At 43.0% G+C, this 1051919-nt stretch overlaps 5 protein-coding genes across 28 annotated transcripts; 4 read left to right on the forward strand and 1 right to left on the reverse strand.

Annotated features, from left to right (window-relative positions):
* Positions 1-30195: 30195 nt before the first annotated feature.
* Positions 30196-70265, forward strand: LONRF2 (LON peptidase N-terminal domain and ring finger 2). The gene is made up of 12 exons (XM_047781423.1): positions 30196-30964; positions 40791-40909; positions 46950-47072; positions 50487-50648; positions 51674-51875; positions 53126-53225; positions 53489-53603; positions 58184-58305; positions 59981-60139; positions 63515-63677; positions 66264-66413; positions 69382-70265. The coding sequence occupies exons 1-12, from the start codon at positions 30280-30282 to the stop codon at positions 69574-69576; spliced, it is 2295 nt and encodes a 764-aa protein (XP_047637379.1). The 5' UTR covers positions 30196-30279; the 3' UTR covers positions 69577-70265.
* A 152608-nt stretch (positions 70266-222873) lies between these two features.
* On the forward strand, positions 222874-821505 carry AFF3 (ALF transcription elongation factor 3). 13 transcript variants are annotated; one of them, XR_007135070.1, is made up of 27 exons: positions 222874-223006; positions 258964-259086; positions 260009-260131; positions 356577-356651; positions 359181-359301; positions 361152-361461; positions 361591-361976; positions 533742-533789; positions 616568-616648; positions 630337-630373; positions 642160-642211; positions 660471-660524; positions 693332-693383; positions 716445-716485; positions 761324-761513; positions 769345-770445; positions 775886-776010; positions 779496-779697; positions 782524-782645; positions 794068-794131; positions 798106-798242; positions 803606-803677; positions 805282-805375; positions 808738-808787; positions 808934-809157; positions 812411-812637; positions 821476-821505. XR_007135070.1 is itself a non-coding variant. In XM_047781424.1 (26 exons), the coding sequence occupies exons 3-26, from the start codon at positions 260079-260081 to the stop codon at positions 812530-812532; spliced, it is 3813 nt and encodes a 1270-aa protein (XP_047637380.1). In that variant the 5' UTR covers positions 222874-223006; positions 258964-259086; positions 260009-260078; the 3' UTR covers positions 812533-816200. The 13 variants fall into 13 exon arrangements, 12 of the variants coding, with proteins under 12 accessions (XP_047637380.1, XP_047637383.1, XP_047637384.1 ...); XM_047781424.1 differs by lacking the exon at positions 821476-821505 and having other exon boundaries at positions 812411-816200; XM_047781427.1 differs by lacking the exon at positions 821476-821505 and having other exon boundaries at positions 716448-716485; positions 812411-816200.
* A 39807-nt stretch (positions 821506-861312) lies between these two features.
* REV1 (REV1 DNA directed polymerase) lies at positions 861313-946594 on the forward strand. 10 transcript variants are annotated; one of them, XM_047781439.1, is made up of 24 exons: positions 861316-861488; positions 869062-869155; positions 884741-884801; positions 886321-886447; positions 901829-901997; positions 909833-909985; positions 913467-914170; positions 916874-916981; positions 918422-918538; positions 923036-923141; positions 928360-928488; positions 929853-930007; positions 932477-932596; positions 934209-934429; positions 934963-935135; positions 940002-940104; positions 941175-941340; positions 941476-941678; positions 943414-943647; positions 944245-944365; positions 944960-945180; positions 945288-945444; positions 945718-945820; positions 946182-946594. In XM_047781439.1, exons 1-24 carry the CDS (start codon positions 861464-861466, stop codon positions 946291-946293), a joined length of 3882 nt encoding a protein of 1293 aa, XP_047637395.1. In that variant the 5' UTR covers positions 861316-861463; the 3' UTR covers positions 946294-946594. The 10 variants fall into 10 exon arrangements, with proteins under 10 accessions (XP_047637401.1, XP_047637400.1, XP_047637395.1 ...); XM_047781438.1 differs by having other exon boundaries at positions 861317-861488; positions 923033-923141; XM_047781440.1 differs by having other exon boundaries at positions 861318-861488; positions 923033-923141; positions 941563-941678.
* A 150-nt stretch (positions 946595-946744) lies between these two features.
* EIF5B (eukaryotic translation initiation factor 5B) lies at positions 946745-1016358 on the reverse strand. 2 transcript variants are annotated; one of them, XM_047781449.1, is made up of 24 exons: positions 1016125-1016358; positions 990372-990497; positions 990185-990269; positions 988856-989531; positions 986837-987054; positions 985758-985908; positions 979591-979686; positions 979030-979119; positions 977372-977446; positions 973072-973355; positions 968373-968480; positions 968090-968200; positions 964894-964961; positions 964182-964323; positions 956815-956946; positions 956213-956395; positions 955946-956107; positions 954402-954533; positions 953227-953358; positions 953044-953120; positions 952763-952927; positions 951320-951458; positions 949034-949195; positions 946745-948179 (listed from the first exon to the last, which is right to left on the reverse strand). In XM_047781449.1, the coding sequence occupies exons 1-24, from the start codon at positions 1016157-1016159 to the stop codon at positions 948072-948074; spliced, it is 3657 nt and encodes a 1218-aa protein (XP_047637405.1). In that variant the 5' UTR covers positions 1016160-1016358; the 3' UTR covers positions 946745-948071. The 2 variants fall into 2 exon arrangements, with proteins under 2 accessions (XP_047637405.1, XP_047637404.1); XM_047781448.1 differs by having other exon boundaries at positions 973072-973358; positions 1016125-1016357.
* A 975-nt stretch (positions 1016359-1017333) lies between these two features.
* On the forward strand, positions 1017334-1029859 carry TXNDC9 (thioredoxin domain containing 9). Of its 2 annotated transcripts, none has more exons than XM_047781451.1 (5): positions 1017334-1017484; positions 1019181-1019399; positions 1022130-1022248; positions 1025660-1025914; positions 1029254-1029859. In XM_047781451.1, the coding sequence occupies exons 2-5, from the start codon at positions 1019211-1019213 to the stop codon at positions 1029369-1029371; spliced, it is 681 nt and encodes a 226-aa protein (XP_047637407.1). In that variant the 5' UTR covers positions 1017334-1017484; positions 1019181-1019210; the 3' UTR covers positions 1029372-1029859. The 2 variants fall into 2 exon arrangements, with proteins under 2 accessions (XP_047637407.1, XP_047637408.1); XM_047781452.1 differs by lacking the exon at positions 1017334-1017484 and adding an exon at positions 1017659-1017737.
* The last annotated feature ends 22060 nt before the right edge of the window (positions 1029860-1051919 follow it).

The following is a 1051919-nucleotide window of genomic DNA, read 5'->3' on the forward strand; positions in this document are numbered from 1 at the left end:
CAAACTTGCAGGTAAATTAATTATCCCACAGAGAGTTCTTCCTGCTTAATGTTCAGCAAACATAGTAGAGTCAAGATCTGCATAAAAAGCTTTGGGTGTGTACAGATATAAATATATCTGTGTAGGTGCATATGTGTCTGTCCGTACACACATACTATTAAAAAACAAAAATTTCACCAAGTAAGGGTTCCTTGGTAGCTCAGCAGAAATGAATCCAACTAGTATTCATGAGGATGCAGGTTTGATCCCTGGCCTTGCTGAGTGGGTCGGGGATCCTGTGTTGCTGTGAGCTGTGGTGTAGGTCGCAGATGTGACTCTGATCCTGCATTGCTGTAGCTGTGGTGTAGGCTGGCAGCTACAGCTCCAGTTCAGTCCCTAGCCTGGGAATTTCCATATGCTGTGGGTGCAGCCCTAAAAAGAAAAAAAAAAAAAATCAAGTAAAATGTAAAGTCAATTTGGCTTAATGAAGTGATTCATGAACTGGGCAGCATCCTAGCTGGCAAGTATGGAGGAGCTCTGAGGAGTTGTACAAAATGGAAGACTTTTATAAGCAAAAGGAGGAAAAGAGCAGATTGTTTCAGGCTTAGGTAACCCACCTATAGAGGACAGAAGGTAGGTTGATGCTGACCAGAACTTTCCATACTAACCAGTTAAGACCACATTCCTAGGGGAGGTTGTAATTGCAATTAGGTTAGATATTAAGTCTTGGTTTGCTGATCTGGGCTTAGCGCAAGTGACTCCATTTTGGCTTGTTTCTTTGTAACAATACACATGTCTCATTTATCCATATCCATGTATAATTTATGTCGGTTTCAGGAAGCCTTGAGCTTCCATTCTTGGCAAATAGATATAAAATGTATGCTTTATTTCTATGTGACTCACTGGGATTCTCTTTCATCAAAAGATTTGTGCTCTACACATTTTTTTTTTTGCCTCCCCTATTTTCATGTATACACTTACTGACAACCTTCAACCCATGCTGCTTGAGAGAACTGTCCTGTGCAGGGAAGCCACAGTATCCAGTTGATTCTGTCTTCCCCTGTTAATGGAGGATGTCATTAAAAATGTAAGTGGGGGAGTTCCCATCATGGCTCAGAGGGTTAAAAACCCAACTAATTATCCATGAGGATGTGGGTTCAATCCTTGGCCTCACTCAGTGGGTTAAGGATCTGGTGTTGCCACAAGCTGCAGTGTAGGTTGCAGGTGCAGTTTGGATCTGGCATTGCCGTGGCTGTGGTGCAGGCAGGCAGCTGTAGCTCTGATTAAACCCCTAGCCTGGGAACCTCCATATGCTGCAGGTGAGGCCCTAAAAAGGAAAAAAAAAAAAATGTAAGTGGGAACCTGCATGTGAGTGCAGTCACCTGGGGAAGCCTTGGTGGGTACAATCCATGAGCAAAGCACAGGAAGGTATTTCATGAGGGGACCCAAGAAATGAGGACGAGGCTCTGAAGGAGCTGTGAATGCAGACAACGCAGAAGAAGTAGGGCTGTTTTCTGTCTTGAATTTCTTTTTTTTTCTTTTTTTTTTTTTTTTTTTTTTTTTTGCTATTTCTTTGGGCCGCTTTACTGTTCACAGGATATTTATTTATTTTGTCTTTTTGCTATTTCTTTGCGCCGCTTCCGCGGCATATGGAGATTCCCAGGCTAGGGGTCGAATTGGAGCTGTAGCCACCGGCCTACGCCAGAGCCACAGCAACGCGGGATCCGAGCCGCGTCTGCAACCTACACCACAGCTCACGGCAACGCCGGATCGTTAATCCACTGAGCAAGGGCAGGGACCGAACCCGCAACCTCATGGTTCCTAGTCGGATTCGTTAACCACTGCGCCACGCGGGAATTCCCTGTCTTGAATTTCTTTTAGCGTACTTGCTTGTCTTTTCGCAAGATGGTTCTAGACTGTAGAAACCAATAGCGAGATGATATAGGAAGCTGAGTTATATATTTGGGGACTACTTTGTGAAGAAGATTTACTGGGATATAGTGGAAAAAATTTGTTGGGAGACATTTCCATCGTAATGCTGTATATGCTCAGGTTCAGGGAGTTCCAAGGGTTTGAAAAAAGGCCGCAGAGCTTTTGCCGGATCAATAGCCTCGTTACCTCTCAGCCATTAACTCCATTAACACTGATGACGGTTTGTTTCCGCTTTGGTCAGCAAGTTCCAAGCTTGTAGAATTACTGGTGGTCATTTTCTACAGAAATTCACAGCATCGTCTGCTCATTAGGCATCTGTGTCACTGGCGACTGGAATGTTTTCCATAGATGATTTTTATACTCCATGAGTCCTGCAGAAGCTGTGCCTGATTTTTAAAAACTGTCTGCCGAGAGCCAGGATATAGGCACAGGAATCAGGGATGTTTCCTAGTGACTGGCTTTTATCCTCACCCTATAGGAATTCCTCATCCATCATTTAGCTTTAATGCTTAGAGATCCTACTCATTTGAGCATCACCGTGTTTTCTCAACAGAATTGGAGTGTAAATATAATTGTGAAGTAAGGAACAAGCATACTCAGTGCCCATCGAGGGCTGGCATCAGAATCTCTTGGGTGTTATGGGGGTTTCCAAATCCAAAACATCTCATTTTGCTTCTTCCCCTGTCTTGGCATATGATTAGTTACTTCATCCTTGTGTGTTCATTAGTTTTTTTGTTGTTGTTTTTTTGTTTTGTTTTGTTTTTCCCAGAAGGAATAATAATACAAGCTACCAAGCTGGGATGTTATGCTACAAAATCTACCAATATGTTCTCAAATCTTAGTGTCCGGGAGGTGATACTGGCTAAAAATGTACTTAAGATCAAGAAGACCCTAGATGCTTTAGTAAATGATAAAGCTGTAGAATTTAATAATGGGTGTAGAATATTTGGGGTTTTATTTTTCACTTTGAGGTTGCTAAATAAATACAATCAGACTTTCCAAAATACCATTACTCAGGGTCCCTGGCAGAAACAGGAGGATGCATTGAGTGAATCATCCTCATCATTCTCATTATCATGATGATCAATATGTATGAGTTATACAGTTCTGTTTCTCTGTGTCACTCAACTTTGTTGGAAACTGGTCATTGTAATACAGTATACTATAACAACTCTGAGTACTGATCGACTTCCTCTCCCAGGGCTTGTTATTGTTATTTGCTTATTTATTTGTTTGAAAACTGACTGGATTATTTTTGTGAAGTCTGTTTTTATCCTCCACCCCCCCCCTCTAAGTGTGAAACCTCTGATGCTGTCATTTAGACAGCACAGCCTCGAATACTCCCACTGCTTTGACCAGCTCCCTTGACTATCTGTTTCCTTGACTACACTCAGCTAATAAATTCTATTAATAGCTGGCTGATTGCTCTATTATTTCCAACCATGTCTGGGACATAAATTATTGCACAGACTAATCCAGCCAACTCGGTCTGCTTTGACAGGACAGTTTTCTAGTCCACTGTTTGGGATTTGTTTTGACCCCAAGAAAGTTCTTGCAGCTTTCTTTTTCCCTATTTCTGTCTGGCAAATAGCTGACCTGCAATTTAACCTGTATCTCCAATGAATCTACCGCTCTCTACCCCACTGCCTTTCACCACAACTTTCACTGTTCTTGAGAAAGCCCTTAGACGTGAACTTCACCCTGTATTGCAAATAAACTCAGTCCCTTTCTGGAAGGAATACTCCTATTTCCATCAGAAATTAAATTATATATATATAGCCTTTGTTTCTGTGTCTCAATATGTATATATGGAGAGAGAGAGAGAGAAAATATAGTCTACACATGGAGAGAGAAATACCCAGAGCAACTACTACAAAAACTACACATATATGTGTTTTTATATGTGTAAGATTCTAAAAAATATATATGTAAATATACATAAAAACTATATATATATATATATATAAGCAGTAGATATCTATATGGATAGATGCATCTATTATCTATCTACCTTTCTATTTTTCACCCTCAGATTCCAGCATTTTATCACTTCAAGTGAAATTTGGAAACCTCACTTCCATTTAGATCTTTTTACCTTTCTGACTTTTATTTATTTATTTATTTATTTATTTATGTCTTTTGTCTTTTGAGGGCTGCACCTGCAGCATGGAGGTTTCCAGGCAAGGAGTGTAATAGGAGCCACAGCTGCTGGCCTACACCACAGCCACAGCAACTCGGGATCTGAGCCGTGTCTGCCACCTACACAGCAGCTCACAGAAACGCCGGATCCTTAACCCACTGAGCAAGGCCAGGGATTGAACCCGCAACCTCATGGTTCCCAGTCAGATTCGTTTCTGTTGTGCCACGACAGGAACTCCACTTTCTGACTTTTAAATATGGTTGTCTTGAATTTCAGAGAGTTATAATTTTTGTTTTTATCATCAAATATGATTTTAAAAATTAAAACAGGAGTTCCCATTGTGGTACAGCAGAAACAAATCTGACTAGTATCTATGAGGATGCGGGTTTGATCCCTGGCCTCACTCAGTGGGTTAAGGATCCCACATTGCCCTTGAGCTGCAGCGTAGGTCACAGACGCGGCTCAGATCCCAGGTTGCTGTGGCTGTGGTGTATACCAGCAGCTGTAGCTCCGACTAGACCCCTAGCCTGGGAACCTCCATGCTGTGGGTGCAGCCCTGAAAAAACAAAAAAATAAATAAATAAAAATTAAAACGTATGATTCCAGAAATTCATGAAGAAAAGCAGAGTCTATCCTATATGCCTATATTTCTTCTCTTTCAGTTGTTCCATCTTCTTTCCTGATGCTCCAAGATTCCTTCTTTTTATTTAAAAATTTTTTTTATTGTAGTTGACTTACAATATTGTGTTAGTGTCAGGTGTACAGCAAGGTGATTGGGTTATAGAATAGATTACTACAAGATAATAAATGTAATTCCCTTCTCTATAAAGTAAGTCACTGTTGCTTATTTTATGTATAGTAGTTTAGCTCTATTAATCTCATACTCCTAATTTGTTTCGTTTCCTTAGTTTTCCTTCACCTGAGAATATCTTTATTTCCCCTTTATTCCTCAAAGATTATCTCAGTGGATATCGAATTTGCGTTGACTTTTTTTTAAGCGCTTAAAAAAAATGACCTCCATGGTGTTAGATGAGCTCCACTGCCATTTTAATTGATGTTCCTCTACAGGTGATGTTTCATTTATCCCTGGCTGCTTTCAAGATTTTTTAATTTGATTTTAGTTTTCGTTCCCCTCTGGTAACTGTAAGTTTAATAATGATGTGTGTGGTCAGCAGGATAATGACTCCCAGCTCTAAACTCCAGATCCTGGGAGTATGTGACCTTCCATGGCAAAGGGATTGTGTAGATGTGATTAGGTTACGGTTTCTGAAATGGGAAGTTAGCCCAGTTTACATGGATAAGTACAACCACGTTTCCCCAGCTATGCTCAGAGGGAGATGTGCCAGCTGAAGAAGGGGGAGGTGGCACTGCTGGCTTGGAGAATGGAAGAAGGGCCCGTGAGCCAAGAAACACTAGCAACCTCTAGAATCCGGAAAAGGCAGAGAACCACACGCTCCCCCAAAATCTCCAGAAAGGAAGGCAGCCCCGCTGACACCTTGATCTGAGCTTGTGTTGAGACTTTTATTGGACTTCTGACTTACAGAACTCTTTTTTTTTTTTTTAGAACTCTTAAGATAATAAATTTGTATTGCTTTATGTTTGCAGTGACCTGTTATGACAGCTCTAGCAAATGAACACAATGTGTCTTATCTTCTCCAGCTTTGCCTTCCTTGAGGCTCATTCTGTTTCTTAAAACTATAGGTTTGTATCTTTCACCAAACTTGGAAGTTTTGAGCCATTGTTTCTTTTAATATTCCTTCAGTCCCCTTCTCTTTCTTTCCTGTCTCTTTCTGGGACTCCAATGACACAAATGTTAGATCTTTTGTATTACAATTCTGTCCATTCTTTTTAAGATGACACTGTCTATTCTTTATTCTTTTATTTATTTATTTATTTATTTTTTAAAGCCTCCTCTCTCTGTTGCTCAGATTGGGAGAATTTTATTGATCTCTCCTCAAATTCTCCACTTTTATTCTCTATCATTTGCATTATTGAACCCCCAAGAAACTTTTAAAATTTTCTGTTGCATTTTTCAGTTCTATAATATCCATTTGGTTCTTTTCAATAATTTCTATATCATGACTGAGATTTTCTATTTTTTCATTTCTTTTCAAGAGGGTTTGTAATTGATGTTGAAGGCCTTGTGTTGAGGCTGCATTAAAATTCTTGTCAGATAAAATTCCACATGACAAATCACATCAGTGATGGTGTCAGTAGATTGTGATTCGAGTTGGGGTTTTCTTTGTTCTTTTTTATAACAGGTGATTTTTTTTTTTAATTGTATCCTCAGCATTTTGTTTGTTATTTTAGGAGCTCCTGGCCTGCATTTATGGGCTGTGGTTCCAATAACAATGTAATTTTCAGAAGCTCTGGTGCCATTTTCTTGACCTTTATCTGCTGCTGCTGCTGCTGCTGCAGGGCCAGGAGGGGCTCTCCAGGCCCTCTGTGCTGCTGTGTCTGTGCTGTCTGTGGCCTTGCTGGGGGGCGGTGGTGGGGGGAGTCTCAAGCTTGGGAAGAAAGTCACGCATTTCCCTTGGCTGTCTATTGTTGGCTGGGCTCCCAATCCATCCCTTTATTGGTGATGCTGGGCCCACCTGATGCCTTATCAGACTGACTCCCATTAGAGGTGGGGGAAGAACTAGCCCACCTGCGCTACCTTCTGTTGCTGGATCAGGGGTCCAGGACCCCTCCTTCTGGGGTGTGAAACACCTGCCACAGTGCTGTTTCTCCTGTCCTGGGTTCCCAGACCAGCCTGTCTTCATCTTCGCACATCTGAGAGATCCCCTTTGGTTGCCTCTCTTGTAAACTTCAGGATTTATAGCTGTGCTTAGTGGGTAGGACCAGGGGAAGGTAAGTCCATACCATCTTGTCTGGACTTCAGGGAAATAGCATTTTTTTCAATTACACCTTTCCCCCCCTTCTTTACAATGCAATGGTGTTAACTTTCAATTTTTAAAATATTTTATTTTATTTTATTTGTGGGTTTTTTGTCAGTTTTTAAGGCCACAGCCGCAGCATATGGAGGTTCCCAGGCTAGGGGTGGAATTGGAGCTGAAGCTGCCAGCCTACACCAGAGCCACAGCGACATGAGATCAGATCCGCATCTTCCACCTACACCACAGCTCCTAGGAACACCAGATCCTTAACCCACTGAGCAAGGCCAGGGAACAAACCCGAGTCTTCATGGATACTAGTCAGGGTCATTAACCACTGAGCCACGATGGGAACTCTTCTTCTTCTTCTTCTTCTTCTTCCTCTTCCTCTTCTTCCTCTTCCTCCTCTTCCTCTTCCTCCTCTTCCTCTTCTTCTTCTTCCTCTTCCTCTTCTTCCTCGTCTTCTTCTTCCTCTTCCTCTTCTTCCTCCTCTTCTTCTTCCTCTTCCTCTTCTTCCTCTTCCTCCTCCTCCTCTTATTCCTATTCCTCTTCCTCTTCCTCTTCTTCTTGCTGCACCTGCAGCATATAAAGGTTTGCAGGCTAGGGATCGAATCCGAGCTACAGTTTCAGGCCTACACCACAGCCACAGCAATGCAGGATCAGAGCTTCATCTATACCACAGCTCACGGCAACGCCAGATCCTTAACCCACTGAGCAAGGCCAGGGATCGAACCTGCATCCTCACGGATACTAGTCAGATTCATATCCGCTGAGCCACGATGGGAACTCCAACCAGTAGCTTCTGTTAGAAGGTCCTGTCCTATTTCCCACTCAACCTCAACAGAGCTGCAGAATCCTCGTGAAAACATTATGCCTGGCAGTCCCTTCTAGAAGCTTCTAATCCCAGTCCAGTGCCCTTTCTAGAACACAGTCTATTCCTGGTCTTGGCCACAAAGGTGATTACACTCACCTTTCATCTAAGGACACCATACTTGCCTGGAGTTCTGTTTGTGGTTCGCTGTGATCCCTGCATCCTTTTCTCCTGTTGCCTCCAAGAGAAGAAAATTCCCAAGTTGTGTTTTAGTTTCTCTTTCTCTTCCTCCTCCTTTTAGTATGTAAGAGCTTTCCCTTTGTTCTCCAATACTTGTTCCTTTTTTTTCCCCGAGCATTTCTCCCCCAACCATTTTTTTTTAACAGTAAGGTGAACAATTTAGACAAGGCCTAATGTAAAACTATAAATGAGTACAAAACTGTCCACCAACATCTATTTTTCCCCAAGGCATTTCATGAACTCTTTTAACAGGCTCTTCAGCATGATTTCTATGGATCTGAGTGCTTTTGCTACCCAATTGTTTAGCCATAGTATTTATTAAATTGCACAGCTTTATGTGTCAGCACATCTTGTAATGAGTATCTTGTGGGAGGAGGCTTTTCATGTTTTATTGATGCTTCATTTATCTGCGGCCTGTGCCTTCCTTGCTCTTACTGACATTGTATATGTGCTGCGGCCCTGGACAGTCATTTAGCTCAGCCTGTAGGTTTAGAAAACCTGCTATTGGGAGTTTCCGCTGTAGTACAATGGGTTAAGAATCTGACTATGGTGGCTCTGTAGCTGTGGAGGAACAGGTTCAATCTCTGGCCCAGTGCAGTAGGTTAAAGGATCCGGTGATGTCACAGCTGTGGCTCAGTTTCAATCCCTGGCTCTGGAACTTCCATATGATGTGGGTGCAGCTGTAACAAGAAAAAAAAACGTGCCTAGAGTTTGCTTGGGTTAGGCAGGCTGCCCCAGGCCTCATAAGAGGAGCTTGCCCGCTGGGGGCCTCGAGGCTGATCCAGGGCCTTCTTCTCCTTGCAAGTGGGAGTTATATTCCCCTTCATCCCTCCCATTTGGTCATTACTCATTTGGTCACCTTTTCCCTTCAGAGGATGTGTCATCCCTGAATGCCTGCAGTTGCCTCTGGTGACTCCCCATTGCTCTCCGAGGTCTAGAACAGTGCTTCTTCTCGACCTCACAGTGCCCACAGCTCTGGTTAAAAATGGACCTTCTTTTTTTTTTTTTTTTTGTCTTTTTGGCATTTCTTGGGCCGCTCCTGCAGCATATGGAGGTTCCCAGGCTAGTGGTCCAGTCGGAGCTGTAGCTGCCAGCCTACACCAGAGACACAGCAACGCGGGATCCGAGCCGCATCTGCAACCTACGCCACAGCTCACGGCAACGCCAGATCGTTAACCCACTGAGCAAGGGCAGGGATCGAACCCGCAACCTCATGGTTCCTAGTCGGATTCGTTAACCACTGTGCCACGACGGGAACTCCAAAAATGGACTTTCCGATTCTTAGTTCTGAGATGGGGCCTGAGATCTTTGGTTTCTAATCAGTCCAGGTGATGCCAGAGCTGCCAGCCGGCAGAGCGCCCTGGAACAGTGAGGTCTGGGAGCCGGATCCTGCCCAGCCCTATAGCACAGCCTGCTCCCTGTCATCCACATGGCTGAGTGGAAGCCAGCTCATGGGTAACTAAGCGTCATGGTGAAAGTGATACCCAAGTCGGTCCTTGATTATCTAGGGACATAGTAACTGTGATGAGGGTGGCAGGAACCTGGATCAGAGGGGTCGATTTCCCCAGCAGGTGCCCTTAGTAATTAGGCTGATTATTAGGCAGCAGTTAATTATTTTAAAAAAAATTTTTTATTACTCAATTTATTACATTTATAGTTGTACAATGATCATCACAATCCAGTTTTATAGGATTTCCATCCACAACCCCAGCGCATTCCCCCACCCCCCGAACTGTCTCCTTTGGAAACCGTAAGTTTTTCAAAGTCTGTGAGTCAGTATCTGTTCTGCAAAGAAGTTCAGTCTGTCCTTTCTTCAGATTCCACATGTCAGTGAAAGCATTTGATGTTGGTGTGTCATTGTTTGACTGACTTCACTTAGCATGATAATTTCTAGGTCCATCCATGTTGCTAAAAATGCCAGTATTTCATTCCTTTAATGGCTGAGTAATATTGTGTATATGTACCACATCTTCTGGATCCACTCCTCTGTTGATGGACATTTAGGTTGTTTCCATGTCTTAGTATTGAAAATAGTAGGCAGCGGTTAATTAGAATGCATTTTTGGTTGCCACAGTCCAGAAGCAGACAGCCAGTGGACTGGGTGGGCAGCCCAGTGAGTGGCATTCGTCCATAGCAGAGGGACGTCGGGGAGGGACCTGAAGCCTCTGGAGGGAGTTGGCACTGGCCATGAGCACTGGCCAGGAAGGACAGAGATTACCAGGGCCTTCTGAGCCCAGCAATAGTTAAGCCACAATGTGTGGTCCCCAGACAATGAAGAGGTGAGAGAACTCAATAGAGTGATCTTGAAGGCGGGCTCCTGAGGGACCCATCATGACAAAACAGGGGATCCTGTAATCTGGTCCTGGGATGCTCACCCACTGCTCTGCCCAGACTGTGCGTGGAGGGGTCAAGTATACTCACCCCCACAATGTTCATGATGTATAAGCCGACTGGCTTCTCCTAATTGGGAACATCCTCTCTGATTGCTTTAAGTTACTCTCAAACACAATGGCATCCTGGCCACTGTAATATCGTTAATCCTTCTATCTGGCCCTTTATACTTTACAGAACACCTCCGTGTACATGAGCTTGTTTGATTCCAAGAGCAAGACTGGGTGGATCACTGGTCATTTGCCTCATTTAAGAATGAGAGAATTCAGGAGTTCCCTTCGTGGCGCAGTGGTTAACGAATCCGACTAGGAACCATGAGGTTGCGGGTTCGATCCCTGCCCTTGCTCAGTGGGTTAACGATCCGGCGTTGCCGTGAGCTGTGTTGTAGGTTGCAGACGTGGCTTGGATCCCGCGTTGCTGTGGCTCTGGCGTAGGCCGGTGGCTGCAGCTCCGATTCAGCCCCTAGCCTGGGAACCTCCATATGCCGCAGGAGCGGCCCAAGAAATAGCAAAAAAAGACAAAAAAAAAAAAAGAATGAGAGAATTCAAGCCCAAGTCACACAGTAACAGTTACAATCAGGACTAGAATTGGGAGTTCCCCTCGTGGCTCAGTGGCTTACAAACCCCACTAGTATCCATGAGGATGTGGGTAATCCCTGGCCTTGCTCAGTGAGTTAAGGATCCGATGATGCCATGAGCTGGGGTGTGGGTCTTAGATGCGGCTTGGAGCCGGTGTTACTGTGGCTGTGGTGCGGGCCTGCAGCTGCAGCTCTAATTCGACCCCTAGCCTGGGAACCTCCATATGCCTCAGGTGCAGCCCTTAAAAAAAAGAGACTGGAATCCATGTCTCTATTCCCTGACCAGTCATCTTCCCAGCATGTTGCATGGGTTGTCCACAACTCCTGATGTCCACTGGAGTGCACTGGGATAGTTTTACATTGATCTTGCTGAGCAAAGTTTCCTGCGGGAAACAAAATCCCAATTTCTTTTCTTTTGGGAATGCCTGGGGGAAGAAAAGCTCTTTGCTTCAGCCATTTTCTTCCATGTGTTTATTGCACTTATTACCCAGATTACGTTTAAACTGATCCTAAAATAGTGGAAGAATTGTTTTTATCTCAGTAATACGTATTCCATCCATAGGATAGTTTATTCCTTATTCTTCTATGCATTCCTAAATGCTATACATTTCTCCCTATGGTATTCTGTCCACTCCATCATTCTGTCTGGAGGTACATGCTGGACCATTGAGCAGAATGGGGATCCCAGAGGCAGACAGAATTTTCTGAGTTTATAAGACAAAGGTGGGAGCACAAGCAACTAGAAATTGTGGGACAGAGTGCCAGAGGGAGAGTGATACATAATTCAAAAAAGAAAGAGCTACAGAGTCTTGCATGGGTGTCCACTCGACTTTCCCCTGAATAGTAAGTTGTGCGTTTATAACATGAGACCCTAAGACATAGGATAAAGAGAGATCAGAGAGTGATGAGCTGCATCGTTCCCAGGGCTCACACCATCCTTGAAACCATGCAAGCTCTGCATTAGCCAGAGTAAAGAGGCCTCCTCAACATTCAGAGCATTCATCAGAAACTTCAAAAAAGCCACGCCTTAGACACGGGTCTACCTTGGTCCCAAAGCAAGTAACCTTCTTTCAGGTCCCAGCTGGATCTGAAAGCTGGACGTGGAGCTGAGAGGTACCCTCAGATGCTGCAGTGGGCAGATGGGATCCTGCAGCCCCTGTCTGCTTCCTGACCAACCCCAGAGCTCTCATCCCCACCCGGGGCTGCACATGCTCACAGCAGTGCATGTACGGACGCTTGCTCTGATGCCTCATCTCCTAATAAAAGGGCAAGAGCAAGAGCCCATCCCTCCCCGCCAACAGTAGTAATTCCCCAACTCCCCCCCTTACTTCTCCTATTTTATGGTAAAAATGTAAATAAGGAAATGAGGCAAGAGAGTTTTGACCCAGGAAAGGCCAGTGCTGAGATTTGAATCCAGGTAAGCGGATTCTGCTCCTAACCACCCATCTTCGTCGTGCTGCCTTCTCTTCCCATCTCCAAAACTCACTCTGGCATTCGATGCATAGTTGTTTGTTGAGCCCATGTGCTGGACCATCAGCCTGATTTAGCATCTAGTCTCTTGGGTCCAGTGCCCCAGGCGTTTGGCACCCTCTTGACCTCTGTCAAGGGAGGGAGAGCCACATTGCTTGGCTCCTCCCCGGCTTCCTCTGTGCCTGAGCACCACGGAGCTGTTGTTCCAGATGATTTGTTTATGATGTGCAACATATCAAATAATTGAAAACTGATGTTTCTGTCTGGATCACTAGACATAATGCACCTGGAGTAACAAATCAATGTCCTGTACTGCCTTCCAAGGCTTCAAAGTCAAATGCGTAGCTCACCCCAATGTGTGTGTGGGTGGAGTTGGGCGGGGTGTCAGGGGTAGGTTGATAAAGAAAATTCCCAGTGTGGTCACTCTTCTGGGTCAGGCATCTGTGTCACTCACCCACTGGGTCCAGTATTCTGCCAAGTGGAATCAGCCTTCCGGCTTGAGGGTCATGCAGGCTTTGTGGGTTTAGAAGAGGTAAGATATCCATCCTGCAAAGGTTTATGGGGCACAGCCTGCAGGCCCCGAATTCGGAACTGTTGGGAGATACACCACTACCTCACAACCTCACACAGACTCAGTTTGGGGGTGAGACAGACCCACACGATTGCTCAGTTATGTCTGCACCTGTGCTGATGGCTCAGGGTTCATTTTGTGCAGACTTTTAAACTAGCTAAGCAGTTTCAGGGTATGTTCTTGTTCAAAAATTCACCCCTACAGTAGGCAGGGCAGCCTTGCTCATATAGGGTGTTCAGCCAGCATAGACCGATTCTAGGATTAAACAGCAGAACTTGCCTTGTTCCGGTTGAGCTTTGTTTGTAAATGTGAAAATGAGGGGGGTTGGGGAATGAATAGTGGCTCCAGAGCATGTGCATCTGTAAAGGAAGTAAAGGGGGTGGGCTGCAGAAGCATAGTGAACCAAATCAGTTTCCACGCCTGCCCTCCAAGGCTTCAAAGTCAAATGCACGGGTGTGTGTGTGTGTGTGTGTGTTGTGTGGAGTGGGGTGTCAGGGGTTAGGGTGTCAAAGGTTTCTAGATGCTGGAGCAGCACACACGTTGTTCACTGGGGTTAACTAGTTTAATTTTAAATATGAATAAGCCCATTAATAAGCTTGAGTCGCTGCAGGGAGTGACTCTTGGAGGGTGGATGTAAACACTTTAAAATGCAGAGACTTGGAGAAGAGGCTTTTTTGGAGAGGATGGAGCCAGCAGTTCAGCAGTAAACTGTTGACAGATGAGGAAATCATAGACTTGTTGATTAAAGATTTAGCAAATAATTCCCCCAATGGTCCTCGCTCTGTTCCTTCCTCTCTCAACAGAGGCCAAGTATGGGGACTTAGCCAATTTTGTTCCTCTCCTACCAATCCCTACAATCACAATGATTAGAGATTCCGTGAATTCATGAGCAAATATCCCAAGGTGAGCATCATTCATTTCAATCTGGCTAATCTGCATAAACAGAACGGAAATTTTGATGGAGGAGAAAAAACGGGATTTCTATTAAGTCAGTGTTTCTCAAACTATCTTTAATTTCCAGTCCACTGCAGAACAGTATTTTTGTAAAATACAATAAAATAAATTACTAGGGACATGAAAGGAAACACTGAAGATACACACGAGGCTATATTTTTATTCAGATTCTACTGATTCTATTTATCAATAAGTTGAACATAAAATTACATTTCAATAAATATAATCACAAGTATAGAACTGGGAAAAGAAAAAAAAATAAAACCTGTACACATTCATTGAAAGTATGCATGGTATAGGCATAATTAATCTATACACTTGAAACTTTTGGTGTTTCCATAATTCTAACTAAATAAAACTCATGATTGAAATAATGATTCCCCTTATGAAATGCCTATATTCATGGTTTGAATAAATGCCATGTATATTCATATATAAACTTTTTAGGGTGACAAATGAGTTTACTTCTTGCTTGTTAGTTAATCTAGATTGCCAATAATGTTATTTGAAAAAGATTTTCCCTTCTGTTCTGTACTTTGTTTTAATAATGCAAAGAGTAGAGAAACCATCTCACAGAAGAATGTTGATACAAATTTTAATTTAAAAAATTTACATTTTAAAGGACTTTCTGTGAATCCAGAATGAAGCAAGTGGTACCTACTTATTTCCAAAATTAATCTTCACTCCTTCATTTGTAACCAGTTCCACCAATTTGTTCAGTAAAGTTAGAGTTCAATTTAAATTACCTTTTAATGGGGAGTTCCCATTGTGTGTGGCTCAGCAGTAACAAACCTGACCAGCATCCATGAGCACTCGGGTTTGACCCCTGGCCTTGCTCATTGGGTTAAGGATCTGGTGTTGCCTGCCGTGAGCTGTTGTGTAGGTCGTAGACTCTGCTCGGATCCCAAGCTGCTGTGATGTAGGCCAGTGGCTACAGCTCCGATTCGACCCCTAGCCTGAGAACTTCCTTGTGCTGTGGGTGTGGCCCTAAAAGGACAAAAAAAAAAAAGTTAAATTACCTTTGATGAAAGTAATTGTTTCCAGCCTATGAATTTCTTATGAGAGTTCCTTTTGATGAAAAATTACATCCAAAGCACAATACCCACAGTGTAAAATGTGTGATAACTGTTCACAGATGTGCAACATCAAGACCCTCTCTTAAATTATTGGTCATTGTGGCTAAGCTGTGGCACACAAATCAGCAATCTGTACAGGCTGTCTTTCTTCATGCTTCCTTCCCTTTGCTCTCAGTCTTGTCTGAAATTGGTAAGACTAGGTTCCTGTTTTACATTTAGGTCTTTAATCCATTTTGAGTTTACTTTTGTATGTTGCTGTTAGAGAATGTTCTTTTAAAAAATGATACAAATGCACCCATTTATAAAACAGAAATAGACTCACAGACATAGAAAACAAAATTACGTTTACCAGAGGGGAAAGGCGAGGAGGGGGGATAAATTAGGAGTTTGTGATTAACGGATACAAGCTACTATATATAAAATAAACCACAAGGACTTACTGTATAGCACAGGGAACTATACTCAATATTTTGTAATAACCTACAAGGGAAAGTAATTATATATATATATATATACACATACATATATACACACACATATAAATATATGTATAAATATATATGAATCACTGTGCTGTAAGCCTGAAAGTACGATGACATTGTAAATCAACTATACTTCAATTTAAAAAATAGACTGGAGTTCCCATCGTGGTGCAGCAGAAACAAATCTGACTAGGAACCATGAGGTTGTGGGTTTGATCCCTGGCCTCTCTCAGTGGGTTAAGGATTTGGCATTGCTGTGAGCTGTGCTGTAGGTCACAGATTCAGCTCAGATCTGGCATTGCTGTGGCTGTGATGTAGGCCAGCGTTTACAGCTCTGATAAGACCCCTAGCCTGGGAACCTCCATGTGCCACGGGTGCAGCCCTGAAAGGACAAAGGACAAAAGACAAAAAAAAGAAAAAACACTGCATTCCTTCCTTGAGTGGAAATATTAGGTCATTAAAAACACAAAGCTAGCAGACAAATAAGCACATCTGATTTTCTAGTTTACATATCTAAAAATTGGGATCCAAGTTTTGGGGTTTTTTTTTGTTTTTGTTTTTTTGTCTTTTTGCCATTTCTTGGGCCATTCCCGCAGCATATGGAGGTTCCCAGGCTAGGGGTCAAATCGGAGTTGTAGTTGCCGGCATATGCCAGAGCCACAGCAACTCGGGATCCCCGGCAACACCGGATCCTTAACTTACTGAGCAAGGCCAGGGATCAAACCCGCAACGTCATGGTTCCTAGTCAGATTTGTTTCTGCTGCGCCATGATGGGAATTCCAAGTCCTATCTTAATGAATCTATTTCTTGCCTATCACTTTGTCTCTCGCCAAATTTCTTTCTTTTCTTTTCTTCTTCTTCTTTTTTTTTTTTTTTTTTTTGTCTTTTTGCCATTTCTAGAGCCGCTCCTGCAGCGTATGGAGGTTTCCAGCCTAGGGGTCTATCGGAGCTGTGGCCGCAGGCCTACACCAGAGCCACAGCAATGCAGGATCCGAGCCGCGTCTGCGCCCTACACCACAGCTCACTGCAACACTGGATCTTTAACCCACTGAGCAAGGGCAGGGATCAAACCCGCAACCTCATGGTTCCTAGTCGGATTCATTAACCACTGTGCCACGACGGGAACTCCTCGCCAAATTCCTTATGAGTGAAGGCATGAAGAACCTGAACCTCAGTGAGTCCAGACACAGGGTGAGTGATTCTAATTTAAAACCATGGGTTCAAGTCCCAATCTGTGTTCTGGCTAGGTTCAGGCTGTTAGTGCTGTCAGTTTCATTACCGCAATATTTTCTCTAAAGGCATTGAGCACCTGCAGGTTTTAGCATCTGACGGGGTCCTGGAATTGATTCCCCACAGGACACAGAGGGATGGATGACTATTGCCAAAATTCTAAGTGTTCATTCTGCAGTTCAAACATTCTCAGTAGAACTTTTCCCCTTGACATACCTCAGTTGTCAATAATAGTTCTTTGTGATTTACATGTTCACATAATAAAGAGAATAATCTTGAATGTAGCACATGCCGCTTTACCCAACTTCTGTTGGGACACTAATGACAGTTTAGTTTAGCTGACTTTTTTTTTTTTTTTCATAGCATGAATTTCTCGATGAAAAAGAAGAGCACTATTTTACACCCCGGTACATGTTCCTTTGTCCAGGTGACAATTCCAGGGTGTTTTCCTATCATGACACCTTTCCATTTCACACTTTGAAATAATCTTTCCTATGAAATCCTTCCTTGTGTTACACTCTTCAGAGCTAGCTGTCTTCATGGGCAACGATGCCGTAATAAGAGGTTCTCTTTCATGCAACCATCATATTCAAATTATGTGGAAAAAATTGCCTTGTTGGTGATATCTGTGTGTTCATCAAGTTGCAGTAAGCAGTGCTTTGCGAATCTTCTTTATTCTGTGAGTTGGTTTTCCATAACATTCACCAGTTCCTGAAAACTCTGAGCTGTATATCACTGGAAAGTGCTTCTTGAGCTACTTTCTTTACATCAGGTTGACCTATTTTAAACAAACATCTTCAATGCCATTTTCCACCAATACATTTATTTATTTATTTATTTATTTATTTGGTCTTTTTGCTATTTCTTGGGCCACTCCCGCGGCATATGGAGATTCCCAGGCTAGGGGTCCAATCGGAGCTATAGCCATCGGCCTACACCAGAGCCACAGCAACGTGGGATCCGAGCTGCATCTGCAACCTACACCACAGCTCACGGCAACGCCGGATCGTTAACCCATTGAGCAAGGGCAGGGACTGAACCCGCAACCTCATGGTTCCTAGTCGGATTCGTGAACCACTGCGGCACGACGGGAACTCCTCCACCAATACATTTAGATGTGTTAGTATTTCAAAGTGTTACTTTATAAGATGCACGTGAGTCACTCATGTATATAATGTAACATATTACACATTTCTTCTGTCAGCTTTTTAATTCTATACTCCTTCTTTCAAACAATTATTTTAGTTTGACTCTTAACTTCTTTATGGTTTGCTTGTCAATGCCAGTTGGGTTTGGAAGACTTTCTTGCTCTGTTACCCAGCACATCTCCACAAATAACAGACTGGCCCTAGCTTTTCACCATCAGTCATGGCTACAAACCCAACTTGGCACAAAGAAACTCACACGTCCAAGGAAAACCAATGATTTTGATCTTCACCTCTTTATAGCACTTAGACCACCATCATCAGGCTTACTTCGGCAGCTACATTCAGAAAATATTCATCTTTTCCTGGGGGGAAAAAAAGAAAGGCCAGTGTTGCTTTTTTTTCCCCATCTGTACATCCTTTAAAATAGAGTTCCCCATTGTGGTGCAGCGGAACCAAATCCGACTAGTATCCATGTGGATGCAGGTTCGATCCCTGGCCTTGTTCAGTGGGTCAGCAATCTGACATTGCCGTGAGCTGTGGTGTAGGTCACAGATTCCACTCGGATCTGGCGTTGCTGTGGCTGTGGTGTAGGCCGGCAGCTGCAGCTCCAGTTTGACCCCTAGCCTGCAGCTGTGGTCCTAAAAAGCAAAAATAAAATAAATAAAATAAAATGTACAGATTTTACCTCCCTCTTTGGTCAATCATAAATTTTTAAAAACTGACTTAAAAATGAAAATGATTGTGACACTAGCAAATTATAAGATAATACCCCTTTTCTGAGTTTTATACACTTTTAGGGTACATTTGGCAAATAGCACATGTTGTGCTGTGATCTGCACTCAGCGGGAGCCATAGGCAGCTCCAGTTGAACTTGACTGTTCCCAGAGAGATTTGTGGCTCAGAAAACCCTGACCTGCCAAATTGCTCTAAAAGTTCCTACAGGATTACCCTCAGTCTGTGTATTTATCTCCTTGTAGACTGGTAGCAAACTGTTCAAGGACCAGCATTTTCTGCTCTGGCACTTTAGGCAGCAGCACTGCGAGTCACCCTGCTCTGCTGTTGTGCACAGGAAAGCCAGGGCCAGGGAAGGCCAATGGAGAGCAGCTTGTGGTCCTTGGATTCCAGAAAATACAGGATGTATGTAACCAACCAGAAAAGCAGGGAGTTCTAGAATCCCAGGGGTGATGGCTCGTTAGATTTTCAGAGTAGCCTCTCTGTCTCCGTGTGGACCTAGTGAGCATGCTCCTTGGTGAGGGCCGGGCAGGACCGGGCAGGGCTGTCCAGATGCAGTGTCTGCCAAACATCCGTGTCCATCCATCCAACAGGCTTTGATGGCTACATACTTTTAAGTTTTATTACTTCTCTTAGGAATATGCTTTTTTAGCCCATTGCCAGAGAGGGGGTGTGGACTATTTTTTTTTAAAGTTGATGTTGAAGTATAAAAAATTAATAAGGAGCTTTATAGTTTGTTTGAGGAGGTCCTTCATCAGACCAGAAACTGTATTTTTCTCACCAAAATGCTAATAGAGAAAATAAAGATGTCTAGTATTTCAAAAATCAAGGTTAAAAAGGATAAAATGCAGTGGCAATTATTTCTAATTTGCTTTTCACTTACTGGGATAATGGGGTGGGGCGGAAACTAGCCACATCTGTGACATTGTTTTTCAGATTAAGGTTCTAGTAAAAAACAGTCTGAAATTCTATTTGCTTAATAACAAAACATAATTTATAAGTAAAAATCTGTTGATTTTTTTAAGGCACAAAATTATAAAATTACAAATATTTGGACATAAATGCAGTTTTTGAGTATTTGTATGACCAAACACATACATAATTGACTAACAATCCATGCTCTAGTACATGTGTATTTAAAATTTCTTCAATCATTTTCTTTTGAAATTAGTATAAATAAGCTGTCTTTACTATTAGTAAAAAGTATATTTCATTACATATTATTTTATAGATGGTACTAAAATCAATTGTACAGTATAATTTAAAACATGTCATTAAAATTTGTTTAACCTAATATCATTTTTTCCTTATCTGTTTTGCAAAAATTATGACATCATTTTAAGAGGTCCTAAACGTAGTTATACAATTACATATTTCCATGAAAATTGTTCACGAGTAGAGTGAGATGGGGAATTGTCACAGAAGACTTTACAGTGAGAATATTGGGGGTATCAGGATGGTCCCTCTCCTTCTACAGGAAGGAATGGGGTGGTAGGGGATAGAGTGAGGAATTTGCGATGTGTGTGTCCTTTTCTTCCATTTTAGCCAACTATTGGTCCTTCCAAACACATAACTTTCTCCTTGCCTCAAACGTTTTTTAAGATATAAACACAATGACATCTTTTACAATGTGTAGAAAAAAGATGAAAATTATATTTTCCCAAAGATATCATTACAAAGACATTTTATATATAATTTCCAGTTGAAATATTGCATTTCTTGAATGTTTGTTAAAGAGACCACGTGGCTGAGATGATGTTTGGAATGGTTATTAGGACTTTTCTCTTTATGACTTGTATCTTTAATTCCAGTGCTTTAGGACATTACTATGTAGGATTGAGAAAACAATACTGTTTGCTAGATCATTTGGCGTTCATGACAAAGGTAAATGCTCTTGCTCATATTGTAAGTATTCCATAATTATCAGTTCTTTTAGAAATAAATCTCTCATTGTGATGACATTCAGAATTCCAGGAATGTTCATTTTTTTTTTACTTTATAATTATCCTTATACATAGTGAATTCCCATGAGTGATGTTTGTTGCTTCCTTTGAAATGGCCAGACCACTCTCAGTACCAGAGAATTAAGCAATATTGATTTTTTAAAAAAAATTTAGGGAACTAGGTTGAAGTCAGACATCATTTTTTTTTTTGTCTTTTTGCTATTTCTTGGGCCGCTCCCGTGGCATATGGAGGTTCCCAGGCTAGGGGTCGAATCAGAGCTATAGCCACCAGCCTATGCCAGAGCCACAGCAATGCAGGATCCAAGCCGAGTCTGCGACCTACACCACAGCTCACGGCAACGCCAGATCCTTAACCCACTGAGCAAGGGCAGGGACCGAACCCGAAACCTCATGGTTCCTAGTCAGATTCGTTAACCACTGCATCACGATGGGAACTCCCTGTTTTTAACATTTATTTGATTTTAATACAAAAAGCATAAAGTTGAACATCCTATATATTTTAAACATATATATTACATTTTTAATATAGAACATATAATCCTACAATCTGGATAGTTCTGAGAAAATTTTAAATCAATATATATGTATGTGTATTTTCTAGAAACAGAATGCATTAATATAAAATGAAAAGTTGGAGTTCCCATCATGGCTCAGCATCCATGAGGACGCGAGTTTGATCCCTGGCCTCACTCAGTGGGTTAAGGATCCCGTGTTGCAGTGAGCTGTGGTGTAGGTCGAAGATACGGCTCAGATCCAGTGTTGCGGTGGCTGTGGTATAGGCCGGTGGCTACAGCTCCAATTGGACCCCTAGCCTGGGACCCTCCATGTGCCATGGGTGCAGCCCTAAAAAGACAATAAAATAAAATAAAAAATGAAAAGTTCTGTCCATTGAAAAGAACTGGAAACAATGATACCTCCCCGCCCCGCCAAAGACACAAGTCCAGAGCACCCCTAAGTCCAGGTAGTTTTCTTTTTCTTTCTTTCTTTTTTTTTTTTGTCTTTTTTTTTGCTATTTCTTTGGGCCGCTCCCGTGGCATATGGAGGTTCCCAGGCTAGGGGTCGAATCGAAGCTGTAGCCACCGGCCTACGCCAGAGCCACAGCAACACGGGATCCGAGCCGCGTCTGCAACCTACACCACAGTTCACGGCAACGCCGGATCGTTAACCCACTGAGCAAGGGCAGGGAGCGAACCCGAAACCTCATGGTTCCTAGTCAGGTTCGTTAACCACTGCGCCACAACGGGAACTCCACGTCCAGGTAGTTTTCTGAATACCATTTCCCACCAAAGGAACCAGGGTTCCCTGGGGGAAACATCTGCTTCCAAATTTGGGACAGAAAGTGTACAAAATGAGTTATAACCTCCTGGCATTCCAAAATACAAGGAAGCGCTCAAAGACTACCAGGAACTTAGGACCCAATAAAAGAGGCTTCTGTGGGACAATTGGAACATCAGTAGGAGTTAGAATGGCAATAGATTAACATATATTAAACATGTTTAAATGCATATATTTATAATGGCTAATAATAAAACACCACACAATTGTGCCATATGCTTGGAAAATGACTATTTTACACTCAAATAAAACAAATTCCTGTTCAGATTTATCTTATTACCTTGAGGTAAAAAGATAATTAGAGGGGGGTTTCTGTTTAATACAACAACTAAATAAAGAAAAACTGATAGGAAAATATTATGATTGTCAGCTTCTAATGAATTAAACTGGATCTGGGCCATGATCATCAATGGCTGCTGACAGAAAGTAGATAAATAGACATTTGTGTCTCCTGATGGAAATATACTGTATCACTCATGAAGGAGTCTTGCAAGGAAAAAAAGAAGAAGAAGAAAAGATGAGTTGGATTAAATTTCTACATCTACCTTTAGTAAGTAGAATTTTAGCATTAGTAGCATTAGTATTTAGTATTTACTAGGTTGTAGTAATTCAATATTAGCAGGAAATATAGGAGATGGAGAAACAAGTTAAAGGCACAAGAATACAGTCAGCAAGATTAGGATTATGGCAAACTATAGAAAGTATAATCCAGTTTCTTTCTCCAAAAAATTTATATATTGAAAGGAACTTAAAAGATACATAAATCAATAGGAATGTATGAACATAATTTGAATTCTTACCCAAGCAAACAAACTTGAAAAATAAGACAATTAGAATTCTTTTTTTTTTTTTTGTCTTTTTAGGGCCACACCTGTGGCATATGGACGTTCCCAGGCTAGGGGTCAAATTGGAGCTGTAGCCAGTGGCCTACACCACAGCTACAGCAATGCCAGATCCAAACCGCATCTGTGACCTTCACCACAGCTCACAGCATCTCCAGATCCTTAACCCATTGAGCAAGGCCAGGGATCAAACCTGTGTCCTCATGGATGCTAGTCAGATTTGTTTCTGCTGAGCCATGAGAGGGATTCCAACAATTAGAATTCTGAACGGACTGGATATTTGATGATATTGAGTGAATTCTGGTTAATGACTTTTTAAAAAGTCTCTTGAAATCATGGTAGTTCATTTTGAAGAGAATTCCTTATCTTTTAGAGATACATGCTGAGTTATTTACAGATGAAATGAGATGGTATCAGAGTTGAAAAATGCAGGGGAGGGACAAAGTGGGAAGCAAGATATGTCACAAGCTGTTAGAGCTGGGAGATGGATTCATGGAGTTTCATTATTATTATCCTCTCTACTTTTGTATATGCTTGAAATCTCCTATAATAAAGGACTTTTTAAAAACAAAGAAGTTACCCTTAAAAAATAAAATTTCACTCTCCTTCATCCTCTTGTCTACCTAATTACTTCCAACAATTTTTCTTTATGTATTTTGAGGTTCTTTTATATCAGTTGCATATATTTGCTTAGAACTTAATATCTTTGTGGTGAGTTGAACATTATCATCATTAGGTATGACTATCTGTGCTTTTTGCCTTAAAATCTATTTTGTCTGCTATTAATGTAGTCATCTTAGCTTTCTTTTTATTAATAATTCCCATAATATCTTTTTCCATCTTTTTATTTTTAACTTATATTTGCCCTTATGATTTAGGTGTGGCTTTATAAAATGACATTTGGTTGGATTGGATGTTTTCCAAGTCTGGCATATTCTATCACTAGCTGATGAGTGTAGTCTTTTTACATTTATTATAATCGTTGATACATTTGGATTTATTTTTGTCCCCTTAATTGTATAGTTTCATATTATTGCCTTTTTACTTATTTTTTCTTAACATTTTCTTAACTTTTGAACTGATATCTATGACTTCTTCTTGACAAGATAACGAGTTTCTTCTGTCTTCTTCCTGCTTTGGGGGTTCATTCTGTTGCTTTTTTTCCCCAATTTTGAATTGAGTGTTTAGCACATTAATTTCAGTTCTTATTGTCCTCTAATATAAGCATTTAAGGTTATAATTTCCTGCAAAATATGGTTTTAGATGTAGGCTACATAGTTAAAATATTTAATTTTTAAAGTCTTTCTCTTTATAGATTTACAAAACAGCGCTATTGAGGTATATTTGAAACATAATAAAGTGCATATATATATATGAAGTGTATAATTTGATAAGTTTTTTCATGTCAGTAACCCCCTAAGGCCATCACCACAGTCAAGATGATGAACATGAGCATCAATCCTGGAGGTTTCTCATTTACCGTTGTCATCTCTCCTCCCATCCCCATGTGACCATTGATTTGCTTTCTGTGACTGCAGAAATTCATTTGAATTTGCATTTTCAAGATTTTTGTTTAAGTAGAATCATTTGTGTATGTCTGCATTATTTCACTCTGCATCGTTATTTTGGATTTTATCCATATTGATCCATGTATCAATTGCTCATTCCTTTTTTTTTTTTTTTTTTTTCTTTAATGGTCACACTTGCAGCATATAGAAGTTCCCTGGCCAGGGACTGAATCTGAGCTGTGACCTTTGCTGCAACTGTAGCAACGCCAGATCCTTTAACTCACTGTGCCGAGGGGCCAGGGATTGAACCCACACCTCTGCAGGGATTCAAGCCACTGCAGACAGATTCTTAATTCACTGCGCTACCGTGGGAAGGCTGCTCATTCCTTTTTATTGCTGAGCAGTATTCCATTGTGCAGACCACAGTATGTTTATCCATTCATCTGTTGATAGATATTTGGAATATTTTTAGTTTTTGACAATCACAAAGAAAATTGATGTGCGTATCATGTACAAGTTTTTGAATGGACATAATGCTTTCACTTTTCATCAATAAATCCCTAGTAGGAGAATGGGTAGGTAATGTAATAAGTATATATTTAATGTTTTAAAAACTGCCAAACTATTTTTCAACGTGTATGCACTGTTTTAGTTTCCCACCAGCAGTGTGTGAGAGTTCTGGTTGCTCCATGTACTTGCCAACACTTGCTATAGTCAGTCTTTTAAATTTGAGACACTCTAGTAGGTCTGCTGGATAGCTTGATTTGGTTTGATTCGCATTTCCCTAATGACTAAGGATGTTGAGCATCTTTTCATGTACCACTTGCCATTGATATATCTTCTGTAGTTAAATGACTGTTCAGATCTTTTGCCCACTTTCTACATACAGTTATGTGTTTTCTTATTATTGAGTTCTGAGCATTCTCTATACTTATTCAAACAAGTCCTTCATCAGATATATGATTTACAAATATTTTCTTCAAGTGTGCAGCGTACCTAACATTGTCATTTGAAGAGCATCCAATTATCAGGTCTTTAATGTCCTAGTGCCCCAAATCACTAGGAACACTGCAGTTTGTATTTTGCTTTCTCATTCATTTCAGTAACGCTCACCATGGGGAACCACGGGGAGTCTCAGTAAGAGGGTGTTAGAAAGAGCCTTATATTGGATTTGGGCTTTGATTAGGTCCTTTTAGAAAAGATTTAAGGAAGTGGGAATTCACTCCAGATTGGGTGCTGTCAGAAAGCAGGTGCAATTCTATGACTGAATACCCCAGTAAATCTTATTTATAAGTAGGACAAATCAGAAGATAAAGCTATACTTGGGAAGAAGTAGTGTGTAGTCTTTCCTTTCACTGAGAGAGAGTTAGGTCAGCTGAGAGAGGAAGACAGTTGATATTTTGTGGGTTGCACAGTGATCTTGTTTTTGTTTCACTTTATTGTGGGCCCGGGATGACTTTGTCTGATGTTGGTATTCTATGAGATTACTTATGTCCAACAGGAGAACAACATTTACTAGTTGTGAGCAGCCAGCTAGGTTTGTAATAATACTTAGGTCTCCCCATGGGTATCACATAAGTTCCTGGAGGTAAGATGCTCTTTTTTCTCTCTTATTTTTTTCTCTTATGGTCATGATTTGCTGTTACATTTGAGACCCATGAAATAAAGATTCTCTCCTATGCATCCTCTTCACCCCAAAGAGTTCTGTGATTTTATATAGAGGTCAATGATCCTTTTTAAGTTAATTTTCAATATGAGACTAGGTATAGATCTAAGATTTTCTTTCTCTTCCTTCTCTTCCTCTCCCTCCCCTTCTTTTTCATTTTCTTTTGTGTATAGACATGCAATTATTCCAGCATTGTTTGCCGAAAATATCATCCTTTCTCTGAATAGCTTTTGTAGAAAATCAATTGCCCATATATATGTGTGGATGGGTCTGATTTTGGAATCTTTATGCTATTCCATTGATCTGCTTGTTTATTTTGACACAAAAACCACACTATCTTGAATGCTGTAGCTTTATAATGAATCTTAAAAGCTTTACTTTGTTCTTTTTTTTCAAAGTTGTTTTGGATATTTTAGATCCTGTGCATTTTCATATGAATTTTAGAATCAGGTTGTCAATTTCTACAAAAAGATGTGCTGGAATTTTGATTGACATGGCATTGAATCCATAGATCAATTAGGGGAGAACTGACATCTTAACAACCTTGAGTCTTTTAATCCTTGAATGCAGTCCATCAATTTGTTTAGCTCTCCTTTGATTTCTCTCAGTGGCATTTTACAGTTTTTGTGTACATGTTTTACACATTTTGATGATACTATAAATGGTATAGTTTCTAAAATTTCAGTTTCCACTTTTGCTAGTATATAGAAATCAGTCCATGGGCTATTTAGAGATGTTATTTCATTTCTAAATGATTAGTGATTTTCTAAATGCTTTTCTATTGATTCCTATTTGCAGTTCACTCGTGGTCAAAGAATATACTCTGTATGACTCTACTCCTTGAATCCTTTTAAATTTATTGAGAGATGTTTTATGGCACAAATATGTAATACTGATAACTGTTCTGTATGCAGTTGAAAATAATGTCTATTCTGGTGGAATGTTCTATATATGTCAAACAGCTCAAGCTGGTTGGTAGTACTATTCAAGTCTTCTATATCCTTACTGGTTTTCCATACATGTGTTCCATTGATTCTTGGGAGAAGGGTATTCAAATATCTAACTATTATTATGAATTTACCTACTCCCCCTTACTGTTCTATCAGGTTTTTTCCCCCATACATGTTGAAGCTCTGTTATTAAGTACATACATGTTCAGAACTGTTAATGCCCTCTTGACCAACCAACTCCCTTATCAATATGAAATGGCCATCCTTTCTCCTAGAAATATTCTTGGCTATGAAATCTACTTGGTCAGATATCCATGTATCACTGTAGCCTTATTTTGATAAGAGTTCAGATGGAATAACTTTTTCTGTCCTACTTTTAACTTACTTGTAACTTACCTTAAGTTGTACACAGCTTCTCTTTTTTGTAGGCAGCATATATTTCGGTCTTCCTCTTTTTTTTTTTGTCTTTTTGCCTTTTCTAGGACCCCACCCGCGGCATATGGAGGTTCCCAGGCTAGGGGTCTAATCGAAGCTGTAGCTGCCGGTGACAGCCACAGCCACAGCAATGTGGGATCCAAGCTGCGTCTGCAGCCTAAACCACAGCTCACAGCAACGCCAGATCCTTAACCCACTGAGCAAGGCCAGGGCTCGAACCGCAACCTCGTGGTTCCTAGTCAGATTCGCTAGCCACTGAGCCATGACGGGAACTCCTCGGTCTTCCTTTTATATATAATATGACAATTTTGACTTTTAATTATAGTGGTTAGACTTTACTACTTAATTAATTAATATGGTTGAGTTTAAATCTACCATTTTGCTATTTGTTTACTATTTGTCACATCTGTTTTTATTTCCCTTCTTGCTCTTTTTCTTCATTCTTTGGATGAATAGACTTTATTTTTTTAAAATAATTTAATTTATCTCTTTTGTTGGATTTTAGCTATAAATATTTGTGTTATCTAGGTGATTCTTTTAGGGTTTGGAATATGTATCTTTAGCTTCTATGATATTATACTATTGAATTATACCATTTCACATGTAGTATTAAAACCCAACAGGCATATCCTCCTGTTTCTCCTCTATTAGCCTTTGTGCTATTTTGTCATATATTTTTTCATGTTATAAATCTCACAATACACTGATATTTTTGTTTTAAACACTTCTTGCTCTCAGCAGGCAAACCTCCGACTAGCTTCTCTTTTCTGTTCTCTTGCTAGAAATGTGTCTAAAGTAAGAACAAATAAGATATGAGATCACAAGATTTCATAATTGTTAGTATAGAGTTTGTTACAGCCATTTAAACTACTCAGAAGCCCCCCCCCCCCAAAACTTCCTAGATGTTGGTTGTGAATTTTTTGGATAAGCAACCTTCAAATACAAGTGAATTGTCTTACTATGTAGAAAGAGTAGATGAAAACCCAGAGAGTGACGACAAAGAGAGCTTACAACCATTTAGTAATGAGGAAGAGATGAAAACCTAGTTTGATTACACGTGTTATCAGACAAAATAGAAAGCTGAGGAGAGACATTCATGGAAAGGGTGGGTGGTGTTAGGCAGGAGAAGGGCCTGGGTGGGGTGGAAGGGAATTTGCTCTGCATTTTTCTTTATTAAGGGACTAGAAGTCAAGTCAAAGTCCTCTCCTTTTCCCTTTTACAAACTCATCTCAAACTTTCTCACCTCCCTTAAGGAGGCATTTCCCCTTTTCTGGAGCCAGATTTAGTGGAAGTATTTTATATTTTACTTAGCCATTTTTAGATGTATTCACAAATTTAGAATGAAGACATTTTTGCTTACAATAAGGAACAGTACAGATTCTGGAATAATGTAATGGATTTTATTGTATTCAAATACATAGAATAAAACATGGTGAAACGATAGGGAGAGAAGAACAGGTCATGTATAGGGAGGAATTCTGAAAACTGAGCACACCGTGTGTAGGGAGGAATTCTGAAAACAGAAGGTGCACTGGGTCCTTGCTTAAACACCAGAGTGGCTTTTAACTTGCTCCTTCGAGCAAATTTTCTCTGCGATACTGCACATTAGGAGGCGGTTTAAGAAATTCTATTTCGGAGTTCCCGTCGTGGCGCAGTGGTTAACGAATCCGACTAGGAACTATGAGGTTGCGGGTTCGGTCCCTGGCCTTGCTCAGTGGGTTAAGGATCTGGCGTTGCCGTGAGCTGTGGTGGAGGTTGCAGACGCAGGTCGGATCCAGTGTTGCTGTGGCTCTGGCGTAGGCTGGTGGCTGCAGCTCTGATTAGACCCCTAGCCTGGGAACCTCCATATGCCCCGGGAGCGGCCCAAGAAATAGCAAAAAAGACAAAAAAAAAGTAAGAAATTCTATTTCTACTTCCCAATCAAGGACACAATACAATTATCCATTTCTCAAGTCACCTTTTTTTCCCAGCACCTAGTTTGGTATTTCCTGGCATTAAAATTAGAGTTCTAAAATGCGTCCAAGATTTAAACTTTCCTTGAGTAGCTCGCTGATGACGAAGTCCAATGAGTGCACACTTCAGGCTTCCCAGTCCTAGGTCAAAACTAGGGATCCAGCGATGTTCTGGTAACTTTCCCTCAGTTTTCTCTGTTCTGTCTCTCTGCGTGTCTTTCTCCAGATTCATTAACAAATAACTGACATACATCATTATCTAGAGTTAAGGCATACCGCATGATGGTTTCATTTACATATATTGTTGATATGTTTACAACAGGTTTAGCTAACATCCATGTTTTCCTATAGATGCATTAAGGAGAAAGGAAAGGAAAGAACGACAGAAGCAGATTTTCTCCTGGTGATGAGAACTCTTACGATTTAGTCTCTTAACAGCCTTCCTGTATGTGGTACAGCAGTGTTAGCTCTAGTCATCATGTTGCACCTTACATTCCTTGTACGCATATATCGTTTCTCTCATTAACCACAGCCACAGGTGTTCTTGGCCAGGCCTGGGAACCAGGCTGGTCCGCGATGTGCGATGCGCGGTGTGGGGAGCTGGGCGTCGGGCCGGCAGAGGGCAACTGTTCCGGGCGCGGCGGGGCGCCAGGCAGAGACCCTGCCAGCCCAAGACGCGTGGAGACGAGCGCGCACGCACACGCGCGGGGCTGTCCGGGGCGAGGAGGGGAGGGTTTGAGGGAGACGCCGAGCGGGGAGGGGTCGCCGCGTTCCCTTAAGTCGCCCGACTACCTAAGCGAGTGGAGCGAAGCGAGCGCGGGGCTTGGGCTCCGCTGCGCCCGCCCACGCCGGGCGAGGGACGCGGCCCCACCCTGCGCCCGCCCCCGGCAGTGGTTTAGCGGCCCCGAGCGCACCGCCCCCAGACGCGCGTGGCCCTCGGCGGAGGCGGCGGTTCCCAGCTGCAGAGTGTTCTGCGTCCTCCGCTCTTCCCTCCTGGCCTAGTCGCCGCAGCCCCGCGGTCATGAGCCCCGAGCCGGTCCCGCCGCCTCCTCCCCCGCCCCCGTGTCGCGGCTGCGACGGCGGGGAGCCGCTGACCCAGCGGGTGGAGAAGGGCGACGAGGCCTTCCGCGCCGGCGAGTACGAGACCGCGGCCGAGCTCTTCCGATCCGCTCTGGCCGGCCTCGCGCAGCCTGATCGCGGCCTGTGCCTGCGGCTGGGAGACGCGCTGGCCCGCGCCGGCCGCCTCCCCGAGGCACTGGGCGCGTTCCGCGGCGCCGGGCGGCTCGGGGTGCTGCGGCCCGACGAGCTGGGGGAGCTGGCGGGCGGCCTGGCGCGCGCCCTGGGCCCGCGCGAGAGGCAGCAGCCGGCCGGGAAGCCCGGCGATGCCTCCGAGGAGGCACCAGGCTGGAGGCCGTCGGCCTCGGCTCCCGCTTCGCCCCTGGACCTGCTGGGCTGCCCGCGCTGCCAGCGGCTGCTGTACAAGCCGGTGACGCTGCCGTGCGGGCTTACCGTGTGCAGGCGCTGCGCGGAGCCTGGGCCGGGAAGGCTGCCCGCGCGCCGGGTCAACGTGGTGCTGAGCAGCCTCCTGGAGAAGTGCTTCCCCGCAGAGTGCCGGGCCCGCAGGCTGGCGGGCCAGGCGCGGAGCCTGCAGCGCCAGCAGCAGCCGGAAGCCGCGCTACTCAGGTGCCACCAGGCCCTGGACCTGGGTAAGTGGGCGCGGGGGCTGGGCCGCCTGCCCGGGCATCTATGGAGCGGTAGGACCGCGGTGGGAGAGCTTGGTTCAGGCGTTGGGGCTCTGGCTTTTTGGAGGTGGTGAGAGTGAGAGTAGGGGCCAGGTACACCCTTGGTCTGTCTTTTCCAGGACCCCCGGGGCTTTCCTGAGCCGCCCAGTAAGGCTAAGATTGGCTTTCGCCTCATCTCAGCTGTAGAGTAGTGGGGCGATGGCCAGGTATTTTCTCACGTCCAGCAGGTAACGGCAAATAGCTAACACCCTCGGGCAGGGACCCAGAGAGCCTTGTGACGGAGCAGGATTTGTTTTGGGAATTTAGCTGGTGAATCCAGGAAGGATGTGCCTATTCTTTGCTCTCTGGTAATGACCTCCTTTCTCTCTCAAAGGCCATGAGATGATATTACGTGTAATTACTTTTTCAGATGGTTATATACTAACTGGTAGGTGCAGATTATTTTTAAAGTGTTTTTTTTTTTTTTTAAACTAAAGTCTGTGACCAGCACCAGGTGCTCTCTTTACCTTGCCACCTCCACCCAACCACCACCTGTTAGGAATATGTAATTTAAAGAAGTCCAAACTTAAGCCCTGGTCATGGCGTTTGATTCTGAATTAGCATGCTGTGTTGACAGTTTGGGGTGGAGAAGCATGTGTGAAAAGAAGGTGATTTCTGAATTTGCTGGTTTTGACACAAGATGTGTATGTATTATTTAAGAAATATATTTCAGGAGTTCTCGTAGTGGCTTAGTGGTTAACGAACCTGACTAGGAACCATGAGGTTGCAGGTTCGATCCCTGGCCTTGCTCAGTGGGTTAAGGATCCGGCGTTGCCGTGAGCTGTGGTGTAGGTCGCAGATGTGGCTTGGATCCTGCGTTGCTGTGGCTGTGGTGTAGGCCGATGGCTACAGCTCTGATTAGACCCCTAGCCTGGGAACCTCCATATGCTGTGGGAGCGGCCCAAGAAAATGGCAAAAAGACCAAATAAATAAATAAGTAATAAAATAAAAAAAGAAAAGAAATGCATTTCATAAGGCTCTAGAAGCCAGATACAGTGATTCCTCTGATGGAGCTGAGCAAAGGGAATTGAAAACCTCCTAAAAGGATTCAGTGTTCTAGATGCTATTAAGAACATGAGAAGAGGTCTGGATATCCGTATTAACATGAGTTTAGAAGTTGATTCCAACCCTTGTAGATGACTTTGAAGAGTGCAAGACTTCAGTGGAGGAAGTAACTGTACATGTTGGCAGCAAGAGAACCAGAATTAAAAGTGAAGTCTAAAGATGTGACTGAATTGCCGTAATCTCAGGATAAAACTCACTGATGAGTTGCTGCTTATGGATGGGCAAAGGAAGTGGTTTCTTGAGATAGAATCTACTCCTGGCGAAGATGCTATGAAGATTGTTAAAACAGGGGAGTTCCCGTTGTGGCACAGCGGAAACGAATCCGACTAGTATCCATGAAGATGGGGGTTCGATCCCTGGCCTTGTTCAGTGGGTTGGGGATCCGGCATTGCTGTGAACTGTGGTGTAGATTGCAGATGCTGCTTGGACCTCACATTGCTGTGGCTGTGGCATAGGCCAGCGGCTGCAGCTCCAATTGGACCCTTAGCCAGGGAAATTCCATATGCTGAGGGTGCACCCCTCAAAAAGCAAAAAAAAAAAAAATTGTTGAAATGGCAACAAAGGGCTTAGAATATTATGTAAACTTAGTTGATAAAGCAGCAGCAGGGTTTGAGACTTCAATTTTGAAAGATTGTCTACTGTGAATACAGTGCTATCAAACAGCATGGCATCTACAGAGAAATTGTGAAAGGAAGAGCCAATCACCGTGGCAAACTTCGTTGTTTGCTTATTTTAGGAAATTGCCACAGGTCTCCCCTGCCCTTCAACAACCACCACTCTGAGCAGCTGGCAGCTGTCAACATTGAGACAGGCAGGACCGTCTACTAGCAGAAAAGATTGATTTGCTTAAGGCCCAGATGATGATTAGCATTTTTTAGAAAAACAGTATTTTTAAACTAAGGTATACACATTGTTTTTTAGACATGATGCTATTGTATACCTAGTAGACTACAACGTAGTGTAAACATAACTTTATGTGCTCTGGAAACCAAAACATTTGTGTGACTTGCTTTATTGCTGTGGTCTAGAACTGAGCCCACAGTATCTCTGATGTATACCAGTAGGAAAAACTATGGGAAGCCATCGCAACAGTGTCTAGAGAGAAATCTTCTTTTTTTCTTTTTAGGGCCACACCTGCAGCATATGGAAGTTCCCAGGTTAGAGGTTGAGTTGGAGCTGCAGCCGCCAGCCTATGTGCCACAGCAACGCCAGATCTGGGCTGCCTCTTCAACCTACACCACAGCTCATGGCAATGCCAGATCTTTAACACACTGAGCGAGGCCAGGGATCAAACCCGCATCCTCATGGATACTAGTCAGGTTCATTACCACTGAGCCCACTGGGAACTCCAGAAAACGCCCCTGTGTCACATTCTTAACATTCTGAGCCACAATGGGAACTCCCAGAGGTCAATTTCTTGATTTAAATTCTGTACTACAAAAGGAAAGTTGAAAATTAGTGACCTCCAGGCTTCTCTTTTAAGATATTAGAGGAAGAAAATCATATTGAATCCAAAGAAAGTAGAAAGGAGGAAATAAAGGTGAGATGGAACATCAGTTGTAAGAAAAGAAAAATACAGTCTGATGCTTCTTATGAGCATTGATATAAAATCATCAACAGGAAGTTCCCATTGTGGTTCAGTGATAATGAGCCTGAATAGCAACCATGAGGATGTGGGTTGAATCCCTGGCCTTGGTCAGTTGGTTAAAGATCCGACTTTGCCATGAGCTGTGCTGTAGGTTATAGACACGGCTCCAATCCTATGGCTGTGGTGTAGGCTGGCAGCTGTAGCCCTGATTTGACCCCTAGCCTGGGAACCTCCATATGCTGCGGGTGCGGCCCTAAAAAGCAATAAATAAAGTCCTCAACGAAATATTAGCAAATTGAATCCAGTGATAGGCTTAAAGAACAACACATTATGAACAAGTAGAATGGAGTTTCCCTCGTGGCTCAGCGGCTATCAAACCCAACTAGGATCCATGAGGTTGTGGGTTTAGTCCCTGGCTTCACTTAGTGGGTTAAGGATCTGGCATTGTTGTGAGTTGTGGTGTAGGTGGCAGATGTGGCTTGGATCCCAAGTTGCTGTGGCTGTGGTGTAGGCTAGTGGCTATAGTTCTGATTAGACTCCTAGCCTGGGAACCTCCATATGCTTCGGTTGTGGCCCTGAAAGACAAAAAAAAAAAAAAAAAAGCCCATGAACTAGTAGAATGTTATTTTGCTTAATTATTATAAATCAACCAGTGTAATTCATCACATGTACATAATAAATGAGAAAGATCATGAGATCCATATTAAAATTTCTCAGGAAACTAGGAATGAAAGGCAACTTTCTTAGTATGTTAAAGAATATCTATAGAAACTATTCTAATTAAATATTGAATGTTTCCCCATTCAGTAGGTGACAAAAGTATTCAGTGTCATCACTGTCACCCAACATTGTACCTAGTGCAATGAGGAGAAAATAAAAGGGCATCAAGTTTAGAAAAATAAAAGTTATTATCTATAGATTACGTGTTGGAATACATAGAAATTCCAGGATAAAATTTGGACTATTATAAATTATAAGTGAATTATCAAGATTGTTGAATATTAGGTTAATACAGAAAGAGCAATGATAATTATGTATACCTAGAAAAAACAAATAGAAAACAGATTTTTATTTATTTGGCTGCTCCCACAGCATATGGAAGCTCCCAGGCCAGGGACTGAACCTGAGCCACAGCTGTGGCAATGCCACCTCCTTAACCCGCTGTGCCACAGTGGGAACACTGAAGGTAAAACTTTAAAATAACCCATTTATGGAACAGAAGATTTCTTGGAATAAATCCTGAAATATCTAAAGGATGTTCAAGACGTCTGCACTGAAAATACAAAACGTTTCTGGGAGAAATTAAAGTAGACTTAAATGAGTGCAAAGATGTTATTTTTTCATGGATTGCAAATTTCAGTATCAATAAGATGTCTGTTTTTTGCAGATCGAGCTCTAGATTCAGTGCCTTTTCAATCAAAATCTCAGCCAATGGTTTTGGTGGAAATTAATGACTGGCGAAGCCGGCATTGAAGAAGAATAACAGAACTGGAGAGTTTTACAGTATAAAGGCTAACTTACTATAATGTTGCAGTGGTTATAGGACAGAGTTGTACTGGCCCAAGGACAGACATGCAGAAACTGACTCTTGATTTACTACGGATACGCCAGTGGAATTCAGTGGGGAAAAAAGTATTTTATTTTATTTTAATTTTTAATTTTTTTTTTTTTTTGGTCTTTTGTCTTTTTAGGGCCGTACCCAAAGCATATGGAGATTCCCAGGCTAGGGGTCTAATCGGAGCTACAGCTGCCGGCCTAGGCCAGAGCCACAGCAACACCACATCTGAGCTGCATCTGCGACCTACACCACAGCTCATGGCAATGTCGGATCCCTAACCCATGGAGTGAGGCCAAAGATCGAACCTGTAACCTCATGGTTCCTAGTAGGATTCATTTCCGCTGCACCACAATGGGAACTCCAGGAAAAAAGTATTTTAAATAATCTAAGCCATTCACTTTTTCATATGGAAAAGAGTGAATCTGGATACTTACCTCATCTCATAGATTGGAATTAGAATTAGATATCTAAAAGGATCATAGGAAAACATGAACTTGGGATAGGCAGTTATTTCTTAAATAAGATACAAAAAGGATAACCATAAAAGAAAAATAAATATAATTTAATCAGAATGAAGAACTTCTATTCCTTAGAGACCCCCAAAAGAGTGAAAAGGTGATGTCTATTTGTAATACATATCTTACTATGAATGCAAATCCAGAATATCTAAAGAATGCCTGTGGTTCACATGAGGTTGCAGGTTTGATCCCTGGCCTTGCTCAGTGAGTTAAGGATCTGGCAATGCCGTGACCTGTGGTGTAGGTCGCAGATGCGGCTCAGATCCCACATTGCTGTGGCTGTGGTATAGGCTGGCAGCCGTAACTCTGCTTTGACCCCTAGCCTGGGAATCTCCATATACTGTGAGAATGGCCCTAAAAAGCAAAAAAAAAAAAAAAAAAAAAAAAAGAATACCTATGGTTCAAAACCAAAAAAGGTGTTCTGTGTAAATAATAGGCAAAAACTTGAGCAGATGCTTTATACAATTACATCTCAAACTGGGCACTCAATGTATGAAAGAGTGCCTAGCTTATTTAGTGATCAAATGCAAATTCAAACTAAGATAAGCTATTACTACACACCTACCGGAATAGTTAAAATGAAAAAGACTGACCGTACCTAGTTTGGGCAAGCAATTGAAGGGATTGGAACTCTTCAATTGCTGATGGAAGTGGCAGTTCGTACTAGTTAAGTATTGGGGGAGTGGGCAGCAAATTAAGCATGTATACAACCTCTTGACACAGTGTTTCCACTTCTGAGTATATACCAAACAAGAGCTATGAATGCCATGTCCACCCACGGACACATATAAGGATGTGTCTGCTTTATTTATAGGTGCCAGAAACGTTTGAGAAAGAGTCCCCAGGTAGAATAAGTCAATCAAATCAGTGTAACAGTACACAGAAGTTAGTCTTTGAAAGGATCACCAAGACCTACAACAGTATGGATGAGTCTCAAGAAATGATACTGAGGAAAAGATACAAGGGTCCGTTCCATTTATATAACTATGTGCACAAGGAGTTTTAAAAAGCAGGCTAAAGTAATGTGTAGTCAAAGAGGTCAGAATGGCAGTGACCCTTCAGAGAGGTGTCCTAACTGAGTCAGAGCCCAAGAGAACCATCTTAAATCCTGGAAATGATCACACCGGTGCTTCTGTGGGTGTGAACATAGGTGAAAGTTCAGGAGGTAAATGTAAGAGTTATGGACTTGACCTTGTAAATCTTGTGTTGATTAGAACAGATAACCCATGAGCAGATTGCCATTTATTTATAACTCCTATTCACTGGAAACTTTATCCAGTTGTCATTGCTTTGTGTCATTTCATTCAGCCCTTAGAAAGTAACACTTAGGCAAAGCTCCCCTTCTCCTCACTGCCCACTCATTTTTCAGACCATCCAGCAGTGACCTCAGTTCTCAGCACCACAATGACCTTGGGTTGCGATTGGAGGAGAACAGCTCTTTGATCAACCCTAAGTGCAAATTCTGCTCTCTTCTCTTTCTCAAAAAGCCTGTTCTCAGGCTGTCTTCTTTTAACTGTTTTGCCTGTACAGGGGTTCATTGGAAAACGCTGTAGACTTTTTGTGTTAATTTTTTTGGAAGAAACTTTTTATTCCAAATACCTTCTCCACACAAAGAATGTTAAGTTGCTTGTCTGCTTCCATTTAATTTTGAGCAATTGCTCAGTAAACTTTTAGTTTTATTAAGCTTAAGGCTTAATGCTTAGAAAATGTGATGAGATTTAAGATGTTAAGATTAAATTATGAAGTGCCGGCTTCATAAGTGCATTGCGAAATGCTCCAAGCCAGCAAAGAAAACAGTTTTGACTCATTCAGTGTCTGGATGGGAAGTGAATTTTATTGCTTTTGGACTTCAATAAAAGCCTTTAGAGTGTGAGGAGTAGAGTTTTAAATGCATTTAGAGTTTAAATGCATAGAAATGTGTTTTTCACTCAGGAAACTCAACATCAATTGAACTAACACAAAGTATAAGCAGAGAAATAGTGAAGAAACAGAAAAATTAGTGACCCAGGAAATATTGAGCTTGTTAGCAAGTCAGAAGCTCATTTATTATAAAACTAGTAAAACAGACACATATGGCAAGTGTGGTGAAGAAAAACACAAAGCAAAGTAGTGTCAGGAAGGAAGAAAAACAAAATTGTAGATATAAAAAATGGAGCAGATTTTAAAACCAGTACACAATGGACAATTTTAAGGAAATGGTAAATTTTCCAAAATGATCAAGAAGAAGTAAAAGCCTGACATGGACCGGTAACCATAAAAGAAATTGAACTCAGAGATTTTTTTTTTTCTGAAAAAAAGGCACTATAGCCAAGCAAGTTCTATCAGACTTTCAAGGAAGATTAATTCTCACCTTATTTTAGATCATAAAAAAATTGGGAAGAATTCCATCTCATTTTATAAGATGAGTGTAATCTTGATACTACAATCAAGTCAGGCTTGTACAGGGAAAAAATTAGAGGCTGATCTTACGTATGTACAAAGATGCCAAAACTTTAAATTTAGTACTTTGAATCCAGCAATGCAATGAATTAAGGCTAAGAAGGAAGGATTATCCAGGGAATGTCAAGGTAATTCAATCTTAGACCAGTCTTTCAGTGTGATTTACTCTAGCAGGGAGGAGATGTACTCCATGTAATCTCTCAGATGCGGAAAGAACATTCCATAATCTTCAATGCCCGCTTGTTACAGTGCACTCTAGAAAACTCTAGGAGTAGGAGGCAATTTACCTAATTTGATACTCTCTTTCAGAAAATGATAGTCAACTCACTTCATTGTTAAAACATTAGATTTTTTTTTTTTAAAATTTGAGAATCCAAAAATGTCCACTGTCACCATTGTTGTTGCAATTTGAGAGTTAAAAGACAACACAGTACAGATATCAGCCTGCAAGAGTCCAGACTAATTGTTCCCATATGATGTGATTGTTCAGATGATTCAGAGAGAATCAGCTTTAGCAAAGTGGGAACAAGATGGGAGATTTCCATTCTCACCCGGAATTGGAGTGTTTCCCAAGCTGAAACTATAGGTCCAGCTGCATTTTATTTTTTTTTTAGATTTCCAAAAATCTCCAGAGAAGATTTCTGCATTTCACAATGCATGTGAGGCACTTTCACCTTATATTCAATTGGAAATGATAAATCTGCAGTTCTGTTTAGTGTAGATTGACATACTACAAAGGCGCATATCATGAGCAGAATCTCATAGAATCTTACAAATACTTTCCAGGCAGTGGAATGCTCATTTTAAAACCATAAGCATGAGGATTGACATCAGTATGGCATAGTACGCATGTGCGTTTTCAAAGATGAATGTGTAAAATCTCATCACGGATCAGCAGGTGAACCTTTTCGATTGATTTTGATGACAGGGAACACTTACCTCTGAACCCAAATTGAGGAAAATGCTATCTTCTCCAAAATAATTCCATTCTTCTAATTAGACCGTATTACCAAAAAAACACTAATTTACAATGCTTTGAATTTCATCAAAAACGGTTGTGAAAATTTATTTTCTTTGTTATGTAAATACCTGCATTATATCCTCCAGTTTACCTCTTGCTCTGCAAAGCCTAAAATAGCTTTACAGAAAAAAAGTTGTTGCTCTCTGCTCTAGCCAGTCAGGGACTTAAAAAAATTCATTTTTTTTTTTTTTTGGTTTGGCTCTCCATTCCTGCTCTTCCTTTCCCCTTCTCCCACTTCATTCCTTGTCACCCCTTCTCTCTATTACACATTTGTAGCACATTTATTACACATTTATAAGTATGGCCTGCTCCCCCTGTCTTGCTACAATTTTTTTTTCTGCGTGAGTTCTTTTATGCACATTTGCTCAGCTTCCTATGTAAACTAAGAAGAGATGTAGTAACATTTGTAAAGTACCAAGTGATTACTCTGAGAAAAAGTCAAGATCAAGGATATGGAATAAGCTAAAATGAGTATAGAGAGATGAGAGAGAGATGAGAAAACTCTTGGGTACCCAGATTTTTTTCTTTTTTTCTTTTTTCTTTTTCTTTTTTTTTCTTTTTTTGCTTTTTAGGGACTCGCATGTGGCGTATGGAAGTTCCCAGGCTAGGGGTCTAATCAGAGTTGTAGCTGCTGGCCTACACCACACCCACGGCAATATGGGATCTGAGCCGCGTTTGTGAGCTACACCACAGCTCACAGCAATACTGGATCCTTAGCCCACTTACTGAGGCCAGGGATCAAACCTGAGTCTTCTTGGATGCTAGTTGGGTTCGTTACCACTAAGCCAGGATGGGAACGCCCCCAGAATATTTCTTGATCAACTCAAGTGAACACTTCAGGCCTGTTTCAGAGATCCTACCATGAATATGGACAGAGTGAACCATGTCCAGCAGCATTAAAAAAAAAAAAAAAAAGCTATTACGATTCTGCTCTCATGAGTTCTGGCTTTGTCCTGTTTCCATGGCACTCTGCCTCATCAGTGACTTCATACAGTATCAGCCATGCATGGTGGGTGTCTCTCAGCTTCTGTGTAGCTGGACTTACGTCCTTAGTAGCATATGAGTAATTCTCAAGATCTCCTAGGTTTGAGGATTGTAAGGAAAAGGAAGATGTTTTCCTTCTTTTCCCACTTAACATATTACAGGTATAATTAGAGTCTTAAATCTGGGTCCACACAGTTGTGTGGAACAATAAATTATGTTTTACTTTTCTGTTTTTAAGCATGCGTTTTGCTGCATCCTTTCAAGAAAATTATTCTAAGTTGGTTAACATACCTAGTGAGAACATTAAGATGATTCAGCATCTACTCAATGGAAATTATGTTGTGGCGTGTGTGTGTGTGTGTACTTTCTTTGGTGTGTGCGTGCATTTTGAAATCTTTCTAATTTCCCGAGAGAAGCTATATAAAATATATTTACCAAACTACTCAACTCCTACATATGATCGGAGGAGGCATTGTTTATTTTTATCTTTGTTTTTTCATTTACTATCTTTAATGACTTAAGGATAATTTTTAAAAATGCAGTCATTTTTATTTATTTCCATGCCTCATGTCTTTCAGCTCCTGATGATAGTTCGTTATTGCTGCTGCGAGCAGAGTTGTATTTAACCATGAAGAGCTATGAACAGGCTCTACAGGATGCCAGTACAGTTTGTCAGAATGAACCCCTTTTACCTAAGGTATTGGTGGTGTTGAATTTAGAAATAAGAAATGTGTATTTATGGGATTTTCTGAAGAATAAATTAGGATATTTGTGATTAGGTACCCATGGAGAATGTACATTTCCCTCAAATTATGGTCTAAATGTGGCAATACCTTTCATAATAAACAAATTCAGTTTAAAAGACCAAATTTCCAACGGTATCTAGATAAGAAACACTAATTTAGGTTATTCTTAGTAGATGATTGACTGAATGATATTCCTTGTGCTCTGAACAAATATGTAAACAAAGTAATGGAATTTCATAAATTTGTGAATGAAGAAAGAGAAAATATTGGAAATGTCAGTTTAAGTGGGAAGATCACTTAATATCGTGATGAGCCATTGAACCTTAGTCTGCATGGTGCATGGAGAGGTGTGAGTAAAGGGTGACTGTTCCGTCCTTTTTTTTTTTTTTTTGCCTTTCAGGGCTGCACTCATGGCATATGGAGGTTCCCAGGCTAGGCGTCTAATCGGAGCTGTAGCCGCCGGCCTACATCACAGCCACAGCAACTCAGGATACAAGCCACGTCTTCGACTTACACCACAGCTCATGGCAACACCGGATCCTTAACCCACTGAGGGAGGCCAGGGATCGAACATACAACCTAGTCGGATTCATTTCCACTGTGCCACAACAGGAACTCCCTTGTATGTATTTCGAATAAGCTTAGTCTCTGGATCTTGGCTGGAAAGAAGTAATACTTGGGTTGCTAACCTGTTAGTGATCATTTCAGTTGTCCTTGAAGATAGGTAAGTCAGAGAATAAAAGTTGTAGCTTTTTTTCATCAATCTTTTAATTTTAAACCCCTGAAGAGGTTTTAAAGAACTCATGATGAGATTAACACCTGTAGCATTCTCTCTTAGCTCATAATTTAAAAATATTTTTTTCTTCTACTGTATTACTTTTTAATCATCTTTGTTTAGAAACACTGAGGAGACATTAATGCAGGTTAATAGACAAGATGGATATATTCTACTTTCCCGCCTTCCTTCCTTCCATCCATCCATCCAACAACTCATCCTTTAAAACAAAATGTTTTCAAATTAGATTGAGTGTTAAGTTGGGCTTGGGGATGAACCAGAGAATGGGTTCATTCTAATGGGTTCATTCTAATAGACCACCAGAAATTAATTTATTAGACCACCAGATATTAATTTATTAGACCACCAGAAATTACTTTTGTCGCTTACATGCTTCACTAAAAATAATTTCCTACCCATATTTCTGGTGCTTTTTCTCCAATTCCTTGATCTGTTATTCTTTTCAGCTAATTTCTCTCCATAATCCTTGAACCTTAATAGTTATGAATTACAAATCCAGTATTTCTGACTGACAGTAGACCTGCCTTGCCCTCTGAAGCTAGATTCTTAGATTCTTCTCCATGGTGCTGATCTTTGAGCTCAAAATCTGGCACTGTGTTTGTGACAAAAGATAGACATGATTATTACAAAGTTACATGGCTAGTGGTACAATGTCAAGGGTCAACCCGACATGCAAAGAAAAAGAAATTTTACTCAGGATAAAAGTTGGTCAATAAAAATGGTCTCTGAGTGAGGTTGCAGTCCTGCAAAGCAGAAAAAGTCTTTGAAGCAGCTATTATAAATAAGTATAGAATTGAATGAAATTATGTCCAAAGAGTTGAAGGAGAATATCCTATCTTTGAATTAACAGACAATCCCAACAGGGAAATTGAAACTATAAAAAAATGGAAATACTAGAACTGAAAAATGCAAATGCTGGAATAAAAAGTTGTTAAAGAATCACCAAACTGAGGATAGAGTGAAAGAAATTACACAAGCCAAAGACAGAAACATGAAATTAAAGAAAAATGAAAAGAATCTTAGAAACCTATGGTACAATATATGTGTAATTGAAATCCCAGGAGAAGATAGCAAATGACAGAAAAAAACTTGAAGAAATAATGGCTGAAATTTTCTAAAAATAATGGTAAATATCAATTTCAGGTCTAAGAAGCTTAAGGAACCTAAAGCAAAATAAATACAAACAATGTACTGTCACAGTTTTTATAATTTAACTTGAAGTGATTAAATATTAACTAAGTAGAATTGGATTTTTTTTTTTTTTTTTTGGCCTCAGCATGTGGAGGTTCCCAGGCTAGGGTTCAAATCAGAGCTATAGTTGCCAGCTTACACCACAGCCACAGCAACTCAGAATCCGAGCTGTGTCTGCAACCTACACCACAGCCCACGGCAACGCTGGATCCTTAGCCCACTGAGTGAGGCCAGGGATCCAGCCCACATCCTTATGGATGCTAGTTGGGTTCATTTCCGCTTCATCACAATGGGAACTTCAGAATTGGATAACTTTGAGGCATATTGTAATCCCCTAAAACCTCCACTAAAAACAGTACAAAGAGATATATAAGAAAGCCAGTAGGGGAATTAAAATGGAATAATAAAAAATATTGATTAGCACAAAAGAAGGCAAGAAAGGAGTGGGGGAAAAAGCAAATGAGACAGACAAATAGTATAATAGGAGTAAATAATACCGCCACATTGACAGTTATGTATAAATATGCCAATCAGAAGGCAGAGACTGTCAGACCAGACCAGAGCAAGACTTTTTTTTTGCATTTTAATAATTTTTTAATAATTTTTATTGTTTCCATTATAGTTGGTTTACAGTGCTCTAGCAATTGTCCACTGTACAGCAAAGTGACCCAGTCTCTCTCTCTCTCACACACACACACACACATATATGTATAAATACACTGTTTTTCTCACATTATCCTCCATCATGTTCCATCACAAGTGATTAGATATAGTTCCCTGTGCTACACAGCAGGAACTCATTCCTTATCCACTCCAAAGGCAATAGTTTGCACCTCTTAACGCCAGACTTCCAGTCCATCCCACTCCCTCCCCTTCCCCTTGACAACCACAAGTCTGTTCTTCAAGTTCATGTGTTTCTTTTCTGAAAGACCCAGATTTAAAAATCTATAAAAAAAGGAGGTCCCTGTTGTAGCTCAGCAGGTTAAGAACCCGACTAATATCCATGAGGATGTGGGTTCTATTCTTGACCTTGCTCACTGGGTTAAAGATCTGGCTTTGCTGCAAGCTGCAAAGCTCTGATTTGACTCCTAGCCTTGGAACTTCCATATGCTTCAGGTGTGGCCCTAAAAGGTAAAAAAATAAATAAATATCTGTAAAAATTTACCCTCAGAGGGATTTTCCCCCATGGGAAAGGAGACCAGGAGGAACCCAGCAATCCTGGTCACCACTGTGGACTTTTGTAGCCTTTGGACCCTGACAACCTTCACTAGTCCTGTACCCAGTGATGGAGCTGCTCAGCATCCTGACCCACAGTCTCATTTCCAGTGCTGGAGCTCTTGCTAGGGTGAGGCCCACCCTCCAGAGCCCGAGGTGCTGTTGTGCCCTGCTGACCAGGATTAGGGTGCCATAGGACCCCACCACCTATGGAGACCAGAGCTGCCTCTGTGCTCCGCCCTTCCCCTTGGGCCCTGGAGGGACTTAGGGACCATGCATCTACTCCTCTGTCATCACAGGGCCATGACGCTGCTGCTCTGTGCCCTGCCCCCTGGATCCTCTATTGGGGCTTTGACCCTCTGTCACCAGACCATACAGCTACTGCTTTGTACCCTGTCCCCTTCCTCATGTGTCCTCACTTGGGACGTTTGTGTTCCTCATCATCCTTGGGCTGTGCTACTGCTGTGTCTTACCCCCACCGCCACTTAAATCACTGCAGGGATACCTACCCTGGTTCCATGGGTGATGTGTATACACTTGTACCTCAGATACTGACTCCATCACAGCAAGTGAGCCTATGTCCTGGGCCATGTGGCCTGGTAGTTGTGCCGGCCACTAAGCCCATGATTCCAGCTCTGCTGATGCTCTGAATGCAAGTGCCCTAGGCCTGGTACCCCAGAGGCATCCTCCCACAGATAGAAAAGAAGAATAGGAGGAGCCCTAGCTCCTGCTGCCATTGCGGACACCCACAGGTGCTGATAGCCTTGGCGGCTGAGGCTGTGCACTGTCTTTGCCAGTGTTGAACTCAGCTGGCAGATCTGCACAGGGATAGTGCCCTGCACCCCCACCCAGCTAGGTGGAAAATGGGTTTATATGGCCCTTTGAAGCCAGGTCATCCAGATGGAAAATCAATAAGGAAATCATGTCCTGTTGAGGCAAATGGATCTAACAGACACATACACAACATTCCATCAAACAGCAGCAAAATATATGTTCTGCTGAGGTGCACACAGAACTTTCTCCAGGGTCACATGCTAGACCACAAAACAAGTCTTAATAGATTTAAGAAGACTGGAATTTTGTCAAGCATCTTTTCTAAACATACTGTTATGAAACTAGAATTAACTGGAGGAAAGCTTGAAAAGTTACAACTATATAGGAATTAAACATCCGGGCTTTTGAACAACCAGTGAGTCAAAGAAGAAATAGAAAGGAAAATCAAACATATCCTGAGACAAAATGAAAATAGAAACACAGCATACCGAAACTGATGGAATGTGGCAAAAGCAGTTCTAACGGGGAAGATCTAAAATAAACTTAAATCTCAAGAAGGTGAAGAACAAAGTAAGCCCAGAGGTAGCAGAGGGAGGGAAATAATAAAGATTAGAGCAGGATTAAATAGAGCCAAGAAAGACAACATAAAAGATCGATAAGACTGGAGTTGCCATTGTGGTGCAGTGGAAACAACTCAGACTAGTATCCTTGAAGATGCAGGTTCAATCCCTGACCCCGCTCAGTGGGTTAAGGATCCAGCATTGCTGTGAGCTATGGTGTAGGTCTCAGACATAGCTCAGATCTCGTGTGGCTATGGCCATGGTGTAGGCCAGCAGCTGTAGCTCTGATTTGACCCCTAGCCTGGGAACCTCTATATGCCTCTGGTGCAGTTCTAAAAAGCAAAAATAAAAAGTTCAACAAAACTAAGATTTGGTTTCTTGAAAAGGTACAATTGAAAACCCTTAGCTGGACTCAGAAAAAAAGATGACTCAAAGAAAATTGTAAGTAAAAGAAGAGACATTTGATACCACAAAAATACAAAGGTTCAAAGCAACTACTTTGAACATTTATAAACCAACAAATTAGATAATTTAAAAGAAATGAATAAGTTCCTAGAAACATACAACTTACCAAGTCTGAATCGTGAAGTAATAGAAAATCTGGACAAGACCAACAAAAACCAAGGGGATTGAACCAGTGGTAAAAAATCTCCCAGCAAAGTGAATCCCAGAACCAGGTGGCTTCACTAATGAATTCTACCAGTCATTTAAATTAATGCCAATCCTTACCAAACTCTTCCAAAGCTCTAGGAGGATGGAATACTTCCAAAGTCATGGATAGCATTGCCCTGATACTGAAGCTGGATAAGGACATTGCAAGAAAAGAAAATTATAGCCCAGTATCTCTGGTGAATGTAGATGCACATAGGAAAAAAAATTCAACAGCACGCACTAAACAGACTAAAAGAAATGGCCAGAATAACTGACCCCCTTGGAAACACAATACGTGAACTAGTCAAACAAGCCACAGTATTTATAATGATTGGAGAAAATGTTGCATCCATAAAGAATATACTGATTGGATACTCATCGGAAGATACTGATTCATCTTGCATGGTGTTCCTCTCTTTTGTGGGCCTTTGTGTATTACACTTTGTGCTGTGGTTATTTCCATCCCTTCTGTCAACCTGCAAGGGATTCTGTGCTCCTTGGAAGACAGGAACAGGATGGGGACCTGTGGTTCTGGAATCAGTTAAAGCCAGTTCTTCCTTAGCGTGTCCCTTGGAACTGCTTTGGGTTCAGATTCCAGGTATGGACTCCTGTGTTTTGCTAGTAGATTGTTTTGCTAGTAGGTTGCCCAGGCAGTAGAGCTGGAGCTGTGTCTGGTGGGTTTGTGTTTATTCTACTTCATATGAAAATGAAATAGGTCTCATGATTTTTAGGGCTATTGGAATGTAAGTATTATAATCACATGGTTTCTATTTTAAATGTCTCTTTGTCTTTGGATGAATCCAGGGACATCATGTGAAGGCGCTGGCTCTTTCTGGACTGGGGAGAAGTAAAGAAGTGTTGCGGGCATTTCTCTACTGCCTGGCTCTAAATCCTGAATCTCACTCAGTGAAGAAAGAGGCACAGAAGGTCTGGTTTGCTTTCAGTGACTTTCTTTTCTTTCAGTCTTGTTTTCAGCCTTTGGGTCCATGTGGGGGTGCTCCTGTTATGTCACATAAACAAGAAATGGGGTTCTGAATATTCTTGACGGTGTGATTTAAAACAGAGTGGTGATGAGGAATTCACGCGTTCAGTAGCTTGCATCCACGGTGAGCATGGAGTGTTGAATGAGACAGGGTTCATGTACCTCAAATCTGCTGAAACAGTGACCCATGTTTGTGAGGCTGGGAGGCAAAGTGATTTATCCTTGCACTTGTAAGTCAGGTATTGTCGTTTATGTAGGAGCCCAAAAAGGCATTGCGATGTATGCAGTATACATCACTGGAGCTACCGAGGTTGATTTGAAAGTTTTAGCAAAGCCTCACCAACACGATGCAGAAATGCCTGCTCTTCTTTGTAGATCTTTAACCCAATCTTATGAGAGGTCCTGAGTGACGCTTGCTACAGGAACCTATCCTATAAAAAAGCCCATGTGATCGTAGCTTTAGATTCTGATGACCGTTCTTGTTTTAGGTCAGTGTTTCCCTATATTAACATAATTTATTGCCAACTTGTACATTTACTGTGTAATTTCCACTCTACTATCTAGTTCTAGTCTCTAGAGCAAGAGGAAATGAATTGTTCTTCCTGCTTCATTTTAAACCACCTTAGATATTTGAGAACAGCGGTTTTTTTTTTTTTTTTTTTTGCTTTAAGCTGTTCTTTGGACCAAACATCCTTTCCCCATAGAACAGAGTGATAAGCTTTTCTCCTCTGGATGCCTGCTAGTATGGCTTGAATTTTAGCTCCCACATCCAAAGGTTACAGGTGGTGAACTTTTACCTTCCTTCATGTTCACAGGCAGTTTGTTTTTAGCCTGATATAGTCACCCTGTTGGGTTCTATTAGCACTGTATTTAGCCAAAGTAGCCCAGATCTTTTTTTTTTTTTTTTTTAAATGAGAAGTTTCTAGCAGTATTTTATCCTTGTGCAGTTTGCTGGTCTTTGTTAATCCCATTGAATTGTCACTCATTGGTTTTGACTGCTGTTTCAACTTGTGAAAATAATATTCCATCTTGTGTCAGCTGTTTTAACTATTCCTGCCTGCCTCATCGCACCCACGTTTCATGAGAATCTTAAAACATGCCTCACCTCCACAGATTCTTTTTTTTTATTATTTTATTTTATTTTATTTTCCCACTGTACAGCAAGGGGATCAAGTTATCCTTACATGTATACATTACACTTTTTTTCCCCACCCTTTGTTCTGTTGCAACATGAGTATCTAGACATAGTTCTCAATGCTACTCAGCAGGATCTCCTTGTAAATCTATTCTGTGTCTGAAAAGCCCAAGCTTCCAATCCCTCCCACTCCCTCCCCCTCCCATCAGGCAGCCACAAGTCTGTTTTCCAAGTCCATGATTTTCTTTTCTGTGGAGATGTTCATTTGTGCTGGATATTAGATTCCAGTTATGAGTGATATCATATGGTATTTGTCTTTGTCTTTCTGGCTCATTTCACTCAGTATGAGATTCTCTAGCTCCATCCATGTTGCTGCAAATGGCATTATGTCATTCTTTTTTATGGCTGAGTAGTATTCCATTGTGTATATATACCACATCTTCCGAATCCAATCCTCTGTTGATGGACATTTGGGTTGTTTCCATGTCCTGGCTATTGTGAATAGTGCTGCAATGAACATGCGGGTGCACGTGTCTCTTTTAAGTAGAGTTTTGTCCGGATAGACGCCCAAGAGTGGGATTGTGGGGTCATATGGAAGTTCTATGTATAGATTTCTAAGGTATCTCCAAACTGTTCTCCATAGTGGCTGTACCAGTTTACATTTCACCTCCACAGATTCTTACCACAACATCACGAGAAATTCAGCCCGGGCTCAGAAAGATAAAGCAGATTAATGAAGGTCCCAGAATTTAGGTCTTGTGGATTCTTGCCTGTCTGGTGCTTTTTCAGACAGGATGTTCTCCCCTCTGGCGTTCTGTGGATGATAGATAGCTTCTCCCACAGACGGCACCCCAGCCGTGCCAGCTCCTGATGCCCATGAAATATGGTACCCTCCATGGAAGCCTCCTGCAGCTCTGCTGACCCCCCAGGGCCAGTGTCCAGGATGCTTACATCCCTGCTGGTGACCAGATGCTGGTCCTCACTGCTGCAGAGGTGGTGGGTCCTGGTGCCCTCCACTGCCACGCAAAGAACAGGGGGCAGGTTCTTTGTTTAGCTTTCAGTCAGTCCTTCCTCCCTCCCTTTCCTTTTTAGCACTGCACCTGCGACACATGGAAGTTCACCAGTCTAGGGGTTGAATCGAAGCTGCAGCTGCCAGCCTGCACCACAGCCATGGCAACACTGGATCTGAGCTGCATCTGCAACCTACACTGCAGCTTGTGGCAACACTGGATCCTTAACCCACTGAGTGAGGCCAAGGGTCTAAGCCACATCTTTATGGATACTAGTCAGGTTCTTAATCTCTGAGCCATAATGGGAACTCCTCAGTCAGTCCTTTTTGTCTCTCTTAAGCCCTTGGATTCAGCTGAGTCCGTGAGGTTTGGCGGGGCCCTTGAGTGATTGGTAATTGCTTCCCACCACCACCCAAATCTTGTCCGTGGTTCTTGAAGTCAGAGTTATGTTCCTTCACCTTCTCTTCCTTTGAAGTTCTTCCTAGTTGGCTCTTAAGGATCCGGCGTTGCCATGAGCTGTGGTGTAAAATTAAGCAGCCCTCTAGAACTCTCTTAATCTCATGGAGCTCACAGCTTAGGTTCAATCTAGGACCTGCTGCAATCCCACATCTCTCTCCTATCTTTCAGAGTTTAGGGGTGCTTTTCTGTAGCATGTGTGTAAGAGCAAGACTGAAAGAAACTATAATACTCATATTTCGTAACATAAAACTAAGATGGACAGGGACTGGGAGCTAAAATACTTAAGATATTGACTATGATTTCAGAAGCATTTGAATTTTAAAACATTGTCCAAACACTGTATAAACCAACTATAATGGAAAAAATAAAAATCATTAAAAAAAACGAAATGTATTCACGGAAGCAGTAGAAACTACAGTGTTGACAGGTCCCGTTGGTTGAGTAGGTGTTTTTATTTTAGTTCAATAATTAAATTAAGGTTGAATTTCTTGCCGTGAGCAATGTTTATCTCACTACAATAATGGGTATAATCAGTTATGTGAGTGGTCTTATACTTTTTTTACAGAAAGGATATTGCTTTGTAAAGTCCTACTAAAACTATATTTTCTTTAAAAAAAATCAGCAGTTGGAATATAGTGATTATTCTTGTCAATATCTTAGGTCTTTTCGGCCCCCAAGTTTCCTCTGAATCTTTAAGGTATATATTTTCCAAAAGTGTTTTAACATAGATGTTTTTATTCTTGGTAATTTTATAGGTCATATGTGAGGTGTTTTTCCCAGCTTCTGAAAACGGGCCTCAGAATTTACCATCTGCCACCCAGAGCAGAATATTGAACACCGTGTTAAAGGCTCAATGTCACGGCCATTTAGACAGCCAGCCTCCCCCGGAGGAAGGGGGCAGTGCAGGGAGTTCTAAGGTAGGAAGTGCATGTGTCTGTCCATGTTATCTTGATGAAGCCTTGTGTCATTCCTTAATTTTGAACAGTTGCAGGTTATTCTCACAGTGGCATGATGTTAGCCAGAAGTACTTCTCAAGGCCAGTTCTGGCTTCTCAGTCTGAGGGTTGAAACTTTTAACGGAAGAAATTTTTTTTTTTTTTGGTCTTTTTGCCTTTTCTAGGGCCACTCCTGCGGCAAATGTAGGTTCCCAGGCTAGGGGTCTAATCGGAGCTGTAGCTGCCGGCCTACCCCACAGCCACGGCAATGCGGGATCCGAGTCGTGTCTGCAACCTACACCACAGCTCATGGCAACACCGGATCCTTAACCCACTGAGCAAGGCCAGGGATTGAACCTGCATCCTCATGGTTCCTCGTGGGATTCGTTAACCACTGAGCCACGACGGGAACTCCCTGGAAGTAATGAAAATTACTGAAGATTGAAAGAAACCTTTTTTTGTCTTTTTAGGACCACTCCTGCAGCATGTGGAAGTTCCCAGGCTAGGGGTCGAAGTGGAGCTACGGCTGCCAGCCTACACCACAGCCCCAGCCACTCGGGACCTAAGACCACAGCTCACGGCAATGCCAGATCCTTAACCCAATAATCGAGGCCAGGGTTCAAACTCACATCCTCATGGATGCTAGTTGGGTTCATTACCACTGAGCCACGATGAGAACTCCCTGAAAGAAACTTTTAGAACATCTCCAAACAACCCAAAACACTGGGAAACTTGAAGTCAATTTGTCTTGGAGAAGAGAAAGCAGAGGGATGATTTGCATCTATGGAGGTTGATGTTCAGTTGATCTGTTTCAGGCAGAAATTATCCTGTATTTTACCATGAAAAGTGTAAAGTTCATCTCAGAAGTTAGTGGATGAAACCAATTCTGAAGGAAGAGTATAAACCCTCTGATTTTCCAAAGATTCCTAAGGAAGGCTGCTTCTTGAATTTTTTTCTGTCATGCTATGATTTCTTTAGTATTCCGAATTCTTTTTCCTACTCAACCAGAATCCACCTGAGAAATCTGATGTTTTCAGAAGTACCCATTCTTCAGTTTTATATTTTATACTGGGCCTGCACTGTGAAGAAGATAAGGAAGTGTTAGAAAGTATCCTTCCAGTGGCACCCAGCACTGGCTTAAAGAGACAGTTTCCAAATAACTTGGAGGATGCTCGTGACCTGAACGTGTCTGGAAAAATCCCTAAAAGAGGTCAGTGAGCTATTTTGTCATGAAGTGTGTAACCCTTGAGTGATAGAATGCTGGCTGATATTCATTACACTTTTTGGGGGACCATGCCCATGGTGTGCAAAAGTTCCTGGGCCAGGGGTTGAATCTGAGCCCCAGCAGTGACAATGCCCAATCCTTAACTGCTAGGCCACTGGGGAACTCCCTATTCAGTATGCTTTTTAACAATTCTACACAGGTAGTTTAAGATCAGTAATGCAGTAAGTATATCACCTCTAAGATTATAAACCTGTTTAAATGGCTAATCCTTCAAGGAACATCATAGTTAGAAGCATCAGAGAAAATTGAGGTATACTGTGATGTTTATGCATGCTTACTGTGAAGATAAATTATGACTATATACAGTCAGCCCTCAGTATCCACAGGTTCCGTATCCCCGAATTCAACCAAACACAGATCAAAAATATTTGGGAGAAAAAAAAAATCCAGAAAGTGCGGAGAAGCAAAACTTGATTTGGCCCTGTGTAGCAATATAGCATTTATATTGGATTTGCAACTATTTACATAGCATTTACAGGTATTAGGTATTTACATTAAGGCAGAAAGCAAGATGCCTTTAAATTCTTAACCTTATGTGTTGTGCCTCTACCATTTTCTCCTTTTCTCTCTCTTTTTGTTTTCAGGAAACATAATTTCTTATATTTAAAAACACATTTTCAAGTCCAAGCAACCCTCATGTATTGCATTTCACTTTATTGAGCTTTGTAGATACTGTGTTTTTTTTTTTTTTTTTGCAAATTGAGAGTTTGTGGCATACCTGTGTTGTCCAAAGGTGGTTAGCAATTTTAAGTAAGAGAATGAGCTTTATTTAATACCTACACCGTTTTTAAGATGTAACACTGTTGCACACTTAAGGGATTACAGTATAGCATAAACATAAGTTTTATATGCACTGAGAAACCAGAAAGATGTGTATGACTCTATTTATTTTAATATTCACTTGATTGCAGTGGTCTGGAACCCGCCCTCAGTATCCCTGGGAGGGGGTGCTTAGGTTTTATGCAAACACTCTACCATTTTATAGAAGGGATTCCAGAATCAGGGATCTTGGTATCTGTGGGGGTCCTGGAACCAGGGATGTGGAGGGACCGCTGTCCTGCCGAGGGTGATGTCACCTTGGTGTAACACCTTATCCAGAGGAAATATAGGTACTGCATGCTCGTGCTGTTACCCAGATGTGCGCATGCTGATGAGAGCATTTGACTTTTTTTCAGAGGCAGATTCCTCACCGCAGAGGGACGCGAGCTGTAACCCAGGAGAAGGTGCAGAGCTCCCGATAGATGTGGCTGACTTCGAGTGTGCCCTCTGCATGAGGTAAGAGGACACAATCTCTGCAACTCTGACAAATGCAGCCTTCCTGAATTTTGTGTCTTAAACGTAATAGGCTTTTCACTGTCAGAGAAATTACATCTACCTCAATAACAATTGATTTATTTTCTAAAATTTTGATAAGGAAGATATCAATGGAAAATGCATATATAGGTGATTTCTAGACTTCTTACGATACAGTCAGTCGGTTACTTGAAAATCTCTTGTGGACCTTTCTTGCTGAAAACCCAGATAGATGTTTCCTCCAGGTTGCTCTTTGAGCCTGTCACCACGCCATGTGGACACACCTTCTGCCTAAAATGCCTCGAGCGCTGTCTGGACCATGCCCCACATTGTCCTTTGTGCAAAGAAAAACTTTCGGAGGTAAGTACTTCTTGGGAAATGACAGTTCAGCCCGGCTCCTCTCCCCTCTGTAGATGCTCATTTTGTGGATTGGCTTTGCTTCTCCCCATTTGTTAAAGATGTCAGATTTCTCCAATCAGAGTGAGGTCTTTTCCCATCTCTCTGATTTCTCAGAAAACACATGGGGGAAGTGTAGATACAGAAAGAGATAAATTTCAAGGAGATTTTTCGGGCACAAGCTATAGTTGAGCTAGCCTGAAAAGAACTAATATTTTTGGAGCTTTTACTGTGTTAATTGTAAAGAGTGGCGGTGCCGTTGCTCAGTTCTCACCATATGTTCCTAAGGGTTGAGATAACAGTACGGAGCACTTGGTGGGCGCCAGGGACTCCTTCTACCACATCTCAAGGTGAATCATATTATGATGCTTGGTTCTGCTTAGAATTGAAGACTTGATCATTTCTTATTAAAAAAAATGTATTGAAGTATAGTTGATTTACAGTGTGTTAACTTCTGCTGTACAGCAAGATTCAGTTATATATATATACACATATATACACACATACATTTTAATGTATGTATACATACATATTTTGCATGTATGTAATGTATGTACATACATTATATATGTGCACACACACATACATTTTTCATATTCTTTTCCATTCTGGTTTATCCTAGGATATTGAATACAGTTCCCTGTGCCCTCCAGTAGGACTTTGTTGCTTATCCATTGTACATGTAGTAGTTTGCCTCTGCTAATCCCAAACTCCCAATCCTTCCCTTCCCCACTTCTCCACCCTCCCCTTTGACAACCCCAAGTCTCCTCTCTTTGTGAGTCTGGTTTTGTTTCCTAGATATCTTGATTTGTGTTGTATTTTCAATTGCACATATAAGTGCTATTACATGGTATATGTCATTCTCAGTCTGACTGACTCTGCTTCGTATGACAATCTCTAGGTCCATCCTTGCTGTTCCTAGTGACATTAGTTCATTCTTTTTTGTGGCTGAGTAGTATTCCATTGTATATATGACCCACGTCCTCTTTTAGCCATTCATCTGTCAATGGACATTTAGGCTGTTTCCATGTCTTGGCCATTGTAAATAGTGCCACTGTGAACATAAGACTCAATCATTTCTGACCACTGGGAAGTCGCTTTGATGCCGCACGAGTTGCAAAGGTCCTTTGTCTGAAATCAAGACCTGTAAAACTTAGGTTCCACAAGGAAGCTATGTAACTGTGTCTAACATAATTAAAAGACTGTTAAATCCATTTGTTAGGCATGGTAAATACAATAGACAGCATTTAGAAACTGTAGGCTTTCTGATCAAACAGTGGATGTGTATGAACTGTAAAGGGCTGTGATCCCTTTGGTACCACTGACTTTCCACAAAGCAGGTTACTTAGCTTTAGTGGGAATGGGATCTTCCCCCATTTCCATAAAACACTTCTAAGAATATTTGCCTTAGTTGCCTCCTAGACATTAAGCTCCCTTAATACATCATAAGTAGGATCAATATTTTTAAAACAAATATACGTATTCATTATGAAAATCTGTATGGTAAGAGGAGATAGAATGCGTATGTGACTTTTTCCATATTGGTAACTTTTTAATTTACTGATTAACCTTGTTAAAATAACTTATTATAATTAAAGCCTCTCTAAGACACTGTAGGTACACAGGTAACTTGCAGACATGCTGAGTCTAGTTATCCTGCATTCATTCTCAAGAGGAATGTCAACCATGGACAGGGCTGTCACTTGTCACCGTGTGCCATCATGGTGGCTGTTCCTGAGTCTGATAGCATCCACCTTGGCGATCCCTGTGTGATTCTACCCTAGGGTGTTTGCTGTCTCTTCTTGCTAACAGGGAGGTGGCATCTGGCCTGCTGCTTGCTGTACCCAAGCTAGTCTGGGCCAGTGGGCCTGGAGAGGGCGCACGTGTCCTCAAGAGTAAACCGCACATCTTTGTGACTACTATTTATAGCACAGACCCACACTCCCTTCCAAGTTAAGTGTTGCCTGGGGTGGGGGGTGCGTGTGTGGGGGGGCTATGCAGCGAAGATGTGGATTCCATCCCTGGCCTTGCTTAGTGGGTGAAGGATCTGGTGTTGCCATCAGCTACGGTGTAGGTTGTCAGCGCGGCTTGGATCCAGCCTTACTGTGGTTGTGGCTGTGGCTGGTGACTACAGCTCCTATTCGACCCTTAGCCTGGGAACGTCCATGTGCTTGCAGGTACAGCCCTAAAAAGACACACACAAAAAAAGACTATAAGCTCTTTAGGGACAGAGATAACATGTTTTGTTTTTACTTGGTCTTTAGGGACCAGATATGCTAGGGGTTTGAAAAAAATCCATGTTGAATGAATGAATGATTCCATGCAAGGTATATATACATAGATTGCTAATGTTCCAGAAATGAGACTATAATGAAGCAAAGTTCAGACTCCTACTCTGGTCTTTCTTGAATGCAGAAATCACTTCATGAGCTTGGACTTCCTCACAGGTGTTACTGTAAACATGAGCTATCCATTATCTATGTAACAAAATGACAAGTCGGGCAAATTTCATTGTATTGCTCTCCGATAAAACGAAAGCATGAGCTAACAGTTTGTAAAGCACTTTAGTCATTAATAACAGCAGTTATAAGGTAGTATTGTGAATGAAGCAACACTTGTTTCTGCTGGTTCGTCTCTTACTGAGGTTCTCAAGTGCAGTGGTTTCCAGAGGTTGAATTCCAAGTTCTCAGTCAGGCATAGTGATCTTTGGAGCTTGTTTACATGAGCTAAAGGGAAAGATGGCAGTGTGTCTAGGCCTCACCCGTGTGTTATTACATAGAGCAAGGCCACGCCCAGAAATGCAGCAGGTTGCCAAAACTGCAGGACATTGAAATCTACCAGGTCTGGGGTCCCAGCTGTGCCATGGTGGCTCTGTATTGGTTCCTTAATTTCAAAGACCCCAGACTTCTTTATGAGTGCAGGGTAGACACTACCTATAGGATAGAGCAGTAAGCCTACCTTAACTTATAGGTATGTTAGGATGTCTGTGAAAAAGAGCTGTTACTTGCAAATTTGTATGCTTGAGATAAAGTCAATGCAGAGAGTTTTATCACACACACTCAGTAAGAGTTCTTCCGCCATCTGTGACCCTTCAGCCTGCTGATCCTAGCATTATTGAAATTCAGTTTCCACCTCCTTTCCCTTCACATCCAACTTTTTTTAAAATTTAATTTTTATATTATATTGGGCTCATTTATTTATACACATCCAGCTTTAATTCCTTGGTCCCTCACACCTTTTCTCAATGCAAATAAAGTCAACTCTTGGCTTTTGGTGTGTATTTGTATAAGAAGCACAGCAGAACCAGAGAGCACCCACAAAACTGGGAAATTGGTTTTAGTTTAAATCCACAATCTTAAATCTGAGATTCAGATCATTATTCATCATTCCCGCTTGGCTTCTCTGGTCACTGAAGCCTACACGGTGATTATTTCATAAATAGGAAAATAATCTCTCCCAGCTCACCCCTGTCCCCTCCCTGACATTGTGACACTTGCCAGCAAGATTGGAGTTGCTCTGCCAGGTAGACCGCTCCTCCTGTGCCCCCCTCCCCTCAGGGCTGACTTCCCTGCTCTCACCCCCTCCCTTTTCTCCCCCAAGTCCCCACCCCCACCTCCTTGTTGACCCTTGACCCAGAAGAGAACACTTTGTCCTTGAGAATGAATTACCACATGGTATTGATACTGGAATCTGGGTTCTTTTTCATGGCAGCTGAAGAATGAACTTTGCGAACATACAGGAGCAAGCAAGCAAAGTCTTTTTATTTTTATTTATTTAAAAAAAATTTTTTTTTGTCTTTTGTCCTTTTAGGGCTGCACCTGCGGCATATGGAGGTTCCCAGGCTAGGGGTCTAATCGGAGCTGTAGCCACTGGCCTACGCCGCAGTCACAGGAATTCCAGATCCAAGCCACGTCTGCGACCTATACCACAGCTCACAGCAATGCCTGATCCTTAACCCCCTGAACAAGGCCAGGGATAGAACCTACAACCTCATGGTTCCTAGTTGGATTCGTTTGCTGTGCCACAATGGCAAAGTCTTTATTAAAGGAAAGCAAACAGCTCCTAGGGCTGCTGGGAGCGGGGAGAAGAGCCCCCTTCTTTACTGTCCAGTAGGGGTTTTTATCCCTTAAAGATGGGGGGTGGTTACCAGCGTGGGGTCCAGAAAGATGTGGTTTTCTCCCATTAGCCTTGCTCAATTACCTATATCAGTCCTTCTCCAATAGGGATTTAGGGGTGGAAATGGAAGTTTTTGGTTTCTTTGTCCTTTTCTTTGCTTAGCCTAAGTCACCATTCCTCTCATTCCTTTTTTATCTATTGAGAGGTGGGCTAGAGATTCGCATTTCCTATAGTAAACAAAGCCTGTGCAGAATGTGCATATCCTACAATAAAACAAGGCCTGTGGAGATGTTCCTCCCTGGAGCCCTTAAGCCACAAATGTTAATCAATATCCATATTAAAGAATATATAGGGGAGCCGTGCTCCTAATGCTGACAACCTGAGTTATTATCTGCCTCAGTATTACTTACCATTGTCTTTTGTCACAGTTGTTGGCAAGCAGGAATTTTAATATAACGACTCTGGCCGAAGAATTAATACTGCGCTATCTGTCGGATGAACTGTCTGACAGGAAGAGAATTTACGACGAGGAAATGACGGAGCTGTCAAAGTAAGTCGTTGTGCTTCAGGTGCTTGGTATTGAGTTCAGGTTAGAGAAGAAAGTCCTTGTTAGCCTCACAGCTGCAGGTGTTTCCCCCTTTGGCAGAGAAATGAGCCTCAAAAAAGAAAAAAAGGAATGATCCCAAAGAGTTTATGGAAATTTAACTGAAAAAGGGTTTAAGAAATATTTCACAAGTGTGTTTTGACGAAATTATGAGGTTGCTTTTTGTATCTCAATAAGCAGTATTGAATTTTTCAGAATTGAAAAGGCACAGCACGTAGAAATGGAAGGGAAAACTGGATTATGACTCAAACTTGATAGTTGTTTTTCCTCTTTTAATGTGATTAAAGTTTTAGGTTGTAATAACGTGAACATATTGAAATTCTTTTTTAGGGTCACATCCACGGCATATAGAGGTTCCCAGTTTAGAGGTTGAATTGGAGCTGTAGCCACTGGCCTGCATCACAGCCACAGTGACGCAGGATCTGAGCCGTGTCTGTGACCTACACCATAGCTCACAGCAATGCCAGATCCTTAACCCACTGAGCGAGGCCAGGGACAGAACCTGTGTCCTCATGGATACTAGTCAGATTCGTTTCTGCTGAGCCACAATGGGAACTCAGGACATATCGAGATTCTTATCATTCATCTCTTTTTATCTAGAACTCATTACCTTTGACTACTTTATGGCTTGTGCTTTCATCAGAATTTGTTTTTATTCTGATATAATTGATATTCAACATTATATTAGCTTCAACTGTCCAACATCAGTTGATATTTGTGTATATTGTGAAATGATTAGCACAATAAATCCAGTTAACATTTCTCACCAGGTATAGTTACTTTTTTTTTTTTTTCCTCTTTTTAGGGCCACACCCGTGGCAAATGGAAGTTCCCAGGCTAGGGGTCGAATGGGAGCTGCACCTGCTGACTTACACCACAGCCACAGCAACGTGGGATCCGAGCCACATCTTTGACCTTACTACAGCTCATTGCAACACTGGATCTGGATCCTTAACCCACTGAGTGAGGCCAGGGATTGAACACGTATCCTCATGGATACTAATGGGGTTCCTAAACTGCTGAGCCACAATGGGAACTGCCAATTTTTTTTTCTTATGGTGAGAACTTTTAAGATCTACTCTCAGCAACTTTCAGACATGTAGCAAAGTCTTGTCAACTGGAGTCACCGTGCTGCCCATTACATCCCCAGGACTGACTTATTCTATAACTGTAAGTTTGTACCTTTGGATCCCGTCACCCATTTCACCCCCTGTCCCCTGCCTCTAGCAGCTCAATCTGTATCTCTGAGCTTGGTTTTGTTTATTGATAGATTCCACACATAAATGAGGACATAAGGCATTTGTCGTTCTCTGTCGGAGTTATTTCACCTAGCACAGTGCCCTCAAGATCATCAGAATGCTTTTGTAGTGGTCATCAGCATATTCTCTCTCATCAGATTAAATAAGAGGGCTTGGCATGAAACCAGGGTCACCTGATGGATGTCCTCCTGCTCTGTGGCCCTGGCTTTCTTTTCCTGCTTAGGACCGAAGCAGGCCAGAGGGTTTTGTTCTGTAAATAAGCAAATTGAGGTTGGCTAGCCTTAGCTGTTTTACAGCGACCAGCTCTCCCTTCCGTTGCTAATGGCTCCCGCGTCTAAGTTACCGTTTCTCTCACACTGCAGTCTGACCAGAGATGTGCCCATCTTTGTGTGCGCCATGGCCTTCCCCACCGTCCCCTGTCCCCTCCACGTTTTCGAGCCCCGCTATCGGCTTATGATCAGAAGATGCATGGAAACTGGCACCAAACGGTTCGGCATGTGTTTATCTGCTGAGCACGCGGGGTAAGAATCACCAGCCTCCAAAGGAAGGGTCCTGATTAAATGCATCATTTGTTATTTTTCTTGATGAACAATTGAGGAGGATGTTGCAAATCTCTAGTGGCTCCTCTTAAGACAAAGTATAAATCTGGGGCCGTCCAGGATGTGATCCCAGCCTTCTTCCTAGCCTCATCTTCTACTCCGTCCTTTCAGACATTGTACCTGCTGGTCCACTGCCATATCATTTGCCTTCATCCAAGGATTTCTCCAAATACGGGTTGTGTTTTCACGCCGCCATTCTTCCCTCTGCCTTCCCTTCAGCCTCCCACATTATACAAGCAAATCTGGTCCAGCTTTTCAGATCTAAAAAATTGTTTCATCTTCCATGAAACCTTTGTCTACACAGCCAGAAAAATTTCAGTCTTAGGAAAACCCATGGCACTTGGTTTTTCTCTCTGTTTTGCATCTACTATCTGGGGGAAGACGGTCCAAATCAGCAGGGAGCTCCCCTCCAAGGCCTGCTTTGGGAACTCCAGGTCCTTTCCACCTCCTGGCCTCCTCATCCCCTAGGGCTTTGTTGTTACTGAGTGGTCCTGATAAGGTCACTGCATCCAGGTTCTAGCTGATGCTTGTAGGGGATTCCAGAGCAAAGGGGCCCAGGTCTCTGCTGCTCACAGCTGCTGCAAAGGAGGCTGGGAAGTGTTCATCCAGACACCCAGGAGGGAGGGGAGAATGGATGTTTGGGGCCACCTTCTAGGCTAGTTTCCACCATCTACACCTAGGAACAGATCGTAAAGATATGTGTAGGGCCTTTATGGAGAAAAGTCTACCACTGTATGGAAAGATGTTCAGCAATGGACAGAAATACCATGTTCATGGGTACATAGATTCAGTGTCCCCTAGAGATGTTCGTTTGCTTCAGTTTGGTCTATAAGTCAAAGGTCACTCTGGTCTGCACCCCAAGAGGGGCTTTTTTATGGGATTGCTCAAGCTGATTTTAGAACCCCTATGTTAAGGCAGCAGACCAAGACCATGATGGTTTTGAGGACACCTGCTGAGCCAGATGGGAGAATATTCCTTCAATGAACTTTAAAGTCCAAGTCAGTAGACCTTTGAAACAGACCGTAGAGATAAGCAGTCTACTCATATATGGACTCCCAAGTTTATATATAATTTTGTGAAAAAAGGCAAAACCACTCAATAAAAGGTGCTCAGACAGTTGGTGGGTGGTCTAAACAGGAAAGGAAATTTCTTCTTTGCCTTGTGCTGTACACACGTGTATGTGCCCATTGTGAGATGTGAAAACAAAGTACTAAAAGATTTGAGAGAAAATATTGGGGACTGTCTTTATAATTAGGAATAGGGATTTTTTTTCTTTCTTTTTGTCTTTTTAGGGCTGCACCCCCGGCATATGGAAGTTCCCAGGGTAGGGTTCGAATTGGAGCTGCAGCTGCTGACCTACACCACAGCCACAGCAATGTGGGATCCGAGCCTCATCTGTGACCTGCACCACAGCTCACAGCAACATTGGATCCTTAACCCACTGAGGGAGACCAGGGATCGAACCTGTGTGCTTATGGATCCTAGTTGAGTTCATTAACTGCTGAGCCACAAAAGGAACTCCAAAAGAATTTTTTCTTAACACAAGATTCCGAGAGCACTAGCCTAGAGGAGGAGGTGAATAAATACGAATATGTTAAAATTTGAGTCATCATAGCAGAAGCAGAGTGACAACACAAGTTCTGCAAATTCCACTTCCACTGAGGATATGGATCACCCAGACTAGATTTACTCCAGATAAAGTACGGAGCATATGCTTCTTGAACCCATCGAAGTGCAGGTTGCTCAGGGTAACAGAGGCAAGACGGGTCCTGCAGGGAGAGCAGACAGGAGCCCTGGCTCACCTGTGGCCAAGCCCGGGGGAGGCACGGGGGAGAGGGAGGATGCTGATGATTCTTGGGGCAGATTCTAATGGCCTCATGTGGCGAAACACGAGAGCTTCAAGCCCCAGCAGCTGCAGGCTCTGCGGCCAAGACAGACTTGGGAGGAGCCGACACTGGAAGGCTGAGCCCCGAGCATGGGGGCAGCGAGGCCTCCTCCCCCCGACAGGGCTCTTCAGGGCCTGCATGCATGTCCCTGCTGAGGAGATGGACCCTCACGTGAGCAGGAAGAGAGTGTTTGGCCATCCCAGTAGCGGCGTTAGGACTGTGCAGGTGGCTCACCGGGGCATTGGACTTCAGAGCTGTATGCGTGTGTGAAGTTGTTCCTTTTAGAATCAGAGCGCCTTGGGTTCTGACCTCAGCCCTTGGTCCTCCTGTGGCCTTAGATCAGTTGTTGAGTTCTTCCAAGCCTCCGTGTTCATGCTTGTACTTGGATGAGTACGTGCGATAAACTCTTCTGCGTAATGCAAGACACTGTAGGCACGGCCAGTACCTTCAGGACACGGGCGTCAGAACCGTGATGGGGTGGGATCAGGTGGGAGAGCTTTGCAGTGATGACACGAGTAGCCCAGACCAGTGTCTGGGGCTGTCCCTGCGTGTGGGGACAGGTGAGGGAGGCAGGACCCGTCAGGGAGGGCGAAGCGGAGGAGCAGGGGTGTTGGGTCAGCAACTGGTGAGCAGGGGCACAGTGTCACGGGTGACTCCACTGGGGTGGTGTCAGCAGATCGGTGGGGTTTGGAGGCTGGATGGGGAGCCGGGAGATGAAGGCAGTGGTTGGAGCCGACTTTCCAAGGCAGCACGCTCTCTGGACGCCAGTGACGCCCTCTGGGCCTAGGGGTGAGGGCTGTGAGGGGCTGAGGGCTGTGTTGGGTCCGGATCCCCGCCTCGTTGGTGTAAACGACTGGGGCAAGGGTGCCATGTCCCTGCAGGCCCTTCCTCTGCCCCCCATGCCCACCTGTGTGTAATGAGAGGAGTCATCTGCTGGTGTCCTTCAGAGAAGAAGAGATCCTTGCTGCTCTGATGTGGGGACACTGCTCATTTTGTTTGGCTTTTGATTCCTTTGAGACCCAGGCTTTCGCCTAGGGAGAAGTAAGGACCTCCTGCCTTCTGTTCTGGTCTATTCTATTCTATCCCATCCCATCGTATTCTGTTCAATTTTTTTTTTTTTTTGGTCTTTTTAGGGCCACACCCACAGCACATGGAAGTTCCCAGGCTAGGACCAGAGCTACAGCTGCTGGTCAAATTGGAGCCACAGCAGCGCCACATCTGAGCCACGTCTGTGACCTACACCACAGGTCACAGCAAGGCCGGATCCTTAACTCACTGAGCAAGGCCAGGATCCAACTCACGTCCTCATGGATCCTAGTCAGGTTCGTTACAGCTGAGCCACAACAGGAACTCCATCTTCCTGCATTTTAAAAAGTCACAGTCGTTTCTTCTGGCTGTCCCGTCCCGCCAGGCTCTCGGAGTATGGCTGCATGCTGGAGATTAAGGGTGTCAGGACTCTTCCTGACGGAAGTTCTGTCGTGGATGCCATTGGGATCAGCAGGTTCCGAGTTTTAAGCCACCGCCACAGAGACGGCTACAACACGGCAGACATCGAGTATCTTGAAGATGAAAAGGTGAGGCTGGTTTTACTGGTGGGGGTAGAGGTCCTTCACCTCGTTTCCCTCTGTGTTGTGGGGAGGCCAGGCTAGGTCATTACTGGCAGTCTTACTGATTTCCTCTTTAATTCAGTATGTAAGTGACTTTTTTTTTTTTTTTTTGTCTTTTTAGGGCCACACCTATGGCATATGGAAGTTCCCAGGCTAGGGGTTGAATCAAAACTATAGCTGCCGGCTGACATCATAGCCATAGCAATGCCAGATCCGAGCTGCGTCTGCGACCTACACTACAGCTCACTGGCAATGCTGGGATCTTTGACCAGCTGAGCAAGGCCAGGGATCGAACCTGCGTGCTCATGGATACTAGTCATGTTTGTTTCTGCTGAGCCACAACGGGAACTCTGTATTTACTTACTAACTCAGGATTTTTACCTGAGTTGGAGCTGGTGGAGAAACCCTCCCCTTCTGCAAACTGTGACTGCCACACGTTGCAAAATGGGTTTGTGAGTTGTCATTTTGATGTTCTGTCCCAGGGGTTGGAAGGCCTTGTCTGTGAGTGCTGCACAGTAAGTATGGTGACTTTCCAGGTCACGTGGCCTCTGTTGCAGCTTCTCAGCTCTGCTGTAGCACAGATGCAGCCACAGATAAGACATAGATGAGGCAACATGATTGGTTTGCAGTCAAGTGCTGTTGGCAAACACAGCATATGGGATTTGACTTGCAAGTGGCCGTCCATCCCTGTTCTAGATGCTGGTTTTGGTTCAGGATGTAATAATGTAAAACGCTGGTGCTTAAAAATACCTCCTAAAGCTACATATCAATGACTTGGCTCTCTTACCCCTTTAGAAGTCTTTACATGTCTAATAGGGATATCAGAAGATGTATTTTGAAGGATCGGCAACATTTTTGAAAGGATTCTCAAATCTTTTCCTAATTGTCTTTAGTCATTAATTGCCCCAAACAAGAAACAGCTCTGTTGCCTATCTGCAGGTGAATAAACAAATTGTAGTGACTCATACAAGGCAACGGCCTGGCAGTAAAAAAAGAGTGAATTTCTGACACACACAACAACATGAATACATCTTCTAGACATGGTCTCCTAAACTGGAGAAGCCAGACACACAAAAAATACACACTGTGCGGCTTTGCTTATGCCCTTCTGAGAATAGGCGTAACAAGTCTTTGGCGATGGGGTCAGAGAGCGGCTTCAGGGTGGAGCTGTGATGGATGGGAAGGGGGTGGAGGGTCCTTCTAGGAGATGGAAGTGTCCTCAGTTCTGTTCAGGATGGTGGATGTGCTAGAGTGTATGGTTGACGACACTTAGAGCCCACAGTTGAGAACTGTGCTTTCTCAGTGTGTAAGTCATGCTGCAAAAAGCATTAAAAATGACTATAAGGAGGAAGCCCTTGGAATGACTGGATCTCTCTTTTGAATTCTTTGGTCCACATTTGGAAATGTGGATGGGGCATCTTCAGCTCTCTCATATACCGCTGGAGGGCACTTTGGGGACAGAGATACATTTTTGTGACACCTGTGAGCAGTCACATCCACACCCGTGGGGTCAGCTCTGTCCTTTTTCCAGACAGAAAAGGACATCTGTTTCTGGTCATCTGTTCACCCTGATTTTCACAAAGACTGTCATTTTATAACTAGGAAGGACCTTCATAGTTTAGTCCCATTTTACAGATGAGAAAATTCTGTCCTAAGGAGGCCACAGAACTGGCTAACATTCCCACACAAGAAGCAATGCTGAAGCCAGAACAAACCTGGGCCCCTTGTCCCCCGCCCAGTGCTTTTCCCATCAGGTGTCCTCAGCAGAACTGAGCCATGCTGGCCCGTGAGATGGGTACCAGGTTGAGGCAGGGGGCGGGGTGTGTGTGTGTGTGTGTGTGTGGTCTGTCTAAGGGCTTAGGGCCTCCCGGGGGCATCAGGCTCAGGCCATGCGCTGTCACTGTAGCATGTCTTTTGGAATATAGTTTGGTGATATGGAATACAGTTTTAAAAGGTTACAACTCTTTGACTTGATAATTCTGCTTCAGGGACTCTATCCTAAAGAACTGAGAGCCCCTTCTCTCTCTTTCTCTCTCACACACACACACGGAAAACCACCTTTGCATAAATACTTATGTTACTTGTGTTATTTTAAAATCTATCTCACTTGAAGGATTGAGTGAATTATGACGTATCTCAGAGGGTTGTGTGTCGCCATGGAAAATTATTTATAATAACATCAGACCTATGTTATGTCAAGAGAAACATCTGGGCGTTACAGATGGACAGGCAGGGAGGGTAGCTTCAGTTCCATGGCATAATGAAAGTGCAGATTTCTGGGTTGGGCATCTATCGAGTTTATAGAACACTAATGAGTTCCCTGGTGGCCTTGTGGTTAAGGGTTTCACATTGTCACTGTTGTGGCACGGCTCCGATCCCTGGCCCAGGAACTTCTGCATGCTGTAGGTGCAGCCAACAACAACAACAAACACCACCTTATAAATTATCCAAGTGCCGGGAATCCACCCAGTGGATGTGGCCGTGGCCGCTGTCGGGGGGTATGTGTGTGTGTGGTGGTGGATTGCTGAGAAGGTCATCTTTTTCCTCATTCAGGTGGAAGGTCCAGGGCACGAAGAACTCTCCACGCTCCACGATTCTGTGTATCACCAGTCCGTGTCCTGGTTTACTTCACTGCAGGATCACATGAAAGAACAAATTTTAAGCCATTTTGGGTTAATGCCAGACAGGGAGCCTGAGCCTCAGGTATGCCATCCCCCTCCCCTTCATGGAGCTGAGACCCAGGGTGCTGATGGAGAACTTGGGCATACCTGCTGTGCTTTTGACTCCATCATGATCGCCTCTGAGCCAGTTCATGGATCAGTAGCCCCAGGAAGCACCTAATGGGTAGTGTGTGCCTTTGGAAGCAGAGCAGTAATTGCCTTCTGATGAACACGGTGTGAAGGTAATTCTTTTCTATCAGAAATCAGTTTATTCTGATGGGCTATCAGCCTTTGTTCTTCTCTCACCCACATGGGAAGATCTGGCAGTCATTTCACTGTACTGGCAGGAACCTCCACGTTTTGTGCATAATGCTGCCTTGTACCTAATGAGCAGGTGTTGCATAAATGAAGAGGAAGTTCCCTAAAGCTTGTTCAGTCAGAAGCTCTCCTAGCAGAGTTCCTATCATACTTCAGTGGTTAACGAATCCGACTAGAAACCATGAGGTTGCAGGTTCAATCCCTGGCCTTGCTCAGTGGGTTAAGGATCCGGTGTTGCCATGAGCTGTGGTTGCAGATGTGGCTCGGATCCCGTGTTGCTGTGGCTCTGGCGTAGGCTGTCGGCTACAGCTCCGATTGGGCCCCTAGCCTGGGAACCTCCATATGCCGTGGGAGCAGCCCAAGAAGTGGCAGAAAGACCAAAAAAAAAAAAAAAAAAAGGCTCTCCTAGCCGTCGGTCCTGTCAGCATCATTGGCTTTCTCCGGTGCTCCCAGGAGCGCTTTCAGTGATGCTCGTTCTTTAAGTGGTGAACGGACTTCAGGTCTGTGAAGCATTTCTGAGTGCTGAGGCCACCTCTGCCCTGCCTTTAGAGCCAGGCAGGGTGGTTTGGGCTGGTGACTGAAAGCATATGGTTCTTCCTATATACACACTCCCACTTGTCCTGGGAGGGGCAGGACCAGGTCTCAGGATGTTTAGGGTAAGATGTGTAGCTTTTCCATCCATTTTTACATTCTTTTCTCTCTTGAGAGCTTCTATCTTCTCCCCAGGCTTGCGTTCTTTCTTTTCCAAACTCAGGACAGTGCTTTCAGGCGAAAACTGCCCCTGAGTCCTTCCCCACCCTCCGCTCCATCATAACCTCTCTTCCTCCTGTTGTGTAGCCCGGATTCAGAAAGCACAGTGATTAGAGTAACTTGGTTATGGTGTTTTTTTCTAAGAATTTTTGCTTATTAACTCAGTTTATCTGGGAGTTCCCATTGTGGCTCAGAGAGTTATTACCCCAACTAGTAACCATGAAGGCGTGGGTTCATTCCTTGGCTTCGCTCAGTGAGTTGGGGATCCAGCATTGCTGTGAGCTGTGGTGCAGGTCACAGACAAGGTTCAGTTCCCATGTTGCTGTGGCTGTGGTATAGGCTGGCCAGTGCATCTTGGATTTGACCCCTAGTGGAAACCTCCATATGCTGTAGGTGCAGCTTTAAAAAAAAAAAAAAAAAAAAAGCACCCCCCCCACCCCCGTTTATCTCTAATTGTAATGCATCACACAAACACAGCAGCTTCAAACAACAGACATCTATTGTCATACAGTTCCAGAGGCCATAGGTCCAACCCAGGTCTCCTGAGGCTGTGCTCAAGGCCACAGCAACACTGGATCCCCTTCTGGACGTTCTGAAGCAGAATTGTTCCCTGACCTTTGCTGGCTGCTGGCGTACCCTGGGCCTGCCTTCCTCCATCCTCCCCTCCAGGCCAGCAGCGTTACATCTCTCTGACCATCCTCCGTGGTCACATGTCCCTCTGACTGTAGCCCAGGAAAGCTGTCTGCTTGAAGGACCTGCTTGTATGACGAGATTGGCCTCCCCATCAAGCCTTTTACTCAGCTCCTCCCTGCTCTGTGAGATGAGGAGGGAACGGGGATGGTGAGTCTCGTGGAAGGTCATTTCTTCCAAGACCTATACCTTCCTCCCTTGGAGAGGAAGCTCTGGTGCCTTGTGCGCAGTGACGTAGGATGCCCGTACGCTCTGATCGCTCCCCAAGCAGAGGTGACACCAGAGCCCCCTCGTTCCCTGGTTCCCAGTTTGGATTCTACTGGCCTGTGGAGTGGGAACGGAAAAGAGGCCATAATACTGGATGCCAGGGCCTGGATGTCTTGGTTCCAGCCCCAGGAATCTTGAGAACAACGGCGTGTATATATAATTAATAATAACTCTTTATATATGTATTCAACAACTCATATATATGCATATTTGATACATATGTCCATTTGTCGAGTAGATGTTATTAATGTTTTTTTTTTTTAATTTCTCAAGGCCACACCAGTGGCATTTGGAGGTTCCCAGGCTAGGGGTCAAATTAGAACTGCCGCTACTGGCCTGCACCACAGCCACAGCAACATGAGATCTGAGCTGCATCTGTGCCCTGCACCATAGCTCACAGCAATGCGGGATCCTCAGCCCACTGAGTGGGGCCAGGGATCGAACCTGCATCCTCATGAATACTGGTTGGGTTCTTAACCCGCTGAGCCACAGCGGGAACTCCACATCGACTTTATTATTAGATTTATCTTCTCATAGGACCCAAAATGTACAGATATTATTGGCTTTATAAATATTTTGGCTTGTATAGTATGTTTAAAGCTTAAAAAACAAACAAAAAAAACCCAATGCCACACAACATTGGAAAGTAGAGGTAAAAATCATGGTCCCCTCTTCTTGCGGGTCATGTGCTCTGAAGTAGAGCCTCGAGAGAACAAGAGTGACTGAATTCACAAAGAATTTCCCTGAGGAAGCTGCTTATCTTTGCAGACTCTTCCTCTGTGAACTCCCCACCTGCCTGTGTGTAACCCAGAGGTATAGTAAAACCCTGTGTTTTCAGGGCAGGATGAATGGTGAAGCAGACCTGGGATAGAAAGTGGCATTTAACCCCTGCTCACATGTCTGTGGGTGAAACCAAAGACAGCGCTGGGGGAGCAGGCTTGTCTCTTGGGTGCTAATTTTGTGTTTTCTTTGCACTTCTCTCGCAGAGTAATCCCAGCGGTCCTGCGTGGTCCTGGTGGATCCTGGCGGTGTTGCCGTTGGAACGGAAGGCCCAGCTGGCCATCCTCGGCATGACCTCACTGAAGGAGCGTCTGCTTGCCATTCGGCGAATTTTAGTCATCATCACACGTAAGATGAACAGTCGGCAAGAGCTGGTTAACAGCAGGGAGAGAAATAATTGACTTTCTCTGTCAAGGCTGCTGGAAGCCCTTGGGGTTTTAGGAGGGGTGCCAGATATGGATGAGTCGCCTCCATCCGTTGTGCTTTGTAAAATGCTTGTTGATAGAGTTGCAAAACGGAACACTTAGCAAACGTTGACTCCTGCTCACAAGTTCAGAGTCTGCATAGGACTGTATAGGTTTACTCTGAAATTTGAATGGAGCCCATAGTTGGAAAACAACCTAAAAAAAAAAAAATACTCTCTGAAACAGATGCTTCTGGTGTGCAGAGTACTGGGAACAGGGGTCGGGGTGGGGATCCAGATGGTGGACAGTGGTTTAGGTTTTGCAAGAAAAAAGAGACACCTTTCCTAGAGAGGGGTCTTGCTTCTCCCCTCCCGACAGAAACAGCATGCTTCTCCCGATGGGAACAGCATGCTTCTGTGGGTAGATAGTAAGAGGAAAAGCACATTTTTATCTGGAAGCCTATTTCTCTGAGTACACACTAACTGGAAACGTGCTTTTGGGCTTTAAGTGAAGTCACTGTGAAGTTGTCTGTGAAGTTGAGGCATCCAGCCATTGTCCCTTGCAAGGGCCGAAGTCAGTCCTTACCCTAGAAGTAGTAGAGAACCGGATAGAACTGTGTTTTGTGTCCTGTAGTAGTTCAAACATTGTAAATTGCATGTCGTAATTAAATGAATATCAAAATACAAGAAGATATCTCTTGGATATAGAACAGTCAGAAAACCATGTAGTTGATTTGAGGATATGTATTTACACACACTCACACTAAAGGAAGAATAAAGGGAGCTACAGCTGTATGTGCGTTGGGATGTTAGGAGCACAACCAAAGCGGTACAAAGACCCTCTTGCAAATATAACCCTGTCTCACTGACTTCGTGGATGTGAAGGAAGCACTTAGAAGACGGTCATCTTTCTATTCAGATTTATCTTGGAAGTCAGACCCATCAGTAAGGTTCAGTTCACCATTCGTCTGCTAATACAGGAAGCCTTTAAAAAGCTGCTATGAAATGGGTATTTATTTATTCCAGGAAAATGTACCAGGAAGGGGACGGGAGGACAGGTATGGAATGTAAATATTTAGCAAGTTTTTCTCCAATCCTGACCTAAAAATCTCTTTTTTTGCTTGAAGTTTTATAATGATGAGACCAGGTGTTATCTATTTTAAAAAAAAAATCATGTGACTTCCAACCTCTAGTATGTTTTGGTGATATTAATTGGAATAGCCATTTGGACCTGAGATACTGAATCTTTCTATGGTCCAAGAGCTGGGGCATTTCGTTGGCTTCTTGGCCTGTGATGTGGATATTATTAACTCAGAAACGAGGAGAACAAGACTAGAGAGGAAACCAGCTTTGAGTTTTGCTTTATTCATTCCAGGGATGTGATGTTTGAGTTTTAAAAATATATCTAAAGATACTGAATGTTGGTGGTTTATCAACCCATCAAGCAGTTTATTATTAGAAAGACTTCATAAATCATATTTGTTTCTAATTGTAGGAGTTTTCAGTGGCTGAGATTCAGCTTCATCATAGCAGTGAGTAAATACTATTCTTGTGTAACTTGGCCATAAAGAAAAAATTAGAAAGTATTTTCCAATCAGATGTTCCCAGTGCCTCACATATTGTCATTCTCAAATCTCATCTTGAACATGGTTTAGAGATAATTGGGCTAAGTGATTTCTAAAATGTGTTATTAATTCATGCATTGACAATACTATTCACCATGTTTAGGCCCCGTATCCTAACTTGGTCATCTAAAAGAAAGCCAGACTGCTTCTAGTATGCCAGAGACCTTTGTCAGAAACAGTTTGTGACCATGCAGGAGCATTGACTATGCTCTTTCTCTTTTGGAAACCCTTTTTCTGCCTTAAAACCGTATCATTGCTGTTTCCATGTGGAGGTGTCCAGATAACCACAATGCGATCACAGTTCTCCAGGAGCTTTTCTGAAGTTGAGCCTCTGTGTTCAGAGACTCCGGGCTTCCCCATAGCAGTTGTGTGCTATTGCTCTCTCACATCGCTCTTGAAATGACCTCAGTTCTTTAACCAGAATCATTCAGTTATCTCTTCCTGACTGTCTGGCACTTTCTGAGTTCGCTTCTCATTCTGAGCCTGCTCAGCAGTTGTGACGCAGACTACAGCAACCAAAGTTTTTATTTTTAGTTATTTATTTTGCTTCTTAGGGTGGCACCCACAGCATACAGAAGTTCCCATGTTAGGGGTGGAGTTGGAGCTACAGCTGCCAGCCTACATCACAGCCCCAGCCACGTGGGATACGAGCTGCCTCTGTGACCTATACCACAGCCCAGGGCAACGCTGGATCCTTAACCTACTGAGCTAGGCCAGGGATCAAATCTGCATCCTCATGCATATCAGTTGGATTAATTTCTGCTGCAGTATAGCGGGAACTCCCAGAGGTTTTTGTTGTTTCTGTTTTCAGACCCCAAAGGGAGTTGACTGCTATCGTTTCATGCACTGTCCAGCATCATACCTCTGTATTGTGCAAAACAAACAGGAAGAGACTGGTACTTCCTGAGCACTTAGGTCCCATTATTTGTCATGAACTTGAATGAAGGCAGCAATATCCCAAGTCATATTAGGCAGGAAGCTTCCTTTTACACATGTGAAAAATGAAAAAAGAAAAAAAATCTCCACTTGGGTTTGCGACAGATCTAGCTAAAGTAGAACAGTCCCCCTTCCCCTCCCCACCTTTTTTCTATAATAGAGATGTCATTTCTAAGGATTTCTCAGAAGAATAATGTAATGTCTCATTGAAAGTCAGAGCATTCCAGTTTAATTTTACAGAAGCTGTTCTGACCCTAATGTTTTAGTTAGAGCAGAATGAAAATAGAATCTACTTAGAGTAATAACAGTGTAGGGGAGTAATTTTTCTTCTTTAGATTTAGCACTTACAGTACAGAACAGAACACTCTGTTAGGTATTTTCCATTCACTCTCCTAAGTGGCTTGACTCGTAATTCCATCCCTGTCTGTATCTTTGAAATGCAGCTGATATCCTGGCAGTCAGTATTCTGAAAGCCCGCGGGATTTGGGGGGCAGGGGTATCTTCCTTTTTTATGTGTTCGTGGCTTCTGAATTAAGAATTCTTTGAAAATTCCAAATGAAAACATTAAAAAATTTTCAGGTTTATCCATGCGAGCACAAGATTGAACTAATTCATAAGCCAAATTTTGGAATGTTATCCTGTTTTTATACTCATAAAGACATCCTTTCTTACCACAGGACTTTTGAATCATCAAGAAACAAAGTTAGTAGATGGTAGAATTGCTGTGAACAATCATTTTGTCGTAAAAGTTTTGGAACATTGGCAGTTGATGCAGTCAACTGACCTAGCCGTATGACATAAAGTCAGGATTCATAAGCTACCTTTAAAAAGTGTTCATCTGTTTCTTTTCCTTTGTTTTTTAATGTTGTCTTCCACCACTTAAATTATTGTTTAAAATTTAGATGCTGTCTTTCAAATAATAATAAAAATATTGGAGCTCTCCCTGTGACACAGTGGGATCAGCAGCTTCTTGGTAGTGGTGGGATGTGGGTTCAATCCCTGGCCTCACTCAGTGGATTAAGGATCCCGAGTTGCTGTGAGCTGAGGTGTAGGTCAAAGACGTGGCTTGGATCTCGCATTTCTGTAGCTATGGTATAGGCTGGCTGCTGTAGCTCCTATTGGACCCCTAGACTGGAAACTTCCATACGCCGCAGGTGTGGCCCTAAAAAAGAAAAGAAAAGAAACCTATCAAGGCCATATTCAAGTAACAAGGAGGGGTGGGAGGGAGAGCTCTCTGGCATTTCCCATCCAAGAGCTCTCTTAGAATAGTTAATACAGCAAATGCTCACTCAAAACTGAGAGAGTTAAACAAGCTCTTTGGGAAGACAGGGTAGGAATAAACATGAAGCAATAGTTAACGAACTCTTTGCAAAAATAGCAAAACTTCAAAGACGTTGTTATTGTTAATCTCCAAAGAACTGTTTGGGACCAAGTGATAATAGAGCCTAGGTAGGTGCAAATTTAAAGACCATGAATTTGAGAAAGAATCCAGAATCAGTTAATAGTCCAGGTGAAAGAGACAGACTGTGAATCCTGAACTTTCTAATGGGGCTTGTCTGGGCATCTTGGGAAAGCTGTTTCATCTGATGTTATCTACTTCATTTCTGGAAAATTTTCACCTTTAAGTCATCACGTGGTATGCAGGTCCAGTTAGGGTTTGGTGCTTTCGTGAGATGTGTCACATGAATCCAAGAGTCTGTTCTCTGGAGTTTTGTGGCACACATAGCCGTTGGTACCTAATATGGGCCTTTCTGGCCACGTTGAAGAGAGACTTTATGGAGGTGTCTTTTTCAGTAGACGAAATCTGCAGGTTGCAAGGTGTTCAGCTTAAGGTCTTTGACTGCCTGGGACATACCCCAAAAAGATTGCTTTGTTACAACATGGTCATTTATTATAGAAGAAATGAAGCCTTTACAGAATGACATGTATCTCCTTGTATCAGGTGTGGATCAGAAGAGGCAGAGGCCAGAGCCCTGTGTCTGATTACGAGTTGCAAAGGGGGTGGCTCTGAGATTGCGAAGGACCAAAGGCGATGCTTTCAGCCAAGGTTATTTGGAAGATCTCTGCACATTTTGCCAATTGAGTCTTAATAGTGCTGTCAGCGCTTTGAGCTGACCTTGCAGATTGAGCCTGGGTGAGCCCAGTTAAAGTGTTACAAAGCTGGCAGGATGACACAGATTTGTTGAAGCACCTGAGTTGGGAAATGGGTTCTTCCTTACTGAGAAGCTTGAGAGGAGGTTCCCCAGGAAGAGAGAATCTTTTTCTAACAAAATTTTAGCCATAGAAGCAGTGTTCTGTCTCCAGGGGAAACCTTCAGTCCAGTGCGAAAACATACAGACCATGATGAAAACATAGATTTATATCCACGAGGCGGGGTCAGCTGTATGAAATCCATCTGACAAACCTTGACTGGTCCATCAGGCAATTCAGAGTGTCTAGGAGCCATGTGAACAAGTTCACCTGGGTTGTATTTGGATAGGTGGGACGAGCAAGGTAGCTACTTCTCGAGGCCTTGTTATCTCCCCACCAGGATTGGTTCAGGAGTGCCTTGTCAGGGGGCCACTGGTTTAAGGCACGGGCAGTGGTAAGGAGTGCTTATCAGCTGTCACTACAAGTGTTCGTGGTTTTGCCTGTGGCTACAGTGTGAGAGTGGATAATTCAGTCTGTTGGGCCAATGTAGCCGAAGGTTAAGGTGCTGCTTTGGTGACTTCAAGAGGAGTTGCAGTAGCAAACGCAGCCCAATACGTACCATGTTCATCTTTTAAATGGGAACTATTAGTAAACCACGAAAAACCTACATCCGTTAGAGGGGTCTCCTGCAAATTAATACAGAGACTCAAATGGTGGTCTTGCAGTGTGAAACAGTCATGAGGGGTTTCATCAGCGAAGAGGGGAGAAGATAAACAGGATTAAGGTTGAGGACATGAAAGAATTATAGGAGGAGCAGTTAGCAAAAGGATTTCGTAGGTGTGCTGAGAACTTAGGACGGCTGCACTGCACAGGGGCCAGAGAGGGTTCGGGAGAAGCGGTGATTATTTCTTTGGTGGCCTTCACCAGAAGAGCAGTGCCAGGCATGGCTCTGAGGCAAGGGGAGTATTCCAGTGCCATGGGTATAGCTGTTGGCGGTAATACCCTCTGGGTTGGTGACAGTCCCCTTGTTTTGGGGTGAAGACTCCAAGGCTGTTCCCTTCCTTCTCACATACAAAGGGGAAAGAAAGGGGGAGCTGACGATGAGGCTGTCCAGGGGTACATGGTCTCATTGAGCGTTTCTTTCAGGTTTCAAAGCTATGTCATCTTGATCTCCTCAAATAATGGGGTCACATTTGCTGTTTTTATTTAATTTTTTAATTTTTTGCCGTACCTGTGGCATGTAGAAGTTCCTAGGCCAGGGATCAAACCCTCACCACAGCAGCGACCCTCGCCACCGCAGTGACAGCGCCGGCTCCTTTACCTGCTGAGCCACAGAACTCCTGCTGTTTTTAAATAATGCGTGTAGGGGCTGGGCCACAAGAGATAAATTTGAAATCCAGTTTTGACAGTAGCCAGCGAGCCCAGGAATGCCACGTGATTAGTGCAGAGTTTTAGACTTTGGGAGGTCAAGATGCCACGAAGCCAGCCTAGGTCCTAATGTAGCCCTTGTTGTGAGATCAGGTGGCCAAGATGTGAACTTGAGTTTGGGCAAAGCACACTTTTTTTCTGGAGGCTTTGTCCCTGAAGCTGAAAGTTTTAATAGGTAGATGCTGTCTTCATGTGACTAGGCTTGAGAAACAGCACATAGAAACAAATCACTATATAGCTGACCCTTGAACAGCATGGGTATGAAATACCTGGGTCCACTCATTTATGGACTTTTAAAAAATAAATATGGGAGTTCCCCTCATGGCTCAGTGGTTAACGAATCTGACTAGGAACCATGAGGTTGTGGGTTCGATCCCTGGCTTTGCTCAGTGGGTTAAGGATCTGGTGTCGCCATGAGCTATAGGTAGGTTGCAGATGCGGCTTGGAGCTGGCGTTGCTGTGGCTGTGGGATAGGATGGCAGCTACAGCTCTGATTAGACCCCTATGCTGGGAACCTCCATATGCCATGGGTGTCGCCCAAGAAAAGACAGAAAAAGACAAAATAAAATTAACAAATAAAATAAAAAGTAAATGTGTACTACAGTCATCCTTGGGTGAATCCATGGATGTGAATGCAAAGTTCTGACTATGAAGTTATACTAGGATTTTTCAACTGCATGGGGAGTTGGGGCCCCCAGCCGCCATGTTAGTCAAGGGTCAGCTGTATGTTGTAACAGCATAGAGCCTGCAGAAAATTTTTATTTCATCCCAATCAAGTTTTAAGACTTGTGGAAAGTCAGAGGACCTTTCCACGAAACCCTGCAGCATCACTGTCCAAGTGTATTATTTATAGTCCTTCCCAGGTAAAGGCAAAAAGATATGGACTCATCTTTTCAACTGCAATGCAAAAGAAGGCACTGCATAATTCAGTTAAAGTGGGAAAAAAAATGCCTTCTGGGGGGAATGTCAGTTGTGCGTAAGGGTTGGGGACGAGACAGTGTCAAGGGATGACAATGTTGTATGTTGCTTGCACATCCTGGACAAACCTCTATTGTTGGCCCTTGGATTTTTCTTTTGGGTAAAATAGGAGTGTCACAGGGGTTAACACAAAGCATCAGGAGGCCCTGATAGAGGAGTGGGATAGAAGTGGAATCTTCTGTCATGGACTTTGTGCTTTGAAGGGCTTCTTTTTTTTTTTTTTTTTTTTTTGGTCTTTTTGCTATTTCTTGGGCCACTCCCGCGGCATATGGAGGTTCCCAGGCTAGGGGTCGAATCGGAGCTGCAGCCACTGGGCTACACCAGAGCCACAGCAACACTGGATCCGAGCCGCGTCTGCAACCTACACCACAGCTCATGGCAACGCCGGATCATCAACCCACTGAGCAAGGGCAGGGACCGAACCCGCAACCTCATGGTTCCTAGTCGGATTCATTAACCACTGCGCCACGACGGGAATTCCTGAAGGGCTTCTTTACGTAGAGGGTATTGATTAATTCTAGGGAAAAGTTTTAAGGGATCGCTTTGATGAAAATACGCTGTGGATTTTGTCAGTGTCAGTGGGAGATTTTGCAGTAAGGTGATGGCTGATTCTGTAGCAACACATGATCAGTGTCTTCAGAGTCAGCTCCAGTCCAGCAGAGACAGAGCAAATAAAGATGTCAAAGCATCACTGAATGTTACCTGGTTGGGTATTTTGATTGCAGCAGTCTGGGTCTAGAATTACATTCCCCTTTGGGGAGTAAGACATTTTGGCGTCTTACTAATAAAGGATGCCTAGACCTAATAAACGGATAGGGTCAGAGGGGCTAAGGACACGAAGATGGGTATCTCTCAGAGTCTGACTAAAACGAAATAGGTTCAGAAACATGACCCTGCTGGGGTTTGTTGGGGTCCCCTCTCTTGGGCCTGTTTCTGTACTCGGAGGCAGGGGAGTGCTGCTTTAGAGCGGTGGGGCTGAGCCCCAAGGGAGGGTGCCTCTGATGTCAGTAGGGACAGACATTCGCCCCCAACCTGGAGAGTGATTTCTCTGACCCAGCAAAGAGGGAGAGTGGGGAAGAGCGCCTGTAGTTCCCCCTCAGGAGCTCCATCACTGGGAGTTAGGGGGGCACTGGAAAGGCTGGCGGAAGGGCTGAAGGTGCCCGGAGTGTTTAAGCTTGTGATAATTTTTTGTTCTGCTATCCTGGCTTTTTGCAGTAATAAAAGAAACTAGGAGATTTTGGTTTCACTTAGGGGCCTTCATTTGCCAGAGTAGAAAATTGAGACTTTTCATGATCTTGCTTTTAGGTGACTCATCTGGGGGTGGGGTGGGGGAGCGAGTGAGCCAATTTGCTAAATTAACTGGATGTGGAATGGACATAGTTTCCCATCCCACCCTTGTCCTTTTACCTAAAAGAGAAAGATCCTGGTTCAGCCATTAATAAAGATAGAATTAAAGGCTACCTGAGCAGATTCAGCGTCTAAAGATCAGGATTTTCTTTGAGACAGTCGTCAGTTGATTGTAATAGTTATGAACAAGTTCATCACAGTTGTGTGTGCAAGACTGATTTTTGTTCCTATCAGTAAGCTTAGGAAAAGCTAATGGAATTGCTAGATGGAGTTCTCTGGTGAGTGTTCTAGCATGTTGCCAAAAAAATAGGAGTTTGTTTTTCTTTCTTTTTTTAATTAAAACAATTCTTTTTTTTTTTTTTTTGTCTTTTTAGGGCTGAATCTGAGGCACATGGAAGTTCCAAGGCTAGGGGTCAAATCAGATCTGACGCTGCCAGCTTACACCACAGCTACAGCCACGCGGGATCTGAGTGATCTACACCACAGCTCACGGCAACGCCGGATCCTCAACCCACTGAGCGAGGCCAGGGATCGAACCCACATTCTCGTGGATACTAGTTGTGTTCTTTAACCACTGAGCCACAATGGAAACTCCCAGGTTTGTTTTTCTAAATCCGTTTTAGGATGTTCCCATCAGATAAGTTTCATCCAGTCTTTGGCTTGACCCTCACCAACAAGCATGTGATGCAACCAACTGGTATAAAGCTGAAAGACCACGTTAGTGAGTTTGATAGCTGTGTTAAATTCTTTGGCAAACCTGTGTGGGTCCTTGGTAATGTTAGGAAACTCTTTAACTATGGCTCACAATTTGGCTTTAGTCCACAGAACACAATCTTTTGTTTGGTTTCTTAGAGGTCCTACCTTTCAAGGGGCACGTTCTGACAGGTTCAGGGGAGGAAGGAGCAGGGAGAGGTTTCGGGAAAAAAAGGAAGTTTAGTGTAAGAATCAGAATGGGGATGCAGAGGGTACAGAGGAGGTGGGAGGCAGTGCAGAAGGGAAGGAAGAAGACGGCCCTAGAGGTGGGCACCAGATGACTGTCCTGGGTCGGGAGACATGAGATGCGGGAGGGGAAAGAGGCCTCAGAAGCCATTTTATCTTCCTTCAGTTGTTGTTTGCTTCAGTTAATTTAAAAAGTGTACTTTGCAGGGAGACAGTTTTAGATTCCTGATAAAGGTTTGGAAGCCTCAAAATAAGCATCCCATTCAGTTTTGACAATTTTATTTTTTCTGTATTTTTAGGGCCACGCCCATGGCATATGGAGGTTCCCAGGCTAGGGGTCTAATCTGAGCTGTAGCCGCTGGTCTACACCACAGCCACAGCAAGGCCAGATCCAAGCAGCGTCTGTGACCTACACCACAGCTCATGGCAACACTGGATCCTTAGCCCACTGAGCAAGGCCAGGAATCGAACTTGCATCATCATGGTTGTTAGATTCATTTCCACTGGGCCACGATGGGAACACCCAGTTTTGACAATTTTAGACTCCTGGCTGTTCAGTTCAGTTTAGGAAAGTAAGTTTGAGGCATTCAAAAGTTCCCCATAATGCCCATTGGTGTTCTAAATTATTTGTGGTAAAGTCAGTCCTTTAGTTGGAAATGCACACAAGAAGGGATCATGGCTTTTTAACATAAAACCAGCCAGGATCCCTGAAGTGGTGCAGGCATGGTGCCCACAAGACATTTAGATGACCACGATTCCATTTCTTAGGGGTTTTTCTCTAGAGCAAAGGGGAAAAACCATTCTGAACAGCACAAGTCCAGTAGGAAGAGCTCAGTTCCAAAAGGGGTCAGACCAAAAGCTTGCACAGTTCCAGTAGAAACAGATTGGTTTCAAAGTCAGGCCAAGTGTCAGGCAAGTACTCACAGAAAAGACAAAGCCTTTAACAGGAAGGGCAGAGCCTTCAAAAAGGCAGATCCCCAATAAAGCCTGGAGCTGTTTCCAAATGCGAAAAGGGTAGACCTTGAATCCAAGAGAAGACTTACCCTCAAACTCCAGGACTGACAAGAAAGCAGTGATGCAGTGGGCATGCTGGATGCTGGCACCTGTTTGCTCACCAGTCTCAGAGTTATTGGAGTTATTTCCAGTCTTACTTCTCTGATAGCAACTAATGTTTGTCTGAAACAATGAAAACGCACTCATTTTACCAGCAAGATGGGTTTATTTAGGAACAGCAAAGAATTGCAATTTGGGACATGTGATCTATGGAAAACCACAGGCAAGTCTGGAGAACAAAGGAGAGGAACATCCTTTTTTAGAGGAGAAGGGGGAGTTGGGAGGGGCTGTTATAAACAAAGAGTCCATTGGAGGAAACTGAGAGTTCAAAGTATAGTAGCTTTTTATTGGCTGAGTTGTGACAGCCTCTCATTGGCGGGCTGTGGCTGGGCATGGAGAATTTCTTCTTCCTTCTTCCTATTGGGTAGTAAAGTAATAACATTTTTCCTGTTGGAAATGCAAGGTATAACTTCCTGCTGGGTCTTAAGTTGGCATCAAGTGGTAGGGCATGAGGGCTTTGTCTTTTGGTCTCCTGATTCCATTTTATTTTATTCTTATTATTTAATTTTATTTTAATTTTATTGTCTTTTTAGGGCTGCACCCACAGCATATGGAGGTTCCCAGGCTAGGGGTCAAATCCAAGCTGTAGCCGCCGGCCTACACAACAGCCATAGCAACTCGGGATCCAAACCGCATCTGTGGCCTACATCACAGCTCATGGCAGTACCGGATCCTTAACCCACTGAGTGAGGCCAGGGATTGAACTTGAATCCTCATGGATACTAGTCAGATTCATTTCCACTGAGCCACAATGGGAACTCCCTGACTCCATTTTAAATGAGGTTTCCAAGTGTTCATTTTCACAACCTTTTGGTCAACTTCTTTGCTTCCTCATCCTTTCGAGTCAGAGATTTCCAGCATCTGTTCAGGACCAGATATCAGAAGGAGCCTTTCTTAGCTATGAGATGTGTACCCAAGGCTCAGTGCCTTCTAGTTTTGAAGCAGGGGTAAGGTGCTTCCAGCAGTGCTCGAGGGAAGTCTTCCTCTGATGATGTTTCCAGAATACCCACTCATCAGGATCTAGACTGTGTCCAGCAGGATGCTTGGCCTTGGAATTGGGGAAAGCTGCTTTGATCTGCTGATGATAGGCTTGGGCATTAGACATTAAAGATGTACAGAAACTGGTTATAGTAGCCTGAGCCTGCAGGGGTCATCTGAAGGCTGTGTGCCAGTAGATACTGGTCTGCTGGTGACTGTCTTGTGTGGAGTGAATTTATGTTTCCCAAAGGGGATCCTGCAAACAGCAAGACCAGAGACAATACCCTAAGCCAGAGGAGTTCCCGTAGTTTTGGTAAGTTTAGAAATTTTTAAGTTTGAAGATCCCATTAGTTCTCTCAACCTTGGCTGGTGATTGACAGAAGCAGTGATGATTCCAGAAGTTTGCAAAGCTCTCGCTAAGACTTGATTTGCCCAGTGAAGTAGGTGTCTCAATCATGGGCAGTTGTGGAAGGTCCATCCCAAGTGGGAAACGTTCTCTGGTAACTTATTTGCCACCATGAGGGCATCAGCCTTGGAGCAGAGAAAGGCTTCAGCCCATCAGGAAAGCATATACACAATAACAAGAGCATCTTGGTAACCCTGGTGACCAGTGCCAAGTGGCAGTTGGTTGAAGTCCAGTTGCAGGTGTTCAGAGGGTCCAGAAGGAGGAGCTCACCTGAGGCCCCCGGGAACAAGAATAGTTTCTCCAGGACTGTGGACTGGGTAGGTCAGACCCTGTTGGTAGACTAGTTTTGCAGTTTTGCAGAACTCTCCCTGCCGTTTGATGTACAAGTTGACTCATCTTAAATGCACTCTGGTGAGTGAAGAGTTGCAAAAACTGAAAAATAGGGTTTGCCAAGGAGCTGGCAAGAACCAGGAGGCTGTCTTGGATTTTCTGCAGCACTGACTATTCATTAAATTTTCAGCCATTGTTTATCCATCTCAACTTCTCTGATTCAGGGTCAGACCCAATGTTGCCATGTTGCAAGGACATCAGATGACAAAAGTCTGGCAGTGAGGGGTCATTTTTGGCAGATGCAGAGTGGACTTCTTCCACACATGGCACGGCCTTTAGAGACTCTGATGCTGCTGCCTCCACGTGAAGGTCAGCGGGGACATTGCCCTGGTACCCAGCTTCACGCCTTTTAGTGTGGCTCTCGCTTTGGACAACACCAGTCTGGGAAGCAAGAGAGCAACAGAATGGAGATCATTGACTTGTTGTCCATTTTTGACTGGAGCCTCCGGGGACACTAGAAGTCTCCTTTGGTTCCATAACGTCCCCAACTCATGGATGACCCTGAAGGCATCTCAGCTCTCAGTAGAAATACTCAGAGCTTATCCTTCTGGTCACTATTGTGTGGGGGAAGGTGTGGAGCTTGGCCTGTTGGGCTGATCTAGTGTGTGGGAAGGTTCCCTTTCCTAGGAGTTATTCTGGGACATGACAGCAAGAACCAGCTCAAATATCTCCTCTTTTAACCGGATGACCCATCAACTAAACAAGATTAGATCAGGGTTGGTTAAGGGGTGTCTCACAAATCAGGTGTCATGAAATGTGATGTTATTACCCTCCAGTCACAGGGCTCGACTTGTCAGGGAGAGGCTGTAAGGTAGCAGCGTGAGGAATGTTGCAGAGTTGAAAATGCAGGTGAGGTGGTGAGAGCAGAAGGCTCTTATAGGGAGATGCCTCCTTGCGGAGAAATGCTGAGACAGTGCAGAGTTAAAAAGACTTTGGATAGGGCGTGAATTTGGACACAAGCATCATTTGCATGGTTCAGCTCTGCTGAGGCTTCCCCAGCCTTAAGACTGTGGGGTGGACATGCCGTGGGTCAGGTAGTCTGCTGCAGTAGGCTGTGTTTATTACCAAGTTCTTCCTTTGCACAAGTAAAGTGAAAAGTTTTCAACAGTTGGGTAGCCCTAGGGCAGGTGGCTCTCGCAGTCCTTGTTTGAGCCTTAGAAAAACCTGCCTGGGTTCATCTTCCCAAGGAAGGGGTTCAGGGACTGAAACTTGCTGAATTTCATGGAGTGGGGAACCCAATAGGGAAGAATTGGGAACCCAGGGTCTGCGAGAACCAGCCAAGCCTGGGATCCACCAAGCTGTTTTCTTAGTCATGGTTCAGGAAATCCTATATCAGCCTCATTCTTTTTGGAGATAGTGGAATCCTTCAGCGTTTAGACGGCGACCTAGGTAGTGAACAGTGTCTAGAGGTGATTGTCATCTTTCCCTAGAGACTTTGTGTCCCTTTGCAGCGCACCATTGGAGCAAATATATGGAGCTGGGTAGCTGGGCTCAGCAGTGGGTTGGGTCTTCTGCATATTGTGAAAGGGTCGCTTTCCCAGGAACTGGAGGGTGCTCATGTCTTGATGGAGCCTTTGGGGCCTCAGCGAGCCCACGGGGCAGGCATGCATGTATCGCTGGTTGTTCCAAGTCAGGGCAGGGGGAAGGAAATTGGCTGGTGGGGTCTAAGGGATGCTGAGAAAGGCGGGACAGGGGTCCATGGCATGAAGCATTTCAAGTCAGGTGGAATCTGCGACAGAGGGTGTTGGGCTCAGAACACCTGGAAGAGGGTTAACTGTGGCTGACCCTTGACCATCGTGACCAGCATGGGTCCACTTAGGTATGGATTTCATTTTCAATAAATAGTACTATGGTGCTATGCACTCAGAGCTTGGTGGCATCTGGGGAGGTGGAACCACAGATATGGGGGTCAGACTGTAAGTTACATGCACATTTCAGCTGCACGGTGGTTGGCACCATGCTAATGCCCATGTTGTTCAAGGGTCACCTGTATCCTACTAGTAGCTCTTGGGCCCCGGACTGATCGCCACTGCCATCATTAAGTTTCCAGACCAGCGGGACGAGCAAGCTGCAGGGCTGGTGCAGGGAGGGATGGGCTCCTGGGCCCCAGTCCCCTGCTTTGACTGTGGGGCTTGGGTGGCCTCAGACTTTGATGGATGGTGAGGTGACCTGGGGAGAGTTGGAGCATCTCCTGGAAGCTTTAGAGGGGCCACACTTTTAATTCTTTCAATGCTAGTCATTACAAGTAACCTGCACATGCTTGGCTGTGTCAACTAAACTCGGGGCATTTTTGTTCAACTTCTTTGTCCTCTGTGACCAGGACAGACTACAAGGACCATGAAAGATCCAGTTGAGGTTGGTCTGGAAATCCTAAAATGAGGTCTCTTTGGGAAGCCAAACCTATTGGCCTTTTTAATTTGCAAAGGAGATCTTTGCCTAGAAGGTTGGAGGCTGGGTCACGTAGCGCAAAGGAATGTTTTTCAGTGAAATGCCCAAGACTCATGTCTACCAGTTGAGATCAAAATTCTCTCTGAACTTTACTAGATAGCCTCACTATGAAAATCCCCTTTTACTCTGAGGGTTCGCTTGGCCTGTGAAGGTGGCCAAGTAGAAAACGCAGCTCTGGTATCAACAAAAATTTGCCTTAGGTTTCCCATTAATTTAATTTTATTATTATTTTTTGTCTTTCTGTCTTTTCTAGTGCCGCACCCGCAGCATATGGAGATTCCCAGGCTAGGGGTCTAATCAGAGCTGTAGCCACTGGCCTACGCCAGAGCCACAGTGTCTGTGACCTACACCACAGCTCATGGCAACGCTGGATCCTTAACCCACTGAGCAAGGCCAGGGATCAAACCCGCAACCTCATGGTTCCTAGTCGGATTTGTTAACCACTGAGCCATGACGGGAACTCCTTCCCATTAATTTTAATGTTAGTTCCTCCTTGACAGTTGAAGGGAATCACTGATAATAGTTTGAGAGCAATCTCTTTTCCGGTGTCTCCCAGTCGATTACAGCTATGATACCAATCTTTGGACAAGCATTTTTTTAAAGTTGGACTCCTAAGGCCTTGTTTCTCCAGGATAGGGAAGGAGACAAGGTGAAGAAAAACAGAAAGGAGAGACTCTACAGGCCTGATCCCGTTGTCTTGGGAGTGCTGTCTGCTTCAGCTGTTCTCTGCATCCATCCTTAGAAATCTTGAACTTGAGGCCACCAGTTTGTGTGTGGGTGCAGTCAGGGTTGGGGGCTTTCTTTTTTTTGTTTGTTTTTTGATATCATATGAGTTCTTTTATTTCTATTTTCATTTTTCATTTTAAATGATTTTTATTTTTTCCATTACAGTTGATTTATAGTGTTTTGTCAGTTTTCTACTGTACAGCAGAATGACCCAGTCACACACATATGTATTTATAGATACATTCTTTTTCTCACATTATCCTCCATCATGGTCCATCATAAGGGACTAGATATACTTCCAGTGTATACAGCGGGATCTCATTGCTTATCCGTTCCAAAGGCAATAGTTTGCATCTATTAACCCCAGATTCCCAGTCCATCCCACTCCCTCCCCCTCTCCCTAGGCAACCACAAGTCTGTTCTCCAAGTGCAAGCGTTTCTTTTCTGTGGAAAGGCTCATTTGTACCGTATATTAGATTCCAGCTGTAAGTGAAATCCTATGGAGGGACTTTCTTTAGATGAGACTTGTGGACCCAGGAGTCAACTCCTTGGAGTTTGGAGGCACAAGTATTGGTCAGTACACTTGAGAAGGGCTTTTCCAGTGTGGCTGAAGGCTTTTGGGAGATACTTTTTCCAGGTAATCAAGTCCCCAGCTTGCAGAGTGTAGTGTGTGAGACCTTTGTCTCCCTGGAGCCCTGTGAAATGAGAAACTGCTCCAGGCAGTGAGGGAGGAGTTGGGATATTTAGGAGTTTTTGAAACAAAGGGCAGGAAGCAGGAACAGAAGAGTCCTGGGGCTCAAGGAAATCCCTCCTTTGATATGCACCTCCGCTGTCAGGGATCCTGAGTTTTCACAGCCTGCAGGACTCACCAGCTCTCACCCTTGGAGGTGACTGCATTTGCAGATGATGATGACATTCTTTATCCTTAACTACAGACCTGGCTGCAATACCACCCAAGGAGGAAAAGGGAATATCAGGATGTAATAAGGTGAGGGGAGCAGTGTGCAGCATCCATGCATTTTAAAAAGTTTGTTGCTGATCACCTGAAGGTGACTACCAGTCACAAGGAGCAGACATCACCATGAAGGATTTTAGCGTTTTTTCTAGATATGAGGAGATGCAAGAATTGGGCACATGAAATCTTCTAAAAATATCTGACGATCTGAAGACGTGTTCTTCCAGCTTTCCCAGAGCACAGAGTGCCTCCCTCCTGATGTTTGCCCTGAGCTGGTGGCAGCTGCAGTGGCTCATAATCTAATCAGGTCGCAAACCATTTGGTGTTGAGTGTATACACCCTTCAGGATTCAGATTGGATTGTTGGAAGGGTTGCTGTCCCCTCAGTTCAGGAGACAACTAGAACACTCCTGGTAGCCTGTAGTCTTGGAGACACAAACTTGACCAGAAAATGAAGAATTAGAGGCCCAATCAGAAGAATCACTATGTCCATGACGAAAGAGATACCAGTGGATTTAGCCAATTGAACTAAGACTGGGGATGAAGTCCTGTGTAGAATTCCAGACATCCCAGGCAAGAGGGTTATTCGTGTCATGGAACCAGCTTTCCTGTTGGTATATTTTCTGTATATCTTGTCCCACTCATCTGGAGGTATTTGTACATGTGTACCAGGAGGTGTTAGCAGCTGCGCAGATGCTGCCTTGTCCTGTCATGAGATGACCAAAGCTATTCTGTTATCCATCCCTGCATTGGCTAAGGAACCCACCACCACAACTTTTAACTGGTCTAATCTAGAGGCTGTGGTTCTGGCCTGTTCCTCCATTGGGGTGGTTAGATTTGGAAGAGTGGCCTCATAAGCACCCCTTCCCACGCGGCTGCTAATAACCCTAGCGTGAGGCCTATTCCTACAGTTACCAGTCCCAAGGCTCTTTCCCCTTCTGTCTGCTTCCCTGGGTGAAAAATACTTATCACAGGGTCATCGTGTCCCAGGGTACATTGACCGCATGAGCACATGGCACCTTGGGACCCTCTGACCTGGTTAGAATAAACTGGTCCTGGGTTTCCTTTAGGCAGTTGATTCTCTGGGCCCCACAGAGAAACACAGATCCTTCTGGTGTCCATATTGTTCTCTGTATATTTTTCCAGAGAGAAGAAAGGACTGGGGCCAAGGGTGAGTTCATGGTGCACGTGTTACAGGAGGAGGATAACGGGTCCAGCTTGTAGGGCCTGGTCAGCCTGCAGGCATTTTTTTTTTTTTTCCGGAGGACCGCCACACCAGCTTTTATTTTTGGTGTGCTTGAACCATTCTTTGATGGGCTCTCAGTAGTCAGCGAATTCTAAGGTCCTCCAAGAAAAGTGGAGGTACCCTTGGATGGCTGGACCATCTTTTGGGTTGGGTCAGTTCCTTTGCTGATTCATTTTAGATTCCTCCTGTGGAATGGTTACAACTTGTGAGGTTGTTTTTCTCAGCGAGGAGCAGTTTCCCCAGGCCTCCTGGACTGTGGATGAATGGTGGGGCCAAGCTCTGTAGGGAGGCTTCAAAGGGCACAGCACATTCTAAGGGAACTGTGGTGTGTGTTGAGGTGACATCAGACTAAATGCAGGGCAGTGTTAGTTCAGGGGTGTTAGTTCAGGGGTGGATACTAGGGTAGCTACTAGAGGAAATTCAAAGGTTATATAGTGTTTAGGCCACATATTAATGGGGGAAACTGGGAGAAGTTTTGGGCTGGCGGGGCTAAGGATGTTTTTCCCTGGCTATGGGGATTTGGATGACAGACCCAACATTCCTTTTTAAGGGGACTGATGAATCTCTATGTGCAGTCTGTAGGAACTGTCTCTCACCCTGGTGCTGAGGTTGAGGAGGGTAAGCCCCAGATGAGCAGTGCTTCACCATGAACAATGGAGGCAAGAAAAGATGTCCCTTTAAAGGGGCGGGGGGTGTTCTTATGAGGCCATTACACATCATTGGCACATGGCCTGACACCCCAGTAAATTCCCTAGTTACTCGGGAACATCCCAGAGGACCGGAGGTAATAGTGCCTCTTTAATTTGGAATCAGAAGACCCTCATGAGGTTAGCAATTCCTAGAGGGAGTTTCATTATTGGATGCAGTGGGTCTGACATACAGGGCACACAGTCGATGAACACACCAAGTGTTTTTGATGAAGGTAGAAGCAATTACTACATGTGACAAGTAAGGAGACAGGGAGATGGCTCTCAAAACACTGGCTTCCCAAATGACTGGACTAGGGGAGTTTTAAGTCTGGAGAGCATGCATATTTATGAAAGGATAGGCATGATATTATAATGAGGCAGAGGTTACATAAAGATTACTCTTGGTTGCCAAAAATTGTGACTAGATAGGTACTTAGTTTATTGGTTGTTTATTTGCACTGTAGTCTCTTGTTGACTGGAATGCATTGTAACCTTTTGGGAACATGTGCTTGGAACTTTCTGCAGCTTGTCCTTTTTTGGTCTGTGACTTCTGGTCATGGCCACTGGTCATTGTGTCGTTGTTTAGTAGCTAATGTAGTAAAATCAGCATACAGTGAGGTTCAGGATCTGTTAGAGGTCAGATTCATTGCCATTTTGGTTTCAGCTGGTTCTATCCAGTTTATGTTTTTATTTTCTTATAACTTCCTATGACTTTAAAGATATATGTAGTTCCTACTGAAGTGAAGGGGTGGTGGGTTTTGAGCAACTCTGGTAACATTAGGAAGGTCAATTCCAAAGAAGAGAAAACAGGTTTTAAACCCATGTACTGAGACATTCATCCAGAAGTCTTGTTCCCAAGTCTGACTTTCTGCAAAAGTGAAACTGCTATGTGCCAAAGGTTGTAGGTGCCACGCTGGGGCAGAGGTCCCCAAGATGAATCTTCTAGGAAAGTCGTCTAGGCAGCTGCTGAAGCAGGTAATCTGGGCCCCCATTCCCATTGCAGGGCCAGTAAGCCATGAGCAGTTGTCCAGACAGGGCTTAGGATCCCATCTGGGGCGCCAAAATTTGTAACCAAACAAGTTGGCTCTTTGCCCTTATGTTACCAGAGTTTCTCAAAATCCACCAACCCCTCACTTTAATAGGAACTGCATATATCTTTAAGGTCACAGGGTCCAGACACAAAGAAAGACCAGATAGCAAGACAACTGTCTTTTGCAGAGAGAACAGGCTCTACTACAGGGCAGCCAAGCAGGGAGACAGGAAGCAGTGCTCACATCTGTCTCCCTGGTCGGGTTTTGAGTGGAGCATTCACTGTGGAACTAAGGAATGAGAAGAGGGAGGGAGGTTGGAAATGATTGATGGAAAGTAAGTATAAGTTTCAAGAGTTCTCTGCACAGGCGATGTGGTCCTTCATGCCTCTGCATGGGTCTCTTGTGCATTTTGGGGGGAGGCTCATATGTTACATGTGGATTTTTGACCTGTGACATCTCAAGTTCACTGTGGGTCTTTCTAGTTGCTCAGTATGCCTGCTCTCTTGACCAGTGCTTCCTTGAAGGGGTCATTAGCAAGTTTCCATTTCTGCAGTTTTCTAGTACTCCCCCACACAAGCTTGGGAGGTTTGGTGATTCATTGTTTCCATCTTCTGAGCCTTGTCAGTTACAGGGTATGGTTTCAGTGCCATCCCTGAAAAGGTGGTACTGGCACCTCAGTCCTGAATGTTGTTGTCAGGTGTGTAGATAAGAATTTGTTCATCATCTTGAGCCCTGGAGTTGTGCATAAGAAATGGTTTTCCACATCTGGTTATGTTACACTCCTCTGGAATTTCACTTCCATGCCATGAAGTTGGATCTGGAGGTTGGTGTCTGTTTTGAATTCTGTTTGCTTGCCTCTGATGAGTTTCGTTTTGGTGGCATTCACAGGACCTCTCCATCCTGAATATCATGGAGAGTTGCCTCAAAGGACCTACAGTAGCGTTGCCCTTGGCTCTTCTTCCTGTTGTTTTTAATCTCTTCATGGTTTTCCTTCCTCCCCCTTCAACACTAATGTTCTTCTGGTGTTTTCCTGTCCCATCTTGAGTGATTGCAGTGTTTTCTGAATCCTGGCAAGTTGTACACTGGACCTTGTAGTTTCTTCTCTCCTCTTAATGCCAGTACCTTTTACTCCTATTGCTGTTAAAGGAGTGGAGATGGGGAGTTCCCGTCATGGCTCAGTGGTTGACGAATCCGACTAGGAACCATGAGGTTGCAGGTTCGATCCCTGCTCAGTGGGTTAAGGGTCCAGCGTTGCCGTGAGCTGTGGTGTAGGTCGCAGACACAGCTCAGATCCCGCATTGCTGTGGCTCTGGCGTAGGCCAGTGGCTACAACTCCGATTGGACCCTTAGCCTGGGAACTTCCATATGCTGTGGGAGCAGCCAAAGAAAATGGCAAAAAGACAAAAAAAAAAAAAAGAGTGGAGACGGTAACAAAAGTTTTAATAATGCAGTATTGGCTTTTCTTTTTGCAAGTATACCAGTCCTGCCATATTCTGCTGAGAATTTTTGAATAAAGATGTCGTATTGCTTAGCAACAAAGAAGGGTTATTTTCTTCCCCCTTTTGTAGCTGTCTCTCCAGTAGTAACTGGTTTACTGGCAGGGAAAACCTTACTAAAGCTTTAGGGACTTGACACCTGAGGTCATCCAGTCAATAGGTACCAAGGGTATGGTAGCCATGCCAGTTGACCCACGTGTGAGAGAGTCACACTCACTGACACCTCTTCAAATAGTGGCAGATGTTTCTTACGGGTCTGCCATGATTGTACCTCTAAATAATACTGGTTTAAAGGGAACATCATCCATGAACCCTGGGAATATGAGGGTTGTAGGGGGTTAATTTGATGCTTGGTACCCTCTGCCCCCCAAGGCTATGACACCCGATCCCTGTGTGGTAGGAGAGCCACACCTGTTCTCACTCCTCCTAAAAGGAGATGTTCTATAAAGGGTTCACGCCACTGCATTCACTGCCTCTTCTATGTGGTACCTTGACTGAGCTCCCTCCAGACTCCACCATTATTAAAGGACCCAACCATGTCCAACCAAGCGACTTACTAATCCACCATGTGTCACAAGACCCCAGCCTCCACTTGTGCATTTCTCTATCTGCAGCTTCTCCCCCAGCCCTGCTCTCCTGCAGGTTTCAAGCCCTGATCTATCTACCTGATCCCAGGTGCCGTCACCAGCAACGCTAGTGGGGCAGGAAGGGTTATTATTGGCAATACGGTTACAACACAACTTTTGGGCCAACAAAATATGATAGTATTTTTAATGTATTAATCCTGTAAATGAAAAATATAAATAAATGTTTTGGGCTAATTGAAGCCAGAGGCATTGCCTAAGCATGGACATTTTTTGACAGGACCAAATATCAAGGGCCATTTGATGTGGACCAAAGGTCTCAGTGACTGTTTAGGACAGGACCAAATATCTGCTAATCATATCATTTGTCGTATATACATTTAGTATATAACTTTTGGATTTCCAGTTGGATCAAACTGTGGATCTTTGTTTTAGTGCAGTTATGTATGTGTATGGATGGATGACTTTAAAATTGTTATTTTACCAGCACTAATGCGTTTATTCAGTAGCTGATTTTTTTTTTTTAATATGAGATACAACGTACACCTTTCCCTGTTGAGGCCTCCGCTCGTAATTGATGCTTCTTTCTTGTGGATGATTCACCTGTTGGGGTCTGTAATTGACAATGCTTCCTATTGTTGATGCTGGAGTGGTCCTGCATGAACAGCCCTTTTGGCCTCCGCATTCCACTTTAGTGAGGTTTCCCTTTTAAAATTTTCGTTATCTATATTTTGTTATTAAATTTTAGATTTAATGCAAACATCATAAATTAAGTATATATTTTATGATGTTTGCATTAAATTTATACACATATACACACATGGATGGATAGGTCTCTATGTACTTACCTTTTATTTTTTTCCCTTGTACCTAGGGGGATAATTCTTCTTCTTCTTCTTTTTTTGTCTTTTTGTCATTTCTAGAGCCGCTCCTGCGGCGTATGGACGTTCCCAGGCTAGGGGTCTAATCGGAGCTGTGGCCACTGGCCTACACCAGAGCCACAGAAACGTGGGATCCAAGCCGTGTCTGCAACCTACACCACAGCTCACAGCAACGCCAGATCCATAACCCACTGAGCCAGGCCAGGGATTGAACCTGCAACCTCATGGTTCCTAGTCGGATTCGTTAACCACTGAGCCATGACGGGAATTCCAATACTTCTTTTTCTTAAAAAAAAATTTTTTTTTCCTGTTTCAAGCCTCTAGTCCCCTGAAACTGAGGTTTTTCATTTCTGTCTCTGGCTGATCGGAGGGAGAAGGCTGTCGGGGTAGGGAATCAGATGGGCCAATCCAATTCCATATGCCATCAGGTGCCAGCAGGGGGATCACCATGAACGTCAGCCTGGACCGAAGTACCTGCGCGGAAATGAGGACCATAGCGGGGCAGGCCTTTGAGGTCCTCCCCGTCAGCCAGGGCTCCTTGGTGAATCTAGTTGGTGGGTTAGGAGTAGTCAGGGGCAGGCCCCTCTGTCCAGCACACCTGCTGCAGCAGTTATGTTAAAATGTACCCATGGGACTTTGTGGAGGTGACTGAGTGACATGGAGAGGCCAATGCCCTGCCACCGAGGGCCACAGGGAGAAGAATCAGAGCCCATCAGGAGGCAGAGGCTGGAGGGAAGAGGGAGCACAGGGCAGAGAAACAGCCAGGGGTGGGCTGGCCTGGGTAATGTTTGGAGCGCCTGGCTCAGGGGTGGTGTCTCATGGGCTGCTCCTGGCCCTGGGTGATTAGGGTAGAGGAATACTGCCTCCTGGAGGGTCAGAGCCAGACAGAGGAGGTGGCTCAGAGGGTGGGCGCTGGATTGGGTGGTTTTCCTGTGAAAGTTATGCTTCTTGGCAAGCCCCTTGCTCTAAGAATTGGCTACTCTGGGAGGGGAAGTCTCTCCCCGAAGGAAGGCCCCCAAGATGTCAAAATGTCACAAAATATGGAAAAAAAAATGCATGATTAAACAAGCTTGTTTTAGTATTCTGGCTGCAGCCTCTGTAGGAGCTTTGTGCTCTGGACATGAGCAGGTATTTCTATGCAGGGGTGGGCCTGGGCCTGCAGGCACTGCCCTCTGTGGGTGCAGACCCACTGCTGTAGTCAGGCAGCAGCAGGACAGCTGTGCAGAGCAGGGGGCTCCCAGCATGTGACAGTCCCCAGGTAGAAAGATCAGGCCTAGATAACCAATAAAATACCCTGAGGTAGTTTGCCTTGGTCATGAGGATGCAAAAAGGCGTTTGCAGCATGGATAATTTCTCACCTTTTACTTTAAGGGATCATTTTAAAACCTCGCATAGTGGACCTTCTTTATTTCATATACTCTTTTAACTTGACTGGTTTGGTCAAGTTTGTACTGGCTAATCGCTCATACTGCCTCCCCTACCATCCACCCCACCCCACACATGCAATTTTTCACGAAACTCTGGGAAAAAAAAATTGAAGAGAGAGGTTGGGAAGTTCTGTTTGTATATTGCTCTTTGATGCTAGTCAGGGATGGTGTGATGATAGCATCTTAATTTTATAGTTGTGATTTTACCAGTTAAGAATTTGATGTGTATATTCTTCTACTTAATTGAGTGGATTTGAACACATAAATCAATGGAGATGAACTTAAAAATCATGCTTTTTCCTATTAGAGCTAGGCAGTGTATTATCACAGTCATAGAATGTCGATTATTCCTCGGGTTCGTATTTCCCAAGTTCAAGTCAGATGTAAAGATGTAGTAACGCTGTTTGGCGTTTCTTGTGGCGTAAGTGAGGCCACACTTCAGTGTTGCAGTATTTGTGTATTCCTCTACTGTTCACTTTCTTTCATTGGAATCATGTATCGAACATGTATTTGGAGTAATAAGTGTTGTAAAAGTTCTTTAATAAATAATTGCACCCAAGTAAGAAGATAGAATGATTGGAAATTAGATCAAATCAATACGGAGGCTGTTGTATTAACTTTCTGTGGCTGCTCTCCAATCAATTACCATAAGCTTGGTGGCTTAGAACACTAGAAGTGGATTATTTCAGAGTCCCGGAGATTAGAAAAAGGTGTCAGCAGGACGTGCTTTCTCCAAAGCCCTTTTGGAAGAATTCTTTCTTGCCCCTTCCAGCTCCTGGTGGTTGTTGGCAAGCCTGGGTTTGTGGCAACATAACTTCATCTCTGTCACCATGTGGCCGCCATACCTGTGTGTATCTGTGTGTCCAGATCCCCCTCTTCTCCTCTAAGGGCACCAATGGTTGGATTTAGGGCCAACCCCAATCCAGCATGACCTCATCTTGGCTTGACTGCACCTGCAAAGACCTAGTGTCCAGAGGTCCCATCCATAGGCTCTAGTTGGACATGAGTTTTGGAGGAACACCATCCAACCCAGTACAGATGTGGAATGATTCCGGCTCCAATTCTAGCTCATGGTCAAGTGGGCTTGGTACCTATGTGTAGGCTGCAGATAAATGGCAGCTGTGTTCACCCTCAACCAGCAGAGGTCTTGAAAGGTTTTTCAAGGGGAAGACCTTGCAATGGGCAGAATCTGGGGCAGAGCAACTGGTGGTCCACTTTGTGAGGAAAGAAGAGTAGCCCAAGATGAGAATATGTATGGACTCCTGGGCAGTGACAGGTGGCTTGTCTGGATTCAGGAGCCTGGAAGGAAGAAGACTGGGAGACCTGGGGCAGGGGCCGTGGATGGACTTATGGGAACAGCAGACAGAGTGTGGTAAGACTCATGTCACCTGTGTTACCTGGAGGGCACTCAGCGTGCTGAGCAGCCAAGGAGTAGAACAACCAGCCAGCATCCGTTGTTGGCTGTCCTGGTGCTGAGCAGCCAAGGAGACAGAACGACCAGCCAGTCTCCTTGTGGACTGTCCCAATGCAGGCACGGCAGTGGCAAGATGGGGCTGTGAATGGAGCCAGCAGCATGGATATCCACCTGTCAAAGGCGATCTAGCTGCTGCTGCCCCAGATTCCAATCTGCCATTAAGAGTGACAGCCTGCATAGTCATTCAAGAAGACTTGATGTCCAGCTGACCTTGCTGGACCCCTTTAGGCCTAGAAGGACAGTGGCTCCTTCTGACAGAAGTAGACACTCTTGAGTATTGATTTAGCTTCCCTGCCCCAAGGCCTCCGTCAGAACCATGATTACTTGCTGACGGAGTGTTTGATTCACAGCCTAGGATGTCACAGACCATGCAATCTCCCAGCATCCTTCTCCCAGCAAAAGGTGTAGGAGAGGCCTGTGACCAGGGGAGCTGCCTGTCCCATAGAGGGTGGGGTGGGGGCCTGTTCAAGGGAGAGTGCCAGCCCAGGGGCACTGCCTCACAGAAGTGGGGGGGCCAGCCCCCAGGGTGCCATATGCACTTTGGGTCCAGTACCCCTTTACGTGGTGATTGTGTCCCCAGCAGAAAGAAGACCTGGGTCCAGGAGCCCAGGGCTGGTTGCCAGGACTCCCAGGGACCCGTGTGGAGCCTCTGCACCTCCACCCTCTTAACCTGAACCCTGCAGGCTGAGATGTCTTGGTTCCCAGAGGCAGATTTCTGCCTGTGAACGTAGGATGAGACGAGACTCGTTGAATCAGAAGCTGCCCTTTTCATCTGGGCGTGTGTCAAGGTCACCAGCAGGCTGGAAGAGTCACTGTCCTGAGGGGGCGTTTGACCTGGAGGCGGGGAGGGGTGATGTGTGTGCCTGTGGGCCCTCCCTTGCTCCATGTCGATGGTAAATGAACACAATTCCAGTCTGGGATGTGTAGACCAAAGTTGAGTACTTCTCAGGTTCTGAGTCATCACAGCGGTTAAGCCCCTGAGACCAGCAGAGGAGCTGGCGGGCGGGCAAGGGGGGGCTGGAGTGGATGACACGGAAGGGAGATGACGGTACCAGAGGTGGCCTTGGGACCAGCAACTGACCTACCAACCTTGGCTTGTTTGTTCGTTTTTGTTTTTTGGGGCTGCACATGGGACATAGGGAAGTTCCTGGGCTAGAGGTCGAATTGGAGCTGCAGCTGCTGGCCACAGCCACAGCCACACAGGATCTGCCACCTCCACCACAGTCATGGCAACACTGGATCCTTAACCCTCTGACTGAGGCCAGGGATTGAACCCACACCCTCATCGATATCAGTCGGGTTCTTAATCCGCTGAGTCACAACGGGAACTTCCCTACCAATCTGTTAAGAGAGGCCCGTGGGAATCTTGAAGGAGCTGCTTCCAGAACATCTGTGAAGAGGTGTGTCCGAGAGGTGCTTGCAGGGGCAGAGGCAGACACTGTACTGTCAGCCCTCAGCCTTCAGCTCTGCTCCTTCCATGTTGTCTAGCTGCAGCCACTCAGACCCCCACGGCTGGCCAGGAGAGGGACAAAGGCCGGCCCTCTGCCTGACTCCCTAACTCAGGTGGTTCTGGGGCCAGAGCTCCCTCCCCAGGGGATCAGCCAAGCTCTTGTGGGGCCACCTCCTTTCTTTCCTTTCCAAGCACATTGCCTTTTTTTTTTCTTCTTTTTTTCTTTTTTTTTTCTTTTTTGGCTTTTTAGGGCTGCACCCGCAGCATATGGAGGTTCTCAGGCTAGGGGTCCAATCAGAGTTGTAGCCGCTGGCCTACACCACAGCTACAGCAATGCAGGATCTGAGCCACATCTGCAACCTACACCACATCTCACAGCAATGCCAGGTCCTTAACCCACTGAGCAAGGTCAGGGATCGAACCTGCAACCTCATGGTTCCTGGTGGGATTTGTTTCTGCTGCACCACGATGGGAACTCCAGTGCTGGATCTTTAACACACTTGCACCAGGCTAGGGATTGAACCTGCACCTCCTCAGCCATCCAAGCTGCTGCATTCTGAGTCTTAACCCACTGTGCCTCAGCAGGAACTCCCAAGCACATTTCTTGATAAACATTCCACACACTAAATAAATTCTATCTAAGAATCTGTTTCCCAAAACCCAGCCTACAGCATTATTCACATTAGTGGAATATGTGGGCCGCAGAACGTGTTAGTAACAAAGCCTCTGTCTGGCAGCAGAATGTCCAGCAACCAAGTCAGAGGTGTTGGGCTCTTAGCAGCTGGGCTCAGGCTGAGGGTACCAGGCAAAGGGGTGGACTTCCCTTGGCCAGCAGTAATCCCACCAAACCTGGAGACCTGGCTGCACCACGCAGGAAGGCCTTACCAAGGTGCCCATACTCCTCATTACCGGAGCCTAAGGGCTCAGGGTCTGGCTAGGTGGCTGTGGGCAGACTGGTGAGTGCTGAGGCCCCCTGTGGAGGGTGGAATGGTGACACCCTCCAAATACCCTTGTCCTCACCCCCACGACTGTCTTATGTTAACGTACAGGCAAAAGGGACATGGCAGGTTTGATTAAATAGGGATCTTGAGGCGTTCCTGTTGTGGTTCAGTGGAAATGAATCTGGCTAGTATCCATGAGGATGCGGGATTGATCCCTGGCCTTGCTCAGTGGGTTAAGGATCCCCCATTGCTGTGAGCTGTGGTGTAGTTCACAGATGTGGCTCAGATCCCGCATTACTGGGACTGTGGCGTAGGCCGGCAGCTGTAGCTCCCATTCCACCCCTAGCCTGGGAACCTCCATATGCCACAAAAAAAAAAAAGATCTTCAGACAGAGAGATTACCCTGGATTAGGTGGGTGGGTCCTATGAGACCCTTGACCTTGGTGGAAGGAATTTTTCACATTTTGAGGCATATGGGGAGGTCATTCTGGCTTATGCATGTTTTAACTTGAACTTCATGCTAACTCAAACAGCCTGTTTTGTGGCCCGTCAGACACGCATGGTACATCCACTTTCATCATTAAAGAAAAGAATGATTAAACAACCAAAATGGAGTCGCTGTGGTTCAAGCATCCAAAACAGAGCTGGGTGGCCATTGTGGATGTGGCTTTAGACACATTCCTGTGTCACTGAGAACTTGAATTTTCTGAACTCTATCAGACTCAAGGACACTGCCAGATGTTTTCAAAAGTGTCTGCTTTGGGCTGCAACCTTACGGTCTCAAGGCCTCCCATCATAACTTCAGTCATTTGGACCCCAAGCCATCTTTGCTTAACAAGCGTCCTTCCTTCTTGCCAGCTCGTTATAACTCTTGACAAATAGCTTCTGTACTTTTGTTGTTTTCGCTACTTTGTAGTCCAGCAGAACACAATGCACGCACTTCTTGAATCTGTGTCCTGGGCTGTAGTTCTCAGTTGGAGTCAAATAAAACTCTCTTCTCTTCGTATTGTAGATTGCTGTATTGATCATTTCCATCAACAGCCTCAGAACTGAAAGATCATTAGCTGGGGGTAATTTGTGACAGAGCAGCAGGCAACTCATGCACTCCAGAAGGACTGTTTTCCAGGTACTGGGCCACCCCCTTGCCAATCCTCTTCAGGAGGAAGGATGTGACAGCTGTGTCATGAGAAAGAGAACACCCCCCCCACACACACACACACACCTTGGGTCTTCAAAGGTTGCCTCGGAGATACACACTGCCAGGGGTCCCTGTTGAGCGCGACACCTCAGAAGCTGACTTTGGAAAACACAGCAGGTGACTGGCCATTGTTTCAGAAAGAAGAGAAAAAGAACCTGAGAGGCATGGTAGGAAAGAGTAGGAGGGAACGCATTTCTTCCTCCTGCAGCAGTAGCGTCAGACCAGACGCTATAGGTCAGCTGCTCAGTGCATGGGCTGTGGCTCCCTCCCTCGGATGCCCACAACACGGGCAGTGGCACAGAAGGCAGGTCGCAGTTTCCAGATCCCTCCTCTGTGTCTTCACCTCTCCAAGACTGTTGCAGAAACAGCAATTGGCATAAACACAGCCCTGGAAATAAGTAGCAGGATACTTCAGAAGCTCTGCTCACAACTGAGGGCCACCCAATGGCTCTTGGGGTCATGATTGGTTTGTCTTACAGAAGAGCATAACCTACATGGCTGCAGCCAGGGCCTTGGGGCCGAGGAAGAGAGGGACGAGGTGGGGACCCCTAGTGTGCACCAGAGCTAGCTCTGCAGTGTTTTGCTCTTGCTCACCTCTGGACAGAGTTGGTGCACCCTCACCTCTGGCTGCTGTTCACAGGAAAGGAGGCTCTGAAAGGCCCAGAGGCCCCAGGCCCCTGCCAAGATCAAAACCAACATGTGAAGAAAGTGACATCAAAGAGAAATAGAGCACCCAAATAAGTTGTAATAGTACTGGACTATTTATAACTCCAACATGCCATTTCTGTGCATGTTAGTGAGAGGATGCTCGTGGGAGGAGGGAGGAAGGATGGGAGAGAATTGGACTCTAGCAAGGACCTTCTCTAAGTCAGTTGTCCTCAAAGTGTGGTCCTGGCCCAGCAGCTTCAGCACTGCCATCTGGGAACAGCACTTTCTCAGCTTGATTGACATCCCCCAGCAGGAAGAGGGAAGATTTTCTCCTCACCCAGCAACAGCCTGGCCAATGAGAAACCACTACAACTCAGCCAATGAGGAGCCACCACAACCCCTAGCTCTTGCTCCCCTAGGGGTGAACTTTCCTTCTGCACAGCTCCTCCCAGCTTTCTTGTGTATAAAATACTCCTCTCCAGACTTGCTCATAGTTCACTGTAGCTTCCATGTCCAGAATTCTAATTCCTCTGCTATTCTCAGATCAACTCAATTTTGTTACAGACCAACTACATTTTTTCCCCCTCAAGGATTTTTTAAAATTTCACGTTCTTGTTATGGAAGAATTCAGACCTATACAAAAACAGGAAGGATGGCATAATTATCCCCGCTCACTACAAATCAGCAGTACCTTTTTATTTTAAAGGTTGAAATTGTTATAAAACAAATGCCTAGAAAATGAATGCATAGAAGAATGAGTTACACGTGTTAAATATGAACGCTTTAAGGGTTTTTATGTGCTAAGTGCTTTATTAATTCGTTTATACCAACTTGATGGAAACTTCATGGTGTGATCGAGTGTCATCATGTTACAGGTAAGAAACAGCCCTGGAGAGCTTAATGCTCTTGCCCCAGGTCACAGCAAGTGTGGAATTGAAGCCCTGGTTAATCACGAGATCCCTTTTACCTATTGCCACTGATCAAGGTCATTAACAAAAAACTTGTATGTTGTTTAAGGGGCATGTAGCCTAAACAGCATATTTGCCCAAGTCATTTTATAGGAATACACACAGTCAGCTGTGTTTAGTTTGAGCTGAACTGGTTCAGTCCGGATAGGACTGGACAGGACCATTGACCCTCCAACTGGCCACACGTGAGTGTCCTTCAGGGACCTTTTGATGTCACAGGGCCCAAATTCCACCCTCAGATGGTGTGAAGTGCCTCAGTTTTCCGACCGTACAGAGGCTGGTAGCTTAGTTAGGCCAAGAAGCTAACTAAGGGCAGAAGGATGATGATTGCACTTTTTCCCAGTCATCTCTCCCCACGACCACTCCCCCCACCCCCCCGGGCCTCAGATGCCCTCCTGCTTTCTTTATCCCATAACTACCCCGAGCCTCTGCCTTTGGCCTGTTCTCCCATCTCCTTGTTTGGCTGCCTTATGAATAAACTCATTGCTGCAAACCTCAGGGCCTCAATGGGTTTTGCTGCAAGTTGGACAGGATGAAACTGGTTGGGTGACAGAATTGGGATCTGAAGGCAGACAAGTCTGACTCCAAACCCATAGGTGGAGATGAGGGAGCCCAGGAGTGATGCTGCTCCCTCAGCAACCTGCATCCCCTCCCGTAGTATTTCAGTAGTCAGCTCTTTTTCTCATTTCCCTGCTCTGTGCTCTTCAAAAGCAGAGTCTTTGAACCTGGTCTTAATTCATCACCTCAATATGTGCATCGAGCTCAGCTTTAGGCTCGCATATAGCTATTTGGTGAATCAGCAAGTAAAGGAAGAAAGTGAAGAGAGGGAGAGAGAATGAGGGGGAAGGCAGGGTTTTAGCGAAGTTCCTTCTGAAAAACAAGGGACGTTTGTGCCACCTGCTGGACATTCGCGATACTGCAGAGGGACTGGTGCGCAGATCTGTGGACAGCGGGCAGGGCGCCCCATCAGGGCTCAGCAAGTCAGCTGAGATCCCAGGACACGTCTTCGGGAAAATGAAGCACAATCACCCTTCCACAGGCATCAGTTGTGGAGCAGAGCACTTCTTTAGACCCACTCTGCATTTCTCCCCTTCATCAGAAATCCTAGGCAGAGTTGGACTTCCCTTTACATGAGAGGCATACAGGAAAATTCTGATACATATCTTGATGTGTCATTATTTCTGGTTGATTTCCGAGGGGCAGCCTGTGACACAATCTCTTTACATTCCTCTCTCCTTGGGCCATTTTGCCAACTATTTAATACTTAAAAATATTTTAAAAATACTGGAGCACTCCAGTCAAAGCAACCCTGGAGTGAGTTCTTTTATGAAGCCAAGAGGTTTTTTACAAAGCAAAAAGATTTTTGTTTTAACATTTAAACGATTTTTTAAAAAGTTCCCAGACCCAATGGTACAAATAGTAAAAGACGACACTTTCATGGGATATGAAACCAAAACAGCCCAAAGTCACGTGGAAAATTTCACCTGTGGCTGTAAAGTCAGCAGCAGGGCAGAAAAGGATGACAGTCACCTTGAAGTGGACCTGGGAAGCTTGCTTATGTGGACAGCCTGTTCTATTTAATGCTCTCCCCTCCCCACAGTAGTGGCAGCAGCAGCACCCTCCTAAAAAAAAAAAAAAAGTGTTTTGGTGTCGTTTCTCTCTACTTACAATTAAGAATCATTAGTTAACTGTGCCAAAGGAGCAGCTTTGAAAGGTAGCCCTGGGGGCTAAATACCACCTCTATCCTGCAGTTCTTCCCCTTCAACTGGTGCTAGAAGGTTAAGACCATGGAATTTGGAGTCAGATCTGGGTTCAGATTTTGTCTCCATCACTCACTAGTTGGAGGGCAGGTAACAACCTCATCAAGCTTCTTTGTCCTCACCTGTGAAATGGAAATAACAAACACTGTCTAGTAGGGTTTTATGAGACTGGAGGAGACAGTGCATGTAAACAGTAGGCAGTGAAGAAATAGAAGTTATTATCACCACTACTTACAGATGAGGCTTCTGTCTTTTCTGCCTGGAACTCAGAATTGATGGGTGGAGCTCTGGCAACCCCATTGCTATGATGATGTAAGCTTGTGCATCAAAGTCATGCTTCAGGACTGATGAAGCAGAAAGCAGGGGAGTTGGGGTCTTGGATGACATCGTGGAGCCACCATAGCAGCCCTGGCCCACCTACTTCTGAGGAGCTTTAGGTTATATGAGAGGAAACACCCCCTCCACCTTGGTTAAGCCACTGTGACTTGATAAATGTTAGTAGCAGCTATGTGCAAGTCCTTGCTGGGCAGCTTTAAGTACAGACCTCGTAAAATTTCTGGGCCTCCGTTTCATTTATAAAACAAAGGAAGGTCTTAGATAACCGCTCTGTACCTTCTCTTATGTAACACAGCCCCATTTCCACCTCCTGGGTCTGGAGATTACACCGAAGCAGAGTTTCCTTGGGTTCAAGGAGAACATTGATCTTTTTGCTAAATTGCAACAGCCTGGTTTGGGGACAGGGGGGAGGGTGAGGAGGAATAAGGCGGAGGGGGCCAGCAGAAGGCAGAAGAAAACCTCGAGGAGAGCTCCACATGTGCTCAAGACCTTGCGGTCCTGATCCTCTTGTTGCTGTGCCCCAAACATTGCCTGAAGGGGATGCCCTCAACCCACTTGCTGACCTCAAGAGCTGCCATGGTCAGAGTGCTAGGAGGATTTATCCCATACAAGCTCAGTCTGCCTTTTCCTAGTCTGTTGCCGCGCCTCCTCAACGAGATGAAAGCAAAACGTCTAACAAAAGTTATCAATCTGGTGATGTTTTAAATGATGAACTAGAGCAGCAAGTGGCTGTACTGAGAAATGGCCACAAGGGGTCACTGCGCGCTCAGTAATGAAGAGATGCCCGCGGACGCGGGAGCGGGGCGGGAGGGAGAGGCTGTTTCCAGCGGGTTTGATTTGATAAAGGAGCTGCCTGGTGGAAGGCATCGAAGATGGTCCTTCCCTGCAGCTGGGAGGGAAAATCTTAGTGTCGTCTTTGAGCTGGAAAACAAGCTTTCAGAATATTACTGCTATTGTTTTCATTGTTACAGGATTTTGGAATTCTCGTGTAATTTTTCTTGACTCACAGCTGATAAAAGTTATAGATCCTCGCTCTAAAAAGGTCAAATACCCACTGCAGTAAATCGCGGCCAAAGCCGGTGGCTTCAAGGTGCCTGATGATTAGTGTCTAGCTCCCCCTGCTGGGTGGAGGGTGAGAGAACGTCTGGCCACCAGACGTGGAGCCTTGGACTTTCGGATTTATAGAATAGGAAGTCTAACTCCCACCTTGGTCTGGAGTTATTGTGGATGAAGCACTAGGAGAGCCATTAGTAGGTGGGGAGCACAGGAAGGAGAGGCCCCGGGAGCTCAGTGGGCTGGGCTGGAGCTGGATGTGTTAGCCTTTGAACAGAAGAGGCAGGTGGAGCAGGGGAGCTTAGGGGAGGGGAGCGCTCTCTGGTTGGTGCAGATGCACGTGGTGTAGACGGTGGTTCTCAAACTTTAACAATCTCGGAAACACCTGGAGGGCTGTTCAAACAGATCGCTGAGACAGTTGACACTGAAGACCATGCAGTGGTAACCAGCTCCTTCCCCTGCCTGACAGCAGGAGCCCTGGACTCGCTCCTCTCCAGTGGTTGGTCTGAAGTCAGGGGTGAACTTCAGAATTTCCAGTCAGTTAGGAGTCCTGCCTTAGGAAGTGTCTGGCACGCCATTATCCTGTTCCTTTATCTTGGCCTCCAAGAGATTTCACTTGACCAACGGGTTCCCTGGCTTTAAAACATTTGAAGATTATTGCTCTAAAGGAGTGTTTCTCAAAGTATGTCTTTGGGACCAGTGACATCAGCATGGCCTGGAAATTTGTGACACAGCCGAAGTCTTGGGCCCCACCCCTGACTCTCTTCCTAGGAGTTTAGGTGGCAGCCTGCAAACGAGGGCATAACAAGCCCTGCAGGTGATGCTGATGTGATTTAAAGCCTAAGAGTGCTGGTCTAAAGGAAGCGTGATCCCGGTGCCCACTCTGCTATTCTTTTTTTTTTTGTCTTTTTCTAGGGCTGCACCCACAGCATATGGAGGTTCCCAGGCTAGGGGTCTAATCAGAGCTGTAGCTGCCGGCCTATGCCAGAGCCACAGCAACGTGGGATCAGAGCTGTGTCTGTGACCTACACCACAGCTCATGGCTATGCCAGATCCCTAATCCACTGAGCGAGGCCAGGCATCGAACCCGCAATCTCATGGTTCCCAGGCAGATTCATTAACCACAGAGCCACTATGGGAACTCCATCCACCATTCTTCTGTTGGCAGATGTGCGCCAAGCGTTCTTTCCTCTCTGGCGTCCCTTACCCTCCCCGCCTTCCATTCTAGGTCCCAGGTGTCTGATGATGCTCACCCAGCACCCCTCTGAGCCCCTCTCAGTAATCATGAAGGGCTGGCCAGGTGCACGGATTTCTACTGGTCCCATAAAGGGAGTAAGGAAGTCCCCACCCAAATTTCCACTTGCAAAAATGTGTGCTTTCTTATGAACCCGAAAGAAGGGAAAACGGGAACCCCAGGGCCAGCTGAGATGTATTGTGGCCTTTAGAACCTCTCAGATGGCGAAGCAATAACGGTCACAGTTGGTTAATCCCGTATAATACTGCTTGCCGCACAACAGGCCAATAAATGGGAGAGGTGGGTTGTTGGGGGCAAGGAACAGCGACTTTATTTGGAAAGCTGGCAGCCGGGGGAAGATCCCTTTGAGAGCTGAGCTGCAAGCTGTGCGGCCTTATGTGGGCACCATCCTGGCCAGCCATGTCTTCGACCTGGTCCCCTTACCGGGGACATTCCTCTAGCTGGTCCAAGGCAGAAGAACTTCCACGGGGACAGAATATCTCAGCTCTGCTCTGGAAACAAAGCTCAGGTTTGGTGAGCTGCCCGCCCACGTGGAGTGGAGGCCACCTCTGGGTCTGTTTCACCCCCACCAACGCAGCGAGGGTGTCCGCGGGGGGGACCTGCACTGCAGCCGTCCTGTCTGCCTGGTTCCCCAGCCCCTGGCCACCGGGGTGGAGGGACATAGCTGAGAAGGAAGCGCCAGCCCCTCTCTCAGTAGGGAACTGCCTGGGCCCCTGTGGGCACAACTAGTGGGGCTCCGGGAGTGGAGGAGGTGCGAGAGCTCGGGCCGCTCGGATTCCATTCGATGCTGAGTTCTAAGGGTCAGACGAGGAAGAGAAGAGACGAGAGGAGGCGAGCCTCCTTCCTGCCTGAGCCCCCGCCTCAGTATCTTGTGTGCAGTAGGGGCCGCATAAATGCACATTAGACCCCCGCGGCTCCTCCCTCCCCACCCCGCTCCGGGCCTGGGTCACGCCTTCCGTTTCCCTGCTGTGTGGTCTCTAACGGCTTGGCTTGCTTTCACCTGAAAAGGTGCCTATTTTTAGTTTCCGTGCACACGTGCAACAGCTCCTTGGAACCACCTCCAGCGCCAGCGAGGAAGAGCTCAGAGTAGAGCGGGGAGATGAAGTGGGCTCAGCTCCCTGGAGTAAAACACAGGTTTGGAAGGACCTGGCCCCCCAGGGAGATGTGGGAACAGAGGAAGCTTCAAGCCTAGGAGAGGACTTGGCGCCCAGCCTGCTTGATCTCTGACCCACGGGTGTGTATTTCAGCCAGGAAAAGCAGGTTTTGCACACATTTTTGTGATCTGATGAGATTCTACCTCCAAAAGGCCCTGAATCTAAAAGCTGAGATGCAATAAAAGACAAGCCACAAAGCCACAGGAAGTGATTTTGAGCTTAATCAGAAAGCCCCCCTCCCCCGAGGAGCCTCCCCTGATTTACCCCTCAGTTTTTCCTTGCCCCTCAGTCCCCAGTCCTAGCCACACTAAAGCTAACAATGGTGGCACTTCAGGTGCCAGCGTCAGCCCCAGGCGCTTGGCAGGCACTGCCCCACAGCCAGTGTGCTCTGTAGAAGGCCCTGCCCCGCCCAGGGTTGTGCAAGGAGATTTAAACCCGTCCAGCTGCCACTTCCTTTTCCCATCCATCCCCTGGTGCGTGCCTGTAAGGAGCTGCAAGGGTTAATTTTACGTGTCAAGTGAACTAGACGGTGATGCTCAAGATACTTGGTCACACATTATTCAGGGTGAGTCTGTGAGAGCGTTTTGGGAAGAGATGAACATTGGCTTGATGGACTGTGAGTAAAGGGGCCTCAGCCAATCAGCTGCAGGCCCAACAGAGGAAAAGACCCGCCCTTCCGGTTCCAAGAGAACTCCTCCCACCTGAAGGCCTCACAAGGAAAGTCAGCTGCTCCTGGTCCTGTGCAGCTTCCGGTCCTTGGATTTGACCTGGGAAGACAGGTCCGCATATTTTGGACTTGTCAGCCTCCATAATCATGTGAGCCGATTCCTTTTACTGAATCTCTTGACACACAAACACTTGTCAGTTCTGTTTCTCTGGGAAAGCCTAATATAATTTTGTTTACTTTTGTAAACACTGTGCTTTTTGCAACCGGAGAATTCAGTGAACTACCACATCCATCGGGGCAGCAAAAGCTTTTTTCTTTTCTTTTCTTTTTTAATTTTATGGCTGCACCTGCGGCATAGGGAAGTTCCCGGCCAGGGATTGAATCTGAGCCACAGCTGCGGGCAGCACTGAATCTTTTAATCCACTGCCCCAGGCCTGGAATGGAACCCATGCCTCTGCAGCCACCTGAGCCGCTGCAGTCAGATTCTTAACCCCTTGCCCATAGCGGGAACTGCTGAAAGCATTTTTCTTTTTTTTAGGGCCACACCTGAGGCACACGGAAGATCCCAGACTGGGGGTCCGATCAGAGCTGTAGCTGCCAGCATGCGCCACAGCCACAGCAACGCCAGATCTGAGCCGTGTTTCGACTTATGCTGCAGTTTGCAGCAATACTGGATCCTTAACCCACTGAGTGAGGCTGGGGATGGAATCCACATCCTCACAGATACTATGTTGGGTTCTTAACAGGCTGAGCCACAAGGAGAACTCCTGGTTTTGTTTTTGTAATGGGATCCATGGATGTGCCAGGTAGCTCAAAATACTAATAACATGTTGCCGTTTTCCCCAAGGGAGAAACATCTCCTTATTTCTAAAGCAGGAAATGGATGCTGTTTTCCTAAGCAGGAGTGGTAAATTCTGAGAGAAGAGGAGCTTTGCCAGCTGAACCTCAGTGCCTTGTAATCAACCGGCAGGATTTTGCTCCCAGCAAAGGTGACAGGAGCAGGAGGTGAGGGGCCTCTGGAGCTGGACTTCCTCACCAATGGCTGGGCTGCAGGTGGTGCTTCTTGCTTTTCTACTTTTTTGGTTGCACTGTTCAATTTTCAAGCACGCGCTGCTTCCGAATGGTCCCAGAACCAGCCTTAAGATCAGCCCTGGAATGGGGGCTCAAACAGATCCTTGGCATCTGAGCCTCTAGGGGGACAAGCAGCACTTTCCCGAGATGGGCCCCGGCCAGCCCAGCCACAGGGCAGCAGTGACATGTGGCCTCAGGTCTTCCTGGCTGGATGTGGAGGTCTGACCTTGTGGGACACCCACCGCCCTGCCCTCAAGACTCACATTCTGGGGGACAAGGGCTCTGCCGGCAACCCTGCTCAGCCTCCCACCAAGCAGGGCTCCCATCTGAAGCCTCGTCCTGGCCTCAGGAAGGACACAAAGGGGGTCAGACATGAAGCCACGCTGCCCTAGCCATGCCCACGTTTCTGTGCCCTCCTGCCTGGCTGAAAGATGGGGAAGGGGACACGAGAAGGCATCTGGGGGTCGTTTTCCTGGCCATGTTGTGCCCCACCCAAACCCTGGCCTGGGAATCCCCTTCCAAGAGGGGGAAGGAGGGGAAGTTGGGTCCTGGGTGTCCCAGCCAGCATCCTCACCTGAGGTCCAGGTAGCCCATCCCCACCCAGGTGGCCTCTGCATGCAGGTGAAGGAGAAAAGGTCCCTTCTCAGTGTTCCCTCCGCCATCATGGTGCCCGCCCCTGATGTGTGGGCAGAGCCCTGGAGCAGCTACAAACTGCCTGGAACCCGGCACCTGGATGAGGGTGTTATGATCTTCAGAAAAGAGGCAGTGAGGTCCAGACAATCACAGGATCAATCAGCTAATCATGAAGGATGAATGCTCCCGTGCCTGATTCCTCCACTCGGCACACGTCTGTGCCATAGTCCTTCCTGTCTTTGTGTGCCCAGCGGTTCCCGCCTTTACAGCTGCTCGCAGTGTTCCATTGTATGAAGACACAGATATATCTGCTGTGTGCACTTAAGATCCGCTCACTTTGTGTAACTTGCTGTGTTTGTGCCCTCCCTCCATTTGAAAAGTCGTAAAAGGCATTCAATGAATGTGACCACTCTATACAAAATCTGGCAGCTATACACAGCCGAAATGAGTTCTTGCTCATCTGAAATTTTGCTGATATAAAAGATGTGTGGCACACAATTTACAAATAATTATAAAATACCCAACACTCTTTATTGTAAAATCCCCATAGGCAATTGATTCACCCAGACTTTTCAAAATGTTTTTCTTGAACTCTCGTGCCCCTAGCCATTCTGCAGTCACGTTTCCACTATGATTGGGTAAATGGAGTGGTTTCAATGCTTCACATGATTCTTGGTATTTTCTGTGTCTGTTTTCATCTTGCTTGCATTTGAAAAACTTAACCAGGATTTCCCATTGTGGCTCAGCAGGTTAAGAACCTGACACAGCATCCATGAGGATGCAGGTCTGACCCCTGGCCTTGCTCAGTGGGTTAAGGATTGGGTGTTGCTGTGCCTGTGGGCATAGGGACTAGAATCTGAAAAATAATTCTGCAATTGTTAGTGAAATTCACGAGACCAGAGGATGAACAGAATTTTGTTAGTGATTTTGTTATTTAAGTTTAGAAATGACATAAATTTTAAACTAAATACCTTGTTTTTCAGTTTATACTTATAACTTTGGTGTGACCTACTGTCTCTTGCAAATTCTATTATAGGTCATTACAATCCCATCACCAACGATAATGTCACAAACTCAGACTATAAATAAATGCCTGATATTCTCCGATGTGGCAGAGAAGTCACTCACATCATCGTAAATGAGCAAAGCTTTACCATAAATGTCGATTGATAACTTTGTTTATGTTTATAAGACAGTAAACCAACAAAGATGTATGTTGGAATTTCATGCATTTGTCAATGATGTAAGCCACTTTTTGCTGAGTTAGATAATAGTTTACAAATACTGGAGGGATGTTTTCTCCATTTTTTAGCTATTTGCAATGTAACAGCTCCAGGCACAGCACTCTTAAATTTAATCTGCATTATTAACACGTTTGCCAAAACTTTCTCAAGTCCAGATAATAATCCAAATAATAAACCCAGCCCTGGTGTGCAGTATTCGCCAATTCCCCTTGTGTAAATACTCCCAGCATGGTCAGTTTCAAGCTATTGACATGTTGTCATAAAGAAGTGACACCTGGAGTTCCTGTCATGGCTCAATGGTTAACGAATCCGACTAGGAACCATGAGGTTGTGGGTTCAGTCCCTAGCCTTGCTCAGTGGGTTAAGGATCCAGCGTTGCCGTGAGCAGTGGTGTAGGTCAAAGACGCGGCTGTGGCCCTGGTGTAGGCCAGCAGCTACAGCTCCGATTGGACCCCTAGCCTGGGCACCTCCATATGCTATAGGAGCGGCCCTAGAAATGGCAAAAAGACAAAAAAAAAAAATGACACCTAAGCTCATTTTTGAAGGGCCAGTCTGGGTTAACTGGATGGATGACGATGGGGCTGTTCTAGGCAGAGAGAAAAACATGAGAAATGCATGGGGCTCAAGTGGAGCATGAAGGACCCTGTCCAGACCATGGAAGGCCTTGTCTACCCATGGGAATTGAGAGGAATGAGAGCTAATATTCATTGAATGAACACACTGGGCCACCTTCTGAGCTAAACAGCATCTCATTTAACCCTCACCAGAATCTATGAGAGAGGAATTAAAAATTTTTTTTGAAATACTCTTGATTTATAATGTTGTGTTTAGTTTCAGGTGTAAAGTGATTATATATACATATACACACACATAGTATATTCTTTTTTTAGGGATACATTAGGGGATTGGGTTTAAAATATGCACACTACTGTATATAAAATAGTTAACCAACATGGACCTACTGGATAGCCCAGGGAACTCTACTCAATATCTTGTAATAACCTATAATGGAGATAAGTGTTTTTATTTTTTATTATTTTTATTTAATGGAGATGTGTTTTTATTTTTTATTTAATTAATTTATTTATTTTTGCTTTTTAGGGCTGCACCTGCGGCATATGGAAGTTCCCAGGCTAGGGGTCTAATTGGAGCTACAGCTGCCAGCCAACACCACAGCCACAGCAATACCAGATCTGGGCTAGGTCTTTGACCTACACTACAGCTCACGGCAACGCCAGATCCTTAACCCACTGAGCAAGGCCAGGGATTGAACCCACAACCTCATCATCCCTAGTCAGATTCGTTTCTGCTGCACCATGACGGGAACTCCTGAGGTAAGTATTTCTATTACCCGCTTTTACACTTAAGGAAACTGTTGCAGCTTAGAGCATTGGCTGACTGACCCTAAAGTCACACAGCTAGTAAATGGTAGGACTGGGATTTGAACTAGGTTAGTCTGAACTAGAACTCCACCTACAACCTCTTTAAAATTTTTTTACTGAAGTATGGTTGATCTACAAAGCTGTGATAATTTCTGCTGTACAACAGAGTGATTCAGGTATACTTATACACATAACCATTCTTTTTCAGATTCTTTTCCCATATAGATTATCAAAGAATATTGGGTAGAGTTCTCTGGGCTATACAGCAGGTCCCCATTGACCAATCATTCCATATACCACAGTGGGCATATGCCAATCCCAAACCCCCAGTCCATCTCTCCCACCCCACCCCCCACCTGTCCCCTTTGGTAACCATAAGTTTGTTTTCTATGTCTGTGAGTCTGTTTCTTCTTTGTAAGTAAATTCATTTGCATCATTTTTAGATTTCACATATAAGTTATGTATCATATAATATTTTCTCCGACTTACTTCACTTAGTATATCCATGTCCATCTATGTTGCTGCGAATGGCATTATTTCATTCTTTTTTATGGCTGAGTTGTATTCCATTTTGTATATGTACCACATCTTCATCTATTCATCTGTTGATGGACGTTTTACCCACAGCTTCTAAAGGGCTCTCCTTTTCCACAGAAATCCAGGCAGAAAGTGAGGGGGCCTGAGCCAAGGTGGGCTGTGTGTGGGGAGAGAGGAGGGAGGCAGTAAAGTGGAGACAGCCTCAAATAAGATCCAGTAACCAGCTGGGTGTGGGGGTAAGAGAGAAAGGGGAGAAAAATATGCCGGTGGAATTTTTGACATGAACAGTTAGGTGACTGCTGTTGCCATTGGCCAAGGTAAAGAACATACTGGAAAAAGGGCTGATGAAGGAGAGGACGAAGGGGGTTGAGGTAAATTGCACGGAAGGCAGAAGAATGCCTAGGAGGCATCAGAAACACTGCCCTGGACCTTTCGGGGGAACCTGCCCTTTTGGTCCAGGTGCAGCCATCGCAAACCTATGGGTGGGGAGGAGCGTGGTCTCACCTATGCGCATGTGCAGTCTCTCAGGGGCGTGTCAGCATTTAGCCTCTTGACCCAAACCCTGAGAGCCAACAGGGAAGGGGGGGGGGTCTTCACGTGCGGAGGCGTTACCGCTTGGCTGAGCACTCCTGGAAGGCTGGCTTTGATCACTGCAGATTCTAGTCAACGGTAAGTAGTCAGTCCTGCTGAAAACTGCTGCAAGACCTTCTTTTTAGAGATAAGCCTTCCACCGGGAGGCCCCTCCTGAATGGAGAGTCCACCCTGCAGACCCCAGCCTGGGGCTGCCCTGCCCAGGCTAGACCCCGAAGCTAGGTCCCTGAAGCTCTCGGAGGACCCCGTCCCACTCTCTCTGGCTGAAGGAAGATGGGGGCCAGGGCTCTTAGGCCCTGATGATCAGGAAAAAGAGGGGCTACCCATCCCTGAGGGCTCTTTGCTGGCCACGAGGCTCAGAGAGAGGAGCAGGTGTTTTCATTCACAGGAGAGTGAGAACCCCACCCCCACCCCGTGGTGCCTGCAAGATGCAGATTCCTGGGCGCCTCTAAAATTCACTGGGTCTGGGGCGGGGCCCAGCAATCTGCATTGTAATGACTTCCTGCCTCAGGAAATTATAAGGAATTTTGACTAAGCATCTGGACGCCCCATGGCGCCCGCAGAAGGACATAAAAGCATCCCTCACTTACCCCCAAGTGAGTCTGCGCCGGGCAGCCCCAGAGGACCACGCTGAGAGCAGAGAAGACAGGAAGTGGGAAGGAGGGGGAGGAGGGGCAGCTGAGAGCCAGGGGCCTACCGCATCCTCAGCCCCTGGGGAGGGGGAGTGTCAGAGACGGGGGAGTCAGGGAGCGCAGGTGGGACAGGGCAGCAGAGGACCCTGGGCTGTGGCCACTGGAAAGTCATTTGGGCAGAGCAGCCTTCATGGGGTGGTGGACGGAAGCCTGACCTGAGGATGGGGAGGGGGCCGACGGCGGGGGTTTCCACAGGCAGCCGCGGAAGGAGAGGCTGATTCCATCACCACGCGGCCATCTGAGATGAGCCCAGGGCCTGGCTTCCCCCGCTGCTGCCATTGCGGTGGGGGTGGGGGTGGGTTTCTCCTTTCTGCACGTCTAGGGAACCCCGTTTCCCCTCATCACCTCTGGGATCTGCCTTCCCCAAGCCTGGCTGCGGAGCGGGATGTGGGGCTACGGAGCACTCTCTCCCATCCGCAGACCCCCAAAGCAGAATGCAGGACTCTTCTGCTTCCAAACTGCTTTGAGCAGCCCTGTGACAAGAGTCGGGATTACAAAAAACACAAATGTGGGCAGTTGGCAAAGATTCCTGATGTTTGCAAGTTCTCGCAGTTCCTAACGTCTGGGGATGGCAAAGAGAAAGGTGAGGAGACCCGACAGGAAGGGGCCAGACTTCCGAAATGCAATAATGCACAATAAGGAAAAATACTGAGAATATATTCCATACCATTGGGCCCACTGGCCACTGTATTAAATTCTAACACGTTTCCATATTTGATTCATATTTATTTTTAAGCAATGGGAAATAATAAGTGATAGAGCAGACCTTTAAGTGCCAGTGTATTCTCCCTCCAAAGCCTGTGCACGAACAGGTGCACACACAGACTCTCACACACACACACATACACCAGGCAGTGAGAACTGGGATCTTGACTCCTCTCACCCAGCAGACTCCCCACTGTATAGACACTTAACACCTTTGAATGTGGGGCTCCTCAGAGGAGCTAAACGGCTGAGAAGGAATCTCAGCCACTCACTTTATCCTTAAACTTGGGGACAGCCTTGGACTGTTCTCCATTTCTCAGTAAAACGAAAGAAAGCCATCTTCAGAGTTCCCATTGTGGCTCAGTGGTTAATGAACCCCACTCGTATCCATGAGGATTCGGATCCCTAGCCTTGCTCAGTGGGTTAAGGATCTGGTGTTGCCGTGAACTGTGGTGTAGGCTGGCAGCTGTACCTCTGATTCGCTCCCTAGCCTTGGACCCTCCATATGCTGTGGGTGCAGCCCTTAAAAAAAGAAAGAAAAAGAGAAAGTCATGTTCACCCAGCATGCATTCTCAAACTGGAGCCACCCTTCCCACTGTCCTTTCCACGCTGAGCTGCTGTGCTTGCTTTACAGACAGCCACATTGTGTGACTGTGCCTCATTTTCCAGATCTGTCCTCCTCTGATGCCCATTTAGGTTCTTTCCTAAATGAAAGCTCCATCTCCCGAGGTTTCACCAGCCCTGGGCACTGCAGGACGTTTCTAAGTTCAGGGGATCAGAGGTGATGGAAACACATCCATCAGAATTGACTGAAATGTGGTGCCTTGTGGTTGTAGTGTGCATCCTCTGCTCCTGGCGAGGCTGAGGATCATTTCTTAGGTCATTGCTCATTCTCCTCTCTCTGCCCTTGAACTGCCTGACGTGCCCTTGGTATAGGTTGCTCATCACGTGAGAGGATGTCCATGGACTCTGTTTATGTTCCCAGAGGAAGGCACAGCTGGGATGGAGCCATTGAAGACACTGGCTGAGGCTGAAGCACAGGACCTGGGGAGCAAGATGCAGGGGAGATTAGACCTGGAGTGGAGAGGGGACGGGTCCTCTGAGAGGAAGGGAAGCTTGTCGCTGGATATAGGGCCCACTGGTAACCCAGGATGCAGTGGATGGTCTCATCTCAAGATCCTTAAATTAATTCATCTGCAAAGATCCTTTTTCCAAATAAGATGACACTCACATGTTCTGGGTTACATCATGATGTGGACATATCTTTTGGGTGGGGGCACTGTTCAGCTGTCTATACTAATTGCTAAGCAACCCTTCTAGAAAGCAGATGAAACCAAAAGCATCAAAGAGGTGTGACTCAGGGACCCTGCAGAGTAAGGGCCACAGGGGTCATCCAGTCCCATTGCACAGAGGACAACACTGAGGCCCCTGAGGGGAGGTAGCAGAGCCCAGGACTGCCTCGTGAGCCTTCCTCTCCTCATACTTGGAAACAAGGTCCACTTGCCCTTCCTGCAAACAGCAAACCTTGTGTGGACATCTTTTCTGCCATCCCGAAGTCACAGCCACAGGCAGACTTGATGGCATGTAGTCAGGGCAGAACATTGGGAGCAAAAACCTCTTGATTTTGGCGGAAGCTCTTAATGCTTCCTGGCTGGTATAAATGACTGTCCTCCTAAATAGATGCCTGGAATCCATCTGATTTTTCTTGAAGAGCTCAACTGATTGCCAACGTCATCTGTTGTAAACTGCTACGGCCAACCTGCCATCTATTTCAGGACAAAGGTTTATTTGTCATTGTGAGGTTTTTGTGGAGGGAGATGGGGTGGTTGTGTGAGCATCTGCAGGAAGGGCCTGTGTTTGAAATCATCCTCCATCCTTTAATGACCAGGCTGTGTGACCTGAGCCAGTTAGCTAACCTCTCTGAACCTTCTCTTCTTCTCCTATGAAATGGACCAGTGACCCCCAGCTCTCAGAGGTGGTTCGATGACTGGTGAAAAGCCCCTGGCGTGGAGTCACCATTCAACAGATAACTTTGAGTTTGACCTTTTACAGGAAAGGCGCTTCCAGTAGAGAAAGGAGAGGAAGTGGTGCTTAAAGGAACCGCTAACACGTGTGTGCAAGTGGGTCCCAGTGCCTCATGTGTATCCACTCACTCTATCCTCTTAATGACTCTGAGGTGCAGGCGCTGTGATCACGCTGTTTCACAGGTGGGCAAACTGAGGCTTAGTGCAGGGAAAGCGACTTGCCCAGGGTAGCAGAAGTCTCTGCGGGAGAGCTGGGTTTGTGCCCAAGCAGGTATCTTCCAGAGCCTGAGGCGGCCTCTGCAGCGTTTCAGAAAGAACGTGCCAAAGCGGGTGGAAGAAGCGCAGGCGGGATTTGCAGGTTCAGAGGACAGGTCTGGCTGGAGACACCCAGGAGGGCTTCAGGACACCGGTGGCCCTAAAGGGGCTGGGCTGGATTTGAACAGACGTGTCTGCCCCAGAGCCCGTCTCCCCGCCTCACCCCCAGCTGGGCGGTGGGGGGGTTGAGTGATTGGGATGGAGGTGGCACAGACAGGCCGGACTGCAGGGGCCAAGGAGACACTGCTGGCCCTCAAGGCTTCCTCACCAGGTAGGGTGAGCTTTATTCTGGTCCAGGGACCCTTCAGGGAGTTATTAACCTTGAATCCAGGGCAGGAGGTGTCATCTAGGGGCTGTCCCAGCAAACTGGGTCATGCAGTCACGCTGTCACTGAGCGGCCAGCTGCCTGGGCCTCCAGAGAACATCCAACCAGCCCAAGCGGGGGGCGGGGGGTTGGGCGGCCAGGCTCAGGCTCAGGTATGCTGACCAAATAGGGCGTGGCCGGCGAGAGAATCTCATATAGCCCTGTGTTGGGGGCGGCCCGGAGCAGTGAAGGCACCTCACCTTCCTGGACGCACCTGGCCCACACACCTGCAGCCCCCACTGGGTTCTGGGAGCGGAGAAGCATCTTCAACTTCCCACCCAGAAGGGACTTTCTCGCTCATGAAAGGAAGAAACCCCGGGGTTGTTATTTGAGTAAGTCCAGCAAGAAAACCCAGCGTCTACTACAGTCACCAGGCAAAAATAGTCTTGTGAGTGGTTTTTCTTCTTTTTACCAAAGCAGCCTTTAAGAGGAATGGTGGTGCCTCCTGTGTAACCATGGGCCCCAAACTCTTACTTCCCCCTCTCCTGGGGCCGGGGAGTGGGGGGAAGGGTAGGGGGCTGGGGAAGGGCTCTGCCTCCAGGAGGGTATTACAAGTCACCTTGTCCCAAAGCAGGGCCCTAAGGATATGGGGTGAGAGCAGTGAGCTGTGTTGTTCCTCAGGGAGGGTGGGTGCATCTGGGCTGCATAGGCAGCTGGGGGAGGGGGGCGAGGACAAATCTCCCCTCTCCCCACCTGGACCTGGCCCAGGATGCTGTGGATCCGGCCTGGGATGCTGTGGACCTGTCAGGAATGCTGTGGACCTGGCCAGGGATGCTGTGGACCTGGCTGCAGCACTGGTGAAGGGCTGTAGGGGAACAGGTTCCCAGAGCTTCAGGGTTTGTGATGTGGAGGAGGAGCGAGGCTGGGGGACCCGTGGTGACCACCCAGGCCTTCCCGTGTGTCCTCACCCCCAACCCCACTCTAGGTCATGGAGCCCTTCTGGGGACCACGCTGCCATGTGACAAATGCACAAGTGCCAGGCTTTTCTCTGGAGCTGAGTTTATCCATTTCCCAGCCACATCCCACGGCTTTGCTTTGTCTCCAAGGAAATAATGAACTAGTGTTAGTGTGATATCAGAAAATTGCTAATTATGGCAAGGAGCTAACGCAGCAAGCTGGGAACTCACGGAGCTATAGTTAGTGATGACAGAAAAGGAAAATATTTGACTGTTTGGTGCTATACTCAGGTTCCCTGGGGGAGGCGAGAGACGAGGGTTGGCACCAAGCCAGGCTGGAGCCCCCAGTCCCAGACTGTGCTTCCTCCTGAGAGTGGGGGGCCAGGCTCGTGCCACTGGGTCTGATGTCCCAGAGGGACCCAGTGTTGCCTATTCTCATCCCAAACTCAGACAATGTCTCACACTCATGGTTACACACACACACATGCTCACATACCATCCTCACACTCATGCATAATCTCAAGTTTACATACCACATTCACACACACACTGTCATACATATACACCTGGTCTCACACACTCTCACAGTCTACACACACTCACACATAGCTCTTCTGTTCACACACCCCATACTTTAAATCAAATTAGAGCTCTCCTCCTGGTCCCAGAAAGAAGGTAGTGACATTAGTGTCTTTGGCTCAGAACCAGCCTATTACCTTCCTTATTCTCTGGACCTTGAGAGGAGGACCAACCTCCAGGGGGTGGCAGAGAGAACATTAGCAGTGCCTGATGTACATTTTGCTAAGAAGCCTCAACTTCAGTAAATGTTGGTATAAGCTGTACTTGCAAATTACTGCAAGGAGAAGTACTTTCATGTGAATGAACATCTCATCTGTTAACAATGTGTGATGTGTGGGTGGGTGCTGCATAGTGTGGAGCCTCAGGAACACATGAGGAACCACCAGCCCTGCTGCAGTCAACATTCAAGGTGCTTCTTGTGAGCAGTCAGGCTTGGGAGCCACTGTGAGTCTAGGTCCCAGTATCACAAAACCTGTTGTCCAACCAAGCATCCAAATCTTGGGTTATTACACCAACTTCTAGTGAAAGCACTCAGGGCTTGTTGAAGAAATGATTGATTCTGGGCATGGGGCAGGAAGGATACAAGTTGATCCTGGAGCATTTGGGGTGCTCGAGAATAAGGAAATGCTCAAAGAACACAGTGATGGGGGCATGACAGAGGGACATAGGAGCCAACTGCACTAGCTTCCAGGTGGGCAAAGCTAGAACAATTTGAGCAACAAAAAATTGGACCATAAGCAATGTACAAAAGAAATATCCATGAATCTATACTGATATAAATAAATGAGGGAGAACAGACAAATATCTCATACAGAAGAATTACAGGTAATTTATATAGATGCACCTCCCTTAAAGAAGTGGAGCATAACTCCTCCATCCTGAAGTGTGGGCTAGGCATAATGACTTCAGAGAGAGTATAGTGTGAAAAGAGGGGGAGAGAGCAACCTCAGCCAGGTGATTGAGGTCTGCATCAACAGTGATAAGTCATGTACCCTTGATTTGTAATCACTTCTGGGGTTTTCCTCCCCAAAACCCATTATCTCAGTTTAACCATGTGGAAAACATCAAGCAAACCCAAATTGAAGGACTGTCTACAGAATACCTGAATGGTAATCCTCAAAACCACCAAGGTCATCAAAAACATGGAAAATCTTGCAGTTGAAAGAAACCTAAGGAGACATGATGACCAAATATAACATGGTGTCATAAGTGGGATCTTTGGATAGCGATGGGCATGAGCTCAAAATGAAGGACATCTGAATTAAGAATGAACTCTGGTTGGAGTTCCTGTCATAATGCAGTGGTTAATGAATCTGACTAGGAACCATAAGGTTGTGGGTTCGATCCCTGGCTTTTCTCAGTGGGTTAAGGAGCCAGGGTTGCCGTGAGCTGTGGTGTAGTTCACAGACATGGCTTGGATCCTGCGTTGCTGCGGCCCTCGTGTAGGCCAGTGGCTACAGCTCCGATTAGACTCCTAGCCTGGGAACCTCCATATGCTTCAGGGGCAGCCCTAAAAAGACCAAAAAAAGAAAAAAAAAAGGAACTTCATTTTCACATCCATACTAGTGAAACCAAAGTGCATGGAGTGAAAGCTGGGCATTGGAACCTTTTAAAGCTCCTGCATGATTGTGATGTGCGGGCAAAGTGAGAAGTTTTAGGCCAGTTTGTGCTGCAGAAACAGAAATCTGGGACAGATTTTTCTGTCCTTCCAGCTTCATAACTATTACAGGTGTACAAGGGAAGCTGTTAATTATAAATGATTCAGAGATCTGGGCTGCCACTGTCTCCAATGGGAACAGGCCAGAAGGACAGAGAACTCCCAAGGTCTTGCACCAGAAATTACAGGCTGCAACAGAAGGGGTAGATGCCATTTGCACTGACCACTCTTTGGCCAGACTAGTCGTATGACTCCATCCAACCCCAGAGGAAGGAAATGCAACGTCGTGGGCCATGTCCTTAGAAGGTGGAGAGCAAAAAATATTTGGCAAACAACTCTCATGGCTACCACACATATGCAGTCAGAGCTTAGTAAGAGGAATTTCAACAGAAAAGTTTTTCCTCCCTGTGTGTGGTGTTGACTGAGGCCCTGGTTCAGCCTCATGCCCAAGCCCTCCTTGAACCCTCAGTCATGGAAAATGGCTGTCTGTCTTGGGTCCTGTGCCCTGTTTCTGTCTTGATCTCCTATCTAGGGCTCTAATCTCCCTAAGAGTAGGGACCCCTAGAGACTGGGGTCCCACTGAGCCACCCCCTGTTCCACCAGCTGGTGGTTGAGGTCTTTCTATCTGCTGACTGAATTCCCAGAGGCTCCTTAAGACTCAGTTTCTGAAGAGGGTCCTCTCTGTGTTCCTGCCTCATGCTCTGCCCAGCTGTCAGGACACCTGTGACGGCCACGGAGGCTCCTGACCTTGCAGCTGGGCTGGGTGACCTCTTGGCTGCGTCTATATGTCGACTGCTACATTCTGCCTAAGAAACTAAGTTCCTTATCACCATAGATCCACCCCTAAGATCAGCCGCATGCCGAAGTTCTCGACGCTCTCAGCATTCTGGGGTCAACCTATATGACGGGAGCTTCCTAAAACATGAAGGACTTTTTTAAAAAACGTGGTTTTATTAATTAAAAAATTTTTATTATAGTTGCTTTACACTGTTCTGTCAATTTTTGCTGTACAGCAAAGTGTTAAAAATATTTTTAATTGAAGTATGGTTGATGTACAGTAATATAAATTACAGGTGTACAGTATAGTGATTCACAATTTTGTTTTTTTGGAATTGTTTTTTCTTTCTTTTTTTTAATTTATTTTTTTATTGTCATTTCCCCCAACACACTTTTTTCCCCACTGTACAGCATGGGGACCCAGTTACACATACATGTATACATAATTTTTTCTCCCGTTGTCATGCTGCATTGTAAGTATGTAGATGTAGTTCTCAGTGTTATACAGCAGGATCTCATTGTTTGTCCATTCCAAAAGCAATAGTTTTCATCTGTTAACTCCAAGCTCCCAATCCCTCCCACTCCCTCCCCCTCCCCCAGGACAACCACAAGTCTAATTTTCAAGTCCATGATTTTCTTTTCTGTGGAAAGGTTCATTTGTGGTGTATATTAGATACCAGATATAAGTGATATCATATGATATTTTTCATTCTCTTTCTGACTTACTTCACTCAGTATGAGAGTCTCTAGTTTCATCCATGTTGCTGCAAATAGCATTATTTCATTCTTGTTTATGGCTGAGGAGTATTCCATTGTGTATACATACTGCATCTTCCTAATCCTATCGTCTGTTAATGGACATTTGGGTTGTTTCCATGTCTTGACTATTGTGAATAGAGCTGCAATGAACATGTGGGTGCATGTGTCTTTTTTAAGGAAAGTTTTGTCTGGCTATATGCCCAAGAGTGGTATTCACAGTTTTAAAGGTTATACTCCATTTGTAGTTATTATAAAATATTGACTATATCCCCATGTTGTATAATATACCTTATAGCTTATTTATACCTAGTAGTTTGTACCTCTTACTCCTCTACTCCTGTCTTGCCCCTCTCCACTTCTCTTTCCCCTTGGTAACCACTAGTTTGTTCTCTGTATCTGTGAGTCTGCTGCTTTTTTGTTGCATTCACTAATTTGTTGTATTTTTTAGATTCCACATATAAGTGATAGAATACTGTATTTACCTTTCTCTATATGATTTATTTCACTTAGCCTAATGCCAATGGCAAAATTTCATTCCTTTTTTATGGCTAAATGGTATTCCATTGTGTACATATACCACATCTTCTTTATCCATTCATCTGTTGATAGACACTGAGGTTGCTTCCATATCTTGACAGTTATAAATAGTGCTGCTATGAACATTGGGATGCATCTTTTCAAATTAGTTATTCATTTTTTTAAAGATATGTACCCAGGAATGGAATTGCCAGGTCATGTGATAGATAGTTCTACTTTTAGTTTTTGGAGAAACCTCCATATTATTTCCCATAGGGACTGCATCAATTTACATTCCCAACAAGAGTGTACGAGCATTCCCTCTTCTCCAACATTTGTTATTTGTGTTCTTTTTGATGATGGCCATTCTGACAGTACAAAAGCCTTTCCTCTAAAGAGCTCAAGGAAGGGCACAGTCAGGTTGATGAGGAATAAGGCTGTGGGGAGGGTGAGGGAGCCATGTGAACATACACCCTACGTTAGTTTCCACCCCCCCCGCCCCCCGGTGAGTCCTTCTGTGTTCCATCTCTTGATTGGCTGAAAACCCAATGTCAGTTCAGTTCTGTGCAAGTCCCTGGGAACAGAAGTGAATAAAAGATGTGGCCTATGCCTTTGAGGAATTTACAGTCTATGGGGAAGAGAGATATTGAATAAGTGTGAAAATATGAACAACTTTGGGGGGTGTGTGACAGTGTGTGTGTTTTGGAGCACCACAGGAGCAGGTACAAAACATAGGAATTTACCTAGTCTTGGGGTCAGAAAAGACCCCCTTAAGACAGTGTCATTTAAAATGAAACTTAAAGCATCCAACAGTGCTTGGCCAGACCAATAGGGTATGTGGCTTAAGTTGGCCACAAATTCTTTGTTCTTCCTCCCACTGAAATACAGATTCTAGTTTTTCCCTTGAATCTGGGCAGGCCTAACCTGACCTAGAGAATGTGGCAGAAGTGATTTTCTGCATCTTCTCAGGCTAGGTCCTAAGAAGCCTTGAATGTTTGCCCAGACCTTCAGAAACATGTTCAGGGAAGATAGATACGAAGTAAGAAGTCCAACCTCCCTGAGACCACCATGCTGTGAGGAAGCCCAAGCTAGCTTCATGGAACAGCCTTATGGAGAGATTGCCAGTTGGCTGCTGGCTGTTGCAGCCATCCTAGAAGATTCCAGACATGTGAGTAAAGATGGCTTTTGATGATTCCAGCCCCAGCCACTATCTAACTGTAACAGCATGAGAAACAGTGAGAACCACCTGTATGAGCCAGGTCAGCCCAGAGAACCACAAAAAATAACTAGACACTGGGAGTGGCAGAGGGTTCCAGGCAGAGGAAGAGCATGTGCAGAGTTCAAGACAGTTTCCTTAGACTTCGTTTAGAGAATAAGGCTTCTGGATCAGCTTAGAACCAGCTTAAAACCAGTCACAGTGCTTGGCCTTCAGGCACTGGACAGATATAGAGGGTCATTTAATTTATCCCTGGACAGACTAGGGAGGGGGCTTCATATACCCCTTGAGATTATGGCTGGGTTGGCTTGGGTTTGGGTGCCTTAAATTCCTCCTGGGATTTAAAAGGAGTCTAAGAACTCTTTTTAAGAACTGGGGTAGAGATTTAGATTTTTTTTTTTTTTGGTCTTGTTAGGGTTGCATCTGAGAAATATGGAGGTTTCCAGGCTAGGGGTTGAATTGAAGCTACTGCTGTCAGCCTATGACACAGCCACAGTGATGCAGGATCTGAGCAGAGTCTGCGACCTGCATCACAGATCACTACAACGCTGGCTCCTTAGCCCACTGAGCAAGGCCAAGGATCGAACCTGCATCCCCATGGATACTAGTCAGATTCATTTCTGCTGAGTTGTGACAGAAACTCCGAGTTTTAGATTTTTTTAAAAATGGTGTTTGCTAAGCCAGCCATAATTATGCTGGGAACAAGTAAGAGACACTCCTAGCTGGGTACAAAAAGACTCAAGGAAAACAATAGCTCTTGGGTCAAGAAGTGTGGATTTTCCATATAGTCTATGTTGACTTGGTTCATAAAAATAAGCTTCTCCCCCTCGAGGTCTAAGAGTCCACAGGGTTGGAATGCATTTGAGAAGACTAAATGTGAAGGGAAAAAACCCCAAACCAAAAATTCAGAGGAAGCTCACAGAGCTCTGGGATCGCCGGCCTCTCCCTGGGTCCCGATTTTGGTAAAGGGCCCTGGCTGTGCCTGAGCCTATCCCTGGCATGAGGTTGAGGCCACCAGGTCCCCCAGAGCAAATGAATGCAGGAGGGCAAAGTGGATGGATCCTGCCCAGAGGCTCCCTTTGGCCTGAGCCCCGCCGAACACTCTGCCACCTCTGCCTCCAGGTGGCGCTCTGTAGCCAAGTCCTGCTTCCACTTTAAAAGGCGCCTGATGACCCGCGCACCCCAAGCTTTCAGAGTCAGCCTCTCCCAGAGCCCCTAGAGGCAATTAGGGAATTGCACGTGGAGCTTTCTAGAAATGGAAAAGACAGAAGAACAAGGAAACTGGATCTGAGGTCTTCTTCACGGGACATTAAAGAAGTTCTCACTTTGGGTGGTGCAAAGAATTGAAAATTAGCATAGAATCTGTTCATGTTACCTGGAGATCATTTTACCGAGACATGCTTAAGTTAACTGTGTAACAAACTGCCTTTTGTCCTCATTCTGGAGCAAGGACCAGTTCTTCCTTTAACTGTCTTTGTGGAATCCCAGGTTCATGGAAGCCCCTTCATTTGTCACAAGCATATTTCTGGTTCAGGTGCCCAGGGGAACAAGATGAGCCAAGTCAGGCTTAAGGAGGCTCCCCAGCTAACCCACGTGTGTAGCTGGGAGCATTGAGAAACTGCCTGTCTCCTGGCTTCTCCTCAAAGTACATCCTGAGGCAATGTCTGATGTGACTGATTTATTCAAGGATGTGGTTCCAGGGAGCAGGATGGAAGGATCAGACAGGTGTGTTATCGAGCCAGGCACTACAAACAGAAAATGGCTGCTTGCTCCTTCGGGACTCTGAAGAATCTTCTGGAATAAGACTCAGAACCGCCCACCTGGATACTGAACACCCTTGAGGGCGTTAGGTCTGCCCTGCCAGGTGAGGTGTGTGTGCAACAGTTCCCACTGGCGTCCTGCACCTCGGCGTCAGAGAGGAGACCCCAGGCAGGTGTGGCGATGCAAAAAGCTGGCAGTTCATACCTGTGTGAGGCTGACAGCAACCAGGACCTGGTGCTCAGGGCAGCAGCTGGAACAGGAGGTGAGGCTAAGGGGAGCTGGGGTGACATACCAAAGGTGCACCTCTCAGGCCTGGATCCCATGCCGGGCGGGGTAACTGGTTGGTGTTCAGACCACTCTGCTTCATAGTGAGCGCATGGCATGTAAATGGGGCTAGATTCCTTTGGACACCGGTCCACAAGTGACTCAAGCTGCTGTCTGATGAGCCGCTCGGGAAAAAATAACCATGCCATCAAGGCTCTCCGAGCGAGGACAACAGAAAAACCACTGCTCTGAGAAAAATCGTGTTTGTGAAGTTCATCTCGAATGCTGGTGCTCGAGGAAAGCAGGTTTCCTCGGAGAAATAGAATGAGTAGTTAGAGGCTCTGGAGATTGAAAGGCATTTCTGAGTACTTTCCAGAGCTTTCCACCAGGAGTGCACTAGAGTGTCACTGCATTTACCTCCAGGGCAAAGGCAGGTGTACCTGGATCCCCAGCACCAAGTTGACATCATTCATCCCTAATTCTGGTTCCCATCTGGCTCTCAAATGGAAGGAAAAGAGCGGTAGGATCTGGGTAGAGAGTTTCCTGGAGAAACTCTAATGAGTTTCAAGAGAATAAGGAGGAGGAAGAGGTTAGAGAGGGCAGGAGTGGGCATGTGAGAGAAAATCTATTGGAGTTAACGAATCCTCTAGATGTAAATGTTTACTGGATTCTTAAAGATGGAAGGACCACATGGGAGGATGGTGGGGGGAGTACATGCCTTGCACCGACTTTCATCTGGAGGTGCCAGCTCCAGGCACAGGTGCTAGGGGGTGCTGTGGACCCAGGAGGGCTGGGTGGCTGCTTGGTGGGTGTGGCTAGCGTGGAGCAGGGATTTGGACATAGGTAGTCACTGTCCATGCCACGTGGAATGGCACGTGGCAACACGTGATTCCTAGGATGAAAGTGCTGGACCTGTAGATCCCCAAGGTGAAATTGAAGTTTTTAAAACATGGTTTGCTAACATCTCATTTCAATGGAGAAAAAGCTTTGAGTGCTTCATGGAATCTAGATTCTAGCCAGGCAATTGTTTTGCAGGTGAACAGACCATTTAAAATGTTATCTAAGATGCTCAGAGGGGGCCGTTGCAGACTTGGATGCCTGTTTCATCCTTTCTGGCACACCACCTGTTCCCACAAGCAGATTTATGAAAATGTAGTGTTTACTGTACAACATTCATGTTTTATTATATGTGGTTACATTGTAAGAGAGTGATCGTGGTCACAGCCTCGCCATGGGGCCAGGGCTGAGTTCCAGTGACATGGGGATGGGACCAGATGTCGTTGGCCTGGCTGTCATTAACCTCGTTCCTTGGGTTTATAACCTTGGGGTCACTGTGCCTTGGGGAAGGCGCTGCCTCTTCTGCTGCTGCAGGGAAAGAACAGCTGGGTCTCCTGTCCCTGCTGGGCAGACAGCGGACCGAGTGAGAGTATTAATAACACGTTTGGAGACAGAGGCCTCAATGTTATCTGTGCTAGAAAAGAGTCTGGCACGTTATCCAGTCTGCGCCCTCAGCTTATCTAAGGAACCACACAGCGCGAATTCATCCTTCGCCCCCGCTCCCCAGCCAGCCTTCCCTCCTTGGAAACCTGAGACCCTTGGCTTCAAAACTGGCCCTCTGGGCCCGGCATCAGATGGGCCCGGCTCCCCTCTCATCTCCCTGAGTCCTGGAGCCGGGGGTCCCAGCAGCTGGAGTAACTCTACCCGGGCGTCTTTTCTTTGCCTGGACGAGATTTATATGGCAGGGTGTAGTCTTACACAGACATTCCCCAGAGAGGCCCTGAGCTCTGCGTCACCACAGCCCCCACTCAGCTCCTGGCAAGTTCACGTGAAGATGGGTTTTTAGATAAAACTGCATCGATCCTTAAGCCCACTGGAATTTGCATGTGGTGGAGAGCCCACTTTCTGTGACTTGGTGGGTTGTGCCAGCCCTTATGAGGGAGGGGGGCAGGGAGAGGCAGGCTCTATCGATTCACAGGCCTGGGCTGGGAGTCAAAACAAACCAAACTGGAGTCAGGACTCTCTCTCTCCCTGGCTGTGTGACCTGGAGCTGGTGACTTAACCTCTCTGTGCAGAGCTTCCTGACCTGGAAAAGGAGGGTAGGAACAGCCTCACAGGGTAGTTGTGAACTCACATTCATGAAGCATAGTCCCAGGCACAGAGGGAAAGGTCAAAACCAGTTAGCCATTATTACCAGGTTATCTCCTTAACCCATTTAAGCCCCGGAGCCAACAGCTTTGCTGTTGTCCTTTGATATGGGCCATTATTGACAAGAGGACAGGTGTCACATACAGAGAGGCCATGGCCCAGGAAGTGAGTGGGGGAACCAGGAATTTAACTCCAGACTCTGATCCATCACCCCCAATGCTACATCCCAGCGGTCCAGGTACTGGCCTGGTAAGGATGCTGGTGATGGAAGGCGAACTCTGGCATAAAATAATACATTCCACTGGGCACAAAATCTGATGCCTGGATCTGGGGGGCTGGAGACATTTCTAGGCAGAGCCACAAATGCCATGTGAGCTGGCATATCCCCCTTGAACGCGTGCTCCATCCACATCCAGTGCCCTTTTATTTATCTGGCAATGTCAATTCCAGGCAGCCTGGGCCTAACTGCTGATATGAATAGTAATCAGCTTCTCCCACCTCCCTGTCTTTGCAAGAAGCCAGGATGCTAATAACCTCCCTGGGGAGGGGCCACAGCCTTGCCCAGTGTCTGCACCAAGGCCCAGCCTCCAGCACCCGCATCCATAGAAGTGGCAGCCATGGTGAAAAGGATTTTTCAACTTGGCTGGTAGTTTTATTTTAAAACAAACAAACAACAGGAGTTCCCGCTGTGGGGCAAAGAAAACAAATCTGACTAGTAACCATGAGGTTGTGGGTTCTATGTCTGACCTCGCTCAGTGGGTTAAGCATCTGGCACTGCCATGAACTGTGGTGTAGGTCACAGGTGTGGTTCGGATCCTGTGTTGTTGTAGCTGTGGTGTAGGCTCACAGCTGTAGCTCCACTTGGACCCCTAACCTGGAAACCTCCATAGGCTGCAGGTGTGGCCCTAAAAAGCAACACAAATAAATAAATGCTTATTTCTGTTGGCCAGAATGGAGTGACATTTGTACTTTTGAACAATTGCTCAAAATTGTTTTCTATGGAACCAGCATTTTATTTTGATTTTTAAAGTCTAAAGTCCATTGATTTTGTAATTCCATACCCCAAGAAATTGTGACCACAGCCCCTCTCAAGTCTTCTTACACGGGGGGTTGTGTTGGAGGCACCCCACGTGTCCAGTCACCCAGAGAAAGGCCGGGGGCTGTTCTAAGGATGGTTTGATTTTAAGGTCCTTGAAATTGGATCCAGCCTTCTTTTGTTTGGTATGTGTTTGCTGTGTGCTCACTTGGACAGATTGAGGCCCTGCCCTTGGGGGCTTCCATTCAAGGCAAGATGCTGGAAGTTTCCATCCGAGGATGGTTGGGGTGCTTCCTTGCTGCCCAGGCCCTGTTGTACAGCCCTCCTTGTTGCCACACTATGCCTGTCCCCCAGCCCTGGAGAGGACACAGATAATTACTGTAGGGCCTGCTGGAGAGGTTTCCATTCCCACAACTAAATTTATTCCATTGGAGTTTGCTCTTTGCTTCAGTCTAATTGGTGCAGTCATTATGTCAGAGCGAATGTTATTACTTTAGTCAAAAGCAGTAAACTAGAAAAGACATTCTGTGCCACAGCTCTCCTCTCTTTCCCAGGGCTAGTATCCTTAGGAAAGGGCCGACGAGACCTGATTACGTCCTGTCGCCACCAACTCAGACCTTCTGGGGCCCTTGGAGAATGAATGGAAAACTGGCCTGTGTGGTTTGCCCCTAAATAATCTTTTTTTTTTGTCTCTTTTTGTCTTTTTTTTAGGGACGACCCATGCATATGGAGGTTCCCAGGCTAGGGGTGGAATTGGATCTGTAGCTTCTGGCCTATACCACAGCCACAGCAGTGCTGGATCCAAGCCGAGTTTGTGACCTCCACCACAGCTCACGGCAATGCCAGATCCTTAACCCACTGAGCAAGGCCAGGGATCGAACCTGCATCCTCAGGGATACTAGTCGGGTTTGTTAACCACTGAGCCACGATGGGAACTCTCTGCCCCAAATAATCTTAAACAAGATAGTGAATATGCACAAATATAGACTACGTCTGCATAGATAGAAAAAACAAAAGGCTCTGCACTACTTTCCTTCTAGGATGTGTTATTCTATCCTGCAGGAGTCCTCACCATCCAGGGTGCTGGTCTCAAGTCATGGAGGGCAGTGTGAGTTTGTTGAATGAATAAATGAAATATGCAGTGTCCATGTGTATGACACTGTGCCATGCTCGTGCTGCCTGAGGCAAATCAAACACCAGCTCCACTTTTGCTGAGCTCGTGTCCTGCCTGTCTGTGGGTGTTGGGTGACAGGTACCAGTGATGAGAAAAGAAAGACAAACCCAAATGGAATTTATGTTTATGCTTTTTACTCAGCAAACTGCGTATCAGATGACAGAAAAATCAGAAAATCTGTGGGTAAAATTACAGTGCAAAGTTTTATAAAGTCATCAAGGTAAATCCTCTTTTGCAAAATTGCCACAAAATTATGAATGTTCTCATGGCCCTAATTCAGAAAACATTCTTAAACAAAGAACATCTTGGTTTGATTCCATTTATTGTGGAGCCCATATTGTACGGATTTTTTCCTCCGTGGGGTATAAACATGTGAGGATGCTAAGTGAAAAATTAGATCATTTTTCAGATGCCTAGATTTCTAATCGACAATTATCTAGAAGACTAAAACATGGTTTAATATAATCAACATGCTTTTAATCTAATTATCATCTAATATTTAGGACTGCTTACAGTATCAACTCCTTGGTTTTTTGTGAGTATTTACAACCTGTCAGTCAAGACACAAATATCTCCATCAGGTGATACAACACGGCCCTCACTCTGCAGATGGTTCTTGGGAGGTTTCCTGAGAAGTGAGGAAAAGCCCATGGTCCTATTTTAGGCTGAAAGCACATAACTCTGGCTTTTCTGTATTTTAATGTGTAGCCTTACACTGAGAACTGCTGTAAACAGCCTGGGTTTCTCTTTGCAGAACATTGGAAATGAGCTATTGTATTTATTTGTCAGGGCTGCCAGAACAAAGCACCACAAGCTGAACGGCTTAGACAACAGCACTGTATTGCCTCCCAGTCTGGAGGCTGTGGGTCCGAGATCAAAGTGTTAGCAGGGTTGTCTTTCTAAGGGCAGTGAGAGGAGACCTGCTCCAGGCCTCTCTCCTTGGCTTGAAAATGGCCATCTTCGTGTTCACATGGTCTTTTCCTTGTATCTACATCTGTGTCCAAAAGTCCCCTTTTCTTTAAGATGCCAGTCATCTTGGATTAAGGGCCCACAATCCTCCACCCTGGCATTTTTACTGATGACATCAGCAATGATCATATTTCCAAAGAAGGTCATATTCTGAGGTCCTGGCAATTAGGACTTTATAAATTTGAGGGGGACACACTTCAACCCTTAACAGCTTGCCCCCCTCCTTCTCCCTGTCCTCTCCCTGCCTCTTCCCGAGCCTGTCCCCATGGGTGACTGAAACACCCTTAGAGACTTGTCCTGCATCTTGGAGATGATGTGATATTCAGCTATCTCACCCTGATGGCAGTCAAGCCCAGGAGCAGTGGCCACATATCAATTTCTGTTAACCCTTTAGCACCGGGGTCCTTCACCTCTGTGCCACCAATATTCACCACCAAATTCTGATCAGTGTGTGAATCGTTGCAAAATAGTGCCTTCAGCCTGTCACTTTACCATCCCTCGGAGGGGATGCTGGCTTGGTGTGACCATGAGATGTGGTGAGAACTGCTGTATTTTGCAATGAGTAAGAGTTAAAAGGTGGGGCTCGGGTCAGGTTGGCATGGTCTACCAGCATCAGTCAGAGCTTGGGGCAGAGACCACCCTGCTCACATAATGATGCAGGACTGAGACCTAAAGGACCAGCAGATGCTCTTTTTTAGGCAGTGTGACATGATAGGAGAGATTATTTTGCAATTATTGCTGAGGTATCTTATTGATTTTTTAATATCGTGGAAGTGCAACTTTCTAATGTATTCAAAAGGGCATCACAGGCAGACAGACAGGACAACCTGCTTTGGGCAGGTCTAGCTTTCTGACTGGATGGCTCACGAGTGTGCCTGACACCACAGGCACAGGAAGAGGCAGGAGACATCCCGAAAAAGAGCCAAAGGCCAGAATCAAAGGCAGCCACATCAGAGGGAGAGGAGCCAGGCAGAGCTGGGCTGGAATCCTGACCCCATCTCTTCCCAGCTGGGTGGCTTTGGACAAGCTGTCTGACCTTTCTGACCGACACTGACCCCTCATGTTTAAGGCACATCACAGTGCCTGCCTTGGGGAGCTGCTGCAAAGATTAGGCCAGCACGGGGTGCCCATAAAGTACTTTGTAATGGCTCCTGTGTCATTGGTGACTTCATCTCTCTCCCTGGGCCTGACTCCTGCTGGTAATATAGACATAAGCCCAGCAGGACCGTCCCAAGTTCACTCGTTGGCTTGTCTTTGCCACCAAAGCTGTTCATAGGGTGAGAATGTGCCTGGAACTGTGTCCACACCCCCACCCCTCTTTGCTCCCCAGGCTCGTGGAGGTGCCGATTTCTGCACACACAGCCAGGGCCCCACAGCTTCCTGAGTGGCGAGGGGCTACAGGCAGGAAGGGGAAATGAGGGGCCCGAGGCTCTGCACACCTGGCCTGGATCAATGGCCACGTTGTGGAGCGGGCCCTCGGGGCAGCTGGAAGGCGGGCTCTGCGGCTGGGAGTCCGTCATCGCCTCTTCAGGGCCTGGTTTGCTTCCCAGACTTTTGTGAGTGTGATTTGCACCTCCAGTAACTCATCCTCCACTGCCCTTCCACCTGACAGTTCCCGTCATCACTCATATTCTCTTCTCCCTGATACATTTCTCCCAGTCTCTGTCTCTCTGTTTCTGATGTTCTTCCGTCAAGTAAAGGTGGGAAAGCAGAGGCCTGGGATGGAAGAGAGAAAGAACTGGAGGGAGAAAGGCCACCCAGGTTATTCTGGAAAAGTCTGTGTTGAATGCAGTGGTGGTCAGCCAGCTTTCACTGCCCTGGTCCCAGCAGACGTGATGGCACCTGATGTGGCCAGCAGAAATCACCTGCCCACGCTCTGCTTACCCGCATGCAAAGCCCATCTCAACCAGACCTTAAAAAGGACAACTTGGAGTGCCTGTTGTGGCCCAGTGGGTTAAGAACTCAACATAGAGTCCATGAGGATGCAGGTTCGAAATCTGGCCACGCTCAGGGGGTTAAGGATCCAGCATTGCCGCAAGCTGTGGTGTAGGTTGCGGATGTGGTTTTAGTCTGGTGTGGCTATGATTGTGGTGTAGGCCAGCAGCTGCAGCTCCTCTTTGACCCCTAGCCTGGGAACTTCCATGTGCCAGGGGTGCGGCCCTAAAAAGAAAAAAATAAAAAAGACACCTTGCCCAATTACAAATGACAGATAAAACTGAGACTTCAAGAGACTTCAAAATTCCTTGTTCAAAAGCCTACAACCAATTGCAACTATTGATGTGATGTGGGATCTAAAAACCTGCCACGTGGCCTTATGTCCCCTGTTTTTCCACCCAGGAGACCTGTATCCTGACATCTCCATCGGTATCACCTCATATATGTCCACCTGTTTACAAAGATCATGAAAAACTCCTGCAAATATTCGCTGGATGCAAGTGTGTTTCAGAACTACACTAAGATGGGTCCTACCTTTTTTTCTGACTAAATGATGCAAAGTTTCTTAAAATTCCAAACTTTCCAGAAATGTATATAATTTTACTTCTAGAAAAATGCTGCCAAAAATTGGTGCCTAATTCTCCATCTTCTTTTTTACATTGACAATAACTCTATTTTTGTTGCTATTGATTATTTTGCATGTGGACTCAAACCATCGAAGCTGCTCTGGGTTTGCATTTTTCACTTTCCATGGCTTTACAAAGAGGTCTAAGTCATTCTTATGCATGTATATTATTCCATTGTGTAAAGGTCCCAATATTTATTTAATCTTTTTAGAGTTCATTTGAGTTATGTGTATGTTTTTAATACTTTTTTAAGGTTTTTTTTTTTTTTTTTAACAAAGTCACAAGGAACATTCTTGAGTCTTTGAGCACTTATAGAAGGGTTTTGGAGGCTTAAATCTCAAAAGTAGAAATGCCCGATCAAAAGGTATGACCTTGAAACATTTCAGTTAACATTGCTAAGTTGCAAGCCAAAAGGTGGACGGGTTAACACTCTCACCAGCGATGGACCCAGGCATCTATTTATTTCTTATACCCTCACCAATATTGATCCTCAGCCATTTTTGGCTTCTCCAATCTGATCCATGAAACAATATGTTATGTCAGCAGAATGTGCATGTTTGGAGAATCTCCTAAGGAAAGCTCTAGCATTGGCTTCCCAGGCTTGGGCTGGTTCCTCCTCCTGGACAGTCTGCTTCTTGACTCTTTTCTTAATCCTTTGTACTTACGTGATCAGGAAGTGCCTATGAATTCCTAGTAGAAGCCTCAGCAGAATCTAACCAGAAGGACAAACCAGGTTCAAATTCTTGCCCTAAGTTCAGAGCAGAGATTGTGACTTTTAGACCAGAAGTGCCAGCACCCACTGCTAGCAAAAGGTCAGCACACCATCTTTGGATCTCATCACCAAGGCACTTTCTAGCTACCTTCATACTCTAGAATGATGATAAAGGGGAGGAGAGCCTTCAAGGAGTGATTCTGTTTCGTAGGAAGATGGCGTTTTCCCCCAGCCAATCAGGCAGCCTTCCCGACAAGCACTCAGAGGGTGATGTCCCACTTGAAGTCAGCTTTTAAGGGACAAAGATGTGGTCATGCAGGCTCCAACCTGCTAACTGCTGCCACTCCCATCCTTTCCAGTCCCTCTCTGCCATTTCCAAGGATTTCTCATCTCAGCTCAAGACGTATGCTGGCCAATTATTTCCTTTGTCAGCTGTGGGTCTTACCTGGCCAATAAGATTGTAAAATTCTTGAGGGCAGAGACCAGATCTTATCCTCATTCGGTGCCCAGTCAGCCCCGACAAGCCTCCCCCAAGTGCAGTGGCGAGGGCAGATGAATTCTGGTGTCATCCTGGATCCCAAGGGCTGTCCAGATTCCCTGGTGGTTTGACCTGTCCTCCCACCCCCCACCCCACTCCAGTGCCAGCTCCAATTTAATGTCACTAATGAGGCCTGGAAATGAGCCAATTCCAGAACCGGCCAGAAACTGGCCTTGTCCAGGTGGCCGTCAGACCACCCCCAAAGCCAGCCTGGACCTCTGCTCCCGAGTGGAACTTCTCATAAAACACGTGCTGTGTTTCTCCTCTCAGACACATACTCCTGAAATTAACTTGTCACCACTCTCGCCAAGGTCCCTGCCGGATGGGAGGCAGGAGATGTCTACTCACGTACCTATATCCGATTTTTTTTAAAAAGAAAAATGTTTACATTTGTATCACTACATATATTTCTTTAATTTCTGAAGATTAGTTTTTGAGTGCCACGTTGCTTTCCTAATACTTGGCCTAAACGTCACTAAGCCTGCTTTAGCTAAGCTTCACACTTCTCAAGTGTGAATAACATAACTCATTCAACGCCACTTATAAAAAGAGGAAACCTGCAAAGCTCATTAGAGGTTCTCAGGCATTCATTCAGGAATTAATTGCCAGATTTTATGCCCCATTAGAGCCTTTCCAGCTCTCTTTAGGAGCCATTCCTAAAATCAGGACTTTATTAACATGTTTGAACATAATTTGCTCAATGACACCTTCTATGAAAGGAAAAATTCCTTTCCTTAAATTTTCATACCTGCAGAAGAGTATTGTGGATTATAATATGAATGAATACTTGTAGAGAGCTGTGATCGGTGAGGGGAGATTGTGTTGCAAAGCACCCAAAAATGATAGAGAGGTAAGAAGATGGAATGGCAGACACCCCCGGGGTAATTCAACCTGGGGAAGAAAACCCTGATGAGTGACTTTGGAAAAGAAGGTTACATTCTGTCTGTTATAAACCTCTCAAACTTGTAAAAGTTGATGAGCATTTCCACACCGTCCTATGTATATTTTAAATTTCCCTTTTGGACCCATGGATGTTTTAGAAGTAGGTTGTTTAATTTCCAAATGTTTAGATATTCTTGCCTTTTTAAAAAAAAATTTATGGGCGTCTAAATTGATGCCATTATGTTCAGAGACCATGTTCTCTATGATTTCAGTGCCTTTACAATTTTTAAGACTTGTTTGATGGTCCTGGTTACAACATGGCACGTCTTGATGAATGTCATGAGCACTTGAAAAAAAGTGCATTCTGCTCTCGTGGGATGGAGTATCTGGTATGTGTCAACTAGATCCTATTGGTTGATGGCATTGTTTAGATCTTCTCTGTTTTTGCTGTTTTTTTTTTTTTTTTCCTTTTCCCCCTAGAAATTCTCTCAGTTGCCGAGAAGAGGGGTGTTCAAGTTTTCAGTTATAACTGTGGATTTGTCTATGTTCCTTTCCAACTCTATTAGTTTTGCTTTATAGATTTTTAAGCTCTGTTATTTGTTGTGTATATATTTAGGATCATTACTTTTTCTGGTGAGATTGATTTTTTTTATTATTACATAATGTTCCTCTTTGCCCCTGGTGATTTTCCTTGCTCTAAAAATTACCTTATCAGATATTAATATAGCTACTTTATGTATTATTACTGTTTGTGTGTTATATCTCCATACTTCTGCTTTCAATTCTCTCACTGAACTTAGTTCCTTATAAATAACACATAGTTGAAACTTTTTTATCCACTGAAGCAGTCTCTGACTTTTTAAAATTGGAACATATTTGATTTACAATATTATACTGCAGGTGTACAACACAGTGATTCAATATTTTTATAGATTATACACAATTTAAAGTTATTATAAAATATTGGCTATTTACCCTGTACTGTAAAAAATGTCTTTGTAGCTAATTTATTTTAACATAGTAATTTTTACCTCTTAATCCCCCTCTTCCCTCTTTCCACTGGTAACCACTAGTTTGTTCTCTGTGAGTCGATTTTGTTATATTCATTCATTTTACTTTTTATATTCCACATATAAGAGATAACATACAGTACTTGTCATTCTCTGATTTACTTCTGGTATTACTTAGCATAATTCCCTCTATGTCTCCCCACAATGTTTCATTCTTTTTATGGCTGAGTAATGTTCTATTGGGTATATACATGCCATATCTTTCTTATCCATTCATCTGTTGATGGACTCTTAGGTTGTTTCTATATCTTGGCTATTGTAAATAGTGCTGCTATGGACATGTATCTATTTGAATTCATGTTTTCATTTTCTTTGGATTTATACCCAAAGGTGGAATTGCTGAATCATATGATAGTTCTATTTTTTTGAGGACCATCCATGCTGTTTTCCTAGCAACTACATCAATGTCCATTCACACCGACAGAGTACTAGGGTTCCCTTTTCTCCATATACTCACCGACATTTCTTATTTGTAGACTTTTGATGCCAGCCATTCTGACAGGCGTGAGGTGATATTGTGGTTTTGCTTCACATTTCTCTGTTGAATAGTAATATCGAGCATCTTTTCATGTGCCTCTTGGCCATCTGTATATCTTGTTTGGAAAAATAACTATTCAGCTCTTCTGCTTATTTTTTTAATCGGATTGTGAGCTTTTAAAATATTGAGTTATATGAGCTGTATATATATTATGGATATTCACTGCTATTGATATCATTTGCAAATATTTTCTCCCATTCAGTGTATTTTTGTTTTGCTAATGGTTTCCTTTGTGGCACAAAAGCTTTTAAGTTTAATGTATTTGGACTATTTACATTTAAACATGGATATGTTAGAGGTAGTTTGGCCATTTTATTATTTCTTGTTTCTTTCCTCTGTTTCTCATTTGTCTGTTTCTTTTACCTTGTCTTCCTGTAGATGACTTGCACAAATTTTAGAATTCCATTTTATTTGCTTATAGTGTTTTCAAATGTATCTCTTTGAACAGCCTCTTTAATGATTGCTCTGGGTATTATGGTAAACAATATGGCTTACCACAGTTTACAATTATCAGCATTTTGCCACTTCAAATGGAGTGAGGAAACTACTTTCATTGAGGTCCCTTTATCTCCCCCACATTGACTTAAATATCAGATGCTATTATTTTTGTTTCCATAGTTGAATAAGATTTATGAAACTCATAAGGAAAAGGAAAGTCTATTGTTCATACCCATAAATGTTCTCTTTCCATTGTTGTTTCTTCTTTCCTAATGCTCCAGAATTCTTTCCTTATTATTACCTTTCTGTTTGAAGAAATTTCTCTAGCCATTTGTTGAGGGTAAGTCTGCTAACTGCAGATTATTTTTTGTGTGTTTATCATCTGACAGATGTTTATTTCCCCTAAATTCCTGAAGAATCGTTTTGTCAGATTATAGAATTTGTAGGTTAGCAGGTTTTTTTCCTTCTACTCTTGAAAAATATGCCACTTCTTTCTGGTATCCATAGCTTCAAGTGATGCAGAAACTACTGTCGTATAAATTGATGTCCTCCTATAGGTAATGTGTCATTTCCCTCTGGCTGATTTCAAGATTTTTTTTTTTTGGTTTTTTTAGGGCCACACCTGTGGCATATGGAAGTTCCCAGGCTAGGGGTCGAATCAAAGCTGCAGCTGCCGGCCTACACCACAGCTACAGCAACGCCAGATCCAAGCCACATCTGCAACCTGTACCACAGCTCATGGCAAGGCCGGATCCTTAACCCATTGAGCAAGGCCAGGGATTGAACCTATGTCTTCATGGGTATTAGTTGGGTTTGTTACCAGCAAGCCATGTCAGGAACTCCTGTTCTTTTTCTTTATTATTCAGAAGTTTAATTATGATGTGTCTTAGCATACAAATTTTTTAGATTTATCATGTTCAGCATTCACTCAACTTCTTGAATTTATAGGTCCTTTGCCACATTTGGGAGGTTTTCAGGTATTATTTCTTTGAATCCTCTTTTAGCCACAGCCTCTTTCTCTCTCCTCTGGGACTTTGATGTGACAAATGTTGGATCTTTTGTTCTTGTGACACAGGTCCTTGAAGCTCTGTTTTAGTGTTTTCTTTTATTTTCTTTTGATTTATTTTCTTTGTCTTATTCAGATTGGATAAAATCTATTAATATTTCCTCAAGTTTACAAATTCTGTACTCTCACATCTCCACAGTATCATTGAGCTCATCCAATACTTAAAAACATTTTTTCAATTACTTTTATAAAATTTTTTTTTTTTTTTTTTGGTATTTCTCAGGCTGCTCCTGCAGCACATGGAGGTTCCCAGGCTAGGGGTCTAATCGGAGCTGTAGCCACCGGCCTACGCCAGAGCCACAGCAATGCGGGATCCGAGCCGTGTCTGCAACCTACACCACAGCTCACGGCAACGCCGGATCGTCAACCCACTGAGCAAGGGCAGGGACTGAACCCGCAACCTCATGGTTCCTAGTCGGATTCGTTAACCACTGCGCCACGACGGGAACTCCACTTTTATAAAAAATTTTTAATGGCCACACCCATGGCAAATGGTTCCTGGGCAGGCCAGAGATTGAATCTGAGCTACAGCTGTGAACTACACCACAGCTGTGGCAACACCAGGTCCTTTAACCCACTGCACTGGGCCAGGAATCAGACCCACACCTCTGCAGCAACCCAAGCCACTGCCGTCAGATTCTTTACTGACTGCACCACAGCAGAAGCTTTAGTTACTGTTTTTAAGTTCTACAATTCCCCACCGTCTCTTTTTTTATAACTTGTATTTCTTTGCTGAAATTAAAAAAAAAATTCATTTGTGTCAATTGAAGTTGTAATTGATTGTTGAAGCATTTCCACTATGTTTGTTTGAAAATCCTTATTAAATAATCCCGACATCTGATTCCTCTCCACGTTGGCATCAGTGGATTGCCTTTTTTCACTCGAGTTTCTGGTTCTTGGTATGACTGGTGATTTTTTTTTTTTTTATGGTATCCTGGACATTTTAGCTCTAATGTTAGCAGACTGTCTTTTTAGGTCCAGCACCTGGGCTACTTTTGTGAGCTATGGTTATAAAAACCATTACATTTCATGGCCTTCATGGTGCTATGTGATCTGCTTGGTTCATCTGGTGCTGCTGAGGCTACTACTGGTTGTTCCTGGTGCTGCCACAGGAGTGGAGTGAATTTCTCTAGGCTGGTGCCTCCAGATGAGGGAAGGGGCAGGAAATGGAAAGAAAGAGTGGTTCCTGGGCAGGATGCCCAGCACCCCCCCCAACTTTGGGGGCAGAAAGCACCTCTGGGACAGGTATGTCTTGTGAGAGCATCCCTCTTGCCAATGCCCTGACCCTTGGTTCTCTTTGTCAGGAGACAAAGAGGCGTCCTGGGCTCAGAATTTCCTATGGCAAGATCCTCTTTGACACTAACTGTACAGAAACAGTACAGAAACATCTGTACCTTCCTGGTATTTCTCAGTGAAAGAGTTGAGTCTCAAGCCAGGAGGAAAGGAGAACCCTTCCCCATGGCATTTTTTTTTTTTTTTTTTAAGCAGGGTTCCTGATCTATCCCTTTTGGTGTTTGGAAATGGGACTCCTGGTTTATCCGATGGAGGAGTGAGCCTCCCCAGGCCATTTTCTATTGCAGAGCTGGGGGTTGGAAAATAAGGGGCCTGTGTCACTTTCTAGGGAGTAAGAAGGTTGGAAAAAACAACACAGCCATGCTTGCTGCCTTGTTTTTCCTCCAGTTTTCAGTCTCTCATCAGCTCATTTTCCTCTCTCCACCTTGCAGAGCTCTTCTGGGTTGCTTCTTACATTAAAACAAAAATATTTGGGAACTGGGGCCAAACAAAGTGTCCTTAGACTTGACACCAAAAGCACAATTCAATTACTCATTTGGACCTCATCAAAATTAAAAAATTTTGTCTCCTGTGAAGAGGGTGAAAAGAAGCTACAGACTGGGAGAAAAGCTTTCCCTTCCTTCCTTCCTTCCTTCCTTCCTTCCTTCCTTCCTTCCTTCCTTCCTTCCTTTCTTTCTTTCTTCTTTCTCTTTTTAAGGCTGCACGCACAGCACATAGATGTTCCCAGGCTAGGAGTTGAATAGGAACTGTGGCTGCCAGCCTACACCACAGCCACAGCAATGCAGGATCCTAGCTGTATCTGTGACCTACACCACAGCTCATAGCAATGCAATATCCCTAACCCACTGAGCGAGGCCAGGGATAAAACCTGTGTCCTCATGGATACTAGTCATGTTCGTTAACCACTGAGCTATGATGGGAACTCCAAGATTTCTAAACCACATGGCCAACAAAGCAATAGTATCTTAAAACTCAGTTGTATCAAGGATGTGAGGAAACAAGCCAGAGTGGGAGAAGATTTTGCAAAAGTCACATCAGACAAAGAACTGTTATTCAAAATATACAAATAATTCTTAAAACTCAGTAAGAAAACAAAACATCCACAATGTAAAATGGGCAAAGACCTGAACAGACACTGGTCCGAAGAACATATAAAGATGGCACAAAGGCGTATTAAGAGATGTTCCACATTCTTTGTCATTCTGGACTTGCAGACCAAAACAGCAATGAAGTATCATCACACACCTATTGGAATGGCCAAAATCCAAATTCTTGTCACCATCAGATCCTGGCAAGAAGGTGGAATGACAAGATACACTCATGGTTGGTGGGTGGGCAAATGGTACAGCCACCTAGGAAGACAGTTTGAAAAAAAGTAAACATACTCTAATTCTACATTCCAGCAATTCTGCTCCTTGGGATTTACCCAAATGCATTGGAAACTTATGTCCACCCAAAAACCTGCACAGGGATGTTCATAGTGGCTTGTGTCATAATCACCCAAACTTGGCAGCCACCAAGATATACTTCAGTAGGAAAAGGGATAAACTCTGATGCAGCCAGATCATGGACTGTTATTCAGTGCTAAAAAGAAATGAGCTATCAAATCATGAAAAGACACCAAGAGTCCATAAATGCATCTTACTTAGTGAAAGAAGCTAGTCTGAAAAGGCTGCCTGTATGATTCCAATTATATGACATTCTGGAAAAGGTAAACAGTAGAGACACTAAAAAGATCAGTGGTTGTCAAGGGTTAAGGAAGAGGGAAGGATGAGTAGGCAGAGCACAGAGGGTTTTTAGAGCAGGAAAATTATTTTGTACGATACTACCATGGCAGGTGCATGCCATTACACATGTGACCAAACTCATACACTGTACAGCATCAGGAGTGAACCTAATGTAACTACGGATTTTGAGTGGTGATGTGACAATGTAGGTTCATGTGTTGTAATAAATACACCACTCTTGGTGGGGGTTGTTTATAGTGGGGGAGGCTGTGTGTGTGTGGGGGGGGATAAAACTTCCTGCCCAGTTTTGCTGTGAACCTAAAACTGCTCTGAAAAATAAACTCTCTCTCTCTTTTTAAACCTCAACAGTAAAACAGCAACAAGTCTGCATAGCTGTGGCTGTGGCATAGGCCAGCAGCTGCAGCTCCCATTCAATCCCTAGCTGGGGAACTTCCATATGCCCCAGGTATGGCCCTAAAAAAGAGAAAAAAAGGAGAGAGAGAAAGAGAAAAAAAATTCAATCAGAAAACATGTAAAAGACACGAGCAGACATTTAACCGAAAGGTATACAGATGACAAATAAACACACAAAAAGATGCTGAACATCATTGACTTTCAGGAAAATGCAAATTAAAATTATTACAAACCTGTCAGAATAGCTAAGATAAAATAGTGACCATACCTAGTGCTGGTATGGATGTGGAGATACTGGATCAGTCACATATTGCTGGTGAGAATGTAAAATGGTCTAGCCATTTTGGAACATAGTTTGGCTGTTTCTCCTAAAATTGAGCATGCAATTACTGTATGACCAAGCAATTGTGATCTTGGGCATTTATGCCAGAGAAATGAAAATGTAAGTTCATAGAGGAGACTTTATATGGATGCTTGTAGCCATGGAATACTCCCCAGCAATAAATAGGAACCACGTAGTGACATATGCAGCTACTTCTGAATCCCTTGGGTGGGTCTAGAGGGAATTAAGCTGAGTGGGGGAAAAAAAAAGCCTGCCTCAAAGGCTTACCCACTATAGTAACTCCATTTATATAATTTTGTTGAAATGAAAAAATATAGAAATGGAAAACAGGTTAGTCAGGGGAAGGAAATGGACGTCTATAAAATGTCAACTCGGGGATCCTTGTGGTGCAGGAAACTTTCTGTATCTTGACAGCAACAGTGAAAGTGCAAACCTACCCACATGATAAAACCACATAGAACTCGACCCGCCCACTCACACAAGTGCAAATAAAACTGGAGCGAACTGGTAAAACCCACATGCAAGCAGTGGGCAGTGTCATTCTCAGTCCAGACCCTGGCTGTGGGGTCCTGCTACAGTGTTGCAGAACGTTGCCATCGGGGGAGGGTGTGTCTCTGTGTTCTTCTGAAGCTATACCTAGTTCAAAAGTTTCAATTTTTTTTTTTTTTTAAAGTGAGCCTTTCAGTTCTTTGGATGAAGTGAAACTGGCCTCTGTGTGCGCAGGAGCCCATGGGTGCAGCAGAGGATGAAGCCCTGGATTTCATGTTGGTGACGCAAGGATTCCATGCAGCTAACCAGCACCTCTGTTGTCCCCCTGACTCCTCCTGGCTTCTGAGTGGTGGGTCCTGAGAACACTAGGTGGAGCACCTTTTGGTCGTTTCTCTTCCTCCAAGTATCTCAGATTCTAACACGCCACACACCCAGCTATGGTGCTAGGTGAGGCTTTTCTGAAAAGAGACAACGTGTTCTAGGTGAGGCTTTTCCTATATGTGATACTTTCCTCTCGTTTGTTTTGATGAGAAAAAGAGATGTATTATGGTTAAAAAAATCAAATAATTTATATATTAATATTCATCAATATGAAATACTATTACTTATTTAACATGCTAACAAATGCAAAGTATTACATCTGGAATGGATAAGCAATGAGGTCCTACTGTTCAGGGAACTATGTAGCACAGGGAACTATTGTCCAATCTCTTGGGTTGGAACATGATGGAAGATGGTATGAGAAAAAGAATGTATATATGTGATGAGTCACTATGCTGTACAGCAGAAATTGATACAATGTTGTAAATCAACTGTAATAAAATAAAAATTTAAGGCAAAAAATTAAAATGCTAATAATTCTTTACAGTTAAAAATTAAGCATAAAACCACTAACATGATAAACTTTAATGATTACATGTTGTACTAATGGAGGTTAGCAGGAGAGAAGGCAGAATGAAATCTTGATTGTTTATTTGGAACTAAAAAGAGCTCCGCCAAAACATGATCTGATGAGAAGCTTAATTAACCCTTTGGAAATACAAGTAGAAAATATCTGGAGTTCCCGTCATGGCTCAGTGGTTAGCGAATCCGACTAGGAACCATGAGGTTGTGGGTTCGGTCTCTGCCCTTGCTCAGTGGGTTAAGGATCTGGCGTTGCCGTGAGCTGTGGTGTAGGTTGCAGACGCGGCTCGGATCCCACGTTGTTGTGGCTCTGGCATAGGCCGGTGGCTATAGCTCCGATTTGACCCCTGGCCTGGGAACTCCATATGCCGCGGGAGCGGCCCAAGAAATGGCAAAAAGACCAAAAAAAAAAAAAAAAAGTAGAAAATATCAAGTCAGGAGTTCCAGTTGTAGCTCAGTGGTAATGAACCTGACTGGTATCCCTGAGAATGCAAATTTGATCCCTGGCCTTGCTCAGTGGGTTAAGGATCCAGCATTGCTCCTAGCTATGGTGTAGGTCGTAGATGTGGCTCAGATCCAGCGTTGCTTTGGCTGTGAGGTAGGCTGGCAACTGTGGCTCCAATTCAGCCCCTAGCCTGGGAACTTCCATATGCCATGGGTTTGGCCCCGAAAAGACAAAAAAAAAAAAAAAAAAAAGAAAGAAAGAAAAAGAAAACATGAAGTCAGTAATTCTGTGCAGATGTCAAAGTTCTCCAGGCTCCTAAAGTAGCTCTGTGGACGTCTTCCACTTTTTGTGTAGATAACCTGGTGTCTTCCCCAGGGCTGATATTTAAAAAATTAGTATCCTACTACATTATAAACATTTCTCCAAGTGAATAAAGCCTTGATGAACATGACTTTAGTGGCTTTATAAGGTTCGATGGGATAGAGAATCATCATTTTCTTAACCATGAGATATATAGATTATTTATACTACATAAAATTATACACGCACATATATAACTCCATGGTATGTATTATGATCTTATGCGATACTCTCAGCCAAATTACCGGATGAAAAAGAAAGAACATCTTGATGTAATATAATGCATTTTGGTCCAAAAAGTTGTGTTTTTTTTTTCCCAGAGGTGTTGTATAAATTTACGCCTCCTAGAAGAGTGTTCCCCAACTGGAAAGCCTTTCCAGAATCTGGTGATGTACATTTAAAGAGAAACATGTGCTAATTTAATAACAGGAAAGTAGAATCCTGTCATTCTTTTAAATTGCTTTTCCTTGGTTGCTAGGTGGGTAATGCTTTTCCCCTGTGTGTCTGTTAACAATTTGAAGTCTTTTTGGAAAATTATTCATGTCCTTTGAGAAATACCTGTGAGTGATTCCATCAGTTTTATCGACTATGTAAAATTCCTTTGAGAAGTGAAACTTTAATTTACTTAATCATTTTTCTGCTATTGGATACATGTAATTTCTGAGTTCTGTTATAAATTATTTTATCCACATAGAAGATGTTAAAATGTGTTTATGTGTCAGTTACTGTTTATATAGCAGAGAACAAATCAGACAAAGGGATTTGCTTTCCCTTGTAGGTCGTGGAGACAGACTCTAAACAGATAAGCATATGGTTGAAATGCTAAGAAGGGTGAATGGGGTACAGGGGTTGGGTTGGTGGTGTCTGTGCTATTTGACAGAGAAGATCTAACCAATAAAAGACCAGGAAGAAGTACAGAGCAAACCAGGCAGATATCTGGCAGAAGGTATTCTGGACAGAGGGTAGAGCCAGTGCAAAGGCCGTGAGGCATGCATTAGAGAAAGAACAAGGAGCCAGCATGGCTGGTGTGCAGCTAGTTAGGAGGATATGTGCGGATATGAGGTCTCATAGGGATTGCCAGCAAATTGACCTTACTGTAATGAGATGGAAAGTGACTGTAAGATTTGGGGCATATAAGTGGAATAATACAGATGATATGATTTATACATCATTTGAAGGCCCATTCTAGTTGCTGCATAACTAGAATAGATTATAGGGTCACACAAGGGGAAACAGGGAGAGACCAGCTGGGCCATTGAGCTGTCCTGGTAAAGTTATCGTGTGGGTGGTAAAAAAAAAAAAAAAAAAAGTTGGATTTTAGACATAATCTGAAATTTGAATGGTGGATTGACTGTGCTATGTGAGAGAGAAGCCAAGGATGTCTCAAAGATTGTTTGGCTTCAAGTACCATTCATTCGGAGTAGAAAACCCATGTCTGCTCCAGGGTTCTGTTTGGATGTAGCAAGTATGAGAGGGTGCTTGATCCTCAGGCAGATGTCAAGTAGGCAGTTGGCTATGAACCTGCCACTCTTGGGAGAGGCCTGGGCTGGAGATATGAATTTCCTTGTCCTCAGTGATTAGGAGTAATGATCCCTCATAGGGAGTGGGTGTAGAGAGAGGGAAGCAGAGACCTGAAACCAAGCTCTGGGCACTCCAGGTTGACTTGATAAAGGGGAACCAGCCAAAGAATCTGAGGCAGCACATCAGGGTAGGAGGAGAGAGGGGAGAAGACCAGGTAAAGAAAGACTTTCCAGAAAGACACAATGAGCAAGATGAAGGCTGGGAGCAGAGAGCTGGGTTTGGTGTGGGTATGTCAGCAGGGACTCAACTGGTGCCCTCAGTGGATTGGAGAGTGGAGGCCAGGTTGGAGATTGGGAGAGGAAGTGGACCCAGAGACTGTAGACAACCATTTGGAGGAGTCTTGCCATAGAGGAGAGCAGAGGAGTGGGGCTTGGCTTACAGGGGATGAGCTTCAAGAACATGTTCTTTTTTTTAAGCTAAGAGATGTTTCACCTGATTTGTGTGCTCATTTGGGGGGGAGGGATTATGATTTGTTAAAAAGAGTGCTGGTATGAAGCCCTTGAACAGGCAAGAATGGACGGGATCCAACACCCATGTGGAGGTGAGGGCTAAGGTAGGACACAGTGGTATGGACTTCATGTTTGTGGCCCATCAAAATTCCTATGTTGAGACACAGACATGGAGAACAGACTTGCAGTTGCCAAGGCAGGGGGGAGGGAGTGGGATGGATGGGGAGATTGGGGTTCGTAGATGCAAACTATTACCTTTAGAATGGATGGGCAATGAGGTCCTACTCCACAGCATGGGGAACTATATCCAATCTCCTGGGATAGACCATCATGGAAGATAATATAAAACAAGGAATGTGTATATATATGTATATGACTGGGTCCCTTTGCTCTACAGCAGAAATTGGCACAACATTATAAATCAACTCTACGAGTTCCCATTGTGGCGCAGCAGAAACAAATCCAACTAGTAACCAAGAGGATGTGGGTTCAATTCCTGACCTCACTCAGTGGGTTAAGGATCCAGCATTGCCGTCAGCTGTGGTGTAGGTCACAGATGTGGCTTGGATCCTGTGTTGCTGTGGTCATGGTGTAGGCTGACAGATGTAGCTCCTATTCGCCCCCTAGCCTGGGAACTTCCATATGCTGCAGGTGCGGCCCTAAAAAAGCAAAATAAATAAATAAAAAATAAAACAACCCCCCAAACAAACAAACAATACATACATATATACTTAAATAAAAAATAAATTTAAAAAACTCCGAGGTTGAAACCCTGACCTCCAATGAAATGGTGTTAGGAAGAGGGGCCCTAGGGAGGTGGTAGGGTTTAGATGAGATCACGAGGGCAGACTCTCCATGATGGGATTAGTGTCCTTCTCTAGAGAAAGACTAGAGCTCACTCCTTCTGCCTGTGAAGACATTCATCTGTAAGCCAGGAAGAGGGCTCTCCCCAGAACCTGGGGGCACCTTGATCTTGGCCTTCTCAGCCTCTAGAACTATGAAAAGTAAATGTTTGCTGTTTAGGATACCTAGTTTATGAATTTCCGTAACAGCCACAACTAAGACACATTGGCCGTTCATTCATGGCAACAGAAGTGAAAGTGAAGATTACTGAGGTCCAGATTCAGGGGAGTTTGCAGGTTTGTTGGTGGAAGTTTATAGAACTTCTTTGCTGATTGCTTTTATCTTTTCAGTGGAATAAGAAGCAAGTTCATTGTCTGAGAGTATGGTTGGGGGAGAGAGAAGGTGGGAGTAGCTGTCAAGGAGAGTGGAAGGGGTGTTCCCATCATGGCGCAGTGGAAATGAATCTGACTAGCATCCATGAGGACAGAGGTTTGATCCCTGGCCTTGCTCAGTGGGTTAAGGATCCGGCGTTGCCGTGAACTGTGGTGTAGGTTGCAGACATGGCTCGGATCCTGTGTTGCTGTGGCTGTGGTGTAGGCCAGCAGCTGTAGCTCCAATTCAACCCCTAGCCTGGGAACCTCCATATGCCATGCGTGCGGCCCTACAAAGAAAAAAAAAAAAAAGAGTGGGAGGGTGAACGGACCAGAGGAGTATGAGATTGCAGGGAGCATTAAGACACCCCTTGAAGTACATGGTCAGGGTTTTAAGTCAGACCAGTCTGCTGGTTGTGGGGTTTTCTTCAACCTCATTTACCAGATCAGTTGTAAGTATACAGAATGTTGGATTTCATAATAATTGGGGTTTTGACAGGCAAGTAGGGTACAGGGAGAGCGGGCCAGAGAGTTTAGGGTGCAAGCAAAGGAATGATAGATCCCACGGGAATCTAAGCCTGAGAAAGAAGGAGGCAAAAATATAAAAGATCTATTGTGGTCTTCTTAAACACAGTTTCTTCCATATTCTCATCTTCCAGTGAGAGTCATGGCAGTGTCTTTTTCCACTTAAACTTAGAATTAGGTGGGGAGTTCCCGTCATGGCTCAGTGGTTAACGCATCTGACTAGGAACCATTAGGTTGCAGGATCGATTCCTGGCCTTGCTCAGTGGGTTATGGATCCAGTGTTACTGTGGGCTGTGGTGTAGGTCTGTCACAGCTTGGATTTGGCATTGCTGTGGCTCTGGCATAGGCCGGCAGCTACAGCTCTGATTAGACCCCTAGCCTGGGAACCTCCATATGCTGCGGATGTGGCCCTAGAAAAGACAAAAAGACCAAAAAAAAAAAAAAAAAGACAAAACTTAGAGCTAGGAAATTTTAAGAGATAAATTGGAAAATTAGTTACTTTAGCAGTTAACTTATAGATAACTTATTAACTTGATTCAGAAAAGTCTGAAATTTGCTAAAACTTCTCCCAGGAATAATGCTTTTTAAAAGGAAAGGTAATCATTCTCCAGGCACTGAATTTTGCTTATGTCTCTATTTGGGAAAAGAAGGAGAAAATGTTTCCCTGGAAGCTGCCTAGTCAGCATGGTGGCCCTGGCTTCATCCCAAAGAAACTCTGTTACAGGTTACCCAGGTCTTTAGGTAAAGGTGGTAGCTGCTTGGATGATGGGAAGTCAGGCAGTATAAAAGGTGTCCTTACTCAACCCCAGTCCCTTTGTTGAACAAATAGATAACTGCTGCCCTCTTGTACCTTACAGTCTAACACAGAGGAAGATAGCAACAGAATTGATAAATAAAATGCAAAGAAATTGAGAGGACAGAGGTGCTAGGGGTAGGGATGGAGATTAAATTTTAGAGAGCGGTCAAGAACAGCCTCACTCTGAATGTGATGTTTGGGTAGTACCTGGAGACAGGAAAGGGGTGCACCTGTGACTCTAGAGGGAGACTGTTCCAGGCAGAGGGAACAGCAGATGTGTAGATGTGTTTAAGGGGATCATTCAAACAGAAGCAAGTGGAGAGGCAAGGAGTGTAGAGATGAGAGCAGAAAGACAAGTGGGAGCAACATCTGAGAGGGCCCAGTAGGTCGCAGTAAAGACTGGCTTCTATTCTAAACTTAGCAGAAAAATGACATGACCCATGTTGGTTGTTTTTTTTTTCCTTTGCTTTATTTATTTAGTACCTTTAACCCCCTCTTTTTAGGGCCGCTCCCATGGCATATGGAGGGTCCCAGGCTAGGGGTTGAATTGGAGCTGTAGCCAGCCTATACCACAGCCACAGCAACACGGGATCCAAGCCGCATCTGTGACCTACACCACAGCTCACAGCAACGCTGGATCCTTAACCCGTTGAGTGAGGCCAAGGAACAAGCCTGCATCCTTGTGAATACCAGTTGGGTCTGTTACCACTGAGTCATGACAGGAACTCCATTTATTACTTTTCAAATTGAAGTGTAGTTGATTTACAATAGCATATTAGTTTCAGGTGATTCACTTACACGTACATACATGTCTGTGTATATATTCATATATATTCTTTTCAAATTATTTTCCCTTATATGTTATCATAAAACATTGAATATAGTTCCCTCTGCTATATAGTAGGTCCTTGTTGCTTATCTATTTTATATATAGTATTGTTTATCTGCTAATCCCAACCTCCTAATTTATCCTTCCTACCTCCTGTTTCCATTTTGGTAACCATCAGTTTGTTTGCCATTGTTTTCTGTTTTGTAAATAAGTTCATTTGTATCTTTTTTTTTTTTTTTTTAGATTTCACATATAACGATATCGTGGTGTGATATTTGTCTTTGGCTTACTTCACTTAGTATGATCATCTCTAGGTCCATCCGTGTGGCTGCAACTGGCATTATTTTGTTTTTTTTTTATGGCTGAATAGTATTCCATTGTATACATGTACCAGATCTTCTTTATCCATTCCTCTGTCAATGGACACTTAGGTTGTTTCCATGTCTTGACTCGTGACTATGCTTTAACAAGAGCACTCTGGCCCCAGGGTGAGGATAAACTGGTGGGCAGAGTGGAAGCAGCAGAGCAGTGGGAGGTCCTGGATTCACCTGGCTGAGAGGTGATGGTGGCCAGGCCCAGGGAGGAAGCCCAGAGCCACTTGCTCCTCTGGTGTGGTTCTCATTCCACCTTTGCAGACCTCATGGAGGATGAGATCTCTATAGCTTAGAGATAAGGGGAGTCTAATTAATGGGAGCAGTTTGACAAGCTCTCCTCTCAGGAATAAATTTGAAAAACACATGAAAAATGGGTTCCATGCAGAAAGGAAGCCAATAACTGTAGTCCAAGAATGACGGTGAGAATTTGGTTGGATTTCTTGAGTCTTGCAAGTTCTCCATCTCTATTAGTTTTGCACCCTAATTCCATTTCCAGGTAACGAGGATCAATAACAATGAAAAGGACTCTCAAGGATAGCAAAAAAAAGGAAGAAGTTTAGGAACCTAACCTCTTTGCAGCCAGACTGAAGTGGCAAAGAAATCACCAGAAACGGGGTGCATAGTGGCAACTCTAAGGGCTCTGGCCCTGTGGGATATGGGGAGGAGGTTGCTGTTGATGATAACTCTCCAGAGGCCAACTCTGCAAGAGGCACAGAAAATAAGAGTGTTGTGGGAGTTGATCACCTCGAAGAAGCCATGTAACATCAGCCAGCTCTCTCCAGCTGCAGAGAAGAGCTCTAGGCATCTCCACTAGCACCTGCTGCATTTTGCGGTCGTCTGCAAAACGGTGGCGATTGAGTTTCATCATGCTCTTGTTCATGCACAAACTCATATTTTGGACCAATGGTTCAGGAAATTAAACTGGCTCAAGAAAAGTTTCTAAATCCTGCAGCCACAATCTGCTTGCTTGGAAGAAGGAAAAGGACTCAGCCACAAGTGTCAATTCAGTAGCATCTCTGAGATTGTCCCTTTATGGTGACTTGATTCTTTCAAGAGCTCCCCAATTGAGAGAGAGGGAAAAAGAAAATCTGAATAGACCTGTAACAAGGGAGATATTGAATTAGTAGTAATAACAATAACTCACAGAGAAAAGCCCAGACACAAATGGCTTCACTGATGAATTCTACTGAATATTTGAAGAAAAATTAATACCAACCCTTTACAAACTCCTCCAAAAAGCAGAGAAAAAGGAAACATTTTCCAACTCATTCTATGAGGCCTATAGAACCCTAATCCCAAAGCCAGGCAATGATAACTAATCCCCAAACCAAAGATATCACAAGAAAAGAAAGCTACAGACCGATATGTCTTGTGAATACAGGTATAAAAATTCTCAACAAAATACCAGCAAATCATATCCAGGAACACATGAAAAGGATTACACACCATGACCAAGTGGGATTTATCTTAAGAATGTAAGGTTGACCCCAAATTTGATCAATGAAATACATCATATTAACAGAATAAAGGACAAAAACCATGTGATTGTGTCAACACAGGTGAGGAGTACATTTAACAAGATTCAACATATCTTTATTATAAAAATATTCAACACACTAGAATTAGAAGGAAATTTTCTCAACTTGATAAAGAGCATCCATGAGAAATCCTCAGCTAACACCATACTTAAAAGACTGAATGTTGCCATCCTAAGATCTGAACAAGGGGACAGTGTCACTCTCAGCACATCTAGTCAACGTGGTGGTGATTCTAGCCAGGGCAATTAGGCTAGAAAAAGAAGTGAAAAGGCATCAGATTGGAAAAGAAGTCAGACACGTTATTTGCAGATGATATGATGACATTTGTAGAAAACCCTAAGGAATCCACTCAAGGACCCATGAGAGCCAATGGATAAGGTCAGCAGGATTGCAGATAAAAGATCAGTATGTAAAAAGTAGGTGTGGAGTTCCCATTGTGGCTCCACAGGTTTAGGACCCAACACAGTCTCTGTGATGATACTGGTTCAATCCCCGGCTTCACTCAGTGAGTTAAGTAAGTATCCGGTGTTGCCACAAGCTGCGGTGTAGGTCACAGATGCAGCTCAGATCTTGCGTTGCTGTGGCTGTGGTGCAGGCCGGCAGCTGCAGCTCCAATTTGACCCCTGGCCTGGGAACTTCCACATGCTATGGGTGCATCCCTAAAAAAGAAAGAAAGAAAAAAAAAAAAAGCAGTTCTTTTCTATACACCTGCAGTGAACAATCAGAAAATAAAATTCAGAATTCCCTTGACAATAGCATCAACAACTTCTCCATCTTCTGGGTGTTTGAATGTTGACATGAGGTGAGGAAATGGGGTCAGACCACAGCTGCAGGATGCCCAGGGAAGGTGTTTACTCCCAACAGGTGTGTGTGTGGGGGAGATGAGGTCAGAGGTCAGTGAAAGTTAACCCTGGGTTCTTGTGGAAAACTACCCACTTCAGATCAGTCCTGCCAGTCTCAGGGGTGTTCTTAAATATCCACAAGCAGGCAGCTTGTGGATTACCCAAAACAAGTATTTCCAACAACAAATAGGGTTCCATACTGGCAGAATTGGGGGACACTGATATGCCTCCCAGTCCCCAAATTAGACCCTCGGTTCTTCAGTAAGAACTTGGCAGCGCAGATTAAAGTCTTGGTTCCTGGAACCAATAAAGACATCTCTGCAAGAGACATTTGTACTTTAGTGGGAATGAATTATCATCCATTTCATGCCATATGTGGAGATAAAAACAGAGGTCAGTTACCTCCGAGGACCAGGCGATACACTGGGAAGCAAATCATGATTAAAAAAAAGAACTTTTCTTGATTCTCAGTGTTCACTTTCTCCCTCCTACTAGTGAATCAAAAACAAACTTTACCCTTGCGCTTGGGTAAAGTTTTATAGGTGATAAAGCACATGATGATTTTATTTGGTCTTTATAGTAAATAACTGATGAAGCAAGCAGGAATGTGATTCCTGTTTGCAAGAGAAGAAAGCAGAACCTAAAGATAAGGACCATCCAAGGCCACCTGTCATTAAATGGTAGAGCCGGGACGTCAGCTTAGGTCTCTGAATTCCAAATTATGTGCTCTTTCAACTACACTAATGTTGATGGGATCTACTGTCTCCTTTTCCTCAGACAGAGAGTTTAAATCACAGCTAATGCCCTTTGAAGCAACACAATAATACCTTTGAAAATAATTTTAGGGAGTTCCCTGGTGGTCTAGTGGTTAGCACTCAGCACTTTCACTACTGCAGCCCAGGTTCAATCCCTGGTCTGGGAACTAAGATCCCACATCATGCTGCTGCACATCATGGCCAAATAATAATAATAACAATAATAATAATAATAGTAACACTTTTAAAGGAATTTCTTAGATCAACTAAAAATGAAAGATGTACTCTTTTTATAAATTCATTGTTAGAATACTTTAGCTCTTTTTTTTTTTTCCCCCCAAAAGGCCCCATTCTATAGAGGATGCATAAAATTGCTAGGTCATCAGCCTATGTTGGAGAATTTGCTGTTTTCACTTAGGCCCTTGATGCAGCAGCTGTGTTCTGACAAATAAAGTCATATTTCAGAACTGGCCCTTGCTGAGTGTGGAGAGGGAGCCTCTGATTGAATTACCATAAATCCTGGGAGAAATGCTAATGACATTAGCATCAGTGCAGTCTGGAGTCAACAGGAACCTGCCTGACCCAGGAATACCTGTGTTGGTGGCCTGGAAGTGGGTCAGGGATTTTTTTAAGATAAACATTCTTATATTTCCATATTAAACACTATGTAGGTCATTGCCTACCTAAGGGCTTGGTTGCTATTGAAGCTGCCAGAATCAGAGTCGCATGTGTTTCTGTTACACAGGGGGTTGGTGGCTGACAGGTGGCTGCATTTGGTGCAAAGGGAGGGGGCAGGGGGCCTGATGGCAGAGAGGAATGTGGGAAGGACATGCCTACCCCAGGTCCTTCCACTCCTGCCCCCCACCAAGGAGCAGCAGCCTTGGAGATGCTCAGGGAAGCAAAGGCTCCCCCCTCTTCCAGCACCACCCCCCAAGGTGCCATTTCAAACAGCCATCTCCCAGGCCTTCAGGAGAAAACATGAATCACACCCTCATGTCAGGAGGCCTTGGTCACCTCCATCCTTTTCCTCTGGCTGGTAGGGGGCCTCTCAGGACCAGCAGCAGGACCCCACGGAACCCAGAGAGGTATGCATTGAGTTTGGGGTCGCTGCCCAGCACCATGTTTGCAGCAGTGCCATGCAGAATCTGCACCTCTGCCCATCAGAGCCCCAAGGCGAAATCTGGGGTCTTCCACTCCAGGTATGACTCTGGTGATGGAGACTTCAGACAGGGCTGAAGAATGTCACCCGGACACCTGCTAATTAGTTTTTCTGTGATCTTGGAGTGTCCTGCATGCCTCTCTGAAAACATTCAAGTTAGAGAAAATCTTTCTGGGAAGGAAAGGAACATGTGTGTTTTACATTTTTTATTGAAGGAACTGGATGTTTTTGTGAAACATATACCTTAAAGGAATCAGAAATCCAGGGAGTGGAAAAGAACAACTCTATAAGTTCATCTTCAACACACAAGGTCCCTGGGCTTACTGGTTACTACATCAGTAAAAGGAAGAAGGTTTAGGCTGGTGGATCTAATGCCTGGGGGATTTCCTGGAGACCCTTTTCTGCTTAGGAAAGCAGGAGGGCAAAGAGCTCACAGGGAGAATAGCCAAGACCTTGGCTGAGGCTGTGCATATGCTCACCATGAAGGCTCTGCACCCAGGTGGGGTGTCTGAGGTCCAGGAGGGAGTTTGACTAATGCCAACTCCCAAAAGAGTGCTTGGGTCCCTGTGCCTGGCTAGTTCCCCTTCACTGCTTGGACCTGGGATGCAGCTTTCAAAGTGTTTACTTCTAACCCTGGTCAACAGCAGGTCGGGGGGTCTGAGTTCCTGGAGTTGGCTCACTTGCTACCTACCTGCGGACACTGGGCAACTTATTTAATTTGTCTGAGCATCTCAAAATCTCTTTGTCAGTAAGATGGGGATAATGATTTTGTAGATTCTGCTGCATGTGTGTGGGGTGAGGGCTAAATACGTGGGAACTTTGAAAGCAGAGGACCCGGTGTAGAGAAATATTTGCAATGAGCCCAACTATGACCTTAGACAGAGGGGCCCACAGCACTGTGTTTGGCATATCATGACCTTGGCCCTGTCTGAAGGTCACCACCTTCAAATATCTGCATGACCATCAAATGGGAGAACTATGAAAGGCCATCTGTATGCCTTCAGAGAAAGAATCTGAAACACAGGCTGTAGACTTCCTCAGCAGAAAGTCAGTTCAGCACATGGAGGAGGAACTCATATTTAGCTGTGAAAATCCTGGAGGAGGATGAGACCTGGGTAGTCAAGGAAGCATAGTGGACGTCAGGGGGCCAACCAGACTCCATCAGGACTCTCTCCCCTGGTGCTGCTGAAGATGTCCCCAGGCTGTCAGCCCTCTTTCAGAAGTACAAAGGCCCAGGGCTGTTCACCCACCTGGCTTGGGACACCTCTGAAGGGCCACCCTGCTTCAGGGCCCCCTGTGGAGTTGGCTGAGACCTGCCTGAGTCTGCGTTGCAGCCTAGCTTCTCACCTGGCCCAATCACGCTTCCTTCCTGTCTCTTCCCTTCCACAGGTGTTGAGCTTGGGAGCCCAGATTGGAGCCCAGGGACCCCTGATGGTGGGGATGGGATGGGAGGGGTCAGAAAAAAAGAGGAGATCGGACTGAATGACCTTGGAGGTATCCTGGGTCTTTGATGTTAAGCCTGCATCTCACAGCCGAAGGAGTCAGGGATGCTGTGGGATGCTCACTAGCAGGGCAGCTTCCCAAGTCCTCCCTTGGCCCCAGCCCGGACCCACTGGACCAGACCCGCTGGACGGCATTCATAACAAGGATTGTCCTTCCAACCAGGAAAACCACTGCCTGAACAGGTGGGCGTGGCTCTAGCATCAGATACAATAATGCAGACAGTTCTGAGTCGTCTGAGGCCAGTGTGGGATCTGGTGGATGCTTTTCTGTGCATAAAGAAATAGGACTGGAGTTTCCATTGTGACTCAGCGGGTTAAGAACCCAACATAATGTCTGTGAGGATGCAGGTTCGATCCCTGGCCTCTCTCAGTGGGTTAAGTATCTGGCATCGCCGTAGGTCACAGATACTGTGGCTGTGGCATAAGCCTGCAGCTACAGCTCTGATTCCACCGCTAGCCTGGGAACTTCAATATGCCGCACGTGCAGCCATAAAAAAGAAAAAAAAAGTGCATAAAGAAATAGGACAAAGGAGTTCCCATTGTGGTTCCATGGTAACAAACCCAGCTAGCATCCATGAGGATGTGGTTCAATCCCTGGCCTCGCTCAGTGGGTTAAGGATGTGGCATTGCCATGAGCTGTGGTGTAGGTCACAGATGCAGCTCAGATTAGACCCCTAGACCCATATGCTGTGGGTGCAGCCCTAAAAAGCAAAAAAAGAGAAAAGGAAAAAAGGAATCAGATAGGGACCAGCCTGAACATAATAAGTCTTTCACACATGCCCCCACTGCCTGCCTCCTCTCAGCATTGCTCCCTAACACCGTCACAGTGAAATGACCTCCTGGTTAGAAGGGCTCCACTGTTCATATTTCCTGCCAGGCCTTTTACTCCAAATAGATTTTTTTCAAAGAGGTCATTTACGTACATTTTACCAAAAAGCCTAGAGGTCAGAGATTCTTTGCAACTTTCAAATGCAATTATCAAATGATGTTAATTTCCCTCCAAAAAAGGCAAAACCTCTGATCAACTCTTAAGTATTTATAGGTCACCTTGTTATTCAATTATTTCTGCAGGAACTCAGGAAAGCACCCAAGTTTTATAGCCGAGTTAGTCATTCAGTTCTAAGCCCGGCCACACAAAATGAGCATGAATCATATCAGGAATTTGCACAGTGAAATTCAAATTGCAGTTTTACTGTTCTCTTAACCACTGCTCAAGCTGGCCTCCAGCCTTGTTTTCAAACACTTTCTCTCTGATCAGCCCTTGTGGCAGTGAGACCATAGCCGAGGCAGCATGCTCAGAAAAGCACATGCTTCGGCTCACACAGACCAGCGTGGACACTGGGCCGCTCTGTGACCTCAGGCAAGTTGCTGTACCTCTCTGAGCCTCACCTCCCTCCCCTGTAAAATGGGGCTCATCACCTCCTTCTCTGGCAGATGTCTTATGGCCATTTTTCTATCTTCCTGCAGGACTCGTTGTCCCTGGGTACACAGTAGGCAGCTGGTTATGTCCTCCTGCTCATAACTAGTGGCATGTTTCACTTTGTCTTTTTCGGCCACACCCATGGCATGTGGAAGTTCCTGGGCCAGGGATCAAACTTTCGTCACAGCAGCGACATGAGTGACAGTAGCAACAATGCTGGATCCTTCACCTGCTGAGCCACAAGGGAACTCCACTGGCATGTTTAAATGCCCTGGAAGGGGAAAAGGGGAAGGATGGAGAAGGTGTAAAGATACTCGCCACCCACCAGGGGGAGGCAGAAACAAAATGACAAATGAGCACCAGGAAGCAGTGCTAAGCACCAAGTGAATGGCCAAGATAAGTATTCCAGGATCAACGCTGCAGAAGCACAAGCTCTGGGAGGCACTGGATGGTTTTCTGAGATGACAGTTCCCAACCTCGGCTGCACAGCAGCATTGTCTGAGAACCTTAACCAAGTGTCCGCACCAGTGTCCCACTCCCAGAGCCTCTGCCTTCATCGGCTTGGGGACATCTGTATTTCCCCAGATCTCTCCCTTGAGTCCAGCATGTGCCAGGGAGCAACGTCTGAAAAGGCAGGACATTTGAACAGTACTTTTTTGTTCTAGACACTTTCACTGACATGGTTTCAAGAGGCCCAGGCAGGGGAGGAGAAGGGGAGGAATCAGAGCAAAGGCCCGAGTGACAGTGATGTTTCCTTTCCAAAGCATCCTGGGGCTTCACTTGGGCTCCAGGCTCCCAATGCTGTCACCTCTCCCTGTAACACCTACTCCTCAGGGAGAAAGGATTGTTTCTTCAAACATGTAATTGGCCCATTGTAATAGGAGGCATGGAGCCCAGTCCTTGGAGCTTATGCAGTTTTATTATGGAGTCCAAGCTTGTACTGCTCGCCACATAACTGCTCACCACACAACTCCGGCTGGTATATCCATAGACCAGAAATAGCAATTAATGGGGCAAGGAATAGCCACTATTTGGAAAGCAGGCAGACGGAGAAGTCGATGGACTCGTGTCCCAAAGAACCATATTGGTTGAGTTAGAAACCAGGCTGCTTTTAGACTAAAAGGGGAGGGAGTGAAGTCAAGCATTTCCTGGTTCTGTTCAGTCTCCCCAGGGGATGTGTTAATTTCTTCTGCCTACAGCCTGCAGAGGTGGGCCTGGTTAGGAGGTTTCCTATGAGTTAAACCGAGCTGTTTCAGGGTAATGCTCATTATCTGAGAGACGAGGCTCCTAGAGATGGGCCATTTCAGCTTAGAGGCAACATCCCTTTTGTGATTAACTTGTAATACAATTGAAAGGTTCTTCCCTATTACAATTTGAGGGTGACCCTTCCCAAACGAATGATACAAAACTACAACTACGAAAAATCGTAGGCTTCGTAAAGTTTAGGCTAGACATGCCCCCAGGAGGGGTAACCAGTTTGGTCTGTCATCTGGTTAAGTAGCTGTCCCCAAGGTCCCACAGCTTGTAACCTGTTGAACTGGCATCTGAGTCCAGTTCTAATTCCATAACCTCTTAGCTACCAGTGGAAACCTCGGTGTCTGCCCTATGTTGAGCCATTAAAACATTGAGTGTTGGTCCCATGGTGGAAATTATTGCTCATTCACAGTGTTTCAGATGAAGCTCCCTGAGCAGAGTCCTGAGAAGTAGTGTCTTTTTCCATCCCAGGTCCTGTCCCAGGAGTATGTCCCCGGACAGACACCAAGAATCTTCCCCCACAGGGCAGAGCCCCTCTCCCCTCTGAAGCCCTCCCTTAGAGAGCAGCTCAGGCAAATTTCCAAATTGTGAGAGGGAAGCCATGGTGTGCCTCCCTGCCACCTGCAGCCAAACTGCAACATTTATGGGCTGGCCCTGCCAGAAGATTTTCAGGGATTTAAAAAGCTGAGAACTGGAACTAAGTCCTTTTAGGGAGGCAAGAAGCCAAAGAAGATGCCTTTGCTAGGGAGAGGCCCTGCCTGAGAGCCCCCCCCCCCCGGGGGGGGGGTTGGGGATCAGAGAGAGAAAGGCCAGTACAGGGAGAGGAGACAAGGGCCAGGGCGACGCCCCCTCCTGGCAGGCTGCCCAGACTCCCATCTCCGCCTTTAGGCCTAAGACATCCTTCCCATCCCTACAGAGGGGAAACTCCTCTGTGGGGTGGGGGCAGCCCTGCCCTCCCCCTGCCATGCCCTTGTGTGACCTTAGACGAGGCTGTGAATCTCTTTTGCCCCAGGTTTTGCCACTGAAAAGTGGAAGCTAATTACAGCTTCCTTGCAAGGTGCTTGTGATGATAACGTATGCAAGAGATGGGGCCTGGAGGCACTCAGCTACACTCGCAAGTAGCTTTTTAGAAAATTGTATGTACTTATTACTTTTTAATGAGTAAGGAGTGAGATTCCTTTCTCTTGCACTGACGTGGACACTGAGGACCAGGGCAGAGTTGGGGACCTTGCCCCTCCCTGAATCACCCCAGTCCCTAAAGCGTAGTGCCCTGCAGGTGGCCTCGTTGGCCAAGAAAGGTTTACAGACTGGCTTGGAGCCAGTATTGCACATGCTCAGAACTTGTAGAGTCTGGAATGGGGTATGACTGCTAACCTCGAGCTGCCATCGGGCCATGTGGAACTGGTGGCTTGCAGGGAATGCTACGACTGTGATGCAGGGAGAGCTCACCATTGTGGGCTGGGGCAGAGGACATGGCTCTCAGGCCAAGCCAGACTTGGCAGTGAAATATATTCTCTGTTGAAAGGATTCTTTGAGGTAACTCATTACAAATGGCTCTGATGAGCAGTGTGTGGTGTGTGGGGCTTGGAGCCCAGAAGGGCTGGAGTCTAGGCCTGGCTCTGCTGCTGGCCGAGCGTATGACCTGGAGATGGCACCCCCCTCACTGGGGTCCAAGAGGCCTCATGAACCAACCAACCAACCAACCAAAGGGAGGGGCAGCCTGGGTGATATCCATGGCTCACCCACTGTATTTCACCCATTGTAAAAGACCATGAAAATGCATCTCTTAAACTAACTTCAGCTCTATTAGCAAACAATAAACATAGTCAATGAGTGAATAAATCAATTGACCAGGTCTTCATAGAGGACCTGTGAAGAGTCTAGCCTGGTTCTAAACACCTCAGGCAAGACCCAGGGCTCCTACAGTGGAGCTCTCAGCCTCTGACCCTACTGCCCGTCTGGGTTTCATTGTTCCAACTGCTGCAGTGGCCTCTCCAAGTTCAAATGCCCTTATGTTCATCTGAAAGCCTATCATGCACACTAATCTTGGTTTCTAAATGTGATTCTCCAATACAAGGAACTAGGGCTCCCAGGAAAAAGGACCAATTCTAGGGTTAAGACTGGAAAGTACAAGATGAGCCTGGATCACTTTGTGGTGCCAGAAAGTAAGGAAGCACTCCAAGAATGATGGGGACATGTTAAAAGGACTCAGGAGATGGGAGCCAGCTTGAAAGCATTCTCACTGACCAAACCTGAGACAACTTGAACATAAATAAATGAGACGTAATCAATGTCAAACCATTCAAATAACAGAATCCATGAATCCATACCAACACACAAAGCCATGTGCAAACATACTTAGATGTCTCCATACCCACAGGAAGAGGGGCTGCTCTTTTTTACAGCAGAACGCCAGCTAGTAAAAGCCAAAAAATGTTGGGGTTGACAAAGGCACTGATTTGCAACCACCTTGGTAACAGCTGAATCAGGCAAAGAAGCATCAGTTTTGCTAAAACTATTGGGTGAAAAACTGATGAAGAACAGGTTATGACTTAAGCATTACAAGGGGGAAACTGGTACCTTCACTACAGATGAAAAACGCGTAGTGGACGGTAACTTCACTAAATGCTCAGAGTTCACATGACCCATGATGGGACAAACAGACCTTGGGTGCTGAGTTAAATTTCCTGAGTTAGGCAATTGTATGTGACGGTAGGAAGACACAAAGGTGTGTCTCATCAACCTCCCACTTGATGTTCTTGCCTGGATGGTCCTTGAGTTTGGGCAGGACCACTGATCTTTCTCTTTCTTTGTTTAATTGAGGTGTAGTTGATTGTTGATCTTATATTAGTTCTACTCACCCTGGGACCCAGCTTTGCCCATCAGTGAGCCAGTGCTAGCCCCTGGATCCCTGGAGTTCCCTGGCACCACGCACCAGCAGCCAGCAGCATCCACACCTGGCAACCAGCAGAACCTCCTGGGGGCCAGCCATACCTACCAGACCACACATAGTAGTCAGGCCCCCAGAAGAAAGGATCATTAAGGTGATCAAAGAACTTGGGAGAAGAGCGAGAAGTTAGAGGTTTCCAACCAAGAACTAGAAGAGCTGACTACTATGAGTGGTCTGGTAGGTGTGGCTGGCCCCCAGGAGGTTCTGCTGCTGGCTGCTGGTGGGTGGGGCCAGGGAACTCCAGGGATCCAGGGGCTAGCACTGGCTCACTGATGGGCAAAGCTGGGTCCCAGGGTGAGTGGAACTAATATAAGATCAACAATCAACTACACCTCAATTAAACAAAGAAAAAGATCAGTGGTCCTGCCCAAACGCAAGGACCATCCAGGCAAGAACACCAATTTGTCTCAGGTTTGGTCAGTGGGAATGCTTTCAAGCTGGCTCCCATCTCCTGAGTCCTTTTAACATGTCCCACCTTGTAATGCTTAAGTAATAACCTGTTCTTTTCTGGCCCGACAGAAGGACCCACAGAGCCCACATGGGAGGCACCTCGGGAACACCTAGCTTGGGTGGCCAGAGGGACACAGCAGACATCTCCTACAAAAGGCCACTTCTCCAAGGCTGGGAAATATAGCCAACCTACTGGGTACATAGAAACAAAAACAGCAAATTAGGCAAGATGAGGAGACAGAGGTGTGTGTTCCAAACGAAGGAAGGAACAAGATAAAACCCCAAAAGAAGAACTAAGTGGAAACAGGCTGTCTTCCTGCAAAAAAAGTTCAAGGTAATGATCGTGAAGGTGATCAAAGAACTTGGGAGAAGAATGGATACACGATTGAGGCAGAAGGGTCCAGAGCCCAGATGGATGTTTCTTGACCAGTGACTAGAATGTCACAGGCACACGTCTGCCTCTCCTGAGGAAGTGGTATGGTCACATCACTTCAGGAAAGATGGCAGCTGGGGAAGGGAGGACTCCAGAGAGCCAGACAGGCCAGGATTTGTGGTAAACGAGCTCCCCTAAGACTACCTGTGTCTTGGGAGTCCCTCTGTGAATGGAAATAAGCGTAAGTTCCCATCAGAGAACTTGGGAGAAGAATTGATCATTGAGGTGATCAAAGAACTTGGGAGAAGAGCAAGAAGTTACAGGTTTTCAACCAAGAACTAGAAAATGTAAGTACCAATAACTTTTTTTCTAACCAACAGACTATGGTAAAGTGGCTGGTGGGGCTTGATGCACCATGACAGGATTGCAGCACATAAGACTGTCGCATCTTGCTGGAGTCTCTCACTTGCTTGTTGGTTTTGAAGAATGAAGCTGCTATTGTTTTGAAAAAAAAGGGGTTTTGATGTCATCTTTTCCTATCTTTTTCTGCAATTGAGGTATGTCACTCTCAGCCTCATCTATTTTCTGACATTTTGAACTTGGGTTTGCCTTGATGGTCCCATTTGTGTTCATTTGGGTTGTGGGTTGAAAAGTTCTTCTGAGGCATCAGGGTGGCACTGGCACGTTTCACTATTTTCAGTGTCCCCAGTTCATTCTTTTTAAACGCATGATTTCTGTAAAGAGTCAGTGGGATTTTGCAGGAATTGGGCTACTTAGTGCAATGACCTGTAATTGCAGGGTTGCTCCAGGCCACCTAAAGGCTCAGGTCTCCCAGGGGAAGCCAGCCTTGCCCTGGATGATTCCCAAACCCAATCAGACTATATTTGATAATCTGTTCATGGAATTGTTGCTCTCGAAGACATCTCAGAGCCGTTCTCGCGTGAAAGCCATGTGGGTAAGACGATGCTGATACCAGCAGAGGTGCTTTGAAATAGCCGAGACATGGTTTAAAGAGGACCCTGGTTATTGCTGGAATTGGGGCAGAAGGGGAAGGAGCCCAGATGGATGTTTCCTGACCAGTGACTAGAATGTCACAGGCACACATCTGCCTCTCCTGAGGAAGTGGTATGGTCACATCACTTCAGGAAAGCTAGCAGCTGGGGAAGGGAGGACTCCAGAGGGCCAGACGGGCCGGGATTTGTGGTAAACGAGCTCCCCTAAGACTACCTGTGTCTTGGTGAGTCCCTCTGTGAATGGGCCTCTTTTCTAGAAAGGAAATAAGCATGAGCTGAGACATCTGTGCCATTTCCAGGCAATTGGAGCAGGGATAGCTGGGTGACAGGCCCAGGCTCACGCCTGCTCTTCCATCTGTGTCCACTCTGCAGCAGCTCCGGGTCCCTGAGTCCCTTTGGGTCTTTGGCCTTGGGCCCTTTGCGAGCTTGTGCCTGGCTATGCTTTTCTCGTGGAAATAATTCCTTCATTCGCCGTGCTCCAGTGTTGTGATAATTTTAGCACATGGATGGGTATTCCTTTCTTGTCCTGGACAGATGATGGCATCCTAACACTTCCGTTAGGAAACAAAGCCTCACCGGCATCTCCCCTAGTTTGATGGACTTCAACCTTCTGGAAGGGTCTGAGGTTTTTGCCTTTGGGTGAAGCAGAGGAACCCCGATTTCTGTGTTTTCTAAAAGGGAGACATGAAAATCTTGCATTTTTACTAACAAGTGCTCCCACCTCATTGAAATTCAGGCTTGAACTATCCGCCCTGAACATGCCGGCAGCGCTTTCTCCAATTTTGGAAGCCGCGATCTCGAGAGAGAACTTTTCCATCTGTCTCCTAAGCTGCAAGTGCAGGCCGTTATTTATCACGTTTCCCACTTTGCGTTCAAGTACGATTTTCTTTTTCTTTTTTTTTTTCCCCGGGTATTAAGAATTCAGTCGGCTTGGTATAAAAATAGGGTTGGCAAAGTCTCCTGCAGACTGGATTTTTTGAACAGCATGTTTGGGGGGAGGTTCGTATTGACTCCCGAAGGGCTTTCATCCTCAGCCGGGACTTGATAAACTACCCTGGTTGTTTACAGTCTCCTATCAGACACGTCCGTAATCCACGTGCTCCAAATCTGCAGTAAGAGAGATGTCTTCCAAGGCTTTGCCCACCTGGCGGGGAGGTGTCTGCCCCTAGAGGCGAGGAGATGACACGGCACGCGGCCAGAGTGAGGCATGCGTGTGCGCATGCGCGCGCGTGTGCGCGCGCGTCTAACATCCACGGCAAATCCACAGCCTCAAAGGAGGCAGCCAGTGGTTGGTACACGCATTCAAAAGCAAATGTATTAACAGACTGAATAAGGGAGTTTCTGTTGTAGCTCAGCCTAACGAACCTGAATAGTATCCATGAGGATGCAGGTTCAGTCCCTGCCCTCACTCACTGGGTTGAAGATCCGGCGTTGCTGTGAGCTGTGGAGTAGGTCACAGATGTGGCTTGGATCCTGTTGCTGTGGCCATGGTGTAGGCTGGCAGCTGCAGCGCTGTACCCATAGCCTAGCAACTTCCATATGCCACGGGGTGGGTGCAGCCCTAAGTAAAGCAAAAACAAACGAACAAAACAAACAAACAAAACAGACTGAACAACTGACACGCCAAAGGACTCCTGGTTCTCTGGGGCAGCTAGTGCTGTGGCAGTGATGTGACAATGAGGTGACTGGGAGCTGGGTTTCTCAAGCCTGGGGCCTCCAGCTGGCCAGTGCCCCCTAGGGAATCCTATCCCTCCCTCGAGCCTGGCAGGGACACCCCTGGGCACAGAGTGTAGGCTGCTTCCCCCCCAGCCACATAATGACAGACAACTCAGGGTCTGGAGGAAAGAATGGGAGCCATGGCGCCAGCATTCTTGCAGTTAGAGCGTTTTCATTCACTGCTCCAAGCTGCGGAGGTCTGTCCCTGGCCATCCCTAGCCGCTCACGTCATGCTGGCAAGAGGCTCGGGGTTGGTGAAATAGCTGTGAAGGATGCCTATTTCATGGCAGCGAAGTCGAATCCTTTTCCACCCAGCCTCTCTTTTATAGTAATAGCCTATCGGGCACGGAAAGGAACAACGACGACAAAAAATTGCTGTCTTTTGCGCCATAATTAAAGTATTGCTTTCTCAATAAAACATTAGCTAGATTATCCCCCCCAAAAGTGTTGTTTACCATTGTGACTATAAATGTAACATTACCAGCTAAAATAGTATAGGAAACATTACTTACATCTCACACGTCTTCGGATGGGCTAGTTCAGAATAAACAGACTTATCTTTGCTGTCATCCAACACCGTCTTTAATTTAATGGAGACGTTATTAAGATAAAATCTCTATTCAGTTCCATATTGTATCATATTAACACACGCAATTAGTAATGCTTTATCAGTGATGAAGAAAGATGATGACTGCTTTTAAGCCAAATTACCTTTATCATGGTAGCACATGCAGGAAACGGCAAATATTTACCCAGTGTATGTTAATTCTTATTTAATTGTTACACTGCTTTTATCAACCAAATTAACCAATGGATTTTTATAAAAGGGAATGTTATCATAGAGGAGCTTCCAATATTGCGTTCCATCTGCTTTTATTTGTATAATTTTGACGGTTTCTTTTTCTCTTTCATTTCATTTTTAATTAAGAGGAACACGTGGAAAATTGAACATTTGGGCCTAATTTTAGCAGAATTTGGAATAATTAGACCTATGTTCTTGTGAATATAAAGATTGTCAGCTTTGGGACTTCAGGGCCTGCGTCTGTTCATTTGAACCAGGGCACAGGACGGTGGCTAAACATGTTCAGGTGACACTAGGGACATTTTGACAACCTTGAAACTCCCAAAGATAACCTATGACTAGGAAAACAAACAAACAAACAAACAAACCCTCACCATGGTGATTTTATCCTTAAGGAGGCTAAGGGATTCCTTTCTGTACTTTGAGAAATACACCTCACAGCATAAGGGGGAGGATGTTATAGTAGTAAGCACCTTAAAATTCAGGTTTGGGGAGTTCCCGTTATGGCTCAGCAGGTTAAGAACCTGACATAGTGTCTGTGAGGGTAAGGGTTCGATCCCTGGCCTGGCTCAGTGGGTTAAGGATCCGGTGTTGCTGTGAGCTGTGGTGTAGGTTACTGATGTGGCTTAAATCTGTGTGGCTGTGGCTGTGGTGTAGGGCAGCAACTATAGCTCTGATTTGACCCCTAGCCTGGGAATCTCCATATGCCACAAAAAGAAAAAAAAAATGAAAGAAAAAAATTCAGGTTGGGAGTGTTCTTCCCAGCAGTTTGTAAGCAAACCTGGTGTCCTTTGGTGCTGGAACTGCCCTGGGACTCAGGATTTTGTGATTCTAACTGTGGGGTGTGTATACAGAGGGGAGAGATGGCAAGGAAAGAAAAACTTGTATTGAGGAATATCTTGACCTGCTTTGGCTGGGATCTTTTTTTTTTTTTTTTCCTGGCCACCCCAAGGCATATGGTTCCCGGGGCAGGGATCAGATCCTAGCCACTTTTGTGACCTATGCTGCAGCAACACTGGATCCTTTAACCCATTGTGTCGGGCTGGGGGTAGAACCTGCATCCTAGTGCTGCAGAAACACCACTGATCCCACTGGGCCACAGGGAGAACTCCTTTTTAATCATTTCTTAAATGGGAGTATAGTTAATTTATAATGTTTTGTTAGTTTCAAGTGTACAGCAAAAGTGATTCAGTTACAGGTATACAGGTATATATATTCTTTTTCAGATTCTTTTCCATTATAAGTTATTAAAAATAGCGAGTATAGTTCCCTGTGCTATACAGTAGGTCCTTGTTGTTTACCTATTTTGTATATAGTAGTGTGTATCTTAATCCTAATCTCCTAATTTATCTTCCCCCTTCACCCCCACTATCCCCTTTGGTAACTATAAGTTTGTTTTCTATGCGTGTGAGTCAGTTTCTGTTTTTTTAAAATTAACTTTATTAAAATATAGTTGATTTACAATGTTGCGTTAATTTCTGCTGTACACCGAAATGATATATATATATATATATCATATATGTTCTTTTTCATATTCTTTTCCATTATGGTTTATTACAGGATATTGTATTCAGTTCCCCACACTATACAGTGCTAGGATCTTCTTGATCTAAACTTTCTTAACTGTTCCCTCCACTCCAGCCCCCCAAATACCCAGGGTAGAGGCAGGGTATCAGTGGAAATCTGTATATCCTGCAGGTCCAGTTTGCAATTGGAAGATATGAGCTCAAACCTTAGTGAACTTGAGAATCTGAATTTTGCTAAATTTTCAACTTGATCTTTGGAAACCCCCTTGAAGTCAGAACTTCTGCCCACCTGTCATTGCTTTTGGGGGGTGGGGGCAGAGTGGCTGATCTCCTTGAGAGCTCTATCTCAGTGCAGAGTCAGTGAGAAGCTGGGTGGTGCCTCCAGTGTCCCCAGGGCCACTTCATGTGTGCCCCACTCCACAAGCACAGGGGCAGTGCAGCTGGCTGTCTCAAAACCTCTTCGAGTCGGCCTGATGGTAACTGTGCAAAAATTAGACCCCATGCAATGGGACAGGGACTCTGCCTGGGCCCAGACTGGCCAGAGCTAACACTAAGTTTCTGGGCTTATGAAGACTTACTCTCAGGTCGATTGAGATAAAAGTACCTTAAAAAGTGTGTGTGCATTTCTCATAACAGGCACATCATGTCCTGTGGCTGAAGGGCTATTGATCAGGTCCTTCTAAGTGGGACTGGACACTGACTCATGTGACCTGGAGCAAGTCATTTGATTCATCTAAACCTTGGTTCCTTATCTATAAAAAATGTAAATACCTGTTATCTGTAAAGTGTAGCAAATAATGTGTGTTCATCTAATGCTCAGGATCTTTTAAAGAGAGAGTGAAAGAATAAAACTTTTTTTTTTTTTTCTGTCTTTTTAGGGCTGTACCCGAGGCATATGGAGGTTCCCAGACTAGGGGTAGAATCAAAGCTGTAGCCCCTGGGCTATGCCACAGCCACAGCAACACCAGATCTGAACTGCATCTGCAAACTACGCCACAGCTCATAGCAACTCCGGATCCTTAACCCACTGAGCAAAGCCAGGGATCGAACCTTCATCCTCATGTATACTAGTTAGATTCGTTTCTACTGAACCATGACAGGAAATCCAAAAAACCTCTTTTTAAATAGCTGAAGACATTACATAGTGCAAACTATCATCATCATTTTTTTTTAAAACTGAAAAAAATCTGAGTTTTTTTTATTCCCTCTAAACCAAAAAATCTGAACATATTACTGGAAAAATAGGTTCAAAAATGTCCATGGATGAAAGGGAATCATTTCGAGTTATGCAAGAACCCAAAAGGGCATCTCTGGAAGTTCTCTTGTGGCTCAGCAGGTTGAGGATCTGGTGTTGTCACTGCCGTGGCATGGGTTCAATCCCTGGTTCAGGAACTTCCATGTGCTGCAAGGGCATCTCTGATAACCCAGTTCTGGTTTCGATGCTCATGATTAATCTTAGAAACTTGAAAAAAACCAAAGGAGTATATGTTATCAAACTGGAAACAAATAATTTGCATCTATGTGCTTGCTAGTGTTCAAGTAACAATTTACCAGCAGTAGTAATAGTAACAATAGTATCATTATTCCCATGAGTAAGGATTACCACCTGAGAGCCAGGGTTGTAGCAGGCAGCCTTATAAAATTTCATTGCAGGCGTAAATAAAAATAGAAGGTACCCAAAGCCTCTGTATACCTTACTTAAACCAGTACTTCCCAGCCATGGGCATCTCATAAAATTCAGAGCCTGGCCATTGGCACTTAATCTCTGTGAAGCCCGTGTGTTTGGGTGAAACTGCTTCCCCTCCAAGCCCTATGAGATGACAACTGGGCATCAATATTTTCCGCTGTATAAAGTGGCTTGTCTGGAGTAAACATATTAATTTGACCCCAAGGGAGAGAAGGTGAGAACAAATCAACTGGAGTGAGCCACTTACACTCCTTATTTCTGAAGATGAATCCTCTACATATTTTCATCTTGTAATCGGGCACTTGCCAAAAAAAAAAAAAAATCTCATTTTCCATCTCCATAGCCTATGTATGCCTCTCCTTACTTTGGTAGGTCTTGTTTTTAGGAAGTAGCGATGTTTTAAAATTACATTTTAAGCAGGAAAAAAAATCAGTCTCTGTATAATTAGTGAATGTAACCAGAGTATTTGCAATCAACATCTACTTAATGCCTTATTACCCTAATGGAAGTTATTGTAGGTGATGATCAAATTGTCAGAAAGAAGTTATGCTAAGTGATGATAAAATTGGCATTATTAAGTGGTTAAAAAAAAAAAAAAACCCTGTCACCTTCTGCTTGGCTTTTTTAAAAAAAATCTCTATGCAAATTCATCCCTACTGAGCAAATCTGAAGGACCCATGTATAGCATCTGGGCCAATGAAGGTACCCTGGGCTTAATCAGCCCCCCCACCCCGAATCTGTATGCTGAAGCCCTATGGACTTTGGTAAGAAATTAAGTCATGAGGATGGAGATTTTGTGAGGGGATCAGTGCCTTAAAAGGAGATACATGAAAAAGATCATCTCTGTCTCTGCCATGTGAGGACACAGCAAGAAGGCAGCCATCTGCAAGCCAGGAAAAGAGCCCTCCCTAGAAAACAAATGGGCCAGCACCTTTATTTTGGACCTCCCATCCTCTAAAACTGCAAGAAATAAATGGCTGTTGTTTAAGTGATTATTTGTTTCTTGGACTGAGCTGACTGAGACAGGAGGAAATGCACCACCTCTTACCCACAGCCAGAGGAGATGTCCGAGAGCACAGGTGAGATAGGTGCAACAGCTGTTGTCCCGTTGTCAGGACACTTTGCACAGCTTTGCTCACGTGGCACCTTTGTCTCTGTTCCTAATCCGTGGGTTTTGCTGTTGATCTTGTGGCCCAGGCTTTGTGCCAGAGAAGGAATAAACACGGAATAACCCAAGAAGCGCAACAACTGGGAAATCACCCTCCCTGGGCCCGCTGATCACTCACACCCGTCTGGTACCCACGTGACTCCTTCATCTCTTTTCATTAGCACTTAGTGGATACACGGAAGGGGAAAATAAATAAATATGGATTTCTAAGTTAGTGTAACTCACTCTGGCTTGTCTGTTAAAAGCCCTGATGCTATCTTCATGTCGGTGGGAACGAGGCTGATGAGGCAGATGTGAACATGTTTTCAAAGATGAAATAAACAGCACGTCCCTGGAGAAGGGTGTGCGGGTGAGTCTGGGGTCTGCGGCTCCTGGATTATGATGCTCCTTAAAGAAGAAGCAGTGTGGGAATTCTTTTGTGCTGCAGGGGCTTGGGTGGCTGCTGTGGCATGATTCAATCCCTGGCCTGGGAACTTCCACATGCTGTGAGCACGAACAAAAAACAAACGAACAACAACAAAAAAAAAAAAAAGGAGAAGGAGAAGAAGACGTGTGTTTGGAAACATCTACCCCATTGGGCTCAGAGTGCTGTGCTCCTGGTGATTTTGGTTGGTTTGTTCACTGCTTGCTCCTCAGCACCGAGGACAGGGGCTGCCAGGCGCTCAGCCAGACAACCCTTGTGGGATAAAGGCATGTGCCTGATGATCACCAGCACCCTGGCTTGAAAAGAGGAAATGAAGAAGCCAGTTATGCCCCTACTTCCTAAGTTCTCCTCTTTACATCCCTCTCGTTCCTGCCCTGTCTTTGGAGAGGCTGGTGCTGGGAAGCTCTTGCCAATTTCCTTCTTCTTCGGCCACTCACCACATTTGATTGCTTGGGAAATCATGTCCTATCTGATGGACAAAGCCTCTTTCATTCCCTCCACAAGGGCTCTGGGCCTGGTCTCTTGCCTAGGCAGCTACTCCAGCCTCCCCCCAGGCCTCCCTGCCTCCACAATGCATCCTGCAGCCCAGGCCAGAGTCATTGCCCTCCAGCACAGCTGCCATCATTTCCCCTTTGCTCAGTTGGTGGCAGAGGTTCCCCATTGTCTGTGGAAGAAAGTCCAGGTTACTCATGCAGGCCCAGGGACCTTGCATTCTGAAGCCCAGTCTCACTTCCTCAGCCTGGCCTGTTGGTGGGGCTTCTTTGAAGCTGGGGACATTTGGCATGGCCATTTTAAAATGTAGGTTTTAGGGAGTTCCCAACATGATTCAGCAGAAATGAATCTGGCTAGCATCCATGAGGACGTAGGTTCGATCCCTGGCCTCACTTAGTGGGTTAAGGATCCAGCATTACCGTGAGCTGTGGCAGAGGTGGCTTGGATCTGGCGTGGCTGTGGTATAGGCTGGCAGCTGCAGCTCCAATTCAACCCCTAACCTGGGAAACTTCATATGCCATGAATGTGGCCCTAAAAAGATAAATAAATAAATAAATTAAGTAAAATAAAACGTAGGTTTTAGGATTTCCCTTGTGGTGCAGCAGGTTAAAGTCCCAGCATTGTCACTGCAGCGACTTAGGTCACTGCTGTGGTACAGGTTCTAACCCTGGCCTCGGAACTTCTTGCCATGCAGCAGACATGGCAAAAAATGAAATGATGAAACAAAATAAAATGGAGGTTTTATTATTATTCAGGTAGGGGAGGCCAACAGATTAAGAGACACATAGAAAAGAGAGTTTGTTACTACTCACAGTTCCCAAGAGGAGGGGATGCCGTGCCAGGCAGGGCCACAGGGGAAGCACCACGGTGGCTCAGGAGGCAGAGGAAACAAGGGGAGACTGTGGGTGGTTAAGAGCCCTTATTGTGGTTCCTGCAGGAAGGAAGGGGCCAGGTGGGAAAAGCAGGCTTAGGACTGGCCCTAGTTTGAATCATTTCAGCAGGCTCTGGGACATAGAGGCTGTCCCCACTTGTCTGGTACTTGGCCTTGGGGTGATTAGGGCAAGTGAAGAGTGGTCCTGCATATAAGGCCTGATAGAGGGCTGGTTGGGGGTCTGGGGTGTGGATGGGTGTCTTTGTATATGAAAGGCGAGCTCACAGCCCTAGGAACTGGTAAGCCCTGGAATGGGTCATTCTCTCTAGGCTTCTCTAGCAGCCAAGATGTCAAAGCATCAAATACACAGAAAATAAGCATAATTAATACAATGGTCTAAAAAAATAGAACCCCAAATTATTAAAATATTGCATAATGCCTAGACTAGCCAGTCTCCCCTGTTCCCAGGTTTCCCGCATTCCTAAGCCCTCCTCTCATGCAGACCTCCTCCCCCACTGCCACCCTCTATTCCAGACTTCTTAATTTGCTAGAAAACACTCAACAGTTGATGGGACGTTAGACTTGGCTTTTCCTGTTCGATCCCTGGGGAACTTCTGATCCTCATGTGGAGAGGTACCCCCATGCCTTGTCTCTGCGCATATGGCCACTTCTGTATCTGAAAGCCTGTTGTGGTCCATTTCCTTCACAATTGGCTATTAGGAATCCAAACCAGTCATCTGTTCAGCTAGGTATTTGCCATTTGCCAATTCAGAAGGCTTAAAATAGTCATCTAAACTATTTTGTTAATTTTTAATGGGCTCTGTCTGTGTGACTGGATGCCAATTCCTCAGAGCAGCCGCTCTGCTCAGCCTCCTGATGGTTGAAGAACTTGGCCGAGCCCCCAAAGGCTTTTTTTTCCATCCCATAGACTTTTATTCCAGCTTTAAAATTACATAAATTCCACCTGATTACTCACTTCCTCATTTTGTTCATGCTTTGTCATTAATCAGTTTTATTAAAATTGGTGATTGACTCAAGTTGCCATAGCATGTAAAAGTAGTTTACGTTCAGGATTTGTTGAAGAAAACCCTCTTTTTATTTATTTTTTATTTTTTTATTTTTTCAAAGTGAACAAAATGGTGAGAAGGTGAGATTGCCATTTCTTACACATTCTTCCAAATTTGTCTTTAAAAGGGACGTATCATTCCACCTCCTTAATCTATTCTACTCAGGTAGGGGAGGCCAACAGATTAAGAGACATGTTGAAAAGATAGTTTGTTACTACTCGCAGTTCCCAAGACGAGGGGATGCCGTGCCAGCAGGGCCACAGGGGAAGCACCAGAGTGGCTCAGGAGGCAGAGGAAACAGAGGGAGACTGTGGGTGGTTAAGAGCCCTTATAGTTCTCATGGGAAGGAAGGGGCTTTTACAAGGGGCTTCATTTCAGTGGGCTCTTCCAAAACTTCCTGTACGGGTATATGAAGCAGAACTCACGCATACTTATTAAAAACTTTAATTAAAGTCTATTCTCGAATCTGACATTTAAAAGAAATAGTAGATATAAAAAATGTCTTTATGATTGAATGTTCTCCCCCAAATCTCTTTTGTGACTGAGGTTGTAAAACACTCTCATGCCATAACTTTGCTATCTGCCATTCATCATGATGGTGTTTTTTAATGCTCTGCAGATTTCCAGTCTGGGTATAGATGCCTGTCTAGGAATAAAGGACATCCAACTTTGAGTAGTTAATTGCAATGAATCCCATAGGATCTAATCATTGCACAAAACATGTAGGATTAACTAATGTCAAATTTGCTTGTCACTGAAGATGGTCCATGTGGAACAAAGCTTGCTAGAGTGGATGTGACTGATAATTTTGGACATGCACTGAGTATCTCACACAGATCTTCTCATTTAATTTTCAGAATAACCCTATGAGGTAGGTACACTAATGGTCCTCTTTTGAAAGTCAAAAAAACTGAGTGGAGGCCAGGCGAGCCTGGGCACGTAGCCCAGCTGCAGAGCCTGGTCCTCTGACTCTGCCTTGGATGGAAGGCCCCCTCTCCGGGCCACCTCCCTCATCACCCCCTGAGTCAGCCACACCCCTTTTTTCACTGCAGCTGCATGAATGCTTACCCAAGGGTACAGCTCCCTATTACAACATGCTCTCGAAGAAAAAATAATTGGTTACAAGATGTCCTAGAGATTTGAGAAAGGCATGATGGCAACCAGTAGACCAGGGACTGCAGAACTTCTGCTGTCCCTGCGTAGACTGGACCTTGGAGGCAGGACCTGGCTGATATTTCCTCTCTTTCTGCCTGCCAGCCACCTGCCTGGTGCTGGCCATGGGGCAGGGCTCAGCTGAGGAAGACCTTGGCTTTGTGGACAGAGCTCCCGCCTGGGAGGTCACACCAGAGTCAGAATGCTCAGCTTTGACCCTGGGCTCTGTGCTTTGCGAGGTGACATTCGGCAAGTCCCCTAACCTCTGTGAATCTCATCTTTCTCATCTCTTAAGAGAGAGAGATGAAATCTGCTTCCCGTGGTGGTTGTGAAAACAAGTGAGAAAATTATTGGGAAGGTGTTTTATAAACTGTAATTAGTACAAGTATCAGCAATTTGGCGAATTGTGGTTGCATCATAACAGGCTTGTGCCCAGGCACACACTGCCAGCTACCCACTTTCTAGGCCTCTCTGTCACCCCAGGGGCCCGGATTTCTGAGTCCATATTGGCCAGTTTCCCTGGTAAGGCCAAGAATAAGAGTGGATACCATTGGAATCAAGAATTCCAAGCCCAAACTCCACACAGCTGAGTCCTGCTGGCCATGCTCTGAGGTGGCTGAAACCGTAATCTCAGACATGAACTGTCATTGTCACTCATCATGTGCTCACCACTTCTTGTGACCTGCCACTTGCCCTAACTGGATGAGGCAAGTCCTGTTATGATCCCTCTGGAGCTGTGAAAGGGCCAAAGCCCACAGAGGCTGAAGGTCCCTCAAGGTCAAGGGACAAGGGAGAGGCAGATGCAGGCTGCCAACCAGGGCGCCTGGCCACTTGGCTGCGGATGGCCTCTCGTAACTCTCTGAGAGCTTGAGGGGTTTTGTGGGGCTGGGAGAGCCTGTACCCCACCCATGGCTTCCCGTTATGTGGGGGCTGGAGTCACAGTCGCCACAGGATATGGACAAGTAAAGCTTCCTCTGTACTCACCGGCTCCTCCCAGCCCCTCACTTAATTCAGCCGAAGGAGGAGAAATGTCATTCTTTTCTGTTGGATGACCTCTCTGGAGGGTGGATGGGTTCAGGCCAGGCCCTGGAAAGCAGACACTTGAGGCATTTTGAGGGCGAATGTGGGTACCCCCATCTTCCCAAAAGGCTGCCCAGGCTTGGGGGCGGGGAGGGGGTGGAGTCCAGGCTCTGCCAGAGGGAAGGGTGGGAAGGGAGGTGTTGAAGACCACCCACCCCCATTATTTTTTTTTAATTGAAATATAGTTGACTTACAATGTTTCAGATGTACAGCAAAGTGATTCATATATATATATATATATATATATATATATATATATAAATCCTGATTCATTTATATATTCACGTATAAAAATTGATTCCTTGGAGTTCCCGTCGTGGCTCAGTGGTTAACGAATCCCACTAGGGACCATGAGGTTGCAGGTTTGATCCCTGGCCTTGCTCAGTGGGTGAAGGCTCCAGTGTTGCTGTGAGCTGTGGTGTAGGTTGCAGATGCGGCTCGGACCCTGCATTGCTGTTGCTCTGGTATAGGCCAGCGGCTACAGCTCCGATTGGACCCCTAGCCTGGGAACCTCCATATGCTGTGGGAGCAGCCCTAGAAAAAGGCAAAAAGACCAAAAAAAATTTTATTCCTTTTCAGATTCTTTTCCATGGTAGGTTATTACAAGATAATGAGTATAGCTCTCTGTGGTCTACAGTAAATCCTTGCTGGTTATCTGTTTTATATATAGTAGTCTGTGTGTGTGAGTGTGTGTGTGTGTGTGTGTGTGTGTGTGTGTATCCCAAACTCCTAATTTATCCCTCCCTCTACCTTTCCCCTTGGTAACCATAAGTTTATTTTCTATGCCTGTGAATCTATTTTTGTTTTCTAAGTTCATTTGTATCATTGTTTTAGAGTTGACATATAAGTGATATCATATGATATTCATCTTTCTTTGACTTAATTTCACTTAGTGTGATAATCTCTAGGTCCATCCATGCTGCCTCAAATGGTTTTGGTTTTTTATTTATTTTATTTTTATTTTTTTGCTTTTTAGGGCCACACCTGTGTCATATGGAAGTTCCCAGGCTAGGGGTTGAATTGGAGCTGCAGGTGCTGGCCTACGCCACAGCCACAGCAACTCGGGATCCGAGCCACATCTGCGACCTATACCACGGCTCACGGCAACACTAGGGCCCCCCCACACTGAGCAAGGCCAGGGATCAAACCCACATTGTCATGGATACTAGTCAAATTGTTTCCACTGCACCACTATAGGAACTCCCTTGGTTTTTTTGTGGAGATGAAATTCACATGGCAGAGGATGAAGCATTTTTCAGTGGCACATTCACAATGCTGTGCAGCCATCACCTCCATCTAGCTCCACAATATTGTCACCACTTCAAGGAAGACTCTGTGGGGGCAGATTCTGGAGTTGGGAGCTGGGAAGTACATGATAGAACTCCTTGGCTGGGCCCCCACCTCTGTCTCCATCAGATCAGCTTATGATGCTTTTGTGTAAGCGGATTCCAACAGGGGAACCCCAAGGGAGTCTGCGTCTGAGCCCCCATGGGGCAGAGGACACTGGAGACAAGGCAGGGTGGGGCCTGAACTGAGAGTCCATCTGCGGGTGTTCAGGAGGCCGCTGGGGGTTTGGGAAGCAACCTCAACTCCAAGAATAGCTAGGCCCCAGCTGACATTTGGGTTAGATCAGCAATTTGTCTGCCTAAAAGGCAGCATCTCAAACAGGCACAGAACATCTCTAGTATATAAAACGCCTTCCTCAGAGCTGTACCCACTGTACCTTGTCTTGCAGAAGCCACTGTGCTTCAGACAGCAGCTGTAAATTGTCCGTGAAGCAAAGGCTGCTTTCCTATTGGCTCTGGGATCCTCTCAAGGCGGGGCCCCATCGCTGGCTGTTTCTGGCTTGGGCTGTTAATGGTGCAAAGCAGGCAAGAAGGAAGTGGGGGATGGGAGCCTGGCCCTCCTGGCCCTGCCAGCAGTGGTCCCCTTGGGCAGCCAGGGTCTCCAGCTTCTTGAAACCACAGACAGTTCCAACAACAGAGCAGAGGCCCCCTTCCCTGGCCAGGCTGAGGCCTGGCTGTGCCCCATCCTGTCCCTCCAGGCTCCTGCCCCCTCCCCCCTCTCCTGTCTGGAGCCTAAGCCACATTTTTCATTTCCCTTCTGGTGCATTTCTGGTATTTCTTAGTTGCTTTACCGAAAAATCACTTTGAAGAACATCTCTATTCTTTAAAGCAAGGCGTACCTATGCCGTCCTGAGCTAAAACTGTATTTTATTGAGGATTCCCTTCTATTGTGATTATTTAATGGACAATCTGGCCTGCTGGGAATGGCAGCAAATATAACTATTGACAGGAAAAAAAAAAAAAAAAAGATGCGCTTTCTGAGACACATTTGGCAAAGTAAATCCAGCTTCTTACAAGAAAAGAATGTAATGAATTTTTCTCTATTTTTAGTTACGCATAAATCCCTTTAATACGTTTGCGCTCCAAACTCCATATTTGTCTTGGTCTGAAGTGAAATCTACAGGATAAGTTTAAAGGACAGCATATTTGTCCAGTGCTGTGGATCGAGGCTCCCCGAGTGGAGGGAGAGGTTTACAGGACCCTGGGTGTCATGGCAACCCCAGAACTGGACCCTCAAGTGCATGTCCTGTGGGAAGGAAAGCGCCGTCCCTCAGCTTTCCTGGGAGCAGACTGGACGGGGACAAGGTGCCCACCGAGGGCCTGGGAATACCAGTTTTGGTGTCCAGTCAGCAGTGAGGGGAGGAGATAATTTTGAACTTGGCCCCCAGGGCATTTAAATAAAGACCCAAGTGGCAGGGGACGGGAGGGAACTATACTGAAATAAAAAGTGAAGCAAAGGACCCTGTAGGACCCAGGTCGCTGTAAGACTCTAAGTCCCCTTATTTTAGGATTTGATTTTTTTTCCCCTTAGTCACAGTTAGATGGTGAGCCCTCTCCTGACCTGAGGTAGAGCCAGGCTTCCATGGGAAAGGGGGCGCCCCCTGACAATCAGAGGTGCAACTAAGTGGACTTCACTAAAAAGGGAAGTCGAGGCCATGAACTCTAGGGTCTTGAGGGACACAGTGTGTCACTGGTCCTCTCTTGGGGACAAATGAGCAGCAAAAGTAGTGCTCCTGACTTCAGAAGCCAAAGTCCCCGAAGGACAAAATGTGAGTGACCACGACGCTGGCTTTGCATGTGTGTCAGGGGAGGGACTTTTTTTTTTTTTCTTTTTAGGGTCGCACCCACGGCATATGGAAGTTCAAGGCTAGGGGTGGAATCGGAGCTCTAGCTGCTGGCCTGCACCACAGCTACAACAATTTGGGATCCAAACCGCATCTTTGACCTGCACCACAGCTCACAGCAGAGCAGGAGCCTTAACCCACTGAGTGATGCCAGGGATGAAACCTGCATCCTCATGGATCCTAGTCGGGTTTGTTAACTGCCGGGCCAGGAAGAGACTCGGAGGAGGGATTTTTGCCTGTTTGGGGGGGGGGGGGGGCCGCTGGCAGGCTGAGGACCAAGCCGGCTGACACCCCTTTGGCCACACCTGCCTGGTTGCTATGGTTTGAGAAGCACAATAGCAGGGGTCCTGTAGTGCAGAGGAACACCCCACCTGCATCCTTACCACGTGCTGTCTTCAGTGGGTGAACATCTCAGACGACCTGGAAGGTGCTGACATCACTGAGATGCTCACCTCCTCTGACATCCACCAAACCCACACCTGCTGCCGCCAGGGCAGTGAACATTCCCTGTGCTGCTGGGAGCAGCCCCATCCTCTCCACTCCCATCCCTTGCCCACCAGGGACCCAACCGGGCTGTAGCCCCGAGGGTGCGGCAAACAGGCAGGTGAGTGCTGAGTGGTATTATGCCTTTGTAGGATGCTCCGGGCTTCCTTAAGCTCCTGAACAAGTTCTTTACCTGTTGGCCTTTGATGAGGCAGTGAGACAGAGGTGAAGGTCTTCATTCACTCCCTGAGAAATGAAGCCACAAAGAGGCTCTGCCACTTGGCAGAGTCAAAAGCCCTGAGCAGAGCACAAGCCTTCCATTTCTCCTTCGCCCCACCCCAACCATTGTGGTGGAGATGGCCTCTGGGAGTGATTTAAAAAATATCCCTTTGAAATGGACAAGATAGCTAGTCTTTTAAAAATCTCCAACAATGGAGTTCCCATCGTGGCGCAGCAGAAACGAATCCAACTAGGAGCCAGGAGGTTGCAGGTTTGATCCCTGGCCTCGATCAGTGGGTTAAGGATCCGGCATTGCTGTGAGCTGTGGTGTAGGTCACAGACTCGGGCTTGGAGTGCCCACCCAGGAACCTCCATATGCTGCTGGTGTGGTCCTAAAGAGACAAAAGACAATAAATAAATAAATAAATATCTCCAATAAAATTTAAGATGATCACACACAGCGGGTATTTTCCATGAGACTGCCCGTGATTGACAGTACAAACCAATGCAGAGTCGGAAATCAATCAACTTGCCAGGTCAAAACGCTTTAGCATCCACTCCCATGAAAGCCTTTTGAAAGTATCTTTGCTACCTTCCCGATCTTTCACTGCCTTTTGTCTTTTCCCTGCGCGCTTTAACATGTAAGCATCTCCGCCTGGTTGCCAGGTGCCTCTGCGGTGGAGTCATGGCTGGGAACCTATACGTCTCCTCCGCCCCTGGGTTTTCCTTGGAGGGGTAATGAAATGCACAACCTTGCGGTCTCATTTTTCAGCCAGATGTCTTGGTCCATGTAGAGCAGATGCAGGCTTTGAGAACTTTCAGAGTGGCAGGGAAGGATCTGCTCCAAAGATTTCGTTCGAAACTTGCACTATCCACCACCATTTTCATTCCCTTACGGGCAGAAATTGACTACCTGCTGTTCTTCCTAAAGGAGATGGAAGAACCAGATCCTTCACAAATGTTGCTTCTTTATGTGAGCCAATAGACGGGATAACTGAGCCAAATCTCACTTTTTTTAAGGGAATTAAAATTTGAGATGAGGACATGCAGGCAAGTTTTCAGTTTAATTCAGCACTGTAAGGAAATCTAGTCGGATCACAGAAATAGTTTCCAACCTTCCCTACAGTATTGAAAAGAGCACGTGCTACATATGCCACTGGCAATGCCTGAACTCCAGCTAATGTACTCAGTAATTGAAGAAACAGAACAAAACCCCTAAATTCCTGAGTGCTTTAGTTTAGATTTTTCTTCCCAAGGCCAGTTGTATAAGTGGAGACCTTCTGCCTTAGTGAACAAACATGTGACTGGGGTTTACAAAGGACAGCTGATTCAGCAAACACATTTACATGTGAGAATAACTGCCAACAAGGCAGAAGCACCCATACACATCAAAATGATTAACAAGTAGACCAAATCAAACAGACCAACACCAACAAAGACCTCAAATGAGGGAAATAAAAAATTTTCCCTTCTGACCTCATCCTCAGCTCTCAGGGGATCTTGGAAAGTCTCTGCACCAGCTCTTTTCTGTCTGCCTGCCAACTTTCTTATTGTTGGCCCCTTAGGAGTTGTACCCTCTGATAATTACCGAGGAAGGATATGCAGCAGATCACTGAGTCAAAGAGTTGGAGATATTCCGAGGGTACTGGGAAGCCACTGAAGGGTTTAAGGAGAGAAGTGCTATATTCAGGTCTAAGTTTTAGAAGGATCACTCTGACTGCAGGGAAAAATCAGTAAGCGGAGGATGGAAGGAAGATGTATGTTTCATTTTGTCCAGAAACTCTAGATCCCTTGAGGGTAGGCATGGTGTTTGATTAATCTGTCGCAATGCTTTTCCATGGTTGGCACTCATTGTTTGTTCAGTGAATGAGGCCAGTTGCAGAGTGATTATATCCTTTCTCTTATTGCAAGAACAGCTGGAGGTCAGCCTCCAGCCATGTCACATATAAAATACCTACAGGTTTCTTGCCAAGAATTGCCTGTAAACTTTTTTCCTTCCTTCCTTCCATCCATCCTTCCTTCCATCTTTCCTTCCTTCTTCTCTCTTTCCCTCCCTCATTTCTTCCTTCCTTCCTTAATTTCTTTCTTTAAAATTTTTTTTTTTTGTGTGTGTGTTTTTTAAGGACCACACCGTGGCATATGGAGGTTCCCAGGCTGGGGTCAAATCAGAGCTATAGCTGCCGCCGGCCTACACCACAGCCACAGCAATGTGGGATTCAAGCCACACCTGTGACCTACACTACAGCTCATGGCAACGCCAGATCCTTAACCTACTGAGTGAGGCCAGGGATCAAACCTGCATCCTCATGGATGCTTGTCAGATTTATTAACAGCTGAGCCATGACAGGAACTCCTCTTTCTTTTTCTTTTTCTTTTTCTCTCTCTCTTTCCTATCTTTCTTTCTATTTCTTTCTCTATTTTATCTTTCTCTCTCTCTTTCTTTTCCATTCAGCATTCCTGTATCCACAATCAGGTACGTAATTTATTTGCCCAGGGCAAAATGAATTTGGAGAGTTCTTTGTCCAAAAAAGGGGTGGGGAGTGTATCCTTAAATAGGCACTCAAATATAAAGGTTTTTCCTTTTTTATGCACATCTTCTCTGCTCATGTGCCTATTCCATTGGACTTTACTTATAACACACAAGTTCAAAGAACTCCTAAGAACTTAAAGATGGTGAGAGCAGAGTATTAAATCCCAGGCCTGGGACCCACCTGTGCACAGGGCTTTGTGACCCTGCACAGCTGATACCCACGAGGCAGTGCTGCCTGGAACCCAGAGCCTCAAGCTGAGAGGTTCACAGCAAAGTGAGCTGGGTGCTAGTGGGGAAGGGATCCCAGGGGTGGGTCTTGAGGGTGCTACCTACATTCTAGTGATTGACTTAAGTAGTGTCATAATCACATGTACTGCAAATTTATGTCATTATGTCAATCTATATGGATTGTGTTTTCCAATTATAAAAATTTAAGCAAATGATGCAGATAAATTCAACGTGAATCTAATGCATTTTCTAAACTTCCCTCTCCCGGGAACTTTCTTTTTGTTTCCATGATTGTTTGGGGTGTTTCTACCTTATCATTCATCCCCTTCTAAGTTCTCAGGAGAAATTTAGACTTGGAAGTCCCAGATGGCACACTTCTTTGTGATCCTGCCTACCATAGGGGAACCCAGAATAACATTCTGAATGAAAGGGTTAACTTTTTCCAAAAGGCCAAGACCTAGGAAGAACCAGGACCATATCACATATCAGCAACAGAGCCAGCCCCCTTCGACACATAGGCCATGTCCATTCTGGCCCCTCATGGCTGAAAGAAACCCTCAGGATTTCTTCCATAGAGGTTTTTTGTTTTTTCAATGAAAAACTAGAGCCCTCCCTCTCCCAGAGGAACAGGATCCACAGTTATCCTGACAAAAGGATTGTACATCTCCGCTCCCATCCTGCTGGTGGCAACCCTTGTGGCTTCTCCAGCTGTTGGGACACACTGTTATTCATGGTGCCTTGAGGGTCCAGGATGAAAAGGGCTCCAGTCTTACTGGATGGGTGGGCTGTGTATTCCTTGCCCACCCAACTGAGTTGTTAAATGGTAAGTTCCAAATGAGGGGGCTTAGACTATATCAATGCCTTCATATCAAGTAATTTATATGCAAAATATAATACCCATCACACTTTGTCAATACATGTCATCATTTCAACGATACACATTTTTTAGAATTTTAACCTTGCTGGAAGTAAGACATACCTTGCAATCAATTGACATCTTACATTCTTGGTCAAGGCTGTTGACATCATTGCCCTTACCTAGGGAAGCATTCATATTGAAAACATCAGCCTCAAAACTCACAGAATGGAGATCATCGACCCAGAGGAAAATCCTGTGATCACAGTGAAACCATGTGGTTACAGGATGTGGTGTGTGTGCTTGTGGGTGGTGGGATGGGGGGATAACCCAGGCTAGTTGGCAGCATTCTCAAGGCAGGAGTCACAAGTAGGCTGACTCCACAGAACAGCAAGAAGAGCTGAGGTACTCAGCACCAGTTTTTTTTTTAGGGCCTCTTGGAAAAACTGCTGCATCACCAGTGAGCTTTATGGCCCCACATCACAGAGCAGGACATTGGGTAGGAAAACACCATCCTCCTAGAGTCATATAGTGACTCAGGAAAGTCAGACTAGATATGAAGAAGTTTCAGGAATGTCTGAAACAATTGATTCCACTTACATTTTCCTTTTTATGAAGGCACAAGAGTGATATGTGATAGAAATCTCTAATTAGAAGAGTGATTGTAAAAAAAGAAAGGCAGAAAATAACAAATATGGATGAGAATGTGAGGAAATTGCAACCCTGGCACATCCCTGGTGGGAATGTAGAATGGTGCAACCACTGTGCGAAACAGTACGGTGGTTTCTCAAAAAATTAAGCATATGATCCACCAGTTCCACTTCTGGGTATAGACCCCCAAGGATCGAAAGCAGGGACTTGAGCAAATAATTATGAACTCATGCTCTGAGCATCATTACTCACAACAACCAAAAGGCGGAAGCAACCATAGGGTCCTTCCACAAATGAATGGATAAACAGCATGTGGTCCACACATACAATGGACTATTATTTGGCCTTAAAAAGTAAGGAGTTCTGGAGTTTCCGTGGAGGCTAGGTGGAAACGAATCTGACTAGGAACCATGAGGTTGTGTGTTCGACCCCTGCCCTCGCTCGTGGGTTAAGGATCCAGCAATGATGTGAGCTGTGGTGTAGGTCACAGGTGTGGCTCGGATCCCATGTTGCTGTGGTTTAAGCTGGCAACTGCAGCTCCAATTTGACCCCTAGTCTGGGAACCTCCATATGCTGGGGGTGCAGCCCTAAAAAGACAAAAGACAAAAAAAAATAAAGTTCTGACACATGCTATGATGTGGAGAACTTTGAAGACATGACACTAAGTGAAATAAATCTGGCACAAAAGGACAAAGGCTGCATGAATCTATTTGTATGAGGCCTGAAGGTAGTCAAACTCACAGGGACAGAAAGCTGAACAGTAGGGGCTGTGGTGAGGGGAGATGGGGAGTTACTGTTTAATAGGTACAGAGGTTCAGGTTGGGAAGATGACAAAGCTTTTTTTGTGTGTGTGTGGGGGGTCTTTTTGCCTTTTCTAGGGCTGCTTCCTGCGGCATATGGAGGTTCCCAGTCTAGGGGTCGAATTGAAGCTGTAGACACCAGCCTACGCCAGAGCCACAGCAACGCAGGATCCAAGCCGCGTCTGCAACCTACACCAAAGCTCACGGCAACACCGGATCCTTAACCCACTGAGCGAGGCCAGAGATTGAACCCTCAACCTCATGGTTCCTAGTCGGATTCGTTAACCACTGCGCCACAACTCCGACAAGGCTTTTTTAGATGGATGATGGTGATGGTTGCACAACAATGTGAATGACTTGATGTCATCAAACTGTCTCTTTAAAATGGTTTAAAATAGGAGTTCCGAGGTGCCTCACGGGTTAAGGATTGGCATTGTCACTGCTCTGGCCTGGGTTTGATCCCTGGCCTGGGAACTTCCACATGCCATGGGCATGACCAAAAAAAGAGAAAAAGGTTAAAATAGGAACTTTATATTATGTATGTTTACCACAATAAAAACCTGTATCTTATTAAACCTAATATAAAATATAAAATAGTTTTAGGTGATAGAGCATTTGGTGAGAGCTAATTGACAGCATTTTCATTTTTCCTTTTTCATTGGTATGTAAAGTAGATCTTTTAGCCACCAGCATCCTAGGTTTGTGACATATGACATATGCCTTCTTTCATCTCCTCCCTTCATAGGAAAAAAAAAAGGTCCGTTTGCAAGGCTCGCATTTGAAGAGTTGTACCCAACTTCATCTCTGATCAATTGTTAGGATTTACTCCAGCACTGTTCTAAGAGCTGGGATTAGAGATGTAATTTTTTTTCTTTTTTAAAGTTTTATTGAAATATAGTTGATTTCCAATGTTGTGATAATTTCTGCTGTACCACAAAGTGATTCAGTTATTCATGTACACACTGCCATTCTCTTTCAGATTCTTTTCCTGTAGAGACCATCACAGAATATTGGGTAGAGGTCCCTGTGCCCTACAGCAGGCCCCTGTTGGCCAGTCATTATGTATTACCTAATTCTTGACCTCAGTGAATGTCAACAATGCTTGTTGTTCAGGCAAAAAGCATGCAAAATGCTTAGGTAGAATTGTGAGCTCTAGAGCAGAATTTTTTTTTTTTAAATTATTATTAAGTGGTTTTCAGAGGCCAAAGAGGGAAGGAGATTGAAGGCAAGGGAGCCAGAGGAAACTTTTTGGTGTGATGAGAATATTCTGTGTATTCTGTGTATAATGTGGTTATATGGTTATAGTCAAAACTCACCGCATGGCATGTTTAGATACTGTTATTTTGGAGTTCCCATCGTTGCTCAGTGGTAAAGAACCTGATTGGTATCCATAAGGATGCCGGTTTGATCCCTGGCTTTGCTCAGTGGGTTAAGGATCCGGCATTGCCATGAGCTGTGGTGTAGGTCACAGATATGGCTCGGATCTGGTGTTGCTGTGGCTGTGGAATAGGCTGGCAGCTGCAGCTTCAATTTGGTCCCTAGCCTGGGAACTTCCATGTGCCACAGGTGCGGCCCTAAAAAGACCAAAAAAAGTTTTATTGTCTGTAAATTATAAATAAATGAATAAAATAACCCAAAGAGAAGAGGGAAGGGAAAAGGAAGGAAGGGAGTAACCTGGAAAACCAGGTTCTTAGTCTAAACACTACTGAGCAAGTCTCTTTGCTTGTCTTGGCTGCTCCCCCCAGCATATGGAGTTCCCCGCCCAGAGATCAGATCCAAGCCAATCCGCCCAAGTCACAGCTACGGCAACCTGTGACCCTTAACCCGCTGTTCGGTGCTGGGGATCGAACCCACATCCCAGTGCTCCCAAGACGCTGCCTTTCCTGTTGCCCCACAGCTCTGAGGCCCTTTATCGCTTCTCTGTATCTGTGGAAATTTATAGACAAAATATAATCAAGCGAAGCACCAAACCATGGAGCAGAGGCAGTGCTTGTGGTCCCTCAGATGGGTCCCTTCTTCTTCTGGGTAGGCAGCTCAACTCCATTTCCCTCTGTGCCCAGCAGGTAAGGAGGCCCAAGAGGCTGATTCTGGCCAAGGAGACATGGCCAGAAGTTAGGTGCGGTCAGACACGAGGCGTGCCCCTCTCAGGTCCGGCCCCCAGAACATTCCAGTGGGATCCTCCACGTTTGTCGCCCTTCTGTGGTGCCCTCCGCCATGATGGGGCATCCTTCCTTCCTGGGTCACCTCTGGAGACATGCTGCCCAACCCATGTGGACTGTGATGTGAGCAAGAATGACATCATTGCTGTTTTAAGCTGCTCAGATTTTATTTTGTTTAGTTTATTTGAATAATTAGCCTAATCTGAATAAAACAAAAAGCAGAGTGTGAGTTCAGTAACAATTCTTCAGATATAGGAAAGATCAGAGGCGGGATCGTGATCCTTGAGCCTGGCCAGGAAGACATAGATAAAAAGGGAAAGGGGGACATTCCAGCCCCCGCAGGAGCGTAAGGATTCAGAATTTGGTGATTTGGTTGTAGTTTTCCCGGGGCTGGAGAGAAATATTTGATGTAATAATCCGCCTCCAGGTACCTCCCCCCACCGAGGGCACACCCCCAAATATCTTCACCATCCAATCATATCAAATATGCAAATGACTCTGAAGGACTCCGGCAATGTGGAAACAAAATCTATATCACAGGAAAGAAGCCAAAGCTACTCGCAGCCTGAGTTATGCACTTTGCAGGTGTTGACAGAGCTAACCTGAGGTCAGTCTTCTCTAATACAAGCCCGCAAACGCATCCCGAAGAGAGGAGGCTAAACAGAATAGGATGGATGAGATCTCAAAGCTGCATCTTGCAGAGTCTCTGGGAAAAAATGTGAGGGCGAGCTCCAAGAACCACACTGAGCAGCTGACAGGTCATGTGAGCCCTGGAGGGTGGGGAGAAGCCACATCCACTAAGCCCTGCTGAGGGGGACCCATCACCCAGCACTCCACAGTCGGGTCACTGGGTTCATCCCAAGCTTGAGGGAGGTAGCCAAGAAGAGTCGATTTGATTTGGTAAAAAGGGACATTTATTAAGAAACCTAAATAAGGAGCAAAACCTCCCTAAAGGGTTCAGGAGAAAATATCTAGAAGTTCAAGGGGGTTCCCCCTTAACCTACATAAAAACCTCTGAATTATTGCAGCCTCTGCAAGGGATTTCAGCCACGGAAACAAGGTTTTTCAAACACTTTATCAGAACCTCACCTCTGGAGACAATGATGAGAAGGAACAGTGCTTGCTGAGGTGAGCCATGCTTTGCAATGATTGGTGAGATTGGAAGATGGAAGGATGGGGCCAGGCTGGGGAGCAGGGATGGCAAGAGATTCCTCATGCATGCTCCCACCCCAGGAGCACTTGGCACTTGCTGTTCCTGTGGTGGAAGACTTTTCCCCACTGGAGTTTGCAGGCACAGCTCCCTCCCTTCTACTCACATGTCCTCGTCAGAAGGTCAGAGATGACCACTAAGAACAAAATACCCCCCGCCCTCCCACCCTGGAAGCACCATCTCCTTCTCTGCTGTAATTTCCCTTCAATACATTACTTTCCCTGCTGGATGTTAAATTATGTATCTAGGTATCTGTGTTCTAGGAATGCATGTCCTTTGTTGTGTTTTCTGCTGTGGCCCCAGTGCCTCAAAGAGGTACCTGGGGGTACAGTAGCCTTCAATAAATACTTCTCTGCTGAGTGATCTTGCTTGCTAACTCCCGTCAGTAGCTAGTGGCCTTTCAGAGAGCTGTGTTGAGACAGACTGGAAGCATCTGGAGGTAATAACCAACAACAATGGGTATTTTGCCTAGGATGAGGAGGCAGAGCCAGACAGTAGGTTGGCCACCCCTCCTACTGGGGTCAAAAACGGCCCTGGGTTTATAGTTTCCTAATGCATTAGCTGGTAAGTCAAAACTCTGGGTTTATGGATGGAACAAATGTCACAGTGAAAATCTGGCCAGGGAAGAGATTCTAGCTGGCAAGGTACACAGAGCAGGACAGAGTGGGAGCTGTTGTGAGAATGAGCATGAAGCTAGGGTGCTGGGGTCTGAGGAAGCCAGGTCTGGGTGGCAGGTCCTGTGCAGAGAGAGCGTTTGGAGGCTGAATGGGGGAGGTGGGGCTTGAGATACTGCCCAGGATCAGGGAAAGAAGAGACACAGAAGGACCAGGTCATCCATTGCCACCCCCTAGCCGCCATGGCATCCTTGCATCACCCGGAGCTGGTCCACCATCTTGCTGGTGCAGACCAGAGCGACGAAGACTGCATGAAAAAGGAGTGAGCAGCGAATAAATAAAACCAGCTTCATGTCACTAGATGATATCCTTTTAACATGCCTGAAATTTGGACTCCTTCAATGCACTGGGTTACAGTGTATTCTTGGGTAAACTCTTGGGTCCTTTGTTTGTTTGCCTTTTAGGGCTTCCCCTGCAGCAAATGGAAGGTCCCAGGCTAGTGGTCAAATTGAAGCTGCCGGCATACACCACAGCGACAGCAACGCCAGATCTGAGCTGTGTCTATGACCTACACCATAGCTCACAGCAACACTGGATCCTTCACCCACTGAGGGGGGCCAGGGATCGAACCACATCCTCATGGTTACTAGTCGGGTTTGTTACTGTTGAGCCACGGTGGGGACTCCCACTCTTGGTTCCTTATGGGAAACTTGATGGAAAGGAAACCGACACATCCTTTTTTGATTGGAGAATTCGCCAGGCAATGGCAGCACTCTTTTACATTATATTTAAAATCCCAAGTTAATCATGCCAGAGCCCGGCACAATACCGCCGGCTTCCCAGGGCCAAGGTGCGCTCTCTTCCTCTCTCTTCCCAGAGCCAAATAAAAGAACATCACTGAGCATCTTGGGACTGCATGGCCCAATTTCTGGGATAGTACACAGAATTGGTGGGCACATTTTTATTTCTGCCTACAGTATGCATTCTTGTGTAATAATCGCCTTCCCATTTCCTAGAGTGTCTTCCATCCAACGATGACAAACATAATACAAACACCACTTGCAGAAGAGATGGTCTTTTATTAGTTCTTAGAAAGGCCTTAATTTCCTTCCAGGCTCATCTCTGTCACTGGGAACCAACTGATGGTTGGGAGTGAAGCAAATAGATCAGAACAGTAAACACCAGGTTTTCGAAATATGGTTATGCTTCTAATGGTGAAATAATTATAAGTAGGGGCCTTAAAGCAGGCTTTTGTTTAGCCCCACTAAGAGTTGTACTATTACAGCTTGATGCTAGATTAAGACTGGAGTTTTAAATGATTTAATTGTGTCTCTCCTGAAGTGGTACAGCTTTATCTCTAGACAGAGGAGAAAATAATATTTAGTTGCGTATTTAGAATATTTTTTTCCCCCTGAGTTGCTGTTTGGATTTCAGAACTGATTTCTCATGCAGAAGAGCTGTGGAAATGTCAGAAAATTATGCAGAGTTCCATTTTAGTGATCACCACTCAGGAGGGTACCATCAGACGCAACGAGCTGAGTTTCGGGTTCTGGTACACAGGTTCTTTTTATGCAAATGGAATTTTACACAAATGACACAAATTCCAGGTTATTCCTTTCTCCATTGTTTATGGCTCATTTTAAGCAAGAATTGGGTTCAAAAGCATCCTGGTTATAGACTGTGCATATGGGTTCATGCCACCTGCCTACCCCTTTCTGCCTGAGTGACTCTGTTGATGCCACTTGAAATTTATCAGCCATTAGGATTTATTTTTGCAAATCTACATGCCTCAGCCCAGATAAGTCGGATCATTAGTGGGTGCAAATGGAAGCTCAGGAAATGAGCGCCCTCCAGCACTTGTCACTTCATTGTGACTGTTGCCTGGTCTAATAAAACAGAAAGAGCAGGCGGGGTGCGCACGGGGTGGGTTGGGGAGGGCAGTTTCCCCCACCTGGGATATTGAACTCACATAATATGAGACAGCACACTGGGCCGGGGCAGTCAGGTCTCACCAGAGAGACCAGGATAAATGTGTGTCTCCCCAGTAGCTCAAGGAAAAGATTCCAGCAGATGGCAGGAGGCCAGCCAAGGGACAAAGAAAGCTAGGAGCATGATGGGAACGGCCCTTTGAGGCCACAAGGTGAAGAGGTGGGAGAGACGCTGACAATCAGCCAATTACCACAAAGACATCAAAGGTGTCTGCGGTGCACCCAGCACTGCGTTTTCCCATTTCTTGCATAATGAAAGGCTAGCCCAGTGTACGCTGTCTGATGGGTGCAGGTGGTACCTGTGGGCATCTTTGGGGCCTTTGCTGATCTGTCCTCTCCCAGGCCTGCACCAGGAGAGCCACCCTGCAGGTCAGAAAGGTTGGACCTCCTGGAAAATGCCTACCTTCCCTAGAGGGCCTTCTCGTCCGTGGGGGAGCTCTCTCTCCACCCAGCTGTGCCTGTGTCCCCCCCACCCTGGGGTGGGGGGGCGGTGGTTAGAGAGCCCGGGGGTTCCTTGGCCCACTCCCCTCCACTCAACCCCAAAGCAAGACCATCCTATCTCAGGATGCCTGGGAAGAAAGCCGCTGCTTAATGAAAAACAATCAGGACCAATCTGCCTTTTAATAACTATCACTTGTTAATAGTTATTAATTGATACCAGAGACAAAATGTAAAAGTCACCCTGGTGACTTTGCTAAAATAAATTGGTAGAAGGCCATAGAAGTAAATTTATTCCTTTTATTTTAATATTTTATTTTATTTTATTAGTGGTGCCCAACAACATACCAAAGTTCCCAGGCCAGGAACAGAATCTCTGCCACAGCAGTGACAACTCTGGATTCCTAACTGCTAGGCCACCGGGGAACTCCAAATGTATTCCTTTTATTTATTTTTTTTGTTTGGTTTTTTGGTTTTTGTCTTTTTGCCTTTTCTAGGGCCGCTCCTGAGGCACATGGAGGTTCCCAGGCTAGGGGTCTAATTGGAGCTGTTGCTGCCGGCCTACACCAGAGCCACAGCAACGTGGGATCCGAGCCGCGTCTTCGACCTACACCACAGCTCACGGCAATGCTGGATCCTTAACCCACTGAGAAAGGCCAGGGATCGAACCTGCAATCTCAGGGTTCCTAGTCGGATTTGTTAACCACTGAGCCACCATGGGAACTCCAAAATGTGTTGCTTTTAAATAGCATACTTTTTAGGATGACTCACGATCCTGGTTAGCTCCTGGCCAAACTCGGATGGTTGGTTACTCTGCTTCTGGTTAATCTGAGTAGCTGGTTTAGGATAGTGTAGGATAAACTATTAAGTTTTTCAGACCTGGAGAGCAAAATGTAATAGATGATTGGCTCCCTTCGCTTTATCTACAGAAAGAAAAGTATGAAGGAAACCCCCTGTGAGTCAACTTAGCAGGGATACCCCAGGGAATCTGGAGTCAGGCCACCTGGACTTGAACCCTGGCCCCACCACCTACAGGCTGTATGAACTCAGGCAAGTTGTCACCCTTCCCTCTGTGCCTTGGTTACTTTATATAAAGTGGGGATAACAGAGCATATTTCTATGGGTAATTTTCTAAATTAAATGAACTAATGTGTGTGTGTGCTCTTATGATTTATAATAAGACATATTTGGTCTTCATCCCCTTTCTAGCACAGAGAGCCTAAAATCCTTTGAATTTCTTGTGATGAGAGCAAGGACTGTGTCTTTTGTTATGTTAATGAGGCATGATTTGGATTGAACCTTAGGAGGGCAGCTGGTTGCCAGTGGAGCCAATCCTGTGACTGGAGGGTTGGAAATTTCAGTTCCACCTCCTGACCTCTGGGGAGGGGAGAGGGGCTAGAGGTTGAGTTCAGTGACCAACGGCCAATAAGTTCATCAGTCATGCCTGTAGAATGATGCCTCCACCAAACAACACAAAAGGATGGGTTCAGGGAGTGAAGACATGGAGATGCAGGAAGAGTAGAGCTCCCAGAGAGGGCATGACAGCTTCGCACCCCTTCTGCACCCCTGACGCTATGCACTTCTTCCATCTGGCTCTCCCTGAGTTACATCCTTTTATAATACATTGGCGGTGACCTAGTGAGTAAAATGGTCCTCTGAGTTCTGTGAGCTGCTCTAGCAGATTAACCTATTCCAAGGAGGTGTTTGTTGGAACCTCTGACTTATAGCCAGTCGGTCAGAAGCAGAGAGGACAGCCTGGACCTGTGATTGGCATCTGGAGTGGAGGCGATCTTGTGGGACTGCGCCCTGAGCCTGTGGAACCTGATGCCATCCCTGGGTAGACTGTGTCAGAATTAAGTTGAATTGAAGGACACTCAGCTTGTGCTCGGAGAATAGCTTCCTTATTGGTGGTGGGGAGAAACCCTACCATGGGCGTGCGCGCGCACACACACACACACACACACACACACACACACACACACACACCATGGTGGAACTGGGTGCAGAACTCTTAACATCTAAGAGGCTTAGAATAGCCCTAGTACCCAATAAGTGCTTAATACATCTCAGTTATCGTTATCATTATTCTCATTATCTCATTATTCTCTTTTCATAAGCCCCAAATTACTGCCAAGTACAGAGGGGTTAAAATAAATATAATTCCCAAGTGTACATTAGGACTTTATGTCATTGCTTATGTGTTGTAACTCCTATGTCACTACACATTGTATTCTTTGAGTAAACCTCAAATGTGATGTTTTTCTTCTTGACTCTGCACTGGCCTGGAACGTTTCCATTTCCTCTGGCCACATCCGCTGGAGCCAGTTCAGAGAAGCCTCCTAGCAGCCCCCTGGCCAGACTCCCTCCTTAACCTGGAGCTCATGCATCTGTAGCCTTCCCTTCTGCTCTAGGGCTCTTGCTGCCCCTCCAACACACACACATACACACACACACACACCACATACACACATCCCACATACATACACACCACATACATACATGGGCATACCACATACACCCCACATACACACACAAATACAAACAAACATATGCCACACATAAACACCCCCCCACAAATACACACATACAAACATATACACACCTACATACATACGCAACATACACCCACATGCACCAACACACATGCATACCTGTGTGTAAACATAGATATACCACGTAAATACATACACTGCATATAAACATATATACATATGAACATATGCACACCTACACCACATACACATCTATACACATATACCACAACTCACACATACACATGGATACACACATACAGATATGCACACATCTGAACATGCAATATATACACTGTATAACACATGCATATGAACACATACATATGTATACACATGCACACAGATGTACCCAGATATACACATCATGTATACACACATACAAACATGTAATGGATATACATAATACACATACATATACATCTACAAAATACACATGGATACATACATATGCATACACATGCCTGCACATGTGTGCGCACACGCACACACACACACACACACACACACTCTGTTATGAACTACATTCCTAGTGAGCTGTGTCTCCAGCTTATCCCAGAGAGCCTGGTGGAATGTTTCCACCATCCTCACATGGATTTAAAGGTGGGCCTTTTCCTGATGAACATTTAAGGAGGAAAAAAATGACATTAAGAAAAGGTCATTAGGAGTTCCCTTTGTGGCTCAGTGATTAATGAATCTGACTAGGATCCATAATGATGCGGGTTCGATCCCTGGCCTCACTCAGTGGGTTAAGGCTCTGGCGTTGCCGTGAGCTGCCGTGTAGGTCGCAGACAGGGTTCAGGTCCGTGGCTGTGGTGTAGGCCAGCAGCTGCAGCTCTGATTTGATCCCTGTCCTGGGAACTTCCATATGCGGTGACCCTAAAAAGCAAAAAAGAAAAGGTCATTATATGTAGTTTTCTTCAGTGGCACATTATAAATATTCATTTTGTAAAAGATCCTTTCAAATATCAAAAGTTTCATGTCCATACTAGTCATTTAATGTATTCAACAAATAATCAAAATTGCAACAGAAATTGTTTGTCTCTAAGACTTTATCATTACCTAACTACTTCCTGACAGGTCATTTCATTTATTGAGGAACTTCTACATGCAAGGCATTGAATTTGGTGCTATGAAGATGTCTGGCCTTGGAGTGTCTGTGTGTGTGTGTGTGTGTGTGTGTGTTTGTGTGTGTGTGTCTGCTGGGGGTGAGCTCAAATGTGGAATACTTGGGGCTAGGTGAGGCCAAGAAATAGCGGCCAGAAAGTGGAAGGAATAGAGACTGGTCTGGCTCAAAAAGTACAGTTGGTCGTTGGGCATGGTGTGGACTGGGTACAGCGGTTCTAATTTTAGAAATGATTGGCCCTCAGTGACCAGTCAGGCAGTTGAGGGGAAGCAGAGGAGCCTGAGTTCTGCTCCCAGACATTGCCCGCGGCAGCTGGAGGAGGAGACTGAGGACCTTAGCCGAGGAGCTGGAGGCAGAGATGGTGAGTGGTGGGCGGAGGCTAATCGCCAGGTGGGCTGGAGCTCCAGACTGGACCATGGCCCTACAGGGAAAGCAAGAAAGGACAGTGCCCCAGCAAGGAGCTCTAGGCCAGGTGGGAGGTAGAGGATTCACAGGTTGGGTGGAGACTTCCTTTTTCCCAGCTCCTTGTCTGATCAGAAGGAAAGGAGACGCCAAGGGTGGCAGTGGCTTTGGGGCTGTCACCCGTCTATGGTATCTCAGGCCCAACCTCCCCAGTTGGGGTGCAGGAGACTGCTCATTTACACATCAGTCAGGATGCTGGCAGGATGCAGGGAGCACGCAAACTCCATAGTCTGATGATGTAATACAGGAGCTATTTGTGAAGGTCTGGGCAGAGTTTAGGGAAATTGACAGATGCACTAGAAATAGTCACTGGCACCCTTCAGTCTGAGCAGCACCAGAGGAAGCAGTGGCATGTGGAGGGGCTGCTGGAGAGAAACACTGGCCTTCCATGGAGGGGGGCAGCCAAGCCACGGACAGGCAGGACGCAGGGCACTGGCAGAAAACACCCACCTCACCCTTCTCCCATCCTCTGATATCTTTTTGGCGCCTCGCATTGGCCAAGTCAATGAGAAGGCAGAAGGCAAGCAGGTCTGTTAGCGTGGTCCATGCAGACCAGCCTCCCGTGCACGGAGCTGGGAGCAGAAACCAGGAGCGTGGATCTGGAGGGACAGTGGGAAGTACACAGAAGATGTCCATCCCCCTCTTTGACCTTTGGCTTCATCATTGGTTTCTTTTTGGGGGTGGGGTGGATAATTGGTGTCCCCAACCAAGGGCACATACAGTTCTCTCTCGGTGATGGTGTCAGGGTCAGAGTCCCTGCTGAAGTCAAAGACATTAGCACCACTTGCCTTTTCTTTTCATGATTTTTATTTTTTCCATTATAGTTGGTTTCCAGTGTTCTGTCAATTTTCTATTGTACAGCAAAGTGACCCAGTCACACATCCATTACCACTAGCACTTTTCATATGAGGAGAAGAAACAGGGATAATGGCAATTCATCAACAGACACACAGATGCCATAGTCCTGCCTTTTGTAGCTGGTCAGGGGCCTCAGTTACAACATAGGGTTCCTCCTCCCACAGGTTCCTTTCCCTCTGCCAGTGGCTTGGCTGGACAGCAGTGGTCACCAAGATCTTTCTTCCTGCTAAGTCCGATTCCTTGGTGGTCTTGCCTTGACTGGTTGCCAGCTTTCCTTTCATCCAGGACCACTGGGCAGGCAAGGATCAATCTCCTGGGCTGCAGACTCCCATTCTGTAACAGTCACCCTCTCTCCCCTTGGGTGATCAGAACCCCAGACAACACAGTGACACCCCTCTTCCTACTTGGTTCAATGGCAGGAGAAGGCCAAAATGACCAGAAGGCTTTCCAACGTAGCAGAACCACAACTGTTGTCCCAGGAGCAATATGCCTCCCTTGGACACTATTAACTCTCAACTGCCTGCAGCCAAGGTTGTGGGGACAGAAAGGACACACTCTTTCAGGTGTTATCTGGTGTGTCAGTGAGAGAAGCCACTCCCACCTCCAATCCTTGGTTCCCGCAGTTCTAGAGTTGATGGGACCATGTGCCAGCAGCTGGTTTAAGGCTTATCCTGCGCCCTGAAGGACAGCATGCCAGCGTATCTGGGCCAACAGTGGGCCACTGCCCCATTCTACCAAGGCAGCTGTGACCGGTTGATGGGACATAGGGAAGACCAGTAGATTCTGTGCCAGGAGCCAGTTGTCCCAGTTCCTTTGCTGTAGGATGTGTCCTCTTGTCATAGGAGATCTTGTGTGGATACAAGGATGATAGAGGAAATGTCCTTTGGGGCCACAGATGGGGGTCACTGGCAGAAGCGCTTCAGAGTTAGGGGTGTCTGAACAGGTTGCACTTAGTAGATTCATATCATCATTCCCATCATCCTTGATTCTCAGACACTTCCCTCTTTGGGTACTTTTTAATGCTACTCCAAGTCTACTTTTAGCATAGGTACCACCTAGAGGCTTGTTCGAAATGCAGATTTTCATGTGCTAACTGAGACCTAATTAATCAAAATCTCTGGGAATGAAGCCCAGGAAATTGCATTTTTGGATAAGCTGGCCAGAGTTAGCAAAACATCATCAGAAGAGTTCAGCCTCCTTATAGGCCAGGGCTTGAGTTCAGGCTTTGAGTAATCCTAACAAATAATGACTGTCACTTTCAGGTACTAAAGTCAGCAGTTCAAATCCCAAATCTTGAGTGAGTGCATCTTCTATATGCTGCTGCCGGTGCGGCCCTATTAATTAATCTGGCCTGATTGTGTGTCTCATTTCTTCTTCCTTGTCTTTACATCCTTCGAATGCACTTCCATATACACTTCCTAGACTCCTAGCAATAACACCCAGCAGAGTTCTAAAACTCTCTTAGCTGTGTAGGTTATTATCTTCCCGAGCAGGCCTTGTCAATGTATCAGGGTACACTGGGATGGAACTCTTATTAGGGTCTAAAGGTGATGGCAGAGGATTTTTTTTTTTTTAATGGCATGTGGATGTTTCCAGGCTAGGGGTCGAATCAGAGCTGCAGCTGCTGGGGTACACCACAGTCACAGCAATGCGAGTTCTGAGCTGCACCTGCGACCTATACTATGGCTCCTTTAATCCACTAAGCAAGACCAGATATCTAACCTGCATCCTCATGGATACCAGTTGGGTTCTTAACCCACTGAAGCACAACGGGAACTCCCAGAGGGTCTTTGATGCAACGGCTCAGCTGAGCTTTGGGGGTGGTGTTTGGGGAAAGTCCGAGGTCTTCTTTTCACTATCAAAAAATTAATGGGAGGGAGTTCCCATCATGGCTCAGTGGTTAATGAACCCGACTAGCATCCATGAGGATGCAGGTTTGATCCCTGGCCTCACTCAGTGGATTAAGGATCTGGCATTGCCATGAGCTGTGGTGTAGGACGAAGATGCAGCTCAGATCCCGAGTTGCTGTGGCTGTGGTATAGGCCGGTGGCTACAGCTCCAATTCGGCCCCTAGCCTGGGAACCTCCATATGCCACTGCCAGTGCAGCCCTTAAAAAAAAAAAAAAACAATTAAAAGGAATTTGGCAGTTCAAAACTCTCAGCCTCTTCCTGTCCGCCCAGAGGTCTCCATCCTGCTTCTTAGGGCACAGCCCCTTCTTTACGGTGATATAGGACAGTGAGAGGAGAAATCTTGCGTCGAGACTTGGTGGGGTTGGTTCCTTAATGGATGTGATAACACTGAAATGGTTACAACCAGACTCGAGACGGTGCCTGCCCTATAGCTGTAGGAAACGAGGGACTCCCTCTCTGCTTCCACAAAGATTTCCTGACTTTGAGTGTTCTGGGTTTTCTTTTGATTTTGTCTTTTCCTGTATATCCCCCTTAGACCTATCAAAAGCAGTCATCTGAGCCACCATCCCCTGTCATCACTATAATTGATTATGCTGGCTTGGACATTGTTCTCCCCTCCCCCCCAAATTCTTGTCTATCTGTAAATTTAAACTCACTTCAGGAACAAAGTCTTTAAGATATAATAAAGTTAAGAAAGAGGTCATACTGGATTAGGGTGGGCCTTAGGTCCAATAGACTAATGTTCTTATAAGAAGAGGGAAATTTCAGAGTCCCCTGGTGGCTCAGAAGGTTAAGGATCCCATCTTCTCACTACTTTGGATCACAGTTGCTGCTTGCTCTGTCGTGGGTTTGAGTCCTGGCCCAGGTACTTCCGCATGCCATAGGCAGGGCAAGAAGAAGAGGAAGGAGGAAGAGAAGAAGGAGGAGGAGGAGGAAATTTGAACACAGACACAGGGAGGAAGGCCATGGGAAGATGGAGGCAGAGACTGGCATACTGCATCTCTGGAGCCAAAGAACACCAAGGATTTCCAGCAACCACCAGAAGCTAGAAGAAGTAAGGAAGCATTCTTCCCTGGTGCTTTGGAGAGAACATGGCGCCAGTATCTTGCTTTTGGATTTCTAGCTTCCAAAACTCTGAAAGAATAAATTTCTCTTGTTTTAAGCCAATGAATGAGTTGATGATGCTTTTTTATGGCAGCCCTAAGAACCTAACACATTGCCATGGCAACTGAGTACCACAGATACCCTTCTCCCAAAACTTGGCCCCCACCCACACTTCAATCCATGCTGCCACTTGCTTGCCCATGCCCCCACTCCCAAGTCCTGTCCTCCCCAGGCCCTGGGATCAGCCTTGTTACTGTCCCCACCCTCCAATGGACTTTTATACATGCTGAAGTTTGTGAACCTTTGGCTTAAACCTTAAGAGGCTTGGGTAGGAGCTCTTTGTTTAAGACCTTAATAGAATGCATCTCCTATGGTGGAGTTAGACAGAATGGCAGTTGGATGGAGCATTTTTGGAAAAAGACCTCCTAAGAACCTCATCAATGTTGGTGACTTGCCAGGTACATTTTTTGGAATCTACAGACCTAAAATCCTAGCTCCCATTACTTGTTGGGTAGCCTTGAGCAGATCATAACCATATCCCTGTCTCAGTTTCCTTGGAACATGTTATTATCCTGATTTCTTCCCTTAGTCTCCAGGTTCTTCTATGTGGGCATAGAGTAAAGGGAGAGGCTCAGCCCATTTGATCCAGGAGGGCACATTCTTTCCTTGGGAGGCTAGTTTGAAGCATCATCAGCATTTGAGTTATCCTCACCTCTTGCTGATGGGCAAGAGTATACCAGCCCTTCCCGTCGTGGCTCAGTGGAAATGAATCTGACCAGTATTCATGAGGACGCAGGTTCAATCCCTGGCCTCACTCAGTGGATTAAGGATCCAGCATTGCTGTGATCTGTGGTGTAGGTCGAAGATATGACTCAGATCTGGCATTGCTGTGGCTGTGGCGCAGGCCAGCAGTTACTGCTCCAATTTGACCCCAGCCTGGGAACCTCCATATGCTGTGGGTGTGGCCCTAAAAAGACAAAAATAAAAATAAAAAAGCTTGTGCCAGTGCTGGTACCTTTCCTGGATGCCCTTTCATCCTTGTATCTTCCTTCTACCCTTTTATGCCTCTCTTTTTCTCTATTTCTCTTTCCCTATTTCATATTTTCTCTTCTTCCTTTCCTGTCTTTCTTGGGGTCACAAGCTTCCTGCTGCTGTGTTCCCTCTTAAACAACCATTTCTTTTTTCTCTTAAAACCTCATTTTTTCCCCTAAGAAACCTAACCTTATTACATATCAGCTCAACCACAAATTAAAAGCAAAGTCTGACATACTTTTCAACCCAGACATGAGACACAGCAGCCCCTCCTAATAGCGGAAGACAAATTTGACCATTGAAAGACAGCTTTTTCCATCCTTGTATTTCTGCTTGTATCTGGACCCTGGGGCTAGAGCAGGTGTGAGAACCCTGCACGCAGCAGGGTCATCCTCTTGTCTGTCCTGTTTTTGGGTCACGATGTCAAGGTTTCACCAAACCATCTAAGACAATGAAGGAACTTGACTCTGTTGAAGCCTGGAAATAAAAATGTCCTAGAGAAGCGTTTATGAAATCTCTGTTACTGGAATGTGGATTAAAAAGGCTTGCTGGGGTGAGCTCCTAAATCTTTACAAATGTTTAGGATAAAGCAGAAATGAGAAAAACATGTTAAGCGAGGCTTTTTGATTTTGGCTTAACTGCTTTTAATTCTCTCCTACTGAAATGTGTTACTATCAGGAAGTGTGACCGCAGGCCAGATGGTGAACCGGTTGTCCTCCTGTAATTGGGGTAACTTCCATGCTCTCTGTTCTCCATGACTCTGATTTTTCTTTGCCTCTCTCTTTCCCTCCAGCCTCACTCATGACATGGAAAGTCAATATTTGGGGTACTTTTATTTGGTCCCATTCCAGTGACCATGAGTCACAAAAGCAATCTGGGCCACAGGCAAGCTTTTTAGATGGAAGTGGAAACCTGGGTGGGCTGAGGGTCTTACTAATTAAAACAGCTGAAAGAAAGTGATATAAAATGGCAATAAAAAGAAAGTCAATTGTGGGGGGGAAACGGGGCTTCTAGGATTTTGAAATATTTTTAAATAAAAATGATTTGCAGGGAGGTTCCCATTGTGGCTAAGTGAGTTAAAAATCTGACTAGTATCCATGAGGATTTGGGTTTGATCCCTGGCCTTGCTCAGTGGCCTTAGGCTCTGGCATTGCCGTGAGCTGCAGTGTAGGTCATAGATGTGGCTCAGATCTTCTGTGGTGTAGGCTGGCAGCTACAGCTCTGGGTGGATCCCTAGCTTGGGAATTTCTATAGGCCACAGGTGCAGCCCTAAAAGTAAAAAAAAAAAAAAAAAAAAAAAGTTTTTCAGTATAATATACATACAGAAAATTATACGAATCCTAAGCATATAGCTCAATGAATTTTCACCAAAGGAATTATGTGTAACCACCACTCAGATCAAGAATCAGTATTGACGGCCCCTTGGAAGCCCTGTTTGTGTCTGCTTTCATCATTACTATTACCATTACCCCAAAAGGAAAGTAAGACTTCCATCAGCAGCAGTTTCATCTAGAGTTACAAGTATGCATACTTTTGTGAACGGGTTCTCTCATACACAATTATGTTTGCAAAATATATTCACATTATTGCAGGTCAAGTAGCATATCCATTGCTATTGGTCGTGAGTAGGGACAGGCACATAGCAGGTCACCCCAGCCTGTCCTTGTATATGGCCCACCAGCTCAGAATGGCTTTTGCATTTGCAAAGAGTTGTTTTAAAAAAAAATAGCAAGAATGTGCAGCAGAGATGATATGTGGTGCATAAAACCTAATCCATTGACTCAGTACCCTTTGACAGAGAAAGTTTGCAGACCTCTGCTGCAGAGAACTGGGTTGTGTGAATATACCACAATTTTTTGTTTCCTTTTACTGCCAAGGGATATTTGGGTGGTTTTCAGTTTTCAGTGATCATGAAGAATATGATGCTTGCACCTGCCTTTTGGTGTCTATGTGTACACATTTCTGCTGGGGATATACCCAGAGGTAGAATTATTAGATCATAAGGTATGAAGATATTCACTGTCCAGAAATACTTACTGCCAAACAGTGGCACAAGTTTCAACACTCACCAGCAGAGGTTGGGAATTCCAGTGGCTCCACATCCTTTGCTGTTACTTGATATTGTCTCTCTTTTTAATTTTAATCATTTCAGTTTAGATGTAGTAGTATCTCCTTGTGGTTTGGTTTGTAATCCTCCAATGCCTATGACCTAAACATTTTTTCATGTGTTTATTGAAGATTTGCATATTTCTTTTGTGACATAGCTGCTCACATGTTTTGTCCAAGTTTTGTCTGTATTTTCCTTATTTATTGGTGAGACTATCCAATTGTTTGTTTGGTAGGAGTGGCAATTACCTTGTTCTACTCAATGATTTGTATCTTAACTCCTTTGATGAGCAGAAATTCTTGATATTCACCTAGTCTAATTTACCAGTTTTCCTTTGTGGTCAGTGCTTTTTGTATCCTATTAAAGAAATCTTGGCCTACCCGGGTGTCACATGGGTATTCCCAGGGTTTTCTTCTAGCAGTGTTATTGTTTACCTTTCGCATTTAGATCTCCAGTGCAGCGAGACTAGGTTTCTTTGTATAGTGTGAGATAAATATCAACATTCATTTTTGCCAATAGGTCCGGTGCTGCTTTTGAAAAAGAAAAAAAAAAAAGGCTATTTCTCCACTATAATACCGTGTCATAAATCAGTGATGGTTCTGGACTCGTGAATGTCCTCCATAGGAATTCATCTATGGTTGAATAGGGACTTCAGCTTTCTTATATAAAGTCATCTTGACACTATGTAGTGCTTTCCATTCCCATATAAATTCATTGAATTGAAGAGGGAATGAGATTTTTATAGCATAAAAAGTGAACATGATCTATTCCTTCATTTAAGTCTTCCTTATGTTCTCTATATGTTATGTTGTAATTTTTAAAGCAGAGGAATTGCAGTTAACCTTTGAACAACATGGGTTTGAACTGCCTGGGTCCACCTACATGTGGATTTTTTTTTTCAGTAGTAAATACTGCGGTATTGCTTGTTCTGGGGTTGGTTGGTTGAATCCTCTGAGGTAGAACTGCAGATTGGAAGAAACAGTGTTACATAGGGCAAACTTTTTTAATTAAAAAAAATTTATGTGTGTGTGTGGCTGTGCCTGGTATTGAACCCATGCCGCAGCAGTGACCTGAGCCACAGCAGGAATGTTGCTGTGAATAATAGGAGTTCTATTATTTTCTTTCAAATTCTTGTCATTTTTTTCCTGTTGAACTGGCTCTATTATTCAGTATAATATGGACTAGAAGCATCCTTGTTTCATTCCTAGATCCTTAACCACCAGACTACTGGGGAACTCCACAGAGGGCTAACTATATGTTATATGTAGATTTCCCACAGCACAGAGGATCAGCCCTCTAACCCTGCCTTGTTCAAGGGGTCCACTGTATGTAACTATTATTAAATTTATCTCTAGCTATATGATATTTGTGGATGCTGGTTTTGTTTTGGTTTTGGTTTTGCTTTTTAGGACCACACGTGCGGCATATGGAAGTTCCCAGGCTAGGGGTAGAATCTCAACCTACGCCACAGCTACAGCAATGTGGGATCCAAACTACATATGCAACCTACACCGCAGCTCATGGCAATGCCAGATCCTTAACCCACTGAGCAGGGATCGAACCCATATCCTCATGGATACTAGTCAGGTTCATTTCTGCTGAGCCACAATGGGAACTCCTGTGGATGCTGCTTAAATACCTTCTTAAAATTTCATTTTGTGATTGTTCCTGATATAGAGAAATATCAATGGTGTACGATGGCCCTGTATTTGGTTGTCATGCTAAACCGATTATTAATTCTAAAATTTTGTCGGGTCTTTGGCTTTTCTACATATGCAAACATGTTGCTGTGAATAATAGGAGTTCTATTATTTTCTTTCAAATTCTTGTCATTTTTTTTCCTGTTGAACTGGCTCTATTATTCAGTATAATATGGACTAGAAGCATCCTTGTTTCATTCCTAATTACAGGAGGAAAGCTTTTACTATTTAACCATTAAGTTTGATATTCATAGGAGTTCCCTGTTGTGGTACAGCAGAAATGAACCTGACTAGTACCCATGAAGACATGGGTTCGATCTCTGGCCTTCCTCATTGGTTAAAGGATCCAGCATTGTCGTGAACTGTGGTGTAGGTCACAGATAGGCTCAGATCCCACATTGCTGTGGCTGTCGTGTAGGCCCTCAGCTGCAGTTATGATTCAGCCCCTGGCCTGGGAACCTCCATATGGCATGGGTACAGATCCAAAGAGCAAAAAAAAAAAAAAAAAAAAAAAAGTCTGTTATTTATAGAATTTTTATAAGTACTCCATCACATTAAGGAAGTTTCCTTTTATTTCTAGTTTTCTGTTTCAAAATAAATGAATAGATGTTGAATTTGGTCAAATGCTTTTTATAAATTTGTTCAAGTAATAACACATTTTCCTACATCTGTCTGATAATTAGTGACTTACATCAAATGATTTTTCAATTACTAGAATAAACCCAACCTCTTTGAGGTACATTACACTTTTCATAAACTGAAGAATACAATTTGCTTAAAAAAATTTTAGAGTTGACCATCAAAATAGAGATTGGCTGGAATTTTTTTGGTATTGTCTTATTTTGTCTGATTTTTGTATCAAGGATATGTCGGCCTCATAGAACAAGTTGGGAACTATTTCTTTCTTTCTTTTTTTTTTTTTGAATCTGTTGTTTAGAGGAGTGTCTGTAAGATTGGTGTTAGTCCTTAATGTTTGGAAGTATTTACCATTGAATACGGATGAGCCTAAAGATTTCTTTGCAAGAAAACTCTTTGTTTAAATTTCAAACTATGTTTTTCAAAGTGTAATTGACAGGTAAAAAAACTGCATGTGTTTAAGTGAATAATCTAGGTTTGAATAACAGTGCACACTCATGAAACAGTTACCAGTCACCACAATCAAGATAATGGAGGAGTTCCTGTCATGGCTTGGCAGTAATGAACCTGACTAGTATCCATGAGGATGCCGGTTCGATCCCTCACTTCGCTCAGCAGGTTAAATGATCCAGGGTTGCCATGAGCTGTGCTGTAGGTCACAGATGTGGCTTGAATCCCACGTCACTATGGCTGTGGTGTAGGCCAGAAGCTGCAGCTCCGATTCAACGCCTAGCCTGGGAACTTCCATATGCTGCGGGTGCGACCGTGAAAAGAAAAAAAAAAAAAAAAGAGAGATAATGGAAATATCCATTATTTCGAAAAGATCCCTCGAACTCTTTGTTTTACCTCCTTTCCGGCCTTCCCTGTGCCCATCCCCTGGCAACTAATCATCAGCTGTATGTCACTTTAGATTATTTTAATTTTCTCAAATTTTATAGAAGTAAATCCTACAGCCTCTTCTCGCTTTTGTCTGTCTTCTTTTACTCAGCATAATTATTTTGAGATTGATCCTTGTTACGCCAGGCCTAATTCATTTTTAAAAACTTGTGAGCCGTGTTGCGTTGTATGGACATACCACCATTCTTTTAACCAGTCACCTACTGGCATACATTGAGGTTATTTCCAATGTGGAGCCATTGCCAACAAAACCGCCATGAATATTTGTGTAGAGGCCTTGGTGTAGACATATGTTTTCTTTTCTCTTCTGTGAAGCAGTGGACTGGCTAGCGCATATGGGGGGTAAGCCTTTCCCCTTGTAAGTATCTGCCAAACTGTTTTCCAAAGTAGTGGTGTCCCTTCACATTCCTACCCTCACTGTATGAGAATCTCCATTGCTCCCCATCTTTCTCCAACACTTGATATTGTTGGACATTGAAACTTTAGACTTTCTCATCTACATGCAGTGATATCTCCTTGTGGTTTTAGTTGTGTTTCCCTATTGATTAATAATGTTACACATCTTCCACGTGCTTATCTGCCACCTGTATATAATCTTTGGTGATGTGTCTGTTTAAATCTTTTGTCCATTTCATATAGGGCTGTTTGTTTTATTATGATGGAGTTTTAAAAGTTATTTTCATATTTTGGATTTAAGTTCTTCATTACATATAAAATTTCCAGGTATTTTTCTCCTGCTCTGTAGTCTACCTTTGCATTCTCCTCTCCTATCAGTGTATTTTGAAAAGTAAAAGTTCTCAATTTTGATAATGTACAATTTCTCAATGTTTTGTTTCAATTCATTTTGCTTTTGATGTCATATCAAAAAAAAAAAAAAAAAAGATTGCCTAGGAGTTCCCATTAGGGCACAGTGGGTAAAAATCTGATTGCAGTGGCTTGGGTCACTGCAGAGGCGTGGTTTGGTCCCTGGCCTGCCATAGTAGGTTAAAGGATCTGGCATTGCTGCATCTGTGGTGTAGGTCACAGCTCTTGCTCAGATTCAGTTCCTGGCCCAGGAATTTCTGTATGTCGTGGGTACAGCCATTTAAAAAAAAAATTCAAAAAATGAAAAATAGGAGTTCCTGTCATGAAGCATCAGAAACAAATCCGACTAGTATCCATGAGGATGCAGGTTTGATACCTGGCCTTGCTCAGTGGGTTGGGGATCCAGCGTTGCTGTGAGCTGTGGTGTAGGTCACAGATGTGGCTCAGATACCACATTGCTATGGCTGTGGTGTAGGCTGGCAGCTGTAGCTCTGATTCAGCCCCTAGCCTAGGACCATGCCATGGGTGTGGCCCTAAAAAGCGAAAAAATAAAATAAAATAAAAATAAAAAATTATTGCCTAAACCCAGGCATTACGTTTTCCTTTAGAAATTTATTGTTTCAGTTTTACATTTAGATGTATGATCCATTTTGTGATTATTTTTGTTTGCTTGTTTGTTTGTGTATGGTATGTTGACAGTTTCTCATTGAACCAAACATGCAGCTTCCATATGGGCCTGCATTGCATTCTTAACCTTTTTCCTCCCCAAAATAAAACATCTGTCCACACAACACCCTGTACATAATTGTTTAAAGCAGCTTTATTCACATCACCCAAAAACTGTAAAAAGCCCAGGTATCTTTCAAGTATTAACTGTGGTACATCCATTCCATACTGCTACTCAACAGTAAATAGAAATGAACTATTTTTTTTTTGTCTTTTTTTTTGCTATTTCTTTGGGCCGCTCCCTCGGCATATGGAGGTTCCCAGGCTAGGGGTCGAATAGGAGCTGTAGCCACCGGCTTACGCCAGAGCCACAGCAACACGGGATCCGAGCCGCGTCTGCAACCTACACCACAGCTCATGGCAACGCCGGATCGTTAACCCACTAAGCAAGGGCAGGGACCGAACCCGCAACCTCATGGTTCCTAGTTGGATTCATTAACCACTGCGCCACGACGGGAACTCCAGAAATGAACTATTCTTATGTACAGTAACCCAGATGGGTCTTCAGAGCCTTATGCTGAGTGAAAAAGCCAATCCCTGCCTCAGTCCCCTTATAAACTTTGTTGAAATGACAGAATTATACAGTAGAAAAGAATAGTTGTTGCCAAAGGTTAGATATAGGAGCAGGGGTTAGTAATAAGATGGAGGAGGCTCTGGCTATGTAAGGTAGCATAAGGGCCCTTTGCAGTTGAACGGTTCTTTGTCTTGATTGTGGAGGTAGTCACAGAAGTCTACCCATGAGATGAAATTTTATAGAACTACACACACACACACACACACACACACACACACACACACACACACGAGGGCCTGTAAAACTTAAGAAATTCCAATAAAATCCGGAATTCCTGTCATGATTCAACAGAAACGAACCTAACTAGCATCCATAAGGACCCATATTCGATCCCTGGCCTTGCTCAGTGGGCTAAGGATCTGGTGTTGCCGTGAGCTGTGGTGTAGGTCGCAGATGTGGCTCTGATCTGGCGTGGTTGTGGCTGTGGCACAACAGGGCAGTGGCCACAGCTCTGATCCGACCCCTAGCCTGGGAATCTCCATACGCCATGGGTGCAGCCCTGAAAAGACAAAAAAAAAAAAAAAAAAAGCCAAAAAAAAAGAAAGAAAAAAAATTCTAATAAGATCAATGGATTGTATTCATGTCAATTTCTCAGCTATGATTTTTGCAAAACATTGGTTAAGCTGTTTTAATAAAGGCATTGAGAACTTGGACAAGAATAAGGACTGTAGAGTGAGAAAGGAAGATAAACAGTAATCTGGAAAAACATTTAGTAAAAATCATACTGAAGCCATTTAACTAGAGGATCATCAGTTCTATTAATGGTCTCAAAAAACTCATGTTTTTGTTTCATTAATTGTTTTTCTACTTCATTGATTTTTGTTTTGATCTTTATTATTTCCTTTTTTTGATTACTTTAGGTTTCATTACTTTGATTACTTTAGTTTCTTAAGGTTTAGTCTTTGATTTGAATTTTTTTTCTTTTCTCATATAGGTGTTCAGTGCTATAAATGTCCTTCTAAATACAGCTTTAGCTGAATCTCAAAAATTTTTATATATTCTGTTTTCATTTTCATTCAGTGCAAAATACTTTCTAACTTTTGTATAGGTTTTTTTATGAGGTCTTTAGGTTATTTGAAACTCTCTTATTGATTTCCAAATATTTGAGGATTTCTTACGGATTTTTGTTATTTTTTTCTAATTAACTGCCATTGTAGAGAGCATACTTTGAATGACTTCATCCCTTTTTAAATATTATAGTTTTATGACCTAGAACATGGCCTGTCTTGATAAATGTTTCATGCGACTTAAAAAAATATGCATTCTACTATTGTTGGGTGGAGTGTTCTTTGAGGTAGATTAGATCAGCTATATTGATAGAGTTGTTCAAATCTTCTATATTCATTCTGATTCTCTGTATAGTTGTTTTCTCAACTGTGAATAAATAGGTGGTGAAATCTTCTACCACAACTGTGGATTTGCCTATTTCTCCTTGCATTACTTCTAATTTTTACTTTAAATATTTTGAAAGTCTGTTTGAGAAACATAAATACTAGAATTGTGTGTACTTTTGATGCATTGATCTGTTTATCATTATAAGTGACTCTCTTGTTCCTTGGTAATTTTTTTGCTCTGAAAGTGACTTCACCTTATTTTAATTTACCAATCCAAGCTCTTTTGACTAGTGGTAGCATGGTTTATCTTTTTTCCATCCTTTTACTTTTAACCTATTTGTGAAATCACATTTCAGTTAGATTCTTGTAGGCAACATATAGTTGGGTCTTGATTTTTTCTTTATCTAATTTGACAATCTGTGCCTTTAAATTGTGGTGTTTAGGTGGGAAATATACATCTTCTTTATCCATTTATCTGTTAGATTGCTTCCATATTTGGGCAGTTGTAAGTAATGCTGCCATGATCATTGGGGTGCATGTACCTTTTTTTAATTAGTTGTTTTTATTTATTTATTTTTTTGTGTGATAAATACCCAGGAGTGGAATTAATGGGTCATAGAGTAGCTCTATTTTTAGTTTTTTGAGAAACCTCCATACTGTCTTCCACAGTGGCTGCACCAACTTGCATTCTGACCAACAGTGTACGAGAGTTGCTTTTTCTCCACGTCTTCACCAGCATTTGTTGTTTGTGTTCTTTTTGATGGTGGCCATTCTGATGGATGTGAGGGGATACCTCATGGTGGTTTTGATTTGTATTTCTCTGATGATTAACAATGTAGAGCATCTTTTCATGTGCCTGTTGGCCATCTGTATTTCCTCTTTGGAAAAATGTCTATTTGGTTCTTGTGATGATTTTTTGATGGAGTTGTTTTTTTTTTTTTTTAATGTATGAGCTGTTTGTATATGTTTGATGTGAATCCCTTATCAGTCACATCATTTGCAAATATTTTCTTCCATTCAGTGGACTGTCTTTTTGTTTTGTTGATGGTTTCCTTGGCTGTGCAAAACTTTTAAGTTTAATTAGCACTCATTTGTTTATGTTTGATTTTATTTCCTTTGCTTTAGGAGATAGATCCAAAAAAATATTGCTGTGATTTATGTCAAAAAGTCTTCTGCCTAAAATTTCAGTATATTTTTAATTTCTATAATTTCCTTTTGATATATTAGGGTTTTCTATTGAAATTCTTCATTGTAAAGAAGAATCTTACAAACACATTAATCCTGTGTTAACATAGTACACATTAATATCTGTGAAGGTATATAGTAACTGAAATATCTTGTCCACCTTTTTGTCTATTTCTTTTTTTTTTTTGGTCTTTTTGCTATTTCTTTGGGCCGCTCCCTCGGCACATGGAGTTCCCAGGCTAGGGGTCAAATCGGAGCTGTAGCTGCTGGCCTACGCCAGAGCCACAGCAACGCAGGATCCGAGCTGCGTCTGCAACCTACACCGCAGCTCACGGCAATGCCGGATTGTTAACCCACTGAGCGAGGCCAGAGATTGAACCCTCAACCTCATGGTTCCTAGTTGGATTCGTTAACCACTGCACCACGACGGGAACTCCTTTTTTGTCTATTTCTATTGGCTATTTTTCTTTTGACCTTCTCTTATATATACTTGATATTTTAAATTAAATGTCAGACATTATATATGAAAATTGAGGAGACTGAGGATTTTTTCTTCCTTCAAAAAAGATTAATGTTATCCTCTGACAGCTCAAATATGGGCAGTTTATCTTAATCCTTGGTTCAAAGCTGTGTTGTAGCTTTTACAAAACTGAGTCTATCTCTGATTCAAACCTACATTTTGTTTATACTCCAGAATCTCAGCTGAGAACATAGGTGTTTACTATGCTCACAATTTTTATCTCCCCATAGATACAAAATCACTAAAATCTCTGCAGTGTTTTCCAGCTTTTTCCTTTTTTAAAAGAGGTTTCTGAGCCTTATGTATTGCATGCATTTAAGAATCAGAAGTACCTCAAGGAGAAAATGGCCCTGAGTGTCAGGCTCCCTTTCCTGAACTTCTCTTCCCCTGAGTACTGGGCCCTTTAAGTCTTGGCTGCCTTGGCAACCCCCAGACTCTTATTTTGCCTTCCCATCCCTGTGAGATTATTAAAAGCTCTTCTGGCTTCTCTGATTCTTGATAACCTTCCTGTGCCCACTTCAACCTTACTCCCTTTGTATCAGGAATCAGCAAATGTCCTAAGAGGAAGAGTGGCATGAAAATGGTTGAGTTCTCAGTGGGTTTCCCTTTTCTCTAGGGCTTTGGCATTTGTCCCAGCATCTCTCCAATGCCCTCAAACAAACTGACTTCGTATTTACTTTCCTATTTATTTTCGCCTTAATCATTAGTCTACTACAAATCATTCCATCATGCATAGCCTGAAAAGAGAAATACTCTGTGGGACTTTATTTTTTGTTTTATTAAAGTATCATTGCATTACAATGTTGTATTAATTTCTGATATACTGGAAAGTGACCCAGTCATACACACAAACACACACACACTCTTTCTTATATTTTCTTCCCTCATGACCTATCCCAAGAGATTGGAAATAGTTCACTGTGCTATATGTCATGACCTCAATGCTTATCCATTCAAAATGTAACAGTTTGCATCTACTAACCTCAAACTCCCAGTCCATTCCACTCCCTCCTCCCCCTCCTTGACAACCACAAGTCTGTTCTCCACGTTCTCTGAGTCTGTTTCTCTTCTGTAGATAGGTTCATGTGTGCCATGTTTTAGATTCCACAAGTGGTATCATATGATACTTGTCTTCCTCTTTTTGACCTACTTCACTTAGTATGAGATTCTCTAGTTGCATCCATGTTGCTGCAAATGGCATTATTTCATTCTTTTTTATGATTGAGTAGTATTCTATTGTATATATGCACCTCTGTAGGATTTTAATAAAAAGCAGATTTTAATTGGGAGCATGCAGATGCCAAAGATTATAGATAATTTTTTATCTGCTTCTACCTGGTCACACTTACTAGTGCTAGTATTCTCATGATAACACTTTCTGTTGTGCTCACAGTAATCAAAGAACAATAACAATGGAAGAATCTATAGAAGAATACGTTTTTGAGGTGTTAAACTTCCTAATATTTCCACCTTTTGCTTTTTGTCCATTTTTACAGATAATCTGTTCTGTGTCCATTGTCCCATGTGAAAATACAATAGAAGAGAGAGTTAAGAGGCCGGTGAACTTCTGGCTTTAATGTTCCAAGAACCCAGACCTTTAGGACAACCTAGAAAATGTGAGGCCTCAACAAAACTCTTGAGAGAAACAGAGTAGGGAGAGTTGAGGTTCCCAAGACAAGAACATAATTCCCCAGAACTGGAGATGATGGAAGGTGATGGGAGAGAGAGCTGTGGTGTAGCCGGTGCTGTTGGTGCCCTGCCCCCATTCCCCACCCCCAAGTAACCACCTTCGAATACCCCAGTCCGACATCCAGCCACCAACGCCTGCACTTCTAAGCCTGAGGACATTCTCTGACATCCAAAGCTCATTTTGCCTTCACCTGGGGCAGACTCAAAGTATCAACCAACAAGCCTTTCCAGCAAACAGCTTTCAAGCAATGACAGATAGGAGCCGGTATATAAATCCCCCAGCCCCACCCCCTGAGTCATGCATTCCACGCAGGTTCCTATGTCAGTCCTCCAGCAGGCTAAGTTCCAATTGCCCACGGTGGCTTGATGATACCCTGTTTTGGTTGCTTTCCCTCCTCTGTCTCTCCTCCCAGCTCCCCTGCTGTGTTTTCTTCATCTCCCAAAGAAATGATTTGCACTTAGAAGCCTCATCTCGAGGGTCTACCTGAGACATGGCATAGACTAGTGCAGATACGGCCAGACCTGGCTCCAGACAGTTACAAGAAGAGCTAACGAGACCCCAGAGATGAAAGGCTGAGGGATCACGAGGGCCGAGGGCCATGGGCCATGGTCGGCTTCACAGAATGTGTGCTGAAGGCGTGGTAAATTAAAAAGAATCTCTCCGTCAGTGAGTGGTCTGTTTCCTGGTTGGGTAGGTTAGTGGTAAACTACATTTTGAAAATAAATAAATGGGAATTTCCCTTGTGGCACAGCAAGTTAAAGATCTGGTGTTGTCACTGCAGTGGCTTGAGTTGCTGCTGTGGCATGGGTTCGATCCCTGGCCTGGGAACTTCCACATGCCATGGGTGCGGCCCGCAAAAAAGTTTCATCAGCTCAAAACAAATGCTTTTGTTTGCAAGTGTAGCCTAGACTGAGCTTTTTATCAGGTCGAGATATTCTGTGCCATTTGCCTTTACTTAAACATCAGAATGTTCAGAAATAGGGAAATGATTCCAAATGTATAGAAACAAATAGATTTTAATGATTATTCTAAATAACATTTATTTCAGATTTTCTAAAAGACTTCAAGATGGAGCCAGAAGTAACTTTTATAGTTTTTTTCTTAAGCCATTCAAAATTGGATATAAAATAGTGTGGTTTTCTTCTTATTCCTTTCTGAAACTTCCACTTTGCTCATTAAACCTTGTAAATCATGTGAGATTATGAATCTGCTGATTAAGTTAAGGCCTGCAAACTTAAGTATGGCTGGCCTCTTGGCTTCACAGTACCTGAAAGTATTTTTTTGCAATTGACCTGTTCGTTACTGCCAGTGACTCAGTAAATTCACTCATGCTATGTAGGAGACTTTTTTTTTCTGCATGTGTATATGTTCTGTGCAAATCATTCTACATGTAGATTTTTTTGGGGGAATGTGTTTATGGGAGAAAGTGAATGCCATGTCTTACTCCTTTGCCACCTTGATCCCGGATCTGTGTGTGTGTGTATAGATATAGATATAATATATATATATATACACATACACAAATTTGTCCCCAGTAAACGCACATGTTTGATTTACTCCTCATTCCATTTCTTCTCTGTTCAAAGTAGAAGGAAACTTTCTTCCACAGAAGGGAAACTGCAGAAAATCACATTAACCCACTATTCCTCTTCCAAATCACTCTGGCTATGACTTAACATAGGAAACACAAGGGATAAAACTAGGAGATCGTGGAGTTCCTATTGTGGCACAGCAGAAACAAATCTGACTAGCATCCATGAGGATGCAGGTTCGATCCCTGGCCTTGCTCAGTGGGTTAAGGATCTGGTGTTGCCATGAGCTGTGGTGTAGGCCAGTGGCTACAGCTCCAATTCTACCCCTAGCCTAGGAACCTCCATATGCTGTGAGTGCCGCCCTAAAAAAGCAAAACAAACAAACAAACAAATAAAAAAGGGGGATGTGCTCAGAAATCTCCAAAGGAACAGACATCCTCTGCTCCCTCAGTGGCCTTCTGCAGCTTCTCCCAGGATGTTCAGAAGGTCCTTTTAGCAAAGGTCATTGGCCCTGGAAAAAAGCCACTTCAAGTGATTCCACATAAAATGGGGACCAAAATTTGATAGTCTGTGGGGGAAATAAGAGGTCTGATAGTGACAATCTTTTTTTTTTTTTTTTTTAAGGGCCACACCCACAGCGTAGGGAGGTTCCCAGGCTAGGGGTCGAATCAGAGCCACAGCTGCTGGCCTACACCACAGTCACAGCAATGCCATAGCCACACCGCCTCTGTGACCTATGCCACAGCTCTTGGCAACTCTGGATCCTTAACCCACTGAGTGAGATCAGGGATCAAACCTGCATGCTTACGGATACTCATCTAAACCCTCTGAGCCTCAGCAGGAACTCCAATAGTGACTTAATCTTTACAAATAAAGTGAAAAATTATGAAAGTAAGTTTTTCTTACATATATTAAAATGTAGGTTGTGATTGTAATTATGTGCTTATTCTTAAGACAAACAAGAAATAAACTGAGTATTATGGGGGTGTTTTTGGGTGCAATATTCCTGACAAGAGCAGAAAAGCACATAAGGACATCCTTCACTGCAGAATTTTTTGGCACATGCATAAAGAAAGTGTCTCCTTTATTTAAAAAAAAAAAAAGAAAGAAAGAAGAAGCAGCAGCAACAGTAGCAGCAAAGGATTTATATGTTTGCCTAAAACCTCTCTTAATCCTTTGACATTAAAATCACTCTCTTTTGAAATGCCCAAGTGTGAATTTTCTCTTCAGTATATAACTAGAGAAACTCTACTAAACTGCACTAGATAACAGTCTTACATACGATTCCAACAGCTCTCCAATCCCGCTTTCATCTTCTGCATGAAATCCCACTGTCTTTTGCACAATGTGTCATTTCGCTTTGCAATTGGCTTACACCACGTATCCACCACTGCATTGTCTTATTCTGCTTAACGTCTGACAAACACGGAGGGACAAACTGTACATTCTTGGTTCCTGGAGGAAACAGATGGCATGCCCACTCAGACGGTAGAATTGAGGAGAGTTCAATAAAGCACACTTTTCAAATATCGTGGGGGCAGAGTTAGGAGAAACCAGTAAAGGATGCTGAGGAGGTCTGGGTCATCATCAGGAAGCCATTACCAGCCATCCCCAGGCCTCCAACCCCCTCCTGTGACCCAGGGAGCCGAGCTGGAGCCCAAGGGAGGGAGGCTCGAAGGGGCTGTGATTTAGGTAGAAGGACATAAGCTATTTGCAGTAACCCAGCTGAGAGGGAGCTGGGAGAGTTAATTACCCCATCACCCCTCTTCTACTGTCTTCTGATCCCCTGCCAGGGACACCCATTGGCCAAATCCAAATGAAATCCAGACTACAAGGAAGCCTGCTGAGTGTGTTTAAACAGTTCCGCCTCTCAGGACATAGGGTGGGAAGGGAAAAATGGGACCTAGAGGGGCAAATAAAAATATATATGGTAAGTATGATAGATACTGCCCCCAAAGATATTGGTTGACTCTGTAGATTCTGATGTTAAGTGAAAGGGATGTTTGAATAATAACCAACTTTAAAGGTTAAAACATAAATTTATGAAAACATAAAGAGGTGGGAGACAGTATTTATATTCATATAAAGTTGAATTCAATGCAAAAGACATTAAAATTATAATGAGAAATGGAATAATTTTATAAATTGGTATAAAGTATAATCAATAAAAAAGCAAGCAGGAACATTTATGTGCCTCCAAACATAGCACCAAAATATAGAAAGCTCAGTTTTAAGACAATCAAAGAATAACTAACAACCCCCCACTGCAGGGATACAGTAACACACACGCATCAGCCAATGGCCTGCTGAATCTGCAAATAACAACCCAGTCTTTGCTTCCATACTTGAAAAGAGAGTTTCCCAACCAATAACCACTCCTGTACCATAGGAGCTCCTGAGCCCTTAAGTCACATTTTGTGGAGCTTAGGGGTGCTGACAACTTCAGGTTTTTTGTTTTTGTTTTTGCCTTTTTACCGCCACACCTGTGGCACATGGAGGTTCCCAGGCTAGAGGTTGAATCAGAGCTACAGCTGTAGGCCTTGCACCACAACCACATCCAACTTGAGAGCCGAGCTGCACCTGCGACCTATACCACAACTCATGGCAACACCAGATCCTTAAGCCACTGAGTGAGGCCAGGGATCAAGCCCACAGGCTCATGGATTCTAGCTGCATTCTTAACCTGCTGAGCCACAGCGGGAACTCCTGAAAACTTTAGTTTGAACTCCCCTCCCCATACCTTGAGCAGCTTTTCCTGGTACTTCTCAGAGAACTAGTTGAGCAGACAGACCACATGGCCTGAGAATATGATAATCTCATGTGGCTCTCTCCACTGCACTCTTGTATGTTGGGCGTGGACAAGTGTCTGTCTCCCGGACATCTGATTGGGCAGCCTCTTGCAGAGATGTCTGTATTGCTTGTCATGGGACGGGCAGGTCCAGGCAGGAGACCCAAGGAGCAAGGTCCACAGCAGGCACATGGCTGGGAGTTAGCAAGAATGTGGCCACTGGGGCTGCATCTCCATCATGTGATTTGAATGCTTCTGTCCCTTTGTACTGGGCGGATGTGCCTATCTATGCTACCAGCAGTGTGAATCTTCAAACAACATATGCACAAACTGAAACTGAGGATTTCCTCACTATGTTAAAATATTCCTATAAAGTTTCATTCGATACACAAATCCATTTGCCTTTCACAACTTATCTCACTGATACATGCGCCAAGAAAAGTCAAGAAGGACTGTTAGATGCTTGAAATAACTACCCTTTTAAGTGGTAGAAGTTTTGTGGTTCAAGTGCAAATGTGTCTCACCCATAAAGGAAGTTTGTGTCAGTCCTAACAATGAAGGGTTTGAAGACATTATTCTTTCAAAGTTTTGTTTGGAAATTATATGCAGTGTATAGTAAGAGAATAAAAAGAGAATGTTCATGAGAGTTAAAAAAAAAAGGAATGATAACATTTACCAGTGTTATAAATACTAATACTTCAGTATTTATTTTAAAATATTTGTTCCTAAAATAATACTTCAAATGCTAAAGTCAAGAATACATATATGTATGTGTATATACGTATAGGTATATATATGTGTGTGTGTGTGTGTATATATATATATATATTTGAATCACTGTGCTGTATACCTGAAAGTCCCATGACATTATAAATCAACTATAGTTCAACTAAAAAAAGAATAAGTAAAAATTTGTAAAAAGAATAAAATTAATGAGATAGATACACAAACTATCACTTGGCATTCTGACTTGAAAGCCACATACCTGATTTGAAGCTCAGGGTGCCATTTAAAATTTATTTGAGTAATGCAATGTACTTCAACCTACACAATATCAATTGAATGATTTTTTTTCCCCACTGACGTGCTTTAATAACATGTATGAGGTCTTATCACTGTCCTGTTCCTGGGCTTCCAGCACCTCATTTGTATGCAAATTCTCGTGTATGCAACTTATTCGCTGGTAAATGGTGCCAGCAGATTGAGTGGCTCCGTAATTATGTTCCATCCCTGTCTACCCTATTTGTTTCTTATTATATTCCTGCCACAGTCCCTGCTTCGTGCTCCAGTCATGAATTACCAGGCAGCTCCCGCAGCAATTTTTCTTGTTTCACCTCCCACCCCTAACGTGTTCCCCACTTCCCAGTACTTTCTAAAGTGTGGGAGACCTGTTCCTTCTTCTTTTTGATTGCTTCCTTCTGTTATTTCATTTCTAACTAGAAGTCTTTGGTTCTAACAGAGAATCAAACTAACTTTGCCCCTTCCCTCGCAGCTTGATTTATGTGCTGCTGAAATTTACTACTGGTAGTAAAATGTTTTTTATCTACGTGCATATATTTGGGGTTGCTCAGGAAGGCTGAGAAATCTAATGAAAATTTCATGTGGGATGGTCATGCCAGGAATAAACAGTATGCATATAGATTTACATATAAATATAAACACAACGTGTAGATGTGTTTTTAAACATACAAAAACAAATGTAAGTGAATGAAGTGTGTGTGTGTGTGTGTGTGTGTAGAGACTATAGGTGCTCTAGAACAGTAATATTTGTGTTTGAATCCTAGATCAATCATTGATTATTTTTGTGACCTTGGGCAATTTCTTAAACGTCTGTACTTCACATTGGTGGTACATGAAATGAGGATAAGAATCAAATCTATTTCACAGGGTTTGGGGACGACTGTGCCAATGAGTACATACATAGTGCTTCTCGGGGCATTGTAAGCATTCAATAAAGGTCAACTATTTTTATGATCACAGACAATAGATATAGACATACACAAAGAAACATCAGCTAGGTTAGATCCCCCCTGTTCACCTAACGAAAACCAAACTTCACGGCATTTTCTGAGTGCCAGAGGCTCGGCCATTGTGCTCTGGGCGGTGGAGGGGTGGGGGAGGGAATCCATGATCCTGCACAATCCTCCTGGGGGAGGGTTCCAATGGGCCTCCTCCATCACACCTATTCTCTGTACCTAACCTAGCTCCCTGGCAGGGGATGCTGCCCCACCCACTGTGGTTGGGAATTCTGATAAACGCCAGTCAGCACTAACCAGTCCATCCTCTTACTACCCGTGAGATTCCAGATGGTGATCCAGGTGGTTCCAGGTAATTCCAGGTGGCCTGCCCAGCAGGGGATGGCAAGATTCCCAAAGACACCACCACCATTCCAGCTTCATGCAGAGGCTCACTCACGCAGCCCACGTGGGCTTGTTTCAGGTCCGGGTAGATAGGACCAGCAGCATTTCCTGTGCTCTCCTTCCCCGTCATAGAGCAGGAAGATGTGGGATGGACCACTCCCACGAACTTTACAGAGTAAACAGGGAATCGGCTCTGGGGAATAGCAGCCCTTCCCCAGGGCAAAGGGAGAAGGGGATGGGGGGTGGGGGAGGGGTGGAGTCCAGCACCCTGCTACTGACCTGCTGGGCGCAGAGCACCTGCCCACCTCTCTTCCGTCATCCTTTCTCATCACTTTCTGCTCCTAGCTCCAGAGATACCCTGTGGCATCACTATCCCAAAGGGCTTTGCAGTTTACAACCTGCTTAGGTAACAGCCCTGTTCCTGAGGGAGGATGTGTCTTATGCGTTCCCATTTTATAGACGAGGAAACTGCAGCTCTGAGATGTTAGAACTTGTTCAGGGTGACACACCACGGCAAGATTAACACCTGACGGCATCTGGGCTCCTTATTGGTTTCAGCCAACTGCAGTGAGGTAACATTTTCATTCACGTGCTTCCTCGACAAATCCTTGTTGAGGGCCTACTGTGTGCCCCCAGGTCATGCTGAGACAAAGCCTCCAGCCTCCCAGAGAAGATGCACAACTAAGTGATTGTAATTAAGTGTGATGGGTGTTAGAGCAGAGGAAGTACTTTTATTAAACATCATCCAGATATTTTACCAGAGGCTGGAAATAAAGCTGAATGAATGCATCTGTGCCCAGCCCTGCCTCCAGGGACTTGTTTTTTGTGGGAATTTTTTGAATAAACAATAATTTTTTTAAGTGAAAGATAGTTAATTTACAATGTTGTGTTAGTTTCAGGTGTACAGCCGAGTGGTTGGGTTATGTGTGTGTATATATATATATATATATATCATTTTCTTTGCCATTGTAGTTTGTTACAAGATAGTGAATGTCATTCCCTGTGCACTAGAGTAGGACCTTGATGTTTATATACTGCATACATAGTAGTTTGGACTTGTTGCTACTCACATTCCAGGCCGGGGGCAGGGGTACAGGGGTGCTGGCTGAGAGGGCTGGTGCACAAGGAACTCATACAAAAGCACAGCCCAGAGGGTTCAGTAACCTGCCGGTGGTGAGTTGTTGCTGGGCGAGTGGGGGAGGTGAGTGGAGGGGGAAGTGGAGGAAGCCTGGTTAGGGAATGCACCCAAGGCCCATCCTCAGTTGGCAGAAAATGCCCTCTCTGACATTCCCAGGCCAGGGGTCGAATTGGAGCTGTAGCTGCTGGTCTACACCACAGCCATAGCAACACAGGATCTGAGCCACATCTGTGACCCGCACCACAGCTCATGGCAACGCCGAATCCCCAACCCACTGAGTGAGGCCAGGCATCAAACCCACATCCTCATGGATACTGTCGGGTTCATTAACTGCTGAGCCACGATGGGAACGCCAACCTTTTCTTTTTTAAAATGAAGGCGGAGTTCCCATCGTGGCGCAGTGGTTAACAAATCCGACTAGGAACCATGAGGTTGCGGGTTCGGTCCCTGCCCTTGCTCAGTGGGTTAACGATCTGGTGTTGCCGTGAGCTGTGGTGTAGGTGGCAGACACGGCTGGGATCCCGCGTTGCTGTGGCTCTGGCTGTAGGCCGGTGGCTACAGCTCCGATTCGACCCCTAGCCTGGGAACCTCCATATGCCGCAGGAGCGGCCCAAGGAATAGCTAAAAAGACAAAAATAAATAAATAAATAAAATGAAGGCATTCAGCCTTATCAGGGGTCACTGTCCTTGGTATGAAATTGGTGCATTTTATATGTTTTCTGAATAGTAAGGTAAACAAGCAAAATAACCATAGTGATAGTTGCCAGCGCTTATTGTTACATCCTGTTTGTACACACTGTCATTTAATTTGCACATCACTCTGGGGCTGGGGTGATGTAGATGAGGAAGCTGGAGTTAAGTAACGTCCCCAGGGGACCATAGCCCGTAGATGGCAGAGGTAGGATTCAAGGTCAAGTCTTCCTGACGTCAGATCCCACCTCTTAACCCCCAGATTGCCCATAGCGACCACCCATCACGGAGGCAAATGCCACAGTGGCAGCTCACAGGTGTAATGAATTCTGCTCAGGGAGAAGTAATGAGGAAGGGTTTAGCATGCATGGGGACTTGGCAGAGAGCAAAGAGGAAATGGCATGGGAAAAGACAGTGTGGCGGAGGAGTTGAGGAAATCATCCATGGTGTGGGGGTCTGGGGTAGTGACAAGGGGAGGAGCGTGAGCGTGAGGTGATGTTGGGAAGGCAGAGGCTCTGGCATCAAGCAGCTTGTCTGCCCAGTGATGGAGCCTGGGATTTTCCTGTGGGTGGTGGTGAGCCATGTGAGGGGAGTACGATGTCATCATTTTTGCCATCTCTTACCAAGAAAATTTGGAGGCAGTTTGGGAAATACTCTGGAGCCTGTCTTGGGGGAGATGAGTCATAAAGCCAGGCGCCTCCACATTTCTTATGCTGCGCCTTCCTGGGAGAAGAAATCGTCACAAGATACTCCCATAAACCATCACAGTACCGGAGTGTCCATGCCTTATGTGCAGGAAGAAGGACACAGAAAGTGAGCACTAGAGAGATGCTGTCAAAATCCACGTGCCTCTTGGGCTTAGAGGGAGGTGCTGGTTACACAATGTTGTGAATGTTGTCCACGCTACTGGGTTGTACAACATCCAGACGGTTAAAGGTAAATTTTACGTTATGTGATCTTACCTCAATAGAAGCAAACAAGTAAGTGGGAGTGGGTGTTCCAGTCTTCTCCTACACCTCTGTGAAGTGCTCACACATCTGGGTATGCGTGCCCTTTGATGAGGAGTGGAGGAAGGGCATGACTGTGGGAAGGGAATAGAGAGAGAGGAGTTGACATGTGACTGAAGAAGTAGAATGGATAGAGCTTGAGGATTGGGCGTGGAGGGGTCCGTGGGGCAGGAAAGAGGTGGAAAGTCTTCCCATTTGCGGTTGGGATATAGGGACATAAAAAGGTTTTCCCCTCATGGGGAACCTAGTGTGGCCAATACTAGGATCCCTTCCCAGTGGTTGGCATAGGATGGCATGGGCTGTTTCTAGGCATGTCCAGAAGTGAATCCAGCCTGAAGATATGGGTGGATGGCCCCATTTGGACGAGGAAACTGGGGGTCTAGCCAGAAAAGGGTCTACTGGCCAAGGGCAGAGCAGGAGGCCAGAAGGGGGCAAAGCCAGGAGAGGGAAACCAAGAGCAAGGCAGGAACAAGGCAGGAAGGGTTTCCCAGGGACCATGCAAGGGGGTGCAGGCGGGGGAGTTCCAGACCAGGGTCTCATTCTCATGGTGGGCCCTGATGCCTGGGATGGCCTGAGGGAGCAGCAGAGACTTGGATGTGGGCTTGGGAGGCAGCATCGAGATTGCAGAAGAAGCCTACAGGGAGAATGTGAACACTGCACTGAGGATGGAGCCCTGGGGAAGGACGCAGTTTAAGATGTTGGCAGAGGGATGGAAGCCTGACAATGAGAGAAATCCCCTGACCACAACCAGGAGGATTTGGAGTCACAGGGCCAGGGGGAATGTTCCAGAAAGAAAGATGTGGTCACAGGTGTCAAATGTTATGGGAAGACAAATGAAACAGGAACTGAAAGAGTGTCCATTAGCTAAGCTCCCTGGTGATGTGAGTGAAAGTAATTACAGAGATGAGTGATGGGCAGGGGAGGCGAGGGCCTGGAGCAGGAGGCCCTACTGCTGTGGGTGGCCTGGGGATGGAGTTGAGGAGGGAAAAACCCTTGGAGGAGAGCAGCCTGGTGTGGTCTGACTGCTCATCTGGTGCTCTTTCTCCTCTCCCAGTGCATCTTTGCCCCAGAAAGTTCTGGAAGGCTTACTATAGCCCAGAGGCAGGATGCAGCTTTTGGTTCTGATCTCTTGGATATCTGGGCAGTTTGGGGAAACCAGCAGCATTCTAGACAACTAGCCCATCTAAGTCCACATGCCTAATGATAAGAACATTCAACAATGTTTCTGGGATTCTCACCCTCATCCACTGTTGGTGGGAATGTAAATTGGTACAACCACTATGGAATACAATACAGAGGTTCACAGTAAACTAAATATGGAACTACCATATGATCCAGCAATCCCACTCCTGGACGTAGATCTAGACAAATCTTATTCAAAAGGATACATGCACCTCTGTGTTCATTGCAGCACTATTCACAATAGCCAAGACAAGGAAACAACCTAAATGTGCACAGACAGATGAATGGCTTAAAGAGGTATGGTACAGGAGTTCCCGTCGTGGCTCAGTGGGAATGAATCTGACTAGCATCCATGAAGACGCAGGTTAGTCCATGCCTTCACTCAGTGGGTTAAGGATCTGGCATTGCCATGAGCTGTGGTGTAGGTCTTAGATGTGGCTTGGATCTGGCGTTGCTATGATTGTGGTGTAGGCCAGCAGCTGCAGCTTGATTAGATCCCTAGCCTGGGAACTTCCATATGCTGTGGGTATGGCCCTAAAAAGGCAAAAAAAAAAAAAATTAAAAATGAAGATGTGGTACATATACATAGCGGGATACTACTCAGCCATAAAAAAGAACAAAATAATGCCATTTGCAGCAACATGGATGGAACTAGAGATTCTCATACTGAGTTAAGGCAGAAAGAGAAAGACAAGTATCATATGAGATCACTTGTAGAATCTAAAATATGGCACAGATGAACAGAAGATGTCTCACAGACATGGAGAGCAGACTTGTGGCTGCCAAGGGGGAGGGAGTGGGATGGACAGGGAGTTTGGGGTTAGTAGATGCAAACTATTATGTTTAGAATGGATAAGCATTGAGGTCCTACAGGGAACTATGTCTGGTCTCTTGGGACAGACCATGATGGAAGATAATGTGAGAGGAAGAGTTTGTATAGATATATGACCGGGACACTTTGATGTGTAGCAGAAATTGACAGAACATTGTAAATCAACTATAATAATATATATATATATATTTTTTAATGTTCCTGAGCGTTTGCATAGAGTTAGAGGAGCAGAGCAACAGAGAGCTCCTCCCTTGGCCACCATGACCGCACTTGTCTGGTTTGTGTCAGGTGGTCTCTGGAGCACGGCTCAGGCTGCTGCCTCCAGCCTTCTGGTAGACCTTGCTGCACTGTGGGTGACAGGCAGCCGGTTGGGTGCCTGGCGGGGACACGCCATTGGCTGGCTCAGTCACTCGCCTCCACACTTTCACATCCTCTATCAACACCTGCACACTTCAGTGGTGACCACACACACTCTTCCTGTTTGTACGGAAAGCTTGCCAGGGAGAAGGGAGCTGAGCCCTCAGCCTCAGAAGAAAGACATTGAACAACTTGGGAGTGAAAGAAAAGGAGCGCATGAGTTGAGAGGTAAGATCAAGCCAAAGAGCGTCTGCCCCCTCACCCCAACCCTGGTTGCCTTGAGTAGAAGAGAAGTGACCCTTCCTTTGTACCCTTCAGGGACTGATTCAGGGGAGCGTGGCCCAGTCTGCCCCACAGAGAGAATTCAGCCTCCCTCTGGTAGAGGGAGACCTAGAATGTGGCCCAGAAAGGTCACAGGATCACGTGAGGGTGGCATGGAAAGAATGCACAAATGGGAGTTCCTGTTGTGGCTCAGCGGTAATGAACCCAATTAAGATCCATAGGGATGTGGATTTGATCCCTGCCTTCACTTAGTGGGTTAAGTATCCACCGTTGCCATGAGCTGTGGTGTAGGTTGCAGATGTGGCTCGGCTCCTGCATTGCTGTTGCTGTAGCTTTGGTGTAGGACAGCCGCTGCAACTCCATTTGGACCCCTAGCCTGGGAAGTTCCATATGCCACAGGTGCAGCCCCAAAAAGCAAGAAAAAAAAATGCACAACCTGGGTCTGAATATGCAGACATACATTTGGCATGGGGGCTGGGCTGTGGACCTCAGGAAGAGAGCGTCTGAACCCCATTTGGGCCATTAACTACACCTCAAATAAAGAGCATGTGACATGGTCACAGGCTGGACCCCAGTGCCTGGCCCCAGTGAGTGATCTCAGAGGTCTGGTCACAGGACGGGGAGGGTAGTCAGGGCTCACCCTGAGGCCAGCACCAATCCTGTTCAAATAGCCCAGAATGCATGGGGTCCTCATGGTCAAGGGTGGACAGCACTGTTGGTATTCCTTGGCCAGCATACTATGTGTGTATGAATGTGTATATATGTACGCACATCATATGCACAGATACATGCCGCATTATAGGTACACACACACGTAGACACATGAATGTGCATAAACAATACAAAATAGCAATAGCAACCAAATTTTTGAAACTAGAGAGCTAATGGTGTGACAAAGTTTAGAACAATTTTTTTTGTCCTAAAATAGGAGTTTCTTGTGATTTGAGTCTTAAAAATTTAAAAATCCAATCCTGTTTGGATATGCATTTTATAATCCCTTTTATTCAAAGGGGTGAAAATCCCATACGATGGGACTGTTCAGGTAGTCTGGGACCAGATAGTTCCGCAAGAATTAGCTGAAGGCCAAATGTTAGGTCACACCCACGTCAACAGAGAGGGAGCAGGAAGCTCATTCTTTGAGTCTTGAGTGTGCACACTGAATCATCGATGTAAAAATAAACAACTTGTGGTCTCTGCTTTTGCCCAAAGTATTTGGTTCTTGGTTCACAGTGGAGGAAGAGCACCCTCCTTTAAGGGCTATCAAGGTTTCCCATCCCACTAAAGTGAGGTTATTAGAGCAATAGTAGCACAAACACTCTACATTCTAAGGTTTTGGCTTTGTGTCTGTCAACTGCTGTTTTCTTGCTCTTGGCATTACCTGCACTTAGCGTTCAGTTATGTTGTGCATATTTTTATTTATTTCGCATTTAGATAATGGAAAACCTATCCATTGCTCTTTCTAGACCTCTGGGTTCAAATCCCAACTCTTTACACTTCCTGTGGCTTCAGACAAGTCACTAGAGTTGCATCAGGGAGGTCCGGGGGTCTGTAAAATGTGTACAATAACAGTCAGTCTCTGCCTCTTAAATAAAGGGTAGATGAGCTCATAGAAGTCAGGTGTTTGGGGGACTGGAACAGTGAATGAGCCCTGTGTTAGTGGCCATTACTATTGTTATTGTCGTCACCACCTTTTGTGCAATTAAGCCATCAGACTTGGAGGGAAATAGGAGGAAAAGACTAAAGGTAGGGAGGGGGCTAGGTAGATGGGAAAAGGGGGAGACACATTAGAGGTCAGAGCCACGACACTAGCATGCAGTCCTTTCCCCTGCGAAGGTGTCCTGAGCAGGGGACTGGAAAGGAACAGGGTGATCCTCCCTGCGAGGGGCCTTGGGTGAGAGGACCAAGCCCTGGAATCCAGTAGGCCTGATTCCATGAGCTTGTGATCTCTTACATATTCTGTATGTCCATGTGCCCAGCAACCAGAATGAGTGTACGTGCCCTGTGTTTAAGCGCCCCTCAAATGGAAAGCACATGCTGGCACACTATGTGCCTTCTCAGGTTCATCGATGCTCAGATCCCTTGTGTAATGCTGCCTATTTTAGAAGAAATCAGGAACTAGCCTCAGCGTGCTTTGCCAGGGTCTGACTACCTCCAGGCTCTGCTGCTAGCCACCCCCCCATGCTATCTCTACTGTGTGAGCTGAGTAGTAATGGAATGGAATGGATGAGGAAGCCAGGAAATTAAGAAAAAAAGTTGAAAGTCACACTGGGAATTAAAGGTGTGGGGAACTGGATGCTGGTCTTTGATTTCCAGACTCTCTATTCTGCTCTGCAGAGCAGGGGAAGGAAGTTCTTGAGGTTTGCACCCTGCCTCTGGGTTTGAGAGCCTTGGGGTGCTCCTTCCATAAGTCACATTATCTTCCCCACTTTGGTTTCTTTGTCTGTAAAGTTGGTAAAATAATCTGCCCTACATAGCTTACAGGGTTGTATGAGATTCCAGTGAGGCCACATCTGCAAAATGCTGTTATGTAAAGCTGAGTTACAGTGTTTCAGGGTACAGCAAAGTGATACACACACACACACATATTTTTTTTCAGATTCTTTTCCATTATAGTTTATTACAATGTATTGAGTATAGCTCCCCATGCTCTGCAATAGGTCCTTGTTGTTTATCTACTTTATGCATAGTAGTTTGTATCTGTTGATCCCAAACTCCTAATTTATCCCCTCTCCTTTACCTTTCCCCTGTGGTAAGCAGAAGCTTGTTTACTATGTCAACCATAAGCTTGTTTTCTATGTCTGTGAGTCTATTTTTATTTTGTAAATAAGTTCATTTGTATCATTTTTTAAAGATTCCATATATAGGTTATATCCTATATTTGTTTTTCTCTGTCCAATTTACTTCACTTAGCATAATAATCTCTAGGTCCATCCAAGTTGTTGCAAATGACACTATTTCATTCTTTTTATGGCTGAGTAGTATTCCATTGTGTGTTTTTGTGTGTATATGTATATACAGACAGAATTGCCTATGTATATTCCACTGGATATATTATGTGTGTGTGTGTGTGTAGTATACACACAAAAATATACACCACATCTTCTTTATCCATTTATCTGTCAAAGGACATTTCAGTTGTTTCCATATCTTGGCTATTGTGAATAGTGCTGCTGTGGACATTGGGGGGTGTTTGAATTAGAGTTTTTGTCTTTTGTATGTATGCCCAGGAGTGGGGATTGCTGGATCATTTGGTAACTCTGTAGCTATTATGTATTTCTGATTCAAGTAAGAAAAAATGTTGAAAGTGACTGTCAGTAAAGACAAGTTAAAAGGAAAGGTGCAAATGATGTCGATTCATTACGTAGGATTTAACATGTGCTTTCAAGTGAGTACTTTGCACTCCCCGGTATTGCTAGTCCATAATTTGTTTAAACAGGCTCATATATGGAAATTCACTTATTTCCATTTTTAATCCTTCAAATCAAATGGCAATGACTGTTCTTCTACACATCCTTCAGTGCAATCATTTTACCAGTTCTTTTAATTTTTGCAAACCTGATAAGCCAATGGTGTTGCCTCGCTTTGGTTTCTATTTGCTTTTCTTGATTATTAGTGATCCCCGATGTTTTAAAACATAGTTTTTCAAAAGACTAAACCCATTATCCTTCATCTAGCAAACAGTCATGATACACTTTCCTTTGAAAATGAAAGGGCACCATATTTCTCATGATTGAAAAGGCAAGCAGGTATTTGTGTACAAATAGAAACCTGTTAAAAAGCACCTTGCACAGATATTTCTCTTTAGAGCTTTTACTAGTGCTAAAAATGGGGGAGTTAAATAATGAACACAAGACAACTAGACTCCTGCAATAATGAATAAACACAACATTTGGATTTATTGCTCTTCCTCTGCTGTAGCCTGTTGACAGATTTTTTTTTTCTTTACAGAAAAATTACCAGGATTTAAATCTCTGTCATATGGCACTTAATTCAGTTGACAATATGTTACCAATTAGATTCTGCTTAGACTACCATCAGCGGGCAAACCACAGAACACGTTATGTAGGATGAAAGTCGGACAACTAGTAAGATGCTTGGTGGCAGCTTTCTCAGGGCCAAGGAGCAATGCTGAGACAGAGGGTAATAAGCCATAAAGGGCAGGTAGGGCCTGTACTCTCTTCCCATCCCCCAAAAGACATCGTTTCAAGTTCTCCTAAAAGCCTACAGGAGGATGCGTCAGAGTCAGTCATTGTGTCTAGTCATGTCTGTTGCCATTTGCTATCTCTCTTCCACCTGCCATCCAGTTGACACCTTTGATGACAAAAAAGGCCCACTTGTTCCCAGTCCTCTCCAGTGTGATGATCCAAAACTTTGGCTCGGTGGTCATGTCCCATTCAGGGCTATATTTCAAGAGTTCCCCTTTCTGCCAAGCCCTGGGTGTTGACCACCATAAGAGGGAATTCCTGTAAAGTAAGATAAGCCTCCTTTTCTGTTTTCTCCAGGAATCTGTCCGTATCAGACTGTGCTCCCACAGCAAGGGGGAGAAACAGAATTGCCCAGGGCTGAACAAAAAGACCATCTTTGTGAACAATTTGGGGAGCTTACCAGGCTTCAAATAGAATATCAAGAGATGGGATCTGAAGGCCAGGCAGCCAGACCCAGTAAGAACACCATTAAAAACCACAACCATAGAGATGTGGGCATAGTCCAGGCCATGCAATGTGGTACCACTGTAACAGATAAGACCTCAACTGCTCCCACATTGGGACATCACTTATGTAAAATACTGGGTTGGAGTTCCCTGGTGGCCTAGCGATTGCTGTGGCGTGGGTTTGATCCCTGGCCTGGAATTTCTGTATGACATGGGTGCAGCCAAAAAATAAGATAATATCAAATACAGAGTCCCTGTAAAAAGGGAGCAGGTGATGAGCTGCGTTTAGCTCACATGCCTGTCCCCAGGGAAAGGTCAAGTCCATCCATGTTGACTTCAAGCCATGCACAGGGAGGCCCCACCCAAAGGAATACTGGAGTGGTAAAGGAAGGGTGACAGGGGACAGCAAAAAGGGACAAATGCCTTCTGTGGTTAGCAGACAGCAGTCTCTGAGCGGAGGCTGGCTGGTTCTCAATGGGAGAGACCGGCCCTTCGTGTCTTATCTGTAAAGAGAGTTTTACAAAAGGGAGGATCAGGAAGCTGAGCCCCTGCTGCTTTCCTGCCTTCTCCTTCTGGTCGCTCAGGTGGAGGATGAGACTGAGGAATTTTCTTAAGGACTTGAGCAGTAGTACGGAACCTCCTTGTAAATCAAAGTCATAGGTACTATTTCTCCAGCTTCTCCTTGGGTCGAGCATTTTATAGTCAATTTCTGAGTTCCCACAATAGCCCTGCAGTGTAGCTATGACACGCTCCTTTTACATACAAAGAACAGAAGCTCCAAGGGGTCATGGGACCTCTGTGGAGGTCACCTGTATGCTGGCCAAGTGCATAGAGTTAGATGTGGGGCCCAGACACACAGCTGTGAAACTTTCCACTCCCACCAGCCTTAGGCCCAGAGTCCAGGCTGCCCAGAAGCATAGCATGTGGTATTATTTGAATGAAATTGTTTTCTTCCAGGCCACGCCTCTGTGTGTGAGTGTGTGTGTGTGTGTGTGTGTGTGTGTGTGTGTGTGTGTGTGTGTTCCAGCCACATATAACCAGGAAGAATTCTGAGAGGAGAGTTAGGGGTTCCAAAGAAAATCATCTCATATGTTATAACTTTGCCTGGGCCGTCCCTGTTTCTAAATACCGTGACAATACTTTTTGAAGCAGAGATCAAAGGACATATGGTCTGACTCCTGGGTTATCAAAGGGAAAAAGATCTGAGATGGTGACTCTGAGATGGTTTGAGATGCGTGGGTACAGTCATTTACAGAGCACCTGGAAATCATGGAGTTCTTTGGGAAACACTTTGAAATTCACATTATATCGCACTCTCCAAACTTGGCATGACTTTATCGGCAGAGATGGGGACAATCCTATACATTGGCTCTGTGATTCCAAAGCTATGAGGCCTCTTGCCCATGATAGTAACAAAGGTGTTGAAATCTGTTTGCATCATCTGTCAAACCCTGAGAAATAATAGGGGAATTCTTTCTACAAAAATGAATAGATTTCATATGGCAAAAATAGCCAGTAAGAAGGGACAGAATTTACAAAGCCACTGCAATGTAAATCCCTAGAAAAGAACTTAGAGGAGTTCCCGTCATGGCTCAGTGGAAACAAATCCAACTACTATCCATGAGGACATGGGTTCGATTCCTGGCCTTGCTCAGTGGGTTAAGGATCCGGCGCTGCCCTGTGCTCTGACGTAGGTCTCAGACACTGCTTGGATCTGGCATTGCTGTGGCTGTGGTGTAGGCCAGTATCTGTAGCTCCGATTCAACTCCTAGTCTGAGGACCTCCATATGCCGTAGATACAGCCCTAAAAAGACAAAAAAAAAAAAAAAAAAAGAGAGAAAACAACACGAGACCTACATGAAAAAAAAATCTGCATAAGGATGTAAAACATATAAAATGGAAACACGCAGCCTGTGGAAACTAGAAAAGAAGATGCAACATGAACTGTTACCAACCTAATCCACATGCAGAATGTATATAGAATAAAATTTCTGATGTATTGGGGGGAGGGATCTTGGTAAAACTCCAATCTGAAATTCTAACAAATCTTAGATGATAATAACAAGGATATTTTTAAAGAAAACAAGAAAAGCCGGGGGGCAGGTACAAAAGTTTCAGTGGTCACATGGTTCCAGATGGATGAACAGATCCGTGGGAGAGAGGAGAAAGTACACTCGCAAACACTCTCACATACATGCAAAGGCAGCGTGGGATAAAAGCACCTTTTCGATCAGTAATATCAAGAGCGAGGACAGTCAGATTGAGAATGCTCCTGCTTTGACAGAGTTCCTCCTTCCTTCTTTCTTTCTTTCTTTTATTACTTGATGAATTTATTACATTTACAGCTGTACAATTCTCATCATTCTCATCCCATCTCACTGGCCAACCCTCCTTGGTCTCCTTTTCTGGCTCCTTCTCCAATTCATCTCTTCCCTGCATCTGGATGCTGGCGTGCCCAGGGCTCAGTCCTCCAGCCCCTCTGCTCTGTCTATGTTCATGCTCCGGGGGATCTGGTCCCATGGGACCATTGAAAAGGCCTTCTCCCAGCCATGACCTCTCTTTGGACTCAACACTCCAGCACCACTCAGCATCTCCACTCGAGGGTGCCTTTAGCCTCACAGTCTGAGCACATCCAAAATAGAATTTCAGACCCCTTGAATCCCAAGTGGGATCCTTTTGCTGTTACCACATTGGCAAAAAGCCCCCTCCATGCTTCTGGGATCAGGCCAGCCCCTAAAAGCCACCCTCACTTCTCTTTCACAACCCAAAGCCAATCCATTGGCAGGTACCATCCATGTGTTCTTTGAAACAGATCCAGAATTTCCTTCCCACATGCTCCCTCCGGCATCCTCTTCTCAGCACAGACCCAGAGGAATGCTTGTCAAACTTCAATCAAATCATACAATTGGTCAAAACCCTCCCATGGACCCCTGACCTCACCATTCCCATTATCTATCGCTGCTGCATAACCAGGTACCCCCAAACACGGTGGCTTAACCTTTCACTTTTCCTCCAGTTCCTGTGGGTCAGGAGTTTGGGCAATTTAGTGTTGGCTGGGCTGGAGGACCCCTTTGCAAGATGGCTTCTTCACTCACCAGCTGGTCCCTTGTGGCCCCTCATCTTCCAGGCTCTCCCCGTGGCTTGGACAGAATGCTGGTCTTGGGGTGGGTGCACTTTTCCCGCTGAGACTGTCCCTAAGGGGCTGGAGGAGGAAGCTGCCACATCAGCCAGGGGCTGCAACATTTTTGTTGGTGAAAGCAGTGGGCTGGCCCACCCAGAGTCCATGAGGTTGAGAGAAAGGCTGTCCTGATGGGGGTGGGGCCAGGCTATGATGCGGAAGTGCCCAGGGATGCTGCTGTGGCCGTCTTTGGGAAATGCAATCGCCTCACTCAGTCATTACCAAAATCCAAAGCCCTTACCATGACCTAGCAGGTCCTACATGATCCGACTCCCACCATCCCTCGACTTCTAGAACGCTTTCTTCTAATGTCTGGTTCTGCTTCAGCGAGAGGGGACTCTTTGTCATTATCTGAATCCACTGAACATAATCCCGCTTCATCGTGGTCCAGCCCTTGCAGTCTCCTCTGCCAAGTGCGCCCTTCCCTGGGTGCACAGGTACCTCTCACCTCCTTCAGGTCTCTACCCAAATGTCACGTTTCGGAGAGACCTTCCTTGACCGAGGAAGCCATTCCAGACCCTGGTTGTCCATCATATTTGGCACTACGGAATGAATCACATGCTTAATTGCCATTATCTGCTCTTCCCGTTAGAATGTAATGTATCAACAGGACCTAGAAAAATGTCTGTTTCATTGCAAGTTTTGGATTAATAGTTTCTGAATAAGTGAATGATTGGACAAGAAATGTTTCATTAAATGGTATTAGGACTCTGCCGAAATGTTGAGGGTGGTGGTGAGGAGAGTGAGATTAGATGCGTACCTGAGACATTAAACCAAAGTAAGTTCTAGAAAGATTTGAATGTATTAAAATAAAGCTGGAATGTTAATGGAGAAAAATTCAGGTGAAGATTAGTTCATCTTGGATGACAAAGGCTTTTGTAAGCCCGATACTGAATAAATGAAGTATAAATCAAAATAGATTTAACTCTGTCAAAAACACCATACCAGGAGTGAAAAGAAGAACAGCAAACTTGGAAAAATACTTCAATATGTAATGAGCAGATACTCTCCTTAATTTATAAAGAGCCCTGTCAAATCAATTCAGAAAAGAAAAATATATATAAATGCCTAATAAGCATTTTGGAAGAAAAATTCCACATGTGGTGGCAAGCAAGCTAGTCAGTTCTGTAAAAGGGGAAGCCTGGTGGGTTCCATGAGCAAATACATGTACCTTTCTTAGAACAGTGTCTGGCATATAATAGTGCTTAATAACCATTAGGTTTTTGTTTGTTTGTTTGTTTAAATGATTTTTATTTTTTCCATTATAGTTGGTGCAGTGTTCTGTCAATTTTCTAAGTACAGCAAAGTGACCCAGTCACACATCCATTCTTTTTCTCACATTATCTTCCATCATGCGCCATCATAAGTGACTAGATAGAGTTCCCAGTGCTAGACAGCAGGATCTCATTGCTTATCCCTTCCAAAAGCAATCGTTTGCATCTACTAACCCCAGACTCCCAGTCCATCCCACTCCCTCCTTCTCTCCCTTGGCAACCCCAAGTCTGTTCTCCAAGTCCATGAGTTTCTTTTCTGTGGAAACATTTATTATGCTATTAATATTATTATCTCCTAGTGCCATGGGACTTTTAAATATTCATTCATTACTTCATTCACCCATTGTTCATCAATCATCTATTCATCCATTCATCCATCTATCCATTTATCCATCCACTCGCTTGTTCATTACCTGGGGTGCAAGCGTTACACCACTTCACAGGCTTCACATTGACTCATAGATATAATGAAGAGGAGGTGCTGTGTGAGTCTCTTTAATTCTTGAGAAATCTATTTTAAAAGGCAGCCTCTCCCGGGAAAACTGCATTTACATCATATCAATATTACCAACCTCAAGTATCATACTCATTTGAGTAGTTTAAGGGCCGAGAAAGCACCTGGTGGCCCACTAAAAAGCTGCTTCCTCAGTTTGGTGAAAAATATCGTGAAGTTATGCCCTGAGTTTCCTGAGTTTCACAGGAGTGGTAGGCTGCTGCCTTCTTAAGGGAACAGGGCTGTTGGGGAACTAGGTTGTTGAGTCTATCTTTTTAGTTTTTTAAATAGTGTGTTTGCAATCTGGGGGCTGAGAAACTCTGGACTGAAAACGTTGTTGTGGAATTTCTGGTCATTGATATTAGGAGTCTATTATTCAGTCTTTGTCATTGTCTGACCTGCAGTTATGTTCTTGTACTTTAGGAGATGCTCAACAATCTTTGTTTAGCAATAACGTGTATGCTGCTGGGGAGTTCCTGTTGTGGCTCAGCAGGTGAAGAACCTGACTTGTAGTATCCAAGAGGATGCGGGTTCAATCCCTGGCCTCACTCAGTGGGTTAAGGATCCGTCATAAGTCACAGATGTGGCTCAGATCTGGTGTTGCTGTGGCTGGCAGCTGCGGCTTCGATTTGACCGCTTGCCTGGGAACGTCCATCTGCCACAGGTGTGGCTGTAAAAATGAAAGAAAAAAAAAAAGAGAGAGAGTGAGCTATTGGAAGTGTAACATACATTCTGTGGCTCCCTTAAGACAAGGATTTGTGCCAGTGACACCAGGCCATGACCCACCTCCTCCTCATGGACAGGACACGTTGCGTGAGGCAGGACCACATAGAGGACATGTGTAAAGGCTTTGATAAGTTGAGGTGAAACCTCAACTCAAATCCCAGGTGTGCCTCCCAGTAGAAAAGAACATCCAGTACTTTGCTGGATGACTGTGGGCAAATGACTTTTCTTTCTGAGGCTCAGTTTACTCTTCAGTGAAAATAGGCATGATAATACATTTGGGTTGCTGTGAAGACTTCATGAGGGTGTATGTAACACACTCTGAGGGCCTGGAACATACCAAGAACTCAGTAAAAAGTAGCTTTTTAAATTATGTAGACTCAGGAGCCATATCAGCTCTCACATGCCTCTTACTGGAGGAACAGGTAAATGAGACAAGTTGGGGAGAGGGTTAATTGCTCAGATTTTGGTGGAGCATTTTGTGAATAACAATAGTAATTTTCTAAATGGCCCTGAGTAACCTGGAAAAAGAGTATGTATCTAGCACAGGCCCTACTGGTTTCCTGGAGAGTAAATTGCCTGTTGGAACGGCCTGACCATTCCTTGCTAATAATGTCAACTGTTTTATATACATCCACTTAGTCATAGCACATTTGCCAGGAAAACGACAAGGCTGATGGGTGTTTTTTTCTGTTTTCTTTTTTCTTTTGCCTAAATAGCCAATCTTTTTTGGTCTTGAGTAAAGTGTCAAATATATTATTTAGATTTTATGTTCAGCTTATTGTTTACATCAGGAAGCATCTGTCCAGAGTAATTGGCAAGGGCACACATTCCAATGATATGATGAGATCCCCGCCACATTTTCCTGTGATTCTAGATGGGGCAGATCATTAGGGATTCTTGTTTCAGAATCTCATCAAGATAGACCCTGCTGCTGAGTTTGTCCACGGTGACAGCGTAAGTGACATCTGGGAGCTCTGACCCATTAGCTTGTATTCCACCCAGCTGTTCTCCTTGAAGCCATGACCTACACATTCCTGGTCAGATTTAGTGGAAGAGCAGCTTGGGTTAGCCAAGGCGACAGATGGACTGGAGGTGCCTGACTGTTGACCCCTGACCTCTGACCCAACGCCAGAAACGTGTCCATAGGAGGGATAAGCAAATTAAATAGCTCAGGGTTGAGACCTTAGGGGTCATCTATTTTAAACCTACCGGCCTTTTCCAACACATTTTGGTAAGTAGTCAGTCATTCTCTTTGACTACCTTTGGCCACGGAAACCTCATAGCCCCTTGATATGGCCATTCCTTTTCCAGAGAGTTTCAATTATTGGAAAAGCCTTCATTTCAAAGTAAAATCAGCCTCTTTGTGATTTTGGCCCTGGCTTCCCATTTTGCCTTCTGATGTCACAATGAATAAACAAAAGAATAGGAGATTGACTAGGCCAGGCAGATCACGATTCTCTGTGTTATTGGGCCAAATAACAATAACCAACATTTATTAATTTCCAGTGGCCTGGGTTGGAAGAGGCAGGCTCTGGAAAACTCATTGCCTGAACTCTGAAATTAACCTATCTTGAGTGGGTCACACCAGTCATCCTTAACCAACCACTAAAAACATTAGAAGGCTCTTGAGAGCTTTTCCCGTGAGAATGGGCAAGGCGGCGGGGGGGGGGGGGGGGGGGCAAAGAGGGCGGGAGGGAGAGAGAGAGATGGAGGGGGAGAGAGGGGGAAAGAGAGAGAGAACACTAGGGTTGATAGTATTATAAAGGAGTCCCCAGCTGAGAAAGGGAGCTAGCAAGAGAATGTCAAAGATCCACACATTTGCCAAGTGATGCTGACTCCCACCTGAGTTCACCCCATTCAGAGAGCTCTCTCTGCCTCTGGGTAACTCACCAGCATCAAGCTGGGAGGAGGGACCCCTTGGGGCTACTCCTCTCAGGCCTTGTTTGTTCAGACATTCAGAATCTTGGTGTAGCAGGGGTGTGGAGCCATAGTTGAGGCTCAGAGATCAGGCCAAGTAGGTCCTGGGGTTCAGGGAGTCAGGAAGAAGCATCCCCCAGGAATCAAAGACACCCAGTCTGGTTCTGGCTCTGCCAACAAGTAGCCTCAGGACCCTGACTGCTGAACCTGGTATTCCCCACCCATCCCTAAACACCTGGCTGGGCGCATATGTACTTTTTCTCTGACTCAGTGAACTGAGACTGCAGACTAACCTCCTCAAGAGGACTGGGAAGCTGCACTCCTGTACTGCCAGCCAAAGGGATTGCCAGAAATATTCGTGTAACCTCACAGAACAGCCTGACAGCCCGTGGAAGCAAATTTATATGCAGCAGCACTGTTTGCATTGTCGACTTAAAACAGCTTTAATTAATAATACCTACCTTTTCTCCACATGTCAACATAACTCCACCTTTTCATTTGGAAAGAAATTAAATAAATATAGAAATAAAATATTCAATTATGGGAACCCAAAATGAGAAAATATAATTGATTCGAGAGGTTTTTTTGCTACAAAAATTCCCTGGGGCCACGGACTACATTTTATTAAAAAATACCGCACACTTATATTTCTACATTTCTTATGTAATCATTTTGGGTTTCTCAGGGGGAAAATAGTATTATGGAAGGAAAAATCATTATGACAAGTGTTAAAGATTAGTGAGCCGGATTCCCTTGGTGTGTACCCAACATCCTGCAAGTAAGTTAAGTGCCTTAGAAAGCACTGGGAACCCTTGTCATTCAGTAAATTACAGCTTCGATGCACTAACAAGGACCCTGGTGGGTTGGAAGAGTGCATTCAGCTTTCCAGGCACCCAGCCTTAATCCCCGTGCAGTATCTGTGCCCTGGGAGAATCTGGATGTACCTTCATCCCCATCTTTTCCTCTTTTCCAAGAACAGGCGCTTCTTGGCGGGTAGAGTCCGTATTTTTATAATGCTCCTTGGCACCTGGCCCAGCTCCACGCTCCTGAGAGCCCAGCAAACGCTCCTCCAGCTTCTCAAATAGAACGTGCTTTGCCACTGATCAGTGCCTAAATGGCCTGAGAATGTTCCTCTGGCTTCCTGCTGAAACGGCTTCCCCACAGCCCGAGAAGCAGCAGAACCATGGGGATAAGGAAATCCACCCCTTCCCGGACCACCCGCCGCCCCCTGAGTTCTTGGCTCAGCTCGTTCAGTGTAGGCACTCCATGGATGGGATTCTACTCAGTTAGCTGAAAGAGCCTTTGCTTCTCCTTTGGTGCTCCACGTTATTAGATACTGAAAAGCAAATCCACCAGCCCAGTGCCTTCCTGATAGGCCAAGAACAGAACTGTCCAGGAGCTCTGGCCACGAGCACAGGCACAGGGCCAGGAGTCCCCTGCCTCACTCATGGTAAGGAAATACAGAAGGGTCACAGCCCTTGCATCAGATTTCTTCCTTTCCTTCCTTCCCTTCCTTCCTTCCTTCCTTCCTTCCTTCCTTCCTTCCTACCTCTCTCTCTCTTTCTGCTCTTTAGGACCCCACTTGCAGCATATGAAAGTTCCCAGACTAGGGGTCGAATCAGAGCTGCAGCTGCCAGCCTTTACCACAGCCACAGCAACGCGGGATCTGAGCCAGGTATGCAACCTACACCACAGCTCACAAAAATGCTGGATCCTTAACCCACTGAGCAAGGCCAAGGATTGTACCTGTGTCCTCATGAATACTAGTTGGGTTTGTTACTGCTGAGCCACAGTGGGAACTCCCTTTTATTCATTCTTTTTTTCTTTTTCACATTTCTTTAGTGATTCCTCAGCCTCCCAAATATAGTGGGCAAAGCCTGACTATCTTGGGCCTCTCCTCTCCCCCATGCTCACAGGTGGTCCCCAGCCTGGAGCTCTCTTCCCTCACCTGCCTGAATCCTTCTCAGTTCCCTCTTACTGGTCATATCCCCAAGGAAACCACCATGCTGCATGGCTTATTCCATTCTTCAGTCTCCTCTTACAGGTGTAGCTTTCTTCCTCCAATACCTTGCTCTGGTAACCATCCAATGTTGGGAAGAGACAGGCTCTGACCCTTCCCTCCCCACCCCCAGGGAACCAGGTACGAGGCACCGGGGACAAGTTAGATGAACAAGGTCTCAATTCTAAGAGGTTGTTTCCATCTTCAATTCTTCTACTCTTGCCTCGAAAGAGACAACAGGCTTATCATGCTTTTTTTTTTTTTTTTCCTTTTTAGGGCCACACCCACAGCATATGGAGGTTCCCAGGCTAAGGGTTGAATTGGAGCTGCAGCTGCCAGCCAACATCACAGCCACAGCAACGCTGGATCGTTAACCCACTGAGCGAGGCCAGGGATCGAACTCACATCCTCATGGATACTAGTTGGATTCATTTTCGCTGTGCCACAATGGGGAACTCCATCATACTTATTTTTACAATGTATTAGGAAGAGATATTCTTTACAGCCTCTTTGATAGGAAGATGAGGCTTTAGCTCAATACAACCACCCCTCTGCTCCAGAATCTCAGACATACCCCATGCCTGACATTTATATTATTATCCTTGTTTTTCCTCTGTTTATTATATTTGTAATTTGAAGTATTACACAACATTGATATTTCTCAGCTTTTGATAATATTATATTGCTGAGCCCTCACTTTAGAAGGTGAAGCTGGTGCCCTGCCCTTGTCTCCACCTTGCAAATCCCACTTTGTGGGATAAACAGTTACTATACACTCTGTCCAGCAGTTGCAGCCACATCTCATGGCTTTTCCGTACATCGATCATGTCATTTAATATCTGACATCATAACCCTGGGCCCGTCAAGAGAGGATGATTGCAGAATCAAGGTTCAAGGGATTTTCTCTCTCTTTGCTTTTATCCTCCAATGTGGCCACACTTTAGTTTGCTTCAAGTATGAATTATGGTTTTATGATGCATTCAGCTTTATTACACATTCCTCACCTTACCCCTGATTCCTGGAGTTTCCAACAGATACTATTGTTTTTCTTGCATTATTTGCCCTTGTGGTTAATTTCCCCCAAGCCGGTCTTTTCTATTCAGTCCTCTTTTTCTCCTGGGGACCTCCATTCCTGATCTCCGCCTCATCCTCTGCTCCAGTCTGTTTATCCTCCTTCTAAACCTGCTATGCAATTGCTGCTCTGCAAATTTTTCCCACTGCTACCAGGAGCCTGGGATAGGATCCCCAAACTCCTAGATCCCTCAACATCCTTCCTATTCTATTCTTTCATTTTTCTAGGTATATTTCCAAACACCTTTACAGGAAAACATGTATGGGAAATGCATTTTCTGAGATTTGTTTTTGTTTTTATGCCTGAAAATACCATTGTTCTGCCTTCATGCTTGATTGATACCTGGCTGGGTATAGAAGTCTTTAGATAAAATTTCCTTTTATCCTTGATAGAAATATGTCTAGGTATGGCTTTCTTTAACTGTTCTGGGCATTCAGAAAGCTCTTTTCATTCTGAAGAATTTTGTCCTTAAAATTTGGACAATTTTCTTCAACTTTTTTTTTTGTCTTTTGTCCTTTTAGAGCCACAACTATGGCATATGGAGGTTCCCATGCTAGGGGTCTAATCAGAGCTACAGCTGCCAGTCTATGCCAGAGCCACAGCAACTCGGGATCCGAGCCACATCTTCGACCTACACCACAGCTCAAGGCAACATCGGATTCTTAACCCACTGAGTGAAGCCAGGGATCAAATCCACAACCTCATGGTTCCTAGCCGAATTCATTTCAGCTGCACCATGATGGGAACTCCCTCTTCAACTATTTTTTGATAATTTTTTTCATTTCCCAGTCTATATGTGAAATCTTCTGGATGATTTCTCTCATAGTTTTTAATTTTTTTGTCGTTTTCCCCACTACATTCTAAGAGAGTAGGGAGAGTTTGGCAAGTTTATTTTCTAGTCCTTCTTTAGTTAAATTTTTTTTTTCAATCGGTGTTATTTTTTTTAATCTGCAAACCCTGCCTTTTATTCTCTACTTTTTCTTTTCCTTATCATTTTGTTCTGATTGTAAGGATATAATATTTTCTCCAAAATTCTCTGGACAAAGTGATTAGACAGTTTTTTTAGTGTTGTCTCCTTTTTCCTAATTGTCTTTTTTTTTTTTCCCCCTGGGTCTGTTTTTGTTTCTTTTGGTCTTTTTCATGCCACATTTCTCCTCATATGCCTGATGAGCCTTGGTTTTGCATTTCCATTTCAGAGAGAAAGATTAAGTATGTTTTGTACGTGTTCATTGTCAGCAGGTCTATTTTCTGACTGGATCTCTCTCCTTTAGAGCCTTGAGTGGGATGGAGGGGTGTGTCTGCTGGGAAGCTTTGCTTGAGGGTAACGAGATGGTGAATAGTAATCATCCTGAAGATTTCTAAAAGCATAAATGAGGACAGCTTTCTTCTAGTACTCCCAGCTATTAATGCCATTTTACGAAGAGGAAACCGAAGCCAGAGATTTGCCTGTGGTTAAATAGCTTGTAAGTGATGAAGTCAAAATTTGAACAGCAGTTTGCCTGATGAACACTTTTATTCTCATTCCCCCAAACCAAATAAATTTCAGTATAAGTGGAAAAAGCATGTTATGGGAGCCAAAGCTCTGTCTTTTCTATAAACGGACACTTTCCTGGGCTCTAGAGTTCAAGCTTCCACCGTGATGGTCACACCAGGGACTCTGCACCTTACCACTCATGTTACAAGCCATCTTTTCCTCTTACACCATTAATCTACACTCTGCTATTAAAGCAAATGAGATAATTAAATTTCACTCACACTCAGAAGGCATCTAAGCAGAATTAAGAGTTTCCGAGGTACTATGAGCTGTGCAACTAGAGGGAATAATTTATTCTTGGGTCAGGCAGGCCATGAGATGGTAGATACTTCTTAAATTATTTTTTAGTAGATGTTAAAGCCACATTCTTCCTAATTCTGAGGTTTTGTCTGCATTCCGAAGGTCATCACTACTTTACCTTTTAAAAATTCACTTTTTGGAAAAAAGCCTATTGACAATGAATAATGATTTCGTTACTTAAAATTACCCTAAAAATTAAAAAATAAGTATATATGTATCACCTAGGTATACCAGATATCATAACATTAAAGTATGAATATTTTTTTCTTTTTAGGGCCACACCTGAGGCAATGGAGGTTCCCAGGCTAGTGGTAGAATCGGAGCTGAAGCTGCCAGCCTACACCACAGCCACAGCAACGTGGGATCCGAGCCGCATATGCAACCTACCCCACAGCTCATGGCAACATCGGATCCTCAACCCCCTGAGCGAGGCCAGGGATTGAACCTGCATCCTTATGGATACTAGTTGGGTTCATTAACCACTGAGTCATGATGGGAACTCCCTGAATTGGTTTCTTAATTCAACATTTCCCACACCTTCCTGGAAGGTGGCAATAGAGCTTCTATGAAAAATGCATTCTCAGGTCAAATGAGTTTGATCATCTCTGGTTTAAATGAAGTTAGTTTTCCCTTATGGCTGGTCTTCTCAGAGCCTTTCATTGCTAATACACATTGGGAAAAGCACATTTTGGGAAATGTTTGGTTTAGAAAATACACAACTTTAGAAAATTGATTTACTTTATTAAAGAGCCATTTTGCTTCCTTTTCTCTGAAAAGGCTTAATCTCCATTGCTCATACCTGGGCCCTGTTTCTGACCATGCAGCTTTTTTTTTTTTTTTTTTCTGTCTTTTTAGGGCCACACCCATGGCATACGGAGGTTCCCAGGCTAGGGGTCGAATAGGAGCTGAAGTTGCTGGCCTACACCACAGCCACAGCAATCTAGATCTGAGCCATGTCTGCGATCTACACCACAGCTCACAGCAACACCGGATCCTTAACCCAATGAACGAAACCAGGGATCGAACCTGTATCCTCATGGATGCCAGTCAGATTTGTTTCTGCTGAGCCAGGACAGTAACTCTCAACCATGTAGCTTTTTATTCCTGAGTCATATTCAGGCTTTATTTGGGTTGGGTAACCTCACGGCTACCTTCATCTTCATTCTTTGCATTTGCGCTACAACCACCTCTTAGTTTTGCAACCACCCCCCAACATCCTTGAAGTTGCTGTATGTTAATGCCTTAATTTCCTCATCGACAAAATGTTAGCCCAGGAACACATTAGGTGTGAGAAAGGAACCAGAAAGATGACAGCCCACTTGTGACCTGAAGGTGATAATAAAGCATTAGCAATAAAGTCCCTGCTTTTGGAGAGTTCTCGCAGGATCAATCATCTTAGCCTTTAGTAGTCAACATTCTCTTGTGGAAAATAACAAAACTGAAAATATATAAAGACTCAGAGTTCCTGTTGTGGCTCAGCGGTTAACAAACCCGACTAGCATCCACGAGGACTCCGGTTTGATCCTTGGCCTCACTTAGTGGGTTAAAGATCTGGTGTTGCTGTGAGCTGTGGCTGTGGTGCAGGCCGGTGGTGACAGCTCTGATTTGACCCCTAGCCTGAGAACCTCCATATGCCGAAGGTGTGGACCTAAAAAGACAAAATAAATAATAAATAAAGACTCGAGTTCTAAAATAGTCATAAATGTGTCAATAAGATAGATGATCAGAAGATTGTAGTCATGTAGGTACAGACAAGGGTGGTTTGAGACGGTAACACTCGTCAAGATCCACCAGGCTCCGAACAAAGGTTTCCCCGGTTGGTGTCCAGAGACCACATTTGTTATTACTTGGGACGGATATCTCCTCCTTCATCTGTCACCTTGGCCGCACTGCCCATCCTCTGCCTGAGTGAGAACTTCAAAGTCATCCACACCCCTTGGCTTTCCTCTCTGATTGGAACAAACCTCTTTTTCCACTGGCCAAATCCATCCTTTAACATTTAGCCCCAAGCCTCAACCAGCTCTGGCTCTTTCTAAATAAATGTATTCACCCAACCAGCATTCTTTGAGGACTTAGTGGTTTAGGCCTGACCCAGGATGGCTGACTGGCCGTATGGGTATGAGAACTTCATTTATTTTTCTTCACTTGGGAAGCCGCTGCTGTGGCCTTAGATGACCACCCTTCCTTCATCTCCATCATCTCTGGAACAGGTGGTGTAGACCATTTCACCTTCTCACCTGCTCCTGGGTAGTAGCAGCCCCTGAATCTATTTCTATCCATACATAGACTCATTGGAGTAGGTTAAAAGGCTGAGGCAAAGTAAAGGACTCTTCCATCTCATGATAGTCTTCTGAAGCTACATTTAAAAAAATTATAGTTGATTTATAATGTTGTGCCAATTTCTGCTGTACAGCAGTGACCCAATCATATATATATATATAAATATTTCCTTTCTCATATTATCTTCTACCATGTTCTATCTCAAGAGATTGGATATAGTTTTATGTGTTGCACTGTAGGATCTCATTGCCCATCCATTCCAAATAGTTTGCATCTATTAACCCCAAACTTCCCATCCATCCCACACCCTCCCCATTTCTCCTTGGCAGCCACAAGTCTGTTCTCTATGTCTGTGAGTCTGTTTCTGTTTTATAGACAGGTTCATTTACGCCATATTTTAGATTCCACATGTAAGTGATATCATATGGTATTTGTCTTATTTTTTTCTGACTTACTTTATAGTATGAGAATCTCTAGTTGGGTCCCTGTTGCTGCAAATGCCTTTATTTTTTCTTTTTAATGGCTGAGTAGTATTCCCCTGCAAAAATGTCCACATCTTCTTTATCCATTCCTCTGTTGATGGACACTTAGGCTGTTTCCATGTCTTGGCTGTTGTGAATAGTGTGAAGCTACATTTTAATTGCCTTAATAAGTCAAGGGGGGATTTAGTTCCTTTCCTCAGATAAGTCAGGATAGCCAGAACTATTAGGGTAGATGGGGTGCTTGCCTTTCAGACTTCAGGCTTCTGGTTGGGTAAGTATTCAACAGGGGAAAAAAAACCCTTGTATACATAGGCAAGTCAGCAGGACTACTAAGCAGTTTTATTCTTATTGTAATTTCATTTTGCCTCTATAAAATTTCCTCAAGTACCGTGATTTCTGTGGAAAGTTTTGGATTGGGCTGTTAGAATCTGTCATGAGGTATATTCTGCAACCTTGTTACCCACTAAATGCTTCTAGTTGGAAAGCTTGTAGAAACTCATATTCCAGTTGATCCAAAAGGTTCAGTTTTTCACAGCTTTATTCAATTATCCTTGAACAATGCCAGGGTTAGGGGATCCCGCCGCCACGGAGTCAAGAATCTGTGTTTAACTAACCCTTAGTGCTTCACATCTGAGGTTCTGCATCTGCAAATTCAACCAACCACCCATTGTGTGACACTGTAGTATTTGCTACTGAAAAAAATTTCCACTTAAGCTTGATTGAAAAATTCCCATTTAAGGACTGATTCAAACTGTGTGGTTCAAGGGTCAGCTGTATGTGCAGGAATGTCACCTCTCATTTTGCCCATTATTAGCTTCTCTAGGAAGCTTCTCAGGACTTGCTAATGCCTCCTCTTATGGATTATTTTAAACACCAACTACTCCTCCCTGACCAGATGTTCTCCCTTTGCCCTCCCTCCCCCTCTTCTGATGGATGGGTTTGGATGTTTGCTAAGGGAATTGCTTTCATTAAGTCCTCAATCTCTGTCCTCATCAGGATGGGCTTTCAAAGCACAGTCTCCCAACAAAGACCTACTGTATACTACAGGGCACTATACTCAAAATGTTGTAATAATCTAGAAGAGAAAGAATCTGAAAAAGTACATCTATGTGTAGATACATGGATGTTTATAGATATAGATCTGAATCACTTTGATGTACATCTGAAATGAACACAACATTGCAAATCAACTGTACTTCACTTTTTAAAAAATTATGGGACTTTATTTTTTCTAATGTAAGTATTTAAGAATATGCCTTCTCCTTAAGAAATGCTATCTATATCCCTTATGTTTTAATACATGACAGGGATATTATCATTCCATATAAACATATTCTAATACCATTATGATTTTTTTTCTCATTTCCTAAATGCTTAGAAAGTGCTCCTATGCTTTCTTTCCAAGTTATCTCCTTGTTATTGCTTTGCAACTTAATTGCATTGGTAAAGTAGGCACATTTTGAAAAATTAAAGGTTTATTCTTCCCCCAACCGGCACCAAAGAAAAGCAAAAATCTACCCCATTCTAAGAGAGCAATGCTGTAGAATAACTACAGACCTATTACTTTTCTGAATGTTTGTTCAAAACTTCCCAAGTTTCCTCTATAAGAAACTGAGTCTGAGTTTCTCAGTCTAATATTCTACACGGAGAGCACAAAGACACTGCAGGTTGCTGACAAGATCCCTGTTGCTGGTTTGCGGCCTCAGGTTAAATACTCTGCCCTTGTAAACCAGTTTCTCCCCCATAAAACAGGGGGAATGACAGTGCCTACTTCATCTGGTTGTTCTGTGAATCCAAAGAGAACATGTGTGCCTACCGCCTGATGCTTTGTAAACACTCAATACTTGCTAGCAACTCCTAAGTCTGTGATTAACTATTGTTAAATCCTCTCATTGTTTTGCCAAGTCCACCAAGAGTAACATAACATTGTTTGCTACTTTTATTGACTTTTCACAAGATTTTGTTCTGGGGTCAAGACTAGGTGAGGTCAATGAAGACTCCTAGTTATTGATGTTTAAATGAACTGCTTTCAAGTGCCCAATAGGCAGAAGAGGCAGCAACAGTCTCCTGAAGAGTGGATAATCTCTAGAGAGTAAAATAGGGCCAAGGCATTTAAACTGGGGCAAGAACAATGGGGCCCCTGAGGGTAATGATTGGGACTTTTTGCTCCTGAACCTTTGGCTTTACTTGTGGGTGAAGAAGGAACAAGTGGAGACATTAAAACAATAGGGGCAAGGTTCATTTGTGCCATATATTAGAATCATGGACTTGGAGAATAGACTTGTGGTTGCCAAGGGGGAGAGGGTGGAAGTGGGATGGATTGGGAACTTGGGGTTAATAGATGCAGACTATTGCCTTTGGAATGGGTAGGTAATGAGATCCTGCTGTATAGCACTGGGAACTTTGTCTAGTCACTTATGATGGAGCATGATAATGTGAGAAAAAAGAATGTATACATGTATGTGTAACCGGGTCACCATGCTGTACAGTAGAAAATTGACAGAACACTATAAACCAGCTATAATGAAAAAAAAATAAAAAAAATAAAAATATATACAAAGACATTAAAAAAAAACCAATTGGGGCAATTGTAGAAATTTAGACACAGGGGCAGGAGTCTCACACATCTCTGCGTGTAGGTATGCTCTAAGGCTCCACATAGGCAAAGCCAGATTTGCCTTAATTGGAGTTTGTAATTGACCCCAGAATACAAGGAAAGTATTCCACTGGGCACCTTAGTTCTAAAGCATAAACACTGCTGAGATTTGAGTATGGAAAAATTACAAGCAAGTATTGCCAGGACCCCCAGAGTCATGACCTAAGAGTTCCTTTCTGAAATACGACACCAGGGGGTGGAGGGGGGGAGTCCCATAATTACAACCATCTTAAATCTAAAACAGTTATCTTTGGCTCATGTTATTAAATATTTTAAAATTTCATTTGAAATAAGAATAGTTGCCATTTGATGAGTGCTTATACTAGATGCCAACTCTCTCTTATATCTTTGCAATATTATTCCATTTATTTGTCCATAAAGGAGTGATAATCATCATTCATGTTTTACCAGTGAGAGACGTGAGAACCAGAAAGTTTAATTAAGTTGCTGAAAATCACAGGGCTGAGAGAAGCCAAACAAAGATTTGAACCAGATTTGCTGGCTCCAAAGCCTGTGCTCCTAATCAATACACAGGAGAGTTCACAGCCATCCTGTGAAGGTCACTGTTGGAGCAAATCACCCAAATCCAAACAAAACTTGGTTTTACATAGCACACATGCATCTAGTCAGTGCATCTAAAGAAGTTTTTGAATAATCAGGCTCTAAAGACAGTAGAGATCTAAGAATTGATTGAAGAACTGCAGAGGCAAGCTCCAGAAGAAAATAGGAATGAAAGGAAGTGAATTTGGGGTCTAGGGCTACTTTTCTCTTTCGGGCCAATTTTGGAGGCAAGCAGTCAAGAGGCTAACACAAGCTGTGGACAGTGCTCTGGGGCTCAGAAGATGACAAAAGTCAGGATCCATCAAGAAAAACCAAAGCACAATGAACCTTATTATTTGGACTGGAACTGGAGGAAGAGTGCACCATAAAAGAAATAGGGGCTTGAAAGTAGACATGCCCTAGAGGTACTTTATTATAATTTAAAATTTCCCCAACTTGTGAAATGATGTAAAGGTAATTCTGAATTGCTAATGAGCCAACAAACCTGGTGGAAATGGATATACTTCTCTGAAAATAGATAATATCACTGTAGGCCTGAAATTACATCTGCAAATTATTTTGCGAATACAACATCCATGAGATAATTTTTAAAAAGTAGCTCGATACAAGGACGTAAGACAATATGAATGATAGCTTGTCAGCAAAAAAAAAAAAAAAAAAAAAGTAGGCAGTAGAGGTATACTCATGCAAGCTCCAGATAAAAGAGTAATTAGACACAAACTTTAAGATAGCTATACTTATAGTGTCTAAAATTGAGGGAAAAAAAGTAAAGGTCGAGAATTTTAACAGAAGATGAGAAACTACAGAACTGAATCAAATGGAAACCCTAGAAGCAACAAACATGGTGTTCTAAATTAAGCTCAGTAAATGGGTTAGTTTCACTGCAGATTACATATAGCCCAAGAAAGAATTAATTAACTGAAAGCTCTATTAGAAGAAAATATTCAGAAAGAAGAATTAAAAAGATGAAAAATTAAAATTTCAAAAGAGCAGGAGTTCACATTGTAGTGCAGTGGGTTAAGAATCCAACTGCAGCAACTTAGGTCACTGGGGAGGTGCAGGTTCAATGCCTGGCATGGCACAGTGGGCTAAAGGATCTGGTGTTGCTACAGCTGCTGCATAGGTCATAGCTGTGGCTCGGATTCAATCCCTGGCCCAGGAACTTCCATACGCTGTGGTAGCAGCCGTAAAATTAAAAAAAAAATTTTTTTTTTTTCAAAAGACGGATTAGGAGTTCCTGTTGTGGCTCAGCAAGTTACGAACCTGACTAGTATCCATGAGGACATGGGTTCAGTCCCTGGCCTCGCTCAGTGGATTAAGGATCCGGCGTTGCCACGACCTGTGGTGTAGGTCAAAGACGTGGCTTGGATCCGGTGTTGCTGTGGCTGTGGTGTAGGTAGTTCTTTGAAAATACTAATAAAATTGCTAAAGTGACGGTGAGATGGATTTAAAAAGAGGGAGAGAAGCAATAAATATGCAATGTAAGGGATGAAAAGGGGCAAAACTACTGATCCTACAGAGACTAAGAAGATAGTAAGTAAACATGACTTAGAGCAATCAACTTGAACATTTTCATGACTTGGATATCTTTGTAGAAGAAAATGTCTTACCAAAATTGACAGAAAATAGACTTAAAACTATTAAAAACTGAATCCATAATTAAAAGTTTTCCTTCAAAGAAAACTCTAGGCTCAGATGACTTTACAGGCAAATGTCACTAAATTCTTAAAGAAGAAATCATTCCATGATGACACAAACTCTCCCAGAGAAAAAAGAGAAAGAGGTAAATATCTCCAATTCCTTTCCAAGGGCTTTCTTAGCAAAAGCTAAAAAGGTCACCTCAAAATAGAAAAATTCTATTCACTTATTCACGATCATTGGTGTAGAAATTCCCCTCGCCCGCATGAAATTGCACATTGAATTATAACAAGTAATGCATCACTATTGAGCTGTGTTTATTTCATTAATACAAGGCTGGCTTGACTTTTGAAAATGAGTGTAATTTAGTACTACTAATAGAAAAGAAAAGGAATCAAATAGTAGAATTATCTCAATAAGCCACAGAAAACATTTTTTTTTTGTCTTTTGTCCTTTTAGGGCCGCACCTGCGGCATATGGAGGTTCCCAGGCTAGGAGTCTAATCAGAGCTGTAGCTGCCAGCCTACGCCATAGCCACAGCAACATCAGATCCGAACTGTGTCTGTGACCTACACCATAGATCACGGCAACTTGGGATCCTTAACCCACTGAGTGAGGCCAGGGATCGAACCCGCAACCTCATGGTTCCTAGTTGGATTTGTTTCCCCTGAGCCACTATGGGAACTCCCACAGAAAATGTTTTATAAAATTCAGCTACAATTTCTGATTTCAGTCCACAATAACAACAAAAATTAATACCTATAGAGTTAACAAACTAAGAATAGATGGAAAATTCCTTAATCTGATAAAGGACCTACCAAAAATCCTAGTTTTGAAATCAGGAATAAGACAAGGATGCCCGCCATTACTGCTCTTATTTAACATCGCAGCTAAAGTTCCAGCTGGTAAGTCGAGAAAAGAAAGAAAGATGTAAGGATTGCAGAGGTTGGGGGAGAAAGAAATAGCCCTCAATCACATGATATTGTTGAATTACTGTGTACATAGGAAATAAAAATAAAGCTACAGCGACATTATTAGAGTGAATAGGTTTGTTTAATCCAACACCTAGAGAAAAAAAATCTAACAAATGATATGCAAGGTCTCTGTGCAAAAGAATATGAAACATGATTGATATAAAGTAAAAGGAAATCTAATCAGAGGAACATACATAAGCTCAAGGATCAGAAGACAGTATCGTTGATGTATTTGTTCTCCAAACTGGCCTACATATTCTAAGCAATTTCTGTCCATACGCTAAGAGGTGTGTGTGTGTGTGTGTGTGTGTGTGTGTGTGTGTGTGTGTGTGTGAGAGAGAGAGAGAGAGATCTGACAAGCTGATTCCAAAATGATAATAAAAAAAAAAGAACTAGGAATAGAAGGTTGTCTTGAGGAAGAAAAAGTTGGGAGTCAAGCCGCCTCCTCCAGCCATCAAAGCTTATGATAAAGCCACAAGTACTAAAAGTGTGAGACTGACCCAAGGAGAGACAGACGGATGGAAACAACAGTTACCCAAGAAATGACTTGGACCAGGGCCGGAAGAGACACCTAACCTTGGTCACTTGTGCGGTGGCTTCTCAGAGTCAGCCTTCAGCATCTCAGGGGTGTTGGGTGGGCGGCTGGAATTTTTCCCCAGGTAATTCTAATCTGCAGCTGGGTTTGAAAAATACCACCCCCAACACACACACACACACACACACACACACTCTCACACACACCCCCACCCCTCTCTTTCCTCCCTAAGCTTGGATGAGCAATGCCGTTTTTTATTTAAGACCCATTGGGAGGTTGGAGAATGCGATTATATCACAAAAAATGTTACAATCCCTTTTAGATTTTCTCTCTTTCCCCCAGATTCTACTCCCTGAAGCTGGGGCCCCTTCCCACCCCTCCCTGCTCTAGTCAGAGTCTCTTCCTTTCCTCCTTTCTGTGCTCCTGTTATTATTATTTTACTTTGGAGAACAATTTCTCCCTTCCCTCAGTTCCTCTAACCTATGTCTTTATCACCACCCTTGTCTAGCAAACAAAAACTTTTTTTTTTTTTTGCTTTTGAGGGCCACACCTGTGGCATAGGGAGGTCCCCAGGCTAGGGGTCAAAATGGAGCTGCATCTGTGACCTACACTACAGCTCATGGCAATGCTGGATCCTCAACCCACTGTGAGAGGCCTGGGATCGAACCCGCATCCTCATGGGTCCTATTGGAGTTTGTTACTGCTGAGCCACAAAGGGAACTCCAACAAAACCCTTTTTGAGGATTCACTCTGATAATGGAAAATACATTTAATGGCACGTTTTCCCATCACAGACTGCTGTGTGTGGCTTGGAAAGTCTTTCCCTGGGTGTATTTTTGGTGCTGTGGTGAAGACCCTGTGAGCGTGGGGCTGTGCTCCCCATGTGCTGCTCCACCCACCCTCGTGATTCGGGGTTCCCCACACTCACTCTCTTAGTGCAGAGGTGCCCCAAGGCACTAACACCTCGGCATCCTCCATTGTGGGCTGTGACCTCTGCCCTCCTGCAGGGCCCGACACTTAGAAGGGTCCTGCGCTTGGGTTAATGCTCTGCTGTCATCATTTTGAAATTCTGAGTTATTAATGAACAAGGGGCTCCACATGTTCAGTTTGCCCCTGGGCCCTGCAGACGATGTGGTCAGCCATGTGCTGTGGGACAGGCTTGCTTGATTGGACAACAAAAAAGAAAAACCTCTAGGCTGAGTACTGTGTGTCATACTTTCTCTGGTTTCTGAGAAACTATTTCCTCTTTTCAAGTTTCAGTCGTCCCCCCAGGGTTTAGCAGCTGGGTGTGTGCTTGCTGCTTTTCTGAATCTCTGATGTTCATTTCCTGCCCACTTACAAGTGTTTTCACAGCTGCCAAAGGGGCTCTTCAGCACCCAGCCCCAAGCTCCAGCCCTGGCCTTGGAGCCTTTCCCCTGTCCCCTCATTCTGCTTCTGCTCCCACCTTGAACATGACCCACTGCCTGCTCCAGCCCTCCTCCCCGAGGCAGTCCTTGGATCCCATGGAACGCTCTCTGGCACCAGAACATGCCGTGCTTCTCGCCTCTGTGCCCTGTCATGTGCTTTTCCTTCTGCCAGCATGCTCTTCCATCCATAGCAGCCACACTCCTTCTGGCTGTCATCCCTTTCGGCCTTGTCAGCTTCTGCACGGAGTGCCTCAGGCAGAAGTTGTCACCCACTGTCTCTTGCGCCTATGGCTTTGCGGACATCCTTTCTCATGGCAGGTGACACAGCCGAGCTGACAGACCTCTTCCCTTTTTCTGGATAAGTCAGTTCTTGACTTAGAATACAAGTTGGTCACGCCTTCTAGAAAGATCTCCCTGAGGACTCGCACTTCCCTCATCGTAGCACTAATCGCATTCTAACATGCTCTCCCCTTATTTTTTAAACCTACTGCTTGCATGGTTAAGAATGTTTGTTCTGTACATAAAAAATATTTCTGAAATGAAAGACAAATAAATAAAATAAACATGTTAATTTAAATATATATTTTATTTTAATATATAATTAAAGATATATTTTAATTTAGTTATTTTAAATATATATAATATATTATTTAATATATAGTTAATTTAAATATCTCTGTCTCTCTCTCTCTGAAATGATTTATGCGCTCAGGTCCTGAGCCCACAACCTGGGTTTGCTTAAGCAGCCCCAGTAAGTGTCATCCTTGACTTGAGGTTGTGTTCTTCAGAGCAGGGTGACAAAGGTGGGGAGCTGGGCTGCCACTCACTCAGGCCCAAGAGGATGAGTTTCCCTTTATGTCATAATAAACCTCATATTGTTGCCTAGAGAGTGACAGAAAGTAATGCTAAATTCATAAAAATGTAACTGTGTGCCAAGTATATAGAATTATAATAAGCATCACAGGAGAGCTGGAACTTTGGGTACCAGCTTTTCAAGAGCTGCTGTTTTGACAGTAGGGGTGGGCCTGGCCCTGAGGCCTGGTGCTTTAATCAGGCCTCTTTCCTGTCCTCACTGTCACCCTTCTCCCATGAGCCTGGGCTCCCATTTTCTACCTCTCATGGTGCAACGTCTCCCCTGGGAACCAGCAGGGGGTATCTTTCTTTTGAGGAGTTTCCTGTTCCCTGTCTTGTGGTGGGCATTTTCCTTCTTGTGCCTCCAACTGTTTTCTGAAGCTCCCTTCTTCCAAGAAACAAACTCCCCATTAGAAGAAGATGAAATTTCTCTTCCCTCTCCTGTCCACGTGCTCCTTTTAAGAGACCGGTTCCTCTTTTCTGCAAAGGATCCCCAGCCGTTCAAGGTGCTCTCTCTGCCAAAGGTGCTGAGGACATGACCAGTCTCAGTGCACTGAGGATGGAGAGAAGACGCTCAGTGGAACTGAGCGCTGAGCGCTTACTGTAAGTAAGTGCTATGCTAGGAAGTTACAGGGAAATCAATTCGGGATTCATAAATATAAAGAAGAATGCTGTTGCAGGCAGAGCTAAGCTCCATTAAAAATGGAATAGGACGCCTTTTGAGAGAGTGAACTCCCTATCGTTAGAAATGTTCATGTGTAGGCCGAACATACCAGGGCTAACAGAGAGGGAATTCTTGCATGGGGAAGGAGCTTAGGGAGAGAGAGCTTTTATGGTTTCTCCTGACTTTCAAGCTGCTACAGTTTCATTATAGGGTTCTAACCTTGTAATACAGTTTATATTTCAAAATACTGTTCTTAATTAGTTGTTTCTCTAAACTCCTTCTGAAGTAAACTAGCTTCATACAGTGGTAATTAGTTTATTGGTAGAAACAATGGCAGCATCTGAAACATGCGTATCTTTTGTATATGTGGCAAAGACACAAGAAAGACTGACGATTATTGTTCCTGCACTGGTTTCCAGAAATGAGATCTTCTAGTATCCCTGTGAGGATGTAACAGTAACTTAACCAGGTTAATAAATAACAGGAGAATAAAGACACATTTATTAATATGGAATACTTAAAAAGTGCTGGAGCCAGATTAGTCAGTCTTCAGACAATGGAGCATGGGTTTCTCATTAATTGATCTTCTTACAACTGGAGGGCACCCAGAAGGCAAGAATACATTTAAGAGTGAAAACAGAGACTTCTCCAAATCACAGTTGATGCTCTTAGAGTGCTGGCTCTGCTGGGGCACAGAGCCTGGGACATCTAGTAGATCTGACCATATGTGGCCATGTGCAGGGCACGCTGGTGAGAACATGACTTCTTTATGGTTTAGATGTAATAATCAAAATATGATTATAGCAGCTCAGCCAGATACAGTCTAATTTTATCCCCTAAAAATCCTGAGCTAGGTGGGTGGTTCAAAGATGGTACAGTTGTGTGAAGAAACCTTCAAGAACACAGCCTTCTTTTAACTTCAGAACTGCCAACTTTAGTTTGTGAGTTTTGCCCTCAAGGCCCAAGACCACCTCAGGCCTTCAGTTGTTTCAGGAAAGAAAGAAGAAAGAAGTGACCTAGAGGGGGGAGAAATGCAGCCTATTCCAGGAAAGTGAAACTTTCCAAGAAATTCCAGAGGACTAAGGCTTATGTCTCATTGGCTTGAACTGTGTTCCATGCCCAGTTCTTGCTGTAATAGAGACTGGAAAAATATAATATTTCAGCTGGGCTCATCACTTCCCCAAACTTAGGGTTTGTTAGTAGAGAAGAGGGCCGATGCATGTGGGGAGGCAGCTGGTGGCAGTGACTGACATCATAGCGCGACGGACTAGACCTTGCTCCTTTCTTGTTTCTTGTACTCTTGGACGGGAGCATCTCCACCATGGATGCTGTTACCTGATAGACATTGTGAGGATCTTATAAGGCTGTCCATGGCCCATCCATGTTGAATCAAGGTAAAATTCTGAAATTTCTCTGTCTTCAGGACATGAGCAAGAATTGGCCCACTCGGACCCTCCATGTCCTCCAGGGGCTTTGCGGGGAACAGCAGTTCCATGTGTGAATACTCTCTAGTAGAAAAGAGTCCTGACCCATCAGCCTTGTGGTGATTTCCTTCCCACGTTTCCCCCAGACCTAAGCAGAGTCTCTTCTTACTGGATACGTTGGGCTTGCTGTCTGTTACCATCGATCAAAACAGCAAGCACTCCAGTTTCGAACAGACCCATACCTTGAGATGTGTTTAAGCCAAGGAGGAGGTCCTACCATTAAACGAGAAGAGATTTATGGCTCTCCTGACATCCCAGTGAGATTGCTGTCTGGCAGCGCTCAGGAGGAAACGACCAAAGACAGAACTCTAACATTTTAGAACAGTCAGAGACACAGACTGACAGAGACAAAAACGTCCATCCCAGCCCTGGCTGCTAGATCCCTTCTCCCACCTGCCATTCTTTGGTGTCTGACATACGTCTGTTCTTTAGTTCACTCATCTGTAAAATAAAATCAATAGTCACATACCTCACATGGTTCTGGGAGGAGTAAACAGACTTGATAGTTAGATCTACCCGGTACATCATAATACAGAAGTGTTGGCTATCATTACGACTAGTTATCTCCTGTTTGCAAAGGTTCAGAGTCCCTCAGTCTTGCTCGATGGCCAGGGCACATCTCAAAGGAGCACAACAAAGGGCCAGCAGGGACATTAAGTTTGAAGTCAGGACTTTGGTTCTTGTCACCCGCACCAAGATACGTCTCCTATCACAAGTCATGGGATTATCCCCCAAGTAGGTCAGTGTGGCATGAAATACATGATCTGGGATAGGAATTACTTTTCTGATCCACTTTTATGAATTGCTGATGCCTTTTCTGCTTGCATTTTCATCTTCAGTACATGTGCTTGGTTTCCTTCCTTTTGAAAGATGCAGTGAGCTTCACACACTAGTCCTTTGTCGCAGTTGTATAAGGCACATCTCACACAAAGACATATAGGCAATAGAATTCTGATACCAAATCAACTTAAAAAAAAAAACTCTTTAATTGGAAAATACTTTAATTTTCTAAACAATGTCATAGTAGTTGGCTACATTTTGAAATTATCTTTGTCTTGTTTGGTACTTGAATGGCATGAAAAATTTCCCTCCACTGCTTCCTTACTCTCTCCCAAGGGTCATTTTCTCTGCTCTTTTCTCTGCCCTGCCTGACCTCTGCCCTGCCTGGCTCTGCTGTTTCCACAGACTTCTGAATCTAATTAATGTCTTAGTAGCTATATAAGTGAATTATGTAGGCAGGAGGATGTTGGAAACTTTGAGGAAGGTACATTCCTTAGGGAACATGAAATCTGGTTTTGTACCAAAATAAAAAAAATAAAATAAAATAAAAAAAAGACTGCTCATGGAGTGGATAGAATGTTAGTAAAGTGTAAACCATGGGTAACATTCTTCTACTCGTTAGGTATCTGTTGCCTGATGACTAGATGACTAGATTCAACCTTAGGAGTGTCTCTTTTAATGTCTGGGTAATAATCAGCCGTCATGGAATCTGGCTGAGGGAACAGAGAGTCCAAATACACCACCAAAGCAAATTGGCCTCCACCACAACACTGGGGTACCGGCCCCCACCTCTCCTCCCTATCCCTTTTCTAGCCAGTTCACAAGCAAGTACGTCCTTAGAGGATCTTGGAAATGACCCTGGTGGAACATTCTCAAACTCTCCAGAACGTGGGCAGGAAAGGGGGAGGGGCCAGAGTGCTGAAGTTCTCCGCCAGAGGATACTGCCAGAGAGCCCAAGGCAGAGATGGTCCCTATGCCCCACGTTTCCATGGAAACATAGAAGGAGTGATGACAGCCAGCACAGCCACACCATCTGCTCAAGACCTGGTGAATGATGAAAAAAATAGAAAAAGAAAGGCACCTCAGATCTCAAGCTTAGAACTGCTCTGAGATAGCAGTGGAGAGGAAAGGCCTGAGACACTTGAACTCCTAGGTGGATTAAAACCAGAGCTGGCCTGGGGCTGGATATATTAGCATATCATTTGCAGGCAGAGAACCTAGAGGGCTGATCCTTCCACCCCAAGATACAGTTACACACACCCAAGAAGCCTCAGGAAGGAGAAGCAGACTGCATGCTGGACCAGGAGGGGAGTATGGTGACAAATAGTGCTGGTGGAGGTGGGGCTGGGCTTCCATCACCTTCCAGCAGGACCACCCACACAGCTGGCTTTTGGCCAGGCCTATCCTTCCAGGGGAAGAGGGGGATTGTAAAAGAAAAATTCCCACCTGGTCACAAAAGACCTCTGCATGGCAGCCAGGTCTGCAGAATAAAGCCAGAATTAATAAAGCTATGTAAGGTCTCTCCTCTCTCAGTTCCTATCCAAAGGGAGATCTTCGTTGGATGCCACATTGGCTTCTGCGCCTATTTAGGAGGTTTCCTATTCCAGGTTGGTGGAAAGTGAGTGGGGCCTTTGTGATGAACTTGTATGCCTGCCCCTGACTGAATAGGATCCATTTCTCAGGCCCTTTCCTTCATAGAGGTAGCCGAAACAAACCAACCTGACCTCAGAAGCCCAGCTGCCTCCCCAGTGCCTCTCTGGAGCTTGGCACTATGGGTTTCAGCTTCCTGTAGTATTGCCTCATTTATCTCAGAAGTTCCTCCAATCTCAAGGCCTTTACTATGCACTAAGTTTACATCAGCTTCATTGGCAATACCAGTGTTTTTTTGTTTTGTTTTGTTTTGTTTTGTTTTTTGCTTTTTAGGGCCACACCTGTGGCATAGGGAGGTTCCCAGGCTAGGGGTCAAATTAGAGCTATAGCTGCCAGCCTACACCACAGCCACAGCAATCAATGCCAGATCCGAGCCTCGTCTGTGACCTGCACCATAGCTCATGGCAACACTGGATCCTTAACCTACTGATTGAGGCCAGGGATTGAACCCGCAACCTCGTGATTCCTAGTCAGATTCCTTTCCGCTGCACCACGATGGGAACTCTGGAAACACCAGTTTTTAATCTTTAATTTAGGTAGTCTCTTGCCCCTTTATCAAAACAAAAACAAAAACCCAAACCACCTCCCTTTTATAGAGTTCCCTTGTGGCGCAGCTGGCTGAGGATCCAGCGTCGCCACTGCTGTGGCTCAGATCACTGCTGTGACACATGTTTGGTCCCTGACCCAGGAATTTCCACATGACATGAGTGTGCCCTCCCCCACCAAATTCTCCCTTTTAGTTTTGGCCTTTGCATCCCAGGAAGTGCGAGCCTTTGTCTTTTTGTGCTTTCTATTAAAGAGTTAAAATTTTAGCAATTAGGAGTTCCTGTCGTGGCTCAGCGGTTAATGAATCTGACTAGGAACCATGAGGTCGCAGGTTCAATCCCTGGCTCTGCTCAGTGGGCAGTGAGTTAAAGATCCGGCATTGCTGTGAGCTGTGGTGTAGGTTGCAGATGCGGCTGGCAGCTGCAGCTCCGATTAGACCCCTAGCCTGGAAACCTCCATATGCTGTGGGTGCAGCCCTAGAAAAGGCAAAAAGACATAAAATAAATTTTTGGCAACTAGATTACGTGCTTGTTTTGGTATGTGTACCTAGGGACTGGAGGATAATGGGAACATCTTAGCAAATCAGATATTAATAATAATAATATCACTTTATAAAAGCTTTCATTAACTGCTCTGCATTTTACCTGTAAATAGTATTAATTGAAATTTATTTCCATGACAACTTAGTAAAAATGCAATCTACCATATTATTTGGGTTTCTTCAAAAGGACCTATTCTCCAGCTGGAGACGCTACACGAAAAACTGGAAATAAAAGTACTCATGCAGCTTCCCCATGTTAGAGGCCCCAAGCCCAAAATATGAGCTATTCCTGTAGAAAAAATATTGATGACCCCCAGTGAAATTGCTTTAACACTTAAGTACACTCCTGTGTAAACAGGAGGCATCGTGTTTAAATTCAAATGGAAATCTCCCCATTCCTACATGGCTTTGGGGGCAAGGCCCTTTATGAGCAAATGACTCCATCAGCTCTATACCCCCCACCCCTGCCCAGAGCTTCCTCCCTTTTCTTTTCCAGGATCATCTTTTGGTCCTCAGCCTCCCCTGACAGGGCAAATCTGTAGTCTGAGCTTTAGGCCCAAGATGAGAGTCCCAGTAAACACTGTTGTTTGTTCTTCATCCTTCCTCCACTCTATAAACAGACGTGGTGGGAAGGGAAGGAAAGCCAGATCTCTGTAAGGGGTGGGAGGGCTCCTTTCTGGAGCAGCTTCCTAGCTGCAGCCATGAGCAGTGAGCATAGGGACAGGATGCCTGTGTTGTTCAGGAGTGGAACTCACAGTTCTTCCTGAGCGGCGGGGCTGTTCCTTAGGCTTCCTCCACCCTCTGCCTTTGTTCCCCGGGAACTCTAGATGTTTCAGATGTCTCAGACATTTCCAAGGAGGCTTATGCTAAGGAGACTTCAAGAAGACAGATCCTCCCCCCCCACACACACACTGGAGACTGGGATTTGGGGAGGCAGTCCTTCACACCTGTGCTTTCTCCTGAATTCACATTCCCTTTGTTCTTTTGTAGCCTTGTTACTACTCTCAACTCACTCACGAGGGAGGTTTTTAGGAGCTTCGAGTGGTTAGCGTGTAAAATAACACCTTTCCCTCAAACTGCGTTGATGCTCACTCAGTCTCAGTTTACTGTTTCACCTTTTGCACCTCAGTTATGGATGTTAAGAAAGGAAGGACTAGTTCAGAACCAGGGGAAGGAGGGAGGCTGAGCATCTCGTAATCCATCCCCAAAGACGAAACAATTCTCATTGGTTTTTTTCCTTCTCCTCATTGGGCTTTATTAATTCTCCTTTGGTGGTCAGGGAGTTGAAGAAGGGGACTCCTAGGCTGGCTCCTGTGACTTTTACCCAAGGGGTCTAGATTTCTGGTGGTGGTCCTTCTTGTCTAGAATGAACAAAGGGTCGAGTACCAGAAAGGCCTCTGTAGGGCAAGAACTTAGGTGGGGGGCGCCGCCCTCTGGTGCAAGTGACTGGACTTTATCCTGCCCTGTACTGCTCTCTCCAGGAAGTCTTTGGAATCCTAAGCGAGGCTCCCAGAGCTGTGGCCATGAGGACAGGAGAGGCAGGGGACAAAAGAGGGATTGGGGGTTTTGGCCAGCAGTGGAGAAACAGGGCTATGTCCCTAATCTAGACGCCGGCTTCCCAGCAAGTCTATACAAGCAAGGGGTACGGGGATGGGGGGGAAACGTTCCTTAAACTCAAGGAAGTAATAATAACAAAAACTTGAATTTTAGGAGATATTCCATCACCCTTTCAGCTGACAATACACCACTCTCCAGGCAGGAGGTTGGGCTGGAAGTTTGCGGACTACACCCCGAGGCCTGTCCTCTTCCCTGGAAGAAATAAGAAGAAAGGAGGTGGGTTTCCAGGGGCCGAGGAGCTGGAGGATGGGGGGACCCTAATGGGAGGGCTAACTGCAGGTCCCATCAGAATAGGTTTCCCAGTCTCCTTTATTTCACTTAACTTACTGACTCCAGATATTTTAAACGGTTTGTTTATGGCACTGCTGCAGGCTGCGCTAACTCTCCCCGCGCCAGGGGCGCCCAGGGCATCTCCCAGCATCCAGGTCTGCAGCCTCCTGACCGCGCGGCCCGCGGGGGAGCCGGGCAGGGTCAGTCGAATCCCGGGCCCCCCAAGAAGTGCGCGCACCCCGGGGAGGCCGGGGCGGGGGCAGGGGCAGAAGATGCGGCAGGCCGGGCCCGCAGAGCATCCCCAGCCCTCCCCGCCGCCGCCGGCCCCTCGCCCCCGCCCCCGCTCGCAGTACAGCGCGGGGCGCCCCCGGGAGGCCAAGAGGGCTAGCCCGGCGCGGGGGTCGGGGGGTCGGGGGGTCGGGGGGTCGGGGGGGCGGGGACGCGAGGCCTGCGAGGGGCCGGGACCCCGGGGAGCGGCGCGGGGAGCGCAGGGGCGCGCGGGGCGGGCGCGGCGCGGGGCTCACGGCGCGCGCGCGTCTCGGTCTCGCCCGTGCACACGCGCCTCCCGGAGGAGAAAGGCGGGCGGGCGCGGCGGCGGCTGCAGCGGGCCGGGCCGGGCCGCCGCTAGGGCGGGAGGAGGGGCGGGCGCGGGGCGGGGTGGGGGGCGAGGAGGCGGCGGCGGCGATCTCTCCGCTCTCTGCGGAGTGTGCCTGCGCGAGCCGGCGAGCGGGTGAGTGCGCCGGCCGCCGCCAGCCTGGCCGGCCCGGAGGCGGGGAGGGGGGCGCCGGGAGCTCAGAGCCAGGGGCCGGCGGGCGGCGGCCGCTCCCGCGCGGCCGGGATGCACCTTGAGCGGCGCCTTTCGTTGCAGCGCGCGGGCGGCCCGAGCCTCGGCGGCGGCGGCGGCGGCGGCGGCAGCGACGGCGCTGACACCTCCCACCATGGACAGCTTCGACATAGCCCTGCTCCAGGAATGGGACCTCGAGTCGCTGTGGTGAGTCCCGGTGCCAGCCGGCCCGCCGAACCAGCGAGCGGCGAGGGGCGGCCTCACCTGGGCCGGGGGCTCGGGCGGCCGGCCGCCGTGGGGGCGGGGTGGGTCGGAGGTGCCCGCGGCGCCGACCCCTTACTGCTTGCCCCGGTGGGAGGCCCGGCCGCCCTCGGGTCTTCTCGGCCCGCTCTCCCGCGCCCTACCCCTGGCGCTGCCGCCCCAGCCCGGGGGCCAGTGATCTGGGGAGCCTGGGACAGAGCGCAGCCGTGGAGAGAAAAGGAACCGATTTCTGGGAAATGTCAGTAGTGCCCAGGGATCCACCCCTCGGTCCCCTAGCCCTTCTCACCTCCCTTCCCTCCATTGGCGCCCCTCCCTCTTCTCCGCGACCCCCTGGAGTTGGGGCTGCAGCGAAGTGCCCTTAGAGGATGCTCCAGCCTCCCGCCTGTCTGCGCTGGGTCCTGGCGGCCGCATCCTCTCTGTCTCTCCTGCCCACCCCCACCCGAGACGGAAAGTGCACCCGAGGGCAGGGGGCGAGGGTTTCTCTGGGCGGGAATTCCAGGCCTGGGAGCCTCATTTCCGCGAGGTTCGCAATTCCTTGGGGCCCTCTCTTCACACCTCGCCTCGCCACAGTTCCACTCCTCTCCCCGCTCCAGCCCACCGGCGCCCTAGGTGTCCCTTTATTCCACGCTCACAGCTCGCAGCCTGGGGAGCGGGCGGCCGGGGGAGCCCTCCGGGTTCTGTGGCGCGGGGTTCTCACATTGAGGAGCTGCTGTAGGTAAAGCGCCGCTGGAAGCAGTTTAATTCTAGTTGCGGGTGTCTTAAAAATCCCATTGGCTGCCTCTACGTCCCTCTTATACCCCTCCCCCTCCCCAGTCTCCTAAAGGTTTCCAACCAGCCCTATTCAGGTGGTAAAATTACTGCCTGCATATTCCTGGAGGAACTTGAGTTATGTTTAATATTTACGGGAATGAACATCTGTGAAACAAGCATATTAACTGCACTCTGTTCTGCCTCTGGTAACGGTTTATTGCAGAGCGGAGGTTTCTTTTTTATACCCCCCCTCTTTCTTCTTGAATTCAGGAAAGAGTTCACATGTGTCTAAAACTGCAAGTGGTGTGCACATGAATATGCAACGTGCAGTTTTAAAGCTAAACTGCCTTATGATTTATAGATCATTTAGATGATATGTGGATTCGGGTATGTTTTCAGTGATTTAGGCTTCCAGTGACTGAGCTGTCAAATGCCAGGTGTAACTGGACACAAAGCTGGTTCATTATGGAGCAGTTTCTTATAAAAGATCCCAGGATGAGTTAAGTACAGCTTGCTCTGCATAATGCTGGCACTTATAAAATACACAAGGATGGGGCCTAATGTAATAAAACTTTTATATATTACACTGGAAACTTCAAAGAACCGGTGTAGAAAGAATATGAAACATGTTATTACTCTATAAAAGTTGCTAATTGCTGTGTTGTTGCTCCTGGGGTTATTTCATGTTTTCATTTACAAATATCTATTATTTTACAGGTTTACACTTAGAAATGTTGGTTTCTGGCTCAAGTTCAGTAGGTTTGCAGATAGTAACTGTGCTTTCAAAATGATATTTGCTTTTCAAAGGCAGTTTTTCAGTCAAAGGGAAGCACTTTTTGTTTGGCAGATTTGTGTGCTGCTTGTCTGCTTGCTGACTCAAAACTAAAGCCCCCTTATGACTTTTACGAGTAATATTTTGGAATTAGCAGCTATAATCTGTGGCTTTTCGACACAGGCCAGAGCTCTCTTGCCCTATGCATCTTTAGTTCCCAGCGGGTTACCCGGAGCTCAGTTACACAATAAATGTCTGTTGAAGAGCCTTGAGATTTACATTAGTTGAAGTACTTTTCTTATTGTTAGAAATGAAAAAAAAAATTGTCTTTTGAAAGTTGCTGTACCTGTGGTCAGATTTTAATTAATCCATCAGTTTTGTCTTTGGCTTATGAAACCTTGCAGGCTTTCTTGCATACGATATAGTAGGACCATTTGGCTTGACTGAGGGAGTGTTTTTAGTTCAAAGATGTAAAATTTACTTCTTGTAAAAGCTTCTACATTTTGAATCAGTTAACGATAAAACAAACTCCTGGAGTCTGCATTTCTAACACAGACATTTTCTCAGTCGTGGATGAATTTTTGGATGGTATTTTCTAACTCAATTTTATGGCTGACTTTTTTTTTTTGGTCTTTTGTCCTTTTACGGCCGCACCCGTGGCATATAGAGGTTCCCAAGCTAGGGGTCGAATTGGAGCTGTAGCTGCCAACCTACACCATAGCCACAGCAATGCCAGATCTGAGCCACGTCTGTGACCTGCACCACAGCTCACGGCAATGCCGGATTCTCAACCCACTGAGCAAGGCCAGGGATAGAACCCCAAACCCCATGGTTCCTAGTCAGATTCGTTTCCGCTGCACCACGAGACGAGCTCCCCATGGTTGACTTTTAAGTTTATAAGTTTTTAAGTTTGTGGTTTACTTTTAAGCTTATTGGTGACCCAAAGTAACCGATATTTGAAGTACTTCCTGGGTGTCCAGTGTTTTCAGATCTATTGTTTCCTTATTTGAATTTCATAACAATCTGGAAGTAGTTAAGTAGTAAGAGTCCCATTTACAGACAAGGAAATGGAGGGTTTTGACTGTAAAATGACATTACTGAGCCCATAAATCAAATGACAGCAGAAATTTAAACTAACATTTACCAAACACTTAGCCATTTGCCAGACACTGTTCTAAGTACATTACATGTTTTAGCTCATTTAATCCTCACAGCAATCTTAGGAAGTAAGTAAGGACTGTTGTTATTCCCATTTTACAGATTGGGAGGTTGAGGGTTGGGAAAGTCGGGTAACCTACCCCAGGTCACATATCTAGAAATGGAGGAGCCATATTCGAACCAAGCATTAATTTCAAAACTCAGCTTTCTAACTTCAAATCTGGTGTATTTTCTATAGTATTGCAGATGTCTCCATGTTTATAAAGGTAGATCTGAAATTAATTACAGCACAAAACCTTGAGGGACTGGGAGTTTAGGTTGTGTTATCATATCAACGAAAAAAGGTCAGACCCGTTAAGTATATTAATTGAAAATTAAAGATTTGAAAACAAAATACCATGATTTAGGAAATTAGGTCTGCTCCCCTATCTGAATTAACTTATAAAATGTATATAAATTTAAAATAGAGACCACTAAAAACTTCTCCCTTTGATTCCTCTTAGAAAAACCCTTCTCTTTAGAAGGGGGTGGGGAAGGTACAGGTTAATAGACCTGTACCTTACCCTCTTAACAACTTACTTTTTCTCATTGGTGGGCCTCGTTCTCCAGTAAAACAAATCGCAGTTTCTTAGTTGTGACTGAGGCTTTGATCCTGAGCTAGCGTAGTCTAGTGGTCCCTGGAAATGTCCCCAAGTGCCTGTATAGACACTATGAAGAGAAAAGCTCAGCTCTGTTGGACTTAAGCTCCCAGCTTCCTTGCACACCCATCCCCGTCCTACCCTGCCCCCTGAAAACCCTCGTGCTGGTCTCAAGGACGGGGTGCTTTTGAGCCTGAGTTATCCAGACAGCTGTTTCAGCTTTTCTTTTCAGCTACACCTTAAAGTTGAGAAAGGTTGCCCTAATTCTCACCTCAAATTCCACTTCCCCTTTTGGGTTTGAAGCCAGGTCAAGGCATTCATTCTACACCCAGCCCCCAGCTTCATCTGGTGGAGTTCTGTACGTTTACAGGGGCAGATGTCCAGAGGAGCAGAACCCCTTCTCAAACTCCTACTCTGTCCTCTTGGAGACTCTTCTTCCTCTTCTCCACCAGCTTTTGATCCAGCTGCTGGGCATGTAAGCCATTCCTCAGGGCCTTTAACATAAACCACCATCCCCTTTAACAGGGTAACAATTGCTTTCATTTATTCACTTAACAAATTTTATGGATGGTCTCTTAAATACAAGACCTCGTGCTGGTTGCCACAGGGGATACAGAGGAGAGTAAATCCTGGCTTGTTGCATTTCATTGTCTCGTGGGGATGAGACAAGTTCACAGATATAAAAGGAAGGTTTCAGCACTGGTGATTCAGAAGAGAAAAAGACCATATTTGTGACCGGGTGGGTGGTGGAGGAGGCAAAGAGGAAAAATTGAGTTAAAAAAAAAAAAAGGCTTCCGTGGAAAAGGTGGCCTTTGAACTAAGCCTTGGAAGATGAATGGGATTTTTACAGACGGTGGGGGTGGGGTATTGAGAGGACATAGCGGCATCTTGGGCAAAGAAAGAACTGGAACAAAGGCTTTCATGGTGTCTCTGAAAGATCCTTTTATGAATCATGGTGGAATTAACCTATACCAAATATTTTAAAGACGCAGAACTCTGTAATCAGGAGGTAGTTTCAGTGAACAAGAAAAGCTTTCCAGAGTGAACTTAGTCAAAATTGTATTTAATCTTCCTTAAATATATAGACACATTTTAGTTATGGGGAGAAAGTCTGTTGGAATATTGTATTCAGATCCCTCTCTACTACTGCCCCCCTCCATAGCTTCACGTAGCCCAGAATCCATTTACTTTTGTTCCAGTGGGCATTATACTTTATATTCTTTCACAGTGGAAGCTTTGAAGTTTTAAGAAGTGGATTGTATCCTACTCATCAATTTGTTCAATTCAGTAAGCATTCATAGCACATTCAGCATCCCTCTTAGTTAGGTACCGGAGAGCAGTATCTTTAAAACATTTTCTGCCATGACTCACAGTAACAAGTATCTTTAACATCGCAACCCACCACATCATTTGTGTGCACACATACTCATAGCTAAAACAAGTGTCATGGAATAACACTTATCCGTATTATGGGAGATGTACTTGATATTTTCTCTTCTGCTTTTTAAAAAAGTTTTCCATCCATGGGCTGAAACCTGTAATTTAAGAAAAACAAACAGAAACCAACCTTACTGTAGGGATGTAAAGGGAAGAGAGTAACTGGTAGTAGAATAAGCCATACACATAAGTATCTGCAGCACAAAGATCCCCTTTGAGGGATGAGGGCACATCCTGTTGAGAGGGGAAGAGACTTTTAGGGCAGAAACGTGTGTGAAATGCACCCTGGAGAAGTAGATTTTGAGAAGGAGAAAATAAAAGGGAGGACAGTCCATGTCGGGGGAAGACTATGAATAGAAGTAAGGCAGGAATGAAGCCTGGAGCTGGTTTGGTGAAGATTAAAGTTATTAGCTAACTCAGAGTGGGGGATGGACCTGCACTCCTGTTGGCGGGAGGGAGAACCGAGCGGAGCCACTACCGACTCTTCTCCACGCAGTGCTTCCCAGTGCCTGCTGACCCACCTGGTTCTCTTCAAATCACTTGCCTTCTAGGCGTCCTGAGGCTCCTCTCCGCCTTGGATAGAGTCAGAAAACTGCCTGGATCCCTTATCTGGACACTCAGCCCTTTTCCTCGAGCCCAATGCCTGCCACCATCCCTTTGGTCAGCCGTTAGAGGTCAAAGTAGTTCAACAGAAAGGGCAGCAAGGAAAGAGGGGTGCACCTGCGAGCTACCGCCTTTGCTGGGCGGGGCCTGAGCCCGCGTTCTGTAGCCCATTGGTCTAGAGCCACCCGGTTGGCTCGTTCTCATTGGCCCAAAGTGGCTGAATGGTTGGCTGTCATTGGCAGAGAATCCCCACCCCCACCCCCAGCATGCCCAAAGCGTGGGAAAGGGCTTCCGCAGATATAGGGATGAGAATGTTTCCCAGTAACTCTTCCAGGGCCGGAGCCTGGGGCTGCGTCCATGAAGGGACTGAAGGCCAGCATGGAGGAGGTAGGGAGGTGCCAATGGGAAGCAGTGAAGTTCTGGGGGCCCGGGGCTGAGGGGTGCATACACTTGGGAGGGGCATCACTTGGTACCCTGGGTGGTGTGTTTTGGAGAAAGGCAGGGGTGGGGGAGGGGGGAAATGGATTCATTCCAGGTGCTTTAGTTACGGACTTGAGCTCCATGTCAGTCTAAACAGGGAGGATGTGCCCTGGATGTGCAGATGGGTTTTAACCAAGTGCCTTTTGGTGACGATGAAGATGAGTATTGTGTGGGGGGAAGTGATTCCTTCCTGTGTTCCAGATTCTCATTTGTGACAATGTAGGAGGGTTATAAAATGCTAAGAATCTATTTCGGGAGAATGTCCCTGTGAACCAGAATGGGTCTAATCAATGACACTTTAAATTTAGCAACTTGAACGAGGCCCTCTGGCATAATATTGGTTAAAATAACAGTCAAATTAAAAAAAAAAAAACCAACTCTGAAAATGAAATGTTTTTTTTTTCTTTTTAAATGGATTTTTTTTTTAACCCGGAATAAGTTTGCTGTTTAAATTTTCTTTATTTTGGGAATAAAGCCTTGGTGGCGAAATCAAGGCCATAAAAAACAGTTTTAATATCATTTAATGGAATATAATGTTTCCTTGTTTTGTTTCAAAGTGAAATCCATAAGAATTATTTTCTCTGTTGCCTGTTCTCTTTTGTTTGGGACTTTAATTGAGGTTTCTTGGATTCAGCTGGCTCCAACCTCACTTTCTGTTTGGCCCTGGGCAGCTCGCGATTTTTCTCATTTCCTATTCCCAGTCTTGGCTTTAATCACTTATAAAATGACAGCACTTATACTGGCCTACCTCATGAGGTTGTGATGTTAAGTCATAAAAGTGTCAATTGCTTTGTGAATGCCAAATGTAGTTCTTCTATACCCTTTGCTTCCTTCAAAATAGCTCTTAATCATAAACAAGGAAGGAGACAGAAAGACCACATTGGGTCGGGTCATCCGTCTGGTGTAGAGTTCTGTCCCTGGCAGTGGGACCCAGGGACATTTTTGAGTAGAGATTGGTAGTGTTTCTTAGTTGTACATCATAATCTAGCAGACAAATAGGTCCTTACTTATGGTTGTCCTAGTAACATATGTAGAAATATTAACCATTACATAATCATTGATGTTTCACTGAGAAGTTATCGAATTACCACCCGTTACATCAAGTGACTTCATTTGGCTCTGTGGGTCTCATTAAATTATGAGACCCACATAATTTAGTTTCAATTAATCATAATTTAGTTTCATATAGGAACAAAATACACAGTTTTACCAGAACGAGAGAATACGACCCATCCAAGAAACTTAATGGGTTTAGTCAGTGGAAACTGACACCTGGGGACGTGATGGGGGCCCAGAGAGTTTGAAGGCATTGCACTGGGTCGTCCATATGTAAGATCAGTGAGTACAAGGGTATCTAACAGTAATATGACAAGGCTGTCTCAGAGGGTACCAATGACTGTCCCCAGGAGGCTGTAGACCCTCTGCCAAGGACTTTATAGAAGAAGCTTCCAGAGTAAGTGGACCAAGAGCAAGAAGTCATCTCCGAGCCCTTTCACCTTCAAAATCTTGTTTATTCCCATCCCTGGGGAGCGGGAATCAGAGAGTGCCAAAGTCATTAATTGTATTCACTTGTGTGTTTTCCCCTCTGCAATTTCTCCACTCACATGCGGGGAAGGGCATGGACGGTTCTCACACTTGTTCACATAATTTTTTCCCAGGAGGCTCCTTGTTAGCCGAGGTAAACAACATGACTGTAATTTGGAGACCCCTCTGACACAGCAACTCAGTTTAGAGTTCTGTGCTTAGCTTGAGCTCAAATAATTTTATTTTTCCTTTTTTTTTTAACAGACAGGAAATTAGTTTCCAAAGGTCCTCTAGAGTGCTATAATATGTCTCTCAGTCTTAGTTAAACTTTTCTTGTCATACTTGCCCTGTTTACCTGAGTGATGAAGTGACAGACCACATTTTCTGTCAACATTCATTGAAATGTTAATTAGTTACCTGGCAGTTTAGCTAGAAATAGGGTTTATTCTGGTGGATGATCACCAGTTCTGGGCATTAATCAATTTTTGTTTTGTAATTTCAGAATACATTCGTTTTTCTATAAAATGTACCTCGAGGAAGAAAATAGGACTCAGAGAACAGTTTTGAGAACAAAGGTCCATATACTTTACTATCAGGTCAGCACTTCTCAAACTTCAACGTACTTCCAGATAACTTAGGAGTCCTGGTAAAATATAAATTCTTTTTTCTTTTTTTGCTTTTTAGGGCCGTACCTGTGGCATATGGAAGTTTCCAGGCCAGGGCATCAAATTGGAGCTGCAGCTGCCGGCCTGTGCCACAGTAGCACCAGATCTGAGCCTCGTCGATGACTTACACCATAGCTTGTGGGAATGCCGGATCCTTTAACCCACTGATTGAGGCCAGGGATTGAACCCGCGTACTCATGGATACTAGTTGGGTTTGTTTTCCACTGAGCCACAACAAGAACTCCAAATTGTAGCTTCTGACTTAATAGGTGCAGGGTGGGCTATGATTTTGCATTTCTAACCAGCTCCCAGGTATTCCTGCTGGTCCATAGACCAAACCTGGAGTAGCAAGAACTGAAAGGATAAAATTTCCTTTGAAAAGAAATTCTTTATTTATTTTTTGTCTTTTTCCATTTCTAGGGCCGCACCCACGGCATATGGAGGTTCCCAGGCTAGGGGTCGAATCGGAGCTGTAGCTGTCGGCCTACACCACAGCCACAGCAACATGGGATCTGAGCTGAGTCTGCAACCTACACCACAGCTCACGGCAACGCCGGATCCCCAACCCACTAAGCAAGGCCAGGGATCGAACCCGCAACCTCATGGTTCCTAATCGGATTCGTTAACCACTGAGTCACGACGGGAACTCCAGAAAAGAAGTTCTTTAAAAAGACCCCCTTTTTCCCTTTTTTTTGAGGAGGCTCTGTATAATAACATCCCAGTTCCACAGTGCTGGGAGGTTACCTCTAGATGCAGCATTTATTTTATTTTTCTGAGTCTTTCTAATACAATTTTGATGAGTGAGGGGGTGGTTAATTGTATCCTAGTGGGGATATAGTGGGAAATAAACATAAAAACCTAAGTAAACAAAGTTTGTAGTAAATTGGCTAATCACTTTTTATAGCTTTACAGTTCTTGTCAGTCTGTCAAAGACTGGGTCCTTCTACAGCGTGAGCCAGTGCCGAGTGTAACTGGATGCAGAGTCTTACAGACACTGCTCAATTTGTCGCTCCTCTCAGTGCCCAGGACTCAGACCAAAAGTGCCCATTCTCTCCCAGCTGCCCTCTCTTTGGCAAGGAGGTGGCAGTAGTGGGGGAGGGGGTAGCTCTTCAGAGAATTTCTGCACTACCCTGCGGCCACAGCTGCAAATTGCAACTTTCCCAGTGCCGAGAAGAAATCAGCTCCAGGTGGAACCCCTGGTGGGCTCAGCTGCCTCCAGTGGGGAGGTGGGTACCTTGGCTCCCAGCGCTGCCGGCCCTGTCTCCTTCTTCATCACAGAGTGCCCTGAGTCCATCAGGTGGTCAGACTTAGCTGCAGTTTCTGTGTTTAATTTACAATCCAATTTCATTAGAAAAATGAGTGCAGATGGGACTGATTATGTGAGTAAATATAGCACAGTTGACTTTGAGTGTGCTGTGAGATTGGCGGGAAGTTTATTTACTTTATCTTCTTAATGAGGGCTTGCATGCAGACACACACACACACTCACACACACACATTTCTGTTCTCTGAGATAGGCTGTGGCTGATAGGAGCAAGCCAGATTGGGTTTAAACAGATGTGACCATTTCAGATTTGGAAAATAGAGCTGACTCTTCAGGAATGATAGTGACGAGTTTCATTCGCAGCCTTGGGACACGTGAGCCTACAGAGGCAGTGCTTGCAGTAGCTTGTAGCCCATTGTCTGGGGTGGTACTTGGCATGTGTGCTTTTTTTTTGGGGGGGGGGTCTTTTTGCCTTTTCTAGGGCTGCTCCCGTGGCATATGGAGGTTCCCAGGCTAGGGGTCTAATCGGAGCTGTAGCCGCTGACCTGAGCCACAGCAACGCGGGATCTGAGCTGCGTCTGCAACCTACACCACAGTTCATGGCAATGCTGGATCCTTAACCCACTGAACAAGATCAGGGATCGAACCTGCAACTTCATGGTTCCTAGTCAGATTCGTTAACCACTGCACCACGGTGGGAACTCCTTGGCATGTGTGCTTTTAGTGGCTGGGATATTGCCTTCTATCTCACAATCCATTCTTTGGTCAGACTAGTTGTATTTAACCCTTTCTTGTAATAAGCAGCTGTTAAGTCCATGAATGTAACTTTTCTTTTAGACTGGGCAGAGGGGAGATAGAGTAGCCCCATAACAAGGAAAGAAGAGTTTGGTAATAGCTTTGGTTTGTACTGTGCCGCCAAGTTAATAGAGAAAACACTATGTATTGACTATGAATAGTGTTACAAATGATGGAATAATCTGGGGATTTGCACGACTCCCACCCCTCACCCCCCCCCGGAAAAGGGGGGTTATCTCAGAGTCAGCGGTGTGCTCTGCTGTGTCCCAAGAGGAATACCCAAGAGTTCCTTCAGAACCAAAAAGCAACAACTGACAGTAGTCGGCTAAATCCTGAGCTTCGGTTACATCATTTGGAATAGGAACTTGCCTGAAAAGATGGACGTGGCCTTGCCTGCTGACTTAACCATTGGTGTCATTTCTCAGAGATGGTGAGGTGGAAAGTGCTGTTGGACGTTGAGGACTTTACCTCAGGGTGAGAGGCGGGTCTCTCCACTGGCCATGGACTCCTCAGTTAACTGGAATAGGGGCTCGGCATCAGCCGAGATGGTTTGGTCCGTCCGTTTCCTGAAATGTGCCACTTAGCCCCTCTCCTGGTCTGCAGCAGAGGTGGGAAATGAGGGTTCCTTGGATGAGAGAGTCTAGCTTTAGAGACCCTCTGAGCAAAACTGTCTGTCATCCTGGGGAAGCAGCCTACAGCATCAGCAGTAACAGTGCAACCACACCACTTCAACTAATATCCAGATGTTACAGCCTTCTCTTTGGGGTGGAAAATCAAAGGGTTTAATATTTTGCTGGGTATACAAGTTATACGGCTAGCGCATAAGTCCAGAATGAAGCCTTCAGCCCAGCCCTGTTGTCTGGGCTCAGGTTGGGATGAGGCAGAGAAGGTCCATGCTATTCCTCAGCAGCCCTGAGCATTTGCTGCTTGTGATATTTGGAGCTTAGGACAGGTGTTGCCTGCAGAACCTGCTGAGTCCTTCTCAGAAGCACATCCATGTGCAAGAGGGGCCACTCAGCTGGAACCAAGTGGACTCTCGTATTTGTGTTTTGTGTTTTTTGTTTTTTTCATTGAAGATAGATACCTCCCCTGAATATGGCATGGCTTTTTCTGAGAACTAAATCTTTTAGGTGACTTTTCTTTAGAGTGCATGTTTGTTTTTTAATAAGTAGGTTTTACTCTTTTAGCATGAGCAGAATACCTGAGAAAAGTATTTAATGGGCAAGCTGGTGAATTTTACCTACTATCTAGCCCCATCCCTGCCCCCCTGCAACTTGAATTAAAACTCCAAGGCTGATTTAACAAGTTCTGAGTCTGGAAATTAAATATTTATAGTCTAAAAAGGAAGTATAGTAAGTTCATATCTAATATTTAGGTGGATAATTAGTTACATAAATTAATTTCTATTCTTTTCTTTACTGTTACCCCTCAGCAGGCTAAAAGTAGTATTTTAACATGCTGAAATATTATACACAATAATGGAACACAGTATGGATGCTTTAAGCTGCTCTTCATAGCTCTCTTTCTTTAGACGTAGAGGTTTCTGGGTTGAGATGAACAACTGTTTATTAAGCCAGACACAGAAGTGAATAGACCACACTTCTAGTCCTTGATGTGTTTGTACTTTAGTCTGGAACAGATTATTTCAAATAATATCAGTATAGTCTTTACCTGCTCTTATAGGGAATCCTATGGAGTATGTAAATGGGTTTCCTGTCCATTGTGGAGTTTTAGGGATGATTTCCTGGAGAAGGTGACCTCCCATTTGAGTTTTAAAGGATGAATGGGAATTAGGATGGGAGTTAGGGGGTGGGTGGCAGTGCCTGGTAGGTGCAGCAATGTTAGTTAAAGCAAAGAGGTGCGAAACAGCAAGTTGTGGACAGTAGCAATGACAAGTGTAGGTAAGTTGTGGCTCTGAAGCATTCAGGGAGGGAGAGAGGGGTTTGGGGCCTGGGTGGGCCATTCATGCATTTCAAGGAGATTGGACATTTTCCAGTAGGTGATGGTCTGCTCTTGGAGCAGAGGAACAAAATGCTCACATTTACATTTCTTATTATTTCTAGCAGGCCTTTGACCTGGGTGAGTCTGGTGGCTGTGATGGGCCATGTCTGGAGAGTGAGGTCCGGCAGGTGGATGGCCAGAGAGGTGTTTTGGGAATTTCATTGGCAAAACTTGCTGTTGGACTGGTCCGGCAGGTGGATGGCCAGAGAGGTGTTTGGGGAATTTCATTGGCAAAACTTGCTGTTGGACTGGTTGGGGGAATGAGGGAGGCTGAGCCGCCAAAGATACTTTTAGGATATTTAGCTTGTGTGGTGAGGAGGAACATGCTGAACGGGAAGGAGAGTGTGTTTGGATTTTAAAGTGTTCCCTTTGAAATGCCTGTGGGCCATCTGGGTAGAGTTGCCTGCAGGAAGTTTGCGGCATGGGAATGAACTTTAGGACACAGACAAGAGCAGAAAGAAGGATCTGGGAGTTGTCAGCATGTGGGGGTGAGTGCCAGCCAAGAAATTGGACAGGATGATCCAGGGAGAGTGAGGAGATGGTGCAGTGTATAGGCCGAGGACATGGAGGGGTGGTGGGAGGGAAGGCAGCCCCTGCCTCAGAGGGGTAGGAGCCGGGAGAGTGCAGTCCTGCGGTCACTGCTTTGTTTTTTAATTTTTTAAATTTTTTGTCTTTTTAGAGCCACACCTGTGGCATAAGGAGGTTCCCAGGCTAGGGGTTGATTCTGAGCTACAGCTGCCGGTCTATACCACAGCCACAGCAACATGGGATCTGCGCCGTGTCGGCGACCTACACCACAGCTCATGGCAATGCCAGATCCGTAACCCACTGAGCAAGGCCAGGGATCAAACCCGCAACCTCATGGTTCCTAGTCGGATTCATTTCCACGGAGCCATGATGGGAACTCTGTCTGCTTTATTTTTTAATTTTCTAAAATTTATTTTACTGAAGGATAGTTGACTTACATTGTTATGTTACTTTCTGCTGTACAGTAAAGTGACTCGGTTATACACACACACACATTCTTTTTCATATACTCTTCTGTTATGTCTTATCGCAGGATATTGAATGTAGCTCCCTGTGCTCTACAGTAGGACCTCGTTGGTTATCCATCCTGTATATACTAGTTTGCATCTGCTAACCACAAACTCTTCAATCCACCCCTCCCCCAAGAGAGGACTGAGGGGGTTTGTGGAGTTGGCAGTGGGGGGGAAAGAGTGGCCACTGGAATGCTCTCACTCTCCAGGGAAAGGATGGGACAGGCGGCTGGAGAAAGGGCTCGGAGAAGGACATGGACATGCCAGGCCCAGGAGACGAGGAAGAACACAGGTAGTTATAGATGTCTGTATGTTGGGAATAGTGGAGACTTAAAAAAAATTCTCAGGCATTACCACTGTGGTGCAGTGGGTTAACGATTCAGCATTGTCTCGGTGGCAGCTCAGGTCACTGTGGAGGTTTGAGTTCGATCCCTGGCCCAGCAGAGTGGGTTAAAGATCTGGCATTGCTGCAGCTGTGGTGTAGGTCATAGCTGTGTCTTGGATTCAGTCTCTGGCCCAGGAACTTGCATATGCAGATGTGTCCATAAAAAAAGAAAATCTCTGTGAGAAGCAAAAGTTTCAGAGAATGGGACCACAGAGAAGAGGATGGTATCAACTATTAGACTCGAAAATATAAACATGTTTCATAGATATTTTTGAATAATTGGCTAATGAATGAAAAGTTTATATACACCACTTCAGCATAAATCTATGTCAGACCATATGTCTAAAATTTAATTAGAGTGTTTTTAAAAGTGATTTTTGACTCAGAAGTAATTAGGTAAAGCTACACTGCCAGGAAAAATTAGTGGACTTTTCTAATTATGGACTGTTTCAAATGGATTTTTAAGATTATTTTCAAACACACAAGACTGATAGAGGTAGGCTTTCCAGGATGTTGTTCTGATATTTAACAGCAGCAGGATTTCCTTAGAGGGTGCTCAGCCCATTTGGCCTCAGGGTTTCTTGGTGCCCCTCCCCTCCCCTCCACGTGGCATGCACAAGTTCCCAGGCCAGGGATCCAACCCAGGTCACAGCAGTGAACGTGCAGCAGTGACAGTGCCAGGTTCTTAACTCGCTGCACCACCAGGGAACTCCATCTTAGTATTTCTTACACATAAGGAAGTGTAGTGAGCCCTTCACATGAACCGTATCTCATTCATTCTTTTAAACTTGTGAGCCAGGTCCTGTTATTTCCCATTTTATAGAGAAGAGGACAAGTGGAGTAACTTGCCCGAAGGCCCACAGCCAGTGCATGTGGAGCTGGGCTTTTTGCCCAGGAGCTGTGGCTGCAGAGTTGTTGCCCAGGGCTACCATCCTATACGTATCTCAGGACCTCTCAGTGGCAGAATTATAAGGCATGGATTCTGAGGTTCTTTCCAATCTTAAATATTGGTGATTTATACAGCTGTACGTACCCACGTGTATGTGTAAGTGCATGTGTGTCTGGTCTCTAGCAGATGTGGTGAGGTATACAGGGAAAAGCATTTTCAGATGGACTTTCAGCTGTTTAACTCAGAATGAACACTATACCATGTCCAAGTCATTGTGTATTTCAGACTCGTGGCATTCTAATTGAACAGGCTTTTTGCTGTGCAAGGATTGTCTGTAATTCATTGTCATTTTAGGTACTGCTTTTTTGGGTGAGTATTTGGAATGTATAAAAATGGTGTGTACTCATTAAACCACTGATTTGCCAAGTTTTATGGATGACGAAAATGGTCGCAACTGTTCACCACAGCTGGTCAAATCCACCACAACACCTAAATGTGACTTTATTAATAACAATGATGGTACAGCAGTACAATTAGGAAAACTTCCTTGTGAAAGTCATAAGAAATTTTGTGTGAGGTGATTCTTTTTCGTGCACAGATTTATCTCGTTGTTTCTTCTTAGTTTCTACACAAACTGTCTCTTGTAGCTGTATGACTGCTTCTATAAAATGGATTGCTTTAATGACATGGAAAGCATAAATCGGCCTAATTTCTGTCGGGAGATATTTAGGTAAAGTAAAATTAATGGATTCTTGGCTTAAGGAATTGTGATGTATTGAAACACATGACAGAAGTAACTTTAAATGTCTTCTTTAAAAATCTTTGAGAATAAGATGATTTAAACTTTAAGGAAAAAAATCCACTTGTCTGACAAAATTCCAGAACGATGTCATTTGATAACAGAAAGGGCAGGACTTTCAGAGGATGTAATGAGTTCACATTCTGTGCTGTCTTAAACAAGTAACCTAACCTCTCTGAGCCTCAGTTTCCTTGGGTATAGAACAGAGGTAATGCCTGTGCCACTGATTTATTATGCAAATTAAGTGAGATAATATATGCAAATAGCCCAGAACATAGTAGGTCTTCAAAAACTGGTAACTTTCTTATTAATTTTTCCCTTCTTGTTACTTGATGTTATGGCCAGCAATTTCATTCAATGATTGGATCCACTCTGCGGCTGAGAAGATACTTAGAGGCATTTATGTGAGTCACTGTTTCTGTGTGTAAATTATTTTTTAAACTGATAGCTTCCCTGCCCGCCAGATCTGGGCCTTTGTTTATTTAATGATTGCAGAACCCAGGTATAGAAGATAACCTAAGACTTTGTTCTGTTGAGAACCAGGATTCTCTCTTATGACCCTCCCCCGACCTCAGTGCCCCTCATGCTAATGTCATGAGCCCTGTGCATTGTAGGAGCTAAGAATTCCCTGTTTTTTTTTTTTTTTAAATTATACGTATTTTCATTAAAGAAAAAACAAAACCAGAACTTCAAAATTGGTGAAGCAATGATATTATTGCTTAGTTTAGGTAGACTTAGGAGTAATGACTTTCAATAGCCCAAATGGCAAAATTTCTGGTAATTCTTTTCCATCAGTACCAAACCGAGATCATTCTATTATTTCAGATGGTTGACTATACTCATACCTCTGGTTTTGATCCATACGTACCCAGTGTCTGGATATAGAATGGCTCTGGATTCTCCAGCTGGATGACAGCTTCTTGCAGTCTTGGTATAGTGACCCTAAGTCATATAGTCATCATTTCTCTAGACCTCAGATTCGGTTACTCTCTGTTGTCTTTGTTCCCTTATTTTCTCATCACTGCGTTAATTGCTGATAGAGAATATAGGATAGATTTGTATCAAACTGCTCCATTCTGGTAAACGGAGGAGATGAATCATTATATACTTCTTTCATACTGAGATGTGAAATCAATCTTCCCTAGGGGTTGTTTATGACACCTGTTAAGTTTGTCTACTTCCAGATAAATTAAAATGGCAATGTGGATTAAACATGAGGGTTGCAGATTGTATCAGCCAGCTTTTGTTAGGCAAAACAAACATCCCCCAGATCTCAGTGGCTTACGGTTGCAAAGTGTAGTTCTTGTCCATGTTACGTGGCAGTTGAAGGTCAGCTGTGGTCCAGTGTCCTTTTCATTCTCAGACCCAAACTGACAAAAAGTGTGCCTTTTTTGGAACACACTATCCTCCTAGTGGAGGGAGAAAAAGCTTTTGCTGGATGTGGCATATGTCATGTGGCTGTCATTTCGTCAACTTAATAAATCATAAGGTCATACCTGATATTAGTAGGGAGGGAAAAGAGCCTTCTTTCCCAAAGCAGAACTGCCAGTCACATGCCAACCAGCAGGGATATGTATCCTCTTAAAGGGAGGGCGATGAAAAATTGAAAACAGTGGTATAGTTTACTGTGTGGTTAACCTTACCTTTCCTTTTCCTTCACCTCCTTCCTTCCTTCCTTCCTTCCCTCCTTCCTTCCTCTGCCCACCCTCCCTCCCTCCCTCCCACACAGTTAATCAGTGTTTTTAAAGACAAATAACAGGATTCAAAAAAGAGCTTACAGAACTGTCTGGCAGCATATTCTTTTAAATTATAGAAGGTTTCTGTCATTTGGCCCATGATTTTCTTCCTGGAATTTATCACCTCTTTTGAATCGTCACTGCCAAAAATGGGGACTGATGAAAAAAACCTCGGTGAAATGTTTTCATCCAGAGGACCAAAGTTTCCCTCTTACAAGCTTACGGTGTTAGGAGGGAAATTGTTGTAAAAAGGATGTGTCTATTTAATATCTCATCTGTAAATAATTTGCCTTCACTGTGGTAGAAAAGAATACTGTTATTCAATTTTTATGTGCTGATTCTTAAATTAATAACTTGGCTTTGTTTGCCACTGACTAATTTGAATCCAAGTGTAAATGAGGAGTAAGATCCATCCATACATGGAAGAGAATCAGGCAATAAACTCTCTGCTTTCACAGAAAAAAGGTCTCATGAATGTTTTCTTTAACCGAAGCTCTACTTAGCCTCACTTTGATTTTTGAAAAAAAAAAAAAAAATCAAGTGACCAAAAAGACATGTGAACCTGCAAATACATAGGGGATGATAATTAACTATTTATGTGAATTAATAAATGTCTGTTTATTGAGGTCCTAAGGTAGAGAGTATAAAAGGCATTTCCGGAAACTTAGCAGGACCTCTCAGAGGCATGCTCTTAACCTTTGGCCTGCTTTATGCTCCACGGATTTTAGAGCAGACAGGGTCTCTATTCAGATCTTCAGGAAAGAACTAAAAGTAACGCTTTTCTGAAACAGGACAATTTTCCTTTCTGTGTATGTTAGGGTTATATTACCTACGAAGCATGTTCAATATTCCTGAAATAGGCTACCAATTCTATGTTAACTCTAGTGAAATGGAAGGAGTCCTACACCAATATTGTGAAGTGCTTAATGGTGTTTAAAATCTCTGGGAGACTGGGCCAAAGTAAAATTATAAACTAATAAGTGAAAATGTAGTCATTACTTTCATTTGTATATTGCATCAAGATGCAATATTTTGAACTGATTGCAACTGCTATGTAGTACTTTGAAGAAAACCCATTAGAAGAGAATTAAAACTTGAACAAATTAGTATTTTTAATGGGCCTAGCAGAAGATGGTTGTGGCAGAATCTTTTCTAATTCTCATCACTTGATCTTGGTTATGTGAGCAAAAGCATCTTTCCCTTCACATTTTTTTTGAACTGTGTATAAACCAGGAAACATGGTTTAAAAAGCTAAAGTAGTTCTGAATTTTATATGCCTAAATCTCAGGTTGGGATTAATAAAAATAAAAGAGCAACCTTCTTAGTTGCTCGTCATTCTTTTAGTGATGGAATGATGGATCACTGATATTTTTATTTTTCGTACATTGAGCTTTTTCCTACAACCTTGCTGAATGTATTTTATTAGTCCTAATAATTGTGTGCTGGTGTGTGTGTATTCCTTAAGATTTTATATATGCAAGATCAGCTCATATGCAAATAGAGATGTTTGCTTTTTCCCTTCCAATCTGGGTGCCTTTTATTTCTTTTTCTTGCTTGATTGGTATGTTAGAACTTCCAGTAAGGTTCTAAGTAGGTGAGAGTAGGTATCCTTGACTTGTTCCTGATCTTAGGGGGAAAACATTCAATCATTTACTATTAAGTATGATGTTATCTGTGTGTTTTCATAGATGCCTTTTTATCAGGCTGAGAAAGATCCTTTCTGTTTCTAGTTTTTTGAGTATTTGTATCATGAAAGAGTGTTTCATTTGATCAAAGGCTTTTTCTGCATTTATTGAGCTGATCATGTACATTTTGTCCTTTATTCTGTTAATGTGGTTTATTACATTGACTGGCTTTTGTATGTTGAACCAACCTTGCATTCCTGGAACATCTCACTTGGTCATGGTGTATAATCCTTTTGTACATTGCTGGATTCATTTTGCTAGCATTTTGTTAATGATTTAAAAAATAGACATTTTATCAGTTTCTTCTTTATTATTATTGAATGAATACAGGGGAGGGGAGAGAAAGAAATATGACTTCCTAATGTGGAAGCTTAGTTTCTACATATACTCTGGATGACTGTCCTTTAAGTGATAATCAAATTTGAAAATATGCATACCTGAGTACTCAAGTTGAGAAATTTTTACATAGTGGTTATCTAAAGAACGTTACCTTGACACTTATTCAAGAAATTCCCATGTACTGTTTTTTTTTTTTATTTTTTTTTACTACAGTTGATTTACAATGTTGTCAATTTCTGCTGTACAGCAAAGTGACCCAGTCATATATATATATGCACATACACACACATATATATGCATTTTTTTTCTTACATTATCCTCCATCATGTTCCATCACAAGTGACCAGATATAGTTTCCTGAATATAGACACATTCAGATTTTAGGTCCTGACCTTGTATGAGTCACTTGAATTTTTTTCACACTTAGTAAACAGGATTATGAGGAGCAAGTGAAACATGGCATGTGAATGTGCTCTTAAGGTACTACGAGATAAAATATAATTATTTTTATAGGTATGTAAATATAATTATTTAGCACAGGGGTCACAAATTCAAGTATCTTTGGGGACCAAGAAGACCCATCGCTTGTCTGAAGCAGTCACATAATTGGATGTGATGGGAGCTGTGGCCAGTGGGAAGCTCTGCAGCTTTGTTGCAGTCCTTTCAAATTCAAAGTAAAACAAACAAAATAAAATGAAGAAAACAACCTCCCACTGTCTTGGCCAGACATGGTACATCTGTCTCCTCTGTGGGACCCCTGCTGTAGAGGGTCACTGGTGGAGTGTGAACCCTGGGTGTCTGTTTCCAGCTGCACCACGGAGGAAGTTCATAACCTCTGTTTCATCTTCTCATTTGTAAAAACGCAGATAATGTGCACCTTGCCTGCTCTGAGGGCTTCTTTGAGAGGCTGAAATGGCATAACATGTGAAAATGACCTGACAATGATCAGGCCTATTTAAAAATGAGGACTATTGTTGTTTCTTTCTTTCTGTATTAACTTAATCTTGAGTTTCCATGAAAATACTTTTCTTGTTAAGAAGATTCTATAGCTAGACATGAGAAAACTACAAAAGGCCAGCTTGAACAGTCCCCTTTCAATAGAGTGAGCTTGGTAATAGATGCAAGCCTGTTTGATTTATTTTCTTTTTTTTCCCTTTTTTTTTATCATTTATTTATATATATATTCCGTTTGATTTATTTACTAGACTTGAACAGTTACCTGCCTCATCCTGTTGTCATTGCAGTAAAAGAACCACTGTCTTGTCTTTCTCATCATTACTTTCTGTTAGACATGTGAATTCTTTGGACAGTACAGCGATATGGTTCATAATTCTCACAAACCAGAGTGGCCTCTGTAATGGTTTTCTGTCGTTTCCTTAACAAGTAAACAGAAAGGCAGAACTTACACTTTCTAGGTGTTGTAGAGGATTGTAAATACTCTAGTATCTGAGAGAGTGCATTCTGCCGCTTTCTGATGGCAGCACATCCAGTGCTGATATCTGGAAGCCTCTGCAGGCAGTTCTTTTAGAGCCAGGTGTGACTTGTGGACCAGACCTGTACAAGATTTTCCACATAGCCTGGCCACAGTAGTGTCCGTGTCCTCAGTCAGCAGGGCATATCATAGGGGCTCGTGATTGTAAGTTCATTGAGCTCCTACTGTGCATGAAACACTCAGAAGAGGTGTTGTGGCCTCTATTTTAAAGAAACATGCAGTCTGGTTGGAGAGAAAATCAGTATCTATGGAGTCTTAGAAGCTGGACTCAGACTTGTGGCTCTGGCTGGATGAAGCTTGGAGATCACTCTCCGGCCCAGATCCCTCTTTTGACAGTAGAGAAAACTGTACCTATAACAGTGTTAATACCCAAGGTGTAGCCCAGGGGTTCCCAAATCTAGATACTTCCCAGAATCACCTAGATCCAGAGCCTCTGGTTTGGGGGACCAGAGCTTTGGAGTACAAAAACCCACAGTCTTTTGGCATAGACAGTTTGCTTAGTGGATTTGGGAATGGGAATAATTGGGCTATGTGTGGTTTTGGAATTCAAGATATAGATGCCTCAGTGAAAGGCCAAAGGGCCTGATAGAAGACTTGCATGTTGCAGTCAAAGGGTGGACCAGGATCTTCTGGGATAGGGGTGGCTTTTAGGTGATGGTGTGGAGTTGGGAGCTGACATGGCTGAGGTGATGAGAAAGGTTGCTCATGCAAAGTTGACAGCAAGAGGCCAAAAGGGGATTTCATACCTTTGCTTTGAAAAAGAGCTATGGCAGGCTCAGACATTCTGTTGGTCACTTTGACTTTGTGTGTGATGTGGAAGGTTTTAAAGTATTTGATTGCATCACAAGTAATTCTGCAAACCCAAATTCATTGTATTTGGCTAAGCTTAATTTTTTTCTAGCTTATCATGGTTAGACAGTTGTCCCTTAGTATCCACAGGAGATTGTTCCAGGATCCCTACAGATGCCGAAATCTGAGGGTGCTCACATCACTTCTATTAAATGGCATAGTGCAAACAGCATCCATATCCACGAGTTCCACATCTGCAGGTTCCACATCCGAGGCTCCGAGGTTGGTTGAATCTGTGGATGGCTGAATCTGTGGCTGTGGGACCCGTGGATGGGGGGAGGGTCACCTCTATCTTCATTGTGCTCCCCAAATTGTTTTTAGACTGGCACTGATAATTTTGTGTGCTCAGGTGATGTATTTCTTGGTAATAAAGTAATTGATATGTAGTAGGCTCATAAATATTTCCGTAAAGAAGTGTCTTATGGACAGCCAGTGAAAACATTAACATTTATGAACTATCCTTTGTTGAAAATAATTTTACTTTCTCAAGAAAGTAAGTGACCTTTATGATATTTTAAGTATCATTAAGATAGGAAATTGGGCAGTATCTATATAAATCCTTCATAAGAAATGTCTTTAACTGGTGTGTATGGTAAGACACTGATTTCCTTTTTTTTTTTTTTTTGTAAAAAAACATGAAACTGGAGTTCCCGTCGTGGTGCAGTGGTTAACGAATCCGACTAGGAACCATGAGGTTGCGGGTTCGGTCCCTGCCCTTGCTCAGTGGATTAACGATCCAGAGTTGCCGTGAGCTGTGGTGTTGGTTGCAGATGCGGCTCGGATCCTGCGTGGCTCTGGTGTAGGCCGGCGGCTACAGCTCCGATTGGACCCCTAGCCTGGGAATCTCCATATGCCACAGGAGCGGCCCAAGAAATAGCAAAAAGACAAAACAAACAAACAAAACCCACGAAACTATCCACTTTATATTTATTTATATTTTATAGCGACATTCCTTTTACTCCTAAAATGTTGAACATATGTATAGCTTTTGCACTGAAATAATTCTCCCTGGTGTGTGAGTTGGTAGAAGGCAGGAACCACATGGTGATGCTCGAGAGCACAGCTCTGAACCAAGTGGTCTCAGTTCTCACCACCTCCACCCCACCCCCTACCACTCTTGCTCACTAGCCATGGAGGACTCTTTATTTTGGTACCCTCAAGCTCTTGAAAAGTATGATACAGGCACCCCAGTGTTCATTGCAGCACTGTTTACAATAGCCAAGACATGGAGGCAACCTAAATGTCCCTTGACAGAGGAGTGGATAAAGAAGATGTGGTACATACATGCAATGGAATATTACTCAGCCATAACAAAGAATGAAATCATGCCATTTTCAGCAACATGGATGGACCTAGAGATTATCATAGTAAGTGAAGTAAGTCAGACAGAGAAAGACATAATATGATATCACTTATATGTGGAATCGTATAAAAATGATATGAAACAACTTATTTATAAAACAGAAACTCAGAGATTCCACTATCAAACTTATGGTTACCAAAGGGGAAACTGGGGGGGCGGTGTAAATTAGGAGGCTGGGATTCATGGATACACACTACTATGTATAAATATAGATAACTAACAAAACCTACTGTATAGCACAGGGAACACTGCTCTGTATTCTATAGTATCCCATATGGGAAAAATGATGGATAAATGTATATGTATAGCTTATCCACTTTGCTGTACCCCTGAAATTGATACAACATTCTAAGTCAGCTGTACTCCAATAAAATTTTTAAAAAAGGGTAGATACAAGTAATTCCACATGAAACTATTCCATTAAAAAAAAAAGAATAGGAAGAAAAAGAATTCTACCCTCCACCATGGATTTCTGTCAGGGTTCTACGAGTTAATATATGTAAAGTGATTTGAGGTTATCTAGATAGTGCCTCTTGTACACACTGACGAATCTGGGGCTTATTCCAGGAGCTTGATGCTCAGGGTAACTAGGACCTTAGAACTGGAACCAGAACCCAGACCTCCTGATTCCCAGGCAAGGACAGCAGAGGAGGGAGTCAGTTGTCTGTGCAGTATGTTTTTTAGTGTCCGTCACTTGGTTCATCTCCCTCCCTCCTGCCCTCCTTCTCCTCCCCCCCACCCACCTCTATCTCTCTATCCCCCCCATCTCTGCACCACCTCCTGTCTCTCTCAGCCATGTCGTTCTTCCTCACTTAGCCTTGTGACCTGGAGGTTCGGGAACCCCCCTCACATCGAAATGCTCCCTAGGGCATCCATGACACCCGCTCCATGAAGGCGGATGGGGCGCCAACAGCAGCTGTTTTCCATTATGAGCAGGCGCTGAGTGGCGCCCAGAGAGGTGAGAGAACTGTATTCCTCTGCTCATGGTTCCCACTGCAGAGGAAAGAGGGGGTCCTGATTGGGATGCTGGGCTGAGCTTTCTTTCAGGTAAAGATGCTGTGGAGTCTCTTGTTGTCTGTCCAAATAGGTGGGAGGGTTGTGGTTACACAGCTGGAGCATAGTGGCAACCTGAGCCACAGTTCAGAAAGGAAGTCAGCAAGAACACAGCACATGGGACCCTGGTGTCACCTGTCATTTCCTTAGGGCAGGAAGGCGTCAGATGCATTAGATTTGCCTTAATTGCAAATGAGCTGATTACATAGACTTTTTTTATTTTTATTTTTTTGTCTTTTTAGAGCCGCATCCAAGGCATGTGGAAGTTCCCAGGCTAGGGGTTGAATCAGAGCTGTAGCTGCCAGCCTACACCATAGCCACAGCAACACTGGATCCTTAACCCACTGAGTGAGGCCATGGATCAAACCTGTGTCCTCATAGGTACTAATTGGGTTTGTTATTGCTGAGCCATAACGGGAACTCCTTGATTTCATAAACTTTTTCTGTGAGGCCTAACTTCTAAAAGAAAAAAAGCTGGTGTTCTGTGATTAAAGGAGAATTAAGGGGACCAGTGTTGTGTGTAAGGACTCAGGAATTCAAATGCATTATTCTAAGAGCCATTTTATAAGATTGAATATCCTAAGGGCTTTTCATGTATTAATTGTAGGCTGGGTTATGGTGAAGGTCACTTCTAAATGATAAAATCATGACCATATAGCCTCATGTGTCACTTTGATAGCAGGATTGTAGCCCTTGACTTTTTCCTCCACGATGCGATGTTTAAATTTGCCACACAACAGCTTTAACGTAACTTACGGCAATGCACTTTTTGTTGCAGTGGCGAGATCAACCACTTTTTAAAACAGTCTGGCTAGGAACTCCCATTGTGTCTTAGTGGATTAAGAACCCAGCTAGTATCCATGAGGATGTGGGTTTGCCCCCGGGGCCTTGCTCAGTGGGTCAAGAATCTGGCGTTGCTGTGAGCTGTGGTGGAGGTGGATTCTGTGTTGCTGTGGCATAAGCTGGTAGCTGCAGCTCTGATTCGGCTCCTAGCTCAGGAGCTTACATATGAAGCAGGTGCAGCCTTAAAAACAAACAAACAAAAAATAGTCTGGACACCAGGAACCAAAGTGATCCGTTTCTTCCCTGGCACCTGGGTGGAGGAGAGTTCATGTTGGGGCAGTTGGTTGAGCGGACAGGAGCGCTTTATCGGGATGGCATATTCTTCTGCCAAGTATGTGAGATTAAAGCCAGCGTTAGACTTGGAGTATTTGGACCCGGTCTGTATTTAGAACCCAGAGGCCGCCAAGGAGCAGTCATTGTTCCAGTCAGTTCTAGTCACAAGTCTGCTGAAGCTGGATGATTTAGGCCCCCAGGACAGCAGTGCCCTGTCCCGAAGTGTGTTTGTTCATTCATTCATTTATTAGTTCGTATTTCAATACGTCTCAGTCTTTCCGGACCTGCTCTTTACTTATAGGTCACTTTTAGAAGGGTCTGAATGGTTTTTCATGAGAAAAGCTCATAATGAAAATTAAAGTGAAGAAAGCATTAGGGCTTTTATGCTTTGGCTAAGCTCTTAAAGAGCTTTTCAAGGAACCAGGTGTTAAACATTATTAAATGAAGGAAAGAAATGAACTTTCTTTAAAGTTCCACTAAGAACTTTAGAATAATTTAAAAAAACAAACAAACAAACAAAAAAAACAAACGCGCATCCACACAAGAACTTTCTGTGTGGTTCCATCCATTTTTACCCCCCATAGCCATGATTTCTTTACAGAGGAGGCACCTGTGGACTAATGTGGGAGGGTGTTGGTCCACGTGGGCTGGCTTCTGGGCCTGACCATCCTTAGCCTATGATTTTTCATTTCCGTATCCGTAAAGTGGGGATGCTAATACTGTTCTGTCTCAGGAGAGCGAAATGGGTGCATTCTGACAGGTCCCTGGGGACAGAGCCTTACACTCAGCACTCGGTGACTCCTAACTCTTTCCCCGCAGTGATTCTGTGCTTCAGGAGGGGCAAGAGGGCAAGTCCGAGTCAGTTGTGGGGGGCCCGTATGCTGTGCAGAGACCCCTCTGCTCTTCTGCTCTGGGAGCCTCAGTGGGATGCGGGGAACGTGGCTCCTAGGCTGGCTGGGAGTTGGGGCGGGGGGGGGGGGGGAGTGCAGCTGCTGGGACGTCGGGGAGCCGGAGCCAAAGGTGGAGATCAACAGAAACCGGCTGGGCCGGGAGCTCACTAGGTACCACCCTCACCCTAGTCCTCACCTGCTCACATAACCTAGCCCAGCTGGCTGATGAGGAAATCAGTAGTTAGGTTTAAGGCCAGTGACCCCCTGGGACATAGTGCCATTCTGATTTTAAAGCAAAGCAGGTTCTCTCTCTCTCTCAGGATATTGCAACTCTCAAACCTTTTATGTAGATTGTGGTTCTTTTTTTTCCTCTTTTTTGGTTTTTTTAGGGCCACACTTGTGGCCTGGAAGTTCTCAGTCTAGGGTTCAAATCAGAGCTGCAGCTGCTGGCCTATGCCGCAGCGACAGCGATCCGAGCTGTGTCTGCGACCTGCACCACAGCTCATGGCAATGCTGGATCCTAAACCCACTGAGAGAGACCAGGGATTAAACTTGTGTCCTCATGGATCCTAGTCCACTGCACTATGACAGGAAGTCCCTAGATTGTGGTTCTCATTCTTGGTCATTCTGTTGTGTCTGAGGCAGGACTGGGGTGGGTGTGGAGGAGAATTGTATCTTATGTACTCTCTGAGTAACAGTGACAAATGCGTGCTTAGTCAAGAGCAGAGAGGAGACCAAGATGTTTCTTAGGCAGAAAATGAAACAAGGCCTAAAAGGACAAGAAATCAGCATAACCAGCTGAATCCAGACTTGCAGACTCATTCTTATCGAACAGGCCCGTGTAATGGATCAAGTCCCCTAGAACAAAGATAGTCCCAAGGCCACAGACTACATGGCTCAACAAAACGACCCGTCTATAAAAAAACCAAGCACTCCCCTGCAGGGAGGAGCTTGGGTCTTGCTTGCTCCAAGCGCCCAACCACTCTGTTGGTTAATAAACCCTGCTTGCAATCTCATGGCTCCAGCCTCTGCCTCCTTCACTGCCTTTCTAACAATGTGCTGTCTGCATGGCCAGGAGCTCAAGGGATACCCCCACTTCAGGGGAATGACTTCCTCATCTTTTCTTACCACGAGTCTGGTAGCACCCCCTGCCCCCAGTGCTCAGACACAGCCTCGGCACCCAGCAGTCTGACCTTGGTCCTGGATAAAAATCAGTTTTAAACCAAGGAGTAAACACTGGAACAGGAACCTAGACCACCAGGAAAAGTCTAGGTTATATATGCAAGTGTTTACGATGCTGGGGCTTCAAGTTCTCTTGAAGGGCTGGAGGAAAGTGCAGCGTGTATTGTAAACTCTCGTGTTTGACAGGGTTCCCTATGTCTGAGGGCTAAGCTCGGATCCCTGTTGTGGTGGAATTTGACATTTACTGATGGTGCACCTTTCGCGTAAGGGGTGGCAGGCCAGCGGGGAAGCGGGGCAAACTTTGAGTGCCCTGTGGCATTTGCAACTTAAAACTTGATATCTGGTAGTTTCTAGTTGGCCTTTTTCTTTTTGAAGATTAAGCATTCTCTTCTGTATATAACACTTAACTCCATTTGACATAATACTCTTCTTCATTTGATTTTTAAAATTTTTACTCTGGGAGATGTTGGCAGGTCCACTTAACTCAGTACACAAAATGAGCCTGTTCTCTGGGTTAACATTTAGGTCACTGATTAAAAACCAGACTTGATGCAGGGCCCTCTGAGACGTTTGCTTTATGTTTCTGGGTCCAGGCCACCTCATATGTACCTACTCTCATAGAGAGGATTCTTTGTCTAAATGAAAGATGGAACTCATGGTCTCCATCTCTTTCAGTTCCAGACAGATCATTTTGGTTTGAGAAGAAACGAGCCTTGAACAAGCTGTTGGAGATGTGACAAGCTTTATCCAGTATCTTGGGTGGATTTTGTAGAACCGTCAGCTTGACAAACCTGTGCATTGATACACAACATACTTGGCCCTTGCAGCAGAGGCTGAACGCACCTGGCTTCAGGATGGAGTCTTTGCCAGCCTGGTACCCCTCAGCCTAGCCCATGACCTGACTCTGTGAACTCAAGTTCTCTGAGCCAGTCTGGGCCACTTCCTAGTGGGAAAGAGGCAAAATATGTCCATTTTATGAATTGAAATATTTATTTCAGGGAAACTTGCCAAGAGAATAACTTAGGGGAGGAAGGATGTGTTTCAGAGGGACAGTTGTTGACGCTACAAGCAAGGGGCAGGACCTTGAGAGAACTAAGTTAAAATGTCAGCTAAAGTCACCCATTGAGAGCGTGTCCATGGGTCATTCCTTGAACCACTCTGAGCTCTTATTTTCTTCTTGGATAAAATTGGTTGCTTGCCTTCAATGGCCCCTAGTCTCTCCAGCCTTAAGAATCCTGCACTGCTGTGGGGTGTTCAAGTAAAGAAAGATCACCTACTTGGTTTCTGTTAATGGAACAGATCATTGGATTGGGCGTGGAGGTAGTTGAAAAAATAGAGATTTTCAATTAGGTGCTTCCTGTTTCCCAAAACTCCTAGGAGGGGTTAGGTCAGGAGGGAGGCGATAGCATGCTGTGTTGGTTTCCTGTGGCTGCTGGTTCCAATTCCCACCAACCCTGTGGCTTCAGGCAGCACACATTTCTTGACAGTTCTGAAGGTCAGGAGTCTGAGACAGGTCTCATGGGGCCAGCAGCAGGGTGCCAGCAGGATTGTACTCTTTCTGGAGGCTCTCAGGGATAGTCTGTTGCCTTGCTTTTTCCAGCTTCTGGAGGCTCCATGTTCCTTGACTCAGTCGTAGGGTCCTCCTCCACCTGCCAGGCCAGCAGCCACCCCACTCTGACCTCTGCTTTTCTGACCCTCCTGCCTCCCTCTTCTAAGGACCTTTGTGATTAGCTTGGGCCCACCGAGCTAATCCAGAATAATCCCTTCAGCTCAGGATCCTTCCCTTAATCCCCTCTGCAAAGCCCCTTTGGCCACGTGAGGTGACATGCTCCCAGGCTGTCACCCCCATCTCCCACATGGCCTGGGAGACAAGGCTTTTTTCCCATGAAGGAAATACTAGCAGATTAAAGCTTATTTATTTATTTGCTTTTTAGGGCTGCACCTGTCATATGGAGGTTCCCAGGCTAGGGGTCACATTGGAGCTACAGCTGCTGGCCTATGCCACTGCCACAGCCACATCAATGCAGCATCTGAGCCACATCTGTGACCTTCACCACTGCTCGTGGCAACACCAGATCCTTAACCGACTGAGCGGGGCTAGGGATTGAACCTGCATCCTTATGGGTATAAGTTGGGTTTGTTACTGCTGAGCCCAATGGGAACTCCGGATTAAAGCATTTTTAGCATTCATGAGGGACCTATAGCTGCACTGGTCCATCTTCGGGTCACAGCAAGTAATAAAAGGAAAAAGGGGAGAAAACAAGAAAAGAGATACACTATTGGGAGGCAGTTTTATCAACGCAGAGTCAGAGGCCTGGCTCCTGGAAAGAGCATCTAGGATAGGACATACTCTGGTTCAGTTGTGCAGAGCAAAAGGCCAGTGGGCTCCCAAGGGCCAGAACCACAGTGATTTTGAGGCTTGGCTCCTAGGAAATTTCATGTGAGATAGTAGGTTTTAGGATCTCTGGAAGTTCACCTGCAGTGGCCACCCTGCCCTTGATGTTGAGGTTGCGACATGTGTTTCCTTTCTGTTGGCCAGGCCTTTTTAATTTTTTAAATTATTTATTTATTTGTAAAGCACTGCCAAGTTGTGGAATCCCACAAAGAATTTCTGTATTCAGTCTGAAGGTGACATTGAAGGCCAGTGTTTATAGTTCCCTGTAGCAGAAGCCATCACGAATTAAGTGTCTCGGGGTGACATTTTAATTGTCACTGCATTAGATAAGAACTTATCTCGGTTTGTAGTTAAAGACACCCAACTGACTGAGGACAAGGCAGAGTTCGGGAGAACAAAGCAGGGACTCTAAAGCCACATCTTTTCTCCCATAAACCCAGCCACTTGGCATCCATGTCCTCAGAAGATGCTCGGTTGGTCTCTGAAGACATGTTTATTTTTCTAGTCCACTCTGACTTTCTAATTGGCTTTGATAGAGACGTGTCCACCTGCATCCAAACTGGACTAATGCCCCCGCTGTGTGCATGGGGGAAGTACCAAGTGGGGTCTTAAAGTAGCCTGGGGCTGAGCGTGTATGCCCGGTCAGCCAGGTGATGGGGGCTCCACAGCGTCCTGACTGCACACCACCTTCAAGGCCCAGCACGTCCTAGGGCGGGAACCCCAGAGAAGCTAGCCGTGCAGCAGCTGGAAAACAGTCTTCAGTTTGCCCTCACTTAGAACATCATCAGACAAATGCATGCTGGGAATTTGGCCAGAACCTATATATAAAGGAAAAGTGAAAGCTGGAAACATTTATTAAATACTCAAATTTGAGATTTTCACTAATTTTAGTGACATTTCCTTATTTCCCTAATTAAGCTTTTTTTTTTTTTTTTTTCCCTGCTATCATTGCCACGTCTAGTAATAGGAGCATTCTGGTTTGACACTTTCTAGGAAACGTAGCTGCTTGTTCTCCCAGCCCTGTCGTGGTCGTGCTCCATGGAAGGGTGTTTCCAGGAAAGTGTCTTGGTGAGGGTGTCCTGAGACAGAGTGGCCAATAGCCAAGACACTCCTCCGTTGCTCTTACTGTGTCCTTGTTCCCTTCAGTTCTCAGGGCTCTACTATCAAGAAGAAGTGGCCCCTCATGGGCCCCGACTTTGCTGTGCTTTTTTGTGTGTTTACTAAGTGAAGGTATTGCTCATGGTGTTTCTTAAGAGGGTTTTGGAAGAGGTGGACCGGGGAGACAGAGCTGTTTGCCATGTTTGACCTGGGAGCCTTGACGTTGAACTTCATCCCTGGCCAGCTTCCATTTAGGGCCTGCTCTTCCCCTAAGTGGATCTGCTCTAAACTCATCTCATTTTCCACCAAGCAACATGGGACGTTAGCTCAGGCCATTCTTGTGGAGGCAAAGGCTACTCTCTGGAGCAGAGAGCTCCATCACATGTGTGCTTCCTTTCTAGAGGGTTATATTTATAGCTCATTGTGATATAATTAAATGCTCTATTTACTGTCAGGAGTAAAGATCCCTTAACGGTCCTTTTGAACATTTAAACTGGAATCTTTTTGAATCTATTCAGGTTTCCTGCCGCCTCTCCCTACCTTCTCCTCTACCAGCACTTAAAGGTGGGCTTCACTATGCCTCCAAGGGGGCAGTGACTGTTTCCAAAACCTTGCTTCATTCTCCAAGGGCAGGGGTGGTGCTAATCGGGATAAACAAGGTCAGGAGGTGCTCTCTGGGGGCGCTGTCCCTGACTTCTTCCCAGGTGCTCAGCCCTTGGAAGGACCTCTCTAGCCTTTTGTTAAAAGCACGTTGCCTCTTTGGTACCCATCCAAGTACCAAAGTCAGAGACAAATCAGGCTTTAACGTCTCACCAGGTAACACGAGATCAAAGCATCTGCTAAAGCACAGAACACTGTTCACAAATTGCTGAGATGTGTTCACCTCCCTTAAGAGGCTCATCTATCAACAAGCCATTTTTCAAGTCATCTCACCTCTTCATGTGGTGTTGCTCCTGTTGTGGCTCCACTGCAAAAATACTGTTGAGCAAAACTGTACCTATAAGTACATGTAGGTAGGAGGTGTGTTGTCAAGATGATAAACACAGCTGCTCTCCTAGAGGTGGCTGCTTGGAAGGCAAGAAGGTGGGATTGGAAATTCGGGCTTGGATTGGACTTGGTGGGCCAGCTCCCTTGGGGAGAGGATGGAGAGTGACGGGAGTGAAAGGCAGGTGCAAGAGATCCAGGAGGCCAAAGAGTCCAGAAGCCCAGGGGGTGAGCCGCTGTAGAATCCTCAGCTCAACCAGACCTGGAAAGTTCACCCTGGAAAGCTCACCTTGGTTTGGGCGGCCATGCCTGAGACATTGACAGAACCACACAAGGAAACCAAGGCTCAGAGTGGTTGAGCATATGATCTACGGTCATGAGGCCTATGTAGCGGTCCTCCTTCTGGAATGTTCTATGCATTCTCCTTTGTATTTATGAAGACTTACTGCTCTGATGCGACTTATTCACAGTATCCCATTGGGTAAGCTACATGTTCTCATTCTACATAATTTAAATATTTCTCATTTCACTTTTCTCTTTATTAGCTATGTATCATGGATGGAGTAGAAGTCTGCTTTTGGCACACTAAACTGTGTATTTGCAAGTTTAAATTTAGACGTCACACTCTAAGTATTTTTTTTTTAAACCAAGATTTCCATCAGGTGGCCGTCTGAAAGCTCTTGACGGCAGCCTTTGAATTGTAGACGGTCACAATGATTCTTTTACTTTTTAACTTCGGACCACGATACAGGAACTTAACCTTTATTTGGGAGAGAAAGAGGTTCGTGTCCTGTGTTTCTGGCTCTATGTCGTGTTTTATTTGACCCAGTAACAAGTTTCGTTGAGCTTTTGCTTGGACGGAGACAATGCATGGCAAGGGCTGTGGTGTCCAAGCACCACAGACTGGAAGATGTTAACAGATATTTATTGCTTTATGTTTCTGGAAGCTGGGACTCCAAGATCAAGGTGTTGGCAGGGCTTCTTAGTGCTTTCACATTGACACCCACTTCTCCTTGTGTGCAGGTCTGTGTCCGGATTTCCGAGTTGTAGGGATGTTAGTCATAGTGAATTAAGGGCCCACCTACTCCAGTATGACCTTGTCTTACACTAATTATATCTGCAGGGAACCTATTTCCAGATAGGTTACATTCTGAGGTTCTGGGGGTTAGGGCTTCAATACATGAATTTGGGGCAGGGGTTGGGGGGGCGGACACACAGTTCAACCCATAACAGAGGTGAGGGGTCCTGTCTTCAACACTCAGACCGTAACTTTTGGACCTTAGCTTGTACTGCATTGAAATATGCCATTTCACTGAAGTCCAGCAATAGCGTATTCATGTGTATCTGTAAATTAATAAGCCAAGTCATTTAATAGGGGGACAGACGTAAGGAACAAAAGGACTCGTTAAGATGGGTGGCAGGAAAGAAGAAAATGAAGATGAAATGGCCAAGATAAAGAACATACAAATAAACAGATGGCAGTGATGGTCATTTGGGGAGCATGGCATTTTCTGGGTGCAGAAAATCTGTGAGGTGTTCCAAGCTCACCTCATTGGAGGAAGAACCAACAGGTCAGTCACTATTTGTGATGTGGTGGATTCTTAGCATTCATCCCACACTTAGGAAAACAAGGGTGCAGCTCTCAGGATGGCTTTGAAGATGTTCTGTTTATTGTTAACACCTCCTGTCCTGGTCTTAGACTGGAACCTTCCCGGGAGAGGGGCAGGGATGGTTGGCAGCCTTTCTCAGCAGGATGGGCCGCTCCAGTTCAGGGCTACCCCTGCACAGGCTCTGCTCACTTGGGTCCACAGCATGTGCCCTTGACCCCTTCAAAGGCCAAGGGGTCATTTGAAGAACACCCCGAGCCTGGGGCCGTGGGGAGGCCAAAACATCTCCTTCTGTGGTTAGAACAGGAGTGATTTTTCGAGTCAGCCCATCTCATAGATGAGAAATCTCTAGGTTTTAGCAGCTCTTCCCTGGTCTGTGTTTAGTAACAGACGTCTGAAGGCATAAAAATCAGCCATCACTGCTGTTTTGTTGAGCAGCCTGGAGCTGCAGACTGTTATACCTGAAGATATCCACGTCTGCAGGGCAGTGGCTGCCTTTTCGTTTTCTTTGTCTTTTGTCTTTTTAGGGCCACACCCGTGGCATATGGAGGTTCCCAGGCTAGGGATCTAATTGGAGCTGCAGCTGCTGGCCTACGCCACAGCCACAGCAACGCCAGATCCAAGCCACATCTGTGACCTATACCACAGCTCATGGCAACACTGGATCCTTAACCTACTGAGCAAGGCCAGGGATCGAACCCACAACCTCATGGTTCCTAGTCGGATTTGTTTACACTGAGCCACAACAGGAACTCCTAGGTCCATATTTGTAGATTGCGGCCTTAAGCATCATCTCATTGATGGACGGTCTAGTATCCATCTCACAATTCATGTTCTGGACACTCTTCACATAAAGACTTAGAATTTGGAACTTTGAACCTCTCCTATATCTTTTATACTTTCATTAAAAGATATCACAGACTTTTGTCCTGCACACCTTCTGTTTCTTTTTAGAGGAAGGTCACATACTCTTAGATCACCATTGCTAAGAATACATTTATATTACTAAATTTCAGTATGTTTCGAGTCAAATGTTTCAATGCTGTAACTTCTAAAATGGACAGTCCTATAAAACAAATATTTGAGTGTCTGCACTTTGCTGGGTGACAGTATCACTATAATTCTATTATGTATGCTCATATGTATTTTTTTCTTTTTTATTAATGGATTTTATTACATTTATAGGTGTACAACAATCATCATAACCAAATTTAACAGCATGTTCATCCCAAGCCCTCAGTGCATCCCCCCACTTCCCAACCTGTCTCATTTGGAAACCATAAGTTTTTCAAAGTCTGTGAGTCAGTATCTGTTCTGCAAAGAACTTCATGTGTCCTTTTTTCAGATTACACATGTAGGTGAAAGCATTTGATGTTGGTGTCTCATTGTCTGATTGACTTCACTTAGCATGATAATTTCTAGGTCCATCCATGTTGCTAAAAATGCTGTTATTTTGTTCCTTTTAATGGCTTAGTAATATTCCATTGTGTATATGTACCACATCTTCTGGATCCACTCCTCTGTCGATGGACATTTAGGTTGTTTCCATGTCTTGGCTATTGTAAATAGTGCTGCAATGAACATTGGAGTACATGTGTCTTTGCGAGGCATGGTTTTCTCTGGATAGATGCCCAGGAGTGGGATTCCTGGATCAAATGATAGTTCTATTTTTAGATTTCTGGGGAATCTCCATACTGTTTTTAATAGTTACCTTAAATGTTAATGGACTAAACACCCCAACCAAAAGACACAGACTGGCTGAATAGATACAAAAATAAGACCCATATATATGCTGTCTTCAAGAGACCCACTTCACTTCTAGGGGTACATACAAATAGAAAGTGAGAGGATGGAAGAAGATATTCCATGCAGATGGGAATCAAAAGAAAGCTGGAGTAGCAATACTCATATCAGACAAAATAGACCACTCATATGTATTAAAACGTTCATTTCTGTCTGCAACTTTAAAACCAAAAGCTGGGGAGTCCCCTCTTAGTTCAGTGGGTTAAGAAGGATCTGGCATTGTCACTGCTGTAGATCTGTTTACAGCTATGGTGCAGGTTTGATCCCTGCCCTGGGAATTTCCACATGCTATAGGTGTAGCCAAAAAACAAAAACAAAAAATAAATAAAACTGAATGAAAGAAACAATATATTCTATCTTAAGGAAAACTTCATTTATTAAAATTGACAACAGGAGTTCCAGTTGTGGCTCAGTGGGTTACAAACCCGACTGGGATCCATGAGGGTGCGAGTTCGATCCCTGGTCTCGCTCAGTGGGCTGAGGATCTAGCGTTGCTGTGAGCCGTGGTATAGGTTGCAGATGTGGCTCAGAACCCGTGTTGCTGTGGCTGTGGTGTAGGCCAGCAGCTATAGTTTGGATTCAATCCCTAGCCTGGGAATTTCCATATGCTGCAGGCGTGGCCCTAAAAAGACAAAAAACAAAAACAAAAATTGAAAACAACCCAACAGGTTTGTTGGGATGGCAGTTTGCAATATGAAAAGACTTTGCCAAAAACCGTCCTCAGGGAGCAGATCTTCAGGTGTTAGGACGATTACTTCCTTCAGAAAATCTCGACTGAACATCTCCACTGAGTCAGATGCTTGTGAAGATGTGACAGAAGTGGACACAGAGAAGGGTCAGCAGCCAATTAGGATCAGTCAGAAATGAAGGTAATATATTTCTAAAATTATCATGTATGGCACAATGTGAAAATATGACCAGTGATTGGAAGTCAGCGTATAAGTTCTCAAGAACATAGGAGTTCCCATCATGGTGCAGTGGTTAAGGAACCCGACCAGGAACCGTGAGGTTGTGGGTTCGATCCCTGGCCTCACTCAGTGGGTTAAGGATCTGGTGTTGCCGTGAGCTGTGGTGTAGGTTGCAGACGTGGCTTGGATCTGGTGTTGCTGTGGCGTAGGCCAGCAGCGGTAGCTCCAATTTGACTCCTAGCCTGGGAACCTCCATATGCCATGGGTGCAGCCCTGAAAAGACAAAAAAAGACAAAAAAAACCCCACAGCTTTAGAATGATGATGAACACTGTTGTCATTCAGAGGAATCAGAGGATGAACATAAATGAAAGGCAGGGATTCTGTCTGTCACAAAGGAGAAAGTTGACCTGAGGTATAAAATGACTGCTCTGAAAAGGGATGTTATCAAAGTTCCCTGGTGGCTCAGTGGGTTAAGGATCCCGTGTTGTCTCTGCTGTAGCTCAGGTCACTGCTGTGGCGCAGGTTTGGTCCCTGAACTTCCACATGCTGCGGGCACAGCCAAAAAAAGAAACGATGTCGCTTCCAAAAACGCTCAGATTTTTCTGCTTATAACAATTACAGCAACAACGATTTCACATCTGTTAGTCAGACTGTTTTAATCTGCTGAAGGCGAAGTGTTTGACAGTTCCTTGTTCTCACCTACAGATCCTCTGCTTGGAGTTTAACCTTGAGATGTGCTTAAACGACCACGCTGTAGCACTTTTTTGTATAAAACCACCCAAACAGAAACACTCTAATAACTTGCCACGAGGAATGCAGAAATGCAGGAGACATTTTTTCCACTTGATATAAATTACTCCACTTACCTTCTTTCTTCCTTTCTGTCTGGGGGTACTTTAACTCTCACTCTAGTGTCTAGAAGCTCCTTCACAATTAAAGCATTGGAGCCATTTGCGGTGATAGAAACGTCAGAACAGGAGAATTCTTCCACTTGAGTGCCTTGCAGGATTTTAAATGCGTGAGTGTGCCTGCGTGATAAAGGGAAGAAGAGAAATGGGGCCTTTTATCTTTACCCTGTACGTGGGAATAAATATGAATTTTCCACTTTGTACAGAATTTATATCTTAAGCTTCTGATGGTTATTGGCAGAGCAAACATTCACAGGCTTTCTGTGGTACCACGTTCAACTTTTAAAGGCGTCTTTATGTTAAATTAATTTCAGGGAATATTCACCTGGGTAAGGCGTTTTCTTCGAGGGATTCAAATGAGATTGTCTCAGGTTTCTTCCATGTTGCCTGCAGGAGATAGGATGGGAGAACAGGCAAGAAAATGGGAGATGGCTTGACATTCACTCTGCATCCGCCGTTCTGGCCTCACTTTTAGTCAGTGTGTGCTCTTACTAAGCTTGATCTTGTACCACAGAGAACGTGCTTTGTGAGGGACCGTGTTTACTAGAGGTAGGCAGTATGCTCAGTGTTTTACATTTGTCATCTTATTTAAAGACCTTTATGACTCATTTAGGCAAAAACTAACATTAATCCTGTTTTACAAATGAGGATGATGTCCGCTAAAAATGTTTATATCCTTGGTTCTCCAAACTGGGACGCTTTTAAACAACAGGGGTTCCTAGACCAGCTTCTGGAGAGTAGGGTTTAGAAGTTCTAGAGTGTGGATGGGAGCATCTTTTGAGAGAGTGTGTGTGTGTGTGTGTGTGTTTAAACTTTATTTTTGGCCACGGCGTGCAGCAGCTTGAAATGGAATCTCAGTTGCCAGACCAGGGATTGTACCCAGGCCACAGCAGTGTTAGCTCCAAATCCTAGCTACTAGACCACCGGGGAACTACCCAAGGATATGGATTTTTTTTTTTTTTTTGTCTTTTTAAGGCCCGCACCTGCGGCATATGGAGGGTCCCAGGTTAGGGGTTGAATTGGAGCTGTAGCCGCCAGCCTATGCCACGGCCACAGCAGTGCCAGATCCAAGCTGCATCTGTGACCTACACCACAGCTCACAGCAACACTGGATCCTTAACCCACTGAGCGATGCCAGGGATCGAATCTGCGTCTTCATGGATCCTAGTCAGATTCATTTCCACTGAGCCATGACAGGAACTCTGAATGGGAGCATCTTGATGGTTAAGTAGTCCCCTCAGATTGTTCTACCGGTTGGGAGAGTCACATAGTTACAAAATGATAGTCTGAGAGTGGGGCTCAGTGTCAGCGAGTCCAGAGTTACCCGCTGGAAGTGACTTTCATGGGGGTCTGAGCAGAGACATTTAAAAACCTCATCAGATCCCAGCATTTGAAGGTATCCTTGCTTGTCTTGTATCTGACGTCTTTCTCTGTGCAGGGGTCTCCTGCCAACCTCCCTGGCTGAGAGCCTCTGCTAGAGGCAGGTTGGAGGGGAGCCTCCACTTTCCCAGGCCACCCTTGCTGTGGACGAGCGGGTCTGATGATTAGGGAGCTTGGCTGTGCACGTATACTCCTGCCTCGTCGGTACTGGGTTTGTCCTCTGGAACATTGTCCATGTAGATGACAGCCTTCGTGCTATTCACAGAAACCCAGCTTCTTCCTTCTGAGGCTTTGCTCCTCTAGGCTGATTGTGTCCTCTGGTGCCAGGTGTGAAGCCCCCACAAGAGAAATCAGCCCCATCCCCCGAAAACAACCAAGATATCAACTGTAGAACTGCCCCAGCCCAACAGGATCACCCCAGGATGGGGTCACCTCTTAGCTTCTCCAGACCCACAGCTCGTTTTCTCCTTCTTCATCACTTATCAGATTTTGGGACCCTTGGTCATTGTTTATAACACAGCTCTGAACCTGGCTTGCCAAAACAGAATGCCCACCCTCCAGGCCCAAGCTGGGCAGGGTTGAAAAGAAAGCCCTTAGGAGAGAAGTTGGCTTTGCCGAAACAGCTGGCCTCTCAGCTCCATGCAGCCTGTGGTCTGTGGCCTCGGCAGCCCCGGGCCAGCCTTTGCATAAGAACAGACTGTTTCTGCCCAGCTCCTCTGCTGGAAGAAAAGCAAACATATCTTTCTCCTCCAATATTGAACCCTACAGCCCTTTGTGTTTAAACACTTTTCCCTCTTGTTTGAACTATTTTTTTTTTTTGAAACAAACATTGAGCGTCGGTCGTGTAAATAACAGCTGACACTCTGTTTGTGTTGGCTTTTCTGTAACTCTTCTGAGCTGTCCATCATTCAGGTTGCCGAGAATGGGGAAACTTGAACTCACGTCTCTACCTCATCACCAATTTAGAGTTTAGGCAAGTCTTTTAATTCTGCAGGCCAAAGGTTCTTCTGTGAAATCGGGTTCATACATACCCTAGCGCTGCCTTGTCGGGAGGGATGCTAAAAATGTTGGCTCCCCAGAGCCTTGCAATATCTAGGGAAATGGGTTACATCCACTAGTGACTATGTAAGCACCATGATCCGTTAATGTCACTGTTAGCTTCAGTGGAATGGAGACTCTCTTTTTCACATGCTATTTAGTTTCTTATGTTGCTGCTGCTCTTGGTTTAAACAGGGTGGAGTCGTCAGAAATATTTACCAGAAAATTCTGACCTTGCAGGGAACAGGCTGATCACTCAGAAACAACTCGCTTAATTGATCTCAGATGAGCTTGGAGATGGGTGTGTGTGTGGGGGTGTGTGTGTGTGTGTGCACGCTCGGGCCACGCACTGGCTCCATCTGTTCTCAGGAAGGAAACAGATAAGAGGCTGCTTCCCCTACAGATTAGCCAGCTCTTTCCTGGGCTGTGGATTGGATATGAAGAAGTCAACGTTTTTCCCATCTCCCTGGGGGGCGGGGGATTTAGGATTATCTGTCTGGCTTTTTGAGCAGTACCACTTTTTAAAAAATTTTTAATTTTATTGGAGTGTAGTTGACTTACAGTGTGGTATTAGTTTCAGGTGTACAGCATGGCGTATCAGTTATCCATATGAATATATCCATCCATTCTTCTTTTCCTATCTAGGTTTTTACAGACTGTTGGGTTGATTTTCCCATGTGATATATATAGTAGGTTCCTGTCAATCATCTATTTTATACAGTACTGTGTACGTGTTATCCCCAGATTCCCAATCCCCCCCCCTCAACAGTGACTATAAGATTGGTTTTGAAACCCATGGGTTTGTTTCTGTCTAATAGATAAGTCCTTTTGTGAGCAGCACCACTTTTAACCAAGTGAAAAGTAGGAACAGATCTTCAAGTTTCCTGGATGAGAAGGAAAGAATTATGGGTAGGAGGGTTTAGATGAAAACTGAACACACCACAGTTGCCCACAATCACGAGCTGTGTTGCTTTCAGGATGTAACACTGGAGAGGAAGATACAAATAAAAGTGTTGTCTCCCCAAGTTCCATTGGCAGACGCTCTCAGACCGTCGTCCCATTTGTTGTCTGAATATCTGTCCCTGTTTTCCTCTCTGTAAAACATCCGTGTTGCACAGTATGTCCTCTAGCTTTCCTTGCAGAAATGCTGTGGGGGTTCATGAACAGAGTCCTAGCAGCTGCTCTGAAAATCAGACGGTACTTCAGAAATGACGAACGTTATTGGATTCTCATTTGGAGTGAGTAGAAATGCTATCTCCTTCCTTCACAGTAAGTTTAAGAAGATGGAAGAGGGGGTGCTTCACGTTGTTCTGAAGGATTGCTCAGGTTGGATCAACCTGCAGTCATTATAAATGAGGAAACAAATGGGCCCTCCTTGGCTCTGCCAGAACCTTCCTACCTCAGATCGTTATAAACATATGACAGTCCAAGTGCCATCTAGTAGCCGTAGGTCTGCCCTGTGCCAGCCAGAACGTTTAACTGTGCGATACGAAAACACGTCTGAGAAGTGGAAAATAAGATGAGAAGTGGCATTTTGGCCCTTATTCAAGTGGCACAGAACAGAAGAGGGTGCGGAAACCAAGTTCGGCTCATTTCCTGTGTCTGTTGCCTCTGGTTCATTCGTTACTTAACACCTAGAGACACTCGGACACCACCCCTCCCCTGCACAGTCCGCTCTCAGGTTGATTCAGTTCTATTCTGTTGTTGAACAATGTGTGGAAATGTTAGAATTCACTTTCAAAATAAACAAAATGATTTAAAATTACAATGTCTTGATTTGGGGCTGGGTTTTTTTTTTTGTTTTTTGTTTTTTTGTTCCCAATTGCATAGATCTCCTACTTTCTTCCCCTCAAAAGTCACTACCTCCTAAAATATCTGTAGATTTTTTTTTTTTAAACTGCAAGTGAACTATTTAGCAACATTGACTACACATGGGCTGCTTGGGAATTTCATCCGTGTAAAATTACTTTCTTCTGTTTCTCTTTTGGCTTAACTAGTGTGTATAAGCACTGATTTATAAATGTGAGCTGTAATAGTGTCAGCTATCTCCTGACATGATTGGAGAACTTATTATGATATGAAGTTAATTTTCTACCGTCTTTTCTTGGAAACTCTTTGACACTTAATTTTAAACAGATAAGTGACATTAAAAGACCCAGCCACTTGAAGATAATGCAGTTAGAAATTGCTGATTGATGAGCTTATGCTTATCTCATTTTGTTTTAAAAAGATCCTAATATATCTTTGGAGAATAGATTTTTGAGTGGAAGAACAAAAATAAGAGAGGTGGGTTAAGATACCTGAGAAAGGAAGATCGAAGGGCTCTGTGTGTTTTTCTCTCTCCAAAAATTATTTTAATAGTAATCCTGGAATTCATGTTTTAGTCATGGATGTCAGTTGTGGAAGATATTATTTTGCTTAATAGTTTTAATTAAAATAAATGTTTATGTTTCAAGCAAAACAGTTTAGGTCGTAAGAGGATAACAGCAACATTTTAGCATCTTTCTTTGCTGGATTTTCTTTTAGAGATAATGCTCTTTGGAGCTTTCTCTCCCCCCATAAATATGCATATCATACTGGTGTTTCTGTTTCAATGCATGCCTGAGTAAGAAGCACTGAATTTGATTAACTTTATTAACCATAAATAATGAAGTGTACTCTTTTACGTTAACCTGTATTTTATTGTGTATCAGCCTTTAGACATTTGGCTATCTGGACGAGCAATCATTTATATCCTTTTAAAAAATATTTATTGCTTCTTTGACTAATTGCTTCTTACACGACTTAAAGCCTTTTTGCCGTGGTACCATTTGTTAAAACACAGCCAGAAGCAGGCAGAGCAGTGTCATTTTTCAAAAATTTAGTGTCACTTTTATAGACAAATAACACTTGTAAATGATGGATAATAGCAGGCTGGCGCATGGTATAAAATGTGCATGAATTATATTTTCTGGGAGTTAGGAGGTTAACTTGTGTATGAGCTAATTGAAGAGCTTTATGGTAAATGCAGGATGCTGTGTGCACATTATCAGTGAGACTTAAACTAGCTGAAAAGGGGATTTTCCTTCCCTTGGGTATTATTTGGTATCTCATCCTCTCTTCTGGCTGGCTGATGTGTACTGAGTGCGTCTAATCGCCGAGCATCTATAGGATTTATACAAGAGTAGATGCGGTTTGCAACCAGTTGGCAGATTAATGCTTTCCTTCTTAGAGATGGGAGTGGGGGTGAGTGCAGGTATTGAAATTATGGTGGTATAATGATTATTTTTGTATCGACACCGGCCATGGTCATCAAGCCAACTGTGGTTTCTGAGGTGGGAGATGGTCTTGATTTCTTCTGCAGCTTGCAGTATAAAAGTACCAGGAATTTAACCTGCCCTTTGGGTTGAGGGAGGCCAGCTCATGAGTCTCTTCATTCTCTTTTACACTGGATGGTTGTATTAAGTAGAAAACACACCGTTTCCAATTAGTAGCTGTTTGAATGTACGACCAAGTATATTAACAGGCTAATAAAAACTTCAGAAACTTGCGTTCTGGTTATGGGTGGGGAGGTGTGTTGGGGGCCTTTTTCATCCCCCCACCCTCCACCCTTCTAACTGCCTTTCTCTTTGGGTTTGTGTTGGGAAAGAAAAGGCGTTGAGAAAAGGAAGGTAATTGTAAGAAATACAGAGGGTTTCTCACCTGACAGGTCTGGTCATAAGCTGGCTTTGTGTTTTCTGGGTTTAGCTACTGTTGAACTTCCTGTTTTTATCTTGGTGCTTTTCGGTCTTATTGCAACATAGCTAGGTTGGATTTCTTTTCATTTCCCCCATTAGAATAACTGTGGATGCATGCCTTACCACCCCCAGCGAAGTCTCAGCAATTATCTCCTTGAATATGTATTCCCTTTCCTCCACCCTTTCTACTCATTCTTTTGCTCAAGGACTGTCCCTAGACTTCTTTTACACCATGTCAGTGAGTGTCTCTTCTATATTTTCACTTCCTCGCCTCTCTAAATTGCCTTTTGGGTTATTTTTTTTCGGCTCTTCCTTCCACCTCATTAATGTTCTTTTCGGCTTTGACTAATGTGCTGTATAATCTTGCAAGTGATTCTTTAACATTTCAATATTTATTTATTTATTTATAGGTTTTTTTTTAGGGCCGCACCCGCGGCATATGGAAGTTCCCAGGCTAGGGGGTCTCATTGGAGCCGCAGCTGCCAGCTTATACCACATCCACAGCAACACCAGATCGGAGTCACATCTGTAACCTGTGCCGAAGATTGTGGCAGTGCTGGATCCTTAACCCATTGAGTGAGGCCAAGGGATGGAACCCACATCCTTATGGACACTATGTCAGGTCCTTAACCTGTGAGCCACCATGGGAACTCCTGGTTTTATTTTAAAATGTTTTATTGGGTTCTTTTTAAATGTAACTCACCATTTTTATTATTTATTTATTTATTTTTTGCAGTTTTTTAAATTTATTTTTTCATTTTTTTATTACTCAAATGAATTTATCACATCTGTAGTTGTATAATGATCATAACAATCTAATTTCACAGGATTTCCATTCCACAGCCCAGGCACATCCCCCCACCCCCTGAACTGTCTCCTTTGGAGACTGTAAGTTTTTCAATGTCTGTGAGTCAGCATCTGTTCTGCAAAGAAGTTCCGTCTGTCCTTTTTTCAGATTCCACATGTCAGTGAAAGCATTTGATGTTGGTGTCTCATTGTATGGCTGACTTCACTTAGCAGATAGTTTCTAGGTCCATCCATGTTGCAAAAAATGCTGGTATTTCTTTCTTTTTGATGGCTGAGTAATATTCCATTGTGTATATGTACCATATCTTCTGGATCCACTCCTCTGTCGATGGACATTTAGGTTGTTTCCATGTCTTGGCTATTGTAAATAGTGCTGCAATGAACATTGGAGTACATGTGTCTTTGCGAGGCATGGTTTTCTCTGGATAGATGCCCAGGAGTGGGATTGCTGGATCAAATGGTAGTTCTGTGTTTAGTTTTCTAAGGAATCTCCATCCTGCTTTCCACAGTGGTTGCACCAATTTACAATCCCACCAACAGTGTACTAAGGTTCCTTTTTCTCCACACCCTCTCCAGCACTTATTTTTTGTAGACTTTTGTATGATGGCCATTCTGGCTGGTGTAAGGTGGTACCTCATCATGGTTTTGGTTTGCATTTCTCTAATCATGAGTGATGCTGAACATCTTTTCATGTGTTTCTCGGCCATCTGTATGTCTTCTTTGGAGAATTGTCTGTTTAGATCTTCTGCCCATTTTTGGATGGGGTTGTTTGTTTTTTTGGTATGGAGCTGCAGAAGTTGTTTATAAATCTTGGAGATTAATCCCTTGTCAGTCGATTCACTTGCAAAGATTTTCTCCCATTCTGTGGGCTGTCTTTTTGTGTTGTTGAGGGTTTCCTTTGCTGTGCAGAAACTTTGAAGTTTGAGTAGGTCCCATTTGTTTATTTTTCTTTTTATTGTCAATATTCTGATAGGTGGATCTGAGAAGATGTTGCTGTCATTTATGTCAGAGAGTGTTTGGCCTATGTTTTCCTCTAGGAGTTTGATAGTGTCTGGTCTTATATCTAGGTCTTTAATCCATTTGGAGTTTATGTTTGTGTTTGGTGTTAGGGAGTGTTCTAATTTCATTCCTTTCCATGTGGCTGTCCAGTTTTCCCAGCATCACTTACTGAACAAGCTGTCCTTTCTCCATTGTATATTCTTGCCTCCTTTGTCATAGATGAGCTGGCTGTAGGTGTGTGGGTTTAATTCTGGGCTTTCTATCCTGTTCCACTGATCTATATTTCTGTCTTTGTGCCAGTACCTTGCAGTTTTGACGACTGTTGCTTTGTAGTATAGTCTTAAGTCCGGGAGGCTGATTCCTCCAGCTCCATTTTTCTTTTTCAGGATGTCTTTGGCTATTCTGGGTCTTTTGTACTTCCAAACAAACTTTAAAATATTTTGTTCAAGTTCTGTGAAAAATGTCCATGGTAATTTGATAGGGATTGCATTGAATCTGTAGATTGCCTTAGGTACTATAGTCATTTTGATAATATTAACTCTTCCAATCCATGAGCATGGTATGGCTTTCCATATTTGTGTCATCTTTGATTTCTTTCATCAGTGGCCTGTAGTTTTCAGAGTACAGGTCTTTTGTTTCTTTAGGTAGGTTTACTCCTAGGTACTTTATTCTTTTGGATGCGATGGTAAACGGGATTGCTTCCCTAATTTCCTTTTCTGCTTTTTCATTGTTAGTATATAGAAATGCTATCGATTTCTGTGTATTGATTTTGTATCCTGCAACTTTGCCAAATTCGTGGATAAGCTCTAACAGTTTTCTGGTAGAGTCTTTAGGATTCTCTAGGTATAGTATCATGTCATCTGCAAATAGTGATAGTTTTACTTCTTCCTTTCCAATTTGGATTCCTTTTATTTCTTTTACTTCTCTGATTGCTGTGGCTAGGACTTCCAGAACTATGTTGAAGAGTAGTGGCGAGAGTAGACATCCTTGTCTTGTTCCTGATCTCAGCGGGAATTCTTTCAGCTTTTCACCATTGAGAATGATGTTCGCTGTGGGTTTGTCGTATATGGCCTTTATCATGTTGGAGTAGCTTCCCGTTATGCCCACTTTCTGAAGGGTTTTTATCAGAAATGGGCGTTGGATTTTTGTCAAAGGCTTTTTCCACGTCTATTGAGAGGATCATATGGTTTTTATTCTTCAGTTTGTTAATGTGGTGTATCACATTGATGGATTTGCAGATATTGAAGAACCCTTGCATCCCTGGGATAAATCCCACTTGATCGTGATGTACAATCCTTTTCATGTATTGTTGGATGCGGTTTGCTAGTATTTTGTTGAGGATTTTTGCATCGATGTTCATCAGTGAAATTGGCCTGTAGTTTTCTTTTTTTGTGGAGTCTTTGGTTTTGGTACCAGGGTGACGGTGGCCTCATAGAATGAGTTTGGGAGTATCCCTTCCTCTGCAATTTTTTGGAATAGTTTCAGAAGGAGAGGTGTTAGCTCTTTTCTAAATGTTTGATAGAATTCGCCTCTGAAGCCATCTGGTCCTGGCCTTTTGTTTGTTGGAAGTTTTTTAATCACAGTTTCAATTTCAGTTCTTGTGATGGGTCCATTCCTCTTTTCTATTTCATCTTGGTTGGGTCTTGGAAGATTGTACTTTCCTAAGAATTTGTCCATTTCTTCTAGGTTTTCCATTTTATTGGCATATAGTTGCATATAGTAGTCTCTTATGATTTTTGTATTTCTGTGGTGTCCATTGTTACTTCTCCTTTTTCATTTCTAATTTTATTGATTTGAGTCCTCTCTTTTGCTTGATAAGTCTGGCTAGGGGTTTATCAACTTTGTTGATCTTTTCAAAGAACCAGCTTTTCGTCTCATTGATCTTTTCTGTGGTTTTCTTTGTTTCTATTTCATTGATTTCTGCTCTGATCTTTATGATTTCTTTCCTTCTACTAACTTTAGGTCTTGTCTGTTCTTCTCTCTCAAGCTGCTTTAGATGTAAAGTTAGCTTGTTTATTTGGGCTTTTTCTTGTTTCCTGAGGTGGGCTTGTATTGCTATAAACTTTCCTCTTAGAACAGCTTTTGCTACATCCCATAGGTTTTGGAGTGTCGTATCTTCATTGTCATTTGCTGCTAGGTATTTTTTAATTTCCTCTTTGATTTCTTCTGTGATCCATTGGTTGTTTAATAGCATGTTGTTGAGTCTCCACGTGTTTGTGTTTTTTGCAGTTTTTTTCTTGTTGTTGATTTCCAGTCGTATAGCATTGTGGTCAGAGAAGATGCTTGATATGATTTCAGTTTTCTTAAAGTTATGGTTGGATTTGTAGCCCAGGATATGATCAGTCTTAGAGAATGTTCCATGTGCACTTGAGAAGAATGTGTATTCTGTTGCTTTTGGATGAAATGTCCTATAAATATCTGTGAAGTCCATGTGGTTCAGTGCATCCTTCAGGGCCTGTGTTTCCTTCTTGATTTTCTGTCTGGTTGATCTGTCCATTGCTGTAAGTGGGGTGTTAAAGTCCCCCACTATGATTGTGTTATTGTCAATCGGAGCCACATCTGTAACCTGTGCCGAAGATTGTGGCAATGCTGGATCCTTAACCCACTAAGTGAGGCCAAGGGATGGAACCCACATCCTTATGGACACTATGTCGGGTTCTTAACCTGTGAGCCACCATGGGAACTCCTGGTTTTATTTTAAAATGTTTTATTTGGTTCTTTTTAACTCACCATTTTTAAAAATTATGGTAAACTACACCTAAAATTCACCAACATAACATGTAGTAAGTGTACAGTTGTGTAGTGTTAAGTATATTCATGCTGTTGTGCAACCCATCTCCTGAATTCTTTTCATCTTGCAAAACTGGAACTGCTGGGTTATTTTTGCTAGTCACTCATTGCTTGCTTATTTTTACGGTTCTATCTTTTGCTCCTTTAATACTTCACGTGTAGTTATTTATAGTCTGCCTGGCAGTTGAAACATCCGAGGCCCGTGGTCCTCTAAACCCATTGTTTGTTATTTCTTCTGACTCTCGCTCCATGGTGTTGCTTCGTTTGGGAAGCCTCGGTTACCAGCTCCCGTTTGATTGACCTTACTCTGTGGAACAGGGCTTGGGGCCTAAAGCATTGCTTTCCTAGGACAGTGTTTGCTTTGGCTTCTGCAAGGAGACGTGGGTGCTGCTGCCCTGAGACTGTTGACCCTTTCCTGGTCCCCAGGTAGAAGCAGCTATTTCCATTAGCTCCCTGGTGGCCCCAGGCTTAAAGAGCATCTCCTTCATAGGACCCTCCCTTTTAGCTCACTGCCCAGGCTTTTTCCTTTGTTTATTTGCTTTTACCTTTGTGTCCCTTGGCGATTTTTCTTGCCTCCTCGGAGCCCAGCAGACTCTAATAATTGTCTTTTATTCAGGATCTGATGGCTTTACTGGTGGACTCCTAGAGTATTTCTCTTCCCACTTTGGGATGCCTTCGGTAATTTTTTTTTTTTTTTCCTTTTTAGGGCTGTACCTGCGGCATATGGATGTTTCCAGACCAGGGGTTGAATCAGAGCTACAGCTGCTGGCCTACAACACAGCCACAGCAATGCGGGATCCTTTACCCACTGAGCGGGGTTGGGGATCGAACCCCCATTCTCATGGGTACTAGTGGGATTTCTAATCCATTGAGCCATGACGGGAACTCCCTTATCTGATTTTCTAGCCATGTTCACCTGGGCATCTTCTGGCTCCCCTGCTGGGCAGCCTTGTCCTTGGGAACATTCTCATTTTGTGGAGGTCTGCTCCGTGCAGACCCTGTGGGGTCACCTCCTCCCCGGGAGAAGCCTTGGGGTGACCTGTGGCTGGCACTCCCACCAGGAGTTCAACATCAGGTCCCAGGCTGCAGGCAGTCCCCATGCCCCCTGGGCCATCCTCCCCTCTCCCCATGTAGTTCACCGCCCCAGTTCTAGGGGAACCACAGCAAATGCCGCACTTCTCTCCTTTGGAGCCTCTCTCACTAGACTCGGCGTGAGAGTGGGTGCTTCAGTCCCCCCTTGCCACCCCAGCCCCAGCGGTGGTGCTGCTGACAGCCACAGGATGGCCGCTTTCCCTCAAAGAAATACACGGTTCTCTCTCTCTTTTTTTGGCCACCCCAGGGCATATGGAATTCCCAGGGCAGGGATTGGATCCAAGCTGCAGTTGCGACCTGAGCTGCAGCTGTGGCAGTGCCGGATTCTTAATCCTCTGTGCCAGGCTGGGGATGGAACTTGTGTCCCAGAGCTCCCAAGATGCCACCGATCCCATTGCACCACAGCAGGAACTCCCACACTTCTCTCTTGATTTTTTTTTTTTTAAATTCAGGGTGGGCAGAGGATATGAAAAGTCATGAAATTAATTTTGGTAGATTAACTCTGAAAAGTTCCTTTGAAAAGCCCGATGCCTCCTTTGGAACTATGTACATTACCTGTCATGGCATGGAGCTCATCAGAAACTTCCATGCACACATATGGACCACGTGTCACCGCCTCTCCCAAGGGATAACTTTCTTCCTTCTCCGACCTTCTCTTGTTTGCTAAGGTTCCTCTAGGATGGACCAGATTTCTGACTTTTTCTGCAAGCTGGTTGGTTCACTGTTTTATTACCTTGTAGAAAGGGCTTCTTACCTGCTGTGATTCTGAGATCCAAGGAGAATGAGCAGTGAGGCCTCAGAATGAGCCGGGGGTCACTCTGAACAGGGCAGGGCAGAGCACGGTCAATTGGCATGTTTTATTTGTTTCCATGTCATGACAAATTAACCCCATTAAAAAATAAGACTATGTGTGTAGCTTACTCCCGCCGCCACCACCTGCATGAAGTGGAGTTTAACTCCTCATCCCCAGGATGCGGGCTGTGTTATGTGACTTACTCCAAAGAGCGGAGTATGATGAGGTGGGAGGTGAGTGTGTGGAGGAGAAAACCTGGCAGACGCTTCCTCAGCCAGGGTGACCAGGGTCAGCGTCAGCAGTGGTAAGTCACATGACAGGATGTGTCCTTGATGAGACTTAACAGGAAGTGTGCATCACCTCAAATGCTGTAATCTCAGTCTGATGATGAGAAAGCCCATCACAGTAAAACCCCTGTTGAGGGACATCCTACCGAATGCCTGACTGGTACTCCTCGGAACTGTCAAGGTCATCAAAGACAAGGCGAGTCCGAGGGACTGTAACAGACCAGAGGAGGTGAAGGAGCTGTGAGTACAAACTGTAATGGCATGGGATCCTGGGAGAGAAAAAGGATGTTGGGGGAGGCGTGAAATTAAATGAAAGCTTGGCGTTGAGTTAATAGGAATGAACAGGACTGGTTCTTTAGTTGTGACAGGTGCACTCGGTGATGAAAGATGGGAACAATAGGGTACACTGGGTGATGGAGAAGATGGGTGATTCTCTCCCATCTGTGCAGCTTTTCTTTACATATAAAGCTAATGTCAAACAAAAAGGATCTTTAAATAAAATTTTAAAATAAATGTAATGAAATGAAAATAGACATTTAAACAACTTCCCCAACAAGATCCTGAAGCAAAACCTTTGACTGTCTTCTAGAAGACACTGGAAATTGTCAAGGAAAGGTGGCCCAATTTCCATGGATGGCATTTAGCACAGTGGTTAAGGGTACAGCCTTTGGAGCCAGATCAGCTGGGTGTGAAGCCGAGGTTAGTTCCTTGTAGCTGTGTGTCCTTAGGCAGGTTAACATTCCTGAGCTTCAGTATCTCCATCTATAAAATTTGCATTCTTAGGTGGTGCTAGGGACTCATGAGAAAACACACAGAAAACTTACCTGGAGTGTGCCTCACCCCTGTGTGACACCAGGACTTTCCCTCTGTTTCATCCAACATTTTAATTTTTTTTATTTTTGTTTTTTTGCTTTTTGGGGCCACACCCACGGCACATGGAAGTTTCCAGGCTAAGGGTCGAATCAGAGCAACATCTCTTGGCCTACACCACAGCCCCATGTGGGATCCAAGCCGAATCTGTGACTTACACTGAAACTTATGGCAACGCTGATCTATGACCTACTGAGCAAGGCCAGGGATCGAACCCACGTCCTCATGGATCCTAGTCGGATTTGTTTCCACTGCACCACAACGGGAACTCCCTCAACCAACGTTTTACTATTTACTCAAATGATTTAACAGTGACATGTGGGTGGATAACAAGCTGCCAGGCAGGTGAGAATGACATGGTTCTCAGAAGCTCATGTTCAAGTGAAGAGGATGGGGAGTGTGTTTCCCACCTTGTTCAGAAATAGGTCTGTCACTTGTGCCTCCCAGGCCCTTTGGGGGCCCTTTAAATGTTAACGAATGCTTAGTCATGTGCGTTGTTGTATCTGTGGTCCTGCAGAACTTAATTTATTTATGATTTTAAGGAAACACATCGTGTGGCTGGGATCATAAAGTGTGTTGTATGTGTGCTGTTGTGTTTGATGCCAGAAAAGCTTTCAGTGTCCTCTTCAAAGGCACTTGCAAGACATCAGGGCCAGATCCTGGGTCATCATCTTCCAGTCCTGACATCTGGCTCCTTGGCTAACTCTTCAGCCAGATGGGAGCATTGATGTGACCTCTGGATCAAAATTAGCTCTTGTTTTCTCATTGCCTTTTTGTTAACTTGTCTCAGTTTAGAAGAAAGAAATACTATTTTTCTTCTTAAAAAAAAGAAAGCAAACTAAAAATAACCAGCTCTGGGAGTTCCCATCGTGGCGCAGCAGAAAAGAATCCAACTAGGAACCATGAGGTTGTGAGTTTGATCCCTGACCTGGCTCAGTGGGTTAAGGATCTGGCGTTGCCGTGAGCTGTGGTGTAGGTTGCAGATGCAGCTCACATCCCGAATTGCTGTAGCTGTGGTGTAGGCCGGCAGCTGTAGCTCCAATTCGACCCCTAGCCTGGGAACTTTCATATGCCCCCAGTGTGGCCCTAAAAAAACCAAAAAATAAAAATTAAAAAAAAGAAAAGTAACCAGCTCTGGAGTTCCTGCTGAGGCATGACAGGATTAGCAGTGTTTCTGCAGCACCAGGACGAAGGTTCGATCCCTGGCCCGGCACAATGGGTTAAGGATCTGGCGTTGCTGCAGCTTCGGCATGGGTTGCAACTGTGCCTTGGATCTGATCCCTGGCCAGAGAACTCTATATGCCCTGGGGCTGCCAAAAACGAAAAACAACAAAAAAACAGCTCTATTAAGAGATAATTCACATAGCCTACAACTCATCGTAGAAGTGTACAGTGTATTTACACAGGGGGGCGTATTCACCATGGTCAATTTTAAAATTTTCATACCCCCCCAGAAGAAACCCTGTACCAGTTAGCTGTCACCTCTACCACCTCCCCACTACCCACAGCCCTAGAAAAACCACGAATCTGCTTCATGTCTCTATAGATTTTCCTGTTCTGGACCTCTCATATAAATGGAATTATACAATGTAAGGCCTTTGTGTTTGATTTGTTTTGCTTAGCATAACATTTTTTGGTTTTCTCTAAGTTGTAGCACACGGCAGTACTTAATTCCTTATTATTGCCGAATAGTATTCCATGAGATGTATAACTACATTTTATTTATCCCGTCACCACTTGATGAACCTTTGAGTTGTTCATGCTTTTTTGGCTGATACAGTAATGCTGCTTTGAGCATCTGTATACAGGTTTTTGTGTGAATATGTGTTTTCAGTTTTCTTGGGTATAGACCTAGAAGGGGAATTGCTGGTTCAAATGTTGTAACTCTGCGTTTCACTGGTTGAGAAACTGCCAGACTGTTTCCCAAAGTGTGTGCATCATTTTATATTCCACCAGGAGTGTGTGAAGATGCTAATGCCTCCGTATCCTCGCCAGTTCTTGTTATGATGTCTTTTTGATTCTAGTCAGGTGAGGCGGTATCTCACTGTGGTTGTGATTGGCCTTTCCCTAATGCTGAAGGATGTAGACCGCTTTTTCCACGTGCTTATTGGCCACTTAAGTATCTTCTCTGGAGAAAAATCCATACAGGTTCTTCTCGCATGTTAAAACAGATTCTTTTTCTTTTTGAGTTGCAAGAATTCTTTGTAATTCTAGATAGGTCTTATCAGATGTACGATTTACAAATATTTCTGTTGTTCTGTGTGTGTCTTTTCACTTTTTTTGATGAGGATGTTTGAAACACACAAGGTTTTAATGTTGATGAACCCCCTTTATTTTGTTGTTGCTATTTATACTTTGAGTGGCATATCTAAGAAAGCATTCCTCATTAAGGGCATGAAGATTTGCTCCTAGATTTTCTAAGAGTTTTGTAATTTGAGCCCTTGCATTTAGGTCTGTGATCTAGTTTGAGCTGATTTTGGTATGAGGCAGGGATCTCTTGTCTTCCTTCTAGGGAGGTGTCAGTAGTTTGGGTTTGGCTTTGGGCTAGGAAGAGCTTCCTAGAAAATCTGTGTGGCCATCTCCAATGGGCTTCTCTGGGCAGACACATTGTATGTGGGCTGTTGCATTTTTGTTGCTGGGAGAAAAGCGTGTTCTCTGTGAACCCTTTTGGGAGGGAGAGAGCTTAGGAAGCCTGCTCAAGCATTCTTCCAGACGCCTCTGTGTCTTCTCTCTTAGGATCCAACTTTGCATCTCTACTGAACGGCTATAGTAAACCTAGTTATAAAAGGCACTCTGAGTGGAGTCGGTGTTCTTTTAGCAGATATCTCAGCATGGTGGTGGTCTAAGGGCTCCCCATCACAGGGTCCAATTTCATTCTCTTACACATGGATATCTGATGTTGTAGCCTCATTTGTGGACAGAAGACATAGAGTTTCAATGAAAAATGTAACTACCGAAAACTCATGGCCACCAAATGTCTTAAACAGGGTCATGCACCTAGCAAGTGTGTGGACTAGGACAGGAACCTGTTTTAGTTGGTTCAGCCTGCTGTATCAAAAAAGCTGGGTGGCTTCTACAATGGACATTTATTCTTGACAGTTTTGAAGGCTGGGAAGTCCAAGATCAGGTGGCAGCTGATTCCTCTTCCAGGTTTGTGCTAAATGTCTTCTTGCTGTGTCCTCACTTGGTGGAGAAGAGAGAGGGCTCTGGTCTCTTCCTCTGCGTATAAGGGCGCTAATCCGGTCGTAATCCCATGACCTCATCAAATCTGTATTACCTCCCAAAGGGTCCATCTCCAAATACTATCCCTCTGGGGATGAGCGTTTTACCATACGAATGGGGAAACAAATATTCAGTCCATAACAGAGCCCTGTCTTCTGAATTCAGGACCAACTCTAGGCCACGTCGTGGTATTCATTCACTTTCTCTCTGGTCCCCAGGATGTATCAAAATGATACCTTTTTTGAGTTTAATGAATGTATGCACTTCATTGTAATTACCTGCCTCAAGTTCCTGGCCTTGTGTGTATTTTGTTTGTCTTACATAAAAAAGCAGCCTTGGATATCTGACTTTCATCACCCAGAATTGATGATTAAAGGTCAACTATCCATTTAATCAACAAGGTTTATAGATTTCTCTAAAAGGCAAGTAAATATTATTTGGCTTGTCTCATGGAGGCATTTTATTTTTTAAGTGGGTCTAGAAACAGGCTCGGATGGTCTTTATAAAGTAGCATAGTATAAGCAAGCATGAACTTTGGGGTGCAGAAGACTTGGGGTGAACTCTGTTCCTGTCATTGACCAGTGATACACCCGTGGAGTCCTGAGCCTGCGTCTCCAGCAGAATTGTTGAAAGGAGTACGTGAGATGACATTTCGGAGAGGCCTAGTATGTCATTTCTTGGCATATGGTAGTCCCTCAGTAAAGCCTTGCTATTTTTATAGTTGATGCTGCAACCCCAGCCATCCCTCATGTGTTCCTGGGTGGTCCTTTTTCTAATGTCCTTATTTGAATATGCCTGCGGTCAGTCTTTCTCTCTGAAAGTTAACGTAGTCATTTTATTTTCTAGCTAGTGTGATTTACTCTCGCTATTTGGGAGTTGAAATCTCCCAAGTTTTTTTTTTTTTTTTTTTTTGGGTAGGGGGCAGTGGGGGAGAGTATCCCCAAGGAACCCATGAAGGATAGTCATTTATCTTGATTCCATGAAATAGAGATGATGAGGTATTCAAGGAATATATGTTTGCATCCCTGCCAGAGCAGCTCACGAGCAAGGTGGGTTGCTTCCTTGTCAGAGGAGACACTTCCTCTGACGAGTCCAGCTTTCCAAGGAAGACAAAGACTCCTTCAAGGAGGTGGGAGAGACTTTTGGAAAGGGCAGGGAGGCAAAGTTGAAGGAATGCAGTTCTTTGATAGTGATACTCATCGTCACAGTAGGTACATTGACTGAGTGGTTACACTGTGCCACGGGTGCCTTGCTAGGTGCTATGATCATGTATGTAGGCATTTGTGGGTGTGAAGATTCCCCCAAGCTGAGAACGAGATTAAATCATTTGTGCTAGTCACACACATCTGGGAAATGAACCCCGGCATGGCTGGAGATTGCAGCAGAGATGTTTTCCTCTTTTTTTGGAGAGTGTGATTGACCTGGGAAGCCAGCAAGTCTGTGAAATGCTGTCTCCCTCCATTTCCTCGGCTTTTTTTCTGTGGAACCAGCTGTTCAGGCAGGATACCTTTCCAAGAGAAGAGGCTCTATGAATGCATACCTCAGGGTCAAGGATATGAACCAGACTGCCCCGGGCAGCCCGGAGTTCAAGGCCACCTGGATAGAGAGGGTTTTCAACAAATGTATCTGGAGCCAAGAGAAAGAATCTATAGTCTTATTTAGAACAGATGGTCTTGTGCACGCAGATGACACGGAGGGAGCAGAACTGCCTGACTCCTATTTTGACTTGATCGCATTTGTCAGGAAAAACGATCTTGACATTGCAAAGGGCAGAATAAACATGGTTTGGAGAAATTAAAGCCCAAGATAGAAGGGATAATGAGAGCTGCTAAAAATGCATTTAGATCTGGGCACCAGAGGGACTTGCCGATGTGTTGTGGGGCCACTTTAGATAGTGTTTTGTGAGTCAAGGAGAATGGGCTGCCTGAAGATTGTAAATGATGTCAGGGAACATGAGTTTTGAAACTACAGATGGGTGAGCCAAAGTCAGTTTCTGATGAAATTCTAGAAGCAATCTTAAACAGATGTTTGCGAACCTCTAAAAAGGCAGCAGTGATTACCGGGAGACAGAAAGGATTCGCTGAGAACAAGTTAGTTCCTGTCTGGATGGGATTGTCAGTTTGATACAGGAAAGGAACGTTGGATCAGGAGTGAATGTTGATCTCATCCAGCCGTCTGAGAGTCCCTCATGACACAGCAGGATGGAGAAGGGTGAGCTGGGTGACAACACAGTGCCATGCATTTATATTTCGTGCAACCAGCCTTTTAAAACTGGGTGAGGAATGGATTAATTGACTCCTCCAATGGCCTGTGGACCGAATACAGCACACCGCTTGTTTTTGTAAATAAAGTTTTATTGGGACATGGTCAAAACGTTCATTTACATGCTTTCTGTGGCTGCTTTTTTGCTGCAGGAGCAGAGCCCAGTGGCTGCCCCAGTGACCATAAGGACCACACAGCCAAAGATATTTGCTGTCTGGCTCTTCCCAGAAAAAGTGCACTGACCCCTGGCCTGGACAGAACACTGGTTTTCAGGCCAGCTGCCCCACATAATCACCTATGCAATTCTTATTAATACCCCCCCCCCGCCCCCCACACCCCCAACTGAATAGGAATCTCTGAGGTTGGGCCTGGCATTTTTTGTTTGAAGATTCCCGGGTGATGGTGATGTCCTCTCAGGGCTGGTGGCCTGTGCTGGCGGGGAGTGGGGCTCCTGGCCGGGGGCTGTCTCCTGTTTCCTGTTGGAGCTAATGATACTAATCTAGTCTCTGGATGGTGTGCGGGGGGAAGAGCTGGTCTTCCAGTGACAAGAATTGCACAGTTTCTGCCCCTAAGCTAACAAAGCAATGTTGGTGACCGTAATACATGGGAGGCCCTTCACTCTTCACTCAGTGTCCCCTGCAGAACAGAACACTGGGTGGTGATTTAACCTTGAGATGATGCATGTGAAAATGGGTTAAGGGTTAACTCCTGACTCAGTGTTACCAACATCGTGACAGAACCAGGAAATCCAAAATGGAGCAAAACTAACAATAACAACCAAGGCAACCTCAGCCTGTGTTGAAGGAGTCCTGATGGCCAACGAGGACGAAAACATGAGTAGGTGTATTCTGCTCAGGTCACATCACACCTGTGAGACATAACTCCTTGTATGAGAATATGGCTGGTCTGACCACTTTGAAGTCTCAACTGGGGTGGGGCTTCCCTGGGAGGCAAGGAGGTCTGCTCTGTGGGAGGGGTTCATGTGGAGACTGGACCACCATTGGGTGTGGGTGAGACATCAAATATCCTTGATGATTCTGTTGGTCAGGGTTCTCCAGAGAAACAGAACCAAGTACATGTATGTGTGTGTTTATATATATATAAATGTATATGTACATATACACATACGCATACATACATATACACATATACGTGTGTGTGCATATGTGTGTGTGTGTGTATAAAGAGATTTATCATGAGGGACTGGCTCATGTGATTTTTGGGGGCCGGCACATCCCAAGCTCTGCAGGACCAGTCAGCAATTCAGTGAGACCCAGAGGAGCCAGGGATTTCTAGTCTGAGCCTTAAGGTTGGTGAACAAGAACGGCCAATGGTAGAAGCTCCCTGCAGGGCCCAGGAAGGGTCTGAGTTTCCGCTCAAGTCCCTTCTTGTTCAGGGAAGGTCAAGCTTTTCTTGATTCCATCCAGGCCTTCCTGGGAATGGATGCGGCCCATCCCAGAGAGAACAGTCTGCTTTGCTCAGGCTTTTGACTCATACATTGATCCCATCCAGAAACTCCCTTCCAGATGCACCCAGAAGGGTCGCCCATGTGTCTGGGCACCCAGTGGCCTTGTCAGGTTGACACGTAAAATTAACCATTACAGTGACCATGGAGGGCAGCATCCTCATTTCATGGATGAGAGAACAGTCTCAGAGGCTGCGAGGTAATCCATTGACCAGGGGTGGCCCTGCGCTCTTCCCACCAGGCCAATGGTGAGTGGAGAGGGCATGCGAATGACCGCCAGGGTCCCGTCCACTCCTGAGCCGACTCTGCTGAAGGAAATGGAAGCAGTGGTGCCGCGGAGCGAGAAACCTTCCCCAGGACAAAACCTGCAGCCCCTGGCAAGCACGCTGCCCGATTTAAGGAGCTGATCCATCATTAGATGTGAGGCAGTCCTTGTACACTCAGGTGACAGCCATAGGCTTTCTGTACTTGGGTTTCACCCATAAACACCCTTCAGTCTCTTTAGAGCCCCAAGTGCTAGTTAATCCCTTAATGCTGTCTGTCAGGAGGATGAGGAGGAAGGATCTGCAGGTGGGGTTCATGCAGAATTAGGTGGCCACCATCAAGGCAAGGCTGCCACTGAGAGCTCTGCTGGGTTCCCTCTGTGCTCTGAGCAGGTGGCCTCCTCTCACTGCATCCCCAGGCAATGTGGTCATAAGGATGCAAGGCACTCAGAGGGGACCTCCTGCAGGACCCTGCTCCTGACAAGCATCCTAATAGGTGAAGCACCTGCCTTGAGTCCCAGATGATTCTAGGTGCCTCACATACTTGATTTCCCTTCATTCCAGACCAGACGTGCTCGTGTCACAATGTTATCCTCATTCCACACATGAGGAGACAGCGCCCTCATGCTTTTTTTTTTTCCCTGGCTTTCTAGGGCCATACCTGTGGTATATGGAAGTTCCCAGGCGAATTGGAACCGCAGTCTCTGGCCTACACCACAGCCACAGCAACACGGGATCTGAGCTGCATCTGCGACCTACACACAGCTCACACCAACGCTGGATCCTTAACCCACTGAGCAAGGCCAGGGATCGAACCTTAGTCATGTTCTTAACCCACTGTGCCACAATGGGAAATACTGCTTTTCCTGCATTTTGGAAGAAAGTTATCTGAAGAAGTTGACGGTGGAACGCCCTGTGGGCACCGAGCAGACCTGACTTTAGAGACATTATCATGTTTATTCAGAAGACTGCTCACACAGGCAACTCTCAGTTACTGTGCAAAGCAAGATGTGAAATTCCCTGGTGGCCACTGTGCTGACCCTGAGCACGGGTCAGGTGTGGTAGATATCAAGGCAATGGGCTGACTTCTGAGCAAAACATACTTTTTCAACTGCTGCCAAGAGGAAAGTGATTGATGATCAAAGGAAAACATAAATGACTTTTTGATTACCTGTTTCGGATTACCGCAGCTTCTCTGCATCATTACCAAAGAGACTCAAAAGCTATGCAAACAAGCCTCTTGGTGTAGATTCCCCTCTCCCACGTCCCCTCTTGTCACATTCCCCCACCCCTTTTAATAGAAACTCTCTTCTTGGGAAGGACGAGGCTTAGTTTCTTCACTTTCTAATTATTGCAGGCATGTTAAATTGTGGGTAAGAGGCTCGCACATTGCAGGCGCCCAGGCCCAAGTGGTACTACAAGCAGGCGGCAGGAAGTGTGAACAGGTGCTGCTATGGCTCTTCAGCTCTTGTGGGAGATTTAATTCAGGCTGGTGGTGAACGGGCTTACAAAGGCGGCTCTGAGGAGTGTTCCGGCTCTATGGACATTATTTGTAGGCTTTAAACCCTAAGAATTGCTAAGTGGACTTACCAAATTAAATGGCATTTGCTATACCCAGCTCCTCTACCTGAACTCCTGTGGGACAGGAAGGGTGGGCAGTCAGGAAGTCTGGTGTTACCATGGGGATCATGGATCCAGCCCAAACAAGTGTAGTCCTAGAAGGCAGGACACAGCCCTGGGTGGTCCCCACATCAGACACGACACCCCCACTGCCCTTCCCTAAATCCCTTTGTGGAGGGGAGATGGGGCAGGGAGATAGAAGATGTGAAACTCCACTTGCTGTTTTTCTTCATACCTTCACAGTTAAGTTTTGTGGATTTCTTTGAGCATAAATAGAAATCTTATTCTTTCTCCTATAAGTATGTTTTCATACTGAAATATTAAAAAGAAACTGAGTGTCATGCCTACTTTGGTGAAGCAAATTTAATTCGTGTGCAGCCTGCCCAAACAGACAAATGGACATGAAAATAGCGTACCAATGGGAAGGGAAAGCAGACTCCATAGCTGGCTTTGAAGTCTGTTCCCTGACCTCCCTTCCCACTCCTCCAGCTCCCTCCCCAGTGACTGAACATCCTAGGGTCCTTTGAAAATCCATCTGTGTTTTTGTTGAATGCATCTCAGGTCTTGAAGACTCGCAGCCTGGAGATGTATTGATTGCATTTAAGGGTCCATTACTTAGGTAAACCAAATAACGTAACTGATCTTGGCTCCAATTGATCAAATCTCTCCCACGGTGCTGGAGAGATTGTAATCTAATTATGCACTTCCTGGTTTCTAAGGCGAAGGTTACATTTGGCTGGAACTTACCTGCTCAGCAACCTCTCCGTAAGGGTTTGTTCCTTCCTGTAGCCACACGGTGCGGTGTGTGCTGTCCATATGTGGACTTGCAGGTGAGCACGCATGCAGACACACAGTCTTTGCCTGTCAGGCACCCTAGGTTTTAATTTTGACTCTGTGGAAACCATGGCTCAGAAATGGGAGCCAGGCTAGGTTTTTTTTAACTTTGTGCAGCCTGGCAGAGGGATGGGGGAAGACACTGCTGCCCAATCAAGTTCACTCCTGGCCTCTCTCGTCTCTACAGGCTTGGTCTCATTCCAGTTCTTTCTTTTTTCCGAGAGAAAAGGCTGTTTTCAGTTTCAGAAGGGGCCATTGCAGGATGTTTGGAGACCCATCATTATAAGCTGCTGAGCTGTGGGCTTATCCAGGCGTCGGCGACTTCACTAACCCTTCTAGCAGCCCTCCGCATCTTCCTTGGAGCCATCACGTGGGCTCAGCTTGGCCTTCCACTCTATTTTTTTCTTTTTAAAAATTGTATTGGAGGATCGTTGGCTTACAGTGTTGTGTTAGTTTCAGGTGTACAGCAAAGCGAATCAGTTATACATACATCCGTTCTTTCTCAGATTCCTGTCCTATATAGGTTATTACAGCATATTGTGTAGAGTTCCCTGTGTTATACAGTAGGTCCTTGTTGGTTATCTATTTGATGTATAGTAGTTTGTGTATGTTACTCTCCAGCTCCTCATTTACTTCCCTCCGTGCCACATTTCCCTTTTGGTAACCATAAGTTTGATTTCAAAAGCTGTGAGTCAGTTTTTGTTTCATAAATCAGTTCTCTTGTCTCAGGTTTTGAATTAGATTCCACATGTAAGTGATATCATATGATAGGAAGCCCCGAGATACACCTGTGGTCAATGAATTGATGACAAAGGAGGCAAGAATAGACAATGGACGTTGCTTCTGTCTAAATATCCTACATAAGAGGATTCACTTAAGGCACTGAGAGTGAATTTCTAGGTGGACTTGTTCAAGTCTTGATTCAAGAATTCCACTATATTTTAAATAGCACTAAGGCTCGTATCTCTCCATCAGTCATCTCGTGTGGGGCAAATGATTTCATGTGTGACAAGATCAAGCGCTCTTTACATGATGCTCTTTGTGTGGTGCAGAGTTTTGGAGTCAAAATCTGTGGTTCCAGGTGGGGTGCTGTAGAAGCAGCCTTTTCCAGAAACCTCGAAAACTGTGCAACCAGCATGGACCCAGGAACAGCTTGCTACTGCAGAGTTTGCGAGCTGTCTTCTTGTTATTCCTAATACTCTGGCAGTTAATGCTGCCCAGGGCGCCACAGATCTGGTTGCAAAATTAAGAGCTTTTCATAATGAGGCTCAAATTAACCCAGAATGCAAAAATATAAAATGGATTAGTCTTGACTTGGTCAGTGGTAAACCCTGAGGCAGCAAACAAGCAGCGTATTTGCAACTGAAGCTGTAGTCACTATTCTTCGAATTCATGATCTTATTAAGTTATACCCAGAAAGCAAAGATGATAAGCATGGAGGTTTTGAAGATGCTGTTCACTCTGGAGCCCTTGATGACTGATCTGATTTATTTATAACAATGTTAGATCCAATTTTCCCATACCTGGAGTATTATACATTAAAGTGCAAGGAGCTGGCAAAAAAAAAATATATATATATATACAATGGAGAAAAGATGGTCTCTTCAATAAGTGGTGCTGGGAAAACTGGCCAGCTACAGGTAAAATAATGAAAATAGAGTATTTCCTGTTCTTTTGGGAAACATCTTTTGACTTCCCTTGTTAGGCCTGGTCTCAAGGAGTCACAGAGGGTACGATTGCTCCCCTGTATGGAAAGGGAGGATTAGGGATGGGGCTGTGGGATGACGGGTCTGCTTATAGGCCCTGAGGCAGGGGGACTGTCCCCTGCTCTTAATCCACATTAATCCAAGGGCAGCGGGCATCCCCCAAAGAGATGGTTAGCATCACCTGCTGTATGGGGGGGTCAGTGAGTGTGGTCCACAAGCAGGATGCTTAGGGGTGAGTGGGGGACACTCTGCCTTTTAGTGATCTGGGTGGTCTCTCTTGGTTGGACAAAATCTCCATGTACTAGTGTTTACTTTTATTTATTAATAGAGTGTATTTCCTTGGCTATTATGAATAATGCTGCAATAAACATAGGGTTGCAGCAGTAGTCACAATAGCCAAGGCATGGAGACCACCTCAGTGTCCAGCAAAAGATGAATGGATGAAGGCGATGTGGTACATATATACAATAGAGTAATACTCAGCCATAAAGAAGGATGAAATAATGCCAATTACAGAAACATGGATGCAACTAGAGATTCTTGTATTAAGTGAAGTAAGACAAAGACAGACAAACACCATATAATATCACTTATGTGTGGAATCTGAAATATGGCACAGATGAACCTATCTATAGATCAGAAATAGGCTGACGGACACGGAGAGCTGACTTTTGGTTGCCAAAGAGGAGGGGGAGGGAGTGGGGTGGATGGTAGTTTGGGATTTGTAAACTATTATATTTAAAATGGATAAGCAGGAGTTCCCATCATGGCTCATCAGAAACGAGTCTGACTGGTATCCATGAGGACTCAGGCTTGATCCCTGGGCTTGCTCAGTGGGTTAAAGATCCGGCGTTGCCATGAGCTGTGGTGTAGGTTGCAGATGTGGCTTGGATCCCGTGTTGCTGTGGCTGTGGTGTAGGCTGGCAGCTGTAGCTCCGATTTCACCCCTAGCCTGGGAACTTACATATACCATGGGTGGGGCCTTAAAAAGACCAAAAAAAAAAAAAGGGGGGGGGTAAGCAATGAGATCTGACTATATAGCACAGGGAGCTATATCCAGTCTCTTGGGATAGAACATGATGGACGAAAGTATGAGAAAAAGAATGTATATCTATGTATGACTGGGTCACTTAGCTGTACAGCAGAAGTTGAAACAACACAGTACTTTACTAAAAAAAAGAGCTTATAAAAAGAAAGTGTGTTTTCAGAAGTATAGAATACTGTGTCATGGAACTTACAGTAAGTATCTTAAAATTCAACAAAGCACAATCTGTAGAGACATCTTCTCTAACAGAACCAAGGCCTGGCTCTCTCCTTTGGCTATGGGATGCATGAGTCTTCAGGAGAAATGCCTTGGCTGATCTGCTGTGTGGATTTTATCTGGGGTCTGAAAATGTAAGGTGACTGCAAGGTGCTTCACAGAACTGTTGTGAGGACATGTATGGAGATGGGACTCTGAAGCCGTTTCCAAGGGTAACTGCTATTTTTTGGAAACATTTATCGTATGGCACCAGAGTTGATTTACAATGTGTTGATTTCTGCTGTACAGCAGAAATGACTCAGGTATACGTATGGATGTATTCCTTTTCATATTCTTTCCCCTTATGGTTTATTACAGGATAGTGAATATAGTTCCCTGTACTGGACAGTAGGACCTTGGTGTTTATCCGGGTAATTGGCATTTTAATGGGTTTAATGATCATGCTGGAAAGCGTAAATTCAGAGTAATGCAGTAGTATTTCTTGAAAGTCTGCATGTAAGAAATTGTAGAGAGAATGTTCCTAGCTTGGCCTCCCCCTCAGTCTGTTGGATTAATTATACTTTCCCAGCCATTGATTTCAAGCTTGCAACCAAGTGGAAAGAGGGTGCCGTGACCTTGAGGCCTAGCCTTTACCCTTGCTTACCTGCATTTGCCTGCGCTTGCCCGGTCGTTCCCACTGCATTTTCTTCATCTTTGCAAGTTTGCAGATGGTGACAATTCATCCCCAACCCCTTCAGCTGTGTCTCTGAAGCATTGGTTTATCCTCTTACAGTCTTTTACCATTAAAACACCAGGAACAAGTACCCCTGATAGGATAATATTAGCTAGTGCACAGTTTCCATTCAGATTTCCCCAGTTGTCTCAATAATTTTCCATAGAGTTGTTTTTTGTTTTTTTGTTTTTTTCTTTTTAAATCCGGGCAGCAGGAGTTCCCATTGTGGCGCAGCAGGAACGAATTTGACTAGGAACCGTGAGGTTGTGTGTTCGATCCCTGATCTCGTTCAGTGGGTTGAAGATCTGGCATTGCCATGAGCTGTAGTGTAGGTTACAGATGTGGCCCGGATCCTGCATTGCTGTGGCTGTGGCGTAGGCCGGCAGCTATAGCTCTGATTTGACCCCTAGCCTAGGAACCTCCATATGCCCTGAGTGTGGCCCTAAAAAGACAAAAATAAATAAATAAATAAATCCAGACACCAGTCAAGGATCACATATTGTATGTATGTATGTATGTATGTATGCATGCATGTATGTATGTATTTTTGCTTTGCAGGGCTGCAGGTGCAGCATATGTAAGTTCCCAGGCTAGGAGTGGAATCGGAGCTGCAGCCGCTGGCCTATACCACAGCCACAGCCACAGCCACAGCAATGCAGGACCTGAGCCATGTCTGCGACCTACACGACAGCTCACAGCAACGCAGGATCCTTAACCCACTGAGCAAGGCCAGGAATTGAACCTGCATCCTCATGGATATTAGTCTGATTCATTTCCATTGAGCCACACATAGGAACTCCCACACACTGTATTTAGTTGTCACATCTCAGCCATGGCTATATGTATTTTGCATTCTTACGTTGACCTCTTATAGCTTTACAAGTATAGCGTGGCATGTGGAAGTTCCCAGGCCAAGGATCGAACCTGCACCACAGCAGTGACCTGAGCCACTGCAGTGATAACACTGGATCCTTAACCTGCTGCACCACAAGGAAACTGCCAGTTGACATATCTCTTTAGTCTCTCTTAAATCAGCATAGTCCCTTAGCCTTTTCAGAGTCTTGAGTACTTTTTCAGAGTTTTGAAAAGTGCAGGCCAGTCCTTAGGGTGTGACCTGTAGTCTCTGTTCAGTTGTTTCATCTTAGAAAAATGCCACCTGGGGGGAGCTGTGTCAGTTTGTCCTGTCAGTGGTTAGTGTGGGATCAGGTTTGGTCAGATGGTTCCAGGAGTGCCTGCCAGATTTCTCCAGTCTCAAGACACTTCCTTCTGTGATGAGAGCATTTGGGCTGGTCTCTTGAAACCTGGTGAATATCCTGTTCTCCAGCAGTTTTAACATCTAAGGTCTTTGCCTTGATCAATTATTGCACTGGTGGTTCCTTTGCCCCGATATGTAGTGGGGGAAAAGTCAACTATACGTTGCGTGCCAGTAAAATGACTCTAGGGAGAAAAAAAAAATCATGTCGTTTTTATCATAAACAAAAGGTACTTGCTTTTTCTGTATATATGTAAGAGCTTTAAATGAAATGAATTAGGGAAACTATTCATAAATGATAGCCTGTGTTACTTTGGAATGCAGGTTTAAAATTTTTGAACTTATGTATTTCTGAATTTTGTACACCCCTTATAAAAACTTGCCTTAAAAACTTTAGAGTTTAATTCCTTTTATTGGTAATTATTGCAGCATTTGGAATAGAAGTGGGAAAATGCCCTGAGTTCATGAGTGAAAGATCTTTGTAGAGACGTGCCACTCTTTGTCATATCATGCCAGGAATTTAGGAAACCCTGAATGAATCTGTTGTATTTTTTAAGCATTTCTCATTTGAGAAATTGCTTATGAAAGATGTTTCACTAATTAAATCATACACTTCCATAGTACATTACATATACAACTAGACTAGGAAATAAATATAATTAAAGCAAACATGCCCTTCTAATTAGTAATTGTTTCTGCCATTTTAAGCAAATTTCAGAGTCACAGAGAGCTGCTCTACTATAAACCTAATAATGCAGCTTGTGATAACAGGTGTAAATGAACACAATGGAAAACATTTACACTGCAGCACGCTAAATTAAAAATGACATTAACAAGTCTGGTTTTCAAATTCTCTATAATTAACATTTGTTCAACCCAGAGATGAATCGGGGCAGCACCATGCTAGATGTCTTTATTTATAGCTTATGATAGTTGTCATGGCTTTATCTTTGTTAAATTGTAAACAACAGAGATGCCCTGCTTCTTAAAATATGTCATGTTTATGGAATCTGAGACAGTTCTGACAAAAGGTAAAACGTGATATTTACCGGTGCCCTTACCCTGGATAATATGCAAGCGTAGTCCTGAAGGGCCCTGGTCCAGGGTAGAGATAGACATGAAATATTGAGAGCAGGTTAAATATGGAGATATGCAGGTACAAGGGTAATAATACCCACGACATGATAAAATATTAGGATTCCCTTGCGTGTTTCCCCTCAAAGCACAGATGTGCCTCTAAGTGCTCTGAATCGATGCTTGTTTCTGCAAATAAATATTATCTTAAAGGCTTTCTTTTATGACCCTCGTTAATAAAAGCGCATAACCAGGGAACAGAGGAAACAGCTTTGCAGCTTAATTTGTCACAAAGGACCTGATGTTTTAGTCCTTACAGAGGATTTCATCAGGACACTCAGGACTGAATGAAGAACATAAGTGTTATTACCCTGGTAAACATTGGCTTAGATCTTAGAGTTGACTTTTTTAACTGAAGATTTTAATCACTCTGAATTCAAATAGATACATTATCAAGGATGTGGACTCTGGATTCTGTTTTTGAGCTTTTTTTTTTTTTTTAATTTTTGATTTATGTCATTCAGGTTGTTTGGGGGCTTATCCTAGAGGCAGAGAATGGGGCCTGTGTTGCGTCCTTGTTAAGCCTGGCCCATAGCAGGGCCTCGGTTATATTGGAGAATTCTGAGACTTGGTCTCTACTAAGTTGTGGAGCCTGCAGGCTTGCTGGAAGATAGGACTGCTTCACACCCTCTGCTCTGCCGGGCCTCCAGATGGCTGACACCCCTGTAGATCTTGGGACTGACTCGTCAGTCCCTGTAAGTGCACAAGCCAATTCCTTCCGATAAATCTCTTTCTATACACACGTATCCTACTGGTTTTCTTTCTTTGGAGAAACCTGATTAATACACCAACATAGCAGGATTGTAGAGTCATTAGAAATTATATGTGTGTGTGTGTGTGTGTGTATAGGAATGTATACACACATATGTACATATGTATGTCCAGAATAATAAATATTGGTACCCTTACAGGGAAGATTTAAAGGCAGTTCTTAGCTCCAAACCTGACTTATAGTAAGAACTCAATAATGAGCTCTGTTCTTTTTTGGGGGGGTGTGGGAGGAGGATCTTTTTAGGGATGCACCTGCGGTATATATGTAAGTTCCCAGGCTAGGGGTGGAATTGGAGCTGCAGCTGCTGGCCTACATCACAGCTACAGCCAAGCCAGATCTGAGCCTTGCCTGCAACCTACATCACAGCTTATGGCAACGATGGATCCTTAACCCAGCGAGTGAGGCCAGGGATCGAACCTCCATCCTCATGGATACTAGTCATGTTTGTTATCCCTGAGCCACAGTGGGAACTTCCTGTTCTTCTTATTAAGAAGTAAATTTTTCTGTAGATGCTTGGCTGCTTTGTGTGCTTCTTGGTGGCAGAGCAAGAACGCGGGTGAGAACGTGATGGCTGCTGGTGGACCATGGTGGCTGGTGTTTACCCCCTCTGTAGCGCATTGATCTTGTCTCTGTAGCGCATTGATCTCCAGCTTTCCTGAGGGGACCTCACAGTCTTTTCTGGCCACCACCGGCCACTTGATTAAAGAAAACAGTCACTTTCTCCGCCACCCCATTCTCAGCGCCCCCACCGTTGCCATGGCCGGTTTCTCCCCTTCTGTTCCATCCGGTGCTCTTACAGCCCTAAGTTTTATGCAGATGGCTGGTTAGGCTGTAGACATAGCCATGGGAGTCTCTGAGCTGAGGCTTTTTGTCCCAGAACGAATTGTCCTCCTGTACTTGTCACCCCTCCTTCCAGACCATTCCCATCCATCTCCTCAGATGTGCTTCCCAGCTTAATGTAATGGGACCTGCTGGACAGTGAGCCGGCAGTGGAACCAGAAGGGTCGGCGGGCCTCTGTGTGGACAATGCGATTATCTTTTTCCTGTTTAGCACATTTCTGAATTATTTTTGAAGGAATATAAACATAATCAACGTCCCCCTAACTAAATCCCGGATATCAAGCAACACTGAATGCTATGTCAAGCATCCATCAGCCCAAGAAGCAGCAGACAGCTGGCCAACCCACAGAGGGAAAACATGAGATAGTATGTTTCCATTTCTTGCACTGGGGCTTTTTCTCTTTTAGCTGTTGCCTACTGCATGAGTGCAGGAAAGGGAACTGATGTGCTGTATTGAGAATGAAAAAAAAAAAAAATCTGGAGAAAAGACATTGAGATTCCTTGCACTCCTTAATTCAGACTGATGCCAAGGAGGAAAGGGAAGCAGGGATTCTGCATAAATTCAGAATTTTCATCTAGAGATTTTCTTTGTACCATCCCCGATATTTGTGTCTTAGAGGACAGAGGCAAACGAAAGCAGAAAGAGCTATTTCCCGGGCAGCGTGTCACTGTCTGTGAATCTGTAGATACTGTTACTGCAAGGAAATGAATGTTTATGAGGTGTCTTCCACGAGAGAGGAATTTTCTAGGTGCAGAGCGGAGCAGAAGTGAAGGATGCATTCCTGCCTTCTAGGCATTGAGCAACTGAGAGTGAGCCCAGTGGGGCGGCTCGAGGTGGAGTGAGGTGGAGAGGAAGGGCAGGGCGGCCATGCTGCGCACAGTCACGGCCACGGTCACGTCTCCCGGCCCTGTTCATCTGGCCCTGTGGCTGGGTGGGAAGGAAGCTGTGCCCTGAGATCTCATTACCAGAGGCAAGATGCTCAGGTGTGAGCTGCCTAATTATGCAAGCCCAGGGTGCATGTGCTCTCTGGAGGCTCACCGGCATCACAGATACTGAAAAGAGTAAATCCGGCAGCAGGTTTAAACTCGTATGCACTCCATCAGAAGCTGCAAATGTAGGAGTTCCCATCGTGGTGTAGCAGAAATGAATCCGACTAGGAACCATGAGGTTGCGGGTTGGATCCCTGGCCTCCCTCAGTGGGTTAAGATCCAGCAATGTCCTGAGCTCTGGTGTCAGTCGCAGACACGGCTTAGATCTGGCATGGCTGTGGTGTAGGCTGGCAGCTACAGCTCTGATTAGACCCCTAGTCTGAGACCCTCCATATGCCGCAGGTGTAGCTCTAAAAAAAAGACCAAAAAAAAAATATGCTGCAAATATAGAAAAGGAGTCTAAGCTTACTTAAAAAAAAATTTTTTTAAAGTCTAGTTGATTTACAATGTTCTGTCAATTTCTTCTGTATAGCAAAGTGACCCAGTCATACATATGTATACATTTTTTTTGTCTTTTTTTTTAGGGCTGCACCTTGGCATATGGAGGTTCCTAGGCTAGCGGTCTAATCAGAGCCTTAGCTGCCGGCCTACGCTGCAGCCACAGCAACGCCAGATCCGAGCTGCGTCTGTGACCTATACCACAGCTCACAGCAACGCCGGATCCTTAACCCACTGAGCAAGGCCAGGGATCGAACCCATAACCTCATGGTTCCTAGTCGGATTTGTTTCCACTGTGCCATGATGGGAACTCCCACATTCTTTTTCTCATATTATCTTCCACCCTGTTCTATCACAAGTGATTGGATGTAGCTCCCTGTACTCCACAGCAGGACCTCATTGCCTATCTGTTCTACATGTGATAGTCTGCATCTACCAACTCCTAACTCCCAGTCCATCCCACTCGTTCCCTGTCTTCCTTGGCAACCATAAGTTTGCTCTCCATGTCTGTGAGTCTCTTTCTGTTCTGAAGATAGGTTCATCTTTCTTAACAATGAACAGCTTTCTTAAAAAATTAAAAATGCACAAAAGCTCACTAACAGCAGCAAAAATCCCTTAGCCATCATTTCAGGCCAGATCATCACTCCAGTTTCACAAGAGTGTGTGAAAATGAAGGCACAGGAATGGAGACATTGAAAGCTCATGATTAGAGCAAAAGATCACACAGTTGATGGTTTGGTAGATGGCAATAGAAGGAACAATTGCTCTTTGTTGTCTCTATTGGTTAAACAAAAAAAGTTTTATTTTCTGGTATCCTGCATCACGAGACCTTTTTTGAATGCAGCAGTTTTTCCCCCTCATCTCTGTTCAATTTCTCTGAAACAAAAAATCTCAAGTGCCGTAAAACAATTTTACGCCTTCTGCAATATCACATTCTCCCCATGTAATTGCGTGGGGTTCATTTTGCACATGGCCCCGGATTGAATCCTTGCAGTCTCTGTCCTCCTCTTCAGGAGAGCCACGTGTCCTGCAGGGCTGCCCAGCCTGGTGGTGACACAGTGTTGCATTTGGAGGAGATGTGGGCCCAGGGGATGGGGCACGGCCTGCCATGTCACCCCACCTGCCCTTCTCCTTGGAAGCCGAGGCCACCTGTTTTTTTCTGAGCCAAATCCATATTCTTTTGAAAGATGCATCTGGCCCTTTGGCAGCACCATAGAAGTTCTCTCGGTCATTTGAGAATTTCTTCTGCACTTATGACATGGTTTCCATATGGAAAGGGTCCCTGGCATCTTAATGTCCCAGTTTCTGGGCATGAGGAACATGAAAAAGCTGAAGTCTGTTTATATTTGCAAGGCCTCTGGGAGATTTGTAAGGCTAAAAAAAAAAAATCTCCCTACTGAAAAGAAAATTATTTTGCATTAGATTATTTTTTACTGGCTAATTTTATTATTTAAAAAAACTTTGCATCTACCAACCCCAAACTCCCTGTCCACTGTACAGCATAGGGAACTACATCTAATCTCTTGGGATAGAACATGATGGAAGATAGTATGAGAAAAAGAATGTGTATATATATATATATATATATGTGTGTGTGTGTGTGTGTATATATGACTAGGTCACTATGCGGTATGGCAGAAATTGACACAACACTAAATCAGTTATACTTTAATAAATTTTATTGGGGTATAGTTGATTTACAGTATTGTGTTTCAGGTGTATAGCAAAGAGAATCATTTATACATATGTATGTACATACATATTCTTTTTCAGATTCTTTTCCCCCAGAGCTTATCCTCCTGCCTGATTGTAATATCTACATATCCAGTATTTGGGCTATCAAGAAACACCAGTAGGGATTATAGCGAAGTAGTCTTTGAAACTATTCACTGAGAAGGGTAAATAACATGTCAGGGTTTTCTTAGTCTAAACACTTCAAAATTCAGCGATATTTATTGAGGGACTCTGATGTTCCAGGCAGTAGTGCCACACCAGGTGCCATGTGTGCTGGCTCAGGCTGCTGTAGCAAGTACACCAGAGTCTAGGGGCTTAAGCAGCCGACATGTATTCCCACAGTTCTGGAGGTTGGAAGTCCAAGATCAAGGTGTCGGCCAATGGGGTTTCTGATGAGGTCCCTCTTCCTGGCTTGCAGACGGCTGCCTTCTGGCTGAGTCCTCACTTGGCAGAGAGAGACACTGGTGTCAGTTTCTCCTCCTATCAGGACACGAATCCCGTCAGGCAGCCCCATGCTCATGATGTCATCTGAACCCAATTACCTTCCAAAGACCACCCCCCCCTCAAATACCATCACATTGGAGGTTATACACAAATTTGGGAGAGACACAGATATTCAGTTTCTAACAGTATGTTAGAAAGTTCATCCCCTTCTTCCTTATCAAACCTGAGAATACAGTCCTGGCCTGGCCCACATTCATTCCTGTGTGACCACCCTTATTAAATAATTTGTTCAAGTTGGATGTGTTCAGCTCATGGTGATGGTTTGATCACAGTTTAGTATGCAAGTGCTAAACGTGTATATTTTTATGTTTCTTGATTGCTCTTGGCCCACTTGTTTCTCAGTCAGTCATTAGATAGCTTCAGGGGTGTGGATCTTTGTGTCTGTAACTTGCTTTATCCATCTTCTAGCAAAACACTTATTTATGTAACCAAGACCTACTGTGCACCAGATACCGTTCTAGACATGGCACTGAGAGGAAACAGCTTTCCTATGGAAGCTTACATTTTGGTGGGTCAGATGATCCACAAGTAGCCAATGGCAGGTGGAAATATACTTGTGCTGCAGAGAAAATGAAACAGGTGATCAGGGACAGGATAGTCATTGCAGGTGGAGGGCCTCTGTCACTCAGTAGCGTGGCCAAGGAAGCCCCACCAATGAAGTGACATTTGACCTGAGGTCTGAGAAGGTAATCACACATTTTAGGGGAAAGCTTTTCAGGCAAGAGAAGCAGCAGGGACAGGGGCCTTTCTTCTACCTCATCATTGTAAAAGAACAAAGAAGGCCACTGTGCCAAGGGGTGGAATGAGCCATGATGGGGCAGGGCCAGGGGCTTGCAGAGGTCCTGGAATGGGGTGGGGGTGGTATGAGATGGGTGCAGAGAATAGGCATGCCCTGGAGCTTTGCAGGCAATGGTGAGGGGTTTGGCATTTATTCTAAATGCAGAGGGAAGCTGTGGGAGGGTTAAAAGTGGGAGAAAAAGAGGATTTTATTAACACCGCAGGTTTATTTAACAAATACCCTGACAATAGTAGTATTGACACTCCATAGGCAATCCCACGTACTAACAGCCTGTGCACTTGCTGTGATGTAAACACCCCTTCTGTATGATTGGTTGGACCCAAAGAGAAATATTTTATGCAAACTTAATAAATGAATGATCTCTCTTTGTGTTTCTAACAGTTTAATATGCATCGCTTGGAGAAGTTCTATGCATTTTTATCCCAGTGTGGGCATAAATTGTTCATTCGGCTGGGGCCTGCCAATTTTAGCTAAGGCCTCCTCTTCATTTTGATTGTATCTCCCTTGTGGCTGCATGTCAAAATAGGACATAGCAGCCTAGGCCAACCTGGATTTAATGACTAGGAAACCATGGGATTTCTATGATTTGGGGGCATGTGGAGGCTTTCCTGATGCCAGTTCCGAGGATACATGGCATGGAGGTTATTAGATTAATTGGACAAGCCTGTGCTTAGCTTCAGCTGCCTGCCTGTCATCTGAACATGAGACATTGAAGATGAGTTGCCTGAGCCCTCCCTCATGAAAATCATCATGCTGCTTTTCTTGTTCACCGACTGTTCTGCTGAGCATTGCACTGTCCTGTAAGCACTGGCAGTGCCTGACATTTATAATCTTTATGGACCAGTGGGATGTTTTCCAAGGTGCCTTTCAGAAACTCTCTGAAGTCCAGGTGTGGTTGAAGCCACACCTTGCAATCAGGTCCGTTTTGTAGCTCCTCTATGGACCTGTCTCTTACTGTGGTGTAACTGGAGAATACCAAAGGCTTTTTTTTTTTTCTATGTGAATTTTCTTTGGCTACATCTGTAGCATGTGGAAGTTCCAGGGCCAGGGATCAAACCTGCACCACAGCCGTGACCTGAGCCACAGCAGTGATAATGCTGGATCCTTAACCCATAGGCACCAGAAAACTCCAACTGTAGGCTGCTTTAGGAGGTTCTTACTGAACTTCTCTGAGACCATGATATTGGCAGAACCATCAGTCTCACAGGACTTTCCTTGTCATGAGATGATGCATTTGCATAGCATTTTAGCTTAGGGTGGGGCATGCTTGGAAGTGCCGAAGACCTGGATTGGCTCTACTCTTAGGTGATGAAGAGAATGGTCGTCACCCTACAAAGATTTGACTGTGAGCCCAAGGCCACCCGACCCTCTGGCATGATGGGGCCCTGGGTCTGAAGAGTTGGCGTCCGGTCTGCACAGTCCTCACCACCTAGGGAGTTAAATAAAGACTAAGACTGGAGTTCCCATTGTGGCTTAGCAGGTTAAGAACCCAACATGGTGTCTGTGAGGATACGGGTTCGATCCCTGGCCTTGATCAGTGGGTTAAGGATCCAGTGCTGTGTAGGTCGCAGATGCAGCTCAAATCCACTCTTGCCACAGCTGCAGTTCTAATTGGACCCCTGGGCTTGGAACTTCCATTTTCTGCAGGTGTGGCTGTAAAAACAGATAAAAACAAAAAACTAAAAGGTTCTCAACCAGACCCCTTACCACCATTCAGAGTGCTATCCCATAAATGCACCCAGCACATTCACATTTAATTCAGATGTGCTTAAAAATTCTTAAAGTTGATGACTTTTCAAGAAGCTCAGTAATAGAATGTAGCAGTAGTTGAGACAGATTTGACCTCCAGCAGCATCTGTGCTGCAGATTTTAATGTTGTGCATTAATGCTAGCACCAGTTTTTCTTTCACTGATCACTCTCATACTGCTTTCTCCCTGGACTTCCTACGTTACAGGGCAGGAGTCATTTCTTAAAGAGCAGGTGTATCAGCATTATTCTCTCACCTTGTCGGTAAAGATGCGGGCTGTTCCTCTGAGGCAGGTGTCTGGCAAGTTGAGGAGCTTGGTCCCCTCCAGGTCCCAGAGACCTTAAGCTCTGCGCTCCTCATACTTATCCACGCTGCCTTTCAGTTTGCGGGAAGACATCACTAAATTCCAGAGTCAATGCAATGTCACTCTTTCCAGTTTAGAGGGTGTGGCATGGTAAATAGTCGGGAAGAGCAGCGTTTCAAGATCCTTTTTGCTCTGGTTTAGTAGGAGGGTCAAGGTGATGAAAGAGGACAATTGTCTTCAGGATTAAGACCTCTTTGGGTTAAGACTGAATTAGAGATTTTTAGATTTCGTAGGCTAGAATTTGATAAGATTCAGTTCTCCCTGTGTTTGTTGACTAGAGGACACATGGAAAAAGGGTTGGATTGGACAGGGTTGTAATAGAGGGAATGAGAACAGAGTTATAATTTTTTTCTTATGTGTCTGTATTTTTCTTTCTTACTGAAAACTCTCTCTTTTTTTTTACTTAAAAAATCCGAATAAAATGGGAAAAATCACAAGGTTAAGAAGCGTGCCAGAGTAGGTGACAGATGGCCGTCTACTCCTGTCCGCTTGACTTCTGTCAGAGGCACGTCCCCTGGGTGATGGGGGTTTTCACCCTTCTGTCTCACATCCCCATTCTCCACTGGGGGTTCAGCCAGGTGGGGCTCCGTCCCCTTGGGGATCTTTCCGTCATTGCTCTGTCCCCTTGGGGATCATTCCATCCCAGCCGGTCTGATAGTCTGACTAAACAGTACTTCCCCCAGCTCCGAAACTGTTTTCTGACACTCCTCTCACTTGTGGTGGCCCACGAGGAAATGCTTTCAAGAGAAGGCAGGCTTGTAAGTGTCACCTGAAAGAGGCAGGTGCTTGAGGCTGGAGGGCTCTGCACTCAGGGGCCACAGACCCAGTGATGCCAACCCCAGTTTTTGTTACCACCTTATCATCTGCTTGCATCAGGGGCTCTGGGTGGGCTCTGATGTGCTGGTAAGGATGTAAAAGCAGGGCATTTTCTCCTGAAGCTAATGGCTAGAAAAGGGGCCCCTTATCTCACTTTCTCTCTGCTCCTTAGGGACATGAGGAGCATTTGCACCCTTTGAAACTCTCTGCTCCTTAGGGCCTCCAGGAGCATTTGCACCCTTTGAAACTCAGTACCGTAAATGGGCTGCATTAGTCAAGTCATTGCGTCTCATTTGGGCTGGACTTGTTGGAGCAAAGCAGCACTGTCATCATTGGGGTGGGACTCTTGCTTTGCGTGGGGTACTGTACTAGGGACTCAGGGGAAATGGAATTCCAAGTCATTTGTCACGTTTTCTTTCTTTAAGGAGGTTGCAGACTGACAGGGAGGCTGTGAGCCATAGTTATCATAGCCCTTAGTAGCATGGGGCCAGCAAGGGACCAATGACTACAGGTTCAGAAAGGCCCAGCAGAGAAAATGATGACAGAAGAGCGTACGGGGAGATCAGCAGAGGGTGATAAGGGGCGGAAGCTTCCTGGGAAACTGATGAGGGTCCTGAGAAAGGGGGACGGTTCTGAGTCATGAGGATTATGGGTCATGAAATTCCAGGGAGAAAGCATGGCAGGTAGAGCTGTTGGGGGTGAAATGACCGGTAGTGTTGAGGCTGATGCTCACGGTATTGGAGATTTAGAAGAAGGAGGAGTTAAGATGAAAATTCTGTTTTACCACATTTTGTAAGTGGCCCTTTGAGCTAGATGTTGAGCTCTGGAAGAAGACAAAGAGGAATTTCAAGCTAAGTAACAAAGGGTGTGTGCCGCTGAAGGAGCTCAATGCATGGGAAGCAGCCTCATCTTTCTAGACTATGAACACATGCAGGAGAGTAAGTTGGATGGAGGTCACGGGGGAGGCAGGTGGGTCAGTGGGAGGACAGGGGTGGGGAGAGCTTTTATGGCATGCTCAGGACTCTAGACATCAGCAAATCTGATAGAAAATATTGGAAAGAGTGTGAATTTGATTGGATAGCTACCAGCTCCTAGGAAGCCACTGTAGACTTATGAGCAGAAAAGTGACATAACGAACGTGGTGTTTCATTTCGCTAATTAAAATTTTAAGCACTCTTAGAATAGTCTTTTCTCAGTATAAAAGTAGATTACTTCCAGAAAAATTCAAAAGTAGAAAAACCACAAAAAAGAAAATAAACATGTTGCAGAGTCCCGTGACCCACAGATAAAAGTTCCATCGTTTGAATGCTTTGTCACATTGCCGCCTTTTCTGTGCACGTGTGTCAGGGATAAAATCACAGGAAGATGTGAACTGGTGCCCAGCCTTTTTTCCCACTTAGATGCAAAATAGTTGAGTTAGATTCTCTTTGTGGTGTCTTTCTGTGAGACACTTTTTGGTCTCACAGCCTCTTTCCTTTTGATATGTACACACTTATGCATTGTTTTGGGGGGCTTATTGGTACCTCCAGATTGTTTTTAATTTGAAGAAAATTCAGGTCGATGTGTGGACATCTGGGATCCTGGAGAGGATGGGATAAGGGGCCAGGGTGTCTGTCGGGCTGAGGCCTGGGGGAGTAAGATCACTCATTGCCTCAGGGTGGTTGGGATGCACACAGGTGCACGTGTCTGTGGATACCTCTGCTGTGTCCTTGGTCTTCATTGCAGGAGAAGGATTCCTGTATTGTCTTTGCCTTTTCCTTTTTTTTTTTTCTCTTCCTTTAATGGCTTTGATGGCTTGAAGGGGATTTGAGGGGGGTGAGGAGAGTTTTATAATTTGCAGTATTGATGTTGTAAGTGTTTCTTTTACCCATGCCATTTCAGAGTCAACAGAGACCCAAATCAAACAATTACAAAACCAAACAAAAAATGCAAAGACACTCAAGGTCAAAGTTGAGAGTTCCATCCATGCTTTCCTCACAGAGCCAAATGTATGTAATATGTATTCCTCCCCCCCCCTTTGGATCATACTTTTGAATCTTGCATTTTCAGTAATACTGTGAGCATTTACCATTAAATATTATATTATCCTTGCAGATTCACAGTACTCAGTTGCAAGAATGTACCATAACTTATTTAACCTTTCTTATGTTAGACATTGAGATGATTTTTCTCTTAATGTTTTAGCTGTTACATGAACATCAGCTATGGTGACCATTCTTTTATAGAAGTTCTTGCAAATATAGCTGATAATTCCTATGGTAAAAATTCTTGAAAATGGAATTCCTGTTTGGAAGAAGTAAGCTTTTATACAGTTTTTGTTATATTGTCAAATTTCCCTTTGGAATGACTTGACCTGTTCAGCTGTCAGCAGGAGTGAGGCCAGCTGCTGCTCTGTACCATTGTCTGTATTGAGGATTATATTTTGTTATTTGCCTATTTGGTAGGGAAAATAGTGTTTATTATTTGTTTTTTTCTTTTTCCTTTGTAAAAAATTAGTGGTGATCTGCATTTCTTACCTTTTTAATTTTTTTAATCTATTTTCTATTTTTTGGAATTACTGTTCATGTCTTAACTCATTTTATCTGATATTTTTAAACCATTTTCTTTATTTCTTTCTATGTAATAATACTGTTTCCTTTTCTCTTTATGTTTTATATCCTTTGCCCAGTTTATCTTGGATCTTTTAATTTGGGGTGAATTTTATGATGTATATCAATGTGTAATTTTTACATGGTCCAATATATCAAGTTTTTTTGTATCATTGGTTTAATGATTAAGAATGCCAGCTGCGGAGTTCCCGTCATGGTGCAGTGGTTAACAAATCTGACTAGGAACCATGAGGTTGCAGGTTCAATCCCTGGCCTTGCTCAGTGGGTTAAGGATCCGGCTTGCCACGAGCTATGGTGTAGGTCACAGACGCGGCTCGGATCCCACGTTGCTGTGGCTCTGGCGTAGGCCAGTGGCTACAGCTCCGATTGGACCCCTAGCCTGGGAACCTCCATGTGCTGCGGGAGCAGCCCAAGAAATGGCAAAAAGAACAAAAAAAAAAAGAAGAAAGAAAGAATGCCAGCCGCTTCCAAAATGTATTTACCTGTATTTTTTTTCTTGTTTTTATAACTTCATTAAAAAATTATTCTTTAGTCTGTTGGAATTTATTTTTGAGTAGGTAATAAGGTAGGTTAATTTTTTCCCCAAAATGCTTTACTTGTTATCTCCAAACCCCAAAGGGTGTTTCTTGAAGACCCTCTTTTCTTCAAGGATTTGTAATGACATGAAGTTAAGTTTTTAAAAAGTTGGTAAGATATAATGACCCAGAAATGGTGTGCGGGCCAATCCTAGGGTTATTAAATACAAGGAGTTGAATGTGACAGGTAAATTGCACTCTGCAGCAATCATTTTTAACTGTAATTGGTGTGTCTGGTTACTGCTCTGGCTACAGGTAATTCATTTGCACTTGGAGTTTCCTGGCACACCAGCAGCATTCCCGGGTGGGGCAGATGGTTGACTCAGTCACTGAGGAGTGATGTAGGGTGCTGGTGCTTGGATGAAATGCTCCCTAAGCATCCTTTTGACAGAGTTGGTGTAAAGTAAGGATGGCTTTTGGCCTGAGCATCCTCAAGGCAGGTCCCACCTTGGATATGCATGTGTTTCCATGAGGAAGTTGACCTTGGCCATAGTGAAGAGAGCCTTGGATTGCTCATTATGAGATGCTGTGGAACAGTGTGCTGCCTTGTTGGTGACCTTGAGGGTGGCACAAGGAAGGATCTGACTTTTCTTTGATCAGACTTCACTTTTTAGAGAGAGGCCTTTGTGTTTGACATCCATTAAAACTAACAACAACAAAAAAATAACTAGAGGCAATTAGTGCGGGTGACATTTAATACTTCATGCATGGGGAGCTTGAGTGACCTTGATGGAATGAGGGAACTTGGGTAATAATTAGATCCGCGTATTATGTTGCTCTCTACCTTGGTTGCCCCTGTATACATTTTTAGGACTCTTTATAGGCATGAGATCCAAAGCCAGAAGATCTATAATTTCTTGGTTCTTTGTTATGTGAAGTATAATTTAGAGTCATCCAGACTCTTTGTTTTAGAGAGAAATGTTTTCTTCACTGATACTTTGATATAAAGGTGCCAGCATTATCACCCCTCTGGAAAATTTGAGGTTCGTAGATAGAAACAAAAAGGAAAATTCGGTTTTAGTGGACTTTAATGGTCATGGGAAAAGCAAGTTGTCTAATGACTTTATTTATTTATTTATTTATTCTGAATTCTGACCTGAAAAGAGATTGGCGTATTTGAAAAATGAAGATGAGACTAAGTCTGTTCAACTGATTTATGTTGGTTTAGCTTTAATTGCTATATTCTTTTTTTTGCATTGAAGTCTATATTCATATATATATATAGTTAATTCTCTTGTTTTATGTATATGTGAATTCTATTTTATATGTGTATATTTTATGCATAATGCTATTTTCTATTTCTACTCATCTTACATTATTTTTCAGTGTATTTTAATGTGTTATGATAAAAAGTGTTTCTATATGTGCTTTCTGATTGATAAGTTAAAGAAAGAAATTGATTTTTTTTTTTTTTTGGTCCTAAAACTAAGTATAGAGTCATGCAGGAAGGCTTTTGGAAAACCAATAGAGCAATCTCTTTGTCAATGCAAATATTTCAGTTTTTCAGGCTGCTTACACGACTAGAGTGATAACCAGTCTTAGAACAAGCATTTGATGTTGATTTGCCAGCCTGAAGTAACAGGTTCCTGCTTCACTTCTTACTGTGAATTAAATCAGAATAATTCTGTGGCATACATAATACGTATCATGAGAATCCTTTCATGATTTATGTACTGCAGTGTAGCAAGGATAAATATTGGAGAATCATATGACTTTAGATAAAGGGTGTATATTATTACTACATAATTTTATTATATTGTAAATCTTAATTTGATATACCCCAAAAGCTGTTGCAGAGGTTCTTAAAAAGTTTTAGAGGCACATTGTATTATAAGAATGTGCATCTTTCTTTATTAATCCTGATGATTTCTTAGCCATATGGCCTTTATTGTCCAATAAAAATCACAAGTGGGGAATATTGATTTGTTTACAAAGCATAGACTTTTTCTGCCCATCGGAATGATCATTCAAAGCTGATATTAGAAATAAACATTCTCTAGTGTTTCCTCCTCTCAAAGTTAAAATATGAAGTTACGGTTAGGGACTTTGTGTTTCATGTGGAAGTCAGATAGTATTTTCTTTTACATGTTTTAAGTTTATTCTCAGAATTTACCATCTGGTAAATGGTGTGAGTTAATTTTAGAGAGTTGCAAGCAATTCAGCCGTTTGATACCGATCTGACAATTCACATAGCCCACATTTGTGTGTGTGAGTATGTGTGGTCAGCTTGTCACAGCTCAGAGGTCTAAAATAAATGCAGTTCCTCTTCTTGTTCTTCCAACCCCTTCTTGTACTCCAGGGCTATAGAAAGGTGGGTTTTTTTGTGTGTGTGTGTGTGTGTGTTGTTTTTTAAACATATAATGAAGGTTTATTTCTCGCTCATGCTATGTGTACATACTGTTCCCTGCGAGGGAGTGGGTGCTCTCTGTGACACTGACCTTCCTCGGGGACCTGGGCGAAGGGAAACTCCATTTTCAAGCTTTCGTATTTGGCAAGGGAGAAAATGTAGGCGTGACACATGTGAGGAAATGTACTTTTGTTCACAAACCAGCTCCTAAAGGGTTGTGTGTGAGCTGTGTGGACATGAGCAAGCTGATTCCACCTATATGTGAAAAATACAGAGGGTCAGAATACCAAGACGATCTTGGAAAAGAATAAGGTTGTAGGACTTACTCTGCTGGATCTGAAGATTTTATTATAAAGCTATAATAATTAAGATGTGTATCGTTGGCATGGAATAGGGAGCTAGACAAATGAAATTGAGAGGAGGATCCAGGAACAGAGCCAAACATGTATAAAGACGTGATTTATGGCAGAGGTTGGCACCACAGAGCGATGGGATAATAATGGTCCTTTCAGCTAATAGTGCTGGGTCATTTGGATCACTATATGAAAAAAAAAAATTTTAAATTAAACCTAGTCCATACATTTCACCAAAATCAATTTCAGCTTTGTTTGTTTTGTTTTCTGACCGGAACTTGGTTTTATACATGCATAGTTGGAGATAGGGCTCCAGTTTAATTCACTGAATTGATTAGATCATTGACAGAGCAGAGATCATTGATTAAGCATACTAGAATATTGCCAGAATCTCAGAAATCTCTTGGGCACCTTTGCAATCATGAGCCTCTCCTTTCTTTCCAGAGGGACTGATATTTTGTATCCCTGTGCTGTAGTTTATGTTTACTTGTTCTTGCCCATCGTACAAATGAATTAGATAGTGGAATTATGTAGTAGATATTCTTCTCTGTATTGCTTCTTTCACTCAATATTATGTTTGTGAGATTTATTTGGATTGTTGCATGTAATTGTAGTTCTGAAGGAGTGCAGAGTTAGGTTTCACCCCCCTCCACCCCCGCCTCAGGTGGGGTAGCATTGTAAATTATTTGGAGATATTTTGCATGGAAGACTTACTTGTTACCTTTTATTTCTTTATTTAATCATTTGCTTATTTAATCATTTGTTTGTATAAATATGCACTCATGGATATCTCTTTTGTTTTTTTTTTTCTGTCTTTTTAGGGCTGCACCTGTGGCATATGGAAGTTCCCAGGCTAGGGGGTCAAATCTGAGCTGCAGCTGCTGGCCTACACCACAGCCACAGCAACATGGGATCCAGGCCTCCTCGTCTGTGACCTACACCAAAGCTCATGGCAACCTGCATCCTTAACCCACTGAATGGGGCCAGGGATCGAACCTACATCCTCATGTTTACTTGTCGGGTTCGCTCCTGCTGAGCCACAGTGGGAACTCCCCATGGATATCTCTTTTGTACTTTGGGTTATAATGCAGTACTACAATTTTTTTTTTTTCTGAAATTGTTCTAGCTTTGGGTATTGGAAATCCTCTCAGTTGACTCCTGCGTCTTTTTGGCACACAATTGTCATTGTGTTGGTGTGAGGGTTTTGAGTGCTTTCTTGTGTTCTGGTTCTACATGTTGTTTCACATCTGCCTTGGATATTTCCTCCCCGAGTCCTAGAATCGGCCATTTCTCCGGGTTTCCTTTTCTGGAGAATGGTATGAGCCATCAAGAGCTGGTTATCTCCCTGAGCGTAAGGTCCTCAAACGGTTCACCTGTGTCGTCCACACTGGTTTGCTAGGGCTGCATAACAACATACCACAGATTGGCAGCTTAAACAACAGGAGTTTATTTTCTCACCATCTTGAAGGCTGAAAGTCCAAGATCAAAGTGTGTACCGGTGTGGTTTCTTCTGCAGCCTCCCTCTTGCTAGCTCTTCACATGATCTTTCACGCGCAGGCCTCTCTCATTTCTCTGGGTGTGTCCAGATTTCCTCTTCATATAAGGGTACCAGTCAGATGAGATTACGACCCACTTGAATGGCCTCATTTTAACTTCATTGCCTCTTTAAAGGCCCTGTCTCCAAATAAGTCATATTCTGAAGTACTAGGGGGTCAGGCTTCAATATATGAATTTCTGGGAGACACAGTTCAGCCCGTAGTGTGGCAGCACATGTCAGAATTTCTTCCCTTTGAAGGCTAAGTAACCTTCCTTGGCATGTATGGATCACATTGTGTTTATCCAGGCTTTCCTCACTCAGGTGATTTCCACTTATTGGGTGTCATGAATAATGCTTCTACGAACATAGATGCACACATGTCTCTTTGAGACCTGCTTTCAAATCTTACGGGTATATACCCAGAAGCCGAACGGCTTGATCATGTTGTAATTTAGTTTTAATTTTTTGTGGAACCACCATACTGTTTCCCATGGCAGTTGTACCCATTTTATATTCCCACCAACAGTGTGTACAGTGTTCCAGTTTCTCCCTACCCTTGCCAACGCTTGCTTGTTTTGTTTTCAAAACCTATCTCAATGTGTATGAAGAATAATACATGTCTAATATAGAGTATCGACTATACTAAGGAAAAACAAAGGAAAAACAAATTTTTCTTCTACTTCTCAGGCATAACCAATGTTAACCTTTTGGTATTCTTTTACAGTCTTTGTTTTATGTATGTATACATCACACACTCACGTATGCCTCTTGTATAATTTTATCATAATTTTAATCACATTACTTTTGTAATTGTTATCCTGTTTATTTCACTTGATATTACATTATGAGCATTTCCGGTGCCGTTAAATATTATGGAAATAGATGAGCTTTCATGGCTAGAGCATAAATAATGATTTCACTGTTTTCTGTTTATTGCACATGAGATTCTAATTCTCCCTCTTGTATGGAATTCCTGATGAAAATTCATCTAACGTGAATCTCTGCATTTCTGACAGTTTTCTTTGGACAGATTCCTAGAAGGAGATTTGCAAGGCAGACATTTCTCTGTAAAGGTTCTGAATATGTATTACAAAATGCGGAATTGTTTTCAGAACCTTGTTCTGATCTGTGCTCCCTCCACCCATGTGGGAGGCACCACTGTCACCCAGCCCTTCTGGGATTGAATATTATCTTTCCAACTGGTTTTTAAAAATTTTTTTCCAATGAGGTAGGTAAAAGTGATTTCACTTTGATTGAGTTTGCATTTCTTCAATTATTAGTGAAGATGTTCCCTTTTCGCATACTTATTATTATTTCTTTTGTTAATTTAATGTGCCTGGTAAAATAGTTGACCATAAATGGGAAATAGCACATTGGATTTGCAGAACTACCAATATTTTTATAGTATAAGGAGATGCTATTAGTCACAGCCTTGAATGTTTAAGAAGATGTAATATGTTTAATATTAATATGGAGATGGTGTTGCATTTATTAATGATAATTTTCTTGCTCTGTAAGACTTCTGAATACCAGTCAGAGATGTCTGCCTGAAACATAATATTTGAAACAAAGGAATTGCACATTACAACCTGAAGTCCATTTTGATCTAAAATTCTAATTTTATTATTAATGTGAAATAAATATCATAAGCAGTATTTCTCAACAGCAAACAAAGTTTGATTAGATGAGTGATAAGGAGACAATTTTACCCCCAAACTGGAAAGAGCACTGATGAAGGTATAAAGTGGGAGAGTTTGGAGGTGGGAGGGACAGCCAGTTAATGAATCTGTAGCCAGGAGAGTAGAGGGCAGAGTTCCTAGCGGCCTTGGCAATTCAGTAAAACCCTTACGGATGTAAATTGTTATCCCCCTATAAATTGAAAGTCTCGGATGCCTCTGCACGCAGGTTCATGTCTTGATGCTCTGTACTGCTTGGAAGAAGTAGAAGAGTTGAGTTCAAAGAGAGAACTTCCCAGAACTGCTAGTAGATGACCCAGTGTCTTCTGAATTATCCTAGGAAGTCACTCAGGCTATTTGTCTGAGACCCACATGATACTGAGGCAGGTACAGTTAGAAATTAGATTAGATGCTCTCACCATGAATGCAGTAATGTGTTTTTGTTTTGTTTTGTTTTTTTGCACATCTCGGAGAGATACCGAGAGTTTCCAGAAGTTCTTGGCTCCATGTAGATTTTGGTTGGATTAAAGTCTTTAGGTTAGGTGGGTGGAGAGATTAGTTCAGTTGGTCCTTGGGGAGGGGGTGGCAAGGAGGGAAGGGGGTGGAGGAAGCAGGCCTGACCTGGGTGAGGGTGCAGCATGGGGTCCTGTGCCACATTTACCAGTCACTGCCCTATGTTACATTGTGCGTACGTAGTTCAGAAGGGGAAGAACACATTACTTACACTGTTAATATTTTTTAAAATACAATGCTTTTGATTCAAAAAGCAGTAGGTAGTTGCGAACTATCCAAGGAAGACAGAAGAGCATCAACTCCTTTCAACCACTGCCTCTCCCTCATTCATCTCTGAGATAACTATGGAAAACATTTTAGGTATCCACAAACACACACACACACACACACACACACACACACACACACACACATGTCATTTTATGTCGAAGAGATTATATCATCCTTCCCTTCTACCTCTTATTCTTGTCCCTTAGTATGTGCATCTTGGCTCTTTTTCCTGTCTGTGCATTTAGATCCCCGCCATCTAGCATCTGCTTATTCTGCCATTGTATGAAGTACTGTCATTTGTCATCCAGTCTCCTAGGAATGATAGTTAATTGAGTTTAAATTTGTATTTGTTTTGTAGTTAGTAATTCATTTTGCAGTGATATCCTAACCATGAATCGGACATTCCTCAAGAGGAGATCCCAGGGTCAGAGTCAGCATTTACTGACAGCCTGCTCCAGCCACCCAGCTGAGAGGGGTAGGGGTGGTATTTTGGGGGTATTGTCGTCACCTTCTACCTAGCTATCTATGATGTTCCACTTGGGCAGAACACACTTTAACATTTGCAAACACCTAGTTTGCTTCTTACAGATCAACGTGTGGATCGGTTTATTAAGCACGCTTCATCAAGCTGAGGACTTGCAGTGTGGGATTGCTTGCAGTTTGTCCCCGTGGGTGGACCATCCCTGGGTCTCACTCCTGGCCCCACGTCAATGCCTTTGAATGCAGAGGAGAGTCTTTGGAAGTTATGGGAACAGTGAAAGGAAATAGTCTTGCTTAATGGGAGGCTCGGCTGTGTCTTTTCTCTTCCAGAATTCCAAGCTGACTCTCAGTCATTTGCTTCTTATTTAAGAAAGCTTCAATTCAGTAATTTTCCAGTATGTTTCCCACTGAGATGTTACAGTGTTTTCTATAAATGTGTGTAGATTTTAATTGCAAAAGGACACGACTCTTGCAGGTCTCTTTGTGAAATCTTAGAACATAAAATTATCTGGTAAAGCCTAATTTTCTTAACTCCTTGAGGCTGCTACTTGCAGAAGGCACCTGAAAAGGCTTTGTGTATCAGAGCATGTGCTTAACTGTCCTGAGAAGACCAAACAAATCCACTCCCAGTATTGCTTCTGCTCCCTGGCTTCAGTGAAGGGCAGAGTGAATGGGAAAGAAGGTTGGTGATTCATTCATCCATCCATTTGTCCGCCCCTTCAGGAAATGGGAATTGCCCGAGCCAAGCTTTGTTCTCAGCTAATTCTGAAGAGGTATGGTCTCTGGAGTCCTGTGGAGAGAGATTCGCCAGGCCCCATAGCACTAGCAAAGCAAGATGGAAGCTTCTAGAATGGTTTCTTCCTGCCAGCTCAGCAGAAGGCTCCATGATAAGGGAAACAAGATGTCTCTCCTCCTGTTATTCCCTCTGTTATGCGTCACTAAGTGTCCAAATCTCTCCACCCCAGATGAGCTGTCTTTTGTTCTCTGCTCAGCGTTTTGCAGAAGCAAAGCCTTCTGCACAGACTCCTTTCACTTGACTACCTTTATCTTAATATCACAGAGCTCCTTACCTCGTCTGTGACATTGGGCTTGCTCTGTTGTGTATGAGTGTATGTGGGAGACATAAGAAGAGACAGCAAGGACTGGGGGAAGGAGGAGAGGAGGAGGAGATGTTTCAAGAGAACATGCAGCAAACATGTGATGAGAAGAGACTTAGTGTCCTCTTTGAAACACTTCTTAAAGAATTGTGATAATTATCATTCTGTGTAGGCAGCCCCATACAATATAATCTTCTTAATGTTCTAGGGATCCAGTGAAATAGTTCTATGACAGATTGCACGTCTAGTGGAAATAGGGAACTTGTGAGCGATATACATCAGCCATGGGAAGACCCCTTGGTTTTCTGACACCGTGTTATGTGGATATTTAGAATCAATCATCTTTGGTGTCAGTAGCCCGGAATGAATTATAGGACAGTAGAGTTCAAATCATTCATACATCCCACCATCCTCCTCTAAGTCGAGTGTAATTGACTGCAGAATTTTCACCCCGGGGAGACTGAGAAACGTCTTCAGGAGTCTCTGTGTCCGGGTGGGGACCACAGACTGGCAGGCGCTTTGTATCGAGCAGGTGTTGAGGGAACATTTTTTGAATACAAATATATTATCTTTTAAAAATTAAATGGCCTTTAATATCCAGAACTCCTGTGGAACTTAGAATTTTGATGCCAGCAGTTATTGTGTAGGTAAATAGTTTACATTTTATTAGCCCCACTTTGTCATTGAAGAAAGGCCTGTCTGTAAAAGGAGCACAAGAATGTTTATGGCACACAGATTTTATTTCATTATATATATATTAATTTATTAAGACGTGTTTTGCATAAATCAGGGATACTTAACAGATTAGTTGAAAGGGCTAAATGACAACAAATACAACTTTCTTTACAAACTCTCCAGCACCAGACAGTTGCCTGGTGTTGCTCTTATTATAATTCTCATTATTAAGTTCTGTAACTACAAAACACATCTTCCTTAGGATCTAGGATCTGAGTGATTTTCTTCCTCTTTGTTCAAACTGTGGGATGTGTATGGGCTAAATTTTGATAAGGAGAAAAAAATGAACCATTTAACACCTATTTTCTTAAAAAAATTTAAATTATAGTTGATTTACAATGTTGTGCCAATTTCTGCTGATAGCAAGGTGACCCAGTCATACATATGTATATATATGCACATTCCCTTGCTTATATTATCTTCCATCATGGTCTATCCCGAGAGACTGGGTCTAGTTCGCTGTGCTGTACAGTAGGACCTCATTACTTATCCATTCTAAATGTAGTAGTTTGGGAGTTACCGTCAAGGCGCAGCGGAAATGAATCTGACTAGGAAACACGAGGTTGGGGATTTGATCCCTGGCCTCACTCAGTGGGTTAAGGATTTGGCATTGCCGTGAGCCGTGGTGCAGGTCACAGACGCAGCTCAGATCTGGCGTTGCTGTGGTATAGGCTGGCGGCTATAGCTCTGATTAGACCCCTAGCCTGGGAATGTCCATATGCCTTGAGTGCGGCCCTAAAAAGACAAAAAAATAAAATAAAAATGCAATAGTTTGCATCTACTAACCCCAAACTCCCTGTCCATCCCACCCCCAATTTTTAAGCATTATTTTCATGGCCCATTCTGTGCTTGCAGTATTCTTTCTAGGGGCCGGAAATACAGAAAGCATACACAGGCCCCCTCCTGTGGAACAGCCATTTAATGGAGGAATCAGCATTAGCCCAAGAAGTGTGATTTGGAGGATGACATGGGTTTCTTTATAGGAGAAGTGAAGGACACCCTGGTGAGGACTTGGGTTGCCTGAGGGAGTCAGGGGATGCTTCGAGAGGGAAGCGTCACTAAGCCAAGACCTTTGGGGCCAGGACCATGGGGAGCCAGGTGGGGAGCAGAGGTGTTAAAGGCTCAGAGAATAGCACACACCTGGCCTCAGAGGCTCTGGCATAGGGATTGGGGGATTGAGAGCTGATGTTGGAGAGGTAAGTGGGGGCCAAGTCCTGCCAGGCTATGGATGCCAGGGGTGGATTCTGTCCAGGGGCAGTGGGGCCAGAGTGGTGACCTGATTGATGTGCTGTTTTATTTTATTTTTGCTTTTTAGGGCCACACTCGTGGCATGTGCAGGTTCCCAGGCTAGGGGGTCTAATTGGAGCTGTAGCCTCTGGCCTAGGCCACAGACACAGCACCACAGGATCCGAGCCACGTCTGTGACCTGCACCACAGTTCACAGCAACGCCGGATCCTTAACCCACTGAGCGAGGCCAGGGATTGAACTTCCAACCTCAGTGTTCCTAGCCGGATTTGTTTCTGGCACGCCACGATGGGAACTCCAATGTGCTGTTTTAGAAATCCCACCCTGGCTTGACTGTGGAGGAGCCATGGGGCCAGGGCAGGGAGAAGGTATGGGAGGGCTCTTAGGAGGCACTGCCGGGGTCTGGAGGGAGCCCAAGTGGCTGGGACCCAGGAGGGGGCAGAGGAGGAAGAGGCAGTGGGACCAAGCTGCATGACGTGGGCAGGGCTGGGACTGATGGGGCAGGAGGGCAGTGGTGTGAGGAACTATGGTGCCAAGCCGACGCCCATGTTTCTGACCCAAGCAGCAAGGTGGGTAGTGGTGCTGACATGGGCGACAGACGTGGAGGCAGAGGCTGGGGTTCGGGGCGGTGATGAGCTGGGTAGACCTGCTGGGCTCTGCCTGTCTGTGGACAGCCTGACTTAGATGATGTGGATGGTCGGGTGGTTGGGTCAGAGCCCGGGGTCTCTCACTCCAGTCCTGCTCTTCTCTGGGGACCATGGAGGCTCCATCCCCAGGGGGAGTGGTTCTGCGTTCCCTTTCAGGCCTAAGTATTGTCACTGTCTTATTTCCCTCTTTCCTCTGTGCGTTATCTACCACGACTTGTAGCTGGGTTAGAAGGACAGCTGCGTTGTACCACAGCAGGCCATTCGCATCTTCAGATCAGGGTCTTCTTCCCTCCCAGGTGAATGACTAAGTCTTAGTTGTTTGTATCTGTGTTGTCCCCATGGAAGACCCTCAAGGTGGGCCTCTCTGCCTAGACACCGGAAAGTGTTTGAGGATTCGCCTGTCCCCCTTTTGTTTTTCCTGCTTTTTAAGGGCCACAGCTATGGCATATGCAAGTTCCCAGGGTGGGGGTCGAATCGGAGCCACAGCTGCCAGCCTACGCCAGAGCCATAGCAATGCAGGATCCAAGCTGCATCTGCAACCTATACCACAGCTCATGGCAGCGCCGGATCCTTGACCCACTGAGCGAGGCCGGGGGTCGAACCTGCATCCTCATGGATGCTAGTCGGGTTCGTTTCTGCTGAGCCACAATGGGAACTCCTAGCCTGTCGCTTTAACTCCACCTGTCCATGAAGGGAGCTATCTTGGCTCTCATCCCAGCCTGGGGCTAGTTCTGTACATCATGGGTAAATTCATCACGTTCAGCAGATAGCCCAAGGTGACGCTTCCTCATCTTCAGAAATTCCATTGCACCCCATCAGCGCCTGTTTCAGGAGTGGTTCTGGGAGGAACTTGGGGAGTTAGATTCAGTAAGCATGTGAGCCAGCGTTCAGTGACATTTGGGGTCTCAACTTTTTCTGGGTCCAGGAACCTGAGGCCACGGAAGTGTCAGGGAGTAGCATGAGAGCACTTGGCTGTCCTTCTGCTGCAGTGCCCCCACCAACGTGGGCACCACGCCTGTGACCCTGACACACGGGGGTTGTCTGAGACAGCGTCCTGGTTGCAGCCCAGGCAGGCTGGAAAACAGGGCCCTTCCTGTGTGTGGCTTTAAAATTCCTAGGCGCTGAAGTTTAGCAAGTGATGCTGTAAAGTGGAAATGAAATGCAACTGAGCATTTGGTGGAGGAACGTAATTTATTGGCTGTAACATGAAAAGCCGAGGGAGTAGGCATCCTTCTCACCGTGGGCACCTGTGATTGATGCCAGCTCTGGGCCGCCGGCTGCAAGTGGGCTCTTTGAAATAGCGTAGTAGGGACTTTGCAGGTGGGTCTCATTTGGTTAAGTTACTGCCTTTGTGAGGCTCTGCTGTGTCTTTATATTCTACCGAGGAGAAGATGGTAAATCAGAGTAATTGCTTCATCCCAGGGCACTTTTATATTGTAAAGCGAAAAGGTCCTGTTAAGAAACTCAAATTAACTTCTGCTGTTTATCCTGTGTGGCGAGCCTCTTTGAAAGCTGCTTGTCATCCGGCCTGGTGGTTTATCAGGGAACAATTCCATTAGAAGCTGACACTTGTTCTCGTGACACCAAGAGGAAAGATCCCTCAGGAGAAGCATTTAACCCTTGGCAAGGCGAAGCTGTCATGGATCTGTCATCTCTCTCACAACTCACCAGCACCTATTTATGAGAGAGATGTGGGCTCAGTCTTTCCACTGAGTTAGAAATGGAGTTGGGATTCAGCAAATGGTCAAGGACCAGCAAGCATCCAGGCCCATCCTGCAGAGGTGGCCTGGCTCTGCTAGTTCCATTACACAGCGCGCTGCCTATGGTATTCCATAATTCTCAAGAAGCTCACTGTATGCAGTAGAGCCCCTGGAGTAATAGTTAATTGCGAGGCCTGCCTCATTTGAATTGCTTATCCTGGTTATATTTTAGAGGCTTTAGAAGAATTCTTAAGGTTCATGTATATCCACCACGGAGGCTTAGCAGATCTCAGAAGAATGAACTGAAATTGTCATGATCGGAAAATTAACACCCCTCTGCCTGGCATTCACTAACAAAGGATGGGGGTACCATTAGTCAGAGCCTGTCAGCGAGCAATTCCCTGGGGGTCCAGGCGAGCTGCGTTGAAGAATTCAGTCTCTGGAGCCAGACTGCCTGGCTTCAGACCCAAGTGTTGTCGCTCCCTGGCTGTGGGCCTTGGACAAGTTAGTTAACCTCAGAGCCTCTCGTTTCTTCGTGGGTAGACAGGAAAACGTCTCTTGGAGTTTTGAAGACTATGAAATGATGTCATGCTTGTGAAGTCTTTTTGTAGAGGGGCTGTGTGTAGTAAGAAAGGGTGGTTGGTGTGACCAAATTTAACATGGGCCCGATGAGTCTGAGACGATGGTATGGATCATTCTAAAGGGCTGTTTTTCTTTGGAAAACAGGCTGAATTTGTCCCTTGGGCGTCTGTTCCTGTGTGGCTCCCTTCGTTTTCCTAGTTTCACAGATGCCGTGGTAGAGCAGAGGTGCTGACGGCCCAGACCCCCCTCAGTTCTCTTTCTGTCCTTGTCAGATGGATCGGCAGCCCTCAGGCAGCGATCCGTAAATGCGCTCAGAGTTCCAAGATGGAATTAAGATTGAGACAGCCTTGGTGGTCAGAGACAAACAAGGAAGGCTGGGCTGACCTTTTCAAGAGGCTCACGGCAGAAATAATCATGGGACTCACACTTAGAAAGCTCATGACGAGCCAGAGGCATAATGCTGTTGGGGGCATAGAGTGAACAAGGCTTGGGAACTGGAATTAATGACTCAAAGCGAAAAGCCTAATGTAAGTGAGCAGGGTCCCAGTGAGGGTCTTCAGGATTTAAGGGTTTGTTGTGTACACTGTTGGCCAGTGTTGACTCCTCGACAGGTCTTTAACCACTGCCGGCCTCATCACCAACATCAGAATCACCAGCACCACCACCACCACCAGCATCATCACCACAAGCATCACCCCCAGCACCAGCACCCCCAGCACCAGCACCACAGCTGCAATAGCTCAGGGCCTTGAAGGACCCCCTTGGGAGGATCCTTGCTTCCTTAGCCATCTCAGTCTCCAGCTCCATCTTCCCCGCTCACACCCTGACCACCTCTCTGCCCTGCAGTCCACCAGCTCTGACTCTGGACCAAGGAGGGAATTTGCAAGTCCACTTCTACGACCTTGCTTTTCTCTGACTTAAGGAAGGGTTACTGATCATTTCGTATTTGCTTTATAAATACGAGACGTTAATTGGTTTGACAAATTAAATTTAAAGCAATTATTACAGTTTTGAAGCGTGCCATTACATTTCCTTAATTATCCATGGTTGCTGATGTTGCTGTCTGAAGAGCAGTTGTATTTCTGTGGATACACGTTTCCCGATGCACATAGGAAAGGGCCCTTTGCTTTTCCCCGGCACCCACCCTGCATCTATTCACTCCCCACCAAACCTGTTCCCAAGAAGGGATCAGGTGAACTTATTGGGGGTGGGGGGTGGTAGGTTAACTGGGGAACAAGCCAAAGGAATGAAATTCTAAATACGGAATTCCAACTGGCTAAAGAAGGAAGCTGGCATGGTGAGGCAAAGGTCCTCCTCTGAATACGATTCAGGGCAGTAATTTGTGGATCTTGTACTGCTGGGTTCCTCCTCTTTACCTTTCCTCTCCTCCACCTACTGCTTTTTCAGGACCCCGCCCTGGCTCACATCCTTCCTTCTGCAGTGCCCCAACCTCTGGTTGTCAACCCTCTGTGCTTAGAAAGGGCCCCCTTCCCCTTGTCCCCTAGGCCGTCAGCTTCTCAGCAGCAGGATAGGCTGGTTGCAGCCCTGAAGGTTTCCCCAGTTCTCTAACCTAGTGGCATCTGGGAGGCCCTCAGAAATGCTTCTGGACTCAAGTGAATTCTGCTGTTTGAAGAAGATGGTATTTTTCAGACACAAGGAACCTGAGAACTTTGTCCAAAAGATAGGGGAGAGGTTTCTCATTCTCTTCTCCTTGAATTCACTTGTTTCCTACATTGCAACCCTGGAGATACACTAAAAGGAAGAAGAACATTTTTTTTTTTTTTTAAAGAATTAAACCCTTGGATAAATGTGGCCACTCCTTGGCTCTTAAGTAGCTCTTCTTCCCTGAATAGACATGAAGGAAATACTTTGCAGTTTTGTTTGACGTGAGCATTCAGATTGGAACAGGCTGCAGGTGGATCACTGTGGGAAGGAGACGGACTGTCCTGGCCAGTGGGTCTGCTGGGTCCTGTCTGGGGCTTGGCTGCAGGGGGTGCTGTACTGGCTCCCGTTACCTTCCCTCTAGGTGGGCAGCTTGGGCTGGGAGTGGAGTGCACTGATGCATACATGGGGGGATCTGGTGAAAATGGGACTGTCAGCCCTATCTGGCTTACTTTAGGGTCTGTAATTGCTTTTGACAGAAATTTTATTGACATATGGTTGATGTACAATGTTTTGCTAATCTCTGCTGTACAGTAAAGCAATTTAGTTATAGATATATTCTTTTTAGATTTTCTTTTCTATGATGGTTTATTACAGGATATGGTATATAGCTCCCTGTGTCACTAACCTACCCACAGTTGGATCTCATTGCTTATCCATCCTATATGTAATAGATTGCATCTGCTAACCCCAAACTCTTATCCACCCCCTCCCCTACCCCTCTCTCCCTTGGGAAACCACAGATGTGTTGATTGAGTCTGTTTCTGTTTTGTAGATAGGTTCATTTGTGTTGTATTTGAGCAAATCTGTGATTTCTTTATTCACTCGCCTGTCCTTAATTCCACTATGCTCTCGTGCATGGGTATCCTTTCCGTGTGTGCTGTCGAAGACTGTTTTTTGTCTTTTGCTGTTTTGGGGAGTGTAAAAATTATAACAGGCCAGGCTTCACTCCAGAATTCTTCTTTCAGTTCTGTCTGAAGGAGAGAGAGCTTGCCTTTGTTTAACTTGCCCTTTTTTGCTTTGCTGCGGCTCAGATTCATGACTCACTCACACTGGGCTTGTAGACACCAGAGTTTAGAAATGCGGCCACTCCTTGGCTCTTAAGTAGCTCTTCTTCCCTGAATAGACATGAAGGAAATACTTTGGACATTGCTGTTCCTTCCACATGGTTTCTTCTTTGTGACTTTGTTTTGATGATCAAACCCTTATCCTAAGGTCCTTGATCTTTAAGAAAGTTAACCTAGGACTATCTACCATCCCTCTCTCCACTGGGACATTGTAAGGTAATTAAGGGACATATATGTGAAATGTTTGGAGCTCAGTGAAAGGGAGAAGCCATTAGACTCAAAGATCTTTTTTTTTTTTTTTCTTTTCCCCCCTGCTTTTCAGGGCCATACCTGCAGCATGAGGAAGTTCCCAGGCTAAGGGTCCAGTCGGAGCTGCATCTGCTGGCCTGTACCACAGTCACAGCAACACCAGATCCAAGCCACATCGGCAACCTATACCACAGCTCATGGTGATGCCAGATTCTTGCCATGGGATCGAACCTGCATCCTCGTGGATCCTAGTCGAGTTCATTACTGCTGAGCCACAGTAGGAACTCCCAGCCTCAAAGATCTTACTGTTATTAATTCCTACTGTTACTGTATGATCCAAAACACATTAATTTTGGAAATAATGATAATATCATGTTTGGACATCTATTCCTCCTTAATCAGCATAATTGGCTTTGGGTTGAGCCCTAAAAAATACTTTATAGATTAAAAACAAATAAATAGGAAATGATCAGGTATGTTTCTACTGCATTTTTTTTTGGCTTTTTTTTTTCCCAATAAATATGTCTTTTAGAAGGAGTTGATTAAAAAGCTTCATTTTCTGGGAGTGTTATGCATTGGCAATAAATAAGAAATAGTATTGTAGCAGTTGGCTGCCTGCACTTTCACGCAAAATAAATAAATACATTTGGTGACATACATTTGAGGAGCACAATTCTTGTAATGTTCATGGAAATAGGGAACAACCTTACAGACGATAGAGATTGTACCATCTGCCAGTAACAAGCATGACTCCCAGCACGAGGCTCTCACGGAGTTGAGTGGAGATGTTGGTGTGCAAGGAATTGGACTTTTGCATGGCGTCCCCGGGGAGGCGGACCCTTCTGCATGTCAGGGGGACAGTTCCTTTGCTTTGAAAGCAAATGGCATGACCCTCGTATTGTGGGAATGGCACAGCAGGGAAGGTCTTCCTGTGAGACCTCGGGAGAAGGGTGCTCTCGGGGTTGGTGGGGACCTGCACAGACCTCCTCTGGAATGACCGGTGGGTTGGCTGTCGAGAAGGTACTGCCTTCATGAGTCAGAGCACTGAGTGCTGGTAGAAGAGAGAAAAGTTCAGAAGCTTGGGAGCGATGAGCCGTGGCAAGTGCAGACTTTCTCTTACAGTGACATTTGCTTTAAGCAGGTGGCATTTTAGCTTCCTCGGCTGGACGTAACCCGTGGGGTGGGTGTGGGGGTGGGTAGTTCTAGTTGAGGTAAGGAGTGGGTGGGTTCCTCTTAGGAGGGGCTGGTGCTCAGTGGCAGCTACAGGGCTGCCTTTTGAGGAAGGAGCCGAGAATCCCAGGGGCAGGCCTCCAGGAAGCCTGGCGTCTCGTTCCAGGCTTCCTTGGCCCTGCTCTGGTTTTATCGGATGGTGTGGAGGGTGTGAAGCACGCACGCATCCTGGTGGTCCCACAGGAGGTGGCCGGTGCATTTCTGGTAGTAGCTTGTGTGTGCTTGGTCCCAAGGGTGTTCAGGCCCCTAGAACCCCATTCGAGAACTTAAGCCTGCACCTGCCTGCTTCCTGGAGCGCTTTCAGTTCTCTTCCAGCTTAGAACAGTTGGGAAATGAGGCAGGTCCAGGTCAGGGGGAGCGTTTCCCCCTCACCTCTATCTTCTCGGTACTCGGAAGGGGCCCTCACTCCCTGAGCCTGGAAATGCAGTGAGTCTGGTGGCTGCGTCACTGAGGCGGGCTTGTCTCCTGACGCCTTTGTCTGAAGCATGGAAGTCACGGTGCACGACAGGCAGGGTTTCTAAATGTGTCTGCCTCGCCCACCTCTGTGGGCTTCCTCCCCTTCTCCTCACGCGTCCTGCTGCCTCTGTGCCCCTTCCCCTTGACCTTTGGGACAAAAGCTGACAGACGTCTGCACAGGAGGGTACCGAGGGCTGCTCAGGTTTCAAGTGTTTTCCCTCCTTGTGGTGTCTGCGTTTCTTACAGGGGTGAAGACGTCTTAAGCCAGAGGAATGACTCTCTAGTTGTGGAGTTTCAGTCGTCAGCCAGCAGATGCAGGAGGTATTACGTGGGGGGGACGGGACCCTTCTCCGAAGCCTGAAACCATCCTAAATGCCCACCTGCCTGCTCTGTGTTCCATCAGGCTGCTCTGTGCATCACACCGGTCTTGCGTATGGGGCTGGCTTGATAGCAAGCATGTTTGTGGGGAGTCTCTGTGCATGGAGCTGCACACAGTAGGTGCCTCACACATGGCTCTAGGCCCCGGAGACAAGAAGTACATTGCATGCAGGGCCAGCCTATTTTTTTTGATTGCAGATGCCGATGTGGGTCCAAAAGTTTGCCAGGTCACAGTAAACCTCCAGCGTGTCTCTTGGCACCAGCCCACTTCCTGCCCCTCCACAGCATGAGTTGGGTCTCCTCAGAGCAGTCTCTGCTTGAAATCCATGGAATGTTCTTGAAGGCCGGGGTTTCATGTTGCAGCTATCTGCAAGAAGGGCGGGACTATCGTGCCCGCCCCTTTGTAGCTACACTGGGGTCTGTGAATGAGGGTCCCTCCCATCTTGTGCCTTCCTGATATCGGTCATTGTCACCACAGCCACCCTGGAGAGTTCTCAGTGACTGTGGGGCTGGAGCTGGGAGCCTCTCCTTTGGGAAGACTGGGCCCGCAGCTGCCCTTTACGTGAAGGTCACTGTTTGGCCTCCCAAATCTAATAACTTTGGGTAATGTCCTAAGGCTGAATTAAAATGCTAATAGGCTACATGTTCTGGGTATTTTAACACTCCCTGATCTGAAATTTAAATGAAATGCCTTAGGTGCTCTCAAAGTCTTGCCAGAAGCATATTCAGCATCACCCCTTAGACAGTGAATTTAAAGTATATTCAGAAGATAAGCAGTATCTATTTTATGATCCTTTTATTTGCATCCTCTCCAGCAACATGAAAGAAAATAGGCTCTTTTACTCAAGATAGCAATTTAGCTAAAAAACAAAAAGACCCAAACCTCACTATTTTTATAGGTTTCTCTCAACCTGCAGATCCTCTCATTGTTAACAACATTTAACAGCAGTGCAGTGGATTTTTTAGGTGCAATTATTTTAGGTTTTATTGAAGTGTAGTTGATTTACAAGGTTGTGATAATTTCTGCTGTACAGTTGAGTGATTCAGTCAGACACATACACACATCCATTCTCTTTCGAATTCTTTTCCCACGTAGACTATCACAGATACTGGGTAGACTCCTCTATGCCTGGCCAGTCATTCCATGTATCTCAGTGTGCATATGCCAATCCCAAACCCCCAGTCCACCCCTCCCACCCCCTGCAGTACATTGGATTTTTGTCACCTAAAGCTGTCCCAAAGCCCTTTGGTAGATCTCCTTCACATTTAAACCTATGGCTGTGCCACAAAGACACTGTTTTATCATGGAGGTGCCGGGGTTCAGAGACACTGCTAGACATTTCCGTCATCACATCACCGGTCATGGCAGGACCGCAGTCAGTAGGGGGTGGTCCCGGCTCTCAGCTCCAGTATCCGTCCTCTAGCCCCAGTGCTCTCTAAGCAAGATGATGACAGGGTTGCTTAAACTGGATGCTTCTGCTAGGAAGCATACCCAGCACTCATTTGGAGGGCCACAGCAGGTCCTTAGCATGCATGGTGGTAGTCCTGCTGTCTATACCAGGGCCAGATTTCTCTATTGTCTGAGCTGGAGAAGCAAGTCCCTTCCCTTCCATCAGTAAAGGGGTCACTTCCTGATTATTGGTTGCATGAACCCTTTGATTTTCTCCTTATTAGGAGGAAGGAACACTATCTTTTCCCCTTCGTCCTTCTAGTTATCCAGTTCCTGGCCACTTCATAATTATGTCTTGGGAGAATAGATATTCATTTTCTTCCACAAAAAGGCCGAGGTCCTTGATGCTGCACCGTCATTCAGGTTCCGCCCTCTCCCCGTGTTGCCTGCACCCCTTCCTTTTTGCGCATTTTTCATAGTGAAGAAGCATGGTGTCAAATAGTTCAGGAGGAAGGATGGGCTTGGTAGGAGTTTGACGACTTGACTGATTAGCAGAGATCAGAAGGAGGCTGGTAACGGTGAAAACCGCTGCAGCGTGGAGCTGTAACAGCTCTGTGGGGACCTAGTTAATGAAGGGATCATGGCAGAAACACAGCCCGGTGAAGAAAAGGAACTGGAGACAGCGAAGAGCAGGCGCATTCCCATATGACAGCCGGGGCTGTGCCGTAAGAGGAAATACGCCCATAATTTCTGTTTACACATCGCTGTAATTACTGGCTGCTTTAAGGTGACTTTCGGTCCTTTGTCAAAGTTGCCGAGGTATTTCCTCTTCGACCCATCAGTGAAGAGGCCTGGTACTGGTTGGAACTTGTCCTGAGGGTGTTTTTCCTCGAAGTGGAATTATCAGACACCCAAGCGGACCTGCTTTTTTGAGGAGACTGGCATTCGTCTAATCCCTGCTCCCATTGTCATCATTTGCCTGTGAACCAGACTTCTGCACGCAGGTGCATGTTATCTTGGGCAGTACCTTTAATTCTTTCACGTGTCGCTGTTCTCTCCCCTGCCCCCACCCCCTGATGCAGTGTCTACGAACCAGATAGAAATGTGTTACGGAGGAAAGAACGAGAGAGAAGAAATCAGGAAACACAACAGGATGACAGCACGTTTAATTCGAGCTACTCCCTCTTCAGCGAACCCTACAAGGTAGATGTCTTTCACTTGTTATCTCCACCCCTCAAGCCTCCTCTAATCCCATGTGATGGCAGCCAGGTCAGCCAAGGAAACTTGAGTCAGCTCAGCCCCTAGGAATGGGGTCTTCTCCGCAAATCTTGGTGTCTGCTGCACAGGGCTTTACAGCTAGCCCCTCAGTAAAATACACCTTTTGTTTAATCTTGAGATCTGCATGCTGTGACTTTTGATCAATAATGGATTTCATCTCTGCATTGATTTTCAAAGTCAACACCATTTGTTCTGTTTTCTTTTTTCTTTTTATGGCCACACCTGTAGCATACAGAAATTCCCAGGCCAGGGGTCGAATCAGAGCTTCATGCCACAGGCAGGGCAATACTAGATCTGAGCCGCAACTGCTACCTACACCACAGCTTGCACCAATGCTGGATCTTGACCCACTGAGTGAGGCCAGGGATTGAACCCACATCCTCACAGAGACAGTGTCAGGCCCTTAACCCCCTAAGCCACAACGGGAACTCCTATTATGTTTCCCAAGCTATTAGGAAACAAACATGAAACAGAGGTTGAGTTACATATTTGTCCCACACAGATCATGCCAGGAACAGGGTACTTGATAGGCAAATAAGAAACAGACTGTTCAATCATTTCTCATTTATACCAGAGGCCAGAAATGTAACCTCTCTTCCAAAGTGAAGTATCTTCCTAGATTTGACTCATATCTCAGGCTGCTGGATCTCTGGGCAATTCAAGCTGGGGGCTCCCTGCAGATTCAGTCTAATGCTCATTTCTTTTTCTTTTTCTTTCTTTCTTTCTTTTTTTTTTGTCTTTTTAGGGCCACACCAGCGATATACAGAGGTTCCCAGGCTAGGGGGCCACTTGGAGCTGTAGCCACTGGCCTATACCACAGCCACAGCAACTTGAGATCCGAGCCACATCTGCAACCTACACCACAGATGACAGCAGCGCTGGATCCTTAACCCACTGAGCAAGGCCAGGGATTGAACCCATATCCTCATGGATACTAGTTGGGTTCGTTAACTGCTGAGCCTTGATGGGAACTCCTCATGCTAATTTCAGGCTTTGCTCTGGTTTCTTTTGCCTGTCCCTCTGGGTTTCTGACAAGAATAGTTGTATATTTAGAAATTGGAAGCAAAACAACTTAAGCCATATCTGAATTTTCAAGGAGAGCTTAACATGGGATGAAAAAAAAAATCTAGTCCTGGAAAGACTTAATCCAGACTGATTTGTGAAGTTGTGGTGGTCACTTCACTGTGGCAGGTACCAAGCAGCACCAGGGCTGGATGGCTGGTCCACATGCTCTGAGGCTGCTGACGGTGGTCCAGTCCTAGTGAGGTACAGAGCGTGGACAGAAGTCTTGCAAGATGATGACGACTGTGATTTAATGTCTCAGCTCTCCTTCTGCCCATGGCAACCAGTGGCTCTGAGCAGTTCCAGGTGGTTTCCTGTGGTGGGTTTTGTAACTTTCACTGCAAGGGGACATACCCATCCATAATGCTTTTCTAAAATGTCAAATCGTTTATAATGAGAATTTTTTTGGAGTTCCCATTGCAGCTCAGTGGTAATGAACTTAACTAGTATCCATGAGGGTGGGGATTGGATCCCTGGTCTCACTCAGTGGGTTAAGGATCCCGTGTTGCTGTGGCTGTGGCGTAGGCCAGTGGCTACAGCTCTGATTTGACCCCTAGACTGGGAACTTTCATATGCCACAGGTGTGACCCCAAAAACCAAAAAAAAAAAAAATTTTAAGTGCCAACAAATGCAGATACAGGTCCCCCTCCCTCCATCAATCCCTATTTCCATCGACTCTAACGAGACTCTAAGTTCTGCTTTCCTTTCTCCAGACTAACAAGGGGGATGAGCTCTCCAGCCGCATCCAGAACACTTTAGGCAATTACGATGAAATGAAGGACTTTTTAACAGATAGATCTAACCAGAGTCATCTGGTTGGCGTCCCCAAACCTGGGGTTCCTCAGGCTCCTGTGAACAAGATTGACGAGCATTTCGTGGCAGATCCGAGAGCCCAGACCCAGCCTGCATCTGTCGGCAGCACCACCTCCACACCAGCAGCTGTCCCTGGGCAGCAGAGTAAGCGGGGCGCCATGGGCTGGCAGAAGGCTGGCCACCCGCCGTCCGATGGTCAGCAGAGAGCAGGTGAGCAGGGATGCTGGTTACTCGATTTGAGCAGATCTGCTCACCCAGAGAGCCACAATAACAACCCTGTGCCCCATGTGCTGAGCCCCTCATCCTCATCTGTCCTTTTGTCTTCTTCTTCTAACTCAGCACCACAGGGCTCTCTCAGGACCTTGCTCGGAGATGGGGTTGGCAGACAGCAGCCACGGACCAAACAAGTCTGCAACGTCGAAGTAGGTCTTCAGACCCAGGACAGGCCGCCTGCCATGACAGCCAAGCACAGCAGTGGTGGCCACTGTGTCCAGAACTTTCCTCCATCCCTGGCTTCGAAGCCCAGCCTGGTCCAGCAGAAGCCAACTGCCTACGTGCGGCCAATGGATGGCCAAGACCAGGCTCCTGACGAGTCTCCAAAGCTCAAGTCGTCCACAGAAGCCAGCGTGCACTGCACGTCGTACAGGGGCGGCCCCGCTGCCAAGCCAGAGTCCGCCAGAGCCAAGGGCAAGCTTTCCAAGTTTGGCATCCCCAAGCAAGGAGAGGTAAGTCTGGGCACAGCACCACTTCCACGCATTTGAGCAGTCCCTGGGGACTCCCTGACCGCTGTCCCCTTGGTTCCCATTCTCCTTTATTTCCACGTGTGATAGATTTCATGCAGTGGGCTTTGTAGCTGTCAATACAGGAGGATGTACGCATCAATCATGGTTTCTTAAAATCTCAAACTGAGGATAATCAGAGTGGTTTAAATACCAACAGATGCAGTTGTGTGTCTTGGGTAGTTCAGAAAGGAATGCTCCCTTCAAAGGGATTGTGTGTGTGTGTGTGTGTGTGTGTGTGTGTGTGGACAAGCCAATGTTGACAGAGATGTTATCTATTAGACAAACAGTACTTCAAAGCTTTTTGTATGTAGGAGAGGTTAATTTCTATGTAAAGGAGTTCAGAAATTCATCATTTTTGTCAACTTCAAATCTTCGCAAGGTAGGCATCATCACGATTTTGAAAGTAAATGTTAAATGATTCAGTGTTGACTGTGGTAATTCTTTACATGTATCGGTGGCCCAGTCGTCTTTCAGAAGTTGAGATTCGGGTTCATGGATGTTGATCAAGTAAAAGCTTTCCTTGTCCTGTGAAGATAATCTTAGGTTATATGAAGAGAGTGCGATCTTTTAGGTCAGATTCTTCAGGTTTGCATTTTGCGTTGTGCAGTTATTACACAATTGTAGGATGGATGAGTGGAATGTTAGACTTCAGACAAGTAAATTATAATCATGGAGGTGGCAAAGAGGCCATGGCTAGTCACATGAACAGTAAGTCTGGATGGAAAATGAGGTTTTGTTTTGGAAAAGCATACCCGATGCTGGTTCCAGATTGATAACACTTGTCAAGAGCCCATGAAGAAGAACTAAGACTGCACATTTTTTTTTTTTTTTGTTCTGCCACAATCTGGCGTACCAACTAAAACACAACACGAGTTCTAGGACATTATACTTAAGAACTGTTCAGTTGTTGCTTTCTTTTCAACATAGTCTGTTTAAAAGATGGAATAACAATGGGGCCAGACAATTCTTTGTATCTTAATTTGATCGAATACGGAATGAAACACATAATTTGACATTGCTTGTTGCATGTGTGATGAGGCCGAGCTTTACCCCTTTCTGAGTTCTCATCTCTGTCCCACCAACTGGGACGTCACTGTTACCCCGAGAGGAGACACATTTACTGTCTTGAGAGGTTGACACAGGTTCTAATAAGGATGTTCAGTGACATGTATACCAGTGACTTCTTTTGATTATTCATTTATGACAGGTCCCAAAGTGTTTGTTAGGAATTAATAGACACAAAATGTAACTTCTGCAAGCATTTACATTTTTAAAAGTTTGTAGGAAACACACCTAGATAACCTCTGACAAAACGGAACTCATCAAGCTCTTTGATTTTCACTGTCATCGTCAGATGGCCCATAGCGGCCAATAAAGCCTGGCTTCTCCTCAAACAGACGTGACTGTATCCTTCAGGAATCCCTTTATCATTCGAATCCCCGTCGCTTCCTTGTTAAGATGATTTTTATATATTGAAGAAACGTCACGTTTCTGAGGTCACACTTTTTTTTACTCTGAAACCCAGGGAGTTGTTAAGGCTCCCAGTGGAAAGCTGGTGTTTGATAACCAGGGCAGCCTCTTGGAGATAACTCCGCAGTTTTCAGCAGGCTTAGGGGCATGTCACTGATCCTGCGGACCTTCCCAGGAGGCCCTACCAGGATCTCAGAACGGGACTGACACTGGGCTGGTGCCGGGGGGAGTCACAGAAGGAGGGAGAGGCCTGAGGTCAAGAGAGTCTTTCTGAGAGAAGGGAGAGCCTTTAGACAGGAAATGTTTCATTTCCCCACGAGTAATGACCCTGACCCTGCCTAATGGTCTGTAAGGTGCACTTCAAAGAGGCCAGTCACACACTGATAGAAAAGAGGTAAGAAGAAGTGTTGTTTGTAGAACAAAGTTCTAATGGCTGTCTTTGTTGTTGTTGTTGATGGTGGCTGTGGTGGTGGTTTTTTTCTCGGTAGAGGAGGATATACAGTCCTTATTTTAGCAAAAAGCTTTGCGCATTATGGACATAACGGTAATTTGAGTCTTGTAACTCTTGTGTGGTCAATCAGTTTACTATTATAATAAGAACACAGCTCTTTCCCAGTGGGCTGCATGAAGATGGGACCTGTAAGTTGGAAAGCACCATCTCCTATCCTTCAAACTCAAAGGGTTTGGTTTGTTAGTTTGTTTATTTACACTCCGTGAGATGAAGAAATTTGCTCTGGCAGATATATTGCCAGAAATGTCTCACAGGACATTTCTATAAAGGCATAATCATAATGGAAACTGAAAATTTTATCAACTAATCAGACATTACTTTTGAAGGAAGATTGGCTTTTATTTTTTTGGAGGGGATAAAACAATGTGGCAAACCATTTAAAAAAGTTAATGCATATATATATATATATTTTTTTTTTTTTTTTAAAAACAAAAACAGCAAAGATACCACCTGTATGAAAATATCCTTTCCATAGTACGGACCTTGATTGTCATGGAGATAGGGAATTTTTAGGGGGAATTTCCAGAGGAGATGACCTGAGGGGAACTCGTGTTACTTGACTACTCTTTTTCAAGATGTTAGCTATAGAGCAGGACTTAAGACAGTGTGAAGAATTTGGGAGGCAAAAAGGAGCATTCGGTAAAAATGACATGGAGGCAAGGAGAGTGAAAATATAGCCATATGGCTCTGTGTAGGGACATTCCTCCTAAGAAAATCAAATCAATGGCTAGGTATGATGTGGTATGAGAATTTAAAAAAGAATCTAAGATGTAATCTCTGCCTGTAAGAAATTTACATGAATAAATTAGACACCAGCACTTAGCTTTTAATTTACAGTTTCTCACAGTCCAAACAAAATTTAAAATTGGGCTTCGAGCCTTAGGAAAATTCCCTCACCTTTGAAGTCCTTATCGCAGGAGAAGGCTATTTTAAAAAATCGAGCATTTGTGAATCTCTTTTGTCTCATTTTACACTTCGTAAATTCTTCATTCTTTCCGACATCTGTACTCTATCTGCTGCCAAGGCGAATTATTTGTTATCATTCTTTAGTCTTCAGTACTAGGTAATTAGTGTAGAGAAATTTAGTGCAATTTAATGTAGAAGCTAAAGACCTCAAGGGAATTCCTTAACTGATACACCTGCCCCTTGGCTGGCTTTTCCCAGCTCAGTTTTGTGTTTAATGAAAAACATATTTCTGTTGTTAGAGCTGAGTCTTTCATTCTTGATGCCACCCTTCATTAAGCGAGCCTTCCCTGGGGTGCCGCTTGGAAGGGTGATTGCTATTAGGTGGGACAGAGGGGCCTTAAAGAATGACTGAAGCAGGCATTCTAGAACGTTCTAGAATCTTATTTCCAGGATTTTTTTTTTTCTTTTTAGGCATACAGAAGTTTCCCAGGCTAGGGGTCAAATTGGATCAGGAGCTGACAGCCAAGGCTACAGCCACAGCAACACTGGATCCTTAACCCACTGAACGATGCCAGGGATTGAACCTGCATCGTCATGGATCCTAGTTGGGTACTTAACCTGCTGAGTCACAACAGGAACTCTTCTTATTTCCAGTAGAAGAGAATTATTTTTTGTTCGACGGACGCGCACAATTAATATTTTGCCCTTACCATATAACATGAAATTCACTGTTAACCTAAAGGGTAGATGCAGGTTGTGGGACCTAAAATTGATACTGTCATGGGGATCTTCTTTAGGAAAAAAAAATAGAGAAAATATTTTGCACCGAAAATGTTTACAGAAACATTTATAAAAACACATCGTTAGGGCCCCTCTAACGTTAGGGGCCTCAGAGGCATCATGAGCTTCCCAGTGTCTGTCTTTGGCTCATGGAATAAGAAAGTGCTATTTGAAAAATGATACAAAATTACTTAAAATGATAATTTTAGACTGGGAAAGAATGCTTTATGTTAGTCTCAAAGTCGGTAGGATTAAAATATACATATGTGTACACTAGGTGCTACTGGCAAGGGGAAAATTGGGCAGTGCTGTAAAAAAAGCCCACTGTACAGTGCCATGGGGACAAAACATGGGGCTCGGACTATGAAATCAGTTTGTTTGCCATGTTACAGCTGCTGCGGTGGCATTCTGAAACATACACGTTTTAGTTTCTGTTTGCTATTCGTGTAATCAATGGCGATGACTTAAACTGCTCTTGCAGAGGGCTTGAAGAGCTGGGAAAAGAAGCATTTGCAAAGCTGGGGGAGGAAGGAGACCAGTGGCTGCTTGCTGTCTGTCACTCACTCACTCACTCAGTACCAGGGAAAGAGGCATCCAGATTGGAAGATCAACTCATAGACTGCATGTTAGGAGTTTTCTTCCTGGTTGGTAATTCTTCCCCCAGTACCCAGTGATCCCTTTTGGTTGATTGGATTTCTCTTGGTTAAAAGAAGTCATTCAGTAGTTTAAGATGTATCGATGAATCATAGCCTTTTCATGACGGGCATTTTAAAATCACCATTTATACCACGATCAAGCGCAGAAAGATGAAACACTGTGATTTCATATAACAGCTTTCCTAGAAAATCAATTAACTGATTTTTTTTGTTGTCGTTTAAGTTCACAGAAGATAAATGATGTAGGCTCCGTATATCCTGTCACTCTTGGTTACCCTTGTATGAAAATGAATTTCTTCCAAATTAAAGTCAGTACCTGTCCGTGGAGGGAAATGGCATCCACAAAGTGGCATGCACGTTACGTATTCATGCCAGGCGAAATTTCTTAATGACCTTCAAGATGTTTAATGTTTTCAGATCAAAGAATGCTCTCTGGTGGCTCGCTGATGGCATGAGGGTGTGTGGTCAGCCTGGGGTTCATGGTCTGCTCTGGTCTCATCCTTTTCATCACACTGTCTTTGGTCCTCCTTCACCCGTGGCAGACAGAGGCCATGTCCTGTGGGGCAGGTTGACCTAGCAATGACACAGATGCTCAGGCTCTGTGCTTCTTCCTCTCCACCTGATACACATCCTCCGTGCTCTCAGCAAGAATGAGGAGAACTGGCACCACATGGACTTAGAAGACCCACAGCTTTGATCTCGGATGCAAGAGGAAAGCCCTTGTTTTCCGTCTTAGAGAGGGGTCATCCTGAAAATCAGATAGAAGGCTGGCAGTGGAAACATTTCCATATTTCGGGGTGCTATTATGTTCAGCCAGTGGGACCCTCAAAGGCAAAGTGCTCCGTCACTTAAAAATAACTTCAGTTTCTATAAGATTTTATTGAAAAACTTGGGGAAAGTGTATTAAAACCTGCCCTGTTGTAAGGAGGGGCAGGTATCCTTTCCTGCCCCTCCCCCTCTGGCTCCTTTGGATTCACATTATAAAAGTCGAGTCTTCTGGCTGTAGGGTGGGAAACTGCTCCCAGGCCCTGGACAGAGGCTGTTGGCAAGTCCCGCTTTACATCCCTTGTGTATTTTCTCAGTTCTCATAAAGCTTCCTGTCCCAGAAAGCATCTGGACAGGTGACGGGGCTCTTTTCCCCTCAACTGCAACCTGCGGGTATTACTCCAGACCTGGGGCTCAAGGGGTGCCCTAAGCCTGTGAGTCTCAAGTCAGTTGAAAAGATGTGGGATCCAGCATCTCCCCTGCCCTTTCTCCTTTGTGGTTCATTCTTTCTGTTTTTTCTTTTTTTGTCTTTTCAGAGCCACAGACATAGCATAAGGAAGTTCCCAGGCTAGGGGTCTAATTGGAGCTGTTGCTGCCAGCCTTCGCCACAGCAATGCCAGATCCGAGCCATATCTGCAACCTACACCACAGCTCACGGCAATGCTGGATCCTTATCCTCCTGAGCGAGGCCAGGGATCAAACCTGCATCCTCATGGTTCCTAGTCGGATTCATTTCTGCTGCGTCACGAAGGGAACATGCTCCTTTTTTTTAATTTTATAAACTTTATTAGAGTATAGTTGACTTACAGGGTTGTATTAGTTTCAGGTATACAGCAAAGTGAAATCAGTTGAATGTATAAACACACACGTTCTTTTTCAGATTCTTTCCCCATATAGGCTATCACAGAGTATTGAGCAGATTTCCCTGTGCTAGATGGTAGGTCCTTGTCACTCATCAATTTTGTATGTTGTTGTGTGTATGTGCCAAGCCCACCTTCCCAATTTATCCCTCCTTGCATCTTTTCCCAGAGGAAAACCATAAGTTTGGTTTTGAAATCTTTGAGTCTGTTTCTGTTTTGTGAATATGTTCTTTCGTATCATTTTAAAATTAAATTCCACCTGTTAGTGATCTCACAGGACATTTGTCTTTCTCTGTCTGACTTACTTTACTTACTGTGATCATCTCTAGGTCCATCCAGGTTGCTGCTAGTGGCATGATTTCATTCTTTTTACGGCTGAGTGGTATTCCTTTGTATATATGCATCACATCTTCTTTATCCGTTCCTCTGCTGATGGACATTTAGGTTGCTCCTGTGTTTCAATTCTCTTGATCAGAAATCCCAGGCATGCTTTCAGATACTCAGGTTAGGAGCAGGGCACCGTGGGGTGGCTGTGGCTCTGGACACCAGCAAGGACTAGGTTTGAATCCTGGTTCTGCCACTTGTTAGCCACATGGCCAGGAGTCTGTGGTTTAACCGCCCCCATTTCCTTCTTTGTGAAGTGGAGAGGACGGTAATAAATGCTCGGCAGAGTTACTGGTGGGAGGAGTAGGTGAGATAAAGTATGTAATATGCTTAGCACTGATACTATAGTAAGCTTTCGAAAAAGATTGGTTTCATTATTCTTATTTAAAATGCCCCTGAAATAACAAAAGCAAACACTATAAAAATGAGGATATTATTGGAGGTCGTTGTATGTGTGCGTATGCGTGTGTGCACGTGTGTGCACTTGAGCCATAGAAGCCCCAAGACAGGAGGGGGGAGGAGAAAGGAGAATGAAATTCTGCAAGTGCCTTTGTGTTTATTTGTTAAAAGTCCCTGCGCTCGGGAAGACCGAGATTATCCCGGATTAAAACAGCAAAGCCTCAGTAACACAAGTCTCCCTTATTTAATGCTTAGCCCCCTCCTGAGAGCCTGTTGCCACTTTGGTGGTGGAATTTCACTCCTTTGGTGTGTCCAGCTTCTCTGAGCTACGTGCAGTGGAGCACATTGTACCTGAGCTCTATTTCCAGTTCAATGAAATACAAAATCAGCAAAACCCAGACTGAGGGGTGGGGGGAAAGTTAAAATGTTTAGGTAGCAAGTATTTAGAGCGACTCACTGGCATAGATCTCTTTGAAGGCAGAGAGTGTTAAATAGCATGTGTGATTGTGCTGAGGGGTGGACTCACTCAGATAAGCGGTCCCTTTGTGAGAGTGCAGTGTCCTGCTGTTTACGCCCCTTTCAGGGGCTGCCCGCCGGTACCAGCAGGCTGCCCATCACCCCTGGACTTGGCAGGTTTCTGTTCGGACCCAAAGTCGGGCTTCGGGAGCATCAGGTGCTTTCACACACTGGTGGGCTTAAAACAATAGGAATGAATTGTCTCACCATTCTGGAGGCTAGAAGCCTGAAATCAGGGTGTCAGCAGAGTTGGTTTCCTTTGAGGGACGGGAGTGAGGACCTGGTCCAGGTGGCTCTTCCTGGACTGTAGGAGATCATCTTCACCCCTGTTTTCACATCGTCCTTCCTCTATGTGTGTCTGTCCCAGCTCTCCTTTTTATAAGGTCATCAGTTCTCTTGAATCAGAATCCACCCTGATGACCTCGTTTTAATTTGATTTCCTTTGTAAAGACCCCATTTCCTTAACAAATGAAAAAGAAATCCCCCAAAACAAAACAGAAAAAGAATTAGAAAAAAGATATGGGCATGGAAACAATCTAAATGTCCATCAACAGATGAATGGATTAAGCAGATGTGGTTTATATACACAATGGAATACTACTCAGCCATAAAAAAGAACAAAATAATGCCATTTGCAGTGACATGGATGGAACTAGAGATGATCATACTAAGTGAAGTAAGTCAGAGAAAGATAAATACCAGATGATATCACTTATATCTGGAATCCAATATATGGTACAAACGAACCTTTCCACAGAAAACAAACATTTGGACTTAGACAATAGACTTGTGGTTGCCAAGGGGGAGGGGGAGGGGATTGGGATGGACTGGGAGCTTGGGGTTAATAGATGCAAACTATTGCATTTGGAGTGGGTAAGCAATGAGATCCTGCAGTATAGCACTAGGAACTTTATCTAGTCATGTGTGATGGACCATGATATTGTGAGAAAAAGTTTGAGTCGCTTTGCTGTACAGTAGAAAATTGACAGAACACTGGAAACCAACTATAGTAGAAAAAAGAAAAATCATTATGAAAAAGATCCAGTTTCTATCTAAAATTTAAAACTGTAAGGATCACAATTCAATGTAGCAGTGCCAGTTGATAGTGTTTTTATGACTGTTCAGTAGTTAATTTGTGTACAGTGCTTACAACAGTGGGCGGGTGTGGAGTAAGCCCTCTAAATATCCACATTCATAGTAACAACTCATAATTATTAGAGTAATTTCTAGTAGCTCTGGTGACTTCACATTTACCTTGAGATGTGCTCAGTCCCACTCTGGTTCGAGAGCTCAGAACTCGGGACAGAGGGCAGGTGGTTGAGTGTCAGGAGCGCCTGGTGAGGGCGAGGCTTTTTGTTTGGCTTGACAGCTTTGTTTACTGGAGCATCACTGCCTGCACCAGGAGCATAGTGTGTGCTCAGTAGATTTTTGTTGAATTAGTCAATTAATGTAGGTAAAGGGAGCCACTCCCTGCCAGCCACGGACCTCCTCTCGTTGCGGCCTCAGTAAATTTCTGCTGAACCTTGCACGAGAAGGGAGGAGGTAGACACTCCCAACAAGTGATTTATAGCTGCTGTTGCCAAGAGAAATGGGTACCATATTTTCTGATGGATGTCAACACTGCCCAAGGGAAACAGACCACAGAGCTCTGGGTGTGCGTGGGGCCTGCAGGTGTTTGTGTGTGTGTGTGTGTTGTGTCTGTTTTCCAGCCACATTGTGTGAGCTGTAGTGAAAAGATAAAGGATATGCCCCCCACCCCCACCCCAGGGCTGATGGGGTGAGGGCTGGAGAGATGAGCCTGAGCCTGCATTTACAGCCTTTCTGCCCTGTGAATTAAGTTTTCAGGGTCTTGAAGGAACTTCACATCCTCAGAGTTCTGAGAGGCCCCCTGGGTTCCTGTGGGCACTGATTCCCAACCTGTCCCAAGGCCCTCTTCCCCCATGTGACATTCTGTGCTTCTGTGGTCCTTCTCTGTCATGACTCCTGAGCCAGTCACCAGTGGTGACGTGCTGTTTCCCGATGTACACACAGTCCATCCACAGAGTTGCCCAGAGCTCTCTTTCTTTCCCGTTTTATAGACTCGGTTTTTGGGTCCATGGTCTGCCTTTAATACATAGCTTTACGTGTGTGACACAAGGATGAACAGTGGAAAATACAAAAATGTACACATCCAGCTATTTAGCAGCCCCTTCATTGTAATTCTTGGACATCTTGAAAATATCACTGAAAGCATGGGTGATGGAAGGTCCCCTTGGGGACAGCCCTGTAGCAGCTTATCCTGCGTCCCAGCCCCATAGCCAAAAGGGAACTCACAACCCCTGGGCCATCTTCCCTGCCCTCCCCTTCTCATGTTGCCCTGAAAATCTGCCTCTGTGTGTCTCATGCTGCTCAGCTTTAATTGTGCTCACTGGGATTTCAAATGGCTATTTCAGTTCTGTCAGTTTTTTACTGGCACCTCCTGTAGGTTAGGTCCTCACTGAGTCCCCCTGGATAGGACCTCGCTCAGGGTCATGCCACCCTTTTCACTAAGGTACATTGAAGTGGGAGTTTCCAGAGGAACCTTCTGTGCTTCATCACTGCCTATCTAAATCACTCCTCTTTAGCTTTTTAGATGTGATGATAAGTATGAGGGGAAAAGGGAGTTCCCATTCGTGGCTCAGCGGAAATGAACCTGACTAGCATCCATGAGGATGCAGGTTTGATCCCTGCCCTCACTCAGTGGGTTAAGGATTTGGCGTTGCCTTGAGCTGTGGTGTAGGTCATAGACGCAACTCTAATCCTGTGTTGCTGTGGCTGTGGTGTAGACTGGCAGCTGTAGCTCTGATTTGTCCCCTAGCCTGGGGGTGCAGCCCCAAAAGAAAAAAAAATTTTTTTAAGTATTAGGGAAAAAGGAAAAGTCACAGCAGAGCACCAGGGGCCATGGGGTTACATCACAGTGTTAGGGAGGGTGGCAGGGAAACCCTCATTGAAAGAGTGAGATTTGGGCCAGAAGAAGGTGAGGGAGTTTGCAGGGAAGATGTCTGGAGGAAGGTGTCAGGTCCTTGGAGGGGGAAGCTCTGGCTGAGGCCCTGGGGACTGGAGACAGGCCCCTGCCCTGGGGAATACCGGCAAGGTGTGTGCAGAGTGGAGTGGGCAGGGAGGAGGGGTGCAGGCAAGGGAGCCCTCCCTCTCGGCCACAGGAAGGACTGTGGCTTTACTGGGAGTGAGAGTGGGGAGCCTGGCGGGTCTGGATCCACCTGGCTGTTGCACTGAGCATACACTGTAGCTGGGGGCAGGCAGTAGAGGGGCCGGGGGTGGGGGTTGAAGCAGGAGCTCAGTTGGGAGAGTCCCACCCTGATCTGGGGAAAGATGCTAGTGCTTAGGGCCAAGGGGGTAGCAAGGACAATGACAAGATGGTCGGATTCCGGGTCTGTTTTCAAGGAGAGCCGGTGGGGTTTTCTGACTGTCTGTTGGATGACAGGCAGAGAGGGGAACTGAGGTCAGCTTTCCACCTGATCCTCTGAAAGGAAGCTGCTCTTCACTAAGATGGGAAAAGCTATGTAGGAAGCAGGGCGTGGGGGCGAGAACGGGAGTTGATTGCGCTTATGGAGTTTGAGGTGTCTGCTAGACATCCAAGTGGAGGGACTAGGTAGACACAAAAATTGGAGTCTGGTAGAGAAGGAAATCTGTATCTGGGTTGGAGATGGAGATTTGGGAATTTCCCACAGGCACATGGTGTCTGACACTTGGAGCCTGGATGAGGAAGAGGGCTGGGCCCCAGTGCAATCGTAGGCCAACAAGTTAATGAGAAGAAGGAGCCTGAAGGGGAGATGGAGAAGAAGGGATCTGTAGAGAAAACCAGAGTGTGGTGTCCAAACACCACAAAGACGAGGGGTGTCAAGAGGGAAGGGAATGACCACTAGTGTCGATTGGGCTGATATTAGATTTTGTAACATGGAAGTTACTCACTCCCTGGGGGAGAGGTTTTGGGGCCCAAGCCTGTTTGGGTTGAGTAGAGAATTGAGCAGAGAAATTCGAAATATTCCACATAGACAGCTCTTTCCAGAAGTTTAGCTCCACAGGTCAGCAAAGATTTTGCAAGTAGTATGGCTTCATTGTAAACAATTTGCATGACCCTAAGCACATAAAGGAGAAAAAAAATGATCTGTAATCCTACAACCTGGAAGTAATCACTAATCAATTAATTAATAATAACTAACATGTTGGTCTAGATCCTTCTGGTCTCACACTGCCACCTTCTTTGTAGAATTGGAATGATCGCTGTTCTATATCATTAACCCATTCATTTTTCTTGCATCCCGTAACCACTCTACCATGTCATTGAACAGTCTTTGGCAACCTTCAGTGCCTGTTTTTTTGCATCTGAAGTTGGGAGACTTCAGTGGTTTTATCCTGTGGAGGTGCCTTTGTCTACATAATTCTTTTGCTGGGCATTTAAGCTGTTTTTAGTTTTGTGTTTTTGTGTCGATATGATACTTTTGAAGAAAAAATTCTTAATTTGTAATTCCAGAATGAATAAAAACTCATCATATATAATTTTCCATGCATTTTCTGTTCATGTCCTTTACCTATTTTTTCTGTTTATTTTTTCTCGTAAAGAAAGAGTTCTTTAAAATGTGTTGTAAGCACTTTTAAAGAAAAAATTCTTTAATTTGTAATTCCAGAATGAATAAAAACTCATCATATATAATTTTCCATGCATTTTCTGTTCATGTCCTTTACCTATTTTTTCTGTTTATTTTTTCTCGTAAAGAAAGAGTTCTTTAAAATGTGTTGTAAGCACTTTCCCTAAATACGTTATAATAACTTTTTCAGGTTTTGATTAGCTTTGTTTAGAGAAATTGAATTTTGTATCTTTCTTCCTGTGATCTCTTCCTTTTTAATTACGGTTTAAAAGGATATTTCCATAAATACCTGGAAGAGTTAAAATCTATCACATGAAACTGTAAAAGAACTAGATGAATAGTTACCTCTCTGGAATTAATTTTGCTCTGCGGTAAGACTTTACTTATTTTTTCAAAGAGTCGAATTCCAATATAACTGATTAATTAGTATATCTTTTCCTTATAATTTCAGCGATTAAAAAGATAAATTGTCCATCTTTGTGGAATTGTGATGTAGCTGTAGGTGGGGATCCTTTGATACAATTTCTTGTGAAACTGGAAATCTTAAATCAAAATGCTCCATCCTCTTCTTAATGAAGATCTCCCATTAAGTCCTACTATTCTGATAGTCAGCTTCAACCAGTGAAGAGGTTCCTTTCTTCTCAATGTCTATCATGCCAGTGTGTGCTATATCATGGCATATTTTTATTAGTGTTTACTGTTCTTCATGTCCATCTGATCTCACAAGTATCTTACAAGCATCTCGAGGGCAGGGTTCTCTTCCCTTTCACCTTTGCACCAACATCTAGAATAGGATTCTCTTAGATCTAGGACTGAACTGTTTTGTCCCTGACACCTGGACATTGAATTTCTGCACCTGATACATAGAGACAAACCTCCTGTAATTTGTTTGAAGGATGTTTGGTGACTCAGGGACAGAAATAAAGGCTAGAGTGAAGCATAGCATGTACTCTGACCGAGGGTTCATCTCCAGCTTCTCACCAGAGCCCATGCTGAATCCTAAGCACGTCATTTTCTTCACACTTTTCTATCTTTGTTTCTGCTTGGCGTGTTATCCTTTCCTGGTTTGCCTGCTATATTCCTTGTTCAAGGCCAGTTCCTCTTATAAAATGTAACAGTAATTTTTGGAAGTTAGAAAGTCACCACCTATAATTAAGCATTGTTTCCGTATTGGTATATTTGTGTTTCCATCTTATTCTGATATTTTCCTGTTTGATTAATGATTTTTATTAAGATGTTACATGCTCATTTATTTATTTTTTTTAGTTTTTTTGCTTTTCAGGGCTGCACCCATGGCACATGGGAATTCCCAGGCTAGGGGACCCATGCTCATTTAAATAATTTAAATAATGAAGAACAATGAAATTTTTAAAAATGTGTATGAGTCTGTGTTTCATGGAGTAAAACGAGGGGCAGGATTTATTTATTTTCCTTTTTTAAAGTTTTATTAAAGTATAGTTGATTTACAGTGTTGTGGTTATTTCTGCTCTACAAAAAAGTGATTCAGTTATCCATGTATACACATCCATTCTCTTTCAGATTCTTTTCCCACACAGATTATCACAGAACATTGGGTAGAGTTTTCTGTGCTGTACAGCAGGTCCCTGCAGGCCAATCATTCCATAGACCTCATTGTGCCTGTACCAGTCCCAAAGCCCCAGTCCACCCCTCCTCCTCAGCTGTCCCTTTGGTAACTGTAAGTTTTTCTTTTTTTAATTTTTTTTCCTTCTTTCTTTCTTTCTTTCTTTCTTTCTTTCTTTCTTTCTTTCTTTCTTTCTTTCTTTCTTTCTTTCTTTCTTTCTTTCTTTCTTTCTTTGTCTTTCTTCCTCTCTCTCTCTCTCTCTCTCTCTCTCTCTCTCTCTCTCTCTCTCTCTCTCTCTCTCTCTCTCTCTCTCTCCCTTCCTTCCTTCCTTCCTTCCTTCCTTCCTTCCTTCCTTCTTTTTAGGGCCACATCCACAGCATTTGGAAGTTCTCAGGCTAGGGGTCAAATCGGAGCTGTTGCTGCCGGCCTCCACCAAAGCCACAGCAACATGGCATCCAAGCTGAATCTGTGACCTACACCACAGCAACGCCAGATCCTTAACCCACTAAGCAAGGCCAGAGATCAAACCTGAATCCTCATGGGTACTAATTGGGTTCATTAACACTGAGCCAGGAGAGGAACTCTGGTAACTCTAAGTTTTTCAAAGGCTGTGAGTCTGTTTCTATTCTGCAAATAAGTTCATTTGTATCCTTTCTTAAAGATTCAGCATATAAGTGATATCATATGTTTTTTGTAACTATCTGGTTTCACTTAGTATGATCATCTCTAGGTCCATTCATGTTGCTGAAAATGGCATTAATTCATTTTTTATGACTGAGTAATATTCCACTGTGTGTACCACATCTTCTTTATCCATTCCTCTGTCAGTGGACATTTAAGAGCCATGAAATTTAAAAGCCAACTCAAACACCACCATCTGGAGAAAAAAAAAACAAAAAGCAAAACAGCAAATGTAAGATGGGCTTTTTCCAGATCAGATTCTTTCTCTTTCTTTACCTCTTTTACTTTCTATGAATTCATCAAACATGGAATCTCTCTGGAACTTTGATATAAATTCATCTAATATGCCTTCCCTTTTACTTCTTGTAGATGTTTTGCTCTTTCAGCTTAAATACCTGAAGAATTACTTCTTTAAAATTCTGCAGGTTAATGAAAAAATGTTTCAGTATTGAGCTTCTTGAAACATGGAGTGCTCTTTTAGTCTTTCAAGATTAGTTCATTCTTCTAGGTCAGGGAATTTTTTTGTATTAAGTGTTTGCACTTTGTTTTTGCACATATTGGTTTTCATTTGCCTTTTAATTGAATTATCCTTCTATTCAGTCATATTGGTCTTTCTTTCAGATCTATTAGTTCCTTTCTAAATGTTTTGGTCTATATTTCTTTCACCTGCACTCACTATTATTTTTCTAAGCCTTTTCTCTGTGTCAGTGATTCGGTTTAGGGTGTCTTCCTTCCTGTCTCTGATTTTTTTCATTAGTTATATCCCATGATTATACAAAAAAGAAAAAGGCCCCATAATAATTACTTGTCATCCTTTTGTAAGAATTTAAATAATTCTTATGTCTGTCTTATTAATTATAAGATTAATTTGTTGTCATAATTCAGGGTTTTATTTTTTGTGAAAAAGTTACAAATCAACTCTCCTTCACTTATACTATTAAGTTTTAGTTCTTCCTTTTCATGGGCATTTTCCAGTAACACAATCCTCAGTAAAAGAAGCATCTTTATTATAAATTCATTAGAGCACAAGGCTCCTTCATGTGATGGATGCCAAAAAGAATGGCTTAAAAACACACGTTTATTTTTCTTTCACTTGAAGCCTGAGATGGTATGCTGGTTCTGCTCTGTACATCCTATCGTGGACTCAGGCCCCATTTATCCTGTTGCTCTGTGACCAGTTAGGCTTATCCACATGATCTGAGATGGTCTGTGTTCCTTTCCACCCCAGGAAAGAGGGAGGGAGAGGGGAAGACATATCCTGCCCTTTAAATGTTCAGCGTGGAAGGAGCACAAACTACTTTCTTTTATATCCTATCAGCTAGAATTAGTCACGTGGCTCTCTGAGCTTCGAAGAAGGCTGAGAGAAGCATCCAGTCTTTATGCTGGGTGAACATGTGTCCAGATAAAATTTTTATCATTACAGAAGAAGACATGAGTAGATACTGGAGAAAAACAAGCAGCCTCTGCTGTGTAGTAGTTATTACTTTATATCAGTGGTTGCTTGTTTAAAGGTTTATCTGTCATGTTTTCCATGAGTCCTTCAAAGGAAGGAATTATTTTACCCATTCTCATTTCCCCAATGCTTGAGTCCAACGTCTAATAGGTATTCAGTAGTTTTTTGTTGAAGTGTTGTTTTTGAATTCAGATGGCACAGTCGGTGCAATCTTTTTAATTTCTGAAAGAATAAGTCTATAAATTCATAAAGTGTTTTTGAACATTATAGAAATTTTTGACAAATGAAGGCTCCCTATTGTATCATTATGTATGATAATTGTCCCTGAAAACAATGATAGCTACAAAGTATATAAATTTGATTGAAGCAAATATAAATTGAGCCAGTAATATAGGTTCTTCTTAGTAACTATGAAAATTTCTTTGGATGGTAAGTGGATTCCTATCTAAATTCATGAGTTCTCTTATGACATTTGGGTTCAGCTTGAAATGGATTAATCTTTTTCCAATAAAGTTTCATAAGCTTTGATTTCTCTGGTGACCACATTTAATTAGATATTAAATAAACTGCTTATCTTTATACCAACAGGTTTTAAGACTTCATGTTTTCCCTGAGCTATATCTCACAGATTAAGTAGCTTGTAGAAGTAAAAAAGTAAAATAAAGTATTTAGTAAGCCACAGTATCCTTAGATTAGAAATTAAAATATGCCTACTTCTAAAATGAAAAATAAACATTTAAGCTTAAACTTTAAAGAATAGAGATAGGTAACATAGTCTAAATATGTACATTCCACTGGGGAAAAGAGAACGTTTTTTTCTTTTTCAAGTGCTGCTTTTCCTCCTGGACATTGGCTATGCTTCTTTTCAGTGGAAAAATGCCATCTTATCTGCAAAGGCTGAAACATTTTGTGATAAGGTTGTGAAGGTTTTAATTAAAAACTTGAATTTTTAATTTTTTTTCGATACCGCACTCCATGGTAAGATTCTCCAGCAAAATTATAATGACCCTCTGACTCAGCTTTTTCCTCCCAGCCTAACTGTTGGAATGAGAGACCTGCAGGCCATGAGAATGTTGAACAGCAGAGATTAATTTAATCTGCAGTTTTAGCAAATGGAACACTGCAGGGATTGATCTGGAAACACCAGCTGACCTTCTGTACAGATCCGAACTAGAGAGTTTCTGAGTTGTCTGCAGAACTAAGATCCAAAATTGGAAGATCAATAATTATCAGATTGCCTAAAGGCAGAAAGTCTGGAAAGGGTTTACCTTTTCTCAGTTCGATTCTGTTTCCTGGAGTAAGCAGAGTTGGAGAAGAGACTCTAGCAGTTTCTTTAGTCCCATCAAATTGGAAGTGAAATGATGATTTCTTTTCTGTTAATTCCTCGCTTCCCCAGGGACACCTCAAGTGGAGCACACATAGGGGCAGGTGAGCAGGGTGATCTCTCCGGGAGAGAAAGCGATGGCTCACCTGGCTATGGGAAGGCTGTGGTGAGGCGGGTTCATTTGAGGTGCTGCTTTGAGTTTCTGGCGCGTATTGCAGGCTGGCATCTTTGGGGCTTTGGTGGGTAAACAGCATTCAAGCTATCGTCTCCTTTAACCAAATGCCTCCTGGGGATTTTCATTTCAGTGGTTTAAATGCTGAGTGATGTAGCAACACACATCATATTATTATTATTATTATTTTGCTTTTTAGGGCTGCACCTGAGGCATATGGATGTTCCCAGGCCAAGGGTTGATTTGGAGCTACAGCTGCCAGTCCACACCATAGCAACACCGGATGCCCGACCCACTGAGTGAGGCCAGGGATCAAACCCGCATCCTCATGGATACTAGCTGGATTCCTTTCCACCGCACCATGCCAGGAACTGCAACATGCACCATATTCTTAAAGGAACTTGATGTCTCGGAATCATCTTGGCTTCTTTTTTATTGTTGGTTTCTCTTTTCAAAAGTCTCTAATATTCTTCCACATCTTAGGGCTGCCTTCCTGCTTAACCACTTTCCTTTGATATTAGCTTGTCCGGCTTTTGAACATTCATCTGGTCAGCTTCGCTGTGACAAACCCGGAACAGTGTTCTCTGATTAATCAGTCACCCTGAAGATCTGGTTTCACCTTCTTCTTCCCCAGCTCAAAATCTTGGCACGTTCCCTATTCCCTGCAGGATAGAGAAAGAACATTTCATGGACCAATGTAAATTGTTTAATATAATTTAATTTCGTAAGCCGTTTAAACATTTTGAAAATTGTGGTCAAACTCGTAGCGTAAACCTTACGTCTTAACCATTCGGAGGTTCATTCGTGTTAGGTGCATTCACATTGTGGTACAACAGTATTTCATCAGACTCAAGGGTTTTGTTCCCCTCTGAGGAGAACGTAAATCTTGTGACGTCTCACACAGGTTTTAAAGTATTCTATCTTTTAATCCGTAAGAGTGTCATGGCAGTTAGTTGAAATCATTATATGCAATTAAGTGGCTGCTGCTGGAATCTTCCTGCGACTCGGTGATGATGTTGCTGTGCTCGTCCTTTCCCTGGTGGCTCCCAGACAGTAAGGACTGTGCTTCACTCATATCAGGTACGTGGGGACTGTTTGTTGATTGGCTGCATGGGATGATAGGACCACCGTCGAGGTAGGATATCGCCTTCCTTTCCCACCCTCCCACAAAGACAGGCGAATTCCACAATTTCATGGTGAAACACAGTTCAGCTACATCATGGGGAAAAAAAAAATAGCTGAAATTGTTATCACACTCAGAGCAGCAATTAAGACTAGAAAAAGAACATGTGAAAGCAGCAGAATGCTTTTCTAATATCTGTGAATGATCTTGCATTCGAATGAATTATTTGATTTTATGTGCCTGCTCACAGGCCTTAAGTACAGTGAAAGGCAGCGTCACATTTGGAACTAATGTTCAGACTTCTCATTTCATGGGATTGGAAACGTACATGGTTTTGATTAAAATTCACCGGTGGACCTTTCCGTTCTCCTTTCCAGATCTGAGCCCCTCATTCTTTCTTTGTCCTTTTTAAAATCAATCCTAGGCTTCTTGCCAGCAAGACTCACTAGCTGCAAGACTTTGGTTAGTCCTCTTAATTGCTCTGGCCCTCAGGTGTGGTAAATTAGATCCTAATTCTGTTCCAAACCTATTTGGGTTCCTTGACATGATGTACCAGCCACCAAAGTAAAACTAGAATAGAAAACCTTGTCAAGCTCAGCATTGTCTCTTCTGCCTAATGTAGAAGGGAACCTTTTACCTGACAATAAAACTTTAAGGTTACAATAATTTATAATAAAATCCCCCAAGATTAAACTATCAAAAAATAGTACATAAAGCTGATTAATTGTGTATTTCATGCATGGAAAGTCTTGGTATTCTGAATTCTGCGCTCTTTTGCCCTGCACATTTTCCCTTGAGGGTCAGGGAGGACTTTATCTGTTCTGATGACTTCCTATATCATCTGTATGATTACAATATGTGTTATCTCTAGTCCTGACCTTCCTTTTACCCGGAAAAGTCGTATTTCTAATTACTTCTGGATGTGCCCATATGGATGTTTTTCAGACACCCTGTATTTAAAATGACCAGCACTGATCATACTGCCTTCGGCAGAGGGCTTCTCCTCCAAAATTATGTCTCTGTCAAAAGAGGGCCTTGCACCTGGGCTCAAAGCTGGACCTTTTTAAAGTCATTGTCCTTTGCTGTTTCAGTCATCCCACCTCTCCTCTATCGTTAATTCCTTTTAATTTTCTCTAAGAAAGCCTCTTGAATGGTATCCCTCACCCCTGGGTGTCATCACCTCTTGGCTTTTTGCCATTAATCTCTTCCAGATGTGGTTCAGCATCCTCATCACCACCAGATCTGTACTGCTAACATTTTTTTTTCCCTAATGCAGAGAAAATGGAAAGGAAAGAGTGAGTCTGATCTTGTTGCATTCTTGCTCCAACAGCATCCTGGTCCCCACTTTCCTGGAGCAGCTTGCAGCATGCCCATGTGTGTTCCACAGGACCCTTCACTGGAAGGGTTGTCAGTAGTTCTGCAAAAATGATGTTCAGGTTAAACTGGTTTTACTTCCATATTTCTCAGCCTGTTATGTCAAATGTATATTATGAAGCTCTGAAAGGACATCATTCAAAGCAGTATTTTCTAAGCTGACTTGTTCACAGCACTCTTTTGTTACTGTTCTCATTTTGTTTTTTGTTTTTGCAAAGCAACTCATGGAATTAGTATTCTGAGAAACATGTGCTGGAAAACCCTAACCTGGAAGGTAAAATAATCTAGATACTGGGACCTTCAGTGTCTTACCTCCCCTGCCGCTCTGGCTCTCACCTCAGGACACGGAGCCACTACTTTATTCACTCAGAACCTGACTCTGACCCCGTGCTTTCATGCTTCCATGCTTTTACAGTGAACTGCTACCTACCAGAAATCTGCTGCATCCACTCACCCCTGCCCCTTCAGGCACCCATCACTAAACTTCTGTCATCTCTGTAAAACCTCTACTCCTTGTAGAATGAGCTACTCTCTCTTTACTTCATAGCACATCTTGTCCCTCCATCAATCATCCATCCCTGTATCCATCCATCCATCCATCCATCCATCCATCCATCCATGTATCCGTCAACCCATCTATCCATCCCTGTATCCATCCATCCATTCATTCATCCATCAATTGATTCACATATCTGCCTTTTTTTAGTCTGTGAGCTGCCAGTCAGGCTGGCACCCAGTCTTACTCATATTTATATCCTGGTCACAAAGTACAGTGCTTAATGCAGGTGCTTTACAAATTAATGTCCAATTAATTAAAAAAAAACTTTAAGAAAATCACATAGTGTTTTGTTTTTATCTCCATAGAGGACTTCTGGTGTCTTATAAGCAAACATTATTCCAGGCTGGAGATTTAGAAAATAACATACTTTGTACCTTACATCTTGTCAGCATTTTGGCTGGACATTAAGTTCTTCAACACCAGAGAATACATGTTTATAAGCTGCGGGGTAGCACAGGATTAAAAGCGCCCGTGTAAAACCTTCCTTCGGGATGGCAGGCAATTGGTGGGGAAGCATCCACCCTCTAAGAGTAAGTAGGAATTGAATTCTATAATTTCATTAAGGATAGGGATCTAGTTTTTTTAAATGCTGGCTACAAAAGAGTTCTTCAAAAAAGAGTAAGTGCCTGTTGTCTGGTATAAGCAAAAGTCCAGGTAACATTGCTTATCCCAGCTAACGATGGGAATCAATGAAAATGCAGTGAGCCCTCCCTTGTCCTGGGTACCCAGCTCCATCTCAGAACAGCTTGACTGGGAGAGTCTGTGGAGGATCTCAGCGAACATTAGCTCCGAGTATCCCTGTCTGTTGGTGGGAGGGTTGCTGTGAAAGCAAAACCAAAGGCTGAGCTATTTCAGTTCACTGCGGCAGACGCCTGTTCGTGGAGCTCTTCATGTGCTGGATCCAAGTTCTCTTGGGCTTTCCCTTCCAAGTGAGGAATTCATGCAGAGGTGCTGGCTAAAGTGTCCCACATCCCATTCTTTTAGGTTTAATGGTTTGACATGAATCACCGTGCAGGATCAAGCTCTCAGAAGAGAATTCAGCCTTTGCAACAATGTTGAAATAGATGAACAAACAGAATGAGAGGGGTCAGAGGGACCCTCCTCTCAGGGTAAAGAAAGCCTCTTTATGCCTTTGACCCCTCGTTCATGCATTGATGGTCACCATTTGAGCAGGGCAGCTGTGAAGCCACTTAAAGTGTGTGTGATTATATTTGTAACGATCAGCCTTTTTTGTTCACCAGAGAGCTAACTGGGAGGGTAGAGCTGGACCCCACCACCCTCATCATCAGCACCACAACTTATTTAGTAAGGTCCTCTCATGTCTTAATGCTTATTTATGGTATAATGTCAGCTTCCAAAATTGCAGTTCAGAAAGAAAACTCGATTGTGCTTTTTTTTTTTAAATTGAAGTATAGTTGATTTACAATATTTTGTTAATTCCTGCTGTATAGCAAAGTGATTCAGTTATGCGTACACACATTCTTTTTGGAAATTCTTTTCTGTTATGGTTTATCACAGGATATTAAATTTAGTTGTCTCTGCTTACAGCAGGTCCTTGTTGCTTATCCATTATATATATGGAGATATATATATATATATATAAAATGTACATATACATATACATAATATATGTATATGTATATATTATATACACATACATTATATACATTATATATTACATACATTATATATGCATTATATGTAAATTATATACTATATATATATATATATATATATATATATGATTTGCATCTACTAATCCCACACTCACAATCCATCCCCTCCCCCTTGGCAACCATAAGTCTGTTCTCTATGTCTGTGAATCTGTTTCTGTTTCATAGATAGGTTCATTTGTGTCATATTTTAGATTCCACATATAAGTGATATCATGTGGTATTTGTTTTTCTCTTTTCAACATAGTATGATAATCTGTAAGTCCATCTGTTTTGCTGCAGATGGCATTCTTTTTTATGGCTGAGTAGTATTCTCCCCCACACATACACACACCATCTTCTTTATCCATTTTTCTGTTGATGGACATTTAGGTTGTTTCCATGTCTTGGCTGTTGTGAATAGTGCTGCTGTGAACATAGGGGTGCGTCTATCTTTTCGAATTATAGTTTCATTTGGATATATGCCCAGGAGTGGGATTGCTTGATCATATGGCAAATCTATTTTTAGTTTTTTGATGAACCTATATACTCTTCTCCACAGTAGCTCCATCAGCTTACACCTCTACCCACCATGTAGGAAAATTCCACTGTTCTGTAAAGTACCATTCAAACATTATGGAACTGCATATTGGTATTTTGGCAATAGTGTGTTTAAAATGTAATTTTAAGTACTTTGATTCTTGGAAAGATCTAGGTCAACTTAGTTAGGCATTATCTTGCAGTTTCTACCTTTCTCTTAGCTTACTGACGTCTGTAGCTGTCTCTAAGGATTATTTTTCCTTAGGCAAAATAGCATAATAACACACCATTGAAAAAAATATGCTTAGAACCCCATTTTGCTGAAAATGACATGTTTTGACCTGCTTCTTTGCTTTAAATTATAGCAATGATGAAATACACAGTAGAAATTTGTTTAACACCCACACCTTTTTTTGGGGGGGGGGCAATCAGTTTAATGTATTAGACAGGAAGCTGTCCTAGACCATTTAAGCATAAACATGTGGCCAGTCTCAAAAAGTAAAACTTGAGACTTGATAAAGATTGTTAATCAAGACACTGCTGGAACTGTATCATGAAGTTTGGGGTCCCTGGATGAACTGGGTTATGTGAAGAGGTCCTGGCTAAAACTGGTGAGTAGGTCATTGAGAATCAGCACACTTAGCAAATGCCTTGATGGTCCTTTTAATTTAATTTTTTTCCTTCTTGTGGAAGTACCATGTATCTACGGAAAAGTGATTCTAAATATATAGCTTGAAGACATTTTACAAATTGAACGCATCTCTGTACCTATCACCCAGATTAAGAAATGGGGCATTACCAGACCCCTAGAGGTTCTCTGATGCCCCCTTCCAGGACTGACCCCACCCTCACGCATGACCACTCTTCTTACTTCCAACAGCAAAAAGACTATTGCCCATGTTCATACTTTATATCATTTGCTCCTTTTGTTTGTGAGATTCATTCACATTGTGTACACTGTAGGTTGTGGAGTGGCATTCCATTAATTTGTCCTTACGTACCTGTTTTTATTATAATTTTATCATTTCATTAATTTTATTTCTCTGATTTAACTGCATGCCAATTTACCTTTAAAAAGGTCAAATGCTATTCCTTTCACTGCATCTGCCATGCAATCTTTTAAAACGTGGATAAATGAGGCAGCAATAAATTGAGCCAGTTTTACGAGTAGAGGAAACTGGTAGCACATTTGCATTATTTGAAAGAGGTCACGTCTGTGGCAGTCCATTCCAATTCTGAACGTGTAAAAAGAAAGTGAATTTGGGAGAATGCCAAGATCAATTTAGTTGCAAGATAATGACAGAAATGTAGTTGTATTTAAGGTTTGAACATTGGCATGTGCTTTCTCATTGGATGATTTTTTGGGCCACACCCACACCGGGCCAGGGATCGAACCCCTGCTATAGCGGTGACAATGCTGGCTCCTTAACCAGCTGAGCCACCAGGGAACTCCTGGATGATATGTTTAAGAGACTTTTTCAAAGCAGAAAAGGTAAATTTGGTTTGGTTACCCAGAACAAAATTTCCAATATATAAATACCTCACATCTGTGTATTTGTTTTGCGGCAGACAGAACCAGCAAGAGTTTAGTGATGAAATCTGTTCTTAATTATGAGAGCAGCTGTTGCAGTGGTAGCCATTTTTTTTCCTCCTGATGTGAAGTTGCCTGGTTTACTCATTTTTGCAGGCATTTTTCAGGGTTGCTAGTGCAGAAAAGAGCCCCTTTGTGAGAGGTTGCAATTTGTTTTCTGTCTGAGAGCCAGGGCAAATGGACTAAATCTGCACAGCAGGGTGGTTTTATCTGTCTTCCTCGTGCCCCACAAGCTGTCCTTACCTCTGCTCAGCACCAGAGACCTATAAAACCACCCAACAAATGAGGGGCCTGTTAAGTGTTCTGGCAAGACTCTCCAGCAGCAAGCAGTTCATGTGAATTAACTAGGTCCTCCTGATGAGGCGTGGTGGTGGAGCTGGATGGTACAGAGCTGGAACAGATGGTAGTAACATACTAGTTTGTTTTGAGGTCTGTAGATTTATTAACATACCTTTTCCCATTTCCATTCGGTTGTTTTTACACCCAAAGGGCTATCGCACAATTCTCATCAGGTAGCTTACCAAAAACAAAGCAAAAACACGCTTAGATTATCCTGCAGGTTATTTCTAAGCCATCATAATTCTCAGTCCAGGCCTTCACAGAAGGGGCCAGTGTTTAATCTTTCTAGGTATCTCATAGCATCCTGAAGTAAAGACTTTGGATGAAACTGGATATGGCAGCTGAGTGAAGAGAGTCTGGATTTAAAAGCTTGGTACTTCCCCTTTGTATACAGAAATCAGTCAATTGTTTATTGAAAGGAATGAACCCCCCATATGAGTCTTAGCTGCAGTGTGCTTTTGTTTGCTCTCCATATCATTTCAACTCTTGCCACAGTTCCTCAACACAGGAAACCTGACATTTGAAAAAATAAAGGTCATTTATACCATATCATAAAATTAAAAAATAAAAGGCAGTTGCAAAAATGCAAAGGCCGAGTTACATCTTGACAAACTGGGAGGAAAACCCTTTCATAATTTGGATTATTTTATGTAGAAGTGAAAAGAGCTTTTCTTTCTCATGCCTGAAAACCAGCATTTTATAAGCTTTGTGAAGAGGATTTCTTCTGAAATTAGTGAAATTAAAACTAAGGTTTAGATGATTTTTTTTTTTTTTCTGCTCAGCTGGCACTTTCTGGAGCTGTGGAGTGTAACTATTGCAAAAACCTTCAGAGTTCTCAGTACTCTTAAACCTTCTGAAAATTGCTTGCCTGGCAGCATTATTCCCTTTCTGATTTTAATTAAACACAAACCAGTGTAGAACAATTATCTGAGTAATTCAGTCCATTAAAGCCTCTTTAAAACGAAGAATTGAAGGAGAAGTGAATTTTTCTCACCTAAGTGGTCCAGATAATTATGGTTTTGCCTTCTGGCCCTTCTGAGGTCAACTGGATAAAAAGGTCCCAGCCCTGGTTATCTTCAGCCTCTTCCTGCAGGTAGCCAACTGTGCCAGATCCTTGAAGGTCAAAACATTTTGAAGTTCTCTGGTGGTACAGTGGGTCAAGGATCCAGAGCTGTCACTGCAGCGGCTTGGGTGTCTGCTGTTGCGCGGGTTCGATCCCTGGCCTGGTAACTTCTGGGCATACCCTGGTTGCAGCCACCTTTTGGTTTAACAAAAACCAAATAAAACAATCAAAAAAAAAAAAAAACCCAACAAAAAACCTACACATAGTGCTTGATTTTGTCAAGTATTTGATATTGTTTCAGGATATGTTACCATTAATAGTAATAGCAACTGTAAGGCTTATTTAAAATAATTTACATTTGATCCACATCGTCCCCCCCAAAAGGTATCATCTTGGGTTAAGGAGAAAAAAAAAAAAACAGGTGATGCAGATCTGTGGGAATCATCTTTTCTATGAATTAATGAAAAGTTGCAAACCATTCAGAGCAGCATGGAGGAAATGGACCAGGTGAAGAACAGACTCCATTCAGGCTGCATCCTCTGGCTTCGGGATGATGAACCCATGGCCTGGTGATGCTGTGCTGTTCAAGGGGAACTGCAATTTAATCTCATACCTGTACCAGGTTCTTCTGATTAAGCAGAATGTAGATTCCCTCTAATATATTTCTAATTTCTTATGGTTGAATTCTACTCACCACAGGCACATGAATAATTCTTTAAGAGGCTTAGATTTTTATCTTTATTAATTCGTGTGGCATTCCCTTTATGGTGCAGCAGAAACCAATCCGACTAGGAACCATGAGGTTGTGGGTTCGATCCCTGGCCTCACTCAGACAAGAAAAAAAAAGAAATTTTTTTTTTTCTGTCCTTTCTGACTTCCTGTCCTTTTTCTTTTTCTTTTTCTTTTTTTTTTTTTGTCTTTTTGTCTTTTCTAGGGCCACTTCGGCGGTATATAGAGGTTCCCAGGCTGGGGGTCAAATCGGAGCTGTAGCCGCCGGCCTACGCTTGAGCCACAGCAACTCGGGATCCGAGCCACGTCTGCAACCTACACCACAGCTCACGGCAACGCCGGATCCTTAACCGAGTGAGGCCAGGGGTCGAACCCGCAACCTCGTGGTTCCTAGTGGATTTGTTTCAGCTGCGCCTCGATGAGAACTCCCCATTCTGTACTGTTTTTGATCTTAGCTCTCCTCTGATTGCCTGTTTTTCTTTCTTTCCTTCTTCCCTCCCTCCCATCTTTCCTTCCTTCCTTTTGCTTTTTTGGGTCACACCCGTGTCATATGGAAGTTCTCAGGCTAGAGGTCGAATCAGATCTACAGCTGCTGGCCTGCACCACAGCCATGGCAATGTGGGATCCAAGCTGCATTTGCGACCCACACCACAGTTCACGGCAATGCTGGATCCTTAACCAACTGAGCGAGGCCTGGGATCGAACCCACTTCCTCATGGGTCCTAGTCATGTTCTTTAACTGCTGAGCCACGAAGGGAACTCCTGATTGCTGGTTTTTCAGTTGCATTCTTAGTTACATGCTCTGTGTTTAGCATTTTCTGCAAATTTCTTGTGAATTTAATATCCTGGGTCCATACCTCAGACCGAGAGAGTTAAATCATAAGGACTCTTTCCCATAGTTAACATGCCAGCTTGAGACTCAGCAGTTCAAGCGGCTCAGTGAATGTTTTTACTCAAACTGTTGTATTTATTCTTTGCATTCAGTCACCTTAGAATTGCAAACTGAATTCCAGAGAATGGTGGTTTGGTCCTGGCCTTTGCTTTCGGTGTGTGGTTCCTAGGGCTTGAGGAAAAGCACTGTGTTGGGGTAAGATCTTTGGGGCATGGCTGGGTCCTGACATTGTGAACAGCCAAAGAGCAATGGAAATTACTGGCACTTCTTTGGTCTTTCCATAGTTGTCAATCAAAGGCTTTCTTTTTCCAAAGGTTCCAGTGGTTTCATATTTTAAGTGGCTAACAGTCTATGGACAAGTTCAGAATATAAATGCATCTTATTATTACAAGTGGAATAATTTCCAGTGACACCTGAAAGTTCACAGCAATGACACAGATGCCAACTCCTATCTGTTTGAGTTTTTAGAACATGATCGTAGATTTCAAGGTAAATGACAAACTGGGGAAAATTTGCGATCTGTCAATATCCTTAAAACATAAAGGACTCCTAAATATCATTTAGGAGAAAAACCCAGTGGTGTAAAAGAAGAGTGGGTAAAGGCCCTGAGTAGCCTGTTCCAAAGAAGATATCCAGCTGTCCAAAAAACCATATGAAAAAAAGGCCAATGAAAATTTCGGCATCATAACGTGTTACCTATCAAATTGGCAAAAATTTGAAGTCTATAAAGGACTGGGAGCAGATATTCTTGTAGTATCCTTATAGAGGTTGAAACTTTTATTTTCTGCAAAGCAATTTGGAGCACGAGTGAAGAAATTTAAAATATCTTCAGGAATGCATATCATAGTTTTATTTAACACATCAAGGAATTGGAAAAAAAATTCCTATGCCCCATGTGAAATTAAAATATGATTTTGAAGAGTCCTTATTTATGTCATGAGAAAATTTTATAAGTTAACTAAAAAATAAGCATATGAAACAGTCTTTAGTGGATAATCTCAATTTTATAAATATGCAGTCTGTTATTAGAGATCATTTTGGTTGGTGGCATATAGATTATTTAAAATTTTTACCCTTTTCCAGTTCTCATAATGAACGTAAGTTTTATAATCAGAAGCAACTCATAGAATTTAAAAATACCTCTTTGATTTAAAGTTCCCTCAGATGGAGGTTATGCCATCACATAATTTGGTAAATAAAGTACTGTGGCTAAAAGAAATTTTTGTTTTTGTCTTTTGTCCTTTTTTTTTTTTTTAGGGCCGCACCCATGGCATATGGAAATTTCCAGGCTAGTGGTCAAGTCAGAGCTGCAGCTGCCAGCCACAGCCACAGCAATGTAGGATCTGAGCCACATCTGTGACGTACACCACAGCTAACGGCAATGTTGGATCCTTAACCCACTGAGTGAGGCCAGGGATCAAACCCACAACCTCATGGTTCCTAGTCAGATTCATTTCCACTGTGCCACAATGGGAACTCCAAAAGACATTTTTTAAAAATAGAATTGATCTGGATAAAAGAAAATTAATACTGATAATAGCTGCCCAGGAAGTCTTAAGTAAGAAGAAAATACCTGGTCCTGTGCTGAGGGTCAGCACACCTGGTATTGATGGGATCAGGAAAAGAAAAGCAGTTGCCACAAACCAGTCCTTTCACAGAAGTCTTTATTATTCTTTTGAAATCTAAAAGTTGTCACATATTGGGAAAGAGAAATTATTGCCTTTCTTCGTGTCCTTTTGGCACAGTCGTTTCTGAAATGTGCCGTCTGCCCCATGCACATTTGTGCCAGAAGGTCATCATATCTGCAGTCAGAGCAAAGACAACGTTGACATTGTGTCTGTCAGGACTGATCTTGTGTCTTCTGTCCTGGCACAAGGGCCAAGTGTGCCAGAGATCCCGAGGCTGAAACGAGATTGCAAAACAGCAAAGAAAGGCAAACAGCACAATACTATTTCCATAGGTGACATTATGGCCCTGAATATAAAACTCAAAATCCTTATTAAGCAATCCCCAGGGCAGGCCGGGGAGTAGCGTGCTGTAGGCATAATGGGGTCATAGGCCCAAGGACACTGTCATGATTTTTTGCATTATTAAAAAATTGTCCAGAAACGTCTTTAATTAATGGCATGTGCGGTTTCCTGGTGGCGTCTCGGTTAAGGACTCGGCATTGTGGCTCAGGTTATTGCTTTGGCTCGGGCTCAATCCTTGACCTGGAACTTCTGCATGTTGCAGGAACAGCCAAAAAAAAAATTAAGGGCACATGATTATGGTAAGAAGTGTAGTTGAAACCTACCGATAGTAAGCAGTATAGACAGTAAGAAACTTAGGGCATTTGCTTATCTTCACTGCTTGTGCTCTGTGGAGTTCAAGGTCTTAGTGATGTTCAAACAGTGGATTTGCAGCAGGCAAGAAAACGTTTGATAGAGAGATAGCAGAGCTAGGGAGGGATTTATTTTTGTAAGTAAAGAGTAGAAAAAAGAATCCTCAAAAAGATATATACTGGCTTTTTTCCTCTGTTGGACTTTGCACGGTCCCTTCTCATGGCTTATAAGACTTCTCCCTGCATCTGTTCTCACACAGCATCAGATCCATTGAGGCTGTTCTGAGCTTGGAATCAGGTAACGGAGTCCTTTCCCACAGAGACTTGTGTCCCAGGACATCTCTTCCAAAAATGAGCTGGTTCTCAGCGCTGCCTTGGGCCAGGACACAATGCGTGTGGCAGTGTTTGTGGAACACCTGGTGGGGGCAGGCTCTCAGGGTGACACGGAGGTAGCTTAGTCCCAGTCTCAGTCTTGGAGGACACCGGTGAGGAAGACATTCCATCCTCACACCCTTTCAGACTTTGGACAGCCTTAAACACTCCCTTCCCTTCCTGATTTCATCTGGTGGTGGAGCCCTTTCTTGGTCCATTTAACCGCCCACTCTTGGTCCCACTAGCTGTTCATCTCTTTCCTGCCATGTCACATGTGCACATGGCACAGTGGCCTCCTCTAGGAGGGAGGGGGACGCCCCCATTCTCTGGGTGATGACTTCTATCTGCTGTGCCAGCCGCCGTGTGCTCAGGGGAGAGTCAGTGACTTCCACTTTCTGCTTTCATATTATTCTCATTGATGCTTTCGCTTTTTTATCAGCCACTAAGTAAAGGTGCCATATGTACATATATTTTGCTTTTTAGGGCCTCACCTACAGCATATGGAGGTTCCCAGGTTAGGGGTCGAATAGGAGCTGTAGCTATCGGCCTACACCCCAGCCACAGCAATGTAGGGTCTGAGCCACGTCTACGATCTACACCACAGCTCACGGCAACGCCAGATCCTCAACCCACTGAGCGAGGCCAGGGATCAAACCTGAGTCCTCATGGATGCCAGTCAGATTCATCTCCATTGAGCCACAACAGGAATTCCAGTAAAGGTGCCATATTAATGTTACCATATTACCAATATTAATAGAACCACGATGTGAGCATTGTCTGAGTATTTTTTCCATCTTGAGCTTATTAGCTTCCTTTGGTTTGTGCTGGGTTTTTAGCTCCATGGCAGGCACCCCCACAAATACACAGTTTATCCTTTGATGTTTTCCCGTGGATCAGCATTTTGTGGGGGTTCCTCACGTGCAGAGTATCCTCAGACATGTTTTTCAGATTATTTTGTTTCTGCGAAAGGAGGTTGGCAGCAACCTGCTAGGGATTCTGCTCCTGAACCTCAGAGGGCATGTGTGCTGCAGCTGCCCTTGGACTTGACTGTCCAAGTGAAAGTCCGATGTTTAGCTCTTTGAGTGACGTTACAAAGATTCTTGTGACGTGGACACGAAGGGCAAGAGGAGGGAGCAGACTTCAGCTCAGTACTTTCTCTTGCTGAGAGCAGGACAGCTTTCAAATGGTTTGATTGGAAACCTCCTGGAGCTCGGTGACCACTTGGGAGCTGTGACCAAGGGGCACACATTGCAGACAAGGGTTGACCAGATGTTTTCCAGGATCCCCGAACAACTCAGCATCTCTGAGCCTGTGTGCACAGGCCCACAGGAGTCAGGGGAGCGGAGCTTCCAGACCCGGACATGTCCCTTAGGGTTTTCCCTTGGGGAGCTACAGAAAGACTTTTGAGGCCAGCCTGAAGGTCTAGCTGTAGATATCGCCTCCTTTCGAACTAGGGGCAGCATTGTCCAGCAAAAAAAAAAAGGAAGGCTGAAACTAGCCCGGTCTTAGAAGGTATTGGTTTCAGAAGCAGAGCTGGGCTCTTACCTTTTGCCAAGAGGGAGAAAAACGGTGTGCTGTGAAGCTTAATATGGATTTAAACAAAACGGGCACTCATGCACTTTTGACTACAACGCCTGAGTTCTGCTTTTGTTTTCCTTGCAAACCCTGGATCTCTGAGGGCTTGATGGGAACTGGGGATGAAATTAGGGAGCAGAGCTCTCCCTGCTCTTGGTTATCTCGCCCCAGACTCAGACAGAAGCAGGAGTGGGGACCAGCTGAGAGATGGCCAATGTGTGAGGTTGCTGATAGGCTGCTGTCCAGCCCCTGATGGAGACGTGACTCTGGACATCCAGGGCTAGTGTTAGAACTTCTGACACACCAGCCTTATCCTTAGGCTTTTAGGCCAGGAAGGGATTGCTGCTGGTGGTGAAATTTATCCTCCTGACATCAGGTAGGACCTCATCCCAGACATTTAAGAATCTGTCCTATTTATAAAGTCTCCAAAAGCGATCTTTCAGTCTCTCAGTTTAGGGTTATGAATGCTTTATGCCAGGAAATTTAACTTTAGAGCAAAACTCAGATTCTTCGTAGTTTAGTTCAAAGACCATTTCCTTTAGCTAACATCCTCTCTCTGAGTGCCCTTCATGTATTTGAAAACCAATATTAAATTGGCTTTCAGCTTTCTCTTCTCCCCAGGTGGAATAATTTCACTCCCAGTCCCTTGAATTCAGAAGAAAAGACCTTGCTAGGAAAATGCAAATCAAATAAATAGAAACTTTTTTTAAGGTTAAAAGAAGAAAAGAAGAAGTTGTGGGGGAGGAAAAGAAATGGTTTCTTTGCTGACAATATCATATCTGAAATTCAGGCTACCTGAAATGAAGTAAAAAATTGTATATTAAATTCTCATCACTGCAGAATTAATCAGTTCCTGCCCAGTCCCCTTCCAGTGAGAGCCAAGTTTACTTTTCTTTGTAGGTCTTACGGATTTCCTTTGTGAATTTAAAAGCAATTGTGCAAATCCAAAAGATTTAGGAACTATTGAGAGAAACAAGGCTCTGGAGTAAGGATCCCTTACTTTCGCCAAAACCTCAGCTCCCTCTGGAACAGAAGTTATTAATCTTTGGGAAAAGTCAGAGATCCATTTGAAAATCTGATCAAAGCTAAGAACCTTTGTCCTAGAAAAATATGTATGTGTACAGCTAAGAACTATTCCACACAATTTTACTGAGTCCCTGGACTTCAGATGCTCATCCCCAAACCTAAAATAGGCTGCATTTTAATCAGAGATGAAAACGAGCCATTTTGCCTAAAATGCTTTAATGTATGACCAGAAAGGAAAACGTGAATTTTTCTTTTAATAAAAGGGTAAAAGTAAAACAGATTCCTACGGAGGTAAATTTCCCAGTGACATAATTGGGTATTTAATTTAATTGAAATTGAAAATGCTTTTTCATTTCTAAAGTATTCCCACCAGAAATATCTAATAGAATTTAATTTTGAGTAAGAGTCAGTGCTAACCTCCTTGTTACCATGCAGGGAGCTGTGTTCGGAAACCCTGTGTGGGTGCCGGGATAATGGGTTCTTCTGTTGCTTCCTGCCCTTGGCTGGTTGTATAGACCTGGGTACCCCTGACACCTTCCCGTGCCTTCTTACCTGTCAAACACTGCTTTCAGAATTGGTTTCTTAGCTTCACTTTCTGTATTTCAGTTTTCCATCACCCCAATCTGCTTTTGCAGAATCTGGTAAGATGTTCCTTGTCACATCCCTTTTATAATGAAGCAGGGCGCTTTGGCAAAAAGAGCGGAGGAAAGGCATAATGAGATGCTGGCACAAAGGGCTGTGGCCACCTTTCCTCGTCCAAGCATGTGTGTAGGCACTTCTGTTATGGCGCAGTGGGTTAAGAGTCCAACTGCAGCGGCTTGGGTTGCTGCAGAGGCTCAGGTTCCATCCCCAGGCTGGTGCAGTGGCTTAAAGGATCCGTTGTTGCCACAGGTGCAGTGTAGGTCACAGCTGCCACTTAGATTCCATCCCTGGCCTGGGAACTTCCATATGCCACAGGTACAGCCATTAAAAAATAAGTTAAAAAAGTGGGGGTGGGGGGGAGGTGAAGAATGTGTGTCAGCTCATTGCTCCTCCGCTGACCAGGCCCCAAACATCGTGCAATAAAATGGAAATTCCCATGCCTCCCCAACCCCAGCCCTTGAGCACAGAGCACACTGGAAGGATACAGGATGCATGAAGATCCAGATTCCCTAAACAGTTTTCTCCATTCTATTCTTACCAAGTAGCAAAATGCCAAAATAAGTGATTTGCTTTACAGATCATATATCCATGATCAGTGTTGGCACCCATAGATTTGAAACCAGAAGACTCTCCTGCCGAATTTCAGAAGCAAGTATGTCTCATCCAAGTAAAATCTTTCAATCCGGATAGTTGGATAATTTAGATAGAGCATTGAGTTTTTTTCTGCCCTGGGTGATACTTAAGAATACCCAGTTCTACCCCAGTTCATTGGAGTTAAGCTGAGAAATCAGTGATTCAGTGGTGTCTGGGTGGATTCCAGCCTCAAACTTCACAGGTAGTGCTTCCTAGCCTTACTGCTGCCAAGAGAAATGCCCCTAAACGGCTTGATGAAACTGAAAATGAAGTTAAGCTCTAAATAAGAGAAGGTAAGTGGGACTTCATGTCAAGGATGCCTCCAGGTCAGCAGGCTTTTTGATTGGCCTACATACTGCTGGTTATTTTAAGTCCCAAACCAAATGAAAAAAAAAAAAAAAGATTTTAATTATAGTTGATTTACAGTTTTGTGCCAATTTCAGCTCTATAGAAAAGTGACCCAGTAGTATATATTCATTCCCTTTCTTACAGTACCTTCCATCATGGTCTATCCCAAGAGATTGGGTAGTTTCCTGTGCTATCCAGTAGGACCTCGTTGCTTATCCATTCTAAATGTAATAGTTTATATTGACTAACCCCAAACTCCCAAACCATCCCTCTCCCTCCCTCTTCTCCCTTAGCAACCGCAAGTGTGTTCTTTATGAGTTTGTTTCTGTTTTGTAGATAGGTTCATGTGTGCCATATTTCAGATTCCACACATAAGTGATATCATACGGTATTTATCTTCCTTTGTCTGACTTCCTTCACTTAGTATGAGAGTTTCTAGTTGCATCCATGTTGCCGTAAATGGCATTATTTTGATCTTGTTAATGGCTGAATAGTATTCCATTGTATATATGTACTGTGTCTTAATCTATTCATCTGTTGATGGACATTTAGGTTGTTTCCGTGTCTTGGCTATTGTGAATAGTGCTGCTATAAACACAGGGTGCGTGTATCTCTTTGAACTATAATTTTGTCTGGATAGGTGCCCAGGAGTGGGATCCAAGTGGATAATCTTAATATCCCCTTAGTGGTTGAAGCTGTATGTTTCAGGAAGCACATGATTAATGATCACTACTGTGAATCACAAGGGTCTGACAGGACCCCTCCATGTCACCACAGGGCTGCATTGTGGCACATTTCCCACACCATTGCTGGCTCTGGTTACAGTGTCTTACAGATGGCGTGTCACAACTTAGACAATGGTGTGTCTTTGGTATCAAGGGGTGGATGGGGAGAAGGGATGCAGACAGGTCCCAGTCATTAGCCTTGTAGCTCTGCAGTGTGATGAAACGTCAGCTTTTGCGTGATTTTACACTCATCAAGAGACCCTTCACTGTCGAGGGGACCACAATGACGAATCATTTCTCTTTTGCATTGGTCAGAGGGACCAATGGTGTCCAACCTAGTGGAAGCAGGTTTTAGATGGATGCCCAGGTGCCCTGGCAGCGAGGGCGAGCAGCCTGTCTTTGGATCCAGGCTGTGATGATTCCTGCTTTTAGCCCTGTGCCTTTCATCATTACAGTTAGCTGCTTGTCTGCCAGTGTTTGGATACAGAATCTGTGGTTGTCATGAGGTCAGTGTGAAGATCTCCCAACACTGCCCTCACTTTTATGCTTGAGTACGAGCACTGATGGGTGACCAGGTGTTCCATTAGATTGATTTCCATGCATTGTAAGGAGTCGCCAGGCACCCGTGAATCCTCCTCCTGCTAAGATTCTGAAGCCTGGGTTACAGAAAAATCAGGAAAAATCAGATCATTTTAATCAAATAGGAATTTTAAAAATTCACAGCATTTAAAAAATTTCCATTGCGTTTCACCTAAGGGGAAAACAAAACATAGCAACCTTTGGTAGGAAATAGGTATTTAGATAACAGGTATGCATTTTACATGACAATGCACTTGACTTTCATTTACCTCTCTCACATTAACATAATTTGTACATATTCAACATTGAAACTCCCTTATGCCCCAGCTCAGAAAATCACAGGTGAAATTGTTCTTCAGGAGTTAGGTTTAAATGCAAATTGGAAAGGCGGCCTCAGAAATTCATGAGCATTTCTGCTCCTTGGGGCATCTAGGGTGCCCTGGCTCCCGGCTCAGGAGAGGGCTCTTTTTTTTGAAATGGCTCATTAATGCTTGCATTCCAGAAGAGGAAGCCTCCACAGGCACCCCTCTGCCCCTGAGCAGGCCACAACAAAGGATCAGCTTCCGAGCAGGCAAACTAATTAAAACCAGAGCTGCAGGGACAGAATGACAATAGAAGAGCTCTACTTGTAGCATTAATTTTCTACTAAAGATCTCATTAAAAAAAAAAAATGCACCCAAAAAGGGGGAACTGTGGAGAATTAGGGTGAGGCAGTTAGGGCTGGGACAGTGCAGTTTTGTGCATCGATTCCAAATGGTGAGAGTTATTCCAGAGATCCCGATGTGTGATTCTAATTCTATGCAGCCCAGGTTTGGGGCATCCAATTTAGGAGATGTTTGGGTTCATTTTTAAGTAGTCTTTTCCCCTCCAGCCATAAAATCAAATAAGATAAAGCCCTCTGACCTAGGTGTTAGTCTGAATCTATGGCGGCAAAAAAAAATAATTGGGGAGTTCCCATTGCGGCTCAGCAGGTTAAGAACTCAGCTTAGTGTCCGTGAAGATGCAGGTTCAATCCCTAGTCTCGCTCAGTGGGTTAAGGATCTGGTGTTGCCGTGAGCTGTGGTGTAGGTCGCAGGCGTGGCTTGGATCCGGTGTTGCTGTACCTGTGGTGTTGCCTGCAGCTCTGATATGACCCCTAGCCAGGGAACTTCCACATGCCACAGGTGTGGCCATGACAAAGAAAATAACATATTTGGGAACTAGTCTGAATTGATGTAGTTCATGAGAAGGTGGGGCCAGTAAAACAAGGAGTTTGTAGGCTTCCATTTTTCCCCTTGCTTCAAACAATTTCAATGGACCGTAATTCCTGGGGGGGGGCCTATGTTTCCCCTCCTCCTATCAAATCTTAACAAACAGATATTTTTCTAGTGAGCAGGTAGACGGCTTTCTGGCTGCACCTGTCTATGATCATGAACAGGCGGGTGAGAGGTGAGTGCTACCAGTGAATATTAAAAACAACTCTATCTGCCATGAACACTCCCTAGAAAGCTGAAGGGGGTCCTGGGAATTTCGGTGTTTGGAAATTATACAAGGTATTCTGGAAGAACATGAAAGGTATCATGGATTGTTTTAGGGTCCATTTCTGATCAGATCAAGTGTGTCCAAAAGGTTTTACTGTTGTGTGAAATAAGGGGAGAAGAGCTCCCATGTCTGGCTGTGCTTAAGCGTTTCTAGGTGTTGAGGCACTGCTTTGTTCTGATGGTGCCAGGCTTAACAAAGGAATAAAGAAGCAGGGCGGGATCTCTCCTAAGCAGAAGTAGAGACAGAGGATCTATGGCTGAAGGGTGGCATCCACCTCCACGTGAGCTGGGGGAGGGTGGTGAGAGGGAGCTGGGGCCATATATCCTGGCCCCCTTGCCTCTGTTGACTGTGCTTCATCCCTTGATCCCCCCGAAGCTGCTCTCGATTCTTTCTGGCCTGTTAGGAATTCTTTATTTCGCTTAGCCCTGTCTGCAGTTACTTTCTTCACTTTCTGGTTCATTGCCTGGTCCCCTCCATCTGTTTAGGGACATGTCTCTTGTTTTGTGCTGCATTCCGGGCACCTCCAGCAATCTAGCATCCAGTCAGGGGCCAGTAGCTAGTTGTTGAATTAAAGAAAATCCCTTCCCTCCTGACCAGACAGTTAACACAGCTATTCCAGGAAACACTGCATGACATTATGGTTTGTCTTTATCTGATACCCCTCCTCCATGTTCCTATAAAATGATAGCAGAGGACATTGCCCAAGGCTTACCTGACTCAAGAATTTAAAAAAAAAAAAAGGAGTACCTGTTATGGTGCAGCAGAAACGAATCTGACTGGGAACCATGAGGTTTCGGGTTCGATCACTGGCCTTGCTCAGTGGGTTAAGGATCCGGCATTGCCATGAGCTGTGGTATAGGTCGCAGACACGGCTTGGATTCTGCGTTGCTATGCCTGTCTGTGTTGCTGTGGCTGTGGTGTAGACCAGCAGCTGTAGCTCCAGTTTGACCCCTAGCCTGGGAACCTCCATATGCTGCAGGTATGGCCCTAAAAAGACAAGACAAAAAAAAAAAAAATTAACCGCCTCTAGCCGCTCTGGATGTGAACATTCTCTTGGGCCTGTTGCTGCCCAGAACTTCTCATGAAACAGATCCTGTGGCCTCTATGTGCCCTGGAGGATCTGAGGATAGACATGTGGCTGACTGAGAAGCAGCTCATGTCACCTGGGCCTGGCACATCCCTTGTGGCCTCTGCGCTAGACCCTCTTTGGCCCCTGTGCTGGGACTGGGGATGTATTCTGGTTGATGCCCAGGGGATTTATTAGAACCACTGTCCTCTGGCAGATGGTCAGCTGGCCCTAACTTAGAAGATTTCTATGCTGCTGAGAAGGACACTGGCTTGGAGTGGCCTCTTCTGTCTTTGCAGTGCATGGACATGTCACATTCTGAAGGTTTCCTGCTCATGATGTAGGCAGTGGAAAGCAATCTAAATCGTGTTCTTTTCCACCATAAAGTTTTGCTAACTGGGCCTCAAGGTCTGCTTCTAGATCAATCACACTAAACTGCAACCTCCACTCATACACCAGTGTTTGTTGCTCATTTTTGGGTTTTGCCCTGGGCCTGGCTCCCCAGGGTAGGGCTGGCCGCTGAGTTATTATTGAAACTGAAATAGCCCTCATTTCAGTGTGATTTTGTGATCATATTACCCTGCTTGGGATTTTCAGCACAAGATGAATCCAACACGACATGCACCGCCAACAGTAGACGACCCAGTGTGGATTACGCAACATAAACTGAAGACATGTTTTTTTAATGTATGTGTATTTTCAAGGAGCTTTTTCAAGGGAGGACCTGGCATTTACATTCAGGCCTGGTGGATTGTAGTTTTGGATTAGCTGGAGATAATTTTAATGGAGAGAAAAGGTTAGATTGTAGAGGGACTGAACGTCAGCCAGAAGAGTTGGGATTTTTTTCCTGGGCAGAATGGGGACCCTTATCAGTTTCAGAAATGAGAAGAGATGTCGTGGAAGTTCAAACTTGGGGGGCTCTCCTGGGGGTAGCAGAATGGATGGAGGAGGGAGAAATGGGAAATGTCTGCATTAGGAAACTGTTGAAGGACTGGAGGATGACGGTCTGGGCTGAAAGTGTTAGAACGATGGGCAGGACGGGAAGAATGAAGCTGTAAGATGTCTCCAAGGGGACCTATGGGCCCTGCGGGAGCACCATATGGCTCTGGTCCAGGGAGAACAGGGGAGAGAAGAGTTTGATCCTGTGACTTAAGAAAGGGCAGCTTAGAGTAATGGAGGTGGAGGAGAATTGATATGGTACTTCTTTAGGTATTTATTTTATAGGTGTAAAAAGCTCCCTGACCATTTCAAAAACCATCTGGACCAGGCAGGAAAAATATTTTGACTCTCATCTTAAGAATGTAGATTTTCAGCAAGTTTAGACCATGCAAGGCACATGACTAATAAGAGTGGAAATGCTTGAATTGAGGATCTGGTGTTGTCATTGCTGTGGCACAGGTTCGATCCCTGGCCCAGGAACGTCCACATGCTGTAGGTTTGGCCAAAAAAAAAAGGGGGGGGGGAATGCTGTCATGGAGCCTCAGTTACCTGGGACCTTGTCGAGAATGTGATAAATTCTCATCTGGATATGTTGAATTAGAGTTGGAGGCAGAAAATCCAAGTGGAATTCTGAGGAAGCATTTGGAGGTGAAAGGTAGGGGCTGGAGGCAGAAGTCCTTGATATGACAACTCAATCAACAAAACAGTAATTGAGTCTCTTAGGGGAGGATAAATAGAGAAAGTGTCAGAGGCTAAGAACTCAGCCTTGGGGACCCTGCATCAGTAGGATGCAGCTGATAACTCTAACAGGCAACAGCTTTAGGAGCAAGAAGAGGACGATGGGGAGTGCCTTGGAGGGGAAGGAAGGACAGTGTGTCCAGGGAGGCGGTGCAGGGGTTCCCAGTGTCACATGCTTTGAGAGGTTATGTAGAAGGCTCATTTCTGTGTCAGAAGAAGGTCATTGTTGACTTTTGTGAGAGCAGTAAAAACATAAAACTAGTTTGGTAAAAACCTAAGCCAGGGGGTGAAAAATTTCAGAGGCAGTGCATGGGTGATGGTGAAATAGGGCTTTTGATCCCAAACCAGATTCAGTAATAAAGACAGATGGAGAGAGGGAAGGAGGAAGAGAAGAATGTTTTCTAGCAAAGTGACAGGATCAGTCAGTGGGTTTTACAGGCTGAGGAAAGGTCTGTGGTTATTGGAAGGGAAAGGGAGGGAAGTTGGTGGAGGAGAGATTCAAGATGATGGAGAGGAGAGAGGGAGGATGCTCTCTGGGCCCCAGGTGGAGGGTTAATCCAGGCACTGCTTCCTTCAGGACTACAAGGAGGTAACTGCAACTTACTGTCTGTTAAGAGTAAATGCCGCAAAGAAAAGCTATGGGCACATCTTTGCACAGCTGTGCCTTTTGCGTGTGTTTCCTTTTCAGCGCTTATTGCAAATGCCATTACCTCTCATAGACAAGAGCACCATATGTATGTTTGCTAATGTTATGTTTCTTCTCAGTCCAAAGAGTAAGATAAAAACTGTGACTGTGGTGGACAATACCTGTAAATATTCTGTGTTTCTTGGGAGGAAATGTTATATAAATGGATAGTGCCGTGGTGACAATTCTGTATAAAATTTCAAAGGTCCTAATGATGGCAAATAGACCTTCATGTTTAGAAGTACTAACATCGTTTTATTTCATAGGTGTTTATGATTTTTTTTTTCTTTTTATGGCCACACCAGCATATAGAAATTTCTAGACCAGGGGTAGAATTGGAACCACAACTGGCCTACTCCACAACCATGGCAACACCAGATCCAAGCTGCACCTGCTGCCTACACTTCAGCTTGCAGCAACGCAGGATCCTTAACCCACTGAGCAAGGCCAGGGGTGGAATGTGCATCCTCACAGAGACAACCTGGGTCCTTAACCTGCTGAGCCGCAGCAGGAACTCCCTGTTAATTTTTAAAAATGAATCTAGGTGATCTGGTGGAAATGGTATAGATTTTCATGTTTATAACGTTCTGTTCATAAACAAGCCTCTGTCTTAGATGAAGAGAGTGTAAGCTGCCCACTTCCCCATATGCGGATGGAGTGGTCCAACATGGATCTTTCCACCAGTTAGTGCACTTGGTTGAGGGGAAGCTGAGGTCACTCGTTTCCGCAGGAGAAGATGAATGTCAGCATCCCGTTTGAGCGTGTTAAGGGAGTGCAGAGACCCCGTGGCCTCACATCCCTGGGGAACCTGGAAGGATGCTGAGGGCACAGCTGAGCTCTGCATCTTGGTCAGCACCTCCCTTTTGTACCCCAGCAGATGGGGAGCAGAAGTCAGAAAACTGAGCCCACACTCCACCCTCCCCTGGGTTCTAGGAAGGCAGCAAGATGCAGGGTGGTTGGCAGTTGACTCCATCCCACTCCAGGGCCTGAGTCACCTCCTTTTGCTTCATTTTTCTCTCATCTCACTCATGACCCTACGTCTGTGCATCTCTTGCAGTAGCACAGTGCTGAGCCTGGGGACGTAAGAGGATCTGGAGTCCCCGTCATGGCTCAATGGTTAACAAATCCGACTGGTATCCATGAGGACACAAGTTTGATCCCTGGCCTCACTCAGTGGGTTAGGGATCTGGCGTTGCTGTGAGCTGGGGTGTAGGCTCAGATCCCACGTGGCTGTGGTGTAGGCCAGAGGCTACAGTTCCAGTCCAACCTCTTAGCCTGGGAACCTCCATATGCTTCAGGTGTGTCCCTAAAAAGACAAAAGACAAAAAAAAAAATTAAGAGGATCTTCCCCCAGCTTCCTTGGGAGGGGCAAACAAAGAGCTAAAGAGAAGTAAAGTTGAGAGGGGGAGGGTGATGGGAAATGGTATAAACTTGCCGTACAGCCGTAAGCTCTAGTGGCTTCCCATTGGTGCTTGTGACAAGCCAGACCTCCTCTTGGCATCTTATTTGCTGCCTACTCCCTTCACATTTTATCCATAACTCATATGTGTTGGGGGCCTCCTGTGCCTCATTTCTCCATGTCACCACATGTTCATTTATGCTGGGACAGTGGAAACCATCTCAACGCCAAGTTGTACCAAAGCAGAAAAGTCGGCTAAATTATCTTTAATGAAATCATTTTCTTTTTTAATCATAGAGTCAAGCAAAGGCAGGGGTGGGGGAAGAGTCACTTTAATTTGCAGGCACTTGGAACACCCAGCCTGGGGTTAACTATCCTTTCATCTTGCATGATGGTGAGAGACAGAGCGGGCATTCTTTGTAAATGCTTATGGTTGGAGGGGTAATTAAATGAGGTTAGGACAGCAGAACGAAGGAGACACCGGGTTGAAAGGAAAAGAGAATCAACACCATTTAAGCGCAAAAGGAGGTTTTAAAACCTGGTGGAAGTGAAGTCTGGGGCTTGCCAAGTTGGCTGCACGAGACACTGAAGCACAGGCGGGAAGAACACGTCGTGGTGCAAATGAAGGTGATGTCGCCACAAAGTGGGGAAGGGTTGGTTCTACTGGGGGATCAGGAAAGGGGCTTCCCGCTGAGTGGCCTGGAGAAGATGATGGAAGTCAGGACATGGGAAGTTAAGGGAATACAAGGAAAGTCTCGGATGGAAATGTGTAGACGCATCTGGTGTTCAGGGAACTCAGGATGATCTGTGCTGTGGACTCCAGAATGGTAAGATACTGAAGCAGAATTGAAGGTCCCAAGCTCTCTTGTAAGGGGCTGTGTCCTGTGGCTGTGTGAGGGTTAGAGTGTGTAATCCAAGACAGACATCAGGGGATCAGCTAGGAAACGATTGCCCTAGTCTAGGCGCACACTGTGGTGTCTTGAACAGTGTCTTTGCCTGGAGGGCTGAGGAATCCTACAGAGAGCCCTTTTGCCAATCTCTATGTGGTAGGCGCTCCCACCAAAGCTGATGTTGGCCTCCCCCGGCGGTGTCTGTCACTCAGTTCATGTGGCATTGAGGAGAAGGGTAAAACCAGAGCACCGGGAGCCAGGGCCAGCACACCCCATGTCCACTAGGTTGTGGAGAAAGATGCACAGTCCAGTTTTGAATAGTTTGACTGTAGAGCATCAGTAGAACATCCATGGGGAGAGAGTCTTAGAGCGGGTACTCAGGAGGAAAGGTGGGGGAGAGATGGAGCCTGAAGTCACCAGCATCACAGAGAGAAGGGAGACAGAGGGAAGGTGACTGGGGGAAGTGGGGGCGGGGAGAATTTATGGACGTGGGCTGGGAACTGAACCCTGGGAATACTTGCATAGGAGAGGCGAGATGCGGGGGTGGGGGGGGGAGTGAACAGAAGTGAAGGACTGGGAAGGAGAAGGTGGGGGCCGGATGGTGGTGGGAAAGAATCAGAAAAAGGCAGGATCACAGCCTCGAAGACAGGAAGGAGCCCAGGCGACAGAATGACATCACCAGGGGTATAGGATGTTTTGACTCCAATTTACGAACATAACATTTTAATCAGAATCGGCCCAGCATGAATTAATTTTCATGAAGTTCCTGCAGGAACATCATTAAGCCAATTTAATTCCTTCCCATAATCAATTTTCCATAGAGGGCTGTTAATCTGTTTCCAATTTTTCTCGTTTTCCTATTTATCTTAACGAAATTATTTAAATCGGGATGAATTATTTCTGTCATAAATAGCATGGTAAAGATTTGATTTATCAATAACTTAAAAAAAAAATCTCAATTGAATTTTACCAGTTAGAGCCTTTGTCATTCAGAGCCTTTGTCATTCATTTTCCTTTGAAGCTGTCATTTCTGAGTCCAGTTTCCCTGGGTCGTTCTTTTTACCATTAATAACAGATGACCTGTTAGGCAGTGTTTCATCATCATTCATTTTAGTCTGTGGCCGTCATAGCCATGTACATTTTACTTTGTCTTTGAGTAAAAATAAAAACCCAGTAAGCCCATCTGAAAAAGATGCTTTCTCCTGCCACTTTCCCTGAGCACAGGGCTTTGGGAGACCAGGTGAGCATCCTAATGGAGAAAGATGAAGTGGTTTGGAAGGGTCTTTGTCTAGCCTTCAATATCATACCTCACTAGAGCTAATTAATCAAAAGTCTTAAAGTCTGGTATTGGGGAAGGTAATTTCATAGCCTCTGTTACGATCATCATTTTTAAGTCCTGAATTTTCAACAGTGCTTTAAAATAAAACACCAAATTATTATCCTTGCTAGTCAAAATAATAATTTTCAAACTCTCCCATGTATTTCTATTTGTCTTGTGATAATTGTGTTGATACCGTCAAAGAACAAAGCACCGTTATTGAATTTGGTTTTCTTGGCAGAAGAATGACTAATAGGCTTGAAAAGATCACGCTGGATCCCAAGACAGAGAAAAAGACCCAGGCCATGAAAGTCAGCCCAGCTTCTGAGAGGCCCCTTGTGGTTGGTGCCACTTCAGGGGTGAATTTGCCACAGCCCAGAGGCTGGGTCTTGGGTGCAGAAAGCTGATTTTGCCAACAAACTCTTGAGACTGTACTTGTATGAACTAAGCTAATAAGACTGATGCATGGCAACTAGAAGGTCACTTTATTCACTAAAGTAGGAAAAGGACTACAGGTTTGAAAAAGACTATAGGGTTGAGATCTGGCTGGCGAAAAGACGTGTATGCCACACTAGCTTTCAGCTGGTGGTCATCAGATGCAATTTACTATGGATTTCTAAATACTTTGATTTATCTTCTGTGTACCCCAGGAAAGAGAGCAGGAATGGAATATTTGAAGTCCAGTAAGTACAGTGCTGGGTTTCCATCCCAGTGGTGTGAATGGCTGACTAACAGGGTATGAGTGATAGATGTGACAAAGCTTCTTCCCTTGAAAGGGCTGGGATGCTCACCTCAGCCACCTGACTGAGCCACATGGCATGCAGATAGGTAGCTACAGCCTAGTCTTGCGGGTCTGGCATTCATAGTAATTTTTTGAAAATTTCTTTCTTTCTTTTATTTTTTGGCTGCCCCTTCGGCATATGGAGTTCCTGGGCCAGGGATCAGATCCCAGCCTCAGTTGTGACCCACGCTGTCACTGCAGCAATGCCAGATCCTTTAATCCACTGTGCCAGGCCAGGAATTGAACCTACATCCTGGTGCTGCAGACGCCACTGATTCTGTTGAACCCCAGTGGGAATGCCTGAAAATTTATTTTTATATTTCATTTTCCATTCATTTTGTGTCATTCATAAAGCTGGAATCTCTGAAGACAATCTCCAACCTTAGTTTTGGAAAAGCTTACTAATTCCTAAGAGCCAAAAACCAGGACATTCTCCTCCCATAATATAAGCTCACTGAGAGATGAATGATTGAGTTGAATTATATTCATAACCCATCAATGTTTTAATTACATATTTTATTTTGAGATGATTGTCGATTCACATGAAGTTTTAAGAAATAATACATGGAGTTCCTCTTGTGGCTCAGTGGGTTAAGAACCTGACTAGCATCCAGGAGGATGTGGGTTCAATCCCTGGCCTTGCTCAGTGGGTTAAGGATTGGGTATTGCCACAAGCTTCAACATAGGTTATGGATGTAGCTCAGATCTGGTGTTGCTGTGGCTGTGGTGCAGGCTGGCAGCTGCAGCTGCAGCTCCAATTCAACCTCTGGCCCGGGAACTTGCATATGCTGCAAGTGTGCCCTTAACAAGGGCGGGGGTGGCGGGGCCGAGGGAGAGAAAGAATACAGAAAGACCCCATGTACCCTTTACCTATTGCTCCCAAGTGGTAACTTCTTGCAACCCTATGATAAAATATCACAATCAGGATGTTAACATTGGCACGGTCAGGATCAGAGTAATTCTCTCACCACGAAGATGTGTTATGTTGCCCTTGCATCCCCCAAATAAATCCTACTTGATCATGGTGCTCAATATTACTTACACATTTCTAGATTTGATTTGCTAATATTTTATTGAGGTTTTTTGCACCCAGTCTTGAGATCTTTCTTCTTTTCTAATGTACATATTTTAGTACTATAAATTTCCTGCTTAAGCACTGCCTTAGCTGCATCACCTATATTTTGATATGTTGGATTTTCATATTCACTTAGTTCTCTGGATTTTTCATCTCCTTCAATATTTCTTCTTTGCCCCATGAATTGTTAAGAAGTATGTTGCATAATTTCCAAGGGTTCGGAGATTATTCTCTTGTCTTTCTGTTACTGATTTTTAGTATGATTTTATTATGGTCCAGGTATAATTTCAATTTTCTTAAATTTATTGAAGTTTGTCTTACAGCACAGAAAATGCTTACCTTGAAGAATGTTCCATGGGCATTTTAAAAAAAAATAGGCATTCTGCTGTCATTGAGTGGAGGTTTTCTGTATAAGTCCATGAGATATATGTTGTTCCTTTCTTCTATATTCTTCTTGATGTTCTATTTAGTAGTTCTGACTGTTACTGAAAGTGGGTGTTTCAGTCCACAGCTACAGTTGTGTTTTTATCTGCTTCTTCTTTCAGCTCTGTCAGTTTTTGTTTCATGCATTTTGGGACATTTTGAGGTTGTTTGTTGAACATACTTTTAAAATTGTTATGCCTTCCCAATGGATTGATTGTCTCATAGTTACATAACATTTCTGTTTGTCTCTGGTTTTTTCCTTTGTCTTAAGTCTACCTTATCTGATATTTAATATAGCCACTTCTGCTCATTTTTTGATTGATGTTGGTATGGTATATCTTTTTTCATTCTCTTATTTCAATTTGCCTGTGGTGTTGTATATGAAGTAAATTTTGTAGTGAGTGTATTGTTAGCTCTGTTATTTTATCCACTCTGACAATCTCCATCTTTTAAATGGTTTGTTTAGACCATTTATATTTAAGTAATCGTTGATATGTTTGGGCTTAAGTCTTCCATTTTATTACTTCTTTTCTAGTTGTTTTCACTGTTTTTCTGTTTCTCTTAGCTTTTCTGTGGGTTGTGTAAATAATGTTTAAATTATTCTGTGTTATTTATTTACAATTTTTGGAGTATACCTCTTTTTTTGAGTTTTCCTTGTGATAGCTCTAGGGGTTATAATACATATACAAAACTTATGTTACACCAGTATCAATAAACTGTCAGTACCAGTGTTGTATCATTTTATTAGAATTATAGACATTTGGGTATCTTTGCCCTTCCCTTTCTTTAAAGAGTTTTAGGTGTTTTCTCTGTATAAATTGCGCATCATATCAGATGGTGTAATAATTTTTGCTTCAACCATCAATTTTATCTCTTCTGATTTTCTTTCTTTCTGAAGCTTCAAACTTTCTTCTGCTGTTCCTTTCTCTATTTAGAGACCTTCCTCTAGCCATTTTTAAGGGAAGGTTTACTAGCACAGATTTAGTAGTTTTCCTTCCTTTGAAAATGCTTTTATTTCACCTTTCATTTCTTTCTTTTCTGTGTCTTTTTTCTTTTTGGTCTTTTTAAGGCCACACCCATGGCATATGGAAGGTCCTGGGCTAGGGGTCAAATCGGAGCTGCAGCTGCTGGCCTACACCACAGCCACAGCAACACCATTTCCAAGCCACACCTGCAACCTACACCCCCAGCTCACAGCAACACCACATCGTTAACCCACTGAGTGGGCCAGAATCAAACCCACATCCACATGGATTCTAGTTGGGTTCATTACCACTGAGTCACAATGGGAAACTTCCACCTTTCATTTCTGAAGGATATTGTCATCAGATATGGAATTCTGATATTTTTGACAGTTTTTTTTTTTGTTTGTTTTTCAAAATTTGAAAAATGGGCTATTTCTGCCTGGCCATTATGGTTTCAGGTAGGAAATATATTTTCACATGAATTATTATTCATTTATAAATAACATACCTCTCTTCTCTTTTTTTCTTTGTCTTTAGTTTTCAGAAATTTAATTATGACGTCTCTTCTTATGGATTTCTTTGACTTTATCTTATTGAGATTTCTCTCAGTTTCTCAAATCTGTAAGCTATCTATGCCTTTCATCAAATTCAAAAGTTTTCAGCCACTATTTTCTAATACTTTTTCATCCATCCTCTTCCCTCATCTTCTTGCCCTCTGATGTTAAAGAACATTAGATCTCTGAGGCTCTATTCTTTTTTTTTTCCAGTCTATTTTATCCCTATTGTTTAATTGGGCACATTCTAGATGCATTTTCAAGTTCATTGATTCTATCCTCTGTGAAGCCTACTTTACTACTGAGCTTATTAAGTGAATTTATATCCATTGTAATATTTTATTACATATGTTCATTTTTATAACTTCTAAATTTTTGTTGAGATTTTGTTTTTCATTTATCTCAAGAGGTTTTATTGCTTGTTTATAAGATTCTTGAAGGATTTTCATGGTAACTGGTTTAAAGTCCTTGTCAGAGAGTTCTAGCATCTGATGATCTCAGCGCTGGCATCAGTTGACTGTTTTTTCTCATTTAACTTATGATTTTCCTTGGTAGATTTTTATTTTTTAATTTTTTTGTCCGTATATTATGCTTTCATTTTTAAATTGTTTTTTATTTTAGTTGAGTTACAATGTTCTGTCAGTTTCTGTTGTACAGTGTAGTAACCAAGTTACATGTACATTTTTTTTTCTCACATTGTCCTCCATCATGTTCCATCACAAGCGACTGGATATAGTTCCCTGTGCTACACAGCAGGATCTCATTGCCTATACACTCCAAATGCAATAGTTGCATGTACCAACCCCAAACTCCCAGTCCATCCCACTCCCTCCCCTTCTCCCTTGGCAACTTCAAGTCTGTTCTCCATGTCCATGAGTTTGTTTGTTTTTTCTGTAGATAGGTTCATTGGTGCCATATATTAGATTCCGTATATAAGTGATATCATATGGTATTTGTCTTTCTCTTTCTGACTTATTTCACTTAGTATGAGTGTCTTTAGTTCCATCCATGTAGTTGCAAATGGCATTATTTTGTTCTTTTTTATGGCTGAATAGTGTTCTGTGTGTATATGTACCACATCTTCTTAATCCATTCATCTGTCAGTGGACATTTAGGTTGTTTCCAAGTCTTGGCTCTTGTGAATAGTGCTATAATAAACATAAGGGTGCATGTATCTCTCTCAGTGAAAGTTTAGTTTGGATATATGCCCAGGAGTGGGATTGTTGGATCATATGGTAGTTATATATTTATTTTTCTGAGGTACCTCCATACTCTTTTCTGTAGTGGTTGTACCAGTTTGCATTCCCACCAGCAACAAAGGAGGCTATCCTTTTCTCCACATCCTCTCCAGCATTTGTTATTTGTTGACTTGTTAATGATGGCCATTCTGACTGGTATGGGGTGGTATTTCATTGTAGTTTTGATTTGCATTTCTCTAATAATTAATGATGTTGAGTATTTTTTCATATGCCTGTTGGCCATCTGTTTATCTTCTTTAGGAAAATGTCTATTCTGGTCTTCGGCCCATTTTTCAATTGGGTTGTTGGGTTTTTGTTGTTGAGTTGTATAAGTTGTTGTATATTTTAGAGATTAACCTCTTTTTGGTTGCATTGTTTGCAACTATTTTCTACCATTCCATAGGTTGTCTGTTTGGGTTTTTTTATGGTTTCCTTTGCTGTGTAAAAGCTTGTCAGTTTGATTAGATCCCACTGTTTTTGTTTGTTTATTTGTTTGTTTTTATTTCTATTGATTTGGGAGGCTGACCTAAGAAAACATGTGTAAGGTTGATGTCAGAGAATGTTTTGCCTATGTTTTCTTCTAGGAGTTTTGTGGGGTCTTGTCTTATACTTAAGTCTTTAAGCCATTTTGAGTTTATTTTGGTGCATGGTAAGAGGGTGTGCTCTAGTTTCATTGATTTATATGCACCTGTCCAGTTTTCCCAGCACCACTTACTGAAGAGACTTTCCCATTTTATATTCTTGCCTCTTTTGTTGAAGAGTAATTGACCATAGGTGTCTGGGTTTATTTCTGGATTCTCTATTCTGTTCCATTGGTCTTTATGTCTGTTTTGGTACCAGTACCACACTGTCTTGATTACTGTAGCTTTGTAATAGTCTCTGAAGTCTGGGAGAGTTAGGCCTCCTGATTGTACCCCACACCCCCCCAGGACCCTGCTCCAGGATTGTTTTGGCAGTTTTGGGTCTTTTATGGTTCCATATGAACCTTTGGATTATTTGTTCTAGTTCTTCGAAAAATGTTCTGGGAAATTTGATAGGAATTACATTAAATCTGTAGATAGCTTTGGGTAGTATCACCATTTTAACAATATTAATTATTCTAATCCAGGAGCATGGGTTTCCATTTCTTTGAATTCTCTTTAATTTCCTTGATTAATGTTTTATGGTTCTCAGCATGTAAGTCTTTCACCTCCTTGGTCAGGTTTATTCCTATGTATTTAATTTTTTTGGGTGTGATTTTAAAAGGTGTTTTATGTTTATATTCCTTTTCTTGTTTTCATTGTTAGTATACAGAAATGCAACCGATTTCTGAATGTCAATCTTGTATCTGTCTACTTTGCTGAATATGTTGATCAGTTTGAATAGTTTTTGTGTGGAGTCCTTAGGGTTTTCTATGTGTAGTATCATGTCATCTGCATAGAGTGACAATTTTATCTCAACTCTTCCAATTTGGATACCTTTTATTTCTTTTGTCTGATTGTCATGGCTAGGACTTCCAGTACTATGTTGAAGAAAAGTGATGAGAGTAGGCATCCTTGGCTTGTTCCAGATTTTAGTGGGAAGGCTTTCAGCTTTTCTTCATTAAGTATTTATTTGCTGTGGGTTTGTCATAAATGACTTTTATTATGGTAAGGTATGTTCACTCTATACCCACTTTGATAAGAGTTTTTGTCTTGAATGGATGTCATATTTTGCCAAATGTTTTTTCTGCTTCTATTGAGATGATCATATGGTTTTTGACTTTTCGTTTGTAATATGGTGTATGATGTTGACTGATTTGTATATATTGAAACATCCCTGTGAACTTAGGATGAACCCCACTTGTCATGGTGTATGATCTTTTTATATGTTGTTAGATTCAGTTGGCTAAGATTTTGTTGAGAATTTTTGCTTCTGTATTCATCAAAGATATTGGACTATTATTTTCTTGTTTTGGTAGTATCTTTGTCTGATTTTGGTGTTAGGGTGATGGTGGTCTCATAGAATGTCTTTGGGAGTGTTCCTTCTTCTTCAACCTTTTGGAAAAATCTAAGAAGGATAGGTAAAAGTTGTCTCTGTTTAGTAGAATTCGCCTGTGAAGCCATCTGCTGCTGGACTTTTGTTCGTAGGGAGTATTTTTATTATATATTCAGTTTCATTTCTAGTGACTGGTCTGTTCAATTGATCTGTTTCTTCTTGTTTAGGTTTTGGTTGGCTGTATGTCTCTATAAAGTTGTCCTTTTCTTCTAGGTTGTCAAATTTATTGGCATATAATTATTCATAGTCATTTATGTTTTTTGTATTTCTGTAGTATCTTTTGAGATTTCTCCTTTTTTATTTCTTATTTTGTTTATTTGAGTTCTTTCTCTCTTCTTCTTGGTGAGTCTGCCTGGAGGTTTGCCAATTTTGTTTACCTTTCAAAGAACCAGCCCTTGGTTTTATTGATTTTTTTTCTATTGTTTTTTGAATCTCTGTTTTATTGACTTCCTCTCTGACCCTCATGATTTCCTTCCTTCTACTCACTTTAGGTTTTGTTTGTTCTTCTTTTTTCTAATTCTTTTAGGTGGAAAGTTAAATTGTTTATTTGATATTTTTCTTCTTTTCTGAGGAAGGCCTGTATTGCTATGAACTTCCCTCTAAGCACAGCTTTTGCGGCATCCCATAGATTTTGAGTGGTTGTGTTTTCATTATCATTTGTCTTGACGTATTTTTTAATTTCCCTTTTGATTTCCTCATTAACCCATTGGTTTTTTAGTAGCATGTTGTTTAGTGTCCATGTGGTCAATTTTTTCTCATTTCTTTTCTTGTGGTTGATTTCTAGTTTCATGCCATTGTGATCAAAGAAGATACTTGAAATAATTTCTATACTCTTAAATTTGTTGAGGTTAATTTTGTACCCCAGTATGTGGTCAATCCTTGAGGATGTTCCATGTGCACTTGAAAAGAATATATATTCTGATATTTTTTTGATGTAATGTCCTGAAAATATGAATTAAGTCTAAGTTTTCTGTTGTGTAACTTAGGATCTCTGTTGCCTTATTGATTTTCTGTCTAGATTTTATCCTGGAAATTCTGGTTATTAAGAGTCTCTTTTTTTGAGGTTTAGCACCCAGGCTACTTTTGCGGACTGTGTTACAATGACATTTGATGTTCTTAGCCTTGCATCCTGGTGCTGCTTGAAAAGAAGAAAGTAATTTTTCTCAGCTGGTTTCCCTGATGCCTTTAGGTTGGGAAGGGGAGTATCTGGCCATGGGGAGGACATGGCTGGAGAATGTTTCCCTGGTCAGGTGCCCATTGTGGTGGTTCTCCCTTTCATGGTGTGTCTGGTTGAGGGAGGGCAATCTTGGGCCTGGCAGGGTAGGAGAACACTTCTGGGAAGGTTTTGTGGGCAGGGTGTCAGATTCATTCCCTTGACCACTTTTGCCTCACCTGGCATTGTAGGATAAGATTCTTCTTCCATTTGCAGAAGGAAGGGCTCTACCTGAGCTGCTTTCTGTTTCTACAGTTTGTGGGTTGGGCAGTGCCAGGCCCAGGACACTTCTGCTGTTGGCTGGGGCAGTCTTAAGATAGCCCGTCACTCTAAGGATCTAAGGTCCAAAGCCAATTTACCTTCCTCTTGACATCTTTTAGGCCTTTCCTTTGCCTGCCCCTTGTATTATTTTCAGAGTTCATTCTTTTGCTTAGCAGGAAAAGGGAGAAATACGTTGATGCCACACTGTTGAGAAGTGATGCCCACCGGTCAGTCCACACATGTTTGAGACCCGGTTTGGATGGTCTGTGAAAAATGCAGAGCCATAATCCACATAACCTCTGTGTATCAAAGGGATGGGCCACTTGGGAACGAAGAGCTGAAGAAAATGGCAAAAGTGAAACCACAGATGTCTCAAAGCGAGATGTGATTAATTGCCAAGTGAGTGATATGGACAAAAGACACTGGGGACTGTGAGGAAGGAAAGATCAATATATCTCCTAGTCTGATCTGCACAATTAATAACCATGGTTTGTCAATGGTCACGATGCCCGTAGGATATGATCTGCAGGTTAATGATGCTTCTAGCTGGTAATATGAACCTGACAGCTTAAAGGCAGCATCTTAAAACAAAACACCTGCCCCCACATCAACCAGTCCTGCTTTACCATATAGTGAGGGAGCAGTAAACAGGATAGGGAGAGGTCATTGGCAGCTGGGTGATGAGGGAATCTTGGGAGAATAGCTTTCATAATGCCTGCACATGATGACTGAAACCCCAAAGGCAGTGCCTAAAAATCCAAAGCAAAGGTATCTGGCTGGCTCAGTGGGATTTTCAGTTTTGAGAAAACAGGTAGCAAACCCACCATGCGGATGGGCATGTGGCTGTGGGGAAAGCCAGAAGCACAGGGCTGGTGAAAGTAGGTCATCGGTTTGGCAGCTCTATCAAGTCAGCTCTGAGCCAACAGCAGGGCAGGATGGCGACTAGCAGAAGGTGGGGGCCAGATCCTGAGCGAGCAGAAGGTGGGGGCCAGATCCTGAGCGAGCCCGTCAGTGCTCAGAAGGGAACCTGGAAGTCCCCCCTCTTTGATGTGGGCCTCTGCTGGTACCCTCTCCATGTTGGAACCTGCCAAGCTTCCTCCCAGGTGATGCAAGCACCTGATCCTAATTTGCAGGGCCTGTGGATGGCATAGCATGTGGGCATGAAGGAGGGGAGATGGAAGGAAGGCAGAGACAAAAAGTAATGTGCCGTAGATGGCAAACTTTTTTTTTTTCAACAAAATTTTATAATATGAAGCACAGCACTCGATAGAAGAAAAAATATTGCGGGATTATTATAAGGATAATAGCATTTAGCGTATGTTAATAAAATGCAACATCCCAGCAGAGTATCTCTGAGTCAGTCCATGTGGTGCTAAGGGGTTTTTTCGAAAACATAAACAATTGTAAATAGTGATGTTAAGTGAAACATCAGATTGACTACTTTCCTTGTAATAGTTAAAAAAGCATGCAAATAATGTACACTCAGCAATTTCTAGTTGTGTCTAAAAATCACAGCCAAGAAACACACACTATGTTTATTGTTGTTGTTTAAATACAGTTAAATAATGAATGGTGAGCTCGGGGAGGGGAATGATCCCTCTGGTGTCCATCAAGGTAAGAAGGGGTTGCCCACTGAAAGCCTGGCCATTCACATTTCATTTAGTGTAAAATCCGGATTGTGGCCCTCTATTAGCATCATGGATAATTTTAAGAAGCAAATAAACAACAAAACACGGTATTTTATTTTGCTTTATCCTGCCTAAGTTAAAAATCAGTTGACTTGGAGTTCCTGCTATGGCCCACAGTGTGTTACGAATCCTGTAGTGGCTGCAGTCGCTGTGGGGGTGTGGGATTGATCCCTGGCCTGGCGCAGCAGGTTGAAGGATCCTGTGGATCAGGTTCAGTCCCTGGCCAGGGAAGTTCCATATGCTGTGGGTGTGGCCATAAAAAAATATAATTAAATTTAAAAAAATCTGTTGACTTTGTTCAACAGCAAACACTTACCACCAGCCATGTCCAGGGACTGCTTTCTTGAACAAAGCACACAAGAACCCCTGGCCCTGTTTGTTCGGGCTTCTCCGTCCCTCTTGACAGCTGCATCTCGGGATGGAGAATTCTGTACCATACTGTTCTTTCCATCTGGCACAGGAATCCTGGGTGAGCTCTCTGCAGATGTTGGTTAAGGACTGGTAACTAAATTCAAAGCATTGCCCTGTTTTTCCTTCTCCTTGTCAGCTTCTCTGCCTTTACATTGTCTCTCTTTTGCTCCCCTTCTTTCCTCCTGGATTCTGTGTTCCCATGCTTAGTTCTTCAGTACAGATTTTTGGTGGTGTGGTGTAAGAGAAAAATAGAATGGATTGCAGCATTTGCATGTCTGTCTGTGACGCTGTTAAAATACCTGTGACCTTGTGATGGAGTGTGGGAGGGAGAGGTCATGAGTTAAGTGTGTGTCAAGAGGAGGCTGATACAGAGTTTAAAAGGGGGTCCGTTTTATTTTAGGCCACACCGGGGCGTATGAAGGTTCCCAGGCTAAGGGTCACATCAGAACTATAGCCACCGGCCTACACCACAGCCACAGCAACAATAGAACCTTAACCCACTGAGCGAGGCCAGGGATCGAACCTATGTCCTCATGGCTACTAATCAGATTCATTTCTGCTGAATCACAATGGGCATTCCAAAAGGGGCTCCATTTTATAAGCATGTGTTTAACAAAAGTGGGCAGTGTTTACAAACAAAAAGCAGAGAAAAAATATAGCTGATTTTAGGAGGAAGAATGCCAGTAAGCTCATTTGTATTTATCCGATACACTGTTTTCAAAAATATAAATTCATTTTTCCATTCAATGTAGCAGTCCATTATTGAGTATATGCAAAGTACTGAGCTGAAAAGTGTTACCTGGAACTGAGGGGCTGTGAGGAAGAATGTTCGGGCTCAATTTTCCTAACTCTCAAATAAGAATATTGTAGTCCCGTGATAATGATTCTCTTTAAATACAAATAGGCCTTGGAAATATGTATTCACACACCAATCTTCCATTACTTTCCTCATCATACAATATTTTCCAGGCAAAACCAGACTCTTGCCTTTACTTTCATACATTTTATTTTCCAGTTCCAACCTTCATTCATCCTGTTCATGATAATGTTCTTATTTCTTACCTTCCGCTCAGAAAATCTGACTATAGCTTTATCCATCTCTCCAAAATGTCCCCAGGCGCAGCGTGCTTCCTCACCCCCACCTCATATTAGTTACCAGTTATTGATTGTGTTAGTTCCTAGTTATTGATAACCTCTGCGGCCCACACTGGATTGCAAGCTCCCTGAGGACAGGGGCTGTGTCTGAGCAGCCTTTGTGTAACCCTCCTGGAATTATCCACATGGAGGTTGCTCAGTAAATAGGCATTGAGTTACACTGTAGAACAAACCTTCCCATATTTCAATGTTAACTATTCTGTTCCATAGCTCTCCAGGCATAATGTCTGTAGTTCTTCTTCTTCTTTGTACTTTTTTATTTTATTTTATTTTATTTTTTTATTTTCCCACTGTACAGCAAGGGGGTCAGGTTATCCTTACATGTATACATTACAATTACATTTTTCCCCCAGCCTTTCTTCTGTTGCAACATGAGTATCTAGACAAAGTTCTCAATGCTATTCAGCAGGATCTCCTTGTAAATCTATTCTAAGTTGTGTCTGATAAGCCCAAGCTCCCGATCCCTCCCACTCCCTCCCCCTCCCATCAGGCAGCCACAAGTCTCTTCTCCAAGTCCATGATTTTCTTTTCTAAGGAGATGTTCCTTTGCGCTGGATATTAGATTCCAGTTATAAGTGATATCATATGGTATTTGTCTTTGTCTTTCTGGCTCATTTCACTCAGTATGAGATTCTCTAGCTCCATCCATGTTGCTGCAAATGGCATTATGTCATTCTTTTTTATGGCTGAGTAGTATTCCATTGTGTATATATACCACATCTTCCGAATCCAATCCTCTGTCGATGGACATTTGGGTTGTTTCCATGTCTTGGCTATTGTGAATAGTGCTGCAATGAACATGCGGGTGCACGTGTCTCTTTTAAGTAGAGTTTTGTCCGGATAGACGCCCAAGAGTGGGATTGCGGGGTCATATGGAAGTTCTATGTATAGATTTCTAAGGTATCTCCAAACTGTTCTCCATAGTGGCTGTACCAGTTTACATTCCCACCAACAGTGTAGGAGGGTTCTCTTTTCTCCACACCCCCTCCAGCACTTGTTATTTGTGGATTTATTAATGATGGCCATTCTGACTGGTGTGAGGTGGTATCTCATGGTAGTTTTGTTTTTATTTTTTATTTTTATTTTTTTTTTGTCTTTTGTTGTTGTTGTTGTTGCTATTTCTTGGGCTGCACCCGTGGCATATGGAGGTTCCCAGGCTAGGGGTCCAATCGGAGCTGTAGCCACCGGCCTACGCCAGAGCCACAGCAACACGGGATCCGAGCCGCGTCTGCAACCTACACCACAGCTCACGGCAACGCCGGATCGTTAACCCACTGAGCAAGGGCAGGGACCAAACCCGCAACCTCATGGTTCCTAGTTGGATTCGTTAACCACTGCGCCACAACGGGAACTCCTCATGGTAGTTTTGATTTGCATTTCTCTTATAACCAGCGATGTTGAGCATTTTTTCATGTGTTTGTTGGCCATCTGTATATCTTCTTTGGAGAAATGTCTATTCAGGTCTTTTGCCCATTTTTCCATTGATTGATTGGCTTTTTTGCTGTTGGGTTGTATAAATTGTTTATATATTCTAGAGATTAAGCCCTTGTTGGTTGCATCATTTGAAACTATTTTCTCCCATTCTGAAAGTTGTCTTTTTGTTTTCTTTTGGGTTTCCTTTGCTGTGCAAAACTTTTCAGTTTGATGCGGTCCCATGGGTTTATTTTTGCTCTAATTTCTATTGCTTTGGGAGACTGACCTGAGAAAATATTCATGATGTTGATGTCAGAGAGTGTTTTGCCTATGTTTTCTTCTAGGAGTTTGATGGTGTCCTGTCGTATATTTAAATCTTTCAGCCATTTGGAGTTTCTTTTTGTACATGGTGTGAGGGTGTGTTCTAGTCTCATTGCTTTGCATGCAGCTGTCCAGGTTTCCCAGCAATGCTTGCTGAATAGACTTTCTTTTTCCCATTTTATGTTCTTGCCTCCCTTGTCAAAGATTAATTGACCATAGGTGTCAGGGTTTATTTCCGGGTTCTCTATTCTGTTCCATTGGTCTGTCTGTCTGTTTTGATACCAGTACCACACTGTTTTGATGACTGTGGCTTTGTAGTATTTTTTGAAGTCTGGGAGAATTATGCCTCCTGCTTGGTTTTTGTTACTCAGGATTGCTGTGGCGATTCTGGGTCTTTTGTTGTTCCATATAAATGTTTGGATTGTTTGTTCTAGTTCTGTGGAAAATGTCCTGGGTAATTTGATAGGGATTGCATTGAATCTGTAGATTGCTTTGGGTAGTATGGCCGTTTTTACAATATTGATTTTCCCAATCCAGGAACATGGAATCTCTTTCCATTTCTTTACATCTTCTTTGATTTCTTTGATGAAAGTTTTATGGTTCTCGGCATATAGGTCCTTTATCTCCTTGGTCAGGTGTATTCCGAGGTATTTGATTTTGTGAGGTGCAATTTTAAAAGGTATCGTATTTTTGTATTCCTTTTCTAATAGTTCATTGCTGGTATACAGAAATGCAACTGACTTCTGAATGTTCATCTTATATCCTGCTCCTTTGCTGAATTTATTAATCAGTTCAAGTAGTTTTGGGGTTGAGTCCTTAGGGTTTTCTATGTACAGTATCATGTCATCTGCATACAGTGACAGTTTTATCTCTTCTCTTCCTATATGGATGCCTTTTATTTCTTTTGTTTGTCTAATTGCTGTGGCTAGGACTTCCAAAACTATGTTGAAGAGCAGTGGTGAGAGTGGGCATCCCTGTCTTGTTCCAAATTTGAGTGAGAAGGCTTTCAGTTTTTCCCCATTGAGGATTATATTTGCTGTGGGTTTCTCATAAATGGCTTTGATTATATTCAGGAATGTTCCCTCTATACCCACTTTGGCGAGGGTCTTGATCATGAATGGATGTTGGACTTTGTCAAATGCTTTTTCTGCGTCTATTGAGATGATCATATGATTTTTGACTTTTTTTTTTGTTAATGTGGTGTATGATGCTGATTGATTTGCGTATGTTGAACCATCCTTGTGAACCTGGGATTCTTTTTTCTTTTTTTGGCCGTGCCTACAGCATGTGGAAGTTCCTGGGCCAAGGATCAAACCCAAGCCACAGCAACCCAACCACAGCAATGACCATACCAGAGGTTTAGGCTGGACCAACAGGGGACTCCCTGCAATTCTTTTTAAGAGTCATTTCCAAAGCCTTATCATTTTCTTGGCTCTTATTTGAACCTTGACTACAGTGTGTCTAGAACTGAAAGCAGTGTCCTTACTAGGCCCTTACAGCATGACCACTACTCTCCTCATTCTAGGGGAAAGAAAATACCCACCAGTCTGAGAGACATCTTGCCTTAATTATGGAAGGAACATCAAGTCAACCAGGAATTCTTTGAGCACTTAATGGCCATGAGCCAGGCTGCTGAGCCTGTGGCCAGACCATCCCAGGTCTGCTTCTAACCTACTGCCATTGTGCCTTTGCAAGGTTCACCTTCTCTCTTGCTTTTGATGCTGAGAACACATCAGAGCATCAGAGCCCTTTGCCTCCACAGGCTGAGCGGACTTTCTGCAGGAAAACATTGAATGTGAACTTAATCTTCCACCAACATCAGGAGTTTGTTTCTTTTTTGCTCCTTACATAGGTGTTTTCTGAAAACTCTATAACTTGGAGGATCCAGCTGGTGTTGTTAACACCCCACACCATTGTTGGAGACGGTGTTGCCTCTTGAATACTCTGTCGGTGTTGACAACCAGGAAGCTGGTGTTTTTGGGCTGTCTCTCTCTCTCTCTCTTTTTTTTTTTTTTTTGCTTTTTAGGGGTGCACCTACAGCATATGGAGGTTCCTAGGCTAGGGGTCCAGTTGGGGCTGTAGCTGCTGGCCTACACCATAGCCACAGCAATGCAGAATCCGAGGCACATCTGCAACCCATGCCATAGCTCATGGCAACGCCGGAGCCTTAACCTGCTGAGTGAGGCCAGGGACCGAACCTGTGTCCTCATGGATGCTAGTCAGGTTCATTAACTGCTGAGCCTCGACAGGAACTCCTCTGGGCTCTATCTTTTTTGCCCTGTAAAGAAACACACCAACTCGTTTCCAAATTCCCCTCTCCCTCCTTCCACATCCCACACACCTGCAAAAATGAATTTTCTGATGTGACAGGCTGTGGAGATAAATTTAAGGGACACTCCACACTGGATTTATGTCCTTCGATTTTAGTCTGTTTCTGCCTGCAACTCTGAGGGGCTTTGCATGACTTCCTTCCCCATAAAGAAGTGATGCATTTAAAAATAATTCTGGAATGACCTCTAAATTCTTAAGGTCAACATTTAACTCAGTAAGGTATCTAGCAGATCTCTACTCAGGGCTGCAAGTTGACACATGCACACACAACCTCTGCTGAACCTTCTATAAACTGTCATTTCTGTAGGTTGGTGCTTATAATATTTTATTTTATACCTAACCTGCTTTTACATTGTGGTGCTTAGGGCATGGAAGTCCCATTTCCCCTTCAGTTCAAGACAACAGTGGAGAATTATCCTCTAATATCAATGAGCTCCTTATGTCCTAGTCCATTTTCTGTTCTTCTCTCAGAAACTCCTTGGCAAGATTGCCCATCATCCCACTCCAGGTGTAATCTATGGCCTATTGTTCAGGGACGCTGAAAGGTTCTGTCATGAATAGAGCTGGATGACGGGCACAAGTGCTCCTGAAGTTTCCTCAGTGGTGTGATATTGAGTGGTCAAAACTAGGCATCTTTAAGGAATGTGCCAAATCATGTTATTTTATTTTCATGTGAAAACAAGGCATTGCAGATGAGGGATAGCTTTTGTATTCATTTAAAATCAGATCCTCAAACCATGACTTGCTTATGAAAACTAGATGCCAGGCTCCCTATCCCTCAGCTTAAGCTAAGTTCTGCTGTAGGAACAGACAACCCCCTGACTGAGTGGCTTTCCCTAGAGTGGTTTACGTTCCTCGTTTGTCATGGTTCCTTTTCAGTTTTGCTTCAGGAAAGACTCATTCCCAGACTCAGGCTCCCTCTGACAGCAGTGCAGGAGGGTTCTGGCAGTTGCTGAAGTCTTCCTACCTTGGCCCTGGCCTCCCACTCTCAGCCCTTCTCTCCAGAGACCCACATCAGTTGAATCTTCCTTTGATCTGATGTCCCTGTAGTGTTATCTTCATTTGTGCCAAGAGTGTCTTTGGATCAAAACCATGTATTTTTTTTTAAAGCATATTTTGTGGCCTGAAAAAAAAAGTATATGAGGAGGAAAAATGAAATACCTTTGGATTTTTGAGGGCTGTTCTGAATACACATACAGAATCATCATATGAGCTGTGCCAGTAGACACCACTTCTTATGAAGACTGTCTTCATTGTTGAGTGATTACAAAATCCGTCAGTTTACAAACATTTGAAATCCTAGCCTCCTCCTTTTCCCTTGCCACAGTGTAGAGAAGTTGATGTTTCCAGCTGCCTATTTAGAGTTTTGCGGACTCTCTGAATATGCTGTAAAAAGGCCAAAAAGGGGGATTTTTAAAATACCCTTTTAAAAATATAATGCTCCCCACAGGGCCTTTGGAATGGTTTTATGGCACACCATCCTCCTTCCTTATTAAATGGTAAAGTAACAAACATGTAAAAAAAATTGGCGTGATCATCATTAGTACGAATATATTCTTCTGCCCATCTTTCTGCAGAATATTCTTCTTGCATTAAAATTTAATTTCATCTTAATGTTAAACAGGGCTCAGCCTTGACATTTATAATAAGAGCAGAAGCCTGTCTAATGGGCACCAGAAATGGGACAAGTGCAGCACCGTCCTAAGTGTGTTAAAATTCATTTTGATTTGTGTATAACTCACATCTTTGAGTTTATGGCAGTGTTGCGTCTTAAGATGTTCCACAATCATGGGAATTTTTCAGAGGTACTTCTCCATCAGAAAGTCTTGAGTTCACGGTAGTAAAGTGTTATAGAAGACACTTAACAGCTTTCTATAACTTTAATTGCTGCCTTAAAGTACTTATGTCTAGAGGACAGAATTGTGTATATATTTTATGATCCATCAGTTTCTTTTCTTTAATAGGAGTTGCGTGCTTTGTAAAAGTCCATTATTTTTGATAGTTTCTGTAATTAATGCTTAATTACATTTTATCATCCTCACTTGACTACAGCACCTTGGTGATAGTCAAAGCCTTTCTAAGTGGTGGAGTTCCTCAAAGTGGAGTATGTGTGTACACTGTTACTTTGTTACCATCTCCATGAAGATTCCGGATCTATAGCTCTCTATAGAGATAGGTATCTCACCATTTCCTAGAAAATATGTGAAATCCGTCTTCTCTCTCCTTCTAAGCTGGAATTGCCCTAAAATGTAAACAAAGATAGGAAAAAAACAAAAAACAAAAAACTTAAGCAATACTTTTATGTGTAAACGTCAGAATGGCAAATTGTAAATTAAGTGGAGTGTTTTTTTTGGTACCCCAGCAGTTTATTTTTTCTTGCATTTACATAATGCTAAATGTATATGAAAAGTCATTACTGACCCTCTGTCAGAGGACTTTTCTTGGAGGATTTTGGTTTGTGCAGTGGCGATAAGGGATCTCTATCCCTCCATCACCCCATTCACAAAAGTCTCTGGAATTTGTGTTAGCAAAGGAAGTTCAGCCTGGACCTTGGGCACGCACTCAAACCTACAACATGCAGTCTCTGCCCTCACTCTCACCAGTGACTCACTCGGTTGTAGGGGTGTGAGCTGCATCTCTTGCTCTGGACCATTATCAGAGGAAGCAGAGGATCATGGGAGAAGGGGCTGTGGCGGGGGAAGCCGGCTCCTCACTTGGGTCCTTCCCACAAGGACCCCTCTCTCACCCCTGCTTTCAGCTCATTGTGTTCTACAATTGTTGCCATCCATCACTTTGTCTTTCATTTCCACAATTTCCTGCCTATTTTTAACAACTGGCTTTTTCCTGCCTCTTCTCTCTAAAACATGGCTTAAGAAGGGATATTATAAAATAATTTTCTCAGTTCATTGGTCAGCCACTTCTGTACAGGATGAGATAATACATTTTGATGAATTTGAGAAGTTACAGCTTTTACTGATCTTTGATCTCTGAAGGCTTGTAGTTTGGACAGAAGGGTTTAAAATTAACCAGAGTGCGCTTTTATCTTATGGGCACGTTCTCCTCTAGGTATTTGCAAATTGAATTGATGGCCATGCTTCTAAAGAAGGAGAGGGAAATAAACCCTTGGGAGTAGCTGTACTAGTCAACCTGAGGTACTTTCTCAAATGGGTCTTGCCTATAATCATTCCAAACATGTTGTAGTTAGGGACTGTTGTGTCCATTTCTTTCCAGTGGAGGAAAGTCAAGAGATATTAGATGTCCAATCCAGAGTCATATTGGGGCCAGGAGGCCCAGCCTTATTGAACATCTGTCCCTACTGCCCGGTCCCCAAATCACCCAGCCTGTGAACGTGAGGCCACCTTCAATGTCCCCACATTACAAACCCCTTTTCGGACTTCAGGACCCAGGCAATGATGTTGCTGGTGTCTGTAGCCTAAGGCCTGCAGTTCACTTAGCACTGGACCAAATCACGACTAACACCTAGAGCCTCTGGGGTACCAGGTACTGTGTTAAGCTTGTCCCCTCCGTTCTCTTAGTCCTTTTCCTGGCTCTGTGGAGTTCAACACTATCATTACTCCCATTTTACAGGTAAGGTGGCTGAAGCCCAGAGAGGTTAAACGACTCCCTGGACATCACGTAGTAAGTTAGAGAGCCAGGATTTGCACCTGCTCTCACCACCCACATTCCTGACCACTCAGGTGCAGGTGCCTCCCTCCATCCATCCTTTGAGTGAGAAACGGAAGTCCTGGCAAAGTCAAGTGCATAGAAGGATCATCCTTCTGCCCTTGCACCCTTTCGAGTCATAAATGGTACAGTTCCGGTAAAGAGTTTATGTTAGGTAGTTGTTCTCTTTGTCGAACTTAAAAATAATAATATACATGGGGCTGGAAAATCAGGGAGGAGGAAAAGCAAGACATTGGAGGGCGGGTCAAGGTGAGCATCTTGAGGGTGGGGGCGGCAGAACAGGGAGTCAGCTGAGGCTGTGGTTGCTCAGAAGGCAGAGGACCTCTCTGAAGTGGGAGGAGAGAAACCGAGCTCCCTTGGTACCCCTGGTCTCTAAACAGGTCGAGTTAGCATCTCACTGTAATTCCTCCAGACAGTCACTTCTGAGAGAGTTTAGTCAGGTTAGGTTTGCAGAGAAAATCAAGTCGTCGTAGCATCACAGTATTTACAAATGAATTGCCATGTGGAACATGAATTCCTACTCAAATATCTCTTTATTGACCTTGCGTCTGTCCATCCTCCTTGTCTGTCACTAAGAAGTTGTACACTTTTGACAATAAATCGCAAATACAGTGCAGTTTGGAAATGGGACATGCACAGCTTACCAAAATGTGGGATGTCATTATATCAGTGAAAGTGACGGAGATCTACTCACATCATAGGCAGGGCCATTGGCAAGTGTTTGGCAGAGTTCGACAAGTTAATAATTAAAGAAAAAAATCAACTCGGATGATGGCATGGTAGGTATTTTGTTGTTGTTGTTGCTTGTTTTATTTGCCTTTTAGGGCCACACCTGCGATGTATGGAGGTTCCCAGGCTAGGGGTTGAATTGAAGCTGTAGCTACCGGCCTACACCACAGCCACAGCAACGCAGGATCCGAGCCACGTTTGCAACCCACACCACAGCTCACAGGAATACGGAGCCTTACCCCGCTGAGCGAGGCCAGGGATCGGTACTGCTGAGCCACAGTGGGAACTCCAGTACTGTTTTGAAGAGAAGTACTCGAAGGAATCACAGACACTCTCTGTCATTTTTGCAAAAATTATCCCCTTTAGGGGTCGAAACTCAAACAGATGTCCTCAAGGACAGCCATTCAATGTTTGTCAGAACAGTGATTTTGAAGAATAATTATGATTCGATTCGCTCTGTCCTTAAGATGGAGTGGGTATTACAATTAGAATGTAAAAATGTTAAACTATAAAATCAGTGAATTTTCATTCTTAGTTTTTAGACTCAGTAAAAACTTTTTTCACCACTGAGTACAGAGCCTTAGCATCTGCTGCCAGTGGCTTAATTTTACCTAACTCCTTTTTGGCAGCAAATCAGATAATAAGGATGCCTGTGCACACAAGCACACGTGTTTGGATGTAGGCATGTCTGTGCTCATTATTATCTAATTTTTTGAGCATTCGTTTTCTATGCAACAGGAAGTTTGTCTCAGATTTCTCGAGGGTTGCCACAGAAGGGGTAGGTCAAGAAACATAAATGAAACAGCTTCAAGTTACCAGACTGAGATGTGAGTCTGAGTCTCCTGTTGTAATTATGCAGTTGGTGTTTAAGGAATATTTATTAAATGGGTGGATAAAGTCTCCATCAATGAGTTTAAAGTGGTCACATCTTCTTTTTTTATCTGAATTTTGTGAATAAACTGGTCTCATGCATGTGGCAGTTTATTGAGAGTACACATCCACCAAACCCATTCAATTTTTATTGAGCCATATTATTTTCATTATTAGTAGTAGTAATGAATTACCGTGATCATTCATTTAAAGGACATTTCATTGTCTCATATATCCCAGGCACCAGAATACTGCATACCGTGTCTTTATGTCTCTTTTACCAGATTATTCGATTCAACACGATTTGCATTCTTCCTCTCCTGGAATCTTTGTCATATTTATCCACACATCACTCTCCTTCAACTTGTTTCCTTCTTATCATTTTGACAGGCTATGAAATGTAAAAACAAAACCCTAGAAACCTTACCACAAACATAGAAATACTTGGCGATGAAAGGAATGGAGAAAGAATCCATTTACTCTTCCTGATAGATTACATTTAATGTTATTGCACAGTTAATCATGTAGTTATTTGTCCAAACTGAATTGACACAGTTGAAAGTGTAATTAAGATGTAGCTGTGAAATCACTTTGTCAGTAATGCTTTTTTGTTTCATAATGCAATTATGCGATTGTAAAAGTTTCTTTGTAATGGTTCTGGAAAACATAGGAAAGAAAGTGTTTTATAAAGTACTTGAGAAGAGTGGAAAATACCATTTCATAGTTATTGCGTGGAAAGACATTTTATTACATGTTTCGCTATTTGAACATTATTTGAGCTGTGGAAAATACACCTAGATACATATGAGTGTTTTAGGGCATCTGTACACCAAGTGGGGCTAAAAAGAAACATGTATTACTTGAGATGGAAACAGTGAAATAAATAATGCAAGTTTCAATACATAAATGTTAGCAGCAATAGGTACCCTAAGTGGGTGTGTTAAATACTTCTACATGCCCTGTTTCATTTAATTCTTGACAGCCCCGTTGTGTTAGTACGATTTATTGTCCCATTTTACTGACGAGAAATTCAAAACTCGAATAACTTCCTCAACGTCACCTTGAAAGGGATCTTTATTTTTTCCCCAACTAAAATTTTATCTGAAGGACTTAGATCAAGGCCACATCCAAACATTTCCCACCCATCTTCCCCCCACCCCCTGCCCCCCAGAATTCATCTCCCTGTAGTTGAGAGCATTAGATGTTGTCATGAGTTAATGTTAAGGAAGAGGCAGTTTCAGGGACATGTTTTGGGTGTATCTGTTTTTTGTTGGTTTTGGTTTGTTTGTTTGACAGTGGTTCTCACTCTCAGATGTCTTCCTCTTGGACTGCTGGGATGGGGTGGAGGATGCTGCCAGTGCTGGTAACTCTGCCTGGATTTCCTGGGCTGTGTCTTCAGGATGGTGAGACGGTGGGGGCGGGGGGGGGCACCTCTGGGGAGAGCAGGGGACGCTCATTTGCTGAGCAGAGGGGCATGTGTTCTTTCAAAAAGCCCCTGTCTCCACTGTTCTCGTTCGTCATCCTTCTCCCTTGGAAGTTTTCTGTTCCACGTGAAATACATTGAATGGAACAGCAAGAGAAATTCATGCTCTTTGCATGCAGAGCCCAGCAAGGCCCTCAAACTGGGCTGCAGAAGCTGAACCCTGGAAGGGAGCAAGGAGATGGAGTTGTTGCAGGATTTCAGTAGAGGAGGCTCTGAAACCTGGAGATTCACGTGTGTGTGTGTGTGTGTGTGTGCGTGTGAGTGAGAGAGAGAGATGTAGGGCCTGATGGCTGCAGACAGGGGCTGGACACAGGTGTTCCCAATCTCACACACAGCAGTGCTCTGAGGGCCCCAGCCTGGGGACCTGGATCATAGCATCCTTCATGCAGACCAATGCAGGGGCGGGGGGCACAGCCAGCCCAAGTGAGCGTCCCCGACATTATGGAGGCCTAGAAGAGTCCCTTGGTGTTATGGCTCTTACATCAAATATCATGACCTCCCAGTGTAAAGGAGCTCAGCCACTCTCTGTGTCCGGCCTCCATCTAGATGCCTGGTTTTGGCTGCAGGATGCCCCGTGCCGACTCCCTGCACTCTCTTCCCAGGCTTATCCTCCACCTGCCCCTTCTCTGATTTCCTGCACTGTTGCCCCTACCTCCAGGCCTGGCTTCCCACCTCCCACAACCCAGGCTGGTCCTAAGGCCCTTCTTCCTCTCCATCTCCCTGGTCACAGGTGGCCTCCACTCATCTCCTTCTTCATCGTCTATTCCATGTACTTACTTAGATGTGCTGTTTATTTTTCCAGTCTGTTACAGCACTTAATACCGGGCTTGCACATAATAGATATTGAATAAATGTTTACCTAATGACTGACTAAATCAAGTAACACATGCACTCGCACGAGACGAACAAAATGTTGCCAAATTGAAGCTCATAAGTGACATGTTTTAATAAGGATCCTTTTATCTAGGACGCAGGCAAGGCCCTTTGGGTGATTCGCAAATGAAAAGACACAGTCAACTGCTTAAAGGCGGGGGAGGAGTGAGCCAGTCATTTGTGTATAATTAGGGATGAAAGCTGCTGGGGATTCTAGTCTCCCGAGCAGGTTATGAACACGGCCCTCCCACACACCCTCTCTTGGGATTGTTATGTCCTTCCCAATGCGTTTTGCCTCAAGTATCCAGAAAGGTCAACTTTGACCCAGTTCCTGCTCATCTCTTAGTGATGTCTGAGTCAGGTGGCCTGCATTAATTGGCTTTCCTCTGTTCTTGATAACTGTCCGTCTGCACAGGAGGCTTCACATCCGAGTTGGAGACGTGTTGCAGAGAAACCCCAGAATCAGTGCTGCCTCCTGAGCCCCCAGGGGGACGTCAGAGCCTCTCCCTGGACCATCACCACCCTCTGGTTCACTGTCTTTGCCTGGATTCCATCAAAGGATAGAAACACCTCTTGGGATGGAAATGGCCTAAAATCGGGCTGTGATCATGGTCGTACACCTATAAATATAAAAAAATTCATTTACGATCATGGTCGTACACCTATAAATATAAAAAAATTCATTTAATGAAAAAAAAAAACAAACCCCACCTCTTCCCAGTAAAGAGCCTCTGTCAGAGTTCAGACGAAGACTTTGTGAGGGGCATACCCTCCTCGAAGTTAATTTTCTGTGAAACATTTAGAAACTCATTGAGGTAGGCAACCGAAGAATTTCTATCTGTCCAACATTCAGTTAACTGCCTTTTGCATGTATGTCATCATTTATAACTCATCATTCAGCCTATATATTTTTTTACATTTTTTATTAAAGTATAGTTGATTTACAACATTGCGCCGATTTCTGCTGCAGAATAGAGTGACCTAGTTGTACGTGTAGATACATGTAGATGAATTCCCTTTTTTTATATTATCTTCCATCATGTCCTCTCCCAGGAAACTGGACACGGTTCCCTGTGCTGTACAGCAGGACCTCAGTCATTGCTTAGCCATTCTAAACGTGCATCTTCCAAACTCAAAGTCCAAGTCTATCCCACTACTTCCCCCTGCCCCTTGGCGACCACAAGTCTGTTCTCTATTTGAGGTGGTTTTTAACCTCAGCTCTTCAACGGTTTCTGGAAGTGGTCCGGAGGTCCTATTTGTCACTGGTCTTCAAAGAAAGTATAGATGCTTTCCTCAGAGTTCCACTAGATTAGTGGTTTTACCTGGTCAAAGACTGTGTTCTCCCTGCTCGTTTTGCCAGACACGTGGAGTCTGGTGCACGGGTTTCTTCTATGTGCATATCCTCATGATGTCTGAACAAAGGGAGGAAGAAACAAAGTTGTTTTGAAGGAGTAGACATTCAGAAATAATTTTCACTAGACCACCAGGGCTTCAAAATCACATTTGCCTCCTGAGAACCCACTCAAGCCTTTTTTTTTTTTTTTTTTTAAAGGGCTACACCGGTGGCATATGGAAGTTCCCAGGCTAGGGGTCAGATCAGAGGTGTAGCCGCTGGCCTACACCACTGCCACAGCATCACTGGATCCTTAACCCACTGTGTGAGACCAGGGATCAAACTGTTGTCCTCATGGACACTTGTTGGGTTCATTACTGCTGAGCCACAGTGGGAACTCCCCACTAAAGGGCATTTTTGATCTCTGGGTACTCCATGGGTTCATATGGCTGCATCAGCCTCCATCATTCTATATTCTGAGTCATCCCAGTATCTTCACTCATCTCTGAAGGTGAGGTCATCTTAAGACAGGGGAGCGTGTCACCCTTTGTTGTCGTTGCATCATTAGCCCAGAGCCCGTGCGCAGTGTGTGTGTCGCTTAGCTGTGGGATGTTTGCTGCGTGACTCACATGAATGAGTGTATGTCAGAGACTGACATTAACACCTCAGGACTCAATTTCCTCTAAGTCTGTTTAGAAAAACCCAACAGATAGCCTCTTCAAGGTCCATTTCTTTTCTTAACTGCAGGTAGAATAACATATATTTTAAATTTGGAAGATGATGTTTTAGCTTGACAAACCTCGTTCTGGATTTGGGTCCTGCGGGCCAGTGATGACGTGTCACCCCAGTTAGAGGGGAGCTCCTTGGCACCCACTGCCTTATCTCACCCTTCTTTGTATCCCCAGGGGCCAAATGTGGTTCATAGCATGTAAGAGATAAAACATTTAAAAAGCAAAAAGCAGAGCACGTTGCCTCTTCCCTGGAATGTCAGCCTCTTGGCCTGCAGTGAAGGAAGGGCTGGTTCTTGCTGTGTTTTGCCTTCAGTGCTAGAGCGCCTGGCAGGTGACATCATCTAATGGGGGTGGGAGGCTTCCGCCAACCTCTGCATTTCTCTTTTTAATTTAAATTTGATTTAATTTAATTTTTTATTATAATTGATTTACAATGTTCTGTCAATTTCTGCTGCACAGCAAAGTCACCCAGTCAAATGTGTGACACATTATCCTCCATCATATTTCATCATAAGTGTCTAGGTATAGTTCCCTGTGCTCTACAGCAGGACCTCATTGCTTATCCACTCCAAATGCAGTAGTTTGCATCTACGAACCCCAAGCCCCCAGTCCTACTCCCTCCCTCTTGGCAACCACAAGTCTGTTCTCTGTGTCCAGGGTTTGTGTCTCTTATTTAGATAGGTTCCTTTGTGCCATATGTTAGATTCCAGATATATGTGACATCGTATGTCAACCTCTGCATTTCTGAAGAAGCAGAAATTCAGATTCTCCACCACCAGCGAGTCTACTTTGTCTTAACTTTTGGTGTCATCCATCTTGCTTCAGTCATTAGGACATCCCTAAATGTGCATGTTATTACTGATAGGACAGTAGCTAATACAGTGAAGTAGCTTTAATTTTTAGGGAGGCACATTCACATTGTGACAACATGGAAAGAATATAATGACGATCAACCCCAATGTCCGTGTTGGCCTTTAGAATTGAAAGGGAACTCATAGAAGGCAGAAGTGGGTTAGATTGAGAGCCAGCATTCAGTCAGATGTAGAGGAATATCTGAGCAAAAACTGCAGCACCATCAATCAGGAATGTACCAAAACCTTCTTCTTTTATTTACTTATTTTTTTTTTTTTTTGCTTTCTAGGGCTGCACCTGCAGCATACGTAAGTTCCCAGGCTAGGGCTCGAATCAGAGGTACAGCTGCAGGCCTACACCACAGCCACAGCAGCACAGGGATCTGAGCCACGTCTGCAACCTACACCACAGCTCGCAGCAATGCTGGATCCTTAACCCACTGAGCGAGGCCAGGGATCAAACCCACATCCTCATGGATACTAGTTGGATTGGTTGCCACTGTGCCATGACGGGAACTCCCCTGGTCTCAGTTTTAAATAAAGTGCTAATCTGAGAGAAGCACACAGGAAGGAAGGCCCTGGAAGACCCCGCAAGACTGTCCTCAGCTCCATTATTAGATGGGAACTGTGAACAGTCAGCAGAGGCATAATAGGAAACTGATGTTGTTATTCCACATCTGGCTTCTCTTTGTAACCAAATAGAACTCATTAGAAATAGATCACCAGGTACTAAGATGACAGTTATCAAGGACAGTAACTCTATGACAGGAAGGAAGGGATCTTCACTAAAATGAGGAAATCCTCTTTCTCCTTCTTTTTCAGAGGAAAAGAGCTGTCTTTGGTTTGAGAAGAGAGACATGTCCCATTTTCCTTTAATGACCAAAGAAACATTGTCCATATAATAATATTTTCCATTGAAAGTTGGCTCTTTCACCTCTGAATCTCTTCCAAAGTCAGTCGTCTAGTGTTTCTCCCTGGTTCAAGGCTCAAATCCTGGTTTTTCTCAACCCGAAGAAGAGGCTGTCAGCCCCTTCTTGGTATTTGTCCTGGAGCCACCACCGGATCCTCAGGACTGCAGATGCTGCTCAGCACCCTTGTGTGTGTTCCTGCGTCCCCACCCAGGAACTCGGCCAGGGCTTTGGGGTCAGGGGGCTGAGTGCATTCGTTCCTCTGGCTGTGTTGCCCTCTGCAGCTTGGAGGTCCTGCGGGCTGTTTCTCTTCCATGCTGGCTTGGCACACCATCAGTGAAGATGCACTGACTCTTTCCACGGAGATCCCTGGCAAGCTTTGGACAGGCATGGGGTCTTTGTGAACTTTTGACGGGCCATCGATCTGGGAACAGACTGGGTCTGGTATTCACGACAGCTGCTTTTGATATGGTGGTGATGCCCAAAATATTTCCTTCTGATGCAGAAGGAGAAGGTTGGGTTTCTGCTGGGTTTTTTTTGTTGTTGTTCGTTTTTTTTTCCCCCCAAGACTCACATGACTGTCTTTCAGGGAAGGGAAACATGTTGGGAATGCGACACAGAGCACGGTGTCACCAAGCCAGGTGGGTGTGTGGAGAGGGGACTCAGTCGCTGGGCTCCTCCTCTGTTGGAATTGCTGTGCTCTAGACAGGAGGAGGACATGGTCACAGCCAAGGCCAACTTGGAAAACTTCCTGACTTCTCCCTTTCCCCTAGTCAGGACTGAGGGCTCCTCTCTGAGAGTTCTTAGCACTGTCTTCCAATGCGCTGAGCTAATATCCTCCAGGACCCTGGTATTTGCTCTGCCTCTGCCAGAAAGGTCCCTCCCTTAGCTCTTTTTTTTTTTTTTTTTTGCTTTTTAGGGCTGCACCCATGCTATGTGGAGGTTCCTGGGCTAGGGGTCCAATTGGAACTACAGCTGCTGGCTCACACCACAGCCACAGCAATGCTGGATCCAAGGTGTGTCTGCAACCTACACCACAGCTCATGGCAGAGCCAGATCCTCAACCCACTGAACGAGGCCAGGGATCAAAGCTGTGTCCTGATGGTTCCTAATCGGGTTTGTTAACCACTGAGCCACGAAGGGAACTCACCCTCCCCCCAGCTCTTCATAGGGTTTAGTTGCCGGGTCAGACTGTACATTTGGAGGTGGGTTTTTATGAGAAATCTAAGATCTCAGTGTTCATAGAGGGGCATTTTCCCCTAAATTAGCTTTTGATTCAGTACAGCAGTTCTGACAATAATCTCAATGCTATAGGCCCGATCAGAGCGGTAGAGCCATCATTTACACAAGACTTACCCATTGAACAAGACTGCCTGCTGTTCCACAGCCAGTCTAACTTGGTTGTGAGCATCTGTCTGGCCTCTAAATTTTCCTTGAAGATGTGTCTGATATTATTCTCCTTTTCTCGATGCTTGGTAACCGTTTCCTGAATGAATTGTAAGGGTTACCATTTGTGGAGTAGTTACTGTGGGTTAGGACTGGGTTAAGCCCTCTAATCTTTAAGGTGATCTAAGTGGGTCAGTATTTTAACTGATGGGGAAACTGAGGTTCTTAGAAGCTGGGAACTTGGATAGGGTCAGGGAGACCTGGATGGTGGATGTACCTGGTGTTGGAAGAATATAGCCAGTGTTAAAGTCTGGATGATTCGGGAAGTACAGAAATGCCTGCTGCTTTTGCTTGGTAGCCTTTTCCGTCTAATCCAGGGGCCGTGTGTTCTGGATGTCCTAGGACACTCCCCATTCTGACCACACTCCCGTAAACGCTGTCACTGTTATCCCATGTGTCACTAGACCTCAGATCCTTAAATAAAGTCTGTGACTATTCTCAAATCTTTTCTGTTAAGAATCCTTCCATTCACTTACCTTATGTCTTTTCTACATGTATCTCCTTTCTATGTTCCTGCATATCTTTGCGATTTACCTTTTCCCTGTTTCTCCCTGGCTGTCAAACCAGGACCTCGCAGTTCTGTACCTGTCCCCTGTAAAATACATTGTACCCTCCTCCCCTTCTCTTCCTGAATATAAATAACCACTTTAGAATCTTCCACTTGGGATTTGGGGGCCCACAAAATAGTCTTAGCTGTCCTTGGATTATAGCGAGAGTCTGAGGGCTCCACTTGCTGAGGTGTCCTGCGTTGATACTGACCTTAGATGATGCCACACATAGTTCAGTCCCACACAGGCTGGTGTCTGGACTGAGGGTAAGAAAATCCAGGCCAGTATTTATTGAAAGAAGAAACTCTTGATAAAGGGCATTAGACTCTTTTTAATGAGTGTTTGCCTTTCTGACACGTGTGTTTACACTTCCTAAGTCCAGCATCTCCAGACAACATGAATGTATTCTAATTCCTTTTCCTTCCTGAAGGCTTGTGAGCATGAGGTTGGCCTTGGTTACTTGAATACTGTGTAACTCCTCCTTAGTGTTCTGAAAAGGGGAGGACTTGAAGTTCCAGACTGCGAACTGCCTAAGCACACAGCCCCAGATGGCATTTCCTCCCGTCTGTGTAGGAATGTTTGTGGATTTGACAGAGAGCGAGAATGCCTTGAGTCTCTAATCCTCCTGCTCGCAGCTTGGACATCGCTCAGAAACTCAGCTGGCTTCCTGGGTGGTCTGATTAGGGTAAAACCCAGCATCAAAGTAGGCAGGTGCTGGCACTCAGCATCGAGAGCTGTCAGGAAGTGATCTTCTAGATTTCCTGGGAACTCTGGCCCGCACAGCCCTGCCAGGCCCCAGCGGCTCCTAGTGCCGCAGGTGAGGGATTAGCCAAGCTTTGTGTTGCTGGCTCGTGCTAGTCCTCCCCTGCCTGTGACTTGGAGCCTCTAATTAACACCCAACTCTGCTTCCTCAAAGGTTGTGGACTCTGAGCAATAGAAAGGAAGAAGCAGAAGAGGGCGGAAAGAAACAAAGAAAGAAAATCACACGATTGTTGCGTTGGGAGTTCCCCATTGTGGTGCAGCAGAAACAAACCCAGCTAGGATCTCTGAGGACCTGGGTTTGATCCCTGGCCTTGCTCAGTGAGTTAAGGATCCCGTGTTGCCATGAACTGTGGTGTAGGTCACAGACATGGCTTGGAGCCCACTTGGCTGTGGCTGTGGCCAGCAGCTGTAGCCCTGATTCGACCTCTAGCCTGGGAACTTCCATGTGCCATGGGCGTGGCCCTAAAAAGCAAAAAAAAAAAGATTGTTCAGTTGTATTTACTTTTTTTCCAAGCATCTTGGAAAATTCTTTCTCTCTGGCTTTCTCTCTGGACATCTACCTACCTACCTAATCTATCTTTCTTCCTATCTGTCTGTCTGTCTCTCTATCTATGCATGCTCCATGATGAGCCAATGAACATGTGTGTTTTTTCTCTACTGAGTTTTGAGAATGAATAATGCAGATATTTTTGTTTTTGTTTGAATTCATATTCTTCCTGCCTACCTCCTTCCTTTTCTTCCTTTTGCTTCTGTGAATGAGTCATCAGGCTGCTCCTGTGACTGAGGATGAGTAACTGGGTTACTTACTGGGAAGACTGTTTATTCCAAGTTGGATTGTTTCAGGCAAATGTCCTCAGTTCCTTGCAGTGTCCCTGCCCTGTCCCCTGGGGTAGAGGTCTGTCAGGACTTTTCTTCCGTGGACCACCCCAGCTCCTCTGCTCTCTGAGGGTGATCAGCTTTGATGATCTCAGGCTCTTGGTGAGGCCCTTTCAGATGCATGTGCAGCACCTCTGAGGTCCCGTGGGGACCCTCTGTTGTTTTAAGGAGTTGCCTTTGCAGCTGTGCAGGTGCTGGGTCAGAGAGGGGTCTTCTCCCAAACTTTTGGACATTCAGAACTTTATGAAAACTCACATAACATATTTATCCTGTAGACCTGAAAATACCCAGTCAATAGGTCCATGTCAGATGTCAAACCATGGGACTAAAAGAGACCACAGGCTTGATCTAGACATCCCTGTCCTGATCACTGTCCCCTCCCAGGGTGTGATGAGGAGAAGCAGCCGGAGCTAGGAGCCCAGCTTTGGATGTGGAGACTCCAGGCAAGGCTTCTACTTCTCACTCACGCTGTGTTGCAGGTAAGGCCCCTTTCAGTTCCTGTGCTGGTTCTAAACCATTTCAGAAGATTGGCTGGCTGCCCTAGAGATGCTAGCATTTCCTCCCTAAGCCTAGAAATGCACTGGGCGTTGCGTGCAGGTCCCAGACTGGAGGAAGGGCCTGATGCTCAGCTCGGTTGGCACTGGTATTGGAGCCTGTCTCCCTCTGTCCTCTTTCAACACCTGCAGCCACCTTCAGTTATTTGTTCCGCCAGCTCTCGAGGTTCATGTTTAAGAGTCTTTCGAATGCTTGATCCAAATACCACCACCTCCAGTTTAAGCTCATGGCTTTTATTTTACTTTAAAATGATTATAGTTTTAATTTTTTTTTAAATTTTTTACAATTTTATTGAAGTGTAGTTGACCTACAATGTGGTATTAATTTTTGCTATAGAGCGAAGTCATTCTGTTAGACGTATGCACATATGGATTCTTTTTCAGATTCTCTGCCTATATGTATGTGGCCATCGCTTTCTTGATGGGTCCTCAAAGGAACATTTGCCAACTCATCCCCAAGTCCTTGATTTGCAGAATATTGTGTTTGGCTGAAAAAGGTCTCAGGTGAAGTACATCACCAGTGGTACACGGCGTAGAATTTCCACACCACCTTCTTCATTCCATTATGCTGCTTTCTGGAAACATAAATCTCTTCTAATTATGAGTATATATATTTATTATCTGACAAGCAAATCTAGTTTGCCTTTCTGTGAAATTACTTCACTGCAGTGTAACTTCTAGGAGCATATTTAACATCAATAAAAAATAAGCTGCGTTATTGAAACCATACATTATGCTCAGGACAAGAACAAGAAGATCTCTGTAGCACAATGGAAAAGTTAATTGGAAAATATGATTAACGGAGAAGTCCACAGGGTCACATGGAAACCGTTTTCCTTGCTGCCTCTCAGGGTAGCCATTTAAACTCTTGGATGCCTTCTCTGATCCTGAGAGTATGGAACTGATGTTGCAGAGTGTTGTGTACGTGCCAGACCAGGATGAATTCGAGATGCGTGCCCTACCCTCCTAGTTCTCATAGTTTAGCTGGGCAGAGTTTGTAAGGTGGCACAGTGTTCCAGAACTGGCAAAGTCAGTTCTTGCACAGGTAAAGACAGCACCATCTGACAGGCCCCTGGTACAGTCTGCTGGTGGTGCTCTGATGCATATAGTCTGGGGAAGGCCGTTAATACAGGAGATGCCCGTGGGGTGCGGCAGTCCCTTGGCAGTGGCTGCTACTTGCCTCTTAAAACTGGAGGAAACTCTGTTTCCAAATCTTGTTTTTATTTTTTATTTTGTAATCAGCATAAAATCTGGAATGAGGAGAATTATATCTGAAGTGCTCTTTCTCAAAGAGAAAAATGAGCAGAGTCAGCTCTATCATCTCTACCCTGATTGTAATGCTAAATTAGGGAAGAGAAATGTACCTGATTTATAGTTTCAGAGACTGCACTGCTTAACATCTCCTCTCTAGGGCTCCTATGGACTGAAGAGGGTCCATAGCAAACCTCACAATGCAAATTACTCACAGTATGTTCCTATAATTCAAACAACAACAAAAGAATCACAATGCTCTCTACAGAGTGCCTGTAAATAACTGTGGTTTTAATTAAGCCCTCAGTGAAATGAAAAAAAGAAAAGAATCTATGGGATGTCCTCCAGCACCTCACGTAGCCCTTAGAGCTTGGATCTACTGGGTTGGAACCCAGAAAGGTCCAGTCTGTTCTTGGCCATGCAGCCCCTACCTCCTCCTGCCCCCTTAAAAAGGAGCTGTGCACTGTGGCTTTGCTTGGTGGCCAGAAGAGAGCTCTGTGGGGACAGAGTGTGCAGCCTGCTTTGCTTGACATCACAGTGAGGGAACATGAACTCAGCAACTGTTCAGTGAGTGGAGACCCTTAGGACCTGACCCATCACACTCAGAGCATAAACCAACCACAGGTAATGTGATGGGAGGACACCACTGTATTTATGTCATCATTTCGTGGATTTGTTATAAAGCAAAACGATCCTAGGGTCTTGAGAGTCCATGCTTATTCAGTATCTTAAAACTAGGAAGCATTTACAAGATTGTGAAGTTTAAAAAAAAAAAAAAGAAAAGAAAAAGAAAAGCAGACTCTTTCAGTGACTTTTATCTGAATTTCAATTCCAGAGCTTAAACTCTTGCTGGTTGTAACTGTAGTATGCAGAAATGTAGGCAAGTTACTAAATCACACCCAGATGTGCTATGAGAGCAGTTACAGCCAAGCACTTCTCAGGTCTCACGAAAGCCTCCTAGACATGGAACGTATCCTTAAGAACCATGGACTGGAAAATACATACATTGGAGCTCGTGTTTTGAAGCTAACTTCCTGGTGGGAAACATAGCCCATTAAATGGCTGGTGCTTTAAAGAAACATAAAAGCCTTTAGGCTAGTGTTCTTCTCACCCTGGATCTGCATAGCAGGTACAAGTATTAATCAACTTTGGAAGCCCAGTCACAGATCACCTTTCCTCAGAAGCCTGGTTTATCCCAGAGTGTGGGAGTTAAAGGAAAAAGGGAGAAAGAAGCAGAGAGGGGGAAAGAAAGACAAAAGGATTGAAGGAGGGAGGGGGAAGGGCCCAGTGCACCTGTTGGGGAATTTTCTTCTCCCTTCTCAAAAGGAACTCTTGGCACATTCAGGTGACACATGGTATCCATGGCTGGGGTCAGGACTCCATCTGGACCCTAAGGCCAGGGACCTGCATGCAGGGCCATATTGAAGACACAGCTGGCAGTGCAAGCTCAGTTTCACCTTGAACTTTGAACCAACATTACTGAGGCCACTGCATGGCCCTGCCTGTTCAGCGCTGCTTGTGGGTCTTGTTAACAGATTGCAGTCCTTGGAAAAGAATATCAGTTTCACTCTTCAGATGTGAACCATTCGTACATCCTTTCTTGGTAACAGAGTTGGGATAAACTGAGCCCATTCCGTCGACCTCATCTGTGTGATGGACACTGTCTTTGCCCAGAGTCAGTTTCCTTTTAAGTTTAGAGAGAAGCTGGTGTGCAGCTCTGTGGCAGTGGAGGCATAATCCTGCAGATATTCTGTGTAAATATCTAAGGATTTTATGCTTTTCCTGAATTTGAAACATAAAGAAGTCATATGTTTGTTTAAAAAAATAAAAGTTCTAAAGGTATGATAGTGCATTTACCTCTGGTTCCTCTTCACTGAACATGCCAGGCTTGATTTTTAAGTGACACTCATTCTCAGATATTTGTTGGCATTCCAGCCTCTTCAGTTGTTTAGAAATGTTATTTTCAAGCTATTTTAGTTGTAAAACGTTACACTCAAAACATATTTATTTTAAAAGTTTTGGATTGCTTTTTATTTTATTGCACTATGAACTTGAGACTAAATCAAATGAAGGCAGAGCAATGTGATGTAACAGAATGCTTCCTTCTAAAAGGGCATTTTTTTTATGTGAAAAGGTTTGCTTTGAGTAAAAACGTTTTCAGATGATTAATATAAGTCCCAGGGGACAAGAAACTAGATTCACTGTTTTTTTTAAAAAATAACTGAAGTCATCGTAAAGTTAACAAAGTTATATCAAAGGAGGGAGGCAGTCAGACTTAATGATCAAATGAAGGACTGTATACTTTAGTACTTCTTGAACTGAGTTGGTCCATGGACTTAATTAATTTTGATTATGTAACATAAATGGTTGTGAGTTTTCTCATACTTAGAAGAGTTTTCACTTCTATTTGCCCATGCCATTTCTTAAATCAAAGCCCAAATGATCTAAAATATATTTTGTACTTTTTTAAAAGGTGATTTTAATATACAGCATTTAATACAAGCCATGAGGATTTGGCTTCTGCAGCGTTTATATGATTTGTATGATTTGTACATAGCACACTCCTCTGCCAGGTGTTTTGTGATTAGAGTTGGGTTTTTTGTTTATTGAGACTTTTTTTTTTTTTGCTGTTTTTTAGGGCCACACCTGCGGCATATGAAGGTTTCCAGGCTGGGGGTCTAATCAGAGCTGTAGCCGCTGGCCACAGCCACAGCAACACCAGATCCAAGCTGTGTCTGCAACCTGCACCACAGCTCATGGCAACACTGGATGTTTAACCCACTGAGCGAGGCCAGGGATTGAGCCTGAATCCTCATGGATCCTAGTTGGGTTCGTTAACCGCTGAGCCATGAAGGGAACTCCGTGATCAGAGTTTTTATAGTCAAAGGTTACTGTACCTCCAAGAGCCTTGGTCTGAATTTACTCCCAGCTAAATTTACTCCCATCCCTCTGTGCTGGGATGGTCAGAGTCTTTGTTGCAGTGAATTGAGGTTGGGTTGTCACAGGGCACAGCGGGGTTATTTACCCAGCAAATCCCCAGGACTTGCATAAGAAACTGTCTTGTTTTCTGGCTTCTTTCTACATTTCCTATTAAAGAATGCGTAAGTCTGGCCTTATTTATCTGAAGTGATAGGATAAAAAGAGTGGCCTTACTTAGTTTATGCAGATGCAATTACTGAGCATTTGAAGCAAAGTTCTTTTATCACTAGTGGCTTTCAAGAATCACCTGACACTGACCAAGCCCAGCTTGTTCAAACTTTGTAAATATAATTAGGTGAGTACGTCTTGTGAAGATGGCCTATAAATATCCCTTGCAAATACCTGAGTGGACACAGAGCTTTAGGAAACTTGTGTTTAAGGCAGGATCCCTGGCTTCATGTCATGCATATTAAGATGATATATAGGGAGTTCCTTGGTGGCTCAGTGGGTTAAAGATCTGGTGTTGTCACTCATGTGCCTCAGATATGATCCTGGTCCAGGAACTTCTGCATGTCGTGGACTCGGCAAAAAAAAAAAAAAAAAAAAAAAGTGCAGAATGCTATTTTGCTGCGATTTTTGAGTTTTTTATGAAATTACTTAGCTTGAAACTTGAATTTCCTTTCCCATATTAGTACATCTGTCCCACAATAGCCTGATGGACCCTGAAGCATGAAATAGCCTCCCACATGTGCTGTGGGACCTCAGTGTACGTTCATGGTTCTCTGATTAGGACATTTTGTATTTTGGAGGTTTAGAGTTCTAGAGAGGCACTGGGGCTTGATTTCTCCCAGCTCTTTTCGACTCAAGAGTTTTCTCATTTGGAGACCCCAACTCAGTGTGAGGAAATGAGAAGCATAAAGAACTTGCACCTGAATGTGGACCAGGAGGTTCCATCCTTACACCAGATGCACTGGATGTGCATGCTCACTAGAGAAGTGGCTCATGGCATCAGTGGACGTTTCAGTGACTGGTGGGCTCTTGCACCCCTGTGTTTGCTCTTCCCCCTTCATGCCCCCGACCTCTCTCCATTCCTTTTCGAGGCATAGAAATTCGAACTCTGGGGTTGTACCTAGTGGTCTGTGTTAACGACTGTGACCCCACAGTGGAAAGCCCCATGGGGACACAGGGGTGTGAATTACTCGTTTTTACGGAACTGCGGCTCTGTAAATGTTACCAAATTGTGTGAATGATGTCTTCGTTTTCCTCTGAGCAGCCTTTGCAGATGTTAATCAAAGGTCTGCAAAGACCACACAGTTGCCTCTAGCATAAAAGGAATTTCAGCTTACCCACCGGCATTGCCAGCTCCTGATCTGCTGTCGTGAGACCCTGGCTGAGACCCTGGCCGCGTCCCTGATGGTAATTGACTTCCTGGGAATGGAAACTCAGCGGGTGGGTCCTAGAATAATATCGCCACTGAACTGAACACCTACCGAGTATCTTTGGGTGCTGAGCTGACGTCAGGGCCTAGGTCTGCAGTTCTGTTCTGTGTGTACCTTCCACCTGCCCACCTCTGACTTGATCTCTGAACTACTCCATCCACCAGGACAGCCTCTGCGATGGCTGGGCCTGCACCCTTGGGGAAGCCCAGAAAGAAAGATCAGAGGAAGTGGATGGCTGAGACCTGAGCGTGCTCGCTCTTTAGTTTTGAGTCATCTTTTCATCTGCCCGAGGCTAATTGCAGGGCATCCATTCCACAAACTTTGATGACTACCTACTATGTGCCAGACGCTGTGCCATCTGCTGAGAACACAACTTTGACCTTAACATGTGGTTCTTGACCTCAGGGAGATCAAAAGCAAGAGACACGTAAATTCCAAAAATCTCCATGGCAATGAGAATTATTCCATGGAAGGGTTTGCATGCATCTATGATAATAAGCATATTTCATGAGAAAATATCCCTCTCATGCTTGGAAAAGTAGAGACTGGTCATCTGTGCCAAAGCCCGAAGTAAATTTTAATGAGTCAGTAGGAGCAAAAGGAAAAAAAAAAACCCCATAGTAATAATAACAATGATGATAAAAAATCCTTAGTCATTTGCATTTGATGTTGTAGTTCTAAACTAGAAATTCCCTTCTGGAGTGTGGGATGGGAAAATTAAGTTGATGAAAAGGCATTCGGGTTTTATGTGTCATCTTAATAGTTTCTAAATCTGAAATGTAGCGTGTGATTGAGTATCCTCATAATGCTGCTAATTTTGCTGGATCAATGTTGAATTTCTAGCGATAAGCAGAGGTGAAGTGTGGCTGTGTATGTAATGTGACAGGAGCTGGGGTGGGAACCTTCCTGATAAGGATCATCGTCTTACATGGACGAGACTTAACACAAAAAGGTCAGGAATTCAGCCCTTGTTTAGTGAGCCCTGACTGCAGGAGTACCTCGGGCAGAGTTCCACGAGGAGCAGACAGAGGCTGAGCGGGTGTAGCACATGCACCTTAGACGTAATCTCTTGGTCGTGGCATCCCCGGCGAGCTGTGACAGGGATGCAGGCTCTGAGGTCAGCAGGAAGGTCAGCTTCTTTGGGGCTCTAGGAAAGCAACTCACAGGAGGTGACAAGCAAGCAGAGCCTGGAGGGCTGTGTGAGGTTTGTGCTGGCAGAGGAGGGAGGGACTGCATTGGGGGGTGTGCATGTGTGCGTGTGTGCACATACATGCCTTCATGTTCTTTCCTAAAGAACCTCCTGAGGCAAGGGCCATGTCTCAATCCCCCAAGAAATCCCCTTAATCCACAGTATAATGTAGGACACACAGTGGTCCCTGCTGGAGGAAGGACAGAGCCTAGAAGCTCATGGGGGGAGGGTTACAACAAACTGCAAAGAGCGGTTGAGTTGGAGAGCTGTATCTTCTCTGGAGAATCCTCTCTAGTAGGCCAGTCCATAGATCAGCTCCCTCCCTGTAAACTGAGCTAAGCCACCTGCTCTGATTCTCTCCTGCCTATTCCATAGTCAGAAAGCAGAGAGGCTCCCTCCTTCCTCCCTCCCTTTCTTCCCCTTTTCCTTTCTTTCTCCTTCTTTTCTTTGGCTACACCTGCAGCATGTAGAACATCCCAGGTTAGGTATTGAATCAGAGCTGCAGCTGCAGGCCTACGCCACAGCCACAGCAATACCAGATCTGAGCCACATCTGTGACCTACACCACAGCTCATAGCAACGCCAGATCCTTAACCCACTGAGCAAGGCCAGGGATCGAACATGCATCCTTACAGGGACAGGATCGTGTCCTTAACCTGCAGAGCCACAACAGGAGCTCCCGGAGAGGTTTCTTAATGTGGACTTTTCCTGCCCTTTATAATGGTATAACTTTATTCATGACCTTGGTTTAATTGTAATAGTAAGAATTGCACCATTAGAAATGTATTCTGTGTTGTGACTGTAGAACAGAAACAAACACATTTAATATATTCAGCACAATACATGCATACTGGGATAGATCAGACCATCTTCTTTTGCTTGTTGTTTTTTTTTTTTTCTTATATAAATTTCAGAAACCAAGGATGCAGAAGTTTTCTATTTTGGGAATATTTTTTTTTCCTAAAGCCAAATTGAATTTGTATTGCAGAATACCTATGGAATAAGTCTTTCCAAAATATCTGATGCAAGGAGTTCCTTGATGGCCTAGCAGTTGAGGATTTGGCACTGTCACCACTGTGACTCGGGTTCTATCCCTGGCTTGGGAACTTCTGCATGCTGTAGGCGTGGCCAGAAAAAAAAAATCTGATTCAGATGATGTACGCAGTGAGCATCATAGATAAGCTTTACACCATTGAACAACTGTTGTCACTTTGTGCTTTATCTCTTTGGAAAAAATTTGTAGGACCTCGCTTTCCACTCAGCTCGAATTCAGAAGACACTAGACATCTTTAATTTCCTTTTGCAGAAATACAAATCGGCTCCTAAATTATAGAACTTGTAATTTGTAGCTCTAGAGAATGCTTGAGTATGATGTGAAATAAAACACTTGCTGATTCTTAAGCCCAAAGCATATTTCTTTGCAGCTATTCCATATGCTATTCAGTATTGAGAGCTTTTATCTAAAAACTGACAATCTAAACTCTGATAAACATCGCAAATATAGTTCAGACCAAAGTCATTATCTATACTTTGTGCACACAATCCAGTATCTCCCTCAGGAGCCATTTTACTTCGAGCAATGTGGCATTTGGTCTGAAGAATGGCAACCATGAGAAGATTCTGGAGGCTCAAGCTGAATAGAAATCCAGTTCTGTCTTGTCTTCAGATTTCCCCTATGTTCCTGTGTCTAGAATGGGGCTAAGTCACTGCCATGCTTCCCAGTGGGGTAAGAAAGGGTTTGTACTTGGCATGGTGGTTTAAAACTCTTCCAAAGGTAGGGGCTTGGAGAGGGAGCTCTCTGTTCTTTTTCAGAGTTTGTAAAATGTGAAACATGTACGAGGTCTATGCTTGGGATGGGTGTGTTGGGAATGCATGGGCCGTGCACAAACGGAGCAATAGTGGAGAACCATTTCAGCGACATGTGGCAGGGGCCTCGCTGGAAGCTGCAGATGGCTGGGCAAAAAACATTATTAAAACAAAACAAAACTCATTCCATGAGAAGTGGCCAAAGGATGAGAACCATGAAAAAGGCTTATTTCAGCCCTAGAGTTGGGAAGGCATCTAGTCATAAAGGGGGGAAAACATGTTAACGTGAGAACTTACAATGGTTCTTAATGCTAAGGAGCTGTGTTGCCTTTCTCTTAATTGACACATAGTTTGCAAGTAGTGAAATGTTCATTTATCATGTGTATGTAAGGGTAAACCAAAGCCTTATGGGGCTTCCCCGTCGTCCTTCTGGTCTGTTCCCTGGCCCCCAGAAGCAACCCTTGATTCCTGGTTTGACTTTCTATCATCATAGGTTGACTCTACCCACACTAGACTTTTGTAGAAATGGGATCATGCAGTGTGTACCTTTTATTTCTGGTTTCTTTTTCCTCTGCATAATGTTTTTGAGATTCATCTACATTGCTGCCTATATGAGTAGCTTTATTTTTTTTCATGCTCATGAAAAGTCCACTGTATGAATATATAATAGTAGGTTGGATAGACATGCAAGCTGTTCTTAGATGTGGGTTATTATGAATAAAGCAGCCATGGACATTGTAGTTCAGGGCTTTTTGTAGGTATGTGGTGTGACTCCCTTTGCATAAATACCTAGGAATGGAATTGTTGGATCATAGAATAAATTACATTTTATTGCTGAAGAAACTTTAAGAGATTTCCAAAGTGATTGTACTGTCCTATACTTGAAATATTTTCTGCCTTATTTTCTAAAAGATTGTGTATGATAGGTATTATCTTTTTTTTTATTAATTTTTGAAAGTATTTAACAATGGAGACATCTAGTCTTAGAGTTTTCTTCCAGGAAGTTTTCTTCTGTTTAATTGCAGATGCAATTTTTTTTTAACACATACAACATTATTTAGATTCTCTATTTCTTTTTGTGTCAGTTTTGATAACTTGTATCTTTAAAGGAATTTGTCTTTTTCATCCACATTGTCAAATTTATTGTCATAAAGTTGTTTATAACATCCCTTAATTATACTTTTAAATTTTTGTACACTTTGTAGTTATGGTCACTATTTTATTCTTAATATTTATAATTTCTGTTTTCTCTATTTTTTTTTCTTTCATCTTGATCTGTTTTGATAGATGGTTATTTTATCAGTCTTGTTTAAGAGCCAACTTCTGCTTTGCTGATTCTCTTTGTCAGTTTTCCATTTCATTATTTCCTCTTAATGTTAGTGTTTTCTGTCTTCCACTTACTTCAGGTTTAAATTGGGAAACTGTATTGCCTTTAACCTTTTCCTTAAGTGAATTACTAATTAATCAGGAGAAAAAAGCAACTAATTACTATGAAGCTTTTTTACATGGGAATGATTTTGTATAAAAAAATAGTATAGGTAAGTTGAACTTAATACCAGTTTTCTAAATATGAGCAAAATTTACCTATTAGACCTAAAATACTCTGAACAAGTGTGGCAGCTCTGGTCTTGATGGCAGCTGCCCACAGGATTGGATTATTTCATAGAAGGAACCACCTCGTATTCTACAACCCTTTCTAGAATTGGCAAAGTAATTCCTCCTGAAAGATACATATCAGAGGGCATACAACACGGATTTTCTTCACACAATTAAATTGATTTGAAACATGAAAATTGGACATCTAGTTTTAATTGATGTTCAACCGTGGGCATTGACATGAGAAATACGGTAATTACACTTAAGAGATAAACAGTCATAGCTTTATGCTCATGGATCATCCATAAAAGAATTAGGTGCCCCAAAGGTTTTTCATCCATGTCCTTTATGAGGGAGAACATTAACAGTAGGGGGAAATGATTCTATACTGCCGCTAAGAGTTAATGATTATTGTCTATATTCATAAAAATCAGGCAATAACCTAAGGTATACTATAAAGCAATAGCAGTAATGATTAGACTTAATAATACTTCCTGCTGTTCGGAGCATGATAACCAGGGCTTTTCATGCCCCCAGATGAAAAGTGCCTAGTTTCTATGGAACCATATGGAGATATAGCAATTTTGTGCAGAAGTGGTTTAGGGTATGACAAAGAAGGGACTAAGACATCCCGAGCTGAGTCTTCATATGAAACTTTTCAACTGAATTTTGTTGCCACTGCTCTTTTTCATAATAACCTTTTGAAGACAAGATTGAAATGTATCTAAAGCCTTGGAGGCTGCTTCTGTTAGGTTTTGGCTCAAGCAGTACTTGGACTTAGCCTTCACACTGCAGTGACACATCCCTTCAGTAAGGTTTCCTTTAGGTTGGCACTTCCTGTGGCCGTTGTCATTTGGGTTGTGTCTCTTCATCTCACCGCATAAATATTTGTTTTCGGAATGAATGAATGCTACAACCTAAAGATGTTAATGAATTCAAGATCAGAGCATTTACTATTATAAGCACTGATTCTTTTCTGCTAGTGGTGCCATCTTTGTGGCAGGCAGGAGGGGAACACTGCCTGTGGTGACTTGGTCAGTAGTTCTGACCCCCAGGGTGTCTAAAGTACTAAGAATTGGTTCAGCTTCAGCTGTTCATGAGTAGGTTTTTAAGAACATGAAGTGGGATGTAGTAGTGGTCTTGGCTATTTCACATTATTTTAAATGGCCCAGATACTCCCAGGATATTTAAGACTTCATTTGGTTGCCTTTTCCTCCTGTTCTCTAAGCAAGATGCTGCTGCTCTATAACTTGTGAATTACTTATTTATCATCAAGTGATGCCCAGCCCCACAAAGGGTGAGCCAGGAAAAACAACAACAATAACAAGACTCTATATCTTATTTTGTAACTGCACCCAGAATATATTTTTCACATGATAGGGGAGAATTGCTTGGTTGAAGGAACAGTCAATTACTTATTCCCTTTTGAAAAGTACCCTGAAAGAGAAGAGCTGTGTTCTTTTTCTTTCACCCTTTTTTTGTATCATAATCGATTGTTCACTAGCATATCACTACTCAGTTCTGTAAGAATTTGTTAGGATTTTTTTCCTCTTCCCAGAGTTTTTAATTTCTATATTTTCATGGACTGGCCAAGTAGTAAATACCCAAAAGAATTTTTTTGTGATTTTCGGGGAACCGATCATGTGGTCTCCTTGTCAGATAGCAAGCTACTTTCATCATTCACTTTCTTTACTAGATTACATTGTATCCTGTGTAGAAATCTATATTGATTGGTACAGGATTCTGGCTACTTTTAATGAGATAGATACTCATAGCTAGAAATCTAATCGAGTATTGTAAATTCTGATACTTCTGGGTTATTTTTAATATCAGAAAATCAGATGGCCTATTTAGTAATCTGTCCTATAATCACTGAATTATTGTGATTGTATGATAGGCTATGTGACTAGATGGCAAGCTCTGTAGGGAGTGCAGGAAAAATGATACAGGGGCCCTTCCCCTGAAGAGCTTAGTGTCTGGCTGAGAGAGACAAGGCTGGCACACAGGACACAGAGCGGAACTTGAGAAGAGAGGATGTCGCTCTGTGCTCCTTGTTGTGAGTGTGGGTACAGCAGGGAGCGGATTCCCAGGTACTTCTGTTTGCTTCTCCCAGATCCATGCTCACTCCCTACCCCCAACCTACTGCCAAGGAACCCCCTTTGTAAGAACCTCTTCAGGCTTTAAGGCTCTCCTGCCCTCTGGCTCCTGGTTGAGCTCAGCCAATGGGGAGGGGGGAGCAGGAGGTGCCATCCCCCCCCAGCTCCCCCAACCTCACCCTGTCAGCAGCTTCTGGGCTCAGTAACCTGCAGCCTGTGGTTCCCGGCCCCTTACAGTGGCCCAGGCAGGAGTCCCTCTGTTAAACTCTCAGCTACCAGGTCATGGCTCACCCAGTTCCCAGCAGACCCTGTCCATAGAGTGGGCTCCAGGAGAGAGCTTGGGTTTATGAAGATAAGTGAGCTCCTGCCACATCTTGGAGGGTGGGGGTCTAAGAAACTGGGAGCCGCATGAACAGAGTAGAGAGGCTCAGAAGTGCAAATGTTCCAAAGATCTCTGGCATGTGTGACCTTCAGGCAGAGAATCCCTGGCTTTAAGGATCAGGCACTCTCCTATGCAGGTATCCTTGCCCCGTGGCCTTACAGGGATGAGGTTCTCTCCACAGTCTCCCCCTGAAGTGCAGACTTGAGATGCCTGGAATTGATGGCCAGGGAAGTTGCTGCACCTGAAGCTTAGCTCCTAATTCTGCGAGAGGGCATGGCGAGGGCATGTTCCCTAAGGCATGATGGGAGAGTGGGGTTTCCAGGGACCCAGGTGCCACCAGCTTCCTCCAAGCCTGTGCTTGTATTCTCCTGGCATCCTTCACTCTTGGAAAAATCTTTCTCTGACCTTGTTCCAAAAGCATGGACATTTTTGCACTTCCCTTCTCTGTCTCTGCAAATCCTTCTCTCTTTTTCTCTGCCTATCAATCTAAGTTCATTTCTCCAATAGACATTAGATGCTTGCTGTGTGCTAAGTCCTGTTTTAGGTGCCAGGCTTAGAGCAGGGGACAAGGAATATAGAGCCTCTTAACCTCCCAGGGCTTAGGTTCTATCTAATGAGGGAGAGTGTAATATGCGTAACTACACAAATAAATGAGAGAATATCCCAGAGTTGTGAGTGATGAGATAAAAATAATGGAGGGAGGGGATGGAGTGATGGCCTTGGAAGGAGGGGAGGGATTGTAGGTGTGGCTAAAGAAAAGTTTTGAAGAGGCAATGTTTCAGCAGAGAGGTCCTTGCAGAGGATCCAGATGAGGGAAGAGCATCCTGAGCCAAGACTTTTTCTTTTAAAGTAAACTCTAGTTCAGGGTAGTTCAAATGCTGTTGTAAAAAAGAGAGATACCTAGTTTGGTGATGAGGTCAGGAACAGCTGCAAATACAGAGCAGAAGGAGACGGTGGAGAAGTGAAACCAGGGGAAAGTGTAAGGTGAGAATTAAATTAAGCTAAATCCTGAGTAGCAAAGACATCCGACAATAAGAAAAGCAAGGAAGAATGCAAAAGACAAAAGGAAAGCTGCAGGCAGAGTGAGCAGGGAAAACAAAAAAGGCTGGCTATTAAATTGCTGTGTGTATGTGGAGGAAATTGAATGCATGGAGCTGTTAATAGTTCTACTCCTGTGATAAGACATGAATTCATGGAGTTGTGTTATTAACCAAACTACACACTTTAGCCTATGATAGATGTGAAATATGCAAAGCACCAAGGTAACCGGATTGTCTTATGAATGGTGGTTTGAGAGCTTATTTATAGGAAAGTTGGGGTAATGATTTGGTTGGAAGAGAAACTCTAGGGATTTATCATGAAATTATATTTTTCCTTAAATGTAAATTATAGAAAAATAAATTTAACAAACTTAAAAAAAAACTTTAAAATGGTGAATATTGGTTGTTATTGCTGCTTTTTTTTCTAGTTTTATCACCACAGGCTATATTAGCATCTTAAGATAAACCTAAGAAAAGATCCTTTTGCGTGAAGAGTCAAAGAACCTCTTATACCTTCCACTCAGATTTCCCAACCTTAATACTTTACCACGTTAAATTTTCTTCACTCTCCCCACCCTTCCCCTCTGCCCTTCCTTTCTACTGACTCTGCCTCCTGTATGTATTTATAATATAATATTAGCATATGTTTATATAATTTTTTCTGAACCATTTGAGAATAAGTTGCAGACTTGATGCTTTTTTATTCCTAAATACTTCAGTGTGTAAAGACAAAACAAATAAATAAATAAATGAAAAAAGGAGTTCCCTTTATGATGTAGCAGAAATGAATCTGACTAGGAACCTTGAGGTTGCGGGTTCCATCCCTGGCCTTGCTTAGTGGGTTAAGGATCTGGTGTTGTCATGAGCTATGGTATAGGTCCCAGACATGGCTCGGATCTAGCATTGCTGTGGCTGTGGTGAAGGCTGGCAGCTGCAGCTCCGATTTGACCCCTAGCCTGGGAACTTCCATATGAAACAGGTGCAGCCCCTGAAAAGACAAGAAAAAAAAAAAAAAGCACTGCATTTAATTGACATCTCTCTTTAGTTTCCTTTAATAGGGATCAATTCCTCAGGCTTTCTTTGTCTTTCATGGCCTTTTCATCTTTTGAGGACCAGAGGCCAGATTTTTATAGACTATTCCTCCATTTAGGTTTGTTTAATGTTCTCTAATGATTAGATGCAGGTTTTGTATTTTTGGTGGGAATGCCACCCTGGAGGGCTGCTGATCCTTCTTAAAACACCACAGCCAGAGGCCCACAACATCAGTCTCTTTCGTTACTGACGGCATGAGCATCATCACTTGGTTAAGGTGGTATCTCTTAAGTTTCTCCACTGAAATTATTAATAAGTATGATCAATAAGTGTTTTTGAGACTAGGTCAGTATCTTATTTCTCATCAAGCTTTCACTCACTAGTTTTACTGTCCACTGATGATTCTTGTCTGAACCAGTTATTATAGTGGTGCTGCCAAACGGTGCTTTTCTAATTACATTATCACCTCTACATTTATTAGTTGGCATTCCTGTTATACTTTATTTAATCAATATGGATTCATGGGGTTTTAGCTTATTGAATGGTTCGTAGGTGAATATCCACATTCTTCAGTGCTTATATTACCCTAAATTTGGTCAGCGTGATTCCCTTCAAGTATTCAAGTATTGTTCCCATCTGACATATCCCCATTGTTCCTCATTATTTCTTTTTCTGATACAACAAAATGTCCTAGGGTTATTTTGTAACTCCCCAACCCCAGACCTGGAATCAGCCATTTCTCCAGGGAGCCCTGGTTACATTTATTTCAGAAATGGTTTTTAGAAACCAAGATCTGAGCATTGTGTGTGCTCATTGCTAGTGGGTCCTTTCATTGGACTATCTCCAATTGCTGCTAGACAATCTCTCTCTGTCTCTCTCTCTATCCTAAAATATAAACCATATTTTAAATATATATAAATACATATGTACATCTGTAACTACTTTAGTGTCTACCTTACACCTGTCATTCATCCATACATTTTATTTCTCTGCCTTTCTCTACGTAATTATTCAACAGAAATTAGGGTTCACACTGATACCTCTAATTCCAGGCCAGTTCCACAGGGGTCATTCTAGTCTCTTCTCTTTCTGTGTTTATAAACTCCCTTTTCTGACAGGGAGACACCTTGTTATTGTCCCCAATATAGTTACTTATTTGTTTAACATTAGAACACACACACACACACAGATTCACAGTTAACACATGCAACAGTGAGAAAAAAAATACTCCCAAGAGTTCAATTTTGTTTTCTGTTTTTTTTGTTTTTGTTTTTGTTTTTGTCTTTTTGTCCTTTTAGGGCGGCATCCGAGGCATATGGAAGTTCCCAGGCTAGGGGTCTAATTAGAGCTGTAGCTGCCAGCCTATGCCACAGCCACAGCTAGATCCGAGCCACATCTGCACCCTACACCACAGCTCACAGCAACGCCAGATCCTTAACCCACTGAGTAAGGCCAGGGATCGAACCCGAAACCTCATGGTTCCTAGTCAGATTCATTAACCACTGAGCCACGACAGGAACTCCATGTAAATCTGTTTTTAACAGTGTATCTCAATAAATCTGACTGATTTGTTTCCTCTGTGCCACAATAGGAACTCCCAATATTTGTTTAATATGAGTATGTATATAAAGTTCCTACTGCATAGTGAGCACAAGAGTAGGATAAGACACTGTCGTTGTCACTCAGGTATTTCAGCTCGTCTTCTCTCTTCACCTTTCTGAACAGAACAAGTGAGGTGAAATCGGTTTTGCCCCAGTGTTTATTAGAACATACTCAGGGCCAAAGTGTCCAGACTATGATGAGGTGTGGACTTGGGGGATGGGGAGGTGTTAGGAGCACAGGCGAAGGCTGTCCTTTCCCTTCCCTGTTTTGATGCCACTGAGTGTTTGTCTCCACAAGGAGGACAGCCCCTCGCATGCACCCCCGTGCTCTTCTTATAGGGAGTGTTTGTGTTAGCTATTGCTGCATAACCAAAACACCTCATAACTTGGTGGCTTAGAATAACTACAGTAATTTATTTTGCTTGTGGATGTACATTTTGACAGAGCATAAGTCAGTCCTTAATACAGAAACAAAATGCTAAGACTTTGTTGCCCTGTGTTATTTTGGGGGATATAGGACCTGGTGAGAGGTTGCCCTTCATTAAGTTTACGTTTCCTGAATGACTATTCAGCCTTAGATCTCTTTAATACCCCAGTGATTTCTAATTTTGAAGGGATTATTTGGTGATAAATACAACTGTATTTATTCAAGTTAAAAATATGGCCTTTTGAAAGCTCTGTGTGATTGGGAAGTACCTTAATGAAGAAAAATCTTCAGGGAGTTCCCGTTGTAGTGCAGCAGAAATGAATCTGACTAGGATCCATGAGGATTCAGGTAAGATCCCTGGCCTTGCCCAGTGGCTTGGGGATCTGGTGTTGCCTTGAGCTGTGGTGTAGGTCACAGACACAGCTGGGATCCCGCGTTGCTGTGGCTGTGGTTATAGGCCGGCAGCTGTAGCTCCGATTTGACTCCTGGCCTGGGAACTTCCATATGCTGCAGGTACGGCCCTAAAAGCAAAAAACAAAACAAAACAAAAAACAAAACAAAACAAAAAACAATCTTCATAATAAGTGGTGCAGAGAAATAATATATTGGGTCTTAATGGGGACATACAGCATCGTTATAAATATGAAGACATGGTGTAATCAGTTATATGGTGGCTGGAAGCATGTATGCCCCATGTGTGACTTTTGGCTAATAATTTTTGCCAATGCAAATTGCCAAGTGACATTTATGGACTGTGTTTGTCATCAGGCATAAAACTTTAGCTAAATATAGTATAAAACTATTGATCGTTTCCTGGGCAGATATTTTCCCATGGGTCACAGCAGGTTTTTGCCCTAAGCCTCTCATAATGCTAGGTTCTTACAGTAACAAATAGGGTAGCCTTCCTGTTCTAGTCTCATCACTTGGGGAAATCAGGACTGACTCTTCTCAGGAACATGAATGTAGCCTTGCCCTCCTTGGTGCTAAAAGCACAGGCTATTAGCCCATTGATGTCTGAGTTATTGCCACATGCCACAGAAGACTGTGTCTGAGGCTCTGGATCTTTGCTGCAGGTGAATTCTGTTCCTCTCTTTCACTTGGGCACTTTCCTTTGCCAGTCATTATTTTGCACTTGTAAATTCTGGCATCTCAACAGGACAGTCCTGATGAATCAACAGAGAAGTGAACCTTTACCATTCAGAGCTTTCAATTTTTTTTTTTCGGCCTTTTTTTTAAGGGCTGAATCCACTGCATATGGAGGTTCCCAGGCCAGGGGTCTAATCGGAGCTTAGCTGCTGGCCTATGCCACAGCCACAGCAACGCCAGATCCAAGTTGCATCTGCAGCCTACACCACAGCTCACAGCAACACTGGATGCTTAAGCTACTGAGCTAGGCCAGGGATCAAACCTGCGTCCTCATGGATCCCAGTCAGATTCGTTTCCACTGTGCCACGAAGGGAACTCCAAGAGCTTTCAAAATGTTTAATTGCAGAATTCCTGTCATGGTTCAGCGGAAACAAATCTGACTGGGAGCTGCGGAGAGCTGCGGTGTAGGCTGCAGATGCACCTCGGATCTGGCATTGCTGTGGCTGTGGCATAGGCCAATAGCTATAGCTCCGATTCAGTCCCTACCCTGGGAACCTCCACATGCCGTATGAGTGTGGCCCTAAAAAGACAAAAAAAAAAAAAAAGTTTAATTGCTTTCAAATACCCAGGGCTTCTTGGAATTTCACATCCCAGCCCTGAGGACACAGCATTCTTCACTGCCTGGCCCAGATGTTGGGTTTTGTCTTCGTGGTACCTAATCCCCAGGGATACAGGTCCCCTGGCTTCCAGCCCCCTGGCTGCCATAACTCAGTTCACCCCATTTGGGTACCACTCAGCATCCTTCTGGGTCGATGAGAGCAGTGGCTGCTGGGTAGAACCGCTTATTTTTTTAAAGAGACATCTCACAATAAGACATAATACCTCATTTACAATCTCTTTGTACCTGCAGTTTAAATGTTGATGAGTAAATTTTGATATGAATCTTGAGGCATGAGAAGCCCCTAATAATGACTCCACCTTTCTACTTGGAATTTTCTGTAGCTGCCAGACCCGCATCCTTTGTCCTGCCCGTCTGAGTGAACGTAAAATGTGTAAATCTTTAAATGGGCATAAACGTTTAGTTCAACAGCAGTTTGATCTATTGAGGCAGCTAATCTGTAATTTCTAGTTTCTGCTGAGTTTTAGAGAGTAGTTCTTTTCTTCTTAAAAAAAAATCTTTTTGTACTAAGCCTTGGTACATTCTCAGTCTTATGAAAAATAACATAGAAATAAAAGCTCAGTGTTTGAAAGAGATTAGGGTGTGTTGGCCTTGATGTCCCAGATCCTGCAGTACAGGACAATCCCCTGACAAAGACCATGTGTCAGACAGCAGGGAGACTAAATGGACTAATGCACGTCACTCCAGGAAGCCCACAGCCCAGCACTCTGACTCAGACACAGCAATGGGTTATTATGCTTCCCCACAAATCAAAAGCCCTTTATACCTTCCTTAACATTTATGTAAAAGCGTCCTTGTAAGATTTTTTTAGGTAAGGAAATCTTGCTATGGCTCAGTGGGTTAAGAACCTGACATAGTGTCAGTAAGGATGCAGGTTTGATCCCTGGCCTCGCTCAGTGGATTAAGGATCCACGGTTGCTGTGAGCTGTGGTGTAGGTCACAGATGGGGCTTGGATCCTGTGCTGCTGTGGCTGTGGTGTAGGCTGGTAGCTGCAGCTCTGATTTGACCCCTAGCCCGGGAACCTCCATATGCCTCAGGTATGGCCCTAAAACGAAAAAAAAAAAAAAAGATTTTTTTCAGTTAAACTTCATCAGTCATCAGAATAGCCTTGAATAAAGAGGACAAAATGATGGAATTCTTTAATTCATTATTTGGAGAAATATGTGATGTTAGCTCTAATTAAGTGATTTGTCCAGCCAGATAGCAAAGCCAGTCAGGGCTCCTGAAGTGATCTTTTTTTTGTCTTTTAAGGGCTACACTCAGGGTATATGGAGGGTCCCAGGCTAGGGTTCGAATTGGAGCTCCAGCTGCTGGCTTACACCACAGCCACAGCAAAGCCAGATCCAAGCCATGTCTGTGACCTATACCACAGTTCATGTCAACACCAGATCCTTAACCCGATGGGCCAGGCCAAGGATCGAACCTGCGTCCTCATGGTTATTAGATTTGTTTCCCCTGAGCCACAAAGGAACTCCCTGAAGTGATCATTTTTAGCTTAATCTCCCAAACCACAATGCTGCCCATAGGTCTCTCATTCAGAAAAGGACATGAGGAACTTACCAAAATTCATACGATTATTAGTAAGTAAAAATAGCCTGTCCATTGACCCTGAGATTCCTAGCAGCCAAAGTAAAAAGAGAAACTTGTGGGGCTTCAAGGGTCATGTAAATATAAACGTAGTCACTTAGGAGGGGCAGAGACGTTCCTCATATTGTGGTCCAAGAGACATTATTCCTATATATCCTCATAGACAGTCATATAGAAGACAAAATTGTTTCTATCAGCCTGGCAATAACTGTAAATTTTCCTCTCGATGCTTTCGTTGCCTCCCTTTATGCATATAGTGATCACAGTGCTAAAATAGAGTACGGTGGTACTGAGGGATAAGTACCCTGCAATTTTACCTCTTCTCTTTCTGGATCGCTCTTTAATGCTGTAATACAGTCTCCAAATGCTCCTACATAATACAGTATTTTAAATTATTAATCAAGTACAGTTTTTAAAAATATGCTCGGGAAAGACAACAAATGAACAATAAAATTGTTAACTAACAATACTTAGTCAATAAATAATGAGAAGATAGTTTTCTATCACTGCCTGAACTGAAGTATGTTTATTCCCAAGTCCAGCATTAGTGCTTTTCTCTTGAACCGTCATTTTAATGCTATTGATACTTAGCATGTAGCCTCTGTGCCAGAGCCTCGCATTGTGGTTCTGTTCCTTGCATCCACATCAGCCCATTTTACATTCCATAGTTCATCTCGGATTGAATAGATTGCTGCCATATATGAAAACATAATTTTTTAAACATCTTTTAATCAGTGACCTGAGTGAAGGGTTGAAAGTTAAGGCCAGTGGCACAGATATGGCTTCTTAGTGGTTTTAGAGCAGCAGGCAGGAGGTACGGTAACCAACACAGATTCAAAGTTCTTGTGGGAGATGGGCAAGCATGGGCCACATAAAAGAAACAAATGTCAGGTAGGCAGATAGGTAAGCTAAGCATCGTGTGGCCATGAGCCCAGCCTTTGGTCGTTTGACTCCAGATGGCATGTAAAGCACCAAGGTGCTCTGCTTAGAAACAGGAGAATGAATGGGGGGACTGCAGGGGGATAGGGATGGACTTAGTGAACCCAACTGAGGTGATTGGTAACTTTGTCTCACGTTAGGAACAGCATCCCTCAGCAATTCAGAATCTCTTATGAGAAGAAGACTGAATCCAAGGTGTGCTCCTTTGGCTGAGAAGAGTAAACAGTAAACGCTCCACAGGCAAGCGGGTGAAGTAATCGCCAGACTGGGTGTGTGATTCACGGAGAAGCATTAATGGAATGTGGGTTATTTAACCTGAAGAGAGGAATAGGCTTTTCTAAACTAGTGTCTGAGGAATAATATTTTGGTAATACTAGAAATACTTCACTTTAATCTTGCACATGGAATGACTGAGTTTTGCATGAACTTGTTAATTATGTAGGATGGTGAAATTGTACACAGTGCAATAGAATTGGGCTAGGGTTAGGCAGCTTACACGGGTTCTACATAATTTTGACATCTTTTGATCAATGACATGATACATGCGTGAGTGACTTCAAGTATATGAGTAGGGTATACTTCAAGGATATACCTCCATTAAGGAAAAAGGAGCCCTAAATTATGAAAGGAGAAATAGAATTAAATTGCTTGCCATTAAGGGGTTGGAAGAGGTCGATTTGCAAGAATATGGTCCATCAAATATTTGCCTGACACATAGCAGATGACTTGCTTTTCATTGCCAGCACAGTGTTGGCAGGTGATAGTGCTTTAGTCATCAGTACAGTTCTTACATGGTGTACCAGTCAGGGTTCCAGGAGAGGATCAGAAATGGAAGGAGATAGGTGGATATATATATATGCACATATGGTAGATAGATGGGTGGATGGAGAGACAAATAGATGGATTTATTGAAAAGAGTTGGCTTATGCGATTTTGGAGAATGGCTAGGCAAGTACAAAATCGGTGGTACAGGCCGTTGGGAAGAGCAGGCTGGGAACTCTTGGGCAGGTGGGATTGGTGGAATTTCTTCTTCAGAGAAACCTCAGTTCTGCTCCTAAGGCCTTTCAACTGATTTCATCAGGCCCACCCAGGTTACCCAGGACAATATCCTTTCCATAAGTCTCCTGATGGTGGATGTTAACAGCATCTAGAAAAGATCCTCACATCTAGGTTAGTGTTTGATTGGGAAACTGGAGCCTGTAGCCTAGTCATATTGACATATGCACCTGGCCATCCTAGGTAGATGGTTAGGATTGCAGTGGGGGCTGCCGGGTAGGTCCCAAAAGCACCCACTTGGTAGATACAGAGCGAAGGTCTGAAGCCCAGCTCTGCCGTGTTCTAGTCCTGTGCCGGCCAAGCGTGTTTCTTCCTCTCTCTTTGCTTTAGTTCCTCATCTATAACATGGGATTAGTAAAAGTGACACTGTGGAGTTCCTAGGCTATTCACATGAATCTCTGATGTGATAGAAGAACACAGTTAAAGGCTTGAGGTACAGTTTAGAGAGTTTTATCTTCATGTTGTTTGGAATGGCATCAGAAATGTAAGTATGCCTAAAAATTAACTGGATGGAATAGTCGGGAAGCAGTTGGAGTATTTTGGTGCTGGGACTTGAAAAAGTTTCTTCTTAGGTCTCCAAACACACATTAGTCAGGCCTGGTTTTAATATTCTTTTATTGTGCCCCACAAATATTATCAGCTTATTTTATCAAACACAGGGAATTGGGGGTGGGGGAGTGAATAGGGCTGATTCTCTGATGGCAGTGGAAGGCATGATACATGATTACATCTGTAGGAATACCAAATGGAGTCATTAGGATCTATGCCACTGGTACGAGAACCAACTGAATCCATAATGACGGAACTCTTAAAATAATCTATTACTAAGGATGTGAGGAAGTGGAGTGCTTAATTTTTCTGTTGGTTTATTGCAGCCCTTAACAAGCACGGCTGGTAGTAAGTAGACAGTTAAATTAAACTCATGAATATCCGTTACAGTTTTTAAAAGATGAAATGGAAGCAAAAACCTTATATTGCTTGTTGGGATCAATGCAGCGAAGTACATGAAGCCCCTCTCCTCACGGGTCTGAAGCTGGGAGTAAACACACAAGAGCAAAGGGAATATCTCCTTGGCACTTTACAGTAGGCAGCAGCTAGGATGGTAAGAGAAGAAGCAATAACTGACTAGAGGGTTTTCATGTCTGATGTGGTGGAGGGCAGGCGGAGGGGCAGGTAGGAAGTGTCTTGTCCAAAAATGGGAGGCCGATGTGCTGAGGACTGTCCTTGCCCTTGTGTGTGGAAGGTTACCAAGACCAAGGGGTTGTGATGTCAGTTTCAGCAGAAGCTTTTTCCCAAACTAGCAGTTAGAATTGGCAGGAGCTTGAATAAGCACCTTCAGGGCAACTCCATGGAGATGTGGGTGCCAGCAGGGAGAAGGAGCAGCAGAGCCTTCTGGATGGCATGTCACTGTCCGATGTCCCACAGAATTGTAGGCAGCAGAGTTCCATCCCTCCTGTGCTGGCCATGGGGGTACGTGGGGTATGGGCAGTCCCAGCATGGAGACCAAAGAGGTAGAAAGAATGGGAGAAGCAAATGTAGGAGAGCAATAGCCCAGAGGAGGAAGCCACGAGGTGTGGAGGGAAAGGGAAGTAGCTGGTGGTGCAGCAGCAAAGTGGAGAATGGAGGAGAGGAAAGGCAGGATGGTGGGGTGGCATTCTGGAGCCACTGACCAGCATGGCCGCCATGGGGGATGCAGGCACCAGGTGTGTGGGAAGGGCTGTGATTCTAGACCCTAAAAGGCGCCTGGGAAAGAGGACCAAACAGATTATGTTAGTGATTGTTAGTGATCCATACAGTCTTGTAGAACCAGCCATGGTCATTTGGGACCTTCTTTCCCTCCCCAAGGGGGAAGGTGGGACGCCTGGGGAGTCTGGGGAATGAGGCCAAGGCAAAGGATAGTTGAAGAAACAAAACAATGGAAAAAGGTAGGGGACCACTGCCACTGATACTGCTTGCACCGAAAATGTATCAATAAAAAGAAAGCCCTCTTGTAAGTGAAAACTCTAGAACAGAGCATGAAAGTATTTCAGATTTTAGGGCCCCAGACAGCTGTATTAACTAGTGTTTGCCTCCCATGAGAGTGAGAAAAAACGATGTTAAATAAATTAATTCAAAATCAAATGAAAAGAGCTTCAAGCCAGAGTGTATTTTTTGGATAGAAATTTTTCTTGGTACTCTAAATTTATCCGAGTGGAATGCCTTTATCAGTATTGTCCTACTCAACCTTTAGAAATGAAGGGACTGCCATTTACTGGGAGATGTGCCTTTTATGGTGAAGACAGAACACGATGACCTTGCTTCATTCTTCTCCAGAATCGAGATACTGTTTTGCATTGTGTGTTGAGCATAGAGGACACAGAATTATTTCAGATCCAGTGGACCTGGCATTTTTATACATGAAGATCAAAGCTTGGGAAATCCACAGCTTGCCTTCCCAGGGGACTGTCACATGGCAAAACTATCAGAGGTGACATTACCAATTTCTGGTTTCATACTCGTGAACCCATGAAGGCAAAAATAAGTGGGGAGACAAAAGATGTTTACAGATGAAGGATAAAATTCATAAAGAAGATGCATAAAGTGATTCATTAAAACTTATCCCATTTAAGCAACACATAAAAAGGTGTGTCTTCATTTATAAAAGTTCTCTCTGCTGGGAATATCTTCGAAGGATGTCCCCTAACAGAAGAGAAATAAACTAGAGGAAGAGCTGTTCATGAAACCTATTTAGGAAGAAGGTTTGTCATTGGCAGCCTCAGCAAGTTGTCAGCAGTTGTGAAATTGGGCCTGTTCCCATTCAGAGTGATGGGATTCCAGATAAAATTTAAGGGATGTTTGGTCACAATAAGATACCCCAGACCTTTGAGATGCATCTGATATAGGTAATGGGCTTAAGAGAAAACTCAGAGGACAATCTATTGCAAACTTTGTCAGAGTGACATAGCACACCTTTCTTTTTTTTTTAAATGGCTGCATCTGTGGCATATGAAAGTTCCCAGGCCAAGAATTGAATCCGAGCTGCAGCTGTGACCTACGCTGCAGCGATGCCAGATCCCTTAACCCACTGCGCTGGGCTAGGGATCTAACCTGCACTTCCACAGTGACCCAAACCACTGCAGTTGGATTCTTTTTTTTTTTTTGTCTCTTTCTAGGGCCACAACTGTGGTATATGGAGGTTACAAGGCTAGGGGTCGGATCGGAGCTGTAGCTGCCAGCCTTCTCCAGAGCCACAGCAATGCCAGATTTGAGCCACGTCTTTAACTTACACTACGGCTCATGGCAATGCTGGATCCTTAACCCACTGAGCGAGGCCAGGGATCGAACCCACACCCTCATGGTTCCTAGTCGGATACGTTAACCACTGAGCCACAACAGGAACTCCTGCAGTTGGATTCTTAACCCACTGAGCTACAGTGGGAACTCCAACTCTTCATTTTAAAATCTAGTTAAAAAACAAGAGTTCCCGTTGCGGCTCGGTGGTAACAAACCCTACTGGTATCCATGAGGATGTGGGTTTGATCCCTGGCCTTCCTCAGTGGGTTAAAGACCTGGTGTTGCTGTGTGCTGTGGTGTAGGTTTCAGATTCGGCTCAGATCCCATGTTGCTGTGGCTGGCAGCTTAGCTCCAATTTGACCCCTAGTCTGGGATGTACCATATGCTGCAGGTGTGGCCCTAAAAAGCAAAAAAAAAAAAAAAAAAAAAAAAAAAACCTAGTTAAAGAAGGGAATAATCTCATCAAATGTATAGATGATTATATTTGCATATCTTAACCCCAAGTGTTATCTATTTAATGCAAGTGTGTAAAGAGTTATAATATTCTCATTTCCTGAGCTGCAGTTTAAAAGAAGAGACAATTTGATATATAAAACAACTGCTACTCTTTAAAACCTTTGATCAGGGTTCATCATTTATGTCATTTTCCTGTATGCAAGACATTTATTAATTTCACTATGTTTTAAATATTTTTTCCTTCTCTTGAGAAATATTTTTAGTGTTTCTCATTGCCAAGCACTGTTCCAAGTGTTGGAGATAAAGCAGAAAGGAGTCTATTGCTGCCTTTCATTGATTTCAAAATGCACATTTTCTTACATTTTAACGTCTCTGAAATTAGAGTATGTCTTACAATCTATTATGTGTCATAATGTGGTTGACAGAAGTTTTTCTTTCTCAGTGGCACCTGACATTGTGGTGCATCTCACAATTGACAGCATCTTATAATTGTTGAAACAGAGTGTAACGATACAATTGTACGTATATATGTTTGTATGCCTAAGAAGCTGTTTTGTATTTATTTATTAAGAAAATTGAGATAATTCTTCCAAGAAACTCATTTTTGTGCCTCTGGGGGAAAAAAATGCCTCCCATATACAATGCTTTGTGTGTTCTTGGTAGTTGTAAGTTGAGAGTAAAAAAAAAAAAATAGTAGATAAAATTGGATTCAGAAGGATATAAATACTAAACTCTCCTATTTTTCTTCCTTCATTATGCATGAGAGGTTTTTAAGGCAGCTTAATCATCTCAATGTTTGCATTATGTAGGGTGGTGGCAGTGTGTATGTACCTATATTCTATTACTGTTTTTTCCTTTGGGTTTTATGCTGTGACTAAAATCAATTTAATTACTTTATAATTCTGCTATAAGTAAATCCAATTATGAAAGTCTGGATTATTCAAGAAAGTTACATTGGGAGGTGATTCTTCCCTTTGAACATGGCACTACCATAGAATTTGCTGAATTGGGACGTTTAAAATCATCTTTGATTCACAGAAATTCAGTTTGCATGCAGTTTTAAAAAGATGGCTCTCCTGTAAAGTGTACCTGCCTTGATGAGACACACCTGCGTGGTTGAGCTGAGTCAACAGAACACTCAAAATGCAGAGTATGCTGCGTATGTGTACATTTAAACATCATTCAGAAAGGTGCCCACTGGGAATTAGAATTTATCACATCGATTTTAAATAAATGTTCAATTTCTCTGTGAAAGAGAAGTATTTACTCCATTGTGTATGTTAAACAAGGCAGCACTCATTGTAGCGCGTGACTTCCAGATTTTAAGAATTTGAGGCTGTAAATTATTTACACTGTTTATTTTTTTATTTTTAAACTTTTATTATTATTATTTTTGGCTGTGCCCATGGCATGTAGAGGTTCCCAAGCCAGGGAAAGGACCCGCACCACAGTGTCAACGATGCCAGAGCCTTAACCACCAGAGCCAACAGGGCACTCCTACACTGTTCATTAAAGTTTATCCTTTTTTTTTTTTTTTTTTAATGCAGGAGCTTACACTTTAAATAGTCATGAGCAAATATACTTCCAGATATATGTAAAATCTTTATTTCATGAACAGTATTAATGACAACCACACACAGAGTGTTATAGGAGCCCCCAGGAGGGACCTTCCTTTCAGAGGCCAGGAGAAAATTCCATCCAAGCAGACAATGCACAGGGACAGAGGGAAAGATGTCTGTAAAACCTAGATACATAGAGAAGGCTGAATGAAGCTGGAAGGAGGAGGCATGAAAGGAATGGAGCAGGTCTATCTGGGCCAGACCATGAGAAGCTTTCTTAGCTGTGACGAGCCGTCAGCCTTTGCTTCTCAGGACACGGCCATCAAAGTGTCTTGAGCTGGGGAGCGATGTGATGAGATGGTGCTTTAGAAAGACCATGACGGCCGCAGTGAGAGAACCCTTGGAGTTGCACTGGATGCCAGAAGGTGTGTCAGGAGCCAGATTAGAAAGAATGGAAGGCAGGGGTGCAGGGATCAACAGGAGTGGGCAGAGAGCAGGGCTCTGAAGGTGAGCTGGAGATGCAAAAGATGTGGGGTGAAGTCAGCTGACCCCTGGGCAGCTGGAAGGAGGGGTCTGCCTTTCCTAGAGGATGAACATGTGCAGACAAGCAGGTTAGGGCAGAGGACCTAGTGGCCATTCCCACCTGGATGGCACACACATGCATGCACACACATGCTGTTCCTCACGTGATGAGGAGCCTTGCTGCTGGGGGGTGGGAGGATAAGGGATGGGGTTGGGCAAGGGGCTTGCACTTCCCCCAGCCTGGGGCTAATCCTGTACTTCAGCTCTCGAGGAGATGGAAACTGAGTAGCACTGTACGCTCTGCAGACTCTTTCTAGTGACCCGCCATCACAAGAATGTGCCAGACTTATTTCGTGGAGGACATCCGGCCTGCCAGACAGCCTCTCATGATGGGCCTTTACCCCTTTGATGGTACCCACTCTGTTCCTGCCCGGGGTAGCTCTCGTAGTGTTAAACCCGCATTGCCAACATCCTGTGATCCTCTGAGAATCCAGGCCTGGCCCGGCCACCCAGACACTTTCCCTCAGAAAAATCCATTGTGTCCAGGGCTTGCTCTGTCCTTCTGGGCATCACACCAGCCCCCGGAGATTCCATCCTTTTAGCTGCCCCACTAGATGCTGAACAGGCTCTGCTCCAGCAGGACCCTTTCCAGGCAGGGGCCTTTGAGGCAGCCGTGGTCTGTGAGCAGGCAAGGAGAAGAAGGCATTCCTGAATGGGCTGTGGTTGTGAATGAGGGGAGAACCAGAGCTGGCTTGAATCTGAGATACTTGGATTGGAAAATGTTTTGAGTTGGAGAGCCCTTTCAGAGGTCACCAAAACCAAATTCCTGGTTGTTGAGCAGTCTCTGCGTCCTGAGAGCAGGGGTTGGGGAACTGACTACAGTCATGACGGGGCTGAAAGGATAGTATCAGCTTTTGTTCTTTCATCATCATCATCGTCATTTCGTTCCATCACAAGTCTGTAACGCTGTCTTCACACGACTGCAGTAAAATCTCCTTGTGGGTGTAATTTCTCACAGTGAGTTATAGCCTCTTTGGAGGCTACAACTTTTCCTACATGTGAATGAACATTTCTTTGGGAGCCTGAACATCCTCTTCTCGCCGCCTTATTGTGGTTTCTCCAGCGCCTGGCACTGAAATCTACATGGGACCATTGCAGTGCGATGGTTGTTGGTACAGCCTGGTTTGACACTAGAGCCCTGAAGAGCCACAGAGCATGCCCTGTTCTGTTCTGTTTGTTTGTTTGTTGTTTGTTTTCATTTTTTAATCTCAGTTAGCTCTGCCATTTCCAAACATTAAAAATATCCAAGGACATGTGTCTTGGAGACACTCTAGCAGTTACCTTGTGATGAAACAGGAAAAAAACAACAAACTAACAAACAAACCACTTTGTTTCCCTTGCATTTCTCTTACATGAGGACTTGACGAGTGGCCCTGGCTTTTCTTGGCCCCATGTCTTAGAATTTCACTCAGGCCCATGTAGGTGATGGAGGGCAGGTGACAACAGATGTTTCCATGTGGGGCGTTATCATTAAAGTGGCTGAAACATTAAGCCAATTGTGTCTTTTGGAGAGCAGAATTGTCTGTTCTTGTTTCCTTCTCATTCTCATGTCAGCAATATTTCTTTCATGATAACATTTATTTATCAGCGTTTATGCTACTTTGACTTTTTATAAAATACCAGGGAAGATAAATGGATCGATTGACCCCAGGAGCAGTTTATTTATCCCTTTAGTCACACTTCAGTGGCAAAATCAATAACCTTCTGAAATATTTGATATTACAGTGGTTCCAGTAAAGAGTGACATTCCTGAGCAATGTGCAAGGGGAACTAAAATTTATTATCAACTTAGATTTTTTAGTACCTGTATTGATTTTCCTGGAGATGCTTGTGAATTTTTATTTATCTGTAGCTAAGCAAGTGACCTTTGTTTCAGAAAACTGCAGTTTCAATTTGCCAAGATGAGGGGAACTGGAAGGACTCGCGTATGGTCATGAACAGGAGGTGAAAGACAGAGTAGACTGCAAAAAGGACTTTCCCCCCGCCCCAGAAGTGGCTTTTTTTGTTTTCACTATTCAACATTTTTCATTTTTTTTTGTGATGCCAAATGCAAACATTTCAAGGCCACATGACTTATGAATGACAGCCTCGTGCCCAGCACTTGGAGGTGGGTTAGAGAGGAAATAGCATTTGAACCGGTCTTGGGTTTGAAGATGTCAGGTTCGCCTAAGCAGAGATGTGAGAGAGAGGAGCTGAAAACAGGAAGTGGGAAGGCAGCTGGGATGCAGGTGAAGGAGGAGGACGGTGGTGGGGGGAGATGTGGTCCTGCTGGGGCAGGGAAGCCATGGAAGGTGAAGTTGGCCAACAGGAGGCTGCTTGTCAGTGGGACCTTGGATTTTAGGTCTGGAGGCAGCGGGAGCTGTTGTAGAATTTGGCTTTTTGTTTGTTTGTTTTTTTAGGGCTGCATCCCCGACATATGGAAGTTCCCAGGCTAGGGGTCAGATTAGAGCTGCAGCTGCCAGCCTACACCACAGCCACAGTAACGCCAGATCCAAGCCACATGTTCAACCTACACCACAGCTCGCAGCAACTCTGGCTCCTTAACCCACTGAGCAAGGTCAGGGATGGAACCTGTGTCCTCATGGATCCCAGTTGGGTCATTTCTGCTGAGCCATGAGAGGAACTCCTAGAATTTTTAAGCTGAGGTGAAAATATATTATTTTTTCCCCCACTGCACACGTTTATTATTAAGATGGAGGAAAGAAACTTGAAAAGTTTTGTCCACTGTGTTCCAGGTTTCAAAATATTATGAAGTCATTTCAGTTTCCTAGAAGTAAAACTATGATTTGGAGGGCCCACGTTTGTAATAAATATAAGAAATTCAGAAAAATAAATAAAGCATGCGTACCTAGCTGGCTAAAATTTTAGTCAACAAACCCATGTCATCAATACCCTGATCTAAAAATAGGACAGAACCTCTGCTCTAGAAGCTTCCTTCCTGCCTGCTCCAAAGGTAACCATTATGCTGTCGCCATTCATTATTCTTCTGATTTGGAAATACAGACCGTGTTCTCTTTATACCTCTCTCCTTGAGCTGACATTAGACCTGTAAGCCTGCGTCATGATGTCACATGTAGTAGTAATTAATTCATTTCCCCTGTCTTTAATATTCCAAAAATACATTCTTGAAAGCTTGGTCCAGTGGCTGGAGGGGTGCAGAGAGGACGAGGAAGAGGCTTCTTGAGGGGACAAAGCTTTGGGCTGGAGGCAACACATGGGAGATGAAAGCATTGGCCTGGGCGAGTGCAGGATCGAGGGTTAAGTGATAGGATGCTAGGATGCTAGCGGAGCAGGGGATAGGAGCTGGTAACAGAGAAGGCAGCCAGGATCGGGTGGCTTATGATCATGACCTTGCTCTTGAGGCTGGGCTGGCAGGTTCTCCTGCGCAGGGTCATGGGACTATGGTCACTGTCAAGAGCCAAGGTTTGGCATCTAGGTGGTTGGTGAGTGTTGGCCTTGAGCTGCCCTCTCCATGCCTCGGTGTCCTTGTCCGAGCAAGGATGAGATGAGATGCTTGGGCGCCATGCTGGACACAGGGTAGGGGTTCACTACTTGAGAATAGTTACTATTTTTTGAAGATTATATGGGGAAATGTTAAGTCTCGGGGAAGCTGAAACAATAGCTGAGGGAAGGAAAGCAGAGATTTCTCTCCACAGACAGATTTCTGAGTCAGCAGGAAGGGAGAAAATCCACTTCTGTCTGGATTCTGCATATAACTTTATAACGGACCCAGTGGGAATTACAGAAAGAGTTGGAAATGGAAGAGTCTTAAGACTTGTTGCCCCAGCTCATCAGCTAAGTTCTTCAGGATATTGCATACGTAAATTATCTGAGAAACTTCCTTTTCTTCTTGTTTCACAGTTAATGTGCTTTTGTCCAAGTGGCAGATTTTTACTCTGCTTTGCGGTTCGGGGCTCTTCAATGAGCAGTATTCATTTGCTGCGTCTCTCTCAAGTCTTTACAACTAAATACTTGAGTTCAGTAATTGCTGACATCTGCCTGCTCTATGTCCATCGCTACACAGGACACGTAAAAAGGCATAAAATATGTAAGGCTATAAAAGGGTGACATAATGAAGTAAGCGAATAAGGACTTCAGGAGTGGTGTGGACAGTCGGGACTCCGAAAGTTGAAGGAAGTTGGAAGTGTACACCGAGACCATCAGAAAAGGCTTCATGGAGGGAAAGAAGCAAGACAGCAAGACTCCTAAGCTTCGCAGGAGAGTCTGTTGGTGTGACTGGTGGGGTGGGGAAAGGCATGTGGGATTTACCTTTTAGGACAAAATAAATCAATCACTCATGACTAAAACTTAAATATTCTATGCCTACAGTCCAATTTGTCTTGTGTTCATTGCTGAAAGAAAAATTCTGAAATGCAGTTTCAGTGTTGGTCTTTGTTGTCTCAGAGTAGTAATCATGACCTCTGGTAAAATTGTTGGCCTCACCTTTTATTACTTTTGTAATACATATCTGTTTCCTTTCACTTTGGCAGATCAAGTAACCAACCATTTATTCCATTTTTGAATGAACCTTCACAATACAATCGGAAAACTAATAACAAATAATGAAAGAAGTAAATAATTTCTGTAAAATTTATAGGTTGCACATGCAGCATGGTTTATTTACACCTGGGGTAGAGAACTATTGAGTTAGAGTATATTTTTTTATTGAAGTATAGTTGATTTGCAATGTTGCTTTAGTTTCAGGTGTACAGCACAGACACCTGGATATTTCAGACTCATTTCCTTGTAAATTCTTACACTATATTGAGCACAGGTTCCTTGTGCCATACAGTAGTGTGTATCTGTTAATCCCAAGCTCCTAACTTATCACTCTGCAACCGCTTTCCCCCTTGGAAACCAAACACAGACACATAGATTTGCTATATTCAGCATCTATAGTTCTCTGTGTTTCATAAATAAGTTCATTTGTATCGTTTTTTTAAGAGTCCATATATAATTGATATCAAGAATGTATTTTTGACAAAGGGTAAAGTAACCAAATGAAACATCTCGGTGAGCAAATTTAAAGCACCTCGACTTCACTCTACTTCATTTCAGATGGGAGTTTCTGACAGGTTCTTGGGTCATGCTTCTGTGCAAAAAGCATCAAGTACTGACCCAGGAAAATTATTCTAGAACCACCAAAAGTAGCAGGATGGGCACGGTGGAAAGGTGGCTTCAGCCTGGAAGAGTTTGGGATGGGCTTTCCTCTGTTTCTGAAATTGGAGATAATAGGTGAGCACTTTAGATGGTGTTGGTGGGAAGTTCCCGGCCATGAGTATTAGGTTCCTCCTGTGGTACTAGGTTATATATCAATCTAGAATATCATCTCTGTGCTGTATTTCTTATACGACCAACTTAGACGTTTAAGTTGGTTTATTCAGAAACTTAAGGTGAACTGTTGTCTTGAGTTTTCTATGGCTAGATGATTTCTCAAATGAGATTTATTAAAAAAAATAATAGAGGATGAGGAGGAAGAGGTGGAGAAGGAAGAAAATGAAAGCAAGGAGACAGCTCTCTTACAGCATAGAAGCAGCACTCAGGGAACACATGGATGGTTTATGACTTTAGTCAGTTCGCTTTAAATCACTTCCATGGAGTCCTTGATGTGCTGCTTTTTCTGTTTCATCAGCCCAGACCTTTATTGGAGCAGGCACCTCGGCATGTGGGTTCTGCATGCCAGGGTCAGAGGTCAGGCTTTGCCAGGGGTGAGGGTCCTCTCTACCGTGAGCTCGGCGGTCTCTATAACTGACTTCAAGGGTTACGTGGCTAGATGCAATTAAATAATATCTAAGTGAAGGCTCTGATCCTTAGTGCACAAGAATCGCTCTGTGCTTTGGCCTCCCTGCATTTCAGCATGTCATCTGCTTCAAATCAAAGGCATGTTCCTACACTGCATTACTGAAATGCAGTTCAGCTTCAGAAACACATTTGCAAGTTTTAAAATTGATTTTTATATTAATTTCCTTCTCCACAAGGGGGAAATGCTCTGTTGGTGAGATTGTAAACTGGCACTGTCTTTTCAGAGTGCGATTCAGCAGTATCTGCCACCATTTGAAAATAGGAGCCCTTCAGGCTGACAGTTCCATTCCTAAGAACATTTCCGGCAGAAATACCCACACGTGTGCACAGAGAACTGGTAACAGAGAAAAACTGTCAACCCAGATGCCTTCCTACAGGGAAGACATTAAAGCGTGGTGTAAAAATATTGTGGATTATCATATGTCAGTTACACAAAATGATGCAAATCTGTATATGCTGAATATAGCACATCTGTGTGTCTGTGTTTGATGAAAGAGCATCAGAAATGTTAAACGAAAAGCAATTGCAAACCCAATATATAGTCTGATCCTACTTGTATTTTAAAATAATGGCACACAACACCATTAATGATCACTTAGTTTTGGAGAGAGGTACAGACAGGTATGGAAGTAAAGAGGGATTTATATTTTTAAATTTAAGTACTTTTGTGCTGCGTGAGGTTTTTTTTTTTTAAAGCGTGTGCTTATGTATTATGTAATTAAGCTTTTAAAATATGTTTTCCTGACATTCATCAGAAAAAAATGTTAAAGAATCAAAATGCTAATAAATTCCTCCCTCCCTCCCCCTTCTTTCCTTCCTCCTTTCCTACCTTCCTTCCTTCCATAAGTAATTTTTCCAGTTTAAGTAATATTTAAAAACTATACAGTGGCTAGATAGGTACATAAATGAATTACATAGATAGATGAGATAGAATCAGTTATTGCATACTGTTCATATTATATGTATATGAATATATGTTTCTTCATCACAAATGTAGTAGCATTCAAATAATACAGAAATATGTAAGGTTAAAAAAAAGAAACACTTGGGTTTAAATAAAAAAACCCAAAAAACAGCTATACGGTGGCATTTCAGTCCCACCTCTGTTTTCACCTGTCCTGTGTTTCCCCACTTTGTCTCCCCCAACACTCTGATAGCTCTATTTATCATCTTGTGTATCCTTCTAAAGTTTTCTTTAAGCACATGCAGTCACGTAGGAATAAATATTTTTCTGATTTGTCCTCCTCCTCTACTTTTTTTTCCACAAAAGTTGCCATATCAGTGTGTTTTATTCTCCTCCTGGTTTTGTCTTTTTAACACACCAATTTATCTTGGGCGTCGCTCTCCTTAGACGTTTTCTCGTCACCCCCTGCAGCGGCACGGTCTTTTCCAAGCACTTTATATAGAGCATCTCATTTACCCCTGTGATTAGCCCTGTCTTACAGCTAAGGACCCTCTGTGGTTCAGAGAGAAAGAGCCTTACAAATGAGAAAGTGGCAAAACAGCGTATAAACTGAGATAGTTCTGAACTGGATCCTTAGGTTTGAGCCTCAAGTGCTAATAGATTAAAACGTTCAAGTCCAAAGCTGAGGATAATGATAAAAGGAATTAGCAGTTTCTGAGTCTTTCTGCCTAGGTCCTCTGTCTAAATTTATAAAATCAAAGAGTGTTAACTGACACCCTTCCTCAGCCCATGAAGCTGTCTAGTAGTGTGCTTGGGCTGCTGTGACCAAATGCCGTAGGTGAGTGACTTCAGCACAGACATTTATATCTCAAGCTTCTGGAAGCTGGAAGACTGAGATTGGGGTGTTTGTGTGCATTGTTGAGTTGGGTGAGGTTCCTTTTCCTGGCTTATTGGCTGTTGCCTTCTCACTGTGTCCTCACATGGCAGAAAAAGGCAGAATGAGCTCTCTGTATCTCTTCTTAAAAGGGCACTAATCCCTCCCAAGGGCCCTAACCTCCAAATACCATCACACCTGGGGGGTAGGGCTTCAACACATGACCTTGGGAAGGACATAAACATTCAGTCCATAGCACCATCTAAAGAGATTGTTGAACTTCTAGTCAGTAACATTTATTAAATCATCATATTTTTTTATTAGATTGGCTAGCACACTCTGAAGTGCTTCATATATATTAAGAGGAACTACTCTTCCTGTTGTGAGAGGTGTTGAGAAAATCTGATCATTGCCATCCTGAAAAGAATGCTTGACCAGCACCAAGGAGCAGACAGGTTCAGCCCTGGATACCAAATATGGTTTATTTGGATTTAAAAAAAATAATAATTGGGGGAGGGGCAAAGCTGGTTTACTCTCTGATGTCTATCCAGGTGATGAGAATAGCATTTTTCTTCTTCACGGGTCACAGAACGGCCTGTGTGCAATTCAGGGTGATGAGAATGAGGTGACCATGTCCTCTTTCTTGCCCATAATGGAGCAGCACTCCCAGGAGAACTGACTCCCAGGAGAACTGTCTCCCAGGGGAACTGACGCCCAGACCTTGTTGGTGCTCTTGACAGACATTTCAGAAACTCCATGTGAAATCTACCCTGAATTTGAATATTCCCACCTTCTTTATAACCACGGGATCATACCCTGCAACATTATAGGTAGCACATGCTGCAGTGAGCATTTGAGGTATGATCAAATGTTGGTAGTTACTCTGAATCCTTAGAGAAATGGGCAAGTCATTTAAAATGTGTTAGAGTTATTAAGGTTTAATGCAACCTTCTCTGGAAGAAGGCAGGAACCATTTTCTTTAAACAGACAATGTGTAAAGGAAATTCCAAACAGAGAGGAAAATGGCCCAAGAAAAGTGATCCAAAAGAATCTAGATCATGGAATTAGGATAATTACTGGCAAAATTAGTAAGTGTGAATGTCAGCTTCTGATGTTCTTCTGGTAATTCTGTAAATAAAAGGGGAACAGGATGTTACAGGAGTTGGCAACCCTTTTTGTATAAATGTATATATTTATATATTATACATAATATATTTAATTAAAACATGTACTATAGATAATAAATATTTAAGGACCATGTGGTCTTTGTTGCAGACACTCAGCTCTGCCTTGGTAGGGTAGTATGAAAGAAGCCATGGACAGAATATAAATGAATGAATGTGCTTGTGTTTCAATAAAACTTTATTTATAAAAATGTGGGGGGCGCACATTTGACCCATGAGTCACAGTATGTGATACAGAAGATTAGTTAAAAGAATGAAGTAACATTGTGTTTTCAATTTCTTAGTTGTGTAACTATTTAAAATCATGTTCAGCATCATGGGCATCACCATATAGTGAGGTGTGTTCTGTAACTGTACATTTATTTTTCTGACTCCCAGTAGGTGATGTTCTGAAACTCATGAGACCTGATTGCATTTTGGAGGCACTGCTTTAGTGCTGAACCTGACCAGGGAGTTTTTAAATGTATAGTCATTGTCAATCTAGCAACTACTACACATACAAACCCTGCAGATTCAGTTTTTGGGTTTAAATGTTATTTTGTATCCTCTTTTCAGGGACTTTTACAGAGCAGCCCTTATTGCAGCCCTTACAGACAAGCCCTTATTGCTTGTCTTGTTCCTAAAGTTAAAAACAGATTTTAAAAGTTAAAAGCAACAGAGGGCATGCACATTTACTGAGTGTTTACCATGTGCCAGGCATGATTGTAAAGGTTTCACTTTAATTCTAGCATCGATCCTGTGTGTTAGGAGCTTAATCCTCATTTCGCATAAGAGGAAACAGAGGTTAAGTAAATCACCAGCTTCTCAGTCACCAATATTCACATCTGGCAGCCTGGCACCGGAGCTGGTCTCAGTGGCTGCCCTGCTGGCCTCCACTAGATTTGAGCCTCTCAAGACTATTATTAGCAGCTTATTAAAGTGCACCCTTCCATTCTGAGCGGCATGCCCTTTCGCAAGGAGATGTGTACAGTTTTACTATTGGTTAAAAGACCAGAAAGATCAGGGACCTTTCTGTCTGCTATCATTCATTTCCTAGAACTCAAAGGCAAGGAGAAGAGGGCCAACCTCCTGCCAGGTAGCCAGGGAACAGGGGTACTGGAAGGAGGACTTGGGCCTCCTGACTGCAGGCCTTGTTGGTGCTCTCAACAGACCACTGTCATTTAGCATATATATTCGTATACAGCATTCAGCATTTGTCTCCTACAGTTGAATATTTCCTCCTGCGTAGGAGCTGACAGCATCTCCTGCAGTGTTGAAGGTATCAAATGCTGCACCAGGCAGTGCTCAGAGGCCTTACCCCATTCCCACAGGGACCTCTCAAGCCACCCTCCACACCGGTGTGATGGATGCAGGGATGTGAGGCAGAAGAGCCCAGACTGGGGAGCAGGCAGGGCCTTTCGGACCTCGAGGGCATCAGGGCTCCTTCTTTTAGAGACCCCACCCCTGTCCTGTCAAACCTATTAAAATTGACCCACATCCCACATCGAATATTACATTTTGCTGTCTCATTTTAATACTTTACAAGTTTTGAAAGAGCTTTTGTAATTTTTTTGCTTTGTTTTGATTTGACTATAATTCATTTAATTTGCAGTTGGTTTCTCTGTAATCATCAGGCAAACTCAGAAATTCACGGGCAGTGGAAGAAAAAACGAAGCTACGTTATGTTCAAGTATAATGGGTTTTGTAATGAATACTACATATAAGAATTCATAAAAATGACTTCAGTGTTTTGAGGCATTTAATTAAACATATATTAATTTTAACATGATAGCTTTCTCTTTTTATTTGGAGCCCATATATATATTCCTTTCTTAGGTCCCAAATATTTGTGGGTAACCTTGGAAAGAGGGTAGGCTTTAAATCCAGTGCTTGAGAGATAGAATGGTCCCAGACCAGGACACACAGTTGGCTCCAACCCCCAAAAGCTGTGTGACATTGGGTAAGGTGCTTTCACACTCTGAACCTCAGTGTTTTCATCTGTAAAATGGGGGTAATATGCCTTCACAAATCAATTACCAATTCTAATAACACAAATAAAAAAAAAACCTTTTTAAATATCAGCAAATAAATACAAGTTATAAAAAAAAGAGCCACTGGGGAATTGTAGAACTTAAAAACCAGTAACTAAACTTCCCACTGTGGTACAGTGGGTTAAGAATCTGACTGCAACAGCTTGGGTTGCTGTGAAGGTGTGGGTTTGATCCCTGGCTTGGCACAGTGGGTTAAGGGATCTGGGATTGCTCTAGCTGGCCTGGGAACCTCCTTATGCTGTGGGTGCGGGCATTAAAAAACAAAAACAAAACCCAAACCAAAACCCAAACAAACTTGCCAATGGACAAGGGAAGGGATACTTGTGTTTTTCAGTGGATAAGAAGGCAGGGGTGTGGAGTTCCCATTGTGGCTCAGTGGTTAACGAATCCGACTAAGAACCATGAGGTTGCAGGTTCGATCCCTGGCCTTGCTCAGTGGGTTAAGGACCTGGCATTGCTGTGGCTCTGGTGTAGGTTTGGCAGCTACAGCTCCGATTAGACCCCTGGCCTGGAAACTTCCATATGCCATGGGTGTGGCCCTAGAAAAGGCAAAAAGACCCCCCCAAAAAAGAGAAGGCAGGGTTGGCTTTACCATTAAATTAACCAAGCTTTGATTTCAGAGCTTCTGGATTTCATTGCCCTCTTACAAGGCCCTGGACATTTTACATTCCTAATTTTGCATTTTTTTTTTTTTAAAGATAGCCTCTAGGGCCTGCAAAACCCACATCTGCCCCTGAGAAGGGTACTGTGGGTGTTATGTGATGTTTTCACTCCTTTCATATAGTTGTCCTGATGAGAACACATGTTAAGACATGTCGGGAGTTCCCTTCATGGCTCAGCCACTAGGATCCATGAGAACGCAGGTTCAATCCCTGGCCCCACTCAGTGGGTTAAGGATATGGCATTGCTGTGAGCTGTGGTGTAAGTTGCAGACGCATCTTGGATCTTGTGTTGCTGTGGCTGTGGTGTAGGCTGGCAGCTGCAGCTCTGATTCAACACCTAGCCTGGGAACTTCCACATGCTGTGAGTGTGGCCCCAAAAAGCAAAAAAAAAAAAAAAAAAAAAAAAAAAAACGGCACCAGTATTGCTAATTAATGTATTTCAAATATATTATCCATAACATCTTAAAGGACTTGTATTGAAACCCTTTGCCTTTCTTTACAAGATTCAGATCTGTTAGAAATCTGTGTAGACAGAGGAAAAGAAACAACTGCTTAGTTAGTGCTTTCAATTCCAGGCACTAGGTCTGTCCGCCTTTTAGATTTCAAACCTAAACATGACTTTTTAAAGGCATGAAGCACACAGTTGCATCATGATTTTTACGACCGTCAAATTAATTCTTTCATTTACCACTTGAGACTAATAGAGGTTGATGATCCTGTTTTCTTACTTTAATGATGTAAACCTCATTGAAAATGAGGATTCTGGAGGGTAAACAATGCTGCAGTGACTGCTATTGATTAACTGTCTTGTTGGCTTCGTTGCACAGCCCTCATTGGCCTCTTGGGCAGAGGGAGGCCCAACAATAACCTTGCTAACATTTCCTTGAAAAGATGCAATGCTTTGACAAAGACAGCTGCATACGTCAGAAAAGATACAGTTTGGATGTACATGCTTTAGTCTTTTCAGAAGTTACGAGTGATGGATGACAGCACACAAAAGAGAAAGACATCTATCTTGAAGTTAGGTCGGGCTAAAGGTCCATCTGAAATACTTAAGAATAAAAGTCCTTGTAGGATGGCGATTTTCCAAATCCATACAGCTTGTACAATTTTTAAAAAGAAATTGACGAAGTAGGAAGAAGTAAAGGAAAAGCTAATAAAATTGTCTAGAAGCACTAGAGTAATTGTAACATTTAATTTGAATAAACATTCCTACTCTTGTAGCTGTGAAAGCCTGAATGTCATTTTTAATCTGATACCCAAAATGAAATGCTATTTGAAAATGGCAAAGTTCAAACATTATACATGTGCTAAAGCTTCTGTTTAATTGACAGTTTTAATTCACTTGAAATTTCATATAATGTCCTCGGTGTCTCTGCTTTATACACAAGATTTCTTTAATTTATCCCAGTACTTCCATTATCTACTCTCTTTATTTGTTCTCAAATTACATTGACGTTTTACTGTATTTTATTTTTAGAGTTAGGTCTTCCCACCCCAGCACTTTGTTGGGAATACATTTTTTTACCCCTTGCTTTGGAATTATCTGAAGTTATCTTCAGTTCATTACTGAAACATTCCATGCAGGGTTTTTGACTGTGAATCACAGTGTGTGTGAAGTTAGTAATGTAACACTCTGTGAATTTGGTCACAAAGGGTAAATGCAAAGAATTAGGTCTTAGAATCCTGTGTGGTCATGGAGATACCGTCCCCTGCCTGTTTGGAGTTGAACAGACCTGGGCTGAAGCCTGTCTCCTCCCTTCATTGTGGGGGTGATCTGGAGCAAGTCACCGGCCCTCTCAGGCCTCATTATTTCACCTGTGAATGGAGGGAACGAATATCTTTTTCATAAGGATGTGATGAGGGATTAATCCCATGATATTCAGAAAGAGTTCAGCAAGGTGCCTTTGCAGTAAATACTGCTCAATGCTGATAACTGCATAGCAGCTTAATGATAAAGAGAATAATAATACAAGTGGATATTTATTGAAGGCTAACCATATTCAGATACTGTATTATGAACCGGGGTTTTAAAAAATAATAACAATACTTTCTGCCATCAGAGAGCTTATATTTTCTGGAGAAAGTACATATATTTAAGTGCTTTATTATTAATTATATAATGTGACAATCACATTGTTGATACACACTCTGATACTTTGTGAGTGGGGAAACCTGATGTTTTAAAAAAACGAATAAACCCTCTCATCCACAAAGCGGGTGCTGAATTAACAAGCCTGGTGTTAATGCTAACCCTGAGCAATCGATTATAAAAAGGCTCAGAGTCTTGGGTGAATTTATTGGCTTTCTGACCCAAAGATGATCCTAATGACAACTGTTTTCTTCCCTCTCATTTGGTCTCCAAAAACATATGTCAGGAAACAGTGCATTTTTAAAAGCCCTTCTGGACTCAGAGACAGGCTCTCGGACTTGGGACTGAGTTTGCTGGTCGCTGTTTGCTTAGGCATCTTACATTGTGTTTCTAGAGATTGAGGCTAAATTGAACATGACGGGAGGTTCAAGGGAACAGGTTAGCTGGGCGCTCTTCCGTCTGCACACCTGATGCTTTTAGGCGCTCTGCCGCACCAGAGCAAAGAGGCTGTGCCACCTGTAGGGGCAAAGCAATGTTGCCATCATTTCAGACACCAACAGGTGATATGGGTTTGGGTAGACAAGCTAATTTAACTGTCCCATTAAGGGAAGTTGGGAGACAATGTTTGACAACATTTTAGAAAGAGAACTGGTGTTTGCTGGTGGTTCAGCAGGTAAAGATCCTGTGTTGTCACAGCTGTGGCTGTGGTCACTGCTGTAGTGTGGATTTCATCCTCAGCCTAGGAACTTCCACACGCCATGAGTGTGCCCCCCCCCCCAAAAAAAGGAGGACTCGCTGAAATTTAATTCAGAGACTACTATTTCCTAAAGTTGAAGTCAAATGTATTTTAAAGATAGTTCTTCTAAGCTGAATTATTGTTTTTTTTTTTTTTTTTGTCTTTTTGCCTTTTTCGGGGGCTGCTCCCGAGGCATATGGAGATTCCCAGGCTAGGCGTCGAATCGGAGCTGTAGCCGCTGGCCTCCAGCAATGCGGCAACGCCAGATCCTTAACCCACTGAGCAAGGCCAGGGATTGAACCTGCAACCCCATGGTTCCTAGTCAGATTCGTTAACCACTGCGCCACGATGGGAACTCCTAAGCTGAAGTATTTTTAAAAAACACCTTTTTAAGAAAACAGCCCAAACTAATATAGCACATTTTTTTCATGAATTCTGTTGTTCTTTTAACCAGTCAAGAAATCTGCAAATCAAGGGATTGGGTCAGAAACCTGGCATTTAGGGAGCTCCTGCCATGGCTCAGCAGAAATGAATCTGACTAGTACCCATGAGGATGTGGGTTCAATCCCTGGCTTTGCTCATTGGGTTAAGGATCCAGCGTTGCCGTGGGCTGTGGTATAGGTTGCAGACGCAGCTCTGATCCTCTGTTGCTTAGCTGTGGTGTCAGCCAGTGGCTATAGCTCCAATTGGACCTCTAGCCTGGGAACTTCCATGTACTATGGGTGTGGCCCTAAATCTGCAAATCAAATGCTATCATGGACTCTCTTCTACAGCCTTCATTTTGATGTAGTATATATCTGCCTTATTGTCATTACTTTTTTTTCAATTTGACTAATAAAATTTATTCTGTGGAACATGGTATAGAGACCCTTGTGAAAGGACCTTAGTGCAATGCACTTGAAGTTTAAATAGTCCAAAGTCAATTAGAGATTTTCCTAATAGCAAACTTGCATGCTTTGCATTTTCTTAGCAGGGAGGGGAGGCAGCAGGGGACTGCATGTGCTTTTAGCTCTGCCTGCAGGCCTGACATCACAGGACTGGGTCCATCCTGTGTTCAAGAGGCTGCCTGACCTTGCATGTGCCTCTTTTGTTCCTGAAAAGACATTTTTCTTTAATGACTCTAGTGCATTAATTTTAATTGAGCCGTGGGGATCTTGGGACATCCCTGTGTCAGGGAAGCTAAGGACAAAATGAAGAAAATGTTCCCCGGCAAGAGCAGGCTGGGGATCAGATGAGCCTTCTCCCCGTTTTGGAATGTGTGGGTGGAAGGCAGTGATAAGACCTGGCTAGCATGAGGCTGGGGGATATGGAAACCTTTCTGAAGCAGGGGAGAGATAATAAATCTGAAAGGCACAACATAAGTAAGCAAAATGTGAACAGGGATGGAGCTCAGGCAGAGGGTCCCTAAGAGGCACGGTGAAAGGAGATTTTTAAATGTATTTTGAGGGAGTTCCCAGTGTGGCTCCGTAGGTTAAGGACCCAAGGTTGTCTCTGTGAGGATGCAGGTTTGGTGGGCTAAGGAGCTGGCAACAGCCTGCGCCGTCAATCTGGCTCTGATTCAGTGTTGCCGTGGCTGTGGTATAGGCTTCAGCTGCAGCTCTGATTCATCCACTAGCCTGGGAACTTCCATATGCCACAGGTATAGTCATAATAATAAAAAAAAAAATGCATTTTAGGCTTTAAAAAGAACTGCACACCTGGTTCAGGTCTCTTCCCCCTCATCCACATTCACTGCCAGGCATAAACTGGATCAATAAACTTTCACTATCTGCATGTTCCCTGTTCCAGTATCTCTTGGCACATATCCAAACAGTAGAGGCTAAAGTAAAACTAGCTGATAACAGGTTAGCCCCCTTGCCTAGAATGTATCAGGAGAGGGTATACGGAGAAGCCGTATCACGTGATAGATTCCAGAGCTGGCCGGGTCAGAATGATCTGCCCTCCAAGTGACCTTGTCTAAATAATCCAAGTGATGGGTTGAATTTCTCTCCTAACCAGGAGTAAGAGAGTGAAGGGCAGATCCATCACAGGCCAGTCAGTGACCCCAGAGGGTTCCATACCTTTTACTGCCCCTGAAACCTACAGGAGGCCGAGGATGGAATTGTCCAGTCTTAAAAGGCCCCTGCACACCGCATCCCTGAAACCAGCAACTCCTGGACACCACCACGAATTCAGAACCTACAGCATCTCTCTGAGACTTATTTGTTCTCAGATTGAAGGTGGCAGTGGGAAACTTGTTTGAAGATGATGACATTTTAATTTAGTCCTTACCCTGGACACGGCACTGTGTCATATGTAGGCGCCATGCATTTCAGCACCAGACACAAATTCCTGCCAATAGAGGGATTGTTCAGAAGGAAATGCCCAAATGAGCTAGCCAGGAAAACTTAGTGTGGAGCTGCTCTGGCTCTGTGCTCTATAGATATGTCCTCTTGGTGATGGAGAGCCATTAAAAACTGAAAAGCATGGAGAGCTGAGTGGTGAATGCACTATTTTAAGATTAACCTTATAGGAGAGGAGAGAGTTGTTTCAAAGGGGTGGTGAGTGACAGAGAAGCTTGTAAAGAGTCATTTCTGGCTGAAGAACCCTGCCCCCCGCCCCAATGCAGGCCTACCCTATGGGCTTTTCCAGGAACTACCCTTCATAGAGGGAAGGACTGGGTTTGGAGGATGGTAGGGAAAAATACAGTGACCCCAGCAATCATTAATCCAGATGGCTCTCCTCTGGGGCCAGTTTATATGGATTTCACAGTAGAAGTTGCCAGGCAGTATGCTGCTTTAAGTAAACATCTAATTTTGAAAATCTAGATTAGCAAACAGGCAAATAAAGAAACAATGATTTGCTTTTCAAAATGGCTCCCTGCTTAAGAAGGAATCCTAGTAACAATTACTTTGTAGACCAAGCCCTCCTTCTGACCTCTGTTACTCTGTATCCAGCACATTGGCTGAAAACTGAAGCAACCTCTGTCCTGACTATGCACAGACCTTCTCCACCCATCTTTTCATTTGGCTTGTGAAATAAATCAACCTAATGCATGTGTGGTGGTTACCCCCTGGATTGATGAAGCTGAGTTGTGTCTTCGTGGTAAACCAGATGCCTGCAGTGAAGAATAAAATCCCAACCATTTTGAATGTAGCACAATTTTATTAACCACAGTGCTTCTTTCTTCCTGAAATATATAATAATTCCAGCCTGTTTTTTTTATTTTTACACATCCATAAAACTAAATTTCTGTCCCTTCCTGATTTAGTAGATTTTGGTCTCTTGCTTTTAGAGTTAGGATGTTTCGGGATGAGAAGGAAAAAGTAGCCACAGTTGAGGGCGAGAATGGGGAAGTGAAAAAAGAAAGCATATTATTTTCCTTCTCTCCATGAAATCATGGTTTGCCTAAAGAGAAAAGACCTTTTGTGAAATGTAGTTCTCAGCCAAATGAAACTGAAGGGTCACCTCAAAGATGAATGATTCTGAGATGTTAATTCAGAAGAGAATTTATTTTTAAAGGCTGAGATTTATTCTGAGGCAGAGGATTCTGAGTTCAGCCGGGGGACTAATGAAGCATGTATTTTATTTTGTGGAGTTCCTAGTGGGGCTGTCAATCATTTAACATGGGGCCTGTTTGTAGGAATTTTAGATCTGTTAAAGGTCTGTGCATTCAAACTGTGAGATCCTTCTTCACTGGGAATTTTCTCAAAAAAACATTTAGGGACAAGCTCATTTCTTTTATACTTGCAAGGTTTTATGTGTGAGTGGTCCATGTTTTTATGAAGGTATCGTATTGATGTGAATTTCTGTCATTAATGCATTGCAAAGGTTAAAAGGAACATTCTGCACAGTAGAGAACCTTCCAGTTCCTGGACTGGACATAGTTTTTCCTGCCTTGGGTCAAAAATAAAACAATTTATTGCTATCCTAACTCACTATCTTCCCAGACTCCAGACAAGGCTAAAATTCCAATTTAAAATACTCTTGAAATGCAGTACGTTTTTAGGGTTAACTGTCTGTCCAGAATCATACCTTGCTTTTCTTTGTTGGGAGTAATGTTCACTTTATCGCTCAAACCACGTCCGTTCCCTGTCTTCTTGTCCCCTCTCTACCAGGACTTGTCCAGACCCCATGGACATGGGGCATTAGCTTCCCCCCACACTCACTGGTGGTATTCTTAGATCATAAATCAGTCAGTGGGCACATCAATTCTTAGGACAATGATAGGCAGAAATGGAATGGTCTTGGCTTGAGCTCAGATGACAGAGCCTCTTTTTGTGGCCAACTGTCCTGTTGACAGTCTTTAAGCCTAGTGTTGAATTCAGCTCCATCACAGTATAAAGAAAATTGTCTGTTAAAAAAAACCAACAGAGAGAGTTCCCATGGCCTAGCAGTTGGGAGGTCTGGTGGTGTCACTGCTGTGGCTCGAGTTCATTCCCTGGCTCAGGAACTTCTGCATGCCATGGGCATGGCCAAAAAAACAAAACAAAACAAAACAAAAACAAACCACCCTCAACATGATGTTCAGTGGAAAATGTGGGCTTTACTGTGAGCTCCCATTTGTTATGATCATCCAAACCTTCAGAGAGAGATGGCACTCAACTAGAAGGGGACACTGCCACTAAGGAACTTCCAAATGCAACGAATCCCCATGAACCAGACAGGCTTTAGGGGGTTTCCGTCAAGTCAGACCAGCAGTGGGTCTTTGGCAATCATGAGCACCCAGGCTGCCCAGTGATGCTGTTCACCAGCTCATGTCTTTCCCACCTGGATTGTTTCAAGCTGTCCCTCTGGGCTATCTCTTCATCATTCTGACCTCATAAAATAGAATGTCTCCAGAATACCTCACTTGGTTAATGATAATTTATTCTGAAGATTGGGTCTGTAGAAACCCCCTTGCCCAGATTAATGGCTATTCTCTGGACATCAGGTAAACTTCAGCAGTGCAATTATTTGTATCTTCATTTTATATATGTTCACTGGCACATGCAGAGCTGAGAGCTGGAGAGACGCATGGATGAACTGAGCTCTCCCATGAGCAGGGACAGCCAAAGAATGCAAAGAGTGATTTATAAGTTGTGGTAGGAGAGCGTAGGCTCAGTGGTGGGGGTGGGGGTTGGGAGAAAAAAGAGACAGAGAGAGGCAAATGAGGACCAATCATGCCAAAATGAGACATGATTTGCTGCTATTTTCCTTTCCCAGTGTATTTTTCCTGGATGCTTCCCTAGCAGTGCTGTTCAGTCACTCCTGTTGTGTGTGTGCTCATGCATAAATTCAGGCCAAGTATAAAACCCTGATTTCTCTCTTCATCATAGGAACGCGGAATGTTCTTATCAATACATAACAAGAAATTGCAACTAATTTGGCTCACGACCTTATTCTTTTATCATTAATGGCTGAAATGGTGTTTGCCCAGACATTAATGAATTCGGTTCAGTAAACTAAAGCTGTTTGAAATTTTCACTAACCCGTTCCCATCAAGGACTTCCCTAGACCAGATCACTCCCGAATAAAACAATAAAGCAAATGCATGCACAGGTTCCTAAGATTTTCCAGATCAGACATACTTTACAGTGGACAGCATCTTAAAAAGAATATATATATTCTTTTTCATACATTCATATATGTATGACTGGGTAACTTTACTGTAAAGTAGAAATTGACAGAACACTGTAAATCAACTATAATGGAAAAAAGAAAAATCATTAAAAAAATGAGATTCCACTTTTTTGAAATAGCAGATCCCCACATACTAGAGGATGAATGAACTATTTACTGAAAATATGAATTGTGTGAACTTACCCCAGAAAGGGTTCACGTATTGAGGGCTTTTTTTCCCCCATGGAAAAAAAAAATGAACCAATAGATAAGAATAAAAGTGGAAAAATGGTTTAACACCTAGCACAAAGATGCCTTTCAAATGAATCCGTCTTTGCTCTTTAATTTACATTTTGAGGGGTCATTAGGATGATGAATGAGCAGGCTAGAAAATAAAACACACTTCCTGAACAAAAGACGATCTCTGTAGCCTAATAACATTTTATGCCAGCACTTACATTTGTCAGAAGTGGATGCTATTTATCCCTATGATTATTTAAAAATCATTTTTATTGTCCTTTGTGCTGTGTCCTCTTCTGGGAGTTTTAATTCAGAGTCTGACACCTACTTATTAACTTCAGGGGGAAGTACAGAGTACAAAGGCCTCTACTCTGTAAAGAATTCTAAACAGCCCTGTTTATACTGCCTGCAGCTGTACACACATTAGCTCAGTTTGGATTTGTTTCGATCAGAAATAGAACGCCTGTTGGAATAGCATGTAACCTCTGCTTCCTCGGCCAAGCAAGTGCTCCGTGTGTCTGCACCAAGCAGGACTGATGGGGTTGACAGAAGGGGGACTTTCCTAATTATGCTCCAGCCCTTTTGCATAAATACACCACTTCCATTTCCCTTGCCTCTTCCAACTGCTCCTCTGTCATCTGTCACCAGAGACGCCCGTCCTCTCCGCTCCTGTCCCCTCACCCGGGCTCCACGTGGACTCCACACCCTCGCTATTATTCCAGATTGCTTCTTCCCGAGCCATCTGTTTCCCTGGCTGTGTTATCTCCCCTTCTCCTCAGTGGGCCAGGTTTGTTTCCAGGGTGGGTAGCACCCTTTGGAAATTGAGTGGGAGTCCTGGATGCATGATGAGATCCACGCCAGGAGCCCTGGAGCCAGGGATTCTCCGTGAGCGGCAGCCACCCACGCACCCAGCCCGGCTGCCTGGGAAGCAGCCGCAGCATCCTTCCGCCCCACGCACGGCCTCGCTTTGAGCCTTGATGTCCACGTGCTACCCCAGAATGCCAACTCATTTCACTTGTGACTCATCTTGGAGGTTTTTATAAAGGGCAAGTGTCAGGTCTTTCCCAAGAGGAAAATCAGCCCTGATGGCGGTGAGTCAGAGCCTCAGAGTGAGCCATGTGGCTTAGCAGCCCCCGCCAGGCCCTCCCAGAGCGCGTGACACAAAACCCGGCAGCATGCAGTGAGCACCAATACACTTTCACAGGAAGTGCGAGGGTTTCATCCTCATCTCTTTCCTCCGTGTAGACTCACTCCCGCCTGCCTACTTCAGGTGGTCTTACATGTTCCAGTCGGCTGGGGAAAAAAAAAAAAGGCAACCAAAGCTCCAAGATGAATTCTTGGAAAGTATAATCCTATGGTGATTTTAAATCCCTCTTATCAAATGATCATGGCTGCTGATACTTCAAATCCATATTCTGCAGGGAATCAAACTTTGAATTATGGGTCTGGCTCCATTGGCAATTTAATGAACATGTAACCATCTGACCGCGCTCATTGTGATTTTTAAATGGTATTAATAAGGGAAACTACTTCTGTTTGGTCCTTAACTACTTCAGTTTTTTGGATGAATGTTACAGTGATAATTGATGATAGCTCACACCTGAAAGTGTAGCTCCTTTATGTGTTCCCTTGACACTGATTATCATCGAAGAGGTAATAAAAACCTCAAGACAACTTAAGATCAAGGTCTTCCCATCCCCCCCCCAGGGGGCCGCACCTGCAGCATATGAAAGTTCCCAGGTTAGGGGTCAAACCCAAGCTGCAGCTGCCGGCCTACATCGAAGCTATACTGAGCAAGGCCAAGGGTCAAACCCACATCCTTAGGGATACTAGTCATGTTTTTAACCAACTGAGTCACAACAGAGTTTTCATATCTAGGGCAGGAATAGAGGTGTGGCTTTGAGCACATTGCCAAGACCAGGTTATCTTGAAGAAAAAAAGACCAATTTCTTTTGCTGGTTTTTGCAAAAGAAACACCAGTTGTTTATTCCCAGTCCACTCTGAGCAAAGTTGCCAGAAGCTCAGAATTGCCTTCACAGGGAACCTCTGACCAGAATCTCCTACCAGGAGGTAATAGAGAGATTTTACAGAGGGGGCTCACTGCACCTCCAAGAAATGGAAGAAAAACTGATACACACTCTGTAGTTTCTATGTAATCCTTCATTAGTATTATTAATATTATCTAGACATTTATGGATCTACTAGGAGGATGATGAGCATGGCTCAGAAGACATAAACATGGTCCCTGTTCACAAGCTGAATTTAAATAGCTTGGAGATAGCATAAACATAAAAATTCAGGTAAAGGAAATAATTTCAAGAGAGGAATTCCATCAATCTGCAAAACTCATTATGGACTGCGTAGGGAAGTCACTGACTTCTTTCAAAAGCATAAATAATAGATATCTTTGTTAAAGAATACAATCTGGAAAACAGTTTTAAAATTGCACATTCTGTGTTTCCATCTCTATGACCAGTTCTGGGATTTTTTTTCCAGCCCTATGAGTTATTATTTCATTGCTTCTACCCAGCAGACCCCTGGGTTGCCCTGAGTGCAGACTTCATACAGACAAAGAAAGCCCGACCCCTTCTCTGCAGTGACCTGATTTTGTGGACTTCAGGTTGTGTAGTTTTCTCCTTCCTCTGCCCATATTTAATTCAGGTATTTGCAACATAATCCATAGACTTAAAAGAATCAAGGTGTGTAAAAAGATTACTTCTTAAAACTGGTATATTGACCAGGTTGCTATTAAAATGGGAGTGCAAGGAGTTCTTACCCATAGTGGCTCAGTGGGTTAAGGACCCTCACATAGTCTCCATGAGGATGTGGGTTCAATCCCTGGCCTCACTCAGTGTGTTAAGGATCCCGTGTGGCCCCAAGCTGCAGTGCAAGTCACAGATGTGGCTCGGACCTGCTGTTGCCATGGCTGTGGTGTAGGCCAGCAGCTGCGGTTACAATTTGATCCCCGGCCTGGGAACTTCTACATGCTGCAGGTGTGGCCCGAAAAAGAAAAAGAAAAAATAGGAGTGCAAAAACAAAACCTGTTGACAGGTATTGGGAATTATCTTCCTGGAGAGACCTAACATTGACAAACTTAAGAGTTTAGCGAGAGCTTTCCTAAGTAGTTGGAATTTCTTATATGTCCTTAAATTTTACACTTATCGTCAGTATAGATCATATCAATTTGCATCGAAGGAAAGCCCGGTAAACATGGGAATTAGAAGAAATATGTCAGTGTAAAAAACATGAGAATTGGAAGAAATATGTCAATGTTTACTGACGGAACAGAAATTTGTTTCCTTAGTTTTTTTTTTTTTCTATTTTTTAAATTTTTTCAATTTTTATGTAATTTTATTGGAGTAGAGTTGACTTAACAATGTTGTGTTCATTTCAGGTGCACAGCAAAGTGAATCATTCATACATATAAATATATCCAGTTTTTCTTTCCGAATAGGTTATTACAAACTCTTAAGTAGATTGTCCTGTGCTATGCAGGTTCTCTTTAATCATCTATTTTATACAGTGGTGTTGTTTCCTTAGTTTTTACTAAAGCTACTTATGGTAAAGTTGTTACCAACCTCCGACTGATTGCCACATGACAGGCTAGTAAATGGAGAGGTGAGTTGTTGAGACATGGAATAGCGACTTGATTTGGAAAAGCCAACAGACTGAGGAGATGGTGGACTAGTGTCCCAGAGAATCATCTGAGCAGAGTCAGAGGTCAGGTTTCTTTCATACTAAAAGATAAGGGGGTGTGGCTGGTTGTTACAGACTTCTTGGTGCCTGAATCCTTTGTTCTTGCAGCTGTCCATGTAGACCTGGTCCCAGTGTTCTTATAAGCCTCCAATAAGACAAATGTTATTCTCTGTTCTGCAACTTTTTATCTCTATATAAATGGAAGAATGTTATACCTCTAAAGGTCAGATCAGAATGGGCTGTCCTATATATTTCAGGTTACAGGCAACCTTATTTTGCAAAAGGTAGAGAACCAGCATGACTAGGCACAAGCAATAGAGGGCTGGAGTTAAAGGAATAGATTCAATATGGAGTCAGATTTGTTCTACTCTGCTACAAAGTAGCATATTAAAAGGAGAACTCATGAGATTTTTGAATTGATTTGGAAAGCTCTGAGTATTTAAATATCCATTGTGAATGGGTAAAAACACTCTTAGTGTCCCAGTTATTAGGTGATTATAGGATGGAATTTTCCCTGACTCTACAAAAGGGTAAATAAGTAAAAATTGAGATTTTTATAGATTATGCTCCATATGAACTTATTATAAAATGTTGGCTGTATTTCCTGTGCTGTGGATTACATCCTTCTTTTTTTTTTTTTTTTGGTCTTTTTTGTCTTTTTTGTCTTTTTTGCCATTTATTGGGCCGCTCCCGTGGCATATGGAGGTTCCCAGGCTAGGGGTCTAATTGGAGCTGTAGCCGCCAGCCTACACCAGAGCTACAGCAACATGGGATCTGAGCCATGTCTGCGACCTACACCACAGCTCATAGCAACGCCAGATCCTTAACCCACTGAGCAAGGCCAGGGATTGAACCCGCAACCTCATGGTTCCTAGTCGGATTCGTTAACCACTGAGCCACAACGGGAACTCCAGATTACATCCTTGTAATTTATTTATTTCCTCTCTAATACTTCATATCTCTTAATCTCCTTCACTGGTCTTGTCCCTTCTGGTGTATACTTGAAACTAATAAAACACTGTAAGTCAACAATACCTCAATTAAAAAAATAAGAACTTATTCACATTAAAAAAAAATTGAGATTGTCTAATCACATAGGGTAGAACATTTCATGGCCAGAACTTATACTTCAGCCAGAAGAATTTTTGTTCAAAGATCAAGTTGCCCTGCCTTGATTTTTCTTCTCCACTTAAGCTCAGCTCCTGTGGACCTGGATAATACTGCCATAGAAGTTATGCAGACTTCTTCTTCTTGCTTTCTGTTTTCTCCTGCACATGATTACAAAAGTGCATTTTCTCGGGTGTCTATTCCAACATAGAATTTAACTGTTAAATACTTTTGCAACGTTTCTAATGCTAGCTAATCAAAGTCAGCTGACTTATCGCTTCATGTCTGTGGAATTGAAAAGTGCTGAGGTCGTGATAGAGCAATAGCGTGGTTTGATGTGACTCTGCCATCCATTCAGCATACGTCCTGTAAGTACCTTCTTTATGTCATTTTTATCACTTCGTTTCCAGAGCCTAGAGAGCATCTGGCACAGAGTCAGACTCGGTGAATATTTGCTGAATGAATGAAGAGTGTGCTCTTTTGTGAATTACATTCTTTTGGGATAGAAAGAAATGAACACCTAATATCTAGATGATAGTATCTAGTGTTTGTTGAGCGACATTTATGCTAGTGGGCAGCAAAAGTTACTGTTGGCCTCCAAACAAAGTAGGGTATCATCCCTCTAAAATAGTTATCTGTTTCACTTACCATTTTCATTGCATCTCAAGTAGAGTCATGCTGGGTTCATGTGTTTCACGAACATGCGTGCCATGAACATGTGGCTACAGAACAGTAGTCTTTAATAAAGTACTGATGACAGCCTCCTTATAAAGGAGGTGCCCTGTCTGTGATGCCAACAATTAGAATGGCTTCTATCAGCCTTGGGCTCTCAGTGTCTTTCTTCATGCTTCTAATAGTTCTTTCTCATTTTTCATAGTGGTGGGTCCAACCCATTAGCACTGTTCAATGCTGCAATCATGGAAGGTGATAGACATGTCTACCTGAGGTCCACTCACATCCCAAACAGAGCTCTTACTCTGAGTACCAATCCCATCTCCTCCTAAATGCCCCCATCTCAGTGCTGTCACTGTTACATCCTGGCCACTCCAAATCATCTATCATTTTTTTGTCACTACAAATCTAAGTTGGATTTTATTTCCTGCTGAAGAAGGTACAGTAGAGACCCATCATAACTGAGGATCCCATGGATGACTCCAGCAGCAGAAAGTCAAAAAAAGAGTGTTCCACGCTGAGAAGCAGCATTGTACATTGGCACCAGGCCATAGAAGGGGGGAATATCTTCATTCTTTAGAGAAGCTAAAGGAAGGCCAGTGTCTCTAGAGCTTCATTGGGCCAAGAGAAGAGGATTTTGGAAGGAGGATGCAGAGGGTGGGAAGAGGGAGTCCTTATAGGATCAGTGAGTGTAAGAATTTCAGTTTTTATCCTGTAGACCATGGAAGGCCACTGGATGGTTTTAAGCATGGAAATGACATTGTATGAGGCCTCTTGTACAAAGAGCACTCTGGCCGCTGTGTAAAGAGTGGGGTCTGGGGAGAAGGGAAGTTAGGGAACAGGTTAAAAGAGGTGAGAAGAGAAGATACTTGGGGTTAAGGTGATGGTATTGGAGATGGACCAGGGTGTGTGGAGGACAATATCTCCTGGAGGTGGAATAGGCATGGCTTCTTGTTGAAGTGAATGTGAGAGTAAGTCGGCAGGTGGCTTTAGAGGGTGAACATAGGAGATGAGACGGATGGAAGTTTAGTGGCAAAGATCAGGAGTTCGGTTTTAGATGTTTTGAGATTTCTGTGAGATATTCCAGTGGATGTGTCAGCTAGCCAGTTGGGTGAGTGAGCCTGGACATCAACCATAGGTCTGGGCTGGAGATACCTACCAGTTAATTCCTATTTAACTAACATATGCTAATTTTCATTAACATATGAATGCTGTTTGAGGCCCTAGGTGTGCTGGGTATGGCCAAGGACATGCCTGTGACCTGGAGATGAGGAAAGCGCAGGCCAGTCCTCTGTAACCACCAGGAAAGCTAGATGATTGGGGAGGAGCTGGCAAAAGAAGGGGAGAGGCGGGGGATCCAGAAGTCCCCAGAGCCGTGGAAGCCAAAGCAATAGTCAGTGAAGGACAAGGGCCCACTCTATCCTCCGCTGCTTAGCATCATGGGAACAGTAAAGACTGGACAAGCCTGTTGGATTTGGCAACATGGAGAACATGAGTGCCTTTAGCATGAGCGACATTTGTGCAGTGATGGGGCAGGACCCAGAATACAGTCCTTCAAAGAGCAGATGCCACAGAGCCCAGCTTCAAGCCTGTGTCCTTCCAGGCATGTTGCACGCGGGTTTCTCTGTGTGATCCATGAGGAGTCAGCCTTCCAGATTCTAGTCCTTTTTAGAGTCAGAAACTCTCATTCATTCATTCATTCATGTAGTATCATTCAGCCAATGATAATAACTTTTGTGTTTCAAAAACATGCAACAGGGGAGTGAATTTAGTGAGAGACTTGGTGTGGGCAGGAGGGGATTCATTTAAGTCAGGCTTTGATGCCTGAACCCAGAGCTGTCTCTGGGAGCAGCAGGCCTACAGAGTTTTAGGCCTGGGGAAGGACTGGGCAGCCAGCCTCAGGCAGGACAGATCTGGGCCTGTTTGAGGGTCAGGGACGAGGCCCTCTGGCTGCAGGGCTCTGAGCAGGACTGGACGGCTGCAGGGTCATAGTTCAAGGCCCAAGGGGTACATGCAGAGCACATGGCCTGGGAGCAAGGTCATTAGTCAGTGCTCACACCAAAAGCAAAAATGAATTGTCTTAAAAATCCATATAGGAGTTCCCATTGTGGCTCAGTGGTTAACAAATCTGACTAGGAACCATGAGGTTTTGGGTTTGATCCCTGGCCTCGCTCAGTGAGTTAAGGATCCGGCATTGCCGTGAACTATGGTGTAGGTCACAGACATGGCTCAGATCCCGCGTTGCTGTGGCTGTGGCGTAGGCCAGCAGCAACAGCTCCAATTAGACCCTTAGCCTGGGAACCTCGTTATGCCATGGGTGAGGCCCTAGAAAAGACAAAAAGACAAAAAAATTTTTTTCATAAAATCTTGGGTTTTCTTCTGTAATGCATCCATGTCTGCTTTAATTTTTAACAAAATCACATTAGTGCAATGAAGGAAAAGCAACCCTCCCAAATCATTTTCCTCTCTGATCTGCTATAGGGACAGGTGATCACAGTGTGTCGAATTTTGAAAGCCAGGCTGAGCTCCAGAGGAGTTGCTGTCAAGGCTCAGCAGTTAATGAACCCGACTAGCATCCATGAGGACACAGGTTTGGTCCCTGGCCTTGCTCAGTGGGTTAAGCATCGGACGTTGCTGTGAGCTGGGGTGTAGGTTGAAGACGAGACTGGAATCCCACATTTCTGTGGCTGTGGTGTAGGCCTCAGCTGCAGCTCTGATTCGACCCCTAGCCTGGGAACTTCCATATGCCTCAGGTGTAGCCCCAAAAAGAAAGGAAAAAAAATTAAAGACTGGCTTAGAGATGCACTCTGGGTCTCAGACTTGAGTATTGGGTAGACACCTTCTTGAAGGTGAATGAAGGGAAATTGTCACTTCAAGGAAACAGGTGACAGTGTTTACAGCTAATGGTAAAATTCATGCTTGCTCGTAAAAATTAGAATTTTAGAAAACTTGTATCTGCCTCTTAGAAGCTTGACAGCTATGTTAAATACCTAAAGACTTTTTTGATGAGACTGGTGATGATATAAACAAATAGTACCTTTTGATGTTCTGAAAGGTGTTAGCTTATGGAAGATCTGTGTGACACAACCAAACGATATTCTCCAAATTACCAGTGCATAATGTTCTATAATCATACATGTGGTGGAGATCATTCGGGGGGGCAGATAGACCAATGGATTTTAACATCACAGAGTTTGAGAAGTTCATTGCTGTGATTTCAGAGTTGACTTTACAACTAACCTTTATCATTTCTCAAAACATCTTTGCCATATCTAAGAAAAATATTCACAATGTTGCCTTCAACTAATTGATTGGGAGTCAGCCTTGAAGGAACATGTGCAAATAAAGCCAGTCTTATGAGCCTTTCCTTATCATTAGAATAAGCATTCGTTTTATTCAAATTAGCCAGGTTTTTAATCTGTTTTCCTGGCGGGTCACAGAGAATTCACTGAGGTGAGAAAGAGAACAGAACATCGTGTCATGATGTAAATAAATTCTTAATAATAGTAGCAGTAGCTCATATTTATTGAGAGTGAGTGGCTCGGATGTGCCAGGCATTTTGCTGTTACTGCCCTCAGTTTCTAGTGAAGAAACAGATGCAAAGCATTTACATAACGAGTAAGTGCCAGAGCCAGTGTTCAAACTCAGGCCATCAATTTCCATGGGCTACATTTTTAATGACATTTTATGGAATTTCAACCAAGTGGAGGGACAGAGTGGTTTCTTTATGTAGGTGATAGTTTTTTTACATACTGCTTCTTATAGTTGCTCATTCATTTTTCTACAAAAAGCTTTGTTGTTTCTACTCTTCCCACCGCTCAGGGGAGAAGGCTTCCAGGGTGGTTAAAAGGCTCCCTCAAAAGCATGGGAGGCTTCTAGTCAATGCGGGTCACCCTTTCTTGAGGGGGAGGGGGGTCCTGGCCCTGCCCACCTGGGGGCCTGCAAGCTGTGGTCTAGAAAGTGGTTCTCCAGGGAGTCACAGGGATGAGGTGTGTGTGGGCAGATCCAGCAGCTTCTTGGAAGGGCCAGGGTATCCCGGATGCTGCCCCTGTTCATCGTGGCCACCTCTGCATGTGGGGGCAGGGGAAGAGTGGGTACATCCTCGCTTTCCTCTGCCCACTGAGAAAGTCCCCCCACCATCAGGGTGGAAGTCTAGGTTCAGAGGGAGGAGGTTTAGGAGGCAAATGCAGATGGACCAGGCAGCGTGTCGTGATCTCACCCTGGGAGTAGTTGTCTCAGATGTGAGAGCTCATGGCTGCCCAGTGACAAGATGCCAACCAGAAGCAGAAGGTGACCAAGAAGGTGGTCCAGAGGCCAAGGCTGGGGAGAAACTTGGAGGGAGTTTGGAGGCTGGTTGGCTCCGTTAGGTTCAAACCATGGCATTGAGGTAAGACAGACCCACAGGACAACTGAGCTCAAAATCTAATTCATTTTCTAAAAACTTTCTAATGGAATCCCTGCAGATACACCTAGGAATCACCAGCCTTGGCTGATGTCACCTGCACTGGCCCCTTTATTCCTGGCTCATCCGTACAGTGAACCCCCAATGCAGGCTTCCCATGAGCCAAACTGTCTCTTAACTAACATACACATTCCCTCTCTTCTGAGTTTTCAGGAACAGCATGAAATTAGCGCACAGAGAAGAGCCAAATTTTGAGTGCATCCACAAGGACAAAAGCAATGTATAACTTTCAGAGTTCCCATTGTGGCTCAGTGGTAACAAACCTGACTAGTATCCGTGAGGATTTGGGTTCCATCCCTGGCCCTGCTCAGTGGGTTAAGGATCTGGCATTGCCGTGAGGTGTGGTGTAGGTCACAGACACATCTTGGATTCTGCCTGGCTGTGGTTATGGTGTAGGCTCTGATTCGACCCCTAGCCTGGGAACTTCCTTATGCCTTAAAAAAAAAAAAAAATATCACTTTCCCTCCCTCCTCTGTCTTCCCATAGAAATGACCCTCTTCAGCAAAGGTCCCAGCACTGTGTTTTGACTTTGATTGCTGTCTGGCATGTCCCCGAATACACTGGGTGGTAACGCAGGGTAAGCTGTGTCACCTTGGTGTCCCTTGAAATGGCACACAATGGTGGACCTGCTTGGCTGGAGATAACGGACACACGTGAATACTTCTTGTTCAGCCTCGTTTGTTAGTAATGTCAGTGCCAACACTTGCTCAGAAGTCCTGCTCAGCACAGAAGTCCTGCTCAGCACAGAAGTCCTGCTTTCCAAGGCTGTGTTATTGACATTTTAAATTGTGGGTTCTGTGCAGGAGGAAGCCTATCCTAGTCTTATTGCATTCCCTCCCATCTGCCCACGCCCACCCTCTAGCCTTGCACCTGACACGTGGTGCTGAGCAAATGCTTGTTGAGCCAGTGCCATCTTTTTAAGGAATGCCTTGCTGAGATTTAAGAAGCACTGTCATTTTATCAGCCAAATAAATTCTTTTGGGTATTTTCTGGGAAGATTACTAATCTCATCCATTCCAACTCCAGGGTGTGTGTTCAGTTTATTGACTACAGCCCCCTCTCTGCAGGCTCCAGAAGGAAGAGGGGAGTGTCTCTTTGTTGGGAATCAGTTTGCTGAGACTTCTGAGCTGTCTGGGGCCAGGTGGGGGTGGCAGTGGCCACCTCCAAGTCCAGGACTAGGAATTTCTATTCAAGATCGGACTGTTGGATCTTGGCATAGCTCCCTTTCTTCTTTCTGCAAAGAGCCAGCTTCATACAAAGAGAACACAGTGTCTACCCAGAGAATGGTAACTTTGTCCTCTTTGCCTCTTGGATATTGTTCAGAGGATCAGAGGTGATGCTGATTAAAATGCTCAAGCTGCAGGGTCACCCAAGACAGTGTCTCAGACCTCTTCCTCCACTGATCATCTTCTTGCTTTCATTCTAAAACTCCCTACCCTTCTCCAGAACTTTCAGAACAAGATAAAAGACCCCTCCCCCAAGACCCTCGTGCTTCAGGATGCACCGCCCCTCAGGGCGCAACCTGTCAGACCTGCACCCCCCCCCCAACCCCAGCCCACGGCCCCAGCCAGCCCTGCTGTCTTTCCTTCTGGCCCAACAATGAATTTCAGTAGGTTGTAGCTAATGTCGGATGTATTTCCGACACAGTGCCCTCTCCATGAACCATGAAGACGAAATCAGCAGATACAATTAGCTGCTTTGAGATTTAAAAGAAAAAAAAATCAAAAGGACTCCATTTTAATTATTGCCCTGGTGGTTATTACAACTTGGAATGTTGGCTTTTGTGACAGTCTGTTTCTGAAGCAGGAGGAGAGTGGGGAAGGAGTAGAAATGAGAGTATAGGGTTGTTTTTTGGGTTTTTTTTTCCTTCCTAAGGAAAGAAACCAGGCAGACTTTCAGAAGCCGCAAAAGCCTTCTCGTGATCTGGTGGATCCCATCTGTGCATTTTTTCTGTGACATACTTCAAGTACATGAGCTGCAGTCAAAACACCTTAAAAAAAAAAGAAGGAAGGAAGAAAGAGAAATGTGGGTGTTAATGAGAGGCCCCCAGCCTGACAGCTGCGGGGAAAGCGAATCTCTCTCTCCACGTGCCCACCTGTCCCAGAGGCATGATTAGCACACTCACACTTCCCGGGGCAGGGGGGGGGAGCCTGGCATTTTGTGTCACCCTGAGTCCAGGTGCCCCAGAGGACACATCACGGTGTAGGGTGTGTGGTTGCCCTGCCCTCAGCTCTCTTGTATGGAAACTGTAGTGAAATTAATGGAAGAGAAGGTGAGCCCCTCCTCTCTGCTTTCCCTCCTGGGGTTTGGTGGGAGGATTTGGGTAGAAAGGACGTTAATAACCCTATCGGAGGATGTTCCGGGCGTGAGATATAAAACAGCCCGTCTGCAGTTCTGCCTCATCTGGGGAGGTTATCACATGGCTTCCTCTCGAGGCCCTTTGAAAGCGTCAAGGTGGGGGCCGCCAGCCATCTTTTTGGGAATGCAGCCCTGGGGACACTGTGTGATGGATTCCTTGATGGGTGGGGGGTTTCTTCCAATCCTGTGATACTCATAAGTTATTCTTGGTCACTGTCGCATCAGTTAGTGTTTCAGGAGGCCATGATATAGCCTGGAAGTCCCTAATTTCTCTTTGGTTTTTCTCTTGTTACCAGTTCCCTTCAGACCTATGATGCCAGTTTCCCATTCTGGAAGTGACAGTGATGGTCAGAGTTCTTCTTCCTAAAAAGGAATTCAGAGAAGCAAATATTCCCTATAATATTAGAGAAGCTACTTTGCCCTCTTTAATTTTCTCACCTCTTGCCCTTCTGTCTTAGATTTTGGGTTCCGTTAAAGAATTATCGGGAGAAGAATTGCGCTAGCTTCCATTGGGTATTTTTACATCTTTATTAGTTTGGGGTGACTCTCAGCCTCTGAACACCCTGGTAGCTTCCCCTTGCCTTAGGAGGCAGAGCCCACCTGTCGAAGCTGACATTTGATTCTCCAGCCTCCCTTGAAGCTGGGATTTGGGCTCATGATCCAGGTCCTGCCAGCTTGATGCCTTCCCTCTAGACTTTAAATTGGAGGCTTGTGATCCAACAGTGTAGAGAAGGCCTGGATGGAATCCATTGCAGTGAGATCGGGGATAATGGTGGCAGTTTCCTCTGATTTCCAGGCTGCTGTTTCCTTACAGTGCCATCCGGTGCCCACTGATGAGGATGGTGTCTATCACTCAGAGAGGCCTCTTCCCCAGACCAGCCCTATCATGCACGCCGGGCACTTTTTCTGGCTGTCAGATCTTCAAGCCTAGCTTTGTAGGTATCCTGACATGTCTTTAAGAAAGCCAGTATTCTTTTAAATAAATGCCATTTGTACTTAAGTTTGCCAGAATTGGTTTCTGTTGCATTTTACTGAAAATCATGTTGATAGAGCTAGCCTCTGTCTTAAAGTGTGGAAGAACTGAAAAAGAGAAATGCATAGTGTAACTCATAGATGACCATAACACACTCTGCCTGAAGTTAGGGAGCTCCCAGTTCATCTATTCCAATTCCAAGCAGCCTCAGACTGAAATGTCACATCCAGGTTTGGCCTTAATATCTTCAGGGACCACTGTCAGGATCTATCAGGATCAGTGTCAGGACTTTAGGGACAACCCATACTCACCGTCATCAGAAGGCAGCCTAGTTTGTTTGTGGAAAGATCTGAGGATTGGGAAATTCTCTCATATCTTACAATTCTGCTGCCTAGCTCAATGCCTGACACATAAGAGAAGCTCAGCAAATATTTGTCGAATGAATGATTAGTTGTAGTGTCCATCATTGGCTCTAATTTTGCCCATAATAGCCCCGTAGAGGAACTCTGGTATCTTATCTACATCATCACCCTTAAAAAAACGTGAGGGCTTTGTGATGTCCTTGATTTCTCACTGCCTCGAGGGAGCATTTTCAGTGACTTCAGATGTTCCTCTTAGAGCACCTTCCTCATGAATGGCATCCAGAACACAGCACAGTGCACTGCATTTGGTTCATAACAAGGTTGTCCTCTCTTCTTTTTCTGCGTAATAAATGAATCTAATTTTTTGGTCAGCTTTGCTTCATTGTTGACTCCCACCTGTAACTCCTAAGTCATCTTCACAGCAGGCGGCTTCTCGCGCTCATATGTTCTTGGAGTTATATCTTTGGGACCAAATATATTCGTTTATTTCTATTAAATTCCATTCTGTTGGAATGGCCCATCCAACTTAATGAGATCTTTCTGAATCTTATTCTGTCCTCAACATATTAGGTATGTGTGGCTCAAAGAAGCAGTGTGACAGCCAGGACCTTCTCTGCTCATATAAATAATTCTTAGTTCACTCTTTAATCACTGTTTATTTGCAGAGTTCATTGCTCATAGGCTTAAACTCCCCACTTATTTTTCCTTGAAGACTTCCAAAAAGTCTACCCAAAGGGAGTTCCCGTTGTGGCTCAGCAGTAACGAACCCAGCTAGTACCCATGAGGATGCAGCCTCAATCCCTGGCCTTGCTCAGTGGATTAAGGATCCAGCATTGCCATGAGTTGTGGTGTAGGTCACAGATGCGGCTCAGATCTGGTGTTGCTATGGCTGTGGTATAGGCCGGCAGCTGCAGCTCTGATTTGACCCCTAGCCTGGGAACCTCCGTATGCCATGGGTATGGCCCTAAAAAGACAAAAAAAAAAAAAAGAGTCTACCCAAAGAAGCTCTCCCCTTCCCACTGGTTAGGTTAGGGTTTGGGCTAGGGTTAGAGTAAGGATGGCCCCCATTGCAGTCTCCCCAGGTCTTGATGACTAAGCCACAGCAATCAGAGCTCTGCCACTGTGTCCTCAGAGCATTTTAACTCCCCATAGCTCATGTTCACTGCCGTTCAACATCACAGCCGTTGTTAACTGTCTGGCTCCCCTTCCACTCCCATATGTTGTCAGACTGACTCTCAGAATCTCTTCTTTCTATTTAGTGCTAAAGAAGCTTCATTGAGGACACTAATTAAAATCCTCAACTCTGTGTGACCTCTACGTCACCTCTAAGACTCTGGCATCAAAGAAGGCATAAATCTTTGCCCTTTTGTTTGATTTGGAGTTTTGGGGGGCTTCGATGGTGCTAAACTCTATCAGCCTTTGGAAGATCATATTAGCCCTTACTTAAAATTCACGTTCAGGGAACACTTTGGGTTGTGAAACAGAATTCAGGCAAAGCTCCCTGTTCCCCTTTCTTGATGAAGCTATGGCTGCCTGCAGGTCTCCGTGCCATTGACCAGCATGTGCACTCAGGCTTCTCGTTGCCTGTCAGAGCTGTGTTACCAGCAGGCTTTGACTAGCTGGTCACATGGCTGATCATGAGAACTTTTCATGACAGTCATAGCCTATTAACTTGAGAGCCTCTTTCACAGGACTAGATCCATAGTTATACCAGTTTACAGATTGGTGTTTGTGCTTTTAAAAATAACTGTATGAAAGAGATTGGACAGAACAGAACATATCATGGAACTCTGCTTTGCTCCAGGCGAATGGAGACAATATCTGTTCAGACATTTTTGCCCTTCCTGGCCTCAATCATCATGGAAAAGCCTATAAGTAGACTTTTAAAGACATGTGTGTTTAGGAAACACCCACTTGTCGAGTTTTAGTGTAGTATCAAAGAATATCTAGAGTTGTCCGAAAAAACTATGAAACTGTGTCTCCCTTTTTCAGCCACACACTATGAGGGTGGATCTTCATACATATTTCAACAAAGACAACACATCACAGTAGATGAATCGCAAAAGCAGATAAAAAAATCCAGTTATGTATTATATGAATAATGCCACTCTTTTCACAGTTTTTATGTATTGGAAAATATATGCATTTTATCAAAAGTATTTTATTTGTGTTAACATAAAATAAACAGCATGTGTTTATTGATGTTATGTTCAAGTGAATTAATCAAGAAATATGTCTAAAAAAAATAAAGACATGTGGGGACTTTAATCAGCAGACAAACCTATCAAACCCCAGAATTCAAGTCCAAGTGATAGCACACACGTTTGGTAAAATGACAGACCTGGAGCAGAGACCTTGACCTTATCCCCTGTTTTCTGTCTGACTTGTACAGCCATCATCAGATTCTTTGTATCATAAATCCAGGAGAAGCTGCGTAAACTGTAATTCTGGGAGACCGAAGTGGGTAAGATATGGAAGTGGCTAGGCTAATCAGATGTTGCAATAGTGGTAAACTGTCTGTCAGGACCAGGGCAACAGGCACCTTGCCCAGCTTCCCTTAGGAAGGTGGTTCAGAGGAATTAAAATACCAGGTAGGGAGGTGATATCTCCCACATCTTCCTGGTACTCTCATGAGGCTTAGAAGTTCTTCCTAACATCTCTCTTTTGTCCCCTTCTCTATCATTTCTGATGAAGAGTTTGGTCCAACCTTGTGAAAGAAACAGCATCTTTGTGGCTTGTAGAACCTGCTGTGTTTTTTTCATCCAGTGTTTCCTTTCTCATCTGGCCTCAGAGTTGCTCTGTTAGGATTCTGACTGTCAGCTGACTCACACACTCTCACCACACGCATCCCAATAACTTCTGGATAACCCTGTGAAAAAAGGGTCTGCCATGTGGATAAATTAGTCTCCACTAAATAATATTTTTGTATCTTGGGATCAAAGCATAATATATACATCAAATAGTTGATTTTTAGCAGTGATCTCTGTAACGTTGCATGTAAGAAATAAGTCAGTGAAGGAATTCAAATATTTTCCAGTGTCTTTAAATCATACTTCTATTTATTTAAGATACTTTATTTGGTGGCTAAAGGATTAGGGTTGGGGTGATGTGAATTTTTTTCTGATTTTGTTTGTTTGTTTGTTTGTTTGTTTTTGTCTTTTTGCTATTTCTTGGGCCGCTCCCGCGGCATATGGAGGTTCCCAGGCTAGGGGTCAAATCGGAGCTGTAGCCGCCAGCCTACGCCAGAGCCACAGCAACGCGGGATCCGAGCCGCGTCTGCAACCTACACCACAGCTCACGGCAACGCCGGATCGTTAACCCTCTGAGCAAGGGCAGGGACCGAACCCGCAACCTCATGGTTCCTAGTCGGATTCGTTAACCCCTGCGCCACGACGGGAACTCCTTTTCTGATTTTTTTTAAGGGGAGACAATATAAACAGAACAGTCTAACTCTGATGTTTATATAGTTTAAATCAATTATTAGCTGATCTCATAGTACATAAGAAAGTAGTACATTTATAATGAAATATTCCTCTTCATAGCACAAAAGGGTTAATTTTACTCTGAAATAGTTTTTAACACAAGATAAATTTTACCTTTTTTTAATCCAAAATAGGCAATTCCCCCCCCCCCCTTTTTTTTTTTTTGGTCTGAAAAAGGAGCAGAAGCTATTTGGGAATGACAAAAACACCCACCTTTTAAAAAGCTTACTTCTCAGCCTCTGCTATTACCTGCAAAAATCAATGACCCTGGCAATGAACAGCAGAGTATTGAGCAAGGTGGATGGATTAGTTTTGGATTTCTGTGGTTCCATTTCCTTTGCAGAAAAAACATCTGTTGCGATATTTTACTGAGTGTTTCCATTTAAAACTGTATTTATTTTAATTAAAAAAAAATCCTTGTAATATTAGGTGGCCAAAAGAGCACCATTAAGATAATAGGAAGTGGTTGGGATAAAGCACAGAGTAGTGACCAAAGGGTTCTTTTTAATTGCCATCAGAACCCTTTAAAAATGTGAAAGACAGAAAGAGGAAAACTTTTGCTATCTGGCACAAAAATTTAATTTAGAAGAGGAAGTTTTACCACCATCTCATTCAGCCCTTCGTGATGCCTTATCCTTTGGCATTTTGACACACCTAGTTTCAAAGATCCCTTTTATGTTTGTAAAATCCTTTTCTTTCTTTTTTTTTTTTTTTAACTCCACTCTTACACAGAGTAAAGAGCATAAGGAATGATTTTAGACTGTGGAAATTCCCTGCCTAAGTACTTCAGGGCAGTGTCAGGACCACACCATGGAACCCTGGGCCGGACTAATGATGCTTGGCGTTATCCTTAAACATGACTGTGGCCACTGAATATGATGAGGGAGTCTTGGGGAAGAGAGAGGAAGCCTTCCAAAACTAGGCAGTGAAGGAAAAAAAACATTGACTGTGGTGAGGAACAAAACATCTTTCAGAATCTGTGACCGTCCCCCCTCTTTAAGAGAACAGGGGAGCTTTAAAAAGGTGGCAGATGGGAAGTGTTGACAAAAAAATAGGTCATAAAAGAATTTATGGGCAACTTGCAAAGTTTCCTTAAAACTTATGAACAAATAGATAGTAAAACTCTAAAGTAAAGTGAGAGAATGTCACACACACCATTTGGGCTGGTGAAGAGGGGGTAATGAGAGGAATGAGGAGCACAATGGATCTGAAAATGCCTTGTGATTCTGTATCTGCAGCTGCTTGGTACACAAATATGTATTTTACTGTTTTTCTCTAAGATGTGCATATGCCTCATGGACCCACTTTTGTGTGTATATTTTGAAATAAAACATTTAAGAAAACAGGAATGAGGAGTGGTTAGGTACAAAGGAGCCCAACTAAAGATTTATAACAGTGACAAAAATTCACTCAAGGACTTCAAAATAATAATCACAGCTTCACGTCTTGACTGTGAACGAGCCAGGTACTGTTGAAACACTTTTAAATATAATAATCCATGTAATACACAGGCCTCTGTAATATATTATTACCATCGCCATTTATACGGGGAGGAAACCTGAGATGCAGAGTGTGGCCAGGCTGCAAATCTAAGTACTGTGCCTCCAAAGCCCATGCCCTTGGCCACTTTTCTATACTGCCTATGTAGTCATAAAGAGACTAAATAAGATTCTGAACTGGCTCTTAGATAGAAAAGATCAAATTGTCTTTTGACTCCAAAAGGTTGGAAGCCATAGATGAAATGAATCAGCGGCAACATTGACTTTGGGAAATATTGACCCAAACCCATCAGTTAACTGGCAAATTGCTGAAAACCTGGTTGGCTCAAGTTCTTTCCATCAGAAACTCAATGAATTAAGATTTGTGAGTCATATCCATACAAGGCCTGCCAGTGAACGCCATTAAAAAGGAAAATCACTGAGTACAAAATGCAAAGGCAGTGTTTTGAAGGGTGGGGATTATGGTTTCTATGTGCAAAGTATCTGACCCAAAACCCACAGTTTTGAGAGAAGACTTAAATTTGTTAATGGAGAGAAGTCATTGAAATAACTTATAGATATTCAGAAGGCTTTTAAGACTGCTCTGTACCAAGGTAACTAAAATAAAATGAGATAGAGCTTTCCTGTGATTGAAAGTGGAGGGAAGAAAAAGCAATGTTTTGAAGTAGGTAGAAAATGAACCTATAGAAAACAGAAAATGAAGGATAAGCAGGTATATTTCTGGATAATGAGAGATAATCCTTGAAATCCTCTAGGACTAGCTGAGGTATTAGCTGGGGATCTGGTTAGTTACCAAATTCATAGTATTCAAGTGTTTCACAGACTTGGTTGTAATATAAGAATTTCCCAGGGAGCTTGTTAAAAATGGAAATTCCTGGATCCTACCCCAGAGATTTGGATTCAGTAAGGCTGGAGCTGGCCCAGTAATTGCTAATTTAATAAGAGTTCTGGGTGATTGTGCTAGAACATTCCTGATCATGCTCAAAAAAAAAAAAAAAAAAAAAAGGAGTTCCTGTCGTGGCGCAGTGGTTAACGAATCCGACTAGGAACCATGAGGTTGCGGGTTCGGTCCCTGCCCTTGCTCAGTGGGTTAAGGATCCGGCGTTGCCGTGAGCTGTGGTGTAGGTTGCAGACGCAGCTCGGATCCCGCGTTGCTGTGGCTCTGGCGTAGGCTGGCGGCTACAGCTCCGATTTGACCCCTAGCCTGGGAACCTCCATATGCCTCAGGAGCGGCCCAAAGAAATAGCAAAAAAAGACAAACAACAACAACAACAAAAACTGAAACAAAAACAAAACAAAACAAAAACAGTGCATGCTAAAAATGATGTGATTCGAGAAGACAGGGTACAGAGTGACATGTTTGCAGATGACTCCAGCTTTTCTGAAGAACAGCATGTAAGGAAAAAAATCACAGGAAAATCTTCAAAGGCTGAGTGGGCAGAAAAGAGAAACATTAACTTTATTGTAGACAAATGTAAGATAATGCTGCTAGAGGAAAGCCGCCCAAACTTGATTTAGCACTGCACTTAGGATGTGGGAAATGCAGAGCTATTTTGTTCCAGAGATGATTCCAGAATGTAGTGTAACATAGACATGTCCATAAAGGATGAAACCTCACATTAATAAGTGTATCAGTCAGCTCTTACTGAGGAACAAATTGCCCCAAAATTCAGTGTCTTAAAATGACGGTCATTTATTTATTCTTGCTCCTGTATCCAGCCTAGGCTAAGAATTGGCAGGACTCAGCTTCATGCTGAAGGTTGGGCTCAGATCTGTTCTATAAATTAATCCGTCTTCAGCTACATACTACCTATATTTTCATGGGGAAGGGCAAGTCATTCTGACTGAGGACATTTTAAACCTTGGCTTGTGTCATGTCCACCATATCCTTTTGGCCAAAGCAAGTCACTTGGCCTACCAAGATCAAGGGAAAGGGAGGTGGTTTCCCACAGTGGGAAAGCAAAGGAGGCAAATATTTTCTGAACAGTAATCCAAAATAGCAGTAGAGATATTATTCTTTAGTTTGTGTCAGGAAAAAAAAAAAAAGAAAGAAAAAAAGAAAAGCTATTATGGAGATCCCCGAAGGTTCAAGGTCAAGTTGCCAAAGAAAACTCACCAACATTAAAGGTGTGCTGGAAGATATATGACAGTAGTTGCTTTGGGTGGAACATAAAAACAAATCGTGAATGTTTTTAGGATCATCCAGGAAGGTTGAATTGAGTAGGGTTTGTGGGATGGATGGGATCTTTCATCAGAAACAGAAAGCTGATCTGATCCAAGCTGGGTTTATGTGTCTATTTTCTAATGTTTATTTCTATATATCAATGTTTATTGTATTTAAAAATCACAACTTATATTGACTCTACTTGGCTAATGAGCTGTTGAGAGAATGACTTGGAAAATCCTTTAAGGTCTTGGAAATAAAGCAAGCACAGTGGAAAAGGAAAAAAAAAAAACAGCCCCATACTTCAAAATCCATCAATTGCGATGATTAAATTAAACATTTTCTAAATGTTAAAAAAGAACTAAGTAATACAGAATCTTTAGATAATCAGTGTAGTTATTTTAGGATTAAAAATTATTCAGTCTTATAAACAAACTCTGACAATTGATCACAATTAATGCAAATAAGTAGGATGCAGTGTTATGAACTGATTCATTCAATTGTGCCTGTAAATGAGTGACACAATTATAGGAACAGTTTGCAAATGAGCTCCCTAACATAGATACCAATTATGATTATTCATTGACTTTGAATCAGAGAAGATCAGTTTCACAGATTTTTCCCTTTGAGAAAATAAATATTCATTTGGACAATTTTCTTGAAGCCTATGTACATATAGCCCTCTCCAAATAACTTACTAATAAGTAAAGATAAAAATTAGAGTCCTGTTGGTCTCAGTGGTTCTTTCTTGGAAAGGACTGAAGAATTTAAAGAGAGGGCTCGGAGTTCCCGTCATGACTCAGTGGAAACGAATCATGAGGATGCAGGTTCGATCCCTGGCCTCGCTCAGTGGGTTAAGGATCTGGTGTTGCCACGAGCTGTGGTGTAAGTTGCAGATGTGTCTCGGATCCCATGTTGCTGTAGGCGGCAGCTATAGCTCCGATTGGACCCTTAGCCTGGGAACCTCCATATGTCACAGGTGTGGACCTAAAAAGACAAAAAAATAAATGAAAAATGAAAAAATAGAGGGACTCTATAAAAGCAGAACCCATTAATGGCTAACAGAATTTCAATACAAGTGGGAGAGTGCTTAATCGTTTTCTTCATGTCCCATGTTATCCAAACAGCTCTGCTCATCATTTGAGACTTTTCTAAAAGCCTGTACCCTTCCTCCAAAATCCTTTGAGAAATATTAGAAGCATTAAGACATGTGGATGTATAATTTGATACCCAAGTAATCAAAAGTCTCATGTTCCTGGAATTAAGATGGGCTCTGCACAGTACCACATTTTCTAAAATGTTTGGTCACTAACTTAAGAAAGAACTAGGTTCCAGAAGACTTTACAATCAGATTGTTTGAAACTTGAAACATAGTTTCTCAAAGAAATAACGGTATGCGTAAGGATTTAGTTTCTGAATAGTCTATAAGAATTAATTTCTTGCACACTGTTGCCAAAATACTACTAATGTAATATTTCAACTACATCTATCCTCCTGTTAAAACTACGCTTGTTTTGTTGATTTTTAGGCATAATTTATATATGCTAAAATCCACTAATTTTAAGTGGAAAATTCAATGGATTTTGATCATTTCAAACATTGTGTCATCTCATCATTGACATCTGTTATCTTTTCCTTGTGTGAGTTGAGATTTTTCTGATTCTTTGTATGCTCCATGATTTTGCAGGGCATCCTGGACATTTTGAACAGTATGCAATAAGACTCCGATTCTTGTTTAAATTGTATGGAGAAGGTCGATATTTTGTTTTAGCCAGCCATCACCCTGGGTGGATTCAGGCTTGAAGTTTTGGTGTACCTCTGAGTTTTAGTTTCAACCTCAGTTCTGTTTTCAAATCATTTGTGTTCTGTTTAGACCATGCCTGTTTGTGTGCCAACTAGTATCTGCTCTATGACCTGTTTATCCCATGGTTTAGATCTCAGAGTCTATAGTAGGCTGTTTAGAGTTAGATCCAAGAATATTCCACTTGGAGGTGAGGCCAGGAGATCATACAAAACTTTGCGAGGTTGATATTTTCAATCTTCTCTCTCTCAGTGATCTCCCTAGAACTTTTCTGTTTCCCAGGTCTCCTCTTTTTAGACAGCCTGCTGCCAGAAGTCGGAGATTTTAATCTCACTCTGTTACATGTTCCTGCAACTCTCCTGGGGAAGCCTGATTTGATGCAAGCTGGAGTCCGTGTGTCTGTGTGCAGGGTTCTGTTCACGCAACTGATGTTAATCGAGCATCTCTCCTATCAGAGAGGAAATTTCTTCACTTTAGTCTTAGGCTCTTGCTGGTTCCTATTCCTGCCACCAAAGGATATTTGGAGGGAGGTGGTGATAAAATGGTGAAAAGAAAAGAAAAGGAATGTTGGATCCCCTCTACATTCTCTGAATGTCAGGAGAATCTTCTCCCTCCCTTCGAACCATATTAGCAGACTTTTCCTGGTTCCTTCTCTCTCTCTCCAACAATGCCCACTTGGGTTTCCATATTCTGGGCTGATGACAGACTGGGAGATAACAGGGGAAAAAGAAAATGGTCTTCTATTATTTTGGATTCTGGGCTTCTTTGCCGATCAGCCTACTGCTATTTAATTTTTACTCATCTGTGCCTTTTGTTTTATTTAGCTGCATGCCTGTGAGAGGCAGGATAAGGTGAGTTTCTTCCACCTTACCTGGAACTAGAATTGAACATGTGTCAGTCTATGAAATTTAGCCTTTCTTCTGGGTATGTAGTGGTACCTCATTGTGGTTTTCATTTGCATTCCCTTTTTGACCTGATGTTGAGCATCTTTTCATGTGCTTATTTTGCTACTCCTGCATCTTCTTTGACAAAGTATTTGTCCAAATCTTTGCCTGTTTTTAAAGAAAATATGCATCATTTTTTGAAAACATTATCTTTTTTTCATTGAGTTATGTTTTGACAAATTAACCTTCGTCAAAAATAGATTAACCATTTATATACAAGTCTGTTTCTTAACCTTCATTAATTTTTTTAAGATTATAAAATGCCTAGGAACATTCCACCTACCAGAGTGAATCATGAAATAAAAATCTGAGCAGACTAATAGGGAGATTGAATCAGTAATCAAAAATCTACCAACAAAGCAAAGATAGCTTGACTTCTACCAAACATTAAAGAGGAATTAGTACCTATGCTTCTCCTGTCCTTCAGACTGAAGAGGGAGGCACACTTTCAAACTCATTTTACAAGGCTGCATTACAATAATACCAGAGACAGACAAGGATACTATAAGAAAAGAAAATTACAGACCAGCATCTGTGATGAATAAATCCTCAACAAAATATTAGCAAACCAAATTCAAAAGCACATTAAAAGGATCAAAACCATCATCAACTGGGATTTATCCCTGGGATTCAGGGGTGGTATAACATACACAAATCAGTAAATACAGTATGCCACATTAACAAAGTGAAGGATAAAAATAATATGGTCATCTCAATAGCATTTGATGAAATTCAACATCCTTTTATGATTAGAAACTCTCAATAAATTATGTATATAAGGACTGTACCTCAGCATAATGAAGGTCATTTGTGAGAAGCCCACAGCTAACATCATACTCCATGATAGAAAGCTGACCTCTTTTCCTCTAAGATCAGGAATAAGACCAGTCCCATTCAGTATAGTACTGGAAGTCCTAGCCAGAGCAATTAGGCAAGGAAAAGAAATATATCTCCAGATCTGGCATCTAAAACCTTGTCATCCTTATTGTAAGGACTGCTGGGTGAGTGGAAGAAGAAAGGGGCCAGGTTTTATCTACAGGCAGCTCTATTTTACTCATAACTCTTTAACTGCTACAAAAATAAAATTACCACTGTAGGCCAGAGATTTACCAAGTGTCCTCAATTAGGCATGAAAGGCAAATGTGAGAGGAGCTTGTGAGCTGTAATTAATGTACGTGAACTTGATGTATGGGTTTTTTCTGTGATAGGTTTGTAACTCTACAACTGCTTATCACTTTGACTTGTTTTGCCCAAGTTGTGGTTATGTATTCTGCTTATTTTATGTATTACTCTTTGACTACATGAGATTTAAAGAGTTGCTTAGACAGTCAACATTGCTAATCAGTCAGTAAATAGAACCATTAGACAAAAGCAAAAGACAGATAAATGTGAAGTAAAGGTTTTGGGAAAGAGTTTTATGAGACCATACAACTCTGCACCAATGCTAATGCCCACGGTCACTTTTATCACTAACTCCTTTGCTGACTGATTTATAAACACAACTAAAGAACAAGGTACCTTTGCAGATTTTTGGATATCACGGACTACATGCACATCTATTTCTTCTACAGATTTTTTGCATTTGGGGAGGCTACAGTAACAGTTATAACTTCATTTCTATCACTGCATTTAGGGAACTTGTATTTGACTTCCTTTGGGTTCTTCCTAAATTATTCAGGTTGTTTAAATATATTTTGATATTTTTTTAAAAAGGTCTTCTAAGTACAAAAACATCTTTAACATTTAAAATGAATGTACCAGACCCTGACCTTTTGAGGTAATACAGACATACCTCAGAGATAGTACAGGTTCAGTTCCAGACCACTGCAATTTAACAAATATCACAGTAAATCAAATCACATGATTTTTGTGGTTTCGTAGTGCATATAAAAGTTATATTTACAGTGTTTTGTAGTCTATTAAGTTTGCAGTAGTCATTATTTCTTAAAAAAAAAACCAAACCCGAAAAATCCGCATAGGACTTCTCAATGTTGCTCAGAGGGTTAGGAACCTGACTAGTATCCTTGAGGATGCAGGTTCTGTGCCTGGCCTTGCTCAGTGTGTTAAGGATCTGGCATTGCTGAGTAGGTCAAAGATGCGTCTTAGACCTGGTATTGCTGCGGCTGTGGTGTAGGCCACCAGCTCCAGCTCCAATTCGACCCCTAGCTTGGGAACCTCCATATGCTGCAGGATCAACCCTAAAAAAAGCAAAAATAAATGAATAATTTAAAAACCCACAAATCACCATATATACCTTAGTTTAGAAACCCTTCTTTGCTGAAGAATGCTGACCATTGTGTGAGTCTTCAGTGAGTTGTAATCCTTTGCGATAGTAAAATCAAAGATCACTGTTCAGGTTCTTTCTGCAGTAAAGAACCCAACTAGTATCCATGAGGGTGCAGGTTTGATCCCTGGTCCCTTAATCCTCAGGGGATTAAGGATCTGGCATTGCTGTGAACTCTGGTGTAGATCACAGATGCAGCTCGGATCACACGGTGCTGTGGCTGTGGCATAGCTCGGTAGCTGCAGCTCCGATTCAACCCCTAGTCTGGGAACTTCCATATGCCGAGGGTGTGGCCCTAAAAAGAAAAGAAAAAAAAAAAAGCAAAAAAACCCACTGGTCACAGATCAATACAACAAATGTAATAATGCTGAAAAACGTTGAACTATGGTGTGAATGACCAAAGTGTGACACAGAGACATGAAGTCAGCAAGTACTATTGGAAAAATGGTGCCCATAGATTTGTTTGACTCAGGGTTGCCATGGACCTTCCAGTTTGTAAAACCAGCAATAACTGTAAAGCATAACAAAGCAAAGTGCAATAAAACAAGGTGTGTCTGTATTCATCCTTACATACGAATTATTATCGCTACCCAGGAATCACGAATTGGGTTCCCACTGTATCCCCAGGATACTATGTGAAGCTATTATGTTGAGTGAAACTAGTTTTTTAATTCATTTGAAACTCCAAGGATTTCTTTTATAAATTCATAATTCTCTAGGCCTTTATAAATTTTGTAATTTTTACCAAACGTTGGCATTGGTATATGAGATAAATTATGAACTATAATACAGCCAGTGGGCTTCAGGCTGCTTTTCCATCTCACGAATTGAACTACTTATTTTTTATTTTATTTTATTTTATTTTATTTTAATTTGTTTGTGTGTGCGTGTGTGTTTAGAGCCACACCCGTGGCATGTGGAGGTTCCCAGGTTAGGGGTCTAATTGGAGCTACAGCTGCTGGCCTACACCACAGCCACAGCAATGCCAGATCTGAGCCACGTCTGCGACCTACACCACAGCTCATGGCAATGCCAGATCCTTAACCCACTGAGCGAGGTCAGGGATGGAACCAGAATCCTCATGGTTCCTAGTCAGATTCGTTTCCACTGCACCACAGCGTGAACTCCTGAACTACTTACTGCAAACTCTTTCCTTAATTTGATGAATACATATCTCACCGTGCTGGTCAGTCACTGTGTTAGGTACAACTGGCCTGTCCTGGAACAGATGCTGGCAAGTATACTCTAACATAAACTCCGCTCCTCTGATTGGGATAAAGTCACTTCTGTGGTGGCAGGTGCTTTGGGTTACGGAGAAACCCATCTCATCTGCTACTGACAATGGAAATGATGGCTTTGTAGACATCATTTTAAAAGTTAACTTGAAATTCCAGGTCTCTGACTTATCATGGGGGACGGGGTAGTTCTTGCTGATATTAATGTTCTTTCGACTCCTTTTTAAAAAACCACACTGATAGTTTTCACTCACTCCCTTTTCTCCATTTGCTCCCACTTTTCCAGCTCTATGCCTGTCATTCTGTCTTCTGCCTCTGGAAGAATTTTCCTATAGACCACTACCTCTGTTCTTATGAGTTTAATTTAAGGCGCTTCTCCAAGAATCTCTCTTTTTTTTTTTTTTTTTGTCTTTTTAGGGCCGCACCCACAGCATATGGAGGTTCCCAGGTTAGGGGTCAAATCAGAGCTGTAGCCACCCGCCTAAACCACAGCCATAGCAATGTGGGATCTGAGCCACGTCTGCAACCTACACAACAGCTCACAGCAATGACGGATCCTTAACCCACTGACCAAGGCTGGGGATTGAACCTGCAGCCTCATGGTTACCAGTCAGGTTCGTTAACCACTGAGCCAAGACGCGAACTCCCCAAGAATCTCTTCTTGATGAGACCAAGGGAGCTAGCTGTACTGTAAATATACATTGCTCATTTGTTCAGCTTGAAAAGTCAACTGATGTTGGTCCATGAAAACCTCTGAACACTGATGTTGTGCATGGAATAGCAGTTGAGAATGAAGACTGGGCCTGTAGTTGGGTTTGGACTGTGCTCTGCCATATGCTAGCTGTGTGGCCTTGAGGAAGTTCCTCTTCTATAAAAAGTGATTAAAAACGGAATCTGGAGTTCCCGTTATGGCTCAGTAGTAGTGAACCCAACTCTTATCCAGTTAGGACTCAGATTCAATCCCTGGCCTCACTCGGTGGGTTAAGGATCCCGCGTTGCCATGAGCTGTGGTGTAGGTCGCAGACTCGGCTCGGATCTGGCATTGCTGTAGCTGTGGTGTAGGTCAGCAGCTACAGCTCCAGTTCAGTCCCTAGCCTGGGAACTTCCATATGCTGTGAGTGTGGCCCTAAAAAGATCCCCCCTCCAAAAAAGGGGTCCATTTGGGAGCTTCCTTGTGGCGCAGAGGATTAAGGATCTGGTGTTGTCACTGCAGCAGCTCAGATTGCTGCTGTGGCATGGGTTCAGTCCCAGGCCTGGGGACTTTAATATGCTGTGGGCACAACCAAAAAATTAAAAAAAAAAAAATTTTTTTAAATGGAAGCCACTTTGTAAAACTGTGATGATTGGATTGTATGGTGAATATAAAGCACTTAGCACAGTGTCTGGAAAGTTAAGATGCTCAGCGAAGTTGGCTGTTGTTCCTGAGACTGTAAGGGCACCGTAACAGACCGATAGACCTGAAACAAGAAGTGGTCATCACATTATATGTAGTCACCTATACGTCCCTTTTTCTGGAATAGTTGACTTTAATCTCCCTTGCTACATGATCTGCTGCTTCAGACAGGGTGAAATGGATATTCTGCTTCTAGGTGTAATTCAAGAAGCTGTAAACACTAGGGAATTTGACAGGAAAAAAGTATGCAAATGATAAAGAAGAAACCTGTTTTAGAAACCATTGGATTGAAGTAGAAAATGCAAATCTAGTGATTTTGGGGTGGGGGGGGGTAACCTGCTGTAGGGCCATATGGTTGCTGAATGTGTTGATGCTGGTTTTAAGATCCTTGAGTATTTTAAACTTGACATGTTATTTTTTTAATGATTTCAAACATCATTTCTTTCAAGACCTTTTCCCAATGCTGCCGTAATATTGAACAGATGGCATGGCAGCACTTACATTTGCATTCTGCGATACTGCCATGTTATTTGCAGAGTTTCATATCGCCAACCTGTGATTCTTTCCCTACCTTTGAAGCATGGCTGCAGTGAAACTGTAAATAGTTTCTTCCCCAGAGTGCTGGGAATGTGGTCAAAATTGGGATCACATTTTGTTTCTTTTCAATTTTATGTGATTATATTTTGGGGTTTTACACCTACTGTTATTGGTGCACGCTCTGCTCCAGTGGCCCCTTTCATCCAAAACGACTCAGCATCCTCATTGTACCTTTGTGATATGAATAAAAAGGAGGTAGTGTTAGTGCCAAGAGGAATCTGATGGTTGGTTACATGTCTCCCTTTCACACTGCCCTGATTACTTTTCTAGTCACTCTCTGAAATCATCCTGTTTGTTTATTTGTTGGTTTAATTTTACTGAGCTCTATTTTACAATTTACAATGTTGTATTAGTGTCAGGTTTACAGCAAAGTGAATCACTTATACATGTACATATAGCCATTCCTTTTTTCCATATCAATTATTATATAATATGTACATAATATTGAGTAGAGTTCCCTGTGCTATCCAGTAGGTCCTTATTGATTATTTTATAGTAGTAGTGTGCATGTTAATCTCAGCCTCCCAATTTGTCCCCTCCCCCGTGGTTTCCCCTTTGGGAACCATAAGTGTAATTTCAAAATCTTTGCATTTGTTTTTGTTTTATAAATAAGTTTCTTTGTATCATTTTTATTAGATTCCATATGTAAGTGATATCATGTGACATATATCGTTCCCTGACTTGCTTCACTTAGTGTGATGATCTCTAGGTCTATCCATGTTACTGCAAATGAATGGCATTATTTCATTCTTTTTTATGGCTGAGTAGTATTCCATTGTGTACATATGTACCACAGTCCTGTTTGTGGTCCAGATTCACTAGAGGATGGAGTAAGCACTATGAGTACTGGGACCCTGTCTGTTTTATTTAATGGCACAATGATGGTGCCCATTATTCACCTGTGAACAAATGAATGCATGAACGAAGTAATTAATATGGAACTTGCTAGATACTGGAATTCTTCTACCAGTGGAATATGAGTTCCCTGAACATAATTGCTTTTCTAATCTTCTTTGCCTTTACTTTTCTAAGGTATATTTGCACAGGGGTTTGTCCAGGGCTGATCCCTTCATAGTCTACCTTGTTTTTTATGGCTTTTTAAATAATAAATAACTTTTTAAAACAAATGTCCCTATGGATATAAATAGTCCCTCAGGAGACTTTTTTTTTTCACTCTGGGGGCACAATGGGGTCAGTGCCAACACCGGGGTATCTTCTTGCTTCACATATTGCATGGCCGCAGGAAGCAGGAGAGGCTGTATTGATCTAAGCTGGCTCTAGGCCTTGCCTTTTAAAGGCATGTGATGATGAAAAATAAGCCCCCCAGTATCTCTATTAAGGTCGCCTGAAATCTGCTATGGCGCCTGCCCGGCTCAGAAGGGGGTTCATGCTGTGGGCCGCCCCGTCTGACTGCTGGCTTACTATCACCATGTTTCTGGGCTTGTGATGATCATTGCTGGCCCAGCCTGTGACTTACACTAAATGTCTCTGTGATTTCAGGCTAGGAACTAGTGTAAGATTTCTGCAATCTGAGCCTTGCTCCTAGAACAAAGAGAGGAAACATTTAAAATTGATGGTTATGCTGTGTGTCTAGCAAAGGCCCACTGGTTCTAATTATTGCCAAGTGCTGGAAGGTTCTTTGTCAGCAGAGTAGCAGAATGTGTCTGTCAGCTCAGAGGTACAGTGAGAGGTGAAGAGACACTATTATTGCCTCGATCGTGTGTCTAGAAAGTGTTTTTGGCCTTGACCGAGTAGGTCTTTATAGATGTTAAGAGTTTCCATGAAAAGGGGCAGGAGCTTCATCTCTGCTGAATGAAAACTTTGATTTTTTCCTAAAGCCAGAACTACAAAAGTGAGGGTCTTTGTACCGTGGGTTTATTTTCCCACTTCTGAGTCTAGATTTTGCTGCCAGAAGCCCATAAGAAGCCTCCAGAGGGCCTCGGGAGGAGATAAAGTCCTGTGTGACGTCAATTCCAGCCCCAAGGCAGAAATGAAAATTTAAAAAGAAAAAACTTTTTTCCTGGCCCTCACAGTATGCAAAATATTTTTCGTAGGACATTTATGCAGGTAAGATTTGAGGTACCAAGAAAAAAACATAAATAGCGCATGTTATGTGATGGTCTATATGGGAAAAGAATCTGGAAAAGAATGGATGTGTGTATATGTATAACTGAATCCCTTTGTGGCAAAACAGAAATCACAGCCTTGTCAATCACCTGTATGTCAGTCAATCTTTAAAAAATGAAAAAAACCATAAAAGTCAGCTGCTTGAGTTGAGTCTTTGCCGACATGACAGGATTAGTTTAAATATCCACTGAAGAGATGTGGTTCCCTGTACTTCTTCCCTCACTTTGGAAAACCTCACTTGTCTTAGCATGAAGCTTTATTTATGATGTATTTTCTAAGGGAGGTCTTTGCTATAGGCTTCAGTGAATAATAAAGGCTGCCTAAGTGTAGTATTTTCCTCCATAATGAGCTTAACCCATTGTATGCTCTAAGCTCTAACCGCGTACCCTTCCTCTCTGTGAAAACAAATACTAATTATCATTATAAGCAGTCCTTCTCATTATGTTCCTACGGAGGCATCTTTTATAGCTCGCTTATTATAAGCTTGCAGAACTCAAGCACGTGAAGTTAAATAAAGTCAACAGGGTTGTAGTAGATTTTCATGTTGAATACTTTGATTGATGAATTGTTCATTAAAATCTCTCAAATTTCTACCTAATTCATCCATTTAATTTATCAGATACTGTAATAATTCTTCTTCCTTCCTCATAGATTGGTCCTTTTAAAATATTCTTTTTATTCTCTTGATGGATTTCCTTCACAAATAACTCATGTAGACTTAGGTACTGTAACTGATCCAGAAGGTGTAGAAATTCACCGTGCAACATTTCAGTCATTGAAAATTGGTTGGAAATAACCAAAATTATAGTCTTAAAGTTAGAAAGAATCTCACACTTAGAGGTGTGAGTTAATAACTAGCTTCCATTCGGAAAGTTACTTAATTTCTGGTTGAACATGTAATTAATCATCCCCATCTCTGTTTGGATGGTTCTTTGAAGAAGAACTCTCAGGAAACTAAAATGACTCCTGTCCTTGATGCCATTGGTCCAAACTCCAATGCCTGGAATGACCCAGAATCAGTTTAAACCCTTTTCCATGACATTGGCCTTTAAAAGTGTCAGATGTTGGAGTTGCCATTGTGGCTCAGCGGATGGAGAGACTGCTATCCAAGAGGATGCGGGTTCGATCCCTGACCCCGCTCAGTGGGTTAAGGATCTGGTGTTGCTGTGAGCTGCAATATAGGTTGCAGATGTGGCATGGATCCCATATTGCTGTGGCTGTGTCATAGGCTGGCAGCTACAGCTCTGATTTGACCCCTAGGTTGGGAACTTCCATATGCCTCGGGTGTGACCCTAAAAAGACCCCCCCCCAAAAAAAATAGGCAAAACCGATCAATAACCATAGAACTCAGAACAGATGGTTTTGTTTTTGTTTTTGGTTTTTTTTCTCTTTTTAGGGTTGCACCTGTGGCATGCAGAGTTTCCCAGGCTAGGGGTCAAATCAGAGCTAGAGCCGCCAGCCTACACCACAGCTCATAGCAACGCAGGATCCAAGCCACATCTGTGACCTACACCATAGCTCACGGCATCATCGGATCCCTAACCCGCTGAGTGAGGCCAGGGTTCGAACCCGCATCCTCAGGGATGCTAGTCAGTTTTGTTTCTGCTGAGCCACGACGGGAACGCCAAAACAATTTTTTTCTAAATAAATAAAAAATAAATAAAAATGTCCCTGCGGTCCAGTCACCTCTTTTCTTTCCTGTGATAGATTATCTTCTCTTTCTTCAGCTCCTATGCTCAGACCCTTCCTCAGTCTCATCATTCTTTTCTAGGCTCCTGCAGCTTCCAGCTCAGCAACAAAGGGAATTACTGAACCCACCAGTATTAGTAGGAGTCACGAGGTTCTCCTAGTGGAAGGAAAAAGTACTGCAGGTGCTCAAGGGAGGGAGCTGAGGCTGCCCAGGCCCCAGGCTGGACTGGTTGCAGAGATAAGCCTGCTCCTAAGAGGAACATGCTGCAGCCCACACTTCCAGAACTCTTACTCTGTTTGAGTTTTTCCCCTTAACATTTCACTGTCTGGGGTAGGCATGCTGTATTTGTTTATAATTTTCCTATCTCCTTTCATTAGTCTCTAAACTCCACAAGGGCAGGAATTTCTGTCTGTTGTAGTCAGTTATGAATCCCTAGCAATCTAGAACATTCTAGACACATAATAAGCCCAATACATATTTATTGAACAATACTCAATTCTTAGACATGGCTGTTTAATCACCTCCCTGTCCATCTAACCATCTTAACAACCAGTTCCTACTTTTCTCTCTCACCTACTGAGAGATCTCTTAAGTCTTTGACAGTTACTTAGTAGCAAACCAGATATGCTGTGTTTAAGACCAAAGAAAATTGGTGAGATAACATCACCTGGCCTTTGTGAACAGAGGCTGGGCCCTACTCATGGTTGCTTTCTAAGTCCTAAAATATTCTCTGTAACTCTAAAATAAAACAAGTGTGCCTAGTTACCGATGAGCTGTCCTGTGGAAGGCACCCTCCTGAAATGCTGTCAACATGTTGCTTCAGTTTTTCCTCCCACTTAGTAGGTGCTCTTATGATCCCCATGCGATGAATGAAAAAGATGATGTCTAGAGAAGTTAGGTGATTTCCATGGGGGAGACCCAAATGATTAAAAGAGAACTGGATTTTTCAAAAGCCCCTCTTCCTGGCTCTGAGGCCGTACCACCTCTCGTCTGATGTGGGGACCCTGGACACACGTAGAAGTCTCTAGTTTGGGGATCCTATCATGGGAAGAGCCGGAGCTGTGGCCTTTTCTGATTGTGGCTAAGAGGGTGCCTCTGTGACTCCACCAGCAATTTCCTTCAGTGTCCTTAGCGCTTTCGCACCCCCCGCCCCCACCCCCACCAGGACTGCCATGTCAAGTGATGCAAATGTGCCAGTGATGAGCATTTTCTTAGTATTGCCCCCTCACTATGTTCTTTTCCTCCTCACTTTGAGGCTGGCTCCTAGGGTGCAGGCCCTAGTGCACACAGAGGCTGAGTCATGCTCTTTCTCCTCTGTCATGGGTTAATGCTGCTCCATTTCTCGCTGCACTATCCCCCCAGTCTCCAGCCCTTTCTTACTGTCCCTCCTCACCCTCCCTTTCACATTGTTTGAGCTCTCTCCTTGCTCACATGTCATATTAAATAGTTTGTAACAGATATCTCTCTGGGTGTCCTTTTTCTTTAGCCTAAAGGAAGCAGTGTGCAAAAATCATTTACTTTCCCAGAGTTAGAAATCAGGTACACAATCAAATATTGCACATGATTCATTGGTATTAGGTTAGGGCAGCTGGTTGATAGATGGCTGAGCGATTCTTTGCTTTTTTGCTTTTGCTGTGGGCCTTTGAGCCATTGTCGTGTTAGACAGAAAATAAACTTGATTCATTTTCATCAGCGCTTTCTGACTTAAAGTGATAGCTCTTGGTATTTATGCCAAACGATCTTTTTCATTACACTGTTCCCATATAGTTTTGGCTGTGTTTTCATTAGATTTCAGGCCCTTTTATTTTATTTTTTGTCAACACTGTTCAAATTTTCTCAGAGAGATTCTTGAGGCAGAAATCTGCTTTCTGATCAATTCAAATACTGTCACATCCTACTGAGAGAAGCCCAGGAAGTCAAAGTTTGTGCCACCACAAAGGTATCAAAGCAAATGGTTTTCTCTCCACGTCTTCCCTATACTTGGAAGACCTTAAGCAACATTGCAGAGAGCGCATCTGCATTGCCCAGGAGGTGTCTTGCTACAATAATCTCAGCTTAGTTAAAATGGGGTATTGGAATTCCCATTGTGGCTCAGTGGGTGAAGAACTCGACACAGCATCTGTGAGGATGCAGGTTTGATCCCTGACCTCACTCAGTGCGTTAAAGAGCTGGTGTTGCCACAGGCTGTGGCCTAGGTCATAGATGTGACTCAGATCCATTGTTGTTGTGGCTGTGGTGTAGGTGCCAGCTGTAGGTCCGATTAGAACCCTAGCCTGAGACTATCATATGCTATACTTTGGCCCTAAAAAGAAAGAAAAAAAGAAGTTAAAATGAGGTGTTTATTTATGATTCAACTTTTTGTTTCATAAAGCTGTTGCTTTTCTCCCTTTGGCTTCTAACTGCAGAGGGTTTCGTGACACCAGTGAGGGGATAAAGACAGTCATTTCATTGGCCCCACACAGGCTTTGGACCAGGATAGAAAACAGTTCACCCTCTATGCTAGGGACACAGGAGCTGACCTGTCTCTTCTCTTCCTGAGTTGCCCAGGAAGGGTCACCAGAGGATGGCTTTGCCTGCCGATGCTTTATGTGGAAACCCAGGGTTCCGCAGACACTTCCCCGGACCTTCTGAGGCTTATCCCAGGGGAGGAAAGGGAAATCATGTGGATTAATATCCAAATTCAGCCTCAGGTACCCCCCCCCCAGTTCTGCAGGCCAGTGGACTCACTGTCCCTTTACAGTAGGACACACACACTGGTTTTGAAGGAACTGAGCACTTTATGGGAGTGGAAGGGAAAAGACAGAATCCATAATGACAGCTTACCTCCCAAGACCCTACAAATACCTTCCAAGACTAACAGCGAAACTCCACCAGCAGACTTGGGAACAAAAATATTGTAAATGTGCACGAATTTAAAAAAAAAAAAAAAAGGAAAAAAGAGGAAAATCTTTAGGTAGGGTACTGTCGAGAGGTTTGTTTAAAATTTTATTTTGCATATTGAAAACTTCTCACCAGCCAATAAAAATGCATACCAGTTTCTCCTGTTTTTCTGTGCTGCCTACTCCCACTTCTCAGGCAAGTCCTTGCACCCCAGCTGATTTCAGCTGGATTTCTTTTTTCTTTTTCTTTTTTTTTTTTTAATAGCCACACCTGCAGCATATGGAGGTTGCCAGGCTAGGGGTCAAATCAGAGTGGCAGCTGAGGCCTGCATCACAGCCACAGCGACATTGGATCTGGACTACATCTGCAACAGCTTGTGGCAATGCTGGATCCTTAACCCACTGAGCGAGGCCAGGGATCAAAACTGCATCCTCACAGAGACAACGTCAAGTCCTTAATAACCTGCTGAGCCACGACAGGAACTCCATCAGCTGGATTTCTTTATTCAGCGTGTATTTATAGCATATCTTCTTCTAGAGCATACGTAAAAACACTTGATGTCAGGAATACACAGAATGAACTCTATTCTGGGAGCCACCTGACCTGAGAACTTTTTGAAAAGGTGAGATGATAATGGAGAGAAAGACTTAGGAAGGACACAACACATTAAGGATTATTTGTGAATCTCTGCTTTATCTCCTTTAGCAAAATACTCAAAGAAAAAAATTTTTACATGTTCCCATCGTGGCTCAGTGGTTAACAAACCCGACTAGCATCTATAAGGATGCAGGTTCAATCCCTAGCCTTGCTCAGTTGGTTAAGGATCCGGCGTTGGTATGAGCTGTGGTGTAGGTTGCAGATGCGGCTTGGATCCTGCGTTGCTGTGGCTGTGGATTCGACCCCTAGCCTGGGAACCTCCATATGCCATGGATGCGGCTCTAAAGAGACAAAAAGACAAAACAAAAAAAAATTTTTTTGACTGCACCCATGGTAAGCAGAAGTACCCGGGCCAGGGATCGAACCCGAGCCTCTGCAGTGACAGAGACAGATCCTTAACCTGCTGCACCACCAGGGAACTCCATAAATAAAATTAATAGAATGTGCCAAATAGAATATTGTCAAATATGTAGCCCCACTTTTGCCATTTACTATAGTCATTTTAATTCATGGCTAAAAGGAAATTGATTCTGTCTTACTATCAGGCACACAACAGAATAGTCTTAAGTATCTTTAGTTGTTTAATTTCTTCAGGCCCTTTGAGTTACGTGCTCCATCTTCAGGTTTTGGTGTTTAGAATTTCATGATTAGAAAAGAAAACCATGTTCCAGCTATAAATAATCATCAGATGTGTCTTTCTTATACATCTCCCTCCATCATTGAAGGGAAAAGAGCATATAAGAGGGATACCTATCAGCAAGGCTTCCGCTGCCTATAAATAACATATGATTTGTTATTTGTTAGAGTTGACGAGCAATCAGAAATCCACATGCAGGATTCCTGTTGTGTCTCAGTGGGTTAAGAACCCGACTAGTATCTGTGAGGATGAAGGTTCCATCCCTGACCTTGCTCAGGGGGTTAAGGATCCGGCATTGTTGCAGGCTTCGGCACAGGTCGCACACGTGTTCAGATCCTGCCTTGCTGTGGCTGTCGCGTAGTCAGGAAGCTGCAGCTCCAATTTATCCCCTAGTCTGGGAACTTCCGTATGCCTCAGGTGCAGTCCTGAGAAGAAAAAGAAAAAATGTCCGCGTACTTCCTCTCTGCCTCAAAAGCAAAGAAATTGATAAGTGACTCAGTCATGGGCAAGAAGCTGAAAAAGTTTGGATAGAAATAGGGCTCAAACCCTAGTTCTTTCAGTTCAGCATATTGCGATCTCTGAACACAAACTTTCCCCTACACTTGAAGATCTGTAAAATGAAAATATAGATACTATATTTATTGGAAAAAGGGGGTCCATAAGTGGTTCAAACCCATGTTATTCAGGGGTCAACTACGTATAGAGGGGGTGCAGGTTGAGATTCAGGAACATGTTAAAAAGGAAGTGGCTCGGAGTTCCCATCGTGGCTCACTGGTTGACGAATCCCACTAAGAACCATGAGGTTGCAGGTTCGATCCCCGGCCTTGCTCAGTGGGTTAAGGATCTGGCGTTGCCATGAGCTGTGGTGTAGGTCACAGACACGGCTTAGATCTCAAGTTGCTGTGGCTCTGGTGTAGGCCGGTGGCTACGGTTCTGATTAGACCCCTAGCCTGGGAATTTCCATATACCGCAGCAGTGGCCCAAGAAATGGCAAAAAGTCAAAAAAAAAAAAAAAAGAAGTGGCTCATTTTTGAAGTCTCGGTGACATCTGCCTGACATGTGCGGGTTTTATCTATATACATAAATAACTTTAGCACTACCCCTCTTGCCTGAGCCTATGTGGTCTTCCTCTTGCTAAGAGTAAGGACCACACAGTTTTCAGTGAAATAACACAGAGGTCTTGAAATATGCTTGTCAGTTTCAGACTGCAGGTGTGACCCCGTGCTCATTATTTCTGTTCCGTGGTGTCTGTACCCAGCTTTGACAGAACAGTGTGGAAGGTGGCCCTGGTGCATTGAGACACGACCCCCTAGAAACGCAGTCAATATCAATTAGCGATCAGGATGTAAAACCACTGTCTCTGGCTTTAATCTCTTGATGCCATCAATAGCTTTTTGACAGGGTCACTGCCCTGACAGGCCACTTAACTTTCTGAAAACCAAATGCACTTTTAACTGCAAGCTCTGATTGTGATCACTAATTTTCATTATAAAAATAATAACATAATCGAAAAGCCTTGTCCTATGGCTAGGAAGCTGACCAAAAAATCGATTACTGAGTCTTTAACAACATTGCCTGTTGATAGAAGGCTAATACTCGTTCTCTAATTTACAGATATCAATGTGGAGATTCAGGAGTCCAAGTGATTGGCTAAAGGTTTCTGTATTAACAAGCATATGCTTAATTTTTTTTTTTTTTTTTGATGGCTGCTCCCATGGCACATGGATGTTCCTGAGCCAGGGGTTGAAGCTGAGCTGCAGGTGCAAACTACACCAGAGCCGCAATAGCTCTGGATCTTTTAACCCACTTCACTGGGCTGGGAATCGAACCCGTGCCTACATAACAACCCAAGCAGCTGCAGTCAGGTTCTTGACCCACTGTGCCACAGTGGGAACTCTAATATGCTTAATTTTAATGAAGTAAATAAATGCTGGTGTTTTAAGAGTTTGTCTTTAAGATAACTGTGGTGATCTTTTTTTTTCTTGGTGTTTTTTGGTCTTTTTAGAGCTGCAGCTGCAGCATATGAAGAGGTTCCCAGGCTAGGAGTTGAATCAGAGCTGTAGCTGCTGTCCACAGCCACAGCCACAGCCACAGCAACGCAGGATCTGAGCCAAGTCTGTGACCTACACCACAGATCACAGCAATGCCAGATCCTTAACCCACTGAATGAGGCCAGGGATCAAACCCATGTCCTCATGGATGCTAGTCGAGTTCGCCAACCACTGAGCCATGACTGGAACTTGTGTGTATGTGTGTGTGTGTGTGTTAAAGACATTTGTTAACATAGATTAACATAGATGACCAGCCATGTGAAAGTATAACAGTGGAAGTTTTGAAACAATCTTTTTTGTCTGTTTTGGTCACTTACTTATTCATTCATCAAACATCTTCAAGTGCGTATCATGTGGGATCAAACGCTCTGCTAGGAACTGGTCATAAGTGCATAAATGAGAGATACTCTAGCCTCCGTAGAATATGTTAATACAAGTAAATGATGCTCATCAGCATTTTCCCCCTTTCGCTCTTTTCAGTTCAGTGTGGCATTGGTTACTGCAGCAAGGTCATATTAAAAAGTTAGTGTGAAGGGGCGTGGGGAAAAACTGCTTAATGGGCTTGGAGTTTTCCGCTGGAACCATGGAAATGTCTTGGAACCAGACAGAGGTGCTGGTGACTCACACTGGCTGTACCAAATGCCGCTAAATGGTACCCTTTAAAAAACGGTTGGTTTTCTGTTACCTGACATTCACCTCCTTTCTTTTTCAAGTCAGTGCACTTTGAGGTTTGTTCCTCTTGCTATGTTTATTTGGCTTTGTGTTATATACTGGGGTTGGAGGGTATGCGAGAAGCCTGGCTCAGTCACGTGCTGGCACTTTTGGGTATCTTTCAGTAGAATTCTGAAGATTTTTTCTTACAGGTCTTAAATATTTCTCGTTAAGGTTAGCCCTCATTTATTTTCCTTGATATTGTGGGTAGGATTTTTTTCATATTTCCAAAGTGTTTATTGCTGCTGTACAGAAGAGCTTTTGAGCTTTGACTGTTCATAGCTAACCACTTCTTAAACCTCCCTTTTAAATAACAGTAACAGTGGAGGGCTTTTGGATGTTTCTAGGTATATGATCAAAAAATCTGCTGAGATTAAAAAAAAAAAACTGAAATGATCACAGTTTTACATATTTTCTCTGTTGATACAATACTTTAAAAGGGTGCTAGTATTAAATATTAAACTATTTTTGCATTCTTTGGAGAAATCTCACTAAATTCCCACTAATTCTTGTAACAAATATTGAACCGTATTTACTAACAGTCTATTGAGGATTTTACATTTATCTTCATAAGGCATATTGATTTATTCTCTTATGTTAGATTTTTATACTAATTTAATAAAATAAGTCACATAGCTTTCCATTACTTTCTACTCTGGAAGAGAATTTTATGGGAGTTAATTCTTCTTTGAAAGTTTGAAATACTTCACTCTAAAGCTATTTGGCTTAAAGCCTTATTTGAAGATAATTTTTAATTTCACTTAATCTGCATTCTCAGATTTATAGGCTTAATCTCATTTTTCTTTCTTTCTTTTTTTTTCTTTCTTTTTTTTTTTTTTTTGTCTTTTCTAGGGCTGCACCCGTGGCATATGGAGGATCCCAGGCTAGGGGTCTAATTGGAGCTGCAGCTGCCGGCCTACACCACAGCTGCAGCAACCGGGATCTGAGCCATGTCTGCGACCTACACTACAGCTCACACTGAGCGAGGCCAGGGATTGAACCCGCAACCTCATGGTTCCTAGTCGGATTCGTTAACCACTGTGCCATGAGGGAACTCCTCATTTTTCTCTCTTAAGTCAGTTTTTTTCAGAAAGTTCCCAACATCATCAAAATTTTTCATTTATTATTAATATCAATACTTTCTTATGATTATAAGCCCCTTCATATGTTTTGTCCCCTTCTTATATCAAGTTATGTTTATTTGGGCTTGCTTTTTTATTGAACAGGTTTTTAAAGTGACTTTATTATTGTTTTGAATAATTATTTTATTTTCCCTTTTGTTTTTAAGAAACTGCATTTTGGCTTTATAAATACTGATTTTTTTGTTTTATAAGTATTCCATTAGTTTTTCCCTATTTGCTATTTTCTTCTTTTTGTATGTCTCTTTGATTTTAAATTTTTAATTGGTTAGTGCATATATTTCCTCTTAAAAATAATGAAAGCTTGTAGTGTATGAGTTTACTTCTAAGAGTATCTTCGGGGCCTCCTATAATTTTTTTTACATTATTTTATTTTTTTGTGGATATGAATAGTTATTTATAAAGGTGTGGTATTTGTTTTACTCCAAGAATACTAGGAGATTTTTACATCTAGCTGTTCTAATTCATAGCTTAATTGTTTTGATAACTTGTGGTTAAAGAGTCTGGGCTATATAATAACTACTTTCTGGAATTTTTTGAAGTTTTTTTTTTTTTTTTTTTTTTAATGGCTGTACCCATGGCATATGGAACGTTGATCTGTAACCCACTGTGCCAGGCCGAGGATTGAACTCATAACCTCTGCAGCAACCCAAGACCCTGTAGTCAGATTCTTAACCCACTGAGCCACAGAAGGAACTCCTGAAGCTCTTTTCTTGCTCAGTATATAACTACTTCAGTAACCATCTCATGTATGCTTTTGAGCATACATGAGTTTGCTCAAAAATTGAGTTTTCCTCATAACATTCTAGTTCATTATGTCTTTCACTTTATCCTATTTAATTTTATTTTCAAATTCTCTATCCCCTTTATGTAGTTGGGTTTTTTTTTTTTTTTTTGGTATCCTTTGTCTATTAGGAAAAATAGGGGTGGATTAAAGACATCCAACCCTAATAATTCTATTTTTCCTTTTTCTTAGCATACCTTGTTTTGATGTTCTATTAGTGTCTTATTTTTTTCTCATTCTTTGTTATGCTTTCCAATTCACTTTTTTTTTTTTTGCTATGAACTATCTTTTAGTTGAAAATAACATTGCCACCATTTGCTGTCATTTTGTTTGCATTCTTATGATATACCTTTAGGCACTGTTCTTTATTATTCTGCACTTGTTTTGTTTTTTTCTTCCCCCCTCAGTGCATACATGGCTAAGTGAGAGTGGTGACCATAGTTCTGAGAGGAAGAGATGCATGTGAGCAGCAGGGCAAAAGGTGAACCAGTTTGCTGAGCCCATTCAGGGGATAAGGAGGGGGACCAGGGAGATAAGGCAGGGATGAAGCCAGCCTCCAGCCCCCATCATGGGAGCAGAGTTAGCCTTGCAAGAGGAGGTGTTCGGGTCGGGGTAAGACCCACTGAGGAGAGAGCTGGCTGACTGCATCCTTGTCCTCAGGTGACCCTGGCCTCAGGTAAGGCTGGGAACACAGCCTGTGGATGGGGCTTCACATCGATCTGTAATGATCCTCACCCACTCCGTTGGTGGCACTGACGTGACACCTAATTTCTTTGTATCTCAGTTTTTCTGCAAATCAATAACAGTAAGACTTATTTTAAAATACTTCTGCAGAATTATTTAAGAGCATGCCTATGATCAGTAGTTTCTAAATGTACGAGGGCCTTTTGAGGGCTTGCAGACAAACAGATTTTGTGACCTTGACACAGTATTTCTTTAGAATGAAAGTTCCGCCTTCAGTGCATCAAATGAGGAGTTAAGCTATTTTTGGAAAAAGGGTGCCTCTTCACTTCCTCTGACGTTTGATGCCATTTCCCACTGATGGGATCCAGGCTTTTCTCCTTAAGCTCGGCACAATTCTTCTGGAGCTGTGTGCTTGGCATGGTAATTAGGGACCCAGCCTCTGGAGGTGGTAGAATGCTCCTGGCTGTTTCTTGAGCTCTGCTTAGCCCCAGCTCCATTCCCCACATTTCCCTGGCAGAGCACGTGGTGTGTATTTCTAAGTGGTACAGTTTGGAGAAAGCAGAGCTGTGGGAAAAGGAACGTGATCGACAAGGCTGTGGAGAAGGAGAATCAGCTGGGGTTGCTAGCTTTTAATTGAAGTTTAGACGGAGGTTCAATGAGGTGAGACTGTTATGACAGATTTCAAAATGTAATGATAGGAAAATGGGGTGGGTTCATCAGAGTTGGAATAAATACAGAGCAACAGCTCAGCAACTCAGCGTGAAGCAACAGCTACAAACCTTCACCAAATACCGGGTAATTAAAATTTGCATTGTGCAGCCCTCCTTCTCAGTGGGTACCTTTCCAAGGAAAGTGATGACTTTATGGTGAAAAAATATAAACATCAATTTGGAGATGAAAATCACATGCATGTTTTAATCTTGTTCATAAACACGGAAAGTTTTAAAGATGTAAATATAATCAAAGTACACAACTGCAGCTGAAACCAGATTTGAGAAGGATTTGAGGAAGAAGGTGAAAGGCGCCCCCCCCCCAGTCACTCCATCCCCAAAACCCTACCCATCCCAGCCCTACCTAACTATACCCTTCTTTGTGTATTTGCAGAAAGAAAAGAGGTATGATTCTGGCTTCCAGTTTCTGAGGGCAAACATCTTTGCCTCTAATCTGTTAATGTCACAGAGGAGATGGTAGCATTAACCCTTTCTCTCCACTGTCTCTCCTGTCTATTCCCCCTTTTGACCTGTGCATGTGATGTCTGAGGTTAATGTGTCTGTTCCAGAGTGACTAAGTGATGGACGATTGGCAGCATGGGACAGAAGCAGGAGATTGACCCAAACACTGTCCATTTCTTCTAGGCTGTCAATTTCGTTGGCACATAACTGTACATAGTATTCTCTTTTGGCTTTTTTCTTTTTGTGATATTGGTGATTTCTCCTTTTTTATTTATTTGTTCACTCAGTTTCTCTCCCTCTCTTGTTCTTGCTGTGTCTGGCCAGAGGTTTGTCAATTTTGTTCACCCTTTCAAAGAAGCAGCTCTTGGGTTTATTGATTTTTTTCCTGTTTTAATGTCTATTTCATTTCTTTTTTCCTCTCTGATCTTTATTATTTCCTTCCTTCTGCAGACTTTAGATTTTCTTTGTTCTTTTTCTCATTGATTTAGGTGGTAGGTTAGGCTGTTTGAGATTTTTCTTGGTTTTTGAGGAAGGCCTGTATCACAATGAATCTCACTGCTTTTGCTGCATCCTATAGATTAGGTATAGTTGTCCAACTACTATCCATATTTTTTCATTTCCTTACTTCAAGAATGACAGTGACCTCAGAGTTCCCATCGTGGTGCAGTAGAAAGGAATCCGAATAAGAAGCGTGAGGTTGCAGATTCCATCCCTGGCCTCACTCAGTGGGTTGAGGATCTGGCATTGCCATGAGCTGTGGTGAAGGTCAAAGATGCAGCTCAGATCTGGCGTTGCTGTGGCTGTGGTGTAGGCCGGTAGCAACAGCTCTGATTAGACCCCTAGCCTGGGAACCTCCATATGCCCTGGGTGTGGCCCTTAAAAGACAAAAAGACAAAAAAAAAAAAAGAAAGAATGACAGTGACCTCAAGTTGAGTCATTTGTAAGGGTTGAGCTTGGAGAGATAGTATGAGATAGTAGAAAATTCATTTGACTAGTATTGGAGGGATATACATGGGTTCTACCTTGACTGCCCCTTGCTACCAAAATGATTTTAGACAAAGCCCCTTACTTTTCTGGGCCACCGTTTCTCCATCTATTGAAGTCACTGAGTTGGCTAAAATGAGCTCTAAGATTCCTTCCAATTCATACCTTCCACAATATTGTGTCTCTTGGATCAACTCCAATCTAAACAGGGTCTGGAAGATTCAAACCCAATGTGGTACCCTTCCCCAGGTGGCCCAGGAGTCAGAAATGTTCCAGGGAAGGCCCAAAATTTTTCTCTGCCAAAGCCTCTCCACCCTGTGATTTAAAGCCAGGACCTCCTGAGATTGTGGTTGGAGGTGCTTTTTCCTGGCCTCTCTTCTGGCACCTCCTCAGCTGTGCAAAGGGCCCTCCAGTAGAGTGCAAGGGGTCTGTCCAGACCATCACAGCACACGGCTGAAGCTGCCATCGAGATGACCCAATGTAATCATCCTACGTATTTTGTCTGCACTGATGAGGGAAGTGTGTAACGGGGCGTCTGCTCTACATTTTTCTCTCACAGTGTGTTCCCTGTTCCCTTTTCAGAGTAAGCTAGTGGACATTTATAGGATTATAGGGAGAGAGGTTCATAAGAGCAGCCTGTCATTGATATAAATCACTTCCAATGAAATTAAAATGTGGTTTTCCAGGGAAGCTAAGCTTTAAGGAACCAGGCATATGAAGTGTCTTTGTATTATGTTGGGTACCTGGGAGAGTTCACCAGGAGAGCATGAACTCAGGTTTTCCCAAGGTGGAAAATAAAAGTCCATTGAGCATTTAGCATCTATTCTGCCAGTATGTTACAGGGGAAGTGGAAGTAGGGTAAGAGAAATGGTCATGAGGTTGAAGATGTGTTTTCTGATTAGATCACTAAGTCCTGCCTGAGCTCTGACAGAGGTCATTTCCAAGGACTCTTGAGCCCTGGCCTGGCTGAGACTTCACCTCACTGCCTCTGTGATGATTGTCTCTGGCGGCCCTGAAAAGGAAGCAGGGTTTGAGCCAGTTCCAAAAAGAGCTCTCTGATCTAGTTTGATTAGAGCATCAGAATGGTGAAGTTCCCGGAGCAGTCCTGAGACAGGGCTTTGGGAATGGGAGTTGGGGGTGTATTAGATGTCTGTTGCCAAACTGGAACTTTTGGAAAAATAAGAGGAGGGATGAGTATAAGGTATATTAGTAAAAGCATTTTGGGTCTTCTAATTTTATGATATTCCACCCTGTTTTTCTTGAGTTATAAGGATAAACATACATGCTATGTTCATGCACTGTGAACAACCATAGTTGCACTTTACATGTTTTTTTATTGATCTTTTAATGGTGAGACTAGAATGAACTGATTTATATAAAGACAGTTTCCTAGTTTAACTAAAACATCAAATAATCCGTAAGAAAATAAACGTCACCAAAAAGTTCTCGAGGTGTTGGATTAAAGTCCTAAATATAAAAACTAAAACTGTAAAACTCTTAAAAGAACGTAAATCTTTCAAACCTTAGATTTGGTAATGGTTTCTTAAACATGACACCAAAAACAAAGCAATAAAGAAAACAATAGGTAAATTGGACTTTACCAAAATTAAAAATTTTGTGCATCCATGAACACTATCAAAAGACCAAAAGTACAACCCACAGGATAGGTGAAAATATGTGCAAATCGTATATCTGATAAGGGTCTAGTGTCCAAAATTATAGGAAGAACTCTTAAAACAATAAAAAGTCGAACAACCCAATTAAAACGTGGGCAAAAGACATTTCTTCAAAGAAGATATACAGATAGGCAACATGCACGTGAAAAGATACTCAGTGTATTAGTCATTAGGCAAATGCAGATTAAAACCTCAATAAGATACCATTTCATAGCCATTAGGATGATTATTATCCAAAATATAACTAGAAAAATAACAAATGTTGATGAAGACATGGAGAAATTAGAGTCTTTATACATTGCTGATAGGAATATAAAATGGTACATCTGGCATGGAAAGCAGTTTGACAGTTCCTCAAAAAACTAAGCCTAGAGTTGACATATGACCCACCAATTCCACTCCTAGTTCTGTACCCCAAAGAAGTGAGAACAGGTATTCAAACAAAAACTTGTGCACAGGCATTTGTAGATAGACGGGCTATCCCAGTCGCCAAAGTGGAAACAACCAAATTATCCATCACCTGGTGAGTGGATAAACAAGAGGTGGTCTGTTCATACAGTGCAGTGTTATTCAGCCACAGAAAGGAATGAAGTGCTGACCTGTGCTACAATGTGGATGGACCTTGAGAACATTATCCTACATGAAACCTGCCTGACACAAAAGGCTGCATGTTGTATGGTTCCATTTGTATGAAATATTTAAAGTAGAACAATCCATAGCAACAGAAAATAGACGAGTGGTTACCAGGGACTGGGGGAGAGGAAGGAATAGGGATTTCCTGCTTAAGAGACATGGGGTCACCACTCAGGGTGATGAAAAAGTTCTAGAACTAGAAAATGGTGACATCGTGAATGTATTTAATGCCAGTAAATTATACACTTTAAAATGATTAAGATAGTAAATTTTATGGTGTGTGTATTTTATGAAAATTTTTTTAAATGTTTCCATGTATAAAGAAACCCTGGAAATACACCTTTAACCAGAGATGGGTTTTTGCAGAGATGAGCGTTCCAGGGATGGGTGTTCCAGGGACGAGAGTTCCAGGGCTGGGTGTTTCAGGGACAAGAGTTCCAGGGCTGGGTGTTCCAGGGATGAGAGTTCCAAGGATAAGAGTTCCAGGGATGGGTGTTCCATGGATGAGAGTTCCAGGAATGAGAATTCCAGGGATGGGTGTTCCAGGAATGAGAGTTCCAGGGATGGGTGTTCCAGGGAGAGGTGTTCCAGGGGTGTGGGATCCAGGATGAGTGTTCCAGGGGAGAGTTTTCTAGAGATGCTCCTCCAAGGAAGTCATGAGTAACCTGCCATCTGAAAGATGACTTGTAAGAACCAGGAAGTCCTGGAAGATGCTGATCAGCATCTCCTGGAGGAGAGAGAATTGTGGGGAGGAAATGAATGGGCTCGGGGAAGATATAGAGAAGCAGACCTCACTCTAGGAAGCCACACTGAGTTGTGGTCAATGTTGTTGAAATAAAAGGCCAGAGAAGTATCTCACTGAGACCCCAAACCTGCAAACACTACTTTCACGTTGCCACAAAACTACCTCCTGCACTCCAGGAATATTGTAGTAACAGCATCTCTGAAGCTTGAAAGGTTCCCCAGAGTCAGCTGTGACCTGAAGCCCCCATTCCTCAGAAGCTAATATTATCTCCCCAGCACTGAGCTGTGTGGGTTATAGAACCAGTGGTTCTGGGGCGTGACACCCAGCCTGTTCTGGGAATGCTGATGGAATGTGTCTCTTTTTGGGCTTTTGGGTTTCAGCCCATCACCCAGCAAATCCAGCTCTGAGGACCACTGAACTGCCAGACTTTCACTTTAGCCATAGCAACCCTGAATTCGGCAGGTCCCGTCATGTATTGGGTGGGTGGCTGGATCCACTTTGGCAGTGGAGGCCACACCTGCCAGTAGTGTGCTGTACCTAGCAGCCTGCCCCGCTTAGAGTCGACGTGGCTGGAGGGCCCAGTGCAGGGCTCCTGGCTTCCCCATCTGGGGCACAGCCATATTATTGGGGCGGGGAGAGGCGGCCTCAGCTGTGATGGGAGCTTATCTGCAAGTCCCACTTTCGGCATGTCCCCCAGTCCAAACGCCGTTAGGCTTGGAGGCTATGTGTCGCCATCTTTGTCACCTTAAATCTGTTCTTTCGGGCTTAATTTTTTTTTCCCCTTTGCTTTGCAGGAGAGTAGATCTGGAGAAACCAACAGCTGTGTTGAAGAAATCATTCGGGTAAGCCTATTCTTTTACAAATCTTTCCAACTGCTTGACCTAGATTTCCAGCGGAAGGAGGCACGTGGCTGCAGTGTCCAACTGAGCCCATTATTCGTGGGTTGTTTGATGTCTCCCGTTTCTGAGGGTAATTGCCAAAGTTGCCAAAATGACACTTTACAAAGCAATGGCTTCTGTGAGAAACCAAGGAGCTCAACCTGAGTCTGGTGCCTCTGCCCAGGCTGAGGTGACATTGTCTTGGAGGGATCAGCTGGCAGATAGAACCTCGGAGCTGAGATGAGAAATATGGTCGCGTTTGCATTTGGATGCCCCCATTTATCAGCCAACTATTTTAAAGCATCTTTTAATAGTCTCTGCTTTCCAGGCAGGCAGAGGTTGCCTTGTTATTTTTCTCCTAAACTTAATGAGAATCAGAAGCACTCTGACAAAGAGGTAATGCTTGGCTTTGAAAATTTATCTCTCTATTGTTACACATGTTAGTATTTTGCCTATGACTCTGTCAGCCTATCCTTTCCAGTTTGTCGTAGCATATGCATACCCTCTGTGAGCCAGTGTCACTTAGGCTGGGCTGTGCTGACACCTGAGTGTTCACCTAAGTATTCAGACTTAGAATCAGGATGTCTTCTTCCACCTGCATTTTTTTCTTCACTCGTATTTTTTCATCAGGATAACTTACTAATTTATAGCTCTCAAAAAGCTGACATTACACGGAGCGGGACACCAAGACAAATCAGACCAGATGCTAGGGCGATTCCTTAGAAAGAAAAAAAAACAAAACTTTATTTTAACAGGTTTTTACCTTTGAGGCATCCAACACACTTTTTCTTGAATTGCTAGTAAATTACCATCATGCAATTATTTGGTTTAAAATTTTGCATTAACCATCAACTTGTCAGAGGTAGGATTTTTTTTCATCCCAAGCTTTGTTTCGTGAATAAACCTTTTTGGTCTCACACTGACTGAAACAGTTACTTGGTGTTTGATTTGTTGAATTCTGACGATTTTTGTTTTTCTGGCAGAGGTTTATATAGAAAACCTCTGTTGTCAAAGCGTGGTAACTTCATTTCTGGCATTTAAGTGTATGTTAAATCAGATACATGTTGTATTTTATATCTATACTTTCTCTATCTTGGGGCCTCGTTTCAGGTTAAACACAGATAGTGTAAAATGCGGATGTATTTTTCCTATTTTCTCCTTCAACATATTTTCATGTTTGGGGTCCGAATATTCAACATTTAAACCATCTTCTTTAGATCTGTTATGGTGTTTATTTCTGTGAAGTGATAAGAAACTACAACACACCATCCCCTCTTTGGTTTTGCTGTTTAACTGTTTTAAAAAAAATCCTACCCCTTCTGATCCTTTCTTATCTTTTCTGAGGATATGAAAGAACTCTGTCACTTGATCTTTCTGTTCCATACTCCAAGCAGGGCTTGAAGTTTATAAAGAGCTTGAGTAGTTCACACACCGAAAGGATATACTTTCAGTAATGCAGAATTCACTTAAAATAAAACTGGATGCTGCTGTCAAGAGTTTAAAGCATTTGTTTTTTCCCCAAGAGAGCTGATGAGAACTTCACACCCCCACCTGACTCCTGCATTTCCAGGAGACTGACCCCTAATCCATCATCCCACTGGTGTTGCCCCCTGACCCCCTTGAAGCAGGTGCAGTACAGGAGGGAGAGCCTGGACCAGCGAGATCGTTGGTCCCTGTGCCTGTGCAGGGTCCAGGGTAGAGGAGACGTCATCCTCCTTAGAAGACCGCTGAGCTCTAAGCTCCACTCTTCCCAGGGCTCCTGATGCATGTCCAGGAGAGGCGATAGTACAGACTTGGAGGTGACGGGGTGCTGGTATTCAGGGAAGCCCTTTCCTCTCCCCTCACCCATCAGCCTAAGGTATCAGTGGTGGCCTTGGTGTTTCAGGAGCTCCTGGAAGATCAGGTCTGCATTCTCAGTTTTGCCTGGCATATGCTGGCTGTCACTCGCCTCTCTTGCTGCTCATCTCCAGAATCATTTTTGCCTCTTGTCCTAAGTGCATCCTCTCCTCCAGACACAAGTCAGGGCCCCTTCTCAGTTACAACAGCCTGTTGTGTTTGTTGTGTACACGTTCCACATCAGCATTCTTCCCACATGGGGGTGTGTCCCCAATGTCCAGATTTAGAATTCAGGATTTTGCGGAATGACCAAAGAAATGAGCAAGTAAGTGAAGAGAATCCTGTTGAGGAGAAGGTCATGGACCATGGATGGCTTGCAGAGCCCGTTTGCTGCAGTCATCCACGAGGTATCCTCGCCCCATGGATGCAGGATGTTTGCGGATCAGCATTGTGATCCAATTTTCCTGTCCCCTTGCCATCAGCTCAGGTAAACCTGATGTCCCCAAGGTTACCAGAGATACTCGCCACTTGCAACCATCTCATTTAAAAAAGTGACGGCTCCTTCTTATTATGGAAGACACACAGGGTCATGAAAAATACTTTAAAATAACAAACACTGAGGTCCTCATCGACAAGCGGTCACGTATCCTTTCCATGTGGGAGGCACCCAGGAACGATGGTGGCTGGACAGACATGAGTCCTTGCCCTTTTGGTACTTTCAAAACTGAGAGTGTGCTGGGAGGCATAGATATGAAGTTTCTTTCTTTCTTTCTTTAATTTAATTAATTAATTAATTAATTTATTTATTTATTTATTTTGTCTTTTTTGCCATTTCTTGGGCCGCTCCCATGGCATATGGAGGTTTCCAGGCTAGGGATCTAATCGGAGCTGCAGCTGCTGGCCTATGCCACAGCCACAGCAACGCGGGATCTGAGCCGAGTCTGTGGCCTACACCACAGCTCACAGCAACACTGGATCGTTAACCCACTGAGCAAGGGCAGGGATCGAACCCGCAACCTCATGGTTCCTAGTCGGATTTGTTAACCACTGTGCCATGACGGGAATTCCTCTTTCTTTTTTTTTTTTAATCTCATAAATGTATAATGTTAACTGTGATAAATACTCAAAGGTTTATGAGCACTGACTCTAGGGTGCATTACCTGATTTGTGGTCAAGAACAACGTCCCTGACGGAGCAGCCTTTGGACTAAGAGTTGGAGGATGATGAGGAAAGTGGGGAGCTTTCCAGGCAGAGGGAATGAAGCGCCCAGCTTGTTCGGTGCCTGGCAGGGAAGGAGAAGGTGGCATGGCTGGGGAGCGGGCGGGAAAAGCCAGGCGGGGAGGCTGGTCATGCCTGGCCGTGTTCAAGAGCTTGAAAGGACAGGGGAACCAGTGGAGGATTTGAGGGAGGGTGATGCGGTCAGATGGGCCAGGCAGAGGTGGGGGATGGCTTGCAGGGAGGCAAGAGAAAAGATGAGGAGTGGGAGGCAGTTGCAGGGTCCAGGTGAGGGATGCTGGCTGGGCTGTCACAGATGAGGGAAGATGGACAGAGATGCTGGTGTTGGGGGAGGGAGAACATCACACATTAACTTGCAGATGTGCAGAGGCTGAGGTGCCTGTGTGACGTCCAAGGAGACGTAGAGAATGTAGATGAGGTCAGAACAGACGTCTGGGCTGCAGGCCAGCATTTTGGATTCGTTAGCACAGTGGTAATAAAACCATAGAAATGGGTCCCTTTGCCCGGAGAGAGACTAAAGGCTGAGAAGCAACAAGAGCCTAAATTCCACCGTGTAAAGGCCAGGGCAGGGAAGGGCCCCTGGCAGATCATGAAAGGGAGTGATGAGAGAAGCCGAGGGAAGATTGTGGCCATGACAAGTCACAGAAACCAGGGAAAGAGTTTCCATTCAACAGGGCAGAGAATTTCTAAGAGGACAATAAAAAACAATCACAGATTTGGAATTTCCCTTGTGGCCCAGGGGGTTAAGAACCTGACTAGTATCCATGAGGATGAAGGTTCAATCCCTGGGTGGGTTAAGGATCCAGCGTTGCCGTGAGCTGTGGAGCAGGTTGCAGATGCACCTCCGATTTGACCCCTAGCCTGGGAACTTCCCTATGCTACAGGTGTGGCCTTAAAAAGACAAAAAAATAAAATAAAATAAACCCCTACAGTAGATTCATCAACCGAAAGATCATTGGTGACCTCATGGCATGCTGTTTCTGTGCGGGAGAGGAGAAAGGGTCCAGAGTGGAGAAAACAGAGGATGGGGCCCCAGACGTTGGAGACCCCTTGTAAGGAAAGGTTTCCATTGCATTTCTTTCCATTCCATTCATTTCCTATCCAATCACAACCACCGAGGAGGGGCTAATGTTTATCTAGCAGGTACTGTGTCTGAGGCAGACTTGTAAGTTTCTCGAACGTGTTACCTCGTTGGACCATCAGAGCCGCCTCCTATGTAGCTGGGCACTGTTTCCATTCCCATTTTACAGTCAAGGAAACTGAGGTACCGGGAGGTTAAATCCAAGTGGCCAAGGGCACACAGCTACCTCGAGGGAGAGCTTGGGATTTTAACCAACACCGTCTTGCACCAGTACCCTCTCACCCAACTGCTGTGCTGTCTCATTAAAGGAAGAACCTCCCCCCCCCCTCCCCGGCTCATTCACGAAACCACTCAGGCGTTTTGCTGTGAAAGGGAGGTTTCCCCCACAAGTTTATGATCAAAAGTGCCTGATCACGCATGCGTGCCCTTGAACTCACAGAGGTTTTATGGCCAGCGTTATCCACCTCCCCTTTAAAGTTCTTTTTCCTCCCCCAACTCTTATTTTTGCTGAGGTGACTTTTTTCAAGTCATTTGAATATTACATTATGTTCTCCAGCATAATTATTTTTTTATTCTTACTCCGAGAATGTTTAATCCCGGGACCTAATAAATCTGTGTAATACTGCAAAATTCATGTAACCGAGGGAGAAATTATAACTGAGTTCCACAGAGATGGGCGCCCAGGGCTGGGAGCCCTCGTGGCGGACATATGTTTGTAACAGACAGTTTTCTGAGTTAGACTGTATTTCATCCTTAAAGGCTCCAGTGCTGTAATACTTCGGTGCTTTTCGTAGCATTATCCATTAACGCAGAATGGCATTAACATTTGTTCAGCAAATAAAATCCGTTTACAACTTAATGGGGTCGTGTGGGGCTGGAATCTAGGAGGCACAGATCGCAGGCAAGACAGCTGTAGGTGGCGGTTATTGAGGGCTCTGCTCATAACGCAGCCAGGCTTTGTAATAGGAGCCTAGCATTTGCGAGCTGGTTTGGACTTAAAGGATGAATTGAGAGGCCATCTCAGTGCACCCTCTGAGCAGCTGACCTTCTTGGTTTTCCTCTTAGTCGCTAATTTAATTCCGGTTTCCTGTGAAATATCCGTGGTGAACATTTGTGTAGAGTGGCCTTTCTGTTTAGAGGAAAGGGGTGACTGGGAATTGTTTACATTCTGGAGACCCAAACCAATTTCCTGACACTGCAATTGAATAGCTCTCCAGCCAAGAGAGGGAACTCCTCTTCCTTAGTTTCCTGGTAACTAAAGAAAAAAGGTTTCTCATTGTGATTCAGGCACACCTGTGAGTGAGAGGAGAATTGAAATAACTGGCCTAGGCAGGTGTTCCCCTCGTGGTTCTTTGGAATCTGACTAGTATCCATGAGGACACAGGTTCAATCCCTGGCCTCTCTCAGTGGGTTAAGGATCCAGCGTTGCTGTGAGCTGTGGTGTAGGTCACAGGCATGGCTTGGATTGAGTGTTGCTGCAGCTATGGTGTAGGCCAGCAGATATAGGCAGTGCATGTCATGCCTCACATGTTCAGGTCCTGGATGGTGGGTGGGCCAGGAGAAACCTTGTGTTTCAATGTTATGTGCTTCTTAACCCAGATGACAATGTCTTAACCTACTTTTGAAGGAAATAGACAAAGAGATAACTTGTTTTAAGTGATCGGTTTGGATTGTTTGCAGAGCTGGGCCTTGGTCACCTCTCCCCTCTTCACACCAGACAGACATTTTCTGCCTCATGTTGTTTTCTTTTTGAGTTATCTCATTTGCTTCCGGTAGTAAAGATTTTTTATTAAGGACCAAATGAACCCACCAGTGGCAAAATCAATCCCAGATATAAGTGGAGAAGAGTCCCATTTATATATCCCATTACTCGTTAGAGTAAAATAAAAATCAAAGCAAAAGTAAACCTGATGGATGTCTAGAGAAATTCACCAAGCAAAACCTACAGGTCTCATCCAAGATAAATTCGATTCACTTGGTGGTGGTGGTTTGATTTTTCTTTCTGCATTTGGCCACCTGGATGGATGGAGACAAAATACCACAATTTACATCTCATTTCACATCTGCCGTGCATTTTTCACGAGATGTTATGATATTAGTCCTTTTGGCTGAAACCAAAAGCCCTCCGGAAATGGCTCCATTTCTCTGCCGGGGGCTTCCTGATGCCCGGGAGAGGGATCCAGAGGCCCGCTCCTGGCTTCGGGGCTACTTGGCTGCACTCTGTGAGCTGTGTAATGACTCTGAAGGTACTCGGTTTCAAACAGAGGCAGGGTCCGAAACCACCCTAATTTAGGATCTGCTCTGAGTCAAGAGGCTTTGAGTTCACAGCCAAAGTTACCATGAGGTCTGTAAGCTCCTGTTGGGAAGGAATGGCTTTGCCTTTCTGTACCGACCTGTCTCTCTGTGATGTACACCATTAGGAATCACAGAGGCATGTACAGACCCTGGGGCTTTGAAGGCCAAGGGGAGTTAGCTGCCCGAACAGCAAAGATCTGTGCAAGTCTTCTTTCTGCCTTCCCAGTAAAGGGGGAGTTCTGAGACCTCAGTCAGTATCTTTGCCTGGGTGTGTGACTGACCAGAGGAGAGGGAAGGGGCTGACCAGAGGAGGGGCTGACCAGAGGGGAGGGGCTGACCAGAGGAGAGGTGCTGGGAAGGGGCTGACCAGAGGAGAGGAGGGGGGTCCACAAAACAGAAACAGTGGCTAGATGCCACTAGCTCTCAGAGATGCTCGTGGCAGCCAGCCTGCACACCATGCGCTGGGTTTTTGACAAAGTCAAAGACACAGCGTCTTCATTTCTCGTCAGGATGCTTTGAGAACGTCAGCACTGTTAGAGGACTGGCATTGTTGTCCTGCAGAAATGGTCACAACATTGTCAACTATACTTCAATAAAACTTGTTTAAAAAGGAAAGAATGGAGTTCCTGTTGTAGCTCAGTGGTTAGCAAACTCGACTAGTATCCAGAAGGACACAGGTTCGATCCCTGGGTTAAGGATCCGGCATTGCCGTGAGCTGTGGTGTAGGTCGCAGACGAGTCTCGGCTCCTGCAGTGCTGTGGTTATGGTGGAGGCCAGCAGCTGCAGCTTCAGTGTGACCCCTAGCTTGGGAGCCTCCGTATGCCCTGGATGTGGTCCTAAAAAGACGAAAGAAAAAAAAAAGAGAGAGAGAGAGAGAAGAAAGAGGCATTAAATTACTTTATTTTTAGTTTCTATTGCTCTATCCTTGCATGGTACATCAACAGAGCAAAGAGATAAGATTGAATATGACTCAGGAGGAAGTAGATTTACTCAGTGCCTTAGGACACCTGCCAGAGACACAGGAGGGATTCATCCTGCGCTTATAGGATGAGTGGGTCAGAGAGAGAATGTGGGGGAGAAAACAAATGCAGATTTGCCCCTTTCACTACAATGTCAGGACTCCTTTGAAAGGTGGTTGGCAGAGTCCAGCCCCAGCTGCACAAGAAGGTAGATGATGAGATGGAAGCCCCAGCCCATGAGCCCATGGACCACAGAGTGTCACTGGGTATCCACAGCATCTTCATAGCATTTGCTTCTTTATACTTCACCAAGTCTTCTTTTCCATAAAAATAAGCATTTGAACTTTGGTGAAATGCAAATTCTTACCTCTATTCATGAATGAGGTTTACCATGGCAGTGTTGTTTTTATTTTACTTATAGGGTTGAAAATAGTAGTACGCATAAAATTATAGTATCTAAAAAACACTTTCTTAAAATATTTTTATTAAGGTATAGTTGACTTATAGCATTTTGCTAATTTCTGCTGTATAGCAAAGTGACTCAGGCATGCATATATATGTGCATGTATATATATATATGTATGTATTTTTTTTTTTAGTATTATTCTCTATCATGGTCTGTTGCAGGAAATTGGATATAGTTCCCTGTGCTATTCAGTAGGACTTCATTGCTTACCCATTTTAAATGTAATAGTTTGCATCTATGAACTCCAAACTCCCAGTCCATCCCACCCCCCACCCCCTCCTCCTTGCCAACCACAAGTCTGTTCTCCATGTCCCTGAGTCAGTTTCTGTTTTGTAGATAGGTTCATTTGTGTTATATTTTAGATTCCACATATAAATGATTTCATTTGGTATTTGTCTTTCTCTTTCTTACTTCGCTTAGTATGTCTCTAGTTCCATCCATGTTGCTGCAAATGGCATTATTTAGTTCTTGTTTGTAGCTGAGTAATATTCCATTGTGTATATGTGGACCACATCTTCTTCATCCATTCATCTGTGGATGGACATTTAGGTTGTTTCCATGTCTTGGCTATTGTGAATAGTGCTGCAGTGAACATAGGGGTGCATGTATCTTTTTGAATTCTAAGTTTTGTCTGCATACATGCCCAGGAGTGGGATTGCTGGGTCATATGTTAGTTCTACATTTTGCTTTCTGAGGAACCTCCATACTGTTCCCATAGTGGTTGTGCCAATTTACATTCCCACCAACAGTGCAGAAGGGTTCGCTTCTCTCCACACCCTCTCCAGCACTTGTTATTTATAGAGTTATTAATGATGGCCATTCTGACCAGTGCAAGGCGGTACCTCATTGTAGTTTTGATTTGCATTTCTCTAATAATTAGCAATTTTGAACATCTTTTCATGGGCCTACTGGCCATCTGTATGTGTTCTTCGGAGAAACGTCTATTTAGGTCTTCATCCCATTTTTTTTTTTTGTCTCTGTTGTTGTTGTTGTTGTTGTTGCTATTTCTTGGGCCGCTCCCACGGCATATGGAGGTTCCCAGGCTAGGGGTTGAATCGGAGCTGTAGCCACCGGCCTACGCCAGAGCCACAGCAACGCGGGATCCGAGCCGCGTCTGCAACCTACACCACAGCTCACGGCAACGCCAGATCGTTAACCCACTGAGCAAGGGCAGGGACCGAACCCGCAACCTCATGGTTCCTAGTCGGATTCGTTAACCACTGCGCCACGACGGGAATTCCTTCATCCCATTTTTCATCTGGGTTGTGAAGAACACTTTCAAATGAATAAACTCCCTGTAATCTGAGTTTCTCTAAAGTGCTCTTCTCTGACAGTGAAATACTAATATTTAGTACTAGCCACCAAACTTGCTTTCTGTCCCTTGCTCAATTGATGCAACAAATGCAATTTTATGTTCTTTTTTCTGTTTCTGTACTCAAGTATAATATAAACATACCTGCTCATTGGACTTCGGAAAAAGTACTGGAAAGCAGAACTGATAGTTATTTATAGAAGTATTATATGATTTTATTTAATAAAAAAATAGCTTAGGGTGCTAATTAAGCACAGAAACATTAAAATATTTGCTGAAGTGATATTAGTACTTAAAATATGAAGGCAAATAAGATTCAACTTGTTCGCAAGGGCGATTTTGGAGTGTGAGAGTGTGTGTGTGTGTGTGTGTGTGTGTGTGTGTGTATCTGTGTCTGTGTGAAACCCTTGTGTCGGAAAATTTCTAGCGTGCAAGGCCCTGGGACCTTATTCATCTCTGCCCTGCCCTTTTGGGTTCTCTACCTGACCTAGAAAGTCTGGCTGGTGGCTGGTCCTCGCAAATGGGTCCTTGAGAGTACAAGTCCCTGAAGACCTCCCATGGCCCCCATCAAATTCCTGAGGGCACTGCCATCTTTCTCCAGAAGCCACCAGTTTCAGCCTGTGGCTGGCACTGCCACCTTGAGGGGTTGCCCCTCTGAGGCGGGTCCCTCTGTTGATGGTATCTCCCATCTCTGTCTCTTTAAGCGGGGTGCCATCATGCTTGGCCCCTTGTCCACTCTCAGAGTCCACACCACCCCTGACTTCCCTGATGGAGCAGTGAGACTTCTGTGGCTGCCAGCACCGGGGGCTGTGTCCTGGACCCCTCCAGGCAGCCAGCTAGTTGGGGACTGACCCCCACTGTGTGCTACCTCCTACTTCCAGGGCAGGACCATGGTAGCCGGCCTGTGCCATCTCTCTTAAAGAGCACTATCCTCCCTGGGGCTGACCGTGGAGGTGGTCAGCAACCTGCCGTCTGCAACCTCTGCCTGGTCAGTGTTTCTCAACCTTCTGTCCTCATCAACACCCTAAGGAATCTTTGCACACTCTTTTCCTGTTCACCTCCCATGGCATTCTAGGACCGCACATACACTGTGCAGCTATTTCTGTGTGATGCGTGAATCTGCATGTATACATAGCAAGATGTTTTCATCCTCAGGAACCAGATTTATCCAGCTTAGCCTAACCACTCAGCTTGCCCACCCTTGATGCTGCATCTCCCTCCCACCCTCACAGGAGCTTCACCTTCTCCATCACTGAGGACACAGATGTTATTAGCCTGCCTGCTTCACTCAGCCCATGTGCCAGCCTCTGTCCTAGGTGCTGGGGGGCCCAGCATTGAGCAGAATAGGCAGAGGGGCCACCTTCCTGGGCTCTTATATCCCCATTTGCTGCAGAGCTTGAAGCTGAACCTCACCCCTCTCCCCCTCACTTTCACCTGCAATTAAAGAAGCATCCTTCCTTCTCCTTTCCGCTAATCCCTCTCTCTCTGCTGTGAGATCCCACCCACCGAGTGGCCAACTCAGGAGCTGCCTGTCACTCCTGGCTTCTGGTCCTCAGGGTCAGGGTGGCATATTAGCTCCGGCTTTAAAGAGAAGTTTCTTCAGTTTCCTCAGTGTATTCCTTGTGGCTCTTTTCCTCCTCCTGCGTTAGATGTCCTCAGCCACTGTCACTGTGTGCCTTCACTTCCATTTCTTCCTCATCCCACCTCTGTCTGGTCCCCCCCACATCCGCTCCCCTGAAACTCCTTGCACCCTGGCCCCCACTCAACACGCTGTCCCTGGAGTGCAGAGCCCACCCCAGGGTGACCTCTTGGTAGGTGTCCCATGTGTCCGCTTTCACGGGCCACCTGTCACACCACACCCTCCTGGGTTTACTCCCATCCTGGTGCTCATTCCCTCTGGGTCCCCTCCATGGATGTCTCTCCCTATCACTGTCCCTTAGCTTTAGGGACACCCTCCCCCTCTCCCTCTTCTCCTCGCAAGCTGGTTTCCTTGGCTTGTATTCACATCTGTGCCCTGATGTCGCCTCATGCCTCCTCTGGCTTTTCCTCTGCTGGCCGTCTCCTCAATCTCCCTCTAATGGGTCCGCTTCTTCCCATCCCCGTGGTTCCCTCTGCCTTCAGTCACCATCCTGTCCCCCCTTGATCACTCCAGAGACCTCCCCTCTGGCCTCCTGTCGCCTGCCCACGTCCAGCCAGCTCCCCATTATGCAGGCAGAACCCGCTTTCTAAAGCATGTTTGCCATCAACAGTTTAGTGTTGATAAGGACAAAGTTGGATTCTGGGGTACGGTCTGCAGAGCCCCACGTGCTCTGGCCCTGGCAGTGTTCCAGCCTCTCACTCACCACTGCCCTCCTGGCACGCTGTGCCCAAGCTGTACCACTGCTCTCTCCCTCACCTCTGGCTTAATTCCTGTTCTCCCCTACTTCCTGCACGCTGTCTCCCCTGACCCCAGACATCTGACTCTTTCCTGGTTATCTTCCAAGCCTCACTTAAGAAGCCTGCCTCCAGGAAGCCTTCCCGTTCTTAGAGTCTGAGTGAGATGCTCCTATATTCCCCACATGCCCTGTCCTCTAATCATAATACTTATTATACTGAGTCATAATGGTCTCTCTGAAGCCCCATTAGGCTGCTACCATCTCTCTCCAGGGACTAGCAAAGTGACTGGCACATAATGGATGTTGAGTTGATGCCGAATAAATGGATGAGGAAATATAAGTGGATGACTTTGACCTCTTGCTCTATGCCTATTTTTGCTCTCCACCCGGTGGTTCTTCCAATCCTACCACAAAGATGGAGGGGCTTTCCCTGGAAACAGAAGCTCTCCAAGGACAAGCAAGATTGCTGGGTTACCTGGGAGTCTTAGGACACATTCTGCAACTGGCACAAATTCCAGGGATGAGAACTCGATAACTCGATAGCCTGATAACTCGAAAGGGCCTCCCCAGTTACGCTGGTGTTGACACCGGCAGAGCTCAGACGTTTTGGAGGCTGATTATCTTTCCCAAGACAAGAGTTTTTCATTTTGATAGCTAATGAGTGTGATGTACAAGTCGAAGAAATCAAGATAATACATTTGCAAGGATAATTTGCTTAATTACCGTGTTGCCACTTGTGGAATCGAGGAACGGAAGTCAAAGCTATTTCCAGTGCTAATATGCTCTGGGTGAAGCGGTTCTTGAACAATTAAAGCACATGTATCCAAAGGTATCAACTCCAGGCACACATTTTAAAATTGTTTTTACTATCAGGAAAACCACACACCATTTTCTGGTATTTATTCAAATGGAGACTTGTGAAGTTACACTGATTTGCTACACATGGCTACTGTACTCACACGGGAAAGTTTTAAATAATTTCTAGGATTAGAGATGATAATTTGAGGATTGACAAGACATAGGCCATGGAAAATTAGAACATCTATCTAGATGTTAATCATATGTTTAAAATAAGGCACAGTGACCTGTAGTTCTTACATTTGTCATGATTTAGATCATCATAACCCCCCTCCAGAAAAAACCTTAGAAACCTAATGATTCTCTTGCCATTTCATTTTTACATTGTTTTGTAAACACTGATACATTTGGTTTAGAATTGTGCGGTTCTTTTGTTTGTCATGGTGGTTGGATGCAATGAAATGTAAGTATTTTTAAAATGTGGGCATTGGCACTTGGGACAGGTTTCATACATTTTAGAGCATGCTCCCATACCTATCTGTATTGCTGTTTTGTCCTGATTTTGAAAGATGTCCACACACACAGCCCACAGTTTCAGAGTAGGTTACCCGGCATTGGGACTCTTCAGGCTCTCACATGAACTGGTTTTTCCACTGAGGTATCTTCCCTCAGGCACATGGCTCCACTCCTGGGCCCATGAGTAGCCCAGAAGTTATGGAGAAGCACTATGCTTGGTTGGCCTTCCAGAAGCCACCCCCCCCCCACCTCCATGACCTGCTGCCTCCTGAACCCCTTGAGTTCTGATGATGAACTAGGAAAAGTACACCTCTTCCTGTAGTAGATAGAGTCCTCCCTTACTCGAAGTTTTGGTTACCTGTGACAAGCAAGGTCTGAAAATATTAAATAGAAAGTTCCCCAAATAAACAATTCCCAAGTTTTAAACCACATGCCATTCTGATAGCAGGACGAACTCTCGCGCCATCCTGCTCCATCCCACCCAGGATGTGGACCATTTCTCTTCAGCACATCCCACCAGTCAGTTTGGAGTCATCTTGGGATCTGTTTCCATACTCATGTTCAAGCAGCCCTTATTTTACTTAATACTGGCCCCAAAGCACATGACTAGTGATGCTGGCAATTCAGATATTCTCTTACTGTGCCTCATTTATAAAGAAGAAGAAACCTAGTGTACTAGGTTTGGTACTGTCTGTGGTTTCAGGCGCCCACTGAGGGGTCTTAGAACGCAGCCCCATAGAAAAGGGGGATTGCTGGATTGGGCTGGAAAATAATTGTCATATCCTGACACTAGCTGAATAATTTTGCTTATTACAGCTTCCTTCTCTCTCTCCTCCCAGTGAAAAACGTATACCTACTTGTGTAAATGTATATCTTAACTCTCTCTCCCTAGAAATTTCCTAGGAAGTTATAGGAGTTGTAGCACATGGGCAGTTTGCTGTTTATTATTACAACTTTTTAATTATAATGTTTTCATTGTACTGTGTTGTTTTTTATTGTAATTCTAAGTAGTTAGAGGTCTGTAGTTCTGTGGAATTAAAAATACTAAGATTTTATATTCTGCTCTTTTTTTTTAAAGGAGAAGTAGTTTAGAGGGTCTCCTAGTGGCTCAGCAGGTTAAGAATCCAGTGTTTTCACTTGTGTGGCATGGGTTTGATCCCTGGCGTGGGCAGGAACTTTCACATGTGGCAGGTGTGGGCAAAAAAAAAAAAAAAAAAAAAGAAGTATTGTTCTATGAAGATTGATTAGGTTTCTGAAACCTGATTAAAAATCTTAAGATCATGGAGTTTCCATCATGGCTCAGTGGTTGACAAACCCAACTAGTATCTATGAGGACTTGGGTTGGATCCCTGACCTCGCTCAGCAGGTTAAGAATCCTGCATTGCTGCGAGCTGTGGTGTAGGTTGCAGACATGACTCGGATCCTGAGTTGCTGTGGCTGTGGTGTTGGCCAGTGGCTACAGCTCCAATTCGACCCCTAGCCTGGGAACCTCTATATGTCGTGGGTGCAGCCCTAAAAAAAAAGACCCCCCCCCAAAAAAACCTTGTGATAACATGCTTGTTATTGACATATTATGAAATTATACATCAATTTAAAACTCTATTCCTTAGATGCTTACAAATATCTTTTAAATAATCTCAAATACAGATTTTTTTTTCTGTATATAAAGTACCTATTTTCTAAAAATCATGCTGGGATTCTATATTAATTCATTTAACGTTATCAAAATACTTGCCTCTACATGTTTACTTTATGAATCATTTTAGCCTTCCCTTCTCTGGCAGTAACTTGTGATCTCCCAGTATTTGGGGTCAGTTTTTTAAAAAATGTTTTTGAATTCAGTTTAACTGCATTTACCTGGGTGAGGGACAAGGCTTTTAAAAATAGACCCTTTAGGAGTTCCCATAATGGCACAGTGGAAACAAATCTGACTAGCATCCATGAGGACGCAGGTTTGATCCCTTGCCTCGCCCAGTGGGTTGGGATCCCTCATTGCCATGAGCTGCGGTGTAGGTCACAGACACAGCTCAGATCCCACGTTGCTGTGGCTATGGTGTAGGCTGGTGGTTTCAGCTCTGACTGGACCCCTAGCGTGGGAACTCCAAAAAAAAAAAAAATTAGCTAAAAATGTTAGTAACAGCTTCTAAAAAAAAATGACAAATTCACCCCAAACTTACCCTGGCTGCTTCCCTGGAAACCAGATGACAATCTCTGACCCTGGTGAGTCAAAGGCTAGGCTTCAAACAGGGACATTGTTTGAAAACTCCCTTGCAGATAAACCAGAGAGAAAGAAGAATGGGGCCAAAGAAAATTCAGCCACAACATGTGAAGATGGTATTGAGAAAGGTTCCTTCCAAACAGTGAGATTAGAATCTCCCCTCTGGTCTGCAAAAGAAGACTTGATCATTCTGACTTTTTTTTTTTTTTCCTTAGGCCCACACCCATGGCATATGGAAGTTCCCAGGCTAGGGGTCCAATTGGAGCTGGAGCTCCTGGTCTGCACCACAGCCACAGCAACCTGGGACCTGAGCAGCATCTGTGACCCACACCACAGCTCATGGCAGTGCCGGATCCCCAACCCACTGGGTGAGGCCAGGGATCGAACTTGTGTCTCATGGATGCTAGAGGGGTTTGTTACTGCTAAGCCACCACAGGAACTCCCCATTCTGACTTTTTCACCTTCCATTTCCTTGGGTTTTTTTTCATGGAAGTCTCTCACTCACTACCCCACACCCCAACCCCAGGCTCTGCATGTTTACTAGTTATTGCTTACTAGTTATTGTTACTTTGGATGTTTACTAGTTATTGTTGAATAAAATGAGGAGCCAACTGGGACGTGAATACAGACTCCAGAGCAGATTCCTAACATGTTCAAAACAGTGTCAGTGGCAGAAGGAGGGCAGGTCATGGTAACTGGAGTCATCTAGAAAGATCATCAGCAACCACTGAATCATTGAAATGATTGATCACTTCAGCACAAAAGAGCACAAAAGGAGACTTGTTAAGAATAAGCAGGGGACAGAGTGTTAGCTCCAGGGGTGATGGGCTTGTCCGCTTAATAATTTATTTTTAAAGTGTGCGCCACAGCAAAAACCAGGCACATGCAAATGGGAATGGGAAGAAAAAGCAGTGAGCAAAATACACGGTGCACTGGAGCAGATGTTTCAGAGATCAGATTAGTGGTAATTTTTGGTTTGAGCATTTTTAAACTGCATTCCTTCACCCCACCCAGCCTCCCACCCCCAAGGTCTTAGCAGCCCTGGAAAACTCCCAGTCCCCTGAAGGATGTGTGCTGGACCTTTAATCACTAAGAGTGATAAAGAGCCCATCAAAGCAGTGCTGCGTGATGACCTCGCTTTCTTTGGCATGCAGGGATCTGAATAGTCTCCTGGACCAGAGCAGACTCCATGAGTTAAAGCAACAGAAACAATAATGGCAGCATGGCCTAACCTGTGTCGATGGCTCACTGTGCCCTTGATAACAGTTCTCTCCTTTAATCCTCACTAGATGATGTCACCTCCATCTCACAGAGCAGGAGGCTTCAAGAAGGAGAGGGTAACACATGCAAATCAGAGACACAGTTAGGGTCTAAACTCCAGGAGCTCAGACTCCAGAGCCCAGTGAACCATGTAGAGTGATTTTTTTTTGAAAGTTTGAATGTTTTCTTTTTTTACAGTTCTTTTTTTATTAGAGTATAGTTGATTTACAGTGTTGTGTCAATTTCTGCTGTACAGCATAGTGACCCAGTCATACATATATACACCTTCTTTTTCTCATACCATCTGCCATCATGTTCTATCTTAAGAGAATGGATATAGTTCCCTGTGCTGTAGAGTAAAACCGCACTGCTTATCCATTCGAAATGTGATCCTTTGCATCTACCCACCCCAAACTCCCCATCCATCCCACTTCATCCCTGCTCCCCCTTGGCAGCCACAAGTCTGTTCTCCATGTCCCTGAGTCTCTTTCAGTTCCTCAGAGCAGGCAAATTCTGCTGATGGGGGATGCGGCAGGTCTCTTGTGTTTGGACCACCTCTTTCTCATGGCCTTGAGGATGTGAAAGGATGCATCGTGGCTGCAGTCGTTGCTTCTGTGGTAAGAAGCCTCACAGGGTTTTCAAAGAGTTAGATTGAGGATGGATGGATGTGTGCCCTGCAAGCACAAGGCGGGTGCAGTGAGCTCAGAAGTACCTTTGAGAGCTCCTTACAAATTGTTCTGGAGTCTGTATTCATGTGTAACCTGGAAACTGCATAGACTTCTTGAAAGACTGAGTTCTTCTGCACAGGCCTGTGTTAATATGGTACCTGCTCTAAAGCTCTGTGATACTGATACCACCTGCCCATATTATCCTCACGAGAGCCACAGCAGTCAACACTGCCCTTTTCCCCAGGAGAGGGTTGGGTAATGTCAGAGAAACAGAGGCACCAAGTGGTGGCCACAGCCCACACCCCTGACTGCTGTTGGAGCTTTTGCATCAAATGCCCTTCTCAGTGTCTCTGCTGATGATGGGTTTGGTGACATTGAGTCAATAGAGATTTCAATACAGCGTACATTTTTTGCCAAGAAGAAAGCTATTGTTCTCACTCATTATTTGATATGGTTGTAGCATCTACTGCCAGATAGATTTGTGGATGCAAACATTCCAGTGAGTCAACATGTCGAACCAAGTGTTTTCATTCATCACAAGCTTTTCTGGAGGTAAACCAATCTTGGGAGTCTGCGATTGAAATAAAACATTTTGTTTTGGAACTGATGACTGTGAGCTGCTATTATTCTCATTAGGATAATCAAGTATTTTCAAATTCATTAGAGATGAACTTCACTTAAGGAAATCTCAATCTTAAAATCCAGTTGTGGAACATTTGTGAGATCATTGCTGAGAAATCATTGCTTTGCTACAGGAATCCTGCCTACAGGAAAGGATTATCCTAGGATTAATAGAAAACTCCCCCAGATATCTTGATATCTAGTCTCTAGTTATCTGCCTACAGCTTTTTTACAGCTTAGCATTACTAGAAAACATAAGTTTTGGAATCACATTGAGTTTGATTGACAAACAATAAAATATAAAGGCAGTGATCTCTTGGAATACAAATGAAAGCCAGTGGGACATTATAAATTACTTTGCAAAAATATCATTTTTTTTATACAACGGTTCAGGTGCATACACGAAGTAAATAAAGCAGCTGCAAAGAGAATAAATGCAGACCACACCCCCTGGTGGGACATGATTTAATAGCTGCTTTGTGGCTTTTTATCTCTTTAAGTGCAGTTACAGTGCTTATTTAAATATCTTTGCCTTCTTAGTTATTGTAAAACTATGTTCATTTATGTCAATTTATGCTTGATGGTTGCTTTTACAAGTATATGTTTATACCAAGTATGCCTAATTATGAGTCAGATTACCCAGGCAAAGTAATTTTTATAACATACGTTCCAGTCTACTCTATTTCTGAAGATTCCTTTGGAGAGCTCGCAAAAGATTAAAAATGATGCGTAACTTCTAACTTCTAGCAGTATTTTCCCATTGAGATAAACGATAGATTGCTTGGAATGCCTGTCTTGCTTATTGGCAAATGACATAGAACCCTCCTACTTAAATATAAATCCTTTCCACATGAGGTCTTCTCCAACTAGGAAGAGCAATGTAAAACTCAGAAATCTACTTAGGTTTAGGAGGACAGTGAATTAAAAGAGTGGAAGTCTTCAAAAAGGTAGATTTAGAAAATCCCCAGCTTCTACAAAGACCCTAAAGAGAGGACACAAGAAGTGAAATGGGTGATATTCCTACATCATATATGAAGGATGATGTTTTTTCAGTATTGTGTTTTTCATTGATATGCAGATATAATTTCAAATTAGAATGAGATTGCCTACATTTCTCTATGGTTCTGTACCACCCAGCCATATTCTCAGTTAGTACTTGAGTGATTTATTGGAAAAATCTAACTTCATGAAAAAACGGACTCACTCAATATTTAAAGACATATTCTTTCAGGTATGGACTAATTACTTGTTAATTAGATATTCACCATCTTGAATTATTACTATAAAAGAGCCAGTGATTCCTAGCATCCAAAAATGAGGGAGAGCTGGAATTTCACATGTAGAAAATTCATGCCTTCTTGGGAACTCAAAGGCATCTAAAATTATAAAGCTTGTTATTATGTCTGTTAGAAATCCACTCGAGTGAATTAGGAGTTTATAATGATACCTATGGTTACTTGAAAATGAAGAATTGTGCGTGCATAGTCCATAGTAAGTTTCCTTTTTTTTTTATTAGGGCTACACCCACGGCATATGGAAGTTCTCAGGCTAGGGATCGAATCAGAGCTACAGCTGCCAGCCTATACCACAGCCACAGCCACTCAGGATCCGAGCCGCGTCTTCGACCTACAGCACAGCTCACAGCAACGCCAGATCCTTAACCCACTGAGCAAGGCCAAGGAGCAAACCCACACCCTCATGGATCCTAGTCGGGCTCGTTAACTGCTGAGCCACGAGAGGAGCTCCCATAGGAAGTTTTCTAATGGATTTTCTTCTCCTGTGGCAGCAGCAATATGTGCTTGACCCAGTTGGCTGTGCGGCTCCAAGAAGATCGAGGATTCCACACAACCTGATGAAGTGCTATTAAAAACAGCAGTGCTTTAGCTCAGAGTTAGAAGGTGCAGAGACAGAAAGAGCATCACTCTAATAGGAGAAAAAGCTAGAGAAGGGGCAGGTTAACTGCTTTTTATCAAACCCATGAAAGAACTGAGGTCACAGGGCAAGCAACCTGAAATATGAAGAGACAGGCACCTTTAGGAAGAACTAGGACGTGAGCATTTCCATATAAGGCACATCACCCAAGGCGATAAAAACCAATGAGAGGCTTCTAATGAATTGCTAAAGCTGAACATGGGCTCACAGAGGACACCATGAGCCAGGGGAGTTTGTATTCTCCTGCAGGTTTATCATCCCCAGATGCTCATATGGAAGACCTGGGAGCAAGCTGACCTGTGGTGGTGGCTTGGGGAAGGGACTAGCAGCCCCTGCTGAACCTCCACCCAGACACATCTCTATCTCTCCTACTGATGAAAAGCCTTCATCTATAGGAGAAAGCGCACAAGACTGCAGCCTGAGAGCCTTAGTGAGTCCTCCTACAGCTGGAGGGGAGGAATGGCAGCTGCCACCCAAACTCAACTGAGACCCTTCTCCCCTGCTGTTCATAAGAAACCAAAGCCTTAATCTTCATGGGGAATGGCAACCAAAATTCATCCTGAAAGCCACTCCACCTGCAGGGAAGTTCAGAGGGAAGAACAGGAGAAAACAAAAAGCTCTACCCCTGGTGAAGGGACAGGAATACGTGCTACCTAGTATTACATTTTATCTGAAGGAAGGCCACACACCACTGCTCATGTTCACAGTGCCTGCCTTACACTAAGCCTTCATCAGAACGTCAGAGACCATCTTCCTTCCCTAGTTCTCCAGCCACCACACGGACTAGCACTGAGTGAAAATAACACTGAGCCACAGCTGTGAGAGCCATGCATTGAGAAGACAGAGCCAAGTGGGGAGACTCATAGCCCAGCCCATCATCAGACTAAAATAAACCCGCACACCAAAGACCTCACAGAAGCAAAAGCATGCCCATCTCCAAGTGTAGAGCATACTTAACCTCAGAATCTACTATCTTATAAAACATGTTTGGTGTTCAACAGAAACTTAGAAGACTTATAAAGAGGTAAGAAAGGGAATTCTTGTTGTGGCCCAGTGGGTTACAAACCAAACTAGTATCCATGAGGATATGGGTTCAGTCCCTGGCCTCGCTCAGTGGGTTAAGGATCCAGTGTTGCTGTGAGCTGTGGGATGGGCTGCAAACAAAACTCAGATCGAGTGTGGCTGTGGCTGTGGCTGTGGCTGTGGCTGTGGCTGTGGTGTAGGCCGGCAGCTGCTGCTCTGATTCGACTCCTAGCCTGGGAACTCCCATATGCTGTAAGTGCAGCCCTAAAAAACAAAATAATAATAATAAAAAAGAAGAAGAAGGGGAAGGAGAGACAAAGAGGAGGAAGAAAGACACACAGAAACACAGAGATTGAGATTCTATATGTGCTTCTCTACCAACCAACTAATAAACATAACTCTGGAATCATCCTTCTTACCCTCTGCCCTAATCTTTTTTTTTCTTCTTCTTCTTCTGTCTTTTGTTATTTTAGGGCAGCACCTGTAGCATATGGAGGTTCCCAGCCTAGAGGTCGAATTGGAGCTATAGTGGCTGCCCTGCGCTTCACCCCAGCAATGTGGGATCCAAGTCCTATGTGCAACTTATACCACAGCTCATGGCAACGCCGGATCCTTAACCCAATTTGGGCTTCCTTCAGGCTGGAATCCTAGAAGGGACGGAGGAGCATGGCTGTTCCTTCTCGATGTCACTGGTTTGGGCGCTTCTTTTTTTTTTTTCAGCTGGGATTTCTGGACCCTCACAGCTAGAGCTAGGGTGACAAAAGAGGGGTAAGGGGCCAAGTCATGCTTGGTGGTCCTGCTGAGCTGACACTGGTGCTCCTTTGCCTTGGTGGGTCTCTCTTTCCCTCTGGCTGAGAGAGAATATTCCTTCTCTCGTGGGCTTCTTTAATGGTTCCAAAGAGATTTTCCCAGCTGTGAACATTCCCCTATAGCTACTCTGACAGGGGCATGGGCTCTCTTCCGGTCTCCCACACCACTCACTTCTTTCCCTGTTCTTGGCCCCCCCTTGGCTTCTGCATCCAGTGGTAGATCTTGTCTCTGGAAGTAGACTGCAGTCCGCAGCCAGCATAGCCTGCCGTGCCCCCACCCCTGCCCCTCAGTCAGCCTCTCCCCTCTTGAGGTTTTCAGGCTTATGTTAGGTACTGCCAAGCTCCCAGAGCAAATATAAAGCCCTCTGAGGGTTCTTGGGGGTGGGGAAGAGGGGTTTTAAAGCTCTTTTACTTGGTCTTAAGCTAAGAACACACTGTCTCCTTTTCCCTCGTCTGCTTCAGATCAGGGGGGAACAAATGTCACAGTATAACAGCAACTTTCTCAAAAGAAGTTCTCTTTCTGTGTGGCGGATGAGTCAAAAGGTCTCAAAAAGCTTTCTGAGCCCCTGGATGTGAGCTCTGCCTTGCCGAAGGGCACCTCGCTTTGATTATATGATTTTATCGTTTGTTCTCAAAAGACCAAGGTGGAACAAGCTCGTTTCGCATCCTTGTCAGGTTTACTCAGTTTTAGCCTGATCGGGAGGTACATGCTCAGGTAGAAGGTACACTGCATAAAAGGTTTACCATTTTGGAGTTCCCGTCATGTCTCAGTGGTTAACGAACCTGACTAGGAATCATGAGGATGCAGGTTTGATCCCTGGCCTTGCTCAGTGGGTTAAGGATCTGGCATTGCCCTGAGCTGTGGTGTAGGTCACAGACATGGCTCGGATCCTGTGTTGCTGGGGCTGTAGTATAGCCCTAGCCTGGGAACATCCATATGCCGTGGGTGCGGCCCTAAAAAGACAATAAACTAAAAAATAAAAGATCTACCATTTTTGTTCTGTTACTGTGGAATCTGCCAGCCAGGATGCAAATAAACCACAGGTGTTGAGAAAACCTCACGTCTCAAAGACTAGGCTTTCTTTTTCTTAACCTTTCCTATTATCCCTTTCCCTTTTTTACTTTTATACTTAGTTTGGTCTCAGACAAGGTACATGGACGTCACTGAAACTGTGTGTGCCCCAGCATCCATGCGCAAGTCCTAGTGTCTGCACATGATTAAATAGTCTGGGTCAGAATCTCATTTTATAACTTCAGTAGGATGAGCCGGGGGCAAAATTAATGCATATTAAGAGCCAATTCTCTTTTAATTTATTAAATGTTTCTTATCCCATGTTTCCCAGTCCTCCGTCAAGAGCTAGTTTTAAAAGCCCCTTTTAACTTGTGAATAAACCTAACAAACACAAACAGTGTCTTTATTTAAAATGAGCTGGGGTTGGAAGTGATTCAGGCTGATCTTTAGATATGTCTTGTGGGCAAGTCCTCTGCCCGCTTCCCCACTGCCCTCAACACCTGCCCACAGGAGCTGTCACTGTACCCAGATTAGCATGTACCTAATGGTGGCCTTGAAAAGCTTCTCGTTTAGAGCACTTTGTCACATAACATGAAAACGTTAAAGGAGGGGAGCACAGACGTTTAAAAATGTGTCAGGATTTCCTGATTATCGTTTTTTATGAGGTCAAACCCGTCATTTTGACACCTAATGAATAAAATGCCCACGTTGCAAGACATGGGATAATGAATTGTAAAAAGACATAATCAGCAATGACTAAATAATTAAGGGAATTGAAATGCAGAGTCATTGGGGAATGCATTAATAATAACACGATTTGTTCCATATGCTAAGGAATTCTGTTTTTAGAAAATCAGTCATCACACATGCTCCCTGGCAAAAAAGGGGAAAAAATTAATGTTGACTAATAGGAACTGTAATTAGATGTTCTGCTTTTAAACAGCTGAATAAAAGATGAAATCATATAGAAAGTATATTTAGACACAAGTCAGAAAGTAAACTGATTATTATTCATAGGGCTGTTAATGGGAACTGTAATTTATGCATCTCGTGGGAATTGTGTTAGGCAATTAAGAAAGGGAGTCACACTAGACTTCCTTTATGCATTCACGTTTATGTGTTTTCTTATATCAGTGACTCTCTTTTTCTCGTCCTCCACCACGTGAAGCATCAGAGTCATGTCTCAAGGTCGTGGGCAGTGAGGATTGCAGGGTCTGGGTCTTGGCAGGTCTTACCTCCAGACCATGCTACAGTGGGACATTGCTGGACCATTGTGCGCCTCTGAGTCTTTGTCGGGTGTCACCAGCAGGACAGCACAGTTTTTTCAGCTTCTTTTACTGTTTCCCCTTCAGCAGCTTCCTCTGAGTTCACCAAAACAGTAATATCTTATTTCTAGGGACCACTGTGGGGAGAGTGGGTGATGATGACAGAAAAGCAGTCATTTGTAGACAGGCCAAGTCCTGGCTTCAAAGGTTCTGAACTGTTAAGATCGTAAGTGTGTGTGGTTTTAAGCTAAGTTTGAGGCGATGTGTTACAACAGCAATAAAATAAGTTAAAGGGAGTTTCCTGTTGTGGTTCAGCAGGTTACGAATCCAGCTAGTATCCATGAGGATATGGGTACCATCCCTGGCCCCGCTCAGTGGGTTAAGGATCGGGTGTTGCTGTGAGCTGTGGTGTAGGTCGCAGACACAGCTCATATCTGGAGTGGCCGTGGCTGAGGCTGTGGCTGACAGCTACAACTCTGATTCAACCCCTAGCCTGGGATACTTCCATGTGCTGCAAGTGCAGCCCTAAAAAAGCAAATAATAATAAAGTAATAAAAACCAGCATACACACACACACACACACACACACACACACCTGCACAAATTTTAATGAAAGCAGGTAGACAAAGTTTTTTAAACACCAATCTTAAAATACCCCATAGGTGAGACCATATGCAGCCACAATTACCTGGAGGAGGTAAGAGACTAATGCTTCCAATTGAGCCTGGTTTGCTCAGGTATTTGGACTAATCCTGTCCTTTGCCTTAGCTTTACTTCCTGGCTTAGATAACAGTTTATTGCTTTGTGCCCTGTGGATATTCCATAAATACTTCTCGACTGCCTGATAGTCTGAGTGTTGTAATTATTTCCTAGATGAGGAAGCAGGTGAGGTTAGGAATGCCAGGTAAGAGGAGGGTATTGTCTGGGGTTGCCTAGCAACCTGGAGGATGCCAGGCTGCCTTGGAGTGGTCTTCATCTACAGTCACTGCCCTTGCCATGATGCAACCCATTCCACTCCAGATGAGCTCCCTGGATAACAAATCTTTTGCTCATCTCAGGCTCTTTTACAGGTGCCAGTATTGAGTCAAGCCCCAGAGGATCATGAGTAGAAATCACTGGTCAGTTGCCCTATTAGGGAAAACTTGAAATTCATGAATAGGTAAAATTCATCTTATGCAGAGTTATTGAGCACTTAGCTGTATTCCAGCATAAGTGTTGAAGCTAGCACTGTGAATAAGACAGATCTGCCCCCCCCCAAAGACTTCATGAAACAGAGTGTGGTTGGTCCATCAGAGGACTTCCTACTGGAGGTCTCCTGAATAAAATGTCCTATTCAGCAGAAAATAGTTTTTTTAATATAATCCATGGCCCTAAACTAAGAAATTAATGAGCCCACGTAACAGTGAGTAAGAAACTTGCAAAAATCACAGAAGCATGAATGTAGTGCAGTGGGGTGCGAAGCTTAGCCAGAAGTTTTGGGTTTTATTTGCTTTTGCTTCCCTTGTGGAAAGAGGTTTCTCCTCAGTTCTCTGGTAGTAAATAGCAGCAATCCCAGAATACCGCCACAGCCAGAAATTAGTCACATCCAACTGAGGCACAGGTGCTTGGTGGCTCTGAAGTCCATTTTACCATGGATTAGCTGAGTGATTCTGCCTAAATCATCTGCTGTCATCAAGCCTATTTTTTGCCCCTGTTAAATGGACTCAGCATCATGGGCAGGTGAAATGAGACAATATATGCAAAGCTCCAGTTTGGGGCAGAGCTTCCCAGGGGAGCAGCAGCTGCATTAGGAGTGAGGATCTCATGCGGTGCCAAAGAGCTCAGCTGCCTCTTCTTCTCCACCAGCCCCCCAAATGAAGCTCTGCTGTCCCACCTTCACTCCCATATCCAAGGACAGATCTCGGAAACTCAGAGGTTATCAGCCTTCCAGAAACTTCCTTCGCATTGCAAAAACTTTTTTTCAAAATTACCAAGAAACACTCGTGCTGCACTTTAACTTCTTTGTCTTCTTTCCCTTTAAAACCCACTCAAGACCCCTTCTTATTCAATTCTCTCCACCTTTTATAGGTGAATTTCCAATGTCATTACCTTTGCTGTCTATTGAGTCTGCCCAGGGAATGAACCCATGAGCTTAAAATGGAAACAGAAAAACCACTCCCTTTTCTGTAGCCGCTGCTTCACTAGCAGTCATTAAATAAATTCAGTGTTTTAATGCACCAACAAAAACACATGATTGTTTAACAGAGTATATTATGGAAAATGGCAGTGTTAATAGTCTCCATGGAGTTCTAGTTGGGGAAAAGTACATTATAGCCTTTTCCAAGGCAGGGGGCTGTTTTTGTATGTGAAAGTAAAGTTACGGACATCGTACATCATTTTTATATCTTGTTGCTAGGCAACGTATTAGAATGTGCTTATTGCAAATGTGTCCGCTTTCTTGTTTTTTTTTTTTTTTAAACTCACTCCTTAATTCTGTGAAATTAGCCCTGTAATTGATTCTGTGGTTTTTCCTGAGTGTATTGATTGAGGTTCATCCATTAGCTTGGGGTGGGAGGGGGAGAGGGAGGCAGGTTTGTGTTTGTAACTAGAACACCTCCATTATCACTGATCATTAGTTCTCTTGTTCATCACTCTTTGTTTTCATACAGAGACAGCTAGAGTTTTGGTACCCAGGGATGGCATATTCACAGAACAAGAGTAAGATGGGAACAGAATCTGCTGGGGAAGGCAGTAAATAATTGCACATGTTTTCTAGAATAAGCTTCCTGTCTCTGCTTGGTCTCCAGGCCCCAGAATATTTGTTTTCTTTCTCCTGGAGGATGACTCTTATTTCTGCCTATCTTTACTTGTTCTTATTTCCTGCTAATTGGCTACATCAGAGCCCCCACCCCCACCCCACTTGCCGTGACTTAAGAGAACTCAGGAGTGGTATTTTAGGAAGGGAGAGAATACAAGGAAATAGGACTTTTAGTTTCCCATGAAATAGAGCTCCTCTGGCCTCCCTCATCTGCTCTGCCCAGGCTCCAGCTACCTGCAACTGCTTTGATCACCTCCTCACCACCCTGGAGCCACAGGGATGCAGGACACAGGACACCTGACTCAGGATAGCGGTTGATCATCGCATGTATCCTTAGTCTGGGGAGGGGACTCAGGGCCATACAGGGGCTCCACTCTGGGACAGAGTGAGCCAGCAGGGGCTGTGGGAGGCAGGCTTTGGAGGAACAAGAGTTTGGCAGCAAATCCTGAACCCTACAGGAGGGAGGTGGCCTTGAGTAATTCTGCCGGGTGGCAGGGAACTAGACTCCCTCCCTGGGGCTGAGCAGGACCTGCACCTGGTCCCCTGGGTAAGGAGGGCTGTTTGGCTAGGAGACCATATGCATGGGGACAGAGAGGGCGGGGCTCCGGGGTAAGCGATGGGAGGCCCTCCTGGCTTTCCCAGATGTCAGGGCAGCACATGACATTGAATCTCAGCTTCAGTCCTTCCATCACAGAGGCAGATGCTTACCTTGGGTCTTCTGACTTGAAGGCAAAAGGACAGGACCAAGGAGTCGCATGTACAGTTTGGGGCTTATGAGGAAGACCCTTCTATCAGCTGAGATAACAGAGAAGTAAAGGGTCTCTTTGGGGACTTCACACCTTCTCGTGGTGGGAAGAATGGAAGCTGGGTATGTCCACAGGGTTCGTCCCTTAGGTTCATGGCCAGTCCTTCCAAGATATGACGGTCGGTGATCTTGTAGGAAAGAATCCACAGACCAGGTAGCAACCCCTACACCACGCTGTTTGCTCTCACCTGTCCTGGGCTCTCTCCCCTTCCTCCTAGGTTTCTCACTCATCTCTCAGGCAGCAAGCTACTAACCTGATGAACCGGATTTTACATTCACGGGTGACAGATGTCAATTCACACACATTGACAGTGGCCTTCTATCACTGTTGCCAGTGCGAGAAATAGTCCTGTGGGTACGGGGAGCACCACACAAACAAAGCAGAGCATGTTTGGGGGTTAGGCTAAGATTTATGCCCCCTTCTCAATCCTTCTCCCAAAGCCCCAGCTGAGCCTTGAGCCCTTAAACATGGCTTTGATAAACTCCTGAGGTTCTGATCAACTCCATGATCTGTGATCAACCAGGAGGTTTCCATGAACTCTCTGGTTCCATCAGGATGTCTCTTTCTTCAGAAATGATCAAAGGCTGTGGAAAAGCAGAAACCCACTCGAATGTGTTGTACTACAGATTATAAGAGATGCCCATGTAAGGAGTCAGTGTTCTATGTGGAATGCTTCTCATGATTTGCCAGATGGTAGGCTGGGCTCCAACCTACTCATTTGTTTCCCAACCAAGACACACTAATGCTTTTAAATTTTTATCCTGGAGTAAGCGTGGGTTGAGGGGGAATGGGTATATGCGGAGAAAAGGGATTCCTGAAACTAGCGGACCTCCTACTCCAGCTTCTAGGACATTGCAGTTGTTGTAAACGACTTGCTCTATCATATGCAGTTCACCTCGGATTACCTGCATTGAACCTGCAGTGGTTAGGATCCAGGTTTCTCATACAACGCGCTGGCTTTGTCACCTGGCACCTGTCCTCCTCTACACTTCTCAGGTCTTGGCACATGCTCCCATAATAGGGCCAAGCGCAGGTTCTATTGATACTGTTGTCTGCTTCTGTATCTGCCCCGTTCCTGGAATGTGAGCCCTGTGAGAGCAGAGGCTGCTACTTCCTGCTCTTTGTTGCATCCTTCCTGCCCACCATACTGCTTCACGTAGAGTAAACAGAAGCTCAAGAAATGTTGATTGGAGTAATTAACTAATGAATTGAAGCCCACAGCAGATAAATTCACAAAATGGCCCACAATGGAGGAGGCTGCTCCATCCACCAGGTGACTCTGGAACCCGAGCTGATGGGATCTGACAGATGCAAACCTATTTATCATGGCCGCATCTGTGATGTGATGCACATGATAAGGTTTAATCTATGGTTTACTTTAACTGTCCTAATTTTTATTTTTCTGCCATCTCTGTGAGGCATATTCTTTCATATTGTGCTTGTGTTTCCTTTTTTTTTTGTCCAAGAATAAGTTGTCATTTGAGAATGATCTTTAGGACTATTTGAAGGTAAAACTGTCATGTTTTGAAAGGTTTGCTGGGTACGTGTGTTGTCAAGGGGGACACATGGAAAGGGCAGGCAAATGTTCCTTCAGCGTGTGTGTGTATGTGTGTGTGTAGGACTGAAAGATTTGCTGGGTGCGTGTGTTGTCAAGGGGGACACATGGAAAGGGCAGGCAAATGTTCCTTCAGCGTGTGTGTATATGTGTGTGTAGGACTGCTGCAGGCATTCAGCACATGTGAAGAATGTTTCCTGCACTGATTGCCCTCCTCACATTGTAAAGAAGCTGCAGATGTAAACATGATTATGAGATAATGGAGTAAGTGCTCTATTACTAGGTACAAAGTGTTTTCGGCCTGAGGAGGACTTTCTGGGTTTTTCCTGCCCAGAAAGTAATCAACTGTTCTGTTGATTTGGATCAGAAAAATCAGTAATTGATTGCTGGTGTGGATGATGAGGATTATTTCCTTGAGCACCAAATGATGCTTTGTAAAAGTTTTCAAAACTGATTACTGCCAGTACTCTCGCCGCGTTTTATTTATTGGCTTATGTGTCTGTCTGAACAACGCAAGTCTGGAGCACGCATCTGATTTCTCTTTTCGTCTTCAGTGTCTAGCATAGTCGGATGATCCGAAGAGCACTGATGCAATATATACTTCTCACTTTTAAACAATTTTTATTCAAGATGAAATTAAATGAATAGAGGTGGATTTTTCTTATTATGATGCAGATGTATAATCAACATTTGTTTTCAAAGAACATTGTACCTTTGAGACCAAGTATAGACTTTAGGAGTGGAAGCAGAAACACTGTATCCTGGAATCACTGAAACACCCACACCCACTGGGGAACAATTTCATGCTTAGTCACCTCTACTTATTATTTGCAATTAATTGCATTAAGGAAACTTCAGTCCGTCTGGGGGAACAGATTCATAATGCCATCAGACCTTGTGTACACCTCATGAGAACTGCCTTTTTGTGTTTCTTCTGCATCCAGATGCTGAAATCTCTTTTTTTTTTTTTTTTGGCTTTTTAGGGCTGCACCTGTGGCATATGGAAGTTCCCAGGCTAGAGTTCGAAGTGGAACTCCAGCCATAGCAACTATGGATCCAAGCCACATCTACAAACTACACCACAGCTCACGGCAATGCCGGATCCTTAACCCACTGAATGAGGCCAGGGATTGAACCCTCGTCCTCATGGATACTAGTCAGCTTTGTTACTGCTGAGCCATGATGGGAACTTCCAGGTGCTGAACTCCTAAAGGGATTTTTTGTTTGGTTTGGTTTTTTTTACTATTTTAAGAAAATTAAAATCCATTAAAATTTTTCACAATATCTAGCCCATCAAGTGAAATAACCAGTGACTGAATTCTAAATTATGTTGGCAGTTCCAGTGGTTTTTCAAAGCCTTGCATAGGGAGATTCCATAGGTGCCTACTCACACATGTATTATTCATTTAAAAAAATAATTTCCATAACTTTTTAAACTTGGTAATTACATGTTTTAATTATGTAATTACACATTCTAATTATGCAGTTAAATCCGATTACAGTAATTATGTAATTATATAATTGACACATAATACACATGCAAAAAACTGGAGAAGCATGTATTTAACAAAGGAAATGGTTCTGAGGGAGGTAGTTATGGGAGGAGCCCCACAAACATTGACTTTTAAAAAGAATAAAGGAACTTGGCTAACGAAGGACTTGAAATAATATAGGGGACCCCCCTCAGACAATCATACGTGAGTACTGATGCTACAGCGGGTGTGTTCACAATTCCTAAGTTTTTGATCAGAGGGAATGCATGAAGCAAAGAGCTGGAACTCAGGGGCATGGGTAAGATGGGAGATGGTGCAATTAGGTGTTAAGATAGGGACCTGGTTGGTGAAAACGTTTTCGCAAAGCAGCCTCCCCCATCCAGGTTGTCCTGAAGGAAAGAAGCACAGGTTCTGTGCTCAGATGGCAGGACACTGCCACACTCGGCAGTGTTCCCTGCAGCGTCCATGGCGGCCTTACTTCGGAGTTCACTTAGTAGTGCCATTGGCATGATCTCTTGACCTGAAATATCCACAATCACTAAAAGCCGTGACCCTGAAGACCAGGGTAATGAACACAGGAGAGGATACCTTGCAGCTTGTTTAGATGAGGGTTAGAAAGCTGACGAAAAATGACAAGAAGTTAATTAGCTGGAAAATTTTTGGAAAATTTTCTCAAAAATGATCGGGCTCATGTTGATGAGGGAAATACTGCTGGGAGCTTACAGACAGGATTACGTGTAGGGAGTCTAAATGGCACAGAGTTGGGTAGAAATAGAAAATATGATTTTTGCATTTCTACACCGAGGGACAATCGACATACAGTAAGCTGTGCCTGTTGAGAAGAGCAGCTTGACAAGTTTTCACACAGGTTTATACCTGTGAGAACATCACCACAGTCAAGGTAATGGGTGTGTCTACTGCTCCCGCAAGTTTTCTCAGACCCCTTTGTCACTCATCCCTCTTTCCCTTCTCCATTTGCCCTGCCCATCCCCCAGGCCATCCTGATCTGCCTTCTGTCATTATAGAGGTGTCTGCATTCTTTTTAGAGTTTTATATAAGTGGAATCACACAGTATATACTCTTTCTTGTTTGGCTTCATTTATGCTACATAATTACTTTGAGATTTAGTCATTGTTAGCTTGGATCCATAACTCATTCTTTTGGGAGTTCCTGTTGTGGCTCAGCAGTAACGAACCCACCTAGGATCCATGAGGATGCAGAGTCCATCCTTGGCCCGGCTCAGTGGGTTAAGCACCCAGCACTGCCATGAGCTTCAGGGTAGGTCGAAGATGTGGCTTGGATCCCACATGGCTGTGGCTGTGCTATAGGCCAGCAGCTGCAGCTGCAATTCAAACTCTAGCCTGAGAACCTCCATATGCCAAGGGTGCAGCCCTGAAAAAAAAAAAAAACGAAAAATTCTGGATTTCCTGACATGGCTCAGTGGTTAATGAATCTGACTGAGAACCATGAGGTTGCAGGTTCGATTGCTGGCCTTGCTCAGTGGGTTAAGGATACAGCATTGCGGTGAGCTGTAGTGTAGGTTGCAGACACGGCTTGGATCCCTCCTTGCTGTGACTGTGGTGTAGGCCAGCAGCTACAGCTCCAATTGGACCCCTATCCTGGGAACCTCCATATGCTGCAGGTGTGGCCCTAGAAAAGACAAAAAAGACAAAAAAAAAAAAAAAGGAAAATTCTTTTTTTTATTTTTGAGCAGTATTCCATTGTATGGATATATCGTATTTGTCTCTCCATTGACTTTCAAAGGACCTTTGTTTCTATTTTTTGTCTAACACAAGTGAATCTTTTATAAACTTGTGCACATGTCTTTTGGTAGAATTATGCTTCTTTTTTCCTCTGGAGTAAATCCGCAAGAGTGAAATATTTGGATCAAATGGTAAATGTATGTTTAACTTTTTAGAAAATCTACCCAACTATCCTCCAGAGTGCTTACACATTTTCATTCCCACCAGCAGTATATGAGTGTTTCATTCCTCTACAACCTTGCCAATAATTGGTCTTTTAAATTCTAAACATTCTGCTGTGTGTGATGGTATCTCATTGTGGTTTTAACTTATATTGCCTTAATGACTAATTATGTTGAGTATCTTTTTAGGCACTTATTTTCTATCTGTATCTTTTTTTTTTTTTTTTTTTTTGCCATTTCTTGGGCTGCTCCCGTGGCATATGGAGGTTCCCAGGCTAGGGGTCTAATCGGAGCTGTAGCTGCCGGCCTACGCCAGAGCCACAGCAACGCAGGATCCGAGCCGTGTCTGCAACCTACACCACAGCTCACGGCAACACTGGATCGTTAACCCACTGAGCAAGGGCAGGGACCAAACCCGCAACCTCATGGTTCCTAGTCGGATTCGTTAACCACTGCGCCACGACGGGAACTCCTCTATCTGTATCTTTTTGATGAAGTGTTTGAAACTTTTGCTCTTTTCTAGTGCATTGTTTTTTTTTTTTAACTATTGATTTTTGAAAAATTTTTATATATATACAAGTCATCGTTTGCAGGTACATACTTTACCCACATTTGCTCTCAGCATGGGGCTTGTCTTTTACATACTTTTAAACAATGTCTATCGAAGATAGCATTGTGTCTTTCAAAGATGACAATGTTAGCTTTTTTAACTAATTTCAAGGAAGTTCAGTTTTATCAATTTTTTTCTTTATGGATCGTGTTTTAGTTGTCATAGTTATAAAATCTTTCCTTTTTTTTTGTTGTTAAGGAAGGTTTTAATTTATTATCCACTGATACAAAATTTGTATCTTAACATTTGAGTTAGAGAAAAGGAATATATTTGTCTTATTTTGCGTTGCTTCCCTAACACACAAATTAATAGAAATTGCTTAAAGACTATGGTAGAGGGATTTCTATCTTGGACTTTTCAATTATTGTTTCCCTTTTATCCATCTTCTCTTCCTCCTCTTCTTTCTCTCCTTCATGTTCCCTATCACTTTCTTTTTTATAAAATCTTTCCTTAATCCAAGGTCACAGAGATTTTTTTTCCTATATTTTCTTTGAAAAGCTTTGCAGTTTTAGATTTTATATTTAGGTTTAAGATCCCCTTTAAAGAATGGATGGAAGTTTAATTTTTGCGCACAGATAACCAATTGTTCCAGCACCAATCGTTGAAAATGCTGTCCTTTCTCTATTGAATTGCCTTTGCACTTTTGCTAAAACTCAGTTGTCCATATATGTGTATTTCTGGATGCTCTGTTTTGCTTCTCTCTCTCTCTCAGCCTTTACACCAATTTCACACGCTCTTGGTCACTGTAATCTTATAATGAGATTTTCTATCAGATACTGTTCTCAAATTTTGGTCTTGTTTTTCAAAGTTATTTTCAAATTTTAGCACCTTTGCATCTCCTGGTGAATCAGCATGTCTATTTCTACCAAAAAGAAAAATGCTCCAGGGATGTTTATTGGGATTGTATTGAATCTACAGATCAGTTTGGAGAGAATCGACATCTTAACAATACTGATTCTTCCAAACCATGATCACAGTAGATATCTCCATTTATTTAAATCTCTTTAATTTCTCCCTGCAGTGTTTTGCAGTTTTGACTCTACAGGAAGAACTTGAACATCTTGTATCAGATTTGTCCGTAAATATTTTGCTGTTTTAGATGGCATTTGCTTTTTAATTTCAGTTTCAGTTAGTCGCTGGCATATAGGTATATAACTAATCTTTGTTTATTGATCTTATATCCTGCAACATTGCGAACCTAACTTGTTAATTTTGCATTTTCGTAGATTCTACTGAATTTTCTACATAAACCATCATGTCTTAGAGTTGTTCAAGGCTGTGTCCTGATTGTCTTTCTACTTATTCTGTCAATTGCTAAAGGAGGGATATTGAAATACGGCTACAATTATGGATTTGTCTGTTTTCCTTGCCATTATATCCATTTTTTTCTTCATGAATTTTGAACTTTGTTATTAGGAATGTAGTCATTTAGGTTGTAATGCCCTATTGATAGATGGACTTATACAATATAACCCTCTTTTCTCTGGTTGCACTGAGATGTACTTTGATGTTAACATAACTTATCTAACTTCCTTTTGACTAATGTTCATGTAATACCTATTTTTATCATTTTGTTTTCATCCATTTTTTATATTTAAAGTATGTTTCTTATAAGCAGCATATAATCAGTCTTGATTTTTATACACTCTCACCATTTTTGTCTTTCCTTTCTTTTTCAGTTTTTTGGTTTTTAAGGCTGCACCCACAGCATGTAGAAGTTCCCAGGCTAGGGGTCAAATCAGACCTGAAGCTGCTGGCCTGCACCACAGCCACAACAACACCAGATCCGAGCCATGTCTGCAACTTATACCACAGCTCACAGCAATGCCCGATCCTTAACCCATCAAGCAGACCAGGGATAAAACCCATGTCCTCATGTATACTAGTTGGATTCTTTACTGCTGTGCCACAACAGGAACTCCCATTTGTGGCTTTCAGTTGGAATTTGAGGATGTTTACACTTAATGTGATTACTGATGTGCTTAGCATTGAATCTGTTGTCATGTTCTGTTTCCTATTCATTCTTTTTTTGTTTCCCTTCCCTCTTTTTCTGCCTTCTTTTGTTTTGTTCCATTAATCCATTTTTACCTTACTTGTTATCTTATTAACTCTAACTCTGCATTGTTGTTTTAGTGGTTTTGAGATGTAGGAGACATCTTTAATTTAACATGGTATACTTTCAAGTGCTACTATTGCACTTTATATACAATAGGACACTGTCATTTCCCTATCACCTTTGTGCTATTGTTGTCATATGTTTTACTTATGTATAAGTGCCACAGAAATTATTATTTTTGTTTAAACAATAAATTCTATTTTAAACACATTTAAATAAAGATATATTTTTTATATTTTTAACCTCTTAAATTACCATTTCTAGTTCTCTTTAGTCCTTTGTCTATGTCCATATTTCCTGTTTTCCTTCTGTCTACAGGAGTTCCTTTAACATTTCTTATATTGGAGATATGCTGGTTATGAATTCAGCTTCTATCTGAAAATGGCTTTATTTTACCTTTGTTTTTCACAGTATTTTTGCTGGTTATGTATTAGTGAGTTGGTATTTATTTTCTTTTCATATTTTTAAGATGTTGCTCAATTATCTTCTCACTTGCATGGTCTCCAACAGCAACAAAAATCTGCTATAATCGCTATCTGTACTTCATTTTACTTTGCTCCTTTTAATATTGTCTCTTTATCACTGATTTTGTACAGTTTGATTTACTGTATCCTCGTATAGCTGGCTTCATGTTTCCTGTGCTTAGATTTCATTGAGTTTCTTGAATATATTAATTTATAACTTTCATCAAACTTGAATTTTTTCTTTCATAAATTAATCTTTGAAATATTTCTTCAAACATATTTTCTATCCCCCTCATCTCTTTCTTCTTTAGAGACTCCAGTGCCATGTACATTAGGACACACATGAAGTTATCCTATAGTTCACTGATATTCTTTTTACTTTTTTTTTGACCATATTTTTCTCTGCCTCCTTTTGTGTGGTTTCTATTGCTATGTCTTCAGGTTCACTAATGTTTTCTTCCGTGATCTCTATTCTGCCATTAATTGCATTCACAGTGTATTTTCATCTCACATGTTGTAGTTTTCAGCTCTAGAAGTTTGATTTGGGTCTTCTGTATATCTTCTACATCTTTACTTAACTTTTGGGACATAGACGTTACAATTATAATAACTATTTAATAGCCTCATTTGTTAATTTTATCACCTATGTCAGTTGTGAGTTGGTTTTGATAGTGATTCTCCTGACTCTGGGTTGCATTTTCTTGCTTTTTTGTAGGTCTAGTAATCTTTAGTTGGATATGAGAATTCTGCCCTTTTGTATTTCTATGATTCTTCTTGAACTTTGTTTTGGGGTACAGTTAAGTTACTTGGGAACAATTTGATCATTTTGCATCGTGTTTTTAGAATTTGTTAGAATAGAGCATTATTTAGTCCAGTCTGTGGCTAATTATTGCCCAAAGCTGAGACAAGATTGTTTTGAATGCTGTATTCAATGCCCCATTAATAATGAGGTTTTCCATTCTAGTAAAAACAATTACTATTCCTGGTTTTGCGTGAACACCTGGTGTCATCCTTCTAATCCTTTCAGATGATTCTTTCTTGATGTCAAGTTATTTCATCATCACTTGTACTACTCAGGACTCTCATGAATACTCAAGGAGGACTTTCTGCAGATCTGCATATTTCTCCCTATGCCACAGTCTCATTTCCAGCACCCTGTCCTACAAACACTAGTCAGCTTGTCCTCCCAGACTCTTAGCTCAGGGTGATACTGGGCTCTACCTGGGTTCTCCTCTTGCTACCATCGTCTGAAAATACTCTTAATGCAAGAAGCTAGGGCAATGCACAGCTTTACCTCACTTCTTTTCCATCTCCCAGGAATCAGTGTTGTTGGCTGCCTAATGTCTAGTGTCCTGAAAATCCTTGTTTTATGTATTTGTCTTAATTAGGAAGTTTTTTGAATTAAAGTACATTTTCATAAAAGGAAAATAATCATAATAATGTTAAAGTGTAAATTTTGAATCAAATAATTGCAAGCACAATGTGTTAATATTTATCAGTTGCAATGAGTACTACAGGGGTATATTAAATATATTTCAGTGGGAAGTTTGCTGGTGTTTTCCCAACATTGAAACTTACTAAGCTTTGGCAGATTTAATTAGATCCTAAACTATGAAGTACCTCTATACTGAGATTTTCCTGTTTTAAAATCCTGATCTTCTGAATAGATTTTGACTGTTGTTGAGGGTGTAAGAATAAGTAGGATGATTTGGTGTTAAGAGGCCTTTGAACTTCTTTAACTTTGAAGGGTGGTGTTAAATAAAACTATAGATATTGAACAATCTCCTAAGTCACCTCTATCACTTTTCCTTTATCCAGTTTGTCACACACAAAAAAATGCTTCTAGATTAATTTTTCTCAGACATACTGCTTGGTTTTTCACTCACTTACTTCCTCAAAAACCTAGCTGCTTAGAAGAGGCAGCATATAAACAAAACAATGTAGTATCATGAGGTACATGACAAATAAGGTACAAAGTACTATGTAGACATAGAAGAAGATAGTATTCTAACCACCTGGAGAGCAAAAGAGGAATTTACTAGGTGGACAAGAAAAGAGAGGTATCAGAAGCAAAGTAAAGAGCATTGTTGAGATATTACAGCTGAAGAAATGAAAGTTCTTGGAAAACAAGGAGGGTAAATGTAATGAGAGCCCAGAGGCTAAGTCATGATGAATGACAATGATGGCGGGGGGCGGTTACAGTTTTCTTTTGATCATCCTCCTATATGCCTGTTATCACAGTACTCACAGGACCCCCTTCTGATTGACATCTTAGCACTACAAATATAACTCAATGTAGACAATAAGTTATATAGTCAGCATTGAAAGGTGTTAAGCCAAAGAGTGACATCAGCAGACTTGTAATTTTGAGTGATTACTTTGGGTCCTCTGATGAAGAAGCAAATGTCATAAAATTTGTCCTTCTGCCATAAATAACTAGAAAACTGCACTAATTTCATGAAATAACTATTTTCAGACATTGAATAATATGCAGTACAGACTTGTGATCCTATACAGAAGAAAAATAAATTAGTTGACTACTGAAACCTCTTCAGATTTATACTCAGAAGTACTTTCCAGACTGTAGTGTAGAGAGAGAGCTTCAAGCAGAACCTATAAGTCTCACCAAGATAAGAGGTGAGAACAGTGTTTGGAGATGCCCAGGGAACTGGAATTTGCAAGGCAGAATGCAGTAGTGGAGTCATTCAGAGAAATGCTTTCAGAAATCTGCATAGGAAGCCCCTTGAGTCTTTGGCCAAATACTTATCCTTGTGTACATACTGTGAAACTCCATGGCCATGCAAATAAAGGTTTCCATGGAGCTATAAACCAAACAATTTCCCAGAGCTCACATGAGACAGGTATATTTGAATTCTCACAAGCCATAATGGAGAAGTCTCATTAAAAAAAAAAAAAAAAAAAGGAGCTCCCATATGGCACAGTGGAAATGAATCAGACTAGTATCCATGAGGATGTGGGTTCCATCCCTAGCCTCAATCGGTGGGTCAGCATTGCTGTGAACTGTGGTGTAGGTCACAGACACGGATTGGATCCCTCATTGTTCTGGCTGTGGACCAGCAACGGTGTCTCCAATTTGACCCCTAGCCTGGGAATTTCCATATGCCACGAGTGCCCTAAAAAACCAAAAAAAAAAAAAAAAAAGACCATTAAGCAGAGATACCAAAAGAGTCATGCGTTAGTAATAAAGATAAAATATTCCCGGAGCAAAGGCTACTTTGGACCCACCCTAACATACTTTAAAATTAAGTCTTGTAAGATAAACCTTATTCACTAGTAACAAATTTCATCAATTTTTGAAGAAAAAAGTTAAAACAGTAATCACTGCCACATTCATGGTGTTAAGCATTCAATCCAATTTTTAGACATACAAAGAAGTGGCAGAACATTAACAAAAGGAAAACTGATCAATAAAAACATTCCCAGAAATGAAAACAGTTATGGAATTATCAGGTAAAGACTTTCTAATAGCTAATATAAATGATCTTGAAGATTTAAAGGAAAAGACTAACACAACAAGAAAGAAATTGAGGATCTAAAAATGGAACTTCTAGAGCTGAAAGTATAGTATTTGAAATTTAAAATTAACTTAATAGACTTACCATTAAATGGACACTTCAGAAAATAAAAATCAATGAAGCTGAATACGTCACCATGGAAACTTTCCAAAATGAAGCCAGGGTCAGGGCGTGGGGGAGGGTTGCAAAAGAAAAGGTGCAGGATCTCAGTGTTCTGTTTCACAATATCTGTGTGGCTATTGTATGTGTATATGACAATCCCAGAAGGAGAGAAGAGAAAAAATGCAGAAAAAATATCTTGAAGAAATAATGGCCGAAAGAGTTCTATATTTGATGAAAACTATAAGCCTACAGATCCAGGACATTCAACAAATCCCAAGTAAGAGGTTCCTGTTGTAGCTCAGTGACTTAAGAACCTGACTAGTATCCATGAGGCTGCAGGTTCAATCTCTGGCCTTGCTCAGTGGGTTAGTGATCCAGCATTGCCAAAAGCTGTGGTGGAGACCACAGAAGTGGCTTGGATCCCACATTGCTGTGGCTGTGGTGTAGGCCTGCAGCTCCAATTCCATTTGTAGCCTGGGAACTTCCATATGCCAAGAGTGTGACCCTAAAAAGGACAAAACAAAAAACAAAAAACAAAAACAAACTAGTAAGATAAAAAAGAACATACAAAGTAGTGTATACTCAAAATGCTGAAAAAGAGTAACAAAAATTTTAATCAAATAGAAAAGAAAAAGGAACGCTACACATAGGGGAACAAATATTAAAACATAATTACAGTTTTATTGTCAGAAGTAGTACAAACCACAACACAGTGGAATGGCATTTTTAAAGTGTTGAAAGATGGAGTTCTCACTGTGGCTCAGAGATTAACGAACCTGACTAGTATCCATGAGAACTCGGGTTTGATCCCTGGCCTTGCTCAATGGGTTAAGGATCTGGCATTGCCATGACCTGTGGTGTAGATCACAGACACTGCTCAGATCCCATATTGCTGTGGCTGTGGTGCAGGCCAGCAGCTACATCTCTGACTGGACCCCTAGCCTGGGAACTTCCACGTGTCACGGGTACGGCCCTAAAAAGACAAAAATACATAACTAAATTGTTGAAAGAAAAAATAAACCTAAAAATAAATATCGAGTGAAAATATTTTCAAAAATGCAAGCAAAGTAGAGTTTTTCAAATAAAAAAGTGAGAGAATTCATTGTCAAAAAATTGAAGTAATTTTTAAGATACCTATTCAGATTTAATACAAATAATACCAGGTGGAAACTTGGAGCTATGTAAAAGAATGAAGTACTCTAGAAATGGTGAATATAGTAGTGAATGTAAAATATATTATTCCTAATTTAATTTTATTTTAAAGACAACTAGCAATCTAAAACCAAAGACAGCAATTTGTTGAAGTGTTTATAACATACGTAAAAGTAGAATGAATGACAACAATAGTACAAAGGACTGGAGAAGGAAATAGAGGTTCCTGTTGTAAAGCTTTTCCATTAGAAATAGAGTGATATATTACTTTACAACGTGATAAAAATACATATTGTGAACCGAAGAGCAGCAACTTAAAGGTAAACAGAAATATAGCAAATAAGCCCATAACGGAGGGAAAAAATATAAGCAAGATTCAATTAATACAAAAGAAGGCAGGGAAAGAGAAGAAGAAGAACAAAGAATAGACAGCATGCATAGAAAACAACTACCAAGATAATAAACTTAAACCAAAGTCCAAGGTAATGTACACTTAACATTAATTTAATGTAATTTCATAATTAAATGAAATGAAATAGTCTAAATACTCTAAAGACCAAGGTCTTTAGAATAATAAAGGCAGAAATCAACTATATGCTGTCTACATGCTTTAAATATGAAGACAGAGATAAAAAATGTAAAAGGATAAAAAATGTATGCCACTATTAATCTAAAGAAAGACTGAGGGTTGATATTAAAATCAGCCAATGTAGAATTTAGAGCAAATAATATTGCCAAGGTTTTAGTGCTGTGCAAATTACTAAAAGTGCATAATAACTTCAAATATGTCACTTAATGAAAGAGCTTACATTAATTATAGAAAAAACTAGTGGAATTTCCAGGAGAAATTGACAAATACACACTTTTGGAAATTTCAAAGCTTTTTTCTCATTATTTGATAGATCAAGTAGACAGAAATTTTTAGTATGATTATAGAAGATCTTAAAACATGAATAACCAAACTTAACCTAAGTTAAATTATGTCCAATAGTATTATACCCAATAGATTTACTAGTTAATCTTATAGAATACTACATCTAAGAGTTCTACACTCAGTCATCTTTATCAATGTACATGAAGTGTTTGGTAAAATAAAACATTTTTTGATCTGTAAAACAAATTTTGGTAAATTTAGAAGTATTGAATAATATAGGGTATATTCTCTGGCTAAAAAAAAATTTAATTCAGAAACCAAAATCAAAAATATATCTGGAAAATTCCCAGATGTTAGAAAGTTCGCAACACATTTCTAAGCATCAAATCACAAGAGAAATTGGAATGTATGTTGAATCTAATGAAGATGTAACATATAAACATGTGTGGGATGCAGCTAGAGCAGTGTTAGAGGAAATTTTATAGCTTTCAATGTTTATGTTAGAAAATAAGAAAATAAGTTTCCAACTTAAGACTTTAGAGTACAAAAAGCAAGTTAAACCTCAGGGAAGTAGAAGGAAGTAATAAATATGATAGTATAATTTACTTAAATAGAAAACAGACAAAGAAAATATATGGAATCTAAAGCTGGTTCTTTGACAAGATCAATAAAATTAATAAAGTTCTATTTTTTTTTGGTCTTTTTGTCTTTTTAGAAAAAAAGAGAAAACACAAATTATCAATATCAGCAATGAAAGAGGAGACAGCACTACAAATTTTAGTCATTAAAAGAATAATAAGGGGCTATTTTGAGCCACTTTAGGTGATAGGTGAGATGTTCAAATTTATGTAAAAGATAAAAATTAACACATCAGACACCAGAAAAAAAAAAGTAGAAATCTGCTTAGTCCAATCTTTGTTAAGTAAACTGAATTTATAATTCCCCAAAGAAGATTTCAGACTTCACTCATAAATTTTTATGATCAGTTGAAGAAGATATAATATTAATCATATCCAAAATTACTCAGAGAACAAAATGTTGTGATCTGTGCAAGGGTTGGAAAAAGAATTTCCAGCATAGTGCAGTGAAGAGAAAGAGAGTTTATTGAGAGAAGAGACACTGCTAGTGCAGCAGAAGGACTTCCTAATGATCAGGGAGAGCCACTCCTGAGCACATGGTGGAGCACATGGTAGTGTCTGTTCTTATAGCCCAAAGGCAAAAGAAAGAGAGGAGCATCCTTACTCTGCATTTCCTGATCTGTTGATTGGGGAAAGGGGGGGTCTTCTGATACACTTGCTCATTGGTTTGGAGCATATAAGGCCCCTATAGAGGTGGGGTGAGGAGTGGACCACATACCTTTCCTACTAGGGGCAGGAAGGAGTAGGACAGGTTGCTCAAGAAGGGGAGGGGGCTCAGGAACTTTGTAACAATTACAATGAGACCAGATCTGATCATTCTTATCTTGGCTAGAGGCTTTGAGTTTTATCTCCTTGGAGAGGCCTTGAAGTCCCACACACAAGAGAAGGAAACTTTGCCCAAATAATTGTGGGAGACGAGCATTAGCTGATATCAGAACCAGACAAAGAAAACTGTGGACTAGTGCCTTTCATGTACATATATTCAAAAAGCCTTCATTAACATTTTAGTAAATTAGGAATTCCCGTGGTACTTTAGTGGTAACAAACCAGACTAGTATCCATGAGGACTTGGGTTTGATCCCTGTCCCCGCTCAGTGGGTTAAGGATCCAGCTTTGCCATGAGCTTCATTGACGGTTGCAGACACGGCTCAGATATGGCATGGCTGTGGTGTAGGCCATGAGTGATGATTTTACCCCTAGCCTTTGAACCTCCGTATACCGCAGACGCGGCCTTAAAAAAAAAGTTTAGTAACTTCAATTCAGAAATATATATAAGAAAGCTTATTCTATGACCAAGTAAATTATCCCAGGAATGCCAGGAGGGTTTAACATGTAAAAATCAATAAATGTAACTTTCCATTTTACCAGACAAAGGAGAAAACCTTATAATTTCAGATACAAAAAAAGCATTGAAAAAATTGAATATATACTAAGTCTCAGCAAAGTAGAAGAATAAGAGAACTTCTCCAGCTTGATAAAAGGCATCCCCCTAAAGCAAACAGAAACATCATTCCAAAAGATAAAGGAACACATGTTTTCCTTCTAAGATAATGAATAAGGCAAGGACATATTCTCTTGCCAGTTTCTTTATACAAGTAATGACTGATACAAAAACGAAATAAAACAGTCCATTCACAATAGCATCGAAATTACAAAATACTTATTGAGAAATTTAGCAAAATACATCCAAGAATTATACTCTGAAATTTATAGAAAATTACTAATGTAAATTAAAGAAAACCTTAATAAATGGGATACTAAACTATAGTGTTTAGGGAAGCAGACATTGGCATAGATAGAAATGCAAGTATAGTAGAGCCTAAAAGAGCCCCCACATATATAGTCAGCTCTCATTACTCATGGTGTTTATGTTCCATAAAGTTGCCAAGAACACTGAATTTGCAAATAGGGGAGATAAAATGTTAAGTTCCCCCAAGCCTCTCTGGTCACAACATTTTCATCACTCCATCAATATATAACCTTGTTTTATGTGTGTTTCTATTTAAAGACACCTTATGTAATAAATATTGTTGGTGCATTAACATTAAACTCATGGCCAGCACTCTAATGCAGGCCTGAATGAAGCTCATCTAAAACCCATTATTTTCTCTATAAAGCACGTCACAGCTTTCTTGTGATGTGCCTTTCTTAGGAGCATAGATAACACATCAGCACTATGCTTGGGGGCTATAACAGTGAAATCACCAGAAAAAAGTACAGAAATGCAAAAAATATGGCACTGCATATGTCGTGATGAGGACACTTTATAATCTGAGAGCTGAAATAGGAAGGCAAGTGTCGCCTTGTCTCCTCCATGGGAATGTGTACATTGATCAATTCAGGTGTTCATCATTCTAGGCAAGTCCATGAATGACCACTATCGTATGGTGATTTCTAATAAGAAATATGTATTCGATCTTTGTCCCTGTTCCTGGGCCAAAGCTCCTAAAATCCTTGGAATTTCCTGGGTGAAAAGAGAGAGAAAGATTTCTTTTGTCATTCAGAACAAACCTCTTTCAACCACACCTGAGTTTATGTTAATGAGGGGATTTTGGCTGAAGCCCCTGAATAACATAAGGAGGGTGGCTAGTTGCCAGGAGAACCAACCTTGGAAGGGGGGTTGGAACTTTTAGCCTTACTTCCTGACCAACAGGGAGGGGCAAGGGGTGAAAAGTCCAGTTAATCACCAGAGGCCAATGATTGTGTCAATCACAACTACATAACACAGCCTTCATGAAATGCCAAAAGGATGGAGTTGGGGTTGGTGAGCTTCAAGGTTGGTGAACAAGAACTCATCCATGTGCTGAGAATGGCACGTCCCAAACTCCACAGGAATAGAATGTCTTGGTCCATGCACGTGGGTTGGAAAAGAATTTTCCAGCATAGCAAGGTGAAGAGAAAGAAGAATTTATTGAGATGAAAGATGCTAGCTCAGCAGGACGATTTCCTGATGATCAGGGAGAGCCGACCCAGGGTAAGTGGTCGTGGCTGTTTTTATAGCCCAGGGAGAAGAGAGGTCTTGCGATACACCTGCTGACCTGCTTATTGGTTGGGGAAAGAGGGGTCTTAAGATATACTTGCTGGTTGGTTGGGGGCATATAAGGCCCCTATAGGTGCGGAGTGAGTAGTGAGCCACAAACCTTTCCTAGTATGGGCGGGAAGGAGTAGGACAGGTTGCTTAAGGTGGGGGAGGAGCATTACAGTGAGATGGGTGGGGTGATGATAAGGGTCTGGTAATTCTTGTCTTGGCCAGAGGCTTTGAGTTCTGTCTCCTTGCAGAGGTCTTGAAGTTCCAGAGAGAAGACCTTCTATGAGACTTCTAGACTCCACCCTATATGTTTCTTCATCTGGCTGTTCATACATATCCATTCATTGGTGCCTATTGATTTGTGGACATGTATTTTCCTTTATCTCATATGAATACCTAGGAGTAGAATTGCTGGGTTATATGTTTATTGGCCTTGGCACTATTGACATTTGGGGCCAGATAATTCGTGGTTGTGGGGGCCTGTCCTGTGCTTATTGGGTGTTGAGCAGCACCCCTGGCCTCAACCCACTTGATGCCAATAGCTCAGCTGTGGCAACCCAAAAATGCTTTCAGACCTTGCCCTTGGAAACCACTATAGAATTTGGTAGTCACTTAATGGAGGTTGATAATACAATTATAAAAACAAACAATGCTCAGAAATGGTACTGTTTTATCCTCAGATGCATGGATATTTCTCAGAGTTCCTTTACTAGGGAGAAGCAGACCTTAGAGCTCTCATTCATTCACAGAAGGTTCTCTTTAGTGCATTTCATTCAAAAATTCCAAAGCGGGAGGCCCATTGTGTCTAGATGTTGAATTGCGTATGGTAATATGCTTATTTAATAGGCTTTTAGTGGTTTTGTTTTGGGTGTGACTGTTGGACACTAGGGTTACAATGTTTATACCTGGTTCTTAATCCATTTCAGCTCCTTCTTGTGGCACTTAATTTAAAGGCTTTTCACAGTTCGAGACACTGATGTTGCTGTCACATTTCTTCCCTTATCTGTGCTGTGTACACAGTTTTGGACAAGAAACATTAGCTTGCAGTATTTTCCAAAGCAGGTTGGTAAATGCTTGAGTAGTCATTTTGTTGGAAGAATTCATCCCAGGCAAGAGAGTTTCACATGGGAACGTATGTATTTTCTGATGAGCAATCGCTTTGCATTTATTTTTGCAGGAGCTGCCACCACGAATCTAATTTTAAGTATCATCACCGGGGTCCAGGCGTGTGTAATTTTGATGGGAGCTACATCCCTTTCATTGTTGAAATTAGTTGAAAGATTCTGTAATTTGCTTGGAAATGCAAAGAAGATCATTTTGTAGCTATACTTTAATTTGCAGAGCTTGTGCTTCTGTCACTGATGTTGATTTTTCCAGAGAAGACTTCAAAAAGTGTGGGCAGGACTCAGCACTGTAACTTGCCCTGTGGAGGCAATTCTTCTCTGGCTTCTCCCCCAGGACCCATTCTCACTGCTGCTTTGCAGCATTTCCCAAATGGAAGGCTTTCCTGATGCAAGAGGCATGGCTGCCACCCATTGCTTATTGATCCCAGCTGGTATCCACGGAGGCATGGTGGAAGTTCCAAGAGAGGGCAGCCACGTTGTCATGCCGGTCACGCTTTCATGATTTCTAGGGCCTCTGGAAAAGAGGGCTGTACCAATAGCCTGAGCCCTCCCCAGTGTCTTACTCAATCTGTGCATGTTCGGCTTTATACAGAGCATCTCATAGGCATTATCTAATTTTTTACCTAGAGTTGCTTTCTGACCCTGAGCAGTATCATACCAAATCTGGGAGGCATCCTGCAGATGACATAGCGGAATCAGGGAGTGGGTAGCTCCAGGTCACAGAGCTGGTTCAGAACTGACAGAATTCAAAGCCAACTCCCTAAGTAAAATTCAGGATTTTTCAATTCCTGCTCTGCTATAACTGTCTCTATCCAAATCTGAAACCCAGCCTAACCGTCTCACTCAGACACTTTAGACTCTCAGAGCAGCAGCCCTGATCAGAACTCTCCAGAGTTCTGATCATTAGTTGCCCCAAGCGATGTGCTTCTGGAACATGAACTTGGGACCTGTCCGGAGAGAGAGGTGAAGGGCCAGGGGTGGCCAGGAGCTGGTCAGGGGAAACATGTTGCCTTGAGGCCCTGTAAAGCAAAGAGCTGGGAGTTCCCTGGTGGCCTAGAAGTTAAGGATGCAGCTTTGTCACTGCTATGGCTCAGGTTCAGTCCCTGGCCCTGGAACTTCTACATGCCACAGGCACAGCCAGGGGAAAAACAAAAACAAAAACAAAGAGCCAAACCATGAACGTTTCTTAGAATGCAAAATGCACCCACTTTGTACTGCATGAGTTTGCAACAAGCGACTCGCAGGTATCCAGGGAAGACAGCTTCCAGAGAATGCCTAGATCATCATTTTCGCTTATTTCCTACCTTCTGTGCTTTAGCCTGGTACTCACTGTCCTCTGATTTAAAGAGTTGAGTTTTCAGGCAGTTTGCTAATGATGACCCAATGAGGCACTTCTGGCTACGGTCAGAGTGAGTGGGCGCGAGCCAGCCACAGCCACGTCTTCCCATTGCCATCTGTGATTTAGAGCAAAATCTTTGAGAGAAGTATAACTGCCTGAATTACTGCTCTTTTATATGTTTTTAAATGAGAATGCAAGGGCCAAGGGCATTTTTTCCCATTTAATACTATTAAATCCATCATTAAATCTCTCACTGAACACTGGCTGATTTTAATGATGCCCTCAAGGACCGATCCTGGTGCTTGACTGTGTTAATATTGTTGTATATATAGATACAATAAATAATGCTTAGCTAAGATGGTATGCAAGGCATTGCTGTGTGTATCAATAAAAATAGTCTTGCTAATGAGACCAAGTGTCAGGAACAGATGGTGTGGTGGGAATCCAGCCATCAGAGCTAAAAGTACGGCAAAGGACAAAGCGCTGTGGCACATTGGCTCTGTCACTAAAACCAGCCTGAATCCTCTAAATATTTTACAGCAAGTTGGCATAAAAGGATTAACTTGAAGGTACCGTTTATATTTTTACTATCTTACTTTATAGCACCATGGCATAGAAAGTACAGATGCTTTCCAGTATCTGTTGTTTACTGGCTTCACTATCCCTGATTTCTGGGCAGAGTTAGAGACTTACCTGCCTGATTGCTCACCCCGTTAGGAAGCTACACTCATGGTTTTTTACACAGGACCAAGAAAGAGAATGTGGGAATTTTTGATATTTTGCAAATGTTTGTTGTTTGGAAGGTAAAACATTTTTATTCTGAGAATTCAGTATGATATTCTTTACTTTATGACTACTTTAATCTTTAGTAATAATTTCAGTGGATAAAAAAAAATGCGATAGGAATTCCCATTGTGGCTCAGCAGGTTAAGGACCCAGTGTCGTCTCTGCGAGGATATGGGTTTAGTCTCTGGCATCTCTCAGTGCATTAAGGATCTGCTGTTGCTGTGACTGTGGCGTAGGCCCGGCTGGGCTCCAATTCAGCCCCTGACCTGGGAACTTCCATGTGCTGCAGATGCAGTCATAAAAAAAAAAAAAAAAAAAGATGTGACACACACACACACACATATACACACACTGGAATATTACTCATCCATAAAAAAGAATGAGAAAATGCCACTTGTAGCAATGTGGATGGACCTAGAGGTTATCCTACTAAGTGAAGTAAGTCAGAGAAAGACAAATATCCTACGATATCACTTACATATGGAATCTAAAAAAAAAAATGATACACACAAACTTATTTACAAAACAGAAATAGACTCACGGACATACAAAACAAACTTTTGGTTACCAAAGGGGAAAGAGCAGGAGAAATTAGGACTTTGGGATTAACATATACATGTTACTATATGTAAAATAGATAATCAACAAGGTCCTACTATATAGCACAGGGAACTATATTCAATATCTTGTAATAACCTATAATGGAAAATAATCTAAAAAAGAATATATATATGTACACATATTTACTATATTTCAATAAAAATTTAAAAAAATTTTATTGATATATTGTTGCTCAACAATGTTGTGTCAATTTCTGCTCTACAGCAAAGTGACCCAGTCAATAAGATGTTTTTAACGTAAAAAAAGATAGCATCTACCATGAAAAAAAAATTCAGTGGCTACAGCTAATATTTAAGGATATATATTTAAGGATACATATTAAAAGGAGTTCATGCTCTGAGGGTGACTTTAGCACTCATGTCTTTTTTGAGCCTCCTGTGGGTTCCAGGCATCAGGTCCCATCATCCATCCCCATTTTTGGGTGAGGCAACTGGACCTGAGAGGTTAGCTAACTTTCCAAAAGACACAGAGCAAAAGTAGCCCTACTGAGATTCAGACCCCCCCTCCCCCCACCTCCGCCACCACCCCAGCCTGGAGGTCCCATGATAGAGCCGATTCTCCACCTCCTGCTGTTCCTATGCCTGACCCTGCATTGTGCTGGGTGAGTGTCACATCTCAAGGAGATTCAGAGAGCAGGAGCTCTGAGCACTTGAGGAATGGCAAGAAGAGAGGATGTCAGCTGGAGTGCTGCACTAGGTGAACTTTTAAGACTTCTTAAGTAACTCACACGTTGGTACTGAGTCCAACTCCAGGAATTTCTTGAGTGTCTGGAAAGAGTTGGAAGTGTTCCGAAGAGTTCTAAACTCTTCCATAATAATGGAAGAAGCTACAGCAGAGAAACCTTTCATCTGCAATATCTTTTAGAACTCTCAGCTTAAGTATCTACCAGAAACTCGAAGTAAAATAAAATGCCCTCATTTATTGCCTTTATAGAACTTCTGATAAGATTCCATGGTAAAGCGAGACAGGGCATAAGGAGAGAGTAGAGTTGTATTCTTTCTAAGCCAGTCTTCCTCTCTTGAGCCATTGTAACCTTTACAGGTAATTGTTGGAGCCGCGAATATAATTTTTGAACTAGCGCTATCCTTTTAAAGGCAAGTAGAATCCACCTCCTGAGCTATTATTTTAGATTTAGAAAAAGCTGCTTGATGCGAGTGGGCACTAAGCTTGTGATATGTAATTTCATGACGATTAGACCCCGTGACCGTAATTCTCTGTTCTCTGTTTTACGCTCTTCCTATTGTACGGCTCCACACAGACTAGAACTTGGAATGGCTTAGCTGGAGTTTATTTAGGAACAGACAAACCAATTCCGGCTGACCTGCAAGTACCTCTAGCTCATTCTCCTGTTGCTTTTTCCACCTGTGAGTCCTCCTGGCTGCCAACCTCACAGGGTCCCACCATCATCTCTGGGCATAAACACTCAATAAGGCACAAGCAGTTTAAGGTGCTGCAGTTAGGGTTCTCTGGGTAGACAATTGCAGAGCTAAAGTGAAGGACTGAAAACACACAAAACGAGAGTATGAAGAACACGTTTGCAAAGAGGAAAGCTAGTACAACTGTCTTATTGGGTCATTATGAATTTTTAAAGTCTAATAACTTAGGATGTCCTCATGACAGAAACAGCCTCTAAAGGTAATTGGAAGCGTAGGGACTAGATTTTCGGGCAGTACCATTACATTGGTATGTTCTTACTTCAGATCCTAAAATAAAAAGTGCCTAAGAGGATTGACGGTCATATTATTCAATAGAAGAAAATTGCTCTCGTGTTTAATGCCATGGAGAGCCTGTGCCCCACATGCCAAAAGCCTGAGATTTTAAACTTGAGAAACAGAATACTCTAATACTGCACAAAGCTTTCTACTCTCCCAATGTCATACTCATGCCATGTGCACCAAAAGAATTTCTGTGTGTGCAGCTTGGTTTGCCGCCTATTTGCCTTCAGTCCATCCTCTGCTTCCGGTCTGTATCTTGGCCCCTGAGGGGTGGAAGTCCCAGGCCTTGTGTCTGTCATTTGTCCTTGCTGTTCTGTGATGGGTGCCACCATCTTTTGTGTGATACCTGCCTCTATCAGACCTGGAGCCTGTGGAGGCTAGACAGGGTGTTACAACATGATGCGTGCATGTACATGCACGCACACACACACACATACACACACCCAGAGTGAGCCCAAAGAGAGCCCTCAGACTGCAGACCGGGGGCAGCTCCCAGACCAAGTCTTATTTCCAGGCAGAGAGGTGTCTGAAAGGACAGAGTCCTGGGAACTCGGGCTGCACGGGCCTGGTTCTGATCAGCAGAGACTGCCCCCAGATTCTCTGGACTGGATCCAGTCCCCTGAGGGGCCTGAGGTTTAAATAAATCCCTGGCTAATCACTCAGGCCAGAGCAGCTGGTGAGGCAATTCCAGGCTTCACAGCCAGGCATCTGTGGAGGGTCCCTCGAGTGTTTTCTTTGGTGCTGTCGGGGAACGCCTGGGTGCACCGAAAAAGTAGATCAGAGTGAATGCAGCTGCCGGAGGTGCTTGCAGCGCATGACGTTTGACTGACAAAAGTACGCTCCCCAAGCTTAGCCACAGAACTAGTTCTCAAAAGAGTTGATTGGCGGATCTAATCAGGCACCAAAGACCCCCCCAGATCGCGTTCCTTCTCCCCAAGGGCCCCTGTCTTGTACTAGCTGAGCAAGAATAGAATATCTTAGGAAAGTGGTTGCTTTAATCAATATCTTCAGGGTGGTCTCAGGACCATTCGTAACTTTTCTGGAGGAAAGCTTCTGCAAACAACAGCCTCCACATCATAAAACGTGCCTGGCTTCTAGAAAGACAGTCAGGCTAAACACTTTACTACAGATGATTTGAACAAAGATGTTGTCTGGTTGAGAAAAGAACACACTATTTGGGAGTTCCCTGGTGGTGCAGTGGGTTAAGGACCCGGCACTGTCACTGAAGCGGCTTGGGTTGCTGCTGTGGCGCAGATCAGTCCCTGGCCCAAGAACTTTAGCATGCCACAGACATGGGCAAAAAAATAAAAGGGGGTGGGGTAGAGAGAAAAAAAAAACCCACGCTATTTGTCAGTGACCATTCTGGACTTAGAGCGATGTGGGGTTGAAGTAAATCCTCTTAGGTTATTTAACCTTTGCTGTCCCATGGCGTCTTTGTGGATCCCTTGTGCCCTTGAGGGAGAATGGCCTGGGTACACATCCTGAGATTGGGTGGGTTCTCCGACATTGCAGGGCAGCTTGGCTGCTGGCACAAAACTGCAGAGTTGACATACATACCCTCCCATAGAATCCCTGGCGCAGACAACACACAAGCCCCCTCCAAGTACATGGACTATGGAGAAGGAAGTGGTACCCAGCAGCATTTCAGGATCTGCACAGTTGGGACCAAGGCTGAAGGGAATGTGCATCTCCTCAAATTTAGGGGAGAATGTCAGGAATATTTAAGAAGAGGGTGTTGGCATTGCATGCAATTACCAAACTTGGAGGTAGAGCAAAAGCTTTCCTGCCATTTCGAAGTTGGGGAAATAGGTACGTTTTCTCATTTAAATCTCTACTCATTCTCTGTTTTCCTCCTGTCAGTGATGGATTATATCCACCACTGTCTGCTGCAAAAGAGATACCAAGAGAAGAGAAGACCACTTTGGGCTCAAGGATCTGAGCAGCCATTTGCTCTGTCTCTGTACCCTGTTTAGCTCCTGAAACTCTAGGCACTTGCCTAAAACAGCAAAGCAAAATCGACTTTGGGGTGTTGAAAGGGATGTGTCTGGCAAATACTTGAACTTAAGAAAGTAGACCCTCTGCACATTCATGGGCCCAAATTTGCATTTGTGTCTTTTCTGCTTCTGGATATCTGAATGTCATTTGTTTAAAATATTTTGAGTCTTGTTATGGACTTTGAAGCACTAATTTTACCTTCAGAAACCTTGTCCCTGCATCCGCCATGAGTGGGGCATGCGTGTGCACATCAGGGTAGAAATATCTGTCCACAAAGCCAAATACCAGTTTGCACAGTCAAATGTCAGGAGAGGCCTGATCAGGCCTTGTCTGTCACACCAGAAGTAAAGCCCGAGGAACTGAGCGAGTGTATTCCAAGCTGGATCTCTTGAGAATCAACATGCGCGGGTCAGGGCTTAAACAGTTTCAGGAGCGGCTTCAAGTGGATTAACTTGGAAAGCCTTTGCAGGGCCAGTGTGGGCCCCTCGCCTGTGGTGACAGCAAAGGGCACAGCTCAGGCAGGAAGCCCGCTAAGTGTTCACCGGGGCCATTGCACTGCCTTTTAAAATTCTAACACTGACCTTATCCTTTTGAGGTTCTCTTCCTTCCCCTACCCCCACGCTGGCAGAATTAGTGCCTTTAAAAAAAAAATAACACTATAAATCTGGAATCCTCATTCTGTATTTTATAATGTTCACTAGCATTTGCAGAAGTGTGGGCTCCAGGGCTTTTGGTGACGTCTACATTAAGCCTTTCAAGTTCACTCTGTTTACAATTATTACAACATGAGGAACCTAAATCCCAAAGACAACTGTCTTCCTGCCAGAGGGGGAACAGGAACATCAAAACATCAGCCAGAGTAACTTAAAGAAGAAAAAAACTTTCAGGTTTCTGAAGCAAGTTTTTGGTGTGTGTGTGTGCATTTGTTTACTTGGAATGAAGTCTCCCAGATCATCAAGTTATACACGGGTTTAAATATCCCACCAGCTTGCAGCAAACATGTCAGCATTTATTTCTCCTCACATCAAAGCATAATACACTGTATTTCCAGTTTACAAAAAAAAAGAGAATTATAAAATATCTTTTACATATATTTGGATTTTATTACGTTCAAAACATTCTCTGTGTTAACTGTACCTGGTTATTAATCTGCTAACAAATGCCAATGCCTTTTTGATATATTTCTTCACCCCGCTTCTCTGCCTCTTTTTGCCCTTTCGTTCATTCAGTCATTGACCAGCTGTGTTCAATCCCTCTGTCAAATGCCAGCATGGTCTTCTAAGACCTCAAGACAGGAGTCGGCAAGCTTTTTCCCTAAAGGGCCAGGTGATCCATATTTTAGGCTTTGTGGGTCATATGGTCTCTGTTGCAGCTGCTCAGATCTGCCCTCACAGGACACATCAGTCAGCCAGAACCCTAGTGAATGAATGGGTGTAGTTGTGTCCCAATAAAACTTTATTTACAAAAACAAATGACAGGCCACTTTGGTCTGGAGGCCATTGTCTGCTGACTCCTGCTCTGTGATAGAAATACTTGTACATGAATGTTTATGGCAACATTATCTGTAACAGCCCCAAAGTTGAAACAACCCAAATGTTTATCAGCCGATGAGAAGGTAAATAAATGTGGTACAAAGAAGTATTTTTTGGCCATCAGTAGGAATGAGGTATTGACGTAGGCTACAATATGGACAAACCTTGGAAACATCCTGCTAAGTGAAGGAAGCCAGACAAAAAAGGCCAAATGTTGTATGAGTCCATGTATATGAAATGTCCAGAATAGGTAAATCCATAGAGACAGAAAGTAGTTACCAGGGGACAAGAGGAAGCAGAATTGGAAGGTAGTAATGTTTCTTTTGAGGATGATGGAAATATTTTAGAGTTAAAGATGGACGGATGATGACTGTAAAACATTGTAACTAACTAAAGCCCATTGAATGATACATGGTAAAAAATGATTAAAGTGGCACATTTTATTGTATGTGAATTTTACCTCAGGTTTGGAAAGTTATTTTGTAATCCCTAGGAAAAATAACACAATGGCAATTTTAGGCTCTGAGGTGCCAGAAACACTCACCTGGAGAGTCTCCTTTATTGGGAAGTGGCCAAGTTCTCCATGATAGGGTCTCTTAAGTACATACACACTCATACACACAGTCACACATGCAAATCCCAAGGGTCTTTCCTTTCCTACTATTTTATTTCTCTGAATTGTGAAGGTGGACAGTTCAGAAGAAAAAAAAATAAATAACAAAATGAGCTTTCACATAGGAAATAAAGTTCTACGGTCCATGCCTATTACCCTTATGTATGTAGGCAGTTTAGTCTTAAAGCCCATTGTCTTTTGCTTTCCTCAAAGCCTATCTAAATTTCAAGTTCCAGGAGTTCATGAATTAACATGCTTTTCCGTAGCCACTAGAATTGAAAACGACTTAACATCTTAAACATCACCACAGATGAACATCAGAAAGTTCGTGATAATGGAAGAAAAAAGAATGTATACATGTATGTGTAACTGGGTCACCATGCTGTACAGTAGAAAAAAAATTTTATTGGGGAAATAACAATAAAAAAGAAGGTGCACCAGTAGAGCCCATAATTCATCTCCCTCTTTCTTCAATGAGAAACCAATGAAAACTTTTTCTCAGAGCTTTTTTTATCTCATCACTAAATTCACAATAATCCCTAAGGAGGGGAAATACTTTTTTAAATGTCCTGTTTTTCTGATTATTAAATGCGGTGTGTTCATTTAAAGGGGATGCCAAAGTATGACTTTTTAGTCATTCATGGTCAACATATCCTGAAAACTACAAGTCCATAAAATTATGACTTAAGGGTATCCTTATGGAGTTCCTGTCGTGGCTCAGTGGTTAATGAACCTGACTAGCATCCATGAGGATGTGGGTTCGAGCCCTGGCCTTGCTTTATGGGTTAAGGATCCAGCATTGCTGTGAACTGTGGTGTAGGTTGCAGATGCAGCTCATATCCTGAGTTGCTGTGGCTCTGGCGAGGGCCAGCACCTACAGCTCCAACTGTTCCCCTCGCCTGGGAACCTCCATATGCGGCGGGTATAGCCCTAAAAAGACCAAAAAAAAAAAAAAAAGTATCCTTGTACTGAAATGTTTGAGAAGAACCTCTTGAATGGAGATGACTTTTCTGAGCTCCCTGTTTCTCTATTTGTTTGTGTGGGGTTGAGGGGTGGGGAGACACACATATGTGTAGTATATACCGAGATGAACTCCCAAAACATTTTTGATAGATGGATATAGATACTTAGACAGATGGGCGTCCATCTAGATCCCTCTGCTGTTCACATAGAAGACAAGATGGAGACGGGAGTGGGAGGAAGCCAGGCTGCTGGTCCTACCCCAGCCAGTTATTGCTGAGAGTGGAGGAATTGTGCTGGAGCACATATATGTTCATGAATACTTCTCCTGCCTTCTTGCTCTGCTCTTAACACTTTGTTTCTCTCACCTTCCATCCCAGGCACTGACTGTCTGAGATACCCACTGCTTTACCACTTTCTTAGATCACTGGCATATCCCTTCCTTCATCAGACATGTGTCGAGCTCAGTGCTGGTGTTGCATGAGGTATGGGGAACAGCCCTGGACCCGTAGGAAGAAGAAAAGGAGGAGACCAGAGGCAGAGGAAGAGGCAGCCTGCTCTGAGCAGAGGGAGCACCAGGCCAATCTGACCAAGGGCATGAGGCAGGTGCAGGAGTGACTCTGGCTTTGGTGTTGCAGAGACCACTCTGCCTTTGGCTCTCAGACCTAGGACAAACCAGCTGAAATCGACTGGTCCTTATTACACAGTCATCCCTGCAGGGACCAGACCCTATGGACATGCAGGCTACCCATTAGTGCTGGAACTAATTTCTTCAGGTTGTGGTTTTTTAAAGTAACTCCAGCGTCTGCTTCAGGAATTCTGGGCAGGCCGAGCCTGTGTTCCAGTGGCAGGAGTGGGACTACAGGGGCCTTTCCTCTGTGCAGCCCAGGGAGCTGGTGACAGTGGCTGATTTCTCCCTGCAGGGAGGTGGCCTGGTGGCTCTTCAGGGCATTTTTGTGGCTGGAGGAAGGACAGGAACAGAGTAGAAAGCCTGTCAGATTCTGAAGGGTTGCACTGGCATCCTTCTGCATTGTAATGAGGTAGTTTAAGAGAGTTGTAATGTGGAGTCTTGGACTAAAATCTGGGAGCAGAGTGGACAAGGTCAGGCAATGGGATGCTTCAGCCCACCAGGGCAAAGTGCAGGCACAGGAGTCCAGGGCAGGGTCTTCTGTCTAATGCCCACTGTCATTACAGGGCTGAGGCCTGACATCAGGTAGGACCAGAACAAGGCTTTGGGAGGAGTGGAGGCTTCCTCTGCAGAGAGCCCTGGAGATGCCTGGTACACTTTCCCCAGTCCTTCCTGGGAAGGAAGCAGGTAGTGAGAAGCCCTCAGCATGGACATAGGAGCTCCCAGTCAATGCTGGTTTAAAATCAAGCACCTAAGCTTCCATGTCTTGGCTATTGTAAGTAGCTCTGCTGTGAACATTGGGGTACAGGTATCTTTTTGAATTAGAGTTTTCTCCAGATGTATGCCCAGGAGTGGGAATATGGAATCATATGATAACTCTGTTCTCAGTTTTTTAAGGAACCCCTCCATACCATTCTCCATGGTGACTGCACCAATTTATATTCCCACCAACAGTGTAGGAAGGTTCCCTTTTCTCCACGCCCTCTCCAGCATTTAGTATTTGTATACTTTTGGATGATGGCCATTCAGACTGGTGTGAGGTGATACCTCCTTGTGGTTTTGATTTGTATTTCTCTAACATTTAGCTATTTGGAGCATCTTTTCATGATCCTATTGGCCATCTGGATGTCTTCTTTGGAGAAATATCTATTTTAACCTTCTGCCCATTTTTTGATGGGGTTGTTTGGTTTTTGGTATTGAGCTGTATGTGCTTTTTGTATATGATGGAAATCAAGCCCTTGTCAGTCATGTCATTTGAAAATATTTCCCCCCATTTCGTAGGTTGTCTTTTCATTTTGTTATGGTTTCCTTTGCTCTGATTAGGCCCCATTTGTTTATTTTTGCCTTGGGACACTGACCTAAGAAAACATTGCTACAGTGTAACCATCAACAAATGAATGGATCAAGTAGATGTGATAGACACACACTCTCTCAATGGAATATTACTCAGCCAAAAAAAGACTGAAATAATGCCATTGGCAGCAACATGGATGGACCTAGAGATGATCATACTAAGTGAAGTAAGTCAGACAGAGAAAGACAAATGTTATATGCTATCACTTATATGTAGAATCTAAAAAAAAAAATTTTTTTTTACAAATGTATTTACAAAACAGAAACAGACTCACAGACATAGAAAACTAATTCATGGTTACCAAAGGGGGAGGAGGGATAAATTAGGAGTTTGGGATGAACAAACTTTCTTTCTTTCTTTCTTTCTTTCTTTCTTTCTTTCTTTCTTTCTTTCTTTCTTTCTTTTCTTTTCTTTCTTTCTCTTTCTTTCTTTCTTTCTTTCTTTCTTTCTTTCTTTCTTTCTTTCTTTCTTTCTTTCTTTCTTTCTTTTTTTTTCCTTCCTTCCTTCCTTCCTTCCTTCCTTTCTATCTCTCTTGTCTGTCTGTCTGTCTTTTTAGGGCTGCACCTGCGGACATGGAAGTTCCCAGGCTAGGGGTCCAATTGGAGCCACATCTGTGACCTACACCATGGCTCAGGGTAATACCGGATCCCCGACCCACTGAAAAAGGCCAGGGATCAAACTTGCATCCTCATGGATACTAGTCCCGCTGAGCCACAACAGCTACCCTCTTTTCCATTGTCCCCACATCCAAACTGTCACTGTTGCCAAGACGCTCTGTCTAAAGCAGCACCTGGCACATGTGACCTTCCACATTCAAACCCTCACTGCCCACCTACTGCTAGCCACCCACTCATTGTCTACCTGCCAGCCTGTTCCTGAGGTCACCCAAACCTCACCCGTTCTGGATATTATACCCTCCATGCAGCCCTGACCATGCCAGCGCTGCCTGGCCCTGAATTTGGAGTTCACAGCCACGCCCGGGGGACTGTTCTGCTGGTGCCTATGCATGTATGTGGTTTCCTATCTCTGGAACCGCACTCTAAGCTCCCCTACAGCAGAGTCCCTGGTTCCCGCTCCCTGTGCCCCTTGACACACTCAGCCCAGCCCGGTGCTCCTCCCTAGCCAGCTTTCTCTCCGACTTCTAATGACACTGTCCACTGTCTGTGATGTTCCTGGTGATCTGGCTTCTGCTTGATGCAGGGCTCCTGTCGATGCCTCAAGAGCCAGGCCCTCTCCCATTTGGGCTGGACTCTGCCACAGAGCCCCAGACAGAGCAGACAGCAATCATAAAAGATGACTTCAGCGGGTTTTTTTGTGGTTGTACCAACAGCCCTTGGTTGGAGAGCCTGCCATCCTCTGAAACAATGGGGGAAAAAGATCACTTCCTGATGCCAGTTCCTTTCCCTTGTAATTAGGAAGTTGGTTTGTTGGAGATACAGTTTCACAGGTGCAGGGTCCACCCTCGACAGGTGATACTGTTTTGATTTGTCTCCTCACTTGTAAAACAGAATGGAGAGAGAGAGATTTCAGACCATAAAGCATATTCCACCACAAATGAGACATTAGTGTGACGAATTCATCAATGTTGCTAAATATTTACCCAATACGGGGCTTCCACCTTCTGCCAACCTGAAGCATTTTCTTGGCAAATGTGCTTTATGGAACTTCGAAAGTCTCTCCGTGTTACTCTTGTAACTACGTAAATACAACCATCTGTCTGTCTTAGGTACACACACTGACCTCTATTCTTCTCCCCTTTTTTAAACTTTTGTTTTAATTTCTTGAAATGTGTCCAAAATAATCCTGACTCTGCTGTTGATTCTTTGTGAGGAGCCAAAAAGACACAATTATAAGGGACTCCAGAAACATCTAGTTCATTCCTTTTTTGCTCAGTGTTATTTGAAACCCCTTTGAGAATTGTAATGTAAAAGTTGCCCACACTTTCTTCCTTCCTCTTGAGAGATCATTAGCCATTCTTGTGCGTCTCCTACTGTTGCTTTCTTTTATTGTTCTACTCGAGATGCTTGGTATTTTTTAAGCATCAAATTTATTTCAAAGTTCCTATTTGTGCAGAATCAAACTACTGTTCTACCACAGCAGTAAATAAGATCAGGTCAGCGGGCATTGATTTAGTTCCTGCTGTGTGCTTAGTTGCTAGGCTCATTTTTGAAAGAAATATTCACATTTGGGGGATTTTTTTTTTTTTTTGGCTACGCCCATGCCATGTGGAAGTTCCCAGGCTAGGGGTCCAACACAGCCACAGCAAGGGGGAAATCCAAGCCACATCTTCGAGCTACACTACAGCTCACGGCAACAATGGATCCTTAACCCACTGAGTGAGGCCAGGGATGGAACATGCATCCTCATGGATACTAGTCAGGTTTGTTACCGCTGAGCCACGATGGGAACTCTAGGACCAACATCCTGACTTGAGTTTTGACCCTGAACAGTTCTCCTTAGCTTACTCAACTCACTTTCTTGAGACTTGACTCTGAATGACTTCTAACTCTGAGTTCAGATCCACCCTTAATAGTGAAACTCCCCACTTCTCCTCCCCAGTGGAATTTCAAAAACCTGTGACTTAGAACAGTTCTCAAAGAGGCATTTCAGAATGATCTTGATCTGTTCCTGCACTGTTCTTTTTGTTTGTTTTTTTTTGGGGGGGGGTGGCATGGGGAGGGGTGTTGTTTTATTTTGTTTCTTTTTTTGACCTCCCCGCAGCGTATGGAATTTCCCCGGCCAGGCATCAGATCTGAGCTGCAGTTGCAACTACACTGTCCCTGTAGCAACACCAGATCCTATAACCCACTGTGCTGGGCCAGGGACTGAACCTGTGCCCTGGAGCTGCAGAGATGCCGCCAGTCCCATTGCACCACAGTGGAAACTCCATCCCCATACTGTTAGAATGACAGACTCATCTGCCCAACAGGGACAAGCAATGGCGTGAATGTGTGTTCTAGCAAGTTCCCTTCACAACAGCCTCATTTGCACATCACACCTCATTTAAGTACCTATTCTCTGAGTACCTGCCACAGGCACTGCACTAAGGAAGACCCTGGGAATGGAGCACTAAACAAAAGAGGGGTTTCTGGCCTCAGAAGGCTTAACTGTGGTCTCAGTCAATGTTGATTGTTAGAAGCTGTTAGCACTCTAGACATTCAGAGAAAGGAGTGGTTAAGAAAAGGAGGCCAGGGAGTTCTTATCATGGCTCAGTGGTTAACCTGACTAGCATCCATGAGGACAGGGGTTCGATCCCTGGCCTTGCTCAGTGGGTTAAGGATCCAGCATTGCTGTGCACTGTACTGTAGGTCACAGGCACAGCTCAGATCCAATTGGGCCCCTAGCCTGGGAACATCCATATGCCATGGTGCAGCCCTTAAAAAAAAAAAAAATTGCCACCATGCCTTCCTGAGGAGAAATAACGAGGAAAGGGAAGCAGCGAATGCTAGAGAACCTGTAAACATGAAGACCTGGGCTATATATTGGGGTGAGGTTTCCAGAGCAAATACTTTCTTTCCATCTCTACACTCAGAAGAGCTGAGTATAGCTAGCCTTTCCTGTGTGGACTTCAGCAAGAATCCCGACGTACGTCCACCGTTGTTCTTGAGGTCAGGTGGGATGGGAACCATCTAACTGACTCCTTTTGGTAAATGCTTTGATCATACTCTTGTGGTGTTCACAGGTCAGAAACAGGGGGCGCAGCTCAGGCAGGTGCACATCCTGGTCAAGGATGGAGCGAGGAGCCCTGGCTCCTGTGGAACACTTCCACCTGCCTCTCCTGCCCCCGCACCTCAGCGGGGTCTGGTCCCTGCTCTTTTCTTCCTCTTCTCTTCTTTTCTCTTTTGTCCTACTTCTTGTTTTCAGTGTGGGGAGGGGAATAGAAAAAAGAGAGAGGACCAGAGTTCAGTCAGAAATGTGAGAAACCAATCATGCTGGATCAGCGTAGTGCTTGTATTTAAGGAAGCCTGCTGGAGGTCATGGTTCTCCATTAAGTAACATTTATAAGGTAACTCCAATTAACTCTCTTGTTACTTCTCACCAAACCCCAGTGAGGCATTCTTATCACTGTTTTACAAACAGAAGGACCCAGAAGCCCCACTTTCACATTCTAGCTGAGCCATAGAATGACCCTGTGACCTTGGACAGATAACATCTCTGGGCCAAGCCCTCTCATTTGAAAAGTATGAATGCATCGCTCCCTACAATGGTCTTCACCCCCAGGTTCCATGGTTCGATGCAGCTCTGGGGCCAGACTCAATAGCTCCTCATTCCAAGTCCAGTGCTTTTGTGCAGTTATTCTGTCTTAGGGCTCTGAAATACTGGGGGAAGCATACGTTTTTTTTTTAAATGTAAATATTCTCTAAACAAGGTGACCTTTAAAACACTTAGATGGAGTTTTGCATCTCTAGCAGTCAGCTTACACATCTTACTCAGGCCAGCCCTCTATCTTGAGAACCACGCTGCTCATGACACCTGGGCTCAGGTAGCTCCCCCGGCTTGCTGTTGGGTCTGAGTTGCTTGGTTTGGTAAAGGCTTCCTTCACCTCGGTGCTCATGCCTATTCTGGCTTCATCTCTGTCTATGCCAGAGAACTCACAACCACCAGCACCACCCTGCACACCACCCTGGTCAAGCCGGGCTCCTCCCTCGCATGCCCTCAGAGCCACACTGACAAGGGTCTGGACCTTCATCAAGAATGTGCTACTGCTTCCCTAAGTCCAAAGGGTCTTTGTGGTCATGCTGCTATGCCATCCTCACCATCTGCAGGCACTTGGGCACCCTCTAGCTCTCCTTTTTGACTCTACTGAGGTGTAATTGACATGTCAAAAAACTAACCCATTTCAAGGGTGCCATTCAATGATAGGCAGTAAATTTATCAGTTTGTGCAACCATCACCTTAACATAGTTTTAGATGATTTCATCAACCTGAGATCCTCCATGCCCATTGTATAGAAAACAGACACACACACACACACACACACACACACACACACCCGATGGCTCAGTTGGAATATTACTATCCTGCCCTATTTAGGCTTTTTTTTTTTTTAACAAAAAATATTTTTTGCAATCAGGTTTCAACACTTAGAAGAGTTTGTTGCTATACAGGAAAATTTGCCTGCCACGTACGATATTGAATACTTTTCAAGGATAAAATTATATCACTCACCTTTTCTTCTCAAGAGTTGCTTTTCCATCCAAGTTTTCTTGATCATATTTATCTCAGGAATTCTATCTGTAGAGGTGGGATATGGAAAATATATTTGTGGGACCACCTAACAGGTGAGACGGCTAATTTTCCAAATACCCAAAGCACTCTTTAAACAGTAATAAAAATATATGTTCTAATAAAAAGTAAGGATATAAATAGATAGTCTAGGAATAGGAAAAGAATATGTCAAGCGAATATGCTCTACTAATGATTTGAGATGTGATCAAAGCAACAGTTCAAGCATTTTTCCTATGAATTTGATCATGACGTAAAAATTACTTTTAATTGAGGTATAATAATCAAATAAAATTACAGTATATTTAAAGTGTACAACATGGTGACTTGATGTATGTAGACATGGTGAAAGGATTCCCACCATCAAGGTAATTAACACATCCATCATCTCATATATTTACCTTTTTTTCCCCTTTGGTGAGAACACATAAGTTCAACTCAGCAAATTTCAATTATACAGTTCGGTGTAATTATTACAACTGTAAGTACATTATTATCAGCTGTATATTAGATCTTCAGATTTTATTGATCGTATAACTGAAAGACTGTACCCTTTTACCAACTTCTCCCTATTTACCTGCCCCCGTCCCACGCACCCACCCTGTTTCTTTAGATAAAGTGATGTCTTTCCCCATCTGACATATTTCACTTAGCATAATGTATTCAGGGTCCATCTGTGTGGTCAAAATGGCAGGATTTTCTTCTTTCTTAAGGCTGAATAGTATTCATATATATCACATTTCGTTTTTCTGTTTGTCTGTCAGTGTCAGACACTTGGGTTGTTTATTGCCTTGGCTTTGATAAATAATGCTGTGGGGAACCTGGGAGCACAGATCTCTTTGAGATAATGATTGGTTACCTTTGGGGTACACCCAGAAGTGGGATTGCTGAATTATAATGGTAGTTCTAATTTTAATTTCTTGAGGAACCTCCATACTAGTTTCCACAGTAGCTGTACTAGTTTACGTTCCCACCAGCTTTGTACAGGCTTTCTTTTCGGCCCACATCCTTGCCAGAATTTGTCATTTCTTATCTTTTGGCAGTCACATGCTTTACCCCTTGAGCCATACCCTTTTTTTTTTTTTTTTTGGTCTTTTTAGGGCCGCACCTGTGGCGTATGGAAGTTGCCAGGCTAGGGGTCCAATCAGAGCTGTAGCGACTGACCTATGCCACAGCCACAGAAACGCCAGAACCAAGCCACGTCTGGGACCTATGCCACTGCTCATGGCAACACTGGATCCTTAACCTACTGAGCAGGGCCAGGGATCAAACCCACCTCCTCATGGATGCTGGTCAGGTTTGTTACCACTGAGCCACAACAGGAACGCCCCTATTTCTTTTTGATAACAGATACCCTAACAGTTGTGAGGCATTATGATGTTGTGGTTTTGATTTACATTTCTTTTTAAAAAAATTATTTTTATTGAAATACCATTGATTTACAGTGTTGTGCCAATTTCTGCTGTACAGCAAAGTAACCCAGTCATATATATATATATATATATATATACATATATATACATTCTTTTTCTCATATTATCTTCCATCATTTTCTATCCCAAGAGATTGAATATAGTTCCCTGATTGCATTTCTTTTATGATTAGTGATGTTGAACACCTTTTTATGTACCTGTTGGCCATTTGTGTGACTTCTTTGGAAAAATACAGGAGCTGTATTTTAATTAGGTTGTTTGGCTTCTTGCCACCGGCTTGCATAAGTTCTTTGGCTATTTTGGATATTGAACTCTTACCAGATGTTAACCTGTTCCATAGGTTGCCTTTTCATTTTGTTGATGTTTTCTTTGCTGTGCAGAAGCTTTTTAGTCTAATGTCCCACTTGTTCATTTTGCTTTTCTTTCTTTCTTTTTTTTTTTTTTTGCCTTTGCTTTTGGTGTTAAATCTTTAAAAAATCATTGTCAACACCAGTGACAAGGAGCTTACTCCTTGTGTTTTCTTCTAGGAGTTTTATAGTATAAGATCTTACATTCAAATTTTTAATCCACTTTGACTTGATATTTTGTGTGATGTAAGATAGGAGACACGTTTGCAAATGGGTATTTGGTTTTTCCCAACACAATTTCATGAAGAGACTATTTGATTCTCATTGTATGTTCTTGGCTCCTTTGTCAAAAGTTAATTGACTATATAAGCCAGAGGATTTAATTCTGAGTTGTAATTCTATTCCAGTGATCTATGTATCTATTTTTATGCCAACACAATACTGTTTTGATTACTAAAACTTTAATATAGTTTGAAACCAGGACGTATGGTACCTCTGGCTTTGATCATCTGTCTTAGGATTGTTTTGGCTATTTAGGGTCAATTATGATTCCATACAAATTTTACAATTTCATTCTTTGCTCTGTGAAAAATGCCACTGGAATTTTGATAGAGGTTGCATTGATAGGGTAGTATAGATATTTTAGCAATATTAATTTTCGCAATCCCTAAACATACTAATCTTTCCATTTGTGTCTTCTTCAATTTCTTTTATCCATGTTTTATAGTTTTTCAGTATACCAGCAGATCTTTTACTTCTTTGGTTAAATTTATTCCTAAGTATTTTATTCTTTTTGATGTCATTATAAATATAATTTATTTTTATTTATTATAATTTATTATTTTCATAAATTATAAATTATTTTCTTAATTTTTCTTTCTAATAATTTGTTATTAGCAACTTATTTGTGCATATTGATTTTGTATTCTTCAGTTTTACTGAATTCATTGATTAGTTCTAACATTTTTATTAGTCTTTAGTATTTTCCATATATAATATGTCATCTGCAAACAGAGATAATTTTACTTTTTCCTTTTCAATTTAGGTGTCTTTTTTTCTTTTTCTAGCCTAATTGCTCTGGGTAGGGCTTCCAGTACTGTGTTGAACAGAAGGAGCAGGAGCAGGCACCTTTTTCTTGTTAATGATCTTAAAGGAAAAGCTTTCAGTCTTTCACCACTGAATATGATGTCAAGGGTGGGCTTGTCATATTAGGACTTTATGTTAAAGTAAGGCCCTTCTGTGCCCAACTTATTGAGAGTTTTTATCATAAACAAATGTTGACTTTTGTTAAATACATTTTTCTGCATTTATTGAGATCATCATATGGTTTTTATCCTTCATTTTGTTAACATGGTATAGTGTATTTACTAATTTGTATGTGTTGAACCATCCTTGCATCCCTGGAATAAATATATACCACTTGCTTATGGTGTATAATCCTTTTGATGTGCTGTTGAATTCAGCTTGCTAGTATTTGTTGAAGATTTTTGCTTGCATGTTAATCAGAGATATTGGCCTGGAGTTTTCTTTTCTGGTGATCTCCTTATCTGGTTTTGGTATCAGAGTAATGCTGGCTCTGTAAAATGAATCTCAAAGTGTACCTTTTTCTTCAGTTTTTTGAAGAATTTAAGAACGATTGACATTATTTTTTTTAAATGTTGTGTTGAGTTCACCAGTGAAGCCATATCCTCTTGATGAATTTGTTCCTTCACCATTATATTATGACCTTTGTCTCTTACTATCATTTTTTGGTTACTTTCTATTCTATTTGACGTAAGTATATTTAACCCTGCTTTCTTTAGTTTTTTGGTTTGCATGGAATAATTTTTTCCACCAGTTTGCTTTTAGTCTGTGTGTGCTTAAAACTAAAGTGAGTCTTATATATAAGCAGCATAATAGTTGGGTCTCATTTTTTTTTTAATCGATCCAGCCAACCTGTGCCTTTTGCTTTGAGAATTTAGTCCATTTTCATTTCAAGTAATTATTGATAGGAATGGACTTACTATTGCAGTTTTGCCCAGTGTTTTCTGATGTTTTTTAATTCTTTTTTCCTTCATTCATCTCCTGCTCCCTTCCTTTGTGATTTTATGACTTTCTATAGTGGTATGCTTTATTTTTCTGTATCTTTTGTATGTCTACTATAGGTTTTTGCTTTGTGGTTACCATGAGGCTTATACAAAGCATCTTACAGGTAAAACACTCTATTTTAAGCTGATGACAGTTTAACTTAGAATGCATACTAAAGCTCTACATTTTTACAACCTCCCCCACATTTCAAATTTTTAATGTCACAGTTTAAATCTTTTTATATTAAATCTTTCCATTAACAAATTTAATAGTTATTTTAAATAATTTTGTCTTTTAACCTTTATACTGGAGTTGTAAATAATTTATCACCATTGTAATACCCATCATCATCATAATATTTGAGTATTACAAGTTTAAATAAATATTTACCTTTATCAGTGGCTTTTGTACTCTCATATGTTCTTTTTACCTCTTTCTTTTTTTTTCTTTCTCCTTTTGGGACTCCCCCAATGCATATATTGTTTTATTTAATTGTGTGCCACAAGTCCCTTAAGTAATCTTACCTTTTTTCAATCTTTTTCCTTATCTTATTGGATGAATTCCACTGCCCTTTCTTCTAGTTCACTGATTTTTTCTTCCATTTGCTCTAGTCTGATTTGGAGTCCCTGTATTAAACTTTTCAGTACAATTGTTATATTCTTCAGGTCTATGATTTCTCTTTCATACTTTTTAATGTTTTTCTGTCTTTGTTGAATTTTTCACTCTGTTTATACATTGACCTCCTAACCTCAGTGAGCATCTTTATGATTGTTATTTTAAACTATTGGATAAATCATTTATCTCTATTGTATTAATATTGGTTTCTGGAGATTTATCTTGTTCTTTTGTTTAGAACATATTCCCTTGTTTCTTCATCCTCTGATACATTCTGTGTTGATTTCTACACATTAGATAAACCAGCCACCTCTCTGTCTTAACAGATTAGTCTCATGTAGAAGGTAAACCTCATCAATCAGCCTGGTCTGAGCTGCTGGCTATCTTCCAAATCTTTGTGATTGACCAAGCTCCTGTCTTTGTTCTTAGTGGCTCTCTGTTCTTGTGAGTGTTCCCACACCTGTCACTGTGCCAAAGGGGAGATTTGTAGTACCTGGAGGTAGGCTGATCAGAAGTCAGACCCTCTGGTAGCAACTGAGAAAGTATGCATTTGAACCCCTTCCATGGAGAAATGAGAAACTAGGTGTTTTGACCTGGTCCCTCTGCACTGAGCCAGGTGTAAAGCCATGGAAGTATTTCTGTGCTTCTTAGCAACTCTGTCTAGTCCTATTTTCTATACTCCTATAGGATTCATGAATGCAAATCCCATTGGTTATCAGAGCTGGATGATTTGGGGGCCTGTCCCTCAGATGGCATCCTTAAAAATTGAAGTGCTAGATGTGTAGTCTGTAATCCAAGGATTTCACTCCTCAAGGAGAAGCTGGTGTTGGGGGTGTTCCCTCCCATAGTGCTGTGCCAGGAGTGGGATCTATGGCAGGAGAGTGTCTTAGCCTTTCCAGACTATTTAGATATGGGCATTGTCTCTATTGCCTCATATATAGGCATCATACATCTAATTTCTGGATTTCTTTTAGAGGAATTGCTCTATGTGCAGGTGTATATTCAGAGTCAGTGAGAGGAAGAACATTCAGGAGTCTCCTATATTGTCATCTTGGTCCAGAGGCCCAAATATGATTTTTTTTTTAATAGCTGTACCTGCGGCATATAGAAGTTCCTGGACCAGGGATTGAATCTGAGCTGCAGCTGCAACCTACACTACAACTATGTCAATGCCAGATTCTTTTTGTGCCAGGCCAGGGATTGAATGTGCACCACCACAGTGACCAAAGTTGCTACAAAAGAATTCTTAACTCACTGCACCGCAGTAGGAGTTCCTCAAATACGACTTTTTAAAAGAGAGTTAGTAGGAGTTAGTAGGATTCCCGTTGTGGCTCAGTTGGTAAAGAACCCAACATAGAGTCCATGAGGATGCAGTTCAATCCCTGGCTTTGCTCATTGGATCCAGCATTGTTGCCAGCTGTGGCATAGATTGCAGGCGCAGATCAGATCTGGTGTTGCTGTGGCTGTGACATGGGCCAGCAGCTGCAGCTCAACTCTGATTTGAACCCTAGCCTGGGAACTTCCATTTCCTGCCAGTACAGCCATGAAAAGAAAAAAGAGAATGTAAAGGCATTTAGCAATAACTCATATACTATCTGAGAGATGTAAATTGATAGACCATCGTTGGAGAACACTTTGATATTATATTAAAATTTCAAATATTTATTCCATTTTCCTAGAAATTCTATACCAGAAATTAATTCTATAGAAGAAAGATAGAACCATGAATAAAATCAATGTATAAAATTTTTTGCCAAGGCATGGTTGTAGTAATGAAAAGGTAATAACTTAATTCTCCATCACTTGATTAAATAAGTACAGTGGTCTATACATCCTTTAAAAAGAAGTTAAATTTGTATGTTTTGAGGGGAGCGAAGAAATCAGAACGATTAAGTCACCAAACAGTGTGACCTCATTAAAAACATATGTGTAATCTCCATGTTTGTAGATGTATATAAAATCTGGATAAGTAGCCAGTGCTTAAAACTCTTCACTGTGGGTATTATCTGTAGGTGTTAGGTTCCTGAGTGGCTTTCTTTTTCCTGCATTTTGTATTTTATTTTATTTTATTTTATTTTTTGTCTTTTTGCCTTTTTCTAGGGCCGCTCCCACGGCACATGGAGGTTCCCAGGCTAGGGGTCTAATCAGAGCTGTAGTTGCCAGCCTACGCCAGAGCCACCACAACACGGGATCTGAGCCGCGTCTGCAACCTACACCACAGCTCACGGCAATGCTGGATCCTTAACCCACTGAGCAAGGCCAGGGATCAAACCCGCAACTTCATGGTTCCTAGTCGGATTCGTTAACCACTGAGCCATGACGGGAACTCCTGCATTTTGTATTTTTGCATCGTTTAACTTCTTAAGAAAAAAGCATACATTCATTATGTAAGCAGAAAGATGCAGTGAAGAAATCATGTACCCCCCAGCATACCAGGGATGGTGTTATAATTAAGGACTTTACTGAATCAGGAGTTAGAGACAATAGAGGGAGCAAGGGTTGCCCCATTCCCCCCATGTGGCCCCACCAAAGTCAGAAAAGAGCAGTTGCTCCAGACTTGCAATTCCCAGAGACCTCGCTCTCTATTTACAAGGCCAAATGCTTCCAGGATAAGCAGCTCACCCTTTTATGAGGCAGCCAGTTTACTGTTGTAGAGGTTTTTTTGTTCTGTTATCACATTATATCATATTATATTACCGCTGTTACATTGCATTGTGTTACATATTGTTACAAAGTACGTCTCATATTTGCCAGTATGTAGCCTCCCTAAGGACAGCAGCCTTATTTGCAACTGTAACCCCAACTGCTACAGCAGTGCACCTGTGGAATACTGAATGTTAGAAAGTTTACAAAAACCAGTTCTCCCTATAGATTTTACACTAATCGTGCTTCTTGTCTCCATAAACCATATACAATGTTTTTTCCACAAGGCAGCCCCTCAGATGTCTGCTACAGCAACCATGATCTCATACTTTTCTGCCACAACACTAATTAGACGCATCAGACCAGTGCAGCAACCATGAGGATATATGGTTCCTCAACCATCACCCGTTAAGGCCAGGATGGGAGTTGGTAGCTGGGGTGGCTCCATCAGCAAAACACAAAAACAAAATGCAACAACCATGAGAACTATGGATCTGTTGTATTTACCCGTCTTCGTTCATTGTTTATTGCTTCCCTTTCCCACAGTACTCATGTTTCCTAGGAGCAAGGGCATGTCTTTTCTATCCCATGTTGCCTCCCTGGACCCTTAAAATAGCTCCTGGCACATAGTGGGTCCTGAACGCTATGTTTGGTTGGATGCACATCTGGATGCATTAGGAGGAATTGAGCTGATTGGCTTTACTAAGTCAGGAATTTTCAGCATAATTGGAGACCTCTTCTCCAGATATGGAACTATATGTTGTCAGCAAGGATCAATGAGGGAAAATTGCAGAATTTCTGTCTGAAATTTGTAGATTATCCATTGGCCATGTGTGTTCTGAGCCTTCCTTCTCACTTGCTCCTCCCCCAGAGCCTTCTGCAAGGTTGTCTTTGCTTCCTAATTTCCTAAAGTTCTTTTCTTCCTTTCCTCATATAAAGACACCTGTAGCAGCTGAGTTCAGGAGCTTAGCTTTTTAGACATCATTAATTTGATGCCTTCCTCTTTTATCTTTGTTTCTTTGTTCTCACAGAGTATCTTTATCAGACTATTCTAAACTTGGTCTTTTGGGTCATTGTTTTTTTGTTCTTTTGTTTTTGTTTTTGTTTTTGTTTTTTCTTTTTTCTTCTAATAGGAGTAGCTGTCATCCTGTTTTTATTTTGACCCTAACTTTTCTTTTCTTGAAGACCTGTGAACTTTTAAGGGGAAACATCTTAGTCTTTCTCTTCTCCTTGTTAAGGATATTTTAACCTCATGGTTTAAAAAAAAAAAAAAAAGTTTCTCCAGGGCTAACCACCTTTCCCCAGCCTCTGGATTTGGCTGTCCACATCACGACTCCCGTGACATTTCCTGTCTCTTCTAACATCATCCTGCCTTTCACGTTCATCCTTAAGACCAAGAGACATCCACTTGGACTAGGACAGTGCCCTTTGGTGGTTTATAAATCACCTCTCAAACTGAGAAGAAATATTTAAGCAAAGTTAATAGACAGAAGCGTGGTATCCAGAGGGAAGTTTGCTGGGGGAGAGGAGGACCTGTGCCTTTAGCAGGCTTGGGCTCACAGCAGCCCAGCAGCCAAGACCTGCCTTCCCTCTGCTGACCCAGAGATCCTACCACACCAGGGACTTTTATTCTGGCCCCAGCAGCATTCAGGGTCTGTTCTCATCCAGGCTGACCCACCTTGCTCTGTGCCCCACCTGAATGCTAACTCCTGCCACCATCCCTCAATAGCTTTCCTTCTCCACATCCCCATTCCCCACTGCTTCCTCCAGCTCCACTGAGATGAGCTCATGGGCCAGACCAGCTGGACTGCCAGCACCTGTCATCCCGAGAGGAGTCCCTAAACACAAAGGTAGAGCATCGAAACTCACTGTAACCCCAAACCAGCTTTTGGAAAAAGGACCCATCCTCCTTACTAGAAATTGCCCCATGCAGGAAAAATACCAGCCACTGAGACAACACTCCCCTTCCCTCTGTACTCATGGTGCTTTAGTGGCAGAGGGAGTTTGTGAAGCAAATTATTGTTTAATAAGCACATTGTCATTATGCCTTTCTATTTGACTATCAATAATTAACCAGTTAAATGTTAAGTAATTAACTGAGTGACATTGATTAAAAAACAAACTCATAAATATCTTCTTCTGTATCCAACCCTTCCTTTCACAAGGTCCAAGCCAAAAGCTGCAACACTCATCATAAAGATGGTGACACAGCAGTAATTACCTTCCACGGAGCACTTGCTTTGTGCCAGACTCTGCTGGGTACTTTGTGTATTATCTCTAACCCTTTCAATTAACCTGCAAGATAGTCTTATTAACACCAATTTCCAGATAAGGACACCAATAATCAAAAATAGACACTTGCCCAAGGTCATTCTGCTGGTTCATGGCAAGGCCAATGTTCCACAAGGTTGGCCAGTATAAGCGCCAACTCCATGCCTGTTCTGTTCCACCATTCTGCTTCTCCATAATGGAGACACAGGCTTCATCAAATGCATGTTTCCAGATTGTCTGTCTGTGGAAAGTGGTTCAGGAACATGTTAAGTGGAAAACACGTCCAAGAATGTAATTATCACCCTCATCTTCTTCTGGCTTCCCCAACCTTCCTCTCTGTCCCAGATCATAGCATCTTTCCCCTCAGGTGCCTGGAAAAGAGCAGTTGGATTACTGCACACCACAGCGAGTTTTGAGATTACCACAGTCTATATGCTTTTCCCTGGGGGCTGATTTCTGAGTGTTTGTGCTACCACTGAAAGGTGTTAATATAGATCAGAAATAAGGTGACAGTGACATCACTAACAACACGACCTTTCTCACTAGCTGGTCAGAAATTTGGCTCATTTCTTATACATCTAGAGTGAATGTCATTTATTCTCAGAAATAATACAGGAAAATACCAGCCCAAGATTCAGAATCTGGGAAACCCCTCTAATGCTTTAGTCTTTTCTGTAAAGCATCTTGTAAAATTTAAGATTAAACCAATGAATTCCTCTAATCAGGAGCTCAGGGTTTATAAGAGTACAGGAAACTAGCAGGTGCCTGTGTGTTGCAGAGGGAACTCAGAGGTGAAGTTTTCTCCTGGCTTTAATAAGAGTCATTAAGTCCCCGCAACTATACACTCAACATCAAAACCGCCTCCTTTAAATTCTGAGAACTCAGTGTAGATTTTCCTACTTTTAGCATTTTAACACAGTTTTCCATTCTAAAATCAATCTCCAGATTAAGGAATGGGAATGATAGTATGCATTAAACATATTTTTTTAAAGTTTATTGAGGAGTTCCCATCATGGCTCAGTGGTTAACAAATCCGACTAGAAACCATGAGGTTGTGGGTTTGATCCCTGGCCTCGCTCAATGGGTTAAGGATCCGGCGTTGCTGTGAACTGTGGTGTAGGTTGCAGATGCGGCTTGGATCCCACGTTGCTGTGGCTCTGGTGTAGGCCGGTGGCTACAGCTCTGATAAGACCCCTAGCTTGGGAACCTCCATATGCCGTGAATGCAGTCCTAGAAATGGCAAAAAGACAAAAAAAAAAAAAAAGTTTATTGAAGTATGGTTGATTTACAATACTGTGTTAATTTTTGCCATACAGCAAAGTAACACAGTTGTATATATTCTTTTCTTTTTCATATTCTTTTTCATTATGGTTTATTCCAGGATATTGAATATGGTTCCCTGTGCTACACAGTAGGACTTTGTTGTTTATCCATCCAATATATACTGGTTGCATCTCCTAACCCCAAACTCCCAATCCCTCCCCTCCCTTGTCCTCCCCCTTGGCAACCACAAGTCTGGTTTTGCTATCTGTGAATTTCTTTTTTAAACACATTTAAATAAATATGTTTCATTTTAAATGAATCTTGAAAATGTACAGTTCATATTGTTCCAAAAGGTCCTAAGTAAATAGAATAGGGAAAACACTTAACACAGAAGGACTAGAGAATAAGACAGATCACGTCCATCTTTCTGCAGAAGAAAACTGGAGAATGGAGTTCCCATCATGGCTCAGTGGATACAAATCTGACTAGCATCCATGAGGATGCAGGTGCGATCCCTGGCCTCACTCAGTGGACTAAGAATCCAGCATTGCCATGAGCTGTGGTGTAGGTCACAGACACGGCTGGGAGCTTGCCTTGCTACGTCTGTAGCATAGGCCAGCAGCTACAGCTCCAATTTGACCCCTAGCCTGGGAACTTCTATATGCCACGGGTACGGCCCTAAAAAAAATACATACATACATACATACATAAAATAATAAAGAAAACTGGAAAGCAACAAAACTACATCTGGAACAAGAAATCTTCAGAAAAGTCCAAGATGAAGGGATCCAGCATGTGATAATCTTCTGAAGAGTGGCCGTTGTGTCCTGACTGCAGTCTAGGCTCTTATCCCTCCCACAGAGAGTCAGGAATTGGCAGGACAGCTGCAGTCAGGGAGGGAGTGGTCTCTGTCTCCAGCAAGCAGGACTTATCTCCTCACAGTGAATTACACTCTGCAACATGAAGGAAATAAGGAGGGGCCAGACACACATGGCCTTGGCTTTGTGAGAACCAGAAATCACGTGGTCCGAGCAGGAGTGTGTGCCCCAGGTCTTAATGCATCCTTGAAGTTTCCAGTCTGAAGGTTTGCTTTGGTGTTTGTCAGTGCTCGGTGCTTGCCTTCCTGCTGCAAGCCCGGGGGTCATGTTGCTACCTCATGCGTCTGTCCTCCCGTCTGTGAGGCCTCATTTGAAAGCTGCTTCTTGAATTGATTTCATTAATCTTCACCTGCATGGTGCACCCTCTGTTCTATCCACTGGTGATTAACCTTATTGAGAGCAGGGGACAGTGACAAGTTAAAGTGCTCTGGCGTTGCAATGAATTAGATTAGTCAGTGTTCCAGTCAAAGATTTTCCCGCTCAGTGGGGAAGCACAAGATCAAGAAATATAAATCCTTCAATGGGGAATCCCCTTCTCAGGCCAATTTTAGTTCATAGTGTACATATGCATGGCTTTTCAGTCTAAAGAAATAAGATTTCATTATGATTTTTGGTAACCCTATTTTTACAGATTTCCATTGGTTATTTGCATAGTTTTAATTTTAGCAGCCTATGCTGTACTAAGAAAAATGGGTTTTTACAGACTCTCACAGACCCAGAGAACAGACTTGTGGTTGTTGAACAGACTTGTGGTTGGAGAAGGGAGTGGGGGAAGGAGAGATTGGGAGTTTGGGGTTAGCAGAGGCAAACTGTTATATATAGGATGGATAAACAGCAAGGCCCTGCCATGTAGTGTAGGGAACTATATTCAGTATCCGGGAAAAACCATAATGGAAAAGAATATTTAAAAGAATGTCTATTCTTTGCTGTCCAGTAGAAATTAACACAACATTGTAAAACAACTGTATTTCAATAAAAGAAATTTTTCAAAAAAAAGAGAAACAGGTTTTAATAAAATCTTAAGAAGGAAGGTATTTTTATTTTTCAGCAGAGCTACTATTCTTCTAAAAGCTTTCCATCAGTGCTTATGAATGCAATATATTTAGTGTTATTTTTCAAACTATAGGCCCTTCTACTGTAATAACAAAATGAGGTTGTTTTTGAATTTTGGTTGACTTAGGGGCCAACTTAGAGGTTTTGGCTGTGACCTCCTGGTTCTGAGTCAACATCTGCTGAGGCTTCAAATCTGACCTGGAGTCTGTGTTTACAATCCAGGGAAGGGTTGACAGTTAGAACATACTTTCTGTTTCTCCCAGGAGTGTGTTTCTCCCACTTTATCTTATTTGAGGGCCTGGGCCCTGCCTCCCAGGTTACAGGCCTGCTCAGAGGTTTTCCTTTCATCAGGTACAGTGCTCCTGTTGGCTTCCAGCACTGAATGGACATGCAGTGTGATACAAATTACTAGGTTCTGTTGTGGGTGGCACTTATCTGATAAGAGTGTCATAACATGAATAAAAAGTGTGAAAGAACAGCAAGACTGAATGATTATTCTGATAGGGGAACTGAAAATAAAAGTATGCTCTGATCTGCAGCACCCACGGCCACACATAAAAATCAACTCTGGCATTTTTGCCTTCGCCAGGAGTTGTCTTTTGCAAAGAACAGAGGTCTGAGCACAGAGCATTCTGGAATTCACTGTGGTCATTTGCCAGGCCTGCAGAGGTGGACTCCCCTTTCCAGCAGACTTCTGGGTTGGGCGCAGGTGGAGAGACATTGATGAGAGAGAAAGTTATTTAATCTCTGTCTATGCTGGCAACAGTCGTATGTGTTTGGTCAGACAAGTGTAGTTTATGACTGCCATTGTTTTACAAGCCAAAAAGAGAATCCCGGAGAGATTAAGTGAATTCCTATTACCATATTCATTGTGTAGGCCTTAGAGAAGTTACACGAGAATTGTAAGACATGATCCCTTCCCTCAAGGGTTAGCATCTAGCAGGGATTAAAAGGTTTATCATTTGATAGTGTAACACCCAAAAGGAAAACTCGCTGCCCAGAGAGCCTGTCACCATTAAAGAAGTGACACAAGTCATGGCCAGGGGTGAGAAAGAATGAAGACTTATGTGAAATTGGAATAATATGAAAGGAAAACCCAAAGACATCAGGACAGGAGAACCTTGGGCAGGACAGGAAGTCAACCCATCAGGCTTGGGAGAGGACTGTGTGCATAAGTGACCTTTAGCCTGAATATTTGGAGCCAGGATCCCTGGGAGCTGCATGGCATAGTCACTGTTTCAGATAAGATACTTCCGTGACAATGACCAAGGCCGACTGCCTTGAGGAGAGAGGGCAAGGGAAGTGTCTTTCTATTCACTGAATCTAACAGAAAAGTTAAAATAGAGTTTAATGTTTTTCTAGTTTAATCTTTGTGCAAATTCTGTATACTTTGCAGATCTTCCTAACCACACCTTTTGAACTCTGAGGTTAGATTTCAGGTGAAAATTCAATTTTTGTCACTTCTTTCTTTTGACAACCAAGAGCTACGCTGCTTAGTGAGTGGATCTAGGTCATCTGGCCATATGTCCTGAGACAGGCTGGTGCAGGTGACACCAGAGCATCAAGGTGGCAGCTATCTGGAGGGAGTGGGGGCTATCCAAAATGGGCACCTAAAAGTCTGCTCATCTTGAAGCTGTGGGTTCTTGGGACTCATGTTCAGCTTCACTGTCCATTATGCAAGAAAATGGAAGCTGGTTCCCAAGCCCCATGTCCTTCTGAAGATTGGTCTATGGAGGAGGGAAAAAGAGTTGGACAATTAATGAAAAGCAATATTCTCTACCCCTATCATTTAACCATCTGGTCTTTCATTTACGAGAGAAATGAGTGTATTTGCTATAAAGAGACTAGGCATTTTAAGTCTGCCCAAGAAATAAGATACCCTGAAATATGTCCCTTGGGTAACTGAACATCAGTTTAGGTAGATGGGACTGGTCAGGCTGTCTTAAGACAGGTACATTGGAGTTTCCATTGTGATTCAGCAGGTTAGGGATCCAGTATTGTCTCTCTGAGGATGCAGGATTGATCCCTGGCCTCACTCAGTGGGTTAAGGATCCGGAGTTGCCATGAGTTGTGGTGTAGATCACAGATGTGGCTCAGATCTGGCGTTGTTGCTGTGGCTGTGGTGTAGGCTGGCAGCTGCAGCTCTGATTCAGCCCCTGGCCTGGAAACTTCCCATATGCCATGGGTACAGCTGTAAAAGGAGAGGAAAAAAAAAAAAAGACGTGTTGATTCTTAATCCCAACAATTGGCTAAAGAACCTAGGCTCAAAACTGAGGACCTCCCAGTGCTGGCGAGTAGAATATGACATCATTGCTTAAGCTACACAAAAATTCAAAAGGAAGAAAGGCAGACAAATCAAAGGAGCGGCAGGGAGGGTTCTAAGATCAGAAGGTAGCTACCTAGACTTTAGAGTAATTGGCTTCAAACATCATATTTCTCTTCCTTTCCTAACCTGTGGTCCAGAAAGTGGGTAAAGGACAGCCGAGAGGGAAAAGAGGAATGCAGCAGAAATGAGGGGTGGTTGGGCTGCTGGAGGTCAGGAGCTTGGCTGGAGGTGGGAGAGCAGTGGATGCGACAGAGTGGGGTCGACAGCCCGGCAATGAAATAGCATCCTTTCCCTGTGCAGAAAATCACCTGAGGCCAACTCAGTGACATTTTAGCAGTTATGAAACATACTACCTTTGCTTTCATTTTAAATCACAACCAGAAATAAGGGACAAATTAAATGCTTTTTTTCTCAGACCTTTCCTCACTGACTGCTGGTATGACATCAGAGATCTTTTCTGGTGAGAAAACTTCAGGATATTTTCTCCAGTAGAAAGTACAGATCAGGAGTTCCTGTCATGGCTCAGCAGAAATGAATCTGACTAGCATCCATGAGCATGCAGGTTTGATCCCTGGCTACTCTCAGTGGGTTAAGGATCCGGCATTGCGGTAAGCTGTGGTGTAGGCCACTGACTACAGCTCCAGTTTGACCCCTACTCTGGGAACCTCCATATGCCATGAGTGTGGCTCTAACAAAAATAAGTACAGATCATACTTAGAAATCGTAACAATCTCTTTACGTAACTTCCTGTTTTAGTAATAAATAGTTTATCTTGATCATTACTAACTTAATTATAGATTGCATTTGCACACTACTTCATTCTTTCATAAAAATGCTTTCCCAAGTACTCTCTCACCTCAGATTCCCAGCATCTAAAACATGGAGAGAAATTCTATTTCTCACGGTAGAGAGAAGAATTCTGAAACTCAGCTCAGTATTAGTCAGTGCTGGTTTTTATTGAATGATTAAAGCTAAGGAAACTGTATATGCATTTCATTTAATCCTCATGATTAAACCATGAGCTAGTTAACATCTCTATTTCCTCTGATTTGAAGATGCCACAAGCTGAAATCTAATCTTATTCCAAAGTCCATGGTTTGAAATGGGTTTACTGAAAATATGACTTCCCTAAGCTCACTGAGCTAGGAAGTGACAAGAGAGGAAATAAAAATAGTCAACTTGCCCTTAATTTTCCCATGCAACGCCAATGGAGAAGTTTAATATAATGGATAATCAAGCTTAAAACACCATTACATGGAGTTTCTGTTGTGGCTCAGTGGTAACAAATCTGACCAATATCCATGAGGATGAGGGTTCAACCCCTGGCCTCGCTCAGTGGGTTAAGGATCCGGCTTTGCCATGAGCTGTGGTGTAGCTTGCAGATGCGGCTTGGATCCAGTATTGCTGTGGCTGTGGTGTAGGCCTCCAACTGGAGCTCTGATTCGATCCCTAGCCTGGGACTTCCATATGCCCTAAAAAGTAAAAAAAAAAGAAAAGAAAAGCACATCAACTAAAAACAAATGTATTTAAATAGCTGATATAAATCATTCTTAGGTTTTTGGAAATTCTAACAGATTTAACTGTTTTAAACAAACTTACTGTCTATACTAGCCCTTCCTAAGCTTAGTAGTGCTCATTAGATGGGAAAAATCATGTGGAAATGCACAGTTGTAATTAAAGTAATATGAGCGAACAGTTTTACATTGTGATGGGCATTCAGTTCAATTCAACAAGTTAATTTTGAGCACCTAGTATGCAAGGTACCTTATTTAGTCTCCACAAAGATGGTCGGACAGTATCCCTTTTTAAACAAATGTTTAGTCCTTCTTTAGGGCACTTTTTTTTTTTTTTTTTAATGGCAGCCCTTGAAGTATATGGAGGTTCCCAAGCCAGAGACGGAATCTGAGCCACAGCTGTAACCTACACCATGGCTGTGGCAATGCTGGATCCTTTAATTCACTATACCAGGCTGGGGATCAAACTTGACTGCTCTGCAGCAGCAACCCGAGTCGCTGCAATCAGATTCTTAACCCACTGTGCCACAGCAGGAACTCATAGAGGACTGTTCTTGAAGGATCATTAGGATCATGAGGGTTCTGAAGTATGACTTTTTTTTTTAGGGCACCCAAGGCATATGGAGGTTCCCAGGATGGGGGTTGAATCAGAGCTATAGCTGCCAGCCCACACCACAGCCACAATAATGCAGTATCTGAGCCACATCTGCAACCTACACCACAGCTCACGGCAACGCCAGATCCTTGACCCACTGAGCAAGGCCAGGGCGCGAGCCTGCATCCTGTGGATGCTAATCAGATTCGTTAACCACTGAGCAACAACCTGAACTCCCTCAGTATGATTTTTACTCTACATTTGGGGGAAGGGCGTCAGAAGAGAAAGAAGTGGTAGAACACAGTTTGAGGGGTGTATTTGCAAAACTACAACACAAAAAAGAACCTAATGGTTACCATGAAGAGAGAAAAAAAAAAAAGTGCTTTGGAGGAGCAGGAGAGCGAGTTCTCATGTCATATGGGAATAGAAAGGGAACCAGCTATGGCCTCACGATTTTAGTGATGTTTGAGATACACCTTAGCGGGTGGCTAGAAATCCAACAAGCATGTGGGGAAGGGGCATTCACCCACAAAGGGGATATTGTAGATAAAAGCAGAGACTGTAGTTTGTCTTATATGTAGTGTGTGTACAGTTTAACAAAAAAGGCACGAAACTGAGACCTTGTTCTGGAAGGTCTTAAATACAAGGGGGAGGTCTTAGCAAATGCAGTGGAATGAAAAACACAGACTGGTACTGAGGAGACAGATGTACATGGATAGCTTTTTTTTTTTTTTTTTGGCTTTTTAGGGCAGCACCCACAGCATGTGGAGGTTCCCAGTCTAGGGGTCGAATCAGAGCTGTGGCCGCTGGCCTGTGCCACAGCCATAGCACCACAGGATCCTTAACCCACCAAGCGAGGCCAGGGATCCAACCTGCATCCTCAGGGACACTAGTCAGATTTATTTCTGCTGAGCCATGATGGGAACTCCAAGAGACAGATATACAAATGTCAGCGGTGACATTGATGAACTTGGGCAAATCAGTTACTCTTCTTGAGCTTTGGCACCCCACCTGCAATATGGAGATAATAATAATGGCCTAAAAGTTGGGCATCAATGAGAAATCTTGTGTGGAACTAGCACTCTGAGAGCCGTAAGACACATCACGTCATCACCACCCTCATCATCCTTATCTCTTGGGTGATGGTTAGGAGGGCGGTGGAGAGGGGAGCTTTTTGTTTGGCTCTGTGCTTGAGGAAAATGAAGTTGGCAGAAGGTGGAGGACAGATTCTTAATAACAGAAGAGAAAGAACCATCAGAAGCCCTTCAAGGTAAAAATAATGACGGTATGATCAGGATGGTGAGCACCAGAAGGAAAGGTAGAGACATTGCGCAGATGCTGTCTGGTTTGGCAGGCACTCGCCACCTCTCTCCCTGGACACAAATTCCACAAGGCTGCTTAACAGTCTCCTCAAAAGAGACAGTAGGGCTGGATACGGGATGGAAGGGGCAGATCCTTGGGGAGCAAAGGGGAGAGGGTCATTAAGGGACACCGGGTCTTTCTTTGCTTTCTGTTGGGGAAACCTTGGTCCTTGCAGGATGCAGAAGAGTACTCATGAACTTGACCCCCTATGGCACAGGTGTCACGGAGGGTAAGGCAAGGCAGAGGGTCAGTAAGTCCTCTCAGGGTGGGTGTGCACACACTCGCTCCCCATGTGGGTGGGCACCCTGCAGTGCTGGAGGAGGAGAGTTGCCCAAGAAAGGAAGGCACAGGACCAGCCGCAAGAAACTCCCTTCAGACACCTGTCAGCATCCCTCTTCTACATCATCTCTATTCCCACCAAAGAGGTGAGAAAATATCATCACCTAAAGGGAGTGTCTTACTTTCATTAAAATGGATCAGCTCCTGCTTCTGTGCTTGCTTAGGTTTGGAAGAGGAAGGAGTCAAGACATGGAATTCAGAACCAATTTGTCCATCCCAGGCCAGTTTCCTGGTGATCAGAAATTGATTCAATTTAATTCTGCAGTCACAGAGTGAATGCAAATATCTTCCAGGAGAAGGAACTAGAGAAGAATACCAGACATGAATAAAACACCCCCCACCTGCCTCCCTCTTAGAGTTTAGTTAAAGTGTATGTCAAAAGGCATATGAAGTATTGAAAGTTGAACTAAAGCTGTATCCTTAACACTGTGTTATAAAAATGACAACACTAATTCATATGTGAATTTGTTTTTTCACTTTTCCAAGAATGACATTTTTTATGAAGAACAAAATGATGTGGGGGACTTACCAGAAACTTAGACTGATAGGAGTTTCTAATAAAATAACCACTCTAATAATGATCCCCAATGTGTTTTTTTTTTTTCCTTTGGCCACTCCTGTGGCATGTGGAAGTTCCTGGGCCAGGGACTGAACCTGTGCCACAGCAGCAGCCTGGCCACTAAAGTGACAACATCAAATCTTTAAGCCACTGCACTGCAAGGGAACCCCAGTGATCCCTAATGTTAAAAGTACTTCGTGGAGTTCCCACTGTGGCACAGCGGGATTGGTGGCATCTCTGCAGTGCCAGGATGCAAGTTCAATTCCCCAGCCCAGCACAGTGGGTTAAAGGATCCAGCGTTGCCAGAGCTGCAGCGTAGGTCACAACTGGAGCTTAGATCTGATCTCTGGCAGGGCAACTCTGTATGCTGCGGGGCAGCCAAAAGAGGACAAAAAGGACAGAAAGAAAAGCACTTTGTGCATTCCTTCAAAAACACCCTGTGAATTTTGTAGGATTGAATCCAAGAGAAGCAGCCCCTTTATATGACATTTTGCATACAATTTTTTACTACTGGGTAGTCCCTTTCCTTAGGAGCCTAAATGAAATGAAAATAGGATCGCCTTGAAGATCTTTTTTAAGGTGTAAAGGTGACAGAGATAGCCATGGAACCCAAAATCGGTAAAATTAGAGGAAAAAACCCATAAAGGTGGTTTCAAAGCATTTTTTTTAAATCCCTTTCATTTCTTATTCATCCCTTGTTCATTTCTTATCCCTCCCATGCCTTATGAAGGCAGACTTGTGTCTTTGTATGTTACTGACTTCAATACAGTCTGTATCACAATGTTGTTTGCTTTTTGCTTCCTTTAGGAAATGACCTGGCTTCCACCACTTTCTGGTATTCAAGCACCTGGCAAAGTGGAACCAAGCAAATTTCCATTTCCAAATAAGGTGAGCTGCTGCGTCACTCGGGGGGAACATGCTTTACTCAGAGTTTTTTAGTGGACAGTGGGTTTTCCCTGTATTGTCTTTTCCTCGGTAAATATTCCTGCCACAGGCACATGGATCTGATTTTCAGCACTTTGCAAGACCATGTCTGTTTGTCGAAGGGAGAAAGTCAAGCTTGCAGTCTTACCTCCATTTGCATACTCCCTGCAAAATATGATGAATATTGTAATTATTGTTTTATCTCAAAACACTTGTGAATGATCTTATAATCATTTTATATATTCAGTGTGATTGTGTGTCTTGATTTTTCCCCCAAAAGCTGTTATTAAATTAATGATGTATCTTTTTAAATTTTTTTGGTCTTTTTAGGGCCACACCAGTGGTGTATAGAGGTTCACATGCTAGGGGTCTAATCTGAGCTATAGCATCTGGCCTACACCACAGCCATAGCAATGCAGGATCCAAGCCACATCTGTGACCTATACCACAGCTCACGGCAATGCCAGATCCTTAACCCACTGAGCAAGGCCTGGGATCAAACCTGCCTCCTCATGGATGCTAGTCAGATTCGCTAACCACTGAGCCATGACGGGAATTCCTTAATGATACATCTTAAAATCGGTGTCTTAGAGTTGAAGTATGTAACTTCTTAGCTCTCTTTTACAAAGCTTTAAATATTTTCTAGGGCTTTAAAAAGAACATTGCCGTATGTTCTAAGAACAAGCACACACACAAAAATCAGACACCAACTATATTTAAATTCTACAAGAGTCTAATAAGTTTTGATTTTTTTAACCCTACAACCTACTCATTATAAAGACGAAATTATGCAAATAGAGAACTAGGAAAGGTTCTAGCACTTTTGTCCAGATTTTATTTCCCTGCCCCGATATTGCTATCAAGAGTTTGCCGCCTACCATTTCAGTCATTTTCCCTGTGCGTTGTATACACATATGTGCGTATGCAGTTTTTTAAAAATCCGAAATGGTATAGTATTAAGAGTACTTTTTCTAAGAGTTCATTTTTTTTCCAGACACACACAATACATAAATGTCATTGCTGCATATTCACATCACCACTTCCTGAAGTGAATTATTAAAATAATTGTTCATTATAATTACCACAATGGTACATTCCATTCTAGGAGCTGATTTTTTTTTCCCTTGGCAAAGTATTTACAGGTCTTTTCAAGTGAATATATAGAGATTTTCTTCATCTTTTGAACAGCAGAAAAGTATTTCATCATATGAAGGTGCTGTCATTTATTCGCTCAAGCGTCTCTAATGGACATTGATTCTGTTTCTGGTTTGCTATTAACACAGACACCCTAATCACAAACATTTTTTGGAAATGTCTCTTTGTGTACCTGTTGTTCATTGTCTCTTGCTCAGATCCCTAGAACAAGAACTCTGGTGCCAGAGGAATCAGAAGCCGTATTTACCTTTGATTGTGTTTCGAAAGAATGTTTTTATGAATCTTTGCCCGTGTTTAATATTATCTCTCTCTTTTTTTTAACCGTTGTGTCTGTACTATGGGTGAAAAATTGGTATTTCATTGTTTAATTTGCATTTCTCGCATAACTTCTCAGGTTGAGCATTGACTGTTTTTCCTTTGCAAATGACCCACTCATATCTGTTGCCACTTTTTAAAAACCGATTTCTAGGAACTCCTTATATCTTACTCATTTATTCTATAGGATGCAAATTTTTTTTGCAACCTTATTTGTGTACCTTTTAAACCAGCAAAGTGTTTGATTTTTCATATCAAAGAAGACAGATCTTTCCTGCCCCAACATTCTATTTTATTTTATTCTGTATTTTACTCTAATTCTTTTAAAATTTTGGTTCTTAGGTTTAAAAAAAAAAAAAAAACCTTTTTTTTTGCAGGTGGTATGACATAGGATTCTAGCTTTATTCTTTTCATTAGTTTAGTAAATTATTATTTTTTGTCTTTTTTTTTTTTTTTTTAGGGCTGCACCCGCAGCATGTGGAGGTTCCCAGGCTAGGGGTCTAATTGGAGCTGTAGCCACCGGCCTACACCACAGCCACAGCAACACCAGATCCGAGCCAAGTCTGCAATCTACACCACAGCTCATGGCAACGCCAGATCCTTAACCCACTGAGCAAGGCCAGGGATCAAACCTGCAACCTCATGGTTCCTAGTCAGATTCAGTTCCACTGAGCCATGACGAGAACTCCAGTTTAGTAAATTATTATAACACCATCAGTGAATGAGCTCATTTTCCCCACACTGGTTTGAAATACCACCTAAGTGAACAGCTAATGAGCTGAAAGTCTCATAAATACATAGATTTGTTTCAGGACTATCTGTTTTGTTATTTTGACATATTTATCTAATTCTTTCCCAATAACTCATTGTTTAAATCAGAGGTCAACTAATTTTTTACGTAAAGGCTCAGGCAGTAACTAGTTTAGGCTTTGCACACAATATCTGAATGAATGATTATGACCATGTTCCAATAAAATTTTATTTACAAAAACACAATAAAGAAGTCATACAACTCAACAAGAAAAAAATATACCTTGTTTTAAGAATAGGCAAAGGATTTAAATAGATATTTCTCCAAAGATGATCTACAGATGACTAAGAAACATATAAAAAGATACTATTGCTAGCATTCCTCGTTAGAGAAATGTAAATCAGAACCACCAAGATACCCCTTCACACCTACTTAAATGGCTAGAATCAAAGACCATACAATACCCAGTGTGAGCAAGGGTGTACAGATGCACAAACCTGGATATTAGTTGCTAGTGGGGTCTAAAATGATGCAGGCTCTTTAAAAACGTTTCCACATTTATGCAGACAGTTAAACATTGCATTATTATATGACCCAGCAATTCCACTCCTAGGTATATACCCAAGAGAAGTGAAAACATACATCTGCAGAAAAACTGGTACTTGTTCCCAGCAGCATTGTTCATAACAGGCAAAAAGTGAAGGCAATACACATGTCCATCTACTGATGAATGTGGATAAATGAAAATGATATATCCTTATGATGAAATATTTTTGAGGAACAAAAAGTAACGAAGTACTAATACATGATTCGACATAGATAAACTCTGGAGTTCCCATTGTGGCTCAGTGGAAACGAATCTGACTAGTAACCATGAGGATGCAGGTTCAGTCTCTGGCCTTGCTCAGTGGATTAAGGATCCAGCGTTGCCGTGAGCTGTGGTGTAGGTTACAGACGTGGCTCAGATCCTGTGTTGCTGTGGTTGTGATGTGGGCCGGCAGCTGCAGCTCCAGTTCAGCCCCTAGCCTGGGAACTTCCATATGCTGTGGGTACGGCCCTGAAAGGACAAAAAACAAAACAAACAAACAAAAACAAAATAGATGGACCTTGAAAACATGCTGAGTGAAAATGAAAGAACAGTCACAAATGGCAACATATTATATTATTTCATATATTTGAAATTTCCAGAATAGGCAAATAGAGACAGAAAATAGATAAACGGTTGCTTATGGTTTGGGAGTGGGTAGAGGGGGTTAAGTGACAGCTAAAGCATCAAAGATTTCTTTTTGAGGTAGTGAAAATGTTCTAAAGTTCATTTATAAGGATAATTTCAATGTGTTACCATTAAATATAGTAATTGCTTGTTCTGTGTCTACCTGAGGTAGCTTACTTCTATTTTCCTGTCTTTCTGAATATTTTAAAGTTTTGTGTTTTCTTTCCATCTTTAAAACTTAATATTAAAAAAAATGGAGTTGCCATTGTGGCTCAGTACATTAAGAAACCAGCTAATATCGATGAGGATATGGGTTCAATCCCTGGCCTTGCTCAGTGGGTTAAGAATCTGACAGTGCTACAAGCTTCGGTGTATGTTGCAGATGTGGCTTGGATCTGGCATTGCTGTGGCTGTGGTGTAGGCTGGCAGCTGCAGCTTCAATTTGACCCCTAGCCTTGGGAACTTTCATATGCCACAGGTGCAGCCCTAAAAAGAAAAAAAAAATTAAAATTAATGTATAATTTACAAACAGTAATATTTGACCTGTTTAGTATCCTGCAAGTTTTGACTAATATATGTGTTCCCAAGTCCCCATAATTAAGATATAGAAGCATTCTATTACCACCCAAAATTCCGCCTTGGTACTTGGTAGTCAGTTCTTCCTGCATTCCCAATCCCTGGCAATCACTGATCTGCTTTCCAGAATACACACACATGGAGCAAATTTGAATTTAGTTGAATAGTTTATTCAGCATCTATTGAGATATTTTTTTCTTCAGTCTGTTAGTGGGAAAATTACGTTTATAGATTCTCTGATTTTTTTTAATCGCTTGTACATTCCTATGATTAATCCACTTAATTATGGCATGTTGCTCACTGAATATACTTTTGGACTTAATATGCCAGTATTTGATTTGGGAATTCCCTTATATTCATGAGAGAACTTGGACTAGTTTTCTTTTTGTGTATATTTGTTCGGTTTCCATAACAGGAATATAATAGCCTCCTATAACAAAATTATTGCTTTCTACCATTTTCTGTATTCTGGGACAGTTTAGATAACATGCCAATTTCCGTCTCCGTAAAGGCAATGGTATAACTCCTTCATAAAACTTCCTCTGCATGGAGTTTTCTTTTAGGGGTAGATGTTTAACTCTCTCTTCATTTTCCCCTTTCCTATTGGCTTAGATTTTTTTTACTTCTTCTTCTTGGCTTAACTAATCTTGCTTGTTCCCTTTTTTCCCAGTTAGGGTTTTCAAACATACAATATTCTGTTTTTCTGGCAATTGCCTTTACAATTTTAGTGTATTAACGTGTTAAACTTACTTTTATCAATACCTGCAATTGATTCACATCTATATCCTATCCCCAAATATAGAATAATCTGCTTTAATTTGGTCTCTCTCACCACCCTCTCTCAGTTTAAGATTATTGACAATATTTCAAATTATAGTTATCACTATTTTTAGCATTATGGCGTCACAGTTATTTTAGTTTCTTTCTTTTTTTTTTTTTTCTCTTTTGGGCCCCCATGGCATGTGGAGTTCCCAGGCTAGGGATCAAATCCAAGCCACAGTTGCAACCTACATCACACCTTCGGCAGTGCAGGATCTTTAAACCCACTGCGCAGGGCCAGGAATTGAACCTGTGTCCTGGCCCTGCAGAGATGTCACGGATCCCATGGCACCACAGCATGAACTCCTAGTTTCTTAATTTATCATGGTTTCGTGGGTCTCAGGTCTTCCTCTTATTATGATGTGCTTCTTGTTTTGCTCGGATATATTTTCTGACAGGCTTCTAGTCCAGTCTTGATCCAGAGTCTCAAAGGGCCCTTCTGCGTATTTATCTTCAGACCTTCCACTTCCCTCCCGTCAGTTTGTTCACTCCTCTGGCGATTTCATCTCCACCTATTGTTTTAAGTACTCTGTATGCTCAGCTGGTGACTCCCAAAGTTGTATCTCCAGTCCCTTTTCTGTCCCCCAGACTCCAAACTTACATGCGTACTTACTTACTCAGCATCCCCACTTGAGGATCTAGCAAACATCTCATGCCTGACACACCCCAAAACTAAGCTTTTAATCCCCCCACCAACCTTCTATCCTGTGTTTCTCATTAAGTGATTTCTCCACATTTGCAGTTGGTTCAGGCCAGAAGCCTTGGAAAGCCCTCTCTCTCTGTTTTCTAAGGCACCTATAGCAAAGGACACAAACCAGGTGCCTTAAAAATAAATGTATTCATTCGCTCACAGTTCTGGAGGCTAGACGTCTGAAATCAAGGTGTCCACAGGGCCCTTCTCCCTCTGAATGCTCAGAAGAAAATGCTCCCTTGCTTCTTCTATCTCCTGATGACCAGAGGCAGCCTGTCACATCCCTTGGCTTGCAGGTGCATCACCTCCCTGATTTCTGCCTCTCCACTTACCTGGCCATCGTTCCTGTGCTCTGTGCCCAGGCCTCCTTCCTTTCGTACAGACAGTAGGCATTGGATTTAGGGCTCATCCTAATCTACCATCTCTCCTTGATCTTAACCTGCAAAGCCTCTATATCCATAGAAGGTTAAATTCATAGATCGTGAACAGACATGAGCTTTGAGGGGACACTATTCAATCCAGTTCACCATTCTTAATTCTTCTCTTTCCCTCAAAACAAACATCCAACCCATCGATAACTCACCACTACCCTCCTTTCAGAATATATCCAGAATCAAAATGTTTCTTCCCACCATCTCATCATAACGGGCACAGGATTTCAAATTTAAATGAAAATAAATGTGTCTTATTTAGGAATACTCTTGGATTTGCGTGGAGCTATTTCAGTTCTAGTTCTTTTTGCCTTCCTCAAGAAAGAAAGAACAGAAGTCCCCTGGTAGCCTAGTGGTGAAGGATCTGGAGCTGTCACTGCTGTGGTTTGGGTTTGATCCCAGGCCTGGGAACTTGCGCATGCTGCAGGCAAGGAAAGAAAGAATAGGTGACTTTTATAAAGTGCCGGCCGGAACATTACATGATTTTGGCAGTGCTTTTCTTGCAAAAAGTTCACAAGAAGTCCTGGTAATTTATCTTGTACCACTGAAATAAGACTGCATTAGAGTCATTTCTACTATAATAAATTACCATAAACTCAGTGACTTAAGACAACACAAATTTATTGTCTTTCAACTCCGGAAGTCACAGGTCTAAAATCAGTTTCACTGAGCTAAAATCGAGGTATGAGCAGGGCTGCATACCTTCTGAATGCTCTGGGGAGGAATTGCTTTCTTGTCTTCCTCAGCTTCTGGAGGCTTCCCTGGGTACTTAGCTCGTGGCTCCCATCATTCTGACCTCCGACCTCCTTGTCCCATCTTCTCTGGCTTTCCCTTATAAGGAACTGTGTGTTTATATTGGGCCCATCTGGATCATCCAGGATCGTCTCCATCTCAAAATAGTTATTCTGCAAAGTGGCTTTTGCCATGAGAGGTGACGTATCCATGGGGTCTGGGAATTAAGATACAGACTTCTCTGGGAGAGCCCTTCTTTTGCCCTCTACAAAGACATCACTCATCCTCACACATAGTACACTTCCTCTAACCTGTCGCTCAGCCAATTAGTATTCTGACAGCTGGAGGCTTATAGTTCATTAATTAGATTATTAATGTTTGAGATTATCATGATTGCCAGTGTGTAGGAGCTAGAATTGTTTTTGGAATTTGCAGGGCAAAATCTCCAAAACGACTAATAAATAATGAAATTAAGCCCTTATTGAGATTAAAGGGACAGTTTGACCTCACAAGGAAAGTCGATTTAAATGTGCTTTCTGAGTTACCAGTACCACTAAATTAATTAGCGACATACTTCCGAGAATTTCTCCAATTTGTCTGGATATTGGAGGACATAATATATAATAAAGTCAATGGGTACTGAACTGGGATTTTTTTTCTATTCTCTGAAGACTTAATTTGGAGTCACAATTCCCTAGACAAACGCTCCCAGACATGTCTGCCTTATTCTTCAAAAAACTCAAAAGTAATTGAATTTGGTAAAGAAAGAATGAATGCCATTATCGGGTATTTCAACCAAGAAAAAAAAAATGAATTTGCTTTGTCCTTTTCTCTTCATTTCTTTCACAATCTTACAAGTTTTGAAATGCAAATGGAGAACTGAAATTGTAGAATTTTTCCATCCTCAGAAGGCATTTGTGCAAATCTAATGGCATTTCATAACATTTCATGTGTCAGTGGATGCCAAATCTGATGGGATCAGATCTGGTTTGAAACTGTTCTTGCTGATCAATCTCTAAAGCATTAGACAGAAGTGTTCTAGCATCCTTCCAGAAATGAAGAATCCTATTGCCTTTCTCTTTATACATCACAAGGAGAATGAAAGCCAGCGCATGTGAAGGAAAGTACTCTGAAGTCAGAAAAGTTTCTGTCTCCCACTTTGGATTCCTAACATGCTTCAAAAAACGACCACACAGTGTTTGGGCTCATACTTCACATTTACTTCATTACCTCAGAGTAAACATTTACATTAAATGTAACTTATATTATGTCAATTGTTTGGGGCTGTAGAAAAAAAGAATGAAAAAGGAGAAGAGGGAAGACCAAATCCTATAGCAACTAGCTTTATGTGAGGGTCCAAAAATTAAAAAAGAAGATATATTTCTATTTCTTGTTCTAGTGATGGATTGACAGACAAGCAAGAGGAAGGATGAGTCATCAAATCGTTCCAAAAAGCCATTTTTAAGTAATGCCCTCACAGGATAAGTACTGCCCTCTATCAGCAACATGGCTAAAGAAGAGCTATATTTGATTGATCTAAGGTGCATATTTTTTACCTTTTATGGTCCCTAAAATCAGGATTTGTTGTACAGTTTGATGGCATTTTCCAACTAGTTGGCAGCAATTTTCTTCCATAGTAATACATGAGGTAATGCAACATTATGTAGTTTTGTTACATTTGATGAAATATGGTACTTCTTATAGAACCTCCTTGAAGGGCTTTCTCCAATGGCCAGTGTGTGCTTGATTATTTCTGTCTTCAACAAAATGATTTGTACAAACTTTACTCCCCAGCTTAATACTTTTAAGGGGGTTAGGGGATTCCTGTGTTTAGGTATCAGGAATTCACGATTCAAAGATGGAGAAGAATAAATTCCCAACTGTAGTTATTCTGCTAAGTAACCAGGAGTGGCTCCCCTCTTTGTGCACATGACGTCAGAATGACCCACACCTGATGCATGATGATGGCAAACTAAAAGCTCTAGAATAACCTTAGAAATGTCCTGTAATTGGATTACAGGCAACAGTTTTTATATACTTTCCTGTGTCTCCTAATTTTCTTTACTATATAGGTATTAACTTCTGTTTTTGCTTAAATAACAAATGCTGCTTAATAAGATGGAGCCATCCTTGGGTCAAGACAATAATAATAGTAGCATTCTATTTATTATACCTTTTAACTAATTATGTACTTTAAATATGTATACCAAATATATTTATACCATGATAAGCATTTTTTGAACATTAAAGAAAGACCATAGTTGAAGAGACAATTCCTATAATGGAAGTTTGACACAGTGCAGTGAAAACATTAAGAAAGCAAATAAGTCCATGTGAGATTTGGGAATATCTGAAAAAACAGGTAACGCTGGAACTTCTTTGTACCAAGCCTTGAAGGAAGAATGAAGTTTGCCAGGCAGAAAACCGAAGATGGCAGGACACACATCCAGTGACCTTGGGATAGGAAAGGCTGTAAAGGCTTGAACCACTCACACACAGCAGTTATGATGTGCCTTTCAGCCCTGGGTTATAATAATATGTATACACATCATCTCCTCTGCTAAGTCACTAGACTCCCAGCCCGGAAGGCAGAGATTTTGTAACTGTTGAGGACCCAACAGAGAACTTGGCAGGCACGGTAGAGTGCTCCCAGAGGGGGCTGAAATGCCAGTGTACAGAGAGGATGAGCCCCTCCCCAGGCATCTGCTCACCGACAGTATTCACAAAGGGAGGGGAGGCCTTTGAGACAGAAGCTAAAGGTGGTAGGATGTGTGGGTGTCTAGGTGAGATTGGCAGGAGACACAAAAACAGAAAGGACTTCAGTGCCTGAGCCCTTTAAAAGCAGGGGCTTGTGTTTCCCTCTGCTCCGAACCCAGCCTGGATCTGGCTCAGTGAAAGATGAGGGGTCTTCACACTCTGTGGGGCCCCCAGGGTTTTGCAGCGAGCTGAGCAGTGCAGTACTCCTTCAAGCAGCAGCAGCCCTGGGCCCTGTGATTGGCCAGCAGAGAACCAATCAAAATGCGGCCCGTGCCCTGCTTCCCTAAACTTGGGAGGAGCCTCAGAACGTAACTCACACCTTCTGCCAGCAGAGGGACCACATGCTGGCCAAATGCCAGTAGGAAGGATAATGAATGGGACACTCTTTGTACCTGCAACAGGACCAGGTCTGGAAACATGAGTCATAGTAATTTTGAGCTACATGTTTTCAGAGCACCACCCAGAAGACATCAGCTAGAAACATGGGATGGCATATCAGGGACAAAGTCTTTATTTTGCCGCTCCAGCAGGGCAGCCGTCTATAGTGACTTTTTTTTTTTAACCAATAACCATTCTCTGCCTCTCTTTTCTCCCCACACAAAATAGTAATCCTCATCATCACTCATTACACAAATGTTTTAATTAAGTTTCGAAGTTTGCTGTCTATGAAATACAAGGTCTTGCAGTGCATAATTATAATCGAGGTTCTTTGTACATTCATTTTCAGTTCTCTGCTTGAGTCATCTTTGAGGTTTCAGGATGTCTAAAGTATGTCAAGAAATAAAATGATCTGTGTCTAATAACATCAGCAGTTTCACAAAAATTCCTACTGTTTTTTGTTTGTTTTTCAAGAATGAACTTAATGTTGTCATTCCCGTGGTGGCTCAGCGGCAGTGAATCTGACTAGCATCCTTGAGCAGGGCAGGTTGGATCCCTGACATCTCTCAGTGAGTCAAGGATCTGGTGGTCGCTGTGAGCTGTGGTGTAGGTCGCAGACGTGGCTTGGATCCCATGTTACTGTGGCTGTGGTATAGGCCCGCAGCTACAGCTCAGATTTGACCCCTAGCCTGGGAACCTCCATATGCCGAAGATGTGGCCCTAAAAAGACAAAAAAAAAAAAATGAACTTAATATTGAAAATTGTCTCAGTTACCATTCTTGTCCATTTAATGGAGATTGAGCCTTCACCTTTCTGGCACAAGACATCCCCAAGATGTCAAAATCTACAGAAAGCAAAGAGGATTGCATTAAATTGGACTCTTAAGTATTTTTCACATATCAGAACTTGCAGTAATTATGTTCAGATATAGACTCTAAATTGAGAGTGAGAAATATACCAGTCCATTTGGAGGATTTAACTGTGGCTCTCTTCTTCATAACAGCAACTATTCAAATTGGCCAAAACCATTTTTGAGGATTATGTTTTAGTTCATCATCTCAAGAACCATAATTTACCTTAATACAGTGTTTCAAAAAAAAAAAAGAAACTGAGTCTTGGACTGAAAGTTGAGCTTGTTCTTTTTCTTCAGATGAGTAACTCGTTTTTACCTGCATTAACATTAAAGGCATCGGTGTATAACTCAATCGGCTTAATACAGTGAATATCCACCCAGCTCTTACCCACTAGTCTGAATAAAATTTAAATAACTTAAAAAATAAATATATTCACTATTTTAAATAATTTAAAAAGCTACAAAATAGAAGTTAGTTTCATTTGTATGGATTTTTGTTTCACACACTTAAATCAGAAAGGAGTTTCATAGGACTTAATGGCTGCTATGTATTTTTTTTTTTTTTGCATTCCTACCATCTCAATAATTCATTCTTTTATAACTCTCCTTTATATTTAATATTAAATAGGAATTTTGCAAAGAAGGAGAATGTGAATTCCCATGACAAAATTTAGCATTTCACTTTCTTTTTTTTAGAATAAGCATTCATTTTGTTTGTTTATTTTTATAACTTTTTTATTTTTGGCGCTCAAAGCAGTTTTTATTATTTTTCTTTTTTTAATTATTACTAATAGTTTTTTTTTTTTGGTCTTTTTGCCTTTTCTTGAGTCACTCCCACGGCATATGGAGGTTCCCAGACTAGGGGTCAAATCGGAGCTGTAGCCACCGGCCTACACCACAGCCACAGCAATGTGGGATCTGAGCCTCGTCTGTGACCCACACCACAGCTCATGGCAACGCCAGATCCTTAACCCACTGAGCAAGGCCAGGGATTGAACCCGCAACCTCATGGTTCCTAGTCGGATTCGTTAACCACTGTGCCACGATGGGAACTCCTTTAATTATTATTATTAAAGTATAGTGGATTTACAATGTTTCTTTAAGTTCTGTTGTACAGCAAAGTGACCCAGTCACTCACCTTTCCCTGTGCTGTACAGTAGGGCCCTACTGCTCATCCATTCCAAATATAACAGTAAGCATTGCACTTTAAAGGAAATTGAGTTCAATCACTATTTTACCTGATCAGTAACTAAATTCAAATACTGGCTTTCTGCCATTTCAGAAGGGTATAAATCTGTAATAATCTTTCTATCCACCAGTGTGAGATTGTCCCTGATGGAATGGTGGGCAACCTCATGTGCAGAAAGGTGGTGAGAGTGAAGTCACATTCAAAGGGAGGTGGGTTAGATTAAAGCTCAATGATGCAGTAGGTCCGAAATATAAGAATTAAAACCATAAACCTCATAGGAAAAATATAGATAAATCTTTCTGACTTGGATTTGGCATTGGGTTCTCAGATATGACACCAAGAGTATGAGCAACAAAAGGAAAAAATAGATAAATTGGATTTCATCAAAATTAAAAATATTTGTACAGTAAAGGACATTAACAGTAAAGGGAAAAGACAACCAACAGAATAGGAAGAAATACTTGCAAATTATGTATATGATAAGGGCCTAGTATTCAGAAAATATAAAGAACTCTTTTAACTCAACAACAGCAAGTCAAACAACCCACTGTGCTTTTTTTTTTTTTTTTTTTGGCTATTTAGGGCCGCATCCATGGCACATGAAGCTTCCCAGGCTAGGAGTCAAATTGGAGCTACAGCTGCCAGCCTATACCACAGCCATGGTAACGCGGGATCTGAGCCACATCTGCGACCTACACTACAGCTCACAGCAACACCAGATCCTTAACCCCCTGAGCGGGGCCAGTGATTGAACCTGCTTCCTCATGGATGCTAGTCAGATTCATTTCCGCTGAGCCATGATGGGCACTCCAAACAACCCAGTGTTTAAAAGTTCAAAGTACTTGAATAATATTTCTCCAAAGAAAATATACAGTGGCCAAAAAATGCTTGAAAAGATGTTCAACCTCATAGTCCTTAGGGAAACGTGAATCAAAACCACAAAGAGAAACTACTGCACACCCACTAAAATGGCGCTAATATGGTTCAGCCACAATGGAAAACAGTTTGGCAATTCCTCCAGAAGTTTAACATAGAATTATCATATGGCCCTGCAATTCTGCTTCTAGATCTATATGCCAAGGAATTGAAAACAAGGACTTGAACAAGTGCATGTGCATCTGTGTTCACAGCCGTATGACTCACAATACTCACAAGGCAGAGCAGCCCACATGTCCATTAACTGATCCACAAATTGTTGTATGTACACACAGTGGAATATTATTCAGCCATATAAAGGAATAAAGTACTGATACATGCTATAACATGGATGACTCTCCCAAACATTGTGCTGAGTGAAAAGGCAGACACAAAAGTTGACACATTGTATGATTCCACTGATGTGAAATATCCATAAGAGATAAATTCATAAAGGCAGGATGTCGATTGGTGGTTACCAGGGACTGAAGAGAGGGGAAGTGGGAAAACACCGTTGAATGGGTAAGAGGTTCTACTTGGGAATGATGGAACTATTTTGCAACTAGAGATGATGCTTTAGTACATTGTGATGATACTAAATGCCACTGAATTGTTCAATTTAAAGTTTAATTGTATGTGCTGTGAATTTCACCTCCATAAAGAAAACAAAAAGTCCATAATAGAAAATAGAAGTAACGGTGAGTGGTATTACCAGGACTGTTTCACAAACATATTAATAAAAGTGTTTCTCATTACAGTAGCTGGCAGAGATTACCATCAGTGATTAGGTTCTGAATGACCCATCGTGTATCTCGTATTCAATTTATATTTTGAAAGTCAAAATAAGAAAATTAATTGATGTTTCTTGTTTTTGTAGGACTCTCAGCTCGTTTCCTCTGGACACAATAATCCAAGTAAGAAAGCCTCTCTACAGCTTCCTGGGTGGGGCTTGGGGGTGTGTGTGCAACAGGTGAGGAGGGCGGGTACATCAATAGTACAGTTTTTTTTATTGTTATTTCCCCTATACAATTTTTTTCTACTGTACAGCATGGTGACCCAGTTACACATACATGTATACATTCTTATTTCTCACACTATCATGCTCCATCATTAGTGACTAGACATAGTTCCCAATGCTTCACAGTTAAAGGAACAGGAGAATTCACTTAAAGCAGTCAGCAATGAAACAGACCTCTGCAGTCTGACAGACATTGAGTTCAAAAGGGAGATAGTGAAAATACTGAAGGAATTAAGAGAGGATATGAACAGTACTGCAGATTGCTTTAGAAAGGAGCTAGAAAATATAAGGAGGAGCCAAGAAAAACTAGAAGATTCATTTGCAGAGATACAAACTGAGGTAAAGGCAATAAAGAACAGAATGAATAATGCAGAGGAACAAATTAGTGACGTGGAAGATAAAATAATGGAAATCACCCAAACAGGACAGCAGGCAGAAAACCAAATGAAAAAAACATGAAAGCAATATAAGAGACCTATGGGATCATATAAAATGGGCCAATCTATGCATAATAGGAATTCCAGAAGGAAAAGAAAAAGAAAAGGCGATTGAGAATATATTTGAAGAAATTATGGCTGAAAACTTTCCAAATCTAAAGGAAACAGATATCAAGATACAGGAAGCACAGAGGGCCCCAAACAAGTTGAACCCAAACAGGCCCACACTAAGACATATTGTAATAAAAATAGCAAAAATAGTAGTTTTTTTTTTTTTTGTCTTTTTAGGGCCACACCTGTGGCATATGGAGGTTCCCAGGCTAGGGGTCTAATCAGAGCTGTAGCCACTGGCCTACACCAGAGCCACAGCAACTCGGAATCTGAGCCGCATCTGCGACCTACACAATAGCTCATGGCAATGCCAGATCCTCAACCCACTGAGCGAGGACAGGGATCGAACCCACAACCACATGGTTCCTTGTCGGATTCGTTTCTGCTGCGCTATGATGGGAACTCCAAAAAAAAAAAAAATGGACAGTAGCTTTAAAAGAATTTCACTAAAAGACAAAACCATGTGGGGAGTAAGAAGGCCATTGGTTCAAGAACTGCACAAATGGATAAGATCCATGGGGACCTTGAGTGGGCCTCTGTCTTTTTTCAAGGGAAGGAGGTCCAAGATGTAAAATGATGAATTTCAGTGCAACCCTGGGCAGAAGGAATGTCATGCTTTATTGTAGTTGGCCTCAGGTATATGTGAGGGGGAAATTTTTTTAAGGCAACCAATGAGTTCTCTAAATTGAAAGAAAATAGGTGGACAAGGAGAACAATCAGAAGACCTCATGATAAATGGTCTTGGAACCAGCAGAGAAACCACACCCTCTTCCAGGGAGAAACAGACTAAAGTGTCCAGGAAGGAATCTCATTATTGAACCCAGGGTCTAATAAAACAAGTGGCTACATCATCAGAGAGAGAATATTCCATGAAGTATTGTTTTAATTCCCTTCTTCGGCACTTCTAATTGGTATTAATGTTTTCTTGAGCATTAAAAATGCATAAGCTACCCCTTTCATGTTGTGAAAACACACCCACAAAGACCTGGCTTTGTTCTCCTCACCAACCAATCAGTTGAGAGCATCCCTTGCAAATTTCAAAGATGTGTTTGAACAATGACAATCATTCAGAGCCAGTAGATGTGTCTCAGGCACTCAGGCTCACCCACTGAGCATCTGTGAGGGCAGAAGGATTAGGGAGAAAAGACATCCAGACGAAGGCACTAGGAAGCCCTGCACATTTAATGCACAACTGCAGAAAGGTCAGGGTTAAGGGGATGATGACATAATGATGTATGGGCAATATCACTTAATTATCCCACCCTCTGTTGGAATGTGCTGTGAGCACAAGCTCCAGGAAAGAGGTGAAATGCCAAGGGCCTTGAAATCTATAGAAAATAATAAATGTCATAGTAGGAAAAGGAAGCAGGAGATGCCCAGGTAAGTCCACGAGGTGTTCAGGTATCAGCATCCTATGCTGAAGACTAGAGCATACTCAAGAATTGCCGTTGCTGTCCCCACCACTTCTTTCCCTTTGAACTTACAGTTCAGGGTAAAGGGAGGAGATAACAAATATAATAGAATAAATGCACCTTCTCAGCTTGGAGTCTTTGACACATAGGAGAACAAAGAAAATAGCTGTTCAGGCTCTTCTCTGTTCAATTTCTACCTATCTTATTTCACTTAATCCTAACAATAGCTGTAGTAGGAAGAGCATTTTCACACCCATCCTACACATAATGAAAATTAGTTTTATGCAGTTAATAACTAACCTGGGGCCCCATGGCTTTAAAAAATGACAGGATTTGAATTCAGGGATCTCTACCCAAAAGATAGTAGACTTTCCCTCCCATTACCTTGACCGCAAAAAGGTTGCTTCTGTCCCTTCATTATGAGATTGAATTCTTGTCCTAGATTTTTGTTTCCATCTGGCATATTTTTAGAGCCTGCCGTAACATTCACTTGCTGGTTAAAAATTGGAGTGATGTGGTGTATATATAAATAAAGGGAATACCACTCAGCCCTAAAAAAGAATGGAATCATGCCATTTGCAGCAACATGGATGGACCTAGAGTCTATCATACTAAGTGAAGTAAGCCAGGCAGAGAAAGGCAAACATAACATATCACTTATATGTGGAATCTAAAGTATGAAAAAAGTAAATTTATTTACAAAACAAAAATAGACTCACAAACATAGAAAACAAATGTATAGTTACCAAAGGGAAGGGGGGTGGGGTAGGGATAAGTTAGGAGTTTGAGACTAAAATATCCATAGTTCTATATATAAAATAAACAACAGGTCCTACGGTATAGCACAGGGAACTATATTCAATATCCTATTATAAATCATAACGGAAAAGGAATAACAGTGAAAATCAGAGGACTTTCTGCTGTAGATTATAGCACATTTGAAACTTTAGGAGAACTGGTCCCACAGCATTTCCTATGCTGTTTCTTGTATTTGGTTTGGAATCATGATAGTTTTGAAAATCATGCCTCCACTAAATATGTAGAAAATAGAAAAAACTGAACTTCAGAGAAACAAAATATGTATGTGTGAATTGATGGACTAAACTTCCCCACTTTAGGTCAGTGCTTTTTTTCTTTTTGAAAGTAGAACTATGCTACTTTGATGCTAAGAAAAAAGAGTGAATAATTAAACAGGAAATTATTTTTTAATGCTCATCTTTTTAAAGATAGCTACTTTACCCAGTTTTCTGATTACCAATTAATTTAGCTTAATATTATTAAGTAGAAGTTTATTAAGTATTGAAAAACATAAATATTGAAGCAAATGATTGTATGTCTACAGTTTTCAAAGTTATGAGAATGTCCTATTCAAATGGAACACTGAGCATAATCACTTCTTTCTGTACCTTCAGAATCTCCATTGAAATAGCCATAAAGCTAGAGTGATGGAAGTAAATCCATAATAGCACTGAGGACAGGAGAGGATGTCATTACCACACCAGAAATTTAGCTGAGTTTTTGGAAATTAGAAAGTGACTAGGACCCTACCGTTAGGTAATCCCGAGCAGGGAAGGTCATGACCTAGAAAAAGAAAACAGGAAAATAATGAAACAGGAAGAAGCTGAGTGGTGGTGGGAATGTCCTTGGGGGCTCCAGGAGAGAGTCCAGTGGGCCCCTCGGCCCCACAGAGAAGAGGCGTGGACTGCGGACAGTGACAAGGGCACAGCCGTCCTTCCACCTGTTCCTCCTCCAGCCTCATCCCAGCAGGTTCTCACATGGAGCTTTCAGTCTGGTTTTCCTCCCCCTAAAACCAAAAGACCAAAAATACATGGTAACGTTTACTACGAAAATGAGCAGCTAACTAGAATGTCTTCAGGAGCTGGTGCCTAAGAGAGAAGCAGAATAGGTTCTGAGATAATACAAGACCTGAAAAATAGACATTTATGGGAAGTTCCTGTGGGGCTCAATGGAAACGAACCCAACTAGTATCCATGAGGATATGTGTTTGATCCCTGGCCTCACTCAGTGGGTTAAGGATCCAGCATTGCCGTGAGCTGTGGTGTAGGTCGCAGACATGGCTCAGATCCATCATTGCTGTGACTGTGGTGTAGGCTGGCAGTCGCAGCTCCGATTCGACCCCTATCCTAGGAACTTCCATATGCTGTGTGTGTGGCCCTAAAAAGCAAAAATAATAATAATAGTAGAAATAGAATTCCTAGGGAAATGAGCACTCATTATCAAAAATACTTATATATAATGAAACGAGAGGCTTAAATAAGAGCAAAGAAAAACAACAGACAGCAGAGAATTAAAGAGACCTCTAAGAACCTCAGATATTAGAATTACCAAGCCCAGTCAAATACAAGTGCTTATTTTAATTTCCAGAAATGAGAAGGTGAAAATACGATAAAGAACAAAAAACGTGTAAAAGTGTACTAATCAAAAGCTCTAGAAGTTAAAAAATAACAATAGAAATTAAAATTTCTTTGGTCAGGTTTAACAGCAGATTAGACACAGGTGAAGAAAAAGTAATGAATTGGGAAATTGAACTTAGGAAATTATCTAGAATGCAGCCTAGAGACACAGAAATGGAAAATATGAAATGAAAAGTTAAGAAACCTGGGGTATAAAATGAGAAGGCCTAACATATTTTTAACTAGAATTCCAAAAAAAGATAATGTAAGGATGTTGAAGGAGATGATGACTGAAAATTTTTCCAAAATTGAAAGACACTGACCCACAGAGTCAAGAAGCCCCATGAATATTAAGCAGGATAAATAAGTCCACACTAGACACGTTATAGTTAAACTTCAGATCACACAGATAAAAAAAATTCTTAATATCCTTTAATACCTTCAAAGAAGCAGTATTTAAACTTCCAGCTGACCCCTCAACAGTAGACATGGGAGCCAAATGACAATGAAGATATAACTTCACTTTTGTGTAAGTCAGAATTGACAAGGTGATTCTCAAATATATTTAGTAGAACAAGAAACCAAAAGAAGAACTGAAGAAGAACCAGGTTGGAACCTTGCCATACCAATGCTATGAATGAATGAATGAATGAATGAATGAATGAATGAATGAATGAATGAATTTTTTAGCTAAGTAATGAAGGCAATACTAGATAAATTGAGCAATGAAACAGAATAGAAGACCCAGAAACAGACCCATGGATATATGAACACGAGATTCACTGCAGAGCTGACAGTGTAAACCAATGGAGAAAGAACAGGCTTCTTAATAGATAGGACCAGAATAGTTGGTTATCTCTAGGGAGAAAAAGGAAATTAACTCCTACCTTGCATCATATACAAAAACTATTCCAGGTATTTGTACAAACCCTAAATGTGAACAGTAAAATTAGATACTTTCAAAAGATAGTACATCTTTCTGATATATTTCTTAAGTAAAACACCCAAAAAGTATGAAATAGAGGAACATGGCAGATTTTTATAAGGGGACTGCTGCACAGCAGTGAGGGTGAATAAACCAAAGCACACATATCATGTTAGCTGAATCCCAAAATCGTGCTATTGAATGAATAAGTCATTCCCAGGAGAAGGCATATGGTATGATTCCATGCCTATGAAATCTAAAATTGGGAAAAACTAAAGACTGTTTTATTTACTCAGAACTTCATGGCAGAAAAAACTATCAAGCCAAGGTGGAGAATGGTTAACACAGAATTCCTGTTGCCGCTCAGCAAGTTAAGAACCTGACCAGTATCCATGAGGATATGGGTTCGATCCCAGGCCTCACTCAGTGGGTTAAAAATCTGGCTACGGCATAGATCACAGATGTGGCTCAGATCTGGTGTTGCTGTAGCTATGATATAGGCTGGCAGCTACAGCTCAGATTGAACTCCTAGCCTGGGAACCTGCATGTGCTGCAGGTATAGACCTAAAAAGAAAAAGAAAAACATTCCATTACTAGATAGCTAGGCTGCAATAGGATGCAAGCTCAGGAGGTTTCTGGGCTATTTCTTGTCAATGTCCTATTTCTGGGCCTGGAAGTTATCTCCACAAACTCATTTTACTTTGTAAAAACTGTACATATATACATTTTTATGCACATTACATGCATACTGTGTTTGAGGTTTTTTTTAGGAAATGCATAGCCTTGACTTGAGACAGATTAGCCTGCACCATGATGAGATAGAAGAATCCACTTGGCATAAATGCTGGGAACCCATATGCCTTCATACACGTTTAGGGCCAGTCCCTCTGTATAGTTCCAGGCCCTCTGCTTTGTTCCTTCAAAACTAATATCTAATTATCATAATACTGTAAATCCATTCCTGATGTATAATTTTTCTCATTGGCCTCTAGGCGATTCCCAAAATTAAATTATTAATGTAATTAATATTAATGAGGATGACTCATTAATAATTACTGAACAGAATATAAATAGTTGAAGGCTTGGCTCTATAGGAGGAAAGGTATAGCTGTGCAGAGTGGTATGTGGTAGAAGGATGGAGGCAGGAGGGAAAAATAGATGGTGAGTTCGCTCACTTCACACAGTAGAGAAGAAAAGGTACTGTCAGAAGTTGATTAATCAGGAAATAGAAGGTTAAATGTACTTAGACTTCAAAAACCCGCTAGATACTAAAAGTAAGGATAGAACTAATAGAAATTGTAAGAGGGAGGGGACATGTATTAAATACCTTCTCTCTCACTTTTTCGTAGCAGAAATCATTATGCACTGTCTGAAGTGGATTCATCTAGAAATAAGTACATTATTTAGCATAACGATTGCAGGGCTAACAGAACTAAAAGCAAAAGCAAGCAAAGTTGTTACCTTTTCTCTAATGTTTGATTTTTTTTTTTTTACCATGAGCACAGATTTATTTTAAAGAAAAATTGCATAGCAAAATTCTCCTCCCCAGCAGAGTACAGCCTACATCTATTTTGATTTCCTTTTCAAAGCTTTTTAGTCCCTCCCATAGCACTATTGATGTGATGGAGAGTGCAGTACCCCAGCAGTGTAGTTATTTTAAGTTGAAAGAGTATGAATTAGATATTCGCTCTCTACTTACCAAAGTACTTGATGTATAAGCCTTTGATACATTTATTGGATTAAAAGGGTAGCTATTACAATATTTTAAGTGGCCTATTGGAGACATCAAGCTGCTTCATACCTCAAGTTGTGTATCCATCTCAATAGTGAGTGTACCTTTCTCTTCTTTTCCCACTAGAGCATAGGGTTCTGGTTTGATGATAGGTCATCAGGCAGAGGAATATCTTGAGGATGTAATGTATGCTTGGTACTTTGGAAGGCTCAGGTAGACAAATTTGGAGTGTCAAGTCAAAAGCACACATATAAGTCCAATTGAAAAATGGGCAGAAGACCTAAGTAGACAATTCTCCAAAGAAGACATACGGATGGCCAATAGGCATATGAAAAAATGCCCAATATCACAATTATTAGAGAAATGCAAATCTAAATTACAATGCGGTACCACTTCACGCTAGTCAGAATGACCATTAATAAGTCAACAAATAACAAATGCTGGAGAGGGTGTGGAGAAAAAGGTACCCTCTTCCACTATTGTGGGAATGTAAACTGGTACAACCACTATGGAAAACAGTATGGATGTACCTCAGGAAACTAAATATAGAGCTACCATATGGTCTAGAAATGCCATTGCTGGGTATATATCCAGACAAAACTTTCATTGAAAAAGATACATACACCCCTATGTTCATTGCAGCACTATTTACAACAGCCAAGACATGGAAACAACCTAATGTTCATAGACAGATGAATGGATTAAGAAGATGTGATATGTGGCGTTCCCACTGTGGCTCAGTGGCAAGGAATCTGACTGTCCATGAGGACGCCAGTTCAATCCCTGGCCTTGCTCAGTGGGTTAAGGATCTGGTGTTGCCGTGAGCTATTGTGTAGGTCATAGACACGGCTCGGATCTGGCATTGCTGTGGCTGTGATGTAGGCCGGCAGCTGCAACTCCAATTCAACCCCTAGCCTGAGAACCTCCATATGCCCTGGGTGTGGCCCTAAAAAGACCAAAAAAAAAGGAAGAAAAGGAAGATGTGGTACATGTATACAATGGAATATTACTCAGCCATAAAAAGACAAACTAATGCCATTTACAGCAACATGGATGGATCTGGAACTCTCATACTAAGTGAAGTAAGCCAGAAAGAAAAAGACAAATAACATATGATACCACTTACTTATGGATCCAAATATGGAACAGATGATCCTGTCTAAAAATTATAAACAAACAAGCAAACAAAAAACAGAAATAGATCATGGCCAAGAAGAGCAGACTTGGAGTTCCTGGGGTGGGGGGGGGGAGTAGGATAGATGGGCATTTTGGGGTTTTTTTGGATACAAACTGTTATATTTGGGATGGATGGGCAATGGGATCCTATAGTACAGCACTGGGAAATGTGTGTCATTGGGTCACTATTGTACAACAGAACTTGACAAAACATTGTAAATCAACCATACTTTAATAATAATAAAATAATTTTTTAAAAAAAGGAAAGTTCCCATTGTGGTTCAGCAGGTTAAGAAGCCAGCATAGTGTCCACGAGGATGTGGGTTCGATCCCCGAAGCATCTGGCATTGCCGCAAGCTTCGGCATAGGTCACAGATATGGCTTGAATCCAGTGTTGCTGTGGCTGTGGCGCAGGCCAGCAGCTGCAGCTCCAATTCAACCACTAGCCCGGGAATTTCTATATGCCACAGGTGTGGCCCTAAAAAGAAAAAAAGAAAAAAGAAAAGTACACAAGTACACATATACTATACATATATATGTGTATGTATATTTACATGTGTGTGTGTGATTATATATTCACATGTATACGTGTATGTATTTCTATACCTATTTAAATACATATCTTTATATATATGTATGTATGTATTTTCTTCCTCGGGCTCATTTTTTTCCTCTCTTCCTCTCTGCAATTACATGTCTCTGTGCAAAATGACCCCACCGCACCCAAGCCAGTCTCTTAGGCCCAGTGTCTTAAAGATCACTTCAGGCTCCCTCCCAAGGAGAGCAGTGTGGTATCTATTGTGGAACAATTGAAATAACCCAGACGACCCACCACCTGTCCCTTTTGGTGGCTGCAGAGACACATCTCCTGAGCACCCAACTAAAAAATCTTCCGGAGAGGTTTACTTTTTTTAGCTTACATTCATCCTTTTCCCTTGGGTCCTGCTCAAGCACCTATGATTCTTTCTGGCTTATGCGCTTTGACGTTTCAAGTTAACTTCTGAAATTGCATCACCTAAAATTTCCGGATGCTGGGGAAAATTTTTCTGTGTCCTTCTTTCTTAAGGACAAACATCGTTTCAATCCCCACTTCCATCCCAAGTTAGCTTTTTCCCAGAAAGGTGAATTCATTACCGGCCCTGAAGTTGCTGCGAGGGGCTGACTCCTAGACTCTTCATAAGTGCCCTATCTGGCCCCATTGTATCCTTCCGATTTGCCAGAACCTATTCTGTTTTCCCTGTTGCCACAACATAAGTGCTGCTAAGAGCAGAGATAATCAGCGGCAGGCTTGGCCCTGCCCTGAGCCAGCCCACAGTTCCTGCAACCCCCAGATCCCATGTGCAGTAAGGCCTGCATCTTCTCAGCCAGCATTGTTGGTCAAGGTAAAACGTATTTATTCAAACATCCAAACAGTATCTTCATTTATCCTATTGATTTCCTTTTTTTTTTTTTTAATCTAAGTTGTTTACTGTTGCCTGCCGCTTACAGTTCTGATGACGATCGTATGTGGGGTGCCTTGTGACAGCTATAGACCAGGAAGAGTAACCAATTTCTCCAAATTAAAGGGGGTGGGATCCATATGTTTGAGAAAAATTAAACCTCCGTTTAGTTGTGTCTTATGTAATACAGATGTTACAACTCTTTCTTTGGGGCTTCTAGCAAGAATTGTGGTTATTCAGTAGAAGAGTGACTCTGGAAAGTACTAAATTAGGTTATTTTCTAGCAAGAAAGCCAGTTGATGAGGTCTTGCATATTTCCTAAATGAATTTACAAACAGACCTGGCCTGGAAGACAAAATATATCATGAATCTCTTGAGCTTGAAAGCAAGTTTATTCATTTGCTGCCTCTACTTTGGCTTCAGCCTGGTTTCCCACATAGTGAGGCAGTTGTGGAGAGGCTGTGGCTTTTTTTACAAGGTGGCTGTCCCTCGTGGATGTTCCAGCGTTGTGCATACACATGTTAGGATCCTGTCTGAGATAGCCATGGGGGCTCTATTTAACTCTTCTTTCTGTCACAACTGTTTCATTTCCTATAAGAAAAAAAAGAGAACTTATAAAAGTTTACTTCTGAGTTCAGTTTGGACCATATCTTTGGATTGTGTTCATCAGGTAATTTAAGGGGTCCTTTGCAAGCCTAGGTGACAGTAAGCTGACAGATAAGCTGCTCAGCAGAGCAGAGGCCTGAGGCTCTAGGCAGTAGGCTGGGGAATTCTATGACGTCTCCAGACCTGACTTGAAATAGCAAAGCAGGAGTTCCCATCGTGGCTAGGTGGTTAACATACCTTACTAGTATCCAGGAGGACGTGGGTGCCATCCCTGGCCTCGCTCAGTGGGTTAAGGATCCAGCATTGCCATGAGCTGTGATGTAGGTCACAGACGTGGCTCAGATCCCCAGTTGTGGCTCGGATCCCCAGTTGCTGTCGCTGTGGTGTAGGCCAGCCGCTGCAGCTCCGATTCGACTCCTAGCCTGGGAACCTTCATATGCTGCAGGTCCGGACCTAAAAAGACAAAAAAAAAAAGAAAGAAAAAGCAAAGCAGAGGAAGTTGCCCTCTTCAGGCCCATCTCCTGCGGCTCGTAACCTTCCCTGGAGTTTATTAAACTCTTAATATTGCATAACCATCACAAACACAGCCAGCTCACGATGGCAGTCATGACCCTTCTTCCAGCCTCCCGCCTCAAGGAAATAAAAAGAAAGGCCTTACAACATGAGGATGTGTGCTTTCAAACCATCAATGGCTGAGGATCTAAGAATTACATTGTGTCAATTGTGAGAGGAATTTGATCTTTAAAACCACAACAAGTGACCTGGTTCCAGGCTCCCTTAATTAAAACCCCGCCGATCCTCAATGACCACAGATGGTAAAAACATTTCTTAAAACTAGCCTCTCAGATGGCCAGGAAGGATTTCTGATTTTCATCTTATTCTTCATTCCCTGGGTGGCCCCAGAGCCTGCTGCCAAGGGCTCTCTGTGGGGTCTCATGTGAGGATCTGGAAACCTACGGGTGTGACATCAGAGTTCTGTAAAATTCTGTCCTCCAAGTTCTGAGCCAGCCTGACCTGATTGAGCTTGGGTTAGCCGAAGGGATCAAAGTTCGAAATGCCTTGCCTGTAGAATGCTAATGGGGTTTATTTCCTTAAATTTTCTGTACAATGAAGTGGAAGGAAACAGCTTCCATCTGTAAGATATTCATCTTTTGGCAAGGTCTCCACACTGAGTCTCTGGTTGTTTGCAAACAGCCCCTTCGTACCTATTCACAGATCCCTGCCTGGGCAGTTGTATTACATAGAAGAAATTATTTTGCAAATCTGGTTCTCAAATAGTAAAAAAAAAAAAAAAAAAAGATGTTTTCAAAGCCTCCAGCTACACGCTTTGAAGGATTGTTAATAGGAGCATGGAAATATGTTTAATTTCTCTTAAATCTTAAAAACCGTAACACTCATATATTGGTATTTTCTTCTGCTTCCTTTTTAAGAGAAAGGTGATGCTGAACCAGAGAGTCCAGACAATGGCACGGCCAATACATCGTAAGTCTCTTTCCTGCTTCTATCTGAGATGACATTCTTTAATATGCTTATAATATGAAACAGTGCAAATATCTTCTTGTAGTGGTAATAATAATGGAAGGAAGCCTGTGTTTCCCTTTCTCATGATAATGTCTTTTTAAATGGTCCTGGGGGCAGATGCATTTTGAGATCTTAACTGTGTCTTAGCCCAGTCAGAGTAATCTTAAAAACGCAAGGCTCCTCTTTATAAAGTATAGGTGTAATGAGATTTGTGGGCCTTACAGGGTCAGGGAGGGGAGGACACCTTTTGGAATTTGTTTGGTGCCTTTCATCACTGTCATATATAATGGCAGAACTGTTCACACCTACAGGGAGTTGGTCAGTCCCACACACCTGGGAAGCACACCTGTCATTTGCAAGCCTGACATTTGCAACCTGACCTCTGAATTATGTGAAAGATACCATTATAGATATCTCCAGATCCTCACGAGTTTGTTCACATTTTTCTGAGTTAACAAACACAGTTTCTGAAAGATAAAAAGAGGCTTTTTTAAAATCTGATCTTCCCTCTATGTTTTTCTTTTTCCTCAATACACAAGGATTTCAAAAAGTGTTTTGATGACTAATTTGATGCCAAATTGATATGCCAAAATTTAAATAAAATAATTTAGAAGCTAAGAAATTATTTTAGCTCCATAGGAATTAGTAACAGGTTTGCCCCTTGAAAATCTTTTTAGTCACTTCTGAAGAGTTAAATATGGTTTTTTTTTTTTTATTATATGACAATTTGTGAATGTTTCTGTAGTTGGACCAGTACTTTTATTAGTAAGCATTTAAAGTGCTACTCATTGGAAATGAGTTTGTGATATAACATTATTGAGTGTATTTGTCCAAGATCTGTTTCTCAGTCAAGCAAGAATCTTCTGCTAGCATAGCATGGCTATATATTACATAAAGTTTATGATTATATGCTTGTCTTTCTTAAGATATTACCCTCAAAGTTCTAAATAGTTCCATTATCATGATTTCTAATGATATAATGAATGTGACTGTTTTAAATGGTTAAAATATTACTAAATATTACTAATTTTTAAATTTTTGACTATAAAATATAATGGGAAAAGGGGTTTAATGCCATCTGGAGGCACTCTGGAGAACTGAAAAGGGTAGAAGCATTAAAAATGTAGCTCTCTTGAGCCATGTTTGAGACTGGATAAGAATTTTTGCAACTAGAGTATAAACCGTTTGGGAGTAAGTTATATTTTTCATAAATAAGTTTATTAAAAAGTGCTGATTACTATAGAAACAACAGTTCTTTTTCAAAGTCTCATTAAAAATTATCTTACAAGCAGACAAAGAAGCCTACAAAGTATCTTGGAGAGCTGCTAGCATCCTGCCCTTTTTTTTCAGACTTAAAATCACATTCAGTGGATTTCCAATTTTTATTATTACAGTTTGATGTGCCACAAAGTGCTCCTCCCCTTACACATTTCTGAAGAGTTCATTCTCTAGAAGAGTTGGTTTCCATAACTCATTAACTTATAAAATAAATATGCTGTCTAGGTATTATCTTTAAAGCCTCTGGAGATTTGCAAATGGTGAACGCTTGAAGCATCGCCCATATTCCTTTCTTTGAGCAAAGCAGTTCCCGAGTCACCTGCCTCCTGATCTAGAAATAGCAGAAATAATGTCTGAGGCTTTGCAGGAAGCTCTCTTTTAAAAGTGGAGAATTCTGAACCTGATCCTCTCAAAAACAAAAACACCTCTCTAACAGTGGTTCTGTTAGAATCAGGCAAGAGGAACAGCTAAAGAGTAGGGATGCCTTTGACTTAAGTGGCATTTTACAGTCTTTGTGTAGTACCCTAATTGAGCTTTATCTATGTGGACAGATAGGTAGGGTAGGGACGAAATATCTTTATTTTATGTATAAGGATTTTAAGGATCAGAAAAGTCATTCAACTTAAGTGAAAAAATTAGGACACAGATCTTTCAGATATTTTGCTTTTTTGCCAATTTACCATACAGATGGGTCAATGGATCTTAGGAGGCAAAACAAAGCCACGAGTCAGAACCAAGTAGAAGAATAGGGGTCCGTTTATTTGTTAAGTGGTAGGTATATGAGTTTGCCAAGGCTGCCATAACAAATAGCACAAGCTGGGTCCCTTAAACAGCAGGAATTTGTTATCTCAGTTCCAGAGGCCAGAAGTCCAGGATGAGGCATTAGTGTTTGTGTCTTCTGTAAAGGAAGGTGCTTTTCCAGGTCTCGTTCCTTGTTGAATCTCTTCTCCCTGTGTTTCTTCACGACATCATCCTTCTATGCACGTCTCTGGGTCCAAATTTCACCTTTTTGTAACAATGCTAGTTATATTGGGTTATGGCCTACCCTAATGTTCTCGTTTTAACTGGATTACCCCTGTGAAGACCTTACCTCCAAATAAACTCCTATTCTGAAGTATGAGGGTAGGGCATCAACATAGGGATTTTGAGGGGATACTCAACGTTAAGGGTTAGAGCAATCAAAATGATTTAGAAGCCAGGTGAGTGGGATCAGGAGTATACAGACGCCAGAAGATAGAACAAGGTGAGAAAGCCTGATAAAACCGACCAAAAATCATGAGCCGCATAGTGACCAGAGGGGTGAAGCCGAGCACAGAACACTGTAGAAAACACACACACGGCACTAGGAACAATACCTCTTCCACGTTTGTGGTTTGGTGGGCCAGACTTGGCTTCAGGGATGCCTGCACAGCCCTCTCGCTGTATAATTCCTTTACCTGTGTGTCATTTAAAGCCAGTGGATGGGTTGAAATTGTCATGTAAAACTGGGAGTCTCCAGAAAGAGAGCTCTTTTTCTGAAGAAGCATCTTTCCTCACTGGCCTCTCTTCAGGGCAACAGGTTAGCATTGTTTGCAGTGGCCAAGACACAGAAGCAACCAAAGTGTTCACTGATGGATGACTAGATAAGGAAAATATGGTGCACATATACACAATGGAATATTACTCAGCCATAAAAAGAGGGAAACCCTGCCACACGCCACAATGTGGATGGACCTTGAGGGCAGTGTGCTGAGTGAACCAAGTCAGAGAATGACAAATACCATATGATTTTACCTAGATGTAGAATCTAAAAAAACACAAAAACAAAATGAGCCCGTAGATTGAGAGAACAGATTGGTGGCTACCAGAGGCTAGGGGTAGAGGGTGGGAAAAATGAACAAAGGTGGTCAAAAGATACAGACTTCTAGTTTTATTTATTTATTTATTTATTTATTTTTGTGTTTTGTCTCTTCAGGGCTGCACTTGTGGCACATGGAGGGTCCCAGGCTAGGGGTCGAATCAGAGCTATAGCTGCCAGCCTACACCACAACCACAGCAACGCTGTATCTGAGCTGCTTCTGCAGCCTACACCTCAGCTCATGGCAACGCTGGATCCTTAACCCACTGGGTGAGGCCAGGGATCAAACCCGCAACCTCATGGTTCCTAGTCGGATTTGTTTCTGCTATGCCACAACGGGAACTCCCAGACTCCTAGTTTTAAATGATTCAGTTCTAGGGATGTAACATACATCATGGTGACGATAGCTGATAATATTGTATTAAATATATGAAAGGTGATCATATAGTAAATCCTAAATGTTTCATCACAAGAAAAAAATTTTGTAACTGTGCTGTAATGGATGTCAACTAAACTTAGTGTAGTGATCATTTGGTAGTCTCTCTGCAAAGGAAATCATTAGGTTGTACACCTAAAATGAATAAATAACTAAAAGCAGGAAATTACTCATGATATATCTTAGATAGTTGTTGCCCAGTAGGACAGAGTAGTCTGGATAATACTGAGGATCCCTTCAGTATTTAATGGTCCTATGAATGTTCTTAAAGATGAGAGGTGTAATTTATTCTACACACACAAAAATTAAAACTCTTGTGATATTGGAGTTCCCATCGTGGCACAGTGGTTAACGAATCCGACTAGGAACCATGAGGTTGCGGGTTCGGTCCCTGGCCTTGCTCAGTGGGTTAAGGATCTGGCGTTGCCAGGAGCTGTGGTATAGGTTGAAGATGTGGCTCAGATCCCGAGTTGCTGTGGCTCTGGTGTAGGCCGGGGGCTACAGCTCCGATTCAACCCCTAACCTGGGAACCTCCACATGGCTCAAGAAAAGGCAAAAAAGACAAAAAAAAAGGCAAAAAGACCAAAAAAAAAAAAAAAACCCTTTGATAGAGTTCCCGTTGTCTTGTTGAAAAAGAAGCTTATATCAGATTAACTCTCCTGCAGATAACTATTAAAAACTCCAGATGATATTTGTATTTCTCTTTCTGATTTACTCCACTTAGTATAAGAGTCTCTAGTTCCATCCATGTTGCTGCAAATGGCATTATATTGTTCTTTTTTATGGCTGAGTAGTATTCCATTGTTTTTTTTTTTAAAAAAAAAAAACTATTTGAAAACACTGAAAGCTGATCACAAGGAGGCAGAAAATGTTGGCAGTTTGATCCTTGAAATAAATTAGAATGCATGAGATCCCTGTTTTTATAGCTTCTCTCCTAAGGGAATGCCCCACTCCACAGGAGCAGCTGTACCTCAAGGCCATAATCATATTTTCATGAAGTATCAGAGAATGAGGTTCAGTGCTGCCAGAATGGCTGGGATTTAAGGGAGGAAATTCCAGAAGGAGGCAGCCACAGAGAAGAGAGTTCCAATCCTGTGTTTAAATTCCCCTTCATGCTTGGGTAACTTCTAAACTGCATATGTATGTAGGAAAGGCCAGTGAGCCCAGTGGAAAATAATAGCTAGAGGGCTGAGAAGCTGAGCAGAGATTTTAATAGTTGTGTGATTGCAGAGTTTGGAATTTGAATCTCACCCAAGTTATAAGGATTTGGCAAACACTTGGGGTTTTGTTTGAAACCTCAGAAAGGCCATGTCTTAAGAATGAAGCGTTCATCCTAAAACTAAGGGCAAAACCAAAATCACAACAAAGTGTAACGCTAAGCATTTATACATTCAGCAAGTGATTAACAATCTTTAAATGAATAAAACAGAATGTGCCTGTGTAACAGCATTCATAATTTTTTTTTTTTTTGGTCATTTTGCCTTTTCTAGGGCTGCTCCCACAGCATATGGAGGTTCCCAGGCTAGGGGTCTAATCGGAGCTGTTGCTACCGTCCTACACCAGAGCCACAGCCATACCAGATCCAAGCCGTGTCTGCAACCTACACCATAGCTCATGACAACGCCAGATCCTTAACCCACTTGGCAAGGCCAGGGATCAAACCTGCAACCTCATGGTTCCTAGTCAGATTTGTTAACCACTGAGCCACGGTGGGAACTCCCATAATATTTATTATCTAATCAAAAATTAAAGGATGTGTATAGAAAGAGGAAATTGTGATCAATAATCAAGAAAAAAAAATCGACTATTATAATAGCCCTTGAAGTGACCTAAATGTTGGCATTTTCAGATGATAACTTTAAAGCAGGTATTAAATTAACTTCAAGGATGTAAAAGAAAACATGGCCTTGATAATTGAAAGAAGAGGAATCTCAGCAGGGAAATGAAAGTGATTAAGAAGTACCAAGTGAAAATTCTAGAACTGAAAAGAAAATATTTGAAATGAAAATTTCACTGGATAGCCCTAGGTGAGGAGTAGAAAAGACTAAATAAAGGGTAAGTAAACTTAGTTCGTTAAGTATTATCCAGTATGAAGAACAGTGAGAATGGAGATTAAAACAATGAACAGAGCCTCAGGGAATTATAGGACAATACCAAGTAGTCTAATATACATGTAAGTGGCGTCCCAGAAGGAGAAGACAGGAAAAACAGATCAGAAAAAAAATCTCTGAAGAAATAATAGCTGGAAGTTTCCCAAACTGGCTGAAAACATTAACTTACAAATATAAGAAACTTAACACATCCTAAATAGAATAAATAAAAATAAAACCACACCTTGAAACATTACAGTAAATTTGCTAAAACCTAAATTAAAGAGAAAGAAAAAAATCTTGAATACTGCCAGAGAAAAATGACATATTATGACAAGGGAACAGTGATACAGTTAACCAAAGGATTTCCATCACAAACTATGGAGGCTAGACTACAATGCAAAGACATCTTTAAAGTACTGAAAGATTAAAAAAGAAAAAAGAGGAGTTCCTGTCGTGGCGCAGTGGTTACCGAATCCGACTAGGAACCATGAGGGTTCGATCCCTGCCCGTGCTCAGTGGGTTAACGATCCGGCGTTGCCATGAGCTGTGGTGTAGGTCACAGATGCGGCTTGGATCCTGCGTTGCTGTGGCTCTGGCGTAGGCTGACAGCTACAGCTCCGACTCGACCCCTAGCCAGGGAACCTCCATATACCGCGAGAGTGGCCCAAGAAAAAAAAAATACAAAAAAAAAAAAAGAAAGAAAGAAAAAAGATAAAGAACTGTCAAGCTAGAATTCTAAATCTAGCAAAAATATCCTTTGAAATAAGGTGAAACAAAGACATATTTGGTTTTACAAAAGCTGAGAGAATGTATTTCCAGTAAGCCTGAACTATAATAAATGATAATGAAATTTGTCAGGCTGAAGGATAATAATATCAGGTGGAAGTTCAGACCTACAAGAAGGAAATGATAAATAAATGTGTACATATAAGTGATTCTTCAATATAAAAAACAATATACTGTTAGGAGGTTTGTGATATACGTAGATTAAAATATATGACAAAAGTAGAACAAAGTATAGGAGAGGGCAGATGGAATTACATGGCTTACAAGGTTCTGACATTTTATGTGACATGATGTAATATTAAATCCAAGTAGACTGGTCATGTTAAGGATGCATAGAATAATACCTAGAAGAACCACCAGAAAAAGTACCAAAAAAGCATAAATGTCCTTGGAGGAATTAAAATACCAAAATAAATTAGACTTAAAAGATTGCCTCCTGTCTATTAAAAAAATACAGTTTAAATATGAAACCACAGAAAGTTAAGCCAGAAGAAGAAAAGAAAGACTGCGTAAACAATAAGCATAGAAATGCTGGTATGATACTATTAATACTACCAAATAGATTTCTTGACAAAGAGTATTACAAGAGGTGAAAGAACATTTCATCTTGCTGAAAAGATCAGTTAATAAGGAAAACATAGCAATCATAAATATGTACATATTTATTAACGGATCATCAAAATATATGAAATAAAAACTAACCAAATGACAATAATAGAGATTTTTGACATCCCTTCTTCAGTAATCAGTTGAAAATTAAACAGAATAATCAGACATGTATAGAATATTTGATTATCCAACCACTTTGACCTAATTGACATTTACAAAACCCTACACCAAACAAGTACAGATTACACAATCTTATCAAGTACACATGAAGCATTCACCAAGATAGACCATATTTGTGTACAATAAAAAAGTGTAAATAAATTCCATAGGATTAAAATCTTACAGAATATGTTCTATGATCATAGCATTGTTGCCTTATGTCAATAGCAATGAAATAGCTAGAAAACCCCTAATATTTGAAAGTTAAATAACATTTCTAAATAGTTTTTGAGTTAGAGAATAAATCACAAGGAAAATTAGAAAATAATTTTAACTGAATGAAAATGTATGTACAATTTATGAAAAGCAAAAGGACTCATGGAGTTCCCATTGTGGCTCAGCACTAATGAACCTGATAAGTATCCATAAGGATGCAGGTCTGATCCCTGGCCTCGCTCAATGGGTTAAGGATCCAGCGTTGCTGTGACCTGTGGTGTAGGTTGCAGATGCTGCTGGATTCTGCATTGCTATGGCTGTGGCATAGGCCGGCAGCTGCAGCTCCAATTCAGCCCCTAGCCTGCGGACTTCCATATGCCATACATGCAGCTCTAAAAATAAATAAATAATAAAACAGAGAAAATCAGTGAAGCCAAAATTTGGGTCTTTAAAAATTTTAGTAAAATTATCAAATACTGATAAGACTAATCAAGGAAGAAAGAAAGAAAAATACAAATTATAAACATTAGCACAGAAAGAGGGGATCTCACTACAGAACTTAAACAGTAATAACTGGGTTATGAACTACTTTCTGCTAATTAATTCCACCACTTAGGTAAAACAGTTTCCTTGAAAAATACCATAAGTAATTTACCATAACTGCCACAAGAATAAATAGGATATCTGAATGACACTATTGCTGTTAAAGAAATTGAATTGGTAACCTAAACTTTTCCACAAAGAAAATTCCCCCAGAGCCAGTAGTTTCACTGGTAAGTTTTATCAAAACTTAAGAAATGTCGGAGTTCCCATCGTGGCGCAGTGGTTAACGAATCCGACTAAGAAGCATGAGGTTTCGGGTTCAACTCCTGCCCCGCTCAGCTGGTTAAGGATCCGGCATTGCCGTGAGCTGTGGTATAGGTTGCAGATGTGGCTCAGATCCCGTGTTGCTGTGGCTCTGGCGCAGGCTAGTGGCTACAGGTCGGTGGCTTCGACCCCTAGTCTGAGAACCTCCATATGCCATGGGAGCAGCCCAAGAAATGGCAAAAAGACAAAAAAAAAAAAAAGAAAAAAAGAAATGTTTATGCCAATGAAACACCAACAAATGAACTACTAGTCTTACACAAATCCCTTGAGAAAATAGAAGAGGAAGAATTCCTCTTATACGATGAATTGTATAAGGCCAGTATAACCTTGATACCAAAATCTGACATAAACTGTGTAAGAAAAGAAAATTATAATTCAGGATCTCTCATAAACATTAAAAAATCCTAACTAAAACATTAGCATATATAATTCAATGATTCATAAAAAGGATATAATTCATTATGACTGAGGGTTTATCACAGGAATGAATGGTTGGTTTAATATTAGTAAAAATACTTATTATAATCCACCATATTAAGAGAATGAAGAAGAAAAACCATATGATCCTCTTAATAGATGAAGAAAGAGCATCTGACATAATTCAACACTCTTCCATGATTTTTAAAGCTCTCAGCAAAATAGGACAAGAAGGGAACTTATTTAATATGACAAAGGGTATCTATCCCCAGACCTACTTGCTAAGATCATATTTAATGGTGAAACACCACTTTTCTCCTAAAACTAAAAACAACAGTAATGTCTGCATTTGTCACCTCTGTTCAGCATTGTACTAGTCAGATTTGCAATAAGGCAAGAAAAGGAAATAATAGGCATAAAGATTGAAAAATCATTTTGAAAAATATTTATGAATAATTATTTATGGATCAAATCATAAACGATAAACAACTACTATAACCAATAAATTAATTTAGCAGGGTCAATACGCAAAAATCAATTGTGTTTCTCAGAGTAGTAGAGAATCGCAAGATGAAATTTAAAAAGCAGTCCCATTTACAGTAATATTTAATAAAATTAGCAAAAGACATATAAGACGTGTACACTGAAAGTTGTTAAACCTTGCAGAGAGAAATTTAAGACTTCAGTAAATGGAGAGATGTTCATAAATGCAAAGGCTCATAATGTTAATATGTCATTTCTTCTTGTATTGATATACAAATGCAATATAATATGATCAAAGGGCCAAGCTGGGCACATTTACAGAAAATAGCCTGCAGAGGAAGAGTTGACTGAGATCCTGATAGATAGCCATCCTTACTAGAAAGGTGCTAGAAATAATGAGCAAATGGGGATTTCCAGGGTACAGCAAAGGCCACTATTTGGCAGGGTCACCATGCTGGCTTAATTCAGAATTGCCCACACTGACACTTCCACACTCAGGTCAGAGGTCAAAAGCACAGGCTTGTAGAAAAATCCTAGGGGAGGAACTATACACATTAGAACAAAGTAACTATAAAGAGTGAGTGAAGGTTTGATCTAAAATATAATACAAATGAACATACCTATGAAACAGAAACAGACTCACAGTCATAGAGAACAGACTATGTGGTTGCCAAGGAAGGGTAGTGGGTAGGGATGAATTGTGAGTTTGGGATTAGAAGATGGAGACTCTTAAATATTGAATGGATAAACAACAAGGTCCTGCTGTATAGCGTAGGAAACTATATTCAATATCCTGTGATAAACTATAATGGAAAAAAATATGAAACAGAATGTGTGCATGTATGTAACTGAGTGATTATTGTACAGCAGAGCTGACACAACTTTGTGAATCAACTATACGTCAATTAAAAATTTTTTTAAAAAAAGAACAAATGAGGATTCAAATGACCTTCATAAATGAAGGAAATTGGAATCAACACAGTTAAACTCCCAGAAGAAAAAGAAAATATAACAAAATGAAGCAGACGCCGAAAGGTGTGCACGTTGTGCAGTGAAAGACTTGGAAACCATTATGAGCTCAAAATGAATTAGAGCAACCCATGAAAACTTCTGTCTCCAAAGTTCATAGGGTAGTTAATAGCAGGAAGTAATATGTGGGAAGGGCTCATTACCTAATAGGCACTCAGTAAATACTTATTCTTGCTATTTAATCAGATTCATAACTTATAAAAGACAACAACCCTGTCTCTGCCGTTGGTACAGATCAGAGCTTAATGAGAATCTTAATCTCTCCTTTAAAAAATAAAATAAAAGGGATACACTTAGAAAGGGTTAAGTTTACAAAGGTCTTCTAATGAAGCGGGGGCTGTGAAGAAGCTGGGTGGTGGGTCTCCTCCAGAGATGTCAGCCAGAATGAGCTCTTCCCCCAGCCTTCAGACAATAGGACCACAGGCCCGCGGTGCCTGGCTTTGCCTCTCCCCAGTGAGTATGCATGGCCCTGAGGTGGCTGGAGAATTCACCTCCACCACTGGCTCCTAGTATTTAATATCTTGGAAGATTTGGATATCATTAATATCTTGGAAGTAGGTCTAAGGGATGCCCAAAGCTCCTTCCCAGGTGTCTGGTGGGCACCTATGAGTCATTTATAAAGATGACAGGTGAAGTGTGTCTGTATCAGTGAAAAGTCTCTCCATTCATTCAGGCTGCTATAACAAACCACCATAGACTAGGTAGCTGTTAAACAGCAGAAATTTATTTCTCACTGTTTTAGAAACTAGGAAGTCTGTGATCAGGATCCCAGCAGATGCAGTATCTAGTGGTAGCCCACTCCCTGGTTTACAGATGGGCATTTTCTCCCGTTTCCTCACATGGCAGAGAGCAGAGAGAGAAGCAAGCTCCCTGGTGTCTGTTCTTACAAGGGCCTTAATCCTATTTGTGATGGTTCTACCCTCATGATCCAATTACCTCCCAAAGGCTAACCTCTTCATACTATCACATTGGTGGCTGGAATTTCAACATGTAAGTGTGGAAAGGAGCAACGCAAACATTCAGTCCATAACAGTATTTATTAAGAATATATTGACCAAAAAAAAAAAGGAGTTCCCATCGTGGTGCAGCGGAAACAAATCCGACTAGGAACCATGAGGTTGTGGGTTCGATCCCTGGCCTTGCTCAGTGGGTAAAGGATCCGGCATTGCCGTGAGCTGTGGTGTAGGTCACAGAACGTGGCTCTGATCTGGTGTTGCTGTGGCTGTGGTGTAGGCCAGTTGCTACAGCTCCGATTCGACCCCTAGCTTGGGAACCTTCACATGCTGCAGGTGCAGCCCTAATAAGACAAAAAGACAAAAAAAAAAATCTTATGCTCATTGTAGAAGTATCTTAGAAAATGTTAAATATGAAGGAAAAATATACAGAGGAATAATCATGTGCTAAACCTATAAAGAAATCTGTCATGTATGCCTGTGCTTTTAATAATATTATGCAACCTGACCATATAATAAGTTTTGGAATTTGAGAGATCAAAGTTCATTTGAGAATGGTTACTGAGAGGTGTTTTTTTTTTTTTTTTCCCAGAGAAATTTGAAACCTTCCTGATATTTATTTTGGCCATAGCAATCCGTGTCTAAATGATGAACTGTGACTGTTCTTTTAGCCCATGAGCTACCTTCCCCAGAGACTTTCTTTCCGTATCTGTTTAAGTCATTTGCCAGGATCCTGTCTGCTAGGAAAATGAAAAATCTAGTCTACAGCCTTGGCCTAGAGAAAAGTGGCCAGATCCTGTTTCTCCAACTCTTAGACACCAAGAATAGAAAAGAACCTAGAAAGGGTCTTTAGAGGTCCTTGGACCCCATTGTTAATGTGAATGGAATTAGACCGAAGGTTCTCAAGGGGTGTGGCTTGTCCAGTGGACAAGGAGAGAAGTCCTTGACCTTCACAAACCATCTGATCCAGTTGGGGCTGGGCACCACTGCTGAAGGAGGAGAGGGGTGAGGGGGGCTGTCAGTTTTACATGAGAGGGAAACTAGATGTTACTATTGATTATACCCTCAGATTAAAACACTTGATGAATCTCGGAATCTAGATTGGAAATTATGCCATCACAGAACAAGCCCACTAAGCCTATTGTCCATGATCTTGCAGCAGAGTAGAAGGCCCATGGTCCCAGAGGTCATAAAAGAGAATTCTTCCGCAAAATTAGGAAGCCTGTTCCTATCTCCTGTTTGGTTCCCTAGACTCAAGCTTTCTCTTTTCTCTACACGTGAAGAAAAGAGAAAGCTTGAGTCTAGGGAACCAAATATACTTCTATCCAAACATATTTCCTATCCAAACATACTTCTCCTGGGGGCATCATCTAGGTTAGGATTTTCCAAGCTTTTGTTTTGATAATTTAAAGGTTTTTTATTATTTTTATTTTATTCTTATTAGAGTCTGATTGATTTATAGTGTTGCATCAATTTCTGCCGTACAGCATAGTGACCCAGTTATACATGTATACTTTCTTGTTCTCATACTGTCTTCCATCATGTTCTATTCCAAGAGATTGGATAGAGTTCCCCATGCCGTATGTATAGTAGGACCTCATTGCAAATCTATTCTAAGTGTAATAGTTGGCATCGACCAACCCCAAACTCCTCATCCGTCCCACTCCCTCCCTCTTCCCCCTTGGCAACCACTATCTGTTCTTTCTGTCCAGGAGTCTGTTTATGTTTTGTAGATAGTTTAAGGTTTTTTATTTTAATTGTGCTAAAATACACATAGCATGAAATTGACCATCCTAACCATCTTTAAGGTGAAGTTCAGAGGCATGAGGAATATTCACACTGTAGTACCACCTAGCATCACCTCTGTCTATTCCCAGAACGCTTTATCTTCCCGAACTGAAACTCTGTGTCCATTAATATGCCAAATTAATAAATCACCACAGGCAGGAACTCCTCATTTCCTGCTCTTCCCAGCCCTTCTCAACCACTGCTCTGCTCTGTATTTGTATGATTTTGACTCATCTAGGTACCTCATATAAGAGGAACCATCCAGTATTTATCCTTTTGTGACTGGCTTATTTCACTTAGCATAAGGTTCTCAAGGTTCGTCTATGCTGTAACCAATGTCAGAATTTCCTTCCTTTTTAAAAAGGAATTTTCTTTCTCTTTAAGATTGAATGATAGTCCATTAAGTATATAGACATTTTCTTTATCACCGTTCATCCCTCCACGGACACTTGATTTGCTTCAGCCTTTCAGCTGTTGTGAATAATGCTGCTTATGGACATGAGTAGACACATATTCCTTCTCATCCCTGCTTTCGGCTTCAGAGAAAACACCCATCTCAAATTTCTGCACATCACCTACCAAGGCAGCTGCCCATCATACTCTATGAGACTATGTTTCAAACAAACGCGTCACAAAAGATCCCCCACCATTCCTCTGATGTTTTCTAGTCTTCGTTGATAGTTTTTAAATGCGAGTCAAACCACACAAATTCATTTTTGTCAGCCTGTGTTCACAAAATACGGTCTGGGTTACTGACCAGCTGACAGGAGCATTTGTGCTGAGGGAGTGAGGAAGGAAAAGAAAATAATATGTGTGGAGCCCTGCTGTGTTCCCAGCCCCCGCTAGGTCACCTTACATAAGACCTCTTCTGCTTTCCCAGTAAGCTTGAAAGGAAGTCCTCCCCAGATTACAGATGAGGAAACCAGGGCTGAAAGACCAAAAGAAACTGGTCCGTCAGTGAGTCTGTTCCCTCTCAGATCTGCCACGGGCCTTCTCTCTGGTCCTCATCCCCCAAACAGGCTAGTTGCTCGGGCGCCCTCCAGGACTCCACTCAGAGAACCCAAAGGATTTCTGTTAGGGCCAAGGAAAGCCTCAACTCCAAGGAATGACAGCTTGGAAAATTTCAGGACCCATTCACAGGCTCCAGAAGTGGGTATTTGGGCATATGTCAGATAAGAAGGGTACTTTTTTCACCCATCCGTAAGTAGACCCCATAAGCAAATGCTTCCTTCATTTCATGATGACAGCGAACAATCTCTGGAAGTGAGTCTGGCACCTTTGCAATGAGCTCTTTCGGTCCAAAGAGACGTTAATTAATAAACTGGAGCTACTCAGTATTCAGTGTGACTGTAGCAGATGGCAGTATTTTTCTAAGGAATCTCTCTGGCCAAGGGAGACTCTGGTAAATCAATAAATATTACCATATGTATTGATCACTGTGCCTAATCAATAAATATTGCCTGACGTGAACAGACTGATGATGCTTCCTCCAAATGGTTTCTTTCCTAAAGCGTCTGCATGCTCTTGTGTGGCAGCCTCACCCAGCATTTAGAACGTAGTATTTATTCGGTAAAAGATTATTAGTGTGAGTAAATGAATGAATACAGAATAACACAGGATGGTTGGAGCACGTTTGCTGTGCATTTGGTCTGTCTTTCAGATATGCCATTAGCTGGATTTGTTCTTTCTTCTCCATGGATTTTAATTCGATTGGAAAGCTGCAAAATGCAGAGCTTGTATATTTACAGATGGATTTATCCCCTTTCCTCAGATCACAGGTTCTCCTTGCCCCCGCCTGCCTCTAATGCTGGTCCCTTCTCAGGCAGCCTGCTACCGTAATGGTACACTTCCTGTGCATATTCAGTGCCTGTTTTGTGCCAGGCACGCTGTCTTATTTCAGTGCCCAGCAATCCATTGAGTACTGTTACATTACTGCGTCTCACAGTACAGAGGGGAAAATCGAGGTCTCAGAGAAGGAAGTGGGCTCTTGGAGACCTCACGCTTGGCAGTGGCAGAGCTGAGATCCTGGCAGGGTCAGAGCCACTTGGAGGTGCTGCTTTTGGTCTGGTGCAGAGGGCACATGAAGTAGAAAAGATATTGAGGAAGCAATCCTGTTTGTTTTCCACTTAGCAAAGTGTCTTTTTCTTTTCATTTTTTAATTGTGATTTCCCCAACACCATTTTTTTTCTACTGCACAGCATGGTGACCTAGTTACACATACATGTATACATTCTTTTTTCTCCCATTATCATGCTCCATCATAAGTGACTAGACATAGTTCTCAGTGCTACACAGCAGGATCTCATTGCTAATCCATTCCAAAAGCAAAAGTTTGCATCTATTAACCCCAGATTCCCCGTCCATCCCACTCCCTTCCCCTCCCCCTTGGCAACCACAAGTCTGTTCTCCAAGTCCATGATTTTCTTTTCTGTGGAAAGGTTCATTTGTGCCATATATTAGATTCCACATATAAGTGATCTCATATGGAATTTGCCTTTCTCTTTCTGACTTACTTCACTCAGGATGAGAGTCTCTAGTTCCATCCATGCTGCTGCAAATGGCATTATTTCATTCTTGTTTGTGGCTGCGTAGTATTCCATTGTGTATATATACCACATCTTCCTAATCCAATCATCTGTCAATGGACATTTGGGTTGATTCCATGTCTTAGCTATTGTGAATAGTGCTGCAATGAACATGCAGGTACATGCATCTTTTTTAAGGAAAGTTTTGTCTGGACATATGCCCAAGAGTGGGATAGCTGGGTCATATGGTAGTTCTATGTATACTTTTCTAAGATATCTCCATACTGTTCTCCATGGTGGTTGTACCAGCTTACATTCCCACCAACAGTGCAGGAGCGTTCCCTTTTCTTCATACCCCCTCTAGCATTTGTTATTTGTGGACTTATTAATGATGGCCATTCTGACGGGTGTGAGGTGGTATCTCATGGTAGTTTTAATTTGCATTTCTCTAATAATCAGGGATGTTGAGCATTTTTTCATGTGCTTGTTGGCCATCTGTGTATCTTTTTTCTTTTCCATTATGGTTTATCACGGGATACTGAATAGAGTTCCCTGTGCTGGACAGTAAGGCCTTATTGTTGATCCATCCTATATATAATAGTTTTCATCTGCTAATCCCAAATTCCCAATCCATCCCTCCCCTATCCCCCACCCCTTGGCAACCACAATCTCTTTTCTCTGTCTTTGAGTCTTTTTCTCTATCGTAGATGAGTTCATTTGTGTCATATTTTAGACTCCATATATATGTGATATCATATGATATTTTTCTTTCTCTGTCTGACTTCATTTAGCATGATAATCAAGAGGTCCATCCATGTTGCTGCAAAAGGCATTATTTCATTCTTCTTTATGACTCATATTCCATTATACACATACACACACACACACACACACACACACACACACACACACTGCATCTTTTTTATCCATTCGTCTGTCAGTGGACATTTAGTTTGCTTCCATGTCTTTGTTGTTGTAAATAGTGCTGCTGTGAACATAGGGGGTGCATGTATCTTTTTGCATTATAGTTTTGTCTAGATATATGCCCAGAAGTGGGACTGCAAGATCATATGGTAGCTCTATTTTTAGTTTTTTTAAGGAACCTCCATACTATTCTCCACGGTGGCTGCACCAATTTACATTCCCACGAACAGTGTCCAGGGGTGGGGGTGTCCCTTAAGAAATGCTGTTTCTGAGCAAAGGGCTGGCATTTCCCTTAAAGCCCTTATTATCTGCCCTCCTCCACATGGTCAAGGGCATTGCACCCACCAAGCCTGGGAGGAAGCTTGCGGGAGGAGGCAGGAGGAAGACCAGCTACAGGCAATGAGTAAAGGCGGTCTTTCAGCGCAGTGATGGAGGTCTTGGAAATAGCAGAGGCTGGAGTCTGGAATTCCTTGGACAGTCCAAGTAGCTGGTAGAAGCCAAAGGCCAGCTTCCCAGCCCCCACCCACCTGCTCACCCCAAAAGGCCTCCTGCTGTTGGCAGAGCATATTTTGGTAAAGCCGTACTCATGTGATCCCATCAAAGCATGTAAAATATTTAAGCCTCTGCCCTCAAGGTTCTACCACCGAGAATTCAGTCTCCACTTTTAGCTTCTAAAAGGACCAAAGTATACAGAAGGCTGGGGACTGTGGCCACAACAGGCAGGTAGCCACACTTTCACACACCTGCACACACTCACCTATCTGTGTTAAGAAAGCCATTCCTGCTTTAACAGTGGGGACTGTGTGGGACTTAAAGCGTCTCTTTTGAATAGTGCAAATGTCAGTATATCACGAAGAAGAGGGAACAAATAGTGAATACTAACACTATGCCAGACTGTGTCCTAAACATTTTCTAAAAATAGGCTGTCTGTATGAGATGATGGCTCTGCCGGGACCACCAGTATAAATGCAAATACAGGATCACCCTGTAGATGAGTCAGTTCTTTGAACCCTCAGAGCAACTCCAAAAAGTCGACAGCATTAGAATGTCCCTTTTTCTAGGTAAAGAAACCAAGGCTCAGAGAGCTCACAGAGCAGGTGTGGCCCAGCTGAGATATTTCCCCACAAGTATCTGACTTGAGAACACCCTCGGACCCACTGCCTCGGACCCAGACACCTGGGCAGCATTTTCACAAGGAGCTAGCCCTGCTGGGCTCAATTGCTGCTTCAAAATACAAACAAATGAAGTTCTGAGCAGCCAGATGGCAGGAAACGCAGGGACTGGGGACTCTTTCATTGGAAAGTCTGTTTGACACTAAAGCTAGAGGATTAAGTTAGATTAATTGGCTTGTATGCGTGGGGGAGAGAGTATTATTCATTTTGCCTTTGGAGTTTTGGCAAGAAAAGAGAATAATAAGCAGAGTGAGACGAACAAAACAACCAATAGCTGGGTCGAACTGTTAACCATATAGCCTCCCTTCTTGAAACAGAATGATGCTACATTCATATAACCCGAGAAGTGGACAGCTCTGAAAATAGAGGCTTTTTAATGCAGAAATATATAAAAGTCATTTTTTATCATTTTGAAAAAAAGATATTACCATTTGACTACAAGAAAAAAAAACCTTTTTTCTCATGAGCCGACTATAAAAATAGAGACATTCTCTAATGTTGTGAGTTTTGTTTTCCTGTTGACAGGTTGGGCTGGGTCACGTGACTCTCAAAGCCCCCCACCCACCCCGCCCCAAATTTACTGAGCATTTACTAATTTACTACCTGCAAGGCACTGTTCTAAGCATTTCACTCATATTATTCTCACAGCTCTCTGGGATGGTTATCCCCATTTACAGATAAGGGAAATGATGCACTGAGAGGGTAAGTAACTTGCCCAGAGTCACACAGCTAGTGTGTGACAGAACTGGGATTTGAACTCATTTTTTTGCCTCCCGTGCCCAGGCTTTTAACCGTGCTTGTCTACAGTCTCCTAGACTCTCTTTCAGCTCCTAGACCTCAAGTTACTTCCAAATGCTAATGATAAATGTGTCTCTGAATAAGAGAACAGCATTTCTGAATTATGTGGTACCCCGGGTATCCTTTAGTGTTGCAAAATATGCTTGCATTAATGATGAGCTTAATTAAGATTTTTATCATTTCTTTAAATGTCTGTAGCATATCATTATTGTATCTTGCCTTTGAAATGTCCAAGAGGTGATTATTGTATCACATTTTGAGGTTAAGTTTGAATTCTATTGGTTTTTTTGTTTGTTTGTTTTTTGGGGTTTTTTGGAATAATACCATTGCCAATCATGCCACATGTCCTGAGAATGGGCAGACTTCAGTGCCTTTAAATATCCTAACGAGTTCCCATGGTAGCACAGCGGTAACCAACCCAACTAGTGTCCATGAGGACGCAACCTGGATCCCTGGCCTCATTCATTGAGTTAAGAATCCGGCCTTGGAGTAGTTCCTGTCGTGACGCAGCAGAAATGAATCCCACTAGAAACCGTGAGGTTGTAGGTTTGATCCCTGGCCTCGATCAGTGGTTTAAGGATCTGGTGTTGCCGTGGTGGTGTAGATTGCAGACTCGGCTTGGATCCCGCATTGCTGTAGCTGTGGCGTAGGCTGGCAGCTGTAGCTTCGCTCCAACGCCTAACCTGGGAACCTCCATATGCCACGAATATGACCCTAAAAATAAAAAAAAGAATTTTTTATTCTAACCCTAACCCTAACCCTAATTGCTGTGAGCTATGGTGTATGTCACAGACGTGGCTCAAATCAGGCATTGCTGTGGCTGTGGTGTAGGCCAGCAGCTGCAGCTCAGTTGGATCCCTAGCCTGGGAACCTCCATATGCTGCAAGTGTGGCCCTAAAAAGACAAAAAGAAAAAGACAAAAATAAATAAGAAATAAAAGTACTAGGAGTTCCCGTTGTTGGGCAGCCGAAACGAATCCAACTAGGAACCACGAGGTTGAGTGTTTGATCCCTGGCCTCGCTCAGTGGGTTAAAGATCCAGTGTTACCATGAGTTGTGGTGTAGGTCGAACATGTGGCTCAGATCAGGCATTGCTGTGGCTGTGGTGTAGGCCAGCGGCAACAGCTCTGTTTAGACCCCTAGCCTGGGAACTTCCATACTCCACGGGAGCGGCCCTAGAAAAGGCAAGAAGACAAAAAATAAGTAAATAAAAGTACTAAATTTGAGGTTCATATTTTGAAGAAAAGGGATCCATTAATACTTGAGTATTTGTATGGTTTTTGTGGCTTGGACTAAGATCTTAGCCTGTTGCCCTAGACATCAATTTTGCAGATGCTGGATTGGGGTGATGCTGGGCTAGCCCTGAAACCCTGGGGACTCTCCTTCAGTACCAGGATGTGGCATCCTCTGTGGAGCTGTTAGTCAAACTTGATCGAGCAAAAATAAACTAAAGTCATACCATGGAGAATGTTAGACCTAGACAAAAGGCATTCAGAAGTGCAGGAATGGAAATTTCTCTTCTTCCAGGAGTTGTAAATGGATGTCTTTGTTGTTTCATGTCCCTTCTAACCTCCAAACTGGAATTGCCAGATAAAACATAAGACACCCAGTTACATTTGAATTTCAGATGAACAAGGAATGGGTTTACAAGTGTAATAAGTACATCTCATGCAATATTTGGGACATACTGACGCTAAAAAGATTGATTTTCACCTGAGATTCAGATGTAACTGGGGAGCCTGTATTTTTATTTGCTAACCCCAGCAACCCTGCCACATATCACATAGACTGCAGGTCCAGGTGGGCTTTAATTTAAATCCATAACTTATCAAAGAGTAAAGAAGATGAAGACAGGAGAGAAAAGAGACGGGAAAAGAGAGGAAGTAGCAGGAGAAAGAGAGAAAGAAAGAATGAGTTCTGACAATCTGCCAAGCAAAATAACTAACAATTTGCAAGAAAGAAATCCTAAAACAGGAGTTCCCATCATGGTGCAGTGGAAACAAATCTGACTAGGACCCATGAGGTTGCGGGTTCGATCCCTGGCCTCGATCAGTGGGTGCCATGAGCTGTGGTGTGGGTCACAGACGCCACTCAGATCTGGCGTTGCTGTGGCTCTGGTGTAGGCTGGCGTCTACAGCTCCAATTCGACCCCTAGCCTGGGAACCTCCGTATGCTGTGAATGCACCCCTCAAAAGACCAAAAAAAAAAAAAAAAGAAAGAAAAAAAAAGAAATCCTAAAACAGGTCCTAGGATGGAAAAAGTGTGTTTCACAGACTCTGTAGCCTGAACATTGGCCAAAACAAACAAACAAAAAAAGCAGGCATCCTATTAAAATTTGAATACCAAAGCTCATCCAGGAATGAAAAGATTTGGAATTTGAAGCTTTCAGTTTTGTTAGAACACCCTGATTCTTTATTAATTGCAAGGAGGATTTTGTTTTTTCATTGAGATGCTTTGGTAATTCGATATCGAAGAAAGCTAAGTAACTTCCGTTGATGTTAGTAAGACATATTTAAAACTTCATGGGTCATGTTTTGTTTGCTTGCCTCATTTTCGTGCTGACATGCTAAAAAAAAAAAAAGGAAGAAAACCTATCAGATGCCTGATGTGAAGGAGAATTTACCTGTTTAAAAAAATCACACAGTTCTGCTGTGAGACATGAAGATGGCTTTTTTTTTTTTTTAAGTTAAAAAATATTAACTGACAGCTCAAGGCAGGTTTTTTTCCTTTAATCTTCAACCAGACAAATTACTATAAGCAAGAACGCTCTTGCCTTAATCCTGGACACGTCACAGATGTGACACTGTTCTGCAGGAGATGGCTTTTTAACTGTGGATGAGGGAAAATAACCTTTGGAATTTTTAGGATGTTATTACAAGCAAGTTTACTAGTTTTTGACTTACTAAGCCACAGCTGGAGCCAGCCTTCATCGGGGTAAGAATATTTTCATGCTCCTATTATATCTTTCGTATTTCAAGTGTAGGGTTATTACGTTGGGGGGAATATGGCCTCTGAGGCTGTCTGTCGAGTATGCAAATGTGAAGGTCCTATAAAAAGGGAGAGGAACTGACAGCTTCCGTCTGTGCCGTAAACTTAAAGACTCCAACAGATGAGGCGTTGGGGCTGCTGAAGCAGGAATTGGATCACACCAACCATTTTGGATAAAAGAAAACGTTGTATTTCTCCGGGAGGCATTAAAGGATCTGGGCTTGCAGCCTCCCTCACAGGCAGACAACTCTGTGTCAGGCTCTCATTTCTGTAGCTGTGGTCGTATTCTTGCTGCTTCTTTAAAAAGGAAAAAAAAAATCGACAGAAGAGTGTAAAGAATTTTTTGACCAAATTAATTATGAATCTGTCTGCTCCGATTTTCTTTGGGGTTAGTGAAATTCGAACCATCATTGCTTTTTCTCTCACCTTTTCTCCACGTTTCTTGCCTAAGGTACAGTATGTGGTTAGTTGAGAGAAAGAACAGTGTTATTCCATATGGTTTCCCATAAAAAGAGTTCAGAAAATTCCAGAGCCTGTCTCTCTCCCTGGAGCAGAGGGGACCTCCCCACTGGCCTGGCTGCCTGAGGAGCCACAGGGAATCGCACCGGTACCTGTGACAGCCAGGCTAGGCGCAGGTGCTGTTTGAAGAGGAAAAAAAGGATCCAAAGGAAATTGTTGGGTGAAATCAGTAACAGAGAACCAGGCTATATGGCGACTTCAGTATCCTTTCCGACCTGATTGTCGTTTTCAATCCAGTTTTCTCACTGTGGTGCTTAACCACTAACCACGGTGCAGGTCAGATCACCTGGGGAGCTTTTTATTATTTTTTTTAATGATTTTAATTTTTTTCCACATAGCTGGTTTACAGTGTTCTGTCAGTTTTCTACGGAACAGCAAAGAGACCCGGTCACACATACCTGTATACATTCTTTTTTTCTCACGTTATCCTCCATCATCCTCCATCATAAGTGACTAGATGTAGTTCCCAGTGCTGTCATCCATTCCAAAGGCAGTAGTTTGCATCTGTTAACCCCGAATTCCCAGTCCATCTCACTCCCTTCCCCTTCCCCTCCCCCTCCCCCTCCCCCTTGGCAACCACAAGTCTGTCCTCCAGTCCATGATTTTCTTTTCTGTGGAAAGGTTCATTTGTGCTGTATGTTAGATTCCAGATATGTGATATCATATGGTATTTGTCTTTCTCTTTCTGACTGATTTCACTTAGTATGAGAGTCTCTAGTTCCATCCATGTTGCTGAAAATGGCATTATTTTGTTCTTTTTTATGGCTGGGTACTATTCCATTGTGTATATATACATCACATCTTCTTAATCCTTCATCTCAAAATGGCTTTTTAAAATATCAGCAGCTGTGCTCATCCTAGAAGTCTTGGTCCATCAACACCTGCCCCTGTGATTCTGATGCATGTCCTTGGTTGAAAACATTCTCAGGAGGTCTCTAGCCCAGCTAACCGGCAGAATCACTGTGGAAGTTTTTTTAAAAATGAAGATTCCTGGGTCCCTCCACCAGAAATTCATATTCAGGGTGGCTAGGTTTGGGCTTAGGAATCTGTAATTTTTTAAAATTTTCCCAGTTAATTCTGATGGTGAGTTGGATTTGGAAACACCTTTGCCCCCAACTGGATCACATAGGTTTCAACCAGAGAAGCCTTTGGGATTAAAAAGAAAATGAACCACACAGATAGGGCCTTTGGAGTGGCATGCTGTGCTTCCATGGTTTTCATCTTAAACTTTTTCCTAGCTGTGTGCATCTCTGCTCCTCTTCCATCCCAGAGGAGAACTGCAGAACCCTTTTCCCCTCTGGCTCTCTGACCTCACCTCCTCCCTCCATCCTTCTCCAGGCCCTGTTTGCTCTTTCCCAAGGTACTCTTCTCCCGTGGGCCTACCACAAGCTGCTATTTTCCCAAACAAAAGAAAACACCCACACCGTCAATGACTGTTGCTCCTGAGCTCTGCCTTCTCTCCCCCAGCTCTCTCCTGGGCCCTCCGTTCCTGTCCACTGCAACTCTTTGCTGGCATCTGTCCTTATGGGCCACCATGACCTATTTGTCACTGGGCCAAACCAGTGGCCCTTTCTCTTCCTGGTCCTTAACATCTTTGATGTCTTTGGAGCCTGTGACTGTCTGTCAGGTTCTCTGTCTGCCATTCGATGGCACTGCCTTGGCTGTTTTGCATTGCTTTTTCCTGATCAGGGTTCAGTCTTTGTTGCTTTTTCTCTCCATCCTCCCCATGGTGATCTCATCCATTCACATAGCTTTCACTCTCATCTCTGCCCAGGAGGCTCCCAAATCAAGATCCTTAACTCTGATGTCTTCCTGGAGTTCCGAACCAGCCTTTCTGGCCGCCCACCGAGACCTCAGCTGCTTTTGTTAATGATGCCACTCAGACCCTCTCTCCTTCCTTGGCTCCCAAACCCAATCCCCTGCTGTATCCTTTCACATTCTCTTTCCATAGCTTCTCCTACATAATTCTGTTCCTTTATGTCTCCATGGCCACACCTTTGTTCAGACCTTCCCTGCTTCATCTCCTGCCCTCTATAGAAGCTTGATCTCCCTGCTACCAGTTTCTTCAATCCAACTGCCTGACTAATTGATAAGTACAATTCTGATCATGCCAAAATGTGAGTTAGCCAGGTATTAGCACAGTGACTGAGGAACATAGTATATCTCATGATTCAGAACTGTGAGCTTTAATCCACTCAGTAAATGATCTGGGGGCGAGAAAAGCAATAAAAGGAAGAAACGTGATGCATTGCTTGTTGGTTTAAATTTCCAGAACTCAGAGATAGTATATTTATCTAGAGATATCTATCTACATATCTCTATATTTGGGGATAGCAAATCCTTAGAGTGGTCTCCATGGTGGGATCCACACCTTCTGGTACCAGTACTTCATTTTACCCAAACAGCCACAGTTATGACACTATGTATTGATACTGACCTTCTGCCTAGGGCTTATTTATCTTACATCTGAGGTCTGAACTATAGTGGATGGTTTAGTCTTATGTTTCTTTGAACAGCATTCATGGGCATAAAGGAGGATCTGTTACGTGGGGTACCTGCAAGCCCAGTGCCTACACCAGTGGGTGTTACTGCAGGAATGGCTTCAGACTTCAAGGTCATACCTGACGTTCAAGGACCACAGGCTTCCTATTTTGGACCCAAACTTCTAAAGCTCTGTTCTGATTCCAGGTGAACTGTTGAAGATAGTTTCCATAGTGCAGAGGATGAATGAGCTTAAATGGAGACAAAGTGTCTACACTTCAAAGTGGATACCAGTAGGCTGTGATATGGCATTACCTAGAGCAACCCCAAAAGAAACTGTGCAGAGCAAAATGCTCAAAAACACTGTAAATGAATCAAAACGAAACACTGAGAAATGTACTAGCAAGCCATATGAAGGCAAGAAAAAAAAAAAAAAAGAAGCAGCAGCAAAAGGAAAAAACAGTATACAATGGCTAATATAGCAGACTTAAACTGACATATAAATAATTATATTCAATGTATATGGTCTAAATATAGAAGCTCAACGATAGAGATTGGCAGAATGGACTTTTTAAAAATAACCCAACTATCACTGTTTTCAAGAAACTCACTTCAAACATAATGACATAGGTAGGTTAAAAGTAAAAATAATAGAAAATACATCATGTAAAAATTAAAAGCTCGGAAGTGGCTATATTAATAGTAAAAAAAAAAAAGTAGAGTTTAGAGCAAATACAATTACTGGAGACAAAGAAGGAAATTACATAAAGATAAAAGTATCAACCCACTAAGAAGATTAACCAATCTGAAATGTGTATGCAAAAACAAAAGCACTTCAAAATACATGAGGCAAAAATTGATAGACCTGAATAGATAGACAAATCCACAATTATAGTGACTTCAAAAACCTACTTTCAGCAATGAATGGATTACTAGACAGGAAATCAGCAGGGATATAGAGAAACTGGACAGTACCATCAAGCAACAGAATCTAATTGATATTAATAGAACCTTCATCCAACAACAGCAGAATACACATTCTTTTTGATTTCCCATGAAACATTCACCAAGATGAGCCTTATTCTGAGTCATAAAACAAACCTTAACAAATTTGAAAGAATTGTAGTCATATGCAGTATATTCTCTGACCATAAGAATCAAACTAAAAATCAGTAATGGAAAGACAACAGGAAAATTTCCAAACAGTTGGAAATTAAACAGCACGCATCAATTTAAAACATAGTTCAAAAAGGAAATTTATAATATATGTAGAAATTGAATAAAAATTACAACACAGCCAAAAAATAAAAAATAAAAAAACACAGCTTATCAAAATATGTGGGATACAGCTAACACAGCACAAAGATCGAAGTTTCCAGAACTAAATACATTAGAATTATGGAAAGATCTCAAGTCAGTTATCTAAATCCAACTTCAAGAAACTATAAAAAGCAGAGCAAAGTAAAACCAAAGCAAGAAAAAGAAAGGGAATAATGAGCAGAAATCAATGAAATTGAAAACAAGAAAACAATAGAGAAAATTAATGAACAAAAAGTTGGTTCTTAGAAGAAATTAATAAAAATTCTAGCAAGATTGAAGGTAATGAGAGAAGAAACACAAGTAATAAATATCAAGAATTAATCAAAGGCTATCACTGCAAACTTAGCACATGTCAAAAGGATAGGGTAATCCTATGAACATCTCTACAAACAAATTTGATGACGTGTGAAACGGACCAATTCCATGAAATTAAAAAATTTATCAAAATTCAGCCACATTGAAGTACTTAAACTGAATAGTATTGTAACTATTAAAGACATTTACTTTAAAAATTCCCTCTAAAAAAAAAAAAACTTTAGTCACTGATATTTTCACTGCAGAATTTTACCATATATTTAAAGAAAAATTAACATTAATTGTATACAATCTCTTCAAGAAAAAAAAGGGGGGGGGGGAGAAACACTCCCTGAATCATATGAGGCCATTACCCTAATGTCAAAACCAGACAAAGACAAAACAGGAAAAGAAATAACAGACAGGTATCTCCCATGAACTTAGAAATTAAAAAAAAAAAAAAAAAAAAACTTTAAGGGAGTTCTCATCGTGGCACAGCAGAAATGAATCCGACTAGGAACCATGAGGTTGTGGGTTCGATCCCTGGCCTCGCTGCTCAGTGGGCTAAGGATCTGGTGTTGCCGTGAGCTGTGGTGGAGGTCACAGATGAGTCTCAGATCTGGTGTTGCTGTGGCTGTGGTGTAGGCCAGCAGCTGTAGCTCCAATTAGACCCCTGGCCTGGGAACCTCCATATGCCATAGCTGTGGCCCTAAAAAGCAAAAAATAATAGTAATAATTAAAATAAATTTTTAAAAATTTAAAAAAGCCTTAAGAAAAATTTAGCAAGTTGAATCTCACAGTGTATAAGAAGAACCAAGTGGGATATATTCCAAGTATGCAAGGCTGGTTCAATATTTGAGAATCAACTAGTCTAATTTACTATAGCAACAGGCTAAAGAAGAAAAGTCATATGATCATATCAATTGATTCAGAAAAAGCACTTGACAAAATTTAACATCCATGCATTGTAAAAACTCTCAGGACACTAGGAATACAGGGGGAGCTCTCTCAATTCAATAAAGAACATCTACAAAACACTTACAACTAATAGCTGACATCATACTTAATAGTGAGAAAATGGATGTTTTCCCTCTAAGATTGAAAGCAAGATAAGGATGTTCACTGTCAGCACTCTGATTCAATGCAATACTGGCAGTTCTAGCCATTGCAATATAGCAAGAAAAAGAAATACAAAACATACACATTGAAAAAGAAGAAATAAAACTGTCTCTATTTGGAGACAACATACTTGTCTATAAAGAAAATCCTAAAGAATCTACCAAATAGAACTAATAAGTAAGTTCTGTAACGTTACAAAGTACAAGATCAACACAAAAAAATCAGTTGGATGTACACAGAGGCTCTATAATGAAAATTATAAAATACTGATGCCTAAAGGTCTGAAAATATTCTCATGTGGTGTCTACCAATGTGTCTATAGCAGCACCATGGGAAGTCTCTCCCAGCAGAAGAGTACAAACTCTGATCTATGGTGAGCCTCAGAAATTGCTGGGTAAATATGTAAAAGATTAAGTGCTTAAATGGATAAAAAATTACTGGCAGCATGAATACTGATATTAAAGTTTTTCACTGTCTCAGTGTCAAAAGCCTGAGAATGTCAGATTTCCAAAGTGAGTCAGCATTCTTGGATTGTTGTGCATGAATATCACTTGCCAGGATCAACACCCTGGGAGTTGAGCTTGAGGTAGAATTTCCAAATCCTGCAAACATTATGGTGACAGCCACGCAGCACCCCAATGCTGGGCAGTCCAAGGCGTGAGTCACAGGCATACCCTTGGTCAGTCTGCAGTGAAGAGATGCCCAGCTTGGCCTCAGCACTCCATCATTAGTGGTGACAGAAGACACGTAGCCATGGGGCGGGGAAATGAGCTTTGAAAAATAATAAGCTGCTGAAATAGTAGTCCAAAGGCAAGGAGGAGAGATGCCTGGCTAGTGATTGTTGTTGCTTAGATTGGATGAGTTTTCAAGCTAGGAAGAAGTTTGGAGACGATCTGGTTCTTGGAACTTTGGGTTAGGTCCAGGAACAACATAGCACTCTGCCATTACCCAGTCCTACAGATGATACACACTTGGGATTCTATTTTGAACAGGCTGGAAATATACAGAGACAATTTAGAGGAGGGAAAAAAAACAGACCTAGAACATTAGAGATGAGACCTTGGGATACAGACGGTATATATATTGGCAGCATGCAAATCCACAGTCTGGTATTTGTTTAGTGCTGTATTTATGTTCATGAAACAATGTTTTTCGAAGCACTTTCACCTCTGCCATATCATATCACACTGTCTTCAACACCAACCTACAAAGAAGGCAGAGTTGGATTCTTTATTCCCCTTATAAAGAAGCCACAAGGAAGTTTATGGCCAAATAGTTAACATCAGAACCAGGAGGAGAACTCAGATCCCCAGCTCTGCTGGTCCTCTGCTCCAAGCACCTGGCAGAGCTGTCAGACCCTGAAAACAGTTACCAGGACCTGGGTCCTTACTTGGACCTTTTTTTCCCTCTCGTTTTCATCCCAAGGGCCATTCCTCCAGAAGAGAATGACCTGCTTATTTAAAGCAAAAGTAGCTTTTACAGCAGAGGTCTGTCCAGAAACCTAATTCATCATCGTTCTCATTGCACTTCCTTGCGACATTTTCTCTCTAGACCCAAAACTTCCATCTTTTCTTCCTCTGAAAAAACTCAGGGCTCTGAACTTGGTCTTGGAGTTGGAAAGTCTTTTTCAACATAGAAGCGCCACAGTCTCAAACACACACACACACACACACACACCACTCCCCACACCCAGGGCAGGAATGAGCAGAAGGCCATCTCAGGTCAGCTGCAGGGCCACCCAGCTGTGTAGGTGGCAGGGACCCCGCCACACACACACAATGGCACTGAGAATTCTCAAAACCGCAGCCATCCTGATTTACACTCTTGTGACATGCCCCTTGTCACCTTTCTCCTTCTAATCTTTGCTTACAAAGAGCCAGGTGGGCTTTATTTCCGTGGGGTGGGAAGAAAAGTTGAGTTGAGAGACCTAACACCTTCAAATCTTCACTGTGTGCCAGGGATCTCAGAAGAAATAGATGGTGAAAAAGGAGAGCAGAGGGATCAGAGAAGTTGTCCGACTCCCTCCCCACAGCTGCCAGTAATCCCACCCGAACACAGAAATCAGACGCTCTGTCCTAAGATGTGCAGACCTTCCATGAGTCCAAGTTCTAGGCACACAGAGACCGCATGTCTAGTGGCAGAAAGAAGCAAGAACAATATAGAACAGTAATAAGTACCACTTGATTCTCTTTCTTTGGTAGAAAACAAAGTGGGTGGAGACATAACTATGCAGGTTGCTGGCGCACACCCTGGCTTCTTCAACCTTTTATAGTAAATGCAATGGAAAGTTTTTTGGTTTTTTTTTTGCTGTTTCTTGGGCTGCTCCCACGGCATATGGAGGTTCCCAGGCTAGGGGTCCAATCGGAGCTGTAGCCACCGGCCTACACCAGAGCCACAGCAACGCGGGATCCGAGCCGCGTCTGCAACCTACACCACAGCTCACGGCAACGCCGGATCGTTAACCCACTGAGCAAGGGCAGGGATCGAACCCGCAACCTCATGGTTCCTAGTCGGATTCGTTAACCACTGCGCCACGACGGGAACTCCGGAAAGTTTAAATAATGGCTGCACAGGATAGCCTGGCCTAAAATTACATACTATCCAGCTGAGATGCAGTGAATTGTAGCTTCCTGCGTGAAAACCACCCGAGGCTTGATGTTGTCAAATGAGGTGATGATGGTGGGAGGGTGTTGGAGGCGCATGGAGGAATATTAATGAGACTTTTTACAGTTCTTCCAGGCAGCCAAGATTTTAGGTGATTATATGTCAAATTGACTTCTCAGGCAATTCATTTAAGAATTTCATCTGCACCCCTTACCAAAATAATAGTAATAATAATAATCATACTAATGATCGGTTTTGTTTGAATGCATTGGGATAGCTAACTGTGGGGGCCATGAGGCTGTGAAGAGTGGGTGCCTCCATGGGGCAGTTGAGTAAGAGTTAGGATGACTCATGTTTACTAAGTGCCCCGTGGGAGTGGTTCGGGGTATCTCCACACGCTCAAGTCATCCTTTCCCCAATTCTGGAAAGTTCTTTAGCCAGAGAAAACGACTCTGTGATGGATCTCTATTTTTACAGATACCTTATTTGGGCTTCTTTATCAGCTCCTTTATTTTATGGAATGAAAGTGCTTCTCTGTCCCTATGAATTTTCTCTAACAAATGAAATCTCATCTATTACCAATTGTAAAAACTGAAAAGTGGGATGGACCGGGAATCTGGGGTTAATAGATGCAAACTATTGCCTTAGGAATGGAGAAGCAATGAGATCCTGCTGTGAAGCACTGGGAACTCTATCTAGTCACTTATGATAGAGCATGATAATTTGAGAAAAAGAATGTATATATGTATGTGTAACTGAGTCACCATGCTATACAGTAGAAAATTGACAGAACACTATAAACCAGCTATAATGGAAAAAATAAAAATCATTATAAAATTTAAAAAGTTAGAAAAAGAAAACTGACAGAGAACTGTAAACCAGCTATGGTGGAAAAAATAAACATCATTTAAAACAAACAAATTCCCATCGTGGCTCAGTGGTTAATGAATCCAACTGGGAACCATAAGGTTGTGGGTTCAATCCCTGGCCTCGCCCAGTGGGTTAAGGATCCAGCATTGCTGTGAGCTGTGGTGTAGGTCGCGATGTGGCGTAGATCCCCAGTTGCCGTGGCTGTGGTATAGGCCACGGCTACATCTCCTATTAGACCCGCCTGGGAACTTCCATATGCCACGGGTGTGGCCCTAGAAAAATATGAAAAGACAAAAAACAAACAAACCAACCCTGAAAAGATAGCGCTGTGATGTTCGTTCGAGAAGTGTTTATGATGGTTGTTAGAACTAAACTGTCTGTCTGTAATGGAAAAATCGAGGGCAGGGATGGCCCTGCCAACTGTGGGCCGCAGGTAAAATCAAAGTTTTTACTGGAGCTCCCTGGTGGCCCAGCAGCTTAAAGGCCCAGGATTATCACTGCAGCAGTTCAGGTCACTGCTATGGTGCAGGTTTGATCCCTGGCTCGGGAATGGCCACATGCCTCAGGTGTGGCCAGTAAATACATTAAGTTTTTACAGGAAAACACATTTCCAAGATGTTTCCCTGGCAGGTTGAGGGCACACATCCAGCATCTCTCAAAAGGTCTGACTAGAGAAGAGCATATTTATGCTTAGAGACACAGGCACCTGCCCTGACTCCTCCAGTTGCCAGGAGGCTAGTGAATCACCTGAGTTCAGTTGTCACGGCTGGAAATGTTGACGGTACGAGGATCCCACCTGGGAGCCTCTCCCAGCAAAGAGCTCCAGGTGGAGCCTGATGCCCCTGAGGCCCCGCTGAGGAATCAAGGGCTGCACTGTCCAGTCCAGGCCACTAGGCACAGGTATATCCATATGTCTCATAAACATATGACAGCTTTTGATAGTGTTTGAGTCCTAGGAGTCGAAAGCCCTCTGTTCATTGATTATTTTTTGTTGTTGTTGTTCTTAGTCAATGTGTTTATTTATTTATTTATTTATTTTAAATGATTTTTATTTTTGCCATCATAGCTGGTTTATAGTGTTCTGTCAATTTTCTGCTATGTGGCAAGGTGACCCAGTCACACATAAATATATACATTCTTTTTCTAATATTATCCTCCACCATGCTCCATCACAAGTGACTAGATAGAGTTCCCTGTGCTAGAAAGCAGGATCTCATCACTTATCCTTTCCAAAGGCAATAGTTTGCATCTATTAACCCCAGATTCCCAATCCATCCCACTCCATGCCCCTCCCCCGATTATTTTTCAAATGCAGAGTTCCAAGAGAGTATATGATTTTCTCCTATATGGAGAAGGAAATAGACTGTCTTACCACCAGATCACCAGGCTGGTAAATAACACTAGAAAATAGAGCCAGAAACTCACATTCAGAGCCCCCGACGTCCTCTGGGCTTCCAGTATGACTGCCTGCCCACAGCCACACCAACTCCATCCTTATCTTTCCTTTTTTCTTTTTTTGGCCATGTCCATGGCTTGAGGAGGTTCCCAGGCCAGGAATCAAACTCATATCACAGCAGTAACAATATGGGATCCTTAACCTGCTGAGCCGCCAGGGAGCTCTGGACCCCCGTCTTTTTACCTGCTGCCTGAGCAGTGGGGTAAGAAGAGCTGAATGGGTCTTCCTTCAGAATTTGACCTCGAGTCCGCAAAATCCTTTGAAAGTCTCAAGCATGTATCTCTTATTTCTTGGGTGGAGAGTATTGTAAAGCATGTAGTTGCGTGATGAAAAGGCTATATTTTATGTAAAATACCTTAAGATTGGACATAATGACGCAGTGGGAGAAGAAAGGTGTTTTGAGTCCTTTACTTCTTGCCAATTTGAGTATCAATAAGGCACCAAAAATCACTGGCTTTCGTGCTCATTCTCAAAAAAAAAAAAAGTAATGACTTTATTTTTGAGTAATAAGGGGAAGATAATAGGAAGTCCTTGTGTGTCACAGGATAAAAAAGTCATGTAATAGCCATTTCCCTGTGATCAAGGAACCAGAGATAAACCTATAGGACTTACAAATCGCTGGCTCCAGAAGGCAGTGTAATTGCCATTTCTGTAATACCCACCAACCCTTTAATTTTTCTTTGGTTGAAATCACCTTGACTTCTAAAAGAAAGTGTTAAGTGTTTTCCTTTAATAGAAAAAAAGAATTAGAATTACTATAAGTGATGATCCTTGGTGAGAAATCCTAATGGTAGGTTGAACTCTTTCCATATGAAATTCAATTTGGGCAAATCTGATTTTTGCAATACCTGAGACTAGAACGAAAGTTCCATTTCCAAGTGTCTGACTGAAATACACACAGAGACAAGTAGAATTTTCTTGCAGAGTCACATTTAAAGTTCCCCATGTGGGGTCATAATCTTAACATCCCTATCAGTTAATACTGACTTGAGAATTTCTGTGAAAATGGACTTCTCATCTCAATGTCATTTCTTCCTGCTTTGCTTAGTCCATTGCCCAGCTCTTATAACCACACAGCAGTCTCTTCCTTTCTGTTTGGTTCAGTTGGGAATCTGTCCATCTGCTAAGTTCCTGCTCCATTGGGGGTCCCATGCTCAGCACTGGAAATGACAGTGAATATGAGGACATCGTACAGCCCCTCTTTAAATGACATTGATCCCGAGCGGGTGCAGATGGTGCTGGAAGGGAGAGAGGGTGTTTCTATGGCAGGTGTCAGGAGCTGTGATAGAGGGGTGCATCCACGTGGGCTCAGAGCCCCCCAAGTAGCAGCAGCTTCTGCCCCAGGAAGCCAAGAGAGCTCAAGACTTTGACACAGAATTTCCTCGTGCTGCATTTAACTTGGTATCCAACTACCTGACCCCTCCAAAGGATACAGAAGGAGTCTCATGCATCATCTTGGTCCTTCAGAGTCTAAAGGAGGAGGAGACCCCTGGAGCCCAGCCAAGGCAGCAGGTCCGTGATGGGGCTCAGAGAATAGTGATGGTCAGAGGAAGTGGATTGTCTGGTGGGCTTCCTAGAGGAGCAGTTCTGGGGATGGACCCTCAAGGTGTGGGTGATTCATATTTCAGAGGAAGGAGGCCAGGCTGCAGGTGAGGACGAAGCGCCCAGCACTGTGGGACCTGGCGTGCTGCTCCCTCCTCTCCTGTCCTCTTCTGAAAAACTCCTCCAGGGCCTTCATCAACCTGTCTTCCTGTTGCCAGTGCCCAGGCCCAGCCCCTACCTCCCACCACAATAAACAGATAACCTCTTCTCAACCCTGTTAATAAGACAGAAGAACAAGAATAAAGAACGGTGCTGCTGGGAGTTCCCATTGTCGCTCAGCAATTATGAACCCTGCTAGTATCCATGAGGACACAGGTTTGATCCCTGGCCTCACTCAGTAGCTTAAGGATCCGGCTCTAGTGTTGCCACAAGCTGCGGCATAGGTCGCACACGTGGCTCCAATCAGGTATGACTGTGGCCGTGGCGTAGGTCACAGATGCAGCTTGGATTCGACCCTTAGCCCAGGAAAACCTCCATATGCCTTCGGTGTGACCCTAAAAAGAAAAAAAAAAAAGAGAGAGAGAGAACTGTGCTGCTGAAGAAGGGGCCAAGACCAAGGTACAAGCAGAATCCACTGTCCTGTTCCCCTGGCCACAGGGGACACGCAGGCTGATGGGAGACCTCGGCAGGCAGGAGGGAGGGAGCCGCACCTATATGTAGCAACTGGGGCCTTTTTGTGCCTGGAGACCCAGTCCTGCAGGGAAAGAGTTACCAGTGCTCTGGATTTGGAGGAGGCAGCCTCAGCTCAGGAGAGGGGGTTGGGCCAGGGCCGCAGAGGCCACACCCTCCCTGAGCTTGGGAAGGCTCTCCTGACCTTGCTACTCTAGCCCAGCTCCTCCTGGGTCCTGGAAGCTGATGACAAGTCAGCCACTGCTTCCCAAATCTCCCCAGGAGCAGGGCGAGAAGGCTGTATTCCAAGATGCCCTTACAGCCTTTCAAATTTTAGATAATATTAATCCCATGTTAATTACTAAGGTAATTACATGAAATTGCCCTTCTCTGGTCCCCGATCAGAGTTAACATACTGAAGCAAGATCTCCCTCAGAATGAATTTCTGTTATTTATCTGATAACCCTCGTGCAGGGATGCTTCTCCCTTAAGTTCCATTATCTCCTGACCCAGTCACCCAGTCCTGTTATCCGGTGCCATCTCCCTGTGGGAGGGATAAGTGGCTGGTGGGACCGTCGAGGCCCCCCACCTCCTGCACCAGTTCTCCTTGCCAGAAAGTGGTGGGGTGCCAACAACCCCAATTTAGAAACCACCAACCTCCAGTGTCCCCACAACCTCTGAAATCCTATTCCCAGCCAGTTCCAAGGGTGTCGGGTATGGAGAAAGGTCATTTTAGCAGGAAGGCAGGAAAGAGACCCATTCTAGACCATGACGGGGCGGGCTCCAAGTGGCTGCGTGAAAAAGGCCTCTGGGTGGAAGCAAAACCTTGGGGTGGGGGGAGAACCTGTAAAAAGGTAGGGGTTTCAAAGATAAGCATTTCCAACTTCACAGCATTGTCTAGTGTTGGTCCGGAGATCAGTCGATTTTCTGCCATTTTAATGAAAAAGTATGCACCAAGAGTCTTGGAAATTGGAGTCGAAAATTGGAAAATCAGGAAGTCTGCATTGGTCTAGGATCCTGTCTCTCTCCAGCCCTCCTCTCCTGTCCTCCATCACTGAATAGACCCACTTAGGCAGGACTTACACCATGAGTTCCAGGATAGTAGCTAATTTCATCATAATTAGTGCTGATTATTTTCTTAAGCAGTAAGTAGAAAGGCACTCTTCTGAAGTCAAATTCTGTTGCAAAAACAGGCGCTCCCACTTAAACTTTTTTCACATGAATTATTTTCTTTGCAGATTCTTTTCTGCCTACTAAAAGACAAGTGCAGGCAGACCTCAGAGATACTGTGGTTTGATTCCAGACCACAGCATTGAAGCAAATATCCCAGTAAAGCGAGTCACACACATTTTTTTGGTTTCCCAGTACATATGAAAGTTATATTTGTGTTATTACCATAGGCTATTAAGCATGCCATAGCGTTATGTCAAAAAAAAAAAAAAAGACAAGGTACATGTTAATTAAAAACACTTTCTTGCTAAAATTGCTAACCATCATCTGAGCCTTCAGCAGTTATAGTAGTAAAGCATTAAGAATCACAGTTCACCATAGCAAATATAATAATGATGAAAAATTTGAAATATTATGAAAATTACCAATATATGACCCAGAGACATGAAATGAGAAATGCTGTTGGAAAAAGCATGGACTTTAATGCAGGGTTGCCATGAACCTACAGTTTGTGAAAAACAGTTATCTACAAAGCCCAGTAAAGCGAAGCACAATTAAAGGAGGTCTGTCTGTAGATAAAAACATGAAAAGTTGACTAGGCAGTGAACAACTTGATTTTGCGAGTTTACTCTTCATTACATATGCCTGGAATATACCTGACCTAAAACCTTGAGGACATACTGATGCTCTCTTAAAGAGGGACTTTGACTGATGCTAGTGACTCTCTTGGGACCTTCTCTGCCATAGATTGAGCAGGGTTTCATGTGCAGGGGTTCTTTGATCCATTCTGTATCACCATGGGAACAACCTCCAAAAGGATGTCATTGGCAGATAGACAAGCATGTTGAGTGGGTCACATGTTTCCCATTGGAAAAGCCCGTGTGTGTACCTGAAAATTAATTGAGAACTAATTGTAATTCATTTCGTATATTTGGCCTGATTTTCAGCTCTATTCGTTTTAAAAAGTGGTGAATGACTCTTGGTATATGTGAGTTTTTTTTTTAATTGAGATTATCTGATTTGAGTATTCAGACCACCTGAATTTGTTTCAAGGTGAAAAATTGTAGAAGTATCAGAGGTGATATTCAGAGTACTACCCAAGTGGTAGTGCCGAAGCTGAATTCATGAAAATGCCTCAGTTGGAGTATCATTGACCATCTCCAAATCTAATGAATAGCTAATAGGATGCTTTTTCTTTATTATAGAACATAGATGGCTTTTCCTTCCCTTTACATGTCAATGATCAGCTTATTATGTTTGTGGCAGAGAAGGTGAGTGGATTAATATAAAAACCTGCATTTAATCAGAGGCAGCCCCATATCCTGAGGGTGTATGTCCCAGGGACCAGAATATTGGCTGGACCCCTGCAGAATCCAGTTCCACCTTCATAGGCCACATAATCCCAAAAGCCAGAATGGTCACCTTGGTCCACACAGCATATGAAAAGTTTGTTGAAATTCTATGATAAATCTCACGTGACCTATGGAAATCCTGATCCAAGAGGCAGTTGGCTTCTTTCCCTTAAGACTTAGGGGGCCCAGAGTTCTCATCATGGCACAGCAGATACAAACCCAACTAGGAACCATGAAGTTGCAGCCTCAATCCCTGGCCTCGCTCAGTGGGTTAAGGATCCGGCATTGCTGTGAGTTGTGGTGTAGGTCAAAGATGCAGCTCAGATCTGGCATGGCTGTGGCTGTGGCTGTGGCCAGCAGCTGTAGCTCCAATTCAACCCCTAGCCTGGGAACCTCCATATGCTGCGGGTGCCACCCAAAAAAGCAAAAAAAAAAAAAAAAAGACGACTTAGGGGGCAGGAACAAGTAAATGTGAACTAAAGTGGAGAAAGCTTTAATTCATCAAACTTGGGAACTGCCAACTTGGCACATAGACCAGATACTTCTCCCCTCCAGTTAGTCCTGAAATGGCCTGGACAGAGGACTGTGACTCTCACGTGACTCTGAACACTGGAAGGACACTGGAGAACTAATAATCGAAAAATCCACAGGCATTTTAAAGGCTGGAGACTAGAACCAATGAGGAAGGAGAAAGGGGGCCAGGATTGTCTGACAAGGAAAGAAGATGGGATCTGTGCTCCTGCTTTTTACCACTTCACTAGGTTTGCTTCTCTGCCTTTCTCCCCAGCAAAAGCAAGGAGCCATTCTCAACTTTGTATCTGTAGCACCTAGAATATACCTGGCCCACTGGGGGCGGTCCATAAATGAAGAAGTTGGGAGTTCCCGAGGTGCTGCAGTGGGTTAAGAGTCTGATTGCAATGGCTTGGGTCACTGCAGAGGCATGAGTTTGATCCCTGGCCTGGTGCAGTGAGTTAAAGGATCCAGCATTGGCACAGCTATGGCATAGGTCACAGCTATAGCTTGGATTTAATCCCTGGCCTGGGAACTTCCATATGCCACGGGTACCACCATTAAAAAAAAAAAAAAAAAAAAGAGGTTGATTTTCTCTGTTAGAAAAAGTGAATGGACCTCAGTTATAGCATGGTGGTTGTTACAAGATGGAATGATTAATAAAATACCAGTAATAGGGAGTATTCTTGTGGCACAGCAGATTAAGGACCTAGCACTGTCACTGCGGTGGCTTGGATCACTGCTGTGGCAAGGGTTCAGTTCCCGGTCCTAGTCTGGGAACTTTCACATGCCTCAGGTGCAACCAAAAAAATAAGATACTACTAATAATATTGAATATTGAGTAATTCCTATATATCAGCCACTGTATAAAATTTTTATTCAGATTCCTCATATAATTCCCACATTCCTAAGAGGTAAACATTCTTACTTGTCCATTTTATTTTTTTTATCTAGGGCCACACCTGCAGCATATGGAAGTTCCCAAGCTAGAGGCTGAATCAGAGCTGCAGCTGCCAGCCTACACAACAACTGCAGCAACACTCCGATCTGAGCTGCACCTGCGACCTACACTGCAGCTCATGGCAACATGGGATCCTTAACCCACTGAGCAGGGCCAGGGATTAAACCCAAATCCTCGTGGATACTAGTCGTTCATTACCACTAAGCTTCTACCGGAACTCCCTTATTTGTCCTTTTTAAAGATGAGGAAACCGAGAGAGCAGCTCTGAGTTCTTTGCACAGGGACACACAGCTCACATGCGGCAGAGCAGGGACATGAATCAGCCAGTCAGGCTCTCCGACTGCAGAGCGTAGGCTCTTAATTCCTCTGCACACCAGTCAGAGCTTGATGTGGAAGGAGCACCCACTCCGCATGTTTCAAGTAGGAAGGCACTTACTATAGGGCATGATTGGCTTCTAAACCCACCAGGGGGGGCTAGGGAAGCAGAAGACAGGGGGCCAGCAGGAAGTCAGAACCAGAGAGGACTGCTAATGGGAACCTCAGAGTCTGCAGCACCTGCAGGTATTACTCCCCAAAGGATGCCTGCACAGCCCTGGCTGAACCTCACACCTGCTGAGGCTTATATACCTGCTTCCACTGCCCTGGAGCAACCATGGCTTGTTACATTCAGCCCTCCAACCCCTGTCGAGGTGCCTCTCACTGGTGACATTGAACCAGAAGCTCAGCAGGCAAGGATTCCAGAACATAGAGTTCCCAGGCCTCTGGCCCAGCAAAGCAGGGTCAGAGTGCTTCAAAGGGAGAGATGACGCTGTGATGTCAGCAGATAGATCACCTCGCATGCTGTGCGGTACTATCTTGAAGGAAGCTTGGGGACTTCTCCAGAAAGCTTGGAAGACAGGATAACCTGTGTAATCTCCCATATTTCCTCCCAGAGGCTGAAGAACAAGCCAGAAAATGATCTCTGATACCCTAGCACTGCTCATGATTTCTGAAAGCAACCATTGAATTCCAAAACACATAAGGGTGATTCCCCAGTTCTTTAGTAAGGACAGGTTTGTGCCTGATAGTAGGCTTTCAGGAACTACCCCCCCTCCCCTGGAAGCCGTCTCATTCAAAGGGAAGGTGGGGGCAGTTGAGTTGATACACAGCCTTCCTACAACGCCCTGGTTCTGTACAAGAGTTAGATAAGATATTGAGAATTCTGTTCTGGGGATTGCAGATGGCTTTAATGAGAAGATGATAATTTGCTTGGAATTAGGCAGTGGTTTTCCACCCTGGCTGAATAGTAGATTCACCTGGGATGCTCGTCAAAAATACTGATGCCTCTGCTGGACCCAGGACCAATTAAATTAGCCTCTTTGGGAATGAGGCCCATGAATCAGTGTTTTAACACCCTGGGTAATAGTGACCTCATCGTTGAGAAACCTCTAGGAGGCTTTATAGTTTCCACTGCACTTTCACTTTTATTGTCTCATTTGAGTCTCAACTATCATACCATTTTATTAGCAGACAAACTAAAACAGACTTTGGGACTGAATCCAAGGACCACAGCTATCCAAAACATTCAGCTCTTCAGACTGTGTCTAGTTCTTGCTGTGTTATATAGTGGTTCCCAGGCTTTGCTATAAATCAGAATCACCTCGGGAGCTTTAAAAAATCTGGATGTCCAGTTCACTCCCCAAATCTATTACATCAGAAGGTAGAGGTGGGGTGGGAGCCAGGCACTGATATCTTTTAAAGACCTCAAGTGGTTCCAATGTGCAGTAAAGTTTAGACACCACCGTGTCAGGCCAAACTCAGCCAGCATGACTTGAGTGCAGCTTCATGCTCATGCCTTAAGGAGATCATGCTTGGTTCTCTTTCCTAACCATAACAGGTTAGCTCTTCAAATAAATCTCTCTTAATCAAGGGCCGTCTCAGCCATCAACTTGTCAGTAACAATAGCCACAAAAATGCAAAAACTGGTATCGTGAGCCAAAGAACACATCGTAACCTGTCTGCCGTAGGTATGACCTTTCTAGATTCAGTCCATTCTCACTGTCAGACGTGATGAATTAGGTAGGCAAACAGTTAGTCAGCAAACAGACTGGGCAACCAGTTTACCAGTTTACTGACCATTAACATTTGATATCACAGTCTGGAGCTTCCCTAATCTGATGTTGTTTCTCATTCCTTTCTGGGTAAGTACACTGTCCGCTTCAAAGAGGCTCATGTAAAGAAACGCCCATCATCAAAAAAAAAAAAAAAAAAGAGTTCCCATTGTGGCTCAGTGGGTTAAGAATCTGCTGACTAGTATCCATGAGGATGGGGGTTCCATCCCTGGCCTCGCTCAGTGGGTTAAGGATCCAGCATTGTCATGAGCTGTGGTGTTGGTCACAGACACACAGCTCGGATGTGACATTGCTGTGGCTATGGCAAGGCCAGCAGCTACAACTCCAGTTTAACTGCTAGTCTGGGAACCTCCATATGCCATGGGTGTGGCCCTTAAAAAAAAGAAAAGAAAGAGAAATGAAGACTTTTTCAGAAACACAAAACCTGAGGTGTTCATCAACACTAGACCTGCCTTACAAAAAATACTGAAAGGCGTTTTCCAAGCTGATATGTAAAGACACTTCAGCAACATGAAAACATAAGAAAGTATGCAAACAACTTAGGAATAAAAGTAAAAAGACTTTAAATATGCTAATTCAGTAATAGGGTGTTGTTTAACCGCTTAACTATAGTATAAAGGATAAAAATGAAGAGTTTTTAAAAATAACTACACCTGGCTGGGGCATAGGCCGGCAGCTGCATCTCAGATTGAACCCCTAGCCTGGGAACTTCACACGCTGCAGATGCGGCCCTAGTAAGGAAAAAAAAGAAAAGAAAAGAAAAAAAGAAATGCCTGTCATCAAATCTGGACAGCACAGGAAACTCCACGTTCCTGGACGAGGTCCCTGACCTCTCTTCCAGCATCTCTCGGAAGAAGAGCGTGTTCTCTCACACCCTGTACCTGAAGTCATTATGCTTTAGAAACGGAATCCTCTAATACCAAGAACCCTGGTTCAGAAGCTCATTTTCTAAAAGTCCTTGTAACGAACAAAGACAGGAATTTTAAACCATCCTTAAAGAGCAACCCTTCCCTGTTAAAGTACTCTTTCTAAACCCCTGGGTTGTTTTTGATAGAAATGATTGAGTACATCCAGCCCTCTTTCCCTGTAATTCTTCAAGGAGGAAGCAGTTTTAAAGCCTAAGTGTTCGGAGAAAGCTACTTTATAACCAGGGCCTAGATTGCCCTGAATGGAAAAGATGTGCGTTCTCCCATCTTCACAATTGCACCACCCGAGTGTGGCACTTAGAGCTTCCTGGGTGGGGAGAGTCATGGGATGTTCACGGCATCCGGGGCCAGCATTCCATTTCTCCTGGACAACTTGTTCCCACGGGGCTGCTCCAATCCCCTTGCAAGACCTGCAATGCCAAGTAAAAAGAACTTTTTAAAATATGCAACTGAAAAACAAGAGCACAATGAAAAAAACTGGGATATTTCAAGTACCTTTAGTGAGAATAGTCTTGGCTACAACCAAAAGAAATAGGGAATGTGATGGGAGATTCCGCTGTGGTGCAGCAGGATGGGCAGCATCTTGGGAGCCCAGGACGGTTCGATCCCCGGCCTGGAACAGTGGGTTAAGGATCACCTTAGGTCACACCTGCGACTCAGATCTGTCCCTGGCCTGGGAACTCCATATGCCGTGGGTTGGCCAAAAAGAGAGAGAGAGAGAGCGAACGAGAGAGAAATAAGGAATTCAATAAATCAGAGTAAAAAGTGGACAGACCTCCCTTGCCAGGTGATCGGCTTCTTACAAGCCGTGTTTGCAGGGCCGCCCCCATTGTGTTTTGCTCTCAGTCTTCACCAGCAGTCATCAGTGTGCGGTTACATTATTTTGCAAAGCCTCCCCTTTCTCTCCCTCAGCTCCTCCACACGCTGAGTTACCAGCATCTTTACCCTCACAAGCATGTTCAGCGCACCCTGTGAGGCAGGCAGTGTAGACAGGATTGACCCCTGGAAGAGGGACGGGGATCTGGGGGCTGGGGGGACACTAATCCTCCTGAGGTTCGAACACCCTTCACCATCTGCAAAAGCTCTGAGCCCGTGTTGTCTGGTCCAGCAGCCACTAGCCACGTGGGGCTGTGGGACCCTTGAAATGTGTATGTGGTCATGTTGAAATGATATGCTGACTTAAATTAAGTACATTGTTCAAATTCATTTTACCTCTTTCTTGCTACTTTTTTTCTTTTTGTCTCTTTTATCACCACACCTGCGACATATGGAAGTTCCCAGGCTAGGGGTCTAATTGGAGCTGCAGCTGCCGGCCTATGCCGCAGCCACAGCCACACCAGCTCTGAGCCACGTCTGTGACCTATATGGCAGCTCATGGCAATGCCAGATCCTTAACTCACTGAGCGAGGCCAGGGATCAACCCACCTCCTCCCAGATACTAGTTGAATTTGTTACCACTGAGCCACAGTGGGAACTCCTTGCCACTTTTTTTAGCTGGGCTATTAGAAATTGTTCCCGACCTGTCAGGCTTGCATTATGCATCTGTAAGACAGTTTGAATGATGGCTGTTCGTGCTTTAGCTCGGGCAATTGGGAGTGATCTTGGAAAGGGACATACTGCATATTTAATACCATCTAGCAGCATACCAATTACTTATTGATGCCTAGGAAATTACCGCAGAACTTGTGGCATTTATTATCTCATGGTTTCTGTGGGTCGGGAGTCTGACCATGGCTTGGTGGGGTTCTTTGGCTGAGGTCTCTTGAGAGGCTGCCATCAAGGCATCAGCCAGGGCTATAGTTACTGCAAAGCCTGCTGGGGAAAGATCCATTTTCAAGCTCACATGTTGGTTGCTGGCAAGACTCAGTTCCTTCTGGGGGATAAGGCTGAAAAACACCTTTCCTCCTTGGCCACTGGCCTGAGGTCCCCCTCAGTTTTCTGAGGTCCCCTTCAGTTTCCTGCCCAACATGGCAGCTTTTATCAGCCAAGCAAAGCAGCAAAAAGACCAAGAGTACGCATGTCTACCAGTGGGCATCCCCCAGTCTCACAAGTGACATCCCATCACATTGCCCAACTGGGTTCCTTAGAAGGAAGTCACTGGGTCCAGCCACACTCAAGGTGGGGAGTACACAGTACCCCGAGGCGAGGGTCATGGGGAGCGTCTTAGAGCTACCTGCCAGCGCCAGGTAAGGAGGGTCCATGGATGGCCTATATCCATTTACCCATGTCCCGTACTGACTCTAAGGGGTCCCATGTGCTGCACTCACAGTGGCTGGTTAATGCATAAAGAAACTCTGAGATCACATATGAGAAACGATAGCCAGTGGTGACTTAGGGTTCGAGAGTTGGAAGTAGGCAGGTGAGGACAGGAGAGGCAGGAGACATTTTCCTGGATCCCTGGATCCTTTTTGCTTTGGGGGTAGGGTTTTGTTTTGTTTTGTTTTTTAAGTTTTATTAAAGTGTCATTGATTTACAACATTGTGATCAGGTCTGCTGTATGACAAATGGGGGCAGCTGTGATCCACCGTGTAGATCACTTTTCAGAAGGAAAAGAAGACCATGGAATGTGGGATATAAACCAGCCCACCCCCAGGCACTCCAGGCTTGGCAGCCCCCCTTGCTGACTCCATTCATCTCCTCTGGGAGCCTGAAGCCAGCATGGTCCCCCATCCTCCAGGGCTCTGCTCCAGGGCCCATCCCACTGGCTTGTCCCTGTCCCCTCCTAACCCTCTGAGGCTCTGGGGGCAGGAACACAGCCTTTGAGCTGGTGAGCCAGTGAGTCAGGCTCCACTGGTTGAGGGAATGAGCTCTTTTCTGGAACAGATATAGGGGTGAGAGGAGGCACTCCGGATTCTGGGGTCCTACCCTGTGGACCAGGGTGCACTGGGGAAGGTCTGGGCAGGAGTACACAGCAGGGCATGTCTGAGTGCCAGCCTCCCTCCACTCCTTTCTCCTCCATCCCCCCAACCCCTGCCCAGACCACAAGCCCCCAATATGCCCTCAGAGGTGGCTTAAGGGTTCCTTTCACAGGCTCTCCGCTTTCAGAGGCTGACTCAAGATGCAATAAACCTATGTAAGCAAGAGGCTATGGCCCCACGCCCAGGGCTTCTCAGAGTGTGGCCTCTGGGCCAGCAGCCTCTGCATCACCTGGGGTCTTATTAGAAATGCAGATTTGAGGGCTGCTTCCCACACCCCCCTTCCCACACCTACTAGAAAACCCTGGAGGTGGCCCAGGCCCCTGTGTTTCACAAGCTATGCTCTCGTCTGAAAAGCAGTGGCCCAGCATCAACTCCTAAGGCTCCTATGAGGGAGCATCCTGCCTCCCCGGTGGCCTGCTCAGGACACGATCCTCTGGAAACATTCTCCCACAGCCCCTGGGGGTCCTTGCTGCCCCAGAGGACTGATCCGATGAGGAATTTCTCAGCACACTTAGCTCCAGCTTCTTGTTTACTTCCTTGGAAGAATATCTCGTGACTCCATGCATTTCTAAATGTGTCTTTGTGGTGCAGCTTGGGGACATACTGTTCCTTCAGAAAGAATGACAGCTCCTGCAGACAGAGTGTCTGAGAGGACGGCACTGCCAGTGACACCTGGGCCAGTGCCTGAGGGCCTCAGCACAGGCTCCTTGGGGGCCTCAGCGAACTGCTCCATTGTTCCGCTCACCATTTAGCGTATCTGTTGTCTGATTTTGTTTGTGGATGCTCTTAGGAGAAGAGAAAAAGAGAATCTAGTTTTGTGAAACTACTCCAGAGCTGTTGGATGTGTGTCAGGTGTCATACAGAAAAGTCTCAAAAATATCCCAGTTGGTTCATTTATAATGGAGAGAGGGACACTTCCCTGATCTCCCAGCCAGGTGGGGAGCTGGCCCCATCTCTCATTCTGGTCCTCACAGCCACCTGGTGCAAGGGGTTGCCCCCTACATTCCTGGTCTCCAGGAAGTGCTCAATCTTTCCAGATTCCCAGGCTGGTGCCCGAGGGCCAGGCTCTGTGCATGCAGAATCTTATAGGAGATATATCCAAAAAGAGTCACTCTATGCAGTGCTGTACCATCGAGAAGTACTGCCATGTCTGTTTTCTATTTAACTTTTAGAACAACCACGTGAAACATCTCTTTGGACACATGAGGAGATAAAGCACTCCAGGGAGTCAAGGGACTTCACCCTGGGCTCCTGGCTCCAGGGTCAGATCTTGGGCCATTTCCTCATGCTCTAACCTGGTGGTTTTACTTTTAATGAAGTCATGTCAGCACAGGTCCAGGGTCCCCTCTAGTTCACCAGCAGTCTTCCTAGAGTCCAGTGGTAAAGCAGGAAGATGTAGAATTCAGAGCCACAGGAGATGTGGAGGTCATTTGATCCCAGCTTCATTTTAGAGATGCAGACACAGTATCCAGGGTGAGTTAAGGATTTGCCCAAGTTCCCAGAGCTTGTGAGGGACAGAATTCAGACTCCATGCTGGCCAGCCTCCTGGGTGCTGTTTGGGAATACATTCCCCCACCTATGCTCCAATATCATGGATGTGTTATTTTATTCTTGTTGATTTTCACTTTCCTTTGATTTCTACTCATTCAATAATAATATACAAGATGGGACTATCCAGAAAAGGCAATTGCCTGATTGAGATTTCAAAGACACATGCTCACCCCTTCTCTTACCAGGGTTTGGCAGGTTTCCCAAGTGAGGCTGGCTTTTTTGAAGGTCTTAAGTGATAGGAAATGAGATGCTGTCCTCCAGGGTAGTTGGCCCTGAGTAGTCCTTGGCAGGTGGACTCAGTGTATAAGTGGAAGAAAAGGACCATTGGAATGTATTGTCCTTACGAAAAAAGAAGGTCCTAAACAAAAGAGCTGCCAGGGTACCCTCCCTCCCAGCATAAACATGGCAGAATCAGAAATGTGTGATTTTATTGACAGCTGGAACCAACCCTGAGAAGGGTTCTTCCTCTGAACCAACATTGCTTCAAAAGGTGTGTATCTGAAACCCTGGGTGGGAAAACACCAGAGATGGTCATCTAACCACTCTTTGTCTTGTTCCGGATTTCTACGCTGGCCTCCGGAGTAAGGTCCTTCATTTGTGTTGGACGCACTACCTGAGCAACCCCAGGCTCAGCCTTCTCAGTTCCCAGTTCACTGGAATGGCATGAGCTAAACTCTTCTGAACAGAGGCGCACCGGAAGGTAGTCACCTGTTTATGAAAATAAACCCAGGCAGATGCTAGCATTGACCCTGACAGAGCAGCAGGCTTCAGAAACAATGAAACGAGTTTTATAACTTCCCCTCCAGTGTTCCAAGCAGTGGAGAAGACGGCTTGGGGAATTCCTTCCGAGATGGACTTGCATAACACCTAGGTTTATCATGCCCTGCCAATTGTTAGATGAGGTTTTTGCATAGATGAATATGTCTAATGGGGAGTCATAAGCATTTGTCTTTGGCTTTAAATCTCAAATAGGTGGAAATTGTAGCAGCACCAGCTATAGAAACAAATCTGCAAACCAAAAAGTGCAATTAAAACTCAGATTTTTAAGAAGCTGTTAAAACATGGCAAAACAAAATGAACTCTAAAGGACTGAAGGATTCAGATCTGTTAGGGGCCCCAAATGACAAGTAATTCCAGGGAAATCCTATTAATTAAAAACCACTGCTCTGTGAAATGACTCCCATTACATTTGAAGGTAATGCACCCGTTTGCAAAACCTGGCTAAGATACAGAAGAGCCCTAGAAGCAGCTAGCCATCTGTTAGGGGTGGGCTACTATTTCTGCTTCCTGAGAACTTTTGGACCTCAAAAATAAAAGCATCAGCCACATATAAAGTTGTTTACCACTCAGTTACAAAATAATACAAACAGAGAAGCTGCCATTATCAAATATTAAAGTTGCAAGGGTTATACTGAATTCCTCCCTTTTCTGAGAGCTACTGAAGTTACCTTCGATGAAGCGATTGGGTTCCATGAGAGTTAGTTATGCCAGAGCCTCACAACGTTAAGGCACTTACGAATGGCTAAAACAGCACTGCTGATTTTTTTCTTAATTTTATTGAAGTATAGTTGATTTACAGTGTTGGGTTAATTTCTGCTGTACAGCAAAGTGATTCAGTTACACATATGCATACATTTTTTTCTCATTCATTTCCATTACGTTTATCACATGATATTGAATATAATTCCGTGTGCTCTACAGAAAGATCTTATTGTTTACCCATCCTGTGTATATTCGTTTGCATCTGCTAATCCCAAACTCCCAATCCTTTCCTTCCTACCCATCTCTCCCTTGACAACCACACAAATCTGTTCTCTGTGTCTGTGAGCCTGTTTCTGTTTTGTAGGTATGTTCATTTGGTCTTATTTTAGATTCTACATGTAAGTGATGTCATGGTGTTTGTCTTCCTCTTTCTAGCTAACTTCACTTAGTATGATCATCTCTATGTCCATCCATGTTACTGCAAATGGTATTATTTCATTCTTTTTTAGGGTTGGTAGTATTCCATTGTGTATATATACCACATCTTCTTTATCCATTCTTCTGTCGATGGACACTTAGGTTGTCTCCATGTCTTGGCTATTGTGAATAGTGCTGCTATGAACATAGGGGTGCATGTATCTTTTCGAATTATAGCTTTGTCTAGGTATATGCCCAGGAGTGGGATTGCAGAATCATACAGCAACTCTATTTTTAGTTTTTGGAGGAACCTCCATGCTGTTTTCCATAGTGGTCACCTCAGTTTGTGGCAATGCTGATTGGAATGTAACGTGTAAGAAGAACCAGCCCTGGGAGACAGTACACTTTCCAAAGACAGGTGCTCACCAATAAAAGAACACCTGAGTCCATTGAATGAGTAAGTGATTAGGGGTTTAGATGCCAGTTCTGCTGGTGGAGCTGAGGCAACATTTTCATGCATCCTTCAGAAACATGAAGGTCCCCCCGAGGTGGTGCTTGGCAAAGTGGGAAGGGAAGTGTTTGTACCAGGATCCCCCGTCAGAGCTCTGGGCAAACTCCCATAGTCTTTCTCTGCACAGTTCACATGGGAGCCTCTCTCCCTGCGTGAAAGCATAAGAACCCCTCAGCCTGTGGCTCAAACCTTCTGACCCTTTGTACCAGGTGTTCAAGGTGAGGGTGAAGGGCATGTTCTAAGATGCCTGGGACAGCAATTCTAAGAACCTATTGTCTCCAGTTTGCCAGTACAAAATGGATAGAACGGAATCTGAATCACCTAATTGGATGTTTAAAAAAGAAGCCCTGCCCCCAACCTGTCAGCATCCTAGCTCTCAGCTGTCTGGCCAAACTCACTGTGAAGTCACCACCAGGCACTGACCTGAAATGCTCCTGACACAGTGTGACAGCACCTTGGGGTTCAGGACACGAAGCCAGATTTCTCTGCACCTCTGGCCTTCATTCACAGAGTTTGCTTTTATCATCTCTTTTATTTCACCGTCCCCATTGTCATCAGGCTGTGAGTCCTGCTAAGGGACTCCGGGTAGAGGGCTGACCTCGGGCTCCCGGGGCATGTCTCCTGTGCACTCAAGCTGATGGCTGTGTTTTCGGTCCTCTATAGACATAAAGTCACATCAGATTCATCAACCATGGCAGCAATTACATCCAAAGGTATATTCCCATTCCCCCTCCACAGCCTCTGGAGAACGTCATCTTTTCCTTTCAGTATGGCTGGAAAATAGAGCAAATGGTTTAGTTTTAAGGCATGAGTGGAAACATCTTTTGTCCCAAGTTGTTTACCGTGCAAGTTTCTTAAATGCTCCAAGGCATTCCCCTCAGAGGTGAAAGAGGAATAGGAATGAAAAATGAACATTGTTGAGTGTTACTCTGTACCAACTTCTGTGCCAAGCATCATCCAAAAATGGACTGTGTAATGATTTCTCTGGAAAACCCCACTGAGGCAGGTGTGGGGTCACTGGGCCGACTGAGCAGCAGAGCCAGGATGCCTCCTGGGCAGCCTCATTCCAAAGTCCATGCTCTGACCCCCGAGGTTTACTGTTGGACAGGAGCTCAGGCGCCTAGGAGGTTGCTGTGAGGATGCGGAGGGGAGGGACCAAGGGGCACGGGAGGGGCGTGGCTTTGTGTGGGCGTCACCAGTGGGAGGGGCCAGTGTGATGCTGAGGCACCTGTGCGCTTTTGTGCACATAAGTAGCCCCAAAGGCAGTCCTCAGCCTTTCAGAGCGTCAGAGTCTTGGTCTTCCTTCCTTTTTCCAAAAGTAGAGCCAGAGCCCCGCCATCCCACGCCCTGCCCTGGCGTGTCTTTACCTCAAGTTCACCCCAAAAGTCATTATAAAAATATTCAGAGGAATGTATCGACGATAGGCCTATAATTTCCTTTTAAAGGAAACAACACATTTTAGGGACTAGTCTTTGGACTTGGAGGTGACTTCAAAAAGGACAGTGAAGCCTTCCTGAGAACGAGGGGTCAGTGGCCTTCACACTGATCCCTGGTTCCCTAAGGTCCATCCAAAACTTGACTCTTCCCCTAACAGAACTCTTCCTCTACAGAACAAAACAGTTCTGCATTCATTTGTGTGTAGAATGCAGTTGAGAGTAAGATTTCTTTTGAAATGACCTAATCTGAAAACTTTTTCTATAAAGAAATAACCAGAAATGCTGTTAAGAATACAATGGCATGGACTTCCCATCGTGGCTCAGTGGAAACGAATCTAACTAGCATTTATGAGGACACAGGTTCGATCCCTGGCCTTGTTCAGTGGGTTAAAGATCTGGCATTGCCGGAGTTCCCATCGTGGCGCAGTGGTTAGCGAAGCTGACTAGGAACCATGAGGTTTCGGGTTGGGTCCCTGCCCTTGCTCAGTGGGTTAACGATCCGGCGTTGCCGTGAGCTGTGGTGTAGGTTGCAGACGTGGCTCGGATCCCGCGTTGCTGTGGCTCTGGCGTAGGCCGGTGGCTACAGCTCCAATTGGACCCCTAGCCTGGGAACCTCCATATGCCACGGGATTGGCCCAAGAAATAGCAAAAAAAAAAAAAAAGATCTGGCATTGCCATGAGCTGCAGTGCAGATAGCAGACAGGTCTTGGATCCCATGTTGCTGTGGCTGTGGTGTAGGCCAGCAGCTGCAGCGCTGATATGACCCCTAGCCTGGGAACTTCCACATGCCACAGGTGCAGCCCTAAAAAGCAAAAAAAAAAAAAAAAACAATGGCATCCGCATCAAATAATAGGGTTTGAATTTTGTTTCTCTCTCTCTCTCTCTCTTTTTTTTTTTTAACTTTTATGAACCCAAAAGTACACTTTCCTACTGCATCTGTCATGATGCATCTGAGGGACCCGGGGCACTAGGGAGTTGCCTTCCCAGAATCTTTCCAGAAAGCTTCCTCCTCTTTGGTTTCCTCATCCAGCAGGATGTTCTGTTCAGGCAGACATCTTCTCTAGGTCTTTGGGTGGGGGGAGACCCAGCATCTGTGCTCAAAACTCAAGTTTATTGTTTCCTAGCTCAACAGAGGTCTGCCTGCTCCCTCCCTGTTGACCACCTATAGTCATGGAGACATAGCCCAGCACCTGCCATGTGGCAAAGATTTGTAGAATTAAAACTTCAGGAGGAAAAGCACCTGCTTGATTCTGTTTGTTTAAAACCTCATTTTCAAGAAGCTACCATCCCATCGTGTCCTTTGGCTGTTGTGAGGGTTCATGTCCAAGATGTGGCAGTTTGTAATTTCCTAAGTGCAGCAGAGGAAAAGGCCTTAACAGGAAGTTTTCTTTTAATGTGGAAATTGAATAGACTTATTTACTGAAACATTGCTCTAATACAGGTATTTTGATGCTAAGTTGTCTTGAATTTGCTAAGTATCGGTACCTCTTTGTTCCCTCTTTCAGAATGCTAGAAGATGACCTTAAGCTAAGTAGCGATGAAGAGGAGAATGAACAGGTAAGGTTTTCTTTTATGTTGTGGTTCTTTGACTGTGACACGATGTCGCCAACCTGGTAACCCGTTCTAGGTGTCACCGGAGTCATCATGCAAATGCTGACTTGTGATGCTCTGAGTTTTGCCAGGAGATCTCTGCTGATGACAAGATTCTGGGCCATTGGGCCTGTCTGTTCAAATATTTTGGCCAAAGTTTCCCTTAAAGCTGTAATTCTGTGATCTTCATGGCATTGATGCCAGCAGCAGCCATTTATAAGGAAGCCGGTGGGGAGCAGGCTTCAGTGTGAAATAGAGCCTTTTTTGCAGGCAAGGTTACTGGCCTTCCAGAGATCAAATGTGTGAGCTTCGTTTCATCAGCATGCAATAAGCATGCTGTAGCATTAAATATTGAGAAGTCTTATACAGATATTATTAACACAGAGGCAAAGCAAACGTAGAGGTGAGCTAAAACTATGAATAAAAAATAATCATGCTCAGAATAGCCTGTTTGTCTTAAGTGATAAATGGGCTTGAAATGTTCTCCCCTGGTGTTGATTTATCAGCTGGAGACATCAGTCAGGGGTTTATAAATACTCTTCTGTTTAGTCAGTTAAGGCGAAAAAATACCCACTTAACATTCATCACTTTCCCTTCTGCCTTTCAGGAAATGTCTGTATTTTAAAAGCAAGTTTGAAAACACAAAAGACAGATTTTCCTCTACTTCTCTTTCCTTTTTCTCATCACCTGTTTTGTGTTGTGTCAAGCTGGAATAAATATAATAGGTAAAAAGACAATTCAGAGAGGTTTTCTGCATCATTTTTACATGCGCTACAAGACCCTTGTGCTATTCAGTTGATCTTGGAATAGTGTGTGTTGTACAAAATTATCACGAGCACTGGCAGATGATGCACCTGTCTAGACATGAAAATGCAAATATAGTCCCGAGAACTTGTGCAGAGGTGAGATAAAAGTCAAAGGAAATTTCTAGGAAGAGCATCTGTGCTGAATGCAGCTGTGAGGTCACAGAAGCGCTTGTCCACCTTGTAAGAGAAAATGAGGCACCAAAAGAGAGGCTGGGTGTGAGCTAAAACTTAGTGCCATTTGAAACTAGACTGGCAAGCGGAGAAAAGCCTGAGTGAAGGCAGTTTGAGCAAGGAAGCCCCCATGGGCTTTTGGTTGTTTAGAGATGGATTGATTGGTGTCTTGCTGTGCACAGCAGACAGACACAATCCAGCCATCTTGGCAGAACTGGAGAATGACTTTGCCCCTCAGGCTGGTTCCTCCTCTCTGTGTCTCTAAGCGAATGACTTCCTCTCTTGTTTTTTTGCCCAGTGGAAGTTCAGATGGGTACGTCACGAATTAGGTCATAGCAAGTGGAGATTGTGTGTGCTTGATATTGGAAAAGAGGTTTACAGACTGTTTCATTCAGCGAGCTTTCCTTAATTTGGAAGTCATTTTCAGGGTTATTTCCAGGAGATATTTCCACTGAAAATGCAATTTAAAAGAATCGGTTATTGGGTTTCCATTGTGGCTCAGCAGCAATGATCCTGACTAGCATCTGTGAGGATGTGGGTTCAATCCCTGGCCTTGCTCAATGGGTTAAGGATCAGGCATTGCCATGAGCTGTGGTGTGGGTTGCAGATGTGGCTTGGATCCCGCATTGCTGTGTTGTGGTGTAGGCCAGCAGCTGCAGCTCCGATTCCACCCCTAGCCTGGGAACTTCCATATGCCACAGTTGTGGCCCTAAAATACAAAAAATAAAATAAAATAAAATAAAATAAAATAAAATAAAATAAAATAAAATAAAATAAAATAATCAGTTATCAATGATGGACTAGACCCATTCTCCCAGGCAGTGAGGACTTTCAGTTTACTTACCATTTTGCTTTATGAGCTGGCTTCACCTTCCCAATCTGTAGCCATGGAAAATACTGTACTGTGACTATACAGGTCAGATCTTTCTTCTTGCTTTTGGTCCTTACATAGATATACCTTCCTATCTCTCGCAATGAAAGCAGCTGATGGCATGAGTTGCTTTCTTGCAGTAATCTTCCCTTGTAATTAAGACCCTAGGCAGTGGTTTTGTGTGTGGTAGTTTACTGATTGCTCTAACACTGATTATATTAAGTTATCCTTTATGGGTATTTTCTATATGTCCTGGCCCAATCACAAAATCGCAATTCCTGTGCTTTTAAAAAATACTAACAATAAAGAATTTTTTTTCTCTTTGAGACCAAAATATGATTATGTCCCAAAAGTGTAGAGCCTGTGTACACACAACACACACATACGCAGTCTGCATTTCTCTGGCATCAAGAGGGAATTCAGCATCTAATGTAAATGATTTTTTTTCAGATGTGATCAGAGTCTGTCCCTGAACCCCAAATCTTTCAAAAATGGGAATTCCCATTGTGGCTCAGTGGGTTAAGATTCAGGGAGGATGCGGGTTTGATTCCTGGCCTCGCTCAGTGGGTCACGGATCCAGTGTTGCCACAAGCTGCGGTGTGGGTCTCAGATGCAGCTTGGATCCTGCATTGCTGTGGCTGTGGTGTAGGTCTCAGCTAAAGCTCCGATTTAACCTCTCACCTGAGAACCTCCATGTGCCACAGATGTGGCCATGAAAGGAAAAAATTTAAAATATTTCAAACATATTGTTCATTTCCCTGTCTCGATAAACATTGTGTTCTAAAATCCTTGGCTTTTTCTTACGTGGCATGTTGTTGTCCTTATGAATATTGGTCATAGCCCATGTCACCACTGTGATAAAGGGACATCCAGAGTAGTGTCACCTTGCTGTGCCTGTTTGATCTTCCTAAAGCAGCCTCCCACTCTCGTGCATTTAAATGTTCCTATCTCATGTTCCTTTATCCTCTTTGTCTTTGTGCTCTCAGGAGCCAGCCTAGTTTAGTGAATGAGAACAGGTTTTGCAGCTCTGCTCTCTGGGCTCAGATCCCTGCTCTGCTGCCCAGGAGTTCTGCAACCTTGGCCCAGTCCCTCACCTGCTCTGTGTTCCAGTGTCACCCTTTGTGAAACTAGAATTAGCGTGAGATCCCTGCAGCCTGCCTCTTCTTCCCAATGTGTGCTCACTCATCATCTTCATGTCACCAGACCCAATCAGCTTTCTTCATCTTTTTTAGTCAACTTAAAATTGAATATACCAGCCACAGAGAAAAGTTACACATCACCTAAGAATACAACTTGAGGGAGCTCCCATTGTGGCTCAGCAGGTTAAGTGCCTGACATTGTGTCCTTGGGCACGAAGGTTTGACCTCTGCCCTCACTCCATGGGTTAAGGGTCCAGCGTTGCTGCACGCTGTGGCATAGGTCTCTGATGCGGCTCAGATCTGGTGTCGCATTGGCTGTGGCAGAGACCTGCAGTCACAGCTCCAATTCAGTCCCTAGCCCGGGAACTTCCATATGTAGTAGGTGCAGCCATTAAAAAGAAAAAGAAAAAAGAGGAGTTCCCGTCATGGCTCAGTGGTTATCGAATCCAACTAGGAACCATGAGGTTTCGGGTTCGATCCCTGGCCTCAAATCAGTGGGTTAAGGATCCGGCGTTGCCATGAGCTGTGGTATAGGCCGCAGACGAGGCTCAGATCCTGTGTTGCTGTGGCTATGGTGTAGGCCGGCGGCTACATCTCCGATTAGACCCCTAGCCTGGGAACCTCCATATGCCTCGGGAGCAGTCATGGAAAAGGCAAAAAGAAAAAGAAAAAAAAAGGAAAAGAAAAAGGAATATGACTTAATGAATATTCATAAGCCACACTCACCCATGTAACCAGCACCCAGATAGAGACACAGACGTGACCAGCCCCTTGGATCTCCTATATCCCCTTCCAGACAGCATCCTCCAGAATAAGCACTCCCCTGGTTTCTAACACCATAGGGTCTTTCTGCTTGTGTGTGAAGTTTGCATCAGGGGAGTCACGAGTGCACTGTGTTGTTTCTGGCTTCTGTCGCTCAGCGTTTTGTCTGAGAGACTCACGTTGTCGCTGTAACTGAGGTTTGTTCATTTCCATTGCTGGGTCCTCTGCCGTCAGGCACCTACAGTACTGTGCTCATCCTCCCTCCTGTTGCCCAGCAGGAGGGCGTTTGGGGCTCTTGGAATAGCGCTGTTACTAACATTCCTATACAGGTCTCTGGGGAGCCTATGGGAACATTCCTTTGGGGTCTGTCCCCAAAAGTAGAAATGCCGGGCTGCAGGAAGTTCCATTTGAGTAGATTATTCCAAACCATTTTCCCAAAATGCTTGTTCCGACTGCCACTCCAACTAGCAATGCAAGAGAATTCCCGTGGCTCTGCATTTTCCCCCACATGCTTGTCTTTTTATGTTCATGAAGAACATGGTTCCGAAGGTTTGTGGATTTGTACCATCTTTGGTTTTGACATGAGGGCAATGCTGGCTTAGAACATCAGTTGCGAAGTGTTCCCTGCTCTCCTCTTTCTGGAAGAAATTGTATAACATTAATGTTAATTCCTCTTTAAATGCTTGTCAGAATTCTCTGGGAAAACTGTGTGGGCCTGCAGACTTTAAAAAAAAAAAAACTTACAGATTTTATTTCCTTAATAGTTACAGGGCTAGTCAGATAATTTCACAGTGGGTAGATTATGGTAATACTGCTCTTTGAGTAATTAATCCATCGTGTGTTGACATCATCCTATTTATATGTGTAGAGTTGTATTCCTCTGTTGTCCTTTTGATGTCTCGGTCTAGAGTGACAGCCCCAGTTTCAATCTTTTTTTTTAATTTTGATTAAAGTATAGTTGATTTACAGTGTTGTGTCAATTTCTGCTGTACAGCAGTGAACCAGTTACATACACACACACACATATACAATGTGTATGTATATACATTCTTTTTCTCATATTATCTTCCATCGTGTTCTACCACAAGGCATTGGATATAGTTCCCCGTGCTATACAGTAGGACTCTGTTCCATTCATGATACTGATCTGTATTTTTGTGGTCTGTCTTACCAGAGGTTTGTCCATTTCATTGCTCTGTTCAAAGAACCAGCTTTTTGTTTCATCGACATTCTCTATCAGTTTTTCTGTTGCCAGTTTTATTGATGTCTTATTTTATCCTCTTGGATGCTTTGGGTATATTTTGCGCTTCTTTTTCTAGTTCCTTGAGGGAGCTTAGGTTATTGATTTGAGACTTGTCCTCTTTTATAAAACAAGCATTTAGTGCTATCCATTTCACTCTCAGCACTGCTGAAGCTACATCTCACAAATTTTTATATGTTGTTATTTTCATTGTCATTCAGTTTAGTGAGGCATCCTCTTGGATGCTTTTAGAGGTGTGTTGTTTTATTTCCAAGTGTTTGGAGATTTCCTGTAATCTTACTTGTATTGATTTTTAGTTTGGTTCCATTGTGGACTGAGAATACATTCTGTATGATTTCAGTTGTTATAAATGCATCAAGTATTTTTTATGGCCCAAGACATGGGCTCCATTGGCATATGTTTTATGGGCACTTGATAGAATGTGTATTCTGCTGATGTTGGGTGGAATGTTCCGTAATGTCAATTAGATCCTGTTGGCTGATGTTGCTGAGTTATTCTGTATCTATAGTCTATATCCTCGCTGTCTTTCTGTCTAGTTGCTTTATCAATTGCTGGGAGAAGAGCAATGAAGTCTGTCCAACCATGATTGTGAATTTGTCTATTTCTCCTTTCCATGTTATCAGTTTTTGCTTTCCATATTTTACAGCTGTTATTCTGTGCACACGTAGTTGGGACTAACATCTTCTTGCTGGCTTGACCTTTTATCATTATGTGTGTTCCACTCTATTTCTGGTTATTTTTTTTGCTCTGTGCTTTATCTGGCCATGTTTATCAATATAGCCACTGTTGATTTCTTTTGATTAATGTTTGCCTAACTTTTTCCATTCTTTTACTTATACTCTACCTATGTAGTTATATTTAGAGTGAGTTTCTTACAGACAATATGTGGTTGTCATAGCTTTTATCCACTTTACATGTTTCTGTCTTCTGTCAAAATTCATGCATTTGGACCATTTACATTTAATGTAGTTATTGGTTGATAATTAAAGTTACTAACCAATATTAATATTAATTAATGTAATATAATGTTATGTTAATGATCATTAATTATGTCAGGGATTAAGTCTACCACTTTATTTTTTGTTTTCTTTTTTTTTGTCATTTTTCTGTTTTCTTTTTCCCCGAATCCCCATAGGTTCCTTGAACATTGTGTACAGTTCCATTTCTATTTATCTGTAGTGTTTTTGAGTGTATTTCTTTGTACAGATTTTTTTAGTGGCCGTCCTAGGTCTTACATTCTATGTGCATACCTTATAACCGTTCACTGATGGTGGGTGGCATTTTAGAAGTTTTCTCCCTGAGTGTCCTATAATTTCCTCTGTCACAGAATTGATCACAATGTGGATAATTTGAGATTTAGCTGTTTGTCTTCCTGACTTCACCTTTGTTTGCCTATTGCCTGCTGTGCTGACCAGCATCCAGTAGAAAAGCCTCATCTTCCTGTAACCAGATGAGCTCGCCCAGAGAGAGAGACAGAGAGGAAAAATGGAGAGGAGAAATCAGGAATGAATGCCGAAAGGTTCCAACATTCAAGATGGCATGTGTCGGAAGCTGTGGCTTGGATTCAGTCCCTGGCCCGGGAACTTCCATATGCTGCAGGTGTGGCCATAAAATTAAAAAAAAACAAAACAAAAAAACAAAAAACCCCATGGTGTTCAGTAAAAGAAATAAAGGTAGACCAAAAGTCGTCTTTGATACTGGAAATGAACAGCAGGAAATTCTCTCAATCCAACGCAGTATTATGCATTATTCATTTATCTATTCAGCACACCTCTGCTGTACCTGACACAGTCCCTGTCCTCAGGAAACTTACTGGAGAAATCAAGAATGAATGCTGAAAGGTTCCAGCATCCACAGGATCATCTTCTCCCTTCCCTTTATTACAAGAGGACACTGCCTTCCTCTTATCAAAAGTTTGTCCCATTTTCTTTCAGTTACCTGGGGACTTACTCCTTTGACTCCTTGCCACCCCTCCTTCCACCAGAACTACTCAGTGGGTCACTGGTGACCTGCATGGAGCCATATGCCATGGGCTCTTTTCAGTCCCCTGTCTCGCATGAAGACTGACAGCATTGGAAACAGTTGGTTACCCTACTTTTCTTGAGATGTCTAATACCGTACCTCCTGGTTTCTTCTTGCCCTTCTGGCTGTTTCTTCTCAGGTTCCATTGCTGACTGCTCCTCCTGTAGCCCATCTTGAATGTTGGAACCTCTCAGCATTCATTCCTGATTTCTCTCCATTTCCTCTCTGTCTCTCTGTCTGGGTGAGCTCTTCCTTTCCCATGACCTTCAATGTTTATATGCTTCCAATTTCTAAAGGTGTATCCTCAGCTCAGAGCTTTCTTCTGAGCCACAGCCCTACTTGACTTTTCCACTTGGATGTCTCACAAGCATTTCAAATCCGACCTCCGCCAAACTGGAGTTCTGATCTTGCCCCCCCCCCCACCCCCCTACTCACACACAAGTATGTTCCTCTTGGGATTGTTGCCATTTCTAAACCTGGAACCACCAGACACCCCGTTGTTCACACCTAGAAACATCAGGCTCATGCCCGATGACTCCCTGTTCCTCACTCAAATATTAATTTCATCTCCGAGGCCTACAAATTCAAAAATATTAGTCTGTCCACTTCTTCCCATCCTGGCTAGTATAAACCAGTCCAGTAGAAACCAACCTGTTTCTCTTCTTCCCCTTCTGTAACACAATATCCTTACAGGATCTTTTTAACAAAGATCAAGTCAGATCATCCAAATCAGATCAAGCCATTCCTTGGTCTGCAATCTGAAAAGGATTCCCATTCCACTTGAGGTGAAATCCAGAGCGTGGCCAGCAGGGCCCTGCACAGACTGGCTCCTCTCCCATCTTCCCCTTCACTTCACACTGATAGGATTCATGGCACTTCTGCCACCTGGGCTTCCTTTCAGCTCCTCCAAGAAGCCAAGTTCAACTGCCTCCTGTCCTCCATAGGCCTCTGCTCCCTCATTTTTGGCCCCCAAAATACCTACTCATCTTGGAAATATCGCATAGGTTTAATTTCATCAGGGAACCTCCAGTTATCAAAACGGGAACCCCGGTTAGTCCTTCTCACAGTTAACTAACCTTTCTTCTTAGGTCTCATCATGATTTTCGTTATGTATTACATGTACTTTTAAAGTATCTGTCTCTATCAACCAGACTGGAAATTTCCTGAGGATAAGGACTGTGTCAGGTACAGCGGTGGTGTGCTGAATAAATAAATGAATAATGTATGATGCTGCGTTGGATTGAGAGAATTTCCTGCTGTTCATTTCCAGTATCAAAGATGACTTTTGGTCTAACTTTATTACTGAACACTATGGGGTTTTTTTATGTTTGTTTGTTTGTTTGTTTGTGTTTTTAATTTTATGGCCACACCTGCAGCATATGGAAGTTCCTGAGCCAGGGGGTTGAATCTGAGCCACAGCTTCGACACATGCCACAGCTCCAGCAATGCGGGATCCTTTTACCCACTGCCTGGGGCCGGGGATTGAAACTGCACCTCTGCAAGGGCCCTAGCCACTGCAGCTGTATTCTTAACAATCACCCTACTATAGTAAGAACTCCTGAACACTGTAATTTCTCAAACTAGTCCTAGCCAAAGATCAAAGGTGTTGACAGAGAAGACAAAAACATAGACCCAAGGTCAAAAATTGTCTGTAGGTAGAAATTCCCATTATGGCTGAGCAGGTTAAGAACCCAACTAGTATCCAGGAGGATGTAGGTTCGATCCTTAGATTTGCTCGGTGGGTTAAGGATCTGGTGTTTCCGTGAGCTGTGGTGTAGTTTTTGGCATTGCTGTGGCTGTGACATTGGCCAGCAGCTGCAGCTCTAATTCGACCCCTAGCTTGCGGCTCTAAAAAGGAAAAAAAAAAAAAAATGTCTGTAGATAAATAAACAAATAACCTACCTATTTAGGAGAAAAGCATTTATCCATTCTCTGTAGAAATGTTAATAGACATTTCTTAATGCCAAGCCATACCAAGATGATAACTTTCCAAAAGTTATCTCAAACAGAAGCCTCCAACACCAAGAGAATGGATTTCTTCACAGCCTTCCTTGGCAGACATTGTAGAATTTTCACTATAATCTTCAGAGCCAGAGTTGTGACCGGGTATACAAAATTTGGAAGTAAAATGGAACGGGAGGCATGTTTTCCTGTTTTCTCCTGTAATTTTCATGCTTGATGAGGTTCAAATGAGAAATGGGACACATGGTTTGAGAATCATATTTCCTGTCTGGGTCAATAAAGGAAAGACACAGGATATGTGTGGCGATTCGTTTGATCTCCTTTCCTGTGACTCTTGCTTTCAACAATTCTAGACGCCACTGTTTCTGTGGAAGAAAGGAAAAGAATTAGATTCAAGATAAAATGATTCCTGAAGGTACTAGGTACTAAGTACTAAAGAAGTTTGTTCATGAATTTGGAAGAGAGAGATGAATTATGTCACATGTCTTCTCATTTAGTTAAAAAAAAGTGAGTTCCGCCTCTCAAGTGAGGGTAGGTAAGCTTGGGAGGTGGGGGACAGCAAATATCTAGATGAAATTGTTTCAGCCAAGACATGAGGACAGGGACACATGATGAAGACATTCAGCAAGGAGCAGCTGAGGTGGTGTCAACTGCAGACAGTGTTTCAGACATGACAAATCTATAAGCTCAGGGAAGCACAGAGCCAGGATCCAGATTGAATGGCTGTGTACACGCCTACAGCTTCCAGTAATTACATTATGCACACATATTAGGCAGTCTTTTCATTTTAATTCTGTAACTGCATTTTTCTCTTTAAATGAGCATGGTTTATCCACTTAAACTGACAATTTAAATTTTACAGGCAGTCATCATTGGATATAATCTGGAGAGGGAAATTTTCCTACTGGCCTAATTTCCTTCTCACAATGAAGAAAAGTTACCTTTTAATCTCCAAGTCATATCTGGAGAACATACAATTCATTTCATAGACGCCCAGGTAGTTAACATAAATCTGAAAGTTAAAGAGCTGATTCTTTTCTTAGTCTTTTTTTTTTAATTAAAGTATATTTGATGTACAATGTTTCTTTGATTTCTGTTGTACAGCAGAGTGACCCAGTCATACATGTATGTACATTCCTTTTTTTTTTTTTTCATACTCTCTTCCATCATGTTCTAACTCTAGAGATTGGACATAGTTCCCTGTGCTGTACAGGAGGCCCTCATTGCTTATCTGCTCCTGATGTAATTAATACATGGAGTCGTAATCACGTCTATCAAAAAGAATCTCAGTCCTGTTAGGATGACTCTGGGGCGTAGGTGAGATTTCGCTGCGTGCTGAATTGCAGTGCTTACTGCTTTTTGTCATGGTGGTTCCTTCTGGAGAGCCATAGGGAACATCCCTAAGCTCACTGTTCTGCTCCTTTCCCTAGAGGTCATTGGATAACGAACATCAGTTCTGGATGTAATATTAAAAGCAGATTGCCAGTTGTCATGGGCGCTGTTCACTGTTTCCCTCATTCCTTTCTGTTGCATAGAACCTCTGAAGCCATCAGCAGTGCCCGTCCATCAGTCACCAAATGAATTAGCTGAGTGATATGCAGACGTGCGGTGAAACTATGGGAGGTTTGGGCAGCCCAGCTCCACTTCCCTGGATGCATTTTTCTTCTCAGGATCAGCTTGGTTGATGCTGAAGTTCTTAGCCTGTGAAAATTTATCACCCGCAGAGTCAATCTGCATTCAGGCAGCCAAGTCTGAATAAATAGAGTCATTGTGCTTGTCTGGGATTTGTGGCCAGGGTTCATCCAGTCAGCTTGACATTCACATCCCAGGAGAGTCATAAAAGCCAACACCCTGGTATGTACTCTTGAATCCTGCCAAAATTGTGTAGAATTATATAAACAGGAGTTGAAGCGGTAATCAGGTCCAGGTTTGAGAGGCTAGGCTCCAAAATCAGGTTTCTCCTACATTAGAAATGAAGCATACTGTTGATGGGGTTTGTCGTCAATAAGAGCTAAAACCATTTCTACCTAAAAGTCATTCTGAGAAAAATCTTGAATGCCTTCTGAATGTCAAATATCATGCAAGACGTTGGGCTTGATGAATTACACATTGGTGATATTCATTAGGATAATTTAACCTCAGAAATATAAAGTACTTTTTAAATGCCAGGAAATGCCCTGTTCGCAGTGACTCTAGAAAAAAAGTATATATTACCTGTATTAAACCTAAAGGCAAAATATAAAAAAAGTAAAAGAGGAGTCGATATATGTTTTTATTTTTAGTTTTGCATTCATGTTGTACCTAAGCTAAATATCCAGTTAATCATACTGATAAATTGGTTTCTTTTTAATATAGAAACAGAATGACTGTCATTGAAAACTATCAGATCTTCATCATCATCTGTATATGAAGTCATCATGATTCAAACTTTTCTGTCACGATAAGTGAAAGCCAAATATTTAACAGGGTTTTGGGGTTTTTTTGTTTTTGTTTTTGTTTTTGTTTGCCTAACAGCCCTAAAGCTTAGTGAAGTAATATTTTATAAATAATAGTTTACTGTTTTCAGAAGCAAATGGAAGATTCTTTTAAGGTGGCCAGTTTTATTATGTCATGCCACCCTTTACATAACATTTGTGAAAAGAACAAGGATAGGTAGAAAGGCATAAAAATGTAGGGTTTTTTTAATGTTAATAATAATTTCCAAACTTGAAATAGTTAGCCAACATCACTGTCAAGAGACAGATACACAAAGGCCCCCAATGCTGACTCCTCATTTCTTGGCTCCAACCTCCCCTGGGAGCTGACTGAGATTTATGTCTCTTTAGCCATGTCCACCCAGGTTGGAATCCTAGGATGGGAATAATTTCAGTCTGCGGACCCTCCTTGGAAATCTGGAAAATGAGACGATTATATAAAAATTGACTGATTAGCCTTCCATTGAATTGAGGCAATATCCAATTAACACACAAACAGAGAATCATGGCTTTGTTACACTGAGGAGTTCAGAGGAAGCTACATTCTGGAAACTAAGCCAAGTTTGTTTTTTTTTTCTGTGGTATCGGTGCCACCAAAACAGACTCCACTCAGAAAAGAGAAGAAAGGCCACATGCTACATTAATGGATAGGCAGGTTCTTCTCAAATGCAGCCGCCAGCAGGGCTGCTGGTTGGCAGAAGAAGTAAAATTCTCCCTCCAGAGGACACTGTTGTGTAACTCAGAGGAATAGCCCTTTGTCCTGTGACTTTTTCCTTCAAGAGCTTTTGCAGAAGTGTAAGCATTTTAGATAAGAGAGTGCTCCTTGTAGTCACCGCTGTCATTCATATCCGGGCGGGGGGCTTTCGGATAGCATGGGAGTTACCTACAGTCGTTCAGATGTCGCATCCAGATAGGGGCTCAGAAAGTTTTGTCTGTATTCATGTTTTTCCACATCTTCTCCAACTGGGGCCGGTTATCTCAGAAACACAGTTCTTCTCAGGAGATTATCAGCCTCTTATTTCTTCATGGAGCAAAATCCTTTGCAGTAGCTCAGGGTCCCTGGGCACTTCCATTTCTGTGCTGACCACATCTGTAGACAACAAGTTGGGCTGAGTGAAACGACCATCCTTAAGAAGCAGACCGGATGTTTCCTGAAATGCAGGCCACCAGACATGGTTCTCTTTCCTTAGAAAATGGCCACACATCTCTGGGTACCTCCCCTTTCAACCCGGAGGTCATTCTTTTTTTTTTTTTTTTTTAGAATTTTTATTTTTCCATTATAATTGGTTTACAATATTCTGTCAATTTCTACTGTACAGCAAAGGGACCCAGTCGCACATACACACATATACATACACATTCTTTTTTTCACATTACCCTCCATCATATTCCATCATAAGTGACTAGATATAGTTCCCTGTGCTATAGATGAAAACTGTTGCATCCAGAGGTCACTCTCAAAAGTCCAAGGCAGTTGAAGGAAGAGTGTGTGATTACAGCATATTATATGTGAAAACACTTTGATGTATAAGCCACTGAGCAGTGGTTCCTGGAGAGGTGAAAAGCCTAATACCAATAATGACACAGTCAGAACTGCTTCAGCTCTCTCTTATGTTATGTAATTGGTTTGCAAAGTGCAGTTGTGAGAGTTTTTCCTAACCGTGACAAACCTATTTTTACCTTCAAATATTGCTCTTTTGTCTGGGTAAAAGAGATGTTTATGTAAAACAGAAAGCCAGGCTTAGACTTTGGTAGCTTAGATTTTGGTTCTTCAAACACAGGTTGCATTTTTAAACAAAACTATCAAAAGACTCGTTCCTTTCATCTTGTCTTTAGGCGGGAATAAAGTAACACTCGTAGTCTACAGTTGGGGCTCTGGTTACATTCATAATAACAACCATCTACCAAGGCCAGAAAATGGGACTCCACCAAAGCATCCTATGAAGGCAGCATAAGGACTTTGTTAAAAGCTCCAAGAGGCACTTGGCAGGCCTGACAACATGGAGAGTGAGCAATCCGCCAGTGTCCCCCTACTGCGCCAAAGATGTGAGCTATTAAATGGCCATCGTCACCTTGGCTGTGCTTAGGGTCTGGCCTGCACTGAAATTGCCCTGCGAAGAGAGTTCCAGGAATGTGTGGTTGACCTGAGAAGCAGGCCAGAAGCCAGGCATCCACGTAGAATCCGCAAGACCTAGACTGCATCGCCCTGCACGCTCTGCATTAAGCCTTCCACCCTCCACTCCCAAGAACCAGGAGTTTTAGTCCCCTGTCCTTAGAGCGTCTCCAGGCAGCTCACACATCATTAGATGGTTCTTGATTGTTTGCTTTCATCTTGAAGTTGTAGCTACATAAGCACATGTGCACAAGCACACACACAAAGATGCACACATGCGAAGACACACACACACACACACGCACGCACACACATGCACATGCTTACGTGATGGTTCCATTGCCTTACCAATTGCTCTGTCCCAGAATCCAAATGCTTCTGCCACTCTCACAGATCTGAGAGTTGACAACCGAGCTTGGGTCTTTGATCTTCATCCAACAGCACCTCTGGATTTGTCCAATGGATCCTCAGTGGCCATTGTCCCTACCCAGACCTGGGTAGGCACTTTCTTTATATATGTCGTCCCTTTCTCGTGCCTTTTAAAAAATAATTTTTTAAAAAAGGAATATTTGGGAGTTCCCATCACAGCGCAGCAAAAACAAATCCAACTAGGAACCATGAGGTTGCAGGTTCAATCCCTGGTCTCGCTCAGTGGATTAAGGATCCCACGTTGCCATGAGCTGTGGTGTAGGTCACAGATGCGGCTCCGATCTGGCATGGTTGTGGCTGTGGTGTAAGGCAGTGGCTACAGCTCTGATTCAACCCCTAGCCTGGGAACCTCCATATGCCGCGGGAGCGGCCCTAAAAAGACAAAATAAATAAAAATTTAAAAATAAAAAGGAATATTTCATTTGTAACTGTACTAACAGAAGCTTGAGTAAACTTTAGAATCTATTAAAGACTGAAGCCCATTGCTGCTTCTGAGTTCTCATCCTCTAACACCAGTCATTTTGAGTTCAAATTGTATGAATAAGATAAAGGCTAATCCATCACCCTGCAGGGCTTCCAGGGAGGCACTGTTATGGCACCTGGTGATGTATTTATCAAGCATTTATGTGCCCTGTGCTGTCAGGTAACCAAGGGTTATTCGATCATCTAAGTGGTACCCATTTCCTGTCCTCCAGGAACTGGGGTCGAGCCTTCCTAAGTTTGGTCCTTTATAGGTAAATATCCAGATGCCCAGGTAGAAGAAGCTACTTGCCATGGGACAGGTTGCTTCCCACGACCTGGCGTGGGGCTGAATGTCACCCAGCTCACTTCTAGCCACCCCTGCCATCCACACTGATAGCCTCCTACCCAGCCCTGGTCTTCCCACCTTCATCTCCCACTCCAGACTGACTGCTCACCCCCCACACCAGCCACCCTGCTACACAGACCTCCTCCAGGAACCCACTGGGATCCTCTGACCTCTAATGTTGTCCTCATGGCACTCAGTGTAGCCCATCACTTAGGTGCTTTGTATCATCTGGGCATTCAGGGGGGGTCCCAGCCTCCTGGGAGGAATCCCGTGTCATCACCATGGACAGGGGACAGCCCCCCTCCCTGGGCATGTTCTCACACTGTCCCCCACATCTTCCCTTCCTTCTCCTAACTCCTAGCAACTGCCCCCAAGTTTTCCTTCATGATGGCAAAGCCTCCAGGGCCTGGAAGCAGAATGTCCCCATGGCAGATGTTAACAATGGTTCCCAGTGTGTCTCTGTAGTCGAATGTCCTGGAAACGCTTAGTGAAGTCAATACTGCCTCTCTCGGATCCTCTTGGAAGATTGGAATTGCCAAACTAGGAAGTGCCATGGACCTCACATGAAGCCCCCCACCCCAAATAGCTCTGTTAGTAACAGAATCCAAATTATGAGTAACGTTATTCAGGCAGACTTATCTGAAATCATCAATGAATCAGCACTTCCCACAGGATAAAATAGGCACTTACAAATGTTTATAATTGTCTTTACTAAATTTCTGGTAGACTTATGCTAACCTAAGCAAGGCAGTTAAAACCACAACTCAAAATTTCTCTAAAGAGGAAAGTGTACCCTAAGTTTTTGTTCGGTTGGTTGGTTTTTGTCTTTTTAGGGCTGCACCCACTGCATATGGAAATTCCTAGGCTAGGGCTCCAAGCGGAGCTGCAGCCACCGGCCTGCGCCACAGCCACAGCAACACAGGATCCAAGCCATGGCTCACGGCAACACTGGATCCTTAACCCACTGAGCGAGGCCAGGGATGGAACCTGTGTCTTCATGGATACTAGTCTGGTTCGTTAACACTGAGACACAATGGGAACTCCTCTAGGTTTTTAAGGTAGTAAAATAGAGAAAGAGACAGTGGAGGGGGAAAATGTATTTCCACCAAGCTCTGAAGTGGGCGCCATGGCAGATAGCAGCGTTTGTTATGGCCAGGTGTTGCCTGCTCACCTCCCACTGGTGATCCACCTGCAGGTGCTGTCAGTCACTGGGAAGGAGGCATCGGGAAGAGGGAGGATGAGTTGGGCTCTCTGCCTTCGGTGAGCTTCAAGGAACTTGACTTTTAGCCAAGACCGAAGTTTCTGTGAAACAAATGTCAGACTCCCCAGGACCGAGCAGAGCCCAGCACTAACCCATGTTCTAGAGCAGGAGCTCTGAGAGCTGGAGCCTCAAGGCTGCATTAGAAGGATGAGCGGAACCTGGGGTAGCAGGTGGACACTGAATGGAGAAAGGACAGGCTGGAGAGAAAACAGGAAAAGCACTGGCTTGATTTAAGGGGACACCAGGCGTCAGAGTGATGTGTCTCCAGTTGACCTCATTCAGCTCTTTGCTTTCCCTACCTGCAGGTTCCTCGGCCCCTAACATGCTCTCCTCTCATCCTGATCTCATTTATATGTGTAGAGTCATCTTTATTAGGCTGACTGAACATTGTGCCCCAAAGAAGCAGCATTTCCACCTGATGCCCAACTGGTTGGCATCTCCCTTCACTCTCAAAACTGTTCTTATTTGGATGATAAATTATATGTATCGTCTTCCCCTAACCCTGCCGACCCCTGTTGAGAACAGGATAAGGTCAAAGTCCACTGAGCACAATGCTTTCTAGACAGCACTTCTAGGAATCAGAACATGCAAAGTTGCTTGTTACTACCGAAGTGGGGGGAGCCAGAATAAGACACTTTCCTTTGTCTTGCGAATATCGCTCAGTGGGTTGGAAAAGGTCAAATGGAAGCTCACAACATAAAAAGTTAAGACGCTCATCAACTAGGACCAAAATGAAAAATCACAGCATAGCGTTAAGTTAATGAAACATAAAATGTGTTAATAGGTGGAGAAGGAAATTAAATGTGGAAATAAATTAATACATGCAAGGCTCAACTTGAAGAAGAATGGCTAGAAGAAAGGGAGGCCTCCCCAGCCAGAATTCCTAGAAAGACATGTACATCGGTCGAAATTCCGCAGTCTGCTTCAAACACAGCGCGACACAAAGGCATTAAGATGAGCTGTGAAGCATTTATTCAGATCATTGAATGTGGAGATGGTGTCCACACCATCCATGCAATCACGGCTGCATCCATTGCTGTCTCCTGACTGTCAGAATCATAAACCTGATCTTGTGTGTAATGGTGATGGAGGTCAGGAGGAGTGCAGAAACAGAGTGTGTCCTAACCCATGGGATCCTAGATCTGCTTCTCTTTGAACAATAGCGAAGTGGAGATCCAGAAAATCCAGTCACGTATCTCCTTATGACTGTCATTTGCCGAAAATAGATTGATGCTGTGTATTTAATTGGCACTTAATGGCTTTAATCTCACAAATCCAGCGGTTTCCAATTGACATCCAGGCAGCAACTTGAAATTCACACACGCCAACTTTTTTTTTTTTTTTTTTTTGGTGGAGGAGGAGATGATAGCATTTATTTGACTTCTTTAAATTTTTAAAAGTCTTTATAGAGTTTTGAAGGTTGCTTTCCATTTAGTTATTATAAAATATTGACTATATTCTGCATATTGTACAATAAATACATCCTTGAGCCAATTTTGCACCCAATAATTTGTGCCTCCCACTCACTCTCACACCTCTATATTGCCCCTCTCCCCCCAACCACTAGTTTGTTCTCCACATCTGTGAGTCTGCTGCTTTTTGGTGTGTATTCACTAGTTTCTTACATTTTTTTAGATGCTACGTGTGATATCATAGAGTTTTTGTCTTTCTCTCTTATTTCAGCTAGCATAATGCCCTCCACGTCCATGCATGTTGCTGCCAATGATGAAATTCTTGTTTATGGCTCAGTCATATTCCATTACATATACTTACCACATCTTCTTTATCCATTCACGGCTTTTTTGCCATGCCTGCACCTGTGCGAAAGTTCCCAGGCCATGGGGCAAACCCTCCCGGATCCCCCCCTCCACCTTCATCCCTCCCTCCCTCCCTCCCTGCCCCATGCCGGTTTCTCTCATTGTAAGTCTTCTTTGCCCTCCCAGCAGCAGCTTTGTTATCCCTCCTTCAGTGTGCCTTCCTTGAATGTGCATTCCAAATGCAGCCCCTCACATTCTGGTTCCCAGGGCCCATCCTTCTCCTTTGGTCATAACCCTTGTAATTAGGAACACTGCTGTGCATTTAACTTTTTGCATCTGGCTCACCTCTGGATTCTGAGTACAATCTGACAAAAGCTTGGTGGATTTGACCACCACCGCTGTGCCCCCCCCCCCCCCCACAAGCTGAGCCCAGGCCCCGCACCTAATAGGCACGTCAGATTGCTTTATGGAGCGGTCCACGTGTCAATTCTGTTTCCGTCAAGGAGGAAAGAAATTCAATCATCCTGGAACCCCTTCCTGAATTCCAGACTCTCCCCTTTGTTTTCTCCCTACTCCAATATCCACGAACTTGTTCTGTGCTCAACCCAATTACAGTAAGGGCACTTAATTTCCTCTTTGATTTCCCCTCAATAACAGATTGTGACTGGGAATTCATTTAGCATACATTGAAACCTGCAAGTCTACTGATTATGTTCCCAAGCACCCAGCTTGCTGTAATAAAGACAGAGAAAATATGTCATCTCTTGAAGACAACCTGGAAAATGATTATTTCTGGCAGAAAACTTGTTTTGTCTCCTAGGCTTACCCTTCAGAGTCATTCATGAATGAGTAATGAACTCAGGAAAGATCAGTGACGCATTCTCTTAACCCTCTCAATCTCTTTTGCTGAGAACTGAATAAAAAAGGAAAGTTACAAGAAGAGATGATGACTTAGGAGAAGAAAAATATGGTTGCTGTAACGTACAACATTTGAAAGAAGGAAATTGAGCCATTCATCTAGTTTACTACGGGTAGTTTTTCAGGCTTCAATCATGGGTTACCTAGATAATTTTTTTCTCTGCTATTTAATTCCAATGTTTATTTATTTTATTATTTTCCAACAGTAAAATAGTGTGCCACAGCCAAAGTTTAAGAGAGGAGACAATAAAAAAAAAAAAAAAATTTGGTCTTTGCTTTGGTGTATAACATACAGTTTTAAGTACCGTAATCTTTTTTGTCTCAAGGAAGTATTTAAAACATAACCTATCCTCATCTCCTTTCTTGATGGATGATGAGTCAACCTCTTCAAAGTTTTTAATGATGTGGAATAACTGCAAATTAAATAGCAGGATCAAAAGCAGGCATTAAAAATTTAAAAGTAGAAGTTCCTGTTGTGGCTCAGTGGTAATGAACCTGACTAATATCCATGAGGATGTGGGTTGAATCCCTGGCCTCAGTCATTGGGTTAAGGATCCAGCATTGCCATGAGCAGTGGTGTAGGTCTCAGATGCAGCTTGGATCCTGTGTTGCTGTGGCTGTCGTGCAGGCTGGCGGCTGCAGCTCTGATTTAACCCCTAGCCCTGAAAAGCACAAAAAAAAGTAAAAAATAAATGTTTTAAAAAGCAGGCATTAACGAAAGTGGTGCGGGCAGTCACTGGTGCCAGGTACCACATCGTGTGGACCAATGGAAGAGTAAAGGTCACAGAAGGACAGAGCTGAGTGACTGGTTAGATTGTGTTGTCTCAGCCCAGAAGGGTCTCTGGGTCCCAAGATCATGTCCTTCTTCTAAAGGAGAGCAGCCCCTGCTGCCAGCCTCCAGCTCAGCCAGCATCTTCCCTGCAGCGTTATTCTCAGCAGGTACCACCCCCTGGGATGCATCAATTCATAGGCATCCCATTGATGATTGAGCGTCTGAGTTTCTTGTTTAGGGTTTGTTTTGCTTTGCTTTTGCTTCATAAATCATTTTCCTAAACGCTGCACGTTTCCTGATCACAAAAGTCAGTGGGAAGTATTTGCAGGCCTGGAGCAAGGAGTCAATCAGCTTAAAAAATTGACCCCCAGGGCTCTGGGAAAATTCAGATACCGTGGTTGAATTTCTATGGATCTTTCAGTCACGTCTCCTTTGAGTTTCGTTATTTCAGGAAGAGTCTGTATCCAGTGCCTCCTGCTGAGATGATGTTAAGAAACTGTGCTAATCAAACAAGCCATCTTTCCTTGGGGAAGAGGAAATACTTTGTTGTATGTTTAGCCAAACAGAGGCAGGAGCAGAGAGTGCAGTTCTTTTCAAGGATAACTGCCGAAAGTGAAAGCCATCTTCTGAGGCTCTTTGCCTCGAGGAGACAAATCTGGGAACAGTGATGGCTGCCCAGTCACCTGCTAGTGCTTTTTGTGAATGTGCTCCTGGGATGGCCATCGAGAGAGGGCAGAGTAAGGAGAGAGAAGGAGGTACTGTCCCCTGAGGTATCTGAGTGGTCACCCGGTCTGGCTTCTCATCCCTTCCACCTGCCTCATTGGATGAGCTCGGGCCACTCCATCAAGAGAAAGCGCTTATACGTCATCTTCTTTCCCATCTCAAGTGAGTCATGTGACACTAGAATAGACACCGGGGAGGAAGGAAGGCACAGCTGCCACTTAGCTTGTCTACCGCTGCCTGGACCTTGACTGGCCCCCTCAGCATCCATTCAGGACAGAAGAGGGGAGTTTGGAACCTGAGACTTGGATTGAGGACCAGACTCGAGGTCCATTGTATACCTGAAAGGCAGAACCTGTCCCGGGTGTCGGGCTCTCAATTCCCAGTTCAACAGAGTTTATGTGTTTTCCTAACTCAATGTGTCCCTGGTGGAATTATCTTAGTCATTTTTGAATAAGTTCCTCTCATTCACTTATTTTCAGCTCCTCATGCCAGGCCCCAGGAGCTCTTGGGTTATTTCTTTCAGATCTGCCTTTCCTTCCTACTTTGCTGTAGCATCTCCAGAGACAGCCTTGTCATTCGAAGGGGATAGTTCCTCATTGTGTGAGGAACCTTTCTGGCCTTTGAAAGGCATTAGCATCTCTGGGGCCAGGCACTAAAGGCCAGTGGTCATCCTCTCATGCATGTGACTCACAGAAACACCCAGCTCAATTCCAGATGCTTCTGAGGTTGGGGCAAGGGTAGCCCGGGGAAGAACCACTGCCCAGGGCTCAGACAGGCTTCTCCTCTGCCATCTGGTCTGGGACCATCTGTGCATCTTCTAGCCTGACCACAGCCCTCCCTGTCTTTAAAGTTTTGCTCAAATGTCAGTGGGACATGTTCCCTAAGTGACTCATTCATTGGTGATTACTCTGCAGATCTTTGCAGAGCCCCTGCAGACAGTTTCAGGCACTGTCTGAGGAGCTGCTGGTCCACCAGCCGTCCGTTACCACTCGCGGCTGTGCCTTCCCGCACTGTCCTACCTCCATCTTTTTACTTGCAAATTATCTCGTAAAGGTGCACATCATCCCTGGACCTCTCGCCTGACTCCCTACCCCTCCCCAGGGACTCAGCTTGTCCAAAAGAGTGACCACTTCCGTTTTTGCTCTTGTTCCTCTTCGAGCCCAGGGCAGTCATCTGTGTAGTAGGAGTTCACAAAGTGTGGCTCCGCCTGCCTGATCCCAGGGTGTGCAACTGTCACCCACGGTATATTTCAGTTCTATAGTGGAGATGACGGTTCTGATGTGTCCCTTTTTTCTGATCTGAAGACCTGTCTGTTTTGTATGCTACCTACCTACTATGGGGAATGGGGAATAGCTTTAGCATCTCTGGTAAATGGTCATCTTTTTTTTTTTTTTTTTTTTTGCTTTTTAGGGCTGCACCTGCAGCATATGGAGGTTCCCAGGCTAGGGGTGGAATTGGAGCTGTAGCCACTGGCCACAGCCACAGCCATAGCAACTGGGGATCCAAGCCACATCTGCGACCTACACCACAGCTCATAGTAATGCCGGATCCTTAACCCACTGATTGAGGTCGGGGATCAAGCCAGAAACCTCATGGTTCCTAGTCGGATTCATTTCTGCTGCACCACAACAGAAACTCCATAAACATTAATCTTGACACACATCTGGTACAAAGTGAAAATGGACCCCCTGGTGCACCCCGAGGAAGCCTCAGCCTTTGAGGCCGTACTCTGGTCTCCTCCCAATGGTGACTTCTCAGAGAACAGAACGTGCCCTCTGCCTTTTGTAGACTCAGGGTGCTCAGCAGTGGAAGGCAAACGCACAAAAAATAGAACAGGCCAAAGAAAGGAAAGTGAGTGCAAACCTGGAAGGATCTGAGGGAGCAACGGAGGCCTTCTTATGTCCTTTTTTTCATGTCATTTTTGTATTACAAAAAATTTCAGTTTGATAATATTCCCCCAATGTGTTCACCACCTCGCTTCAGCAGTTATCAACCCAAAGCCATCTCGTTTCATTTATATGTCCCCCCACTCTCTCTTCCCTCCCACTCTATTCTTTTAATAAAGCAGATCCAAACATCACGTAATTATATTGTAAATATTTTAATGTGAATCCATAAAACACTTTTAAAAAGCATTGCCACTGGAGTTCCCTGGTGGCACCGCAGGTTAAGGATCCTGTGTTGTCACTGCAGCAGCTCATGTCACTGGAACTTGCACATGCCACAGTGTAGCCAAAAAAAGAAAAAAGCATTGCCACAATTACATTACTATGTCTAAAACATATCAAAAATCTCGTAATATCTTCACATTGGAGTCAGTGGTCCAATACCAAGTTGTGATGACTTTTTCAATAAATCTGAAAATGAAATAAAAAACGACACCTTCATTGGGAAAGAAGGTGCAAATGAACCACAACAGAGCTTTTTCTTACCAGAAAGTAGAATAAAGCAGTGGTAAGCTGATTTCAGAAAGTGCCAGTGGAATAGCTCTGATCTGTGCCAGGTCTCCCGAGACCTGTCTGGCCTCACCTGGGGAGTAGGTCCAGCCTCTGCACGCTCGCCCCCTGGTGGCAGGTGTACCCGGAAGGGGCTTCAGTTAACTCTAGAAATGGTTTACCAACACAACAGGGTTCTCTACTATGTTACCAGCAGCTTAAATTTGGCCACCTGGCAAAAATGTGTGTGATACAGGGTTTGGTTTTGGGTTTTTTAAAGTATTGATTGAGCACATAATTTAAAAGTCAGAATATTAAATAAACATCTCTGCCCTTTCTTCCAGCAGGCAACCCAGAGAACAGCTCTCCACGCTCTGTCTGACAGGTACCTTTTGTCATTTTTATGAACTATAAATTGCTTTATGAAACATTGAGCCCTATTTATTGTGGCATATAATTCATAATCGGATTTTGTCCCTAAAGTATCTGTGAACTGGGATGTTAAACATTTTGCATGCCTCGATTTGTCATGCATGTGCAGAGTTTATTACTGCAAAAATCGCCTTGTTGTATTTCATGGGAAGTGTGAGGCATCCCATGGTTGTGCAGTGAAACAGGAGACGAGAAACTTGGAGGGAAGGGCCCGAATGGTGCAGTAAATTCTGAACTTTGGAAGTGGTTGAGCTCCAAGCTCATTTTTCAACAATAAGTACGTCATTTATTCTGGGATATTTTCTTCAGACCTTTTCCCTACCATTTCCCCGAGAGCTATCTGTCTTTGGATGAGATTCTCTCTTGAAATACTTTATGCACGTAAACCCAATTCATGGTCGTGCGTGCCCGACTTTTACTCCTTGATTTGGCCTTTTTTTTTTTTTTTCTGACTTGTGTGTTATTGAGTGAGCTGTGTAAAGCCAATCACTGAATATACTCAAACTGTATTTCACATCTTGCTTTGCCTACAAAGATAGGGGGATATGTGGAGTTGCTTTCTAGAATAGACTAGACCATTTCTTGGCTTGAGTTGGTTTTTGATGTCTCATTTGCCAAGGGGTGTGTATGTGTGTATTTGGAGAACCATGAGGAGAAGTTCCCATCGTGGCTTAGCGGAAATGAATCCAACTAGGAACTATGAGGTTGCAGGCTCGATCCCTGGCCTCACTCAGTGGGTTAGGATCTGGCATTGCCAAGAGTGTACACTGTGGCGTAGGTCACAGACGGGGCTCGGATCTGGCGTGGCTGTGACTGTGGCGTAGGCCAGCAGCTACAGCTCTGAATGGATCCCTAGCCTGGGAACCTCCATATGTTGCAGGTGCAGCCCTAAAAAGCAAAAAAATAAATAAAATAAAATAAAGAGCCATTAGGAGGCAAAGATGAAGCCTCTCTTTTCCCCATGAGTGAGGTTTTCGCAAACTTAGCAATAGCTGGCGGAGATGTTCCCCTCGGCGGCTGGCAGACACCCCAGCATTGTCTAGCTAACCATCACCCACTCCTCCTTCTCAGTTCTTCTTTGTGAAAGGAGCAGTAATTAACTGTGTAAACCAGCTCACTTCGGTGCTTCTCCAAGGTAAAACCTGTCACTTAGGTGAATTACCTGTGCACATGGGTGAAAAGTATTTTCCCTATGGTGGCAGGCTGGCCCCGAGTTTTTTTATTTCAAATGAAAAGCCTTCCCTGTAACAACCACATAAGCCTGTGGGCTCCCAGAGTGGCTGTCACGTGATCTTCCAAGATTGCTTCTGCGATTTTTGCAAGAGCTGGTGACTATACTGCTTCTGAGTCTGTTGGTGGAAGAAGAGACCCTGGATGAAAATACACTTAAAATCCAACACATTCATTCCTTTCCTCTACATGTTTCTTTTTTCCCTTTGACTTTTCTTCTTAAGCGGTTCCTTCAACAAAACCAACTGAGAAGCAAGAGAAAGCCCTCAGTTTATAATAGTATGCCGTTGCCAGTGGTAACAAGGTTTCTTTGGGGGGTGATAAAGATGGTGTAAGAGTTCTGGTTGTGGCTCAGTGGTAACGAACTCAACCAGTATCCATGAGGACGCGGGTTCCATCCCTGGCTTTGCTTATTGGGTTAAGGATCTGGTGTTGCTGTGGCTGTGGTGTAGGCCAGCAGCTGCAGCTCCATTTTGACCCCTAGCCTGTGGACCTCCATATGCCATAGGCACAGTGCTATAAAGAGAAAGAAAGAAAGAAAGAAAGAGAGAGAGAGGGAGAGAGAGAGAAAGGAAGGAAGGAAGGAAGAAAAGGAAGGAAGAAAGAAAGAAAAGAAGGAAGGAAGGAAGGAAGGAAAGAGGTGTAAAATGAGGTGATGGTGATGTTTCACAACCCAGTAAATATGTTAAAAGCAATTGAATTGCACGCTTTCACAGGGTGAACTTTATGGTGTATAAATTCTATGTCAATAAAGCTCTGTATATAGAGACAGAAGGTCTCTGTGACCTTTGGTAGAATGAATCAAAACCTATTTTTTTTAAAAACATGGACTTTTGAAGACATGGTTATAGATACAAAAACAAGTCATCAGAAACTAAGACTGGTATTATTCTAAGCCTTCTCCCCAAATATACAGGACTCTGTCCTGGGTAGAAAATATGCATGGATTTTAACGATGAGGAAGGCTATTATTCCCCTTGACATTTTGTTATTCTCTCCAAAACCCCTCCTGAAGCCCAACAACTAATTGATTAGTAAGTTAACATCTTATTAATTCATTATTATATAACTGCCAAGTATAGATATTCTGCACTGCTAAATCCTCCCCTCCAAAATAACCCATTCCCTAGAAACAGAGACACAGAGGTTCCCATTATTAGTGGTCTTCCTATGAATTTCTCTGTCTTCAAATGTAACACAGCATTTCACCCTAAATCTAAAATTTTCTGTTCAAATGTGAAGTTGACTTTGCAGACTGTTCTAGCATTGCAGGTACTTCTCTATGCTTTTCCTGTTTTATTATGTTTTCCATTGATTCAGGGCCATATGAGTATGTCCATGGCTGAGAAGTTTCTGTAATTGTTGGGAGATACAATTAAAAACCCTTCTCCAAATAAGGACTGATAACACCTACTAAATCAGTTGGATTCTCATTTTCTGGTTCCTTAAGGTAGAGAATGCTAACCATGCCGGAGCTCATCTTCAATCCCATTACTTATACTGTTGAATAAAAACCAGTCTTTTCCTGAAAATGATGGCTGGGACTCTGGGTCAGAGCACTGTATGGCTGACCTAAAATCCTGTCTGTCAGAGGAGCCACCTCAGGAGGGGGGTGGAATTGAATACAAAGTCATGCAACCCCCACCCCCCAAGGTGGAGACCTAACCCCAATTACTCTGGCTACTTATAGTGTGGTGGTCATTGATTATAATTAACTTACACAAACTACTCTGGTTTCCTAATAGTTTCAGCCTAGTATCACCTCTTGATATAAACTTCCATGATGATTAGGCAACATTTTGGTTTCTGTTCTAGAAAAAGAGGCCAGTTGTTTGCAGAGTTGTGCAGTTCTGGAGTTGGACAGAGAGCCCATGTTGGCTTGAGCCACACCACCATACACTCTGGGCCTCCACACCCCACTGGTTAGCTCCTCCATGGGCCTGTGTCACTTCCATGTGGCCTTGTAATTGCCTGAGTGAACACAAGACATTGGACCCAGAAGTAGAGCTGTTTTGTCTCAAGATGTACCACTTGGGGATGAAATGGGATTTGGTTGACGAGGGGTGTTGGTGGGGAGAATGTGAGTTCACGCTGTCGGAAGCCACCTGTCCTTTGCTTCCTGTGTGAAAGCCTACCTTCAAGGCTTTGGGACCTGGTCTAATGAGACCAGATATAGGGGAAGGGGTAGCCTTTCCCTCTCCTTTCTGAGAGTACATAGAAATCACATCCCTGTGAGCTGTCAGAGGGTAGAGAATATCCAGATGTCTTCTGAAGTTCGTGCTTGTCTGTCTTTCCCTGGCTCCAGTTTCCTAGGCTACAGGGGCATTCTAAGCAGAAATCCAGCATCTGACATGAGACATTTGGCTTCAAAGTTCCCTGAGTCCTCAGGAATCAATATGCAACCTTGATAAATTTTACCAAAATTTAAAAAGCCTCTGTGGTCACTCCCGAAGAAAACCCTTGGCCTTATTTGGTTTCGCCTGAGTGATGGGCTTCATTTATGGTTCAGCCAAAATAGCCCAAGCACTTACCCTACAGTCCAAACGGGACCCCCATGGTGAGGCACATGCGGGCTTCAGCCAACCTAACCCACGCCCCTGTAGTAATGGAGAGGGTGTGGGAAGCTGGGTGGCATGGGTTTTGTTCTTTTCTCCTGCTGACAGTAGCACTCTTCATCTGTCTCCTCTGTGCCATGGAGAGGCAGCTGGCCTACCACGGCCCTCCTGATGCCCCAGATAATGAAAGAGCAGGAGACCAGGGCAGGAAGAGGTGGCAACATTCTCAACAAAGTAAACCCGTCAATTCCAAGAAAACCTCCATTTGCTGAAGGGCGTGCTCCTTCTTATTCGCCACACCTTGTAATGTGCCTCTCGAGTGTCTCTTCTCCGTCTGGATGACTGTGCTGTGTGTCATGGAGAGAGGTGGAGAAGAACTGGGATGAATGGATAGAGGGTCATTTCGAAAGGCACGTCTTTGGTGTAGGTGCTGTCGCATCACCAGGAATGTGGAGAAGATGCAAAATGCTGTTAGGAGAAGGCAGGATGTGTGTGCAGCATATGAAGTGCCTCTGAATCCCATTAACTTCCCTTCCTAAGTAGTAAATAGTAGATAACTGTGATCAAAAAGAGGATACGTGTGATTTATCAAGGTGAGCAACTGCGCGTTTGCAGAGAAGCTGGAGGTCAATCTGGAAATCCAGGGCCAGAGGAGCACTAGGCAATTGCCAGGCCTAAGAAGTTAATCATCCCCTTGGACCGCTTCCATCTGTCTCAGAGCGACAGAGCTGCTGCAGAGCGAGCACGGATGCTTTATAGCCGCAGATCAGGAATTAATATTTTCTGTGAAACCTCAAGCATCATTTGCTGTAACTTGGGTTTTGTAAAAATGGAGCATAATTTCATGTGAATAAATCACATGCGGCTAGAAAGATGGAAGCCGGGTAGGGGGTGGGGGTGTGCTTGACTTTAAAAAAAAAAAAAGGAATGAGTAAGAAAGCCCATGTGAAAACAGTTGAAGTGGTGGCGCTGGGAGGGCGCAAATGGCCGTGTGGTTAAATTGTGCATATAATCATCTTCTGAAATGTCAGCCCATGACTCCAGAAATGGCTACATTTTTATAGCCTTGGAGATGCATCACCAGAGTGTAACCTCTCTGCCCATCTGGTAATATCTCAGGTCCAAGATCCATTTATACTGGAAGCCAAACAACTGCCATTGATTTATTCATTTGTGCTACGAGGCTTTATTGAACATGTCCTGTGAGCTCAGTGGGTGCCAGGCTGGTGCAGGTGGGCAGTGTCCAGAGGCAGCCATGCACCTATGCTCATGGTCTCCCATCCAGAGGGGCCGACTTGGCAAAGAGAAGGGCCTCATTAACACCTCGCATCTGCTGCCCTCAGGCTCGCCCTTCCTCACGCATATCTCACCCCTCAAATCTTCTCTTCCCATGAGGGACAATATAATGAAAAATGATGTAAGTGAGGAATCTTCTGAAATGAGGATCACTCCATGGGAGTCCCACCTGTGTCTGAAAGCAGGGCTGGAAGTGGCCCCCCTCCAGAGGGGAGGGCAGAGCAGGTGTTTGATGGCAGGCTGGCGGGTTTGCAGTCAGCCTCATCTTCCTGACCCTCTGCCGCCTAGACCAACTGCAGCCAGGCGGAGTGTGCTGGGAGGGGCCACCAGCACCAGAGGGTAACTTTCCACATTCACATTTTGCATGATGTTCTTGGGGTCCTGAGAGGAAAGTCACAGTTACCAGGCACACTGCTAATGGCTGGCCTCTTCACTGAGGGCCCACAGAGGGGCCAAGGGGGACTTTGAAGAGGGTTTCAAGGTGTCCCCGCTGTGGATCAATGGTAACAAACCCGTCTAGTATCCATGAGGATGCGGGTTCGATCCTTGGCCTCCCTCAATGGGTTAAGGATCTGGCATTACTGTGAGCTGGGGTGTAGGCCACAGACACGGCTCAGGTCCTGTGTGGCTGTGGCTGTGGCTGTGCTGGCAGCTGCAGCTCCAATTTGACCTCTAGTCTGGGAATTTCCATATGCCACAGGTGCAGCCCTAAGGAAAAAAAAGGAATATTTCATTCAAATTTCCAACTTGGAGCATGATAAGGTGGCAGGAGAGCATGAATCAGGCCCACCCACAGTGGTCTCCACTCCCCCCAAGGCAGGGGCTTCTTATGATGAATCTTTTTGGTATACCATGTAAATAAAATAATTTAAGAGAGCTTTAGGGTTTAGAGGCCCTAGCCCATTGACTATCTCATGTTATGATCCCACAACAATCCTGTGAGACAGAAAGGACCCATTTTACAGATAAGAAAACTGAGCCTGAGACAGGTAATAGACTCACTCAAGGTCACAAGCTAGCAAGTGGTGGTGCTGGGCCTAGACTCAGGGTCTTCCAGCTCAGGATGAGTACAATTCCCTGGTGCCCCTCCCACAGCAGCAGAGCAGGCTCGAGTGGGGTCAAGAGCAGGTAGGTCCTGTACATCTTTTATCATAACCCTGTTAGCCAGGAAGGAGGAATTCAACATTCAGGCCTTAAAGAGATGCTATTTTCAGTGAATCTTTATTGCATTTTCCAAAATACCCTCCCTAAAATCCTAGCAAGTCTGGGTTTCCAGAAACGCGTAGCTGACCCACAGTCTTATGGCTGTGAAGCCGCAGTGTGGTCTGACTCTACTTGATGCTCTTAGCAGCTTCAAGAACTTCTTCCCCCTCATCAAATTATAAAGGTCCCTGGGGAAGATGTAGGTAGAGCCGACATCCTCTCAGAGCACAGAGGAAGGGGCTTGGGGGAAGAGGGCATTGGAAGTAGCATGTGATGGATGGGAAGTCATGTGACCCAAGAGTGGAAAAGGGCAGGATGGCCTTCTCTGCAGACAGAATGAGCTCCCTAAGCAGCCAAGGCTGGGAGTGCAGTGGGGGCAGTGGGCCCTTCACTCTTCTAGGTTGTAGGCATCTGATAAGTGTCTGGGAGCCAGCTCTCCACAGCCCCCAGTGCAGGGGACAGGGGTACCAGTCTTCCTTCAGTGTAGGATCAAGCCTCGTTGTCCAGACACCTTAACTAAGCAGTTTCCAAGACCCCCACACCTCATGGAGCTGCTGACAAAGGCTCGCTTCTGCCCTCAGCTCACTTTAGGTAGAGCCGACATCCTCATTCTCAACAAGAGCTGGAGAACGGGCTCTACATGGTGCATAGCGGCTAGTTCTACATAGACGGAAGGACTGCTCAATAATGACTTAATGCCTTTCAAACCAGACCAAGAATTCAAATGATGCCACTCATCTCTGCTTCCATGATAAGGAGGGGGAACAAAATACCAAACCCCTGGCCCAGCTTTCCCTAACCTCTTCTCATTTTGACAAGACCTTGTGAAGCAACGTGGGCTTGTGAATCCTTGAACGCGGGCTAGAATTTACTTTGGGCAAAATAGTTCTCCATCTGAGTCTGAACTTTCCCAGTTGCATAAACAGAATGGTAATAAGGCCATCCTTGTTGGGTTTATGGGCAAATTAAATGAAGTGATAAATAGAAAGAAGGGCTTTGTTAATCTAGCCACATAATAGTAATCACTGCACTGCATTGTTACCAAGCTCGAGTTCCTGTGCCCAATGCCTAATGAGGCCAAAAAGAAAGAAAAGGAAAAAAAAGAAACGGTTTATCGCAGGGCCCTGCAAGGAGACAGGTGGCTTGTGCTCAAAAAACACCAAACTCCTCACAACCCTTTTAAAGGCAAGGTGAGAGAGGAATGGTTAATTGCTATGAACTTCTTGTTGTCAGAATCCTTTAGAATCCTTTGTTCCTGTGACTGTCCTTCAGGTCACACTGTTCCTATAAACCTCCAACAAGGTAAAGGTTCTGCAACTTTATATCTCCATATGAATAGGCTCTTAAAGGTCAGAGCCCTGACTCCAGCATCAATCCGCCAGCCTGTGTTTTTCAGGCTTTAGGCAACATTCTTTTACAAAAGGTGCAGAACCAGCAAGACAAGCACAGGCAACAGAACTGATCTAATACAGAGTCTGATTCGTCCTTCCCTCTTACGGCATCGCTAAGAAAATCCACTATCAAGGTACCACGAGATCACTCTCTAAGTGCTACTGAAAAGCTTAAAAACCAAGAGAGGAAGACGACCGAGTGGATTTAATACATGAAACCACAAATACCTACTAGTATGGAGCATGTCTTTCCCTCGACCTTATAGAAGAATAAAGATCAGTAAATTCCAAGAAATATCCCATACTATGGCTCATACCATCCCTACTTTGTAATAGGTTCTAAACTAGCCCCTTCTCCCCTAAAAGCCCACCTGTGGGTCTTCGGGTGAGTTCACCTCGGTCCCTGAGCAGGCTACAAACCATCTCTATCCTCCTAATCCGCTCACCTGGGAAAGTCTTCCTGGGTCATTTCCTGACACCTTTTCCAGCTATTCTCCAGACGATTGGATTCCTCTCATTATTTCAAAGGAAACCATCCTTATTTCAAAAGCAAACAGTGACTCTCAGAGAACATGGGAGATCCCAGGTAGAGATGGGTTTGGGGCCATGTCAAGGGAGGAGAACACTAACTGTGAGCCTCTGTGTCAGCGCCCTCCTTGCACGGGGCCAGCGGTCCCCATCAACATTCGCAAGCATGGACACCCTTACTGCTGCCTCCCACTGCCGCCTGATGGTCCCTGCCCACCCTTCCTGGCTGTTGGCTGACTGCATTAGCATCCTAAGCCAACGCAGGCTGTCAGGTCTAAAAAGCAGCTTTTCAAAAGCCCCTCTAGTACTCATTTCTGCCATAAAACTGAATGGCTCCAGAGAAGCCATTGAGTTCTATCAGGTAAATAACACACATTTTAAAAGGTCCCAAACATGTATTTTACACAATAGGACAGAGCAGCCTGGAAGAAACAGTTAACAGTCTTTGGAGTGAATAAATAACGAGTTATAGGAGGCCGCTAATCACCGGGTAAGATGGTTCAGTGGGTTGGGACATGCCTGCAGGTTCCTGTGGACCTGCTGCTCCAGGTCTGGGCAGGGAGGGACAGCGAAGGGGCCTCTGGGTGAAAGGAAGCTTTAACCCTTTTAGCCAGTGCCTACAGTGACCGCAAACCTACTAGAGCAGATGGGGTGACACTACCTGGGCATACATAGTGGGGGTTAAGCTCTTAAAAAAAGAATTAAAGGAGTTCCCATCGTGGCTCAGCAGAAACGAATCTGACTAGGAACCATGAGGTTGCGGGTTCCATCCCTGGCCTTGTTCAGTGGGTTAAGGATTCAGCGTTGCCGTGAGCTGTGGTGTAGGTCACCCATGCAGCTTGGATCTGGCATTGCTGTGGCTGTGGTGCAGGCCAGCAGCTGTAGTTGCAGTTAGACCCTAGCCTGGGAACTTCCATATGCCACAGGTGTGGCCCTAGAAAAGACAAGAAAAAAAAAAGAAAAAGAATTTAGAAAGGTTATTATTATGGGATTCTACGAAATCATCCAGGTGAAACTTTTGAAAATTATAAAGCACTGTTGAATTTAAAGAATTGTTCACTCTCAATCAAAAAGACAAAAGGAGTTCCTGTTGTGGCTCCGGGGGTTAAACATCTGGCTAGTATCCATGAGGATGTGGGTTTGATCCCTGGCCTTGCTCAGTGGATTAAGGATCCAGTGTTGCTATGGCTGTGGTGTAGGCCAGCAGATACAGCTCTGATTCGACCCCCCAGCCTGGGAATTTCCATGTGCTGCAGGTGCAGCCCTAGAAAGAAAAAGATAAAAAATTTTAAAGAGTGATAGTGGTGACAAGCTGTACAGCGATGGGAATATATTTAATGTCACCGACTTCTTCAACTGGAAATGGTTACAATAGTACATTTTAGATTTTACCACCATAAAAAAAGAAAGAAGTAAACATACCTCTCTACCTGTATTAAATATTCCAGGCTCTTCAGGCTGGTTCTTTTTCTCAGTGGTCTTGAGTGGGAATGGGTTCCCTCTCCTGGGTTTGAGGTGCTTGATTGCAGGCTGGAGAGTCTTTCCTTCTCTGCTGGCAGAGATAACTCTGGATGACCCACCATCCCTTCCTTGCTTCTGGTACCTACCCAGGTCCTTGGACTCTTTAATCAATAGGTATTGATAAGAGGCCAGCCAAGAAATTCAGCCAGGTCTTTATTAGAACTCATGCTGCTGGAAGTGAAAAATAAGTAAGAGATGCTCTTGCTTGCTCCCTGGCGGGAGATGGAGTAGGGAGCTGGTCTCTTAACTGGGGTGAGGGTGGGGATGGGTCGGGCCCCTTGGTGGTGCTGTGTAAAGGGATCATGCACAATTCTCTGTTTTTGCTCCTGGCACCTCAGAGGTGGCAGTTGGTTTGTGGCCTTTTTGTATCTTCTTGTTCATAACCACCCTGACTGCAGCAAGCATGGGGTTATTTTCAGTCCCTTACAGTTTCTTTGTATTCCGCTGCTCAAGGGATATTCGTCCCAGGTGCAAACTGCAGCAAAGAGTCCCAGGTGCCAGGGGTCATGACCACCTGTCGCCAGGGGTCATGGCCGCAGAAGAACAGAGCTCATCACCCACACCCCCTGGGTTAACCAGCCTTAGGAAAGGGACCAGAGGGAACCAGACACCCTGTAGATGGAGTGACATAACAGGAGCATAACACAAATTACTAGTGTGGACCTGTTACTGTCCACACTCGGCTCCCTCTCTTCTGGACCCTTTCCTACCAGGCCCTTTATAGACAATGTCAAGAAAGCTACCAGAGGCAAAATACTTAGATAGCAGAACTGGAAGTTATCTTGACTGAAACTCTTTGTCTCCGGGTTTTACTCCTCTCGAACACTGCATCGCTTGCCTTCTAGACCAGGGACAACGGTATAGTGTACATCTGTTTGTTGTCCATTTAATTTTGAGTATGCCCCGCCCCAGATTTTTGCATGTATCCAGTACATAAGACATCTCCAAGTTGGAATTAAGAGAAATAAAAGGATTGTATAACTAGCATAGTTTCAGTGTTTCCCACTGCTGTCTTTTCCCTTTAAACATATATGCTGCCTACTTGTACCTACTTGAACAACTTCTTCAACTGAGTTAAGCCCTGACTATTCGGCACTGAATGTGTTGATGGTTGGCTAGTTAGTGGTCATTTCTAGTCCAATGTCCCAGTTGGTTACACGTGAAGATACTACATGGTCTCTCCAGCCTCCCTGATGCGGTCACCATTCTCCCAGCCTGGTCTGGGAACTTGAACTAAAAGTAAAAGGAACCCGAGTTCCTGTCATGGCTCAGCAGTAATGAACCTGAGTGAGAACTATGAGGATGCAGGTTTGATCCCTGGCCTGCCTCAGTGGGTTAAGGATCCGGCATTGCCGTGAGCTGTGGTTTATGTTGCAGACGCGGCTCAGATCTGGCGTTGCTGTGGCTGTGGTATAGGCTGACAGCTACAGCTCTGATTAGACCCCTAGCCTGGGAACCTCCATATGCCACACATGTGGCCCTAAAAAGCAAAAAGAGAGAGGGAGAAAAGAACCCAAGAGCAACAAATCATATATTTTACCAGAAAAAAAATTCACAGAAGATGCATTTTTAAACCATGAGTATATTTCTTCATGCCCTGATGCCATCACTCACTCACCCATGTCTGTGCTTTGAATATGTGGAAAAATGCTTGTGGTCAGTGGATAGTTTTTAAGCTAATAGATTAGTGGGGGTTTGGTTTTGTTTTGTTTTGTTTAAACCCAAACTACTTAGATGCTTTTGATGGAAGTTTATTTAAATTGTGACACCACAATTGTTTTTGGTTTTGTTTCTTCAAATTTCCTTTGAGTGGAAAAAACTAGCTAAAGCCCTGGAGCCTTCTTCTCTGCCTTAAGAGCCTTTCAGCCAGCACCTCCCACCTGCTCCATCCTGTCTGTCCCCCACCCCCAGTAAATTCCCTCCCAGGCCAATTCACTCTTGGGGGTGTGGAGCCAGCTGGAGGGAGCTGCCCATCCAGCTGCGAACTGCGGGCACCCAGCCTGCCCCTCCGCTTCTCTCTGTCACTCACCACTGGCCTCCTGTGACTCATGCCTCTGACGTCCTCCGGAGGCAACCTGGGGCCAGCGCTGGCCAGCTGGCCTGCTGGCTCCACTGACTGTGTTTGGAGCCCAGTGAGCTCCCCTGCTGGTGTTGAAAGGTTAACGTGCCCCTCCTGGAGTAGAGCAGGCTGACCTTTCCCATGCTGGCTCCCAGGCCCGCCCAGAACAGGCAGGCCAGCTGCCCCACTATATCCTGCCATTGGCACACGATGCCCACCTCTGCCCTCAGCAACCAGCAGCAGAGCCCAGCCATCTGCAGCCCTCTTCTTTGGGGACAATCCTCCCAGCTGCTGCCAAGCTCTGAGCAGATTCCAGAGCTGCCTCCTCTCCCTGAAATTCTCCTCGACCTTGAAGTTCACCTCGCGCTGCCCCCTACCCATTGCACCTGCCATCCAGTATGTCAAGGCCCGTTCATACATTATGAGTCAGTTACATTAAATCTTGAAACCAGACCAACTCCTTGGGAAGGGAAAGTCCGTGGCTCCTTTTTCCATGTCCCAGACCAGGTCTGCCTGCTGGCTGGCCCTGCTCTGCTAGCTGGACAGGCCTCGTGAAGCCCAGCCCAGGTCTGAGTCCCGAGGCCCAGCCACTCCCCGCTTGTCCTCCCTGTGGCCTCATCTGCCCTTTTCACAGCCAGGGAGCCTCTTTAGCCCACAGTTCCCCATTTTTTATTTTTTCCTTTTTTAGTTACCCTGTGGCATATGGAGTTCCCGGGCTGGGGATCAGGGAACAGATCGGAGCCACAGTTACCACCCAAGCCACAACTGCAGCAACACTGGATCCTTAACCCACTATGCAGGGTCAGGAATCAAACCTGCATTGCAGCGCTCCCAGGACACCACCGATCCCATTGCAACACAGCGGGAACTCCCAAGATTCCCCATCTTCAAATGAAGACATAACCCCTGTTGAGCCACCCGCATCTGGTGGGTGCAGGTGCCGGGGAGGGGAGGCGGAGAGCAGGAGTGCAGGCACTTTCAGCCACAGACCTGGTGAAGGCACAAAGAATGCAGGTATCTTGCTTCTCTGCCAGGCTGTGTGCAGCAGAGCCTGTTTTTGTTGAGTCATTGCCCAGCCACCAAGCTGTTGAATCTGTTGAATGGACGTCTAAAAGGATAGCCGGGTGGGCCTTTGCTGTCCTTGGAAAGTAAGCACAAAGCTGTGTGACAGCTCAGCCCTCAGGCCAAGGCCCATCCATGGTGGTCAGTGTCCTATCACCCTCAGGCCTCCCAGGGTCACATGGCTGTCATGCCCGCCCTGTGCTGGGACTTGATACCGTTATCCCACTAGGCCAATGACTTCCCTCCGAGGGGGTGGGGGTGCTCGGGGGGGCAGTGCTGTGGGCCCCACTTTCCACATGGAGAAACTGAGACTTAGAGGATGGAGTCACGTGCCCAGGGTGGCTGTGGTCCAGGTTTCCAGTGACAGCATGGCTTTGCTCAGGGAGGGCCTGGCAGGCTGAGCTGGTAGCCAAGGACCTCATCTTCACTCTGTCTACAGAATCCCTTTGAAACAGGACAAAATGCAGCCTGCCACAGCCTGACACTCACAGCACATCCCTGAGCGCTGTTCACAGGGCCAAGGGCTGATCATGCGGAGGCACATTGAATCATGTTTCATCTTTGTCTGCCCCATGCTTGAACCTAAAACAGGAATGAGGGAGTTCCTGTTGTGGCTCAGCAGGTTAAGAACCCAACTGGTATCCATGAGGATGCAGGGTCCATCCATGGCCCCACTCAGTGGGTTAAGGATCCAGCGTTGCTGTGGCTGTGGTGCAGCCCCCAGCTGCAGTTCCAATTTGACCCCTAGTCTGGGAATCTCCATATGCTGCAGGTGCAGCCCCCCCCCAAAAAAAAAAACTTTATTTTTAAATATATAGAAAAATAAAATGGGAATGAACACACACCCACAAAGGATTCTGCTGGGGGCTTGCATTGTGGCGCCGACCTCATGCAGTTCTCTCCAAGAATGTCCTTCTAGGGATTTCCTCCTGCATCCGACACTTAAAATAGAAGATGACTAAAAACTTGAAAAGTGCTGTGGTCATGCTTAGACGGATTTATATGATGAGGAAAGGAGAGCTGAGCCAACATGATTTCCTAAGACTTATATTCTTGAAGATTTTTTTTTTCCCTTCCAGCTGGCTAAAAAAATACAAGCTCTTGACTAACATTTCACAATGAAGGCCAAATTTTGCTCACATACCTACAGCAATTCTGTGCCCCCATGAGTCTTTAAAATATGAACTCTGCCCATAGATTGTCCCTTGGGGCACTTGACATCTATCGCCCCAAGTTCTTTGCCTGAGTCAAGTGAGGTGAAGCTTCTGGGTAGAGGAGACCACACAGGCTCTCTCTGGGTTTCAGAAGGGATGCAGCAAAGGCTTAATTTCCAAAGTATACAGACAGCTCATTCAACTCAGTAATGACCCCATCAAAAATGGGCAGAAGACCTAAATAGCCAATTCTCCAAAGAAGCCAGGCAGATGGGCCACAGGCACGTGAAAAGATGCTCAACATTGCTAATCAGTGGAGAAAAGCAAATCAAAACTACAATGAGGTAACACTCACACCAGTCAGAATGGTCATCGTTAGAAAGTCTACAAACAAATGCTGGGGAGGGTACGGAGAAAAGCGAACCCTTCCTCACTGTTGGTGCAGCCACTCTGGAAAACAGTATGAGGTTCCTCAAAAAAACTAAAAATAGGAGTTCCTATAGGGGCTCAGGGGCAACAAGCCCTACTGGTATCCATATGGATGCAGGTTCCATCCCTGGCAGCTGTAGCTCCAATTTGACCCCTAGCCTGGGAACGTCCATGTGCTGCAGTTGTGGCCCTAAAAAGACAAAAAAAAAAAAAAAAAGCAAAAACAATGGAGTTGCCATATGATCCAGCAATCCCATTCCTGGGCATATATCTGGAGAAAATACTAATTTGAAAAGATACGTGCATCCCAGTGCTCATAGGAACACTATTTACAGTAGACAAGACACAAAAGCAACCTAAGTGTCCATCCACAGAGGAGTGGATAAAAAAATGTGGTACAGGGAGTTCCCATCGTGGCTCAGCAGAAATGAATCTGACTAGTATCCATGAGGATGCAGGTTTGATCCCTGGCCTTGCTCAGTGGGTTAAGGATCCAGCATTGCTGTGAGCGTGGTATAGGTCACAGATACAGCTGGGATCTGGCATAACTGAGGCTGTGGTATAGGCTGGCAGCTGTAGCTCCGATTCAACCCCTAGCCTGGGAACTTCCACATGCCACAGGTGCAGCTCTAAAAAAAGCAAAAAAAAAAAAAAAAAAAAACGGTGGTACAAATATCCAGTGGAATACTATTCGGCTATAAAAAAGAATGAAATAATGCCATTTGCATGCAGCAACATGGATGGATCTAGAGAATCTCTAGATTCTGAGTGAAGTATGTCAGACAAAGACAAATGTGATATCACTTATATGTGGAATCTAAAATATGACGTAAATGACTTTATTCACAAAACAGAAACAGGCTCATAGACATAGGGAACAGACTTGTGGTTGCCAAACGGAAAAGTGGGGGGGAGGGATGGACTGGGAGTTTCGAATTAGCAGATGCAAACTATTACATATAAAACGGAAAAACAACAAGGAAACTATATCTAGTCTTTTGTAATAAACTCTAGTCTTTTGTAATAAACTATAACGGAAAAGAATTTTAAAAAACAAAAGAAATGATGTCATAGCAGGAGCTCAACCAATAGAACTCCTTGGGTCCCTTTCAAGCCCAGGCACTGTTACAGACTCATGAGTCCAGACACAGGAGATTTAGTTCCCCTGCACCCAGACACTTGCTCTTCCTTCTGCCTGGAACAGTGTCCCTTCTCCCCCTCTTCCTCTCCAACATGCCTGGCTTCTCCTTCCCAAGCTTCAGGTCACAGCTGAAACCCCCTGTCCCCGTGCGTTTGCCATCTGCCCCCATGGCACCCTCCACTTGCCTCTCAGTGGCCCTCCTCACTATGGTAACTAGCAGCTGAATTTCCTGCCTTCCCTGGAAGACAAGCCCCACCCTGAGGCTGTTAAATCTCAGCACCTACTGCAGTGCCTGATGTGTGGCCTTCACTCTGACTGAGCGACCTCATCTGAGTCTTTTTTCTCCTCTGTCAAGTGAAGATCATAAAGCTCGCTCCGTCCATCTCAAACCATTGTTGTCAGGCTTTAGGAGATTATTCTTGCAAAAGAGCTATGTTAAAAATAAAAGGCTGATTACAGATGGCCCACATTTTAATACTGCAGTTGGTGCAGAAAAAGAAAAGGCAGCTTGAATAGCTCTTACCCTTGATGAGGAATAAAGGGTCAAGTCGAGACACCATATTCCTTCCTTTACCCTTCAGCCTTTGCACCCCAAACTCACGATGGCTGTGGCTTTTCTCCAGGAGTAATTAATAAGTGACACAATGTCAATGGTAGTAAATATTATAAAATGTATTATTACTGAAGTGGCAATTTTAATTTAAAATTGTTATTTGCACAGAACTCCAACTTTATTTTTTTCATGTTGAATATATACCATGAAATAAAGACAGAATTACTTCAAGTGGTTTATAGCAAAAATGACAAGAAATATAATGATTTTAAATGTGTATTATACGGAGTTCCCTTGGTGGCTCAGCAGTTAATGAACCCTACTAGGATCCCTACGCAGGTTCGATCCCTGGCCTCGCTCAGGGGGGTTAAGGATCCAGCGTTGCCATGAGCTGTGGGGTAGTTTGCAGATATGGCTCGGATCCTGCATTGCTCTGGCTGTGGCCGTGGCCAGCAACTGCAGCTCTGATTGGACCCCTAGCCTGGGAACCTCCATATGCCGCAGATGTGGACCTAAAGGACAAAAAGACAAAAGAGGAAAAAATAAAAAAATAAATGTGTATTATAGATTGAACATATCCAAAATCAATATAGAGATGCTGTTGAAATCCAGTTTTACTGGAAAAAGTTTGAGTTGCCCCAGTTACTAAAGTCATCAAGTCATTCTAGGAATAGTTGTATTATAATTTGATATCAAAATACAATTAGACATTTCACAATGACACACCTTCCTCATAGCACTGCCTCTGAATGGTAGGACGATATTGACTGAAGAATGCCTCAATAGTGATTTCCTCTTTTCCTTACTTGGTGTAGAATCAGAATAGTACATGTAGCAAAGCCTTGAGAGCGTTTTAGTTTGTGTAGGTTTGGTTAGAGCTGTAAAGTAATGCATTTGTAAATTAGAAACCATTAAAATTGTATCACTGGTTATTTGCTTTACATGGGGTACCTAGAAGCCTGGACATGGGATGCTTGGACTAGTACATCCTCAGGATAAAGAATAATGTATTTATAAACTCTCTGATACAATCTCCTTCCCATAAATATTCTGTATCACCAAGCATAAAAACAACTGGGTTCCTATGTTGCCATCCTCATCTTGAGCCGTTCCTGTGTTCATTAAATCCACCTTTGCATAAGGTAATTTCCAGTAGATCATACTGCCATCCATGCATCTACAACTTTTTTATTGTTGATGTTTAAGCAAAGATCAAGCAGGATTAAGAACTAATTCATCAATACTACTCAGCCATAAAAAAGAACAAAATAATGCCATTTGCAGCATCATGGATGGAACTAGAGACTCTCATACTAAATGAAGTAAGTCAGAAAGAGAAAGACAAATACCATATGAAAGCACCTATATCTGGAATCTAATATATGGCACAAATGAACCTTTCCACAGAAAATAAACTCATGGACTTGGAGAACAGACTTGTGGTTGCCAAGGGGGAGGGGAAGGGAGTGGGATGGACTGGGAATCTGGGGTTAATAGATGCAAACTATTGCCTTTGGAGTAGATAAGCAATGAGATCCTGCTGTATAGCACTGGGAACTATATCTAGTCATTTGTGATGGAGCATGATGGAGGATAATGTGAGGAAAAGAATGTATATATATGTGTGACTGGGTCACTTTGCTGTACAGCAGAAAATTGACAGAACGCTGTAAACCAACAATAATGGAAAACATAAAAGTCATTTTTAAAAAAGAAAGAAAAGGTCTAATTTATCAGTTTAATTTCTCAGTCACCACATTAGTATCAGTCCTTTTAAAAAAAATTTTTAATGAATGAAAGATTCTTTGAATTCTGTAGTACTTGCCAGTTTTCAGAAGTTTCACATATACTATTTCATGTAATCCCAGAACAACTCTTTTTTCAGTCCCCCCACCCCTGTATTGTCCCTCCCCTCTTCCCTGTCCCCACTGGTAACCAATAAATTGTTCTCTGTTTGATGCATCTGCACTTTATTAGGATCTCTAAAGCGTTACTCATGATCAATATTGGCCTCCATACTAAGTATTTACACATAAATGGAGAATTGTCACAACTAAAAATTCCCTAATCTAAAATAAAATGTCCAGGAGAGGTCCCTGGTGGTTTAGCAGGTTAAGGATCTGGCATTGTCACTGCTGTGGCGTGGATTTGATCTCTGGCCCAGGAATTTCCGCACGCCATGGGCATAGCCAGAAAATATAAATAAAATAACCAGGTGTAAACATAAATCTAATTATAGATGTAGATAATTTGAAGCACATAGCTAACTAGATGTATATGGGGTAGCATGTTACCTACATGCTCTGCCTTTATTACCATCTCAGCCATGTTCAAGTGCCCACTCTTCTCCTAACCAGAGAGTAAATTGGTTTTTTGGTTATTTTGGGGTTTTTTGTTTGTTTGTTTTTAGGGACCCACCCACGGCACATGGAAGTTCCCAGGCTAGGGGTCGAATTGGGCTACAGTTGCTGGCCTGTGCCACAACCGCAGCACCACGGGATCTGGGCCACATCCGTGACCCACACCACAGCTCAAGACAATGCCAGATCCTTAACCCACTGAGCAAGGCCAGGGATCAAACCTGCATCCTCATGGATGCTAGTCGGGTTCATTAACTGCTGATCCACAAAGGGAACTCCCAGAGTGTGACTTTTGACAAGCCGAAATAATCTCTGTGTTTCCTATGCAATAAATAGCTATGCTTCAGAGAACTATATTCAGTGTCCTGTGATAAACCATAATGGAAAAGAATATTTTTTAAAAAAAGAGCATATATATGTGTATAACCGGATAAATTTGCTTATAGAAGAAATTAACATAACCTTGTAAATCAGCTATACTTCAGTTAAAAATACTTTTTAAAAAGTTAAAAATAATTAAATAGCAATGCTTGGGGACACCAATTTAATCCTATCTCCACAGAGCCTCCTGAAGCTTCCAACACTGTCACCATCTTGGTTACCTGGTGATAACCTGCAAAATTTTCTTCCATCTTTGCCCCTCGACAGTGCCAGCAGCTGGGTAGCAGGTGCATGACAGGCAGGGATTATCAGGCTGCTCTTGAGCAGAGCCTTGCACCCTGGGCTTCCACGCTCCAGTCATTGCACAGCAGAGGTCTTGGGAACCACAGTCCCACGTGATTTCCCGAGTTGAGTATAGCTGCTGTCATCACATGCTCCAGTGTGTCCTCTGCCCCAGCGTGATCCCAAGCAGTGCCTCCCTCACTCTTAAAAGCATCCTGATTTCAACCACAATGCATTACCACCTCCCACCCGTAAGGATGGCTACTGTCAAACAAACAAACAAACAAAAAACAGAGAACAGCAGGTATCAGCGAGGAAGTGGGGCCACTGAGCCCTTGGGTGCTATCGATGGGAGTATAAAAGGATGCAGCCATTAGAGAAAAAAAAAAAAATAGGACAGCTCCTCAAACAATGAAAAATAGAATTACCATGTGATCCAGTAATTCTACCTTTGAATATATACCACAAAGAATTGAAAACAGGGTTTCTAAGAGATATTTGCACACTCATGTTCACAGCAGCACTGTTCATAATAGCCAAGCAGTAGACGCCACCCAGGCATCCACAGATGAATGACTGACTAAACAAAATGCAGTGTCTACCTGCAATGGGATATTATCCGGCCTTAAAAAAAGAAGGAAATTCTGACATGTACTATACATAATGTACTTTGAGGACATTGTGCTAAGTAAAATAATCCAGTTCCAAAAAGAAAAAAACTGCATAGTTCCACTTATATGAAGCACCTAGAACTATCAAATTAGAAGCCAGGCCTGCAGGATGGAAGAAGAGGGAGTTGGTGTTTAATGGGTATGGAGTTTCAGTTTTGAGATGGAAGGAGTTTTGGAGACAGATGGTGGTAATGGTAGCAAAACAAGGTGACTGTATTTAATGCTACTGAACTGTACCCTTAAAAAGGGTTAAGAGGGTGAAATGTATGTCATGGGTATTTTACCACAATTTTTTTTAAAAAACCAAAGAGTCGGAGTTCCCGTTGTGGCGCAGTGGTTAACGAATCCGACTAGGAACCATGAGGTTGCGGGTTCGGTCCTTGCCCTTGCTCAGTGGGTTAATGATCCAGCGTTGCCGTGAGCTGTGGTGTAGGTCGCAGACGCGGCTCGGATCCTGCGTTGCTGTGGCTCTGGCGTAGGCCAGTGGCTACAGCTCCGATTGGACTCCTAGCCTGGGAACCTCCATATGCCGCGGGAGCAGCCCAAAGAAATAGCAAAAAGACAAAAAAAAAAAAAAAAAACCAAAGAGTCCTGGAAGTTCTCTTGTAGCATAGTGGATTAAGGGTCTGGCATTGTCACTGCAGTGGCTCAGGTCTCTGCTGTGGCACAGGTTCAATCCGTGGCCTGGGAATGTCCACATGTCCTGGGTGAGGCCAAAACAAAAATACAACATCCTGGTGTAGACCATAAATGACATGTCTGCCTTCATTATAATTCATTTGGAATACGTGTTGGTCAGTGTTAGGAAATGTTTTCGATGTAAGCCTTTTAGTTCTAAGTTTGGAATAAAATGTTCTTCTTATCATAAAGGCAGATGGGGGGAAGTTTAAAGGACGTCTGTTTGGAGTAGATGGCATGATAGTTCAGTTTGCACAAGAATCAGGCCACAATGAGGGGAAGTCCAACTTGATCTTTTTTTTTTTTTCTTTTTTCTTTTTTAGGGCCACGCTGGGGGATATGGAAGTTCACAGGCTAGGAGTCAAATCAGAGCTGCAGCTGCCGACCTACACCACAGCCACAGCCACACTGGATCCTTAACCCAGTGAACCCACCTGCACCACAGCTCTCGGCAACACCGGATCCTTCACCCACTGAGCAAGGCCAGGAATCAAACCTGCATCCTCATGGGTCCTAGTCGGGTTTGCTAACCGCTGAGCCATGAAGGGAACTCCCAATTTCTCATTTTCTAACACCACTGCCTTGACTTCAGTTAGCATTTGAGGTCAGTGTGTTAACCGTCTGAAGTGTCAGGCATGGCAGCCCCTGTGGCTCTGGTATGACTTAATCTCTAAGCTTTCTGAAGAAGATCATCTGTCGGAGGACTTCCTGCTAGAACCCCAGTCAGGGCAGAGCTTCAACGGGAAATGTGGGACTTAATGAGCTTGTCCCTTAATGGTTGCATTTCTGAGGGGCGGGGTCACTTGCCCCCAGAGCAGCCCCATCTAGAGTGAAACTTGGTGCCTGCTGTTGACCTCCAACCTCATGTGCTGCCTGCACGTTCTAGAAAGAGTAAGCTGTGTCCAGTGCAGTAGGCAGACCTGAATCTTAGGGTCAAAAGGCTTTGCCGTCCAGGGTTCTCGGTCTCTCTCATCAATAGAAACTGATAAGAGGTCAGACAAAAATACTTAGGCAAGGCTTTATTGGAGCTCCTGCTGCAGCAGGGGTGGAGCAAAAACAAGCAACATGTTCCCTTGCTCACTCACTTCCTAAGCAAGCTGTTGCTTTATATGGGCTGAGGGTAGGTATGGGTCCAGAAGTCAGGCCAGAGAGGTGGCTTAGGTGGTCTGCTCACCTCTTTGAGGGTGGCGTGTGCAGAAAGCCTGTGCGGTATCCTGCTTTTTCTTTTGACTCTCAGCTTTTGTTCTCGGCTCTTCAAAAGTGGCAGTTGGTTTTTTTTTTTAGTCTTTTTTTATCTTGTCCATAATTTGCTCCAGTGGCATGTACAGTTATTTTTAGTCCTTTATAGTTTCTTTGTATTTTCTTTCTGGAAGATTTGCTTGTCCAGGTGCAAGCACTGCAACTAAGGGTCCCAGGTCCCAAGTCCCAGGTCCCGGCCTGTCTCATTGGAATGAATTGCTTTCCGGGGGAAATTTCCCCCTTGTATGTAGTGTTGAAACTGACAGTATTAATAGCCTGAACCTTGCCAGAACACAGGTTGGGACTTGTACCTGCGTTTTAAGTTAGCATTCACCCGATGTCTGGACTCACGGAGGTTCACGTTCTTTATGCCTCCACGCAGAAGGAATTCAGCGAGAGACAATGTGATAGGCCAGAAATAGATTTCTTAGGAAAGGATGCTTGTGAGAGATACAAGCAAGCAGGCACGGAAACTCTGCCCTGAGGATCCAGTGGGTTACAGTTTTATCTTCTAAGGGGGTGGGGGTCAAAAAAGCCCACCTCCTCCTTTCTGGGAGTCATGGTAGATCCTCCTTGGTATCTGGTAAGGAGTGTATTTCAAATCAGCAGAGGAGCAGTCCTCAAACTCCTGCCCTTGGTCTGAACATGAATGCAGGCCTCATTCCAACCCCATCCAATGACCTGAGGCAATTCCCGCACTTCCACTAGTCAAGCAAGCCTGCCTTGTTCTGATGTCTTTTTGAGCAATTTATTAACTTGCAGTGATCTCCCAAAGTCCCCTAGGTTTCCCTCTCTATGCATGATTCTCTATTGGGACTTCTACCACTACCTGTGCCTACTCCATCCTTATCAGCATGAGGACAAAAGTGACCACAACAACAAACATATGCTTGGAAAGTCAGCTCTAGGTGGACAGATCCCACTCTCAGTGAAACACCCTCTAGAAGGGCATAACTTTATTAACTCCAACATTGTCACTAAGCCTGTTCTGCAAAATAAAATAACATTTCCCAGAGTTCCCGTTGTGGCGCAGCGGAAACAATCCAACTGGGAACCATGAGGTTGCTGGTTCGATCCCTGGCCTTGCTCAGTGGGTTAAGGATCCGGTGTGGCCGTGAGCTGTGGTGTAGGTCGCAGACGTGGCTTGGATCCAGCATTGCTGTGGCTCTAGCGTAGGCCGGCAGCTACAGCTCCAATTCAACCCCTGGCCTGGGAACCTCCACATGCTGCAGGTGCAGACCAAATAAATAAATAAATAAATAAAAAGAAAAAATAACATTTTCCAGTGTCCAAGAAGCAGCACAGAACAGCTCAGGGTAGGTGGAGCCTGGCTGGTTGGGAAGTGCCAAAGGCCCTTCAGGATGGACACTATCTACCCCTGCAATGGAAGCCAGTTCTGGTACATTTCTTCTCCTAGAAATTCTAATCTCTTTGTGTGGCCACGTTAGGTGGCGGGCGATGCAGTTGGGGGGATGTAAACAAAGTTTGTTTCCCTGGGAAAGTATTTAACAGAAGGCTCCCTTTCCATCCCTTTCAACTCATTCGGAAGCTTTAAAGGCACTGTTTTCACCCTGAATTTTGTGATGGCGAAACAGACTCGGATGATATTTTATCATCCTTTTATCTTCTGACTCTTCCTCCATCAAAATGTCTGTTGGATCACATTGCCCTTAAAATACAACTCTGACACCCTGAAATATAAAGTCTCAAGTCCCCAGACTTCCCAATCTGTGATTAGTTGTAATTAATCCTCTCACATGTCATTCCATCTAGGATCCTGTCAAGTAACCCCAAAGACACTTTGCCAAACTTCGAGCAGGAAATTCCTGCTCGTTTTTTAAAGGCGATGCTGTTGGCCAGCTGCCCCTTCATCTTCCTTAAGGGATTCACCCACAGACATTCCAGAAGCATTTCCTCAGTGCTTGGCATCGTACATTTCTCCACTGGATGGATAAGAAAGATCCCAAACCTAACGTTGCTAGAGTTAGCACATAAAAACCCAGAAACAACTTTGGTATAAGTATGTTCCTCATTGTTTATCTGAAATTCAGATTTCACTGAGGCTCTGTATTTTATCTGGCAGTCCTACAGAAACCAGGACTGTGGTTGAAAGACCAATAAAATACGTATTCTGTGAAAGTATTTGATCTTTGTTGGAAGTTACAGAAGAAAATGTCAAGATCTTGAAGGGCCATCTGTTTCTAAACAATCGATGCAGCTTAAATCAAAATTCTCCTCTCCAAGAGCGCTTCCTTGAAAACTGATTTTCTCTCTTTTCAGATAATGGCAAAAGCATCTCACTCCTAGGAGAACAGTGTGCAATGCTTCCTTTTTTAATCTTCCAAATAAGCATGTGTCTTTGTGCATATGGAGTGTATGCCATCCTTATAGCACGTGTTGGCCTGTTTGGAAATCCAGGTGGAAGGGGGTACCATTAGTAGGTCAAAGTCACCTGGCTGAACTCCCAGCCCAGCCCACCATCCGCGTCCTGGCTAAAAACATCAGACTCCACTTTCTATGCAGCGCAGCCCTCTGCCCCAGTACTACAATGACCTTTTGGCGCCATTTCTAATTTATATTTTGCTGAGTTATTTGTGCCAACGACTGTCTGCTTCAATAAAGCAGAAGCTTTTTCTTGCTGCCCCTGAGAAGAATTCCTGACCTGTTTCCACGTCTGCGAGGAGGCCAAAGAGATTTTTCTGTTGACCTCTACGAACAGGGTTGCAAGGTTCTCATTAACCGGACGGCATGTGGGTGACACTTTCTTTCAAGCTCTGTGTCTTATGCACAAGGACTCCCTTGGTTATCACATCCCATTAATTATTCATTGCCTCGCTTTTTTCCAGATGTAATTAATGAGATAAGTTACACAATGGCAGTGGTAGTAAATATTATTATATAAAAGCAATTACTGCAGTGGCAATTTTAGTTCAAGATTATTTTAATTACATGGGACTCTAACTTATTTAAAATCCTGCCTCCACAGAGCCTCCTTTGAGCTTCCAAAGCTGTCACCACCTTCGTTACCTGGAGATAGTCTGTGAAATCTTCTTCCACCTTTATGTTAGCAAGCAAGTAGGGAATTCTAGCAGATAGGTACCTGGGTAGATTATAGGCAGGAACTGCCCAGCCCCAATGGCAGAAGCCTGGAAGACAGCCTGTGCATTGGGGACTTTGTTATAGAGGAAGACAGAGGTGGAAGGAACCAGTGCTCTGGGCAGACCAGCTTCATGGGCCACTGACCATTGCTCAGATGGTCCATGCTTGGTTTAATGCTCTGCAGTTGTCCTCTTGAAATTCTTAAGAGTTTGATCCTTGATTCTGTGTTTTCTAAGCAAAGGGGACAGGAAAGCATGCAAAAGGGACTTGGAACCTTGGTTCCTGGGTAGACCCACCTCACAGTGATGGGTTCTCCCGATGTCCACATCCCTGCCTGGTTCCCTGGCAAGCCCCTCCCCAGCCTGCACGGTAGCTGCTGCCTCCTGTACCCCCAGCAGGGCGTGGACACATGTGGAGCTGGGTAGGGCAGCAGGCCCAGGGCTCCCGATAGCCCTTTCCACTCTAAGCTGGCAGCACTAAAGTCTTTTTCAATAGATAGCTATTCCAGGGCGAGCCTTTACCTAAACTTGTTCCAGGTGCTCCATGGGTCCTGGTGCAAAGATGACAATACCCTTAGCAGTCACCCTGTGCCCATGCTGGTTGGGGCGATGGCCTGTATGGGGGGGGATACCTGACTTGACTTTATCACCCCCAGCCAAGGCACCACCTGATAACCCCCTGCAATGCCTATTAGGGCTTATATCCACACCACAAGTACCCCAGGGCCCAGAGAGCATGGCATGAAATAGCAAATAAAAAATGCTATGGCCCTAGAGTTCCCCTTGTGGCTCAGCGGGTTAAGAACCCATCTAGTATCCATGAGGATGCAGGTTTGATCCCTGGTGTCGCTTAGTGGGGTAAAGGATCTGGGGTTACTGCAAGTTGCAATGTAGGTCCCAGACTCAGCTCAGATCCCTGTTCCTGTGGCTGTGGCTGTGGCCAGCAGCTGCAGCTCCGATTTGATCCCTAGACTAGGAACTTCCATATGCCTCTAGTGCAGCCCTAAAAAAAAAATTTCTATGGCCCATTGAGAGACCATGGCAGACAGGAGGACGTGCTATATTTTAGTGCTTGTGATGATATTTTTCTCCCTGTCTTTTGCATAAGGGGCTGGCATACTCTTTTTGCGGTGAGCCCTGCAAATTATGTGGCAGGTCCTGGCTCCACGGCTTAGGGAACCTGGGTCGCTGCCCTTATTTAGCATCAGGAAAGTCCTGTCTTTTAAGGGCTTAAAATCCTGATGGAGTGCATTCTCTCAGGTGATACTGCAAGGTCCCAAATGCACTGGAATCATCCAAGGCACACATGCTGTGTCATCTGACTACAGACCTTCCATCTGTCCTCTCTCCCTCCTGTTGTCAGATGTCTGTGCACTCCCTAACTCCTCTGTTCTTCACTGGCCAAAGAAAAGTGAACAACCTTTGAAGCAGAATGATTCCAGACAGAGCAGTTTGAAGTGGGAGCTCCCTGCAGGCAGGGACTGTCCCCAGGGTCAAGCTGCAGGCTCCCCCGCCTTTCCCCAGAGCCCGGCTAGGGCCTTGACTGCATTTCCTGGCTCTGCCCAGTGGCCAGTGAAAGAACCAGCTACAGCTCTGCAGGCCTGGCTGGTCCCAGGACCATTCAGACCCTCTGGGGAGAAGGTGGTCCCATGGGGTGGGGCTGGGGCTGAGCATCTGGCCTGTAGGTCAACGCCTGGTGATGCCTTTCCCAAAGTGGGCAGCTTATTTGGGAAGCAGGAATGCTCACATTCTCTGCCATGGTGGAGCAGGAGAGTCCAAGGGATCAGACTAATTTGGCACCATATTCAGGAATAATAAAGCAAATAAGATCATAGTGACCACATTCTAGTTTATTTCTCTACCCCTTCTTTGCCTTACCTCCTGCTCTCATCTGTTCTCCCTCTTTGCTGAGCCTGCCCAAAACACCACCTTTCCATTTTCAGCAAACCTTAAAGTAACAAAGGCCTGGCCTGAACCTGTCTTTCCTTGATTAAGATGTCCTTATGGTCATTTCCTCCTTGCAGGCTTATCTGGTTCTCTGCATCTGCACACGTCCACTCACTTTCAGCCCCATCCCTCCCGAGTGTTCTCTTGGAGCGCAACCTCTGAACACTGTTTTTTGGGAGGAGACCCTATCTCTGCGATTCATTTGTCCCCCTTTTCAGCTGCAGCCACATCAGAGGGAGGCTGGAGACCCCGGGTCCAGCGTCTGTCCCAAGAACATCCCGCTCAGAATAGTCTCTTCTAAATTACATAGGGTGTTTGCTCATAAAATTTTACTTCTTGCGGTCCAAGAAATCAGTCAATCCCAGGCTTTTTTTTCCAGCTCTTTCCATCACCGCCCATGTGCCTCAATAGGACAGCTAGAGTTCAGAGAACAGCAGAATCAAGACTGGTAGGAGGAGCCCATTTTGCCCACGTGGTTCTAGAGACCCTCAGAACCTGAGGGCAGGTGCGCAGGAGCCAACTGCATGTGCATGCGCAAGCCTCAGGCCTGCCACACCAGGGTCCCTAGGACCTGTTCCCTTTCCGCTTTATGGAGAAAGGCGGGATCGCGGGCGCGGACTTCTGGGACCAAGATAAGTAAATTAATAAAAGGGCTACTTGGTACCAAATTATGTAAAGTAAAAGGAAAAATAAATGTTTCCACCCCCTGGTCTGGGTCTGTTTTGCCTCACCCTACACACCTGCCCTGGTGAATCTCCACCTCCTGGCTGTCCTTGGCTTCGCACTCATCTTGCTGGAGGCTTGCCCCCTCCATACTCTCTGAGCTACATATGGCTTTGTCTTCAGGAGCCAATTCAGCTCCCACTGCCTCCGTGGACACCTGTCTAAAAGCACTAACGCTCCTTATTTCCCTGGTCTCTAAACTGTTAGGACTAAAAAATTTATCACAGAGTTTAGCACTCCATATAGACCATCTTCTTTGGAACCTTATTCTAGGCCCTCTGCGTCTGAAGGCTTGGGTCATCAGCATGCGGCCTCCTGCCCCCGACTCCATGCAGAACAGTGCCAGGCAGGTGGTGGGTGCAGAGCCGCAGTGCAAAGAAGGAGCAGGGCGAATTCTAAATGGCAGAGAAACCCCCACTGGCCTAAAACTAAATGAAGATGTTCTGGACGTGACTGGCTTCAGGCCGATAATGCCTTCAGCTCATCCTTGAAGTCAACATACTGGCAAGATAAGAAATCTCCCGCCCCCAGCACAGCGCCTGAGGTGTCAGAGACTCAGTACATAGTTGTCAAGAGAAGGTCGGTGATTTCCTGGGCTCATAGAGGTGGCAGAGGTAGGCATTTGGCATGTGCTTCGCTGTAACATAGGGAGTTTCCTGATAGCTCAGTAGGTTAAGGATCTGATGTTGTCACTGCTGTGGCATGGGTCACTATCATGGCATGGGTTTGATCTCTGGTCCAGAAACTTCCACATGCTGCAGGAACAGCCAAAAAAATTTTTCTTTAAAAAAAAAGGAAAAGAAAAAAAAACTGTAACATAATGACCTCCATGCACATTCAGGAAGAAAACATAAGACAGCATGTTATAGACCATTTCGGACTAACTACCAGCAACAGTGAGACTTGTGGCTCCGGTGATCTCTGGTTTTCTCTTAGCCTCCCCACGGCTCATCATCCTGGGTGCAGGAAAGGAACCTTCTAGTTAGAAATTCTGGTATTAAGCATTACTAGGGATAAATGACTAAAAGAGAGTCATTCCGGTTTTTTAATTAATTACGGATTTATCAAAGAATGTGAGAAGAAAGAGGGACCTTAGAAGCCATCTGGTCCAAGCCCATGTCTTAGTAGAGGAGGAGGGGAGACCCTCCAGGAAGCTGTAGGCACAGCTGGGACTAGAACACAGCTGTGCAGCTTCCAGGCGGTACCCTTCTCCTTGAACCTCAGCTGGGTTGACCCATGCCTCTAACCCTGTGGTCATGCCGCAGACATATGAGAAACTGGGTTTGTTGCATGTGTTTGATCTCATGAATGGAGCAGGCTTTCTGCCTGATTGCCTATCCAACAGCCACTCTTGACATCCTTACAAAGAGAACTCCCTATTCAGTTCCCCCTGCACTGAGCTGCAGGTTTTCGGGGAGGCTGTAGGGGAGAGTTGGTTAGGGAGGCTCCAGGCCTAAAAAGTGACTAATGATTGATCCAAGCCAATCTTAGCAGTCTTGTTACCCTGGCTATGGAACTAGTTTTAGTCACGTGATGCAACTAAGCCAGTGAGACATGAGTCATTTGTGTAACGAGAGAAATAAGACAGGACCCTTTCTTTGGCCATCGTCGGCCATGTGTGATGGCTGTAGCAGCCTCTGAGGGCATTGAGGGGTGTCAACCTGCAGACAGGCCCGGGGATGGCAGTGAGAAAAGATGGAGAGAAACTGAGTCTCTGATGAGACTGCAGAGCCTCTGAGTTGGCCAGTCCTAGAAGTCCCCCTCCTTGATGCTTCTTATTATGGGGTCTGCGTGTCCTTCCTTACTATATTTTTGCTTGTTTGAATTGTAGTCCCTGTCACCAGACACAGTCTGTCAGCTAAGCTCTATTACATGGCCTTTAAAGCGGCCCTTAAGAACAGCACTTTCTGCAGAAACACCTAATAATACTTGACACGTTTGCCCTGAAAGTGAGTCCTCTTCAGAGAAATGAGCCCAGCTTGGTTTACAGCAGCTCAAAGACCACAGCTTGAGTGGTAAGGCCATGAGGCTGTGTCTCAGATGCTGTCATTTCGTTTCCATAAAAAGTCCTTTGCGCTCGCTCGTCATCCTGAAGGCTCCTATTCCTTGGTGAGATGCAAATTCAACACCACATCCTGCTGACATTCAGAAGCTCACTTTATTTGCTTTAAACATAGGAGAGAGATGGAATTGGTTTATTCAGATGGAGATGAGGGGAGGAGGAGGGTTTTCTGAAGCCAGCGGGATCCCAGACTAAGATGGGGTGTTGCCTTCTCTCTGGGCTCCACCAGCCTCCCTTGTTCAAGATCATAGCTGTCTGGAGCTCTGCACTGAAACAGCCAGGTTCATGGAAATGGGAGACTTCTAAGAAGTTGTGTTCAAAGTCCATTTGCTGCATCATGGTGGACATTCCTTTTCTGGGGAGACAAACTAGCTGATCTCCCAGGTTCCTTTCTGATCATTTTATAACCTCCCAAAATGGCTAGATGGGTAATGTAAGTTAAGAACTCTGATAAACTGGAGTAATTTCTATGGGTTTGAGCCATCATGTTGGAAGAAGTATTAGAGTTGTTAAAAATTAAAGAATAGTGTTAACCTTATATATTAAGCACTGTCTACTATGTGCTTGGCAGCCCTGTGCTAAGAACATGACAAGTACTTTCTCATTTAGTCCCCCTAGCAACCCTATGAGGTCAGTGCTTAATCCTGTGAAGCAGCTGAGGCTCAGAGAGGTTATGTAACTTCCCCAGGGTCACACAGCTAGCAAGCAGAGAAGGTCAAATGTCCATCTGGGTCTGTTTGATTCTAAAGCCTATACAACATTCTGTCTCATGTGGTGGCAAAAACTATCTAAATGTACGTGAGACCCAAAAGGCTAATAATTTACCCCATTGCTGGGAAAGTCCGGCTCCTCAGAGAGTACAGGTTAGCACCAGGAGCCCAGGATCTGGGCTGCAAGCTCTCCCCTCCACTAACTAGGTGTGGGGCCTTGAATAGGTCATTTAATCTCCCTGTTTTGCCTTCTGTAAAGTAGACATTCTGCAGCTCCTATTTTATAGATGTATTGTGAGACTCAGAGGAGGGACTTGAAAAGAAAATGCTCTGAAAAAAATTTAAAGGACTCTATAAATTCAAGCATCTATCACTATTAAAGGTAGTCAAGTAAGGACAAAAACTAGATAATTTGGGGAGCTCCCATCATGGCTCAGTGGTTAACGAATCTGACTAGGAACCATGAGGTTGCAGGTTCGATCCCTGGCCTTGCTCAGTGGTTTGGGGATCCGGCAGTGCCGTGAGCTGTGGTGTAGGTTGCAGACACGGCTCGGATCCCGCATTGCTGTGGCTCTGGCGTAGCCTGGCAGCTGCAGCTCCGATTCGACCCCTAGCCTGGGAACCTCCATATGCCGCGAGAGTGGCCCAAGAAAATGGCACAAAGACAAAAAAAAAAAAAAAGACTAGATAATTTGGACCAATACTGTGTCGCAAACAGTATTATCAAGAAAGGGAAAAGACAACCCACAAACAGGAGAAGATGTTTTCAACTTGTACATCCGACAAGGGACTTTTAGCCAGATTATATAAAGAATTATTATAATTCAATAATTAAAAAATTGTGAAGGGCAAAAGATTTAAATAGACATTGTCCAAAGAAGACACACATGTGGCCAATAAGCATACAAAAAGATGTTCAATATCATTAGACAAATGCAAATCAAAGTCACACTGAGCTCCTACGTTACACCCACTACTATGGCTAGAATCAAAACAGTGGACAGTAGGAGTTCCCGTCATGGCTCAGTAGTTAATGAATTCGACTGGTATCCATGGAGGACACTGGTTCAATCCCTGGCCTCGCTCAGTGGGTTAAGGATCTGGCATTGCCATGAGCTGTGGTATAGGTCGAAGACGTGGCTCAGATCTGGCTTTGCTGTGGCTGTGGTATAGGCTGGCAGCTGTAGCTCCAACTTGACCCCTAGCCTGGGAACTTCCATGTGCTGAGGGTGTGGCCCTAAAGACAAAAAAATAAATAAATAAGTAAAGGACAGCAGCAGGTGTTGACAAGCTTGTGGAGAGATTAGAACCCTCATGCTCTCCTGGTGGAAATGCAGAATGGTACAACTGCTTTGGAAACCAGTCTGACACGTCCTCAAAAGATGAAGCAGAGAGTTACCATAGGACCCAGCAACTCTGCTCATAGGTATGTATTCAAGAGGAATGAAAGTGTATGTTCACACCAGACTTGTAGACGAATGTGCATGGCTCCCTTCGTCATAACCCAACAGTGGAAACAACTCACTGTTTATCAACAGATGAATGAACAAACAAAATGTGGTCCATCCAGACAATGGAAAATTGTTCAACCACAATATTGAACTAATACATGCCACAGCATGGAAGAGCCTGAAACACATGCCAAGTGAAAAGAAGCCAGTCACAAAAGACTACATACTGTATGCTTCACATTTATGTGAAGTGTCTATGACAGGCAAATTTGTAGCAACAGGAAGTAGATTACTGATAGCTCAGGGCTAGAACAGGGAAACTTGCTGTGAGGGAAATGATGATTAACTTCAAGGGTACAGGTTTTCTTTTAAGGAGGGGGGCAAAAAAATCCTAAAATTAGATTGTCACGATGGTTCCATAACCCTGTGAATACACCAAAACACACTGCATTATCCATTTTAAATGGCTGAATTGTGAGGCATGGAAATTTATCTCAATGAAGTTGTTTTGTTTTGTTTTTTAAAAAAGTAGTCAAGAGGTTCAGGCAAATTTTTATTACCAAATGAATTATAGAGTTCCCACGAGGGCAGCATTTAAAGCTGAACTGTCTTGTACTAAAATGTGTGTGTGTGTGAGAGAGAGAGATAATTAAAGAACAGATACTGACTCACAGACTTTGAAAAATTTATGGTTTCCAAATGAGACAGGTTGGGGGGTAGGGGAATGTGCTGGGGGTTTGAGATGATAATGCTATAAAATGGGGTTGTGATGATTGTTGTACACCTATAAATGTAATAAAATTCATTAAGTAATTAAATAAATAAATAAATTTTAAAAAGAACTGTATAAGCAAGTACATGGGTGGCAGGATCTCTAACAGGTTATTGCTTTAAAATACTCAAATGGCTCAGTGGTACAGGGGTGTTCCTCCCAGTAGAACCTCTTGCTTCTAGGCCTGTCATCCTGAAGCAGGGAACTCAGTGGGGTGCAACCAGTCATGCCTGGCCCCGCCATGTGATTTCATCTCTAGAAGCTACCCTGGGCTACCTAACTCTGAGGACAGGGTGGGATAGATGCTCCAGGTGGCATTAAATTAGGATACCCAGAATCTCTCAGCATTTCATTTGGAGACCAGGTGGCTTAAAGCAATTGAGTTGGGAGGTTCCGTGTCCCCCTCCAGCAGCTTCAGGGTCAGGGACAAACACCCCAAGGAGGTCAAAGAGCTGCACTTGTCTTGTGAGCAGGTCACACGAAACTGCTGAGGTCGTTCATCTGGGGAGGTAGCCGGCGGATTCAGTCTCGTGGAGACTTGCGCTGTTCCATTTCCCATGCTCTGTCCCCACCCACTCCCACCCAGATGGCCTTGGCCTCATCCACATTGTAACTCCCTGCCAGGGAAGTCGTTATGCCAGGGGGTATCTCCAGCTTTCTGACAGTTGGACCAGGCCCTTCAGAGCTGTTGCCACATTGCAGCTCCTGTCTCAGTTGTCAGGAGAAGGATGTCAGATTCTCGGCTTGGAAGTGCTCTCTGGGCCAAAGGATGTTTCAACTCAGTCTCACTGGTGGGACCACGCACCTGACTCAAAGGGACGCAAATCTACATCACCAGCAAGCCACTGCTTTTTGGCACCATCTCTCACACAGTGCCAAGGGCAGGACAGAAATGCAACTGTGAGCTTTGCAGGACACCGTTCTTTAAGGGGGCAAGCCCCACCTCCTCCAAGACCCTGACCCACCAGGCCTCCTAGCTTAAATCCTGTCTATACACAAACAAGAGGAGCAGGTGTTTGTCTGCTTCCCAGTGATATTTATAAACCTGCTCCCCGCACCCTAGGTCACTTTCATCTGAAGAAAGTACCATCAGGCTCCACCCATTCAAAGCCTTCAGTCCAGATAGCTTGGTGGAGCAAGTTCTCTGGAAGGCCTTTATTTTAAAATTAATTAAATATAATTTTAGAAACAGAGGAAAAAAATCTAAAATTCAGGAGTATCTGGGAACTAATGACTATTTGTACCTTATTGTATTTTTCCTTTGTTTATGCTTTTCTCTTTGGTTGGGTCACTTGTGGGTCTTCAGTCAACTGAAAGGAAAACTGTTCCAAATGTGACCCAGAGGAGTTCCCATTGTGGCTCAGAGGATTAAGAGCCTGACATAGTGTCCATGAGGATATGGGTTTGAGCCTTAGCCTCTCTCAGTGGGTTAAGGATCCAGCATTGCTACAAGCTGAGGCATAGGTCGCAGATGCAACTTAGATCTGATGTTTCCAGGGCTGTAGCATAGGCCTGCAGCTGCAGCTCCAATTTGACCCCTAGCCCAGGAACCTTATATGTCACAGGTGCAACATTAAAAAAAGAAAAGAAAAAAAAATGTGCCTCAAACCTCCAAGCAATAACTTTTTGTGTCCTGGTTCACATGGAAGAGAAAATTCTTTTCCCATACCCCCAAAAGAAAATCTGATCAGTCCAAGAGCACGGCTGACCCCAGAACAAAAGGAGTGATATTCCTTAGCAAGTGCCACTAGTTGGGCAGTAATGCTATAAACTCGGGAATCCTAAAAGAATCTTCCAGTGCCATTTAAGCCGATTCCCCAAACCATGGCACCCATCCAGGCCAGGGAAGAAGAGCACCAGGCAGCTAGTTAAGGATTAGTGGCTTACTGTCCTCTGTGATATTTGATGTCCAAGGATGGAAATCCGGAAAATGGCAAGGGCCCCTTGAGGTGACATCTGCTTTCCGGTGTCTGAAACTGATGATCAAGCCTTGTGTTCCAAAGCTTTTCATAAAATTGGAATTTGGGCCTTAGTTCTTCATCCTCTGATAGGACTATGTAAATGACCCTATTGGTTGATCTGGAGGATTTCTGGATTCTTTGGTCTGTAAGAGAAAGAATTCCATATCCATAAATAGTTTTAAAATAAATTAACTCTGCCTACTTTGGGTGTTAAAATGGGCCACAAATGCAGAAGAGACCTGCTTGGTTGTTTCATTCATCAGGTTTTGATACAATTAACCAGAGCTGGAGGCTGGAAGTATTAACAGGGAATTCCTTTCCATTTGATAAATATTAAGTGGGTGGCTCCTATTTTTGGACAAGATATGGGTGTACTTCTCTCTATTTGTCCTGGACAGTATAGTTAAAATCCTTAGACATTATAAGAAGATTGAAAGATGGAGAGAAGGTATGTCAGCCATGAGCTTTGCGCCTAAGGAGAGCCATGGCAGTCAACTCCCTGGGTTTTCCTTTTTCCTTATGTAGCCCAGAGTGGATGCAGGAGAAGCTAGCATCCTGGAAATTTTAGACACTGTATTTCAGCCAAGCACTATGAGAGGAGAGAGGAGGAGACTGTGGCCCCATCACCACCCTCATCAGCAAGGCCCCATAAGAAGCTAGACTTTCTCCCATCTTGTCCAACTATAAAGAGAGACTTCTCTCCTAAAACAAGTGGTTTTATAATAATCCAAAGTCTTACAATACCAAAAATGTTCAGGACACAAAAGAAAATCACTCCCAATACCAAGAACCTGGAAAAATCTCAACTCGATTGAGAAATGCCAATCAATAGATGCCAATATTGAGATGACATAAATATGAAAATTATCTTATGAGGATTTTAAAGGAGCCATCATAAAAATGCTTCAACAAGGAATTAAGAACACACTTGAAACAGATTGAAAAAATAGAGTCTTAGCAAAGAAATAGACAATATAAAAAAGAACCAAATGGAAATTTTTAGAACTGAAAAATATAGTAACTGAAATTTTAAATTCAGTGAGTAAGCTCAACAGCAGAATGAAGAGAGCAGAGGAAAGACTCTGTGAATCTGAAGATAAAACAGTTGAAATTGCAAATGTAAACAACAGCAAATAGGTTAAGAAGAAAGAAAAAAACAAAAAACAAAAAGGACAGCCTCAGGGAGCATTGGACTGTAACAAAAAGAAACCAAAGAAAAGGGACAGTGCCTTAGGGACCTGTAGGACTATCTAACATTTGTGTCATCAGTATCTTGGAAAGACAAAAGGAAGAATATGGGACTGAAGTATTCAAAATAATAATGGGTAATATGTTTCCAAGTTTTGCAAAAGACATAAACCTACAGATTCAAAAAGCTGAGCAAACCCAAAATAGAATAAGTCAAAATAAATTCATGCTGTAACATATTATTCCAAAAATGAAAGAGAAAAAATTATTGAAAGCAGTGAGAAATAAACAAAACCTTACTCATAAGGGAAAATGATAAACACAATTTGAATGATATGGGGTTCAGAAACCATGGTGTTCAGAAGGAAGAGGCACATCATTTCTAAAGTGTTGAAAAAAAGAACTGTCAAGCCCAAATCCTATGTCTATTGAAAATATCCTTCAGGAGTGAAGGCATTCCAAGATGAAAGCTAAGAGCGCTTGTCACCCTTGGACCTACTCAAAAAGAGTGGCTAGGAGTTCCCATCATGGTTCAGCGGTAATGAACCCAACTAGTATCCATGAGGACACAGGTTTTATCCCTGGCCTCATTCAATGGCTTAAGGATCCAGGATTGCTGTGAGCTGTGGTATAGATCACAGACATAGCTCAGATCTGGTGTGGCTGTGTCTGTGACTGTGTCTGTGGCCAGTAGCTACAGCTCCAATTCGACTCCTAGCCTGGCAACTTCTATATGCTGTGTGTTTGTCCCTACAAAGACCAAAAAAAAAAAAAAAAAAAAAAACCAAACCCACAGAGAAACAAACAAACAAAACCAAGTAAAGTGGCTAAAGAAGTTCTTGGAAAAGCAATGATAGAAGGAACCTTTATAAAATAAATCATACCAAGAAAGAAAGAGGACCAATGGAAAGAGTAAAAATAGAGTAAATACAATGATTTTTCCTTCTCTTGGGTTTTCTAAATTGTGTTTGGCAGTTGGAAAAAAAATTTAAAATATTGTTTTATGCGGTTCTCAATGCATGTAGAAGAAATCTTTTAAGACAATTAAGGTGGTGAGTTTTCTATGCTTTACTCAAACTGGTAAAAGGACAGTATCAGTAGATTGTGATACTACTACTAATATATTTTCTAATATAGCATCTAGAAAAAGATTTTAAAATCTGTACAAAGAAATAAATTCAAAAGCACTGTAAGTAAATCAAAATATAACTGTAAAACATATTTTAAGGAACAATAAGGCAGAAAACAGATCAAACAAAACAAAATCTGAAATGGCAATTTAAGCTCTAGCCATATTAGTAATTACATTAAATGTAAAAGGCCTTTATTCACCAATAAAATACACAGATTGGCAGAGAGTATTTAAAAAATAATCCAGGAGTTCCCCTTGTGGCTCAGCAGGTTAAGGACATGACATTGTCTCTGTGAGGATTCGGGTTTGAATTCAGCCTCGCTCAGTGGGTGACAAAGCCAATGTTGGCATGGCTGTGGCATAGGCCACAGCTGCAGCACTGATTTGACATCTGGCCTGGGATCATCCATATGCCACAGGTGCAGCTATAAAAGAATAACAATCCAAATATATACTGTCTACAGGAAACCCAATTCAAATATGACACTATAGGTAAATTGAGGATAAAAGGATGAAAAGATATATCATGTAAATTGTTGATCAAAAGAATGTTGATGAAGATCAGAGTGAGTGATGATATCACTATCAGATAATGTTGACTTAAGAGCAAAGAAAATTACAAGGGGCATAGTGGGACATCATAAAATGGTAAAAGAATCAAGCCATCAAGAAGGATAGTATTCTTAAATGTGTTTGCACCAAACAACAGAGCTGAAAAATACATGAACCCAAACATTGATAGTTTGACAGTTTCTTTAAAACCAAACATACGCTTATAATACAACCCAGAAATCACACTCCTTGGCATTTGTCCCAGAGAAATGACCATATCCATGCACACAAAAGCTCATACACAGATGTTTATAGCAGCCTTATATGTAATAATCAAAAACCAGAAACAACTGAAATGTCCCTTAATGCATGAATGATTAGACAAATGAGTGGATGGTTGAACATCCAGAATCCATGAAAAAAATAACAAGCTATTTTGATATACTCAAGAACTTGAGTAGATCTCAAAGCATTATGTGGACTGAAAAACAGCCTATCTCAAGAGGATATACAGTATGATATTTAAATTATATCCCTATAAATCTCATTTTAAAAACTATTCATAATATGCAATCCCATGTAATAACATTCCTAACATGACAAAAACTTTAGAAATGGAAAACAGATTAGTGGTTCCCAGGGGTTAGAGATGGTGAGGGGTTGAGAAGTAACTGTGATTCCAAAGGCCTATCGTGGGGGAGATCCTTGGGCTGACGGAACATTTCTGCATCTTGATTGTGGTGATACTTGCCTGAGTCTACACGTTTGATAAAATAACAGAACGATGCACAACTTGTACAATTTTCCCTTTTCTGGTTTTGATCTTACAGTACAGCTTCCATAAGATGTAGCCATCTGGGAGCACTGGGTAAAGAGTATAGCACAGCTCTTCTATTTTTGTGACTTCAGGTGAATTGGTCATTATTTCAAAATTGTTTAAAATGTTTAAATAGGTGGGCTGAGAGAGTAAGTATATTTGGTTAACCTCACGTTTGACCCTGCTAATCTGAATCCCCAAGAGAGGCGAAACTCCTGGTTGTGGTCTTTTTGTATCTCTCTCTCTCTTTTTTTTTTTTTTTCCATTTAAAAAATATTATTGAAGTCTAGTTGATTTACAATGTTATGCCAATTTCTGTTGTATAGAAAAGTGATTCTTTTATACATATACACATATACATATTGCAACAGAACAAAGGGTGGGGGAAAAAATGTATACATGTAAGGATAACTTGATCCCCTTGCTGTACAGTGGGAAAAAATAAATTAAAAAAAAAAAAAGAAACCAACTAGCATTTACTATTGCTAGACAATGTGTTAGAAACTTTATCTGCGTAATCTCATTTGACCTTGACAGACAACTGTATGAAGTTAAGTATTATGCCCATTTTAAGACATAAGATGATCAAGGTTCTAAGATTACTTTCTCAAGGTCACAGAGCTCACAAATGGTAGATTGAGGTCTCACTGACTCAGCTCTCCATGATACCATGTTACACTCCACATGAAGCATGTTTCAGTAATAAGTTTCTTTGATCAAAAAAATAAATAAAAAATATATATTATTGAAGTCTAGTTGATTTGCAATGTTATGCCAATTTCTGCTGTATAGCAAAGTGATTCTTTTATACATATGCACATATCCATTGTTTTTCAAATTCTTTTCCCATATAGGTTATCACAGAATATTGAGTAGAGTTCTCTGTGCTATGCAGCAGGTCCCCGTTGACCATCCATTCCATACACAATGTGCATATGTCAATCCCAACCCCCCATTCATCCCTCCCCCCAGCCTTTGCCCGTTGGTAACCATAAGTTTGTTTTTGAAGTCTGTGAATTTGTTGTAAATTTGTTATAAATAAGTTAGTTTGTATCTTTTTTTTTATTCCTCATGTAAGTGATATATGTGTGTCCTCTTTCTGACTTACTTCGCTAGTATGAGAATCTCTAGGTCTATCCATGTTGCTGCAAATGGCATTATTTTATTCTTTTTTGTGACTAATATTCCATTGTATAATGTGCCACATCTTCTTTATCCATTCATCTGTCAATGGACATATAGGTTACTTCCATGTCTCGTCTGTTGTAAATAGTGCTACAGTGAACACAGGGGTGCATGTATATTTTTGAATTATGGTTTTGTCTGGATAAATGCCCAAAAGTAGGATTTCTAGATCTTTTGAGTAGGCTTTCAGAAAGTAGGAAATTAGATTAGGAATCTCAGACTGGTGCTCCATAGGCTTCTTCTGACTTACAGAAGTGTCTCATTGCTAAAGTTAAATCAAACTTTTCATTGTTACAAATTCTCAAATTAGTTTACTAGGATTTTCAGTCTAGGGATTTGATACAAACATCAGGATTGGGGGCTTCCTCTGGGGGAAAAAAATCAAAAGATTTGGTAACACTGGCAGGGATCTGCTGCCTGGGGGAGATGAGTCAGGACTGTCCAGCTTAACACTCCTGCACTGGGGAGCCAAGGGTCCACTGTCATTTATCATCGTGTGTCATATGTTTGTTTTTCTTCAATCCAGACATTTCATTCATATATGCTACTCACCTGGCCCCTGTAGGTTTGGGATTTTCAACTGCTAATGTAGATGGAAGCCTCCTACAATTAACTGTTTTGTGAAATCTTCAGCAGCCCCAAGGCAACAGAAAAATGACCTATGTGAATATAGGAACATTTCATGGGCCATTTCATAGCATAATTCAAAACATTAGCTTACACACCATATCAGAAATCATTTTTCTTTTATTCATTCAATCAATATTTGTTGAAAATCCATTTATGCTGCACCCTGTGCTAGCTCTGGGGATACAAGGGTAAAGTAGATAATTCCTGTCCTTAATATGGTTAGGGCTACAAAAGAAAAAAAGGCATGATGCACTAAGGGGCTCAGGGAAGGAGTTGGGAAAAATTTTCAAAAACAGGGTACCATTGCAGCTCAGTCCCGGAGAGTGAGTTGGAGGCAGCCAAAAGAAGAACAGGAGAAAGGGCTTTGGGGCACAGGAATTAGTAGGTGCAAAGGTGCCCAAATTGTCAAAATAATGAGAAATGTATTATGGCCAAGGTTTGGGGATAGACCCATTGAGGTGTCGCTGGAGGTTTGATTGAGGCCAGAGCAGGAAGAGCTTCAAAATCCATGCTTAATAGAGTTATTCCTGGAGATATTATAGAGCAAACAAAAACTTTTAGCACAAGACCAACACTCCTATCCAGCAACAGTGAACCTTCTAGTGCCAGCCTTTCCATTTGCACATCTCATAATGTGGTTATAATTTTAGATCAATTAATATCTGTAACAATGCCATCCATAAAGGAATTCTGTTGCCAGGGCACCAATTATGGTTTCGAAGTCAGGCATGTGTTGAGTTCCTATGAAGTGCTGAGTGAGAAGGAGCTGTGACCTCTTCTAAACTGTTATCATTCGGTCCAGCCCAAAGGGGTACCCACAGGACATGCGGTATTGTGCTGGGCATCAAAGCAAACCACACAGTGCCAACCAGACACAGAGCCTGCCTCCTAGTTCCTTGTTAGTTCATAGCTTGTGGACAGCTTTAGATATTTATCCAAGCCCCTCAGTACACTTGGGAGGAGCACCCGCGCCTGTGAGTGAGATACAGGATTTGTCATGTAGGTTCCAGATCTTTTACAGTCTGTGTTCAGACTCAGCTCAGGCTGATTCAGAAGAGAATGTGTCACTGCAGCCAAAGGAAAGGACACAGCAAGCAGATTATTTAGAATAAAGCTGGGACTATCTCAAAAGCATATGTGGTCTGGACCACTCACAAAACCAGCAAAGCATTTCATGAAATCAAAATACAAAAAGTAAATAAACCAGCCAAGAGACAGTTGGGCAGAAATTATATAGTAGATGAAATGCAGAGTTCTGTGAAAGGAAGGGGTGTTAAAACTGGAAAAGCACAGAAGGTGCAAAAATCCCCTTAAGTGTTTTTTTTTTTGTTTGTTTTTAGAAAAGAGAGATTGTAACCTTTTTGAAAGGTTAAATCCTTTTCTCTTTAACTCATTAACCTAGTAAAAGATTTTCTTCGCTTGATTTTTTTTTTATTCAGCAATCAATGTGAACATCTATTATGTCCCAGGCGCTGTGCTACGCTTGGTGACATAAAGCCTTTTATTCTATGATCTCAGTAATATTTTCACGCCCACAGACTCAAGGGCACCATGATCTTAAAATGGCCTAAAGTCCAAGAATGCTCCTAGAAGTTGTCCAATGCTGTGTCATCACATCCATCAATTCATGTTATCATTATCAGGAAAAAATGGCTTTTTTTGTTTTTTGTGTTTTTTTTGTTTTTCATGATCGCATCCTGGGAATATGGAAGTTCCCAGGCTAAGGGTCGAATCAGAGCTGCAGCTGCTGGCCTACACCACAACCACAGCAACGCGGGATCCGAGCCGAGTCTGTGACCTACGCAGATCTTTAACCCACTGAGCGAGGCCAGGAACCACACCCGCATCCTTGTGGATACTAGTCGGGTTCTTAGCCCACTGAGCCACAATAGGAACTCTCAAAAGTGATTTTTTATTGAAGTTTGTAAAAGTGGTAATGTCCTTGGTAGGGGAACATGATCACAAATTGGTACACTCAGATTTCTCAGCTTGCAGTTTTAAATAGATAAAGCCTAAAGTCTTCCTTCAGGAGGGTCTGTCCGATAGGTCTCTTTCATCTTCTTGATTCCATGACTCCAGAGAGCCTTCCTGTCTTCACCGGGCCCATCCGTCTGTGAGTTCTCGCCTGCAGTCATGACCATTGCCAACGTCTTCATCTTGCCCCGCTGATTGCAGCAGGGCCCCCACCAGAGGCAGAGTGGCTGCAAGACCAGTCATTATGCTGAGTCCAGAATGACCAGCTGTTCCCCACAGACCCACCAAAAGGCTAGTTTGTGGAGCAGGTCTTGGAGGTAGGGGTGGTTATTTTGCTTGCCCCCATCCTCGTCGTGGATTGTTTGCAGTGACACGCTCTCCACCTGCACCATTGAAACACTATTGTATTCCCTCCCAACCCCAAGGGCATGGAAGGCGTCACAGCCCTTCAAAGCAGAGCACAAAGGAAACCTGAAGTGCTCAGCTCTCTCACCTGTTTCAAAAATAAATACTAGTTATGCCAGTAAAACTGTCACTTTAAGTGAATCTCCCAGTTTAAGGAAGGAACACGTACAACCCTGAGGCTTTCCTGCCAGTCTGATTCAGATCAGAGGGTCCATCTCCTTGCGCCCGCGTGCCTCATTACTCTAGGACAGTCATAAAAGGAAGGCAGCACAGTAACTGTTTAATGGACATTTAATGGAAATTAAAGTGTCGCCTCTCAAAAGACGGTTGCTTTGTAGTGCCACAGCCCCAGGGAACTCCACGCACGTTCCTGTTTCGGCTGTAAACACAACACCCAGGTGCACAGAGCACCAGCCTCGCATGGCCTTTGTTGTTGGAATGAAAGCAGGAGAAGCTACCAGGGGGTGATCAGAGCCTTTGACCATCATATAAAACCAATCAAAATGCTCTTTATGTCTCTTTGTTTCCTAGTCTTCAGCGAATGTCTTTGCAGAGTGTGGCAGAGAGACACACGTGCTGTGTCTTTCCTCCACCATGTTGTTTGACTTTGGGGCGGGGGGGGCTTTTTAGATTTTGGTTTGTGTCCATTTGGTTTGGGGTGGGGTTTTATTTGTTTCATGGAGTTTTTCCCCAATGTTTTGGGGGCCTACTGACAAACTATCAATATAGATGCCAGACAGCCGTGTTTAGTCAGAATCTAATAGGTTTTTTTTTTTTTTTTTACTTCACTGATAGTAGCCATTTCAACTCAGCCAATGGGAAAGATGGATTTTAGTTCATAAGGGAAGAAATATTATAACCCTTCGATCACTAACGGTCCCTACCCAGCCTCTGTCTAAAAATCCAGGATTCCTCACTTAGCACCAGAGCAGACAGCAGGCTGGAAAGGGAACCATTGCAGCTCAGGCTAGGCATAAAGGCACAGATGTTGCCTGACATGGAAGAATTTTGTGAGACAGTGGGTATGGACTGTGACCTTAGAGGAAAAAATAAAAACCACAAGGCAAGACTGTGTTCAGATTCCATTTTTCCTAAACCTGTGTTTCAAAAAGGTGCTTTTGTTTTAGGTCTATCCTGAAGGGGAGTTTCTTATCATTCTTCTGGGAGAAGAAAGGTTCCAAAAAGTTTTACCCCTCCCCCTGCACCTGCCCCCACACTGAGGATTTATGAGAATCTGTCCTTGGGCAAAGCATTTGTCAGAGATTTAAGGGGCGGGTGGAAAGGGCCCTTCATCTCGTCTGGGCTGCTTTGCACTTGAGACCATAAACTCTTGACAGGCTCCCCCCCACCTGGGCCTTCACTCATCTTCAGTCCTGTTGAAGCAGTGGTCACAACTGGAAGGAGCCGGCGGGTATTTGCTGACTCAACGCTTTTTTTAAAAAGTGGTCACTGCATTTTCCGGGTTTAGGCTTTGACTTCAAAAGAACAGAGTTGGGTGTTTTTCAATGCAGTTAATAAAGAGCTTTGAAGATGTTGAATCCTATGTGAGTACCGAAAACTTCCTTTCTGGCTCACTCTTCAGGTGGATGTGTATTATTTGAATTTTTCGGGGTTCCTAATGACCATTAGAAGTGTCCTTTTTTTCCCTGTTCTCTTTGAGTATATAATTTGAGCATGTAAGTTTCTGGCAAATTTCAACACACAAATGAACTTCAAGTATAATTTGAAGTGGTGTTACTATAAGCTGCTGTACTGGGGTTGAATGTTAAAGTCTACAATATAGAAAAATGTGTAAGTGGGGAATCTTCAGTTCTTTAACAAAGGGCTCAAAGGAAAATTACTGTTTATACAGCAAGCCAGCTCCTGTCAAGACTCCAGCACCCAGCTCCCTGGGCGGAAAGAGGTGGGAAGCTAGACTAACTTTGTTGGTCCACAGGCTCCGGAACCTTCCAGAAGGCAGTGAAAGCACAGAGCAGGACCCAGTGCCCCATTCTTACAGCCCACTTCCTAAAATAAAGCAAGCAGACGTTTTCGTTCTTTACAAACTATTTCAAGCATTTTGGACTTCCTTGTGTTTTTGTAAATGATTGGAATGGGGGATCCATTTGAAAAGCCATTCCCAGAAATACCGGCAAAGTCAAAACCGTCCTACTGAAATGACACCACCCTCCCTCCTAAAACGGTCACACGAGGAGCTAGTGGCCGACTACCAAGTGGCACCCACGTTCACTCCTAAGTTTATTTCTCTGCATCCTTTTTTTTTTTTTTTTTTTTAACCACAAGGCTGCTTTGACCTTGACGGTGGCTCTGTGCGTGCCAGGTGATGGCTGGCAGATGCGCAGGCTGTGCGCCTCCTCTGCTTCGGCTGAGCCACAGCCCACTCACACGTGGTCCCCGTTTGCTCACTTGGCTTTCCTTCTCTTTCCTCCCCGGGGCCTCGTGGGCCGGCAGCGCCGGGGTCCAGCAGGCCAACGGCAGGGCCTCTGCGCCCTCCAGCAAGGGCAGCAGCAGCGGCAGCAGCAGCAGCAGCGGGAGCAGTTCCTCCAGTGACTCTGAGAGCAGCTCGGGATCTGACTCGGAGACTGAGAGCAGTTCCAGCGAGAGTGAGGGCAGCAAGCCCCCCCACTACTCCAGCCCCGAGGTAAGGATGTGCGGCCTCTGAGCGCCGCCCCCTCCGCTTCTCCCCGGCCCCTGCCCCAATGAGGGCAGCGAGCCCTCCTCTGAGTCCCACATCTCACACCTCCACAGCCCCAGCCTCCGTGCTGTGACACGGGCCTGCCAGCCACCGTGACCCCTCCGGACCTCCACTGCCTGGCAGCCTGCCCAGATTTATTCTGCCTCATCCAACGCCCCCCGCCCCACAGTTCTCTTCATTACAGAGCTTCCTTTGAAGTATAGACACACGTCATCTCTCATTGTCCCCAAATCTCTATCTTGACTTCCAGAACTTTCCAAGTGTGCTATAAACATCCCTGAGTGGAAATAACCTGTTGATGGGGTCTCCCTCAGGGTCAAGCCATGGCAGTCACCTGACAGGGCGGTGACTTAATGGGGGAAAGGACTTTTGTGTATCAGACATGGTTAGAATCTTACCTCTTTGCAGTTTGTCGTGGCCTGGAAGAACAGGGGCTGTAAATATTAATAAAACCTTCTTAACTGTGTTTTCTTTGTGAAAATGTAAGAAGAAAAATTAGCATCAGCCTACAAATAATAGTGAAACCTTTTATAGCTATGATGAGGATCTATGTGGAAGATTTAGGTGCCTCATATAAAAATATTATAAGGTACCAATAAAAGCCATTGCTATTTCTAGTTTAAAGGAGAAAGGGGGAAATTAAATAGTAATTCAGAGCATGGATTCTTGAGAGAGGGCAGAAAGCACACTTTTTAAGTCCCCGGATCCCTAAGCATAGACTTTGATTTCTAAAGAAGGAATGAAACATGCATCTTCTTGAGTGTATAAACATTTGACGTCACTGTGGATCATAGCATTTAAATCTTTACCCACAATCCTCTGTACTGTTTTAGGGCCCACATTTCTAAATGGACTCTAAAATGAAATCAAATAAATCAACCACTTAATAAGCAAACTGGTGGTGAGAGGGGAGCACCTTTCAGGCCTATCAAGACTCATGTTTCCAACTTGTGTACCTGTGTTTGTGTGTCTGTCTGTCTCTATCTCTCTCTTTCTCTATCTCCCTATATAAAGGGGAGACCCTTAGCAACGTTAACCTATAAAAGCTGTATTTTTTTTCTTGGCCGCACCCGTGGCATATAGAAGTTCCCAGGCTAGGGGTTGAGCCACAGCCACTGTAGAGACAATGCCGAGTAGTTATGTTGAGAGCCACACGGCAAGTCCTAAAAGCTGTATGTTGATATCGCCCCGACTTGTCCCAGAAACTAAATGATTATTTCTTCATCATCATTTCATTCATTCATGCATTCATTCACTCATTCAGGTTCATTCAACAAGTATTTATTGTGCCTCTGCCACAGATGTGGATGCTTGGCTCTGGAAGACAGCAATGATGTCACAGAAAAAAAAGGTCCCTGTCTTCATAGACCTGATATTCCACTGGGAATAATTTGAAAAGAACAAACATTTTTAAAAAAGGCGGGAGTTAAATAAAACAAAGGAGTTAACCAGACTTCTTCAGAACCAGCTTTATGCTCTCACTTGTGGAAGACTCCAGAATATTTAGTAGAAAGAATTTGGTTCCAGGGACATTGCAAGAGCCAAGGGGGATAGTGACGGTGGATTAAATTGTTAGGGTCAGTGAATGCTACACACACACACACACCCACACCCACACACCAGGCTCCTTTTTGTGAAACTGAAGGTTAAATTCAGAACCATAAGTCTTATTTGCACACTGAAATGTGACCCCTGCAGTTCCTGATGAGGCTGAAACCAGCCTCAAAGAAGCACCGTTATAAAGGGCTTTAAGCAGATTCTTTCTAAATGTCACTGAGATAATTAAAAAGACTTGAACTCCCTGGTGACAAAAAGAAGTGCTCAGCTTCCTTAGCCAAGGTCCCTAGCTGAGGAGGAGGTAGGAAGCCTGCTAAAGCCAGCCTGAAAGTTTAAGTTACCTGAGGCCACGTGTAGTTTTCAACTCCGGGTTTCTCGATCCAGAGGGAGTGCAGAAGCGACAAGTGATGTAGCCACTGCACATGACTTCTTTCTGCTGAAAAGGAATGTATTTGCTGGAATAAAAATAAGGTTTCCTTGGGAGTTCTCTAGTGGCTCAGTAGGTTAAGGATCTGGTGTTGTCACTGCAGGGGTTCGGGTTACTGCTGTGGTGCAGGTTCAGTCCCTGGCCCAGGAACTTCCACATGCTGCAGATGCAGCCAAAAAAAAAAAAGAGTAAAGTTTCTTGAAAAAAAGTAAAATTTCTTTTAACATTTTCCCCAAGATTACTATAGACACATGCCTTTCAGAAATAAAATGAGGGAGTTCCCATTGTGGCGCAGCAGAAAAAATCCCAACTGGTATCCATGAGGACTCGGGTTCAATCCCTGGCCTCCCTCAGTGGGTTAAGGATCCAGCATGGTTGTGGGCTGTGGTGTAGGTCACAGATATAGCTTGGATCTGGCGTGGCTGTGGCTGTGGCGTAGGCCAGCAGCTACAGCTCCAATTGGACTACTGGCCTGGGAATTTCCATGTGCCACAGGTGCGGCCCTAAAAAAAAAAAAAAGAAATAAAGAAAATGAGTTTGCAAAATGAAAACAGGAAAAAAGAGGAAAAGCGTTACCCAGCCAACTCTCCATGACATCTCTCTTTTACTCTGACGCGGCTGGCCCAGATCACCTTACAAAGAGCAGAAAGACCTATTTTCCTGAACTTGACTCTCCTGAGTTTTATCTGAGCCATAGTTTAGGGTTGTTGTTGCAGAAAGCCACTGCATTTTACCTAAATCGCCATAGTATGGCCCCAGGTCTGCAAGCTAGCATGGAAGAGCCCCTGTAAACAGTATTTCCATCACTGCAGACACCCCTCTGTGGCCTGACATTTGCTTAGTTGTTCTCAGACTGGTTGTGGGTTTTTTTGTTTGTTTTGTTTTCATTTAAGTTGTTATCTTCTTTCTTAGCCTGGGCTGTCCTTTCACGCCAGAACTTCACAGGGGGAGCGCACCTTGCCCTCAGTCAGCACCTCTACACCAACACACAGAGCTCCTTAGCCTGGGGTTCCCCAAGTAAAGGATACCACATGGACAGAAAGAGCCTGGTCACAGGATTTTGAGGAGGGCCAGGATTAAGTAAGCTTCATCCATTTTTTTTTAAATCGTCTTTTTAGGACCATGGCATATGGAAGTTCCCAGGCTAGGGTTCCAATCAGAGCTACAGCTGCTGGCCTACACTACAGGCACAGCAACGTGGGATCTGAACCTCATCTTCAACCTACACCACAGCTGATGGCAACACCAGATCCTTAACCCACCGAGCATGGCCAGGGATCTAATCTTCATTCTCATGGATGCTAGTCAGATTCGTTTCCACTGCGCCACAATGGGAACTCCCTTAATCCATTTCTTTACCGTAGAGCATCCCCTCACGTTGCTCCTGTAAGCAGTACAGTGTTTTCCAAATGTATCTGACCTCAGAAACCTGTGTTCATGGGATCTACGAACTAAAAAGCACATTATGGAAAATGCCGCCATAGATCTCTTCTTGAACATCAGCAGAAAGGCGAGACAGGTTACTCACTGATTCACCAAGCTCCTCCTTAATTAGGCATCTGTGGGGTACATGGCAGTGGATGGTATGAAGGATGTAGATGAAGTGGGAACTCAGGTGGAGAGCTTGTGCGCAAAGCAAGGGGAAGATTAATGAGGGAGGGTGGGGGGGAGTCCTGGCTGGAAGTACGATGCACCAAGCCAGCAAATAAGCAGAAACCTCCATGGACAGCTCAGGACATGGACCAGAGCCAGCAGCAGGAAACAAGCCCCATGTCCTGAGTGTGCCCGTCCTCCTCTTCTGCCACTTAATTCTTGGCTATTTAAGCTTCTTTGGCCATGACTATTTCACCCCTGAAATAGCAGATAATCTCGTGCTGCCTGAGTCCTGAGGTTGTTCTGAGGAATCCACAATGCACATGGAGTGACAGCTTATTTGTGAGTCGTTCTCAGAGGAACAGAGTCACAGCAGGCTGTCCTCCGAGCCTATTACGGGTCCTTCGAGGCAGAAAAAGAAGCAGAGATCTGGCCCCTGCCTCAAAGCAGTGTTTGGCTTTGTTGAAGACACGAAGTTTATATGCATGAAACAGATATGGACACCAAAAGATGATGCAGATAAGGATAAAGAAGGCAACAGGTATTCTTTGGAGAGTTAGTGGTGTTTTTCCAAAAATTGGATCTAATTCTTCCGTTTTAGGTTGAAGACTGACATTGCTTAAAAGAAACAAGGTCCCCCTTTCGTGAGGCTACACCAGAGAGTAAAGTAGTGGGAGATTTGGCAAAGCAGCAATGAAAAGAATCTGCTCTTTCAACCCAGACAAATATGGGTTTAGCCGTGCAGCTCTGGACATGTCATTTAACCTCTCTGAGTCTCAGTTAGAGCCTGGGGGTGATGCTTGCTATTCCCTGTCTTTACAGATTAAGTTAGATGCTACCTATCAAGTGAAAACACACTGTAGGTGGTCTGGCAATGAAAGATGCCTGTAAGATGATGGATGCCCAAGGAATTTGGATGTCATTTGAGAGGCAGTAGGAGGTCCCTGTAGATCTTTGAGAAAGGAAAAGTGACTTAGTGATGTGTTGAAGATGCTCCTTCAGCTTGATTTCTTCAGCTGTAAAGAACAGAAATAAATAACCCTAAAGCACATCAGGCAGTGGGCCCATACTTTATTTGTATTAAAGTCTCCATTCTCTGCTAAGACTCCCTCTGGGAAGGTTTACGGGGGTCTCCCTGTGAGCTGCTGTGCTTTGGCTCCAGGCAGACCTCTGTGTTCTCTTATGCAAGACATTTGAGGTGTGGAAGGTTCCGGATGGTGGGGACAAGGGCGAGCTAGTGTGAGACACAGTGGTAGGGCCAGTGTGAGTGACAGGCTCTGCCAGAAATGTTTGCACCTTCTCCCTTACTGCATGGTCCCTTCAGCATCCATGCATCCCACTGGGCCCTGTGTGTCTTGGGAAGCTGCAGCACAGAAGTCACTGACTGGCCAGTGGTCCTGGAGAAATGGGGTGAGGAGGAGACAGCCTCAGGGCCATTGACTTGTTTGCCACCAAATTCGCCTTCAGCCACAGGCAACTCATCTCAGGGCGGGTGAGAGCTTCCCCTTGTCAATGACCCAGTCCTGTGCCCTGCTCCCCGGTGTCCTCTATTGCATCCCTCTTGGATGGACCAGGTGTACTCTGCAGTTCTGCTGGCTCCCTTTCCCTGGAGAAGCCAGATGAAAGTGAGGTCAGGATTCACAGATGACAACGCAGAGGTGCCAAAGGCAGTTTACCGTTTTCTTCTCCAGAGCCCTGGTCCATCAGGCTGCATGAACGCAAAGTAGAAGATCAGGTCACAGTCCAGACTCCCTGTCAGGGTCATGAGAGTTCCCCCTTCCAGCTGTTTCCCAGGAGGAAGCTCTCCAACCTTATGGTCCCAGGGGAAGGGTCTCAGATCCCCATGCCAGCCCCCACTGAAATGTCGCTTATCCTCCTCAGACCCTGGACACCCTGTACTGTAGCTGGTCTCATCTGCTTGGAGGGAACCAGAAGGGTATCCACGGTTCCTGCCATAGCTTGGGTGCCTGGCGCCCACACTCTGGCCTCTTCGTCTTGGCTCCAGGTCTCTCTGGCCCATGAAAGGCTTCCCATCTTCCTGAGCTGTGCCCCAGACTCCTCCAGACTCAGTCAGGACCCCTGTGTCTAAGGTACCGCTGTCCCCAGGCCTCCTTCCCCTCACATCTTTGCCTCCTGTCATGAGGCCACAGTTCCCCTCTTAAGACAGACCTCACTTTTGGAAACAAATCTTGGTACATGAAAGCAGTCTTTGGGACATTAGGATGTTTTTTAAAAAGTTTTTTTCTCCTACAGGGGAGCTTGACTTGGTCTGGGCTTTAACTAACCAAGTTTGAAATGCAGAGCTCAGCCATTCTTCTTTATTCTAGACTCATATCTAGGCCCCCCTTGGGTCAGTGGAAGCCATGAACTCAGCGTAGAGGCCACAGGGAAGGACAAATACATCACCTTAATCACTCCAAAAATTTTTATCTAGAATCACAAAGAAGATTCAAGCTAAAGTTCTATACTTTTTTTTTTTTTTAGGTCTTTTTAGGGTGGCATTTGCAGCATTCTACCCCTAGGTAGAATCAGAGTTGCAGCTGCCGGGCCACACCACAGCTGCAGCAACTCAGGATCCGAGCTGTGTCTGCGACCTACACCACAGCTCACAGCAACGCCAGATCCCTGACCCACTGAGCGAGGCCAGGGATCGAACCTGCATCCTCATGGATACTAGTTGGGTTCATAACTCTCTGAGCCACAAAGGGAACTCCCACCTCTCTTCTATTACTAATCATAGATGCTAGATTAGTGGACTTTTATTATAAATCCACAGCATTTACCCCCTGCAAAAGCATCAGTTCTTAACCTTTTTTTTAACACATAAATCCCTAGAGGCACAAATGGAAACTAAGGACCTCTCCTCAAAAAAGGTGTCTACATAACATTTCACATTGGGGAGTTCCTGTCTTGGTGCAGCGGAAACAAATCCGACTAGGAACCATGAGGTTGCGGGTTGATCCCTGGCCTCACTCAGTGGGTTAAGAATCCAGCGTTGCCGTGAGCTGTGGTGTGGGTCGCAGACATGGCTCGGATTTAGCATTGCTGTGGCTGTGGTATAAGCCGGCAAAAACAGCTCTGATTCGAGCCCTAGCCTGGGAACCTCCATACGCCACCAGTGCAGCCCTCAAAAGACAAAAGACAAAAACAAACAAACAAACAAAACGAAACAAACAAAAAAACCATTTCACATTCCATTACAGGCCATTCATTGACACCCACACCTCCAACCACCCCCAATCCCAACCCCAGAGCCAGCCTGTGAACCAGAGTTTAAAACCTGAAATGTCTGTGATTTGCTCAAAGTTAGCAAAACTGCTTGCAGGAAAGGCTTCCATTGTCACCTCCTTGTCTGAAACATTTTGGGCAAAAAGTGATAGAAGCAGATTGAGGACAGACAAATCAAGTCCAGGTGTCAAAGCGTGTAGGGCATGTGCACAGGTGATCCTTTGGGAGTACAGGTTCCAGTTAGCCCACTTGGAATTTCTCCCCAAATTTTAAGTCTCACCAAAAGATGAGTGCTAACACTCAGCATCTCCAGACTACACCCAGTGACCTTTCGTGGACCCTCAAGGTTACATATGTATAAATATTAGAAATCTACCTTGGAAGGGAGTTCCCGTTGTGGTGCAGCAGAAACGAATCTGACTAGGAACCATGAGGTTGCAGGTTCGATCCGTGGCCTCACGCAGTGGGTTAAAGATCTGGCATTGCCCTGAGCTGTGGTGTAGGTCATAGACTCAGCTCAGATCCTGAGTTGCTGTGACTATGGTGTGGGCCAGCAGCTGTACTTCCGATTGGACCCCTAGCCTGGGAACCTCCATATGCTATGGGTGCAGCCCTAAAAACCAAAATAAAATAAAATAAAAATAAAAATAAATAAAAAGAGAAAGAATACCTTGTATAACTCTCAGAAGTGTTGGAAATGGATCCTTGTCAAGCATAGTGCATGCCCTTATTTTCCCAAATTTATCAAAGTACTGCACTGGCATTTTGGTGCCAGGGCCCAGGAGGGGGACAGCCTCTTGTGTGCCAGCTGGTACTACTCACACTTACCACCCCCATTTCCCTTGCATTTCCAGTCCCTCCGTTTTCTGCTCATGCACCTGGAAGAGTAAGTCGAGAGAAAACCAGCCAGGTCCCTTTTAAGTGAGCCCATCATAAAAGATGTTTTCTTTGTTGTGGGTTTTCTGCTTCTAGGCTGAGCCAGCGTCCTCTAACAAGTGGCAGTTGGATAAATGGCTGAACAAAGTTAATCCCCACAAGCCTCCTATTCTGATCCAAAATGAAAGCCACGGGCCGGAGAGCAATCAGTACTACCCTCCTGTGAAGGATGATACGCAGGACTGTGGGAAGCTTCCAGAAGTCTGCCCCAGCAGCCTGAGAGACAAGGACATCAAGAGCGCCTGCAAGGAGGAGCAGAGACCAAGGACCGCGAACAAGGCCCCCGGGAGCAAAGGGGTGAAGCAAAAGTCCCCTCCCGCTGCCGTGGCCGTGGCTGTGACCGCCGCCCCCGCCGCCCCGCCACCCGCTGTGCCCGGGGCGCCTGCCGAGAGCGCGCCTCCACCGGCCCGGAGGTCAGGGGGCAAGAAGCCCACCCGGCGCACCGAGAGGACCTCTGCCGGCGACGGCGCCAACGGCCTCCGGCCTGAGGAGCCCGCGGCCGCCGATGCGCTGGGGGCGAGCGTGGCGGTTCCCCCGGAGCCCACCAAGCCCAGGCCCTGCGGCAACGGCAGGACCAGCCACCGCAAGGAGCTGCGCTCGGCCGTGACCTGCGAGAAGCGCCGCACGCGGGGGCTGAGTCGGATCGTCCCTAAATCCAAAGAGTTCATCGAGACAGAGTCTTCCTCTTCGTCCTCCTCCTCAGACTCGGACCTGGAGTCAGAGCAGGAGGATTATCCCCTGTCCAAGGCGCAGGCGGTGGCCACCGCCGCCCCTGGGAACGAGCAGAGGCTGAAGGAGGCTGCCAACAGCATCATCGGCGGCGGCCCCCGGGCCCCGGTGGGCTCCATCAATGCCAGGACCACAAGTGACATCGCCAAGGAGCTAGAAGAGCAGTTCTACACCCTGGTCCCCTTCGGCCGCAATGAACTCCTCTCCCCCTTGAAGGACAGTGAGGAGGTCAGGTCGCTCTGGGTCAAAATTGACTTGACCCTCCTGTCCAGGATCCCAGAACACCTGCCTCAGGAGCCGGGGGTCTTGAGCGGTCCTGCATCCAAGGAAGCTGAGAGCGCGCCCCCAAGCCACACAGCTGACGCGCCCCCAGAAAAGGCTTTGCCAAAATCCAAGAGGAAACGTAAGGTAGGTTTGGAAACACACGGGGGGCTGAAGGCGTGGCGGGAGGGGGGCCTCCCCCTGAACCTGAACTTGCAGGCAAGGAGGTGGGCACAGGGAGGCTGCTGGCCTGGAAAGTTCCGGGAGCACGGGTTTTATGTGTTTTTCCTCGCAAACATTCATAGAGTACTTTAGCTATGTCAGATGGAGTGCTAAGAACTTGACCTATATTAACTCAGTTAAATCCTTAGAACCGCCCTGTGGGGCAAGAGCCCTTATTTTTCTCCTGTTATAGGATAATTAAGCCCTGTCCCACTGCATGTGGAAGTAGGCAGACAGGAAATCTTCACTGAGTATGTGCAGAGGGAGTTCCCATTGTGGCTCATTGGTAACAAACCTGACCAGTATCCACAAGGATGCAGGTTCAATCCTTGCCCTTGTTCAGTGGATTAAGGATCTGGCCTTGGGACTTCCTGTCATGACTCAGCAGCAATGAATCTGACCAGCATCCATGAGGACACAGGTTTGATCCCTGGCCTTGCTCAGTGGGTTAAAGATCTGGTATTGCCATAAGCTGTGGTGTAGGTCACAGACGCGGCTCAGATTTGACGTTGCTGTGGCTGAGGTGTAGCCAGGGGTACAGCTCCGATTTGACCCCTAGCCTGGGAATCTCCATATGCTGCAGGTGCAGCCCTAAGAAGACAAAAATAAATAAGTAAAAAAAAAAAAAAACCAAAAACCAAAAAAAAAAAAAAAAGGATCTGGTGTTGCCATGAGCTGTGTAGGCTGGCAGCTTCAGCTCTGATTCAACCCCTAGCCTGGAAACTTCCATATGCCTTGGGTACACCCCTAAAAAGCGGGAAAAAAAGAAAGAGAGACGTGTGGAGAGGCAAGCTGGAGGCTGGGCCTAGGAGAAAAACTACATGCGGGCAAGCCCCCATCTTTGCTGAGAGGGGTAGCCAACAGCCTCAGAGGGTTTCATAAGGCTGTGACTTGGGTGAAGTATGAATATGGAAGTGCTTGGTGGGGTTATCGGGTGATGGGCCCCTGGGTGGGGAAACCAGCCTGCAGTCTCAGAGCCAGTGGCCAGTGCTCCCTGTGGTGTTGATCTGGAGAACTTTGTGGTGGAGACAGGCCGGAAACAGGGCCCTGAGGATGAGCGGCTTTTGAGTAATCAGTGGATCAGAAACAAGGTGGCACCAAGTAAAATACAGTGGGTGAGAAACCAAAGATTGTGGTCTCAAATTTAAGACAGAATCATTCACGACAGTTAACACATGTATATGACCTGACGAGGGCTGTTCTTTTTGTACATATTAAATCACTTATAAATTCCTTGTGACTTTATTAGGCAGGTATTACTGTCATGCCATTTTATAGATGAGGAAACTGAGGCTCAGAGAGCCTAAAGCAGCTTTCGCTAGACTCGTGTAGGTGAGAAGGGGCAGAGCCAGGAATGAAGCCAGGCTGTCTGGGGAAGGGAGGAGTCTTCTGCTAAGAAGTCATCACCTGAGAGGTTTGTGTAGTGTTTCCCCACAGGGAAATACTTCTGAGTGGGGAACTCAGAAGGCTCCCTGCTTGGAGTTTAATGCTCTGGTTGCCATCTTGGAATTCTTCCTTTTATCTTTGAATTTGTGTTTTGAGGGCAAAGCATGAGGGGACAGTAGAGCACACCTGGGGGCATGCGGGGCTTGGATTCACCTGCTGTCCCACCTCTTTCCTAGGGCCCTTGCGGGGTCTGCCAGCTCCTCTGCCCCTTTGCAGCCTTCCCCTCCACATCCCCGTCCAGGGGCTAAGGCACAGGCACAGTGATGGTCGGGGTCAGGATCAGCGACTCCCCAAACCCAATCCAGACACTGAAGGGTTTCCCAGGGGAGATTGCAGCCCCCAAGGGATGGCCTTGGGGAAGAGGAGACTGGCCTTTCTCACCCCTCAACCCATGGGCCCACACCTGGCGGGCAGCAGAAATCCTTCACTGGTGGGCTGCACGCATGCTCCCAACTGCAGATCAGGGCCCCCAGCACTGGGAGAGTCTACATATACCCCCTAAGTGTTCCCATGTTTCATGGGGCATAATACGAAATAGCAAATAAACACCACCATGACAAGTCAAGAGAAAGACTTCAGGGAGTTCCCTGGTGGCTCAGCGGGTTAAGGATCCACTGTTACCACTGCTATGGCTGGGGTTACTGCTGTGGCATGGATCCAGTCCTGGCTTGGGAGCTTCTGCATGCCGTGGGTGTAACTGAAAGAAAAAAAGAGATAGAGACTTCAGAAATCAAGAAAATGTTTCCGACTTTAGAGCTTGATAACATTACTCTTGGAGTTCCCATTGTGGCTCAGTGGGTTAAGAACCCAACTAGTATCCATGAGAATGTGGGTTTGATCCCTGGCCTTGCTCAGTGGGTTAGGGATCCAGTGTTGCCACAAGCTGTGGTGTAGGTCCCGCGTTGCTGTGGCTGTGGCATAGGCTGGCAGCTGCAGCTCCAATTTGACCCTTAGCCTGGGAACATCCATATGCGGCAGGTGCGGCCCTAAAAGGGCAGATAGGTAGGGAGGGAGGGAGGGAGATAGATAGATAGATAGATAGATAGAGAGAGAGAGAGAGAGAGAGAGAGAGAGAGAGAGAGATAGATAGATAGATAGGCAGGCAAGCAATGTTACTCTTTAAGTGCTTTCATTTTTTCTGGAGGTACAAGCGACATAGCATTATATTAATTTCTGTTGTACAGTATAATGATTCAATATTAGTTTATATGTGCTGCAAAATGATCACCACCCTAAGTCTGGTTAACATGCATCTCTATGCACAGTTATAAATTCCTTTTTTTCCTGATGAGAATGTTCACGATTCCTCTTTCAGCTGCTTTCACATATGCACGGAAATGTTATTAACTATAGTCACCATACTGTACATGACATCCCAGGACTAATTCATGTTATAACTATGCGTGCACACTTCCTGACCTCTTTCACCCATTTGTACACTGCTGCCGCCCCCCTCCCATGCCCCCAGGCAACCAGCAGTCTGTTCTCTACAAACATAAGCTGGGAATGGGTTTGGGGTTTGTTTTTAGATTCCACATATAAGTGAGATCATAAGGTACTTGTCTTTTTCAGTCCAACTTATTTCACTCAACATAATACCCTTCAGGTTCATCTATGTTGTTGTAAATGGCAGGACTTCCTTTTTTATGGCTGAACAATATTCCATTGAGTGTGATATATATGTGGTGTGTGTATATATATACACATATATGTAATATACAATGGGATGTATATAATGTATGTATATACCACAGTTTTTTATCCATCTATCCACCCATGGAACTCTAAGTTGCTTCCTTGTCTCAGCTATTGTAAGCAATGCTGCAGTGAACATGGGGGTGCATATCTCTTTTTGAATTAGTATTTTCATTTTCTTTGGATAAATACCCAGAAGTGGGATTGCTGGGTCATATGGTGGGTCTGTCTGTAATTTTTTAAGAAACCTCTGTACTGTTTCTGGGGTGGCCGCACCAATTTACATTCCCACCAAGAGTGCACAAGGGTTCCCTTTTCTCCACCTCTTCACACACTTACTATTTCTGGTCTTTTTGATAATAACCATTCTGACAGGTGTGAGGCAATATCTCATTGTGGTTTTGATTCATATTTCCCTGGTGATTAGCACTGTTGAGCATCTTTTCATGTACCTGTTGGCCGTTGGTATATCTTCTTTAGAAAAATGTCCAATCAGATCCTCTGCCTATTTTTCAATTGGATTTTTTCTTTCTTTGCTCTTGAGTGGTATGAGTGTATGAATTCTTTGTATGTTTTGGATCTCCACCCCTTCTCAGATACGTGATTTGCAACTATCTTCTCCCATTCAGTGGGTTGCCTTTTCATGGAGTCGATGCTCTCCTTCACTGTGATGAGGCTTTTTAGTTTAATGTGGCCCCACTTGTATATTTTTGCTGTTGTTACCTTTTGCTTTTGGTGTTAAATGCAAGTCATCGTCAGCAAGACCGACATCAAGCGTCTCTTCCTGCTCTGTGAACAAAGGGCCCAGCATTTTCATCTTGTACTGACACCTTCACAAGTCATGCGTTCAGCCCTGGCGTCCTGGGTGACCTTGATCAAGTGACCTTCCCTTCTCTGTACTTCAGTTTCTTCATTTGTAAAATGGTGACATTTGCAGAGGTGTTGTCAGGTCCAGACAGCATAATTCAGTGCTGTTGCCGAGCTCACTACTTCTCTACCCTTCTTTCCTTCAGTTTTCTTCTATACGTCATTCCCCAGGTGATTAATTCATCAGTGGATTGGCTGAAGGAAAGGGTATTTCAGAGCTAGAAATTGATAATCAGATAGATTGGAAATGTATGTGGCTGGATAGGCAGAGTAGCTCTATAGAGGGAAATGTATAAAAAGACATACATGTAGATTCCATAATACTCTGTAGTTAAGGAATTTTTTTATCCATGGCCTTTTTTACTTTAACTCATGAAACTTCATTTACACCATGCCTGACACTCTGCTCTCCTTGTGAAGTCTACTGGATCATCATTAAACACATGCAGGAAAGTGAAAGAACATTTTCGTGGCGCTCTTTACTCAGCATCTGGGGTGTAAAGACCCCAGTTCTGGAACACCACAGACCTGGCCGCCCAGCCTACAGAGCCCAGACTGGAGCCCAAGGCTGGGGATCCAGAGCTTTGGCTTGGACCCTCCTTGGGGCACAGTTTCTTGGGAGCCTCTGGGATCCTTGCAACAGAGGCTGTGTGACAGTCCGAGCAAGAGAGAGAAGGTCAAAGTCATTCTGTCTTTGGTGCCGGTGCTTGTCTCCTGGAAGACACTGCTGAGAGCCCTGAACATGCCTCCCCTGTGTCGCTGCCATCTCACCAGGAATGGAACTTTGTTGCATCCACGCCAGTTGCATTAGTACACGTCTCAAGTTAAACACAATTGTGCAAACAAGAACCCAATCCCACCACTGTTTTATAAAAATGTCCTTCAAAGCCATGAATTTTGAAGGACAGATCCGAGCTCGTCACTGCCCTTGCAGCATTAAGCCCAGAATAGGTTGCCAGGCCTTGTTCGGGTACCAGGAAGTAGCAAAGTGAGGGATGCTGAAGCCATGGAGTGACTCTAGAACAGGGCTTCCATGGTGGGTGGGATCTACCTGTCAGCAAAGTAGTTTTCATCTGGCACAGTGTTCCCTCCTAAATTTTATTCCTGGTGTCAGACTTGTCCTCTCAATAAGGTGTCAGAGTAAGACTGACAAGATTTCATCCTCGCTCATGGAGGAGCTGAGGGGGAACCTAGCCCAGGGCCCGGGGTGGTGCAGCCACTTGGGTGCAAGGCTGTGGTCCAGGGTGGCCCGGTGAGCCGGTCTCCCGGGAGACCTTCTCTGTGGAAGGTGATGATGGGAGCTCGCTGTGCTCCCTTGCAACCCCACGCTGATTGATCCCTGCTTATTTCCCCACAGTGTGACAACGAAGACGACTACAGGGAGATCAAGAGAGCCCAGGGAGAGAAGGAGAGCTCCTCACGACTGACCGCCTCTGGCAGCAGTACCCTGTCTGCCAACCACTGCAACATGACCATCAACAGGTATGTGTGCTCCCGCCAAGGCAGAGTGAGCCAGAGGGGTGTCTGGGTCTGACTGAGAGTCACACGCCACACCGGAGGAGGGTCAGGGTTTTGAAGGACTGCTCTGCTCTGGGTCCCCAGACTTGCTTCCCTTGATTTAACCCCAGGGTAACCATCCTGCCTGGAGGTGCGCCTCATGTCACAGGTCCGGGTGCGCTGGAAGTGAGTACTTTGTAATAAAAGACCATTTACTAGTTACACATAGTCCCACCCTTTCAAAAACACAGCTCTACTCTGAAAACTTAAAAAACAAATTTTCAGGAGTTCCTATTGAGGCTCAGCAGTTAATGAACCCAACTAGCATCCATGAGGACTCGGGTTCGATCCCTGGCCTTACTCAGTGGGTTAAGGATCGGGTGTTGCCGTGAGCTGTGGTGTAGGTCACAGATGTGGCTCGGATCTGGCATTACTGTGGCTGTGGTGTACACTGGCAGCTACAACTCTGATTGGACCCCAAGCCTGGAAACCTCCGTGTGCTGCGGGCGTGGCCCTAAAAAGAAAAAAAAAAAAAAAGACTATCCCAAGTTAATAAAGCCATGCCATAAATTTATTTTAAAAATTTTCAAACTACTGTTTTAATAGCCAGGAAACCCATGAGAACACTAAGCTTATTACACAAATGGAAAATACGAATTTGAGCGGAATCTCCGACACACCTAAAGTTCTTGGGTATAGGCTGAATTCATGGTGATAGACAGGATCAGGGTCTCCAAGGTGAAACAGTCACCCCGTCCCTCCTCTAAAGGGGTTCCCTCTGGACCCACACAGCCCTGAACCCCTCTGACAGATGGCTTCCCAGCAAAGCACAGTCCTGGATATTTATTATAAGCCAGTAGCTTCTCATCAGTCATAGAAGCTTTTTCCATTTAGAAATAGCTCAGCTCAGAAAGCACTTTTCCTCTGCTCAGACACTCCTCACTCTCCCCGACTGCATACATAGAATTTTTAAGGGGAGATTAATGTTTTGGCGCAGCCCATAAAAATGTAAACCGAAAGGTTAGGGGAAGATGAAGCACAGCACTAAAACCCGGAGAGGAAACTGGAGAGCGAGGGCACCCGGGAGCAGGGCCAGAATCCCCTTGGGAAGGAGACTGAGAGCCCTGGAAGGTCTGAGCTGTCCACACCAGCCAGCCCAGCCCACAAGCTGCCGTGCCGACCAGAGAATACCCCCAAAATAGTAGGGAAATGTCCATGGGGAAAGTGTGGTTCCAAAATATCTTTTAAATGCATTGTAGAGTTATATATGTGCTTCTTGGTTAATGCCTTAAATAACCTTTCTAGGAGATCTAGTAACTACTATAATTTCTAGTAGTGATGAATATAAGCCCTATTTCAAGATGACAGCACCACATGATATGACATGAAAATATCTGTGATTTCCCCCGGTGACACAATCACAGGTATTGCTAATAGCACTCCAGCAAACCGCTGTTCTGGCTTCTTGTCTTCATTCATAATGAAAGAAGGTGGCGATTTCAGTGAGATGTTAATGAAAATGAAGATGTTAACTTTCCTCCACCCAAGTTCATGGACCCCAGGATTAAGGCTCTTGCTCCAGAGCCTTTGCCTGGCAGAGCCTCCTGGCTCTGATAGTTTCACTTATGTTATAAGGACATAATGCATGTGAAAGTGCTTTGGGTTTTTCTAGGAAAGGTAGTCTGTGTACTGCAGGAGTTGTGATGACCACTGTCTAGCTTTACTGGTGTAATAAGACAGTTCTGTACATATGGTGATCATCTGTCCCAAGGAGGTGATCCCAAGAAAGTTTCAAAGTTATCTTGGCCAACTTGAATAGATAGATTTATAAGGATGAAGAAGCAATAATCATATGCCTATGATAATGTTCACTGTAATAATTTAGTTCTCTAGAAACATTTAAAATCAGGCGGTATTTAAAATAATAGAAACTAAGAAATAAGACTTTTTTTTTGAAGGGGGGGCGGAGTGCTGCACCTGCAGCATATGGAAGTTCCTGGACTAGGGGTCACATCGGAGCTGTGGCTGCAGGCCTACACCGCTGCCACAGCAACACCAGACCTGAGCTACATCTGCAACCTACACTGCAGCTTGAGGCAATGCTGGATCCTTAACCCACTGAGCAAGACCAGGGATCAAACCCACATCCTCATGGACACTGTGTCAGGTTCTTAACCCACTAAACCACAACAGGAACTCCAGAAATAGGACTTTTTCATTCACGTGTCAAGAAACAATTGTATTCAGACCAGACTCAACATCTGTGTCTTCATTCTCACCAGATGAGCCACTTTTGACTCACCCAAGGTAGTTTTCCAGAACACATCCTCTCACTTCTGAGTTGTTAGATGCACAGTACTTTTTGAACTAGAGAACTGTCAACAGAAATTCTCTCTCCCTATTTGCATAACATTAGGAACTTTGGCTTCTCATTTGTTCCGTGTTTATAATTTCTACACTGTGACCACTAGCTAAGGAAATTGCTTTTGGAAGTGACTTTCCTGGCTTGTTTGTTGATAGCCAACACATGCAATTAAGAAGTCATAACTGGAGTTCCCATTGTGGCCCAGTGAGTTAAGGACCCGACGTTGTCTCTGTGAGGATGCAGGTTCGATCCCTGCCCTCTCTCAGTGGGTTAAGGATCCAGCATTGCTGCAGGCTGTGACATAGGTTGCAGATGTGGCTTTCCTGAATTAGCCATGATTGAGTTTATTTCAGGCTAATGTGTCTTCCTCCAAATTTTTTTTTTCAAAGTGAAGTAGCGGAGAGAACCATATCAACATAATAACACATTTCGAAGACTCGAATAGAAGTGACTTCTTTCTCTGATGGTTAATTGGTGGTAGGGAGTGGGGGAGTGGTGTGGGTTTACATTCAGGCCTAGACAGTCGTTTTGAAGGTGGAACAAGGGGCTAGGAATCAGAAAATGTTATGTCCAATGACACAACATTCTGTTCTTTGTTCTTTGTTCTGATCCATGCCTGGTAACCTCGAAATTGAAAGTTGGCAATTATTCTGTGATTTGGAAGTTATTCTGTGACTCTCTTATTGTCCATGTAATCATTAGTACAAGCTCAGGTGTCCTCACAAGTCCTTTTGGAAGTGGTGCTCTCCTGTATCATCTAAGTGTTTCCCATTACCTGCTGTTTGCATGTGTCAGGAAAACAGTTAAGTTGTTTGTTGTGTATTTTGAGATCCTTGGATGCAGAACTTGGGACATGAAAGTATTGCTCTTCTTCGTCATTGAGCTCCGGAATTAGTACTCATTCTGATAGGTCAAGTAAAGAAACCATGAACAAAATTTTCTTGTGACGGTCCTCAGGCCGTTAAATTGTTTCCTGACATAATAATGCCCAATAAACGTCTTCCCACCATCAGGTTTTAAATGGGAGGTTTGGGTCATATATAAAACACTTACCTCTCCCCGTGCTGACTGTGTGACGTTCTGTTTCTGTGGTTTCCTTTTTCAGCTTGGCAATACCAATAAATAAAAATGAAAAAATGCTCCGGTCGCCCATCTCACCCCTCTCCGATGCTGCGAAACACAAATACCCAGGCGAGGACTTCACTTCCTCCAGCAGATCCAACAGCAGTGGTTTGTTCCCTTCCAACTCCTCCAACAAAAAGCATAAGGCCGAGAGCCAGCTGCAGACCCACGCTGGAGACCTCCCGGTACGCTGCCTCACTCCTGCCCCAGTTAAAACAAGGGTGAAACTGAGCACAGCCCTCTCCTCTGTCTCTGGCCCAGCACAGTCTAAACACAGGCTGAGGACCACCAAGGAGCCCTAAATGCTCCACTGGGAAGAGCCCACAGGGGCACTGCCCTGTGCCTCTCACGCATACAGCTGCAGAAGGAGGCAGGGAGGGGCTGTCGTAAGCCTCATCTGCCTAGGAACCCTCTTTGGAGGACTTCATTTCCCCTTCTGAAAAGAAATAGCCCCAAAATAATACTCCAGGAAAAGAATGTTGGGAGTTTTGGGTTTGTTTGTTGCTTTTTAGAGCGCATCTGCAGCCTATGGAGGTTCCCAGGCTAGGCATAGGCAGCCAGCCTACACCACAGCCACAGCAATGGGGGATCCAAGCCCCGTCTGTGACCTCTGCCACAGCTCACGGCAACAGGGGATCATTAACCCACTGAGCAAGGCTAGGGATCGAACCCACATCCTCGTGGATGCTAGTCGGGTTTGTAACTAGCTGGACCACAGTGGCAATTCCCCCACCAGCCTTTATATTTGAAAAGATTCCTTGCCCCAGGGCAGACTTAAATCTGGAATTGAAACCACAGGCCAAAGTTGCTGGGCTTGCCCTCTGCCCTAGTGACCAGGGTAGCAGCCAGTGTGGGAGTTTCCAGTTACTTTGTCCAGCGTGGTTCCAACACCCTGCCTTGGGTCCACTTCTGGCCTCACAGCTTAGTCACCCTGTGACTTTGGGCCAGTTGCTTAATCTGTTAAGCCTGTATTATGTGCAAAATGATGGTGACAAGATGTAAATGACAGTAGGTCTAAAGAAACCAACCCCTGTGGACACCTGTGCAACTAACACTACATCTTTTTCCTCTTTACTACCACCCTCGGTCTAAAGCTGGTAGTCCTGTACCATACATCCCCCGGGTACCTTATTTAATTCCAGCCTCTCTCCATGTAGCCCTCTTTGATAGGTCACTGTGCCTATCAAAACTAGCAAGGCTTTTGAGTTCTCATATGGTTCAGTGGGTTAAGGATCTGGCATTGTCACTGCTGTGGCTCTGGTTACGGCAGTGGTGTGGGTTCAGTCCCTAGTCTGGGAATGTTCATGTCCCACTGGTGTGGCCAAAAAAGGAAAAAAAAAAAAAGCAGTAAGGCTTTGTGAGGCAGGGAGAGATGCAACATGGGAATAGGACTCTGCAAAGAAAATGAGGGAAAGCATTACTTCCATGAATTAAAGAGGCAAAAAAGTTGGTAGAAGGTCCAGCAATAGCCTAAATCTTATTGTACACCAGGAAATTAACCCCCTTTTGCACCCTCCTTTGGGAGCAATGATCTTTAATTCTAGGACACAAGAATCTGAGAAGACCATATGAGAACAACCTGAAATAAAAAGCTAACAATTCAGATGTTAAAACAAGCACAACTTTTCTTTGCCTCTAGAATCCTTATATGGCAAAGCAATTATGATGTGCTCTGGTCTACCAAACCAATTATAGACTTTATTCAGGCATTCTTTCACTGAACATGTGTTTATCAAGGAAGTACCTACTGTGCCAGGCACTGTGCTAAGCAGCAGAGATGCATTGATGTAACAAATTCAGTCGCTGCCTGCAGGAGGCCTACAGTCTAGCTGGGGAGAGTAACTTACAGCAGGGCTCATGTACATTCATAATTTACTACCCTGGGTGCCAAAAAGGAAACGTCCAGAATGCTAAAGGTTCTCATAATTAAGAGACTTGATCTACCTATAAAATTGGTCCACATTTAAAGAAACATTGGTATACACTCTATATATATAGGCATGTAGAAGTTCCCAGCCAGGAACAGCTCTAATCAGAGCCACAGCAGAGACAATGTTAGATCCTTAACCCACTGTGCCACAAGGGAACTCCTAAAATTAAAATGGGAACTCCCATTTTAATTACTTCAGAGGAATCAGTCAGGCTCTCTCTGTCCAGGTGTTCAGCACCAGTAGGTTCTCTCTCAGCCTCTGTATCTCCAGGAAATAGGATTTAAAAAATGTTCCCCAAATCAATAGTGTTCTTTTTTGGAGTTCCCTTGTGGCACAGCAGGTTAAGGAGCTGACTTCATCACTGCAGTACCTCAGGTCGCTGCTGTGGCACAGGTTTGATTCCTGGCCCAGGAACCTCCACATGCCCTAAGCACAGACAAAAAACAAACAAAAACAAGTGTTCCTTTTGAAAAACACATTTACAGTAATTTCTAGGAATTCCCATTGGCTCTTCTTATTCATCCCAGACAGCTGATGAGAGCCAGTCAGCTGGTGACCTGAATGAACTCTCTCTGGCGAAGGATGAGTAGAGCTCAGGGGTCCTGGACCAGCATCAGCGGGAACTAGTTGGGAATACATGCTCTCAGCCCACTACCCAGACTACTGACTCCAGGATGCTGGCAGCGGGGCTCCACTGGCTGTGTGTGATGGTGATTCTGATGTAGAGTCACGTGGGGGAGCTACCACCCTAGCCCCTGAGAGGAATGGAAGCTCTGGGCCCCAGGCCTCCACCCACATTAGCCATCTGAGGTTGGGCCAGCTGCTTCACCTTCCTAAGCCTCAAGTTCTGGGTCTGCAAGAGCAGGCACACTAGGACCCTTTTGATGTTGTCGTGGGACTGACACTTGACAACGCAAGTCAGACCCCTCAGCTTGAGGTCTAAAAAGCATGTATTTTTTTTTTCCTTCATTGAAATCTAAAGTACCATCAGCTCTAACCTAGAGCCCAGAGGTTTAGCTCGTTGCTCCTCCAGCAAGGTGGCCAGTAACTCAAAGACAGCTGTGTGTGTTTGTTGTTTAGAAAGCAGCTCACGGCAACTCCGAAAGCGTTCTCCATAAGTCACGCCCGCAGACAGAGCCGTGGTCTCCGGGCTCCAATGGCCACAGGGACTGCAAAAGGCAGAAGCTCATCTTCGATGATATGTAAGTGTGGACTCTGTTGAGATGGGGAGGGCCAGGTTAATTGGATTCTACAGGAAGGTAGTCGATGTACGTCTTAATTCGGTGTGGCTATTTCTGACACATGACCTGATCAGTCAACCATCACCCTCTCGAAGGGAATTGAAGCTTCACCCCTGAGTCCTGGGGGACTTTTAAACAGCCAGTGTTAACAGAGTTGCATCCAGCACGTTGGAAAACTAAGACAAAATGGCATTCATGAGTCTTAGACGTTTAAGCACCTGTATTGGGGGTGGTATGCTTCCAAAAGGAGCAGGATTTTTGTTTCTGTAAATTATAGCAGGCAAAGAAAAACAGTGATTCACTCCTGAAATCTTTTTTCCCCCTCTCAATTGCTGCAGTCTTTATCACAGTATAAACAACCCTCATACAGGAAAAAAAATATCCTTTTGTCCATCTCTCCATCCTAGCGCTGAAAGCCAAGTGTTAGTTTCTTTCTCAGCCTCAGTTTAAGAGGAGGAGAAACAAGGCAAGAAGAATTCCTGGAATGCTCTGGAGATGCTGAACGTGACAAACGATAAAATGATACTGAAAATTATTTAGGCTCTTAGGGGAGAAAAAATATGTGTCAAGGATAATCCTGGAAGGCAGAAGATAAGGTTTCAAGAGTTTGCTTGAATCCTGTTTTCAACTTCAGTTGTTCACCGAGTGTGCAGGTCTGCATCAGACACTGCCTTAAATCCCAGGGTGCAGCCTGGGCAACCGTGAGAGCCCCTGCCCTCTGCTCCTAGTCCAGCTGAGGGGACCAACGACAAGCCTTGAGTCCCGCCCAAAGTCAGAAAATAAAATGGTGCTAAATGTCTCTGGGTCCCAGCCTCCTGATCAGAAAAAGTGCTAGTCAGGACCCGCGTCTCCTGGGGCTCTCCTGAGATCCAGCAAGGGCTTCTCTCCCCAAGGGGATCATCTGGAGCATGGACAGCTCGGGAGGTGGTAAGGACTCTTCCACCCTCCTCTTCCTCTCATCCTCTCCTCTAAATGCCAGCACCCTTCGCAGGATAGACAAGATCTGCTGATTCACCTCTGAGAAACGAGAGTGCTGCGTTGCCGTCCTCAAGCCCTGCTTGAATTCCATCAGGCTAATTAGGGCACAGACTTTGGGGGCTGAAAGGCACAGTCACATGTTTGGCTTATTTATTGACCACGTGCCAAGTTGGTTGGATGTATACAAGCATAAAGGTGGCCCAGGAAGACGTGTGTTTTTCTCCTCTTCCTGTGGCTGCCGCTGCACTCTTCCCCTCCCCTCCTCAGACCCCTGCCCCTCATCCCCCACTGCCCTGAGTGGCAAGGGAGGCGGTAATTAATGCCCCAGGTGAGGGGCATAATGGGTGTACAGTCAGTCAACTCCATATATAATTAAAGTTCAATAGTGTAAATTGTTCAAGTGAGCTCTAACCATTTCTTTTCTTTCTTTCTTTCTTTTTTCTTCTTTGTCTTTTTAGGGCCACACCCACAGCATGTGGAGGTTCCCAGGCTAGGGGTCGAATTGGAGCTGTAGCTGCCGGCCTACCCCACAGCCACAGCTATGCAGGATTTAAGCCGTGTCTGCAGCCTACACCACAGCCACAGCAACACAGCAACACCGGATCCCCAACCCACTGAGCAAGGCCAGGAATCAAACCCACATCCTCATGGATACTAGTCGGGTTTGCTAACCGCTGAGCCACGACAGGAACTCCTATTCATTTCTTAATACAGGAGATTAGAATTATGCCTCATGAGAATGCCAGAATTTGCCTTCAGAAGATATAGGAATCTTTTGATTTTTATCTTAATTCACGATGCTCTCCTTAATCTAGAAGCAAATTGAAGATAAAGTAGTTATATGGGGGGGGTCAGCAAATTCTTTGAGGAATTAAGAATAACCATACCTCAATGGATATATAAAAAAGAGAATTACTTGCAAAAAAAATGTAATAATAGTAAAATTCACCCAAAACATTTTTTTAAAGCATTTATACTTTGTCTTACAAATCAGTTCTTTCTAAGAAGAGAAATGCAAGGAATTCCTGTTGTGGCTCAGTGGATTAAGAACCTGACATGGTGTCTGTGAGGATGCCAGCTGGATCCTTGGCCTCACTCAGTGGATTAAAGATCGGGCATTGCTGCAAGCTGCAGCGTAGGTCTCAGACGAAGCTTGGATCTGGCATGACTGTGGTTCCCTAGCCTGACAGCTTCCAAATGCTATAGGTGCAGCCCTTTAAGAAAAAAAAAATAATAATAATTAATTGCAAAAAATAATAGTAGTAGTAATAATAATAACGTCTTCTGAAACATTTTTAAAGAGCAACTATACTTGTCTTACAAATCAGGTCTTTCTGAGAAAAGAAATGTGCTCTAGAAATAGTTCAAAGCCCCCATCACTTTTACCACTTCCCAAACCTCCCCTGTTCATCTCAAGAAGCTTGTGGATATTATGAAAGATCTGGACTTAGGGAACCACAAAAAAAATAAAGAGGAAGAAGTCGTCAATCTAAAAACATGATCAAGCACATGTGTATTCAACACTGAGGGACTCAATCTCAAGTATATTAAGGGCATGATATTTAAACACACACAGGCATGGGACATGAAAATCTAAGGAATTTTCCAGTGTATGGACCTGAAAGCCAAGTCTGAAACAGCAACAGCAACACTAAATGATTATACTTGGACCTGCACTTCCTTGGACCATTTACAAGGGGAAATGTTTCTTAATCTGCAGGGACTGTGGCTGATGTAATTGTGTCACTATCTGTATCAACCAAAAGCCTGTTATCATTTGTTCTTCCCATTAGCACTACGTATAATTTTTCTGGCTGACAGCTACAGTGACACTACTTCTTCTTTTAGAGATATAGATAGAATAGAATACAAAAGCACTCTGACACATCCATCATGTGGAAAGATAGACGTCATGTTCCAGTTGCCACGTGTCCCCATTGATTTGAAATCCGTAACCGTAAAAGAAACAGGAAAAGTGAAAAGCCACTCAGGAGTTCCCGTCGTGGTGCAGTGGTTAACGAATCCGACTAGGAACCATGAGGTTGAGGGTTCGATCCCTGGCCTTGCTCAGTGGGTTGAGGATCCGGCCTTGCCGTGAGCTGCAGTGTAGGTTGCAGACGCGGCTCGGATCCAGAGTTGCTGTGGCTCTGGCGTAGGCCGGTGGCTACGGCTCCAATTAGATCCCTAGCCTGGGAATCTCCATATGCGAGAGCGGCCCTAGAAAAGGCAAAAAGACAAAAAAACAAACAACAACAACAACAACAAAAGCCACTCAACCACTGAACTGTGGTGGGAAGATTCTTCAAGTTCAAAAAGCAAAAACAGGCATTGTCTCTTCCTTGGAACAATAAAAATAAGTTTCCCTTAAGAGATTCCTGGGCTAGGAAGTCACCTAAAATTGTGTGAAGAATCTCCCAGGTGCAGTTGGTGGGCGCTGAGCATTTACTAAGCACCAGATACAGTGGGAGGAGCTAATTAGTTAATTGTGACTAATGAATTCTCAGTTATTAATTCCGGGAAGGCAGAGGCACAGGAGTGGCCTCTCTGGGAACGTTCCCTGGGACCACAAACTCCAGCCTCCTCCGGCTCCATCTCCACTCTGTACCAGCTTCCCCACGGGCAGCCTGGAGAACCACGACCTGGCTTCTGCCACTGCCCTTGACTTCTCCTCACTGGCCATGTCAAGAGGCAGTGAAATGACTAAAGAGAAGCCACCAGAGGAAAAGAAAAAACTAGAGAATTTGCACTGGAATCCTTTATAGAGTTGATGGAAATCCAGTTCTTGGGCTCCGAAAAGTAACAGATGCCACACTGTCATTTAATTTTTCAAACCGCATCATGTAGCTTTTTTTAAAAAAATCAATTCATTCTTGTGTATTATAAATACTCATTAATGGTTGAATAAACATTCAATTCAGACAACAGCTGAATCCATTGGGCAGTCAGATAACAGGTTTTGAAGAACCCAGCTGAGTTTGAATAACATTCCCAGGGGGTGATGTCTGCTTCTTTTTTTTTTTTTCCCCTTTCTTTCTTTTTTCCGGGAATGTAAGGCATCTACTTCATGCAAGTAAATTTAAACGCATGGGCTTCTAGCCTCTCTTTCTATGTCACTTACCAATTCAACAGACACCCATTTGTGCCTTCAGGATGCAGATGGAACAGATTAGAATAACACTGACTTTATAAAGATGTGATCCAGGTCAGCCTGTTCTGCAGGCTCAGAGGGGAGGCAGCGAGACCGTGCCTCCTCCCTGACATTTAGCCGTGCGCCACATTTACTGCGTGACAGCCCTGGTTTTAAGGTGATACTGATGTGATTACCAAACTTTCGTTTAAAAAAAAATCTGTAGGAATTCATGTCCAGGAGTGACAGCACTTGATTCACTCAAAGCCTAGAAACTGATCTTATGAGTGCAAAGCAATGAGCTGTAAATTACGTGGAGTCATAATTAGTGATGGGGGAGTTCTTGGCCTGGGGGGAAAATCCAGGGAATACCTGTGTTGTGAAGGCCCCAGTACAGAAGGCTGAGCAGAGCTGAGTGGTGAAAAGCTTGGCCTCCCTTTCCACCTGCCATATTGCTGTACTGGGGAGCCAGAGAACCCCGGGTGCCAGCACTGCCTGCTGCTTCCAGAAGGATGTGCTGTCTCTTGCCCATATTTCACCAGGAAGAGTCAGTCACGATCATCACATTCAGCCAAACCACCGAACGTCCCATCTGTCCCTGTGGCACCAGTAACAGAAGCCCAACTACTTAAACCTCCCATCGTGGGGAAAAGGCTCTCTAGCCACACAGTCCTGAAGCCACAGCCGGTGAGATGTGGCTGGCGGGGCAGGAAGAGGGAGTTGGCATTTGTAGTGTAATTATGCTCGGCAGTCTCATAGCTAAAAGGGTTTTAATTTTATCGAGGATGAAAGATTCCTGGATGTAAAAGGTCAGATGACTTCCCCAGAGGACACCAATTGAAATCCTGAAGCAGGTGATACTACATCAAGGCACGGCACTCCCTCAGCGAGCTTGCCAAGGCCACTGTTCCTCTACCCTTCCCAGCCTCTTCAGAGCTGGACCCCACTTTCCTGGTACCCCATTCATGCATCTTTCTTCTGTTCTTCCTATGGAATTTTTTCCATTATGAAATTCCTCTCAGCCAGGTTTTTATTTTATTCTAACCAAAACAGAGAGAAAGACAGAAAAATAAAAGGACTTGGCTGGGGATTGCAGCGGAGGGCAGAAGTGAAGCACAAGGCTTTTCAGATCTCCCTGATTGAAATTTCAGCTCCCTGATCATGTTAAGGACTTTGTAAAATTATTTTATCTTAAAAGTCACACCCAGAGGGAGTTCCCATTGTGGCTTAGTGGGTTATGAACCCGACTTGTATCCATGAGGACGCAGGTTCAATCCCTGGCCTCACTCAGTGGGTTAAGGATCTGGTGTTACTGTGAGCTGCAGCTTAGGTCACAGATGCAGCCCCAATCCCATGTTGTGGCTGTGGTGTAGGCCGGTAGCTGCAGCTCCGATTCAACCCCTAGCCTGGGAACTTCCATGTGCCACAGATGTGGCCCTAAAAAGCAAAAAAATAAATCATGCCTGGGAAAGAACAGCCATCAAATTTATGAGTTCCCATTTCAATAGAGAGTTGCTCATGATCAGATGACAAACACCTGCCATGTGCAGCCTGCGTGTCCAGGAAAGCACATGCTGTTTTCTGTGTGTGGCCAAGAGGGAAGCAGTTTCCCATTGGAGCCTGTGGCCTGTAAGCCATAGGATGCATGACCACTCATGGTTCTGAGAAGCCAGGGTCCAGGCACTGGGGGTCCCAGCCAACATCAAGAGCATGGAAACAAAAGCTGCCTTTGAATGCTTGCTGCCTAAAAACAGCCTTTCTCTCGGGAAGCCATCATAAAGCCAACGGCACCATCCAAGGTCCCTGGCTAGAAAGTGCCCTCATCAACAGCCTGCACTTACTCAGTGTGTTAAAAACAACGCCTTCACTTCTCAAGCCTTCTTCTTGGTGAAGAAGACACCTCTAAGCTTGGGACACAGTGACACCTCTGGGACTTCTCAGATGACAAGCTGACAGGATATCAGATGATGAATTCATCTGGTGCGCCGTTGCCGGTTGTCTGACTTGGATTTTAACTTCCCTAAGAAAAGTATCCTGATGTCGACTGTGCCAAGGAACCTGCTTGTTCAGATGCGTGCAGTTCTCATCGCTGCCAGTTTTCACAAAACAGGCTGGCTCTGCCGGGGGCGGGGGGTGCATTTCACAGAGGTAGGAATTACAGAGAGCAGCCTGCAAGCCTCTCTGCGGGAGAGCGTTCAACTCCATCTTGGCCACGAAGGAGAACAAAAAGCGAGCTTGCACTAACACTCCCACACCAAAGACCCTGTGGCTGCTTCAAACTGAGGCCACGTGTATTGGGGGCGGGGGGGGGGGGGGATTCTCTCAAGATCAAGCGCTCAGGTTGTTTTTGTTGCCAAGAGCTCTTATGACAAAGATACACAGGGCTGAGCTTTGGCTTTATCTTTTTTAATTTTTTTTTTATCGAAGTGTACTTGATTTACAATGTTCCTTCAGTTTCTGCTGTGCAGCAAAGTGACCCAGTCACACATGTATAGACATTGTTTTTTTTTAATGCTGTTTTTCCATCATGTTCTGACCCAAAAGATTGGACATAGTTCCCTGTGCTATACAGCAGGACCCCACTGCTTATCCACTTCAAAGGTAACAGTTTGCATCTACCCACCCCAGACTCCTGAGCTGAACCTGGGCTTGTCCATCACTCAAGCCCTGTTTCTGAAGAACCCCAGAGATACCACGAGGTACTCGTACTCAAACTTTTTATTAGGTTTGTTCATGCAGCATCATAAAACACCATCATCATGAGAAACCACATGAAGAATGTTATTATCAAAATGAAAAACAAAACTCTGGCTTTTCCACATGGGGAAAAAAAAAAAAAAGGCAATCCGACAAAAAATTTGTTTGAACAATGAGATCATTCGATTTTATTGTAGTGCCTTTGCTGAGTTATATTCTGTAACTGTCATGGGGGCGACAGCAATTTTACTTTCCTGCTGACTTGAAGATCACTGTTGGAGTGATGCCTTCATGACAGCACACGTCCACCACACTGCTGGACCATCTGGGTGACCTCTCATTTTCCCATGGCCTTGATAATGATCTGACGTAGAAATGTGTCTCTAGAAATCACCTGAAAGGAGAGAACCGACCGATCATCAGGCAGACTTTAGTGACTCGGTGTAATGAGGCCCCCATTAGATACCAAGATGAGAATTCTAATGTGTTCCTTAACGGCGCTTGATAGTACGATGCTTCAGCATCTCAGGTGACTGTTACAGCGGCTGTGACATTGTCAGAAAATAGATGAGTTACTTATTAGTGTATCCACATACACCATCATGAGAGTTTGTGACTCAGCTTCCCCATCAGGTTTAAGGAGTACATTTATATGCCGCAAGTAAAAATAGCACTGATTAAGGTTCCCATAGCAGGAATTTGGTGCCACTGCCACCCCAGGGGTAATGTAGAAGATGCCTTGGCTTATTACCAAGAAAATTCTTGCATGAAAACGAAATGCATTTGAAAAAAAGGATGATCCATTAGTGACGAAAAACAGGCCAAGAGAAAAATGACCCAACTCCTCTGCTGGAGTGTGGGACAGATAATGATGTGGAGAATTTCAGGTTGCCATGGAGATGTTCTCTGGCTCGTTGGCTTTGAGGCTGCATCCCATCAGAAGCCCACACTCTCTTCTAAGCTCCAAATGTGAAGGCAGAGGGAATTCATTTATCTTGAACCATGCACCTGGAACTATAGAGTGGGGAAGATGAAAGCGGTCTGCAATAGGGCCTCCAGTGACAAGGTCCCAGCTGCAGAGTTGCACACATGCATTGACTCTAGCCCAGGACAGTTCAGAAGGTAATTAAATGCCCCAAAGTGAAGTGTAAACAAGTAGTGGTATCTGAGATCAGTAAAGACATAGATGTGCATTAACCAAAATCACCAAGAAGACCTTGTGCCCTAAGAATTTGAGGGATGGCTCACGTAAGCACTTAATGAATGAGCAGAGAGGGTGTGTTCCATGGAGGAGCAGATGGAGGAACAGAGCTTCTAAGACACAATGGCATGTTAACCAGACAGTGAGGGCACCCATCTTGGCTGTGGTCAAGGAGCTTGGTGAGTGAGTGACATGATTAAGAGGGTTAGGCGAGATTATTAGGACCTCAACCAAGATTTGATCTCATAGGCCCTAGAGATTGATTTTAGGTCTGTGAGTAGACGGCAATGGAAGGAAAACCATGTTTTTCAAACGTGGGTCAAAGGTTAAAACTCAGGATGGAGTGGGTGGGAGTGAAACTAGAGGCCAAGAGAAGTTCTGAAAGCCTAAGCTTGGGTGGTGGATGTGGTCCTTGAGAAAAGAAAGGTATGTTTACAAGGAAGCAGTTGATAACAGAGGGGGAGACAGGGATGGAGGTACCGGAACTTCTCTCCTGAACAAACAGGCTCCAGAACCCCAGCTGAAGCTCAAGTGTCAGATCTGGTTTGGGCCACGGGTAGGTCTGGTTTTCTACTTTGGGGTATTGAGCCAAAAGACAAAAAAAAAAAAAAAAAGAATTGCAGAGGATTTTTAGGGCATGGAACTATTCTGTTTGATTCAGTAACCATGGATCCATGTCATTATACATTTTTCAAAACCCATAGAATGTGCAACACCCAGAGTGAACCCTAGTGTGAACTGTGAGTAATAATGATGTGTCAGTTTAGGTTTATCGATTGTAGCTAACATGCTATCCTGGTGGGGGTTGTTGATAGTTGGGGGAGGCCATGCATGTGTGAGGCAGGGAGTTTATGGGAACTCTCTGTACTTTCCCCTTCATTTTGCTCTGAACCTAAAAGTGCTTAGAAAAATTAAGTCCATTGAAAAGCAATAACAAGAAAAAAAAATAATAGGAAATGCCAGAATTGGCATCAGAGACCCAACAGACAGGTGTTGCCAGTATGTGTTCAAAATGTTACCAGATGAAGTCTACAAACCCTGTAGAGGCTCCCTGCCTCCAGATGGGGTGGGTGTTGGGATGGGGTTCCAAGCAGGCAGATAGCGAAACTGGAAACTAAAGGTGAGATCCCCACAGCACAGACTGTATTCAGTGGCCAAAGACTGTAGAAGTGAGAACTAAGTTCACAGATCAACTTCTCACCCACCTGCAAGAGAGATTTTATTTTAAAGAGTAAAGACAGGAATTCTCTTGTGGTGCAGCCAGTTAAGGATCCTGCATAATCCCTGCAACAGCTCGGGCCACTGTTGTGGCGTGGGTTCAGTCCTTGGCCTGGGAACTTCCATACACTGTGGGTGCAGCCAAAAAAAAAAGTAAAAAGAGTGAAGACCAAAGGAGGAGGGAGGGTAAGGCTCATGATAGGGAGGCATGTTCATTAGTCTATGGGGGAGGGGCAGGGCCTTTTCAGAGGAGTGGGGTGCCACCTCCTTTTTACCTGGTGGGTGTGTCATTTAATATGCAGCAAAAGGAACCTCTAATCAGACTCAGGGTTTGTTGGGAGTCAGAAGTGTCACCATCTTGGTCCCAGCTGGTTCCATCTGTTTTTTTGAGTCTTTGTGTGTAGCTTCCTTTCTGTTCTTTGCACCCTTTAACTTAAATATTTATGTTCTCTCATGCTAATGGTGGGGGGTTGATGGGTTTTGAGCAAAGACCTGGAGGAGCTCTGACCACAAAAGGTCCATCTCTGGCAAAGAAGGGAAAAAACCACCAAGTAAAGGCAACTGAAAAGTCATTCGGGTGAAAGAAGCGTGAACATGGGGGAAATGAAGAGGAAGAAGAAGGTCCGGGCAGGGCCTTCCTTTGAAGGAAACCTCAGGCCTCGCCCACCAAGAGGAATGGAAGACGTTGGGCCTGGGGCAGGAAGAATGTTGAAGAGACCAGGATCCAGACGCAGGGAGCTCCATTATGCCCTTTAGGGATCTCCTGCAACAACATCCCTCATTTCTTTGTTGGAAAAGTTAAATATTCCCAGCAGGGTCCTGCAGTACTGGCAATATTTTATGGGGAAGAAGAGATGGAAAACCAAGGTCTTTTTCTTATTCCTGTGATTTGTAACCCCAAATTAAGTATTTGCTTTAATCCTGCTTTATTGATTGATCAACTGACTGATTGATTGAAACCATTCAAATGAGGGTAATAGCTTTGGATGGTAATGTCATTGACATGGTATATGTGATTTTTCCAAGCAGTTTGACCTCTTAGCATAAAAAGGATGCTCTGACTACCTCATGTTACAGTAAGGGAAAAGACCATCCGAAGCTGAAAGAAGGCAGTTCAAAATAAGTGCGTTAAGTAGATGAAACAGTTCATGGTTCATATCACTACCTACATCTTTTCTCCCATTGAGGGGGTCCTGGTTTATGTTGGATATTCATGAATAGGTCAAGCTTTCTTGATTACGTAAAGACCCCACAGTACAAAAAAAAGTTTTTACTGGTGGTACCTAATGTGTATAGGTTTTTATAAACCTACCAGACAAAGCATTTAAAGGTACTATCTGATGAGTAGCTTGGTGTGACCCGGGGTTACTTCACACACTTAGCTGAGTCTCTGGATGAATTATGGCCATCTCCCAGCAGAGCCAGTGCTGGCCGGGGTTGTTGCTTTAATAATGCCCATGTCTGGTATTCATGTTTACCAGCCAGCTAGTCCAAACTCTGGAGAATTCATGCTGTGTTTGCATTGTGACAAGGTAGACATCATTTTACAATTAACTTCATTACACCTGGAATGTAATCACATAGCATCACTTCTTCTCATTCTTCACTGCAAAGCTTTGAAACAATTATAGAGAGAGAAACAATTATAGAGAGAGATACAACTTTAGGTACACCTTATGCATATAAATGACACTGATTTTCATAAGGCTGCATAAATATACTCACCCGTACATATCCATACAATTATTATGAGGTACCTTTGCCGTCTTTACATTAAAAGGGGATTGTTTCATGTAAATATGCTGTGAAATAAGATCTTTCACTTTTTTAATTTTATTTTTTTATTATTTTTGTGGTGCATTTGCCTTCTTAACCATGCAATAAAAATCCGATTCACAAATTAGGTCTTGGGGGTCCACGTTAAAATCATGGTAAATGTATATATTTATCTGGGTACATTGAGTGTGTTTTGAATTGTTAACTTAAGAAAAATTGTGGTCTTTTACATATTGGCAGTTATTTGGAAATGCAACAAACAAACAAACACCTTGATGCCATGGTGTATTAAACTTGTGCTTCAAGTTTGAGCAAAAGGAAAGAATAGTCTCAAAAGATTTTTCCCTTGCACGATAATGACGTTTCAAATCCCTCTCTCCTCGCAGGCCACGCAGTGCAGATTATTTTATGCAAGAAGCTAAGCGAATGAAGCATAAAGCAGACGCAATGGTAAGACCTTTTCTGTCCAGCTCGCTTCCTCCAAACGACGTTTGTACTGCAGCTTCATCAGTGGGGCAGCATAGCTGGGGTAATTATAAAATCTATTACAAGGATGGCTGCGTCTGTTAAATGCAGAAATGTTTATATAATCAAGTACTCATCACCCAGTAAATTATGACCTCAACCAATAATATCTGAGTGGGAAGAAGCCTGGATAAATGAAGATTTCAATTTAGTCCTCAAGTTTGGATAGGAACCAGAGGCAATGGACTCAGTAGGTGGTAGTATTTTTTTTCCTTAAAAAAAAAAAACCCTAGGTTTGCTTTTTTCTCTCTTGTTAGCCTGACTAATCCTTGGTTAGGTCCCAGGATCAAATCTCCTTTTCAAAAAGACTTGTGTTTGGAGTTCCCTGGTGGTGCAGCAGGTTAAGGGTCTGGTGTTATCACTGCTGTGGCTTGGGTCACTGCTGTGGCTCAGCTTCGATCCCTGATCCAAGAACTTCTGCAGCCAAAAAAGGAGAAAAGACTTGTGTTTGTCATTTGTATATGCCAAAATGACTACTTCCTCTGAAACTGGACCACCAAGAAACTATTACACTGCACATAAGACCCTAAAGTCACTATGGTTTGATGTTTTTCAAAGAGTAATTTCTTTTCCTTGGGTTATCTCTGTGGGAAAGCCTAAAGCATTCAGACAAGAGAGAGAAAACTTCTGTTTTGTTTTGTTTTATGGTTTCCTGTTTTTTATTTTTTTATTTTACTTTAAAAAAAATTTTTATCATTTATTTATACATATTTTTTCTACTGTACAGCATGGTGACCCAGTTACACACACACACATATATATATATTCTTTTTCTCACATTAAGTGTTCCATCATAAGTGACTAGACAGAGTTCCCAGTGCTACACAGCGGGATCCCATTGCTAATCCATCCCAAAGGTTACATTCTGCATCTGTTTACCCCAAGCTCCTAGTCCCTCCCACTCCCTCCCCTTCCTCCTTGGCAACCGCAAGTCTATTCTCCAAGTCCATGATTTTCCTTTCTCTGGAAAGTTTCCTTTGTGCCATATGTTAGATTCCAGATATAAATGACATCATATGGTATTTGTCTTTCTCTTTCTGACTTACTTCACTCAGGATCAGAGTCTCTAGTTCCATCCATGTTGCTGCAAATGGCACTATTTCATTCTTGTTTATGGCCAAGTAGTATTCCATTGTGTATATATACCACATCTTCCAAATCCAATCATCTATCAGTGGACATTTGGGTCGATTACATGTCTTAGCTATTGTGAATAGTGCTGCAATGAACATGCGGGTGCATGTGTCTTTTTTAAGTAGAGTTTTGTCCGGATATATGCCCAAGAGTGGGATGGCTGGGTCATATGGTAGTTCTATGTATAATTTCCTAAGATACCTCCATACTGATCTCCATAGTGGTTGTACCAGCTTACATTCCCACCAACAGTGCAGGAGGGTTCCCTTTTCTCCACACCCCCTCCAGCATTTGTTATTTGTGGACTTATTAATGATGGCCATTCTGATTGGTGTGAGGTGGTATCTCATGGTAGTTTTGATTTGCATTTCTCTAATAATCAGTGATGTTGAGCATTGTTTCAAGTGCTTGTTGGCCATCTCCATCTTCCTTGGATAAATGTCTCTTTGGGTCCTTTGCCCATTTTTCCACTGGGCTGTTGCTTTTTTGCTATTGAGTAGTATAAGTTGCTTGTATATTTTAGAGATTAAAAGAGATCATATGGTTGCTCCATCTCACGATCTCATCCAAAGGGACTCCTTCCTATCTAGTAATTCCAGTTCTGCCCCCTGTCAGTGTTCATAGTGGAAATCGGGGCACTGGAGATGAGTAAGGCATTTCAAATGACCTTGAGAGTGTTCTTCCAGGATTGAAGATGCACCCATAACTGTGCCCCTACCCCAGTGGCACTGATGTTGTCCATCAAGTGCTGATTTGTAGGAGGATCACTACCTAGGTACACTGGTGTACAGGAGCACCAGGCAAGAGAGAAGGGAACTAGAGATGGAGTTCTTATCCTTACCACCCCACGGTCTGATGGAGAGTTCTGGTCATATTACATTTTAAAGCAGAATGAAATTTCCTGCCTGAATCATCCGAGGTTCACCAGGAGTCTGCACTGTGTCATCGTCCCTAGCTTGACCTTTCCTAGTGACACTCTGCTCCAACCAGGTGGGCCCCCTGCCACTGCTAAGCGCACCTGACATGTGCCAGCCAGCAGGGCTTTGCACCTGCAGAGCCTAACGCTTCCATGTTCACAGCTTCTCACACATACACACCCTCACACTGGTGCACACTCGCGCCTTCAGTGCCCTCCCCAAATCAGCCTGATCACTGTTCTTTCCCAGTATCATTTTCAGGCCTCTTCCCTGAGGTCTCCTGAGCCTCCCTGTGGCCCCATCCCTCACTCCCTTCCTGCTTTCTTTTTTGCATTGCATTCTCCTTCTGCCATTTTTTTTTCTTGCTTTTTGTTAGTTAATCACAGCCTACCTTGCACTTTGAACTACATTGTATGTGCATATTTTTTCCTCTCTAAATATATGTTCCTGGAAGGAGCTTTTGTGTGTCAAGTGCAAATGGCCCAGACTCAGGTGCTTTAGAAGATACTGTTGAGAGGAATGATTTCCTTAATCTGAAAGCACTACCGAGAAATATTGCTCTCTAGCCTCTTAGGGTTTTAACCTGTTTAAAATTTTTGATTTGCTAATGCAAGAGAGCTTTGGTCTACATTGCCTTTTCCTAAGGTAGCATGATTAATGAGGGGACTTTTTTAGAGCAAGACTTACATTAGTAGTTAAGAGTATCTGTGTAATTCTGTTTTGATGGATGAATGGATGTTTGAAAACTAGGGAGATGGTGCCGTCCCTGTTTAGACTGTGTCGTGATCCATCAAGAGTAACAAAGTGTGAGGCCCTGAGCCTGGTGTTCAGATTTAGGTGAACCTGAGAATGTAAAGCTGATTCTTCGTTATCCTTGCTGATGTGGGAAATGATGGCCATGCATTTAGACAACCTCTTATGCCCCTCCAAAATCATTTTTTAATTCATTTTAAACATCATGACCCTTAAGCTAAAACATGCCTTCAGCTTCACCTGCTCTCCCTTCCTCTCCTCACCCTCACCCTTAAGTATGGTCCTAACTGTTAAGGAAACAACAGAAAAATACATAACTGAAGGAAGGCATGGAGACCTGAATGCTACGTATAGAGTCAACGATAATAACCAAGGCCTTCTGACCATCAAAGTGGGAGTATATACCAAGAAAGTGTGAAAACCCTTACAAGGGATCAGACCTGTCAGTTTGTTTCTTTTGTTTTTTGTTTGTTTGTTTGGTTGGTTGGTTTTTGTCTTTTTAGGGCCGCACCTGCAGCACATGGAGATTGCCAGGCTAGGGGTCTCATCAAAGCTACAGCTGCTGGCCTATGCCACAGTCACAGCAACACTGGATCTGAGCCTTGTCTGCGACCTATACCACTGCTCATGGCAATGCCAGATCCTTAACCCACTGAGTGAGGCCAGGAATCAAACCCGCATCCTCATGGATACTAATCAGATTCATTTCTGCTGCACCATGATGGGAGCACCCAGACCTGTCAATTTGGATGTATACTTAGCACAGCTGGAAGGGACCCGGGGAAATTGACCAACCATTAGGAGTTAGAAAGAGAGAAGCAAGATGTGGAAACAACCATGCACAAGTTTGCTTGGCAGTTGTGATATGGACTCTGTATAATTCTGTGTAAACCATTCCCTCACTTACCCTAAGCCAGTAGTAATCGGTGAAAATAACTGGAGAAGGAGGTACCCTATTTCTCTCTTCTCTTGACTCCATCCACAGGAATTTGGAACTTCAAAGTCGAGTTTCTCAAATAGAGTCTAGAGATTATATGACAAAGCTGTTTACAAAACTATTCTTAAGGAGGACACTCTGTTAATTCTGTTGATTAGGTGGAAAAGTTTGGAAAGGCTCTGAACTATGCTGAAGCAGCCTTGTCATTTATTGAGTGTGGAAATGCCATGGAACAAGGCCCCATGGAATCTAAATCTCCTTACACGATGTATTCGGAAACAGTAGAGCTTATCAGGTAAGCGCTGAGGGAGTTGGGGGTGGGAGGGAGGAATATATGTAAGAAAAGAATGTCAAGGAGTTCCCACTGTGGCACAGTGGGTTAAGAATCCAACTGCAGGAGTTCCCGCCATGGATCAGTGGTTAACGAACTTGACTAGGATCCGTGAGAATGCGGGTTCGATCCCTGGCTTTGCTCATTGGATTAAAGATCCAGCATGGCCGTGAACTGTGGTGTAAGTCGCAGATGCTGCTCGGATCCCATGTTGCTGTGGCTGTGGTGTAGGTCAGTGGCTACAGCTCCAATTTGACCCCTAACCTGGGAAACTCCATATGCCTCGGGTGCAGCCCTAAAAAGACAAAAAAAAAAAAAAAATGTCTCCAACTGCAGCATCTCAGGTCACCATGGAGGTACAGGTTCAATCCCCAGTCTGGTACAGTGGGTTAAAGGATCTGCCATTGCCACATAGGTTGCAGCTGCATCTCAGATTCAGTCTCTGGCCAGGAACTTCCATGTTATACTGTGGGCGCAACCATGAAAGGAAAAAAAAAAAAAAAAGGCACATCCACCTGCACTGTCAGCTATCTAAGAACCAGTGTTCATCCCGCAAAATAAGGATGTGTGATCTTGCAAGGCATTTTTGCATAGCCTGCCTCCTTTGCTCTCGGTGCTAGCTAGGCGAGGCAGCTCCTCCCACCCCAAAGACTGCAGAAAGGAAGCTGAGCCTAAGGATGATATGACATGCCTACTTCACCCAGCTGGAAAGTGGCAGATTTTGAACTCACTTCACTTCCTTGCTGCGTTTTTTGTTTTATTTGTTTTGCTTTTTTAGGGCACATAGAAGTTCCCAGACTAGGGGTCGAATCAGAGCTGCAGTTGCTGGCCTACACCACAGCCACAGCAATGCAGGATCCAAGCCACATCTGCAACCTACACCACAGTTCACAGCAACACTGGATCCTTAACCCACTGAGCAAGGCCAGGGATCGAACCTACATCCTCATGGATACTAGTCAGGTTTATTACTGCCGAGCCACAACAGGGACTCCCTGTTGTGTTTTGTTTTGTTTTTTTAATCTGATTCAGGTTCATATAATCTAAATCCTAATTCCCATCAGGAAATGATTCAGGAGTATTTAATGAAAGGAAGGAAAATTCAGGGGGATTTGGGGAAAGGGAATCCATCCTCTGATGCACTCTCTGAAAAGGTACTGGTATTGTTCTGGTCTGAAACTTGGACCTGAGCTCCATCCCTGTCAAGACTTATAATGTGAGCAGAAGAAGGATTTCTGACCAGAGCACAGCAAGGGGTGTGGAAAACTCTTGTCTTCCGTGTTGGCAGTGTGGAAAGGCACATCTGTATTGTTGAAATATCTGTTTAACAAACCATTAAGGGAATTCATCCATTAACCCTACTGAAAACCTTAGTCACACATTTTATGTCTTTCGCTGGTTCAACTGCTTGAGATAATGCCTAATACCCGTTATGTGAAATAATTCTCAAAACTAACTTCAAGAGACATTTTAAATTCTGGCAGCCTAAAACTAGATATGTTTTATCATATCTCACCAAATTCAGATGGAAGATTTCTTTTTGCCATTTCTTGGGCCGCTCCCACAGCATGCGGAGGTTCCCAGGCTAGGGGTCAAATCAGAGCTGTAGCCACCAGCCCACACCAGAGCCACAGCAACACAGGATCCAAGCCGCGTCTGCGACCTACACCATAGCTCATGGCAACGCCGGATCCTTAACCCATTGAGCAAGGCCAGGGATTGAACCCGCAACCTCGTGGTTCCTAGTCAGATTCGTTAACCACTGAGCCACAACGGGACTCCCAGGTTTAACCTTCTTGGTATGCATTGGCCCAAGTTTGCAACTTGGTATTTTTTATTTGTTTTGTTTTTGGCCACATCCATGGCCTGGGGAAATTCCCATGCCAGGAACTGAACATGCACCACAGCAGTGACAATTCAGGGTCCTTATACCACTGACACACCAGGGAACTCCATCACCTGGGTATTTTTACACCACTCTCCTTCAGTAAAAAATAAAAGACCACAGCCTTGGAAAGTGTGGTCCCAGCATTGAGAACCCATCATCTTCCAAAAGCACTTTTCAAGAATGTTGTGAAAGTCAACACTGACTAACCATTTTTCTTCCCCCCGCACATTTAAAAACATTTTATGGAAGTATAGTTGATTTACAAGTTGTGATAATTTCTGCTATACAACAAAGTGATTCAGTTACACATATATACACATCCATTCTTTTTCAGATTCTTTTCCCATATAGATTATCACAGAATATTGATTGGGTAGAGTTCCCTGTGCTGTACAGCAGGTCGCCATTGGCCAGTCATTCAGTATACAGTGTGCATGTGCCCATCTCAAATCCCCACTTCACCCCTCCCCCCACCCCACCTGTCTCCTTTGGTACCCATACGTTTGTTTACAAAGTCTATGAGTCTGTTTCTGCTCTGCAATAAGATCATTTGTATCTTTTTTTTAGATTCCACATATAAGTGATATCATATGATGTTTGTTTTTCACTAACTTCACTTAGTATCTCTAGGTCCCATCCATGTTGCTGAAAATGGCATTATTTTATTCCTTTTTATGGCTGAGTAATATTTCAATGACACCCCATGCCATTCTTCTTATTAAAATATTTCTACTATACCAATGTATTGGTGATTTCCTTCATACTGTTTTTTTACACAGTACAGTATTTGGAGTAGTGAAGAAATCGCTGTAGTTAATTAAAAAAAAAAAAAACAGTTAGTTTAAGAGGTCCTAGATTCTCACAGTTCTTCCTCAGAATAAGGCACAGACTTAGATGCCCACCCATAGGCAGGCAGAGAAGAAAATGGGGAGACATGGATGGGCACAAAGCAGAAAGATGTCCTAGAATTAAAATTAAATCATTTGAAACCACAGCCCACAAACATAGGCTAAGACTTGGCTTGTTAAACCTAAACAGAGTGGCTTCCTTTAAAAGGGTCTCCTAACATAAGAGCCAAAATGTCCAAGATACAATAGAAACGTATTCATTGTATCAAGAAACAAAGAAAATCACAACTGAAGTAAGAAGGGACATTCAGCTGATGCAAATAACCAGGACAAATCAGATGCTGGAATTCTCTGATAATGATTTTAGACAGCCATCCTAGGAATGCTTCAACAATTACAAATGCTCTTGAAACAAACAAAAAATTAAAGTCTCATCAGAGCGATAAAATTTATTTTGAATAAGAACCACATGGAAATTATCAAACTGAAAAATAGAACAAATAAAAATCTCACTGAAGGAGCTCAATAGCAGAGAACAGATGACAGAGACTGGGATACACTTGAGAACAGAAAACAGAATTTATCCATTCTGAGCCACAGAGAGAAAAGAGACTGGAAAAGAAAAGCAGATAGAGCCTTAAGCACCATGACAGTCGAGCCACCAGCTCATTGTCAGAGTCCAAGAAGGAGATGGAGAGAGCGGGACTGAAAGATACTTTGAAGAAGTAATGGCTGAAACTTAACAAATTTGACAAAAGACGTAAACCTACAGGTTCAAGAAGCTGAGAAAAACCCAAACAGCGTAAACCCCAAACCATGCATGCCAAGACACATCAACATTACATTTCTGGGAGTTCCCATTATGACTCAGTGGGTTAAGAACCCAGCATTATCTCTATGAGGATACAGGTTCAATCTCTGGCCTCGCTCAGTGGGTTAAGGATCTGGCATTGCCATGAGCTGCAGTATAGGTCACAGATGCAACTTGATCTGGTGTTGCTGTGGTGTAGGCCGGCAGCTCAGCTCCAATTGGACCCCGGGTCTGGGAATTTCCATGTGCCTTGAGTGAAGCTGTAAAAAGAGAAGAAAAAATTACACTTCTGAAAACTAAAAAAGATAAAAAATGCTAAAAGCAGCCAAAGAGGAAAGATACATTACCCAAAGGAGGACACCTGTTCAAATAATGGCAGACTTCCTACCTGAAACTGGAAGGGCACAGTGAGACACTTTGCACCTGCTGAAAGATAAAAAACATGGTTGGGGTGAGCTCTACATTCAGTGAGACCTCATTCTTCAGGAATAAAGAGGAAATAAAAATATTCTCAGACTAAGGAAAACGAAAAACCTTTATTTCTCACAGACCTACCTTTAAGGTTGGCTAAGAGAAGTTTCACAAATGGAAAGGAAGTGACAGAAAAAAAAGGAATCCTGGAGTAACAGGCGGGAAGGAAGAACAACATAAAAGTAGAACCATGTATACATGCAATAAACTATGCTCCTCCTGAATTTTATAAATCATTGATATTGAAACAAAAATTATGCCACCATCTGATCCTGGAGACTTTATTTCAAAGCACGGACTTGGAAGTAAGGTTTCCACACTTCACACAAAGTAGAAAATGTTGACACCAACAGGTGGTGATAAGTCACAGATGTATATTGTAATACCCAGAGTGACCACTATGAAAACTATGCAAAGAGATTCACTCAGAAACACTACTCATCTGTGTGGAGGTAGCCTCATAACAGTATCATTTCTTGAACAGTTTGCAACAAGCCAATCCACTTTGCCAAGAGCTGTACAAACACTGTCTTAGCTCATTTTTACAGCAGTGCCATGTGATCAGCACTTTATAAATAAGGAAATCTCACATTGTAAATAAATCTCACTTATAAATTTAAGGAGCTTAAATTAGATGTTAATTTGTCTAAGCTCTCACAACTAATAAGTGATGGACCTCGGATTTGAACCCAGGATTTCCTGGCCATTCCACATCCTGCCTCTACTCTAAGACCCTCCAGGGAACTTGGTATATTATTGGAGTAAAGAATGGTCATAGGCCTCTGGTTCAGAGACATAAGGGGGATTGAGTAAAGAGTTTATAAACTCTAAAAGTTATGCACCCTGTGCAGTGATAGTCTGTCAAAATAAGAGCTCCATAAGGATAAAAATGGAGTCGATCCAAGCATCCATCTGAGTACAAGGGATAAAAATTTTTCTGGAAGTTAGCCTTGAAGGATTGAACTTGGCCTCGGTCTTGACAAGCACTCAACCATAAGTCAAAATTTGTAAAAATGGATGTGTCACTGTACACATGGGTAACGCTGGAACTGATAGCCCTTCTGACTTGTATTATTAAAGAGCAGAAAGTAGCTAGACGTTCATAAAAGCCATTTTATTCTAGTCATGACGATAATGTAATGTTTAGGAGAAAACGGGGCAACCTTGGCAGGCTTTTAAGAAAGATTCACCAGCAAGCACTATGAAACACAAAGTATTGAGCAGAGACCATTTCAGAGAAGAGCGGTCTGTTGTTAATAAGAAAACTTGATTTCTCCCTTTTCCTTTCCTTTTTTTTTTTTTTTTAAAGGTATGCTATGAGACTAAAAACCCACTCAGGACCCAATGCCACGCCAGAGGATAAACAGCTGGCTGCATTATGGTGAGTGCATCATATTGGCTTAAAATAGCATCCCCAGCCTAACCCATCTTCATTGGCAAACCAGGTGCTGAAACATACAGCGTTTTCCTAGTGCTTCCAACACGCCAGACCAAATGTGGTTCTCATGGTGGCAGGAAGGGCCCACAGTCTCCACGTCCCATACATGAGGTGAATTCCCACTTATTGGAAATCACAGGGCCTGCGACACAAGGACGTTTTCTGTGTGTGTGTGTGTGTGTTCAAATCAGATGAAGCTGTGTTTTAGTCATTGGAATATGAATTTGTGCCACATGTAATCTCCTGTGTTTAGCGTTTTTGATGCAATAGTAGTAATTCAGATGTCTCTTTACATGTGGAACTAGAATCCAGATGATGCGGGAAAGTTCTTAACATAGTCAACTGAAGGGTTAATCAATATGTCATAGGTTTTTTTTCTATAATGATGACAACAATAATGATTATGTGATTACAGTAATAAGTTTCCCCATTACCTCTCCCCAGGACACCTGACCCCCCCCCCCCCCCGCTCTCATATCATAGGACACCTCATTCTTGGCTCCTCCTATGACAGGGAGTCTCTCCACTGGTTCAGACTCCCCTCTAGAACCTGATCTGCAAGTTGGAGAATCAAATCTCAGTAATAATAATAATAATACACATATAAGAGAGGCTCTCAGGTGGTTTTGCTTCATCACATCATCTGGAGTTGGGTGTGCGGAGAGGAGACTATTGCTCAAGAACATGTTAGAAAATACGGGGGATACAGCCAATATTTTGTAGTAACTGCAAATGGAAGGGCAGCACTTTTTAAAAATCGTATCAAAAAAAGTTTTTTAAGAGACTCTTAAATTGCATTTGGTATGTTGGTAATTCTAGCATGTCAACCCCAGATCTGAGTTAGCAAATAATTGAGTGAAAAGCACCAAGGAAACATGTATAGGGCTCAGGAAGCACTTTCTGTCCTCTTTTCAAACTTTAAATTTCATATTAGGATTAATAAATTACCAAAAGTCAATTAAAATCATATACAGTAGAATGCTAGTGTGTAAATAACAAATATGGAAACTGTAAAATAAAGGAATACCTAGTCTCAGCCTAGTTTTTTTATTGTTTATAAAACATATTCATGTCTGTTACTTTCTTTGAACTAATTAAAGTCCAGTAACATAGTTTAAAAGGGAAGGGCAGGCTATTCCTTCAGGAGAGCTGCTGCTGCTAGAAGTCCAGGATGTCAGAGGCAAATCAAAATAAGATGGTTCTGCCCTGAAACTCACCCAGTCAGCAGTGAGAGCTACGTGCTAGAGCTTCCTCACCCGTCTCATGGAGAGAGGGTGTCCCCTAGTGGTGAAAGAAGAAAATGCCCAGCCCCACAGCCCCAACAAAGAAGCTGTAAATGTAAAGCTAATAGATGATGTATTTATGGAGTAACTCCTTGAAATTTTGGATTATATTGAACAAGAGGAAGGTCGGATACTTACATATATGTTGGCATAGACATATGTGTGTGTGTATATAGACACATTCAGTGAGTTGGAACAAGATTTTTAAGGTCTTGTTTGCACAGGGTACACTCATATTTGGGGGCCTGTTTTTTTCTACTGCAGTTACCGATGCCTGGCTCTCCTGTACTGGCGGATGTTTCGACTCAAAAGAGATCATGCTGTAAAGTATTCAAAAGCACTTATCGACTATTTCAAGGTACTGTCCGACTAGCAGGCAGCCTCTACTTCTCAGTTATCTTCCTGTCAAGGACCTTTTCCAGGTAGAATCCATTGCTTTGGGGACAATACAGGAACCCTCTGATACCCACACTAACTCCACTTATGACCCACCTGTGTGTTCAGGACTCAGAAAATCGACTTGAGAGCCCACCTAATTTATATCCCTATATCTGAGTATTTTTTATAACCTCTAGAAAAAGAAGGTCTGTGTCCTAGGAGGTCTTTTTTTTTTTTTTTTTGGACCACACTAATGGCATATGGAAGTTCCCAGGCTAGAGGTCAAAGCAGAGCCACAGCTACTGGCCCGCACCACAGTCACAGCAACACCAGATCCAAGCTGCATCTGTGATCTACACCACAGCTCAGGGCAACACCAGATCCTTAACCCACTGAGCAAAGTCAGGGATCAAATCCACACTGTCATGGATACTAGTCAGATTTTGTTTCCGCTGCACCAGAGCAGGAACTCCTGGAAGTCCATCTTTATAGCTAACATAAATTTCTCATGTTCACTTAAAACATCCTCCTTTAAGACGTCACTATTTAGAACTTCCTCTTAGCTATCTCCAGTAGCTAATTTAATTTTTAATAAATGTATTTTGCTTTGGATTTTTGTTTTTTATTTCTTGTTTTGTTTTGTTTTGTTTTGTTTTTGCTTTTTAGGGCCACACCTCTGGCATATGGAAGTTCCCAGGCTAGGGGTAGAATCAGAGCTACAACTGCCAGCATCCACCACAGCCACAGCAATGCAGGATCCAAGCTGCATCTGAGACCTACACCCCAGCTCATGGCAACACCATATCCTTAACCCACTGATCAAGGCCAGGGATCAAACCAGCATCCTCTTGGATACTAGTCGGGTTTGTTTCTACTTGAGACACAACAGGAGCTCCCTAAAGGTGTTATTTTAAATGATCAGAAATGGCCCATTAGAACCCAGAGTCACTAGGACAATAGCAATATACAAATAGAAGGAGAGAACTGGAAACCGTGCTTTTATCTATCTTAGGAAATGAAATCATTTTCCCTTGGAGAATGAAAAGCTGATGCACTATTGTTAAGTGGATGTGAGGAAATAATTCACTGGAGATTTCTGGGCCTCTTCATGTCCATTTGTCTGTAGAAACAAAAAGTTACACCATCTCTACCTTCACCAACTTCGTCAGAGACACAACCATCAATCAAGTTAGATCTTTAATCTCCAACCTTCACTACTTGGAGATGATCTCTGATGACCTGGCTATGTTGGGGGTTCCATGGGCTGTGTCCATCCAAGGCCATCTCCTTCCTGGCCATGCATGCAGTAACCAGGTGCTAAGCTGAGGAGGTAGCTGTCTCAGTCCACTGACCATCATGGGTCATAATGACAAGTACTGACACTAAGCCTTGCCCTTTACTCTGAGGGCCTAAAGTCAAGGTAAGTCGTTTTCAAAAATTTAGAATCTAGGGGTTCCTATTGTAGTTTAGCGATAACAAACCCAACTAGTATCCATGAGGACATGAGTTCGATCCCTGGCCCCGCTCAATGGATTAAAGATACAGTGTTGCCACAAGCTATGGCATAGGTCACAGATGCAGCTCTGATTAGACTCCTAGCCCGGGAACTTCCATATGCTGCAGGTGCAAAAAAAAAAAAAAAAAAAAAAGCAAAAAAAAATTAGAGTCTAAGAGCTAATTCTCAAAGGAGTTATTACAGTCAAGCAAAACATTTGAATAAAGAAGGACTCTGAACTCTGTACGCCACAGAGGTTACAGCAGGTCTCTTAAAGGATCCAAGAAGTTCTTACATATGTAGGTAGCACATGAGTTTGTCCAGAATGAATGGAGAACACAAGTTACAAATCAGAGCTTCCCCTCCAGAGGTTATTGGTAGTTGCCTTGACCAAAGGCTATTAAAATTTAGAGTTTGTGACAAGATCCTCCTCAATGGCATATGTGGCTGTTTTCAGTGTCCTGGAATAAACCATAATGGAAAAGAATATAAACAGGAATGTATGGAGTTCCCTTGTGGTGCAGTGGGTTAAGGATCCAGCATTATCCCTGCCACCACTCCGGTCACTGCTGTGGTGCAGGTTTGATCCCTGGCCCGAGAACTTCCACATGCTGCAGGCACAGCGGCCAAAAAAAAATGTGTCTATGTATAACAATTGCTGTGCAGCAAAAATTGACACATTGTAAATCAACTGCATTTCAATTTTTAAAATTTTTAATTTTTAAATTAAAAAAAAGTTTAGCGATGATGAAACCTTCAGGAAACGATGCTAATTTGTCCATAAAAAATGAGTTTTCTCACTTCAGCTGGCTCTGGGGAAAAAAAAAAAAAAAAGGCTTTGTCCCCACCCATGTCTTGTACAGTCACAGGGCTTTAGTGAGAGTGGAAGAGGCCTGAAGGCAGTTTTATAAAATTACTGCATGTGAGGCCATTCCTTACCATTTTGATAACACCTCCACTAAAAACTAAAAATCAGTCACCACTTCACAAAGTTTTTCTTAACCAAAAGAAACACTCTGTGTCTAGGGATCCAGGCTGAGGCTATTTTCTTGTCTCTGGGAGGGAAAACTCACATCAACATTATAAAGGCCATTTTTTCCTTAACAGTCTCATAGACTTATGTCCAAGAAAGCATTAGCAGGCTCTCATGGAAGAAATCTATCTGTGCATTTAGCAACTTTCCTTGCCAAAGGCAAAATGTCTTTTAGATGCGTGATGCAAACAGCTAGCTCACGCAACATATCCTCAATTGGATTATTTAAATAAATCTGAGTTTTTTAATTCACTATCTGTTAAGGAAATACATTTTAATCTGTGCTTTTAGAAATATTCAAGAGCAACTTCCTCTAATATTTGAAAGCTTTGTAAATTAAAACATAACAATTGATGCCTTGTGTTTTCAGGACTTCATTGTATGTCAACAGTTTGTGCAGATATGCCCTACACTTAAATTTAAGATGTTCTCATTGTGTATGGGATAGGGAGTGTTCCTGCTCTTTTTTCCTTTTCAGAAAAAGTAAGCTAGTTGAAGACTTTTTAAATTAGGCTGATTTAGGATCAGCAGCCCCTCAGGATTATGACTTAATTTGGTGCATGAAAACCCAGGCTGCGTGGTGAGCTCTTCGCTTTAGCTCCGTGTAAAACCCAGCAGGCCATGCAGCTGGCCCCCACTCTCTTCCAGAAAGGAAGCCTGGCAACTAGAACTTCCCAGATCCCATTTCTGTGAGTCTGCATTTTATCTACCATGCCTGCTGTTGCTTCTCTCAACAGTCACCTGAGAACATGTTACTGTCAACTGTTTAAACTCAAGCAGGTGGCACTCACTGTCCCTTTTTTTTTTCCTGCAGAATTCATCTAAAGCTGCCCAAGCCCCATCTCCATGGGGGGCCAGTGGAAAGTAAGTTTGTTTTTCCAAAGTAAAGATGAGGCATGAGATGTGCCATGAGGCTGGGTAACATGCTCATCTGCCTTGAGGGGAGGCCCCACCTCCCTGGGTACAAACCTCTCCGCCCTTGTTTTCCTACCTATGCTCTCCCCTTCCAGGAGCACTGGAACCCCATCCCCCATGTCTCCCAACCCCTCCCCCACCAGCTCCGTGGGATCTCAGGGGAGCCTCTCCAATGCCAACGCCCTGTCGCCTTCAACCATCGTCAGCATCCCGCAGCGCATCCACCAGATGGCAGCCAATCACGTCAGCATCACCAACAGCATCCTTCACAGCTATGACTACTGGGAGATGGCAGACAACCTGGCCAAGGAAAACAGAGGTGTGTTTGCCTAAGGGAAGCATGTGTGTGGCTCACCCACAGCCAGGGGAGACAGCCTGATCCTTGGGCATCAACTGCCAAGTCTTCATCACTTACCCAACAAAGCAATCATAGAAGCCATTACCTTCCGTGTGAAACTTTTCCTGACTGCTTCCCATCACTCAGGGCCTCCTGTGCCTTTACTTCCCTTTGTCTTCACTACAGGAAAGATCAGAGATAGAGATGGAGGTAGAGATGGTATAGGTACAAATGATACAGATGCAGATTATATGAATAAATAGAGCAGACACACATCCCTTTAGCAGGTGAGCCCCTTCAAGGTGGGATTCCATTTTATTCAACTTTGTATTCCTAAGACCTCGGAATGAATGAATGAACTGATGAGTATAAATATTACTAGCTGATTAAGTGATAGCTGCTTACAACAAGGAAAAAAAGTGTTTTATAGGTAAGCTGTATTTCTTTTTAAAAAATGTTTGTTTTTACTGATTATAAAAAGAATGCATGTTTACTGTGGCTAAATTTGTAAAGTACACACACCAAAAAAAACTATAGAGAAAAAAAAATTTTTTTCTTTTGTAGCCACCCTGCAGCATGTGGAGTTCCCAGGCCAGGGATCAGATCTGAGCCACAGTTGTGACCTACTCTGCAGCTGTGGCAACACCAGATACTTAACCTACTGTGCAGGGCCAGGGATCGAACCTACATCCTTGGGGCTTCAGAGACACAGTCAATCCCCTTGCCCCACAGTGGGAACTCTGAAAAAAGACTTTAATCATCAGTGATCTTAACACCGAAAAGTATTTCCTATTGCCATTTTATTGAAATTTCCTTTTAAAAAAGTTCTACTATAGTTGATCTACAAGGTTATGATAATTTCTGCTGTGTAACGAAGTGATTCAGTTATACTGTACATACATCCATTGTCTTTCAAATTATTTTCCCACATAGATGGTTGCAGAATATTGGGTAGAGTTCTCTGTGCCACACAGCAGGTCCCCGTTGGCCAGCCATTCCATGTACCTCAGTGTGCATACGCCAGTCCCAAACCCCCAGTCCGCCCCTCCCCCACCCTCTGTCCCCTTTGGTAACTGTAAGTTGCCAGTTCTATTGAAATTTCTTCTAGTCTTCTCCAAATATTTATAATTTTTACCAAAATGAGATCATGGTATGTATACAGTTTTCCATCCATCTTTTTTTTTTTATTTAGCATTATAACAGGCATTTCCTCATGTCACTAACTAGTTCAGAAACATCTTTATGATGGTTCTCTAATACTGTCATAATAGCATATGTAATCAAAAGCATCATGACTTTTCTCGAGCCACTCCCCTGCTGTTTGACTTTTATGTTACTTCCAGGTTTTTTCCACTATTACAAATAATGTTATGATAAATATCCTAATGTAAATTATTGTTGATATCTCTGATTATTTTCATGGGAGGAACTTGTAGAATGAGAGGGTCAAGAGGTATAGATTCTTTAAGATAGATATGGACCTATATTGTTAACTTTCTCCTATAAGACTATACCAGTTTACCACTCTTTTTCCAGGAATAGATGAGAGTGCAAATATGAGCTCACTTTCAAGTCATTAAATGCAAATTTTGTTCCCAGGGTAATATATGCCTATGAGACTAAGACCAGGATGTCCATGGTGAGATGAGGAATTTAGGGCACAGACAGGCAGGTGGATCCCGAGTACATAAAACCAATAATGCAGCCAGATAGGACATAATAGTAGCTCGGAGGTGTCACACTCTGAAAATGCAGTGGGAGAGCCAGGGAGGTCAAGGCAACGGGCTGGGGCCAGCAGGACTGGCTCGCTGGAGGAGCTAGCATGGAACAGGGTTTTCACAAGCAGATAGTAGTTGAGTGGTTGAAGTGCAGTGGTGTGGGTGTCACAGGTGCATAATAGAGAAGGGACAACTGTACACAAGGTCACGTGGTCAGTTTGGGAGAACCTGAGCAGGCTAGGCTCTAGACGGTCCTGCCAGCTGCCCCTCGATGTCCCCTAGAAGAGCCACAGGTCCAGGGCACAGTCAGCGAGTTTTCCCAACCTGCTCCTCCACCCTCCCCATCCCCCCGGCCACCTGGAACTTGGGTTCTCTACACCTTCCCTGCAGGACCCCACGCGGCATGTGTAGGAGCACCTTTGTAAAACTCCTCCCAGATTCATCCTTTCAGGGAGTGTTGTTAGGACCAGCCACATGAGCCGATTTAGGACAGCATGGAGCACATGAACTGATTTGACCCTGTCGGCCACTCAGCTGTGACCTCTGCCATGGTGGCGCCCCCGCATTCTTCATCTCGATGCACTCCCCACCTCCGCCTTCCTGCGCCAAGGGTAGTGCAATAATAAATGTTCAGCGAAAGGACACACAGGCAGAAGATGTCCAGAAACCATCTCAGTAGACATGTTTCAGAACCCGTCTCTGATTTGCCCTCCAGCCTGGAGCCTCCTCCCTCAGACCCCCTCCAGGGGCTCAGCATGTGCACAATTGAGTACAGTTGAAGGGATGACATAGCTGCAGGCCAGGTTCAGGGGGGAAGCATTGCTGCACAAGGAGGTTGCAGTCTGAGGAAGTAAATTTTTTTTGCTATTTGGCTAAATAAATGTCTTTTTTTTTTTTTTTTGCCATGTCATGTTTTCTTTATTAATTCAGAATTAGAGTTCCCATCGTGGCTCAGTGGTTAACAGATCCGACTAGGAACCATGAGGTTGCAGGTTCGATCCCTGGCCTCGCTCAGTGGGTTAGGGATTCAGTGTTGCCGTGAGCTGTGGTGTAGGTTGGAGACGCCGCTCAGATCCCACGTTGCTGTGGCTGTGGTGTAGGCCGGCAGCTACAACTCCAATGGGACCCCCTAGCCTGGGAACTTCCATATGCCACAGGTGCGGCCCTAAAAAGCAAAAAAAAAAAAAGGAATTATTTCGACAAAATACATATATATTATATACATAATGTGTATATGAAGCATGAAGAGTTAGATCTGTTAAAATCAATGTACTTAAAGCACATTGGAAAGTTACATGTAAACACATAAGATTCATTCAATTCAGTATTGCCCAAGTCATTCATTTGAATCAGAAATCACCAGTGGAGTGATTATTTGGATACAGGATGAGCCCACCACTTTGGGGGCTCAATTTTGTGCGGTGGGGTGCTCGTGTCACATCATGGGACAGGGAAGGCTTCATTTGTCTAGATAGAGCCCAGTGTGTGTCACTCTAACACCCCTCTCTGTCCCCTAGAATTCTTCAACGACCTGGACCTGCTCATGGGGCCAGTCACCTTACACAGTAGCATGGAGCACCTGGTCCAGTACTCCCAGCAGGGCCTGCACTGGCTGCGGAACAGCGCCCACCTGGCATAGGGACCTCGCCTCCGAGCCAGACTGTGCTCTTGTCTTCATGGACGGCTCAGCGTTGCTGGACACTGTGCTACTGAAGTTCCCAGCTACAGCATTTCTCCAACCGCGGTGAATATTTTCTCAGCATCGCACAATGGTCTTTCTTCCCAGGGCACGTGTGTTTGTCTGTGTGGGTGTCGAAGCAGCTGCCTGTGTGTGTGTATAAGACACCCAGCTCTTGAGAACACCTCTTTCTCTGTCTAGTTTTCAGAATCCCAGGCTAGACAAAGTGATCAGACATTTCTGATGAAAGAAAATGTGTTTACACACACATACATACACGCGCACACGCGCGCACACACACACACACACACACTCTTTCTAGTTCAAAGCTAAACCATGACTTCTTAGAACGTTCAACCAAAATCTCATGGGTTAGTTAACCAGGTGCAATACAGCACACCAAAAGCTTGACTGCCAGTTAAGATGAACCTAGTTCTTATATTCTTGATTACTTTCAGTATTAATATCCTCTTCCCCAATTATTATTTTTTGATTGTGTGTATTAATGGATAATTGAATAATGAAAATCAGTCAGTTATTTTTGTGCTGGCCGTTTACTAGAGTGCATGTTACCAAATACCTTTTATCTAGCACCTGCCCCCCCCATCCAACTTTACTGTCAGCTAAACATGTTAGAAGCAAATGAATGGACTCCCACAGGCCCTCCCTGCCCTGCCTCCCAGAATAGTGACCTTGACACTGAGATGTGGTAAAAAGTCTTGGTGTCTTTGAAAACGAACCAACATTAAAGCAGCAACGACTGTGTTTAGGGCGCTCAGTGAGGAACTGCCACCTTCTTCAGAGGCCATGAGCCTGCCCAGCACGTCTTTTTCTTCTTCCTGCCACTGTGACAGACAGAGGCTGTAGAGCCACATGGCATTTGCCAGCCACTATTTTTCATATCTTTTCTTTCCGTGATCACTTTCTTACCACTGTTCTAGGGTATTGCCTAGAACGCCTCTTCACTGGGCATCTGTATCTGTTGCTTATCAGGCCAAGAACTCTTTGCCATCCTGATTCTGCCTCATCCTCTTGGTCTTTATAGAAAGTGCCCCTGGTGGCCTCCCATGCATTTTGATCTGGGGGAATGTGTTTTAGGCTTTGATTAGCAAGCTCCTTACTCTACAGAGCAAGTTATTCCTGCCATGACCGCAGTGGTGTCTGGGGTCGCAACGACCAGACATCATGCTTCCGCCCTGTGCGTCTGATATGTTTACGTCTTGCCTTTGATTCTTGTCTTTTTTTCTTTTTTCTTTTTTTTTAATTAAGTTTACATTTTCCTTTCTGGACATCTTGTTTACAGTTTTTGTCTGGAATTTATTTCTTGTGTTGTCTCTTGTCATACCCTAGATGTAGTCTTCTTGTTCAATATATTTGGATATAAAAATATTGGTAAAAAAAAAAAAAAAACTCCTGGAAAAGAGGATAATCCTTGCCACACTTTAAAAACAAAAATAATAACCTTGAGGCCTCTCACTTGACAAAATTGCCCCCAAATCGGCCTGAGAAAGACAGGCGATATGATGTGTGGAATAATCCATTTTGCAAGACGAAGGTAACACAAAACACATCTAACAGGTACTGATGGGCTCATGGGTGTGGTTGCCACGTTAATATATTTGTCAGCCTGATCTGTCGGGAGAAATCAGATGGCTATAATTCGCTCCAAGCACTGATTCAAAACCATACAAATGATTGAACAGCTTCGGTGATTGGAAGTGAATCTCAACGACCAGGTGAAGGCTCTGTGAAATTTCCATTTGGCCTTGGCCTTCAAGCATCTGGAAATACAAACAGTCTTTCTTTTTGTACGTTTATCCACCTGAGATGCTTCTGATGGTCCTCTCACTAATTGTTGCCAGGGTTCCCGATCCCACTGGGGTCAAAGTTAAGACATTTTTTTTTCTTTTTTGAGGGGATTGAGGCTCAGTCCCACTCAGTCTTGTGGAATTTGGATGAAATATTCACGTAAAGGGACGGCCCCCAGGGTCCAGCGTGCAGCCCTGAGGTGCCCCTCTGGCTTTGCCCACCTTTGTGTAGCAGGCCTGGTGGTGGTGTCCACATGATGTGCTGCCCCGTGAAACCCATCTGAACACGTAGGTGGTCTCTGGCCAGTGGTGCCAGCTGCACTCAGGCAGCAGCCATTTCCAATGCAACGTGAAACTGGTCATTCAGGGGCGGTCGCAGCACACCGTTCTCAGCATCTGTTTCATTCCCGCTGGGTAGGGCCTGTTGGGGCAGTGGTTTTGCTTTGCTTTGCCATCCATGATTTCGCCATTGTGGCGTCTTTTGATCATTGCTTGTTTCTTGCATTGAGTTTTGTCCCCAGTAGAAAGGTCTCCCTTGCGTTTTCTGATTGCAAAAGGAACACATGCTCATAGAAAAAATGCACCCAATACAGAGACGTGGAAAATCGGAAGACTCAGCCCCCTCCCCCAGAGCCAACCACTGCTCATCCTTTCCTGTATATCCTCTGGAAACCTCCCATGTAAATATAGAAGGTCTATTGGCATTTTTTTTTCCTATTTGAAGCCATTCTTTCATCAGAAGTTCATATGCGTTCAGCAGGCCTTCTCCTCCATAATCTGAATGGACCTTGATCACAATTGTTCTGGTTCTCTCTGAATTCAGAGAGGAATCCAAATAGTTCCCTGATCAAAAGGTGGGCATTTGTTACTCTTCGACACAGCTGGGACTTAACGTGCAGAGCTATGCTCCGGAAGAGAGGTTTGGTTAAAATGTAGTTCTGGAAACTTTCAAACTGCCAGTGGAACCTCGGACCCTTTCTCTAAAGAGGAATGTACTGGGGAAAAGAAAAAAAAGAAAAACCTGAAAGAGTTGACAGATTGTGCGCGTGATTGAACACATGGAATCAATGCAATGAGGCTTCCTGCACTAAAATGTACCCTCATATCTACAACAATGACGTGTGTATTATATAACAGTGATGTGTACATTCCTGACATCCCATACATAATATACGCAGTTTGTATAAAAGCATTCATTTAAAAATATATATGTACAATACAGCTAACATAAACCTGTAGTACGCCTGAAGGATATGACTAGTGCCTAATCTTAAGTGTAAGTCCACTGCGTGTTCAAATCACCTTGGAAGTGCAGTCATTGTTATGAAATGAATCAGTGCAGCCAACCTTATTTACAAACCACATCTTTGAAACTGTGCAGTCGTATATACATATATATTTTTAAATAACATTTTTCACGGTTTTCCAGAGTTACTGTTGAAATCTGTATCACCAAAAAGAAAAAGAACAAAAGCAAGATTTTTTTTAATGATGTAGACACTCTTCAGACCCAGTAAATCTGTGTGTGGTTTCCTGTTTGTAGATACCCAAGAAACTTTAGCAGTCACCAGCCTTAATGCATGTACAGGATATTATTGTGACTTAATTTATCTGCAGTTTTTAATCCATGTGAAATTGGAATTTATAAACTGACTTGGATTAAATATGTCTGCCTTTCTAAGGTTGCCAATGTTACATTAAATGATTTATGTTGTAAATGAGAGACATTGAGTTGTACGTAAAAAAAAAAAAAATTGTCCACCCATTTCTGTGAATATTTTTACAAGGAAACTTCAGAATCAAAATATATTCAAATATGCATTCTGGTCCCCCGTTCATAGTCTCTTTAGAATGAAGCTTGTTGTTTCATAAAATTTTTAAATGTCGCTCTTCCACAGATTATCATTACTAAGTCTCATATTTTTCATGGGGGGGGGAGTATGTTTTTCTTTATTGTAGGTGTAGTTTACTACTTGTCTTTCTCACGTCCTACCACATTTACACATGTGCACACATGTGTGAGAACACACCCCCCCATGTCCCAGAAAGTGCTGAATATTCAGGAAGCTTGAGAGGTTTATTTAGATGACCGCATTGGTGCCTGTCCAGTCAGAGTGACCCTGGGACACTGTTTTCACTTAACATTCCTTAGTGACACAAGTTAATTCCCTGACTTGTATCTACCGGGTTTTCCCAACTCTAACCAACATGGTGGAATAATGTTGGCAATAGCTGGTCGAGAGAAATGAGAGAATTTTGAACTAATGAAGATAGAAATAGTCAACCGGTGGCTTGCCCCGTGTGGGAGGGTGTTTTTATGAAGCTCATTTTTCAGTCTTCTCTCCCTCTTTTTTTCATTCCCTTCTTCCCCAAGCTAAACTAAACAAAGAAGCAGAAACAGCAGCAAAAACAAAACAATTGTTTCACCTTACCCAGCCTATATCCTTAGATACTAGCTCCAGTCACCATGGAGACCACCTCATCCCAGAGATGGCCAGGATGGGGTCCTCGACTTTGCTTGTTCCAGAGACCACTGAGCCTGATACTCTTCCAGAGATAGTTTGGGCTAAGAAACGCCCAGTGGTCTTTCCAGAACTGTCTTTCTCTGATGCAGTTTTGCTGAAGTCTGTTCCCGTCCAAATCATAGTTTTAAGAAGTAACACATTTTCGATGAAACGTGCATCAACTGGAGTCTTGAAGGACATTTTTTTAAATGATAGGAAAAAGAGAAACCCAACAACATAAAACTGCATTTCCGACAATTTGGAGCCAGAGTTTACTTCCTAATTTTCCCATCCCTGGAAGAGCACAGTCTTTCGATATTACTGCTTCCTGACAAATAGCGCAAGAAATATTCAGGTTTTTGAGATTTGTGTTATCTTTGTCCCAACTGAATTCTTCTCTGTATATCATCAGAGGGGTCAGTGTGTTTGCATTTGGCCTGAGGAAAATGATTTAAAAAAAAAAAAAAAAAAAAAAACCTCTGTTCTCAAACTAATCACATTTGACCACAGTTTGGGTTTTTATTATTAACTGGTGCTCTGAGGCAGTGGGAGGTAAATTTGGGGTCGGCCACAAAGGATTTAGATTCCCAGCTCTGATTCACAGTGAAGGGGATCAGAGGATAACATCTCTCTGTGTTACTCTTAAAATCCACCTCTTAGAGCCAATTTTAAACACATTGATCTGAGGGATGAATTCATGGGACTAATTGCAAGCCAACACAAGGATCACCATTTATCTTTAAGCATAAGGAAGGAGTGACGAGACCTGAAAAGTTGAATCAAAGACTTGTTTCTCCACTTATTTCTAACCTAGGGCAAGCTCATCAGAAAATATTTATAACCCAATATGATGTAAAATAGCACCAGTGTTTAGGACTTTCAAACAGTGCTATTTGGTTATAAAAAAATAATCACAGTTTTCTAGTTTCCATATTGTTTTCCAATCCTTGTTCAGTTCTTTGTAAAACAGAATGGATTTTTTTCCCCAGTAGTTATAATCTCTTGGTTTCTAGATGCCCAAATGAGCAAAGAGAATAATTACCAGTGATGAGTGTGTGTTAGTTAACTTGACTAAACAGCATCTACGCCTGGCAACCGGATATATACGGCTTTTCAAAGAACAGTCTTTGAGTCTCCTCTATTCCCTTCATGGACATGAGTGATCATGAAGCCAGAAGGATAGCCACATAGTTGAGGTCTCAAAAATCCCAAATACGTAACATGCTAATCTTCAGTGATAGACATTTATCCAGCATTACCAATGACTTTGGGGGGCCTATTTAGGTAGTAAAATAGTGATATTAACACTCTCCTTTGAGTAATTTGTAAACCGATTATGAACCCCCTAAAGTTCCCAGGGCTGTCAACACAACCCAAAATGACCTTCTTTGTGAGCTGGCTTGACCTTTTTTGTTCCTTTAGGGTTTTTTTCCTTCTAAGTGCTTTAAGTCAGATTCAGTATCTCAGTTATCTAGAGGAATAATTATCAGAGGCAATGGGGACTTTAAGGAAACCAAGATTCAATGTTACAACTCAGCGGTGTTGGGGATGGGAAGTCTGAGAAATAAGCTGGCTGTCCAGACACTCTCCTTCTTTGCCTGCTGCCCCTGGTTCTTCTTCTTTTTTTTTTTTTTAAGAACACACCTGCAGCATATGGAGGTTCCCAGGCTAGGGGTTGAATCTGCAGCTGCCGGCCTACACCACAGCCACAGTAACATGGGATCCAAGCCACATCTGCAACTTACACCACAGTTTGTATCGGTGCCAGATCCTTAACCCACTGAGCAAAGCCAGGGATCGAACGCGAGTCCTCAGGTCAGGTTCTTAACCCACTGAGTCACAACGGGAACTCCACGCCACTGGTTGTTAAATAAAGCTCTTCTCCATGTGAAATGTAACCCAGAGCAGTGACTGCCCCCCTGAGGGAGAGTGAGGATCACAGCCTGGGGCAAGCCTTTGGACATCCCGGTGGTCACACACAGCCGGAGTTAAGCATCGCTGTCAGAACAGAGGCAATGGAAACCCAGGCTCTCTTGGCAGGCACCAAGAGGCAAAGGTGTGTGATGTGGGAGGTGACACTTTGTCCCAGCTCTGTTTAGGTTCTGCGGGACCAAGAGGATGACAGCGGGGTAACCAGAGGTCCCTCCATGGAACCCCTCAGCCTTTGTCATTACCACTTTGAGTTCATCCCACCTGCAGGTAGGGCTCTGATAGACCAATGAGGTGGCAGGGGTGGGGGGTGGTCTGTTCTCTCCAGGAGCAGCAGGGCTGCAGTTGGTGGTCCAGCCCCACCCTCCTCTTCCTCGTCCAGTCCTGGCCTTAAGAAAGCAGGGGGTGGAGTTCCCGTTGTGGTGCAGTGGTTAGCGAATCCAACCAGGAACCATGAGGTTGCAGGTTTGGCCCCTGCCCTTGGCTCAGTGGGTTAGGGATCCAGCATTGCCATGAGCTGTGGTGTAGGTCGCAGACGCGGCTTGGATCCCACGTTGCTGTGGCTCTGGCTTAGACCGGCGGCTACAGCTCCGATTAGACCCCTAGACTGGGAACCTCCATATGCCACGGGAGCAGCCCCAGAAAAAGCCAAAAAGACAAAAAATAGAAAAAAGAAAAGAAGGAAAGCAGGGGGTATGCAGCTGGGAAGAAGGAGAGGGAACACTGGGTCCAAGCTTCCAGTGTTTTCATTCTCCATGGGAATACAGCCTCCCTCTTAAACACCAGGCTCTAGACATCCCACTGGAGCCAGGTGCACAGCCCCATTTCCTGTGCCCTCCTGCTTTTCCTTTAAGCGCCAGGAGGCCAAGTTCTCTTCATATGAATCTTGTGCCCCTGATGGTAATTGTTGATTTGGGGCCAAGGGACAGAGGACAGCTGCTCTGGGAGATTTGTCCCTGAGAAAGGAGATCTCTCCTAAGGGACTTGCGTTATATCATGAGCTTCAGGAAAGAGGAAACCTCTCCTGAGGAAATGATGGATTTTTTTTTTTCTAGTGGGTTAAATAATGCCTTCAACAATGATAGTTGAAGTGCAGGCTAACCCTTAGGGTACCGGGAGAGAGAAAGTCAACATAAGAACTTAGTGATTTTGTGGAGTTCCCGTCGTGGCGCAGTGGTTAACGAATCCGACTAGGAACCATGAGGTTGCGGGTTCGGTCCCTGCCCTTGCTCAGTGGGTTAACGATCCGGCGTTGTCGTGAGCTGTGGTGTAGGTTGCAGACACGGCTGGGATCCCGAGTTGATGTGGCTCTGGTGTAGGCCGGTGGCTACAGCTCCGATTGGACCCCTAGCCTGGGAACCTCCATATGCCGAGGGAGCAGCCCAAGAAATAGCAACAACAACAAAAAAAAAGACAAAAGACAAAAAAAAAAAAAGAACTTAGTGATTTTGTGATGTTCAACAGAAGCTGTAACTTCTAGTCCCGAACATCAGGGCAAAGATGGCAAATCTGACTGCTGACCTGAGTGTCTGAGTGTTTCAAGGCCCCAAGTGTTGGGTTGAAGTTTGGGGCTTTTACCAAATATTTGTATTATTTACTCACAGAGGCTTCCTTGGGTACCTAAAGCACTAAATCCCAGTGCTCTGAGCTTAACCAAAATAATCATGAAATACTCCTTCAAAAGTGTCTCTTCTTTTCATACACTCTGGACACGCCTTTGCTGGCCTTTCTCTGAGACAAAAGAGCAACAGCTGAAGGTTCTGAAAGATCCAGCCTGATTTAAGCCCCAGTCGATACCAACACCCTTATCAGGGTGAACTCTGGGCATTTAGGTAAAAAAAATATCTAGAGTGTATCTAGGAGGCGAGATACACTAACTGGACACTTGAATTTCATTCACTGATTCTCAGGCAGGATCTTAAGGACCAGACAGGCCCATTACAGCATAGCTGCTGCCTGCTCAGGGTCTGTGGCATCGAGTTTCAAGTCCTTCCCAGAGTCCACTGGTGGCCTAGCAGTTTAGGATCGAAGGAAGGTAAGGTCCCTCCCACTTAGTTTGCCTCAGTTGGAGCAGGAGTTTAAATTCCAGTGTTTTCCTTTGGCGATGTCATCGTGGATGTTTCTTCTTGGAGCTGGCAGCTCTCATTCATTCCTCCAATAGCAAAGGCCTCTGTGTTACATCAAACACCACCTCCAATTCTGCACCTCACTCTTGGAAAAGCTGCCAGCAACTCAGAGACCTGCTCATCCGCCGTAAGACATTTCCAGTGATCCAATTTAAACATCCATAAAACCAAATTAAATGGCCTTCATCTTCTCTTACAGGAATTGGTCTTAGGGTTGTTTCAAAAACTGAAGAGGACATGAAGTTGGACAATTCTCTACAGTAATTTATGCCGTAAAATGTATATATTGTAGCCTTGACTGTAAATGCTGTATTTATTAAGGTTTGATACCCTTTTTGTTTTTGTCTAGTTATTCACTCTTAAAAGAGCTGAAGTTCACTTGGGGCTTCTTGTTAGGGCATTTGGATGTGGTTAGAAAGTCCAGGATCTTTGTTAATAGTCACTATTTTAATCCTAATGGTCATATAACAACCTATTAAGCATCACCATTCTAAGCCCTACCCCTGATGAAAACATGTGCTCTTCTCTGTCTTTAAGAATGTGATGGGAGTTCCCCTTGTGGCTCAGCAGATAACGAACCTGACTAACATCCATGAGGACAAGGCTTCGATCCCTAGCCTTGCTCAGTGGGTTAAGGATCCGGTGTTGCCGTGAGCTATGGTGTAGGTCACAGATGCAGCTTGGATCCTGTGTTGCTGTGGCTGTGGTGTAGGCCGGCGGCTGCATCTCTGATTCAACTCCTAGCCTGGGAACCTCCATATGCTGCGGGTATGGCCCTAAAAAAAAAAAGAAAAGAAAAGAAAAAAGAAAAAGAAAAAAAAAATTGATAAAAATCTTCACCTAAGGAATTAATAAAGAACAGTGTCTTGAGTAAGTAAGGAACACTTCCTCCAGCTCTTCTCAAAATTCGTGAACACTTTTTCCCAGGAAATTCCAGTGGATTCTCGCAAAGCAGCCCAGAGCTTTTCCTCCCACAGAGAGGTCTCACCTCCCAGGCTGCTTCTAGAACACCTGCGTGCCTGGAAGCCTCAGGTTGCTCAGATCTACTTAAGGAAGTATGAGTGTGAAATCTCCCTCCCCTCTTTCCCTCTCATGTTACTAAAAAAAAAGTTGCTCCCACACAGCTGTATGTATCATATTGCAAATAAAAGTCCGGATTCAAATTGTGAATAATTCAGTAGTGAATTATTTGGGGAAGATATTAGGAAGGCATAGAGAGATACCACTAGTTTTAAGGATTTGTCTGTGGGATCTTTTCTTTTGTCTAAGTTTAAATTTTTATGTACAAGGATGATGGAATCATTGACCATTTCTTTGACTGTTTGGAGATTTTACTGTGTCTCTAAGTCAGAGGAAACTTACTGTGTCTCTAAGTCAGAGGAAACTTACTGTGTCTCTAAGTCACAGTTTTTCCAATGTGCAAGCCCCTTACTGTACTGTAACAGAATGAGCCTTAAGGATTTATAAGAATAAGCACTTTTATATTTGAAGGTAAATACTCATGCATCAGTGAAATTACCTTTTTAATGTCTTAATAAACCTTGAAATCAATACCACTCTGTCTCAAAAACATCCTCCTGTCTCTTCCTAGAACAACTTCTGAGTAAAATGATCTTTCTTAGAGTTCCTGCTATGGCACAGTGGGTTAAAGGATCCAATATTGCCATAGCTGCCATATAGGTCGCAGCTGCAGCTTGAATTCAGTCCCTGGCCTGGGAACTTACATTTGCCTAGTGTATAGCCATTAAAAAGAAATGTCCTTTCTCTTGTGTTTCAGTATTGTGTTTTAAATATAATCAACTCTAGTTATGAACTTTCTTTTCCTCTGCAAAAGCATGAATCCACCTGAACTAGGAGAATGGATGCCAGCATTTTAAAGAAAGGGGCACCAATTAAGAATGCTCTTGGCAAGAAAGGTTAAGTGACACTTCAGAGCGAAAAAGAAATAATGGGACCCGTGAAAGAGCCTGGAATAACCTTGCTAAGAGAGTTTTTGATTTTTGTTTATTGTTTGTTTTCATGTCAGAGCTTTGTTTATTGTAAAGCAATGCATTAGTGGAAGCTATCACACTGTGACATAGTTCGAATACAAACAGCAGACAAACATTGAAAATATTCAATGCTAAAACATACTTAAGCCTACATTCCTTTTCTCCTTTTCTTTTTTGAAATTTATTTTCAATCAAATGAGTAATACAAGACTACGATCTTTATTAACGTCTGCAATACAAGTAGACAAATACCCCTATTGATTCCCACCCAGTTCCACCCACAGGGCTGCTCTAGTCAGCTGGCTGTACTTGTCTGTATCTGTGTTATTTGTGTGTTTGTGTGTATGCGCACATTTACCTGAATAGGGTCCTGCTGCACACAATGTTCTGTGTTCTGAAACTCACTCTTGCCACTTAACAGTAAGTCTTGGACAGTCTTCAAGATCACTACATGGGGAGTTCCCATTGTGGCTCAGTGGGTTATGAACCTGACTAGTATCTGTGAGGATGCAGGTTCAATCCCTGGCCTCCCTCTGTGGGTTAAGGATCCAGTGTTGCCATAAGCTGCAGTGTAGGTCACAGATGCAGCCTGGATCTGGCATGGCTGTGGCATAGGCTGGCAGCTGTTATTCCAATTCAGCCCCTAACCTGGTTAACTTCCACATGCACAGGTGCAGCCCTAAAAAGAAAAAAAAAAAATTGGTACCTAAAGATCTACTTCCTTGTTTGGATCCTCTGTACAATATTTCCAGAGTATGGTCTACCAGAGTTTATTTAACATCCTCTATTGATGGATCTTTAGTATGACTCATTAATTTTTAAAAATTGAGATGTTATTATATACAGTGGAATATTACTCAGCTGTAAAAAAGAATGAAACACAGCCATTTGCAACAACATGAATGCAAGTAGAAATTATCATACCAAGTGAAGTTAGACAGAGAAAGACAAATATCTTACAATATCACCTATATGTGGAATATCTTAAAAGGATACAAGTGAACTTATTTGCAGAATAGAAATAAACTCACAGACTTTGAAAAGAAACTTACTATTGCCCAAGGGGACAGGTGGTGGGGAGAGGGATGGATTGGGAGGTTGGGATTGGCATATGTACACTGAGGTATATGGAATGATTGGTCAATGGAGACCTGCTGTTTAGCACGGAGTACTCTATGCAGTATTCTGTGATGGTCTGTAAGGGAAAAGAATCTGAAAAAGAAAAGAAATGAGATGTAATTCATAGACCAGCATATTCACCCTTTTAGTGTCTATACTTCATTGCCTTTGTGTATATTCACAAGGATGGTCAACCATTACGTTACCTAAGTTCAGAACGTTTTCATCACCCCAAACAGAATCCATTCTTACTAGTAGTTATTCCCCAGTCACCCTTCCCTCAGCCCTGGGCCACCACTAATCTATTTTCTGTCTCTAAGGCTATTTTGGACATTTCTTACAGATAGATTCTTACATGGCCTTTAGGTTTGGCTTCTTTTATTTAGCATAACGTTTTCAAGATTCTTCCGTGTTGTAGCATGCATCAACACTCCATTCTTTTTTATGCCTGAATAATTTTTTTACATTTTTTATTCATGATTTTTTTCCATCATAGCTGGTTTACAGTGTTCTGTCAATTTCTACTGTACAGCAAAGTGACCCAGTCACACATATATTTACATTCTTTTTCTCGCATCCTCCTCCATCATGTTCCATCATAAGTGACTAGATACAGTTCCCTCTGCTATACAACAGGATCTCATTGCTTATCCACTCCAAAGGCAATAGTTTGCATCTGTTAACCCCGATTCCCAGTCCATCCCTCTCCTTCCCCCTCCTCCTTGGCAACTACAAGTCTGTTCTCCAAGTCTATGATTTTCTTTTCTGTGGAAAGCTTCATTTGTGCCATATATTAGATTCCAGATATAAGTGATAACATGGTGTTTGCCTTTATCTGACGTATTTCACTTAGTATGAGAGTCTCTAGCTGCATCCATGTTGCTTCAAATGGCATTATTTTGTTCTTTTTATGGCAGAGTAGTGTTCCATTGTGTATATATACCACATCTTCTTAATCTGTTCATCTCTTGATAGACATATAGGTTGTTTCCATGTCTTGTCTAGTTTGAATAGTGCTGCAATGAATATATGGGTGCATGTATCTTTTTCAAGGAAAGTTTTATCTGGATATGTGCCCAAGAGTGGGATTGCTGGGTCATATGGTAGTTCTATATTTAGTTTTCTGAGGAACCTCCATACTGTTTTCCATAGTGATTGTACCAATTTACATTCCCACCAACAGTGTAGGAGGGTTCCCTTTTCTCCACACCCTCTCCAGCATTTGTTATTTGTTGACTTGTTAATGATGGCCATTCTGACAGGTGTGAGGTGGTACCTCATTGTAGTTTTTATTTTGTTTGTTTGTTTTGTATTTTTGCCATTTTCTTGGGCCACTCCCACAGCATATGGAGGTTCCCAGGCTAGGGGTCCAATCGGAGCTATAGCTGCCGGCCTACACCACAGCCACAGTGACACGGGATTGGAGCCGCGTCTGCAACCTACACCACAGCTCACAGCAACGCCGGATCCCCAACCCACTGAGCAAGGCCAGGGATCGAACCTGCAACCTCATGGTTCCTAGTCAGATTCATTAACCACTGAGCCACAACAGGAACTCCAGTTTTTATTTGTTTATGCCTAAATACTATTCCATTGTATGGAGAGACCTCATTTTGTTTCTGTAGTCATCAGTTGATACACATGGGCCGTGGCCAGTTTTTGGCTATTAAGAACACTGCTGCTATGAACATCCATAACACAGGTTTTTGTGTGAAGATAACATTTCCAAGTCTCTTGGGTATGTACTTGGGTGTGGAATTTCTGAGTCATAGGTTCACTCTTTGTTTGGCTTTTTGAGGAATTTTCAGACCGTTCCCACCATCAATGTAGGAGAGTTCCAGTTTCTCCACATCCTCATTTGCAGTTGTTATCAACCATCTTTTCTCATGATAGCCTTTCTACTGAGTGTGAGTGGTATTGAATAATGGTTTTGATTTGCAGTTCTCTGACTAATGATATTGTGTACTCTTCTAGGTGCTTATTGGGCATTTTTAAATCTTCCATGGAAAAAACATCTGTTAAATCATTTACCCATTTTTAAAAAGCAATTTGTCTTTGCCTATTGAGTTCTAAGGCTCCTTTGTGTGTTCTGAATACTAGTCCCTTATCACATATAAGATTTGCAAATATTTTCTCCTATTCTGTGTTTTTTTTTTTTTTTTTACTTTTCTCCATAATGTCCTTTTTGGTACAAGAGTTTTTAATTTTTTATTGAAATATAGTTGTTGTATAGTGTAGTGTTAATTTCTGCTGTACAGCAAAGTGGTCCAGTTATACATATATATGCATTCTCTTTTAATATTCTTTTCCATTGCAGTTTATCTCAGGATATGGTTCCCTGTACCATACAGTAGGGACCTTGTTGTTCACCCATTCTGTATGTAACACTTTGCATCTGCTAACCCTAAACTCCCAGTCCGTGCCTCCCTCACCACCTTGACGACCACAAGTCTGTCCTCTGTGGCTGTGAGTCTGTTTTTGCAAAAGTTTTTAATTTTGATGAGGCCCTGTTTGCCTTTTTGAAATATATCACTCATGCTTTTGTGCCGTATATAAGAAGGCTTTGCCCAACCCAAGATCATAAGGATTTACTCATATATTTTCTTCAAATAGTTTTCAAGTTTTAGCTCTAAAATGTAGAGGTAGGGTCCATTTTAAGATGCCTTTTGCATATAACTTGAGAGGGGGAATCTGACTTCATTCTTTTCAGATGGATATCTAATTGTCTAAGCACATTTGTTGAAAAGATTATTCTCACCCCCATTGAATAGACTTGTCACCCTTGTCCAAAATCCATTGACCATGCACACAAGGGTTTATTTCTGGACCCTCAGTTCTAATCCAGTGATCTCTGTGTCTGTCCTATAGCAGCACCACACTGTCTTAATAACTGCAGCTTTGCAGCCATTTTTAAAATTGAAAAGTGTGGGAGTTCCCTTTGTGGTTCAGTAGGTTACGAACCCAACGGGTATCCATAAGAATGTGGGGTTGATCCCTGGCCTCACTCGGTGGGTTAATGATCCACCATTGCCATGAGCTGTGGTGTAGGTCACAGACACGGTTCAGATCCCATGTTGCTGTGGTGTAGGCCAGCAGCTGCAGCCCCAATTCGACCCCTAGCCTGGGAACTTCCATGTGCCACAGGTGTGGCCATAATAAGCAAAAATACAAAACAAAGCAGTAAAATAAAACTAGAAAGTGAGTCCTCCAACCCTATTCTTTCACAAGTTGTTTTGAGCTACGAGTGGTTTTTTTAATTAACCTGCAATTATGTATTCAATTTCTTTGAAAGGCACTTGTTTCAAGCAGGTGACGTGTAGCCTGGTTAAAAAAACAGGAAAGGTGTGCCTGAGTAGCATGGCTGAAAAGACCAGCATGGAAAATGCAGAATGGGCTTGGAGCCAGCCAAGTCCCTGCCCATTTTCAGTCTCTGTCTCCCAGACATGGCCCCCACCAGGGTTATGGGGCTGGAATTGGGCTGGGGCATGTGACATATGTAATACGTGTTCCTGAGGGTATGATAGAAGTATAAAGTTGCTCTAGTAATTCTGTGTCTCCAGAGCTAGTGGCTTCTTTCTGCCCCAGTGCTACCTGCTCAGATACCCTGGTGTGGACTTGGTACCCTGGCCACTCTGATCCACTCGAAGACACCCCCTGGGTCCATCCACCTGAGATCACCAGATTTCCCAGGGCTTGACAGGCAGGCTTGACCCCTACACCTCTTCGGGACTTTTGCCTCATGCAGGTTTTATTTCTTTCTGGCCGCTTTTCCTGATCTTCCTGGAGTTTAACAGATTGTCCTATGATCATCAAAGATGTGGATTTTGCTTCGTTGCTGATACATGGGAACAAAGAGCAGACAGGATGAATTAATCCAGAAGGGACACTCAGAAAACTACTTCACAGCTTCCCTGGTGGCTCAGCATGTTAGGATCTGACATTGTCACTTTTGTGGCTCTGGTTACTGCCATGGCACAGGTTCGATCCCTGGCCTAGGAACTTCCACATGCCTCGGGCTCAGCCAAAAAAAAAAAGGGTATGTTGTAGTTCCCCTTGTGGCACAGTGGAAATGAATCCAACTAAGTATCCATGAGGATACAGGTGCAATCTCTGGCCTCTCTCAGTGGGTTAAGGATCCAGCATTGCTGCAAGCTGTGGTGTAGGTCGCAGACTCAGCTTGGATCCCATGATGCTGTAGCTATGGCATAGGCTAGCAGCTGTAGCGCCAATTGGACCCCTAGCCTGGGAAGTTCCCCTGCCATGGGCATGGCTCTAAAAAGCAAAAAGCAAAAGGAAAAGGATAGTTTATATTTCCTGCTTCCAGCCCCACCCGCCACTGCCCACACCAAACACCCTCCAGGGGGGTCAGTTCTTCTGAGACCCTTGAATGAAATCTAGGGTTGACCCCACAACTTTGCCAGGCATCCTCAGATAAGAACAAGTCCTCTGGTCTTCTAATCACGAGCATTGCCTCATTTTAGTCATCAGGGGGCCTGGCCTGTGCATTGCTCAGGATCCACTCGAAGCTGAAGCATTTTCCGTGCCCACCTTCCAGTGGAAAGTGGGCAGGTGGCAAAGGGACAAGGTCAGCCTCTCCACTGCCTCGGTTGTTGTGCCTTTGTGATTCCAGCTCCTCCAGCCTGAAGCAGGGGAGGAGGTGTCTCTTTCACTGGCCCTGATGTACCTGTGCTAGTTTCCTTGCCTGGGGCTGATGCTGACTTGGTGTCCTTGAGGGGCCTTTGGAAGGAAACTGCTGTCTTCCTTCCGCTCCCTCACTTCCATGGTGGGGCTGTCTCACCAGCCAGCCTGCTGACACTGTGACCTTGGACTTCTAGCCTCCAGTACTGTGAGAAAATTAATTCCTGTGATTCAAGCCACTGACTGTGGAATGCTGTCACAGCAGCCCTGGGAGACTGATACATGGCCTTCCCCACGTGTGGGCTTCTGCTGGGACCCCCAGGCGCTCCCTGCTGAGGCCTCCTTGTCCCTCCAGGATAGGCAACGTTGGAGGCTAGGCCCTCAGACAGGCCCGGACCAAATCTCTTGTGCAGGTGACCCACCTCATCCACAAGGAGGACACGTCCTTGACCCAAGTGTGGCAGACAGCCATTCCCTCCCCAACAGGGACCCTTCTCTGATGCCTGGGGCAGCTGTGATGCCCACACCTCAACCCTCCCTCGTGAAATCACTGTGCTCCTCAAACCACAGGCACACAGGCCAGGCCCGCTCATTAAATCTGAGGAATGGAGGGAGTTCCCATTGTGGCTCTGTGGGTTACGGACCCGCCTAGTATCTGTGTGGATGTGGGTTCAATCCCTGGTTTTGCTCAGCACGTTAAGGATCACGCGTCACTGTGGCTGTGGCACAGGCTCAGCTGAAGCTCCAATTGAACCCCCAGACTGGAAACTTCCATATGCCACAGGTGTGGTGTTAAAAAGGAAAAAAATTTAAAAGAGAGAGAAAAAAAAGAAAATTAGTTCTATTTTAACATCCGATTAAACTGGAATGAAGACCTGGTGGTTATCTCCTTCTCAGGCCCCCTCTTCCCCGCTCCCGGGAGACTGCCCTTTAACCTCCCCTCACCCCCCTTCAGGAGGACCCTGTCAACGAGTAGGGAAGGGGTGCCTTTCCCTTGGCATCTGTGGGCTTGGGGCCTGTGGTAGAAACTGGCCATGTTTTCTTCTCACCTTCCCAGGTGAGGCTTTCCTTGCCAGCTCCCAAGCCCAAGTCCATGCCCAGTCACTCCAGGACCTCCACTGGGGACCCCTGCCTCTGACCCCAGGAATCCATGGCAGGGTCTTAAGCCCCTGCACTTCCTGAGCTGGACCCATGCCCTCCGCCCACTTCCAGGTCGCACCATGCCCAGCCTGCCTGGTCTCACAACTGACAGAGAACTGGTGTTCCATCGTGGCTCAGTGGTAACAAACCCAACTGGTATCCATGAGGATACAGATTCCATCCCTCACCCTGCTCAATGGGTTAAGGATCCAGCCTTGCCATGAGCTGTGGTATAGGCCGCAGATGTGGCTCAGATCCTGTGTGGCTGTGGCTGTGGCTGTGGCTATAGCGTAGGCCGACACCTGCAGCTCTCCTAGCCTGGGAACTGCCATGTACCGCAAGTGCGGCCCTAAGAAGAAGAAGAAAAAAAAAAAAAAAACTAGCAGAGAACTGGTGATGATAAGCCTGCGGCACCTGAGAGAGGGGACTGGGAGACTCTTCTGAACCCAAACACCTGTGGGACAGCCACCTGCCTACATCACAATGAGGAGCTATGGTGATGGCATGGGTTGTGGATTTCTTCTTTCGTTTCATTTACGTTTCTTGACTTTTATTGTCAAATGGATTCGCTCTTACTGTAAACACCACAGGGGAAGGGAGAAAAGACTGAGAGCCAAGATGCACCTGAAAATCTATCAAGAGGTAAGTTGTTTGTTAGTAATGCACATGGAGTTCTCGTCCTGGCGCAGTGGTTAACGAATCCAACTAGGAACCATGAGGTTGCGGGTTCGGTCCCTGCCCTTGCTCACTGGGTTAACAATCCGGCGTTGCCATGAGCTGTGGTGTAGGTTGCAGACTGTGGTGTAGGTTGCAGACGCGGCTCAGATCCCGCGTTGCTGTGGCTCTGGCGTAGGCCAGTGGCTACAGCTCCCATTCGACCCCTAGCCTGGGAACCTCCATATGCCGCTTCGGGAGCAGCGTAGAAATAGCAAAAAAGACTAAATAAATAAATAAATAAATAATGCACCTCATGGACATAAAAACAATGAGCGATGTGTGAACGCATGTGTGAATGTATGTAATTGTTTAAATTGTTCGATTATTTTATTGCAACGTATTTTTTGTTTTATTGACGTATAGTTAATTTATAAGACTGTGATAATGTCTGCTGTACAGCAAAGTGATTCAGTCATACATATACACACATCCATTCTCTCTGATTCTTTGCCCACATAGATCATCACAGAACACTGGGTAGAGTTTTCTGTGCTCTGTAGCAGGTCCCCTTTGGCCAATCATTCTGTATACGAGTGGACTTCTTCTTTTTTTATTTTTATTTTAATTTTTGGCTTTTTAGGGCTGCACCCAAGGCATATGGAGGTTCCCAGGCTAGGGGTCAAATTGAAGCTGTCAGCCTACACCACAGCCACAGCAATGTGGGATCTGAGCTGTGTCTTCAACCTACACCACAGCTCACAGCACCGCAGGATCCTTAATCCATTGAGCGAGGCCAGGGATCAAACCTGCATCCTCATAGATACTAGTTGGGTTCATTTCCGCTGATCCATGAAGGGAACTTCCTTCTTTTTTTTTAATTTTTTTAAATTATAGTTGATTTACAATGTTGTGCCAGTTTCTGCTGTACAGCAAAGTGACCCAGTCATACATGCATTCCCTTGCTTATATTATCTTCCATCATGGTTTATCCCAAGAGAATGGGTCTAGTTCCCTGTGCTACACAGCAGGAGCTCATTGCTTATCCATTCTAAATGTACCACGGGACTGGGAGTTTCAGGTTAGTAGATCCAAACTATTGTGTTTGGAGTGGATAAACAATGAGATCCTGCTGTCTAGCACAGGGAACTATATCTAGTTATTTATTTACTTATTTATTTAGTCTTTTTAGGGCTGCACCTGCGGCATATGGAGGTTCCCAGGCTAGGGGTCCATTCGGAGCTATAGCTACTGGTCTACACCACAGCCAGCAATGCCAGATCTGAGCCACGTCTGCAACCTACAACACAGCTCACGGCAACACCAGATCCTTAACCCACTGAGCGAGGCCAGGGATCCAACCCGGAACCTCATGGTTCCTAGTCAGATTCGTTTCCACTGCACCACGACGGGAACTCCCTATATCTAGGCATTTATGATGTAACATGAGGGAGGATAATGTGAGAAAAAGAATGTATGTATATATGTATGACTGGGTCACTTTGCTGCACAGTAGAAATTGACAGACACTGTAAATCAACTCTAATGGTAGAAATAAAAATCATAAACATAAATAAATAAATAGATAAGTAAATAAAGTGTGCCGTGGACTTCTAATCCTTCCTTATCTGAAGCTTGGAGACAAGCATCCGAGGAGGGCTGGGGCTGGGGGACACTTATGTCATCGCTTCACTTGCAGTGTGCTGATTCAAAGGACTTTTCCTCAGAAGTGTGAAGGTGTTTCTCCAGTTTCTTCTCATAACCAATATTATCTTCATAGCTATAGTCCTCCTCTCCCCACCCTCCTACTCCATTGAGGGTTTCCTCTGTATCCTTGATATCAGAAATTTCACTATGACCTTACTTGATGAGGGTCTTTTCTCGAGTTCCCTGGTGGTCTAGTGGTTAGGACTTGGCACTTTCACCGCTGTGGCCCCGGGTTCAGTTCCTGCTCTGGGAACTGAGATCCTGCATCAGGGTGCTGTTCACCACATCTTTTCCTCTGTGTGTCCTTGATTCTGCTCAGCTCGTGGTAGGTCCTTTCTATCTGAAGCCTGTACCTGTCCTCAGTCTGGGAAACCATCTTCCCGTCCGGCCTGAGTGTCCTCTCCCCCCAGGCTCTCTGTTCCCATCTTCTGAAGATCTTTAGATGTAGGCTCATCTTAGAGTTAATCTTCCTCTTCCAGAGTTTCCATTATGGCTCAGCCTCAATGAACCTGACTGGTATCGATGAGGACACAGGTTCAATCCCTGGCCCCACTTGGTGGGTTAAGAATCTGGCATTGGCGTGAGCTGCAGTGTAGGTTACAGATATGGCTTGGATCTGGTGTGGCTGTGGCTGTGGTGTAAGTAGGCAGATGTAGCTCTGATTTGACCACTAACCTGGGAACTTCCATATGCTCCAGGTGCGTCCCTAAAAAGAAAAAAAAAATCCCATTTCCTTTTTAGGTTTTATCCTTTCTATCTCCTGGTCCATCTTTACTATTCAGAGAGAATTCCTTGGCTCAGCCTTTCAACTTACTGTCTCATCAGCTTCAGTGCTTCTGCCCATTTACTGAAATTTTATTTCAATCATCAAATTTTTCATTTCCAAGATCTCTCAAACATTCCTTTTTATGGGTGCAATATCATTTTATCTCTCTCTGAGGATTCTAATTATATAAGTGCCAAAGTCTTGTTCTGTTTGCTCCATTAACCTGCTTCTTTGGATGTAAACGTTTCCATTCGTTGGGGCTGGTGCCTCTCTTTCATGGCTTTTTGGCTTTTTCAAACGTTTAAGGGTCATCGGCTGCCTGCTCCACTTCACATTTGAGTTTGCAGTCTTCCGGCCAATGCTCTTTCTCTTTATTGTATCTAGTCTCTCAGATGTAGAGAGCACCCCATCCCTCCTGGGCATTGCCAGGGCTTCACCTTCTGTGACCATCTGAACCCAGTGCTCCACATTGGCACTGAGACCTCTACTGCCTGCTTCTCAACCTTTGGGGTAGAGAGGTTGGCAGCTCCTCTATGGTGACCCAAGTGATTACCCTTTTTGGATCCTCCCAATGTTCTTGACCTCAAAGCTCATCACACCTCAGAGCAGCCCTCTATCTTTTCATTTTAGTACAACCTCAGAACCATGGTTTTCTCTTCATGGTGACCCTAGGTTTCTTCCATCCTTCAGAGATGCTTCCAAGTTCCTGGACCTTTTAAGGTACCCCTTCTAGTTTTTTAGTGCATCTGTGGATGATGATGTTGATGGTAGTGGTGGTGGTGATGATGTTGGTGGTGATGATGGTGGTGGTAGTGGTGGTGGTGATGATGTTGGTGGTGATGATGGTGGTGGTGGTGGTGATGATGTTGGTGGTGATGATGGTGGTGGTGATGATGGTGGTGGTAGTGGTGGTGGTGATGATGGTGGTGATGATGATGGTGATGGTGGTGGTGATGGTTATGATGTTGGTGATGGTGGTGGTAGTGGCGGTGATGGTGATGATGATGATGATGGTAATGATAACATTGATGATGATTATATCTCTTTGGCCATCTTGATTCTTTCTCTTTGTTTTTTGTTTGTTTGCTTGCTTGTTTGTTTGCTTTTTAGGGCTGCAACCACAGCATATGGAAATTCCCAGGCTAGGGGCCAAATCAGAACTCCAGCTGCTGGCCTACACCACAGCCAACAGCAAAGTGGGATCCAAGCTGCATCTATGACTGACACCACAGCTCACAACAACACCAGATCCTTAACCCACTGAGTGAGGCCAGGGATGGAACCTTCCTCTTCATGGATACTAGTCAGGTCCGCTACCACTGAGCCACAACAGGAACTCCTCCTTTCTCTCCTTGAATAAAACCAAGCACTAATGTTTTCCAGTGACAGGAGAATTTCTACATGGAGCTCAGGCATGATGCAGCTCAGGCTTCCTTACTCCATTCCTTCCTATTCCATCTCACTTGCTTTCTAAGATTGCTTTGGGCTTATGGACTCCACATTGCGGGAATCTCACTGAGGCTGCAGCCCTATGGCAGCTACCTCCTTGGTGAGGCAGCTCTGGTTATTCTGGCCTTTCCAGTTCGGTTCCTGCTCAGCCCTTTGAAGAACTCCTTTGCTGTTCAGTCCTGCTGCTGCTTCTCTGCACCTCTGGTCAATGTATCCAGCTGGACCCTGGCAGCTCTCTCCTCCCTGCTGACTGTTATTGGCCTTTGTTGCCTTTGCCATAACCATTAAACTAGTATGAAGTGGGTTTTTGGCACCTACCCCTAATTTTTCCTTAAAAATATTCCATGGACATTCCCTGAGTAGTGGTTAAAGATCTGGTGTTGTTGGAGTTCCCGTTGTGGCTCAGCAGAAACAAATCTGACTAATATCCATGAGGATGCAGGTTTGATCCCTGGCCTTGCTCAGCTGGTTAAGGATCCAGCGTTGCCGTGAGCTGTGGTGTAGGTGGCAGATGTGGCTCCAATCCTGCATTGCTATGGCTGTGGCATAGGCCAGCAGCTGCAGCTCTGATTTGACTCCTAGCCTGGGAACCTCCATATGCCTTGTTCTGGCCCTAAAAAGAAAAAAAAAAGAAAGAAAAAGATCTGGTGTTGTCACTTCTGTGGCTCAGGTCACTGCTGTGACATGAGTTAAATATCCGGCCCCAGAACTACTGCATGCTGCAGGTGCAGCAAATAAAATAAAATAAAATAAATAAAAAAGCTCCATGGAGGTAGAAATGTATTCTCCATCACAGACCATGTTTAGGCCATTTCTACTCTGGCCTTTAAAGAACCACATGCAGAAGCCAGGCAGTTCCAATCCACTGCTGGTCAACACAGCACTTGGTACCCTGGGTGTGAACAGGGATTTATCCCAAGACGAATCACAGAAATCAGATCTCAGTGCTGGGACAGAAAAGCTGGACCAGCAACAAGAGAACCTGACCCTGACTTGCCTGGACACTTAGATGTGGGTCCTCACTCAGGGGAGCTCAGAGCCCAGAGCCTAGGGTGGGTGCCCTGCAGGTGGAAGACAAATGGCCTTAGCCAGGGGAAGGGAGAGGATGATGGGGAGAGATCAAGTAAAAGGCTCCATCTTTTCCACCAGAAGGATTATTACAGAGCCCGCTGACCTGGAGGGCAATTCACATTCAGCCATTATGCCGTGAAGGGAACAGTCCTCTAGCCCAGGACATTTCCAATGCAGGACTTGGAGACATGTCACTGGTGACTGATGTCATCTCAAAGCAGGTACATAATAAGCAGGATGTAAGTAAGGCAAGAGTGTGGAGCATGCAGGTGAAGGTGGACACGTGAGTCTGGGCACAGGACCTGCCCCTTGGGGAAGTGGAGGCAGGTGACAGCCAGGTAGTCTGATTCATGCAGCACTGGGAAGACTGCTCTACCTCCCTCATGACTGAAAATTCCTGGAAGTCCACCCCCAGGCTCTTCTTTGCAAAATGTCTTTATTTCCACAAGGTGTCACAGGAAGTCCCTGACACATGCATGATACCTCATCACACTGTACCCTCCTTATGAGCAGGAGGGAACTAGGGAGAGGTGGGGATACCAAGAAGGGCTGCAGAGGCTGGAAGCAGAGAACAGGGAGATGCCCAAGGGAGGAGGAAGCCCTGCTGTCAAATCCGACCACTGCACCATCACCTGCTCCCTAACAGCGCATCTACCTGAGGTCGTTTGCTTTACAAGGGGACTTTGGTCTGGCTGACTTTATGTGGATACTCCTGATCTGCCCTCCCCATGCAGGCAGTGCTGCAGTATGAGAGGAAACTCCCCCTTGGGTGAGCGTCACTGCCTTCCTGGGAGAGTTCAACATGTTTATCTTAGGCTTGAGGTTGTAATTATGATTGAGCAGAACGCAGCTTCGGAATGTCTCTTTCTTCGTTTCATGTAAATTAAGTTGCTGGTGCCTGTGGGAATGCGTGTATCTCTCTTCCTAAGGGGAACTGGAGAATTCATTAGTTATTGACTAGGAAGTGCTCTGCAGATAAAAAGCTCTCCGGAAATGCGAGTTATTATTATTAGGTGCCTTCAGTTTGTAAATCATCCTGAATGGGTTGTTCAGTTTTATTCTGTTTTGCTTTGTATGAGAACTGGCTTCGAACCCCAAGTTCAGCAGTGGCCAATACACACGCCCAAGTACACACACAAGATGCAATACAGATTTTTCAGCGGTTTTGATTTATTCACTTCAAGGGCGTGGGAGGCAGCAAGAACTCCAGCCAAGGAGTTCTTGTCATAGCTCAGTGGTTAATGAATCCAACTAAGAAACATGAGGTTGCAGGTTCTATCCCTGGCCTCACTCAGTGGGTTAAGGATCTGGTGTTACCGTAAGCTGTGGTGTAGGTTGCAGACACAGCTCAGATCTGGCGTTGCTGTGGCTCTGGTGTAGGCCGGCAGCAACTGCTCCGATTGGACCCCTAGCCTGGGAATCTCCATATGCTGCAGGTGCAGCCCTAAAAGGACAAAAGACAAGAAAAAAAAAAAAAAAAGAACTCCAGCTAAGTAATCAGATGTCCAAAGGATGGTTCCAAAGATCATACTGCCTGTGACCTTGAAAAAGTACATTAACTTCTCCAGGCAACTGGCTTTAACTCTGGGAGGTCGACCAGTTGCACGAGATGATCCCTGTCTCCCTTCCTGTGTTAGCATTTTGTGTAATCCATCTGTGCACACATGCCTGTCATTTACTCAGCCCTCTCAACATGTGGGACGTGGGTCTCAGGGCTTCATACCTTGTCTGAAACCAGAACTGTCAACTCCATGGTTACACAGCTCAAGGGCAGTGCTCTCGGCCACTGTCCTCCACACTATTCACAGGGCTTCCAGGTGGTTCAAGAACACACACACACACACACACACACACAGCACAAAGAAAAGCACTTATGGATTCTACTCTTTCGCTTTTCTTCAGCCTCATAACCAAACTCAAACTGGCCATGAAAGAGGACTGCTGGCTGTTTGCATCAATTCGACTCTCATTTCCTCCTCTTTGCTCAGGGAAATAGGAGAGGCCTGCTGACTGCCTCTGGAGGGAGTGGAGGGAAAAGAAGGGAGAAAAGAAGAAAGACAAATAGTTGAATAAAGTCTCTATATTTAATTTCATTTAATTCATATGAATTCATTAAGGTTAGGTGTGGTGGGCCACAGGCTATACCAAGATGAATGTCTGTTCAAGCTCAAAGAAACTTTCCCACTCTGAAGGAAACCCTCTCCCATGATTATACTAACCTGACAATCTCACAGGGAGCAGAGTCTGAATCTTTGCCATCAATCTCTTGAAATCCTTTCCCACTGAATTGACACTTTCTTTCTCCGAAAGACTCATTCTTTTTTTTTTTTTTACTTTTATTGGAATTTATTTGACTAACAATGTTATATTAGTTTCAGGTGTACAGCAAAGTTAATCAGTTATACATATACATATATCCATTCTTTTTTCCAATATAGGTTATTAAAGAATATTGAGTAGACTTCCCTGTGCTATACAGTAGGGTCTTGTTAGTTATCTATTTGATGTACAATTGTGTGTATATGTTAATCCCATCCTCCTAAATTATGCCTCCCTCCAGTAGTTTCCCCTTTGGTAACCACAAGTTTGATTTTGAAATCTGTGAGTTTGATTCTATTTTATAAATGTCTTTCTGTATCATTTTTATTAGGTTCCACATATAAGTGATCTCATATGATATTTGTCTTTCTCTGTCTGACTTACCTCACTGAGTATGATAGCCTCTAGGTCCATCCCTGTTGCTAGAAATGACATTATTTCATTCTTTTTATGGCTGAGTAATATTCCATTGTGCATGGGTACCACATCTTCTTTATCCATTCCTCTATCAATGGATATTAAGTTGCTTCCATGCCTTGGCTATTGTAAATAATGCGCAATGAACATCGGGGTGCATATGTCTTTTCGAATTATGAGTTTCTCCAGATATATGCCCAGGAATGGAATTGTTGGATCATGTGGAAATTCTATATTTAGTTTTTTAAGGAACCTCCATACTGTTCTCCATAGTGGCTGTTCCAGTTTACATTCCCACCAACAGGGTAGAAGGGTTCCCTCTTCTCCACACCCTCTCCAGCATTTATTGTTTATAGACTTTTTGATGATGGCCATTCTGACTGGTGTGAAGTGATACCTCATTGTAGTTTTGATTTTCATTTCTCTAATAACTAGTAATGTTGAGCATCTTTTCATGTGCTTTCCATCTGTCTTCTCTGGAGCAATGTCTATTTAGATCTTCTGACCATTATTTGACTGGGTTATTTATACATATATATAAAGCTATATGACCTGTTTGTATATTTTGGAGATTAATCCCTTGTGGTCACTTCATTTGCAAAGATTTTCTCCCATTCTGTGGTTTTTTTCAAATTTTTTTTTAATGGTTTCCTTTGCTGTGCAAAAACTTTTAAGTTTAATTAGGTCCCATTGGTTCATTTTTGTTTTAATTTTCGTTACTCTAGGAGGTCGATCAAACAGGATGTTGCTGTGGGAGTTCCCATCGTGGCACAGTGGTTAACGAATCTGACTAGGAACCACGAGGTTGCAGGTTCGGTCCCTGCCCTTGCTCAGTGTGTTGACGATCTGACGTTGCCGTGAGCTGTGGTGTAGGTTGCAGACGCAGCTCAGATCCTGTGTTGCTGTGGCTCTGGCGTAGGCTGGTGGCTATGGCTCCGATTGGACCCCTGGCCTGGGAACCTCCTTATGCCGTGGGAGCGGCCCAAGAAATGGCAAAAAAAAAAAAAAAAAAAAGATGTTGCTGTGATTTATGTCAATGATCTGCTTACATTTTCCTCCAGGAGTTTTATAGTATCTGGCTTTATGTTTAGGTCTTTAACCCATTTTGAGTTTATTTTTGTATATGGTGTTAGAGAATGATCTAATTTCTAATTCTTTTACAAGTAGCTGTCCAGTTTTCCCAGCACCACTTATTGAAGAGAGTGTCTTTTCTCCCCTGTATATTCTTGTCTCTTTTGTCATAGGTTCCTAGTTGGATTCGTTAACCACTGCGCCACAACGGGAACTCCCCATTTTTCTTTATTAAGATTGGATTGGCAGGAGTTCCCACTGTGACACAATGGGATCAGTGGCAGATTCAATCCCCAGCCTAGCACAGTGGGTTAAATGATCTGGCATTGCCACAGGGTCTGTGACTTGGATCTGATCCCTGTTCCAGGAACTCTATGGAGCTGGGGAGTCAAAAAAGGGGGGGATTACTTTTGCTCTTTGGGGTCTTCTGTGTTTCCATACAAATTAAAAAAAAAAAAATTTTCTAGTTCTATGAAGAATACTCTTGGTAATTTGATAGGGATCACATTGAATCTGTAGATTGCCTTGGGTAGTATAGGAGAGACTAGTTCTGAAAATGTACAGGTCTGGTCTGAAAATCTCCAAAGAGCTGCTGCATTGAAAATTCTGCATCAGAGGTCAACAATTGGGAGATAGAAGAGGTGATATCTGTAAACTGGAATATGTATAAATTAAGATAGAAGAGGATTCACAGGAATGCAGATTCACAGATGCGGGCTTTTGCATGAGGAATGGTGATCCTGGATCCTCTCAGACTTTGGGAAGGACTGTCCTGACCTCCGAAATCAATGTGAAGGGCTGTGGTGAGCTGTGCAGAGAGTCTGGTTTTCATTGTTGAGTGAATGAATGAATGAATCTGTAGATAATTCCTACCCTTCAAGTTCTTAATCTCTAGAAAAATAGTATTTTTTTTCTGATGGTGATGGACTGTTCTAGGTTTGCTAATTCATGGACCCAGTACAAAAAAACAAACAAACAACAACAACAAAAATACTTTCTAACAGGAAGTATTGGCTCCAAACATTAAAAGGGGGAAACTTACAGGAAGCAAACTCAGACACAAATAATTGAGGATTTGTATACTATGGTGGAAGGGAACCCTGATTGGTGTATGTTTGGTCAAAAGCCATGTGGACCTTGGAAGATAAAGAGTCAGCCCTGGGGAGCTGTCTTGTGACTTGTAGGCTATTTAGAGGTAGCCTTGACCTCTTGACCTCTACCCACTAGATGATGCCAGTAACACCCGTCTCTAATTTGTGACAATGAAAATTGCCTCCAGACATTGTCAAGTGTCTCCTGAGAGACAGATTCTCCCTGCATTAAGAGCCACTGCTTTGTAAGAAACGCCAACCTTTCTGATATATAAAGACCCTCAGTGATCTGGCTTTGCCTCTCTTGTCTCAACCCACTTGTCCCCAGAGAGGGCTCCAGTCATGCGGAGCCTCCTTGAGGTCTTGGAACCAAGCCCCCCTCCAGGGCCTCCAGACCTCTGTGCAGCTTCTCCCCACTTCCTAGACCACCTCCTCCCACGTCACTCAGCCAGTTCCTCAGGACTTTTCAGAACTCACACAGCCATCATCCAGAGGACACCACCCCCAAATGCTGCCTTCCTTTACCTCCCTCCCTCCTGCCATCCCAGTGAGGGACCCGTATCTGGGCCCCGGGAGCACCTGTCCAAGCTCTACCCTGCCCCTTCCTGTGCTACCTGGCCATCACCTGTGTGCAGACTTTTGTGGCACTAGAGTATGAGCGAGACTGCGAGGCCAGGGTGGGCCTCTATCTTCTGTGCTTTCATGCTGTTCCAAGCACAACGCCAAGCGCACGGTAGATGCTGCATAAAGGAGTCTGAGAGGAGGCAGGGTGGAGGAGAGACGAAGGCAGACAGGGAACCCAGGAGAAGGAAGGAGAGAAAGGGGGAGAAAGACAGCTAGACATTTTTCTAACATTACAGAAGTAGTAAATGTTGTCCTCTGTATCCCATTTTTATTTCTAGAAGTCCATTAACTCAGCCATAAAAGTAAATGCTGGTTCCCCATAAAAACCTTATATATATATATATATCAATAAAGCGAGGCCCTTAGCACATACATCAGTTGCTGGGCTATTATTTTTTTTTAATCTCAGGCAAAGTACTTTACCCTTTCTCTGATGATTACACTTATTCCAGATGGGTCTTATTTAAACACTGGCCTTTCTCAGGTGTTCCTCCTCGCTGACTGCCCCTTGTCCCACTGTAACTGGCCTTGTGGTTGCCACTGAGGGTGAAGGTGAGGGGGCTGGCTTGTGAGTGCCCCCTCACAGACCCTGATCTTGCTCTGCTTTTGCACCATTCTGCTTACTCATTCCATGCTGAGCCTGCTCCAGCCCTCTGCCGGCTCCATCAATGAGGGAGGGATCCACGTCCCCTTGAAGGCTGCAAACAGAGTTCCGCTTCCTCCACCTTGCCCATCAGATGCTAAAGGAGGAACTGCTCAGGAGGCTCCTAGATGTGACTGAAGAGATACATTTCTGAGCCAAAAATCAGCACTTAACCCCCTGGCTTTCCTGAAGCTGGGGGTCATCTCCTATAGGAAGTATAGTGCAAAACCACAGGCAGATACATCCAGGAGTTCCTGCTGTGGTGCAGGGGATTAATGATCCAGCTTGTCTCTGTGGAGGTGTCAGTTTGATCCCCAGCCCGTTGCCATGGGTTAAGGACCCAGCATTGCCTCAGCTCTGGTGCGGGTTGCAGCTCAGGCTTGGATTTGATCTCTGGCCCGGGAACGTCCATATGCCAGGGGGGCCACTGAAAAAGAAAAAAAAAAAAAGACAGGAAAAAAGGAAATAAATGGAGACCCTGAATTTCTTTTCTTTTTTTTTTTTTTAATTTTATTCTGTGGCTACATGCTCAGCAGAGGAAATTTCCCAGGCTAGCGACTGAATCCAGGCACAGCTGAGATCTATGCTGCAGCTGCAGCAACCTGGCATCCTTTAACCCACTGTGTTGGGCTGGGGATCGAATCCACACCTCTGCAGTGACCTGACCCACTGCGGTTGGATTCTTAAGCCACTGCATCAGGCACTAAATTTGGAATGGAAAAGTCTCCATGAGTAACCCAGTTTTTTAAAAAATTAGGCAAACATATGTAGAAAATCAGCAGAGGGTCTCAGGTGAATGAAACATTTCCTCTTCTGCTGGAATAATCCTTTTTGAGATATTTGCCAGTTGTTTTCCCACTTTCTAACTTATCACCTGCTGCGCCTTAGAATTCAAGGTAATTCCATGCTCATTGTCTCAAGGGAAGAATTTGTCCAGCAAAGGGGGGGAGTGGAAAAGGAGGTGAATGGAGTTCTTGAAATGGGGCTCGTCTGGAGTGGGATGTGCCTCAGTAAGCCCTACCCTCAAATTTTGAAGAATTACCTTTAAAAAAAAAAAGAGAAAACTATCCCATGAACAATGTTTTATCGATCACATGTTGAAATGATAACATTTTGAGATATGTTGGGTTAAAATATTGTTAAAATTAATTTTACTGCTTTTTACTATTTTTTTTCTTTTTTTCTTTTTACCGTCACACCTGCAGCAAAGGTTGCACCTAGCCAAATTTCCTGGGCTAGGGGTTGAATTGGATCCTTTAACCCACTGAGCGAGACCAGGGATCGAACCCACATCCTCTCAGAGACTATGTCAGGTTCTCGACCCACTGAAAAACAATGGCAACTCCCTGCTTTTTACTTTAATTGTGGCTTCTGTTGCCCAAACTTGGCCTGTGTACACTGGCACTGAACTGAATCTCAGAGTCTTGGGTGAAGTAGAAAAGAACAGCTTTATTGGTTTGCCGGCCAAAGGGGGCCACAGCAGGCTAGTGCTCTCAAAACTGTGTCCCCACTCCCCCCCGCCCCTGCTACGTGGGTAGTGAGCCATCTTGATAGTATTCAAGGAGCAGGGCGTGGTCAGCTCATGGGAATTCTTATGATTGGTTGGTGGTGAGGTAATTGGGAGTCAGCATCATCAACCTTCTAGATCTGGAGTCTGCATGCTGTGGGCAGCATACAGTTAACTTCTTCCACCAGGTGAGGGTTTTTGTATCTGCAAAACAGCTCAAACAACGTGGCTGAGATTATCCATAGTCCTTGAGAAGGAGCTAAATGTCCTTGACTTTGTTTAATGGCTAAAGTATTATGATTTTTTCTTGCTTGAGTGTTTTCCTTTCTTTCTACATCTTCTCACTTCTCTGATTAAATTTCTGTGTTGACTAAAGTTCTTGTGCAGACAAAAGGCCAGTGGAGGACATGGGTGGGGGTCTCTTTTAGGAAGGCCCCATAGAGTTCTGCTCAGTTACACTGCTAGAAAAATTTAAGTTGTATGTGTGGCTTGTGTTATATTTCTGCTGGACAGTGCTATCCTAGAGAAAAGCCTAAAGGCAGAGACCTTTAAATGTTCAGCCAACAGCAGCACCCTTCTCATCTGCATGTGTCCAATATTCTTCTCTTGAGCTCAGAACCAACATTTTTGATGTATTATTACTGCTTTATTATTTCTGTAATACATTTAAGGTTTTCCTGCACGCATTCAGGAACATGGATAACATGTTAGATGGTGATCCTATACAAAATGAAGAGACAACCCACCGAATGAGAGAAAATATTTGCAAATGAAGCGACTGACAAGGGATTAACCTCCAAAATTTATAAACACCTTCTGCAGCTCAATACCAAAAAAAACCAAACAACCCCATCAAAAAGTGGGCAGAAGATCCAAGCATACAATTCTCAAAAGAAGACATACAGATGGGCAAAAAACACATGAAAAGATGTTCAACATCACTCATTATTAGAGAAATGCAAATCAAAACCACTATGAGGTACTACTTTACACCAGCCAGAATGGCCATCATCAAAAAGTCTACAAACAATAAATGCTGGAGAGGGTGTGGAGAAAAGGGAACCCTTTTACACTGTTGGTGGGAGTGTAAATTGGTGTGACCACTGTGGAAAACAGTATGGAGATTCCTCAGAAAACTAAAAATAGAATTACTATTTGATCCAGAAATCCCACTTCTGGGCATCTATACAGAGAAACCATGATTTGAAAAGATACATGTACTCCAATTTTCACTGCAGCACTCTATACAAGAGCCAAGACATGGAAACAACCTAAATGTCCATCGACAGAGGAGTGGATCAAGAAGATGTAGTACATATACACAATGGAATATTACCATTAAAAGGAAAGAAATAACAGTATTTGCAGCAACATGAATGGACCTAGAAATTATGCTAAGTGAAGTCAGTCAGACAGAGACACCAATATCGAATGCTATCACTTACAGGCAGAATCTTAAAAAAGGACACAATGAATTTCTTTGCAGAACAGATACTGACTCACAGGCTTTAAAAAACGTATGGTTTCCAAATGAGACAGGTTGGGGGTGTGGGGGAAGCACTGAAGGTTTGGGATGGAAATGCTATAAAATTGAGTTGTGATGATCGTTGTACAACTATAAAAGCAATAAAATTCATTTAAAAATGTGAGATGGTGGGAGTCTAAAACATGCCTAGGTATTTTACATTAATTCTATTTTTTTTTCCCCACACAATGGCCTATGGAAGTTCCCAAGACAGGGATTGAATCCAAGCTCAGCTGCCACCTATGCCATAGCTGTGGCAATACCAGATTCTTAACACACAGCACCAGGCTGGGGATTGAACCCCTGCCTCAGCAGTGACCTGAGCCACTACAGAGACAATGCTGGATCCTTAACCCACTGCACTACAGTAAGAACTCCATTCTCCCCTCCAAGTGGCACCGAAGGGGAGAATGCACTGCAGCAAACTTCTCTGACAATCTAAATACACAGAAGAACATGCTTTGTTCATGCAATGGATGGATCAGCATAGCTAAGATGTCAATTTTCCCCCATATTGATCAGTTTAATGTAATTCCCCCTCCTCCAAAAAAAATCCCAGCACAGATTTTTGCAGACATAAACAAGTTTTCTAAAATGTACATGAGGAGTTCCCCTTGCGGCTCATTGGAAAGGAATCTGACTAGCATCCATGAGGACACAGGTTCGATCCCTGGCCTCGATCAGTGGGTTAAGGATCTGGTGTTGCCATGAGCTGTGGTATAGGTCACGGACGCGACTCAGATCTGGCGTTGCTGTGGCTGTGGTGTAGGTTGCCAGCTGTAGCTCTGATTAGAGCCCTAGCCTTCCATATGCTGTGGGTGCACCCCTAAAAAAGACAACAACAACAAAAAGTACATGATGAGTTCCTGTTGTGGCGCAGCAGAAATGAATCCAACTAGGAACCATGAGTCTGTGTGTTCAATCCCTAGCCTCGATCAGTGGGTTAAGGATCCAGCGTTGCCCTGAGCTGTGGAGGAGGCTGAAGATGCACTCAGATCCCGCATTGCCACGGCTGTGGTGTAGGCTGGAAGCTGTAGCTCTGATTGGATTCCCAGCTTGGGAACCTCCATATGTCACAGATGTGGCCCTAAAAAGCAAAAAAAAAAAAAAAAAAAAAAAAAAGAGAGAGAGATGAATTTTCAGATTCTTCAACAATTTTCTGATTTCCCCTCACTCTGCTGCAGAGTGTTGCCTGTTATCTATCTTAACACCTTCCAAAACACTGATGTAATCCCTTCAACCTTTTATTTCTGACTCCCTATGGTCTCTTTCTACCCCTGAAGGAAAAGCAAAACTCTCTTATATATTTTTTCCCAGACCATAGCTTGTCCTCTGAATTCAATGGATGGTGAGTCCGTAAGTCCTTAACTGACCTGTGAACAAACATGTAATAGCTTCCTTTAAATTTTTCAGAAGGAAAATTCCCTTCAAGAGATCCCTTTTGGTACTGAGTTTCCCTCACATCATGAATCCCAACCTCCCATCTTGCCAATATTGAACTTTGACTTTACTCATGAAATGTTTCTGCTGAGATCATTACAATTCTATTAGCAAAGCCAGGTCAACCAGGAATAGGCATGAATATTGGGGCTAGTCTGATCATGAAAGATTGTTCTCTACATAGAGACTTCAGCCTGCTTTATGGGAACTCAAAGAATTCCACTCAAAGAACGCATCTGTCTTAAGAGACACAGTGGTGGCTGACTCCTAGTATAATAAATAATACTTAGACTCCCAATTCAGTTTGTGCTCCACAAGGATTGTGCTTCTCATAAGCACAAGCAGATGGATCCTTCTCTACAACACATTCAGTGATCCTGTCTATTCTGAGTAATTCATAGAGATTTCCAGATACCAAAAACACCATCCTTCCATTGGGTCCTATTTCCTGGAGAAGGATACCCAGAAACCTTCAAAATAAGACAAGCACAAATTATTTGGGCGAACTCCCTGAGGGAGTCCCACAATGGGAATAATACTGTTTGAAAAGTGGTTTGAGGAGTTTCACTTTTGGCTCAGTGGAAATGGAATCTATATTTAGTCATAGCCTTATTTATTTGAAATAGTAAACAATACTACTAAGTCGCTTAAAGTTTTGTGTGTATGTTGTAATTCCTAGATCAGCAACCCTTTTTTTTTTTTTTCTTAAAAGACCATAGGGAGTTCCTATTGTGGCTCAGTGGTAATGAACCCGACTAGTATCCATGAGGATGTAGGTTCGATCCCTGGCCTCACTCAGTGGGTTAAGGATCCGGCATTGCTGTGGCTGTGGTGTAGGCCGGCAGCTACAGCTCCGAATGGACTCCTAGCCTGGGAACCTCCATATGCCATGGGTGCGGCCCTAAAAAGACATAAAAAAGTGGTTTGAAACATGTCTCTTTAGCAGAAGTCATAAATGATACTACTTCGATCCAGAGACCCAAAGAGCTAGTCTAAACCCATTATCCAGTTATCATGGACAGTCGTATAGCCCTTGATTTCCACTTAGCCAGCCAAATAACTTGTGCCCTGGAAAACACCTTGGTCACACCTCTATCAATGCTACGGGGTAAACAGAACAGTTTTGAGTAAGCTAAAAGAAAAAGGCATCCGCTCTCTTGAACAGACTCAGGTGGATTACACTCTCATGGCCTAGGTTTCATAATCCAGGCCCTTGGCTTCCACCCCAATGCCAAAGACTAACAGTCATTCTGCTTCTGCTAATTGCCTGGTTTGCAGCTGGCTGATATGCCCTACCAGAGTCTTAGATGCTTCGGTGCCTACAACCACTGTCACATCAGAATTTCAACAACTCATCCTATGACAGAAGAAGGAAAGATTCACCTTCCATCAACCACAGACTATATTCAAAGGACAATTTTCTGATCTTCATCAACAAAATCTTGGTAATGGTAGAAATCTGGATATCATGATTAATGTCCTATGGCCAGGCTTTACCTGCTCTTGGCCAAAAGGAATGAGAAAAAAGAAAAAGAAAAAAAGCAGCGCATGGCCTTCAGAAGCTGGCCTGACCCTCACAGTGAGGTATATTCATCTTCTGTTAGATATAAACAATCTAACCGAATCTCATTCACTGACAAGGTCACTCTGAGACCATGATAAAATGAGACAAAGGAAAGCCACTTCAATAAAGACACTTGAGCTTTTCAAAAAACTGCTGTTGGCATAGTATTTTCTTTACTCTCCTTTTATATTTTATTTGTATTTTTTTTCTTTTTAGGGCCACACCCCTGGGGTATAAGAAAATTCCCAGGCTAGGGGTTGAATTGGAGCTGCAGCTGCCGACCTACACCACAGCCACAGCAACACCCAATCCAAGCCACATTTTCAACCTGTGGCAACGCCGACTCCTTAACCCATTGAGTGGGGCCAGGAATCGAACCCACATCTTCACGGAGACCATGTTGGGTTCTTAACCTGCTGAGCCACAAGGGGAACTCCTCCATCTTTTTGTTTTTGTCATTATGCTTCAAGTATATTACTTTTTTTGGTGTGTGTGTGTCTTTTGTCTTTTCAGGGCCGCACCCACAGCATATGGAGATTCCCGGGTCTATTCAGAGCTATAGCTGCTGGCCTATGCCAGAGCCACAGCAATGCCAGATCTGAGCCGCGTCTGTGACTTACACCACAGCTCACAGCAATGCCAGATCCTTAACCCACTGAGCAAGGCCAGGGATGGAACATGCAACCTCATGGTTCCTAGTCAGAGTCATTTCTGCTGTGCCACGATGGGAGCTCCCAAGTGTATTTGTTATAGACATGATATAGAAGGATATTAAAAAAAAAAAAAAAAGCAGCCTTTTTTTTAATTTGATATGTTTAGAGCATTTATCTTTTTTTTTTTTTTTTTTTTTTTGCTTTCTAGGGCCACACCCATGGCATATGAAGGTTCCCAGGCTAGGGGTTGAATCAGAGCTGCAGCTGCCAGCCTATACCACAGCCACAGCAACACGGGATCTGAGCCTCGTCTGTGACCTACACCACAGCTCAAGGATCATTAACCCACTGAGTGAGGCCAGGGATGGAACCCGCATCCTCATGGATCCTAGTGGGGTTTGTTAACCTCTGAGCCATGAAGGGAACTCCTAGACCATTTATCTTTAGTGTTATTACTTATAGGTTGTATTTAGATCTTTGATTTTATTAGTTTTCTTTTTTCCTTCCTATTTTGTTTTTGTTCCTGTGTCTTCTCTGCTTTTTTAAAAAGTTATTTGAATTGTTTTTAGAATTTTATTTTATTCTATTTGGATCCAGAATCATCAGAGTTGGTTTATTGTTCACAAGAGTGAACATGTATGTGGCATAGTGTGAAGTCTCTCTCCTCTGGCATTTGAAAGTATTTTCAAAAACCTCCCAACTTGTTTTTAGAATTTCATTTTAATCTGCCTATTGCCTTTTTTTGTTTTTTTGTCTTTTTAGGGCCACACCCACAGCACATGGAAGTTCCCAGGCTAGGGGTTGAATCGGAGTTGCAGCTGCCAGCCTACACCACAGCCACAGAAATGCCAGATCTGAGCTTGTGTCTGCAACCTACGCCACAGCTTACAGCAATACTGGATCCTGAACCCACTGAACGAGGCCAGAGATTGAACCTACATCCTCATGGATACTAGTCAGGTTCATTACCACTGAGCCACAATGGGAACGTCCTGTTGTCTTTTAAGAAAAAAAAAAAAATGGATTGCTGATGTAGGGATTACAACATACACACAAAATTTTAACTAAGAGACTTAGTATTATTGTTTACCATTTCAAATAAATAAATAATTCTTATGACTAAATATAGGCCTTTGCTTTCTTGCCTTTTTTTTTTTTCCCCACTGTACAGCAAGGGGATCAAGTTATCCTTACATGTATACATTTTTTCCCCACCCTTTGTTCTGTTGCAATATGAGTATCTAAACATAGTTCTCAATGCTACTCAGTAGGATCTCTATTATAAATTGTGTCTGATAACCCCAAGCTCCCGATCCCTCCCACTCCTTCCCTCTCCCATCCCGGCAGCCACAAGTCTCTTCTCCAAGTCCATGATTTTCTTTTCTGTGGAGATGTTCATTTGTGCTGGATATTAGATTCCAGTTATAAGTGATATCATGTGGTATTTGTCTTTGTCTTTCTGACTCATTTCACTCAGTATGACATTCTCTAGTTCCATCCATGTTGCTGCAAATGGCATTATGTCATTCTTTTTATGGCTGAGTAGTATTCCATTGCGTATATATACCACATCTTCTGAATCCAATCATCTGTTGATGGACATTTGGGTTGTTTCCATGTCCTGGCTATTGTGAATAGTGCTGCAATGAACATGCAGGTGCACGTGTCTCTTTTAAGGAGAGTTTTGTCCGGATAGATGCCCAAGAGTGGGATTGCGGGGTCATATGGAAGGTCTATGTATAGATTTCTAAGGTATCTCCAAACTGTTCTCCATAGTGGCTGTACCAGTTTCCATTCCCACCAACAGTGCAGGAGGGTTCCCTTTTCTCCACACCCCCTCCAGCACTTGTTATTTGTGGATTTATTAATAATGGCCATTCTGACTGGTGTGAGGTGATATCTCATGGTAGTTTTGATTTCCATTTCTCTTATAACCAGCGATGTTGAGCATTTTTTCATGTGTTTGATGGCCATCTGTTTATCTTCCTTGGAGAACAGTCTATTCAGGTCTTTTGCCCATTTTTCCATTGGTTGATTGGCTTTTTTGCTGTTGAGTTGTATAAGTTGCTTATATATTCTAGAGATTAAGCCCTTGTCTGTTGCATCATTTGAAACTATTTTCTCCCATTCTGAAAGTTGTCTTTTTGTTTTCTTTTTGGTTTCCTTTGCTGTGCAAAAGCTTTTCAGTTTGATTAGGTCCCAATGGTTTATTTTTGCTCTTATTTCTATTGCTTTGGGAGACTGACCTGAGAAAATATTCATGAGGTTGATGTCAGAAAGTGTTTTGCCTATGTTCTCTTCTAGGAGTTTGATGGTGTCCTGTCTTATATTTAAGTGTTTCAGCCATTTTGAGTTTATTTTTGTGCATGGTGTGAGGATGTGTTCTAATTTCATTGCTTTGCATGCAGCTGTCCAGGTTTCCCAGCAATGCTTGCTGAATAGACTTTCTTTTTCCCATTTTATGTTCTTGCCTCCCTTGTCAAAGATTAATTGACCATAGGTGTCAGGGTTTATTTCTGGGTTCTCTATTCTGTTCCATTGGTCGGTCTGTCTGTTTTGATGACTGTGGCTTTGTAATATTTTTTGAAGTCTGGGAGAGTTATGCCTCCTGCTTGGTTTTTGTTTCTCAGGATTGCTTTGGCAATTCTGGGTCTTTTGCTGTTCCATATAAATTTTTGGATTATTTGTTCTAGTTCTGTGCTTTCTTGCTTTTTTGATGGCGCTGTCATGTGTATTACATCTGCTTACATTGAAAATCACATAAGAAGGTATTATTATAGTTTTAACTATCAATAGCCATATATAATTTAATAAACATCAGGCAAAAAATTGTCTATTTTATTTAACCAGATGTTTACATTTTCTTTTGTTCTTCTTTCATTTATGAGAGATATGGTTTCCTTCTGCTAATATTTTATCTGACAATATGAAATTTTGACTTTAATCCTAAAAGACAGTTTTACTGGATGTAGGACTGAAATGACATTTCTTTTCTATCAGTGTTATCATTACATTGTTCAACTGTCCCCTAGTCGCCATGATTTCAGGTGGAAAATCTGAAGTAATTTGAATCTTTGTTTATACGATATATGACACTTTTTTCCCGGGGAAAAAATATACATACTTTTACTTTGTTTTCTAGCAGTCTGATTTTGATGTGTGTGGGTGCGGATTGCTTCAGTTATCCCTTTGAATTCACTGCGCTTGTCAGATTATTAAATTTATGTTTTCAACAACAGCAACCCCAAAAGCAAGACCACCTCATAATTCAGCTTAAGTATGGGAAAAAAAAAAAGTCACTGTGCCACCCAAAAGAACCAAACATCCCCTTTTTCTCTGCCAGATGAGTGACTGCTGCTTTTTTACCAATTACAACTTTATCTTCCTCCTAATCTCCTCTCCCCATAGACAAGACTGATGGAAATGCACAATCATAGAATCACACCTGCTTTCTGTCAGCCAAGCTAGAGGGTACCCCCACTTCCTTAAACCCTCCTCCAAATCACCCATCCAAAGACACATCATAGATTCTTCCTGACGCTCTGATGGAGAGAGTCCCCAAAATGTGTCTCCCCCACAATGAGTAATAAACCCAGCTTGCTAACCACAGGGGTGTCCCTGGGGTTCTTTGGCTGGAGGCCACTGACACATTCATCTTAGGGAGAGTCATAACAAAGATGTTTTAGGGAGAATTATCTGTAACAAGCACATGGGAAGGGGCAGAGAAAGCTATGGGGTCATTATTGGGTAGCAGTTATGCTCATCTAAGAGGGAAGGGATGAGGGATAGTGCTAAGATGACAGTCACGGCAATAACAATGGAGGGACAAGGGACACTTGGAAGAAGAATTGGTAGGAATTGAGTAATTATCATTAATTTATCGGGCAACTCATTCCTGCCAGGCCACAGTGCTGAACAAGACAGCCAAATGCCTCTTCTCAGAGAGTTTAGATTCTAAAGAGGGCAGTGTGACAGAGACCATGCAGGCATGTGATAAGGAAGGAGACAGACGACAGACAGAGGGATATGACGGAAAGTGGACAGGAGGAGTTCCCTCGTGGCCTAGCAGTTAAGGATCCGGTGTTGTCACTGCTGTGGCTTGGGTTCATCCCTGGCCTGGGGACTTCTGCATGCCATGGTCATGGCCAAAAAAATTAAAAAGAAATAACAAATTTAAAAAGAAAGCGGACAGAAGGGGGACCGCTTGGGCAGGCCATTCATGGAAGGTCACTCTGCAGTGGTTAACTTTGAGCAAGGACCTGCACAGGAAGCAGGAGCTGGCTCCAGAGAGCTTGGCAGGTGTGTTTCAGGCAGAGGGAACCGATAAGGGGGAAGAGCCAGCGTTGAAGTCAAGGAGAGGCACAGAGCACAGAGTTCCGTTGTAAAGTGGGGGTGAAGAGGAGAGTTCAGCCAAGTGAGGTTGGCTGGTGACCACAGAATCTTGGATGCCAAGATAGTAATTTTGCTAACAGGGAACCAAACTGCACAGATGCTCTTTGCTCCAAATTCTCTCTCCTTGCTTTTTTTCTTGCTACCCTTCCTGAGATTCCCTCTGGGGACCTTGGCTTTCCTTGCAGTGGTGCACTAGCCATGGGGCCATGCATGAGCCACATTCCTAGCTCTTCCTGGCTCTTAAAGGGAGCAACTTCTGGAGTTCCTGTTGTGGCTCAGGGGGTTATGAGACCAACTAGTATCCATGAGGCTGTGAATTCAATGCCTGCCCTCTCTCAGTGGGTTAAGGATCTGGTGTTGCCTCAAGCTGCAGCATAGCTCACAGGTGTGGCTCGGATCCAGGGTTGCCATGGCTGTGGTGTAGGCTGGCAGCTGCAGCTCCGATTCAACCCCTAGCCTGGGAACTTCCATATGAAGCAGGTGTGGCCCTAAAAAAGTAAAAAAATAAGAAAACTAAGTAAATAAATGGGGCAACTTTAGCTTCTGACTCAGCATTTGAAATTATTTCCCCTGCAGGGATTTTCAAATGATCCTTACGAACCATCAGTGTGTGTAGAACAACTCAGCCATCAGCTTTCCTTCATAATTACAGCAAGCACCTCCAGAAATGCCCAAAGTTTGGTGAAGTATGACTAAGCTTGTGTCTAAAAATAAGACCAAATTATGCTTTGCAAAATTCCAGTTATTCTTCCATAGCTTTCTTCTTGGCCACTCTCCCACAAGAGGTTTTTTTATTTGCCTATGCTATCGTATATTCTGATTTTGTCTTTCAGTTGGTTGTTGTTTGGTTGTTTTACTTTCAAGGGGTAACTGTGCTTCTTCCTACGTTGGGATCTTTCTTCACATTGGTTGGCCCCCACCCATAGTTTTTTTTCAAGTTTTAGCTATACCTCTGTTTGTTTGCTGAACACCTTTGAGACAATAATATGGAGCTTGGTGCTTTGCTTAGCTGAAATGCATTCTGCCTGTTAATAATTATTTCTACTCTCACTGCCCTTTCCCTTAGCTTCTGAATATCAGCCCTCGTTTCTAGATAGATAGACGTCTTTTCATTTTGGCAATTCTCCACTGTCTCCCTCCATGAGTAATGAAATTGTCATTTCAAAATCTAGTCTGTCTTTATTCCTTTGTATTCTGAGACCCTTCCCCCCATGCAAAAATATCTGACATCTTGTATATGTGGTTTAAAAGCCTGTGATCATGAATGCTGCTTGCAATATTGAGCCTCTTGATTTTTTTAAATCTTTCCCTGATTAAATTCATATGATGATTAATTCTGCTTGTCTTTTATAATCCCCTTATCTTTATTCTGGCTTCCTCATGTCTTGAAAAAAAAAAGACAGAAACAAAAGTCTCTCTGTTGTTCTTTCTATCCTTAATTGAATATATTTTTAGCCATTTTAGTTTTTTTAAATCATAGCAAATGAATTGTATTATTTTGAGTATTCTGGACTGCATAATATAACCATCATTCTAATTCATTTTATTTATTTTATTTTTTCAAAGTGATAATAGTAACAATTTATCGGGTTGTTACTATGTATGGATAAGTGAACAACAAAAATAGAAAGAATTGAGAATATTCAATTATAAGGTACCTGCACTGTACATGTGACCACATGGTACTATTTCTTTTTTTTTTTTTTTTAATTTTTAAACCCTTCTTCTTTCTTTTCTTTTTATAGGCACACCTAAGGCATATGGAAATTCCTGGGCTAGGGGTCAAACTGGAGCTGCAGCTGAGGCCTACGCCACAGCCACAGCAAATTGGGATCCTTGAGCCACGTCTGCCACCCACACCACAGCTCATGGCAACGCCAGTTCCTTAACCCACTGAGCGAGCCCAGGGATCTAACTTGCATTCTCACGGAAACTAGTTAGATACGTTTCCACTGAGCCACAATGGGAACTCCTATCACATTACTTTTAACTTGAGTGTTTGTTTTTATAGTGGGCTTTTTTTGTTGTTTTTTGGTCATGCCCACTGCACATGGAAGTTCCCAAGCTGGGGATTGATGTGTACTACAGCAGTGACTTGAGCTACGGCAGTGACAACACTGGAACCTTAACCCACTGCGCCACACAGGAGCTCCTATAGGGCTTTTTGGGGTTTTTTTTGTTTGTTTATTTGTTTGTTTGTTTGCTTTTTAGGGCCACACTTGTGGCATATGGAAGTTCCCAGGCTAGGGGCTGAAATGGAGCTACAGTTGCCGGCCTACACCACAGCCACAGCAATGCCAGATCCCAACACCACGACTCACAGCAATGCCAGATCTTTAACCCACTGAGCCAGGCCAAGGATCCAACCCACAACTTCATGGTTACTAGTCGGATTTGTTTATGCTGCGCCACAACAGGAGTTCCGGTCTTTTTGTTTTGTAGACAGTATCTTGTCTTATTTTGCTCTTCTTTGTTTTAAACCTGGAGACCCTTTTTAACTGGTGTGCTTAGACCATTCACATAAAGTGATTTTTATATAGTTGAATTAAAATCTATGACTGCTGCTCCCAAGAGTTTCTCACTCTTACAGTAGGCCATACTCGGCCTCTAGCGCTTCATCAAAATTACCATTTAAGTTTTCCTACTATCTTATGGTATCTAGCAGCCTCTGTGCCAGGTAAGCAGATCTCATGTTGCATCTTCTGGATAAGCTTGTCTCCCAGATTTTGGGGTGGTGGTTTGGATGGTGCTCTCAGTTCTGCAAAGCATCTAGGAAAAGTCCCTGGCTTTTTAGTTTGTTCAACTTTTTCCTGTTGTACCAAGAGAATATTCACTTGTACAATGTAAGGATAAGGATGATGATTTCCAAGATCTTTACATGTCAAGGGTGAAACTTGATTCCTTTTTTATTTTCAGGATCATTTTTAATATATACCTTTGCCTCAAAACCTCCACCTTACTTAATGTGAAGCATGGAACCCATCCCCATTAAGAAAAAAGCAGTTCCTCACTGCTTTGGTTATAATATAGCAAAGATATTAACCAATGCAGTCAAATAAGAAAAAAATGATTAGAGAAATAAAAACTCTAAATGAAGAATTAAAATAATACCTCTTTACAGGTAATATGATAGAAAACTTGAAAAACATAAGAAAATCAACAGAAAATACCAATACAAATAGTGGCCATTTTAATACAGTAGAATATAAAATTAAGAAAATCAATAGTCTTCATGTAAATAATAACCAGTATAAAAAGACATAATAAATAAGAAGACTATTAGCTACAACAACAAAAACACAAAAACAAAATACATAAGAATGGATCTTTAAAAAGGTACGTAAATACAGAACTAAATTTTGGGAAGCTTCTAAAAGACTCAAATGAGACAAATAAATAAATGAAAGAGGTCCCATGTCCTTCAATGGGATGATTTACCATCAAAAATTCTCCCCAAGTTTATATATGCTTAATTTAGATCCCAATAAAAATATGAACAAGTTTTCCCACCCAGAACTACACAAGTAGATCTCAGAAGAGGAAAGTTAGCAGACAAGAATAGCTAAGAAAACCCTGGGGTGGTGGGGGATGGAGGAGAAGGGTAATAGTGGTAGCCTTACTAGATTAATTTAAAAAAACACTTTAGGAGTTCCTGTCGTGGCTCAGGGAAATCCGACTAGAAACCATGAGGTTGCAGGCTTGACCCCTGGCCTTGATCAGTGGGCTAAGAATCTGGTGTTGCCGTGAGCTGTGGTGTAGGTTGCAGACAAGGCTCCGATCCTGTGTTGCTGTGGCTGTGATGTAGACTGGCAGCTTTTGGTCAGATTTGACCCCTCACCTGGGAACCTCCATATGCCTCGGGTGCGGCCCTAAAAAAAACCAAAAAACAAACAAACAAAAAAACTTTAAACAACTAATTGGCATGTGTTAGATGCCAGTTTGAAGGAGCTACTGCTGGCAAAATCTGGGACAATTGGTGCATCAAAAAAAAAAAAAAAAAAAAAAGGAGTTCCCGTCGTGGCTCAGTGGTTAACGAATCCAGCTAGGAACCATGAGGTTGCAGGTTCGATCCCTGGCCCTGCTCAGTGGGTTACGGATCCGGCGTTGCCGTGAGCTGTGGTGTAGGTCGTAGACGCAGCTTGGATCCCGCATTGCTGTGGCCCTGGTGTAGGCTGGTGGCTACAGCTCCCATTAGACCCCCAGCCTCAGAACCTCCATATGTAGCAGGAGCGGCCCAAGAAATGGCAAAAAGAAAAAAAGAAAAAGAAAAAGAAAAAAAATATAATAAACTGCAAAATTACAATAAATAAATAAAAACTTCGAAGTTCATTAGAATTTTTCAAGAAAATGAGGAAAAACAGAAAGGGAAAGCTCATTTGCCATCATTAGAGGAAACAATTATTAGACAATACTGTTCTATGAAAATCAGTAGTTATAGGAAAATAATTAAGCATTTGCTTTCCTCTTTAAGGAGAAATGATAGTTTCACCTCAGGTGCTAAGGGACAGTTCTTCTCAGAAGTGAAGTGCTGGCTGATAAATGTGAAAGGAACAATGGAATTATAAAATCACTCCTTTGCAACCCAATGAAAAGGCTGATTCAGTTCAGGATCATCAAAGGATGCTGCAACCACTAGGTGAAAGGTTGTTGAAGAGAATGGTCACTTGGTACAAGGTACCACTTCATAGCATCCATAGGGGAAGATATAGTTTTACCATGGAGAGATCTGGCTGTTACCACCCAGTCAAGTGATTTAACTTCCTAGTATTACTAGTAGTGGGACAACCTGAACCTCCTGGTATCATGGAATATGAAGTACATAGCATTGTGTGTGCATAGTTGTTGCCAATGTGGAGTGGGAAATGAGGGTGGCAGTGCCCAAAGAAATGCCACAATTTGAGAAATTTTATCCTGCCCGATGAGCCCAAGGTCCCACTAGTAAGTAACCATACCTGTTTAATAACGGAATCGTAACATTATTTTTGCCTTCACTTTATGTGCACAGTTTTTTTCAAATGGCTACTAAGGTGCTATGTCACAAACACTAAGTCCGTTGTTGGGCCCCCCCTCCTTAATAAACAAAAGTGTTAGGTATTTCTTTTGGCTTAAAAATGCTGTGGGAAAAAAATTCATGTAGACTAAATTCCATGATCAATCAATACAATGCCTCCCTTGCGCATATCCTCACCTAGCTTGCCCTTTGCTTCTTTCATTAGACTCACTTTGCAAACCAGATGCTCTGGTCCGAGCCACGCCCTGGGCACCTGAACAATTACCTGTGCCCCTGACTGCCTCCCAAACCTGTGTTCCATGCAGCAAACAGAGTGACTTTCTGACTTCACTTTATCCCTTAAGACCATTCAGTTGTTCATCATCCTGAGGATGCAGTCAAAACACAGGCACATGCTTCTTGCTCTGACCCCTGCTCGCTCCTGCCACCTCCTTTTTCAGCACACACCCCACTGCCCAGCCCATTCCCAAACTTCACACTTTGCCGTTCTGGAAACTATTCCCTGTTCTCTCTCCCTTCTCTGACTTTACACGTGCTACTTCCTCCATGGGAGTGGCTGGTCTCTTGGTCCTTATGGAGATGCCACTCTGCCTGGGAAGCCTCCCCGGGCCCCTTCCTCTGTGCTCCATACATCACCTTCTGCCAGCAGCCCTGAGCCTGTACTGCAGGTGCATGGTTACTTATCTGCTTCCCTCACTACACTGGAAACTTTTTCAGAGTAGGACGTGCATTTTGTTCACTGTTGATGCGACAATGACCCACCTTCAGCATGCTCATCACAATTATTGAATCATCCTGAATTTTGTGAACAATGCTGAAATATGTTGACTTGTTCCAGGACTCCTTGCGGATACCAAAATCCCCACACCCTCAAGAACCTTATGTAAAATGGCCTGGGAGTTCCTACTGTGGCTCAGTGGGTTAAGAACCCAACTAGTATCCATGAGGATAGGGGTTGGATCCCTGGCCATGCTCAGTGGGTTAAAGGATCAGACGTTGCCGTGAGCTGTGGTGGAGGCTGCAGGTGCTCCTTGGATCTGGTGGATCTGTTCTGATCAGGGCTGTGATGTAGGCCAGCAGCTGCAGCTCCAATTCAACCCCTAGCCCAGGAATGCCCATATGTCTTAAAAGAAAAAAAAAAAAAAAAGTCTGGGTAAGCCAGCTCTGGTTCCAATTTCCTTTCTAAGTTTTTGTGGGCTTGTGCTCATTCTTATTATTTCATCTTTCAGCATAAATTGCCTTACAACATAACAGCATATATATTATCACAATCAGCAAGATCACTCTTTCCTGAGAGTAAATCACATGAGTTACAGTGTGTATATCATCCAGGGGACTGGAGAATAAATCTTTGTTTTCTAAAGATTTCATGTTCTTGTTTCTGTGTCTGATATTTGAGAGACTAGATGTGCATTTTCCAAGAAAAGTTTACTGCTGGATACAGAGGTTAAAGGATAAGAGTCAAGGCCTTACCTAGGGCTGTCCCCACAAAGGTCATGGTCTGCACTTTCATAGGATCTTGAGATGTCAGTAACTTTGGACATTTCAAAAAAGGTTTTTAATAAAGTTCAGAAAAGAGGAATAAGGTGTAGTGCTCCAAAGTGCTTCCCTGTGTGGGAGTCCAGAGTGACCATCTCAACTGCTTTACCTAAAGCTTTCCCCAACTCCCCTTATATTGGGAAAGATTGTCCTCCTAAGAATAAATGGAAGGAAATAAATGAAAGAATGAATGTAGGAGTTCCCACTGTGGCACAGTGGGTTAAGAATCCCACTGCATGGGCCTGAGTCCCTGCTTGGTCCCCGATCACATGCCGAGGGTGCAGGGAAGGGTTTGGGGGAGAGTGAATGTAAGTGACTGAATAAAATTAAAATAAGAGCGTCTGCAAGCATTGTGTAATATTTTATAGGCTAGCATAACAGATTATTCTATTTTTATTTTATTCTTTTTATTTTCTTTTTAGGGGTGCACCTGTGGCACATGGAAGTTCCCAGGCTAGGGGTCAAATGGGAGCTGCAGCTGCAGGCCTATGCTACAGCCACAGCCTCGCCAGATCTGAGCCACATCTGCCACCCACGACGGCAGCCTGCAGTGTGTATATGTATGTATATACACATTTACATTTATATATATATGGAATACTGACACACACATATATACACATATACTGACACACATATAAACATAATAAGGGGATGTCACTTCTGTGGCATCTCAGACGACACCCTGATCTTGCAGCTGGCAACTGTCTGTGAGCCTGTTGAAATTATGCCATGTGCATTAAGTTGTGAGGTCTCAGAAAAGCATGCAACCTGACTTTGAGGCGTTAGCTAACAAGAATACTGAAGTCGAAGTGCATTCATAAAAGTCTATAAAATGGCAAAAACGAAGAGGCTTAATTAAAAAAAATAAACAAGTCATTTGAATATTCTCTGACTTACTAGTAAACATGTCTCAGCTCTGCAAAAATCAGTTTTCACAAGAGTACTAATTGTTTCCTAAGCACGTGCAAACTCAAGACTCTTAGGTAAGGGAATAAGGGAAAAGTGTGGAGACTGCAGGGATGTCATGTTCGCGCATTACAACAATAAAGACTACTGGTACTGTAATACAATACCAACGTGAGATCTCCAGGCAAACCAACTCTGCCAAGGGGGGAAATGGTCCTTACATAACTTTTATTTTACGGTCTTTTGCTGGAAGGCCCTCAATTAAAATGATATTCAAGCATACATAACGTTCGATTTTTTTGTTTTTACATTAGTGGCAAATTGCTTTCGCGTGTAACCTCAGTGCTATTTGTGGAATGTGACACCTGCCGAAGGTTTACAAATGTCCACGTGCATTCGAGGCGGGCATTCATCGCGTGGGCAATGGTGTTCGAGCCCACTGCGGTAGCTGGCAATGCTTAAATCCCGTGGCGCAGTGTACATTCCCACTAACCTCTGTGGGCCCTCATTCCCACTTGCTCCCTGACACAGCAGTCTCAGTTCACGTGTGTCCCTTTCTCCACTAGATGTCACTGTAAATCAAGTGCTAGTGGCGGGGCACCCGGGTGTTTTGCGGATCTTCAGACCTATTTTCCAGGGTTTTAAGCATGGTCAGTCCCTGCACTTGTGTCCTCCCAATTGGGGAGCGCAGAGTGGGGCGGAGATTCACTGAGGCGAGGACAGCGCCGCGACCCGGACGAAGAGGCCTCAAGTCTCCGGCTGCAGGGCTGGCGGGAAGATGAGAAAGGCGGGCCAGCGCGGCGCTCCTCTCTGCCCCAGCGAGAGAGACGGTCACGTGCCGCGGAGGCGTGCCCCCTGCGGGCGGGCTGGGGAGGGGCGCCGAGCGAGTCTTTTAGGGTCGCCCGGGGTAGGGCTGGAAACTGGCGCGTGCGCCGCGCCAGGCGTAGTGCGGGCCAGGGCGGGGACTATCGCCGCAGCCGCGCGCGCAGGGCGGGCCGCCGCGGGGCGGGGTGGAGCCTGGGAGCGCGCCGGCCACCGGAGGGGGAGGGGCGGCCCGGGGCGGAGCTGCGGCGCGCGCTCCCGCTGGAGGGGGAGGGGCACAGCAGCCGCCGAGCGCGCGCAGACCGGCCCCGGCGAGCGTGTGGCGAGCGTGGACCGCGGCGCGGCAGTGCGACTCTTTCCCTCGGCCCTCCTCCCCGCCCCCAGCGAGGGCACCGTGCGGCGGCGGCGGTGGCGGCGGCGGCGCCCGGGCCCGCGAGGCCGGAGGAGGCGGCCGTGCCCGGGCATGGTGGTCTGGGGCAACGCGGAAGGTGAGCGACCCCTGGGCCGGCGGTGGGGGCGGGGTGGGACCGGCCCCGCGTCGCCCGGCAGCGGCCCGAGCGTGGACAGCCTGAGGCGGGGCGGGGTAGGGCGCGCCAGTCCGGCCACCGCGGCCCGTGGTCGCGCGGCCTGGGCCGCCCGCGGCGCCCGGAGCGCTGCAGCTGCCGGGTTATGTAACGCGTGACCTCCCCTTCCCCCTCCGCCATGGCGCGGCCGGCCCGCCGCCGCCCGCGCTCGGGCGCCCCTCCGACGCGCCGCGCGGACGACTCGCGCCCGCGGCCCTGCTCGCCGCGCCCCCGCGTCCCGCCGGCGGACGCCTCCCGGGCCCCGCTCAGACTGCGCCGCAAACTCCCTCCTCCTGCGCCGGCGCCGGGCCGGCCATTCAGTCCCGCGCCATTCATTCGGGCGCGCGTCCGGCGGGTGGCTGGGCAGCGGCGCCGGCAGTCGGCTGGGGTCAAGCGCTGGATTCTCCACCCGGTCTCCTTCCGCGGCATCGCCCCCCTTCATTCCGCAGCAGCCCCCTCGCCTCCCACTGGATCCCGGAATCGGTGTCCGACTCTCCGAAGGCAATTTCTCCTCACTTCGTTTTCCGTGTTACTTATCTCTTGCCTCGCTGTGCAGGGCACCTTTCCGCAGGTGTCCTGACAAGTGCCCCTTTCACACCTGCCGCTTCGCTCCCTGTGAAAATGATTCAGCACCTGTGCCGATGGAAAGGGGCATTTCCTTTTCTCTCTCACCGCTTTTACTACTGAAACCCAGTGTGTAAAGAAATATCTTGGTGTATCACTCCTGAGTTGACACCCGGCCCCCCCGATTTAAAAAAAGATTGCAGATGATTTCTGTTTCTCACGTCTTTTCAGGTAACTAAGCTTAGAAGTGGTATTTAGGTGAAAATAACATAGACTAGTAGATGCCATAAAAGGGCTTGTAGCTAACTGGTAAGGACTTTAACGATGCTGAATTGTATATGTCTGCTTTTGCTTGGCCTCTCCACTGTGGGATTGAGAATTAGCCATTTCCTCTTTAAGGTAGGACAGTCACAACCTTGCTTCTTTCTGGGGACTGCACAGTAACCCATCCTGTTAACTTCTACAGGTTTTCCAAACTTCATCGCAGCTTTCCCACATAGCCTTGGCTTAGAGCAGATGCTGCTAGCCTGTAGTTCCCTCCCTGTACTTCCGATGACTCTTGGAAGCTCATCTAAACTCCCTCTTTTTCCAGGACTCCTTCCCTGGTCTAGAAGGCTCTCCATTCATTTGTCACTTATCCTGTGTTGCTCTGATTGTCCTTTTATTCATAGCTTCTTTTTCTCTATCTTTAGGTCTATTGAGGGCAGAATCTGTACCCAAATTGTCATAGAACTTTGCTCCTGTTTTCATAGTAAGCAGTACAGATTTAATATTTTTTTAAGGTGGAATCACACTTTTAGGATTAATTTCTTTGAAATCTCAAGTAGAAAATGCCTTTTCAAAATTCTGTGTTTGAATATGTATGGTCACTCTGTTTTCTCCACCCCCAACTTCAAAGCTCAGATTTTGTGTAAGAAGAAAGAAATCCTGTGTTCGCCAGCAATAGGCTGGTCACTAACAAGAAGTTAGAACGACTACATGTAATATGTATTTCATAGTCTTTTCTTTAATAGCTGCTATAGTAGAAAGACAGGAACTTCAGAGTTAGATGTAGATTTACATTCTGACTCTGTCCATTATTAGCTGTGTAACCTTGGACAATTTAAGTTACTAATAGCTCTGATTTTTTTTTTCTCATTTGTATAATGAAGACATTTCCCACCTTGGGTAGCTGAGGAGTAAATAAATGAGTTCTTAAATGTAGGCATCTAGTGAGTCCCTGGTATGGTACGGAGATAGTGATCCCTTTGGTATAGCTCTTTATTGCAGTTCACAGTCTAGAGTGAGTTGGGATGTGCTGAAACAAAGTGTGAGAAGAAACTTCTTGTCTCCAAATAAATGAACAAGTCCTGAACTAAAGAGTAGTTAAGCTCTTTCTGCTTCTTAAGAGCTATGAGCGTATGCGGCATATTGTAACTAATACAGTATGCTAAATAGAACATTTGAAAGTGAAAGAAATACCTTTTAATCTTGTTTTCCTCCTATAACAGCACCCACTAAAGCATTAACATGGATATTAAAAAGAATCTCTGGGAGTTCCCGTCGTGGCGCAGTGGTTAACGAATCCGACTAGGAACCATGAGGTTGCGGGTTCGGTCCCTGCCCTTGCTCAGTGGGTTAACGATCCGGCGTTGCTGTGAGCTGTGGTGTAGGTTGCAGACGCGGCTCGGATCCCGAGTTGCTGTGGCTCTGGCGTAGGCCGGTAGCTACAGCTCCAATTCGACCCCTAGCCTGGGAACCTCCATACGCCGCGGGAGAGGCCCAAGAAATAGCAACAACAACAACAACAAAAAAAAGAATCTCTGATTTTTTTCAAAGTCAGATTACGAATGGAGGTTGAAGAAGGATATTTAAAAATTTTTTCAGGAAAAATTAGGTTGCATGCTGTTCTCTCAGTATCTCATCTACTTAGAAATAGTATGTTGAATCACAGCCTTCAGTTCAAGTATCTCTCACTTAGACTGTTATAACAGTGCGGTAATCTTATTTATTTTATTTATTTATTTTGTCTTTTTGTCTTTCTAGGGCCGCACCCACAGAGGTTCCCAGGCTAGGGGTCCAGTTAGACCTGTAGCTGCTGGCCTACACCACAGCCACAGCAACACAGGATCTGAGCTGTGTCTGTGACCTACACCACAGCTCACGGCAACGCTGGATCCTTAACCCACTGAGCCAGGCCAGGGATTGAACCCACTTCCTCATGGATGCTAGTCAGGTTCATTAACCACTGAGCCATGAGGGGGAACTCCTAATGCAATAATCTTAAATCCATTGTCACTTACATACTCAGAATCCTCCCAAAGCTTCCTTTACCCTTAGAATTGAATCAGAATTCTGTGCTGTTTCTTGAACAAACCAAACTGTTGCTGTCTTAGGGATATTATACTTGCTGTTCTTTTGGTTGGGCCACCCCTTCCTCCTGGTGGTTATCTTGCCCTGAAATCTCTTTGCTGCTCAGATGTCATCCCTTCTCTCATCCCTAAAATAGAAGCCAGCCCTTCCCTCTGTCATTTTCTATTCATTTTGCTTTATTTCTCTTGGCACTTATTGTAAGGTGAAGATAGACTCTTCCCTTATTTACCCATTTACCCTATTAGACTGTCTTGCTCCAAGACCTCCCCCCTACTGGAGGCTAGAGGTCTTGTCTGATTTGTTCATGGCTCTGTCCCTGGTGCTTAGAAGGGTGCTTGGGACATTGTAGGCTCTCTGTAAAACCTGAGTGAATGAGTGTAGTTGATATTAACATCAGTAGTGGGGTCAGACTCCTGGCTCCTACAGTTTGCTGATTGTTGTGGCTTTGGGCAAGTCATTATCTTTTGGTGCCTTAGTTTGCTTATCTGTAAGATGGGACACTAATACCTACTTTATAGGATTATGGTAAATAATTGAGTAAACATATATGAAGTGCTTATAACAGGGTTATTTCACAGTTTTTAAAACCAATACTTGAAATTACCTTGGACTATTCACTTAGGATTTTGTGTTTTTGCATGAGATAAAAATGCAATCACTGAATTTGATCTTTTACTGAATCTTTTTGGTTACCGAAGTATGTCTATGGAACTCCTTTTTAAAATAAATCTGTTTTGTGGATGTCTAGAACAGATTAAAAAATAAACTGCCAAGAATGGTGACCAGTATTCAGTCTTAATGTGTAAGTCAGCTTTTTCATTCTTAAGATCTGTGGAAGATGCTAAGAGTGATTATCCCAATAGCCGCCCACCAGAGTGGCTTTTATATAGTTCACTTTGAAGTTCAGCTGGAGATGAGATTGTGATGAAAGGACTTGCTGGAGGCAGAAAACAGGAAAACCCTTGAAGATCCAGTTGAAGTGTGAGTCTTGTAGTATTTGGGAAAGGAGTGATGTTTTGTCATCTTTAGTGTGTTCAATTTCTGCCTTCTTTCCTTATGCCTGCCCCCCCCCACCCCACCGCTTTTTAGGGCCGCACCTGCGGCATATGGAGTTTCCCAGGCTAGGGGTTGAATTGGAGCTATAGCTGCCGGCCTACACCACAGCCACAGCCATGCCAGATCTGAGCCATGTCTGCGACCTACACCACAGCTCACGGCAACACCGCTTCCTTAACCCACTGGGCGAGGCCAGGGATCAAACCCACAACCTCATGGTTCCTAATTGGATATGTTTCTGCTGCGCCATGATGGGAACTCTGTATTTGGTTCTTAAGTAGAGCTTATAGCAAACCAGCTCTATTTCATATCTCCTTTTTCCTTTCCATTCTTTTCATTATGTGATTTTTGTTTTTTCTTTAGCATACTAGATAGGAAAGAATTAATGGGGACAGACAATAACTTTATAATAACAGAGGTAATGCAACATGAATTCTTAGAAACTGAGATTCTGCTTGTGGTAATTACACTTGCATAATACCAGTTATTTTTCTTCATCCACTTGTCCTTAGTAGAATGCCTCTTTGTAGAAGCATTTTTTTTTTTTTTTCTCAGTCTGAACTTCAATCTGTAGGATCCTAAACTTTGGGTTGAAACTTGAAAAAAAGAAAACTGAAATATTGCTCCATGTATCATTTGTTCCAAATTTTAATAATAATTGCTACATCATTAACTATTTACTGTGTGAGTCAGACTCTTTGCTTTGCAGTGTCTCATTTAATATTCACCACTACCATGAAAGGTAGACGTATTATAAAGAAACAGATTTAGAGAAATGATGCTGCTTGGGCAGGTCACATAGGTAAGACAGAAGCCAGGATTTCAATCTGCTTCTACCTGATTCCATAACCAAAAGTCTCGACCATTTTGTTATGAGGACATAAAAACAAGGTTTCTGTTTGGAAGCTTGCCGTTATGTCTTATCCCGTTATTTCTATGTGTCGATGTTCTTTTATTTTATATATGTAATTTTTTTTTTGTCTGTTTAGGGCCACACCCAAGACATATGGAGGTTTCCAGGCTAGGGGTCGAATTGGAGCTATAGCTGCTGGCCTATGCCAGAGCCACAGCAACATGGGATCTGAGCCGCGTCTGCAACGTACACCACAGCTCATGGCAATGGCAGATCCTTAACCCACTGAGCAAGGCCAGGGATCTAACCTGCAACCTCGTGGTTCCTAGTCAGGTTCCTTAACCACTGAGCCACGATGGGCGGTCCTGTGTCATTCTTTAGTTAACAACAAAGAAATAAGTGGCAGTTTTACCATCCGTGTCATTTGTGGCTGCTTTCTTTTTACTTTTGGATTTAACTACTGTAGATCTTCCATGACTTACAGTGGGAATACTTTCCATTAAATGCATTTTAAGTTGAAAATAGTATTTAATACACCTACCCTAATGAATGTTATAGCTTAGCCTAGCCTACCTTAAACATGCTCAGGACACCAGCTTTAGCATATAGTTGGGCAAAATCAACTAACACATAGCCTGTTTTATAATGAAGTGTTGAACATCTCATGTAACTTATTAATACTGTACTGAAAGTAGAGAACAGAATGGCTCTCTCAGTACAGAATGGTTATATAAATTGAAGCATTGTAAGTTAAGGGCCATTTTTACTAAAACGCCTGCAATTTTTTATATGTGTGAAACATTTTAATAAGTTGATGATGTGCAAAATCACCTATTAAGTCATTAGAAGTAAGTCACAGCATCGTATGTGTCATGGAAGGCCAGCTTTGTAATTAGAAAAGGTTTTGCATGTAATAGATGTATCAGATTTAGGAAAACATGAATGCCTTTAAATTTGCCTAAAGCTAAAATAAATTTCAGGTGGCAGGTAAATACATCTGTTTCTGCTGATTATGGAGCAGATCTTTGTTGTTTTTGGTAAGGAGGAACGCATTGGTGTGGAACATTTTTACACTGTGGTAAATTTTGATGATTTTTGACATGTTGAAGAATATCCAAATTATGCGTTGACTTCTCAATGCTTAATAGAGTCATAATGCCAGTACTAGAATGAACCCTGTAGATTTTCTAGGCCATGCCCATACATTTTTCTGGAGGGAAATGAGATCCAGAGAGTCATTGACTGTTTAGGAGGGGAAAAAGGACTAGAACTGGGGTTTTGTGGTTTTTTTTTTTTTTTTTTAATTCTAAAGCTGTTTTTTCTCTTCTACATTAAGCTATGCCCTTCATCACCCAGGAAAAGACCAGTTTTGTATGCTTAGTGTCCTATGTTCAAGAGCATGGAGAATTGAGTGGTCTTCTTATAAACTTGTGATTTAATAAATTCTTGAGTTTTTTTTTTAAATCATTGGTTTTAAGGTAATAGAAACAATCCTTCTATAATGGAGTTATAATGCTTTCTCATGTAGGCCGGTAACTTACTGCCTTATGCACGTAGGATGGTTTGAGAAGCCTTTTAAAAACCAGTCTGGTCTTGTGGTTTTATTCTTAAATTAAAAAATCAGTTAGGGATGGGCAAAAAAAAAAGTTGGTTGTGATGTGAACCATTTGTACTTGAACCTAGTGTCTGAGGAACCAAAATGCTGTTGCCTTCAGTCATTCCTGATCAGAACCAAGGCTAAAAAATGAGCTCTTGGGACGTTTCGTCAGAAGATACTAGCTGAATTTCCCTTTTTTTTTTTTTTTTGGTCTTTTTGCCTTTTCTAGGGCCGCTCCTGAGGCATATGGAGATTCCCAGGCTAGGGGTCCAGTCGGAGCTGTAGCCACTGGCCTACACCAGGGCCACAGCAACTCGAGATCCAAGCCATATCTGCAACCTACACCACAGCTCACGGCAATGCTGGATCCTTAACCCACTGAGCAAGGCCAGGGATTAAACCCTCAACCTCATGGTTCCTAGTCGGATTTGTTAACCACTGAGTCATGACTCCTGAATTTCCCATTTTCTAAATGCCTTCATTTCTACACTTGAGATTGCTGTGAATGGACTTAATATGTTTTTATCATTTAGGCACTAGTCTTAATTATGTAATTTAAGTTATGATTTAGATTTCTCACTCTTAATGCTTTTCATCAGATTTTTCAGTTTTACCTTGTAACAAGCTCTATTTCTAGCTGACTTATTGGCTATTTTAAGCCTTTTTTTTTGCTTTTTAGGGCCGCACCTGTGGCATATGGAGGTTCCCAGGCTAGGGGTCAAATTGGAGCTACAGTTGCCGGCCTACAGCAATGCCAGATCCAAGCCTCATCTGCAGCCTACACCACAGCTCATCCTTAACCCATTGAGTGAGGCAGTGCCACATCCTTAACCCATTGAGTGAGGCCAGGGAATCCAACCCACAACCTCATGATTCCTTGTCAGATCTGCTTCCACTGTGCCACCACAGGGACTCCTATTTTAAGCCTTTTTAAAAATTTAAGCTTGGACAGTCCTGAATTTAAAAAATATTGTTACAGTTTCTTCTCTTTTTTGAGAGCATAACCAAAAAAGTCACTCAAGAGTGCCTTCACTCGACTTTTTTATTTTTCTTTTCCTTTTTTTTTTGCTTTTTAGGGCAATGTGGGATCCGAGCTGTGTCTTTGACCTACACCACAGCAACCTGCAACCACATGGTCCCTAGCACTCAACTTTCTTCTCATCAGTTCCCGTAAGTCCTGAGAAGAAAGGTAGGGCAGAATATTCTATTTTACAGCTGTGGTATGGCTCTGGCACTAACTACCCAGAGTTAGGGCAGACATTCCAGGTCAAGGGCACGGTCCCCAGGTCTCCTCTTACTTCAAGTGCCAGCTGCAGGCTCCAGGGCTTCCAGGCCACCTGCACTTCTGACAAGCTGACCACATATTTGGAGTTACCACTACTCCCTTAGATTTGAAAATTTGTTAAAATAACTCCCAGAGCTTGGGAAAGTGCTGTCTTTGAAATTGCTATCATTTCATTATAAAGGATAGAAATGAGGACCTGCCAAATGCTGAGCTACATAGAGGAAGGAAGGCCTGGGGGGTCCAGACATGGTGCTTCCACATCCTCAGGACATGTCTTCCTCCTGCCTCCTCATGATTCCACCCAGGGAAGCTCACCCCAGCCTCAGGGTCCAGAGTTTTTCTTGGAGTTTTATTACATAGGCAAGATTGATTGAGTCACTGCACACAAGGTCAGATTCCATCTCCAGCCCCTCTCCTCTTCCATGAGGTCAGGCTGATGCCATGTGGCCAGGCTGATGCCATGTGGCACAAAGCCAGCCCTTTAATCACCTGGTTGGCCTTTCCAGCAGGGTCAGCCCCATCCTGAAATGAGAGGCCCACTGGGAGTCACCTGTTGTTATACAAGGTGAGGTCCTAGGGGGTCCACCATGGATAACAAAGAGACTCCTTTCAGTTGTGAAATCCCAAGGGTGTAGAGTCTCCCAGGATCCAGGAACCAAGGCTAGCCAGATTGTTTGTGGGAGAATAGTAGTTGGATCCAGGGACCAAGGCCAGCCAGATTGCTTGTGGGAGAATAGTAGTTGAAGAGAACAGAAGCACAGTTTTGACGGTCCAAACTAGAATGCATTTCTGGTAGCTCTAATATACTCAGACCTGGGACAGGTTGCATTTGAATTTATTCATGTATGTTGAAAGACTACCTTCTGTTGAAAATTAACCTTTTCTTTCATCAATAACAATAGTACTTAAAAGCTGGGTTGATGTTCATTTGAGTCAAATATTTTATTAACAAGTTGTGTTGTAGTTAGGGTTATAAACTACATAAATTTTTTGTAATTTAAAAGCACAATAATTTTGACTAAAAAGTTTGATTTTTGGTGTTTCTTTTTGAATTTTTAATTTTAGACTTAGGTTATTACTACTGTTAAGTGAAAGAAAATCTAACCCTATGAAGCGAAACTTTTGTTAAAGAAGTGGTGGTGTTTGATGCTGTATTTGTTAAAGCTGTAAAATGTTTTAGCTACTTAATTGCCATTTTGAATTTTAGTTCTTGAGATGAAGTTTCTAGCTCTTCAAGTTTACAGTGTTGAAGGTTAATAATGTTCTTTTGCATATTGTTTATGCCCGGTAGAAAATCTTATTTCTGGTTGTCACTTAAAGGTTATTACATTCTCTTGGAACTCACAGAATGTTTTTCAGAAATAGAATCTATTAATTCAGGCATAGAGTGCTAAATAAACCATTATGCTGAGTAAGACTTCTAGAGTCTTTTGAAGATTGTACTATCTCCTTAGAATGTCACATCATCTTAAAAAGTAGTGGGGTTCGTTGTCTTTTTAAAATGTATGATGGGGAGTTCTTGGCTTGAAGCAAGGGAAAAGAGTCCAGGAAGTAGTGCAGTGGCAATTTCTTAAACATTCTATTCTATTTTCATTTGCAGTTACATTTAACATAAGGATTTGTGAGAAAAGAGATTTGTGACAGATGGAACCAATAGCAGATCTAGAAAGGAGTGAGTTTGACCATATTCGAATCGCAGTTACCCAGTGGGATTTGTTTGTAGTTCTGTGCCACCGTGATGCCAGCATACCTCGTGAGCGTGGAGCTCTAATGCTTTGTGTGGATGGAATACACAGAGGGGGACTTATGCTGAGACAGGTTGGGAGATCTTGGCATTGACTTGGCTCAGAGAGGACCTGTCAGGTCTCTGTGCAGCCGTCCCATCCCCCATCATCTATTTACGAAGATTCACGCTGCCTCTCCTAACTTTCACAAAGGAAGCTTCGGACTTCTTAGTGTGGTATTCAGGGCCTTCTCTTGTATTCTCTCAGCTGCCTCATTAGTGGAGATGCTCAATAACCAGCTGGGCCACTGGTTTGAAGTTCACGAAGGTGAGGGACGATGTTTGGAGACCAGTTGATTTCACTGCACTTTGGAAAGCCAGAGAAGGTGGTTCTTTGTACTTTATTAAAACTGTGTCTTCATTTCCTTTCCCTTCTGTGAAAATCTGTAATTACAAGGAAGAAAATTACTAGTAATTCTTTTAGAACACCTCTTTCAAATGACTGATTTTGTTAAATCAACCATTTTAGGGAAGATATTTTTATTGTTATGAATAACCAAAGGGATAAGAGAGAAATTTGTTGTATTGAATTGTTTGGGATAGAAATTTTGCTGTTAATAAGATTAGCCTTGAACTGGGACTTTACAAATGTTTGTTAGGCATTTTCAGGTTTAATACAGGTTTCCACTTTTAGCTGAAAATAGAGTCTTCCTATGAAAGCTTTCTCAATCCAAGATATCAGAAAGCAAAGAAACACTTACCTTAGGACTCATGCTGCTAATGGAGGCACAAAATAAAGCGAGATAAAACGGAGATGCTCACACACCCCGTGACACAGTGCACAGCCATGGGCAGTTCCTCTGTAACTGCAGGACACATACTGGATGCTGTTTTTGCTCCCCCTCCCTCTTTTTTTTTTTTTTTTCTTCCATTTTAGGGCTGCACCAGCAGCCTATGGAGGTTCCCAGGCTAGGGGTCAAACAGCTGCCGGCCTGCACCACAGCCACAGCAACATAGGATCTGAGCCCCACCTGCGGCCTACACCACAGCTCATGGCGACGTCAGATCCTCAACACAGAGCCTCTGAGCGAGTCCAGAGATCGAACCCACATCCTCATGGATACTAGTCAGGTTCATAACCTGCTGAGCCACAACGGGAACTCCCCTCCACCCCCTTTTTTTTTCATAGAAGCGAAAATTCTCTTGGGATTTCTTTTAGTTGACAAAGACAGGTACTAATGTAGGTCTTGTAATAGCGAAGTGGGTGCAAAATGAACTTGTATATCTTGTATATCCAGACTTTTTTTTAAATTTTTTTTTCCATTATAGCTGGTTTGCAGTGTTCTGTCCAGACATTTTTCTTGTACATTTTATTGCTAGTCTCCCCTTTCATTTCTGTGTAGTTTATTGAAATAATTCACTCTAAAGCATAATGTTAACACTGAAATGTACTTATGTTCGTTAGGATGCAGGCTAACGAACTACCAGGGTGCCAGGTTGTGACAGAGATTCAAGCACATTGATGAGGGACCCTGAGGAAGTTGTCCTCTCCCCTGTGATGGGAGCTGCCAGCTCATAGCCCATTAAGGACTGCTTGTTTTAGGTCATTCTGAGGCCCGAGTGCCTTCTGTTTGCTTAGCCATCCCCTAGGGTATTTTCCACATTCTCTTGGTTGAAGTCAGGTCACCTCAGAGCTGAGTTCCAGCGAAAATAAACAAATTGCTTTAAGGATATATGACACAGATTTTTGCATGCATTTTTCTGCCCACATCCGATTGGCCAGAACTTAGTCACATGGCCACTCTTGAATTCTAAAGGAGCAGAAGAAATGTATCTATTTGGCAACCCTGCTTCTCACTAAAAGTGGGTCGCAGAGGTGTTCTTTTACTGAAAGAAAGGGAGAAATGAACACTGGGAGACAGTTGGCATTCTGCCACTCCACAGTTTGGGAGTTCCAAAGCCACCCTCATTCTGACACCAGCTGCAAATTTGGGGAGTCCCAAGACCATTTTCAGGTTCAGTACTTCACTAGAAGGCTGTTGTACTTGTGGTTATAATTTATTCGTGAAAGGATACAGGTTAAAACCAGCCAAGGGCCTGGGGCGTGCAGGAGAGTTCCACGTGTGGAACTTGGAATTGTCCTCTTTACTGGAGTGTGGGACAGTGCTGATTTCTGTTAGTGACAATTGACAGCATCCACAAATAATTCCCAACCAGGGAAGCTCACCCAAGCTTTAGTGTCCTGAGTTTTTTATTGGAGTTTGGTCAAACAGATGGGAGGTTGATAGTGCATGGCCCAAACCTCCACTGTAAATCACATCGTTAGACTCTCTGAAGTGGCTCTTGGCCGCCGGGTAAATAAAGACACTTATCAGGCAGGACATTCCAAGTGCTAAGGCCAGACCTCTCTTTGAGCAAGGTTAATTCTTTATTGTATAGCCTTAATCTGTGCATAGCTTTTGCTTTTTGGAAGTATGGACAGAATAGCATAATCTGTGTACTTTCATCTCAAAATCCTTTTTAGAAAAATGGGTAGATGTATATAGAATCATACATTTAGAAAACTGCAAGAGACTAGAATTTGTCTGATCCAACTCTATCCACAAATGAAAAATCTGACTGCTTGATTTGCTTAAGGACAGAGGACCAGTTAAGTTGGTAGTATCTCTTGTTTTCTACTTCTCATGGATATGGACACATACATTTGGGGTCTAGATGCAGGTCTTTGCTGGGTCTGTTTTTCTCCTTGGTCCTTCTGTCAGATGGATAAGCTATTATTGTTTGTGACCCAGACAGATGCTAGAGTCAAAGTTTGTGTTTTGTGGAATTATATTAGGCTAGTTCAATTCACCTGGAGTGTTCTTACTTTTCAGAAGTTTATTATTTTGATAACACTGTTCATTGTTCATTTCTCATTGAAGGTCTGGGGACATAGGTTTGTACAAGATAAATGTGATTTTGTACCACAAATGGACTCTGTAGCCTTATCCAATGTTCTGTTTTAGCCCTTCTACCCTAGAAGGTTCCTGTGTGCAAAATAACCAGTATTCGGCCTACTTATTCCATAAATGTGTCGTCAAGATAAATAGGAGATGTAAAGACCCCTTGGAAAAATCTTCATTGTGCCCTTACAGCATCAGTGATCTGCAGCCTTAGATGATAATGGTCTCTGGTTGAATTAGAACAGAGCCTCAAAACAGCTTTTTACTTGGTGTTCAAGCCTTTGCCATTTAAGGGCAAATAAGAGCACATTGGAACAGCTTTGTCAAAGCTCGTTAGTGACTGTGTCCTAGCACTTGGTTTACTTAGTCACTTATGAGGACAATACTTGGCCTTAATAAATTATTTCTGCATGTTGCCTCCCAGTGCCCTTCCCAAGAAAACAATCCCAGATACGCCATACAAATTTCCTGGAGAAGAAAGCCTCTTTCCCAGCCTTGCATTCTAAGTGAACATCTCAGTAACCTTTCTATAGTTTGCCAGTCCCTGCCTGTCGAGAATTTCCAGTGTCAGAATCTTTTTTTTTTCCCCCAGACTTTCTTTGCTCATTAAAATATTTTAAAAAGTTTTAATTGTGGTAAAATACACAAAACCTAAAATTTACCATCTTAACCATTTTTAAGTATGCCGTTCGGTGGCGTTAAGTACATTGACATTATTTTGTAACCATCTTCCCACAATGCTTTATACCTTATGTAACTGAAACGGTGCCCATTAAACTAACTCTCCACTCTCCCTCTTCCCAAACCCTGACAGCCACCTTTCTGAATTGTCTCTACAAATCCGACCACTCTAGATACTTTATATAAGTAGAATCACACAGCATTTGTCTTTTTGTGACTGGCTGATATGACTTCTCCTGATGTTCATCATGTTGTGGCATTTGTTGAAATTACCTTCCTTTTTAAAGCCGAATAATAATTCCACTTTCTGTAAATATCACACTTTGTTCATCCATTCCTCCACCAATGGACACTTGGCTTTTAACTGTTGAGAATAATGGTGCTTTGAACATGGGTGTGCAAATATCTCAAGACCCTGCTTTTGGTCCTTTTGGATATGTACCCAGGAGTGGAATTGCTGGATCATATGGCAGTGTGATTTCTAATTTTTTGAGGTACCACCATAGAGTTTTCCATAATGGCTACTACATTTTACGTTCCCACACAGTGCGCAAGGGTTCCAATTTCCTCACATGTTTGTTCACACTTCTTTTCTGGTTTTTTTTTTTTTTGGATGGTAGTCATCCTAATGGGTATGAGATGGTACCTCATTGGGGGTTCAATTAGCATTTTTCTAATGGTTAGTAATGTTAAGCATCTTTTCATGTGCTTAATGTGCATTTGTATATTTTCTTTCAAGAGATGTCTATTTAAATCTTTTTCGTCCTTTTTTTTTTTTGTCTTTTAGGGCCACACCTGCAGCGTATGGATGTTCCCAGGCTAGAGGTCAAATCAGAGCTGTAGCCGCCAGCCTGTGGCATAGCCACAGCAATGCCAGATCCGAGATGCATCTGTGACTTACGCCACAGCTAATGGCAATGCCAGATCCTTAACCTACTGAGCAAGGCCAGGGATCGAACCATTGTGCTCATGGATGCTAGTCACATTCATTTCCACTGAGCCACGACTGGAACTCCACTACTTGGATTCTTAACTTGCTGAGCCACAATGAGAACTCCCTAGATTTTAAAATATTTTCTCATTCTGGGCCTTTTACTCAGTTGATTGTGTCTTGCTTCACATTTTAAAATTTTGATATCTTCCAATTTATTTTTTCCTTGTTGCCTATGCTTTTTGGTGTCATAGCCAAGAAATCATTGCCAAATCCAGTGTCATGAAGTGTTTCTTCCTATATTTTCTTTTAAGAGTTTTACAGTTTTATTTTAAACATTTTATTTTTATTGGCCACAGTGTGCGGCAGCTTGATGTGAGACCTTAGTTCCCAGACCAGGGATTAAACCCGGGCCACAGCAGTGCAAGTGCAGGATCCTAACTGAGAGACCACCAGGGAACTCCCCTCTAAGAGTTTTATAATTTAAGGACTTACATTTAGGTCTTGGATCCATTTTCAGTTAATTTTTGTATGTGGTGTAAGATAAGGGTCCAGCTTCATTCTTTTGCATGTGGATATCCAGTTTTCCCAACTTCATTTGTCCAAAAGACTTCCCCCATTGAATGGTCACAGAGAAGCCCTTTTAAATACACATGTCCCTGGAATGGGTCATACCTTAAGCCAGTTCTTGTTGGCAGAGAATTGACAGCTGACTGAGGTAAAGAAAGAAGCCCTGATGAGAGAAACATGATGAGGAGAGATGTTGAGCAGCAATTTGGTGGGAGCCACAGTAAACTTGTCTTGTTTCGATCTCACCTGGTGATGGTCTGGGTAGCTGCAGGTTGCTTTCTTTGTGTTTGTGTCACGTCCATGGCATATTATACTACTGTAATATGCTCATCCATTTATCCATTGCATATTCATTTGTATATTCCAGTTGACTGAGCAACTATTTCTTTCCTATTAAAACGAAGATAAGATAGACATATGGCTAGAATAATGAGACTAAGTAAAAGCCACTCAGAGTCAGCTTCATTACTTAATAGTATACTTTAGTGTTAAGAATATGTAACCAGTAGATTAACACTAATGAATATGTGTTTGGGCATTTTCTGCATATATAGTGGGGATTTTGCTGGCGTGTGATTAACTGACAGTCTTTAACTGAAGATCACAGATGAATGTTAGAATAATGTTCTAACATTATTGGAACCTCATAATGTTAATAACCCTTTAGCAAATACATGAAATACTACTTTTGCATGAAAATGATTGTTCCCGGTGATTAACATCATTCTGTGGGGAGATATTAAAATCCACGAATAATCATAGTAATGAAGACAGAAGGAAGTTCTTTTTAGGGGCATTTGACAGCCTTTTAAAATGCACATAGGAATTCCAGAGTGAACTGATGACAGTGTACTCCAGTAGAGATGGAATGAAGTTAGGGGGGAAGTATGTATCAGTAGTTTCAATACAGTTTTTCATAAGCAGGACCCTCCCAAGATTCTTTGTAAGAGCATGGGAGAGTCAAACTATCTTAATCAGACCCCAAATGATCTAAAACTTATAAAAGCAGGGTTGCTAAAGTTGAAGTGGGTTTGGAGAGTAGAACTTTGCTTGTTTTTATTTACCCCCAGCTCTTGTTTCCTCCTGCATCCAGCTTGTGGCCCTGCAGAGATTCTGTGGAGCACTAGTCACACTTTGTTTTATAGCTGAGGAATCCACCTGCTGTTGGCCTCACCTCAAAGCATATAGCCAGGCAGCAGTAGAGCTGGGATTAGAGCCCAGATCTTGTGTCACTAAGTCTATTGTGTTGTATACCATGAATAGGTTACTTAAATTAATGACATTTGTATTTTATGGTCTTCAAAGAGTTTCCACATATGTGATCTCATTTGACTTTCACTCTATGGCCTGACAGGGTAGATTTGTATAAACTCATGTTTATTAGGGGAATGCCCGAAATGCTAGTGTACTTTGGCATACATGAATGCATTCTTAATTTTTTTAACTAGTTTTTAAAAACCCAGAAACTGGCTTTTACATTAACGCTTGGATAGGCGAGGTTAATAGGCTACTTTAGGTTGTGTATTACAGTCTCAGAAATGTTTATTGTTTTCATCAAGGCCATCACACATTGTGGAACTAGACTGGGAAACCAGTCTGCAGGAGTTTCATCTGAAAACTAGAAGGCAGTTTTTACTTCAAGTCCGGCTTGATTTTAAAGGGCATTCTCTTAGTGGGCAGGGTCATAGGAGGACGCATTGTGATTTAGAAGGTTGCTTGGAACCCGGAGGTTGTGTTATTTCTGAGGGCTGCTCTTTCTGTCAAGCTGAGATACCTGTTCTAGGGAAAGTCCTATTTGAAGAAGCAGATCAGTCATCTATTCTCATATGACTTCCAAGGCATAGGCAGAGTCACTTTCTAGAATCCTTGCTGGTTAACAGATATGTGGCAATACCAGCATCCAGGTTAGAAGTATAGGTAACCTATTCTCTGGTTTCACACTCCAAAGGTGCTGATCTTGTCTGTGTACCACTTTGGGGAGAGGCAGTGTCTTATCATTCTGCTGACCTTTTTTTTTTTTTTTTTTTTGTCTTTTTAGGGCTGCACCCATGGCATATGGAGGTTCCCAGGCTAGGAGTTGATTTGGAGCTGTAGTTGCCAGCCTCTACCACAGCCACAGCAACGACAGATCTCAGCCTCGCCTGAGACTTGCCATGGCTTGTGGCAGTGCCAGATCCTTAACGCACTGAGCGAAGCCAGGGATCAAACATGCGTCCTCATGGATGCTAATCAGTTTTGTTTCCACTGAAGCATGATGGGAATTCCCATGCTGCTGACTTTTAAACAGCACAGAATAAGATTGGGAATCTCTGGAAGGATGTTTTAAAATGAGAGAAAGAGAAGATTAAATATGCAAGGTACAGTTTCAAATATTGATATATTTGGGATACATTATACTCAAGACATAATACTGCTCCCATGCTTCAGCTCTTACGCGTAAGTTCATTTTCTTTATTCACCAAGAATGTATTGACTTCCTGTCATATACACAGTCCATGGTAATTTTATGTAGAGTATATTTTCCATTCAGTTATGTTTCGAGTATCAGAAGGGAAATAAATGTAGCTCTCACTGAAATGAGTGCAGTATGAGCAGTCTTTGATGCTGTGTGCATATCTGCAGACATGAGATAAACCTACTTAGACTGCTTGCTTCTTGTCACCTGAGCCTCCCTTTCCTTTGGCCCTACTCTTAGATTGTCTGGAAGCTTTGCCGAACACAGGGTTGGCCTGTTTTTGTTCTTGACCGGCATTTTAGGTCTTTAGTTTCACATTTTATTATTTTAAAAAATTTTTAAATTTTATTAAAATTTTAAAGTTTTAAGTCATTTATCCATAAATCTAAAAATAATTTACCATTTTTAGTGAAGTATAGTTGCTCTACACTGTTACATGTTACAGGTGTACGTTATAGCGAGTCAGTTTTTAAAGGTTATACTCCATTTAAAGTTATTATAAAATATTGCCTAGATTCCCCGTGTTGTACAGTATATCTTTGTAGCTTGTTTTATACCTAATAGTTTTGTACCTCTTAATCCCTACCTCTAGATTCCCCCTCCCTCATGTACTTCTCTCCACTGGTAGCAACTGGCTTGTTCTATATGTGAGTCTGCCTCTTTTTTGTTATATTCACTAGCTTCTTATAATTTTTAGATTGTACACATAAGTGATATCACACGATGTTTGTCTTTCTCTCTCCACATTATTTCACTTGCATAATGCCCTCCACATCCGTCCATGTTGCTGCAGATTGCACAATTTTCTTCTTTTTTTGTTTATGGCTGAATAGAATTCCATTGTATATATACGTGTACCAATCTTCTTTATCCATTTATCTGTTGACGGATACTTAGGTTGCTTCCATACTTGGCAATTCTAAATAATGCTGCTGTGAATATTGGGGTGCATGTATCTTTTTGGATAGCTATATATAAAAAAATGAAACCTGAACGTTCTCTAACACCATATACAAAAATAAACTCAAAATGGACTAAAGACCTAAGGTAAGAAACTGTGAAACTCTCACAAGAAGACATAGGCAGATCTGTTTCCTAAAGTAAAGGAAATAAAAGCAAAGATAAATAGGACCTAATTAAACTTAAAAAGCTTTTGCACAGCAAAGGAACCCGTTGACAAAATGGAAAGACAGCCTACTGAATGGGAGAAAATATTTGCAAATAATATGACCAATAAAGAAGTAATATCCAACACATAAATAGCTCATACAACTCCACATCAAAGAATAGATTTAATATTTTAGATACTGTAGTTTGCTTTATACTCCAGAGTGGTGTTTTATTTTTTTTTTTAACACCCTCCCCCACTTACTGTCAAAAATCTTCCATTTAAGTTCCCCTTAAGTTCCTGTGTAGCCTTAGAGTTTCCTTAACTGATGCTCATTTCTTTTCATATTGTAAAGTTCATGTTGGAACTCATACAAAAACTCAAGCTTGTGGTTTCATTAATCTCAATAGTGCCTAGCATAGCGTGTGCTTTATATAGGGGAAGTATCCTTTTAGCTTTGCTCTGTAGATCATGTAGTGTGGTGTCCCCTTTATATGGACTCTGCATCACTTTTTTTTTTTTTTTCCTGTCTTTTCTAGGGCTGCACCCGTGGCATATGGAGCTTCCCAGGCTAGGGGTTAAATCGGAGCTATAGCCGCTGGCCTACACCAGAGCCACAGCAACACGGAATCCAAGCCCCATCTTCAACCTAAAAACCACAGCTCATGGCAGTGCTGGATCCTTAACCCACTGAGTGAGGCCAGGGATCAAACCCGCAACCTCATGGTTCCTAATCGGATCCGTTAACCACTGAGCCATGATGGGAACTCCTGTATCACTTCTTAAACACCATAAATGTGTTGTGAAATGTAATCTCTACAGCATTATACTAAACCTGCTAGCATCTCCCCTCTGACAGAAGAAAATCAGACAATTGATGCCATCCAGCAGTGACGGGGCTGGTTAATTGGCCACCTTAGTATTCAGCAAAGACCAGATTTACAGTTAGATGTTTAGCCCAAATCCACTGTCTGTCATGGGCCATCTTAGTCTATACATGGATTATTTAATGAATTTGATTGGACAAGCTGACTTACATCTTTTCTGGAATACATTTAAAAATGCATGTAAATAAACAAATGTAGAAAGAACATCCAAGTTGTTACATAATCAAATTTCTGAGGCTGCAGTACATTATTTAAGTAGGTGGATATAGCAGTCTTAATTTTTTACATTTAGTTTCTGAAAAGAGTTGTTCACTGTGTCTTGTGCATCGCACCAAGGGGAACTCTGGTTAGTAGTCAGCCACTCAGATAATAAAGTAATTGAGACTCAGAGAGATGAAGATTTACAAGATATTAATGAAGCCAGTTAAAGGCAGAGCCTGGATTAGAAATAATTCCTCTACCACTAGTCTTTTATTTATAATTTTTTGATTCACATATGTTCTATATTATGCTGCAAACAATAACAGATCGTTATAGTTTTATTCAGTTTTTAACATTGATTTATCCAGGTATGTAGTTTTCCTTGCTGCATTTGTTTTCATTATTATTGAGCTTCCACCTTAGAGAATTTTCCTTCTACTTAAGGGATCTCCTTTAGAATTTTCTTTAGACAGGTTTGCTGCTAGCATTAAGGTCTTAATTTGCCTGGCCTTTATTTCATCTTTCTTGACTGAATTTGTCTCTAGGTACAGAATTCTAGGTTAGTAATCTTTTTTTTGTTTTGTTTTGTTTTGCCATGTGCCACACCCACGGCACATGGAGGTTCCCAAGCTAGGAGTAAAATCAGAGCTGTAGCTGCCAGCCTGCACAGCAACGCCAGATCCAAGTCATGTCTGTGACCTCCACCACAGCTCATAGCAACACCAGATCCTTAACCCACTGAGCAAGGTCAGGGATCAAACCAGGGTCCTCATGGATCCTACTCGGGCTCATTACTGCTGTGCCACAAAGGGAACTCCAAGTAATCATCATCTTTTAGCACTGTTGTCTTCTGGCTCTCTTGTTTCTGTTGCAAAGGCAGCTGTCTGTTTAATTGCTGCTCCTTTGAGTATTTTGAATGGAATCTTTATTTTTCCCACCCATGGAAGCTTTTAAGATTTTTTTTTTCCACTTTAGTTTTTCATAGTTTTACTATTATGTGTCTAGACATAGCTTCTATTTTTTCCTGTTTGGGGTTCATTAGTCTTCTGGAATTTGTGGCTTGATGTCTTTAATCATTATTTCTTTAAATGTAACTTCTGTTTTTCTTCCCCACCCCATTTTTTTTCCCCCTTCATTTTTTGGCTCCCCCCACCGCACCCCCCGGCATGTGGAGTCTCCCGGCCAGGGGTCAGATCCAAACTGCGCTTGCAACCAAAGCTGCAGTTGTGGCAATGCTGAATTATTAACCCATTGTGTGGGCTTGGGATTGAACTTGCATCCTGGTGCTGCCAAGATGCTGCTGATCCCTTTGAGCCACAGCAGAAACTCCTACTCCCCAATTTGTTTAAATTGGACTCTCTCAGTATCCTCTGTATATCGTGCCCTCATGTCCATATGCTCCATTCCTTTGTGCTTTGTCTGGACATTTTCTTCTGACTTATTCCAGCTATTCTTTTTTTGCTTTTATCTGTTTATTAAACTCTTAATTTTCAATACTGTATCTTTCAATTCTAGAGTTACCATTTAGTCATTTCTAGTATTTCCCAGTTCTTTACCGATACTCTGGCATTTGTCTTTCTGTTTTTGAGCAGAATAAACTTGGTTACTTTAAGTCTACTTGAGGAGTTCCCATCGTTGCTCAGTGGAAACAAATCCGACTAGTATCCATGAGGACGCAGGTTCATTCCCTGGCCTCACTCAGTGCGTTACGGATCCTGTGTTGCCATGAGCTGTGGTGTAGGTTGCAGACGCAGCTTGGATCAGGTGTGGCTGTGGCTGTGGCGTAGGCCGGCAGCTGCAGCTCCAATTTGACTCCTAGCCTGGGAACCACTATATGCTGTGAGTGTGGCCCCAAGAAGAAAAAAAAGAAAAAGAAAAAAATAAAGTTTACCTTAAATCCCACATCTAGGTGTTCCCGTTGTGGTGCAGCAGAAACAAATCTGACTGGGAACCATGAGGTTGCTGGTTCAATCCCTGGCCTTGCTTAGTGGGTTAAGGATACAGCATTGCCTTGATCTGTGGTGTAGGTCACAAACACCGCTTGGCTCCTGCATTGCTATGGCTGTGGTGTAGGCCGGCAGCTGTAGCTCCGACTCACCCCCTAGCCTGGGAACTTCCATATGCCATGGGTGCAGCCCTAAAAAGCAAAAAAAAAAAAAAAAAAAAAAAAATCCCATATCTGGAGTCTCTGTAGGTCGTTTTTTTGTTTGTTTGTTTTTTGTCCTGGGCAAAATGGCAGTCCTGGGCTTCTGGACGAACACATTGGGTAGCCACATCCTTACCATTGTCACATGTAAAAGGCAAAATGAAACAAAACAGCCCACTCTCCTCTGGCCTCTACCACACTGGATGGGGTTATCACTTTGCCTCCTGTTCTCTGAGCTCTTTCTACTGTCCCCTTGTTTCTCTGTTGGACTCTTTCTGCATGTCTTTCAGGTACCTTTTAAGAGCGCACAGGAGTTCCCATCATGGCACAGTGATTAACAAATCTGACTAGGAACCATGAGGTTGCGGGTTCGATCCCTGGCCTTGCTCAGTGGTTAAGGATCCGGCGTTGCTGTGAGCTGTGGTGTAGGTCAGGGACTTGGCTCAGATCCCATGTTGCTGTGGCTTCCCGCGTTGCTGTAACTCTGGTGTAGGCTGGCGTCTGCAGCTCTGATTAGACCCCTAGCCTGGAAACCTCCATATGCCTTGGGAGTGGCCCTAGAAAAGGCAAAAAAAAAAAAAAAGCAGACAGAAAAAAATCATAAATAATGTAAAGTCAGCATGGAGAAACTAAATATTGTATTTATACTAAGAATAGAAATATTTGAAAGAAAATATCTGCTGATGTATATGGAAAAGTCTGGCTGTTTTAAGGTGTTACTCAATAAAAGATTCTTTTAAACCATATCAAATTCAATTTAACTTAGATAATGTGTAAGCCTTCTCCAGTGGCATATGGTAACCTTTTGATATTAACCTATATGGTTACTAGATGAAAAATGCTTAAATGGAGATATTAATTTTGTGAAGAATAACACAGTCATGACCCAAGATGGAGCCACTTGGGTTAGAAAAATTTGACTTTACAAGGAGTTTCATTTAATGCCTGCTTTGATTTCTACCCTGCTTGTTACTAAGCCAACCGATACTTGAGATGAGCCATTTTGGTGGCTTTATGGTACAGCTGATCGTGTGTTGCCATAAGGAATGCCAGGCTTATTAATTTATTATCGGTGATAATCTTTCTGCATCATGTCCCCTAGTCGTATTGCTTTGATTGACCTCTTTCAGGATTTTTGCATAATAGATGAATTACACTATGCACTCTTACGTGTTCAGGATGTAATAGCAAAGACAGAATTAAAGAGCCACATTATAGGGCCATTCATGAAGGAAAATGTTTCCTTAGGTTCTGTTAACACTAATTACTGTCAGCAAGTAAGCACAGTAGTATGTTAGTTGGATTTGGTGATGTTTCATGTATGTGGGTGTTAGGAGTGATGCTCAAAGATGCATAAAAGTTTTTTCCTATTAAAATTAATTTTTTCTTTTTTAAGGGGCACACCTGTGGCCTATGGGGGTTCCCAGGCTGGGGGTCAGATTGGAGCTGTAGCTGCCGGCCTACACCACAGCCACAGCAATGCCACATCCAGGCTGTGTCTGCAACCTGCACCACAGCTCACTGCAACATCGGATCCTTAACCCACTGAGGGAGGCCAGGGATCAGACCTTCATCCTCATGGATGCTGGTCAGATTAATTTCTGCTATTTTAATTATAACTATTTTAAATAGTTATAATTAAAACTTATCTGTAAGGAGTTGTGGGGGGAACAAACTTCACTTGTGAAGCAGGGAAATGATATACCTTGAACTTTCCGAATGGAACATTTGGATTTATTTTCTTGTTTTTCTTGATATTGAAATAAAATGTCAATTAGTAGTACACTGTGTTAGGAAAATGACATATTTCTTTTTCTTTAATACAGACGCTCCACCATGAGACGAGGTGGATGGAGGAAGCGAGCTGAAGACAGCTGGGAAAAATGGGTGTGTTTTAAAAGAATAAAAATAATTATATTGAACTGTCTAGGTATTTTTCATTCTTTTAGTTTACAATGTGGTTTAAGGCATTTTCTAAATTGTAAATCACTTGAGACACCAACTCTTTGTTTTCACAATGTGCTGAAAGCTTTTATAAACTTTGAGAAATTTTGTCCTGAGGAAATGAGTGTTCTGGTGCGCAAAATTTACTTGTATGATAATTTTATTGCAACATTGCTAATGATACTGAGAAACAGGAGAACACAGATATCCAGTGATAAGGGATTTGTCGAGTAAGTTATCTCTGTGCAGTGGGATAGTATGCACCTATCATCTGCTATTTATTTCTTAACCTGGCAAGATGGCCTTGACAAAGAGCGTGTATTATAAAGGAATGTTACGTATGATCTTGTCTGTGTAAAACCTCTCTGTTCTGAGGCACAGAAATGAACTTTGAAAGTTAAGATCCCGAAATGTTAACAATGAATGGGATCACAGCTAATTTAAATTTTCTTCTTTGTATTTTCTGAAAAAAAATTTTTTTGATAGCATGTAATATTTGAATAATCAAAAAGTGAAATCATTTCCAGTTTGGAAAAATATAAATACCACTTCTAGACACCTACAGCTTTATTTTAAAAATGTTATTAATAAAGTAAAATTAGTAAAGACTTAATCATTTAAATTGATGAAAGGTAATTATTTTTTTAATGATTTTTTATTTTTTTCATTATAGCTGGTTTATGGTGTTTTGTCCATTTTCTGTTGTATAGCAAGGTGGCCCAGTCACATACACACATATACATTCTTTTTTCTCACATTATCATGCTCCATCATAAGTGACTAGATATAGTTGCCAGTGCTATAAGCTTAATTATTTCAATGTTCAGGAAAGCTGTATCTGAATTCATAGCTTTGTAAAGGTTTTTAGCAAAAATTATAATGTTTTTATATTTTTTAAGATTGGTGTTATGAAAATTAGTATTACTCTCAAATTGATTAGATCCATAATTTAGCTGTTGAATCATTTGCTATATTCTTATCTGTGTCTATGAAGGACTACTGATTTGTCAGACTGCTTCAGTTTACCTGAAGTTATTAATCTTTAGCTTCCTGTACACAGAAGATAGTGGAAGCCAGTCTAAAATACACTCTCATTGACCACTTGTCAAATTTTTATTGGTTTAAACTTCGGTCTAATTTTTTGCTTGACTTTGTAAATAAGATCACTGTTTTGTGATGTTAATAAATTCGTTACTCTTGACTTAACTTTTTCTTTTACCACTGAAAACATGTAATACTCAGAATTGAGTTGACAGAAGGAAGAGCCTTCTTGACCTGAGGTTTTATTGCCCTGCGTTCTGATTCATGTGTATTGTACCTCATGTCATGGGTAATCATGCCTTGGTCACTAGCACAGAATAAGGCCTTTTATTATTTTTTTAAAATAAGAATTAAAAAAAAAGAAAAACAGTCTGGCAAGAAAATAAAATGTGTGATTGGCTTCCTTTTTCTTTAATTCTAGGGTGGGTATATGGCTGCCAAGGTCCAGAAATTGGAGCAACAGTTTCGATCAGATGCTGCTATACAGAAGGATGGGACCACATCTACGATTTTTAGTGGAGTTGCCATCTATGTGAATGGATATACAGGTTGAGTACTTTTTATTCTTAGGTACCGTATTTTGACATGTACTTTTATTAGGATCGACAGTGATTTGTTTTCAGTTGTTTTTAATTCTTTATCTTATGCGTAAGGAAGTCGAAGGTAAAATCCTCTGCTTGGACACTCCTCCTTCTTAGTTCCTTTCCATCCCTCCCGTACCTGCCCCCATCTTATTTTAATTTTTATCAAAGCATCCAGTTTTTAAAAGTCAAATGAGGTTTACAATGAAAAATTGTGGTCCTCCTGCTTCAACTAGCTCACCACACATTTGTGAGGGCTTGCAAACTGTGAGCTTGAATAGCACGCGATCTGGTAGGGCCATTTTATTGGTAACTCTTCTGCTGTAATTACCGGAGGTCCTTTGGGGCTGGTAGAGGAGGAGGTGTGGTGTGTGTGTCAGATTTCCCAGAGTCTTGCCTAGAGAAGGGTGTAAATCCAGCTGCCACATTCTGGTTGCCAGGAGGGGAGGAAAGGGCCAGAATCCTGTTTAGGCAGTAGAGTGCCCTTCAATGCCCCTGTTCTATTTTTTTTCTCCTCTCTCCCCCCACCTTGCCTGTTATCATTGAGTCCAGTGTCTGGAAGGGACAGGATAGTTTTTCCCTGTGAGATAGGGAGGAGATCTGGAATTGTAATTTAGAATTTAGCCATGAGCTTCCTGTTTTACCACCTGTCCACAAGTCTGCTCTTGGGGGTGCCCAGTGCCTACCTCTGCTTCATGAGTCTTTCTGGGTTTCTGGCACCAGGCACCCTCCTCTGGGCAAACACACAACTGGCTTACCTCTCAGATTGAATCTTTCTCTGATCTGCACTGTCGGTTACCACTTGTCTGTTGGCTGTTAGTTTTCTCTTCATTCTCTTGAGGATTCCCTTCCTCTTAAGATGATTTTATTGTGTTTTTCCAGGTGAATGACTGTAAATATTTGTGTCCATCTATTATGTTTTTTCCTTTACACTTCTCAAGTTGGCTGCTAATATGCTCATCTTTGAGGTCTCCTTTATCACCTCCCCTTTGCTATCTGATTGTCTTCCTGCTGCTGGAGGTGACTTCTCCCAGTTCTGGGGGGCTGTGGCGCCTGGAATTTCTTCACATCTTAGCATTTATTAGATTGTATTGAATTGCCTATGGATAAACAAGAATAAGAGCTGCACTTTCGCTTCTTCATTACTCCTTGGTGCCTCTGCAGTGACTGGTCATAACCACTCGGAGTATTTGTTGATTGCAGTTAAGTTTTAGTTAACATTTGCCTCGTCGAGTTTTATGAGGCATCATTGACAGTTTAGTCTAAGAATATCGTCTTAAAATGACTGCTGGTGCAAGTTTGGAAAACGTCACATGTAGCTTTTATAATTAGGTATCTTAGACCATTCAAGCTTCTCAGACTTTCCTGGGATGCATTATAAAGGATTAAAAATGCTAATAAAAAGAAATCAACACTGCTTGTTATATCAGCCATTTATGGAACCCCCCAACTCACGGGGGAGGTGAATTTCTTTTTAACATAAGAGGAAGAAAAAAAGATTCTTTGTGTGTGTGTGGCATGGGGGAATGAATATTGTGGTGATCATTACTATGAGAATTTGGGATTCTTATTTATTTCATCACTAATTTTTGTATGACCTTAAGATGTTTTCTCATTTGGACCCATTTAATTTGTACCCCTTACTGTCTATCCTTTTTTAAAGCCAGGGATAAAATATTAATTTTTTTTGGCACCTGTGACATGTGGAAGTTCTTAGGGCCAAGGATCAAACCCACACCACAGCAGTAACAATGCAAGATCCTTAAGCTGCTGAACAAAGGGAACTCCTTTGTTCTTGTTGTTAGGATTACATTATAACTCTACAAGTAAAGTTCCATTGTGTTGAATTTCATAGGGACACATGCAAATTATAGTGATAGAATTTTTTAGAAATATTGCCAGTTTTAGTGCACACATTGCAGCTTTATAGGTAAAACGGAATCTAACAGTCTCTTTAATGAATCAGCAAGTATAGTGCTTTAGTTGCGATGAGACAAGTAGGGAATACCGTGTTACTGTTGATTCTTAATCGTGCTCCTCACAAGCTATAGCCGATATTCCAGGTTTTCTTGATTCTGTAAAGCTCTCAGTTCTGCCACCTGAACTTTGGTACTTCCCATCCCTTCCAGTGCAGTTAGCTTTGAACTTGATTTTTGAGATAAAATCCCCCATCTTCTGGATACTCTGCTTCTGTTAACTTATTCTGTCTTCTCTCTAAACAGCATCTTTTCCCTTGTAAGGTTAACTTCTTTTCCTTTCATCCACCTCCCCCCCCCCTTTTTTTGGCCACCCTGTGTCATATGGAGTTCCCAGGCCAGGGATCAGATCCGAACCACAGTTGCAGCCTGCGCCAGGTTGGGGATTGAACCCGTGTCCTGGTGCTGCAGAGACACCACTGATCCTGTCGCGCCACAGTGGGAATTGCTCATCCCATTTTTTTTTTTTAATAAAAAAATGTTTTGACTGTGGATTCACATGCAGTTGAAGGAAAAAATACAGTGAGAGACCATGAACCTTAGCCTAGGTTCCCCTAATGGTAACATCTTAAAAAAAAATGGTAGTATGTCAGGAGTTTCCTGTCGTGGCTCAGAGGTAATGAACCTGACTAGTGTCTTTGAGGATGTAGGTTCAATCCCTGGCTTTGCTCAGTGGGTTAAGGATCTGGTGATGCCATGAGCTGTGGTGAAGGTTGTAGATGGGGCTTGGATCCCGAGTTGCTGTGACTGTGGTTTAGGCCGGCAGCTATAGCTCTTGATTCAACCCCTAGCCTGGGAATTCCATATGTAGTGGGTGCAGCCCTAAAAAGATTGAAAAAAAAAAAAAAAAAAAACAGATAGTAGTAGTATGTCATCCTGGAAGCTGACATTGATGCAGTCAGGATGGATACAGAACATTTTTACATGAGGTTCCCTCCTGCTTCCCTTTAATAGTGACACCACTTCCCTTCTGCTCTCAGCTGCTCTTTAACTGCTGGCAACTACTAGTCTGGCCTTCATTCCACAAATACTACATGAATAAAATATACATTGTATAACCTTCAGAATTGACTTTTTACTCAGCATAATAATGAGGAGAGTCATCTTAGTGGTGTGTATCAGTAGTTTTTTCCTTTTCATTACTGGTTGTATTCTATTATGTGGATTTTCCACAGTTTAACTGTTCACCTGTTTAAGAATATCAGAATATCTGGGTTATTTCCTTTTTTTTTTGTTTTTGTTTTTTAAAGGGCCACACCTGCCGCATATGGATGTTCCCAGGATAGGGGTCAAATCGAAGCTATAGCTGCTCGTCTACACCACAGCCACAGCAATGCCAGATTTGAGCCGCATCTGTGACCTACACCACAGCTCATGGCAATACCAGATCTTTAACCCACTGAGCGAGGCCAGAGATCTAACCTGTGTCCTCATGGATGCTAGTCAGATTTGTTTCCACTAACCATGATGAGACTCTGATTATTTCCTCTTTTTGGCTATGAACATGTCTTTACAGGTTTTTGTGTAAACATAAGTGTGTAATTGCTGGGTTGTATGGTAGTTGCATGTATACTTTTTTAAGAAATTGCCGAACTGTTTCACAAGTGGCTGTACTATGTACATTCTGGCTAGCAGTTTATGAGCGATCAGTTTCTTTGCATCCTTGTTAGCATTTAGTGATTTTTATTTTAAACATTTTAATAGGAATGCTGTGGTAATATCTCATCATGGTTTTAATTTGTATTCCACTAGTTTCACAACCTCACCAGCATTTTGTAAAGACAGGTTGGTTTTTGTTGATTTTAATTTAGAGATTCTAACATATGTAGAGTTATCTCATGAGAGTTTTAATTTGCATTTGCCTCATGGCTAATGATGTTCAGCATCCTTTTATGTGTTTATTTGCTATCAGTAGATCCTTTTCTGTGCACGTGAAATGTCCGTATTTGTCTTTCACCTGTTTTCTGGTTGGATTGCGTGTTTGTTTTTTCTTACTGTTGAATTTTGAGAGTTTTAAAATATGTTTTAGATACTATACCAGTGTTAGATATGTGATTTGCAGTTATTATCTTCCAGTCTGTAGTTTGTCTTTCACGCTCGCAGTCTTTTGCAGAGCAAAAGTTTCTCCTTTTTTTTTTTTGTTTTTAACAGCTGCACCTGTGGCATGTGGAAATTCCTGGGCTGGGGTCTCAGAGCTGTAGCTGAGGTTTATGCCACAGCTACGGCAACACTGGATCTGAGCCTCTTCTGTGATCTTTGCCGCCACTTATGGCAACACCAGATCCTTAACCCACTTAGTGAGGCCAGGGATCAAACCTGCATCCTCACAGAGACAGTGTCAGGTCCTTAACCACTGTGCCACAACAGAGACTCTGCAAAAGTTTTTAATTTTGATGAAGTCCAGTTTATCAGTTTTCCTTTTATGGATTGTGCTTTCAAGTCAGAAGTCTTTGCTTAGGAATAAGTCCCAAAGATATTCCCCTATTTTTTTTTCTAAAAGTTGTAGATTTATGTTTAAGTTCACGGTTCATTTTGAACATTTTTGTTTGTTTTTGGTGGCCTGTGGATATCCAGTTGCTTTAGCACCATTTGTTGAAAAGGCTGTTCTTCCTCCATTGCATGACTTTTGTACTTTTGCCAAAAATAAATTGGGCCTGTTTCTGGGTTCTTTCCTCTTCGTCAGGGCCACGTGGTCTTGATTACTGTGCCTGTATAGTAAGCCTTATTATCAGGTAGGGTGATTATTGCCATTTTATTCTTCTTTGTCAAGACTGTTTTCAGCTCATTTCTAGGGCCTGTGCTTTTCCACATAAATTTTAGAAGAAGCTTTTCTGTGTGTGCAAAAGAAATACTTTGCTGGGATTTTGATGGGAATTACATTAAACCTATAGTTCAGTTTAGGGAGAATTGAAATCTTTTAAGTTTTCCAGTCTTTGGACCTTCCATCCCATTTTACTCTACATTAATTAATTACATATATTTTGACTGCTGCTTGTGTGTGGACCATGTATGGATAGAGATTTCATGATGGAGAATGTTGATCTCTGGGCATTAGACATGAACAGAGGCAAACAGGTGGTAACACAGAGGAGAAGGAATTGCCTTTGGAGTTAGGGTGAATCCTTCATAGAAGAACTGACTTTTTAAACTGGTCTTGGGTAAGTTGGCATTTTCTAGATGAAAATGGGTAAAGGCATTCTTATCCTAACCTCCCTTTTAACTATGAGTCTAATTTTGCTTTTTGTCTTGTTTTGTTTGTTAGTTTGTTTTGCTTTTTTTAGGGTCACACCCATGGCATATGGAAATTCCCAGGCTAGGGATCAAATCAGAGCTACAGCTGCTGGCCTACACCACAGCCACAGCAACAGGGGATCAGAGCCACACCTGCAGCCTACACCACAGCTCATGGCAATGCTAGATCCCCCGCCCACTGAGTGAGGCCAGGGCTTGAACTCATATCCTCATGGATACTAGTTGGATTCGTTTCTGCTGCACCACAACAGGTACTCCCATGAGTCTAATTTTGATCAACAGGACTATTCTGACATTTCAGATTTCTTTCTACTTACTCATTTCTGTGCTGCTGTTTGTGCTCTTGCTCTGATGAAAATTCTTCCCTCACTTTTGTGACTGGAATTCTGTTCATCCATTAAGGCCCAGTTAAATTAGATTTGCCTCCTTCCCTAAAACCAGTCCATAGTATAAACATTTCATAGCATTATTACTAGAAACATTTATTTTCGACAGCTGAGTTTTGTTTTGTATTGTCAGGTCTTATTTATGTATTAGGTTTTTCAGAATCCGAAAGCCCATTTTCTGTAGTATCCACTGGCCAAACGTGGATCAGAGATAATGCAGTGGGGCCTTAATAGAGATCAAGGAAAGCTTTTGTACAAGGTTTAAAAATTTTGTTTATAGAAGGTGTTTTAACCAGATGAGCAAACCTTTTTTTTATAATAAGCTGTGCCCTGAAAAATGACAGTGGTTTTCAGTGGCTGTTCAGATGGTATGTGATGGCCTTTGCTGTGGGGGAATTTCCCTTGCAGAGCTGTAGGCCTAAACTGGGGTCCTGCATTTAATATGTACCGTTTACCTTTACTGTGCTTAACACTCTGTTACTTACTATGGTTGGTTTTAGTTAAGCCTGAAATTTGATTGCATGCTAAATATTCTCAAAGAACGGTCTATAAAATTAACAGTAGGACTGTTACGGAATATAACTTTAAACTTTGATTCAGAAGATGCTACAGTATCTCAGAGTGCCTTCATTGTTGTTAGGAACACTCATCATTTTTTTGGTCGTTTTTTTTTTTGGTCTTTTTAGGGCCACACCCAAGGCATGTGGAGGTTCCCAGGCTAGGCGTCTGATCAGAGCTATAACCGCCAGCCTACACCACAGCCACAACAAAGTATGATCCGAGCCGTGTCTGTGACCTACAGCACAGTTCACAGCAACACTGGATCCTTAACTCACTGAATGAGGCCAGGGATCGAATTTGAGTCCTCATTAATGCTAGTCAGGTTCGCTAACCACTGAGCCACGAAAGGAACTCCTAGGAACACTCATCATTATTTTGTGTAAGTTCTACTGAGTAGTTTGAATTTTTAGGATTTCAGAATCCTTTTATTATAGTAGTGTTGCTTCTTTAAACCAAACACTCTTATCATTGTAATACCATTTGCTGCCAGCCAACTTGCTGCAAAAATTACCTGGTTTATATTTTACTTAACCCCTAATAGTCTACCTCAGAAAGAAGGTGGGACCAGCTAAAACCAATAAAAAGAACAGTAAGGCAAAAGTAACTAGCTCTGACATCTCAGAACCTGTTATAGGAAGCTGCAGGCAACCAAAACTTGTGTAATGGGTGTAAGATTAGGCAGATATGTGGTTTAGAGTAGCTTAGAAATAAGTTCTGTGTTTACAAATTTAATGTATAAATTAGGTGTATCAATACATATTATGTATCATAAATCAAGTGAGTTAATATTTATAGACCAGCCTAGCCCTTTAGTACTACATTATTATTATTATTATTTTGTCTTTTTGCCTTTTCTAGGGCCACTCCTGAGGCATATGGAGGTTCCCAGGCTGGGGGTCCAATCAGAGCCATAGCCACCCACCTACACCACAGCCACAGCAACACAGGATCCGAGCCGCATCTGTGACCTACACTACATTAAATATTTAAGTTATAAAGGGGTTTTCCACAGATCAGTGAGAGAAAGGGTACGATTAGTCAGTGTAATTTATTGCAACAAATTAGAGGACTGGAAAAAAGCTTCTACATTCAAAATAATTGGAGATGAAACCCTAAGATCCCAATAGATTAAAAAGCAGATTTCAGAAACAGTCTATTTCAGGAAATAGACCTGGGTAACAAACATGGAATAAGTTCAGCTTCACTAGTGGGGAGGTGTCTGATGAAGTGGGATAGGTTTTTTTTAGCAAAGTTTATTTAGTTGTAAAAATTATTACATGATTGTACCTATTATGGGTACATGATTGTACCTATTACAGGATGAACTGGCCACTCCATTGCTGGATCAAGAGTGTAAGTTGTTACTAGCTTTGGAAATCGACAATATAGCAACCATATGAAGAGCCTTTACTGTACTTAAAATCTTAGACTCATTAATTCTTCTAAGAGTATGTATTCTAAGGCAGTAAACCTAATCAGCCCTCTGATAGAAAGTTTATATAAAAGAATATCTTACCACATTGTTTTATTATTTAAAAGTAAAGCATTGTATAAGAATAGAAATTTAGTTCTAAATTGTATCATCTACAGGGTGACTTAAAACAATTAAAAAGGTAACTGGTTAATTTGTAACACTTAGAGGAAAATTTTTGGTAAATGAGAAAGGGTAGAAAATGAAAAGTAGAGGAGATCAAACTCAGCAAAGCACAGAAAAAATGCTAGAAGCAAATATAGTGTTAACTTTCCTTGGGCATGGAACTATGAGTGATGTCTTCTGCTTTCCAAATTTTTCATTCTAGGGATGTTTTTCCTAGACTAGAGAATAACCTTTAATTCTCTAATTTGGTATTATTTGTCTTGGGAAAGATGGAATTACATCAGAGCCCTTTTTTTTTTTTTCTTTTAGGCTCAAGACTTTGGTCTAAAAATATACTTGATAAGATAGGTTGCAGAAATAAGGAAACTAAATTACCTACGTAAATTTTTTGAATCATAGTGTGTGGTGGATTGAATTTTGTTCCTGGAAAATCTGCTTCCCCTCCCTAGGGGAGGATTATACTTCCCTGCTTGTTGACATCAGGTGTGACAGTGTGAGCAGAGACAGTCTGCCTCACTTGGGGGATGAAGCTCTAAGGCCAGGTTGTGCTTCTTTACACCCTCTTTTTCTTTGCTGCAATGACCGGCAGTGTTCCAGACAGGCTGCTCCATCAGCCTGGATCCCAGAGTAAAGATGACACAGAGCCATAGGTCCAGGGACAAGTGGGAATGTAGATGAATGTGCTTCATGAGCGAAAAATAAACTTGTGAGTCACTGAGATTTTTTGAGGTCCTATGTGACTGTAGCATAACTTTTACCCTATGCTCTCTGAGCAGTATCTGAAGTAGTGGATAGGAAAATACTTAAAACAAGTACAGTATATATTTTGTTTTAGTGTCCCTGAAGTGGGAGTCTGGCTGTATTTTTAGATCAGAGGTTGGCAAACATTTTCCGTGAAGGGCCAGAGCTTTTGGGCCTTACACTCTGTCCCAGCTACTCAGCCCTGCTGTCGTGGCCCTAAAGCAGTAAATGAACAAAAGCAGCTCCTCCAGTAAAACTTTATGAAACAAGTGAGCCTGGTTTGGTCCAAGAGCCCTAGTTTGCTGGCCTTGTTTTATTTATTTATTTAGTCTTATGTCCTTTGTAGGGCCACACCTGAGGCATATGGCGGTTTCCACGCTAAGGGTCTAATCAGAGCTGTAGCTGCCCGCCTATGCCAGAGCCACAGCAACTCCAGATTGGAGCCGTGTCTGCAACCTACACCGTAGCTCACGGCAATGCCGGCTCCTTAACCTACTGAGCGAGTCCAGGGATTGAACCCGCAACCTCATGGTTCCTAGTCGGATTTGTTTCCGCTGCGCCACAGCAGGAACTCCGCTGGCCTTGTTTTAGACCCCAGCCTCAGAATCCTGGCGTTGGGAGGAACTTTAAGTCTTCAAGTTGAGCATTCCTTCTTTACTATTGGAAGGTGGGAAGCTGCTGAGTGTCAACCAACTAGTGATGGCACATCCGCACCAACTCTCAGGACTTTGCTCTTCTGTCCACTGTTTTCCTAATGCCACATTTCATTGGAGTGGAGACAGTACTTGCTTCTAAGTACTTTCTGTTGTGTGACTTTAAACTTGTTAAATTTTGTACTTGTTATGTGTACCAGACATTGTGGTTTATTTAATAAAGATAAGTGAGTTATTGACTTATTTTTTTCCTATGTTGTGCTAATTTATGTATATGTATTTTTTTCCTTCTTTACATTTTCCTGCTTTATTTCCTTTATCCATAAAATTGAGTGTGATAGGACCTGCTTTGCTTTTCCTCACAAGTTTGTGAGGGAAAATAATCTTCACATTTTGTTTGCTGGGCATAATGGTTTTAGTGCTTAGAATTGTACAATAGCTTTGTAAGGGATCTTAAATATCATCTAGTCATGCCTCTCATTTTGCAAATGAGGACACTGAAGCTAGTGAGATGAGTTAGCTGCCCAAGATGTCATGACTCTTCAGTGTTAAACTACACCTGGAAACCAGGCTTCCTGGTCCAGGGCTGCAGCCTGTGAAGGCTGATCAGATATGAGGTTATGGAGACACAGTCAGGAGCCTGATTGCACCTGCCCCACAAGCTGTGTCTGACTTTGGAAAGTTGCCTTAATCTCTCCATTCTTTGATTTGCTTTTCTATAAATTTTTCTGCCTATATAATTGATACCATATATAAGAAACTTTTAGAATGCATTAATGAATAAATAATTTGCTTGTTTAAAAAGTTTAGTAGAACTTTAAGGAAAATAATTTGATTGGTGAATGTCCCTTGGGGGAAAAAAAATCTTTTGGAGTTCCCTTTGTGACTCAGTGGGTTAAGAACTCGACATAGTGTCCACAAGGATGTGGGTTCCTTGGCCTTGCTCAGTGGGTTAAGGATCTGATATTGCTGCAGGCTGTGGCATAGGCCTACAGCTGCAGCTCAGATTAGACCCCTAGCCTGGGAACTTCTATATGCGGTAGGTGTAGCCATTTAAAAAAAAAAAAGTTTGGAGTTCCCTTGTGGCCTAGCAGGTTAAGGATCTCTGGCATTGCTACTACTGTGGCTTAGATCACTGCTGTGGTGTGGGTTAGATCCCTGGCCCAGGCATTTCCCAGGCATGACAATAGATAGCCAGATAGATAGATAGATGATAAATCAATCTTTTGTTAGAACCAGTGCTATTTTTTTTCTTGTGGTAAAAGTCTTATTTGAGAGCTGCTGAGCCTCAGAGACAGGCTCTTAATCAAAAAGTCACTGGATGATTTTTGTTGGTTAGGTTGCTTTAAAAAAAAAAAAAAAAAAAAAAAAACCAAAACAGTGTACTTAAAAATAGTATGTACAATGAGGGTGTAAATAGAGTTGAGGGGTGTTAATTTTATTAACTTACTATTTGAATCGGTCCATTTTAGCTTCATTAAACGTGTTTATACCAATGTGGGAAATGGAGTGGCTATTTGGTCTCCAAAAGCTTTTTAGTTCTGACATTTTCTGCAGTGTAACATCTCTTGTAAAGATGTGGAGGTTAGAATTTCCCTGTGTAATTTTTCTGTTTTGTTTGGTTTTTCATTTGCTTACTCCTTGTTAGTGCCTCAAAGACACTTTTGGAAGAAAAGGTACTGGAGGGTGGGCAATACCAGAGGATTTATTTGTGAGTGGGATTGTAGAGTGGAAACACCTGATTTTTAGGTCGAGAGCGGCCTCAGCCCTGGCATTCCTGGCTTCTTCCTGCTTTGGGCTGGAGGTGGTTATCCTGGTGCTCACGCACGTAGTAGGTGACACGGAGTTGTTACTACATGCATGGTGCTTTTCGTAGCAGTTTGTAATTGTTAGCTCTTCTAATAGCCTTCTGAGGCACTGTTGTCATCCCCAGCTTACATGTGAGAAAACTGAGACCTGAGGGCCACACAGTTTGCTAGGAATTGAAACCCCTCAGGTTCTTAAAGACTCCACTTTAGAGTCAGTGCTGTGTGGCCTAACTTGTAAGTGAATAAGTATTTTGAGAATGGAGGTTTTAGTACCACTTGTACTCCACTTTTGCTAGAGGGGTGAACTCCAGGCAGAAGTCTGTGGTTCATTGCAGCTGTCTTTTCAGCAATGCTGCTGAGCACCTGCCTTGTGCAGCCGTGTGGAAATAAACAAGACAGTCATGGTTCCTGCACTCGAGGGGCACACGTTCAGGGGAAGCCTAAGAGTAAACAAGTAACCCCTGTCATTGGCACTATGAAGACTGCTAACAGATGTGGTAGATTGCAGGGATGAGGGCCTGTATGTATGTCACAGAACAACCAAAATGAGGGCAACCACCAGCTACCGTGCAGGTCAGGCTCTTTGGGCTGAGGAGTGATTCCTGGCTGCTGTCTGTTTGTGTGCTGTTGGCAGTTGTGTTCATGTTCAGAAGTTTTAGCCACTGTGCGGTCCACATGTACTGTCTTCTTTGAACACTGTTTTGTGTAGGGTCTGAGGCAGGAGCCTCAAGTCATAAAGTCATATACTCGAAAGGAGTTCTGATCTCATCACAGCTTATAATAACAACAATTTATGTACATTTTATTTTTATCTAACAATTTATTAAAATTTCTTATTGCATTATCATTAATTTACAATGTTGTATTAGTTTCAGGTGTGATATTTTTGTCTGGTATCAGGATGATGGTGGGCTCATAGATGAGTTTGGAAGTGTTCCTTCCTCTGCAATTTTTTGGAATAGTTTCAAAGGGAAAGGTGTTAACTCTTCTGTAAATTATTGGTAGAGTTCACCTGTGAAACCATCTGGTCCTGGACTTCTGCTTGTTGGGGGTTCTTAAATTACTGATTCAGTATCAGTATTGCTATTTTTTCTGTTCATATTTTCTATTTCTTCCTGGTCTTGGGAGATTGTTCCTTTCTAAGAATTTGTATGTGTTTTCTAGGTTGTCCTTTATATTGGTGTAGAGTTGTTTGTAGTAGTCTTCTAGGAGCCTTTGTATTTCTGTGGTGTTGGTTGTAGTTTCTGCTTTTTCATTTCTGACTTTATTGATTTGGGCCTTTTCTCTTTTTTGAGACTTTTCTTGTTTCTTGAGGTGAGCTTGCATCACTATAAACTTACCTCTTAGAACTGCTTTTGCTGTGTCTCATGAGTTTTGGATTGTTGTGTCTTCATTTTCGTTTATCTCTAGGTGTATTTTGATATCTTCTTTGATTTCTTGAGTGTCTATTGGTTTTTAGTATCATATTGCTTAGCCTCCACGTGTTTGTGTTTTTTTGCAGTTTTTTTTTCCTTGTAGTTGATTTCTAGCTTCTTAGTATTGTGTTGGAAAAGATGCTTGATATTTCAGTTTTCTTAAATTTACTGAGTCTTGCTTTGTGGCCCAGCATGTGATCTCTTTTGGAGAGTATTTCACATTCAGTTGAAAAGACTATATTCTGCTGCTTTTGGAAGGAATGTTCTATAAATAGCGGTTAAGTCCATCTGGTTTAATGTGTCATTTAAGACCTACGTTTCCTTATTGATTTTCTGCCTGGATGATCTGTCCATTGATGTAAATGGGGTGTTCAGGTTCCCCACTATTATTGTGTTACTGTCAGGTTCTCCTTCTGTGTTAACATTTGCTTTCTGTCTGCCACACTCATTTCATCCTTACAGCTATATTTATTTGTAAAGAAAGAGAAGAGAGCTTAAGGAAGTTAACAAGTGCTTGTCTAAAGAATGTTAAAGCCATGATTAAACCCAGGTCAGTCTGGTTCTCTACATCATCTTACCTTTTAACTAGATTGGTTCTCATGGTCCACTTCACACTAAAGAATTTTCCAGAGTTTTCAGAATTAAACTTGAAGGAGCTCTCTTAACTTCATCCAGTGAAAACAATGAACTCTCCAACTTTTCCAATTCCAAATTTCTGCAGTAGTTAGAGTTCAGAGAGAAGCTCTAGTGGAGGGGAAAGTGTACAATGAATGTGAGTGCCAGGAAGATGTGCTCCTGACAGCTTGCTGTTTGCTGTTTAAGTCATGTGACAGAGCATTGCATCTAGCCTTTCACTGTTGTTTTATAGGATCAACAGGTGCTTTAATATTAGGTAGAGAATGTAAGTCAACTATAAATTCCTGACTGGCCAGCTGTCTAGTTTCCACTATTTTATATGAAGTCATTGTGATGCTGAGTTTAGTTGTGGTCCCTAACCCCTGAAAACTTCAGTTGTGAATTTTGAATTAATTTTATTTAAAAGTTGTTTTCACTTCTCTTCCAGTGTACTATTCAATTTGGTAGTCACCAGCCACATGTGTTATGCACATGAAATGTGACTAGTCTTAAGTATATGTGTGTTGTGAAGGCAAAGTAGTGCTGTATTCTGCTAACTTAGTATGAAGAAAAGAATATGGAATATCCCAATTTTATATATTGATTACATGTTGAAATGATGATATTCTAGATTTATTGAGTTAAATTACTGAAATTAACTTTTATTTATTTATTTATTTATTACTATTTTTAATGAGACTGCTAGAAAATTTTAAATTGTGTATGTGGCTTGTATTTGTGGTTAACAACTGTATTTCTGTTGAGCAGTGCTATTGTATTCAGTCAGTACATCAAATGAATTCTGTAAGATAAGAATTTACCAAGAAGTAATCAAACCTGGCATGTTTCTATGTGCTTTTGTTAGCTTTTTTCTTCCTCTAAAGACCAAAACTCACAGCATTAGAATAGTTATCATTATAAGGGTATTTATTTAAATACTTGGACCTGCATTATTTGTGCTTGAAGGAACTCTGTTGCTTGAATAATAAAGTAGACACACAGCCTCCTTGAGATGCCACCCGCCACCCCTGGGGTACAGCTGGTACCAGGGGAGGTGTGGTACAGCGTTTTCATTAGGATAATAGGTGGAAGAAATAAAAAAGCTATTGAAAATAATTGGTTTAGTGTGATACAGGTAATACCAGTCATAACATAACTTTAGTGAGTCAGACTTTTTTTATGGGAAAGTATAAACCACATTGTTTCTTGTTAGGGTAATATCTGTTGTTTTATTAAAAATAAAATCATCTGAAACAGAATTGGGAAAAACGCTGTTTCTTGGTCTGCAATTCTTTTTTTTTTTTTTTTTCCTTTTCTTTTTTTCTTTTTAGGGCCATACCCGAGGCATGTGGAAGTTCCAAGGGTAGAGTCAAATCGGAGCTATAGCCATAGCCACAGCAACACTGAATCCTAGCCGCCTCTTCGACCTATACTACAGCCCATGGCAATGCTGGATCCTTAAGCCATTGAGCAGGGCCATATCCTCAGGAACACTGTCTTGGGTTCTGAACCTGCTGAGCCACAACAGTAACTCCTGCAATTCTTTTTTTTTTTTTTTTGTATTGTTTAAGTTTATTTTTCAGCTTTGATGCACGTTCATACTAGGAAACTATATAAGATTATTTTAACTTTTCTAATATTTTCTTTTCTTTTTGTCTTTTTAGGGCCACACCTGCAGCATATGGAAGTTCCCAGGCTAGGGGTCTAATCAGAGCTACAGCTGCCAGGCTACGCCAGAGCCACAGCAATGCCAGGTCCAAGCCACGTCTGTGACCTACACCACAGCTCATGGTAACACTGGATCCTTAAACCACTGAGCAAGGCCAGGGGTCGAACCTGCTACCTCAGTGTTCCTAGTCAGATTCACTTCTGTTGTGCCACAACGGGAACTCCTCCTTATATTTTCTTAAAAGTTTAAATTACAAGTTTCAGAGGAGTAAAGACTATTAAGTTTTATAGTAAGTCTGTCATAGTAAACAATTTTAAACATAAGATATAAATATCAAGGTCACATGGCTAAGTGTACAAAATGTTAAAAAAAATTTGCACTCTCATTAGTATTTGATTGATCATAGAGGTGGTGCTCTGCTCCTCTAGGCATCTCTTGGCAGTAGATGGTTTTGATTGGCTGTCTCCAGCAGCGGGGAGAATCAGATGTGCTAAAGCAAAGGGGCTCTATCACTGTGTGATTTTGCTCCCCACTTTGTTTACTGGTAGCACAGCTAAGGAGAAAGTAAACCAGTGATATGTCCTTTAAGTCATCCTGTTTAAGAGATTGTTCAGCTGGAGCTCTCTACTTTCTTCTGTGTGAAACTTTTCATATATTTTCATTTGAATTTTACAGATCCATCTGCTGAAGAACTGAGAAAGCTAATGATGTTGCATGGAGGCCAATATCATGTGTATTATTCAAGATCCAAAACAACACACATTATTGCTACAAATCTTCCTAATGCCAAAATTAAAGAATTAAAAGGAGAAAAAGTAATTCGACCAGAATGGATTGTGGAAAGGTAAGTCTAATTTTAATTAAACTAATGAATTTTAAAAATTGCAATACTTTTTATTTATATTCTAAACACTTATCTAACTTGCATTGCTTCTTGAGACTGAAGAGTCGTCACTGTCTTAAGCAGTACTGTGCTCCTTAACCTCATATGACAGTTCGGGTGGCCGGGGGTTTGCTGTCCGTGTTCTTTGCAACCTCATCTGCCCAGGAATAGGGGCGGTGACTCGAGTAAGCAGCCGGAAGCAGTGATGGGAGGGGTGGACTCAGCATGTCGTTCACTCAGCAAATATTTGTACACCTGTTATGGGCAGGCACTATTCTTTTTATTTAAAAAACATCAGTGAACAAAACAGAGGTCCCTCGCCTACCTTTTGGAGCTTACATTCTATTGGGGAAAACAGAGAATAAGTAATATATTAGTAAATTTATATCATATGTTAAAAGTTAGTACATGCTAGAGTTCGCGTTGTGGCACAGTGGTTAATGAATCTGACTAGGAACCATGAGGTTGCAGGTTTGGTCCCTGGACTTGCTCAGTGGGTTAAGGATTCAGCATTGCCATGAGTTGTGGTGTGAGTCACAGACGCAGCTCGGATCTCACGTTGCTGTGGCTCTGGCGTAGGCCGGTGGCTACAGCTCCGATTAGACCCCTAGCCTGGGAACCTCCATACGCTGCGAGAGCGGCCCTAGAAAAGGCAAAAAGACAAAAAAAAAAAAGTTAGTACATGCTAAGGGAGGAAAGATGATCAGGACCTGGAGGTGTAGACCTGGAGTACTAGGAGAGGGGAGCAGATTGCACTGTTACTCATTCCCACTTGGCAGTTATTATTGTTCCTTGGCTGTCAGTTTGGAATTTATGTTGCCAGTCAGTGGTGGCCATTCAAATTAACTTCCTCAGTTTAAATGTGTCACTAAAACTTTGGTGATAAGCCAGAATTTAAGTGTTTCATATATAATATATATGAATGAATGCTAGATTTATGAACGTTAAAAGCGAAAGTATTAAAGTCCTAATTCTCTATATGAATAGATTGTAATCATTGCATAAGAGAATGGTCAGATTGTATAGTGGAGTGTTAATGAAACAACCTTAGAAATTATTTTTTTAAGTCAACGGCCAAGCTCTTTTTCTTATCCTAAATTTCATTAATTCTAGTACCTTCCATTAATTTATTCAGCAGATTTAGAATTGCTCACTTCCTTTGTATAGCAGATTTGTGAGAGGCAATATATTGTAGTGGAAAGGCTGTGTTTGGGCTGTGGAGATGTAACCTGGATCTGTGTTGCAGCTCAGCAGTTTAGTAACCCTGTGATCTTGTGGAGCTGGGGGAACAGTTCTAAACTTTGTCTCTTCATTTGTAAAAGACAACTATTGTCATCCCACTATGGTTATGTGAGAACTAGAAATAATTTGTGCAAACTATCTACTGCAATGCCTTACACATTATAGAGGCATAATATGTAAGGAGCTACTGTTATTTTTTTTCTATAAACTAGCAAGTATTAGAAAATAAATTCCAAAAAGTCAGGTGTGCATTTTTTTAAAAAAGGCATTTGACTATATCAGAAAGCCAAATTATTCTAATAGATTGAGGTTTTTTAGGGCCGCACGTGTAGCATATGGAAGTTCCCAGGCTAGGGGTTGAATCGGAGCTGCAGCTGCCAGCCTATCCACAGCCACAGTGATGCCAGATCCAAGCCGCGTCTGTGACCTACACCACAGCTCATGGCAATGCTGCGAGCAAGGCCAGGTATCGAACCCGCATCCTCATGGACACTAGTCAGGTTCTTTACCACTGAGCCACAATGGGAACTCCATTGAGTTTTGTCGTTGCTGTTTTCTCTTTTTTGGCCATGCCCTCAGCATGTGAAAGTACCCGGGCCAGGGATTGAATCCAAGTTGCTGCAAGCTACACCACAGCCGCAGCAATGCCAGGTCCTTAACCCACTGTGCTGGGCTGGGGATCGAACCTTTGCTGCTGCAGAGACAACGCCAGCTTCTTAACCTTCTGTGCCATGGCGGGAGCTCCCAGATTAAGAGTTTTTAAGCCTCGGCAGATTAAGTTGTTGGCTGGTCCCTAGAACATCTCACTGATCCTTGTTCTGTGTCCCCATGACCCAGCCACTTTCCGTTCATTATATGGGATTCATGAGCATGGCTTTTAGCCATGCAACTCCTTAGAAAAGAATTGTGAGGTTTGCACTGTAAGAAATTAGTATCAGGAGTTCCCTTGTGGCCTAGTGGTTAAGAATTTGGCATTGTCACTGCTATGGCTCAGGTTAGTTCCTTAGGATCCTTGGTCTGGAAACTTCTGCATGCTGCAGGTGCTGCCAAAGGGAAAAACAAAGTATCATTCCAGAGTTTAACTGTGTTGTCACTTAAATACAGTCCTTTCACCGTGCTAGGGCTAGAATTTGGATCAGGGAGTATTAGCTTGGCTTTGGAGGAATGGGGGAGGTCCATGAATGAATGTGGGGATAAAAGGGGCTCTTGCTGGTGGGACTTGACTTGCTCAGAAAGTGGGCTTCTTTACAGCCCTTTTTTTAACCTGTTCTTCCTGCCCTGAGTGCAGCTAGAGAGAGAATATAATAAAAGATGCCGCTGAGGCAGTTACAGGTTATAACATTCATCCTAATGGATTTTATTTTAGTTTGAAATCAGGCTTAATTGTCTGTTTTTAAGTAACTGAAGTGACTTTGGAATCATGATTATATGGCCTATTTGCTTTATGTTATATGTGAGAATGCAGGGCTAAATGAAGTTAACTGATTTGCCCAAGAATGACAATTCAGAATCCAGATTTTCTGACTCATATTTGGGTCTGTTCTTTGCCATTTATTCAAGTTGTTATAGGTAAATTGGCCCATGTGGAAATGGATCAGTGTGGGCTTTACCCTAATATGTGAGATAAATGCCCAGTGTCTACCATGTCAGAAGCTTGGGCTCCTTCTTTCACACTCTAATCCCAGTCTTGTTAGTCTTGTCTCCTTCTCAGCAGTATTTTAACTAGATTTTTTTTTTTTTTTTTTTTGTAGGTCCACACCCTTGGCAAATGGAGGTTCCCAGGCTAGGGGTTGGATCAGAGCTACAGCTCACAGCAGCACCAAATCCCCTACCCCACGGAGCAAAGCCAGGGATTGAACCCACATCCTCATGGATACTAGTTGGATTCATTTCTGCTGTGCCACCACGGGAACTCCTTTAATGGGATTTTATACTTGGAAATGTAAACATTGTATTAGCTGTTTAACTGATGATACATGATATTCTCTTCTATAATTAGTTTTCCTGTTTTGAGTTGGAGCAGTTGAGAAGCAGCCACAACTTCTGTGCGTGTGGGATGATTGCTTTGATTAGAATTCCCTGGTGTCTGTGTAGGTGCCATTAAACCTGAGTTCATGTAGGCATGATTATGGGGCCACAGCTTCTCAGGGGCAGGGGAGTCCTTTAATGAGGAGCCTTTGTGCATTAGTTTAAGGTCTGAGATTATGTTATTGAAGCCTTTGCCTTGTAAATCTGATGTTTGCATATGGTATGGTAGAAGTTAGTGATTTTCGATTTTTTGTCTTAATCCTTTAGACAATTTTACATTGAAACTCAGAAGTATTTCTGAGAAACTGCTGTGTTTAACCATACTGCTCATCAGGCCTGAGTGCATGGGCCTCAGTTAGGCAGAGTCTTCCATGGCATGGGGCCTGCCTCCTCTGCTGTGGAGGTCTGCTGTGAGCTGAGCGGTGATGGAGCTTCATGCTGACTCGGAGAGGGGGGGTCTTCTGATAGGAGTGTCTGGCTCCCGTCAGCATGTCCTTTCACTCTCAGCTCCCACCTTGTATGTGTTAGGGCATCTGTCATCTGCTTGTGACACTCTGAAGACCTCATACCTCATATAGACCACAGCTTTGTTTCTAATTACGTTCCTTGTAAACACTAGAGTGCTTACGCAACTCAAAAGGGTGGTTTTGTTTTTGTTTGTTTTTGAATTTTTTGGCTATGCCCGTGGCATGCAGACATTCTTGGTCCAGGGATTGAACCTGTGCCACAGGAGTGACCTGAGCTGTAAATGGTCCGGATCCTTAACCTTGCTGCTTCACAAGAGAATTCCAAGTCAAATAAAAGTTGATTACAATTTTATGTCATGATTTTTTTTTTTCACTTACATTTTCGAGACTTGCCTCAATTCTTCTTGGAAAATGTGCATGAGTCTAGCTTCTGATATGGCTTTTGTTTTTGTTTTTTTTAATTAATCTTGGGTTGTTTACTTTTTTCTCTCACAGCAATACAGAATTCTTCTGAAATTATTTTTACTTGGCCAACTAACCAGTATACATGTTTCAGTTCTCCCTCAATGACTTGATGTAGGTGATATTTTATTAGAAAATAGATAGTCACAAACTAAATAATTAATATGAATAGCTTAACTTTCAGTATCTATGGTAAAAAATAAAAAGCAATCTGGACCTTACATGCTGAAGGGCAAAAAGTCACATACATATGTTCACACCCATTATTTCCTTTTCTGAGCTTGGTGAGTGGTTGGAAAGGTTAGATAATGGGGGAAGGGGGCAAAAGGAATTTTAATTTTAAATGCATGAAGATGATTTTTGCTTGGAGTTCCTGTGGTGGCTCAGTGGTAATGAACCCAGCTAGTATCCATGAGGACACAGGTTTGATCCCTGGTCTTGCTCAGTGGGTTAAGGATCCGGCATTGCCGTGAGCTGTGGTGTAGGTCACAGATTTGGCTTGGATCTGGCATTGCTGTGGCTGTGGTGTATGCTGTTGGCTGTAGCTCTGATTCTACCCCCAGCCTGGGAACCTCCCATGTGCTGAGGTTGGGGCCCTAAAAAGACCAAAAAAAAAAAAAAAAGATGATTTTTGCTAAATGGTAGAATAATAGGCAAAAACAGCTTGGTTTTTCCTTGGCATGTAATGACTTCGTTTCTTGTCTTAAATCTATTTTTGAGCGAGGAAGAAGATGGGCATATGGGTATACATACAACAAGTGTTAGATACTGTTTTTCTAGTAGCAAGTGACTTGGGACATTGACCGAAAACATAAAAGCAGTTGATATATAGAACTGCTTCATCTAAAAAAATGCTATTATTATAGCTATAATAAAAAGTTTGAAATGGAAATTAATGTAGTGATTTGTTGTTGTATCTTAATTTTTGCAAACTTTCCCAGATTCTGGTTATAACTGTCAGTGTAAATTCTTTGTCAGCATAGGGAACAAGGCAATGATTTGGAGAACTGTTAGATACAAAGTTTTGCTTTAGAGATAACTTTACCGGGGCTCTAGGACAAAGCAAGAATTAAGACTCTAAGGTAACCGAATACTTCACTTGCAGTGAGTATGTGTCTGATCTATTGTGTAGAATGTAAACTCTTTAATATATCAATATATTTTCAGTGTACATGGAAAGAAAACTCACTATGTAAAGAAGCCATGATGCCATGTCATCATAATTTCTTTTGGTAAAGCGAAACTCGTTTTTGTTTTGAAATTTGGATTTGGATATTTGACCCTTTTTTTTTTTGGTAGGAAAAATAGAAAACATAGATACAATTCCTTTGACTTTGGATAAGCAGTGAAATTAAAAAATGTTAGAATTTAATGCCTGAAAGATTTCTTAAAAGATCTTTTAAAAATACACTTTCAGATAATGTTTCTCTCCCTATGTCTATAGATGGATAAGTGGATAAGCAGGGGTAATAGGAATGTACAGCAAGTATATAGTGGTTTGGGCTTGAAATTAGAAGAATTTCTTGTCTAACTGTAGTGCATTGGGCTTTAGTTCCTTTTACTAGGTATCTCTGAGGATGTCTGCTTTGAGACCTGTGGTATTTAAATTGGCTCTCTTATTTTATACCAGTCTCTTAAGACTTAGTTACATAAGCCTTAAATTCTGCCAGGTGACATGGCCCTTTTTAGGAGTCATGTTTGATCAGTGTTGACCAGAGCACCTTTATAACGTCTGGGCTGCCCAGCAAACTGTCAGCAGGGTGGGAGAAGCCAGCACGATAACAAGGGGTGTCCAGGCTTCATTGAACTTTGGTTTTACTTCACCTGTGCATCTGACACATGTCACAGTTTCAGTCTCCACTCACCCCTTAATTATAGCTACACTGTGCCTGATGAAACGGGCAGAGGCTAAGGCTGGGATTAAGTCCCTCTGCTTTGGAGGGAGGGGTTGTAGGATGGAGAAGGTGAGATAGGTAATACTCTAAGAGCCAGGCAGTTGAGACCAGTTGTTAAAGGAAGAAAAGTTAACTTCTGGCCTGATAGTAAATCTGTTTAGAAAATTGAGGTGTGTTGTCACCAGTATGTTCTCTGCCATCATAATTTAGTAGTTTAGCATATTTAGTAATTCCACCTGAAGTTAAGGTGCATAAAGTAGAATTGCCATATATATATAAAATATATAAAATTACAAAGAAGACATAGTCTGTAACACATAGTTCCCTATTTAGAGTATATCATCATCATCAATATGGTTTTCTGTATTCACTTCTTGACCCAATATTTAAAAGAAACTTTAAAGCCAATTCAGTCATTTCTTACATGGTTTGTTTATATTTTTAAGTTTCGTGGAGTGCTCTCTGAGAAAATAAAAATGTCAAAACTCTTGACTTTATAAGATAATAAGAAATTATTTTGTTACTATTTTTTTCCTAAATAAAGGATTTCTTAATATATGTTTTAGGTTTAAAGACACACATGTGCTCTGAAATATTTCCTGATACTCAAGGAGCCTGTTTTGTTTTATTTTGTTTTGTTTTTGCTTTTTAGGGCCACACCTGCAGCATATGGAGGTTCCCAGGCTAGGGGTCTAATCGGAGCTATAGCTGCTGGCCTACACCACAGCCACAGCAATACCAGATACTTAAACCCACCGATCGAGGCCAGGGATCAAACCCACAACCTCATGGTTCCTAGTCGGATTCATTTCCACTGCGCCATGATGGGAACTCCTAAGGAGCCTGTTTTGAAATTTGGATGTTAGCCTAAGTATATTAGTTGGCTATTTTAAAATTTGAAATGAAAATGATAGTTTTAATTGCAGTAACCATGTGTAACTTAGTTTATTAGAAGACAAAAATCAGTTTAAGGCAGCTTAATCAAATTGGTTTTAGTTCTGAAGTGCAGTAGGTGTCTGGAAGTATCAGTTAATGTGTCAGTACCATCTAGGACTGTAATACTGGGGTTCCCAGGTTTTTACTGATGATATTTGATACATATTCAGTGATATATGTCTATAGTGATATACACATGATAGCTTCTGCCCTCTCAGAGTTCTGTCAGGTGGCCTTGTTTGTATCACTCTTACATATGTAAAATAATATAAATTGTTTGTTACTCTTAAAGTTAAGATTCTTTGTCTTTTTTAAAATTTTCCAGTTTTTCACATTTAATAGATCCATTCTGAATCTCAGAAATTGGGAATCCTCATCCAGTTTCCTTATTCTGGAAAGACTTAATGTGTAGGATAGATTTGAGAAATTCTTGATGATTCTATAAGTCATTGGGGGGATTGTGGTTAACATTAAAGTCACAATGGTTAAAATACTGACTAGTCCAACTCTGTGCTTACAGTTTTTCTCATCCTACTCTATAGTTTTTCTTTTTTCCTCAATGTGAGATTGTTGGCCGCTAATTTTTAAAATTTCAGGCATGTGGCTTTTCATGGATGGAATGTCTTGTTCTTAAGTGTTTAAGATTATATTTTATTAGGAAAACTAAAAGGGAGAAGGAGTAAGCTAGAAAAACAATACATTGATTTGTGTGTGTGGTCATTTCCCAAGTAGTAAACTCTTAAATTGGGTTACTTTTTTGTTTTAGCATCAAAGCTGGACGACTCCTGTCCTACATTCCCTATCAGCTATACAGCAAGCAGTCCACCTTACAGAAAGGTCTCAACTTTAATCCTGTGTGCAAACCTGAGGATTCCCTACCAGGGCCCAGCAGCATCGCCAAACAGCTCAACGACAGGGTGTAAGTTTGAGGGTGTTTAGATTAGGGGACACTACAGAGCTGGTTTTTAACAGTGGGAAGGGCCCCTGCTCTACTGGAGGTAGAAGTAAATATAAAACCTGACTCTTCATCTGTATGAATCATTTTAAAGTATGGGTATGGTTGTCTTAACCTGAAAGTTTATGGTGGGAGTTTCATAAATAAAATGTAAACAAGAAAGCTTTTCCAGTCACATTAGATTCATGTGTTCAACTAATGGATCTTAAAGTACTAGAAGTAAAACTTTCCATAGAGTGTCTTGAAAGTAATTATTTTTGACACGTAATTTTCTACAGAATGTTGCTTTGTTGAACACTGAACTAACTACTCCATCTTTACTTTTGTTATGTGTTGTTGCGTAGAAAAGACGATCAATGAAAATATTAGCATTTCCAGGTTAATTTTGAAAATTCTAAATCAGTAGCAATTCTAAATATGGAAGTATTTTATATCAATGAAACTTTAGTTGATAACTCTTAAGGTTATAGAGTTCAAGGTGAATCTAGACTTTATTCCATGTGTCTAATTTTTTTTAAATATATTGATTTAAGCTTTAATTGCAGTAATCCTGGATAAATTGGATTCACAGTTAATTGTTGTGTTGCCTTAACTTGTATATTAGGTGGCTCATTATCATAAGCCTTCTCCTTATTTTAAATTGCTTGCTTTGGGAGTTTTACGTATTTGTCCAAAAAACCAGGAGTCTAATTAACTTGGGAGGATCCAATATCACTACCATCTGTAGTTTTGTTGTCATTTGTTTTTTAACTTGTTTTCACTTATAAGCGTTTTTGTTTTTCATGTTACCTAAAACTTTAAATTTTTTTTAGCATGATCACTATATATAAGTAATACCAGAAAACCTTCTGAATATGCAAATTTTTTTTCATACTCCACTAATAAAAGAAAATATATATGTGTTTGAAATTCTTTGTGTCAGTTTTAGGAAGAAATTAGCTATTACTAGATTTTACTTATTGGTATATTTATGCTGTTGCCTAATAAATGTATATCCACCCGTGATTTCTTTCCAGTACAGCGACTTTGTAGAGATCCATTTGTCTAGACTGAAACACCTAGTGCAAAAAGAATGGGTGGGAGCAATGTGTTTTCTTGCTAGTGTGTCTGTACCTGTTGCATGTGTTGCTAGTATACATGTAAAGAATTTTAATAGATGACAACATAGAAAACTAGTCTTAAGACTTTTCTGAGTTCACTTTCATTGCTTTCTAGGAGCTTTAGTTTTTGATATGTTCAATGCATTTTATAAATTTCTTTGAAATTCCTTTATATGACTTTTTGCTCCCTTACTCTCTCTTTATCTCAAGGCCAGATTTCTCTGACGTGTATCATACTAGTTTTTCTTTCTTTTGTTTTTTGGTTTTGGGGTTTTTTTGTTTTTTTTGTTTTTTTTGGGTTTTTTTGTGGCTATGCCCACTGCATGTGGAGGTTCACGGGCCAGGGATTGAACCCTGCATTGTTGGAGGAAGGGGGATCCCTTCCAGGGCCTGAGCATGGGCTCTTATCTAACGCTTGGAAATGAACTGTCCAAGAAGACACACGTGCTGACAAAAAGCAAGAGACTTTATTGGGAAGGGGCGCCCGGGCGGAGAGCAGCAGTGTGAGGGAACCAGGAGAGCTGCTTAGCCACGAGGCTTTCAGTCTCAGGTTTTATGGCATTGGGGTTAGGTTCTGGGTTGTCTCTGGCCAGTTGTCTTGCTCGGCCCGTACTTGGTCTGACTCGGGGTCCTTCCTGGTGGTGTGCACCTCTCAGCCAAGATGGATTCCAGCACCAAGGATCCTGGGATGTTGGTGGGATCCTTCCTCCTATTGGACCTTCCCAGGCTCTCTGGTTAGTTTTCAAGGCAGCACTGTGTTCCTTATCCGGGTCTCTTGCTGCAAGACAGCTCGTGCCAGCTGTTATCATGCCTGGCCAGGTGGGCGGTTTCAGGCACTAGTTCCCTCACAGCCCCACAGCAGCGACCCTGTAACCATGCCAGATCTTTAACCCACTGGGCCACGAGAGAACTTCTCTTTCCTCTTTTAATCATTTCCAGTTGGTCTTTTTCTCTTTCACTGGTGTGATCATCTGTGAGGGTTGGATTTACTCGGTTGGCTGTCAGATTCCATGAGAAGGTTGGCCAGTGCCACAGCCACCCTAGAAATGGGTGGAAATGTTTGGCATCAGCTCCGGGGTGGTTTTTCTATGTAGTGAGACTCATTACTAATATACCCAGTCAGTATTAAGAGGAGAAATTTTAGACCAAGTTGGGTATGGCAGAGGTCACGTCACCTGTGCTGCTTTGCTGTATGCAAGCCTTCCTCTGGAGCCTGAGCTCTAATTGGACTAATGCTCTGGACTCTTCTAGGTGGACTGAATTACTGCTTTGTAATTCAGGTTTTTGTTTTGTTACTTAGATGATTCTTATGAATGCCAATGAATTTTGTCTTTATTACAGAACATTACCAAGCGGACATCTAGAGGAGCCAGGATGTGAATTTAGCATAACATTTGTCATAATTACTGCATTTATAAACCTGTCATCAGGACACTTAATCCAGATTGATCTGGACCTTCCACCCTGGTGTTATAGTGCTTTTCTTAGAAACCAGGTGCCAATTCCCTTGTCAATAGGGCAAACATCCTCATCTTCCTAGGTATAAATTTTATTGAATTAATCATACACACTGACCTGACTTTTTTTACTTTTTATCTACTCATATAGCAGTTAGCCCCATTTATGATTTAATGGCAGTCTTTCAGTCATTTTCTGAGGGAAAATAACCAGCCTCAGGATTGTAGCAGTATTAGATTTAAGGTGGTGAACAGTCCTTGCATAAAACTAAAATTAAAACTGGGATTAAGATTTCTTATCCATTTTATGGGAATTATTCATTTTGTATTATTTCAGTAAATATTTATTGACTACCTAGTAAGTGCCAGACACTGTGCTACAAACTGGATATTTAACACTCAAAGATTCCAATTTTTAGTGGGGAAAAATAAAAAGGATTTCTTGGAACTTTGTTCAGTCTCAAAAAGATACCAGTGTTTCTTCTTTGGGAGTGTTTGCAACTAAGAAAAAAACAAAACTAAACTAAAGGGCGGTTATTGAATTTTCCTAGTTGCTTTGCTCCTTCAGCTTAGTAAAAAATTATCTTTTGTTAGAAGAGCAATAATAAAAAAAATGTTTGGCTTAATAATTCAGATTTGGTGGGTGAATATTAAAGTATGTATCACTAAATAAGACAGTAGGTAAATGAAAAATTGTTTGTTTTGGCTGCACCCTTAGCACATGGAAGTTCCTGGGCCAGGGATGGAACCCAAGCCATAGCAGTGATGGTCCCAAATCCTTAACTGCTAGGCTACCAGGGAACTCCAAGACAGTGCTTAAATGAAAAATTATTTTATCTTGAAAACAAGACATTATTAATTTGAACAAATTTTTTTTTCCTGCTTTAGAAATCACATAATTAAGAAGATTGAGACAGAAAATGAAGTCAAAGTCAATGGAGTGAACACCTGGAATGAAGAAGATGCAGATAATGGTTTTGTGGAGCTAGAGCCGATCTTTCCAGGAAGGAAACAAAATGGAATTCCGCATCCCAGAGACAGCAGTGCCATTTGTAATGGACACAGTCATAGCTCTAATGGTGCCTTAAAGACACAGGACTGCTTGGTGCCCACGGGCAGCGGTGTTGCCAGCAGGCTGTCCCCAGACTCTGCCCAGGAGGAGGCAGCAGCCGAGCAGAGCAACACTGGCTTGCGGGACTGTGCCATGCAGCAGTCCCAGCAAAGTTCCAGAAGCACAGATGCTCTGCAGAATCCACACAGAACTAATTCTTTCTCCTTAGCACCTTTGCACAGCAACACTCGAGTCAATGGTGCACACCACTCCACTGTTCAGGGGCCTTCAAGCACAAGGAGCACTTCTTCAGTACCCATGCCGAGCAAGGCAGCACCCTCAGTGCCACCCAGACCCTCAGACTGCAACTTCATCTCGGACTTCTACTCTCATTCGAGACTGCATCACATATCCATGTGGAAGTGTGAACTGACTGAGTTTGTCAATACCCTGCAGAGACAAAGTAGTGGTATCTTTCCAGGAAGGGAAAAGTTAAAAAAAATGAAAACAGGCAGGTCTGCACTTGTTGTAACTGACACAGGTAGATACTTACTAAAATTGTTTTTTTAAATAATCATGCTTGATCATTTTGTTCTTAATCTGTCATTGGTGTTCTGATCCATACTAAGCTCTTGTGGTGTTCCTACTGTGGGGCAGTGGGTTAAGAATCTGACTTCAGTGGCTTGGTCACTGCAGAAGTGCAGGTTCTATCCTCAGCCCAGTATAGTGGGTTAAAGGATCTGGCGGTGTAGGTCATAGCTGTGGCTCAGATTTAGTCCCTGGACCAGGAACCGCCATATGCCACAGGTGCAGCCATTAAGAAAAATAATAATAAGCTCTCATAACGTGAAAGTCTTTCGGAATATCAGGTTGTGTAGGTAATAGTAAGTATAACTGGTTATGGAGAGTTATTAAAATATCTTTTACAGAATTAGATTTGAGTGTAGCTAACTGAAAATTTTTTGGTAATTTAAATAGTAATGAGATTGGGATCCTGAGCATTCATTCTTTATATAGACCTTATCAGTTGTTGAGGTTTTGAACTGTAAAATATATATTTGGTGCTTAAACTCTTGTAAGAATGAATTGGTTTGGTCAGAGTAACTGTTCATTTCTAAAAGCTTGCATCAGAATTTTTAAATAATTAACTTTGACATAAGAGGTATTGTAATTACAGTGGTAAACTCTTAGTGAGATTAAGTGTTTTCTCATATAAGTAGATTGGTTAATTGTATTTTGTTTTTTAATACTTGTAATCAAAACCAAAACCAACAGGAGTTCCCTTGGGCTTCAGCAGGTTAAGGATCTGGTATTACCGCTGCAGTTGCTTGAGTCACTGCTGTGTCACAGGTTCCATTCCTGGCCTGGAATCTTCCACATGGCTTCAAGTGCGGCCAAAAACAAAACCAATAAGCAAAACCAGCAATACCCAATTGTATTTCTGTGACTGTTATTATAAATTGGTATCTGGTGTGAGGTTTTAGTTGCTTTTTATGGATTACACGTTTTGTTTGATTCCACATCCCCATACTCCCCAAATGGGAAGGCTCTCAGAGAAACCTAGTATTACCCTTTAATTTATTGCTGTGGAAACTGAGGTGCAGAGAGAAGCTCATGGTTCCCCCAGAATGTGACAAAGCCTCTGCATGTGGATTTTTTTTCTCTTGTGTTTTGCTGTGTTTTACATGTTCCAGATGCTTTTTATTATTTATGAAATATTTCAGAATAATGTTACAGGTATTAAATTATCCTTATATCATGCCTTGGCCTTGTAGTCTAAAGGTTATTTAATTTTGAAAGCTTCAAAGAGCTGTTAAGATTCAGTTCCATGAATGGGAATAAAATGAGAACTTCTTATATTGTGAAATGAAAGCATTCATTAGGCATTTAGTATATGCATTCTGTATTACTTAAATCTTTAAAGCTGTTATTTTGGGTTGTTTATGCTTAAATAATACTTTCATACAGCAGAATTATTGTTGTTAAGATTTAGTTTATAAGTTATTTCTCTAGGTGATACAGAGGATAGGAAGGGAGTCCATGGCTTTGGAGTTAGGTAACAGCCTGAATCCAAACCCAGGCTCCGCCCCTCTGATGATGCAGGCCCATGGGCACATGGGTTTACCTCTCTGAGCCTCAGTTTCCGATCGGAAGAGGAAGATCATATGGACAAAGGCCTCGTGCCTTGCTGTTAGAACTAGGTAAACACCTTCACAATCACAATTTGGTAAATAGAGTTGTCTGAACATTTGGGAGAATAAATGTAAAGTTTTGGAAGCATGTTATGAAGATTAACCTCAGGACTGTTATTCTTAAATCGTCAGAGGAAAACTCCTTTGTGAGATCATCACCGTGATTGGCTGGTGGGCTCTGAAATCAGACTGCCTTGGATTGAATACCAGCTCAGCCTTTTACTGGCTGGCTGAGCTAAGTTATTAATCTGCAGAATGGGGAATATAAGATTACCTATCTCATAGTGTTGTTTTGAGAATTAAATAAATCAACCCATGTAAACTTTTTATAACAGTGCCTGACACCTACCAAGCACTTAATAGTAGTACATTTACTGTTTTTTAATGAAAGAATGTTGTTGACTGCATGGAAGAGTGATCATCTAAAGTTATTTAGCTCCGTGGAATTAAATATATAAAAACACCATTATACATTTTTATAAACTATTCAGCACACAAATAATTTTGAAATGAGCACTTAGACAAACTCTTAGTTGTTAGACTTTAGACTTCACAGTTGATTTTAAATTTTGTTTGGAAACTGAATTTGTATCTGTGAATTATTTTTAGAGCTAAAGAAATTGAAATTTGATTTCTCTTGAGGTGCTGGAAATAATTATAGAATCTATATTTTATTTTATTTTATTTTATTTTATTTTTAGGGCCACACCTGCAGCATATGGAAGTTCCCAGGCTAGGGGTTGAATCAGCTACAGCTGCTGGCCTACACCACAGCCACAGCAATGCCAGATCCAAGCCATGTCTGTGACTTACATCACAGCTCACGTCAACACAGGACCCTTAACCCACTGAGTGAGTCCAGGGCTGAATGGATACTACTAGTTAGGCTCATTGCCACAGAGCCACAGCGGGAACTCCAGAATCTATACTTTTTAAAAGCTTCATTCTGCTTGTAAGCATTTAAGAGTATAATTTATAAAATTAACTAGACCTGATTTTTTTTAAGTATTAAAAGTTAGTTTGGGGTTTGAACTTTCTCTTTTTCCTTCTAGGAAATATGTCAGTATTGAGTTCACCCAGACATCAGAGCTGTATAATGCATGTTGATATGGATTGCTTCTTTGTGTCAGTGGGTATACGAAATAGACCAGATCTCAAAGGTCTGTATTCTTATTTATGTATTAAGAAAAATTGATGTATTTTGTAACTGTGTATTCTAAGGGATCACAAACTATTCTTTAAGAAATACTTAATCTAATTTTCCATGACCAACTCGGTTTCTGCTTCCAAATTTTTTGGACTCCATTATCAAGAAAGATAGAGGAGAAATTAGAAGGTTTTTTTTCCTCCCTGTAGAGATCATGTCTTTAGGGAAGACTATCTTTAGCTGAAGTATCTGTCAACTAAGACTAATGTAGATGGGGGCATATGTTGGGCATTTTCTATATTTTTATCTATATTTACTGTTACTCTGTCAATAAATAGAAATTTTATGGTAGCATATGTCCTTGCAAGTTGGGGTCACTTATTTCTCTTGAATAACTTAACTGTCCTGATGCTAGGGAACATTCCAGGTTTTGGGTTGTAGAATAATTTCATATTACTGAATATTGCTAAAATGTATTGTCATCTGTGAAGTCTTTGTTTTGATGGGAATTTTAGGTAATTGTGATTATAATCAATACTTTTGAAAACATTTATTCTGGATTTTTCAGTTGTCCTCTCTGTGTCCAAAGGAGATATCTATTAGGGTTTTCTTTTGAGAGTCAGTTCTTTCCTTAAGGAAAGCAAAAAGGCTGCTGGGGTTAATACCAGGACTTTGTGTCAAGAGTAGTTACTGCTTCAGCTCTGATAAATGTGTTAAGAATGTTAAAAGAGCTGATGTTACCCCTGAGTGTCGTTCTGATGCATTTTTTTTTTTGTCCTCACAGCGAATGCATTCAGTGAAAAAATATATATATTAGCCATATATATATATATATAAATATATATATTATATAAGCCATGCTGTTGCTTTAAAAACTTAGAGTTACCTTAACACATTCACAATCAAGGGAAAGATCTGTGAAAGGTTTTATACTTAAATAAAAAGTTTGAGACTATGTATACTCCCCTTTGATTATATAGTAGGTCCGATAGTCCTCTGCCTATATGTTTAATTTGTTTTCCTTCTTGCTGTAAAAATAAAGATTAGATAATTGCTCTAATTTTCTGATACCAGAAATATAAAAAAACTAGATACAGTTTTTCTTTCTCTCCCACCCCGACCACTCTGAATCTACGATCTGAGTTGTCTTTTTTGTACTATAAGAAACTAAATAAAAACCATGGAAAGCTGTGATAGTGTTGCTGTTAAGTTGAATAAATGCATCAGAATTCTTGTAAATAGTTAATTTTTGGGGGTGCAGAGAAATTTAGATGACTTTCACATAGTGATCGATAATCTTGGAAAATATTAGCTCCTTTCTGTTTTAATACCTAAATCTAAAAAGAAAAAAAGTCATATTTTTAAAATCTTCTGAAAATGTTTCCTTTACATGTTGTCAGTGTTAACATTCCTTTAGTTAGATTTAAAACTAATCGTATTCTTTTCCTTACAGGAAAACCAGTTGCTGTTACAAGTAACAGAGGCACTGGAAGGGCCCCTTTGTGTCCTGGTGCCAACCCCCAGTTGGAGTGGCAGTATTACCAGAATAAACTCCTTAAAGGCAGAGCAGGTACAGATAATAAGCTGTCTTAGTGCTCCCTTTAAAGACTTCCACAGTTGGCTGTTGGTATTGTTACAGAAATAACGGCAGAGTTGAAATAATTAACTCTTTCATTCAAGGGTTGTAAAAGTTACCAGTGACTTCTTAAAGCAAAACACGAGTGTAATACAAATGACTGGTTTAGAGTTGTGCTTTGTTGAATTGATGGTGTTATTTTCCTGGGAAAGAGAATGAAGAATGTTTTAAAAGGTGTGATTAGTTTGCTTTGCATAAATTTGCATTGGGGGTGAAAATCACAAACATCATTTCATGGAGGCCTCTCAGGTACTAGTTGCTTGGTCATGGGTTACAGTAAGGACACTAAAGTTTGTGTTGCTGAAAATGTGAAGGACTCACTGGAGTAAGAACCTGTCGGACTTTAATTATTCCAGTAAGAAGATAAATACCAGCAGTCATTCCCATATCTTTGTTGAACCTGTTTCATATGAGAGACTTTTTTCTTCTCTCTCTGACTTTTAAATTTTGGCTACTAATAAACAAAAATCATAAATCGTACTAATTTATAATACTATTAAGCTTTTCACGTCCCCCCAAGTTAAATTCCTTGAGAAATTATTTGCTTAGAAATTATTTGGTATTGTTCAGTTTCTTCATAGGGGTCTGTAAAGCCAAAAAAAATTTTTTAATTAGTTTTTCAGAAAAATTCTAATCAGAAAATGGTCAAAATTAGATATGCAGTAGAATGGAAGGCATACAGTTAAATTTTGTCCCAATTATTTTAGGTCCCCAGCTTTCGATTATAAAATCTCGGGCTTATTTTAGAAATGATTTCAGTGAAATTAAGACAAAAGGAAAGCCAGTGGACATTTCTGAGGGCCTTTTTGGGATTACATTCTGTTTGTTTGTTTTAATCGTCTGTTTACATGCTATAAGTACAAAGGAGAATGATTACAGATACATCTTTATGCTTCTTGTTTACCTGTATTGTCCAGATTTCCTAAAGTGTTTTTTGGTCATTAAATCTTTTAAGAGAAATGCTGAGATTCTAGTATTTTGTGTGCCATGAGTAGATGTTGAGGCAGGCAGTACTGAGCTCGTTGAGATATAGTTGTTTCGTGGTTTTTGGCAGTATGGGTAGTTTGTTAAGTATTGGTAGTATGGTTTTGTGGTAGGTTGGTCTTTTTATATTTTCTGTGTGGTATTATTTTAAAGGTGAAATCTAAAACTTTAGAAAATAAGTAGTCTAAGGGAGTGCACAAGACTTGCATTTGGGGTGCTCAAATCAATGAATGTTAAAGAGGGAAAAATCCCATGTGCATACCATTGATAGCATTTCTTGGATACTCAGTGAGTTTCTCCAGGTTAGACTCTTGTGTTTGCATGCCAGTCCTTATTTCCCAGTCTGCGTCTAGGATTTGGGCCAATTGTAATGCCACACATTCCTTAGGGTAGCAGAGAGCTACATTGTAGCTCTTGTAGCAATGAGCTACATACATTGTAGCCAAGACCCAAATTGGCTTTGGGCCATTGTAATGCTACACATTCCTTAAGGTAGCAAAGAGCTGGTCCTCTTATGTCTTTCCTTCCATCACAGATGATCTGACACAGTTTATTAACAGAATTCATTGGTTACTTAATTGTCTTTATCAGTTTAGCCACTGGGTTTTCATAGCATTGTAATGACCTTTTTATAACTCACATCCCCTCTGCCTCCAAGTGTAAGTGGTAAACCAGACGTAATCGTTACAAGTACTGCAGTTTCACTTGCCATTGAGAACTGTCAAAAGCAGTTCTTCCTGTCACTAGAAAAAGTGAATATGATACTTTGTGTTTTATACTGTCTTTAACTTGATATCATTCACTTTTGTGTCCTAACAAGCCTTTTGACCTGTTAGGATCTTACCAAAATATTTGCTACATTAATAACATGAATCAGTTGTCTTTAATTATAAAGCTTGGTTGGAGCTAAGCTTGGATTTGGAACTTGTTTTTTCAGTGCTTTTGTTCCTCTTGTTGTTCTTCGATCTTTCTTTCCCTGAGTCCCATGACTAGAGATTTGGTCCCATGATACCAAATTTTAAAACACTGAAGATCAGTTTAGGAATTTGTATCTTTGGCTTCTATGCAGGAGCTTTTAAAAAATATTCAGATGTTTTGGCTTGTAGGTCTAGGCAGAGTATTAGAACAGCATCTTCAGGCCTTTGTGGAAACTTGGTTTCTCGCTTGTCATTTCCAGAGACTCTTTGTCTCATCAGACCAGCTTAACAGGGCCCTCTATCCCCAGCTTCTTCAAAGCTGCTTCTTGCACCGGCCTCAGCCGTGAGCTGTCTCCTTGAGGATCTCATATCTGGAGTCCATTTATACTCACGATTTCATGGTTGGGGCCTTACCGCCCCTCCTTAATCCCAGAATGCAGGTGTTTCCTATCCCTTCACCAACTTGAGTGTTTGTTCTAAAGAACAACAGTTTTACAGTTGTTTTAGTCAAGATTTATTCTCAGCGATTTCTTTTTCACAGACTTGGGTCCTGGCCTCTGATTCCTCCAACCGTCCCTCCACACTCTCCAGGTGCCCGTCTAGCTTGTCGCGTTTTGATGAGCAGTTCTCTACTTTGCCCTCCAGTGAGGACAGTGTGCCCCTGCATTTCCCTGCACCTCCCATGAAGCAGCTCACTCCGCGGGTGGAGGGACCGCGCCCCTGCTGCGCTGAGGAACAGGTCAGCCACCCTGCGAAAGGACGCAGACGCGAAGTGCCGCCCAGGCAGGCGTGGGGAGCAGGGACGCAGGCACTATCACCGCAAGCATGGCCTTTCTGCCACTTTTAGGACAAGTTCTTAGGTTATTTAACTAGAGTTTTGAATATAAGTCACCTAACTCCCCAGCTTTTAGGGCAGAACTCCTTCGAAAGGCAGCTGGTTGTGGCTCTTCAGGCCTCAACTCTTCTTTTTTTTGGTTTGGTAGCAGCCTCTGTTGAACTGGGATACTGACAGCTCCGAAATTCTTACAGATTTTCAGTTTAGAACAATGGGTGATATTTAGCCTTCCAGAATCGTCCAGAAACATGGGGTAGCCTGCTCTGCGTTCTGTCTTGAATTTGTCATAGGACAGCATATGTTAGTCACAATGTGTCAGAAATCATGGCTCATATTTTATCCTTTGCTGTTTTTATTTTTGATGCAGGTGGAATCTGACCCCATTAAGATACTGATCCTCCAGGAGTTTAGTTTGCCTTTGCGTTTTGGGTGTGTGGGTGCCAGAATCCAGAAATGCTTGTGTGGGTTGCACAGTTGGGTGAAATATGTGCATGATTGCTGAGGTCACACCAGGAAGGATTGTTTCAGCTTCTGAAGCCAGACCTCTGCAGTGTTTTCCTGGTGGTGCTTTACTTGACTGATTTTTTTCATGGAACATTATGTCTCTGAATAAATAGAAGATAAATACTGGGTTCGTTAGTTAGGTGTTGCCAACAGTGTACTCAGAATAGGTTGGTCTAGAATTAGCTGAAGTGTGAGCTTGGTCTTATTTTACTAACTAATGGTATTTTTTGTTCAGAACAGTGGTGAACTATGGCTGAGAATAGATGTTTTCAGAGCATATTCTTCTTGGAACTCAGTACTATCCCAAGAGACAACACTGAAGTTGTGTTTTTAGCCTATATCTCACTCACTGGTGAAGTGATGTGATGTGCACTCGCTAGGCTCTGGACTGTGTGTTCTCATGTTCTGGTGTGAAGCTGTAAATTTAGTGTGGATATTAAGGCTTATTTGTGAGCTATACTCTTTGGGCTGGAGTTGTAGTCTCTCAAGCAATTGCTTTTCTGATCACACTTGAGTGTTTTTAATTGAACATACAATGTTAAACCAAAAGTAGAATTTCCTGAAAGGGGAGAAAATACTGTGACGCCCTTTTGTCTGATGTGTGTTGACAAGAAAAATCTTAGATTTGGGATGAAACTTTTTATGGTATGTGACCTGTGAAATAATGTTTTAATCAAGTGGCATATAGGAATTTTATGTTTTTGGAAAATATTGTTAATCAGATGTAAGCTTTGCAGATGGTTTTCTTTAGGAAACGGCAAAGGATGTTCAGAGGAGTTGATTGTATTTTCCATTAACTGGTTTCCATCCCAGAGAGCTCTGTCATCCTTTGAGGCTGTAGGGATGGTTCATCTCCCTGATCGCTTTTCATCCTCATCCATCTCAGAGATTGTGTTAAAGGGATATTTTATATTTATGTTTTGGTATATATGTTTTAAATCTATTGTTAAAAACAGAACCCTCTCTATTTATTACGATAAGTTTTAATCAGACTGTTGGTGAAGAATATATGGGAAGCCAATCATTTTAGATTTACAGATGTTCTTTGATTAAATAAGGGGGTAAATGTCATTGGGGATAACTGTGGATTTATTGAATATTTGAATATGAAAGGAATGGTAAATTTATTGAATAAAAGTTAAGGAAAGTCAGTTTTTAACATATAGTCATTAATTTTTATTTTTAAAGCAGAAATACCAGATTCATCAATGTGGGAAAATCAAGATTCCGCACAAATAAATGGAATTGATTATGTTTTGTCAAAGGCTGAAATTGCATCTTGTAGTTATGAAGCCAGGTATGTAGAAATGAAGGGTGTTATAATACTTAATGAATAATTTACTTAATGATTTTTATATAGTTTTTGAAGTGGTTTCAGACATGCTAGTCAGGCCTGTGATTTAAATGTTACAGACATGTTATGGAAAGAAATCTTTCTAGTCTTAATCCCTTCCGTTTCCTTTTTTTCTCCTGTCCCAACTGCTAGGTAACTTTAAATAAGTACCCTAGTGTCCTGATTAACCAATAGGTCCTCCAGTGGAAACCAGGAGAAGCTGGACATTGTTATTTTTAACCTTGTCTTTTGAAGCACAGAGTTAAAGTTTTGAGTGGGAGAGGGCTTCACTGCTGTTTACTCTAATCTTTCCTTCTTCCAGAAAAGTTCCCAGTTACTTAAACCTAATTCTCAGTGTTTTTGTTAAGTTCTGTTAAAATCTGATTGCCTGTTAAGTTTCATCTAAACCCTTTCATCCTGGACGCCTATCTCCTTGCTTTAAAGGATGCAGTATTGTCAGCTTGTTAAAACCTACTTCTTAGAGCTTCATCCTAACTTCATCTTAAATCCTAATTACAACCTGTTTGAATACTAGAAGAAACAGACATATATGCCATACTTTAAAAGAAAAAATTGATTATAATAGTTGTAAAAATAGAGGGAGTAATAATGAAGTGATGAATTAAAAAGAGCATTCTTTTTTTTTTCTTTCTTGATAACATAGACAGTTTTACCTTTATAATACAGCAAGCATTTACTTACACATTGTTGGCAAGTATTTAATAATTATAGAAAGAAGTCACATCAGCTACATATTTTTTAGTTTTTTTTTTTTTTAATTGACATATAACCTTAACAGTATCCAATAATCACATGATATATGTAACATTTTTCAGTCTTGATTTAAAGTTAGGGTTATTCATGGAGTTCTCCTGTGGTGCAGCGGGTTAAGGATCCAGTGTTGTCACTGCAGGGGTTCAGGTTGCTGCTGTGGTGCTGGTTTGAGCTCTGACTCAGGAACTTCCATGTGCTGTGAGCATGGCCAAAAAAAGAAAAGAAGGAGTTCCCGTCGTGGCGCAGTGGTTAACAAATCCGACTAGGAACCATGAGGTTGAGGGTTCGGTCCCTGCCCTTGCTCAGTGGGTTAACGATCCGGCGTTGTCGTGAGCTGTGGTGTAGGTTGCAGACGCGGCTTGGATCCCACGTTGCTGTGGCTCTGGCGTAGGCCGGTGGCTACAGCTCTGATTGGACCCCTAGCCTGGGAACCTCCATATGCCTCGGGAGCGGCCTAAGAAATAGCAAAAAGACCAAAAAAAAAAGAAAAGAAGACAAAGGCCAACTAAATAAATAGGGTCATTCAAGTCTAATCTGAACAAAAAAATAGCAACATCATCTAACCAGAATAGTTTGTTTTAAATCTTGCCAATTATTTTATAAAAAGGATACTTAAGAAGAAAGGATTATATTCAAACATACGTAATTATAAGGCATTTTCTTTTTTTTCCATTTATGACATATCAAGCTTTACACTTGTACAAATTTTGCCTTTCTCATTGACAGAATTTTGTGGGGTTTTTTGTTTTTTGTTTTTGTCTTTGTCTTTTCTAGGGCCCCTCCTGCGGCATATGGAGGTTCCCAGGCTAGGGGTTTAATTGGAGCTGTAGCCGCCCGCCTAAGCCACAGCCACAGCAATGCCAGATCCGATCCGCGTCTTCGACCTACACCACAGCTCACGGCAATGCCGGATCCTTAACCACTGAGTGAGTCCAGGGATCGAACCCAAAACCTCATGGTTCCTAGTCAGATTCTTTAACCACTGAGCCACAATGGGAACTCCCGACAGAATTGTTTTAATCTTTGCTAGTTGATAATGTAGCCAAGGAATTGAAACTTAACTTTAATAAAAAAGATAATTAAGTCAAATCTGAATGCATATTGGATTATTGTATTTTTATTAGCATGGGTAGTTTAGAGTTGATTTTATGTTGTGTTTGGTAGGCTGGTCTTTTCCCCCTGCTGAGTTAAGAGACAGTGGCAAGCAGCAGCGTCTGGTGGCTGGACCTTGCATTCCCTATCTGGAGGGTGTGATGAAACCCAGAAATACTTTCTCAGGCTTTGGCTTTTGCTTGTTGGTGGGATGAGAGCTCCACCCTTTCTGTGCTGCCTCTGCAGGGTCTCCCTTCTCACCCAGCAACCTGGGCTGGATGCCAGCTGGGGAGTGAGTGCCCCAGCTGCCTCATAGTCAGACATCTTACCAGCTCCTGGTGGTTTTAGACTCCAGAAGCCACAGATGTGTCTGGGCTCCAGGTTCTGTTGGTGTGTGGATGGTGCATTTGTATTGTTCCACAGATGGCGGTTGTCATGCTGAATGATTGCATTACAGGTGTAATTGGGATAACAGTGTATGAGGGCTAGATACTGTGTGGCAAGCCATTAAAGATGGCAAGTGTTTGTTTTAGATGATGCAAACAGTGACGAAAATGAATTTGAGTGTAAGTTGGAAAAGAAAGCCGAAACCTGCAATAGTGGGGTTTTTGTCCTTTAATTGTAATTTTTCATTTTCTCGAGGGCTATTTCCTAATGAAGGCTTTTTTGGTGTGTGTGGTTGTGTAATAGTTTAGATTTTCCTTAAGCTTTTTAGAAAAATACTTATATTCATAGTTGAATCAGAGAAATATTTCTCTATTTGGAGTGGGGACTAGATTGTAGGGACGGTCATCCCAGTTTGAGGCATTTTGGTGAGTTTTCAGCAGACATAGACTTTGTAATAATGGCGTCAGCTGAGGATGGAACGAGCATGAGATGGTAGAAGTTTGTATGTGGTAGAGTATATGTATGTAGGTCAGAGTATGCACAGCTGTGAGTGGTGTTATTCCTGCTCCTGTGAAGAACCAGCTTTACCCATACTGAGTGAATAGAGATACCCTGGAGTCCTAGATTTTTAAGATCACATCATTTTTAAACCTCTGTCATCACGTGCTTTATAAGGACGCTTTACAGTTCTTAGCAATGGAATGTCCCTCAGGATAGTGATTGATGGTGACAGTGATTAAAGGTTGAGGTTTCCTGTCCAGTGCAACACCAGCATGTGGCACACGGAGGAAGGAGTGTGCGATCTTCACAGACCTGAGGATGAGCACTTCCTGCAGCAAACTCCTGAGGTCTCGGGGTCAGTCCTGCACGGGGTCTTAGCCGAGAGACATAGCCGTCGCTGCAGTGAAGAGTCACTTCAGACTGTTTGGCAGTTGTCTTTACTCATTGATTTTATGTGAAAGAAGTCTAGTTTCCCAGCAGCAACTCAGGGTATTTCGCTTCCGTTAGTTATCCGAAGCCTCTTAAGTTTTCCTTTTTTGTTCATAACTTCCCTAAATGTTTCTCTCTATCTGGTAGCTCTGCTTGAGTACATATTTGGTGTATTTTATTTTTCCAAGTAATATGCCCCTAAAATTTTTTGTGCAAGTGAAAAACTTTGAAATGAGTGTAAATATAAGAATATGATATTTATAGGAATTACATAACACATTCCTTTCCAAATGAACCTTTAATTTGTTAAGTTTAGCTTTTAACTCCTAAACCTAAAAATCTAGCATGTTAAAATATTTTAAGCTATTTATGTATGTCTTTGTAGACTTCTCAACTATTATATATTAAGTTCTCTGCCTTATAAACAGGGTTCATTGACTTGAATCTGTCCTCTCCTGGACTGGTACAGGCTGTCCCCAGGGAAGTTTTGAGAGCTGCTGTGTTCATATAGTGCCTGAGACACCAGTGTTTGCTAAGAGAATGAAAGCATTGTTTCCTTTACCATGATTTGTTGGTCATTTCTTCCTTTACTGTCCTTTCCCCCCATTAGATATTTCTCATCTGCTGTGGGCTTTGCAGTCAGATAATCTACTTCTGTTTTTATATACACTGGAAATGCAGGAGTTCCTGTTGTGGCTCAGCAGGTTAAGAACCCAAAACATGTCCATGGGGATGTGGGTTTAATTCCAGGCCTTGCTCAGTGGGTTAAGGAACTGGCATTGCCACAGGTTGCAGGCAACAGGTTGCAGATGTGGCTGGGATCCAGTGTTGCTGTTGCTTTGGCTGTGGTGTAGGCCTGTAGCTGCAGCTTCATTTTGACCTGTGGCCCAGAAACTTCCATACGCTGCAAGTGCAGCCATAAAAAAAAAAAAAAAAAAAAAAGCATGTCATTTTGCATTTACTTCATCTGAATAACTTGGAAGATTCTTTTCCTTCTTGCCTCTCACTGGTGGTCTGAGATGGGCACAGTGCCACACACCTCTAAGTAATTGAAGACTGTTTGTATATCTGTTTCTTAACACAGGGCACACCTCTATACTAAATAAGCACTTAGTAAATATTTCTATTTATTTATATAGTAAATATGGCTATATAAAGTAACCATTTGATATATTTACATAGCAGTATCTAATCTGGTGAAACGTTGCTTATTGTTTGCTTGTGTTTTTTTTACGTTATTGTTTTTTCTTGATTCATTGCAGTGTGGTAAAATTCGCTAATTACATGTAATTCTGTAATTATAGTTTTGTGCTGGATGCTCTGAATAGCAAAGGTAACATAGGGCACTGAGACACACACAAGATTGTAAATTAACCATTTTCAGTTAGTCTCTCAAGGTGTTGGAGGCCTGGGTCCTGCCCAGGGTCAGGTCCCATCATACACAATGCTGCAGGCATCTCAGCTGCTGAGCAGCCGTGGGCATGGTTGGTTGAGAACTGGATGGTGGCAGGATCAGTACATCTGCTTTTCTGTCACATGGCTGCTGCTTGTAGTTCTTCGCCTACATTCTTTGTCTTTCGGGGATGACTTGGCTGAGCAGGGCAGAGTTGGGCGAGGCACACCTTTCTGACCGCACAATCCTGCTCTCTGGTGGTTGTAGTGTCAACAGCATATGGCACGCTGGCATCTCTGAGAAGGGGCTAGGGGTCTGGGTCTCAGGAAACGTCTTGACATTGGCAGGAGCCAAACCTGGTCTGTTAATAGCACATTTTGGCACAGCTGCACATGTCACACTGATGAGACAATTGTGGGGTTTTCCCCTGGGGGAAGGCAAACCTGTAAGTTTTCTTAATGCCTTTTTTTTAACACCTGATGAGAATGGAGGTAAATGAAAATTGTGTGTTAGTGGCAAGGGGAGATATTACCAGTATTTGATAACTTGATGTGGCATTTTGACAGTCCTTGTATAACCCGCCATTCTATTTTGTTCTTTCCCTAGACAAGTTGGCATTAGAAATGGAATGTACTTTGGGCAAGCAAAACAACTTTGTCCTAGTCTTCAGGCTGTACCGTATGATTTTCATGCGTATAAGGAGGTTGCACGAACGATGTATGAAACTCTGGCAAGGTACAGTGTGTGATCTGTCACTCTCCCAGCTCTGTTATTTCACTATTTTCGCCTAATATTAAAGCACGTTCAGTTTTCCTTGGGACCATCAGAGCTACATTTGCTAGACCGTCATCACTCTCGGGAACCAATGTCACAGCCTCTCTCCTTCCCCTGACCACCTCCAGTAACGGCAGCCCAGTGCCAAGGACATTTCTGCACTGCTCAGGTGGATCAGGTGCTTCCTGATGCTGATGTAAAATTGGAACCAGACAGATGAAGGATTGGAATTTTGTAACCTGGCTATTCTCTGTTATTACATGAATCATAGTTTTGTTTAAAATTAGAACTCGGAGCTCCCGTTGTAGCTCAGCAGGTTAGTGTCCTTGAGGATGTGAATTCAATCCCTAGCCTCACTGAGTTAAGGATCCAGTGTTGCTGAGATCTGCAAGATGTGACTCGGATCCAGTGTGGCTGTGGCGTAGGCCGGCAGCTGCAGCTCCGGTTCAACACTTGGGAACTTCCATATGCTACAGGTGCAGCCCTAAAAAGAAAAACATAAAATAAAATAAAATTAGAACTGGCAGGTTAACAAGAAGAGACTTGTTCAAATCCTTTGTCCTCTAAAATCACTAGGAATGCCAAAAGTTAGTTTTTATAAATGTTTTTAGTAATACAGTTGACCCTTAAACAGCTTGGGGGCTCAGGGGCTGTTCTCCGTCCAGTGGAGTTTCCGCCTCTAACTTTGAGCCGGCTCTCAGTACCCCTGGGTTCTCTGCATTCACCCCTCACTCAGAGCTCTGTATTTACTCTTGAAAAAAGTCTCTGTGTAAGTGGACCTGTGCAGTTCAAACCAGTATTGTTCAAAGGTCAACTGTAGTTTCAAGAGGGTGATTAGTTGGCTTGAGAAAAGGAGATTAATTTTTAAAACATTTACAGTGTAGATGTATTTAATATTCAAAGCTCAAAATTTGAAATACATGATTGGCAGGCCATGTGTGCTCTAAAACTGGAGTCAGCATATTTTCTCTAGAAAAGACCAGATAAGGTCGTTGTCCCAGCTCCTCAATACTGCTGTGTACCCTGGCAGCAACTGCAGACACAGTGGAAATGAGCAGGGCTGTGTTCTAGGCCTCTGAAGGGCAGGCCAAGGCTTGGGGTATTGATGAGCTAAGAGATACACGTGCCTTCTTTCTTTCTTTCTTCTGCTCCTTTTCACTTAAAAGTTAAGTGGCTAAATAATGGCACTTGGGCCAGTTTAATTAAAATGCTGAAAATATTAGCATTATCTGTGAGGAGAAGAAAGGTACTCTAGGAAGACTCTCTGCCACGTTTTTTCTGCTAGATATTAAGCTGTAATGGGTTGTATTGCTTTGTGTTGGTAGCTACACACATAACATCGAAGCTGTCAGCTGTGACGAAGCCCTGGTGGACATCACTGAAATCCTCGCGGAGACCAGACTCACTCCTGACGAGTTTGCAAATGCTGTCCGCATGGAAATCAAAGACCAGACTAAATGTGCTGCCTCTGTGGGAATTGGTTAGTAGCCAGCTTATCTTGTGCTGTTCATTTCACTCAAAGCCTTGCTCTGGGATGGTTGAATACCACTCTGTTTTTAGGAGTGATTTTTAGATTTTCTTTTCATTACCTTACTGCATAAGCCACCCACTTCTAAGACAGTTCTTACAGCATGGCTCACAATTTTAGGCAAAGCATGAAATAAAAATGTTGGAAATGTTAATAAATGGTTGAAAGTGTCTTTGGAATAAACAAGTTGGAATATTTCTTACTTGCTTTTCAAAAATGGGGAGATCTGGGGTTGGGATTAAGTTGAGCCCTGTAACTCAGCTGCTTTCTGGCTAGGGTCTCCTTTCCGGGTGGCTCAGCAGTCCTGTCCTCACCCTCTCCAAGCCCGGAGTTGGGTATTGACGAGTTCCTTCTCCAGTTATCCCCTCTCCCTGCCCCTTGTCTGTCCTATCGTTAAGCTCCTTGTTTTCCCTGGCCTCTCCTATCATCTGCCCTTCTGTTGATTCTCCCCCAAGTGCTCTGGTCCCTGTATTATCCCCAGGCCTCCCTGAGTCCCTCTTCCTTTCTCGACAGCCTCTTGCCAAGACGCCTCTTTGCCTGCTGTTCCCTCAGGGGCATCCAGAGCAGATCCTGCTGCTCTCTGTCCGCACAGGCTGGGGAGCAGTATCTCCTCGCCTGCCAGTTCTTACCACTGCTCTTTTGTTCTCATTCAGAAATCCTCTTCCTCTGAAGTTGCCTATCTCATTTGTACCTCTGCGATTTTAATTATGGAGATAACTGAGTGACAGTGACGACACAGAGGCCAGTGCTACTAAAAGATTTTTATCACGTGTATTTCTCGAGAGGAGACCTGTGCCTGCCATGTCACACAGGCCACTTGCAGAAGTACCAGGGTTGGGTCAGGAGATGGAAGCAGGCATGAGGGTCAAGTCTAAGGCCAGAGCCTCTGGTGGGGTTGCTGCAGGGAAGGCTAGACAGGGCACAGTTTAGGATTGGCTGCTCTGGGTAATTCCTGTGGTCTCTGGGGGCCTGGTACCTGGCCCTGGGATGATTTAGGACGGCAGAAATAGTGGGTTTTGGTGTGAGTTTGAGAAGTTGGGATGTCTGGCATGTGTGTAAGAGGCATGCTTCTAAGGACGTTGTCTGCTGTCCTCAGGAATTAACCAGCCCTTGGGGGGCAGGATTTTTAAGGTGTCAGAACATCATAAGGTACAGAAAAGACAAAGCATGATTAACACATCAAGGGCATCCTCCCAGGTACCAGCCAGCCTGCCCTCGGCTCCCTGGGCTTCGGCCTGCAGCCCTTCTCAGCGTTCATGTAGGATTTACCCTCTTTTGTCCAGGATCAGGCACAGGTTTAGCTCTTTGTTTTCAATTTTAATTGACAAGTGTGGTGATACAAATATATGTTCAAGCATACAATTAAGACACAGATCCCAAATGATGTTTCTACCCCTCAGCTCCCTTTTCTTTAAAACCCATCACTCTGAACATTTTAATGTGACTTTGCAGTACTTTTCCTTCTCTTCATGGCTGTCTACACATCTACCCTAGGGAAATGTATCTTTTTTACATGTCTCCCATAAAACCAAGGTATGTCCTTTATAGAAGCCTCTATAACTTGGGGAGATTTTGTTACTTACACAGAAGTCCATCTGACTCCGTTTAGGTGTCTCTCAGATCCCTGACATCTTCTTGGGCCCCAGGAGCCTTCTGCTCCGCGTTACTTGGCCGTGTCCCCACACATGCCTTGGAGCTCCCTGTCTTCATTTTTAAAACTCTCACACCCTCCGTTTCTGCTCTACACGTTCCGATCACATAGTGACAGCTGTGGTTCTGTGGGCTTTTTTCCTCCACCTAAACAGTGGCATTTCTCTGGCCTTATTTCTGCCTGTAAACTGCCAATCTTAAGATTGAGACTGTTTTCTCTATTCCTTTACCTGGGTGGGTTTTTTGATGGCATGTATTTTGTTTTGTTTGTTTGGTTTTTTTGCTATTTCTAGGGCCGCTTCCGCGGCATGTGGAGGTTCCCAGGCTAGGGGTCCAATCAGAGCTGTAGCTGCCTGCCTACATCAGAGCCACAGCAACTCGGGATCCGAGCCACGTCTGCAACCTACACCACAGCTCACAGCAACGCCGGATCATTAACCCACTGAGCAAGGGCAGGGACCAAACCCGCATCCTCATGGTTCCTAGTCGGATTTGTTAACCACTGCACCACGACGGGAACTCCGATGGCATGTATTTTGGAACAGAGAGAAACCTGTGGTCTCTGGGGGCCACAGATGTGCTGGTTATAGTCTGTAATACGTAACAGAATTACGTAAGTTTTGTACTATGTTTGAAATGGTCCAAGTTGAAAATTATTCTCGTTCTTTTCAGAAATTTAATAGGTAACCTGTCTGTAGATGTCTTCATTAAGGAATTTTAAAATTGTGAATTTTTCTCGAATGACTTTTTTCTTTCTTTTTTAAAATTTAGGTTCTAATATCCTCCTGGCTAGAATGGCAACTAGAAAAGCAAAACCAGATGGCCAGTACCACTTAAAACCAGAAGAAGTAGATGATTTTATCAGAGGTCAGCTGGTTACGAATCTACCAGGTAAATACAGATCTTTTCTTTCTAACTTTTATTTATTATGAACATTTATTAGTGCTTTTCATAGTTGTATTACAGATCTCTCTTTTCCAAAACATGAAATAAGAAAATGTTTAATCTTTTATTGAGTGCCATGGGAACGAAATTGAGAATTCAAGTATTTAAGTGTTTCTCAAGTAGCAAGACCAAAGAATTCTAAGAAATCATATTTTGAAGAATACGATGAAACTGACTTTTGATCCTTTAAATAAATCACAATCAAAATAGTATACTTCTAGGCCCCAGGTAACGGTTTGAGAATCGATTCCCTACTTATAGAATTGTCACTGAACTAATGACGCTTTTCTGAGTTTAGTGAGCAAACAGTTTAAAAGTAGAGAATAGAGGCGTTCCCGTTGTGATTCAGTGGAAATGAATCCGACTAGTATCCATGAGACGCAGATTTGATCCCTGGCCTAGCTCAGTGGGTTAAGGATCTGGTGTTGCTGTGAGCTGTGGTGTAGGTCGCAGGTGCGGCTTGGATCTTGTATTGCTGTGATGTAGGCTGGTAGCTACTGCTCCGATTGGACCAGGAACCTCCATATGCCACAGGTATGTCCCTAAAAAAAAGGGAGTAGAAAATACATGAACCATATTAGGAAAAATAAAACCTAAAATGAAGTATTTTGTTAACTCAGGTTGAAGTAAAACATCCACAAAAGCTTACCTGTCCCACCTAATAAGCAGGATGGTCAGTCATTTCACTTTTCTGTGTAGTTAGTGTGTGGCTGGCTAACCCAGCATGTAAAAGTCTTTCGGTAGTGGAATCATGAAGTGTAATAAATTGTATCTGGTAAAATAGTTGCCCTTTTAGGGCCTTTTGAACAAATGTAATTGTTTTGTATAGGGCAGTTCATTTCACAGTTATTAAATAATTAGACTTGCTTTCTGTGGTAGATACAGCTTTCTAATTTTTCTAAATCATGGTACTATCTCAAATCATCCTCTCCTATTAGTTTGTGAAGCAGCCTATGTTCATTTCACAAAGCTCCCATGTGTTTATGGTGAAAGTTCTTTTAATTCATTTGTTTGTTAAAAGTGGATTTAGTGGTATTTTTAGATGCTTGTTTATAAGCTTAATAAAAGTATATCTGCACTATTTGGAAATTTCTGTTATAGTCCATAATATATAAATGACCCAAATGCCATTTGATGTTGGGGTGGTTTTAAAGCTTCCTGAGTCCCTAATAAATAACATCCAAGAATGTGTTAGTGTCAGAAATGTGAAATAGGACATTTTAGTGGTCACTTTGAGGTTAAAATTTTAGAATGATTAACGTTGAAATCATGCCGGCAAATTACCTTATCAGATAACACAATTTAGCAGTTGTAATAACACATCTTATTGCAGTTTTGTGTAAGAAGGAACTGGCATGTGAAGTTTGAGTTTAGGTTTATACTAGTCAAATCTTGAGATCCTACAGACTGGAAGTCCATGGTCACCGCGTCAGCAGGCAGGTCTCTTCTGAGGCCTCATGGTTCCTGGTCGGATTCGTTTCCACTGCGCCACAATGGGAACTCCTGACTTGTTTTTAAAAGTTTTTATGCAGCATTAAAGAACTGTCCCTTTCCTTAGGAGTTGGACGTTCGATGGAATCCAAGTTGATGTCTTTGGGAATTAGAACTTGTGGAGACTTGCAGTATATGACCATGGCAAAGCTCCAAAAAGAATTTGGTCCCAAAACAGGACAGATGCTTTATCGGTTCTGCCGTGGTTTGGATGATAGACCAGTTCGAACTGAAAAGGAAAGAAAATCTGTTTCAGCTGAGATCAACTATGGAATAAGGTTTACACAGGTACTGATCTCTTCACAGATTTCCGCCTTATATTCTTTATATTTTCATAGAGTCCTGTCTCTCCAGCTGTGATGCTTGAAATTCAGTCTTAAAACTCTTAGAATTCCCGTTGTTGCTGAGCGGTAACAAACCTGACTAGTATCATGAGGACTCAGGTTCGATCCCTGGCCTCGCTCAGTGGGTCAGGGATCCAGCGTTGCCATGAGCTGTGATGTAGGTTGCAGACGTGGCTTGGATCTGGCATTGCTGTGGCTGTGGTGTAGGCCGGCAGCTACAGCTCCGATTGGACCCCTAGCCTGGGGAACCTCCATATGCTGCGGGTGCGGCCCTAAAAAGGCAAAAAAAAAAAAAGTCATAAAACTCTTGCCATTCCCAGAGTTTGCAGAATGTTGTTTTTAGTAAACAAGAGCAGGACAGTAAATCACACACATGGTTAATGTTGGACGTTCAAATACTTGAGAAGAATTGTTAATTCCGTAGGAAAATATCATGGAGGGTTGGGTTTTTTTTTTTTAATGTTTGTCTTTCTGTAGCCTAAAGAAGCAGAAGCTTTTCTTCTGAGCCTTTCAGAAGAAATTCAGCGACGACTGGAAACTGCTGGTGTGAAGGGTAAACGCCTGACTCTCAAAATCATGGTACGAAAGCCAGGGGCCCCTGTAGAAACTGCAAAATTTGGAGGCCATGGAATCTGTGATACCATTTGCAGGTAACAGACTCTCCCTGGGTCTTGAGGCATTTGATTGTAGTGTGGGGACAGGGAGATGCTTAGGGGCTTGGGGCAAAGGTCCCATAGGGAAGTTGCAGTGTATGGCTTGCGTGAGACATTTCTTTCCATTGTTGTCTCTGAAAACTGGTAGAAAGCATTTTAAACCCTGTTTTTTTTATGTGAGGGACACTAATAATAAAACTTTGTATAAGATTTGTGACCAATGTGAAAATACCTAATTTCGTATGCTGTTTTATACTACATGGTACATTGTATTTTAATTCTTGTGTCAGTCAACCAAAGCTTTGAGACTTTTAAGCCCCCAAAGCCACTTTTAAGAAAATATGAAGCGTTCTTCGATTAAGGGTTGGTTCGTGCCTGTCACAGATGTGGCCCCACAGACAGGGTGGCGTTGCCAGGAGTCATGAGACATCTGCTCCCCAGCAGCAGAGTCCCACCTTCATCACTGCAAACGGGTTGAAATTAGACAGTAAACAACTTAACTTTTAAGTATATTTTTATGCAGTTGTTAATCTCAAACAGTTATACTTACCTGCTTCAGTAAACATTTTTATGTATCTGCATTTCATATGGTAGTTGGTTTGCAAATAGTGTTGGCGGTCATTGCTCTAAGAAGTTGGTTATTAGGCCCTTACTCAGGAATATAGTTATCTTTTTAAACATGGTATCTATGGGAGAATCAGATCCAGTTTATAATACCTTCCCTGAGAATACAACCTGTGACTTTATTTGTTTAAGATATATGTAACAGATCATCCAAAAGTAACTTTTTCTTTCTAAAAAGACCAGACAATAGAGTTTCCTCTTGCTGTCTGCATTTTTAAATATCTTATAGTTTTCTGTAACTGTATATTGCAGTGCACTCAGCAGTATCTAGGGGCTCCCGCCAGCTCAGTAAGAAAATCAGCCTGCATTTAATCCGTTTTGGGTAATCTAGGTACTCCAAAAATCTAATTACAATATTTAAAAATTTGAGCTTTTAACTGTCCTTGATTTCCCTCAGTTCAAGAATAATACTCAACTTTTTTGGTCAGCACATACATGTTTGCTGTGGTTGGCATTTGTTCATTTTTGTCCTAAAACTTAAAGAATGGTAGCAGGAACCCCACGTACCCACCTGCATGCTTGGCAGTTGCTGTCAGATGCCCCTCGCTGCCCTTCCTCCCCTTCCCCCAGTTACTCTGAAGTGCATCTCAGCTACCGTATCATTTCTTCCACAGGTATTTGTGTTTATCTCTAACAAGATAAAGACTTTATAAAGTAAACACAGCACGGTCCCGAATCTGTCTGCATTGCTGGCAGTAAAGTATACCTTTTGCCATGGCTTTAAAGTAGTATCCGTGGGTGACACATGATAATGCACAATCAGTACATGATTAATTGAAACAAATGTAATTTTATACATGTAATAAGATGTAGATCAATTGTAAGCCATTAATTTAAACCTCACATTTTGGTAGTATTATAACTGCATAAGAAATGCTTTAGGAGTTGTAGCTAAAGCTGGTTAAGAACCTGATCCATGAGGATGTGGGTTTGATCCCTGGCCTCACTCAGTGGGTTAAAGATCTGGCATTGTTGCAAATCGCGGCATAGGTCACAAGTGGGGCTCGGATCCACTGTGGCTGTGGCTGTGGCATAGGCCAGCAGCTGCAGCTCCAGTTCAACCCCTAGTCTAGGAACCTCCATATGCTGCAGGTGCGACCATGGAAAGGAAAAAAAAAATGCTTTAGGTGAGAGATTATGAAATAGTATAATACGGATCCTTTATTTCCTGTAATTCAGGGATTGACAAACTACTTCCTGTGGCCAAGTCCAGCCTGTGGCCTGATATTACTTGGTTTGTGGGAGCTAAGAATGATTTTTATATAAAAGGTTGTACAAAGTGAAGAATATATGAAATAGACCACAAAGTACAAGCTGTTTTCTCTCTGGCCCTTAACAGAAGAGCTTAGTGGACCCCTGCTGTGCTCTAAGGGAAGTCATGTCTGGTTGAGTAAATTCAGAAGTGTCTAATTCTGGGAGTCAGACTTCCTCACAGGCTCCGTGTGACTCAGACACATTAAAATACTGTCATGGAAGTGACAAAATTTTAGTTGCATTAAGTCAAAGAGCCACATTAGATTGAGAGCTTTGGCCTGACCATCACTTAGGAAGAATGTTCTTGTAACAGTTCACCTTTTGGGAGAGAATTCTTCCCTCTTGGAGTTCTTCTGTGTCTATGTGTTTTGAATTTGAGTGGCGTGTGTGTTTTAAAAGCGATAACTGAATGAAAAGTTCAAGTACAGCTCCCAGTCCCTTGCACTACCCCCTGCTTGGGGACTACAGCTCACCCTTCTTTTTATGGTTTCTTCTGATAGTTACATCTGCACTTCGCCATAGATACTTACACTGCGATTTCTAGCTCATCTGAGTCGTGCAGGATGCTTACAGACTTGGTGCTGTGAAGGATCTCCCCTTTGCCCCCAGTAAGGTCAGCGGATTTGGGCTCAGTCACCAGTGTTATGTTATTATGACATGTACGTGCTCTACGGAGCTGATCTGGATTCTCCACCATGATCACGTTTTCTTTCTTACTGACCTAGTTCTTCCTGGAGTAGCTTGTTTTGCTTGTTTTTTGTGAAGTCGCCACTGAGTTTACCCTCAGACTCCCATCCACTGTGACTGTGTTTCAGCACATCGACATCTATTACTGGTTTGACCTTGTCTCTCCAAGCCTTCTCTCCCGGGGCCCTGTTGCTCCAGTCTGGGTTCACTTATTGTAAGACTTGCTGCAGAATTGGAGTTGTGGCCTGTGCCTTCTCTGTTTGGATCCCTGTTTTCCTGGATCCCTGGTCTCGTATCTTGAGAGAAGAATTCATGAGTGTAAACCTGTCCTTGCTCATGCTCAGTAGTTTTGCTGACTTACAGGTTATGAACATAACTTAGGAGTCATTTTTCTAAAGGCTCCATTGTCGTGTTTTCAGGCTTACTGTTGAGAAGTTCAGTGCTGACTTCCTCTTCTTTATAGGAAGTCTGCTCCTTCTGGAATTTTATTGATTTGTCTTTGTGCCACATACTTTGTCAGTATTAAATTTGAGTATCTCTTACTTCACTGATGCAACAACAGCATCTCATCTCTTAAATGATGGTCTAGTGCCCGTGTCAGTCTGTTTCTCTGAGTTCCTAAAAACTGTTTAGTTGCTGTTTGCAGCAATTTATATGAACAGCATTTATATCTGAATGCTGTTTGGAGCCTCTGGATTCTTAGTGGGACATGCAGACTAGTGGGCCTCACTCTGGGTGAGTGGCTGGAGGGCTTGGTCTTTGGTTTCCACAACCAGCTGGCCAGATCTCTGCCCAGGGGATGGATGAGAAGATGGAACGCTGGCAGCTTGCATTCTGGTTACTCAGTAGGAGTGGGGTCTGGGTGGGCAACGGCAGAGAGTCTGCTTCTCTGTCTTCCCCCCTCCTTTCAAAGGTACCCGGCCCTCTAACTGCTGAGCTTTTCTGAGGTTCTGGAGAGGAACTCGGCACATCTCAAGGTGGCGCCTGCATTTGGCACTGAGCGGCATTTAGTAACCTACCCTTTACCAATTTGCTTTCAGTATAATAAATTATTGCTAACATTTTTCCTCTATTCTGTCTTCTATCCCTTTTCTATCTTTTAAGAGTTTATGCCTTCCGAAAGTAAGTACAGTCCGTTTAATGTTGTTTTGGAAAGAAATGAAGATCTGAATATGTGTTTCAACCATTTTCCACTACAAATTTTTCTTTCTTTTTTTTTTTGTCTTTTGTCTTTTTTGTTGTTGTTGTTGTTGCTATTTCTTGGGCCGCTCCCACGGCATATGGAGGTTCCCAGGCTAGGGGTCCAATCGGAGCTGTAGCCACCGGCCTACGCCAGAGCCACAGCAACGTGGGATCCAAGCCGCGTCTGCAACCTACACCACAGCTCACGGCAACGCCAGATCATTAACCCACTGAGCAAGGGCAGGGACCGAACCCGCAACCTCATGGTTCCTAAGTCAGATTCCCACTGCGCCACGACGGGAACTCCCAAATTTTTCTTTTAAGTTACTCTCCGTTTATCTGCGGGGTATAAATTTAGGATAATTATTAGGTGAGAAACCAGTGGAAATGTTTTGCAAATGGTTTCCAACACGTGCTTTTCTTAGATAAATGCATAATGTATTCATGGTAGTGAAAAAATCCAGTCAGTGGAGTTTTGGGTACTAATAATGCTGGTGCAGTCTCTGGTCCTCCTGAGAATTGTATGTTCTAGTCTGTTTGGGTTTTGGACAGGGCGCCACCGTGCATCCTTCAGTAGAGCTGTCCACGAATTCTGTGTCCACTTAGCCTCTGAGGGAAAGGGCCGCGGTTGGGTGTGCTCACAGGTTGAAAGTAGAGTCAGGAGCATCCAGACCTTCTCTTCTAAACACTAACCACACTTCAGCGCAGATCATCCTGCAGCCCGTGGCTGCGGTTGGGATCTGGAATGTTGTACGTACCACTCATGCTTGAGGTGCACCCTAATATGCTTATATTTGTATCTACATTAACCAAAATACATCTCATTTAAAACATTTTTCTCATTTTTTGTTGACCAGGTCTTTGGAAGTCCCAGTGTTCTTGATGATTTTTTTTCCCCCTTGTTCCCAGTGTGATTGATTTAGTATTACTGGCTCCCTGGAAGGAAGACCTGTCTCATTCTCTTTTTAAGGATTATATTTAGTACTTATTCAAACTTTCTGGTAACTTTCTTTGCAACTTTAACTCTTTAAACAGTTCCGTACTGCTGAGGTACTAGTGAATACATACAGAATGCAGCTTTCGTTCCTTTTAAAAAGTTAATTCTGTCACTTACAGGACCGTAACTCTTGACCAGGCAACAGATAGTGCAAAAGTAATTGGAAAGGCTACGCTAAACATGTTTCATACAATGAAACTCAACATATCGGATATGAGAGGGGTAAGTAGGTACCATTTTAAAATAGGACCCTGTGTCATGTTTTTCTTGATTGTGGTTTGATCTGAGGCTTTCATGTGTGAGATGCAGAGGGGTTTATATGCAGTCTTTTCAGCTCCACTGATGTAATACGAGAAGAGAAACTGAAAGCCTCTTGACTTTCTCACCTGAGCTGGTCTCCATACTTAAGAGTTACTTGAGTTCTGAATCCTCTTTCTGCTTAGAGTAACAAGTGTCCTATCTTGAGTTGTTAGGTACCTTCCTTTTAAACAACCAAGGGCCTACTTTGCCTGCAGTGTCTTGCTTCCTGCCCTTGTTCCCCTAGAGGTAGGTGGGTCTGGGGAGGGGGGGCCGGGGGGGTGTGAAGCCGCCTGTAATTCCTGACTTCTGAGGGCCTTTTAGTCTACTGTCTGATGGATGATCTGCAGGGGTAGTTTACCACAGGTGTATGAAGGTGCCTTTGCAACAGATTGGTGAGAGAGCATCAAAAAATGGGAGAATCTTAATTTTCTTCAAGATGAGCCTGTGGGTGGTTGTATTTAGGTACACACATGAGTAGAGGCCGGTCACGGACTGGGCGTGGGTTTTGTGGAAGGAGCAGGAAATTAGTTCCTAAGCCTGCTGGGGTGGGGCTCCATGCCAGCCAGGGCTGTGCTACCCAGCACATTTGGCTCCTCTGCACAGAGTACTGCAGGGACCCACTCCCCCCAACCCCACCCTACCCCACAAAGCTGGTTTTCACTCACAGAGCACTGCATCTTAAAAAGACAAATGATAGATGAAGTTGCAAGTACACTGTCCCCCATGTAAACATTTTTATAATCTTATTTTAAAAATATAATTGATGAGAACTTCAGTGGGATACAGTACTCCACTTTTTTGGATTTTCTGATTGTGAAACAATTATATTTGGGTAGAAGTGGATACTCCTTAGATTGAGGTGAGTAATTGCTCACTAGCTAGTACAGAGGTGGTATTTGAAATAAATCATAGAAACACTTTTGAAGGTATTCCGTTTGAATACTTTCATTTAACCTTTTTCCGTAGAAACCTATTTGTTATTCTGTTTCTAGGTTGGGATTCTAGTGAATCAGTTGGTTCCGACTAATCCGAACCCTTCAGCTGGTCCCAGTCACCCAGCAGTGCAGTCGAGCCACTTTCCTGGCAGCTCACACTCTGTCCTCGATCTCCTCCAAGTTCAAAAAACGAAGAAGCCCCCAGAAGAGGAGCACAAGGAAGGTCAGTGTCGTCAGGAGGCTGTTAGTGTCCACGTTGTGTGGCATAGCTCCGTGTGACTTCAGGACCAGACTGACGTTCTGAATTAAGATGCCCCCTCCCTCCCCACTACCCGACGCTATTTTCTGTACTTTTCAGTATTTCTAGCTGCGCTGGATCTGGAAATATCATCCGCCTCCAGCACTTGCACTTTTTTACCGTCTCTTTCTGCACATCCGACATCAGGTGCCAGTGCTGCCACCAGCAGAGCGGAGCCCTCAGGGAAGTGGAACGGCCTGCGCTCTCCCCTCAGTTTAAAGTCAAGACTTAACCTTAGTATAGAGGTCCCATCGCCTTCCCAGGTATATTTTCTTTTTTTTTTTTTTTTTTTTGTCTTTTGTCTTTTGTCCTTTTAGGGCTGCACTTTGGGCATATGGAGGTTCCCAGGCTAGGGGTCTAATTGGAGCTGTAGCCACCAGCCTATGCCAGAGCCACAGCAACATGGGATCCGAGCCACGTCTGCAACCTACATCACAGCTCGCAGCAGTGCCGGATCCTTAACCAACTGAGCGAGGCCAGAGATCGAACCTGCAACCTCATGGTTCCTAGTCGGATTCGTTAACAACTGAGCCACGACGGGAACTCCCCCAGGTATATTTTAAACGTTGTAAATAGGAGTGAAGTACAAAGCGGATTCCCAATAGGAAGAATGTTTTTCATTTCTGTATCAGTACAGAGCTAGGAAAGGGAGGAGGGGTACCTGCTGGGGTGAGCCCTGGGGTCACCAGATCCCAGATGGGGAATAATCAGCTTAGGGCCAAGATGACGCTTTTGCCAAGACCTGCAGCTCCTGCAGGCTTTAAAACACAGGTGAGAGCTGGTTCTGTGAGTGGCTGCTATCAGCAGCCACCATCTGTCTCCCAGTGGTAATCCCGGGGACCTAACTGACCAGCAGCACGGCTTTGGTGCGCATTAGTAGAGGCCTTAGGTCAGAGGTTTTTCTCGCAGCATTTGCCAACAGTTTCCTCTGTGGGGTGAATCCTTTTCCTCACCCAAGCCATGAACTGAGCGGGCTCCAGCTGTGGAATGCTGTTGGCATTTTTGCTCCTTGGAAACTTAAAATAGCACTCTAAACTCTGCCGGGAAAATCAGTTTTCTTTTCCCCTAAGGCTGAGGAAGGAGGCTGAGGATGTGCATGCTGCCTCTGAGGCTGGGGAAGGGATCTTGCCATGTGCTTGTGTGGGGTCCCTGGGGCTGGGGCGCTCCCCAGAGGGGCCACCTGGGCTTAGGGACCTGCATCTTTCCACAGGTGGGCAGACGATTCTAGTGTGTGGCTTCTAGAATCCCTTTTGACTAGCTCGATGTTCAGCCTAAATGTGTTTATAGTTGGGGGCAGACAGTATCCTGTCTAAAAGGTAAACTTCCAACCCAGGACCATTACTCCTTCCCAGCAGTTGGCCTGTGCCTGGGGCACTGGCCGCTCCCCCTGAGTGTCACCAGGACTCTGCCTGTCTGCCTGCTCTTGGGCCAGAGGTTCAGTGAGGACATTTGGCTTAGCTGACCCTGTGGTACTGGGCAGTGGCGTGCACCTGCCATCTGCAGATTCCACGCATGGCTGATGAGGCTTCAATGACAAAAACCCAAAGACATTCCAAAAATGTGCTGGTTCTTAGCAAAAAAAACCAACCCCCCCAAAAAAAATTCCCATTGTGGCTCAGTGGTAACGAAATATCCATGAGGCTGTGGGTCCAATCCCTGGCCTTGCTCTCAGTGGGTTAAGGATCCAGCCTTACTGTGAGCTGTGGTGTAGGTCACAGGCACCGGCTCAGATCCCACGTTGCCGTGGCTGTGGCGCAGGCCGGTGGCTACAGCTCTGATTCGACCCTAGCCTGGGAACCTCCATATGCCATAAGTGTGGCCCTAAAAAGAAAAAAAAACAAAACCAACCAAACATGCTGGTTGGGGGAGTGGCTCTCCTCGCCCCACCACCTGCACCTTACATTCTCTGTTGAGGACGTTCACATTGAAGTGACACATTAACTCCAGACACATCGTCTCTGTGGGTGCTGTAACGTCACACTGTCTGCTATTTCACAGCTCGACCCGTCTGTTCTGGAAGCTCTTCCACCTGATCTCCGGGAGCAGGTGGAGCAGGTGTGTGCTGTTCCGCAAGCAGAGCCACATGGTGACAAGAAGAGAGAGCCAGTCAATGGCTGCAGTACAGGAATTTTGCCGCAACCAATTGGGACAGTTTTGTTACAAATACCAGAACTTGAAGAATCTAACGGGGATACAGAAATTAATGTAATAGCCCTGCCAGCGTTTTCCCAGGTGGGTTAAGTAGAGGGCTCATCTTCCACTCTGGTCTCCATGTCCTCAGCCATCCTGCTCGGCTCAGACACTTGTCACTTCCTTTTCTCTTCACACCACGGCTAAGGCAGGGCAGGGGAGCTGGCCTCACACCAGGGGGTGGGGGTGGGGGACTGCTGGGTTGTGTGGGTGCTTGAAGCTTCCACCCAGAACAGAGAAACACACTCTCTGGGCCACACTTGAGGAGCAGGCTGAAGCTGTCTAGCCAGACATGAGGGACAGTGACACAATTAGCATTTGATGTTTAAAAAGGCATCACATGTGCTCTTGTTTTCTTGCACTTGGCTTCTCATTTTCTGCTAGTGCTTCTTGCACTTCCTGGTTGTTCTGTAGTGTTGTTTTTTTTAATTAAGTTGATTCATACCCCAGATTCTATTCCTTTTTCTCACCCTAAAACCTTGGGAGGGTTCAATGAGCTTTGATATGGAGGACCTATTACGAATTCAGACAGATCAGAAAAGTATGACTTGAAATAGTCTATTTTATGAAAAATATAACCCAGCTGCCAACATAAAGTGTCAGCTCAGGTTTGACTTTGATTTTTTTCTTTGCCACTAGGTGGACCCTGAGGTGTTTGCAGCCCTTCCTGCTGAGCTTCAAAAAGAGCTGAAAGCAGCCTATGATCAAAGACAAAGGCAGGGAGAAAACGGCGCTCAGCAGCAACCGGCCGGCGCACCTGGTAAGCCAGCCCTGGAAGCAACACGTAACAAAGTGAAGTGCGATAAAGAAAGTCCGTTGTTGTGTTGATTACTGTAGTGTTTAATGGCCAAGGTCTAAGCTGTTAGTCATGTCACGCTCTTCACACTCAGGACAGGCCAAGCATGCCACACGGCTAAGTGTCTTCACAGTCCTAGTTGGATGTGTAACTTCTTGATTTTCAAGTCTGAATCAGGTATTGTCCAGAAATCTTGTGAATATCTGTCTTCTGATGTATGTTTAAAGCACAAAAATCTGAAGGTTTCTGAACACGTATCACAAATACCATATTTAAAGTGAAAACCGGATAGTGCCTGCTTAACTGTTGTAGGTATTTGGCCTGTGGAACTTTCATTTACTCCTCCAAGTGCCCAGTACCGACCAGTAGGGTTTCAAAGGTCATTAGGAAGTGGCTGAGCAGTCTGGGAATGGCGGGCCTGCACTTACAGCTGAGGTGTTTAACTAACTGCCTCCCATGGCCGTGCGCGAGGCCTGTGCTGGGGGCATGCGTAGGGAGGACACTCCAGCTACTATCCACGCGTATGTTGTTGAGGATCTTCTGTTCCTCTTCTTTTAGTGCCAAAGAATCCGTTGCTGCAGCTAAAACCAGCAGCAGTGAGAGAAAAGAAAAGAAACAAGAAAAAAAGTCCCATGAGTCCCCCCAAAAAGACTCAGAGCCCTTTGAAAAATAAGCTGCTGAACAGTCCTGCAAAAACTCTGCCAGGGGCCTGTGGGAGTCCCCAGAAGTTAATTGACGGGTTCCTAAAACACGAGGGCCCTGCCTCTGAGGAACCTCTGGTAATACTTTACCCTCTTCATACTTTGCCCCTTTCCTTCATGGGATCTTAATGTACTTGATGTTATATAAATATAGCACTTTTTTTTATCATTTCTTTTTTTAACAGGGAGAACTCTCTGCTTCCACTTCAGGTGTTGCTGGCCTTTGTGGTTTGCAGCCTGACCCATCTGGGTGGGTTAGACCCCCAGCACCCAACCTGGCTGGAGCTGTTGAGTTCAGTGACGTCAAGACCTTGCTCAGAGAGTGGATAACCACCATTTCAGGTTGGCTTGGTGCATTGCGGACTGAGACGTGGCGGTCCTCTGATCCCAGACTGCCGACAGAGTCAGAACTAGTTTTCTAAATCTGATAAGCTTAAGCCAGCACCCCAGGCCCCCCCCCCCCCTTTTTTACGCTCTGGGGCTGGCTTTGAACAAGTCCCTTGTCATGGCCTGTTCCTCTGGTAGCTGCCATAGTGTTCCTTTATCCTGCAGATTTCTGCCTTTCTCTTTCCGAAAGATGGGTTGGTCCTCATTTGAGGTTTTTCCCTTCTCTAGATCCAATGGAAGAAGACATTCTGCAAGTTGTGAAATACTGTACTGATCTAATAGAGGAAAAAGATTTGGAAAAACTGGATCTAGTTATAAAATACATGAAAAGGTAACTATTCAGCGCTTTTGCCAGAAGGAAAAAACTGGCATGTCTGTCACAACAGCCGTGGAGGGAGATGAAGTCCTGAGCACCCTGGGTACTTTCTGGCGATTATGTTAACAGTACTGCAGAGGGGATGCCCTGGATGCTAAATGCCCGTGATAGTGACCGGCTAGTAGGAAGGTCAAAATAAGGCTGGTTCAACTGTATAAACCTTGAGGGGGACACAGACATACTTTTAAGTGCTCTACTTTGCCAAAAGGGATTCCTTTATAAAGACGGCAGAATCCGTAGAGCCTAAGTACAGGTTAGACCGATTCTTGGAGGAGGAATGAGTCGTTCCTGATCTTTCTTCTTTCCCCACCTCCAGGTTGATGCAGCAGTCGGTGGAATCAGTTTGGAATATGGCATTTGACTTTATTCTTGACAATGTTCAGGTGGTTTTACAACAAACTTACGGAAGCACATTAAAAGTTACATAAATATCACCAGGGAGCCTGGTGCTCTCTGCTAGCTGTGCCATAAGTGCTTGTGAGGTATTTGCAAAGTGCATGATAGTAATGCTCTGAGTTTTCTAATTTGAAATTTCTTTTTAAGCCAGGTGTTTTTGTACATTTCTTTTCAATAAGTGCCAAATTTGTCAGTATTGCATGTAAATAACTGTGTTAATTCTTTTACTGTAGTATAGATTCTATTTGCAAAATGTTTGTTTATAAAGTTTTATGGATTTTTACAGTGAAGTGTTTACAGTTGTTTAATAAAGAACTGTATGTATATTTTGTACAGGCTCCTTTTTGTGAGTCCTTGAGGAAGCAAATCCTCAACTATGGGCTCCATGCCAAGCTCTGAAATTCCTGCAAGTCCCAGAGAGGGACTCTGCTTGTTCCAAGCAATCTGGCCATTCTGGACCCCAAGCATGAACACAGGACCATGTTAAGAAAATCTTCTTTACTTCTTCCAAGTGGAGAAATTTACATATTTTGAATGAGAACACACATACAATTGAAGGTTAAATTTTTCCTGGGAAAATTATGTCCCCCAGATGGTTTAGAGGTTTTTGTGTTTGCCTCTACTGGCCCTTGAGAAACTTCAATAATAATGAATGGTACAGATTTTCAAATGTATATAAAAGTATTTTCCTATGCTATAGGTTATGCCATAACACTTTAAAAATAGAGTTTGTAATTCTATGCCAGTGAATACTTGGGAACATTTTCTTCCAACACCCCACATTGACTTTCATTCAACACTGTGCTATAAATAGGTAGTCAGGTGTTAGGGGTCTGCCAGAAGAATTCATCTCAGGCTGACAGATTTCTTACATCAGGGACCCACTTCCCACATTCTTCAGGAAAACCATAAAAAACTAACTATATTCAGATTATTAATACGAAGAAACCATTATGCTGTCTCTGTAACAACTTGGAAAGAAATACTAAGTCCAAACAGTTAATCAGTACCTATTGATTGTCTCGTCAGAAAATGTATGCATGATAGAGTTTTCTAGGACAAAATAGACCAAGATTGATATATAAAAACTCCTACCGTTAATAAAATAGTTCTTTTCCTTGAAAGAACGAGCTGTACGGGGGTGGAGGCCCACTGGAGAGCCTGGCAGAGCCCGCAGGTCAATGTCTGGTTTCTTTATTGGAGTTCAGAACTGCGCTGATTACACTGGACTCTCGTGACTACACAAGCAGTAGATAGCAGCCAGCTATGCTTTACACCATGGCTTCACACTAAGCAGGTAAAGATGTAGCAGAACGCCTAATTTTCTTCTATTTTTAAAAATTTCTAAGGGCATATGGCAGAAGAACGCTGGGGAAAAATCACTGTGGGAAGGAGATGCATAAATAAAGAAGTATTTCTTACATCAAAAAGTCCCAAGAATCACAAAATCTGAAGAAGCTTGGTTAATCAAATACTGCAGTACTGATTTAATCAGTATAAAATTGAAAGAGCTTTAGATCTGTAATAAAAATCCAGATTTGGGTAAGGGCAAACTTTAAAACAGCAGCCAGTAGAGAAGGGTTGGGAAGGCGCTGGGCAAGTGAACAGGCACGTTGGAACTGTGGGGACATGTATCGACCACTGTCAAACCAGTGTAAGGGTCTTGGTTTCTCATGGAAAACATTTTATACACCTATTTTTTTCCTTCTATACTTCAGTTCATCAGTTTTCAGATAGGTCCACTCCGTTTTTGTCTTGTTTTTCTTGGTGATATTACAACGTAATATTGCATCTACTCCATGTGGAAAAATTAGATGATTTCAAATACTTTCTTCAGCTCCACAATAAGCTGCCAGTCACTCTTCTGCATTTCGTCTCTGAACCAGTCTTTGAGGGCATCAATCGACTGCCGGCTGATCTGCAAGCCCAAGGCACAAACAGTGAACAAAACAATGTAACAGACACATGAGCACATGGCCCCAGAGTCTGTCACCAGATGCTGCTCCTTACAAAGAACGCTTAGACGGAACTGACAAAGGCAGAGCCTGCCTGCCCTGGGGGGGCCAGAATCCCAGCACCAGTCTGCCGGCCTGGAGTCCTGGCGGGCTCCCTGAGGATGTACTGCCCTCAACCAGTCAAGGCCCTTCTGGAACATCCGGGGTGGGAGAGATGGGCTGGGAACTTGGGGCTGGCAGAGGCAAACGACTACACTCAGAACGGACAGACAGCAGGGTCCTACTGTCCAGCACAGGGAACAATATTCAATATCCTGTGACAAACCATAAGGGGAAACGATATATAAAATGCGTCTGTGTGTGTGTACACACGTATACATGCATACATTTAACTGAGTCACTCTAGAGTATGGTGCAAGTTAATACCACGTTGTAAATCAAATATACGTCAACAAAATAAAAAGAATCTGGTCCCTCAGATCCTGAACTTAAGCCCTTAGCTACTGAGAAAAGGTCAACCAGAAAAGCTGACTGTTCCCTGTGGAGCTCCTTTTGTGGCCCGGCAGGTAATGAACCTGACTAGTACCCACCAGGATGCGGGTTCTAACCCCGGCCTCGCTCAGTGGGTTAAGGATCTGGCCTTGCGGTGAGCTGTGGTATAGGTTGCAGACTCAGCTCAGATCTCTCGTTGCTGTAGCTGTGGTGTAGGCTGGGGGCTGCAGCTCTGATTCAACCCCTAGCCTGGGAACCTCCATATGCAGTGCAGCCCTGGAGAGATGAAGGGGGGGGGGGCACTCCAGCTGAGTGAGATACTTGCCTTACTGACGAGAATATCTGTAGCTTCAAAATGTCTCCCATACATTTTGGGAGACTCGCCAGGGATAGGTTCTATCTTGACGCAGACTTCCTGTCCTTTTTTTGCAACGTCCACTTGTTTATGGTTTACTTCAATACTCGTTACTATTCCAATGTCAACAAACTGTAAAGAAAGAAAGAACTAGAGTGTCAGCAGAGGAACTGTGCTGGTCACAGGCACTCTAACTGGACAGCTGCAATACAAACTGAGCAAATGAGGCAGCTGGAAAGCCCAGGCCCGGTGACCCTCTCTGGCTCAGCATGGCGCCGCCACAGCCTCTGCCTTCACAGGGTGGCTGCAAAGACAGAAGGCAACCACACACATGCTTTGAAATGTGGAAAGCATGCTATCCGCTGTGTTCCCCATCTCTGCACTACCTTCCCACAAGACAACTGCCTTAGGGAGAGGGAACCGCAGGCACAAGAGTTTCCAATCAGAGGAGTTTCTGTTGTGGCTCAGCAGAAATGAATCTGACTAGTATCCATGAGAATGCAGGTTCGGTCCCTGGCCTCGCTCAGTGAGTTAAGGATCCAGCATTGCCATGAGCTGTGGTGTAGGTCCCAGATGCAGCTTGGATCCCGCACTGCTGTGGCTGTGGCATAGGCCAGCAGCTGCAGCTCCGATTCGACCCCTAGCCTGGGGAACCTCCATATGCCTAGAAAGACCAAGAAAAAAAAGTTTCCAATCAGGAGCTTGGAGCAACGAATGGGGAACATGAGGCTGAAGTGAGAAGCAGGGAAAGATGAGGGCAGGCAGCACACACTGAGTATCATTCTGACCTGGGCACTCTGAGCAGCCTGGTTAGTTATAGCCTGGGGGGAAACAAATTACCACCCTGCTGCCTTTCTTGTAAAGAGTGAAAACAGGGACTCTGGTTTGGCCAAAACCACGTAGGTGAGAATTACTGCCAATAAATGTCACAGCTTCGTCCATTGCATGCTCGAGAAGCAGTAAGTCACAGCACTCGGATGACTTCAAGTGCCCTTTGCCACTCAAGGAACCAGGTCTGGAGCAAGGAAAGTACTAGATAAGCCTGGAGCACCTTGATGCACCAGAACGCAATAAAGGTCTCCAAGTCCAATAGGCAAGGACATACGTCAGCTTGAATGGGCTCCCATGACCTGTTGAACACTGAATAATTTGGGTATTGAAGATATTGCTAACAGATAATACCAAATTTTACTTTAAAAATGAAAAAAGGCTGGGGAATGAGGTTCTTGACTGGGTAGGAAGGAGGAATCACAGCACAACCATTCATGTGATAACTGACTAAGGCGAGGACTGCCAGTGGTTATGAACGCTATGGGATGCTCACAGGGGGTCCCAGCGTCCACAGGGGATTCCGGGAGGAAGCTCTGTCTTATGGGGATGCCGAGCCCACTGCACCTGCCCCAGTGATCAAAGTCAGCATGGTGACAACCCGTATGATGATGCAGAGGCACAAAGATCACCTATGTGCTGTATCCCTCCCCATCATTTTAACCCGCACGTAGTCCCAAAAAGCAGACAAATCCAAGGTGAGAAATAATTCGCAAAATACTGGTCTGGATTCCCCTTCATAAAGGAGGATGGACTGTTTGGATGGAGACACATGCAATAACCAAATGCGATGATCCTTGAAGAAAGCCTGACCCAGGTCAGCAAATGACATTATTAAAGACATTTTGGGGACAACTGGTGACATGTGAATTATAGGATTTTATTAAATTAAGGTTAATTTTTATTAGTCACAATGTTAATCTAGAGGAAAGGACAGAGTGCTCGTTATTCTCCAAATATGCTCCTAGAAAGACTCAAAACAGCAAAGATTTTCTACAAAGAGTAATAACTCAAAATGCTTTGTAGCTTTCATGACCTGAAGCATTGATATCAGGTGTTAGGAATCAACACTGAGTAAGGACCAGGACACTGAGGTGTGAATGACAGGAGGGGACAAGCTCTGTGGGACTTATATTTTGTCACTGAACTTGGTCTCCCAGAACTGCTTTAAGAGATGACAAGTTTTTTTTTTAAATGGCCACACCTATAGCATATGGAAGTTCTCAGGCCAGGGACTGAATCTGAGCTGCAGCTGAGACCAACACCACAGCTGCTGCAACACTGGATCCTTTAACCCACTGCACTAGCAGGGATTGAACCCTCACCTCCAGAGCAACCTGAACCAATGCAGTGGGATTCTCACCCACTGTCCCACAGGGGGAACTACCAAGATGACACACGTTTTAAAAGTACAGCCACAGAACTTACGTTTTTGCTAGGGACGCACATAGGTGTCCCCTGTTTCACCTGACCGGCTTCCACGGTCACACCCATCACTATCGGATCTCGAGAATTAAAGATAAACTGAGGAAGGATTTTAATCTTGCAGGGAAACACTGCTATATGCCTAAAAGGAAAAAAGACAATCCAAGGATTTTTAAGCTTCCCAAATCACTTAGAAACAGGAAAAAACACACACAGGTGACTATGAGGCTCCTCCCTGAGAGGAGAGCAGCAGGAAGGACGCAGCCAGCCGCCCCCACCCCAGTCACAGGAGCACTCTGCCCAGGCCCAAGCCTGACCCTGCCCGAGGGTGGAGCTCAGGAGCCTCAGCAGAACCTGCTTCCAGCTGGGTCCCAGGGCTCATGGGAGGTCTACCCTGGGGACCACACAGTCTTTACACCATACCCCCTCCTTTTCTCTACCAGGTCCCCAAATCGGCTGATCCAAAAGCCCACCTTCTCCATTTATCAAGCAGATGTTCAGAATGCTTTAACGGTTTCTAGCAGTCTTAATCCAATTCACATCTTTCCCTTCAGGTTTCGTGATCTAAAGGGAGCGTTCTGCTCTACAATGCATGTCAGACTGAGCCATCAGCTGTCCCTCCCTATGGTCACTCTGCTCTGAGCCTCCATCTTGTCCTGCCTGGACCACGGGAGCCTGGTGCACCAATTCCCTGCCGGTGGCTGACGGGGTCCCGCATGACAAGGGTCCTCCCCGACCCTCCCCCATCGCCCTCTTCCCCCAACACCGGGGACACCATGGCTGCCTCCACCCCTGGAGCCCAAGCCTTCCAGCAAGGTCCCTCCTCCTGGACACTTCATCCTTCTCAGGTGGGCTGCCCCCCCACCCCAAAACCCACTATTAAACACAGCTCTCCTCCTCAAGACCCTTTCCTGCTTTAGTTTGCTTTCCAGTAGTTATCCCAACCTCCTGTGTTCTTGGCTTGTCTTTCCCCTGAGCTCCCCAAAGTCCTGATCCTGGTCACGCTGACCCCCTAGCAACTGCAGCAGTGCCACCTCCACTGGGCACTCTGCGAGGTTTGCTGGAGGAATGACATTTCCCCCACACAACATCTCGCCCCACTTCACTTTCTAATTCTCCACCCTTGAATTTTGTTACTTCAACCTCAGAAAAGGAACCCCAGCAAGACCAAGCCCCAAATGGAGCAACACCCCATCAATGGAACCCAGGCGTGCTGAACTGAAAATGAAAAATAAACAGAGATGCTACACAGAGGACTGATGACACGCTGCTGGGATGTCGTGGGCGGGCAGACTGTGGTTTACAACAGAGCTCCTGGGACACAGCCTCTGGGAGAGGGGCAGGTGCCACACATCTACTGTCCATACACCTGTCTGGTACTTGGTAATCCCCAAAAAAATCAACTTTATTACCAAAGACCTAAAGTAGAAAAGAGCACCAACTTACTTAAATTCTTCTTGTTTCTGTTTCTTGTAGTCTTGTCTGTATTTCGTAAAGGCATCAAATAAATGATAAATAATTTCTGCACTAAAAATTCTAACTCCTAAACTATCAGCCATTTCTTGTGCATCCCGTTCAATTCTCACATCAAAGGCCAAAATTACTGCATACCTGAAAGGTGACAACACATCAAAGATCACTGAATGAAACGCAGACCATGTCTTAACCGCTCTACTGAAGCCGGAAGGCAACAGGAAAGCCTTCACGGCAGAAGAGAAATTACTCACTGAGGGTCATGTTCCAACATCACGGAAGCCTTCATAACATCCTTTTTATGGACTGGGCCAATGTTAATTCCTGCATACTGCAAAAAGGGAGGTTCCTAGTTTAACTGCCTGTGGCAGGTACCAGGAACAGCACCACAAACCACGCCCACCACAGACTCCTGCAGAGCTGGTACCGTCACTTACGGGCACTTCTGATGTTTTCAGAAATTCAAGGAGAGCTTCCAACGACCCCAGCGTGGATGCCTGCACATACACTCCTTTCTCTTCTAATTTGATAGCGTTAAGTGTCTGCTTTAACTCATGGATCAGTTCATCCTGAAAAGAAATGACATTTGACGAGGTTATACACCCATTCTATCTCAGCAGCCTAGAATTAAACTATGATTCTCTTCTTGATTAAGTGCCCATCCGAAAACATGAACCCATGGCTTAGGAAGGCCACAGTAGAGCAGAGCCTGTGCAGGAACAGAAGAGATTCGGGGGCCAGGGCTGAGCTGGGTGCATCCCACTCCACCTCTGTTAGCTTTGCTCCTGATGAACTAGTCTTCACTCTGCACAACCTGGCAAACAGAACAGATGGGTGAACAGAGCCACATACGGCATGAGAACCTGCTAAATGAACAAAATGTGCTACAGTGGCCCAAAGCCACTTAAGGAAGAAATACCCTAATCTCAGCAGTCCTTTTCTCCGTCATTGCTCCTTTGAAGGTGGAGCAATATTGACCAGAAATAGGTAAAACAGCCAAATGGATGCCATTAAAGACCCAAGTCCACACCATACTTGAAACTGGCAGAGGGATGCCAGCCCTGCTCTCACTGTCCCTAAGTTGGCTGATTCCCTGACAACAGTGTCAGAGTACTGCTTAAAGAACAATGGTCCAGCTCATGGGACGAGCTGTGTGCTGGCACAATAGTATTTTCACACTGGCAAGAGAATAAATTAACTGCATCTCAAATGCTTGCTTTTGCGAAACTCCGCTGGGCTCACCTGTGCCATCTGTTTCTAAAAACAGGTAGACAGACTTTAAAATCACTCCTAAAACCTAGTAAGATATTTGCTTAGTTCCGTCTACTTATCTGAATATCTAAAAAAAACGAGTGAACAACTTCTAGCTTCCAATTCATCTTTTATCTAAATAAAATGCTATTTTAAAAGTTTTATGTATCTATGATCATGTATGTCCATTCATGATTATATAAAGTAATGTAAAAACATCAGCTGTTTATTAAGAGACCACCAGGTAAGTCTTCACAAAGACAAGATTCCTGTTTCATCCATCATTTCTAGCATGTGCCCAACCGACACAAGGTACAACTCAAAACGGCTTTGTAGGAAAACAGAAATTAAAGTAACTTACTTTGAGAACTGGGATTTCATCTTCTTTATAAGCCACAAGGAGGGGCAAACCAGCCAGTGTTTTCTCCAGGTCCTTCCCAAGAATCTTCACCCCCTGAGCTGCTTCCACTTCCTTATGCTTTTCATACTGGTTCTACAGAGATGAAAACACCTGTCACCACGTTTATCTGAAAAGCAGTTCAACTGTCACAACCTTAGGAGTGGGAAAGCCTTCTTGGACTAGACACGAAAAGCAACAAACACAACTTGACAGACTGATAAATTCAACATTAACATTAAGTAATTCTGTTTTCTCGAGATACCATAGAATAGTAAAAAGACAAGTCACAGAACAGAAGATGCTACAATACATCCAATCCAGAAACAGACGAGTTTCCTGACTGCATGAGCAACACCTGCCAATCTGTAATCAAGAGAAATGATGCCTGGGACAAATGGGCATTTCACAAAGCAGAAAATTTAAACATAAATAATGACCAACTAAACATATAAAAAATGTTTTGCAACCATATTTCAATTAGATAAGTGCCAGCTGAAACAGCAATGAGCTACACACCCACCAGAATGGGCAGTTTTAAAAACGGACAGTATCAGAGCTGTTGAAGATGTGAAACAATACCAACTCTAAGATACTGCAGTTGGAAGCATGATGCGCGACACTCCCTAGGGATGATCGCATGGCACCATCCAGCAGAAGTGGCGCGAAGCCTCAGTGCTGACATAGCAGTTCACTCTAGGTACGTGCCCTGGAGAAACTGGCATGGCTACAGTAGGAGAGACACCAGCCTGCTCAGGGCCGCCACACTGCCAGTGACAAAAACTTAAAACCTGGAGAAGGCCCACACTTCTCCATCAACAGGAACACAAATAAATAAAGCTTGAGACAGTCATGCAGTGGAAAATTACACAACAACAAAAAAGAACCACTTAGAGCTAAACGCAACATGGGTAAATCTCAAAATTATTTTTTAACTGAAAGAAGCCAGATACAAAGGAACACACTGAAAATGATTCCATTTATATAAAGCCCATACATATTTTTTAGAAGTGTACTCTCAGGTATTAAAACTATTTAAAAAACAAAAAACCCTAAGAGACTGTCCTAAAAATGGGAACATACTAAACTTTTAGGGAGGGAAGGAGCAAAGATTTGCAAGAGGCACAAAAAAGGCTTCTACGGTGCCTGCAATGCTGATTCTTGCATACTTCCTAAAAATCTGATAAACTTTCCTTCCATATTCTCTGTATGTTTCTGGATATTTTATTTCAAAACAAAAAATGTTACTGAAAAACTAGTTAGCAGTATACAACCAAAACAATGCAGTTTTGACTTTTATGAGAAACTTAGTTGGTAAATACAAACTCTCCCACATCCTACTCTGACAGATGGTCCTCACAGGATGAAGACACGCAAAACAAAACTAGGACTGAAGGCTGCGTGCTGTGTATTAAGCCAGGGGGCTCTCAAAGGGAGGACGCAACCGTAGCAGAACTCTGAAACACCATACAGGTCCCCTCGTGCCAAGGCTGACCACTCTGACTTACCTTCACCCTTAACTCCTTCATAGGAGGAGGTAAAAGGAGGCCTCGGATCTGAGTGACAATGGGCCCTTCTACTCCAGGAACAATAATTGTATCTCCTTCCTTCAAACGTCCATTGATCAATATGACATCTATAGTGGTGCCCATTCCTGGGAGAGCCTTAACCTAGGAGACATCATTGCAAAGGGAGTGAAATATAGGCTACAGTGCAGGCTGAAGCTGAAGTGAATATCTCCACCCAAGAACCCTATTTTAAAAGCTGGCCATTACCTCCATGACCTGTGCTCTCAGCTCTTCACAGTGAGCAAGTCTCTTGCTCAACATGGTCTGAGTCAGCTCGACGAGAAGGTAAATCAGACTTCCCATGCCATCGCCAGTATGCGCAGAGGTAGGTACCAAGGACACAAAAGTGCGGGGATCCTTATTCTCATAAAACAGAGCTGCATTCAACCCCTAGAGACAGAAAAAGCAAAGTCATCCCAAAAGACCAAGCTGTGGAAGGAGGTAACCAAAATATGAGTGACTGACTAGAAGCCAGACGAACAATGGCTCTTCATTCTGAAAATTCCTCAAAAACACCAGATCATGTATATAACCTGGGGACATCAACTTTATTACAGAAAAACAGTTTCTTTTGAGGTCAACTTGGTTTTTAAAATTTAAACATTCAGGCTGCAAAGAGAGGTCTCTCAAATATCAGCTTTCCGATTTATACAGGAAAAGGGAGAAGTGGAAAAGAATAAAGATGCTACTAATAGAGGAATAGAACCAGTATTAATGAAACTACTGACTTAATTATAAAGACAATATAAAAAGAGGAAAAAAATATCCTATGATCTAGTCTCTTCGTAAAGAAGGGAAAGCTTTCTTACCTGCTGTGCAAATTCCACAATAATAGCCTTTGCTCTCTCCTCAAATTCGTCTTTTGTATTCTTTTTCTGCTTCTTTAAAGTAACAGCCACATCAGTATCGGGGCTCTTTTTCCAATCATACAACCTATCAATCTGGAAAATTTTTTTTTCATAAGAAAAATCTCAAAAGCATTAGCAACACTCAGGAATTTAATTAAGGTTCATGAAATAGCTCCAGCAAAGTCCAGAAAACTCCAGATATATATATATTCCATATATCCAGAATATTACTTGGCTATTTCATTGTACCAAAAGCCTCTTAGAGTCTGCTAATCACACATACACTTAAGTAGAAACTGCTGAAGTACCACACTGCCCACCAGCCTCCAACCAGTTCATGAGAGGCTGTTATTTCTCGCAAAAGATGACAGCCTAGAATTACCCTAAGAATATCAACATACACTGGAATTCCAAAATCATTTTGTTAAAAAAGACAGGAAAAAGGATTAATTACAGCCAAGTCCTATCACTGGGAAAATTACATATGAAATAGAAAATTAAAAATTATTTCCTAAGAGAATAACAGCCCATGTTAATTGTTGTATTGCTCAAATTAGGGTTTAATCTGTTTAATCAAATAATCTATTTTCCCTAACTTTTCAAAAGAGTGATAAATGGGTATAGAGAAGACAATTACAGAGATTATCACAACACTGTAAGTCAACTATACTTCAATAAGCCTTTTAAAAAGGAAAAAAATATATATAATAACAAAACAAACAAAAAGCACATAATCTGTTCAAACCAAAACTCATAATCTGCTCAGTCAAGGGTGATAATATAAAGCAGACCAATCTGAATGCTTTAAGTAAAGAGAAAAAAATCACTAAGTAGAAACAGACCCAGAAATGACAATGATATAATACATATACTGTGGCCTTAAAATAGTTACTATAAATATATTCAATGACTTTAAAGGAAAAAACATAACTTGTAAAGCTAAATATATATATATGATCTAAAATGAAAAAAAATCACTCCATGAGGTGAAGCAAATTAGCATACTGCTGACGATTGGTGACCTTGAAGACAAAGCAAATAAAAACCACAACTGAACATATACAGAAAAAAGAATGGAGGAAAGAAAACACTTCTGCCACTATAGGACAATATTAACAGAAGTAACTCGAGTTCTAGAAAAGTCCTAGAATTTTATCAAACACTTTATAGGGTAAGAAAACAGGGCAGAAAAACATCTGCACATATAATGACCAAGAGCTTTCTAAGAAAATCAAACTCAAGCAGGATAAACACAGAGAAAACTCTTATATAATCTGACAAAACTCCGAGAAAAGTCTTGAAAGCAATGAAAAACCCCTCACATTACATACCAGGGAACAATGAATGACTAGAGCTAAAAGCCAGAAAGTGATGAAGGAAAGAAAATTTTTTAGATCTTTTTTTTTTTTTTACCTCTATCACATAAAAAATTCAGAAACTATTCTGACCTAAATGATAAAAAAAAAAAAACTCAATACATCTAAGCAGTGCTTTTAACAGTGCTAAACATACATTTCAATGCTTATATTGAAAAGGAAAAAATTATGAGAAATCAATGATCTAAGCTTCCATTTAATGAAATGGGAAAAAGAACAAATGAAAATAAATATAAATAGAAATGATAAAATTAAACCTCCAGTCAATAAAATATTGGAGAATATCAATAAAACCAAAAGCTGGTTTTTAAAGACATAAATTTCTAAACTGACAAAAGAAAAGTAAAAAACCCAAATAACCTAAATTTAAGAAATTCCATGCTGGAGTTCCCGTCATGGTGCAGTGGTTAATGAATCCAACTAGGAACCATGAGGTTGCGGGTTCAATCCCTGGCCTCTCTCAGTGGGTTAAGGATCCGGCGTTGCAGTGAACTGTGGTGTACGTTGCAGAGGCGGCTCAGATGCGCGGCTACAGCTCCAATTCGACCCCTAGCCTGGAACCTCCATATGCCACGGGAGCAGCCCTAGAAAAGGCAAAAAAAAAGAAAAAAAAGAAAAAAAAAGAAAAGAAATTCCATGCTGATGTGACTTTACTACTGAAACCTGCCACTTAAAGAAGAAGCACTAATTCTACACAAACGCTTTCAGAAAATAGAAGAGGAAATACTTAACACATCTTATGAAAAAGCCACTACTTCTGGTATCAAAGCCAGACAAAGGATATTATTAAAAAAAAAAAAAAGAACCTACATACCAATAATCACAAATACGGACACAAAAACCTTCCCCAAAACAAGGTCGTATTATTTATCACAGGAAATGATATTCAATATCCTGTGATAAACCATAATGGAAAAGAATGTATAACTGAATCATTTTGCTGTATTAATTTCTTCCATACAACACTGTAAATCAAACATACCTCAGTCAAATTTTTAAAAAATCTCTTCCAGAATACTGTTAAAAATGGCCATACTAACCAAACAATCTACAGCTTTAATGTGATCCCTGTCAAATTACTCCATGACATTTTTCACAAAACTAGAACAGCCCTAACATTTACATGGAACCATAACAGACCCAAAATTGCCAAAGCCATCCTCATGGAAAAGAACAAAGCAGGAGGCAGACAATACTATAAAGTTACAGTATTTGAAACAGTGTGGTACTGGCACAAAAACAGACATGTGGAACAATGGCACAGAAAAGAGAGCCCAGAAATAAACCCATACACCTATAGGTCAAGTAATCTTTGACAAAGGAGGCAAGAATATACAACAGTCTCTTTAGCAAGTGGTGCTGGGAAAGCTGGACAGCTGCATGCAAATCAGTGAAGTTAGAACACGCCCTTACACCATGCACAAAAATAAACTCAAAATGGCTTAAAGACTGAAGACAAAACACCATAAAACTCCCAGAAAAGATCATACACAAAACATTCTGACATAAAGTGTACAAATGTTTTATTAGGTCAGTCTCCCCAGGCAATGGAAACAAAAGCAAAAATAAACAAATGGGACCTAATCAAACTTAGAAGTTGTGCACAGCAAAGGAAACTATAAACAAAACAAAGTGACAACCTAAAGAATGGAAGAAAATATTTGCAAATGATGTGACTGACAAGAGCTTAATTTCCAAAATATACAAACAGCTCATACAACTCAACAACAAAAAAACAAACAACCCAATCAAAAAAATGGGCAAAAGACCCAGTCATTTCTCCAAAGAAGAAATACAAATGGCCAATAGGCACAGGAAGAAATGTTCAACATCACTAATTATTAGAGAAATGCAAATCAAAACTACAATGAGGTACTACTTCACACTGGTCAGAATGGCCATCCTTAAAAAGTCTACAGATAACAAACGCTAGAGAGGATGCGGAAAAAAGGGAACCCTCCTACACTGTTGGTGGGAATATAAGTTGGTACAACCACTATGGAAAACAGTATGGAGACACCCTCAGAAAACTAAGGATAGAGTTATGATCCAGCAACCTCACTCCTGGGCATATATCCAGATAAAACCATAATTTGAAAAGATACATGTTACCCCTATGTTCATTATATATTAAAAAGAGTGTATATAACTGTACAGCAGAAATTAACACATTATAAATCAAGAATATACTTAAACACATTATAAATCAAGCATATACTTCAATAAAAAAACCTCTTCCAAAAAAATTAGCAAATGAAACCCAGCAATATAGGAAAACTATATCATGACCAAGTAGAGTTTATTCCAATAATGCAAGGTTGCTTTAACAATTAAAAAATCAATAGTAGAGAACAAATTGTGCTAGAACTACTGGACCTGACACCCTTCAAAAAAATTAACAGAATGGATCACCTAAATGTAAAATACCATAACTCTAAATCTCCTAGAAGATAACAGGAGGAAAGCCAGATGACTGTGGCTATGGTAACAGGTAGATACAATACCAAAGGCATGATCTCAGAGAATTAATAAGCTGAACTTAATCAAAAATTTAAAAATTTTGCTCTGTGAAAGAGCATGACTCGAGAGTGAGATCATAAGGCATAAAATGGGAGAAAATATTTGTAAAAAACACATCTGATTGATAAAGGAATGGTATCTAAAATAGACAAAGAACTCTTAAAAGTAAACAAAGAATCCAATTTTAAAATGGGCTAAAGAGTTCTTCCCATTGTGGCTCAGCGGTTAATGAATCTGACTAGGAACCATGAGGTTGTGGGTTCAGTCCCTGGCCTTACTCAGTGGGTTAACGATCCGGCGTTGCCGTGAGCTGTGGTGTAGGTTGCAGAGGCGGCTTGGATCCCGTGTTGCTGTGGCTCTGGCGTAGGCCGGTGGCTACAGCTCTGATTGGACCCCTAGCCTGGGAACCTCCATATGCCGTGGGAGTGGCTCAAGAAAAGGCAAAAAGACAAAAATAAAATAAAATAAAATGGGCTAAAAATGCTTAACGAATACCTCACCAAAAAAGGTAAGACAGATGGCAAATAAGTACATGAAAAGATGTTCCACTTCTTATGTCACCAGGGAAATGTGAATAAAACAAGATACCACTACACACCTATTAGAATGACCAAAATCAAAAACACTTAAAATACCAAATGCTGGTGAGGATATGGAGCAACAGGAACTCTCTTCTAATGCTGGTGGAAATACAACATGGGACAACACTTTGGCAGTTTCTTACAAAACTAAACATTCTTACCGTATGGCCCAGCCAGCATGCTCCTTGTCATTTACCCAGGAGTTGAAAACTTATGTCCACACAAAAAACTGAAGTCATATACTCTTTTTCATGCTCTTTACATGTTACTGTATATTGGTCCAGACCCACAGAGTATACAACAACAACGTCAACAGTGAACCCTAATGTAAACTATGAACTTTGGGGAATAATGATGTATCAATGGAGGTTCATCGACTGTAACAAATGTACTTCTTTAGTGGAGGATGTTGATAATTTGGGGTGGGGCTGCACAGAGTTGAAGACAGAGGTGTATAGGAAAGCTCTGTACTTTCCCATCCATTTTTGTTCAAAGTGAGCTCTTTAAATGCAATGAAGTAATAATCATAGTAAAAAGTGAATATGGAGTTCCCGTCATGGCGCAGTGGTTAACGAATCCGACTAGGAACCATGAGGTTGAGGGTTCGGTCCCTGCCCTTGCTCAGTGGGTTAACGATCTGGCGTTGCCGTGAGCTGTGGTGTAGGTTGCAGACGCGGCTCGGATCCCGCGTTGCTGTGGTTCTGGTGTAGGCCGGTGGCTGCAGCTCTGATTCGACCCCTAGCCTGGGAACCTCCATATGCCGCGGGAGTGGCCCAAGAAATAGCAACAACAACAACAACACCAAAGACAAAAAAAAAAAAAAAGTGAATAAAGCCCCATCCCTGAAACATCAACAGTAATTCACCTTGTTGTGGGATGAGTATTTGACAAAAATCAATAGTCATTCAAGACTTAAAACAAAACAAACACAAATCTAAGCAACCTAGGAATAGATGAGAACTTTCTCAATTTAATAAAGTATATTTACAAAAACCCCCACAATTGACATCATACTTTACAGTGAAAGAGAACTTTTCTCCCTAAGATGGGGAAGAAAACTGGGCCTAATCATTGAATTTAACCAGGCCACAAGACAAAAAGTCAGTATGTCCTACTGTCTAGCACTGGGAACTCTATCTAGTCACTTATGATGGAGCATGATGGAAGATAATGTGAGAAAAAAGAATGTATATATGTATGTGTGACTGGGTCACCTTGCTATATAGTAGAAAACTGACAGAACACTGTAAATGAGCTATAATGGAAAAAAATAAAAATTATTAAAAAAAAAGTCAATATGTAAAAATCAACTGAGAGTTCCTCCTGTGGCAAGTGGGTTAAGAATCCAACTGCAGCAGCTGAGGTTGCTATGGAGGCGCAGTTCGCTCCCGGGCCCAACACAGTGGGTTAAAGGATCTGAGGTTTGCAGCAGCTGCAGCACAGGTCTCAACCGTGGATTGAATTCAGTCCCTGGCCCTGGGAACTTCCATATGCTGCGGGTGTGGCCATTTGAAAAAAAAAAAAAAAACGGGGGGGGGGGGGGATCTTTTCATACAGGGTTTTGAAATGCATATTTATTTTGGGCAAAAGTGAACCTTGACTCTACCTTACACCATGCACAAAAGTATCTTAAAAACACCATATCTATAGTGATAGCTAGAGTGGAGAAATTTTTCATAAACTTGTAGGAAAAGATTACTTATATAGAACACAGGCAACAAAGTGTAAAAACATTCTAAGTCAATTTCACCAAAATTAGAAGTTTCTCCTCTTCAATATACATAATTAAGAAAATGAAAAACTAAGTCCCTGATTACAAGCATCTATCTGCAACATACAAAAATGACAAAGTACTTCTATCAACAACATACAAAGAACTCTTAAAACTCAGTAAGGCAACTAACAATCTAATAAAAAATGAGCAAAGGATTTTGAATAGATATTTCACAGAGAGAGACAGCAAATTAAGTACATGAAAAGATGTTTGATGCCATTAATCATCATGGAAATTCAAATTAAACCAGTGTAATTTGGCACTACACACTTACTAGAACGGCTTCAGGTAGGGTTAAGTGTTTTCAAAAATGAGCAGAAATTGCAACTCTCACAAAGTGCTGGTTAAAAAACATAATCTCTTTTGGGAAAATGTGTCAATTTTCTCATGAAGCTGAAACCCAGCAATTCTATTCATAAATACTTCTAAAGGTAAAGAAGACAAACGTCTACACAGGCTTCTGTAGCAATGTTCATAGCTGCTTGATTAAAACCTAAAACTGCCGTCAATCCAAAAGCCTTCATCAGGTAGATGAATGAAATGTGGTATTATCTAGATAATGAAATATTACTAAAGAACAACCTATGATCTATGCAACAAAATGGATAAATGTATAATAACATGAGCAGTAAAAAAATGCCTCACTCAAAAGGTCTCAAACTGTATAATTCCATTAATATGAAATTATAAAATAGGCAAGACTAGTCTACAGTGGTAGAAAGAAGGCTGGTGTTTGGAGTTGCCAGAAGGGGCATGCTGACTCTAAAAGAACATAGGGACCATTCCGGGACTATGGAGATAAGTCTGTATTCTGAATGACAGTGGCTATAGTGCATATTTATTTGTCAACATATACTGAACTGGACACTTACCATGAGTACATTTTCCTTTCTTTTCTTCTTACTTTTTTGGGGGGGTCTTTTTAGGGCTGCACCCACAGCATATGGAAGGTCCCCCCCCCCCCGACCCCCCGCAAGCTAGGGGGTTGAATCAGGGCTACAGCTATCAACCTTTCTTAACCACAGAAAATTTAAACAGCATGTTTTCACAATTTAATTTTTCAGAAGGAGAACTTACCTTGTTGAGTGCAACAATGAAGGGACATTTTTTAGATTTCAAAAGGTTGATAGATTCAATTGTCTGGGGTTCCAAACCATGCATAATATCAACAACCAAAATGGCAATATCACAAAGAGAGCTTCCTCTGTTTCTCAGATTACTGTTGGAAAAGAGGGAAAAAGATGCACAGAAACAGAAATCTTGAAATTAATGCTTTTACTTAAAGAAACTAAAAAATTTAATTCCTTTGTGAAAGCTATACGAAAAGAATGAAATGAAGTACGTGTGTTAAAGTCAAGTGCCATTAACCCTTAACTTGCCAAATGCTTATCTGACAGTGAACTGACATCAGTTGGAATGACTTAGTTCCAGAAGTTACCCCATTATTTCTGCCAATTAATTTTACTAACCAAGATTTTTGCACTAAGGGACATGGCCAAGAAACAACAGGATAAAATTCCACCTGTAATGAGTGTCATAGGAGACAGACCAGGTATGTATCAGGATTTGCTCTTTCAAGGTGGAAAAGACTTCTCTATAAAAAACAAGTATCCAAATAAACTGCTACTAAACCAGTGAGGCATGGATGAGGGCTGGGAATTACAGGTACCACAGATCTCAAAAGAGTACCCAAAATTAGTGACTACTTAGAACTCCTCATTCATTGAAACTTTAGACTCAATGGTTTCAAGCAGTCTGCTTGATGACAAAAGATGCAAATCGCTCTTACCTGAAAGACTCATGCCCAGGAGTGTCAATAATCAGCATTCCTGGAATCCGTACATTCTCCCTATCAAACTAGAAAAGATGGGGAAACATGGAGAGCTTATTAACAAAGCCGAAACAATGACAGCTTCTTCACAAAACAATTATTCTGCTGTTAAATCTTCAAAATATGATCACTTTCTTTTCCAAATGAACCGTTTTAAAATAGTCAGTGAGTTGATCAGCAAAGCACAAGTTAATATTTTCACTAGTATCACGATTTTTGTCAAAAAAAAAAGTGAAATGAGAAAACATCTCCCTTGTTAGTCATATAACTTCAATGTAGTCTCTCTCTCTCTCTCTCTCTCTCTCTTTTTTGCTTTTTAGAGCCGCACTTGCAGCATATAGAGGTTCCCAAGCTGGGGGTCAAATCGGAGCTGCAGCTGCCAGCCTACACTGCAGCCACAGCAACGCAGGATCCAAGCCACCTCTGCAACCTACACCACAGCTTATGGTAATGCCAGATCCTCAACCCACGGAGCCAAGCCAGGGATCGAACCTGCATCCTCATGGATACTAGTCAGATTCATTTCTGCTGCGCCACAACGGGAACTCTTCCATGTAGTCTACATTTAAACAGGTTATTAGTATGTGACAAATGCCAGAGTACTCATCTGAGAGTGACTACAAAAAGCTGACACACAAAAGGTTCTCAGTATTTAGAAATTTAACACAATTCTAACTCTAGAAAATATGCCCAAGTATGTTTTAAAGAAAATTTACCATGTTGACTTAAAATATTAAAGAAGTTCATATCCTGTTTAGTCAAATAATATCATAAACCCTTGATTTTCTGGACAAAGGTACACAAATGAATGGAAACATTACAAGAGGCCAGATATGGACATTCTCTTTTAACCTGAAGAGCAGTGCCAATCAACAAATCTACCACACACAAAAAAACTTTTATTTTGCTCATCTAAATAACTTCCCAAAATCTTATCTAGTTGATCTAGCTCAAAATGATTCAAATGCAAAACATTTCAAATGTGTCTTCTGGTGGTCCCAAATCAAAATTCACTTATTATTATTTTCACTTCACTGGAGTATAAATGATATCACAATATAATTACACCTGTCATACAAAGGTTATCCTGAGAACCTTAATATATGCCTAATAAAAATCATGCTTTTTAACTATGTTCTAAAATAACATCAGATTTCAAGTCCTAGCAAGTGGGAGAATAAGCTATTATAAAATTGCTAGTGACTAACTCAGAGAAATACTAGATCGAAACAACAAAAACTAAATAAAATCTAAATTAGAGGAGTTCCCTGATAGCACAGCAGGTTAAGGATCCAGCATTGTCACTGCTGTGGTGTGGGTTCAATCTCTAGCCTGAGAACTTCTGCAAGCCGTACATGTAACCAAAAAGAAAAGGAAAGGGGAGAAAAAGGAATGCAAGCCTAAGTCAGTGCCATCCAGAGGGGCCAACATATCTGGCCAAAGCCAGTGCCAACAACAGGGCAAGAAAAATAAATAAATAAATAACAAATTTAGAAAACTATAATTCAAGAAAACCATCTAAAGATTTTAAACTACAGGAGTTCCCATCGTGGCGCAGTGGTTAACAAATCCGACTAGGAACCATGAGGTTGCAGGTTCAGTCCCTGCCCTTGCTCAGTGGGTTAAGGATCCGGCGTTGCCGTGAGCTGTGGTGTAGATTGCAGATGCAGCTCGGATCCCGCGTTGCTGTGGCTCTGGTGTAGGCCGGTGGCTACAGCTCCGATTAGACCCCTAGCCTGGGAACCTCCATATGCCACAGGAGCAACCCAAAGAAATAGCAAAAAGACAAAAAAAAAAAAAAGATTTTAAACTACATACTGAAACGGAACACCACATAACTGGAATGTTGACCCAGAATAATCACCAAGTTGCAAAAAGACCACATGACTTATAAAGAGAATGAAACCCAGCTTGTAATCAAACTTGAAAGCTAAAGCTTTATGGTAGAAGAAACTGGCATAACAGTCAAGGTAATTAACCAAGGAAAATGTGAACCAAGGACTTCATACTTAGCCAACTGACTTTCCAGGATGAAGGACACAAAGTAAGTCTTCAATATTCAAAAAACTAAAGGAATATCACTCTTATTTACTCCTTCTTTAGGAATTTACCAGCAAACAAGCTTCATAAAACAATTTTGAACAAACAAAACAAAAACTGGAGAGAAAGGCCCTTTCTATATATAGAACTAAGACTAAATAAAGAATAAAATACTATAAAGCACATAATAATACATGCTGTGCATTACACCAGACAGCATGACTTCAACCAAAGATGAGTACGACTACTAGAATTGTTATCAAAAATACTCAGGAGCCAATCACCAGGCAGACAGAACTATCTCAACACGGTAACAACTGAAATGGATTAAAATACAGTAAACACGTTGAGATCCATGAGTTTATAATAATACAAACCAAACCAAACCCATCACTCCTTTGCCTTTATTTAAAGCTGGTCAGTAAAAGATAAAGGAGCCTGATCCTGTCTTTCCTCCTCCACACCTCATCACTCAATGACCAAAGAGCACCTTAGAACTCTAGAGGTAATCAGGTGATGGGACTGGAATATCAGCATTTGCAACCCCTAAACACATGAAACGGTAGAGGTTACTTCAAAAGTCACTCCTGGGTGGAAGAAGAGGGTTTTTGACAGAAAGGGCTTCTGAGAAAACTAGCAAGGTTTATTTCCTTATGTAGGTGACACAAATGTATGCATCAAACTAAGTTTTACATTAATCTTAGGGTACTTTATTGTGTTATATTTTGCATAAATAAACTGAGTATGTCCAAAGTAGAGAAATGGAGATAAAGAAAATATAAACAATGTGACAGCAGGAAAAGAGTGGAGGAGGAAATAGAATTTGTGAGCAGGGAGATCTACAGTAAATGTGTTAAAATACAGCGGGAAACAGCACCGCTTCAGAACAGCGACTGCCTTCTGGAGTAAAAGGGAAGAAAATGGAATGGGAGGACTCCTACAATAGTTAGTTTTATGACTTTAAAAAAGAGACTGAAGAACAACAGGGCAAAATGGCACCTGTTAATAATGAATGATGAGCAAATGAGTCTGCTGTACTATCTTTTTTTCTATGTTTAAATTTGTATCTTAATTTCTGTCATAAATTAAAACACATGAAATAAAGTATACTTACATTTTTAATCATCTTAGTTTGTTCATTAATAGCTTCAAGAGGAACATTGGTGGCACCAATCTGCTGCGTGATACCACCTGCTTCACCATCTTGTACGTGTGTGTGACGGAGCTGGGATAAGATAGCAGATTCAGATTTGAATTTCAAAATGCAAAAAGAAGCAAACATAGTAAGAAAACAAATTATTGCAAACAGAACTCCTTATGTGTTTCTATTAGCTTTAGGGAACCATTCATAACCATATATAAAAAGTTATATATCAATGCATACAACATTTTCTTACTTTATCTAGAATTTTTGTCTTCCCTGTGTCCACATGACCAAGTACACAAATAACAGGAGCTCTTAGCTTTTCTGTATTTACATTTTTACTATGTTCAAGTCGTCGTTTCTAGGAATGAAAAGAAAAAACACAAAGTTAAATATTATTTCAAACACTATCATTTTCCTTTAAATTATTTTGCAAGAGAATGCCACAATCTGCATTCTAGTTGTATGCTGATTTAACTACATGAAATTGCATTTTATAGTGTGAACTTTATAACCTTTGGACAAGGAGATATCTTGTCCAAAGAACAGATTTCATGGCAGCACTGATTAGGAATAAGAACAGTGTAAAATGTGGGCTCAAACTTTCTGTATACTTTGATATGGCTAATTTTAGTGGAATATAAAGAAGAGAAAAGGAATTATCTTTTTGTCACACTTACTATATAGCACAACCTCTAACCTACGTAGGGGTTAGTTAATATAAAAAGAGGTATATTCTAGCATTCAAAAATTTCACTGGATCTTAAGAATTATTAAAAATTTTAAAGCAACATATTTCAAAACTTTATCCAGTGTGCAAATGCAATACAACTTTTCACTTAGGAGAGGGTTAATGCAAGCTTCAGCCTAAGACATCCACCTGACATCACTTACCTTTCTAAGGTACCACTAAGCATGAGAAAGCTTGTCCTTGAACTGCAATGTTTTTCTCTGTAGCATTTACTTCTAAATACTTCAGCTTTCCGAGAACCAAACAAAAACACAAGGCAGCAGTTCCTCTTTAAAATAACAGCCTTTGAAGTACAATAAGGCTGGCATTCAAATGAAATAAAGCTTTCATAAAAAGTCTTTAGTAATGTCATTTACAAAACCATTTTCCATCCAAAAACCATTTTTGCATGAACTCTCTCATTTCTACCAGTAAACAATGAATCTTTCTATAGAAACTGTAAGGAAAAAACATTCTGAAATGTCAAAAGTGAGATGCAAGTATTTACTAGCAAAGAGTACTAAACAGCCGCTTGACAATACATAGGACTCCAAAGCAAAAGCATTTACTCATTCCTGGCTTAACTAACACCTTAGTTAGGGCTTGACATGGCTGAAAATTGCTTTTTGCTCCCGTACATGATGAACTGTTGAAATTTCCTGGGGAACAATGTAGTTTAGAGACTTTGACTCTGAAATTCTACCTCTAACATATCTGGCCTAAAGCAATGGCAAGGTGAGTATACAGAGGAGTCTGTGTACAACAGTGTTTGTCACTGGAGTATTGTTTATACTAGCAAAAAACAGCAACTACTTCATCTTCCTTAGTAGAGTACTTCTCAATCTGTGTGTCCTATATCCCAGGGCTCCTCCATCTGGTTGCATGTGAGTGGTGACCTCGATCCACCAAGGAGATTCTTACTAAGGGGAGATGTCAGAAAACTGTAACACGTAGCAAGGTTTCAGAACAATCATGTTTGTTAGGGACTGAATTGTGTCTCTTCCAAATACACTGAGGCCCTAACCCCCAATGTAACTTATTTGGAGATAGGACTTCATTTAACCTTTCTATTACCTCCTTAAAAGCCCTAAGAGTAGAGCCCTAATCTAACAGGGCTGCTGTCCTTATAAGAGAAAATTAAAAATCTTTCTGAGCACTTACAGGGGAAAAGCCAGGTGAGGACTCAGAGACAGGATGGTCACTTGCAAGGAAGGAAGAAGGTCCTCACCAGAAAACAACCCTACAAGCTCTGGAATCTTGAATTCCTAAGTCTAAGAACTGTCAGAAAATAAATTTCTGTTGTGGCAGCCCAAGCAGATATACAAGGTTAAATTAGGGTCCTTCCATAAAATGGAACGTAATAGAGGCTAAAGGTGCTGAGGCAGAACTTTGTAAATGATGGAATGAGGCGCTCAGCAAATCCTCTCTGCAAAATTAAAAGATAAAAACTGGACAGAATAGTCAAAACAGCCACTTAAAGACTCTAAGAAATTGGCCAAAAGCATGTAACAAATTGAGAAAATCTACCGACCACCAGCAAGAGCAGCAGAAGCCTGTGGGGTTCTGGGCCGGAGCTGCTCCATCACAAGGCTGCCCTCTCAAGGCTCCAAGGGAGAAAAGTGGTCCTCACGGATGCCAGTCAGATTCATTAACCATGGAGCCACAATGGAACTCCCAGGAACTCCTATTATTTTTAAATAAATTATGGAAACTCTAGAATTAAGTGCATTAACAAATTTAAAAATTCATTAGAGGAGCTTAACAATACGTGTATCCTGGCAGAAGAAAAAACATCAAAGAACTTAAGGATGAATTAATAGAAATTATACAGGCTGATCAAAGGAATGAAGAACAATCGATAGAGCCTGAAGTGATCTGTGGGACCCCCTCAAATGCACCAATGACAGAGAGGAGACAGAAATAGGCAGGAAGGTTATTTGAAGAAATAATGGCACAAAACTTGCAAAATCTGATGAAAACCTTTAATCTACAACATCAAAAAACTCAGTGAACTTGAAGTAGGATAAATACAAAAGATCTACACCAAGACACATTCGAATTAAATTGCTAAAAGCCAAGATCAAAAGGAAAATCCTGACAGCAAGAGAAAAATCACTGTGTAGAGTGAACCCAAGAAAGAGTAACAGCTTAATTTTCATCATCAAAAGTGGAGGCCAGAGGCAGTGAAATAACATAGCCAAAGGATTAATAAATAGGAGGAAAAACTGTCAGGCAAGAATCCTGCATGCAGCAATATCATCTTTAAAAATGAAGGTGAGGAGTTCCTGTTGTGGCTCAGTGGTTATCGAATCCGACTAGTATCCATGAGGACGTGGGTTTGATCCCTAGCCTTGCTCAGTGGGTTAAGGATCCAGCATCCCTGTGGCTGTGGCACAGACTGGCAGCTATAGCTCCGATTCAACCCCTGGCCTGGGAACCTCCATGTATGCCACGGGTGCAGCCCTAAAAAAAAAGACAAAAATAAAAAAATAAAGAATAAATAAATAAATAAAAATGAAGGTGAAATAAACAACTTCCAGATTGAAAAAGATCAACATGATGGGAAATATCTCAGAAGTTTAACAGGATGAAATGAAATGACAACAGACGGTAACTAAAACCAAATGAAGAAATGAGGACTCCCAGAAATATTAAAGCCTATAAATATATTTTTCTCCTCTTACTTTAAAAGATGTAAGATCAGATAAGACATTAATAACACCACTGTTTTATTGGATTTAGAACATTCATAAACCTAATATACGGTGACTAAATCACATCTCAACCAAACTGTTTAAAAACTGTTGATCTAGAGATCCACAGCATATTGCTACATGAGATAGAAAAGAATATGCTCATAAAGTTTATAAGTTTATAGGGAGTTCCCATGGTGACTCAGTGGTTAATGAATCCGACTAAGAACCATGAGGACGCAGGTTCAATCACTGGCCTTGCTCAGTGGGTTAAGGATCCAGCATTGCCATGAGCTGTGGTGTAGGTTGCAGACGTGGCTCGGATCCTGTGTTGCTGTGGCTGTGGCGTAGGCCAGAGGCTACGGCTCCGATTAGACCCCTAGCCTGGGAACCTCCATACGCTGCGAGAGCAGCCCTAGAAAAGGCAAAAAGACAAAATAAATAAATAAAGTTTATAAGTTTATAAAGTTTACCTAATTTTAATCAGTTATTTTTTTTCATCGTGAGGCTCATAAACACACTGATGAACAGGACAGTTCTTATTACCTCACTGGGGAGTGACATGTGTAACTTGTACTTTCTTTCTTACACCCATTCTGTTTAAGTTATCAAACAGTTCACAAAGATTCTCTCATGTTAGGTACAGAGCAAGAACTGGCTTGAACAGGTGCCCTGGGAAGAGGCAGAGATACAACCAGGAGAAGGGAAGGAAACCCAACTGACTTATAGAGTGTAGAAGCCAGAGACACTGCTCAACTCCCTAAAAAGAGAAGTCTCTCTCGCCGAAATAGAGAATTATGTGCCCCAAAATGTCCATAATGCTGGGACTGAGAAATCCATTCAGAAAATATATCTAGATGCCACAGGAGAAGGCAAATACTGATATATAGGTATTAAAACAAAAACTTACAACGAGAATTATACATCAAAAGATTAAGAAAAGGAAAGATGAAAAAGTTTTTAATTTTTCAGATACTTCAGCATCCTCAAGCAAACGAAAGTAGTTTTCAGTGTATTATTTATGCTAGGTTGACATCATTAAAGAAACATTACTGAAGCCTCCTAAAGTCTACTGTATTAAGTACAAACAATAATAAGCCAGCTAGATATGCGAACTTTACTAAACAGAAGCCTTATTAACTCACCAGATTTAAACAACTGAAGTGATCAGATGCTGCAGACTAACTAACCTAAAAACTTAAGGCAAACACTCAACTGGTGTTTATAAGAGAGGGCATAAAGCTCAGAATACTTCTGCATACCTATAAATCACCAAAGAGCACATTAAAATTTGGAGAAAACAAGAAAAAATGATGAAGAAGTCACCATTTCGACTTAGTAAGACTGAGGTCCTTGGGTTAGACCAGTGTCAGAGATTTACCATGTCTCAATGTTACAAAAACTGGACAAAGCTACCACTCTGAGACTATATTTTTAAAAGTGCTCCTCAATAAAAGCCTTTTGTGTGGTTCTAATAATTATAGAGGAGTGGGAAGGAAAGGAGGAAAGAAAAGAGGAAAAATAAATACCTCAATCCTCCGTTTTGCTTTGTCATAAGCCCGCTCTTCTTTAGTTCGATCGTCGTCTGAGTCATACTCAGATTCTGAGCTCACTTCTTTACTTGGCTTTTTATCTAAGGTTTTCCCTGCATCCTTCTCATCTGACACCTTTTCATCTTCTTCATCAGCTTCACTGCCTTCACTCTCTCCTTCTTCCTCCTCTTCCTCTTCACTCTCTTCTTCTTCCTCCTCCTCTTCCTCCTCCTCCTCCTCTTCTTCAGGGTTTTCTTTTACTTCTATATGCACCGTGTTTCCTTCTTTCAGGAGAACAAAGATTGTGAAATAAAGGAAAGTTAAAAATAAGACATTTCTATCAAAATAGAGACCTTAAAGGAAAAATAATTCTAAAAGTGTACCAGATAAGGCAGTAACATTACATCATTAATTACAAATGAATATTTTCACACCTCATATACGCAGTGTCTGTCTAAATGTTACAAGGAATTTAACAGTACAAACGAATGCATTAATCCATACTTAAGCTAATAAAGAAGAAAAGCACGCCTAAGGCCAGATACAAGAGAAGACAGAACCCAAGGAGGTGAACACTATGCTTAGTACTTGTTTCCCCTTGGGGTCACCTGCTGATCCTGGGGGGAGGCACAGATGAAAGGCTAGGCAGTGCTCTTACAGCCTCTCAGAGCTGAGGGGTCTGGGCACTGGGAGTTCAGGCCTATCAAGGATCTCAGGGGTCAGGCAGATGGACACTGGTTAATGCCCTTATTGTGGGGTAAAATCCTGAAAACTGGTACCCAAGCAGGAAGGAGAAACAAAAAGTAAACAGGACAGCCCCATTATTGGCAGATCATCTTCAGATCCTCTCAATTCTAAATGTGGAATAAGATGATTCTATATTGCTTGGTCACTTCTGGTAGATGTACACATAAATTCTCTCTGGAGGAAGAAAACACCAACCTTGACATCTAAGTACTTCTATAGTTTCAAACAGCTGAGGAGAAACTCAATGAACCAGAAAACAGAAGAAACAATCTAGAATGAACCAGAGACCCAGCGGGTGAAAAATAATGAAAAGAGGCAAAGACACAGTAAGAAGGTCTATCACAGGCATGACCTGAACTCCTGAGGAGAGACAGTGCCTCCTAGCACTGCAAAACTGGTAACACATAGGCAGAATACATACAAAGAAAACAAACGTGGCTACATCATAATCAAACTGATGAAAACCAAAGACACACAAGAAATTTAGGTTGACACCTGACTTTTAAACAGAAACAATAAATACCTTTGAAGTGTTAAATAAGCAAAATTACAAAGAATGCCTCACTCAGTATTTCACCCTCAAGAATGAAGATGAGATAGATATTTTCAAAAAAGCAAAAACAGAATGTCTCAGTAACCAATAAATACTAATGTAAATTCTAAAAGGTATTCTTCAGACAGGAAGAAATGATCCTAAAGAATGTTAGAGATACATGAAGAAATGAAGCAGGACAAAAAGCTGAGAATGTGGGTAAACTTAGAAAAAAAAGGCTATTATGGGGTTTAAAACAGAGAATTAAAATAAATGAGAACAATGGTATATAAACTGAGAATTGGTGCAGTCACTGCTGTGGGCACAATGGGTTAAAGAATCCGGCGTTGTTGCAGGTATGGCAGAGGTCGAGGCTGTGGCTCTGGTTCAGCAGTCCCTGGCCCAGGAACTTCTATGTGCTGTGGGTGTGGCCATAAAAAAAACTTTTTAATTAAAAAAAAAATTTGAAGGAATTCCTGTCATGGCTCAGCAGAAACTAACCTGACTAGTATCCATGAGGATGTGGGTTTGATCTCTGGCCTTGCTCAGTCAGTTAAGGATCCGGCATTGCCTCGAGCTGTGCTATAGGTCACAGACATGGCTCATATCTGGTGTCACTGCGGCTGTGGCACAGGCCAGCAGTTGTAGCCCCGATTTGACCTCTAGTCTGGGAACTTCCATATGCCACACCTGCAGACTAAAAGAAAAAAAAAAGAAAACTGGTTGAATGTTTTCTCACACATGCTATGGCCTTTACGTCACCTGGAAAGAAGATAAAGAAGGCAACAGTAGTTTCAAGATCCACATTAGGAGTTCCCTGGTGGCTTAGCTGTTAAGAATTCAGCACTGTTGTGGCTCAGGTTTGATCCCTGGCTCAGGGAATTTCTAGATGCTGTGAGTGTGGCAAAAACAAAAAAGGGAAAGAAAAGCAAAGATCCATGTTAAAAATCTCTAGAGTAACCACTAAAAATAAGCAGAAAAGCATAAGAATTCCAAACTCGTGGAAGGAGAAAAAAAAGTAATAATAAAATTTCCACCAAGGAGAGAAAAACAGAATAAATAAGAACTTGGTACACTGATGAAGTACACTGATAAATATAAAACCAATATACTTCTCTGATCATGTCAAATGTTAGATGTAATGGGCCAAGTATTCTAGGTAAAATACACATCGACAAACTGGATTTAAAAACCTCAACTACATGCTGTTTAAGTAGACAGAAAAATAAAGATAGGAAAAAAAATCGTATCAATTAAGTCAGACTTTAAAGCAAAAGACATCACTTGAAATAAATAAATGATAAAACAGTCAACTCATTAGAAAGATAAAAGATAATAACATAGCACCAAGATATATAAATCAAAAATTAGTAGAACTCAGAGAGAAACAGATAATCTCCAAAGCAGGATAGGAGATTTGAATACACCCTTCTCAGTGAGAAGGGGAAAAAAGCACATCAGAAAAAAAGCTCACAACATAAAAGACCTTAACAAAATGATCAGCACACTTGACTAAATATAGAGAATGTGGCACCCAACTAGTGCAGAATATAAACTCTGTCCAATCACATATGAAACATTTACAATAACCATCCATTTGTTGGGCTGTATATTAAGTCAATATATTTCAAAGGACAGAACCATATATGTCTGTTGATCACAGTGAAGTAGCAATACATAAAGTACTCACTTTCATAAATTAAGAAATACACTTCTACAAAAAGATACATACACCCCTATGTTCACAGCAGCACTAGGTATAATAGCCAAGACATGGAAACAACCTAAATGTCCATAACGAGATATGTGGTACATTCACATACACACACACAGGAATATTACTTAACCATTAAAAGGAATGAAATAATGCCATTCACAGCAACACAGGTGGACCAAGAGATCATCGTACTAAGTGAAGTCAGAAAGACAAATGCCATATGATATTGAAGTGAAAATACAATACAAATTAAAACACCTATGGAACAAAAATAGACTCAACAGATACAGACAACAGACTTGTGGTTGCCAAGTGGGAGGGGAAAGAGTGAGGAATATAGACTGGGTATTTGGATTAGCAGATGCAAACTAGTGTATATATATAGAGAGAGAAGATGGATAAACAAGGTCCTACTGTACAAGGAACTATATGAAAAGAACATGAAAAAGAATATATATGTATAACTGAGTTACTTTGCTGTACAGCAGAAATTAACAATACTGTAAATCAACTATACTTCAATACAATTAAAAAAATGCATTTCTAGGAGTTCCCTTCATGGCTCAGCAGAAACGAATCTGACTAGAATCCATGAGGATGTGGATCTGATCCCTGGCCTAAGTGGGTTAAGGATCCAGTGTTGCCGTGAGCTGTGGTTTAGGTCGCAGACATGGCTCGGATCCTACGCTGCTATGGCTATGATGTAGGCCGGCAACTACAACTGATTCAACCCCTAGCCTGGGAACTTCTTTCTTTACGCCGCAAGTACAGCCCTAAAAAGCAAAGGAAAAAAAATCTAAATAGGTAAAATTAATATATATCAAAACAGAAATTTAAAAGTAACAGATCAGAACTTAAAGAATTTGGCTAAAGTCAGGCTTAAAGAGAAAAAAAAATAAAGAGCCAAATATCCATGTCAAAACGTTAGGAAAAAGCCAAATTAAACCCTAAAAATGTAGATTCTAGTAGTAAAGGATGAAATGACAAAGGAAAACACTTTTCATTCATAGTGATAAGGAACTATACTATGTCTGTATTATCTTCGTATTACATTTTAAGTTAGGCTAGCTTTGATAACCTAACCCCATTTGTAACATTACCATTCTGAAAAAAATCCTAGGTAACTATCTTAAAAATGTCCTCTGAAAAAAACACTCATTAATAAAATCAGCACCCACATGAGGACTTAGGAACCACGGAAATGTTTATACTGCCTTCATGTTCAGGAGACTATTTCTTCACATACATACACACGTCCAATGACCACTGGACTTATCGATGTGTGCTTATGAGCTATTCACCTGTTTCTGTCTCCTCATCGCTAGCCATAGCTTCCCAATCATCCAGTCCAGCATCTTCAGTTTCTTCTTCTTCTTCTGTAAAGAAAAGTTTTCATAAGGACATAGAATTTATCTAGACACATGAGATTGCTTTTAGAAAAACAAATTATGTAGAAAATTATGCTAACATAAAAAAAGTTTCAATTATGCAAAAAACACATTTATAATTTCATTATCTTTAGAACTATTTTTTCAATATACCTAGCATATTAAATACTCTATCACCAAATGCTTCACAATTTCCTCATGTTTTGAACACACTATTTTAAAGTAAATCCAGATTTCATATCTGAGGTAATTAAAATATTATTAACTCATTACAATATTCCTTTAGATCTTGAAAAGGGTACATGATGGCATTCATTTGAGGACAAATGAAATTTCACATATATCTTCTTTTTGATCTTTGATCTGTTCTTTATACATAAGAATGTATTATCTTTTTTGCTTTAACCCCTACAAATACATACAAAAACTACTGAAATTACAGTTGGAGATACATATCTACACTTCTACTTCAGTTGAAAATAAGAAATTTCTACTTCAGCTGGCAATAAGAACAGAATGTGCTTACAGCTCTAAAACAGAAAGATATAATTTTGAATTTAAAGACTTTAAACTCTCATTATTAATAATAATGATTTTTTTACTGATATATAATCAAGCAAAATTATTCTCAAACGAAAGGAAGATGAGAGCAGGACATGTAGCATTTGTTTTCCTGTCATAATTACTATCTGCCAACAAGCATGGACACGTCTTCTTGAAGCGGAAGAAATGAGTCAGAAACACATATACCCCTAACACTCCTTATAAACTAACAATTCTTTCTAGTCCTACAAATATCACCTAAAATAGTGAACTGCTATTAAGCCTATCAATCTGAACTTCTGTAATGTCATCAGGTAAATCATCCCTTTCATACTGAGAAGAGGAGGAGGAAAAAGTAGAAAAGGATCAATAATACCTTTCACTAGTGTGGGTTAGTTGTAATGTTAGTTCTCTATAGCTGTTCTCATTCCTATCTTGAAACACAGGAGAGTTTCTTAATTTTACCAAACATACAGTTAGCCAGCCTCTGGCTCTCCTATCAATACCTAGTCTCATGAATTAGAATAATATTTACCTTAAAAAACAAAAACAAAATAACAATTTTATGCAATCTCAACAAACAAGAATAAATAAGCTCAATCTTCTTACTGATTTAGCTGCCAGAAGCTGATCTCTAAGAAGATCTTAAAATGCCAATTTTGATGACTCTTAATAAAAGTTGATTAAAAATGCTTCCAATTTGCTTCCAAAGGATTAAATTGAGAACTTTAGGTCTTCTTGGTACTACCTAAGAATTCTGACCCATAAATAAAACATCAGAGAAAATCCAAATACTTCTATCCTCTCTACAAAACATCCTAATGACATTATTTTAAAGAACAAAATTGATTCAAGTCTCACCCCTACTCTCTTTCAAATGATAATGAAATGACTGAGAGAAAAAACTATAAAAAAAAAAAAAAAAAGCGGCCATCCTGCCAGACATCTGGTTTCCCTGAAATGATAACCAAGCAACTTATGACACATCAATGTTACTTAACAGGAATTAACTAGTGAATGTGACTGGCCTGGTTCAACAGGAGGAGGCGTCTCTTCTTTTTCTGCTTCTCCTTGTTCTACAACTTCCACAGAAGCACTTAAATCCACTGGTTCCGATACTGGAAAAAACCAATAGAAACTAAGCCAACAATACTTTTCAGTGCATAATTTGTTAGGATACTCTGTTGTTGAGTAAAAACCAGCAGTACAAACCTAAATTTTTTAGCAAGTTTAGAAAACATTTAAATAGCACTGTCTTTTAAAAAAAAAATTTTTTTCCCTTTCTACTCAAGAATAGAATATAAAATTATAGAAGGTAAACAAAGAAAAAAATAAGAATATTTGTGCTTATCAGAGTTAAAAAGTTATTTACAGCAAAGGATCCAGATGTTTAAAACAAAAGTACTTTTTCATTAACTTGTCATTTGAATCAGAATTCAAATGAATGTAGTAAGAAATAAGGTTTAAAAGTCAAGTTTCAGAAAGCAATTCTAATTTGTTGATTTCCTTTTTAAAAGACTTGTTTTGCAGGCTGTGGGGGGGAAGGCAAATGAAACTTTTAAAATCATAGGCTATTTTTGTATGCAAACCTTTATTTTCCAGCTGCTGTGGTGTTTTTTTCTTCTTTTTATCTTCATAAATTGGCCTTTTCTTTGGCAAAGAGTCTTTTGATGGCACTTCAACGCCTGAGGGATAAAAATGGAAAATTTAAGGCTTTAAACTACTTGCATGTCACCTAAGACACTGCAGTGACAAGGCTAGATCCTTAACCTGCTGAACCATAGGGGAACTCCATTTAAGGTATTTAAAAATTTACACACATTAAAGTCCCATGGTTTTGGTATCCAGTTCTGACTCTTGTCTACTGCGCAGTCCTGTAATCACCATCATCATGGCTCTGTCTCCTCGTGCTACTCAGGGAAGGTAAACCCTATTCACATCTGTAAGCCCTTGGTAACCACTGATCTGCTCTTCAACCCAAAGATGTGCTCTTTCCAGAAAGTCACAGAAATAAAACTTTACACTCTGGCTATCCTCAGAGTGGATTTGAGTCATCCTCGTTACTACACATGTACCGAGAGCATCCCATCGCACATGGCAGTGATGTATCACAGTCCCTTTATTCATTAGTCAGCTGAAGGATATTTGTCTCTAGTCTTGACAGTTATGAACAAAGCTGCTGTGAGCATCTGCAGGCAGATCTGTGTGTGTGAATTTTTCTCTAGGGTAAATATTTTGAAATGGGAATAATGGGACATTAAGATAAATATATACAGTTGACCCTTAAACAACCTAGGGGTCAGGGCTGTCAAACCTCTGTGCAGTCAATAATCTGCATGTAACTTAACAGCCCTCCGCATCCAAGGTTTCTTCAGAGCCATAGTTCACATCCTCTGATCTAATCAACCATGAATCATGTCGTTACTGTATTTAATACCGGAAAAAAAAAATCTAAAAATCTGCATTTAAGTAAACCCACACATTTCAAACCCCCATTGTTCAAGGGTCAACTGTTTTCTATCAGCTGTTTCATATCCACCGGTGATGTATGAATTCCAATTCTTCTGCATCCTTGCAGAGATGTGGTAAAGGCAGGTGTTGGATTTTTTAAATTTACATATTCTAATAAATATGTAGTGATACTTCATAGAGGTCTTAATTTGAATTTCCCTAATGACACTGACAATTCTTTCTACATGCTTATAGTTTCTTGACGAAGTATCTCTTCAAACCTCATGCCCAGTTTTAAACAGGGTTATTGACTTTCTTATTGTTGAATTTTGAGTTATCTTCATAAAAACACTGTTGTCAGGTATGTGATTTCCAGGCATTGTCTTTGAATTCTCTCAATGGTGTCTCTCACACAGCAAGTTTTAACTAGATTTCCTCAATTTTATAATTTTTTCCTTTTATATATTATGCTTTTGAAGTTGTAACTCAGCACTCTGCCTAACACAAGCTCACAAAGATTTTCTCTTCATGTATTCTTTTAAAGGTTTTACAGTTGATATCCACAAAACATCCTGTTGTGATTTTGACTGAGACTACACTGAATCTATAAATCAGTTTCAGAGAACTAGTATCTTAACGACAGCATATCTTCCAATCCATGAAAATAATAACATCTATTTACAAAGCTCTTCGATTTTTTTCATCAGTGTTTTACAGTTTCAGCATATAGATCCCACAAATATTAGAATTTTAATTGTTTCACTTTATTTTTCTTTTTTTTGGGGGGTGCTCCCATAAATGGTACCATTTTAAAATTTGATTTTCACTTTTTAATTGCTAGCATACAGAATTACAACTGATATTTGCATAGCAGCCTTATCTATAACCTTGCTAACCTCACTTATTAGCTGTAGGATTTTGTGGCAGGCAGATTCCATAGGATTTTCTATGTAGGCAACTGTTATCTGTGAGTTGACAGTTTTACTTCTTCCTTCCAATCTGTATGCCTTTTTTGCCTAATTGCCTGAGTTAGGACATTCCAGTGCAGTGCGGAATGATGGTGATAAGAGTGGACATCCTTGCCTTAATCACAGTATTAGAGTTTAGTATTCAGTCATTCACCAGTGACTGTCAGTTTTATGGTTTCTGTAAACGTCTCCAATCAGGGAAGCTCCCTTCTATTCTTAGTTTGTGAATTTTATCACATATGATGTTAAATTTTGTCAAATGATTCTTCTGCATATATTGAGATGATCTCATGTAGGTTTTCTTCTTTAGTCTGTTAATCTGGTAAAATATTATTTTTAACTACTGAACCAATCCTGCATTCCCAGGATAAAACCCACTTGGTCATGACATATTGTATCTATCTATGTATCTACACAGACACAGAGAGACAGACAGACACACACACACACACATTTCCATCCTGGCTCAGCAAAAAAGAACCCGACTAGTATCCATGAGGATTTGGATTCAATTCATAGCCCCACTCAGTCGGTTATTAAGGATCCAGCATTGCTGTGAGCTGCAGAGTAGGTCGAAGATGTCACTTGAATCTGGTACTGCTGCAACTGTGATGTAGGCCAGAATGTACAGCTCTGATTTGACCCCTAGCCTGGGAACTTCCACATGCCGCACCTGCAGCAAATACATATAAACATATCTATTTATATAGGTGACCTTTGAATAACATGTTTTAAAACTACAGAGATACTTATACCTCACGTTTTTGTCACTGAATATATACTATCGTATTATATGGCCCACTGCTGGTTGAATACATGGATGCTGAAAGTGGATACAACAGTCTGACTATAAACTTATATGCAGATTTGTGAATACACAGAGACGTGCCCCTAACCCCTGCACTGTACAAGGGTCAACTGTACTGCTGGGATCAAACTGCTAATATATTGTTAAATTCTGCATGTTCATCCATGAGGGATACTGGTCTACTATTTTCCTTTCTTATAGTGTCTTTAATGTCTATAATGTCTCACTGGGCTATTAAAAGTAATGCTGTTCCCATGAAATGAGTTGGGCAGTTTTCAAAGATAATGTTTCTCCCCTAAATATCTGTTAGAATTCCAAAGTGAAATTACAGAGGATTTGAGTTTTCTTTGTTGGAACATTTTTTAACTAAGATAAAATGTACAGTAGAAAAAAAAAATAAAAAAATAAACTAATTTATTGGGGAAATTAAACCCCACTCCCCAAAAAAGCATATTTTTAAAATAGATATAGGACTATCCAGGTTATATATTTTTTGAGTTTTGGTAGGGTGTTTTAAGGAATGTGTACTTGCTGTATGTTTAGTCATTCCAGGCTAAAGGCTATGGAACAGACTAAAACGTAAACTCCTGCACACTTCAGCGTAATTATCAGAAAACATCTGCAGACACCTACCCTAAGAACACTTTCTGAGCTCAATGACTTCTCTATTTGTTTTACTGGCCATGCCCGAGGCATGTGAGAAGTTCCTGGGCCAGGGATCAAACCTGAGCCACAGCAGTGGTAATACCAAATCCCAAGGCCATCAGGGACCTCTCACCAAGTTCATAGTTTTAAATTATAATTTCCATCTAATCTCATAAGTACAAGTCAAACTACTCCATAAAACAGCATTTCTTTTTTATTTTTTGTTTATAGCCACACCTGTGGCATATGGAAGTTCCCAGGCTAGAGGCTGAATAGGAGCTACAGCTGTAAGTCTACACCACAGCCACAGCCACAAGATCTGAGCCACATCTGAGAACTACACCACAGCTCACGGCAACACTGGATCCTTAACCCACTGAGCAGGGCCCAGGGATCAAACCTGCATCTTCATGAATACTAGTCAGACTCATTTCCTCTGAGCCACAATGGAAACTCCTAGTTTCATTTTTTTTCTTTCTTTTTTTGTCTTTTGTCCTTTCAGGGCCACACCTGTGGCACATGAAGGTTCCCAGGCTAGGGGTCAAATCAGAGCTGTAACTGCCAGCCTACACAACAGCAACGCCAGATCCAAGCCATGTCTGTGACCTACACCACAATTCACGGCAATGCCAGATCCTTAACCCACTGAGTGAGGCCAGGGATTGAACTTGAAACCTCAGAGGTCCTGGTCAGATTCACTTCTGCTGCACCACGACGGGAACTCCCTAGTTTCATTTTTTAAAGAGCTAAATCCCCAAATGAGAATAAAACTTTCTGAGATCTAAATATTGTTTCTCTACTGCTCCTGGCTGAACTGGGAATACAATGCATAACAAAGAGGCAGTGATACAGGTCAGTTTCATCTCCGCTCTAGGACCTTGGGCAGGGTGTATCTAAGTCTCCATTTTCTTCATCTGTATGATGGGAATGAAAATATCTTTAAGTTTATATGAGGAAATAATGTAAAAGGTATCAGTTACATACTAAATACATAATAAATGGTAGCTGTCACTTTAATTACAATATGAGCACCAAAATTACTATAATATAAAAATCTGTGGATTGCAGGAACGGAATATTAAGGGACGTCTCACTACAGTCTTCTCAATAGAGCAAAGACACTATTTTAACTCATCTTACCTGTCAAAAACATAAGTAATTACATGTCCAAACTGTGGTCTCTAAACTAAAAAGAACAAAGGTTTTGGGTAAACAGTTGATTTCCAACTCCAGAGGAGAAAAAGTACAAGATGAACCCAAGATATCTCATGATGTTTTTAGAAAGAGGTCAAAGAATACTGTAGTTAGGTGAAAAGTCACAGGGACCAACCTGAATGAGCTCCTACCAGCCAAAGACGATGTAATTTCTGAGTATCAAAAACATCAAAGACTTCAGGAGATAAAAACATATCAATTATATAAAACTCCATTAAGACATAATTATGATACATATCCAAAACAAAATTAAACTCAATGGTCACCTCTGGGGGTTATGAAGACAACAAGCTTATTATTATTTTGTAAATTAGTAAAGAAAGGAAAAGAATTAAGCACATATCCTGTTTTCCTACATGAACTGTATTTTTGGAAAAGTTTTTCTTTAAAGATTCTAGCTAATAAATGCACAAAGAATGAGACTATCAATTCTGCAATTCTTAATGAAATACTTGATGCAGGCAATAATCACCTAGTGGAATTAAAATTATTAGGGGAAAAGTCAATGAAGGACTTTTGTAAACTCACTGGTTAATCTCAACTTCACTAGAAACCAAACAACCAGACCACGTGCCTCCTCAAATGAAGCATTGGGTAGTACATGCACCACTAGGAAGCCAAACTGCTACATTTAAAAAAGGACAAGATACAGAGAACTTAGAATGCAATTAGACAAATCTAGAATAGGAGAAATTCTAGAGAAAAATCGGTATCTTCAACAAACAAATGGCATACCAAAAACAGGGGTGGTAGCGTTGTTAATGAGACACAGCAACCAAATCGAACACATGACTCTAATCTGGATCCTGATTTGAATAAATCAGTTATAAAAGACATTTTGGGGTCAAGTGGGAAAAAATTAAACATGGACAGAAAATCAAGATGATATCAAGGAATTAATTTGTTAAATATAATAATACAAATGAAGTTTACTTTAAAAAGTAACCTTCCTTGGAGTTCCCGTCGTGGCGCAGTGGCTAACAAATCCGACTAGGAACCATGAGGTTTTGGGTTCGATCCCTTGCTCAGTGGTTAATGATCCGGCGTTGCCGTGAGCTGTGGTGTAGGTGGCAGACTAGGCTTGGTTCCCAAGTTGCTGTGTCTCTGGTATAGGCTGGTGGCTACAGTTCCGATTAGACCCCTAGCCTGGGAACCTCCATATGCCGAGGGAGTGGTCCTAGAAAAGGCAAAAAGATAAAGGAAAAAAAAAAGTAACCTTCCTTGTCTGTTAGAGATACATACTAAAATGTATGTAAAATAATAATTGCTTCTGGAATTCACTTGAAAATACTCCAGGAGAAAAAAGTGAATGGAAGAGGACAAAACAATAATGGTAAATGTTGAAGATTCTTGAAACTGGGTGATGGGATTCATTTTACTATTATTCTGCATTTTTGTTTATTTGGCGAGGACCATAGAAATCCCTCAATTTAAGAGATAAAACTGTATCTTTACATATTTTATATTATTATAATAACCTATTATTATTTACACACAAATTTTTATCAGAGTATAAAAGTCATCTCCCTAAATAATGAAATTATCTCATCTATTCCTCATGTTATCATTGGACTTTTTTCACAGCATTTTCATTGCAATTCTCCTTCTGACAGAGATATAACTGCATGAGAGAAGTTTCTAAACAGGTTCAATTAAGAACACCACCTACCCTGAGCTTGTAGAAGTTTAAGAGTAGCTTCGGCTCTGGCTCTGGCTTCTCTCTGGGATTTAGTTAAAAGTTTTCCTTCTTTTTTCAAGCGTTCTTTTCTTTCCTTTTCCTTTTGCTTTTTCCTTTCTCTTTTTTCTTGTTCCAATCTTTCCTACAAAAGAACACATGACAGACAATTGTATTAGCTTGATGAATTAGAAAATTGATTTATTTTTCTGTCTTTTTAGGGCCACACCCATGGCATATGTTAGTTCTCAGGCTAGGGGTAGAATCTTAGCTGTAGCTGCCAGCCTACACCACAGCCACAGCAATGCAGGATCCGAGCAGCGTCAGCGACCTACACCATAGCTCACAGTAACACTCGATCCTTAACCTACTGAGAGAGGCCAGGGATCGAACCTGCATCCATCCTCATGGGATGCTGGTCAGATTCGTTTCCACTGAGCCACGATCACAACTCCAGAATTATAAAATTTAAACAACCCCAATTTCCAACAAAGTTCTTGATATACATGCAAAGTATCCTTAGGAGATTCCTGTACATAATAAGTGTTAATTAATATCACATGATAGACTCTGCATTGGCAATGACATACAAGCAACTCTTGTCTACCTGAGGAAATAAAAGGATTTTCTGTATCTCCCTATTTCTATGAGAATAATGTATTATTATTCTGAAGTATTCTGAATCATGCAACTAAGAAATTTTTCATATCAAAAAGCTAGAGAGGGAGTTCCCGTCGTGGCGCAGTGGTTAACGAATCCGACTAGGAACCATGAGGTTGCGGGTTCGGTCCCTGCCCTTGTTCAGTGGGTTAACGATCCGGCGTGGCCGTGAGCTGTGGTGTAGGTTGCAGACACGGCTCGGATCCCGAGTTGCTGTGGCTCTGGCGTAGGCCGGTGGCTACAGCTCCCATTCAACCCCTAGCCTGGGAACCTCCATATGCCGCAGGATCGGCCCAAGAAATAGCAACAACAACAACAACAACAACAACAAAAAGACAAAAGGCAAAAAAAAAAAGCTAGAGAGAGTTCACGAGAAGATTTTCAGTACAACAAAACATCAATGTCAACAATACCTCTTCCTTCCGCTTGGCTTCTAGCTCTTCAAGCCGTTTTATCCGTTCTTCCTCTTCTCTCTTCTGTCTTTCTTCTTCTTCTTTAAGCTTAGCCAGAGCTTCTTGCATAGCTTTAACTGTGGCTTTGCTAGGTCCTTTTTTCTTCTCTTTCTCTTTTTCTTCCTTTTCTCCCTTCTTTTTCTTCTTATCTTTTTTCTTTTTGTCTCCTTCATTGTCATCTACCAAAAAAGAAGAGAAGCAAAGAGTTTTTAAAAAGGTTGCTTCCAGGAGTTCCCATCGTGGCGCAGTGGTTAACGAATCCGACTAGGAACCATGAGGTTGCGGGTTCGGTCCCTGCCCTTGCTCAGTGGGTTAACGATCCAGCGTTGCCGTGAGCTGTGGTGTAGGTTGCAGACGCGGCTCGGATCCCACGTTGCTGTGGCTCTGGCGTAGGCCGGTGGCTACAGCTCCCATTCAACCCCTAGCCTGGGAACCTCCATATGCCGCAGGATCGGCCCAAGAAATAGCAACAACAACAACAACAACAACAAAAAAAAAGACAAAAAAAGACAAAAAAAATAAAAAGGTTGTTTCCAGAGTTCCAGTCATGGCACAGTGGAAATGAATCCCACTAGGAGCTATGAGGTGTCGGTTTGGATCCCTGGCCTCACTCAGTGGGTTAAGGATCTGGCGCTGTCTTGAGCTGTTTGTGTAGGTCCCAGACACGGCTCGGACTCTGTGTTGCTGTGGCTGTGGTATAGGCCAGCAGCTGTAACTCCAATTGGACCCCTAGCCCAGGAACATTCATATGCTGTGGGTGTGGCCCTGAAAAGCAAAATAAATAAATAGGTTGTTTCCTAAGGCAATATGAGCAAACCCCAGAATTCAGGGACTAGAGTGGGCCAAGGCTGATGCCAGTTGCAGGCTAACATCTCTAGGCATAAAGGCATCCTGAGCATTTGAGAAGCCAGAAGAGCTCAAAACAACCCTCCTGGCCTCCTCGGGAGCTTACATTACAATGCTGCTCCTCTGAGTTGTCCTGAGGGATCAAGACAGGGGAATCCTATCAGTAGGAAGAAGGTATACTGTACCCAAAGTATCTTCTTAATCCATACTGTCTGGATTCCTAAATTCTGTAGCTAGTTTTGTTTCTATAACATGGGAGTGGTAAGAATCATGCCTACCTTAAGAGGATTTAGGAGAAAAAAAATAGAAAATATAATTAGAGTCTAAGACCACCATAGCATTCTGCTAAAGAATTAAAGATTACGAAGCTTTCATGATGGTTCTCCTCAAGGATGTACAAACAATACAATATGAGTGGTTAAAGAAGCTATGCCAAATTTCGCATTAAAAGTTTTCTAGTCTAGGGGGCTCCCCTGTGGTGCAGCAGGTTATGGATCCCACACTGCCAATGCAGGAGCTTGGGTTGGTGCTATGGTGCAAGTTTGATTCCTGGCTTGGGAACTCCCACATGCCACAGGCACAGCCAAAAACAAACAAACGAATTCTAGTCTAAAGAAAACCTATGTAGATTCTTTGATCTTTGTTTTCATTCTGAATAAGAGGGGTAAATTTAACTAGAAAGTTTCTTTTTTATTGTTTATGGTACAAAAACATGAATCACTATTGCCAAAAAATGTTATCTAATTTTAGCGTGTTACTTTTCCATTTCATAGGTTTTTAAGAAGAGGAAAGAATTCAGGTATTATCTCACACTGTTATCAAAAAAATAAAATTTTTATTAGGCAACTTCTGGTCTTTATCAACAGCAAAAAGTTGCTTTTCACAATGAAATTATAGGAAAATCCTAGTTTGTGTATAAAACCTTTGAAAGGTATTTTTTACTGTACACATAAACATTTAACAATGAAAAAATCGAGTACAAGAATACTCAGACATAATTTTTTAAAAGCTTCTTGCAACTCAGCACCCTTATAACCAAGGATAAGTAATGAGATGGTTTGGGAGCCCAAAGATGAAAACTTGGACTAAGGAGGAAGCTAAGCCCTCCGCCCTTTCCTCCGCACCACTACCAACCTTCAGCAGCTGCAGGAGTCTCCCCTTTCTCCTCAGGGGCAGGAGCTGCTCCAGAATCAAGCATCACCTTGGATTTTACAGCTTCCTCTTCAGTTTTCCTCTGTGAGTCTTTTGGTTTACTCTGGTCCTTTTTACCAGATTCTAGCTCTTCTTTTTCTTTCAGCTTCCGCAGCTTTGCCTTTTCTTCATCCCGCTTTTTTCTCTCACGCTCTTTCTTTTCTGCCTTCTTTTGAGCCACTGTCTTGATTTTAAAGGAGGAGTCATCATCTTCATTCCCGCTCTCTACATTAGGACCTGGCTTATTTTTCTGATTTTTTTTCTGTCCTTTCCTAGATGGCAAAAATTCGTCTGATTCATCCCCACTTTCACCAGAAGAATGTACTCTGGCACGCTCTTTAATTCTTTTACTGTCAGCTTCATCCTCTTCTGACCCATCCCATTTCTTGTTTGATTTTTGAGCTTTCCCTTTAGCTTTTTTGGAGACTTTATTAAAATCATCATCATCATCACTCGCAGAGTACATTTCCACTTTGGGCTTCGCAGTCTTTTTTGATTTTGAATCTTTATCTTCCAATTCTTCACTATCATTATCTTCAAAACTTTGTTTTTTGCCTTTCTGTCCTTTCTTTTTTTTATCTTGTTTTGAGGTGGATTCATCTTCATTATTTTCTGTTGGCTAAAAAAATTTCCATTGTTAGAAGTATTAACAGAGTTATACTTTATTTTTTGAAAATAACCGAGACTCTTCAAAGTCATATACTTCATTAAGTACACACAGAAAAAACTTTCAAAATAATTTCAAAATAAGATCCCTTTAACAAGAATATAAAACTCAAGCAAGTACCAGAAGCTCTCCTAGGCTTCAGGTACATCTCACATTCACTGTAAAATGCAGAATCCAGGTGCTCTGAAGCAAGCACTAGTCACCGTCCTCATTTACTGCCTTCTACAAATGGCATAAAATCCGGGGGTGGAGGGAAGAAACTGAAAGAAAAACACCTATCACTTTCTCATTACTTGATGTTTATCACATTCAAAGGATGGTCAAGAAACAATATAAAAAATCAGAGACAGAGTTAGAAAGTGTGATACTTTCAAATCTAGCAATTTTACAAACCAGGAAATACCTTCAGATTCCCAAATAAAGCATCTTTATATCTGTGAAAGGTTTTTAACTATTTCTTTCCTAAAAATTGTTTTCCCCCTTTACCATCAAATTTTATAGAAACGTTTACCTAACATATGTACATTGCTCAAAAGTTACCAAAAGCGGTCCTTAAAATGAGCTAGGAGGAAGCATGATCCAGCAACAATGAACAATCTTTTCACCTTTACTGCAGCAGTTTCTCTGTCGGCTTTGATGCCTTGAGCCTCCCAAGACAATTCTTCCAGTTCTTTCAGGATATCATCTTCACTAGAAACAGATTAAAAATCTATTTTGAGGTACTGAATTAGTGTAATAAGTAAATCTAGTACCAAAGCTAAGAAAAATCAAATATATTTAAAATATACTTACTCAAAATCTTGTCTTTTTTTCTCCTTTTTCTTTTTCCCCTTTGACTTTTGAGGTTCCTGTTCCTTGGCAGCACCAGCTCCTTCTATTTCTGCAGCCAACGCGTCAAGGTCAATGTCATCCTTGGCACTTAAATGAAAACAAAGAAGACCTAAATGTTACTCAAGAGCAAAATAATTTGCCACATTCACTTACAGAGAAAAAATTTTTTCATTTTGGCCTTTTTCATGCATTAGCAGCCCAATGAGAAAAATCATTTGCAAAGTTCTTTTACGACAACACTTGAGTTATACCTACTTATCAGCCTCTCTGTATCTGCTTCAACAAAGACTGAGTTGCACTCAAATCAGAAAGAATAACAATGAAGAGCTCGAGGAATAAAATCAAGGTAATCAAGAAACTTTTGTTGATAACAAAGTTTCTTTGGGACTGTCTGAATGAAATTACTTATAAAATGAAGAGAACTTGAAAGATTAAAAAAAAGATTCTTATTACTTGATTATCAATAATGGATACCTATGTATTTTTACTTAGAATAGCAGAATTTTTAGAGCTGAAAGAAATTTAATCTAGTCTATTATCTCATTTACCAAAGGGAAAACAAAGTTGCACAAAGTTTGAATGCCTTCAGCAAAACATGTCCACACATCCAAATCTAAATAAATTAGGAATGATTCACATAAAATAAATAAATAAAACACCTAGAACACCCCAAAATCCAGAACCAAACCTGCTCATAATCTTCTACATTCCTGGTTTTGTTTCTGGCTCCATCCCACGATGTCCTTACCTACCTACCAATATTAACTAGAGTAAACCAAACTGAGTTCCAGCTAAAACCGACATTAAACAAAGGAAGTCAGCCGGTTTGAGATGTACAGGTAGAAAAGGTGTGAGTTCAAGTAAGTGATATAATAATAAAACAAAGACCTCATGCAACATGGCTTCCACGGTGAATGCCTTGTTATGAAGATACTTCACTTCAATAAAGAGAATTCCAAAAGACAATAACTTTTAACCACATAACTTAAAGATTACGAACAAGACATTGAGGAGATAGGATTTATTCTCAAGGAGCTTTGTAGGGGAGAGAACAAATGAGGAAGCCAGGAATTGCAAAATGCTAAACGCTGTGATTTAAAGGAATTCTACACTTTAGTAGCTGACCAGAATTGAAATGTGTTTGTTCCCTCTTGTCCTATATTTTAGACAGTGTATTTGAGGGGGATTATAGAACACTTAACCACTATACTGACGGTGACTTCCCAAAGCAACAAATACAGGATGAAAAAGTCAAATACTTCCTAGCAGAGGAGAAACCTAGAACCAATTACTGAAGGAGAAGCAGGAGTGAACCAGGCAAAGAGAGTGCTTGTATCAGACACAATAAGTGAAAAACCTAAAGGCATTAACATGCATGGTGCCTCAGGAAGACTCAAAAGGGTATCTGAACCAACTCAGCAGCTTTTCATAGGTTCCTGATTTCTTGAACCCACCCACGATCTAAGGGACCAGAAACTCGGGTGGGAGCTAGGCAATGTAGTTTTAGCAATCTTTCCAGGCAACTGAGGTGAGATTTGAATCGTTTTTCTTTTTTATAAATGAAGAAATTGAGGCACAGAGAACTCTAGAATCATACAAGGCAGAGATGGGATTTGAACCCAGGGTGTTCTGATTCCAAAGCCAAAGATCTTAATCCTGCTGAAATAATCAAATATGCATTTTAGAAAGCTACCTCTGGTACAAATGACAGGGCAGAATCCCAACCAGTTAGGATGCAGGAAAAGGGAGGAAGCTTTTATAGTTAATTGGGATGACAAAACACATACCTGAGTTGCAGCAGTGGCAGACAAGATGAAGACATGCACGTCAGATAAATACCACGGGGATTGATCAGCAACACTTAAGTGACAACTGGATGTATATAGAAAGGAGGGAGGAAGAACCCAGCACAAACCTAAGTCTGGCCCGGCATGATATCAACCAGCACTATCTCCAGACACCCCTGCCAATATTTCACACAGCAGCAGCTTCTGAGACAGGGTGAGATGGGAAGGTGGTTCATGACTGAGGCTCAGCAGCTAAACTCCAAAAACTTGCAAACTCTCACCTAAATGATATTCATCTAATCAAAATAACTTCTGATTGGCTATATTTCCGTAATATTAACAAACATTTCTAGAGTAACAAAATACAAGACTACATCTGTATGCTCTTGAGTGTGAAAAGCCACTTCTGGCTAATAGAAATTAACAGTTTTGAGTGCTTGTATGTCAGGTATTGTGCTGACCAACCACTAGACATACTATATATTATGTTGCTTTATCCTCATAACAACTGTATTAAGCTTAAGGATGATGATCAACAATTTCAGGCTAGAAAGTCACATACCAGAATTATACTGACTTCCTAGAAAATGCGAAATAATCAAGTTCCTGAAAATTATTTGAGAAATCCAAACATAGCTACAAAGTATATCAATGTTATAACAATGACTTAGCCTTAGCTACAATGAGTTCTTTCATGTGTATTAAACTTCCTGCCCGATTCAAAAGAATGTCCTAAAATGTCAAACATGACAGACAGCAGGACATGAAGGTGACACGTAATGTCAGTGATTTAACTAGAAACTTTACACCATACTCTATCTACATTTTTAGCCCTACTTTTCTACCTACCCACTACACACTACAGCTTTAAGATTTCAATAAACAGTCAAATATAAAATTCAGTCATGCTGATAGAGAAAGCTTTAAAATCTTCATGGAATCTGTAAAAGTATTTTCCTGTAGGTACATCTTACTGCAGATCACTTTTTCCTTTATCAAAAACACAATACTCCTGCTAATATTCCCCCTAACAGCCCCTAATCCTTTATTCTAACGTTTCTGCAGATTTCCAGAAATAACAGGCAGCTTACTGTATTCAACTCAGCATTTTAATAGGCCACATTCCTCCATCAAGATAGAAAAAAAAGTTACAACTTAATGGCCTCAAAAAATGAGTATGTGTAGTTTTTTAAGAAATAGTCAAACTCCTTTCTAAAGTGACTTCACCATTTAATACTCCCACCAACAATGCATGGAGACATGCATTTTTTCCCACATCCCAGCCAGTATTTAGTATTATGGCTACTTTTCCTTAAGCTTTTCTAATATATGTGTGATTATAGCACATCAATGTCTTATTTTCCATTTCCTTAAAGGCTAGCAAAGTTAAACATTTTTCATGTACTTATTTGCCATTCATATATATTCAGTGAAATGTCTCTTCATATCTTTGTCATTTTCTTACTGGATTGATTTTCTTTTAATGTTGAGTTTTAACTCCTTTTTTTTTCCTTTGGTCTTTTTGTTAGGGCTGCACCTACAGCATATGGAGGTTCTCAGGCCAGGGGCTGAATCAGAGCTGCAGCTAGGCCGACGCCACAGTCACAGCAATGTGGAATCCAAGCCACGTCTGCAACCTACACCACAGCTCAAGGCAACACTGGATCCTTAACCCACTGCAGCAAGGCCAGGGATCAAAACTGCATCCTCATGGATACTAGTCAGACTCGTTTCCACTGAGCCACAATGGGAACTCTGGGTTTTAACTCTTTATATGAGTCATTGGTCAGATACATGGTTTATGTATACTTTCTTCCAGTTTGTAGCTTGTCCAATTAGCAGGGTTTTTAACCAGAGCAAAAATTTTGAATTTGCATGAAATATCATTTATCATGTTTTTTCCTTTATGGATACTTCTGGTGTCATGACAGAGAACTTTTCAATAACCCCTAGATCCTGAAGATTTTTAATATATTCTTTTTTAATATGTTATATTTTGAAGGTTGTATACTTTAATGTTTGTATTTAAATCGATGATCCATTTTTATCTTTTTTGCCTATGGGTATACAACAGCTCCAACAACATTTCAACTATCCATCCTACACTGAATTGCTTTTGCACCTCTGTCAAAAACCACTCCGTTGTACTTGTATACTGCCATTACTAACTTCTCTGTTTGTCTCTATTGATTTGTGTCTCTCTCTCTGATGTCACGGTCACAAAAGCTTACAGAAAGTCTTGAAATCAAATGGAGTGATTCCTTTCCCTTTATTATTATCAGAATTGTTTTATTTATTTATTTATTTAGGGCCACACCTCCAACATATGGAAGTTCTCAGGCTAGAGGTCAAATTGGCATTGCAGGTGCTAACCTACACCACAGCCACACAGGATCCCAGCCACATCTGCAACCTACACCACAGCTCCTTAACCCACTGAGTGAGGCCAGCGATCAAATGCACATCCTCATGGATACTCTTCAGGTTAATTACTGCTGAGCCACAAAGGGAACTCCCGTTTTATATATTCTTAACTCCTTTGACTTTTCAAACAAATTTTAGAACAATCTTGTGTACATCTACCCCCCCCCAAAATCTTGTTGTAATTTTAATAGCAACTGCATTGTGTATGAATTTTTTTAAAATGGCATCTCAATTACGTTGAGTTTTTCAATCCATGAATGTGGTATGTTTTTCTATTTATTTAGATCTTCTTTGATTGCTTTCATCAGTTTTGTGATTTTCTAATTACTTTAAAAGTTAACTTTTAAAGAAATCCAAAGTTGTATTTTTAATCTGTTTCTACATACTCAATAATACACACAAATGTGACTGAATTTTTTTGTTGATCTGGTATATTTCAATTATTATCTCTTTGCAATAAGCAAACAGTTAAGATTTGAAATTAAAAGTACAATCCCCCCCCCAAAAAATTGGACTTCATCAAAATTTAAGTGTATACAAGACCATGTGAAGGCAATGAAAAAAAACAAGCTACAAAAGTGGGAGAAAATATCTGCAAACCACCTATCTGAAAAAAGACTAGTATCTAGAATACTTGAAGAAATCTCCAAACGCAACAGTAAAAATGCAAACAATCCAACAAGAAGATGGACTAAACGCGTAAAAAGATATTTCACTAAAGAGCATTTACAGGGAGTTCCCATCATGGCTCAGTGGTTAAGGAATCCGACTAGGAACCATGAGGTCACAGGTTTGATCCCTGGCGTCACTCAGTGGGTTAAGGATCCGGCGTTGCCGTGACCTGTGGTGTAGGTCGCAGAGGCAGCTCGGATCTGGCACTGCTGTGGCTGTGGTGCCAACCGGCGGCTACAGCTCTGATTAGACCCCTAGCCTGGGAACCTCCATATGCCACAGAGCAGCCCTAGAAAAGGCAAAAAGACCAAAAAAAAAAAAAAGAGTATTTACAGATGGTAAATAAATGATGTTTCACATTATTAGCTACTTGGAAAATGCAAATTAAAATCACAATGGGGCTGGGGCATAGGTGGATCAGTTGTGTCTCTGCAGTGCCAGGACACATGGCCTGGCACAGTGGGTCAAGTGGCATAGGTCACAACTGAGGCTCAGATCTCATCCGTGGTCAGAGAACTCCATCTGCAGTGGGGTGGCCAAAAAAAGAAAAAAGAAAAGTACAATGGGATATCACTACATACCCATCAGAATGTCTTCTCCCCTCAAAACAATGATGAGAACAGTGTTGGCTGAGAATGCAGAGGACCTGGATCACTCAGACATTGCTGGTGAAAATATAAACTGGTATAGCCACTCTGGAAAACAAGTCTATCATTTCCCTGTAAAACTAAAAATGTACTTACCATAGGACCCAGCATATGACCTCTTTCACATTTATCCCTCAGTGACCACCCCCCCCCAAATGATGTCATGCAGAAACTTGTAACAAATGTTTGGAGCAGCTTTATTTGTAATAGCCAAAAGCTGATAACAACCCACATTTTTAATGGGTGAATGGTTAAATAAATGGTTCATCCCCATTCCATGGAATACTCTTCAGCAATAAGACTGAATGAAATATTGATACATGCAACAACTTGGATGGATCTCAAGAAAACCAGACTGAGCAGAAAGGGGCCAATTCCTAAAGGTTATATACAAACATGATTCTATTTACATGAATTTTTGAAAAGAAAAAATTTTCTCAGTATAGAACAGATTCATGGTTACTAGGGTTGGGTGGGGAGGTACACAGAAAGGAGTTGAACATGATACAAATGGACAACATGAGGAATCTTGCAGTGATGTTCTGTATTTTGACTGTAGAGAAAATACAAATCTACACATGTGTAGCACCAAACACAAACACACTAGTACATGTGAAACTGGGCAAATCTGCATATGTTAGGTGAGTTCTATCAATGTCAATATCCAGGGTGTGATATTGTACAGTTTTTCAAGATGTTTTTCATTCAAGAAGAATTTGAACGAAAGGTATAAGGATCTCTCTGTATTAACTCTTACAACTGCATGTCAATCTACAATTATCTTAAAAGTCTGAGAAAATCAAACACTGTTTAAATGAGCAGGCAAACCTCAAACTGAGGAAAAAGTTGCAATAAATATATTTGATGAAAGGTTTGTCTATGATACATAAAAAGTTCCTACTTTCAACATTAAAAAACACAATTTTTTCTTTTCCTTTTTAGGGCCGCACCCATGGCATATGGAGGTTTCCAGCTAAGGGGTCGAATCGGAGCTACAGCTGCCGGCCTACGCCACAGCCACACCAACGTGGGATCCGAGCCGCATCTGTGACCTACACCACAGCTCACGGCAACAGTGGATCCTTAACCCACTGAGCGAGGCCAGGGATTAAATCTGCAACCTCACAGTTACTAGTCGGGTTTGTTAACCACTGAGCCATGATGGGAACTCCAAAAAACACAATTTTTAAATGGGCAAATGACTTATATACACTTAAACCAAATGAAATACAAGAAAGGCTGGTAAACACATGACAAGATGGCCAGTATCACTAAGAAACGTAAATAAAACCATAATGAGATGCCACTACACAGCCACCAGAATGACTTAAATTAAGGACTGATAATACTAAGTGCTGAGAGAGGATGTGCAGCAGCTGGAACACACCCCTAGAGAGGATGCAAAAATGGCATAGCCACTTTGGAAGAGACAGCTTGGCGGTTTCTTCAAGTTAAACATACACACTTACCATAGGACCCAGCAATCCCACTCCTAGGTATTTACCTAAGAGAAACGAAAACATATGTCCACACAAAAACTTGCACTCAAATGTTCATAGCAGATTTAATCATAATCACAAGAAGCTGGAAAAAACCTAAATATCCATCTACCAGGTAATTCATAAACAAATTGTCATTTATCCACACAAAAGAATACTTAATGATAAAAGAATTAATGTTACACACACACACCAACATAGATGAATCTCAAAAGTATTAAGTGAAACCCAGTCAGCCAATAAAGGAATTGATTTTATTTACATGAATCTCTAGAAAAGGAAAATCTAGAGTGCTTCCCCCCTCCAAAAAAAAAAAACCAAAAGCTATAGTGATTTTTGGCCAGAGAGTACTGCCTACAAAGAGTCATAAGGGAACTTCTGGGGTTAATAAAAAATTCAGTGTCACAACTGTAATAAAAGAAGCATAGCTGTTTAATTTATCAAAGCTCACAGGCTCCACATTTGAAATTTGTGAATTTTATGTTCGTTACACCTCAAAAGAGAGTTTAAATTTCTAGGAATACTATAAAAACAGGTGAGAAGTTACAGAATGCACTTATCTTACTAAACAGTAAAGGTTAAAATTTATATATACTTAAGTCATATACCCGTTTTTATAAGTTATGTAAATAAAAATGTATAAATATTCACAATACTTTAATTTCTATTAATGCAATGTAACTAAAATATGTTATTGTGAAGGAATCTTTTTATTTATTTTTCTTTATTTTTAGGGCCACACCAGCGGCATATCAAATTTCCCAGGCTAAGGGTTGAATGGGAGCTACAGCTGCCAGCCTACACCACAGTCAGAGCAACTCGAGGTCCGAGCCACATCTGCAACCTATACCACAGCTCACAGCAAGGCCGAAAACCCTGACCCCCTGAGCAAGGCCAGGGATCGAACAAACCCACGTCCTTATATGAATACTACTAGGATTCATTTCCACTTCAGCAAAATCCTGAAGGAATCTTTTTTAAAACATGGTGTTTCTTGTTTAATTGTGCAAGCAAGGCATGTGATCAACTTTGGTGTTTGACTTTTTGGAATAATCAAAAATTGCAAATAATATGAAAAATAAGACACTCCATTTTGAGATCAATAAGTAAAGCTTTTTAAAGACACATAACCAACAAAACAACGAAGTTTACAGCAAGTGAAGGAAAATGAACTTTATGTGCAAATCTCTCAAATCTAAAATTAACAAACTTCATTTATTAATGACGAGCATTTTCCACTAAAAAGCTGTCTAACTAACGTTAGATAAGAACATAGGAAATCCAACCCTTTCCCACACAAATTAAAACCTCCAAGCTTCCTAGGATTCTATCCTACCAGCCCCTCTTCTCAATGCCTTTTTATTTTTAACTTTACCCTCTGTGGGTCTTACAATCTTTTTTTTTTGGGGGGGGGGGGGTGCTGCACCCACAGCATATGGAAGTTCCCAGGCTAGGGATCAAATCAGAGCTGTAGCTGCTGGCCTACACCACAGCCACAGCAACGTGGAATCTGAGTCACGTTTTCAACCTACACCACAGCTCATGGTAACGCCAGATCCTTAACCCAATGAGTGAGGCCAGGGATCGAACTCACGTCCTCATGGATACTGGTCGGATTCGTTTCCACTGAGCCACAAAGGGAACTCCCAAGGTTCTTACAATGTGGCCCCCAAATTTCTGACACTCTGAAAGGTGGGGATCTATGCCTCTCCCCTTCAATGTCAGACTGTGTGACTATATGCTCAAAAGAATATGGAAGAAATGATGCTATAGATTCTGAACAGAGGCTTTCTACTTTATGGCTCTTCAGATATTCACTGCCAAGCTAATGAGGATGTCCAGACCACACAGAGAGGTTAAGGACAGGTATTCCAGCAGAAGTCCCAAGCAATAGCCACCATCAACCACCAAAAGTTGAGTGAGTGCCATAAGGCAGCCTTTAAGATGACTCCATCACAGCCATCATTTACCTGCAGCCACATGGAGACTTCCAACCAAGACCTGAGCTCAGTCAGCCCTCAGAACCAAGAGAGATGATTTTTATTGTATTAAACCACTAAGTTTGGAATGACTTGTTACGATACAATAAGGAGGAATCCATTCCTTACCATTAACATTAATGAACTCAGAAGTACCTACTGTCTTCAAAAAAAAAAAAAAAAGCCCTCCCAACTTAAAACTTTCTTAAAGGCATTCATAAAAGGAATATGAAATCATACTGCTACTTACATCATTCATTGCAAGCAAATGGAATGTTACTATGTTCCACAAAATTCAGCCTAATTCCCCACTTTCTCATACATTTCTCACACTTTCTCCCCACCTCATATATTGAGGTGATAAGAATACTTTTAAAAGTAAATACAAGCATCTTCTTGTATACCCCCAAGTATATATAAGTTTCTTCATTACTATGGATTCCAATGTACATAACAAAATCAGTTGAGAGCAGCTTTTTCAAACTGGATTGAGTACCCTCAATGGTGGCAGGGTGGGGTGGTTGCAAAAAGGAAATGTTGGGTTGCGGGTAACTTCAGAAACCTGAAAATTCTCCCCAGTAACTTTTATCTAATTTGTTTTAATTTTATAGATTTAAGATGCACATTCCATGAACTATATGGATGGCCACTTTATCAGTGTACTATCATAGAACATCAAGCCAAGTTTTTGTTTACTCTCCTTCACTAAGCTGTTTCATGGTGATGAAAAATATCAGAGGCAGACTTACTACATAAATTAAACATTTCTGCCAAGAGAAAGAAAGGGCTGTAATATAAAGTCATTAGCTCATATTAAAAAAGATATTAGAAAATTGAGCCCTTACTAGTATAAGCATACTGAACTCCAAAGAAGTCCATTATAGGAGGCAAAACATTCACTATCAAGTGGTCATTCATATTGTGCTACCCAAAGAATAATTCCAGGATAAGAAGCATCAGTATCACCTGTTAGAAATGCAAAAATCTCAGGTCCCACCAAGACTTAACTGATTCAAAATCTCCATTTTAATAAGATCCACAGGTGAATCATAAGCACATTAAAGGATGAAAAGCACTACTCTATAATCAACACAACAGTATCATTCTTCACATCAATGCTGCCCAATTTGAACTTTAAAAATTTTTATTGTATTTGTTACTATTCAATATAGACATCTTTAGGATTTCAAGTACATAAGAGCTAGGAGTTCATGCTTAGTTTTATGCCTAAAAACATACATAAACAGTATTGATCATTAAGTCAACGTTCTCAATTAACACCTCTAAGGACATAATTTATGATCTCCATTGATTAAATTGAACACTTCAAATACTCACTGAAAGTGAACTCATAATCTTTGTACTCTGTAAAAGTAACTCTGGTCCTTAATCAGTGTTAAAGAATTATTCAGAGTTCCTGTTGTGGTGCAGTGGAAATAATCCAACTAGTAACCAGGAGGTTGTTGGTTTAATCCCTAGCTTCACTCAGTGGGTTAAGGATTCAGCATTGCCATGAACTGTGGTGTAGGTCGCAGATGCGGCTCCAATCTGGCGTGGCTATGGCTGTGATGTAGGCCAGCAGCTAGTGCTCCGATTCGACCCCTAACCTGGGAACCACCATGTACTGCCGGTGCAGACCTAAAAAAATTAAAAAAAAAAAAAAAAAAGAATTATACCCACCTAATTTCCTTTGATAATGCCTGGTAGAGCCAATTAAATATTAATAAAAATTTGATGCAGGTAACTATTCTCAGGGGAGGGTACTTCTCACTTGCTGAGCAACACCATCATTAGAATGGTCTGGCTGCACCTGTGTGCAGAATTATTAGGAAAGAGAGAAGCAACTCAAGATCTTGCATACTAGAAACATACACCACACTCCTGTTCCTTCTCACCTGGCTTACTCACCTGATGGAAGATTTAGTTAGAAAGGGATCTGCAAGACATACATGCAGTAACTCTAGAAGGCCAATTTGAAATTTTGAGGGTGGCACTCCCATATTTAACTTGAACCCCACATTTGCCCTTCACTTCCTCACTGTTATCCCTGCACATGCCTATTTGCTATATTAAAACGTAAGCTCTTTTGAGAACAGAAAACTCCTTTTTCTATGCTCAATTCACCTCCTTACGTTCTACAACTAACAACCAGCAGGAAATATAACACATTCTTAATAGGCACTATTAAATAAAGAAAAAACCCTATTCTGGAATAGCAACCTCAATTTTCATACAGTAGGCAAGGCTCACCAGAGTCCTCACTGCAGCTCAATAAACACCCTATCTACCACTCTAACAATTACTGTAGTTTGAGCACAGTAAAATTTCCAAATTCACTTTTTCTGAAAACAGTATTTTCAAACACCTGTTTAAAAATCCCAGAGAAAACTACAATGACATTTCATTTATCTAGCACAGATAAGGAGTCTCTGTATGTGAATTTTCCAAATGAATGGAAACGTACCACTCAAAATTTATATTTAAGATGTAAATCGGAGTTCCCGTCGTGGCGCAGAGGTTAACAAATCCGACTAGGAACCACGAGGTTGCGGGTTCCATCCCTGCCCTTGCTCAGTGGGTTAAGGATCCGGCGTTGCTATGAGCTGTGGTGTAGGTTGCAGACACGGCTCGGATCCCGCATTGCTGTAGCTCTCGTGTAGGCCGGTGGCTGCAGCTCCAATTCGACCCCTAGCCTGGGAACCTCCATATGCCGTGGGAGCGGCCCAAGAAATAGCTAAAAAAGACAAAAAAAAAAAAGATGTAAATCTTTCTTATAACTGATATGTAACCTCCGGAAATATGTGCAAATGTCTGGGGTTGTGTCAATATAGTGGAGAGAGGGATGAAGAGAGTGCGCTGGATACAGACGAAACAAGGTAATCTATGAATCAGTAATATTTGAAGCTTGGGTGATGTACAGGTGAGTTATCTACTTTTGTCTATGTTTGAAATTTTTCATTTAAGAAAATTCACACCACAGTAATCAAACCAATGTGGTACTAAGGAAAAATGTAAACACCTAAAGAATAAAACTGAAAGTCCAGAAATAAATCCATTCATCCATGGTCAATTGATTCAACAGCAGTACCAAAACTAATCACTAGGGAAAGAAATAATCTCTTCAACAAACAGTGCCAGGATTAGATCTCCACACATAAAAAAGTTGGGCCCCTACCTCAAACTGTATACAAAAATTACCTCAAAATGGGTTATAACCTGTTAGAGATGAAACAATAAAACTCTTAAGAAAAAAAACATATAAATAAATTTTCATGACCTGGTATGACTTAGCAGTGGATTCTTAGATATAACACCAAAAGCATAAGCAAAAACAATAAAAAATAGGCAACTCAATTTTATCAAAATTAAGTATTTTGTAAAAAGGGCACTATATCAAGATAGTAAAAAGACAACCCACAACACAATGGGAGAAAATATTTACAAATCATATACCTTACCTTCTAAGAATCAAGTATCCAAAATATATAAAAAACTCTTACAATTCAACAGAGAAACAAGCCAATTTAAAAATGAGGAAAGGAGTTTCTGTCATGGAGTTTCCGTTCATAGCAGCACTTTTCACAATAGCCAAAATGTGGAAACAACTGAAACACCCATTGTTGGATGAATGAGTAAACATTATGCGGTATATACACATAATGGAATATTATTCAACCATTTAAAAAAAATGAATTATGGATACATTCTAAACACGGGGGAACCCTGAAAACAAGCAAGATCAAAGAACCCACACACAAAACATCATAGCATGGTATGATCCTATTTACATGAAATATCCAGAATAGGTAAATCAAAAGAGTAGGAGTGCCCTGGTGGCTCAGGAGGCTAAGGATCCAGCACTGTCACTGCAGCAGCTCAGATTGCTGCTATGGCACAGGTTCAATCCTGGCCCCAGGACTTCCGCATGCCATTGACGGTGCCAAAAAACAAACAAACAAACAACAAACCTGTATTCCTGGAGTTCCCATCGAATCCCACTAGGAACCATGAGGTTGCAGGTTCAATCCCTGGCCTCGCTCAATGGGTTAAGGATCTGGTGTTGCCGTGAGCTGTGGTGTAGGTCGCAGACACAGCTCAGATCTGGCATTGCTATGGCTGTGGTGTAGGCTGGCAGCTACAGTTCTGACTGGAGCCCTAACCTGGGAACTTCCATATGCCATGGGTGCAGCCCTAAAAAAAGACAAAAAAAAAGACCCAGATTCCTAGTATATTAGTGGTTGCTAGTGAATGAGAGGGGGACGGAAAGGGGACGTAACTGCTTAATGATAGAGGATCTCCTTTGAAGTGATGAAAATGTTCTGGAACTAGACAGGGAAGATTGCACAACACTGTGAATGTACTAAATGCCACAGAATTGTACATTTAAAATGGTTAATCTTATATGAATTTAGTCTCAAAAAATTCTCACAAAATTGATATTTCATACCACCCAATCAAGAAATAACTAATATAATTTAACACATCATTCCTCAATCAGGAGTAGTAAGTCTATAGACCTGCAAAAAGATTTTGTCCGTAAACCAAACAACAGCACAGAACACAACTGCTACTTAAATGTCTCTCTAATAATTCTCCTCCATTCTAATTACCAATTACCTAATTACCAATAGGCTGAGATGACCAAGACCTAAAAATTGTAAATTCAGCATGAGAACATAAAAGACGACTTACATGGGGGGGGGAGAGTAATTTTAGCCAGATACCTATAATGAAAGTGTGACTTTCAAAAATTAAGAGCTACACCACAATGAAATGCAGTCTGAACCTTGTCTGCAAACTGGTTTCAACAAACCAACTATGAAAGCTATTGTGGGAGTTCCCATTATGTCTCAATGGTTGGCAAACCCAACTAGTAACCATGAGGTTGCGGGTTCGATCCCTGGCCCCGCTCAGTGGGTTGGGCATCTGGCGTTGCCATGAGCTGTGGTGTAGTTTGCAGATGTGGCTTGGATCCCATGTTACTGTGGCTGTGGGATAGGTTGGCAGCTGTAGCTCTCATTCAACCCCCAGCCTGGGAACCTCCATATGCTGCGGCTGTGGCCCTGAAAAGACAAAAGACAAAAAAAGAAAAGAAAGAAAGAAAGCTATTGTGGAGCTGTATGAACTGGATGTTAAGTATTATCTGTGCTGGAGTTCCCATTGTGGCTCAGTGTTTAACAAATCCAACTAGGAACCATGAAGTTGTGGGTTTGATCCCTGGCCTCACTCAGTGGGTTAATGATCTGGCGTTGCTGTGAGATGTGATGTACGTTGCAGCAGTGGTGTATGTTGCAGCTATGGCTCAGATCCTGCGTTGCTGTGGCTGTGGTGTAGGCCAGCAGCTACAGCTCCGATTGGACCCCTAGCCTGGGTACCTCCATGTGCCGCGGATGCAGCCCTGGAAAAGACAAAAAAAAAAAAAGTATTATCTGTGTTAAATGCACTAGGTGGAATAAGGGTATTATGGTTATAAAAGGAAACATTTCAAGAGAGAAAATGTCAAGATGTCTATAAAATACATAAAAACAAAAATGACAACAAAATACTATAACAATGATTAAATCTAGGTGAGGCGTATACAACTGTTCTATGTGCTTAAAATTTTTATAATAAAAAGTTAAAAAAAAAAGAAAGAAAAAAAAAGAAAGAAAAAGAAATCCTCAACAGAACACTAGCAAACTACATCCATGAACATACAAGGATTGTATACCATGACCAAGTGGGATCTCTCATAGGACTGTAAAGTTGGTTCAACACATGAAAATCAATTGATGTAATTCACCATATATAAATGGAGTACGTGAGAAAACCATATAATCATCTCAACAGATGAAATAACAGCCATCTAACAAAATCCAACACCTATTCATGGAGGGAAAAAAAACACTCAACAAACTAGGAACAGAAGAGAAACTTTCAATCTGAAAAAAAGAATGTCTACAAAAAACACACCTAAAACACTTAATGGGAAAAACTGAAAGCCTTTTGCCCCTTAAGATCAGAAACAAGACAAGGATGTCCACTTTCCCCACTTCTATTCAACAGTAGACAATAATATCTAGCCAGAGCTTAAGGCAAGACACAGAAATAAAAGCCATTTAGATTCAAAAAGAAGGATAAAACTATGTGAACTGATGATGTGACTGTGTACAAAGAAAATCATAAGGAATTCACATAAACAAAAAACCTTTCAAGCTAAATATGACTTCAGTAAGATTGCCATCAGAAGATCAATATATAAAAATCAATTGTATTTAAACCATTCACCAGCAATAAACAATCTAAAAATGAAACTAAAAAATAATTATATTACAATAGCATAAAGAAATGCCTCAGAATAACTTTTTAAAAGAGTTGCAAATGTACTCTGAAAACTACCCAAAAAAATCACTGAAAGAAGCTAAAGACCTAAAAACATTCCATGTTCATGGATCTGAAGGCATTCTGGCAATACTCCCAAAACTGATCTGCAGAAGAGATGCAATCCCAATCAAAATCCCAGCTGCTTTTTTTTTTTTAATTGAGAATCTAACCATAAAATCTGTATGGAGATGCAAGGAATCTAGATTAGTCAAAACAATCTCAAAAAAGAAGTTAGAGAAATCACACTTCCCAATTTCAAATTTACTAACAAAGCTATAGTAATCAAGACAGTGTGATACTGCCATAAGGAAAGACACATAGATCAATGAAACAAAACAGTTCAGAAATAAACCTACACATATGGTCAATTGATTTCAATAAGGAATTAGAGAAACAGTAACCTCTTTTAAAAAAAAAAAAGGAGTTCCCATCGTGGCTCAACAGAAACAAATCTGACTAGCATCCATGAGGACACAAGTTTGATCCCTGGCCTTGCTCAGTAGGTTAAGGATCCCGTGTAGCTGTGAGCTATGGGTATAGAGCACAGACACAGGTGGGATCTGCTGTGGCTGTGGTGTAGTCCAGCGGCTATAGCTCCAATTCATCCCCTAGCCTGGGAACCTCCATATGCCACAGGTACAGCCCTAAAATGACAAATAAATAAATAAATAAACAAAATTAAAACATAAAAAAAATAGTGCTGGGACAACTGAATATCCACATATAAAGAATCAGGTTAGACCCCTACCTCAGACAGCATGAAAATATTAACCTCAAACCCCTTAGGCTCAAAGGTCTAAATGTAAGAACTAAAATTATAAAGCTACTAGAAGAAAACATAGTAAATCTTCATGACCTTAGATTTGGTGATTTCTTAGATCTGACACCAAAAGCACAAGCAACCAAGAAGAAACAGATTAGTATGATTAAATTTTGTGCTATAAAGGATACCATTAAGAAAGTGAAACAACATTCCCCTACGGCAGAAAATAAACATAACCCACAGAATATTCTGTGGCGAAAATACCTGCAAATCATGTCTGATAAAGGATTTGCATCTAGACTAAATAAAGAACTCAATTTTAAAAGAGGCAAAGGATCTGAATAGATCTCCAAACAAAAGATCTGGACATGAAAAGATACTCAACATCAACATCTTAAGCCATCATGAAAAAAGTCACAATAAGCAAAAGTCACAATAAGACACAACTTCACACCCACTAGAATGGCTATAATCAGAAAGTCAGACAATAACAAGTGTTGATGAGGATTCAGAGAAACTAAAATTCTATACATCACTGGCTGTAATGTAAAAGGGAGCAGCAACTTTGGCAGTTCCTGGGAGAAGAAAGTTAAAACTAGTTGGCAATTCCTGGAAAAGTTAGAGTTACAATTGACCCAGCAATTTCACTCCTAGGTATATACCCCAAAGAACTGAAAACACATGTCCACACCAAAACCCAAAAGCAGATTTTTAAAGCCGTATTTATTATTCATAACAGCCAAAAAGTTGAACAATCCAGATCTCCATTAACTGATGGATAGGTAAAAATGTGGCATATCCATACAATGGATTCTTAGGACATGCGATTCTAAACTTAGAAGAAATTCCAACTACTACAGTACTGTGAGTCACATCTATTAGTTTTATCACAGCTCAGTGCCTAAAACCTAATGAAACAAATCTGAGTTAAAATAGTACTTTGTGTTTTCGGAGACTGTTTATACAAAGTTTATGGTAGGAAAGATGTTTTAGAAACCAAACAATATTTTATATCTCAATAGAAAGTATCTATCACCAAAGGAAGATTTGAAAAACCAATGGCTCTAAAAAATGACTGCTACCTTGGTGAAAAGTAGGAATTCCTCTGAAAAACCCTACCTGAAACTTTATATACCATGTATGACATGGGAAGGAATGAAACATTCAATCATCACTGCTTTCATCTTAGGCTATGAGATAGTCAGTTAGTTAATTAAGGATAAGTGAGAAAGAAATTCTTTAAAAATTTTTGGCACTGACTGACCTATGGACAATGGCTGTCATTCTTCTACCTCCTTTGGTAAATTCTTAATCTTTACTAGTTGCTTCACCAGTAAAGATCCTATATAGATATTCATTTTTCTTTGGAAAGTCTACATTTCAGAGTATCATTTCTTAAATCAGCTAGTATAGCACAGTAAAAAAAAAAAAAAAAAAACACAGGTTCTGGAGTCAGGTTTGGCTTAATAGCTTAGAGGCTCTAAGCCTCAAGCACATTATTATGCTAAATTTCAGTTTTCTCTTCCATGTTGTATCTTCTATAACATGTTATATCAAGCAGTTCTTATATCTTTATACCTTTCCCCTTTCTCCAGATCACAAGGTAGTTACAGCATAGTTACTGCTTCTACATGAAGCATTTTTCATTATTAAAATTAGGTAAATACCATGATAATTACTAGGGCAAATAGTACACTGTGATTATTTCCTTCCTTTTCTTTCTTTCTTTTTTTTTTTTTTTGGTCTTTTTAAGGTCACACCCGAGGCATATGGAAGTTCCCAGGCTAGGGGTCCAATCAAAGCTGTAGCCACTGGCCTACGCCACAGCCACGGCAATATGGGATCCTTAACCCTCTGAGCAAGGCCAAGGATCAAACCCATGTCCTCATGGATGCCCGTCGGGTTTGTTAACCGCTGAGACACAACAGGAACTCCTGTGATTATTTAAATTCTGTTTACTGGGGAGTTCCCATCGTGGCGCAGTGGTTAACGAATCCGACTAGGAACCATGAGGTTGCGGGTTCGGTCCCTGCCCTTGCTCAGTGGGTTAAGGATCCAGCGTTGCCGTGAGCTGTGGTGTAGGTTGCAGTCACGGCTAGGATCCCGCGTTGCTGTGGCTCTGGCGTAGGCCGGTGGCTACAGCTTCGATTCAACCCCTAGCCTGGGAACCTCCATATGCCGCGGGAGCGGCCCAAAGAAATAGCAAAAAGACAATAAATAAATAAATAAATAAATTCTGTTTAATGAGTTCAAAACACCTGTATTAAAGTTTCTTGGAGTTCTCACTGTGGCACAGCAGAAACAAATCCTACTATTATCTGCGAGGGTTTAGATTCCATCCCTGGCCTTGCTCAGTGGGTCAGGGATGCTGTGAGCTGTGATATAGGTTGCAAATGTGGCTTGGATCACGAGTTGCTGTGGCTGTGGCATAGGCCGACAGCTGTAGCCCCAATTTGACCCCTAACCTGGGAACCTCCATGTGCATCAGATGCCGCCCTAAAAAGCAAGAAAAAAATAAAATTTCTTAATAGTACATATGTGACACAAGGCATAAGGTAGAAAGAGAGAAGTTATCTGTCACTAAAACATTCAAATGCTGCTATAATGTCTTTAATTTTTCTCCTTGCTCTCTCCCTCTTTACTACTACATATATTCACAAACTGATAATCTAAGCACAATTTAGGCTTCATCTTTTACATAGCTACTTTTTTTTTTCTTTTTTGTCTTTTCTAGAGCTGCACCCAAAGTATATGGAGGTTCCCAGGCTAGGGGTCGAATTGGAGCTGTAGCCTCCGGCCTACACCACAGCCACAGCAATGCCGGATCCAAGCCACGTCTGCAACCTACACCACAGCGCAGGGCAACGCCGGATCCTTAACCCACTGAGCAAGGCCAGGGATCGAACCAACAACCTCCTGGTTCCTAGTTGGATTTGTTAACCACTGAGCCACGACACAGCTACATTTAATAACAGAGTTCAGTAAATCAGTAAGTTGGTCAGATCAACCTAAAAGAAAAAAGTTTCCCTAGTTTTCCCTAGGAATACCCCCTGTGTGTCTCTGGAGCCCTGGGACACAGATTTGATCCCTGGCCAGGAACAAAGGGTTAAGGATCTGGTGTCACCACAGCAGGCCACAACTGCAGCTCAGATATGATCCCTGGCTCAGGAACTCCCTGTCATGGAGTGGCCAAAAAAGGGGTGGGGGGGGGAAGATTTCCTATATTAACAGCAAGCAAAACCATAAGATACTGAGGAATAAAGCAAACAAGAAATATCCTAAAGGCTCAAATAAAGAAAATAATACAATTTCATTGATAATTAACCAGAGAAGCATGTCACATGACTCATTTGTCCATCACTGTATTTCAGCATCTAGAACAATACCTGGCACTTTCATGCTTAAGGAGACAATAGGTTTCTTGAAAGGAATGATTCAATCAATAACATAAAGGTATATGTACCAAATAATCTAAAAACTTAATAAGACTCCCAATTAAAATCTGTCCCAACAGATTTTTAATAGACCTTGATAAATCCACTTACTCCATAAAAAAATAAAGAAAATTGTTAAGTGGGTAAAATATCAAGAGCATGAACATGCTCAGAGATGTCAGAGTAAATCCTAAGCATTCTAAGCACCTGCTGGGCAAACATTAATGGAAGTCAAACAGATTGGAAAGTATCTCACAAATGTCTAAATCTAGTTAAGGAACCCCTAAAATCAACAGTTGTCAAAGTAGTCCCCCCGTGACCTACTCAAGGAGACTAAACTAATTCAAGGGGTCAAAACTATTTCCAAAATAGTATTAGCCTTTTCTCGTTCTCATTTTCTCACAACTGTACGGTGGCATTTTGCAGAGGCCACCTGATGTGTGACAATGCTACAGACTGAATGGAGACGAGAATCAAGCAATCTTCTACTAGGCCAGACAGTAAAGAGGTTTGCAAAAATGTTTAGCACTGCTCTTTTTCGTTGTTTTTTTGAAAACGATTTGACAATGTTATATATGTTAATATGTAATGTGCTTATAATTTACATTTTAAATCAATAAATATTTAAAAGAATTTTTCAGTTTAAATGTGTAATATGGTATTAATTAACATAACCAATATAAATTACTAACGAACCCAAAGGGCTTTTAAAAGAGTAAGGAGATCCTAGGAACAGAAATTTTGAGAACTCCTGTTCTAACCACTCAATTCCTCAGTAAAACAATGCTTTACTCATAGATCAACTGCAAGACTGGAATAAACTTAGAAGGTTAAGTAAAGCACAACCAGCACGCAAGTAATATCAAAAGCAGCTGCATCACGGAGTTCCCACTGTGGCACAGGGGAAACAAATCTGACTAGTATCCATGAGGATGCTGGTTTGATCCCCGGCCTCACTCAGTGGGTTGGGGATCCAATGTTGCCGTGAGCTCTGGTGTAGGTCACAAAACGTGGTTCAGATCTGGCCTTGCTGTGGCACAGGCCAGCAGCTGCAGCTCTCATTTGACCCCTAGCCTGAGAACTTCCGTATGCCGTGGATGTGGCCCTAAAAAGCAAAAAAATAAAAATAAATAGCTGCATCATGAGTGGCTCAGTGCGTTAAGGACCCAACGTTGTCTCAGTGAGGATTCAGATTGGATCTCTGGTTTGGCTCAGTGGGTTAAGAATCCAGCACTGCCTTCACCTGTGGCTCAGACCTGGTGTTGCCATTGCTGAGGAGCATGCCACAGCTGCAGATCCAATTCAACCCCTGGCCCAGGAATGTCCATGTGCCACAGGTGCGACTGGAAAAAAAAATTAAAAAGTAGCTACATCAGCTTCCCAGAAATGAGCAGTATAGAAAGCTGAAGAGGTTACTATAAGCTAACAAGTTTAAAAGGGGACTTCTTTCCCTCCTTCCACATATCAATTTCCTAAAGTATCAGGATAGGAACAGGCTAAGCCAAGAGAACTCTCAAATCTTTTTTCTTTTTTGACCTAATGTATGTGAATAGGTTTATTAATTCAAATACTTGCAAATGAGGAGTTCCTGTCGTGGCGCAGTGGTTAACGAATCCAACTAGGAACCATGAGGTTGCGGGTTCCATCCCCGCCCTTGCTCAGTGGGTTAACAATCCGGCGTTGCCATGAGCTGTGGTGTAGGTTGCAGACTTGGCTCGGATCCCACATTGCTGTGGCTCTGGCGTAGGCCGGTGGCTACAGCTCCGATTAGACCCCTAGCCTGGGAACCTCCATATGCCGCGGGAGCAGCCCAAGAAATGGCAAAAAGACAAAAAAAACAAATACTTGCAAATGACAAGTAAATCCCTTTGTTGAACTAGACTCTGAGCTATTTGCCATTTGGACTATTTCCTCTCTGGGAAGCTTTGGGGTACCACTTGCTGTGCTCACGGCTCCTTCTGGACAGGCTCATAAGCATGACAGGGGAGAGACCCTGCTACCCTGATCATAACTGACTAGAAGGAATTTCCGACAGCAAGACAAAACTCTAAAATGTAGGCAGCTGTCTCACGATAGCCAGAACTCCCCAAAAAGGAGCAATTTTGCCAGAAATGACAGGAGCACTATGTGGAGTTAAAATCAAAGAATAGAAGAATCACTCTACTAGCTCAGCACTAGCCCAGAGAATCATAGCTAAAGATATCCTAAAACTCTACTGAATCTTGACTTTCTGACTCCTGAATGACACCCCCACCCCCAGTCTGACGGTGGGATAGGTCAAGCTATCACCTTATCTTCCTGCCCTATCCTTTGTGAGGCATGGAGATGTATTAATCCCAGCAATTAAGTTAACATACCACATTCCTTGTAATCTGAAAAATATAACTATCACATTTGGGAGATTAAAAATTTTTTAAAAAGGATCAGAGTGACGAAGTGTAGGCTAACTGTGAAAAACTAGATAATCGAGATTCTTTTATCCCTGCATACATCAGCAAGAGAACATCCATCATGTTAAATAAGTGGAAATAGTAGGATATCACTAGTGTACACAAAAATCCCATAAGACATGGTCCCAATTATATAAACTGATGACTGGGAAGGTTATAGGAAGAAGTGAAAATATTGGCCTTCTATTTTGTTTGATCCGTGAATAATGAATCCCACCCCAGTAAACTGAAAAAGGCAGGAAAGCTTGCTGAATACCTATCAAAATCTCACTCTCAGAACTATACAAGCTGGAGTTCCCGTCGCGGCTCGGTACCTAACGAATCTGACTAGGAACCGTGAGGTTGCCGGTTCGATCCCTGGCCTTGCTCAGTGGGTTAAGCATCCAGTGTTGCTATGAGCTGTGGTGTAAATTGCAGACCCGGCTCGGATCCCGCGTTGCTGCGGCTCTGGCATAGGCCTGGTGGCTACAGCTCCGATTCGACACCTAGCCTGGGAACCTCCATATGCTGCGGGAGCGGCCCAAGAAATGGCAAAAAGACAAAAAAAAAAAAAAAAAGAACTATACAAGCTGAAACAAAATTCTAGAACTCGGTGTTTAAACAAAGGTCACTGATATGACAAAACAAAACATACCTGATCTGAATAAAATTAGGTACTCAGATTAAGTAGTAAAAATCTAATTTTAAATGAGTACTGAGGAGCTAAGAATTTAACATAATGATGTAAGGATTAAACCAGGGAAGTGTTTTATGTTCTTTCCCAGACCTGACAAGTGCTTCATTTCTCACCCAATTCTTCCTGAGTAGAAACATGCCTGGCTTAGGACACCATGGAAGGACAGGAAGGTGGGATGAATGTAAAAGCTTTTCAAGTGGGGCTCTTTATACAAGAGAGTAAAACCAGATAAATAGCTCATTTTACACAAACAAGCTATCAATGCTAAAACAACACTTTCCCCTTTTAGACTTGCTTCCCAGTCTGTTTTTGTTCCTATTACAAATATTCAAAATATCCTCTAAGAAAGTACTATTTAAATATACAAGTCAAAGCAAACTAACTTACAAAGCAGTGGACCTTCCTGACACCTCCCCTTGCAGCCCTGCCCCAAATGTCTTTTTGTGTAACACCAAAACAAAAAGGTGCAGCAACTCCGGTTAAAGGGGGCTCTGCAAACTCCTAGATTTTCTTAGATACAATCTGAAAAGGATTCAAGCAAAGAAGTCCACAAAGCATTAAACAAACTTGACATTGGCTAATGAGAAAATGCCTTTTTCAATGACACTGCCACCTTTCCTTCAATATGTCAAAAAAAAAAAAAGACTACAGATTTAGTTTCAGGGGGAAAAAACCGAGTAATATTCCTTCTCTACCACCAAGCCAATTATTTAACAACAGGCTCCAGTGTTGGTACTTTAAACTTTACATCATCCATGAAAATCTTTATGAATCAACAAAAGACACTCCCTTTTCTTAAAAAAAAAAAAAAAATACAGAGGAGAACAAATCTCTCAAGAGCTTTTTTCCATTGTGAAAGAGTTTGCAAAGTAAAAACTAAGTACAAATGATATGGATTTTTTTTTTTTTTTAATCTAAAGAACAGACTTCAGGAGTTCCCACTGTGGCACAGTGGGTTGAGTCCAACTGTAGCAACCTGGGTCATTTCAGAGCCGCAGTGGGTTAAAGGAACTAGTGTTGCCACAGCTGCAGTGTAGGCTGCAGCTGCCGTTCAGATTCTATCTCTGGCCCAGGAACTTCCATATGCTGAAGTGTGGTCATTAAAAAAAAAAAAAAGAAAGGAAGAAAGCACAGATTTCTATAATCCTGATCCAAATAAACCAATTGTAAAAAATATATATATATATATTTTAATAAGAATCAGTGAAATTAAAAAACTAACTGGGAGTTCCCGTCGTGGTGCGGTGGTTAACGAATCCGACTAGGAACCATGAGGTTGCAGGTTCGGTCCCTGCCCTTGCTCAGTGGGTTAACGATCCGGCGTTGCCGTGAGCTGTGGTGTAGGTTGCAGACGCGGCTCGGATCCCGAGTTGCTGTGGCTCTGGCGTAGGCCGGTGGCTACAGCTCCGATTAGACCCCTAGCCTGGGAACCTCCATATTCCGAGGGAGCAGCGGCCCAAGAAATAGCAAAAAGACAAAAAAATAAATTAAAAAATAAATAAATAAATAAATAACTGGACACTTTATAATACTGAAGAAATTATGGATAGTATCCCTTAGATTGAATGATGGCGTTATGGTTGTGTTTTATATTATGTTTCTGTGGTTCTTTTTGACCCTCAAGTAATTATTTTTCAGATATGCCTGAAAGACTTACACAGGAAAGGATTTTTGAGAAGTCGCTTTAAAATATGCTGCAGGTAGACCAAAAAGACCAGTTATGTGACAACAATGTTTGAAGCTGGGTAATCTGGGTAATTAGTACATGAAGCTTTACTACACTCATCTATTTCTTGTGTAAGGCTGAAGGAAAAAAAAAAAATCCTATGCACCAAAACATCCTGTCAAAAGCAGAGAAATTTTGTCCCACTAAATCACCCCAGAATTCTGCTTATTTTGTCTTATTTACCTGGTTTGATTAACAATAAGGTCTATTCTTCAAAGCAATTAACTTCCTCCAATACACCTGTAACTGAAATACAAGACTTACCTGGATGTTTTTTAATTCCATTCATCAGCGAGGTGAGGGCCAGGTGAGGACACAACTAGTAATCTTACTTTAAGACCACCGTTTGAGCCAAATGATGAACTAACACAGGTTGTTTTTATGTTTTGAATTTATCTTACCCCCGCCCTTAGCTGTCTGAACTTACTGAGAAGTATACAAAGGTGAAAAGTAACAGCTATTTTTCCTTCCCAGGAAATAAACCTTTTCAATGAGAAAAGAACTCAATCGAAGATGACACCCAGAAATGTTCCAATAATCTCAGGGTACAGAACTCTACCTACACCCTTACACTCCACTTCCAAAGGCTTTTAAGTGGTTAGAAAAGAGCGACCCTGGCTGGTTTGTTTCTCTCCTTCTCCTTCCTTAGGGGAGGTGCTAGAGAGCAAAGAAATGACCAAAAGACAGGCCGGAAGAAAGAAAGCAAAAAGCATGGAGTCTGGACAATCAGCCTTTAAGTAAGTGAAAACTGTACCCAAATTAACTAAAGTTAAGAGGGAACCAGCTTATCCACTTCTTCCTAGAACTCCTACATACCCGTGCAGCTGAGAGGGTGGGAAAACCTGGCTGTGGGCATATCAGATCCCAACTCCCTGTCTCCAAGAATTCAGAGGTACAAAGGCAAAAAAAAAAAAAAAACCTCTTCTTGACCCTCGCCAATAGTGCGGCCGCAAAAAACCTCCCAACCCCCGGGCCGCGATGGCCAAGCAGCTCCTGGCCCGGTGAGGCCGCCCGAGCCCTGGGCCGCGGATCCCTAAACAACTGGCCGCGACCCCTTCCCCGGGCCGGGAGAGGGGAGCGAGGGGTCCGAGTCTCGGCTGGGAACCCGCCGGCCGCCGAGGCCCTCGCGCCCGCCCGGAACTGGGGTCTCGGTCCCGCGTGACCCGCTCTGGGCCCGGCCGGTGCCCCGCCGAGTGGGTCTCGAGCCTCGAACCCGGTCCACCTCGGGCCCGAGGGACGCGCGCGACCCCCTGAGCAGCGCCGGCCCCCACCGTGGGGACCCCGCCACTGCTACCTGTCTTCGCTCTTGTTTTTCTGCTTCTTCCCCATCGTTTGTCAGCGGCGCTCGCAGACCCAGCCCCTCTGTTCGGGCTCTCACAGACCCACAGTCCTCCGGCTGACTTCGGGCTCCGTTCGGCTCCGTCCCCCCTTCGCTGCCGCCTCTCGCACCCGGCTCTCCACAGACCCGCGCACTGGGACAGGGCACATATGGTGTGAGCTCTGAGTGCGCAAGCGCATCGCCCCGCCGCCTCGGCGTGGGGACGCAGGGCGAGGCTCATCGAGAGCTGCGCCTAGGGTAGAGCGTCTCCAGTGACCCGCCCGCCAGGCGGGAGCTCGAGCGCCCCCTGCCCCACAAGCGTCCGCCGCGCACCGACGCCCGCGCTGTTTCCAAGTTCTAGAACCCAAAGTGGACAATGAAGCTGAAAATTTCCCGTCGAGCCCAACCGGGAAGGGAACACACACTTGGGGAATTGTAGCTCAGTTCAGAAATAAACTTTGTGATTCCCTGCCACCATTCCACCTCTATACTTCTGTACTCTCAGCTGCGTGAAGTTCAGGAAAGAACCACAATGAACTAATGGTGAGCGGTCTCCATGTTCCCAAGGGACGAAGAGAAATCCAGGGACGTCCTTGGGCCTCTCAGTCAAGTTCATGAATTCTGCAGTATGTAGTTACCGACCCCCAAAATAAACAAAAACCGGAAAACAAGAACACGCTCATTAACTCTCCAAAGTAGATCGTAATCTTTACATCCAAAGCGAGGGCGAGTGCTAAAAATTTGTTAGGAAAAGTCTCGAGGGAACCCTATTGGGGTTATGAGTGTTCTATATCCCTATCTAGACGATGATAGGACGAGCGTTAACTACATAAAAACTAATGATGCCGTTATAAATTATACCTTAGCTTTTTTTAAAGAGGGGAAATTTTCAATCAACAATAAAAATGAAGCTGGATTGTCACTCCTAAGCAAGATAGAAGCTACTTCATTTCTGATGGAACACAATGTCAAAGCCTGAGAAAGCCAGCTCCAGGATGAGCACTATGTAACTATAACCTCCGGCATTCTTTGCTCTCTCGCAGCTGGAGTGTTTACCCGAGGGTGGAACACCTCGGTTCCCAGCGGCTGGGGCGGGGAGGGTGGGGAAGGAGCGCCTGCGCAGAAGGGCTCACCTCACACCTTCCCGCCCCGCCCCCCCAGCCCCCGCAACTTCCTGGGGCTTCGGAGATTGTATCGCGTGAGAGTCACAGCCAATGAGGAGGCGGAAGTGACGACTCTTCGCTGCCACCCGCAGCTGCTACGAGGCTGCATCCTGAGTGGATTGCTCTTCTGCCCCGCCAGGTTCTTTATTTCTCAGGTATCGCCGAGAGATCAGGTGAGGCAGAGGGTGGTTGTGAAAAGACCAGCTACGCATGCTGGGGCTAATGGGCACCCAGCTGCTAGGCATCCGGCCGGGGCGGGGGAGGGGCGCGGCTCAGACGCAGGTGTCCGCGCCGCGGAGGCTGCTTAGGCGCATGCGCCCCGGGAGGCATTGAAGTCGGGGCCACCTGAATTCTGCCCTCATCTGTTCCTGGAGGCGCCGGGAGTGGCCAGGATACTTTGGGGAAGTGTCTGGCTTGCAGTGAAGGGTGAGGCCCCAAGGTTGTTTCGGCGGGTACACGGGGGGGGGGGGGGGCGGGGGGGGAAATCAAGGAAGTGGTTAGGTGATTTGAGGACAAGTGCCTGCCCCTCAATCAGAAGCTTCTGGTTTCTAGAATTAAGAATGAAGTTGTTAGGATCATTGCACCATCTGCTTTCCACCCTTTCTGAATGCGGTGTCCACCTCCACCCGGCCCCAGAACAGCTGCATCAATAAACAGCTGTTTATTGATTCTGCATCCAGTTATCGCAAATTCTGAGCTCAGCCTATAAAACTTCGGCGATGAGCATCCTCTAGAACCCTGGTAATAACAGGTTCTGACAATCAAGTCAACGTTTAGAATCTAGATTTCTGCCTCATCCGCCCCATACGGAGAGTCACAGCCTTGTGTTTTTCTCTGGAGGTAGGGAGAGTGACATAAGTTTTCTGTATTTGAAAAACAACTTCTTTAAAATTTTATAGCATTAATGTGGATCTTAGATTTTGGTTTTTTAAACCCAGAAATACTTCTAAACTTAACGATAATTTGAACAAAAGCTAGGCACATGTTCCTTCAACCATTGACAAATGTTTTTTCAGCACCTGCAGTATTCAAGCACAGCTAGCTCCAGGAATACAAGATGAAATGAAGGGCATTTTTTCAGCTCTTTTCATGTAAAAAAGTGGAATCAGAAGTGAGGATTGCAGGGAGCTCCTGTTGTGGTGCAGCGGAAACAAATCTGAATAGGAACCATGAGGTTCAATCCCTGGCCTTATTCAGTGGGTGAAGGATCTTGCATTGCCGCAAGCTGTGGTGTAGGTCGCAGACGAGGCTCGGATCTGTCATGGCTGTGGCTGTGGCATAGGCTGGCAGCTGTAGCTTCAATGTGACCCCTAGCCTGGGAACCTCCATATGCCACAGGTTCGACCCTAAAAAGCAAAAAAAAAAGAAAAAGAAAAAGAAGCTGGGCGGATGAGTTTGTTCAGATTTTTGAAAGTGCTTCAGTAGTAGATGCAAATATTTCATAGTTAATTGAGATGCAACAGTCTCTAATAGGTAAATTATAAATTGAATTCTGTGGTAATAACCCAAGGATACACATAAAATCACCATCTGATTGTTGCTGGTAAAAGAAATACAATTCTTTTAAAATATGTAATTGAGAGAGTTCCTGTAATCTATTGAAATTTTAAAACTTATTTAAATAAAAATTTTTGGAGTTCCCTGGTGGCTTAGCAGTTAAGGACCTGGTATTGTCACTGCTGTGATATGGGTTCACTCCCTAGCCCATGCTGCAGATGTGGCCAAAAAATTTAAAGAATTCTTAATGTGAAGTGTTTGGTTGTCAGCAGAACACTATGTGGGCTACAAATTTTAAACTTGCTGGCATCTTTGAAACTAAGAGAAAATGTGATCTTTTTTTTTCTCTAACATTATAAACCTTCTCCCCAGCATCAAGGCTGAACTATACCATTTAGAAGAATGGAAGCGAATGCATCTGTCGACATGTTTTCAAAAGTCCTGGAGAACCAGTTGCTTCAGACGACCAAACTAGTGGAAGAACATTTGGATGCAGAAATTCAAAAGCTGGATCAGATGGATGAGGATGAATTGGAACGCCTCAAAGAAAAGAGACTTGAGGCACTAAGGAAGGCTCAACAGCAGAAACAAGTAACCTCTCTGCTCTGCTTTCTGAAATTGCTATAACAGTATGCTTCCAACAACTTATATATCCATGTACTGCTGTAGTCACATTTCAGTCCTCAATTATAGGGTTTTTTGACCTCAGAGAACCTATTGCTGTTAAAAATTTGCCTGGTTGGGGGGGGGGGGGGGAGGAATAGATTTAAAGCTACATTCACAGTGGAAACGAATCCACCTAGGAACCATGAGGTTTCGGGTTCAATCCTGGCCTGGCTCAGGGTTGAGGATCCAGCATTGCCATGAGCTATGGTGTAGATCACAGACACGGCTCAGATCCTGCGTTGCTGTGGCTCTGGCGTAGGCTGGCAGCAGTAGCTCCGATTAGACCCCTAAACTGGGAACCTTCATATGCCTCAGGTGTGGCCCTAAAAAAAAAGAGAAAAAAAATCTATATTCAGAATTAGCCTGATTAGTATATTAATCTACAGTCAAGTACTAGAAATACTTACCTAGGATAATTTTCTGAGCTCAGACATGTGTGGATGAGGAAAAAATGAATGAGGAGGAACATGGGGAGCAGAGGGTTTGTGGTTTTCCCTTTCAGGTAGAGTAGTGATTTAGCAGTGCTCAAAGCAGTCACCTTAAGAGCTTTATTTTTGAAGGAATTATTTCAGGCATTTGCAGTGTAACATTTAATTGTGTGACTGATTTATTAGAAAGAACGCATGCTAGGTCACAAAGAAAGGTGGCCACAGCCCTGTCCTTGTCAGCCTTTTAGAGGATGACTATGGAACAGACTCTGATCAAAACCAATCAGATTAAATTCTGTAAATTGAGTTTTGATCTTAATGTTTCCATTAGTTTATGTTACATTGAAGTACATTATCACCAGCTTTGGTTCCTCTCAACTGGCTGTGCCTAAAACATTAGCTTTTACTTTTCTAAAGAAACAGGAAGTTTTGTTTGTGCTGCTGAGCATCTGTTTGATGATGTTTACACTCTCATTGCTTAGAAGAATTGCTACAAAAAGGAATCTTACATGTGACTGAGTTCCAATTTTTATATTTCTAGTTTTCCAAAACACATGTGGTTTTGAAACCATATATCTATATGTATACATACACATACACACATATATTTACATATATACAGGGTTTTTTGTGGTTTTTTTTGTCTGCACTCTTGAATTAAAAATTCCCCAGCCAGGGATTGAGTGTGTACTACAGCAGTAACTGTAGCTTCTTTAATGACAATGCCAGATCCTTAACCCACACCACAAGAGAACTCCATGTGTATATACAGTTTCAAAACCAGAATACTTCTCTCAATTTAATGCTAGTAATGATTTAAGGTAATATATGGTGAGGTTCTGCTACACTTCATTTCGTAATTAAGTACTTTTGAATCTACCTGATTGGCAGTGAGAGGCATACATTTAATGAATTTGTGAACAGTTAGCAATAGTCTGAATATTTATATCTAAAAACAAGCAGAGGCAGGCAGTCTTTAGGGCTTTTCTAAATTAACACACAAATCATTTTAACATAAATCTGCCCTAGAGTAACCCAGAGGGTCTTATTTAGAGCTTTCATTGCACTTCAGTAGGTGTTTTTTTATTAAAATGTTTTCTGAGGAAGTAGGCAAGAAGGCTTAATGGTTTTTATAGATACTCTTTCTGCAAGAGTGGTGTAGATTGCATAGTAATTTTGATTTTCTGATCCTTGGGGTATTGAGGAAATCAGTATATTTCCTGGTAGGGATCGAACCCGTGTCCTCATGAATGCTAGTCGGTTCGTTAACCGCTGAGCCACGACGGGAACTCCCCAAGCAATATTTTTTAGAGCTTTGTAGGAACTTGGATCAAATGCTTCTGATTTTAGTAGTTTTATTTTTTTTGTCGTTTTTTTGTTGTTGTTGTTGTTGTTGTTGTCGCTATTTCTTGGGCCGCTCCCGCGGCATATGGAGGTTCCCAGGCTAGGGGTTGAATGGGAGCTGTAGCCACCGGCCTACGCCAGAGCCACAGCAACTCGGGATCCGAGCCGCATCTGCGACCTACACCACAGCTCACGGCAACGCCGGATCGTTAACCCACTGAGCAAGGGCAGGGACCGAACCCGCAACCTCATGGTTCCTAGTGGGATTCGTTAACCACTGCGCCACGACGGGAACTCCCCTGATTTTAGTAGTTTTAAGCAAAAAGAAATTAAATAGATCTTTACTTTCTAAGTGTCTGTTTTTATATAGAGTCTAAATTTTTATTTATTTTTATTTATTTATTTATTTTATTTATTGCTTTTCAGGGCTGCACCCGCAGCATATGGAGGTTCCCAGGCTAGGGGTGGAATCGGAGTTACAGCTGCCAGCCTATACCACAGCTCACAGCAATGCCAGATCCTTAACCCTCTGAGAGAGGCCAGGGATGGAACCCGCAACCTCATGGTTCCTAGTCGGATTTGTTTCTGCTGTGCCATGACAGGAACTCCCTAAATTTTTATTTTTGAAGTTCTAAGAAAATCTGTGATTTAAGTTACCAAGAAAGATAATTGTCTTAAATCTGAGCCAGGCTGTGGAGCTTGCCATTGCCCACAGGCTATTTGTGCACTAACACTAGAAACCTGGGAAAGTAAATCACTAGAAGGATTTCCCTCGAAGATAAAGCCAACTTGACTACAAAATATTATAGTGATTTGGACATAAAGTGTTAAGTGATATTAAAAGAGATATTTCAAAAGTGTATTTCCCTTTTCTCCAAATTAGGAATGGCTTTCAAAAGGACATGGGGAATACAGAGAAATTCCCAGTGAGAGAGACTTTTTCCAGGAAGTCAAAGAGAGTAAAAAAGTGGTCTGCCATTTCTACAGAGACTCCACATTCAGGTAACTTCGTTTCTTTCCATCAGTGACTGTTTTTGGACAAGATGAGATTGTTGGATAGAGATAAACTGACCTAATAGAGAAATTAAGAAAAATAGAAAGGGGATTACTTCCTAAGTTGTTTCTCTGTACTAGAAGTGTGTATATTAAAGTTAAGCAGTCATTAAAGGCTTAACTTAGGAGTTCCCGTCATGACTTAGTGGTTAACTAATCCAACTAGGAACCATGAGGTTGCAGGTTCGATCCCTGGCCTTGCTCAGTGGGTTAAGGATCCGGTATTGCCGTGAGCTGTGGTGTAGGTCGCAGACGTGGCTCAGATCCCGAATTGCTGTGGCTCTGGCATAGGCCCGTGGCTACAGCTCAGATTTGACCCCTAGCCTGGGAACCTCCATATGCTGCGGGAGTGGCCCTAGAAATGGCAAAAAGACAAAAAAAAAAAGTTTAACTTAAAAACCAGTAGCATATGAAAGTATAAATTATTGGCGATTAGCATTTCCATAGAAGTGGCTATTTTCACTATATTTTTACTAGCTAATTTTAAAGACATCTTAGGAGTTCCCATCAAGACTCAGCAGAAGCGAATCTGACTAGGAACCTTGAGGTTGCAGGTTTGATCCCTGGCTTTGCTCAGTGGGTTAAGGATCCGGCGTTGCCATGAGCTGTGGTGTAGGTCACAGATGGCAGTTCGGATCTGGCCAGCAGCTACAGCTCCAATTAGACCCCTAGCCTGGGACCCTCCATATGCCCTAAAAAGACAAAAAACAAATAAATAAAGACATCTTAAAAATGTGGTTAAATTTTCAATCAATGCCACAAGAATTCTGCTTTTGTCCCTACTCTTATGATATAGCCACAGTGTTGGATATGGGGCCAACACCTTGAACACCAACCTGGAAGTCAGTCACTTCTCAGCTGGCAGTTCATGGGGAGGTAGTGGCTTGACCAAGCCTCTCACCAGAAGCATAGTTGGGACCGCCAAGCTTGGCTGCAAGGAGAAGCTCAAGTCTGCCAACCTCTCTTTGGAGGCAGCTCTCTCATAAAGTGAAAATAGCTCCAGAAGAGGTTGTATCTTAAACCAAAGGACTCAAGCCTTTTGTTGTATTTTTTTTTTTCCTGGCCACACCTTCAGCATATAGAAGTTCCCAGGCCAGGGATTGAATCCAAGCCACAGCACTGATCTTTTAACCCACTGCACCCAGCTGGGGATCTCCTTGAGACTTTTTTTTAGCCCCCAAATGTGATTAGTTGCCAACATTAAAAATTTCTAATGTTGGCAACTAGTTGAATTTTAGATATATTTTTTTTTAAATCAGATAATTTGATGGCTGACCTAGGATTGTTTGAGGACAATTTGCAGATCCTGAATGGCTCCTGTCCCCTTAGACAGGCGCTCATATACAGAGTCTCTGTTCTTCACTCTGCTGTCTCCGCCTGACCCGCTTCTCTCATTTCCATAGCCTGGTCTTTGCCTCTTCACCCAACAATGTGGTTATTCCTTAACACCTTTCAGGGACTGATTGTGGGATTTACTGACTAAGAAAATACAATTAAAATACTGAGAGGGTACAATGTTCTCTAAAAGGAAAGTGGGAAAAGGATTAGGAAGGTAAAAAGACATCAAAAAACCTCTCTGCCGTTGTGGTCCACAGTCACCTCCCACTTCACATTCCTAAAGTGCCAAGCTCAGTCATGTGATGAGGTAATAAGTTATCCATATAAGATTGATATTATTTCTTATTATTAGCTGACTTTGCCCACTGGGTTGTTAGTTTTGTGCAGGCAGAGAGTATGCCTTTGTATTGTGGCCATCCGTGCTCCAGGTTCCCAGCCACAGAGCAGCAGTGGCTACACACAGTAGGTGCTCACTAAACATACTTGATGGATGTATAGACATCACAGCACCAGGAATACTTACCTTAAAACTGAAAAGTCAAGATTTAAATGAGGTGATAGGTAGAGAGGCAGATAGCAGAGGTTGTAGCCCATGACAGGCTAGATGCTTCATATTGTATAAAATCCTGGAGCATTCACAATCACCTTTTGGGGTAAGTGGGTAAAATGCCTATGCTTCACGTGTGGACACCAAGATTTGGAGAGATTAAGTGACTTACCTGATGTCACTCAGCTACTAAATGATAAAAGAGGATTTGAACCCAGATTTTAAGCCTAATGCTATTTTGACTACACCATGACTCCTACTTCAGGATTTTTAAAAATTGGATTAGTTGACAAATGATGCATAGACCTGTTTAAAATACATTCCATATTGATCTAGTAAAACAACAAAGTTGATTTATGTACAAAGTTTCAAAAACCTATTTCTCATAATGCTTTATCACTTGTTTGGCGCTTCATTCAAAAACCACTTATTAATTTGTTCTCTCCTACCATTTTTCACTAAAATCTCATGGCTGCCCTGTGGGTGATACATAAAAAGAATCACTCAGAGGAAAAGTGATGTGGCATCAAAGGTATAATAAACTCATTGGACCCAAGCCTAACTCAAAAAACTACACCAGAAAGTACCCAAGGTTGTTCCCTGATGGCCTAGTGGTTGAGGATCCAGTGTGGTCACTGCTGGGGCACAGACTCCACCCCTGGCCCCGGGAATTTCCTCATGACACAGGAGCACCCCCAAAAAAATTACCCAGAAAACCTGCTATTAAAATCAGCCATGGGGCTTTTGGTGCCTTAGTCGTGGAAAGCAGTAGTTCTCAAACTTTATTGGGCAGGAGAATCACTGCCTGTTTCTCAGTTGACCACCAGAGCATTTATTCATCTGAAAGCTGATTGTAATAATCACCTCTGGGTAAGAACGGCTCAAGAAGATGATTGTGGTAGTCTGTTTGCAAAACCCTAGAGGGAAGACCAGTTTAAAATATAAAGAAAATGTCACTTTCCATTTTCCTTTTCAGGTGGCTTATTTAATAAAACTTACTGCTAGTAATTTTCATTTCCTCAGACCCATAGTGACCCTATCTGCAGCCCTTAACCTTAATACGCTTTTTTGCTAAGCAAGATTCCTTCTTAGAGACACCATTCATCCCTTCTTAGTGACCTCAAATATGGTACTGTATGTACATTTCTAATTCTGAGAAGTGTCTTCTGAGTTCAGCCAAGTTCAGATATGTCACCCTGTATGAGATACCAGGAGACACACATAAGAGAAATGACAGTTTTTGTTCTTAACCATGAACATGATAACCTTTTGAACCACACAGGCACATGTAGACTATTAATGCTGGATTGTGAGGCATCTTACAGATGAAATGAGGTCATTTGACACCAAGGATAGGTTGGCTGGAGAAATTACAGAACTTGGAAAAACTAAAGAAAATTAGATGTGCCTTAAAGATAATTATTTTAAAAAAGAAATCCGTTTTAGCTTTTGATTTTCTGTGTGTTTTTTTACAGGTGTAAAATACTAGACAGACATTTGGCAATACTGTCCAAGAAACATCTTGAGACCAAATTTTTGAAGCTGAATGTGGAAAAAGCACCTTTCCTTTGTGAGAGACTTCGTATCAAAGTCATCCCCACACTAGCCCTGGTGAAAGATGGAAAAACACAAGATTTTGTTGTTGGATTCTCTGACTTAGGAAATACAGATGATTTCACCACAGAAACTTTAGAATGGAGGCTCGGTTGTTCTGATATTCTCAATTACAGGTAAATGAACACACTATCAGTTCATTTTAATTCACATCTTCAGGTGACATTTTTAGAGAATGTTTTTTTATGGTAACATTTATTTTATGGAATGAAGATCTTTTGAGCTGAGAGGTAGAAAAACCATCACAAAGGAAAAGCATATTTCTTTAAGTATACATTATACATGAACATGATCTTACAGCAAAATCAGAGTTATAGATAAAATTGAGTCATGGAATACACTTAGCTGTAAAAGTTTTCAAACTCACAGATCCTATGGAATGTAATTGTGTATTAATCTGGAAACCCAAAAACCCAAAATGATACTCCAGAAGAATTGACTCCTGATTTAAACCAAATTACGCAAATTAATAATGACTTGCTTTTTAAACACTAGATTCTTAATGTAGATGTTCCTGTACCACTTGTAGAATCTGATAAAATATATAAAATTTCATTTCTTTGCTTAGATTAAATTACTATGGGGAACAGTCTCAAGCTGAAAATAATCTAAAATCCAATTTGCATTTTCTTATTTATTTTTTGTCTTTTTGCCTTTTCTAGGGCCACTCCTATGGCATATGGAGGTTCCCAGGCTAGGGGTCTAATCGGAGCTGCAGCTACCAGCCTATGCCAGAGCCACAGCAATGCGGGATCCAAGCCTCGTCAGCAACTTACACCACAGCTCACAGCAACACCAGATCCTTAACCCACTGAGCAAGCCATGGATCAAACCCTCAACCTCATGGTTCCTAGTCGGATTCGTTAACCACTGAGCTACAATGGGAACTCCCCAACTTGCATTTTCCACTCTTCTCTATGTCCACTTCTCTAGATACATAATTTGTCTTAATTCCACAAAATAGAGCATATCATCTTACCTTTGTGGTTATTTTCGATTTTCAGAAATAACGTAAAATCTTCCAGTTATTCCAGTCATTGGGGCTTTCAATAAGTAGAAAGGCCTCTCATCTTTTTACTTCCTTCCTTCTTTTATTCTGACTCTCTCCTGCACTTGCAGAAATCACTCCTACATAATGGAAGTTGATTTTGGAGTTTAGGTTTTATTTTCTTAATGTGAAATAACATGTTAAAATTTTTTTTTTGCTTTTTTGCTATTTCAGAGCCACACCCACTGCCTATGGAAGTTCCCAGGCTAGGGGTCAAATTGGAGCTGTAGCTGCTGGCCTACACCACAGCCACAACTCGGGATCCAAGCCGCATGTGTGGCCTACACCACAGCTCCCAGCAACACTGGATCCTTAACCCACTGCTCGAGGCCAGGGATCAAACCTGCATGCTCATGGATCCTAGTTGGGTTCGTTAACTGTTGAGCCACAAAGAGAACACCAGTAAATTTTTGAAATGATTTCTAACTTTAAACAAGTTGAAAAAAAACTAGTACAAAGAATTCTCGTGTCATTCACTCATATTCCTCAATTTTCAACATTTTATATTTGCTTTATCATTTTCTTTCTAGGTATGTAAACTTCTTTTCAGAACCATTTGATTGGGTGTTATAGATCATCCCTTTCTGTGTGCATTTCTTAAGAATGGGAACATTTTTCAATAATCACAGTGCAAGGATTAAAACAGGAAATATGTAGTTTACAGACTTGATTCAAATTCCACCATTGCCCCAATAATGTCCTCCTTATTGAAAAAAAGTGGGTTTCATGTACTTAGTATGTGTTTTTAGTTTCCATTAACCTGAACCTGTTACCTTCCTTTGTTCTTCAATACCTTAACATTTTTGAAGAGTATAAGCTAGTTATTTTATAAAGCATCCCCCAATTTGGGTTCATCTAATGTTTCCAAATTTTGCATGTTTTCCACTCAAAATGCGGAGGTTATGTGTTCTTCCTTCTCCGTGCCTCGCAGGAGACAAATGGTGGTTTCTCTTATTTCTTTTTTTCTTTTTCTTTTTTTTTTTTGTCTGTTTGCTATTTCTTTGGGCCGCTCCCACGGCATATGGAGGTTCCCAGGCTAGGGGTCTAATCGGAACTGTAGCCACTGGCCTACGCCAGGGCCACAGCAACGCGGGATCCGAGCCGAGTCTGCAACCTACACCACAGCTCACGGCAACACCGGATCATTAACCCACTGAGCAAGGGCAGGGACCGAACCCACAACCTCATGGTTCCTAGTCGGATTCGTTAACCACTGCGCCACGACAGGAACTCCAGGATTCTCTTATTTCTGGTGGTGATAACTGAGCACTGATTAACCAGTTGTCTGCCAAGCCAACTGGAAGACCTTTTCCAGACCATTAATTTACTTTTTCATTTATTTGTATTAGAATGGGCTGTGGATATTTTATTCAATGGGCTGTAGTCTGTTACAGTTATTATTTACATTAAAGCTCAAATGTGGCCAGTGAGAGCCCTTTTCGTACTTACTGGCTTCTGTGTCCTTTTAACATGTCCCCATGTTCTTGGAGCCCTTTGTTTCTGGTGTAGGGAGATCTTCCAGGGCCCTCAGGCTATGCTCTCCATAGGAACTGGCTGTTTCTCCAAGAAGCCACGGTTCCTTTCAGTGGCAAATGCTAGTTCAAAACCAAGACCTAGATGCTAGGAGTATTTCCAGGGATTTTTGAAATACCTGTTTTTCAAGCATCATTGAAAAGAGTTCCATACTAATTCTGGGTTAATAGTAGTGAATACTGTGAGTTTTGTTAATGTCCATAGAGATCTAAACATTAAAAGATGTTAAACAGAATCAAGCCAGTCATGACAGGCTATCAGAAAGAGAGCAGGATTTTCCTTTGTCATTCTCAACAGTGACAGGAATCTAATACATATTCATCACACCCAAATAGATGAAAATAACTGATTTGCTGTTATGCACCAAATTCTGTTGGTGCATCTTTTGAAATGTTATCCAGTAATTAATGAAAAGAAAACAAAACAGGGAGTTCTTGTCATGGCGAAGCAGAAAACGAATCTGACTAGGAACCATGAGGTTGCAGGTTCGATCCCTGGCCTTGCTTAGTGGGTTAAGGATCTGGCATTGCTGTGGCTATGGCGTAGGCTGGTGGCTACAGCTCTGATTAGACCCCTAGCCTGGGAACTTCCATGTGCCTCAGGTACGGCCCTAGAAAGACAAAAAGACCAAAAAAAAGAAAGAAAGAAAGAAAACTAAACATTGATCAAAAGCATTTAGTTGTACAGTGTGAGGTTTAAAACTATTAACTATCAGTATAAATAATATACTTCTTCCTTGACACCAACATTTTAAAGAAAATTTTACTCCATTCCACATGTTACAATGAGGAAGGATGGATTTTTGTCCAATTTAGTATACCAACTGTACTAAATCATAGAGAGTAAGTCCTTTTCAAATTTGCTTTCTTTTTAGTGGGAATTTAATGGAACCACCATTTCAGAGCCAGAAGAAATTTGGAACAAACTTCACAAAGCTGGAAAAGAAAACTATTCGAGGAAAGAAATATGATTCAGACTCTGATGATGATTAGAAATCAGTTTTAATTCTTTGTAAATCTACCTTTTATTTCTCTTCTTCAGAATGAGATGTATTTTCTAAATTCTGTTGACTTCAGTACACTGGTCTTCTAATGGTCATCTTCTAGAGTTTTAGGCAGTTGCATCGCATTGAAAGACATCTTTAATATTTTCTGTGTGGAGGCTCATGTTTAAGGTGAGGAAAACTTCTGAGTTCTAAAATTATCTGAAAAAGGCCTGGATTCTCTATTTTTGAGATTGGTTTTATCATGATATGATTCTTACATTTTTATACCATTCTCAGTTGTGTTTTTAATCTACTAGATTAGAAATAGAATGCAGCAAACTCTTCTAGGACTAATTCTTACACGGCATTATTTACATTACACAAGAGGTCAAGTAATATTTACTGGTGTAAAAGACTGCACTCGTAAATGAATTAGAAACACTCTTCACTTCTGCAATATATTTAACTATTAAAGAACTGTTTATTTATTCTGTATGCTGCATGGTGTTGTTGAATCAACTAATGGCAGCAGATAGCTTTGTCAGGTTGTGAACATATTGCCTTACTTAAAGGGTCTTGATTGCTTGTATTTTAAGACATGCATTAAACAAGAAACATTTTTTGAATGGCATCACGAGGAGAACTACAGACCCCTAAGTGAAACAACCGTAACTTGTAAATATTTTTTAAAAAATTAAAGTCTGTAAATTGTCAAAAGAACATACAGCAAACTAAAACATATATCCAAGAAAACACTAAATCTCAGAAAGAATGGTAAGTCTTCATGGTATTTGAACCATGACCCTGCACCCTTCCTCCTCTCATCTCCCAGTCTTAGCATACAATTTATCTCTAGGAAGAGCAGACCCCTCTGCCATCTCTCATTCCCCCAAGCTCTATGTGGCAGGAGCTCTATTCTAAGCAATACAGCAAAGACTCCTGGAACGTCCTTCCTCCACCCAGTGCCCACTTGTAGCACAGAATATCCACCCCAGGCACACCCAGCACGCTGTTTTCTAATCACTGTTGCCCCAGCTTACTCATAAACTAAAGCAATAGTGATTAGGGTGGAGGTTCCATGCAAGGAGGGGGCAGACAGAGAAGATCAGGGGCTACCATCCACCACTCTACAGACCACAGGCATCACTCTGAGAAAAGCAGGAAGGGAGGAGCACAGAGGTTCTGCCCAGTGGAAGAAGCCAGCTGCACAAGCAGCTTCCCTAGCATTCCCGAAAGTGACCGACTTTAGAACAGTGAGAGAAGCTGAAGCCTGAGGGCGCTGCTATAGACAGAGGAGATTTGAGGTGGGGTGGAGGAAGAGAAGTGAGGAGACTGGCATCTCCATGATACCAGCAAGCCACACAGAAGACCAGTGAGGACAGCAGCATGAAAGAGGCAGCTCAGAGTAGTCTAGGCTTAGAACAGGCCTCAAAGACTACAAGAACCTGAACTGGATCAGACCGTGTGGCAAATTATGTCCCAAGGCATTGTCAAATAATAGAGAAGTCCACTAGCAGCTAGTGGATATTAATAGCAGGGTGTGATAGCAATAGAAGCAGACCAACATACAAGGCGCTCAGGGAAAACTGTTCTTGGGGTTGTGAAGAGTAAGGACAACTTCATACGTCCAGGCTGTGTGCTCTGCAGAGGAATATCAGAGGCTGTACAATTCACGGTAAGTGAACTTAACCAAAATGGTCCATGTAAGACACTAAACAAGTAAATGAGTCCTGGGGGAGAGGAGAGCATTGGTCTCCAGAACTGCTGTAGTATCTAAAAAGTCCAGGTTTGTTTTTTTTGGGGGGGGGGTCTTTTTGTCTTTTTTAGGGCCGCACTTGCAGCGTTTGGAGGTTCCCAGGCTAGGGGTTGAATCGGAGCTGTAGCCACCAGCCTGCACCAGAGCTACGGCAGTGCCAGATCGAGCTGTGTCTGAGACCTACACCACAGGTCACAGCAACGCCAGATCCTTAACCCACTGAGCAAAGCCAGGGATCAAACCTGTAATCTCATGGTTCCTAGTCGGATTCGTTAACCACTGAGCCTTGACAGGAACTCCCTAAAAAGTCCAGTTTTGAACACAACAAAGAAGATCTGCAAAGAAACAGGAAAGTGTGACCCATACTTGGTGGGGGGGGGGTGCGCGGAGGGAACAGTCCCAAAAACCCAAAAAATTGCTCTAGAGTGGGCCCAGATATTGGAAACAGACAGAAATTGCAAAGCTGCTAGTAAATTGTATAAATTAAAAAAAAAATACTAAAAGCATCCTGGAAGTAAAGGAAGGTATGGTAATAGTCCACTGAATGAAGAATATTAGCAGAGATAGGAATTAACCAAATGAAGATCTCTGTACTTAAAAGGATAATAACTGCAATGAAAGGCTCATCAGAGGAACTCTACAGAAGCTTGGAGCTTGCAGTGAAGAATCGGCAAATACAGGATTAACCAATACAGATAATGCAATCAGGAGAACAGGAAGGATAAGAATAATAAACAGCTTCAGAGAAATAGGGACCATCAACATGTATATAATGGAAGTGTCAAAAGTAGAGGAGAAAGAAGACAGTTGGAAAATTAGTAGAAGAAATAATGCCTAAAATTTGAAGAAAAACATAAATCCAAGAAGATCAGCAAATTCTCAGAGCAAAATGATATACACCCAGACATGTCTGAATAAAAATGTTAAAAGACATCTTAAAAACTCCTGTACAAGAAAATGCTCTCAAGGTTAACAATTGACTTACCAGAAACAATGAGGACCTAAGGCAGTGGAATGAAATGCAAAGTGCTGAAAGAAAAAAACCGCAACTAGGGATTTTGGATCTAACAAAGCTATCAGAAATGGAGACAAAATGACACTCAGGTTTAAAACTTCATTCCCAGGAAACCCACCTTAACAAGAAGTTTTTCAATCCAAAAGGAAGTGAAACCATACAGTAATTCAAACCTTTAACAAAAAACAATGCCAATAGAGGTAATTTTGTAAAACTAAAAAAGATGTTGTAATGACCTATTTTCCCTTCTTTCAGCAGTTCTAGGGAGTTCCTGTCGTGGCTCAGTGGAAATGAATCTGTCTAGTACCCATGAGGATACAGGTTCAATCCCTGGCCCCACTCAGTTAAGGATCCAGCATTGCAGTGAGTGGTGGTGTAGGTCGTAGATGCAGCTTGGATCCCACATTGCTGTGGCTCTGGCATAGGTTGGTGGCTACAGCTCTGATTTGACCCCTAGCCTAGGAACCTCCATATGCCACGGTGTGGCCCCAAAAAGACACCCCCCCAAAAAAAAGCAGCTCTATATTAAAAGAACAATTATATATATAATTGTGGTGTTGCACCTATAACATATAGAAATGTATATTTGACAACACTATAAAGCAGGTGGGAGCACATATTTCATATTTCAATAATGAAACCACAAAAAGCAAATAAGAAATTATAAATTAATATAAAAATCTGTATGTTCATGTTCAGGTATTTTAAAGCAAAATTATGAAAATTATATGTAACATTAAGAGGTGCAATATGTGTAACAAAAGAAGGGATAGAGCTTTATAGGGGTATTTTACTAGAATTAAATTGCTATGAAGCTAATGTAGCTTCTAACAAGATATATACTGTAAGACCTAGAATACCCACTAAGAAAATAAGATTAAAAAGGAATTAAAGATTAAAGGACTTAAAGTATTACACTATAAAATATTCACTTAAGAAAGCAGGAGTTCCCCTCATTGTGGCTCAGTGGGTTAAGGATCCAGCATTGCCATGAGCTGTGGTGTGGGTTGCGGACACAGCTCAGATCCTGAGTTGCTGTGGTAGTAGCATAGGCCAGTGGCTACAGCTCTGATTAGACCCCTATCCTGGGAACCTCTGTATGCAATGGGTGCTGCCCTAAAAACAAAAAAAGAAGAAAAAAGAACAAGCGAACAAAGAAAATGGAGAAGATAAAAGGTAAAAACATACCTAAAACCAACCATATATATAGTAACAGTACATGTGAATGTATTAAATCATTATGCAAATATTGTCAGACTGGATAACAAAAATAAGATTCAACTATATTTTGTCCACAGGAGACAGTTTAGAATCAAAGGTAAAACAACAATGAAAAAGCTATGCCATAGAAGTACCAATCATTGGAGAGCTGGAATGGCTAAACTTAGAGACAAAATAGACTAGAAAATGAATTTATTACAGAAAAGAGGGTAATTTTATGATAGAAGAAAATCTATCAAGAAGCTATAGTAATTGTAAACCCCTTTGCGCCTCACAATAAAACCCATGTATTTTAACAATTGCATATTTTGCTGTAAGAATTCTGAAGAAGAATTTGACATAATTGAAGGGGAAATAGACAATTCAGCAATGATAGTGACATAACCCCTCCCTGCCCCCTTTAAATAATGAATAGAAAGACTAGGCACAAGGAAATAAAAAACTTAACAACACTATAAACCACTACACTTAACACATCTATAGAGCACTTCCACAGTAGCACAGTTCTTCAAGATCATGTGGAACATCCAAGATAGACCATATGTCAGGCCGTTAAAAAAAAAAGCCTCAGTAAATTTAAAAATATTAAAGTCAGGAGTTCCCATTGCGGCGCAGTGGTTAACGAATCTGATTAGGAACCATGAGGTGGGTTCGACCCCTGGCCTTGCTCAGTGGGTTAACGATCCGGCGTTGCCATGAGCTGTGGTGTGGGTCGCAGACGCGGCTCGGATCCCGCGTTACTTTGGCTCTGGCGTAGGCTGGCAGCTACAGCTCTGATTTGACCCCTAGCCTCTGGCGTAGGCTGGCAGCTACAGCTCTGATTTGACCCCTAGCCTCTGGCGTAGGCTGGCAGCTACAGCTCTGATTTGACCCCTAGCCTGAGAACCTCCATATGCCGCAGCAGCGGCCCAAGAAAAGGCAAAAAGACAAAAAAAAACAACAACAACAAAAAAAAACTTTTCAAAAAAAAATATTAAAGTCATACAAAGGCGTGTCCTCTGACCACAATGGAATGAAATAACAAATCTGGGAGATGCAAAACTGGGTATAATTTAATGCACTCCTAAGTAACCAATGGGTCAGAGAGAAAAACAGCAAGAAATTAGGAAATCCTTAGAGATACGTGAAAAAAAAAAAAAAAAAGGAACATACCAAAGCTTAAGGAACACCACTAAAGCACTCCTGACAGGAAGACGTATAGCAGTAAACACCCATATTAAGATTAGAACATCTCTGGTGTTGCTGTGGCCATGATGTTGTCTGGCGGCTACAGCTCCTATTGTACCTCTAGCCTGGGAACCTCCACATGCCTCAGGTGCAGCCCTAAAAACACAAAAGAAAAAAAAAATTAAAAGATCTCAAGTCAATGATTGTCTTTAAAATACTGGTAAAAGGTAAAACTAACCCTAAAAACAAGTAGGGGGGAAAAACCTTAGAACAAGGTTACAGTCGTCAAGACTGTGGTACAGGCATAAAGATAAAAAAACAGATCAATGAAACAAAATTGAAATTCCAGAAATAATGCTTAACATTTTGGTCAATTGACTTGGCAAAGGTGCTAAGACAATTCAAGTCAAAGAGGAGTTCCCATCTTGGCACAGCAGAAATGAATCTGATTAGGAACCACAAGGTTGCGGGTTCCATCCCTGGCTTCGCTCAGTGGGTTAAGGATCTGGCATTGACATGACCTGTGGTGTAGATTGCAGATGTAGCTCCAATTCGACCCCTAGCCTGGGAACCTCCATATGCCACAGACATGGCCCTAAAAGGACAAAAGACAAAAAAAAAAAAAAAAAGTGGTGTTGGAACAACAGTATCCACAGGTAAAAGAATAAAGCTGAACTCATCTTCACACAATATGTGAAATTTAACTCATAATGGATCAAAGATCTAAATATATATATATATAAGGGTTAAAACTATAGAACTCTGAGAAGAAAATTTAATCATAAATCTTTAGGACCTTGGAGTAGGCAAAGCCTTCTTAGAAACAACACAAAAAGTACAAGTGGCAAGAACAAAACAGATGACTTCGACTAAATCAACATTAAAAACTTGTTTCCTGCAAATGAAATTGCCATCAAATTGAAACAACCCACAAAACAGGAGAAAATATTTCCAAGTGTTGTGTCCGATAAAGGACATGTGTCCGGAATACCTAAAGATCTCTTATAACTCAAGAAAAACACAGGTACCCCAATTGTTAAATGAATAAAACATCTCCACAGACTTTTCTTTTTCCTTTTTTTGCTTTGCTTTTTAGGGCCACACCCGAGGCATATGGAGGTTCCTAGGCTGGGGGTACAATCGGAGCTACAGCTGCCGGCCTACACCACAGCCATAGCCAGATCCGAGCCGCGTCTGCGACGACCTACACCATAGCTCACGGCAACGCTGGATCCTTAACCCACTGAGGGAGGCCAAGGATCAAACCTGCGACCTCATGGATCCTAGATGGGTTCATTAATCATTGAGCCACAAAGGGAACTCTGACCATAGACTTCTCTTCAAGGAAAATTTCAGGTGACCAATAGGCATGTCTTAGGTGCTAAGTCAGTAACCACCAGGAAAATACTCATGAAAACCATAATGACATCCCACTTCACACCCCTCAGACAATTATAATAAAAGACACACTGGACACAGCCCTGCCTACAAGTGGGCTGGGACTGGTCGTGCTGTACAGCCAGCTCTGCCTACCAGTGCACCCACAGTAGCTTCATCACAACACAAGCGTCCACACAGCCCACAACGGGGATACACCTAGAACACATGGCTCTGGTGACCAGAGGGGAGTGTGCTGCCGGACCCTATAGGATGCCTCCTATATAAGGCTACATCTCCAAGATCAGGAAATGTGCCTGAACTTCCCAACTCATAGAAACAAATACAGAGAATTTAGACAAAAGGAAGAGACAGGAATATGTTCCAAACAAAGGGACAAAACAAAACCCCAGAACAACTTAGTGGAGATGAGCAAACTAACAAAGGATTTAAAGTAATTATCATAAAGATGTTCAGTGAACAGTGGAAGATGATGAGCACAATGAGAAGTTAGAGAGTATATAATATGAAGAACTAGAGTTGAAGAATAGTCACTGAAGTTAAATGCACTACAAGGAATCAAAAGACTAGATTTCACAGAGGAACATAGCAAACTGCAAAGCAATAGTGGAAAATCACCCAAACTGAAAAAAAAATTTTTTTAAATTTAGGAATACCAACAAAAAGAGACATAGAATACTATTCAAAAATATTAAGGGGGATGTGCTGGGGAGGTGAGTTGAAAATGCAGGGTGGTTAGAATGTGTGTGAACTTAAGAGGTCATCAGGAGTCCTTCTGCAGTGTTGGTGGATATGTAAATTAGTGCAGGCACTATGGAAAACAATGTGCAGGTTCCTTAAAAAAAGAGAGTTACCATGGGATCCAGTAATCCCTCTTGTGGGCATATATCCGGAAAAGACCAATACTCTAATTCAAAAAGACACATGCACCCCCAACATTCACAGCAGCTCTGTTTACAATAACCAAGACAAGGAAGCAACCACACTATCCATCATCAGGTGAATGGATAAGGAAGATACACACACATATATATTCTTTATCCATTCATGTGTGTGTGTATCTACACACTCACACAATGGAATGTTACTCGGCCATAAAAAAAGAATGAAGTAATGCTATCTGCAGTAATATGGATGGACCTAGAGATTATCATACTAAGTGAAGTAAGTCAGATAAAGGCAAATATCATATGATATCACTTATCTGTGGAACCTTTAAAAATGATACAAATGAACTCATTTGTACAAGTTATCTGTGAGTCTTATTTGTAAACATACTCACAGACTTTGAAAACAAACTTACATTTACCAAAGGAGAAGGGTGTGGAGGTGGGAGGGAGATAAATTAGGAGTTGAAGATTAACATATACACCTGCTATATATAAAATAGATAATCAACAAAGGACCTAATATATAGCACTGGGAACTCTGCTCAATTTTCTGTAATAACCTATGTGGGGAAAGAATCTGAAAAAGAATGGATATACGTATATTATAGTCACTTCGCTCTACACCTGTAACTAACACAATATTGTAAATTAGGATTTCCTGTCATAGCTCAGCAGAAACAAATCCAACTAGTATACATGAGGATGCAGGTTCAATTTCTGGCCTCTCTCAGTGGGTTAAGGATCCGGTGTTGCCATGAGCTGTGGTGAAGTTTGCAGATTCAGCTCACATCTGGCATTGCCATAGCTGTGGTATAGGCCAGCAGCTGTAGCTCAAATACCACTCCTAGCCTGAGAACCTCCATATGCTGTGGGTATAGCCCAAAAAAAAAAAAAAAAAAAGGTATACTGAGCTGATTCTGTCATATCTTACCAATATCTATACCTTCTACAGTATATTAACTGATGCCTCAAATCACAGCAATGACAAAAAAAATTGTAAATCAACTATACTCCAACATAAAATACAAATTAATTTTAAAAGTAGAAATAGACTCAGACATAGAAAACAAACTTATGGTTACTAAAGGGAAGGGGTAAGGGAGGGACAAATTAGGAGTATGGGATTAACAGATATACACTACCATATATGAAGTAGATAAACAACAAGCATGGGGGATTATAGTCAATATTTTTGGTATATTGACTATACCAGTATTTTTGGTATAGTCAATATATTTGGTACTTGAAATACTATAAATCAACTCTATTCAAAAGATAAATTTTTAAAAGAAATTGATTATGTTTCTATACACTAACAGTGAAATATATGAATAAGAAATAAAGACTACAATTACAATACAATAGTAGCAAAAACAATACTTGGGTAGGAGTTCCCTGGTGGCTCAGCAGGGTAAGGATCCAGCATTGTCACTGCTGTAGCCCAGGTTACTGCTGTGGCACAGGTTTGCTACCTGGCCCGGGAATTTCTGCCTGCTGAGGAGGAAAAAAAAAAAAACCTTGCGAATAAATTTCATCAATGAATGACCTGGACAATGAAAACCACAAGACTTTGATACTGGAATCTGCAGACAACAGAAGCAAATGGTAAGATATCCCTTGCTCATGGATCAGAGGAATTGATTAACATTGTTAAAGTGTCCATACCAACCAAGCCATTTATTGATCTAATGTGATTCCTATTAAAATTCCAATGGCATATTTCACACAAATAGAAAAAAAAACAAAACAAAACAAAACAAAAAAACGATCCTCAAATGTGTCTGGAAACACAAAAGACTCTGAATAGCCAAAGCAGCCTGAGAAAAAAGAAACTGGAGGCATCACAATCCCTAATTCAAATTACACTACTAAGCTATAGCAATGACATCAGAGTGGTACTAGATAAAAATAGACACATATGCTAATGGAACAGAATAGAGAGCTCAGAAATAAACCCCTGTGTACATGGCCAGTTATTTAACAAGGGGCCAAGAACACTCAATGAGGAAAGGATGGTCTCTTCAAAAAATGGTGTTCAGAAAACTGGATAACTACCCAAAAAAATGAAATTGGATCCTTACCTTCCATCACTCACTAAAATAAGATTAAAGGCTTAAACATTAAGACAAGACACCGTAAAATTTCTAGAAGAAAACAAACGTAGGGAAGAAGCTCCTTGATGTTAGTCTTGGCAATGTTTTTTTGTTTTGTTTTGTTTTTTAGGGCCACACCTGAGGAGGTTCCCAGGTTAGGGATAGAATCGGAGCTGTAGCTGCCAGCCTACACCACAGCTCACAGCAACGCCAGCTCCTTAACCCACTGGGCAAGGCCAGGGATCGAACCTTCATCCTCATGGATGCTAGGCAGATTTGTTAACCACTGAGACACTATGGGAACTCCAGCAATGATTTTTTTTTTTTTTTTGGAAGGGACCCCAAAAGCACAAGCAATGAATGCAAAGATCAACAAATGGAACTACATCCAACTAACAAGCTTCTGCAGAGCAAAAGAAACCATTAACAACAAGACAACATGTAATTGTATCAAATCACCACATGTACCTTACATTTATGAATTATATGTAAATTATCTCAATTTAAAAAATTTAGAAACAAAAGAAAAAGAACCAGAAAAAGCAAAATAGCTGAGACAAGCCCCTTCCTCTCATGCAAAGCCACATTCCCAGAAAGGTTTGAGAAAAGATCTTAGCAAATGATGGCTGAGGGACAACAGAAACTCTGCAGCAGTGGGGTTCCTTGTTATTGTTTTTTCTTTTTTTTTCAGTGGTTCTTAGCCTTAGCTGTTTGTATCAGTTTCTTTGTTGCTGTTGTAAAAATTACCATAAACTCGATGGCCTAAAACAACACAAATGTGTTACCTGACAGTTTTCTGGAGGTCAGAAGTCTGAAATGGAACTCTGTCGGCTCAAATGGAAATGTCGGTGAGTCTATGGCCTTTCTGGTGGCTTTATAGAGAATTTATTTTCTTGCCTTTTCCAGTCTTTAGAGGCTGCCTTGTTTCTTGGCTTGTGACCATTTCCTCCACCTTTATAAGCATTACCAGCTGATGGGGTCTCATATCATGTAGCTCTTCTGCCTCCCTCTTCCACATTTAAAGACCCACCTGGATAATCCAGGCTACTCTACCTAATTTTTTTTTCTTTTAGGGATGCACCTGCAGCATCTGGAAGGTCCCAGGCTAGAGGTTGAATCTGAACTGCATCTGCAACCTATACCACAGCTTACAGCAGTGCTGGATCCTTAACCCTCTGAGTGAAGCCAGCGCTGGAACGCATATCCTCATGGATACTAGTTGGGTTCTCAACTGAGCCACAACAGGAACTCCAGTTCTACCTATTTTAAAGTCTGTGGGTTAGTAACCTTGATTCCATCAGCTGCCTTGATTCCCTTCTCCTGGGTAACATACATCCACAAAATAGGTCACAGGTTCTGGGTATTAAGATGTGGACTTCTTGGGGAGGCCATTATTCTGCCCACTACACATGGGGAACTTCCAAAAGTACTGATGTCTGGTCTCTACCCGCAGAGATTCTGATGTAAAATGGGCCTAGAATGTCACACAGGCATCAAGATGTTTTTAAAACCCTCCAGGCAATTCTAATGACCAGTCGTTGAAAAACAACTGCTCTAAAGTAATAGAATATACAGGGAGTTCCCATCGTGGCTCAGTGGTTAACAAGTCCAACTGGGAACCATGGGGTTGCGGGTTTGATCCCTGGCCTTGCTCAGTGGGTTGGGGATCCAGCGTTGCCATGAGCTGTGGTGTGGGTTGCAGACGCGGCTTGGATCCCACATTGCTGTGGCTGTAGTGGAGGCCGGCGGCTACGGCTCCAATTTGACCCCTAGCCTGGGAGCCTCCATGTGTCGCGGGAGTGGCCCAAGAAATGGCAAAAGACAAAAAAAAAAAAAGAAAAAAGAAATAGAATATAGAATATATATATCAGCATTATCCTAAATGCTTTTTTTTTTTAATGGCCACACCCCTGGCTAGGGGTCGAATGGGAGCCCACAGCAATGCCAGATCCTAGCCACATCTGCAACCTACACCCCAGCTTGTGGCAACGCCGGATCCTTAACCCACTGAGCAAGGCCAGGGATTGAACCCACATCATCATGGAGACTATTTTGGGTCGTTATCCCTCTGAGCCACAATGGGAACTCCCTAAATGCTTTTATTATTTATATACCATTTAACCTTCCCAACAACCTGTTTTTACTTAACATATGTTAAAGTAATCAGATTAGGCCCAAGATGGAGTCACTTGTGCTAAATCTCTATGTCCAGCTATCCCACAAAAGGAAGGGTCAGGTCAACCAATCAACGCTTGCCTACTTAGCACGCATTATCTGACATGCTCCAAGATTCCCTTTGCTCCATCAGAGGGAATAACCCTGCTTTTACCAATCAGCACATGCCCAGGGTAACTTTCCTGTTCCCGCTCACTTTTGTCTACAAACATCTTTCACCATGTACAGCTTTTCAGATCACCTTGTACAGATCTTCAGAGTTCCTTTCCTTCTTTCTTTCTTTATTTTTTCTTTTTTTTCTTTTTAGAGCCATACCCATGGCACCTGGAAAGGAAATTCCCAGGGGTCAAATCATAGCTATAGCGGCTGGCCCACACCACAGCCACAACAACTCGGGATCCAAGCTGCATCTGTGACCTACACAACAGCTAAAGGCAACACCAGATCCTTAACCCACTGAGTGAGGCCAGGGATCGAACCTTCATCCTTATGGATATTAGTTGGGCTCATAACAGCTGAGCCACAATGGGAACTCCCCAGAGCTCCTTTCTGTCTACTAGATTGGACACGGCCTGATCCACGAACTGCATCACAAATTGCTGAATAAAGCCGATTAGCTCTTTCAAAATTTACGATTGCTGGATTTTTCCTAAGATTGTGCTGACGTTTTAGAGATATTTCCTCTCCAACAACCCCACAACAACTCTGAACCAGGTACTATTTTTATTTCCATTTTACAGACAGACTCAAAAATTTCCCCAAGATCACGTGGTAGAAAGCAGTAGAGAAAGGAGTGAAACCAAGTTTTGTCTGATTTGTAGCGTCTGCATCGTTTTGCTTCTGGATGGTAGAAGCATTTAGAGTTTATACGGACGAGGTTAGATATTTAACATCTAAATTTTAGAAGGAATACAAACTGTGATGAACATTAGAAGCTATTTATATGGCCTGAGGAGTCTTGATTCAGGGGGTCTGTGTTTAGAGTAGTAGAAATAGGTCCCTAACCAGGTATTTTAAGTAGTCTTGAATACCTACTGTGTAGCACAGGGAACTATATCCAATCTCTGGGGATAGACCATGATGGGAAATAATATTTTAAAAATGTAAAAACCTAGGGAGTTCCTATTGTGGCTCAGTGGGTTAAGAACCTGACATAGTGTCCATGAAAATGCAGGTCTGATCCCTGGCCTTGCTCAGTTGGTTAAGGATCTGGCATTGCCACAAGCTATGGCAAAGGTCACAGATGCAGCTTGGATCTGGTGGTGTTGCCATGGCTGTGGCATAGGCCAGCAGCTGCAGCTCTGATTCAACCACTGGAGAAGGAACTTCCATATGATGCAGATGCAGCCATAAAAAGAAAAAAAAAGTAAAAAAATAAAAATAAACAGTCTTGAGTATTGATAGGACAGTTACATTTCATGACTTCTTTTTTTTTTTTGCTATTTCTTGGGCCGCTCCTGCGGCATATGGAGGTTCCCAGGCTAGGGGGTCTAATCGGAGCTGCAGCCGCCGGCCTACGCCAGAGCCACAGCAACTCGGGATCCAAGTCGCGTCTGCAACCTACACCACAGCTCACCGCAACACCGGATGCTTAACCCACTGAGCAAGGGCAGGGAGCGAACCCGCAACCTCATGGTTCCTAGTCGGATTCGTTAACCACTGCGCCACGACGGGAACTCCATTTCATGATTTCTAATCTAGTACTGAGATTAACTACTTTTTGTGCATTTAAAATCAAATGGAAAAAATATATTTACATATATACGTAAAAATATATTTCTGCATATATAAATATATATCTATAGATATAGATATACATTTACTCCTCTAAAAATAGAGAAGTTGGGGATCCAAGCTGTAAAATCAGCAAAACTGTAGATTAATTTCCCAATAAAGCACCACTTTCGGCTTTGGGCAGCTTTCTCCTAAAGAATTTAGAAGGTTCTCTATTCCTTATTGGGAGGCTCCAACCTCCCCAAGTCATTTCCAGACACCTCAGTAACCACATTCATGGCTTAATGCATCATTTTTTTTTTTTTTTTTTTAGCTTCAGTCTCAGCATGTGGAAGTTCCCAGACCAGGGATTGAACTTGCACCACAGCAGTGACAACACCAGGTCCTTAACCCACCAAGCCACCAGGGAACTTCTTCTTCTTTTTTTTTTTTTTTGTCTTTTTAGGGCCGCACCCATAGCATATGGAGGTTCCTAGGCTGGGGGTCAAATCAGAGCTACAGCTGCTGGCCTATACCACAGCCACAGCAAAGAGGGATCCGAGCCGTATCTGCAACCTACACCACAGTTCATGGCAACGCCAGATCATTAACCCACTGAGTGAGGCCAGGGATTGAACCAGCATCCTCATGGATACTAGTCGGGTTTGTTCACCTCTGAGCCACAACGAGAAGTCCAGGGAACTCCTTACTGCATCTTTATTTAACACTGGGCACCCAAGTTTCCCAGATCTCCATCTTTGAAGCAGAAAGGGAATGAGTGACCACGCAAACACCCCCAATGGGGATGGTGCTGTGTGGTTATGAGTTGTCTGTGGTGGGTGTGAGGGCAAGGTGGCTGGTTCACTGGAACCTTACAACAGTGCAGAGCAGTGACTATAAGCCTGGGCTGAAAATCATCCAAGCCTGGAATGGAGCTACACACAATGTGATTGGCCCTAGCAATATAAGTGTGAAAATGAGCTTTAAAAAAAAAAAATACCTTTTGGGAAACGATACTGACGTGAAAAAAATTTTCTTTCAAAAGCATGGGATGAGATGCACTGGGAGTTTGGGGTTAGTAGATGCAAATTATTAGGTTTAGAATGGATAAGCAATGAGAGCCTACTGTACAGCATAGGGAACTCTATCCAGTCTCCTGGGATAGAACATATATATAGAATATAACATAAGGAAGAGAATGAGTATATATGTATGACTGGGTCACTTTGCTATACAGTAGAAATTGACACAACACTGCAAATCAACCATATTTTACTTAAAAATTAAAAATTAAAAAAAGCAAGGAATGGAAGACTTGGCTTCAGGGAAGTTAGAGTAGACACACTTGACTCTCATTTTCCCTCTAAATACAACTAAAAACCTTGGGCCTCATATATGTTTGTTTAATAAGAAAAGTGAAAAAGGGAGGAAAAAAAAGGCAGACAGGTTCATGACCTGAAGAATGACATGGCAGTGAGTTCTCTGACTTTTGATTCCTTTCTTTCCTTTTCGTGTGTGTGCGCGCGCGCGCGCACACGCATGCTTTTATTTTGTTGTTTTGGTGTTCGCTTCCTATATGCCAGACTTGAAGCTGTAGAAGCCAGCCACCTGGAAATACCTATGGGCCCAGAAAAACTGCCTCTTCTGTCCCCCAAAAGACCTCAACAAAAGCCTAAGCAAGGACCAGAAACCAAAGGATCAGGAAAGGAGAGCCTGGCAAGACTGTCAACCTTTGGACAATTGCTGCTCTGCTCCAGCGAAACACCAGAAACACAACTGTGGCCCTGCCCCACGCAGCAGAGGCTGAATGGGGAGCCTGGACTCCCCCCTTGCCAGGCTGTATCCCGGGGGCCCCTATCCTCCTGCTGTGGTGCCTGTGAGAGAGCTGGGACTTTCATGCCCATTGTGCTAATGAATTTCCTACTTCCGTCACAGGGTCACTGGGAACCACTTGAGGAACCTGGGCTTCCAGCACCTCCTGGCAGTCACAAGCACCTTGTCTCCAATAGAGGTGATTCGGCCGAGGTCCGGTGGGACAATCAGGACTTTACTATCCAGCGATAATGAAGCGATAATGTCCAGGGAGCAGCAGGGAGCCATCGGCAGAGGCTGAGTTGGGAACCCACCCCTGCACAGCAGTAATGCAGATACCCTCCCCAGCAGGTGTCAAACGCTGAATGGGAGCTTCAACTTCCATCACCACCTAGTAGTAAAGACATGACACCTCTTCCTTCCAATGCTAGACCAGTGTCAGAGGGAGCTGGCTAAAACAGAAGGTTGAAATAAGATCCAGAGTCTCATACTATGAGACCTCAGATGTCCAGATTTCAACTAAAAGTCACTCATCATACCAGGAACCAGTAAGCTCTCCAACTGAATGAAAAAAGACCATCCCTAGATGCCAATACACAGATGACAGGTATTAGAGTTATCTGACAAAGATTACTAAATCCTTCAACAGAAAATTACCAACACACTTGACACAAATGAAAAAGTGGAGTCTCAGCAGATAAGTAGCAAGTCCCAAAGAAAAAAAAATTTTTAAAGTAGAATCAAATAGAAAGGTTGCATTCGCACAACACAATTACACCGTCATCTCCTAGTCTAGTGAATCTCATAATAAATTATTACTCAGGACAAAAAGCCAATCTGTGCATCTCAGCCCAACTTAAAGTTAATTCAAGAGTTCCTGTTGTGGCTCAGTGGAAACAAATCTGACTAACATCCATGAGGACTCAGGTTCGATTCCTGGCCTCGCTCAGTGGGGTAAGGATCTGGCATTATCGTGAGCTGTGGCGTAGGTCACAGACACAGCTCAGATCTGTGGCATAGCTGGCAGGTACAGTTCAGATTCAATCCCTAGGCTGGGAATCTCCATATGCCATGAGTATGGCCCTAAAAAGACCAAAAGAAAAAAAAAAAAAGTTAATTCAGAGTCAGTGGGTTGGGAAGCCCAAGCCAGCTTTGAGCACACGCCTCTTGACATAGACACAGGACAGTTATTCTGAAAGGGGTCTTTACAATCCATGGGGCTTTCCTATTCCCTTTAGTTACTCAAGAGGCCACTCTTACAGAGGCCCCAGCTGGCTTGGAATTACTGGCTGCCAATGAGGAGCCTCTGAGACTCAGATCTTTATTTCTCAAGGCAATAAATCATACTACTTAGATAAGCCTTTATCTCAGGTTTTCCAGGGTCTCCCTGGTCCTGAGATTGGTGACTCCATGACCTGGGTTTCCCCCAAGATCTGACTTTGGGTAATAACCCCCGGGAGCATCCAATCTACTCCATTCCTGAATGAGAGCCCCCAGTGTGTGAGGCACTGTACCCCATTCCCTGACCTGACCAATGGCCCTCCCTGACCAAGGACAACCTCCCCCACCTTGTTAGGGACATGTCATCCCTCTGAGATCCCAGCCACCACCAGGGGACAGACACCTCCAATCAACCACAGTGGGCCATCATTCCCCAGATAATAAGCAATGTTCTATGGCCTTGATCGATGCTGGTTCCCAAATCACAGTGCTCCCCAGAGAGGCCAACACAGCTACAAGCAGAACTCTGTGCTCTCTGGAGAGTTACAGGACATAAGACTGAAGGCAAGCAGGTTTATCCTACCCGACCTTTGACCCCTCACTGACGTGTAATCTGGATGAGTCATTTCGTTATTGAGAATCATGGTTTCCTCAACTGTCAAAGATAGGCGGTGATCATTAGTCTGTTCTATACATTGTAAGGGTGCTATAACCACACGTGGGAAAGTATTTTATACGCTGGGAAGGGACCCACCACTGTGAGGTGTGATGGGGTGATCTCTTGGACAGGTTCCCATATTTGGGATATTTTAAACAAATTACATGAGTCACGGCATCTAAGAATTTTATTGGTTCCTGAATAAGATGGTTTTATTGGTCTCACACTTCCATGCCTGTGGACAGTAAAGAACGTGACTTCGAATTACTTCATCAGTTTGTTTGCAGGCTGGCCAATAGGCCTTGTGGGGTTTTACGATCTGTACATGAAAGGTTCAATGTTGGTTTCGAGGGAGCCAGCAATTTAGCCCCTTAGCCCAACAGGAATCAGAAAAATGTCAGTAAATACCTGGCAGTGAGCTTCTTGAGGACAGAGGCTGTGTCTTACTCAACTTTTTATTCTTGGCATCAGCCCAATCATTGGTATATTATGAGTGCTATGTAAATATTTATTTAATGGATGGATAGAAATATTTTGAAAGGAATACAGTTGTCACTTGCTTCCCAGAATTGCTTTTTGCCATGCCTGCCTAGGCATTTATTATTTGCCTTGCTTTTTTATTTTCTTGTTATGTGGGGTCAATATTTTATTTCACACTTATTGGAGAAAAGGCATCATATGAATATAAATTGAAAATACACACAAGTACCTATAGCAGGTTCATAATTCAAATACCCATTCTTTTTCTTCATGTAAACTAGAACAGATATGAAACAAATTAAAGATCCAGCTTTCATTCACAGACCATCTCCCAAATGCTTTCAGGCAAAAGTAGTTTCAGGTCCATGTCACAGTGGTTTTATGACCATTGAAAAGTATTTTTCTCAGAAAGTTTACTGGGTGTAAGGGGAAAGCCAATTAAAAAAATGTGTATTTGCATATCTGAATTTATATATATAAGTACTCACATGTTTGTAAATTGGTGTTAAATCATTGCTCTTCACACACAAGGGAATTTCACAATTTATGGATGTGCCAAGCCCAAGATAAAAAGGAGGAATGCAAAATAGAGAATTTTTTTTTTCTTTTTAGGGCCACACTTGCAGCATATGGAAGTTCCCATGCTAGGGGTCGAATCGGAGCTGCAGCTGCCAGCCTACACCACAGCCACAGCAATGCAGGATCCTGGCTGCATCTGCAACTTGCACCACAGCTTGTGGCAACGCCGGATCCTTAACCCACCAAATGATTCCAGGATTTGAAACTGCATCCTTGTGGACACCATGTGGGGTTCTTATACTTCTGAGCCACAATGGGAAATCTGAGGATGTTTTTTTCTTTTTTTTTTTTTGGCCATCCTTGCAGCATGTGGAAGTTCCTGGGCCAGGGATGGAACCCATACCACAGCCATGACCCAAGCTGCTACAGTGACAATGATGGATCCTTAACCAGCTAAGCCACAGGAGAACTCCAAAATAGAGATTTTTTTTTTCTCTAGAAAAAAACAAACATGATGGAACCTCTCAGTGAACCGGGGTTTGACTATTATGAACAAGTCAACTCTTTCTGAATCCCAGAGCTGGAAGGAGAACTCTCGTGAGCACAGGCGATCAAAATACTTCTCTTCTCCAGAAACCACTGACAAGAAAAGCAGTAAGATTTCAAAGTGTCCTTGTAGCAACCAACAGTATATTTAGACAAGGCACATTTTCTATCCGACAGTTTTAGGTCGTCAAAGTTTTCTTAAGCTGAAATTTCAATCATAGTTTTTCTTCCCATTGACCTTAATGAAAACTGGAAGATACATTTTTTTGCAATGAGAATATTTGACTCTGGAGACTTTTGTTTCTCAGGATGGAATCATAGAGTGTGGAAAGAAATATAAAAAAATCATCCAGCAGTTCCCATCGTGGCGCAGAAAAGAATCTGACTGAGAACCATGAGGTTTCAGGTTCAATCCTTGGCCTTGCTCAATGGATTAAGGATCCGGCGTTGCTGTGAGCTGTGGTCTAGGTCGAAGATGTGGCTCGGATCCTGCAATGCTGTGGCTGTGGCTGTGGCTGGCAGCTGTAGCTCCAATTTGACCCCTAGCCTGGGAACCTCCATGCGCCATGGGTGGGGCCCTAAAAAGCAAAAAAAAAAAAAAAAAAAAAAAAAATCGCCCATATATTCAGTGTTAAATGTATGAAAAAAAAGTCACATAGATGTTATTGTTGCTGATGTTTTGGCTAGTCTATGATAAAGAGCAATGCAACAATTTACATGACCCTAGGGTCTTTTCAAATGAATATAAAGGGTCTACAGGTGCACATCAGATCAGATTGGTTTCTTCTTTCTCTGTAACAAAAGACAAGATCTTTCCAGGATACAGAAACAGGAAAGCTCCTTTCAGCTCATGTCACTGCAGAGGTACAGGTTCAATCCCCAGCCCAGATGCAGAGGGTTAAAGGACCTGGTGTTGCTGCAGGTACTGCATAGGTTGCAGTTGTAGCTTGGATTCAATCCCTGGCCTGGAAACTTTATAAGCCATGGATGTGGCCATAAAATTCTTAAAAATTTAAAAATTAAAAAAAAAAAAAAGAAGTTCCACCCAGGCAGGACTGATAGTGGTGGAACGATCAAGCACTGGTTTGGACAGAGATCAAACAGAAGCAGGAGTCCAGGAAGCACCTGTCTGAAAGAGCCTGTCCAGACCCTGAGAGCCGAAAGCCAGCTGGGGCAGCATACAGGGGAAGAAAGTCTTGGCTGTCAGGGGGAAGAGTGGCTTGGTTTCCTAGCTCTGTCCCTATACTTGTCCCCTTCCTGGCACAGAGCTCCTCAAACCTTTGTAATTTCCTAAGTGATGAGAACCATAAAGTTTCCTTTTTTTTTCCCCCACTTTTTAGTGCTGCACCTGCTGCATATGGAAGTTCTCAGGCTAGGGATCAAATCAGAGCTACCACTGCCAGCCTACGCCACAGTCACAGCAACACAGGATCCAAGCTGTCTCTGTGACCTACACCACAGCTCACGGCAATGCCAGATCCCAGACCCACTGAACAAGGCCAGAGATCAAACCTGCAGCCTCAGGGATACCGGTTGGATTCATTTCTGTTGAGTCTCAATGGGAACTCCAATCTTTTGTTATTTTAATGAGGTGGGTTCTAGAGAGCCCCTTAAGAATGGGGGTCTGCCAGTGGTGCCAACCATGTGATTCAAGGGTTTGAACCTTTGATCTCACCCCAGGGGAGAGGGGCTGAAGGTTGAGTTCAGTCACCAAGAACCAATGATTTAATCAATCCTGCCTCTGGGATGAAGCCTCCATAAAACCCCAATGGAAATGGGTCAGAGAGCTTCTGGGCTGGTAAACATGTGGCGATGCAGGGAGAGTAGTGTCCTGAGAGGGCATGGCGGCTTCACACCCTTTCCCCACCCTTACCCTACACACCTCTTGCATGTGGCTCTTCCTGACTTACATCCTTTATAATCAGTGGGCAATCTGGTAAGTAAAACATTCTCTTGAGTTCTGTGACCCATTCTAGCAAATTACTGGAACCAAAGAAGAGATCGTTGACACCTCTAATCTACAGCCAGTCCATCAGAAGCCCAGGTACATCTTGGACTTATGATTGGCTTCTGAAGTTGAAGGTGGGGGCAGAGGGCAGTCTTGTAGGACTGAGACCTTAATGTATGCAATCTGAAAGTATTGCCATGTAGATAGTGTCAGAATTACGTTGTAGGACCCAACTGGTGTTGCAGAACTGCTTGGGATAGAAAAAAGTACACACCTTGGAAGTGGTGTCAGAATTATAGGGGGCATGACAGGGAATATCTTGAGCTGTTTCTATTTAGTCTCCCTTAAGACCAGGGACAGTCTATTGTATACGGAATGGATGGTCAACAGGGACCTGCTGTATAGCACAGGAAACTTCGTTCAATATTCTCTGATAACCTAGATGGGAAATGAACCTGAACAAGAATGGCTATGTGTATATATATAACTGAGTCACTTTGTGGTACAGCAGAAATTATTACAACAGTGTAAATCAAATATACTCAATAAAACTTTAAAAATGAATGAATAAATAAATAAATAAATAAATAAAAGACCAGGCAGAGCAAGCTTTCTTTTCAATACCTCCCCCACTGTGTGTTCGCAGGTTTTTGAAGGGGACCAGTTGAGGACTGGGCATTGGTGGGCATCGTTTCTGTGGAGCTGTTGCCAAGAAACGTGCTGACTGCCAACCAGGGGAGAACCTTCCAGGATGTTGATCTGGGCCCTCAGCGCTGAGTTACATTGGTGACATAGTGCTTTTGCAAATTTATTTACACAGTGTAATAAATTTGAGTTATTGGTCTGTGCTAGACCTTGGTTGACAAAATAAAGACAAAAGGCTCCACTTTTCAGTAGGGATATGGTTTCCAACGGGGCGCATTATTTATCTGCATTTTATTCCTCATCTGGCAGCAACAGAGAGAAGACCAGCATTCACCCCCCCCCTCCCCAAATGTATGCCCTTCTCCAAATGTAAAGTTCAGGAACTCCTGGTTTCTGGGTCTGGATCCTTGCTAAGAATGCCCTGCCTTCTTTCGCAGCCACAGGGAGAGCACAAAGAAATCCTAACCCCTCAAAGTCTGAGCTGCAAATATGGAGTTAGTGACTCCCCAAAGCCATAGGTAGCCTTTCATTCATTCAGTCTGTCAACATCTACACAACACCTCCTGTGTGCCATTTAGAGGATACCAGAAAAAAGACCCAGTCCTTGCATTCAAGTTGTTTTCAGGCTGAAAACAAAGTGTCACAGGTGCTGTGATAGAACTATCCATCAGGCAGCATGGGGCCTATCCTGGGAGCAGGCGTTGGAGCCCCAATCTGGACCCTGTGAAGGGAGGTTGACAGAATTCTTCATGCGTGGACTGATTCAAAAAGTACTTACCCAACACCCGCAACGTGCCAGACTCTGATCCGGGCTTTGGGGGCTCAGTCATGAATGAAGCAGCCAAGTTCATTGCTCTCGCAGGGCTTACATTCCAGCTGTGGCAGGACAGAGGGTAGGGAGAAGGCAAAGGTTGCAGAGGAGACAGCCTGTCAACAAGTTGGCCAGTGAGCAGGCCATTTACTCCATGGGTTGCTTGAGTATCACAGGTATGTTGGGCAGGGCATGAGGTGAGGGGGTTATGAAGACAAATGAGACTCAGTCCTGATCCCTCCCTAAGGGCTTCTCTGCCACATGGAAGAGGCTGTCCACAGGCACAGAGCAAATGATGGGGCTGTACCTGGGGGAAAGTTAGTAGAGCTGGGGCGTAGGGCTGGTGATAGAGGGGGCTTCCGCTTCTGGTTATCTACTCATCCCTTGGGCAATCTGGGGTAAAGAACCCTTCCTGGAGAATTCATATAAGCCCTCTTGAAGTGTTTTTTGAGGTGGACATTCAGGGACAAACTGTAGGTGCTGGATG

The sequence above is a fragment of the Phacochoerus africanus genome, chromosome 5, assembly GCF_016906955.1.
Source record: "Phacochoerus africanus isolate WHEZ1 chromosome 5, ROS_Pafr_v1, whole genome shotgun sequence".
Taxonomy (NCBI): Eukaryota; Metazoa; Chordata; class Mammalia; order Artiodactyla; family Suidae; genus Phacochoerus; species Phacochoerus africanus.

Bases quoted from the DNA above. Each gene is read 5' to 3' on its own strand.
- LONRF2 (XM_047781423.1), top strand. From the start codon at position 30,280: ATGAGCCCCGAGCCGGTCCCGCCGCCTCCTCCCCCGCCCCCGTGTCGC. The intron at 47,073-50,486 runs GTCTGGTTTGCT...GTAATTTTATAG, and splicing joins TGAAGAAAGAGGCACAGAAG to GTCATATGTGAGGTGTTTTT. The intron at 58,306-59,980 runs GTAAGTCGTTGT...CTCACACTGCAG, and splicing joins GAAATGACGGAGCTGTCAAA to TCTGACCAGAGATGTGCCCA.
- AFF3 (XM_047781424.1), top strand. From the start codon at position 260,079: ATGGACAGCTTCGACATAGCCCTGCTCCAGGAATGGGACCTCGAGTCG. The intron at 630,374-642,159 runs GTAAGAAAGCCT...TTCCTTTTTAAG, and splicing joins CTCTGGACACAATAATCCAA to AGAAAGGTGATGCTGAACCA. The intron at 642,212-660,470 runs GTAAGTCTCTTT...TTATTCTCACAG, and splicing joins AATGGCACGGCCAATACATC to CTCTCTGGGATGGTTATCCC.
- TXNDC9 (XM_047781451.1), top strand. From the start codon at position 1,019,211: ATGGAAGCGAATGCATCTGTCGACATGTTTTCAAAAGTCCTGGAGAAC. The intron at 1,019,400-1,022,129 runs GTAACCTCTCTG...TCTCCAAATTAG, and splicing joins AGGCTCAACAGCAGAAACAA to GAATGGCTTTCAAAAGGACA. The intron at 1,022,249-1,025,659 runs GTAACTTCGTTT...GTTTTTTTACAG, and splicing joins TACAGAGACTCCACATTCAG to GTGTAAAATACTAGACAGAC.
- EIF5B (XM_047781448.1), bottom strand. From the start codon at position 1,016,159: ATGGGGAAGAAGCAGAAAAACAAGAGCGAAGACAG. The intron at 990,498-1,016,124 runs GTAGCAGTGGCG...TTTTCATTTAAG, and splicing joins AAAAACAAGAGCGAAGACAG to TGCCAAGGATGACATTGACC. The intron at 954,534-955,945 runs GTAAGTCAGAGT...TCATCTCTGTAG, and splicing joins TGAAGGAGTTAAGGGTGAAG to AACCAGTATGAAAAGCATAA.
- REV1 (XM_047781438.1), top strand. From the start codon at position 861,464: ATGGTGGTCTGGGGCAACGCGGAAG. The intron at 861,489-869,061 runs GTGAGCGACCCC...TTTGCTTTTTAG, and splicing joins GGTCTGGGGCAACGCGGAAG to GGCAATGTGGGATCCGAGCT. The intron at 901,998-909,832 runs GTAAGTCTAATT...TTTTTGTTTTAG, and splicing joins CCAGAATGGATTGTGGAAAG to CATCAAAGCTGGACGACTCC.